Here is a 1,000,683-nt window from a genome sequence, read left to right as displayed (position 1 = left end):
CAAATGGCTGTACTATAATTACATATCATCAAGATTAAATTAAGATAGGAAAATCAACAGTATTGTCTTGTAAATATCTTTCACTAGTTTATCCTGAAGTCTCATGTCCTATATCCATCTTGGGTTTTTCTTCTTTCTCTCAAGGACCCAAGCTAATGGAGCAGCCCCAGTCTATGCATGTCAAGTTAATGGCAGGGCAAAGGAGCCATGGAAGAACCATCAAATGACTCTTAATTGTTCTGCCTGAAAATAGGAGGCTTCACTTCCACTCACATTTCATTGGACAAAGCAAACCTTATGGCCATGCCTGATGTCTATGGGATGGGCTCATTATGGAGGAGTTTGGTGGGGAAATCCTTGACTATTTTGCCAATAATGTAGATAATCTCAGCACTAAAATTGAAGTCCTCAAACAGTATTGGCTTTGCCTACTAATCTATTACTCACTTTAAAACTGTCTTTCCTTATCTTTATACTAAAACTGTTGCTGCTCAGATCATCTCAGTGTTGGCATATCTAATGAACACTTTTCTATTCTTATATTTTGCCCTATCAGAAGCATTCAGGCTTCCCACTCCCTCCTCACTTTTTCCTTTTGACATTGAAGACTCCATGATCTCTCCCCACCCAAAATGTGCTTCTTTACATCTTATTTGACAGTATTTGAACTCCTTCAGGTTCTTCTAGACAGTGATCTGGGCTTTATTCTTTAAAACTTCCTTTCCCTTGTCTTTTATACTAATCCATAATAGAATATTATTTATTTTTAAAACAATTTTATTGAGATGTAACTGATACATCTTAGAGTATTGCTCATACAATTAAATCTTCCTAGAATTCTCTTTAATCCACCTTTTTATGCCAAATGTCTATATCCCTTTGGTTTTAGAGTAAAATCACTTCCTTGGAGAGCCCTCTATAACACACTGGACAAAATTTACATTTAATATATGGTTTATACTTTCCTGTTATTCTCTCTCATGGTACCCTGAATTTTTCTTTTGTAATTTTAGAGTGACTACTTCTGGGATTTTTCTTGCTAAATCCTTTAAAATTCCCTTGTTTATTCATTCATTCAATTCATTCATTCATAATTTGCTCACTCAATGAAGGAAAGGAAAAGAAAGAAAAGGAATAGTCTCGAGCACATGCTGAAAGGAGATGAAGGTAAGTAAAGATTTAGTTAAATGTAAAAGTATATATAATCTCATTTCATCCTACAACAACCTAGATATGTAGACAAAAGCTTTTCAATTTTGCAGCTTAATAAATGAAGGTGCAGAGTTGAAGTAATGTCACTGGGATTTAAAACAATATGTGAGTGGCTTAAAAAGCGCTTTCATTAAACTATGCTGCCAAATATGGTGAAATTGCTGCAAATCTGTTCAATGTTATCCTTTGAGACTTTTATCCCACATGATCCAGTTTCATTGACCTGCCATGTTTTATGAATAGTGAGAGAATTAACTTAAAAGATATATTATGAAGTAAGGGACCTTATATTTTAAAGTATACATCCCCATACACACATATTTTATGACTTTTAACACATATTAGGTGACTACATACCCACAAAAAGTTGAGTATGCAAATATAATGTTTATACAAATGAATGAAAATCAAAGATTAAATTAAATTCATGTAATATATTACAAAAATTATTGATTATAATTACTTTATCAACACAATATAAAACATTCTGCAAGTAAATTTAGCAAGATTTTTGCCATAAAATATAAACAATTCTAAGGAACGAAGTTTTGTATTATGTATCTATTTAAAAATATGTATTAGTAAATGTGCTTACTAATACAGTAAAGAAATTACAGTGGGATGCCACTTTTCTTCTTAGTTAATGATGAATCCGAACAATTAAATATACTCATGAATATTGTAACAGGGGTCCTGTCACACATCCAGAGTGTATCTGAGTATGACTGGGAAATTTACTTTTTCTTTACATTTTACTTTTTTTTTTTTTTTTAATCTTTTGGCCACACCACGTGGCATGTGGGATCTTAGTTCCCCGACCAGGGATGGAACCCATGCCCCCTGCATTAGAAGGTGGATTCTTAACCACTGGACCACCAGGGAAATCTCCTGACTGGGAAATTGATGAGGATACTATAACTCTTTTTGTAGGAGGGCCTGGAAGCCACTTATCTTGTTTGGTTCCCCCCATAATTTCCCTGTGGAATTAAGCTCAAGTAGCCTCAACTTGAAATGGATCTTAACTACTTTTCCTCCTTTGAACTGCATCTTCAATCCCTGCCAGTGGTTTCTGAACTTCCCAAATAAACTATTATACTCAAATCCTCATCTTAGAATCAGCTTCAAGGGAAACCCATTCTAAGATACCTGGTTTTACTGTCTTGCTAACATATTACAGTCCAAAAGAGGCTCAATTATCTGGATATTACACAGAACATAACTGTAGCCCTCTGTATTAATGACCTCATATTAATCAGAAATGAGAAGTAAAAAGTAATAAGTATTCTTCATGCCTTAGAAAGAAACATACCAGGATGTGAGAAACGAAATATAAAAATTCAGGAACCTGCTGTTGGTGAAGATTTTAGTCAGTCAGTGGTCTGGGTAATGCCAGTATATACCCTCTAAAGTGTAAAGCAAATCATTATGTTGTGTCCCTCCTGTCGCTAAGAAAGAACTTCAGTGCTTGATTGCTCTCTTCAGGGTTTTGGAGGCAATGTCTACCACACTTGCACATGTTGATTCAGCCCATTTATTAAGTAACTTGTTGGGTGACCTAGGAAATTCCAGCTAGCACTGTAGCCTTGACATTAAACTGGCAGATCCCATTAAAATCTCTAAACATTCAGGAAAGAGGATTAATTCAGGAGAAAAAATAATTTCAAATTCCTGAATGTATAGACTCAAAATATTAATCACACTGTTGGCTTTATCTTGATAAAACAAAACAAGGTGATTTTTGTACATAAGAAGTTCATTGAAGCCATAAAGAGGGGAAATTTTAGGAGGGACTACTAGGAATCATGATAGGAAACCAACTATAGATGAATATAAATAATTATAAAAAGTGAGTAAGGGGTCAGTTCAGGTCAAAAACACCAACATATATTGAACTTAACAAGAATGGTTACATTATCCCCTCAATAACACTCACCAGTGTCATATGAGGAGAACAGAAAACAAATAAGACTATCTGAGCTAGATATTGCTAAGGTGAGAATGGAGGAGGAACACTAATGTGGGAAGTAGGGAGAGTGGACTTGGAGTAACTTGAGTGAAACCTACTGTATATCAAATTGGTACCATAACTACAGGAAAAAAACATGTAGCTTTTGAGCACAATTCAGACTGTACATCATTAGTAAAATATTCTTTTAGGATAAAAAAAATTGCAAAGAAATCTTAAACTTCTCTTACTAGATGTATTGTCAGTAAAAATATTGGTTGGTAAAAAACATATATATTGGTATTGTAATTTTGAAATAATTATATTCAAATTGAAAGCTCGAGCAAATAAATATGCTATTTATATCAGTGACTGAGATTTTTCATGTAAGAGAAAAGAGGCAAAATTATAAAATCAGCAAAGTTAAAAATTCTGCCATGTTAAATTTAAGTTAGACACGTCAACATGAACTTATGCTTTTTAGGTCACAGAAAGATCACGACACTCCAGTAGCAATTGTACCCCTAAAACCCAGAAACCTGGATTCCACTGGATTCTTGGTTTCCACATACCCTGATAAAATAAACTAGGGCTCTTAGACACATTCCAAAATCAGAAGAGAGAAAACAAAATATGAGTCTGGGACTTTTGTTGTGCAAGCCAAATGCGGAAGTTGTCCAAAGGACATAAAATCAGCTTGGAAGGGCTCCCACTGGCCAATTAACACATCACAAGTGACTGCACTTGAAGGTAAAACAACGAATAAATAAAAGTCTGAATTCTTTGTGACACTAAAAAAAAGAGGAAAGATAAGAAAAATTTACATTTATATAACAATATAAGGCAAAATAGTTATAATACTATATAAATGTTAAATAAACGTGAAATTATTGTATTGACTATATTCAGGAAATAAATGATCTCTAAAATACATAAATCAGTTTTATGATAAATATGAGGGGTTTTACTTGTAATTTTTACTTTGCCAAAAATAAAAAATTATAAACTTTGCTACCTAAATTATACAATGTTTAACAGGTACTTATAGGAGAAATTCAAATTTATTTATATATTTCCTACTGGTACAAATACTAACTAATAAAAACCCATTGCTGTAAAGGAAGATGAATTAAATACATATTTAACTGGTGACATATTTTCAATGGAAATTATAAACTCTTTAATAATGTCACATTTATAATAATTATAATCACTTTAGCAAATAATTTAAAGTAAAAATAAGAAAAAATCATTGATACAGTTTTAAAAAATGAAAGTAACATCTGTTCAAAGGAGATTCCAGAAGGAAACTCTTAAAGATTCTTCATTCTTGCTGACTTTATTTCTAATAAACAGTACAGCCAAAGATGCTTAAATTCATGGGCAAATTAAAAAGCTCTCTTACTCTGGGATGGAGATCATAAATCCATGGCACTGACATGAAAGAGAGCACGAGTGCTTACAGAGTTTATTTGGCTGTAAAAGTCAAATGGTGGTCTTTAAATAACTTATGTGATTGGGTGGTCGCTTAGGAAGCTGCAAATGTCATTTACAATCTTTGCTAAGAAACTGCACAGTTTCTCCATGAGAACGTTTTGATTTTCTGTGAGAATTGTCTTTTTCAAAAAATAACTTAGTGCTTTCTGATTATGATAGCTTCATAAAATTCCTGCTTTACAAACTCTTATAAAAATAAAATGCACATATTTCCATCTGTAATTTCATGAAATCCCATTATTCAAAAGTTGTTACTGTTCCTTTCCTATGTACTTACAGAGACTGATAAGCATAAACAGAAGAGATCACAGAAAGAGATTCCTTATTATAGCTATATGTTAAATGAAAGCAAATTCTAGTTCTGAATATATGTGGCAAAAGGGGCCAGGAGATAGGGATAATTCAAAGAACTTAGGAATTTAGACATGGTGGTGCATGTAATACATTTCAATACTAAAGGCATGTGGAAATCCAACATAAGTAGAAAAATAATCTAAACCTATCCATCTGTGGCATGTTTCAGAATGCAAAAGAAGACTATGGTTTGTGTGCATGTGTGTGTGTGCGTGCGCATATACATGTGTCTGTGTTTTGAGAGAGGGAGAATTCCTCCAGTAATCTCTCTGGAATTGTTGTTCTCCTTTGTGGATAGTAGGCAAGTTTTTGCCCAATGTTTTACAATGCCTGGACCTATGGGTACAAATAGATGTGGCTAGAAAGGATGTGGTTTACACAAATAATTCACAAGAAACGCACTTCTAAAAATATAAAATTGCTTTCTTTCAGAAAATTGAGGAACACATTTAAGCAACATACTAAATATTTAATTCTAAGAATCTAAATTAATTTGCATAGCCAGTGGAGTGTCCTTTAGGAAGCAAGTTTTCAGTTCAGTGTTTCTCATTCCTGGAAATATGTTCATTTATTTCATGGTTATTTATTAATTCTGTTCTGTGTGCTAGGCATCATGCCAGGAGTTGAATACAAAGTAATGAATTAGTCAAAAAACTTACCCACATGCAGTGTAAGTTGGTGTGTTGGTGGTGAGAGGGAAGGAGACATACTTGCAATTGTGTTGGTGTTGGTGGTGAGAGGGAAGGAGACATACTTGCAATTAATATAAATAAGTAAATGCATAAGCTAATTTTATACTGGGATTAAGCAAATGAAATAAACAAGACATGGTAATAGGGAATAACTGGGCTGAATTATGGGTAAAAATGGGAGACCTCTTTGGGACAGTGACATTTAAATTGGACCTAAACCATAGTTGGACCTGTCTAGTTATGTGAAGAACCAGTAATGAATTCCTTAGAGTGACTACTTAAGTAACTTGCCCAAGGCCAACTACCCTGTTAGAATGAAGCCCAAATTCAAACTCAAGATTTTCTGACTAGAATATTACTCTTCTCAGCACAGAACATTCCTATCCATATAATTATGCCTATTCAAAAGTTTCAGATTCCTTTCCCTCCATCTGTTCTCGTCATCTCTTGGTGTTGGAGTCCTCCAAGACATGATCTTTAAAATTTCTCTCTTCTCAATCTTTGCTACATTTATGCCCTTTGCAATCATGTCTCATCTCATACTTTAAACACCACCTATAGGCTGATGGCTCCTAAGTGTATATCTGTAGTCAGGACCTCTTTCTGACCTTCAGACTGATTGCCTACTCACAAAAACGATGGCTAATAGACATATCAAATTTAACATATCTTAAAATGAAATACTGGTAGTCAATCCTCCTTCAAACTGACTATCTCAGTTAAATGCAATTCCATTTCTCCATTTGCTAGAGCAAAACAATTTGGAGTTATTCTTGAACCCTTTCTTCCTTTTATAAACTGTCTCCAACTCATGAGCAAATTCTGTTAGCTATACTTTCAAAAAATGTCTAGAACTTCAGAACTAGGTAATTTCTTCAAGATATTTTTTCTTGTGTTAGCTATGTGTATTCTGCTGCTTAACATATTGTTGATTTTCTAGTCCTAAAATTATTTTTTTCCATTTCTGTCACTTCCATTTTTCTTTCAAATTTGCCTATACATTTCTATGAATCACTTATTTTTTGTTCATCTTTGTGATTGTCCTTTTTTTTCCTTTTTGATATTTTGCACACAGTCTCCTAAGTCCTCTAAATTACTTTTTGTTCAGTCCTTAGTAATCTAACTATGATACTTTATTTCTATGACTGTTACACGTTGTCTTGACAATGTCTATATTTTTTTTTATTTTTGATTGTGAGCTCATTGCTTTATTTTAATCTGTGGGAGTCCTGTGGCCCTAAATTGTGAAAGCCTTCCTCAAGATAAGATTTGCTTCTGCTTCTTTTTAGTAGCTGGGAAGCACCACCCACATGGGTGGCATTCTAACCATTTTCAGGTAAGAGGTTTCACTAAGTCCTAGCCTCAGTTCCTCCACCTTGATTCTAGTCCAAAGCTAAGGGTTCAACAGCTTTTATGCGGGTGATATCCATTGTGCCTCTACTTGTTGCCTGAACCTCTAGCACCAATTCTTGTCTTGTTTGCTCACTTGTTTGGGAGGGGTTTTCCTTGGAGATCACTACTACCTCATATGAAACCAGCAGTGCTTTACAGAGTGTGTTATATCTATGATCCAGTTGTTTTGAAGTTAGGGCGTCTTTCATATCACCAATCTACTATAATATGGCCAAGGAAGGAAAAAATTGGTATTTTTGACCTTTTATTTTGTTTCTAGAAATGGATATAGAAAACCTGACATGGTTGTTAATTTTTTTTTCTCCTTTAATTATCTCAGATTGTACTTTGTACTTTTCAGGTCTATGCTTTAAGTACATACAACATTATGATTGATGATCTTCCTCTTAACATTAAGTAACCTTCTTTAGTTATATCCCATTTAATTAATTTGCCTTAAGTTCTATTTTTCACATAATGCTACTTTTCTATTATTAGTGGTCTAGTAAATCCTTTTCCACCCTTTTATTTTCTCCTCTTTATATTTTTAAAATATGGATGTGTCTCTTTTAATGAGCAGTTATATTTGTATAATTCCAATCTTTGTGTCCCATAAATAAGTTTATTCCTTCTATCTTTATTGTTGATATTAATACTAGTGTGTATTCGGTTTCACTTTTGCAATCTTGTATATATACCATGCTGCCTTTGCTTTGTTCTCCTTTTACCCTTTTTGAATTAAGTTCCTCCTTTCCCCCATTACTCATTATTAAGTGATACATTTTATTTCTAATTTCATTGATTAGCCATAAATGTTGAACAAACTTATTAACTTTATATGTTTTCTGACAAAGTTCAAAGTCAGCACATAAATAAATTTCACCTCCTCCCCATACTCCTCTTTTTCCCATCTTCTTCTTATAAATTTACCTTATTTGTACTTAACAACTTGGTTTATCAATTAGGTTTTTCACCATTTCTTCTCACTTTCCATTCCTTTCTTCTGGGTTCCTTTTATTTCTTGTTGAAGGGTATCTTTTAATCGTCTTTCTCCTAAACTTCCCACAACTACTAAACTCCTAATCATGTTTTGCTTATACAGGTATTTATTTTATTTTCACTTTTGAGTAAAAAATTAGCTAGGCAGAGAATTCTAGGTTTATAACAAAATTACATTTCCATTAAAAAATATAATTCTATTGTCTTCAGACAAAAATATAATTCTATTGTCTTTTTTTATTATAGATGAGGTCTGCTACATTCAATTTTTTTTCTTTAGTTGTTTGTAAACATGATTTTTTCTTCGGTAGTTCTGAGCTTTCTCTATTTGTCCTTGGTATTAGGTAGTTTTATTAGAATGTAGGAAGTGTATCTTTTAGTTTTTATTCTGCTTTTTTTATTATTTGTTAATTTAATATGCTCCACTTTCTTCAGTTCTCAAAAGTTTTAGCCATTATAACTTTGAATTGTATCTCTCCCCACTTGCCTCTCTGTGCTGCCCCTATAAATTAAGTTACACCCTTGTTTTCTTCTATCTCTCTGTTCTAGAATTCTGAGTGATTTTCTCAGTTTTACATTTCTAATTATATGTTTTGATGTGCCTAGTTTACTGTAGAGCTTTTCTATTAGATTTACTATATCAACTATTATATTTTAATTCCAATATTTTAATTTTTATATTAGTCTGTTATTGATAATAACCACAGGCTTTTACTCCATAATTCATTACAGTGTGAGACTCCTAGATGTCCACTAGCAGATTTTGAATAAAAGCATCATATGCCACTTCCACACGTGGCTCATAAACCTCCTGTCCACGATGCCCCATGCTCTTTCCACTTTCCTGTGGCCTTCAAGATGGTGATAAGAACAATTTTTGAAGCCAGCTACTAAAGATGGAACAACATGTACAAGTCCAGGTCACTGAACAATTACATGTGTAAAGTCAGCGTCAAACTAAAATTCCCACTCTGTACTGTTATGTGAGAAAGAACTAAACTTCTCGTCCTTTAAGTTAGCAAATCTTAATTTGAAAACTCACCTTGCATTGGAATATTTCTCTTTTGGTCACCAGATCAGTCCTCTTTGTGCAGTATTTTCTGAGGTCATCTCAGCCGAGCCCCAAGGGATCCAAAGCTCAGAAACAGATCATCCAAATGTGTTGAGAACTCTAGACAACAGCATCTCTGTCTTAAAAACCAGCATATGGTTTGGCCAGGATCCAAGTTGTACTGTGACCTCTTTTTACTCCCTCCACCACGTACAAACAGTTTGTTTCTCCTACAAGTGGGCAAAACTTTACTAACTACTTTCTTGTATCTAGACTGGCTTTATGACTCAAGCATGAGCTGTGAGGCCTCTGTTTATATGCAAGGGTTGAAGTTCTAGGCTCAACTCCTGCTTCTGAGCCCAGAATCTCTTAGACTATAGAGCTTCACTTCCTACTTTGACTTCCGAAATATTTCTTGTTCATGTATTTTTTTTTTTTAGCACTGTGATAGTTTTAACCTTAAAAACTATTTCTATGTATTTGTAGAAGTGAGAGCAGTTATACTTGTGTACTTAATCTAACATCATGACTTCTATAATTTATCCTAAACAGTGAAATCCATGCAGCAATGTATATACAAAGACATTTATTTTAGGGTTCTTTATAAAAAATCAGAAATGAAATAAATGATTGACAATAGGGTTTGATTAAATAAATTACACTATTCCACAAAATAGAATATGTGCAGTCTGTAAAAATAATTATGTTAAAAATTATTGGCTAAGCTGAACATAGATTAATTTTTTTTAAATTTAAAAATAACTGCTTATACTATAGTTCATATATGTATATTTACACATTTGCATGTTTGAGTGCATGTCTGTGCATATACAGTATGTTACAGGGATAGGACATCAGGTTATTTTAGATTTGTAGGCTCTGAAATTGCATTTTCCAAAATTTTTATGATGAATATTTTAATGTCAGAAGACAGGATAAAAAGCTAAACTTCTGAAGGTAATATTAGACCTTCATAGTGAAAATAGAGTTGGTGTTAACTGGCAATGTATTTAAAAACATATAATTAAGATATCATTTAGATTCTGATCTGTTCATTCTATGGTTTCTGGCACAAAAACAATACCTATGCTTATTTACTTCAGTCTATGACTGGAATCTGGGATCTTGAGCCTGCTTCTTCATCTGGCATATGTTTCACAAACAGATGGCTCTTCCATTATGCCCCAAGGCTGGAAAACTTGGGCTCTTTCAAGCAAACCAGTAAATTATTTAACTTCCTCATGGTTCTGTTAATGACCTGATAGATCAGCAAAGCAATGAAATGTGTAAAGTGCACTAAGTTAATGATGGTATGAAAAATTCAATGAATATAAAGGGAAGAAACAAACTGAGCAAAGAAGCAGTAGAGAAAAATTTTGCCAACATACATTCCTCACAAAACTCTATGGGAGGGAGTCAGCGGAGGCTTTTAGGGAGCAGTGTTGGTGGGAAAACTTGGAGCTTCCCAGGTGAAATCTGAAACTGGACCACTGTACAAGGAGGGCAAGGAGAGAGAGAAGAAAGAGGCAGCCACTCCAGATTCTAGATTTTATGGGAGGACCAGCAAGATGGTGGAGGAGTAAGATGTGGAGATCATCATCACCCCCATAAATACATGAAAAATATATCTACATGTGGAACAACTCCTACAGAATACCTACTGAATGCTGGCAGAGGACCTCAGACTTCTGAAACGGCAAGAAAATCCCCAAGTACCTGGCCATGTGCCTGACAGGGTCTTGGAGTTCCAGCTTGTGGTCAGGCCTGAGCCTCTGAGGTGGGAGCGCTGAGTTCAGGATATTGGACCACCAGAGATCTCCCAGTTGCACGTAATATCAATTGGTGAGAGCTCTCCCAGAGATCTCTGTCTGAACGCTAAGACTCAGCTCCACTCAACGACCAGCAAGCTCCAGTGCTGAACACCCCATGCGAAAGTAGCAAGACAGGAACACAACCCCACCCATTAGCAGAGAGGCTGGCTAAAATCATAATAAGGTCACAGACAACCCAAAATACACCACTGGACATGGTCCTGCCCACCAGAAAGATAAGATCCAGCCTCATCCACCAGAACACAGGCAACAGATCCCTCCACCAGGAAGGCTACACAACCCACTGAACCAACCATACCCACTGGGGGCAGACACCAAAAACAACAGGAAATATGAACATGCAGCCTGCAAAAAGGAAACCCCAAACACCATAGGTTAAGCAAAATGAGAAGACAGAGAAATACACAGCAGATGAAGGAGCAAGATAAAAACCCACCAGACCTAACAAATGAAGAGGAAATAGGAAGTCTACCTGAAAGAGAATTCAGAGTAATGATAGTAAAGGTGATCCAAAATCTTGGAAATAAAATGGAGAAAATAAAGAAACATTTAACAAAGACCTAGAAGAACTAAAAAGCAAACAAACAGTGATGAACAGCACAATAAACGAAATTAAAAATTCTCTGGAAAGAATCAATAACAGACTAACTGAGGCAGAATAATGGATAAGTGACCTGGAAAATAAAATAGTGGAAATAACTACTGCAGAGAAAGAAAAAAGAAAAGAAAAAAGAAAAGAAAAAAGAATGAAAAGAATTGAGGACAGTCTCAGAGACCTCTGGGACAAAATTAAACGCACCAACATTTGAACTATAGGCGTCCCAGAAGAAGAGGAGAAAAAACGGGGACTGAAAAAATATTTGAAGAGATTATAGTTGAAAACTTCCTTAATATAGGAAGTGAAATAGTTAATCAATTCCAGGAAGCACAGAATGTCCCATACAGGATAAATCCAAGGAGAAACATGCCAAGACACATATTAATCAAACTATCAAAAATTAAATACAAAGAAGAAATATTAAAAGCAGCAAGGGAAAAGCAACAAATAACATACAAGGGAATCCCCATAAGGTTAACAGCTAATCTTTCAGCAGAAAATCTGCAAGCCAGAAGGGAGTGGCAGGACATATTTAAAGTGATAAAAGGGAAAAACCTACAACCAAGATTACTCTAACCAGCAAGGATCTCAATCAGATTCAATGGAGAAATTAAAACCATTACAGACAAGCAAAAGCTAAGAGAATTCAGCACAACAAAACCAGCTTTACAACAAATGGTAAAGGAACTTCTCTAGGCAGGCAACACAAGAGAAGGAAAAGACCTACAATAATAGACCCCAAACAATTAACAAAATGGTAATAGGAACATACATATCGACAATTACCTTAAATGTAAATGGATTAAATGCTCCAACCAAAGACATAGACTGGCTGAATGGATACCAAAACAAGACCCATATATATGCTGTCAACAAGAGACCCACTTCAGACCTAGAGAAACATATAGACTAAAAGTGACGGGATGGAAAAAGATTCCATGCAAATGGAAATCAAAAGAAAGCTGGAGTAGCAATTCTCATATCAGACAAAATAGACTTTAAAATAAAGACTATTACAGGAGACAAAGAAGCATACTACATAATGATCAAGGGATCAATCCACGAAGAAGATATAACAATTGTAAATATTTATGCACCCAACAGAGGAGCACTTCAATACATAAGGCAAATGCTAACAACCATAAAAGGGGAAATTGACAGTACACAATCATAGTAGGGGACTTTAATACCCCACTTACACCAATGGACAGATCAACCAAAATGAAAATAAAAAGGAAACACAAGCTTTAAATGCCACATTAAACAAGATGGACTTAATTGATATTTATAGGACATTCTATCCTAAAACAACAGAATACACTTTCTTCTCAAGTGCTAATGGAACATTCTACAGGATAGATCATATCTTGAATCACAAATGAAGCCTTGGTAAATTTAAGAAAATTGAAATCGTATCAAGTATCTGTTCTGACCACAACACTATGAGACTAGATATCAATTACAGGAAAAAAACTGTAAAAAATACAAACACATGGAGGCTAAACAATATGCTACTAAATAATCAAGAGATCACTGAAGAAATCAAAGAGGAAATCAATAAATACCTAGAAACAAATGACAATGAAAACACGATGACCCAAAACCTATGGGATGCAGCAAAAGCAGTTCTAAGAGGGAAGTTTACAGCAATACAGTCCTACCTCAAGAAACAACAAACATCTAAATAAAAAACCTAACCTTACACCTAAAGCTATTAGAGAAAGAAGAAAAAAAACACCCCAAAGTTAGCAGAAGGAAAGAAATCATAAAGATCAGATCAGAAATAAATGAAAAAGAAATGAAGGAAATGATAGCAAAGATCAATAAGACTAAAACCTTGTTCTTTGAGAAGATAAACAAAATTGATAAACCATTAGCCAGACTCATCACGAAATAAAGGGAGAAGACTCAGATCAACAGGATTAGAAATGAAGAAGTAACAACTGACACTGGAGAAATACAAAGGATTATGAGAGATTGCTACAGCAACTATATGCCAACAAAATGGACAATCTGGAAGAAATGGACAAATTCTTAGAAAAACACAACCTTCCAAGACTGAACCAGGAAGAACTAGAAAATATAAACAGACCAAACACAAGTACTGAAATTTAAACTGTGATTAAAAATCTTCCAATAAACAAAAACCCTGGGCAAAATGGCTTCACAGCCAAATTCTCTCAAACATTTAGAGAAGAGCTAACACCTGTCCTTCTCAAATGCTTCCAAAATATAGCAGATGGAGGAACACTCCCAAACTCAATCTACGAGGTCACCATCGCCCTGTTACCAAAACCCGACAAAGATGTCACAAAAAAAGAAAACTACATGCAAATATCACTGATGAACAAAGATGCAAAAATCCTCAACAAAACACTAGGAAAGCGAATACAACAACACATTAAAAGGATCCTACACCATGATCAAGTGGGGTTTATCCCAAGAATGCAAGGATTCTTCAATACACGCAAATCAATCAATGTGATACACCATATTAACAAATTGAAGGAGAAAAACCATATGATCATCTCAATAGATGCAGAAAAAGCTTTCGACAAAATTCAACACCCATTTATGATAAAAACCCTCCAGAAAGTAAGCATAGAGGGAACTTACCTCAATAGAATAAAGGCCATGTATGACAAACCCACAGCCAACATCATTCTCAGTGGTGAAAAACTGAAACCATTTCCACTAAGAGCAGGAACAAGACAAGGTTGCCCACTCTCACCACTATTATTCAATATATTTTTGGAAGTTTTAGCCACAGCAATCAGAGAAGAAAAAATAAAAGAATCCAAATCAGAAAGGAAGAAGTAAAACTGTCACTGCAGAAGACATGATGCTATACATACAGAATCCTAAAGGTGCTACCAGAAAACTACTAGAGCTAATCAATGAATTTGGTAAAGTAGCAGAATAGAAAATTAATGCACAGAAATCTCTTGCATTCGTATACGCTAATGATGAAAAATCTCAAAGAGAAATTAAGAAAACACTCCTATTTACCACTGCAACAAAAAGAATAAAATTCCTAGGAATAAACCTACCTAAGGAGGCAAAAGACCTGTATGCAGAAAACTATAAGACACTGATGAAAGAAATTAAAGAGGAAACAAAAAGATGGAGTGATATACCATGTTCTTGGATTGGAAGAGTCAACATTGTAAAAATGACAATACTACCCAAAGCAATCTACATGTTCAATGTAATCCCTATGAAACTACTAATGGCATTTTTCACAGAACTAGAACAAAAAATTTCATAATGTGTATGGAAACACAAAAGACCCCGAATAGCCAAAGCAATCTTGAGAAAGAAAAACGAAGCTGGATGAATCAGGCTCCCTGACTTTAGACTATACTACAAAGCTACTGTAATCAAGACAGTATGGTACTGTCACAAAAACAGAAATATAGATTAATGGTACAGGATAGAAAGCCCAGAGATAAACCTATGCACATATGGTCAACTTAACTTTGATGAAGGAGGCAAGAGTATACAATGGAGAAAAGACAGCCTCTTCAATAAGTGGTGCTGGCAAAACTGGACAGCTACATGTAAAACAATGAAATTAGAACACTTCCCAACATGATACACACAAATAAACTCAAAATGGATTAAAGACCTAAATGTAAGTCCAGACACTCTAAAACTCTTAGAGGAAACATAGGCAGAACACTCTGCCTATGTTTTCACTCATATTTATGCTATGACGTAAATCACAGCAAGATCCTTTTTGACCCTCCTCCTAGAGAAATGGAAATAAAAACAAAAATAAACAAATGGGACCTAGTGACACTTAAAAGCTTTTGCACATCAAGGAAACCATAAACAAGATGAAAAGACAACCCTCAGAATGGGAGAAAACATTTGCAAATGAAGCAACTGACAAAGCATTAATCTCCAAAATATACAGGCAGCTCATGTAGCTCAATATCACAAAAACAAACAACCCAATCCAAAAATGGGTAGAAGACCTAAATAGAAATTTCTCTAAAGAAGATATTCAGATTGCCAACAAACACATTAAATGATGCTCAACATCACTAATCATTAGAGAAATGCAAATCAAAACTACAATGAGGTATCACTTCACACTGGTCAGAATGGCCATCATCAAAATATCTACAAATAGTAAATGCTGGAGAGGTTTTGGAGAAAAGGGAACCCTCTTGCACTGTTGGTGGGAATGTAAATTGATACAGCCACTATGTAGAACAGTATGGATGTTCCTTAAAAAACTAAAAATAGAACTACCATATGACCCAGAAATCCCACTACTAGGCATATACCCTGAGAACACCATAATTCAAAAAGAGTCTTGTACCACAATGTTCATTGCAGCTCTGTTTACAATATCCAGGATGTGGAAGCAACCTAAGTGTCCATTAACAGATGAATGGATAAAGAAGATATGGCACATATATACAATGGAATATTACTCAGCCATAAAAAGAAACAAAATTGAGTTATTTGTAGTGAGGTGGATGGACCTAGAGTCTGTCATACAGAGTGAAGTAAGTCAGAAAGAGAAAAACAAATACCATATGCTAACACATATATATGGAATCAGAAAAAAAAAGTTTCTGAAGAACCTAGGGGTTGGGCAGGAATAAAGACACTGACATGGAGAATGGACTTGAGGACATGGGGTGGGGGAAGGGTAAGCTGGGACGAAGTGTGAGATTGGCATTGATATATATACACTACCAAATGTAAAACAGATAGCTATTGGGAAGGAGCTGCATAGCACAGGGAGATCAGCTCTGTGATTTGTGTCCACCTAGAAGGGTGGGATAGGGAGGGTGGGAGGGAGATGCAAGAGGGAGGGGATATGGGAATATATGTATATGTATAGCTGATTCACTTTGTTATATAGCAGCAAGTAACACAACAATGTCAAGCAATTATTCTCCAATAAAGATGTTAAAAAAAAGAAAAAACTCTGGGAAATAATGAGGTAAATGAGAGTAATGGAAAGAAGTATCAAGAAAGGATGAGTTTGAATCTCTGAAGATGCCTGTGTGTGTACATTTAGAAAAAATTTAGTATAGAAATTTCTGTTGTGAACTATGTCTTAATATATTTAAAGCAAAATCTAGAGGGCTTATGCAACTAAAAGTTACTGGATTTGATTTCTTTTAAAGCACTATATATAATCTAAGCTACTTGAGTGCTGGGCAAATAACTATCATTTTTATTTCCCAATGTATCAGCCCAGTGTGCTCCATGTAGTAAGTGATCATTAAATCGTTGATGAGTTGAATAGAATGTACTGAAGTTTCCAAAAGTAAAAGGGATTAAAAGCAATTATATAAATGTTAATAATGACAAGGTGAATTCAGGAAATCTGTGCTTTAGTTGAGATAAATCTGTTTTCTATTTGGTTTTTCTATATGGAAAGTACCCTTTAAAAATTCTTGGGTTTTAGAAGATTTATCCTTGCTTTAATTTTTCCTGTGTCATTTACTTACTTTGAAGATCTAAGAATAGTAGGAGTAGAAATGGGTATCTTTTTTTCAAAGTGAAGCATTTTAAAACCCAGCGTTTATAAATAATTAATGCATCTTGGCATAGAATTTAACTGATGCACACAAGAGCTGGCCTACCCAACGAGGCTGACTTTTTCCTAAGCTTTGAAGGCAATAATAGCTTTAAGCTTTTTGGGTAAAGAGAAAAAAGAAAGAAAAACAAGCCTCCAAGTAGGGGACAGCTGTGTTTATGAACCCTGAAGCTCAGCCGATAGATATTTTTGCCTAAAACAAGGCCTGCTAACCGTGGACACATAAACCTAAATCATGTTAGTCCGCCAGCTTCGATGGTGAGACACAGCTGCAACACAGAGCCTGATTCAAACAGCAGCCTTGGCGGGTTTTCATGTTGCTTCAGCTCATATCCATGGGTAAGCACTCTGCAAGGGAGCATGCTGAGGACAAAAAGCATGCTGCCTGGGTACAAAGACAAAAGAAAGAAATGAAAAGAAAATAAAATCTAGGTCTCCACTAAGGAACACAGCTTGTTAAAGGTCCCTTCCTGATATCCGTCATATCAAATATCATCCCTCATTGTGTCTAATTTTCTTTAGCCCAAAATTTTGGACAACGGTATTTGTTATTTAATGGCAATGCATCGGTGACAAACTACAGTTAACTCCAAGGTTGTTTCTTTTTATACCATCTCGTTTTTATGTCTACAAAAGATAAATATTTTGCATACATCCTATATATGATAAACTATATATCCTTTTATTTTTAGTATTCTCCCATGAAGTATCTAGTTATTCCCCACCATTATTAACTGAGATACCACGAAAATCTTAAGGAACTGCATTTCAGTAGTGATCTCTATTTTTTAATAGTTGAAACCTGTCTTTAAGCCCAACTTTTGTAACCTATAGAAGAAATAGTCTTGGGCCCTATGACCCACTGTTTTTTTTGCGGTACGCAGGCCTCTCACTGTTGTGGCCTCTCCCGTTGCGGAGCACAGGCTCCGGACGCGCAGGCTCAGCGGCCATGGCTCACGGGCCTAGCCGCTCCGCGGCATGTGGGATCTTCCCAGACTGGGGAACAAACCCGTGTCCCCTGAATCGGCAGGCGGACTCTCAACCACTGTGCCACCAGGGAAGCCCCTGACCCATTTTTAAAAACCACATCCCATCACAAGATAAATATCAAAAGATTAACCAGAATTAATACCAGAAAGTCTACCAACCTCACAATCATAATTTCAAATATCTCACAACCTCAAAACATTTTCCATCTGGAAAGTTGTTTTTAATATTCCCACCACTTCCACAATATTTTAATTTCTTTGAGATCACCAACCCATTGATATCTTCACTTTCTCACAGTCCATCAAGACTGTCATGTTTTCTTTTCTCTCACTGTCCAGCTTAGATCCCATTGTTAATCATTTTAATCTTCACTTGCAAATACTCCCAAATGCCTTGTCTTCCATTTTTTCTTTTGCATTCACATGGCAGAACCTAAACTTAGTTATACCCAATTATAACATAAACAGCTTAGTGCCTACACAACAGTCATTCCCCATTCCCTTTCAAAAAGAAGTCTATTTATTATTACTACTATTATTATTATCACCATACTATTCTTCATGAGCAGGTAATTTAGGAAAGGCTGACTCAATCCCAGATGTAGGTTCTGACTAGACCAAGCTACCATGTTTACCCATTCCTCTTGCTGGGGAGTGGCTGACGCTTGAAAATATGACAGAACTTTGGCCAATAAAAGAAAGTTTTCTAAGTGGTTTCCAGAAACAGTGGAAACTCTTACAAAGAGATAGTGGTGTTATGGTACATCTTTTTTTGCCTAGATGTCTGCATATGGCTCCTAAAACTGGGGCAGCCATTTTGTATCCATGAGGGAGCTAGTCATAGAAAATGCCAACATTTGGAGACTAGCCAGGGAAGTTGAATGAGCTTTGGTTACTATAAACCACTGATTTAATGGACCCTGGACCAATGTAATGTTGAGACTTTTTTATTGAGAAAATAAATCTTCCTTACTGGTTTATTTGGGATTTTGTCATTTGTGGTCAAAAATATTCTGAGAAACCTGAAATAATAACTATTAAGTAATCACATACCTGGTTTTCCTTTCAAATTATGATCAATAACTTTGAATAGACATTATGTACCACTGAGCACTGAGCAATCCCATATCCTTCTTAGTAATTTTGCTTTTCTACTGGCTCAAATTGCTATTTTATACCATCTCGCCCCTGCCTTTTTTAAAAAGATTTCCTTATCATTTTCTTAGCTCTGTTCTTACTGATTATGTTATCAAAATCAAATGTGCAATCTCTCATTTTTTCATGACTAATTTCTCAATCCTATCAGTGTCTGTGTTCAACTTCCCCTTCCCTCTTGTTGCATCTAAAGAAAATTTTGTGCTCCTATAAAATATCAAGCCTTCCCCATTGAATTCAAGATCCCCATAATCCTTGCTTTCTAAAGGACTTTGGTTCCTTCTCTAGGTTCCATTTCTTCACTCTTGTTTTCTATATTGTAACTACTTGATCTCAAACTCAGGATTAAACTTACTTTTTCTGGCTTAAGTCTCCATCATTTAATTGATAGGAATCTAGTAAAGCCACCAGTAAATTTCATGTTCCTAAACTCATTATATACTTCTATGTCATGTTATTAAAACTTTCAGAAGTATCTGATTCAGTTAACCACTCCATCTCTCCTAAAGTATTTTCCATTTTCCTTTCTCAGCCATTGTGTCACTAACTCATGGTTTTTCTCTTTTAAAAAAATTCTTTTGTGTATCCTTCTCCACTAAACCTTTGAAAGTTGAAGTTTCTCTGAGCTCAGTCTGGGGCCCTCTACTCTTCTAAATCTATACACTCTCCCTAGGTGACTGGTGACCCCATCCATCTCTAAGACTTTTTCAAAATCAAATATTACTTGCACAGAAACATACCGACTCTTTTTCTGCAGTCTGTAATCTAAGAACATGCATAACAGAACTCTTTACAAACTTTGTACATTGAGGTTCCTTGGACTGTGATCTTATGACTTTTATTCTCTAAATTTATATAATCTCTCTAGGTAATTTCATTTTCCACCCCAAAATAAGTATTTTCTTTATGTCGATAATGCACAACATTTTTATCTCCAACCAAGAGTCATGGATTAGGTATCATTGCATTTTGGCAATACTCAAATTCATATTTTACTACCTCTGTGTTCCTGACCCAGACCCAACTGTCTACTTGAGATCCTTACTTGCCCATCTCACTGAAATCTTAAGGTCAACATGAGCAAAATGAAAATATTGATTTGGTCAATATTGGTCACCTCCCCCTCCCTCACAAAATACTTACTTCAAACCTAATCTTCTGTTAATTTTCCGTATCTCAGTTACAATACTACAACTGACGCAATTACTAAGGCAAAAAACCTGGGATTCATTTTGACTTCTCCTTTTTTTATCTCCCCCTCCAATCTATCAATAGGTCCAGTTGGTTTATATGTCTAAATCGTATCAAGTATCCTTTTCTTAATCCATTTCATTTCTCACCACCTTAGTCCCATACACCACCTACTTATTTCAGAAGCCTCCTAACTAGTTTCTCCAATTTTCTCTTACTTCACTCCAGTCTAGTTTCTATCTAACAGCCAGAGGGATCTTTTTAAACACAAATTAGATGAGACAACTTCTCTACTTTAAAAACCTTTCCATAGCTTCCCATTTGCATTGCAGTTATAATAAAATCCAAACTTCTTGCCAGGCCTTTATAACTCTGCATAATCCGGCCCATGTTGGCTTTCTAACTTTGCACTAGTCTCTTCTAACTCGTTAAACCCCAGGCAGCCTGGTGTTCTCTCAGTTTCTATAATGGTTCGAATTAGTTTCCATTTAGGGAACTTGACATTGTAATTCCCTGGAATGCTTTCCCACCATTTTTTCACACATCTGTCTCTTTTCATTCCTTTAGGTCTCATTTTAAATGTACCCTCTTTGGGATGCATTTCTTAAATTCCATGCTAAGTAGCTTACCCTGCCCCTACCAACACTTGTCTAACATAGCAACTAGGTATTTCTTTCACAGGACTTATCAAAATCAGTAATCATTTTACCCATGTTTGTTTACTGGCATATTGTCTGTCTCCCTTATTGGAATATAAACTCTATGTGAGTGGAGATCTTGTCAGTCTTTTCACCTTTAGGCAAAGTGACTAGCACATAAGTAAGTGCTTAACAAAATTTTGTGGAATTAGTGACTAAATATTGACTCAATAGACTCAATAAAGTTATCCATGGCCCAAAGAGAAATGTGAGCTGATAAACTTGTTTACATAAGACCTTTATAGCTCTCCCAGAAAAATCCTGAGATACTTTCTAACTGCTAAGTCTTAAATTTTCATGCAACTTTAAAAATATTTTAATACTCAGAATTATTTATATTTAAGCCATGTCTCATTTCAAAAAGAAACTTCAAATCCCTGAAGTACCTTTTCAAAATAAATACAGAAAAACTTCAAATTGAATAAAAACTTGGGAGATTGCTTCAAAGTGAAAATAATCTATAACAGCAATAAGTATTACTATTCTTGAGAATTACAACTATTAGTGAGAATTGGTTTCATGTAGACACTATGCAAATAACTAGTACTTGTACTATTCCTATATGGTTGTCACAGTAAGCTTATGATGTGGTATTATTATCCCAGTTTTTCAAAATAGGGATACTAAAGTTTATAAAAATTAAGTAATACCCAGGGGCACACAGCCTGTGGCATATGAACTCTGACTATTGAACCTACTGTGTTGCATTTGCCACTCTGCTATGTTGCTTAACCAGGAAGGAAAATACAATAAAAAACAGGTGTGGCAGGGCTTCCCTGGTGGCGCAGTGGTTAAGAATCTGCCTGCCAATGCAGGGGACACGGGTTCCAGGAAGATCCCACATGCCGCGAAGCAACTAAGCCCGTGTGCCACAACCACTGAGCCTGCGCTCTGGAGCCTGCGAGCCACAACTACTGAAGCCAGCGAGCCACAACTACTGCAGCCCACGTGCCTAGAGCCAGTGCTCCGCAACAAGAGACGCCACCGCAATGAGAAGCCCGCGCGCAGCAACGAAGACCCAATGCAGCCAAAAATAAAAAAAACAAAACAAACAGGTGTGGCAGATTCTACACATCCACTTGCATCCTTTTTAGCTTGCTTTTCTGTAAAATAGAGGCTGTAAAGCTAAAAACTACAATCCCCAGACTGCTTTGCGATACCAAGCAGAAGTTTGGCAATAGAATGAAGCAAAATGAGTCAGCCTTCGGGCAGGGAGATCCGATCTTCTGGCATGTATAATCAGAGGTATGTTTTTCTGGGGCAGCTGGAGAAGTTTCTGTTATCAAGTTCCTAGTGTTATAAGTGTTAGGTGACAAGCCATGGTAGCAGTAATGTTTCTCTGTGAACAGGTTTTTCTCTGGCTCTTCTGGGGATTTTATGAACTAACTATTGCTAATTAAATTATTTAAAATGCATTGTTCTGCACACAAGCACTGCAACTGATTCAGTAATTGTTACTACAAATAAGTAACAGGGACTAAAATATGGACTTGACTTAATGGAGAAAGTGGAAAGATGAAAAGTCAACTCTTAGATACTTGACACTGGAAAATTGGTCACACTTCAGATACAATGGAAAATATTTGGTCAAATTGTTATCTGATGAACTTTGTTGAATCAAACTATACATTGACTGAGGCTGTACTGTTGGGAAGAGTGAGGACTGATTGGAATGTTGGCTAGTGCTAGCTCTATTGCCACCTTTAAGAAAATTTTACAAGAGCTAGATGAACCCAGGTGAGAGGTAGATAGCTTGGAAGCACAGATGGGAGGAAAGGCCACTTTTGTAAGAGAAACACTCTCTTCCTACAGTGTAACATCTATATTGGCAGAGAATCCCCTAATTTGGGGCCTAGAAACAAACAAACATATTTCACACCCTAAATAGAAGCCATCGCAATGGCAGCAAAGCAGCAACCTTAGCAAGAGATAAAACTGGTAGGCAGCCAGGCAAATGCAACTAGTATGAAGGCAAAAATGCGATTAAGGATTTGGCCTTACCCCATATACATTATTTTAAATTACTCCAAGGCAATAACCATTAAGTTAAGGGAGGGGGAATGGGCAGAATGTAAAGGCTATTCAGTAAAGAGAATATTCAAGATTAAAAACCTTCACTAGGTAAGATCTTTAGCTACAGTTACATCTACAGGATACTGACTGGACACAGGTAATCTCCTAACTTTCGGACAAAACAGTAGGTGACCAAACACCCAGTCTAGATTGCAAAATCTTGTGACTGTCATTGCTCCACTAAAAAAGGTATGAAACAATTCCCAGTCTCCCCCAACACACAATAATAGGCAATTGCTTTTGAAAAGTACAACAGCCTGAAGTATCAGATCTGTGCAGCATCTCAGCAGAGCCAGGGACCATAAAAATGGAATGAGTACAAGATTGGCTGACCCAGAGCTTACTCTGCCACTAGTTCAGGGAGTCCTTGCTATTCTTATCAGCAGAATTTGAAAATGTCTATGGATGTTACTTCTCTGTATTTTCTTAATCTTATCTTTTTCCAAATGGAAGGTTTCATAATTGTTAATCTATACTTTCTCCAACATTGTGCCTATTTTGGGGACAATTTACCTTTTAGTTAATAAATTGCCAGACAGCCAGGAACTACACATGGCCCTGCTGGTGAAATTACCTATCATCAAGATTACATATCTTAAACTTTGATTTGCATGCAGCAACTAGAAGAGAGTTTGAGATGTCTTCATTGGAAAAGAGGTGGCTCTATTCAAGATAGCAAATGTTGTTAGTTCCCTACCAAATACCCATTCCCTTCTTCCTCATTATAACTCCTATTTTTTGTGTGACTGATTTGACTGATAGGATATAGCAGGAGTGATGGTCAGGAATTTTCGAAACCGGGTCATATGAAACCTTTTAGTTAGACAAAGTTTAGTAACGACATGCTCCAAGTAATGTAGAAAATAGAAAATGGTCCTAATGAACTGATATATCAGGCAAAGGAGATTTCCAGGAAGAATGTTGAAAGTGCCAATTGTTTTCTGTTAGATGAATAGGATAAGATACAGATAGAGAAAGAATGAGCTAAAAAAGACAATATTCAGTGTTTCATAGAAGAATTTAGAGGGAAAATAAAAGAGATAGGATTTATTGGGTTCAGAAATAGAACTGTTTATCATCTCCAGTCTTTGTAGGCAGCAAGAGGTTTCTCAAAACAAGAAATGTCTTCAGGGCAAAACTCAAACCCAGAATATTTCTAATAACACGTAACAGGAGAATAAATTTCAGTTCAATGGTGCCTTTAGAGCACACTTTACTGACACCTCAGAAACATTTCTGATAGGGCCTTAACCAAAACAAAAAAGCTTCTATGACTATCACAGAGTGTCTTACAGAAAATAGGGCTCCTAAGAATATTAAGGATATAATTCCACACTATTGAGTCTTTCAGCCTAAAATAAAAGAAAAAGAATTGTGGGGATGGCTTTTGTCTAATAGAGTGAACCCTAATAAAACTGGACTGAAAGGAATAGAAGCAATTCACAATAAAAAAGAGCCCTTGGGGACTCCAACCTTCTAAAAGCAGCAAGTAGGCTGAGAAAGCTACTCAGCAGCAAACATAGGCCAGTTCTAAATGAAAAGAAGGGAAGTGATAGAGAGCATAGCCAGAAAACTAGAAGGCAGACCCAAGTGTCAGACTCATTCTCAGGAAGCAGGACTCAGCCTCAATCAAGGAACTGGTGACATGTGCTCAGCTAGATTTCAGACTTTTGTGGATGAGTGACTGCTATGTGCCTCCTGTCAGACCCTGCTCCCTTTTAAAATCGGAGTTGTTGTTTGCTTTGCAAATTTCATACCCTTGTATCACCATTGTAATATTGTGTTGAGTAGATAACTTACTGAATTTACTGAGCAGATAACTTGTCTCTTTAGTTCCAAGATCTTCCATTAGAGAAAAATCATGCTTGAGAAACTGCATTTGAGAAACTGGACCCTCATCATCCCCTGAACATCATTTAAATGACAGATCCTACACTTTAAACCAATGTCATAATGGAATACAACTTGGGAGATATTGTAGAGGAATAAGTCTATTTTGCATGTGGAATGAACGAACATGAATACTGGTAGCAAGAGAACAGACTGTGGTAGGTAGTCTTCAGAAATGGTCTCCACTGATCCCTTGTCTCCATGCCCACACATGCTGCTCCTCACATGACAAGGTAGGCTGTAATTTCCTCCCCTTGAATCTGAGGACACTTTAGTTATTTTCTTGACCAGAATATGTGTCAGAAGCAATATTCAAAAACACCTGAGACCAGGTCATTAAAAGTCTTGCAGCTTTCATTTTTAACACTTACTCTTGGGATGTTCGCTCTCAGAACCCAGCTGCCAGGCTATGAGAAGCCAAAGCCATATGTAGGCATTTCAGCTGAGTTCCTGGCCAACAGTCAGCATCAACTGAGCCACGTGAGCGAGTCACCTTGGACTCTGAGCCCAGTTAAGCCTTCAGATGCCTCCAGCACCAGCCACAGTCTGACTGCAATCACATGAGATATCCCAAGTAAGGACAGTCAGTTGAGCCTAGTCAATACACAGAAGCGTATGTGATGATGATAAATTGTTTTAAGCTACTAAGTTTTGAGGAGGTTTGATGTGAAATAATAGACGGTAGGAACACCTCTTATCAGGACCAGCCATGTTTCTTCTGGTCTTTTCCTCCTTCCTTTTGCAAACAAAGGAATGATGCCTACAGCTGGAACAATCATCTTAAGCCCATGAAGGAAATACCAAAACATTTTTAGAGACCTTGACCCTGAATTCCTTGAGCTATAAATGAAGCACTATCAACCACAAACTTCCTGACTTCAACACATTAGGAAAAAGAATCTCCTATTTGGGCTTTTGGTTACACACAGCCATGTACACAAACATACTCCAGGGATGAGGTGAATACACAAAATGATACCATAACGTGTTGTACTTCGCTAAACAGAGGCTGCTGGTTCAGCTTTGAGTTTTGTGCAAAGAAAAAGAATCAGTCACACAGCTACAAAATTGCCAGAGTATATAAAATAAAAAATCAAACTAGCTGTTCAATGGGAACCCAAACATTTCTGATACTGAATTGAAGTAAATATCTCTCATAGATCCTTGTAAAAAAAAAGATATGGTGTGATGCAGTATACAATTTACTCATTGTTAACAAGTTAAATATGACATATCTTTCACAGCTATATATTTTTATAACATCTCTCTCATAATGCCAGACAGTCCAAAGCAATTCTACAAAATGAAAAACAATGAAGTTTTACAGTTGTTGGCAGTCCAAATTAATCTAAGAATAAAATTCAGAATATAGAGAAAGTGGTGGCCAGTGATTTCTACTATCAATCTTTATAAAAACCTTCTTGCTACTAAGCTGTTGATAAATCAGTCTGATAAAATCCAGCAGTATAAGTATTGCATATAATTAAAGATAGACACAAATGCTGATGTGGAGATAGAGTTAGCATTTTCTTAAGAAAACTGAAGAGCCTAGTTAGGATATGTACGTAGATAGGAGACTCTAATTCAATCTGGAGATTGGCTGAGATAGTAACCAGTAACAAAATAAGGGTTTTCTCTTAGAACATTTCTGTTCATTTCACAACAAAAATGGCAAACTAATATACTAATGATCAAGCCCATAGAGTATATGTCCAATAATTTTAACTTGGAAAAAAATTAGATTGGGTACTGCCAAGTGTCCTCTTGGACTGTATGTATATATGAACATGGTGTTGATTTGGATACAGGAGGTGAGGGAAATGCTAAGGCTGACTTTCCCTCTGGTCTCTGTACTAGCAACAGAGTGACACTGAGTGACATTTATGACACCTTTATAACAAATGTATGGAATTTCAGAGCATAGATGTGAGGCAATAAAATCATAGTATGACCTTATTTTCCTACTGTTTGTCTCCCTGTGCCTCAATTTCCTCAACTCCTCAAATTTATTTTATCTTTTTATTGTATATACATTTATAAACAACCTTATCCTTTCTTTGGAAACTGAGATTTACATTAGTAAAAATAAATTTCTTAAACTCATATTCAGTAGGCCATTCTGCTACTTTATAGCTGTTTGATTTGGAGCAAATTCTTCAAATTTTCTGAGCCTCAGTATATTTGTCTGCAAAATGAAAATAATAATCTGAAAGAGCTATTGTGAGGACTGAATGAATTAACAAGTCTAAAGCATTTAGCACACTTGTGTTGTTAGTCTGAACTGTTAGTTATATGTGGAGAATAAGAGACTGTGGAAAACGAAATACGGAAGACAACTAAGTTGAGGAAAATGATGGAGCCAGAATACAGTACAAATCTGTTAGTCTCTGAAGCTCTGCTCTTAATCATGATGTGGTTAATCTTCAGACTGGTAGAGGATCTCAATCTGAGATTACAACAGAATCTTTTATGGAGCTTTCTAATTGTACAGATACTTAGGCCACTCCCTATGCTGATATAACATGAATTCTTCAGTGTGGGATCAGCACATGTATATAGTTTTTAAAATTTCCATAGGCTAGGAACCATCATACTTTCTGCAGAAAAGAAATCTCATTTTTTAACACTTCTATAAAGAGTCCCTTTGGTCCTGCTAATAGTTTTGACTTTCAGGTCCCCAGATATATTTGTTTTTTATACTGTGTACATCATAAAGGAGTTAAAAGTAAATAAAACTACGAACAGATATCCAGAGTGGGTTTTTTTCTAGGAATAATGTTAAGTACCTTGATAGGCAACTAATTCAGGAACAGTAACAGTGGACCTTTATGGATGCTAAAAATAAGTTTGATTGATCTACCCCTCAAAGTCTATTTTACCAGAAAGTTGAAAAAAGAAAAAAACTCAAAACTATGGGATATTGTGAAATTAAATTCACTTATCCATATCTTGAAAACAGAATATTGAAATCCATTAGAAAAGATGAGCCAGAGAATTGGAATGATTACTTTTTGAAGCCCAGCTTGCCATATTCCAAGAAAGAAATAATTACCAACAGAAATGATATAGAGTTTATCTTCTCTGAAAGCCTACACCTATTGATTTTACCTTAGATCTTAGGATTTTGTTAAATCCATAGCTCTGGGCATGGTGTAATGCAAATTTGACAAGCCAAGGGCATCTAATTAAAGGTCACATGTTTGTTGCTTAGAAACAAGTATATCTGCAGGCTTCTTGGACCTCCTTGACTACACTGGTGCTTGTCTACCTAAAATTTAGGTCATTTATCCACAAGAAGCTATTAGCCCACATGAAGCCTACTGGGTAAAATACAGTTGGAATTTTAGGAAGGGAGATTAGACCATGCACAGATGAAGAGTAACAACAGAGTCAGTGGGAAATATACGTAAAACAAAGAGATAAGAGCTAAAGTCTGAAGCTTAAAGATTGCCATCCTTCCTGTTTTGGAGATAAAGGATTAAAAAACAAAACAAAAAAAACAGCCTAATCACCCTATGTAAAGAACTTTCTTCAGGCTAGTGGGTGAACAGAGTCAAAGGATAAAATATATTCCTAATCCTTTTTAAGTAATGAAAATAGGTATGGGGCCAGGTTGCCCTAAAAAGGACCCTGGCAGATTAAGAGGAATAACTATCAGAGATGTTTGCTTACTTTGCTTCAAATGCCTATTTGAGAAAAACGCCCTAATTTTGCCTCATCCCTGATGACATGAGTATTGAAGGAACCTGTATAATTAGAATGGAGAGAAATCCAAGTAAAAACACATATATTTAGAGTCAGATGAAAAATAGAGCCAGAAACCTGGCTAGAGATCCTATACTATGCTCTATAATAGGATCTTTTAATGAAATACGCAGCATCCATTGTTTCTTAACCAGCCAGACATGAAAGTTTTGGGGAAGGTCCCTCTTCTATCTTCTTCCCTTCTGCCTTTACCTCTTGCCTTGTAACATGCTATTGATACAGGCAGGCAAAATATATTATAGACTGTGGATTTAAAAATGTTCAACTTCTGATGTAGGGACTGATGTGAAATTACAGGGACTATCAAACATCTATCTTAGTAAGTCAAGCATAGCATCTGTACTGAGAATAATTTTTGCTGGATTTTTATAAGTCACTGAGGATAAAGCTGTTTATGAAAGCCATCCTTGAAAGTGCTGGGATAGGCTGAGGAGTATTGGGGAAATAAGTATTCCAATCACACATGTTTATGAAATGGATTATTTTAACTACACTCATCCCTTCAATAATTTTTCTTACAAGTTCTTTTACCTTACAACATGAAACAATTTTTCCTTTATTGCTTCACTTTAGAAAGTAAATTAGGTAAAACTATATTGAATAAGCAAATACGAATAAAACTAAAATTAAAAGAGAAAAGAAAGAAAGAAAAAAGAAGAGGATAGTTGATTAAAGGTAATAGATTATATCCTTGGTAAACAACTAAACTCCAGAACCAGCAAGAAGCTGATAAGGTGTAGGTTGAGTACCCAACCCAAGGATTTGATTTCACAGTAGTAGTTACTTGCCTAATAATTATAATTATGAGAAATTAGGCAGAAAGAAGTGACTTGATTTTCTAGCCACATGCAGTGGTTGGTCAGGCTTCCAGATCAAGTGTAGAACAGCTATATACTCCAAACCTATTCTTTCCCTCCATTTACTCCCCTCCTGAGCTGTGAATGCAATTACACTAGTTTCCATTGATCTCTAATTTTGGTTAGACTCTTACTAATAAAACAGCCAAAAGGAGGTACAAAAGGGAAAGGAGAATAGTTAACATGTTTTCAAACATCAAGATATCACCAGCTATTTTATAATGTGTATTTAGCTTTGTAGGTGAAAATCCTAACCATTTTATCAGCATGCCTGTTACACATCTAATGAAAATTTATTTACATAGCTAAATAAAATTTTGTGTACTATCTGGCACTTTAATCAAAGTGTGACTTATGATGATGATTAAAATAGATTTGCAGTTCAGGAATGACTATATGAAAGTAATGAAATAAGAGCGTTTTTAACCAACATATCAGAATTTCACATTCAGTTAAAAGATATTCTTTTTAAAGTAGTAACCTAGAGAAACTATATATTTCTTATAAAGTTGCCAGTTAGCATGTAGGTAAAATGCCAACTAAGTTGGCATTTTAAGTGGCCAAATACTCCAACTTACCTCATTGCTAGAGGATTACCTAACCTTGCCTTGCTGAACTCTAGAGTGGCTCCAGGGTTTGTTTTGGCCAATAAAATGTAGATGGAAATGAAATATATCACTTTAGGGCAGAAGCTTGTGAACTAGCATGCAGTTCACCACATCTGGACATTTAGCTACGAGGCAGTATTCCAGGCAGAGGTTTCTCCATCAGCCTTGGCCCTGGAGAAAAGACAATGAAGAGCAGAATCACAGTCCATAACAAATGGGCAGGGTAATGAGAAATAAATCTTTGCTGTTAGTCCACTGTGATTTGGGGACCATCTGTTACTACTATATGACTAGCCTATCCTGACACACACATTTAAATTACCTCCATGGCCCCTCTTGGCAAAGGAGTTTGTGACCCATACTTTTAAGTTCTCCTCTAATTTTTAGAATGTGAAAAACTGAAGCTCAGTAGTGTTAAATACATGTTCAGAAGATAATGAAGTCAGTCTCTGTATCTAGGTCTGTCTGACTCCAAGGTCTATACACATACTTTAATTCCTTACTCTCCTATGTCATAATGTGATGGGAATGTTTTCACCGTTACTTTTCTCTCTCTCACAATACTGTAAATATATTAAATGGCTTTGAAATTCACTGGTTTCTGAAATATCTAATCAAAGTAGTATCATAATTTAACAAGGAAGTTGCTAAAATACAATAACTCTTTTTGACAGATTTTTCTAGAAATCAAATAAAATACATATGTTAATATGTAATTCTATAGTGTTGTGTTTATCTTGTAAACACATTCTGTACCACTTTAAAAGTATTTTAAATCATATTTATTGTTTTGCATACAACTCAGACATTTTTAATATTCAAAAAACCCAAATGCAAAGTAATAAATTTGGCTTCTTTTCCCCACAAAAATGGGAAATACATCTTGGTAAAGAAATTTTTAAATTGTTTTTACACACCAGTTGTTTGTTGGGAATTATAGTTCCAGGAAAAAAAACAAAACAAAACAAAACCTTAACTGGCCAAAAAAAAAAAAAAAATTAACTGATTAGTATGTAAACAGTTTACAATAATAAGGTAAGCAAGAAAGAAAAACTGATCAGAAAATACCCTGCTTTAAAGTAATTTTCAAATTTCTATTATGGTACAATTTATTCCCAACAACTCTGAGCCCATTAAGAGCACTTCTACACAGAGAAATACATAACAAAATGATACAGTATTTATTGCAACAAGAAATTAATTAAAGGTTATCATAATATATGTAACTTAAATACCCCCCCATTGATAAAGTGGCTTTTTATTCCTTAAACATAGAAATTCTGCTCTTCATTGTAGAAAGATGAAGTCCTCTCATCAAAAGGCACATTTTTATCTGCAAGGAAAATAAAAATACTATAAATGCCCATACTGGAACAAATTTAAACACATTTAAAAATATTCCCAAAGATTTGAAATGACAGAAGATAATGAAAGTATTTAAGGAAATGATAATGAATGGCACCAATAAAACACATGATTACTTTGTCTATATTAATTATATCAGATAATATTCTTCAAATTATAATTCTAACTTTTTCAAAGGAATTTTATATATAATTATTGTGGGTAATTAAAGGCTATTTCATAGTCATACTAAAGTTATATCCTTATATAATATTCATAAACAACTTTAGTTGACTTAAGTATACAATGTAGTTATTTATGTATAGTTTCTATAAACACAATTCTTAACTGATCCTATGTCTAAACCTTCAGAAATGAGGATTAATTGAAGTTGCAGGCCTGGAAGTATATTCAATGAAACAAATAAAAAATGCTTTTAATATTTATAATACAGTTACAAAATTTATCCATACAGAAGATAAGGTTTTCTCTAAACTATATAATGGGCAAATTTGCCCATTTTCTTACCTTATTGACTAGTTTATGGTAATATGAGGCTATATTTTCATCACATATTTTTATAGACTTTAATTCTAATTATACATCAGGCTTTACTGCTACTTAATCCAAACCATAGATTCCAAGAAACTTCTGCTAATAAGAGCCATTACAACCAAAAGCACGTAGTCCAACCAAAGCCAAAGGTGTGCAGATTTTACTAACTTAATAAACCGTCCTTTATAATCATCATTAACACATAGAACTTCACTGGAGATACCTATGAGAATGAGTAATACTCTCTTCCAACTTATTGTTCTGTCTGAATCTTTAGTAAGCAATCTATAATAGACCTCTAAATGATTAGATTATTACAAGCTAATGAGATTCTAATAAATTTTAATTTGAGGGTAAATTTAAGCTTTTTAAAAATATATATTGAAGGTCATTAAAAAACCTGCTACTCATGAACAATAAATAATTCCTCGGAATTCATGCCTATATTTAGTGACCCCCAACTCCAAACCCAACATTTCTCTTTTGCCAGTTGCCAAATTTAACCTTCAGAAAATACTCTGAATAGCCAGAGTGACATATTATAAGCTGTCTGCTCAATATTTATTATCTCCTTTTTGTTTGCTAATAAAAATACTGATTTTTTTTGTGAGCAAAGTAGGGTGGCAGTCTGTTGGGGGGAAGGGGAGAGTTCTGAGAAATTTTGATTTCCTGATAAAGAGACAGATGTGGCTTGGGTTCTTGCCTCTCACTATTTTGTTTTCTGGAATACAGATGTGATGGCTAAAATGGAAGCAGCCATATAACCACGATAAAACACATCAGAAAAGATTTGGGAAAACTGCATAGATGTAGAGATCCTGTAATCAAACTGCCATTGAATAGATGCCAGGAGTCAACTCCTGCATACTTCTTATGATAGGAAAAGACTTTCGAGTCTCTGTAATTCTAGGTTCTCTACTACTTGTAGCAAGAAATAGTCAATCTAACAGAAGCAGAAAGTAGAATGGTGGTTACCAGGGACTGAGGGGAAAGGGAAATGGGGAATTGCTACTTTAAAGGGTATGAGTTTCAGTTATGCAAGATGAATAAGTTCTAGAGACCTGTTAAATAACATTGCACCTAAGGTTAACAATAGTGTATTATGTAACTAAAAATTTGAGAGGGTAAATCTCATGTTAAATATTTTTACCACATGTTTTTCTATGAGGTAAAGCAAGTCTGTAGTATCAATACATTTTATGGAAACCTCAGTGTGAGTATTTTTCAAGCTTCAAGAATGTTCTGTCTCTACACATTATGCAATGATACAATAAAAAAAGACATTTTCAAGGACAAACTAAGAGCTCACTGGGAAAATCTTAAACTATCAAAATGGCTATTAAACCAAATCAAGTTTGAAAGGAAAAACTGTCCTAGTGTAGTCAAGAGTATTGTTATTCTTTGTTCATTTAAATACATTTGCAAATTTAAGATTACTGGAGTTTTTTTTCCTCCCTGGTCCTTTTAAAGAAGAGATAATATCTTTGGATTTTAAAGAATGAACACTATCTGAGAATGATGGGAAAGGTTAATGCCTTAATAATTGTGTTTAGGACTTTTTCTGTCCATAAACTTGAGGTCCTTGTCCCTGTACTGTCCTGCAGCTCCATTCACATAAATCAACCTTACAGGTGGCTATGCTCTGCGTCCCACGCCCAACTATCCCACTATATACCTCAGAGAGTCTGCAATCCAGACTATCACGGCAGAATATAAATCCTGAACCAAAGCAGTAAGTAAACATTTTATTAAATAGATCAACTGCTATATGAACAGAAACTTGTGATTTAACTGTTCTGTAAGTTTCCATTTGACAGAATTAGTTTAGACCAGATCAGTCAAACACTTTTGTTCTAGGTCTGTACTGTCCAACACAATAGCAATCTGGCAATTTAAATTAAAATTTCAATTAGTTAAAACCCAATAAAATTAAACATTCAGTTCCTCAGTCACACTAGTCAAATTTCAAATGTTGAAGAGCCACATATGGCTAGCGGCTATCATATTAGACAGGGCAACTCTAGACCATGTGCTGAGATGAGAAAACAGCATTACCAAACAGAATTTAATGTTACATATCATTTGTTGAAATAATATACAAATTATTCATGTTCTTAACCAATAAGGACACTGTGATGATGAATGGAGCAAGACAAATTTTCTTCTAAGGCTCAATGTCCACAAAAAAGTAAAACATACAAAAAACCCCAAAACCCTACATGAAGGTTCTCTTTTATTACCTGTTTAAATAATGACAAAGACAGCATAGTTCCCTTTAAATGGGTAAACTACAGACTATCCTACTAGTAACACACACTGGACATCCTTAAATACCAATTTCTATCTAAAATAAGCATTAGTACTTTGACATATTCCTATACATATTCTATTTACTTTGAATAACCTTAGTGTTTATTCTGATAAAATGTTATGCTCCACATTGAAAGTAGTGATTTAGAAATTAGAACTATTTTCAAATTGATAACTGTTTGAATAAGATCTTCTTAATGAGAGTTTCTGGTTAACACACTTATATCAAATCTGCTTCCTGACTATGATATGCTGATGTTAATAACCAGAAAATACTTTGTAGCCAAGTAACTGAGCACAAATGTAATGAACACATACAATACAATACTAAATTTAATGAAGCAGAATGGAAGTAGCTAAAAAGCAAATATAGAGTTTTTAAAATTACATACTTGGCAGAAATCACTAGAATAGCCTTGAAGTGATAGCAGTACTAGCTTTTAGAAGCTGCTACCAAGATTGCCAAAATGTCCTTTAGTGTACATCAATATAAAACAATAATAATAACTTTACTGTTCAGCAGAAATCAAACAGAATAACAAGGTATTTTTCCACTTGTTTTGTGTTGTAAAGCACTGTTTTAAACTGCGTTTTTGAGACTGCTTATGAGTATTTATTTCCAACATTTTTTTAAAGAAAAATGAAGGTAATTTTTAGTTAATATACAGCTGTCTCTGATTACTCATCGGTTTTTCTATCTGAGAGAGCTAAAACGTCCTACACAATTGTTAAAGAATTGATATTTGGTTTTCAGTTTTATAATTCCTTTGCACAAAATGTTTCAGTAACCAAACAAAAGAAATTACCTCTAATATACAAAATTAGGATATCAATAGCAAATTCAAGAGAAGTCATATTAACTAAACTGCTTGAGCTATTTTTTTTTCCACATACCTACAAATTTTCCCAATTTGACTGTATTAACCTCAATGCTTAAATCTAGTGGTAAGGATGGTTAACTCCTCAATATCCATTCAACCCCAGATAATAATTCTGAACTAATCATGGTACTTCCATTTTTCTTGCAAGGGTTTAGTTTAGGAACGATCACATAACCAATGATATGAAAAACAAAAACAAAACTCTGTTAAACAGAGTTTCTGGGGAAACTATTCTCATTCCTAAGAAGGAGACACAAGATAGCTGGTCCCTAACTTCCACTGAAAATTACTATTCTGGGCATGATTATAGGAACTGCTGGCACCATCCTATTATTGGCCTCAGAATGAAGCCCGCACTTGAAGATGGTCAGAGTCAAAGGGATCACAAAGAACAGAAGCCAAGAGTCCTGATGTACTGTGCCTGGAGTTGGCCCTACCTGTTATATCTTATTACATGAAATAATAAACTTCCTTCAGGAAATTTAGGTTAAACCATATACTAGCAGTTTCATATGGTTCAATCTAATGCAAAGAAAGTTAAAAATAAGTACTCCAAATTCTAGCCATCAACAATTACTATTAAAATTTTTATGTACTAAAAGCCACATTAAAAATACCCCTCTCAGAAAGAGCTGACTACAAAAGGATAGTTTTACACTGTGATGAAATTTTAAGCAAGGAAATTAATTTACCTCTCTGGAAATGACTTGCTTCCCGTTATTTTGTGGATAGAATTTGGAAAATGAAGATGAACTAATTTTAGAAAGCACTTAAACAATGAAAGAACCATCAGTAAGACATGATCCAACAAGAATCACCAGCAGTTATACTGTAGACTAATATGATTCTGCACTGCAGTTGGCAAGGCAGGCAAATAATAATATTTATATTCCTAATTTTGGGGGTCCCATTTGAAAAATGAACAATAGCGAGTGCTTGTACAGAAGACAGAATGAACAGACTTTAGAATTATTCTTTTTATGGGTATAAATCAAATAAATATTTGAAAAATGAAATGAGATTTCATCAGGAAGAGAAGCCTAGATTACTTAAACTCTCTGAGCCTCAGTTTTCCTATCTTTTCCTCTGCAGAGCACAGGCTCCGGATGCGCAGGCTCAGTGGCCTGGCCCATGGGCCCAGCCACTCCGCGGCATGTGGGATCTTCCCGGACCGGGGCACGAACCCGTGTCCACTGCATCGGCAGGCGGACTCTCAACCACTGCGCCACCAGGGAAGCCCTAAAGCTTTTTTTTTTTTTTTTTTTGCGGTACGCGGGTCTCTCACTGTTGTGGCCTCTCCCATTGCGGAGCACAGGCTCCGGACACGCAGGCTCAGCGGCCATGGCTCACGGGCCCAGCCGCTCCGTGGCGTGTGGGATCTTCCCAGACCGGGGCATGAACCCGTGTCCCCTTCATCGGCAGGCGGACTCTCAACCACTGCGCCACCTGGGAAGCCCCAGTTTTCCTATCTTTAAAGTGAGAGCAATAGAAACTACCCTGCAAGATGGTCTTGATGATTTCATTGTTAAGGAGCCTAGCACAGTGTCTGGTACATCCTGCACTAAGGCAGGTATTTACTATCAAGTGATTATTATAATTACACCTATTATAGTTCTGCTACCCCACTCTGTCCAGGTTTCCCCCTGGCTCAGTGATAGGACCCCTGCCTGATTTTATCCCTCTAAAGACATTGTCTCTACCACTGTCATACGTTCCTTTGCTTTTTTCTACCATTTATGTGACTGCTCTGGGAAGCCCTTCCTGAAAATCCTTTCAGGGCCTACGAAGACCTTGTGATACACTCTCCATATAAGTATTGATTTTTCCCTTTTATTGAGAGCAACAAATGGCATTAACCATGATTATCAGCTGTTATTAAAGTGAGTTACAATAGGATCTATACAGATAGTCCCCAACTTATGATGGTTTGACTTAACAATTTTTTTTGACTTTATCATGGTGTGAAAATAATATGCATTCAGTTGAAACCATACTTCAAATTTTGAATTAGATCTTTTCTCAGGCTAGTATTATCTTTCCTCTTTTGTGATGCGGGGCAGTGGCAGGGAACCATGGTTCCCAATCAGCCATGTGATCACGAGGGTAAACAAATGATACACTTAAAACCATTTTGTCCTCATACAACCAATCTGTTTTTCACTTTCAGGGTGGTACTCAATAAATTACATGAGATATTCAACACTTTATTATAAAACAGGCTTTGTGTTAGATGATTTTGCCCAACTATAGGCTGATATAAGTGCTCTGAGCACATTTAAGGTAGGCCAGGCTAAGCTATGATGTTCAGTTAAGTTTGGTTTATTAAATGCATTTCCGACTTACGATATCATCAATTTACACTGGCTTTATCAGGACATATCCCCATTGTAAGTTGAGGAAGATCTGTGCATCTTTCCCACAAGATAAATTTGAAATGTTGAATAAATTGATGGCATAATGCATGTTTAATATCTAATACCAACATTGGAAGATCAGAGAAAGTCCTGCCATTGAATCTACTTCAAATGAAGTAATAGAATTTGGACTGTATATCTCAACAGAAAATAATCTCTAAGTTACAGAAGGTAATAGGAATACAAACACACCTCTATCCACACTTCTCTGAAACTTCTGTCCATTACTAGAAAAGAAATGAGTCTACCTTCCTCAAAGTGAGAGACAGAAAAAGAGGTCGATGTGTGCATAGACCTTGAAAAAAAAATCACAGTAGAGATCTAAAATCAGTGTAGGTGTTATTTAATGCTGTTTGAAGAAGAAAATAAAAGGGGAATAGAAAAACTGGTCTTTGCTTCTTGGCACCCTGAAATATCCATCTTATTGCTCATTTTAAAAGGTGCAAAAGTAGGTCGGGCTTAGAGAAGAGCATTACCTCTGGTTTTAGCAAGGTCAAAAAACAATAATTGGGAATCCTAAGTCTAGCTCAGACTTCTTTGTTCTGTATTTCTGGCCTATGTATGTATATCTATTGTTAACAACATGAGGCTGGGCATTTTGTCCATTTTTGTTCACCACTGTATCCCCAGAGCTTAGTAGAGTGCCTGGGGATACATGGCAGATAGTCTATCATTGCTCTTAGTGAAAAAATGAATCCATCCAATTTGCTATGTCCTCTGGGATATCATAGGCACCTCCAATATTCATGGTTAAAACTGACCTCACACCCTTTGATAATAATCCCACTCCTATAAATTTACCCTGAGCATACACCTCTAATAATATAAAAATATGTATGTGCAGGTTTATTCATTGCAGTATAATTTGTAATTGCAAAATCATTGAAAACTACCTAAACATCAGAGCATAGGCAACTGATTCAATAAATCATGATACATACACAACATGGAGTACTATGTAGCTGTGAAAAATAAAATCTCTATGAACTTATGTGGCATGACTTACAAGAGATACTATTAAGTGCAACCAAAAAATATAAAAGAATATACACTATATGCTACCTCTTGTGTAAGAAAGAAGAGAAACATAAGAAATAACATATTCCAACCAACTTTCATCAAAAGAACCACAGGAGGACAAACCAGAAAATAATGAAGTTGATTATCTACAATGGGTGAGATGGGAAGAATGGAGTGGAAGGGATATGAGGGAGTGCTACTTCTCTGAGTGTGCCAGAGAGTGAGTGGGTGTATATTCTTAAAATTTTTTGGTATAGTTTTTACTTTTGGAAGCATGTTAGTGTTTTTCATATTTAAAAAAAACAATAAAAATGGGAAGGACAGAATAAATCTAAAACAAAAGCAAGGAAATGACTTAAATTATATTTCAAATGACTATTACAACCACATAGAAGAGGGGAGAAAAAAAAGAACTAAGCCAAATTACTTACTGTATCTGACTACCCTCAGTCCTGGGCAGGATGAGGCTCTGAGGAGAAAACTGCAAACAAATCCTAAACTCTTCTTGGTAGATTTGTTTATTGTAGTGCTCTAGGCAAAGCAATTCTGAAACTATATTAGTTTTATTATAAGATTGAGCAAAGAAGTAAACATATTGATGTTGCTGGGAGCCAGGATGTTGCTGGGAGACATTCTTAACACAATGAACAAGAAAAATGCCACTATGGAAAAGGAAGAAGGCAAGACAGAACCCAGTGGGGATGGACTGGAATGGTAGAATGGGAGGTGTGAAGTAATAATATCTAAAGTATGCACATATATGCAAATATGCATGTATAAGTGTGCACGAGTGTGTGTGTGTGTGTGTGCGTGCGCATGTGTGCTTATGTATACATTTCATAAGCTTGTCTGCTGACAGGGCCAAGAAGCAAGGACGCCCAGTAACAAAGAGCTCACCTAGTACCCAAAGGAACTAAGCCTCCTTGGAGAAATGGTTGATTCCATGGCTGTAGCAGGGTAGGTACAAAATGAGCCTGGAACACCTTGTTAGGCCAAAATGTAAGGAAGTGCTTAAAAAAAAAAGGGAGCAAATCACAAGTGCACAGAAGCCAGCTTGAAGAGGCTCCCACTGGCAAGTACATCAGTGAATTATAAACCTTTGAAAAAAGAGAAAATCATGATTCCATAATGTCAATAAGTAGATAGATAGGTAAGTAGATAGATAAGATAGATAGATAGATAGTTAGATAGGCACACGGATAGGTAGAAAAAGAAGAAATGAGGGTAAGCTCTTGCTTACAGTACAGTGTCCATGCTGAATGGTAAATATGGAGGAAATGTTGTGGTTGGAAAATCATTATTTTGCAACTAACATAGTGAAGATTAGATTAGGCAAGAATCATGACAAATGGGTACTAAACCTAGGGGGAAATGTTGATGATAAGCAAAATATTTTCATGATTTTAAAATGTCTATTTATTAGTTGCAAAGGGGAAAAAAACAGTGCATACTAGAGAAATTAGACAAAACCTTGAAGAGGTACATCACAATTACCACTGCTACTGAAGGACAGATGGACACTATGTGTCTCCAGATACAATATCCTGAGAAGGATGTAGAAAGATCTATGTAGTATTTCCACCAAGAATGCATACTCTGAATCTAATTATAAGGAAATACCGGAACATCACTTAAATATAAAATGAGAGGGATGCAATCTTCCATATCTATATTATGTGAGGAAAGAGAGAACACAAGAGAACAAATAAAGTAAAATGTTAAGGAAAGGTGATTCTAGATAAAAAGTTTAGGATACTCTTTGTACTATTTTTATTCCTATAACTTTTCTGTAGATTTGAAATTATTCCCAGACAGAAAGTTTTTTCTTTTTAAGTAATGTATGAACATATGCTCTTTGAAGAAAAAAAAATCAAATAACATAGAAGTATATAGAAGGAAAAGTAAAAATGAAAATGAACTGTCAACCCCCCAATCTCACCTCTTCCCCACTAGAAGCTAAGCTTCACAAAGTCAGGATTTAAAAAATTTGTCTTTTCTATTCTGTTGCTTTAATGTGTTCCAAGCACCTAGACTAGTGCCAGGCATTAAATAGTTGCTGTATAAACTAGTTGCTACATCATTCATTTATTGGATGAATGAATGAATGAATAGGTAAGTACACTTAACAGTGTGCTGTTCTCCTTACTTAATCTAGACATATGTACGTTAAAGTTTATTCTAAGTTTTTTAAGTAAATGGTATCATAATACTAAAAAATTCAAGCTGATTTCACTATCAATTATCACTGATAATTATCATTATCATTACTCCCAAAACTGCTTCTCCATTATTACCATTTCTCTCTCTTTCACCCCCCAAACACAATACCTAAATCTTGTTGATAATACCTTTCAAAGCCTCTTGAATAATTCACTCCTCTCTACTTCTCTTGCTATCACCTAGCACAGGCCACCCCATGTACGTGTACCATCTAACGGGTCTTCTTCCTGGTCACCTTACTCCTTATCTTACTCTTCTCCAATTTATGCACAGTAATCTTCGAACTATAGCTTTGATTGTTTTCCCTGTCTTAAAATTTTCCAAGTGTCTCTTTGTAACCTGTAGAATAATTTCTAACTGATTAACATGGATCACAGCCTGCCTTCTGATTCTTTGTTCTGCCTTACCCTCTTCCTTTTGCATTCAAAGCTCAAAAATCATTCATCCACCCATTCATTTATTTCACACATATTAATATAGCATATATTTAACTTCTTTGAGTTTCTTGAATACACTATACTATACTCTTTTGCTTCTGGTACTTTGTGACTGCAGTTCTGTCTCCAACTCCTGCCCCTGTATCCACCTTTCATTTAGCTAATTTTTACTCATGTCTCAAGTCTCAGTTTACATGTCACTTCCAAGAGGCTTTTCTGGACCATGTGTTTTTGGTTAAGTGTTCTGTGCCCCCACTATTGGTTCTCACACCACCCTATTTTTATTCTTTCTCTGTTTATGTAACTCTGATTAATGTCTAGCTGCCTAATGGAATGCAAGATTCATGAGAAGCAGGGCATAAGAGAGGGATAAATATGGGAGAAAGGTCTGTGATGAAGCAAAATACAGAATAAAAGATGGATACAGGTAACTATATCTCATGGAAACTGTCCCCTTCTTTATGCCCCTCCTACCTTCCCTAGTTCTGTCCCTCTTCATCACTCCTAGGCCACTTTCCCCCCTACTACAACACAGATCTCGTTATCTGATTACATATATTTCAGTCAAGCGGCATCAATAGTTCTCCAATGATAGCAGGGCACTACCAAACTCCTTAAAAGACTACAAAATTCTTCCCGGCTTCCCTGGTGGCGCAGTGGTTGAGAGTCTGCCTGCCGATGCAGGGGACACAGGTTCGTGCCCTGGTCCGGGAAGATCCCACATGCCGTGGAGCGGCTGGGCCCGTGAGCCACGGCCACTGAGCCTGTGCGTCTGGAGCCTGTGCTCTGCAACAGGAGAGGCCACAACAGTGAGAGGCCCGCATACCGCAAAAAAAAAAAAAAAAAAAAAAAAAAAAAAAATTCTTCCTATTTTGCTAAAAAAAAAAGACCTTGCCCATCCCCATGACTTGTCACAGCTGATCCCCAGGTATAACACCTTTCATGTATAAATACATGTGCACACACAACAGGCTGCATTCCAGACATTTTCTGCTGCTTACATTCTGAACAACTATCATTTTTCACAACTACTAAGCTCTGGGTGGTTGCTTCTGACTGTCAAGCACACTTAAAATAGACAAACTGGGCTTCAAATTCAGTTCCTCTTTGGAAACAACCCCGACTTCCTAAGTCAACAGCTTCCTTTTTTGTGTTCCCTTTCTGTGTGTGTACAGAAGAGGTACCTCGTATGCATTTAGCTTTTTAAAATACTACAAATACCACACTCTTTAAATACTATAAAAACTTTGCTGAAAATTAAAGGAAAATAATTATATAAAAAGTGAGACTTCACCCCCCATCCTCCTCAATGAGCACCTTCTGTAGGGTGAGCCCAAGATGAGAGAAATGGTGAGGTGTTCCCTCAGTCAGTCTCAGTTCCCAACTGTATTTCACAATTACTGTCATTCTAGTGTGTAAAGATTAGTATCTATTACACACAGTGGCTCCTAAATGCATGCAAGCAACTTCATCAGGTTCACACCTAAAGAAGCAGTCAACAACTGGCAATATTAGACTTAATGGGCATTGTACAATACTTTATAGGCAATTTAAGGTCTTTCAGGGGGTATATTTGAATGTTCTAAATAAACTTTAGAATATTCTAAATAAAAACATTTTTATGTATTCTACTCATGTTTATTTTCACTAAGAGACTGAATCCCTAATGAACAAATACAGTTGTTTTGTTCATGTTTATATATCAGGTCTCTAATACTATTTTATGGCATTTCATGAATGTATTTTTATTAAATGAATGAATTACCAGCAACTAAAAGCTCATATGTATTTGATTTAATAGCCCAATTTTTGTTGAGTCTTTTTTTTAACCCCCAGATTTCTGTACTCTTTCTATATGCACCTGATTCTGGACTCCAGTTTTCCTTCATCCAACTAATTTCCTCCTCTATTTCAACATGTCTTTCCCTATTGAGTGAGTGGAACCTTTATTGCCTCCTTTCCTCATTCTATTTGCATTGAAACTAGTCTATATCCATATAACTGTTTATCCAAACCTTTTAGGAAAGGTCTTAACACTCAGTGAGAATAGATCTGAGAATAGACGTTATAGCCACACTGTCAGACCACTGACAATCAGTCCCACAATTCTGTAAAAAACACTGTTTACAAATAGAATAACCCAGACTAAAACCAAAATATTTTCAGAATGCAAAAAGAAAATCAAGTTTACTAATCTCCCTCCCTCCCTCCCTCCCTCCCTCCCTCCCTCTCTCCCTCTCTCCCTCTCTCCCTCTCTCCCTCTCTCCCTCTCTCCCTCTCTCTCTCTCTCTCACACACACACACACACACACACACACACAGAATTATTATTATGCAGCAGTTAAAAGGACCAAGCTCTTCAAGGAGATTTACAATAATGATTTCTTTGGGGGATGATATTCTATTGTTCACATCTCTTTTAGCAAAGCAATGCGAATGTGAGCTATTTGTTGGGTATCACAAAGAACTTCATTAAATAGAACTGAAAATAATCATTTAGGATACAAACTGTTAAATGAAATTCTACTTTATTTTTTCAGTTTACTTGTCAAAGTACCTCCTGACTCATGGAATTAAACTGCTCAACACTTACCTTCGAGGATGATTGACATCAAACAATGTGTTATCATCATCCTCATCATCTTGTTCTAAAGGTGTCAATTCCATGTTTTCTATGTTAGTGTCCAAAACTCCGTATCTCCTAGTCTTTCGGTTTCTTCTTCTCATCCTATTAAATAGAACATTAATGAATAAAAATTATTTGAATATGGTATACATGATCTTTATACTTACTTGTAAACTAAAAATAAATTATCCCAGTTTCTGACATTGGAGGCATTCAATATCAGAATGGTTACATTTCAGAAACGAAACCAATTTACCACCTAGGATTATCAATTAAACAAAAGCTACTCCTGTATGTTTGTGTGCCATCACCATTTCTTCTGTCTGACATACCTTCTTCTCTTTCTGTCAACGTATAATGTTGACCCATAATCCCTCAAGTCTTAGTTCTGGTACAATATTTTTACTGAAGGCTTATGTTCCAGCCTTTTTCCCATCTCCTCCATGCCTTACCACTGTGCAGCGTTAGGTACTTTCTGCCCCACTATGAAACTGTATGTATATATGCACTCAAATTCTAGACCGTGTAGCGTACACTCCTGGCTGCATATCAGAATCACCTAGGGTATTTTAAAAAGCTCCTTACTCGGGCCATATCGCCATACAATTAAATTATAATTTCCAGGGATAGGAACTAGACATCAATAGCTTATTAACGTTCTACAAGTGTCTCCAATGTACTGAAAGCCACTATCCTAGATCAATGGTTCTTGAAGTGTGGTTCTCTGGATCAGCAGAATCACAGTCATCTAGGGGCTTATTAGAAATGCAAATCCTCATGCCCACCCGGACCTAGTGAGTAAGAAACTTTGAATTTGGGGCCCAGAAACCAGTGTTTGAACAACCACTCCTTGTGAGTTTGATGCAAACTAAAGTTTGAGAACTACTGCTCTAGAGGAGAGAAAATATTTTAATATTTAACTATTATCTGTATATATATGAAGGCGTCTCATGATTTAGAACCCCGCTGTCTCCTTCTCTCTCAAATAACTTGTCTTTTCCTTCTAATTATTTAGAAGTTTGCATTTATGTGTGCTGCGTATGTATTTATTTGAGTGTTTATTTGCCTGTCTCTCCCACTGAGTTGCATGAGGGGAGAAGCCATGCCTATCATGTTCAGCACTGTATTACTACTTTGTAGCACAGTGTCTGATTAAGATTCTCCTTAAATATTTGTTGAGGGTCTGAGTGACATCATATTCTAGTTCAGTGATCCAAATCTGACCCTGAAATCAATGCCTATATCACCTCCAACGTAACAACCTCAACTCTATACACAGAAAAATGTTTCTATACAGAAAAATACAGAAAAATGTTTCACACAAGTATCTATGGGAGTTTAAAAACAAAACAGAAGATAGCAAGTAATAACAAATAAGTTTACTTAAATTCTGATTCACTTTGTGTGAGGTAATAAGTGTGATAAGAAATACTACAACTATAGCACCAAGTATAGAGCAATACGAGCCTCTGTAAAAATCATAGTGGGGACCCCTAGGAGACCAACTGTCCCGTGTGTGTATATATATTTGAGCCTTACTAAGAAATATTTGAGTCTTACTAAGCATCAGGCATTGTGCTAGCTTCTGGGTATAAAGTACCTGGCTGAGTGATCAAAATTTACAAAATATTACTAACTTTAGGTAAAAACCAAGATAATTTCCACTAATTACTGCCTAAAAATCTATTCTATGTGCCCACCCAAAGATGGTAGAAAAGGAAACCGAGGTTTAAGTATAGTATTTAGAGCTACAAATATAACTAGTGAAAGAGTTAATACTAATAACTGGCAAAAATGAGGTAGAACTGGTGATGGTATGAAGTATAAGCCTGTCTTTATATAGTGAAAAATTACATGTGTTTAGTTGTTAAATTTACAAGTATATATATGTGTGCATGTTTCTATGCATTGAATATGTGTGTATGCTGATAAACATACACATCCACACATACCTTATGTAGACCAGAAATCTAAACTTTTTTCTGTAAAGGATCAGGCAGTAAATATTTTAGGCACTGTACATCACATATGGTCTCTGTCACACATTCATCTTAACTTCTTCAGTTATTATTTTGATTTTTTACAACGCTTTAAAAATGTAAGACACATTCTTGGCTCATAGGCCTTAGAAAAACAGGTCAGCAGACTGGATATGGCCTATGGGTCAGTTTGCCAATCTCTGATTTAGACTTATGAAAGTAATTCACAGAAGAACTAAGAACAGAAATGATAGAAGTACTGACACTGGAAGTAGGAATAGAAAGGTACAGGGGAATTATAATTCACTATTGGTCTTTTTGAACCACGTGATTTAATAACATTTGCACGCATTGCTTTGATTTTAAAAAGTGAATACATAAGAATGAGTGAAGCCACTTGGCAGCTTAAGTTAAGAATATTCAGAGTCATAATTTCTTCTCTTCCCTTTTGCCAGTCTGTTGCTCAACTTTCTAAACCATATGGCTTCCAAACATTCTGGCATTTTCAGTCATGTGATATTATTTTTGGAAATAAACTAGATTCTTTCAAGTCACATATTACATATCAAATAGTCAATATGTTAATAACCAGGTCATTGTCAGTCACAGGATACCTTGCCAAGTCTTTAAAAAGGAAATGATATGAACATAGAGTTTAAGGACTTTTGACATCTCAGCTGACACTCTTCTCCACTTCCAAGGTCATCATCATACCTTGAATGATTTTCCAATCTTTCAATGAGTGGCTAATCTAATCTGCCCAATAACACTGTTTTCTCTTTCTGTTTAAACATTTGACTGCATTGGTGTGAGCACTTTATCATTTATTTCAGCTTCTACTGTCTTTTAACGTGTATATAAATACCACTTTCTGAATCCAAACTCTTTAATAAGAACCTACTTGCTATGCAAAGACTGTGTACTCTCAGGCACCAAATAAATAGGGGAATGCAGTTCAGTTAAAATGAATGTGGTATTTTAGTAAACGTCACTAATTCATACAAGAATAAGTCAAATAAAAAACTATATATTGTTAAATAGAATTTAAGCTTGAAATGCAACTTCCCTAAGAATGTCTTTCCTAAGTCCAAGGATATAGGCGGTGATGGCTGCATGGTCATGACAGCTTTATGGCCATAAAAACATCAAATATAATAAAACACATCCATATGCAGTGATTTTTCTCAGGGAAAGCCAGAAACACTTATAAAGCTTTAAAATTATTGGGCTGATTCAATGAACCGCCTACTTAAAATACTAATAAATATGAAGTGAAAAATACAATACACATAAAAATATACTGAAACTTTAAGTAAAAAGGCTACTTCCATTTTTTAATATGCAGTGTACATTATTTTTAAACAAAAGAGAGGAGGATTTAAAATTCATGCAATTTTAACAGCTATGGCTCTTATCCTACAAATTAATGTTTTCATTAAGCTCATGATGCCCAATTTGTCCAAGTATGTTAATAACTACATACATATAATCATAGATATGCACAGTTTTCTACCAGACATAGTAAACGCATAACTGCAACATGAAAAAATATTTTGTTGGCTCTTCAGTTAACAAAAAAATTGGGACTTTATCTATAAATGTGTAGAGAGGAAAATATGGACGCCTAAGAAGGCAAAAGAAAATAGCAATATGGTTTATTATTATATTGAATTATATTCATTTATCACATGGCAATCACAGGTAAATGATCTTGATTAGATACCTTCCAGGTATTCAAGTTATTATTCAAATAGCTATCTAAAATAGATGCAGATTCCTCTATGTTCCATTATACTCAGGTCGGTAAGAATTATTTCTGTTTAAATAACATGTAAAAGCTACAGTAGAAAAATAAAACTAAACTACTAAGTAAGGTTGATAAAATTTTATGTAAAAATGTATGGTGCCACATAAAATAAACACAACAGAATAAAACTCCATTTCATTTTACTACTCTGTGAAACGGAGAAAACCAATCAATGTAACCTGCTGTAACTTGCTGTACCGATCTGATTTTCTTGTTTTAACTGAATGCCTGTAGGGTATTATTAAGTAAGGAATTATATAAGTAATATTATTTCTTAATTTCTTCTATTACGCATTCAAAACTGACTGAGGAATATAGTATTTAGTGTATATTTTATAGACATACACTCTCCTATATGATTAGGCACAATGATAAAGCAGAGTAAATCTTAATAAAGGTACGACTAATGATACAGAATTTGTTTGCCTTGACTTTTTTTGGCAAGAAAAGTGAATTACTGATCAAGAATGGTTTTGGAACTCATTTTTTTTGCACTGAGACATAACTAAATAAAAATTGGTGAGCCACAATTTTAGTTGTCTATGATATTCATGAAGAAATTCAACCCAATATATAACACACAGTAAAAATTATTTTATCTGAAATCTCTTTCATCTTCATCTCCCATTCACCAAACCTAATCACGTTTTTCAAGAAGCAGACACCAGTAAGAGATGAGTATGTTATGAGTTGAATTGTGTCCCCTGAAAATTCATATGTTTAAATCCTAATCCTTAGTTGCTCAGAATGTGATGTTGTTTGAAAACAGGGTCTTCACAGAGTCAGTCAAGTTAAAATGAAGTCATCAGAATGAGCCCTACTCCAACATGACCAGTGTCCTTATAAAAAGATGAAATCTGGAGACAGATAAGGATACAGAGAGAACACCAAGTGATCATGAAGCTGGCCCATCTAAAAGCCAAGGAGAGAGACCTGGAACAGAACCTTCTCTATATTAGTCTGCTCAGTTTGTCATAACAAAATACCATAGTCTTGATGGCTCAAACAACAGAAATTTATTTATCACCATTCTTGTGTCTGGGAAGTCTAAGATAAAGGTACCGCAAGATAGGTTTCATTCTGAGGCGTCTTCCCTTGGCTTGTAGGCAGCTGTCATTTCACTGTGTGCTCACATGATCTCTTCTTCGAGTATAAAGGAAGAGAAAGAGAGCAATCTGGAGTCTTTTCCTTTCCTTATAAGGGATCAGCTCTATTAGAGAGGGCCCCTCCCCTATGACCTCACTGAACCTTTTTTGCCTCCTCACAGGCTTTATCTTCAAGTACAGTCACATATGAATTTGGTGGGGGGTGGGACGTAAACATTCAGTCACTCCCTCATAACTCTCAGAAGAAACCAACACTGCCAATACCTTGATTTCGAATGTCTAGCCTCCAAAACTGCGACATGATAAAATTTTGTTAAGTTCACCTAGTTTGTGGTACTTTGTTATAGCAGCCCTGGCAAACTAATACAGTAGGCAGAAGATTTATCAGGGGAAAGGCTTCTGAAGGATAAAGAGGGAGGAAGCTGGAGACGAGGAGGAAATCCTACAGAGGGTGATACAGGTCTGACACCTGTGAGAGTAGAAAGGAAGGATGACAGGATAGGAACAGCAGTACCAGTGCAATGCAATTCTGAGAAAGTTTTGACCAGACCAATGGTATGTCCTTAAGCAAAGGTTGCCTATTAGAGAAGGGAGTCCTCTTTCAGTCACGATGACCAGATTTGGCTACATTCAATCATTGGCTGGAAGCAGGTTTAGGAATCATGGCACTGGCATGGATGTTGTGACAGATCCAAAGCTGTGGAAACTAGAGGCTATCCCCACAGCAGCGTCTCTTAAAGGGAGGTTTGATCAGTGTACTTCCACGGCTGCCACAATCACAAAGTCCAATTGACTGAACTTCCTAAGAATCACTGAAGTTCACTTATAGTGCTTACCACTGCTACTATCTATTGCCTTAATTATTAAAATAGCTTTATAACTGTCTACCTGTGTCTACTCTGGTCACTCAGCAGTCTCCCCTCTAAAATTACCAGTGGTTTCCTACTGCTTGGCAGTAAATGATTCTGTAATAAGGCCTATAAAGTTCAACACAGGATGGCTCATACTTTTCTCTCTAGCCTCACCTTGCTCTTGACTCTACATTCTACTTCACTTTCTATACTCCATTGACAAAGCCTTCCCTCATTCCCTCATAACAGCTATGCTTTCTCTGACATTGGCACCACAATATTGCTGTGGTACTGCCCATTCATTTTACAAGGAAGGCTTCCCTAATCTACCCAGCTAGGTCACAAGCACCTATTATTGGCTTCCATACCACCCATACACATATCCTTTGAAGAACTTATCAAAGATGTACTTGCACACTTATTTTTGTAACTTTTTACCTTCTCTATTAGACCATTAATTTCATGGGAACAGGAAATAGATCTGTTCTTATCCCTCTGCCTACAGCACACAAGGACTGGCATAAAGCATATGCCTAGGGCTTCCCTGGTGGCGCAGTGGTTGGGGGTCTGCCTGGCGATGCAGGGGACGCGGGTTTGTGCCCTGTTCTGGGAGGATCCTGCATGCCGTGGAGCGGCTGGGCCTGTGGGCCATGGCCGCTGAGCCTGCACATCCGGCAGAGGCCACAGCGGTGAGAGGCCCGCGTACCGCAAAAAAAAAAAAAAAGCATATGCCTAATAAATATCTGTTAAATTATTTAACTGAAATATTCAGATTCACAATAGGTCTTGCATTTTCTCTGTATAACAAAGACACCTACAATTTTATATGCAAATCATCACCTCTGGTATAAGAGAAGCCAGAAAGAACACCATCTCCAGAACCATACCACAGCAAAACCTAAGGGATCTAGCCAATTTTTATATTGTAATTTGGATAATAGCCCCCTGGCTCAGGACACACACACACAGTGCTAGAATAATTAAGCATATTAAACATGCATTCACTCCAGGACCTCTAAGATACTCATTTAGGATGTGTTAGGTAGATTAGCCTACCTGCTTTAGCCCAGGTGATTCTCATATGCTACCTCAATTAGAACCACCAATATTCAACTTGTATCCTGTGCTGTGGAGTTTCATTTTTATCTTTTGGGTATGTAAATTTACCATATTATAACATGTAGTTATTCTTCATTTACACACTAAATAATTGAAGTTTATCCTTTCAAAAGCCAAACTATTGTTTTTCTTTTAAAATCTCAGCATTCTACATGGAGCCATATCCAACACTAGAGCTATCCATGCCTTAATATATAGGATAAAATGAGTTAATTCTACTCTTTTTGATCTCTCAAGGATCATTGTAATTATACCACTTTAGTGTAAAGCAATGGTGCTGTCATAAGTTATTGACTCCAAGTTGATAGACTACAGAACTTTTGAATCTTTTTGGCTTCTTTTCATAATTATTCTTGGGTCCTCTCTTTTGGCTTATAAGTTACCAGGCTCTGTCACTATCACAAGCTTGACCAAGTGCAGCACTAAATAGAAGATTCCCCAGCAAGGTATCTTGCCACTCTTCATCTCCCGTAACATGTTCACTGCTAATACCTAAAAGTTAAAAAAGAAAAGATCAAATGCATGTTTATCTATGTTTAGGTTATTGGAATGTTGCTTTCTCTGATAGACCCCTTTTCTAAACAAGCTCCCTTTAATTCAGCATGTACAATCAGTTCTTGTGTTTAGGTCTGTCTCCCATTTGATGGTATTCTGGTGGATACCCCCAGGTGAAGTAAACCTTAAGTAAATGTCATATAGCTTAGCTATGAAGTATCCTACATGAAGGTGCATAGCACATAGCTCCCTTGTCATCTTTCCTCTTTGTCTTTATATAGATTTCCTAGTGTTCTCTTTTAGGCCCTAGAATTTGGGATGTGAAGACTGATAATTCTCCTGACCTCCACCTCTAACAGTTCAGCATGGGTTTATTCCCCAACCGACTTTAAAGTCTTATTTACAAACCAGCGCCTCTAAGATTCATCCCGCCTCACCTTTGACTGGCTCTATGACCAACATTCTAGCAGATTTCTCTTACAACCTCCTTTTTTCTCCTTGCTCCCACCCCATCTCTAGCCTTGTCAGACCTAACCTCTTGCTGATTATAGTTTAAGAGGTCAAACACCACAGAGTATGGTAATGGGGGAAATACATTTTTTTACAGAAAATACTGTAAAAAACCCCCAAATATATTACAATAGCAATTCTAGATACAGAAAAATTTCACTAAGAATATTACTATTTACCGAGTGTACACATATGTCAGGCATTGAGCTAAGCAGCTTGCAAGCATTACGTGATGTAATCCTCACAACAATCCTATAAGTATCCTCATTCTAAACATAGAAAGTCAAAGCTCAGGAAAAATTAAATTTGGGACAGTAAATGGTAGAGCTAGGATCCAAATACAAGCAGGTTGATTCTCAAGTCTAGGTTCTTAAACATTAAGCTATATTGTCTTCCTAATGATTCAAAGTAATTCTAACCAACGTCCAAAATTAGCTACCAAACAGTCTTCTGATCCCTTATACAATGATCTTACATTATACCAGTCTGGATATATTGTTTTAAGTGAATTGCATTTTCGGGTTCATCCTTTCATGGTAAAAAGTAATGACTTGGTAGCTACTTACAATAATAAGTACATTTATGATGTTCTGGTTAGGCCATCTCTTAGTTTTGATCACTGTAACAGTATCTGCTTTTTGTTTATCCTAAAGGAAACTCTCTTCTGCCTTAACAGTACCATGATTTTGGTTAGACAGCAACTGAGCCCAGCCCTAAGAGATACATAATGATCATAATAATTGGTGCAACCAATCATGAAAATATAATTTCCCTTTTGCCATTGTCTAGGGCTAAGTAGATGAAGCAGTTCAGACAAATGAGACAGAAGGGGTTAACTCAAGTAGTGGGGTTTCTGGGAAAGATTTTTCTCCTTGATAAAAAAAGAACATAGGAAGAGAAGACCTCTTTTCAGTCCCCCTTCCCTCTTTCCTATTTGAGATACTATTGTGTGGGAACATAATGCTTAAAGCTGAGGTAGCCAACCCATGGTGAGACAAGGAAAGAAAAAGCCAGAATCCTTGATAATCTCACAAAGTCACTGAACTAAGCCTAAGCCTGCTCATATTCATGATAAGAATCAACTACAAAACATGTCCTTATGTTAAAGTCACGTTTAATTGGATATTCTATTACTCACAGGTGAAAACCTCCTAACTGATAAGGGCGTTGAGCATCCTAGCTTCTCTGAGTTAGGTTACCAGTGTTCCATCACCCACTTGTATGTTTCCATATGATTCTCTTCATTTTAAGAATCTGGATTTAAAGGTGGCCCATATGATAACTTGTCCAACTACTTCTTTACATAGTCCATATTCAGCACCATTCTATAAACACTTCACAACGACTGTGTCATACACGCAAATGGTTTACTGATGTGCCAAAACAAAGATCTCCTTAGCCCTTTGGAGTAGCTAACAGGGTCCAACGTAGACAGAGATCAGGGCAAATAGTCTCAAGCATTTACCCTACATGAATATCAATTTCTAAGTGTGGCATGGCACGAAAAAGGTGGGGGAGCACTACCCTGGCCCAAATTCCCCAACAAATTCACCTCATTACTTTTATCTCCCAGAACTGCACATGATAAATATTGTTTAAATACAGAAAACCCCATTATCATATGTAGAAGAACAGACTAAAGAGATAGCTTTAGAAGCACGAAATCATCTGTGTGAAACTTCTGAAAATTGTAAATCACTATAGAATTTAAGGACTCTTTCATTCAATTACAAATAAATAATTAAAAGAAGCACTCTCAGAAGCCTAGATTTTTGTCCTTATTATAAGAGAAAATGGAAAAGATCCATGGAAAAGACCAGAAAAGAGTGATAAGAAAAATAATAATCATTATCACTAGTAAAATTCATTGAGCAGTTATTATGTGCCAGGAACTGTGCTAAGTACTTGGTATAGGTCCTTGAAACAATCCGTTCTGGTAAATACTATCATTTTCTCTATTTTACAAAACCTGAGCTGAACTTTAGAGCTGCTGTGTAACTTACTCAAGAGTACACAGCTCTTGGGATTAGAACTCAGAAAGTCTGACTTCCCATAAGACTATACTGAAAAGGGGTTAAAATAGTAAAAAGGATCAGAAGCCAATAGAGGAAAATTACTCAAGAATTAAATGATTGGTAACAAATGCAGTAGAGCTATTCAGAATAAAGACCCTTCTGGTAGAATAAAGAACATTTGGTAGCTTGGAGGTGATTAGTGACCTTACAGACTGCTGGTCAAATTGCATGACACTTTTTGAGCCACTCATAGGGACTGGCATTTTAAACCGCTAGGCTAAAAAATATCTAGCAAGGTGGGTATGAATAGTTCATATTCCTCCTTGATTCCTAGAGCAAAGATGGATCAGGGAGGTGTAAATATGTTGTTTCGGTGATAGTATTCTTTTCTTTTTGCACCCGTATTCCTTTATTGGTAGTATCTCTACCACAATAAACTGTCTGGTGAGATGATAATTAAGATTCCCACCACCTCTGCCAATAGAGAGACTTAATTTATTTCTCCTTCCATGGAATTTGATTCCTAAGCTGAGGGACAAAGAAACTGAAAATTACTGCGTATCTATACAATGGTATGTTCCTGCAAAGAAACCTGTGTGGTATTTTGATGTCTTGTCTCCTAAGCTGACTTAGTTTCTGCCTGTTCCCAGAACCGATTCTCCAGTTTCTCTTTAACTTTCTGAGATCTCAACATTCTTCCAGTAAATCCCCATTAGTTTAAGTTAGCCAGGCTTGTTCTATCTGTTTAACTAAAATAGTAACTGATAGAAGCAGTAATCTAATATTCCTTTAATATTAGAATGAAGCATGAAAGGAAAAGTGTACAGGAGGAGAAAGATGGGGAATGTTATTTCTTTTGAAAAACGTAATAAAATAATTGTTTTCCCTACCCAAACATTTATTTTCTCAGTCTAATCAAACTTAGTTCATTTACTAAATGTCTGAGTGCAAACACTGTACTTAGCCTTGGATAAAAAATGATAAGTAGGGCTTCCCTGGTGGCGCAGTGGTTGGAAGTCCGCCTGCCGATGCAGGGGACACGAGTTTGTGCCCCCGTCTGGGAAGATCCCACATGCTGCAGAGCGGCTGGGCCTGTGAGCCATGGCCGCTGGGCCTGCACGTCCGGAGCCCGTGCTTCGCAACGAGAGAGGCCACAACAGTGAAAGGCCCGCATACCGCAAAAAAAAAAGAAAAGATAAGTAAATAGCCTTTGTTCTCATGTTTTTGAGTCTTCCCCAGACTCACACTGATCCCCGACAAGAACTAAGAACGCTCATTCATTAGGCAACTACTGACTCAGTGCCTACCCTATTTTGTACATAACGTTCAGCACTGGGGATATAATAGAGAATGAGACAGCCTCTTCTCATAAAGACTATGTATTAATCTTAGGAAGCCTACTCTGTTCCTTCTCTCTATATATATTTCAATTTCTACAGAGAGAATCTAATTGTTATTTGGAATATTTCCAGACTCAAAGTGAAAGTTATCTCTAGTTACACATTCATTATAACTGAATTAGATTAAAGTAAAACAATATGGACATTTCATGGACTTCAACTACTTTACAAGTAAAATATTCTGTGTTTTCACATATCAGTTAATGAAATGATGATTTTGGCCCATTCTTCCCCCTTGGCACAAATAAATAATGCTGCTTTGTTGTCACAACTATTTTGGAAGTTGGGGGGTCAAAATGGGCATTCACCAAAATGAATAGTTTTCATCCCATAATCTGGAAGCAAAAAGCATAAGTTCTGAACATTGCCCAGACATTGTAAGCATCAGTCAAGCTTTGGACATCAGGTGGCCAACTAAATTTAGGACTTGGACTAAATGAATGTACTAGATGCTGGTTAAAGAGTCCAGTTTTTCTTAGCCATAGGTTCAGAATTTGGCTGTTAACACACAATATTAGTGAGTCATCCAACAGAATCAGACTGAAAAGACTGTACCCTTCTGAGCTTTACAGAAATGAAGATAGAAAATCAATGGCGATAAACAATTATATATAAGATTATACATAAGGCGGAAGCAAAATGAAAAAAGATCATCCCCAAAAAGTTATCATCAGACCCATTATTTATATGTATATGAAACATAACACTTAGGATACTCTGGATATTTATAGAAAATATACAGACACCATTAACTAACAATTATATAGTGGGAAAAGTAATTACTGCTTCAATTTTCTTCTAATATTTCTTTATATCAAGACAGAAGTCTCAGTTTAGTGGTAATACGTCTGTAACACCTCATTTTCTAACTTCCTCTTTAATAGAAAGTGGGCCTGGATTTGCTGGGTTTTGTGAACCAACAGTATATAACTCAAATAATATTGTTTCCACCAGTGGTTCTCAAATGTTTTGACCTTAAAATTCCTTTCCGTTCTTAAAAATTATTCAGGACCCCAAAGAGCTTATAAATATGTGGATTATATATATATCAATTATGTGGATTATTAATATGTTAATTAAACCTAAGAAAACTTTAAAATATCATTTGCTTTTTAAAATTAGAATAAATCTACTACATATTAACATATTTTTTTGTGAAAAATACATTATCAAAAAGAAAAATGAAAATTGGCATAGATTTAGATTTTTTCAAATCCCTTTAATGTCTGGCTTAAATGGATAGAACTAGATAGAAAATGAAAAGAGAGAAAATAGAAAACAGCTAGATTTTCATATCTGCTTCTGCCTTCAATCATTTGCAATGTGTTGTTTGGTTGAAGGATATAAAGAAAATCCAGGTTCATGTAGATATGAGCTTGGAAAAGGGAGGTGCATTTTAATAGTGTTTTCAGATACTGGTGTTTATGCTATTTTGATAGTACACCAAAACTCAACAAGAAGTAGTTTCTTAAAAGCTAGTTGCAATGTGCAGTTTGAAACTGTATCAATGAACTTCTTGTGCCCTATAAACTTAGCATGTATTATTTTGAAAGTAGTTTTGATCTTGCAGATCCCCTGAAGAGGTCTCAGAGAACCCTCCCACCCTCCAGGGTTCCCTGGACCACATGTCTACCACTGGCTTACACTGTACTTCTTCAATCAGTTATTTAAGCCAAGGGATGTTGGTTTTCTGTTCACAAAATAATAAATAGATATGTTTAAAAGGAAACTTTCAGTTTAAAATAAATCCACTTAAAGAAATATATGAAATAGTAGAGGGTAGGCAGTTACAGGAAAAAATGTGAAATAGTTTAGAAAACAAACCAGTGCATTCCTATAAACCTACCCTCTACTGTATTTATACAGGAGGAAACTACACAGTGCTTCCTCAGCTCTTCTCTTGGCTGGCTCCTTTTAACAGTGACGTCTTGGCTCTGCATGTCAGCTCTTCAGAGAGGTGGTACACAACTAACCCAGTTAAAGAGGCTTTATTATATATTTCCAAATCAGTCTTACTACATAGTTGAAATATTTTAATATCATGATTGATGCCATAAAATAACTTTACTTCAGTAACAGTGGAATGTATCAAGTGGAAGTTACTTACAACAGTAACAAGTGTCACTAATTGAATTATATAATTCCTTTTCTACTTGATAAGGCATTAAGAGGAGTAGAAAAATAAGTGACAGTCTTCTACTTTTACTCATAACCTGGTACAACATAAAGACCTGGTCTACTTCATCTAAAGGTTGATCATAGTCTTAGGACACAGACATCACGTTAATGGGAAAAAAAGTCAAACAAAGCAAACAATGGATTTTACAATCATAGATGGTCATTAGACTCCATGGGACACAAATTAAACCACTTTAGTCTTCTAGGTCAGTTTCATCATATATAAAGTGAAAGATGTCATTTACATGTCCGTATCTGTACCAAATCTGAAATTTAAGTAATTCTATAATCTAACATTCTGTAGTAAGAATAGGCTAAAAAAACTATTCATTTGTAAGTTTCAACTTTTGAATGACTTAGATTTATAGATGAATTCACTTTGCAAAGGTTTTTTGTGTGTAAGATATCAAATTTATCCATTTTCTAATTCAGATTTTTGTAAATTTAAAATCAGGATAGGATAGTTAGGATATTAAACATATGTACCAATATTAAAACAGGATCATATTTATGACATCCCCCCCGCATAGGTATCAGTTTTCCATCTAATCATGCAACCGGTAACACTTTGCATTGAAATATTTAGTGCCATGCGAAAGAATGCTAGATGTTTCTAATAGGGGCTATGACAAAGAGTGAATCATACAAAATTGTCAGTATTCCCGGTTAAAAAGGTGGAATGTAAGAAATTTCATATGGTACAACTGAATTACTAAGGTGGTGGAGGGGGAAGATGGCAGAAGAGTAAGATATGGAGATCACCTTCCTCCCCACAGATATATCAGAAATACATTTACACGTGGAACAACTCCTACAGAACACCTACTGAACGCTGGCAGAAGACTTCAGACCTCCCAAAAGGCAAGAAACTCCCCCACGTAGCTGGATAGGGCAAAAGAAAAAAGAATAAACAGAGACAAAAGGATAGGGACGGGACCTGCACCAGTGGGAGGGAGCTGTGAAGGAGGAAAGGTTTCCACACACTAGGAAGCCCCTTCACGGGCGGAGACTGCGGGTGGCAGAGTGGGGAAGCTTCGGAGCCGCGGAGGAGAGCACAGCAACAGGGGTGCGGAGGGCAAAGCGGAGAGATTCCCGCACACAGGATCAGTGCCGACTGGCACTCACTAGCCCCAGAAGCCCAGAGGCTTGTCTGCTCACCCGCCGGGGTGGGCGGGGCTGGGAGCTGAGGCTTGGGCTTCAGGGAGAGGTCGGAGCTCAGGGAGACTACTGGGGTTGGCGGCGTGAACACAGCCTGCAGGGGGTTAGTGCGCCACGGCTAGCCGGGAGGGAGTTCGGGGAAAAGTCTGGACCTGCCAAAGAGGCAAGAGACTTTTTCTTCCCTCTTTGTTTCCTGGTGCGCGAGGAGAGGGGATTAAGAGCCTTGCTTAAAGGAGCTCCAGAGACTGGCGCGAGCCGCGGCTAACAGTGCGGACCCCAGAGACGGGCATGAGACGCTAAGGCTGCTGCTGCCGCCAACAAGAAGCCTGTGTGCAACCACAGGTCACTATCCACACCCCCCTCCTGGGAGCCTGTGCAGCCCGCCACTGCCAGGTTCCCGGGATCCAGGGACAACTTCCCCGGGAGAACGCATGGCGCGCCTCAGACTGATGCAACATCACGCCGGCCTCTGCCAGCGCAGGCTCGCCCTGCATCGTGCCCCTCCCTCCCACCCGGCCTGAGTGAGCCAGAGACACCGAATCAGCGGCTCCCTTAACCCCGTCCTGTCTGAGCGAAGAACAGATGCCCTCCAGTGACCTACACGCAGAGGCGGGGCCAAATCCAAAGCTGAGCCCCGGGAGCTGTGCGAACAAAGAAGAGAAAGGGAAATCTCTCCCAGCAGCCTCAGGAGCAGCGGATTAAAGCTCCACAATCAACCTGACATACCCTGCATCTGTGGAATACCTGAATAGACAACGAATCATCCCAAATTGAGGAGGTGGACTTTGAGAGCAATATTTATTATTTTTTCCCTTTTTCCTCTTTTTGTGAGTGTGTATGTGAATGCTTCTGTGTGAGATTTCGTCTGTATAGCTTTGCTTTCACCACTTGTCCTAGGGTTCTTTCCGTCCGTATTTTTATTTACTTTTTGAAAAAAATTTTTTCTTAATAATTATTTTACTAAAATATTTATTTTAAATAAAATATTTATTTTATTTGATCTTACTTTATTTTCTTTTATCTCCATCTTTCCTCCCTTTCTTTCTTTCTTTCTTTGTTTCTTTCTACTTTTTCTCCCTTTTATTCTGAGCCGTGTGGATGAAAGGCTCTTGGTGCTGCAGCCTCCCAGCTCCACGTAATATCAAATGGCGAAAATCTCCCAGAGATCTCCATCTCAACACCAACACCCAGCTTCATTCAATGACCAGCAAGCTACAGTGCTGGACACCCTATGCCAAACAACTAGCAAGACAGGAACACAACCCCACCCATTAGCAGAGAGGCTGCCTAAAATCATAATAAGTCCACAGACACCCCAAAACATACCACCAGACGTGGACCTGCTCACCATAAAGACAGGATCCAGCCTCATCCACCAGAACACAGGCACTAGTCCCCTCCACCAGGAAGCCTACACAACCCACTGAACCAACTTTACCCACTGGGGACAGACACCAAAAACAATGGGAACGACGAACCTGCAGCCCGCAAAAAGGAGACCCCAAACACAGTAAGATAAGCAAAATGAGAAGAAAGAAAAACACACAGCAGAAGAAGGAGCAAGATAAAAACCCACCAGACCTAACAAATGAAGAGGAAATAGGCAGTCTACCTGAAAAAGAATTCAGAATGATAGTAAAGATGATCCAAGATCTTGGAAATAGAATAGAGAAAATGCAAGAAACATTTAACAAGGACCTAGAAAAACTAAAGAGGAAACAAGCAACGATGAACAACAAAATAAATGAAATTAAAAATACTCTAGAAGGGATCAATAGCAGAATAACTGAGGCAGAAGAACGGATAAGTGACCTGGAAGATAAAATAGTGGAAATAACTACTGCAGAGCAGAATAAAGAAAAAACAATGAAAAGAAGTTGGGACAGTCTCAGAGAACTCTGGGACAACATTAAACGCACAAACATTCGAATTATAGGGGTTCCAGAGAAAGAAGAGGAAAAGAAAGGGACTGAGAAAATATTTGAAGAGATTATAGTTGAAAACTTCCTTAACATGGGAAAGGAAATAGTAAATCAAGTCCAGGAAGCACAGAGAGTCCCGTACGGGATAAATCCAAGGAGAAACACGCCAAGACTGTCAAAAATTAAATACAAAGAAAACATATTAAAAGCAGCAAGGGAAAAACAACAAATAACACACAAGGGAACCCCCATAAGGTTAACAGCTGATGTTTCAGCAGAAACTCTGCAAGCCAGAAGGGACTGGCAGGACACATTTAAAGTGATGAAGGAGAAAAACCTACAACCAAGATTACTCTACCCAGCAAGGATCTCATTCAGATTTGGCGGAGAAATTAAAACCTTTACAGACAAGCAAAAGCTGAGAGAGTTCAGCACCACCAAACCAGCTTTACAAGAAATGCTAAAGGAACTTCTCTAGGCAGGAAACACAAGAGAACGAAAAGACCTACAATAACAAACCCAAAACAATTAAGTAAATGGGAATAGGAACATACATATCGATAATTACCTTCAATGTAAATGGATAAATGCTCCAACAAAAATACATAGACTGGCTGAATGGATACAAAAACAAGACCCATATATATGCTGTCTACAAGAGACCCACTTCAGACCTAGAGACACATACAGACTTAAAGTGACGGGATGGAAAAATATATTCCATGCAAATGGAAAACAAAAGAAAACTGGAGTAGCAATTCTCATATCAGACAAAATAGACTTTAAAATAAAGACTATTAGAAGAGACAAAGAAGGACACTACATAATGATCAAGGGATCAATCCAAGAAAAAGATATAATAATTGTAAATATTTATGCACCTAACATAGGAGGACCTCAATACATAAGGCAAATACTAACAGCCATAAAAGGGGAAATCGACAGTAACACATTCATTGTAGGGGACTTTAACACCCCTCTTTCACCAATGGACAGATCATCCAAAATGAAAATAAATAAGGAACCACAAGCTTTAAATGATACATTAAACAAGATGGACTTAATTGATATTTATAGGACACTCCATCCAAAAACAACAGAATACACATTTTTCTCAAGTGCTCATGGAACATTCTCCAGGATAGATCATCTCTTGGGTCACAAATCAAGCCTTGGTAAATTTAAGAAAACTGAAATTGTATCAAGTATGTTTTCCTTCCACAGCACTATGAGACTAGATATCAATTACAGGAAAAGATCTGTAAAAAATACAAACACGTGGAGGCTAAACAATACACTACTTAATAACGAAGTGATCACTGAAGAAATCAAAGAGGAAATAAAAAAATACCTAGAAACAAATGATAATGGAGACACGACGACCCAAAACCTATGGGATGCAGCAAAAACAGTTCTAAGAGGGAAGTAGCAATACAATCCTACCTTATTAAACAGGAAACATCTCAAATAAACAACCAAACCTTGCACTTAAAGCAATTAGAGAAAGAAGAACAAAAAATCCCCAAAGTTAGCAGAAGGAAAGAAATCATAAAGATCAGATCACAAATAAATGAAAAAGAAATGAAGGAAACGATAGCAAAGATCAAAAAATCTAAAAGCTGGTTCTTTGAGAAGATAAACAAAATAGACAAACCATTAGCCAGACTAATCAAGAAAAAAAGGGAGAAGACTCAAATCAATAGAATTAGAAATGAAAAAGGAGAAGTAACAACTGACACTGCAGAAATAAAAAAGATCATGAGAGATTACTACAAGCAACTCTATGCCAATAAAATGGACAATCTGGAAGAAATGGACAAATTCTTAGAAATGCACAATCTGCCAAGACTCAATCAAGAAGAAATAGAAAATATGAACAGACAAATCACAAGCACTGAAACTGAAACTGTGATTAAAAATCTTCCAAAAAACAAAAGCCCAGGACCAGATGGCTTCACAGGTGAATTCTATCAAACATTTAGAGAAGAGCTAACACCTATCTTTCTCAAAGTCTTCCAAAATATAGCAGAGGGAGGAACATCCCAAACTCATTCTATGAGGCCACCATCACCCTGATACCAAAACCAGACAAGGATGTCACAAAGAAAGAAAACTACAGGCCAATATCACTGATGAATATAGATGCAAAAATCCTCAACAAAATACTAGCAAACAGAATCCAGCAGCACCTTAAGAGGATCATACACCATGATCAAGTGGGGTTTATTCCAGGAATTCAAGGATTCTTCAATATAAGCAAATCAATCAATGTGATATACCATATTAACAAACTGAAGGAGAAAAACCATATGGTCATCTCAATAGATGCAGAGAAAGCTTTCGACAAAATTCAACACCAATTTATGATAAAAACCCTGCAGAAAGTAGGCATAGAGGGAACTTTCCTCAACATAATAAAGGCCATATATGACAAACCCACAGCCAACATCGTCCTCAATGGTGAAAAACTGAAAGCATTTCCAGTAAGATCAGGAACAAGACAAGGTTGCCCCCTCTCACCACTCTTATTCAACATAGTTTTGGAAGTTTTAGCCACAGCAATCAGAGAAGAAAAGGAAATAAAAGGAATCCGAATTGGAAAAGAAGAAGTAAAGTTGTCACTGTTGGCAGATGACATGATACTATACATAGAGAATCCTAAAGATGCTAGCAGAGAACTACTAGAGCTAATCAATGAATTTGGTAAAGTAGCAGGATACAAAATTAATGCACAGAAATCTCTGGCATTCCGATACACTAATAATGAAAAATCTGAATGTGAAATCAAGAAAAGACTCCCATTCACCATTGCAACAAAAAGAATAAAATATCTAGGAATAAACGTACCTAAGGAGACAAAAGACCTGTATGCAGAAAATTATAAGACACTGATGAAAGAAATTAAAGATGACACAAATAGATGGAGAGATATACCATGTTCTTGGATTGGAAGAATCAACATTGTGAAAATGACTCTACTACCCAAAGCAATCTACAGATTCAATGCAATCCCTATCAAACTACTACTGGCATTTTTCACAGAACTAGAACAAAAAATTTCACAATTTGTATGGAAACACAAAAGACCCCGAATAGCCAAAGCAGTCTTGAGAACGAAAAACGGAGGTGGAGGAATCAGGCTCCCTGACTTCAGACTGTACTACAAAGCTACAGTAATCAAGACAGTATGGTACTGTCACAAAAGTAGAAATACAGATCAATGGAACAGGATAGAAAGCCCAGAGATAAACCCACACACATATGGTCACCTTATCTTTGATAAAGGAGGCAGGAATGTACAGTGGAGAAAAGACAGCCTCTTCAATAAGTGGTCTGGGAAAACTGGACAGGTACATGTAAAAGTATGAGATTAGATCACTCCCTAACACCATACACAAAAATAAGGTCAAAATGGATTAAAGACCTAAATGTAAGGCCAGAAACTATCAAACACTTAGAGGAAAACATAGGCAGAACACTCTATGACATAAACCACAGCAAGATCCTTTTTGACCCACCTCCTAGAGAAATGGAAATAAAAACAAAAATAAAAATATGGGACATAATGAAACTTCAAAGCTTGTGCACAGCAAAGGAAACCATAAACAAGACGAAAAGACAACCCTCAGAATGGGATACAATACTTGCTAATGAATCAACTGACAAAGGATTAATCTCCAAAATTTACAAGCAGTTCATGCAGCTCAACAACAGAAAAACAAACAACCCAATCCAAAAATGGGCACAAGACCTAAATAGACATTTCTCCAAAGAAGATATACAGAGTGCCAACAAACACATGAAAGAATGCTCAACATCATTAATCATTAGAGAAATGCAAATCAAAACTACAATGAGATATCATCTCACACCGGTCAGAATGGCCATCATCAAAAAATCTAGAAACAATAAATGCTGGAGAGGGTGTGGAGAAAATGGAACACTCTTGCACTGCAGGTGGGAATGTGAATTGGTACAGCCACTATGGAGAACAGTATGGAGGTTCCTTAAAAAACTACAAATAGAACTGCCATATGACCCAGCAATTCCACTACTGGGCATATACCCTGAGAAAACCATAATTCTAAAAGAGTCATGTACCAAAATGTTCATTGCAGCTCTATTTACAATAGCCAGGAGATGGAAACAACCTAAGTGTCCATCGACAGATGAATGGATAAAGAAGATGTGGCACATATATACAATGGAATATTAGTCAGCCATAAAAAGAAACGAAATTCAGTTATTTGTAGTGAGGTGGATGGACCTAGAGTCTGTCATACAGAGTGAAGTAAGTCAGAAAGAGACAAATACCATATGCTAACACAGATATATGGAATCTAAAAAAAAAATGTCATGAAGAACCTAGGGGTAAGACAGGAATAGACAGAGACCTACTAGAGAATGGTTTTAAGGATATGGGGAGGGGGAAAGGTAAGCTGTGACAAAGTGAGAGAGTTGCATGGACATATATACACTACCAAACGTAAAATAGCTAGTGGGAAGCAGCCACATAGCACAGTGAGATCAGCTTGGTGCTTTGTGACCACCTAGAGGGGTGGGCTAGGGAGGGTGGGAGGGAGGGAGACGCAAGAGGGAAGAGATATGGGAACATATGTATATGTATAACTGATTCACTTTGTTATAAAGCAGAAACTAACACACCATTGTAAAGCAATTATACTCCAATAAAGATGTAAAAAAAAAAAAAGAAACTACTGCTAAAAGAACTTTTCTTCTTTTACATTTTATAAAATAAAGTACCCATATAATAAGGTCATTCTGCATTAGTATTAATTTACTCAAATAAAGATTGATTTAGAGGTTTGGTACTAATTTATAACTTATAAATGAAAGGGAGCAAGTACTTGGTGGTTTAAATACTCCCAAAGGTACCACAGGCTTTTAAGACATTCATCCTCACAGTCTTTCACTCAGGCAGGCACCCATGATACTGGGGGTGGGAAGAGGGCAACGCCAGGTCAAAAGATAGCCCATTTCAGGCCTGCGAGGGAGGCTCATCGAGGCTTCGCCTCACCTGACCGTTCTGACGACGAAGTACACCAGCACCGCGCCACTCACCACCATCAACACGGTCAGGGCTCGTTGGGTCATGGGCTTGTCGCCGGGGTTTGGGCTCACAGCGAGGACGCCACCCACCGGGCCTTCTTCCCCCGCTTTCCCGCCTGGGTCTTCGGCTGCAAGCCCCGCACTGGGAGTGCTGCTATTGACGCCCTCGGCGCCCCGTGGTCCCTCGGCTTCGGCCGGAGCGCGGCCCGGGGACTGGGCAGCTGTGGGGCCGGACGGCAGAGGTGGCAGGGTTCGCGGCCCACGGTCCGGAGGCATGGGATCCGGCACGGCCTCGGCCGCCTGCAGCAGTACCTCCAAGGGCCCTCTCAACTCAGGCAGCAGTAGCAACAGCAGGAGGGCGGAGGCGAGCAGGTGGCTGAGGCAGCAGCTACAGTGCGTCGCCTTCATTTTCCCCGGACCGCCCTCTCACCACGTGGGAGCTGCCGGGCCCGCCGCCCTGGCTCCAGGTGGGACCATGGGCGCAGTGAAGAACGAAGGGTGACCAAATCCCGGGCTAAGACCCGGCCACAGCAGGTGGCAGAAGCGTCAGCGGCTGCAGCTGCCGGGATAACCGGAAGTTCGTACATCTCAGCAGCCACTGCTACCAGGGACGCTTTCGGTTGCTAACATGCCGGGGCTGGCGCGTTCCGTGACGTCAGGCGCGCAAGACCATCTGCGCACGCGCCCTGCCAGAGGCGCGGGGAAGAGATCCGTGGTTGGCTCACAAGTAAGAAAGTAAGCAAAAAAAAAGGTGTTTAAAGTGTGCAGCAGCTCTTTGCATGAAGAAAACATGAGAGATTGGAAGCTCGTAATTTGAGTTCGTTGGTGCAGAACTGCAGAAACACAGCTAATCATTTATTAAGACCGCCTTGACTTTTCCCTCAGCTCAGGTACAAATTTTAGACAGGTTTCTTCCTGCCTCTAGGTCCTTGACCTCTCTTTCCTTAGGGTATTTACGTTAGAAAACTTGTAAATGTACATTGATTCTCTGCATTTTTGAAATATAAATCTTTAAAAAAATTCTTGCCGGTGTTACAACCCAGGGCTGTCTTTCTTAAGGAACAAGGAGCCATCCTTTTGAAAAATGTCAACAAAGAAGATATCCCTATTCCCCAGTCTCTTTGGAAGGGTAGGAGCCTAACTTAGGCAGGCATCTTGTTTCAATTTGTAAAACTACCTCCTGCCACGAAGCTACGAGAAAATTTTACTTTTTCTTTGGGTAAGGCTAATTAGTAAACAGAATTGGCCTAAGAGCCTCCCTACTCTTAAAATCTCATAAGCTTTTTGTTATTTTCTGGTGAGTTGAGCTCAGAGTCCTGGCCCCTCTTCTCTATTGCAGTAATCTTGGATAAGTCTTCCTTGCCTGTTTAACTTTTTTTTTTTTTTTTGCGGTACGCGGACCTCTCCCTGTTGTGGCCTCTCCCGTTGCGGAGCACAGGCTCCGGACGCGCAGGCTCAGCGGCCATGGCTCCCGGGCCCAGCCGCTCCGCGGCATGTGGGATCTTCCTGGACCGGGGCACGAACCCGTGTCCCCTGAATCGGCAGGCGGACTCTCAACCAGTGCGCCACCAGGGAAGCCCTGCCTGTTTAACTTTGACATCAGTAACACGGAACTTTGGTTTGAGCAGATACAAACACACACCAGACCAGAAGTCAAAGTTAGTATTTGTTCTTTTAAAAACTTATTCATTCAACAAATTGTTTAGACTTTCTACTCCTTTCTTAGCACTGGGTCTGAGTATTGAATAGTAGGCAAGTGAGATATGATCCTTGCTCTCTTAGCACTTAGGTTCAAATGGAGATAACAGAATAAACACTTGCATTCATTCTGATTCTGAAGTGTGTGTTATAAATGACAAGTACAGAGTCCACAGTAAAAATTGTGTAAAGGACTATTGTAGGTAAGGTGGAGAGGATAGTGTCTTCTAGCTGCTTGGGGGTAGCAGAGCAATGCAATTGCTCTTGCCACGTAGAATTGCAGGGACTAGGCCTCTTAATGCTGGGTTCCAGTGTGAGGAAGACCATCGGTGACACACCCTAATTTTAGCTTCCAACCTGGGCATTTATCAGTAATGAAGTGGCTCCTTGGGTTTCTTCTCTCCCTTATTCACAACCTTATTCAGAGTCATATGTGGAAGAGAGTTAGTATGTAATGCCACTCCCTTCCACTCCTCAAAAAAGTCCAATATTCAACAATCAAAAAACAAAAAAAGTTCATCATCATCTTTCTTTACAGTATCTCATTTTTACCATTTTGTTCCTTGTCTTGATTAATGGCATTATTCTTCACTCAGGTGTTCAGGCATAAAATCTTGGAGTCATCCTTTATCCTTGGCTTTCCACTGGCATCATTGCTTGCCAGTAACTGCAAAGTGCTAAATAATTCTGAAATAGCAGAGTTAAACTAGTGATTCCAAATAGTTAGAGCATATCATGTTCTAGTGTTTCTCCAAATGTGATTCTTAGCTACCTGAATCAGAATCAGAAATGGGATTTGTTAAAAATGCAGGTTCTAGGTCACTATTCCAGAAATTCTAAGCCAGAATTTTTGGGATTGGGGACATGGACTCTGTATGCATTTTTATTAAGCTCTCAGGGTAATTTTTATTTGCACTAAAGTTTAAGAATCTCTTCTCTCTCTCACCACCTATGTCCAAATGTTGTCAAATTTTCTCCATTTTCCTAATGTCTCTGTCACTAATCAACTCTTTTCTGTTCCCTGCCTCTGACAAGGGATTATTTTTATATTGCTAGAGATCTTAAACCTGCAGATTATTGTGTTTTTTGCATAATACTGTATTATTTGTAAAGTGGCATGAAACAGTATTTTCAATTCAATCACAGGAACTAGGAGCAAGTTTCCTGGGAGAAAATATTGTATTTTGCTTGTATAATATAAAGTGACAATTTGGGGGCACACATGTCTATTTAAAAGACAGATTGTCAAACTAAGTATAATTGGTGTTTCTGAATTTTTTCTATTAATAATAATGATATTTGTTCATTTACATGTTTTAATTTGTCTCACAAACAAGTTGTGCCAATCACTAGAGATTTAAAAACATATAGGGGAGAAAAATTATTAGAACAAGTAATTTATATCAATTTACTTAAATTAATCTGCATACTAGGAAAAGACCACCATTATTCTAATTTATCAGGGAACACTCCAGCTGACAGAACAACAGTCTTCCGTGGAAATCTGTAAAATACCACTGGCCTGATAAGTAAAATCTAACCCTCCCTCCCTGCTCTAGTATTGAATAATAATTTTGAATATTAATTAAGCATCTATTGTGTACCAGATATCATTTTATCAAATGTTAAATGACTATCTTTGTTTAGTCCTTACCAGAAAAAAACAAACTAAAACTAAACCATTATTCTGTTTTACAATTAAGGAAACTGAGATCAAGGATAATCAAAATGGTAAAAATCAACATGAGTAAAAACAATAGAGCTGGGCAGTGAACCCAGGCAGTCTAGCAACAGAGGTGGGCTATTGCGTGCTGCATTTTATCTTCTCCTAGTTCTAGGTTTCCATGATTTGAGTCTAGCTTATTGTCTCAATCAGCTATTGCTAGATTAATGCTGCATAGCCAGTAACTATAAAGATATCAGTGGCATACAGCAAATAAACATTTATTTTTTCTCCTGTGTTTTTGGTAAAGGTGGGATTGACTAATTTAAGTTGACCTTGTGGGTAAGTGGAAAGGGGATAGGGAATGGGCATAAGGAGAAATGAGGAGCCATGTATGTCTTTTTTTTTTTTTTAAACAGTGAAAACAACTGGTTACCCAAAGTCCCACCTGATGCCCTGACACACACCTCACTGGAGAGAGAAGGTATGTCACATGGCCACTTCTAGCTTCTGGGAATCTTGGAACTTTAATGTTAAAATGGGCATATTCTAGTCCCTGACAAAATTTGTTTATGTTAGCAACAAAAAAGAAGACAATTTATATTGATAGGCATTTCATTTTCAGTTCTATCTAATAGAGAACAAGGCTCAAATGAGTGTTCTCTGGTGCCAGAATTCCCTACCTTCCCTCTTCCCCTCCCATTAAGGAAGAGGGAAGGTAGGAGGTTGGCTCAACTGGAATGGTCATTCATAGCGACATCTGATAGATTGAGTCTCTTATACTTTAAGTGGCAGTTTATTTCCACATCAGGTGGGACTGTCTATACCCTGAAGTCCAAAAAGAAAAAGAGTTCAATATGAAAAGAGAATACAAACTGATCACAAAACCAGGAAGTCAAGAGAATGTACTAAAGAGCTCAAACGTGAAGGCAGAATTGGAATGTCAGAGGACAACTAAAGAGCAACAGTTCAAGAATAAGAAGGAACAGTGTTGTTGCGGTAGGTACCACATAACCAAGTAGGAATATGAATAAATATTAGGGTTAAATATCTAAAAGAAAATGACCATGTAAATGGACTATGGTTCCTGACAGGAAAGAAACAAGGTGAGCCCCACAGTTTCCCTGGATCTCTGCCTGGGGAAGATTTCCCAGCTATAGTGCATCAACCTGGAGTTCAATCAGAATGTGCAAGTCTCTCTTATCTGAAGAGGCAGAGGTCAGAATTCTGGGCTTTTGAAGTGGTTGGGATCTGTGGACCAGGGCATTAAGAGAAGGAGTCTGTGGAGGTCATGAAGTTCATGTGGTGGTTTCCCACACACCCTTGACTGAGAGCTGGGCAGTACCACCAAACACAGCCACACAAAGTTAATAAGAGACTGGCTGTTACAGAGGTAAGAGCAGAACAGAGAGATTAGACATTAAGCAGTGCTGGGGACTTCGAACTTAGGGCCCAGACTTCCTGAATAGACCCTTTAACACCTCCTAACAAAGTGGGAATCAAGCTGAATCACTGCTTTATGATAAAAGCCACACCCAGAGAAAGGCCCTGTTTATACCCACTTTAACAAAGCTTAAAACCAAGCCCTAACGAGATTCTTAGAGGAGGCAGAGTTTTGAGATTGGATCTCACCAATTTACAGGGACTTGGAAAACAGATAAACAGAAATTATACAGTCTCAAGAACAGAGATCTAAAAAGATTCAAGAAAAAATGAACAAACCCCCTTGAACTTATGGACCAATATTACACAGTTTAATATATATGCATTGGAGCTCCAAAAGAAAAAACATTATAATGAGGCAATAAATATTTTTGAAAAATGATTGAAAAACTTTCACTTACAGTTCCAAGAAGGTCAGAGAGCAGTTAGCAAGATAAATACCAAGAAAACTGCATATAGGCATATCAGAGTCACACAGAGAGTCACAGATATCAGAGTCCAAATTAGAACGTCTTGAAAGGAGCCATAGAAAAAAGATGCATTCATTACAGAAGAACAATAATATATATGAAGGCAGAGTTCTCATCGGAAACAATGAAGACCAGGAGCGGTAGCATCTTTAAGGTGCTAAAAAGAAATTAAAAAGTTATCCAACTTGAATTATATATCCAGTAAAATTGTCTTCCAAAAAATATGGCAAAATAAAGATATTTTCAGGCAAGTGAAAGCTGAGGAAACTCATTTCAAACAGACGGCACTACAGGATGTTTTTCAGGCTGGATGGAAGTGATACAAGATGGAAATTTCGATATACAGGAAGGAGAGAATGGCAAGTGGAAATGGAAAATCACTGTGTAAATGCAAAGATCAATTTTTTAATTCTCTTCTAATTTTCTTAAAAAGAATTTAATGCTTTGCATAAGGCCACGTTTATGATGCATGTACCTGTAAAAACATGGCAATAGAGCATAAAGGTAAAGGACAAGGGAGGTGAACTAAATGGAAATATACTTTCCCATTTGTGAAGTGTGACATGTGAAGTTTGAAATGTCAGATGTGAAGTGGGATTATGAAGTAGGAAACTCCTAAGGTTAGAAGTGGAATGTTTATAAGTAGAATCATGCTGTTGTAAGGCTATAACATTTGTGAAATATGAGGTGGGAAATGTCAGGTGTGAAGTGGGGTTTATGAAGTAGGAAGCTCCTATGATTAGAAGTGAAAATTGAAGTAACACAATATTGATGCTAAATAGGCATTGTTAAAATAATAATAAGGAGAAATATCGTTAGACTTACAGCAACCAGCCAAAAATAATGAATAGAGTTATATCTATGGAAAGATAATATAAATATATAGCTACAAATAAAAATATATCTTTGGCAAGTATTTCTTACAGTAGATCATGAAGATGGCATTTTTTCTAATAAAAAAAGTGATACGTTGATACTATTGAAGTTTAGAAACTTACAGTTTAAAGAAGCAATAATTCTACCACCCTGAGAATTTCCTTTATTCCAATATTATATATGTGCCTGTATGTATGTATATATACATATATAATTTTTTGCTTGTATATTTAGTCCAATAAGTATATATAATTTTTATTCTATTTTTATATTTATGTCATAAATAATATTTTGTCTCAAATATCTTTGTAAACATGAATTTTAATGATTTATTATACGTAATCACTACGTTGGACAGTTTCCCTTTAGCTGGAGCACTGTTATGAAAAATATCACTGAAGTATTATTTTATTTAAATATTTTCTGCATCTCTGCCAGTGAATTATTTCTTAAGGGAATATATGCCAGTGACCTCATTTTAGGGTTTTAGGTAGACAGAGTCTCTCTGTCTTAAAGATTTAAAAAATAAATTTGTTGTGTCAGTTGTTTGAAAAGCAGAAGTGGATAGAGCTGAGGCAATACTAAATGGTGAATGGTCTCATAAGCTGTAACTGAGCACCCAATCCAGTGAATAATAACTGTGGGAAGTAAACCCAAGACTGTGGTCTAAGTACAGGCAAGAATACAGGAGGGTGATGTCTGAGAGTGGAGCCAGTATGGAGTAGGGTGATAACACCTTTGCCTCCCATTCATTGCCATCATCACTTGGGAGAAGGTAAGGCCTCATTGAGGAGGGTTATATTAATTAACATTTCAGCCTGTGCAGCAGTTTAGTGTTCCTAAGGTGAGGGATAGTCTATTGGCAATGAACCTAAAAGGAGAAGTCAGTGTCAGGCTTGAGGGGAAAATAGAGATTATTTTGTGAGACAAGGCAGTTATGACTGGCTTTATATGTGCACAGTATAATCTTCCTTAGCACGAGTGTCACCAAGTGGGTTAAAAACTGCATTTATGGGGCAGTGGGAATTTACTGAGGCATGAAGAGACATTGGGATCATAGGGTCATGAAATTTATAATCTGTAACAGATATGTCTGTAACTGTCTGCTCTAGGGCCTCTTCAGTGCAATATAGGGTGGTGGTTGATATTAGTAGGGCAGGGGAGGAGGTGCAGTTTATGTCTTAAAGCTGAGAAACAGGGCAGGCACCTCAGAAAATAACCAAATTCACCAAGGCAATTAAATATGCAAGCCTTTGTGAACAGATCTTGCCATTCTTTGATAGAGCTGAAGCCAGATTTAGAATTTGTTGGAGACAATATACTTGTGTTTTTAATTCCAGAAAGAGCATATGATATTGGGATAGTAAGCATTATATCTTAAAATGGCTCATTAATTTGGAAGGATATACTTGATGCCATGTAAGAGAGAGAAGTGCTTCCTAATGATCAGTTGCTTCTGTATGATGAAAACCGACTAGTTTTTAAATATTTTTATTTAAATACTTTAAAAATATTTTTAAATTTTTGAGAAATATTTAAAAATTTTAAAATATTTTTATTTGAACAGATACTAAATTTATATGGTTCAAAATTCAAAATGTACAAAAGGATATTTACTGAAAAACTGTCTTCCATCCCTATTTACCAGATAAACAGTTCCTCTCTCAGAGCCTAAATATTTTCAGTTTCTCATGCATTTTCCAGTGATAAACATATGTATACAAGTTATATAAAAGTGTCCTTTTTAACACAAATGAAATGGTAGTATTCTTTACATACAGTTTGGTACTTTGCTTTTCCGTTGGTGTTATTTTTTAAAATACCTTGGAGATCTTTCCATATCAGTACATCATGAGATTTATCATACTGTTTTATTCAGGGCTGAATTGTGATTTTTGTGAGCCCTAGGTTCTTTTGCCTTCTTTGACCCCTTTCTCCATAAATAATAGTAATAGTAACAGTAATGGTAATAGTAATAATAATAATGTTCTATTTTATGACTGTGTTGGTATAAAGATGAATATAATCAAGGTTGGATTCATTATTATTTATTATTATTATATTTATTTTTTCTGATTTTAAAAGAAATTTAAATTAGCACATTTTCATGGGTCCCTAAAAGTACTGGTGAGCCTTAGGCACTATGTCTATTGTGACTAATTGAAAGATAAATCAGCTCTGGCTGATTTTATTATTACAAAGTTTTCCATAATAAGGACATTATTTTAATCAAGTCCTTGTTGATGAACAGTTAGGTTGTTTCCAAACTTTTTGATTTTTTTTTAATAGTAAGGAGTTTAAAAACTGTAAGCTAAACAAAAAGATGCAGCCAAACATAATAAGTATTTACATACTAATTTAGAATTGTACTACCTTGTAAACTAAAATTATTATTTTATTTTATTTTCCTGCATTTTTTAGCTGGCAGTAAACCAAATAGTCACCAAGTGCTAGTGGGGCATGTGAAATAGCACTTTTTGTTTCTCTGTCATGATTTTTATTTTCTTTTTCTTTCTACATACACCATCCCCTTCTCTTTGCCTCCTCCTCCTTTGATTCAGATTAATATTACTATTCTCTTTACAGTTCTTCCTTCTTTCCTATTGGTTCTTTAAGTTTGTCCTAAAGGCTTATTTATATTTAAACACTTTGGTAGAATTCAAAGATGAGGAAATGGCCAGTATTGTTAATATTTGAAATGTGCCTGCATAGAATTTCCCTGGGCTGAATTCATAGATAAATAGCCTAACACAAAAATTAATTCATATGCTGTGAAATGTCTTATAAACGAAATGATCAAATTGTCTTATATCCTTGATTCTCACAAGTTTATTAACTGTATTATGTCTTTCTCTTTATCCCATCCTTTATGCCTATCTCTTGACAAAATCATTTCTTAGGTCTATATATTGGCTATCTTAGCATTAACATGAAACTCTTACAGCATACTTAGCTGGCTCAGTATGGCTTCTCTCAGTGAGATATTTTCCCAATTAATTTTATGTTTGTAGATCAGCGGTTAAAACTAAATGAGGCTGGGGGTGGGTAGGTAAATGCATATATAATCAACTAGGGATTGATGGTCCTGTCTAAAAGTAGATGTCATTTACTTTTAGTCAGTTTTCATCATACAAGACAAGAAAGCATAAGTTGATTTTTTTCTCAAAATAAACCATAAATTCATATATTTATGTGACATCACTTTTTAATTAGCAAGTAAAATAAATAAAAATATCAAAAAAACACTGTGCAGTCAACACTGCACACCAAATCAAATATATCTGTAAGCTGTAGAACTCATTGGTCGGCAGTATGAAACTTTTGTGTAAACTCTTCAAGGACAGGAATTTTTCACTGCCTTTGTATTTAACAAGTATGCCTGCATGTGGTTGGTGTTCAGTAAATATAGGTTAATATACAGAATGAATAAAAAGTAAGATTTCTAATTTTGAATAGTAGTAATAATGTTTCTTTTATTCATATACCACAGCTCTCTAGATAGAAAGATATAGTGCAAATTCTTTAGGTTAATCAAATTCCATTACTTGAAGGAAAAAAATTAACACTAAATAGATTTTCATATGTAGAGTCTTAGAATTCTTACATACTATATAGAAGTAAATGTAATCCTCTAAATTTTGTTGAAGAGCAGAGGAATGTCTAGAGAGGTTCTATAAATTTTTTAGTGGACAAAAATACTGAAGGCATGACTAAGCTTAAACCTCCTGATTTTTAAAATTGGACCCTTTTGTACCACACAATGTTTTATACTCTGTCACTAGTGCTATCTGTCAACAAACAGTTGGATAATAAAAGGACTTACTTCCTACATCTATAAGGGGTTTAGATTTTTAAAAATTGAACCTTTTGTTAGTAAGGAAAAAAGTTTAAAATTAGAAGTAACTGTTTTTTCTTATTCTAAATGGAGTTAATATAACTACCAGATTTATGCAGCAAAGTTCGATTTTATGAGTACAATACATTAAAAATTATTTAAGCCATAATGAAATTTGTAACTGGTCTGAAAACTAGTTTTGCCATGGTTAATCATTCACAGCAGTGAATGATTCTTCCTGTTTTATCAAGTAAACCCATCTAATTTAAAGTTGAAAATGATATAGCATATCCATAATGCTCATCTCAAAGGATGACAAGAATCATTGAGCAAATATGTAAATCTGCAGCTTAAAAAAATTAGGAATTTTCCTTTAAAAATCATCATCAGATATATTTGCTATATAAATATTTTGTTGCAGTCCTAACAAGGATTCCTTATTATGCTAATAAAGATACCCAAGTAATTAATTAATTATTTATTAATCTTATAATTAGATACCCTAGTAAGGATATGCTAATCAGGCTTCCATGCTCATGATCACTACCAGCAATCAGCACAGGCATACTAAGAAGTGGAATATGGGAGATAGTCAAAGAAGTATTTCCTTCCCATGAACGCTATTGCAATTTCCAATTTTGATTTTGTAGGAAGGGTACAGTAAAATAAAACTATGATGGCAACCTACCTGTAACCTCAGGAATGCCCCAGAGTGTGTATAAATCTGCTGAGTGGGTCCTAAAGGTGGGGGAGGAGGAGATTAGCCTGTGCCTAAAACTTCTAAACGGAACCAGGTGGTACATCCACCCACCTTGGCATATCAAATAAATGATCACAAGCCACAAGCTCATGATGTAGCTCAGATATTTATCCAGCATCACTCTCCTGCTTATGCACTCTACTTACTCATTTACTTCTTGGCATACTTCTTGGTTTGGTTTTATTTATGTTTCTTTTGAAGGCATTTACCCTACACTTGGCCTGCATCCTGGCTTAGTGCACTGCAGCTTCAAGAAAAACCTCTGAAAAATTATAGAATATGTATAGAACTATTAATTAAAATTTTCATACATCTTATTGTGTCTGTGCGAGAAAACTTCACTAAATTAGGTAAAGGCAGTTAAGGGAAGTAGAAACTAGGAATTCCATTATTTAATATCTGCACTGTTCCTATGTTTTTTAAACAAACAACTCTGTTCGGTGTGCATCACTGGAGGATGCTAATAAATATAGCAGTTCTAAAAACATACACTGAACATCCTGTCATGTGAAAACTACATATTCTCTCACAACAGAAGAAACAATGATGAAAAGCCAATTCTGTACTTTAAAGTCAAGACAAATACAGCAGAGGGAAAAGGAAGGAAAACAAGTATCCAAGAATGATGTCAATCTTTGATGATGCTTTAATTATTATCTTGCTTATCACCAGGGGAAAAATACTTTCCATTCCTGGATATATCAGACCTTATTGATGAGAACTTTTAAAATAGATTTTATGCTTTAGTGTGATTCATTCATTCATTCATCCTTTGAATTTATCAAACCTGTATGAGCACTGCATGAACATCTTCAGTACCTCCTCTTTGGAAGATGCTTCACACTCACACTTCCATGGTCACTGGGCAGTCTGACCCCACTTTTGATCCACATCTGGCAAGTTCTAGGTGGGCACCTGACCCAAGGTAGGCCATTCATAATTCATTACAATGAATTTGGAACTGGCACTAAGATTGGTCTCATACCTGGGAATGTTTATTGAATGGTTAAAATGTAAAATCTCAGCCAAGCTTTCTGCGATGTGAGCTAGGGTGTAGCCAAAGCTGATACGAATATTGAAAAAAAAGTGACATGATAGGAACAAACAAGATGAGGAGTGGATAGTGACTGTAAGTTTGTTTGCTTTTGTAGGTTTGTTTGCTTTTGTTCATTTTGTTGTTTTATTGTTTTTATTTTGAAACCTTAGCTTAACTTGAAGCTGCATTTACTCTCACATTCTTGTATGCATCTCATTTAAACAATTTATCTTTCAATGTAAAACTCTTAAGAGCAGAGAATTTTAGAAACACAAAAATCTCACTCATACAATACTGTCCCGTTTTGTTAAACGTATTTTGTGAGGGCAATATTTTTGTGTAAAATTATCTAAAACTCTGATTTGTCAATACATAATACAACTCAAACCCTCAAATTAGATAGTTCTGTAACACATCCTATCTAATATATTTCTAAATAATTTTAAACTGTGCAAAAAAATCGATTCATATATTTAAGAGCAACTTTCTTTGAACTTTAAACAGATGTATTTCAGAAAAATATTTAATTAGATCTAAAGGACAGATTTTTCAGTAAAAAAACAATAATTAATTGCATTAAGAATTTCATGTATGAGGTTAATATGATTGCTTTTTGAAAACCAATATTACAGGGTGGTGAATAGGTCTTACCTGTAACTGGGAATTGGTAACTAGGAACGAGAACTGAGGACAGGGAGACTTAAATACTCTGTATTCTAGGGAGAGCTGAGGACAAATGAAGACTAGACACTTCTTTGGGTTTATTTAGAGGACATTATCACTCCTGTCCTACTGTGGACTCAAAGATGTCCTTAAGGAGAAAGGTAGAAAAAGAGGATAGTTGAAGGCAAGGAGCAGAAAAAAAAAAAAAAAAAACATTTCAAGTTTCTAACCCACTAAGTTTAAATTCAGTAAAATGGTTTGCTTTAACTGGAGAGTTTTCATTATCATTTTTGGACTGCCTTCTATGAAAGCAAGATTCTCAGCAGTGTAATGCTACATACCTACATGTTAGGCTTCCATGTAAGAATGACTTACGTGCAGAATTCCTCTTTGAAAAATGGAAGTTGTATAGACTGTAGCTTTGAAGCTTCTGCCTCACATAGCTTAGAAACATAAAAAGTACATCATTAGGCAATGGGGCAGTAGTCACATCTAAAATATTTAATTATTATTAGCATTTTTAAAACTTTTAGCTATAAACTATAATATGCAGTGTTAAAGTGCAACACACAAATCTATATCATATGATCTGAAACTATCAATTACATAAATCAATTTATGGCTTAGCATTATTAGAATTATGTGATCTAATAGAACAAAAAACTATTATCCTATATCTCCAAGGTGGTTTAATAAACTCTCAGTATAAGTTGTTCCAGGAGTAATCCTCATAAAAAATTCTCCGAAGCAATTATTTTATTGGGTTTATGTAATGCAGACAAATCAAAAGATAATAGTTCAAACTCTCCTTTGATTATTACAACGTTTAACATTATATTTCACTGGAACCTGTTAAGAAATGATGTGTTCAGGGTTTTATTTTTCAAGTGCTAAGAAAATTAAGAATATTTATAGAAAAACTTTAAGGTCACTACAGAGGTTACTGATTTTATTTATAATTTCCAAGCTTTCAGGTCAGAACAGTAACTTCCAATGTGAATTTTTCAGCATTCTAGGATTTTTCTGCTTAATTGGAGTGCCCCAAAGTTTCAAGCAGTTTTCTTTTAAAAAATCAATTTTAATTCATTTAAATTAAATTAAAATTATTTTTACTGAACTGTTCATGCTGTTTTTACTGCTTAAATAACTTTATTTAAAAAGTGAAAAACAGTTACCAGAAACATATTAATGTACATTTTATAAATTAAGCATGTGTATAAATATCAACAGTAGAACAGTTGTTCTCTTAGAGAATGAGGCCCATGGCATAAGCATCACTTGGGGATGTGTTAGAAGTGAAAATTCTCAGGTACCAGTCTAAGCTATTGAGTCAGAAACTTTGGGCTGGACCCAGGAATCTGAGATTTTCCAAGCCCACTATGTGATCTGGAAGCACACTGTGTTTTAAGAACCACTACAGGAGGGTATTGCTACTAGGAAAAGATTAAAACAGATTAACAATTGGTTGTTTTCTGTAAGTTGAATCTTCCGATTGTAAAACTAGTTTCAGTCTTGGCTACACATTAGAACTGGGGAACTTTAAGAAATTCTCATGCCAGGGCCACAACTAAAACCAAGTAAGTGAGATTCTCTGGGGTTTGGGACTCAGGCATATTTTGTAAAGCACCCCAGGTTATTATAATGTGCAGTCAAATTTGAGAACCACTACATTTTGGAGTAAGCTCTTGTAAGAGTAGTGCCCTGCGAGAGCTATAAAGATATTTCCTAAATATTAATGCCACCTTTTGAGGGTGCTTAAATGCTGAGATATCACAGGTACCACCTCTGCCTTGGGCATTCTGCATCCTTCAAACCATCTGGAATGGCCAAAGTTAATGCATCCCTAGATTTTTCTCCACCTCCCAGAATTTACTGGAAGAAAAAAAAAAACAACAGAAATTGAAGATCACAGCTATAAAAGAAAGATAACACACTATGACCTAGACAAACCAGAATTAATAGAGAAGGTAGTTCAATAATTTAAAATAAACATAATAAATATCCTCAGAAAACAGAGAATGTTGGTAGCATGAAGGAGGAACAAGAAATTATAAAGAAGAATCAAGCAGAAATACTAAGTATTAAAAAAAAGAACTCTTGCCTCATTCTCTCTTTCCCATCACTGCCTATATTCCTCTGGAAAGTTATAATGAATCAGTTTTAGTTCTACCTTATTTAGAAATTGCCTTCCTCCCTCCCTCCCCCCCCCTCCTTCCCTCCCTTCCTTCCCTCTTTCTATTTCCAATTTTGATGTTTGCTTTGTAGACACTAATAGATTTAATTAAATTAATTATTCACCATTACTTCTTATATATCTGTCCAATGCACAAAAAAGAAAAGACAATATCTAATAGGCAGTATCTCTGCCCTTTAATCCTAGATGGCAATAGCAACCCCTCCCTCTGTATTCACAATAAAGAATGTCTTTGGAGATTGTCAAATGTCCCATGGGGGACAAAATCACCCCCAGTTGAGAACCACTGGTAAACAATATTCTGGCTTCTCTCACCATAGAATGATTTTGCCTGTTGCTAAATATCACATGATTGGAATTAGATGGTATGCAGTTTGGTCTATCTTATCTAATCAACCCATCACTGTCCTTGAGTGTAGATCTATTTGTGCTGTTAGAGTGGATGTTTTAACCACAGTCCCGAGATTGATCTCTATTGTTGTGTTTGGCTGAATTTTGTTTTTTTTATAAATGCAGCTTTCCATTGTATGAATATACTACAACTTATTTAACCCATTCTCTCATTGATGGGCATTTGGTTTCTAAATTTGACTATTATGAATAAAGCTGTGACCATTTTTGTACATGTCATTCTGTGGATATGCATTTGTTTCTGTTGATGTTCTGTTGATGTTGCTGTTCATTAAATCTAAGAACTTCTATTATGAAAAGACACCACTGAGAGAGTGAAAAGGCACTCTGAGAGGAGATATTTCAATACATATTTTCATCAAGGAACTCATATCTAAATATATAGAGAGAGCTCCTATAGATCTATAAGGAAAAGACAATCAAACTGGAAAAATGAGTAAAAAACTTGAACAAGTTCTTCACAAAAGAGAATATGCAATAAATGTATGAAAGGGAGCTCAATCCAATAGCCATAAAAGATATGTAAGTTAAAACAGTAATTGGATAACCCTACACAGCTACCAAAATGGCTAAACTTAGAGACTGACATTACAAAGTATTGGGAAGAATATAAAAAAAAACCTGGATCTTTCACATTGCTTACTCTATGAGACATTCTCACTATGAAATATACAAAATGCTCTGACATATGTTTGGGTTGTTCTTAATATTTTGTCATTAGAAACAATACAGTAATATTCTTGTGCTTTCGTCTTTGCACTTCATGTGAGAATTGGTTCTAGATTTCTAGAAGAATCTGTTTCACTGTGACTTGTAGGACTTTTTAATATATCATGGATATTAACTCTTTGCGGTACGCAGGCCTCTCACTGTTGTGGCCTCTCCCGTTGTGGAGCACAGGCTCCGGACACGCAGGCTCAGTGGCCATGGCTCACGGGCCCAGCCTCAACGCGGCGTGTGGGATCCTCCTGGACCGGGGCACGAACCCATGTCCCCTCCATTGGCAGGTGGACTCTCAACCACTGCGCCACCAGGGAAGCCCCTATGGATATTAACTCGTTAATGTTATATATGTTGAAAATATTTTTCTTCTTATATCACTTCTTTTAACTTTGTTTTTAAGCTCTGGTAATATATAGAACTTTAAAATTTTATTGTCATATCTATCACATTTCTTTTATGACATGTTCATATCTTGGTTAGAAAAATGTTTTATCTCAGGAATATTCAAAAATATTTTTCTAATACTATATTTTACATAAAATTCTTATTTGTTAAATCATTTATAGTTTATTTTTCATTATGATATATGGCTGGAATCATCCTCATATTATTATTATTATTTTTTTTTTTTTCGGTATGCGGGCCTCTCACTGTTGTGGCCTGTACCATTGCAGAGCACAGGCTCCGGAAGCGCAGGCTCAGCGGCCATGGCTCACGGGTCCAGCTGCTCCGCGGCATGTGGGATCTTCCCGGACCAGGGCACGAACCCGTGTCCCCTGCATCGGCAGGCGGACTCTCAACCACTGCACCACCAGGGAAGCCCCATCCTCATATTATTTATTCCCTGTTGAAACAAAATTTTCTCTTTTCCACATACTAATTCCCCATATATGTATGTGTCCTTTTCTTAACTCCTCAGTTACTTTTTTCATCCGTTTGTCCATTATTGCATAATATCACATTTATTTTTATTTTCTTCCTTTTCAAAAATTTCCTGGCTATTCTTGAGCATTTGCTCATCCAGATAAGCTGTTGAATAAATTTGTTTTTCTCCCCCTAACCCCATAAAAACCCTCTGAGAATTTGATTGAGTTTGGCATTTACTCTGAGTCATTTTATATTTTTATGATATGGAATCTTCTCATCTAAAAGTACAGTATGTATTTCTCTTAACTTTTATATTTGTAACAAAGATTTACAGTTATTTTCAGAGATCTTACACATTTCTTGTTTGGTTTATTCCTATGTCTTTTATAGTTTTTGCTGCTATTATGGATTTCAATTATTTTCTTTCAAAACAATTTTTTGATAGTTTATGAAAAAGACATTAATTTCAGTATATTGATATTGGGCCTGCCACTAGTTACTAAGCTCCCCTAGAATATCTAATAGCATTTTTTTCTTAGTGTAATTTTATTTTTCCAATTTAGTATTATATTTTTGGAAATAATGAAATTTGTCTCATTTTAAAAAAGTTTTAATTCTTATTTATTTCAGTTGAAATATTGCTTCAATCATGAATGCCAGTGCAATGCCAAACTCTGGAATCCTCCTGATGTTAATGGATGTCATTGCTTCTGTCTTTTCCTTTTCTTTTCTTTTTTTCACTTAAATGGTATTGGTTCTAGTGTACTACATATAAGTACACAGAGTTTTGCATTTGTTTTCTGGGTATGGGTTTATCATGATACGTAAGTTTCCTTCAAGTGTAAAATTACTAAATGCTAAATCTTAACTAGTATGGTCAATTCTTTCTGCCATTCCATTCAGTGCATACATTCTCTGAAATTAGCTTTATGAGGGAAGATAGGAATCTCTCTATTCAGATGAATTCAGTTCCTGTTTGCCTCTCATTGTGGAAGACTTTTCTAAGATAAATTTTTGTTCTGGTGTTTAACCGTATGTATTTTTCAATGACCAGGGCCCCTAAATGCAAAGCAAATATTTACTAAGCTATAATCTGCTGTACGTACTGAGATATAGTATTGACAAGGTTTACAAACACAAAGAAACATATTATGTTGTTATGAGCATTTTAAGGGGGTCTTCAGGGGTATTTTCAAATATTAAAAAACAGATTTTACCTTAGAGACTGAGTTCAGAACCTAATCCTCTTGTAAAATGCAAAGCCACTGCACCTTTGTAAATCAAATGAGTCTATGATTTTCTTTTTTTTTTGCTATGTTTGTTAGCATTAGGTGTCAGAGTTCAAATAGATTTCTAAAATAGATTGGAGAGCAATTATTTTTTATTTATGTTCTTAAATATTTTAAATAACTTGGAATAAGTAAAGGTAGATCATTTGTTAACTTTTCCGTTTATTTTATATAATTTGGTTTATTTACCTTTTCTACGGTTTTCAATCAGCTCTGGTAGTTTATGTTACTATATATTTCTTATATAACTATTTCTAAATTTAACATCCTAATACAATTTTATTCCCATATATTTTTTAATCTTATTCGTATCTGTCATTATGTCCCTGTTATAATTGATAGTGTTTACTTTTCATTTCTCTTTGATTTTTTTCTTTGCTTACTAAGAGTTTGTCTATTTTGTTGGTCATTTCAGAATTCCAGCTCTTAGTCTTATTAACCGTGCTTTTAAAAAAATGTGGTAAAAATACTTAACTTGAGATTTTTCATTTTAACATTTTAAGCATACAATACACTGTTGTTGACTATAGGTACAGTGTTGTGCACAGCTCTCTAACATTTATTCATCTCGCTTAACTGAAACTTTGTACCTATTGATTAATTACTCCCTATTTCCTACTCCTCTCAGCTCCTGGTAACCATCATTCCAATCTTTGATTTTATGCATTTGACCATTTTAGGTACCTCATGTAAGTAGAATCATGAAATATTTATCTATGTCTGGCTTATTTCACTTAGCATAATTTCCTCAAAGTTCATCAATGTCATCACAAATTGCAGAATTTCCTTCTTCTTTTATATTTTAAAGTTGAGTAGTATCCCATTGTGTGTATAATACCACATTTTCTTTACCCATTCATCTGTCCATGGACATTTAGTTTGTTTCCATACCTTACCTGTTGTGAATAGTGCTGTAATGAATATGGGGGTGCTATTATCTCTTTGATATCAATTCTTTTGGACATATATACAGATATGGGGGTGCTAGATCATATGGTAGCTCTATTTTTTAATTTTTAGGAACTTCATACTGTTTTCCATAGTGACTGCACCACTTTGCATTCCCACCAACAGTGTACAAGGGTTCCCATTGTTCCATATGCTCACCAGCACTTGTCTTTTTTTTTTTTTTTGATAATAGCTATCCTGACAGATGTAAGGTGATATCTCACTGTGATTTTGACTTGCATTTCCCTGATGATTTCTCATATATCTGTTGGCCATTTGTATGCTATCTTCTTTGGAGAAATGTCTATTCAAGTCTTTAGCCCATTTTTAAATCGAATTATTAGTTTTGTGGTTATTGAGTTATAGGGGTTCCTTATATATTTGGGAGGTTAACCCCTCTCAGATAAATGATTTGAAAATATTTTCTCCCAATCAGTAGGTACCTTTTCACTCCCTTGATTGTTTGCTTTGCAATGCAGAGATTTTTATGTTTGATGTAGTCAAAGTCCCAAAGTCATTTTTTTGCAGAATTAGAAAAAAACAATTCTACAATTCATATGGAACCACAAAAGACTATGAATAACCAAATTGATCCTGAGAAATAGCAAGGCTGTAGGTATCCTAGTTCCTGATTTCAAAATATATTATCAAGCTACAGTAATCAAAACAGTATGGTACTGGCATTAAAAACAGATTTATAGACCAATAGAACAGAATAGAGAATCAAGAAGTAAATCCATGGTCACTTGATCTTTGACAGGAGCACCAAGAATACACAAGGAGGGAAGGGTAGTCTCGTCAACAAATGGTTTGGGGAAAAATGGGTATTCGCATGTAAAAGAATGAAATTGGACCCTTATTTTACATGATATGCAAAAATCAACTCAAAATGGATTAAATATTTAAAACCTGAAAATGTAACACTTCTTGAAGAAAATGTAGGGGAAAAGCTTCATGACATTGATCTTGGCAATGATTTTATGGTATGACATCAAAAGGACAGGCAACAAAAATGACAAGTGGACTACACATTAACTTTTTTGAGGCGTTTTACTTTTAAAATCCACCTTAATATCATCCACCTAAATTCATCCAATGTATTTTATTGCTTTTTATCTACCTTCTTAAGGGCATAATTCATTTATTTTCAACATCTCTTTCTAATTAAATGAGTTACTGTGCACATTTTTTACTACATTGAGCTTTGGCTGAATCCTATAGGTATTCCATATAAAGTTTTCATCAATATTAATTTCAAGCAGATTTTTTAAAATTTAGTTTTTTCTTTTAGGAAAATTTATTTAGAGGATTGATTTTTTAAAATTCTCTGTTTTATATTAATTTTAAAAATATGTTTTATTATATACATTGAAATAAGGGAATGTTGACTTTATAGTTATTACTTGGAAATTTTATTGAGATTTTTTTGTGGCAAAAGACATAACTGATTTTATAAATAGTATTTTTCAATTTTAAAAGAATATATATTCAGGGTATGATATAGAATTCTAGGGATATTAAGGATGATACTTAAATTTCTTGTATCATTTGTCTCCTCAGCCTGTTGAATTCTGAGGTAAATAAGTTATTGTCTCCTAACATGAATTCTTTTTGGATGGAGGGAGGAAGGGTGACAAACAGTCATTGTTTCTAATACTTTTGCTTTGTATATTTTGCTGCTATATTAAAAGAATTTATGTTTGTAAATGTTTATAATATTGTAGCTTTTCCCATTTTGAAAGCTTCACATTTGTTCCATTACTGCAAAATAAAATTTTTTTCTTGAGTACTGTGTCATCTAATATAAAACTGCCATCTTACAATATTTTTTGTTTACATTTATCTGTTATATTTTTGCCTATGTATTTATTTATTTGCTCATTTTTTGTTTTTCTAGTATAAATTACATTTACGTAGGTTTATTGATACTTTCCTCTTTTTCTTTAATAATATATAAAAGTTTAAAAATCTTATTTACACTTATTTTAATAACCTTTTATTTGTATTATTTATCCTAGTTGATTTTACATTTCATGTTTATTAAGCTTTCTTATGGGTTCTTGTCTTTTATTAATTTTGCTAAAATAAAACATCTTTTCATTTTTCCCTTTCATGATTTGAATGTTTTTGTGTCAAATTTGTATTTTCCTTGTGGTGTCCTTAATTTTTAGAAAACATAAATAGCTATAGATTTTGAGAAGTGTGATGCATTTCTGATCTCCCATCCTTTGTGTATAATCTGTTTTTCTATATTTAAAAATTTTTAAGATCAATTTCACGTTATATGTGTTCTGAAATGTTACTGTATGGTACAATGGTGGGATTTTTGTGTATGTCATTGTCACATTGTAATTTATTAAAAAGGTAGTTATTACGATTATTCTCACTTTTATAGTCTTCCCAGGATCTCAAAACTTCATATATGAATGTTGAAAATTTCTCTTATTATCCCACTGTAGCCGTGAAATAATGATTTCAGTCTGAGCTTTCATGTGCAAGAAGTTCTAGATGACAGGGTCTACAGGGGAAGAAGAGGAGAGTTGTGAAAATGAATACCTTACTCATGCCCTCGAAAACCCGTCAGTTTATTTTGGGAGATAGGCACGTAACTGACCTATTCAAATCCAAACGTATCAGTGATGAATAGTGATGAGCTGGATTTCTAGTCAGGAAAGAAAATAAGGACAGAAGGAAGAACATGAGCAAAAGAATAAGGGAAGGTGTGAAAGTGACTGGCATATTCACATACCAAACAATGATGGAGTGAATGCAAAGCCAAAAAGGCATAGAACTGAGTGGCAAGGGGTACAACTAGAAATAATAATAGATACGTGAATGAGAGGATTGGGAGTATGGGCTTTATCCGGTCTGCAGTTAAAATAATTTAAAGATTTTGTTCAAGGAACTAATATGAAAAGGTTTATGTTAACGAATGATAATTCAAGAAGTGAGTAAAAGATGATTTAGAGAGAGCTGAGATTAGAAAGTGTTGAGCAAGTGGTACTAGAAGAGAAAATGGAAGCAGGGAGTTTATTTAAACACAGTTTTGGTACCCATTTATCAAAAACCGTAAACAAGTTGAACGTGGGTATTGTTAGAGATGGAGTGGTCAGAGCAGTCTCTTAGATTTCAAGTATGAATGATTGGTGGATGCTGAAGTCATTACCTGAGTTTTAAACAAAGTGGAAAGACAGGTTTCATTGTATATAAAATTTGTTTGCGGAAGCAGTGGAATTTAGCAGTTAGATAGACTTGAATTATAAACACTGTACTTACCTTTACTGTTTTTTTTTTTTTGACATTGTGCATGTTACTTAACCTGATTGTTAGTTTTGTTCATGGTAAAACATGTAGAGTAATTCCTCTCAAGGGGTTTTTATGGAGATTAAAACAGCTAACATATGTGAAATGGATTACTATTTCTATCATAATATTATTATTACTATTATTACTGTTACTATTTTTGTTAATAATATACTTGAATTTTCTATTGGAGAACTATATAGATGTTCAGAATTTGGTAGGTGAATTAAAATGAACTTTGCACTCAGGAGAAAGTTTAATATTGGAGAAATAACTTTTGTAGTTGCTATCATGGAAGGGACTGTAGAAAGACCATAACAGGAACAAAGATATTGTTCATCTCTGGGGAAGGGAGCAGATGAAAAACTAATGCTAAACCAGCCAGGTAAATAATAGTGATAAGAAGGAAAATCAAAATAGTACTGGCAGTTAAGCTAAAAGAAGAGAGAATGTCCAATAAGACAGATATGACAAAGAAAACAAGGTAGGTGAAAAATAAAGTCTATTTGATCATCCAGAGGTCAATTTCATAGACTTTCTCTGGAGTGCTAGAGGAAAAGAAATAGCAGTGCAGTGGATTCAAGACACTGGAAGGCATAAGCATGAAAAAAGTGGGTAGAGATTGCTCTTGAGAGTCTATATCAGAAGAGGAGGAAGAATGGAAACTGAAAAACACGAATTATTTCCTCCATTTTCTGAGTGGAAAGGACTGACCATGTTTGAAGGCCAAGGTGAGGGTGACAGTCAAGAGGCAGGTTAGGGATTCAAGGAGAGTAGTAAAGGTATAGTAAAAACCTGAGGAGAATGAGAAAGGAAGTCAATAAGAAAGTGTTGATTTACCTCATTCATATAAATGATTATGTAGTTATACGCTCAAGCCAAGAAAGAAAAAGGTTTGTAACCGATAATTTGAATAAAATCTTAACACATGGTTTTGCATCTTATATTTCCTGTAGTTCCTACTAGTGTGTCCTGTTATAAGATGTATACATCTTTCTGAGGCTCTCATAATTGTGAACAAAAACCATAGAATACTCTTGGATTTTTAGATTTTGTTTTAGCTGCTTCTTTCTTATCATTTCTTATGCCTCACCCATCCTATATCTGACTGTCCATGTTTCAAAAGCATGCACATTTCACAAAGGTTATATTTTTATTTTCTGCTACAGGCACATATTCTGTAGAATATGTTATAATTCAAATGCAACCTTTGGGAAAAAAGGAATCAGTAACTCCTGTAGGTCACAGAAACATGTTAGAGAACAGTCAATGTAATTATCTGTTTTCTGCTGCTCAATACTGACAGAGTGGGCTAAATAACAATTGCTGTCCTTGAGAACATTGGTTTTGTCAAATGCAGCATCTAAAAAAGAAAAAACATAGACAAAAATCAGTGTTTTCCTTGGTTTGTTTATTCAGTGGCCAATAGTTACGATACAGGATTAATTTTATTTTTGTGGTTCTTTTACCAAGTACAATAAAAATCCCAGTGAATAAACATAGATAATAGATATTCATTAAGTACAGTGATGTTTGTGGAAGCTTCACTTAATTCTAGATAAGCAAAATTATTGTACCATATAGTATTAGGAGAGATCTAAACTGTGATTGTATTGTTGGACATTTTTATTATGATTTTGTCCTCGCTGGTCCCTACTGCAAACAGCAGAGCTAATTTGGATGGTATAAAACTGCATTTACCAATATTGAGCTATAATGATGTAACAATTTTCAATTCAGTGGTCATGTCATATTTGGTCAATAGCCAGCAATTGCCATTAGTGAGAATTGAAGCACCTACACAAAGTGCCAGGTCAGTAAGAGAAACAAATCAAAGGAAGATGAAGTGATCCATAATGAGCAGGGAAAAATCAGTAAGATAAAAAAAGAGCCTATCTCTTAAAATGAATAAAGAAACTGGCTGATGTTTGAACTACATTTATGCCATGTAAGTAGTCACTCTGAGCAGTAAAGCTTAGCACAAAAATACTTCTTACTTGCTGTAATTCTCCCTGATTGTGATCCTGTTCTAAAACTGTATATAGTGACTGTACCTGGTAATACATTGAGAAAATGTATGTCTTATTAAAAAATCATGTTTAAAGAAGCAAAGTTAAAATAAGGTCTACACTATGCAAAACCCTCTCTCTATATAATAGTAAGCCACACACCTGATTGTCATCCTAGACATATCACTCCTAGTAGCTTAATTCAGATTGACTAAAGAGCAGCATGTGAATAGTGTGTAGGTTGGCCTTGAGGCTAACTTAATTCAATGTTCTGTCTTGAAGCATGTAGAAAACTTCTCAGGAAAACATCAAAGAGGAATTCATGAGTCCTTGAAAAGCTAAACTATTTCATGGATCCTAGGAGGATAAATGGGAACTTTGACAAGAATGGAGAATGTGGTACTTCAAAGGTGTAAGTACAATTGCTTTGCTACTCTGTTCAGCTTCTCCTGTTAAGAAAACTGCCTCAGCTTCTGATTAACAGTAAGCTTTTCTAGTAAATCCATTGCTTTAACTGGAGAATACACCAAAGCAAGGGAATTCAGGATTTTACGGGGGCATTCAGTACATCACTTCACTGCTCGAATACACTATTGCTTTATGTCTCCCATGGATGAGACAAAATCAGGAGGATATTCAGTGCCTCTAAAATCAAAAGGCAAGGGGCATCTTTTCTAATCATGGAGCTTCTGGGAAGAATAACAAAAGAGTGGGTTTTCATCTTCCTCTATTACCCAGATGACTTTATTAACTCAAGTCTGTGGATTCCAAGTCAAGAGCTCTGTGGTAACCAGCCTTAAAAATTGCCCCTGATGCCTCCTGATATCCAACCCCTTTCTGTTAAATGACTAGGGTTAGGTTATTTGATGAATCAGATATGGCAGAAGCAATGGGATATCACTTCTGAGCTTAAGTTATAAGACAGCTTCCGATTTGGATTCTCTCTCTCTCTCTCTCTCTCTCTCTCTCTCTCTCTCCCTCTCTCCCACTCTCCCTCTCCCCCCCTGCCCCCGCTTCCCTCCCTCCCTCTCTCTCTCTCTCTTTCTCTCCCCTTTTCTGTCTCTATCTTATCGCCTGATTTGGGGGAAGACTTATGGAGAGTCCCTCATGGTGAGGAACTGAAACCTCTTACTAATATACTAATAGACATGTGAGTGAGCTTGGAAAGAGATTCTCCAGGCCCCATGAATCCATAGAGATGCAGACCAGCCAGCCAACAGCTTGACTGCAACCTCGAGAGAGACTCTGAGCCAAAAACACATGGCTAAGGATTCCTGACCCTCAGAAACTATGACATAATAAGTTTTTTGTCTTAAGCCACTAAATTTTGTAGCAATAGATAGTGTAGGCTCTTTCCGTCTACACTGGGACACACCTTTTCATTTGTGAAATGATTTTTTTAAAAAATAAGTGATGTCAAAAATTCTTTCACTTTATGAATGTCACTGATTGAGTGGAACCACACCCTTTCAGTAACCATGATCCAGGAGATTTAAAAGAAAAGGTTCTCTTCTTGTTTTCAGAGTTTTAGTTGTCTTATTTATTTAGTTCATGGTGTCTGGCACACATGGCAGGCACTAAAGTTAGGGAATATCTCTATAAAAATTGTAAAGGTCTACATTCTGCAATTATGCATATTTATTATCATTCTTCGAGTAATTCTTCTTGCACTAGTCTATATGTATAAGTTGAAGATAATAATAGTACTGGATTGTTGGAGAAATAAAATGAGTAAATATATGTAAATTACTTCAGTGTCTGAAATTTTTGTAATTACTATACATGTTCCCCTTCCTGTGTTATCTCCTTCTCTTCATCCTGACAAATAGGGATATTATTAAAGAGACCTCAACCTGTAACTGTGATCCTCACTTCTAATCCAGAGTATATTGGCCAAGAATGTGTTCCCCTGAATGCCTATCATGATCTTGCTTCTTAAGATATTCAGCTGAACACGCAAGATTTTGGGCCTGTCCTTTGGCCAAGATCAATTTATTAGAAAATATTCAAATTTAAATATAGCCTACCTATTAACTAAGATCATTTAAAAAGCATTTTAACCACAAAAAGGAAATGTCAATAATTGTCAGTCCTTTTATGAGAAAAGGAAGCACTGGTTGATTTAAGGTGTACAGTGTCGATTAACCCAAAAGAGTGATAGAAAAGAAACATTAGCAAACTAGATTTGAATGCAGACTCTGCCATGTAAGAAGGAAGTCCAGAATATACCTTCAGTACACATTTTGGCTTAATATATATCCTTTTTTAAAAAAATAGATTTTTCTTATTGTAAAAATTACTTTAACAGTACTTTAACATTACAATAATTTAATCAGAAAGAATTAAGGAAGTAAAGTTATAAAGGAACTAAAAAGTCATACAAATCCCTATATTGAACTTGGAAATAATCTTCCTAGTGCTTGGTCTGTACATATGTTATATTTCATCCAATCTAAGGTACCATCAATTGTAGGATGCTCCATTATGTTATGATCCATTAAGAAAGAAAAAGATATACACTGCCAATTAAAACTATGATAAAATGCTTGCCTATGACATATTGTTTTTATTTTTATGTATTGAAAGGGCTTATTTAGACATTTTAGCAAGTACTTTAATCATATATCACACTTGTACATGCAGAAAAAAGAAAATATGAGCAAAACAAATTGGTTAAGATACTCCTAAACTGTCTTACATGAAATTGTATCTTTTATTTTTTTTGTCTCAGAGTAGTCAATATACATGTTTTTCCACATTATGTCTGTTGCAACTTCAAAAGTATAGATTATGCAGTGTTTCTTAAAACTTTTCTATTATCTTCTCTGAGATTTTCCTTTAAGCTACTGACACTCATTCTGCAAAATTTGATGCACATACACAGGCAATTGTAAATAAGTCAGTTTTGCTATCGCATCAAAAAAAAACAAGATCCATTCTAATATCAGATATTTTAGGACAAAAAAATAATGAATCAGTTAGTGTCCAGTCAGGAAACAGAACTAATGCCAAGAAATTCAGTAGAAAGAATTTAATACAGAACTGACCAAGATGGCAGAGTAGAAGGACGTGCTGTCACTCCCCCTTGTGAGAACACCAGAATCACAGCTAGCTGCTGGACAATCATCGACAGGAAGACACTAGAACTTGCCAAAAAAGATACCCCACATCCAAAGACAAAGGAGAAGCCACAGTGAGACGGTAGGAGGGGCACAATCACAGTAAAATCAAATCCCATAACTGCTGGGTGTGTGACACACAGACTGGAGAACACTTACACCACAGAAGTCCACCCACTGGAGTGAAGGTTCTGAGCCCCACGTCAGGCTTCCAAACATGGGGGTCCAGCAATGGGAGGAGGAATTCCTAGAGAATCAGACTTTGAAGGCTAGTGGGATTTGATTGCAGGACTTTGACAGGACTGGGGGAAACAGAGACTCCACTCTTGGAAGGCACACACAAAGTAGTGTGTGCATCGGGACCCAGGGGAAGGAGCAGTGACCCCAGGGGAGACTGAACCAGACCTACCTGCTAGTGTTGGAGGGTCTCCTAGAGAGGCAGGGGGTGGCTGTGACTCACAGTGGGGACAAGGACACTGACAGCAGAAATTCTGGAAAGTACTCCTTGGCATGAGCCCTCCCAGAGTCTGCCATCAGCCCCACCAAAGAGCCCAGGTAGGCTCCAGTATTGGGTTGCCTCAGGCCAAACAACCAACAGGAAGGGAACCCAGGCCCACCCTCTTACATAGCCTCATCCACCAGAGGGCAGACAGCAGAAACAAGAACTACGGTCCTGCAGCCTGTGGAACAAAAACCACATTCAGAGAAAGACAAGATGAAAAGGCAGAGGGCTACGTACCAGATGAAGGAACCAGATAAAAACCCCAGAAAAACAACTAAATGAAGTGAAGATAGGCAACCTTCCAGAAAAAGAATTCAGAATAATGATAGTGAAGATGATCCAGGACCTCAGAAAAAGAATGGAGGCAAAATTCGAGAAGATGCAAGAAATGTTTAACAAAGACCTAGAAGAATTAAAGAACAAACAAACAGATGAAAAATACAATGACTGAAATGAAAACTAGACTAGAAGGAATCAATAGCAGAATAACTGAGGCAGAAGAACGGATAAGTGACCTGGAAGAGAGAATGGTGGAATTCACTGCTGTGGAACAGAATAAAGAGAAAAGAAAGAAAAGAAATGAAGACAGCCTAAGAGACCTATGGGACAACATTAAAAGCAACAACATTCACATTATAGGGGTCCCAGACAAGAAGGAACATAGAGAAAGGACCAGAGAAAATCTTTGAAGAGATTATAATCGAAAACTTCCCTAACATGTGAAAGGAAATAGCCACCCAAGTCCAGGAAGTGCAGGGAGTCCCATACAGGATAAACCCAAGGAGAAACAGGCCGAGACACATAGTAATCAAATTGGCAAAAATTAAGGACAAAGAAAAATTATTGAAAGCAGCAAGGAAAAACGACAAATAACATACAAGGGAACTCCCATAAGGTTAACAGCTGATTTCTCAGCAGAAACTCTACAAGCCAGAAGGGAGTGGCATGATATACTTAAAGTGATAAAAGGGAAGAACCTACAACCAAGATTACTCTACCCGGCAAGGATCTCATTCACATTCGATGGGGAAATCAAAAGCTCTACAGACAAGCAAAAGCTAAGAGAATTCAGCACCACCAAACCAGCTCTACAACAAATGCTAAAAGAACTTCTCTAAGTGGGAAATAGAAGAGAAAAGGCCCTAAAAAAACAAACCCAAAACAATTAAGAAAATGGTCATAGGAGCATACATGTCAATAATTACCTTAAACGTGAATGGATTAAATGCTCCAACCAAAAGACACAGTCTTGCTGAATGGATACAAAAACAAGACCCATATATATGCTGTCTACAAGAGACCCACTTCAGACCTAGGGACACATACAGACTGAAAGTGAGGGGATGGAAAAAGATACTCCATGCAAATGGAAATCAAAAGAAAGCTGGAGTAGCAATGCTCATACTAGATAAAATAGACTTTAAAATAAAGAATGTTACAAGAGACAAGGACACTGCATAATGATCAAGGGATCGATCCAAGAAGAAGATATAACAATTATAAGTATATATGCACCAGATATAGGAGCACCCCAATAGATAAGGCAAGTGCTAACAGCTATAAAAGAGGGAATCGAGAGTAACACAATAATATTGGGGGACTTTAACACCTCACTTACACCAATGGACAGATCATCCAAAATGAAAATAGGAAAACAGAAGCTTTAAGTGACACAGTAGACAAGATAGATTTAATTGATATTTATAGGACATTCCATCCAGAAACAGCAGACGACACTTTCTTAAGTGGGCACGGAACATTCTCCAGGATAGATCACATCTTGGGTCAAAAATCAAGCCTCAGTAAATTTAAGAAAATTGAAATCATATCAAGCTTCTTTTCTGACCACAATGCTATGAGATTGGAAATGAATTATGGAGGAAAAAACGTAAAAAACACAAACACATGGAGGCTAAACAATATGTTACTCAATAACCAAGAGATCACTGAAGAAATCAAAGAGGAAATCAAAAAATAACTAGAAAAAAATGACAATGAAAACACGACGATCCAAAACCTATGGGATGTAGCAAAAGCAGTTCTAAGAAGGAAGTTTATAGCTATACAGGCCTACCTCAGGAAACAAGAAACATCTCAAAAAAACAATCCAACCTTACACCTAAAGGAACTAGAGAAATAAGAACAAACAAAACCCAAAGTTAGCAGAAGGAAAGAGATCATAAAGATCAGAGCAGAAATAAATGAAATAGAAACAAAGAAAACAATAGCAAAGATCAATAAAACTAAAAGCTGGTTCTTTGAGAAGATAAACAAAATTGATAAACCATTAGCCAGTCACACCAAGAAAAAGAGGGAGAGGACTCAAATCAATAAAATTAGAAATGAAAAAGGAGAAGTTACAAAAGAGACCGCAGAAATACAAACCATCCAAAGAGACTACTACAAGCAACTCTATGCCAATAAAATGGACAACCTGGAAGAAATGGACAAATTCTTAGAAAGGTATAACCTTCCAAGACTGAACCAGGAAGAAATAGAAAATATGAACAGACCAATCACAAGTAATGAAATTGAAACTGTGATTAAAAATCTTCCAACAAACAAAAGTCCAGGACAGATGGCTTCACAGGTGAATTCTATCAAATATTTAAAGAAGAGCTAACACCCATCCTTCTCAAACTCTTCCAAAAAATTGCAGAGGAAGAACACTCCCAAACTCATTCTATGAGGCCACCGTCACCCTGATACCAAAAACAGACAAAGATACTACAAAAAAGAAAATTACAGACCAATATCACTGATGAAATTAGATGCAAAAATCCTCAACAAAATACTATCAAACAGAAGCCAACAACACATTAAAAGGATCATACACCGTGATCAAGTAGGATTTATGCCAGGTATGCAACGATTCTTCAATATGTGCAAATCAATCAATGTGATACACCATATTAACTAATTGAAGAAGAAAAACCATATGATCATCTCAATAGATGCAGAAAAAGCTTTTGAAAAAATTCAACACCAATTTATGATAAAAGCTCTCCAGAAAGTGGGCATAGAGGGAAGCTACCTCAACATAATAGGGGCCATATGTGACAAACCCACAGCAAACTTCATTCTCAATGATGAAAAACTGAAAGCATTTCCTCTAAAATCAGGAAGAAGACAAGGATGTCCCCGCTCCCCACTGTTATTCAAAATAGTTTTGGAAGTCCTAGCCACAGCAATCAGAGAAGAGAAAGAAATAAAAGGCATACAAATCGGAAGCGAAGAAGTAAAACTGTCACTATTCACAGGTGACATGCTACTATACATAGAGAATCCTAAAGATGCCACCAGAAAATTACTAGAGATAAACATGAATTCAGTAAAGTTGCAGGACACAAAATTAATGCACAGAAATCTCTTCTATTCCTATAGACTAATGATGAAGAATCTGAAAAAGAAATTAAGGAAACACTCCCATTTACCACTGCAACAAAAAGAATAAAACACCTAGGAATAAACCTATCTAAGGAGACAAAAGACCTGTATGCAGAAAACTATCAGACACTGACGAAAGAAATTGAAGATGATACCAACAGATGGAGAGATATACCATGTTCTTGGATTGGAAGAATCAAGTTTGTGAAAATGACTATACTACCCAAAGCAATCTACAGATTCAATGCAATCCCTATCAAACTACCAATGGCATTTTTTACAGAACTAGAACAAAAAAATCTTAAAATTTGTATGGAGACACAAAAGACCCCAAATATCCAAAGCAGTCTTGAGGGAAAAAAACGGAGCTGGAAGAATCAGACTCCCTGACTTCAGACTATAGTACAAAGCTACAGTGATCAAGACAATATGGTACTGGCACAAAAACAGAAAAATAGATCAATGGAACAGAAAGCCCAGAGATAAAACCATGCACCTATGGTCAACTAATCTATGACAAAGTAGGCAAGGATATACAATGGAGAAAAGGCAGTCTCTTCCATAAGTGGTGCTGGGAAAACTGGACAGCTACATGTAAAAGAATGAAAGTAGAACACTCCCTAACACCACACACAAAAATAAACTCAAAATGGATTAGAGACCTAGATGTAAGACCAGACACTATAAAACTCTTAGGGAAAAACATAGGAAGAATACTCTTTGACATAAATCACAGCAAGATCTTTTTTGATCCACGTCCTAGAGTAATGGAAATAAAACCAAAATAAATGGGACCTAATGAAACTTCTAAGCTTTTGCACAGCAAAGAAAACCATAAACAAGACAAAAAGACAACCCTCAGAATGGGAGAAAATATTTGCAAACGAATCAGTGGACAAAGGATTAATCTCCAAAATATATAAACAGCTCATGCAACTCAATATTACAGAAACAAACAACTGAATCCAAAAATGGGTGGAACACCTAAATAGACATTTCTCCAAAGTAGACATACAGATGGCCTAGAAGCACATGAAAAGTGGCTCAATATCACTAATTATTAGAGAAATGCAAATCAAAACTACAGTGAGGTATCACCTCACACCAGTTAGAATGGGCATCATCAGAAAATCTGCAAGCAACCAATGCCAGAGAGGATGTGGAGAAAAGGGAACCCTCTTGCTGTTGGTGGGAGTGTAACTTGATACAGCCACTATGGAGAACAGTATGGAGGTTCTTTAGGAAACTAAAAATAGAATTACCATATGATGCAGCAATCCCACTACTGGGCATATACCCAGAGAAAACCATAATTCAAAAAGACACATGCACCCCAACGTTCATGGCAGCACTATTTACAGTAGCCAGGTCATGGAAGCAACCTGAATGCCCATTGAGAGACGAATGGATAAAGAAGATGTGGTACATATATATAATGGAATATTACTCAGCCATAAAATGGAACGAAATTGGGTTGTTTGTTGGGATGTGTATGGATCTAAAGACTGTCATACAGAGTGAAGTAAGTCAGAAGGAGAAAACAAATATTGTATGCTAATGCATATATGTGGAACCTAGAAAAATGGTACAGATGAACCGGTTTGCAGGGCAGAAATTGAGACATAGAACAAACATATGGACAGCAAGGGGGGAATTCCGTGGGGCAGTGGTGGTGTGTGTGATGAATTGGGTGATTGGGATTGACATGTATACACTGATGTATATAAAATTGATGACTACTAAGAACCTGCTGTATAAAAAAATAAATAAAATTGAAAAATTAAAAGAAAAATGGAAAGGAAATAGGAAAGATTTCCAGAGAAGCAAAGAGTTAACTTGGAAGCCTAGGGGGGAAAAAAATGCAGAGTTTAATAGAGAACGACTTATAAAAATGTTAGCGAGCTAAAAAGCAAATAGACGTAGGTAAGACATATAAAATATTTCATAAACTCTATTCTTGACAGTTAGTAATCTGGGCTCTTATATCTACTTTTCTATTTGAAGAGTAGGCTAGCTTAAAGTATGATGGTTTTATTATCAAACTCTGTATTATTCATTACTTTGTTGAAATATTTGTTAATGATAATATTAGTTAATGTGGAACTTTTGTTGACCTTGTCTTTTATCACTGTGACTTGGACTCAATCACGGTTACATACGCCTGTACTCTTTGGTTAAAAGTGACCAAAACTCAAAATAGATTAATTAAAAACGAACTTATTGGCCCAAGTAAGTCAAAACTCTATTTTTATTTATTTATTTATTTTTAATGAATATTTATTGAAGTATAGTTGATTTACAATGTTGTGTTAGTTTCTGCTGTACAACAAAGCAAATAAGTTATACATACACATATATCTGCTCTTTCTTAAATTCTTTTCCCATATAGGTCATTACAGAGTATTGAGTAGAGTTACCTGTGCTATGCAGTGGGTCCTTGATGGTTAACTATTTTTTTTGTTTGTTTGTTTGCGGTAACGGGCCTCTCACTGTTGTGACCTCTCCTGTCGTGGAGCACAGGCTCTGGATGCGCAGGCTCAGCGGCCATGGTTCACGGGCTCAGCCGCTCTGCGGCATGTGGGATCTTCCCGGACCGGGGCACGAACCTGTGTCTCCTGCATCGGCAGGCGGACTCTCAACCACTGTGCCACCAGGGAAGCCCAACTATTTTTTTTCTTAAACATCTTTATGCTTTACAATTGCTTTACAATGGTATGTTAGTTTCTGCTTTATAACAAAGTGAATCAGCTATACATATACATATATCCCCATATCTCCTCCCTCATGTGTCTCCCTCCCACCCTCCATATCCCACCACTCTAGGTGGTCATAAGCACCGAGCTGATCTCCCTGTGCTATGTGGCTGCCTGCTACTAGCTATCGGTTTCACATTTGGTAGTGTATATATGTCCATGCCAGTCTCTCACTTTGTCTCACCTTACCCTTCCCCCTCCCCATGTCCTCAGGTCCTTTCTCTACGTCTTCATCTTCATTCCTGTCCTGCCTGTAGGTTTTTCAGAACGAATTTTCTTTCTTAGATTCCATACGTATGTGTTTACATACGGTATTTGTTTTTCTCTTTCTGACTTACTTCACTCTGTATGACAGACTCTAGGTCCATCCACCTCACTACAAATAAGTCAGTTTCGTTTCTTTTTATGGCTGAGTGATATTCCATTGTATATATATGCCACATCTTCTTTTTCCATTCATCTGTTGATGGACACTTAGGTTGCTTCCATGTCCTGGCTATTGTAAATAGAGCTGCAAGGAACATTGTGGTACATGACTCTTTTTGAATTATGGTTTTCTCAGGGTATATGCCCAATAGTGGGATTGCTGGGTAGTATGGTAGTTCTATTTTTACTTTTACTTACTTTTTACTAAGGAATCTCTGTACTGTTATCCATAGTGGCTGTAGCAAGTTACATTCCCACCAACAGTGCAAGAGTGTTCCCTATTCTCCACACCCTCTCCAGCATTTATGGCTTTTAGATTTTTAGATGATGGCCATTCTGAATGGTGTGAGGTGATACCTCACTGTAGTTTGATTTGCATTCCTCTAATGATTAGTGATGTTGAACATCCTTTCATGTGTTTGTGACCATCTGTATATCTTCTTTGAAGAAATGTCTATTTTGGTCTTCTGACCATTTTTGTATTCGGTTGTTTGTTTTTTTGATATTGAGCTGCATATGCTCCTTGTAAATTTTGCAGATTAATTCTTTGTCAGTTGCTTCATTTGCTAATATTTACTCCCATTCTGAGGGTTGCATTTTCATCTTGTTTATGGTTTCCTTTGCTGTGCAAAAGCTTTTAAGTGTCATTAGGTCACATTTCTTTATGTTTTTCTTTCCATTTCTCTAGGAGGTGGGTCTAAAAGGATCGTGCTGTGATTTATGTCATACATTGTTTTCCCTATGTTTTTTCACTATGAGTTTTATCGTGTCTGGCCTTATATTTTGGTCTTTAATCCATTCTGAGCTTATTTTTGTGTATGGTGTTAGGGAGTGTTCTAATTTCATTCTTTTACATGTAGCTGTCCAGTTTTCCTAGCACCACTTACTGAAGAAGCTATCTTTTCTGCATTGTATATTCTTGCCTCCTTTATCAAAAGTAAGGTGACCATATGTGCATGGGTTTATTGTGGGGCTTTCTATCCTGTTACATTGATCTATATTTCTGTTTTTGTGCCAGTACCATACTGACTTGATTACTGTAGCTTTGTAGTATAGTCTAAAGTCAGGGAGTCTGATTCCTTGAAGCTCCGTTTTTCTTTCTCAAGATTGCTTTGGCTATTCAGGGTCTTTTGTGTTTCCATACACATTGTGAAATTCTTTGTTCTAGTTCTGTGAAAAATGCCATTGGTAGTTTGATAGGGATTGCATTAAATCTGTAGATTGCTTTGGGTAGTATAGTCATTTGCTCAATATTCATTCTTGCAGTCGAAGAACATGGTATATCTCTCCATCTGTTTGTATCATGTTTAATTTCTTTCATCAGTATCTTACAGTTTTCTGCATACACGTCTTTTGTGTCTTTAGGTAAATTTATTTCTAGGTATTTTATTCTTTTTGTTGTAGTGGTAAATGGGAGTGTTTCCTTAATTTCTCTTTCATATTTTTCATCATTAGTCTATAGGAATGGAAGAGATTCCTGTGCATTAATTTTGTATCCTGCTACTTTAACCAAATTCATTGATTAGCTCTAGTATTTTTCTGATAGCATCTTTTGGATTCTCTATGTATAGTATCATGTCATCTGCAGTGACAGCTTTACTTCTATTCCAATTTGGATTCCTTTAATTTCTTTTTCTTCTCTGATTTCTTTGGCTGAAAGTTCCAAAACTATGTTGAATAATAATTGTGAGAGTGGACAACCTTGTCTTCTTCCTGATCTCAGAGGAAATGGTTTCAGTTTATCACCACTGAGAACGATGTTGGCTGTCCGATTGTCATAGATGACCTTTTTTATGTTGAGGTAAGTTCCCTCTGTGACTACTTTCTGGAGGGTTTTTATCATAAATGGATGTTGAATTTTCTCAAAAGCTTTTTCTGCATTTATTTAGATAATTTTATGTTTTTTCTCCTTCAACTTGTTAATATGGTTTAATCATATCGATTGATTTGCATAAATTGAAGAATTCTTGCATTCCTAAGATAAACCCCACTTGATCATGGTGTGTGATCCTCTTAATGTGCTGTTGAATTCTGTTGGCTCGTATTTTGTTGAGGATTTTTGCATCTATGTTCATCAGTGATATTGCCCTGTAGTTTTCTTTCTTTGTGACATCATTGTCTGGTTTTGGTATCAGGGCGATGGTGGCCTCATAGAATGAGTTTGGGAGTGTTCCTCCCTCTGCTATATTTTGGAAGAGTCTGAGAAGGATAGGTGTTAGTTCTTCTCTAAATGTTTGATAGAATTCGCCTGTGAAGCCACCTGGTCCTGGAATTTTTTTTGTTGGAAGATTTTTAATCACATCTTCAGTTTCAGTGCTTGTGAGTGGTCTGTTCATATTCTCTATTTCATCCTGGTTGTGTCTCAAAAGGTTGTGCATTTCTAAGAATTTGTCCATTTCTTCCAGGTTGTTCATTTTATTGGCACAGAGTTGCTTGTAGCAATCTCTTATGATCCTTTGTATTTCTGCAGTGTCAGTTGTTTCTTCTTTTTCATTTCTAATCTGTTGATTTGAGTTTTCTCCCTTTTTTGCTTGATGCATCTGGCTAATGGTTTATCAGTTTTGTTTATCTTCTCAAGAACCAGCTTTTAGTTTTATTGATCTTTGCTATTGTTTTCTTCATTTCTTTTTCATTTTTTTCTGATCTGATCTTTATGATGTCTTTCCTTCTGCTTACTTTGGGGTTTTTTTGTTTTCCTTTCTTTAATTAATTTAGGCGTAAGGGTAGGTTGTTTATTTGAGATGTTTCTTGTTTCCTGAGGTAGGATTGTATTGCTGTAAACTTCCCTCTTAGAACAGCTTTTTCTGCATCCCATAGGTTTTGGGTCATTGTGTTTTCATTGTCATTTTTTTCTAGGTATTTTTTAATTTCCTCTTTGATTTCTTCAGTGATCTCTTGGTTTTTTAGTAGTGTATTGTTTAGCCTCCATGTGTTTGTATTTTTTACAAATTTTTTCCTGTAATTGATATCTAGTCTCGTGAGTTGTCGTCAGAAAAGATACTTGATAATCATATCAGTTTTTTAAAATTTACTAAGGCTTGGTTTGTGACCCAAGATATGACCTATCCTGGAGAATGTTCCATGAACACTTGAGGAGAACATGTATTCTGTTGTTCTTGAATGGAATGTCCAATAAATATCAGTTAAGTCCATCTTGTTTAATGTATCATTTAAAGCTTGTGTTTCTGTCTTTGGATGAGCTGTCCATTGGTGAAAGTGTGGTGTTAATGTCCCCTAGTATGATTGTGTTACTGTCGCTTTCCCCTTTTTTGGCTGTTAGCATTTGCCTTTTGAATTGAGGTGCTCCTATGTTGGGTCCATAAATATTTACATTTGTTATATCTTTTGCTTGGATTGATCCCATGATCATTATGTAGTGTCCTTCTTTGTCTCTTGTAATAGACTGTATTTTAAAGTCTATTTTGTCTGTTATGAGATTTGCTACTCCAGCTTTCTTTTGATTTCCATGTGCATGGAATATCTTTTTCCATCCCCTTACTTTCAGTCTGTATGTTTCCCTAGGTCTGAAGTGGGTCTCTTGTATACAGTATATATACGGGTCTTGTTTTTGTATCTATTCAGCCAGTCTTGTCTTTTCGTTGTAGTATTTAATCCATTTACATTTAAGATACTTATCAATATGTTTGTTCCTATGACAATTTTCTTAATTGTTTGAGGTTTGTTTTTGTAGGTCTTTTCCTTCTCTTGTGTTTCCTGCCTAGAGAAGTTCCTTTAGCATTTGTTGTAAAGCTGGTTTGGTGGTGCTGAATTCTCTTAGTTTTTGCTTGTGTGTAAAGGTTTTAATTTCTCCCTCGAAGCTGAATGAGATCCTTGCTGGGCAGAGTATTCTTGGCTGTAGGTTTTTCCCATTCATCACTTTAAATATGTCCTGCCCCTCCCTTCTGGCTTGCAGAATTTCTGCTGAAAGGTCAGCTGTTACCCTTATGGGGATTCCCCTGTATGTTATTTGTTGTTCTTCCCTTGCTGCTTTTAGTATTTTTTTCTTTGTATTTAATTTTTTTATAGTTTGATTAATATATGTCTTGATGTGTTTCTCCTTGGGTTTATCCTGTATGGGACTCTGCGCTTCCTGGACTTGATTGACTATTTCTTTTCCCATATTAAGGAAGTTTTCAACTATAATCTGTTCAAATATTTTCTCAGATTCATTCTTTTTCTCTTATTCTTCTGGGACCTCTATAATTCAAATGTTGGTACATTTAATGTTGTCCCAGTCATCTCTGAGACTGTCCTCAATTCTTTTCTTTCTTTCTTCTTTATCCTGCTGTGTGGTAGTTATTTCCACTATTTTATCTTGCAGGTCACTTTTCCATTCTTCTGCCTCAGTTATTGTGCTATTGATTCCCCTAGAGAATTTTTAATTTCATTTTTGGTGTTGTTCATCACTGTTTGTTTGCTCTTTAGTTCTTCTGGGTCCTTGTTAAATGTTTCTTGTATTTTCTCAATTCTTTTACCAAGATTTTGGATTATCTTTACTATCATTACTCTGAATTCTTTTTCAGGTAGACTGCCTATTTCCTCTTCATTTTTTGGTCTGGTGAGTTTTTACCTTGCTTCTTCATCTGCTGTGTTTTTCTGTCTTCTCATTATGCTTAACTTACTGTGTTTGGGGTTTCCTTTTTGCTGGCTGCAGGTTCATAGTTCCCATTGTTTTTTGTGTCTGCCCCCAGTGGCTAAGGTTTGTTCAGTGAGTTGTGTAGGTTTCCTTGTGCAGGGGACTGGTGCCTGTGTTCTGTTGGATGAGGCTGGATCTTGTCTTTCTGGTGGGCAGGGCTGTGTCCAGTGGTGTGTTTTGGGGTGTCTGTGACCTTGTTATGATTTTAGGCAGCCTTTCTGCTAATGGATGGGGTTGTGTTCCTGTCTTGCTAGTTGTTTGGAATAGGGTGTCCAGCACTGTAGCTTGCTGGTCGTTGAGTGTAGCTGGGCCTTAGCATTAAGATGGAGGTCTCTGGGAGAGCTCCCGCCGATTGATATTACATGGGTCAGGAGGTTTCTGGTGCACCAGTGTCCTGAACTCGGCTCTCTCACCTCAGAGGCACAGACCTGACACCCAGCCAGAGCACCACAACCCAGTCAGCCACATGACTCAGAAGAAAAGGGAGAAAAAAAGAAAGAAAGAAGGAAAACAAATAAATAAATTAAATAAATAAAATATAGTTATTGAACTAAAAAATAAAAAAAATTAAAGATAAAAACAATTTTAAAGTGTTAAGAAAGGAAAAAATATCACACAAAGAAGTATACACACACACAGTCACAAAAAGAGAAAAAGGAAAAAAATATATATATATCTATATATATAAACATAAAGGAAGAGACTAACCAAATCAATAAACAAATATATCAATGATAATAAACTAAATAGTAAAGTAAGTTAAACATAAAACCAAACAAATTAGATGCAGAAAGCAAACCCCAAGTCTATAGTTGCTCCCAAAGTCCACCTCCTCAATTTGGGATGATTCATTGTCTCTTCAGGTATTGCAGAGATGCAGGGTACATCAAGTTGATTGTGGAGATTTAATCTGGTGCTCCTGAGGCTGCTGGGAGAGATTTCCCTTTCTCTTCTTTGTTCGCACAGCTCCTGGGGTTCAGCTTTGGGTTTGGCCCCGCCTCTGCATGTAGGTCACCTGAGAGCGTTTCTGCTTTGCTCAGACAGGACGGTGTTAAAGGAGCACCTGATTAGTGGGCTTTGGCTCACTGAGCCTTGGGGGAGGGAGGGATACGGATGCAGGGCGAGCCTGGGGTGGCAGAGGCTGGCGTGACGTTGCACCAGCCTGAGGCACGCTATGTGTTCTCCTGGGGAAGTTGTCCCTGGATCACGGGACCCTCGCAGTGGTGGACTGCACAGGCTCCCGGGAATGGAGGTGTGGATAGTGACCTGTGCTCGCACACAGGCTTCTTGGTGGCTGTAGCAGCAGCCTTAATGTCTCATGCCTGTCTCTGGTGTCCATGCTGATAGCCGTGGATTGCGCCCGTTTCTGGAGTTCGTTTAGGTGGTGCTCTGAATCCCTTTTCCTCACGCACCCTGAAACAATGGTCTCTTGCCTCTTAGGCAGCTCCAGACTTTTTCTTGGACTACCTCCCGGCTAGCTGTGGCGCACTAACCCCCTTCAGGCTGTGTTCACCCAGTCCTCTCCCTGGGGTCTGATCTCCGAAGCCTGAGCCTTAGCTCCCAACCCCCATGTGCCCCGGCGGGTGAGCAGAGGAGCCTCTCGGGCTGGTGAGCGCTGGTCAGCACCGATCCTCTGTGCGGGAATCTCTCCGCTTTGCCCTCCGCACTCCTGTTGCTGTGCTCTTCTCCGCGGCTTCGTAGCTTCCCCACCCCACCCCCTATCTCCGCCTGTTTAGGGGCTTCCTAGTGTGTGGAAAGTTTTCCTCCTTCACAGCTCCCTCCCACTGGTGCAGGTCCCGTCCCTATTCTTTTGTCTCTGTTTTTTCTTTTTTCTTTTGCCCTACCCAGGTACATGGGGAGTTTCTTGCCTTTTGGGAAGTCTGAGGTCTTCTGCCAGCATTCAGTAGGTGTTCTGTAGGAGTTGTTCCACATGCAGATGTATTTCTGATGTATTTGTTGGAAGGAAGGTGATCTCCATGTGTTACTCCTCCGCCATGTTGTAGGTCTCTCTCCAAAAGTCTATTTTTAGATATAATTCATCACTGGTTGCATCTAGGTACTTAAAATGTTAGTGGAATACTCTCTAAATTTATCTCACACTTATACAATACCTGAGATGAGAGCTATTTGGAATCAATTTAGACACCTCATTATTGATTTTTATACAGTACTCATTTTTATACAGTACTTATACAGTACTTTTTTAATGCCTAAGTTTGCAAGGAAAAACCTTGACTTGCTGCTACTTTCACTTGAACTGGAAACGTGTTCTTCATAGAAAGGATAGAAAGGTACACACTCTTTCTATGCAATTGACAGAAATGTATTTTCTTAAGTTTGGAGACAACTGAATTGATTATGTAATCAATAGTAAGAAAAATGACTTCAGAGCGGCTATTCCATAACCGAGGCATATTTTGGTTTTTGGTACCTGTCTTCCAATAATTTACTGCTTTGTATCCAGCAATTGACATGTAGTTTGGAACATGCACTTTGATCTTTCACTATTATATATTTGTGTGTGCTTTACTGGAGAATACATACATACACAGATATACCCTTTTTTACAAATCAGGAAGTATTACTAAAATGAGCTGCACATATTTTCTAGACTAATTTTCTTGTTGCCATCGTTTTTTGCTACACTATCTATGCACTCCTTTGATGGTATGATTTCCTCTGGAAATCCCTGTGGAGACCCTTTCAGGAATTCTTTTATATCCTATCTCTGTGCAGAGGAAGAAAGACCTTCTATTAAATTAGGCATTTGTGTGTGTATCATTTTAATTTTCTTTCTCTCTTTTGTAAAGTGGTGTCCGTTCTACCCCCTGCCTAACCTGTTAACTCCTGCTTGGTTTTGGTTTAAGCCACAGCACAGAATACGTGCACTAGAAACTTATTAGGGAGAATGACCTCAAACTTAGTACTGCTCAGTGTCTCAAAATCTTTGTGGAAATAAATAATATTTACAAAGGATTTTCTGAAAATCAAGTAGTCCATCCATTTTTCTTGCTCAGAGATTCTTAACTTTGGATAAGGGAAGATCTAAGAGCACCTTAAAATTGCACATAAATTCTATGCATATGAATTTTAATGGGCTGTCTGTTATTTTCACCAGGTATTCAAAATGGTCTATAACTAAGAATTGGTTAAGAATCATCTCAGTTTATATTTTCAAAGCTATATTTGGATTAATACAAAAGACCGGAAGGCTACAGCCTACATACCTAGACTTCAGTTTTCCAGAACTACTGCATATGATTAATTATCCCTAAGTCAACTGTTAAAATTATATATATGTATTTTAAAAACAATAACAGAAACATACCACTTTGTCTAGTGAAGGTATTTATCTTTAGTGTCCGTGTAAGCAATGAATGTTCTTCTTTGAGAAACTGGCCTATCTTCATATTTTGGAATCTATGCCTCAAAGAACCAGTTGTGTTTCCTCTGACTTTACTATTATAGTGTACTGCCAAATTAGAGGCTCAGTGTTAGCTACTGTACTCCAGGGCATGCATTTTTGTAACTCTTGAATTTATTCTGTTGTCTCTACCCTTATTTACCTTTGCCACAAATTCTTTACTTTTTTGATAAGCATTTTGTTGTAGTACGTATTTTTATAAGTTGCCCTAAATCATTTCCAAAAGCACTGAGTGTACAAGTACAGATGAATAAATAAATAATAATAGTGACTGAGGCAGCACATAAATCTTTTTGTTTATTTCATGTATTTTTTTCACATGGTCCACAGTTTTAAATTGCTTTCAGAAATGGCTTCTTTAATAACATACTTTTGGGGGGAAACGGGGGAGTGCGATGAATTTTGGGAGATTGGGATTGACATATATATGCTACTATATATAAAATAGATAACTAATGAGAACCTACTGTATAGCACAGGGAACTCTACTCAGTGCTCTGTGGTGACCTAAATGGGAAGGAAATCCAAAAAAGAGGGCATATATGTATATGTATAGCTGATTCACTTTGATGTACTGCAGAAACTAACACAACATTGTAAAACAACTGTACTCCAAAAAAATTAATTAAAAAAACACATACTTTTGTAGTTTTTGTTGTAAATATTTATTATTAAAGTTTAAAACCTACTAATGTATCCTTAATAAAGTAAGAAGAGCTAAGGGGCCAACAATGAAAAATGAATCCAAAGTATTTTAACCTGAATGGTAAAGGAGGGAAGCTCTTTTTTCTGGTTTAAAGTATAAAAACATATTTTAGGCATCATTGCTTTAGGTAGATGTACTATTTTGCAGTCACTTGTTCAAAAGATCTAACAAAATTGAGTATATTTTCAGAAAATGTCTACTCTGTCTTCTTCTTATAAACATAAGACATACATACATACACAGATATACCCTTTTTTACAAATCAGGAAGTATTACTAAAATGAACTGCACATATTTTCTGCTTTGGGATGTATTTTAGTGCACACTAGTGTACTTTTGTGTGTGTGTATGTGTGTGTGTGTATGTGTGTGTGTGCTTTGGGATGTATTTTAGTGCACACTAGTGTACTTTTGTGTGTGTGTGTGTGTGTGTGTATAACTAAGCTTTGTCTTTTAGTGAAATTGAAGTTATTTATATAGTCCCTGTTTTGCTTTCTTTTAGTTTTAAACTTGCATTTGTAAAAAGTTAGCAATACGTATTGCTTCTTTGTTGCTGTTTGTCAAAAATGGGTTGCTGACTACTGTATTATTGTATTGTGGTAAGGTGTACTGATGAATGGAAAACGAGTAAAAAAGGGAATTGATTTTTATTCTTATGTCCTGAGTAGGACTTCCCAGTCTACAATGCCATCTATAGAATTATCATTTGAACGTACATTTAGTGGATAAGGTAAAAGACCAGGCCTAAGACACAGCATATCTAATAAGCAAACCCTAAAGATCAGCTGTAAACCATTTCTTCCCAGCTACATATTAATTGTGCTATAATGGAAACACTGAGGGTTAGCTTAGAGAAAAGAATGGGAAATCCTATTCCCATTATATAAAACTTTACCAGTGACAGGTTAGGTAAAATTTTTAAAGCAGCATAAAATGCATGTGTTTTAACCTCAACAAAAGGTACTATAACTCTCCTCTTTGAGTAGTCTGTATGCCCAAGCATATGCCATGTCCTCAGATAAGCTGAAGAGGTTTCCCTCATCATATATCTTATCCCAGTGTAGGCCTAGGCTAAGTTCTGTGCCTGGTACATGGTAAATGCTCAGTAAATACTTATAATATTGAATATTTGACACTGTTAGGAAAAAGAAAGGCCATGCACAGTGAGCGTGTGACTCAGAAACAGCTGTCTGGGAGGAAAAATGAAGTGCCCAGGTTGCCAAAAACCAAGTCTGCTGGAATAAAAGGAAATGTCTGTGTGGTAGCTCCTAGTCAAAGAGCTGATATGCATTGCTCCCTTTCACAGCATGGCTGATTTAGCACTGTGCTACAAGATGTGGTCATTGCTCTACTCAGCTTTTCCTATTGGCTGACCCTTATAGAAGGAAAAGGAAATGTGAACATCACTTCCTTCACAAGTTTGCAGTGAACTGCTAAAGTATAAAGACTTCACTCTTAATACACAAAGAGAAAAATTTGCGATAGTTTTTTTAAGGACTGCTAACATAGCCCGAGGGACAGACTTTACAAGTAGTCATCAAGTAGGCAGGAAAAAGTGGAACAAGGACACTTAAGACTGAAGACTTCAGTTAGTTTGAGAGTGAATATTTGAAGGAGGAGCTACTAGGAGCTACATTCTTTCTACCTTAGGAGAAACTAGGTGTTATTGTGTAAAGTAGTCTCTAAAATAAAATAAGAACTATAGAAGTATACATTTAGGGATACGGAATCAAATCAAAGAAGGTAAAGTATGCTTCTAGGTTCTTCTACTAACCCTCTTTGAGAGTGTTTGGCAATTAATCCCTTTGATTAATTTCTTCATGTCTCTGAATTACTACTTTACCTGTCAGGATTTAGCCTGAGAAGTAGAATCACTATGAGTGATGTAGAATAGAGATTTATTATAGAGGCTTTCACTTCACACAGTTGTTCCTGGTGCAGAAGTCTGTACAAGGCTGTTGCCTCTGCATCTTGTACCAGGTCTCAAGTCTCAAAAGGTCAGGTTAGTCCAGCAGTCTGAGAGAAAAGCTGAATGTGTAGTAGGGAAGAACTGAGAAATTTGGAACCTAAGAGGACAAACTGCAGCCCATGAGCCCAAACGGAGACCCAGATCTGTCTTTTATTGCTTACAAATCTATAGTGCACGTAACCTGTAAGATAAGCTGGTGCCATTTGCCATAGAACTGAATACAAATCTTAAAGTTCATGGTTAGCCTGAAGTTCTTCAATAATAGCATTTTATCAGCTTACTTTCACCCTCCCCCCCCCACACTCTTCAACTCTCTACAGAGCATTAAAAAATGCCCTAAAAGGTTTTTTAAAAGGCTACTAAATCTTCATCTGAAATTGATCCACAATTATCTACAAGAAGCCAAATCCTTTCTGAGGGTACTTTCAGACTAAATTGGTTTCCCAAGAGGATGATTCTCAATACAATGAAATGGAATCTTTCTCTTGCATTTTTAGGATCTATGTGCAGCAGTGGTAACATTAAAAAAAAAGGGTCACTGGTCATATGAAAAAGATGACTCTCCCCATCCCTGCTCCTTCAGAATTCGTGCTATATTTTCTAGCTGTTTCTACAAAGGCCATGTCTACCAGATTAATCTCTGACAAATGAAGACCATCCATTCATAGTCATCTGGAAGACCTGTGTTGCACTACTATGCTGTTCAGGAATTTAGTGCCAGCTAACACAATGACTGGTTGACCAATGTAGTTTTGATGTGTACAGTAGTAATACGGTTTTTATTCTCCCTCTAAGGAGGAATGTTGGAGTCTGGCTCTTTAAAAATAACCAGGTTAGAATGAAGCAGCCGTATGGTTGATTACAATGATGCTTTTCATTTTGGTTCAGTTTTGATTAAGTTAGAATCTGATACTGTAAGTGCTCCCATATAACAACAGAACAAAGTTTAGGCATTTCAGTCTTAGCATTTCATGTTTGTATATAAATGTTGAAATTCTAAAGATAATATGAAGGATCAAGCATTATATACATTTAAAATTCTTGATATTTAAAAAGTTTTTCATATTTACATAATTCCGTACTGTAGTACTTAAGTTTCTCATATTTATATAATGCCTTACTATACTATTTACTCCAAAATGATTTGAAGTTTAGTGAGAAATTGAGGAAAATAAATTAACATGTAAATATTCCTTAAGAAAGGAAGTTATAAGACAGTTTACCTAATGCAGGTGAAACTGGAATTAAGCAATATATATCTAGATGTTCACATTTTTAGGTTCAGTTCACATTAATAAGGATATTAAATAAAGAGATTCTTTGGTCACATAAAAGCTGATTTTCACTCTCCTTTCTCACTAAGAACCAATGTTGTCTTTCGTAGTAATTTATTGTCTTTTCTTTGGTAATGTCTTCTCATAATATAAGAGATGTAGAAATCAAAAAGAAGGGGGAATCAAAGGAATATGAGATCTATGTACATTGCTGCAATGATTTTTAATTTGTTCAAATGTTTTTGTATGAAGCTTGCAAAAAACATTTTTCTAAATCGTGAATTGCAGAATAAAGTGCATCAACTTGCTACAGTTGTTTTAGATAGAAAAAGTTGTTATCATTAATGTTAAAGTTTGTATTGAAAAGTTGACTTTTGAAAGCCATTGAATTATGTGCAAATCTTGAAATATAAATGTTATACTATTTTTGTGAGTGTCATAATATCACAATATTATGCCCATAGGTCTATCACATAGTATCAGGTGTTGATGTTGAATTACTCACTATATAATTTCATTTTTAGATATTGAACATAATTTAATTTTCTAATTAGTATTTTTTTAAAGGAGTATAATCTTTTATTTTTATTATTTTTATTTTTTACATCTTTATTGGAGTATAATTGCTTTACAATGGTGTGTTAGTTTCTGCTTTATAACAAAGTGAATCAGTTATATATATACATATGTTCCCATATCTCTTCCTTCTTGTGTCTCCCTCCCTCCCACCCTCCCTATCCCACCCCTCCAGGTGGTCACAAAGCACCGAGCTGATCTCCCTGTGCCATGCGGCTGCTTCCCACTAGCTATCTACCTTACGTTTGGTAGTGTATATATGTCCATGCCTCTCTCTCACTTTGTCACAGCTTACCCTTCTCCCTCCCCATATCCTCAAGTCCATTCTCTAGTAGGTCTGTGTCTTTATTCCTGTCTTACCCCTAGGTTCTTCATGACATTTTTTTTTCTTAAATTCCATATATATGTGTTAGCATATGGTAGATCTGTAAAAAATACAAACACATGGAGGCTAAATAATACACTTCTTAATAATGAAGTGATCACTGAAGAAATCAAAGAGGAAATAAAAACATACCTAGAAACAAATGACAATGGAGACACGACGACCCAAAACCTATGGGATGCAGCAAAAGCAGTTCTAAGAGGGAAGTTTATAGCAATACAAGCCTACCTTAAGAAACAGGAAACATCTCAAATAAACAACCTAACCTTGCACCTAAAGCAGTTAGAGAAAGAATAACAAAAAAACCCCCAAAGGTAGCAGAAGGAAAGAAATCATAAAGATCAGATCAGAAATAAATGAAAAAGAAATGAAGGAAATGATAGCAAAGATTAATAAAACTAAAAGCTGGTTTTTTGAGAAGATAAACAAAATTGATAAACCATTAGCCAGACTCATCAAGAAAAAAAGGGAGAAGACTCTAATTAGTATTTTTATATGAAGCAGAAAAAAATATGAGGGGATTAAGAAAAATTTGAAGAGTTTTCAGTTACATTTAGAAAAATTTTCCCTGAAAGCTTTTCAGTAACTTTGGTACTCCAGGTATCAGGTTTGTCAGTTATGTTTGACTCTGGAGGTTTATTTGAGGAGCCTGTAGAGAATGGTAACCTTGACCCTCCCTGGGAAGCCCTAGTCTATCAGGCAACCAGTTAGCCTTAGCCTGTAAGTCAGTCAATCAGCTAGTCAGTCAACCAGTTAATTTACATTTACTTGTTACAAGGTAGAACATTTTGGAACCTAAAAGAGAGCAGAAACCATTCTGGGATACTGCACAATCTTAGGCAAAACAGTAGGCTATACTGTACACAGCACTAGGTCCAAAACTTAGTTCAGCAGGCAATCCATTTTATGATTTTTATCAAGTCTAGTTTTTGATCCATGGACTGTTTAATTAGCGTGTTGGCCTAAATAGCTCCTGTACCTTATAATTCTAGAATTCTGTGATTTTTTCTTTATTTGTATCAATCCATAGAATAGTAATTCCCAACAATTTCCCACAGCTTTCCAGTGTACTATGAGCTCTTTTCATTGCAACAACTCAAACTGATATTGAATATAATTTCATTTTGTTAAGTCAACTTTACAAACTGTTTTTAGTGATGTCCATCAAGTAGATCATTAAGTTGAATGGTTGGTGGTATAGAATTGGGAACAACTTGCTACAAATAAAAAGTAACATAGGATAATATTAATCCAGTGCTAAAGAAAGGTAATTTCCTTAAGAGGGTGGGTATTAGCCCTGTCATATTAAGATAGTAAACAATTATTAGAACAGCAGCACGATGCTATGTGTGAAAATGTACATGGTAGAATAACTGTGAATGGTTTTCTAAATAGATACTGTGACAACTTGTTATACTTTAGTAGTGATTACTTTATAATTATAATTGCCTTTCAAAAAATGTTGTATTGGGTCTTTTAAACTTTACCAACTAATTCAGGCATTCGTAGGGGTTTTTACAAATATAAGAATTTTAAGATTTACTATAGAAAGTTGGATAATGGAGCTGATACATAGTAAATACACCTCAAATTAGATGGAACTCTCTGAATCCAGTCTTAAAATTAAAAAAAACGTATCTAGAGACAGACCACTTTAAGTCCTCTCTGGCTTAGTGCAGGATGCTTTTCTGAATTTACTGTAAATAGGAATTGTATAAAAAGGAAGGCATGTGTCTACATTTTGTTATGGTACTTAACTTTGAGGAATGTATACTCCAAGTTGCTATGGTGAATAAATATTCAACTTGCAGTCATATTCAAATTTTGAGATTATTTTCTTGATAATTAAATATTTTCCTAACTTAAAAAATTCTTAAAACCAGAACTATTGTTTTTAAAAACATGTGAAGTTAATAATAAGTATGAAAAAATACCTTGGCTCAGAAATGGAAAAATGAAAAGCATGGATCAAATTGCATAGCACCTCTTTGTTAGTTTGACATGAGGCCAGAAGCAAGAGTTTATACTAAACATTGTTTTTAAAATGCACCCTTTACTGTAATTTGATATTTTCCCCAAGCAAACTAAGATGTGAAATTTAATAATCCTTTATGACAATTTTATAAAAATGGACTGCCATGCTTAATTGATGACGAGCCGCTTCATCTGCCACCTCCAGACATTTGCTGTAAGTTATTGATACAGGGTTCACAGCCTCTATCCATCAGATCTTTGACTGCATCTGTGTCATTAACCTTTGGGTTGATCTGAGAGTGGCATCACCCGACTAACTGGCTGTCATGTCAGCTTGGCAGCTGGGCTTCACATGTTCTCTTTCACTTTGTCTCCCAAGAGCATCTGAACAGATAGGGACAAAGCGATGTAGCCAATTAATTACCTTGTGATTTCTAGATTGTCCAGCTTTTCTTCTGAGATAATGTCAGGAGGAAATAAAATCTAAAATATGTGAGTACTTGATGCACTAGAAATATGAGTCAAAAGTCTTTTGTGCCGTAGAGACCCAGGTTCTGATTTCAGCTCCAAATCTATGTGACTTTTTGTAAGTTACTTAACTTCTCTGGGCCTCATTGGAAATTATTTAGAGGCAGAGACAGTGAATTTTCCTCCAGGATTTATTCTCCTTGTATTAGTTTATAGATAAGTCCTACCTGTTGGGGACTAGATCTATCTTTTGGAAGTGTTAAGGACAAAAGGGTATAAAATAAATAAATGAATATGTTGCTAGTTTCCCCTCCCTCAGAGTCTTGGAAGAAGCACATGGGCTCTGAAAGTTATACCACCCTAACTTCACAGTAAATCTGCCTTGACCAATTCTGCCACATACACATAGGTTTTAGTAGGACTTCTGCTCTCCTAGCTAGAGACATTTCTTAACCTGCCTTATTCTTGAGTGAGATCATCTGACTCAGCTCTGGCTCACAGGAGAACACAAATGTTACATGCAACTTTCAGATTCTGTTCTTAAAATAACCCACTTATACCACCCCTTCCCCCCGCTTTTTTTCTTTTTCCACTGGCTGGAGAAAGCAGTACCAGAGCAATAGTTGGGCTTGGGAAATGGCACCATCTTGGACTCAAGAGATGGAAGCTCTACCTTGAATCTGGCAGAACCCTCTTGGGATAACACATTCTGGATCACCCTATATATCTAAGTATTCTTTAAAAAAGAAATAAACCTGTATCTTTTTTTTTTAAGTCAACGTATATTCGGGTCTCTTTGCTAAAGTAGCTTAGTTTAAATCCTAATAAATATAAACACCTACATTCTGGTATTTTTATGAGGCTTAAATTATATAAGCCATGTAAAATGCTTGCATGTGGTACTGTGCAAACACTCTCTTTGCAGATGGAATTTTTAAATTATCTAGTTTTGTTTGGACAAGTAATCCTAAAATCTATAGAGAAGTTAAACCTCAGTGTTAATGGTTTTAAAAATCTCTATTTCTTTATCTTAGTAATAAATGTTTCACTGGTTTAGCATTTACAGGGCAAAGGTACTGCCCAGTATCATCCCATACCATCTTCATATTTATTATCCTTTATGGATATTTTGATGAGTTTATAATGTATATAATAAAGTTTATAGGACATGTAGTAGGTGCTCAACACATGTTAAAATAGTCTACTTCTTCCCTTTCATCACATTCTACATTAGATATAAAATATAATGGCTTTCAAGCTCACAAATATTCACCCATTAGCCTTCGTATTCATTTGAGGAACTGCACCTTCTCCCCACATTCTAACAATATGATAAAAGGGAACTGTTGGGATCTTGCCTCTTTCTTCATAGCCCTTAATGGACTTATGAATATTTCCCTAGGATTTCTAAAATATTGGTAAGAGAGAGGTACTCTTTCCTGTGGTTCTGCTATTTTAGAAATGTGAAAATTAAAGCTTTCTGTAGTTTTGTCTGCTGTCACACAGCAATAGTTGTGGTAATAATTGATTTACTTGTTCTAAATGGGCAAGACAAGTTTCACTCTAGCTTTTCTTGTAATTCGAGTCCATGAAACAAAATATTTCTCCTTGATTAAGGTGAATTAAGGTGGGTTTCTTTCATTTGCTGTGAAAATAATCCCTGAATAATGAGGAGCCTCTTTGCTTCAGTGCAGTGTCTCCCATGGGCTGTTGCTGGAACAAAGATCACTATGCCTGAATTCTCTGCCAGATTAAGTCGGCAAGTGCCCTGCCTTATACAAAGAGAGTTGTTCTCTAGGACACAATCCTACCCTCAAGGGGTTTACCATAGAGAAGAAATGATATGAACAAAATAAGTAGCTAAATAACAATACAAGCTTTAAGTAACTGTGAAAAGCAATAATAAAAAGAGATATGACAATGTAGTGCAGTGTTATCACGAATATAATTTCCTGTGGAACTTGAGGTTCAGGGCAATAAGCAAAGCAAAGCATATCATAAATCATTAAGAGAATATTTGTTTAAAATTTCTGTGGGATAGTACCTGCAGGCTATGCCTTCCCTTTTTCTGCAGCCTGAATAAGGTAAATAGAATTAGGTCAGCAGCCATGTAACAGAGCAGGACCCTATGGGGTCTTCCCGGGACAGGCCCTTCCCCCATATCCTCTGCTTTAGCTCCTCTCTGTTACCTAGATAACAGTATTTCCTGAGTTGTTTTACAGATGTGAAAATCCCCCACCAAATGGAAGATGTTAACTACTTGATGACCAGGTGGACATAGCCCCAGGCCTCCTGGAGCCTAAGGACTGATACCGTTAACCCCCGTGACACAGATGGCCCTGCAATAAACCTTTCTTTGCTCCAAACAAGGACGTTTTGGTTTGTTTGGCCTCACTGTGTGTCAGGCACATGAACTTGTGCTAACAGCAAAACCATAAAATCTGAAAAGATATGAAGCCTCTAAAGGTTTTTCTCCCCCACTCCCCACCACCCTTATCACTCCTTCCCTCCCTGAGTATACTGCCTTCTTTAGCTCTCCCTTAAGAGCTAAGCTCTCTCCTTTTCCTTGCAGAAAAGGCTGCGCAAGTCTACGCACTGGCCCAGCAGGATGTAGCACTATGTGCATCCCCAGAAGCATAAAGGTTCTAGAGTTTATTGAATTAACTGTGCTGCATAATATTCAGTGAAATATAATTAAGCCTCACATTTTCTGTAACTCCTTGGTTGTAGTTTTTGTTTATCATTCCAGACCTTACTGGGAGTGCTGGGGAAATTCTCCTGAACCACAATACATTTGTCTGGGTATTTGTTTGCATACCTGCTCAAAGCCTTTCCACAAGTTCTGAATATTTTTCCTATATGTCAGCTACTCACTGAGTTTCCCTCATGGGTCACATCTGTAACACCCACTTCTTTTATTCTCTTATAAATGAACTGGTCATCCAAACCACGTTATCGACTGACTTAGAATGTTTATCACCATGATCACGTTGATTAATTTGCTAACCTCAGGGATTAAGCTGTCTTGACTATTAACAGTGGTTTGAAAAAGCAAGAATTTGCCACTTCCTTTGGTTGATACTATGTAGACTGCTTGCCATATGGCCTGGGCACACATGACCTAGTTAAGAGAGGCAGAGCTACATGTTGGCAAAAGAATCGGAGGCCTTGGAGCAGGAACTGTATACTTAGACTGACATGGGTTTAAGCTAGGCCCTACCACTTAGTAGCTGTATCACCCTAATCAAGTTACTTACTATCTTTAATTTCTTTAAGTTTCACCAGTTGTAAGACTAGCAAACACAACTTACAGACTTGTGGAACTTTAGAATGACAACATTCATAAAATATTTACCAGGTCTATAGTGAGCACTCAGTAGTAACCATTAGTTGTGATTGAGATGACAGTGAATATGAATAAGCAACAAGTAAATGTATAAATATGATTCTGTGATACTTTTTATATTGTAAAATTAATTTAGCAAATTAAAGGAACCATTTGGGGGCTTAGTTTGAAAGCTTAGTATTCCTCTAAAGAAAAAAAAATGAGGACAAGATTCATCCTTAGATAATTTTAAACTAAAGTTATTCTAAAATTTAATCCAATAAACAATTACTGGGTTTGGAATAAAGTCATTCTAAAATTTAATCCAGTAAACAGTTATTGGGTGTTGTCTGTGCCAGGAAATATGCAAGCATCAGTAATACAAAATTAAGTGTAGTTTAGTGATATAAGCATACTGATTGAGCATGTACATGAGATAACCTGAATGTAAAAGTGAAACAGATAATTGTTCAGACATGAAATAAGTGTGTGATATTTTCTAGTCTGCATAACTGTTTATTTCATTTATACCTTCATATTTTACTAGTTGTGGTTTTTCAACATATAATTGAACTTCTACAGTAGGAGAGGAGAAGCATTTTAATTTCCATCAAGATTTAGTATATGTATTTTTCACTGCAACATCCATGCTCTTACTATTAAACTAGGATAAATAATGTGTAGAATTTATTGTTTGATCATGATTGCTTACCTATGCAAAATAAAAATTGGAAGAAATTTACTTGTGTATAGATAATTAATCTTGCTCAATTGTCTAAAAATAACATCTATATGGATAACTGATTATGGTACTTTCGTTCCTCACTTATTTTCTCATCCTATAAATTTTTATCTTCAACTATTCAGTTATTGGGAGATAACATTTTGTGATTTTAAAAAGGCAGCTAATTTTATGTAAATGTTTTGGTTCTTGATATGTAAAGATGTACAAATACAAAATAAAAGGTTTGATTCTCCCTGTGAAAAATAAGGGAAGAGATGTTCTACCCTCCCTTTTCTTAGATATTTGCTTTAGAAAATTTATAATTGTAAATACTTTCTCAGTCTCTTTGAAATGTATGTAAACCTTTTTAAAGTTAAATAAGTCTTTTGTCAGTTTTACAATTCTGGAATATCTTTCTGTAGGACCTAGGAACCATACCTTTGAAATATAATCATCAAGGAAGGTAGCACCCATATTTCCCAGTTTCTGTGAGAGCCCAACCATGACCAAGTTGCAAAACTACCACCTGTCATAGAGGTAAGAATTTAATTTGCCTTTGGGTAAATCCAGTTAACGAATATAATGGATCATCTCAGGTGAATTTAGAATGAACTGTGTGTGACAATGGTGCTGTCAAGTCCTCTTACTTGAACAATAGTTATTGTTTACCTTGGGAGCATGTATGGAATGGGTTGTGTCTGCTTGGCTGTATAAAAGGGTGAGATTTCTTTCTGCCTTTGAAATCTCTTAGTGAGTTACCTGTAAGGCTCATCATGTTCTGGCTTAATACTCATTCAAAAATAAAATTATTTTCTCTCACTTCTGCCTTCGTGAAGCCATTTTTCTGGCTCAGCAGATTTTTTAAAAATTATATTTTCCCAACAAAGGTGAACACAAATATTCACTCATTAAACCATTCATAGTTTCTAAAATGTTATTTAAGCACTGCTCAACAACTATTTGAAAATAAATAAAAATCTGTATACATGCATATATGTATTAAGTTGAATCATTTGATAATGTTTTGCAAGTGAAAAACAGTAGAATATCAGCAGTTTCATGTGTTATAACCTAAATTATATGCATTTAGAGAAATGTGTGGAAGAACCTACAGCTAACTGTTAATATCAGCTAATTAGTTGGGGAGAGATTATTACATTTTCTTTTATGTATCTGTCCTCATATTTTTTGACTTATTGCAATAAGTTTGTATTATTGTTTTTCTTGGTTTACAAAGTAAATTGATTTTTAAAAAGATGCTAATTGCACTTCCAACATAAGCGTCATTAATCAAGGCAGGGACAATTCCCCTTTTACATTTTCTTTTAATGTCCAGCTCCTAATGTAGTGCTACATAAATATTTGTGAAAGGAAAAAAAATGAAAAAAAATGTGTAAATGAATGAATGACCATAGCCAGAGAGATTTTTGAGGGAATAGTGAAGACTTAAATAAGCTATACTGAAATCGTTGACAGGTGTTTGGGGGTAAAAAAACAAAAAAAAACAGAGGCCATATATAAATAAATAAATACCTTTTTGGAAAAGTTTGGCCAATAATAGACTCGGTAAAGTGACTTACATTGTTCAAAAGAGAACCTTTTGTAGTTATGAGTTCTCAGAGCATATTTGCATGCTTATTAACATCATTGTTGGTGGCAAAGAGGTTGAAGATAGAGAAGGAGACAGGATAACTAAAAGCTAGAGATCACTGAGAAAGCAGGAGGAGGTACTGGTCTTAATTTGGTTCATACAGAGTTCTTCCATTATTCCAAAAAAGAAGATAAGGTTGCAGAGGCAGGTCTATTTGTGCATCTGTTGGAAGATTGGGAGGATCTTGGCTGATGATGACTTTTCTGTCTCTGCGAGGCCTGGAAATGAGATATGATGCATCTGTTTTTCATGTTGCAATTGCTCTTTCTGAGTCCAATATCTGTACAAACAGAAGTAGTACCTTACATGCTTTCAAAGCTACAAGTTTTAGTGGTCATTTGCATGCCCAGCTACTAATTCTGAAGAATGGTCATTGTGCCTGAGTGCCTAGGACAGATGGTTTTTCATCTTTAGTTACATATTGCCAAATAAACTCTCCCCCTATGGACAACCCTGGAGTTGATCACAGATCATCAGCCCATTTTCTCCTTTCCTCTTGGTGAGTTCCCATTTGGGGTCCTTGGTTCCTTTCTTCAGTCAGGACCACCAAAGGACTTGAAAAGAAGGGAATGAATCCTGGATCCCTTTTCTTCCAGAGACTCTGTATTAATTGGGGTTCAGTCAGGAAACCAGAAGTAACTCCAGGTATTTCAAACAACAAATGGCTTAATAGAGGGGATTAAAAAATATTAGAAGGTCTGGGGTAGAAAAGATTAGGGAAGCCACTCTACCATTGAGGAAATCAGGAAATTATCAAGTTATAGGAAACCACTGCCATTGATTTCACTGCCCACTGTACTGAAGCAGGTGAATCTTTGGAGGACACTGGGAAGTTGCTGGAAAACTCTTGATGCTGAAGCCTTAGTAATTGCCAGCCACAGCCATGAGAATAATAATTGCTTTTACTTTTTGCTTTTCTTCCAGATTTACCCTAGCTCCTCTCATTGGCAGAATCTAATCTAGGTCCATAATGACAGTAATTCTTGAAAATGCAGTTCCCAGGCTTCCAGCTCCTATGATAAAATGAGAACATAGAAGGGGAAAAATAAGCTGAGTGGCCCACACAATTCCACACAATCCAGCACATTCCTCAGCCAAATTACCTATATCCTTTCCCAGGGAACAGTTCCCACTTGACCTACAGTAAGAGGTGCTGAATATGTGTTCTTGCTAATTTGGGTGAGACCCTAGTAGAAACTTATGCCAAAAATTGATAACCTTAGAAAGTTGAAGCTAGTCAAGCGTTAAAGGGCTGGGTTGATTTGCCTCTAACTGCCATTATCACAACTCTCTTAGCAGTAGCCCCAAGGGCATAGCAAATTAGTGTAGGAGTCATTCGTAGGGCTGCCAAGCAGAAACTCAGTAATATTTCTATGCTTCCTCTAACTCCCACTAAGTTGTTTGAAAACCGAAATGGGGAAAAGGAAGTACCACTTTCAAAGGATCACTAAACAGTTGCATTCAGAATAAGTTATACTTCTCAATCTATGAAGGTAACTCTGTTGCATGTAATAATTTAATAAAGACAATTTATAAGAAAGTTTAAGATAAAAAAATTTATAGATGAGATTGCTTTGAAGATTAACTTAAAGCAACCTTGTGAACTAACATTGGTAAAGAAAGTAGAAATTTAAGAAAATATGAGCAGGATGCAAAGACTAAAATTACAGTATATTCACTTAAGTTATTATACTGAGTAGTCCACAAGGAACCATTACAGTTAAAATTAGTAATAAAATTTGGAAATGAGAATATCATAATAAAATCAGAGTTTTATGAAACCATGATCAACCCCTTCAGTTTTATGAAATGTCAAGAATTTTTTATTTCTGGATTTAAATCTGAATGTCTTAGATAGCCTGCTACTTATTTCTTCCGCAAGAATATTGGCAAGTGTATCAAACAACTATCTTGCTTTGTAGAAACCTCATTTTATTTCTGTTTAGGAAAAAGTCCAGATTCTGGGAGGAAGATAGTGGTCATAACAGGACCATTAGATGCTTAAATTGAGGCTGATGGAAAAAGAAATGGAAGACTTAAAACACATTCTTCAGTTTTAGGAGAAACTGAAATTTGAGGCCATGCTTGGCAATGCTTGAATTTCAGTCTTAGTTAAATACACAGTTTAAGACCTCTGAAATACAACACATACAGCTTTTAAAACATGGGAATGGCAAAATAAAAGTCCCTTATTTCTCACTTCTTTTATTCTCACAGTTGAATAAATTTTCCTTTTTTTTTTGTCCTCTGCAGTCTAAGAAATGTGAAAATCTGGTTTTTAATAAAGCATCATTTATTAAACACTGAGGATTTAAAAAGTACCTTCTCAAAACACTGAGAGTGTCTTTATTGTTAATTGTTCTAAAATCTTCTCCCAGAGATTTTGTAATTTAAAATTAAGAGCAATTTAACCTGATGTATATGTGATGTGATGTATATGATGTATATGATAATATATATCACACGTATCTATGCACTGCCCATTCTATTTAAAAACATTTAGCAGTAGTAGTTATTATTTTAATTTAGTTGCTTTAGTAAAATATTTTAATTTTGTGCAAAATGCATAAATCAAAAGGAAATTCGTACTATTTTTTTCTCTCACGTGACCATAAAAAGACACGCTGCTCAACCCAGAAGAGTATTTCTAGTTTCACCTAGTGATGGTATATATTTCTTCCAATAAAACTATGTAGAATTAAATAAGTTTTGACTGATAGATTAGAAAATCTAAGTTAAAAAATTGAAATTAAATATTAAAATTTGGTAAGATAGTGAAGCTTAAGAGTTCTTTGCCAAGTGAAATGAACACAGCATTGAACAGTGTTTGAACATCTCATGATTCAACAAAAGTTGAGGAGGCTAATCTGGCTAGAGGAATGGGCTGTCTCATTGGAGAGAATAGTGATTAAAATATTCAGATGTGTGAAGGCTTCCATATTGATCTTTATTTCTTTCAAGGCTTTATATCATTTGCTGTTTGTACCCTACACTTAGTACTTGTCTTAACTTATCCTCTGATTTATATATTATTTTACGTGAAATCTCTGCCTTAAATAAACTCTTATAGGCCATGAGCCATATTTCATACTTCTTTGTATTTCTCAATTGTGCATGGCACAGTGCATATTATAGGCATGCAATAAACATTGCAACTGGCATGGTTGATGATGGTGATGTGATTATGCTGGATAGGTAGATTAAAACATGATTGGGGAATTGCTTGAATGCCAATCTGATAACATTAGATACAGTTTTTTACCTAAGGGTAGAAAAGAATTATGGAAGATTTAGGTGATGAAGTCAAAATTTTAAGGAAGAATCTATAGTCGCATATATAATGAAATCAAGCTCAGTGGGGAAAAGAAAATCTATTGACAGGAAATCCAGTTTAAAAATGTAGATTAGTTGCCTGAGGAAGAAGAAAATTAGCAATTCAGGCTTTTTAGAAAATCATAAATGAATTAAGAAGAACTTGAACCTCAATGACATTTGTGACAATGAAAATAATGCAGTGAATAATGTGAATTGTGACTCCTGATGTGAAATCAAAGTGTTTATATGATCAGAATCCCCCAATTTCTAATATATCAGTGCTACTGTCACCTTTGCTATATTGCAAAGAATGTAGAATATGTGTGTAGGACTGCCTCCTTGTCACTAATGGCTGTCTCACCCTCAAATGTAGCGTAATGGGTTGGAATATTTGTGCTTTGCAAATACATATTCTTTTGTCCTTTAAGCTAGAGAGTGAAATGTACTGAACAAACTGTTCTATAACACTTTTATGTTAGGCTTGCAACCTTGGGATCTTAGCACACTTTGTGTTACCACTCTGGCTATGATAGATATAAGAAGAGACTAGAGGGAGGAAGAAGAATGGCTCCATTTCCCTATGGCCAATTGCTAGAGCCAGCCTAAGATTCTGCTTGCTCCCTCTTTTGCCCCCTGATTGTTTCTAATCCTTTTTGCATTTCAAGTGAAACATCAACTCCTAGTATGGAGGCATTACCAAGGTCTATGTGATCATTTCAGTCACTGAAGAGGAGAAAGAATCTCAAAAAGAGGCAAACAGATAAAAGATTCAAAGAGAGAACAAAGGAGTAAGAATTTTTACCATATTCAAACTCCATTTGCAACCTCTTTACTCTTCATACCCGAATTTTGCCATTTATTATTGCATCTTAACTGTGTTTCTCTGGTGCCTCCATTTTGCCCTTGATAGGGTGTAGGCTGTGAGAATGGAAAAGGGATCTAAATCCCATGTATTATGTAGTTTCTTAGTTCTTATTCTCTCATATACAAAAACACAATTTTTTGCACACTACTTATAATACTTGATACAATTTTAAAAATTAAGTAACTTTTAAAACTTTGGCAATTTTATTTCAAAAGTTGATTTCATATCATAAATGATGGGTTCAGGACATGCTACCTCAAAATATGACACCTTAGTATATTGAATATTTTAAGTTGAAGGAGTTTGAAAAAAACAGCAGAAGCAGAAAGGTCTCTTTAGCTTTCCCCTGCCCTTCTCACCTGAAACAGGTGGCAAAATCCTCATGTGAGAGGTGTCCTGCCTATATCCCAGAAGAAAGGAGCACCCTTATCTCCGAAGACAAAGGGATGCCAAAAAGAATTCAAATAGGCCTTGCTAAGTTTTCCCCAGTTTACTGCACTTACTTCATACCCTCTGACCTATCATATTTCTACATGACTGCCCACTCTTCATCAACTTAGCATAAAAATACTGAGGTCTGTTTCTTTGAGTCTCCATTTCCTAATGTAGACTTCCATGTCATATAAAACTTATATTAAATAAATCTGTATTCTTTTCTTCTATTAATATGTCTTTGTCAATTTAATTTTCAAGCCCAGTTAGAGACCCTAATGGGAGTTGAGGAGAACTTTTTCCTCCCCTACACTACCGTAAAAAATATACTTAGCATAAAAGAGAGCAACAATAAAAATGTATAAATTAAATAGTATCTCTGTAATAACCTGAAATAATTTTGTGGATCTCTAGAGGTACATGCACCACACTTTGGGGAGCATGGCATTACAGGCTAGAATTCATCATGAAAGAGTTTCAAAGGCAGAATTATCAAGGTATTTGGTGATTGATTCTGGGTAAGGAGGGCACAGTTGGCACAAATAATAATTAACTGTAATATTTGAGTAAACTAATAAAAATGAAAAAAGTGAAAATACCAAGCATATCATTAAAGATTATAAACTGGTATTTGTGCAAACAGCAAGGAAGGAGATATAGGTTTAGAATTCATTGATTGATATTTGATGATCCAAGAAAGGATGTTCTAGTTCTCTTTCACAGGAAGAATGAAGAAAGAAACAACATATAAGCATTTCAAAATGGCATATATGCATTCCTGAAAAACTTTACATTCTGCAGAACTGTACCCTGCAAATAAGGCTTACATGAAAGATAAGACTGGGTCAAACCTGTCAAACTCTTTGCAACATTGTAACCAGAGCACTAGCATAAACAGAAACAATCCTAATTTTAAAAGACATTGACAGGTTTTTAAAAAGGCAAATTTCTAATAAATAAATTATACTGTAAAGATAAGATTTTTAAAAGAAACCAAAAAAGGGAAAGTAGCTTGATGGAAGGAATATAGAGAAGAGTGTAGAGTTACATGATGGGGAGAAGTTGGTAATAAAGACAAAGCAAGTGGCCAAACTGAGCCAAGACAAAGAATGTGTGATGATAAACACTCCTCAGTGGCTTGCTGTCATTTAGCCCCTTGTGGTAGGCAGAATAATGGACCCTCAAGGATGTCCATGTCTTAATCCATAGAACCTGTAGATGTATTACTTCACATGGCAAAGGGAAGTTCTTACGTGTAAAGACTTTGAGATTGGGAGGTCATCCTGGATTATTTGGGTGGCCCCAATCTAATGACACAGGTTCTTAAAAGCAGAGAAACTTTCCTGGCTGTGGACAGAGGCACATGTGAATATGAAGAATGGTCAGAGAGATACAACATTGCTGGTTGTGTAGATGGAGTAAGGGGACTCAGAGCAAGAAGTGTGGACAGCCTCTAGAAACTGGAAAAGGCAAGAAAACAGATTCTCCTCTAGAGCCACCAGAAAGGAATGCAGCTCTGCAGGCAGCTTAATCTTAGCCTAGTGAGATACAAGATTCCTGTCAGATTACTGTTGCTGCTAGCACTACTAATACCACTACTACTACCACTACTATAGATCTGTTAAGACAATAAATCAGATAAGATACAGATTGTGCAGTTAAGTTTGAATTTCAAATAAGTGATAAATAATTTTTGTTTTTGTTTTAATATAAGTGTATCTCATACAGTATTTGGAACATATTTATACTAAAAAGTTATCCATCATTTATCTAAAATTCAGATCTACATAGGCATCCCGTATTTTTATTTGCTCAATCTGGCAACCCTACTTGTTCTAAAAACTCTTAACTTTAAGACACTTTTAATATTAATATATTTGAAATCAGAAGGAATCTTTCAACTTAGGTATTTGATGTGTTTCACTGTACTTTTCAAAAAACCTCATTAAATTTATGGTGTATCTTACAATGTATGGCATCTTAAAATCATGGAAATACGTATGAACTTTTCTTGAAAAACGTCACCTTTTTTTTTTTAATATTCCATATGTTTAACATTTGTATCTAATTGGTTAATTGATTTTTACATTTAATTATCTGAGAGTACATTTGTATCTATTTTTTATGAACTACTTCTGGGATATTTAAATTTAATCCATGATAGCAGAAAATATTAAGCAAAAAATTTCATCCTGTGATATGCTAAGATATGAGGGTAAGACAAATGTATTTGTGTGAGGCGGCTGCTATTTAACATTTGAAATCATGATTAGGTTCCAAGAAGAGTCTGAAAAAGAACTGAAAATATCAAATAATAAGATGAACTATATTTTCAGTGGTAAAGTATGTTGGAATTATAATTTAGGATTCCAGAATCCATTTATCTATTCCTTTCCCCCCTCCCTTGCTACATGTTACAAAAAGTAGTAACAAAAAGTTACATCCATGAAAGAATAACAAAAAGTTTCATCCATGAAAGAATAACAGTTTTGGAATAAAAAACATCTAGGTTTGAACTGGGGTTTACTTTTGGCAAGTTCCTTGCCATCACTGAGCTCTATTTACCTTTTCTGTAAAGCAGGGATAATGACAGTGTGCCATTTTGAGGAGACAATTCTCCTTTTTTTTTTTTTTTTTTTTGTGCAAGGTCTGGGCTTTCTGAACAAAACTCACTGGAAAACTTTGTTAAAACATGATTAATAGCAAACATGCCTTGAAACCTTAAGATGGTGAACTGCTCCAAAGATATTTAGACTTACCTCCCTTGGGGCCATTTGCTGTTGTTCCAGCTTGGAGGGCTGGGGACTTTCCACTCCCTTCCCAGGCAAAGATTTGTTTACATCCCAGCTTGAAGGCCTCTCTCTCTCTCTTCAAGGGAAGGAGGGACAGATGTATTAACTGCCCTACACAACTTCTGAGTATCACAAATTAGGGCTCCTCCTCTGTGGTGCAACCCCACTGCAAGCACAGGGTAACATCAGGCTCTCACCACATTGCCCAGTGAAGGCTGCAGTTTGGGGGACCAGCACTAAAATGCTCTGTGCATAATGAAGATCTGTTCTCTGATCCAGGGGCCTTATGTATCCCATTAAGCACAAAATATAAATATATAACTTAAACAGTCATTTGTCTCGTTTCCTACGAACCTAAAATTTATTCAGCAGCAATATGCCCAACCCAGAGCATAAAGCATGTTTTGGTGACTAGCATGAGCTTACATAAACTCCTTTTCCTCTGGTTAATTTAGGGATAGGTTAAATAAGCCCAAAGAGATTAAAGGAGAAATCTGCCAAGTTGATGATAGTTCTGTGAAAGATTTTCCTCCTAAGTGAGAAAGAGTGCCTTACAAAGAGAATCCCTTTCATTCCAAATTACGGTATTTTGAGCTTGTCATATGAGGATGTGATGTTTGGAGAGGCAGCAGACATGTTATGACTATTAGAAACAAGTTTGAAGAAGGAAACTAATAGATTGAGGGTGAAAGAACAGAAGAATGTCAAATGAATGAGCAAAAGAGCAAAAGAATGTTCTGGATGGCATCTTTAAGCTGTTGAATCAACCCTGAACTCATTTCTTTGTATATTTAAAAAATATACAGTAACTGCTCCTTACAATTCAAACAAATTCTTGTCGAGTTTTCATTTATTTAGTACTAAAAGCATTCTAAGTAACACAAGAATCTAACTCAGGGAATTGTGAAGACTAAATGAAAAGAGAGAAAAAGTAATTAGAATATATATATATATATATATTAGATTATGTATATGTGTGTGTATGTATATGCTGCCGCTGCTGCTAAGGAGACTCTCTCAGGTCCAAGCACCCGTTTGTCTATAGTATAAGTGTCTATATCATATCATACCATATCATCATATATCATATCATATCATATCACAAGTCAAGGGCTCCAGTTTGGGAGGGTTTGTGAAAGAGGGGTCATTGAAGCACAAGGACAGAAAAGATGGGGCATAGTGGTCAATAACGGGAACATTAGAATAAAATATAAAAGTAAAAATTTAATTAGAGCAGTTGTTCTCGAGTAGAACCCTTTATATTCTTAACAATTGTGTAGAACTCCAAAATGCTTTTTATATGAGTTTTCTATATCAGTATTTACTAAATTAGAATTTAAAACTGAGATATTGAAAAATATTTTTGAGTACCTTATTTTAACTTTACTATACTTTATTTAAAAACACATTTTATATACAACTTTTTTCCCAAAATTAAAAAAAAGAGAAAAAGGTCAGTGTTTACTTTTTGTTTGTTTTTGCAAATCTCTCTGCTATCTGGCTTCTCATATCTGCTTCTGCTTTCAAACTGTTGTGTTATATAAATTTGACTGAAGTGTAATGAAGTTTTGGCTTTACATAGATATGGACTTAGAAAAGGAAGGTGTATTATAATACTCTTTTAAGATAATTGTGGGTTTTGTTTTTTTTTTTTGGGAACTACACCAAAGCTTGGCAATAGATGGTTTCTTAAAAGTTGATTGTAATGTAGAATCTTGACCTGGCAAATATTTCATAGCAACAAGTGTGAAATACATTGATCTGTCTTACACCTTAGTTATTCTTTACCCATGAATAATTTTGTAACCATGCACTGACTAGTAAATATTGATTAACTGAGTTATATACATCTTCTAAAAGTTGACAAATTCGTTGTCACATTTGTTAACATCATGGGTGTTCTTATCAGAATATTATTTAAGTATTGGGAAACTAGTTCATAGTGACAGACCTACATTTTCCAAAATTCTAATTTTTTCTTGAAAGCTTGACATTTATCATCACAACAAATATTATCAGTTGTTTTCCTTGAAATGGAGTCCACTTCATTAATTTTTGAAAAAAAATGACTGTCAAAACATGTCTGAATAATTATAGTACGTCTGTCAGTTGTGTTTTCAAGTAAAAACGGTGTTCCACTAAAAAGACAGCTACTTGAGCTTGTATTTGAGACAAATTGCACAAGTGCTTTTACTTGAGAAAGCCATCATACTTCAGAATGTAGAAGTGTTTTATCTACATCTATTTTGTCATATAGATGATAAAAGAGGTATGTTATGCAAAGGTCTGGTTTAATTAAATTAAAATTTTACTGCTTCATTAAGAACACTGTTATGTGAAAGTCAATGTTTTTCCTTTTTTTTTTTTTTTGCGGTATGCGGGCCTCTCACTGTTGTGGCCTCTTCCGCTGTGGAGCACAGGCTCTGGACGTGCAGGCTCAGCAGCCATGGCTCATGGGCCCAGCCACTCCGTGGCATGTGGGATCTTCCCGGACTGGGGCACGAACCTGTGTCCCCTGCATCGGCAGGTGGACTCTCAACCACTGCGCCACCAGGGAAGCCCAATGTTTTCCTTTTTTTAAAAAAATTATGAGTGCCTGGCAATAAAGAATAGAATGACTAGTACACTACTGATATAATTTGGTGCTGGTATTGAATATTTTATGTTAAAGTGATAGCATTTTTACCCTCATTATTTTTGTATCATCAATGTGTGTGTCAACCCAGTAAAAAAGGCAAATTATGTCTTAGTATTATTATGGAATAATTTTGACCTCATTGATCCCTGAAAAGTTCTTATGGACTGTTTTCGGCTCCATATACTGTACTTTGAGAACAACTGAATTCTCAAAGGGTGGGATAAAAATGTATCAGTGTATCTCAATTCTCCCTAAAATCCTGATATGTGCTACTAGAATGAAGACCTGACATCTAGCTCATTAAAAAAGAAACCTGTTTATTTGGGTTCATCAGCCATCCATCCCAATAGATAGGTTTATTTGTGTCATATTTTAGATTCCACATATAAGTGATATCATATGGTAGTTATCTTTCTCTTTCTGACTTACTTCACTTAGTATGACAATCTCTGCTTTTATCCATGTTGCTGCAAATGGCATTATTTTGTTCATTTTTATGGTTGGGTAGTATCCCATTGTATTTATGTACCACATCTTCTTTATCCATTCACCTGTTGATGGACATTAAGGTTGCTTCCATGTCTTGGCTACTGTGAATAGTTCTGCTGTGAACATAGGGGGTGCATGTATCTTTTTGAATTAGAGTTTGTCTGGATATATGCCCAGGAGTGGGATTTCTGAATCATATGGTAATTCTATTTTTAGTTTTCTGAGGAACCTCCATGCTGTTTTCCATAGTGACTGTACCAACTTACATTCCCACCAACCGTGTAGAAGGGTTCCCTTTTCTCCACATTCTGACTTGTGTGAGGTGGTACCTCATTTGATTTGCATTTCTCTAATAATTAAAGGTGTTGAGCATCTTTTCATGTGCCTATTGGCCATTTGATTGCTTCTTTGGAGAAATGTCTATTTAGATCTTCTGCCCATTTTTCGATTGGGTTTTTGATTTTTCTTGTTGAGTTGTATGAGCTGTTTGTGTATTTTGGAAATTAAACCCTTGTTGGTCTCATTATTTGCAAGTATATTCTCCCATTTTGGTCAGGTTTATTTGTACGTATTTTATTTTTTTGGTGTGATTTTAAATGTTTGGGTTTTTTTTTATATATTCCCTTTCTACTGTTTCATTGTTAGTATAAAGAAATGCAACCAATTTCTTTATGTTAATCCTTTATGTTAATTCTTGTATCCTGCTACCTTGCTGAATTCACTTATCAGTTCTAGTAGTTTTCATGTGGAGTCTTTAGGGTTTTCTGTATGTAGTATCTTGTCATCTGCATATAGTGACAATTTTACCTCTTCTCGTTGGATACCTTTTATTTATTTATTTTCTTTTTCTTGTCTGATTGCTATGTTTAGGACTTCCAATACTATGTTGAAGAGAAGTGGTGAGAGTGGGCATCCTTGTCTTGTTCCAGATTTTAGCAGGAAGGCTTTCAGTTTTTCACCATTGACTATTATATTGGCTGTGGGTTTGTCATAAATAGCTTTTATTATGTTGAGATATGTTCCCTCTATACCCACTTTCGTAAGAGTTTTGATCATGAATGGGTGTTGAATTTTGTCAGATGCTTTCTCTGCATCTATTGAGATGTTTGTGTGGTTTTTGTCTTTTCTTTTGTTGATTTGGTTTATCACCTTGATTGATTTGTGTATGTTGAGCTGTCATCGTGAACTTGGGATGAATCCCACTGGGTTGTGTTATGTGATGTTTTTTATGTGTTGTTGGATTCAGTTTGCTAGTATATTGTTGAGAATTTTTGCATCTATATTCATCAAAGATATTGGCCTGTAAATTTCATTTTTGGTGGTATCTTTGTCTGGTTTTGGTATCAGGCTTAATAGAATGTCTTTGAGAGTGTTCCCGCCTCTTCAGTCTTTTGGAAGAGTTTGATAAGGATTTGTGAAAGTCCTTTGTATGTTTGGTAGAATTTGCCTGTGACGCCATATGGCCCTGGACTTTTGTTTGTAGGGAGGTTTTTGTTTGTTTGTTCGTTTTTTTTATTACAGATTCTGCTTCTCTTCTAGTGATTGGTCTGTTTCTTCTTGATTCAATTTTGGTGGGCTGTATGTTTCTAGAAACTCGTCCGTTTCTTCTCGGTTGTCGAATTTGTTGGTATATGATTGTTCATAGTATGGGCACGAACCCACGTCCCCCGCATCGGCAGGCGGACTCCCAACCACTGCGCCACCAGGGAAGCCCTTGGAGTCCAATTTTGGCAATAACCTGTTAGCTCAAGAAAACCTTGCAGTTGGTGCTTAGTTTTAGATATTGGGAAACTTAAGACATCATGAACTCTATCTGGATCTATCTGGATATCAGTTCTTGTTCTGATATCAGATGCCCTAAATATCAAACCTGGGTTTGGGCAAACTGCGATTCTTCTTTAGCGAGCTTTTGTCCCTTTAAGTCTAAAAGCTTTAGCAATGGGATGCTGGCTTCCTGTGAGGAGGCTTGAGAAAGAGAGCAAAGTAGCAAATCATCCGCACTTTGCAACAAAATAAGACCCCTAGGGAACTCTATATCATTCAGATCAGCCTTCAGGATTTGTGAGAAATGAAAAGGACTCTCAGTAAAACCCTGAAGTATTACTGTCCAGGTGAATTGTTTTTCTTCCCAAGTGAAGGCAAAAAGGTATTGGCTAGCTTCATCAACTAGAATACTAAAGAATGCACTGCATAAATCATTTACAGTAAATAATTTGCAACCAGTGGGAATGGATGTTAGTAGCATATAAAAGTTAGAAACAACAGTTTCAAGGCATAACAGTGTTGTTTATTGACCAGAGGTCTTGGACAAACTTCCACCCTTGGCCCTTAGGTTTTCTCACCAGTAAACTGGGAGTGTTACAAGGGCTAGTACTAGGGATAATGAGTCCTTGGGCCTTGTAATATTCTGGGCTTTATGCCTTGAAGGGCTTCTTTACTTGTAAGGTATTGATTAATTCTGGGAAGAAGTTTTGAAGGATCTATTTGAATCTTGATGGGAGGTATGCTATGAATTTCACCAATATCAGGTGGAGATTTTGTTCAGAAGGGAGATGATAGCTGATTTGATAGGGATAAATGGTGATTGTTTCCAGAATCAGCTCTAATACTCTCAGAAATAGAACAACAACAAAAAAGTCAAAGGGTCATTTAATTCACCTGGTTCATTACTTTGATGATTAATGTCAAATTCTAGACTTATTTCCCCTTTTGGGAGAAATTCCAGCATGATACTTCTCTAAGGCATCTCAGCCTAATAAATGGATAGGGGTAGAGAAACCAAAGAGAAAAGGGTATGTATTTCTCAAAGGGCCTAAACAAAAGGGAATAGGTCCATAGACAGAAACCACTTGAGGTTCAGTAGAGATTCCCACTATTTGAGCTGTTTTAACACTCATAGGCAGGGGAGTTTTATGGTAGTGGGGTTGAGCACTAGAGTGTGGCTCTGGTGCCGATTAGGACTGGAAGAGATCCATCCCAATCTGGAGAAATGTTTTTCCAAGTCAATTAAGAGGGACGATTGGGAAGAGCTCCTGTACTTCCTAGGAGCCCCATCATTGAGAATTGGGAGGACATTGGAAAAGCTGGTTAGAAGGCTGAAGGCACCTAAAATACTTAAATTTGTAACTATCTCTTTTCCAATGTCCTGGCTCTTTGCAATAATAGCAGGAAGTAGGAGGGTTTTGTTTTCACTTAGGAGCATTCATTTGCTTGAGTTGAAGATGAAGAATTTTGGCATTCTTCTTTTTAGGTGACTCATCTAAAGTGGGAAAGAACTGGTTTACCAGATGAACTACATCTGGAGTGGACATAGTTTTCCATTCCATCCTGGTCCTTTTTACTAGAAGGGAAAGGTCCTCGTTCAGCCCATTAATAAATATAGAATTAAAAGCTACCTGGGTGGAATCAATATCAGAAAAAAGTCCAGAATTTTAAAATAATCTGAAGTCAGTTGTAGTAGTCATGAACAGATTCATCAGATTTTTGTGTTCAAGCCTAAATTTTATTCCAATCAGCGGGCTTTGGAAAAGCCCTAGGAATTGCCCAAAGATGTCACTTAGGATTGCCTGAGCCTGGATCATATAATAAATTAGTGGGCTTGTCTCCCATTTGTAATTCTAGAAACTTTTCAGGACTCTTCCAATTAACAGTTTCCATCCAGTGCTGGGCCTGGGCTTCACAGACGAGCATATGAACTAGCTGATATGAGTCAGAGAAACTGGGTTGATAAGTTTGGATGACTGTATTAAATTCCTCAGCAAATCTGTGAGGATCATCAGTTACTTTGGGAAAATCTTTGACTATGGCTTACAGTTCAGCATTAGTCCAGGGTACATAAGAATTTAAGGGTTTAGCTTCTGGATCCCCAGAAGGCTTAATTTAAAGGGACAGGTTCTGACAAATTTAGAGGAAAAAGTATTGGGCAGAGTTTCAGAAAAAAAGGGGAAGTTCAGCAAGATAATTTGTATGCGTGACCAGTGGGTATAGAGGAGGCATAGGTAGTGTAAAAGAGGAAGAAGAAGATGGCACCAAAGTCAGAGTCGAACCGCAGGGAGCCACGGGAGAGAGACAAGATGGCACCAGAGGTGGAGCTTGAGAAAAAGAAACCAAGGAAGAAGAGCCTGAGTCTTTAAGACCCATTTTATCTTTCTTTAATAGTTTGTTTGACTCTGTGGATCTTAAAAATCTTATTTTGCAAAGGCAGAATTTTAGACTCCTGATAACTTTTGCAAGCCTCAAAATACCAATCAAAATAGGCATACGAGTCAATTCTAGAAAGTTTTGAGTTATTTAATACAATTCAGTTTTAATGAAATTAAGTTTGGGGATTTCAAAAGTTCCCCATAAAGACCACTGATATTCTAAATTTGTTTTGGTCATATTGGTCCATTTTGTTATAAATGCACATGAAGAAGGACAGTGGTTTTTAAACATAAAATAGGCTGTATTGTGGGTGCCCTTAAAAAATTTAAATAACTGGGATCCCATTTCTCAGACGTTTTTCTCTAGAGTTAAGAACAATTTTCAAACAGTTCAAATAGCTCAACTCAAGCAGCTTGCAAGCTAATACTAGCCAATTCTAAGGAAATATCGAAGCCAAAGGCTTTTCAGCCAGTTTACAGAAAACAACCCCTATTCCAAAGGAATGGGTGCATAGCTGAATTGGCACAGTTTCTGTGAAGCAGTCCCTGTTCTGGAAGGAATAGGCCACTGGCTTCTCAGTCAGCTTTGGCTGAAACAGTGATCTCAAAATCAGACCAAAGTGCCAAAGGAGCATTTGCATACAGAATAACACCTTAACCAGAAAGATGAAACCTTAAAATTGATCCCAAATAAAGCCTGAAGAGTTTCAAAAACAAAGAGGATGTGAGCTTGGATCCAGGAAAAAGATGTAGGTTCAAACTCCAGGCTCAGCGAGAAAAGCATTGAGTGACAATGGGCTCAATTGTGGGAACTGCACCTGGTTGCTCACCAGGCCCAGTGCCTTTGGGAGTCTTCTCTGTTTCCTCTACAGGCCATCAAAATGTTTACCTGACAGACAGCCAAGTATTTCTCCAGAAAAGATAAATTTATTCAGGATCAACAGAGAATTGCAATTCAAGGTCTGTAACCATGTTGAGCCACACGCAAGTTTCCACACAGCAAGGAATGGAGAACACTTTTATAGAGAGGAGAAGGAAGTTGGGAGGGCTAGAGTAAACAAAGAGCTCATGGCTTTTCATTGGTTAAGTCCTACCAGGAAAGAAGAGGAGTGTTTCTTTTTCCTGTTGGGCTCTGCTATCATTGCAGGGTGTGAGAGCTCCCCCTCTGGTCTCCCGATTCTATTTAATTGAGGTTTCTGTTTATTTTATTTTGTTTTTTACATAGGGACTCAGGAAGTATCTTGATTTATCCAATTTTTAATGTGTGATAGGTCTGAAAAAGGTTATACTGGACAGGTGTTTTGCCGAAAGCCTTACTTTCGGTTTCAAGGTTCATAGGATTCGCTGGCAAAATAACACTTAAACAAGAATTTAGAGAGAGTTTATTGAATTAACAAAGATTACAGTATACTAATTAAGAAAAGAATAGTATAACTAAAAAAGAATAGTAAAGACAGAGGTTTATACATCACTAAATTGGAGAAGCAGCTACATCCAGATCCAAGCAGTGCTGCGAAGTCCCTTGAACAGCAATCTGGAGTCCCAGTTGGGAAGGTTCCGGGCTGTGAGTCCACCCCATGGATGAGACTTCAAACTGTAGTTCTGGGGGCTTCTGTTTATAATCCCAGGCTGCAAACTGATATCATCAGTGTGCGTGCAAAAATGAAGCTCTGGTTCAATATGCTGTTGGTTCAATGCAGCTCTGGTTCAATATGCTGTTGATTTCACCATGTAAGTCACAAGATTTTCCAGACCCGGGGGGACTGGCCTGGTTCCCAGGGCTCAAGAAATTCCAAGACCCACTCCCCTTCTAATTGTACATGCTGCTTGAGTTGTTAGTAACAGTTGTTAGGTATGCAAGCAGGCACCCAGTCCAGGCAGGGTCACAAGGTGGTCAGAGGCCTTCTTCTGCCTCTGAAGCCTGAACAGGACTACTTTACCAGTTTTCCCAACAACAATGAGAACTTTTTGCCATTACTACAGGGTAGGAAAAGGTATTTGCTGTGTGTGCATAGAGACCCATGTGTGCCCACATGTTTAAATTGAAAGAGCTATACAGTTAAAGAAATTTGTCATCTGATGCACTCTGACTGAATACAATACAGAGAAGAAAGGACTATTTGCTCAGTTACTTCTTCAGATTATTGCTTCTAGGCAAATTAGTGGAATGATTTCCAGTCAAGACTCAGGATCATCTATGTCAGGGAATAATCATTGTCAACAATAAATGAATACAAGCCATGCCACAGAAAACAGTTGTCCCTTGCTATCCACCAGGGATTGTTTCTAGGAGCCCCCTGATGCTATAATCCAAGAATGCTCAAGTCTCTTATATAAACTGGTGTAATACATTGAATACAGTTGATCCCCTATATCTGCAGGTTTTACACCACAAACTCAACCAATCAAGGATTGAAATTGTCTTATTGATATTTCTGTGTTATTATAACTTTGACTTTCAAATTTATTATAAGGAGGGCCAGCAATTTTATTATTGATAGTGATTCAACTTTGAAGTGCACATTTTTCTGTTATACTTTTTGTAAGCATTATGTCAAGTTAAAGAATATCTTGAAATTTTAAGTTAGCAGTTGTAGCTGCTTATCTGTTTGAATCAGGATTTTATCTATATTGTGCAATGCAAACAAAGACATTAGGTGTTAGGCTAATGTACAGTAGCAACCATCATTTAATAATCTTAAAAGATTATTAAACTTTTAACTCTAAACAGCTTCAATTTTCTCATTAATTGAAATGATAATAAATATATGTTATCTTAAGAATAAACTTATACTAGTTACCATGTTTATATTTTTATATATTGAGATTCTATATAGATTTTGTTTTAAAAAATTACTCATTTGCTAACAACATTTAAAACCACTATTCTGAGTTATTAATCAAAAGCGAACCTGAAAAAGAGAGGTAGCACTGACAGAGGGTTAGGAATTCTAGGATAAATCTAATTTTAGACATTTAAGGTTTGATGCAGTGACATTAACCTACATAATAGAATATATTTGTAGGTTACCATTATAGTTTTCCAAGAAAAGTAAATGTGGAAAAGGTCCCCAAAGAAGTTAAAAAGGAAGGAGAATACAAAGAACTAAGTTTAAGTCTTGAAGGCATCTCACAATTGAGAGAAATACATAGAGGAGAAATTGCATAGTATATATTGAAAAAATTTACCTCACAGAAATCCAGTTTGAAATACATAGAGTACATTTGCATTCATGCTGTAAAGCAAATATTGTTATTACAATTATGCCCTAGTTTGAAATCCCTGGTTCAATGTACCAGTGATGCTCTTTCCATTGGGAGGTGGATTCTATTTCTCTACCCCTTTGAATATAGCCTTGGGTCTTGCTTTGATTAATGGAATGTGTCAGAAATGACACATTTCTGTGCTGTGCAATTTCTGAGCCAGTCACTAGACCTTGTATTCTCTTGTAATGTAGGTATCGCATGTGAGGAAGTTCAACCTGATCTAGTCTCCTTGAGGATAAAAGACACCTAGAGAGAGGCCCAGGTACTCTAAATGTTGCAGATGAACCCAACCCCAGCCAACTTCTCAGCTAGATGCAGCAGCATTAAGGAGCACAGTTGAAACAGCACAGGAATTACCCACTTAGATCAAAGATTTGTGAAAAATAATACACTGCTGTTTTAAGCTACTGCATTTGAAGTGGCTTCTTATGTAGCAAAGTGTAACTGTCACACTGGGCAAAACAGGTTCTTTATGTTATTAATTTCACTGAATTTCAAATTCACATGTGTCATATTCATAACTGTGGTTTAATGAACAGTGCGATATTGTATAAGGTTTTCTGTGGTAGTTGAAATTAGTAGAAATGTTAACAATTATTTACTCCTGATGTGTATGAAGGCATATTACAGCTAAAGCTTAGGGATCAACTAAATTTTCTAGAGGAAAGAATGCAAGGTTTAGAGATAAAGAATCAATTTAAGGTGACAATTTGAGAAGAATTTACTAGCTGGGTGATTTTGGTCAAGTTATTTCATCTCTCTAGTTCCCTATTTCTTATTTGGTTAAAAAGCATTTTAAGGCACATAATTCCCAAGTTTGTAAAATAAATAAACAAGCAAGGAAATAAATAAATATATATAAAAATATATGTTGTTGTTGTTTCTGTGTCTGTTTCTAAACTGTAGTTCGGCAAGTCCCTTAGAATTTGTTGCCAGGATTTCATTTCCTTTGTTTAGTATTATGTATAGTTGAATGTAATCAATGAGCAGATTACTGAAAATACAGCCCCAAATGTTTTACTGAAAAATATTTTAAGATGATTGAAACAAGTTTTATGACAGGTTATCCATTTCAATACTAAGTTATAATATCATTTTATTCACGTTAGTGTTAAAAAGAATAGAATCTGAGAATTAAATAAGTGAAACTAATGTATCTCAATGACACTGACAGCCACAAACTAAAACTATGAATACTGAGTGAATAGATGAAAGCTGTATAAGTAAGTAAATAAATACGATATATCATCTATTTGCATTTGTTAAATAATATCATATTCATGTGGTAAGAATTCTTTGCCACAGACTTCTGGGTGTGGTATTTTATTCATTCATTGCCAGCATGATAATCAATCATCTTTGACATATGTGACAAGTCAAATAAGGAAGAAAAAAGTACTTGCCAAAATATTGCTCACAAAGAGATGACACCAGAAACCCTTAATGTTGTCAATTTGAAAAATTATGTCAATCATAAGCTTTGATTTTGCTGCCTGTGTTTATTACAATGTTTGGTAGGTAATTTCATTTGTATGGCAAAAATCATTCTTTCATTTTTAGATATACCGTATAATGTAGCACATTTAAAATTTTCACTTTTATTAGAATTTTCACTTGAAAGTTCAGGGGTTAAAGGAATTTAGAATAATGACTAGAGGAATTGTGTGGAGTTGAGATACACAAATATTATTAGTCTCTTTGAACTACTTATGAATGGCTTATATGCTGTTGAAAAGTTAACTATATTAGGGTCTATTTTGTTTTATGATATTACTTGTTACGTTTAAAGACACTAGCTATTTCAAAATTGTAGTTGTCAATGGCAAAGAATGAAAATAACTTTTTGAAAAATATATGCAAAGAATTTTATTTAAAATAATTTTAGATTGATAGTGGAAATAGTTAAATAAAAGTATTTAGTCTCATAAAAACTCAGTTTTGTTTATAAAAGTTGCTTAGCCCTAATTTTTAAAAAAATTTCACTTCTTCATAAATGTTTTACAGCCATATTTACCTATAGATTAAAATAACATCATGAATTTTCATGCAGTCATTTGGGTTTCTTTCTTAAGTTTATTTCTACAAGAAAAAAAAGAGGAAAAAATGGAAGAGATTTATTATATTCCATTAATTTTCTTTAAGGCATATCTAATATTCTTGCCTGCTATGAGAATGGTACTGTGTTTATTTTTGTACTAATTTAATTCATATAGTCAAATCAAAATTTCTTGATTGGAAAACCACTATTTCTGTAGACAAATAGCTATATTTTTCTCTCACTTTAGAAAATTATGTTAGACAATAATTCACTGTGCAAGAGATTTCAGATGCTTTTCTCAAATTGACATACCAAAGTACCTTAATCAATAGTTTACATTCTTAATATCAATGAGATTGTAGTTATTCAATGATATGAACTGTACTCTACATCACACATATATTTAATATGTTTAATCAATCATTAAAACCTCATGTTGTAGAATGAGGATGAGATGAGAAAAATCCCTCCAAAGCACTGTCAGCCTTCATGGAGTGTAATGCCAAAGCTCTGAAGGCTGAGACAGGGCAATGGAGAGGAGAATTTACTGGATCTCCCGAGGTACAGAAAGTAGAGCAGAGAGATATCACCAGTCATCCAGATAGCTCACATACAGGCTTTAATGCAGAGAAGAATCCTCAAGGTTTGAACACTGATAGCTGGGTTTTAGTATTTAATTCACTGGAAGCAAGGTTACTCTTTGAAGAACACTATTCAAGGTAACTAAGAAATGTCGTATGATACATGTGATGTTAATCAAAATGCAAATATACATATGTTTGAATCAGGAAAGTTGAATAGCAAACTGAATCTGAAGTTAGAAATTCCCAGTCTTGGTTTTCCAAGGACTATTTGGCCACTGGAAAATCAGTTATTCTTTTTAGACCTAAGTTTCCGTGTCTGTAAAATGAGAGATTTGGACTTAGTGATCTCTTTCAACCTTAAAATTCTGTGATTCTTTGTTGACCTATGTCTCTTACCTTAAGTTCAGATTGGTAAGTCATATTTAATAGAGAAATTAAATGATAAATCCTTATTATTCCATGAAGTTAAATTAAGATAAAGATATAATAGTAATAGAATTATTATTATTATTTCTTGAGCATCCACATCATGCTCTTAACTAGTTATGTGCTTCTTTCTTATTTATACCATGTATTATTTGGGCATCAAAATACAAATTTTAATTGAAAAAGAAGAAAAGTAAAATACAAAAGCAATTAGTTCATCTTTGATATTATGAGTTATCAGCAATGAAGAGAAGATGGGAGCTATTGGAACTGGTAGCAATGAATTAAAGTGAGGACCAGAAAGTAACTGTATATCACCTGGAAAATTACAGAGATTTAAAAATTCTTATTTATGGGTCCTTGAACTTGATAATGAACTCTTTGTGTAAGATAGATCTCAAAGTAAAAAAGGTATGTCATCCTTTATTTGCTCACATATGAGATTAAAAAGCATCTTCCTAAAGTACAGAAAGTTGAGGAGCTTATCTTACTGTGCATTTTTGGTGTGCCACAGATATTTATTGAATCAGTAACTGTAAAGAACTACATTGTTACTTGGTTAAACAGCAGAGATCTCGTATTCCTGGTCATGATCAAAGAAGAGCCATGAAAAGAGAAATTTAGAGTTTGTTTTTTGCTTTTAATAGAGGAGTTTCTAAAGGAGCATACATTAAAATTTAACCGAAGTGGAGAGCAAGAGAAATGAGACTCCACAGAGTAAGACAAAGAAGATACCAAGGAGTATTGTGGGTCTCTTGCATCTGCTGAGAATGTGATTTTATTAGCAATTTATTTTATTGAAAGAATGTAAGAAATGTGAACTTAAGGTCGAAAAGATACATTTATTAATTTATTTTGTCCATTTCCTGAAATCTCTTGAGGCTCGGGCTTACCTGTGGTTTTTGAAAAGATTTCTATTATCATCAATAAAGTAGTCTCCTACATGACAATAAAAATTTGTGTAAGATACACACAAAAATGAAGAGGATATAAATGCAGAAGAGAGCAGAATTTATTAAACCATTTGGACCATTTAATATAATTGGAGGAAATATCTAGGCCAAGTTTTTGAGAATGAATAAGTACTCATAAAATGAATAATAGTAAACGGTATTTTAGCACATAAATATGCATAAAGATATGAAATAAAATAGTATATTCAACTAACTACTAGTAATTTTACCTTCCTGTAATGTGATGTCCAAAGATCAGGAAACAACAAGAGAGGAGGAAGAGACAACTTAAGAAGCCAATGCAGTAATCCAGGCAAAAAGTGAAGAGGACCAGATCTAAATTAATTGTGGAGAATTGGAGAGAAAAAGTAGATTCAAGGGGTACTTAGGGAACAAGATCTTTGGGATTTGGTGATTATTGAGAAGTAGGGGATCTTTTAACCACTTTATATTTTAAGACCCTTATTGATCTTTAAATAAATATGATGGCAGGAATTATTAGGTTAAAAAAATTCCCTGAAGTGTTTACATGTGGTTATTACGTTTATATGCTCACCATTTAAACACCTAGATAATTAATCTTTCACTTTCATCCAGATATTTTGTCGATGAGTAGACAGAGAAGCAGTTAAGATTACAGTGTATGTTTTACAAATTATAACGAAAAAAGAGAAAACTTATTAAATTTAATCAGTGTGGATTTATTTAAATTCTAATGTCAGTTAAATGACATAGAGCAACTTTTTTTTTGGCTGCGCCACATGGCATGTAGGATCTTAGTTCCCCAGCCAGGGACTGAACCCGCACCCCTTGCAGTGGAAGCGCACGGTCTTAACCACTGGACTGCCAGGGAAGTCCCAACATTTTTATGATATTCAAAACTTTTAAAATCCTCCTCACTATTTTAAGAACATACTTCAGAAATACCCAGAAACATCTTTGCTTTTAGTTCAACAATATAAAAGGATGAAGTAGTAATTCCTTTCTGTCAGTGTAGAGGTATGTTTTAGCTCCTTTTCTCATAAAAACAAAACTACAGCAACTTTCCTTTCTTTGATATATTCTGCACCTTTTTAAATATCTCTATCTGTGTCCCCTTCCACAATATAGCTAATTAAATTGTTGTTTTCTTACACACCGTAAAGGCAGCTGTAATGTCCTGGTTACTAAAAATGACTGAAGTAATATAATTCTTGTTAGAACTTGTTTGATTACAGACTTGCTCACTAGAATCAGGCATCAGCAATTCCTTCTTGAGAAAAAGAGGAAATAAAACCTACTTCAAAATATTTCATTGTTTAGTAATGATCTTTGCTGGGCACAGTCCTGACAGTTGTTTTGTTGCTAAAAAAAAATAGAAAACGGGAAATTATAGTTTAGTAATATAAGAAATACTTATAAAAAGATATTCACTTTATTTAGCTTCCTCCTAAAATACAACCAGTATCAAGAAATATTTATGGACCTGGGGTTTTATACACACATGCACACATTTCTGTGTGTGTATACATATATATGTGTGTATATAATTATTAGATATAATCAATAGATGTATTTATTGGCTATATTTTGTGCTTAATTAACAACCATAAAACCTAGTAGATTTAAACAACACTTCTTTTAGCTTCTAATTCTGTTCATCATCAGTTTGGGTTGGACTCAGCAAGAAAGTTCTCATGATGGTTTAACTTGAATCTTCTCATATATCTGCAGTCAGCTGCAGGTCTGGTGGACAGCTCTGCTTTTAAGGTTTGAATGACTGTTGGCTGGGGTAACAGCAGCAAGTGGGTTTATGGATCTCTCATCATCCAGTGGCTAGTCCAGGTTTGTTTCCATGATGGTGACAAGTTTCAAGAATGGAGAGAAGGCAAGCCCCAGTGCTTAATTACTATTGAAGCCTCTGCTTGTGACATATTTGCTACTGTCTCCCATTGGCCAGCGCAAGTCACATGGCCAAGTACAAGGTCAGTACAGGATGGAATCTTGCAAGGGTGAGGGATACAGACGAGCATGGAGACAAGAATAAATTAGAGGCAATTGTTGTGCACCAGTTTACCACAACATGGTACTCTGAGGGTAAGCATGTGTCTATCTACTTATCTATTTATCTATCTATAAATCAGTAGAATAAATGACTAAACTCAGCTCCTACATTTAATGGTGCAACCACTGACCCATAATTGACCATTTCACTGAAGCTAAGGGTGTGATTTGAAAGAAATGATGTGGCCAGAACAGCATTGTAGTGTATGACCTCTTCAGGTGGCATTTTATATGTTCTGAACTCTTCCTTCCTAATTACTAATGTATCTACTTGTTTTTAATCTGGAAAATTATGTGCTTTTGCAAATTGCAGTGGCAAACAGACCCTGAGGTGGCCTCCAATTATTCCCACTTTTGAGTATTCATGCATTGTGTAATCCCCTTACCTGTGACTTGCCTTTAACATGTGGACTATGGGAAAAAGGATGTCATTCCTCCGATTACATTACATTTGATAAGACTGTCTTGCTAGCAGTCTTGCTCCCACTGTACTGCTGGCCTTAAATATGTAAACTGCCCAAGAAAAAGGGCCACGTGGCAGGGAACTATGGCTGACCTCTTTCTAGGAGCTGAGGGTAGCCTTTAGCTGACAGCCAGCAAGAATCCAGGGCCACCAGTTTGGAAGTTGATTCATCCCCACTTATGTCTCTAGGTGAAAATAAAGCCCAGGTGGACACCCTGAGTGTAGCCTGTGAGAGACCCTGTCAGAGGATCCAGTCAAGCTGTGCCTGGACAAAGAAACTATAAGATTATAAAAATGCATTGTTTTGAACCACTAAATTTTTGGTAGTTTGTAATACAGCAATAGAAAACTAATACACAGGCAAATATCTACTTGAGTTAACATCCACATATCCACATTAAAAATGTTCAAATTTGGCCTTGTTTTTCTTTAAGGCTAATTTTTACACAAAGCTTATCAAAAAAAGCAATAGCTACATGGAAATGTATAAATTTCTTGCATTACACATTTTCCGACTCTGTCAACATATTTTAATACATTATACTTCAGATCAAGACAAAAGTCCTGTTTAATTAGCTTTGGGAAGAGAAGACTTAATCGAAACAATTTAAAAATTATTGTTTTCTCACTGTGTTCAGCTCTTAGCCCTGACATGACATATGTGGTTACAATCTTATTTTTTCCAAAATAGTAGGAAATAATTACTTTCATTTTTATTGTATAAAGTACTATAAATTTACAATGACTAACCTTCAAGTTAATTATGTATTTAACTTGAAACCATTTTAAATATATGCAAAGTTCTTCATGTTTCATGTCAAAAATAAGTGTTTTCTTCAACTATATAAGGATGACTTTAGTGAAACAAAGAACTAGAGCCTGTTTTTGCTATTTGTAGCCCACAGGAAAAGAAAAAATTTAATACTAAGAGCTTGTATTTTGAGGTTTCTTACAGAAGAATATTTGATCATTATAGCTTATAAAAATATATCAATTATAAGTAAAAAGTTTTATCTTTTTCTGTTACACAATTATTTTAACAAAAAGCTGTTCTTAACATTTATTTTCATCTTCTGTAAATATAGGCACTTTGCTCATTTTTATGTTGTGTGAAATGAATATCAGATGGTAAAAGATCACTTTGATATGATTTTGACATTAAAGCATTCTGTACCTGTAAAATTAATGCTATGGTGGTACTGTTAATGAGTTAGAAGCCCAATGGAATTGCAAGGGTAATACTTGGAAGGAAAAGGCAACAGTATTATTAGGATTAATATTGCAAGTACTTCCAGTTATTTTCCCTTTAAGACTTCTTTCCTTTTTCTTTCTTTTTTTTTTTTTTAACTTTCCACAGTTAACATGTCTATTTGAAAGGGAAGTTTCAAAATCAAGTCCTATTATGTCATACAGTAAAGTAGCAGAGGCAAAAAGACTTCTGCTGTCTTTAAGAGTTATTCTGAGGAGAAAGAAAGCATGAGTGAATAGAGGAAGAGAAAAGTGCAGGTGATGACAGCCTTAGAACTATGTGAATAACATGCAAGATTTTATTTTTATTTTTTCTCAGCAGCTATTCATTTTATTTTTTTAGGTTGTACAACATGATTTTCTTTTAAAGGTGTACAATGTGATGTCTTAATATATGTATACATTATGAAATGATTGCTACAATTAAGTTAATTAATACACCCATCACTTCACATAGTATCACATTTTTGTGCATGGTGAGAACACAAGATATATTATTTTTGCAAATTTCAAGTATACATAGTATTATTATTTCAAGTATTATTAGCTATAATCACCATGCTGTACATTAGATGCCCAGAACTTAGTTCATTTTATAACTGAAAGTGTGTACACTTTGACCAACATTTTCCCATTTCCCCCGCCTACCAGGCCGGGGAACCCAGCATTTTACTCTCTGATTCTAATAGTTCAACTTTTAAATTTATGTTAATTAATTAATTTTATTTTTAAAATATTTATTTATTTTTTATTTCTTTATTTATTTTGGCTGCGCCGGGTCTTAGTTGCGGCTGGTGGACTTCTTAGTTGCAGCATGCATGTGGGATCTAGTTCCCTGACCAGGGATCAAACCCGGGCCCCCTGCATTGTGAGTGTGGAGTCTTACCCACTGGACCACCAGGGAAGTCCTTATTTATTTATTTTTAATGGAAGGATTCTTTAAATTCTACAGTGCTTTATGGAGTTCAACTTTTTACATAATGCAAATAAGTGAGATCATACAATATTTGTCTTTCTGTGTCTGGCTTATTTCACTTCACATTATGTACTCCAGGTTCAACCATGTTGTCACAAATGGAAGGATTTCCTTCTTATTTATGGCTGAATATTATTTAATTATATATTATACATAAAATATAATATATACAATATACAATGAATATATGACATATACATATATTGCAAATATATAATGTTTTCTTTATCCATTTATCTGTCAATGAGCACTTAGTTTGTTTCCACATTTTGGCTCTTGTGAATAATTCTGCAATGAACATGGGATTGCATGTATTTCCTTGAGATATTGATTTCATTTACTTTGGATAATCCAGAAGTAGAATTTCTGGATAATATTATAGTTCTATTTTTTTATTTTTTGAGGATCCTCCACATTGTTTTTCATAGTGGCTATACCAGTTTACATTCCCACAAACAGTACAAGGGTTCCCTTTTTTCTGTACACTTGCCAACACTTGCTATCTCTTGTCTTTTTAATACTACTTATCCCAATAGATGTGAGGTGATTTTCATTGTGGGTTTGATTTGCATTTCCTAGATGATTAATGATGTTGAACACCTTTTCATGTATCTGTTGTCCATCTGTATGTCTTCTTTGGTCTGTTCAGGTCTGTTGACCATTTTCAATCAGGTTATTTGTTTTCTTGCTATTGAGTTATATGAGTTCCTTACACATTTTGGATATTAACTTCTTATAAGATATATGATTTGCAAATATTTCCTCTCATTCCATAGGTTTCCTTTTCATTTTGTTGATTGTTTCTTTTGCTATACAGAAACTATTTAGTTTGAAGTAGTCCCACTTATTTACTTTTGTTTTTGTTACCTGTGCTTTTGGTGGCATATCCAACAATCATTTCCAAGACCGATAGAAAGGAGATTTTTTTTCCCTATGATTTTTTTCTAGGAGTCTTAGGATTTTGGGTCTTACATTTAAGTTTTTAATCCATTTCAAACTAAATTTTATATATGGCATAAAATAGAGTCCAAATTCATTCTTTTGCATGTAGTTATCCAAATTACCAACAGCATTTATTGAAGAGACTATCCTTTTTGTATTTTTCTTGGTGACCTTGTCAAAGATTAGTTGAATATAAATGTGTGGGTTTATTTCTGGGCTCTCTGTTCCATCAGTCTATGTGTTTGTTTTTATGCCAGTGCCATAGTGTTTTGATTAATAGAGCTTTGTAATATAATTTGAAACCAGAAAGTGTAATTCCTCCAGCTTTGTTTTTCTTTCTCAAGATTGCTTTGGCTGTGTGTGGTCCATTTGGCTATTTGTGGTTTCATGAAAGTTTTATGATATTATTTCTATTTCTGTGAAAAATGTTATGGGAAATTTGATAGGGATTGCATTGAATCTGTAGATCACTTTGCATAATTTGGCAAGTTTAAAAATATTAATTCTTGCAAACCACAAGCATAGGATATTTTCCATTTATGTCTTCCTCATTTTATTTGTGTCTGCCTCAGTTTATTTCATCAGTGTCTGATAGTTTTCAGTGTGCAGATCTTTTACCTCCTTGGTTTAATGTACTCCTAAGTATTTCATTCTTTTTCATACTATTGTAAATGGGATTGTTTTCTTAATTTCATTTCAGATAGTTTGTTGTTTGTATATAGAAATGCACCTGACATTTGTATATTAATTTTGTATCCTGTAACATTACTGAATTTTTTTATTAGTTCTCAGAGTTGTTTGGTCTTTAGGGTTTTCTCTATATAGATCTCTATGTAGATCATGGCATCTACAAAGAGAGACAGTTTAACTTCTTTTGTGATATGGATGCCAATTATTTCTCTTTCTTTCTTAATTTCTCAGGCTAGGAACCACAGTACTATTTTGAAAAGAATAGAGACAAAGTTGAAAATTATAGAAGTGTTAAAAATGGTCACTCTTGCCCCTGATCTTAGAGAAAAAGCTTTCAGCTTTTCACCATTGAATGTGATGTTAGCTGTCATATGATGTTCTTGTCATATATGGACTTTATTATGTTGACATTCACTCCTTCTATATCAAGTTTGTTGACAGTTTTTGTCAGAAAATGATGCTGAATTTTGTTGAATACTTTTTCTGTCTATTGAGATGATCATATGGTTTTTATCCTTCATTATTTTAGTATGTTGAATCACGTTTATTGATTTGCATATGTTGAACTATCTTACTATTTTTGCATTCCAGTGATAAATCCTACTTTATCGTGGTGGATGATTCTTTTAATGTCTGTTGAATAATGTTGGCTTGTATTTTATTGGGAATATTGGACTGTAATTTTCTTTTCTAATGTTGTCTTTTACTTCCATTGTTATGAAGATGATGTTGGTCTCATAAAATAAGTTTGAAAGTGTTCCCTCTCTTCAGTTTCTTGGAAGAATCTGAGAAGAATTGACATTAATTCAGTTTTAAATGTTTGGTAGAATTCACCTGTGAAGCCATCTGGTTCTGGGCTTTTCTTTGAAGAAGTTTTTGTTTACTGCTTCAGTCTCCTAACTTTTTATTAGTGTGCTTTAATTTTCTGTCTTTTCATGATTCAGTCTTGGTAGGTTGTATGTTTCTAGGAATTTATCCATTTCTTATTGTTTGTCCAATTTGTTGGTGTATAATTATTCATAGTAATCTCTTATGATCCTTTCTATTTTTTTTGTAACAGTTACAATGTCTCTTCTTTCATTTATAATTTTATTTGAGTTCCTTCTTATTTTTTGTTAGTCTAGATAAAAGCTTGTCAGTTTTGTTTATCTTTTCAAATAAGCATCTTTTATTTTTATTGATCTTTTCTATTGTCTTTCTAATCTCTATTTCATTTTTTTTTTGCTTTTATCTTTATTATTTGTTTTCTTATACTAATTTTGGGCTGCATTTGTTTTTCTTTTTATATTTCCTTGAGGTATAATGTTAGGTTGTTTGAGTCTTTCTTTTTTCTTAATGTAGGTGATTATTGCTGTAAACTTCCCTCTTAGAACTGCTTTTGCTGCATCCCATGAGTTTTAGTATGTTTTTTTCCATTTTCGTTTGTCTCAAGATACCTTTTGATTTCCCTTTTGATTTTTTCTTTGGTTGTTCAGAAGTGTGCTAATTTTCACATACATGTAAATTTTCCATTTTCCCTCTAGTTATTGATTTCTAATTTCATACCATTGTGGAAGGAAAGGATAATTGGTATGATTTCCATCTTTTAAAAATTGTTAAGACTTGTTTAGTGGCCCAACATATGATCTATGCTGGAGAATGTTCCATGTGTATTTGAGAAGAATGAGTTTTCTAATTCTATTGGGTGGATTGTTCTGTACATGTCTATTAGGGTCATTTATTCTATAGTGTTATTCATGTCTGCTGTTTATTGATTTTCTGTCTGGATGGTCTAGACATTGATGAAAGAGGGGTAATAAAGTCCTGTTGTATTATTGTATTGCTATCTGTTTCTTTAGTTCTATTAATGTTTGCTTTGTATATTTAAGTGCTCCAATGTTGAGTGTATATATATTTACACTTATTGTATCCTATTGATGAATTGACCCATCTGTCGTTGAATATAGACCTTTTTTGTTTCCTGTGACTGATTTTGACTGAAAACCTATTGTGTCTGATAAAAGTATTGCCTCCTGCTCTATTTTGGTTACAATTAGCAAAATATCTTTTCCCTTCCCTTCTTTTTCAGCCTATGTGTTTTCTTAAAGTTAAAGTGAGTCTCTTGTAGGTAGCATATTGTTAGATCCTGTTTGTTTTAACTGTTCCACCACTTTGTGTCCTTAGATAGGAGAATTTAATCTATTTACATTTAGAGTAATTATTGGTAGATAAAGACTCCTATCGCCACTTTGTTAATTGTTTTCTAGCTGTTTTGGCATTCCTTTATTTCTCCCTTCCTCTCTTAGTATATTTCTTTGTGATTTGCTGATTTTTTAATAGTGGCATGATTTGATTTCTTTCTTCTTCTCTTTTGTGTGTCTACTAGAGGTTTCTTCTTTGTGGTTACCATGAAGTTTACATAAGACATCTTATAGTTATAACAGTCTGTTTTAAGCTGATAACACCTTAACTTCAGTTGCAGAAACAAAACAAGCAAAAAACTGCACATTTACTCTCCCCAGCACACCTTTTATTCTACTGATGTCACATTTTAGATCTTTTTATATTTTGTGTCCATTAGCAAATTAGTGTAGCCATATTTGCTTTTAATACTTTTGTCTATTAACTTTCATGATAAAGTTAAAATGATTAATATACCACCATCACAGTACTAGAGTATTCAGGATTTGATTATATGTTTACTTTGAGTTTTTTAATTTCATATGTTTTCATGTTGTTACTTTAGTGTCCTTTTGTTTAAACTTGAAGATCTTCCTTTGGGATTTCTTGTAAGGCAGGTCTAGTGGTGATGAACTCCCTCAGCTTTTGTTTTGGGGAATATTTCTGAAGGACATCTTTGCCTTTACCAGATATAGTATTCTTGGTCAGCATTTTATTTTTCTGTGAGCACTTTGAATATATCATCTTACTCCCTCCTGTTCTGCAAGGTTTCTGCTGAGAAATCTGATTTCCTTGGGGTCAGTGGGGCTCAGTCCTTGTATGTGATGAGTCTCTTATCTCTTACTGCTTTCAAAATTGCTTTTCCTTTTTTTGATCTTTGACAATTTGGTTATTATGTGCCTTGGCATAATCTTCTTTGGGTTACTCTTTCTTGGTCTTTGAGCTTCATGTAGCTGCATGTCCACATCCCTCCTAAGATTTGGGAAGTTTTCAGCCATTATTTCTTTAAATATGCTTTCTATCATTTTCTCTCTTTTCTAGTTCTCAGATTCTCATAATGTGTATAAATTTGCCCTTTTGATAGTATGTCATAAGTATGCTTTCTTCACTCTTTTTCATTCTTTTTGTTGTTGTTCCTATAACTAGCTAATTTCAAATGGCTTGTCTTTGAGTTCATCTATTATTTCTTCTATAGGACTGAGTGAGCTTTTGAAGCTCTCTATTAAAATTTTCAGTGTGTGTTTTTTTTTTTTTTTCTTGTCATACGCGGGCCTCTCACTGCTGTGGCCTGTCCCATTGCGGAGCACATGCTCCGGATGCACAGGCCCAGAGGCCATGGCTCACGGGCCCAGCCGCTCCACGGCACGTGGGATCTTCCCGGACCGGGGCACGAACCCGTGTCCCCTGCATCGGCAGGCGGACTCTCAACCACTGTGCCACCAGGGAAGCCCAAAATTTTCAGTTTTGTTATTGTATTCTTAAGCTACCGAATTTCTGTTTGATTCTTTTTTTTTATTGTTCTATTTCTTCATTAAAGTTCTCATTTTTAAAAAAATAAATTTATTTGTTTATTTATTTTTGGCTGTGTTGGGTCTTCATTTCTGTGCGAGGGCTTTCTCTAGTTGCAGCAAGCGGGGGCCACTCTTCATCGCGGTGCGCGGGCCTCTCACTATCTTGGCCTCTCTTGTTGTGGAGCACAGGCTCCAGACGTGCAGGCTCAGTAGTTGTGGCTCACGGGCCCAGTTGCTCCGCAGCGTGTGGGATCTTCCCAGACCAGGGTTCGAACCCGTGTTCCCTGCATTGGCAGGCAGATTCTCAACCACTGCGTCACCAGGGAAGCCCAAATTCTCATTTTTTTTCATTCATTGTTTTCTTGACTTTGTTTACTTATACATCTGGATTATAGCATCTCTTTGAGCTTCTTTAAGATGATTATTCTTAATTCTTCGTCAGACAACTTGTAGATCTCCATTTCTTTGGGGTCATTTACTGGAGTTTTATAATTTCCTTTATTGGTGTCATGTTTGTCTCATTCTTTGTGATCTGTGTCGCCTTGTGTTGGTGTCTGTGTATTTGAAGGAGCAAACACTTCTTCTGGTCTTTACAGACTGGTTTTAGCAGGTGAAGATCTCCTGTTAGGTTCCTGGGCTGTCTCTGTATTGTCTCTATGATTACAGTTGAGCAGGATTGGAGCCAAATCTCGCGGTTGCTGCTAGGTCCACTTTAGAGTCTTCTAGTAGGGCAGGCACTAGTGCAAGCCATTTCAGGGTCTGCAGATAGTGGGCTTGTTACCAGGTGTGTGGATGGCTGTGGCTCCTTACACGTCTCTGGGATGGCTCCTGACAAGTCACTGGGCAGGTCCCTGGGTGGATAGAATTGGCCCTGGACCATGGCTGAGAGGGACTAGAAACATCACAGGGTTGCTTCAGCATCCACTGTAGAGACTGAGGTCAGCGGGTCTACCTCTGGGGGAACAGATCAGCATGACTCCCAGTGAATCCCTGGGTAGGCAGGGTTGCTGTGTGACTGCAGCAGTGAGGGTCTGGAGTTGGGTTACAGGGCTGCTTAAAGTTCCATAGTTTGGTGGGCTTACCTCTTGGGTTCAGATGGCTGTGTCTCCAGGAAGGTCCCTGGGTGTGCAGGAGTATTCTCAGTCTGCGGTCGAGAGGAGCCAAGTTACAGGGCTGCTTCAGGATTGGCAGTTGGACTGAGGTCAGAGAGCCTGCCTCAGCATGGACAGGTGTGTCTGCTGACTGGTCCCTGGGTGAATATGAGAGTATGACTGATGGCCAAAATGGCTGGAGCCAGGCTTCAGGCCACTTCAAGGTCTACCAATGGGGCCAAGGTTGGAGGGCATGGGCTTGTTACCTGTGGCATGGGTGAATGTGACTCTTGGAGGGTTCCTGGTAGATGGTGGTGGTGGCAGGACCAAGACCAAACAGGGCTATAACTGATTCTACAGGGGGACAGAGCTGTTTCCGGGTCGTATCTGGAACCACTGTCGGTGATCCTGTCACCTGGGCATGGGCCTGGCTTCTCAAAAGGTCCTCCTCAGTCTTAGGCTCCACTGGGTTTCACAATCTCCTCCCTGGATCCAAAAGCTCCCACAAAGTCACTTTGTCTGTGGATAAGCTGTCAAATTATTGTTGCTGAGAGAGGATATCAATGGGGGACTTTCTATTCTGGCATCTTTCTGATGTCACTCAACATACAGTTTTTAGTTGGGCATGATGGTCACTCAGAATGTAACAAATAGCTGGAGTAGTATCCACTTTCTCAGTATTGTTTAAGGACATGGTTTAAAGGTTATGTTGATAAGGTAGAGAAGAATAGGGAGAATGTAAGCAAGCAGTTTAGGTTGAAACTTTATATATTTTTTTCAAAGGTCATTATGGTATTTCTTTTATTTTCTTCTATTTTTTTTTGCGGTATGCGGGCCTCTCACTGTTGTGGCCTCTCCTATTGTGGAGCACAGGCTCTGGACGTGCAGGCTCAGCGGCCATGGCTCACGGGCCCAGCTGCTCCGCGGCATGTGGGATCTTCCTGGACCGGAGCACGAACCCGTGTCCCCTGCATCAGCAGGCGGACTCTCAACCACTGTGCCACCAGGGAAGCCCTATGGTATTTCTTAAAAACTAAGCTGCCTACCAAATAAGCACAATGATGAATAACATCAAAATGTTGTGGCAGGAAAGAGTCTTCATGGGGGTGAGTAAGAATCAGCCAGTGTCAGTTGGCATTTCTCTAAAGCCTGTAGAGCTGATTAGACAGGGGAAGATTCATGATTATGTTGCATATACCATTCCACATTTTCATGCATTTTTCTAGGTCATTTACTTGGAGACAGATTTCAGCAAAAGCAAATATATCTCATTTCATTTAGGATGCCAAGATGGTGTGAAATTTTTGCAGTTGAGATGGTATTGGTGGAATAACACAATTCAATACTTGATAAATATCATTTTCTCAAGCCAAAGGAATTTAAAGTTTGAGTATTACAAAGTCCATTGCAGAAAAAAAAAAGACAAAAAAAAAAAAACCATGGTGGATATAAAAATAAATTATTCAAGTTTCAAGGAATGATAATAAATGAAGCCACTTAAAATTTCACCATATTCAATTAAACAAATACTACAAGACAAATGGTAATGCATTTGAGCAAAACAAACAATAACATTTCAAAATGGCAGTATTTATATTGAAAACATTGAGTATCAATGATGCTATAATATTTTTCAAAACAGTCTTTTTCAGAAGAATGTAAATAACTACTTTAAATAAGTTAGCTCTCATAGAATATATGGAAAGGACGAGAATTTAGAAATGACCTAATGAAGTTTTCTCATTGTTTCGATGAATAAACTGAGACCAAGGATAATCAATGACTCATTCTAAAGTACTAATTGTGACAGTCAGAACAAGGATTCTTAGCACCTGATCTGAACTCTATGCTCTTAATCTATATTATGCAACAGTAATTGCTTAATGCATATTATTATGAGAAAATTGAATATTTTATAGCTCTAAATTTAATACTTATATATCAGGTTAAATGTTTAAATTTTTGTGAGCATGTAGAATATAACATTTATAACTATGGATCTGTATGTTTACTATAACTACAGACCTGTGTATATATAAATATATTGTATAAACTATGGATCTGTTTATAACAAATATGCTGATTAAAATCTCTTTGATTTATTGTATAAGGTTACTAGTGTTAATAGTTAAAATATTTATCCAAATAATGAATAACACTGTGTGACTATTTCTTCTATTCATTTCATGAGTTATCTCGTGAGATCTTATATGGTTAGGTAGATAATCCTGATGTGTGATAGATGTTAGGAAAACTAGATGGATTAATAATTGATTAATGACCATCAGCTATTGGTAATGATATCCAAAATTTCTTGGTAGATCTTATACTTGGGAAAAAGTGTCTCCAGTTGTGTAACGATTCATCATGACTCTCTTACTCTTTATTTTTTCTAAATAATTTGAGGATTTAAAAAATTTTGTGTAACAAAATTTTGTGTAACAAATTTTGTGTAACAAAATTTTATTAGAATATATCTCAAGATGATAACGTTTTGTTAGTATTAGAGACAGAATCCAGAAATACTGTAGAGAGAGAAGGAGTAAACTGAATTTGATTAAATAAAATTTAACAGAAGTAAGTATAAGACCTTCTATTTGCACTGAAAAAAAGGAATAAATATCAGTGCCATAATTTATGCAAAAATATAGATATTTTAGGCAGCCATTAATTACCTCACTGTGGGGCATTTAAGTTAATTATTTTTTGCTAAGTCCTCAATTAATTAAAGAGTAGTAAATGAAAGATGCAGAACACTAAGAAATATGTACCAATAAAAACGTTTTTCAATATGATTGTTGAAATTTAATGTAAATTACACAATAAGGTATTATTCACAATTTCATCAGCTTTAAGCTGTCAGTTTGTTTAAACTGTTTCATGTATACATTCACAAGCAGAGGAGAGTGCCACCTCCTGCCCACCATTTTAGGTAATGTAGAAAAAAAGGATTAGATCACAGAAAATTTCTTCAGTCTTCCCCAAATCCATTTATCAGTTGCCTGCCTTCCTAAGGTAATAAACAGAGATGATCCCCAATTGCAGCTTCAGCGTTTCCATTTGAAAGGAGGGCATCCTCTGTCATTTATAGAAATTTTTTAAAGTAGAAAAATGCAAAATCCTCATGTCATATAACTATATTTAAAGTCAAAGAGCATCTCACATTTTTGTTTCATCTCTTTGTAATTTATACTATTCATCTCATTGGAAGTGGACAGCCTAAGCCTTATGTTGCCATATTCTCCTAGTAAAGTAAATAGAAATAATTTATATGAATTGATAGTGATGCTCATCTTTATTTTTGCCTATAAGTTCATAGTATTTGGTTAGCTCTAGGTATTAAACTTCTAGGAGATACTTCAACAAGTAGAAGAACACAGGTGATAACGATGAGACAGAAGGATGTGTTGAAATAATGTGACATGAAAAATAATTGAAGGATATAGGTTTTATCTTAGTGTCTATGTGTGTTATGGTAGCTGCCTTCAAATGCATTTCTGTACAACTTTAACAGTGGAATTAGTGGAGTTAGGATCTATAATTATAAAGTATAGTAAGACAGAAACAGCTCACAAAATGAAGGACCTGTGTAACAGAGAAATCTGTATATGACCTAGGCAGTCTCAGGGTTTGAAAATTTCTGATTGTGGAAAAGGTTCATGCAGAGGCTTGACAGTCATTTTTCAGGATGCTGATTCTTTAGCAATAGATGTTCCTTCCCTTTAAGCTCAGAAATTCTATGATTTTGTGTGTTTCTTAGTATTATTCTTCATCCAGCATCATAGTCTAACACAGAATTTATTTGGCACAGATTTGTAATTCTTACACATTATGAGGTAAATATAACCATCTGTGAAACTGGAGATAAAAGAAACATCAAAATTTTAAATGAAAAAAATCCTGTGCTGCTTTTATTCAAATTATGAATAAGCCTCTCTTGTGTTTCTTCTTAGCATATGAATGTGTTGATATTAGTGTGCATATGTAGAGCAGGGGCGAGATGAGCAGATAAACACCTCATAAGTAGTAAACTCACCATTCTCTCTGGAGTCTAGGAAGTATTACACATTTGAAGAGTTACTTCTTTATGATATTTGGCCCAAATTTTCTCATTTTAACTCAGTACATTTGTTCATCTCATACCTTAATAGTCTCCTCAATGAAATGCTCAATAATTCTTTATCCTCTCTCTTCTTATACCTTTCAGATATTTGTAGGCTTTTATCATCTTACCTGTTAGTCATCCTTTTGCACAGTTATAGAGACTTCGATTCTTTAATCATCTTTCATAAGTCAAAACCTATATTCCCTTAATCATTTCTTTTACGCTTCTCTGAACTTCCTTTACAAGTCTTTTATCTATAGTGTTCTGGTACTGAGATGTCTAAAGCCAAGTCTTTCATACTAAGTAAGGATGAGTAAGTGTAGCAAACCTGGTCTTGAGGTTTTCTACATTGGGAAATAAAGAGAGTTACTGTTTTTCTGTGCTATATTTTTCTATAGAACACAGAAAGACTTAAGTTTCTTCAAAATATCTTGGTTAGAGGGAGAATCTGCATTGGTAAGAGGCAGTTGTTTTTTTTTTTTCCTTTTCTGAATCTGGTTGCCTGTGTTATATTTCTTGTCAAAGTATTATTCATGCTTTCTGGTTCTAATTCGAAGATCAGTGTTTACATTTACTCAATTTCTAGTTCCCCCTTTTCCTTTTTTTTAGCTCTATTTATTTTAAATTATAACTTGGATTCAAACATTTTGTAAGATGATACCGAAATATATCTAATACATTGTGAAATATGGGAATTTTCAGAATAATAAAGGTAACTGCCTTAAAGGAGTAAAATTTAATTACATCCTGGACATTAATCACATTTGAAAGTAGCTGCTTCAATTTTTAAATTCCTGTTTTTGGAGTTTATAGCTGGAAGAAGAAAGGATGCAGTTTTACTCTTTCTTTTTTTTCCCCCTTATATTTCTTTTAAACTAGCTTCTGAATATGAGCTCTGATTTCTACAATTGTCACCAACTCACACATCCTAGAACCATTATTTAATTTGATTAGGGGCTTTATTCTCCTCTGCCCTATAGTCAAGTTCTTTCTACACTCTGACTCTAGGTCTCCAAGAGACATTAATGTCTTTGAAATCTATCTTCTCCTTTCACTGACCATTTTCCCTTCTTCAGCATTGTCATTTTCTGATCTCTAAGCTGAAGGGAAAAGTCACCAAACCATGGAATCAATGGAGAATTGAAAAGCTAGGAATTCTTTAAGTACTACCTCAGAAATATAATAGATTTCTTATAGCTGTCCATTAGATTTTGACTTGGCAATCAGTTCTTACCATGCAACTAAAACACAGAAATAAGTAGTTTTGTAGTAATGGAATTAATTTGCAATATGCTGACAATGAATTGTAGTTAATAAGTACATGAATCACCTTGTTAGTATTTCAAATGAATTAATTTACTTCAGGCAATGATGGCAATCATGAACTGAAGAGGAGTTTTATGTATGCTTTTTAACATGAGAGAATAAGACAACAATTTAAGTAATTCCTTCAAGACCAGTGATTCTGGCTGTTACGTTTTTTAATTCAAGTTACTTGGATAGCAATAAAAGCTTGTTTTGAAAACTCGGAACCAGCTTCATTGTTGAAACCATGGTCTATAGCTGAAGTTATAGATATACTTTGTAATTTGCTACACACACACACACACACACACACACACACACACACACACACACAAAGGGTTAAAAATTCAAAGCAGGCAGTGCACGCATCAGGTAATTAGGATTAATATGTTGTTTGGAATTAAAGTCGAATCCTTTTAATTGGCACATCTCAGTGGGAATAGAAATACAAACTTGTAATTAGGTGATTGGCCTGATTATCAAAGCTTCATTGGCATAGATTGTGCAGAGAGAGTCTTTTTTCTTTTGGCTTGAGTTTTTCAAACAACTATAGCATGTTAAGGGAGAAGCTCTGAACAGCCATAATAGGGCTTCGATGTTGCCTAAAATGAACAAATGTATACAGAGTGAATCATCTAACCCTGCTAAAGTATTTCATAACTGTATGTGAGAATCAGCATTTTAGAAATAAAAATGCCTGTGCTAGTTTAGTAAAATAATCTAATTTTTAATATTGATAATAAGTTAGATATATTGAACTAAAGCCTCTACCAATTAAATGGATTTGAAGTAGGTTTGTCATTGTTAGGCACCAATCAGTTTCAACTCTGATCTATATTCAGGAGTCCAACCACGTAACTATGGGACATGCAGACAGAGGTCAATAAGCAAGAATGAGAATTCTTTTCTTTAATCTAATAAAAAGGCTTATGGGGGGAAAACCCCTCTAAAGTTAAAGAGCTGTAAACAGTTAATTGGCCACTATAAATTGTTTTTATGAGTATTATGTAGTATTATGTTATGTAGTTATTTAACAACATGTTATTGTCATTTTCTTCCCCTCATGCTGTTCTCTGTGTTCCTGATAGTGGGAATCAGGATTTCAACAGATAAAGTCATCTAATTCATATTGTGATACAACAGACCAAAATAATTCATTGAGGATCACTTAGGCACTCTTAGTTAGGAATTTGTAGTGAAACAGAAAGGGTCTGGGCACAAGTTCCTATACTTAAGAAAATGGGTTTTACATAATAGTAGTAATTCACATAAAATCTTAAACATGTTGCATATTTAAGAGAATAAACTATATCAAGCACTTTAGAAAACTCATTTACACTGAATTCCAATGTTATTTAGGAATTAATTTTTATGTTCCCTAAATGCTGTTTAGATATCCTATTTCCTGTTACTGTATATAGCTGAGTTTGAATGGCATGTAAGTGCGTGTGTGTGTGTGTGTGTGTGTGTGTGTGTCTGTGTGTCTGTGTGTATGTGCATGTGTATTGACTCAAACTACATTTCCTGCAAATAAGAGAAGCTCTATGACCTATAACAAATTGGATTATATGAAAGCATGGAGGACGAGATTAAAATATATGAGTATAAGTTATTTTCCTTGTCACATATACTGAGGGGTAGTGTCATCATTTTCAAGGGACCACAAAGGACTCACCTTTAAAAAATAGAAAACAAGAGGAAGTATAAAGTCTTATTTATTGTAGTTATATAGCATAGACAGGTGTTCTGGGTGAGATAGATACTACCTCACCCCTAGTCGTTCACATTAGCTCTCTATGCAGTCAAAAACTACTTATACTGTAAAGATTGTTTCTTGTTATTTTATAGTGGAAATCTGGCTCAATAATGCCTGTGTATTACTCTACTCCTTGAAAACAACATTAAGAGACATATCAGTAAAAGATACAGATGAACTTGGACTTTTGTCTAAGTTAAAAGGTCACCTCAGGAAAAGATAATCATTTTCTATTAATGCTCAAACTACTATGCACTTCACTGAACTATGTGGAAGGACACAGTGTCTTATTAGAAGATTAGTTTACATTATAGTCTGACAAGAATGGCTTGTAAAGTGTGATTCATGCCCTGAAACAGCACACTAAAGATAATTTCTCCCCTGTCTAGTCTGTAATAATGAAAATAACCAAGAAACTACATACTAGACTTTATAGGTCCATAAACATATACAAAATCAGGTCACCTTATGCCACCATTGTCATTCCGCATTCATATTTACTATGGTTATTCCATTTATTCAGAACTATACTCGTATTAAAGAGGGAATATAATCAACTGTTTAGTTTGGGGGAATACTTCCACATTTCCAGAATGAGCAAGGTATCAGCACCAAATGATAGGAGGAGAGACTACCAATTAAATATGCTGTATGAATTTAATGTATTATTTATTTATTTACTTTATTTTTATTCATTTTTGGCTGTGTTGGGTCTTCATTGCTGCTTGCAGGCTTTCTCTAGTTGCGGCTAGCAGGGGCTACTCTTTGTTGCGGTGTGAGGCTTCTCATTGCAGTGGCTTCTCTTATTGAGGAGCGCAGGCTCTAGGTGTGTGGGCTTCAGCAGTTGTGACACGTGGACTTAGTTGCTCCATGGCATGTGGGATCTTGCTGGACCAGGGCTCGAACCCATGTTCCCTGCATTGGCAGGTGGATTCTTAACCACTGTGCCACCAGGGAAGCCCCTGTATTATTTGTATATTGATCTATTCAGTGTAAGAATAATTTTGCCCAGTTAATGTACTCAAGACCAAACAATTAAAATATATTGAAATATATTTAGAGAACTATCAAAACACCCTAAAAATAATAGAGACAACCCATAATCCTTATTATTGGTCAGGGTTTAAGTATGAAAGGATTCTTAGTGGTACATTTATTATTATAATTTATTTCATTATCATTGTATGGATTGTATAGAAATATGGAGGAGGAAATTTGCAATATCTCAGCCTGTTATAAAAATTTCCATATACCTAGAGAGAAATACAATAATTATGAATTAATTCAGCTGTATAGTGACTGATTACTTACTGTAGAATTATTTACTGTATTAGTCAATGAATCAAAATGCAGTAACTTTTTAAAGTATATTATTAAACAGAATATAGCTTAACTAAGACAGATATTATTTCGCACATCATTTGTTACAAAGTTGATAACTACATTTGATGGTTTCCTGTCACCCAAAATATAATATCATTTAATATTATCATTAATAGTAATTAATGATAATATAGATATCATTTAAATGTATTTTCAGAAATCCTAGTTATTCTTCAAAACCCAGTTCAAATTCCATCTTATTAATAGAGATTTCTCTGGCCCATCCTCAGAAAGATTAGCTACTCCTATGTTTCTTATGCAGGTTTCTATTATATATTTCTCAATTTAATTTAATCATTTATTTACATGTAGACTCCCTTTTGAGGTCTTGAACTTATAGAAAGAATCTGTCCATCATCTCTATGTGGGGGAGAAATTACTGGCTACTTGGGACAAGAATTCTTGAAATAAGACACTATAATATGGCAAAGCTCTGGAGAGGAAGTAACATTGGAAAAAGTTAAACTGACGACTGGCATCAGAGATAAAAGTTGAGGTGAAATGAGTGTATTTTAAGCTCTTTTCAAGGGGCTATGGATGTTTGCATGCACCCAGCTGCACATGGTCATAAGAAAGGCCTACCTGTCCCTCCAGGCCTTAGGAGACGTGCAGTGGGAATACACTCTAGAGTGAAATGCTCCATGTGACTGGAAGAGGGCTGACTGTGTGCTGACTGCAAACGGAAGGCTTGAGAGGTAGGAGAGATCTTCTTTCTGTTGCCTCAGAAGAGAGCTCACAGCTTGCCTGACCAACTAGAACAAAAGCATGTGACTCCCTCCATTTCTGGTTTGCCAGTGCCTGAGGGAATCCAACAGTCCAACCTGAATGAGTACTGTGGGAACACCAAATTGCAAACAATCTTTTGATTGCAAACAATCAGAAGAAAAGTATCAATCATTATCAAAGTAACTAGAGGGATAAACATCTAGCCAAAAATGTAGACAAGTGGAATATGCTGAGGCAGAACTGATGATGAGAGAGAGGAGAATTTCCAGAAAAATATTAATAATGTTCCAAGAGAGGCACTTATAATTAACTCTTCATCCAAAATCCTTCAGGAATCAGAAAGTATGATTTCCAAATGAAAGAAGTCACTATATAAACAAACAAAAAAGACTATGATCACTGTTGAGGAAGAAATGTCACCAATGTGAAAGAAACATGAAATATGAAAATCATGAGTAAAGAACCCTAGAGCAGAATTTTCCAACTGTTGGGTTTTTTTCATATTGTTGAGCAGCTGATGGGGTACATGTGTGCTGAAATATTGATTCCGCACAACCTGTGAAGGCCTCTGGTAGCCAGGGTGCCCAGGCTGCTACCATGTACAGCCTACTTCATTGGCCACTGATGCTGTGAAAAAGAAATGAAAGACATTGGGAGCTCTGGTTCAGAAGCTAGACCCAAAGAACTCATGTGTGAATATCCGAAGTTCTAAAAAGAGAATAAGAACAAAGAGAAACAATAAAAAAACAAACAATTCCATCAAAATCAAGTGGACTCTTCATTTGAAAAATCTCACTGAGGTGCAGACAGTATAAAGGAAACAGCACAAACACAGAGTATACTGTCATATACCCAATTTGAGGAAAGTACTTGAGAAAGTGCTGCAAAGAAATGAAATTTGAAGCAGAACAATATAGAAAATGTAGAAGTAGGAAGAAAATTTTAAAATTCATATTAGGACATTAATTAAAATTATAAATTAGTATTGCTATTAGGATTATATATATTAATATTAGGATTATGTAGTTACATAAAAATATATGATAATTATGTGGCTTGGAATTTGTAATACAAGGATTAGGTAAACCAAAGAGACATTGGGAAAAAATTTTGCCCCTCTAAAAATTCTTGAGTTGGAGGAGGAGTGTGGTGAGGAGAAGGGAAAAAGAAAACATTCTAAAGATTTTGTTAACATGGGAGAGGGAATTGAGGAAGTTAGTCATTGTTGTGTTGGGTTCACAGTTATTATTAATTTAAATGCGAAACTGGTGAGGTACTATGGTTTAGTTTAGGATGGGAGATGTAACAATTTGTTTCAGTACCACTGCAGGTTTGTGCACCTGCCTTGTTTTCCTGCCAAAGCAGTCTTGACAATGGCTTAAGTTGGTAAAGCCAGTTTGCTGCTGCTGCTGTTACATACTGATGGGATGAGAGTACTGGAGAATGGGGACTGAGGAGGAGGGACCACTGCACTAGGAGCTCTGTGCACCTCCTATATCTGGTCACAGTGTCTTGCCTTGCATCCAGGCTGCCTGCCTTCAGCCCCCATCTTGAGGCCTGTACAGCTTTCAAATATGTACATCTTAGGACTGCTGGTGAGTTGACACCTCATAGAACAAATTTTGATGATAAATTTTGGGATAAGATACATCCTTCCTTCTATCACTCTTCAAGGAACTGTGGCCAGCTCGGCCGTGTATTCCTTCCTTCCCTGCCTCATTCCTTTTTTTTAAAATTTTGTGTCCCTGGGATTGCACTCACCAATGGTGTTAGCATATAAACTCTTGCTTTAAATGCTGACTTGTAAGGCATTCAGGTTAAATCTGAAGATAAACACTGGTGGCACCAAAAAGAATTGTGGTACTTTCAAGTTAATGGATTAGAAAGGAAAGGGAATGAAGAGAATTAGGTATAATTTAAAAAAAAACCATAAAGATACAGGCAATTAAGAAGTGACAACAAAAAAAGTAATGTAAGTAGTAAAAACACAATAATAGAGAAGAATGCAAAACAACATTATCAATTAATGATGTTTTTAAAGGTATTGATTTTCCTATTAAAAGGTTCAGGCTTTATGATTGTGATAATTAAACAAAATTCAGCTGCATAGGTTCTATTAGAAACATCTAAATCCTAGTAACAACGTGTAAGTAAGGGGATGGATGAAGATGTTTTAGGCAATTGCAAACTGACAAGTTTGCAATCATAATTAAAATAGGTAAAGTTGAATTCAAATTAAAAATATTAATTGGGGCTGTTAAATTAATTAAGGAGGCCATTAGACTGAGGTGGTTCTCAGAGGTGGTTCTCATAAGCCTTTAATGCCTCAAGGTTAAGAAATGGAAACTTAACAAAACCAATTTCAAACATCCAAGGAGGCTTTCCCAAATACTGTACCCACTTAAGCCATAGCCTATCAAATAATTTCCTTGCTTTGCTTCTGCCTCTTTTTATGAAAGTCTCTACCCTAAGCTCGTGTCAGTGGAGTGCTCCTGACCACTTCAGGTTTGGCACTGCCTGATTTGAGTCTATTTTTGCTCAAATAAACTCTTAAAGTGTTTAATATCCCTCAGTTTATCTTTTAACAGGACAAAAGAAAGTATAATGCAATAACAATAGGTACAGAAAACATGCCATATTTATAACAGTTTGTGATGTCATTATGTAATTCTACTACTTAGAGCCTAACACATGGAGGCTAAACAATATGCTACTAAACAACCAGTGGATCACTGAAGAAATCAAAGAAGAAATTAATAAAGTACCCAGAAACAAATAAAAATGAAAACACAATGATCCAAAATCTATGGGATAGAGCAAAAGCAGTTCTAAGAGAAAAGTTTATAGTGATACGAGCCTACTTCAGGAAACAAGAAAAATATCACATAAACAATCTAACCTTCCACCTAAATGAAGCAGAAAAAGAAGAACAAACAAAACCCAAAATTAGAAGGAAAGAAATCATAAAAATCAGAACAGAAATAAACAAAATAGAAACAAACAAAAATTACAAAAGCTCAATGAAAGTAAGAGCTGTTTCTTTGAAAAGATAAAGAAAAGTGATAACCTTTAGCCTGACTCATCAAGAAAAAAAAAAAAAGGCCCAAATCAATAAAATCAGAAATGAAAAAGAAGAGGTTACAACCAATACCACAGGAATACAAGGGATCATTAAGAGATTACTATGAATAATTACTTGCCAATAAAGTAGACAACCTAGAAGAAAAGGACAAATTCCCAGAAATGTATAATCTCCAAAGACAGAATCAGAAAGAAATAGAAAATATGAACAGACCAATTGCCAGTAATGAAATTGAATTAGTAATTTAAAAAATCCCCACAAACAAAATTCCAGGACCAGATGGTTTCTGCCAAACATTTAGAGAAGAGTTAACACCCATCCTTCTCAAACAATTCCAAAAAAATGCAGAAGAAGGAACACTTCTGAACTCATTCTATGAGGCGAGCATCATCCTGATGCTAAAACCAGACAACGATATCACGCACACACACGCACACACACGCACACGCACACACACGCACACGCACACACACACACACACACACATACACAAATTATAGGCCAATATCCCAGATGAACTTAATGCAAAAATCCTCAACAAAATATTAGCAAACCAAATTAAGCAATACATTAAAAGGACCATACACCATGATCAAGTGGGATTTATCCCAGGGATTCAAGGAGGCTTCAATATATGCAAATCAATTCATGTGATATATCACATTAACAAGTTGAAGAATTAAAATCATATGATCATCTCAATAGATGCAGAAAAAGCTTTTGACAACCAACATCCATTTATGGTAAAAACGCTTAACAAAGTGGATATAAAAGGAACATACCTTAACAAAATAAAGGCCATATGTGACAAACTCACAGCTAACATACTCAACAGTGAAAAGCTGAAAGCATTTCCTCTAAAATTAGGAACAAGACAAGGGTGCCCACTCTTGCCACTTTTAATCAGCATAGTATTGGAAGTCCTAGCCACAGCAGTAAGACAAGAGAAAGAAAGAAAAAGCATCCAAATTGGAAAGGAAGAAGTAAACTGTCACTGTTTGCAGTTGACATACTATACATAGAAAATTCTAAATATGCCACCTCAAAACTACCAGAACTCATCAATGAATACAGTAATGTTGCAGGATATAAAATTAACATACAGAAATCTTGCATTTCTATACACTAACAATGAACTATCAGAAAGAGAAATTGAGGGGAAAAATCCCAATTATAATCACATCAAAAAGAATAAAATACTAGGAATAAATCTAACTAAGGAGGTAAAAGACATGTACTTGGAAAACCATAAGACACTGATGAAAGAAATTGAAGACTCAAACAGATGGAGGGATATACAGTGCTCATGGATTGGAAGAATTAATATTAAAATGACTATACTACCCAAGACAATCTACACATTCAGTGAAATCCTTATCAAAATACTAAAGGTGTTTTTCACAGAACTAGAACAAATAATTCTAAACTTTGTATGGAAATACAGAAGATCCTGAATAGCCAAAAAATCCTCAGAAAGAAGAACAAAGCTGGAGACATCACACTCCCTGATTTCAAACTATACTACAAAGCTTACAGCAATCAAAACAGTATGGTACTAGCACAAAAAACAGCACACAGATCATTGGAACTGAACAGAGAGCACAGAAATGAACTCACTCTTACATGGGCAATTAATTTATGCCTGAAGAGGCAAGAAAATACAATGGGGAAAAGACAGCCTTTTCAATAAATGGTGTGGAGAAAACTGGACAGCTACATGCAAAAGAATCAAACTGGACTACTTTCTCACACCACAAACAAAAATAAATTCAAAATGGATTAAAGACTTAAATGTAACACCTAAATCCATAAAACTTCTAGAAGAAAACAGGTGGTATGCTCTTTGACATCAGTCTTAGTAATAATTTTTTGGATATGTCTCCTCAGCAAGGGAAACGAAAGCAAAAATAAACAGATGGAGCTACATCAAACTAAAAAGCTTTTGCACGGTGAAGGAAACTATCAACAAAACAAAAAGGTCACCTACCAAATGAGAGAAGATATTTGCAAATGATAGATAAGGAGTTAATATCCAAAACATATAGAGAACTCATACAACTCAACATCACAAAAGCAAACAACCTAATTAAAAATTGGTCAGAGGATCTGAATACACATTTTTTCAAAGAAGAGATACAGATGGTCAGCATCACTAATCATTAGGGAAATTCAATCCAAAACTAGAATGAAATATCACCTCATATCTGTCAGAATGGCTGTTATGAAAAAGACAACAAATAATAAATGTTGGTGAGGATGTAGAGAAAAGGGAACCCTGTGCACTGTTGCTGGGAATGTAAATTGGTGTAGCCACTATGGAAAGTAGTTTGGGAGTTCCTAAAAGTTAAAAGTAGAACTACCATATGATCCGACAATTCCACTCCTGGGTATTTAACCAAAGAGAAGGAAAACACTAATTAGAAAAGATATGTGCAACCCTATGTTCATTGCAGCATTGTTTATAATAGCCAAGAAATGGAAGCAACCTAAGTCCCTCTCAATAGATGAATGATGGATAAGATGTGGTGTATATATGCTATGTAATATTACTCAGCCATAACAACAGAATGAATCTTGCCATTTGTGACAACATGGATGGACCTAAAGGGTATTATGCTAAGTGAAATGTCAGAAGAAAAAAAGGGAAATACTGTGTTTTCCTTTATATGTGGAATCTAAAAATCAAAACAAATGAACAAACACAACAAAACAGAAACAGAGTCATAGATACAGAAAACAAAACAAAAACAAAACACAACTAAACCAAAAGAACTTGAAGCCATATCATAAATACTGTCATAGGAAAGCGCACTAAGACGAGACATGGCAATGTGCCTGCTCAAGTCAACAATCCAGGCATTTTGCAATTTCTCTTGTCATGCCTCTGGCTACTGTAATTGAATAGTAGACTACTAATTAATAATATAACTTGCCCACAAATTGTTATCATGCCATAACTTTCCATTTAAAGTTCACACCTTAAGTGGATGCTAAAAGGGCAGTATTTATGATCTATTTAAATTTGACATTTCCCTTGAAAAGAAATGAGAAGGATAAAATGCAACTAGAACATATAAAGTAGCTAATCTGTAGTCGTTTATTGATTGACCATGCATTGATTGATATCAAAAGTAACCTTGGCGTGGGCATGTCATATATGAAATTTTAATTGAAAGAGGTATTTACAAGATGTATAATCTTTAGTCATCAAGAAAACGTGCAACCTAATTGTCAGTATGTTGGACTCAGTTAAACACATATTAAAACTCTGGCCAAATTATAGCATATTGGTTTCTTACCAAAGAAGCCAAAAAACAGCTTTTTATATCCCTATAGTAAAGTAGAAATGGTGAGGAGTCCTGCTCCTGGTTAGAAACCTGTGTATGATTTTCAAGCTTCATCGTAGGCATTGCAAAGCCTCCACCTGGCAGGACTTACTGGGAAGCTGCCTTCCCCACGCCAGACTTGTCTGAGATTCTCTCTTTGCCTGATGCCTTGGGCAGAAATCTTCTTCAGATGCCTCAGCCAAAGCCTGCTTATGGGGAAACCTTGAGCTTGTTCTCCATGGGTGGTCTTAGTTTCTTCTGTTAATGAAACTACCACCTATGTTCTTCATAATTTCAAATCTATCTCTAGTTTCTTCTATTAATGAAACTACCACCTATATTCTTCATAATTTCAAATCTATCTCTCTAGCACATACCTCCAGCCTAAAGTCTTGGCTTTACATTTACATTTGTGTATTAGTCACATGCATCTGGATATCTTGGTAACATTTCAGTTACCCACTAACAAAGTAAATGGATAATAATAATCATCATCATTGTCATCATCAAATTAACTTCTCCTTTATTATATGCCTTTTATAGAATTCTTCTTCTAAGTTATTTCTCACATTTGTTGTTTCTTGCCTAATTACACTGTTGACTCCTTGATTCACATCCTTATCATCACACTTCTGTATTATTTCAAAAATTTATCCAGTCTCTTTGTCATGTGTACTCCTTTATAATAAATACTCTTAATGTTGCCGTTTATATTTCTAAAAGAGCAAGTCTTGATAGCAATTCCCTATTTTGAAAGACCCATTGCATCTCTGTTACCTTCCTAAAGAATGAAGTGAAATGTCTTAGCATGGAATTTAAAGACTTCAAGCAGGCCCAAACTTCTTTTCCTCTCTCTCCTGCAAATACTCCTCTGTACATCAGTTTTGGCTAAAAGAAATTAGTGAAGAGGTTGTAAAAAGAGGTTAAGAACCTTCTTGTTATTGTCTTCTTTTCATATTTCAGTCACTCTTGTGACAATCAATATCTGCTAATGATTTGTCTAGAGGGCTAAATACTATATTCTGAATTACTAGAATGTTATTTTGATCTGTGCAGTCATTCATTCAATTATGCACTCAACAAGCATTTCCTGAAAGTTATTTGCTAGGCATTCTGCTAAACATTGGAGATATGTGGTCCCTTCCTTCACGGACATGAACATGTATATTTGACCTATTTCCCCTACTCTTACTTCCTATAATGCCCTGCTCAAATATTATTTCCCCTATAAAACCATCTATAACACTTTTGCCAACCCCAGCATAGTTTACTTTCTTCTCTGTGCCTCATAGGCATGGTTGTATTCTATATTAAAAACAAACAAACGAAACCGTATTCTTAATTTATATGGAGTAGACATATGTAATTGATATCTGGTTTTAAATGTTACTAATAATAAAAACACTATAGTGAGTATGAGTACCAAATTAGTCCCACAAGTTAAAACAATATAGCTTGGTGCAAAAAACACAATACAAAATAGCTTGGTGCAAAAAATACAATACAGTATTCTTTTTGCCACTTACATTTGATCATTAAGAGCCTCTCATTCCGAAAAGCTGTCTTTTTCATGTTTACATATTTTGGCAGCATGTCTAGAAAAATAAAACATTTATTTAGCCTTCCAGTTTTCCCTTTCCTTTCCCTTTTCTGTCACTGCAGTCTAAACACTAGGCCAGTGAATTCCATCAAGCTATCTGCATACCTTTAATATTCAATGATGTATGAATTTACAGGATATTGTGAAGGGAACCAGGTAGGACTGAGATTTTGTCCCTGTCCTTGAGGATTTTGGAAGACAAATGTCAGTGGCCATTGCTTAGACCTACTTGGGGCAGTTAGGGCCAAATATGCTACTCACCCTATGGTACATACTTAGGTGTTGGTATGTATACATTGATATACAGCTAACAAAGGGTCAGAAATCTTTGGTGTGTTTATTTTTAAAAGTTTTCTGACACATATAAAAATGCACAAAAAAGTATTTATGAGCAAGGGATCAATGTGATTATATTATGCATACTCTTTGGAAACAATCTTATTTCTTTTTTTTCTTTATTGCTTGACTTTTCTTCTTCCAACCTCTATCCTTACCTATCTGCTTTAGTTAACCTGTTAATTCAAGTTGCCAACCTAGAAAATATTATTTTCTATTTTTCTTCATTCCTATTTAATACATATTGTCACACCCTCCCTCACACATACATACATACTATACATGCTTATCTAATAACATAATATCTAATAGGTATCTATCTATCTATCTGCATTATATTTCTGGTCATTTGCTTTACAAATATGAGATAATCCACGTTTCTCTGAATCTTGTTCTTTTTCACTCAGCAGTACCTTGTGAAATTCTTCCAAGTCAGTTTGAGTAGTTCTTGTGAATTTTTGTTAATGATAGCTGATATATCATGGCACAGATATAATGAAATTAATCAAAAATTCTTCTATTAATGGGCATTCTACTTTTTAAAGTTTTATTTGTTTGAGTTTGGTCACTGAACACAATGTTTCAACAATCGACTTTTGACTTGCAAGCTTACCTACTGGTGGCTTTATTTTAGTATATAGGTTCACTGCATTGAGGAATATATGAACCTATATGATATATATGTGTGTTTGTGTGTACATGTATATATTTATATTGTTCCAATTGCTTTCATTAAAGCCTATACAAGTCACATTTCTATCAACAGTGTACGTGAACACTTTTCCAAAACATCCTTTCAGGAATAGATGTTACCAAGATACCACACAGATAAGAGGTGTATTTGAAAATTTCTTTATATTAGCATTATTCAAAATTTAATGATCATCTTTAATATTCCAGGGTCTTAGGAATAACAGTTAATAAGGACATCATGACTCTTGCCTTTATAGAGCTTTACAGTTATACTGGGGGCAAAGACAATGAACAGTATTATGTACTAATGATAGGGGAAGTGCATTCATATAGAAAAACATAGGAGGGGGTGCTTCTGGTACAAAGGTTACTGGAAAAGATGGTGCCGCTGGCACAGGTCTGTCTGCTCATCGAGCTCTGCTGCTAAGGGCTGCAGTTACCTGAAACCTCAGGCAGAAGAGGAGAAGAAGAGGATAGCAGCTGAGGAGAAAAAGAAGCAGGATGAAGTGAAACGGATTGAGAGAGAACTGGCAGAAGCCTGAGAGGATCGCATATTAAAGTGCATTTGCCTTTGAACCATCATGGATGAATAGAGTTTTCTGTGCTGTGTGAAAAGAAGGAGAGGGAGAGAGAGAGACAGAGACAGAGACAGAGACAGAGACAGAGAGACAGAGAGAGAGAGAGAGAGAGAGAGAGGGAGGGAGGGAGAGGGAGTGGGGGGAGAGAGGGAGAGAGAGTAAAACAGGTGAATTATAACTCCCGTGTTTCTGGGTTATAAAACTAGGTGGATAGTGGTTGTCATTCACTGAGATTGGAAATGAACTCGTATATGCAGGTGTGAATAGAAGGTAAAGAATTCCATTCTAGACATGCCAAAAGTGAAGTGGTTGTAGCTTATTTACATAGGAATTGGTTTTGAAATAAAATGTAGGATTTTCAACCATTCACATATATCTCTGAAGTCTTTGAACCTATGGATGGATTTAGAAGATCCCTGAGCAACCTAAAATGGTAAGCAATACATAATGTATGCACATTTCCAGGAGAGAGCTGGTTAATTTTCATCAGATTCTCAAAGGATTCTCTCATCTATTAGTGCTTTTTGAAGTCTTGCAAAGGAATGAAATCACTATAATCTAGCAAAAGTTGATGTAGAGGAGTGCCTGTATTATATTTTTGGACTAAAATTTTTCTCCATGTTGAATGGCATTTTATGAAGCTACTAAATTTATGAGCAATATCAAGTTTAATCAAGAGTAGCATGTTTGATACGCGTTTGAGTCTATCCTGATCCAAATATTTAAAAAATCTTTGGCCTCCAAATCCTAGAGACACTGTTAGAAAATGTCCCCTACTTTATATAGTTCATAAGCATTTTCAACCAAGATACTCTAAGCTAGCAAAAATAACTCCCTTATTATGACATAAAAGATCTTTTTAAAGAGTATTTTAAAAAATATTATAATTGAACGTTTCCAAAAGTAACATAGCAGTATGTCAATGTGCCAGTTGTATGAGTGTGGGTACCACAGGGAGATGCCTGTGGGACAACAGCCCTAAATTATTTTTGCAGGAATCACATATTTCTTTTATTTAGATCTCTTTGCTGCTCCAATGAGAGTAAACTTGCTTTCCCTGATGACAAAGTTCAGGAAAAACCCGAACGAACTTCTTGGCCAACCCTATAAAATCCTCTTTCTTCTCGAGTGTCTTGCTTAAAAATGCAGAGTGAACCATCCAGAAATCTGAGGCTCTGACCCAGTGCAATGGAACACTCCTTCTAGCACTGCCATGACTCATTTCTTTGAGTGTACATATAGTAGAAAGTAAGTACACATTTATTGAGATTATCCCTGTGTATTAGACAATGTGTTTATCACTAGCAATGCTTAACACAACATAGTCTCTGATTTCATAGAATTTATAATCAAATAGAAGACACATACAAGCAAAAAGTAATTCTATTGTTATTTTGCACGCTATAATATCAGTAAGGTAGTAAGGATTTTAGGAGTATTCATTCAAAAAGCACTTCACCCTCTCTTTGGGGTTTCTCAGAGAAACCAATATTTAAGTCTGGACTTTGGTATAACTGGACAACCGTCGAATGGTTTTAAGCAGAGGAGAGATATAATCAGATGTGCACTTTAGAAAAATCAGTAGTGTGTCAACAGTTCTTGCAACATTAGTACCTCTGTTTATAGCCATGTTAAGAGTTTCATTGCCCCTGGAACTTCAGTTAGGATTACATTTAGTGACATATATAAGATGACCATATGTCTGGTTTGTCTGGGACAGCTGATTGCACTCAAAAGTGTTCTTTAGATTCAAAATACATGGTCACCTTTATAAAATCCCTAAATAAGTGTGGATTAAACTAAATATGTGTTCCATTCTGAGTCAAGTCAGAAAACAAAACTAAGACATTATAACATGAGATAATTGAATATAAAATTGTTTTAATTAAGATATCACAGAGATAGCAATCGCAGGTAGAAACTACCATCCTTAGAGCTGGGTATTCAAAGGGAAGTGATTGAAATTATAATTTTGTAGCTTGGGGAAGGGACCCCATGAAGTTGAAAACCAGGTATCTCAGGAGGGAGCATTGACCAGTAGGTGCTATTGTCTCTAAGGTCCAGTGATGGGCCTGTGATGGTGAGAAAAATGCAAAGTAGATTCAATTGCTGGAACCACTAGAACAAACTGTCTGACAGATATAAAAATGCTGGGCTGGGGTGAAGCAGGCAGAAACAGCAAGCTCAAAGGAAGCAAACAGTCTCCAGCCCTGCAGCAAACAGCCTCCAGCCCTGCAGTCTCCCTATAACTCCTCCTACTGGCAAAGCCTAACTGGCAATGCAGGCTTGCAAAGCAGAAATGGGGTTTGCAGTACTAACCCCAGAACTACACACTCATTTACTGCTAATTTACATTGGAAAATGCTTATGCTGAAAAATAGGGGTTATGTTTGATGTGATTTTAAAATTTGGCCCTATGTAGTTGGATATCAGAGTATCAGAACCATTAACTGTGTTTTTGCTTCAAAATGTATCTTAAAAGTAATGCAAATATTAAATATTGACATAGATGTTATGGTGCAAGTAAATACTTTGTATATGAGCCTTTGAAAGCACTTCTTTCACTAATTTACTTAATCTATTTTTCCATATGTGAAATAATTCTGTTTAAATAAAGTAAGCATATCCATGTTAAGTGTTTTGTTTTTGAAAAATTAAACTTTGCTTTGCTCTGTTTTTATTGCAGATACACATATATACACAAATAGATATGCCTTGAAGCATAAGAAACACATTTGTAAAGCTGATTGAATTTTCACCTCTTTTGCAAGCATGGCCATGTTTTTACTTTGCATGTCCTTCAGGTCTCATCAGAGCACAAGTGACTTCAAAGGGTTTTCCGCACTCAGATCAGCTCTATGGGGCATGTAGGAAGATGAGAAATGAACCAACACCAGAGGTGCAATGAAAAGTAAAAATCCTAGCATTACCATAGCTCTTGAGCTGAGCAGCAGGCTAAATTACTGCACCTGAATATAGAAATCTCAAGGGTTCATGAAGGAAAAGATGGTAAACATTTAACGCAGAAAATAAATCTAACTTTATTCATTGGATTTAGAGAAAGTTTTCCTTTAAGTAACATAGGTAACATTTAACTATTATTGTCATGGAAATCTGTCAGCTTTCTTGTTTAGAGAAGGAAATAACAGATAAATGTAAATGATCAAAATTAAAAGCAAAATATAATACCTAGCTATAGTGCCTACATATAGTACAACAGCCAATCCATATATGCTATTTGGATGAAAACAGGTCCTTCCAGATCTGACATTTTAAAAACATCTTTATATTTACAGTGCTAAGAGTTCTAGGGATATTGAAGAATTAAAGAAAGAGCCAGAGACATGTAGAAGAAATCCTATGTATCCATTTATATCAACCTTTCTCTTCTCTGAAAGATTGGCCTTGATAAAGGGAAGAGAGAATAGGTAGAAAATGAAGGTTGGATTCAGATACTATATCCTCTAACACAAATTCTTAAAATAACTCCTTATAAATAGACAAGTATAAAATTTAACAGTGTCTATATACATATCAGTGTTAAGATAATATCTCAAAGTAAAGTGGCTTATATTTTTAGGTAGATTACATATATTTGATAGAACAATTATGAAGACTTGAATTTTTGAGAACTTAATTCTTCAATTTGATTTTTACTTGAAAAACATTAAGTATAGTAATATTTTTTCTTTTTTTAACATCTTATTGAACTATAATTGCTTTACAATGGTTTGTTAGTCTCTGTTATATAACAAAGTGAATCAGCTATACATAAACATATATCCCCATAACTCCTTCCTCTTGCGTCTCCCTCCCACCCTCCCTATCCCTCCCCTTTAGGTGGTCACAAAGCACCAGGCTGATCTCCCTGTGCTGTGTGGCTGCTTCCCACTAGCTATCTATTTTACATTTGGTAGTGTATATATGTCCATGCCACTCTCTCACTTCGTTCCAGCTTACCCTTCCCCCTCCCTGTGTCCTCAAGTCCATTCTCTACGTCTGCGTCTTTATTCCTGTCTTGCCCCTAGATTCTTCAGAACCATTTTTTTTTAGATTCCATATATATGTGTTAGCATATGGTATTTGTTTTTATCTTCACTGACTCACTTGCCTCTGTATGACACACTCTAGGTCCATCCACCTCACTACAAATAACTCAATTTCGTTTCTTTTTATGGCTGAGTAACATTCTATTGAATATATGTGCCACATCTTCTTTATCCATTCATCTGTCAATGGACACTTAGGTTGCTTCCATGTCCTGGCTATTGTAAATAGTGCTGCAGTGAACATTGTGGTACATGACTCTTTTTTTAAAATTTATTTTTATTATTGATTCATTATTTTTATTTTTGCCTGTGTTGGGTCTTCGTTTCTGTGTGAGGGCTTTCTCTAGTTGCGGCAAGGGGGGGCCACTCTTCATTGTGATGCGCGGACCTCTCACTATCGCGGCCTCTCTTGTTGCGGAGCACAGGCTCCAGGTGCGCAGGCTCAGTAGTTGTGGCTCATGGGCCTAGTTGCTCCGTGGCATGTGGGATCTTCCCAGACCAGGGCTCGAACCCGTGTCCCCTGCATTGGCAGGCAGATTCTCAACAACTGTGCCACCAGGGAAGCCCCCATGACTCTTTTTGAATTATGGTTTTCTCAGGGTATATGCCCAGTAGTAGGATTGCTGGGTCATATGGTAGTTCTATTTTTAGTTTTTTAAACAACCTCCATACTCTTTCCTATAGTGACTATATCAGTTTACATTCCCACCAACAGTGCAAGAGGGATCCCTTTTCTCCACACCCTCTCCAGCATTTATTGTTTGTAATTTTTTGATTATGGCCATTCTGGCTGATGTGAGGTGACATCTCATTGTAGTTTTGATTTGCATTTCTCTAATGATTAGTGATGTTGAGCACCTCTTTATGTGTTTGTTGGTAATCTGTATATCTTCTTTGGAGAAATGTCTATTTAGGTCTTCTGCCCATTTTGGGATTGGGTTGTTTGTTTTTTTGATATTAAGCTTCATGAGCTGCTTGTATATTTTAGAGATTAATCCTTTGTCAGTTGCTTCGTTTGCAAATATTTTCTCCCATTCTGAGGGTTGCCTTTTCATCTTGTTTATGGTTTCCTTTGCTGTGCAAAAGCTTTTAAATTTCATTAGGTCGCATTTGTTTATTTTTGTTTTTATTTCCATTTCTCTAGGAGATGGGTCAAAAAGGATCTTGCTGTGATTTATGTCATACAGTGTTCTGCCTATGTTTTCCACTAAGAGTTTTATAGTGTCTGGCCTTACATTAAAGTCTTTAATCCATTTTGAGTTTATTTTTGTGTATGGTATTGGGGAGTGTTCTAATTTCATTCTTTTACATGTAGCTGTCCAGTTTCCCCAGCACCACTTACTGAGCTGTCTTTTTTCCATTTTATATTCTGTCCTCCTTTATCAAAGATCAGGTGACCTTATGTGCATGGGTTTATCTCTGCGCTTTCTGTCCTGTTTCATTGATCTATATTTCTGTTTTTGTGCCAGTACCATACTGTCTTGATTACTGTAGCTTTGTAGTATAGTCTGAAGTCCAGGAGCCTGATTCCTCCAGCTTTGTTTTTATTTCTCAGGATTGTTTTCGCTACTCAGGGTCGTTTGTGTTTCCATACAAATTGTGGAATTATTTTGTTCTAGTTCTGTGAAAAATGCCATTGGTAGTTTGATAAGGATTGCATTGAATCTGTAGATTGCTTTGAGTAGTATAGTCATTTTCACAATGTTGATTTTTCCAATCCAAGGACATGGTATATCTCTCCATCTTTAATTTCTTTCATCAGTGTTAAATAGTTTTCTGCATGCAGGTCTTTTGTCTCCTTAGGTAGGTCTATTCCTAAATATTTTATTCTTTTTGTTGCAGTGGTAAATGGGAGCGTTTCCTTAATTTCTCTTTCAGATTTTTCATCATTAGTGTATAGGAATGCAACAGATTTCTGTGCTTTAACTTTGTATCCTGCTACTTTACCAAATTCATTGATTAGCTCTTGTAGTTTTCCGGTTGCATCTTTAGGATTCTCTATGTATAGTGTCATGTCATCTGCAAACAGTGACAGTTTTACTTCTCATTTTCCGATTTGGATTCCTTTTATTTCTTTTCGTCTCTGATTGCTGTGGCTAAAACTTCCAAAACTACGTTGAATAATAATAGTTAGATTGGGCAACCTTGTCTTTTTCCTGATCTTAGCGGAAATGCTTTCAGTTTTTCACCAATGAGGACGATGTTGGCTGTGGGTTTGTCATATATGGCCTTTATTATTCTGAGGTAAGTTCTCTCTATGCCTACTTTCTGAAGGTTTTTTATCACAAATCGGTGTTGAATTTTGTTGAAAGCTTTTTCTGCATCTATTGAGATGATCATATGGTTTTTATCCTTCTATTTGTTAATATAGTATATCACATTGGTTCATGTGTGTATATTGAAGAATCCTTGCATTCTTGAGATAAACCCCACTTGACCATGGTGTATGATCCTTTTAAGTGCTGTTGTATTCTGTTGGCTAGTATTTTGTTGAGGATTTTTGCATCTATGTTCATCAGTGTTATTGGCCAGTAGTTTTCTTTTTTTGTGACATCTTTGTCGGGTTTTGGTATTAGGATGATGGTGGCTTCGTAGAATGAGTTTGGGAATGTTCCTCCCTCTGCTATATTTTGGAAGAGTTTGAGAAGGATAGGTGTTAGCTCTTCTCTAAATGTTTGATAGAATTCTCCTGAGAATCCATCTGATCCTGGGCTTTTGTTTGTCAGAAGATTTTTATTCACAGTTTCAGTTTCAGTGCTTGTGATTGATCTGTTTATATTTTCTATTTCTCCTGGTTCAGTCTTGGAAGGTTGTTCTTTTCTAAGAATTTGTCCATTTCTTCCAGGTTGTCCATTTTATGGGCATGTCGCTGCTTGTAGTAATCTCTTATGATCCTTTGTATTTCGGCAGTGTCAGTTGTTACTTCCCCTTTTTCATTTCTAATTCTTTTGATTTGAGTCTTCTCCCTATTTTTTTTGATGAGTCTTGCTAATGGTTTATCAATCTTGTTTATCTTCTCAGAGAACCAGCTTTTAGTTTTATTGACCTTTGCTATTGTTTCCATCATTTCTTTTTCATTTATTTCTGATCGGACCTTTATGATTTCTTTCCTTCTGCTAACTTTGTTTTTTTGTTCTTCTTTCTGTAATTGCTTTAGTTGTAAGGTTAGGTTGTTAGTTTGAGAATTTTCTGGTTTCTTGAGTTAGGGTTGTGTTGCTATAAACGTCCCTCTTAGAACTGTTTTTGCTGCATCCCATAGGTTTTGCATCATGATGTTTTCCTTGTCATTTGTTCCTTGGGATTTTTTGATTTCCTCTTTGATTTTTACAGTGATCTCTTGGTTATTTAGTAGTGTATTGTTTAGCCTCCATGTGTTTGTATTTTTTACAGTTTTTTTTTTACCGTAATTGATATCTAGTCTTATAGCATTGTGGTCGGAAAAGATACTTGGCATGATTTCAACTTTCTAGAATTTACCAAGGCTTGATTTGTGACCCAAAATATGATCTATCCTGGAGAATGTTCCATAAGCACTTGAGAAGAAAGTGCATTCTGTTCTTTTTGGATGGAATGTCCTATAAATATCAATTAAGTCCATTTGTTTAATGTGTCATTTAAAGCTTGTGTTTCCTTATTTATTTTCATTTTGGAAGATCTGTCCATTGGTGAAAGTGGGGTGTTACAGTCCCCTACTATGATTGTGTTACCTTCGATTGCCCCTTTTATGGCTGTTAGCATTTTCCTTTTGTACTGTGGTGCTCTTATGTTGGGTGCATAAATATTTACAATTGTTATATCTTTTTCTTGTATTGATCCCTTGCTCATTAGGTAGTGTCCTTCTTTATTCTTGTAATGGTCTTTAAGTCTATTTTGTCTGATATGAGAATTGCTACTCCAGCTTTCTTTTGATTTCCATTTGCATGGAATATCTTTTTCCATCGCCTCACCTCAGTCTGTATGTTTTCCTAGGTCTGAAATGGGTACCTTGTAGACAGCATATCTACAGGTCTTGTTTTTGTATCCTTTCAGCCAGTCTGTGTCCTTTGGTTCGCACATTTAATCCATTTATATTTAAAGTAATTATCAATATGTATGTTCCTATTACCATTTTCTCAATTGTTTTGGGTTTGTTATTGTAGGTCTTTTCCTTCTCTTTTGTTTCCTGCCTGGAGAAGTTGCTTTAGCATTTGTTGTAAAGCTGGTTTGGTGGTGCTGAACTCTCTCAGCTTTTGCTTGTCTGTAAAGGTTTTAATTTCTCCATTGAATCTGAATGAGATCCTTGCTGGGTAGAATAATCTTGGTTGTAGGTTTTTCCCTTTCATCACTTTAAATATGTCCTCCCACTCCCTTCTGGCTTGCAGAGTTTCTGCTGAAAGATCAGCTGTTAACCTTATGGGGATTCCCTTGTATGTTATTTGTTGCCTTTCCCTTGCTGCTTTCAATATTTTTTCTTTCTGTTTAAGTTTTGATAGTTTGATTAATATGTGTCTTGGTATGTTTCTCCTTGGGTTTTTTCTGTATGTGACTGTCTGCACTTCCTGGACTTGATTGACTATTTCCTTTCCCATATTAGGGAAGTTTTTAACTATAATTTCTTCAAATATTTTCTCAGTCCCTTTCTTTTTCTCTTCTTCTGAGACCCCTATTATTCGAATGTTGGTGCATTTAATCTTGTCCCAGATGTCTCAGAGACTGTCCTCAAATCTTTTCATTCTTTTTCTTTATGATGCTCTGTGGTAGTTATTTCCACTATTTCATCTTCCAGGTCACTTATCTGTTCTTCTGCCTCAGTTATTCTGCTATTGATTCCATCTAAAGAATTTTAAATTTCATTTATTGTGTTGTTCTTCATTGTTTGTTTGCTCTTTAGTTCTTCTAGGTCCTTGTTAAATGTTTCTTATATTTTCTCCATTCTGTTTCCAAGATTTTGGATCATGTTTACTATCATTACTCTGAATTCTTTTTCAGGTAGACTGCCTCTTTCCTCTTCATTTTTTTTTGGTCTGGTGGATTTTTACCTTGCTCCTTCATCTGCTGTGTATTTCTGTGTCTTCTCATTTTGCTTAACTTACTTTGTTTGGGGTCTCCTTTTTGCAGACTGCAGGTTTGTGGCTCCCGTTGTTTTTGGTGTCTGCCCCCAGTGGCTAAAGTTGGTTCAGTGGGTTGTGTGGGCTCCTGTTGGAGGGTGCCTGTATCCTGGTGGATGGGGCTGGATCTTGTCTTTCTGGTGGGCAGTACCCCATCTGGTGGTGTGTTTTTGTGTGTCTGTATACTTATTATGATTTTAGGCAGCCTCTCTGCCTGAAAGGTGGGGCTGTGTTCCTGTCTTGCTAGTTGTTTGACATGGGGTGTCCACCACTGGAACTTGCTGGTCATTGAGTGGAGCTGGGTCTTAGCATTGAAACGGAGATTTCTGGGTGTGCTCTTGCCTATTGATTTCACGTGGGGCCGGGGGGTCTCTGGTGGACCAGTGTCCTGAACTCAGCTCTCCTACCTCAGAGGCTCAGGCTTGCCACCCGGCCGGACCACCAAGACCCTGTTAGCCACACGCCATGAAAGTGATATGAAATCATGCTACTGCTAAACTGGCAGATGTTCTTTCCTGCTCTTGACTGAAAGACTTTCCACTGAGGATCTTGGGTGTCTTTTCTTTTATATTTCTCTGGATTCATCCACAGTAAATAATAACCATGATGATGGTGATGATGATGATGATGTAATGTGTGGTATGTCTTGAAAATCCAAAGATTTTCTCATATGAAATCTCTGTACTTCTTCCCAATTCTCAGTTTTGTGTCCAGTGGTGCTATCTGGCAGAAGCACCTCTGTGCCACTTTCCCCGAGGGCTGCTGCCCGCCTTGGCCCCAGCCCAGCAGCCTCTTGGCACCCAGGAAGTGGATTACACAGCCCCAGCGGCAGCCCATATCTGTTCCAACCACTCGTGGGCACCGTTCAAACGATTTTGATTTGACATTAATCAATCTGAAATTTCCGAATTAGGATTTTTATCCCCTATCAATTCAAATATTTGAACTTGTGGATTTAAACTTTTCCTTTATTTTCTGAGCTTTTTCCCTTTTGCAGTTATGACATTAGGGGTTCCTAGAGCTCATAATGTTATTACCTTAATTGATAACGGCATGGGATTAGGAATCATCCGAGACTTTTGGAAAGCTACTATAAGCAGGAACAAATTTTTCTTCTGCTTTTACCTGAATGACATAGGATAGCTTTTGAATGTGAACACTTAAGAGCAGCCATACCTCATTCTTTATGCTTATCGTTGACCATGATTCTGACTGGAATATCATTTTTTCTGGAATTGTGTCATAGAGTATTGGTAATAAAGATTGAGTGAGATATATATTAGGCTCAACAAAGCACATTAAAATTATTAATTCTTCAGTCATGTCTAAAATCATTGCTTATAAAACAAAATTACATAGACTTGTTGTTTTAAAACCAGCCCTGTTCCATCAATCTCTCTCACCGTCAAAATGTTTTCTCTCTCATGCTCTAGCAATCACTCTGTCCAGTTTGTATTTTCTATATCTTACTTCCCTCTCTATTATCAGGATACACTTTTACTAGAGATTTAGAATATTACTAGTAGCTGGGGATGAAATTGTATGGTTGGAAGAAGAGATTTTTTGTAATTGGGAAAAGATTTCCTCCTCCAGAATGTTTAGTTTTTTTCTTTATTTCTAGGATTTGGCTTACTGGTACTATTTGATGTTTACCGTGTTGTATACCTCTGGCAATTTCCCAAATACCTGACAGCTCAACTGGGCCCTCATTCCAGCTATTGCTGCCGCCGTTTTCTCCAGACTTCATTTCTTGAAACATCCTCCACCTCAGTTTCATGTGCAATTCTTTGGAAAGAGCAGCAGTTTTTCACTCTAGAATCTACATCTCCAGTTCTGATCTCTCTTATTTATGCTCCATTATTTCTGCTTGAATAATCCACTTTTACCATAAATTTAGCCTATGAAACTTTGAAGGAACAGTGCTAAAGCCCACCTATGTGGTCTAAGGTTTTGTTTCCAACCTACGAGAAATTTATTTTAAGGCAAAACAATGATATTCCTCCCCAGTCTTTTATCTGTGGGTTTATAATTCACACACTAGTAAAAATAAGAAAGCAAAAATAAAAAAGGAAGTTATTCTAACTGGAGGGTGCACAGAGAGGACAAGGCATGAGTGGTGTTGGTGCCAACAACCTCAGAAACAACAGGAGCCAGGTCCATCTCCTTTGGTGCCAGTTTTCAGACCTTACTTGTTAGCAGTCTTCACACAATCATTGACAGAAGTAGCAGTGCTTTCAATACCTGCAGACCTATTAGCAAAAATAGCCCCTTCAACAGAGACTGGCAAGAATTTCAGTGATTCACTTCATAGGACTTGATAATTTTGAAAACTAGAAGTAAATAGGGAAAATGATAGATGTCATATGAATCACACTTAAGAGGACTAGATTTTGGAGCACAAGTAAAAGACCCTCTAGCGACTTTCAGAACTGGGAGGAGATTGATAGACATTTCTGGAGTTCTTATAAAATGTTCGGTAATGGAGTGAAAATGATACTATATGTGATGTTTATTGTGGCTCCGCGTTTACTTTTTTTTTTTTTTTTTTTGTGATACGCGGGCCTCTCACTGTTGTGGCCTCTCCCGTTGTGGAGCACAGGCTCCGGACACGCAGGCTCAGAGGCCATGGCTCACGGGCCCAGCCGCTCCGCGGCATGTGGGATCCTCCCGGACCGGGGCACGAACCCGTGTCCCTTGCATCGGCAGACGGACTCTCAACAACTGCACCACCAGGGAAGACCCTCCATGTTTACTTTTTATCTGGTGTACCTTGTGAGATGCAAGCCACATAAAATTCTTATACTTAATAGTCTGTCATTCTTCATGTTCTTGATTTTCTTGCTGTGATGGTAAATGGATGCTCAGCAGGATTTCCTTCTCCAGGAAGAGGCAAACAAGTGTCTCAAGTTGCTAATTTATTCATCCAAATGCCTCACAGTAGGTGATCTTTGCTTCATGCTGTAATGGTTAGTATTAGCCATTTCCTCATAGTCTTAACCTAAAATTGCTTTCATTAACATAAATATTCCTTCTTAACTTCCAAGTCCATTTGGCACTATCCTTTCAGTATTTCAGGCAAAAAAAAAAATTATTGAAGAGTATTTGATGACAATATTATATTAACTTCAGGTGTGCAACATAGTGATTCAATATTTTTGTAGATTATACTCCAGGCAAAAAATTTTAGTCACCTTTGACTACTGATTCTCTGTCTCACATGTATGAAATTATATTATAATTCATATAACAGTAAATTGTATCATCACAAATCACTAACATACAAATCTTAACCCTTACAACCAGAACATTCATTAGGAACTAATTTTTTTTTTGTTACTAGATCATAATAACAGCTTCTTAACAGTCTCCTTACCTCTATTTTTTCCCTTTTTAAATTCTTTCTGCATGTTACTGCTAGCTTACTCTTCCCCAAACTAATTTTATCTTGACAATAACAGGAGGAAAATATTTCAATTCTCTACTAAAAATCCTCTAATATCTTTATGTTGTCTATCATATTAAATTTAAATTCCTGTCTGATTTGTGTGATTTTTAAATAATCTGGTCCTAGATTATTTTTTTCAATTTTGTCCATTACTTAGGAACTGTTTCAGTGACCTAATGAATATAGTAAATATATACTACTGATTTGGTAATTCCTGTCTTCCCAATAAGAATGTAAACTTCACAAGGGGAAGGATAGTATCTAATACTTCTCTTTATTTTTCACAGAATCTATAATAGTAATAAAAAAAGCTTTTAAATAATCACTTGATTTGTACATTAAATTAAAAAAATAAATCAATTTCTAAATGTCACTGAAATCTATTTGTTTTAAATCAATTAAAATCATGTTAGGTCAAAGGAAATAAAATTTCAAGCTAAAGAATTTATATGGCCTAAGAATTAAGTTATTATGTCATCCCTATTTTAATATTCTTTGCTCATAAATGAGAAAATTAACTCACCATGTTTTCTGAAAGACAAATGCTTTTAAGTCATAAATTGTTTACAGACTTCTTTCCAGAGCTCTATCTACTGTCATTTAATAGGAAAATTGCTTTCTGTGTTTCATAATAGTTGTGGAAATTCCAGTTTATGGCTTATAATCTTTTTTATAATTGTCCACTGCTTTGTCACTGCATATGTTAAGCTCCCTTACAAAGTTGAATCCCATTTAGAATTTAATAAAACTCAAATTGTATTAGTGTGTTGATTGTTTATAACAAATTTTCTTTAATCTACTTTAAAAAATACATTTTTCTTGGGCTTCCCTGGTGGCGCAGTGGTTGAGAGTCTGCCTGCCGATGCAGGGGACACGGGTTCGCGCCCTCGTCCGGGGAGACCCCACATGCCGCGGAGCGGCTTGGCCCGTGAGCCATGGCCACTGAGCCTGTGCGTCCAAAATACATTTTTCTTAATGAATAGCAACTTATGCTCACCTAAGAACCACCTTACATTTCATCCATCAATGTCATAATACTGTCACTACTTTTGCAGTTTATTCACAAATTTCCAGCTTTCATTTTGTGTTGTGTAGAGGAATGAGTTAATTCTTTCAAAAGACCTTGTGGCATGTTAAATCCATTCCTTTTAACACCTTGAGGTGTATTTGTTTTTCTTCCTACAGTGCACTCAACTAAATGCTCTTTTGTTGACACCTAATACCTAACATGTTAGAGACCAAATTCATTATTTTCACCCAGCAAATTCCTTCTTTCTCAAATACCCCAAAAGTTCACACTGGTGCTTTTCCCTCTTTCTCTTTCAGGTGATTTGTTGGATAATTGTCTTCTCTGAATATCTTAAAAGTGAGTGAGTTTATATATAGATATAGAGGTAGAGATAGAGATATTTCAGACATGAGAAAATTCCAACTGTTTCTACCTTTCATTTCTATTGAATTAGTTGGTATCTGATTACTAAATGGGCATAAAAATCTGTGTCAGTAGAAATCTGGAAACCTGGAATCTTCTCCAACTCTACTAAATGGTGACTAGATGTTGTTTAATCTCTTTGGTCCTCCATTCCTTCATCTGTATTATTAGGTTATTGAAGTATCTCTCAGAGGTCCTTTTAATATTGAAACTGGTCATAATTCAGTGGGTGGTGGGAAGTGTGTGAGGTGCATCCTCATGGCTGAGTAATCATGGATAAGGTATATTGGGACTCTCACTAACAGTACTGCCCATAAATGTGGGTTTGTCTCAGACAATCACCTGCCACATTGCGTATAAATTTTGTATTGATAAACTAAAGGAATAACAGCTTTTAATCATAGTACTCTGAGGTCTCCTTATGATATTTATTATGTAAATATGGATGCTTATATTTAGCATGTCTCCTCACAAGCATTTGAATTTCTTAAATTCAGTCTCCTTTTTACTAGTGTGGAATAAGAAGTCCATTTCATTCTCTGAAAATGGAATGAGTTTAGGAATGGAGAAAGAAACTACTTTCCTTTGGCAAGATCCCCTGAGCTAAGATGCCAGCTTCATTTTTCTTCGTTTTTTAGTGTTAATTTGGTTCAGCTTTTGTTTGCTGCTGGTGCACTGTCATTTGAAATCCAGAAAACAAGAAAAGAAATTGCATCCTATTAATTCAATATATTTAGAACTTGGAAAATTCTTAACTTCTGAGGGTTTAATAATTCATTTTTTCTATTTATGATATAATCATTGGGGGAAAAAGAGCATTTTAAATTTAGAGAATATTGAACATATCTCTGTAAAATCTTCCATGCAATGTTAAATGTTATACCTATCTGACTCAGTTGGCTCAGAAATTCATAGCCATCATGTTTTATCTTCTCATGGGGAATTTTTTTTAAATGAGAAAAATCTACCAACAAATATATGCTTAAACAGAAGAAATGATTCTATTTTTATAACTTTCTATTGAAATTAAAATGTATAAACACATAATTATTTTGGAGTGGATTCTACAGTAGATTTTATGGAGTATACATAAAAGGAGATACTGTTAGTAAAATTATGTTCTGCACAAAACTATTTGGTGTATGAAAAGAAAAGTTATTACAGTGATGTTTCCACTAATGATCTGTTTGGTTTACTGCCATGTAAGAATAAAAGCATATTTTGGACTTTTATTTCAGTTGCATGAAATTTCCTTCAGAGAGAGAGTTGTTTAAAAGAATTTTCTGTAATAATAAGTCTTTTTGAAGATATAGTATTATTTAAATACATTTTGAAAGAGGCAAGATTAGGAAAATAGGAAGAGATGGCAGCTTGACCACTTCTGCCCTGCTGTCATTATCCTAATTTCCATCCAACAGCTATATCTCTTCCATGCTATACACAAGTTAAACTGAGGGTTAGAGGCTGGTAGCAAGGCCTCAGGCTTAACGGGAGTCCTAGAAGAGAGAGTATGGCTATTTTCCCCTGGGGCTTGATATCACTTTGGGAAAAGTGGAGGGGAGTTTAGGGTGAAGATCTAAAGGACCAGATGGGTTCCAGATAGAACCTGACCTGAAGATAACCATGAATCCTATTCCCCACAAGGGGAGAAGCTGTGTATTTCCTTCAGGTGTGCTTCAAAGAAGACTGGTTGGTCCCTCTGCACTGGAGGTGCTGTGAGACAGCAACCCTAGCATGCTGAGTTCTCTGTACTACTGAAAATTAGAGTGGCAGGGAACTGACAATTTGATTGTTACCTCTTCTTAGACTAGGAATAAAGTGCTTTGCACCACTCCCCAGGTCGCTGTCACCTCACTCCAGTATTTGGACTAAGTCTTTATGAGCAGGCAAGAGAAAATTTTGTAGTTGCTAAGGAGGTCCAGCAGATAGAACAGACCAAAAGAAACAACTTAATCAAAGAAGACTGCTCTTAGGAGGAAGATATTTTAAGTAAAAGCAACAGTTTTAGTTTAACTAAAACACAATTTCAATTTAAAAAGGAATTTTAAATTTGTGATTTTGATCAGATTTGAAAAGTTCCACAGCCAATATTTTTTCAGTTATTGTTCTGTCCTGTTATTCCTCTCCTCCTCTAATATAAATCCAATTATATGAATGACAGGCCATTAGGTCTTTTGTTCTTTTCTGTATTTTTCTGGATATTTATTTTTATACCAACTTCAGCTTCACTGGTCTTCTCTTCTGTTTGTTATTCTGCTTTTAACCCCATATTTTTGTGGCCACACCTCGCAGTTTGCAGGATCTTAGTTCCTTTACCAGGGATAGAACCCAGGGCAACAGCAGTGAAGATGCAGAGTCCTAACCACTGGACTGCCAGGGAAGTCCCTTAACCCCATTTTAAATGTTTAATTTCAGTTATTGCAGTTCTCAAATTTAGAATTTCTCCGATTTTCCTTTTTTTATAGATTCTAGTTTTTTGGTACAAATTTCTGTATTTTCCCTCTTCTTTTAATTTATTTTTATTTTTAAAATTAATTTTTATTGGAGTATAGTTGATTTACAATGTTGTGTTAGTTTCTCCTGTACAGCAATATGAATCAGTTATACATATACATATATCCACTCTTTTTTAGAGTCTATTCCCATATTGGTCATTACAGAGTATTGAGTAGTTTCCTGTGCTATACAGTAGGTCCTTATTAGTTATCTATTTTATATGTAGTAGTTTGTATATGTCAATCCCAATCTCCCAATTTATCCCTACCCCCCTTTCCCCCTTGGTAACCATAAGTTTGTTTTCTACATCTGTGACTCTATTTCTGTTTTGTAAATAGGTTCACTTGTACCATTTTTTTAGATTCCACATATAATCAATATCATATGATATTTGTCTTTCTCTGTCTGACTTACTTCACTCAGTATGACAATCTCTAAGTCCATCCACGTCACTGCAAATGGCATTATTTTGTTATTTTTATGACTGAGTAATATTCCATTATATATATGTACCACATCTTCTTTATCCATTCTTCCATCGATGGACATTTAGGTTGCTTCCATGTCCCAGCTATTGTAAATAGTGCTGCAATGAACATTGGGGTACATATATTTTTTTCAAATTATGGTTTTCTCCAGATATATGCCCATGAGTGGGATTGCTGAATCATATAGTAGCTCTCTTTTTTATTTTTAAAGGAACCTCCATACTGTTCTCCATAGTGGCTGTACCAATTTACATTTCCACCAACAGTGCAAAAGGGTTCCCTTTTCTCCACACCCTCTCCAGCATTTATTGTTTGTAGATTTTTTGATGATGGACATTTTGACCGGTGTGAGGTGATACGTCATTGTAGTTTTGATTTGCATTGCTCTGATAATTAGTGATATTGAGCACTTTTCATGTGCCTTTGGCCATCTGTATGTCTTCTTTGGAGAAATGTCTATTTAGATATTCTGCCCATTTTTTGATTGGGTTGTTTGCTTGTTTTTGAGCTGCATGAGCTGTTTGTATATTTTGGAGATTAATCCCTGTTGATCATTTGTTTGCAAATATTTTCTTCCATTCTGTGGGTTGTCTTTTCATTTTGCTTATGGTTTTATTTGCTATGCAAAAGCTTTTACGTTTAATTAGGCCCCATTTGTTTATTTTTTTGTTTGTTTGTTTTCATTACTCTAGGAAGTGGATCAAAAAAGTTCTTACTGTGATACTGTGATATATGTCAGTGTTCTGCCTATGTTTTCCTCTAAGAGTTTTATAGTATTCAGTTTTACTTCTAGGTCTTTAGTGCCTTTTGAGTTTATTTTTGTGTATGGTGTTAGAGAGTGTTCTAATTTCATTCTTTCACATGTAGCTGTCCAGTTTTTCCAGCACCACTTACTGAAGAGACTGTCATTTCTCCATTGTATATTCTTGCCTCCTTTGTCATAGATTAGGTGACCATAGATGTGTGGGTTTATGTCTGGACTTTCTATCCTGTTTCTATCCTGTTTTTGTGTCAGTACCATATTGTTTTGATTACTGTAGCTTTGTAGTATAGTCTGAAGTCAGGGAACCTGATTCCTCCAGTTCTGTTTTTCTTTCTCAAGATTGCTTTGGCTTTTCGGGGTCTTTGTGTTTCCATACAAATTGTAAAATGTTTTGTTCTAATTCTGTGAAAAATGCTATTGATAATTTGATAGGGATTGCACTGAATCTATAGATTACTTTGGGTAGTATAGGCATTTTGACAATATTGATTCTTCCAGTCCAAAATCATGGTATATCTCTCCATCTGTTTGTGTCATCTATGATTTCTTTCATCAGTGTTTTATAGTTTTGTGAGTACAGGCCTTTTGCCTCCTTAGGTAAGTTTATTCCTAGGGATTTTATTCTTTTGGATGCAATGGTAAATGGGATTGTTTCCTTAATTTTTCTTTCTGATATTTTGTTGTTAGTGTATAGGAATGCAGGAGATTTCTATGTATTAATTTTGTATCCTGCAACTTTATTAAAGTCATTGATGAGCTCTAGTAGTCTTCTTATAGCAGCTTTAGGATTTTCTATGTATAGTATCATGTCACCTGCAAACAGTGACAGTTATACTTCTTTTCCAATTTGGTTTCCTTTTATTTCTTTTTCTTCTCTGATTGCCATGGCTAAGACTTCCAAAACTATTGATGTTGGGTAAAAGGGGAGAGAGTCTTGTCTTGTTTCTGATCTTAGAGGAAATGCTTTCAGTTTTTCACCATTGAAAATGATGTTTGCTCTGGATTTGTCTTATATGGTCTTATATGGACTTTTTTTTTCCTCTTGAATTTCTGTCATTTTTACCCCATCTCCTGACAGTCCTGGAAATTATTTATTTAATGCCAGTGGTGTGTTTGAAAAATTGTGGAGGGCTCTGCAAGATCCTATTTTCCTCTTTGATCTATTTACTTTACTTCTAGAATGTGCTAGAAGTAAGGGCAACTTTTCCTGGTCCAAGTAAGGATAACTATTTTAGTCTTTATTTTAGTCTTTATGATGTTTAGCCAGTTTCCTATTAGCTTTTGTTTAGGGCAATCCTTGTTTATTCTTACCCTTGTTTTCCTAGCATTAGTATCAAGAAAATCCCCCTTGTAATTAAAATTGTTTGGATGAGACCAGGTATCGGCAGACATTTTAAGTGAACAGCAAAATAGTAAATATTTTAGGCTTTTCAGAACATACAGTCTCTGTCATAACTACTCAGTTCTGCTACTGAGCCACAAAAGCATCCATTAGAGAAACCATAAACAAATGAATATGTCTTTGCTCCAATAAAACTTTATTTATAAAAACAGATATTGGGCTGAATTGAACCTGTGGGTCATAGATTCTGATCTCTAGTTTAGACTGTAAATATGTATTCCTTTAATTTCTTAGCCTTTGTCCCATGACTTGAAGAAATGAATAAGGCTTCAAGGAGAAAAGCATAACAGAATGTTAAGCTCATTTTTCTACAGCTCTCTTTTCTACAGGGTCTTTCTCCTCCAGATATTAGATCACTTTGTAGGCTTGAATTACAATTATTTGCTCCCCTGGTTCCTAGAGGCCACCATAAGTTCTGACCTTATTTATGCTTGTTTACTACATTTCCTACTGTTATTAATCAACATATACTTTGAAAGAAAAGTGATAGAAAATATTGGACTCTTGTCAATGCTTTTGTCTTCTCTCTAGGATCTTTGCCCTGTAAAACTGTGGTTTTCTTAATTTTACTCTATTACCTTTCCAAGAGCTGATTTTGTTTTTTCTTACAAATTTTATACTTATTCTTGAAGGGGCAAGTTGGTCTAATACAAGCTAATCTATCATAGTGGGAAGCAGAAGTCCCCAAAGGAAAAATTTTAAAAAGCAATTTGTAGCATTTGAATAAATTAGCAAAATATGGAGGTAGAAAACCATGGTAACAATGAAATGACGAAAAAAGCAAACATTGACTAAGGAACCAAGTATTACACTATATACCGGAAACTACTCAATCTTAATAATGTAAGATATGATCTGAATAGTTGAATGAGATGTCATGCTTTTGACAGAAAGATTAATGTGATGAAATTTTCAATTCTCTCTGAATTATATTATAAATTTAATGTAATTTCCAATGGGATCACAGCAATCAGTTTTTAGTTGTGTAAAATGATCTCGAATTCTATTTGAAAATTAAAATCTTGTGAATAGCCAAAATAATTACAACAAAGAAAAACAAAAGACTGGCCTTGTAAGAAAGTGAAACAATTTAAAGTCATCAGAATTTTTAAAAAATTGTTTTCAGTATAAGAATAGAAAATCCAAGAGTGAAACCAAGTGGAGAACAATAGATTCCAGTGTATACATAATTGAAATTTTATATTTGACACTGGTATATTTTAATTTTGTGGGAACATAATGGCTGATTTATCAAATGTGTTGACCCAACTGTCATTCTAAATAGGAGAAAATAAAGATTATTATCTCATACTATTCAAAAATAAATTTTAGATGAAACACAACATAAATGTAAAAATTAAACATTTTTTAATAAAATGTAAGAGATTAAAGGAATATCCTATTGGTTAGGAAGAATTTTAGCCATGTCAGAACACCTAGAAGCTATGGAAAAAAAGATATATTTGACTATATGTTTTTTTAAAATATGCTACATCACAAAATACACCATAAGCAAAGTTAATATACCTAGTATTGATTATGATTAATATTTGCAACTGAGAATCTCTCAGGGGCCTGAGGGTGTCTCTCCACATTTTATAGTCTCCGGGCAGGTGGTCACATGGTGACAAAGGTGACCCTCACCCAGAGCCACATGGTTCATTATAGAATTCTCAATATGATATATACACTCCAACCCTTATATCAACCAATTCTTCAAGTATTTACTCCTCTTCCTTATCACTATACTAATCCTTGTTACAGCCAACAACCTCTTCCAACTTTTTATTGGATGAGAAGGAGTAGGAATCATATCTTTCCTGCTTATCGGAAGATAGTATGGGCAAGCAGACGCAAACACAGCTGCTCTTCAAGCAATTTTATATAACCGCATCGGAGATGTCGGATTCATCATATCAGTGGCATGATTTTTATCTAACACAAACGCATGAGACCTACAACAAATTTTCATACTCAACCAGAACTCTTTAAACCTACCCCTCATAGGACTCGTACTAACCGCAGCCGGAAAATCAGCTCAATTCGCACTTCACCCCTGACTCCCTTCAGCAGTAGAAAGCCCTACCCCAGTCTTGGCCCTACTCCACTCAAGCACAGTGGTTGTAGCAGGAGTTTTCCTGCTTATCCGATTTTACCCTTTAATAGAAAGCAACAAACTCATTCAAACAATAATGCTCTGCCTAGGAGCCCTTACTGCCGTCTTTACAGCTGTCTGTGCCCTCACTCAAAACGATATTGAAAAAGTTATTGCCTTCTCTACCTCCAGCCAACTAGGTTTAATAATAGTAATGATTGACCTGAACCAACCTCTTCTAGCATTTTTACACATTTGCATGCACACTTTCTTTAAAGCCATATTATTTCTATGCTCTGGGTCTATCATTCACAACCTAGTCAATGAGCAGGACATTCGAAAACTAAGAGGGTTATTCAGGACCTTGCCATTCACTGCAACAGCCCTTATCATTTGGTGCCTAGCACTAACAGGAATACCATTTCTCACTGGATTTTACTCTAAAGACCTGATTATTGAAACCGCCACTATGTTTTATACCAACGCCTGAGCCCTATTAATGACTCTAACCGCTACCTCCCTCACAGCTATCTATAGCACTCACATTATCTTCTTTGCACTACTAGGACAGCCCCGCTTCTCTCCTTCTGTGCCTGTTAATGAAAACAACTCCCTCTTAATCAACTCCATCAAGCGCCTATTAATCGGAAGTATTTTTGCTGGCTTCATCATCTCCAACAGCATTCCTCCAACAACCATCCCCCTAATAACCATACCCCTACATTTAAAATTGACTGCCCTTGTAGTAACAACCTTGGATTTTGTACTAGCATTCAAAATCAACCTTAACACACAAAACTTAAAATATATATACCCCTCAGACTCCTCTAAGTTCTCCACTCTTTTAGGATACTTCCCCACCATCATACACTGCCTACCTCCCCACCTAAATCTATTAATAAGCCAAAAATTAGCAACCTCCTTACTAGACTTAATCTGACTAGAAACCATCCTACCAAAGACTACAGCCTTCATTCAACTAAAATATTCCACATTAGTCTCAAATCAAAAAGGCCTTATCTCGGTGCTTTGTGACCACCTAGAGGGGTGGGATAGGAAGGGTGGGAGGGAGGGAGATGCAAGAGGGAAGAGATATGGGGACATATGTATATGTATAACTGATTCACTTTGTTGTAAAGCAGAAACTAACACACCATTGTAAAGCAATTATACTCCATAAAGATGTAAAAAACATTTTTTTAAAAAAGGCATTATCAAGCTCTACTTCTAATAATTCCTTATTTCTATCACCCTCAGCATGCTGCTATTTAATTACCCTGAGTAATTTCCATAATAACCACAACACCAATAAATAATGACCAACCCGTAACAATCACCAACCAAGTACCATAACTATATAACACCACAGTTCCCATAGCCTCTTCACTGAAAAACCCAGAGTCACCCGTATCACAAATAACTCAATCTCCCAGCCCATTAAACTCAAACACAATCTCCACATCCTCAAGCTTCAAAATGTAAAGTACTATTAAAAACTCTACTACTAACCCTAAAAGAAATGCTCCTAGCACAACCTTGTTAGAAACCCAAACCTCAGGGTATTGTTTGGTGGCCATAGCCATTGTATAACCAAACACGACCAGTATTCCCCCTAAATAAATCAGAAATACCATTAAACCTAAAAATGAACCACCAAAATTTAAGACAATCCCTCACCCAACACCACCACCCACAATCAACCCTAGACCCCCATAAATAGGAGAAGATTTTGAAGAAACCCCCACAAAACTAATCACAAAAATAATGCTCAAAATAAATACAATGTATGTCATCATTATTCCCACATGGACTTCAGCCATAACCAGTGACATAAAAAATCATCGTTGTCATTCAACTACAAGAACACCAATGACCAACACCCGAAAAATACACCTGCTAATAAGAATTCTCAACAACACATTGACCTCCCCACCCCATCAAATATCTCATCATGATGAAACTTTGGCTCCCTGCTAGGCGTCTGCCTACTCCTACAAATCCTAACAGGTCTATTCTTGGCAATACACTACACACCAGACACAACAACTGCCTTGTCATCAGTAACACACATCTACTGAGACGTCAACTATGGCTGAATCATCCGGTACATACATGCAAACAGAGCTTCCATGTTTTTTATTTGCCTTTATGCCCCCATAGGATGTGGCTTGTACTAAGGATCCTACGCCTCTCAGGAAACATGAAACATTGGAATTATCCTGCTACTTACAGTCATAGCCACCGCATTTATGGGCTACATCCTACCCTGAGGACAGATATCATTCTGAGGTGCAACTGTTATCACAAACCTACTCTCAGCAATCCCATGTATCGGCACCACCCTTGTCGAATGAATCTGAGGTGGTTTTTCTGTAAATAAAGCAACACTAACACGATTCTTTGCCTTCCACTTCATTCTCCCTTTCATCATCACAGCACTAGCGGCCGTCCACCTATTCCTCCACGAAACAGGATCTAACAACCCCACAGGAATTCCATCCAATACAGACAAAATCCAATTCCACCCCTATTATACAGTTAAAGACATTTTGGACGCTTTACTATTAATCTTAGCCTTGTTGGTACTAGCCCTATTCTCACCCGACCTGTTAGGAGATCCTGACAACTACACCCCAGCAAACCCACTCAGCATGCCACCACACATCAAACCAGAATGATACTTTCTATTCACATATGCAATCCTATGATCAATCCCCAACAAACTAGAGGAGTCTTAGCTCTGCCACTCTCGATCCTAATCTTGGCATTCATTCCAATACTCCATACATCTAAACAACGAAGCATAATATTTCGACCCTTCAGTCAATTCTTGTTCTGAGTACTAGTGGCAGACTTACTGACACTAACATGAATCGGAGGACAGCCTGTGGAGTACCCGTATATGACTGTCGGACAGCTTGCATCTATCCTATACTTTCTTTTAATTCTAGTATTAATACCAATAGCTAGTCTCATGAAAAACAAGCTCCTGGGCTTCCCTGGTGGCGCAGTGGTTGAGAGTCCGCCTGCCGATGCGGGGGACACAGGTTTGTGCCCCGGTCTGGGAGGATCCCACATGCCGCGGAGCGGCTGGGCCTGCGCGTCCGGAGACTATGCTCCGCAACGGGAGAGGCCACAACAGTGAGAAGCCCGTGTACCACAAAAAAAAAAGAAAAGAAAACAAACTCCTGAAATGAAGAGTCTTTGTAGTATAACGCAATACCCCAGTCTTGTAAACTGGAAAAGGAGAACAGCACATCTCCCCAAGGCTCAAGGCTGAAATTCTATATAAACTATTCCCTGAAAAAAGATATAAGACATTCACAAAACTACAGTGCTATGTCAGTACTAAAAATAATTTATTTTACTGCATACATGCTATGTAAGTCGTGCATGCTTGTACTGCCACATAATCAAAACAGTGTCTCTCTCGTGTATATGTACATGTACATTGTATGTATAATTGTGCATTAAGTTGTTTGCACCATGAATAATAAGCATGTATAGTCTATTATTAATATTACGTAGTACATAGTTATTATTGATCGTACATAGTACATTAAGTTAAATCAATTCAAGCCAACATGTCCTATAATCCTGTCCATTATATCGCGAACTTAATCACCATACTGCGTGAAACCAGCAACCCGCTCGGCAGGGTTCCCTCTTCTCACTCTGGGCCCATGAACCGTGGGGGTTTCTATTAGTGAACTTTATCAGGCATCTGGTTCTTCAGGGCCATCCCACTTAAAATCACCCACTCTTTCACCTTAAATAAGACATCTCTATAGACTAATGACTAATCAGCCCATGCTCACACATAACTGTGATTTCATACATTTGGTATTTTTTATTTTGGGGGGAAGATTGCTTGGATTCAGCTATGACCTTAAACACAGTCAAGCAAATTGTAGCTGGACTTGTATGTATTTGCTCTCTGGCTAGCACAACCAACGTGTGCAGTTGAAATAATGGTTACAGAACATAATACTTTACTATCCCCCCCCCCGCAGATTTGAATAATTGTATATTATAACGAATTAAGCCTCAACCCCCCATATCATACCAATGAACTACTTAGATATTCGCCACCCATATAGACAGACTCCCCCCTGGATTCACCAATCATCCTATCGAAAATGTAATACTAAATCTGACATAAGCCACATAATATAAACATACAAACATCACCTACGTACAGCAAGTTAATGTAGCTTAAACACCTCGTAAAGCAAGACACTGAAAATGTCTAGATGGGCCTACTAGCCCCATAAATATAAAGGTTTGGTCCCAGACTTTCTATAAGTTTTTAATAGAATTACACATGCAAATATCCACATCTCAGTGAGAGTGCCCTCTAGGTCACTAAGATTAAAAGGAACAGGTATCAAGCACGCCACACCAGCAACTTACAACACCTTGCTTAGCCACACCCCCACGGGAGACAGCAATGATAAAAATTAAGCCATGAACGAAAGTTTGACTAAGCCATATTAATTAGGGTTGGTAAACTTCGTGCCAGCCACTGCGGGTCAATAATCATACGATTATTGACCCAAGCTAACAGAACTATGGCGTAAAGTGTGTTAAAGAGCCACACAAGATAAAGTTAAACCTTAATTAAGCTGTAGAAAGCCATAATTAAAACTAAAATAAACTACAAAAGTGACTTCAATATAATCTGATCACACGATAGCTAAGACCCAGACCGGGATTAGATACCCCACTATGCTTAGTCCTAAACCCAAATAACCATAAAAACTAGATTATTCGCCAGAGTACTACCAGCAACAGCCTAAAACTCAGAGGACTTGCCGATGCTTCACACCCCTCTAGAGGAGCCTGTTCTATAACCGATAAACCCCGATTAACCTCACCAACCCTTGCTACTCCAGTCTATGTACTGCCATCTTCAGCAAACCCTAAAAAGGAGCAAAAGTAAGCATAACTATAATACATAAAAACATTAGATCAAGGTGTAACTTATGGGATGGAAAAAACGGGCTACATTTTCTATACCAAGAACACCCTTTATATTCACACGAAAGTTTTTATGAAACCTTAAAATCAAAGGGGGATTTAGTAGTAAATTAAGAATAGAGCCCTTAATTGAATAAGGTCATGAAGCACGCACACACTGCCCATCACCCTCCTCAAATGCCATGACAAAGCCCTAGTCCATCAACACATGCTAGACAATTATATGAGAGGAGACAAGTAGTAACAAGGTAAGCATACTGGAAAGTGTGCTTGGATAAAACAAGATATAGCTTAAATAAAGCACCTAGTTTACACCTAGAAGATTTCATAAGCTATGTATGTCTTTAACCAAATCTAGCCCACACCTTTCCCACCATTACTAGCACAAACCAATCAAATAAAACATTCACCAGACATCTAAAGTATAGGAGATAGAAATTTAAACACTGATGGCACTATAGAGAAAGTACTGTAAGGGAATGATGAAAGAAGAATTAAAAGTAATAAAAAACAAAGTTTACCCCTTGTACCTTTTGCATAATGAATTAACTAGTAACAATTTAACAAAGAGAACTTAAGCTAAACTACCCGAAACCAGCCGAGCTACTTATGAACAGTTAATAGAATGAACTCATCTATATGGCAAAATAGTGAGAAGATTTATAAGTAGAGGTGAAAAGCCTAACGAGCCTGGTGATAGCTGGTTGTCCAGGAAAAGAATTTTAGTTCAACATTAAATAATACTAGAAACCGTAATAAGCCTCAACGTATATTTAGATGTTAGTCTAAAAAGGTACAGCTTTTTACAAATGGATACAACCCTGACTAGAGAGTAAAAACAAACAATACCATAGTTGGCCTAAAAGCAGCCACCAGTTAAGAAAGCATTCAAGCTCGACAACAAAACAACATTTTAATTCCAATATTAAGTAAATCAACTCCTAGCCTAATTACTGGATTAATCTATAAGACTATAGAAACAATACTGTTAACATGAGTAACAAGAAATATTTCTCCTTGCACAAGCTTACATCAGCAACTAATAATATACTGATAATTAACAGCAAATAAATATAATCCAACACTAAATTATTTATTAAAAACACTGTTAAAGCAATTATACCCCAATAAAGATGTTAAAAAAAAAAAAACACTGTTAACCCAACACAGGCGTGCACCCAAGAAAAGATTAAAAAAAGTAAAAGGAACTCAGCAAACACAAACCCCGCCTGTTTACCAAAAACATCACCTCTAGTATCACCAGTATTAGAGACACTGCCTGCCTGGTGACAATCGTTAAACGGCCGCGGTATCCTGACTGTGCAAAGGTAGCATAATCATTTGTTCTCTAAATAAGGACTTGTATGAATGGCCACACGAGGGTTTTACTGTCTTACTTTTAATCAGTGAAATTGACCTCCCCGTGAAAAGGCGAGGATAACAAAATAAGACGAGAAGACCCTATGGAGCTTCAATTAATCAATCCCAAAATCACAATCTTGAACCACCAAGGAATAACAAAATTTTACATGGGTTGACAATTTCGGTTGGGGTGACCTTGGAGCACAGAAAACCCTCCAAATGATTAAAGCCTAGACCTGCTAGCCAAAGCATAGTATCACTTATTGATCCAAAAAATTGATCAACAGAACAAGTTACCCTAGTGATAACAGCACAATACTATTCTAGAGTCCATATCGACAATAGGGTTTACGACCTCAATGTTGGATTAGGACATACTAATGGTGTAACTGCTATTAAATGTTCGTTTATTCAATGATTAAAGTCCTACGTGATCTGAGTTCAGACTGGAGGAATCCAGATTGGTTTCTATCTATTACGCATTTCTCCCAGTACGAAAGGACAAGAGAAATAAGGCCCACTTTAAATAAGCGCCTTTAATGCAATTAATGATCTAATCTCAGCTTAATAAGTGAGCACAAACTAATCTACCTGAGACCAGGGTTTTGTTGGGGTGGCAGAGCCTGGCAATTGCATAAAACTTAAACCTTTATACTCAGAGTTTCAAACCCTCTCCCCAACAAAATGTTTATAATTAACATTTAAATGCTCATCCTCCCTATCCTCTCAGCCGTAGCATTCCTGACACTAGTAGAACATAAAATCTTAGGCTACATACAACTCCAAAAAGGACCAAACATTGTAGGCCCTCATGGTCTGCTCCAACCCTTTGCTGATGCAATCAAGCTGTTCACTAAGGAACCCCTGCTACCAGCCACATCCTCCACCACTGTATTCATCATTGCACCTATCCTAGCCTTGACCCTAGCCCATGGTCACAGACGGGAGTTGTCCTGCCGCTACTTCAGGAAAAGGGCTTGTGTGTGGTAACAAGACTTCTTCAAGGTTTGGTGTGGAGATTACTGATGAAGATGTTGAGTTGCTACTTGACAGAATCCACCCTGATGAAAATGGAAATGTCAGATACCTCCAATTCACGGCCATGTTTGATTCGTGGTGAGGTTAAGGGATGATCTCAGAAAAAAGTTTCAAGAATTTGATCCCTCTCACACTAGATTTATCAGCAAGGCAGATTTTAAGGTGATTTGAACTGGGCTGTGCAACAACCTGAATGAATGTGAGTGTGGAATGCTTGGAAGGAGATGTGATACTAAAGGAGATGGAAGAGCTGTTGGAACTTTGATGTGTACTGACTTATCTAATGTTCACCACAGTCCTTTGAGGTGTCCCCCTGGCTAGCAAGCTCTATCTAGAATGCTACTTCCCTGCACTTCCTTTTCAGAATAAAGAACAGCAGGGGAAGCCGGATCCCACAATGGCGGCATCAGGGTTCGTGGCAAGAATCATGGCTTGCAGTCTGCCCCGGGTGGTCTTGTCTTCCTGCAGCTTGTAGACCCTTAGACTTAGGAGCTGTTTCAAGCACACAACCTTGAGAGAGTAAGGTGTTCTTGAGACCATCGGTACCGAATCCATAACTGAACCCAGTGAAGACCTCTATGAAAACGTTGAAGATTCTGGGAGAACATCCAGAGACCTACTCTTTTAGCCACCGGCTGCTGGAGACAGCCTCCTAGACAAATTACTACCAAGTCAGCCAGAACAGCTATTATAGACCCTCATAATCTGACTTCATAATGGAGAATGCCACATTCACTGCTGTGCAGCTGACAGGGTCTTGGTGCTCTGGCCGGGTGTCAAGCCTGAGCCTCTGAGGTGGGAGAGCCGGGTTCAGAGCATAGATCCATCAGAAAATCCCAGATCCCCATAATACCAATCAGGGAGAGCTCTCCCAGAGATCTCCTTCTCGATGCTAAGACCCAGCTCCACTCAACGAGCAGCAAGCTACAGTGCTGGACACCCCATGCCAAACAACTAGCAAGACAGGAACACAACCCCACCCATTAGCAGAAAGGCTGCCTAAAATCATAAGTTCAAGACACCCCAAAACACACCACTGGACAGAGTCCTGCCCACCAGAAAGACAAGATCCAGCCTCTTCCACCAGAAAACAGGCACCAGTCCCCTCTACCAGGAAGCCTACACAACCCACTGAACCAACCATACCTGCTGGTGGCAGACACGAAAAACAAGGGGAACTATGAACCTACAGCCTGTGAAAAGGAGACCCCAAACACAGTAAGTTAAGAAAAATGAGAAGACAGAGAAATACACAGCAGATGAAGGAGCAAGGTAAAAGCCCACCAGACCAAACAAATGAAGAGGAAATAGTCAGTCTACCTGAAAAAGAACTCAGAGTAATGATAGTAAAGTTGATCCAAAATCTTGGAAATAGAATAGAGAAAATACAAAAAACATTTAACAAGAACCTAGCAGAACTAAACAGCAAACAAACAATGATGAACAACACAATAAATGAAATTTAAAATTCTCTAGAAGGAATCAGTAGCACAATAACTGAGGCAGAGGAACGGATAAATGACCTGGAAGATAAAATAATGGAAATAACTACCACAGAGCAGAATAAAGAAAAAAGAATGAAGAGAATCGAGGATGGTCTCAGAGACCTCTGGAACAACATTAAATGCACCAACATTCGAATTATAGAGGTCCCAGAAAAAGAAGAGAAAAAGAAAGGGACTGAGAAAATATTTGAAGAGATTATAGTTGAAAACTTCCCTAGTATGGGAAAGGAAATAATCAAATCCAGGAAACGCAGAGGGTCCCATATGGGATAAATACAAGGAGAAACATGACAAGACGCATATTAATTAAACTATCAAAAATTAAACACAAAGAAAATATACTGAAAGCAGCAAGGGAAAAGCAACAAATAACATACAAGGGAATCCCCATAAGGTTAACAGCTGATATTTCAGCAGAAATTCTGCAAGCCAGAAGGGAGTGACAGGACATATTTAAGGTGATGAAAGAGAAAAACCTACAACCAAGATTACTCTACCCAGCAAGGATCTCATTCAGATTCGACAGAGAAATTAAAACCTTTACAGGTAAGCAAAAGGTAAGAGAATTCAGCACCATCAAACCAGCTTTACAACCAATGCTAAAGGAACTTCTCTAGGCAGGAAACACAAGAGAAGGAAAAGACCTACAATAACAAACCCAAAACAATTAAGAAAATGGTAATAGAACATACATATTGATAGTTACCTTAAATGTAAATGGATTAAATGCTCCAACCAAAATACATAGACTGGCTGAATGAATACGAAAACAAGCCCTGTATATATGTTGTCTACAAGAGACCCACTTCAGACCTAGGGATACATACAGACTGAAAGTGAGGTGATGGAAAAAGATATTCCATGCAAATGGAAATCAAAAGAAAGTTGGAGTAGCAATTCTCATAGCAGACAAAATAGACTTTAAAATAAAGACTATTACAAGAGGCAAAGAAGGAGACTACATAATGATCAAGGGATCAACCCAAAACGAAGATATAACAATTGTAAATATTTATGCAACCAACATAAGAGCACCTCAATACAGAAGGAAAATGCTAACAGCAATAAAAGAGGATATTGACAGTAACACAGGCATAGTAGGGGACTTTAACACCCCACTTTCACCAATGGACAGATCATCCAAAATAAAAATAAATAAGGAAACACAAGCTTTAAATGATACATTAAACAAGATGGACTTAACTGATATTTATAGGACATTCCATCCAAAAACAGCAGAATACACTTTCTTCTCAAGTGCTTATGGAACATTCTCCAGGATAGATCTTATCTTGGGTCACAAATGGAGCCTTAGTAAATTTAAGAAAATTGAAATTGTGTCAAGTACTTTCTCTGACCCCAATGCTATGAGACTAGATATTAATTACAGGAAAAAAATCTGTAAAAAATACAGACACATGGAGGCTAAACCATATGCTACTAAATAACCAAGAGAGCATTGAAGAAATCAAAGAGGAAATCAAAAAATACCTAGAAACAAATGAAAACACTGTGGCCCAAAACCTATGGGATGCAGCAAAAGTAGTTCTAAGAGGGAAGTTTATGGCAATAGAATCCTACCTCAAGAAACAAGAAACATCTCAAATAGACAATCTAACCTTACACCTAAAGCAATTAGAGAAAGAAGAACAAAAAAACCCCAAACTTAGCAGAAGGAAATAAATCATAAAGGTCAGATCAGAAAACAATGAAAAAGAAATGAAGGAAACAATAGCAAAGATCAATAAAACTAAAACCTGATTCTTTGAGTAGATAAACAAGATTGATAAACCATTAGCTAGACTCATCAAGAAAAAAAGGGAAGAGACTCAAATCAACAGAATTAGACGTGAAAAAGGAGAAGTAACAGCTGACACTGCAGAAATACAAAGGATCATGAGAGATTACTAGGCGCAACTCTATGCCAATAAAATGGACAACCTGGAAGAAATGGACAAATTCTTAGAAAAGCACAACTTACGAGGCTGAACCAGGAAGAAATAGAAAATATAAACAGACCAAGCACTGAAATTGAAACTGTGATTTAAAATCTTCCAACAAACAAAAGCCCAAGACCAGATGGATTCACAGGAGAATTCTATCAAACATGTAGAGAAGTGTTAACATCTATCCTTCTCAAACTCTTCTAAAATATAGCAGCGAGAGGAACACTCCCAAACTCATTCTAAGAGGCCACCATCACCCTGATACCAAAACCAAAGATGTTACAAAACAAGAAAACTACAGGCCAGTATCACTGATGATCATAGATGCAGAAATCCTCAACAAAATACTAGCCAACAGAATACAGCAACACATTAAAAGGATCATACACCATGATCAAGTGGGATTTATCCCAGGAATGCAAAGATTCTTCAATATACGGAAATCAATCAATATGATACACCATATTAATAAACTGTAGGATAAAAACCATATGATCATCTCAATAGGTGCAGAAAAAGTTTTCAAGAAAATTCAACACCCATTTATGATAAAAACTCTCCAGAAAATAGGCGTAGAGAGAACTTAACCTCAACATAATAAAGGCCGTATATTACAAATCCACAGCCAACACCATTCTCAATGTTGAAAAACTGAAACCATTTCCACTAAGATCAGGAACAAGACAAGATTTCCCCTCTCAGCACTGTTATTCAACATTGTTTTGGAAGTTTTAGCCACAGCAATCAGAGACACAAAAGAAAGAAAAGGAATCCAAATTGGAAAAGAAGCAGTAAAACTGTCACTGTTTGCAGATGACATGATACTACATATAGAGAATCCTAAAGATGCTACCAGAAAACTACTGGAGCTAATCAATGATTTTGGTAAAGTAGCAGAATACAAAGTTAATGCACAGAAGTCTCTTGCATTCCTATACACTAATGATGAAAAATCTGAAAGAGAAATTAAGGAAACACTCCCATTTACCACTGGAGCAAAAAGAATACAATACTTAGGAATACACCTACCTAAGGAGACAAAAGACCTGTATGCAGAAAACTCTAAGATATGGATGAAAATAGTTAAAGATGATACAGACAGATGGAGACATATACCATGTTCTTGGATGAAGAATCAACATTGTGGAAATTACTACAGTACCCAAAGGAATCTACAGATTCAGTGCAATCCCTATCAAACTGCCAATGCTATTTTTCACCAGAACTGGAACAAAAAATTTCACAATTTGTATGGAAACTCACAAGACCATGAATAGCCAAAGCAATCTTGAGAAAGAATAACGGAGCTGGAGGAATCAGGCTCACTGACTTCAGACTGTACTACAAAGCTACAGTAATCAAGACAGTATAGTACTGGTATAAAAACAGAAATGGAGATCAATAGAACAGGATAGAAAGCCCAGAGATAAACCCACGCACATATGGTCACCTTATCTTTGACAAAGGAGGCAAGAATATGCAATGGAGAAAAGACAGCCTCTTCAATAACTGGTGCTGGGAAAACTGGACAGCTACATGTAAAAGAATGAAATTAGAACACACCCTAACACCATAAACAAAAATAAACTCAAAATGGAAAAGACCTGAATGTAAAGCCAGACACGATAAAACTCTTAGAGGAAAACATAGGCAGAACACTCTATGACATAAATCACAGCAAGATCATTTTTGACCCACCTCCTAGAGAAATGGAAATAAAAACAAAAATAAACAAATAGGACCTAATGACACTTAAAAGCTTTTGCACAGCAAAGGAGACCATAGAGAAGAAGAAAAAACAACCATCAGAATGGGAGATAATATTTGCAAACAAAGCAACTGAGAAAGGATTAAGCTCCATAATTTACAAGCAGCTCATGAAGCTCAATATCAAAAAAACAAACAAACAAACAACCCAGTCCAAAAATGGGCAGAAGAGCTAAATAGAGATTTCTTTATAGAAGATATACAGATGGTCACAAACACATGAAACAATGTTGAACATCACTAATCATCAGAGAAATGCAAATCAAACTACAATGAGGTATCACCTTACACCGGTCAGAATGGCCATCATCAAAAATTCTACAAACCATAAATGCTGGAGAGGGTGTGGAGAAAAGGAAACCCTCTTGCACTGTTGCTGGGAATGTAAATTGATACAGCCACTATGAAGAACAGTATGGAGGTTCCTTAAAAAACTAAAAATACACCTACCATACGACCCAGCAATCTCACTACTGCGCATATATCCTGAGAAAACCATAATTCAAAAAGTGTCATGTACCACAATGTTCATTGCAGCACTATTAACAATAGCTAGGACATGGAAGCAACCTAAGTGTCCATCGACAGATGAATGGATAAAGAATATGTGGCACATATATACAATGGACTATTACTCACCCAGAAAAAGAAACAAAATTGAGTTATTTGTAGTGGGTGGATGGACCTGGATTCTGTCATACAGAGTAAAGTAAGTGAGAAAGAGGAAAACAAATACCGTATGCTAACACATATATATGGCATCTAAAAAAAAAAGAAAAAAAATTGTCATGAAGAACCAGGAGCAAGACGGGAATAAAGATGCAGACCTACTAGAGAATGGACTTGAGGACATGGGGAGGGGGAAGGGTAAGCTTGTACAAAGTAAGGGAGTGGTAGTTTATATATGGACATATAAACACTACCAAATGTAAAATAGGTAGTTAGTGGGAAGCAGTCGCATAGCACAGGGAGATCAGCTCGGTGCTTTGTGACCAGCTAGAAGGGTGGGATAGGGATGGTGGGAGGGAGGGAGATGCAGGAGGGAAGAGATATGGGGATATATGTATATGTATAACTGATTCCCTTTGTTATAAAGCAGGAAGTAACACACCATTGTAAAGCAATTTTACTCCAATAAAAACATGAAAAAAAAAGACAGCTTAACAGGAAAAACAAAAATACAACAACAACAAAAAGAAGATGTGGCACATATATACAATGGAGTATTACTCAGCCATAAAACGAAACAAAATTGAGTTATTTGTAGTGAGGTGGATGGACCTAGAGTCTGTCATACCAAGTGAAGTAAGTCAGGAAGAGAAAAACAAATACTGTATGCTAACACATATATGGAATCTAAAAAAAAAAAAAGGAAAGGTTATGAAGAACCTACTGTCAGGACAGGAATAAAGACGCAGATGTAGAGAATGGACTTGAGGACATGGGGAGGGGGAAGGGTACGCTGGGACGAAGTGAGAGAGTGGCATGGACTTATATATACGACCAAATGTAAAATAGATAGCTAGTGGGAAGCAGCTGCATAGCACAGGGAGATCAGCTCGGTGCTTTGTGACCACCTAGAGGGATGGGATAGGAAGGGTGGGAGGGAGATGTAAGAGGGAGGGGATATGGGAATATATGTATACGTATAGGTGATTCACTTTGTTATAAGGCAGCAGCTAACACAACAATGTAAAGCAATTATACTCCAGTAAAGATATTAAAAAAAAAATATTTGCAACTGAGTTAACCCCTGTAATATAGTGTGGCCAGTATTCTGAAAATTGGCAAATATATGTAATAAGTGGTTTATTGATTTTACATTACAAGATATGATACATTCAATGTATATTTTTCTGATTAGCAATACCATTGTTAACAGGAAAAAGAAAGTCCTATAATATATTGCTAGTAGAAATATAAATTGTACAGTACTTAGAAATCTCTATGACAAAATCCATTAAAATAGAAATATATATAGTCAAATTTCTTCTATGAATATACCCTATAGAAATATGTCTCACTCATACAGTTACAGGATGTTTATTGTAACTGTGCTGTGGCAAAAAATGAAATAAGATGGATGCCTCTGTGTAAAAGAATTGCTGTACAAATATGGCATATCCAAACTATGGAGAATATGAAGATATTAAAAAGAGTAGTCACATAGAAGTTTTTCATCTTGATCTACTACGTGAAAACTGTAAAATGCAGAGAGGTAGTTTTATTATGATCTCATTTTTCCAAAACAAATTTAAAATTACACCTCTAAATATAATGCTTTATATAATTTTATTAGCATGGAAAAACAATAGAGGTGAATATAAATTTCTTTGAGTGAAGATGAGGTAAGGGAATGTGGTCTGGAAAGGGGGAATATTCAATTTACTCAGACCGTACAAACAAAATTCAATAATAAAATCTATGTAGCTAAGAGATTTTGGATATTAATGGTAAAATTAAAAGAGCTGGAAAGAATATGGGTGAGAGCTCTCTCAGCACACGCTGGGAGGCATAAGTCCATCTGGGACACATGAAAGAGGTTCTTGAATGGTAACCAGAAATAGTCTCCTAACCACACTCATTATAACCAGTTCTTTAAAGCCTTGCTTCCTAAAATGTAGTTTATGGTTCTCAGCATTACCTGGGAATCTGTTAGAGACTCTGACACATACTTCACACAGTCCAAAATTATTGAATCAGAATTGGATTTTTACCAACCTCCCCAAAAGATTGATATGCACATTAATATTTGAGGAGCAATGCCTTTGTGGGTGATGACAGACTAAGTCAGAACCCACTGTATATTTTTCCAATTTAAGTATATACTAGTATACATAGAAAAGTGTGCCAAGTTCTGATTTTTAAAATCTTTATACGTTTGTTCTCTATGTCTCTATCTCAATTTCTGCTTTGTAAATAAGATCGTGTATACCATTTTTTTTCAGATTCCACATATATGTGTTAATATACGATATTTGTTTTTCTCAAGGGAGAAGGTGGGGTGGGAGCAATTGGGAGATTGGAATTGACATATATACACTATTGATGCTATGTACAAAATAGGTAACTAATGAGAACCTACTGTATAGCACAGGGAACTGACCTAAATGAGAAGAAAATCCAAAAAAGAGGAGCTATATGTATACGTAAAGCTGATTCACTTTTGCTGTACAGTATAAACTATCACAATGTTGTAAAGCAACTATACTCCAATAAAAAAAATAAAGTAAAATATACACATGTATCACAAAAAAATTTAAAAAATAAAATCTTTAAAATAGACAAAGTACATTTTAGTGAAAGCAATAGCAGTAAATAATGCCAACAGTAACTCTGTGACATATTTTAATTACTAATTAATTACTGTGTAGCCAACATAATACTCAGCATTGAAGCTATTAGAGTCTCGGTTCTCTCAATTACAAGATGGACTCTTTTTTAAAAATTTATTTTATTGAAGTATAGTTGATTTACAATGTTGTATTAATTTCTACTTTACAGCAAAGGGATTCAGTTATACATGTATATGCATTCTTTTTCATATATTTTCCCATTATGGTTTATCACAGGATGTTGAATATAGCTCCCTGTGCTATACAGTAGGACCTTGTTGTTTATTCATCCTATATATAATAGTTTGCATCTGCTAATCCCAAACTCTTACTCCATCCCTCCCTACCCTTGGCAAACACAAGTGTGTTCTCTACGTCTGTGAGTGTGTTTCTGTTTAATAGATAAGCTCATTTGTGTCATATTTTAGATTCCACATATAAGTGATATCATATGGTATTTGTCTTTGTCTGACTTACTTCACTTAGTATGATAATCTCTAGGTCCATCCATGTTGCTGCAAATGGCATTATTGCACTCTTTTTATGACTGAGTAGTATTTCATTGTACATATGTACCACATCTTCTTTATCCATTTATCTGTCAGTGGATATTTAGGTTGTTTCCACATCTTGACTATTGTAAATAGTGCTGCTATGAACATAGGGGTGCATATATATTTTCGAATTATAGTTTTCTCTGGATATATGCCCAGGAGTGGGATTGAAGGATTTTGTTGCAACTCTGTTTTTAGTTTTTTGAGGAACCTCTGTACTGTTTTCCATACTGATTACACCAATTTACATTCCCAGCAACAGTGTAAGAGGGTTCCCTTTTCCCCACACCCTCTCCAACATTTGTTATTTGTAGATTTCTTAAAATGATGGCCATTCTAATCGGTGTGAGGTGGTACCTCATTCTAGTTTTGATTTACGTTTCTCTGATAATTATTGATTTTGAGCAGCTTTTCATGTGCCTCTTGGCCATCTGTATGTCTTCTTGGAAGAAATGTCTGTTTAGGTCTTCTGCCAAATTTTTGATTGGGTTGTTTGTTTTTTTGTTACTGAGTTGTATGAGCTGTTTGTATATTTTTGAAATTAAGCCCTTGTCAGTTGCATCATTTGCAACTATTTTCTCCCAGTGTGTAGGTTGTGTTTTCATTTTGTTTATTGTTCCCTTTGCTGTACAAAAGCTTGTAAATTTGATTAGGTCCCATTTGTTTTTATTTTTGCTTTTATTTCTATTGCCTGGGAAACTGATCTAAAAAAACATTGGTACAGTTTATTTCAGAGAATGTTTTGCCTGTGTTCTCTTCTAAGAGTTTTATGTCATGTCAATATTTAAGTCTTTAAGCCATTTTGAGTTTGTTTTTGTGTATGGTGTGAGGGTGTGTTCTAACTTCATTGATTTACATGCGGCTCTCCAACTTTCCCAACATCACTTGCTGAAAAGACTGTTAAAAGATGGAATCTTAATAAATAGAACTTGTTTCATCGGACTTCCATTATAACCAAAAATGTATCCAAAAATAATTTGAATATTGAAAATTTTTATATAAACATAAAGGCATTGTTATTGGGGTCTTAATTAAATGCACATATATCTTTTACTTTTTTTTGTTTGTTTCAGTGTTTTTCATGTTGGAATTTCCCAGAGCATCATGAAATAATTTTACTCAATCAAGAATACTGAAGGCCTAAAATATTATGTACCTATGCCTTAGCACATGTCTATAGATTCTTAAAAACTGGGAGACTCTGTCTCCTACATCTTATGATTTCTACTAATCTAATACTGCTTTTTAAAAACATTTTGTAATCTTCAGCTTTTATAAATGAATACTAAGTAAATTATATACCTCTATAAACTGCATTACTTCAACAGAAATAATATATCTGAAAGACAAAATAATGTGATATGTGATTTTGTATGTGCATCAATAAAAATTAAAACAAATCATATTACAAAATGCAAAATGTCTTCAGTAGTAAATGAAATAATTTATAATTTTTAAACTTACCAGCAGCTAATAACAATGCGTCTCATTGTAAAGATGTCTTTGTTGTATAAACAATTTTTCTTTGTCTTTCCTACATGAGTATTCTCATTTCATGTCTAGCTGACACCAAATATTTCAAATCTTAGGTTAAAGAGTCATCAAAAGCTGCAGTCATTTAATGGGCCCAAAAGAGATGTAAGCATGCTCTTTGCAGTTTAAAAAGAGAGGACTTATCACATAAATAGCTACAGTAGAAGCACCTATCAGGCTGACCAAGAAAGAAGCAAAAAAAAAAACCCAAAACAAAAAAACAATAATAACAACAGCAAACAGCCTTGAAATAGCTGTTAATAAAAAGGCAAGTGGAAAATTAAGGAAGACAACCGGATTAGCAATAGAGAGTTAACTTTAAAAGGCATATGTAAGAAAAGAGCAGGAACAGAAACTATTCAGTATTTCTGGACCAGTAAAATAGATGGTGAAATGAAAGTACAGGGTGATATAATTCAAACAGTTTTAAGAATACTAGAAGATAGGGTACAAGTACTGAATAAGCAAGTACAGAATAAAAATGAGGATGCAAAAAACCTGCATCCACAATAAGAAGGGTGCTAAGGAAGTATAAATCACAAACGTAAAAACCTTTTATTCAGTCCTTGTTATAAATTAAGTATATCACAAAGGTATGTAATAAGCAATGCAAAAATAGATTCCTACTTACATGAAGTGCTAGAGCTACTTTTTGCAACACAAAGGCTTTATTCCCTTGTTGCCTTTATAATTTACAAAAATTAATCTAGGGTCACCCATCAGTTTTACCTTCAATCCAGTAGGATAGAGGATGCTAGAGGAAAGGGAGAAGCTTGTTTCCATTCAAGGATACTGTCCAGAAGTTATACAATTCTTTCAAATACATTTCATTGGCTAGAACCTAATCATATGGCAACACCATACTGTAAGAGAGATAGCTACCTATAGTCTTTATTTTGGATAGCCATATGCCTAGCTAATGTTAGGGGTCTTTATTACCACAGAAAATAGGAGAACAGATTTGGGACGAAATCTGGCAAAGGGTTATTAGGGGAGAGAACCCAAATCTCAATTAGCATATGAGGAAAGTAATGTCTAAATAAGCTTATCTTCTTATAACTCTGTTAGAGAGTGGTAGAATCAGCACTAGACCCTCAATTAGTTGCTTGTTTTCCTAAAACTGATTTTCTCATAAATTAAACTCAGTGCTGAGTAGATTTAAGGAGCAGATCTGGAATTGGAATATTAAAACTTTTTTTCCATTGTAACTGATTACCAGTGTGAATATGAGAAATTGGCACTCATATTAGCCAGTTTGTATGTTTTTCTTTAATTCTAGAAAAATTTTTGAATAGTCTGAGGCTAAGCTCTTCTAGCATCATGGTGTAATACACTTTATTAGTCTTTAAAAAGTAGATCTTTTGATTATATATAAATAACTAAAGCATGAAAATTGATGCCTTCTGGATGAAAATATGTTACAAAAAAAGAAGAAAGCTCCCAAGTTACTAGATACCTCATTTTTAATAGTCAAATACACCACATTGAAAAAGAATAGTTTTATAACACTTCATGTGCCCACACACACACATCTTTTAATTTATCCCTCTAAGTTATACCATGATATCAAAAACATGTCCCAACTTTACTCGTTTTTACTTAACTCTACTTAAGCTAGAAAAGAATCTACAAATGGCCCTTATTCCTCACTGTTTTTCTGCAGAGTTTTGCAAGAACAATGGCAGTGGGAAAGAATTATCTTGGTTTGTTATTGTGCTCCTTGGAGCATGGCAAAACCTAATCAGAGATGGAACTGGAAGCTGTCCATCTGGAGTGGTTTAAACAGTCAAAGAATTTTGCTCAATTAAACATGTATAGATTTTTTTAATGTCAATAATACCTCAAGATAGTAGTTTTTAGAAAAAGAAAAATTAAAAGGAGCAACAACCTTATTCTGAAAGGATCCTAATGCCCCTTGAACAAAGTATACCGCTTTCTGTACTTTTTTCCCCTTTACTGTACCTACTCTTTCAGCTCAACTAGTAAAGTCTACTTTTCTTCATGGCTTTAAAAAAAAATACAGAACCCAAAGATCTACCATGAGGTTTATAATATCTACTGTTGGTTAGTGATTTATATGTTTGTTTTTAAGACTCATTTCTTAGATTAAAGCTCCTATTTCGGTATAGCACTGCTAAAATGAAACTATATTCCATGTAATGCAAAAGATAATTGAGTCATTAATAGAAAATATCTGAACACAAATATCAATTCTCGTAAAAGAGGACCAGATATTTACAGAGAAAAATGGAATTCAGAAGGATTCATGTATGGTGTATAATCTAGGGAAGGAGATACTATGTGAGATAGCCCAATGATATCTTAGGCAATTATTGGATGCTAGAGTTGTCAGCACAGAATGACATTCAAGGAGATGTACAGAATTTTATGGAAAAATTTGCTTTACATACAATTCTGTATAGAATATTTCCAAACAGTGGAAATAAAATGAATGTCACTTTCTTCTTTCTTCTTTTTACCTACACTAAAACAGCAGATGAATTTTTCTATAGATCCATGTTGGCCCAGGTTCTGATGGATCATAGATTCATGGATCATAGATTCTAGCTAATGCAAAGAGCACAGGTTTTTAGATTATATAAGTCCTGATAGGTAAGATGACACAGGATTTTTTGAGATTTGTAAAAGAAAATGGAAAGTATAGATTTACCTGAGCATGTTTAATTAAGCATGTCAAGTGAAAAAAAAAATTTTAATTTTCTACCTACTGAAAGAAAAGACTGAGTTTGATAATACTGATGATCCTGTGAATTTTTTTATCATAAACTTAGCTCTATGTCTTGGACAAATTATTTTTATTTGAAAGTTCATCGAACCCGTTTCCTTATTTTGTAAAATGAAATATCAGCACGTAATCTTAGATCCCTTTAACTTTAAAAGAATTTTTTTATAATTTTTGGAAATAGTATTAAAATTTTAATTTTATCTTTATTTTTTAGACTTCCTGTAAAATTCTTTTCATAAAGCAAAAATGATTGAAAGATACATTTTTACAGAATGTTGCAAATAAGTCACATTTGAGTCAATTTCAGGAAAATATATGAAACGTGATGAAGAGGAGAAATCTGTTTTGTGGGGACCACGTGGCCCAATAAAAGGAATATAATTAGAGCTGTGGAGGCCAAAATTCAAATCTTAAAGTTTCCATATTTCTGACTGAAGTAGGATTTAATAGAGCAAAGTGGTCAGCATGGACTCTGGAGCCCAACCTACCTATATTTAAATCCAGGTCTTCCTTTTAATAATTATTTGACCATCAGCAAGTTTATTAACTTCTTTGCACCTCAGTTCCCTCATGTGTAAATGGGGGTTAGGAGGATGAATGATTAAATGACTACATGTACAGTGCTTAGAAGAATGCCTGGCACTTAGAGTTTACCACTATCTTTGTTTTATTTTTATCGCTGAACTACTGCCATCATATTTTAAAGTAGTAAAGACATATAATATTCAAAAGAAATTTTGAACTGTGGTGGAGGTGTTGTGAGACAATTTAGTCAGGATCTTTCTCTTTATATGGGATTTTTAAACTATTTAAAAAGTATAAAACCTGTCTTCTTTTAGAACCCCCATTGTCCTGGTATTGGAAGACAGGAGAAAGATCAGGTTTTTATCATATATTCCTTAAAATGCAGTGATTAGTTTTCAAGAGTCTGAAGAGACAAGGAGTTGAGGCCCTGCCCTGGGGAACTCAGCATATGTCCAGGAGATCATTTGGAGGAGAGAGAGCATCAGCAAACTTAGTACATTAGACCTAAGGGAAAGAGCTGGCCTGTAAGAGGCCCTGTATGGAAAGTGATCGCCAAGGGGCTTGTCAGTAGTGCCCGATGTTCACTTGTATTGTGATCTGTATTCTACTTATTATCGAACATCTTTCACTTTTGGGAAAACACTACTAGATAGAATAGTCTGGTGGTCAATGAAATTTGAGGAAAAAAGGAGGACACCCTGCTCTTAAGATGATATGGTGAGGTAAGGTAAGAATGAACATGACCTTTACCCAGGTGGTTGAGATCTGAGCCAGACACAACAAGTCAGAATGAAAATAGGTAGATAGCCATTAAAAATTTGTCATCCCACCACCCTCTCCAACCACCAGATTCTACCTGGAAATCAAGAGAAATATTTAGGAGGTTGCTGAATGCTCAGGTGTTTTGTAATGTTAATGAAGAAAAGTTGATTATGAACATGAAAGTCACGCAGGGTCTTATAGGAAGTATATTAAAATCCTTCAAAAAATGCAAAGTATTCTATAAATCCATTTCCAATACCAAATTTTAAATACATTTATTCTATTAAATACAAGCATCATAAAAGCAGGTCTTCTCAGTTTTGTTTACTGCTACAATCCCTAATCCTAGATCACTGGCTGACACAAAGCAGGTACTCAACAATATCTGTAAATAAATGAAGACTTTATAATATACAAGTAATAAATTTCTCTTGCAATTTGTTAAAAGTTGTTTTTGATAATTTAATTGGAATTTATGCCGAGCCACAAATATTTTTCAAATATAATATTTTAAAATAGTTTTCAGCATGATACTTTTTCAGTTTATTTATCAGAAAGTACAACTTACCTCTCTTTGCATAAGTTCTTACTTTTTTTAAGCTGCATGTGGTTAAATTCACATTAAAAGTTGAAAGAGGATAGTTTTTAAAAAATATGTACAAATAATTTTTAAGTAAATATTTTGTGAAGCAAATAACTGATTTTTCTTTTTACATTTTTTTGCCTAATATTTGGATTGTATTATAGTCTTTAAAATGAGTCTTTGCACTTTTCTTTTTTTCTCTGAAGACTGATGTTTCTGCCATAGTTAACTAGGCAGAACTTTAAGAACTTTATCAGAAAACAAACAAACAAACTGCAGAAACGAATGCTTTTCAGGGAAATGGGGCTGTGTTTTTTCTTTGGAGCCTAGTCAGAATTAGTTAACACTAAGGAAATAAGAAAATATTTCTGTTCTTAACACATACCACATTTGCCACAAGCAGTAAAGTAAAGCTTTACATTTGCAACAACAGAATTTGGCCTGACATTTCCAGCCCTGATGCTCTCAGCAGCATGGTACAGCCCCCAAAGAAATGAGCAGCTATTGTTGTCTATTGCCAAGACCAGAATTTTGAACTGTAACCAGGAAGAGGTATTTTCCCCATTTATATGCACACTGATAATTAGGTTCAAGGAAATGAAGTGCCTAGAATGGAAATTGAGGTTTTGTTTTTTAATGTGAACTTGTTTGATACCAGCTTCCTCTCTTCTGACAGATGGATTCTTTTTGGCAGATGATTATGCAAACTGTTCCTTTCGTGCTTGTCTACATGAAATGTATTCTATAAACACATTGAAGCATCATGCTCCTCTGAGTCTTCAGTGCTTGGGAACGTATTAGCACCATGATGATTTGGATGACAGGATTCAAAAGTGTCTGAAAGTAGAAGCTGGGGTAATACTCATGCGATTGCTTTGGTTCTGTCAAGGGCCCTGGTAGATAATAATGTGGTTCCCTTGAAATTTTAAAAGGAAAAGAAACGAACTCACAGATAATAGAGGAAAATCCAAACATGCAAATTGTAAATTGTTTTTAATAAGTGTTTTAACAGATACTAGAAAACTAATGCATTTGGAAAGCAGTGCTCAGGCACATTTAAAATGAATGTCAGGCACTCACAGGAGTATTCTGCCTCTCATGATCTAATTATAAGGGTCATATTTTCTCATGATTTAGCAGTTTTAATGATTGTGCCAATATTTCGACTACCAAGAGACCTCCCTGTTTGTATTTCTGCAATCAAGGATATAAGACCTGACACAATAGTACTTTTGCAACCCAAATTTTAGTGAGAGTTTTCTTGAGGAACTACTACTACTGCTGCTGCTACTAACACACAGACACACACACACAACTCCTTATTTTAGGAGAGAAAGTCACACTGCTTTAACTGAGGCATGGGTAACTTGTGTTAATTAAACAGTTCTGGGCATTCACTTGGGCAGTCTGAGAGCGCTGTATCACACATTCACTGGGTCGTTGGGAGGCTAACCCACACTCCGGTCTGCCACCTTAGCTAAAATCCTGAAAACTAGTCTCCCTGAGGGCATTATTAGAACCCTAATATTTCTTTCTTATTAACTGACATTATAGGGGATTTTGTAGGAGACAAAGGGGAAGGAAATAAAGATGAAAGACTTCTGATATCCTTTCAGTAAGGGTTTGCTGAAGACATATAGGACACTAAGGGGAAGAAAAGAGAGTAAAGGACTATGTCCTTTGGATTCCACAAGCATGATATACTATCTGAAAATTAGATTTTTTTCTTGAAATAGACTACAACCTTTTATCTTCCACTAATTAAAGCTGTTCGTCACAAAAGGATGACACATGGTTATAGATGTTCCTGAACAAGTGTGGTGGTGACAGCAAGTGCCTTGAATTATGCAGAAAAGAGTAGAAGAAAGCGTGTGTGTTTGTGAGAATGTGTGTGTTTATAAAATTATGATCTAACTCAAAATGTTGTGTGAGACCAGCTCCCATGCAAAGCAAACAGAGAGGCAGCCAATCCATGAGAGATACTCAAAACACAGCTGTAGCCATATACTGGGCACTTTCTTGTGATTGAATTAGGGATTTTGATGTTTCCAATTAATCACTACACATTTAAGCAGGCCAATTCAGATTGCTTTGGTTTGTGATAATTAAACCAACGCTATCTGGATGTTTGGCTTGTAGGTGTAAAACATCATTGTTATAGACCAGTTATTGAAATCTAATTCAGTTAGAATCTAGTTTCTTAATTTGGTGGACCCATATTTGAGAGACAATGAGAAAAGCATTTGAGGTTATAAAGGATGAAACTATAAGCTTCTAGTATTCTTTACCCCATTACTACATAATCAGATTCTCTTTGATAGTCAAATTAGTAGAACAGAAATAGTAATTTATTAAATTAATATGTATTGAGGCATTGCTTTGGGTGAAAGAGATATAACAAAGAACAAGGCAAACAAATTTCCTTATTTTATGTACCTTGTTTTCTACTTTGGGTGGGAGTGGACATATATATATGTATATATATATTACAGAAATAAACAATGAAAGGATAATGTGATAGGTTTGAGAGAATAAAGATACCTAAGACTGGGAATGCATTTCTTATACTATTTCATTTAAGTGAGTACCAAATGCTGAACATAAAGTAACCCTGCAAAGATTTGTGTGAAGAGAATTCCACAGAGAGAGAACAGAAACATTCTACTGTGAGGATACTCTGGGGTTCCAATTGTTTATTCCTACGTAATAATGCCAAAACTCAGTGGCTTGAAATATGAATTTTAATTTGCTCATGACTTTGTGGATGAAGAATACAGGATGGGCTCTGTATTGTGCACACCTCTGTTTTATGTGCTGTCACCTGTGGTGAATCAGTAGGGCTGGAAAATCTACTCACAAATCTGATAAATTTGTACTGGCTGATAGCTAGAAGCTTAGCTGGGGCTGCTGGCTTGGGGCCTCAATTCTTCCTCATGTGGATCTCTCCAAGGGCTTGCTTCAGCTTCCTTGCAGCATGATGGCTGGCATCTATGAGTGAGTGTTCCAAGAGACCGGAAGTGGAAGTGTCCAGTCTCTTAATGTATCACTTCTGCCATACTCAAAGTAGTCATAGAGCACATAGACTCAAGAAAAGTGGGTACAGACTACAATTGTTAATTATAGTAAGAGAAGTTGAAAGAATGTATGACCATTTTTAATTTGTCACAGTTAGCCTTTTGTCCAAAAATTATTTCCATTGCTCCCATATGCAATATACACTCACCCCTCTGCCAAACCCAACAGTTGTATCCCAATACAGCATCAGGTTCAAGATAGGATCCAGGATTTCATATTCTAAATCAGGTTTAGGTGTGGAGGAGGCTTCTCACATGGAAGAGCAAGTTGGTGCTGGCTGCTGGCTAGGAGCTCAGCCAGACTAGTCCTCTCCATGAGGCTGCTTTGGCTTTCTTACAGCATGGTGACTGACTTCCAAGACTGAGTCTTCCAAGAAACATGAAGTGGAAGCTGCCAGTCTCTAGAGGCCTAGAGCAGAAACTGGCATAGCAAAACTTCCAATATACCCCATTAGTCAAAGCAGTCACAGAGCCTACCCTCTTTGATGGAAGGAGCATCAAGGAATTTGTGGCTTTCTTTAATTTGCATATCTGGTGTTCTCAAAAGGCAGAAAGATGAATCCTTAGGCAATATCCAGTACTGTCCTTTGTGTGCTTATAATTTAAAATTAAATCCCTTCAAGAACTCAGAAAATGTAGATAGTGCTCTAAATGGTATCTGAGTATGTACTAAAAGATACCTCTGAAAGCTATAAAATCACTTTGACCATGATAAATCCATCTGAGTGTCAGCCAACCTAATGGGCACAGAGGTCTTGCTTCTAGAGTACAAAAAGAAAAGGGCAAATGCATTAACCCCAAGTAGTCAGGAGCAGAAGGAGCAATAGAGCAAATAAAACCTCAGTACTGAACTGAGAGCTGAAATTAGAGGGAATCCGCTTAAAGGTCCGCTGGATGGACGGTGAGGCTAAAGATTACAGATTGGATGTCAGGTTTCACTGGGACACAACAGGAAGTGAGAACAAAGGGAGGACAATAAGGAACTCTTGTTCATTGTCATAAGCAAGAATGTGGTAACACCTTCCTAATATTGCCTCCTAGATCCTCTATGAATGTTTAGTTAGACTTGTTTTTAAAGTACGTGGTCAGAGCCAGAAGAAACAATGAATGATTTTCTTCCTCTGGACGTTAAGTGTAGATAATTATATATTGCTTACAGTAAAACATTTCTTCAAATATTATGTGGAAAAGGTAGATAACCAAAATGCAAAATATTTACCTGTATTTTTTAGAATACAAGAGGAACTGATTTGATATGTTAGAGGATACTCTTTAAGGTTGCTTGTGAGATTTCCCTGATTGTTTTCTTGCACACAGAAGTGTAAGACTGGAAAGAAGAAACACAAGCACCAAACACAGTGAATAGAGCAATCTATTTTTGAAAATGAGTATGACCAAGATTATTATCATTTAGCTTCTTTGCAAGTGCAGAAAAGGATCTAGCTGGCTCTAACCCCTATTTATCCTTCAAGACAACTGCTTTTATTTCCTTTAGAAAACGTTCCTAGATGTCTTCCCATTCCTTCTAATCTGAGTTACAGATTTTCTATGTTCCTTTAATCACCCTACGTCTAATATTATACTTTTCATGTTGTATTTAAGAAATATACTTAATTGTTTTTTCCCAGTATTATGAAAATGTGAGTATAGTAGCTGTTTCTTACTGTCATAGATCTGCTCTGTCCAATATGGTAGCCATTAAACACATCTGGCTATTACTTAGATTTAATTATAAAGTGTTTAAGTTTACATTTAATTAAAATTCAGTTCCTCCGCTGCACCGGCCACATTTCTGGTGCACAATAGCCCTGTGTGGCTAATGGCAACCACGTTGGAAGGTTTAGATAAAGAACATGCCCATGTTCATAACCATTCTATTGGAAAGTGCTGCTCAAGATTTTTAATAATTTTTATAGAATAAAAGAAAAAGTCTATGACTTAACATTATCACAGTGATTTGGCCCTCATGTGGGAAACTGTGCATGTCTACACAAACATTTTATACATATATTAAACTTCAGTTTTCTTGGCATGATATTAATAGCTATTCATGAAATATAAATTAAAACTTGGACATACTAAATAGAAGCACTTTAATTCACAGAAATGGTTAATGGTCACATATAAATGTAAATTCTATTTGTTCCTAAAATTATTTGGGCAGTCTGGCTTGATTAGTCCCTGAGATAAACTCTTAGACTCTTTCATAGGCCATATTGAGGACCCATACTGTGGAAAATGGAGTGGGTAAGAGGGTGGATCTGTATAAATCATCATTCCAAACCTGAATTTAAGTCATACTGAAAGATGCCTTGTATTTTTTATAATAATTAGCTTTAAGGTATAGAATGCTTTCAAGAAGCAATCAGAGAGACAGTGATATAATGAAAACTGCTTGGAGTTCCAAAAGTGCTTTTCAGACACAAAGAGATCTGAGTCATATTAAATAGACATAATAATCAGCAACTAAGTGAAAAAATTTTCTAAGGTCTTATTTTTAGCTGTTTGGAAAATTACAGAAATGATCTTATAAGTTGTTGTTCTCTTCATTGACCCAATAAATAGGATAATAATTTTAAAACGGTTGAAGAAGTGTATTCATTAGTCCTTAGTGGAACCTGTGCTCTTGCTCAGTGACTGTCCAGATTTATGCATTTTGCTTATTCAGCTGGAAAAGTATCCCAGACCCTCAATTCTAAATGAAGAGGAGAGAGAAAACCCCTATGCTCTGGAAAATATGAGAGAAAGAAAATTAAATATTGACTGAAGAGGAAAATTTCTAATTGGATAGGAAAAGTTATTTCACTGTGGGATAGAAAATGAGACCATATCTCAAAATGGTTTCAGATAAATGAGCATTTACTAGTCATATTTTTCAGTTATGGATTGCCATGTATGGCAGGGTAAACTTTTCATTTTCCCTATATAGGTGTTCCTATATTACATGCTTTCTCGTTTCCACTATTACTATACAAGTAGACTAAACAGCATACTCCTGGTTAAATGCATACAAAGTAACTGTCTCTAATTGTAATAATTATGCAAGCAGAATTTATTGCTTTTGCTTACACTTGACTGAAACTCTTATATCCAGGTCTTTATTTTACCTTATGTAGTCTTAAGCCTTATTGTTTCTTAATTTCACATTTTATAGCCTGACTCCTTATGCAATGCTCTTTCATATCTACCCCTATAAATTTTAGGCCCTCCCTTCTGAGCTACAAAGTAGTCTTTAGCTGTACTGAAGTATTTTATTCCTTGCTTAGATGATCTGATGTGAGTATTTGGGTGTTGGAATAATAATCTGAAGAGCTTCCAGAGTAAAAACAAAAAAAAAAATCCATGCATTGTAGTTTATCTTGACATAAAATCCAAGTCTTATCTTTTGGGAACAACGATATACATAATGGGAATAAAAACAGGAGCTTTTGTTCTATTCTTTGTACCAAGATCATTATATATTAAATTTTTATTTTATGTGTTAAAATTTTTAATCTGCCTGAGCACTATGAGATCTCTAATTTGGTCATTATTTTTAGTCAATTTTCATGATTACTATGGACTATACTCTATTATTAGGTCCAGAATTTTGGAATTTGACCTGCTTCCTTCCTACTTACTACTAGAGACTTAATCATATTCTGCATTTATCACAGATGTCATAAAATTTTAACTGATTTTTGCTATCATTTCATATTTTAAACATAGATGGATGGAATCTACCATGAAATCTTTTTGCTGTAACAGTAGCCTTTCTCTGCTTGCAGCTCTCATTAAAAACTTTTCAAGGTCATTTTCTATTACAGGAAATTTGGAAGCACAGGTAATTGGACATTTGGATAGTGAACAGTTACTTTTTGGAAATAGAGGAGGCCTTTTTACTGGAGAGGGATCCTATGAAGTTGTCAGTGTTTGAGAACAGCAGAGTTTCTCTTGAATCTGTTTTCAAACTGCAGTTTCAATGACCTTTCTGAAGCACAAATAAAATGTGAGCATATCACTACTCTACTTAAAAACTTTCATGTATTCCTAGAACCCCTAGAATAAAGTCCAAATTCCACAGCATGTTTTTCAAGTTTAAAATGCATTTCCTAATTATTTCACCAGCTAAGTATCCTACTACTCCCTGCCTCTTTGCTGTTCATTCCGCAATAAGCAACTTGCAGTTTTCAAATCACCATACTGGTTTGTTCTTAGGTCTTTGCATGTATGCTTTTCCCACTGCCTTAACAACTCACCCACCATGTTCTCTCCCCATCCCCAAGCATGCACCTAATTTCTGCTCTTTTGTTTAATTTTCAAATATCTGCTCAACCTTTTTTTTATTTCCCCGTTTGTGATGAACTCTCTGACCACTGTTTCCTCTATACTCAACTAAATAACTAGAGTTGCCCCTTTATGAACCTGGAATGGGTAAAGAGGAAGGAAAAAGGAACATTTTTAATCAAAATATAAAATACATGTCTATCATTATTTCATCTAGATAATCTGATTGCTGCCAAATAATTTGATCATGGGCTATCTATGAGGCACTCTTCCTTTTATCTCCTTCCTCAACTACTCCATGTTTTCTGCTAAGGAAGCTGTTGTCGTATTATATTTGTGGTAGATAGAGAGACATACTGCCCACATCCTCTTCAAAGAAGGACTTGCTGTCAGGCTTCAGGGTGTGTGGTCAACGCACAGCCTCTATTTGTGAGCTTCTTCAAGATATACCTTAGCTGCAAAAAGTCACCTTGCCTGAAGTCATACCTTTTCCGGGGTCAGCCTATCTGGTGACTGATTGAGATCTGGCTATAAAGGCCCAGCCATTTTATTCAGATAACTGTGCACCAAGGAAAGGGAGCTAACCAAATTAGGAAACTGAGGACAAGACTGCCTGGAGTAGAGGCATAGGAATGGACATACAAGAGTGGGCACAATGTTCATCGTCACCAGAAAGCATTCACCACAGACGAGGCTGTAAACTTCCAAGTGGACAAAATGGACTGTCAGATGAAATCAGTTTGTGCCTGTAATCTGATCTCCCAATGCCCGCAGAATGGACACAAGTGTTAAATGGCTACAGTGGTGGTTTTAGAGGCTGTGTGTAAAGCAAATAGCACTTATCCACTAAATTTGATCTACTAAGAGTCAGCATCAGATATTAATACTGAGTCTTTGATAGGTACTAATGCTTGAGGAGACAGACTGGTCACTTGGTGTCAAGTTAATGACTGTTCTCCTTACATCCTGGAAGGAGAATCATCAGAAGAATAGACACATATTCTCTCAGTAGGTTTGCGTTTCTTGCCCACAAGCTCTCAGCCAGCAGTATTATTTGAGTGCTTACAGAGTATTTTAATGACTGGCACTGTATCCCACATAACGTCATGTCAGATAAGATGACCCACTTTATACAAAGGAGGGCAGAAATGAGCCCATCACATACGATACCACCCAAGCTGCCAGCATGATAGAGCACTGGAAAGGTTTACTGAAGACCCAACTGGAGAGACAGCCTGGTGACAATATTATGGGGTGTTATAATTCAGTATGCAGTATATGCATTGAATTAAAGACTTTTATTTGGCTCTGCACTTGCATAGAAAGAATACATGGCTTCAGGAACCAGGAAGAAAATAGGAGTGGTCCCCCTACCTTCACTCCCAAGTGTTTTGTAATTCACCAAGTGTTTTTATGATGGATATGGTAGATATGGGAATGAGCAGCCCACACCTCCCTTTAACTAAAGACTTGGCTGTCCAGACACTGAGAGTACCTTCAGAGGCAGTTTCCATCTGTCAGATCCTCAGGGACTGCCCAGCTACAGAGATCACCTTTGCCCAACATTATAGGATTTCTTGTGCTGCCTGCATTTGATGACTGACTAAAGCTGGAGTACAAAGGCCTGGCCATATCACCTCCAGGTAGGACACTTTGATGGTCAATACTTGTTCCAAAGCTCTCTACTGAGGCCAAGGCTTTGATGGTCCTGTATTATAGTTTGACTTCCTCCACTGCCCAGTTCCGTTACCCCTCCCCTTCATTTCACAGATGTTAATCCCTATTAAACATCTTGCACCCCCAAATTCTGTCTTAGCATCTGCATCTGGAGAACCCAGCTTGTGACAGTATTATAAATGTAGCTTTTTACCTTTTGTAGAAACAGTGCAGTTGTGAAGCTGGAATCATGTCCTCTTTACCATTTTATCTACAGAAACTGTCGCAGTGTTTGGTAGAACATATATTCTCAGTGAATATGGAAAGAATTAAAAAATTTTGAATGTGTATGAAAGATAGGAAACATGTAACTGCTACAGAGTAATACTTAAATTAGAATCCTAAAAAATTACGTTATATTGGTTCAAATAAAAAATAACTTTCAAAATGATGGCATATTACATAACCTACTTTATATATAGATGTGGGTTACTCCATAATTTTTTAATCTGTAATCTAATTGGATTGATAATAGATCTCTCTAAAATTTCATGATGCTTCAATGATAACTCTGCAGTTTTCTCTCAGGTTATTTATATCTCTAAGTAGTTAGGGGAAAAGAATATCTAAAATGAATCCACAAATGGAAAAGGATATAAGATCACTTTAAGTTTCTGCTTTAAATTTTTGTTACATTTTCTTCTTTTGAAATACTTAAGTTTTGGGTACATTTTATTTTGTTTAGCAAAGAAAACAGTATCTTCTATCTCTGTCAGCAAACACAAATTTTTGCATTGGATTTGAATTTGTTTTAAATGTAATTCTGTATGATATAGCTCACTATAGCAAAATTGCTTCATAGTAGGGAAAGGCAGGTACTGTGATACTTTGTTAATTTATGATAAATTTCTCATAAGACTAGTGCTTCATACATTTTCCCAATATAACCTCATAAAAAATAACCATTTTATGACAAGTACAAGAAATATCTTTTTTTTTTTTACTTTTGTGTTTAAAAAAAATAGAAGAGGGCCTCATTTGATTTCATGAATGAATAGTTAAATTTTTCATCTACTAGAATTTTGTATAATTTTGTAATAAAAGTTCTTGTTTTGAAGAATGAAAGTCACTGTTAAAGTATATATTTAATCGTTTAATTAAAAGTGTTTGCATACGACATAAACTTTTAAACTGCACTATCAGTGTCAAAATGCTAATATTAAAAAAAAGTTATCACAAGCAGCATAACTAAAGGATACATCTGGTTAAAATTACAGGAAAGGACAATTAATTCATTATGGTTTTTGTGGAATAAAATCAAGTGTTTCTTTAAAGCATGTATTATATACTTACATTATGGGGATATTTTGGAAGTTGAAGACATAATCCTGACCCTTAAGAACATTATAGTTTGGCATGATGGCTTCACAATACAGAGAAAGGGCACACTTTGGGAGTCAAAAATACTAGGGATAAAATCTTGATTCAGACAATTCCTCGCTATAATATTTTAGGCAAGTTACATTTTTCTAAGGCTCAGAGTCTTCACCTGAAAAAATCAGGATGAAATACCTACCTATCAGAATTATTGTTGTGGTTCTTCTCATCCTCTTTTGTAGGCTTCCCTGTGATGACCTGTAATCCAAATGAGAGGGTTTGTTCCATAAACGTCTATTCTTGGTCCATTATTTGTCCTCTCTCTTCACATTTCTGCATGCTGATTCCACCACTCACAACATTTTTACTACTACATATTTACTGATGAATACCAAGGGTAAGTCATCAGGAGGTCTCCCCTAAGTCTAAGCTTTCCCACTGGATATATTCACTTGGTTGATCTCACAGGCGCTTCACACTGAATCTGCATAATTCACTTCCTCATTTTCTGCTATGCTTCACTCTCAAAATTTTTCTACGTACTACCAATACCTTCATCGTCACTTTACCAGGAAAATCTATCCAGATGGAACTTTATCCCTGACAGTTCTCTTAACTCTCCTCATGAAACATGCTTTTATGGAATATGAAGATGCCATTCATTGTTATAGTCACCTTCGTAAACTAGAAATCAGACCATCACAACTTCAGGTTAAAACTTCTAAAATGTCCTGCTTCCCAGAGTACATTTGTTGTCTTAGTTGGGCATATAAGGCCTTAAATGAGCTGGTTCCTACTTACATCAACAATTCTACACATTTTTCCTCTCTCTTTTGCAATCCAGTAGCATGAATTTTTTAGAATTAGCTTGTTTCTTATTACTGGTCATCTTGTTTCATACCTCTACGTATGCCTATGCTTTTTCTTCTGCTTGGAATATTTTTCCAGTATTCTTTGGTTTTCAATTAAAGCGTCTTTTCACTCAGAAGGCCTTCTCTGAATCTCCAAGTTGAGTTTAGCTCTCCTCTTTTTAGCACCTATCACATTTTAATAGAATTATTTGCTTATATACCTACCCTCACCCAACCCTCAACAAACTTGGTTGTGATGTTTGAAGGGCAGTTTTTTGTCTCTTTTATTTTATGTCCACTCAGCATCTAGCAAACTGCCCAGCAGTAATTGGTGGCACTAGGCTGTTCAGTAGTTGGTAGCATTCGGACTCTAAAAAATAATAAGAGTTAGAAGCAGCTGGGGTGAGTGGCTTTATCCAACTCCATCACCATTAATTTCTCTCAAAAATCACCCCAATAAATATTCAATATATCAACTTACTAAAAAATGTTTTTCACTAGAGAATAGTAGATTTTAGATAAATTCCTTAGCCTTCAACTTCCAACCAGAATGTCACCTAAGCCCTTTGGATCTACGAATTGTGACGATATCATTGAATATTGATTAAGATACTTACTTAAAATAAAACCAAAATGCTTTAGTTGCTTTTTAATAAAATGGTTAGCTGCCTTTATTATAATTTTTATCATACTGAGATTTACCATTGTTTCAAATCACAAATTACAAAATTTTAAAGACAAGGAATAGACACTGTAAAAATGATAAGAAATTATTCCACAATTATCTATTTGAGGCAACTTAATTTCTGAAGATATTTCCTCTTTATTATTTAAATAATGCTCCACCACCATCAAAATGCTCTATCATTTACAGATATGACAGTAAGAACAAAATGGAAGAAAAATGAGTACTTTAACAACCTTACAACTCTAAACTTAAATTACTTTCTTCTAACCTTACCATTTATTTATACATATTTTTGTTCAATTAAACTTTATTCTAGAAAAAAATTAATAAACATCCATTACTATAATCTTAAATAAAATGTTTAAATTCATATTTGAATCAAAATCTGTTTTGGTTCAATATGGCTGGGTGTAAACAAGGGAATAAAAATAGCCTTTATTCTTTTTTTTTTTTTAGTTGCTTTTTAATGTTTCATCAAAGAAAAGTTTTCAGTGCCTCAGTACTTTCCAATGGGTTATTTACTCTGCTAAATAAGAGTATCTTTACAAAGCCTGCTGCAATTTTTTTAATAGTCCTAAATGGACTAACAACTTGCATTGAGCCCATCTTCTTCAGCTTTTGTTAGGAAGATATCTTTTTGCAGAAGGACAGGGATCACCAAAGATGTGATTCATGCACCTCAAGACTCCAATTATAAGAAGGTATCACATAGAATCACCAAATCAATTACTTGGAAAAAAAGAACAAAATAATTTTAACGGCAGAAAGGAACAAAGAAAGGAAGTAATTATTATGGTCCTATTGCACTTATCTTGATTCTAAAGAACAATTCATTAGCGTTGTGACACAGCGTGCCTTGTTTACCTTACTATTAATGAGAACATCTTAATGTGTTTTGAATTTCTGCCAAAGAATACAATCTTAGTGATACTGAAACAAATGACCATTTAGTGACATAAATGATACTATTGAAGGCCAGTTATTTGGTTTCAACAAACAAATAATTATAGTTGATCACAAAAATCGTAATCAGAGTGTTTATTCATAATTTTGATTATTTCTTACTGAAAATATTAGTTCCTAGTTAAACTTTTAGATATAAGATTCATCAACAACTATGCTTTTCTTTTAACAACTATGCTTTTTAAAACCTAGGCTTATATATATTAAAAATGAAGATGAGACCACTTGTTTAAAAAATAAAAGAAATTATACTGTATAACATGGCATGATTTCAAACTTACTTCATTATTAAAAAGCAAAAACATGATTTCAAATGTCAAGCGTTGGATGTATGAACGAGCTTCCCATAATCCATCATCCCAAATAAACTACATTATTTAGAAACTTTGTGAATGTAGACAAGCTAAAATTATGCTTCATAAATGAAAGGGTTTATACTAAAGTTAAAGTTTTAATCTGTCATGAACTCAAAATGACATTTTAAAGATGTGTATGTGGGCTATTGCTTCTTATTTAGTGCTGTCAAAGTGGCTTCATATTTTCAAGCTCTGCTCTCAAGGCTTACTCCAGTTTTTATTAAAATCACCTGGCCAGTTAAATAAAATTGATGGGAATTTATATAAACAGTATTGATGAAGGAAGGAGAAAGTCATTGAGCAATATGTACAGGGTGATCTTATGTGGAGGGAGATGGTAAACATATATGCATATATAACATGAATTAAAGGAAGCTTTCATATTATATGTCACATATGTCCATGGTGTTTGAATTTTTTTTAAATGTTCATCCTAAATTACTTCTGAAATTAGGAAAAACCTATATTTTTTAAAAAGAAGAAAGTTCTGTAATATGTAAGTACTAATACTCTTCTTAGTGAGCTTTCCTTGATACCTTCTCTAAAATTCACCTGCTTTACATATTCCTCCCTCCCTGATTCATTTTTTTCTCCTTAGAACCAGGCACCACTGAAAATAGTACACATTTTGCTTTTTTATAATGTTCACTTTCTGGCTTCTATTAAGAATATAACTCCAGGAAGGTAGAGGTTTTTATCTGCTTGTTCACTACTGAATCTCTAGCGCCAAAACATTAACCTATAAAAAGTGGGTGCTTAATGAATGAATATGTATAGTTTTATTCATGAATTTATTCCAAATACATACATGTGCATACTAATATATACATATTTATATTAAATAGAAAAAGTCACGTTCTCCTACTTTTTTCTAGTCCACTACCTGCTTTTTAAAGAAAGGAAAAAAAAAGAGATACAGAAAACAAAAATTTCCAGACCTCATGAAGAATGCTGTTTATGTAAATAACTTCTATTTTTATGACACATGACAAAATTGCAAGACTACCCTATGAGAACATTTGAAAAGTAATCTTTGAAACAACACAAGAACAAATGAGGCATTTGATATATTTATGATTGTGGGCATAATTGTTGCTGCCGAGTAAGAATATATCTGAGTTTTCAAAATACATTTCATTTCTATTACAGTATTTGAAAATAAAGCAATTTTCCATGATGCTGTTTGTGTCCTGCTGAGGACAAATGTGTACCCAGAATAAAAAATACGTCAGACATCAGGAAAGTTGTCCTTTGTCAGAATCGTGAGGCTTTTGAATTTAAACTATGAAGGTAGTTGATTCACAAATACTCTTTATCTGCCTACAGAATGAAAAGGTTGTGATGAAGGTTGTGATTCTTGAAGTCAGAATCACAGGCTGGCCATTATATATGCATATGAAGAAGATGCTACCTGGTTATCTGTCCTTGCTAGAGTGTATAATTTGAACAGTTTAGTGAAGAGTTATTAAGAACCAACTATGTACAAGACACTGTGGTAAGTCCTAGGGAGGAATACAAAGATGAGCATCATATGGTCTCTTCCCAGTAATACCATCACCACCGTCCACAACTGCTGCCATTTTTTGAGCACCTTTCGTATACCAGACACTATATGAGACATGTTATTTTTTGCACATGATGACTATTTCTTGAAATATCCCTTTGGACAATGTATTGTAATCATCATTTTACAGAAGAAGAATTTGAGATTCAGAGAGGTTAGGTAATTCATTTCAAAATTAACTGATGTTAATCACCTCTTGGAGTATGTGCCTATTTATATGAGAACTGTTTCCTCACCTATAACAGATATTATTTATGCTTGCCATGTTTATAATATGTGGTCCTTTCTCAGCTACAATTCGTTGGAGTAGGAATAGACACTAGAATTCATCTAGACTATTAATATTCTCTTAGGAATTTGAAATTGGAATTGAGAGAGTCCAGTTCATTTGACCAGACTACTTAAACTCACCTTAAATAAAGTCAGGATCTGTTGGATGAGTCTTCATCCACAAGAAGAAGCAGAAAGTGCCTATCTGTAAGGAGAAGAAAAGGAGAGGTGAGCTACCTTTTGAGGGTATTTTAATTTCCTTTGGTCAAGGTAAGGTACATTTGATTATTGGCAACTTACTTATTTTGAGAAAGATCTAAGATCTAAGTTCAAAAAACACCTGCAACCATGTGGTAATAATTTGCTAGTATACAAATCAAGCTTCCAGTCTAGTGTGGTATTGCTTTTATGTCTCATTATTAATAATTTTAATAAGAAGTTATTCAATGTGCCCACTCATTTTTCTCTATGCTGATACATGTTCATCATGATTATCAGTTTCCCTTTTACATTTTGCTACATAAAGGCATTCATGGACACTGAAGAGATCAGTATATATCAAATTTGGTTCCTTCTTTGGGTGTATAATTTTAATATTATGTCATTTTTGATTCAACACTATAGTATATGTAACTTACCCATTCTCTTATGAAACAAAGAAAGTTTTACAATGCTGAACCTAAGGATCTATAGAAATTATTGGTTAAAAGATATATTAAGAAAGATGCATTTAGAAGGTGTAAATAGCCCTGTGTTTCTGTTGACTGGGAAATTTAATGCACAAAAAAACTTCTAAACTGCAGTTCTGTTGCAGATATATTCTCACAATACATATGGGAGAAAATGGTGCAGTTGAAACACTACCACTACTACCTGTTGCTTACTGCTGTTGCTGCTGTTGCTGCTGCTACTGCTACTACTAAAATTACTGCTAGCACCACCACCACCAAACCCACCACTACTGCTATGGCTAACACGTAATAATATTCATCTCTGTCAGCACTGTTACAAAAATTAACTCAGAGCTCTGGACACCAAATCAGACATTAGTTCATGCAGTTCATATTTAAAGTTGGTAATCTATTGTCTTTGATTTGGGCAAGTCATTGAAATTATTTGAGAGAAATCTTCCTTATTTGTATAATCTCAAAAGTTTTATAACAATTAAATGAAATAAAGCATATGAAAGTGCTTTCTGAAATGTACACATTTAATTATTATATACAATTTAATTATTTATACGATGCTCTAAGTAAATGCTTACCATTGGGGTTATTAACTTTAATAAATAGTAAGGAAAGTTACACTCATGATAATTGGAAAGTCATATACTAATCATATAATTTGTCCTGCAATAATCAGTTATGAACAGAAATGTCTACCATTTCTGTCTTCAAGTGTATTTATTTTTCACTCACTAAAATGGTTAAACAATCACTCTGAAAATATATAGAATAACTACTATTATTTCAGTAACTTCTACACATGTGTGGCATATTTGAATTTCCATCTCTACCAAAAGTCGACATTTGGTGTAACGGATCCCTGAGTTTCTTCAATATGTTTCACATCTAGCCACATGAAATGAATAGCTCTGTTCCGTAATTAATGATGTAATATACTCCTTTTAAATAAGGATTTTATCAGCCTATATAACTAATGACAGCATCACCTAAATGACCAGTTGGCATCATTAAATTTACCAACTACTGTGCTATCATCAATTCCAATTAAATCCTAAGCATGTTTCTCATCAACATGTAAACACATTTTCTAATTGGGAAGTACCATCGTGAGTAAATTTAATGGTGCCAAGTTGACCATTTAAGAGATTTAGTATAGTGAGAAATCATTTGGCTTTGAAGGTAGTATTCCTTTTTCTATCCCTCACATTTGTTGCACTTGGGAATATCCATTTGATAAAGATGGTTAGAGAAACTAATACTGGCCTCATATAAAGCAAGTTTACTACATTTAGCAGTGATCATAGGTATCTTTTGGGATGGTGTGTTAGCATAGCAGCTGAATTGAAGTTATGAAACCCCCAAAGGAGATACTAGATAGTCAGCACATGTAGGTGGGACAAATAAAATTATCAGGAGTTTGACTGAGCTGATCCTGGAGAAATTTTTTCCCCATGAAGTATCAAAAAAAATTTGGATAGCCATCCAGCCTTTTCTTATTTGCTTGTTTACCTTCAGCACCTAGAATACTGTCAAACACGTAGGAGAGGTTTGTTGAATGAATGAACCACAGAAGTAGCTCAGTGACAGTATCATTTTCTTGTTTGGACATCTAAGCAGAGGATTTTCAATGAAAATAACAGCATCTAATACTTACTGAGCTAATTATGTTCTGAGGACTGGAAGAAGAACTTTTCACATGTCTTATACTTTGATGCTCACAATAATCAAAAATGGAATCAGCCAGGATTTTGGACAGAAACTATTTCATATATATATATATTGTGTTCATCACAAACTTTATTATTCCCATATCCAGTTACAGGAATTATGAACCAAGTAGTTTAGGTAAATTTCTCACGATCATAGAGCTAGCATGCAGTGAAGCAGGGATTCAAATCTAGGTGTATTCATAGATTAATATACTAGGATAAGCAGTAGAAAGAAAAACATGAACATTTCAAAATTTCAGGGGCTTATATTAACAAATGGTAAGTTGTCTTCCTCATTCTGGAATAGCCACAGCCTGGAGTATTTGGGTCACAGTGGAGAGGAAAAAAGAATAGCTCATGGATCACAGTCATACAGATCATGATGTGAGTCACAGAAGTCCACAAAAATAGTATTTTCGGAGAGGGATACTTCAGTTGTGAGGGAAAAGGGGGCTCCTGGTTAGAAAAATCAATGATTTTCCATTGACCAGGATAATTATTTTTCATCCTTCATATATTTGCCAAGACATATTATCTCCTTCTTGACTGTCAGAACTAGACTACATACCTCTTCTATTGTTCTTGTACTTATGCCCATCATGATAAACAAAAATATATTCTACTTGCTTGTTGCTATCTGTATGCCTTACAAACTAAGTTCCTTGAGGGCAGAGACTTTACTTTGATAATATAATAGCACAAAGACTGGCACAAAATATAATGATAATAGAAATTGATCTTCATTTAAATTGGATATATATTGTAGGCACTGTGCTAATAAATTTTTATGCGGATTATCACAGCTTTCCTGATAATAACTTTGAATAAGTTACTATTATTATCACCATTTTACATAGAGGAAAATTTGAGACTTTGAGAGGGCATGAAGCTCAAGGTTATGACTAAAGTGTGTTAGAGCTGGCATTTGAATGCAAACAGCCTGACATTAGAGTGTTTTTTGGGGGGTTGTTTTTTTTTTTTTTTGCGGTACGCGGGCCTCTCACTGTTGTGGCCTCTCCCGTTGAGGAGCACAGGCTCCGGACGCGCAGGCTCAGCGGCCATGGCTCACGGGCCCAGCCGCTCCGCGGCAGGAACCCGTGTCCCCCGCATCGGCAGGCGGACTCCCAACCACTGCGCCAACAGGGAAGCCCTAGAGTGTTTATTTTTAATACGATGCTAAAACGGCATTCTTTCAGCTTTAAGAAACATAAACAGACATAAATCTGAAATATTTCATTTTGTTTTATGAAAGCTTTAATCATGAAAATTTATTGTTTATTCAAAGAAGAGAACTTGATTAGCTCTAAAAAATGTTGGCTAATGGCATCTGTGTAGACAAAATGAAGAAAGAAAACAATTATTTGCAAAATGTAGGAGAGGAAAACAAAGTAACATGGAAAGCAGTTACTTTTTTTTAAAGTTTAACTATGTCAGTCACTGTGCTGGAAATTTAAACATATATTATTTCCCCTAATCTTCCCAACAGAACTGTTTAACTAAATGATGGCTAAATTGATGCTGAGGTAGACATAATAATGAGTCTAAAACAAGAGTTTTTAAAAGATGCCATTGTTATTATAATCATAATGTATTCACTGTACCATACTAGTTATGGAAGTATAAGATACATTTGTATGCAGAGCTCAAATGGACTAGATAATTTCACTTTATAACCAGAATGTTAGGTAACAAATGCAGATAGTAAGTCTTACTGTGTTTTGGCCAAAATATTTTATAGATAATGTGTATATATCCATAATCATGTATTTAGAAGCTCTATTTATTAAAGAGTTAAAGTATTAATAGATATGTTTGCAGTGACAATGATCATTCATCTCCAGGTATAGGCATAGCAAAAATCTTAACATTTTATCTCACTTAAATTGTAAACATATGAGATAGTTATCATAAGATAACTGTGACTACAGACAAAATAATTGGGATGAATAACCCATACATCATGAAATATACTAACACTAGTTTTGATGCATAAATAAATTCCTCTCTTGGAATGTTCTATGGCATTGCTATAAATTTACAACTCCTTTTCAATTCACCATTATCAGATAATGAAATCAAACTAACTGGATCTTTGGATTATTTTGGTAACATTTTACCACAATGATGTTGAAAATTTTGTAGAAGCTTTTAAAATTGATTTAATTTAATTGGAGGTATTAAAATTAGAATTCAATTTTTTCAATTGATAAGATATATTGAAACAGAAAGATTTATGTTGTTTTATTATGCTAGATAGATTTATGATGCTAGATACATCTAGCACACAATTTTAAAATGAAAAAGGAAGGTGAATCATATTTTTACTGAATACTGTATATTATGAAAAAATATATAGATAATATTTAGATCCAGGGGCATAAGTTGATCATTCAAACATAATATGTGGCCCATACCTATCCAGATATCTTGTGGCTGGTTTGAAAATTCCACAAATATTGATTTTCCTAGTCTTTAAAAAAAATTCAGAATCTATTAAAACTCTCTGTGGTGGAATTGCCAAAAGCTTTCTATAGCTTTTGATATTAAAATATCCTAAACTTTAGACTTTAATACATGTCCTATTTACATCTACAAGTTGTCCGATTATTGCGTAACACAAATGCCATAATATCAGACACGTCTTGACAAATGCTAAGCCTCAGAAGTTTTTTTTCTACCCATTGTTGGTTTCACAAGGCAATGTACACTCAAAGTTTTGTTCAGATTAAATATTGTCACTGTTCTATTTTATAAAAATAAAACAGTGCCAACTACTAACAGCTATTGATACTTTTAGGGTTAGACCCCTCTCATAAGAACATAACACTACAGTTTTTTTTTTTTAATTGTTAATCCAGATGAATCTTTATTTTTCTTGTTCCAAACAAATCTGATGCAATATAGAGAACTTCTCCCCAGAAAAAAATACAAAACCTGTGCAGACACACAAAATTCATATACAAGCTTGGGGGTTTTCAAGGCTCTGTGAAGTCCACTCATATTCCTCATCCACTTGGTGGAATCTAGAGGGATCCACCTGGGGCAGCACAAGCCTGGACTTTGGAGTCAGGCTGACTTGGTTTGTTTTTTTTTTACATCTTTATTGGAGTATAATTGCTTTACAATGGTGTGTTAGTTTCTGCTTTATAACAAAGTGAATCAGTTATACATATACATATGTTCCCATATCTCTTCCCTCTTGCGTCTCCTCCCTCCCACCCTCCCTATCCCACCCCTCCAGGCGGTCACAAAGCACCGAGCTGATCTCCCTGTGCTATGTGGCTGCTTCCCACTAGCTATCTACCTTACGTTTGGTAGTATATATATGTCCATGCCTCTCTCTCGCCCTGTCACAGCTTACCCTTCCCCCTCCCCATATCCTCAAGTCCATTCTCTAGTAGGTCTGTGTCTTTATTCCTGTCTTACCCCTAGGTTCTTCATGACATTTTTTTTTCTGAAATTCCATCTATATGTGTTAGCATACGGCATTTGTCTTTCTCTTTCTGACTTACTACACTCTGTATGACAGACTCTAGGTCTATCCACCTCATTACAAATAGCTCAATTTCATTTCTTTTTATGGCTGAGTAATATTCCATTGTATATATGTGCCACATCTTTTTTATCCATTCATCCAATGATGGACACTTAGGTTGTTTCCATCTCCGGGCTATTGTAAATAGAGCTGCAATGAACATTTTGGTACATGACTCTTTTTGAATTATGGTTTTCTCAGGGTATATGCCCAGTAGTGGGATTGCTGGGTCATATGGTAGTTCTATTTGTAGCTTTTTAAGGAACCTCCATACTGTTCTCCACAGTGGCTGTATCAATTTACATTCCCAGCAACAGTGCAAGAGGGTTCCCTTTTCTCCACACCCTCTCCAGCATTTATTGTTTGTAGAATTTTTGATGATGGCGATTCTGACTGGTGTGAGATGATATCTCATTGTAGTTTTGATTTGCATTTCTCTAATGATTAATGAAATTGAGCATTCTTTCATGTGTTTGTTGGCAGTCTGTATATCTCTTTGGAGAAATGTCTATTTAGGTCTTCTGCCCATTTCTGGATTGGGTTGCTTGTTTTTTTGTTATTGAGCTGCATGAGCTGCTTATAAATTTTGGAGATTAATCCTTTGTCAGTTGCTTCATTTGCAAAGATTTTCTCCCATTCTGAGGGTTATCTTTTGGTCTTGTTTATGGTTTCCTTTGCTGTGCAAAAGCTTTGAAGTTTCATTAGGTCCCATTTGTTTATTTTTGTTTTTATTTCCATTTCTCTGGGAGGTGGGTCAGAAAGGATCTTGCTGTGATTTATGTCATAGAGTGTTCTGCCTATGTTTTCCTCTAAGAGTTTGATAGTTTATGGCCTTACATTTAGGTCTTTAATCCATTTTGAGCTTATTTTTGTGTGTGGTGTTAGGGAGTGATCTAATCTCTTACTTTTACACGTACCTGTCCAGTTTTCCCAGCACCACTTATTGAAGAGGAACACTACAGTTCTTATTTTTAAAAATAGCTGTCATGGATATAGAAAACTCTCTGCCTTCCTTTGTAAATAGACTCTGAGTTCCTAATGGCCTAACCTTGGTTTATGTAAGGACTCTCAGTTTCAGATGCTTCCATAAGACTGGCAGGTAATGGTAATAAACAAGTGAAATGGCCAGGTATTAGAGAACATGGGGAAAGGGGAGTAAGTGTGGGTGACCATAGCAAATTGAAAAGCTACTTATTTGTTAAAAAGGGCATGGTGTCATTCTACTGCAGTCAATTCTGTTATTGAAAGAATTTGGAAATGCACATTATCTGTGAACTTCCTTGATTTTTCTAATACCGAGTATAACTCACAAGGCATTACCTATGGGCCACTAGTTGACAAACCTTGGCTTATATCCCATCAGTTAATGAGAAAGGTAGAAACATACCTCATTGTCACCCCAAATTGTATCCACAGTTTGGAAACTAGAGGCAAAAAGGAACATGGAAGGGGCAAAAGGAGACACAATCACTTTCTTATTTCATCATGTTAGCATGATTTGATATTTTATTGAACTGTCTGCAATTAAATTAAAATCTCAGAGAATGTGCTGTTTTAAAAAAATAAGTGATTAATGCCTGGGCATCTTGCAAGGACTAGTCTTTTTAACTCTTTTAAAGGGATTTTTGTTCATGTGGTTGAATTTCATGGTCAGTTTCCTCCTCCACTGAGTCATCATTTTTGGGACAATTTAGAAAAGAAACAGCCCCTGAGAGGACTTCTAACCTGTGGTTGGGCTTAGGATGGTCAACTTAGGGACAGAACCTATATAGAATATAACCTTCCTATAGGCTTTTGTCTAATTAGCGTTTACCATTTTGCTGCCTTGGGAGCAAACAGTGCTATCCCAATATAGGATGAGCATATTTATTGAGTGTGTGATAAAGGGATGCAGCTTCTGGGGTATATATTTTCTCTGTTCATAAAGTTGATTATAGCACATTCAACTGGTTATCCTGGAGAACCATGGAAGACTGAAGTATTCAATAGCTTCAGTGTACTAAGAAACTTAGACAATTAAAAGATCTAAAGTCACATTCCAGAGACAGCTATGCTTTTTCAACTGTAAAGGCAATTTTAACAATACTAACACTAAGATTATTTCATTTAGTTAGGCTTTGGAGATTTGCTTTTTCTTAATGCATGGTATATTGAGTCAAAAAAACAACTGGAAAGAGAAAGAAAGAAAAAAGAAAAGAAAGAGAAAGAGAAAGGAAGGGAGGGAGGAAGGAAGGGAAGAAGAGAGAGAGAATAGGAGAGAAAAAAGAATGCAGGAAATAGAAGAAAGAAAGGGTAAGTAGAAAGATGGAATGAAGACTGAGTAATTCGTCACATAATTTTATTGAGCTAGTATTTATTGAGAAAGTGTTCCTTATAAAGTGCTCTGTTAGGCATGATTAAGTGTTATCCTGTATGATTCCCTGTTATGGAATGACTACACCTAAGTTATAGGATGAACTTTTAAGCAATAATGATTATCTCAGTGTGGGTCAAGCTATGTAGATTATCTGGGGACTCCTATTGTGAAAATAATGTATAAACCCAGAACCTGTCACTGGTATGTATTTCTATGGAATGGAAAAACATATATAATCTTATCTTAGTAGGAGTGAAAATTTATTATACTACCACTAAGAAAATCTTATTGGTAGTGAAGACTATAAAATACAAATAATTAGCCAAATAATGGGCCCAAAATATTCTTTTCATAAATGCATTATCATAGAAATTGATTATATTTCAATTTCTCATTCTTCCAGACCCATAAAAAGAACACAAATAATTCTAACATATATAGACATTGACATTTTTTCTTCATGCATTTAGGTATGATGAGTATAAATGGTGTCAAAAATAATACCCAATATCAATGTTTAATACTAGAGTCTTCTTTATTGATAATGCTTTGAAGACATAATGAGAACAGTACATGCCTTGTGATTACTGTAAGGTCACATGGACCTGGTTTTTGTCTGTCATGTAGCTGTCATGATGATGTGTTAAAACAGCTTAGGGCTGCACCGGACAGACTTAAAATTTTAAAAACGTCATTGAAGTTTTATATTTTTGAAGCTCTCGCTTTATAATTTCAACAGTAATTGGATATTGTTAGGACTGGAATGTTAAAGTAGCATTTATTAGAATTAGTTTTGAGTGCACTACCATTTCATGTTATTAAAAGATGAAACATAATTCAGAAATTGTTGGTCAAATAATTCTTTTTTCTTTTCAGTTTCTTTCCTAGTCTTGACATATTATCAAATGCTTTATGTGGCTATTTAAAACATGATGTAGCATTATTGACTTCTAAACACATTTTTTCTCTGGGATCATAAAGCAAACACATGTACCTATTTCAAGGTGCATTGGCTATTAAGTTGAACATGTTTTTTTACAAATTGGTTATAAACTGAGACCAAGTACCTCTGCTAGAGCATGTATTTTTATCAGGCTGTATATTACTGTTTAAATACATGATCTGTGGAGCTTGGTAAAACAGAAGTCATGCAGCCTACAATAGAGTGGTCTCCAAAGTTTTTACTCACGTATTACTAGCAATAAATTGCTTTAGCACACTCACACACACAAACACACATATCAAATTTTCATATATGTATATATATCCACTATTATACCAGTGTATAAAATATAGACATCATAAACCATATATAAAATTAGGAATTAAAAACGATTATGCCATATGTGAAATATCATTTTCTTGAATTAATTTAACTTAATTAAGGTAAAGACCTTTCTTTCCCTGATTAGATATGATGATATATGTGTCATTTTGTAAAACTTGTTTTTTATTTTATGGTACAGTTTTTCAAAGATTTAGTCCAAATTTAGTTAGTTCTATATCTGGTTTTAATGGCTGTCATAACTAAAAAAATCACTTCACAAAAATAACAGATGCAAATGGAGGAAATTCATCCTGCATTGTGAGTGCTAAATCAATTTAATTCCATCCTCCAGTTATGCAAAAGTTTTTGTCAAAATTTGGTTAATACTTTTCTTGAAATTGAATTGTAGGGCTTATAATTTGAAGGCAATGAATTTAATTTTTTTAATAAATGAATTAAAAACTTAATGACACTCATTCTTTGAAGATTTGTTATACAAGATAGGATATATTGTTTCTATTTTTCTGTGCTTGAAGATTGAAGAGATCTTGCAATTAATACAAAATATTTTCGAGAATAAAACTGTGTAACAATCAAAATATGTCCAAATATTTTTTTCAAAGTTTCCCCTATATCTCATGTTAAGCACAACTAAAACCCCTAGATATTACCTATAAAATAAGCATAAGACTCTTGAAGGTGGAGAGAAGATGGACTGGCTAGAAACTTGAAGAACAGCACAATAAAATTTCCTGGGTTTTTTTGGTTGTTTTTTTTTTTTTTTTTTTGCTCATACATTCAAGACTTAACCTGGAAGAAGCTGGCAATCTGGAAATACCAGTGACTGCAAATAACCTCTTGGCCGAAGTCCTGTTCTTTTTAGCAAGGGGATCAAGAAAGGGGCTGGCTAGCAAGACAGAAAACCTTTAGACAGAAACAGCCCTACTCCAGTCAAACACCACAGAAAACATTGTGTTAGCACCCCCATTAATGCCAAGCAAAGTGGGAAGCCTAGACTTCTACCTTGTGAGGCTATAACAGGGTGCCCAACACCCCCATCATGCAGGTAGAAAGAAGGCTAAGTACGGAGCTAGAGTTTCAGTCATGCAGTTATGAGGTCATTCCCTCATATTGTCTCTGGAGAACTTGTGGGGATCCTGGTCCCCAGGGGTACCCCACCCGGCAGTACCAAGGAGTGATATCAAAGATAGTGGAAGGTGATGACATGCATTGTGGACCAGTGATAATGAGACCACCCCCACAACAGTGTCAGAGGAGACCATGTAGGAAACTAGAATATCTTTTTCCACTCAGCAATAACAATGAGACCTTACACTGGGTATCAGCAGAGGTTGAGTGGGGAACAAAGACTTGTGTTTGTGCCCAGTGGTAACAAGGCAGCGTCAGAAAAAGCCAACTACAACAGAAGGCTTAAGAAAGATCCAGAATCTCAAAACATAACATTAAAATGTTCAGGTTTCAATTTAAAAAATCACTCATCATACCAAGAATCAGAAAGATCTCAAACTGAATGAAAAAGATAATAAATGGATGCCCAAACTGAGATGACAGAGATGTTAGAATTACCTGACAAAGATTTTAAAGCAGCCATTCTTCAACAAGCAATTACCAACACCCTTGAAAAAAATGAAAAGATAGAAAGTTTTTGGGAAAAAGTTTCAGCAAAGAAATAGAAGATATAAGGAAAAGTCAAATGAGAATATTAGAACAGAAAAATACAATAATTGAAAATAAAAGCTCAGTGGATGGGCTCAACAACATAATAGAGAGATTGGGGAAAGAATCAGTGAGCTGGAAGATAAACAATTGAAACTACCCAAGATGAAGAACAGAGAGAAAATACACTGAAAAGAAAAACACGGAACCTCATGGACCTGTGTCTTTGGAGTCCCAGAAGGAGAGGAGAAACAAGGAGAGTCTGAAAAAGTACTAGAAGAAATAATGGCAGAAAACATCCCAAATTTGGAAAGAGAGATAAATCTGTAGATTCAAGAAGGTAAGAAATTCCCAACATGATAAAACCAAACAAATCTGCATCAAGACACATCATAATGAAACTTCTGAAAGCTAAAGGCAAAGACATTCTGAAAGCAACCAGGGAAAAATCACACATTATAGAGGAAAACACAATTAGAAAGACAGTGGATTTCTCATCAGAAATCAGGGAAACCAGAAGGAAATGGCACAATATAGTTCAGGGCTGAAAGGAAAGGACAATCAGTCTAGAATGCTATTATGCCCAAGGCAAATATCCCTTTAGGAATGAAGTGGCAATCATGACCCTCTCAGTGAAAATAGTTTTTCTCCAGGAGACCTACTCTAAAGGAATAATTTTTAAATTTTTCTAAATAAAAAGGAAAAAACAAAAGAAGAAACCTTGGAATATCAGGAAAGGAAGAAGCAAAAATCAAGGTAAATGCAGTAAGTTTTTGATCTCTTCTTGAGCTTTCTCAAGAAGATCTCTTCTTGAGCTTTCTAAGTTTGAGCAATAATTTAAACACTGTTTAATATGGTTCAAAATACATGGAGAGAATATTTAAGATATTTGCACTAAAAATGGAGAAGGGCAAAGTGATGTAAAGAAAGATAAAATTTCTGTACTTCACTAGGACTGGTAAAATGATGACACCAGTAGATTGTAATTTTATATATATATATATATTTATATATATATATATACATACATACATGTAATAATACGTAGAGTAATCTTTAAAAAGCTATACAAATAGATACACTCAAAACACTACAGATAAATCAAAATGAAATTCTAAAAAAACTTCTGACACAATAATGCAGGAAAATAAAACAGAGACAGAAAGAACCAACAGGAAACAAAAGTAAATTGGCACAACCCCAATGTATCATTAATTACATTAAAATATATGGTCAAAATGCACTGATTAAAAGACAGATTGGCAAAGTGAATGACAAATTATGACCTATATACTGTCTATTAAAAAAAAACCCTCATTTTAAATATAACAACATAGGCAGGCTGAAAGCAAAAGGATAACAAACATGTATCATGAAAATATTAATTTTAAAATGTATTAGTGGCTATATAATTATCAAAGTGACTTCAGAGCAAAAAGGGTAATCAGAGCCACAGTGGGACATTATATAATGGTAATGCACCAAGAAGACAGCAATCCTAAATGTGTATGTACCAAACAATAGAGGTGCAAAATATGTGAAGTAAAAACTGATGGAACTGAAGAAAAAAAATAGACAAATCCACAGTTATCAATGGAGGCTTTACCACCTCTTTAACAACAATGCATAGAATAATTAGAAAACCAACAGCGATATAAAACTCCACAGCACCATGAAACCAACAGGATCTAAAGGGCGTTTATAGAACACTCCAACCAACAACACAAGGATACATTTCTTCAAGTGATCAAAGAATGTATACCAAGGTATATCATATCCTGGGCCATAAGACAAACCTCAGTAAAATTCAAAGAACTGAAATCAAGCACAATGTGTTCTTTAACCAGTGGAATCATACTGGAAATCAGTAAGAAAAATAACAGGAAATTTTCCAAACACATAGAAACTGAACAACACACTTTAAATAATTGGTGGGTCAGAAAAGAAGTCTCAAGGGGAATCAGAAGATACCTGGAACTCAATTAATATGAAACTTTAACGTATCAAAATTTGTGGGACATAGCTAAAGGAGTGTGAGAGGAAAATTTATAGCATTCTATGCTCACATTAGGAAAGAGGAAAATTCTTAGATCAATAACCTAAGTTCTCACCTTAAGAAAAAGAAGAGCAAAATAAACCCAAGGCAAGCAAAAAGAAAGAAATAACAAAGATAAGACTAGAAATCAGTGAAATTGAAAACTGCAAAACAATAGAGAGAACCTTTGGAACAAAGAGTGGGTTCTTTGAAAAGATCAATGAAATTACCCACCCCTCAAGCAGGATGGAGGAGAGAGAGGAGAGAGAAACACAGATTTCCAGTATCAGGAATGAAATAGGGGTTATCATCATAGATACTTCAGAAATCAAAAGGATATTTAGGAATATTATTGTCTTAGTCCAATGGAACTGTTCTAACAAAATACCACCGAATACATGGTTTATAAACAATGGAAAATTATTTCTCACACTTCTGGAGTCTGACAAGTCCAAGATCAAGGCACTGGCAGATTCAGTGTCTGGTGAGAACCTGCTTTTTGGTTCATAGACAGCTGTCTTTTTGCTGTGGCTATACATGGTGGAAGGGATGAGGGATCTTTCTAGGGTCTCATTTATAGGGTCACTAATCTCATTCCCTAAGGCTCTGCCCTCATGATCTAATCACCCCCAAAGGCCCCATCTCCATCACCTTGGAGGTTAGACTTTCAACATATGAATTTTGGGGGGACACGAATATTTAAACCATAGCAAATATAAATAACACATAAATTTGACAATGTAGATGAAATGGACCAACTTCTTGAAAATTACAAACTACCAATATTCATCCAATATGAAATACATATTTTGAATAGGCCTATAACTATAAAGACCAAGTAGTCCAAGTGGTTTCTGGAAACTGAAATGTGAAAGTTCTATTGAGAAGGCCAGGTGAAAGGGTGATGCAAACTTTAGTTGAAGGATTCAGTCACCCTAAGCCAGTATCAGTGTGAGAGAGCCAGGGGAACACATATGATGGTGCTAATTTCTTCCTTCTGCCTCCTGATATTCCCCATTGTCCAAGCCCAAAAGAAAGCCAGAGAACAAAGGTAACCATTGATTAGTACATATGAGTCTGCCTGCCTCCTTTGGCAGAAAACATAAGGGCAAATTGAGATATTTAGTACATTTATTTAGATAAAATATAATTATTATTTACTTCTAATTTTGCTTCTTGTTGCCATATGTATTGTTATCATACTCTAGCATATGAACTCACTTTGTATACAACTCTAAAATATAATGTTAACTCTTCAACTACACTGAGCTACCATGTAGTATCTGATGGAACTCTTAGAGGACAACATAGGAAAAACACTCTTTGACATAAACCACAGCAAGATCTTTTTTTGACCCACCTCCTAGAGTAATGAAAATAAAAACAAAATTAAACAAATGGGACCTAATTAAACTTAAAAACTTTTGCACAACAAAGGAAACCATAAACAAGATGAAAAGACAACCCTCAGAATGGGAGAAAATATTTGCAAATGAAACAATGGACAAAGGATTAATCTCCAAAATATATAAACAGCTCATGCAGCTCAATATTAAAAAAAAAGAAACAACCCAATCCAAAAATGGGCAGAATACCTAAATAGACATTTCTCCAAAGAAGGCATACAGATGGCCAAGAGGCACAGGAAAAGAAGCTCAGCATCACTAATTATTAGAGAAATGTGAATCAAAACTACAATGAGGTATCACCTCACACCGGTCAGAATGGCCATCATCAAAAAATCTACAGACAATAAATGCTGGAGAGGGTGTTGAGAAAAGGGAACCCTCTTGCACTATTGGTGGGAATGTAAATTGATCCAACCACTGTGGAGAACAGTATGGAAGTTCCTTAAAAAACGAAAAATAGAACTACCATATGACCCAGCAATTCCACTACTGGGCACATACCCTGAGAAAACTGTAATTCAAAAAGAGACATGGACCACAATGTTCATTGCAGCACTATTTACAATAGCTAGGACATGGAAGCAACCTAAGTGTCCATCGATAGATGAATGGATAAAGAAGATGTGGCACATATATACAATGGAATATTACTCAGCCATAAAAAGAAATGAAATTTAGTTATTTGTAGTGAGGTGGATGAACCTAGAGTCTGTCATACAGAGTGAAGTACGTCAGAAAGAGAAAGACAAATACCGTATGCTAACACATATATATGGAATCTTAAAAAAAGAAAAAAAAGGTACTGATGAACATAGTGGCAGGACAGGAATAAAGAAGTAGACATAGAGAATGGGCTTGAGGACACGGTGGGGGAGGGGGAAGCTGGAACAAAGTGAGACTATCATTGGCATATATACACTACCAAATGTAAAATAGATAGCTGTGGGAAGCAGCAGCATACATAGCACAGGGAGATCAGCTCCGTGCTTTACGACGACCTAGAGGGGTGGGATAGGGAGGGTAGGAGGGAGGCTTAAGAGGGAGGGAGTATGCGGATATATGTATGCATATGGCTGATTCACATTGTTGTGCAACAGAAACTAACAGCCCTGTGAAGCAATTATACTCCAATAAAGGTGTATTAAAAACATAAATAAGTGAATAAGCACATACACAAAAATATAATGTTCCCTCTTCAAGTACATTGAGAGCTACCATGTAGTATCTGATGGAACAACATTTCTACAGTATATTTTTCACTATCAAACCTGCAAAAATATTTATTGCATAAATATATACCCTCTTTGTCTATCTCTATGCCTCCCTCTCCACACATATACACAAGTATATATATATATACATAACATATATATATATTTGTTATGTATACATATGTATATATATAACATTCAACATATATGTGTACATTGTAGTTAAGTTTATTACCCAGAAACATGTACAATATGCAGACATGGCAAGATCATGGGAAAATACACTTTGTGGTATAATGCTTGGCAATGTAAACTTTCACTGCAGGTAAATTTGATAGAGTGTGTGTGTGTGTGTGTGTGTGTGTGTGTGTGTGTGTGTGTTAAAAATTCAAATGAGTGCATATCTTCTATAAAGTATATCCACTTCTATAAAATTATTTTAATGATATAATTAAGGTGTGTACAAAGATTTAAGTTCAAGAATGACAGTACCATTTATAAGGAAAGATATAAAACAACTTGAAAGTTATTCTGTAATACTGGGCTGCTGAAATGAATGTTTGTGTATCTATGGAATTAAGTATTATGTATTTGTAAAAATTATATTTTGGTGTGTTATTTGTTGACAATGAAATAATTTCACTTTGTGTAATTGAGTCTTTTGAGGTAATATGAGTTATATAGTGTTTAAAGCCATGTTTATGTGAAATTTACATTCCAACCCTAACACTTATTAGCTCTTTAACCTAGTCTAGGTTTCATAGTCTCTGTAACTCTCATCTATATATTGGGTATAAAATAAGAGCAATTATGTCATAGGGTTATTTTGTAGGTTTAATGAAAAAGTGAATACAAAATACTGAATGAGCATTTTGCATATAACATGTGCCCAAGAAAAATGATCAGGGATCCAGGAGATTTTATTGGATTCTCAAGTAATTTCAACATGCAGAAAAAAGCACATAGTTGAAGGTTTAATTTATTTGAGGTGTATGTTAAGTACATACTTTAGAAAAGTTGTGAATATTAATGGTTAGGAAAAATCAATAGAGGGGAATGTTATTAACTCTGAGGTCTCTCAATTTTTTGAGAGTACCTGCTTGCCTAGAAAATGGGACCTAGAAAGGGATAATCTAGCATATACTTCATTATTTTGTCTTAATTTTCTTAGACAAGAAATAAAATTATTTTCTACTTCACAAATTGAGTTAAATTTTGTGAATCAAGAGAAAATATTTTTAATCCGCAAAGTGTAAATATTGTACCCAAGTTCTGAAAAAACCAGGAGCATATTGATTCAGAGGAGAATTGCCTAGTCACACAATACTGGAAAAAGATCTTCTGGCAGTAAGAACTTCATATTTCTGTCAAGTATCCTGATTAAAACTTTGAATTGTTATTTAAAAACAACTCATATGTAAGGTAGATAGAACAGACATATATTTATATATGAGGAAACTGAGTCAACAGAAAATCAGAGTCTTGTCCAAGGTCAAACATTGATTTTCTTCTGGAGTTACTGAAATGAACTTTCTGGACTCACAGCCTACCATTCTTTCTTTCATATTGTGTCTAATATCAATAGATGTGATGATAGTTATATAATAAACCTATGTTCTTTCTCAAATGATTACATTTATATAAAATTATGTATAATATACATAATTTTCATTGCTAAAATGAAAGATACTGGCCTAAAAAATGATGACTCTGACTTTTGTAATAATGACTCCTTTACTCTAGATATGATTTAGCTTATAGCTCAGCATAATTAACAGACCATTAAATATTGTATATAATTGAATTTAAATAAATTTCTCTTTATCTGGGTTTCATTGGGCTGGTTTAATTGGCCTTATTAAAAAAAAATTTGTAATAATAGTTAAGGATGGTGTGTGTAACCTAATTTTTCACCATGAATATTTAACCAGTGCTTTAATTGAATACTTAGATTTAATAATAAAAATTAACAATTTTAGGGTAAATGTATAATTATCTTATAAATATGCGGGTAATAAAAATTAAAATAACAGATGATTTTAAGTGCTTTATTTTAAAAAATATGTACTTGAGTGGCCCTTTGAGGAACTTTTGCCTTAAAAAAATGCACTTAATTAGGGATCAAGATGGCAGAGTAGGAAGATCCTGAGCTCACCTCCTCCAATGGATACAGCAAAACTACAACTACATATACAACAACTATCTTTGAAAATGACCTGAAGACTAGCAGAAAAGATTTTCTACAACTAAGAATATAAAGAAAAGGCCACATCAAGACTGGCAGGAGAGAGAGAGACATGATCTAGTCAGAGCCCACATACCTGGTGTGATGACCCACAGCACAGGAAGGATATCGCAACTGCAGAGGCCCCCCTGAGGAGCAAGGGGTCTCAGCCCCACCTCAGGCTTCCCAACCTGAGGGGCCTTCACTGAGAAGATGAGCCTCCATAACAGCTGACTTTGAAAACCAGCAAGACTTATGTCAGGAGAACCAGAGGGCCATAGAAAACAGATTCTTCTTGAAGGACTCATGCACAAACTTACTCACTCCAAGTCCCAGCACAGAGGCAACAGCTTGAAAAGTGCCTGGGTCATGTGAGAAGGAGATTCATTGACTTAATTTTAGGTTGTGTGCTAGAGGGACAGGGAGCTGGTGGTACTTTCTCTGGGGACAGAAGTTCTGGTAGCCACTATTTTGTTTTTACTGTCTTTCTACCAATTATTCTCCAGCAACCTAATGCCACGCACCCCACCTTGATGTTCCCCTAAGGAACAGCAGCTCACAACCATCCTGCCCCAGCCAATCCCTCCAAAGTGGCTCACACACCACGCAGCAGCCATTCTGCCCAGCAGTGGTACCCCTCCAAAGTGGCTCCTGCCACGTCCCAACCAGCAAGTAGCCAGGGAGCACCAGCGCCCTTCCAAAGCACATCCCACTTCAGGGGGGCAAGAAATGTACCCCTAGCAGTTGCAGCCAGACCTCTCAGTCAGCCAGGCTGGGAGGCAGCCCAACCCACCAGCACACACACAGCAGTCATGGCCAGCCACTGCAGCCAGCTCACCTGAGGGCCAGTCCGACACAGCAGCACATCTGCAGCAATCAAGGTCAAACCACAATAGCAGGGTGTACACAGCCCACAGAGGAGATACCCCTGGAGCACCTGGTGCTGGTGACCAGGAGGTATTGTGCCACTGAGGCCCACAAAAAACCTTCTACTTAAGGCCCTTTTTTCAAGACTGGAAGACATAGTTGATTTACCTAATGCAGAGAAACAAAAAAGAGAGTTACACAAAATTAGGAGACAAAGGAATACTTTACAAATGAAAGAACAAGACAAAAGCTCAGAAAAAGAACTGAACAAAATGGAGATAAGCGATTTACAACATAAAGAGTTCAAGGTAATAGTCATAAAAATGCTTACTGAACTTGGGAAAAGAATAGATGAACTTAGAACATCAACAAGAGATAGAAAATATTTTTAAAAAATCAAAACTGAAGAATACAATAACTAAAATGAAAAATACACTAGAGGGAATCAACAGCAGATCAAAGCATGTGGAACAGAGCAGTGATCTGGAAAACAGTGTCGTGGAAATCACCCAATTGGAATAGCATAAAGAATAAGAAAAAAATTAGGATATTTAAGAGACCTCTGGGACAATGTCAAGTGTAGTAACACTTGCATTATAGAGGTCCTGGAAGAAGAGAGAGAGAGAAAGGGCCAGAAAACCTATCTGAAGAAATAACGGCTGAAAACTTTCCTAATCTGATGAAGGAAACTGACAGGTAACACAGAGTCCCAAACAAGATGAACCGAAAGACACCCACACTAAAGTACATTATGATTAAAATGTCAAAAGTTAATGACAAGAAGTGAATCTTAAAAGCAGTAAGAGAAACAGTTATGTACAAAGGAACCCCCATAAGAATATCAGCTTATTTTTCACAGAAACATTGTCCCAAAAGGACCGGCAGAATATAATCAAACTACTGAAAGAGAAGAACTTACAACCAAGAATATTCTACCTAGCAAGGTTATCATTCAGAATTGAAGGAGAGAGAAAGAGTTTCCCAGACAGGCAAAAGCTAGAGGAGTTCATCACTGCTAAACTAGGCTTACAAGAAATGTTAAAGGGATTTAATGATGGAGGGATCAGTCCAACAAGAGATGTAACACACTTGTAAATATCTGTGCAGCCAACATAGGAGCATCTAAATACATAACAGAAATAAAGGGAGATCTTGACAGTAAATACAATAATACTAAGAGAATTTAACACTCTTTACATCAATGGATGGGTCATCCAGACAGAAAATCAATAAGAAAACACTGGCCTTAAATGACACATTATATTAGATGACCTTAAGAGATATATACAGAGCACTCAAACAGCCAAAGAGCAGAATACACATTCTTCTCAATTGCACATGGAACATTCTCCAGGATAGATCACATGTTGAGACACAAAACAAGTCTCAACAAATTTAAAATGATAGAAATTATATCAAGCATTTAAAAATACTTCCTTAGATTTTTTATTGAAATACAGTTGATTACATATTATGTAAGTTTCAGGTGTACAACACAGCAATTTATATGTATATATATATATATATATATATATAAAGAATAATATAATAAGAATCTTGTTCAGATTCTTTTCCCTTATACATTATTACAAAATATTCACTATGTTTCCTTATTCTATAGAGTAGATCCTTGTGGGTTATTTATTTTATACATAGTAGTGTGTATATGTTAATCCCAGCCTCCTAATTTATCCCTCCCACTACCCACTTTCCCCTTTGATAACCATAAATTTGTTTTCTGTATCTGTGATTCTATTTCTGTTTTGGAGATATAGTCATTTGTGTCTTTTCTTTTTAGATTCTACATATAAGTGATGTCATATGATATTGCTGCAAATGGCATTATTTCATTCTTTTTTATGGTCGAGTAATATTCCATTGTACATATATACCACATCTTCTTTATCCACTCATCTGTTGATGGACATTTAGGTTGCTTCCATGTCTTGGCTGTTGTAAATACTGCTGCAGTGAACATCAGGGTGCATGTATCTTTTCAAATTGTGGTTTTCCCAGGATATATGCCCAAGAGTGGGATTGGTGAATCATATGGTAGCTCTATTTTTAGTTTTTTAAGGAACCTCCATACTGTTCTCCATAGTGGCTGTATCAATTTACATTCACACCAACAGTGTAGGATGATTCCCTTTCCTCTCTTTCCCTCTCCAGTGTTTATTATTTGCAGACATTTTGTTGATGGCCATTCTGACCAGTGTGAGGTTTTGGTGTCAGGGTGATGGTCGCCCAATAGAATAAGTTCAGAAGTATTCCTTCCTCTGCAATTTTTTGGAATAGTTTCAGAAGGATAGGTACTAACTCTTTTCTAAGAGTTAATAGAATTTAATAGAATTTACCTGTGAAGCCATCTGGTCTTGGACTTCTGTTTATTGAGAGTTTTTTAAATCACAGATTCAATTTTAGTACTTGTAATTGGTCTGTTCATATTTTCTATTTCTTCCTGATTCAGTCTTGGGAGATTTTCTAAGAATTTATCCATTTCTTCTATGTTGTTCATTTTACTGGCATATAGGTGCTTTTAGTAGTCTCTTATGATCCTTTGTATTTCTGTGCTGGTGTTTGTAATTTCTCCTTTTTCATTTCTGATTTTATTGATTTGGGCCCTCTCCCTTTTTTTTTCTTGATGAATCTGGTGAAAGGTTTATCAATTTTGTTTATCTTTTCAAAGAATCAGCTATTAGTTTCATTGACCTTTTCTACTTATTTCTTTGTTTTCATTTATTTCTACTCTGATCGTTACGATTTCTCTTCTACTAACTTTGGGTTTTGTTTGTCCTTCTGTCTCTAGTTGCTTTATGTGTAAGGTTAAGTTGTTTATTTGAGATTTTTCTAGTTTCTTGAGGGAAGCTTGTATTTCTACAAACTTCCCTCTTAGAATTGCTTTTGCCAGATTCCATAGGTTATAGATTGTTTTGTTCTCATTTTCATTTGTCTCTAGATATTTTTAGATTTCCTCTCTGATTTCTTCAGTGATCCATTGGTTGTTTAGTTGAACAGTGTTTAGCCTCCATGTGTTTGTGTTTTTTGCAGTTTTTTTTCTTGTTGTTGATTTCATTGCATGGTGGTCAGAAAAGATGCTTGATATGATTTCAATTTTCCTAAATTTACAAAGATTTCCTTTTTGGCCCAGCATGTGATCTATTCTGGAGAATATTACCTGTAGACTTGAAAAGAATGTGTATTCTGCTGCTTTCAGATGGAATGCTCTATAAATATCAATTAAGTCCATCTGGTCTAATGTTTCATTTAAGGCCTTTGTTTCCTTATTGATTTTCTGTCTGGATAATCTGTCCATTGGTATAAGTTGAGTGTTAAACTCCTAAACTATTATTGTTTTACAGTCAATTTTTCCTTTTATGTCTGTTAACATTTACCTTATATATTGAGGTGCTCCTGTGTTGGGTGCTTATATATTTTAAATTGTTATATCTTCTTCTTGGATTGATTCCTTGATGATTATGTAGTGTCCTTCTTTGTCTCTTGTAACAGTCTTTATTTTAAAGTCTATTTTGTCTGATATGACTATTGCTACTCCAGCTTTCCTTTGATTTCCATTTGCATGGAATACCTTTTTCCATCCCCTCACTTTCAGTCTGTGTGTGTGTTTCTAGAATTGAAGTGACTGCCTTGTAGACAACATATATAAGGATCTTTTTTTTTTTCAAATCTGTATAGCCAGTCTATGTCTTTCAGTTGGAGCATTTAATCCGTTTACATTTAAGGCTTTATTTGATAGGTATGTTCCTATTGCCATTTTTTTAATCTTTTTTGTGGTACGCGGTCCTCTCACTGCTGTTGCCCCACTCGCTGCGGAGCACAGGCTCCGGACGCGCAGGCTCAGCGGCCATGGCTCACAGGCTCAGCGGCTATAGCTCACGGGCCCAGCCGCTCCACGGCATGCAGGATCCTCCCGGACCAGGGCACGAACCCGTGTCCCCTGCATCGGCAGGCACCACCAGGGAAGCCCCCTATTGCCATTTTGTTAATTGTTTTGGATTTGTTTTTGTACGTCTTTTATCTTCCTTTCTTCTTTTGTTCTATTCTTTTGTGTTTTGATGACTGTCTTTACTGTTATGTCTGGTTTGCTTTTTCTTTTTTGTGTGTTTATTTATTATAGACTTCGTTTACGGTTACCATGAAGTTTTAGTATAGCAGTCTATATATATACATGATTATTTAAAATTGCTGGTCTCTTAATTTCAAATGCATTTCAAATATCCTGCACCTGTATTCTCCTCTCACAGTTGCTGGTTTTGATGTCATATTTGTATGTGGATGATTTCCTATCTTTACTGTATGTATATTTGCCTTGGCTGGTGAGCTTTCCCATTCATAATTTTCTTGTTTCTAATGTGGCCTTTTCTTTCCCACCAGAGAAGTTCCTTTAGAATTTGTTGTAAAGCTGGTTTGGTGGTGCTGAAATCTCAGTTTTTGCTTGTCTGTAAAACTTTTGATTTCTCTGTCAAATCTGAACATGGGCCTTGCTGGGAGAGTGTTCTTGGTTGTAGGTTTTTCCCTTTCATCACTTTAAATATATTGTGCCACTCCCTTCTGGCCTGCAGAGTTTCTGCTGAAAAATCAGCTGATAACCCTACGGGGATAAACTTGTATATTATTTGTTGCTTTTTCCTTGTTGCTTTTAATATTTTCTCTTTGTTTTTCCATTTTTGTCAATTTGATTTATGTGTCTTGCCATGTTCCTCCTTTGGTTTATACTGTGTGAGACTCTCTGTGCTTCCTTGACTTGAGTGATTGTTTCCTTTCCCATGTTAGGGAAGTTTTCAGCTATTATCTTTTCAAATATTTTTCCAGACCCTTTCTCTCTCTCTTCTCCTTCTGGGACATTTATAATTCAAATGTTGGTGCATTTAATGTTGTCCCAGATGTCTCTTAAACTGTCCTCATTTCTTTTTTTTTTTATCAAACCCATGCCCCCTGCAGTGGAAGCATGGACCACTAGGGAAGTCCCTTGTCCTCATTTCTTTTCGTTCTTTTTTCTTTATTCTGTTCCATGATGGTGATTTCCACCATTCTGTCTTCCAGCTCACTTATCCATTCTTCTGCCTTATTTATTCTGTTATTGATTCCTTCAAGTGTGTTTTTCACTTCAGTTATTTTATTGTTCAATTCTGTTTGATTCTTCTTTATATTTTCTATCTCTTTGCTAAGAACTTCTTTTAACTTCTTGATCTGTGCATCCATTCTTTTCCCAAGTTCTTGGATCATCACTACAGTCATTACTTGGAGCTTTTTCTCTGGTAGATTGTCTATCTCTACTACACTTAGTTGCTCTTCTGGGGTTTTACCTTGTTCCTTTGTCTGGAACATATTCCTTTGCTGTCTCATTTTGTTTAAATATCTTTTTGTATTTTTATGTATGTAGTAGCTTAGTTACATTTCTCAACCTTGGAGAAGTGGCCTTCTGTAGGGGATGTCCCATGTGTCCCACTCTCTTCTTATCACTCAAGGGCCAGGAACAGCTGCTCCCAGGCTAGGTTCTGACCTGTGTTTGCAGACTCAGTTCTGCAGACTGCAAGACTAGTTTCCTTCCTTCTGGTGTTTGCCCCCTGGTAGGTGAGTCTCATCTAGGGGCTTGTGCAGACGTCCTGTTGGGAGAGGTTGGTGTCTGCCCACTGGTGGGCAGGGTAGTGTCAAGGGGCATGTCTAGAGGTCGCTGTGGGTTCAGGCAGCCTGTCTTCTGTTGGGTGGGTCTGTGTTCCTGCCCTATTCATTGTTTGGCCTAAGGCATTCCAGCACCGGAACTTACAGGCTGTTGGGTGGGGTTAGGTTTTGGTTCCAAGGACCCAAAATGTCTGTCTCCAGCCAGAGTTCATGTAGATTTCCCTATGTCTATCAGCTTTTATGACCCCAGAGAGAGCCACAGCTGCCCCTGTCTCCCCAAGAGACCCTCCAAGGCCAGCAGGTACATCCAACCCAGGCTCCTATGGAGTCACTACTTTTGTCCTGGGTCTTGGTGCACACAAGACCTTATGTGTGCCCTCCACTGGCCTTCAAAGCCAGATGCTCTGGGGGCTTCTCTCTGATGCCAGATCTGTAGGCTTGGGATCCCAGTGTAGGGCTCAGAGCTTTCACTCCTATTGGAAAATTTCTCCAATGTAATTAATCTACAGTTTGTGGGTCACTTACCTGGCGGGGGGGGGCATGGGATTTGATTATATCGCTAGTGCGCCCCTCCTTCCATCTCATGGTTCCTTCTTTATGTCTTTGGACGTAGAATATCTTTGTGTGTGTGTGTGTAGATTTCAGTTCTTTTATCAATGGTTGTTCAGCGGTTAGTTGTGATTTTGGTGTGCTCATGGGAGGAGGTGAGCTTAAGGTCCTTTTACTCCACCATCTTGTCTAGGTTCTCAGGCATTTTTTCTGTTAAGAACAGTATGAAACTGGAAGTCAATTACAGGAAGAAAGGTGGGAGTAGCACAAACAGCTGGGGGCTAAGCAACATGCAACTGAAAAACTGATGGTTTAATGAAGAAATCAAAGAGGAAATCAGAAAATCAGAAAATAACTCAAGACAAATGAAAGCAGAAACACAGTGTTCAAAAATTATGGAACACAGCAAACTGAATTCAGTAATACATTCAAAAGATCATACACCATTATCAGGTGGGATTTATACCAGGTATGCAAGAATGGTTAATATTCACAAATCAGTCAACATGATAAAAATCATGTGATCATTTCATTAGATGCAGAAAAAGCATTTTACAATATTTAACACCCATTTATGATATAGATATTCAATAAAATGGGTAAAGAGGGAATGTACTTCAACATAATAAAGGCCATGTATGACAAGTCCACTGCTTACACCCTACTCAATGATAAAAACCTGAAAGCTTCCCCCCTAAGATCAGAAACAAGACAAGGATGCCTACTATCACCACTTTTATTCAACATATTATTGGAAGCCCTAGGCAGACCAATTAGGCAAGAAAAAGAAAGAAAATCATCCAATTTGAACAGGAAGAAAAATTGTCACTATTTGCAGGTGACATGATATTATATAGAGAAAACCCTAAAGACATCACCAAGAAACTGTTAGAATTAATCAACAAATTCAGTAGAATTGCAGGATGCAAAATCAACATGCAGAAATCTATTTCATTTCTATAAACTAATAATGATATATCAGAAACTGAAATTAAGAAAACAATTACATTGACAATTGCATCAAAAAGAGTAAAATACCTAGGAATAAATTTAACCAAGGAAGTTGAAAGACCTGTTCTCTAAAAAGTGTAAGACATTGATGAAATAAATTGAAGATGACGCAAATAAATGGAAAGATGCACTATGCTCATGGATTAGAAGAATTCATATTGTTAAAATGCCCATACTACCCAAAGGAATCTGGAGATGCAATGCAATTCCTACCAAAATGCCAATGGCATTTTTCACAAAAATGGAAAAAATAATCCTAAAATTTGTATGGAATCACAAAGACCCTGAATAGCCAAAACAATCTTAAGAAAGAAGAACAAAGCTGGAGATATCACACTCACTGATTTCAAACTATACTACAAAGCTATACTAACCAAAATTGTATATAGTACTGGCACAAGCACAGACACATAGATCAATGGAACAGAATAGAGAGCCCAGAAGTGAACCCACACATATATGAGCAATTAATCTAGGAGAAAGGAGGCAAGAAAATAGAATAGGGAAAAGACAACCTATTCAATAAATAGTTGGGGAAACTGGACATCTACAGTCAGTAGAATGAAACTGAACCACTTTTTTTTTTTACATCTTTATTGGAGTATAATTGCTTTACAATGGTGTGTTAGTTTCTGCTTTATAACAAAATGAATCAGTTATACATATTCATATGTTCCCATATCTCTTCCCTCTTGCGTCTCCCACCCTCCCTATCCCCCCGCTTCAGGCGGTCACAAAGCACCGAGCTGATCTCCCTGTGCTATGCGGCTGCTTCCCACTAGCTATCTACCTTACGTTTGGTACGGTATATCTGTCCATGCCTCTCTCTCACTTTGTCACAGCTTACCCTTCCCCCTCCCCATATCCTCAAGTCCATTCTCTAGTAGGTCTGTGTCTTTATTCTTGTCTTACCCCTAGGTTCTTCATGACATTTTTTCTGAAATTCCATATATATGTGTTAGCATACAGCATTTGTCTTTCTCTTTCTGACTTACTTCACTCTGTGTGACAGACTCTAGGTCTATCCACCTCATTACAAATAGCTCAATTTCATTTCTTTTTATGGCTGAGTAATATTCCATTGTATATATGTGCCACATCTTCTTTATCCATTCATGCGATGATGGACACTTAGGTCGTTTCCATCTCCGGGCTATTGTAAATACAGCTGCAATGAACATTGTGGTACAAGACTCTTTTTGAATTATGGTTTTCTCAGGGTAATGCCCAGTAGTGGGATTGCTGGATCATATGCTAGTTCTATTTGTAGTTTTTTAAGGAACCTCCATACTGTTCTCCACAGTGGCTCTACCAATTCACATTCCCACCAGCAGTGCAAGAGGGTTCCCTTTTCTCAACACCCTCTCCAGCATTTATTGTTTCTAGATTTTTGATGATGGCGATTCTGACTGGTGTGAGATGATATCTCATTGTAGTTTTGATTTGCATTTCTCTAATGATTAATGAAGTTGAGCATTCTTTCATGTGTTTGTTGGCAGTCTGTATATCTTCTTTGGAGAAATGTCTATTTAGGTCTTCTGCCCATTTTTGGATTGGGTTGTTTGTTTTTTTGTTATTGAGCTGCATGAGCTGCTTGTAAATTTCGGAGATTAATCCTTTGTCAGTTGCTTCATTTGCAAATTTTTTCTCCCATTCTGAGGGTTGTCTTTTGGTCTTGTTTATGGTTTCCCTTGCTGTGCAAAAGCTTTGAAGTTTCATTAGGTCCCATTTGTTAATTTTTGTTTTTATTTCCATTTATACAGGAACAGGGTCAAAAAGGATCTTGCTGTGATTTATGTCACAGAATGTTCTGCCCATATTTTCCTCTAAGAGTTTGATAGTTTCTGGCCTTACATTTAGGTCTTTAATCCATTTTGAGCTTATATTTGTATATGGTGTTAGGGAGTGATCTAATCTCATACTTTTATATGTACCTGTCCAGTTTTCCCAGCACCAATTATTGAAGAGGATGTCTTTCTCCACTGTACATTTCTGCCTCCATTATCAAAGATACGGTGACCATATGTGCATGGGTTCATCTCTGGGTTTTCTATCCTGTTCCATTGATCTATCTTTCTGTTTTTGTGCCAGTACCATACTGTCTTGATTACTGTAGCTTTGTAGTATAGTCTAAAGTCAGTGAGCCTGATTCATCCAGCTCCGTTTTTCGTTCTCAAGATTGCTTTGGCTATTCGGGGTCTTTTGTGTTTCCATACAAATTGTGAAAATTTTTGTTCTAGTTCTGTGAAAAATGCCAGTGGTAGTTTGATAGTGATTGCATTGAATCTGTAGATTGCTTTGCGTAGTAGAGTCATTTTCACAATGTTGATTCTTCCAATCCAAGAACATGGTATATCTCTTCATCTATTTGTATCATCTTTAATTTCTTTCATCAGTATCTTTTAATTTTCTGCATACAGGTCTTTTGTCTCCTTAGGTAGGTTTATTCCTAGATATTTTATTCTTTTTGTTGCAATGCTAAATGGGAGTGTTTTCTTGATTTCACTTGCAGATTTTTCATCATTAGTGTATAGGAATGCCAGAGATTTCTGTGCATTAATTTTGTATCCTGCAACTTTACCTGATTCATTGATTAGCTCTAGTAGTGTTCTGGTAGCATCTTTAGGATTCTCTATGTATAGGATCATGTCATCTGCAAAGAGTAACAGCTTTACTTTTTCTTTTCCGATTTGGATTCCTTTTATTTCCTTTTCTTCTCTGATTGCTGTGGCTAAAACTTCCAAAACTATGTTGAATAAGAGTGGTGAGAGTGGGCAACCTTGTCTTGTTCCTGATCTTAGTGGAAATGCTTTCAGTTTTTCACCATTGAGGATGATGTAGGCTGAGGGTTTGTCATATATGGCCTTTATTATGTTGAGGAAAGTTCCCCCTATGCCTAATTTCTGCAGGGTTTTTATCATAAATCGGTGTTGAATTTGGTCAAAAGCTTTCTCTGCATCTATTGAGATGATCATATGGTTTTTCTCCTTCAGTTTGTTAATATGGTTTTTCACATTGATTGATTTGCATACATTGAAGAATCCTTGCATTCCTGGAATAAACCCCACTTGATCATGGTGTATGATCCTTTTAATGTGCTGTTGGATTCTGTTTGCTAGTATTTTGCTGAGGATTTTTGCATCTATGTTCATCAGTGCTATTGGCCTGTAGTTTTCTTTCTCTGTGACATCCTTGTCTCGTTTTGGTATCAAGGTGATGGTGGCCTCATAGAATGAATTTGGGAGTGTTCCTCCCTCTGCTGGAAGAGTTTGAGAAGGATAGGTGTTAGCTCTTCTCTAAATGTTTGATAGAATTCGCCTGTGAAGCCATCTGGTCCTGGGCTTTTGTTTGTTGGAAGATTTTTAATCACAGTTTCAATTTCAGTGCTTGTGATTTTCTATTTCTTCCTGATTCAGTCTTGGAAGGTTATGCATTTCTAAGAATTTGTCCATTTCTTCCAGGTGGTCCATTTTATTGGCATAGACTTTCTTGTAGTAATCTCTCATGATCTTTTGTATTTCTGCAGTGTCAGTTGTTACTTCTCCTTTTTCATTTTTAATTCTATTGATTTGAGTCTTCTCCCTTTATTTCTTGATGAGTCTGGCTAATGGTTTATGAATTTTGTTTACCTTCTCAAAGAACCAGCTTTTAGTTTTATTGATCTTTGCTATCGTTTCCTTCATTTCTTTTTCAATTATTTCTGATCTGATCTTTATGATTTCTTTCCTTCTGCTAACTTTGGGAGTTTTCTTGTTCTTCTTTCTCTAATTGCTTTAGGTGCAAGGTTAGGTTGTTTATTCGATATGTTTCCTATTTCTTAAGGTAGGATTGTATTGCTATAATCTTCCCTCTTAGAACTGCTTTTGCTGCATCCCATAGGTTTTGGGTCGTCGTGTCTCCATTGTCATTTGTTTCTAGGTATTTTTTGATTTTCTCTTTGATTTCTTCAGTGATCACTTCGTTATTAAGTAGTGTATTGTTTAGCCTCCATGTGTTTGTATTCTTTACAGATCTTTTCCTGTAATTGATATCTACTCTCATAGCATTGTGGTCAGAAAACATACTTGATACAATTTCAATTTTCTTAAATATACCAAGGCTTGATTTGTGACCCAAGACATGATCTATCCTGGGGAATGTTCCATGAGCACTTGAGAAAAATGTGTATTCTGTTGTTTTCGAATGGAATGTCCTATAAATATCAGTTAAGTCCATCTTGTTTAATGTATCATTTAAAGCTTGTATTTCCTTATTTATTTTCATTTTGGATGATCTGTCCATTTTTGAAAGTGGGGTGTTAAAGTCCCCTAGTATGAATGTGTTACTGTCGATTTCCCCTTTTATGGCTGTTAGTATTTGCCTTATGTATTGAGGTGCTCCTATGTTGGGTGCATAAATATTTACAATTGTTATATCTTCTTCTTGGATCAATCCCTTGATCATTATGTAGTGTCCTTCTTTGTCTCTTGTAATAGTCTTTATTTTAAAGTCTATTTTGTCTGATATGAGAATTGCTACTCCAGCTTTCTTTTGGTTTCCATTTGCATGAAATATCTTCTTCCATCCCCTTACTTTCAGTCTGTATGTGTCTCTAGGTCTGAAGTGGGTCTCTTGTACACAGCAAATATATGGGTCTTGTTTTTGTATCCATTCAGCCAATCTGTGTCTTTTGGTGGGAGCATTTAGTCCATTTACATTTAAGGTAATTATCGATATGTATGTTCCTATTCCCATTTTCTTAATTGTTTTGGGTTCGTTATTGTAGGTCTTTTCCTTCTCCTGTGTTTCTTGCCTATAGAAGTTCCTTTAGCAGTTGTTGTAGAGCTGGTTTCGTGGTGCTGAACTCTCTCTGCTTTTGCTTCTCTGTAAAGGTTTTAATTTCTCCATCAAATCTGAATGAGATCCTTGCTGGGTAGAGTAATGTTGGTTGCAGGTTTTTCTCCTTCATCACTTTAAATATGTCCTGCCTGTCCCTTCTGGCTTGCAGAGTTTCTGCTGAAAGATCAGCTGTTAACCTTATGGGGATTCCCTTGTGTGTTATTTGTTGTTTTTCCCTTGCTGCTTTTAATATGTTTTCTTTGTATTTAATTTTTGACAGTTTGATTAATATGTGTCTTGGCGTATTTCTCCTTGTATTTATCCTGTATGGGACTCTCTGTGCTTCCTGGACTTGATTAACTATTTCCTTTCCCATATTAGGGAAGTTTTCAACTATAATCTCTTCAAATATTTTCTCAGTCCCTTTCTTTTTCTCTTCTTCTTCTGGAACCCCTATAATTCGAATGTTGGTGCATTTAATGTTGTCCCAGAGGTCTCTGAGACTGTCCTCAGTTCTTTTCATTGTTTTTTCTTTATTCTGCTCTGCAGTAGTTATTTCCACTATTTTATCTTCCAGGTCACTTATCGGTTCTTCTGCCTCAGTTATTCTGCTATTGATCCCATCTAGATTATTTTTAATTTCATTTATTGTGTTGTTCATTGTTGTTTGTTTCATCTTAAGTTCTTCTAGGTCCTTGTTAAATGTTTCTTACATTTTGTCTATTCTATTTCCAAGATTTTAGATCATCTTTATTATCATTATTCTGAATTCTTTTTCAGGTAGACTGCCTATTTCCTCTTTATTTATTAGGTCTGGTGCGTTTTTGCCTTGCTCCTTCATCTGCTGTGTTTTTCTGTCTTCTAATTTTTCTTATATTACTGTGTTTAGGGTCTCCTTTTTGCAGGCTGCACGTTCGTAGTTCCCTTTGTTTTTGGTGTCTGTCCCCAGTGGCTAAGGTTGGTTCAGTGGCTTGTGTAGGCTTCCTGGTGGAGGGGACTAGTGCCTGTGTTCTGGTGGATGAGGCTGGATCTTGTCTTTCTGGTGTGCAGGTCCACGTCTGGTGGTGTGTTTTGAGGTGTCTGTGGAATTATTATGATTTTAGACAGCCTCTCTGCTAATGGGTGGGGTTGTGTTCCTGTCTTGCTAGTTGTTTGGCATAGGATGTCCAGCACTGTAGCTTGCTCGTCATTGAGTAAAGCTGGGTGCTGGCGTTGAGATGGAGATCTCTGGGAGATTTTCACCATTTGATATTATGTGGTGCTGGGAGGTCTCTTGTTGACCAGTGTCCTGAAGTTGGCTCTCCCACCTCAGAGGCACAGCACTGACTCCTGACTGCAGCACCAAGAGCCTTTCATCCACACGGCTCAGAATAAAAGGGAGAAAAAGTAGAAAGAAAGAATTAGTAGAAGTAGAAAGAAAGAAAGAAAGGAGGGAGGGAGGGAGGAAGGAAGAAAGGAAGGAGGGAAGGAAGGGAAAATGGAAAGAAAGAAGATAAAGTAAAATCAAATAAAGTAAGATAAAATATAATAGAGCTATTGAAATAAAAAATAATTATTAAGAACAAAAAAAAGGAAAAAAATTAAACAAAACAAAAAAACGGACGGATAGAACCCTAGGACAAATGGTGGAAGCAAAGCTATATAGACAAAATCTCACACAGAAGCATACACATACACTTCACAAAAAGAGGAAAAGGGGAAAAAATCATAAATCTTGCTCTCAAAATCCACCTCCTCAATTTGGGATGATTCGTTGTCTATTCATGTATTCCACAGATGCAGGGTACATCAAGTTGATTGTGGAGCTTTAATCCGCTGCTTCTGAGGCTGCTGGGAGAGATTTCCCTTTCTCTTCTTTGTTCTCACAGCTCCCAGGGGCTCAGCTTTGGTTTTGGCCCCGCCTCTGCATGTAGGTCCCACGAGGGCATCTGTTCTTCACTCAGACAGGACAGGATTAAAGGAGCCACTGATTCGGGAGCTCTAGCTCACTCAAGCCCAGGGCAGGGAGGGGCACGGAGTGTGGGGCGAGCCTGCGGCGGCAGAGGCCGCTGTGACGTTGCACCAACCTGAGGCACGCTGTTTGTTCTCCTGTGGAAGTTGTCCCTGGATCCCAGGACCCTGGCAGTGGTGGGCTGCACAGGCTCCACAGAAGGGAGGTGTGGATAGTGACCTGACTTAGCACACAGACTTCTTGGTGGCGGCCGCAGCTGCCTTAGCGTCTCATGCCCGTCTCTGGGGTCCGCGTTGTTAGCCTCGGCTTGCACCATCTCTGGAGCTCCTTTAAGCAGCGCTCTTAATCCCCTCTCCTCGTGCACCAGGAAACAAAGAGGGAAGAAAAAGTCTCTTGGCTCTTTGGCAGGTCCAGGCTTTTCCCCGTACTCCCTCCCGGCTAGGGAGTGCACTAATCCCCTGCAGGCTGTGTTCAGGCAGCCAACCCCAGTCCTCTCCCTGTGCTCCGCCCGAAGCCCGAGCCTCAGCTCACAGCCCCGCCCACCCCAGCGGGTGAGCAGACAAGCCTCTCGTGGTCGGCACCGATTCTCTGTGCGGGAATCTCTCCCCACTTTGCCCTCCGCACCCCTGTTGCTGTGCTCTCCTCCTTGGCTCCGAAGCTTCCCCCTCCGCCACCCGCAGTTCCCCCCCCCCACCCCGCAAAGGGGCTTCTAGTGTGTGGAAACCTTTCCTCCTTCAGAGCTCCCTCCCACTGGTGGAGGTCCCGTCCCTATCCTTTTGTCTCTTTATTCTTTTTTGTTTTGCCCTACCCAGGTACGTGAGGGGTTTATTGCCTTTTGGGAGGCCTGAGGTCTTCTGCCAGCGTTCAGTAGGTGTTCTGTAGAAGTTGTTCCACGTGTAGATGTATTTCTGGTGCTTCTGTGGGGAGGAAGGTGATCTCCGTGTCTTGCTCCTCCGCCATCTTCCCAGAAGCCTGAACCACTTTCTTATACCATATACAAAAATAAACCCAAAATAGATTAAAGACTTAATTGTAAGACCTGAAACCGTGAAAGTCCTAGAAGAAAACATAGGCACTATGCTCTTTAACATAGGTCTCAGAAATATATTTTTGGTCTGTCTCCTTGGACAAGGGTGACTAAAGCAAAATGAACAAATGGGACTACATCAAACTAAACTTAGACAACACCAGTAATGAAAAATTGTTGAATTCTCATCATACTATCCACCCATCCCATTCTTTCCATTGATTTTCATGTGTCTGCAGGTTCTTCTCTTATCATTTACTATTCATTTGCTTTCTGTAACTTTTCTGAATCTATAAATAAGTGTGCTTAAATTTTTATTTATTGTAGTTGACATACAATATTATATTAGTTTCAGGTGTACAGCAGAATAATTTGAATTGATGTGCGTTATCAATAAGTATAGTAACCATCTGTCACCATTCAAAGTTATGGCAATATTATTGACTATATTTCCTATGTTATATAGTACATCCCCATGAATTAATTTATTTTATAACAGGAAGTTTGTGTCTCTTAATTCCCTTCATATATATATATATATATATATATACACACACACACACACACATATATATATACACATATATATATATATATATATATGTGTGTGTGTGTGTGTATATGTGTGTGTGGCATGCGGGCCTCTCACTGCTGTGGCCTCTCCCGTTGCGGAGCACAGGCTCTGGACGCGCAGGCTCAGCGGCCATGGCTCACAGGCCCAGCCACGGAGCGGCATGTGGGATCTTCCCAGACCGGGGCATGAACCCGTGTCCCCTGCATCGGCAGGCGGACTCTCAACCACTGTGCCACCAGGGAAGCCCCCTTCACCTATATTTTTATCTTTAGTCAACACATCTTTTTGATATCTACTATTTATCGATGCTGTGTAAATTTGGCCGAAATTTTTAAATGTATTTTAAGCCCATTTTGTGTCAGTAATTTATAAGTAAAGAGAAAGTAGAAAATAATGTAGTATTTATTGTATTTTTTGCATAAGTTACACATATTACTGGAAAATTTCAGATACTTTATTAGAAACCAGTTTTATAACCTGGCTTTTATAGATAGAATTAACAGATTACTGAACCTGGATGAGGAAAATACTACATCTTTATTTTCCCTAATCTTTAATTGAACTTTAGTCTTTCATTTAATTATAACTGTAGACAACAAACCATGGTGATGTTAGTAATACATATGTCTTTTATATCACATGATTGTGGCAGATACTTTGAAATATTATTTATGACACCATATATTCACAATTATTCACCTAACTGCCATCTTCCTTTCTTCAGATGTCCAATGAATCTGGCCAACTATTGGGCAACTCTGCATCTAGATCATCTTCCAGAGTTTCAGGTTCTCACATTAAAGATCCAGACTTCTAAATTTCTTTCCTCTATTCTGTATCTTCCTGTTTGTTAATTGATGTGTAGAAGGCGATAAGTCCTTGTCTTTGCATATTAATTTTTTTAAGCCTGCATAATTCAAATGAGAACAACTCTTACCCTTTTTTTTGGTTAATCAACATTTAATTCATTTATGTGTATTTATTTTTAGCTTTATTGAGATATGATTAACAAATAATCATTGTATATATTTAATGTGTACAAGGTGATATTTTGAATACATATACATTGTGAAATGATGCCCCCAATCAAGCTAATTTACCTATCACCACACATGCTTACTTTTTTGCATGTGTGTGGTGAGAACTATAGTGAATAAAATGTATTATATACTTGAAATTTTCTAAATGAGATCTTGACACAATTCTTTATGTTTTCTTTAATGTAACTTAAAATATTTAGTAATATACTGTGCCATGATATGAATTATTTACCATGCTGAAAGTTCTAAGTCTTCTTTCTTTCTTTTATTTTTTTTGTCCTTAGCTCCCTTTTTAGTTCACCATCTATGTTATGAAATAACAGAGTAATATGCAAGCAGTGTCTTTGTATTATAATTTTGTGAAAAATGCTACACATTTAAAAAGTAGCTTTGCAATAGAATCTCCAAAAGATATCAGAAATTAAAATTATAATAAGGCCTAAAATACATATTTCTCCACCAAACTCCTCCATTCTAACAATATAATTCCATTTATATTGAGGCTTGTGTGACTTTTGTCAGTGTTACATAATTTTGGAAAGAACAATGTATTTAAAGGATGGTCATCTGATCTGTCACCTAATTGTATGCTTAAGAACCTCAGTTTTAGGGAAGCAAGAATAGTGAAAAATGCATTGGAATGATAGAACTATTTTGGAAAGTAATACTATTTAAAATGGATTAAAAAATAATAAAATGGATTGATGATTTGAATCAGTTAATAATTTCAAAGTCCTGGTGCAATGTGGCTGATACAATAAATTGCAAAAGATGAAGGAATATGATACTGTGATAAATAATATTGGGAATTTTAAAAGACATAGGGGAATAATAATATTTCCCCAAGTTTGAACTTTAGGCATATATAGATTTTATTGGGAATGTTTAAAATATATTGAACTATTATTCTGATATAAGGGCCTGCTGTTTACTTTAAGACAGCTGTTTAAGAGTAAGAAGCATAAAGTTGACATCTAATAACCATTCATCAAGTTCTAATGTGACTATCATTAAAACACTTAATTTTGGTATATGTAGGTTAATAATTCAACTAGTTTCAAATACCAAAGCCTGTCAGACAACCAATCAAACACGTGCGAAGGACATTCTTATTTTAGACCCAACAATTTTACCTAGGAGTCAGAGAAAAGAAGAATTTTAGTTTGTTCTGATCCTAAGTAAGCAAAATGGTACAATGCATATATAAATACTGAAGAGGGTATATCTTCCTATCATTATTTGTCATATTTGATAATGCACTAGTAGATTACATACCATAATGTAAGACTCATGCTTTCAAAATATTGACAAGAGACAAAAGACCGTTAGTATAATGGAAATAAGAGTTGGACAGGTAAACCAGAAGAACGCAGTTCTGGTCCCAACTCCGTTTTACTGTGTGACAAGGACAAGTGCCGTTAGGGCCAGTCTACTTGCCTCTCTGGACTTTGGTTTACTCAAAGAGAAAAAGAGAAAGAGAGGCAGAGGGAAAAAGGGGGGGGGGGGGGAGAGAGAATGTGTGTGTGTGTGTGTGTGTGTGTGTGTGTGTGTGTTATAATAAATGTGTTCTTGTTCTTTTTGGATCAAAGTCCTCTTAAATAATCTGATAAAAATCTGTAGGCCATCTACCTAGATAAACTCACTTATGTAGACACACAGTTTTGATTATGATTTTAGCAGTTCAAGGATGCCCAGAAGATAATTGCCATGGATACTAATTAAAAGAAAAAAATCGCTGAGCTAAATTGTAACATTCTTTTCAACTAGAGGTTTATAGTTCTTCTTTGTCAAGTTCTGATATAAATTTATTAATGATAACTCACAGGCTACTCCAGTCAGGTATCCAGGAGTGGCTAGAGTCTATTCCAGGAACAGCAATCTTTAATTTCTGAATTTATCTATAATCATAATCCCATCATAGAGCTAATAATGCTTAGATTCTTCTCTTAGGTCCCAAGAATAATGAAAGCACTTGAAAGAATAAGTCAACTAGTAAACAACTGAAAGTTTGTAGATTGGCTTCTGTTAATGAAAATATCAACCTTAAAATTACTTGGTAGAGTCTATCTATACCTGTTGAGAATTACTAAAAGCTCAATGCATTTCTTCTTATATTTGGTTTTTAAAAGAGATCAGTTTATCATGACTATATTAAGTGTACACAAGAAGTTAAACAATTAGAATTCAATAAAATCATCTTTAAACCCCTGTGACATATTAGATGTTTTGAACATGATAGTGGTTAGAATGATGCAGAATATTTCCCTAATATTTCCCTAGCCAAGAATAGTACATAAATTGTATTAGTATTGAGTGTTGCAGTATAAAGGTGAATAATAAATTCAAAGAAAGGTGTTTTCCTGTTTAAAAAAAGGAGAATATATGTTTATACAATCAAAGCCTATTAATATTAGACAGTGATGAACTGTTCTTCTACACTGTCTCATCCCTTGGTCATAATCTTATAAAAAATTAATAAGCAGAAACCTCAATTAGATAAAGTCGAGAGACCAGAAGGGGGATCTTGCATGCCCTGTGAGGATAGCAGAGCCCACCAGGAAGAAGACTCCTCTTCTTTCCTGGCAATCTCTCAGCCAGTGAAAAGCCAGGGACTCTTTGTTTACTATAGCCCTCCCAACTTCCTTTTTCCCTCTATAAAAGAGTTCTCCTTCCCTTGCTGTGCCTTGACTTGCACATGGCTCACCATGGGTGCTGGCCCTGAATTGCAATTCTTTACTAATCTCAAAAAAATTCATTTTTGTTGCAGAAATATCTGGTAGTCTGTTTTAGGTCAACAGTCTTCATCAGCTTACACTTCTCCCACCCATTCTTTGATGAAGAATGTTAATTTTCTCAATCTCATCTAAAGAGTCATAAAATATCTTCAAATCTTCCCTTTACCAGCGAATTGTTGGACTCCTCTCTACAATTTCTAGAACCCTATTTATGTTTTTTTCGGTGGACTTAACTGAGGACTTAAACGGGGGAGACAGCCTCTCAGATAGCTCTGAGGGACTGTTCTGAAAAGGTAAGGGAGGAGCCAGGATATGTAGGAGTTTTTGCAAAAAAACCCCCAGGTAGTCAGAACATCAAAAGATTACTGTTAAAGAAAACCAGACATCTTGAGTTAATGAATTTAGTGCTTTTCTATGTATGGGAAGATGCAAGAGTCTGGGCTTATTGAAATTATTCCTTTGATATGAACCTTAACTATCTAGGGCCAATATTCTGTTCTTCTCTATCCTGAATTTCCTCAATGTGTGCTGTTGTTGGTGGATGCAGTGGCTAATGGCTTGATGGCCGCACATTCTTTGTTTTCTTATATGGTAGGCAACATTCTTGATCTGCAAAGGCAAGATAAGAAGTATCTAATTATTGTCTCCACTCAAATATTCAGATGGTCAGTTTTATGGTTACTGGGCATAAAACATCTAAGTAACGTTGTTTTCCTTTAATTTTCTTTATATGGAGTTTATATTGTTATTTTTCAAAGCAGAAACTGTTTCTTAGTATCCTAAAATGAACGTGGATTATATCTTTTTATTTCAAAAAATGATATCCATTTTGTTGATAGCAATAAAAAAAGATTAATGACCCATTTTTCTTTGGCAGTAGCTGCAGTTTACATTAATATAGAGAACCTCAATCAGTCTAGAATTGACAGTCTTTGGTCAAAGAAATATGAGACCTTTATAAGAGTATGGATCAAGCACTTAAAATATATTTGTTGACAAGGTAGGAAAATTCAATTCTTTTAAGAATTACCTGGTGGATAACTTATTTTTACATCAAGTATTAGGTGGAGACACGGTATTCTTGGATTTCTTAAAAAATAGTGAAAGAGCAAAATGCCTTCTTTCCCAATCTTTCACTAATCCTTGACTTGTAAGGTCTTGTTTGAATATAAATTGAGTATAAATTTTTATAGCAGGGTATTTTTATTCCCTTTTACATTAGCATGTACTGGGACTTAGAAAGGTAAAATCAGATTTGTCAGATCAAAGTTGGCATTCAAACCTAAATGTGTCTGGTTCCAAATACTGTCCTTAACCATTACCCTGCCTTGCAGTTCTTCTTTCAGAGGACTGAGATGTGTGGATCTGGGCTGGGTGTAAGCATGGTTCAAGAGAGTGATTTGAGGAAAAGATATCCATTTCATCACCGTATCCCCTTCCAGATTCAGATTACTGACTTTTTATAGCTCCAACAAAGATTCTTTGCTCAGACAGTCTAAGAGGTGACTTTTTATTTTTTAACTTTTAAGACACCACCTTTCCTTGTCATAAATTCTCTGCTAGAACACAGAAAAAGTATGAACACTGTCGGTTCTTTCCATGACACTTATTACATAACTGTGAACCAAAACCTGATAAAGAAAGCATGCAAAAGAAAAATATTGATCTATCTTATTTATTACTCCATATTCTTCAAAAATAATCACATTCAATTCAGCAGAAATTTTGAACACTAAGCTACTTTAGTGGAATAGAAAGTGGCTTAGTCTTTCTAAGACTAAGAATGGGCCAATATAAAGAAATCTCTTATAAATTTCATCTCATCTGTATAGATGTTTCAAAAACTATTTCCAAAATTTAAAAAAATCAAAATAGAATAAAAACTTAGAGTAAACTAAAAATTAAAAAATAACTATTATATGAAAAGTAATATTATATAAAACAACAATAAAGATATTACTTATTTTGAAAATTAAAAGGCATCCCCATTAAACTCCACAATAAAAAAGGAGTCCCTTATACCATTATTAAACAATAAAATAATAAATGATCCAGAAATACTGACAGAAGTTTAGCCAAAATGTTAGTAGTACACAAGAGAAATTTCAGTCAGATTCATATTAATAACATTTTTAAAAAGGGTCAATTCAAAAAAAAAAAAAAGGGTCAATTCTATAAAGGGAGCAGCAGTGATTTTCTACAATGATAAGATTCTCCTCAATTTATACAAAATATATTTTAGATGGATTTAATATTAAAACAGAAAGAATCATAAAATAATTAGAGTACCCCTGAATGATTCTTATATTTGACTGGGGAAATGATCTCTAAGCATAAAAGTAAGGAAGCAAGCAGTAGAGACTGAATAAAAAAATTCAAGTTTTCTGTACATCAAAAGATATCATAAGCAAAATTACAATGCAAGTGGCAGCCTTGCCTCCAGCTGCCCAAGAGCTCCCATTGATTTGGGTATTCTGGCTAATAAGCCAGGCCTGAGAGGCATCCACAAAGCAACAAAGGCAGGGTGAAGGGGCCAAACTGTTTCTGAGACAGTTGCTTAATAACACAGTTGCTCTCAAAATTTAACAGTCATCATACCCATAGCAAGTGAATACCTTCTGTTACCCAACAGCCAAAATTCTTGGAAGAAAAAAGTCATCGGCCAGATGTCTATCCTGCTAATTAGAGAATCAGATCAATTAACAGCTACAATTCCCTAATCCATTTTTCAAATCCCCATTGAAATGGCTGTGCCTGGAATTGCAAGGTAGAAAACAAAATTTATTTCTTTACTAAATATGCTGAATTCTACTCTCTAATTTCAGTAATAAAAATTGAATCCAAAATATTTAAGAATTCCCAAAATGGCAAGTTTGAAAAGCATTGGAAGTTGTTGACTAGAAGGTGGGAATAAATGTCAAATCTGCTGAAAGTCAAGTGCAAAAACAAAGTGAGATAGACATCCAAACTCACTTAGTCAAAATTTAAATATCTTAAATGTGGCTTAGGATAGATGAAGACCTAAAATGTTATCTTGGAAGTAAAAACTATAAAACTTGCCTTTTTTTGGCAGGGGGCGGGTGTGCAGTGGGGAAGGAAAGGGATATGGAATGAGGACTAAGATTCCACTTTTAGTCATTCAATCTAAATGACCATAAATGATTAGATGATATAAAATTTATTTCTTTACTAAGTATATTTATTAAAAGGAAGCTCCAGATTTTAATGAATTGTTTCAGCATTACTAATTTAATGCTGTTATACTCTAGACAAGTTTTAATATCTCAAGGATTCTCTGTTCTGGGGATTTAATTTCTCTGCGGTTTTGAATTTGACTTTGCATTTGATTTGTATAATAATTAGTGTGTGCTAGAGCAGTGATTGATTAGGACTGTAGGGGAGCAAAATTTGCCCCCCCCCACACAGTATCTCTTTCCCATAAGGATTAATTTAGGCTGATTATTTTTAAGAAACAGAAGAGTCAGGAAATCTTTCTTTTTACTTCCCCCTTGAGTGCCTAAAGAGTTTAAATAAAGGGCCAGTTTCCAGAATAGAGATATTACCAGAGATATTTGCAAAGAGTATGGATTAAGGGTGGTGTGGCCTAAAGAACAGAGTTCATGCTGAGTCCCACTGTCTCAGCCTGGGAGCAAATATTTGCTTTTGCATCAACTACATGTGAATTGCCTTCCTTTCCTCTGAAGTTCCAAACCACTACCCCCAACATCCTCTTATTGTCTTTAGCTGAAAGTGGTATTTAATGTGAAGGTTTTCATTTTGGTTAATTACTCCGTTGTCCTGTGTCTCTCCAACATATACATGTTATTAAACTTCTGTTTGCTTTTTTCCTGTTAATCTATGTCAGTTTAATTCTTAGACCAGCCAGAAGAACCTAGAAAGGTAGAGGAAAATTTCTTCCTCCCTGACAGAATCTCCCACAAATTCAAATATAATCAATAAATCTTCCCTAAGCACTATAATGTCAAAAGGTAGAGGTTTTCCATCTAACAAAAACATGTAATAATCATTGAGCTACCATGTTTATTCTAACTCCAAGAATTAATCTAACTCAGATTACCTCCAAATGCTGCTTTTTATTTCAGCATATGTAGAATAATTGTAGCAATTTAACAATAGTCCAATTTGAAGATATATTTGAATTTTAAAAAGGAGGCAACATCTGAAAGAGTCAAAAATAAGGCAAAACTTTACAAATTAGAATGTCTGCAACTGGAGGACTTACTCCATTAGTCAATATTTTTAGCTGTTTAAAACTGAGATTGTAGGCTAATATCAGACGGATTCTGGAAAGTAAAATATTACATATGCTTTTATGTACAGGAAATTTGGTCAATATGTCCAGAGTAGTTTTAAATTTCCAAAGAAAGGAGATATTTTTCATCCATAAATCCAACCTGGAAACAAATCAATCATAAGAATTTCAAGTTAATATCTATAATGAACATAATTTTTTTTTTTTTTTTTTTTTTTTGCGGTATGGGGGCTTCTCACTGTTGTGGCCTCTCCCATTGCGGAGCACAGGCTCTGGACGCGCAGGCTCAGCGGCCGTGGCTCACGGGCCCAGCCGCTCCTCGGCATGTGGGATCTTCCCGGTCTGGGGCACAAACCCGTGTCCCCTGCATCAGCAGGCGGACTCTCAACCACTGCACCACCAGGGAAGCCTGAACATAATTTTATGCTTCATATTTTTTGCACTTTGTTTTGGATTACACATTGTGTTTGTATACTTATATAATGGTTCTTTGAAAGTTTTACATTACAGAATTTATTTGCATTACTCACAAAATATAATTTTAAAAAGCAGCTGAAAGATGGAAATGACATACTGGGATAAATTTGCAACATGCTTAACAGATAAATATTTGCACTATTAAAAATATTTATAGGATCTGAAATAAGCACAATTTGAATACCTGAATTGGGAGACAGGCCAAGATCACAGATGGAAATTAAAAAATAAGTATCAATATTAATTGCAAAAGAGACTTTTGAAAAATTATTTTATTTTACTAGACAACAAAGAAATTTAAATGAGAACTATAAGATACCAGTTTTTTATCCATCATGTTTGAAAATATTCAAACTCACTAATTAAACCAGTATCTATAAAAGTGCTATAAAATTGGCATTTCCATACATTGCTGATAAGAGTGTGAAAAGGCATAACTTTTATTGAGGAAAATTCAGGTACATGAATCAAAAACTGTAAAGTTTTTATCTGTTCATCCAATTGTATACCCCTAATAATTTTCCTAAGAAATAAAAATAGATATATGATACATTTTTGAAAAGTAAATTTATTAAAGATGTCCTTTTAATAAAAGGAAACTTTGGAAATACATCTGGGGATTGAATAAGAGTACTTCTGTCACTTTACAATAAATAGAGTTAAGTTTATAAATGTATTTTTTTAAAGAGTTGATGTTGATATTCCAATTTTAATTTAAAATTACAACTGCAGAGTACTTCATTGTAGGTGTAACATATTTTATTCATCAGTTCTCTATTGAGGGTCAATTTTGTTGCTTTTGTAGGGAAGCAAAATTTACCACCCCAAAATATATCTTTGACATGTCAATGAAAAATTAATCATTTATCAATCCAAGAAAGAAATGGAAAACTTTATTTAAGCAAACTTGAGGATTATAACCCAAGAGACAGTCTTCCACAAAGCTTTGAGGACCGTTCTGCCAGTTAGAAGTCAAAGAACAGTTATATAAATTTTTGAGACAAAGGATTATATGTCAAATCACAGGTTATTGACAATTTACACAATCTAGTTCTATACCTACAAAGCTGTAGTGGATCATGGGTAATTGTGGCCACTTACAAGATTAAGAAGGAAGGTTATCTCCTAAGGAGTTATGATCTTTGATGAGATTAAGAAAGAATGTTATCTCCTAAGGAGGTCTGGTTAATGCAGATGCACAATACACACTAAAGGGAAGGGAGGAGGCCCAAAAGGGCAAAGAAAAATTTTACGTTAAAATTTTTCTCCTCTTGCCATAAAATATGAATTTTATTTCATCAAACATGAAGATTATTTCAAGCTGAAAACAATCAAGGTCTGAAAGTCTCAGGAATAGCCTTTGGCATTCTCTCTAATTGCCTAAAAGTATTTAGATAAAGGGCCTGTTTGGAGCATAGAGATATCACCAGAGATATCAGCAAAGAATATGGGTCAGGTGTGGTGGGAGTGGAAGCTCAGCAGGGCCTAGAGATCAGAAATGTAAGTGACTTCCTATCGATGATAAATTACCCAAGATCAAAAGAACTGCTGGTGGATGTTTCCCAGTGTTGAACGTAGGTGAACTGGTCTTCAAAATTACTTGAAAGCCCAAAACTTGATAGAGCATCAGCTGTAAACATTTGGTAAATGTTGACAAATACATAGTCATGTAACCACCGCTATTTAAGATACAGAAACTTTCAGTCATCCCCGAAAGTTCCTTCACTGGCCTTTACAATCAATCCTTCCTACGCTATGGCCTGCTAAAGATCTGGTTTCTGTAACCACAGATTATTTCTGCCTATTCTAAAACTTTATATAATAGAAGCCTGCTAGATTCCTAATCAAAAGAAATCATAAAATGTGCAGCAAGCCATTGTCTCAAAGACTTGAGAGTTGCATGGTGGAAAATGAAATGTACAGGACAAAGATTCTATTAGTTTAGGCATTGTTAAACAATGAACAGTAAATGTGTGTGCAGCCTTTATAGGCAGTGACTTGCCAGGCATATTGAGCTACAACATGCCCAAACTGTTGGGCATAAAATATTTTTTAACATTTTAGTTACATAAATGATTTTTTTTGCCTATTTGCTAAAAGACAAAAAATATCCATTTCTGGACTGTGCTTTTTCATGAAGTTCACCTCCCATTGCACTCGTAAAAATAGTACATTTGCATCAGGCATGATCTAATTAGCTGATTAATGTCAACAAAGATTTAGAAAATAGTATACTGTAAAAAGATATAAACTAGGGTCTAAATTTATTTATATGTTTGAGATGAGTCCTTTGTTACATGTAAGGTTTGCAAGTATTTTCTCCAGGTTTGTAGCTTTTTTCATCTCTTAATTGGGTCTTTTGCAGAAAAAAAATGCTTTGTTGAAGTCCAATTTATTGATTTTTTTTTCTTCTACTGATCACTCCTTTGATGACTGTCTAGGAACTCTTCACCAAGCCCTAGATGCAGGAGATTTTCTCCTGTGTTATCTTCCAGAATTTTTATAGTTTTATGATACACATTTGAATCTATAATGCATTTTGAGGTACTTTTTGTTTTTTGGCTAATTACTCCAGCACCATTTGCTGTAAAATGCTTTTGTTTTTTTCATTAAATTGCAAATGTATCTTTGTCAAAAATCAGCTGACCACACTTACGTGGGACTATTTCTGGATTCTCTATTCTGTTCCCCCAATCTACCTGTCTATACCTCTGCCATTACCATGGTCTTGATTATTGTGGCTTTATAAGTCATCAGATCAGGTAGAATAATCTTGCTAATTATTCGTGTTTTTCAAAATTTTGTTGCTATTCTACTTCCCTTATATTTCCATATGAATTTTAGAATGATCTTAGCTATATCTACAAAAAATTTCGATGGAATTTTGATAGAAATCGCATTAAAACTCTATAAATTTGAGAACTGACTTTTACTATGTTGAATCTTTCAATCCATTTAAATGGTGTTTCTCTCAATTTATGTAGATCTTATTAGTGTTTCATCATTATCAATATAAAGTCCTATACATGTTTCATTAAATTTACACAAAAGTATTTCATATTTTTTGAATTTTTGTAAAATGGTATATATATATTTTTTACTAAATCGTGGTTGCCATGTTTTCCGTGAGTTGCCTCAGCCTGGGCGGGGAGAAGCAGTAACAACATGGCGAGGAGTGCCCAACACCTCCTCAGCTCACACTGCAGCACCACAACAGGCTCCACCTGGCTGCCCCGAGAGGTCGCCAGCTAGTGAGAGCAGGTGCAGAGAGACCCTTGCTACGCATGCGCACTGGAGCACCTCCTGGGCAGGTGCGGGAGCTGTGGGAGGGCTCTCCAGTTCTGACGCTGGCGCTCACGATGAAGTTTCTGGGGAGCCCCTTCCTGGGACCTTCGGCGTGCTGGCACTGCCTTCTACGCTCACGTTGCTTCCGTCCGCTTCTCACTCGTACCCTTGCGCCCAACAATGACGGTATTGTGTTTTTTATTTCATTTATTAAGTATTCATTTATAGGATCTAGAAATTCAACAGATTTTGTATGTTGATCTCGTATACTACAGCTTTGCTGAATAACTTGTTAGTTCTAGCAGTTTGCTTATAGATTCTTCGGAATTTTCTACATAGATCATATCATCTGCAAATAGAAGACAGGGTTTATTTCATCTCCTCTCATGTTTGCATGTTATTTCCTTTTCTTGGCTTATTTGCTGGTTAGAACTTCCACAGCTAACTCAAAGACCAGTGGTAATTGTGGGCACCCTTGCCTTGTTCCTAATCATTGGTGGAAAATTTTAAGTCTTTTATAAGTGTGATATGTGCTATAAGTTTGTTTGTTTTGGTAGATATTTGTTATCAATGTGTGGAAGTCCCTCTATATCCTTATTTCTCTGAGTTTTATCATGAATGGGTGTTGATTTTTTCCAAATGCTTTGTCTGCATCACTTGATATTGTCATGTTATTCTTCTCCTTTTGCTTGTTGATAAAATGGATTACATTAATTAATTTTACAGTTTCGGACTAGCTTGTATACCTGAAATAAAAACCACTTGGTCATGATTTATACTTTAAAAATGTATTTCTGAATTATATTTACTAATATTTTGAGAATTTTTACATCTTGATTAATGAGAGATATGGTCTGTAGTTCTCTTTTTATGTTGCCTTTTTCTGGTTTTGATAAATAAAATTGGATTCATAGAATAAATAGGAAAGTGTTTCCTCTTGTTTTTGAAAAGATTGTGTAGAATTGATGTTAATTCTTTAAATGTTTGGTGGAACTTGTGAGTGAAATCATATGGTCCTGGAGGTTTCTTTCTTGAGAGTTTTTAAAGAAAAATTTCAATTTCCTGAATAGTTATAGTGTTCATCAAATTATCTATTTTAAATTGGGTGCATTGTGGGAGTTTGTACTTTTCCAGAAATTGGTCCATTACATCTAAGTTGTCAAATGTGAGTATTTGTTTGTAAATTACCTTATACTTTTGTTGTGTGTAGGGTCTGTAGTGGTATCCTCTGTTTCACTGATTTTCTTTATTGCCTTTGCCTTTTCATTTTCATTGCTTTCTGCTCTTACTGTTATTGTTACCTTCTTTCTGCTTGCTTTGTATTTTTAATTTGCTCTTCTTTTTCTAGTATATTGAGTGGCTTAGATTTTTGATATTTTCTTGTTTTCTAAAAAAACATTTCATGCTATACATTTCTCTCTCAGAATTATTTTAGCTTTCTCCATGAAATATTGTTATATTTTCATTTTCATTGAGTGCCATGTATTTAAAATTTTTTTTTCTTTAGGCTTTATCTTTATCTTTATCTAGACCCTTTCATTATGTAGGTGTGCTGTTTACTTTCCAAGCAATTTGAGATTTTCCTGTTATCCATTATTTCCTCAAATATTTTTCAGGCCCAATATCTTTTTTCCTACTCTTCTGAAACTTCCGTAACATGAATGATAGACCTTTTGTTATATTCCTACATGTCCCCGAGTCTCTGTTCACCTTTTTTTTTTTTCCCAGTCGATTTTCTCTGTTGTTCAGGTTGGAAAATTTTTATTGTTTCATCTCAAGTTCACTGATTTTTTTCATCTTTCTTCGCCATTCTGCTGCTTAGCCCATTCAACTAGTTTTAAAATTTTGGTCATTGTAATTTTCACTATAAAGTTTCTACTTGAATCTTGTTTCTACTATTTTTTGCTGAGACTTTCTATTTTTTATTTCTTTCAAGGATATTTGTAATTGCTGTTGAAGCATTTTCATGAAGGCTGTTTTTAAATCCTTGTCAGACAATTCTCATATTGGTGTCATCTTCTTGTTGACAAGCTGTTGATTGTCTTTCCTCACTGAAGTTGGGATCTCCCTTATTCTTGGCGGTTTTCTGTCAAAACTTCTACATTTGGGGCATTGTGCATGAAACCGTAGCCATTATTTAAATCTTGTGTTTTACCAGGCTTCTTGTGATACAATTCCAAGTTATGGGAGATGAGGACAATTCCTCACGGCTGGAAGTGGTTAGAATCTAGGTTTTCTGTTTTCCTTTCTTGACATCCAGGATTGGGCAGAGAAGGATTCCTTCTCACGGCCGGGCAGGTGGCTGGATAGGTTGCTGTGCTGGTTTGCTAATTCAGGCTCCCTACTAGACCGCTGTTAATAGTATCCTGTGTGAGAAGAGGAGGTTACCTCATTACTGCTGAGCAGCGGTGGAAATCCTGATTTTTCCCTAGGCCTCCTCTGAAACTGCCCCTTTGGAGTGAGGAAGGACACCTCCTCGCTGATGCATCGGGATAGAAGTATGGGCTCCCTAGGTGATCTCCACTGACGTCACACTGGGGGCTCATTGTCACTCATTTGGGATGAAAGTCCCAGCTCCATACTCTGGTACCACCCTGGCAGAAATTTGGAGTGAGTCATTACTGTTTGATTAATGTTCACGTCTAGGCTCTGCACTTGGAATTTCTGGAGGGTTGGTGGTAGGATCACAGTTTTTTCTTTGGTGCATCCCTGAAGTAGAATGGTTATTGTTAAAAGTTTTTCTGTGTTGCTAGCCTGCCCTTTTTCTGGCCCTTGTACTAGAGAGAAAAGCTTTTGTTCTTTTGTTGTTATTGTTTTGCTTTTGTTTTGATTTTTGGTCTGCACGTGTTGATATTTCTGGTTTGGCACCTTGACCAGAACCCAACCACTCTGTCTGATATATATGAGGCAGAAGGAAATCCAGAGAGATCGCCACTGTCCTCAGGTCCTGAGGACCTGGTCTACCCTTTTCTCTCCACTTTCGTTATTACTCTTAAGGGACAAACAAACAAACATACAAACAAAAATAGGAAAAAAACAAAAAACATAAAAAACAGAGTCAGTTCAATTAGATAATAGGCAAAGGACATGAGATTTTACTGAAGAGGATATACAGATGGAAAATAAGCACATGGAAATTAAGCGCATGGAAGGATGTTCGACATCAGTATCTGTTAGGGAAATACAAACTAAGGACCATGAAGAGATATCATTACACATCTATTGCATCAACTAAAATAAAACATAATGACAGAATGACAGTACCAAATGCTGGCAAGGATGCAGAGAAACTGGCTGGTTTGAATGTAAAATGGTATAGTCACTTTGAAAAATAATTTTCAGTTTCTTTAAAAAATAAACATATACTTATCATATGACCCAGCAATCACACCCCTGGACACTTATTCCTGACAAATTTAAGAACATAAAAGCCTGTCCATAAATGTTCATAGAAGCTCTGTTTGTAATCAAAATGTCCCTGGGTAGGTGAATGAATGATTAAACCTCTGCTACAGCTACATTGGGGACTACTATTCCATGATAAAAGGGAATGAACTATTGATACATGCAGCAACTTGGATGGATCTCAAGAGTATTATTCTGAGTGAGGTAGCTCATTTCAAAAGGTCACATACTGTTTGACTTCATTTATATAGCATTCTCTAAATGACAAAATTGTAAGAGGTAGAGAACATATTAGTAGTAGTCAGGATTTAAGAATAGTTTATTTAGTTTCCAAGGGCTGATGTAACAAAGTCCCACAAACCAGGTGCTTAAAACAAATTTATCCTCACAGTTCTGGAGGCTAGAGGTCTGAAATCAGAGTGTCAGCAGGGTTTCCTCTGGAGCCCCTGAGAAACATTGTTCCATGCCTCTCCTAGCTTCTGGTGGCTGCTGACCACTCTTGGCATTCCTTGGCTTGTTGCATAACTCCAGTCTATGCCTCTGTCCTCATGTGACTTCTCTGTGTTTTTGTGTGTCCTCTCCTCTTCTCCTAAGGATACAAGTCATTGGCTTTAGATTTCATCCTAAATGTAGGATGAATTCATCTCATGATCCTTAACTAATTGTTTCTGAAAAAATCCTATATCCAGATAAGGTCACATTCTCAGGTTCTGGGAGGAAACAAATTTTTAAGGAGTGCTATTCAACTCACCACAGATGGTGAGGCGGAAGGGGGTGAATGTGACTGGAGGGGGGTAGAACTAGGAAGATCTTAATGGAGGTGGAATAGAGCTGTATCTAGACTGTATTTAGGTTCCATGAGTCTACATTTGATAAATGGCATAAACTTTAAGCACTGATTCTACCAATATCAATTTTCTGGTTTTGATAATCTATTATAACTATGGAAGATGTAACCATTGGGGGAAAAGGGTTTAAAGGGTACCTAGGACCTATTTGTACTGTTTTGTAACTTCTTATGAATCTATTCTTCTTTCAAAAAAAGAGGATCTAGTAATTTTCTTACAGATGACAACTTTTCCTTTCATTATGTGTAAATATTCCTTGCTTTCCTTTGTGTTTAATATAAGAAAGAGATTTTTTCTGCTTCTTCAAAAAAGGGAAATAATATATAATTGCTAAAGTGTATCATGAGTCATGTGTTTAATATTATAATAGATTGCTTATGGTGTCACAGAGTTTATATATCTGCTCAGAATGCTGTAAGAATGAGATCCAATAATTGTCTTATTGCTTCTGAATTGAATATCAAGCCTAGGGTGTCATTTTCTTTTCTCTCTCTTTCTTTTTTAAGAGTGTCATTTTCTACATAATGAAGGTAAATTAAAACCCAAATTAACTGTAAAATGTCATATTGCATCTTATGTATTCAAAATTCCTTTCTACCCTCAAACTGATTTATGTATATTTAATGGGTTTTGTTGAAAAGAAGATGATAGAATGATTAAAGATTTTTAAAAGCACAGAAGCTTTTCCCTAAAGGTAAAAGGGGAACCTAAGCAATCTCTGTATTTACATAAGCCTTTTACAAAATAGATGAAATGGAATAATGTTTGGGGAAAATCATTAGCATTGGAAATTTATTTTAAAAAAAAGAAAGAAAAGAAAATAAAACCTTCAGTGGTAAATGTGTCATTTACAGTGATTTCAGTGTTATTACTAAAAACTTATTTGAAAATCACTTTTCTTACTAAAATTTTTTGAATTTCTAAAATATACAGAAGAATTTCTCTAGGGCTTAAAACCATGTGAAAGTTATATTTAGATAACTGACTGGCAGGTGTCAGTTCAGTTAAAAATGAGATTGCTGCTCCTCTGTCCACCTCAAATTTAACACAAAATATGTTACCAAGGAGAATTTAGACCTGATTAGGATTGACACTTTTCAGAGAAAACTTCCATAAGTGAAATCAAAATGTCATAAGGGAAATAAAACTGTAACAGAACAGAATTGCAAAGAAAGGAAAAAAGAATCACAACTCAGTTTATGGATCGTTTGTAAGAATGATGATGCTATTTTCTAATTAGACTTGACTTTCAAATTTTCTATTTGCAGATAGAAGTGAGCCATGAATTATTACTTTGAACTATCATTCTTAATCTCAATGATAGCAGGCTTACAATGAATTTTTTAAATGATACTTTTTCCTACTTAGTATAATAGTATAAATATTAATAACAAGAAGAGTACCCTATACTTATCTAGTAACTTCAGTGTTAGAACATCAAAGGATATTTTACAGATTAAGTGCTTCACCTTTGTGGTAGAATTCACTAGAAATTTAAAAGCAGTTACAGTGCATCGCAAACTGGTCTCATGTAAGGTGAAGTATATAATTTATTTTTCAAAATTGAATCAAGGGAAAATGGCCAAGATAAAATAATTAAATAAGGAAAAGTGTTAAATGTATTTTATGAATAAATATGGAACCAAGTATGAAAACCATTGCATTAAATAAACCATATAACGTTTTCAGGAGGTTATTCAGGATTCACATATTGTTTCAGTACCCTTACTATGCAACCTTATTGACTGTCTTGGTCAGCTCAGGCTGCTGTAACAAAATACCATAGACTGGTCTGTAGTTTAAACAACAGACATTTGTTTCTCCTAGTTCTAGAGGCTGGAAAGTCCAAGAACAAGGTGCCAATATATTCCGTTCTTGGTGAGGGCCCTTTTCCTGGTTTATAGAGGGCTACCTTCTTGCTGTGTGCTCATGTGGCTTTCCTCAGTACTTGCATTTGGGGAGAGAGAGAGATCTCTGCCTTCCTTTTCTTATAAGGGTATTAATCCCATCACGAATTCCCACTCTTGAAACCTAATCTAAGCCTAATTCCATCTCCAAATACTATCACACTGGGGATTAGAGCCTCAACATATAGATTTTCAGGGAACACAAACATTTAGTTTATAACATTGACCATTCAGTGTGACGCTGAACGCAGTTGGTGATGAGTTAATCAAGAATGAGATCTTGCAGTGCCTGAGCTTTTGTACGGCACTTTTCCTTTGTGAATTACATTGTTAATACAGTAAACTAACAAGGGGTTCATAGTGTTCTGTTTAACACTTACTTTACTGCAGTAAAACTACTTAAGTATTGATTCTCCGTCACTAGTTGGTTAGCTCCCTGAGAATAAAGAATGTGAATTATTCGTGTTCATTTTCCCACCTGCTTAGTGCAATTCCTGGTGCATCTGACACCCTTTTGTTCTAGACTGCCTTCTTAAAGATACTTTTGTAGCAAACAGCCTTGGAAAATAGAGGTAGTATCTACTTCCAGAGCAAGGACATGTATTTTTCTCTTCTTTTCTTACTGTTCAAGATAATAAAGATATTGTCTCCCTCCCAGGCAAAGGACAGATTTGCTTGCAGTCCTTTATAGTTCCTCAGCTATGATTCAAACCCACTGCATGCACAGTACCTATTTGGACCACTTACTGTCCTCCCCACGGGATTTGGTGGTTAAAGGAAAATAATGATACAAATGTGAGGTTCATACAGTTCTTTGTACCCATGAGTAATAACGTCTCTTGGCTCTGTCCTGAGACTCTTTTGTCACTTCTGACAACATCCATGAAACTATGTCAGGCTAACTTCTTAGCATTCAAGAAGAGTAGAATCTCAGACCCTGCACATTTATGGACATTTAGGTACTCAATGGATGTATGTTAAATGTTTTTCACTGAATTATGGATGACAAAAGGAAAAAAATAAAACTCAGTCATCTAGTCTACATTTCTCTTCACTCATTTAACACATGAGGAATCTGAGGTTCAAATAAGTTAAATGACTTATTCTCCAAGGTGATGGTTAAAACATATTTTTGTGAACATTTAGTCCATGGGTAATTATAAACTTTATCGTTTTGCTTTATTTAGAATATCTAAGGAATTTTATGATCATGTAGAATATAACTATAAAAACATTTTGCCACGTGATGTAGTGCTGATGTTTGTTTTTTGCATTTACAAGCAGATTGGCAGTAATGAGAAATGAAAAAGGAAGACAACATGTACATAATGAATTCTTGATGAGTCCAATTTTTTCATAGTTTAATTAGGAAAAAAGTGAAAGAATTAATTTTTCACATGGTCCATGGTAAGATAATCGTACACATTTTGGCAAATCTATATTATCCAACACATTAAATCAATGCTATTGATTTAAATTTTATTGATGTTAAAATTACGATCATATTCAATTGGTAATTTTGTTTTTTAAACTTGTATGAACTATGAACATGATATATCTATAATTATATTTTTATATAATATAAATATAAGAAATATTATAAGTAATATTATATTCTAATAATCTAAATTAACAGGGAAAATACATAATTAAGTTTTCTAAAGAAATCTGTACAGGTGCCTCAACTTACATTTCAGAAACTGCTCCAAGCCATAGACAAAACATAGATTACTTTAAAGCCAAGATCTTTCCATTGTGTCATTTTTATCTCCTTATTATTTACTATTTCTCAAAAGAAGAACAACAGAAAAATTTCCCTCTTGTCATTTAAACATTGATGAAGTGAAACAATTTCAGAACCTAAGTTATTTAGTTTCAAAGCTAGTAAATGATCTGGTAGTTGTGATTGAAATGTTTGAAGTTCCATTGACAAAAGGATATGGTAAAATATAAATCACTGCCATATTATTATTGATTCTCTATTGCAATGCACTTGAATGCAAATTTGTGAAAATCAACATTTAGCTAAATGTTATACAATCCCTTCATTTTCTTACAAGATCATAATTTAAACACATAATATTCTCCCCTCTTCTCGAGCATTCAAAATATTTCAAGTTAACAGTGATCATTTTGGATATAATCCCACCTTCTAGTAAAATTGGTACATTTTCTTCTTTGGCTTACTTATTTAAATTGTTATTTATCATGTATAGTGTTAGTTATGCTATGCTCATTCTTTGTGATACAAGCTATTTATCTTCAGACTGCTTCTCATGTTATCTGTTCTTACCTTTTATCGTTTCTCATGTTATCTGTTCTTACCTTTTATCATTATTATAATTATGAGATGACAGAATAAAGTAAATGAGTCTTAAGTTATGTAAAAATGAATATATTTTAAAGTTATACGTATTTTAAATTGACTTTACATATTGAAATTTAATCCATGACTTATGTTAATGTAACTTACACCACAGCAGTGATGACTTCTTAGTGGCAGAGCCAGAGATACTTGATCTTTGTCTGGCAAATGTTAACTTTAAAATTTATTTTTCTTTGGCTTCCCTGGTGGTGCAGTGGTTGAGAGTCCGCCTGCCAGTGCAGGGGACACAGGTTCGTGCCCCGGTCCGGGAAGATCCCACATGCCGCGGAGCGGCTGGGCCCGTGAGCCATGGCCGCTGAGCCTGCGCATCCGGAGCCTGTGCTCGGCAACGGGAGAGGCCACAACAGTGAGAGGCCCACGTACCGCAAAAAAAAAAAAAAAAAAAGATTTATTTTTCTTAAAAAGTGGTAATATTTCATCACCAATATTTAAATTGACCTTCCCTTTAAAGCAATATAAATCTCAACAGCAGAACCCTGCCAAAGGAACCTGTATGTTGCGTGGAGAATTATTCTGACATTTGTTATATTGGACTAAATTTGGGTTTCTTAAGCCACATTCTTATGTATTGGTTAGAATCAGAAGGCATTTAAGAGGAAACAAAAAACCTAACTATACCTTTGTTTGAATAGTAATAATATAATAATAATCACAAATTCTAATTTTTTGACTCAAAATCTATTGATTGCTACTTATTGATTATGGAAATCCTGTAACCCAGGGTCAGTAAAACTGATGGGAATAATATTTACCAATCCCCAAGTCCTGGGAGGTGGGTAGAGGAAAGATTTGAATGGCCCTAGGGGCTCATTTCCTTTCTCACTTTGAGAGTTTAGTAGAGGAGAACATGCTCAATAGATCTGAGTTAGCTCCAGAAAAGAATAGGCTGATACCAGCAGCTGTGGTCTAGAGACTAACCCATTCTAACCTGACCAATTTCTTAACAAGCAAACTTGCATTATCACAATTCACATAGATCTCCCTCCTCCATCTTGTTCCTATAAAACGTAAAACAGTACGGACCCTGTTCCTATAAATGTGTAAAACAGTATGGAACAGATGTTCATATAAATATGTAAAACACTATGGATTTTTCTCCACTGGGGTATTGGTTTTAATGTATGTGGATTACTTTTGCCCAGCATGAGGTTTAAGATAATTAGATTTCCTGAATATATACTATACACTTCTCTACTGTCTGTTTTAATATTTAAAAACTCTCATATCTATACCATATACACACACATTACCACCATTAACACCACCACCATTACCACCATCACCCCCACTAACAAATAGTAATTGGTGTCAGAATAGGAATATGCTATAAATATCACCTTAATTTCCATGAATAAAATTATATGTTGGCTTTAACTTTAAGAAAGGCATAGCTGATAGGTAGACAGATGTAAGTATAGATATATACATATCTATATCAATATATGTATCCTTTTGGTTCTGTTTCTCTAGAGATTATGGTAATGAGAGTGGTTCTAGAGGAAGAGAATTTTAAGGATGAGTTTTATGAATTGGTTTTAAGGTTTCTGGAACTGGTTCTTTAATCTGACTAGATGTAAAGATCTTAATGACACCGATGATCCATAGCATGAACTAGTAATAGAAATACACAAAATATTGACATTGGATGCTTCCAGTCAATCACTTATAAGACTCAGGGAGCTGGGGGACTGAACATTGGGATGCATGTGTCTTTTTGAATTATGGTTTTCTCTGGGTAAATGCCTAGTGGTGGGATTGCTGGGTCATATGGTAGTTCTATTTTTAGTTTTTTGAGGAACCTTCATACTGTTCTCCATAGTGGCTGTATCAATTTACATTCCCACATACAGTGCAAGAAGGTTCCCTTTTCTTCACACCCTCTCCAGGATTTATTGTTTGTAGATTTTTATTATGGCCATTCTGACCAGTGTGACGTGATACCTCATTGTAGTTTTGATTTGCATTTCTCTAATAATTAGTGATGTTGAGCATCTTTTCATGTGTTTGTCGGCCATCTGTATGTCTTCTTTGGAGAAACATCTATTTAGGTCTTCTGCCCATTGTGGATTGGGTTGTTTGGTTTTTTGATATTGAGCTGCACAAGCTGTTTATATATTTTAGAGATTAATCCTTTGTCAGCTGCTTCATTTACAAATATTTTCTCCTATTCTGAGGGTTGTTTTTTTGTCTTGTTTATGGTTTCCTCTGCTGTGCAAAAGCTTTTAAGTTTCATTAGGTCCCATTTGTTTATTTTTGTTTTTATTTTCATTACTCTAGGAGGTGGGTCAAAAAAGATCTTGCTGAGATTTATGTCAAAGACTGTTTTGCCTATGTTTTCCTCTAAGAGTTTTATAGTGTCCGGCCTTATATTCAGGTCTTTAAGCCATTTTGGTGTTTATTTTTGTGTATGGTGTTTGGGAGTGTTCTAATTTCATTCTTTTATGTGTAGCTGTCCAGTTTTCCTAGCACCACTTATTGAAGAGGCTGTCTTTTCTCCATTGTATATTCTTGTCTCCTTTGTCATAGATTAGGTGACCATAGGTGCATGGGTTTATCTCTGGGCTTTCTATCCTGTTAAGGAAGAGATTTTAGTACCTTATGTGCTAATAATTTGCTCATGCATGAGGACAAGCTGCTAATATTTGGCTTCTAGTTTTTGAGTAGATAAAGCAAAGGGGTCAATGGAATATGTTAATTCAATGCCCATAAGATGAAAACATATGATTTGATTAGGAAAAGCAAATAAATGCTTGGAAGAATTTTATCCTCTAAGGCCTCATAAATGGACGTTAGCTAATGTTAAGGAAAATGTTCTTAATGTTAAAGTACAGTATTCTGAGTGAAAAATCATGAGTATCATGCAAACATAACATTAAAATGACAAATGCCTTATTCCAGAAATTCATTTATGGAGAACTAGTAAGATTTATGATGGCTTCAAAGATCATTTGAAAAACTAGGCATTTATATGTAGTGTTAGGGTAAGATTTCTCAGTTAGATACAAAACTGGCTAATATCCTACAAGGCCCTACCATGTAATCTATTTCTTCCCCTGGAAAGAAAGTGTTTGCCTCTCTGCCAGACAAATTCTACAAGTTAATCATAGGTTGGAGAGGTGAGGTGATAGAAAAGTCAAGCCTGGCACTGCACTGAAAGTACAGCTAGTAATCTCTTAATAAGTCATTAAGGCTCAAGAGACTACCACTGAAAAAATAAAGAATAAAAAGAAAAGATGTGATGAAGTCTAAATAAGCAACAGCAAAATAAAGAGAAAGTAATATAAAGTGATGAAAGGGATAAACACGAAAGAATATTTTCAGAAAAAATTTGAAGTCTCTTTCTCTTAGTTGAAAATTGCTTTATGTGTAAACTTTTCTGTATTTAATATAGCCTATTCAAATAAAATATGCTGTGAGTTTTATAGAGGAATTTGTTTAATTAAAGGCAGCTTCTCATGCATAAAATCATTTTCCTTAAGAATGAAGAAATGCATATTTAAAGATTCAGAGGATTCTTTTTTCAGCTAACAAGTTAAAATCCCTTAAGTCATTTTGAAAATTCTAATCCCTAATTATGTTTAGTTTATTATTCTCAGAATTCTGTAATTGACCTCTGGTGCATAAATATAGGAGAGAGTTTCACATGGATATATTTGGGGTGCAGAATGCTGGGCTTATAGATAGACACTCAGTAGGTATTCTTTATCTTATTTGAGTAATCATAACTATAAAACTCTCTCATATGAGCCCTGTTCCATCCCGATTTTTAATAAAACTGCCTTTTGAAAGAATAAATTATTTCATCTTATTTCTGCAAATTGTAAATATGTCACTGACTGATGACTTAGATTATATCTGAACTGATGACCTTGAGCTAAAAGTTTTAACATCCCATTATAAATCAATCCCCTGAGTCTTCTTTCTTCCCATTTGTGTTTTGTTATTATGTGCATGCCTGAATGCTGTTATTTAAAGATACATTAGTGCTCTTAGGCACATACTGCTAAGTAACTCTAGTCACTCTCTTGTTTCCAGGAGAATATATATTAAATATTTATCATCAGAATAAACAAAAACTACTTACATTATAATTGTGATTCTCCCAAAATAAATCTTATCATACAAGAGTACTTAACCATCTGTCAGCACTCAGAGATTTGTTTTTATCTCCAGATTAAAACCAAAATTGTTAATATAGTAACATTTTTTAATATTATTTCATTCAAGGAACAAGATTTTGTGCTGGAGAGAGTGTGGAGAAAAGGGACCCTTTCTGCACTGTAGGTGGGAATGTAAATTGGTGCAGCCACTGTGGAGAACAGTATGGAGGTTCCTCAAAAGACTAAAAATAGAGTTGTCATATGCTCCTGCAATCCCACTCCTCGGCATATATCTGAAGAGAACTATAATTCAAAAAGATACATGCAACCCTATGTTCATAGCAGCATTAGCCACAATAGCCAAGACATGGAAACAACTTAAATGTCCATCAACAGATGAATGGATAATGAAGATGTGGTACATATATACAATGGAATATTACTCAGCCATAAAAAAGAATGAAATAATGCCATTTGCAGCAACATGGATGGACCTAGAGATTATTATGCTAAATGAAGTAAGTCAGAAAGAACAAATACCATATGATATCCCTTATATGTGGAATCTAAAATATGATACAAATGAACCTATCTACAAAACAGGAACAGACTTGTCCTTGCCAAGGGGGAGGGGGAGGGGGAGGGATGGATTGAGAGTTTGGGATTAGCAGATGCAAACTATTATATATAGAATGGATAAACAACAAGGTCCTACTGTATAGCACAGGGAACTATATTCCATACCCTTTGATAAACCATAATGGAAAATAATATAAAAAAGAATATATATATATATGTGTGTGTATATCTATATCTATCTATATCTATCTATCTATCTATATATATATCTGAATCACTTTGTTGTACAGCAGAAGTTAACACAACATTAAAAAAAAAGGAACAAGAGTTTGTCATTCTTTAGCTAAGTTAGCAAGGAAAATTATGGAAATGTGTGTTTTCCAAAGAGTAATATTAGAGCATGTATAATTTTCTTTTTAAAAGCATCTATCTGTTTGTTCATCCATTATCCATCTGTCCATCATTCATCCATACATCTATCCAAGAAATAGTTGCTGAAATCTACCATGTCCCAGATACAGTTCTAGGTACAGAAATAAAATGAACCTCTGTTCGTATAGGAACAGTACATTTACTATAAATTTAAATTTTGATTGATTAGAGTAGACTTCTGTTCCTTTTAATGTATAGAATGTTATCTGACACACAGGGATATGGGACATTCTGGGTTTGATTTATCTTTTTATCTTTGCTTTCTCTTCTCTCTCTCTTCCTAAGTTATGCTTTTTATCTTTTTCATCTGCTTTCTGTTTGTATACCTATAACTTACCTCCTGTTACACTGAGTTATTTTACTATTCACATCCTCTATCAATATTTTTTTTACTTTAAGCAATTATGTTTCTCTTGCCACACAAAATTTTCCTTATTTCAAAATTTTTCATGATAATTTGAATTCATTTTATTGAAAGTGTAAATGCTCCCATTAAAGTGCTTTTATTTTAAAACTTGTATGCAAGTACAATGAACACATTTTAAAAAAATTCTCCTTTTATATTTTTTTCACTATTTTTGCCTTCACTGCAGTGCATTTGCTCTATTTCCCTAGGTCTCTATTTTTCAGTTATTCATTCTATTTATTTGTCAGTTGACTTTAATTTGTTTAAATTGCCTACTTATATTTATATATCATAATATATACTATTTGGTATTAGTAGCTAGTATGGACTCTTGACATCAAATATTTTTTTCACAATTTGATTTTCCCTGGTAAGTCATGCTCACTTTTGAACTCCAAGCAGGGTCCAGTGATGGACTGTTGGGCACCTTCTGTAGGTCAGTATAAAGTTGCCTCACTTTAAGTGGGATGAAAAAGAATGACCTTAAAGGCAGCCTACTCTTCAGTTCAGCTGGAGGCTTCAGGATTTTATAGGCAGGTAGAACCCTCAGTAATCCTCTTCTGACAGCAAGAAGGTGGTTAATTAATAACTTTAAAATTTGTGGTGAGTATTTTTCTGAGAACATTAACTAGAGTAAAAGTCAATAAGCCCCCTTAGAATGAGGAAGTGGATGTAGAGATTTTAGGCCTGGCAACAGAGCATAGTCCTTCATAACTCTTTCATCAGCACCTCTTGAATTTCTAGGTGGGGTTGATACTTCCCCCCTTTCCAATTGGTTACTCTTAGGAAAGTTGGGGGAAAAGAGACACACTTATATGCTTAGGTCACCTTCTCTGTCCTCTCTTACTGTAGTTGCTAATTTTCCGAGTTCATTCTAACATAAAGAAGGAAAAAACTACATTAAAAATACTATACATTTTTAGCTCTAAAAAATAAGGGTATAGGATGCAGAATTTGTGTCTCTGCACAACTAGGGCACCTACCAGGCACTGGTGGGGGACCACAGACACCTAGGGGAATGGGAGAAACCCCCAGCAACCAGGTAGGACGTGGGGAGTGGGGGGAGTGAAGCGGGAGGAGAAGTGGTGGCCAGACAGAACTGGTGCCCCTGAGGGGTAGTTGGGGGAGGGGAAGGGATCCCACGCCCGAAGGGGGAAATTGGGGAACCATTGGGAGGACAGATGATTGAAAGGGAGCATGGCCAGGTTTCCCTTACCCACGTGGGCCCTGGAAGCCTGCTGAGATCCCAGTCCTAATCCTCTGCCCACCAAGGCCCCCCTCCAGCCACGTGGGTCCAGAGGGAATGGAAGGGAGGGAAGGGGGAGCAAAAGTAAAGCCCAGACCTCTGAGGCTAGCACCTCTGAGGTGAGGCTAGGGGAGGGAAGGAGTTCCTACACCCAGCAGGACCCACCCACATTTAGGGGTCCAGCAGGGATGGGGGAGATGTTGGGGGGGGTGCGGAGGAACAGAAGGGAACACAGCCAGCTCTTTCCCTGTCCACTTAGGCACCAGGGAGCCTGTTGGACTCCCAGACCTAATCCTCTGCCCTCGGAGCCTCCCTGCTGCCACGCAGAGCCCAAGCCCCGCCCCTACACTCCCACCCAGGGCCTTACCTCCAAACTCCAGAACTCCACACTCCAGAGGCCCTCCTTTGGAGGTGCTGCCTTTCCCCTTCTGCACAGGTCCTAAGCAGAGGCCCTGCCCCATGCTTCAGTGTCACCCTGCCTAGGCCCCGCCCCCAAGGCCTTCTCCTGCTGGCTGCGTGCATCCTGAGCCTAGGCCCTGCTACACGCTCAAACGTCATGCCCCCACTGGCCTAGGTCCTGCCCCACCCTAAACCCTGCCCCTGCTTAAGTTCCACCCCAGCCTAAACTCCACCCCCATAGCCAAGGCTTTTTTTTGGTTTTCCTTTTTTCCTCTTTGAGATTAGGGCTCTGTTTTACCTTGTTGATTCATTGTTGTTCATTCATTTATATTTTTATTTTTCCTAATAAATCTTTTATTTTTTTAATTTTATTTTATTCTATATACTTTGTTATTGTTCTCTCCTTTGGCTTGTTCCCCTCGCACCCCCTTTGTTCTTTTTTTCTTTTTTCTGTTGTGGTTTCATTTTACTTTGTTGCAGTTGTTTCAAATACAGTTTTATTTTTCCTAATATATTTTTTATCTTTCTAATTTTATTTTGTTTTTTATTCTTTGATATTGTATTACTCCTTTTTTTCCTTCTTTTTTTTTTTTTTTTGCCATGCCACACAGCTTGCGGGATCTTGGTTCACAGGCTGGAGGTCGGGCCCGAGCTCCTGAGTGGGAGCTCTGAGTTCAAACCCCTGGACTAACAGAGAACCTCAGACCCCAGGGAATATTAATTGGAGTGAGACCTCCCAGAGGTCCTAATCTCAGGACCAAGACTCATGTCTATCCAACTGCTTGCAAAATCCAGTGCTGGATACCTCAGGTCAAACAACCAGTAAGACAGGAATGCGGCTGCACCCATCAAAAAAAAAAAAAAAAAGAAATGGCAAAAAAATATGTTACAGACGAAGGAGCAAGGTAAAAACCTGAAGACCAAATAAATTAAGAGGAAATACGCAGTCTACCTGAAAAAGAATTCAGAGTAATGTCAGAAACAGAATGGAGAAAATACAAGAGACATTTAACAAGGATCTAGAAGAATTAAACAGCAAACAAAAAGTGATGAACAACACAATAACTGAAATTAAAAATACTCTACAAGGAATCAATAGCAGAATAGCTGAGGCAGAAGAACGGATAAATGAGCTGGAAGATAAAATAGTGGAAATAACCGCCAGGGAGCAAAATAAAGAGAAAAGAATGAAAATAATTGAGGACAGACTCAGAAACCTCTGCAACAACATTAAACGCACCAACATTCAAATTATAGGGGTCTCAGAAGACGAAGAGAAAAAGAAAGGGACTGAGAAAATATTTGAAGAGATTATAGTCAAAAAATTCCCTAACATGGGAAAGGAAATAGTCAATCAAGTCCAGGAAGCACAGAGAGTACCATACAGGATAAATCCAAAGAAAGACACACTGAGACATATATTAATCAAATGATCAAAAATTAAATACAAAGAAAAAATATTAAAAGCAGCAAGGGAAAAGCAACAAATAACATACAAGGGAATACCCATAAGGTTAACAGCTGATCTTTCATCAGAAACTCTGCAAGCCAGAAGGAAGTGGCAGGACGTATTTAAGGTGATGAAAGGGAAAAACCTACAATCAGGATTACTCTACCCAGCAAGGATCTCATTCACATTGAATGGAGAACTTAAAATCTTTAGAGACAAGCAAAAGCTAACAGAATTCAGCACCACCAAACCAGCTTTACAACAAATGCTAAAGGAACTTCTCTAGGCAGGAAACACAAGAGAAGGAAAAGACCTACAAAAACAAACCCAAAACAATTAAGAAAATGGTAATAGGAACATACGTATTGATCTTAAATGTAAATGGATTAAATGTTCCAACCAAAACACATAGACTGGCTGAATGGATACAAAACAAGACCCATATATATTCTGTCTACAAGAGACCCACTTCAGACCTAGGGACACATACAGGTTAAAAGTGAGGGGAATGAAAAATATATTCCATGCAAATGGAAATCAGAAGAAAGCTAGAGTAGCAATTCTCATATCAGACAAAATAGACTTTAAAATAAAGTCTATTACAAGAGACAAAGAAGGACACGACATATTGATCAAGGGATCAATCCAAGAAGAAGATAGAACAATTGTAAATATTTATGCACCCAACATAGGTGCACCTCAATACATAAGGCAAATGCTAACAACCATAAAAGGGGAAATTGACAGTAACATAATAATTGTAGGGAACTTTAACATCCCACTTTTACAAATGGACAGATCATCTCAAATGAAAATAAATAAGAAAACACAAGCTTTAAAGGACACATAAAACAAATGGGCTTAATAGATATTTATAGGACATTCCATCCAAAAACAACAGATGGACAACAACAATACACTTTCTTCTCAAGTGCTCATGGAACATTCTCCAGGATAGACCATATCTTGGGTCACAAATCAAGCCTTGGTAAATTTTTAAAAATTGAAATGGTATCAAGTATCTTTTCTGACCAAAACGCTATGAGACTAGATATCAGTTACAGCAAAAAAACTGTAAAAAATGCAAACACATGGAGACTAAACAATACACTACTAAATAACCAAGAGATCACTGTAGAAACCGAAGAGGAAATAAAAAAATATGTAGAGACAAATGACAATGAAAACACTATGGCCCAAAACCTATGGGATGCAGCAAAGCAGGTCTAAGAGTGAAGTTTATAGCAATACTATCCTACCTCAAGAAACAAGAAACATCTCAAATAAACAACCTAAACTTACACCTAAAGCAATTAGAGAAAGAAGAACAAAAAAAACCCAAAGTTAGCAGAAGGAAAGAAATAATAAAGATCAGATCAGAAATAAATTAAAAAGAAATGAAGGAAACGATAGCAAAGGTCAATAAAACTAAAATGTGGTTCTTTGAGAAGATAAACAAAATTGATAAACCATTAGCCAGACTCATCAAGAAAAAAAAGGGAGAAGACTCAAATCAACAGAATTAGAAATGAAAAAGAAGGAAAAATTGACACTGCAGAAATACAAAGGATCATAAGAGATTACTACAAGCAACTGTATGCCAAGAAAATGGACAATCTGGAAGAAATGGACAAATTCTTAGAAGAGCCCAAACTTCCAAGACTGAACCAGGAAGAAATCGGAAATATAAACAGACCAATCAGAAGCACTGAAATTGAAACTGATTAAAAATCTTACAACAAACAAATCATACAACAAACAAAAACAAATCTTACAACAAACAAAAACCTAGGTGGCTTCACAGGCAAGTTCTATCAAACATTTAGAGAAGAGCTAACACCTATCCTTCTCAAACTCTTCCAAAATATATGAGAGGGAGGAACGCTTCCAAACTCATTCTATAAGGCCACCATCACCCTGAAACCAAAACCAGACTAAGATGTCACAAAAAAAGAAAACTACTGGCCAATATCAGTGATGAATGTAGATGCAAATATCCTCAACAAAATATTAGCAAACAGAATCCAACAGCACATTAAAAGGATCATACACCATAATCAAGTGGGGGTTATCCCAGGAATGCAAGGATTATTAGGTATATGCAAATCAATCAATGTGATACACCATATTAACAAACTGAAGGATAAAAACCATCTGACATAGTCAACAGATGCAGAAGAAGCTTTCAATAAAATCCAACACCCATTTATGATAAAAACTCTCCAGAAAGTAGACATAGAGGGAACCTACCTCAACATAATAAAGGCCATATATGACAAACCCACAGCCAACATCATTCTCAATGGTGAAAAACTGAAATCATTTCCTCTAAGATCAGGAACAAGACAAGGTTGCCCACTCTCACCACTATTATTCAACATAGTTTTGGAAGTTTTAGCCACAGCAATCAGAGAAGAAAAAGAGATGAATCCAAATCAGAAAAGAAGAAGTGAAGCTGTCACTGTTTGCAGATGACATGATACTATACATAGAGAATCCAAATGATGCTACCAGAAAACTAGTAGGACTAATCAATGAATTTGGTAGAGTGGCAGGATATAAAATTAATGCACAGAAATCTCTTGCATTCCTATACACTAATGATGAAAAATATGAAATAGAAATTAAGGAAACACTCCCATTAACAATTGCAACAAAAAGAATAAAATACCTAGGAATAAACCTACCTAAGGGGACCATAAACTGTATGTAGAAAACTATAAGACACTGATGAAAGAAATTAAAGATGATACCAACAGATGGAGAGATATACCATGTTTTTGGATTGGAAGAATCAACATTGTGAAAATGACTATACTACCCAAAGCAATCTACAGATTCAGCACAATCCCTATCAAACTACCAATGGTATTTTTCACAGAAATAGAACAAAAGATTCCACAATTTGTATGGAAACACAATAGACCCTGAATAGCCAAAGCAATCTTGAGAAAGAATAACAGAGCTGGAGGAATCAGGCTCCCTGACTTCAGATTATACTACAAAGTACAGAAATCTATGGTATTGGCACAAAAACAGAAATATAGATCAATGGAACAGGATAGAAAGCTCAGAGATAAACCCACGCACATATGGTCACCTTATCTTTGATAAAGGAGGCAAGAGCATACAATGGAGAAAAGATAGCCTCTTGAATAAGTGGTGCTGGGAAAACTGGACAGCTACATGTAAAAGAATGATATTAGAACACTCCCTAACACCATACACAAGAACAAACTCAAAATCGATTAAAGACCTAAATGTAAGGCCAGACACCATCAAACTCTTAGAGGAAAACATAGGCAGAACACTCTATGACATAAATCACAGCAAGATCCTTTTTGACCCACCTCCTAAATAAATGGAAATAAAAACAAAAATAAACAAATGGGACCTAATGAAACTTAAAAGCTTTTGTGTAGCCAAGGGAACCATAAACAAGACGAAAAGACAACCCTCAGAATGGGTGAAAATATTTGCAAATGAAGCAACTGACAAAGGATTAATCTACAAAATGTAGAAGCAGCTCATGCAGTTCAGTATCAAAAAAACAAACAACCCAATCCAATAATGGTCATAAGACCTAAGTAGACATTTCTCCAAAGGAGTTATACAGATTGTCAACAAACACAGGAAAGGATGCTCAACATTAGAGAAATGCAAATCAAAACTACAATGAGGTATCACCTCACACCAGTCAGAATGACCATCATCAAAAATCTACAAATAATAAATGCTGGAAAGGGTGTGGAGAAAAGGGAACCCTCTTGCACTTTTGCTGGGAATGTAAATTGATACAGCCACTATGGAGAACAGTATGGAGGTTCCTTAAAAAACTACAAATAGAATTACCATATGACCCAGCAATCCCACTACTGGGCATATACTCTGAGAAAACCATAATTCAAAAAGAGTCATGTACCACAGTGTTCATTGCAGCACTAACTATTTACAATAGTCAGGACATGGAAGCAACCTAAATGTCCATCGACAGATGAATGGATAAAGAAGATGTGATGTGTCACATATATACAGTGGAATATTCATCCATAAAAGGAAACAAAATTGAGTTATTTGTAGTGAGGTGGATGAACCTAGAGTCTGTCATACAGAGTGAAGTAAGTCAGAAAAAGAAAAACAAATACCATATGCTAACACATATATATGAAATCTAAAAAAAGAAAAAAAATGGTTCTGATGAACCTAGGGGGCAGGGCAGGAATAATGACGCAGATGTAGAGAATGGACTTGAGGACACGGGGATGCGGAAGGGTAAACTGGGACGAAGTGAGAGAGTCTCATGGACATATATACACTATCAAGTGTAAAATAGATAGCTAGTGGGAAGCAGCTGCATAGCACAGGGAGATCAGCTGGGGGCTTTGTGACCACCTAGAGGGGTGGGATAGGGAGGGTCAGAGAGAGATGCAAGAGGGAGGGGATATTGGGATATATGTATACATATAGCTGATTCACTTTGTTATAGGGCAGAAACTAAAACAACATTGTAAAGCTATTATACTCCAATAAGTATGATAAAAGAAAAAGTATGGACATTTTGAGAACTCATGGTAATGACATAACCTCACTCTGAGTAACTGTTTTATTAGTGGGTTTAATAGTTAGAAAGTTATATTAATTATTTGGAATTCCAGGATAGTAAATAATAAGAATGTGATATAATAATTCTGCCTACCTTCTAAGTTTTTCATAATATGTGTAATCTGATCCAGTATTTATTTATAAACCAAGTATTTATGGCTACAGGAGAAAAAACAACCTTTTATTTTCTCTATTCTATTCAGAAAAGACATGCTATTTTAGGTGAGTTTAAACCATTTTTGTATGTGTACTTCACTGTTTCGTTATCCAAACTTAAAAAAAGCAAAACCAGTATAATTTAAAAGAGATTTTCAAAATTATTTGACAATTTGTTACCACAATTTCCAGTTTTCAAGATATAACCTGTTTATGTTAGTAATAATTTTTACTGATATTCAAAATGTTCTTTTTGAATCTGACCCTCCTCTTGACAGGGACAAAAACTACACTGTTAACTCAGAAAGGCGACATTATTTTACATAGTTTTATATAGCCTCATGGCTCTTTAATGATATGACAAAGCATCTCTCTGCCAACCTGAACTTGCAGCAGGGAAACGTGATTAGAACTGCCACCAGAGAAGTCTTCTGGTCCTAAAGTCTCAGCATGGACAATTCTCCTTTCATGCCTTGCAGATCTTTCTGAAGGGCACAGGTATCACACTACAGCATACATGGAAGCCATGTATGAGGGGAGTAAATATTGGTTAGAACCAGGAGCAAAAATATAGTTCTGAATGAGAACAATGATACAGAAACCTGACAAAGGATTCCCTCATGTGGCTGTATAAGGTCCTTTATATAGGGTCAGTGTGCAATGTGATGATCTAGATTAATCTTATATAAGGCTGTGGGAGTATGGGTTAAAAGTAAAATATATAGAAGCTTTGAGAGTCCTTTAATATTTTCTACAATTTATAGTGAATTCTTTAAAATTTTGCTATCTATCACAAACTGCATAACATAAAATAAGTACAAAGTGGTATGAGTTTCTCGTGGGTTCAGGAGCAAGTCTAGAATAGTGCTCAATGATTATTTGTGAATTTGCATGAATTTTCACATAGTCAATGCTAAATGATATCACGCTTTTTACATACTGTAATAGTATTATAAATCTGTAATAACTTTATTATTTTTCATGACATTTTCATTCTAACAAGATTAACTATCCCTAGTGATCCTCACAAATATCAAGTTATCAAACTTTAAATACAGACTTAGAATGTGGCAGTGATTCACTATTTATATGCCAGTGCAGTTTTTATTTGTGGATGTGTTTCAGGGAGAATACCAGGAGGAGTAACTCTGATGACTATCTTTGTAATTGTGTTTCTAATCTTGTTGTATATATCTGTGTGATATATGAAGCAAGATTAAAAGGTAAGTTATGAAATTGAAAACAAAAAGAATAAATAGAAGGAAATAAGTTGTGATAATCACATTGCTATTTCCCTTTGAGAGGTGTTTTTGGAGTCTTTCCCTCTCTGAGAATAGGTTTTAAAATTTGTTTATGATGCTTTGTAATTAGCATAAGTCCCCAGAGAGGAGAAACTGTCTCAAGAAGAGTTCTCTTCATCTTTTATGAGAAATGCTTTGATACCAATGACTCTCTCACCCCTTGCTTTATATTACTTTAGTGAAGAGTCTCCTGGCTACTGTCATCTTGTGAAATGGAAGCATAATCCATTTGCTTTGCCACATAAGCCATCCTTGAAATTTGGTCAGAGCTCGTTATGCTGCCTGTGCCTCATTTGGGCCGAGGCGTGGAGGAACATAAAACTAAAAAATTAGCTTGAGGCACAGACAGAATGGATTTCAGTTTTGTAAAGAATTAGAAATTGCTTTAGGATAGATGGATTTTACACAGATAGGAAATAAATGTCCTCTGAGAAGAACTTGCAGGTAGAGAGAATGAGTGTAAAGTATAAGGAGAATGCTGGGAGAAGGGACAAGTACACAGAGAATGAAAATGACAAAGAAGTGTATATGAAATGCCATTAAGAAGGAATATTATGAAAGTGTGCATACTAAAACAAGAAACAAGTGCAGCACTAGCTGTCTAAAGGAAAATATTGCTCATATATCTGGCCAGAACTGCAATAGGAAATAAATTTGAGAAAGTTAGTTATTGAGTATGTATACAAAACAAAATAAGGCAGTAAAATATGTAAAGTTTGGAATCACATGCACTTTGTTACAAGTGTGAGATTGTGAGAGTAATTTAAATTTGACAGAAAAATAAATAACTGGAGTATCAGTATAACAAAATATAAGCTGATTTGGAAATACTCAGAGGGTAGTGAGAAAATAGAACTAAGAGAAACACATACTCTTCCTGTGGCTATAACTTTCATATAAGAAAGTATATTATACTTACATTTTATACGCAATTGATTGCTTTACAGAATACAAACTGAAGTTAAATTATATTAGTATTCTTGGTCCAGGTTAGGCAGTAAAAAGAACCAATGCCCTAAGCATGCTTTTAATAATGCTGCACTTTTAGTTCTTCCTAAATGCACACTGTAATTTTTCTTTTCCTGTGACTGTGAATATTTCTTTTCTTCCCTGCTTCCCTCCCTCTTTCTTTCTCTCTCTCTCCTTCTCTCCCTCCCTTCCTTCCTTCCTTCCTCCCTTCCTTCCTTCCTCCCTTCCTTCCTTCCTTCCTCCCTTCCTTCCTTCCTTCCTTCCTTCCTCCCTCCCTCCCTTCCTTCCTTCCTTCCTTCCTTGCCATTTACCTGTGACCAATTTCCCCACTCTGTGTAACATCACAATGAGTGCTGCTTTTCCATGATACTCAGCTTTCTATCTCTCTGTCTGTCATCTATCCATGTATTTATTTATCTATCAATTTTCTAATTCTGTTACCGAACTCAGGTTCAGCTGCTTGCCACTCAAAAGCCAATAATCGAGAGGCAACTGTCAGTAGAAAGGAAAGATGCTTTAATCAGAAAAGCCAGCAATCTGGGGAGAAGTTGGACTCATGTCCAGAGACCAACTCCAAAGGTTCTGCTCAGCCATGACAGTTTTTAAAGGAGAAAAAGCTGAGGTGTGGGGGAGAATCTCAGTGAATCATCTAGGCAGGAGGTGGGTTCTGCATCATTCTCTATTACTTGCAGACACTCCAACTCTCTGTTTGGATGTTATCTTGCCCACATGATTTGCCTGCAGGATTGCTAAGGGAGCTGTTGGGGGTGAAGAGCTGGTCATTATTTAACTACTTAATTCTTCTTCTTCTTTTTTTAATTCTTCATTCTTAACTACTTCTTTTTATCTAGGAGAAGAATCAGCAGGTTAGGCAAGGCACAGTGTGTATTCAGGAGAGCATGTCAGAAGTTAGTTTAAATTGCCTAGTGATCTTGTTCCTATAATTAGGTTCTTTCAAGATTGGAAAGGGACAAAAATGGGCAAGCAGGAAAGGGGAAAAAGAGCTGCTTTCAATTCTACCTATCACTTTTCTAATTCTATGAACACAAAATACATATACATACATAGATATTTATTTATTATTTTGAAATTTTATCTGCTCTAGGACAGGCTGAGAGGCTTCTAAGCTCTTTCTGTAAAAAATTTAAGGACAAGATTTGGGAAGTTTCTGGGTTGCCTTAAGTTACCTTGTGAATGAAACCTTACTCAAATTTACCACTTTCTTTGTAGTGTTTGTCCACAAAATGGATAAACTTGTTTAGAGGACTATCAAGTAGATAGGCTGATTTCCTGGTCACACTACACTTTCCAATTTCATGATAATAGATCTTTATCATCCATAGAAACCTGTATTGAGTGCCTTCTTTGAGTAAGAAAGTGAAAACCTCTGTGTGTGTGTGTGTGTGTGTGTGTGTGTGTGTGTAATTATTATTTTTAGTCTAATGTGGTAAAGTCTAATGTGGTTACTGCCTCTAATCCACCATTTTTAGTTGCCTGAATGAGGCAAGTAACTTTACTCCTCTGAGCTTCTGGTTTCCTCATATGTAAAATAGAACATATAATAAAAACTGCCTTGAATTGTTGTTTTTAATAAAATAATAAATATGTGTTTAGCACAGTACCTGGCATGCAAATAATACTCAGTGAAAGTTAGCTATTATTATAAGGTGATGATATGCATATATATAAATATAGAGATATATAGTAAAATTATAAAGTGGGTCATGCTAAAATTTCAGAATATTCCACCTAACACAGGAGTGGGGGAGATAATGAGATGGTTTGCATATATTGGAGGAAGGCTGTCTAGACAGGGTAGATGGAAGTGATAACAGAAGAAACAGAATGTGGAAGCAGAAGTACAAGCTGGACAGTGCCACAGAGACCAATTTTAACATACTGTGATTGTAGAAGAATGAGTATGTAGAGCGCTTTAGTTTTGTAGCTTACTTGATTGTTTGAGATACATTAAGTTTTGAATATAATAATTGTATGTACCCTGACAATCTTGAAATTTTATTTGGGACCAGCTGGAATATCTTGTAGCATATTTAATAATGTTCTTTGTCCTGAAAGATAGATGAAAAAGTTCTCCAGTTGTTGAAACAATCAGATTTTTCTTTTCTTTAATAACGTGAAATCTGATGCTGTCTCCCCAAACAGGCTATTTTTCTTTACACTATTGACCATGCCCCAAATTAAGGAAAAGGTCACATTTAAGACTTTTCTTACCATTATTTTTTTTTCTGTCTTCTTGAAACTCTTCCAAGACATGTCCTGGGGTTTTATTGAAGTTCATTATGTTGTGAAAGGTGATCTTTGTCAGCAATGAGAATCAAGAACAAAATGCTGAGTGTTGGCAAATTCTTGGATATTTATAATTTCATCAGAGATGATAGACACTGTTGAGGAAAAAAATGTAAGCAACATTTTAATAATTACCATGAGACTTTCTGCTTCTTTAGTTATATGAAAAAAGCTTTTTTGTTTTTTCGGAGCAATAGTTATAGTATGTATCATGTACCCCTTCTCTAAACTCCAGATTTAAAAACTTGAGAAGTTTGTTTCTCTTTGGTTTGCACTTTTGTGTTACATTAGTTGCAAAAGCCTGAAAGTTGAAAGCAAATTGAGAAGTATTGATTCAACCTAGGTTTAGAGACAGTTGTTTAGAAAAATAAAATCATATGGTTGTATTGTAAATCTCTCTTATAAAGTGGTAATTTCTTTCTTTGAACCAATGCACTTTCTAAAACAGGTTTGAAATAATTCTTAATACAGACTTCATAGACTCTTTCTCAAAATGAAGACACACTGTATTACACTGAATAGATTACTAATGTTTAAGTAGATTATTTAAAATATTTTTTAGCAATTTGTATTTTATCTTTAAAATAAAGTGGTTTCTAGAATGTGTGGTGACCAACTGCACCAATTTGCCTAGAACTGAGAGGTTTCCTGGACTGGCCTTTTAGTGCTCAAACCAGACAGTCCTAGGCAAACTTGGATGGTTGCTGTTACCCTAAATGTATCACACAGAAAAACAGGTAGTGTATAAAAAAACAGATGAACATCTCCTATATGGCCTGCATTTGTCATATATTCACATTTCAAATTCAACCAACAGAAATTAGTTCAGATTCTTAGAAAGGATTCAATACATTCTATTTATCTTAACAAATATATTTGTATAAAGAACAACTACTTTTGGAGTATCTATGGTCATATTCAAATGAAATATATATGCACCAAGGAACTCACCATTTAGTATTAATGATAATATTCACAAAGTTCTTGCTATTTTAATTAAGGTGAGATCATAATTGAATTTTAAGTCAGATTAAATGGGAAAACAAATAACTGTGATATGAAACTGAGCAGATGGTGGTCACAGATAATAAAGGAAGAAAGAAGTAATAAAAAAAACACACAGTTGAAATCTACCCTTTTTCTGTTTATCTCTAAACTCCTATTTAATTTCTAGAGTTCATTAAATTTTAAGGTAGCAATTTAGGAAAACCCAAGACAATTAGCTGCTAATCTAGGATAATTTGTTTCAGCTGGAATATTGATTGAACCATACAATATTTGTAGTCAAATACTTTGCATTATTGATGAGCGTTAGCTAGCAAGCATTTTATATATTGCTTCCACTATGTTAACAAGGGAAAACAACACTAACAACAGTAAGCAGATGCATAGGAAGTTCTCTGAAAGTCATTTGGGACAAACTTTTTTTTAGTATATAAAACTTTAAATCTCCCATTGACATCAATTAAATATCCAGGTATTGCTCCGTTTCTTTGCTTTTCATTACAGCAAGACTTCGTGTATGTATAGTCCATGTTTTCAGTCTCTACCTTCTCACATATCATATTATTCCTATGTATATACTTATTTATATCTTTAGCAGTGATTTTTTCCATTTTGCTTAAAATACATAACAAAATGTCCATTAGCCTCTTAACTTTTTTACTTTGTTGTCAAGGTATCTCAAGCATAATGAGGCAATATATAATTTTGATTCTAATCTGTGCCTTTCTTCCTCAGTTCAGTAGCATGCATCATCAAACCAATCTATTAACTGAACTTAAAATCCAAGAGGCATAATTGATTCCTTTCCTGCTTCCTAGAATATTGTATAGTACTTAGTTGAGTTTAACAAAAAATTGTTAAATCTCTTACTAAAAATTTAATAATATTTAGAAAAACATAAAAGAGAAGTTGAAAACCATACTGTATCAAGCACCTCCTCTGGGTAAGAAACTTTACACTTTTATTTTTTATTGAAGTTTAGTTGATTTACAATATTACATTGGTTTCAGGTGTACAACATAATGATTCAATATTTTTATAGATTATACAACATATAAAATTATTTTAACATATTGGCTGTATTCACTGTTTTGTACATTAATTCCTTGTAACTTATTTATTTAAAACCTAATTATTTGTATCTCTTAATCCCCTTCACCTATTTCGCCCCTACCCCAACCACCTCTGGTAACTGCTAGTTTGTTCTCTGTATCTGTGAGTCTGGTTTTGTTTTGTTATATTCGTTCATTTTATTTTTTAGATTCCACAAATAAGTGAAAACATACAGTATTTGTATTTTTCTGTCTGACTTATTTAAATAAGCATAATATCCTCCAGGTCCATCCATGTTGTTGCAAATGACAAAATATTATTCTTTTTTATGACTGAGCAATATTCCATGATATATATATATATTATATATATATATAATATATATATATATATACATGGCACATCTTTATCCATTTATCCATTGATGGACACTTATGTTGCATCCATATCTTGGCTATTGTGAATAACGCTGCAGTGGACATTGGGATGCATATATCTTTTGGAATTAGTGTTTACATTTACTTTGGATAAATATCCAGGAGTGGAATTTCCGGATTGTATGGTAGTTCTATTTTTAATTTTTTGAGGAGCCTCCACATACTGTTTTTTCATAGTGGCTGCACCAGTTTACATTGCCGCAAACAGTATACCAGGGCCCCTTTTCTCTACATCCTCTTCAACGCTTTCTATTTGTTGTCTTTTTGATAATAGCCATTCTGACCGTTATGAGGTGGTATCTCATTGTGGTTTTTGATTTGCATTTCTCTGATGATTAGTGATGTTGAGCATCTTCTCATGTACTTGTTGGCCATCTGTTTGTCTTCTTTGAAAAAATGCCTGTTGAGTTCCTCTGACCATTTTTCTAATTAGACTGTTTATTTTTTGATATTGAATTCTATGAGTTCTTCATATATTTTGGATATTAACCAGTTATCATACATGTCATTTGCAAATGTCTTCTTCCATTCAGTAGGCAGCCTTTTGTTTTGTTGATAGTTTCCTTTGCTGTGCTAAAGCTTTTAAGTTTGGTTAGGTCCCATTTATTTTTGCTTTTGTTTCCTTTGCCTGAGGAGACATATCCAAAAAAGTATTGCTAAGACCAGTGTCAAAAAGCATACTGCCTATGTTTTCTTCTAGAAGTTTTATGGTTTTAGGTCTACCATTTAGGTCTTTAATCCTTTTTAAGTTTATTTTTGTATATGGTGTGAGAAAATATTCTAATTTCCTTCTTTTGCATGTACTGTCCAGTTTTCCCAGCACCACTTATTGAAGAGACTGTCTTTTCCCCATTGTATATTCTTGCCTCCTTTGTTGTAAATTAATTGACCATAAATGCATAGGGTTTATTTCTGGGCTTTGTCTTCTGTTCCATTGATCTATGTCTGTTTTTGTGCCAGTACCATACTGTTTTAATAACTGTAGCTCTGTAGTATAGTTTGAAATCAGGGAGTGTGATACCTCCAGCTTTGTGTTTTGTTTTGTTTTTCTCAAGATTACTTTGACTATTCAGGGTGTTCTGTGGTTCTATAGAAATTTTAGGATTATTCTAGTTCTGGGGAAAAAATGTCATGGGTGTTTTGATAGGGATTATGGTAAATCTGTAGATGGCTTTGGATAGTATGGACATTTTAACAATGTTAGTTCTTCCAATCCATAAACACAGGATATCTTTCCATTTATTTGAATTCATGCCCTTATAAAAGAGGCCCAAGATATCACCCTTTACCCTCTTTTGCCATCTGAGGATACAAGAAGTCTGAAATCCAGAAGACCCTCACCAGACCATGCTGGCACCCTAATCTCAGACTTTCAGCCTCCAAAACTGTGAGAAATACATTTCTGTTGTTTTTAAGCTACTCAGTCTGTGGTATTTTGTTATAGTAGTCAGAACAGATGAATACAAACGATTTCTAAACTAGTAATAGAATCATATGTAATCAGTGAATAGAGTGATAAGGGTGGTGCCGGCCAGTAACTTGAAGGAGGATATCATGCTTCCAAAGGTCCTATGTTATTCCAAAGCAACCAGTGCATATCACTGCCATAATGCCTTCCATAATTATTTATTGCAATTCTCTGTTTACTTGTCTGTACTCTAGTTAGACTGTGATATGCCTGAGAGCAGACAAGGGTTTTTTTTCTAGCATCAGCCTCATGTAAGTGTGTTTTCAGAAAGAATGTCTTTTAAAAAAAAAAGTGAGGTAGGAAGGAAGCAAACTGGAAGGGATAGAGGGAGGAAAAGCAATAAAGAGTATGTCCATGACAACCAAAGACTGCTCTTGAAAATTTTATGTCCATTTGTTCTGAGGTATTCTATTACGGTGATGGCTCTTTTAAGGTAACATGGCCCTTAACCTGTAATGCGTCTTTCCCAGTGTGTGTGTGTGTGTGTGTGTGTGTGTCTGTCTGTCTGTCCAGTTGTCCCTATCTCTAGCCCATTTGTCTCTATACAGACATATCTCGGAGATATTACCAGTTTGGTTCCAGACCACTACAAGAAAGTGAATATCACAGTAAAGCAAGTCACACAGACTTTTTGATTTCCCAGTGCATATAAAAGTTAAGTTTACACTATACTATAGTCTATTAAGTGGACAGTAGCATTATATCTAAAAATATAATGTACACGTTTTAATTAAAAAAACTCTTTATTGCTAAAAAATGCTAACCATCATCTGAGCCTTCAGGGAGTTGTAATATTTTTGCTGGTGGAGAGTCTTACCTAGATATTGATGGCTGCTGACTGAGAGTTGGAGTGGCTGTGGCAGTTTCTTAAAATAAGACAACAATGAAGTTTGCTGCATTGATTGACTCTTCCTTTCATGAGCACTTTCTCTGTAGCATGAAGTGCTGTTTGATGGCATTTTACCCACAGTAGAACTTCTTTCAAAATTGGAGCTAATCCTCTTAAATGCTGCCACTGCTTTAGCAACTAAGTGTATGTAATATTCTAAATCCTTTTATTTCAACAATCTTCACAGCATCTTCACCAGGAGTAATTTCCATCTCAAAAACCATTTTTTTTGCTTATCCATAAGAAGCAACTCCTCATCCATTTAAGTTTTATCATGAGATTGCAGCAATTCAGTCGAATCTTCAGCCTCCATTTCTAATTCTAGTTCACTTGCTGTTTCTTCCACATCTGCAGTTATTTCTTCTGCTGAAATTTTGAACCCCTTCAAGTCATCCATGTGCATTAGAATCACTTTCTTCCAAACTCCCGTTCTATGAACAGGAGTTGATTTTTTGACCCCTTCCCATGAATCACAAATGTTCTTCATGGCGTCTAGAAGGGTGAATCCTTTTCAGGTTTTCAACTGACTTTGCCCAGATCCATCAGAGGAATCACTATCTATGGCAGCTATAGCCTTACGAAATGTATTTCTTAAAGAATAAGAACTGAAATTCTAAATTACTCCTGATCCATGGGCTGCAGAATGGATGTTATGTTTGCAGGCATGAAAACAACATGAATCTCCTTGTCCATCTCCATCAGAGCTTTTGGGTGACTACCAGGTGTATTGTCAATGAGCAGTAATATTTTTGAAAGGGAATCCTTTTTTTTTTCTAAGAATAGGTCTCAACAGTGGGCTTAAAATATTCAGTAAGCCATGTTGTAAACAGATGTTGTCATCCAGGCATTGTTGTTGCATTCAGAGCACAGGCAGAGTAGATTTAGCATAATACTTAAGGGCCCTAGGATTTTCAGAATGGTAAATGAGCACTGGCTTCGATTTTAAGTCTTGGGCTGCACTAGCTTCTAACAAGAAAATCAGACTGTCCTTTGAAGCTTTGAAGCCAGGCATTGACTCCTCTCTAGCAATGAAAGTCCCAGATGTCATCTTCCGATATAAACCTGTTTCGTTAACATTGAAAGTCTGTTTGTTTAGCGTAGCCACTTTCATTCATTATCTTAGATCTTCTAGATAACCCACTGCAGCTTCTACATCAGCACTTGCTGCTTCACCTTGTACTTTTATGTTATGGAAGCGGCTTCTTTCCTTCAACCTTATGAAGCAAAATGAGCTTCAAACTACTTCTGCAGCTTCCTCACCTCTCCCAGCCTTCATAGAATTGAAGAGAGTTAGGGCCTTGCTCTGGACTAGGTTTTGGCTTAAGGGAATGTTGTGGCTGGTTTGATCTTCTATCCAGACCACTAAAACTTTCTACATATCAGCAATAAGGCTGTTTCACTTTCTTCTCATTTGTATTTTCACTGGAGTAGCAGTTTTAATTTCCTTCAAGGACTTTTCCTTTGCATCAACAACTTGGCTAACTGGTACAAGTGGCCTAACTTTCAGCCTATCTCAGCCTTTTTTGTGTGTGTGACAATTCCACAACTGAGATATTTTAATGTAAATATTATAAAATACATACAATAAAAAATACAGAATGATAATACATGATATAAGATGGAAAGTAAAAATCCTCCTCCCCACCCTCCAGTCTTCCAGTGGTGCAACTGTAAACACAACAGTTTCTTTAAAATACTGAAATTTAAAGAGTGGATATATGTATATGTATAACTGATTCTTTGCTGCACACCTGAAACCAACACAACGTTGTAAATCAACTAGACTTCCACAAAAATTTTTTTAAAAAAGAAAAATATACTGAAATTTATAAATATTCTAACAAGTCACAAGGCTATGTTTCTTTGGTATTGGTTTGTTTTACATAGTGTTGAGATACATTTAAAATATTAAGCATCACTACTGTTAGAGTAGGAGTGAAACTTAATTTTATAATGAAATACAGTTAACCCTGGGTTGCCAAAACCCATTTTCTTCATATTTTATATTTATTCTTCCTCATTAAAATAATATTTCTCAGTTAGGTTTTTATTAGTAAGAACCTGCTGTATAAAAAAATAAAATAAAATTCAAAAATTCAAAAAAAATAATAAAAATATACGTTTAGACAGAAAAAAATATAATATTGCTCAAAGCATATACTACCCGTATTGATCACCAAAATTTTATTGTCTTATCTTACAAGTGTAGCACATATATAATTAAGCAGTTGGTAAACCTGTACAGATTGAGCACAAATAAGGCCCACAAGGTACTGCTGTGTAATGTATCTACCAACAGGTTGACTAGGGCAGTTGTTACATTTGACTGCAAGAAGAAAATTAACTGGTTTCTGTTCATTGCTGTGATTAAACAAAGAATGCGTTCCTTTCTTTCAGCTTCAGAGACTAGAGATTCTGAATGCTTTTTATTTGCAGTAGGTGACTGGATAAGTTTCTAAGAACATGGTACTGCTGCCCCTTAAATTAGAAATTTGGCAAAACTCAAAATTATATCACCCAGTAATAAACTACTAAGAAGGATCAGGCAAGAAGCAACTATCCGAATACAAAAGCCTAAATAGGCCTTTCTTCCAGATGCTACTTCTACATTTACCTAAACTATGTAAAGAGATATGAAGAGGCCAGTGGCTGTCAGTAGAATCCAATATGCTACTTTTATCCAGTCTTTGATGTGTGATCTTTTTCTAAGCATGTATGACTCTGTTTGAACACCAGCCATGTGTATTGCCATGTACCCCAAGGTAGAAATTATTCCTTCTCGGTTGGCATTTAATAAACCAACCCTGTGCCACGGCCATCAGTGCTATATAAAATTAACTGTTTCAGTGGGGTAAAATCAAAGGCTAGCTGGTATAATACAGTAATGCTGATAGCCACAATCCAGGATTTATTTAGGGAAAAAATAATCAATAGCATTAATATTATCAATTTCACAACTATTAAGGTAAAGAAAAAGTTCCACTGAACTCCATACTCAGTTAAATGTTCCTGATAGCCTATGGATTTTATAATGACTAATCGTCCCATTCCTAGGAAAAGTAATGGCCAAACAGAGTACAATGACTTTGTAAGATAACAAAGTCTGGACCCTTTTGTATATTTTCTCCTAACCTTTGGACAAACCATTGCAGTCCCTAAAATAAAACCTCCTACTCCAAAATCCATTGCTCCTATCCCATAGAGCTCAGTTTTGGCAAATCTTCTGGAAAAAAGTGGGAAGTCCACAGCCAAAATGGCAACAGCAATAAATGCACTGTTAATTACACGGAAACAGAGATGGCTGGGACTGACTTCCAAGAATTTTTCAAGGATTTTCTGAACAGGCATTCTGTTATAGAAAGTTCTCCCGCAGTATATTTCATAGAGCAGCCCTGCCCCCAGGATAATTACAACGAGGTCCTCGAGGAGGACAAATGAAGAGAAAATGGTCAAAGTGATCACTAGAGGAACTCTTAGGAAAGCAAAGTGAACGAAGAATAGAGTTCTCCAGGTATGTGAAGAAGAACATAAATGCTGTGAGAGAATGATCAGGAGCCTTCTACACAGGATACAGAGTAGAGGACAGAAGACATTTTTTCTTCTTCCTCACGTGCTCCTGGTGGTCTCAGTGCCCCGCTGTAGAGAGCCATGTAAGCTTCTGCCTTCCAAGCAGTGCTTCCAGCTGATGCAGCTATCTCAGCTTTTGACATGCCTTCCTCACCAAGCTTAATCAGTACTAGCTTTGGATTTAAAGTGAGAGATGTGTGACTCTTGCTTTCACTTGAATATTTAGAAACATTTGTAGGGTTATTAATTGGCCTAATTTCAATATTGTGTCCCAGGGAATAGGGAGGCCTGAGGAGAGGGAGAGAGATGGGGGAACTGCCTGTTGGTGGAGCAATCGGAACACACACAACATTTGTTGATTGTTTGCCATTTTATATAGGTGTGATTGGTGGTGCCCCCAAACAATTGTAATAGTATCATCAAAGCTCACTGATCACTGCTCACCATAACAAAAGTAATAATAACGAAAATGTTTGAAATATTATGATAATTACCAAAATGTGAGAGACTTGCAGTCAGCACATGCTGTTGGAGAAATGGTGCCAATTGACTTGCCCGACACAGCGTTGCCACAAAGCTTCAATTTGTAAAAAAAGCAGTATCTGCAAAACACAATGAAGCAAAGCACAAGAAAATGATGTATGCCTGTGTCTACATTTATTTATCTCTCTATTGTTTTTTCATCCCAATTTTTTTCAGCTAAATTCTTAAAGATGAGTAGGATGTGTAAGTAATCACAGGCTCAAAGTCCTTTGCTTCACATATTTATTTAAATTAAAAATACTATTAGGAATCATTAATTTGAAGACATAATTGACATATTTTGTAACTGAGTACTAATTCGTTCTGTCAGTGGTTTGACAAATTATTGGTCTTACTCCATATTAATCTTTTTTTCAAAAAATTTTTATTGAAATATAGTTATTATTATTATTATTATTATTTTTGTGATATGTGGGCCTCTCACTGATGTGGCCTCTCCCGTTGCGGAGCACAGGCTCTGGACGCGCAGGCTCAATGGCCATGGCTCATGGGCCCAGCCGCTCCGCGGCGGCATGTGGGATCTTCCCAGACCGGGGCACGAACCCATGTCCCCTGCATCGGCAGGCGGACTCTCAACCACTGCGCCACCAGGGAAGCCCTATAGTTGATTATTAACTCTAGTTAATAAATTTGTTTCTTACAGGAGAATTTGTGATTCTGAAACATCTTCATTTTTACTTACGTGTGTCACTACAGTAAGTAAAAATATTGTGCATGACAGTCAGGTTTCACACTATTAGAGAAAACAATTACAAATAAGGAAAGGAGGAAGCCTAGAGTGATCCCTGTAGTGATAGATTGGAATGAGAGTTATCAATGTGATTACACACACACACACACACACACACACACACTCACACAAATGGGTAGACATAGAAATATATAGATGTACATGTTCGTATGTAGGAACAGTATCTAATGGCAGTGAGCACAACTACCATCCAAACCTTGCTTTCTAAATACTATTTTCCAATAAAAAAAAATCAGGGCTCCTTGGAAAAATCTTGTGAGGTTAGGTGAATTACAAGGTAAGTCTAGAACATCAGGATGCTAATTAATGAAGTGCTCAAAAATATGGTAAAGTCATAAAAAAAGACACTAGCACCAACATGAAGATCTCAATGGCCAAATCTGGGACAATTTGAACAACAAAATGAATAACGATATTCATTTTTGAACAGTTTATGATAAATTATGGATATACAAATTATGGATAAACTGTGGACTAATATAAATATTCATGATCCTCCTTATAAAAATGAATAATTGAAAAAAATAATGGAGAAGAGCAGGTCTTTCTTAAAGTAGAATGTAGAAGGAACAATGGAAATAGGAAATTTCCATTAGGCAAATACCAGAGAAAGAAATATTGTATACAAGATCCATTGATGATGCTAAAGTTAGTGGGTGAAAGTGTCATAAGAAACAGACTATTTGCGTCTTATTGTATTCAAGGACACTGAAAAATTTGTTGAGGAAAGAATGAATAAGGCTTAAATTGAAGTATTTAGATGTTATTATTAAAATGATTATGGGAAAAAAAATTTGATCAATGATATGGTACTGTACTAGTATAATTAGGCATGAATATTTGGAAATCTTTAAGTAGAAAAATGAAAACTCACTGCTATGGAAATACTGTGAACAAAACTGCAATCTGTTAGATGCCTGATCCTAGGTTTTTTTAGATCAACAACTTCGTGATGGATTGTGAAGTGGTAAATATTAGAAAATTGTGAAATCAAACTTTCAACCTCTGATTTACAGCTTTTGTTTGACAGTCTTTGGGCATTTGGTTCTAGTTTTCTGTGCGATATATTTTTGTAAGACAATATCTTTCTATCACCTCCATTTTTTAAACATTGCAAGTGAAAAAAATAATGTATGCAGGCAGTTGCTCTCCCTTTCATCAAAACTATCTGAAAGAAAAATGCATTGGAATAAAATTAATTAATTATATCTGAGAGTTAAAACACATAGTAAACCTTTCTTTAGAATATATGCAGATTTATATTTAATAAAGAAAAATAATTAAAAATGGAGGTAATATTAATAAACATATTTCATTCTCTCCAGACAAGTAAAATGAAAATTATCGTAGGGAATTTGTTTAAAAGGATGTATTTTATTTGTTTCCATAAGAAAATACTAATCAATGAGTTATACCCAAAGTAAGCTCTGTTTTAATCTAGGGCAGCTCATGTAGTATGAGAATGTTCTATCAGAAGACTTAAAGAAATAAGCCATATATAAAAGACTGTAGATATTAAAATATTTAACCCAATTTCCAGAGGGGAAGTCCAGTACCTTGAAATCTTACTGAGTATATAAACAGTAAAAACAATTTCTTATGGAATTAAAATAAACTATAAGTTCTACTACAAAGGAGTAAAAAGGAGAAGGAAGAAATAATAAAAACTGAACAAATAAATAGGTTAGGAAATTGACAAAATGACAATGGATAAATTAATCAACAGTTACAAAACAAGGCTCCACATGGCATTTTTCCTTAATATAGAATATTTTATTTATATTTCATATAAATTATTAGATTTACTTCATAAATTATCTCACTGCATGCAGTATCTCTTGTCAACCTTACACAAAATGTAAGCTAAACCACACATTTGATGCTGTTACTCCCTCGTGAAAAACTTGTACAGCCTCTCTTTGTCCTGAACAGGCTCAGCAAAAAAGGTTTCTATTTTTGGCTTAAATCCATTGTTCAGAGACCATATTGGCTCAGCATGAAAGTGTGCTTTGATCAGTGACAAAATAATTAAGCCTGTTTGGTTTATTTGAGAAGGTAGTGATAGTATTAGTGCAAGTTTATGCCATCTTTGTCCTTCAGGCATGGATTTTAGCTCCTTACCAAGGGAAACATAGCCTATCATGTTTTGGATAAACCCTAGTTAACTTTCAGGCTTCCATCTCCAGGAATGCCCTGTTTGGAACTATATCACATGTGGCACCCCACACCTATCAGGCTCCATACCTTGGCTTGTGATCTCCACTCAGTGGATCCACAAATATCCTACCCCATCTTTCTTTCACTTCAACTTCGCCCTTCCCAGCAAACATTTTTGCCCAGCTAATTCAACTTATCTTTTTTTTTTTTAACTTTTTATTTTGTATTGGAGTAGAGTTGATTAACAATGTTGTCCTAGTTTCAGGTGTACAGCAAAGTGATTCAGTTATACATATACGTGTATCTATTCTTTTTCAAATTCTTTTCCCATTTAGGTTGTTACATAATATTGAGCAGAGTTCCCTGTGCTATACAGTAGGTCCTTGTTGGTTATCCATTTTAAATAATATTGTATGATATCGCTTATATGCAGAATCTAAAAAAAATGGACACAAATGAACTTATTTACAAAACAGAAACAGACTCACTGACTTAGAGAAAGAACTTATGGTTATCTGGGGGAAATCGTGGCGGGGAGGGATAGTTAGGGAGTTTTAGATTGACGTGTTAACTTATCTTTTGATCACAACTTACACAGAACTCATATTACTTGCTATTTTAGTTAACAAACAAGAGTACCTACTGTGTGCTAAATACTATGCTGGACTCTGGAGGTAAAGCTGTCAAAAATAGACTTTTTCACCATCCTCATGGACCTTGCAGTCTAGAAGTAATGAACTTATACAAGTAATTATACATTTATACTTGAGATAGGTTTTATTAATGGCAAAGGTCATATAAAAAACATCCTAAAACCTTCCAGGGTATGCTAAGAGTCCCTCCTCTATGCTTACATATTTTTTCTGTTTTCTCACTGTAATGATAGTCTTTCCTGGGGCAGGTCTAAAGTACTGAATATAGTGCTTCAGCCCTAGCAGGTGTTTAATAAATGTCTCTTTAACTTAAATATGTGAAATGATCATCCGTAAATCATCAGTAAATTGACTTCCTTGATGCCTTGTTAATAAAAATATTTATGAGGGCTTCCCTGGTGGCGCAGTGGTTGAGAGTCCGCCTGCCGATGCAGGGGACACGGGTTCGTGCTCCGGGAAGGATCCCACATGCCGCCGAGTGGCTGGTCCCGTGACACATGGCCGCTGAGCCTGTGCGTCCGGAGCCTGTGCTCTGCAACGGGAGAGGCCACAACAGTGAGAGGCCTGCGTACCGCAAAAAAAAAAAAAAAAAAAAAAAAAATATTTATGTCTCAAAAAAGTCTTTGCAGATGATACATTCATTTTCACTTAAGTGAGTTTTCACTCTTCACTGAGACCTGGGTGGAAAAAAAAAATTGCCACTTCTACCCTATGCTGTTTTCCCCCTAAATGAAACTTTCTATTAAAGACTGGCTTATACAGTTCTCAAGATATGGACACCTGGAGCATTTTAGGTAAAAAAAAAAAAAAAAAAAAGGCATGTCAGGACATAGCAATATCTGGAATGGCTTTTAAAAAAATTATTTAAATTTGATTGGTTTATTGCCTGAGGCTTTAGAGACAAATATCTGAAAGAATATGGATGAACTCTGAACATTTATTGAAGTTTCTTCACTAATTTATTAGACGATATCAGAAAATGGGCTCCACTGTAATTACAAAGTCTGTTCAGGGTTGCCATTGGCTATCATTGGTTTACTAACACAGAAAGTAAAGAACATTATATACATTTCTCTAAAAAATGAACCCTAACCTCCACCATGCCCAAGTGGACTAAGGCATGCAGGCAACTCAGCAAGAGAGTGGAATGAAATCAGTTCAGCTTATTAATAACATGGTTCAGAATATGATCAAATATTTGCCTGATATTTAATTGGTTCTTGCTTCTATCTCCATATTTGGAAGAGGTCTCAGACCAGGAGATAAATCTTGTCCCTTAGAGTATTAGGCAGAAACTACACATACAGTAGTTGGCACATTTCCCACAGTAATAGGACTGTTTTTCTATGGTGTTTTCATTTCGTTGTAAAATTGAGCGCTTAGGGCGCACCAAAATTTAGTAGTGAAGCAATACAGAACCTAACGTGCTGCAAGATGTAAGCTATTCAAGTTAGCTATAATTAAAAAAAAATTTTTTAAGTGTATTGAATATTAGGTGAAAATGTTATATGATAAAGTTTAGCATATTCTGATTAACATGGCAGGTAATATATTTAGGTACTATATTGACAGTTATTGCAGTCATTTGATTAAAAAGGACACACAAACCAAGCATATAATGAACAAATATACTAAGAGAACATCTCTGACATATATGTTGGCCTTCTAAAATAATTAATGCAACTTTCATAATAGTTTGAGAGAAATGTTGAGTTTCTAATATACAATGAAGATTTTATCCCGATCTGAATAGCAGAAGTCACTTTTTAGATTAATTTTTAACAATGTTTCCAGAAAGACCTCTTAAAATAATATACATACATCCATGGAAAACATTTATGTATCTTTTCTGGCCCTACCTTGAGTCTCCATGCTCTAGATTTCACCTACACTCAGTACATCTCATGCAATAAACCTGAGCCTTAGATTTTTGCTCTCTCATTTGCTTAATGAATTATTTTTCTTTAATTCACTGTGAATTATGATATTTGGTCAGTTTTCTCTGATATTCTATTTGACGGACTCAATAAAATCTAACTTCTCTTTCATTGCTTCATAAATAAAAAGTTAATCAAAATAAATAAATAAAAAGTTAATCAAATATTAATTTAGTGCTTGTTATGTGCTAGTCACATACATAGTTTTGACAGGCCAGTCAGGGAAGCCATGGAGGCATACAATGACATGCTACCTCTTCTGGAGATGATTTTTGCAGATATACTGTGTTGTACGTTGTAAACATGTACAGCTCACGTCATAGTCTTCATACCAGTGTCATTCAATAAGGAGTCTTTATCAAAATTTCCTCTAGACATTTTTTAACGTACGAATTCTTGAGGATCTAGGTCAGAGTTACATAATCACAATTTCTGGGGATGATTTCTGACCATACTTCAGTTAAGGACCACTAATTTTTATTTTGACCCCATTTATAATCACATATATTCTTATATAATTCTTGTGTGTATTATATATTTTTTATAGATAAAGTTTTAAAAAAATTTATTAGAGTATAGTTGATTTACAATGTTGTGTTAGGTTCAGGTGTACAACAAAGTGATTCCGGTATTCATATACATATAGTCATTCTTTTTTAGATTCTTTTCTCATATAGGTTATCAGAGAATATTGGTAGAGTTCCCTGTGCTATACAGTAGGTCCCTGTTGGTCATCTGTCCTATATGCAGTAGTGTGTGTGTGTTCATCGCAAACTCCTGATTTATCTCTCCCCACAGTGTTTCCCCTTTGGTAACCATAAGTTTGTATCGTTTTTTTTTTAATTAGATTCCACATGTGAGTGATATCATATGATATTTGTCTTTGTCTGACTTACTTCACTTAGTATGATAATCTCTAGGTCTGTCCATGTTGCTGCAGATGGCATTATTTCATTCTTTTTATGGCTGAGTAGTATTCCATTGTATATATGTACCACATCTTCTTTATCCATTCATCCATCGATGGACATTTAGGTTGCTTCCATGTCTTGGCTATTGTAAATAGTGCTGCAGTGAACACTGGGGTGCATGTATCCTTTTGGATTATGGTTTTCTCAAGATATATGCCCTGGAGTGGGATTGCTGGATCATATGGTGGTTCTATTTTAGTTTTTTAAGGAACTTCCATACTGTTCTCCATAGTGTTTGTACCAATTTACATTCCCACCAACAGTGTAGGAGGGTTCCCTTTTCTCCACACCCTCTCCAGCATTTATTGTTTGTAGACTTTTTAATGATGACCATTTTGACCAGTGTGCGGTGGCACCTCATTGTAGTTATGATTTGCATTTCTCTGATAATTAGTGATGTTGAGCATCTTTTCATGTGCTTTTCGGTCATCTGTATGTCTTCTTTGGAGAACTCTCCATAAGTTAAGTTTTAATTATGTACTTTAATACCACATTTATATTTTGGAACTAAAGTAGTTAGTGTAACATAGTTGTCAAATTATTTCATGTGTGTTAGAGTCCATTACACAACTAGACTGCTAGTATCTTGCAGGGGAGAGCATAGTTTATGCTACTGAAATATCTAACCAAAATTTCAATTCTGTTTTCTCTTAATAATTTTTCTAGATTGATTGACGTACTTTTCGTAGTAATGAACTATATTCACCCTCCCGCTTCTTGGTCCAATTTCTCTCCCAAGGTGACACTCTTATATGTAGAGATTAGAGCTCTAGAGCAAGAGCATACTGCCTCACTAATTAGTGGGATTCTAGGCAAATTTTCAAGGGGAAGAGAGCAATAGCTATTGATCATCACTCTTAGAATATTTACATAGTTGATATCCAGAGTATTTGAAGGTCCTGCACTGAGAAAAAAAACTAAAGTTCTACCACTGTGGTTGAAGTATCAATATAGTGGGTAATAGGCTATTTTTGGTACCATTGGCACAGAAGAAATAAATCTAAGCTCTAAAGTGTTTTTAAGGTTTTGAAGAGTTCTTTTTCTATGAATGATGAGGTGGGCAAGTCTGCCCCAGAAAAGTTTGCAGATCCTCATTCCTTTGTGCTTACTATTACAAAATCACTTTTAATAACAAACAACAACATGATTATTAAGGTCAAATATTTAATAGTACGTCACGGGTCCGGACTTGTTAAGTGCTGTATAGGCACTGTCAAACTTAATTCTGACAATATGTGGTAGACACTGTTATAGCTTTTATATTATGAGTGTTTTTTCTTATGTAATATTGACATGAATTTTATGAGAGTAATTGGTCATAAATTATAGATTCTCTGAACTCATTCTACAAGCATTCATTGAGCCCCTTTATAAGTAATATACAGAAATAATGATGACAATCACTTGAGGCAGCCTGAAATATGTTCAATACCTTTATCTCATGAATCAGCCACAACAGTGTGTTCATAAAAGAAAAGCTGTGTGGTGATATATGTTGTTAAATGTGGCTCACTTCCTTTGCTTCAGTAATTTGGGAAAAAAATGAGAACTCAGAATTGGTATCAAAACTGAACATAAGGATAAATCAATATAAAAATTTACAGAGTAAATGATTGGATGTATAAATCTTAATCAGAATAATCTGAGTGGGGTAATTAGAGAAATTGGGTGGGGATTTAGGTGAAACAGTATTTGCTGTGACTTATTGTTGAATCTGGATGCTTGGTGTATTTATATAATTTTACATAATAAAATGTTAAAAACTAGAAAAAAGATAGATCGATGTGTAATTTAAAACTCTGATGAGTTCACAAGCAACCAAATAGTTGTTTTGTCTTAATGTGTTAGTTCAATTCAGCAAATGCATGAATTTCTCTTCCTCAACCAAGATGCAATTAGCAACCATGAAAATATACAATTTTCCATTTGCCTTTGCCCACCTATAATAATTGTGCCTAATGGCCATCTAAATTATTCATTTTATATGGTGAACAAGTGATTATTCTTAAAAAAGATCCTGTGCACTTTTAAATTGCTTTTCTTCATTCTCCAGTTGGCCCAGACCATTACTGAGTTAACTGTTTCTTAATGAAAATACTGCCTCACTGAACTTTGCTTTGTCTGCGAATCAGAGGAATGATTTAAAATTCCTAAAGTCCAGAACTGCATCTCAAAATGAGATGGCAAAATGCTAAAGTTTTGTATCTTTTCACTAATGGCCTTTTTCTGAAATGCATTTTCCTTTTCTTTAGAAACAGAACACTGTCAGAGGATATACTTAATATCTATAAACCTGGATACAAATAGTCTGTGTGCTGATGATTCTAGGAAGTTAATTTTATCTATTAAGACATAAACAGAACTTATAAAATGAATAGAAACAGGCAGTATGAGGGTAGAGGGGCAAAAAGAAGGCTTAGAATAATGCTTTTACTTCCTTCTTTCTGCCCCCGCCCCCCAGCACTTCCTGTAGAGGAGAAGCTACAGATCAAATTGCTTGAGTCCAAGGCATTGATAGGGTGATACATTTTAGAAGGTGAGATCATTGTGCTAAAGCTGTGGTGCTTCCTCCATTCTTTCATATTTTCCATTTCCTTTGTGTACCATCCACTTTGGTATGGTTAAGGTTTGCCTAAGTGGGCTGTTGGCTGTACATATCTGATGATCTCACTTGCCCTGCTACTTTGATTCCTGTTAGGGAGGCAGATGAAGCAAATAAAGCCCAAGTTTAAGAAACAAGGAAAGTAAGGGCTTCCATTAAACTATGTTCTGCATCACAGCCTTTACCAGACCTGTTTCATGGTGTGACTTCAGCTTATATGCTAATACCCTGGAATTTTAATTTGTATATTGTTTCTTTTGTATATCCATCTCTTCGTGTGTGTGTGTGTGTGTGTTCAAGTGAGGACCATCAGAGGTGATTGGTGAGATGTTCCTGGTATCCTGGGTCAAAATAACAAAACTACCAGCAGAAAGCCTTAATTCTACAGACTGTACATGAACACTTAGCAATGGCATAATTTTAACACTATATTATTTTTTGATTTAAAGGCTGAAGACTTGGTTTATTTTATGAAATTATTTCAGAGAGCAAATAATTATTTTTAAGCTTGTGGGCCTGACTCAATGGCTATGTAAACAGTTGGTGCAAACCTACCAAATTAGAACTTGAAAGTTACAAAATCCAGAAAGATTTACTTTTATACCACCTGTGTTTTCTTGAGCTTCTGGTTGACACAGCATGTATCTAAGATATGGAAATCCCTTCTCCTCCTTTGTTCCCTTCAAGTGCCAGGAATTGATTTTCCAGCCAGCAGGAGCATCATGCCCATCTGTGTCCTTTTTCATTTTTGCCTTTCCCTTGACTTTACCTTATAGTTAGTCAGAAATCAATCACATAACCCCAATAGTGTCAAAACTGTAGTATTCTAAATGTCTCAGCTATGCACCTCCAAACTTCCAAAAACCCCCTATTTTTATGATCAAGGACACATATATGCCTAATCAAGTGCGTTCATACAGAGACACTCATTTAGCTAAATTATTATGTATTATAATCAAAAAGTAATCATTTTAATGCAAAATTTTTTACTATAGTGATAAAATAAATATTCATATAATATTTAAATATGAAGTGAAATTAAATAAACATGTAGACACAATTTATTATAACTCATCAATGTAATAAATTAGCATTCTTTGAGTATACAATTTTTAAATGAGAGTCTTTCCCTCTCCTTTGATAATACAAGAAATGAATTTAAACTTTCTTTAAAATAATAAATATGAAGGCATAATCAAATATAAAGTTTGACTTCTAAACTTAAATTTTTTAATCCATAAACATTCTCGCTTATTGTTAACCAGAACAATTGCCTGAGAAAATAGACTTGAAATAAATATTTTATCAACTTATGTGGATAATAGAACAGGCATACCTCAGATGTATTGCAGGCAGGTTTGGTTCCAGACCATCACAATAAAGCAAACATCGAGTTAAAGAAAGTCACACAAATGTTTTGGTTTCCCAGTGCATATGAAAGTTAGGTTTACACTGTACCATAGTCTATTAAGTGTGCAAGAACATTAAGTCTAAAAAAAAAACAGTGTACACACCTTAATTAAAAAATACTTTATTGGGCTTCCCTGGTGGCGCAGTGGTTGAGAGTCCGCCTGCCAATGCAGGGGACACGGGTTTGTGCCCCGGTCCGGGAAGATCCCACATGCCATGGAGCGGCTGGCCCCGTAAGCCATGGCCGCTGAGCCTGCACGTCCGGAGCCTGTGCTCTGCAACGGGAGAGGCCACAACAGTGAGAGGCCCATGTACCGCCAAAAAAAAAAAACTTTATTGCTGAAGAATGCTAACCATCATCTAGCCTTCAATGAGTCGAAGTGTAGTAAAACAAAGAACGCCTGTACTGAAAATCCTGTGATGCACAAACGTATTGGACTGTTGAAAGTACTTTGTGGACTTATATGGGGTAGGATATATTCTAGGAATGGTGATACAGCTATTAGATTTCAGCTGTCTCAGATATACCAAAGCCATGGATAAATGAAATGTACTGGTGGGAGGCATAAATGCAGAGCAGAGGGAGCCACAGCTGCTAATTCCAGTGTCTCAAAATATGATACTAAGTCTTTATCTGTAAACCTACTACAATTGCTGAGTAGGAATTTATGCTTTCTGTTTATGTATCTTCTGAATTCAAATAAACCCTAAAAAAGTCATAAGTCTGCACTTTGTAATTGTGATATGTCCAATTTTGTAAATGTTGGCAAAAAATTTTTTTGGAAAACCTCTGTATAGACTAACTCTATGGAGGCAAAGTTAGACATATCTTTCAGAGGAATTCCATCAGTAAATGTGTTGATACCAACATTTTATTATAAATTATTGATTTGATCAATTCTCCACTTAAAATCTTTAAAAGTTTTTCTGTAGTCCACCAATTAAATACTGATTTCTCAGCAAGCCATTTTCTCTCCTCCACAATATAGGTACAACCTCCATTAAATCCTTATATCCTTCTTTTCCCATGTTTGCAAGTACCTTTCATCATACCATTTTCATCTACTCTACCAGTGCTGGGCCGAAAATGGTCTCTGCTGTATTTCTGCCTTTCAGTCATGCTTTTCATCATCACTTTGGGGAACACCAGTTTCTCCTTTGGGGAGGGAACACAAAGTCTCTGGGAGACAGTGGTTGTCCTTCAGAAAGTTTCTTTTTCTGATGTATCAGCATTTGATTGAGGTCCTCAAATGTTTATCATATAATTTTATTTAGAAGCAGAGAAAATGTCCTTTGGTAAAGGATTTAAAAGACAGATAAAGATAATTTGAGATTGAGAGTTTAGATATCTGAAAATCTAAATTTATCTCAATGGATTTAATTTCTGTTCCTAATAACAGAGCAATTTGGGAAAGATCATTTGTGATTTGGCCACTTTATACAGGTTATCTTATAATCTTTACAAGCACTTTCCATCTACTACCCTTGTAGGTATTCGTATTTCAACTTAATAATCTCTGAAAAGTAAAAAGATTTTCTCAAGTTTAAAGAGAAAAGGGTAGCATTCAAAGTTAATTATGACTGCTATCAATGCTCTTTCTTCTATAAAATAACACTCATTTTTTATGTTTAAATTTATGCCAGTAGAAAACGTTAAAAACTTATTGTGATTTTTGCATTGTTTAAAACTGTGGAAGGAAGGTAAATGGAAATAAACATGTTCCAGTTAAACTCTATAAAAAGGTAATTCTAAGTATATATTATTGTGAAAGAACAATTTACATTATTTAAATGGTGGAGAGAGGATTATTTGGCAAGTATTCAAGTTACTCATAGGGGAAAAGCAATAGTATTTCACATTGCGGACAATTATTGTTACAATGTGTACTTTTTTTCCCGTTAATAATTGCATGTTCCCTCATGTCACATCTGCACAAGACAGAATAATTAATGTACATTAGCTGCATTGTGGAAGGGATGTTTGGTTTTAATTAACATTGGACCATAAGAAAGGCAATTTACTTTATATTACCATTCGTTATTTGATGCACACATACACATACAGAGTCTGCAAAGAAAGGCAACTATGTGAAATGTTAGAAAGCTTCTCAATCTGGAGTTACACTAAGCCTAACTAAAAATATACAAAATGTTTTTGCAGAATAATTCCTTTCTTCTCTTTGATGTTTTAGACAGTTGTGTGGCATTCTAATGTAAAATGATTTAAAGCCAGAAGTTGGTTGTATAGTGATTATTCCAGAAGTGAACTGGACAATTAACAAAGCTCCTGGTGTTCATATGGCAAGAGCAGTAATGCAGAACTCACCGGAGACTAAAATCACAATGCAGGGACTTCCTGGTGGCGCAATGGCAGGCAATAAGAATCTGCCTGCTAATGCAGGGGACGCTGATTCGATCTGTGGTCTGGGAAGATCCCACTTTCCACGGAGCAACTGAGCCCGTGCGCCACAACTACTGAGCCTGCTCTCTAGAGCCCACGCGCCACGACTACTGAAGCCCGCATGCCTAGAGCCCGTGCTCTGCAACAAAAGAAGCCACCACAATGAGAAGCCCGTGCACCTCAAGGAAGAGTAACCCCTGCTTGCCGCAAGTAGAGAAAGTCCGCGCGCAGCAACGAAGACCCAATGCAGCCAAAAATAAATAAAATTAAAAAGAAATCACAATGCATATTCATTTCAAATTATAACTTAAAGAAGCAGGACTGATACCTCTGACTTGTCTAATACTTCTTTTTTTTTTTTTTTTTTTTTTTTTTGCGGTGCACAGGCCTCTCACTGTTGTGGCCTCTCCCGTTGCGGAGCACAGGCTCCGGACGCACAGGCTCAGCGGCCATGTCTCACGGGCCCAGCCGCTCCGCGGCATGTGGGATCTTCCCGGACCGGGGCACGAACCCGTGTCCCCTGCATCGGCAGGCAGACTCTCAACCACTGCGCCACCAGGGAAGCCCTGTCTAATACATTTTGATGAAAAAGAAGTTTATCTTATAATTGAGTGAAGTGTCAATTAAACTTTTTACTATACATAGGAATGCATTTAGATTGCCTGTGTGATAAACTACAGTAACCTTATTCCTTCATCAGGAGGATATTGACCATGTGTATCAGTTAGCTTTTGCTGTATAGCAAATGACTCTAAATCTTAGTGGTTTAACTGCTGAGTCTATGACTTAGCAGTTGGGCTGGTCTTATCTGGGCAGTTGTTCTTGTCTTGGCGAGGCTCACACATGTGTCTGAGCTCAACAGGATGGTCAACTGGGAAGTGGTTAAGTAGAATTACTGTAGCCAGGAGGTTGTCTCTGTTCCCTGTTCTTTCTCATTCTTCAGCAGGCAAGCTGGAACTTATTTACATGATAACTGAGAAGGATTTCAAAGAAAAGAGGGGAAGTGACTCTGGACTTGATCCCTACACTCAGAATTGGCATGCTGTCACTTATACTACATTCTAATGGCCAACCATGTCACACAGACAGCCCATATTCAAGAGATGGAAAAAGAAACTTCACTCCTTGATAGAAATAAATGTAAAGCAACATTTAAAAGGTGTGAACATAAGGAAAACTGAGGGATTGTAGCCAGTTTTTCAATCTACTATTCCACATTGGGAAACAAATTTTGTTGGTGAGGTTGTTCCTTGATAATGAAGTGTCCTACGAACAAAAGTAGGCTTCAGAGGATGGATGTATGTATAGTGCTTTTCCAGTCTTCCCAAAACTTCTTCATTGTCACCTCTGGCTCAACATAAGTATCTCTTGTGTCTCCTTAGCGAGATTCATTCTGAGCACCATAGACTGATGTTCAGCAGTTCTACTTCTATCAGTTTAAGTTATTTTAACATCCAAGTCTTCTACATAAATATTTCTAAGTATGGCCTTTCTGCTTTCCAAAAGTAGATTCCCTGAGAATCTCTTATAAAACCCAGGTTTTTCTGTGTTTTTCATATAGTGTTTTCATGTAGTACAGTCGTTCCTTGGTACCCACAGGGGATTGGTTCAAGGACCCCCCTCATCCCACCCACCCCTTGGATACCAAAATCTGCGGATGCGCCATCCCTTACAGAACATGGCATAATATTTGCGTATAACCTACACAAATCCTCCCATATACTTAAAATCATCTCTGGATTACTTATAATATCTAAAACAATGTAAGTGCTGTGTAAAGAGTGGTAAATACAACATAAATGCTACGTAAGTAGTTGCTGTTGTGTGGCAAATTCAAATTTTGCTTTTTGGAAGTTTATAGATTTTTTTTTTGGTCATTGATAACTGTCATTTTTTGAATCCCAACTGTATATATATTTTTAATTTTTTTAATTAAAAAATATTTTTGGAGTATAGTTGCTTTACTGAAGTTTATGGATTTTTTTAAATATATATATATATTTTTTTGCGGTATGCGGGCCTCTCACTGTTGTGGCCTCTCCCATTGCAGAGCACAGGCTCCAGATGCACAGGCCCAGCGGCAATGGCTCACGGGCCTAGCCACTCCGCGGCATGTGGAATCTTCCCAGGCCAGGGCACGAACCTGTTCCCCCTGCATCGGCAGGTGGACTCAACCACTGCGCCACCAGGGAAGCCCTAAAAAAATATTTTTAATCCATGGTTGCTTGAAACCATGTATGCAGTACCTGCAGATATTGAGGGCCAACTGTGTTCTGTGCTTATCACTCTGTAGTATTATTCTCAAATTTACTTCATGTTTTTAGATATATTCTCTACATCTGAGGTCTTCCATGCATAAGACTCATTGCCTTGAAAATGTATTCTCTAATTAACTACACTTAATCTTTACATTCATTTGAATTTAGAAATTGCCTATATCACATGTGTTTTATGTGTTGATAGTAAGGATTTTGTTATCTTCCTAATCTTCCTATTGCCATTATAATACTCTGTAGGGTAAGGATAGGATAACATTGTTTCGTTTGCAGCATTTATACAGTTTACTACTCTAGGTATCTAATTATTATTGGGGCTAAATTAATGTATGTCACCTCTCTTCCTCTGTCTATATGTATGTGTGTGCGTGTGTGTGTGTGTGTGCGTGCATGCACCTATGTAAATACACATAAACAATATGCATACACATATATATGTGTGCTTGTGTGTATAAATGTGTTTATAGACAGATGGTTATATAGATTAGATCAATAGGAAAAGATAGATATTGACACTTAAATTACCCATTTGAATGTTAGATATAATAATCAACATATTCTTAAAATTTCAATATATTCATAGATCAAGGCATTCTGTTTTCCTCTTTTCATACCATGATATATTCCTGATGAACAATAATCAGTTATATGTGTGTGCATAATTGTTTCCATGGTAAAATTTTAAAAATTATTTTTGACAAGAGTGACAATAAAATTTATGCTCTGAAATAAGGAGTCAATAAAGGGCAATGAAATGTGGAAAGAAAGTAGTAAGACTCTTGAACAAAAATGTACTAGTTTAAGTTTTTAAAAATTTAATATTCAGTACCTAAAATAAATGAGAATTAGAATTATATTCCTCTAGATTATGCCAGGAAAAAATATCTTTGGCTAATTTTGAATCTATGTAAATAACAGAATATAGTTATTGTAATAGTCATGACTTTATTATGCTTCAATGCAATAGGAGTCAAAATCCCGAATTCCTTTGAATATCGGGGAGATTAAATCATTTGTTTTAAGACTAGAAAGGAGTCCTTTGTTTATCCTGATGATTTGTAGTTACATATTTCTGATCACACTTAATCTGTGAACCTTGCCACCTTGAGCTATACTAATAAAAGTAGTTGTTAGGAGTGGAAGCTCTTGTGTCACATGATCTTGGGGATAAATCCTTATTTTATCAATTAAATATTGTTTTTGATAATAAGATACTTAAGCTCTTTAGTGCCCTGTTTTCTCATCTGTGAAATATGAGTAAGAAACACACCTATTTTTCTGGTATGGTTAAATTAAAAAATGCATGCATTATAGAAATGGTGAAGAGTCAATATTCAACTCAAGATGATGATACAAAAATCAGATGAACTCCCCTAACTTTCCTATATACCAATGTGCATTTGTTGTAAGAAAAGTAAATTTTTCTTAGTTTTCTTTTATTTGTGAAAATGGGAATTAAAAATAACTACTTCATGGTATTATACATATTCATTAATAAGATAATATGTATGCATGCACCTAGAATTGTTTCTACTAAATCAACATTCAGGAAAGGTAGCTCCTTGCAAAAGAACATAGAAGAACACTGATATTTATCTACAAACCACAGAGCAAAGAAGTTTCTGAGGGAGACTCAGTGAAGCTAGAATGCCAGCTCTCACCTGTGCCTCCACTAAAGGTGCTCTGGAAAAGAAATCATGAAATGGTTCAGTTCAGCACTGACTGAATAGGCTGATAGCATGATAACTAGATTAGTTACTTTACTGATAAAAGATAAATAAGGAAGATACAGGGTGACATAGTGTCTACAGTTGCTGAAGCTAAGTTAATGAATGACTGCATATAATACCTAAAACTCTTCCAACTCCAAAGCAGTTATAGATTCAACCAATTTTCAGCAAATATTTAGCACTTGAAAGGTTTGGATATGAAACAAACTTTTAACTTAGAAGGAGAGTTTCAGCATCTGGAGCTCAATTTGGACTTTATGAAAGTGGAAAATTTGAATAACTTTACCAACATTGAAAACACAATGACTACACTGCTAGTAATATAGTTGATTGAGTAACTATTTATAGGTTATGGTTTTAATTAGGTAATATAACTGATATACACATATATACACATGCACATATAACATTATGCCTATAATTACGTGTATAATATTTACACATAAATATAATGCATATATATTTATAGTTACGTATATTTATAATATTATTTATCCCTTGGCTCTTGCACATTTGAGCTACTTCTCTGGTTTATGAAGCCTACAGAAAATCTGGGTTTATAATTGTAGATTATAAAGGTGCGATTTTAACATTAAGTTATACACATTTAACAATTGCAGATTATGAATTAATATCAACTTTAATAACACATCTAATGCTTCTAATAAAGTTTACTGGTACTGCTTTCTAAATACTGTTTAATACATTTTCTCTTGTACTTACTAACAAGGTATAGATGATCCATAGCTTTAGACAAAAACTATGAGTGTTCCATAGTTTTATATCAAAAGAGAATAAAATTTGAAATATTTAAAACAAGCAACAACAAAAAAATACATTTCCTCTTACACCAAAACAAATAGCTATTTATCTAAGTGAGTTTTATCTTCTTTCAGCTCTATTCATAATTCTCCTACTATTTTATTTTCCATCAGATTCATGTTTTTGAAGAAAATATTTTTTAGAAAACTATATAAATTGTGCTAACTTTTAGAGTTAAGAAAACTAACAGTGAACCCCGGAAGGTGACTAAGTATAATCACACAGTCAATAAGGCATCATCTGATTCTTAGATTTGCTTACTTATTAGAGTTATAACGTCAAGATGCTACCTTTAACTTTCTGCAAAAAATGATATATATAGTTGATTTCTTGAAATCACTAAAATATACTTTTGTTAATTTCTAATTCAAAATGATGCCTAACAAATAGAACAACTTACATATTAGCTACCAGGAGAGAAAGTGAATAATGTTTTAATATTTAGTGGGTCAGTCATTATGATGCTTTACATTTATTATCTTATTTGGCTCTTTAAAAAATCTTGCGAAATAAATGTCATCTGCACTTTACAGATAACAAATGAAGACTTAGAAGACTTAAGTCACTTGTTCAAAAGGATGTATCTATAACTGGGAGTGATAGGATTGTTTCTTGAACAATGGGTTACTTGAAGCCATACTTTCCAAATATGGTTATGATAGTTAACAACTAAAATTCAAAGGGCATTAAAACAACAAATAGATTTATACAAACTCAGTTTAAAAAATCATATTTGTAGGTAACTTATGAAGCTACCCAAAGCTTTATGAAAGGCAGGATAATCTGTTCCATTTCTTTTGGGTACAGTGGAAAAATAATAAAAGAAAAGGTGCTTTTTAAAGTGTCTCACCCTTATTGTCTCTTGTATATGAAATAGAATATCCTGTTTCTTAAACTGAAGAAGATGGAGTTGAGGTTAGGAGCACAAGGCCAGCGGCAGAGACCAGGAGGTCTATTCAGTTTTCCAGAGCCTTTGTAAGAATGGTTAAATACACGAAGTTTTCAAATAAAGATAAAATGGATGAAGGTTAGTATGAAAAGAAACCTTCACAAAGATAAATGTTAGTTGCTCATTTTCAACTAAAACTTCAAACTAAACATGAATAGACATTTCTCCAAAGAAGACATACAGATGGCCAAGAGGCACATGAAAAGCTGCCCAACATCACTAATTATCAGAGAAATGCAAATCAAAACTACAATGAGGTGCTACCTCACACTGGTCAAAATGGCCATCATTAAAAAGTCTACAGATAACAAATGCTGGAGAGGGTGTGGAGAAAAGGGAACCCTCTTACACTGTTGGTGGGAATGTAAATTGGTACAACCACCATGGAACACAGTATGAAGGTTCCTCAAAAAACTAAAAATAGAGTTGCCATCTGATCCAGCTGTCCCACTCCTGGACATACCCCAGACAAAAGTATAATTCGAAAGGATACATGCATCCATATGTTCACTGCAGCACTATTCACAATAGCCAAGACATGAAAACAACCTAAATGTCCACCAACAGAGGAATGGATAAAGAAGATGTGGTACATATATACACTGGAATATTACTCAGCCATAAAAAAGAATGAAATAATGTGATTTGCAGCAACATGGTTGAACCTAGAAATCATCATACTAAGTGAAGTAAGTCAGAAAGAGAAAGACAAATATCATATGATATCACTTATATGTGGAATCTAAAATATGACACAAATGAGCTTATCTACAAAACAGAAACACACAGACGTAGAGAACGCACTTGTGGTTGCCAAGAGGGAGTAGGGGAGGGGGAGGGATGGATTGGGAGTTTGGGATTAGCAGATGCAAACTATTATATATAGAATGAATAAACAACAGGATCCTGTTTTATAGCACAGGGAACTATATTCAATATCCTATGACAAACCATAATGGAAAAGAATATGAAAAAATTATGTATATATGTATAACTGAGTCACTTTGCTGTATAGCAGAAATTAACACATTGTAAATCAACTATACTTAAATATAAATTAAAAAAAAAAGTTCAAGCTAATTCAAAACTGAATTTCAAAATTAGCTTAATAGTTGAGCTGTTATATAATAGATAATATATATTATTTATTATAAATAAATAATACTTGGAAAACATATTTTTTGATGAGATCCTTCTTCATTTTATGACAAATGGCTTAAAAACAAATAGCTCTTATTAAATCTTGTACTACTCTCATAAATATCTAAGAAAATGAGAGTGTGTAATGCAGATAGCAATAGATTTCCTCAGTGGAAAACATTTGCATCATTTTTATTTTCACATGCATTGTAATTATAAACATTGACACATTAAAGCTCTAAGTAAATCAATAACTTATTAACAAGTTATTATTAATGTGAAAACACATTTACTTTTCTCAGAGATTTTAGTTCCTGATTTTCATTGAATATTTTATTTATACACAGTTTGTTCTTGTCTGGTTAACTTCATTTTTCTCAAGTCTTTGAAGGGATGTAGGCAAAGAAATGTTAACCAATGTAACCTCATGTTTTGTTCACTGTAACTCTTACTTCCTTATGTTGTTGGCCTCCAGGAATATTATTTGAAAAACAAATCCATTATATTTGATTAAAAATCATGTCATATCTGCACATATTTGACTTTTATGTCACCTAGTTTGTACATTGAGCAAAATATTCTTCCCTTCTTTTCTTTTTGAAATGGATATTCAACTCTAAGGATATTTTTAGAATGGTAATTGTAGTTCACTAATTTCTTTTTTAACTTACTATGCAGATAGCAATACCTGAAAAAACCTTTTTAATAAAAATGACAGTCTCTTCTTTAATCACTGAGGTTGAATCCAGTCACAAGGTGCTGTGAAGAATTTTGTTCTGATGCTTCCTATGTGTTAATAGGTAAATGAATTAATAATGGGATTTGATTTCAGGGATGTCAGTTTGGGATGTAGAGTGTATAATGGTAAAATATTACAGGGTGGAAAATTAGCTAAAGAGTTCATATGTCCCTTTGATAGCACTTAGTGTTTTATGTCTTTCGATGTGAAAGTTGACTTACTTTATTAGCAAAGTTCACAACCCCTGAATCATCTGCCAGTCTTCTGCTATAATCTTCTACTTGAGGGTTATCATTTCCAGGACTATAATATTATTCTATGGGTTTTAAGAAATTTTTCAAATTATGACAAACTAAGTCATGGGACATGGAAGGCTAAGCAATTTTTTGGGTCAGTGAACACTGATCCATAAAATCTACTTTTTTAAATTACCCTCTTGAAGCTTCTTTTAAAGAGTTTATAAAACCACGTCTAAATACATCTGTTAGAAAAATGAATGGTTTCTGCCAACCATATTCTGTAAAACCTTGACCCATTTGAAAAATTCTTATACTCTTTGTTCCTGCATTACCTTCAATTTGTTTGATCTTCCCCCATGCCAGTGAGAATAAATTATTTTTTATTCCAATGGAATGTTATTGATACTTCTATTTGTGTTTATATCACTGTGCTATAGTCATTTGTGTGTCTTCTTTTGTCACTTGTTTCAGGGTGAACTTGTTGATGGCAAGGGCATTATATTATTATTCTTTTCTCATATATTCATTTCATTTACATGGTGAACTGTACCTGAAACAATGAACATTTTTCAAGGAATTTTCCTGAAGTATTGTTGACCCATAATAGCGAGATTAATTAATATTTGTTGAATGGACTGAATGCCTTTGTTTCTTTATTATTTTTTAAATTTTTATCTTATATTGGAATATAGTTGATTAACAATGTTGTGTTAGTTTCAGGTGTAAGCAAAGTGATTCAGTTATACATATACATGTATCTACTCTTTTTCAAATTCTTTTCCCATTTAGGTTATTACAGAATATTGAGCAATGTTCCCTATGCTAAACAGTAGGTCTTTGTTGGTTATCTATTTTAAATATAGCAGTGTGTACATGTCAATCCCAAACTCCCAATCTATCCCTTCCCTCCACCCTTCCCCCCCGGTAACCATAAGTTCGTTCTCTGTGAATGCCTTTGTTTCTTATTGAACAAAATATTGTGAATTAGAGAGCAGTGGACTACAGTGGCTATACGTATATAAGAGACAGTTTTCCTATAAGGGAACACTCTTCTAGCCTATTTTGCAAGATACTATCTTTACATACTCTTTGTTTCCTTGAAATTTGTGTCCTTTCAGTCCTGTGGCAGAAATTATTTGCATAAATGATGTTCATTTTCTTCTTTCTTAATAATATGGACCCATTCTGAGGGGGGCAGCTGTGTGTCTGGATAAGTTTCCTGATCTCCCAACTTTTCATACAACACGGGTGGCCTGTGTTACATTTTTGACATTGGCATGTAAGCAGGAATTTTTAGTTAGAGCTCAAGAAATCACTTTAAAGGAAGATAAAATCAGCTGGTTTGGGTTTTTCCTTCTTGTAGTTAAAGATATTTGAGTAGGAAGATGAAAGCCTGCATTGTAAAGCTGCCATATCATCCCTGAACTGTTTTATACACTTATTTGGTAAGCCAAATAAATCCAGTCGGATTAAACATGTTTCTATTTCATGAAAATAAACCAGGAAAAAAAGTTTTAGTAAATAGTGCATTTAATAGAATTAGAAATTGCAAAATTTATTTTACAATTTTCAAAAGAAAATCATATGTCTAAATGATTTCAGCTTGATTCAGTAGAGTGTTAAAAAGAGAGAGAAATGTTTTCAGTTGTGTTTTTAATGATACTTGATAATAAGGAAAGACCTCATTTTTGAGAACATTGTTCATAAAAGCATAGGATGTGTATTACTTAAAATGAATATATAGATATCTAATTTATTGAAATAATCCAGCATAACTAATATAAAAAGGATAAAAGTTAGTGACTTTAACAGAGAAGAACTGATAGAACACTAATTACCATCATAAAATTAAATTGTGCAAAATATTACTTACCAATGGAGAAGCTATTCCAAAAGCAGTAGGAAACAGAAACTATTAGAACACACGAGGAAATTTTCAGACCATAGGAATGGAAGAGGAAACCATGGAGATACCATATTAGATACTGTCTGAGACATGTATGGCAAGATGAATCTCTAAAACATCCAAAGGAGATGCTATACTATCATAAAAGATTCCCTGTTATGAAAGTTTCACAACCTCTCTCCTTAGCCTGTCCAGCACTTAAAAATTAATAGAAGTCTATTAGTCTGTCCTAGCAGAATACTCTTCATATTGTTTGAACCCATTGTCATATAGGAAATATCAATGACCAGTCTTTGTTCTCAGAAGAAACCATTTTGAAAATCATAGACAATTATTGATCTCTTGATTATGTTTTTTCAAGATTATATAAATCTGAATTATTTTCTATAAAGAACTTTGTTATTCTACTAATTGTCAGTGTTCTCTCCAAAAAACCCTTTAAACACAAGATTAATAAGGGACTATAAAACTTTAACAGAATATTATAATTCTAGGTTTAAGAATAACATTCTGTCACCAACCAATCAATAAGTAATCTCTAGCTTCTGCATGGATTGTTTAATGAAGGATTATGTATTTTCCTCAATTCTAAATGAATGAAATAAACTTTTTGCCTGTTGGTTCCTAGATTCTGCTTTTACTCTCTTTTTTACTTGGTAACCGTCTACCTATTTGAAGAGTTGTTATGTTCCCTCTGAAGACTTCTTTCTATTCTTTAGGCTACATCTCCAGCAACCACTTCAAGTATCTTTAATATAAAGAGTCTTTTTCAGTGTAACAGCATGTATCAGTGGCCTTTTGGTACAATATACATCGTCTAAATTTTTTTTCCACTTCCACTAGTAAAAAACTGCATGCTTATAGTTGATTGCTTAAACCCAAATATGGTACTTCACATGAATCAAGTTTTCTTTTTTGAGAACTCCAAATGTTTACTCTTGCCAGCACATGGAGAGCCTTCAATAGACATTGCAGAAGTGAATGGGTGAAGTAATGAAAAAATAAATTAAATTAGTTTTCCATGACCACATCCAGATAAAACCATGTTGGCTTCCCTCCATAACTGAACCCTTTCTAAAGAGAAGAATATTTTAATTTATCCATTACAGAATTATCCTTGAGAATAATGGAAATCTCTACATTTGTATTTTGGAGGCTATACTTTGTTTTCATCGGGATTGTTTTTTTCATCTCCAATCTTCCTTCAGCTCTTCCATTCCCTATTGTCCTCTTAGTTCACTGCCATCAGTTTAGGCATCTTATCTCTACATTATAATAATCCTGTGGGAGTGTAATGTGCCCAAGTCCAAGTATTTAAATCCATATGTCTTTTTCTTAAGGCCCTCTATTTTTCTTGGGTCTTAAGCTCTACCAAATACCACTTGTTATCTCCTTTATAGCTTTATGATTATTCTTCTGGACAGAATAGTCAGCAATGAAATGGGAGCTGAGGAATTAATTATGTTTTCTCTGTTGTTCCTTTCTATTACAACATTTATCCCAAGCTGCAGGCAGATGAATTCCTTATGTTTCTGCTTTCTAAGAGGGTAACTCATCATGTGCTTCAAATTTCCAGTTAATCTTTTATATGTTAATTACGATGGTCTATCTTGCCTCTGAGACTCACCTTCACTTTCTGTATTCAAAATTTTCATCATTGATATTACGCTATTGCAGATTCCTCATCAATAGTAGGAATGCAGTATATAGTCCCTACAACTTAGTCCTATATTGTGATTTTACTTCTCTTTCCCTCTCCTTTTATTTCAACTCAAATGTCTTTGGTGCTCCTTCAGACCCCTATTACTGGCATATATCAACATCACTTCTAGTAAGTCAGTTTTATTTAGCATACTATACTTCTTCATTACTTTATTTTTTTTCTGTCTTCAATCTCTTCTGACTTTATTTGATAATTTACTTGCATTCAGTGTGTGTCTTTTTAAGTATATATCTTCAGTTTTTGCATGTGTATTCAGTGACTAATCAGATGAATTTATTTTTTTAACATTTAATTCATTTAATAATCTTAATTTAACATCAACTGCATGCAAGAATTTTATAAAATCATAGACATAAAAATTAAAATGACAAAATTTCTGACCTCAGTTGTCTATTAGAAGATATACAATTTGAACAGGTATAATATGTATCCTGCTCTCTATTAAAAGAATGTTTCCCTTCCACTCTAGATCTTATTCTTATTTTTCTGACCTGGCTCAGTTTTAGTAAAAACTCTTAGAACATTCCTCTTTCAGACTGAGTATGGTGATCAGCCTTTGTGGTATGACAGCACCCCATGCATAGTATAACTAAGCTACTTATCATGAAATATCATAAAGAGTGTCTTGCATGTCTATCACCCTTATGGCCTGTGGGCTCCTGGAATACGTATATACATCTCTATTCCCAGTGCTTAGAGTTCAGAGACGATACTCAATAAATTAATTTTGACTGCCCAAATGAATGAATGATTACATATTATGATAAAGATTTGAGGTAGAGATCATTGATAAGGACGATTGATGGATTATCATCCTTTGCACAATATTTTTTGTTTGCTTTTCCATAGCATGAGTTCTTCATTTAGTTCATTATCATGTTTTAATTCATCCATATCAAATTTAAGAAATAACCTCTGCATTTTGTAGAACAGAAATTTGTGGATTATTTATATTCACCTTCTTAGAGTTATAACAAGTTCTAACTGAATTAATCCTGAGAGATTTTGAATATAATTTTTTATTTTATCAAATCATGATTCAAATTAGATGCCTACATTTACAATTATATGAGACCCACCCAGTTAAAACTCTCTCTGTTGATACTGTGGGTATCATGACTGTCATTAAAGATGAATGGTGGTCTCATATTAATATCATGATATTAATTTTTATTTTAAGAAGGACCTTCTAGCAGCTCTTATAATAAACCCTTCAGATAAGCACCAGGCACATCTTACTCTGTCCTGAGTTGAGGAATGTTTCCCCCGTATTTTGTATCTCAATAGCATCATTAAGTTGCTGGCTCAAACTTTACTTGTCACTATGAGTTTCTATAAATGGCCCCTGTAGGATGTACTTTTGTAATTTTCTGTCAATGGGATGTGCTTTTGTAATTTTCTGAGGTACCTGAGTAGAGGCTTCCAAGAAACATGAAGGACTGCATGGTCTGCTATTTGTAGAGATCAGGAATGAAAAGTTGCTAGGATGAACAAATTAGTTTCAGCTTTTTGTGAATATAAATCTAAGAAATATATTTTAATTCTCAAGATTTAATTTTTTCCACTTGAGTGTAAGTAATGAGCAAAGTACAGTTAGTCCCCTACATATGAACGAGTTCTATTCTGAGAGTGCATTCATAAGTCCAACAAAGTTAGCCTAGGTACCCAACTAACACAATTGGCTATATAGTACTGTACTGTAATAGGTTTATAATACTTTTCACAGAAATAATACATAAAAAACAAACAAATACAAAAAATAAAGACAATATTTTTAATCTTACAATACAGTACCTTGATAAGTACAGTGGTACAGTACAACAGCTGGCATACATGGGGCTGGCATTGAGTGAAAAGGCAAGAAGAGTTACTGACGGGAGGAGGGAGTGGGGGTGGGAGATGGTAGAGCTGAAGGATTGTCAGCAATAGGAGACAGAAGGCAAGCTGCAATTTCACTCATGCCTGATGTTGATGGAACCCATGTTAGCTTCTTTGAAAGTTAGCAACTTTAAGGTTCATAGGTAGGGGACTTACTGTAAAATGATGCAGATTGATTCTGAAACTCAGTTGTGCCCCAAATTAAAAACAAAAAAAGGTAAAAAGAAGGTCTGTGGGGTTTTTTTGTTTGTTTCTAGCCTCTTTAGATATTTATAGTTATGTATCTAAATATTGTCATTTGCAAAATTAAATATCTGGATATCCTGAAGGTATGACTGAATTCACCTAGTTTCTGCCTTGCTACGTTTGAAAATCGGTATCAAAGTTAAAGAATCAATAGAGAAAGGTAACTCAGGCCCTTGATAGAATGTTTTTTCACGAGCTCAAAGGGTTTGGAGAACTACTGGAATACCAGCAACACTTAACACTGGTTTACTTGTTGGGCACAGGGACTTTTCTCCTGCCGTTACCAGCCCCTTGAGAAAGTCAACAGTACTTTAAGAGAGAGACTGTAAGAGAATTAAATTACACATCAGATTAAGAAGAGCTGATGCAAATAGATTGTTTACATGTCTAATTCCTTATCCAGCTCTGAGCACAGTGTTCTATCTAGCAGAAACGAGTGATCAACTTTGAGGATAATTAAACATTTTCTGCTTCCAGAAGACATGATCAATTCATGGGATAAAGTACCACAGAGCCTGTTATTGTTTTGAGATTTTCACAAATATGAGATACATTAAATTTAGGCAGATTTACTCTACACTTTTTAATTGAAAATAAACACGAATAAAATTAGGGGGTTTCAGTATCTGTAAAACAGCTCAAATTGTTGTGTGTATCCATTGATGGGGAACCAGGACCCTGCCCCAAGGCTGCACTATTGTTTCTCTTGACTGTTTTTCCCTTGTCTCACATCCCCTCCCTTCCCTAATTAACAACTGCTTGAATCTGCCCATTGGAACTCAGGGAAGGTCATGGAGGCTGAATGAAGGCTATTTCCTGTAATCAAAGAAATGGGGGACACAGAAAGGCTTTGTGCCCAGGAGCCCCACAGGGCCCTGCTGGGTGTCATAACTACTAACAAGTCCTTGTTGAACATTCCTGATTCTTTTCCCTAAATATCATTTTACTTGTGTTTAATTTCCCTTAAATTCTTAGCCAGCATGTGCAGAGACATGTATGTATAAAAAAGACAACATCCTTTAGGAAAACAGGTAAATTTTTAAATTAAACTTTAACTATGAGAAGTCTTATTCTATTTTTTAATTGCTAAAGGAATACAATCACATTTTCAAGTATATCACATGGCAAGTATTGATAAGTGATGAATCTAGTAAGTAATTTATTTTGAAAAATTTTTTAAATGTCTGTCAAATTAACAGGGATAAAAGTGATTCTCAATCTATTTTTGATTGAGTTGTCTACAACTGCCAATATTTGATAACTTTTGAAATAAACTTAATATTTCCCATTTTAATAAGAGACCCTAGTAATCATGACTTAAACGTTGTTTCTTTTCCCATTTTTCAGAAAGTGTAATGAATGTTAACATTGCAATGGGAAATATACCATATATCTTCTTTTGCTGTGAAAGTTTTCCAAGTTTTAGATGCAAAGTTCTTCCATATAAAGAAAATACCCCTTTACCATTTTCAGACAATTTACTGGCAGTTTCATGTAGAGGAAAGGGCTTGGTCTCTGGAGTCAGGGAAAGACATGTTAGGATGCTTGCCCTGCCATTGTATGACCTTTGTCCTCCATAGTCTTGACCTCTCTGAGTCTTGTTATCTCTGTTATTTGTTAAAAGGACACCAGAACCTTTCTCTGTGATTAAAGTGAGTGACAGATATGAAAAGCCTAGTCCCATGCCCAGGACAGTGTAGACACTCCCTCCTGCTGACCTAATTTGTAAGCACTGAATGTGTCTTTGGTGTAACCCATGCCTTCTGTCATGCTTTGTTTTGGTAAGCTAGAAATGCCCTGGATATTGCTCTGGAATGCTTTCTTTACAATAAAATGTAGCTAGCATTCTCTAAATTGGCATTTTGTTTTGTTTTTATTTATTTTTTTCTTTATTAAGAACAGTGGTTATTGAACAATGAAAGAGCCAAGTACAACCTTACATTGAAAATGCAGACCTGGGGATGAGTGTGGGGTGAGCTACACAAGTTTCAGGCTTCTAAGAGGATGAATCTGGAATCCTTTTGTGCTGAGCTTTTTGGGGAAATCATAATCTTTTGCTACCTAGAGCCATAACCTGTGAGGACTATTTTATAATGAAAATATTTTAGCTGTCTTATTACCCGTGCTACAACTAATAGCAGATAATGTTGAGTGATCACTCTATGCTAATTGCTCAACTAAGGCATTATCCTATTTATTCATCACAACAAGTTTATGAGTTAATTATATCATTGTCATTTTAAAGATGCACTAGTGAGCTTAAAAAAGTGATAGTGTCAGAATTTTAGCCCAGGATTGCCTGACATCTTAGTAACCAAGCTCTGAGTCATGTCATATTCACTTTCTTATTACAATTGAATATCTGGATCATATATGGAGAAAGGATATTTCTCTTTCAGAAAAGCTGTCAAATTTATCAGAAGAGATCAGTTTTTGCTTAGTTTTATTTATTCTTTTAGAAATGGTTTTAAAAATAAATACATGTGGGGTCCATATTTTCATATTCCAAGGAAAAAAATGAATTTGTTGTTAAGAAAGGAAGGCATAACACAGGTAATCTGTTTAACCTTATTCCATTTCATTAAAAAATAATTTTACTAAAGATGTGGAGATATAACTAGGTTTGGCGTCAAAGAAAATTGTCTCATGTTTCTAATCAGTTCTCCCAGGTAGATTTCTAAATAACAGCTGTTACTGAAGCAACTCTCCATAAGTGTAACATCATAGCTATAGCACTCTGTAACTCTCCATATTGCTAAATGTCAATAGCTTAAGGTTTAAAAAAGCAATGTATGTTATTTTCTTTTTTTATTGTTGTTAAAGATCACATCAGGATAACTGTTGGAATTTAGCTGATAGATGTGTGACCCTGTGCTCCCGGGTTTTCTGAAAAACCAGGATCAAAGGGACATTGGATTATTGCTAAGTCCTGATATGGGTGGTGAGATAGAGCTTCTTTCCATGTGCTAACTCTAGATTCCCTTTAGAGGGGCACTTTTTAGAGAAGTTCTAGGCCAGTGGCCCCTGTCCCTCTCTGTGCCTGTGGGTCAACCTTGAGAGATAAGTTAATCTGCCACTGTGCCAACTGAAAAGAAATAAACTACAGTGTGAGGAGGCAGATATATGAAACCTAGCCTGGTCCTGCCATTTGTTAGCTGTGTTCCTAAATTTCCTCATCTATAAAGTGACGATAATAGCATTGTTGATTTGCAGTTTCCTCCAGAGCTTCCTGCCTGTTACCTGAAACTGGCCCCATTCATGGAGGGCAGGGAGAGATCTAAGAAACAGGCAAACTCTCCAGATTGGTAGGTGGTTTAATAAGCAAGAGAAATTATTGAAAGACAAGTTTATTTCTGAACCTGCCTGTTCAGGATCTCGAAAGATTATATAGAGGCCTTAACTGGGTTTAGTCACGTACACAGTCCAGACCATTTCATCCCTACACTGTTATCTCAAGACTGTGTCCTTGGGGTACCTTCTGACTGTCGGGTCCAGCTTGTGGGCCAGACTAGAGATCACGTCTTTTTAATGACTTTCCACAATAAGTATCTGCATTACAGGAATGTTTTGGGGTGAGATAGATAAGAAAGGTAGCACTATTTATTAAATAGATAGTACATGCCAAGTATTGTGCTTACGTGAACTATCTCATTCTCTTAACCTCCACATTTGGCAATACCATATGATTAACATATGTGCAATTAGAGCTCCATAAGAGGAAGGAGACCCAGGAGGGAGGAATATTTGAAGAGATAGTGGAGAAATTGTTCCAAATAGGAAAAAAATTAAAAAATAAATGTACAGCCCAACACAAAGGAAGCAGAGATGAAAGAAGTTCAGGAACCTTAGGCAGGATAAACAGTACAAAAACGCATACCTTGGCCCATCATAGTCATACAGCTAAAAACTAAAGAAATAAATTCTGTAAAGCTGGCAGAGTAAAAGACAATTCACATTCAGGGGAACAATGATATCTGCTTCTTATCATAAACACTGCACAGGAAAACAAACAAAAAGAAAATTCCTGAAACCTTAAAGTTCACACATGAAAGAAACTCAAAAGAGGTTTTAACAAATTTGGAAACAACCCTGGAATTTATATAACATTTCCAATAGTAAGTTTGAAGTTGAAAGAAACTTTTCTAGGTAATAACTAATAATAAAAGTTTCCATCAACTATACTAAAGAAAGACTGAATAATATTTTTTATTACTACATTGACAATGGTATTACAAAATGCTTTTCATTTGACATGGTGATCAGAACAATCAAAATGTAAGAAAAAAATATTATAGAGGTGGTGAGATAGTTATTGGATAAAAATATTATATTTTTCTGGATTTTGTGATCCACTATTTGTAATTTTCTGAAATTTGCTATTCATTGTGATTTATATAGTCACTTTTGGACTTAATTTAAAAGTTGTAATTATGCTTTCTTTTACAAAGGACACATCAAATTTTCTAAGCTTCACAACCTGGATACACCTCTGATTTTCCTCTAAAGCAGTCTGTCTTAGTATGTCATGGAGTATTTTATAAACATGCTTCCTTAGACAAATGGGCAGCTTATAAAAAAGAAATGGAGAAGGTTTCTGAGATTTCAGTAGAACATGTTGTTTGCATTTTAATGTTTATGGAGCTGGTTAGAGAGCAGACATAGTTTTAGGATCAATGAAAGTGAGCCTGAGGAATAACAGATGGAGGTGGGGGTGGCAGGAGGGTGTTAAGTACCTAGGAGTGTACAGCATAGTCCCACCTTAGGCTGATGTATAACATGAGGCCTTGAAGCTGCATTGCAAATCTAGGATGAAAGAGTAAGAGTACATAATAGGGAGAGCATAGGAAGATGAGGGGGAAGAAAACAGCACAATTATTTATTGAGTCTATTTGGCAGTTTAATACTGGCAATGGATATTGTTGATGTAATGATCTCTCTATGGCTTTTTCAAAAATGAACCCAATTGCAGTACAAATAAATGAGGACTTCCCACAAGTTTAGTCTGGTAAGGAAAGCAGTTTGTATTAGGAAAAACTTGTAAACAAAGGATCACTTTCATACACTGTGTCTGTCTTAAAATTCAATCATTTCCCAGCTTAGATATTTCCCTGTGGTCCATTTTATTTCCATTCTGGGACAGTGCAAGGTGTAATGCAACAATGGGCTCAATGTTGATATCATTCTGGACATTATTTGACCATCAGCCTGTTTGGTCATGAGGAAAACCAACACAACATTATAATATAATAATGATCACAGCAAGAGAGAGAAGACTGGGGAGAGAATGAAATGATTCTGAGAAAACTCACTATAATTATATTTAAAGAAGATTAAATTTCCACAAGTTAAATTGTTTATAGAACAGAATTTATTGTTTCACTGTCCCTGGTATCATGGTAGCAAATAGTCATTCTCAATTTTTAATATATATAAAATTTTAAATTTAAAAGCAAGTACAATTCATCCCATGCTTTGTTTCATGTACAAAACATCTTCACATATTATTTGTGCTTTAATAATTTAGTTTTTTATATTAATTGGAAAAAACTGAAGCTTTTAATAAATAGCACTAAGAATCTCAAAGGACATGTGTGGACATACTGATTATTTTCCTTATTAGCACATATTCTTAAAATTGATTTTTCTTAGTCAAGAAAAGTCTTACTTGATCTGAAGATCATATATTATCCTCAAACTCATATCTGGTTTTGGGCTAAGAATTACATTCTTTTGAGCATCTTAGCAAGTCTTGTATTGCATATTGAATATAACACTTGCAGTATTATCTAGCTGTGTAAAATAACTACAAGTGGAATATAAATGAATATGTTTATGAATAAGCCTAGAGCATTGTTGGTGAGTTTATATAATCTATACCTATAGAACTCAAAACACTGTAGATGTTACACATATTTCTAACACTAGACATCAAAAATGAAAAAATAATGTGAAAAATAAATTCATATTTATTTACAGGTATAATGACTCATGCATTGATAACAAAGAAGCAGCAATGTGATTGATTCACTGTAGCCTAGCCTATATACTAATGAATGATTGTTATAACATTTTTATGGTACATAGTATTACAGTCATACTGATAATACAGTATTGGAAACATTGTTACATTTTTAAAAAACAATTTACCTGTGACAATAGGTCACCATGCATTTTCTTCAGTTACCAGAAAGAGAGAGGCATATACTATATGGTAATACAGTCTTTTGAAAGCAAAGTTATAAAATAGTAAGAAAACTGACACATTATTAGTTTCTTATTAACTATCACCTAATGCCTATATAAGGATAGGCTATTCACTTCAATACAAGTCTTACACATGATGTTCCACCTGATGGATACTTAGGCAATGATGATGATGACACAAAAATGGCTCAAACAGTTCTTGCTGGACAGTTATTAGATTTTCATTTCTCTCTTCTCTTCCATACTGTTGACAATCCTTTTGTACTGTGTGTAATAAGCCTTAAAGGTCCTTGTGACTCCCTGATCTAGAGGCTGAATTAGAGACATTGTGTTTGTGTCAAGTAGACCACGTCAACACCTTTGATGTTGAACTCATGGGGTTCTGGGAGGCCACAGGCATTGTCCAATATCAAAAGAACTTTAAAAGTCCATCCCTTACCGGCAGGGCACTTCCTTACTTCAGGGACAAATCAACGATGGAATCAATCCAGGAATGGGTTCTCATTGTCCAGGCCTTCTTGTTATACAACCAAAAGACTGGTGTTTATCTTTTTCCTTCAAGACTTGGGGTCTAGAAGCTTTACAGATAAGGGCAGTCCTGATTATAATCCTGACTGCATTTGTACAAAACTGTAGTGTTAGTCTGTCCCTTCCTACCTTAAATCTTGGTGCTCACTTCTCTTCCTTACTAATAAATGTCCTTTGTGGCTTTATTTTTTCAGAATAGGGCATTTCCATCTACATTAAAAACGTGTTCAGGCAAATATTCTTTCTCTTCAATGATTTTCTTAATGGCATGGGAACTTGTCTGCTGACTCGTGGTCAGCAGAAGTTGCTTCTTCTGTTATCTTGACATTTTTAAAGCCAAACCTCTTTCTAAGATTATCAAACCATCCTTTGCTGACCTTAAATTCTCCAGCTTTAGATCCTTCACCTTCTTTTTGCTTTAAGTTGTCATATAATGCCTTTGCTTTTTCTCAAATCATATTGGAATCTATAGGTATGCCTTATAGCAATCCTGCACCCACATAAAAGCTGCATTTTCAATATGAGATAAAAAGTTATTTTGCAAAAAGTGCTAAGTTTTCCTGCCTGCTGGCATAGCTGCAGTGACAGATTCATGAATTTCCTTTTCTTTTTTTACAGTGGTCTTTATGCTAGATTCATTTATCTTAAAATGCGGGCAACTGAAGCTGCAAACCTGAATCCATGGTACACATCAAGCAATTCACATTTTCTTGTAATGTTGTTACTTTTCCCTGCTTCTTGGGAGCACTTCCAGCATCACTAGTGGCATTTCATATGGGTCCCATGGTGTTATTCAAGCTATTGCACTAAACACAATGAAAAATATGTAAGGACCATGAAATATTATTTTTTTTTTACTTTTTATATTTTATTTTCTTAGCTTTTTCAGGACAAATTGTTGGGTCCCTTGGAAAAATCATTTCCATGATCTCATAGGTAGTGGAGCCTCAATCAACTTGGAATTTTGTTACTGCCCCCTCTCTCCAAGGGGAAGAGGGAGAAGATTCCCCTGTTAAAGATCATTATTGATTTTTGTGGTTTGAACTCATTCTGACTATGATCACTAAGAATAGGCAAGAGATTAAATACTTTGCTTGTACTGAATTGCTGGTACAAGCAAAGTTTACTGACAATGCTTAACAGGCTTCAGGCTCTGAGCTATACAAAGAAATGTGCCCAAGGTCACAGTTAATAATTGGCTGAGCCCAAACTCGAACCCCAGGCTGTCTGATTCCAAAGCTCATGCTCATTCACTGTGATCCAAAATTGGATCACCAGTACTTAAAACTGATGTCCTGTATGTTTAATAAATAAAGTAGGGAAGAAGTCATCAAATAAAAATCTAGCTTAGACCTTTATACTTGTGTATGTGAACGTACTCTGCTTTAATAATTTAAATGATTAGTTTATAGTTTGAGGAGACATTAGGATGAGGATGCCAATGACATCCAGTTCCCCAGGCTGCTTTTAAATTTTGGTGCCCTGCTGCCAGTGAGGCCATGGAATCAATTCTTCCAGTGACCCAGAAGTTTGCCAGTAAACATTAGGAAAATCAAATGTAAAATGTATATTTATAGCAAGGGTAAAATTCTATAATGTGTTTTGAACATGGGAGAAAGCAAAAAGGACATTTTTTTCCTATCTCAGTAACAAATTTGGAGGAGGTGGGGGAAGATGGCCCTTTGCATTTTTTTTTTAACATCTTTATTGGGGTATAATTGCTTTACAATGGTGTGTTAGTTTCTGCTTTATAACAAAGTGAACCAGTTACACATATACATATGTTCCCATATCTCTTCCCTCTTGCATCTCCCTCCCTCCCACCCTCCCTATCCCACCCCTCCAGGCAGACACAAAGCACCGAGCCGAGCCGATATCCCTATGCCATGCGGCTGCTTCCCACTAGCTATCTACCTTACGTTTGTTAGTGTGTATATGTCCATGACTCTCTCTCACCCTGTCACAGCTCACCCTTCCCCCTCCCCATATCCTCAAGTCCGTTCTCCAGTAGGTCTGTGTCTTTATTCCTGTCTTACCCCTAGGTTCTTCATGACTTTTTTTTTTTCTTAAATTCCATATATATGTGTTAGCATACAGTATTTATCTTTTTCTTTCTGACTTACTTCACTCTGTATGACAGACTCTAGGTCTATCCACCTCATTACAAATAGCTCAGTTTCGTTTCTTTTTATGGCTGAGTAATATTCCATTGTATATATGTACCACATATTCTTTATCCATCATGAAATATTTTTTATGCAATTACTGGAGAGACGAACTGCTCACTCGGAGATGGTTATTGTCACCTGGCATTTTAAGCTGATACTCTCAACACGTGAGCTCAGCACAAGAGCAACAGGAGGTGGCTACGAAATTATTACAGTAGTAGAGTATGTACTGCAGTTAATTATGAGGTTATGATTTAGTACTGTATCTTTACATTTGTTTACATTTCTCTCACCTGCAAATGGTATCATCTGTAAGTGCTAACATAGGTAAGTTTTGATAAATTTTGACTTTTATAATAGATTTGTGTATTTTTTATGTTAGTAAATGATAAAATAGACTAGTATCTACATGTATTTTATGCATTCATGACTTACCTAACTTTTTATTCATTTTTTGATATGTCTAAGCTGTGCCCTTTGTGAGGTTTTTCAAATTATCACAAATCTCCAAAACTTTTCCAATATACTTATTGAAAAAAATCCACGTATACGTGGGCCCACACAGTTCAAACCTATGTTGTTCAAGGGGCAAGTGTACAAGAAAGACGGTGTATGCCAATCAAAAGCCAGTCTTACTGGTACGAACTGATAGGAACAGATGTAAACTGTGACAATCAAGAGAGAAAATGCCCTATCTAAAGGGTGTAACCTTTATTAATCTCCTTGCACATGGAGGTTTGGGTGTAGACCTTCCAATTTTTCAAGAAAAACTGAAAATTTGGAATTTTTAAATGAGATTTTCTTAATTATAAAAACAGCTTAAAAAATTACCACCCCTCAGATCAAACAAAAGAGGACTCAGTGAATGTCTAGGTCATAGATCATTGATTGGTAACCTCCAAAACTGGTCTTAAAGGAACAGATAATCAAAACTGTCCTAAATCATGACTATGGCCGTTAAAATTTGCTTGTACTGTAGAGCTATGATAATTTTTGCCAAAGCTTTAAGTATAGCAAATAAAACCTCCCTCTACCATTTTAATCTTCCATCAGTACAAGCAAAACTAATAAAAAAGGAAGAGCCTTGCCTCACCTTGCCTGAAGTTTTGCTACCTATCTTTATTATTCCAGGCTAATGTGATTCCTATGGCTTTTGGTTATTAAAATACTTTTATCATCACAATTTTACCATCCTGCTCAGCTGATTGATAGAAGCAATATATAGGAAAGAGTAACAATTTGTTAATTATCAAAGAAAATTCTGGAGAGTAAATTCAGTACTTAATTTGTTCTTGTTTAAAGTAAGGCTTAACAGTTTTTTTCTGAGCAGTGATGCCTAAATCAGGGCTTAAACAAATAGATGCATTCTTTAGATTTCAGTAATTTTGGCATCATTTCTCTCTTTTCCTAACTCTCCTCCAATAGTTCATTTAAATGTCAAAATTTTGTGTCACAACTCAGAAGTAAAGACTGAAAGTCCCATCTATACAGAAGATGGCAATTAATATTTGAACTGGCTATAGTAATGAGAGGTTAAATATTAATTCAATTTTCTTATTTTGAATTGTTAAGGGGAAAGAAAAACCTTTTATAGTGGCAGCATTTCATTTGTTTTGGTTTCTAATCCATTATTCTATTAAACCAGCTTTTATTCATGTGAATATTGATTCGGACTTTGTTTTGTAAAAAGAGAGAAAGATTTCTTTTAAAAAGAAAATAAATGAACATAATATAAAACCAAATGCCAGTGCAAAAGCCATTTATACTATGGTTGAAAAATACTTTGTAAATGAAAACATGCTCTTTATAACACCTGTAAAAGAGAACTACATTTGTAGAAACTATTTATTTGCCATGCCTTAACACTTTTTGGGGAGGAAAGTTTATGGATTTTTCTCAGAAGGTGCCAGCAGTACAGGTTGTCCATAAACTGTTAGTAATTAACAGGCTGCCAGCGTTGCCTCTGAAACCACCCAGGTCCATCCTCTAAAAAGAGACATGTTTACCTGCCTACATGCTGATATCTGCACTTCTAAAATTATTTTTGGAATATAATTTACGAATCCTTTTTTTGCTTTTGATTGTAAAAAACTTATCTATAGAAATAACATCCTTTTAAAAATTAGTGTTTATGAGGCTTCCCTGGTGGCGCAGTGGTTGAGAGTCTGCCTGCCGATGCAGGGGACACGGGTTCGTACCCCGATCCGGGAAGATCCCACATGCCGCGAAGCGGCTGGGCCCGTGAGCCATGGCCGCTGAGCCTGCGCGTCCGGAGCCTGTGCTCCGCAACGGGAGAGGCCACAGCAGTGAGAGGCCTGCATACCGCCAAAAAAAAAAAAAAAAAAATTAGTGTTTATGTATACTGTGGGCTTATGCTTATGACAAAGCATGAATCTATTTAAACCACAAGAATAAAAGAGGCATCTTTCTCAGAATTCTATACTATTTGCTTTCTTTCCTTGATGATTCTTCCCAACCCATCTCAGAGTACAAGATATTCTCTAGAGAATAGCTGCAACCCTAAAGTACCTCCAGGGACTGACTGCTATCATCTGCCAGTGACTATCACAGGAGAATTCTGAGAGGTTATTTTGCCCTGCCTAGCTTCTCAATCATGCAGAGCTTACAGTGCAGACTTTTGACAGTATTTCTGAATGAGGCCCAGCTCTGCACGTTTGCATGCATGCTTGGTTTTGCATGTTGTTATATAAATGTTAAAATAGATCACAATATGTATAATACTGTTTGATAGATAGATAGATGGCCTTCAAGAAGGGAAGGGAGGGAAGGAGGGAGGGAGGAAGGAAGGAAGGGAGGGAGGGAGGGAGGGAGGGAGGGAGGGAAGGAGAGAGTGAAGGAAAAAGCCCAGGTCATTTTGACCTCTTTGAAGTCTCGTCCATTATATTAATCCTTTGAAGAGTATTTTGTTTGGTATCGACTTTTGGTTTTTATTTCTTTGGTTTCATACCCCAGGTCCCTGCTTTCCTATCCACTTTCGATGGATACATATGTCCCTAGATGATGTATCTGAATACTTGGAGGAGTTACTTCCCAAGATATTACCTCTCAGAAATACCATCCCTCTATTAACTCAAAGCAAGAAATCATGAGAGTTTGCAGGTTCTTCCCTTGTATTCTAAATAGGCTTTCAAGAAATTGCACATGGCTGTGAGCCTTTTCATCCCCATCTGGGGGTGGAGATCTGATACTTTCCTAAGAAATAATAACAAAAATCAATGTATAAATAAAATTTCAGTTTAAAAAATTATCACTTTTTCTGAAAAGATAAAGCAGAAAAATAATTGAAGTTTTATCAATTCTTAAATGGAGAAGGAAATTGAAAGCACTTTATGCTGTGGAAGCACAGAATAATTTTGCTCCATCAAGTTAGAGCTTATTCTTTAGGAGTTCAAGATATAAATGTAGGGAAACAAGAAACAATGGAGCCAGGCTATAAATGTGACCCTCATCTTGTTGCATTACTGACCTTACTTGAAATATCAATTATTCCAGGAGCTATAGAAACATCTGATTGGGTAGATTCACAAGGCAAGTATGTTTAGGTAAAATAAATAGAGATCAATTAACATTTTGTTCTAAGTTAACCAGCAACTCTGTTCCATTTTCCTTATATTTTGTGAGTATGGACTGCAATGCGAAGTGAGCAGCCTGTGATTTGATGAGGCTGTCTTTTTCAAAACAAATATTAAGCAATGGGATATAACTCAAAATGTGAACATAATGACACCATTACACCCCCAGGATATTTTCAAGGCTTGACATGCACTAAAATACTTCTAAGACCTAGGAGGGTGATTAATATATTTTGCATGATAAACTTATCCCCCCACAGTTACCTCATTTCAAAGGTAAGGAATGCAATTATTAGAAATAAATATTATACCCAGAGATAAAAGAGCATAGTGAGGCAGTATGGAGGGCTGCAAGTGCTGCACAAGAATTTGAGAACTTTAGTGTACGATTTTTAAATATGTATTTAATTGATTTAATGGCAGAGGATACACCTTCTCATTAAATTGCACTTTGACTCACATCCATAAAAAAGTGACAATCCTGAAGAAATTGTTTAATTAATAGCCTAGAATTCCATTCTTAAGAAACATTAACTCTTCCTTACCTCCCACTGTAATGTCATATTACTGTATACAGTTGCCTTAGATTTTAGGGTCTGCTTGCCAAGAAAATTGTCAATCTCCTCTAGTTCCCTTATTACAAATCTTTCCATCTCATCTAGAACATTTCTTATGCCTCTAGGCTGTAAAACACTCTTGGGAGAGGGATAGAACACCATATAAACAAACATGTTTTCGGAAAGAAAAGTCCCTGAAGTTATGTAAGCAATTTTGCTACTTGTTGGTACAGATTTATCTTTTACTAAAGAATATAATTCACAAAGAAATGAAATATAATGGTTTAGGTCTTTTAGTATATTTAGTATATCTACAAGCATGTCTCCATTTCTACTGCTCTAGATAACTTTAAACATTAAATAATAATTGTGATTAAAGAATTAAAGTATCCTCAAGTGGATTGTACCCCTGGATTTGGGGAATGTAGGATTAAAGAAGTCATATAGTTTTCTTTTTAGAGAAAGGATAGGTTACTAACAAACTGTAATTTCTAAGGCTGCTTCAATATATGCATTTAGAATGCCTTTATCTTTCATAACTGAAAAGTTATACCCTTCAAACAACTCCTCGTTTCCTCTTCCCACCCAGTCTCTGGCAATTATCATTCTACTCTCTGCTTCTGTGAGTTTGCCTATTTTAGTGACCTCATACAAAGGGGATCCTGAAGTATTTTTCCTGTGACTGGCTTATTTCAGATAGCATAATGCCCCCAGTTTCATCCATATGTGGCATTTGGCAGGATTTCCTTCTTTAAGGCTGAATAATATTCCACTGTATGCATATACCACATTTTTTTTCTTCCAGTTTCATTGAGATATAATTGACCTATAGCACCATGTAAGTTTAAGGTATACAGCCTAATGATTTGACTTAATACATCATGAAGTGATTAGCACAAAAGTTTAGTGAATATCCATCTTCTTATATAGTTACAAAATTAAAGAAATAGAAAAAATATTTTTCCTTGTGATAAGAACTCTTATGATACAGCAGTGTTAATTATATTTATCATGTTGTACATCATATCCCTACTACTTATTTATCTTATACCTGGTAGTTTGTACCTTTTGATTGCCTTCATCCAATTTCCCCTCCACCTACCCCTCATCTTATGAACACAAATCTGATCTCTTTTTCAATGAGTTTGTTTGTTTTTGAAGTATAATTGACCTAAAACACTATGTTAGTTCCTGTTATACAATGTAGTGATTCTATATTTCTATACATTTCAAAATGATCACTATGATGTCTAGTTAAATATGTCACCATACAAAGATATTACATAGTTATTGGCTGTATTCCCCACACTGTACAATTCATATCTGTGACTCATTTATTTTGCTACTAGAAGTTTGTATTGATACCTTTTGATCTTCCTCACCTACTTCTTTCCTTTGCCCACTTCCCTCACCTCTGGCAGCCACCTGTTTGTTTTCTGTATCTTTAACTCTGTGTCTATTTTGTTACATTTGTTCATTTCTTTTTAAGATTCCATGTATACATGAAGTCATATGGTATTTGTCTTTCTCTGACTGACTTATTTCTCTTAGCATAATGCCCTCTAGATTCACCCATGTTGTTGCAAATGGCAAGGTTACATTTTTTCATGGCTGAGTAATATTCCATTTTATACACAGACACACACACACACACACACACACACACACACACCATATCTTCTTTATTTATTCATCTATTGATGGGCACTTAGGTTGCTTCCATACCTTGGCTGTTGTAAATAATGCTGCATTGAACATGGGAGTGCAGATATCTCTTAGTGCCTGTAGTTAACAAAACCATATTGTACACTTAAAATTTTGTTAGGAGGGTAGATCTCAAGTCAGGTGTTCTTACCACAAAGCAAACAAACAAAGAAAAACAAAGGGACAAGAGGAAATATTTGGAGGGGATGGATATATTAATTTGATTGTGATGGTGGTTTTATGGGTGTTTGCATATGTTCAAACCCATCAAATTGTATATATGTGCAGTTTTTTGTTAATTTACATCTCAATAAGACTAATAAAAATAAATATATTTAACACCCATACAACTATTATTTGCCTAATGGATATCACTACAATTATTTTGAAAATTTTCAATAACTCATTCCTTACTCAGTTCTTGTGATATTAAGATTAAAAGGCTTTAGAAGTGACAGATAAGAAAAAAGAAATCCACTTAGAAGAGATGTGAATTATGATCAGATTTAGTCATAAACATATGATCTATGAATGGAAAAATCGATAAATTGGACTTCATGGAAATTGAAAACTTCTGTTGTGAAAAATATACTTTCAAGAGAATGAGAAGATAAGCCAGAAACTGGAAGAAAATATTTGCTAAAGACGCATCTGATAAAGAACTGTTATCCAAAACATATAAAGAACTCTTAAAAGTGAACAATAAGAAAAGGAACCATTCAGAAAATGAGCCAAAGATCTGAATAGACACCACACCAAAGAAGATATATAGATGCTGAATAAGCATATGAGAACACACTCAATATTATATGTAATTAGACAATTGTAAATTAAAACAGTGAAATACTTCTACACACCCATTAGAATGGCAAACTCCCAAACACTGACAAACACCAAATGCTGCTGAGGCTGTACAGCAACAGAAACTCTTATTCATTGTTGGTGGGAATACAAAATGGTACAGCCACTTTGGAAGACATTTTGGCAATTTCATACAAAACAAAACATACTCTTATTATAGACCAGCAATCATGCTACTGGGTATTTATCTAAATAAAATATTTTTTTTAGCCAGTTGAAAATATATGTCCACTCAAAAGTGTGCACTCAGATATTTCTTACAGCTTCATTCATAATTGCCAAATTTTAGAAGCAACCAAGATGTCCTTCAATAGGATAAAGAAAATGATATGTCTAAATTGTGCACTATTATTCAGCACTAAAAGGGAATGAGCTATCATGACATGAAAAAAAATGGAGGAACCTTTAATACATATTACTATTATTCAGAAAAAAAATTAGGCAAGAAATTTTGCCTGATTTTGCCTAATTTTGAAGGCAAGAAAAGACATGGGGAAACTTTAATGCATATTTCTAAATGAACTAAGCCAGTCTGAAAAGACTATATATTGTATGATTCCAGCTATATGACATTCTGGAAAAGACAAAACAACAGAGTTTGTTAAAAGATCAGGCATTGTGGTAAGGGAAGATAAATAGCCAGATCACAGAGGATTTTTAGAGCAGTGAAAATACTCTGTATGTTACCATAATGATGGATATATGTCATTATACATTCATCCAAACCCACAGAATGTGAAACACTAAGAGGGAACCATAATGTAAACTGTGGACTTTAGGTGATTCTTTTTTGTCAATGTAGGTTCATCAGTTGTAACAAATGTGCCACTCTGGTGGGGGGATGATGATAATGGAGGAGGCTATTCATGTGTGGGAGCAGGGAAGTACATGAGAAATTTCTGTAAAAATAGCCAGTTATTCTATCAGTGAAATCAGAGTTTATTTGGGAATAGTAGAGGAATTACAATTCGGGACAAGCAAACGATGGCAAAGCATAGGCAAGTTCAGATTACAAAGGAGAGGAGTGTTCTTTTGTAGGGGAAAGGGGATCTTGGGGGAGCTTTTCTGAGTGAAAGTTTGTTGGATGTGATCAAGAATTCAGGATGCTGGTGGCTTCTAATTGGCTGAATTATGGCAGCTTCTCTTTGGTTGAGCTCTTGCTGGGTGAAGAGAAAATCCTTCTTCTTCCTGTTGGGATTTGTAAAGTAAACTTCTTCCTGGTGGTGGATGCAAGGTACACTTTCTCAGGCTGGAGTAAGCAAGCTGTGTGATGAGTGGTCGTGCATGAGAGCTCCCCCTTAGGGCTTCCTGACCCCATTGGAAATGAGATTTCCTTTATTTTCAGACTTCCCTCAACTTTGCTGTGAACCTGAGACTGCTCTAAAAAAATTGTCTTAATTAAAAAAAAAAAAAAGATTTGTGCTTCTATGGAGCTTACACGAGATAGTTTAAAAAGGAAAAGGTGAATAAATACAACAGAGAGATAATTTTAGACACTAAGTGTTATGAAGATTATGCTAGTTTAGGTCAAAGAAAACATTTTTAGGTGATGATGTTTGATGTTTGTAAGACATGAAGTCCAAGGAAAATCCAGCCATGCAACTATTTAGAGAATACCACTGCAGGCAGGGACATCAGGAATTGCAAAGGTTCTAGTGAGAATAAGCAGAAATAATGATTCATGTGCAAAAAGCTAAAGAAATCTAGTTTTTTAAGTACGGTCCTTTATCTGAAATATGAAATTTCTTCAGCTTATGCTATTTCTGATAACAGTTTCCAAATAGTAATATAATAGATATTGCTTTAAGAGTAAACTATTGTGGAGGCAATTCAATTTATTGGTTCACTTCATTTGATGATATTGGCAAGCTCAGTTATTGTAATTGTTAAGGGAATATTAAGAGAGGAATATTATCTGACTCACTGGAGATCAAATTAAGTTATATGACAAATTGGTGCAAAGAGAAAAACATGACTGGTTGTACTTATATTTTAACTTTTGTTGCTTTTGTTTGTTTTGTCTATTTTAGCTCATTTAATTCTCTCAAAATATGTCATAGATGCAATGTGAAAGTTAATCAAGTTTTACAGACTCAGATATTGTATTACTGAGTGGAGTTATATTCAAAATTTTCTGGGGTGGATTTTTGGGTTCACTGCTTTCTTAAATGAACTTCAGGGCTGTCTTGAATATCAGGAAGGATAACATTGCATATCTCTTGAATCTCAAGCAGGGTAACTTGAGAAATAGATAGATGACAGCAGGTATTTACTACCTGAGTAGTTAATAAATATCGTAGACCAATTTTCTCTTAACCGTGCTTCATCAACAGTAATTTATAAGGTGTAGCCATCAATTAATTCAAATTGCACATGTCAGTTTGAGCAAAATATTATTTCATCAGGTTCTAACACTGACATCTAAAATGTGGAACTGTCTCTTAAAGAAGCTAAAGTGGATCTTGAGGATATTTTAAGGTACTTTAAATAGGAAAGAACTTCTTTTAAATCAGAATCGTCTTTTAAATAAATTTTAACTGATTTTTAAAAATTTTAAATGGGTTTTTCTTAATTAAAGGCAATAACAAATTATATTAAATATGTAGTCTGATTATGCTCTTTTGTAATGTATTAAATTGGCAGCATATTATAAACATTATGTCATATGCATTTTGACATACATATTTGCATTGTACACATTCTATGAATATGTTTTAAATGTTAGTTTATATTTTTATTAATATTTATATATTTTTAAATCCATTATGTTGGAAAGGCTGCCACTGAACATGTAGTAATTATTCTGCTAGACATTACTTGGTAATATAATGAGTAGCTCAGTTAAGTATTGAATTCTGAATGGGTTCAAAAATCATAGATTCCTAGAATAAAAAGTAGGTTGTTCTTTATTTTTAATTAGTATTCATATCTGGAACACAAATTCTAGGATGTATATAGAAACTATGACTTTTTATCTATATTCATTATAGGCCATGATATTTTGATAATCTTTGTTATTTGAATTTTATTATAATTACTAAAAATTTCCTAATATTTATAATAGTAAACTAATATATAATAGAGATGAACATATAAGAACTTAAACATATTTAAATATATGAGAATGATAATCGTAGTATTTCATAGTTGTATAGTGACTTTGGTTTCATAAAGTCTACTATTTTAATTAATATGTTTTTATTTCTAGTACTCAATGGTTGAGAAATTATATTTTGCTTCAATAATTCATGTATAAGAATAGTATGTAAAACAGGAAAACACATGGATACAAATGTTCAGAAAATACTGAAATCCATAAGTGATTTATTAAAATAAATTGAACTATAGTATTATAAATCATTTCATTAAAAGAACATGAATGAAAAATAGTTTGATAAATAAATTGCAGGGAACTAATTAACTGGTCATAATTTCTGGATTTTATTCAGATTAAATCTCAATACTATTTATTCAAGTTGTGAAAGTTTTTGATCTTTTGTATAAAAAGACATATTCCTTGTCTCTGCTTGGAATGTCCTTGTCTCTGGACATTCCTTATCTCTGCTCATTGATTTTCAGTAGCCCCAGCTTAAATTTGCATCCCACCATTTATCACCCCAGCACTCATCTGCCCAGAGTGTGCTAGACTTAGAGCCACGAGCTATGGCTACAGTGTCCATGGCAGCTAACTAGATCGTTTGAAGATTAGCTCATCAACAGTAATTTACTCTATTCATCCCTTCTAAATATAAAGCTCGAGAGGCAGGTTAATAAGCATTTACCTCTAAATTTAACAAGGCCTTGACTTGTAGTAATAATCTTGACCGATTTGGCCTTGATAATCCAGCAATATCATAGGGTACTAGATAATTATATTTAGTAAAATAACTATTTTTATAAGAAATAGGTGAATATATATATCTTGTTATTTAGCTCTTCTCTTGATGGCCTTTAAGTCAATTAAATTAATAATTTCAATAACCACATTCTGAGAAGCTAATCAAATTCTGTGCAATTCATCCAAAATAATGCAGAGCAAACTTTATCTTACAAGGCATGGCTTTTGAACTTTAACATGAAAATTACTACTCTGAGAAGAGTAGATGTGACAGAAATGAGCATATAAGATTTTGTTGTGCAAAAGCATTTATCCAAATGTTATATTTTTGAATCACAGATAAAATAGAAAATTTTATCAACTAGTGGACATTTGGTCCTGCCCAAAATGTCCACTGAGACACTTAGCCCACACCAAAAGGTCCTTGAAATTTGTTCCTATCCAAAATATCCAGGAGCATATTTGGTCTGATGGCTACAAAAGAAAAAAAAAAAAAAAAAAACCCTTCTTCTGTTGCTTGGCAATACATCTTTATTTAAAAATTCTCAGTGGAATATGTCAGAAATAGTATGTTCACACACAAAAAAGCCAATGCTACATTATTAATATTTTTGTTACCATTTTTATTACTTTAACAGAGATAGCAGTAAAAGGTACAGGTACCACAGAGAGAGGAGAATCTGCAATGCTTGATGTACAACTAATCAGGATTTGGATGAGATTACAGTCATTCAGGATAGGACAGGAAAACATCAGCACAACATTGGTGTTGATGGGGAAGTAAGGAAAACCCTGAATGGGTTAAAATAGCAGAAGAAGAACCAAATGGAACATCACCACAGGTACTTGGAAGAACATTCCATGATATTCATGATAAAGAGATCCTGTTAATGCTAGCAGAAACAAACTCATTAAAGAGGCAAGTAAAAAGAATTAAAAGCCCACCTTGATCTCCAAACCCAACTTCATTACATGGAGTTGAAATTCTAGAGGCATATAAAGTAACCAGATATGGAGAATCATTTCTTATAAACAATTCCAGTGCTCAAGATGAGAGAAGAATTCTTATTTATACAACTTATGAAAATATTTGATTTTATAAGTTCCTGTTCCACATTATTCAGTGATGGCACCTTCAAGATGGCACCGACACAGTTCACTCAGTTACTTACTCTGCATGGTGTAGTATGAGGTTATACTATGCCATAGACTTATGCACTAACAATGAAGAAGCAAGAAGACACTTACAGATATATATATGAAAGTACTTGCATTTGCATGGGAAAGAAATCTCAACATTAACCTTTCATTGTGCATGATGGATTTTAAAATTGCAAATATGAATGTGATTCGACTACTCCTACCAAATGCATGAGTAAAAGGATGTTTGTTTCACTTTTCACAATCACTGGGCCTAAAAATATCTTCTTTGGTTCTAACATATGAGTATTTGACAATGGAAAGTAACACACATAAGTGTGCATACTTATTGTTTGGATTTCCATTTGCATCTTTGGAAAATGTAAATGAAATTTTTGAGTACCTTGTGGAGAATACAGAAGAAAATTCGGATGACCTGATGGATTATGTTTTCAGAATGTATGTACATGGAAGATGTGGCAGAGGCAGAAGAACAGAAGCTCCACGATTTTCACCAGAAATTTGAAATGTTTTTACATCAGTACTGAATGACAATCACAGGATGAACAATGCAGTGGAAGGCTGGCATAGCAAATTTCAAAAGCTGGTGGTAGTACATTATCCTTCAATTTGAAGATTTATCGAAGTGTTAAAAGATTAATAGCAAAACAATGAACAAATTATCAGGTTCTTGGTAGTCACACTCAAATATAGCCACCAACTTCACAATGTTACTGACAAAAGTAAATTCATAGAACCAAAATTGTTAACAGATATAATGAATATAAAGCTAATAACAGGTCATACATACTTGATAGCAATTGCTCACCGACTTGAGTGTAACTCTGTAAAACTTCATGATGAGGAAGAATAAGAATAAATGTGAAATTCAAATTCCATAAATTACAATAAAAATAATGTAAATGAAATTTTAACAAAGTTAAATGTTTGTGTTATTTAATGAACCATGGCGCAAATGTCTCAATGGACACTTTGGACAGGATCTAATTTCAAGGACTTTTTGATGAAGTTAATTTCAAGGACTTTTCAGCATGGACTTAGTGGATTTTTTGGACAGGACCAAATTTCAAGAAGCTTTTGGCATGGACCAAATGTCTCAATGGATGTTTTGGACAGGACCAAATGTCCTGTAATGATTTTATTGCATTGTTAGGCATAATTAATTTCTTCTTCATATTTTAAAATAAAAGTACATTCAAATTTTATTTTAGTGATACCAATATATTTTTAGAAACTATTTCACAAAGTTGCTAAAGATCAGGCAAACTTAAGAAAAAAGCCAAATTCAAGAAGTGAAATTATTTATACAAATGTATATGTCTTACTTCCTTAGGCAATAATAATTAAAAAAAAAACATATTGTATTACTTTGCTAGGACTGCCATAACAAATTACCACAAATTGGGTGGTTTAAAGCAAAGACATTTATTCTCTCAGAGTTCTGGAGGCTAAGTCTGAAATCAGGGTGTCATCAGGGCCAGTGCTACCTCTGATGGTTCTAGAGAAGAATATTTCCTGCCTCTTCCTAGCTTCTGGTTCTTGCAGGCAGTCCTTGGCACTCCTTGCATTGTGGTAGCATCACTCCATGCCTTCTGTCTTCACATAGCTGACTACTCTGTGCGCCTATCTGTCTTTCTGACATCAGTCATTGGATTTGGGGCCTATCTTAATCCAGTATGACCTCATCTTACCTTGATTACATCTGCAAAAACCTTATTTCCAATTAACATCACAGTCATAGGTACTGAGGGTTATGACTTCAATGTACCTTTTTGGGAGGACACACTCAACCAACAGGACATACCATGAGCTTAACTTTTACATTAATGGATAACATAAATAATGTTTAACTCACACTAATGTGTAACATATATAAGACAAAATAATTGAATTTTTGGAAATATTGGCATGCATTATTAAGGTAGTACCATATCTGATTCCACTGGTAGACTAGCATTACACTTTTTGAAAAGTAATTTAAGGTTAGTCAACATTTGTGTTTCAGCAAAGGAAAACAAAATGTGACCTGAGAAAACTACCATATTTATCATCTTATTTATTTATTTGCTGATTATAGCTGCTACTTCAGTAGTGTTGAGTCATTACTTGTCTTATTTGAAGAACTAGTAGAGTAGATATTGAATACCTGATTTTTTGAGAGTTCTACATTCACAGGATTTGTGCATGTAAATGAATCTTTGCTCTCCAAATCCTAGTTAAATCTCCCAAGTTAACAGTGCTCCAACTACTTATGGTTCTTTAAAAAAAAATTTGAATGCCTCAGTCCCTATCATAAAAGTTTCCCTGAATATCACAACCTTTAGCATCAAAGTGCCAGAGACTATATACTACCAGTTCTTTCTCTGAGTTTATCTTTGTTTCCAGGATTGGGATGTGCTAGAACTGTACTACTGAGAGAATCCTAGTGATACAGATGCTATCAAACTGAAAGAATAGTTTTTAACACTTTTGGAAGAAAACCTCTTAATGTACACATTTTCCTCCTTTCATAGTATTTTTATAATTTTCTAAAGTGGGAAATTATCTTAAAAATACATATCATTGGGCTTCCCTGGTGGCGCAGTGGTTGAGAGTCCGCCTGCCGATGCAGGGGACACGGGTTCGTGCCCCGGTCCGGGAAGATCCCACATGCCGCGGAGCGGCTGGGCCCGTGAGCCATGGCCGCTGAGGCTGCGGGTCCGGAGCCTGTGCTCCGCAACAGGAGAGGCCGCAACAGTGAGAGGCCCACGTACCGCAAAAAAACAAACAACAAAAAAAAACATATCATTACTTCTGTTGCAGACAGACATGATTATAACAGAATACCTTATATATAAGCAAACATTCTGTGATACTTATAATAATAATAATACTCCTCTGTATGTATCCCACTTTATCCACAAAGCTAAAACTTTATACAATAAACATTAAACATGTAGTTTAAAAATATAGTATTTAAACAATAGTATTTAAATGAATTATTCATTCTTAAGAAATACTTCATGTAGTTATAAGCCCTAAGAACATGTTAATAATGTAGATGTATTTTATTAGTTTTATTATATATATTGGTTATATATTTTATTGAGGCAGTATTAATGTGCAAAAAAATTCACAGATCTCAGTGTTCAGCTGAAAGAATAACATAAATATAAATTAAGTGACAATTTATATTCCCTGGTAAACACCTCTTGAATCAACTGAGAGTGTTTTTATTGCACCACAATGTTTCTCTGTGCCACTTTCCAGACAGTTCTACTTCAACTTTATTTCCCAAGAAGTAACTTCTTTGTGATTTTTATCATTATAGATTAGTTTTGTCTCTTTTTGAATTTCATATAAATGGACTTATGAAGTATGCACTCTTTGTATTTGACTTTTTTTGCTTAATATAATGTTTTCGAGAGTCTTAATATAATGTTCTTTGAGCTTACTTTGTGTCAGTAATTCATCTTTTATTATTGATTAGTATTCTATGATTATATTATAATTAATTCTTAATCTATTCTCTTATTAATAACTTTTGTTTCCAGTTTTTTAATTATGAATAATAATGCTATGAGCATTCCCATATAAGTATTTTTACTAAGTAAATACATCCAGCTGTGGAATTGGTGGATCCCAGGGAAGATCTGTTTAACTTCCTAAGAAACTACTGAACAGTTCTCTAAAGTAGTTGTACCATTTCACCCTTCCATCAATAATGTAAGCAAGTTCTAGTTGCTGCATGTCTTCCAAATTTTAATGTTATTGTTGACCTTTAAGAGTTTTTATATATTTTGAGTAATTATCTTTTATCAAATGGGTTTTTTGCAAATATTATCTCCCACCTTAACTTGTCTTCTCATTGTCTTGACAGTATCTTTCACAGAGCAGTGGTTTTTAATTTTAATGAAATCTAACATCTATTATTTCTTTTATGGATCATGCCTTTGGTGTTGTTTCTAAAAAGTCATTGCCAAATTCAAGATTATCCACGTATTCTCCCATGTTATCTTCTAGGAATTTTATAGTTTTGCGATTTACATTTATACCTATGATCCATTCATGTACAATCCATTCATAAGTAGATTCATTTTTTTCATTTTCCAAATATTCCAGGAACATTCGTTAAAAAGGCTGTCTTTCCTCTACTTTGTTGTCTTTGCAACTTTGTAAAAGAACAGTTGACTATATTTGTGTGGTTCTATTTCTAGGCCCTCTATTCTGTTCCATTAATCTATTTGTATATTCTTTCCTCAATACCACACTATCTTAATTACTATAGCTTTACAATAATTCTTGAAGTTGGATAGTGTCAGTCCTCTGATGTTCTCCTTCAATATTGTGTTGGTTATTTTGATTCTTTTGTCTCTCCATATAAATTTTAGGGTCAGTTTTTCAAAATGCACAAAGTTTGGATTATGATAGTATTGAACCTGTATTATGATAAGATTGGGAAGAACTGACATCTTGATAATATTGAGTCTTTCTGACCATGAACATGGAATGTCACCCCATTTATATAGTTCATCTTTGATTTCTTTCATCAGAGTTTTGTAATTTTCCTCATATAGATCTTGTACTTATCCTGTTAGATTTACACCTAAGTATTTTATTTTGGGGAGTGCTAATGTAAACGTTATTTTTTAAATTTCAAGTTCTAGTTGCTCTTTGCTGGTGTATAGGAAAGCAATTGACTTCTGGATGTTAACCTGCAACCTTGTTACAATCACTTATTAGTTCTAAGAGTTTTTTTCAATTCTTATGCAGTTTCTATATAGAAAATGTTTTCTATGTTATCCGCGAACAAGGACAGATTTGTTTCTTTCTTCCCGGTCTGTATGTTTTTTTCCTTTTCTTTCTTATTCCATTATCGAGGACTTTCAGTATGATATTGAAAAGGGAGGGTGAGTAGGGGCATCCTTGCCTTGCTCTTGACCTTAGCGAGAAAGCTTCTAGTTTCTCACCACGGAGTATGATGTTACCTGTAGAGTTTTTATAGATTTTAAAAAATAAATTTGAGGAAGTTCCCCTCTATTTTTAGTTTGCTGGGACCTACTGGTTTTTTAAAATTGTAACTGCACTGAATCTGTAAATCATTTGGTAAAAAATTGACATCATGTAATTATTCAATTTTTAATCCATGAATGAGGCATATATTTTCTATCAATTTTTTATCACTTTGTATTTCCCAAGTATTTTCAATAGACATTGATATACTCAATCTGAAAACAATAAGCAGGGAAATAATGAAATAATGAGATAGCAAACCTTATTAGACATAACGTTTTATTCTCATGACTATCACTATCCTCATTTTATACATATTGGATCGTTTTGTATCAAGGAGTCAATTCTGGTCAAAACTGTGAAAATTTTCTACCACCTTTAACCAGCTACTTCAGTATATCAAATACTGGGATCAGTAAACCCCAGCATGAGATTTACTTTCTTCAGAGTAGAAGGCCTGTTATCTGGACTTCAGAGTTTAACATTCTGTGTTTTGATACTAAATTGTATGTATCCTGTCATTTGGTATTGTGTAATATATAATAGAATTCATCGTGATTCACTTGCAGTCATTACATTCGTGATTTTACACTGAGAGTTACTTGTACAATCTGCACCCCAGAATTCGTATGGAAGACTTTTGGGATGTGACTGCAGATTTGAGCAAGCATCTCTGTGTATTAAAAATTTGTGGGTGGCCCTAAACTTCGAAATACATTTTTAAGCAGGTCAAGTTCAAGAATTTACTAGATTTTAGAGTATAAATGTGTTGACAAAGTATGAAGCACTGTTTGCCAACCTAGTGCAAATATTTTACTAAATATTCATTGATAATTTTATTGGTTTATTCACTGAGACAGGTTTTGGAGGGGGGAAATACAGAGTGACCTGGAGTTGAGTAAAAATAAGTAAGTTTAAAATTGTACCCTATACGTGTTATGCAGCCTCTTTGCCTTTGTAGTTTTGGGCGCACACGCGCACACACACACACACACACACACACACACACACACACACACATCACATTCCTTAGTTAAGCCTTACATCTGTACTACAGATCAAGTGTCAGGTAGATCTTTAAACTCTATAGAAGGAATCATAGTTGTCACTGCTCTTCTAGACACAATTGTAGTTTTACTGTTAGCAGTATCAAATACAAGAGCAAAGATACTATAAAGTTAATAAGAGCATTGTTCAGAAAAGCTGATAAAGAGTATAGGAGAAACAAGTCTATAACCTTGGAGCAGAAGAGAGAAAGCAGGAAAAGCTTTATAAAACTGCATAACTAGCAGAGAAGATATTTTTAAAGTGTCATAAAATGAGTAATTTGTTAATAATTTTCTCCAAATAGGTTTTCATGAGGCAGAATATATGTGGATGGGTGGCCATATGTGTGTGTGTGTGCATGTGTGTGCATGTATGAATGTGTGAATGCGTGTGTATACATATGTGTGTGTGCTTATGTGTGTTTGTGATGGTAATACTGTATGGCTAGAATTCAGTCTGTGATTACTTAATTAGATTTTGCTTGACAATTAAAGATTGAGAACAGAATACAATAAAAGCTACAAGTCAAATTGATTAGAATATTTGGGGATTACTCTAATGATCATGTACCTTCACAGAGCGAAAAAAATTCTCTTAAGAACCTACAGTCCCAAGGTAAGAAAGAGAAAAAGAAAGAGAGAATGCTTGGATATACCCACTCTTCCCCAAACACACAGTCCCTGGATGGGGACATTCCAATCTTCTATATGTACCATTAATGTAATTCTCAATCTGAAAAACATTAATCATAACCAGAGGATTTTTCAAATTCATCATGAAATTCCCATTGTCAAAGAGATGCCAGTGAGAGAATTCAATACTACATAATACTGTTTGGCCAAAAAGGTATTAATTGGGGAGGGAGGGACAAGGAGTGAGGGGTTTCATTCAGGGTAAAAGCTAGAAGAATCCAAATAAAAGTCAAGTAAAAATAACTGATGACAGAAACATTCAATTTAAATGACAGATTAAGGGAGCATACCACATTATAACTGTATCGACTATAATTTGGCAAATTTTTCCTTTTTTTGAAACAATCAGAGTTGAAACTGTTGATCAGTAATGCTGTTTGGGAGAGTAATAGCAACTCCAAATGCGGGTCAGTGAGTAAATGGCATTTCTTATTGACAAAGATTGCATAGAAAGGACTCCTAATGTAAAGTGGGTCAGTGATATTAAAGGAAAGTTTGCTTTGGATTATTGGAAAAGAAGGGAGATTGAAATTACATATGTTCTTAATGATATGATTGAGCTATTAGGAAAAGAAGCCATCATCACTAGTTATTAGAGAAATGCAAATCAAAACTACAGTGAGGTACCACCTCACACTGGTCAGAATGGCCATCATTTAAAAGTCTGCAATAACAAATGCTGCAGAGGGTGTGAAGAAAACAGAACCCTCCTATGCTATTCGTGGGAATACAGCAACTATGGAAAACAGTATGGAGTTTCCTCAAAAAACTAAAAATAGTTACCATATGATCCAGCAATCCCACTCCGGGGCATCTATTCAGACAAAACTATAATTCAAAAAGGTACATGCAACCCAGTGTTCATTGCAGCACTATTGACAGTAACCAGGACATCAAAGTAATCTAAACCTTTATCCATTCCTGCCACTGACAGAGGAATGGATGAATAAGATGTGGTACATATGTACAATGGAATATTACTCAGCCATAAAAAAATGAAATAATGCCATGGATGCAACTAGACATTATCATACTAAGCTAAGTAAGTAAGAAAGAGAAAGACAAATAACATATGATATCACTTATATGTGGAATCTAAAATATGACACAAATGAAACTATCTATGAAACAGAAACAGCCTCACAGACATAGAGAACAGACTTGTGGTTGCCAAGGGGGAGGAGGGTTTCAGTTATTTGTTATCTAAGTAATTATCACTGACACAACAGTTGAATTGTTGTTTAAGGTAATAAGCAAAAAATTAGGGTGAAAAAAAGTAGCATCTGTAATCTTTTTCCCCTTGAGTTCTGCAACTAATCACATTTCTTTAAATGTTTAATTCTTCATGTAGTGAGCTAATGCTAGCATAGGGTCAATCTGGTAATGTAAAACCACTGCTGTATTCATTCACATGTTCAGTATTTGACTAAATATTATGAAAGTCTTGATTTTCTTCTTTCTTTATAGTCTAATTATTGTCTTTCTCTAGGAGAGAATGGGAAGAGGAAACTATCCAGCAAATCTCCTTGGTACTGACATAACCTGGCCTTATTTTACATGACCCTACAGTATAAAAATCTATATGAAAATCTCATATTTCTGGTTAGCATGAGAAATTCAAAGATAACAATGACCAGAACCTCAGAAGGAGAATGCACAGTAACAGCTTCTGGGAAAAATGGTCAAGGGCAGTAAGAAAACAGCTAAGATGTTGGCAGTTTCTGACTTAATGGTAACACCAGAATACCAACAAGCTCAAAGATGCTCTCCCAAGTCTATTTTGGCCATGAGACTGGTTGTGGTTTTGGCTTTAAACACATTGTAGCATCTCCTTCCCCTAAAGGCTTCATTATGCAGAGCCTAATTTCTCTGTTAGAGCAGGTTTCCCTACTCTGGCAGAAGGTACATATAGCTTAGCTCTCTCTCTCTCTCTTTTTTACTTTTCCACTATCTGTGAATCATAACGGTGCCGATTCATGACACAAATTAAAGGCTCATCTATTGAAAAACAAATTGTAAGCAATTCTCATATGAATAGTATTATATGTGACTGATTCTAAAGTTTGGAATGCTATAGTAATAATTTCATTTTGACTGTTACCCTGGTCTCCCACTATGTGCTGAGATCTCTTCTAAACCCGAAATATTTTAGCTTTCATCTCATAGAGAGTAATTAATAAGGGACAATAAAAACATTAGTACTTCCATATAGGAGTTTTAAATTATTAGTCATAGTGCAAAGAACAAAGGAACTAAATTATTTTTAGAAGGAAGCAAAATATTGATTTAATATAGACTTTTTTAAAAGAGTAAATTACCTTTATATTCAGTATTTTTCTCTCAACCTAAAGGGTTGCAGTGCACATAGGTTTAGCTATTTAAAATATTAATAGGGACTGAGTAAAATAATCTTTTGTGATTATGTCAAACATTCAGATAAATTTGAAACATTTTAGTCACTTAGATATTTTAAAGTAGGTACAATCATGGTATCACATCAACTAAATTTTAATTGACTGATGAAATGTTTTACTTTTCAGATATTGAAAAGATTGTTAGTCTATACTAATGGATCAACAAAGTACTTTCTTTTAAAGATCATTCCACTAAAAATGGAAAGTCAGTATGTACACATGAATATTTCTTATTACAGCTCACAGAGTTTTGATTATTGATTTATAGAAAAATATATGTTTACAATCTAACTTTAAGCCATTTAGAGGCATTTAGAGGATTAACTTGTTAAAAGTATTAAAACTTTACCTGTTAGGAAAATTAATATTTAAAGAAGAATCTGTTTTAGGATGCTTCTTATTAGAACAAAGAACATGCTATAAAATAATATTTTTGTTAATGTAGGTTATTGAAGTGACCTATAGGGAACCAAATGAAGTTTGATAAAAATCCAAGATTAAACGTAAAATCAACAGGTATGTGATTTTACCCATGTATTATAGTAATTTTCTTTCATTTCATACTTATTAATAGAGTCATATTAAAATCGTCTGTATATTTTATGGGCATATTTGAAGGGGTAAATATCTTTTTTAACGAAGAGAGTTGTAAAATGATGGAATAATTGCTGTTCCACAAGAGTGCAAAAATAACCTGGCTTTATTTTAACCTAATTATGTTGAATACATCCTCAAATATTTTGGAAAATATTAAATTGTAAGTGATTTTATACCAAGTATAGCAAAATATGAACTCCCCATCAGCTCTAGGGAATGTACCTTACTCAAAAAATTGGCTCCTGAATCCTACTATGGAGATAAAGGAATTTCTAACATAGAGATTGCAATTTCTCTCTGTTCTGCTGCAGCGTGTTTCTAACAACCAGCCATATGTGATTGTTAAATGGGAAATGATGTTAGTGTGACAAGAAAGTTGTGTTGGTTCATCAACATTTTGACTTAGGCGTAGTGGGGAATTATTATTTCCATTGACAATAAAGGAAAAAATCTTTCAATTGTACTTTAAACACAGACATGAACTCTCTAAGGTAAAACTGAAATAGAAACTCTTGAGCTTGATTTTTATGAAATTAAAAATTAGGGCCTGATATACTCATTTCCAGCTATGATGTGAGATTGTGCTCATCATATAAGAAAACACTGGATAAGCAAACAAAATAACACTTAACTTTAAAGCCTTCCGAGTGTATTGGATGCAACAATATCTAAAGGACACAATTCCAAAGAGAAGTGAGCTTTTCCTAAATGAGAAATGACTGCGTGCTACAAGATAAGAGAGAGTAAAGGAGGAGGCATGCCATAGAAAGAGAGACTTTTTCTGGAATAAGGAGAAACAAGACTAAATTTTAAGGAAAGCTTGGGCTTTCATTAAAAAAAGCCCAGGTATGACTGTTTGGAATCTGGAAGAGCCCCAGTGTAAAACTAAATCTCTTGGCCAGGCAGTTATAACCCATAAGAATTTGCTAAGTAAGCATCTGTGGGTATAGAGTAGAAAACACAGATATTGCAATGCTATCAGAAATTTAGGTTCAAGGATGCAGCTGGAATTCAATTCAGAGTTGAATTGAAATTAAATAAGGCTTCAACCCAGTCCCAGCTCAGCTCGACTTATGATTAGCTTCATCTTAACTCCCTGCACGAGGAAAGGACAAGCCCTTACTGGGAAAACCAAAACAGAATAAAGGCAAACATACTAAATGATTCAATATTTATCGCACCTGTATAAAAAAAATTGAACATATTAAAAATAAAAATGCATGTAAAGATACAAGAAAGTGTGACCCTGTAATAAAGTTAAAATAATAATAGATTCTCAGCTTCAGCTTAGGATATATAAAACTGGCAAGAATGCTGCTCTTATTGTAATGTAAAATCCACATGCTCTATAAAATACGATGTTTCCTGAACACTTCAGAGAGCTGAGATCACAGGACAACCAACTCATCTGAAATCCAAGGAAAGGCAGGTGCTTCCATGGAGAGATGGACCGTGAATGCTTTCTTCCCTGGGACAGGCATTGGGAAAATTACTAATTGATAAGAATTCAGTAATGCTGTAACATATTGCTGAAGGCAATTGCAGGGTAGCATATGGGTATGCAACATGCACGAGCAAGTGGTGTTTGCATTAGCAGGCTCTTCTCCACAGACTGTCTGGGTCCTCAGGAGATAGGGTCATGTGAGAGCTTGGAAAAGCCTTCCCCCAGGAGAGGACGGTGTGACTCAGCCACTATTGGAAAGGCATACTGCCCCACCCAGTTCTGTCTCCCCTGCAGCACTGCATCCATTGCTCTTAGTTGGCTTTTTATTTTCTGGGATAGGGCACAAATGAAGACTACTTGCAGCTAGAGGAACAGAATAGAACAACAGCAACAAAAAAATCTTGTATGCCTGGGGGAGAGATAGGAAAACGTCATGTTTCCAGACCATTAAAGATCGCCTACTACTTGGAGGAGAGCAGGATAACTGAACCACCCTCTTTGAGAGCCAGGAACACAGTGCCTCCCTACCGCTGAGGTGAGCCAGACCAGTTTGCTCTCTCAGTCACAAGTCAGGCTAGCACTCTGAGTAACAGTTGACATCAGAATACTACGGGGGTAGGGATAAGAGCGTGGAGAGACCTCTTTGAGGCACAAGTGTAAAGGGAAGTCTTTAGTTAAGAGGGAGCCGACTGAGAAAATCCCCCCAGCCCACATTCCAGGCTCAAGGTGGCATGAGAAGAATTCAAAGCTTATCATGCACTGAGAGTAAGTGTAAGCAGAGCAGAACTAAAGCACAGCTCAGTATCTGGCTATGTAGACTCAACTCAGCAAACCAAAGGGAAATTGTAGAATTGAAAAAGACAGTATCTGAATTGAAGAATTCATCAGACAAACTTAATAGCAGATTGGATACAGCAGTTTTCTGCGTCTAGGCCATTGAATGCAAAGACAGGTCAATAGAAAATATCCAAACTGAAGTACAGCAAGGAGAAAGATACCAATAGCTAAACAGAGATTTAGCAACTTGAAGGAAAATACCATATGATTAACATATGTGCAGTTAGAGTTCCAGAAGCAGAAAGAGACCAAGGAAGGAGGAATATTTGCAGAGATAGTGGAGAAATTGTTCCAAATAGGAATAAATAAATAAACAGCCCAGCACAAAGGAAGCAGAGGCGAAAAAAGTTCAGGAACCTCAGTCAGTATAAACAGTACAAAAATGCATACCTTGGCCCATCATAGTCATACAGCTAAAAACTAAAGAAAAAAGAATTCTGTAAAGTTGGCAGAGTAAAAGACAATTCACATTCAGGGGAACAATGATGTCTGCTTCTTATCATAAACAGAGGATGACAAAATAAACATAATGACAACTTCATGATGCAATATCAACCTAGAATCCCATGTTTAATGAATTCCATGTTTATCTTTCAATTTTTAAAAATTATCCTAGGTACATATGCATCATGGCTCAGTTTACAGATGGAATAAAGTAAGAGGATATTAAAGTACATTTGTTTCAGACATTAAGAATATTATCCCCATTATAGGAGCCCCCACGTTAGTCTTTAATATATGCCATTTGAGTAGGTGCTAACAGAAGTTAAATGAAAAGTCAAATATGAGAAAATTTATGAAGATATGCAACGGAGGGTAGTGTTGTTGATGGCCATTATTGCTATACATAATTTTGCAAATACCTCTTAATACACTTGTTTAGCGTTTCCCTGGGCATATACAGAAGTAGAATTCCTAGGGCTATAGGGAATGAGATTTTTAAACTGTAATAGATGAGGGATGCCGAGTTTTTGTGAAAGTGTTTAATACCCTCATCAATCTAAGTGTCCAGTTTGCTTTAAACCCTTACCACCAATTGATATGGTCAAGTTTTTTGTTTTTTTAACATTTCTAACAATGTCATGGGTATAAATTATATCTTAAGATTGTATAAACTTATGATTTTTCTGGTTGGCAAGCTGTGCATATTCTTTCACTTAGTTACTTGCATTTTCTCTTCTTTGTGGTACTTTTTCAAAACATTTACTTTTTTCTATTAGGTTGTTTATATATTTTAATGCTACCACTAGTGTTTGTAGCCATCATTTATTTTTATGGACTTAAATCCATTAGGAGTATTATGTGTTACAGATGTGTTCCTCCAGTTTTATCTTGCTGTTCCGCTTGCTTTATTATATGTTCTGAGGAATAGAAGTTTTTAAAAGTTTTATGTCTTTATCTTTCTCATATAGGTTGGTAATGGTGGAAAGGATTTTGGTGTATGTGTGTTTGGCTTCCAGTTTCTCTTGGATGTCTCAGCATTATTTATTAAATATTAAAAACCTCCTCCATTAAACTGCAATGCTATTTGTATGGTAAAATTTCCATTAAGTTCTATTGATCCTTAATCTATTCTTATTCTAATATTGCGCTTTCTAAATTATTATAAGTTTACACAAATTCAGGCTTGTTCTCACATATTGTTTTCATTGGTGCCTTGATTATTCCTTAATCTTTACCATTCCATAAAATTTTAGAACATGTTTTTGAAGTTTTAGTCATGCACACACACACACAAACCCACACCATTACTTGCTAGGATTTTATCTGTTTTCATTGAATCTGTAGATCAATTTGGGCAAAGATGAGGACTTTAGGTATTGGAACTTCTAATTATGAATATATCTTTATTTGCTTGGCATTCTTTATTATATGAAGTTTTAATAAGGTTTTATACTTTTCCAGAAAGTTGTTCCATATCCTTTGTTAGATTTGTTTCTTTTTTAGTTTTCAATTTTGAAGCTTTTTTAAGTGGTAACATTTCAACATTTATATTAGCATCAAAATGTGAAAGAGAGATAAACCTTTTTTTTTAAACGAAGCAATTTACTGATTCAGTGTTCAAGTAACCATGAGTGGATTGCTTATTTAATGCGTTTACAAGGTTTATGTTAAATAAGGACCCTGGTTTGAACATATTTGATCAGGGTGAAAAGGCATCAAAAAATTTAGCAACATACCTCTTCCAACATTAGGATCATCAGATCTTTAGAAGTTACATTTTTGAAGAGAGAGACTTCTCCTTTCTTGATGTGTAAACTATTCCTTGTGTTGGTCTTTTTTTTTTTTACATCTTTATTGGAGTATAATTGTTTTACAATGGTGTGTTAGTTTCGGCTTTATAACAAAGTGAATCAGCTATACATATACAGATATCCCCATATCCCCTCCCTCTTGCATCTCCATCCCACCCTCCCTATCCCACCCCTCTAGGTGGTCACAAAGCACCGAGCTGATCTCCCTGTGCTATGCGGCTGCTTCCCACTAGCTATCTATTTTACATTTGGTAGTGCATGTATGTCCATGCCACTCTCTCACTTTGTCTCAGTTTACCCTTCCCCCTTCCCGTGTCCTCAAGTCCATTCTCTACATCGACATCTTTATACCTGTCCTGCCCCTAGGTTCTTCAGAACCTTTTTTTTTTTTTTTTAGATTCCATATATATGTGTTAGAATACGGTATTTGTTTTTCTCTTTCTGACTTACTTCACAAGAGAGATAAATCTGATATCATATTTCTAAGACCCAAACACTAAAAACTATAAACACTGCTGGGAGAAATTAATGAATAAAATAATGTCTAGATAAATGGTGATATATACTGTGTTTATGTGTCAGAAAAGTCAATATTGTTAAGATGTTAATTCTCCACCAAATTGCCTACAGATGCAGTGCGAGCTCAATGAAAAAGTACAGCAGGCTTTTTTTTAGTAGAAGTTTGCAAAGTGATTATAATATTTATTTGGAAGTCCAAAAGATTACGTACAATAGCGAATACAACATTGAAAAGAAGAACAAAAGTGAAGGAGTAACACTATCTGATATCAACATTATTATGTAACTAAAACTATAATAATAAAGAGAGAGTGGTATTGGGGTAAAAATACAAAAGCAGACAAATGAGGGACTTCCCAGGTGGAGAATCCACCTGCCAATGCCAGGGACATGGGTTCGATCCCTGGTCCGGGAAGATCCCACATGCTGTGGAGCAACTAAGCCCACGAGCCACAACTACTGAGCCTGCATGCCACAACTACTGAAACCTGCATGCCTAGAGCCCGTGCTTTGCAACAAGAGAAGCCACAGTAATGAGAAGCATGCGCACCATGAGGAAGAGTAGCCCCTGCTTGCTGCAACTAGAGAGAGCCAGTGCACAGCAATGAAGACCCAATGCAGCCAAAAATAAATAAATAAAATAAATAAATTTAAAAAATATTTTTAAAAATGTATTAAAAATTATTTTTTTAAAAAGTAGATGAATGAAACAAAGTCCATAAATCCACACATAAGGGACCACTGATTTTTGACAAAGGTGCAAAGACAATTCAGTGAAAAACAGGGTTAGTCTTTTCAAAAAAGGTTGCCATGACCTTTGTATATCTTTATATAAAACAAATAAACAAACAAAAAATACCTTAGTTCCATATCTTGCACTAGACACAAAAGTTAACTCAAAATCTATTGTAGAACAAAAAGGACAACCTAAATTATAAAACTTCTAAAAGAAAATATAGGAGACAGTTTTTGTAAACTTAAGTTAGGGACAGACTTTTTTAATATAGGATGCCAAAAGCACTAACCATAAATGAAAGAAAAGGACAAATTGGACTTCATCAAAATTCTGAATGTCTTCTCTTTGGTCAAAACTGTTAAGACAATCAAAAGAGCAGTCACAGACTTGTGAAAAATAATCTTTTTGCAAGTCATCTTTCTATTAAAGGAATTGTATCCAGAATATATAAGTAATTCTCAAAACTCAATAATAAATAATTCAATCAAAAAATAAGCAAAGGATTTGAACAGTCACTTCATCAAAGAAGATATATGGATAACAAATAAACATATGTAGACATGCTCAGCATTATCAGTCATTACAGAAATGTAAATTAGTTTCACAATAAGAAACTACTACATATATATTAGAGCAGGTAAAGTTAAAAAGACTGACTGTACCAAGCATTGGCAAGGATGTGGAGGACCTCACGTCTTGTAACAATTATATGATGGTAAAAATATTTTCAGCTATTCCTTTTCAAATGTTCTTATTGTAGTACAATTTTCATTTAAAATATTTTCACTCATTTTTAAAACAGTGATTTTAACTTGACAGTGCTGTAAACTGATTATATGTATATTATTTTTTCTACTAAAAAGGTGCTTGGCACCATTTACCTACAGTCACTTTTCATCACCAACTATATCAGCAAATTTGGAACAACTGTTTTGAATGGAATACTGAACAGGTGCTGTGCAGTGCAACTGTTTTATGGTTCATCCCCATTTCAGGGAAAGTATTTTCACGATTATATTCCATTCTAAATGTTTTGAGTATGTAAAATCAGTAACACCGATGACAATGTATAATACTTTGAGAATGCTGGCTCAGTTTCTCAGAAGCATCATTTCATTTGTGAATCATTTAGTGAATGAAGCACGTAGTATAAATTCAGTAAATTTATCGCTGAGTCATTATAGTGCCAGTCAAATCAACCAACACATCAATGGTTACAGTCTCCCAGTTTTTTCATAAAGCATCCTATTAGTTTTTTAAAAATAATTTATTGTTGAGTACATATCTTTTATGAATTACCTTCTTTTGACTTATAAAAATTATAGCTTTGGAGCATTTCATTTTTTAAACAGATTTGAGAGATTTCCATCATTTTCCTGATGTTTGTCTTCTTTATCTCTCTTAACATCATTTGGTAAGAGAGGAATGCATTTTAGTTTATTCCCATATTGTTTTGTATATATCATTTTATTCATTTGTGTAGTTGGAATGGGAAATGTTTTCTCAATGGTTTGTGGGTATTAGGTTATAAATGACAATGGAGTTTTTCAAGTATGAATTTTTCAAATATTGTTAAATTTAGTGAAATTTGTAAAATATTGGAATGAAGATTATATTTCTTTAAATATCAGTGAACTAAATGGTAGACATGTGGCTTCACATTCTAGTTACTAACCATTAGCACTTATCTCAAAGCATAATATACTACTATTGGGATAAAGTTTATTATTAATGATAGTGGATCAAAATAATTACTTCAAATAGTTACTGTCCTGATTTTAAATAAATTTTCTGACTTTTTGTCATATCTGATTTTATTATCATTTTTTTGACTCCTTAATGTGACTTATGGTATACTCTTGATAGGATTAAATATCTGGTTTGCCAGTTTTTCATTCTCCTGGAGGTTTATTATTAGTAATATTTCAATATATGCTTTTTGAAGAAATATTAAAAAAACTATTTTCTATTTTTTAGTATTAGTTTAATTGAAGCTAGACATATATTAATAATTATATATTATACATTAAGTATAGAATTATTATTTATATAAAATATAATGATATGAATAATTATATATTGAATATATATTACATATAAAGTTAAAATGTATAAGATATAGTAAATATATACATAAAATAATTATATTTATTTATATACTAAATATGTTTTAGATATATAATATATAATAAGTATAAATTTTAACTTCAATTAAACTAATACATATCTAATACCTATTGAAACTAATGAATACTTCTAACTTCAAATACATATAATAATCCACATATTTTATATATATATGTATATATATACACACACACACACATACACATAACACACATTTTTAACTTCAGTTATTTGGGAACAGGTACACTGCAGTGCACTACAGTTGGATCACCCTGAAGATGAATATTTGCACCAATTTCACATTATGGAATTAACACTCTTCCATCATGGTAACATATGTAGCAATCATTCCTTTGCTTAATACATTGTTTAGTACTTACGCTCTGCTAGATTCTGTATTGCAGTGAGTAAAATACAATGTCCCTTCCCTAATGAAGCTTACATTTTAGTGGTACATAGACAACAAACATATATAATATAATATAAGCTAGTGATAAATGCTGTGAAGTAAAATACAGATAATGAGCACAGGATGAGATATGTGTTAAGTATCTTTAATAAGATAGGTCAGGGAAGGACTTATGAAGTGACATCTGAATTAACTGTGACTTGGTGCCATGCCAATATTTGGGAAAAGAGTGGAAGAAAGAGCAAGCTCAAAACTCTGAAGTAGGTATTTGTTTGGTGGATTCAAAGAATCATAGGGAAAGCAGTCTTGACTGAAATGACAAGAGCAAGGGAAAGAGATAAGCCAGGGAGTTTGGGGGGTGCAAGTTCATATGTTGTAGCCATTGTAAGGTTGTCATATATTATCTTATGTGTTACAGAAAACTAATGGAAGAGTTTGATGGAGAAATGTTATGGTAAGAATGATATATTCAAAAGGTCATTCAGAATCTGTGGAGAAGGAGACTATGTATGGGAAAAAGTGGAAACAGGAGAGAAGTTGACTGTAACAGTGTCCAGGCAGCAAAGGATATTGACTGGAACCTGTGACTGAAAAGCAAGAGGAACTGCTGATGCATTTGCTATGAGACAAAGAGATGATTCAAGCTTGCCGTAAAGTTTTTTGGGTGAGCATCTGGATAAGAGGAGGCATCATGTAGAGAAGAGCAGATGTGTAGGTACAAATGTGTATTTTAGGTCTGGCCTAGTTATTCTTGGATACTTGTTAGTCATCTACATGGTGATGTCAAGCAGGTACTAGGATATATGATTCAGGATTTCAGGAGAGTGATCAGAACTGTAAATAAAATTGAAAGTTACCAAAGTGTGGATGGTATTTAAACTTAAAGGAATGAATGAGATAACCTAGGGACAGATGTAAAGAGAGAAGTTATCTAGAACAGAGAAAAAAAGGCACAGCAACATTTAGAAATGGAAAAGAAGAAGACCTGGTAAATGAGACTGAACAGGAGCAGAATTGGGTGGGGAACCAGGACACTGAGGTGGCCCAGAGATCAAGTGCAGAAAGTGTTTAAAGAATTAGTCAGTAGCCAGCTATAATAATTACCACTGAGAACTTGAATATAATGCAGATTACGAGTTGATCTGTGCAGTTTGGCACTGTGGGATCATCAATGATCTTGTCAAGGACAGTTCAGAAGAATTTGGGGCAAAAAAATTTAGAGTATTTTTTAGTTGAGAATAGAATTTAAAGTTGTAGTTTCTTCCTGCACCGCAAGGGATCTTCTTTTCTTTTTTGGCTGCACTGCGCAGCATGTGGGACATTGGTTCCCTGACCAGGGATTGAACCCATGTCCCCCGCAGTGGAAGCACAAAGTCCTAACCACTGGACCACTAGAGAATTCCCCACAAGGAAATCATTTTGTGCCATCCTAAAAAATATACTGGCTTGTATTCACTAGGATGTTTTCTTTATGGAAATGGCATCTGTATCTAATGTTGTTCACGACTATATTTCTATTTCCTAGAATTTTACCAGTTACATAAATGTTGCATGAAAGTGAGAAGACTATTGGTGTAAGTTCCTTAACTGCCTTTTATTGATTGAGAAATTAGAATATCAGGAAAGTTGATAAGTTTGAATTAAGTAGAAATTTGAACAACTTCATTTTAAATCCAATTTTCCACTATATAGGAAACTATATAATCTCCTTGTCCATTTCTTGATTATCTTCTAAGAACTAAGAGTGATTTATCTTCCTTCTCAATTGGAATCTCAAGTTAGTAATAAGAATGTAAGTAATATTTATAGCTTCTCTTGCCACTGTGCCAATAGAGATATCAATAAACTTGAATTTATAGCTCTGGTTTAATGACAAATTTGTTATTTTTGAAATGAGATGTCAAAAGAGTGGGTTAGTTTTTATAACCTCTAATATAGGAAAGAACTGATTAACAGGACTGCAGTCAGTGCTCTTATAAAGTTTCAGTTTCACAATTACATGTGAAATCCATTATATTACACTGCTTAGACTCTTGTGATAGTTGTGAAACTGAACAGAAAATACATGCATGCCTAAAAACAAAAATCCCTCTGACTTCTACAGATAAAAGAGCATCTGCTTTGATTCTGTTCCCCTCTAAATTACATTCCTTCTGCATTGAACACCTCACCTGCTTAGAGATTTCCTGACATCATGGATATATTTGGCAGATTTGAATTTTTTGTTTTGTTTTGTTTTGAAGAATTCAGGATTTCTGCCATCAATGTTGTCAGCCAGATTTAAAAATTCAAGTTGGGAGAGAAAACCTATCTATTGTGTTGTTAAAAATACATTTACCTTCAAGGATATTTGTGTGTATTTTAATACCCAGATGGAGTTTTCTTTTCTACTGTAACCAGCATATTGGACAAGCATGAATCATGGGATATCAATAAAAAACAACTTATCATTATTTCCCAGTGACATAAAATTCATGTAGTACAGAAAGTTTTTGTTGTGACACTGCATGAAAATTGTAAGAAGAATCATGATTTTCAAATTTTTTTTAATTGAAATATAATTGACATACAACATTATATTAGTTTCAGGAGTCCAACATAATGATTTGATATTTGTATGTATTATGAAATGATCACCACAATAAGCCTACTGAACATCCTATACATAGTTACAAATTTTTCTCTTGTCATTAGAACTTTTTATTTTTTAATATCTTTATTGGAGTATAATTGCTTTACAGTGGTGTGTTAGTTTCTGCTTTATAACAAAGTGAATCAGTTATACATATACATATGTCCTCATATCTCTTCCCTCTTGGGTCTCCCTCCCTCCCACCCCTCTAGGTGGTCACAAAGCACCGAGCTGATCTCTCTGTGCTATGCGGCTGCTTCCCACTGCTATCTATTTACATTTGGTAGTGTATATATGTCCATGCCTCTCTCACTTTGTCCCAGCTTACCCATCCCACTCCCCGTGTCCTCAAGACAATACTCTAGTAGGTCTGGGTCTTTATTCCCGTCTTGCCCCCAGGTTCTTCATGACCATTTTTTTTTATATTCCATATACATGTGTTAGCATACGGTATTTGTTTTTCTCTTTTTGAATTACTTCACTCTGTGTGACAGACTCTAGGTCTATCCACCTCACTACAAATAACTCAATTTTGTTTCTTTTTATGGCTGAATAATATTCCATTGTATATATGTGCCACATCTCTTTATCCATTCATCTGTTGATGGACACTAAGATTGCTTCCATGTCCTGGCTATTGTATATAGAGCTGAAATGAACATTGCGGTACATGACTCTTTTTGCATTATGGTTTTCTCGGGGTATATGCCCAGTAGTGGGATTGCTGGGTCCTATGGTAGTTCTATTTATAGTTTTTTAAGGAACCTCCATACTGTTCTTCATAGTGACTATATCAATTTACATTCCCACCAACAGTGCAAGAGGGTTCCCTTTTCTCCACGCCCTCTCCAGCATTTATTGTTTGTAGATTTTTTGATAATGACCATTCTGACCGGTGTGAGATGATATTTCATTGCAGTTTTGATTTACATTTCTCTAATGATTAATGATGTTGAGCGTTCTTTCATGTGTTTGTTAGGAATCTGTATATCTTCTTTGGAGAAATGTCTATTTAGGTCTTCTGCCCATTTTTGGATTGTTTGTTTTTTTGATGTTGAGCTGCATGAGCTGCTTGTAAATTTTGAAGCTTAATCCTTTGTCAGTTGCTTCATTTTCTCCCATTCTGAGGGTTTTGGATTGTTTGGTTTTTTTCATGTTGAACTGCATGAGCTGCTTGTAAATTTTGAAGATTAATCCTTTGGCAGTTGCTTCATTTTCTCTCATTCTGAGGGTTTTCTTTTTGTCTTGTTTATGGTTTCCTTTGCTGTGCAAAAGCTTTGAAGTTTCATTAGGTCCCATTTGTTTATTTTTGTTTTTATTTCCATTTCTCTAGGAGGTGGGTCAAAAGGATCTTGCTGTGTTTTATGTCATGGAGTGTTCTGCCTATGTTTTCCTCTAAGAATTTGATAGTGTCTGACCTTACATTTAGGTCTTTAATCCATTTTGAGTTTATTTTTGTGTATGGTGTTAGGAAGTGTTCTAATTTCATTCTTTTACATGTAGCTGTCCAGTTTTTCCAGCACCACTTATTGAACAGGCTGTCTTTTCTCCATTGTATATTCTTGCCTCCTTTACCAAAGATAAGGTGACCATATGTACATGGGTTTATCTCTGGGCTTTCTATCCTGTTCCATTTATCGATCTTTCTGTTTTTGTGCCAGTACCATACTGTCTTGATAACTGTAGCTTTGTAGTATAGTCTGAAGTCAGGGAGCCTGATTCCTCCAGCTCCGTTTTTCATTCTCAAGATTGCTTTGGCTATTTGGGGTCTTTTGTGTTTCCATACAAATTGTGAAACTTTTTGTTCTAGTTCTGTGACAAATGCCAGTGGTAGTTTGATAGGGATTGCATTGAATCTGTAGATTGCTTTGGGTAGTATAGTCATTTTCACAATGTTGATTCTTCTAATCCAAGAACATGGTATATCTCTCCATATGTTTTTATCATCTTTAATTTCTTTCATCACTGTCTTACAGTTTTCTACATACAGGTCTGTTGTCCCCTTAGGTAGGTTTAGTCCTAGGTATTTTATTCTTTTTCTTGCAATGGTAAATGGGAGTGTTTTCTTAATTTCACTTTCAGATTTTTTATCATTAGTGTATAGGAATGCAAGAGATTTCTGTGCATTAATTTTGAATCCTGCTACTTCACCAGATTCATTGATTAGCTCTAGTATTTTGCTGGTAACATCTTTAGGATTCTGTATGTATAGTATCATGTCATCTGCAAACAGTGACAGCTTTACTTCTTCTTTTCTGATTTGGATTCCTTTTATTTCTTTTTCTTTTCTGATTGCTGTGGCTAAAACTTCCAAAACTATGTTGAATAATAGTGGTGAGAGTGGGCAACCTTGTCTTGTTTCTGATCTTAGTGGAAATGGTTTCAGTTTTTCAAATTTGAGGACAATGTTGGCTGTGGGTTTGTCATATATGGCCTTTATTTTGTTGAGGTAGGTTCCCTCTATGCCTACTTTCTGGAGGGTTTTTGTCATAAATCTGTGTTGAATTTTGTCAAAAGCTTTCTCTGCATCTATTGAGATGATCATATGGTTTTTATCCTTCAATTTCTTATTATGGTGTATCACATTGATTGATTTGCATATGCTGAAAAATCATTGCATTCCTGGGATAAATCCCACTTGATCATGGTGTATGATCTTTTTAATGTGCTGTTGGATTCTGTTTGCTATTATTTTGTTGAGGATTTTTGCATCTATGTTCATCAGTGATATTGGCCTGTAGTTATCTTTCTTTGTGACATTTTTGTCTAGTTTTGGTCTCAATGTGATGCTGGTCTCGTAGAATGACTTTGGGAGTGTTCCTCCGTTCTGCTATATTTGGAAGAGTTTGAGAAGGATAGGTGTTAGCTGTTCTCTCACTATTTGATAGAGTTCGTCTGTGAACCCATCTAGTCCTGGGCTTTTGTTTGTAGGAAGATTTTTAATCACAGTCTCAGTTTCAGTGCTTGTGATTAGACTGTTTATATTTTCTATTTCTTCCTGGTTCCGTGTCGGAAGGTTGTGCTTTTCTAAGAATTTGTTCATTTCTTCCAGGTTGTCCATTTTATTGGCATATAGTTGCTTCTAGTAATCTCTCATGATCCTTTGTATTTCTGCACAGTCAGTTGTTACTTCTCCTTTTTCATTTCTAATTCTACTCATTTGAGTCTTCTCCCTTTTTTTTCTTGATGAGTCTGGCTAATGGTTTATCAATTTTGTTTATCTTCTCAAAGAACCAGCTTTTAGTTTTATTGATCTTTGCTATTGTTTCCTTCATTTCTTTTTAATTTGTTTCTGATCTGCTCTTTATGATTTCTTTCCTTCTGCTAACTTTGGGGTTTTTTTGTTCTTCTTTCTCTAATTGCTTTAGGTGTAAGTTTAGGTTGTTTATTTGAGATGTTTCTTAAAGTAGGATTTTATTGCTATAAACTTCCCTCTTAGAACTGCTTTTGCTGCATCCCATATGTTTTGGGTCGTCCTGTTTTCATTGTCATTTGTTTCTAGGTATTTTTTGATTTCCTCTTTGATTTCTTCAGTGATCTCTTGGTTATTAAGTATTGTATTCTTTAGCCTCCATGTATTTGTATTTCTTACAGATTTTTTCCTGTAATTGATATCTATTCTCATAGCGTTGTGGTCGGAAAAGATAGTTGTTACAATTTCAATTTTCTTAAATTTTTCAAGGCTTGATTTGTGACCCAAGGTATGATCTATACTGGAGAATGTTCTATGAGCACTTGAGAAAAAAATGTATTCTGTTGTTTTTGGATGGAATGTACTATAAATATCAATTAATCCATCTTGTTTAATGTATCATTTAAAGCTTGCATTTCCTTATTTATTTTCAGTTTGGATGATCTGTCCATTAGTCAAAGTGCGGTGTTAAAGTCCCCTACTATGATTTTGTTACTGTCGATTTCCCCTTTTATGGCTCTTAGTATTTGCCTTATGTATTGAGGTGCTCCTATGTTGCATGTATAAATATTTACAATTGTTAGATCTTCGTCTTGGATTGATCCCTTGATCACGATGTTGTGTCCTTCTTTGTCTGCTGTAATAGTCTTTGTTTTAAAGTCTATTTTGTCTGATATGAGAATTGCTACTCCAGCTTTCTTTTGATTTCCATTTCATGGAATATCTTTTTCCATCTCCTCACTTTCAGTCTGTATGTGTCCCTAGGTCTGAATTTGGTCTCTTGTAGACAGCATATATATGGATCTTTTTTTGTATCCATTCTGCCAGTCTATGTCTTTTGGTTGGAGTATTTAATCCATTTACATCTAAGGTAATTATCAATATGTATGTTCCTATTCCCATTTTCTTAATTGTTTTGGGTTTGTTATTGTAGGTCTTTTCCTTCTCTTGTGTTTCCTGCCTAGGGAAGTTTCTTTAGCGTTTGTTATAAATCTGGTGTGTTGGTGCTTAATTCTCTTAGCTTTTGCTTTCTGTAAAGATTTTAATTTCTCTGTCGAATCTGAATGAGTTCCTTACTGGGTAGAGTAATCTTGGTTGTAGGTTTTTCCCTTTCATCACTTTAAATATGTCCTGCCACTCCCTTCTGGCTTGCAGTTTCTGCTGAAAGATCAGCTGTTAACCTTATGGGGATTCCCTTTTATGTTATTTGTTGTTTTTCCCTTGCTGCTTTTAATATTTTTTCTTTGTATTTAATTTTTTTATAGTTTGATTATTATGTGTCTTGGCATGTTTCTCCTTGGATTTATGCTGTATGGGACTCTCTGTGCTTCCTGGACTTGATTAACTGTTTCCATTCCTATATTAGGGAAGTTTTCACCTGTAATCTCTTCAAATATTTTTTCAGTCCCTTTCTTTTTCTCTTCTTCTTCTGGGACCCCTATATTTCGAATGTTGTTGTGTTTAATGTTGTCCCAGAGGTCTCTGAGACTGTTCTCAATTCTTTTCATTCTTTTTTCTTTATTCTGCTCTACCATAGTTATTTCCACCATTTTATATTCCAGGTCACTTATCCATTCTTCTGCCTTAATTATTCTGCTATTGATCTCTTCTAGAGAATTTTTAATTTCATTTATTGTGTTGTTCATTATTGTTGTTTGCTCTTTAGTTCTTCTAGGTCCTTGTTAAACGTTTCTTTTATTTTCTCCATTCTATTTCCAAGATTTTTGATCATCTTTACTATCATTATTCTGAATTCTCTTTCAGGTAGACTGCCTATTTCCTCTTCATTTGTTAGGCCTGGTGGGTTTTTACCTTGCTCCTTCATGTGCTTTGTGTTTCTCTGTCTTCTCATTTTGCTTAACTTACTGTGTTTGGGGTCTCCTTTTCGCAAGCTGCAGGTTTGTACTTCCTGTTGTTTTCCATGTCTCTCCCAAGTGGCTAAGGTTGGTTCTGTGGATTGTGTAGGCTTCCTGGTGGACAGGACTAATGCCTGTGTTCTGCTGGATGAGGCTGGATCTTGTCTTTCTGGTGGGCAGGTCCACTTCTGGTGGTGTGTTTTGGGGTGTCTGTGGCCTTATTATGATTTTAGGCAGCCTCTCTGCTAATGGTTGGTTTTGTGTTCCTGTCTTGCTAGTTGCTTGGCATAGGGTGTCCAGAACTGTAACTTGCTAGTCATTGGGTGGAGCTGGGTCTTGGCATTGAGATGGAGATATCTGGGAGATTTTCACCATTTGATATTACATGGTGCTGTGGGGTCTGTGGTGGACCAATGTCCTGAAATTGGCTCTCCCACCTCAGAGGCACAGCCCTGAATCTTGGCTGGAGCACAAAGAGCCTGTTTTCCACACCGCTCAGAATAAATGGGTGAAAAAAGGAAAGAAAGAAAGGAAAAGATAAGGTAAAGTAAAATGTTATTAAAATAAAAGATCAAAAATAATTAAGTAATAAACAGAAAAAGAAAGACAAGAGGAAACAAACCAAAAAACAAATCCACCAATGATAACAAGTGCTAAAAACTATACTAAAAGAAAAACAAACAAACAAACGTACAGAGAGGACCCTAGGACTAATGGTAAAAGCAAAGGTATACAGACAAAATCACACAGAAGCATACACATACACACTCACAAAAAGAGAAAAGGGAAAAATATATATATATCGTTGCTCCTATAGTCCACATCCTCAATTTGAGATGATTCGTTGTCTCTTCAGGTATTCCACAGATGCAGAGTACATCAAGTTGATTGTGGAGATTTAATCCACTGCTCCTGAGGCTGCTGGGAGAGATTTCCCTTTCTCTTCTTTGTTCGCACATCTCCTGGGGCTCAGCTTTGGATTTGGACCCGCTTCTGCATGTAGGTTGCCTGAGGGCGTCCATTCTTCACTCAGACAGGATGGGGTTAGAAGAGCACCTGATTAGGGGGCTCTGGCTCACTCAGGCCAGGGGAAGGGAGGGGTACGGATGAGGGGCGAGCCTGCAGTGGCAGGGGCCAGCGTGATGTTGCACCAGCCTGAGGCTCGCCGTGTATTCTCCCGGGGAAGTTGTCCCTGGATCCCGGGACCCTGGCAGTGGCGGGCTGCACAGGCTTCCAGGAGGGGAGGTGTGGATAGTGACCTGTGCTTGCACACAGGCTTCTTGGTGGTGACAGCAGCAGCCTTAGTGTCTCATGCCCGTCTCTGGGGTCCATGCTGATAGCCGCTGCTTGCGCCCGTCTCTGGGGCTCCTTTAAGCGGCGCTCTGAATTCCCTCTCCTCGTGCACCAGAAAACAAAGAGGCAAGAAAAAGTCTCTTGCCTCTTTGGCAGCTCCAGACCTTTTCCCAGACTCGAGAAAACAAGTTGCAATTAAGTAATTAAATTCCTAATTTCATCAACTAATCATAACTACAATCTTGGTTGAGAGTTAAATCTTCTCCACGTTCACTAATGGGTCATATTTATGGAGGACATATTTTCTGCTAAAGTGTGTTGTGATGAAGGGTGTGGGCAGTTTCCTCTTCCTCTGGCTTACTTATCATGAATTTTGACCCCTGTAGGGTTAAGAATATGGGTAGAAAATAAGGGGAAATAAAGACTTCTTTGACTTTATAATAACTTAAGATGGCCTCAAACACTCTGGTCTAGGCAAGGGTTTAAACCTGATTCTCATGTAGGGCATTTTATGGGTTTGTAAACTCCTTACAACTTCCATTTCACAGGCAATAAAGATTTTGTTACTCTAGCTGCTGCTCCTTCCTCAGTTCCTTAGGAGTTTCCACATTCTTCCTTGTCATCTGAAGATCTTGGGGGACTAAATATAATATCTTTCTTAAATGACCCATCTCAGTCCTTGGGAAATACAGTTTGTCATGCTGTTGACAATACTACTTCCTAAAACATTCTCTGTCTGTCTTTCTCTTCCTCTCTCTTTCTGTCTCCCTCTCTGTCTCTCTCTCCCTCTCTCTCCTTCTCCTCACCTGCTTCCATATTACCACATGCCAATAAGGATAGAATCTAGTCTTAAATTCTTCAGGCATGTATATCAAACACAAGCCCAAAGGGACCCATTAAATAGAGACAAGTACCACTCTTTCTGAGTTGTCTCACTGTTGCTGTTCTCAGGTTTGAGGCGAGGGCCACACACCCCTCTCTCTCCTTCTTGTGAATGTTGAAACTCAAAACAAAGTAGCAACTCTTCCTTAAAATACATTTTCCGTTCATTTTCTCCCACCAAATCTCTTTTTAATGCTTTGTATATGCTTAAAGTTAGTGAGAGATTTCAAGAGTCATCTAAAGAGTTCTAATTTATTTCCTTTATAAATGTGCATATTGGTTTACCTCCCGTCTCACTGATACCTCATATATAATGCATCTCAGGCATCAATCAAAACTTTCAATTTGAGATCTTATAACACTATGATGATAATTCATATGTTTATGGTGTGCTTAACCAATCTTTTGAAGTCATAGAAAATCACTCTGTTGTGCTTGATTGCAATTCATGCCACCACCTTATAAGTCTTCTATTTATTACATTTTAAAGTAAGTTGTCTTATCTTTAACTTAATTTTATTTTATAAATTTTAATCATTTAAACATTTTGGTGTAAATATGGACATTTTAGGTCATTAAACAACTAGGAATTACTGATATTAGATTTATAAGCAAGAGCATAAACTCATGATAGTCCAAGAAATGATTATAATTTTACTTCATTAATTCCAATATTATTCATTAATACATATGACACATTATGCGTTTAAATTCTGGTGTTTCTGCTACTAAGCAGGAGGGCCTGACTCTTTCCCAGGAAGCTTTTTCCATGATGCAATAGATGCTAGACCACTTTGAAAATATATGATTTAATGTGTTGCAGTGGGAAAAGATAGTTCTGGTGATGCTTCCATCATTTTGTGAACATTACTTAATGGTATAAAAATCTGAATAGAATCTCTATAGTGAAGGGAAAAAAGAACCAAGGAGAATATTAAATATTTTTCCATCTTTATGTGGATATTACTCATTCTGAAAAAATTGTCACTTCTATGGGACTGCGGATTTGATAATAAACACTTCTTACTTGAGATAAGAACAAGTTTGGGCATTACCCTTGGATAAAGTTAATCAGCCTGTTTGTCATTGTTACTGGTTTGATTTCTTCCTACTTTTAGACAAAATAGTTTCTATTTTTCTAAAATATATTTTATGAGTGAAGGTAACTCTAACAAAATAAATCTGTACTTTGCCGGAGAAGAATTTCCCTAGTTTACACAAAACATTATTTCCTCTATGGCATGAAAATAAACTGAGATCCACCCCCACATAGGAGGTGTAGATATTCCAAATAGAAGGATTTTTTTTTTCTGCAGAAGAACGGATTTATTAGTGTACTTTGCTAATGTAAAAATTTGACTAAAATATGAAATTATGATATTCTGCCATTCTTTACATATAAAAAATAAACAATGTGAGGAGTTTATTTTTGTGGGTGGGATTCTTTAAAGCAATTTCAAGTTTATTAAACAATGACATGTAGCAGGTATGAATATTTAGTTTTGTGAAAATAAATTGGGGTAGTTTAAAATTTATGAACAAGAAAGTTGCATTCACTTTAGATTATAAAGAAGAAAAATGAAGTAGTACCTGAATGAAGTGGTGTCTAAAATGATGCTTTTAACAAGATTAGAAAATTATTGAATTATGAAACATGTGTGGCCAGTCATTAATCTTAAAGTGCTATCAATCTGTGACCAAATGAATCATTTTAAAAATGGAAATTCTATACTTTTGAAAGGATCATTTAACTTATATATGCCTTAGCAAGCTGATGCACTTAAAACTTTTAAGGAATTAAATATAAAAGTGTAATTATTTATAAGTGGTTGGATTTGGCAACTTTTGAATTCTTACAGAATATGAATCATATTAATTAATGGTTTTGTTTTTGAAATGTAAAACCTATTTTTGTTAATTTTGACTTCATTCTGAAAGAAAAATTATGAATGGTGAGATTTTCTTTCAGGTATCCGCTTCAATTTGTTTTTTTTTTGTTGTTTGTTTTTTTGCGGTACGCAGGCCTCTCACTGTTGTGGCCTCTCCCGTTGTGGAACACAGGCTCTGGACGCGCAGGCTCAGTGGCCATGGCTCACGGTCCTAGCCGCTCACCACTGCGCCACCAGGGAAGCCCCGCTTCAATTTGTTGATCACTGATTTCTTTCCCTAGTATTAGGTGCTAAATACATTTTAGGCAATAGTTAATGAGATCCTCCTATCCGACCAGCTATCTGAAATATTGAAGATATAAAAGTGGGTGGGTAGATTTCATCAGTGAGGGGAAACTGCTTAATCACTTGCTGTCAGTCAAAGTTACAATTAGGTCAATGGAGATTTGTGTTTGGTGTTATGAATGCAAAGACAAGGGAATGCAAACATACCTTTGGGTACCCTCTCATTCCTGAATACTTATCACTTTGCCTAATTTTATGTAGCTGTATAGTTCTTTCCTCTTATATCAAATGTATCAATTGATGTTCATAAGTGCTTACTGAAGAAAAATGCACAACCTGGAAGTTGCTAGTTAAGTTTTATTTGGGGATCTTCTTGACGGCTGTAGCCCAGGAAAAAAAAAAAAAACGTAGTTGAACATCAAAAGGTTACTGCTACTCACCATGAACAGACATCTTAAGTTAATGATTTTAGTGTTTTTCTGTGTATGGGAAGAGGCAAGGATCTGGGTTCATTGAAATTATTCCTTAGATATGCATTACAACTATCTAGGGCCAGTATCCAGCACACAGAATGCTTCCTGTTTTTCTCCACACTCAGGGTCCACTGTAAGTAGGCAGCTGCAGTGGCTAATGACTTGATCCTTGTAGAACTGGGATGGTAGGCAACATTTTTTGTTTTCTGGAATGGCAGGCAATATTCCCTGTCCATGTAAGAAATTTTTAATAAATAACAAATATTGCTACTTCATTATTTTAAAGGAAACACGTAATTCATGCAATGAAATTTATAAAAAATATACTTTTTATTTCAAAGAAATTAAACAGAATAGTCTGATATTCAAAGTTACCAATTTCAGCAATTTTACTTGGCACCTGTCGTCAAGGAGTTGAATCACTTTGTTACTGCAGGAAGTAACTTATTCCTCTTTCAAATTCGTGAGGAATTTTAGAGGAGAGCTCTAAAATCCAACCTTGCATATAATGATCCAGTGTTAACAGATTGTTAACACTTAGTCTCAAGATTCTTTCAAGTTCTAGTAAATTGTCCTTCAAGTAAAAGATGAAGCTTGATTTTTCATGCATGTAGGCTTCATAATTATCTTCCTCACATGCTTCAGTTTTTATAAATACTTTCAGTTGTTCCCAATGGCCACATACCTCTAGATGCCCAATTAAACTGCTAAAGGAATTTACATACAGGAGCTCTTGGTAGACCTCTGCTGTAAAACTTTCTTAGATTTATATTTCAGTGTAGAATAAATTATTTCCTTTTCAATACACAGGCAGCTTTAGGGTGTAAGAGTGTTGGGAAAAGAAAAAGAAGACATTTTCTCTGTATTTTCCTTACTTGTGACAGTCAAGACTTACTCATTTTTGGTTTATTTGTTTGTTCTAAAATGTTATGTAACAGCTGAATTGGATTTAATTCCTTATTTATCTTCCAATTGAATTTAAACTTAATATCCCTAGAATAGAAAACAATCAGTATGAAAAAGTGATAAATTAATTATCGAGACTCTTCACAGATAGCCTGATTTAAATTCATATCATAGTGCAATTTACAGTAGTCTAAATTATAGGATGTTCTGGGGAGAAGTTTTGAAGGGTTGCAAGTTCCCTTCCTCAAGATCGACCTTGATGAAACTAAGTAAATGAGAGAGAAAGTATGCAAGAGGTAATTAACAAAAAGGACAAAACATTAGAAACTGTTGGGGAACTAAATGTTCTTGTGAACTTCTGTGTGTGTGTGTGCAGGGGAGAGAGGGGAGTGTTCATGGTTGCAGCCTGGGGTGAAAGACACCTAGGGGCAGCACTGAGAGTACCAAGTGAAGGTAATTCTTAAAGATTGGTTCTGGCCATGTCCCCATACCATCATTGTCATCTAATAATAATTTTTTGCCTCTTCACCACAGAAATTGGTAACAGCAGTCCAGTTCTCCCATATAGAACTTACCAAGCAGGGTAAAACCACATTGGAATGCACAATTTTTAAAACCTTTTGAAGACTGATCAAACTGACTTGAGTTCTTATTCCACAAATGCATTATCTCTCCTTCACCTTCAGGGACACTGGTTTAGAACCTAAGGTAACTGTTTCCTTCCAATTCTTCATATTTCTAAGAATTTAATAATGAACAGAGAAATTGTCTATTGGAGTAAAAGCAAAGGAATATGATCCTCACTGAATCTGTGATGGTTGGGATCCTCATCCTAAGACTGATTGCCTCTCCTCTCCAACTCAACTGGAAGGGTAAGATGTGTTCCTAGCTTTATCCCTTCCTCAATATATTCTATATGTAAGAGTAGCTGATCTGGTGGTGTGTTGGAATCAGTTTGTGCCTATTACAGATAGCCAACTGTGAACCTCTCTTCCCAACTCTGAATTCAGTGACAACACTTTGGTAGTTTGTTACTGGACATGGTAGAAATATTTAAGAACAGAAATCAGGAAACACTTCAAATCATACTTTTTTTAAAAAAGATTTCTGGCTTACCAGGTTACTGCCTCTGACAATGAACTCACAGGTAAAAAATTATAATCAACTGAAGAATGCAAATATAATAAAGCAAAAACAACACACTGGACATAAAGAACAGATAGCCTAAAAACGAAAAAGATATGAGCCTCCTGGAGGAAGGAAGACAATGGATTAATATTTTTAAATATTTAAAGAAAATATAAAAACAGACAATTAGAAATATTTTAGAACTACAGTTTTGCATCCAGCCAAGATATTATTAAAATTCTAGAGTAATATAAGAATATTCTCAGACAAGTAATGCCTTAGATTGTCATACAATCATATTTTGAAAATACTCCTGGAGGAGCTATTCAAAGAAGAAGAGAAATAAATTCAAGAAGAGGGTAGCAGAAATTAAGAAAGTAAAGATAATTATATACGTTATGTATACTTAGTAGCAGTTTACTTTTAATGTGTTTTATGGATGACAAAACTAGATCTAGTAAAGAATGATGAAAGAAAATGTCTCTAAGAACTCACTGTCAACATTTCCATGAGAAAAGAGAGAAAAAGGAGCTGTAATGATTGAAAGGTAGAGATCAGTTTCTCATTATTTACAAGTGATATAATCAACTACCTGAAAAAAAGAAACCCAGTAAAATTAATAGTAAAAGCTACTTGAAATAATTATGTCATTCAGGAATATTGACAAATACATGATCAAATAAAAATAGTATTTTTATATGTCAGCAATAACCAACTAAAAAAATCAAATGATACACAATTTGCAATGCAAACAAGAGAACAATTTAAAATGAATAAATAATATGTACAATGATCTGGATAGTTGGCAAGAGGCATTGCAAGTAGACTGAAAATCAACAGGGATATGGAAGACTTGTATAATACTATCAATTAACTTTTTGACTCATAGACCACTTCACCAAAAATAGCAGAACACCCAATCTTTTCAAATGCACATGAAAATTTTACTAAGAAAAGCTATATTCTGGGAATCAAAAGAAGCTTCAAAAAAAAAAAAAGAAGCTTCAATAAATTAAAAATAGAGTCACACACGAAGTATGTTTACTGATCACAATAGAATTGCATTAGGAATTAATAACAGTAAGATCTTTAGAAAATTTGTTAAGTATTTGCAAACTAGAGTACACATTTCTAAATAAGTCATGTGTCAAAGAAGAAACCAAAAGGGAAATTAGAAATACATATTAATCTGAATGAAAATGGAAACCAAAAGGGAAATTAGAATACATATTAATCTGAATGAAAATGGAAACACAACTTATCAAAATGTATGGGATGCTGCTAAGACAGTACTTAAGAGAAAATTTATAGCTCTAAATGCCTGTATTTCGAGACAGAAAGGTGTGGAATTATTGGCCTCAATTTCTATCTTAAGAACCTAGAAAAAGAAGAGCAAAATGAAATGCAAAGTGCGGAAGACAAGAAAGATCAAAGTTTGGAAATCAGTGAAATAGAAATCAGAAAACAATAGAGAAACCCAATGAAATAAACAGTAAATTATTTGCAGACCACACTAAAATTGATAAACCTCAAGCCCCTAAAAATTACTGCAATACATTTCATAACCTAGATGAAATGGACCTATTCGTTGAAAGAAACAAACTATCAAAACTTACTCAAGAAGACACAGATAACTGTGTCTACTGATATAGTAGCCCTATATCTTACAAAGGAGTTGATGTTTTAGTTAAAAGCCTTCCCCCAAGGAAACTCAAGACCATATGTCTTCACTTAAGTATTCATCAATATTTAAGGAAGAAATAATGGTGAAACACCTATACACAAAGATACTAAAGAGAACACTAAATCTTAGTATCTCTATAAGCATAGATGAAAATATTATCTTAAAAATTTAATAAAATCCTGCAATATATACAAAGGGCAACACATAATGATTTATCGGCATCTATCCCAGGAATGTAAGGTTGGTTAACATTTAAAAAATCAAATAATATAATTCATCATATTTACAGACTAAAAAAGAGAATAGTCATATGATCATATAAATGACAAATGCAGAAAAAGCACGGATAAAACCCAACATCTATTCTTGGTAAAGCCTCAGTAAACTAAAAAGTGAAGGGAATTTCTTCAGACTGGTAAAGGCATCTGCAGGCTTTCTCCTGAGATCAGGAACAACGAAAGAATGCCAGTACTCACTGCTTCTGTTTGCCATTGTGGTGGAGTTTCTAGCCATTCTAATAAGTGAAAAAATAACTAAATGAACCAGCTAAGAAAGGGAAAATTTCGAAAGGGACATGAAAAAAACTTTTAGGTGTGATGGCTATTTTCACTATCTTAATTGTGATGATAGTTTCATGTGTCAAAACCTATCACATAAGCCATTAAAAAACAATAAACTATAAAATAAATGAACCCATGGAGGAGCCACAGCGCCCTGCCCACCCTGAGCATGGCACGTAGGCACCCAGCCCTGCACCTCCCAGAAGGAAGTGGAGGGGGCATTGCTGTTCCCCAGAAGCCCACTCTGTCCCCACCTTATTTTTTTAAAAAAAGGTGGTGGGTGGGGAGAATGCCCCGGCAGTCCAGCGGTCAGGATTCTGCACTTTCACTGTTGAGGGCCTGGGTTTGATGCTTGGTTGGGGTATGCAATTTAAATATATTCTGTTTCTTGTATGTCAGTTAGATATCAATAAAACTGCTGAAAAACATTTAAGTATCACCTTATGCCTACTAGCCTGACAAAAAGTTAGAAAGCTGGATAATGCAAACTTTTGTTTTGGAACCAGGGACATAGTAAGTCTCATGCACTGCTCTTTTCTGGAGCAAAAACTGGTAGTTCTTCATTAAATAAAGTGCACATACTCCTCATAACAGAGCAACTCTTCTGCTAGGTATACATCCCAAATAAGTCCTCATAGGTAACATAGGAGGATATGAACAAGAATACTGATTACAGTGATGTATGTTGTGACAGAAAGTTGGATGTAACGCAGGGGACCCTCAGTGTGGCGTTACTTAGGAAACTGTGGCTGATGCACTGAATTGAATACCACATGACAGCTGGACATATGTTAATATAGAATGAAGTGAAACAAAGTAAAACCAAAGCCACAGACAAGGTGAACTTAGCAATGCAGTGTAGACTGAAACAAGTAAACAAAAAATTTTGCAAATTATTATACAGGAACATTTGTGTTAGTAAAAAATTTATTAAACTAAACAAGGACCTGTTTTAGCATGACACATACCAACAGAAGGATACACAATGAACACATTAGATGGTTGCCTTTGGGGGTGGTTAGAGATCAGGGAAGTCGTAAATGGAGAGAAAAGTTCTCCCTGGTGGCGCAGTGGTTGAGAGTCTGCTTGCCGATGCAGGGGACGTGGGTTTGTGCCCCGGTCCAGGAAGATCCCACATGCCGCGGAGCAGCTGGGACCGTGAGCCATGGCCGCTGGGCCTGTGCGTCCGGGGCCTGTGCGTCCGGAGCCTGTGCTCCGCAACGGGAGAGGCCACAACAGTGAGAGGCCCGCGTACCGCAAAAAAAAAAAAAAAAAAAAAGGATGAATACATAAATGAAATTGAAAAAACAAAAATGATGTAGGTCTTGAACAGATTAATAATTATAATATTCCATGAACTATATAACTAAGTCAATCCTTTATAGGTACATTTAAAAATAATAATTAAAACATAGACATGTATCCATTCTTTTTCAAATTCTTTTCCCATTTAGGTTGTTACATAATACTGAGCAGAGTTCCCTGTGCTATACAGTAGGTCCTTGCTGGTTATCCATTTTAAATATAGCCGTGTGTACATGTCAGTCCCAAACTAGATACCTGTATATGTGTAACTGAATTACTTTGCTGTACACCCGGAACTATCACAACATTGTTAATCAACTCTACTCCAATATGGAATTTAAAAAAAAACAAAATAAAATAGGAAGTTTGTCAGACAATTGCAAATTAAAATACTGACTAGGTATTTGATGATATTAAAGAATTATTTTTAATTTTTTAAGATATGACAATAGTACTGTGTACTTTTATTTAGAGGCTTTATTTTTCTGAGATACATGCTTAATTATTTATGGATGAAATAGTATGAGGCCTGAGATTTGCTTCAAAATAATATGGGAGGGGGGAATGGAGGATTTAGATGAAATAAGAGTGTTCATGGGTTGGAGTGAGTGGTGATGGGTACCTGGGAGTTCATTATACTATTCTATTTGTATTTGTTTGAAAATCTTCCTTAATAAATAGGGCTTTTTAAAATAAAAAATAATAATTAAAACACAATAAATTATTGCTGCTGCATGTTCAGGAACTACTGAGATATTACAGATTTGGTCATAGCCATTATAAATAAGTTGATTGTGGACTGGCCGTGTTTCACTGGTATCCCATGTCATTTTCTGGTTGCTTGAAAACCCCAGGATTGGCAGGGCAGGTGAGTTCACAGCTTGGAGCAGTAAGTAGAGTGTAGTCCCTAAGGGGACTTCCTCGAATAGCTCAGTCGACCCTCTGTTAGGGAAGCATGCTAGGATCAGACAGGGTCTTCTACAGTTACATTAATGAGATTAATGATCCATGCTGGAATTTTTCAAAATGTTCCTACACCCAGTCCAATACACATTCCTTTTACTGAAGATCCAGATGCAAGAGAGGAAATCTTGATACTAAAACAAGAATCTTTTTTTGTTTCAAACAAGAATTGTCCCTAGAGAAGGGGATACAGATCAAGAAAGGTGGGGAATCCAGAAAAAAAAGGTCTTTCTGCAGTTTTCCTCCTACTGACTGCCAGGAGAGTAGGGAAATTAACACGAGCCAGGTAACACTTCTGACTCACTTGAGTTGTGTCAAGCTTGCAAAAAGGCCCGAGGAAACAGGAGAAAGGGCTCTTTGTCTTTTTCCATTGGCTGGTTGAACTTGAGTTATATGAGAACTCTAACAATTGGATGTAGATTTTTCTATTTACTGTGTCACAGCTACCATTGAATAGTCTTAATGAAATCCCAAGGGGCATAACTGAGCTGTACAGGAACAGTGATGGTTGGCAGCATGGGGATTTCACAACTTCTGGCAGTGTTCCTCTTTTCACCTCCTTCCCTACAACCTCCTTGAAAACGAAGATAAAGGACCGGCTTCTTTACAAAAGACTCTCTCCTTTGGGAATTTTGCCAAATGTAAAATCTTGTGTATTGTCAGTGATATCTACAAAAACAAAGAATGTGGAATAGATGCCAAAGGCTTTAGAAGTAGAAGGAGGATGGTAGTGGGGGAGGGTGATAGTGGAGTTAAGAAACAAGGTCTGTCTTTGCTGAGTTTCCCTGAAAATTTAGCTAAAATATAATGTGGAGTATGGGAAAATTATAAAAAGGAATATAAGCCAGAGTGTTGGGCTTGTCTCACTCAAGTTGTTAAATGGTTAGTAAATGTGCTGTGAAATGCATGCACTAAATCTGTTTCCTTGCAAGCAACAGTATCCTAAAGACTTCAAAATGTATGAAAGTCTTGAGAGCTGATTTGTGTAAAATTATCATTGAGACAGATCAGAGAGCACAGAGTAATTAGGTGTGAACAAGACTTAGTAACACAAAATTCCTGTTGTAAAAATTAAGCAAATTCCTTTATAAATATTCACTTAAAACCTATAACTCAAATAAAGTGGGATATTTGATAAGGATATTTGAGAAATCTAAATACCTTAAACTGTGCCATTTCCAAGTTGCTTATTATACTATAGTAAACTGGTTTTAGAACAATTCAGTTATATTATTATATAAGGTTGTTATAGGTCACTTATTTTTGTGTTCAGGCAAATATTTGTTTTAGATGCACCCAATCTTGCTTGATTAAAACTAACAGATGTAAGTGATTGGATTTGAGACTAACAGGAATACCTAAATGACAATCTGAAATCTGCAGAGAATAGTGAATTTCTATGAATTTTTATCCAAAATTCAAGTTATGGGGAATGATATTTTGATTCACCTTGATTTGAGGCTACAGATTCTGAGCTGAGGTGGCAAACTGGACAAATTTCTCCTCCCTTCTTGAGCAGTTTTACTTGGATGTATGTATTTTAATGTAATTTCCTTTCTGGGCATAAATACAAAACATTGAATTTATAACACACATTTTAACCCATTTTCAGATTTAAGAGGGAAGCATAAGAAGGTTAAGAATTCTCTTTTCCCTTAAGTGTCTTTGATATCCTATTTGTACTCCTACTACTTTTTTCATTCCCTTTCTTTTTGGACATTAGGATTACGTTGCCTCCTCTAAATCTTGACATAGAGGTTATTTCTGTTTTCTGAATAACATGTTACAGTCCAAACTCTACAAACATTACTTTTCCCTCTTTCACATGAACTGGCAAAGATGGACTTTACATATCTATATATGTACAAAACTATTATTTCAGCAACAATAATTTAAAACATTTGATTGTTCAAATGTGAATAAAAAGTTATTTGAAAAAACAATTCTCCTTTATGCCAAAAAGACAGTGATGCTTAATTTGTAGTTTTGGTCATATATTTTTAGGAATTTTTATTATGGGTCTTAAGAAAATAAATTGAATTGCTAATCATCAAGTTTTAGCCTAGATCTTCAGTTAATAGATGAATATTTTAACTTTTTAATAGGACTGGGATACAAGTACTTGAGGATCTTAAACACACTTATGGGAAGAAAAATGTTTTCTTATATTTCTTTGGAATCATTTAAGGCACGTTGCCCCAGGAATAGAAGAGTAAACTCATCCATTTGACAGATCTTTACATAAACACATTAATTATTTTGGCTAGGTGACTTTCTGTGCCACCATCTAAGGATATAAACATAATTTAGGTTAGATCTGCAACTAGTTCACTACGTTGTCTTCCTCTGTTTCTATTTGATGGGTTTTTCATACTTTAAATATCCATGAAATTTCTCTGTGGATTATGAGTATGATTACATCTAACCACCTCTGTTTAATGATTCTGATAAGATTATTTCTTGTGTCTGCATATAATAGTAGAGCCAGTGTATCATGAGCAATGTTTTGAAGTTTCAGTTTAAAGTATACTCTAATTACCTTGTAATTATTTTACATGACATTAAGGCAATTAATATTTTTTTAAAAGCATATAAAACTATCAATTGCTATGTAAGAGTTTTTTTTTAAATAATGCCTCTAGCTGGTATTACACTGTGTACATATGTATACATATGTACATACATATATATGTAAATATAGGTAGATAGATATAGATGCACAGTCTTTATTCCTTTTCTTCTAAGGAAATTGAGCTTTTTATTGTTATTGTTTTATTCCCTGCTATATTCCCACATGATAAACAATTCCTAGCATTCAATAATATGTTGTATTAATGGATACTGAATCAATTATTGAACTAACCATGGCTATCTGCTAACATCCTTCAGCTATAGTTAGGGGAATAGGAAAATCAAGTTTGATGGTAGCAAAACAGGAGGTACTAGCTTAGTTTCCCCAAACTAACGTGGCTGAAATATCCATGCTGAACTGAAGAGGAGTAGGAGGAGGAATAGGAGGAACAGAACAAATAAGCAGTGGGGGAGAGCTTTTCTATAACAGGAATAACAGACCCTTAAGGTGTCTGTCTCTGTTTCAGACTTACCCACTTCCCTCTTCCAAGGAAAACTTGATATCATAGTCACCAAATATGTTCATATGTGAGCTCTGCCTGACCCATGCTATATAACTTTGGGCACATATCTTAACTTCTATAAGCTTTACTTTTCTCGGTTGCAAAATAAGGATAATGATAGGTCCTACCCCCTAAACGCTACCATGGGGATTAAATAAGGGAGAAAAGCACTTAGCACAGTGGTTGTCATGGGGAGAGTGCTCAAAAAAAGACTGTAGATAGATCGATAGGTTTACTTGGCAGCATAAAATACTTGATAGATCAGTAAATCATGCAAATCAGAAAACATGTGGGAGATTAAAATAGGGGTAATAGAATTCCTAAAAGACAGGAAGAACTTGATGACAGTGTAATAGAGATTCAGGAAGCATTTAGTGAGCAATCGTGCATATCATTAGCACCATAGTGGAGCCTGGCCTACCCATTTAGAGTTAAAGGAAAATATTACATCTCTCAAGAAAGCAGGCCATCACCTGGGCAGTGATTTTGGCCCAGAGTGAATTGAAACGAACCAAGTGGAGACTAGAGTTATATATTTATGTTTTAAATTTATGAATATGAATGTGCCAGACTTGATTCTAAGCAGTTTACAACTAAGAATCCATTTCATTTTTATATAACCCTGTAAGGTTAGCATTATTATTAGTATCCCTAGATTACAAATGAGAAAGCCTGGGTAGAGGGGGATTAAGTGACTTGTTCAGGGCCACACAGCTAGTGACCGGAGGAACTGGGGTCTGAAATCTGGCTATTTAGCTGTAGAGTCCAGAATCTCTGTCACCCTGCTGTTCTGCTTCTTTTGTTGAGTTCCAAATACCACAACTGGATTTCTAGACCAGCAACAATTGCACTAGGTAACAAATTACATTGTGTTGGCTCAAAATTTATTTTGCCTCTCTTCATGACTGAGTTTAGAGGTAGTGGACAGAGGCGACTGCAAGTTAAAGGCCAGGTGTCTCAGATGTGTAGAGAGTATGTTTCAAGAATCTGTAAACACTGCAGGACCAGAGATATATATGTCAGGCCATTGAGAAATATTATTTCATTGCATAAGTAATTCTATATTGTAGTTTTTAAAATAACTGTGCATAATATGTATACTTTCCACATTAGCAAGTATTGAGGTTTTTTTTTTAAACTGAGAATATTTTCTATAACAAATAATTTTATTAACGGCACAGTTTATGAACTTATTGCCTTTCATGAGCTGTGGACATTTGCATGAAAGCCATATATTTAATTCCAAAACAGAATTAAATGTATTAAAATTTATAAATAAGGTCAGCTATATAGCATCAGCATGAAATTGCTGCCTACTGTCATTCATTTAAAACTAATCTGTTTTCTCTGCATTCATGCTTGTATAATAAGGCATAATAGAAGTCAGTTTTCAAAACCCCCAAATGCTCACATTCCCATGAGTTCCATGGTTAACTAGAAGTAGAAAATGCCATCTTTGGTGGCCCATTATATTTCCCTCTACCTGATAGGGACAGAGTAAAGGGACAAAGTAGGTGATTAAATAGTTAATTCCACTAGGGGATTGTAAGTAAAGAAAAAAATATGGGAGACCCCTGTAAGTTAATGATCACTCAAGAAAGCAGGTTGGCTTAACCACAAAACCAAGCAGGCCTGCTTAGCAGCAAAACCATGCCATAGAAGCAGGAGATGTGCCCCCAAAACAATAAAACAATGGTGGCATAAGACCCACATCCTGCCCAGTAAGCTCAGTAAGTTAATGACCCCTAGGACATGTTCTCTGCACACAAAAAAACCAATAATTTATGGAAAGGTGACATTTCAAAGTGAAAGATCCTCACTGTACTGAGACCTAAAATAATTTTCCACAGTGCCATGACAGTCCTAGCTTGACCATGTGGGGGAAAGAAAACTCCCCTGCCCAACCCGGAGGAGGAGCTGATGATGGAAGCGTGACGTCTACTCAAGAATGAGGAGGAAGGTGGTCTTCTCCCCCTCCCCACTTTTCCTTTGATTATAAATCTGTAGCCCGCTAAGTTCTCGGCCTGGCATCTCCTCTCCTGCCCACTTGTAAGCCTCACAAGCACCCTATTCTAATAAATCACTTCTTATCTATCACCTTGCCTCGCACTGAATTCTTTCTGCATTGAGACATAAAGGACCCGAGCTCCTCAGAGCCCCCCGAAACGACATCTGTCTGTTTTATGCCCAGACTCTTGGAAATGTCTAAGATGAAGATTTCTGAAAACTCCCTGACCCTTAAGATTGTAGCAATAAAAGTTTGATAGTGTTTGCTATAAGTAAACTGAAAGCTACTAAATGATACAGGGAAGCTGAAAATCTGTACCTAAGTCTGAGTTTAGGAATGCCTTTTGTTCCACTTAAGTTACCGTAACCCCTGTGTAGCTTCAGTTTGTCTCCTCCACTCCTTGCATTTTAAACTCTTGTCCTTTCACATTCTCCAGGGACTTGATTATCTGAGTCAACTTCAGATCAAGTGAAATAAGAGAAAACTTTGCTTCTCTGGTCCACTCTAAAAGTTATATCCTGTCCCTGTAAATTAATGGGAAAAAGAAAAAACAAAAACCCCACCAAAACACAAAAACAAGTAATAGTGGATGTTTTATTGCATGAAATGATTTCCTTTGTAATGCAATATCATTTCTTTTTCACTTCCCCATTTTGTGGACAAAGAATCACTTCCACTTTTGTGCTAGGCTTAATTAGCTAGTTATTTATTCCCCATTCATTTGCCTTTGAATTTTAGACTCATGTGAATGAAAATATAATCTGGATTAAAGTAGTTTCCTAAATCAGACATTTTATTTAGGACAAAACCAGAGGGCATTAATTTATCAGATCCATGGCTTTGTCATGAATAAAAACTCTAATTTTATTATATCTGTTAAAAAGTAGCATTGTAATTAAAAAGACATTGCATTTTTCTCTCTCCTGATGTTTTTGGTCCATGAACCAGGAAAGACTGAGTAAATGTGTTCCCAATCCAAGAGGAGGTCACTCCAACTTCAATATATAGTTCTCAGTTATTCTGAATCGAATGCATTCAATTTCCACTTATGTTTAGAAATGAGGTATTTATTGTTAAGCATGCATTTAAAATACAGTCACAAAGATCTTGAATTCAACCTTTTAAGTCATGTGAATTTTTACCTCATCCCCCCTCTTTTCTCTATAGCAAATGTGATGCTTTTCGAGGAATCATTGTCTAAGAGCTGATTCTACTGCTTTCAAACTCTACATCCTAAACAAAGATTTCAATGTGGCTCCTTTTCCAATCTGTAGAATATGAATATAGTTTTTTATTCCATCTAACATAATTCTTTTTTTTAAAGTAAAATTCTATGGAACACATACAGAAAAATACACAAATCACAAATGGTCAGCTCAATGGATTTTCTCAAAATGAATGTACCCTGGAACCACAAGCTTGATAAGAAATAGATAGTTACTGTACCCAGATGCTCCTTTCTTGGATCCTTCCAGTCAACCCTCTTCCCTAAGAACCCAATATCCTGAATTCTATCACCATTGTTTAGATTTACCAGTTTTACATCATTTATCTGTCTGGCTGTTTTTAGTTAAACTTATTTTTATGAGATTCACCTATGTTACTCATTGATTGTGAAAAAGTCCACTCATTTATTCTTATTAATGTACATAATTCCATTCCCTTAGTATAACAATGTTACTTAAATCACTCTGCTTGGCATTGTTAATTTTTAAAAATTTTCGTCATTCTGGTGGGTGTGTTATACTGTCTCATGTGACCACTGAGTTGCTTTGAAAACTTTATATAACTTCACTAAAGCAAAGCCTAGTTGCTTTAACTTGGATATGATTCCAGCAGGCTTCCTATGTCAAATATTTATTGTGCTCTTAAAATTAGATAAATATCACTCCTAATACACCCATTAATTGGACCAGGAAGAAAATGAGAATATTCTTTCTGCTGAAACTGAAATCTTTGAATTTTCCTTTTGTCTTGTTAGCGTTTTCAGACTGAGAAAAACTCAGATGTATCTGCTCTGTAATATTTAATTGAATTTCAGACTTTAATGTAAAATATGGCTAAGATGTCTACATCATATTTTCTTTTTTTTTTATTGAAGTAAGATTGCTTAACAATGTTGTGTTACTTTCTGCTGTACAATGAAGTTAATCAGCTATATGTATACCTATATCCCCTCCTTCTTGGGCCTCCCTCTCACCCGCTTATCCCACCCATCTAGGTCGTCACAGAGTACTGAGCTGAGTTCCCTGTGCTATACAGCAGGTTCCCACTAGCCATCTAGTTTACACATGGTAGTGTATTTATGTCAAACCTAATTTCCCAATTAGTCCCACCCTTCCCTTCCTGCCCTGTGTCCTCATGTCCATTCTCTACGTCTATGTCTCTATTCCTGCCCTACAAATATGTTCATCTGTAACATTTTTCTAGATTCCGCATATATGCTTTAATATATGGTATTTGTTTTTCACTTTCTGGCTTACTTCACTCTGTATGACAGTCTCTAGGGCCATCCACGTCTCTACAAATGACCAAATTTTGTTCCTTTTTTATGGCTGAGTAATATTCCATTGTATATATATACCACATCTTCTTTATCTATTCATCTATCATTGGACATTTAGGTTATTTCCATGTCCTGGCTATTACAATGAATGCTGGGGTACATGTGTCCTTTTGACTTATGGTTTTCTCAGAATATATGCCGAGTAGTGGGATTGCTGGGTCATATGGTAGTTCTATTTTTAGCTTGCTAAGGAACCTCCATACTGTTTTCCATAGTGGTTGTATCAATTTACATTCCCACCAGTAGTACAAGAGGGTTCCCTTTTCTCCACACCCTCTCCATCATTTATTATTTGTAGATTTTTTTGATGATGGCCATTCTGACCAGTGTGAGGTGATACCTCGGAGTTTTGATTTGCATTTCTCTAATATTTAGTGATGTTGAACATCTTTTCATGTGCTTCTTGGCCATCTTTATGTCTTCTTTGGTAAAATGTCTATTTAGGGCTTCTGCCTATTTTTTAATTGGGTTGTTTGGGTTTTTTTGATATTGAGCTCCATGAGCTGTTTGTATATTTTGGAGATTAATCCTTTGTCAGTTGCTTCACTTGCAAATATTTTCTCCCATTCTGAGGGTTGTCTTTTCATCTTATTTATGGTTTCCTTTGCTGTGCAAAAGCTGTTAAGTTTAATTAGATCCCATTTGTTTATTTTTGTTTTTTTTTCATTGCTCTAGGAGGTGGGTCAAAAAAGATCTTGCTGTGGTTTATGTCAAAGAGTGTTTTTCCTACATTTTCCTCTAAGAGTTTTATAGTGTCTGGTCTTACATTTAGGTCTTTAATCCATTTTGAGTTTATTTTTGTATATGGTGTTAGGACATGTTCTAATTTCATTCTTTTACATGTAGCTGTCCAGTTTTCCCAGCACCACTTATTGAAGAGGCTGTCTTTTCTCCATTGTATGTTCTTGACTCCTTTGTCATAAATTAGGTGACCATATGTGTGTGGGTTGACCTTTGGGCTTTCTATCCTGTACCATTGATCTCTATTTCTGTTTTTGTGCCAGTACCATACTGCCTTGATTACTGTAGCTTTGTAGTATAGTTTGAAGTCAGGGAGCCTGATTCCTCCAGCTCCATTTTTCTTTCTCAAGATTGCTTTGGCTATTCAAGGTCTTTTGTGTTTCCATACAAATTGTAAAATTTTTTGGTCTAATTCTGTGAAGAATGCCATTGGTAGTTGGATAGGGATTGCATTGAATCTGTGGATTGCTTTGGGTGGTATAGTTATTTTCACAATATTGATTCTTCCAATCCAAGAACATGGTTTAATTCTCCATCTATTTATGTCATCTTTGATTTCTTTCATTAGCGTTTTATAGTTTTCTGAGTACAAGTCTTTTGCCTCCTTAGGTAGGTTTATTCCTAGGTATTTTATTCTTTTTGTTGCTATGGTAAACGGGATCGTTTCCTTAATTTCTCTTTCTGACTTTTTGTTGTTAGTATATAGGAATGCCAGAGATTTCTGTGCATTAATTTTGTATCCTGCAGCCTTACTAAATTAATTGATTAGTTCTAGTAGTTTTCTGGTGGCGTCTTTAGGATTTTCTATGTATAGTATCATGTCATCTGCAAACAATGACTGTTTTACTTCTTTTCCAATTTGTATTCCTTTTATTTCTTTTTCTTCTCTGATTGCCATAGCTAGGACTTCCAAAACTATGTTGAATAAGAGTGGCGAGAGTGGACATCCTTGTCTTGTTCCTGATCATAGTGGAAATGCTTTCAGTTTTTCACCATTGAGTATGATGTTTGCTGTGGGTTTGTCATATATGGCCTTTATTCTGTTGAGGTAGGTTCCCTCTATGCCCACTTTCTGGAGAGTTTTTATCATAAATGGGTGTTGAATTTTGTCTAAAGCTTTTTCTGCATCTATTGAGATGATCATAAGGTTTTGTTTTTTTGTTTTGCGGTACGTGGGCCTCTCACTGTTGTGGCCTCTCCCATTGCGGAGCACAGGCTCTGGACGCACAGGCTCAGCAGCCGTGGCTCACGGGCCCAGCCGCTCTGCGGCATGTGGGATCTTCCCGGACCGGGGCACAAACCCACGTCCCCTGTATCAGCAGGCAGACTCTCAACCACTCTGCCACCAGGGAAGCCCCGATCATATGGTTTTTATTCCTTAATTTGTTAATATGGTGTATCACATTGATTGATTTGTGTATATTGAAGAATCCTTGTATTCCTGGAATAAATCCCACTTGATCATGGTGTATGATCCTTTTAAGGTGTTGTTGGAGTCTGTTTGCTAGTATTTTGTTCAGGATTTTTGCATCTATGTTCATCAGCGATATTGGTCTATAATTTTCTTTTTTTGTGATATCTTTTTCTGGTTTTGGTATCAGGGTGATGGTGTCTTCATAGAACGAATTTGGCAGTGTTCCTCCCTCTGCAATTTTTTGGAAGAGTTTGAGAATGATCAATTTTAGCTCTTTTCTAAATGTTGGATAGAATCCGCCTGTGAAGCCCTCGGTCCTGGACTTTTGTTTGTTGGAAGATTTTTAATTACAGTTTCAATTTCATTACTTGTGATAGGTCTTTTATATTTTCTAAATCTTCTTGGTTCAGTCTTGGAAAATTCTACCTTTCCAACAATTTGTCCATTTCTTCATGGTTGTCCATTTTATTGGCATATAGTTGTTTGTAGTAGTCTCATAATCCTATGTATTTCTGCGATGTCAGTTGTGATTTCTCCTTTTCATTTCTGATTTTATTGATTTGCATCTTCTCCCTTTTTTTCTTGATGAATCTGACAAAAGGTTTATCAATTTTATTTCCCAAAGAATCAACTTTTAGTTTTATTGATTTTGCTATTGTTTTCTTCATTTCTGTTTCACTTATTTCTGCTCTGATCTTTATGATTCCTTTCCTTCTACTGACTTTGGGTTTTCTTTGTTCTTCTTTCTCTGGTTGCTTTAGGTGTAAGGTTAGATTGTGATTTTTCCTGTTTCTTGAGGTGAGTTTGGATTGCTATTAACTTCCCTCCTAGAACTGCTTTTTCTGTGTCCCATAGCTTTTGGGATGTGTTTTCATTATCATTTGTTTCCATGTATTTTTTAATTTCTTCAGTTATCTCTTGGTTATTTAGTAGTGCACTGTTTAGTCTCCGTGTATTTGTGTTTTATACAGTTTTTTTCCTGTAATTGATTTCCAGTCTCATAGAGTTGTGGTCAGAAAAGATGCTTGATAAATTTCAGTTTTCTTAAATTTTCTGAGACTTGATTTGTGACCCAAGATGTGATCTATCCTGGAGAATGTTCTGTGTGCACTTGAGAAGAAAGTGTATTCTGCCACTTCCAGGTGGAATGTCCTATAAGTATCAATTAAATCTATCTGGTCTATTGTGTCCTTTAAAGCTTGTGTTTCCTTATTTATTTTCATTTTGGATGATCTGTCCATTGGTGTAAGTAGGGTGTTAAAGTTCCCTACCATTATTGTGTTACTCTTGAGTTCCCCTTTTATGGCTGTTAGCATTTGCCTTATGTATTGAGGTGCTCCTATATTGGGTGCATAAATATTTATAATTGTTATATATTCTTCTTAGACTGATCCCTTGATCATTACATACTGTCCTGCCTTATCTCTTGTAATAGTCTTTATTTTAAAGTCTATTTTGTCTGATATGAGTATTGCTACTCCAGCTTTCTTTTGATTTCCATTTGCATGGAATACCTTTTTCCATCTGTTCACTTTCAGTCTGCATGTGTTCCTAGGTCTGAAGTGGGTCTCTTGCAGACAGCAGATATATGGGTCTTGTTTTTGTATCCATTTGGCCAGTCTGTGTCTTTTAGTTGGAGCATTTAATCCATTTACATTCAAGGTTATTATCAATATGTATGTTCCTATTACCATTTTCTTAATTGTTTTGGGTTTGTTTTTGTGGATCGTTTTCTTCTCTTGTGTTTCCTGTCTAAAGAAGTTCCTTTAGTGTTTGTTGTAAAGCTGGTTTGGTGGTGCTGAATTCTCTTAGCTTTTGCTGTCTGAAAAGCTTTTGATTTCTTTGTCAAATCTGAATGAGATCCTTGCGGGGTAGAGTAATCTTGGTTGTAGCTTTTTCTCTTTCATCACTTTAAGTATATCTTGCCACTCCCTTCTGGCCTGCAGAGTTTCTGCTGAAAAATCAGCCAGTAACCTTGTGGGGATTCCTTTGTATATTATTTTTTGCTTTTCCCTTGCTGCTTTTAATATTTTTTCTTTGAATTTAATTTTTGTTAGTTTGATTAATATGTGTCTTGGTGTGTTTCCCCTAGGGTTTATCCTGTATGGGACTCTCTGTGCTTCCTGGACTAGGGTGATTATTTCCTTTCCCATGTTAGGTAAGTTTTCCTCTATAATCTCTTCAAATATTTTCTCAGACGCTTTCTTTTTCTCTTCTTCTTCTGGGACCCCTATAATTTGAATGTTGGTGCATTTAGTGTTGTCCCAGAGGTCTCTGAGGTTGTCTTTAATTCTTTTCATTCTTTTTCCTTTATTCTGCTCCTTGGCAGTTATTTCTACCATTCTGTCTTCCAGCTCACTTATTTCTTCTTCTGCCTCAGTTATTCTGTTATTGATTCCTTCTAGTGTACTTTTTATTTCAGTTATTGTGTTGTTCATCTCTGTTTGTTTGTTCTTTAGTTCTTCTAGATCTTTGTTAAACATTTCTCATATTTTCTCAATCCATGCCTCCATTCTATTTCTGAGATTCTGGATCATCTTTACTATCATTACTGTGAATTCTTTTTCAGGTAGACCACCTATTTCCTCTTTATTTATTTCGTCTTGTAGGTTTTTACCTTGCTCCTTCACCTGTGACATTTTTTCGTCATCATTTTTTTTTTTTTGATGGGTGGGATTGTGTTCCTGTCTTACTGATTTTTTGGCCTGAAGCTTCCAGCACAGGAGTTTGTAGGCTGTTGAGTAGGCTGTTGGGTCTTGGTGCCAAGATGAGGACCTCCAGGAGGCCTCACTCTGATGAATATTCCCTGGGGTCTGAGGTCCTCTGTTAGTCCAATGGTTCAGACTTGGAGCTCCCACCCCAGGAGTTCTGGCCTGACCCCTGGCTCGTGAACCAAGATCCCATAAGCCATGTGGGTGGTGAGAAAAAAAAAGGAAAAAGAGAAGAAATAAAAAAGGGGCAGAACAATAACAAAGAGTATAAAATAAAATTAGAAAACTAAGAGATATGTTAGAAAGAATTTTAAAAAAATAAAAATATAGATGAAAAAACAACCAGAAGGTAGAACAGAACCACAATAGTAAAACAGAGGAGGAAAAAAAAAAAATGCTGGAAAAGGCCTTGACTGTGGGGGTCAGGGCTTAGGCTGGGCCGGGGTTTAGATGGTGGGCAGGGCCTATGCTTAGGACCCCACAGGTCTGGAAAAGGCCCTGGGGGGTTGGGTTGGGTGGTGGAGCTTAGGCTCAACAGGAGCAAAAAGGGGCCCAGGCGTGCCTTTGGCCTTGGAGGGTGGGAGACCTGGCCTGGGAGCCCAGCAGGCTTCCCAGGGCTGAGTGTTAAGGGGAAACTCCCACCATGCCTCCCCTGATACTCTGATCCTGGAGAGCCCCTCCCTGTCTGCCTCTCCTATTCTCCCCCCACCTCCCTCCTATGCCCCTAGGACCATCATGGCCCAGAGGGGACTTCGGAGGGTGGAGGACCAGGCCCGGGAGCCCCACAGCCTTCCCGGGCCTGATTTGGCAGGGAAAACTCTCAGCGTGCTCCCCCCTGTACTTCTGAGCCCCTGAGGGTCCCTCCAGTTGTGGGAAACCATCCCCCCTCCAAGACACCCCTCAGGGGCGCCAGTCCTGTCCAGCCTCCACTTCTCCTCTCCCTCATGCCCCCCACATCCTACTCGGTCGCTTGGGTGTTCCTCCCATCTCCTTGGGCATCGAGGTCCCACACCAGCATCCAGCAGGCGCCCTAGCTGTGGGGATACGTGAACTCTGCGTCCTCCTCCGCCACCATCTTGACTCTGCCCCTCCATATTTTCTTATCTTTATAATTTTTCACTTATATTAGTTTGTTTCTCAGATCCAGAGATTCTTTTTCCTCCATTTTGAGCCAGTTTTCCTCAAGTGTCTTTACCTACAACCTAAATATTTTAAATAAATAATCCCAATGATCAAGTGCTAATGGCTCACCATAATATTTATATATGTTTTTGTGTGTTTGTGTATATATGTGCCCTATTGGATCAATTGTATAATAGTTTCCAAATCTTTATATTAATATTTCATTCATAAGCATTATTTTCAGTTTTTGAGCATCTCAAGTAATTTTGCTAATTCATCTGATGTTTTCACCAACTTAATTTTACATTCTAATACACAATGAACAAATGCAAAATAATATAAAAGATACTTTAAAAGGCAGATTGAGGCTCTATGTTATATATTTGCACTTTAAAGTATTGGGTGGGCCAAAAGGTTCGTTCTTTTTTTCCATAAGATGGCTCTAGTAGCACTTAGTTGTCTTTAACTTCATTCGAGACAGTTTTGTTAGATTGTATGTGATAGCTGTCATATCAGCGTGCATTTAAAAAAAAGACATCAAAATTGGTGAATTTGGGGGTAGCCATTTTAATATTGAAGACGTAAGAAAAATAACATTTTTGGCATATTATGCTTTATTATCTCAAGAAAGGTAACAACGCACCTGAAATGCAGAAAAAGATTTGTGCAGTGTATGGAGAAAATGCTGTGACTGATCGAATGTGTCAAAAGTGGTTTGTGAAGTTTTGTGCTGGAGTTTTCTCGCTGGACAATACTCCATGGTTGGGTAGACCAGTTGAAGTTGATAATGATCAAATCAAGACATTAATTGAGAACAATCAACATTGTACCACACAGGAGATAGCTGACATACTCAAAATATCCAAATCAAGTGCTGAAAATCATTTGCACCAGCTTGGTTATGTTCATTGCTTCTATGTTTGGGTTCCACATAAGTTAAGCAACAAAAGCCTTGACCATACTTCCACATGAAATTCTCTACTGAAACGTAATGAAAATGTTCCATTTTTAAAACAAATTGTGATGACCTATGAAAAGTGGATACTGTCCAGCAATGTGGAACAGAACAGATCATGGGGCAAGCAAAAAAAACACCACCAACCACACCAAAGGCTGGTCTTCATCCAAAGAAGGTGATGTTGTGTATATGGTGGGATTGGAAAGAAGTCCTCTATTATGAGCTCCTTCCAGAAAACAAATGATTAATTCCAACAAATACTGCTCCCAATTGGACCAACTGAAAGCGTCACTCGATAAAAAGCGTCCAGAATTAGTCAACAGAAAATGCAAAACCTTCCATCAGGATAACACAAAACAGCATGTTTATTTGATGACCAGGCAAAAACTGTTACAGCTTGTCTGGGAAGTTCTGATTCATCTACTGTGTTCACCAGACATTGCACCTTCAGATTTCCATTCATCTCAGTCTTTACAAAATTCTCTTAATGGAAAAAATTTCAATTCCTTGGAAGACTATAAAAGGCACATGGAACAGTTCTTTGCTCAAAAAGATAAAAAGTTTTGGGAAGATGGAATTATGAAGTTGCCTGAAAAATGGCAGAAGGTAGCGGAACAAAAGGGTAAATATATTGTTCAATAAAGTTCTTGGTGAAAATGAAAAATGTGTCTTTTATTTTCACTTAAAAAATTGAAGGCACTTTTAGGCCCACCCAGTATCTTTCTCTGTTTGGCCCAATTTTGGTCATGTTAAGAATACACAGATAATTAACTTAAAGATATATACTTTTACCTTCATATTCCCAATAATATCTACTATATTTGTTGTACCTATGAATTTAATTACATTAATATTTTCTATTTTCACTGTTTATGTACTCATGTTTTTCATTTAGTATACATTTTGATTATATATGGATTTTGATAAAACTTGCATATATAATAAGTTATAATATTTAAAATATGCACTTTATGTTTCATTAATGCCATTTACTATACTACTGTATCTAAAATTGATACATAACTATCATTGGACTAATTTTAAAAGGTTTTATGATTTATATTTAAAGTATTATCTTTCATGTGCTTGCAAATAAATTGCTGCTGAGCTTAAAAAAGCATAATCTCCTTATCAAATAAAATTTAGCAAATGTAGACATACAGCAAAACAAAAATATCCATCAGTTCCTCAACTAGTTACAATTACTTTTAAATATTGGTGTATTTACTTCACTTATTCAGTGCTCCTTAAAATTTTGACTAATAAAACATTTGTTTAAAATAAGATTTTCGGGGCTTCCCTGGTGGCGCAGTGGTTGAGAGTCTGCCTGCTAATGCAGGGGACATGGGTTCGAGCCCTGGTCTGGGAGGATCCCACATGCCGTGGAGCAACTAGGCCCGTGAGCCACAACTACTGAGCCGGCGCGTCTGGAGCCTGTGCTCCGCAACAAGAGAGGCCGCGATAGTCAGAGGCCCGCGCACCGTGATGAAGAGTGGCCCCCGCTTGCCACAACTAGAGAAAGCCCTCGCACAGAAACGAAGATGCAACACAGCAAAAATAAATAAATTAATTTAAAAAAAAAAATAAGATTTTGGGCTTCCCTGGTGGCTCAGTGGTTGAGAGTCCACCTGCCGATGCAGGGGACACGGGTTCGTGCCCCGGTCCACGAAGATCCCACATGCTGCGGAGCGGCTGGACCCATGAGCCATGGCCGCTGAGCCTGTGGGTCCGGAGCCTGTGCTCTGCAACGGGAGAGGCCACAACAGGGAGAGGCCCGCGTACCGCAAAATATATATATATATATATATATATATTAAAATAAAATTTCTTTTTCCTAAAGCACTCAAATGTCTAAGAACCTCCTGAGGCTGTCAACTGTTTCTCTTTTGGAGCTTTAGCTTTGAAAATAACTTCAAATAACCCCAAGGGTATGAGTTAATGAGATTTGAAAGCATTCATCCAAATTGCTTTATATGTAGCTCTAATCTGCCTTAAGACACAGTTTTATCTTACTTTTATATGTAATATATGATTTGAATTTTTCCTTATGTAGCTTAATAATAATATCATCTAAAAAACCGATATTTAAAGTGGTTTATATATTTTTGTTTAATTAGGTTGGGTATTTATGATATTTTTAACTTTCAGTCCTGAAAATTTTGGATGATTATGTTTTATCTGATTTTTAATTTTTTAAATTGGGTTGCAATTGATAAAATCATGCTGCAATCTATTTTCTTTTATTGCAGACAATTATAGGAAAAATGAATCGAGCATCTATTATGTGACTGACATTCATCTAAATACTACCAAAAATTAATGAAACAGTAAAAAACAACACTCAATTCAATTGTATCAAGTGTGGGTATTTGGGATAAGAGAATGGACCTAATGAGATCTTTCACAAAAGTTCTTTTATTAAAAACAAAAAAAGAACAACAAAAAACGTAAAAGCATGCTATGGGTATCATAAAAACAATTTCAAATATTTACAAAGAAAATGGAGAACAAAATATTGTAAGAGAAGCATGAAGGAGACTTAGGAGGCAGAAAAAGGGGAAAAATACTGAAAGAAAATCACCAGTGTTTGAAAAAGAATTTCATTTCTGCAGTTTCTGATGGGCAGATGAATCATATGTTCCAGCATGATTTGTTCAAAAGCTAAAGTGATTTAGCCTACCTAAATAATGGTAGTTTCATTGCAACTCTGCACTATCAGCCTACTGGAACATTAGTGTTAAGTTCTGCATACCATCTTTTAGTATTCACCTAGGTAAAAATGCACGTGAATGGTTAGTGTGACCCAGAGAAGGTAGGATCTAGATTAAATAATGTATGAAAAACTGTTAAAAAGAGATGAATATTTAGTCTAAAAAATAGTTAAATGGAACACAAGTTCTCTGAAATTTAAAATGTCTATTCTTTCAGTGAAGAAAATCTTTTTATAATAATAATAATTATTATTATAAGTATTTTTCTGAAGGCAGAATTATATTCTTTAAAGAAAATTATATATTCTTTTTTAAAGGATGTGTGACTTTGAATGAATAAAAGGAATCCCACAGACATACTCTCAGTGAGTCTGATGCAAGTAATCACAGAAAATCATGCTGAATGACATTTGTAGATCCCTCAATAATTTTTGGAAAATTATTTTTGAACGTTTAAATTTCCTTCAGGGAGAATCTACAAAGAAGAGTAATAACACTGGAAAGAATTTTAAAAGAAATTTAAAAGTTTCTAAAGAAGAAGGAGAAGGAGAAGAAAAAGAACAACAATATTGCTGTTTTATTAAAACAGAAAATAATTATTTTTAATCTAAAAGGTTGTGATAGTTCAAAGAAGTACGTTCGCCCTTCAGTAGATTCAAATTGAAGAGCTAAACCTAAACATAAGCTGCATTTTTATCATTAGTTCAGAAACACCACATCAAGATAAGGTAACAAAAGCCCTGGAAGGATATTGATTTAGACCCTACACATTAATTTAAAGGTAAGATTGATAAAAAAGAGAACTTGAAAAAATAAGATAAACCAGAGAAATTGTAGTTTGGCCTTTATTTGTCCTTCTGAATTTAAAACTGTAGAGCATTAAAATCTATATCTGTACACATATATATAAAATATGAAAATAAATGTGATTTATCTCTTTAAATTGTATACCTGTAAGATAAATGTAAATATGCAAACAACCCACACATGTCGAGCACACAGTATATGTCATTTTATAGCCTCTTTGTTAAATTTGTTCATATTTTAAGAGAGGAAACCTTTGGTTACAAAATTTATTTTCTTTATTATTAATGCCAAATGTTTATAAAAGGACTTAAGCAGTAATTTTAAATCATATCCGACTAAATGTTATCTTCATCAAAGCTCTTTTAATCAATACTTGAAAGATAAAAATCCTATATAGAAAATTATCCACTTATAGGGCTCCTCAGAAGTGAAGTTTGTCAGATGAATGTAAAATTTATCAGACAAATCAAAGCCCATCTATATCAATATTGTTTGTTTCTCTACTAACCATAATTATTTTCAACTGAGAAAAGAATTTTAAAGTACTTATTTAATGTGTTCATTAGTTATTCAGAGCCTACGTAAGTTATAGAACACCTATGTGCCAGTGCCTTTGATAGAGATGTAAAGGCCTTCACAACCATCAGGAAACTAAATTCTAATAAAAGCAATGGATTGATAAAGTAAAATTATACAACATGACATTTTTTTAAATTATATAAATTTATTTATTTTATTTTTGGCTGCTGTTGGCTCTTTGTTGCTGTGCACAGGCTTTCTCTAGCTGCGGCGAGCGGGAGCTACTCTTCGTTGCGGTGCCCGGGCTTCTCATTGCGGTGGCTTCTCTTGTTGCGGAGTACGGGCTCTAGGCATGCAGGCTTCAGTAGCTGTGGCTCATGGGCTCTAGAGCACAGTCTCAGTAGTTGTGGCACACGGGCTTAGTTGCTCCACGGCGTGTGGGATCTTCACGGACCAGGGCTCGAACCCGTGTCCCCTGCATTGGCAGGCGGATTCTTAACCACTGCGCCACCAGGGAATTCCAACAATGTCTTTTGACATATGCACAGAGAGTTGTGGCAGCAGAGAGTGGGAGCACTCAACTCAGTTTTGGAAATCGGAGAGGATTTAATTCAAAAAGGCATCAGAGAGAAAGTGTGGTTTTAGCTGAATCTGGGAAGAAAAATTTACAAGACAAAGAATAATATTTCAGGAAGAGAAATCAATGCAAACATACAAGGTTGAGGGGAAGCAGACATTTAGGGAAGAAGAAACAGTGAGCAAGGCTGAAATCCAGGGTATACAAGATTGAATAAAATGTGTTGTGATTGAAAAAGTACACCATGACTTAAAAATAGAAGACTTGGCATGCAGTGTAAAGGATATAAACCTTATTCTGTAACTGTTGGGTGATCACTAAGGGAATAAAGAAAGAGACAATCTATTTTGCACTAAAGCTCTTTCCGGTTGTGTGGGGTATGTACTTGAAGGTACAGGACTAGAAAAGATGACCTCATTTAGGAGGTCTCTCTTTGACCTCATGTAGAAATGATAGACTATAATGAGGCAGAATCAATGAAGATGATAAAACTAGATGCATTTTTTATATAATTAGAGGTACAACTGAAAATATTTAAGGGGTGATGTATGGAAGGATAGCATATAGGTTTTTCTGAGCAGACTTTGAGACAGTTTAGTGTTCAGGGTGTTTATAAGGGTTGATGATGTTATCAGTACCTTTAGAAAGGGGAAAGAAGAAGTAAGGGATGGGCAGAGAGAGAAATCCAGCTGTGATATAGTCCAAACAGTCTCAGCAGACCTAACGGGGATCCTGAAGCTGAAATTCCTCGTCAGAGATGTCCTGCTTTGGGCTAAAATTAGTGGGTTTCTATACTCCCTGTAAAATTAATCATTGGATGTAGGTCACACTCCCAACAGCATGACTTTGGCTGAGGCAGTTCATTGAAGCCAAGGCAACCCCTGAAGGGGCCAACTGCCAAAGACTGTCTGGTGACAGCCTTTGTTAGTATCTGGGAAACAAGAGCATCTTTGCAGGGAGATTTGGGAGGTGGAACATCTCTGAGTCCATCATAGTAGGTATAAAGGAGGAAGAGAACCCAAGGTCGATTCCAATGTTTACAGTTTGAGGAAAGGATTCTGGAGTGATTCAACGAAAGAGGTTTACAGAAAGAATGACAGTGTGTTGGTGGGGAATTGTGTCTGGCTTAGAGAACTCAGTTTCTGATCCACTGAGTTTGACCCAATATTTGTAGGTAACTACTGTAGTGTTTATAACACCATCATCATGGTTCACATCTCTGCATATGCCTGTTAGTTTAATTTTGTTAAATAAATCTCAGTTCTATAAATAAATGTATTTAGTAATATGTGGGTCAGGGAAAGTGACTAAAACTGAAATGCATCTTGTTTACTGGAAAAACAAAGCTAAATACATGCCCTATCTGGGAAGGAGTCAATGACTTCTTCCTTATTAAAAAATAACAGGTTAGTTTCCATGAACAGTGACATTACTGGAAGTCTTCCAAATAAATGTTAAATGTAAAAACACAAAATAATAAAAAATGCCCTGTATTAAGAAATTAAATAAAATGAACAAAGTTTTTTTTTCCCCCCCTAAAAATAGCTGTAGTTCACTGGGGAGTTTTAATACTACAGAATCATCTTCAGGAGCTTCATGCAGAAAGTGACCATTTTTTAGTGCTCTGTCATGACATTTCATGAGATTTGGCATGATACCTTGTAATAACTTCATTTTCCTTACAAGAAAAAAAAATGAGGCTACTGCACAGGAAGAATTTGCAGTAAATCTTGCAAGAATTCAGTAGCTTGGCATTTATTGCCCATCGCTTCCCGTTGATTTAGCAGATCTGCCGTTCAGTATTTCTTTTCTCCAAATACTTGCCCAACTCCGTTTTTAAAACAATTTATACTGGTGGCACATTTTACAGCCTTTGGCAGTTTGTGGCATACGTTATTGTGTCAGAATGGTCCCACTCTAGTATATTTAGAAAAACTTTTGGACATCTTTGGTAAAACTCAATTATTTTAAGGGTCTGTATCTGCAAGAAAGAAGGGCATGGTACCATTTAGTGTTACTCCATGAGGGGAGTTTTACTTTAAATGTTGCTCTATATGTCACTTTTGATTTGAAGAAAAACACTAACTGGAAGTGGACCTGTTGGAATTTTTGGTTTTTATTTTTCAACTTACTGAAAGTATGAATTCTAAACTAGAAAGACATGCATTATAAAAGTAAAACATCCAATAGTTTTGTATTAAGGCTTGAATTTAAACATTTATGATAGAGTGTAAGTCCACTATGTATTGAACTAAAACTTAGACTTGTTTTTGAGAGTTGCTATTCTACTTGAATATACATATTTCTTTCATACTTCTAATTATCTACTGAAGTTTTGATGTGTTCATTAATAGGAGATGACTCATAACTATTCAAGATTTTCCATTAAATTCTATTGAAATTATTCTGGTAATAGAAGTTGATTTTACTTAAATGAAATAGTATTAATATTTCAGAATTTCAAATAGAACTTGATTAAAACATGGCAGTGGTCCCAAGATCTTATCACTAAAAACCACTCTTTGAATTATTGAGAACCACTTGTAGATACATATCAAGAAATTTCCTCTCTCATAGTTAAATTTATGCGTTCCAAAATAATGTGTCTCTTTATAAATATAAGACCTACATATAAAATTAGAGTGGAAAAAGTACCCTTTACAACTGTACAGTAACTGTTCCTCACTACAAAGTATGTCAGGTTTGTTTGGCTTTTAATGATAAATGTGAATTCTGGAATTATATAGACCAGGATTAATTTATATCTTGTTTGTCTTTTTTTAAAACTTTGGTGATAGATAACTAGTTATACTTAAAATGTCCCTAAAAGAGTTTAAAATACGAATGGACCTTATTTAAGACAACTAAAAAAGATGGGGAGTATTGCTTTATTCTATGATTATAATTATATACTATGATTATTTCTACATAATCTTGTTTCCGTATGTGATTCTTGTACCATTTGGTTTGATTGATATGTAACCTGAAGAAAACAACACAGATAATAGTATGAAATGAAATTTACTTAATTTTGTGATTCCATTTCTTAGGACCCATGATATATACCTAGCCAATGATGTGGAAATCCCTTAGCCCTAAACAGAAAAGGCTGGGTACAGTAAGGGCTTCCTTCAGACAAGAGACAGACAACCATGGTTTGCACACTGTATTTCCTCCTCTTCAACAGTGAGGCCACTGCCTATCATTAACTGTAAGGTATAAATGACCAAATGTAACCTCACAGTATTCATATCAAGTGAGCTAAGCATTAGAGATACATTATCTCGTTTTATCTGCATGATTTAAAAAATATAAAGTAGTTATTACTATGTCTTCTGTTGTGCAATGAAGAAATTGAAACTCAAGTGAAAGCCAGTGTTGTTTTTTGAGATTTTTTCCTTCCTGAATCCAAATAGAAGAGCATAAGATGCAAAATATTGCATTCAGGTATGCTGAGATAAGAATATAGGCCCCATTCTCATAAACTAGATAATTTGATAAAATCTCTTACTGTTGTTTCCTTATCTGTAATATGTACAGTATAAAATCTCCTCACCAGAGTTCCTATCATTTCAGAAGTACTCAAACATTTGAGTTATATTTTCCCACCATGTTCCACTGTTTCTCAAATACTTGCACTAATATTTGGTTAAGATTATTATCCAAGATAGGGGTAAGGGATTAAGCGGTACAAACCATTGTGTATGAAGTAAATAAGCTATGAGGATATATTGTACAACATAGGGAATATAGCCAATATTTGATAATAACTATGAACGGAGTAGAACTTTTAAACATTGTGAATCACTATGTTGTCCACCTGTAACTTACGTAATATTGTACATAAACTATACTTCAATTTAAAAAAAAATTAAAAGATTGTGACCCATTTAACAAACATAATTTAACAGTTAACATATTCCAAACTATGTGATGAGATAGGACACAAAAATAAGTTATATGTCTTATCTTCAAAAAATCCTATTAAGGTAAGAGAAAAGTTTTAAAAACTGTGATAAAAAATTCATAGCCAATACTTACTGAGTACCTTCCATGAGAAAAACACTTAAATTCCAGCATAAAAACCAGAACAGGAAAAAAAAAAAAACTATGCAAAAGACACATCTGACACAGGACTATTATCCAAAATATACAAAGAACTCTTAAAACTCAACAATAAAAAAAACAAACAACACACTTAGAAATGGACTGAACAGACACCTCACCAATTAAGGTATACACATATAAATAAGCATATGAAAAGATGCTGCACATCATATGTCATCAGGGGGATGTAAATTAAAACAATGAGATACCACTACATACTTACTAGAATGGCAAAACTTCAAAACATTGATAACGTGAAATGCTGATGAAGACATGAAGCAAAAGGAACTCTCATTCATCACTGATGGGAATACAAAATGATACAACTCCTTTGGAAGACAGTTTGGCGGTATCTTACAAAATGAAACATACTTTTAGTATACAGTCCAATAACTGTGCTCCTTGGTATTTTCCCAAAAAAGTCGAAAACTTATATCCATATGTAAAACCTTCATATGTATGTTTATAGTAGCTTTATTCATAATTGCCAAAATTTGGAAGCAACCAAGATGTTCTTTAGTAGATGATTAGAGAAATAAACGTGATACATCCAAACAATGAAATACTGTGCAGTGCTAAAAAGAAATGAGCTGTCAAACCATGAAAACACATGAAAGAAACTTAAATTCATATTACTAAGTGAAAGAAGCCAATCTGAAAAGCCTACGTACTGTATGATTCCAACTGCATGACATTCTGGAAAAGGCAAAACTATAGTCAGTTAAAAGAACCATGGTTACCACGGTTTGTGGGAAGAAAAGGATAAATAGCCAGAGCACAGAGGATTTATAGGGCATTGAAAATACTGTATATGTTACCATCATGATGGATATGTGTCACTATGCATTTGTCCAAACCCATAGAATGTAAAATATCAAGAGTGACTGTAATGTAAACTATGGACTTTGAGTGACTATGATTTGTCAGCGTAGGTTCATCAGATGTAACAAATGTACAACTCTGGTGGAAGATGTTGATGGAGAAGACTATGCATGTGTGAGACCAGGAGATATATGTACCTTCCCCTCATTTTTGCTGTGAACCTAAAACTGCTCTGAAATAATTGTCTTCATAAAAGATTCCTGTCTCCATAAGAGTTTACATCGAGTACATGAGATAGTTAAAAAAAAAAGTGAATAAATACAACAAAGAGATAAATTTAGACACTGAAAAGTATTATGAAGTTTATACTGAGTTAAAGTCAAGGAAAACATCTGTGAGGAGACAAAATCTGAGTTAAGACATGTAGACCAAGGAGAATCCTCCAGGCATACAACTATTTAGAGAATATCACTGGAAGCAGGGAAATTAGGAACTGTAACGATCCTAGTGGAGATGAGCAGAAATAATGATTGATGTGCATCTTGGGTGTTCAGGGAGAATGAAGAAAGGCATCATAGGGGAGGTAATACTTAAATAAGATCTTTAAGAAGTTCACCTACAGAAGAAGGGATATGCCCTTCACTTTTAGAACTGATGCAAACTCATGTGGGTACCTGAAATATTCTGGGGCGGGAATCAGACAACAACAGATGAATATTATTATGCATAAGGGAAAGTAAATTAGGCCATACAGTGAAGTACTACAAATTCTATAAATAAGCTAGTGAATGATTTGACAAAGGGGCTGGTATGAAAAGAACTGTGATTTTGAAGTGTTAGTCTGGCAGCGGCAGTGGTAAATATTGGGTATGTGGAAGGCAGGACGGAAAACAAGTATAACAGAAAGGTATTGAATTAGTCTGTGGGAAGATGATGAGTATCCTTTTCTGGAGCAGTGGCAATAGAAGTAAAAAGGAAAGAACACATTAGCTAATCTTTTAAAGGAAGAATTAATTACAACTGGTTTTGAGAGTTGCATCTGGTTTTAGAAGACCACTTGGACAAGGCTGTTAGATCACGACAAAAGAAACAAACTGAAAAAAAAGAATGAAGGATCATCAAAGTTAAATATTCTATCAAATAATCTAAGAGCAGAAAAAAAATGCCACTTTTGTCAATTAGGAGGTTATAGATAATCTTTAATGCAGAAAATTCAATTGTATGTTACAAAAGGATTGGGATGATATGGAAAGTATGAAAAGAGATTATTGATTGGTAGTTGTTCCCGTTAGTCAATGATTATGTCACACAACATTTTAATTGGCAGAGTAAAGCAGATTGTACTTCAGAATATGAGCAGGCCTCATCCAGTCAGCTGAAAGCCTGAATAGATCAAATAGAATGACCCTTCCCCGAGTTAAGTGAATTCTTCAGCTGAGACCTTCAGACTTCATCTACACCATTGGCTCTCCTAGGTCTCAAGTCTGCTGGACCACACTTCAGACTTAAATTTACCAGTCTTCATAATCCTGTGAGCCTATTCCTTATAATAAATAAAACCAATCTTTCTCTCTTTCTCTGTCTTGATAGATAAATGTACATGCCTATGCATATATATGTATATGCCTATGTATATGCATGTGTATATGCATGTGTATACGTATGTGTATATGTATATGTATAAAACACACATCTTATTGGTTCTGTTTCTCTGGAGAACCCTGACTGATAGAGATTTAAGCTTATTTTCATATATTGACTCTAAACATTTCTACAGTAAAGTTATAAATATGACCTTGCTAAACCCACTTGTTTTGAAATTTGATTACTAAAAGGTTTATTCACTGAATTCCTATAAAATCACATCCAAGTGGTTTGCCCTTGGGAAATACATACACACACACACACACACACACACACACATACACATTCAAAATATGTAAAAGTATAGCTACGGGAACCTTGTCAAGCAGTATCATGTAACCAGTAACCCCTAGTACTGTCTGTGACACGTACAGTTGCTCAGTTGCTACTCAAAAGTCACAACTGCCTGGAAGTATGTAACATCATGGCTCTTCAAGAGACAGGATTCCTGTGTGTCCTGACCAATCCATGCTACATTGATCTATCCTTTCTGACCAATATATGAACCCAAAGTGTAATTTCAATTGATTATATGAGAGATTAGGAATCATGTCCTCCAAAGAACACTCAGAATAATCCAAGAGGTCTAATTTAATGGAGGTGATGACTATGCATGAATTTTGGTTATTTTAACACAGTTAGCAGTTGGAAATCTTTGATCAAAATAAGTAATTATATACAAAATTATATGAATGCAAATGACATGAAAAGCCATGTTACTACTCATAAAAATGGTCATTCTAAGTAGTAGTATGCACAAATGATTGAATTTCAATGGTTCCAGAAAAACACATTCAGTTGATGGAAATGGGACTTTTATAGCAGTGATCAAATTGAATAGGTTCTGTATGCTGTCTTTTGAAGCATGAAACCCATTCATAATTATTCTGTTGCTAACTGCCTTTTTCTTTATTGATTCACCACTTCTGTCAGAGTATTTCTGTATTTACTCAAGATTGACTTGTACTATATTTTTATGAACAGACTTAGTAATGCACCATACAAATATATATTTACACAGTTTTATAGCATTAACTATTGTGCTTCCTGTTTTTTGTAATTTGCTTTGATTATTCACTGTAAGTGAATATCCTTTTCTTTGGGGAGATTTCTGTTTTGATTTATTTCTTCTTTGGGATATGTCTCTTTCTACTATCACATTAGTACTTTTGATTCAAGAGCTTAATGGGAAGTGTGGATATTCTGACCTAGGAAGAGCAACTATGAAGTAGTTTGGCATTGATTACAAAATCAATCGAGAAACCAACAAATCACTTTAATAATTTTCATCTTCCAAAAGGCTAAGTGTGTAAATCATGAGAAGGTAGTAAGCTTTTGCCCTGATGGAGATTAAAGAGCACATCAGAGGAAAGTGAGTTGCCATCTAGCTGAGACAAGTCCTAAAGAAAAATTAAAGGGAGAGACTTGAAAATGTGAATAAATTATATCATTAAATTTTGGTCTTGTGTACTGTTCTCTTCAATTCTGATATTAAGTTTTGAATTGGACATTAGTTTTAATTTTGTTGATTCTCACCAGTGTATTTCCAAAATGTTCAGATGGATAGAATTATTTTCTAAATTACTTACTTTCAATGACTAAAATTGATTAATTTAATATTGGGTACTTCTTTGTGATCTTCATTGTTGCAGATGTTAAGTAATGATTTTGAACCTGTACTTTCTAATGTCCAAGTCTATTGGATAATGAAGTGACTAGACAGAGTATCTTTAATTATTAAATGCAAGAAAGAAAATATTCAGTGAGCTATAAATTACCTGCCATTGTTATTACTTCAAGGTACTATTCAGTATACAAGCACTCAAGTTTTAATGTATTGTGATACACAATTTTTTGTTTACTAAGAAATTGCAATGGAACAATATTCTTTTTTTATAAAATGTGCAAATATATTTAGGTAATTATTCAAAAATTTTGGTGGTTGTTTAGTACCATCAGAAAGTACTTTCAAAGGTTATTATCACCATTGAGAATACATCAGGAAGATTTTTTCTCCATTGAATGTTAGGTAGCTAAAGGAAAAACCTTTTTAATTGTAGCAGTTAGAGATATATGGGCATGTTGTACTTTTCACAGTTTGAAATATGAAAGCTTAAGTAATGAAGGAACGAAAGTATAAGAATTTTTGTGAGATAATGCTAATTTGTTTAAAGGTATTCATGTATTGGATTTGAATTATAAGACAACATGATACATAAGAATTGACACAGGAGTGAAGTCAACAGAATGGCAGATGATAAGCTCCCTTTGGCTCTCCCCTTCAATCTACAATGAATAAAACATCCACAACTCAACAAAGGTGCCTCTGCCCAATGCACCAGGACACGAGAGAATTCCATACACTTGTACACCTAAAGGCGGGTGACTGGAAAACGCAGAGGAGGTGGAACCGTGGAGAGCAGAAGAGGTGGTGCCTGCCATCCCAGCCCTCTGCGCAGAGCAGCAGAGCCTGCAGCCCCAGAGAACATGACTCCAGCCTCCTGGCCACAGTGGTGCCCACGGCTTCAGGTAACTGGGCAACAATGGTGGTGGGGCATGGGACTCCGTCCCTCCAGCCACTGAGGTGCCAATGACTCTGGCCCCCTGCCCCCTCCACCCACACTAGCAGAGCCTGTGAACCTTACAAACGCCAGACAAGGCAGAAGGACCCAGGTAATTCCACCTCCCACACTCCCCTGTGGAGGTGGAGCCTGTGAGTCAAGGGATCCCAGACACAGTGGGAGAGCCCACCATTCCAGTGTCCTAGGCAGCGATGCCAGTGACACTGGCAGCAGAAAGGCACCAACAGCTCTGAAGGCACAAAAAGCAATAATGCGGCCATGGCACAACCCCTCCGACAGAGGTGGTGGAGAGTGCTGACTCTCATATATCACCAGAGGCAGCTCAGAAAAGAGAAACCAAACCTTCTGCTATAGCGCCACCTACTGGAAAACAAGAAAAGCCTCTAATTTCTAACCTATTGAATCATTAGAATCAGATAGAAAGGCACTGTTGCATCAGATATGTCAGCAGAGGAAGAACTCGTGAACTCATGAAGAATCACAGTAACATTGTACCACAAAAAGAAAACAACAATTCTCCAGAAACCAAACTTAACGTCACGGAATATCGCATCATGGAATATTGAGAACTCAAAATAGCTGTCACGAAGGAACTTAGTGAGCTACAAGAACACTTGGGCAGTTCAATGAGCTCAGGAATAAAATTAATGAACAGAATAAATACTTTACCAAAGAGACTGAAACTCTATAAAAAGAACCAAATAAATTCTGGAGCTGAAGAGCACAATAAATGAGATGAAGAATGCATTAAAAAGCATTGGAGGGACTTCCCTGGTGGCACAGTGGTTAAGCATCTGCCTGCCAATGCAGGGAACACAGGTTCGAGCCCTGGTCCTGGAAGATCCCACAAGATGCAGAGCAGCTAAGCCCATGCGCCACAACCACTGAGCCTGTGATCTGGAGCCCGCAAGCCACAACTACTGAAGCCTGTGGGCCATGACTACTGAGCCTGCCCACCTACAGTCCATGCTCCACAACAAGAGAAGCCACCGCAATGAGAAGCACACACACTGCAATGAAGAGTACCCCTGCTCGCCGCAAGGAGAGAGCCCCTGTGCAGCAATGAAGACCCAATGCAGCCAAAAATAAATAAATAAATTAGAAAAAAAAAGCATTGGATACAGAACAGAGTATATGGAAGAGAGAATTTGTAAGATCAATGATGGAAATCTAGAAATGATACAAGTAGAAGAGGAAAGAGAAATTAAAAAAATATTTAGGAAATTGTATCAGAAGTATCTAACTCTTTTAGGAAGGGCAACATTAAGGTAAAGGGTATCCCAGAAGGAGAAGAGAAGAAGAAGATAAGCAGAGAGTTTATTTAAAGAAATAATAGTTGAAAACTTCCCAAAATTGGGGAAGGAACTGGATGTACAAATCCATGAAACTAAGAGAACACATAATTACCTCAATGCAAAAAGACCTTCTTGAAGGCATATTATATTAAAATTGTCCAAAGTCAATGGCAAAGAAAGAAATTTAAAGGCAGCCAGGGGAAAAAGAATGGTAACCTACAAAGAAACCCCCATTAGGCAATCCACAGATTTCTCGGCGGAAACTCTGCAGGACGGGAGAGAGTGGAATGACATTCTCAAAATACTGAATGATAAAACTGTCACCCAAGATTACTCTGTCCAGAGGAGTTATCATTTAGATATGAACGAGCAATACTTTCCCAGACAAACAAAAGCTGAGGGAGTTCATCAACACTAGACCTTTATAAGAAATGTTGAAATGTGTTCTTATACCAGAAAAAGGAAAAAGTACACAAAACTTTGAGTAAGATGATAAATGACAGAACCAGAAAATTACAACCTTTAATCAGAATAGGTTTTTAAACACATTATTATAGCATAAAGTTTAAAGGGAGAAAAAGGGAAAAAATCACTATAGCTACTTCAATTTGGTAACAAATTCCAAATATAAAAGGGATAATTTGAGACAACAAAAACACAAAAGGGTAAGAGGAAAAGGATGGAACCTGTATAGGTAAATGAAGATAAGATGCTTTCAGCAGAAAAAGGACTATTTTATCTATGAGTTGTTTTATACAAACATCGTGGTAATCACAGGTCATAAATCTAGAGCAGAGACACAAAACGTAAAAAAAAGAGGAAACAGAAAAACGTGATAGAAAAGCACCAAAGTAAAATGGCAGACAGAAACACAAGGAAAAAGAAACAATGGAGATATAGAACAACCAGAAAACAAAAGATGAAATGGCCATACTAAGTCCTCATCTATTAATAAGCACCCTAAATATAAATGGATTGAGTTCACCAATCAAAAGACAGAGTAGCTGGATTGATTAAAAAACAAAACCAAATTATATGCTGCCTTCGGGAGACTCAACTCAGCTATAAAGGTAAAAATAGGCTCAAAGTGAAGGGATGGAAGATGATCCTCCTAGAAGATGGCAGCCAAAAGAAAGTGGGTATAGCCATACTCATATCAGCCATACTCATATCAGACAAAATAGACTTCCAGCTAAAAGAAGTAACAAGAGACGAAAATGGACAATATATAATGATATATCAATAAGACAAAGCATAAAAAGACATAACAGTTATTAATATATATGCACCTACCATAGGAGCACCAAAATATATAAAACAATTATTACCAGACCTAAATGGAGAAATTGACAGCAACAAAATAATAGTAGGGGACTTTAATACACCACCTTCATTAATGGATAGATCATCCAGACTGAAATTCAACAAGAGTAGCCTTAAATGAAACATTAGACCAGATGGATTTGATAGATTTGTGTAGAATATTTCATCCAAATAAAGCAAAATACACATTTTTCTTAAGTGCGCATGGAACTTTATCAAGGATAAGCCATATGTTAAGACACAAAACAACCCTCAACAAATTTAAGATTGGAATCATATCAAGCATCTTCTTCAATCACAATGATATGAAAGTAGAAATTGAATACACGAAGAAACCTTGTAAAATCACAAATACGTGGAGACTGAACAACATGCTACTGAGCAGTTGTTCAGTAGGTCAATGAAGAAATCAAAGATACATGGAACAGCACAGTCAGCTAGCAAGATCTACATGTTACATATTGAATAGCAACCAATAACAGCAAAATAAACATTTTTCCAAAATGAAATATTCACCAAAATAGCCCATAGCTTATATCATAAATTTAAAGAATTGAAAGTATAGAGAGTGTCTTTTCTGTTCATAAAAGAATCAAATTAAAATAGAAAGACAACAGGAAAATCTCTATAAACACATGGAATATTTGTAAAAATCCAATTAGAAAATGGGCAAGTGGCATGACTGGACATTTCACTGATGAGGATATGCAGATAACATATAAACACATATAATGTCATTAGACATTAAGGAAATACAAATTAAAATCATAATGAGATATCACTACTTAGCTATCAGAGTGACTAAAATAAAGAAGAGTGAAAATGTCGAATAGTGGAAAGGAGTAAAGAAACTGCATAACTCTTACACTGCTGGTGAGAATGTAAAATGGCACAGGCACTCTAGAAAATACTTTGGCAGTTTTCTATAAAACTAGAGCTGTAATTACAATTCAACCCAGCAATTGCACTACTGGTTGTTTATTCCATAGAGATGAAAACTTGTATTCACACAAAACCTCTACATGAATATTCATAAGAGTCAATCTTATTTTTAATAGCCCAAACTGGAAACAGCCCAGGTATCCTTCAAGAGTTAAAGAGCAAAACAACTGTAGTAAATACATACCATGGAATATTACTCTGCAATAATTGAGAATGAACTATTAATATACACGACGACTTGGATGAATCTCCAGAGAATTATGTTGTGTGAAAGCCAATCTCAAAAGTTATATAATGTATGGTTCTATGTATGTAACTTTTGAAATAAACTTTAGAAATGGAGAATGTATTATTGGTTGCCTAGATTTAGGGAGGATAAAGGAAGGGCAAGAGCGTATGGTTACAGAAAGGCAAAACTGGGATCCTTGTGACCAAGGAACTGTTTAGTATCTTGGCTGTGGTGGTTGATTCAGAAATGTACACAGGTGACAAAATTGTATGGAACTAAACATGTGCATGCGTGCACACAAAAGCACAGGCAAATAAGAAGTGAAACTAGGGAAGTGTAAATAAGATTAGTGGATCGTATCAATGTCAGTATCCTATCACGATATTGTACTAATTTTTCAAAGTATTACCAATATGGGAAGCTGGGTAAAGGGTACACAACATTTCTTTGTATTTTTCTTAAGATGGCATATGAATTTCAAATTAACTTAAGAAAAATGTCAACTAAAAATGTATGATGAGATACTTAATATTTTAATATTGTTTTAAGTGGTATCAAAATTAAAATCACAGGACTTCCTTGGTGGCGCAGTGGTTAAGAATCCACCTGCCAATGTAGGGGACACGGGTTCGATCCCTGGCTGGGGAAGATCCCACATGTCGTGGAGCAACTAAGCCCGCGCACCACAACTACTGAGCCTGCATGCTACAACTACTGAAGCCTGCTCGCCTAGAGCCCGTGCTCTGCAACAAGAGAAGCCACCGCGATGAGAAGCCCGCGCACGGCAATGAAGAGTAGCCCCCACTCTCCGCAACTAGAGAAAGTCCGTGAGCAGCAATAAAGACCCAACACAGCCATAAATAAATAAATTAATTAATTAAAAAAATTAAAATCACAGAGGCCCACTTAAAATATGAATCTAAATATGCCATTCATCTTTTTACAATTTAATTAGACTCTAGAAAAAAATGCCATACATTTTTATTTAATAAGTCTCCATATCTGTCTGATGCTCTAGCTTCATTGTTGTCACTCAGGTTTTATATTTATGATGTTCTATGCATTTACATCATCCCATGCTTGGCTTTTTTGGATGCATGATCTCTGTTTGAAATGCTTTTCCATCACCTTTTCACCTGCTGAACTCCTTTTTACCTATTTAAATTGATTTTAGACTGTGAAAGCTATCAGTGACTCTTTCACTCTTTCCCCTTATCCCCTTACCCTCTATGTTTTTATAATACCCTTTCCACATCTCTCATTGCACATATTTCGTTGTATTGTAAGTGATCTATTTAAAGAATCTATTTCAGTCCTCCTACTCCACCTCATGGGAACAGAGATTAGACATCCCCAGAACTAAGCAAGTTGACATATCACATATATTCAATAAATATTTATTAAGGAAACAGGAGTTTTAGATTTAATTTTAAAACATTCCTTCTAAAATTTTAGTACTGTGAGATGCAAAACTTCTCTTTGCATACAATTGTTTCTGCATAGTTTCATCTCTTAAAGCAATTTAAATGACTTAAAGATTCATGTTTTACAGTCTTTCCCTTATGGTCTTGATGGTATGTATTGATAATTACTTACATTCGCACCAGGAGATTACAGTAACTAATAATTGCTAGAGTTGTGTTCTTCCTATGAAATTATACCCAGGCATCCCTAAGGAAGAAGAGCCTTTGAAACTCATATGTTCTAAAGTTAATTTTTAAGTTTACTTTTACAAACCTGTCAACTCTTCATTTCAGTCTATCTCCTAGTACACACGGCAGTTATATTCAATGTATTGATATTAATTTAGATCTATAGCTGCCAGAGTATTTTTAAGTGAGCATAAGGAAGTGTGATATAAAATTTTAAATGTCCCAAATTGGAATCAATAAACTTTGGTCAAATCCAGAAGCAGATTAATAACTGTGTGACCTTGAGAAAATCAATACTTTTGAACCCATTACTTCATTAATAAATTTATGGTGCACCTCAAAGTATGTTTTGAGGATTTAGTAACCTGAAGATATGAAAACCTGTGCTATTTAATAGAAAAATAAATATCATTAGATCCTATAAATTTCACATTTTTTAGAACTTATGATGTTATATGTATATGATTTTGTATAAATTAACTGATATGTTGTACATATGTGTATACTGAAGCACTATAGCTCTATAGTACTCTCAAAATAAATGCTTAACCCTTGTAAAGCACACAAATACTTAGAATGTATGCATGATGTAGCTTTACTTTGCCAAGTATTATACATTCATTTGGGGAGATATATTCAAAATATTTTAAATAAGATGTAATGATTAAAATGCAACTTTTTAGTTTTATAAAGTATTCATAACATTTTAATTCTATGTTATGTGCATACTGTATGTTTTTGACAATCCCTTTTTGTAAATTTGTCAATGTGCTGATGCTCTGTTGTTAGGTGCATATATACTAAGGATCATTCTGTCTTCTTGGAGGATTTTCCCCGTTATCATTATGTATGCCCCTTTTTACATACTGCCCCTGATACCTTTCTTTACTTTGAGTTCTGCTTTGTTTGAAATCAATATATCTACTCCCATTTCTTTGGATTACTGTTAGTATGTTATATTTTCCTTTATCCACTTTTAATCTATATTTGTCTTTTTACTTTAAGTAGGACCCTTGTAGACAACATATAGTTGTGTCTGTTGTTTGATTCACTCTGACATCTATCTTCTAATTGGTGCATTTAGACCATTGACATTCAACATGATTATATAGTTGGATTAATATCTACTGTTGCAGTTTTCTATTTTTTCCCCTTGTTGTTTGCTCCTATTTTATCTTCCACTCTTTCTCTGCCTTTTGTGGCTTTAATTGAGCATTTTCTATTAATCTATTTTTCTCTTTTCTTAGCCTATCAGTTGTAGTTATATTTCTTTTTCATACTTTAAAAATTTTCTTTCTTTACTTCTTTTTTTTAGTATTGCCCTAGAGTTTGCCATACACATTTACAACTAATCCAATTCTACTTTTAAATAACACTATACTGCTTCATAGGTAGTGTATCATAATAAAATAATCCTAATCCCTCCCTCTTGTTCCTTGTCTCATTGCTGTCATACGTTTCTCCTATACATAAACATATAAAAGCATACATATCAAATACAATGTTGCTATTATTATATTAACAAACTCTTATCTGTTGTGTCAGTCCCAGCCTGTTGATGGTGATGCTCTCAGCTAGGAATGCCTGAGGCACTTGCCTGGGCCCATATTACTCAGAGGGAACCCCACACACATTTCCCCCACTGGGGCCAATACTATGGCTGGGACACCCCTTCTGTTTTCTATTATGATGCATATTATGTCACAGGACACATTTCAGCAAAAAACATCGGAGAACTTTGTGGAAAAAGATTGATTACTCAAAGGTCTTAGAGAACACATGGCATGCCCAAGGGTCACAGAGTGAGGTTGTGAGGAAAGGAGTGGTGGGGGGAAGGGGGGAGAGAGATAACATGGATTTAGGCTCCACTTTTATTAGGATCTGAGGGTGGGTTGTCTGGGTTTCACTGTATCACTCATTACTGGCCAATCTGTAGCATAAGAGGTGGGAATTTGGGCATGGGAGGGTGGAGCTGGGGTCACTGGAGTGGTGGCCCAGGGTTTTCTGAAAAGGAAACTTCCTGGGTGTGGAGGCCTAATTTCTTATCTGGTTGTTTTGCTAGGAGCTGTGTCATACAGCTAGCCATGTATTTATTCAAGACGGATGTCTTTTGAAATGAATGCCTTGGCAATCAAAACCTTAGTGTCAGGCACTTATACTACATCTTTAGATTAATTAAGAATAAGAAAAGTAATTTTTTTACCTTCACTTATTCCTTCACCTGTGTTTTTTCTTTCTTTATGTAGATCAAAGTTTCTGACTTATATTATTTTCCTTCTCTCTAATGAACTTTTTAATTATTTCTTACAAGGCAACTCTATAGATAACAACTTTCCTCAATTTTTGTTTTGCTGAGAGAGTCTTTATTTCTCCTTCACTTTTCAAAGATAATTTTGCAGAGACCAGAATGCTACATTGTGTTTTTATTTTCTCTTAACACTTTAAATAATTCACTCCACTCTTTTCTTGGTTGCATGGTTTCTGAGAGGCAGTTGGATGTCATTCTTATATTTGCTCTTCTTTAGGTAAGGTTTTTGTCTCTGGCTTGTTTCAGAATCTTTTAATTTATATTTGATTATCTGTAGCTTGAATATGATATGCCTAGGTTTAGGTTTTATGATATCCTGACAGGTGTTCTCTGAGCTTCCTGGATCTGCAGTTTGGTGTCTGACATTAATTTAGGGAAATTCTCAGTCATTATTGTTTCAACTATTTCTTCTCTTCTTTTCTCTCCTCCTTCTGGTATTCCCCCTAAATGTATGTTTACACCTTTTGTAGGCATCCCATAGTTCTTAGATACTCTGTTATGTTTCTTTTTCAGTCTTTTTTTTGTTTGCTTTTCAGTTTTGGAGGTTTCTACTGAGAATTCTCAAGCTCAGAGATTCTGTTCTCAGTCATGGTCCAGTCTGCTAAGTTCATCTTCATAGGCATTCTTAAAGTCATTTTCCATTTTTGTTGCAAGGTTTTTGATCTCTAGAATTTCTTCTTGGTTCTTTCTTAGATTTCCATCTGTCTGCTTACATTACCTTTCTGTTCTTGCATGCTGTCTAGTTTATCCATTAGATCCCTTAATATGTTAATCATTGTTCTTTTTAAATTCCTGGGTTGATGTTTTCAACATCCCTGCCACGTCTGAGACTGGTTTTGATGCTTGCTGTGTCTCTTCAAAATGTCTTTTTGCCTTTCAGTATGTCTCTGTCTCTTCAAAATGTGTTTTTTGCCTTTCAATATGTCTTGTAATTGTGTGTGTGGTGTGTGTGTGTGAGAGAGAGAGATAGCCAGGAATGATGTAATGGATAAAAAGGAACTATTGTAATTAAGTCTTTAGTAATGTGGTAGTAAGTTGTGGGGAGAGAAGTGTTCTACAGTCCTACGATTAGGTCTCCGTCTTTTAGTGTGTCTTTGCCTCTAGAACGTGAACTTCACATGTGCTTCTCAGTCCCTCCCCACCACTTTTAGGATTGGCAGGATGGCTAGATTTCGCTAGAACTGAGTACTTCCCTTTCTCCACATGGAAGAATAGAATCAGCTGGGTTGGATGTTTCCCTTCCCCCATGTCAATTAGATGCTGATGAAACTTCAGCAGTTTTGGCTTTGGTTAAATAGTTTCTCCTGAGTGCAGGCCTTGTTAAGAAAAACAGAATGCTCTGGGATGTATCAAAATGGTTCTCTCTCTCCAGGGACAGAAGCCCGAGGGAATTTTTCTCCAATAATCCCTTTGAGAACCTGTTAGAACTTGAACAGGTGGAACTCATGAAAGTGTGGGTGGGGTCAGTGATGATTGGGTCTCCCTGGAGTTTTTAAGTCTCCCACTGAGCCTCCAGTAAGTCTTCAATCACAGTTCGGGTTTCCCTACCTAGGAGCTGGTTCCCATGGTGTTTTCTGCTCAGTAAGTTGTGATTGTTTTTTTTTTCTTTTTATTTTGTATTTGCCTGTTCTCTCCAGTTTGGGGGGCAGCAGTTTGGTTAATGACTTTACTTCTCTTATGGATCTAAGAAGAGTTGTTTGTTTTTTAGTTTGTTTAGCATTTACTTGTTGCTAAGCGAGAGTGGCCACTTCTAGGCTTCCTACATGCTGGACTGAAAGGCTTGTTTCTTTTTCAATAGTTTAAACACAATGCTGATATCTAATAATATTTAACAATACTAAAACGTTAGATGTGCAAGCATTGATAGAAATGAAATATAGCATTGATAGATTATGAATTTGAAAAGTATATTCAGGTTTGATTCAGACTGGTATCCCTGAAGATATCTCCAGTGAAGCACTTTCCCCAGATCCGTGTGACTTTAAGGTTGAAACTTTGGTGAATTAAATTCTCGTTATTGCCTTGTGTTCTGAAGTTATGGTAGTGATTGACAGATGCTTAAATTAGGTTCCCAAACCTGCAGTATACACACAATAATGAAGTAAAAAAAAGCGTACACTTTATGAGCAAAATGATCTCCTATTTATTTAGTATGAGAAAGATATTTAATCACTCTAAAATTTGTTTTCTCCACTTTCAAAATGGAGTTACCTAACTTACAGTATTTTTACGAGGGTTAAATTATTTATGATTTAGAAAGTACCTAGCACTTAATACATTATTTTATTTTCTTTCTTGTCTTATGTTAATGTAGTGCTTCCCCAAATTTCCTGATTATCTGTAGTACTGATATGGTTGTTAAAATTAAGATTCCTGGGTCTTACCTAAGAGTTACTAAATTAGAATCTTTAGTATATCTGTAGTGAGATTCAGCAGACGTGTTTCTTACAAAAGTCATTGAAGAGATACATCCTATTAGGTCTCAGCTGAGCACAATCTGACCTATCTAATACAAAGAGCTAGAATATCTTACCAATAAAGAAACTCATCCAAACCTAGATTTGGTGAATGATTTCGGATTCATTTGCTTTTTCCATATGTTGGTTATCATAAGAGTGTACCTTTAGTTTGTTTACTTAGTGGAATTTTGGCTAAAGAAAACGTTTATGTAAAAGTTGAGGACCATCTGATTATTTTCTGGAATACAATATGAGAAGTGATTATACTGAAATGTCTTCTGGGGAAAGTGTTGCTCATCACAACCTTCTTATTCCATAATATGAACCAATGATTGATAGTTTTCAAGTAATAGGTCATGTACTTTTGTGATATAGAATCTAGATTGTTTTAGAAATATTTATGTAATTCTATTCTTATATTCCACTCAAAGGAAGTCCTATTACAGAGACACTCAGATACATACTCACATACAATAATACATATTAAAACCCCAGCTCTGATATTTGCAAATTATGTGACCATGGACCAATTATTTAACCACTTAGAGCATAAAATTTAATATGTCAGAAATGGAAATCAAAATAACTATATTAAAAAGCTATTTTGAGTATTAGATCAGATCTCATTCTTATATACCTGGTATAACATAGATGCAGTTCCTTGCTCCTAGATTTCAAATTAGTTCAAATGCTTGAGGGTAGTTTTTGCATGGAATTCTACTGAAATGCACCAAAGGGCTTTAAACCTGTACAGCTCTGTAAAACACATTCCAACTTCTGCTCTATTTATATCCAAGCTATTGAACAGCTTTTTCCACAAATTTGTTTATCTCATATCTATGAGAGATAATTCAGAATGGGATTTAAAATAACAAAATAGAATTTAAAACTAAGTTATATAAAATAAAGGAAAACGTAAAATAGGCAAAACTGAAAACTCTTCTGTTTAAGCAAAAATTGCTGAGTACCAAGGAAATTGATTCAAAATAAGCAAATTCAAAGATGGAAAGTAGATTCAAAGGTGGGAAGAGATGCTTTAAGCAATTGAAGTAGCAAAAATTCTTTTTATGTGTGTTTAAAGACAAAAATTGGAGGAGGACCTTCAAGATAGTGGAGGAGTAAGACATGGAGATCACCTTCCTCCCGTCAAATACATCAAAAATACATCTACATGTGGAACAACTCCTACAGAACACCTACTGAACACTGGCAGAAGACCTCAGACCTCCCCAAAAGCAAGAAACTCCCCACGTACCTGGGTAGGGCAAAAGAAAAAAGAATAAACAAAGACAAAAGAATAGGGACAGGACCCGCACTAGTGGGAGGGAGCTGTGAAGGAGGAAAGATTTCCACACACTAGAAGCCCCTTCGCGGGCGGAGACTGCGGGGGGCGGAGGGGGGAAGCTTCGGAGCCGCGGAGCAGAGCACAGCAACAGGGGTGCGGAGGGCAAAGCGGAGAGATTCCCGCACAGAGGAGCGGTGCCGACCAGCACTCACCAGCCCGAGAGGCTTGTCCGCTCACCCACCGGGGCGGGCGGGGCTGGGAGTTGAGGCTCGGGCTTCGGTCGGAGCGCCGGGAGAGGACTGGGGTTGGCGGCGTGAACACAACCTGAAGGGGTTAGTGCACCACGGCTAGCCGGGAGGGAGTCCGGGAAAAAGTCTGGAACTGCCTAAGAGGCAAGAGACCATTGTTTCCTGGTGTGCGAGGAGAGGGGATTCAGAGCACCACCTAAATGAGCTCCAGAGACGGGCGCGAGCTGAGGCTATCAGCGCGGACCCCAGAGACGGGCATGAAACGCTAAGGCTGCTGCTGCAGCCACCAAGAAGCCTGTGTGCAAGCACAGGCCACTATCCACACCTCCCCTCCCGGGAGCCTGTGCAGCCTGCCACTGCCAGGGTCCCGGGATCCAGGGACAACTTCCTTGGGAGAACACACGTTGGGCCTCAGGCTGCTGCAATGTCACGCCGGCCTCTGCCGCCACAGGCCCGCCCCGCACTCCGTGCCCCTCCCCCCCACCCCACCCCCACCCCGGCCTGAGTGAGCCAGAGCCCCCGAATCAGCTGCTCCTTTAACCCCGTCCTGTCTGAGCGAAGAACAGACGCCCTCAGGCGACCTACACGCAGAGGTGGGGCCAAATCCAAAGCTGAACCCCAGGAGCTGTGCGAACAAAGAAGAGAAAGGGAAATTTCTCCGTGAAGCCTCAAGAATAGCAGATTAAATCTTCACAATCAACTTGACGTACCCTGCATCTGTGGAATACCTCTGTAGACTAGGGGTTTGCTGTATACGACTGACTAGTTTCTGATTTATATGTTTATTTTAGTTTAGTTTTTAGCACTTGTCACTGGTGGAGTTTATTGGTTTGGTTGCTCTCTTTTTTTCTATTTTAATAATTTTCTTAAATTTTTTTATTTTCATAATTATTTTATGTATGTATGTATTCTTTTTCTTTTTTGTTCCTCCCTTTTCTACTGAGCCGTGTGGTTGACAGGGTCTTGGTGCTCCGGCCGGGTGTCATGCCTGAGGCTCTGAGGGAGGAAAGCTAGGTTCAGGACACTGGACCACCCCAGACCTCCTGGCCCCACGTAATATCAGTCAGCGAGAGCTCTCCCAGAGATCTCTATCTCAACACTAGGACCCAGCTCCACTCAATGACCAGCATGCTTCAGTGCTGGACATCCCATGCCAAACAATTACCAAGACAGGAACACAACTCCACCCATTAGCAGAGAGGCTGCCTAAAATCATAATAAGTTCACAGACACCCCAAAACACACCAGATGCAGTCCATCCCACCAAGACAAGATCCAGCCTCATCCACCAGACCACAGGTAGCAGTCCCCTCCACCAGGAAGCCTGTACAACCCACTGCATCAAACTTACCCACTGGGGGCAGATACCAAAAACAACAGTAATTATGAACCAGCAGCCTGCAAAAAGGAGACCCCCAAACACAGATAAGTTAAGTAACGTGAGAAGACAGAAGTACACAGCAGAAGAAGGATGATCAAGTGGGTTTTATCCCAGGAATGCAAAGATTCTTCAGTGTATGCAAATCAATCAATGTGATACACCATATTAACAAATTGAAGGAGAAAAACCGTATGATCATCTCAATAGATGCAGAAAAAGCTTTTGACAAAATTCAACACCCATTTATGATAACAACTCTCCAGAAAGTAGGCATAGAGAGAACTTTCCTCAACATAATAAAGGCCATATATGACAAACCCACAGCCAACATTGTTCTCAGTGATGAAAAACTGAAACCATTTCCACTAAGATCAGGAACAAGACAAAGTTGCCCACTCTCACCACTATTATTCAACATAGTTTTGGAATTTTTAGCCACAGCAATCAGAGATGAAAAAGAAATAAAAGCAATCCAAATCGGAAAAGAAGAAGTAAAGTTGTCACTGTTTGCAGGTGACTTGATACTGTACATGGGGAATCCTAAAGATGCTACCTGAAAACTACTACAGCTAGTCAGTGATTTTGGTAAAGTAGCAGGATATAAAGTTAATGCACAGAAATCTCTTGCATTCCTATATACTAATGATGAAAAATCTGAAAGAGAAATTAAGGAAACATTCCCATTTTACTATTGCAACAAAAAGAATAAAATACCTAGGAATAAACCTACTCAAGGAGACAAAAGAGCTGTTTGCCAAAAACTATAAGACACTGCTGAAAGAAATTAAAGATGATACAAACAGAGAAATATACCATGGTCTTGGATTGGAAGAATCAACATTGTGAAAATGACTATACTACCTAAAGCAATCTACAGATTCAATGCAATCCCTATCCAACTACCAATGGCATTTTTCACCAGAACTAGAACAAAAAATTTCACAATTTGTATGGAAACACAAAAGACCTCGAGTAGCTAAAGCAATCTGGCAAAAGAAAAATGGAGCTGGAGGAATCAGGCTTCCTGACTTCAGACTGTACTAGAAAGCTACAGTAATCAAGATAGTATGGTACTGGCACAGAAACAGAAATATAGATCAATGGAACAGGATGGCAAGCCCAAAGATAAACCACGCACATATGGTCACCTTATCTTTCATAAAGGAGGCAAGATCATACAATGGAGAAAAGATAGCCTCTTCAGTAAGTGATGCTGGGAAAACTGGGCAGGTACATGTAAAAGTACGAAATTAGAACACTCCCTAACACCATACACAAAAATAAACTCAAAATGGATCAAAGATCTAAATGTAAGGCCAGACACTATAAAACTCTTAGAGGAAAACATAGGCAGAACACTCTATGACATAAACCACAGCAAGATCCTTTTTGACTCACCTCCTAGGGAAATGGAAGTAAAAACAAAAATAAACTAATGGGACCTGATGAAACTTAAAATCTTTTGCACAGCAAAGGATACCATAAACAAGATGAAAAGACAACCCTCAGAATAAGAGAAAATATTTGCAAATGAAGCAACTGACAAAGGATTAATCTCCAAAATATATCAGCAGCTCATGCAGCTCAATATCAAAGAAACAAACAACCCAATCCAAAAATGGACAGAAGACCTAAATAGACATTTCTCCAAAGAAGATATACAGATTGCCAACAAACACATGAAAGGATGCTCAACATCACTAATCATTAGAGAAATGCAAATCAAAACTACAATGAGGTATCACCCCACACCAGTCACAATGGCCATCGTCAAAAAATCTACAAAAAATAAATGCTGGAGTGGGTGTGGAGAAAAGGGAACCCTCTTGCACTGTTGGTGGGAATGTGAATTGATACACCCTCTATGGAGAGCAGTATGGAGGTTTCTTAAAAAACTAAAAATAGAACTACCATATGACCCAGCAATCCCACTACTGGGCATATACCTGAGAAAACCATAATTCAAAAAGAGTCATGTACCACAATGTTCATTGCAGCTCTATTTACAATAGCCAGGACATGGAAGCAACCTAAATGTCCATCGACAGATGAATGGATAAAAAAGATTTGGCACATATATACAATGGAATAATACTCACCTGTACATATATATGGAATCTAGGGGCAGGACAGGAATAAAGACTCAGATGTAGAGAATGGACTTTAGGACATGGGGAGGGGAAAGGGTAAGCTGGGACAAAGTAAGAGAGTGGTATTGACATATATACAATACCAAATGTAAAATAGATAGCTAGTGGGAAGCAGCTGCATAGCACAGGGAGATCAGCTGGGTGCTTTGTGACCACCTAGAGGGGTGGGATAGGGAGGGTGGGAGGGAGACGCAAGAGGGAGGTGATATGGGGATATATGTATACATATAGCTAGTTCACTTTGTTATACAGCAGCAACTAACACAACAATGTAAAGCAATTATACTCCAATAAAGGTGTTTAAAAGAAAGGGAAAATTGGATCAGTATTCTGATTATGAATTTATAAACGACTGTAGAAGTTCAAATAATATAGGAGAATATATAAAGAATTTATTAAAAACCACATAAAAGTTACATAGAGCTAATGTCTACTAACTATTTTATATTATGAAGAGTTTAATAGAGGAAAAGCAGGGGTATATTATGTTCTCGAGACTCAGGGCACCAAATGATCAGATGTTAGCTATGGGTGATTTTCAGATTGTGGCTTTGGTTTATTATTACGAACTTGTATTATCAAATATATTAAATAATTAACTAAATAAATAGAAGTGTGCCATTAATAGACAAGGTATAAGCAAGTGGAAAGAACCAAGGATTGTGATTAATAGGATATCCAAGAGAGAATAATCATACTTTATTATTTTAGTTTATATTTCAATGATTACTTTTTTTAGTATAAAGAAAATTGAATATATTCAATAATGTGTTCACCTCTGTTTTTACATCCATTTTTTAAAAATTGATTTTATTTATTTTTGGCTGCCTTGGGTCTTTGTTGCTGCGCGTGGGCTTTCTCTAAATGCGGCGAGCAGGGGCTACTTTTCATTTCAGGGCACGGGCTTCTCATTGCGGTGGCTTCTCTTGTTGTGGAGCACGGGCTCTAGGCACGCGGGCTTCAGTAGTGTGACACTCAGGCTCAGTAGTTGTGGCTTGCAGGCTCTAGAGTGCAGGCTCAGTAGCTGTGGCCCACGGGCTTAGTTGCTCGGTGGTATGTGGGATCTTCCCGGACTAGGGCTCAAACCCACGTCCCTTGTGTTGGCAGGAGGATTCCCAACCACTGCGCCACCAGGGAAGCCCTATCATCCATTTTTATATACTTGCCTATTATTTGATTCTGTAAATTAACCTCACCCAAGTCCTTAAAATCAGGGATGACATAAACATAAATGAAATGATAGTACATTTGAGAGAGCTGGTAGATTCAGATTCAGAGATCTTTCTGTAGAAACAATTTCTCACCAACTGTGCTTTTGAATCATAGCTTTGTGTTGAATAGATTCACCTTGTGAAATTGATTATTCTTTATGCTATTCACTTCTATCACACTAAGAAAGCAAAGCATTTTATTGCCTCCTCTCTTCATGGACAGACCCCAGGCCCAGGAAATTGTGCCCTTAAGAAGCGTGATAATTTGTGGAGAGCCCATGCCTTTCATAACCATTTTACTAGAACTTGAGGAAATTCACATGGGTGGAGTATAGAGCAAAAGACAGTACATGTTAAACCAATAATTTTGGATTCAAAAACTTTCTAGAAAAGTTACAATCTGAATAAAATAAACCTTAGGAGAGAATTGGCCTCTAAACATCCTTATCCTGGTTTAATGATTACTATTGAGTTTGACATTTTTTCAAATATTACATGGCCCTTTTCATTCTCTCTTGTCTTTTACCTCTCCATTGTTTGGTTGGGTTTTTTGTTAAATGTTTAATAATAACAGATTCTATTTTTTTTCCATGAAGGAGCATTTTCTAATTATATTCAAGTACAGTCTTTTTATTTTTTTTGTCATTTTGGCACACTTTGTGATTAGTGAGATGGATACTATGTTTTCATTTTAAAATCACTGTTGTGGACCTGTTTGTTTCTGTACTAAGGACACATCTATTGTACACCTTTAGAGATGAGACAATTTTAAAGGTACTTCAAGTTAGATATTTTTCTTGGTTACATCAAAAAATATTTAGATACTTGCTCGAATTTGTCTTTTGACTCTGTTATTAATATAGGTTAAGCATTTTTGCCTCATTAAAAAAAATTATCCCTGCATCCTCAAAATTTTTGGAAAGTGTTAGAACATTTTATTTATAGCTAGCCTTAAGATATCAGTGGAATTTAAACTCATTTAACTGCATTAGCAAATACTAAAAAAGAATGTTGCATTTAGACTAACTAAAAACTATATCACAGTGTTGTTAATTTGTAACATAAGCAGTAATATATGTTCCCATAGATAGAAATCTACAGAGAAAATAAGATAGGACATTTACTGAAATTAGAATATTTATCAAAAACAAATTGCATTTCCTTACGTGTTTACTGAGATTAAATGTTAATGAAATTCTCCCTTTCAAATTATATCCACAAGGCAAATATTAGATAAGACCATGTTATCAAGGATAAAAAATGATTGAATTTCTGGTTTTACACTTAATCTGGAACAGAGATGTAGGTCAATGGGGAAAAAGGGTATTTAAGATGTTACTGTTGCTTAGGTAAAGTGATAGTTCATTCAAAGAAATAACCTTGTGCACACTTGGAAAAAAAGTGATTTCTTTTCATCCCAAATGCCAACTGAACTGTAAAGGGTGACATTTTGAGAGAGAGCTGGTAGATTCTCATGATAAAGGAAAGTAAGAATGAAAATGGATTTTAAAAAAAACAACTGTCAAATTGTACTCTTCCATTGCTTAGTCCAAGCTCTCTGGAGGCTGATTTTTCTTATTATATTTTCAAATGTTCTGGTTTACTTTCATTCAAATTGTGTAAATGATTTTCAGTTGAATTAAACATATTTTTAGACAAGGTTCTTGTTAAGAAACCTTAGTAAAATGGAAACATGGAAACCTTTCCTACCACCAACCACCATCTGCTGTGATCCAAAAATCAGTCTGCAAATTTCTGACAGCAGTAATGGCAAAATTCTAGTCTAGATGAATTTATGTTTCCCTGAGAGAGAGAAGTTTAAACAGTGATGTTGGATATTTTTGCATGTGGATATTTTGCAATATGTTCATTTTTTTTTGATTCGTACAAATGAAGATGAAGGGAATTCACTAAAATCTGAATTGTCAAAGAAATGATATAGATGACAATAGAGAATTATCAAATTAGAAAGTGAAGTTTATCCTACATTTGACTCCTGGGATTTACACCAGTTTCATTCTTAGCCAGATAGACAGCCTACTGGTTTTATTACAATTAAAATAAAATTTGCCTTGAGTCCTAATTTATTTTGAGGACAAATATTATTTAAAGCTATATCTACTCTTTTAAAATGTATGCATTGAAATGTAGTTGTTAATATTTGAATCCAGCATAACTGAAACAGGACACAGTTCTAGGGGTAATAAATTATAATGATAGATAAAAAGAAAGACATTTGGCTTGATACAGAAAGAAATATAGATACATACATAGATAATTTTCAGACTAAAGTACTAAAATAAAAGCATTTATGTTGACACTCACTTTTGGCTTCCCAAGTGGCGTTCTAATCTATGTTTGTTTCTCTTAAACAGATGGAATCTCAAAAGTTCCTCTTACCCATTCAGCCATGTGACATTGTGATCACCCATTTTATTGGCAACATAATTGTTAACTCATTATGAATATTCATATAACTTAGTTAAGTAGAATCTTATATAATTTGCAATTAAATTTTATCTATCTTATGTTCAGGGTCCAACCAAGAAAACAGAAATCACTACAAATATTTAAATGAAAGGAATTTAGTATAAGGCATTGATTGCACAGGTAATAGAACTACTGAGAAGCCAAGAAATGGACTGTGAGTCACACCAGAAAATAGTAGATGGAAACAACAGGAAGCTACTGCAGGAACAAAGGGTCACAGAAGTGTTATTGAAGCTCAGATCTAGAATCACCTGGTGAAAACTAGAAATCCAACCACCTGTCTGGCTGGAGGAAGAGCCATAAATGAGATGGGATAGGAAGCAGAGAGAAAGGGGAGCCACTTTGACTTCTGTCAACTTCCACCTTCCAGTTCCCTGGCAGTGTCTCCCACTACCATAGGAGTGAGAAGCCAGCTGACCTGGGAGCCTGTGTCTGCCTTGTGCTGGAATCTCAGGCTCATGCAACTTCCTTATGCCTTCTAAACAGGCTTGAGTCTGAAGTTTTATCAAATATTTCCATTTTATAAAATTCTTTTTTCCTGAACACATACAATATTATGTCTTGGTATGCCAGATGACATCACATAATTGTGACAAGCAGTTCAATTCACATTGTTTAGGTATCCCTTAGTTACCTTACCCTTAGGTATCCCTTAGCTACCTTACCTTAGCTGTAAGGTACTGGCTAGTGGCTGATGGCGTGACTGTACCACAAAACCCTATGGATCCCTGAAACAATTTTTATTCAGAATTTTCAAATGCATTTATTTACCACAGCCATTTTAAGCACCATTAGAAGTCTGAGTGTCCTGATATTTTGTAGAATAACCTGGAATTACTTCAAAGCTTTCCCTTATTCTATGCCCCTTTCATACCTAGCAACATCGTGGGTTCTCTGATAAATGGGTCAGAGCAAACTGTATGAATGTAGAATATATTGACTCTGAAATCCAAAGAATCCAACAGTCAATGCAAAAACCTGTCTTTTATTTTAAAGGGGGACATTCTGACAATACTCAGAACTCTGCTTCCTTAGGAAGTTCACTGATTAGACAGGTACCTGAATTTTTACAGGATGTATCTGACATATATGTGTCTTACTCTCATTCTTGCTACTTCTTATTCACTGTCTATTCAAATTCTATATCATTTATACTATTGGATTTACTTCAAGGTTGAAGATCAAGGAACAATGGGATTACTGACTAATCCTATACTGAAATTCCTTACTATAGAGTTGGATTATCTTAACTTTCTTTTTTCTCATCAAGAGGAATTGTAAAAAGTCCTCCAGGAGAAGATGGAAGTTGAAAAACAGATTGTAACACTTTTAACAGTTATGGAGCTAGTTTGTTAAAACAGGTTATTGAACTATAAGATATCCGAAGGGAGGAAAATGTAACTACCCCGATAGGAGAAAGGATTGGTTTAAAATGAGAGATATTTTAGGCAATGAGTGAGAGAGGTCAATAGACTGCTACACGTGAGACTGCAAATCCCAACATAGATTTTGTAGTTTACAGACTGTTGTAGAGTTTAGATTTTCTTTGTCTCTCACCTCTGGACTCAGATTTAAAGGGCTCATGAAATTAGGTCAGTCTTATTTAGGTCATTTCTCTTTTGATTGGCCGAAAGTCGAGGGATCAAATCAGTGCCCTTAATTACTGCTGTAAAATCCCTTTTACCATGTTATGAGTGATATAGCTATAAATTTCACCCACACTTAAGGGGCAGAGATTATATGTATAAGAGTAAGGGTCACTGGGGTCATTTTAGTAGTCTGGCTACCACAGCTTCATTCCCTCTTTGCCATTCCCCCTTGAGATAAAGTTATAGATGTTTCCCTTTCAAATCTGTTTGAAAAGAATCACCACATAATAATTTGTGTTCTCTTATTACCTTACTGTGCTTTTGACCATTCCTCCGTGATTGAATGTAGCGGCTACATGCTAGTATATTCATCTGGACATCAGCATGGCACAAGTTCTGTGACATTTTAAGAAGGTCAGTTCTGCCAGGGATTATGGATGACATGTATTTAAATGTCAAACATTCACAAGGAGATTAGGAAGGGATGTCCCAAAATAAGATTCATTTATTTTCAAACTGATTTATCCAGTTTCTCCTGATTGGCTACTTCTGGTATTGCTCATTTCATTGCCTGAAATGAAATGAGGTTTTTAAGAGCTGTATACAAGTAAAGTTCTTTTTGAAAGAGATATAAGCCAGGGACAACAATATATACTTAAAAAAAATCATTCCATTTTTATTTTTATGTTTTTGTAATTAATTTTTATTGGAGTATAGTTGCTTTACAATGTTATATTAGTTTCTACTGTACAACAAAGTGAGTCAGCTATACGTATACATATATCCCCTCTTTTTTTGGATTTAGGTCACCATTTAGGTCACCACAGAGCATTGAGTAGAGTTCCCTGAACTACACAGTAAGTTCTCATTACTTATCTATTTTTAGACATAGTGTCAATAGTATATATATATATGTCGGCCCCAATCTCCCAATTCATCCCACCCCTTCCTTCCCCATTGGTATCCATACATTTGTTCTCTATGTCTGTGTCTCTATTTCTGCTCTGCAAATATCCACAAATATCTGCTTTCCACATATATGTGTTAATATACGATATTTGTTTTTCTCTTTCTGACTTACTTCACTCTGTATGACAGTCTCTAGGTCCATCCACATCTCTACAAATGACCCAATTTCGTTCCTTTTTATGGTTGAATAATATTCCATTTATATATGTGCCACATCTTCTTTATCCATTCGTCTGTCTATGAGCATTTACGTTGCTTCCGTGACCTGGCTATTGTAAATAGTGCTGCAATGAACATTGGGGTGCATGTGTCTTTTGAATTATGGTTTTCCCTGGGTATATGCCCAGTAGTGGGATTGCTGGGTAGTATGGTAGTTCTATTTGTAGTTTATTAAGGAACCTCCATACTGTTCTCCATAGTGGCTGTATCAATTTACATTGCCACCAACAGTGCAAGAGGGTTCCCTTTTCTCCACATCCTCTCCAGCATTGATTGTTTGTTGATTTTTTATGATGGCCATTCTGATCGGTGTGAAGTTATACGTCATTGTAGTTTGATTTGCATTTCTCTAATAATTAGTGATGCTGAGCATATTTTCATGTGTTTGTTAGCCATCTGTACGTCTTCTTTGGAGAAATGTCTATTTAGGTCTTTCACTCATTTTTTGTTTGGGTTGTTTGTTTTTTGATATTGAGCTGCATGAGCAGTTTGTATATTTTGGAAACTAATCCTTTGTCCATTGCTTCATTTGCAAATATTTTCTCCCATCTGAGGGATGTCTTTTCATCTTGTTTATGGTTTCCTTTGCTGTGCAAAAGTTGTTAAGTTTCATTAGGTCCCATTTGTTTATTTTTGTTTTTATTTTCATTGCTCTAGGAGGTGGGTCAAAAAAGATCTTGCTGTGATTTATGGCAAAGAGTGTTCTTCCCATGTTTTCCTCTAAGAGTTTTATAGTGTCTGGCCTTACCTTCAGGTCTTTAATCCATTTTGAGTTTATTTTGGTGTATGGTGTTAAGGAGTGTTCTAATTTCTACTTTTGAACTTTGGGACATTTTTCAGTCTTCTCTATATGACCATTTGCTGCCCCAAATTTGTAAAACCTCTCAAGTTGCTACAGACCAGATTAGTAGTTGTTTTTCTTTAAGATTCCTTAGGATGTCAGAAATCTGCTCAACATAAAAAGGGGAATCCTGACACTGATGTAAAAATATGTTCATAAACTTTCAGGTCATAGTTTCTTGATACTAAAATAACTTTAGTGCCTTTAAAGGCTTAAGCTAGTCAGAATATCCTTTTCTTATTTTTGAGATGTGGGGACCTTGGAAAAGACCTAAAAGCACCCAGTACCTTGGTTTATTAAGTGTGGAGTTAGAATGGAGATAGGGTAGAGATATTTAGAAAATATATGAAAGGACCTGAAAGAGTAGCTGAAGGGAACAAAAAATTTTTTGGAAAAATTTTTGTTTGTCTTACGTAGGTTAGATTAATTGGTTGGCCAGCTCACACATGAGGAGCTCAAGAATAGAACAGCTACATTTTTTAGTCTTAAGTGTCATGAAAGGAAGGAGATGGGCCAGTAGTACTGGTGAGTTTAAAAAGAAATCTCTCCCTCCACAGTCATGTGACCAGTTGCCATCACATTATTTTAAAGTTGTAAGAAGCTGCAGTAGACCACCCTTTTAGTTGGGTAAAATAATCAAGACAGTAGTTAATGGGTTTATACTATTGCAATTCATATTCTCTCTCAAGGGTAATAACTTGAGTAGAACAATGTGCACATTTTCCACACATTTAAATATAGACAAACTCATAAACCATATTGTCTGACAAAATACGCATTAAATTTTCCCACTTAGATACTTAGCAGTATTTTTTCAAAGTAGGCATGAATCATTTAAAATAAAACCTTGCTGTTTATTCACTAAAGCTATCAAATTTGCTCCCAGACTTTGCTTTGAATATGTCCTTTAACTCTGCTGGGTGCCAAAACCAAAAGTGATGAGGATTTTTCAATAAAGCAAAGACAGAGAGAATCAGATGCTTATTCATAAAACAACCAAGCAAAACAATCTGTATGAGCAGAAATACATTGCTGGGCCGGTTCACAGTCCAGCAGAGCTGAGACAAAGCAACCAGGTATGGCAGAACTCCCACTGAGGTGGTCCTATTTTAAGCAAAGCCCAGAGCTTGTGAAGAGAGCCCATTTTTCTTCCTATTTTGATTCAATAGAAACAGAACAAAGCAGATTCCAGTTCCATCAGCGAATTAGGTAGAGCTGAACTGAAGGGATTTTACTCAGGCGAGATATGACAGAGCAGGCAAATGGAATATTTGAGAGAGGCTGATAGAAAGAGGGCCAAATCATTTAAAGTTTTATTTTATTTTAATTTCCCATTTGATTAAAATAGATTTCAAAGTATCCAAGAGAAACAAATGAAACATTCTAAGATCAATTTGAAATTTGGTGGAAGCATGCAAGGCAGAAGTTCAAACTGCAAAGCCAGACAAGAACAACTTAGGTTTTATAAGATCATTTAGATTGTCTAAATTCTAGTTGCTAATATATTGTATAGCTGACTAAACTATGTGTTGTAACTATTTTCATTTTCCAAGTGTTTTTTACTTCACACACAATTGTTATAGAAATGTTTTGTTAAGAAAATTTTCTTCCAAATCAGTAGTGGCGTGTGTGGGGTTTTTGTTTGTTTGCTTGTAACTTTTTGAGGATTCTCTCTCTAGGCATAGTTTAAAAAAATTTTTTTCCAAAGTTAACATTAGCATGTATGCGTATCTTTTAAAAGTTGGTAACTTCAATTTAATGCAGTTACAACCTTAATTTTTTCTTTTATATATTTTAGATATGAAAAAGGCTGAATATATTCTTAAAACTGGAAGTTTTGACATGACTCCCTTGGGAGAAATAGACAGACCCAGATCTCAGGCATCGCCTGAAATAAGCAGCAAAGAGTCTCTTCAACCCAGCCCTGTTTGTGGCCCAGAGCCTTGAGCACTGGTCCTAGTCAGTGGCCCACACATTCATTTCTCTCTTGCCAAAAGTTTGAGGGTTTGCCATAGTCTCATGGCTCAGAAGGACATCTTCATATAAAAAGCCAGACATAGGCATAAAATCAGGAAAAAGTATATTAGCTTCATTGTATTTTATTATTGGCTTCCTGGGAAATAATAAAACAAAACCAATGCCAGAATACCTGTTGGCCCAACATTCAAGAAATTATTTTTAAAATGTATCTTGGTGAAATCAGTAGCAAAGCTATTGGATTTGGAATTAATTTTGAACATTTGATTAATTTGCTTCTAACTCTCCTGCACACTAGGTGTCCTTGAAGAGATAACAGGTAAACATATAATGTGCTTCACTTGCTACAAAGGGAAATAAGTCTGATTTATGGAGAGTGATTGTAAAAAGACAATATTTTAGAGAGTGGTCAGAGAAAACCTCAGTAAGAACATGGCATTTGGGCAGAGAGCTGATGAAATCCGAAGCCTGGAGAATGCATTGTAAAATGTCTGGAAGGGAAGATTCCTAGAAAAGACAAAAGCAAGTTCAAGGACCCTGACTTTTAACACTGTTAGTAAAATCAAAGAATGCTTAGTAGGTTGTTAATGCTGAAGATGAATACATGAGGAGAACAGCACAAGATTTGGTTAAAGGATGACAGTACATGATAAATATTTTTATGTTAATAGATATTTCTTCCTAGCACTGTTATCTCAATTTAAGTTAAAAACATTGGGAAAAAAGGGAAAAGTGAAGTGCCGGAAAATCTAACTTTGAATGTCAGGATATGCTTTCTTATACAAATTATACCTATGTCTCCTGAACTCAGTATACACAGCTGAAAACTATTCAGAAGTTTAGATGAGGTTTTCTATCTCTATTTCCTGATTTAAAAAAAGTATCAATCCAGCAACATCCCTTCAATTCTTCTTGTAACCCTGTCTTACTTGTGATGTAACTGACTTAGATCAAGATTCTCTGGTCATTCTTTAATAAATTGTCTTTCATGTGATTTAGAACAGAGTATGCATTTCTATAACTTCTTTAGACCACAAACATTTCTGTAAGATTTTATGTGATAATGATAAAGTTTGTTCCAGTGATAGCATTATTAAAGCAAAGAAGTACTTGAAAATTTCTTTAATTAAGGCTGTGTTTCTTATTTTCACTTTTAATTACACTAATATATGTTTGGATTTTTAATTTTTTGAAATAATTTCAAAATCAGAGAACATTTACAGGAATAGTACCAAGAAACTCCTATTTACCCTTTACCCATCTTCCCTAAATGTTATCATTTTACTGCATTTTCTTTATCATTTTCTCCCCGTGTGTGTGTGTGTGTGTATGTGTGTGTGTGTGTGTGTGTATAAACATGACCCATTTCTGTGTAAGTGGCAGACATAATTAAATATTTCAGGGCATTTTTCCTATAAAAGGAACATTTCATGCATAAATACAATAGAGCTGTCAGTTGCACACAACAATCATTTGGTCAGAGAACAAGGTAGTTATTCTGAAGAATATCTCAACTAGGGTTTCTCTGGTGTTTCCTCATTATTTGACTCGTGATACATTTTTTTTTACAAGGATATCACAAAAGCAATGCTATGTTTCTCAGCAAATAATATCAGGAGACACACAATTTTGGATTGTCCTATTATGGTAGTGTTAATTTTGATTGCTTTGCTTAAGCTTATGTAGGTAGGTTTTTCCAACTGTAGTTTACTATTGTTTCCCTTTATATTAGAGGGGAGATATTTTAATACAATGTAGATATACTATTTCTCATCAAACTTGCACCCATTCGTTTTAGCATCTATTGATAATACAGTCCCCATGGCTTTTGAGTTTTTTGAGTCTGGCTCGTGGGACAGACACTGTCCGTGGCCCTCGTCCCTCTGTGAACCTTGTGTACTGTTACCTCTCATCCTTTTGGAAGGGTTTTCTCCAGACCCTAGTGGTTTCATCACAGGCATGCCCTGATCAGTGCTTAAACAAATACTCAAGTGAGTCTCTCTGAAGACTTCTGGGTTCATTCTCTGCATAACTCTGTCCTCTCTGATACTCTGTCCCAGGAACTGTGGCCCCCTTAACTTTCCCCGGATTCCCAGCTCAACTCAGGGCATCCACTAGGCTGCAGCCGGGCTCTCACTCCCTGTACCTGGAAACTTCATACACTGGATCAAAATTGTAGCATTTACCTTATTTCCTCATCTTTCAGGGATTCCTTTTGTTGCCTGGTGTACAATATCTTGCTTACTGTTGTCTCATGTATTTTTTTCCACATTTTGATTGTTTCAGAAGGGAGAGTATATCCACTCTCTATATGCCATCAGTTTATATGCCCTCTGGCGTCACTTGCCTCCAGGAATCCAACGCTTGCCTCCAGGAATCCAACGCTCCAATCCAATCCTCTCTCTCTCCAGATTTCAGGTTAGTTTGTTACCCTGTGATTTCAGATTTCTGATGTTTTCATGAATTTGAAATTTTCCCAGGGGGAAAGACACCCTTTCCAGCTTCCCGCATTTCCTGAGACCAGAAGCCTCTAGGTTTTTTTAAAAAAAATAGAAACATTAATACAGCTTTTAAATGGAAGAGAAAGCATAATGGAGACTCAAAGAAGATGAGCGAGTCCTTCTATTTTCTTGGAGATAAACAGGATATCTAACATTGGCTAAGTCCATTCTTTTGCTCTCACATCTTAGAAAATTTCTGTAGAGCTGACAGAAGGATAAGTTACAGCAATAAATCAGGCAAAGCACTTAATTAGCACCCTTTGTAAACAACTCAGAGTGACACAGCCTTTCTACAGCATATCGTATTAGCCTTTCAATTTAATGAGCTGCTAGAGTATATTAAAATTTGCAGTATGCCAGTTTATTCCTTTTAATTGAATAATTATTTTAAAGAATGTCAATTTTATTCTCTTGAATAAAAAACAATAGAAACACTGTTAAGTACTGCTTAAAAAATATAATAGTAGTACAAGTACTTCATAGCCAATAAAAAAGGCAAGCGTAAATCTGTTCATAGGTAGGAAAACAGCAATGCCGATTATGCAATTGTCTCTCACTCCTTTTAATTAAATTCCTAGGAAGGTAAAGGCAAACATAAAAGCAAATTTGTAGCATCTTTGGAAAATTAATGGAAGACCATATGAAATTGGGAGGAAATTTATTTAACTTCAGTGTTAATGTGCTTGAGTTAAATGATTTAAATGCTGTTATTCTATAAAGTTAGATTTATGTTTGAATCTCTTTTAATAGTCATTGAGAAAAAATAAAACTTACATCATATCCAAGGGAAATTTTTACTTGACCCGTTTAGTATGCTTTTATACACTCAAGGTCAAAATAAAAAGTGAGAAGCATTCAGTTGTGCAAAATTAATGAAAAGTTATTAATAGTTTTCTTCCTATATAATAAATTTGTGAATCATGAAAGTATATATGATACATAATTATATGGGTTATGTGTGTCTGCTTTATTTTAACTAAATATACACTTATATAGGGTCATTAGTAGTAAATGTGGTTCTTTTTTGTTTTAATTCCTTTTTATGATCCTCTGGTTATCATGTTTTTGCTGCAAATATATTGTTTTAATCATAGTCAACTGTTTTGCAATGATAATTCATCTCATTTTTTTAAAGAAAGTGTTGCTATTTGCTAATTTCTCAAAGATATTTAAGTAGATAGTTCACTGCCACCATCCTTTTTCCTTTACTAATTCATGGTGTTTCTGCACTACAGTTAGGGAGCTGAATTAATGTTACTGAGATAGACAGTAATTAAACAGAGTAAGATGAAGCTACAACAAAGGCCTCCAGATCTTTCAAATAGTATTTCTGACACCCGTTACAGTAATTTATTGAGCAATATGACGAGGCTTTAAATGGCAAATACCACATTTCACCAGTTTTCCATCTTAATATTTTTATGTGTGATTGGATTTTCTTTCATAATGTGTTCTTATTATAGCCTTTTTTTGAGTTTTCTATTTTTAAAAAACTGATTCATGCTTATTTCAAAATTCAACTAATAAAAGTGAAAAAAAAGAGTGCTTCAGAGTCACATAGACTGTAAGGCAAGGAGAGGTAATATTTTGCCTGATAATTCCTCTGTAAGAAAAGAAAATATTGTGAATAAAGTAACTTAGTTAATTTTGAAGATTCTGAAAAAGGCTAGAGTGTATATCAAATTATTATTAAGTGTAAGATTTTTCACGAAATGGAAACTATGTCTTTCCTATTTCCTTGTATCTCTCCATATAAATTTTCACTGACTAGTTATTGGAATGAATTTCTTTGTCCATAATATCATGACACTTCTCCATTGAATGGCATTTGTAATTAATGATAGTACTTGGTTTGTGTTATTGTATGATTCTAATTTGGAATGCTGATTCAGCTGTGGTCTAGGAGAGTTACCTAGAACAAATGAGTTTACTTACAGAAACGTTAGCTTCAGTAGATTCAAAATTCAGATTATGAAATCTATTTCAAAAGATTATGTAAATGAAATGAATTAATGTATTTTAGGGTCCAGCATGATACTTTGAATGGCATGATTCTCAATAAAAGTTAATTATTTCTCCTGCTTCCCAAACTTTACTCCATAGCATACGCATAGTGTGAAAATCCAGGCTTATTCTTTTAGTAAAGAGAAAAAAAGCCAGGTTCATTCCTCCTCTTCTCAAGCTCCAGGTGATTCAATCTATTCAAGATTCTCCATTGCAATATCTTTGTTTCTCCTACACACTTTTGCTGATATGTCTTTACCTCCAATCAAATCTGTCTCTGCTTCCAAGTTCATATTTCCTCTATGAATCATTCTGAGTACCTTGAAATGCCTTTCAGCAGATTTGAGCTCATTGCAGCATGGCTTTTAGACATGTAATTCATTTTTCTTTGTATAATAATTATCATTTTTAAAATATTTATATTTTGATATTGAAGATTGCATATCAATACTAGCCTTTGTTCAAAGTGTAGGTTAGTGACTGCATTATTTTAATACTTAGCAGTGAATATCCCCATAAGATACTAGGCAGATAAAGCCTTTATTGCTCATCACAAAACCATTTCTTTATCTCCTGCATTATAGGATGCTCTCATTCCTTAAGATCAATAGTTTGAGTTATAGCCATATTTTGTCATCAAATGCAAACTAAATCTTTTGGAAGGGATTCAAGGGGATATGCAGTCAATCCTCCCAGTGTTCCAGACAGAGTGGGACAATAAAGATGTGCTTCCCATCCTCCCTGCCCTCAGAAAATTACAAAGCACGTGGGCTTACACTGTGGTTCTTGGCAAGAGGTGTGGTGTGGCGTGCCACAGTTACTGGGGATCAACTACAGGTTGTTTTCTGCCCATGTTCAATAATGTGCAAGTGAATGGCCAAGTTACCTTATACTGGATTTAGAATTATATATGATTTTGATCAGTAGACATGGATTTGATTATAGCAATGTCTTTTATCATAATAAGATAATCTGGCTCTATTTTTAATCTATCCCAGTGCTATGGATATATAATATCTATCACTGAAGGTTTTCATTGTTCATTCTTTTGTGTTACTTTTTACAGTCTCTAGACATTTTGTCCTATCCCAATGGGGCTCCCAAAGACTACTCTGCAATCAGGTTTTCCAGTGTCTCTATAGTACAACACCTTATATCAGTTTTGTTTCTTGTTTATTGCTCTTTAATTTTTCAATAAATAATGTCTTAGTTTAGGCTACCCAGAAGCAGACCTTGAGATAGAGTTTGAGTAAAATTTATTTTTTGAGAAATGATTCCAGGAAACATCAATAAGGTAGTGGGAAAGAATGATAAGAGAAAGAAGGCAACATAGGGGGACAATTGGAGTTCATCCAGCTGGGGAATTGTGGGAGACAGAGAATGCATCTTAGAGTTATATCAATTAAGTTAGAAGAAACTACTGTATTCAGCCATTCACTCCCATCACTCCTTAGTTGAGCCCTACTTCTAAGGGCAATATCTCTCTGACGCTTTCGGCTTGCTGTGATTGAAAGTAATTGTACTCCTATAGCAAGAAAAAAAAATCAAAAAGTCCCTCAGACAGACAGTTTAGATGTTCTACAGGGGCAGCCTCTATTGAAAAGTTGTAAGTGTGGACAGGATATAGTCAGGGCAACAGTATCTGCTGCAGTGTCTATTTGATACTTAGTGATTATGTGGGATATAGAAAAAGTTCAGATTATTTAAGTTTTAAATGTTGAACAAGACATGAGCATTAAAGGGTTAACTGATGATATTAAATACTATAAAGAGTTTCTTAAAGAATACATGAATCAGTATAATATAAAAAGTACAGATAAATCATTTAAGTTCAAAGATATGACAATTGTAGGTGGGAAATGAAAGGAATAAAAATAAGAAAATGCAGTATATTTTTTGATTGGCCAATGTGATGGAAAACGGATGGAAATCTAAACTTTGCAACTTTCACAGCCTAAATCATTGAGTTTTTAATAGCAATATACTTACAAACAAGTTATTTTAACTCATACAAACCCTTTCCTCTTGGGATAGTGAGTACTAAATACACCTTGAATTGTGTGTTGTGATAAGTTTATCTAATTTTATTTCGGTGGGGGAGGAGTGTTGTTCCCGTATGTGTCATATATTCTTACCTTTAAGGGCTGACAGAAAAACTGTTTTTACATACTTAAGAGAATTAGAATTCCATAGCAGAAATGGCCAGAATTATGCTAAAAATACTTGAAATATTCTTCCCTCCCGCTGTTTTTCTTTCCACATGTATGTCTTAAAAGTCTTTGTTTTTCATTAGATGAATCTATTTGAAAATTTAGAAAAATGCAAAAGCCACATACCCATGTAACTTTAAAAAATATTGAGATTTGTTTTCATAGTGTAGGCAGGTTAATTAAAACAGCAATACAGAAATATTATACTTGTTATTCCAAAAGTCCTCCTGACTTTGTGTGAGTAGAGGTTTGTTCAAATGACCTGATTATTGACTACACATAAACACATCAAAGCCTTATTAAAATTTAGCTCTGTGCTTCTGGACATACATTTCAGAATCTGTGGCCTTGGAGATCATGGAAGTACCTTGAAAGAAATCGAAACCAGTCTGACTAGGAGGATTTTAGAAGATTCTCTTGGTAGTTAGAAAACTTAGAAGAGTCTCCAGGCATTTATAAAATTTCCTTTGGGGGCTTCCCTGGTGGCCCAGTGGTTGAGAGTCCGCCTGCCGATTCAGGGGACACGGGTTCGTGCTCTGGTCCGGGAGGATCCCACATGCCGCGGAGCAGCTGGGCCCGTGAGCCATGGTCGCTGAGCCTGCGCGTCCGGAGCCTGTGCTCCGCAACGGGAGAGGCCGCAGCAGTGAGAGGCCCGCGTACTGCAAAAAAAAAAAAAAAGAAATTTCCTTTGATATTATGATGTCTAATAAGACATCATGGAATTTAAGACTATACATATCCCCAATCCTAGCCCTTTGGTGGAGATAATGAATAAGGTTTTCAGGGGGAAAAAGGCAAGATTTCACTCCTATTGCAATTGTATTTTAAGTACCATTTTAAATCCTCTATTTAATACTATAAAACCTCATACCACTTAAAATAAAAGAGGAGGAGGGTAAATATTTTGAAAAAATCAGCCTGCCTCTGTATCATACATCTTACCTTGGTAAGACCTATTTAGCTCTACATTTTTGACCAAGACTCCCTGCCAAATGTCAAGCATCAATAAATCACACAGTTGCCCAGAATTACAATTGAGGTTACAGAAAAAATGAGAGGCAAATTAAATACATAAAGGTAAAATGGTAACAGATACATAGGTAACCACTGGGGAGTCTATTAGTGGATTTTTAAAAATCAGTTGTCATATATAATTTGAACTACATTAAATTGCTTATATCGGCCATTTTTGGCTGAAAAGCAATAATTTTATGCATGTATTAGTTTTTTGTTATAGGTGTAGACAAAGTATCACAAATTTTGGTTTAAAACAATACAAATTTATTATCTTACAGTTTTGGAGGTCAGAAATCTGCAATGGGTCTCACTGGCTAAAAGCAAGATGTCAGAAGGACTGCATTCCTTCTAGAAGGTCTAGAGAAGAATCAATTTCCTTGCCTTTTTCAGCTTTTAGAGACCATCTGTATTCCTTGACTCAAGACTCCTTCCTTCATCTTCAAAGCTAACAGCATAGCGTGTTAATCTTTGACTCTACCTCTTCAGTCTCATTCTTCCACTTACAAGAACGCTTGTGATTACATTGAGCCCACCTGGATAATCTAGTATAATCTCCCCATCTTAGAGTCAGCTGATTAATAACTGTAATTCTATCTGAAGGCTTAATCCATTAAACAAGATCATTTGGGGTCTCAGCTCTCTGTATTTTTCCTCTAATGGGTTTCTGTAGATTTCCATTACCTTTACCACTGGGGATAGCAAAATGGTAGTGTTGATTTTCAGTATAACCGTTGTTACATTTCCTGGAGGAAGCATTTCTCTGAATCAGTAGAGCCCTAAGTAAAGGGAAAAATAAATCAAAATATTACACATAGGACATTAGGTTTAATAATGAGAAACATAATTCCTGTTTATATCCCTTAGGTGTTATCTGGACCTACATTCTGGCTGTAGATGAAAGAGCACTATATATTGGTCACTGGTTCAAAGCATATAAAACATTACGTAGGAGAGCACCCAGCTTTGTAGAATGTTGTCTCCTAGCTGGCACAGTTATTGAATCTTCAATAGGTCATTCCATTAGTCCATCAGACCAGCTGCTTTGCATGATGTTAATACCATAAATCCAATGTGAGTGAGTCTTTTGCCTTACTTATTTGGTATAAAAGAAGTTTTGCTATGAAATAAGTTTATTAACATGAGGTGCATATTACTGAGGCCCAGTGATTACTCAGGTATATACATGAATATGTGTATTAACCAACTTATATTTTCTCTCTCCTTTCTACTATTATGTAAGGTTTGTGAGGAATGGTTAATTTCATAATTTTACTATGGTCCCTTTTTAATATGTCAGAAATCTCAGGTTCAGAGACAATGAGTCACATATCTCAAGTCAAAGAGCTAGTAAATGGAAGAATATATTCTAGCCCTCGTTTTCTAGCTCCAAGTCTAGTTCTCTTTGTGTGACACCAGAGTTGATATCAGGAGAATGGATTAAATTATAACATTAACAATAACTACTGTTTATTAACATATTATGGGTTAATGTAATAAAATTTTATATTTTCATATGCAAGATAGTCCCCACCCTTGTAAATTAATTTGATATTCTTTACCAAAGTATAAATGTAATCTTCACTTTATATAATGTACCTCAACTGAGTACATTTGTTTTTTGCAATTTTTCTTTTTTTTGGAGAAATTTTCACCCAATTTTATTTCCCAAGTTTGTATGGTATTTCCCTCTATCTTTCCCTTTCTGACACTTGTAGGAACCACATCTTCTAATGGTCCAAGTGTGATTAGGCCTTGGTTTTATAAACAGTGCAAGAATATGTTTAACATTGTGGCAAAATTCCAATGGCTGTTTTGGTGAACAATACACAGTACAGTGACTTCAAGCAACACCAGCTGAATATATTTGACCTGACAAAATGTGTGATGCAAATTTAAAAAGGGATACTTTAGATATATTCAATTTAATAACATGGTCTAGTGCATATACGTCACTTTCAGACACAAGTAAGTTATAAATTTTAAGGAAATAAAGCTATTTTTATGAATACAATTTTAAAAACTTCAATGAGGTTGTATTGATAAATATCTGAGAAAGGATTAAACCTATGTCAGAAATATAGTCTGAACTCACATGGAAAAAAATTATTTTATTTTTTATCTGTAGGTAAATGATGCTGGTAGCTCATTATAGGAAGGATAAAAATTCTTAAAGCTACAGGGCAAAATTGTACATAGGGTTAAAAAACATTTCAAAATTTCATAGGGTTAAAAAAAAAATCAATACTCTAGCTATGGGATTTAAATCCTTGCCTGCCTTATTAGAATCACTTAGAATAAGTTGTAAATGAAAACTATCTAAAATATTTCACTATACTCAGAGCAAGCCGATATGGGAGCTCTGATATTTAAATGGAAATCAATGAAAAGGTAATTGGTGGAGAAATATATATACCTTTTTTAAGATCAGAGCAAAAATCTTCAAAGCTTAGTTATTGAAAGTTTTGCAAGAGGAAAAAATAAAACCCTCTTTAGAAGATGACAACTTAAATGTTGTAATCACATGTAGCTTGACAAGATAGGCACATTTAAACATGTATACATATATGCATTGAAACAAACCAATTTGAAAGAAAACTGTATGTGAACTGTTTGATATGCAAAGCACATGCCATAAAAAAGCACTTTACCAGACACGAGAGTAAAAAACACCTCACTGAGGAGAGAGGCACTGCTTCAGGGACTGTCCCTTAAAACAAATACTACTCCATCAAAATTTTATATGTGGGATATAACCCCTGGTTTATCAGGATGAGTCTTGAGACATTGCAAATTTACTGTTCTATTAATTATAGTATTCTATAATATTGAAACTATTTAGTATTTTAACTTATGTGGGGGTCTAAATCTTGTGATTCAACTCCAAAAAAATATTTCCAGAAAAAATGCCACATTAGTATTCTCATCTGAAAAACAGTTAATTGCCCCAAAGTAACTCATATACATATATGGATACATATATTGTTTTTGTTATTCACTTTTGGCTTTCTTACGCATTTCATTAGTAAATGTATCTTAAATTTGTTAAAAGCAAACCACATTCAAAGATCTTTCAAACATTTTCTCATTTATTTTCACAGCAACTTATGGAGGTAGATAAGTATTATTTTCACCACATTAAAATGAGTAAAGACAGACTAGGAAAATTTAGGTATGAAGCTTAAGGACTTAAAATTGAAGTGACTGAACAGGCAAATACTTAGAACATCTGATGACATACCAGTGTTCTCGCCATTTCAGCGCCCTGCTCTGCTTTCTGTCTGCTATGAGCATGAACTTCGCTTGGACCTTTTGTGTAACTTTGTTTTTGACAAAAAAATTTGGTAGCCCCAGGATGTCACCTGGTGCTATAGACCAAAAGCAAGATTCCATCACAAACCCTGCGTAATTTCAAGAGAAGAAAGCAGGCTACCAATAATATGATTACTGAAGACAGTTTAAGTTTCTCTGTCTCTATCTCCCCATTATTGATGCTATTGTGTGTTGTTGTATCTAGGGTATATACCAGTGGGGATTTATGAACAAATGTCTGTGTTGAAAGCCATTTGGAATAGTTATTTTCTGCATTGTAAACCCACCACTGAGACACAGCTAGGTTCATGTGCTTTATTTAACTATTTTTAGAAATTGCTTTTAAATACAATCTTGTTTTAAATTGTATAAAATATTTACCTGAAACTGGAGTCATACCTTCAAAACATGGTAAATTTAAAAATTCTGCTTCTTTGTTATTTATATCCTACTAAGCCTTATGATAATTTTTTGAATTGTGCTTTAGTTTTCCACTGTTAACCTAATGAAAGTAAATATGTATATAAATTTATATAGTATCCCTTTCCTAATTCGTATTAGCATAAAAATAATAATATAAAAATAGTAGCATAATATACACTTTTTTTTATCTTGCTTTCTCATTTCATATCCTTGTGATCTACTCCATATCAATACGAAGAAAGTATTTCCCATTCCTTTTATGGCTGAATAATATCTATTATGTAGGTAAACCATACCTCATTGAACCAGTTCCCTACTGACAGACATTTAGATGTCTATGTTTCTAGTATGCTGCCATTATAAAAATGTTTAGTGAATAGCTTTATGCATACAACTTTGTAAAAAAAAATTACTAGAAGTATTATTGCTGGCCTAAAGTGTAAAATGTATATGTGATTTTGCTAAATATCAGCAAATTTCTTTCTATAAGATTGTACTGTTTGACATTCCATAGTCTTGGCAATGGAGTATGTTATCAAAAGTTTGGATTGTGCCATTTTGATAGCAAAGACTTGACATTTCAATGTAGTTAATTTTTTGTATTTTATAAGAAAACTGATCATGTTTTCATATGATTAAGAGCTATTTGCTTTCTTTTCTCTGTAGTCATTATGTTTAAATCTCTAACCAATTCTTCAATAGAGTTGTTGGCGTATTTAGTTTCTATTTTAGAAGATATTTAAGTATTAGATGGAGATATAAATTATGAATATTTTTCCAATTAGTCATTTAAAAACAATTTTTATTTATACTGGTTTGATTTGCCATGTTTTGTTTTATTCTTCATATTTTTAAGTAATTAAATGTGTCAATTTTTCCTTTCTTGTTTCTGAATTTGTAATCATAGTTAAAGTTTTTGTCTGTTTTGAGTCATAGAGTTATTTACTCACATAATTTAACTAGTACTTGTATATTTTCCTCTTCTTTTTTTTAACGTTTAAGTTTCTCCTACATTTGACTCTATCTTAGTGTTTACCAAGTGATGTTTCTATATAGCTATTTTCATTCTTCTACGAATAGTTCTCCCAAAACTTTCTATTAAAAAGTCAACATATTTCCCAACTTATTTAAGATGACACCATTTTCATGTATTAAATTTTCATTTTTTTTCAATTTCAGGTTTTCTATCCTTTCCAATAACTTATCTGATAATTTATATAATAACAGAGTCTTTGAATGAAGGGCAAAGTTGTCCCCTCACTTTCCTCTACCTTTTTCCTCTTCTTTCTTTACTGTTTTCCTGGCTATTCTTGCTTGCTTTTTTTTTTTTTTTTTTGCGGTACGCGGGCCTCTCACTGCTGCGGCCTCTCCCGTTGCGGAGGCTCAGCGGCCATGGCTCACGGGCCCAGCTGCTCCGCGGCATGTAGGATCCTCCCAGACCGGGGCATGAACCCGTGTCCCCTGCATCGGCAGGCGGACTCTCAACCACTGCACCACAAGGGAAGCCCCTTGATATTATTTTAAAAGATATTTTTTTTTATTTTACTTTCTCATTCTGATAGTTCATTATTAGGGCATATAAACACAATAGATTTCTGTATATTAATCTTGTATACTGCCACTTTACTGAATGCATTTATTTTTTCTAATAGTTTTTGGATGGAGACTTTAGGGTTTTCTATATAAATTATCATATCATCTGCAAATAGAGACAGTTTTACCTCTTCCCTTCCAATTTGGGTGCCTTTATTTATTTATGTCTGATTGTTGTGGCTAGGACTTCCAATACTATGTTAATTAGAAGTGGTGAGAATGAGCATCCTTGTCTTGTTCCTGAATTTGGTGAGAAGCCTTTCAGCTTTTCATCATTAAGTATGATTAGTTTTGGCTATGGATTTTTCATAAATGGCCTTTATTCAGATATTTTCCATCCATACACACTTTTATTTTTATGGATGGATATTGAATTTTGTCAAATGCTTTTTCTTTGTCTATTGAAGATTTTGTGATTTCTATCCTTCCTTTTGTTCATGCAGTATAGTACATTAATTGACTTGCAAATGTTGATTCTTCCTTGTGACCTTGGAATAAATTGAACTTGACCATGGTTTATGACCCTTTTTATATATTGTTGAATTTGGTTTACTAATATTTTGTTGTGAATTTTTGCATCTGTGTTCATCAAAGATATTGACCTGTAGTTTTCTTTTTTTGTAGTGTCTTTGGTTTTGATATCAGGGTAATGGTGACCTTGTAGAATAAATTAGGGAGTGGTCCCTCCTCTTCAGTTTTTTTGCAATAGTTTGAGAAGTGTAGGTATTAGCTCATCTTTATATGTTTGGTAGAATTCCTCTGTGAAGCTATCTGGTTCTGGACTTATGTTTTTTGGGAGTTATTTTTTTAATTACAGATTGAATTTCAATATACATCATCAATCTGGTCAAATTGTTTATTTCTTCTTGATTCAGTCTTGGCAGATTGTATGTTTCTAGAAATATGTCCATTTCTTCTAGGTTGTACAATTTGTTGACATATAACTATTTTAATATTCTCTTATGATATTTTGTATCTGTGGTATTGTTTATTTCTCCTCTTTCATTTCTTATTTTATTTGGGTCCTCTCTCTTTTCTCCTTGGTGAACCTGACTAGTGGTTTGTCAATTTTATCTTTTCAAAAAAACCCAGTTCTTGGTTTCATTGATCTTTTCTGGGTTATTTTGGCCTCTATTATATTTATTTCCTCTCTGATCTTTAATATTTCCTTTCTTCTGCTGACTCTGGGCTTTGTTCTTTTTCTAATTCTTTTAAATGGTAGGTTAAGTTGTTTATTTGAGATTTTTCTTGTTTCTTGAGGAAAGCCTGTATTACATAAACTTCCCTCTTAGAAATGCTTTTGCTGCATCCCACAGATTTTTGGAGTGTTGGGTTTCTATCCTCATTTGTCTCAAGGTATTTCCTGATTTCCCATTCAATCGCCCCCTAAACTCATTGGTTTTTTAGTAGCACGTTGTTTAGTCTCAACATATTTGTTCTTTTCCTGTTTTTCTCTGTAGAGTCAATTTCTAGTTTCATACCATTGTGGTCAGAAAAAAAAATACTCACTGTAATTCTATCCTCTTAAATTTATTGAGACTTGTTTTGTGGCCTAGCATGTGGTCTATCCTGGAGAATGTCCCTTGTGCACTTGAAAAGAATGTGTGTTCTGCTGTTTGGGGATGGAATATCCTGTAGATATTGATTAAGTCCTACTGGTTTATCATGTCATTTAAGATCAAAATTGTGTTATTGATTTTCTGTCTGGATGATGTGTCCATTAATGTAAGTGGGGTGTTAAAGTCCCCTATATTATTGTATTATTTTCAATTTCTCCCTTTATGTCTGTTATCATTTACTTTATATATTTAGGTGCTCCTGTGTTGGCCTGCATATATGTTAACAAGGGTAATAATCTCTTCTTGTATTGATCCCTTTATTATTATATAATGCCCATCTTTGTCTTTTGTTGTAGTCTTTGTTTTAAAACCTATTTCATCTGAAACAAGTATTGCTACACTTACCCCTTGCTTTCTTGTCATTTCTGGTTGCATGAAATATCTTTTTCATCCCCTCACTTTCAGTCTATGTGTCTTTAGCCCTGAAGTGAGTCTCTTGTAGGCAGTGTACAGATTGGTCTTGTCTTTTTTACCTATCTTTTGATTGGAGCACTTAGTCCATTGACATTTAAAGTAATTATTGATAGGTATGTACTTACTGCCATTTTAGTACTTGTTTTCCAATTTTTTGGGTAGCTCTTCTCTGTTCATTTCTTTTTCTTTTTGTTTCTTCCTTTATATTTTACTTTAGTAGTATGGTTGTGTTCCTTTCTGTTTTTTGTGTATCTATTGTAGGTTTTTGATTTTTGGTTACTGTGGGGTTGATATATGTTGACCCATAATTATATCTACTTATTTTAAACTGGTAGTCATTTAAGTTCAAACACATTCTGAAAGACAAACATTTTTTATTCCCCTCCCCAACATTTTGTGTTTTTAATGTTGTATTTTACATCTTCGTGCTTATCCCTTAACTGTGTATTGTAACTACAGTTGCTTTTATACTTTTTTTATCTTTTAAACTATATACTGGCTTTTAAAAGTGGTCTCTAATCCTTACTATATGGCTGCCTTTCCTAGTGGGATTTTCTCATTCCTGTAGATTCTCCTTTTCCATTTAGAGAATACCCATCAACATTTCCTTTAGGGTAGGTTTAGTACTGATGAATTCTTTTAGGTTTTGCTTGTCTAAGAAGTTCCTTATCTCTCCTTCTATTCTAAATGATAATCTTGCTGAGTAGAGTTTCCTGGATTACACATTTTTTCCTTTCAGTACTTTGAATATATCATGTCACTCCCTTCTGGCCTGTGATGTTTCTGCAGAGAAATCAGCTGATAGCCTTATTGGGATTCCCTTGTATATGACTCTTTGTTTTTCTCTTGCTGCCTTTAGAATTCTCTCTTTATCTTTAACTTTTGCTATTTTAATTCTGATACGTCTTGTTGTGGATCTGTTTGGGTTCATCTTGTTTGAGATCCTCTGTGCTTCCTGTACTTGGATATGTTTCCTTTTCAGGTTTAGGAAGTTTTTAGCCATAATTTCTTCAAATATATTTTTGATTCCCTTCTCTCTCTCTTTCCTTCTAGAATCCCTATAATATGGATGTTGAGATGCTTAATGTTATGCCAGAGATATCTTAGATTACTTTCATTTTTAAAAATTTGTCTTTCTTCTTTTCTAATTGGTGATTTCCATTATTCTATCTTCCAGTTCATTTATGCATTTTCTGTATTATTTATTCTGTTATTCATCCTTTCTAGTGTGTTTTTTATTTCAGCTATTGAATTATTCATTTTTGATTGGGTCTTTTTAATATTTTCTAGTCCCTTGCTAAAATGCTCAGAGTTTACATCAATTCTTTTTCCTAATTCAGTTAACATTTTTATTACCAATGTTTTGAATTCTTTATCTGGTAAATTGTTTATTTCTGTTTCATTATTTTTTCAGGGGTTTTCTCTTGCTCTTTCAGTTGAGAGTCATTCTTCTGCCTTTTCACTTTACTTAACTTTCTGTGCTTCTGTAAATCTAGATGAAACAGTTACCTATTGTGGTCTTGAAGGGGTGTTCTTAAGTGAGAGCATCCATATACAGACTGCATGTGTCCAATGCTTTTGATGGGAGGGGTGGATTTGATGTGGATACTAGTCAAATCTTTCCTTAGAATGTGCTGGTAGCTATCACCTTGGTAAGGGGTGGGGCTGGAGATGGAGGGGTAAAGCCAGCGCTGGGTGTAAAGTGGGACTTCCTTTTTGCTCAGTGGCCATTAACACCACTGAGTGTGGGTCAAGGGTGGGTTCAGATCCCACATTTGGAGCAGAAACCATGAGGGTCAGGCTTGGGCTGGCTCTGTCTGTTTCAAGTGTGTTTTTTCGCCTCTTCCTGCACTGGTACTTTTGCCCCAGAAAAGGAGAGTGCTGAAGCAAGTGGGGCCCTTGCACATATAGAGATCTGATGTGTTGCCTGGGTAGACATATGTGACTCTGTTGAAATGCAGCACACGGGTGCATCTATTCTGCAGTTGTGGCTACCTCAGATCCAATGTCATGCGGTGGCATGGTCTGAGGAGAGCTGGAACATTACTCAGTTTGGGCTGGGGTGCCTGGCAAGGTGGTCACAGAAAACCAGGCAGCTGCTACTGCAGATCTCTCACTTCCTTGCCTGGGGGGCTAAACCCCTTTGTCTCTCACAGATGATCACTGTCCCCAGCCTCCAACACTCCTGCCCAGTTTGTGGCAATGCTCTGCAGGGGAGGTGGGGCCGGTGTGGTGTTTCTCTGCATATGGGTGCAGGGGTGACCTGTGTATGAGCATCTGCTGTCAGAAATCTAGGCTGCTTCTGGACCACTGCTTGAGTAAGTGCCAACAATAGCCACCATAGCCCCACCTGGGCTCCTCCTCAGGACCGGTTACCTCTGTGTCCCAAGGTTGAGACTTTTCCCAGGTCTTGGCTGCCCCAGATCTAGTGTCACACTGTGGCATAGAGTGAGTGGAGCTGAAACATTTGCTTGGTTCAGGCTAAGGTGTGTAGTAAGATCGTCATGGGAAACCCAGTAGCTACTAGTGCAAACCTCTCTCTGCCCTGCTATGGGGGTAAGCCAGCGTATGTGCATGTGCTTTTTGTGAATGGAGTCCAGGCTTCTCCAGCCTTTCTGTCTGTCCCAGAGGTCCTTCAGCTAGCTAGGGGGGCTTGTCTCCTCCACCTAGGACCCTGAGAATGGGACACCCAGTCTGGTTCGACCTACTCACTCACAGGGTGGTGACCTACTCACTCCCTTTTCTTTTGAATCCCCTCCCAGGGACACAATTCCTGACCTGATCACTTTTCATCCCTTCCTACCCAATTACATATCTTTCTTACAGTCTTAGTTACACAGAAGAACCTTCTTCCAGTTTCCAGTTAGTTTTCAGTGAGAATTGTTCCACATATAGATGTATTTTTGATGTGCTGGTGGAGGGAGGGGAGCTTTATGTCCTTTTGCTCTGCCATCTTGATCTCCTTTTCCTCAGGGTTTTAAAACCTGGACCCTAAGAGTATTTGTAGGTGACTCAGAGGCTCTCAGAACTTCTCTTCCCTCTGATTGAAAGTGGCAAATGTTGACTGAAGTAATCAAAAAGCAAAAAAATTAATTTGAAAATACATTACCCAAAATTCAAATATATGTAAAGAGAGAAAAATAAGCTTTAAATTGATTTTTGTAAGTTTGTAGCATTTGTATGAAATTAATAAACCTTAAAATTTAAAAACATACTAAGACATAGGAAGATTTGTATTAAAAACAAAACAAAGTAAGCATGCAGCTAAACTGGACAGATATCATAAATTAACAACAATAATAAAAAGGCTAAACATGCTAACTTATATATCATGTTTCCTTCATTTTTACTGTAATTTATTAATACAAGTTGGAAATACTGGTTATTGGTGTTTTCTTTTTATTAATAATATTTGAAAATTTGTTAATGCTAAGTTTTAGTAAAGTTTTTTCAAAGCTTGAGATTCATGAGATGTTAATTCAAGATACCCTGATAGTTCAAATGTTGAAATTACTAAAGTAGGCAACAAAGAACATTTGCATACTGATGGAGCATAAATTTCTTAAAAGCCTACTTAAAATTATCAGCTTTTTAGCTCACTTTCCCTTTACTTTTAAAGTGCATATTTACCTTGTTAAACACTGTGTCAGCAAATGGTATTTACTAATATGAGTCACGCTATGGACCTAAAGACTGAATCTGATCGATGGTTCATCTGTAAACAAGACAAGGCTATCAGTAATCTTAAGACATGGACATCTTCTATATTGGCTTCTTTTATTACAGTCAGATGTACAGCCTACTAATGGGAGAAAGAGGGCATAAATTATTGGTTAATGTTAGTGTTTGTGAACTACCCAATTTAGAACTGTATATTAAAATTGTATGACACTGAGATTAAATGCTCCCTCTGCAGGTTCTGATTAGAGGAACCATCATAGGATTTAACTTATTTTGCCTTATGCAGTTACCAGTTTGTTTGGTCTGCAGTTTGTCTTTTGATCTGCTTTTAAAATCCATCTACTTTCTGAAAGCTTTCAAGCTAAGGTGTTTTTTAAAGGATGAATCGTCTTTTGATCTACAGCCCCATGTGCCAGGAACATTTGTTTACATGCCACACAAACTTCTTTGAGATATTAACAATGAGAACTCAGCATCTATCGTAGCTGTCAAAATAAAGGGGTGAGGTGGGGCAAGAGGGATTGTTGAAAACACAATTTGGAAGAAAAGGAACAGGAATAAACTAACACATCTTTATCTTTTTCTTCCTTGACTCCATCAATGTATCTTCACCTACAAAAGCCGATTCATATTGTTTCCTTTGTTCTCAGTTACTTAGTGTACTTTCCTCTCTCCTGCACTCTTCCTCTCATAAAATACTTCATCTTAACCTTAGCATAAACATCCCTCTCTAGCAATTCAAAATAACAAACTTGATATCTAGCTCCATTCATACCTCCTTTTATCCTATTGAGAGAAAGTCGTATCTGTTTATTTTTGAGAATGACCCTAAAGGTCTAGGATTTCAAAGGTCTAGGATTTCATACAGCTAATTCAGTAGTACCAAAAACTTTCTGTGAAATTTTAACACAAATACGATTATTCTAATAAATAAGCTATTGTCCTGGGTAGATACCATGAAGCAAATCACAGAATAGAGTGTTGATTTTTGTTGCATTACTTTTGATTAAAATAAATCATCAGCAATTTTTTTTCTGTTAAAAACATAACTATTTTTTCAAAGAATAATATTTTCCCTTGAGACCAGATTCTGGAAAGGATTCCTTCTTTCCTATCCCATAGAATAAACTTAGAAAATGATTTTTTATTCTATTCTGAACTACCTCTTTATTGAATTTGGCATATTACTGTGTTTTGATCTATCCATTGTGAATACCAGGATCTCAATACATACTTTAGCTAAATGCAAATATTTAAATTTATCCTACCATTTTCTCACACACACAGATACACACTCATGTACACACATGTGTGTGTTATGTGTGAGTAGCTTTTAAATCTTTTGCAGTCTATACATCATATTGTCTCTTCTGGGATATATACCTCATCATACCTGATAAATGAACAACATATTTGTTGAATGGATATATACATTTATATATCAATTACAGTCATTTCAGTAGAAACCTGATTTATTTGTGATGGTCTCAGTCATTACTGGATAGAACAAAAATAACTTATCCTTTATTTTTTGCCTTACACTTTTTTATAAGATATCAAGAGAAATACATGTTAAACAAAATATAGAGCATACATAGTAATTAGATATTTTCTTAATTTTTCTCATATTCCTTAACTAGTACAGTTTTCTTCAAAATGACTTAAAAAGCAAAAAAAAAATCAACTGCATTTTAATAAATATTTTACATAACTCTGTGTGAGTGAATAAGACATTAAGAGGGTTTTCTTAAAAAATAACACTGCTCATATTAGCCTTTTCTTCTAATGCTGTCAAAGATGACTTAACGTCAATTAACATTGCACTTTTGACTCAGAACTTGTCAAATATTTCATTTTATCATCTCTGAACTTGCCCCTAGACATAGACAGAAAAATAGGCAGCAATAATCATTAAACATAAAAGGCGACACATTTTCTTGTAAAGAGCAGAATGGCATAGGGTAATGGGTCGGGGCAAGCACATAAGTGATTTAAATATATGGACAGTTTGCTTTTAAGGAATCAACATTCTTCAGCATTTGCCAGCAAGAACCAGGCACTGTGACAGGAGAACAAACTGGCAGATGGACCCTTCTTTCTTTATACAAACCAGAATAGAATGAAGGAAATAAAGAGAAAAATATGTAGAGTTAAAAAGACAGATACTCGACTTTAGAGATTAAATAGATCATGTTTAGCAATTAGGAAAAAGGATATTTGCACAAGGCAAACACTTACTTAGGGAACCTTCAAGTGGGAATCAGAACCCTAAGGATTCCCTTGCACAAGGCCTTGACAATCAAAATCAGTGTTAGTGCTTCTTGTCTGAGGGTAGGTATAGCTAGGGTGAAATTCCCTATCATGGGGAAGACTTCTCCACTATCTGGCCTGTTGGCACTCAGGTTTGTTTGTTTTATGTTATATATTTGGGCTTAAGAAATTTTAAAGAAAATATAATTCAGGCTTTGAAGACAAACAGAATGTATCCCATCACATTCTGATATTTGCCAGCTGAGATATCTGAGGAACCTCAACCATATAATGGGGATCATGACAGCATTGTAACTGCCCCTCATAGGAAAATATATGAGATGGCATCTGGAATATTTAATAAGTAATTTCTTTAAGTATTTGAATCATTTCTTCTTGCTATCCCTAGTATTCAATTTTGTAATGTATATTTCATGATATTAAGTTAAAAAAATTCTGTAACATAAACAATTCATACAGCTTGTCACCAGAGCTTCTGATTCTTCCCAGTATGGATATTTTTCTCCAATAGTCTCTTTAGTTGAAGGCAAGGGTAAGGATAATGATCAATATGCCTAAAAAAGAGTAGGTCAAAAATTGTGCTATGGTTGTAAGCAAGGAAACTGAGTCACTTAGACTTACACTCTTATATATAAAATATGAGTAACCACTGCTTTACAAACAAAAATAGCCATTTCAGTCACAATGAATAAGCCTTTGTGAGTTCCAATAGAACCTTAGCCCAGTGAATTACAGGTCATTGAATTAATGACATCCATAGTCTACTGTTTAATAAAATGGATGGTAAATAAATGGAAACAGGTAGTTTAGGCCCAAATCTTCAATGTGTCTCATATGTCTAAATTTTCATGTAAAATCTGTCATCTTTCCTTATTAACTTGTTTCCCTTACTGGTACTGAATCCGTTCCAATCCTTACACACCAGTTATAAGCACCTTTCCTTCAGATGAGCTAACTACATCATTCGTTTTGATTTTAAATGACAACAAAAATAAGTTGGCTTATTTTTGTAATATATTGAATATGCTTTTTTAAAAAAACTTAAGTAAAATATTATAGTAGATTTGAACAGACTCTAAGACTCAACCTAGTTAAGTAACCACAATGTACTCAAAGGATCTTACATGTAAGGAGCACTGTAGTAGGTAAGGGCCTCAGTGTTGTAGCCATCTGAGAAAAATTAAGGATTGTTTAATACTCTTTCATATTTCTGATAAATTATAAATGAACTAATGAGCAAAACCAGTCAGAGATTCACCCAGTATTCACATCAGCTGTTAAGATCTTATGTGAACTTAAACGCCATTTCTGAACAACAGTTCTCACACACAAAAATAATGTATTTGAAAGGCCTTTGCCAAATGGAATGCATTAATATATGTTTCTATTGAGTTTTAGAGCTCAGAAGTAGATTAGTCATAATCTTCAGTAAATAACTTACTAGTGTATTCAGTGCATGTATAATGTTCTTTACTGTCTTATTTTAAAATATTTAAGAATATAATGTTGATATCTGCAGGTATTTTACCTGTCATCCAATCTAGAATTAAAAATCATACCAAAAACTGATATCTGACTGTTGGATTCTCCTCTGCTTTTATAGTTGGCTCCTCTGAAACCACTATCCTGAATTTTCTGTTTATCACTCTTTTGTTTCAATATGTGTGCATATATATATATATATATATATAGACACGCATATATATACACACACATATAGTAAAAAAATATGATATATAAATACATAGTTTGTCATGCGATATATGTTATGGTATATAATATATGATGCATATGTCAAATGTATATAAAATATATAATTTCTTTTATCATAGATATGAAAAAATTGATATGATATTGTATAAGTGATATGAATATATAAAAATTTATATAAATATGTTTTATTGTATATGCACATGTTTTATTATATGTTTATCATAGATCATATATCATAAAATTATATATATATGTTTTCTTATATATCTACAAACATGTAAACAGTCATTTCATTTGTTTTGTACTTATAAAGAGGCTGTCATATTGAAACAATCTTCTGGAACTTGATATTTAGACACTAGTCACCTATATTCGACAAGTATTTAGTCTTTTATTTCTTCATTTTCTTTTGATTTATTCTGCTGCTACTTTCTCAACTTCTTAGGTTGGAGACCCAGTGTGCTGATTTTCATCCATATTTCTTTCATAGTATAAATATTCAGGACTATAGATTTCATTCAAATCATTATTTTCTTTGTTACAGAAATTCTGATATAATGCTTTTATTATAATTCATTTCTAGATGGTTTGGAATTCTAATTTCTTATTTAATTCATAAGTTACAGTATTTTTAAATTTCCAGATATACATTTTTACATTAAATTTGATAGTCCATTGCTGGATTTATTTTTAAAATGTAATCTGTTAATCTTTGTGTTTTAAAACTCTTGTTTAATCCATTTTTTTCTTGTAGTCCATGAGTAGCTTCTCAGCAGTCTTCCCAGTTATCTTACTTCCTTCTATTTATGAGAGAATTAAGAAATGAATGCTATATTTTACTGTTTTTATATGTTAAGCATTATCTAAAACAGATTTTTTTCTTAATAGCTAAAATAGTCACTGTTTCAGAGACTATTTTAAAACTAGTTGAAACTCATACTTACAAAACTACATTGACTCCTACATTTTATGAGTAATAGGGCTCAACATTTAGTGGATTTAAGAATTCTTAAGATGTGGTTCTTATCCTCAAGGAGGTTACTATCCAGTTAATGTTCTCAATCCATGCAAATCTCTTCGAAGTCAATCTTTTTTAAAAGAGACCTCAGCAAACTATTATATTGAACATCTGTCAAATCGGTTCTCATACGCATCATCGTCAACATTATCGTCCTCCACAGTATTCTCTGACTTTCTCTGAGCTCCCTGGAGTGTGAATGTGCAGTGCTATTTATGCTATTAGAATATTAATCACAAATATAATATTCAACTTATGGATCCTGGATATCTTACTCATACACTCTTTCTGATTCTTTGCTCTTCTTTAATTATATTTCTATCACCCTAATCAGACTTGGGGAATTGAAATTAATACTAACTGTGCTCTCTGCTCAGTGAGTTAAGTGGCTAGCACACTGTAAGGACAGTAAAGTTAGCTAATTATGTCATGCTTAAAGCACCAGGGAAATTTGTACTGTTTTGAAATCCAAATCTTACCTAGAAGAAGGGACGACTAGAGTGAGGCTGACTCTGAAATTGGCAGGGCAGCAGCAGTGACTGATCTTATCTAGGATGGGGGGTTGTTTGGTCAGTTTTGTGCAAGGAAAGTATTTGTTTTTGTCAGTTTTCAGACCTGGTTAGACAGTGGTTTTGTTTTTGTCTTGATCCGTCATGGTCACAGAAGAGCCTTGTCTGATGATGATGTTTTATAAAATTGGTTATGTCCAACAGAAGAACGCCAAGACCTGGTCATGAGTGCCAGACCAGCTCCTTGCAACACCAAGGCCTAGCTGATAGGATGAGGCCAAGTTGTGACTGTCAGTGATGCTTTTGCGTTTATCACCTATCAACTAAAACTTTATACATTCATTCCAAAAGTACTGATTGCTAATCAAGAAGTCTAATACACATTGATCAAAACTGGAAATAAGTTCTTAACAAATGCAACTGTTTTATTTCATTGTGTTCATAGTCAAATAATGGATATAAATAATAATGTTCCAAAGCAAATATGATAATGCAACTGTGTTATTTGCAACAAAAGAGAAGTAAATGATCGTATGGTAACTTATAAAAAGGGACCTAATAAAGTCTGGAAAATTACCAAAGGTTTCCCAGAAGTTACACTTGATTTGAAATCTAAAGCATGAAAAAGAGTTAAGTAAACAGAGAAGGGGGTAGAGCATATCTAAAAAGGGAGAGGGAGCATATCTTAAAACATTCTGTTTCATGATAGAGTATGCTGCATACAAGGACTGAAATAAAGCTTTTGTAGCATGATTGGAAAGAGTAGAATCTTGATGTGAGATGAAAAAGGAGTCTTAGGTGGGGTCAGGTCATTTAGGGACTTGTAAACCACACAGGAATTTCATATTCATTGTAAGAGCAATGAGAAGATGCTGACTTATTCTAGGTGAGATTCTAGGTTAGCTAATGAGATTAACATTTTTGGAGATATCATTCCTAATTCATAATTGACTGCAGTTAGAATAAAAATTTTAAATATGATATCCTCAAACCATTGGAGAATGATTCCCTAAATCAAATAAAAAATTATTAGCTTTGGCTCAAGGTGTTAATAAGGGTTCTGTGATTAGGGAAGTGCTGGAAAAAGACTGAAGTTCTCCAAGCACATCATAGTTTATGTATATAAAATAATAGATCTGTGCATTTCAGGTGAAAAGTTTTTCCTAGAGACTAAGACATACCAACGACAGTCTAAGAAAAAAATGGATGTACATTATTAGCATCACACCTTTCCTAGGTCCTCCTGGCCTTTTTTTTTTTTTTTCTTTTTTTCAAGTAAGACTTACCCCATATTCTTTGTGATTGACTTTATGTGGTTTGTCTTGGTCCCTGCAAACAGGAACCATATTTTGAGTTCAGAATTCTCAGTAAGTATTGAATGTGCCTTCACTTTGGTGTGCCCTCACTGACTCTTCTAAATATGGAAACGTTTATCCCATTTACTGAGGTTGGTTTTAAAGTTATCTCTTATATGAGAATGTATAGAATATTTCTTGATTGAAATACAGGAGGTTCTGTATATGTATCTTGATTACTGGATGCTTCCCTGTTTTCATTTTGATGACACGTCTTGACTTTCTGTGTGATTTCTAACTTACTTTACTTTAAAGCGGGAACCTGGCTACCCTGAATCCAGGCTGTTCACTTTACTTCTGAATGTGAGTACAGCGTTGAATGTTGATTTGCGCTGCCACAGATGTTATTTTCAACCCTACACTGGCACTCTTGAGCTTGCTTTACTCATTTCTCTATGATCCACCAACTCAGATTTCTGGCGTTACAGCAACTATTTTTTCTATCAAATGTTGTTCTCTTATTTTTAGATATTAGTCAGCACTTAATTCAGATCACTTATTATGGACATGGAAACTCCAGACAGTATTATAACGTCGGAGTTTTTAAAAGCACTGGTCTTGGAGTAACTCTGAGATTAGGATTCTGGTTTTTCTACTTTTTCTTGTATTACTTAGATAAGATGATTAGCCTTACCTGACCTTGGTTTTTAAAGTTGGGATAATAAACATAGCAGTAACAATAGTACTGAGGAACATAGTTATAAAAAGAATAAATTATAAAGATTAAAAAATGTGAAACAGGGCTTCCCTGGTGGCGCAGTGGTTGAGAGTCCCCCTGCCGATGCAAGGGACACGGGTTCGTGTCCGGGTCCGGGAGGATCCCACATGCGGAGCGGCTGGGCCTGTGAGCCATGGTCGCTGAGCCTGCGCATCCGGAGCCTGTGCTCCGCAACGGGAGAGACCACAGCAGTGAGAGGCCCGCGTACCGCAAAAAAAAAAAAAAAAAAAATGTAAAACAACATGCCATTTTTAACCACCTGTACTGAAAGTACACCATATTCTAGGCAAAAATCAAATTGAAATTCGATTGAACATAGTTTGTCAAATATTATCTTTACTCTGATTCTGTCACTAACAATTCATTGGATTTCAAAACAAATATCTCCCTTGACCAAAAGAAATACTCTATTAGTAGATGTTTTTCTATTCTACCTCGTTGAGATAGAAAATATTTTTCACAGTTAATAACTGCTCACTTTAAAAAAATACATAGTTTGCAATCCAAATAACATGTCAAGCTACAATTCTTCAGTAATAAAAAATAACATTCTCACATTTATTTTTTTGGAAAATGTAAAAAGCTGAATATTTCATGTGATTTTTTTTAAACCAAACAAACAAATGATGCGTGCATAAGGGTGTCATTTGGACACTCAGTCCAATAAGGCTTCTTGTTTAACTACAACTACAAGGCCTACAGAATGTGTGATAGGCTCTAATCCTGCAGATTTCAGTTAAATCCATCAGGCTATACTTGGGCCCATTCTCCTGTAGGGTGTGTACTGGACTCCCATTTTTGTCTGCTTAGCACTGTAAGATTGCCAAAAACTCTGCTCTGCTTTTTAGTGGCTTTCTGCTTTTTTTTTTTTTTATGCGGGCCTCTCACTGCTGTGGCCTCTCCCGTTGTGGAGCACAGGCTCCGGACGCACAGGCCCACTGGCCATGGCTCACGGGCCCAGCCGCTCTGCGGCACGTGGGATCCTCCCGGACCGGGGCATGAACCCATGTCCCCTGCAACGGCAGGTGGACTCTCAACCACTGTGCCACCAGGGAAGCTGGCTTTCTGCTTATTTGATTATGCCCTTTACATCCACATATTTAAGTCTGGTTCATCGTTCAGTAGGAAAACCAGAGAGTCTGTCTCATTTCTCTGTGCCTCGTCCCTCTGTCTCTAGACTGTTAGACCCTCTATTCAAGGTTTTGGCAGCCCTGAACTCCATTTTGTGACTCCAGTAAGCTAAGGCTGGCCAAAAGATCCATGACCTCTCTGCTTCACAGTTTTGGCTCCTTATTTGGATTCTCGGCCTCTGGCACTACACCTGTAACAGGCAAATATAGACTTGAGGAAAACAATGGCTCTCTAGTCTTAGGTTTCCCTTTCTGTGGGATCTTAACCCTTCAAGCCCTGGTTTCCATAGAGGCACACGAATGCTTTCATTTATAAGTTATCTGTGCAGTTGAGCCTTTAAATAATGCTGGGGTTAGGGACACCCACCTACCACCACGTCAAAATTCACCTATAACTTGTCATCTGCCCTTTGAACTAGAGGTTCCTCCACATCCGCGGATACAACCAAGCTTAGACCGTGTAGTACCATAGTATTTGCTATTGAAAACAATCCGCTATTTACTGTTGCAAAAAATATGCTTTAAGTGGACCCAAGCAATGCAAACCAGCGTTGTTCAAGGGTCAACTGTATATTATCCCGCTTTCCTTACATGTTTTCAGTGGAGGGGTCAATCATCACAAGTAACTCCATCTTACCCAGGAGCAGCAGTATGGTTTTCTCCTCTTACATTTATCCTGCACCTTCTCTTTTCCCCATTTTCTAAGCATACAATATGGAGCAAGAGCTAAAAATTATATAAGATTACAAGAGATGTAAATTAACAATTAAAAAAATCTAGTAACTCATGATTCTTTCTGGGATGTTCTGGCCTTAAAATTTTATGAGATTTCCACATTTACAATTCTGTTTTCCAAATGTTTTGAAATTGACAATAATGATCTTAGTGCTTTGGTAAGCTACCCGGTCCCAACTTTTCCTCCAGCTTTCACTCTTTTCTCTACGTTGGTTTTTCATATAAATCTGCATAGACAATGTAATACAAACAGGAGTATGAGAACATTTTTAAAAACTTTTTCTACTCTGGCATTCATGCAAATTTAGTGAAAATCTATTATCAGCTCTTTTTTCTTTTCTGGTAAGAAAACTCTTTTAGTATACATTTCTGAATTAAAATTGTATAGAAAGGTTAAGATTCAAACAAATTAAAATATTTGGTAACGGTCCCAGATTCCTAAAGTAGGTATATAAAGGGAATACTGCCATGGAAATTTTTAACTTTGCACGCATAAGTAAAAAATACTTGTGGTTATTTTAGCATCAATCCTGTCATGTTTTACATACGGCAATAGAATTTGCAAAAGAATATCCACTTTTACCTAAAAAAAACCCCACTATTACTTTGAGAGATAATAATACTAGATTCTGGAAATTGCTCACATAACAATTAGCTAAATTTGCCTTCTGATTTGTGAATAATATTTTATGAAATAAAAGAAAAAAACTGAATTGCTATTTGATCTAAACAAACTGTACACTAAAGTTAATGTTTACCATCTGAAAAAATACCCTTGATTAACGATTAAGTCATATATAAAAATGTTATTTCTGTTATTCCATGGGATTATATGTGAGATTTTCCATAGAATACTTATTACCAGAACAAAATATTAAAAGTGCTTTGACATTCCAGAGTGTGGGTGGAGGAATGAATTTATAAAGTTAAATGATTTATAAATAATAATCAGAATATTTCACTTAGTCAGGCCGTATATTTGACCAAACTTAGTAATATAAAACAGGTATGGGGGGCTTCCCTGGTGGCGCAGTGGTTGACAGTCCGCCTGCCGATGCAGGGGACACGGGTTCGTGCCCCGGTCCGGGAAGATCCCACATGCCACGGAGCGGCTGGGCCCGTGAGCCACGGCCGCTGAGCCTGTGCGTCCGGAGCCTGTGCTCCGCAACGGGAGAGGCCACAACAGTGAGAGGCCCGCGTACCGCAAACAAAACAAAACAAAACAAAACAAAAACAGGTATGGGAATGTGAATCCTGCTACAATAATTAAAATATCACTAGAAATCACAGGATCAAGAATTTGTTACTTATGAATATAAAGTAAGTTTTGTGTTTTTTTTTAATTTTTTTTTTTTTTTTTTTTGCGGTACGCGGGCCTCTCACTGTTGTGGCCTCTCCCGTTGCGGAGCACAGGCTCCGGACGCGCAGGCCCAGCGGCCATGGCTCACGGACCCAGCCGCTCCGCGGCATGTGGGATCTTCCCAGACCGCGGCACAAACCCACGTCCCCTGCATCGGCAGGCAGACTCTCAACCACTGTGCCACCAGGGAAGCCCAAAATAAGTTATTTTTTTAAAAGACTGTCAAACTTTTAAGAAAGCTATTAACTGACACCTTTGTTCATAAAGTGGCATTTGTATGGCTTAAGAGAGGGAATGCACCTGATTTTAAATCATTTATCAGAACAATATTTTAAATATTCCAGCCTCATTTCTCTTGGTTAAAAAAAATGTATCTAATCCTAAAATGAACATTCTTTTGCATTTCCCATTTATTTGTCCCCTTTAGATGACATTTATAGGCAGCAACTGTGTGCAGTATCTGATTATCCATTTTTAAATGGCAAATTTTATGGCATGCAAATTACATTTTAATAAAAATAGCCTATTAGGACTAAGAGACTGTATTTATCTGTGATAGAGAATAATCCTTATCTTCTTTTGAATCAGATGAATTTTATATCATTTTTACTTGAAATATTCCTCAATGTGTGTATTTGATTTCTTTTTATACTCTAAAGAAGGCTTTTTGAAAATTTAGAATACTGTAAATGCCTCTTATTCTGGTACTTAAAAAATTTAGAAGTTTCTTCTTTCTTTACATTGTACTCAACAAACAAGTAGACTAACCAGAAAAACACTTGTCATTTCTTGACTTCATTATTTTTAATTCCCCCTTACTTCAGGAGAAATATAGGTTGATCCACATAGCCTACATATTTTGCTTCATACAAATACATCAGGTCTTTAAAATGTTCTTTGTGTTTTATTTTTACTGGAAAATATTTCAGTGGTTAATTAGGATATTGATATCACACACCCATTTTAATTAGCTGTATCCTTTCAGGTGTTGAGTAATTTTACAAAAGACAGATACAGTCTGTCTACAAAGATTTTAGAAGATTCTCTTGTCATTCAGAAGAGTTGAATGATTCTTGAGAGCTTCATGGAAAAGATTATAATACAATGATCCCTTTTGTGATACCATGCAGCAAAGGCTATGAGTAACTCTAAACTAACTATGCATATGACATTTTGATTAAAAGATAAATGTGGAGAATGAAAAACTGTCTCCATTTGCAGTATGTGACAAATTCCTGCCCAATTTAATCCTGACCTAATACCATAAATTCACTTTTCCTTTAATGATCATATGGGAATGAGTTCAGGAAAATCATATTTCAACTGTGGCAATCCCATTACTTCAAAAAAATTGTTTTAATTGCTTTTTATTTTAATTTTAAACTGTCACCACTTTTTAAAAACAAGTATTCTGAATTACAAATGATTCTATACATCTAATTAAAAAGGCAAAATACACCAAGTGGGAGGCAACATGTGTGCTAATGTTTAATTGAGCATACTGTACATATGAATTAAATATATAATTCAAAGGAATTTTACTGTGTATACACAATTGTAGCTATCACCAAGATCAATATATAGAAAATTCCCCTGAGGTAAACATTATGAACACCATATATTAGTGCCAGCAGTTAATGAACTCATACAAGTAAAATCATATCATACATAGGCTTTGATTTTTGACATTGTTCACTCAATGTTTTATCTAGTGATATTCACTCATGTTGCACCAGTAGTTTTTTTTTTTTAATTGCTGTGTAGTTTTCCCTTATGTGAATATACAATTTGCTTATACCTTTTATCATTGATGGTTATTTCCAGTTTGGTGTTAAGATAAATAATTCTGCTCTGAACATTCTTGCATAAGTCCTTGGTTAGAATGGTTTGTCATAGGGTATACCTTAGCTTTAGTTGCTACTGCCAAACATGTTTGAAAAGTGATTGTATCAAGTTATACTTTCATCACCAGTGTAACAATGTAATAGTTGATTCACATCCTCTCTACTACTTGTTACTTTCATTTCTATTAATTGTATTCCATTCATTTGGGTGCAGTGGTATCTCAGGAATTTAATTTTCATTTACCTAATGGCTAAAGCACTTTTTCATTTACCTAATGGCTAGTTGGATATCCTCTTTTGCTAGGCATTTGTTCAATTATTTTTTGCTGCTTTTATTGTTTTTCTATTGGTGTGTTTTTCTTGTTTAAAAAACACAAACAGGGCTTCCCTGGTGGCGCAGTGGTTGAGGGTCCGCCTGCCAATGCAGGGGACACGGGTTCGTGCCCTGGTCTGGGAAGATCCCACATGCCGCGGGGCGGCTGGGCCCGTGAGCCATGGCCGCTGAGCCTGCGCGTCCAGAGCCTATGCTCCGCAGCCGGAGAGGCCACAACAGTGAGAGGCCCGCGTACCGCAAAAAAAAAACACAACAAAAAACCCACAAACATTTCTGTCACAGTCCTTTGATGTATATATGTATATCAAAAATTCTATCTCAGCCTGTGATTTGATTTTTACTTTCTCAAAGATATCTTAGAATGATTTGGTATTCTTAATTTTAGTGACACCTGATTGACCATATTTTTATGATTACTACTTACTGTGTTTTGCTTAAAATAAATATTCCTCAGTATAAAATCATAAAGCTAATTTCTTATATTCTTTTTCTAGAAGGTTTATTATTTTACTTGTATGTCTAGGTCTATGTTCCATCTGAAATTAGAGTTTTATTTGTTTCTTGAACGTGAGGTAATGGTTATACAGCTGACCCTTGAACAAAGCTGGGGGTTAGGGGCAAGGTCCCCCACAAAGTGGAAAATCTGCATACTGCTATCTCTGCCTCAAAAACAAATGAATTGATTAATGATTCACCCAAAAGCAGGAAGCTGGAACTGTTTGGTTAGAATCAGGACTCAAACCCTAGTCCTTTTGATTCTATGTATTGTGACCTCTATTCAAATACAAAAATTTCTCCACACCAGTCAATTTAAAGATCTGTAAAATGAAAGAACAGGTACTAAATTTACTGAAAAATCTCCATGTAAGTGGACCCTTGCTGTTCAAATTCATGTTTAAGGGTCAACTGTATTCATTTTTTCTACATATTGTAGTAGGCAACCTCTAAGGTGGCCCTCAATTATTCCTTCCTACTGATATTCATGTCCGTATGTAATTCATTCCCCATGGAATTAGATGGAGCACTGCAGAAGTAATAGGATGTTGCTTCCAAGATTTAGCTATAAAAAGACTGGCCTCTGTCTTTAATGAGTTCACTCACTCTATTTGGTGCTATTGGTGTGTTTGTAGAGCATTTCACCACTGTCATGCTGTCTTTATAACCACAGCTTTATAAAAAGTCTTGGTATCTGTTATTATAAGTCCTCCAACATTGCTTTCTGTTTTAAGATTATTTTGATTATTTTAATTCTAATTTCCATGTTAATTTTAAAATTCATCTTGTCAGTTTTCACAAAATTCGGGTGGGATTTTGATTGAGATCACACTGATTCTTTCAACCAATTTAGGAGAAGTAATATTTTTTACAATGTTGAATATTCACAAAAATGAATCATAGAGAGTTACCTTCATTTTTAAAGTATTTTTTCAACTTTCTATTAGCCATTATTTAAAAATTGCAGAGGTCTTACACAAATTTCATTAGGTTTGTTCCTTATATTAGCTCTCTTATACTATTATAATGATATTTAACATTTAAAAACATTCACTAGTATATAGCTATACAAATTATTATTTTATATTGAGCTTTCATCCAGTATTTATGGTAAAAATACTTACTGATTCTAAGAATTTCTGTATTTTGCCATTTTGCGCATACGCAATAATCTCTACACCTATAATAAAATTTGTGATTATTAGCCATTTAATTTTTTTACTTACCATCTTTAAACTTCTATTTCTTACAGTGTACATCACAGTGTTACTAATATATGTGCATAAAGATTTATATAAAAATATATTGATGGATGTTGCACGTTGAATCATTCCAAATCCATTCCATACACCTTGCTTGAGAGGCTGGGAAATCAAAAAATGTTATTTCAAAGACTCCAGTGCTGCAGGGGCTTTGGAGGCACTCACAGATTTGCCATTTATGGTGGTAACAGCACGAATAGTTGGCAATATCATGACTCAATTTCTTTATCTCTGAAACAAAGCTTTGGGTGTCGCTATTCTAACCGCAGATTTACCTGTAGGATAAGCAACAAGAATAAGTGTTGAGAGCAATGGGTTACTGAATTTGGCATCATTTTAGTCCTGGTCTCACTAGTAGTTGCTATCAGGGTCAGTTCTCCATTTTTTTTTTGGAACCAGGTCAATAATTTCAGTTGAGAGTTATTTTCAACAATTTCAGTATTTGCTGGTACCTATTTTTTGCATCATCATCATTATTATTACTTCAAATTCCTGTAGTAGTTGTTTCTTCTACTCAACCCTGATTAATAAAGTGTTTTATATAAGAGTCACTCAAATAAATTAATCTAGGATTAGTTATCTGGTATGATTATATTTGAAGTTAATGATGACCCCCAAATCATCATAATTGAAATTATCCTAGCAATTCTTAATCCTAGTGGGACAAAATTTTCCTAAAATTTAACTAGTGGGCATTTGCCTGCTTAGTGGATTATTATTGGAATGAGGAATGTAGGAATTCTATGAAGTGGGTGCTACAGATTGAATATTTTTTTGCTCCCCTAAAATTTACATGTTGAATTCCTAATGCACAAGGTGATGGTTTTAGAAGATGGGTCTTTTGGGAGGTAATTAGGTCATGATGGTAGAGTCCTCATGAATGGCATTAGTGCCCTTAAAAGAGGCCACTTATCCATTCCACCATGTTAAAGATCCCTTGTTCCCTCATGTGAGATTGCAGGGAAAAGAGAGCCATCTAGGAAGCTGGCCCTCACCAGACACTGAAACTGCTGGTACCTTGGACTTGCCAGCCTCCAGAACTGTAAGAAATAAATTTGTTGTTTATAAGGCACCCAGTCTCTAGGATTTTATTATAGCATCCCAAATGTACTAAAACAGTGAGATAGCTGCTTCTGACTACAGTGAAGAATTTAGATAAAGAAAATAAAAACATTCTGGACTTTATCAATGAAAGTCACAGAGAATTAATGAATTTATATGACTACTATAAAAAAATCTAATAAATTTTGTACCACGGGATCAGTAAAATAATAACAAAGAGTGTCTAAGACAGAGGGTTGCTAAAATGTATTGTAAGCAGACTGTGTTTTCCAAAGGTGACTACAAAGTTATCTTCTATTCCATATGCTCTTTTGAAATGTGACCTTGATCATCCCATCAAAGGAGAAGTTGATTTTTCCATCCCTTTGAAGATCGGTAGGCCTTGAGACTGCTTTGTCCAATAAAGTAATGACAGAAATGATCTTTTGTCAGGTCTAAGTCTCTATAAACAAGAATTCTTTTACATTGCTGTCAGTTACTACAACTTAAAGAGTTGTACGATAGTTCAAAGGCAATAAAAACTAAAATCAGATCACACAGAATTGTGTCACCTTGGTATTGTAAAGTTTTCCACTGAAGTACAAGTAAGAAGCCCAGGCCATTCTGGTGACCTTGTGACATTCTGGGATGGGGGAGAGAGAGAGAGAGAAACTACCACATGGAAGAGCAGAAACACCACACATTTTAGTGAAGGTACCAACTTGCATAATCCAGCCCAGTCAAGCCTCAGATGATTGATTCTAGCACCAACTGCTATATGACTAACATTGTATGAGACCCAGTGAGAACAGTGCAGCTGAGCCCAGTGAAGATGCAGAACCACAAAACTACTACCTTTTTTCCTAAGCTGTTAAGTTTTTTGGTGGTTTGTCACCCAGTGATAGAAGAATGAAAATTGTTATGAGGACTGGAGTGTTGGTGAACAAAAACCTAAAATATGTGGCATTGGTTTTGGGACTGGATCACAGGAAGTGGCCAGGAAGACCTTGAGGAAACTGGTGTTAGAAGCTGGATAAATAATGAGGAAATTGTTATTGGAGTCTGGATAGAGAGCTGCCTGCGTTATGGAGTAGTAGAAAGTATAGCAAAATGGTTGCCTTTTGTAGCTTGGAAAATAGAAAATGTACTCAATGAACTGGTGATTCTGGCTAAGGGTAATTCCAGGAAGAGTGTTAAAAATGCCAATTGATGTTTTATCTGTATTTGCTGAGAAACATACAGATGAATTCAAGAAGGAACTACCCAGTTGTTAAGCAGACTTTCTAGGACATATAAGGTAGCCTGGATGCTTTCAAGCCAAAATGTTCTCAAAGTAAGAAATGGCCTCAGAGTAAAAATCAAATTCAGGGAACTTCCAGTAAAATGTAGCCTCAGAGAAGGATTAAATTAAGGATGTTGCTCTAAAATTCTTAGTCAAAACACTGGAAAGGGTTAAGGTGACATCTCTTATGTCATCTCAGCTGGAGAAAAATGACTTTTGAGGAACTTATAGACATGCTTTCTAGACTTTTTCTGCTAGGAAAATTGGCTTCTAAGATCATGAAGCTGTCATGCAATAGTAGTTTAACACTCAGTCCACAGATCTTATTGAGAGGAGTCAATCTTGAAGGAATTTGTGAGTGTGACTTTGGTTTTATAGTAGGAACACCAATAAGATTCATAGGATGATCACAAAGATTTTAAGAGAATTGGGTCAGGGACAGCATCACCAGCTGGGACTGAAAGAGGCAGAGACAATTGAAAATAAAACAGTCCCCTGGGCTCACAAACTTCAAATGTCAGGAAGCAGATTTAGAAAGGTACTCAGCTGCAAACATGAATTGTTGATCAAAACGAAGGTTAACTCAGAGTGCAGAGTTAAAATCAATTTCTGAGAGCAGAAATGATCTTAATCAAGGAACTTGTGACATATACCTAAGCAGAGTCTATAATGTCTATGGGCCAGTGACTACCATGTGCTTCTATGCTCCCTATACCTGCCTTACCAACATATGTTGGCTGAATGTGGGAGTTAGATAACTTAGTTACAGGCCTTCAAATATAAACAGCCAAACCCCCATATTCTGGTCTTGTCATCTAATTTAATTGAAAATGTTATCCATAGGCTTTCTCTTTTATTCTTTTTTAAAAATAAGGGAATTTGTGGAAGTTTACCCTCCCAAACAAACAAAACAAGAAGAAGAAACCTATGCATTTCCATACTTACTAACAGCAATATTCTATGTTGTTTAATATATGAGTTCCAAAGAATTCCTGGATATCCAATTTGATTTTTTTTAAATTGGAGTATAGTTGCCTTACAATATTGTGTTAGTTTATACTGTACAGCAAAGTGAATCAGCTATACTTATACATATATCCCCTCTTTTTTGGATTTCCTTCTCATTCCACTTGGATTTTTTAGGCAATTTTCTTTTAAAAAATATATGTTCATTAGTGTGTAATCAGAACTTAACGTTTTAGACTTTTTTATACCACATAAGAACCTCATGAGAAAGTATTAGAGATGTCACCTTAAATATTTATGATCCTTCCAACATCTTATCAAAGAATTTTATCACACATTTTTGATCTAAACTTTGCCGTAAGTCTGCATTCTACTAGAAACGCTCTGGATTTGATCTTTACCCTGAGGCTATTTCTTACTGGAGATTATTTTGTTGGCTGAAAATACCATTCAGGGGATCATAACTAAATTTCTGAAGCTTTATCTTGGTTTTATGAAGTTAATTTTTGTTAATATGTTTCTCTCAAATGTAGAAAACATACATGGCTAAACATGACCTTCATTCTTTGGCAATTACAGACTCCAAATTTTAGAATCCATTTTCCTCCCTGAGATCTTCATATCCACTTTTCAACTTGTTATTCGTAAGTGGTCAGGTTAAGCTGAGAACAGTATTTCCTATTATGAATGACTTCTTAAATTATATAAGAGGTATACTCTTACCAAATTATATCAGAACTTCTTTTTCAGGTCTACCCTTTTGAAAGCCTGTCACAGAATATATGATAACATGGAATTCATAAGCTTTTAAATAAGATCTAATTGTTAGCTACATGACTTTGGGGAATACATTAATAACTCAGTATCTCTATATCAGAATAATTTAAATATAAATGGTTTCCTTTTGGAATTTTCATAAGATTAATGATATAATGTGTATAGAGTGGCCAACAGAACTTATGACATAGGAGAGGTTTCAGTAAATGAATTCCCTTCTGTATTCTCCTGGTTCCCTTTTAAAGTTTTGATTAGGAAAGCATCATCTGTGCATGCTACGTGGCTGAAAGATCTGTAGTATATTCCCACAATACCCCAGCCATCATTCAGAGATTTTCACTATATTTTAACCCTTAAATTCTCCCTACAAATTATGGCCCCTTCTAATACAATACTATGCATCACCCCTTGCTATGGATGGTAATTCATTTGTCAATTGCTGTACTGGCTTTTGAGCCAAATGAAGAGGTTTAAAAATTAGATCACAAAAAAAAAATTAGATCACTTTGCCTCACCATAAAGATTCTGATTCGGTATGGATGGAATGAGGCCAAGATTCTGTATTTTTAAAATATTCCCTAAGTGACTCTGATACATAATCAAGCTTTATACATAATAAAGCTCTTTCCTGGAGTCTGAATAATAACATCACTCTAGAAAAAGCATTAATAGGAGATGAACAGAAAGCAATTGTGATTCATAAATTAATAATAAGATACTACTGGCAAAAATATACATTTGAGATCCTGAGATATAGCTCATTTTTCTTAGGCTAATAGTTTAGTATTATTTTAAGAAAAATAAAAACAGGTACCACTGGACTTGAAGACCTGAACATTTATTAAAAGTTATGAAGTATATACTTTATATTCCAGGTCTTTATTTTCCCTGATTTGATTTTCTCTAATTTATTGGTACAATATTCAGCTTTTCCCTTTTTTTCCTTAGATAACAGAGTAACCAGGAAATCTAAGAAAAGACTTAGCAATTCCCAATGAAGTATATTGTGCTAAAGGAGCTATATTGCTAATGGAGAGATTATATTAAATAGATTTGTATGTATAACATCTGTTGAAAGATTAAACTTTTAAAAATGACTTCCCCTTTCTTAGTATTTTTATAGTTTAATTGAATCGTATTCCGAGAATAAAGTTTTAATTTGGGTAGTTTCTGCTAACACAAACATTAGTCATTTACTAACAAGACTTTTTTTTTTTTGAACTATGAACATAAAGGGTACCTTAAGCTTTTGAGCTCTGAAAATTTTGGTTTTCATGTGTTGTGGGAAAAAAAATGTATGATTGTATTGCTGTTGCTATTCCTTTGGGTAAAATAAACCGGGAATGGTGGCAAATGCTGTTATGTTGTTCCCAGAACTGCAGGGTTTTGATTTGGAAATCGGATCATGGAGATTGCCTTAAATGAAACTAAGTGGTTATTTGGCAACACAGGCTGGCCAAGCAGCTTGTTCTGTCTCTTCTGTCAATAAGTTATTTTGAGAAATGCTTCTAATTTTCTAATCAAAAATTATAAAAATAAATTAGGAAAGCATAGGGAAACCATTGGAGTTATTGGAAAAATTGTATAAACTCAGGATAATTAAGAGAATGATCCCAGTTTTTTTTTTCCACTTCAGTTCATTGCATTGTAATCAAAAAGAAGATGGATGGATAGACCACTAACTGTCAATAGATTTTGATCTATAGATATATTAGGAAGATCTTATAACTTGTGATGGAGATAGAATATGTAAACATAAGTAAGGATTCAATAGTTTATCTAAGAGATGCCCAAAGTGTCAGTGGTCATAGAAAATAATACTTTAACTGGGTGTCAAGGAAACTTTCAAGGAGAATAAGTTATCTGTGGAAGTAAGGAATTGGTAAGATTAAGTCAATTGTAATATCATATTCAAGGTAGGTCAGTGGGCTTAAAAAGATGAAGTATGATGATAACCACAATCTTAATTTAGTTCCTTTTATTTTTTTCATTCATGTATCCATGATTGTTATATAATTAATCATCTATAACCTGTACTATGTGTAGATGATGATCTTTATTCTTTCATCTATAAATAATAATAAAGATACACCAAAAATTTGATCTAATAATGCAATTGCATTTTAGGAAAATATATAAAAAGATAACCCTCTAGTATTTAGGTAACTATATTTAGGGATGAGATTAAAATCTAAGCGAATTTATTGTACGCAATTGCCAGTATAAAGAAGAATGATCTCCTAACGCCAAGGAGAGGCATTTAATGGCATCACTCAGAGAATCATTGCTGCTCTCATACCAGTTGAAAATCTGTCACATTTCATTTCTCAGCACTAATTAATTTTATTTCAAAAAGATTTACAAATAACATAATTTAACTCAGATGATGTACTGTGAGCATATCAGTTATTGGTGAAGGCAAGGAGTAAATTTGTGGATAATGGATAAGTTCCATCGGTAGGTATTGAAAACTTTTCAAGATTTTAACAGTCTCATTTTGCATGCAGGGGGGCAATTCTGGTGCATACTTAACACCCTTTTCCTAATTTAGTTGAAGTTTTAGACTTTCTTCAGAAGCATTGTTTTTCCAGGAATATTTAGCTTCATAATCATTTCGTGAATTATGAAGCAACATTCTGTACATTTCACAGCTATCAGGTGAAGCAACATGTGACCACAGACAGCAGTCATCAGTCACAGGTAGGGAAAGGAGGCTGTCACAGAGACTCTGGAGTCAAGGCGTCCTCAATGGTCCTGTGGACTTCAGCCACATTCATGAGCAATTAATTTTCATATCTAGACATGGCAGATGGCGAATTGTTCATCAAACAGTAAATACAAAAACAATTTTAAAAGTCAGTGAACAATAACAGCAGTAGAAATAGTCTTTAGAAAAGTTTTCCAAGCAAACTGGACTCGTGATTTTGAAGGTCCCATTTTATCCAAACCAGGCTAACCATAATTTTACACAAAAAATACTGTTGTATTGAACACTACTATGTTGCAGGGACTCTGCCTTTTTTATACATCATTTCAATTACTTTGCACAAACAGCAAAGTTGATATGATTTTTAATTTACAAACTTGGTTTGCTGCTATGAAGAGAAATTGATTAGTGCCACATGACTTGGATGTTAATTCAGAATGGTGTTTGTTTCATTCTTCAGGCAATATATTGTTTCTTAATATCAGTATATTAGAAAAACAGTACATCTAGATAAAAGAAATTATTTGGAAAGGAATAAATTACAATTTCTTGGCCCATTACTCATTTTATCTGGTTATTTTTCATGAAAGAACACAGTTTAAGGTTTTTATGCTTTATTAAAATCAGTTTTCTACAAATGATAACTTTGAAATGGAATAAGAGTGAATGATTTAAAAATATTGAATCTGCTTTATTCTGGTGCAACATTATTCTAAACATTAAAGGAAATAATCCCCATGTTGTAAACATTTCTGTGGGATTTTTATGTATCACAGAGCACTTCCAAAAATAAATGAGCTTTTCTAAAAGTATATAACATCTTGAAAGGCTAATGCATTTCTTGTTGCTGTTATTTTTTCCCCCACAAAGGAGCTTAGCAGGGGGAATAACTACTTTGGAAGTTAAGTAAGGATCTGGAAAAATAAGTTAGAATAGGTTTTCAAGTCAGAAATTCATCACTGAAAATAATAATTTGGAGATGAGGTCAGAAGCCTGAGTTTTTTGGAACTATATCTTAAGAATATAACTCCTACTACAGGAGTTCCTCCTTTTAAAAGACTGGTAAATCAATAGGTAAAAGGAAAGCAGTGTAGGGAAGATGGATGACATGTCTTTGTACTGGTCCCATAAAAATGTGGCTGGAAGAGGATTTTGTGGGCTGTGTGAAGACAGCCACTTAGCACTGTACCTCCCAATTGTAGAGACTTTGTGAAGGCCTTTATGTATATCACATGTACCAGGGGGATGTAGACTGATATCCTGGCTCCTGTCCTGAATGCACACTTCTGTGGGATGCCCACTCCCATATCACTATGTCTCTTTGTTTGGCTGCACTGTCTTTATCCCTAATCCTAGAAACAAAAGACAGAAATCATGAAACAACATTATAGAATAGAATTTACTCCTGCTGGTTACTAAATTAATGCTAGCAGCAAACTGCATCAGTTAAATCCTAGACCCACCAGTTAAAAACTTGGATCTATGGATAACCCATTTTTTTTCTCTAAACCTAAGTTCTTTTATCTGTAAAATGAATGTTACAATAAGCCTTGAGTAAAATGAATGTTACAATGAGCTGTGATAAAGTTTATTTGTAAGAATTAAATAAAATTAATGATACAAAGTATTTAACAGAATATAGGATACCCAACAAATGCAACATAAATGTCAGTTTCAATATAATTATTTCTGACTTAAGTTTTCTTTTTACTACATGGCTACCTCGTATAGAATACAAATTTGTAGAACCATTTTGGACCCTGGAATTCTGACAAGGTACAATCTAGATGTGTCCACTAAGTTTAGATATAATTTTCTTAAGTGATGTAGACAAGTTCTTTAAATCATAACTTTAGTAATAGCAAAGGATTAGCTGAGATTGACTAAATCAGTTCTCTAAAATAAGAACTACATGCGTTTTACCACACTCTTCACTTCATTTGATCATATTCGTATGCTACAAATTCTAAAGTCTATGGAACTTGATTTTTTCCTTGATAACTCACTAAAGCAATTTTAACTGTGAGAACGGCTTCTCTTATAGAAACCAAACCTACTTTCTTAAACCCTCTATTGACCCTCTTTCCAATGCTATAGTTTGTTCTTCCCTTAAACTTCTCTGAATCAGTCCCCTTTTACAGACCTTTATTTCTGGCTTGGATTGTTATTTTTCACTTAACAGTTCACACTGAATAGTTTTTGTCAATTATGTTATTAAAGTATGTCCCCCTCCTCATATTCAGTAAAATGCCGGCTACTTTCTTTATAGTTCTCACTGTATCTAAAATGTCTCTTTTCTTAATCTGGGAAATCTACTTCCTGTGTGTGTGTATATGTGTGGAAGGATTTTCCCCTGTGACCTTACCATGAAACTAATAATCTTTCATTATGATTGCACTAATTTTATTTTCCCATTAGGCAGACAAACCTGGACACTTTGCAACATTTTATCAGATACTAAAATGGAGACAATGTGATGGTGGTTTAATTTTTAAACTTTCGATGTTTAGTATAATTTAGAGGACCAAAATTGCAGTTTAAAGGGGGAATTTTTATTATAGCACTTGAGAAATTAGTGATTATCAATATTGTTTTGTTCTTGGGTGATTCTAAATTCACATTCATGATCACATTATCAGTTTCCACCAGTTAATGTTGAGAAAAACTCAACATTAATCATAAATATTAAGGGGTCTGTATAACATGAATGTAGATATAGAACAAGAAGAAACGTTGAGGCACATTAACATAAGCTGTCTTTGAAAGTTAAATAGAATAGGGTACTGTTATTAAAAATACTTATTTTTCATCCCCTTACTCATTTATTTTCCTCCTTTTTGCCAAACTTAATGCTACATTTCCTGCGCATTATAATTGAAAAATAAAGTAGCAACTTAATTTGGAGGAGAAAAGTAATGTCACTTAGTCATAATACATTCATCATCAAAATTCCTGTGTAGCAGAATAAACTCTCGAAGTCTACTGTGGGTAGCACATGAAAAGACATGGCTTCTCTGCTATATTAGGTCTATTACCAAAGGAAATTACTCAGTTGTTCACTCGAGTGTTAACAAAATTCTAAATAGTTCATATAGGTAAAACGCAGCTTTTTCATCTGCACTATAGGTACAGAGCTGCTATAGATTCATCTCAACACATTGTAATCTATAAAAAGGATTATCCAGGAAACATTTTAAACAAAAGGAAGATTTGGCAAATATAAAGATATATTGCATGGATGATTTATATACTGAATTACAACTCTTACAGTAATTTAAATTATGTATATCTATACATTCATTCAAATACATATAGCTAATACTGCAATTTCAAATTTATCTGTATACATGCATACAGATATACACATAAAGATATTGATAAATATTTCAAATTACAATACATTGAAATCTGGGGAATTTATTATGAATGTTAGCTGCATCACTGAGGAATGACAGCACAGTCTAAGTGATTTTGCTCATGATATCATAGCAGCCAGAGGTAAAGTTTGAACACAAATCCAATCTCGTACTCTAAATCCTATGTTCTTTCACCACGGAGTGGCACCTGTATAATAGAATTAAAGACCTTGAAAGGGTCCTTAGAGATCATCTGAGTTAGACTCGTGCCTTCATGCAAATCTAGCTACTCATAACTGATAGGTCACAGGTATCTTCTTGAATCTTCCTTATGCTTCATCTCCCAGTAGAAATCTTTCCTTCAGTTCCAATTCATTTACTTATTTATGGCTCCCAATGGTTATGAAGTATTGATACAATGAGACAGAAACAGAGACACAGAAAACAAACACTCCTAAGTTTATATTTTCTAATCAGCTTAATTCCTTTCATTAATGTTCCTGGGTCTAACCCTTTTATAGAACAGTCAAAATGTTAAAAATTATTAGTGTGTTTTTTTCTGATCATTAACTATTATACTTTGTTTTTTTTAACGTTATTCAAATTCTTACAGCAATTTTTAATCAAATATAATCTCTAGCTTATAGGTTGTCTTGTTACACCTTTTTCATCATGAGTAAGCATTATAATTTTTTTTTTAAATAAGGTTATCATGTTTTCTCTAATAAATTGAATTCTGTTTTATGGGATAGTAATTTTTTGGCTTGCCTTCCCAAATATTTTGCATATTTATTTTGGCAGTGCAATGACAAAATTAAAACAAGAAATTCTCAGGAAAAATTGTTTTATGAAACTAATCAATACCTGTCTAGTTAAATTATGAAAACTATGGGTAAGATCCAAGTGATTTTTCACCTATATAATATTTTAAGCATTTTATTTCATCGGCATTTTTAGTGAAAATACTAAATGGAAAAATTTGTAAGATTTTGCTGAACTGAATTTTATTTTCCTTCTCATTTATTCAAGAGATGATAATGACAGTATTTGAGAGATTTATTCTTTATATATTCACATAAACTTTTCAGATGCTCAGTTACATTTTGTGTTGCTGACTAAATTTTTTCCTCCTATTATTTGCTAATTGCAAAGAAAAAAAACAATACAGTGAAGATATCTGGCTGTCATCAACTTAATCATTATGTGAGTGAAATTGGTTTTCTTAATGAGACAACCTTAAATTCTTCATCTGCTGTTATGATAAAAAATGAAGCACACAGACTCATGTATGTTTTCTATGTTTTAAACACAGATCTAAATTCCAAATTACAGAAAATAGAAAGGATAGAGGAACAAAGTAAACTATGCAAGGAGAAATACCCTCAGACAACACTAAAATGTGGAACACTTTAAACAATAACTGCCTGGACACTTCGAAAAGTTCCCATAGAAAAATGGTGACCACATCATTCATGAACTATAAATATCAATGAAGGGAACGTGTATACCATCACCTATATTCCATGCCTACAACATAACTATCCAGACTTCAAAGTACATGTAGTGAATGGGGAAATAAAGCACAGAGTAAGTTTCTAAACTTATTTAAACACTTTCAAAGAATGAGTTTAGGATTGAGCATAATAGAGGAGGCTATCAAGGTCCTCCTGGGGAAGACCCACAAATCATATTAACGAGGGTTCACACCAGGAGAAAGTCCAGTCTGAATTAGAATTTAAGTAACAGGTCTGAACTCTGGAGGATCACAGCACTGGCTATTGGACGGACAAAATAAAAGGACTTGGAAAATGTGCAGGAACAAATGCAGCAGTTTGGGGAGGTATCATTTCTGGGGGGCAGAAAACCACATTGTATGGGTAGCTGTACTTTTGAGGTGTGGTGGTAACAGAAAGGAAGTAAGCCCTACAGACACTCGGCAAGTGTCACAGAAAAAGAAAGCTTGCTGACTAACCTCCCCACAAGTTTCATTTATGTAAAAACACAATTTAATTAAAAAAAATGAAAGTTTAAACTACAAAGCAGAGTAGACAACGGGATGTTAAAAGACTTACTGGGGGTAACAACAATCATTCAGTGTTAAGTTGGGTGAAGACATTTTTTACTTCTGTCTCTTTATCCACGGTTCTGTGTTATGAGTTTTATATTGTGCTGTCACAAAAAAATGAAGCCAGAAGTTTGAACTATTCTTAGGGTCTCTTTCACTAATAAAAATTCTCTACAGCATCTCTTCAAATCAAGGGGTCTTTATTTTCCCCATTTATTTTCCCAGGTTTTTTATACAACTTCTTTAAAATTTAAACCTCCTCTCTTTTGGACGGGAAACTCTCCTAACATAGTCAGAATAGTAGATAACGAGGTAAAAGTCAAGTGTCTATACCCAATTCGAATCAAACGATTGCTGTTATACCTTCCGTGAGTCTTTTAATATCCTATTGTCTACTTTATAGTTTAAACTTGCCTTCTTTTTTTTCCCATTAAATTTTGTTTTTGGAGATGTTTTGTTTAGTACCTTAGTGGTGATGATATCATGAGTTCATGCATATGTCCAAACTCATCAAGATGTATACATTAAATGTGTGCGGTTTTTTGTTTGTCAGTTATAGCCCAATAAAGGCTTACCTAACAACCACCCTGTACGGTAATTGAGGATTGATTCTGTTGGCCACACTAGATGGTAAACTTCTTGATAAGTAGAAGAAGCTTTAATTCTTTCAAAACCTTTGAAGCAATTTGTAAGTATACTATACTGTGGAAGACACAATACCCAATATCCTTACATACGGCTTCATAAGAAGTTTTATTTAGAGAAAAGGGAAGGGCTATAACAGATCTTTTAATTCTTTAAAATAACATTTGGGGGTGGTGAATACAATTTATTCTGGATTTTTGTGCAGCTGAACATTCATTAATTATGCTTTGTGCTTCATCAGAATGGAATGATTATGGGTTCTTAAAATTATTCTAGAGGAATAGTTAAAAATGGGCTAAAATTTTATGCCAAAATCTTCTTCAAAGAGATTTACAATCAGTATTTAAATTAGTGCTTATCAAGTTTTTAAGTGTCAGAATTTTATAACATTTAAATTTTAGTAATTATTTTAAAATGTACTGAATGTTACCTTATGGTAACTTTGTTAGAAAATATGGTTGGTAATATATAATCATAGATAACCTTCAGATTTGTAAAGCTACATTTTATTACTTCATCCATATTTTTAATTAGTTGACAAAACCTTATTTGGGCCTAAACATTCTCATTCCTATATTATGCTAAACAAGGTTTTCTTGGTAACCATTTAAATTGTGAATTTCTGAATTTGAGTATTTGAAATGCAAAGATCTCTTCATTTTATTTAATTCTCTACCCAAACTTTTAAACAGTTTGGGAACTAACTGGAAAAATACAGTTTATTTCTTATAAAAGGGAATTATGAGATTTTGGGGTCATTTCTAAGATAACGTATAATAAAGTCCTTGAAAACTTTATTTGAATTGATTAGGTTATGGAGGCAGCAAACCTGCTTAGAAATCTCCTTGTCTCTGACTTAGTGATTTATGCTGAATATACATATTTCAAATTAAGGCAATTTAAAACAATAGATTGAAGCTCACAGTATTTTTTCTTGAAAGCATTTAAGAATCAAAGTTTCCTTTTTATCTCTAAAACAGCATTTTCCTGTTTTGTGTGTGTGTGTCTGTGTTATCTCTTGTATCTTAGACCCTTGACCATTTTTTCTTTTTCCTTAACATCCTTTAGATATTGCTCTAATAGGAACCTTTTAATGGTCAACTCTCAGTATTTGCTTATGCAAAAATGTCTTTTTCTTCTTTCTTGAAAGATATTTGTGAAGCTGTCATTTCTGCCAAGCTACCATTAAGAGCTTCTCTTAATCTTTAATATTACAAAATGTCACTACAATGTGTTGAGGTATGGATTTATTATGTTTTAAACCATGGTTGGGATATGTTGAGTTTCCTAAATTGAAGGTTCATTTCTTTCAACAATTGTTAACATTTATCCCTTCAAACATTGTCTCTTCTCTGTTTTAAATATTACCTTTTTTCAGAAGTCAAATACGCCTTAAGACCTCTCACTGTATTTTTGATGTTTCATAACCTCTCATATTTGACACCTTTTTATCATTCTGACATCCAAAAAAACAATCTTTTGTTGCTGATCTTTTCTTCTGTGTCTGCTTCATTGTTTAACATTCATTGAGCTTCTAGTTTATAGTCCCTTTTTTGTTTCTTTGAAGATATTAAGTGTTCTTAACTTTATGTCCCATAATTGCTAATTTTAGTACCTGTTGACTTGCTGGTTCTGATTGTGAAATTCATTTTTTTCCCTCTGATTTTTACTTACAGTGCTTTGTTTCCACGTGAATTTACGTCTGTGTCTGTATGAGAAAAAGGGTGGGAGGGAAGGGGAGAGGATAGGAATTCATAGTTTTTACATTTTATAGGAATTTAATAAGGCCTGGATTGAAAGTCATACTTACTTAGGTGATTTGCATTTGTTTCCATAAATATACACCTTAAGAAAGGAAGATCAATTTAGACCAAGTCCTTGGCTTGCAGTGGGGAAGGAAGGGGTTTTTCAGATCTGACAGGTCATATGAATCATAGCTAGGTACCCATTTGAAGGCTGATTTATAGATTCTGAGAGAGAGTCTCTGGTATTCCCATCTCAAGTATGATGGTCAAAATGGGCACATTTCTTCACCTTCCACCCCCTTTTGGTGGATCTTCTCCTAGTTTATATTTGCTGGAATTGGCTTTCTGGGAGGACCCAGCTTTATGCAAATTCTCTTGGTTCTGTCTTCCTGTTTTGATTGGGGCTTAGGCTTGCCTCCTCTTCCCTGTGTCCTATTAAAGAGGAAAATCTAGGCAAGTGGAATTTAATATGGGTTCCCTGGGCAGCCACCCACTACACTTGTTCAATTTCTTCTCTACTTGAGTGTAATTTTTGGCCTCTGGATATTTCTCTAACTTTTTGTTGTTGTTGTACAGGATAACTAGATGACAGATTGCCAAACACTGAAGGCTCCGTTGTGTTTTTACATTTATATGATTCTAGAAGACCAGTTCAGCTGAAATTGGTGAACAAAACGAATAGCAATTAAAGCAGCTGATTCAGTATTTATGTTCACTAACTTAACAGCTGAAATTATATTTGTCATCCATTCCTGCTTTTTAAACTATTTTTGAAAGAATATATTTTTATAGCATTTTATTGTTTTCATACCCAAGGATAAAGCACATATGATAATCATTATTCTGAGAGGGGCTAACATTTAAATGTGGTTGCAGATTTTTCCATTTATATTTTTATCATTAAGAAGCATACTTTACCCTCAAGTAAAGTCCGCTTCCCTTGATATGGGAACTTTGCCATTTATAATCAGACTCTGGAAACTTCAGTTGCCTCAGAAGTAATTGTTTAATGAGACTAATCCATGATCCTTTGACAATGTGTAATTCAAATTACTTTAAACACTTTTTAATTTAATGGTACAATTGTGCAAACATAAGGAATGCTACTATGCAATTTTCATGAAAAAGAATTTGCCTTTTTTTTCTTCATTTGTTTTCTTTGCTTTTGAGTAAAACTGAGGAAGAATTCTGTAGAATTTTTCAGGGTTTGTCACATATGTTTCCCATATTTTTAAGGTATTTCTCACCACTCTTGCCCTCAAATACCTGACAAACCTAATGCTAATTACTTTTGTCATTTTTTTTGCTGCAAACAAGAGTCATTATTGAAATTCCAAATGATAGGAATTTGGGTATGTTAAAATAAATACTATAATTACCGTCAGGAATGTGAATTGATCTTTTTGTAATAGATACATTATTTAGACGCCCAAAGAGAATACAATAAAGTAGCTAAAGAATAGAAAAAAAGTCAGATCTTTGTCTCCAATATCAGGTCTTTTTCTACTTAAGAAAGGCTGCTTCTCTAAATTCAGTGATGTCAGTTATACATAAATTAATGTTAAAATAATCAATGCTGCTAAACTGGAAAAGTAGGTTTTTTTTCCTGTCTAGTATATTATATTTTTAGCTGTGTCTCATTTAAGGGGGATAGGCATAAAAGTGAAAAAAGGAAAACTTCAGCATTTTCTTCTAAGACATTTTTCCCCAAGTCAGATCTATATTGAAGAAATACTTTGCCTTATATTATAAAATAGCCATTTTTATCTTTAAAATCTTTACAAACTTCATAGATGTATTCTTTCAGATATTTCTATATATTACATGCAATTTAATTTCCAAAATAGTTTTGAATTTTAAGCATGAGGTGATCTTAATTATTTAATGTAAGTAAACTCTTAAATCTTAAATAAACAATTTAGTATAACATTGTTCAAAGGAGTTACTCTCTTTGAGTCTCAATCTTCTCATTTGTAAAATGGTAAAATATCTAATTGAAAAGTACCTATTAACATTCCTGAAAATAATTGTAGTCTTTATTTTTAACCTGCCTGAATTCCTATCATTTAAAATTTTGACAGTTAGTCTTGCAGTCAGTAAAATAACACGCAAAAATAATAAGTTAATCAGTAGTTTTGGGCAAAGGGTGGTGGGAGAGGCCTTAGGGAAATGTGTATAAAATATGTCCTAAAAATCATACAGCACAGGAAGATTCTAACTACATACAGCTTACTCTAATCATTGAAGTTTAATCAAAAAGAAATCATGAAGTTCAATTTCCACTTTATTTACTTAATTTTTTTTCTTGGATTATTTGATAAGAAACATTTTAGAGAGAAGTTGAACAGAGATATGACTACAGTTGTTTACTTTTTGTTGATCACATAATGTACAGCTTTTTGAACTGTTTTCTGAAATTGCAAAAATAAAAGCAGTTTTCTATTACTTACTGGTTCAGATGAGATTTTTAGCCTGTACAATCTTGCATAATTTTCTTATAACCAGATGAGGAAAATTTAAAAGTTTGATCAGTTACAAAATTCTCATTGCAGAAACTATGCTTTCACTTAGGGAATGAAATGGCTAATTTAATTGTGTGAAACCTGTCTTTCTTTTTCTATATTCAATTTGCACATTAACATAAATTGTCTCCTATACTTTCACAATTCTCATAAAATCCTTGACGATTTGAGCATATCCACCTTGTTTTGAAAATGAAGTGGCCAGGCACTTTAATATCGATGGGTTTGCTTCATATTCCACAGTGTCCCATTTTCGCAGCATTAGATTACATTTCAACATATGAATCTAACCACACAGTGATTACAGTTAACATTTAAACTGAATCTTCTAGGGACTTCCCTGGCGGTCCAGTGGTTAAGACTTCTTCCACTGCAGGGGGCCTGTGTTCGATTCCTGGTGGTGGAACTAAGATCCCACATGCCACGGGGCCAAAAAATGGAAAAAAAAAAAAAAAAAAAAAACCCCAAAACCCCAAAAACCTTAAACTGAATTTTCTCATGTTAGTAGGGGGAAAAAAAGAAGTCAGGTAATCTCCAAACTAAAAACTGGCAGCAGTGTTATCTGTCATTAAAGTCTCAAATCCATCTCACTGGTAGTCACAATGTTTACCATGACAAAGGAGTGTACTCAGCAGTTGTCTGTATTTTCATAGTACTGATGCTTAATTTATTGCATCCAAATCTTTTTATGTAACATAAAAATGTGAACTATGGAAATACAGGCCAAGAATCCTAGAATTCAGCAAAGAAGCAGAAGGTGTTTCTACGATATAGAGATAGATGGTACATGAGAGTTACTGAAAGGAGGATGAGAATAATTAAGTTTCACTGCTCCTGAGGGACTTGGAAAGGCACAAAAGGAAAATCTTTTTCTCTTTTAATTCCTCTGAATATTTAAAAGCAGGTATATCCAATTTTAGAAATTTACCCTTGTCAGCTAATTTGAAACCACCCAGACTCTTTGGTATGATGTACTTGTTATTTGTGAAGAAGTTTGATGGATTGCAATTTTTCATTGTTTGTATAATTGTTGTTTTGAAGTCATTGTGTTTTTTTGTGGGATTTTATCCTTTGCTGAGGAAAGTACTCCTGGATTAAATCATTAGTCTTTATCTTGCTTTATCATTAGAGAAAAACAGACAAAAATTAAATTTAGGAATATCTGAAATCCAAGCTCCTTATTGTTGGATATCTATATAATACATATATTTGTATCTATATCTGTATCCATATATATATATCCATATTCCTATCTAATATATCTATATAGTGCATGGGTGCCCAGTATGACATTGAAAATTGTTACCTTGACTGGCATCTACCCTGACCTTCTCACTCAGAATTAGCTATTTTGTGATATTTTCCTTACATCATGAGGTAGTAAGAAGCAGTCACTCATGTGATTAAATTTTGGACTCCAGGGCTTCCCTGGTGGCACAGTGGTTGAGCGTCCGCCTGCCAATGCAGGGGACACAGGTTCGTGCCCCGGTCCAGGAAGATCCCACATGCCGCGGAGCGGCTGGGCCCGTGAGCCATGGCCGCTGAGCCTGCGCATCCAGAGCCTGTGCTCTGCAGCGGGAGAGGCCACAACAGTGAGAGGCCCGCGTACCGCAAAAAAAAAATAAAAAATAAATAAATTTTGGACTCCAGGTCCAGACTACCTGAATATGAAAACGGAATCTTCCACTGACAAGCTTAAACCCTCTGTACCTTTTTATTCTCATCAGTGGCAATAACAGTATATATATATATATATATATATATATATATATATATATATATATACACATACACATACACTGTCAGGTATATATATATATATACGGTTTTATATATGGTTAGAAATAATTCTTAAATATAGATAATAACACATATATCACTGCAAAATCAGGAAGAAATATTCAAGAATATTGTGATATTAGAAGTCAAGGCCAACACCTATCCTGCTCAATGATTATTGAAACTTAGTTCATTTGAAAAAAGTGTGTTATTAATGGGAGTATAAGACCCTTCATGGGGCTGAATACCAGCTTATGCCAGCCAGTCACACCAGTAGGCGTGTGTAGTTCAAGGAATGCTTTTGGTTCAATATGTGGCATTTTTAGTGAGTTCTTTTTAGATGTTTTGTTGAACACAGGGTTACTTAAAAATTGAAAAGCATTTCATTTAGAGAATTTATTATGTACCAATTTTTTGAAACAGATTTAAGCATATTTTGTTAAAGGGTAGAAAAGGAAAAAGAAAATTAACACATTAAAGATTGCAATTTCATTACATTCAATTTATTAGACCATCTTTCCATTTTGTTCTAAAAAGTAATTAATATGCCCTTAATGAAGGGATTTAGACAAGATGCATTTGGTAATGTGTACCATCATAAGCCTAATTTTCATGAGGTAATATATTCATGTTTATTCTGAAGTTTCATGCTATCTCCTATATCTGACTTTTAATAAACTACATATATCAAGCTCTAAAGAAGTTATTTATGACCTATAAACTAAAACTAATTTGTTAATCTTTCTAGCCTCAAGATCTCCTTTATGACAAGTATCTCATTTATATGGTGAGTACACATTACCAATAGCATCATATTCTAACAATAATATATTATTAAAGTCACATAGGATTTTAGTCAGAATTAAATATTTTGCATACAATAAAATATAATACATTAACCATAAGTAAAATATTTTGTATGTGTATGAATTCAAAGAAATAAAATAACATATATTAAGAAATGAAGTCCAGACAGCCGTTCTTAGGGTTGCTATCAAAATAATACAATCCTAGGAGTTAGTATAGCTGGGGGTAGGGAGGGAAGGATGAAAGAGACTATATGATGAGTATCTGAGGCTCATAATATTTGATGTTAAGAAAAGTACTCAAAAATCAAAAGGGGAATTAGGAAATATATTGAATTTGTGGTTAAAACCAAGAGTTTCCCCTAATAAAATCTTATAAGTTACAATTTCTCTAAGCTCACTATTTCAGTCAGTTTTTAAAATCTGGTTTTAAACTGTATGAGAAATTATTTACTATTAAATTCACTTACACTTAATTTGGGCATTATATGCTAATGATCACTTAAGTGTCGAGAGATTCTTTCTCTCTCTCTCTTTCATTTTCTTTTCCTACACTGAAAAATCGAAATACAGTACCGAAGTCTTGACTATGGCAATCATTTTGGATAAAGATACATCTAACCTGAAAATTAATAACTAAAACTTAATTACCTGGGAATAACTGAATTCATCCTATGTAGTGGGAAAATATTCTTTGTTTACTAAACACATACGTCCAGAGAAAAAATATATGTGAAATCTAATAGTTCTGTTTAGGGTTTTCATATCTTTGAGTCTTTCTTACTAAGCAGCAGATTAAATTCTTCAGCCAAATGATACCTGAGAGAACTGCCTAGGCTACTAATATCTGATCAGGTTTGGTCTTGCTTTCCCACTTTTATGTAAGTGATGCTGCTTTTTTTCACAAACTACTCTAATTATTATTATTATTTTTTTAACATCTTTATTGGAGTATAATTTCTTTACAATGGTGTGTTAGTTTCTGCTTTATAACAAAGTGAATCAGCTATACATATACATATATCCCCGTATCTCCTCCCTCTTGCATCTTCCTCCCACCCTCCCTATCTCACCCCTCTAGGTGGTCACAAAGCACCAAGCTGATCTCCCTGTGCTATGTGGCTGCTTCCCACTAGCTATCTATTTTACTCTAATTATTATATTTGTCTCAGTGTGCTAAACTGGTCTGAGCAAGAATGCTCCTCTAGTCCCCCATACCATCTACTGACTCATGGTTATGTTCCTAGAATTCTTTTATTAGTGGCTTATTTAGGCTTGGGGTATTTGGCAAGAAATTTCTCTAATCTTATGCAAAATTAATGCCATTAAGGTTTCAGAATGCTCCTAATTCATTAAAGACACAATTACCAGTCACCTTCTATACAACACTGTTAATCTGTAGTATAACAACCATAGAGTTCCTACTTTCAAGGAGTTCACTACCTAGTGATCTTTCAGAATGTGCTGTCTGCTGGCTGTTTTGCAAGCAGAGGATGAAGATAGATAAGATAGAAGCTGAGCCTAATTGATGAAGGATTAGAAGGGCTGTAGTGGGGACTTTCCAGGCAAAATGTATGAATGCATAAACACATGAGATTTCATGATGTTTCAGAGAAGGTGAAGTTTGACAGCATTGTCAAAGAGAATCATATGTAAGGATATATATATCAAGCAGGAACGTAGAGGTGATTCAGAAAAGTTCTATTTGTGTTGACCTCATCTGGACAGATGAAGAGAAATAAATCAGGCAGCTGCCTGTGCAAGTGGCATTATCCAAAAAGTACTGTGTTAAACAGAGGCTAGTTACATAAATAGACAGTAAGCAAACAATAATAAATGTGTACATATAATGAAAACTGTGGTAAATGAAATAAAAATAATAGAGGATAATAGTCTGGAAAGAGATTGAAATGATCAAAAGGAATAGAATTCAAAGAATCGGGTCTGGGGTTGTGGGAATGAGGACATAGTCATGGAGAACAAGAAGTAAAACTGCTCTCAGGTAAGAGTGGTTGATACACTCTAGGAACCGTTAGAATGTTGCTAGAGGCTTGTAGGATGGTGAGTAATAAGGAAAGTGGCATGAGTTGGAATTGGTTACCAAGATTGGGACTGGAAAAAACAGGGTAAGGAGCTGGATATGATTGTTAAGTGCAATATATGAAAACATTTTCAAACTTATTAGTTACCAGGGGCTACCAGAGTATAACTAAATAAGATCCAATGTTTTGTCCTAAGAAAGTAACAAATAGGGCTTCCCTTGTGGCGCAGTGGTTGAGAGTCCGCCTGCTGATGCAGGGGACATGGGTTCGTGCCCCGGTCTGGGAAGATCCCACATGCCGCGGAGCGGCTGGGCCCATGAGCCATGGCCGCTGAGCCTGCGCCAGAGCCTGTGCTCCGCAACGGGAGAGGCCACAGCGGGGAGAGGCCCGCGTACCGCAAAAAAAAATTTTTAAAAGTAACAAATAGTATTATTCAGTGTCATTAATACTGTGAGATAAAACGTGCATTCTCAGCCAGTTAGTGTACATGTAACTGGTAAAGTATTTTGAAGGGAAAATTGGTTGTAGTTATCAAGTGTACATTCTTTTCAGTCAGTTTAAAAAGTTTATGGAAACTAATTAAGAATAATTGTCACAGCTTATCTATTTCACCTATTAGTATAATTGAAAAGTATTTGTTAATGTATTCACCTGTGTGGAAATATGTCTAACTCATTTCTCTTTACTATTTAGATTATTTCCATATGTATAGACTAAATATATTCATTATTTAACTTTGTTTAAAAAAGTATGTATTTCTGCATCTCCAAGTTATATAAACAGTATCCTCAGAAAGCAGTCACAGTAAGCTTAAAATGTGTCCTGCTTCTATCAATACACCTACTGAATTAGTGTCTTTACAGTAGTGACCTGACAAGAGCAATGTTAGGATACTTCTCATTTGTTAATTACTTTATATTTCTTATAATTTATTTCTCCTTGTGTTTTTCTAACTTTTCTTCAGACATTAGAGTTTATGATATAATAAACTATTTTTTTAATATAACTAAATTAATCAGATTAGGGAAATGAGATTTGACTGATGTATTATAAAATCTAAGGATTTTTTTGGCTGGCAGTGTCAGTAAAACATACTGACACTCACACAGATGAAAGGCAGAACTATTTGTTACTTACAGCTCTAAACCAGAGAAGGCTGCCAGACACAATACATAGTGGGTAGATCCAGGGACAGGGTAAAAGGTAAACTTGAGCTTTAGAAATCAGCTTATATATGGTAGGGGGTGGGTTGATAAGGTTTCCTGGGCTCCGTGTTAAATGGCTAATTTGAAAATTTGGCAGGCTCCTGGGCATAGGGGTTGTCCCTGGCGCAATTAGGGCTGGTGAGTAATGGCTCCCTGAGTATAAAAGCCTGTTAAGGTAAGTATTTGGGGTGTGGATTTTGCTGTTCAAGAAAGGAAACTGACTAGCTTTCAGCCATGGCCCCAAAATTGCATAAGATGATGAAAAAACATACACAGAAACAGAGAAAACAAAAGATAATGTTATCTGTGGAGTTTAACCCAAGTGCAGACTATTCATTCTCGAGGAAATGAGATTCTAGTTTCTGTCTTTCCTTTTGGAATCAGTGATGAATGACCCGTCTAAACTACAAGCCTCCCTAAGTAAAGGTTCTGTGGTGAAATATAGTCATCATTCATTACAAAACACTATAACTATTAAGCCTAAAGGAATTATGTCCAGCTGTTCTACGGCTTATCCTGAGGTTGTATGGAAGCATAGACTGGTTCAACGAGGGGAGGAAAATGGTGAATGAAGTTTAATAAAACACCAACTGGAGACTATATGAACAAAAGGTGGGCTTTACTGATACTCATAGTATTCTCATAGTATTCTCTCTTACTAATGCTTTATTTCAGAAGGAAAGGATTTAGATGGTTACTGAACATTCTTCATAAAAAAGAGTATTCCTATTATTTTTAGAAGAGAACAGCCATTTTTGGCTATTCCACTAAAGCCATGTCTATTTGTTTTGCAATGGTATAGTTTAATAAGTCTCTTAGAGGTAACAAGTTTTTACCTGCCTATTTTGGAAGAACTCAGCATAAACAATGAATTAGACTTGATTCTGACATACAGAAGACAGGGTAATATGCTAAACTACACCTTAAAGAGACATTAAGCAAAAATCTACACAGAGGGACTTTCTACAGAACAAATGACCTGATTTCTGTATCGAGTTAAGTGTAAGGAAAAAAAAAAAGATGGTAGAAAAGTATAGACTAAAGTAAATATAAGATATATGTCAATCAGTCATGTGTGAAGTTATTTAGATCCTGATTAAAATGAACTGTAAAAAAAAATCAAAAGGACTTCCTTTGGAATTGGACACTTGAGCACACTAAATAGATATTTGATGATGTTAAGTTGCGCATGCATGTGTGTGTGTGTGTTGAAACCATTGCTTTGTGGTCATGTTGAAAAACAGTCCTTATCTTTTGGTGATATAAACTGAAATATTTGAAGATGTGGTACAAGTAGATCAGGATTGGCTTTTGAGTTGATAGTTACTGTATCAGTGATGGGGTTTCATTATGCCATTAGGTTTACATGATATATGCTTTTGAAATTCTCCATAATAAAAGTCTTTATTGTATTTCTAGTGTAAAAGATCAGCATAGATGGGTAAAACTTTGTCAATTTCATGAGAGGAACAAGTGACTAGTAAAGCATTGATAAAGTGAACCAAACGTAGCTGTCTAGGTAGAAGCTGGCCCCAAACCTCAAATGTAGCCTTAATGTAGAGTCAGGGAGACTCTATATGGCAAGAGAAATGTGTTTCCTTTCCATGGAATATTTTATTTTATAAATAAAATATTTTATAATTTGCTTCGCTTTAGAAGGGCAAAGCATCTTGTGAAGTTTTTTTAAGGACTTGAACAGAATCACTAGTTACCCAAGAAAACAAAAAGTATGTAGGAGACTTCCTAGAACCTGTGAAATTACTCTATCTTTTTGTACAGCTCTGAAGATTGGCATAATGTTTACTTAGGCTCTTCAGATGCTAGCTAGATATTCTGACTTTGTATTTCTCTTGTCATGTGATAATTTAAAAATTTTAAATAAACAATTCTATTAAAATAATGCAAAGCTAAGAAATAGTAGTCAGGTTATACAAAACAATTGAAAAGATAAATATATTAAATTGTTTCAGTTAAAGTTAAAATTCTGGTCTAGCCTGTCAACAACTAAAAGTTACTGCATTTTACTACTACTCATTGTATTTGGAAGACTTCTGACAGCCTTCAGTGTTACCTGCACATGCTGACAGCACACTGCTTTGCTTGGTGTCATTAAATTAACAGAATCAAAAATAGTATCTATCTTTAGTACAAATCAATACTTTAACTATCCTCCTCTAGTTGTAATTTTTGAATCCATAACTCCAGTTTGACTTTGATGGCAGGTCCTTGGTAACTTAAAAAAAAACTTTAAAACTTTTATAGTGTTGGTATATACACTTTATTGAATTTTCACCTTATTACAATACCATATTCACATCCATTTTTATATTAACAAAAATATAAGCCTGTAATTAATTTTCAGAAGTTAAGATGTCTGTTTCAAAGAAAACTAAAATGAACAATTGTCATTATGAGGAACAATAAGGATAAATTATTCTTATTTGGGATAGGGTTAAAATTCTGCCTTCTACTTTTGTTGATAGGGTAAAATGCCTCCAAAATAATAACAGAGGAGAGTAAACCCCACCTGATTTCTAGAAAAAAAATAAGAGGATAAAAATATAAGATGTATGGTAGAAAATTGCCAGGGAAAGCTGTCACAAATCCTTACAGACCAATATGGATAAAATTGCATGAACTCTTCCGGCTTCAAAGTACCTTGAAATCTCCAACAGCCAATTTAAAAACTACCTTCGGTCTTCCCTGGTGGCGCAGTGGTGGAGAGTCCGCCTGCCGATGCAGGGGACACGGGTTCGTGCCCTGATCCGGGAAGATCCCGCATGCCGCGGAGTGGCTGGGCCCGTGAGCCATGGCCGCTGAGCCTGCGCATCCGGAGCCTGTGCTCCACAACGGGAGAGGCCACAACAGTGAGAGGCCCGCGTACCACAAAAAAAAAAAAAAAACAAACAAAAAATTACCTTCATACAATCACCTTCTTTATTTATAGTAATGACTGATGTATTGTATAACTCTTATGGACTTGACATCAAATCATTCAAAATCCTGTTAACTGTTATAAGGGCACATACAAACTAAAAGGCTAATTCTCCCTGTTGAAAATAAGGAAAGAGATTTCAGCCCCCTTCCTTTTCTAAGAGCTTTACATTAGAAAACATAATTTCTTTCTCTGTATCATTGAAATGTATGTAAATCTTTTTAGAGCTAAATAAGCCTCTTGCCATTTTTTTGTTTTGTTTTTGTATTTTTGCATTCTCAGACCATGCTGTTTTATTGCCCAAAATACATATATACACAGGTACAGAGTTTGCAACTCTTTCCTTTTTACTTCAAAGAATAAAATTTCTTCTAAAATCCAAAAGATGCATAGATTAAAATACTTCTGTAATACTTTAAACATTCAATGAAACTCTTTCAAAATTATCTTATGTACCAGTGGTATGATGGCCAAGATGCAGAACAGCAAGTGAAAACAATGTGCAACTCTTGTAAATAAAACTCTGTGTGAAGGGCACTCTAATATTATAACCTTTTAAAATTACAAGTGAGGGGTGCTTTTAAGGTAAGCACCAAGACTATTTCTGTTTAAGGACTGAGGATAATACATTACCAGAATCCTTGACAGAATACCGTACACCACCAACTATCTTTTTTGCCACAGTTATTTGTAAAGAGTCTAAAATATTCCTCCTTACCATACTGTCGCCAGCCTAAAGAAATCTGTCATGTAACAGAATTTATTCTGCATGTATTTAGAATCTAAATAGTTTGGGTTTGGGCTAACCATATGTAAAGTGTGTGAGATTTTAAATGTAGACTTTTGACTTATTTTGGCTGCCTACGTGTGAGTGCTGTTTCCTGGTTCTAGATAAATACAAACCATCTGGTATTAAGAGATGAATGATATCAAGATTAAAGTTGTGTTTTCAGTAGTATTTGCATCAAATTTGCATAATTCATATTCTGAACATAACTGTGAATATGACATGGCATGGTCAGACTGAGAAAGTCTTTGAATGGGGCATTTTATAAGTACTTTTTTTGAAACATAAATGTTTCCCTTTTAAAAGTATATGACAGGAACTTAGTAGTGAGGAGGTTAAACTAATTTTGTATTTTAAGTAACAGGATCTAAAACCAGATTGACTTATAACATACTTTGTTAGTGAAAGCAGAGTCAATGTGATAAGAATATTAGGTAACTTCTTCCCTGATGTTTTGTAATTTCTGTAATTTTTTAGGTCAGCATTTTCTTTTTTCTACTACAAACTTCCAACTTTTGGGGGAAGCATGGTGAATGGCTTAAAATTGGAATAGTAAATAAATTACTCATACTCAATAAATATTATTGCTCTATACATTTTTCAGTTTCAAAAATTTTGATGACAGTGACTGTCAACTTCATGGAACATTCTGGAGGCTGCTTTCTTGTTTTTTTCCTTTTGAGTTGTTCCTTGGTGATTTCCTGGATTTTAGTGTTCTTTATTTTCCTGGTTTTATTGAGATATAAATGACATATAGTACCATAGAAGTTTGAGGTGTTCAGCATAATGATTTGATGCACATCTATTATGAAATGATTACCACAAGAAGTTTAGTTAACAACCACCATCTCATACAGATACAAAAAGATAAAGAATAAAAAGGTTTTTCCCTGTGATGAGAATGCTTAGGATATATTCTTAACAGCTTAGATATATGCTATAAAGCAGCATTAACTATAGTCAACTAGTCAACTTGTTGTATATTACATCCCCAGTACTTATTCATTTTGTAACTGGAAGTTTGTACCTTTTGACAGTTTTCCTCCTATTACCCGCCCACCTCTGGTAACCACAGATCTGATCTCTTTTTCTATAAGATTATTTTTCTTTTTTAAAAAATATTCCACATATCACTTAGGTCATACAGTATTTGTCGTTATCTCACTTATTTCACTTAACATTATGCCCTCAATCTGCACCTCATGTTTATGCAAATAGCAAGATTTCCTCCTTTTTAATGACCGAATAGTATTCCAGTATGTGTGTGTATATATATATATATATATATATATATATACACACACAAAACTTCTTTATCCATTCATCTTTTAGTGGACACTTAGTTTCTATCCATGTTTTAATTTTTGTAAATAATGCTGCTATGAATATGGGGGTGCAGGTATCTCTTTGACTTGGTGTTTTGTTTCCTTTGGATATATACCCAGAAGTGGAATTGCTGGATCATACGGTAGTTCTATTTTCAGTTTGTGGTGGTGAGGGGAACCTCCATACTCTTGTCCTAACTGGCTGTACCAATTTACAATCCCACCAACAGTGCACATGAATTCCCTTTTCTCCACATCCTTGCTAGCATTTATTCTCTTGTCTTTTTTTTTTTTTTTAATGATAGCCTTTCTGACAGACGTGAGGTGATACCTCATTGTGGTTTTGATTTGCATTTCCCTAATGACTAGTGATGTTGAGCACCTTTTCAAGTACCTGTTGGCCATTCATTTTTGTTCTTTAGGAAAATGTGTATTCAGTCCCTATACCTATTTTTAACTGAATTGTTTGGTTTTTTGCTATTGAGTTATATGAGTTCTTTATGTATGTCAGATATTATCCCTTATCAGATACATGTGGTTTGCAATTTTTTTTCCATTCCATAGTTTGTCTTTCCATTTTGTTGATTCTTTGCTGTGAAGAAACTATTTACTTTGATGTAGTCCCACTTGTTTATTTTTTATTTTGTTGCTTGTGCTTTAGGTGTCATATTCTGAAGGTGGCTTTCTTGATTGTTTGTAATAGCTTCTGTTGTTTCATTTAGAACCTTATACTACATGCTACAACAATACTGAACAGAGTTACATAGATACTGACAAGAGTATTCTATAAATTCTTTTTTTGCATGTTCCTTTTAAATTAAATATTTATAAAAAGATGTTATCTACTTTGTTAGTAAGTCTTTACATATTGCCACAATACTCAAGAGAGATAAAGAGATGCTGTTTTGCATGTTCTTTTAAAAACATTTTTAATACTCCTAAAAAGATTCTCTTTTATGTTGGGGGGAGTAGTTTATATTTCATTAGTTGTATAAAGATTCCTATGGGGATAACAATTATACAGCACATCTTTCTAATTTATTGCAGGGACTTGGCTGGCCAGCTCTATCACCTACCTCTATTGCTTTGTAACAATTATAGATTTTAATGTTTCATGTTTGTTGCTCAAACTCCAGTCCCATACCTTTCCTTCTTGTTAAATGAAAAAAAATCTGGAATAGTTCTGATCCATAGTCAGGTAAATACTTTATTACTTTGTACAGAAAAGTAATCATCTTCAACTTGTTTAATTCTTGAGATGTTTTTGTTAATAGTGGAAATGGGGTTATCATTCAAATATTTTAAGAGCAATTTTTTCAGATAAAATGATAAATTTTTGAAAACATGGCTTTTCAAAGACAAAGATTTATTTAACAAAACTACACTATCACTTGCATTGTAAGAACTTCTATTACAAGTCACGTTTTGTAATGACAACAATTTCAAAGAGTACGAGAACATAAATAAAAGCTATATAGGGCTTCCCTGGTGGTGCAGTAGTTGAGAGTCCACCTGCCGATGCAGGGAACACAGGTTCATGCCCCGGTCCAGGAGCATCCCACATGCCGCGGAGCAGCTGGGCCCGTGAGCCATGGCTGCTGAGCCTGCGTATCTGGAGCCTGTGCTCTGCAGCTGGAGAGGCCACAACAGTGAGAGGCCTGCTTACCGGAAAAAAAAAAAAAAAGCTATATATTGTAATTCTAATATAAATGTCATTGAAATGTTACTACAGATAAGTTTGTAATCAGAGGTGTATGTAGGCATTTCACCTTCTTTTATGGACACTGTATCAATTCAATGAATTCTTTTTTAATGAAATAATTATGCAAAATAAATTGTATAGGATAATGAATATATAAAACAGATGGTCCTGCCTGTCATCTTATATTTTATATCTTTAAATGGCTTCATGCACTATCAATCCATTTAAAGCACAGAGAGGGGTAACCATTAAACAGTTTTCCATTCTTCTTCACTAATGATACTTAAAGGCATTTAATAACATTTGCTAATTATGTAATGCCAATCCTTCAAAAATAATGTATCAGTTGGGAGTATTTCTACTTCATTCCTTTTGTTTCCAGACAGCATTTATTGAACTGGAATGATCATAATTGGCAAGTACAATGCATTGGCAAACGCGTTGCTAGGGAATTTCTTTAAATGTCAAAAAATTTACCTTCTGCCTGGGGAAATCAAGGAAGTCAGTGGAACTTGTGTTAAAATTGAAGTAGTTAAAACTTTCTGTAATCTTGCTTTTGCCACATTGTGCAAAGCGTGATAGCCTTGTCAGAATGATAAAACTTTGTGTTATTCTATTACGTAACTACTTGTGTTATTCCTTTAATCACAGTGATGTTTTAAATATAGCAGTGTGTACATGTCAAGGACAGAGCACAGGGAACTCTGCCCAATGTTATGCAGCTGCCGGGATGGGAGGGGAGTTTGTGGGAGAATGGATACATGTAATATGTATGGCTGAGTTGCTTTGTTGTGCACCTGAAACTATCACAACATTGTTAATCAGCTATACTCCAATATAAATTTAAAAGTTTTAAAAAAGTGATGTTTTACTAGACAAACAAAATTTCTAAATGAAAACCTTAAATGTTATGAATAAAGAGGCCAATAATAAAAACATAAAATAATTGAGGATATCAAGTTGCCTTTAAATAATCAAAATAATAAATATAATATTATGTATTTTACTTTGTACCTATTCTGTATTTTTCTACTTAAAAATCAGAAAACAAATTTTAAAATATCCACAATAGAGTAGAGTAACAATCAAATCTTTGCAATAAACCCTTTAAATATATTTTGTCAAAATGTGCCCAAGAATTTCTCATTTTCACAGAATAGAATTTGATTTAATGATAGTTCACCCTAGTAAAACATTTTTTTTGACTTTGAGAAAATATTCTTTTTTTATTAATGTATTAACTAACAAATAAAAGGATTCCTACCATTGAGTTAATTAACACATTTCTCACCTCATATATTTACCTTTTTTGTTATTGTTGAGAACACTTAAGTCTACTCTCTTAGCAAATTTCAATTATACAATACAGTATTATCAACTATAGTCATGTTATACATTAGATCCTCAGAACTTATATCGCTTATAACTTAAAGTTTGTATCCTTTTACCAACCTCTCCTTATTTCCCCCTCCCCCAGCCCCTGGCAACCACTAATATGCTCTCTGATTCTATAAGTTCAGTTTTTCAGATTCCATATATATGTGAGAACATACAGTATTTGTCTCTCTCTGTCTGGCTTATTTCACTTAGCATAATGCCCTCCAGTTTTACCCATATTGCAAACAGTAGGATTTCCTTCTTTTGTAAGGAATAATATTCCATTATATATGTGTTTTGTGTGTGTGTGTGTATATATATGTGTGTGTGTGTATCACATAAAACAATTATTTTTGGTGAGAGCAACTCTCTGGACAAAATTACAGTCTTCTCTTTTTAAATATTAGTATTTTGTCAAATGTTAAAGCACATTAGTACCTGTTACCATGGCAAGTTAAAGCAGCACTGAGTAAGGTCCTAGGTGCCTCTTGAATATTCTCATCTGCTTCATATATTAAGATATCCCTCATTTGCAGATTCATTCTTCAGCATTATTTTTGTAGAAATAGTAGTAATCAGTTACCTACTACTCCTTCCATAGTAATACAATTTTAAAGGAATGGCTATCTAAAATTAAAATGTAAATATATAAATACACAAACATAAAAAGTATACACCATAGAGGACCACATAATTGTTTTACTTTCCTAGGCTTACGAGTTCATTTAATTCAGGTTAGCACAACATTTTTCATTACCAGTGAAACATACAATAACTGATTAAAATGATATAAATTGTTTGAGGTATTTTAATTAGAACTTAGTTTTAGAGGCATATGTCACACTTGATGTGGAATTCTGTATAGACACATGTACAGGTAGGCCCACTCATGCACAATTGCCTCACCATTTAAAATCTCCTTCCATTAATGTGAATTAAAAAAAATAATAAAATCACCTTAAATGGTATGATTTCAGAGAAATTTTAAAAAGTGGATTAGTTTTCTATTGCTCTGTAGCGCATTGTACTAAACAAAGCAACTTAAAACAACATATTTGTCTCCGTTTTCTGGCACAGCTTTTTTTTTTTTTTAAACATCCTTATTGGATTATAATTGCTTTACAAAGGTGTGTTAGTTTCTGCTGTGTAACAAAGTGAAACAGCTATACATATACATAGATCCCCATATCTCCTCCCTCTTGCATCTACCTCCAACCCTCCCTATCTCACCCCTCTACCTGGTCACAAAGCACCTAGCTGATCTCCCTGTGCTATGCAGCTGCTTCCCACTAGCTATCTTTTTTACATTTGGTAGTGTATATATGTCCATGTGACTCTCACTTCGTCCCAGTTTACCCTTCCCTGTTCCCGTGTCCTGAAGTCCATTCTCTACATCTGCGTCATTATTCCTGTCCTGCCCCTAGGTTCATCAGAACCATTTTTTTCCTTTTTTTTAGATTTCATATATATGTGTTAGCATACGGTATTTGTTTTTCTTTTTCTGACTTACTTCACTCTGTATGACAGACTCTAGGTCCATCCACCTCACTACAAATAACTCAATTTTGCTTCCCTTTATGGATGAATAATATTCCACTGTATATATGTGACGCATCTTCTTTATCCAGTCATCAGTCGATGGACACTTAGGTTGCTTCCATGTCCTAACTATTGTAAATAGTGCTGCAATGAACATTGTGGTACATGACTCTTTTTGAATTATGGTTTTCTCAGCGTATATGCCCAGCAGTGGGATTGCTGTGTCATATGGTAGTTCTATTTGTAGTTTTTTAAGGAACCTCCATACTGTTCTCCATAGTGGCTGTATCAATTTACATTCCTAGCAAAAGTGCAAGAGGGTTCCCTTTTCTCCACACCCTCTCCAGCATTTATTGTTTGTACAGTTTTTGATGATGGCCATTCTGACTGGTGTGAGGTGATACCTCATTGTAGTTTTGATTTGCATTTCTCTAATGATTAGTGATGTTGAACATTCTTTCACGTGTTTGTTCACAATCTGTATATCTTTTTTGGAGAAATGGCTATTTAGGGCTTCTCCCCATTTTTGGATTGCGTTGTTTGTTTTTTTGATATTATGCTGCATGAGCTGCTTGTAAATTTTGGAGATAAATCCTTTGTCAGTTGCTTCACTTGCAAATATTTTCTCCCGTTCTGAGAGTTGTCTTTTCGTCTTAAGTTTTCCTTTGTTGTGCAAAAGCTTTTAAGTTTCATTAGGTCCCATTTGTTTATTTATTTTTTATTTCCATTTCTCTAGGAGGTGAGTCAAAAAGGATCTTTCTGTGATTTATGTCATCGCGTGTTCTGCCTATGTTTTCCACTAAGAGTTTTATAGTGTCTGGCTTTACATTTAGCTCTTTAATCCATTTTGAGTTTATTTTTGTGTATGCTGTTAGGGAGTGTTCTAATTTCATTCTTTTACATGTAGCTGTCATTTTCCCAGCACCAGTTATTGAAAAGGCTGTCTTTTCTCCATTGTATATTCTTCCCTACTTTATCAAAAATAAGGTGACCAAATGTGCATAGGTTTATCTCTGGGCTTTCTATCCTATTCCATTGATCTATATTTCTATTTCTTCTTTTGTGCCAGTACCATACTGTCTTGATTACTGTAGCTTTGTAGAACAGTCTGAAGTCTAGGAGCCTGATTCCTCCACCTCTGTTCTCCTTTCTCAAGATTGTTTTGACTCTTCGGGGTCTTTTGTGTTTACATACAAGTTGTGAAATTTTTTGTTCTAGTTCTGGTGAAAAATGGCATTGGTAGTTTGATAGGGAGTGCATTGAATCTGTAGATTGCTTTGGGTAGTAGAGTCATTTTCACAATGTTGATTCTTCCAGTCCAAGAACACGGTATATCTCTCCATCTGTTTGTATCATCTTTAGTTTCTTTCATCAGTGTCTTATAGTTTTCTTCATACAGGTCTTCTGTCACCTTAGGTAGGTTTATTCCTAGTTACTTTATTCTTTTTGTTGAAATGGTAAATGGGAGTGTTTCCATAATTTCATTTTCAGATTTTTCATCATTAGTGTATAGGAATGCAAGAGATTTCTGTGCATGAATTTTGTATCCTGCTACTTTACCAAATTCATTAATTAGCTCTAGTAGTTTTCTGGTACAGTCTTTAGGAATCTCTACGTATATTATCATGTCATGTGCAAACAGTGACAGTTTTACTTCTTCTTTTCTGAATTGGATTCCTTTTATTTCGTTTCTTCTCTCATTGCTGTAGCTAAAACTTCCAAATCAATGTTGAATAATAGTGGTGAGAGTGAGCAACCTTGTCTTGTTCCTGATCTTAGTGGAAATGGTTTCAGTTTTTCACCATTGAGAATGATGTTAGCTGTGGGTTTGTCATATATGGCCTTCATTATGTTGAGGTAAGTTCCCTCTATGCCAACTTTCTGGAGAGTTTTTATCATAAATTGTTGTTGAATTTAGTCTAAAGCTTTTTCTGCATTTATTGAGATGATCATATGGTTTTTATCCTTCAATTTGTTACAGACAATTGTGTATCACGTTGATTGATTTGCATATATTGAAGAATCCTTGCATTCCTGAGATAAACCCCACTTGATCATGGTGTATGATCCTTTTAATGTGCTGTTTGATTCTGTTTGCTACTGTTTTGTTGAGGATTTTTACATCTATGTTCATCAGTGATATTGGCCTGTAGTTTTCTTTCTTTATGATATCTTTGTCTGGTTTTGGTCTCAGGGTGATGGTGGTCTCATAGAATGAGTTTGGGAGTGTTCCTCCCTCTGCTATATTTGGAAGAGTTTGAGAAGGATAGGTGTTAGCTGTTCTCTCAATATTTGATAGAATTCGCCTGTGAAGCCATCTGGTCCTGGGCTTTTGTTTGTTGGAAGATTTTTAATCACAGCCTCAATTTCGGTGATTGTGATTGGTCTGTTTATATTTTTTATTTCTTCCTGGTTCCGTCTCAGAAGGTTGTGCTTTTCTAATTTGTCCATTTCTTCCAGGTTGTCCATTGTATTGGCACAGGGTTGCTTGTAGTAATCTGTCATGATCCTTTGTATTTCTACAGTGTCAGTTGTTACTTCTCCTTTTTCATTTCTAATTCTATTGATTTGAGTTTTCTCCCTTTTTTTCTTGAGGAGTCTGGATAATGGTATATCAATTTTGTTTATCTTCTCAAAGAACCAGCTTTTAGTTTTATTGATCTTTACTCTTGTTTCTTTCATTTCTTTTTCACTTTTTTCTGATCTTATCTTTATGATTTCTTTCCTTCTGCTAACTTTGGGGGTTTTTTGTTCTTCTTTCTCTAATTGCTTTAGATGTAAGGTTAGGTTGTTTATTTGAGATGTTTTTTGTTTCCTGAGGTAGGATTGTATTGCTATAAACTTCCTTCTTACAACTGCTTTTGCTGCATCCCATAGGTTTTGGGTCGTCGTGTTTTCATTGTCATTTGTTTCTAGGTATTTTTTGCTTTCCTCTTTGAGTTCCTCAGTGATCCCTTGGTTATTAAGTATTGTATTGTTTAGCCTCCATGTGTTTGTATATTTTACAGATTTTTTCCTGTAATTGATACGTAGTCTCATAGCGTTGTGGTCAGAAAAGATAGTTGTTACAATTTCAATTTTCTTAAATTTTCCAGGGCTTGATTTGTGACCCAAGGTATGATCTATCCTGGAGAATGTTCCATGAGCACTTGAGAATAAAGTGTATTCTGTTGTTTTTGGATGGAAATCCTATAAATATCAAATCCATCTTGTTTAATGTATCATTTAAAGCTTATCCTTATTTATTTTCATTTTGGATGATCTGTCCATTGGTGAAAGTGGGGTGTTAAAGTCCCCTACTATGATTGTGTTACTGTTGATTTCCCCTTTTATGACTGTTAGCATTTACCTTATGTATTGAGGTGCTCCTATGTTGGGTGCATAAATATGTACAATTATTATATTTTCTTCTTGGATTGATCCCTTGATCATTATGTAGTGTCCTTCTTTGTCCTTTGTAATAGTCTTTATTTTAAAGTATATTTTGTCTGATATGAGAATTGCTACTCTAAATTTCTGTTGATTTCCATTTGGATGGAATATCTTTTTCCATTGCCTCACCTCAGTATGTGTCCCTAGGTCTGGCATGGGTCTCTTGTACACAGCATGTCTACAGGTCTTGTTTCTGTATTTTTTCAGCCAGTCTATGTCTTTTGGTTGGAGCATTTAATCCATTTACATTTAAGGTAATTATCAGTATGTTGTTCCTATTACCATTTTCTTAATTGTTTTGGGTTTGTTATTGTAGGTCTTTTCCTTCTGTTGTGTTTCCTGTCTAGAGAAGTTCCTTTACATTTGCTGTAAAGCTGGTTTGGTGGTGCTGAAATCTCTTAGCTTTAGATTGTCTGTAAAAGTTTTAATTTCTCCATTGAATCTGAATGAGATCTTTGCTGGGTAGAGTAATCTTGGGTGTAGGTTTTTCCCTTTCATCACTTTAAATATATCCTGCCACTCTCTTGTGGCTTTCAGACTTCTGCTGAAAGATCAGCTGTCAACCTTCTCTTGTATGTTTTTTGTTATTTTTCCCTTGCAGTTTTAATATATTTTCTTTGTATTTAATTTTTGATAGTTTGATTAATATGTGTCCTGGCCTGTTTCTCCTTGGATTTTTATTGTGTAGGACTCTCTGTGCTTCCTGGACATGATAGACTATTTCCTTTCCCATATTAGGGAAATTTTCAACTATAATCTGTTCAAATACTTTTTTCAGTCCCTTTCTTTTTCTCTTCTTCGGGGACCCCTATAATTCAAATATTGGTGTGTTTAATGTTGTACCAGATGTCCCTGAAACTGTCCTCAATTCTTTTCATTGTGTTTTGTTTATTCTGCTCTGCAGTGGTTATTTCCACTATTTCATCTTCCAGGTCACTTCTCCATTCTTCTGCCTCAGTTTTTCTGCTATTGATTCCTTCTAGCAAATTTTTAATTTCACTTATTGTGTTGCTCAAGATTGTTTGTTTGCTCTTTAGTTCTTCTAGGTCCTTGTTAAAAGTTTTTTGTATTTTCTCCATTCTATTTCCAAGATATTGGATCATCTTTACTATCATTACTCTGAATTCTTTTTCAGGTAGACTGCCTATTTCCTCTTCATTTGTTTGGTCTGATGGGTTTTTACCTTGCTCTTTCATCTACTGTGTGTTTCTCTGTCTTCTCATTTTGCTTAACTTACTGTGTTTGGGGTGTCTCCTTTTCGTAGGCTGCAGGTTCATAGTTCCTGTTGTTTTTGGTGTCTGCCCCCAGTGGCTAAGTTTGGTTCAGTGGGTTGTGTTGCCTTCCTGGTGGAGGGGAGTAGTGCCTGTGTTCTGGTGGATGAGGCTGTATCTTGTCTTTCTGGTGGGAAGGACTGCATGCGGTGTTGTGTTTTGCAGTGACTTTTTTATGATGTTAGGCAACCTCTCTGCTAATGGGTCAGGTTGTGTTCCTGTCTTGCTAGTTGTTTGGCATAGGGTGTCAAGCACGGTAGCTTGCTGGTCGTTGAGTTGAGCTGGGTCTTAGCATTGAGATGGAGATCTCTGGTTGTGCTTTTGCCGTTTGATATTACATGGAGCTGGGAGGTCTCTGGTGGACCAGTGTCCTGAACTTGGCTGTTCCACCTCAGAGGCACAGGCCTGACACCTGGCCTGAGCACCATGACCCTGTCAGCCCCACGGCTCAGAAGAAAATGGAGAAAGAAAGAAAGAAAGAAAAAATAAAATAAAGTAAAAAAGTTATTAAAATAAAAATAATTATTAAAAGTAAAAAAAATTAAAAAGTAAAATTAAAAAAGAAAGAAGAGAGCAACCAAACCAAAAACAAATCCACCAATGATAACAAGCGCTATAAATTATACTAAAAAGAAAAACAAACAAAGCAAAAGAACAGACAGACATAACCTGAGGACAAATGGTAAAAGCAAGCTCTACAAACAAAGTCACACAAAGAAGCATACACATACATACTGACAAAAGAGAAAAAGGAAAAAAATGTATATGTCGTTGCTCCCGAAGTCCACTGCCTCAATTTTGTGATGACTCATTGTCTATTCATGTATTCCAGAGATGCAGAGTACATCAAGTGATTCTGGAGATTTAATCTTCTCTGAGGCTGCTGGGATAAATATCCCTTGTCTTCTTTGTTCACACAGCCTCTGGGGTTCAGCTTTCAGCTTTGGATTTGGCCCCGCCTCTGTGTGTAGGTTGCCTAAGAGCGTCTGTTCTTTGCTCAGACAGGACGGGGTTAAAGGAGCAGCTGATTAAGGGGCTCTGGCTCATCAGGCCGTGTTGAGGGAGGGTTACAGAATGCAGGGCAAGCCTGTGGCAACAGAGGCCGACGTGACATTGAAACAGCCTGAGGCACACCGTGTATTCTTCTGGGGAAGTTGTCCCTGGATCACAGCACCCTGGCAGTGGCGGGCTGCACAGGCTCCCGGGAGGGGAGGTGTAGATAGTGACCTGTGCTTACACAGGCTTCTTGGTGGCTGCAGCAGCAGCCTTAGCGTTTCATGCCCGTGTCTGGGGTCCGCACTGATAGCTGCGACTCATGCCCGTCTCTGGAGCTCGTTTAGGTGGTGCTCTGAATCCCCTCTCCTCGCGCAACCCGAAACAATGGTCTCTTACCTCTTAGGTCCAGACTTTTTCCTGCACTCCCTCCCGGCTAGACATGGTGCACTAGCCCCCCTTCAGGCTGTGTTCACGCCACCAACCCCAGTGCTCTCCCTGCGATCCTACCTCTGAAGCCTGAGCCTCAGCTCCCAGCCCCCACCCGCCCCGGCGGGTGAGCAGACAAGCCTCTCGGGCTGGTGAGTGCTGGTCGGCACTGATCCTCTGTGCAGGAATCTCTCCGATTTGTCCTCTGAACCCCTGTTGCTGCGCTCTCCTCCGTGGCTCCGAAGTTGCCCCCTGCCCACCCCCTCTCTCCATCAGTGAAGGGGCTTCCTAGTGTGTGGAAACCTTTCCTCCTTCACAGCTCCCTCCCAGAGGTGCAGGTCCCTTCCCTATTCTTTTGCCTCTGTTTTTTCTTTTGCCCTATCCAGGTACGTGGGGAAGTTTCTTGCCTTTTGAGAAGTCTGAGGTCTTCTGCCAGCATTCAGTAGGTGTTCTGTAGGAGTTGTTCCACATGTAGATGTATTTCTGATGTATTTTTTGGGAGGAAGTTGATCTCCATGTCTTACTCTTCCGCCATCTTGAAGGTCTCTCTCAGGCACAACTTTATTGGATCCTCTGGTCAGGGCCTCTGGAAGCAACCCTGAAGTTGTCTGCAGGGCTGTATTCCATTTTGGAGGCCAAGATTCTTTTTCAGGTTCACATGGTTGTTGGTAGAATGGAGTTCCTTTCAGTTGTTAAAAAAAAAAAAAGAGAAAAAAAAAACAGTGTTTCCCGTTTGTTGGTGGCTGTCAACTGGAAGTCCTTCTCTCTTCTCAGGGATACTCACAGATCCTTGTCACATGATCCTCTCCCTTGGGGGACATTCTCACAACAGAGAAGCTCCCTTCCTCAAGCCCAGGAGGATATGTCAGTTGGCTAAGATAGAGTTTTATGTAATGTAACATAATCAGTGGAGTGACTGGCTGTCCTATCACTTTTACCTTATTCTGTTGGCTAGAAGTGATTGACTGGTAATCCTTAAGCCAAGGGACAGGTATTATAGAAAGGTGTGACACACTGGAGTTGACATTTTATTGTGTCCTCCAGATGAATGAAGGGATATGTTTATTAAGTACTTAGTATGCATTAATTATTTGAAATGAATTATTTCATAGATATACACCTGATGAATAATGGCTTCTGTTCTGCATCATTAGTATGGTCACAGTTTTTGTAAATTTTCCTTTTTTCTCATCCAGATAATTGTCAGTTTCCTTATAAGTTAAATGCTCCTCAAAGAGCATTTATGGTAGAGGAAAAACAAACTTCGATTTTGCTCTACAGTATTTAAAAATGATGGGAAAGTTAGTGAATATAAAAATGCATTTAAAAGATTCGTCATGACCTTGTTAAAAATATTTGTTTTCTTTTATACTCCATTTATAATTATTATCAAATATTGGTTATTTTCCCTGTGTTGTACAATATATCCCTGTAGCTTCTTTTATACATAATAGTTTGTACCTCTTTTTTTATTTTTAATTTTTATTTTATATTGGAATATATTTGATTTACAGTGTTGTGTTAGTTTCAGGTGTATGGCAAAGTGATTCAGTTATATGTATACATATATCCTTTCTTTTTCAGATTCTCTTCCCATATAGGTTATTACAGAATATTGAGTAGAGTTCTTGTGCTATACAATAGGTCATTGTTTATTATCTATTTTATATGTAGTAGTATTGTATTTGTTAATCCCCAACTCCTAATTTATCCCTCCACACCATGTTTCCACTTTGGTAACCGTAAGTTTGTTTTTGAAGTCTGTGAGTCTACTTCTGTTTTGTAAATAAGTTGATTTGTATCATCTTTTTAGATTCCACATATAAGTGATTTTATATGGCATCTGTTTTTCTCTGACTTCATTTAGTATGATAATCTCTACATCCACCCATTTTGCTGCAAATGACATTATTTCATTCTTTTTAATGGCTGAGTAATATTCCATTGCATATATACTATATCTTCTTTATCCATTCATCTGTCGATGGACATTTAGGTTGCTTCTGTGTCTTGGCTATTGTAGACAGTGCTACAATGAACATTGGGGTGCATATATCTTTTCAAAGTATGGTTTACTCCAGATATATGCCCAGGAGTGGGATTGCTGTGTCATATGATAGTTCTATTTTTACTTTTTTAAGGAACCTCCATACTGTCCTCCATAGTGGTTGTACCAATATACATTCCAACCAACAGAGCAAGAGGGGTCCCTTTTCTCCACACCGTCTCCAGCATTTATTGTTTGTAGACATTTGATGGTGGCCATTCTGACCGATGTGAGGTAATACCTCATTGTATGTTTGATTTGCATTTCTCTGATAATTAGTGATGTTGAGCATCTTTTCATGTACTTTTTGGCCATCTGTGTGTCTTCTTTGAAGAAATGTCTACTTAGACCTTCTGCCCATTTTTTTGATTGGGTTGTTTGTTTTTTTGATATTGAGCTGCATGAGCTGTTTGTATATTTTGGAGATTAATCCCTTGTCAGATGCTTCATTTGCAAATATTTTCTCCCATTCTGTGGGTTGTCTTTTCATTTTATTTATGGTTTCCTTTGCTGTACAAAAGCTTTTAAGTTTTATTAGGTCCCATTTGTTTACTTTTTCTTTTATTTTCATAATTCTAGGATGTGGATCTGAAAAGATATTACTGCAATTTATGTCAAAGAGTGTTCTGCCTATGTTTCCTCTAAGAATTTTATAGTATTCATTCTTACATTTAGATCTTTAATCCATTTTGAGTTTATTTTTGTGTATGGTGTTATAGAATGTTCTAACTTCATTCTTTTACATGTAGCTGTCTAGTTTTCTCAGCACCACTTATTGAAGAGAATATCTTTTCTCCATTGTATAGTCTTGCCTCCTTTGTTGTAGATTAATTGACCTTATATATGTAGGTTTATTTCTGGGCTTTTTATCCTATTCCATTGTTCTATATGTCTGTTTTTGTGCCAGTACCACACTTGTTTAGCTTTGTAGTATAGTCTGAAGTGAGGGCTCCTTGTTCCTCCAGCTCTGTTTTTCTTTCTCAGGATGGCTTGGGCTATTCAGGGTCTTTTGTGTCTCCATACAAATTTAAAAATTTTTTGTTCTAATTCTGTGAAAAATGCCATTGGTAATTTGATAGGGCTGCATTGAATCTGTAAATTGACTTGGGTAGTATAGTCATTTTGACAATATTGATTCTTCCAATCCAAGAACATAGTATATCTTTCCCTCTGTTTGTGTCTTTTACAATTTCTTTCATCAGTATCTTATTGTTTTCTGAGTACAGGTCTTTTGCCTACTTAGGTAGGTTTATTCCTAGGTATTTTATTCTTTTTGATGCCATGGTGAATGGGATTGTTTTCTTAATTTCTCTTTTTGCTCTTTCATTGTTAGTGTGTAGAAGTGCAACAGATTTCTATGTATTAATTTTGTGTCCTTCAACTTTACTGAATTCATTGATGAGCCTTAGTAGTTTCCTGGTAACATCTTTAGGATTTTCTATGTATAGTATCATGTCATTTGCAAACAGTGACAGTTTTACTTCTTCTTTTCCAATTTGGATTCCTCTTACTTCTTTTTCTTCTCTGATTGCCATGGCTAGGACTTCTAAACTATATTGAATAAAAGTGGTGAGAGTGCACATCCTTGTCTTCTTCCTGATCTTAGAGGAAATGATTTTAGCTTTTCACCATTGAGTATGATATTATCTGTGGGTTTGTTATATATGGCCTTTATTGTGTTGAGTTAGTTTTCCTCTGTGCCCACTTTCTGGAGAGTTTTTATCATAAATAGGTGCTGAATTTTATCAAAAGCTTTTTCTGCATCACTTTAAATGATCATATGGTTTTTATTCTTCAGTTTGTTAATGTGGTGTATCATACTTTTGATTTGTGGATATTGAGGAATCCTTGTATTGGATAATACAAGGATTGGATAAATCCCACTTGATAATGGTGTATGATACTTTTAATGTATTGTGTGATAAAAATATTAATATTGTTCCACGGAGGAGAAGTGTCAAGAAAAATTTATGCCTTTAAAAATACTATATTTTGTCAAAGTTATGTGTTTATTAAATAAATTTGAATTTATTTTAAATATACTTGAATATTCCTTTTTAAAGTAAAATTTGAAAATAACTTTAATCCTCTCTAAGCAAGACAAGGAAAGAATTTACTTCTATCTTTATCTTTTAAAAGATGTAAGTTGATGAAATTTGTTTTATTGCAAGATCTCTGATGGCTTTTCAATATATGAGCAGTTTTACATGCAATCCTCTATGGATCCCGAATTAGTAATGATTGCTTACTGTGGTCTGAAAGTCTGTGTTCCCCCAGATTTTATCAGTTGAAACCTAATTCTCCACATGTTGGTGTTTGGAGGTAGGGTCTTTGGGAAATGACTAGTTTATAGGACAGAGTCCTCCTGAATGGGATTCATGCCCTTATAAAAAATGCCTGGGAGAGATCCCGCCCCTCTTCCACCAACTGATGTTCCAATGAAAAGACAGCAGCCAGTGAGGAAGCAGGGTCTCACCAGATATGGAATCTGCCTGCGTAATGATCTTGGACTTCCCAGTCTTTATTTATGTGAGAAATAAATGTTAGTTGTTTGTAAGCCACACAGTCTCTGGTATTTTTGTGACAGCAGCCCAAAGGATGAAGATATTTCTTGAAACTATTTGATGTATATTAATTCATGAATATATAGATGGTAGTTCCCTAAGATATCAGAGTAATTACACATAAATCCTGCTTGGAAAGGAGGATACCATGAATTTGTCATATAGTTGCATTTATTGATTCATTTTATGTGGGATAAGGAAGAGACTCTTATGAGGAAACTTGTAGAAAACAATACAGAGATATCTCTTTGATTAAAGCAGACTTAAAATCACTTCAGTATAAGGAGCAGGAAAATTATTGTCCTTAATTGATTTTGTTCTTTGATTACTTTTCTAAAATATTATGCACTCTTCAAACTATATAGCTTTATCTTAATTATGTATGTTTCTAAATTCCTGTTTTAAACCAAACAAGAATATAGTTGCAAAGCATCCTTAACTCACTCACAATAAATTTTATTGTATATACCATCAGAAGAGAGGTATATTCTGACATGAGAAACCTAGTTGAAATCCTCCAACCACCCATTAGTAACACATAGTAACTGTAGTTAACACATATAGAAAAGAATAACCTATTAAATGTTTAAAGTGACAAAGGACACTGAAGAGGAAAAGAAGTTGAATTATTTCTAATTTATGTTACTTGTAGCAGTTCTTGATACGATGGTGAGAGATATACAAGATTATAATGAGATTTTTATATTACTATAATTTTTGTTTAAGCTTTAGAATCTTTTGTGAATCAATAATGGAATTTTGGTTGTAGTATTAAGCATTAGCATGCTTTCCATGAAAGCAAGTTATTATAAATTCAACTGAAGTTTAATTGTCCAAAATTGAGCAGCTTTCTTGTCACCAGATACAAAGATATAACCTTAGATTCAAAGAGTTTAAGAGTAAGAAGAAAATTCTGATTGTTTCAGATTTTATAAATATATTTATATGATTTCTTTTAAATTCTGTATTCTAATATCCAGATATGTATGTCATTTTGTGTAAAAATTGAAATGAAAAGTAATAACATTTTATTCAAATCATTTTGCGTATTTTAAGAAAGGAAAGTTATAAAATAATAAGAAAAAACATAGTTTGATTAAAATATTGGGAAGAAAGCACTTTAAAATGTTGACTTAAACATTATTTGACAATATAAATAGCTTTCATTTTAAAATTTGACTACTTAAATTTGACTACTAAAAGGAGTTCTTTGTCAGAGAACTTAAAAAATTAAAAGGCTTTGCCAAAGGAATATTCTAAGAATTGTGTTATTCACCTTTTCTTCTATAATACAAGGTCTGTTTTTACTCCTTTTATGTTTGCTTGAACTCTAGGTAAAGGAAAATAGCTTTATTCTGACAAAAATATCAGTGTTGAGTTTTTCAGTAGATAGCTACACTGGTGTAATTAACTGTAATGTGTAAAAAATTACTCCATTCATCACAGATTCATTAGTATAGTTTTACACATATTTAATGGGTTTCTTTACAGTATTATCTTAGAAGATGATAAAAGAATGCCAAAACCATTTAAAAACATCTATGTAGTTATACTATTTAGAAGCTTTGAAATACAGAAATGTAAATAAAGAAAAGATTGGTATCTTTAACAGTCAGTAACTGCCAATTCAAGTTTTTGGGGCTATATTTAAAAGATAATAAATTTTAGAAATAGAAAATTTTATCTAGAAAAATAAAAAGGGACCACCACTCAGAAATTGTAATAAATATTTTAGTGAACATATTTCTAGATCTTTTTCAATAAATAATATAAATTTATATAAATTAGATATAAAATGTTCTTAGGCAACCATATATAATGGAAATCCTTTCCAGATAGGGTGTGTTTATTTTGCATCAATTAATATAGATTCATGTCATTCTTTCTCTTTTCTAGATAGTCTTCTTTGGTATGGAGATACATAATTTATTTTATCAATATATTATTGATTTATTTTTAGGTCCCTTCCAAGATTCTACTCTAAAACACTACTGCAGAGTGCATCTTTACATACAAAATACTACTTAGGCTTCAGATTTTTACCTGTAGCCAAAGAAAATATGCAGACTAGTATAAGCAACAGAAAACTGTAAGGCAAATAGATTGAAACATTATAAATTACCGCACTTCCCCTTAAGGAGTGTTTCTGTGTTGTTCTGGCACGTGATAAAGGTAATAAAAAAAAGTAAACATATAAGTTTTTCTGCAGGTTCTGTGAATACTGAAGGGTGAAATTATAGAGAAGGACTGGAATTTCTTTTAAAATGACATTGTGGGAAGCAAGCCCTTGTAACTTGTTAATTAAAGGATCATCTTAGCTTTGGGGGAGGAGTAAGTGTTTTTTGTTTGTTTTGTTTACATTACTGGCTAGTGGAGCTGAAGCATAGAGATGCTCACAGGTGCTGAAATAAGTGTGTAGAGTTGGTATTGAATGGCCATAAGACAAAGCGGAAGCGATGCTCCTGGTGGAGCTGTCAGTGGAAGTGTTTGGGGAAAGTAATTGAATATCGTTGTCTCCTGGACTTGTTCTCTATTTACTTCTATTTTTAATGTTATACTCTAGTTCTCCATGTTTCTACTGTAGTTTTTAGGAAATTTCCTCAACTTTAGTTTCCTCTTTTTTTTTTTTTTTTGCTGATTTTTTAAAAAGTCTGTTCTATTAATTTATTTTTCAAAAGCTCTTTTTTAGGTTGAACATATTCCACCTCTTTGCTCTTTGTAAAAATTGACTGGCTCTTTGTAAAAAAAAGCAAAAGCTTTGAATATTCAGGTTTGTTTTTAATAAGTATATGCTGCAGCTTTAACACACAACATGTTTTTAGAAAGTTAACAGTCAGTCAGAGATAAAAATGTAGTTCATATCACAGAAGATTCAAACATTGTGAGTTTAATTTCCTCCCCTCATTCAAGAGTTAAATTCTCTAGTTGAAAAGCAAAGTGATTGAAAACCAATACAATATTCTGGTTCTGAATATTTTTGAGGAACCTTGGTTCAAGAGTGGTGGAGAAAAGTGAAGACAGAGAAAACTGACATTTTTTCTCATTCCCCAAAGGTATTTTGTAAACCCAGCAGCTACAGATAATTTAAAGTTTAATATTTTTGACTATAGATTTAAAAATGTAATTACTTGTTTTTCTCTCTTCTCCCTCGGAATTGTTTTGGCAATCGACATTTTCTTCAGTACTACAAGTTTTGTATTACCCTTTAGGGCAGCTATGTGGAATTGTTACAGGTTTTGTAATTAGCTGTGGTTGTAAAAGTCAGATATTCAGAAGTCAGAACTCACTGTCAGAGTGCACAACTGATGAAAGTACAAATGCACGGAGAGAACAAATCTGTTGCTGTAGCAACCAGTCCTCATTCTCTACCAAAAGAAGAAGAACAAACAGGAAACAAGTAAAATCTCTCAAGTTTCGAGTTAAAAAGATAGCTATTCCATATGGAATTATGGATACAATCTTTAAATTCAACATTTTAACCAATAATAAGTGACAACAATGGTTGTATTTTTAAACCAACCCATCAGAAAAAGGACATAGAAAATAACTTCTAAGCTTCTGAAATTATATGTTTTAGGACAATAGAGATTTGCTTACTTTCAACAACAGGTTTATTTTGTTTTAATTCCATTAAAATGTATTGAGAAAGTGCATGAAATCATTTTTCTCTGAGGGTATCTGATGCCTCCTTGGAGGTTCAAAAGCAGTCTCCACTGATGTAGTATATTGATACATTTTCTTCAACCTCAAAAGACATTTCATGAACATCTTTGTGAGAACTAGAGAGAAATAGAGCTTTCTTGAGTTACAGATAAGACTCCTGGCTTCCAGTAATCCAATAAATCTAAGGAAGAAACCATACATACAAACAAATAAAAATGTTCAAAAAGCAGAATCAAATATGATAAAAATACAGAGACAGTAAAATAAGTAAGCTTTATGTCAAACTGCATTTCAGAGGGTAGCACCTAAAAAGTACATACAGTCATGGTTGGGTGTCCATAGAGGATTGGTGCCAGGACACCCGTGGATACCATATCTCGAAGATGCTCAAGTGCCTTATATAAGATGGCATAGTACAATCAGTCCTCTGTATCCATGGGTTCTGCATCCTTTGATTCATCCAACCCTCTTCCATCTACAGTTGGTTGAATCTGTGGATGCAGAACTGTGGGTACAGAGGGCTGACTGTATTTGGAATGAAGTCCCGGGGAACCACTGTATGAAATCTTCCTTCAGACAAGATTGATTTAGAGGTAGCTGATTTCTCTCTTCTGATTAAACTAGGAAATGTCCAGAACAATATGAAAGTTTAGTGTACGTCAGATGAAGAAGTAATGGCCTGATGGAAGGAGAAAATAAGTATTTCCAAGCATATTATCTGGTTTGGCAAAGGACTTGGAAGTGAGAAAGGAAAAATTATCTGGGTGGTTATTTGAACAAGTATATTTGTTAAAAGTTGAGAGGCTGGAAAAGACAGGTGGGATCACAGGAGTCCTTCAGTTGAAAGCTCTTCAATAAGCAGTTGTGAAACTATCAAAATTCCTTGTTTTCTTTAGAAAAATAGCTTTTCTAATTTTCCAAGTATCTTAGCAGGATCTGTATCATTGCTACCTATATAGAGAACACTATTAATCCGAAATTGTTTTGAAAATTCACAACTCATTAGAAAATGACTTCTAAATTGCTGTGGTAGAGTTTTAATACAGAGAAAAAGTTAAAATATAAAAATTTCTACAGTGTGTGTTTGTTACCTGTTAGCACTGCCTCAGTATCTTTTATCTAGGAATACCTGACAGAACAGCATTTAATGTTTAAATCCTATTTTGTTTGTGTACCTTAATAAATTATGAAAATAGGAGGGTGTTATACTGGATACTTAGTCATATGGAAAAAAATTTAAGTGATAATTTCAAACATGCGTATTTATGTGGATTTCTTTAACGCACATACATGGTACCTATTATGGTGATCACAGTTAACACCTCTTGCTGTCAGCCTATTTTTCTTTATATTAATCTGTTGTGTAATAATCTTTCCACATGTTTCTTCTGTCAGAGCTTGTTGACTTCCTATGAACGGGAACTCAATTCCTTCTGGAACATCCCATCGCATATTTCCAAATTTTACTGTAACACACATTTAGTCCTCAACTATTCTGTATCTTTTATAAAACATTGACTTCTACCATAAGCATGATTTGAATGGACATTTTTTGTAAGTCAGCCTATAATCAGCTTTGTTATTTAAGGCTGGATAGATCATTTTTATATCGATTCATTTCCCATAAAATTTTACTTTGCACACTATCCTGTAATATTATGATCTAATTCCTTCCTGTCTTCTGCAAGTCTTCACTCACCAAGTGATTTCTAAGTTATTTTCATCCATTATTTCTTCTTGATTTTTGAATCATGTCTGGGAACAGTTCTATGTATACATAGACTAATGACAATGATAGAAGAAAACAATTTATGTGACATTTATTATGGTCTAGGCACATTGTTATAATTATATAAACTGATATATACAGGACCCTGTAAGAGAGGTAATCTTATTGTTCCCATTTTACAGATAAGAAAACAGATGTATAACTGGGGGGTTTACACAATTTGCATAGTGTCACACAACTAGTAAGTGGCAGAACCACGATTCAAAATCAGGCATTTTTGTCTACAAAGTCCTTTCTTTCACCACAATTGTATGTTACCTCTCATGTGTGAAGTCTCTTTCAAATAATAAAAAAAAAGCCAAGTCATAGTTACCACAGATAGAAATTAATGTTTTTCAAATAGTAGTTTATGGCAAATAGTAATAGTAGCAAATAGTTCAAAAAGTGCAGTTAAAGGTACTAAAATATAAAACATTTTCCTTTCAACTGTGAGCTCTCTTTAACTGCCATGTTGTATTTTATTTGGTATTTGATGTCATTTTAAGTAAAGAAAAATTAAAATTTTAAGACATTAGCATTAATTTTTAGTGTTCATTTTTATATTGTGCAATGACAGTTTCAGTGCAAATATAAGAGTAATTTGTATGTGAAATAACTAAAATTATATGATTTTTTTTAGCTCATCATACATGTACCTATTTCACTGTTACTATAAAAAATGAAAGTGCACAAGAATAACAAAGCTTTTTATTTCACTTTTGCTACAAGTTAGCATATTTTATTAAGACTCTACTTTTGTCTTACTGATGAGTAAGGAAGGACTGAAAGAAAGAGTAACTCTGGGATGCCCAATCTTTATTTTTCATTCTGTTATCATTCTTCAGTCTAAGTGGTTATTTAGCTAATACAAGGGAATTGCAAGTAAGAAAGAATGTAAGTTCCATTGGCTGTTTGTGTCTGTTAGAATGCCTTTGCCTTCTTTCTGTGTTTAAAGCAAGTGCTGGTTGGAACAGGAAGCATGGCCTCTTCAGGCTGTCATTGTCTGTGCTTGCTCAGTTGTGGAGGTAAAACGCTTCCTTTATTCTTGTTTTGATCTTCCTGTACCCCACACATCACTGTTGTACCGCAGTTGTGTTCATTCTTGTAGGGCATTGGGATTGCTATATGTGAATGGGGTAGCAAGGATGAGCAGACAAATGCACTGTACGTTATCTCCTCTGCTTATAAACTTGTTCCATTTTCTTACCTGATTTCATTTTCGAAACACACATTCAAAGATAACATTGTCAATAATTGCAAAAGGTGACAGCAGAGAATTAAACTGAATGTGAATCCCAAAGAATGTGAGCCCTATAAGATTGTACCAGTCATGCCTAGATCCTCTGTTTACTCAGTTTAATTTAACTTTCTTAGTTCTTGCATATTGTACCTCTTACAATTTTTATATATAGCTTTTGAATCATGGTATACACATAGACTTGTACATTAAATTATTAATAGTGCTTATATTTTGAGGTGATAGAGATGCCAGGATCTTTATGTTTATATGTATGATCATATTCATTTATGTGTCCATATATATATATACACCCCTACACATATACATATATATATTCACATACTATAGCATTATATCATACATATATGGGCTTGATCATTTGCTTATTGTGATTGAGGAGCATGGTAAACCCACTTCTAAAACACTTCGTTATATGGTCTCAAAAGCAGATTTTAAACAACAAAAGAAATACTGTGTCAATGTTTCAAAACAGTCTTGCAATTTAAGTAATGTAATATCTATTTGACAATTGCCTGCACATCATTAAGATCCAGCTTACATATAGCCTCAAAAACATTTATGCTGCTGATCCTATTATTCAGGTACTTTTGTTTTTTCCTGGAACAAATAGTTACTTGACCATGTTCAAATGCACTATTTATGGCAAAAATTTAATTATTCATTTATCTTTCTAAATTTAGACTGTATACTCAATGAGGCAGGTTCTGCTTCTTATTTGTGGTTCAATTTTTAGAAGCTAATGTGCTTGCTATTCCAAAAAGGTGATCAGTGCAATTTAATATTGAATTAATGAGTTTTCTAAACATGAACCCTAATTTTTAGATTTTTTTCTTAAATACTATGATAGATATCTGCACATTCAACTGTATGTGGTTGGGTTTCAAAAAGCGTTAACGAAGAATTTTGCAGAAAAACAGCAGCCAAAGAGTATTCAGAAGATTTCTGCTCTGTTGGAAATAGGTAGAGTTAGACATCTGTACCTCCTCAGGCCAATGTAAGGAAACATCTGTGAAGCACATATTAAATTGTTTTCTAGGGGAACCAACCAACAAACAAAATCTACCATATTTTCAGCCAAAGAGAAATGGTGTAGAGCCAGAAGAGAAAAAATAAATAAATTTACAGAGTCAGAGAATTCTAGAAATGAAGTTGTGATGTATTAGTCTATCAACACCACTGATGTCATGGTGATCTTTTTAGATACCAGAATTAACCAAAGTGTATTGCTTACCAAGATCCAAGTGCAGATTGGACTATTCAATAGAATTGCAAAGTTTGCCAATTTTTCATCTTAAACTTTAATCAGTTAAACACAATTTTGAATAGAAAAATCCAAAAGTATATAAAGTCTCCTGTGTAAAATAGGAATGATTCAGAAAGGACTATGAAAAATTAATTTTTTTTAACCTGTCGTCAAAAACCTGGCCATCTCTGTTCTGACAAGGAGGATGAGATCAGCAAAGGCAACACTGACTGAAGAAAGAAATGAGGTGGATGGTACTTGAAATTAGATCTCTTATTGTTTTTTAATCTTTATTTTCTATATGACTTATTTCCAACAAACCCCACCCCAGCTATAAGCACCATAACCCTCTCTGTTCTACTTTTGTTTAAAAAAAAAAAAGTTTAACCTCTCCAATTTCTCTCTCTTAGACTTCATTCCAACATGGGCTAGAACACTCATCATAAACCTTTTAATTCATTTAGTTATTTTATTTCCACTATTCTTACTAGTCAGGTGGTAATTATCTTTTATAATTTTAGTTGATTATATAATAATTTTAGGTTTAGAGAAATATTGTAAAGGTAGAACAGAGAACTAATTCCCATATACCATTCACTCAAGTTTCCCCTAATGTTAACAGAGCCATGGTATTGAGAGATTTGTCAAAACTAGGAAATTAACACTGGTACATTACTATTATCTAAAATTACAGAATTCATATTTCACTAGTTTCCACCAATGTCATTTTTCTGTTCTAGAATCCAATCCAGGATATTACATTTCAGGTAGTCATCATTTCCTTAGTCTTCTCTGTGACAGTTTTTAATGCTTATTTTTCATGATCTCGAGAGTTTTGAAGAGTGTACTGGTCAGATACTCAGTTTGGGTTTGTTTGATGTTTTTATCATGATAAGGCTGGAGGTAAGACGTTTTGGAAAAAATCCCACAGAGATGACTTGTATGTCTTATTTTCTCATATGACTTATTATTGTGACATTAAACTTGATCACTTGGTTTAGCTCTTCCAACTTTCTCTACTGTAAGGTTCCTATTTTTGCTTTTACTCACTGTATACTGTGGAAGCAAGTCACTAAATCCAGACAGTTATTAAAGGGGAAAAGAATTAAGTTCCATCTCCTAGAGAGTAATTTTCTTCAAAAATTATAATTTTTCTGTAAGAAAGATTTGTCATTTCTGCCCCATTTATTTATTTATTCAATAATTTATATAAGCATGAAATTACATACAGGTATCTTATACTTTGGGTTACAATCTATTATTCCATGACTTTTTGCTCAACTTTTCCAGCTTTGGCCGTTGAGAACTATTTCAGGTTGGCTCCTGCTTCCCTTTGACCTGCCTCCCAAACTTTCTTTGGCACTACAAAATGTGGGTTCATAATGGTCTTGTCTTGCTCAAGTCTAGGAATCAGCCAGGTTCTGAAGGGCTTTCATGCCTTTTATTGAAGAATGGCTTTAGAAACCCAAATCTGGGCTCTCAGTGTGGTTGATGCTACTGGGCTATCACTGCTTCTAGGCCCTCTCAGCAGGCAGTGCTCAAATTATATGCATAGCTCCTAACCCATGTATACACACATATCTATATTATCTGTATCTCTCTATGTATATTAAGCTAAATATGACTTTATACTGCTATCTCAGATTCTAATCCAGCACCAGTGGGTTCACTGTGACTTATTTATAACTTCCTTATCTGATAGTGAGATACCTGTCCCTCATTAGCTACAATTTATTGATTTTGTTCAGCCCTAATATACTCATAACATAGTTTTAGAATTGAAAATCCATACCCCTAGGAGAAGTAAGGTTATGAAATAGAGTAATGTTTATGTACAGTTACTTTTTTCTTTGGTCTCACAGTTTCCACTCCAAATACCATCCTGCAAAATTACTTAGGTCAGCTCTTTTTTTCCCCCACCACCTTCAGTGAAGTTGCCATACATTTGCAATAAAATTATATTCATTTGCCCTAATGTGCATTCTATTCTTGGACTCTCAAATTTAGTTGATCTTGTTTTTTTTTTATTTGCATATATTAAATTTAACTCTTTGTGATGTACAGTTTCTAAGGGTTTTGATAAATGCATACCATCAAGTATCTACTACTCCAGTAACATACAGAACAGTTACATCTCCCTAAAATCTTCTCTGCACAGCCCTTTTGTAGTCGCCACTGTGTCCTCTACCCCCAAACACAGGCAACCGTTGATCTATTTTCTGTCAACATACCTGCCTTTTCCTCTTGGATCTGGCTTCTTTCACTTAGTAAAATCTACTTAAGATTTATTCATGTCACTGAACCAATTAGCAGTTTTTCCCTCCTACTGTTTAGTAGTATTCCACTATTGTTGGTGTATAGTAATGCCAGAGATTTCTGTGCATTAATTTTGTATCCTGTAGCATTACAAACTTCATTGATTAGTTCTAGTAGTTTTCTGGTAGCATCTTTAGGATTTTCTATGTACAGTATCATGTCATCGGCAAATAGTGACAGTTTTACTTCTTTTCTGATTTGGATTCCTTTTATTTCTTTTTCTTCTCTGATTACTGTGGCTAGGACTTCCAAAACTATGTTGAATAAGAGAGGTGAGAGTGGACATCCTTGTCTTGTTCCTGATCCTAGTGGAAATGCTTTCATTTTTTCACCATTAAGTATGATGCTTGCTGTGTGTTTGTCATATATGGCCTTTATTATCTTGCAGTAGGTTATCCCTATGCCCATTTTCTGGAGAGTTTTTATCATAAATGGGTATTGAAATTTGTCAAAAGCTTTTTCTGCATCTTTTGAGATGATCATATGGTTTTTATTCCTTAATTAGTTAATGTGGTGTATTACATTGATTGGTTTGTATGTATTGAAGAATCCTTTCATCCCTGGGATAAATCCCACTTGAGCATGGTGTATGATCCTTTTAATGTGCTGTTGGACTCTGGTTGCTAGTATTTTGTTCAGAATTTTTGCATCTATGTTCATCAGTGATATTGGTCTATAATTTTTGAGATATCATTTTCTGATTTTGGTATCATGGTGATGGTGACTTTGTAGAATGAATTTGGGAGTACTTCTCCCCATGCAATTTTTTGGAAGAGTTTGAGAAAGATTGGTGTTATCTCTTCTCTAAATATTTCATAGAATTCCCCTCTGAAGCCATCTGGTCCTGGACTTTTGTTTGTTGGAAGATTTTTTTTTTTTTTTTTTTTTTTTTTGCGGTACGCGAGCCTCTCACTGTTGTGGCCTCTCCCGTTGCAGAGCACAGGCTCCGGATGTGCAGGCTCAGCGGCCATGGCTCATGGGCCCAGCTGCTCTGCAGCATGTGGGATCTTCCCAGACCGGGGCACGAACCCGTGTCCCCTGCATCGGCAGGTGGACTGTCAACCACTGCGCCACCAGGGAAGTCCTGTTGGAAGATTTTTAATTACAGTTTCAATTTCATTACTTGTGATAGGTCTGTTTATATTTTCTAATTCTTCCTTGTTCAGTCTTGGAAAATTGTACCTTTCCAAGAATTTGTCCATTTCTTCATGGTTCTCCATTTTATTGGCATATAATTGCTTGTAGTAGTCTCTTATAATCCTTTGTATTTCTGCAGTGTCAGTTGTGATTTCTCATTTTTCATTTCTAATTTTATTGATTTGCATCCTCTTCCTTTTTTTCTTGATGAGTCTGGCTAAGGGTTTATCAATTTTGTTTGTCTTCTTAAAGAACCAGCTTTTAGATTTTTTGATCTTCACTATTGTTTTCTTCATTTCTATTTCATTTATTTCTGCTGATTTTTATGGTTTCTCTCCTTCTACTGACTTTGGGATTTCTTTGTTCTTCTTTCTCTAGTTGTTTTAAGTGTAGGGTTAGATTGTTTATTTGAGATTTTCTTGTTTTTTGAGGTGAGATTGAATTGCTATAAACTTCCCTCTTAGAACTGCTTTTGCTGTGTCCCATATGTTTTGGTTGTCATGTTTTCATTGTCATTTGTTTCTATGTATTTTTTAATTTCTTCTTTGATTTCTTCAGTGATGTGTTGGTTATTTAGTAGTACACTGTTTAGCCTCCATGTATTTGTGTTTTTTACAATTTTTTTCCTGTGATTGATTTCCAATCTCATAGTGTTGTGGTCAGAAAAGATGCTTGATATGATTTCAGTTTTCTTAAATTTTCTGAGACTTGATTTGTGACCCAAGATGTGATCTATTCTGGAGAATGTTCCATGTGCACTTGAGAAGAAAGTGCATTCTACCAGTTTTGGATGGAATGTTCTCTAAATATCAGTTAGATCTATCTGGTCTATTGTGTCATTTAATGCTTATGTTTCCTTATTTATTTTCATTTTGGATGATCTGTCCATTGGTATAATTCGGGTGTTAACGTTCCCTGCTATTACTGTGTTACTGTCGGTTTCTCCTTTCATGGTTGTTAGCATTTGCCTTATGTATTGAAGTGCCCCTATGTTGGGTGCATAAACATTTATAATTGTTATATCTTCTTCTTGGATTTGTTCCTTGATCATTATGTACTGTCTCTCCTTATCTCTTGTAACACTCTTTATTTTAACGTCTATTTTATCTGATATGAGTATTGCTACTCCAGCTTTCTTTTGATTTCCATTTGCATGGAGTATCTTTTTCCATCCTTTTTCAGTCTGTATGTGTCCTTAAGTGAAGTTTGTCTCTTGTAAACAGCATATATATGGGTCTTGTTTTTGTAACCATTCAGCCAGTCTGTGTCTTTTGGTTGTGGCATTTAATCCATTTACGTTCAAGGTTATTATCGATATGTATGTTACTATTACCATTTTCTTAATTGTTTTAAGTTTGCTTTTCTGTGTCTTTTTCTTCTCTTGTGTTTCCCACTTAGAGAAGTTTCTTTAGCCTTTGTCATAAAGGTGGTTTGGTGGTGCTGAATTCTCTTAGCTTTTGTTTGTCTGAAAAGCTTTTGACTCTCCATTGAATCTGAATGAGATCCTTGCTGGGTAGAGTAATCTTGGTTGTAGGTTTTTCTCTTTCATCACTTTAAGTATATCCTGCCACTCTCTTCTGGCCTGTAGAGTTTCCACTGAAAATTCAGCTGATAACCTTATGGGGATTCCTTTGTATATTATTGTTTTTCCCTTGCTGCTTTTAATATTTTTTGTTTGAATAATTTTTGTTAGTTTGGTTAATATGTGTCTTAGAGTGTTTCTCCTTGGAATTATCCTGTATGGACTCTCTGTGCTTCCTGGACTTGAGTGACCGTTTCCTTTCCTACGTTAGGGAAGTTTTCCACTATAATCTCTTCATTTTCTCAGACCCTTCCTTTTTCTCTACTTCTTCTAGGACCCCTATAATTCAAATGTTGGTGTGTTTCATGTTGTCCCAGAGTTCTCTGATATTGTCTTCAATTATTTTCATTCTTTTTTCTTTATTTGTCTCCTCAGCAGTTATTTACACCATTTTGTCTTCCAGCTCACTTATTTGTTCTTCTACCTCCATTATTCTGCTTTTGATTCCTTCTAGTGTATTTTTCATTTCAGTTATTGTGTTGTTCATCTCTGTTTGTTTGTTCTTTAGTTCTTCTAGATCTTTGTTAAACATTTCTCATATTTTCTCAATCCATGCTCCATTCTATTTCTGAGATTCTGGATCATCTTTACTACCATTACTCTGAATTCTTTTTCAGGTACATTGCCTATTTCCTTTTCATTTATTTGGTTTTGTAGGTTTTTACCTTGCTCCTTCATCTGTGACATTTTTTTTTTTTGCCCTCTTTTTTTTTTTTTTTTTTTTTGAGTGGGATTGTGTTCCTGTTTTACTTGTTGTTTGGCCTGAGGCTTCCAACACTGGAGTTTGTAGGCTATTGTGTTGAGCTATGTCTTGGTGTTGAGATGAGGAACTCTGTGCAACCTCACTCTGCTGAATATTCCCTGGGGTCTGAGGTTCTGTTAGTCCGGTGGTTCGGACTCAGAGCTCCAGTTCCTTTTATACCTGTCTGTAGCTGTCTTGGCTTGCTTAACATTGAAGTACTATAGGGGGCCATGTGCAGAGGCCTCACTCCTAACAAGTTGCATTAGGGTTCCCAGCACAGGACTGCCCCATCTGACACTTCAGCTGCAGGCCATGTGCAAAAGCATCCCACAAGACACCATGATTCAAGATGGTGGAATCAGGCTGAGTGCAGAGAGGCTTCACCCAGCACTGGATCTCTACACTTAAAATTTTTTAAAGAGGGTAAATCTCAAGTGTTCTTACCAAAGGAAAAAAAAAAAAAGAAATGCAAGATTCTTGATATAGAAATAAAGTTAAAAAGTGGATAGAATTGTTTGATAGTTTGTCTTGGCACATTTTATTCAGCAGTTGTCATAGACACAACTATTTAGGAATATACTTAGTGATTTACAAACCCATAATTTATAAATTTTTAATATGTTTATGATTACTTTCTCAAGGGTCTTAATTTAAACTCTTCTCTCATTTATTTATTCAAAAATATGTATTAACACAGTATTACATGCTACTTGCTAAGCCCTTTTCAGGTATATAGCAGAGAAGTCTCAGAGAATATAGAACTAGAAAAGAATAATATTGTCATTTGGCCTAATTTGTCATTTGTTTGTAGAAGTGAATAGAATTAGACAAAGGCAAGCTATTTCTATAATCTTGTCCTCTGGCTCATTCTAAAGTAAAGTCTCAGTAAAGTCTAGTCTAATTCTGCCTTGCCTGCAGACATTTATTAAAAGCTAGACATAGATTTAAAACTTTTTTATGAATTTGGTGTATCCTCACCCCTCTGTCATATTTTAAGACACCTTACACGAAGCCTTGTGAGAATTTCCAGTGGCTGGATTCAAATATCTATCAGAATAGGATGAAAAAGAATCCTGCAAACAGGGTTATGACACAAACCATCTGTGGATCAAGAGTAATGTATGAAGTCCTCTTTTGAGTTTTATGCCATGTTCATAAAGGGGTAAATTCCCACTCTAAATATTTTAGCCTATCCTTATTGCCATAATAAAATAACTTTAAAAAATTAAAATTCATTTTAACATTAATTATTTGAATGAACAAACCTTGTGGTGATGACATGAGGTATGAAAGCTGAATCTTTTGTAGCATGCAGTTTTAGAGTGTAGACTTTCTGAGTAAATGTTAGGGGATCATCTTTAGAGTAGAAATTCCTTTAAAAGGCCACCAATGGTCCCTAGTGAATAGGGACCTAGTGGTTTGAACATGGAAGAATTAATTGATACAGATATGTTTTGTAAAGAAGATATAACTACATTTCACAATCTAGAGACCATATAACCTATGTGAAAAAACCTGATTATTTTGGGGCAACTTGTCCTTCCTGAACCTCTAATATTGACTTTTTAATCCCCAAATCAGACATGTATTTAGTAATCATAGCTGATAAATTTTTATAGCTAAGTGACATTTTTTTACCTATTTATTGACTCTTTCAGAATAACATGTAAACTTCTCAAACATAATAATCGTGTCTTGTATATCATTTTGTATCCACTGCCTTGCACAGTATCTGAATTTTAATTGTCATTCAATAAGTATGCCATAGGTCAGTACTTTTCAGAATCCAATTTGTTCTCTTTAAAAATTGTCATTTGGCTCCTTTCCTATTTTACCTTACTCAGAATATGTAATTGCTAAATATTTGCATTTGAAATGTGTCCAACATCCCAAATGCCATTTGTATGAACCTGGAAATGGGAAGTCACTTAACATGGCCAGATGCTCTCCTGGTGTCTCCTCACCTACAGCTAATAAAGTAATTGACCAATTGCAACAGAAACTGAAATTTAACAACAGATATGGACACAGCAGGATGGACCAGCTGAACATCTGCACTGGTTTAAGTTACTTTTAATGATTAACAGATATTTACATCTTCACTATGAATGCATTTGTCTATCAGAGAAAGTAGAAATAATGAGTCAACTAGCTCCTTCTATTTTCACAAAGTTAAAAAAATATATACTGTTGTAGTCATTGGAATTTTCTGCTAACATCAGCTCATTTTGTCATTTGCTTTCCTAACACTGTTGCCATGAATTTCTTTGAAATACTTGTGTGCCAAGCATTGCTCTGCATAATTCATATACAGGCATACCTTGGAGGTACTGTGGGTTCACTTCTAGACCACCACAATAAAGGGAATATCACAATAAAACAAGTCGCATAATTTTTTTAGCTTCCCAGTGCATATTAAAGTCAGATAAACACTATACTGTAGTCTGTCATGTGTGCAATAATAGCATATGTCTGAAAAAACAATGTACATACCTTAGTTAAAAATGCTTTATTGCTTAAAAAAAAAGAAAGGCTAACCATCATCTAAGCCTTCAGAATCTTTTTGCTGACAGAGAGTCTTGCCTCAATGTTGATAATTGCTGATTGTTCAGGGTGATAGTTCCTGAAGGTTGAGTGACTGTGGCAGTTTCTTAAAAGAAGATGACAATGAAGTTCGCCACATCAATTGACTCTTACTTTCATGAACAGTTTTTCTGTAGCATGCAATGTTGTTTGATAGTGTTTTCACTCAAAGTAGAACTTCTTTCAAAATTGGAGTCAGTCCTCATAAATCCTGCCACTGTCTTATCAACTAAGTTTATGTAATGTTCTAAATCCTTTGTTGTCATTTCAACAATCTTCACAGCATGTTCACCAGCAGTATTTTCCATCTCAAGAAACCACTTTCTTTGCTCATCTATCAGAAGCAACTCCTCATATGTTCAAATTTCATCATGAGATTGCAACAATTCAGTTACATCTTCAGGGTCCACTTCTAATTTTAGTGCTCTTGCTGTTTCTGACACATATGCAGTTATTTCCTCCACTGAAGTCTCTTACCCCTCAAAGTCATCCATGAGCATTGGAATCAACTTCTTTCAAACTCTTGTTAATGTTGATATTCTGATCTCTTCCCATGAAACTTGAATGTTCTTAATGGCATGTAGAATGGTGAATCCTTTCTGAAGGTTTTCAATTGATTTTTCCCAGATCCATCAAAGGAATCACTATCTATGGCAGCTATAGCATTATGAATTGTATTTCTTAAAGAATAAGACTTGAAATTCAAAATTACTCCTTGATCCATGGCTGCAGAATGAGTATTATATTAGCAGGCATGAAAAAAAATGAATTTTGTGGTACATCTCCATCAGAACTCTTGGGTGACCAGGTGCACTGTCAATGAACAGTAATATTTTGAAAGGGATCTTTTTTCCAAGCAGCAGGTATCAACCGTGGGCTTAAAATATTCAGTTATCAACAGATAAGTTGTCATCCAGGCTTTGTTTTTCTATTATAGAGCATGACAGGGTAGATTTAGCATGATTCTTAAGGTCCCTAAGATTTTCAGAATGGCAAATGAGCATTGGCTTCAACTCAAGTCACCAGCTGCATTAGCCCCTAACAAAAGAATCAACCTGTCCTTTGAGGGTTTGGAGCCAGATGTTGTCTTCTCCCTAGCTATGAAAGGCCTAGGTGGCATCTTCTTCCAAAAATAGAATATTTTGTCCACAATGCAAATCTGTTGTTTAGCATAGCCACCTTCATTATCTTAAGTGGATCTTCTGGATAATCTTCCACAGCTTCTACATCAGAACTTGCTACTTCACCTTGCACTCTTAAGTTATAAAGATGGCTTCTTTCCTTAAACCTATGTACCAACCTCTGCTAGCTTTAAACTTTTCTTTTGCAGCTTCCTCAACTCTCTCAGCTTTTAAAGAATAGAAGAGAGTTAGGGCCTTTCTCTGGAGTAGGCTTTGACTTAAGGGATTGTTGTGGCTGGTTTGATCTTCTATTCAGACCATAGAAACTTTCTCCATAAAAGCTGTTTCACTTTCTTATTCTTCTTATGGTCACTGGAGTAGCACTTTTTTTTTTTTACATCTTTATTAGAGTATAATTGCTTTACAATGGTGTGTTAGTTTCTGCTTTATAACAAAGTGAATCAGTTATACATATACATATGTTCCCTTATCTCTTCCCTCTTGTGTCTCCCTTCCTCCCACCCTCCCTATCCCACCCATCCAGGCGATCACAAAGCACCAAGCTGATTGGAGTAGCACTTTTAATTTCCTGCAAGAACTTTCCCTTTGCATTCACAACTTGGCTAACTCTTTAGTGCAAGAGGCATAGCTTTTGGCCTGTCTTGGCTTTCAACATTCCTTCCTCACAAAGTTTAATCATTTCTAGCTTTTGATTTAAAGTGAGAGGCACTTCCTTTCACTTGAACATTTAGAGGCCATTGTAGGGTTGATAATTAGCCAAATTTCAGTATTGCTGTGTCTCAGAGAATAGAGATACTCCAAGAGAGACAGTAGAACAGCTGACTGGTGGAGCAGGCAGAACACACTCAACATTTATTAAGTTTGCTGTTTTATGTGGGCATGGTTTGTAGAGCTCAGAAACAATTAAAATAGTAATATCAAGTATCACTGATGACAGATCAGAATAACAATATAATAATGAAAAAGTTTGAAATAGTTCAAGAATTTCCAAAATGTGACAGAGGCATGAAGTGAACAAATGTTGGAAAAATGGCGCCAGTAGACTTGCTTGATGCAGGGTTGCCACAGACTTTTAATTTGTAAAAAATAACGCAATGTCTGCAAAATGCAATAAAATGAAGCACAATAAAACAAGGTATGTCTGTATATCAACTCATTTTCCTTCAAAATTATTGTATGGATTAAGTACTGTTTTAATCCTAGTTTTACAGATGGAGAAAGTGAGACAGAAAAGGTTGAGAGAACTTGCCCAGGGTCACACAGATGGAGAATAGAGGAAAGCAATCTGGCTCCAGAGTACATACTCTGAATCACTGTGCCCCTGGGTTCTCTATCATATTTTCTTAAGTGCTCTTTCATGCCCATCATAGTACATATACAAGAAAATTCATAGCAGCTTTTCTAAAGCCCACAACAACTTTAATTTCCATCAGCACTACAATGGATAAATAAATTGTGGTATACTAATATATCATTCATATATATTAATGAAAAAGAATGAATTAATGAAACACTTAAAATAGATAAATTCATTAGTATTGTGAGCAAAAGAAGGCAGAAAACAGAGTACATACTGTGAGATTCTGTTTATACAGAGTTAAAACGAGCCTCTCTAACTGATGATGATTGAAGCCATACTGTTTTCCTATTTGGGTATGAGGCATTGACTTGAATGCATCACATGCATACTGAAAAAAAAAAAAATCTGATGTAATGAGAAGTTCTGTGTTTTGATCTAGGTGGTAGGGAAACATTCACCAAAATACATACTTAAAATGTTTCACTTCATATGTCTTCCTGTATTTATTGTATAATTCTATTAGCACAACATTGTAAGTCACCTATACTTTAATAAAATTTTTAAAAAAGATAATTAGCCACCTCTTGTAATTCATGTACTGAGCAACTCTTCTGTCATCATCTTTACACTGGTTGAGTAATTATTGAAATATCTCCTAAAAGTTTAGGGTATATATCTAAATATAGTAATCATTCCCTTATAAAATTACAAGTGCATTTTAATCTTTTCTGACATTTTCTCATTACCAACCAATCAATTCTTGTATGTTAGAAGAGTACAGGGTTCCACTTACCACCTCCTCAGCTTCTAAGAGATAAAATTGTTAACATTCAAATGAACAATGCAATTTCTGTTCTCTTTGGAGCAAAATGTAAATTAGAATTACTCTGCATTATTGCATTTTTTTTCCTTCAAAGTACTCATTTGTTTTTTCCTCTCTTATCAAAATTTCATTTTAAAGTTTTTTTTTTTTGGTTTGTTTTGTTTTATCACTTAACCTGCTATCTTTGAATGAATTCTTTCCAGTTTTTCCAATACTCAGTTCTGCATCAAGAAAATGTCAACCTTTTGTTAGAAACTGTTGTTGAGAAGAATTAATATTTATCATCTGTATAGTCTTCTAATCACTTTCAGTATAATTCTTTCTCTTCCAATGTCACATTCTTCCAATGAGACAATCATCGAAAACACTGCCTATCTGCCTATTCTATTCAACATTTTAGTTTGAAGTTGGAAATTTCTTTGGCCATATCAATCTTTCATGGTTAAATTAGCAACAGTGAACATGAGTTGTTAGATTTTCCCAGCATTTCTAATCAGAACATACTCAGGGAGAATTGTTCAGTTGGCTCTGCCTTAGACTACTTCCATAGTTCTCTCAGCTTAAAGTCTTCAGCTCAAAATTCATATTTTTTTCTTTCTGAGTTTTGTAACTTATTTTTTTCACCATCTAGCATAAGCAAACAATCTTTATTTGTCCATAATAGAATGCCACTGCTTTAGCAGAAAGTCTAAATTTATCCTCTTACTTGTTAAACAATTACTGGTAATGGATAAAGTTTTTATGGGTTTTGTTTTTCATTATTTACCTCTGTAGTGTTTTGCAACTCTCTCAACCTTCTAAAAAAAACCCCTGCCAGCTCAACTATCCTTTTGAATTATTTTTCATCTCTAATAATTCAGAGATATAAAGACTTCTGAAGTTCTTTCTCTTTAGACGTTGTTACATAAAGGCCAAGCCATTGGGAAAATACCTTGAATTGATAACACAAACATAGAATGTCTTTTGGAGCTCCCTGAAAAGTTTTCCCTAGTGTGTGCCTATTGTGGATCTCATAATCATTAGAATCCACTGTAGTAATTCATGAACCTGTCTTTGCCATACCTGCTCACCACTAGATTCTTTGTCCTTAAATCATTTTCTTCCTATTTCTTAAATTGTTTTAGCAAAACTAGAAAATCTGCTGCAAAACCATAGCCTATTTCAAATACTTCTCTAACATACTTATAGTTAAACTTGGTGTGCTGATAGATTACTTCTGTTGAAAAAATAGGTAATACAGGTTTACATACACACAAAAAATGTTAGTGTGTATATAGGCAATCTACAAGTACATAATGACTTATGAAATAATGTTTATGAATTCTAAGTCTTTAGGATGAATGCTATGTTTGTTTAGAAGGATGTCTTGATTAGTGCTTAAGGTAGAAGGTGGGACACCCAACACTACTAGGGAGAAATTCATCTGCATTATGGAGGTGAAAGAAATTGGAGATCCGGAGAGCAAACAGGAGGCTGAAGGGAGGAGTAGAGATTAAGGAAATATAGAGCAAGGGAACCAATTAAGATATTTTCATGTCACAGATACTTATTAAGAACCAGCTGTGATTCAGGCATTATTCTAGTTACTGCGAACACAAGATTGAACTAGAAACCCATTTCTAATTCTCAGTGGCCTGACATCTTTGTAGGCAATAAAAGACATCAAATAAGTAATTGAACAGAACAAATTCAGAAAGTAACAGGTATAGTGAAGAAAATAGAGCAATGCTGTGGGGAGTGAAAGTAGGAAGCTCTTTAGAATAGGGTGTCCTGAGGTATCTCTCCATGGAGCTACCCTGTGAAGCACTAGGAAGAGTGTTAGAGGACAGGGAATAGCTCTGTGATGCATGCAAGGCTCTAGACCAAGACCCTCCAGCCCAGTGTTTCAGTGACTCCAATGAACTCATAAATGTTTCCTTTAAGTAATTTTTAATTATGGAAATAAAAGCATGTATCTAGATTTCATGGTGAGATCCAGACGGTGAGGGGAGCACAGAATACGTGGAACTCGCAGCTTCAGAGGCACAGAAAGCTCTGGAGTTGCTGCCTAATGGGGCATTTGGCTCCAGAGGTGCTCTATCCATATGTAGTACTTCTTTCTCAGTTAATTACGTATGTTAACACACTTATAATGGTAGCTAAATAATGAAGGAGAAAGTAAAGAAAGTCCAAAAAAATGTGTGTATAAGAATGTATATCTTGAGACTTCCCTGGCAGTCCAGTGGTTAAGACTCTGCACTCCCAATGCAGGGGGCATAGGTTCGATCCCTGGTCTGGGAACTAAGATCCTGCATGCGATGAGGCCAAAAAAAAAAAAAAAGCGTGTATCTTAATCTAGCAACACAAAATATGTATGTTCTCCAAAGCACTAAAAACCTTACTATACTAATGATAACATATAAAATATTCCAAACAGTAATAAATGTGTGAGTATGCATGTGTATATTTATATTTATATATGCCCCTATCTTTTATCTTCAGCTAAATAAAAGGAAATTGAAGCAGTGGCAGATAGAAAAATTAATCGCCCCAAACAGAATGGAATACAGGAGGGATACTGGCCTTGATATCTGAGTCACTGCACCATTTGCTACCTCTAGAAGAGCTGTGAAATTAGTTAAGCTCCCTATGATAGCTTCATCATATCTAAAATGAATCTAAGTCACATAGAGTTTGGGTGAAGAGTATATGAAACTGTATAGCAGCAAATGTAACAGCGATAAAGAGAGCCACTAAAGTAATGTCATTACTGAGAACATATAGTTTGGACTTAAACTATTTGTGTCTAAGTTCCAGCTTTGCCACTTAGTAGTATTACTGCTAATGCTTTGAGGAAGCCATGTCACTTCTCCAAAATTCACAGTTTTCAGAATTAACAAGGAGTGATCATAATAGTTCATATACTTATATATATAGCATATATTCATTATTTCTGTAAAATCATAAATTGGAGCCACTCTTATTTTCAAGGTGATTATTAGTTTATTGGTTATTGTTACTACTTTCCCTTATGCCACTTCTTTTTTGAACATTTGATTTTAAATCATCAGTGAGAGAGTAAGGAATTTAAATTTATTTACTTGGTGGTTTTGGATAGCTGTTATAAGTTTGTTATCAAAGTTTGTTACTTGTGGACAAATGAGTTTCAAGGACTTTGTGAAGATTTTAACTTAAAAAAAAATGCTTCTTCATATGAAGTGAGTTGGCTCTATTATACCCTCCTCTATTCTCACAATTTTAGGAAATAATAAGGTCCCAGAAGCAGCCACAAATAGTACTATTTCTGTAGTTCAAATGTTGACATTCTCAACCTAACCATGTCTTTCATCTGTTTTAAATGGAGAGGTTAGATGTCTGGTTTATTTTACCAGCTGTATTTAGAGTAATTAGAAGGGAAGCTGTTTAGGACCAGGACTTCTGGAAAGACCATGCATTTCTGTTAGATACCTTCCTCTTATCTGCCCTTATAAGGCCTGTTCATTCCCACTCTAGTCCAGTGGGCTCCACAATCTGAATTTATAGGAAAAAGATCCTTCTTTTAGCAACATCATATCCTCTTGAGAAATCATCTGGTAACATGCCTTGCACTTTTGGGTTTGCACAGAGAATACAGGAGCACATCTGAGGTTCTCTTGTAGTGTAGTATTTTGTTCTTACAACTCTCACATTGACCCTGAAACTAATCCAAAGGTTGCTTAAATGTAGGACATCTGTAGCATAGGAAATTCAGTATTCTATCATATTTTATCACTATTATCAAGGAGAGCTCACATCCCAGTATATATTCCAGCTAGTAGGTTACAGGGTGACACTTGCTCACTAGTACCATAGTGAATCTCCCAATGTGTAATGGCTAGTATCAAAATGGGAAGGTAATAGTTTTGTCTTTGTTTAGTTTTCTCATTTGAGCCTATGGTAGCATGTGACTGAATTCACAGAGAAGATGCAGCTCAAGACATCCGTGAAATCTGTTAATGAATATTAAATTTAAATATAGCTATTAGTGTGGAATTCTGATATACATTACACATGTAAACACTTCTACCTTAGTTGTTGTAATATAAGCAAAATGGTAAGATGGTCTAAATCCATGAAATCATCTGTGTAAATTTAATGTCCATAGTACAAATCTGAAGTAATAGCCCTGAATATAAACATGGAAGACACATGTATTATTTGCTCCCTCCAAGAAGAGACTGTATAACGAGCAGTGTCAGTAGCTCTGCATTATGAAAAGGTGAAAAGATACTGCTCTTACAGACATTTAGAACTGCTAGTTACTAGCCTAGGCAAAAATAGGTGGCTCAAGCTATGAGTTTTGAATCTGAATTAAGATATCCTTGAGTATCCTACATAAACAAGGCAGGAAATAACTAAACTATAAAATCCCATTTTCTTGCATTAACAAAGCCTGTTTAAGAGCACACAAAGAAAATGCAGGAGTCCACATATCAGTGTGTGAGGAAAAACTTTTGAGCTGACAATAATCCTTGAAGAAAGGAGCCAGCCAGCCAGTCTATGATATCACAGTTCTCACAATAAAGAGTCAATCATGAGGCGGTGGTTGGGGGACCTTCAAGATAGCAGAGGAGTAAGACGTGTAGATCACCTTCCTCCCAACAAATACATCAGAAATACATCTACCTGTGGAAAAACTCCTACAGAACACCTACTGAACACTGGCAGAAGACCTCAGACCTCCCAAAAGGCAAGAAACTCCCCACGTACCTGGGTAGGGCAGAAGAAAAAAAGAAAAAAATGGGACAAAATAATAGGGACAGGACCTGCACCTCTGTGAGGGAGCTGTGAAGGAGGAAAAGTTTCCACACACTAGGAAGCCCCTTCACTGATGGAGACGGGATGTGGGTGGGGGGGAAGCTTCGGAGCCATGGAGGAGAGTGCAGCAACAGGGGTGCAGAGGGCAAAGCAAAGAGATTCCTGCACAGAGGATCGGTGCCGACCGGCACTCACCAACCCGAGAGGCTTGTCTGCTCACCCGCTGGGGTGGGGTGGGGGCTGGGAGCTGAGGCTCAGGCCTCGGAGGTCAGACCCCAGGGAGAGGACTGGGGTTGGCTGCGTGAACACAGCCTGAAGGGGGCTAGTGCACCACAGCTAGCCGGAAGGGAGTCCAGGAAAAAGTCTGGACCTGCCGAAGAGGCGAGAGACCGTTGTTTCAGGGTGCACGAGAAGGCAGAGCACCACCCACCACCCACAGAAGGCAGAGCACTGTGTAAACGAGCTGCAGAGACGGGCTTGTGGGCATGACCCGCGGCTATCAGCTAAACCTCAGAGATGGGCCTGAAATGCTAATGCTACTGCTGCAGCCACCAAGAATCCTATGTGCAAGCACAGGTCACTATCCAGGGTCCAGTGATCCAAGGACAACTTCCCTGGGAGAACACATGGTGCACCTCAGGCTGTTGCAACGTCACAGTGGCTTCTGCCACTGCAGGCTCCCCCGCATTCCAATTAGGACTACTGTACCCCTCCCTCCCCCTGGCCTGAGTGAGTGAGAGCACCCTAATCAGCTGCTGCTTTAACCCCCTCCTCTCTGGGCGGGGAACAGATGCCTGAGGGCGACCTACATGCAGAGGTGGGGCAAAAAACAAAGGTGAACACCAGGAGCTATGGGAACAAAGAATAGAATGGGAAATTTCTCTGTGCAGCCTCAGGAGCAGCGGATTAAATCACCACAATCAACTTGATGTACCCTGCATCTGAGGGATACCTGAATAGAAAACAAATCATCCCAAAATTGAGGAGGTGGACTTTGGGAACAACTGTAGACTTGGGGATTGCCTTCTGCGACTGCTTTGTTTCTGATTTTTATTTTTAACTTAGTTTAGATTTTAGTGCTTGTTATCATTGGTGGATTTGTTTATTGGTTTGGTTGCTCTCTTCTTTTTTTTAATATTATTTTTTAAAATTAAAAAATATTCTTTTTTCTCCCTTTTCTTCTGAGCCGTGTGGCTGACAGAGTCTTGGTGCTCTGGCCTGGTGTCAGGCCTGAGCCTCTCAGGTGGGAGAGCTGAGTTCAGGATGTTGGGACACCTGAGAACTCCCAGCCCCACATAATATCAACTGGAAAGAACTCTCCTCAAGATCTACATCTCAATGCTAAGACCCAGCTCCACGCAAGGGCCAGCAAATTCCAGCACTGGATGCCCCATGCCTGAACAACTAGCAAGACAGGAAAACAATGACACCCATTAGCAGAGAGGCTGCCTAAAATCATACTAAGTTCACAGACACCCCAAAACACATGACCAGACACGGCCCTGCCCACCAGAAAGACAAGATCCGGCCCCAGCAACCAGAACACAGGCACCTGTTCCCTCCAACAGGGAGCCTACACAAGCCACTGAACCAATCTCACCCACTGGGGGCAGACACCAAAAACAATGGAACTGTGAACCTAAAAACCTGTGAACAGGAGACCCCAAACACAGTAAGTTAAACAAAATGAGAAGACAGAGAAATATGCAGCAGATGTAGGAACAAGGTAAAAACCCACCAGACCAAACAAATGAAGAGGAAATAGGCAGTCTACCTGCAAAAGAATTCAGAGTAATGATAGTAAAGATGATCCAAAATCTTGGAAATAGAATGGAGAAAATACAAGAAACATTTAACAAGGACCTAGAAGAACTAAAGAGCAAACAGTGATGAACAGCACATTGAATGAAATTAAACATTCTCTAGAAGGAATCACTAGCTGAATAACTGAGGCAGAAGAACAGCTAAATGACCTGGAAGATAAAATAGTGGAAATAGCTACCACAGAGCAGAATAAAGAAAAAAAAAACAGAAGAAAAGAATTAAAGACAGTCTCAGAGACCTCTGGAACAACATTAGATGCACCAACATTCGAATTATAGGGGTCCCAGAAGAAGAAGAGAAAAAGAAAGGGACTGAAAAAATATTTGAAGAGATTATAGTTGAAAACTTCCCTAACATGGGAAAGGAAATCGTCAATTGAGTCCAGGAAGCACAGAGAGTCCCATACAGGATAAATCGAAGGAGAGACATGCCAAGATATATTAATCAAACTATCAAAAATTAAATACAAAGAAAAAATATTAAAAGCAGCAAGGGAAAAGCAACAAATAATATACAAGGGGATCCCCATAAGGTTGACAGCTGATCTTTCAGCAGAAACTCTGAAAACCAGAAGGGAGTGGGAGGACATATTTAAAGTGATGAAATGGAAAAACCTACAACCAAGATCACTCTACCCAGCAGGGATCTCATTCAGATTCGAGGGAGAAATCAAAACATTTACAAACAAGCAAAAGCTAAGAGAATTCAACACCACCAAATCAGATTTACAACAAATGCTCTAGGAATTTTTCTACACAGGAAACAGAAGAGAAGGAAAAACCTACAAAAACAAACCCAAAACAATTAAGAAAATGGACATAGGAACATAAATATCAATAATTACCTTAAATGTAAATGGATAAAGTGCTCCAACCAAAAGACATGGACTGGCTGAATGGATACAAAAGCAACACCCATATATATGTTGTCTACAAGAGATGCACTTCAGACCTAGGGACACATACAGAATGAAAATGATGGGATGCAAAAAGATATTCCATGCAAATGGAAACCAAAAGAAACCTGGAGTAACAATTCTCATATCAGACAAAATAGACTTTAAAATAAGACTATTACAAGAGACAAAGAAGGACACTACATAATGATCAAGGGATCGATCCAAGAAGAAGATATAACAATTGTAAATATTTATACACCCAACCTAGGAGCACCTCAATACATAAGGCAAATGCTAACACCCATAAAAGGGGAAAGCGACAGGAACAAAATAATAGTAGAGGAGTTTAACACCCCTCTTTCACCAATGGACAGATCAACCAAAATGAAAATAAATAAGGAAACACAAGCTTTAAATGACACATTAGACAAGATAGACTTAGTTGATATTTATAGGACATTCCATCCAAAAACAACAGAATACACTTTCTTCTCAAGTGCTCATGGAACATTCTCCAGGATAGATCATATCTTGGGTCACATATCAAGCCTTGGTAAATTAAAGAAAATTGAAATCGTTTCAAGTATTGTTTCCAAGCACAATGCTATGAGACTAGATATCAATTACAGGGGAAAAAAACCCTGTAAAAATACAAACACATGGAGGCTAAACAGTACACTACAAAATAAATGAGATCACAGAAGAAATCAAAGAGGAAATTAAAAAATACCTAGAAACAAATGACAAGGTAAACACAATGACCCAAAACCTATGGGATGCAGGAAAAGCAGTTCTAAGATGGAAGTTAATAGCAATACAATCCTACCTCAAGAAACAAGAAAAATCTCAAATAAACAACCTAACCTTACACCTAAAGAATTAGAGAAAGAACTAAAAACCGCCAAAGTTAGCAGAGGGAAAGAAATCATAAAGATCAGGTAAGAAGTAAATGAAAAAGAAGGAAAAAATAGCAAAGATCAATAAAACTAAAAGCTGTTTCTTTAAGAAGATAAACAACATTGATAAACCATTAGCCAGACTCATCAAGAAAAAAAGGGAGAAGACTCAAATCAACAGAATTAGAAACGAAAAAGGAGAAGTAACAACTGATACTGCAGAAATACAAAGGATCTTGAGAGATTACTACAAGCAACTATATGCCAATAAAATGGACAACCTGGAAGAAATGGACAAATTCTTAGAAAAGCACAACCTTCTGAGACTGAATCAGGATGAAATAGAAAATATAAACAGATGAATCACAAGCACTGAAATTAAAACTGTGATTAAAAATCTTTCAACAAACAAAGATATCTTCACAGGTGAATTCTAGCAAACATTTAGAGAAGAGCTAACACCTATCCTTCTCAAACACTTCAAAAATATAGCAGAGGGAGGAACACTCCCAAACTCATTCTATGAGTTCACCATCACCCTGATACCAAAATCAGACAAAGATGTCACAAAAAACCCACTACAGGCCAATATCGCTAAAGAACAAGGATGGAAAAATCCTCAAGAAAATACTAGCAAACAGAATCCAATAGCACACTAAAAGGATCATACACGATGAAGAAGTATGGTTATCCCAGGAATGCAAGAATTCTTCAATATATACAAATCAATCAATGTGATATACCATATGAAGGATAAAAACCTTATGATCATCTCAGTAGATGCTGAAAAAACTTTAGGCAAAATTCAACACCCATTTATGATAACCCTCCAGAAAATAGACACGGGGCAACCTACCTCAACATAATAAGGGCCATATATGGCAAACCCACAGTAAACATCGTTCTCAATGATGAAAAATTGAAACCATTTCCTCTCACCACTATTATTCAACATTGTTTTGGAAGTCCTAGCCACAGCAATCAGAGAAGAAAAAGAAAATTAACCCAAATTGGAAAAGAAGTAAAACTGTCGCTGTTTGCACATGACATGATACTATATTTAGAGAATCCTAAAGATGCAACCAGAAAACTACTTGAGCTAATCAATGAATTTGGTAAAGTACCAGGATACAAAATTAATGCGCAGAAATCTCTTGCATTCCTATACACTAACAACAAAAAATATGAAAGAGAAATTAAGGAAACACTCCTATTTACCATTCCAACAAAAAGAATAAAATATCAGGAATAAACCTACCTAAAGAGACAAAAGTCCTGTAGGCAGAAAACTATAAGACACTGATGAAAGAAATTGAAGATGATACAAACAGATGGAGAGATATACCATGTTCTTGGACTGGAAGAATCAACATTGTGAAAATGACTATAGTACTGAAAGCAATCTACAGATTCAATGCTCCCTATGAAACTACCAATGGCATTTTTCACAGAACTAGAACAAAAAATTTCACAATTTGTGTGGAAACACAAAAGACCCTGAATAGCCAAAGCAATCTTGAGAAAGAAAAATGGAGCTGGAGGAATCAGGCTCCCAGACTTCAGAAAATACTACAAAGCTACAGTCATCAAGACAGTATGGTACCAGCACAAAAACAGACATATTGATCAATGGAACAGGATAGAAAGCCCAGAGATAAACCCACGCATATATGGTCACCTTATTTTTGATAAAGGAGGCAAGAATATACAATGGAAAAAAGATAGCCTCTTCCATAAGTGCTTCTGGGGAAACTGGCCAGCTACCTGTAAATGAATGAAATTAGAACACTCCCTAACACCATACACAAAAATAAACTCAAAATGGATTAAAGACCTAAATGTAAGGTCCGACACTATAAAACCCTTAGAGGAAAACATAGGCAGAACACTCTATGATATAAATCAAAGAAAGATCCTTTTTGAACCACCTCCTAGAGAAATGGAAATAAAAACAGAAATAAACAAATGGGACCTAATGAAACTTAAAAGCTTTTGCACAGCAAAGGAACCCATAAGCAAGACTAAAAGACGACCTTCTGAATGGGAGAAAATATTTGCAAATGGAAGAACAGACAACAGATTAATCTCCAAAATATACAAACAGCTCATGGAGCTCAATATCAAAAAAACAAACAATCCAGTTAAAAAATGGGTGGAAGACCTAAATAGACATTTCACCAAGGAAGACATACAGATGGCCAAGAGGCACATGAAAAGATGCTCGACATCACTAATTATTAGATAAATTCAAATCAAAACTACAATGAGTTATCACCTTATGCCAGTCAGAATGGCCATTATCAAGAAATCTAGAAATATTAAGTGCTGGAAAGGGTGTGGAGAAAAGGAAACCCCCTCCTGTACTGTTGGTGGGAATGTAAATTGATACAGCCACTATGGAAAACAGTATGGGGGTTCCCTAAAAAAACTAAAAATTGAACAACCATATGACCCAGCAATCCCACTACTGGGCATATACCTTGAGTAAGCCATAATTCAGAAAGAGACATGTACCACAGTGTTCATTGCAGCACTATTTTTGCAATAACCAAGACTTGGAAGCAACCTAAGTGTTCATTGACAGATGAATGGATAAAGAAGATGTGGCATATATATACAATGGAATATTACTCAGCTGTAAAAAGAAATGAAATTGAGTTATTTGTAGTGAGGTGGATGGACATAGGTTCTGCCATACAGAGTGAAGTAAGTCAGAAAGAGAAAAACAAATGCCATATGCTAAAACATATATATGGAATCTAAAAAAAAAAAAAAAAAGCTTCTGATGTACCTAGGGGCAGGAATAAAGACGCAGTTGTAGAGAATGGACTTGAGGACACGGGGAGGGGGAAGGGTAAGCTGGGATGAAGGGAGAGACTGGCATGGACATACATACACTACAAAATATTAAATAGATAGCTAGTGGGAAACAGCTGCATGGCACAGGGAGATTAGCTCGGTGCTTTCTGACCACCTAGAGTGGTGAGATTGGGAGGGTGGGAGGGAGATGCAAGAGGGAGGGGATATGGGAATATGTGTATACATATAGCTAATTCACTTTGTTATGCAGCAGAAACTAACACAATATTGTAAAGCAATTATACTCCAATAAAGATGTTTTTAAAAAAAAGAGTCAATCATGAAACAGGATTTAATGCTTTACAAATACTGATAATAACAATTCCTAAGTCTGAATTTGCATTTAAATTATAAATTATATGATAACATAAATTAAATGGCAAGGATTCTGTTGTTTATTATCACACTTTGAAAAACGTAGAGAAGCAAATGCTGTACAGTTTTTAATAAATTGTGCAAATACACTCAAATGACCGTTTTATTGTGCAATGATGTGGTGTACCAGAAAAAGATTATCAGAACCTCATAATAAAAGTACAAAAATCAGAAAAAATTACATGTTTTCGAGTAAAACAGCAGTCAACTTAAAGACTTCACTAATTTCTATAGAAGAATAGTGGATGTAAACATCTTCGTTATTTATAGTGTTTATGAACATTCTGGAAACTTACAAACATTTTAGATTTAAAGTTATTTAACATTATTCTAAATGGCCTTTATTGTGTATAAAATTTCGAGCATCATTATCTCTCAAACTATTGCAATATTGGTATTAAAATAGGGGAAATCTTCTATACTCATGTATAAAGTAATGTTCGACTAAGTAGCCAAGGAAATTAGCCTTCCAGAGAGGAAAGGAATTTTATAAAAGTATTTCATCCTGTTCATTTTTATTCTAAATTGTCATGTTTGCAGCTTACAGCACACGTATGTTCAAAGTGGTCAAATGTGTTCACTCAAACAAATGACACAGATGGCTGACTGTCTTTGTAAACATTATTTGCTTCATGCATTTAAGAAATAAATCTTAGAATTCTGTTTATAATAGCAGCTGAAGTAATGTCTTAATATTTATCTTAGTATTTTTATAAAATGAAGAATGAGTTAATATTGTCCTCTGATTATTTTTAGAAAACATAATTTGCACAATTTGTATAAAGTGAAACATTGTAGCTACATTTACCAAACTATATTCCTGGAAAAAATGGTCTTATTATTGGCATACCAGTATGAAAATTAAATGAAGGGGAAATTTTGATACAGTGGTTAATTTTCAGTAGTGTTTTTTATATTTTTAGAAGTATAGAGAGTTACCTTAAATATGTTCTTTCAACTTGTTTTTAGACTCAGTGGGTAATAAAACAAAATAGTAATTTTGTTGGGTTAAAGAGAAATCAGTTGGATGCATTAACTAGCTTGTATGCTGTGAATTGAAAGACTTGCTTGAAATAATGCCTTTTTCACAATGCTGATTTTCAGGTTCACTGTTCCTATACTTAGTCATTTAAAATAAAACTTCAAGTTATATACATGTATTGAAAGGGTAAATTGTATTTATTTAGGTGCAGTATACTAATCTCAGGATGGATCTAAATCCAATTTAAAGATGATTTGATTTTTATAAACATCTAGGTAATAGAAATGGATAAATCAATATGTGTACCAGTTGTCCTGGAAATCAGCGATGAAAAAAAGCATTTTGCTCCTGAACTGATTTTTGGTTCTCTTATCAGTTCTCATGATCTACTTTCAGTGTTTACAGAAAATGGACTTTAGGTAGCACTTCCATACATTTTTATGGTTTGAAGTGGCCATAGTGGCAAGTGTAATTACCATTCTTATATTCAATCAGAGACTGTCTTCTCATATGGCTGTATTATGTATTAAATGTTATTAAATGTTTTAACTCAGAGGAAAACAATCTATTCTAAAGTATAGGAAGGCAGACAAGATTGGCTTGGGCTATTACACGTGATACTTTAGTATTTACTCCATACACATTGAAAAATCTATTTACGCTCAGAAAAAACAAAAGCCAAGCATAGTCTGAAAGCAAATTTGCTTTTTTTTTTTCTGGTACGTTGAGGAATAGTGTCTATTTACCAAGAGCTGATCACTCCCTTTAATATGTCATTCAAATTTTTGGTCCCTAGGTAGATCATATAGGACTCTAAACAATGCATTTATTAATACTCATGACCATAAACTGTTAGAAAAGTTATATAAAGTATCCAAAAGTTTGTCTCAAAATTGTTGGTCTAGGGTATCCAAAAAAAAGTAAGGTCCTAGTTAAGCCATAGAATATACATTTGTTTGAAAGAAAGGAAGGACTTATATAATTCATACAGCAATTTTGATACAGAAAAATGCTGTTTAAGTAAGGATGTAATGCAGGGAGAAAAATGAGAGGAGTGGAGGCATGGAAAATACATGAGAACTGGAGAGAATATCTGTGGACCATGAAGCAGGAGATGTTAGTTATATTTCAGAAATAAATGATTTAAGAGCAGTTGTTTCAAATGAAATAACAAACAGTAATTCTGTGACAGGAAGAGTAATTCGTGAGATGTAATAAACTGATAGCATAGCTGGCATCTCCTGAGCTGTAAAACGTACTGAGTACTAGGTTGGAGCCTTAAACTGATTATCTCAATCCTCACAGCAACTCTGAGAATTAGGTGTTTATTCCCATTTTCTCGATAAGGATATTGAATCTATACGCATTGTCATTGCATCATAAATCATGTGACTATATGTACATGTGTGTCTGTTACTGGACTTTCTATTTTCCATTAATCAGTTTGTCTACTTTTATGTCAATACCACACTACTTCAGCTATTCTAGCTTCACAATCAGTCTTATATTTGACATGTAAATCTTACAAAGCAGCTTTCTTCTCCTCCTCCTCCTTTTTCTTCAAGACTTTTACCATTATCCTCAATCCTGTAGAGGTACATATTCCATACACATTTAGAATCAGCTTGTCAATTTGAATGAAAAATCTTGCTGGCATTTTCATCTATTTTTCCATAAATTTAAAAATTATCATCGAGGAAAATTGGTATCTTCAAACATTTTCTTCCAATTTGTAGATTTAACACATTTCCCCATTTATGTTGGTGTTTACTAATTTCTCTCCCTTTCTCTCTCTCTCTCTCTTTTACTGTGGTTACCTTAATATACTTTGTTAGATTTATTGTTAAATATTTAAATTTTGAAACTATTGTACCTGATACCATTTTAAACTTCATTTCTCATTTATTTGTTGCTGGTATATATAAATTCAATAGATTTTTGTATCTTTCCCTTATAATCAATTAATATACTAAATCCACTTAACAAGTCTAATAATTTATTTGTATATAATTTTGGATTTTCTTGGTGCATAATGGTTTCAATGACAAACAATAACAGCATTCTTTCCAGTCATCATGTATTTATTTTTTCTTATCGCACAGGCTAAGACTTCTAATATGTTGTGGAAAAGTATTGTTAATGAGCACCTTTGTCTCCTTCTAGGTCTCAGAGATCAATATTTCACCATTTTGTAAGATATTTGCTACATGATGTCAGACATATTCTTTATCAGATTAAGGAAGTTCCATTTTATTCTTAGATTGCAAAACTGAGGTAAAATGTTTCTGTGGTCCACTCTAACTTGGAATTATTCAGGGAACTAAATCCTGAAAAAGCTAGTCCAGCTGGGCTAAACTAATACAATATATACCCAACATGGTATCTGTCTCTCTATTAAATTATGGGTCCTATGAGACAGAAATAGTATTTTCTGCCCATTGTTTAATCCTCACTGACTATTATAGAGCTTACTACACAGCAAACACTAAAAAATGTTGCATTAATAAATAAATTTGAAAAATTTTGTAGTAAAAATTGGTGTGCAGTGATATCAAACACATTCATAAAAAGCAAGTCATGACATACTTTGTTGCAGTTTATTGCATTGTAAAGACCATGTACATATATGGACATAATACATAAATAACTAAAATGACTATCTCTATGTGATGCTTGTGTGTGTTTTATTTTACTTGGTATATATGTGTATGTATGTATATATATACACATACACACACATATATATACATACATATTATATATATAATGTAGATTTACTTCCTAAAGGAGACAAAGGTTATGTTTAACTCAAAATATCGCATAGACACCTTTACCACTTCACATTTCCCAAAGTTAATTCACCAGATCCTTAACTCATTAGTGTCATGAGTCATTCAATTTGGAAAGAGCTTTTTATTCCCATCATTTTATGATTCACCAAAAGTGTGTATTCTACCTCTTGATTATTACATTATTCCTCAACTGCTATTCCAGTTCCTCATAGCTTCACCAGTTTCTCACTGAGTTGAAAACATATCAAACTATCTTTGAAAACATCATACATACCAAAACATGTGTTGAAGGTAGCATATGATGGTGGGAAAAGTGAAGAAAGATAGAGGAGAAGAAGCATTAATCACTCAGGTGAACAGGTAAAGTGTGTACATTTTGGTAAGCTCAGTGAGAAATAGGCACTCTTACTTCTGCCAAATTTGGTGCTTATTACAGCTTTGTTAGGGAGGATTTCAAGGAGCTTTCTTTTAGGGGGCTTCATTGAAACAACATTGGTAATTTTTCAAAATAAAATAGCTTTTTTACTCTGATGGAAATTATAATTAAACTTTATCTTTCTGGGTCCACACAGAAAAATAGAGAAAACTCACACCAGTTATTATAATGAGCAAAATTTAATATAGAGAATCATACAGAATAGGACTGAGGAACCAAAAAGGCAAAAAGAAACACAATGATAATAATGTATGAAGGAGCAACCAAACCTTGGACTAGGAGAACAATGGAAGGGATTACATAGTTACTAGACTCTAGAAGCTTAGGAAATCCTTAAGGGGTAGGTATCCAGATTTCTGAGGAAGGGATGCCTGTCAGTCATCTCTGAGGGGGACAACATGAACTCAATTCCATGATTATGTGAAAACACCGGAAACTGGCACCAAGGAGAAACGTGGTTTTCAAAGTCTCAGTTCTAGCATCACCAAGCAGAATACAGAGTATAGGTTTTTATTTGAGAAACAATAGCTTAATAATCAGTGCACTACTCAAATTGTTCTGAAGAGTAAATTAAAAAAATAAAAATAATATTCATTGAAATCCTACTACTCAAAGAAAATAATTGCTAATATTTTGGTAAATATTTCTAATATTAAGCTATACACATATAATCTTGCAAATGTAGCATAATTTTTTTTTTTTTCCCGTACATGGGCCTCTCACTGTGGTGGTCTCTCCTGTTGTGGAGCACAGGCTCCGGACATGCAGGCTCAGTGGCCATGGCTCACGGGCCCATAGCATTTGCAGGCGGACTCTCAACCACTGTGCCACCAGGGAAGCCCATAGGATAAATTTTTAATTTAACAAGATCTTACCGTTATGGACCCTGCTTTACTTAGGGACCATGTGTTTCTTCCCACATCAATAACTTAAATGTACATTATCATTTTAATGGCTACGTAGGATTCTGTTACATAAATGTACCCTCATTATTAATCTACTCTCCTGATTATGATCTTTTAGGGAAATTTCATTTTCTTACCATAATATGAGCAATAACGTAATAAATATCCGTGAGGACAAAAGCTGGCTGACGTGTACAGTTATCTTCCTAGTATGAATTTCTATTGGAAGGATAGCTAGAAAACCAATATGCAAGTTTTATATGATATATATTGTTAAATTACCCTTCAGAAACTTGGAAACAATTTACATTTCCACAAATATGGCTTCAAAGCATCTATTTTTTCCATCTTAACCAAATATGAGTTTCTCAGTGTTAGTAATTTTTAAGAATGCAATAATTCAAAGGGTCAAATATTTTCAAATTGCAAGTTACTAGTAAAGCTAAGTATACTTTTTACATTTAATTTTTAATACGAGGTATGCTTTTTCATCAACTTTGCCCATTCTCCTGATGAAGGACTAATTTTACCTTGGATTTGTGAGAACTTTTGAAGAATTAGCAATATATGTTGCTGTAAATCTTTTACCCAGTTTATCATTTGTCTTTAGAATTTGTTTATATTTTGTTTATAGTTTATCTTTAGAATTTCTTTGCCATGCCTATGATTTTTATTTTTACAGGACCACATCTGTCAATCATTTTCTCTATTATCTTTTTTTTTTTTTTTTTTTTGCGGTGCACGGGCTTCTCACTGTTGTGGCCTCTCCCGTTGCGGAGCACAGGCTCCGGATGCTCAGGCTCAGCGGCCATGGCTCACAGGCCTAGCCGCTCCACGGCATGTGGGATCCTCCCAGACCGGGGCACGAACCCGTGTCCCCTGCATTGGCAGGCGGACTCTCAACCACTGCGCCACCAGGGAAACCCTCTATTATCTATTTGATTTTGTTTTTTTTGTTCTGTTTAGACATATCTTTTTTTTAACCACAAGACAAATATAAATATAATTACAAATGATAAATAAATCTTTCCAAAAGATTTACATTTTTGCCAACTTTCTCTGATTATATTATTTGATAAAGCATCATAAATTGCTTCCAAATGAGATTTAGTTAAAACAAACTGAACCAGCTATTATTTTGATAATTATTTTATACATTTGAACCCAAAGGCAAAATAATCTGTACCAGGAAGATGTGAAGAAATGATTGAAGACGGAAATATTAAAGTATTAAATGATAAATATATAAAAATTATTTAAAAAGTTTTTATTGGGGTATAGTTGATTTACAATTTTTTAAATAAATTTATTTATTTTATTTTTGGCTACATTGGGTCTTCGCTGCTGCACGCAGGCTTTCTCTAGTTGCGGCAAGCAGGGCTTACTCTTCATTGCGGTGCGCAGGCTTCTCATTGCGATGTCTTCTCTTGTTGTGGAGCACGGGCTTTAGCCGCGCAGGCTTCAGTAGTTGTGGCACGTGGGCTCAGTAGTTGTGGCTTGCAGGCTCTACAGTGCAGGCTCAGTAGTTGTGGTGCATGCATGGGCTTAGTTGCTCCACAGCATGTGGGATCTTCCTGGACCAGGGCTTGAACCCATGTCCCCTGCATTGGCAGATGGGTTCTTAACCACTGCATCACCAGGGAAGTCCCCTGATTTACAGTGTTGTGTTTCAGGTGTACAGCAAAGTGAATCTGTTATACATATACACATATCCACTCTTTTTTAGATTCTTTTCCCATATAGATCATTACAGAGTATTGAGTAGAGCTCCCTGTGCTATACGTAGATCCTTATTAATCATCTGTTTTATATAGTAGTGTGTATATGTCAATCCCAATCTTCCAATTTATCCCTCTCCCCCTTACCCCATGGTAACCATAAGTTTATTTTCTACATCTGTAACTCTATTTCTGTTTTGTAGATAAGTTCATTTGTACCCTTTTTTTAGATTCCACATATAAGTGATATCATATGATATTTGCCTTTCTGTCTGACTTTCTTCACTCAATATGGCAATTTCTAGGTCCATCCATGTTGCTGCAAATGGCATTATTTCATAAAAATTATATTTTTAAATACCATTTTTATTTTAAATGTAATTAACTTGTATTCTGTATAGAATAAAATATATTTTATAATAACAAATCATGTATTATATCACTAGTATTATATTATTTGATTTCTAATAGGATGTTATATGAAAAATTCTCATCAATCCATGCAAATAAAAGATAAATCTTAAAGATGACATAAATGTATTAACATATAATACTTCTGTGCATTTAATTAAGAAACGATTTGTTTTACTATTGAATATAAGAGGCAATTGAGGAGCTCAAATATTGGACCAAGCAAGTGAGCATGCTTCATTTCTACAGAAAACAAAAATTTAAATAATTATATTTTACATAAATATAAAGCATATGTATTATTTCCCAGTTAAAGGAAAGAAAAAATGATAGTGTAAGCTTAATAAAAATACAATCTCATGCAGAAATATTTTTGTTAGTAGTCAAAATTATATGTTAAAAATAATGTAGTATTTGAAATATTTCTGCAAGATTCTTTAATATATACATATGTAACCTATTTTTTAGAAGATCAAAAAAATATCCAATGGAAATTCAGGGGAAATAGTACATTTACATTTATGTTTGAAGATACCTATGTATCAATGTTTAGGAATCAAAAAAATCAGACTTGGTGACCCATAGTGAGAATTAAAGTTTCCTTACTATACTTCATACAAGTGTTAGAAAATAAATGGCCTATAAGCATCTTAAAAATGCTTGATTTACAATAATCTGTTCTAGAAAGAGTAAAATGTTAGTGTTAGAGAATAAATAAGGTATTTTAAGAAAAATATACGTAGTTCTATGAACTTTACTTCTCTGGCTTTCTCCTCCCTGCACCTAAGCCTTTATAACCTAAATATAGCTTGATTTTACATTTTTTAAAAAGCACTTTTATCTTCCTGTATGTCAATTTGATACAAGGCACTTTTACACCTGGGGCTAAATGTTCCAGAAGAAAATTAATGTAGTTTGACATGCTGTTAAAAGCAACCTTTTTTTTTCCCCCTAATGAGAGCAGCAACTTTGGAAATGAATCTAAGTAAAATGAAAAATTTTATGTTATTTTAAAAGATAAGTTAAATGCCTAGACAGAAAAATATATTTTTATATTTTATAGTTGACTAGTCTGGAAAAGCAATTTTCTCAAGAAATTTATTTTGAAAATTAATATACAATGACCCAAATGATGACTACCCCATTGCCGCAAGGGATTTGTGTAGCATAAACTAAGTGAAGTCCCTTGTTATTGTCACTGAGTGTGGAAAGAATAAACTGCCATTATTTGTCCATGTCAACCTCATCTTTTGTTTTCATTTGTATTATGAAATAATTAACTATAAAATGTATATAAGCAATGTAAAATAAAAACTAATGAACAAAGCAGTTTATATGAAATGTCTGTGTATATAAGCATGTATATATATATACAAATATATGTAATAATACAGTATGCAAAATATATGTAAATCAGAATACAGTGAACAATCTCCTACTCACCACAGAATATATATATATAATTGAACATTTAATGCATTGGTTACCTTTAATTTGGTACTTTTTCCTGACACTGCTATTTGTCTTTGGACTATGTTGTTAGAGAAGTTATTTTTTCTTCTTTTTAAATTGAGATATAAGTGACATATAACATTATATCAGTTTCAAGTGTAAAACATAATGATTCAATATTTGTATATACTGCAAAAAAATGATAACCACAATAACCCTAGTTAATATCCGTCTCGAAACATAGTTGTAAATTTTTTGTGATGAGAACTTTTAAGATATACTCTCTTAGCAACTTTCAAAAATGCAATACTGTATTATTAACTATAGTCAGCGTGCTGTACCATAAATCATCCCCATGACTGATGTATTTTATAACTGGAAGTTTGTACCTTTTGATCTCTTTAACTCATTTTGTCAATGCCACCACCGCCCACCTCTGGCAACCACCAATTTGTGTTCTGTATCTATGAGTTCATTTTTGGGTCTTTTTTGTCTTTTTAGATTCTACATGTAAGTGAAATCATACAGTATTTGTCTTTCTCTCCCTGACTTATTTCACTTAGCATAATGCCCTCGAGTTTCATCCATATTGTCCCAAATGACAAGAAAACCTTCTCTTTTATGGCTTAATAATATTCCATTGTACATACATATCACATCTTCTTATTGATTCATGCCTTGATGAACACTTAGCTTATTTGCATATCTTGGCTATTATAAATAAAACTGCAAAGAACATGAGGGTGCTTGTCTCTTTTCAAGTTAGTCTTTTCATTTTCTTTGGATAAATACCCAGAAGTGGAATTGGTGGATCATATTGTACTTCTATTTTTAATTTTTTGGAGAACCTCCATACTGTTTTCTTCAGTGCCTGCACCAATTTACATTCTCAACAGTGTACAAGGACTCCCTTTTCACCACATCCTGGGAAACACTTGTTATTTCTTGTCTTTTTAATAATAGCCATTGAGGTGATACCTTATTGTGGTTTTGATTTGCATTTTCCTGCTGATGAATGATGTTGATTACACTTTCTTGTACCTGTTAGTGCTCTGTATGTCTTCTTTGGAAAATGTCCATTCAGATGTTTTTGCTCTTTTGTTTTTGCTATTGAGGTGTATGAGTTCTTTATTTATTTTGGATATTAACCCCATATCAGATATATGATTTATAAATATTTCTCCCATTTAATAGGTTGCCTTTCATTTTGTTGTTGGTTTCCTTTGCTGTATAGAAGCATTTTTGTTTAATGTAGTCCCACTTGTTAAATTTGTATTACGCCTAGTGAAATAAGTCAGAGAATGATAAACTGTATGTTATCACTTACATGTGAAATCTGAAAAATAAACGAATACATAATAAAACAGAAGCAGACTCACAGATATAGAAAACAAACTAGTGGATATGAGTGGGGAGAGGGAAGGAGGGGGAGAGGTAAGATAGGGGTATGGGATTAAGAGGTACAAACTGTTAGTATAAAATAGATAAGCAGCAAGGACATATTGCACAGCACAGGGAAATATAGCCATTATTTTGTAATAACTTTAAATAGAGTATAATCCATAAAAATATTGAATCATTATGCTATAAACTTGAAACTAATATAATAATATAAATCAACTATACATCAATAAAAAATACTATATTCATGAAGTTAGTTATCTTCAGATACTTTAAAGATCCGGGCAGGTAGCGTGAATGTGCACAGTGACTTGGTTTATAAAAAATGCACAGGGTGAAAAATGTGGTCCCGTGGACAAGCATGTTTCTTTCAGAAGCACTTAAAGTATTTAAATAATGTCATGGCTAAACAAAACTGCCAATTACAGAAGTCTACAAAAGGGATTCAACCTTGATTTATACCAAAATAGGTATTAATATCTCTAGATTCTTGCCTTTGGTGATTTTTTGCAAGTTGTACATAGCTTTGTAGAGAAGATTCCATACACTTTGTAAATTCCAGTTAATTGTAATTTAGAATATGTTGTCTAACCTTCCTGAATCTTTTGTTCTTCTATATCTGCATCTCTAAAAATAATTCTAAATTTAGTTACTGTACAAATTGTTTTACTTATTTTAATTTTCTCTTTTTTAGATGTTACTAAATCAAATGCAACTTAGGTATAAAAATATTAGACCATCTGTTTGGTAATCTTAAGTATACCCCCATTTTTGTCCTGTAAGAAGCTGAAAGTTTCTTTTTCATTAAAGCATATAGAATATTTTTCCAAGGTTTAATAATTGAGCAACTTAATGGGCATAAACTTATTATTTCTATTACTTCTTGTAATATGTTCAGATAATACATGATGCTGTGATAAGTGTGCTTATTAAAGAAACATAGAGCATGATTTCTATCTTAATTCCTTATAATATCTTGAGGGAGAAAAGTGAAAAAAAAACGATGCATGAGCTAAAATAAAAGGAATATAGATTATGTAGAAGTTATTAAATATCTCATGCAGATCCAGAGGATCAAAAATCTATTAGAAAAACAAGGAAATAATACAAGGTGAAGTGAAACTTTTAACAAATGAATAGAAGTAGAGTCCTCGTAGACAAGGAAAAAGGTTAACCCTAGTATGGAAAACAAAGTAAGGGAAAAGGCAGTGATACAGAAAAAAACAAACAAACATATTTCTAGGTCAATGAGGAAACCGCACTTACAGATCATGCATGCTGCAAAATAATGGTGATTTCTAATGTGAGTCAAAGAAATAACTTTCACATGCCATTAATTGAACAATTACTGTGCAGTAGGACCCCAGTGTATGTAAGATTATGCACAGTATCTCATTTAATCTACAGAAAAATATTTTGAAATGCCTACTTTTTATCTCAGTTTTTACAAATACAGAACCCCAGGTTCAGATAACTAGGTGACATTGCAAAAGTGGAACAGCTATAGACAGAGGGTAGGGTTTGAACCAAGTTTGATATGATTCCAAAGATTATCCTTTTAGTTATTGACCATTATAAACAGAAACAACATCTTAAAATGCTTTCCTTAACCTCCAATCACACTGTGGGTTGACAAACTGAATTTCATCTGGAGAGTTAGCAAGGAGAATGAGCGGGTTTATTTATTTTTAGTTAAGTAAAATTTACACTACATTCTTTTATTTACCTCTTATTTTTATGTTGATTTGTGGTTGTGCCTAATTGTCATCAGTGCCAGGTTTTGTAAAACAAACGGTAGGATCACATGGACATTTTTAATGATCCTTTTGAAAAGCTCAAATCAGCATAGAGTAAAAATTCAGTATTATTACCTACAGAGTTACACCTGCTTCCTCCAATTATTTCAGTATCATCGAATTACATAAATGATAGTATAATGAAAACAGAAAGATGTGTTATATATTTTCATCATTATAATCATTTAGACTAAAATATTTTTTATTGCAGGAAATAAATGAAACTATTATCCATAGAAGTGCTACTGAACAGAATTTATGCAAAATTAGACCAAGCAATAATTATCACATTGACAGTAAAAAGCTTAAAAAATTCTTTTTTGTGCTTCTACACAGCTGTCCAAAAGGCACTGTATTTTTGTTTTTTAACCAATTTATTGCCTGTTGGAGAAACAGCTGTCTAAACCCATAGGCAGGACAGAGAAAACAATAGCATCTTTCAATTATGCAGTACAGGTGAATAATTCTACAGAACAACCTTTACCATCCTGAGAACCTGGCAGAGAAAGGCTGTTAAAGGCAGTAGCGTGGAAGTCAGGCAGTGTTTTGTGAATTTAGCCCTAAAAAGGGTCTCTGTGAGGCTAAACTGTTTAGGATATAAGAAGAAAAATTTATCTTTAAAGAATGAGGTAAAATTTTCCCAAATTGAGAACTTTCTCTTCTAGCTAGAGTTACTTCATTATTAACGTGTGAGGAATAAACCCTTCTGATTATGAATGACAGTTAGGCAAACATTGTAACAGTGAGAAAACACCAGAGACCAAAGACCTTCAACTATCCTGCTACTTTACCAAATTCATTGATTAGCTCTAGTAAGTTTTCTGGTAGCATCTCAGAAATCTCTGGCATTCCTATACAATAATGATGAAAAACCTGAAAGTGATGTCAAGAAAACACTCCCATTTACAATTGCAACAAAAAGAATAAAATATCTAGGAATAAACCTACCTAAGGAGACAAAAGACCTGTATGCAGAAAATTATAAGACACTGATGAAAGGATTAAAGATGATACAAATAGATGGAGAGATATACCATGTTTTTGGATTGGAAGAATCAACATTGTGAAAATGACTCTACCACCCAAAGCAATCTACAGATTCAATGCAATCCCTATCAAACTACCACTGGCATTTGTCACAGAACTAGAACAAAAAAGTTCACAATTTGTATGGAAACACAAAAGACCCCAAATAGCCAAAGCAATCTTGAGAATGAAAAACGGAGCTGGAGGAATCAGGCTCCCTGACTTCAGACTATACTACAAAGCTACAGTAATCAAGGCAGTATGGTACTGGCACAAAAACAGAAAGATCGATAAATGGAACAGGATAGAAAGCCCAGAGAAAAACCCACATACATATGGTCACCTTATCTTTGATAAAGGAGGCAGGAATGTACAGTGGAGAAAGGACAGCCTCTTCAATAAGTGATGCTGGGAAAACTGGACAGGTACATGTAAAAGTATGAGATTAGATCACTCCCTAACATCATACACAAAAATAAGCTCAAAATGGATTAAAGACCAGATTAAGGCCAGAAACTATCAAACTCTTAGAGGAAAACATAGGCAGAACACTCTATGACATAAATCACAGCAAGATCCTTTTTGACCCACCTCTTAGAGAAATGGAAATAAAACCAAAAATAAACAAATGGGACCTAATGAAATTTAAAAGCTTTTGCACAGCAAAGGAAACCATAAACAAGACCAAAAGACAACCCTCAGAAAGGGAGAAAATATTTGCAAATGAAGCAACTGACAAAGGATTAATCTCCAAAATTTACAAGCAGCTCATGCAGCTCAATAACAAAAAAACAAACAACCCAATCCAAAAATAGGCAGAAGACCTAAATAGACATTTCTCCAAAGAAGATATACGGACTGCCAACAAACACCTGAAAGAATGCTCAACATCATTAATCATTAGAGAAATACAAATCAAAACTACAATGAGATATCATCTCACACCAGTCAGAATGTCCATCATCAAAAAATCTACAAACAATAAATGCTGGAGAGGGTGTGGAGAAAAGGGAACCCTCTTGCACTGCTGGTAGGAATGTGAATTGTTACAGCCACTATGGAGAACAGTATGGAGGTTCCTTAAAAATCTACAAATAGAACTACCATATGACCCAGCAATCCCACTACTGGACATATACACTGAGAAAACCATAATTAAAAAAGAGTCATGTACCAAAATGTTCATTGCAGCTCTATTTACAATAACCAGGAGATGGAAACAACCTAAGTGTCCAGCATCAGATGAATGGATAAAGAAGATGTGGCACATATATACAATGGAATATTAGTCAGCCATAAAAAGAAACGAAATTGAGCTATTTGTAATGAGGTGGATAGACCTAGAGTCTGTCATACAGAGTGAAGTAAATCAGAAAGAGAAAGACAAATACCGTATGCTAACACATATATATGGAATTTAAGAAAAAAAAATGTCATGAAGAACCTAGGGGTAAGACAGGAATAAAGACCCAGACCTACTAGAGAATGGACTTTAAGATATGGGGAGGGGGAAGGGTAAGCTGTGACAAAGTGAGAGAGTTACGTGGACATATATATACTACCAAACGTAAGGTAGATAGCTAGTGGGAAGCAGCCACATAGCACAGGGAGATCAGCTCGGTGTTTTGTGACCATCTGGAGGGGTAGGATAGGGAGGGTGGGAGAGAGGGAGACGCAAGCAGGAAGAGATATGGGAACATATGTATATGTATAACTGATTCACTTTGTTATAAAGCAGAAACTAACACACCATTGTAAAGCAATTATACTCCAATAAAGATGTAAATAAATAAATAAATAAGACCTTCAACTAGGGTAGGCTGTTACAGTCATCATTTAGCACACCTCAGAACAGTTTCCTTCTATTTGTACAGTAAGAATTTTTAATGTACATTATTCTCCAGAAGTGTTTTACATAAGGGGATTCTGTTGATTTTGATTTCATCATCAAGTATGTGATTTATTTAATAGCACATCACAATGTATTTGTCCTATTATTGGAAAAAAAAAAGAAAACCTTACCAAAGATTAAGAGCAGTAAAAGTAGCAAACAGAGAAAGGAACTAACTAAGCAGTTTAGGGTATGCAGTTCCGTATAAAATAAATAGAGTCAATTTACATTGTTCATATAGACTGAAAAACCACCTAGGGATTTCCCATTTCATTTATTGTATCAAACCAGGATGAAAATATTAATTCTAGCTAGAGTTAAAAACAAAAGGTATTTCTGATTTCCTGTGATAAACAAAATGATGGTTTCAGTAATTTGAAATATCTCTAAACTTCCTTAAATTTGTTACAGTATCAAATGTTATAAAAATCCTTCTCAATATTGGTGAAAGATAATGAAAATCAGATACTCTAATTTGCATGGGAGAGCTCATTAGAGTGATATTAACAAAATTAGTATTCTCAAAGACCTAATGATATGTGGTAAGCACAGTAATAATAACAGAAAGATACTGTTTAATTTTTTTTGAAATTTGTAGAACAAAATTCTATCTGTAATTAATAATCTCATTTTATTCAATTGTACCAATCAAGCTACACTTTAATATGGCATAAATTTAATTATCTCGCAAGCACCCCCTGAAGCCTCTGTAAATTGCCTGAGAATGTAAAAGGGTGCTAAGGAGAAAAAAAAACATTTTAAAAATATTTCAATTCTATTTTAATGGGGAAAACATTGCTTTTTCCTGATGACATTATGATATAGTTATTTTTCAATAAAATTGGGATTGTTTTAAACAGCTATAAAAATATTTGTCACTGGACACATCTCCAAAATCAAAGATATGCTAAAATTATGGAAATGCATTATACTCACAGTATTTAGGTTAGAAGAAAACTTACTTTATAATTAAAGCTAATCCATCGACAGTTGCAATCAAATTAACCCTAATCATTTAAAAATTAAGCATTCCACAACTAAATGAATACCACAAATATAAGGGAATATTTATGTAATAGTATTTTCATCATCGTGAGTTGATGACCCAACTTTTCATATCTGAAAGCCATCATATATAGATGACATTTAAACAATGGGACGGATGAGATTTTTTAGGAGAAAAACTAGAGGAGAAAAGAAAGCACAGGACAGATGCTAGGGACAGTCATTCATAGGTGGCATAGAGGATGAAGACTTAGGGGACTGAATGGTAGCAGAAAAGTAGGCTACAGAAAGAAGATACCTCCCATTCCCACCCAGTGATGGAATGATAGATATGTTGCTTAGTGCTGAGTGGTAGAGTAATATGGGGATGGTCAAGTGACCACTGCATATTTAGCAATAAAAAGATTGGCAATGATAGGGCTTCCTTCGTGGTGCAGTGGTTAAGATCTGCCTGCCAATGCAGGGGACATGGGTTCGAGCCCTGGTCCGGGAAGATCCCACATGCTGCAGGCAAAGTGTACCACAACTACTGAGCCTGTGCTCTACAGCCAGCGAGGCACAGCTACTGAGCCCGCGTGCCACAACTACTGAAGCCCGCGTGCCTAGAGCCCATGCTACATAACAAGAGAAGCCACCGCAATGAGAAGCCCGTGCACCACAACAAAGAGTGGCCCCCGCTCACTGCAACTAGAGAAAGCTGAGCACAGCAACAAAGAACCAAAGCAGCCAAAAATAAATAAATAAAATAAATAAATTTATTAAAAAAAAAAAAAAAGATTGGCAGTGGTAGACCAGAACACTACCAGAGAGTAGAAGGGAATAAATCAGATTGGACTGGTTTGAGGTGAAATAGGGGATGAAGAGGAATGAATTTTTGAAAATAAACCATGTGAGTTGTGGTAATCATCTAGGTTCTCTCCTGAAAAAGTAAAAAATAATAGAAATTAATCACTGGGCCATGAAATCTCTGAGATACAAAAGATAAACTTTTTTTTTTTCTTTATTTTTGGCTGTGTTGGGTCTTCCTTACTGCAAACGGGCTTTCTCTAGTTGCAGCGAGCGGGGGTTACTCTTCATTGCGGTGCGTGGTCTTCTCATTGTGGTGGCTTCTTTTGTTGTGGAGCACAAGCTCTAGGTGCGTGGGTTTCAGCAGTTGTGGCTCGCAGGCTCAGTAGTTGTGGCTCATGGGCTCTAGAGCACAGACTCAGTAGTTGTGGCGCATGAGCTTAATTGCTCCACGGCATGTGGGATCTTCCTGGACTAGGGCTTGAACCCGCGTCCCCTGCATTGGCAAGTGGATTCTTAACCACTGCACCACCAGGGAAGCTTAGAAAGGACAAACTTTATAATAAACACTAGCACTACCACTAGCCCTAGGTTGCTATGTATCTCTAGTAAGCAGGGATAGAAAAATGGCACACTTATATAACTCATGAGTTAAAACTGTGAATGCAGTTCACTTACCTTCCTTAGTCATTCAAATCAATATAGTAAGTAGAAAGTAGAATGGGTCTGAATTAATGCAAAATAAAATAAAAGAATACTCTCCCAAGCACTTCAAATTTTTAACTCCTGCTAGCTCTATATCCTAAGAAGTTTTCATTGCCTCTCCTTTCCATGTGCTTACTTAGACTATTGCTGTCCTAATGTGGTTGTAAGTAGGATTTTTTGTTTGGATAGCTTCAAATAAGTACTGGAAGAAAACATGAAAAGAGAAAGATATGGAACCAAAACAGGGTTTTGTTGTTACTCCTGTTTTATAGCAATTTAGCTAGAGTGCACGCATGTTTGAGATGCGCTGAAACTGTAAATTTCTTCCTTCTCTGAAAGTATGGGCAAGTAATTGAGATAACGAAGATTTTATTTACTGGAATAATCATGATAGCTAGTGGTTGCTTTTATTGTTAAGCATTTAGCAAATATTGTCCCGCATAATCCTTACGCTAATAAAGAGTTTGACTCCATGTTTTGATATTCTACTGCAAACACCTTTAAATTTCATTCCTCCCTCTTCCCCTTCTGCCCCACGTTTGTGCAAGTTGATAAGAAAGCCAGGGTGCTCCTGCCTTGGTCACTGGTGGGAAGTTCAATCCAAATGTGGTAAACTTCACCTCAGCTCCATCCTGAATAAAAACCCCAAGCCAGTTTCTTTTCTCTGCTCTCTCATGCCCTTTTTGGACCTGCTTGGGAGCTGCCCTGTTTTCCACAGGAAGAATCATTATATGAGTAATAAAAGTCTTCATATTCTTTTGCTATGTGTGTGCCATGATCAGTCTCAACATTGAAACTAAATTTTCGGTGTGTGGGAGGAGATTTCCTGGATCTGCAAAGTGATTACAATAATAACTGGGTAAAAAAATTTACTATTTCCACTTTACAGAACAGTAAACTGAAATATGGAACAGTTAAATTACTTGCCTTTAAAGAGTCTTAGCCTTAGGGCTTGAATTTGGCTATAATTGCAGGTCTGCCAATTAATTGTAGATCTGATATTGACATTTAAAAATTTTATTTATATAATAATACATTTTTCCTCATAAAATAAACCTCAGCTTAACTCATTCTGAATTAACCAAGCTAAAATCAAGGAAGAGGCAACATTTTTCAAAGAAAGCAGTATGAAAATCAACCTGTGTCAAACATAAAAACAACTCAGTTAACTACAATTCTGAACTTATGCAGGCCACTGTATTTGATAGCAATATAAATAAAACAAAACAAAAAAAGATTAATCCTCTTTCCCCCAGAAATCTCAAATCTTACATATTAAAAAAATGCCATCTTTTTCCACCAATAAAAACTATATGTAAAAAGTTACAACTCTACAAAAGGATGAAATAGCTGTGGCAAAATATCTCAAAAAATGATAAAGAGAAAGATAAGCTTTCTAATCAATAGGAATCAAATAAAATATAAAAGAATGTCATATAGGTATTAAAAAAGAGAAGTAGAAATACATGGATAGAGAGCAGAAAACAACCTTTGGTAAATAAGCAGAATTGAAAGTGCAGGGTCAAGGATAAATTATAAGCAGGCATCGGTGAGATGGGCACATCTATGTCCAGTACTACAGACAAAATGAGAAAAGACTTTATAGATAAGAATCTAGTGTGGTCCTAGATAGAAGGCTCTGTGGCATCACTTAGAAAGGTACTACATAAAAACAAGAGTGGATCAAAGTGAGGTTACAAAGAAAGAAGGATTTTTTTTTTTTACTGAAACTTATTTGACATGTAACACGTAAATTTAAGGTATACAACATGTTAATTTGATACATTTATATATTATAATATGATTGCCATTGTAGCAATAATTAGCACCTCATTACATAATTATCATTTCTTTTTAGTGGTTGGTATAATTAATTTCTAGTTTCTTAGCAAGTTTGATGATTATAACACAAGATTGTTGTCTATATTTAACTATACTGTGCATTAGATCTTTATGGTTTGTTTACTACTCTTTGCAAGTTTATACTCTTAAACAACATCTGTCCTATCCCCCATCCCCTGGTAACCACAATTTTATTCTCTGTTTTTATGAGTTTGGCTTTTTTAGATTCCACATATAAGTGATACCATACAGTAGTTGTCTCTCTCTATCTGATTTATTTCACTCAGCATAGTGTGCTCAAGTTCCATCCATGTTGTTGCCAATGGCAGGGTGTCTTTCTTTCTCATGGTTGAATAATATTCCATATATACTACATCTTCTTTATCCATTCATTCTTTGATATGCACTTAGACTGTTTCCCTATTAGTGCTGAAATAAACATGGGAGTGCATATATCTCTCTGATATCCTGTTTTCATGTCCTTTGAATATATACCCAGATGTGGAATTACTATATTGTACAGTAGTTCTATTTTTAATTGTTTGATGAATCTCCCTATTGTTTTCCATAGTGGCTGAACCAATTGACATGCTCACCAACAGTGTATAAGGTTCACTTTTATCCACATTCTCACCAACACTTGTTATCTCTTGTCTTACTGGGATAGCCATTCTAATAATATCTCATTGTGGTTTTGATTTGCATTCCCTCAATCATTGGTGATGTTGATTATCTTTTCCTGAACCTGTTGGTCAGTTGGCTCTATTCTTTGGAAAAAATGTCTATTGAGTTCCTCTGTTTGTTTCTTTGTTAATGGGTTGTAAGAGCTCTTTTTATGTTTTGGATATTAACCCTTATTTGGTATACGGTTTGCTAAAATTTCTCTCATTCTGTAGGTTGCCTTTTTATTTATTTATTTATTTGCTATGCAGAAGCTTTCATGTTTCATTAATCACAGTTGTTGATTTTTGCTTTTGTTGTTTGTTGCCATATCCAAAAAATCATTGATCATTGCCAAGAGCAAAGTCAAGTGATTTCTTCCCTATATTTTTGAACTAGGAGTTTCATGGTAGCAGGTCTTATGTATAATTTTTTAATCTTTTTCAAGATAATTCTTAATTGGTGCAAGAGAAGAGTCCAATTTCATTGTTCTGCATGTATTTATGCAATTTTCTCAACAGCATTTGTTGTAGAGACTATTCTTTCCCCTTTGGGTGTCTTGGTTTCCTTGTCAAATATTAGTTGGTTGTATATGTGGGGGTTTAATCCATGCTTTCTGTTCTATTCCTTTGGTCTATGTGTCTATTTTTATGCCTGCACCATGCTGTTTTCATCACTATCATTTTGTAGTACACTTTGAATTCAGGAAGTGTAATACACCTGGCTTTGTACTTCTTCCTCAGGATTGCTTTGGCTATTTGGATCTTTTGTGCTTCCACACAAATTTTAAGATTTTTTTGCATTTATGTGACAAATGCCGTTGGAATTTTGGTGAGGATTGTGTTGTATCTATAGATGGCTTTGGGAATTGTTAATATAACTATTAAATATTTAAATATGTTTAAATCCAAAATTTTGTATTTGAGAATGATATTAAAACTGCAGTCTCTGTATAGTGTAGCACCTGTCCTATTAGTCATTTTCAACATGGAAAAGAAACTGTAGACTGGGAGAAGTGAAAGCAGTGTTCTCCTGGGGCAAAGAGTGAAGTGGCTGACAGTAGAAGCAGACTAGGCAGATCTTGCAATTTACCAGAAGGATCATATGCAGCCAGAAAGGAAAGTAGAAGAGTGAATTCTTACCAGGGTTGAAAGGAAAATAAATTATCAATTCACAATTATGTAATACTAAGACTAGAAAGAAAATTCTCCTTTCTAGTAGTAATAAAAAATATAGACAGATGAATATAGCAATATAAATACAGGAGATACTTTTGGTCTGGATATAGAGTCCTGAGTCATTAGGGTACAGATGTTATTACCTTGTGAAGGGAAGAGGTTGACTAGGGAATGATATTAGAATAGAAGATTAATAAAGACTGAACCTTAATCCCTCAAATATGTATAGGAAGAGGTTCCAGCTAGAGACCAAGAATCATCAACCCATGAGGTAGGAAGAGAACAAAGAAGATGGTTGTTTGGAAGGAGTGTATGATCCACAGTGCCAAAAATCCTAAGGAGCAGAATAAAGAGATAACTGAGAGTTGACCATTGAGAGATATAGGGACTAATACATTAGTCTGGCTAGAGCTTATTGCCTAGTACAAAAAATTCCTCTTAGACATTGGCTGAAAATCCCATACATTTCAATTTTTAAGTTTATAATATCAAATTGTTAATCCATTAATAATTTAAACTTTTCTCAATCCTAAAATATTTTTCAAGAAAATTTTTTAAGATAGACTGCCAGTCTCCTTTTTGAGTTTCTCAAGATAAGAATTTAAAAAGACTACTATGTGTGATATTTGCTCACAATGTCAATATTTACCTGAATGCACACAGTTATAAATAATTTTAGAGTCTCTAAAATGAAAGGGCCCCTACATGTATACAATACAGTATATAATATGTAAAGCTAGAAAAATGAAAACATCAAAATTGACACTTACATAGAATTAAAATATGCTGCAACTACCTAAATCATCCAGTGCTGTGACCAGTCTGATTTTCTTCCTCTTTTGAATTAATTATTGCTTTGAAATATAGTAAAAATTATAGCCCTTTCTTTGAAGGAAATGAGAAAGCCACCAGCAAAATAATTTTATCAGATAAACAGTTCTAATGGAGTTTTTTTTCATTCTTCATGAATAAACTCAGATATTAAAATACAAATTTTTAATTATAATTAGTGGGTTTTTACACTGAATATCTTCACAGACTTCATAAGTACCAAATTCTATTTTTTCTTTTTCTTTTTTTCCAACTTTATTGAGATATAATTGACATATAGCATTGTGTAAGTTTAAGGTGTACATGGTGTTGATTTGATATATTTATATATCAATTACCAACATAGCATTAGCTAACACCTCCATCCTGTCACATAATTAGCATTTCTTTTTGTGATGAGAATATTTAAGGTCTACTCTCTCATCAGCCTTCAAGTATATAATACAGGGTTATTAGCTGTAATCACCACATTGTATTATCCCCAGAACTTAATCTTATAACAAGAAGTTTGTATACTTTGACCAGTATCATTGACCCTGCAGCCCCTGGTAACTACCTCTCTACTCTTCTATTTCTCTGCTTTTTTAGATTCCACATATAAGTGATATTATATAGTCTGTCTGACTTATTTCACTTAGCATAATGCCCTCAAGTGCCATCCAAGTTGGCACAAATGGTAGGATTTCCTTCCTTATTCTCATGTTTGAATAATATTTCTCTGTGTGTGTGTGTGTATGTATGTGTGTGTTATATCTATTTATGCACACTTACGTTGTTCCCATATCTAGGCTATTGTGAACGATACTGCAATGAACACAGGAACACACAGATACCTCTTTGATATCCTGCCTTTATTTCCTTTAGGTACCCAGAAATGGGATGTTGGATCATATGGTAGCTCTACTGTTAATTTCTTGAGAAGCCTCCATACTGTTTTCCATAGTAGCTATGCCAATTTACATTCCCACCAACAGTGCACAAGGATTCCCTTTTTTCCACACCTTTGCCAATACTTGTTATCTCTTGTCTTTTGGATGACAGCCATTCTGACAGGTGTGAAATGATATCACATTGTGGTTTTGATTTGCATTCCCTGATGGTTAGTGATGTCAAACACCTTTTCATATACCTGTTTGCCATTTCTATGTCTTCTTTGGAAAATTGTCTGTTCAGTTTCTCTGCCCATTTTTATTTGTTTTTTTGTTTGTTTTGCTACTTAGTTGTGTGAGTTCTTTATATATTTTGGATATTAACCCCTTATCAGATATATAACTTGAAATTTTTTTTTTCTTTTCATTTTGTAGACTGTTTATTTTGGTGTCCAGAAGCTTTTTGGTTTTAGTCTCACTTACTAATTTTTGCTTTTGTTGCTTGTGATAAATATCAAATTCTTAATTTTTAGACTGAAAAATTATTTGATAGTTAATAGACTTGAAACATGTAGTGATCAATTTTTGTGGTCTTTGAAGTAAAAATAACAAAGGAAAGCACAATTATAATGGAAATTCTTCTTTTTAATAATTCACTAAGTGAATATACTTTTAAATTTATAGGAAAATTTTTCCTTTCTTTTCTTTCTCTTTTTCTAGATTAAGAGTTCTTTGAGGGCAAGAGAGTATGTTAGGCAATGCCAAATCTTGAACTATTACAGAGCAAGATAGTTAAAATTAAAAAAATAAAAAGATGGTAGATCAGCTACTCTGGAAAGCAAGTCTGAGATGTATATACAGGAAGATAACTAGGGAGTGCTCATATAATCAACACCTGCCACAAAGATTAAAGCTGAAATATAAGGCCTTCTCAAAAAAGGCCTCAGTCTATCCTACAAGGAGCTCTATAGTTAATATGGACACTTCAAATTTATTCATCATTTGGGTATGGGACCTGGGTCTTTATACCCAATATTGACTTGATATGGGTTACAGGCTGCCCTTAGAAAGGAGGAATGATTTTGGGTGAAGCAACTTTTCACAGTTAAGGGAAAGTTGTGGAAAGGGATTCAGGTAAGAGCTGTAAACCACCAAAATCCCAGCAGCCAGGGTAATGAGTGCTTCTGTGCTGAAGGAGCTACCTGGGTCACTCGCCGAGACATCTACTACAATCCATTTCTTAAGGCACATAGATACACTTGAGTCATATAATATGGAGATTGCTTTTTCGGATTCTGTCGTGCCTTGTTTCCTGGGATGAAGTTGTAAGAGGAAGGTTAGTTTGATAAATTACAACCCCTGATTCTCCAGCTTATCCTGATGGCATAACTGTATATCATCACCATCTCCTCTCCCATCCATTCTAGATTCTCTATATAATCAACTAGCACCTGATTAAGGTAGCAGAAAACTGCATCCTTCTTGGACGGTGAGGGTGGGGGATTACTACGTTTTTCCATTCACAGTTAAAATTGGTCAGGGGGGTACCAAATCAACAAGGTGAATCGACTGTCTTTCCAACCTATTCTTCTCTACTGTCTTCATTATGCAACAAAAGTCTTACCCGCTCCTGATAATCAGGGTCAATTTACCCCTGCCAGGATTGACTCCTTTCCTTGCCTGTTAGACTGTAATCATAAGTACAATGTGATTGGGAGGTTACCATAACTGGAGGCTTAATTGGAATATTGCTGTATTACCTAATGAAAGTATACCTTCTCTGGGGCACAGGATCATTAAACCCAAGGAGACCAGAGTAACAGAGATGGAAAGCACACATTTTCTAAGTAGATTACTAAGAGTCAAGGTAAACAGAGCCACTGCTAATTTCACTTCTTGATTTTCAAACTAGTGTAATTTACCAATTGGAGACACCTCACAATATAATGGCAATTGGTTTATGGTGTCTAGAAGAATTACTCCTTATCATCACCGGGAATTATCTTCAAGATGACACTTCAACTGTATCTTCAACAGGCCCTTCCATTACTCTATCAAACTTGCAGCTTCAGGGTGGCATGATATGCAATAGGACTGGTGGATCCTATAGTTAAGTGCTCACTCCTGCCATGTATCCTTTGATCTTATGTTTGTCCCTCAGTCTGATGGAATATCAGCAGATCAAATACACTGTATTACTTAAATAACACTGCTACTCTAACAAGCAGAAAAGGAAACTCCATACAAGAATATGGGTCTATCCTAGTGATGATAAAATGCTTCCCTTTTCAGGATGAAAGGAGTCCAGTGTAATAAGCTTGTCACCAGATGGCTTCCTAGTTTCTTCAGTAAATGGTGCTATATCAGGGGCGGAGGGTTTGTCTCTGTTGCTGTGAGATTAAGCAATAGAAGGAAGGCAGCAAAATCTACATAGTCTCCACCTTTGCCAGGGTAGCAACTGTTGTGCCAATACTGGGATGGCCATGAAAGTGACTTGTTGACATCAACTGTCTAAGTTATTCTGGATACTTCGTTGTTTAGTACTCTTTCTCTAATGCATGCTTTTTAGTAGGTGTTAACCTCCAGTAAAAAAGTTTTCAGACTTAGAACCACTCCTATCCATCCTTGAACACACCTATTCTCAGATCTCCATGTCTCTAATCTTCCATTCCTTCTCCTCCTAGACTTCTTTTTAAATAGCCAAATAAGTTGCCATTTGTATTAGTTTTTTGGGGCTGCTGTAATACTACAGACTGAGTGGCTTAAACAACAGAAATTTATTTTCTCACTGTTCTCATAGTCCAAGATCAAAGTGTTGGTAGGTTGAGTTTCTCCTGAGGCATCTTTCCTTGGCTTGCAGATGGCCGCCTTCTTGCTGTGTCCTCACATGACCTTTTCTCTGTGTGCCCATCTCTGTTGTCTCTTCCTCTTCTTATAAGAATGTAAGTCATATCAGATTAGGACCCTACTGTAAAGGCCTCATTTTAACTAAATGACATTTTTACAGACTTCACCTCCAAATATGGTTACATTCTGAGGTACTGGGGATTGAAATTTCAACAAGTGCATTTTGGGAGGACAGAATTCAGCCCATAACACCAGTGCCCATGATATTATGTACAGTCTATTGACAGGCTACTTTTCTATCCACACAAAGTGGATAACCACGTGTAAAATATAAATTTTTTCCCCTCAGGACATTTATTCACCAGTCTCTTTTAGGCCACCCTTAAAGGGTGCTTTAGCACAGCCATTAACCAATTTCAGTTTGCACTCACAGGTCAACTTGAACCAAACCTTGAACCTACCTTGAACCAAACTTGGACTTTTACCTCCTTTATCAGCTGTCCATGTGGCATTCTTGTGGCCATAGATGTGAGATGAGGAAGGGGCTGAGTTAAAACACTTGTGGATGACTTGGGAATCTGGGCCATCTGTACATGCAGCTTACATTTACCTTCTGGCTTTGCTTGTTCCTGATCCCAGATGTGTGAGCCATCTTATGATGGATTGCTCTTAGGTCCACCCAAACTTATGATTTGGTGGGTCTGACATCACCGGGTTCATGATGAGCAGTTACGGCCACATAGTCACTTGACGTTCCATGGTCAGAGAATTATTCCTAACAAGTTCATCCAAAGTCATTTATCTGTCATATTGCTCTTAGCCAATGCAATTTTCTGTTTTCTTGTGCTTCATTATGTCTGTGACTATTCCTCTAAACACAGACATCATTTGAACAAGTGTGCTTCCTTGGGGTTAATTCACCTTTTAAAACACACTGGAAGAGGCCATGACTTATTTCCTTTTGCTTTTCCAGAAATGATTTATAATGTGATTCATACTGCTTTAAAAACAAAAGTAATGATATGTTTTCCTAAGGTTTCTTTCTAATTTGTTGAGTCATGTCTGTCATGATTTTGTTTTATGATTGATTTACTAGTTATATTATGAGAAAATGGCAAGGATCCTCTTAAATTATTAAGTCACAAATAAACTCATAACTCTTGGCATGATTGCAAGCCTAAATCAACCTCAGGTTGATTTATTAGACTATGAAGCTAAGAATCCTTGTATGAAGAAATAAACTGAACAGCTGCTTGGTGTTGACTTACAACATTGTTGTAAATAGCTGAATAGATGTTGGCCACTTGGGAGATTAGGATTTAATCTTTAACAGGAAATTCCAGTGCATGTGTTCCTTCGGGACAAGTCAACAGCTGTAAAATATAAAAGGTAGAGTACCTCCCATGGATAAATAGTTCTGATAAGAAGCATTTATCCTACTTAAGACTTTGAGAATTTGAATGTATTTACTTGGTTATGCTGCATCGGGGTCTGTCTCAAGCAGGGGACTGAAAGTTCAGATCAGCTGAGTTATGGAGGAGGGCTAGATAAAAACTGCCAGCAACAACAACAAGAAGATCTGATTAAATTCTATTATCAAAGAAAGATGCTTAAAATAAAGCAAAGTGCATTTCATACTGGAATAAAAGTCATTTTCACTCTTTCAGTAAAGAGTACTTTGTCATGGAGGATAAACACGCTCTCGACCTGACCAGAGGTAACTGTTCCCTGGATGTTCATAACCAGGCGGCAGCATCTGCATACCGTCTAACCACATTTCCCGGTACCTTTAAAAGTTTGTGTCTAATTAAAAAAGAAAAAAAAAGTAGGATAAATCAGTTAAATTGTAATTTGGAATAGTAAAATTAGAAGCAAGAAAGAGAAAGAGGTACCTTAGATTTGGGAAACCATGTTCCCAATTATGGTGAATTCATTTCAAAAGTGTTAAATTTAGAAAGTTATAATCAAGTTAAGACCATTTCAGAATACACATTTCCATCACTGTAAAGATATAATTACTTATTCTCACATTACAATTTCCTTTTGCAAAGCAATAGCTGCAAAGGAACATGATTTTCACTATCTACCTTTTCTTACCTAAGTTTAGAGTTCTTCTCAAAGTTGGCAAGGAAAAATGTTAAAGGAAAGGGACCAGCTGCAGCCCTGTGAATACATGGAGTATAGGCCAGTTATATGGGAAAAAAATTGTGGAAAACTATCGGTAGGCACTGCCACTGATGTTCAACAAAGGAAAAAAAAAAGACAGTAAATATCTTTAGCAGAATCTATTGATGGTTCTAGCTTTCATCATTTTGTGTATAATGTAAACCTGGATATAAGTGATATTTAGTATTCAAAAATCAACTGACTGGTTTATGCATAGAAGGAGAGATTGTTACAAAAAAATCTTAAAAATATAAAATGTTTAGTTTCAGTTTCCCTGATGGACACAAGAGTTGACGATATATTTCTAGGATTTTTTTTTCTTTTTTTTTTTTTTTTGGTACGCGGGCCTCTCACTGTTGTGGCCTCTCCCGTTGCGGAGCACAGGCTCCAGACGCGCAGGCTCAGTGACCATGGCTCACCGGCCTAGCCGCTCCGCGGCATGTGGGATCTTCCCGGATCGGGGCACGAACCCGCGTCCCCTGCATCAGCAGGCGGACCCTCAACCACTGTGCCACCAGGGAAGCCCTCTAGGATTTTTAATACAGATTATTTAATTTTGTTCTTTTTACTTATAATTGTATGCTTTTCTAAGAGACATCTAATGTATATTCAGTGATTTGATTCCATTAGCAGGTCTTATTACTTCCAATATCCACTTAATTATATTAAGTGTATAAGACATATGCATTTAACTATTTTCATCACTGTAACTTTTATAACATTTTATAAAATAAGAGGAATTTAAACATTTTAAATAATTATGGAAATTATTATGTAGACAAGAGGCTATGATTATGAAAATAAAGTGATCTGTCCTACAGTACCACATATAACAGCTAAACTCATTTGCTGATCAGTTGAGATAGAGATGTCTGAATTCACCTGGTGGATTGATGTCCTTAGTGTATAATGAAGGGAAGTGGGAGTTTTCAAAAGATAGTAACTTGAAACCTAAATAACAATGGGAATCTCTAACTCATTTTCTTAGGGGAGAATTCACCAGGTTTAAGAAAGTAAAAATAAATCAACTAAATAGCACCTAGTATAACTATTATAAGCAAAATTCTCCAACATAAAAAAGGAGATTGACTTCTGTGCACATATTTGATGAATATTGCAGGAAACAGAAGAAATTTGAACCATAATATACTTCAACATATTTATACTTCAAGATTTTTTTAATGGATTCAGACTAAAAAATAAAAGCAATTTAGAAGAGTTAATTCAGGAATTATTAACAGTTATTGACAATGCCATTGGAGATGTTTAAACATGATTTTAAACAGTAAAAGACTAAACTATCTTTTGCCAAAAAAAAAATTTTAATTTCTAGTGATGTTCTTTGCCTTAAAGTCAATCTGGTCTATATCAATGTAGCTGTGACATTTTAGTATTTTTTTGTTGAATCATAAGACTCTTACAGAAAAGTATAATCAATGTAGATGAAGATCTCAATAAATTACTTCAAAATATACATACTTACCAGATCAAGATATCCAACATTGCCAGCACCTCAGAAGTCCACATAAAGCTCCTCCTGATTATTACTTTCCTTTTCTTCCAAGGGCAATCACTGTCCTGACTTCTAATACCAAACTTTAGTTTTGCCTGTTTTTAAACTCTATATAAATTTAATCATACCAAATGCATAATTCTGTGTTATGCTCTTATTCATTTTAACTGTAGTTTGTCCATTTCAAGTATTTTATAGTATTTCATCCTATACTAAAATTTCTTTTTTCTACCTATTATGGACACTTAGTTGTATCAGTTTTGGAACTCTGACAAATAATATTGTTATGAACATTATTGTAGTTCTTTTGGTGCCCATATGCAGTTTTTTCTATTATATATTTACCTAGAAATAGAGTTGTCAGATAAAAAACACTATACCCAGTTAAACGTAAATTTCATATAAGCAACAAAAATACTTTGTATGCACCAAATATTGCATGCATGCACTTACACTAAAAAAGGTTTCTCAGTGTTTATCTGAAATTCACATTTAGCCAGGTGTGACATATCTTTCTTTGCTAAGTTTGGCAATCCTACATAGAAATAAAAATAAAGCAAAAATAAAAAATAACCTTCTTTCTAGTCAAGAAAGTATTCTACTATGTTATCTTTTAGCTTTTTTTGTTAAGTCTTTCACTTTTGCATATATGTATATCCTCTTGGATTAGAATTCTGTTTGTATTGTGAAGTTTAACTTGTGGATTTCCATTTTTTTTTTCCAAATGGCAATCCAATTATATTAAAACAATTTATAGGAAAAACATTTTTTTCTCCACTATGATCCCACCTTGGGTTTCATCAAAATTGATTAAAATATGTGGGGATATTAAATGAGCTGACATTAAATCTACAGATCAATTTGGGAAGAAATGATTGCTTCAATGTATTCAGTATTCAAACTTTGAACTTGGTATACCTGTCCATTCATTTAGGTCTTTACTTTTTCTAAATATATGTTAGTCTAGATCTAGAACATATTTTCTTAGGTTTATTCCTAACCATTTGATACTTCATTGCTATTTAGGTAGTTAACAGCTTTTTGAACATTTCCATGATTAGTATGGAGCTATCTACCATTATATACTACTCTTTCCCTGTACTTTTTAAAAAAAATTATTTATTTATTTATTTATTTTATTTTTGGCTGCACTGGGTCTTCGTTGCTGCGTGTAGGCTTCCTCTAGTTGCGGTGAGTGGGGCCACTCTTCGTTGCGGTGTGCAGGCTTCTCATTGTGGTGGTTTCTCTTGCTGTGGAACACAGGCTCTAGGCACGTGGGCTTCAGTAGTTGTGGCATGTGGGCTCAGTAGTTGTGGCTCGTGGGATCTAGAGCACAGGTTCAGTAGTTGTGGCGCACAGGCTTAGTTGCTCCGTGGCATGTGGGATCTTCCCAGGCCAAGGATCGAACCCATGTCCCCTGCATTGGCAGGCAGATTCTTAACCACTGTGCCACCAGGGAAGTCCCCCATGTACTTTTAACAGTTGTGATTTTTGTGATTAATTTATAAAGTTATTCCCTGTCACTTGACTGTAAGATCTATTAAGGCAAGAATCATGAATAGCTTATTAATCATGATATCCATGTGCCTAACTCAATGTATGGCACATAGTAGGCAGTCAATAAATATTTGTTGCAATCACTGGAGGAAGTGTCTAACCCCTATGATTTGACAATTAGTCCTTGGTTCCCTTTACATAGACTATTTGGCTGGTACGCATGCTTCAGAAGCACAAATACCAACCTTGACCACGTGCTTAGTAATCTTCTAACAATTTCCTTATGCTGGAAAAATTTGGGACTAGTTAATTTGAATTTAGGAGATGAGGAAGAGAAAGGAAATAATTATCTCCATGACTAGATAAGGGAAAATTGGTAAAATAGTCTTTCAATTTTGTTACCAAATATTTAAAATACAGGGTTGTATGGATCCAGAAAAATTACTTAGGTTTGTTCTGCATTATCAGAATCCAGAATAAAGGATGGATTCATTTCATAGACTTGGTCAGACCCTTGTAGCATTTAGTTAAGAAATCCAGATTTCATGAGGGACAGTAGTCGGAATACTTTCAAACAAAACAAACAGGATAGGAAACCTCTAAAGAAACCACATTTGAAAGTTTTTTGAATCAAATAAGGGATTGTTATACCTATTCTCAAATGTCTTATGAGCTGGTAGGAACATTTGCCTTACTCTGTGGTGCTCCATAGAGCAACAAGGACAAAGGATTAAACATGACAGAGGATCAGCAATTGGTTAGATATATGACAAACATTCTTATATTTAGATTTGCCCAAAGATGAAAATGTCTTATCACTCTATCAAAGATGAATTGTTTCTCCCTGGCCAGAGCACACCCTCCATTTGTGAGCATCTCTATCATCCTTCCAATTATTGGTCTTCCTCCACTGAAAGCAGTTAGAAAGGCATAATACTACTGTTAAGTCTCCTTAGTAACTGTCATCCTTTAAGGAACAATCAGCCAAAGATCAATTATTTTTATAATATGAAAAAGTTATGCAATTTTCTATTCTAATATATAAAGAATACTTAATATATATTCTACCATATAGCCTAGGCATGCATCTTCTTTTAAGGAGGTTATGGTTCATGAAAAAAAATAATAACCAGCAGTGTGGTAGATACATGAACCAAAGGAAAATAGACATATGGACTAAAAAGATATTTTCTTGTTTCTAAAGAGATTAATTAGTCTCTTCCTTTTTATTTTTCTTTGAATAAAATGATGATGTGGCCTAAGTTACATTGTAAAGTAATTTTTAATTTTTAAATATAGGGCAACAATAATAACTGCTTCTAGTGTTGCCTACCCTGCCACTTTCTTTTTATTTGCAGGCATAAAATCATACATCAGTAGCCTTGTGAGTAAATGCAGATACAAGTAATGTAATGCACTATTTTAATTTAAATGCAAAATATTTATTGTTCTTACATAAAGTCAATAACACCCATACTGGTGAAAAAGGGCCTCTGATCCAAATCAATTTTTTAAATTACATAGAAATTTATTATTGCTCATAACTTTATATTTCTCTACATACTATGTAAATCTTTAAAAAACAATAGAAAATCCAACTGGACTTTGTAGATCTTTGAATTTTTAATGCACCTTTATATGCCATCTTTCTTCCAAGTTGGAAAAATAATTCCTTTAAATGTTCCCTACTGGAGGGTTTCTACAGGCGTGTGCTCTGTTTGTGATTTTTCTGTTTGGCTGAAGACTTCCCTAAGCCATTGAAAGGGTTTTGGTGCTCTGGCCTGGCATTGGGCCCAAGCCTCGGAAGTGACAGGGCCGAGTTCAGGAAATTGGACCACCAGACATCTCCCTGCCCCATGTAATATCAATCAGCAAGAGCTCTCCAAGAGATCTCCGTCTCAACCCTAAGACCTAGCTCCAAGCAACGGCCAACAAACTCCAGTGCTGGATGCCCCATGCCAAACAACTAGCAAGACAGGAACACTACCATACCCATTAGCAGAGAGGCTGCCTAAAATCATACTAACTTCGCATACACCCCAAAACACACCACCAGATGCAGCCCTGCCCACCCAAAAGACAAGACCCAGACACACACACCAGAACACAGGCACCGGTACCTTCCACAAGAAAGCCTACACAACCCAATGAACCAACCTCACCCACTGGGGGCAGGCACCAAAAACAGTGGGTCATACGAACCTACAGCCTGTGAACAGGAGACCCCAAACACAGTAAGTTAAGCAAAATGAGAAGACAGAGAAATATGCAGCAGAAGAAGGAGCAAGGTAAAACCCCACTGCCAAACAAACGAAGAGGAAATAAGCAGTCTACCTGAAAAAGAATTCAGAGAAATGATAATAAAGGTGATCCAAAACCTTGGAAATAGAATGGAAAAAAACAAGAAAAGATTAACAAGGACCAAGAAGAACTAAACAGCAAACAAACTGATGAACAGCACAATAAATGAAATTTAAAATTCTCTAGAAGGAATTGATAGAAGAATAACTGAGGCAGAAGAATGGCTAAGTGACCTGGAAGATAAAATAGTGGAAATAACTACTGCAGAGCAGAATAAAGAAAAAAGAAAGAAAAGAATTGAGGGCAGTCTCAGAGACTTCTGGGACAACGTTAAATGCATCAACATTCGAATTATAGGGGTCCCAGAAGAAGAAGGGAAAAAGAATGGGATTGAGAAGATATTTGAAGATATTATAGTTGAAAACTACCCTAATATGAGGAAGGAAATAGTCAACCAAGTCAAGGAAGTGCAGAGTCCCATGCAGGATAAATCCAAGGAGAAACACACCAGTACACATATTAATCAAACTATCAGAAGTTAAATAGAAAGAAAAAATATAAAAGCAGCAAGGGAAAAACAACAAATAACATAAAAGGGAATCCCCATAAGGTTAACAGCTGATTTTTCAGCAGAAACCCTGCAAGCCAGAAGGGAGTAGCAAGACATATTCAAAGTGATGAAAGGGGAAAACCTACAACCAAGATTACTCTACCCAGTAAGGATCTCATTCAGATACGACAGAGAAATTAAAACCTTTACAGACAAGCAAAAGCTAAGACAATTCAGCACCACCAAACCAGCTTTACAACAAATGCTAAAGGAACTTCTCTAGGCAGGAAACAAAAGAGAAGGAAAACACCTACAATAACAAAACAAAAACAATTTAGAAAGTGGTAATAGGAATATACATATCAATAACTACCTTAAATGTAAATGGATTAAATGCTCCAACCAAAAGACATAGACTGGCTGAATGGTTACAAAAACAAGACCTATATATATGCTGTCTACAAGAGACCCACTTCAGACCTAGGGACACAAACAGACTGAAAGTGAGGGAATGGAAAAAGGTATTCCATGCAAATGGAAATAAAAAGAAAGCTGGAGTAGCAATTCTCATATCAGACAAAATAGACTTTAAAATAAAAACTATTACAACAGGCAAAGAAGGACACTACATAATGATCAACGGATAAATCCAAGAAGAAGAAATAACAATTGTAACTATTTATACACCCAATATAGGAGCACCTCAATACATAACGCAAATGCTAACAGCCATAAAAAGGGAAGTCAACAGTAACACAAACATAGTAAGGGACTTTAACATCCCACTTTCACCAATGGACAGATCATCCAAAATGAAATTAAATAAGGAAACACAAGCTTTAAATGATACATTAAATAAGATGGACTTAATTGATATTTACAGGACATTCCATCCAAAAACAACAGAATAAACTTTCTTCTCAAGTGCTCATGGAACAGTCTCCAGGAGAGATCAGATCTTGGGTCACAAATCAAGCCTTGGTAAATTTAAGAAAATTGAAATCATATCATGTATCTTTTCTGACCACAATGCTATGATAGTAGATATCAATTACAGGGAAAAATCTGGAAAATATACAAACACATGGAGTCTAAAAAATACAATACTTAATAACCAAGAGAGCACTGATGAAATCAAAGAGGAAATCAAAAAATACTTAGAAAAAATGACAATGAAAACACGACGAGCCAAAACCTATGGGATGCAGCAAGAGCAGTTCTAAGAGGGAAGTTTATAACAATAAAATCCTACCTCAAGAAACAAGAAAAATCTCAAATAAACAACCTAACCTTACACAAAAGCAATGAGAGAAAGAAGAACAAAAAAACCCCAAAGTTAGCAGAAGGAAAGAAATAATACAGATCAGATCATAAATAAATGGAAAAAAATGAAGGAAAAAATAGCAATGAACAATAAAACTAAAAGCTGGTTCTTTGAAAAGATAAACAAAATAAATAAACCATTAGCCAGACTCATCAAGAAAAAAAGCGAGAAGACTCAAATCAATAGAATTAGAAATGGAAAAGGAGAAGTAACAACTGACACAGCAGAAATACAAAGGATCATGAGAGGTTACTACAAGGAACTGTATGCCTATAAAATGAACAAACTGGAAGAAATGGACAAAATCTTAGAAAAGCACAACCTTCTGAGACTGAAAAAGGAAGATATAGAAAATATAAACAGACCAATCACAAGCAGTGAAATTGAGACTGTGATTAAAATTCTTCCAACAAACAAAAGCCCAGGACCTGATGGCTTCATAGGTGAATACTATCAAACATTGAGAGGGGCTTCCCTGGTGGTGCAGTGGTTGAGAGTCCGCCTGCTGATGCAGGGGACACAGGTTCATGCTCCAGTCTGGGAAGACCCCACATGCTGCGGAGCGGCTAGGCCTGTGAGCCATGGCCACTGAGCCTGCACATCTGGAGCCTGTGCTCCACAATGGGAGAGGCCACAACAGTGAGAGTCCCGTGTACCGCACAAAAGACAAAACAAAACAAACAAAAAAATAAAACATTGAGAGAAGAACTAACACCTATCCTTCTCAAACTCTTCCAATATATACAGAGGGAAGAACACTCCCAAACTCATTCTACGAGGCCACCATCACCCTGATACCCAAACCAGACACAGATGTCACAAAGAAAGAAAACTATAGGTCAATATAACTGAGGAACAAGGATGCAAAAATCTTCAACAAAATACTAGCCAACAGAATCCAACAACACATTAAAAGGATCATACACCATGATCAAGTGGGGTTTATCCCAGAAACCCAAGGATTCTTCAATATATGCAAATCAATCAATGTGTTAAACCATATTAACAAATTGAAGGATAAAAACCATATGATCACCTCAATAGATGCAGAAAAAGCTTTCAACAAATTTCAATACCCATTTATGATAAAGACCCTCCAGAAAGTAGGCCTAGAGGGAACTTACCTCAACATAATAAAGGCCATATATGACAAACCCACAGCCAACATCATTATCAATGGTGAAAAACTGAAACCATTTCCTCTAAGATCAGGAAAAAGACAAGGTTGCCCACTCTCACCACTATTATTCAACATAGTTTTGGAAGTTTTAGCCACAGCAATCAGAGAAGAAAAAGAAATAAAAGGAATCCAAATTGGAAAAGAAGAAGTAAAGCTGTCACTGTTTGCAGATGACATGATACTATACATAAAGCATTCTTAAGATGCTAAGAGAAAAGTATTAGAGCTAATCAATGAATTTGGTAAAGTAGCAGGATACAAAATTAATGCACAGAAATCTGTTTCATTCCTATACACTAATGATGAAAAATCTGGAAGGGAAATTAAGGAAACACTCCCATTTACCATTGTAACAAAAAGAATAAAATACCTAGGAATAAACCTACCTAAGGAGACAAAAGACCTGTATGCAGAAAACTGTAAGACACTGATGAAAGAAATCAAAGATGATACAAACAGATGGAGAGATATACCACGTTCTTAGATTGGAAGAATCAACATTGTGAAAATGACTATACTACCCAAAGCAATCTACAGATTCAGTGCAATCCTTATAAAACTACCAATGGTATTTTTCCAGAACTAGAACAAAAAATTTCACAATTTGTATGGAAACACAAAAGACCCTGAATAGCCAAAGCAATCTTGAGAAAGAAAAATGGAGCTGGAGGAATCAGGCTCCCAGACTTCAGACCATACTACAAAGCTACAGTAATCAAGAGAGTATGGTACTGGCACAAAAATAGAAATATAGATCAATGGAACAGGATAGAAAGCCCAGAGATAAACCCACACACATATGATCACCTTATTTTTGATAAAGGAGGCAAGAATATACAATGGAGAAAAGACAGCCTCTTCAATATGTGGTGTTGGGAAAACTGGACAGCTACATGTAAAAGAATGAAATTAGAACACTCCCTAACACCAAACACATAAATAAAGTCAAAATGGATTAAAGACCTAAATATAAGGCCAGAAACTATCAAACTCTTAGAGGAAAACAAGGCAGAATACTCCAAGACATAAATTACAGCAAGATCCTTTTTGACCCACCTCCTAGAGAAATGGAAATAAAAACAAAAATAAACAAATGAGACCTAATGATACTTAAAAGCTTTTTCACAGCAAAGGAAACCATAAACAAGATGAAAAGACAACCCTCAGAATGGGATAAAATCTTTGCAAATGAAGCAACTGACAAAGGATTAATCTCCAAAATTTACAAGCAGCTCATGCAGCTCAATATCAAAAAACACAACCCAATCCAAAAATGGGCAGAAGACCTAAATAGACATTTTTTTCCAAAGAAGTTATACAGATTGCCAGCAAACACATGAATGGTTGCTGAACATCACTAATCATTAGAGAAATGCATATCAAAAGTGCAATGAGGTATCACCTCACACCAGTCAAAATGGCCATTATCAAAAACTCTACCAACAATAAATGCTGTAAAGGGTGTGGAGAAAAGGGAACCCTCTTGCCCTGTTGGTTGGAATGTAAATTGATACATCCACAGTGGAAAACAGTATGGAGGTTCCTTAATAAACTAAAAATAGGACTACCATATGACCCAGCAATCCCACTACTGGGCATATACCCTGAGAATACCGTAATTCAAAAGGAGTCATGTACCACAGTGTTTTTTGCAGCACTATTTACAACAGCCAGGACAGGGAAGGTACCTATGTGTCCATTGACAGATGAATGGATAAAGAAGATGTGGCACATATACACAATGGACTATTACTCAGCCATAAAAAGAAACGAAATTGAGTTATGTGTAGTGAGGTGGATGGACCTAGAGTCTGTCATACAGAGTGAAGTAAGTCAGAAAGAGAAAAACAAATACCATATGGTAACACATATATATGGAATCTAAAAAAAAACAAAAGTTTCTGATGAACCTAGGGCAGGACAGGAATAAAGACGCAGACATAAAGAATGGAGTTGAGGACATGGGGATTGGGAAGGGTAAGCTGGGATGAAGTGAGGGAGTAGCGTGGACATATGTACACTACCAAATGTAAAATAGATAGCTAGTTGGAAGCAGCTGAATAACACAGGGAGATCAGCTTGGTGCTTTGTGACCACCTAGAGGCATGGGTTAGGGAGGATGGGAGGAGACGCAAAAGGGAAGGGATATGGGGATATATGTATACATATAGTTGATTTACTTTGTTATACAACAGAAACTAACAGAATATTGTAAAGTAATTACACTGCAATAAAGATGTTTAAAAAAAAATATTCCCTTCCTCTTCAAACACTTTAACTTCTAATAATAAGGCAGCTAAATAGACATAAATAACATTTTAACTTTTTGGCCTATGAATCAGAGAACTCTGTGAATGGATTTTTAACTGTTTTAAAGGGCTCTCGATCACATATGACTCCCATACTGCATTGGCTGAATATGTGGGAAACACACATTTTAGATGGCTTGAAGTCGTAGAAGGAAATATTCTATCATCCTGAGCCTGAGGGGTTAATCATTAAAGAATATGAGAGGTGATTAATATTGGATGGAAGCAGAAAATGGTGGTAATGAAACTATTGTTCCACATGGTGAAAAATTTTATATATTCTTCAGATTCACATGTATTTATAGGGAAGTGTCTTTATTAGAGCCCAAGTATTTATTAGCAAGACTTTATAGCATGAGTTACATTTGTTTCAGAGATGGGTTGTAAATGCACATTTCTCATTAGTTAAGGAAAGTAATGAATACAACTCCATCAGATAACCTATTCTTTTTATTTATTTATTTTTTATAAATTTATTTATTTTTGGCTGTGTTGGGTCTTTGTTTCTGTGCGAGGGTTTTCTCTAGTTGTGGCAAGCGGGGGCCACTCTTCATCACGGTGCGCTGGTCTCTCACTGTCACAGCCTCTCCCGTTGCATAGCACAGGCTCCAGACGCGCAGGCTCAGTAGTTGTGGCTCACGGGCCCAGTCTCTCTGCGGCATGCGGGATCCTCCCAGACCAGGGCTCGAACCCATATCCCCTGCATTGGCAGGCAGATTCTCAACCACTGCGCCACCAGGGAAGCCCAGATAACCTATTGTTAATCTTCTATCTTCATCATTCTTAAATAGTTGTTTTTATTTTTAATAGGTGTCTTTCTTGAATCAAAGGACTGTGCTCACCATTGCTTTGTAATGATAATGAGAAGAATTCTGTGTCTACCTATGGGGAATTAGACTTGCTGGTGATATTTGACTAACTGGTGAGCTTAAGAGACAGGCAAATATTAGCTTTCATATGTTGATTTTCATTTACTTTTGGCAGAAGGAATTACATGTGTAAATTAGTGGAGTCGTTATAAGTTAGGAATGGAAATAAATGATAGGATGGTTTGAGTCCCAAATGATGCCATAAAACGGAGTTTGAATCATATGGAAAGAGAGGCTACAACACTTTTTTCCCTAAAGAATTTTATGTGTCACAGCTTCTGAGAGTGGGTGACAGAAAACTACCCAAATGGGGAAGATGGGCAAAAAGGCTGACTCTCAACCAAAATGATAATCAGAGAAGATAGATGCATATCATTCCTTTGATCTCCAGGTTGGGGAGCACCAAGTGATGTCACTGAATCCAAATCAGAATCAGCCCAACGAATGGAGCCAGGACCTTCAGGCAGTCTCTCAGAAGAAGGTACCTTGTCCAAGACCTGGCTTGGAGAAGAAGAACATAGCAGGTACCTTTATATGTTGGTGTCTTTTGGTTTTAAATTTGTATTTTGTGGTAATTCTAGATTTACAGAAAAGTTGCAAAGATAACAGAGAATCTCCACATGCCCTCATCCAGATTTCGCCAATGTTAAAATTTTACATAATAATGGTCTATTTGTCAAAACAAAGAACCACATATGTGTATTACTATCAACTAAACTCCAGACTTGATTCAGATTTCCTCAGATTTTTTCTGGTAGTGCTCTTTGTCTGCTACATGCTGGATTCCACATTGCGTTTAATCATCATGTCTCCTTTGTCTCTTCCAATATGTGACTGTGTCTAAGTTTTGCTTTGTTTTATTATGACCTTGATAATTTTGAAAAATACTTAAGAATTTAAGGATTATTTTCTCTATTACACATACTACAAAAAAAGACAACTGTGAATATGATCTGTCCCCCCATTTTATCAGGTAAAACTGTGGCTAAGAGAAAATAGTTAGAGAAGTCTGGCAATACTAAAAACGGAGCTGGTGCCTTGCTGGGTGCTGTGGATGTCACTAGGACAAGGAAATCTTTTAAAATGAAAGATAAACTATGGGCAGTATATGTGGGTCCAATTATCTGAAGGAAAGCTCAGAAGTTGCAAAAATAAAAAAAGACAAAGTGAACAATGAGGCAAACAGAATATATATATGTATATATATATATATATATATATATGTATTTCAGATTGTAAATGATTTAATACTAGAATTTTTTCAGTCCAATTATGTCTCTCTAAATTTAGTATTGCCCTTTCTGTACTTTCTTGGATTCCACATCATACTGAGAGTTTGGCAAATTCTATATCTCTTCTATTTACTAGATATACTTAAAAATAGTAGTAATAAAATAGAGCAGATTGTGCAGAATAGACTTGTTTAGAGAAGAAAATTGAAGATTATATAGCAGTCAAGAAAAGGTAAGTGTTTTACTTTATTTCTGTATGCAAAAAAAATTCTCTCTAGAAATGAATCCTCTATGCACCATTTGTTGACACTGATCTTCTGAAATAGTTCAAACTCTTATGCTTATAAGGTTTTAATGTAGAATTTTATATTATCTATCTGTCAAGTTATGATAGACAATGAAAAATGTGTTTTGGATTCATCTGTTTCCTGCATATTGTTTTCATTTTTTAAGTCACTTGCCTCAATTTAAATGCTGTTACCAATTCTTTTATCTATCTGTTTAGAATTATTGATGTAGATGTATGGTACTGTCAAAGGCAAAACTCACCAGACAATTAAGAAGATGATTTTATTTAGGCTATTGCAATAGGGAGAACAGACCATATCTGAAGATCAGCATCTCAGCAGAGATTTTGCCTTGACCATTTTTACAGGGAGGGGTAAACAAGTTATCAACAGGGTGTTTTACACTCAGGGTTATTTATTCATTTTTAAAATTTTTATTGAAATATAGTTGATTTACAGTATTGTGTTAGTTTCAGGTGTACAGCAAAGTGATCCATATATATATGTATATATACATACATATATGTATTCTTTTTTAGATTCTTTTCCATTATAGGTTATTACAAGAGATTGAGTATAGTTCTCTGTATAAGGAGGGGAAGTCTCAGTCAGTTATCTGAACAGGAAATGTTTATCTCTGTGTCTAGCTACTTTCAGGAGGATAAACAGTTCTAATTTTAGTTAATTACATGTGTTTTCATAAGTATAACAGGAAAAAATATTAGATGATGTATACTCATTCAGATCATCCCACTTTTCTCCTTTCTACATGGTTCTGTTCTGTTGTCATTTGATATAGAGATGTTAACATGAAATAATCAGGTAAAAGCAAATTTGTTTTACATCAGAAGAAGACTTTATCAAAGAAAAGAGGATATCTGCACAGTGAAAGGGCAGAATTAATTAAAGACAGAATGAAGTTTGGGGTGGACAGCATGTTATAGGAAGTAGCCCTTGGGATGGTAGGAACTTTGAGGGAAAAGCTGTTCAAAGATGGATTGTAGAACATTGGTGCTGTGCATCAGGATGAAATTCCACTGTTTCCAGACTTCCGTTTCAAGTAAGCTGCATAAAGATCACACCGCTTTCAACCCTTTTAGACTTGAATTTATGTTGCTTTGAATATGATGCACTGTTAAAATTGGTCTTACAGAGAAAACGAGAAGACTAGAATAAGTTATAAAAATAAAGCCATTTTGAGGAATTATACCTCCCACCACCACAAGGGTGTAAGCCAGTTTCTTGAGTTAAGAGTCTCTCCTGCAGCAGTACACACGCCCTGGTGGAATTCATGCTTGTGTAGAATGTAAAGGTGGCTATAATTACTTCAGCTTGGGGCCTTCCAAAAATGATGACAATTCATTTATTTCTTCATCTCCATCACTTTATCCAAAAATCTAAGCTGAGACTGAAGAAATTAAAATTGAAAAGTGGAAGAAGTTGAAGAAAGATTTTCCACTTCCTAATAGAGGCAAGCTCTAATTTGGTGGATGTGATTGGAGAGACTGTATTAACATCACTGTTGCAGGAATCTTAAAGGTCACTAAGGATGACCAGGACTCAAAAAAAAAGTTATGTAAAATGCAGTGTTGAATTTGACACAACGGAGTTCTGAACTCACTTTTACATATCAAATAATCTTTTAATTTTGATAAAAAATATTTGGGGTAGTGATGGGTAAACTAAGCACCTCTGCTGCAGCACATCTGAGAGGTTTACCAAAAGTTATGGGAAGATGGTGAATAGAAAGGGATAAATGACTATAATTCAGCATTCTTTACCACTGAAGAACCTAAGGGTAAATCTGATTCCTATAAATGGAAAAAATAGATAGTTAAAAAACACAAAGAAATGAAGCCAAAATTCTCATTGAAAGTGAAAAAAAAGTTAATATTTTTAAACTACAATGGTATCTACTCTGACAGTATTAAAATGGAAATGACAGCCAACATGAAAAAGGTTTTCTCTCTTCAGAGTACATTAGAAAGCAATTATCAATATAGTCCTTTAAATAAAAACAAGAAACATAAATTGGGTTATACTAGATTCACTAGAAAATAACAAAATCTAGAGAAGAAAGAGGCAAGAAATTCAATAAAACAGAAGAAAAAATTCAGATATAGACTCAGAGTAGGATTTTGTTCACAGTAAATATTAGTGATTTAAGAAAAAAAAAAGATTCAATCATTTTCCTCAAGAGTCACAAAGGGGGCAGGGGAATAAAAACTTTTTTTCCCCAAAATAATGACAGCAAGCAAAAAAAAAAAAAAAAAAAAAAAAGAAAGAAAAAGAAAAAATAGAAAAAAACCCACACTATTTTACAATTAACTTTATTAATGTATAAAAGGCTCATTGAAGATTTAAAAATAGACAAATTATGAAAGGATATAAATCAGCAATTTAGATCAAAATAACAGAGCAATTAGAGATACTAATAAATACACAGACATAAAACCTCATTTGTAATTAAAAAAATAAAAATACAAACAAGATAGCAGTTTTTCCACTGTTGACACCTGGTAATTGAGAGAGAAATGAGAGAGAGAAAACAAAGACTCAGGGAATAAATTCATGGCAACTGCTAATGTCTTTGGAACAAAATTGATGATATCTGTATGAATTAAAATTGCACTTACTTAATGAACAATAGATTCCACGTGTAGGGTTATACTTTAAACATATGCTTACATACACCAAAATATGGTTTGCAAGATTGCATATAATATCAAAATAAGTATAACAATGTGACATTTAATTAGCAGAACTTATACATATATAGAATACAGTGCATGTACATAGAATACAGATATATACAATGAACAAGGTAGATCTTTTGTGCTGATATGGAAATACATCCAAAATATGAAAAAAAGCAATAGACGGAATGTTTATAGTACTATATATTGATAGGATAAATTGTATTAAAAAACTATGTGTTCATATCAAAAGATAAGACTGACATGCATTTATTTATCTAGCTATATGTTTACTTTTATGAAATGCAAAAAAATGTTAGCGGGAGGTACATTTGACAGGAAAGATAGAGAAATGTGGAAGGGAGTATGGAATTTTCCTTTTCATTTTATACATTTGAATTTTATACATATATTTTTATTTATATTTTCAAAATTATCACTGCTGACTATCTGGAGAGTGGGGCCGTTTTTTTCTCTTTATAATCTTATATCTAAAAAACTTTAGTAGTATAAATATTTATAAAACTTCCTGTGAATTTTTTTGGTGAAAATTAATAATGTTGCCAGTTTATTAACAACCTTATGATTTGTCTTTTAATCTCTTTTAAAACATATACCATTATTTCCTTGTATCATACAAAATAGGATCATTTTGTGTGTGCTTGTGTTCTAATTATATTGTCTTACCTTTAGCAAAATCCAATGTTACCTGCTTTATGCCAGCCTACTTGTGTAGAATTTAAAAGACAAAATAAATATTCACCATTCTAATGCTCTTCAAATCCAGTGATATTTTAAAAATATATTTTTGTGATGAAGCAGAATATTTAGGATATATTACAAAGACTGTTTTACTATACTTAGCAGAATAGGTTTGTAATACCAATTAAAACATATTCCATACATCTCAAATTGTTGTGTGATTGCCTCCATTTAAAGATAACTAAATAGAAATTGTAGAGAAAATGGAATTTCATAATATTTATGAGGTCTCAAAACCAGTTTTTCAAAAAGATTAATAAAGAGCTAAGAAAACATTAAACATTTGCAAAAATATGACATGCTCAGGTTTTTCAGTGGAGTGTAAATATCAGCAATTACTTCCTGAGTTATTAATTTAAGTAATATGTACTAAGGTATTATTACAACCTGATGGACACAAAAGGAGTTCTTTTAATAATAGTCTGTAAATTAAAAATGTTTTAAATATTGAAATGGATATTAGAATCTTAATAGAATGAGGTCTAAACAATGAACCAAATATAAAGAGAAGAGAGTTTGAATGGAAATCTGTTTATGATTAAAGTTATAACTCAGTGATTAAATCATTGAAAGTACATAGACTAAAAGGTGCAAAAGCAGGGGGTAAAATATACATTTAATCAGTACTAATGAAAAAGAAATAATAGAATCTATCAAAAGAGCAGGATCATAGATTCTGTAAAATATCTTAAAATAGCTTTGCAGCAATATAAAATGGGAAATTGAATTTATTTTCTAACAATAATATCAGTGTGGCATAAAAGTAGAAGTGGGCAATCCAAGTTTAATAACATGAATAGCATTATTATTGAGACAGTAATACTAAATCATGCTAGTTTCTCCTTTTATTATCACTGTTCAGGCACAGATATTTTTAATGTGTTGTGAATTCAGGGAACTTTTATTCTTGTCTAGGTTTTAAAGAAAATAGTTAGAATTAAAAAAAGGTTTGTTTCCCGAGTTGAATCATGCTTAATTTGATACTTCTGTTTTTGCATTACACTTACTAACAGCTGAATCCAACCAGATGATACCTGTTTATAAATTCATTCACTAATATGTGCCTTTCCCTGCAGTCACTGCAATAAAAACAATGTAATCCATTGCACAGCTAAATTGGTGTATGAAAAACAGAACTGCTACTTTTATATACCTTTTCTTTCCCTTTACCTCAGAAGCCAGATCAAAGCCTTTTATGTTATGTGATGCTGCTGCACCTCAGGGCAGAGCAATAAACTTAAACTTTCATCCCTGCTAAGTTAGTAATATAAATGTCAATTTACTTTAGCTGAAGCCGACTTTTGAAATCAATAGGAAGGATTACTGTCAGTAGAAAGCATATCTTGCTAGTTCTTGGAAGTAAGTGGTCAGTAGTAGAAAGAATTAAGTGAATTGAATGCATTGTTCTCAAAATGTTGTCAGTGAAATTTTATAATTTCCTATGGACTGCTTTCTAGTTGGTGTTGCTGATATTAAATTATAAAACTCAGAGTCTGTTCACAGCTCCTATTGTGTTTGATTATCTATCCTGAACACAGAACCTCAATTTTCCTGGCTTGAATCTTTCCACTTACTCACAGCCATCTTTGGAGGAGAAAAAATAAAATAAAAACCAGTAAGCATACAAGATTTAGGAGCCATGCCCTCAAAGGATTTCCATGCATGCATGTGACTATCAATCTCTGAAATTTGTAGTAGAGGTTGAACAAATATTTCCATGAAGACATAATTTAAAATCTGTTCAATAATGTGCATTTCAGGAAAGAGAATAGCAAAGATTGACTTATAAAGGTATTTAAAAGTTATTAATGACATTTAAATAATGGATTTTTAATATATGACATATTTTTATGAAATTATATTTCAAGTTAAATTTCAGAACTGGAGTACTACAAAAGTAGTAATTAGGGTTACCTACAACCTTATCCTACTCTATTTAATTGAACAGGTGAAATGGTTTTCGTTGTAGTCTTTCTTAGTAGTGTTTTGTTTTTTGTTTTGTTTGTTTGTTGTCTACTTCCGTCTGTCATTGAGGCAGCTGACATACAGAAGCCCTAGTAGACTAAGCTATCAACAGAGAATCTGTTAGGTAAAATAGAGAAATATTCAGTGTCACAAAGGATTAGGTAAATAATTCAAGACCTTTGAATACTCGAGAGGATTACTGTTAATTATTGTTCAATATAGAAAGGTAAGGACATAGGAAGCAAAAGTCTTATCTTCTCCTAAAATTCCCTACCACTTTTTTTGTTGTTGTTAGCTTTTTCATTATATGAAGTGAAGAAAATATCTGACCTGGATAAACAATTTATTGAACAATTATTCAGCACCCAACACTAAATGGATACAGAAAACACACATTCCATTTGCAGTCCTCCAGGAACTACAATCCAATATCAGTCTGGATTCAGGAACGAAAACAGAAGCTACTCTGCACTGAATACTTTTTTTAAAGATTTTTTTGATGTGGACCATTTTTAAAGTCTTTATTGAATTTATTACAATATTGTTTCTGTTTTATGTTTCGGTTTTTTGGCCATGAGGCATGTGGGATCTTAGCTCCCCGACCAGGGATTGAACCTGCACCCCCTGCATTGGAAGGCAAAGTCTTAACCACTGGACCACCAGGGAAGTCCTTGAATGGAATATTGAATTAGATCTTCACATGACTTTGAAATTGCTTGGGGGGCGAAATTCAGGGAAAGTTTATACCAGTTGTTTGGGGAGCAGCCACTGAAGGTCATAGACACTGACACTGAAGTTTTTTTTTCTCCTGAAGAACTGAACCAGATATCCTCAAGTGTCTGCCTGTAAACTGCTACATTCTTTGAGGACTTTTGAGGAGCACCCAACAAATTGTCCAGTCTGTTACAGTGAAGAGGGTAGTCCTGAAGAGTTTGCCAGGGTGCTACTGTGAACTTCATTTCTACACAGGAAATAATGGCTTCCCCTTCACTCCAGCCTTTGAAAAGTCCTGAATTCCTGTCATAGGAAAATCTTATCCAATGACCATACAGTGAAGGTGATTCTGGAAAATGTAGTTCCCACTTCACAGTTGGAAGTGATGCCTAATTGACCTCAGACAGTCCTGTATAGTGCATATATAATGTTTGTGGACTTAGCATCTATGCATACTCCTTTTATACATATTAAAGTTCTGACCAAAGGTAATAGCATCATGCTTTGCTTATCTTGTCAGAAATATCCTTGTAAGGTCAAGGGAATGAATTGTCTTCTCCCCAAAAGGGGAGATACAAAATCCCATATGCCATTCTATTCATCTTGATAGTGTTCATATCTTTTCTAGCTCAGTCACTTTCCCTCTTAGGTATCTTGAAACTTAAAGATATAAAATATAAATTCAATATCTAGTGACCCCATTTACATTAACTAATAAGAACCAAGAGAGAAAGATGAAAAACTGATTTTTAATATCTACATATATATATATTTATATTTATATATATATATATATAAGCAAAAAAGAAAATATGAATACTCACTAGAATCCTTGCTTTTTGTATAAGGTCACATTGTCATAGTTGGTATTTGTAACTTCCCTTATCACTACCCCTTCCACATTCCCTTCATACTCAGCCAGCATGACAGCTAATCATAGTTTTTTGTCTGGTGAGTTCTCAGATTTATTGCCAGAAGAACCTGTGTCCTAAGTAATGACCATGTGTGAAGTAGTTCTATTTTTCTATTACTTTTTACCAGAAAACACAGATGTAGTAAGAGAATCTCCTGAATTCCAGGCCTACTTCTCTATGCTACCATTGAGTAGTAGAAAGCTGATCAAGACAAATCAGCCCCACTAATGCAACAAACCTCTTCTTTCTACCTAGTGCTTCAGTAGCAGAAGGAGCACAAAATGCTCAGCTTCTGGTTTAACGGAATCAATCTTGAGTCCCTTGGTGAAAACATATTTCCCTTAGGAAACATGACCTCCAGATCATCAGAGCCAAATACTGTGAAAATACAAAATGAAAGTTTTTCTAATAGGAAATTAAGAACCATATTATGAACAACTACTCTCATGTCCACACCTTGGTCCTTGGACCTATGTATCTGGCTATAAGAGAAGGAGTGCTATTAAGCTGATCACTAGTGCAGAGCATATAACACATCCTACAGGACGTTGCCCACACACTGTTTACTCTGCAGATACTGTTTTCCAAATATTTCGCAGCTCTTTAACAGCTTTAAGGTTGTTGCATGTATAACAAAGCTTTATGGTAAATGACAGCACATGATTATGAATAGAGCATTATGTAAGGCAGGAAAATCAGGTCTATCTTCAGAGTATCTATTCTTAGGAAACACAGATGCTGCCATTTCCAATATGAAGATATGCAAGATAATCAACCTGTTACCAGGTAACATGTTTGTCCCAGGGGTGTGTTGTCATATTGGGAGCTCACTGCTTATCATTGCCACTAGCAAGTAGCGCTAGTCAAAGCAAAACTTGGATAGAGGAAGTACTATGTATTAAAGTCTACAACTAACCTCTATTCCTATCACCATGGTCAGTTAATTCAAGAGGCCATTGAGAAAGATATTGGGTTTCTGGGCAGAGAGGCTGTAAGACATACACAGAACTGCTCATCTTTCCTACGAGGATATTAAGAGCTTTCTCTGTTGTCGTTATACTTTTTGCCCCTCCTAAATGTCCTTTGACCTATCTCCTCCCTTCACATCTTGTCATCAATTTATGGATCATGTTTTTTCCTGCTTCATGCCATCCAGCCAACATGTGAGTCATGGATCATGAATCACTGTAGATGACTCTGGTCATCTATACAACCAGAAGAAGTGAGCAATCGCACATTTTACTTGAACTTCCCTTTACTGAGAATTTCCTTTACCACTATCATTTAAGAACCCCCTGATTGGGACTGCAAGGTTGATATTTTCTACCAGCAGGTGGTGCAAAGTTCAACTTTTTCTGCAGTCAGCTAATTATAGGAAATTCCTCATGAGGTCATGTATATGGGTTGAAAAGGGAGCTGTATATCAGGAGGAGATGCCATAAGAATTTGGCCTACTTAGTAGGGCTTGGAACATAATGGAACTTACTTGTTCCTTATAGAGTTCCTTGAGCTTGATCTCATATATCAAATTTGTTTGATATGGAAAGCTGCTGTGAATGCCAAAATTTATGACTTGGTAGGTCAGAAAATACCCATTTCAGAATGGGAATCTTAGGTCACAAATAACTTGATGGCTCACAGTCAAGCATTCAATCATCTTCTAGGACATAGTATTAAGTCAAAAGTGTTTCTCAAAAGGAGAGGCATTGTATGTAGAAAATGCACAGGGCTTAGCTATAAAGTCTTAAGGATTAATGCCATGGTTACCAATATACCTTACATTGTATCTATCTGTTACAGACACATCCCGACAACATCCATGTTGATCTAACCATTACGTCTTGTACCTATTCTTCATCTGTTTTCAATGTAATAATACTGTGTAACTGTGCCTTTGTGTCACCAACAAATATTTTTTTATGTTTATGGGTGTGCAGGCCAACTATGGTTTGAGTACATCTGAGCTCAGTTTGTTGGCTTTGCTTGAATCTGTAAGAAGAGTGGGCTTGTCTCCAGGTAGCTAATAGGGTTCACTTCTATTCTTCAAGGCTTCAGGATAGATTTTGTTGGAAGGTTCTTCTCCAGACTTGGGCTGAGCTCCAGGGTGCTGACTGGCTTTAGGTTACAGTAGAATAATGCTTCCCCAAAGATGTCCACATTTTCATCACCAGACCTGGAACTGTGTTACGTTACATGGCAAAAGGAACTTTGCAGATACATTACAGTTATGAACATTAAGATGGGGATATTATCTTGGATTAAATGGGTGGGTGCTGTATAATGTCATAAATCATTAATAACAGAGAAACCAATGAAAGAAGTGATTAGGGTGTGGCCTTAATCAGGTGCTCAGAGGGGAACTTGGCCAGCCTTTAGCCAGGGCTTCAAAATTGTCAAGACAGCACTGAAAAAAACCCCCCAAAACAACGAACCTCTAAAAGGTATATTACATCATGAAGCAAATATTAAGTGAATTTTTCTAAGAATGAGTCTAGAAAAATAAATTTCACAAGACTGTATGGTAAATGACAAATGGTGGATGAGAGCAACTGATAATAAGTATTTTAATACTGAACAGAAGAGACTATGAATTAGTTGGTAGAAAAGCTTTTCCAAAGCAAGAAAAGGTTAAATTATGAAATAGCTATAATTGAGTTAACTTGAGAGGAGGTGAAGTCCAAGCAAAGATAACATATATATATGTGGTGTGTGTGTGTGTAAGATATATATTATATATATTATATATGTATTATATATTATATAACAATAATATATTATGTGATATTATATAGTATATATCATATTATATATGATATATAATATATATCATATAATATAACTATATGCGTATCATATATGTAACGTATTGTATATTATCTATTTATGAATTTGTTATATATCATATATTTTATATACTATATAATATATACTATATAACATTTGTATTATATATGATACATGAAATATATATTATATTAAATAAATTATAACTAATATATGTAATAGATACTACATATTATATATATCATATAATACATATGTATCTTTATATTATACATTATATATTATATAATGAATTATATATAGTTTATAATGTGTATATAATGTAATATATATTTTACATTACACATGATATATACTATAAATTTTATTATACAATATGTATATTTGTATATTATATACTATATATACTATATTATATATGTACTTTATTTTGTTATATTACATATATATGATATATACATACAATATATTTTGTTATACAAGATATCATATATAATATGTATATTATGTATTATATACTACACTATATATGCTATATAACATATGTATTAATTTATATTACATATATGATATACATACTATATATTTTATTATACAATATCTTATTGTATAATATATAATATGTATATAATATATAATATGTGCTATACTATATATACTATATATGTATTATGTAATTTATACTATGTTATATTACATATATGATACACTATATATTTTATTATACTATATTATATGTAATATGTATATTATATATGTATGTAATATAGACTATTATATACTATACTATATAATATATGTAATTTATATATTACATGTTATATTACATATACTATACATGATAATACATACTATATATTTTAATTATCCAATATATCATATATAATATATAAAATGTATAGTATATATGATATATACTATAATATATGCTATATATGTATCAATTTAGTTATATTACACATATATGATATAATACAAATAAATTTTATCACACAATATATCTTATATATAATATATATGTATATTATCTATGTATATATGTACTTTATATACTATACTATATATACTATAAAATATATGTATTATATGTAATTTATATTAAAATGTTTTATTACATAAGTGTATTATTTATTGTATATAAACTATCATATATTATATATAACATATAATATAAATCATTTATTATATAGCATATCATATAGTATTAAATGTATTATATATTATATATACTATATATTATATATACTAAACATATATGATATATTGTATAACATATAGTATGTATTATATGTATATTATATACGTATATAATATGTCATTTATTATATACTATACTATATATACTATACAATATAGTATCTATGTAATTTATATTACGTTATATTACATATATATGAGATAAAATACAAATAAATTTTACTATACAATATATCCTATATAATATGTATATTATATATACATATATGTAATATATAATGTATACTATACCATGCTATGTAATATGTATTATATTACATGTTATATTACATATACTATATATGATCTAATACGATATATTTTATTATATAATATATCTTATATATAATAAGTATAGTCTATAATATATAATGTATTATATGCTATATTATATATGCTATATGTATTAATTTATATGTTTTATTACATATATGATATAATACAAGTAAATTTTATTATACAATATAGCTTATATACTACAATACAGCTTATACAATATACAATAATATGTATATTATATATGTATATAATATGTAATTTATTATATACCATACTATAATATATTTATTATATATGTAATTTATTACATGTCATATTACATATGTATGATATAATACATTATATATTTTATTATAGACTACATCTTATTATATAATATATGTATAGTATACATAATATATAGATATGTATTAATTTATAGTTTTATTACATATAATACAAATTACATATATAAGTAAATTTTATTATACAATATATCTTATATACTATATAATAATATATATTATATATGTATATAATATGTAATTTATTATATACACCATACTATATATTGTATATGTATTATATATGTAATTTATATTAAATTATGTTATATTGTATATATGATATAATATATATGTAGTTTATTATACACTATATCTTATATATAACTAATATGTATATTATATATGTATATAATATGCCATTTATTATATACTATACTATATACACTATATAATATATGTATTATGTAATTTATATTATAGTATATATTACATATATTATATATGATATAATGCAAATAATTTTTTACTATAAATATAGCTTATATATACTATATAATATGTACTTTATTATATACTATATATACTATATAATGTATGTATTAAATGTAATTTATATTAAAATATATTGCATATATTATTTGTTATTATATAATGATATATTGTATAATAAACTATCGTATGTATTATATGATATATATGTAATATAACATATAAATTAATACATTTATTATGTAGCATGTATAGTATATAATCTCTTATATATTATATAATACATGTTATATATTTATATAAGATATATTGTATAATAAAATATATAGTATGTATTATATGTATATTATGTATGTATATAATAGGTCATTTATTATATACTGTATATACCATATATGTATTATGTATGTAATTTATATTACATGTTATATTACATATATTATATATGATAAAATACAAATAAATTTTACTATACAATATGTCCTATATAATATAATATGTATATTATATAGGTATGTAATATATAATATATACTAATGCTATATAATATATGTAATTTATATTATATTACATGTTATATTACATATACTATATATGTTACATACTATATAATTATACAATATATCTTATATATAGTATATATTATATATTATATACTATATTATATATGCTATATTATATATGCTATATAATATATGTATTTTTTGTTTATTACATATATGATATACTACAAATAAATTTTATTATACAACATAGCTTATATAATATATATAATAATATGTATCTTATATATAATATGTATTTTATTATATACATACTATATATACTATATAATATATGTATTGTATATGTAATTTATATTAAATATGTTATATTACATATATGTAATATAATACATACTATTTTAATCATACAATAATCTTATTATATATCATATATAATATGTATAGTGTATATAATAGATAAATTATATACTATATATGCTATATATGTATTATGTGTGTAATTTACATTAAATTGTTATATTACATATATATGATATAATACATATGATATGGTTTATTATACAATATATCTTATATAATATGTATATTATATATGTATATAATATGTAATTTATTATATATTATATACTATCTATGTGCTATGTAATTTTATATTATAGTATATATTACATATATTATATATGATATAATACATAACTATATATTTTATTGTACAGATATTATTTTATATAATATATATGTATTATAGGCATATAATATATATTATACACTATATTATATATACCATAAAGTATATGTATTATAGTTGTGATTTATATATTGTATGTTATATTACATATATATGATATAATACAATATATTTTATTATACAATAGTCTTATTATTTATAATATATAATAAGTTTATTATATATGAATATATATTATATAATATATGTTGAATATATGTTAAATATATATTATGTTATATTACATATATTATATATGATATAATATGTATAATATATACTATATAATGTGTATTATATAATGTATGTAATATGTAATATATTATATCACATGTATTATATATGATATATAATAGATACTATATATTTTAATTATGTATCTTATATAATAGGACATATTATGTACTCATATTTATTATATATTATATAATATATTATATAGTATATAAATTTTATATTATAGAATATATTATATTGTTTTATTATATATTAGAAAATCATAATATATATTATATAATTATAATATATAACATATATACTGTATAGTATATTCAGTATTATATAAATTATGTATACTATATAATATAAATATATATTATGTAATATATAATTATATATTATATGTTATATTTATTATATATATAATATGTATATTTTTATATATTATTATAACAATATATTTTACCATAGTATATTGTATTATATATTTTATATTTTATTATAACATACCATAGTATATTATTATATATTGTATATATTATATATACTATATAATATATTTAATAATTATGCTATATATAGTATATAATATATATGTAATATATATTATATAATATAAAAAATGTATATTATATATTGTATACTGTATATTTTATATTATAATATACATATATGTGTGTTTGTGTGTTTGTGTATATATATTGTAGCTGGTTATTTGAGATGCTTACTATATATATAACTATATATATATAGTAAGCATCTCAAATATATATATATATATATATATATATATATATATATATATATATATATAGTATGCCTCTCAAATACCCCGCTAGAAAATAAAAAAATTAAAATAAAAAGGGGAAAGGGTAAACACAAATTAATGAACTAAGAAACACAGAAAATCATACCACCAATGATGAACAATAAAATAAATATGTTCTGTCAAGAAGGTTTTTAACAGAAAACAAATAGCACCATCAGATTTGGGTAATTAAGGGAGGAACAGGAGACTAACAGAGATAAGGATACCTTCAGAGGAGCTATGACAGATGCAGTTAGCTTGATGTGATCCACGTAGAGCACTTTGTGGGATAATCAACATCATTCTCATTCTCCCTCAGATCCAGGGCCAGGGATCCTGTTGCTTGAACACAACAATAACAGAAGAAAGTGTTCTCATTGATTAGTCCATCCTGGTCTGCTTCTTGGAGAGAATTGTTGTAGAGAATGGATATAATGACACAAATGGAAAATACCTTTGGAAGGACACAGCAGTGAATGTCAGATGATTTCTGTTTTTATCTCTCTGCCTGGGGGAAATACACACCATGGAATTTATATTAAATTCATGCCCTGAATTACTAGTACCACCAATTTTCTTTGCCTAATGGTTTCTATGAAAGACCACAACAATTATTCTTCATATTTTCAATTGAATTATGGCCTGTTGTCTATTTGGAAATCAGAGAGCATATTAATGAGACTAGAGTACATAAAACTGTCTTTTATAAATATTTATCAGCTATTCCTTAGGTTTTTCTGTAAAGTTTTATAAAAATTAAAACAATTTCTGTCCAAGCTAGCCACCTGTAATCTGAAAAGAAATAAAATACAGGTTTTTAGACAGAACTTTTTCTGTGGTCAACAATCATATTAAGAGATTAGGTAATCACATTATCTTTGTATCTAGAAAAACTTAATCCTATGCTACTGAAGAACTTTTCCCCCTCCACTTCAATATCAGCCAGAGAACAAGCTTTCTGTTTCCCTCAACTGGTGAGTGGTGTTTATTTGGTAGTGTTAATTTCTGGCACCTGAGTATTTTCTTTAGAACTTATGTCTGTATTTTAAAAATTTTAATTTCATTATCTTTTTATTTTTAGAAGCAAAAAGTAGTCAATACAGCCACAACTACCACATTACCTAAGAGGGTTATTTTTTCTTGTTGAATCTTCCATTTTGCTTCATTTCTACCTGTTAACTACATCAAATGCTTTTGGAGGTAGGGGTGAGGGAAAGAAATATAAATAAATATATGACAGCCTTTTCTGTATACTAGTCATAGGCACTTATAGCAGTGTCCTGCTTATAAAGTTATTTCAACATCATTAATGTAGAAAACAATCAGAAAAACTCCTAAATAAGTAGGCTTGTTATTTCTCCCCAAGAACTTAGACATGAAGCTGTGTGTGTGGAAATGCTTTCACTGTTACCTGGAAAAATATAAAATATTACCTTTTTAAAGAAAAAGAATGCTTCAATCTGAATATCAGATAGAGTTGTCAGATGAGATGAGTCACTGTAGCAACCTTAGCCAATAGATTATTCCCAGACTTAAGCTCATCCCTATTATGGAGCCAACACTGGTTCTCTCAGCTGATGATAATAATTATAGCTTCAATGTTTAGATAAATCCTATTTTAGCGATAAACAAACAGACTCAAGTCAGGCTCTCTTAGAACTGATGTCATTGTACATTCATTTGATTCATATCAATAACCTTCTGATTATGATTTGGCATTCCAGGTAAGTCTGCCTATTTGAATAGTCTGGTTCATGTCCTATGGCAAAGGACGGGTAGTATTCTGTTTTTATATACTAATCTTTAGATTTCTTTATATAACCATTCCTCTCATAGAAGGTCCATTCTTGTTTTGATGAAATTGTGTTTCTGACATGAGGACCATAACTTGAATTATAGTACCATGATAAAATCACCAGGGCAAATGTGTCTTGAATGAGAGCCTTTCATCACCTCCTGCTTCTCAATACAAAACTAATATGCACTGCCCTCTTGCCTTCCTCTAATTAACCTCTCACCACATTCAGGGAAGACATGTCTTGGTAAATCTAAGTATATATAGGAGCTCTTATAAGGCAAAAATTACTTTCCCTGAAGGTGATTCATGTAAACTATGTTTGCAGGCTTTTCTACTTAAATGTTATTTGGAAACAGATTTACTACAGCTGCTTCAATAATTTCTCCCAATTCAGTTATATTTATAGTTGGATATACAACATATAAGCTGTATGTATAGGCTCTATAAGCAATATATGCCAGCCTTACTCCTAGAGTGATCATTAGAGTCTTTAAGAAAATAACCAAGATTTTGGCTAGTAAGCTACAACTTATTTGTACAATTTCAATTTATTTGCAATCAGAATTTGACAGGGTGTCTGAAAATACTAGGCAAGTTTTCAAAAATCACAGCCAAATTCTGTGATAGTAAATTGTATTGCCAGAAGAACTGATATACCTAATATATGATAGATCTATGTCCTAATATACCTTTGCCATTTATGAAATAGTCTATAAAATCATTTTTCCATGAAGTAAAAATATCTATTATTGAGGAGCATAAGCGTCTGCTAAATGATTAATAACCAGCTTGGGGAAAGGGAAAGGTAAGAAAAAAAGAGATCCAATTTGCAACATTTGACAATTTTTATTGGGCAAATACTCCTATTCCAGCTGAATCCAAGCAACTAACATGTCATCAGTGAATGTGGAGTTAGGAAGAGATGTGCACAAAATGCTCTCATGAACCAGAGGCATTTGCCTCCAACACACAAGTGAATAAGATAATTTTAAAATGGAATTGAATTATTTTTTATCAGGAAAAAAATAAATGATCCAAGCTTAACGTGCCATAGAGAGGTTATAAAGATGAAAATATGAGGATTTTAGATTTATTTAAATTGAATTTTAAATAAAATGATTTTGGTTGGAAGTAATATAGTAGAATATTTTGCCCTGGTTCATTCATTTTACTGCTGAAGAAAGCAATTTCCAAGGTATATAGAGATTTGCCTCAGTTGTAGGACTGGTTAGTTGACAAAGCTTGAACTATGACTAATTTTCCACATTCCAACTGTGGAAAAAATGGACCAGAAAAAATGAATAAAGGTTCAGTAGATCAAGTTTTAAAAGGTTTTTAAAAATATGTTATTCTGAGTTCTAAATTCAATGACCTCTTTCTTTTAGGACTAATGCCTGTACTTTTTGGTAGAATAAAAAAAAAAGGTTCAATAAATTATAAGTAAAGTGAAAAGTTCTGGTTCCATGTAATGTGAAGTAAACACGTTTCATTGTGTCTTCCACTGAATTCAGCTATAAAATCTGAACAGAATGCATGGAAGAGTTATTTGAGAAGTAAGTAGTAACAAGTACATTGGGGAATAAAACCAGAACTCAAAATATTACTAAAACAGTAGTAAGTTTGCCATTTTCCCCTGCTGGTATACACTGACTTGGACTTAGTGAAGCTTGAAACCTGGAAATGGGCATGGACCCTGACCAAGTGCACTCAAGGATAAGCCTTCTAGTTCTGGCTTGAAAAAAAAGAGTCTCTTAACATTCAGAGAGAATAGGAGGAAACCTCAAGGGTTTACTTCTCTCTCTCCTCCTATATCTCAACACCCAAACAAGAATATGGTGTAGCAGTAGCAGCAGCAGTGAAAATAGGCAGCTGCAGTATCTAGAAGTCTAAGATAGGGAAACTTCCTCTGATCGAAGGACCATGGTTCCAAGAGGATAAAGCAAATCTCTATTGTTCCTAGTTTTTGTTTTCCTTTCTCTGTCCTCTTGTCTCTTGAATCACAGGTACAGATGTGGGAATTTCATGGCAACTGCAGGTAAATAAAGGCCCAGACTTGTGCCAAAGCATGTAAAAAAGAAGCCCGAGAGTACCACAAAGTATGGAGGGGATTACAGAGAAAAACAGACTTTGGAAAGCAACCCCATAGTTGTTTATGAACTCCCGAGCTCACCTCTAAGATGTGTTTGTATGAACCTGATCTGAACAGGATGAGCGGACACTGGAAACTGAACCATGAGATAGACCACTGCCAAGATCCCAGACTAGACAGTAGGTAGGGCACAGATGAGACAGCTCTGAATAGTCCTTCAAAGATTTGAAAACAACGCTTACATTGAAGCCATGACCCACAGAACTTAACAGCCTTAACCAACTTAGATTTTCTGTCAGAACAACAAAAATGCCAACAATGTGCTCTATAGGATTTAAGTTAAGATAGTCTCATAATATTCAAAATGAGCAGACAATTTAAATTTTCTTAGCATAAAGAGAATCAGAAAAATATCAACTCATGTGAGAAAAAAACCACCAATGGATATCAAATTTGAGACAACAGATATTACATTTATTTCAGAAAAACTTTAAAGCAGCACTTTGCAAAAATATTCCAACAAATAAGGACATACACCCTTGAAATGAATGGAAAAATAAAAATTCTCAGCAAAGCAATCAATGAAATAAATAATGGAAAAAGTATTGATAAATCAAATGGAAATTATCTACTTTTAAATCCTAAATAGAAAATAGCCAATCTGACCAAAAATAAACAGTATATCAAGTTCCTTTGAGAGATTACCCCTCATAGAAGTTGAGAAAGATTTCAATAGAAAAATACAAAAATGTTGAGCAAAAGAAAGGCTAGAAAATCCTCAATTTGGCAAAATACATAAATGTATAGATTCAAGAAGTTCAGTGAACCTCAAACAGTATATACATGTTAGTTTGCCACCTCAGGATCTTCCTGGGTGGTCTGAAAGTGACACCTGTACATGGAGGGAAATGAGAGACCAAAGAAAGAGGCAGACCCCTCCAGAGTGGAAGGTGGCAGGTAATAAGCAAGGGAGCTTACAAAGGAGGCTTGTCTTGGGTGCCACAAGATGGAGTAGATCTCCACACCTGCTGGCCAAAATCTTAAAAGTTTATATGGAGGCCTTAAAGGGATACAGGTCACATACACAGTCCAGATGGTCTCAACAACATACTACTTTCTCTAGGTTGTATTCTTGAAACTGGCTCCTACTGTGGAAATGGTGGGAAAAAGGTACATTTCAAAGACAGGGGTGGGGTGAAGAGCCTCTGACCAGGTGGTCATGGCGCCTCCATGACCTCCTCCGACAATATGCAAAGAAACTGATAATGAGATACATCATAATCAACTGCTGAAAATTAAAGACAAAGAAAAAATACTGAAAACAGCTGGAGAAACATGACAAACTACTTACAAGCCAACAATTCAAATGACAGTATATTTCTCTTCCAAGACTACAGAGGTGAGAAGGAAGTAGCACAACCTGATTAAACACCTGAAATAAATTATTAACCCAGAAGTCTATATGCAAGGAAAATATCCTTTAAGAAATAAGCTGAAATAAATATATTCTCAGATGAAAGAAAATTAAGAGAATCCTTTGCAAGAAAACCTTATTTTTGCTTTTTTAAATTGCTATACAAAGTTCTTCAGTCAGGAATATGATTGTTTCAAATGAGAAAATAGACTATAGATCAAAGAAAACTATCAAAATAGGAGGGATATTACATCATAAAAAAGAGGTCAGTTCACTAAAAATATGCGCACCTGACAAAAGTACCTCAAAATACTGAAGAAAATATGGACTTTTTAAAATTGAAGTATAATTTACAAAATTATATTAATTTCAGGTGTAGAGCATAGTGACTCAATATTTTTATACTCCATTATAAAAATACTACAAGATAATGGCTATAATTCCCTATGCTATACAATATATATTTGTTGCTTATGTATTCTATACATAGCAGTTCGTATCTCCTAGTCCCCTACCTCTAATTTACCACTCCCCACTTCCCTCTTCCCTTTGGTAACCACTAGTTTGCTTTCAATATCTGTGAGTTTGATTCTGTTTTGCATATACAATCATTCATATTACTTTTTAGATTCCGTATATAAGTGATATCATACAGTACTTTTTTTTCTCTGACTTAATTCACTAAGCATAATATTCACTAAGTCCATCCACATTGCTACAAGTGGCAGTATTTCATTTTTATGGCTGAGTAATATTCTGTTGTATATACATGCCACATCTTCTTTACCTACTCGTCTGTTGATGGGCATTTGGGTTGCCTCTATATCTTGACTATTATAAATAGTTCTCCTATGAACATTGGGGTGCATGTATCTTCTTGAATTAGTGTTTTCATTTTTTCTGGATATATACCCAGGAGTGAAATTGCTGGATCATATGGTAGTTCTATTTTTACTTTTCTGAGGAACCTCCATACTGTTTAACATAGACGTTGCACCAATTAGGCAAATATGGACTTAATAGAAAGGAGGGATAAATCCACCATGTTAATTGAGACTTCAACACTCTTCTTGCAGTAATTGACAGAATTACTAGAGAAAAAATGAACAGTATAGAAGAACTGACAACACGGTAAGCCACCCGGATCTAATCGACATTTGTAGAGAATCTCACCCAACAGCAGAAAATATATTTTTTTTCTAGTGCACATAGAACATTCAGTAAAATAGACCATATCTTGAGTCAATATAAAGGTAAAAGTAAACATAAAGAGATTGGGGGAAGCATGCTGATTTTAAGTACGCATTTTCCTTACAGCTATCAATTTCTCTTCTCCCTTTCCACCTCCTGTCATGCAATTATATTCATTTTATTTTTCAAGAGTTATGTGTATTTAACATTTTTTTTTAATAATAGCTGTTTGGCTCTAACTTATGTGATCATTATAAGTTGTCTATTTGTTTTGTTTACCACAGCTTCTCCATTTCTGGTTATTTTATTTGGGTTTATTTTATTGTTGACTGAAATCCAGTCAAGGCCTTTCTTCAAGGTCAAGGCCTTTCTTCAAGAATTTATCACTTTTTTTTGGAATTGTTTCATCTTTGTCTCATCACTACTATTTTAATAGTTGATAACAGTTTGGCTGATTATAATATTTGGGTCAAAATCTTTCTGAAAAATTTGCAATTTTTAGCTCCATTGTTATATATTTATGCTATTTATGTGGAAGACACCATCCTGTTTGCTTTCATACAAGGCATTTGCTTTTTATACCTATTTTCTCATGAATCACTTTTTTAGCCTTTAATTTAATAGCAAAAAGACAATATCTAGTATTAGCTCTTGCCATGGTAATAGCTTATAACCACCCACATGAGGCAGTGACATACAATGATAAGCATTGTTCAGATGTCTGAGTTTTGGCTGTGGCAACTGCTTCAGATTGCTGATTGCTGGTCAGCTGGGAGGATCTGCTTTATGCATCCCATTTTGGGATGCAGCTAACGGGGCAGTGTGTATTGGTCATGAATTTCTAAAGGCAGTGATTAAAGGCTTACAAAGGGCATGCAGAATCTCTCAAATCACTCAGAGCCTAGGTTCTGAACAGGCCCATTGCACATCTACCCATATTGCTTCAGCCAAAGCAGTTACTTGGCCAAGACAAATATCAGTGGAGCAGGAAGTGGTTCTCTAGGTAACAGGGAAGGGAATGATTTGCTGAATAATAATCTGATCTACCATATGTATCTCAATGTTGATTTTTCAACATCGATTTTTATTATACAGTGTGCATTTTTAAATCTACAGATTTTTTTTCACAGAAATATCATTTCTGTAACTATCATCTGGTATCTAATTTCTTAAATCTCAACCAGGATTTGAAAAGCTGAAAAGTTTGTTTAGGATTGAAAGCTGAAAAGTTTGTTCATGGCAGTATTTTGATCGTTATCTGAGTTAATTCAGTCACTTGGAGGTCATAACGTATTTTTTGAATGTGTACTGATGATTTTTCTTTATCAATTTGTTGATATTACCTGAGTCATCCTTTTTACCTTATATACTTCTTTATTCATTTAACACATATGTTTTAAGTACTTACTATGTGCCAGGTATCCTTATGGATACAATGGTAAAAATGATAAAATCATGAATATCATGTACAGTTTAGTTTGGGTATTAAGTAAATGAACAAAATAATGTCATTGATGACTGAAGGCTTCAAATAAAAAGTGACTTTAGGGATTAAACTCCAAATCATCACCTGTTCGTTAAGCTCACTCTCTCTCTCTTCTGCATATATATACATATACAGACATATATACATATATATATTCTCTACATATATACATGTTCTCTACATACATACATATACATATCTATTCTCTACAGACTTTTTTGGTGATAACATTTAAGTTCTACTCTTGTAGCAAATTTCAATTATACAATACAGTGTTATCAACTATAGTCACCATGTTATACAGTTTGTACCCTTCCACCAACCTCTCCCTATCCACTCCCTGCAGCCCCTGGCAACCACTTTTCTACCTCATGGCTGAATAACATTCAAATATATATATATATATATATATATAAATTTATATATATAAATTTATATTTATATATATAATGGAATATATATATTTATATATATAATGGAATATACATATATATTCCACTTAATATATATATATAATCTCACATCTTCTTTATCCATTCATCTATTAATGAACACAGATAATTAGGTTGTTTCCACCTCTTGGCTATTATGAATAATGCTACAATGAACACAGGAGCACACAGATACCTCTTTGATATCCTGTTTTCATTTCCTTTAGATACCTAGAAATGGGATGCTGGATCATATGGTAGTTCTATTGTTAATTTCCTAAGGAGACTCCATACTGTTTTCCACAGTGGTTGCACCAATTCACATTCCCACCAAGAGTGCACAAGGGTTCCCTTTCTTCGCACCCTCCCCAACATTGTTATCTCTTGTCTTTTGGATGACAGCCATTCAAAGCGGTGTGAGGTGATACCTCCTTGTGGTTTTGATTTGCATTTCCCTGATAATTAGTAATGTTGAGCACCTTTTGATTGCCCTGTTGGACATGTGCATGTCTTCTTTGGAAAAATGTCTATTCACTTCCTCTGCCTATTTTTTAATAATATATTCTTACTATAGCTCTCTTCACTAGCAAAAGGAAAGGGCCTGTTCCTTGTTTTAGCTTACGATTTTTAACATTCTATTTCTTCATCATTTGTATGTTATACATTCCGTTTTTCTTCTTTCCCTTTTTATCTTTTTTGGGGGGCCATTTTGCCGTATGCTTTATTTTTTAACAGGTCTATGGAGGTATAGTTGACATACAACAAACTGCGTATATTTAAACTACACAATTTGTAGGTTTTTATATATGAAAATACCTGTGAAACAAACAATTACTGCAATCAAGATGTGAATATATTCATAATTTTTAAAGTTTTACCCCTTTGGAATTTTTTATCCTGCTGTTATCCCTACTCTTTACCAAGTCTGCAGACAAAAACCAATCTTCTTTCAGTCACCATGACTGGCATTTTATAGAATTTATATTAATGGAATCATACTGTATGTACTCTTTTTTTTTTTGGTCCTTTTGCCTATAGATATTTGACTTTCTAGGAATTAAACATTCTCTATTCTCAGCGAATATAACATTTTTATTTTTAGATTCAGACAAAATCATGTTATATCATTTCTCTGTCAGTAGCATCCCACAGTCCACAAAAGAAGAGATCAATTCCTTGCCCCAAGAATTTTTTTTTTCCTTTATAATCTGGCATTGACCTGTTGTTTGGTTTCATTTATATGCCTCTGTCCTCCATCTCTACTTACTTTACATAAACCTACTAACTCTATATTAATTAATCTGTTCTTTTCTTCTTTTTCTTACTATCCTTGAGCTGCCTTTCCTTTCTTTTTCTGCCTGTTAAACTCAGTGTTCACATTTGCTATAATATCTATCTCTAAACTCACTTTGTAGGTACTTTAGTCAATATACTTTAAAAACAAGACACACATAATTTTATTCTACTTATAATTTTTTTTTTTTTTTTTTTTTGCGGTACGCAGGCCTCTCACTGTTGTGGCCTCTCCCGTTGCAGAGCACAGGCTCCGGATGCGCAGGCCCAGTGGCCATGGCTCACGGGCCCAGCCGCTCCGCAGCATGTGGGATCTTCCCGGACCGCGGCACGAACCCGCGTCCCCTGCATCGGCAGGCGGACTCTCAACCACTGCGCCACCAGGGAAGCCCTACCTATAAATTTTGATTTATCAATTCCATTACTAAATGATTAACTTATTAAGAGCAGATGTTGTTTATTTATGATGTATTTCCAGGTGACCAGTATAGGGCCTAGAACAGGTGATTCTCTGTAAGTGTATACTGAATGAATAAGTGAAGGAAGAAACATAAATGTAAAGATAAATCTTTTTGCTCTTTCTACATCAGATATGTGGGCATTGGCAACAGCACAGCAATGAAATTTCTGCATCAGGCCATTTCTGTGATGGATGAGGTTCACAGTGTCATATGTGAAACTCAGCTGCCATCCTCTTAATGCCACTTTCACAATGCTTTTTTAAAAACAACTTTATGTGATATAATTTACATACCATATAATTCACCCATTTAGGACATACAATTCAATGGCTTTTAGCATTGATATATTCAGAGTTGTGCAACCATCACCAAAGTCAATTTTAGAACTTTTTTATCACCACAAAGAAAAGCCTTGTACAATTTAGATGCCATTTCCATACTCTTCTATCCCCTCTCAACCCTAAGCAACCACTAATCTACTTTTTATCTCTATAAATTTACCTATTCTGTACATTTCATGTAAATGGTAACTTAAATATGTGCTCTTTTGTGATTGGCTTCTTTCACTTAGCATAATGTTTTCAAGGCTCATCCATTTTGTAGTATGTATCAGTACTTCATTCTTTTTATGACCAATATTCCATGGAAAATGGATATAGTACTTTATCCATTCATCAGTTGATGGATATTTCTGCCTTTTGGCTATTGTGAATGATGCTGTGATAAACATTCCTATATAAGATTTCATTTCTCTTGAGTATATACCTAAGAGTATAACTGTTTGGGTCATATGGTAATGCTATATTTAACTATTCGTGAAACTGCCAGACCATCTTTCAAAGTGACTGAAACCATTTTATTTCCTATCTGTAATATACAAAATCTCCATTTCTCCACATCCTTGCCAATACTTATTATCTGATTTTTTATTCCAGCCATGCTAGTTGGTATGAAGCGAATGGTTTAAACTTTGAGGGAATCTTTAGGGAAGTTAGAGTTACTATAGGAAATTGGTGCATTAGGACTTAAGAAGAAAAATTTATAATTAGTCTTTTGCAACAACCTAGCTCTAATCCTGATATGAGAATAATTCCAGATGTTACATTTGGCCAAAAATCTGAACTCAGTTTTAGAAACCTATGTCCTTGAAGGCAAGTCATCCCTTTTAAGAAGCAGCTTTTTCATTTGAACTTTAGCACAATCTGAGAGCATATATTTGTTATTTGTGGCTTCATAACACTTTGAGAATTAAGGTAATTCCCCAGATTCTGTATCCTATTTTCCATTGCAAAGGCCAGAAAACCTACAATCCCAGACTACTATATCTAAGGTGCAGGTTCATGACCTTGGTTTCATAAGTCACATGCAGCTGAAGATTTGAATTGGAATCAGTCAGTGTGATAATGAAGATTTGATTCTTTAGGGACTTTAGTAGCAGAAATGCTAGCGCCCAGATGCAGGTGTCATTGGTGTTAAATGGTGTGTTTGGGCATTGTTCCTACCCTCTAGCCCTCCCCAAGAATCTGTGAGCAACCTAACATATTTTAATAATCTACCCAGAATGGATTTTGTTATTTGTATTCCCGATTGATATTGTTCTAAAGTACTTTTCCAATTTACTTAAAGTTATATATAAACCAATAAAAGATACAAATATACACATATATAAAGTCCTTTCTTATTACCATTACATTCCCTTTCTATAATTTTAAAATGATAACATTAGAGAAATATTAAAATGAATTTAAGTACAGCAAAAAGTCAAGTTTATTTTAAATTTAATTCCAAGGGCATAATATTAAAAATTCTTTTTTTATTTCTACCAGCACATGAAATTCATATTACAGTGTTTTCAACAGTTATTCTACTGTATATGCTTTTATGTATCTTTTATTATGGCTTTCTAGCAAGTAAAAATTATATTTATTACAAATCTGTTTACACATTTTTGTTTCTGCATTCACTTCTCTTTAGACTTTTAGGGAGACTTTTTGCTATAATTTTGTACAAAATGATTTGCTTTTTTTTTTTTATGTTCTTTTCCTTGATGCCTGCATTAAAAAGAGGATCTGTGGCCATATAACCAGTTAATACAGATATCAAAAGGCCATGCCACTATGCTAATAAGACTTTATCTTGGCTGTGCGCAAATACATTTTCAGGAAACTTTTCCTGTATAAACTAGTTCCATAAATTATAGCTTACCTTGGAAATCACACAGTGAGGTAAAGAGATATCAAATTTTGATTCTGCTGGTTAACAGAGTGAACTAAAATGAATAAAATAATACTTTATGTTTTTAAAACTGAATATTTAAAATAATGTTAACATTTTCTAAGTAAAAATATGAAGTTTTAATTTATATTTCATTTTTTTTGTACCTCCCTCCAATTCTACTTTTTACTTTTTTAAGTCTTTACTATATATACATGATATACAATTCTAGGTGTGTTTCAACCAATAGTGTCAAGTAAAATAAATGATAACTCTGTCTCAATTTTTTCTATAGAAAAATCTAATATCTGTCTATCTACCTACCTACCTCCTACCTACCTACCTCTTTATTTATTTTGTGAAATTTGAGGTTTCCTTGTCCAGTAAACTGTCATCATGTTGAGAGCTGTGGGAACTTCAAAAGGAAACAGATCTCTCTAGATTTCAGAAAATTAAAGAATGCTACTTTTTTTTTTTCAGGTTGCTTGGAACATAGAATCTAGGTTGTTTTGGGCTAGAGCATCACCACAGTGATTTGTGAAGTATTCCTCCTCCATACTAGCTAGCAGAGTTTTGGGGCTTTGAGAGAACCCAACAGTCTTGAAAACCAAATGGCCAATAAAACCTCTGCACAATGAATATATGTAAGTCTTGTTTCAGGAAATTTTAAAAATATATGACATTTTTTGGGGCTTCCCTGGTGGCGCAGTGGTTGAGAATCTGCCTGCTAATCCTGGGGACATGGGTTCGAGCCCTGGTCTGGGAAGATCCCACATGCCACGGAGCAACTAGGCCCGTGAGCCACAACTACTGAGCCTGCGCGTCTGGAGCCTGTGCTCCTCAACAAGAGAGGCCATGATAGTGAGAGGCCCGCGCATGCGATGAAGACTGGCCCCCACTTGCCACAACAAGAGAAAGCCCTCACACAGAAACAAAGACCCAACACAGCCAAAAATAAATAAATAAATAAATATATATATATATATATATATATGACATTTTCATATATTATATTTTGGGGAGCATTTGTTAGGACCACTTTTTATACTTGTGTAGTGCCAAGGAGTTTGCCATACTTTATCTGGCTGAGGGGATTTTGTTCTAAACAAATAAACTATTTATGTATTCAAAATAATCTAACAGGCACCTGCCCTGTCCTAGCCAATGTGTGGTGCTAGTGACTGAGTGTGATGAAGCCGACATAGCCCAGACCTTGATGGTGCTCATATTCCAATATGACAACAAACAGAAAAATAAAGCAATTTTAGACAGTGATGCATAATATGGAGAAAATAAAACACAGTAATTGAATAGAGAGTGACCTTAGATGGTTGGCCAGGGCAAGTCTCATGCTTTAGGATGTATATTTAAGGTGGGTTGTGAATTATTAGATGGGACCAATTATGAAAATATCAAGAAACCAAGTGTTCTCAGCAAAGAAAAAGACAAAACCAAAGATCCAGGGAAGGGACATGTTTGCTGATTTCAGATAGAAAGACATATGATTGAAATGCAGTGATTAAAATGTTCAGGGGTATATTAGAGGTATAGCAGGACAAAGTGACATATTTTATACATAAATTTTATATTATATACATTACATATATATGTATTTTAAAGATGTGTGTGTGTGTGTGTGTATATATATATATATATATATATTTTTTTTTTTTTTAATTGGAAGAGTATTTCTTCCTTGAAAGGCTGAATACAAGGCTCTGTCCTTGCAAACTGCTGATTGGGCATGGAATGGATATCTGGCCCAAAGTCATCAAACAGCAATCTAATACTTATGCTGGTGAATATCCTCTGCTAAGCAAACTAATCAGTCCTTCTGTTTTGAAGAGTTTTGTATAAAACATGCAGGGATAGAGTGCAGTTAATGGCAAGATGAGAAGCTGAACAACACAAATAGAGAATGCAGGAGAAGCCATTATGGTGCAATGAAGTACGTACTAGACTAGCAAATAATGTGTAGCTACTGTATCCTAAATGATCATACAGTTTCTTAATAGAATGACAGTCTCTATGAGATCTGACTGAGCTGAAGCTGAGAATGCACTATTTAATGAATTGCTCATGTATTCTTTTAATACCATATCATTAGTGTATCTGCACATAGTGTTCAGTTCCTTATGTTCTGACAGAATTTTCATAACACATATGCTATTTCATTCTCCTGGAAAATCATATGATGAGATAAATGTTAAAAGGTCTTAATAGTAAAAATCCAAAGGTCACACATTTAGTAAGTAGAAAATGTGGGATTAGAATTAAACCATATCTGACACTAGAGTTAATATTCTAGAATGAACAGACATTTAGACAAGTGCTTTGTATAACACTGATTCACATGTGGCCCCAGTTTGCTGTTTTAACGAAGGTCAAAATTGGATACAAGTCAAGAGAATGAGAAGTCAAGCCACAGGTTCAGAGGAGATATTTGCAAAGGCTATATTTAACGAAGGACTGTTATCCAAAATATGCAAAGAACACTTAAAGCTAAATAATAAAAAATGAACAAACCAATTAAAAGATGAGCAAAAGATCTGAATAGATGTCTCGGCAAAGAAGATATACAGATGAAGATTAAGCATGTGAAGAGAGACTCAACATCATATGCATGACTGTATATCAAAACAGTCATGAGATAACACTACATACCTGGCAAAAACACTTACAACACTAAATATTGGCTAAGATGGGCAGCAACAGGAACTCTCATTCATTGCTGGTGGGAAATCAAAATGGTACAGCCACTTCGGAAGATAGTTTAGCAGTTTCTTAAAGACTAAGCATACTCTTAACCATATCCAACAGTCGTGCTTCTTGGCATTTACCCAAATGGGTTGAAAACTTACTTATTTCTCCCCAAGAACCTGCCCACAGATGTTTATAGCAGCTTTATTCATGATTGCTAAAACTAGGAAGCAAGAAAAATGTCCAATAGGTGAACGGATAAATAAACTGTGGTACACCCAGACAGTGGAACATCATTTGGCACTAAAAAGGAATGAGATATCAAGCCATGAAAAGACATGAGATACCAAGGAATGAGATACCGAGCCATGAAAAGACAATACGTAAATCATATTATTAAATGAAAAGTCAATCAGAAAAGGCAATATAATGTATGATTTCACCTATTTGACATTCTAGATAAGGCAGAACTATGAAGATAGTAAAAGGATCAGTGGTTGCCACAGGTTGTGGGGAGAGATAGATAAATAGGTGGAGCACAGAGGACTTTTAGGTCAGTGAAACTATTCTGTATGACATTATAGTAATCAATACATGTCATTATACATTTGTCAAATCCAAAGACATACAACACCAAGAGTGAAATCTAATGTAAACTATAGACTTTGGGTGATAATGCTGTGTCAGTGTAGGTTTATTGATTGTAGCCAACGTGCCCCTCTGGTAGGGGATGTTCATGATGCAGGAGGCCATGTGTGCATAGGAGCAGGAGGTATGAGGGAACTCTCTATACTTTCTGCTCAGTTTTTCTGTGAAACTAAAACTGCTCTAAAAATTTGTCTATTAAAAAATGAATACAAGATCTCTGAGAGAAACAGAGATTTATCTATAGCTAAATAATTCTACCTCACGAGAAAAGTTTTTGTTTGTTTAATTGGGGGTTTGAAGTGAAAGCCAATTTGAAACAGCACAGTTTATTTGTGTACTTTGGTGTTACCTCTTCCAGTACACCTATTTAAATCTCTTCATTTTAATGGTTTGAAGGTGGTCCTGTAAAAAGCACAATTATACTTCTATTAATTTCATATACTGTCACAAGTAGCAATTTAGGATATTTTATTGATAATAACACAATGCATTCATTAAAAATTGATAGTTCTTCAATTCTTAATTAGATTGACATATATACACTACTGTGCATGAAATAGATAACTGATGAGAACTTGCTGTATAGCACAGGGAACTCTATTCAGTGCTCTGTGGTGACCTAAATGGGAAGGAAAGCCAAAAAAGCGGGGATATATGTATATGTATAGCTGATTCACTCTGCTGTACAGCAGAAACTAACCCAACATTGTAAAGCAACTATACACCAATTTAAAAAAAACAGGTGATGGTAAAAGACATAAGGCCACATATTTGTCTCAAAACTGTATTCTTGATAAAAACATTGTCGTTTCTAATTGGTGCCTAAATACAGTGAATACATTTCTCCAACAGAGATTTTGTGTTCTCATGGGAACATATCTATATGGAAAAAATTTGAGATATTTTAGTTTTAGACCTATTAGGATGGCTATTATAAAAAGAAAAGAAATAACAAGCTTTGGAAAGTATGTGGAGAAAAGGAAATGCTTGTGCACTGTTGGTGGGAATGTAAATGGTGCAGCCACTGTGAAAAATGGTATTAATCAAAAAATTTAAACTAGAACTAATATATGATCCAGCAACCTCAGTTCTGTGAATATATCCAAAAGAATGAAATCAGGATCTCAAAGTGATACGCACACATTCATGTTCATTGCAGCATTATCCACAATACCCAAGATGTGGAGACAACCTAAAGGTCTTTCAACAGATTTATGAATAACGATTATTTGGTATATACATACAGTCAAATATTATTCTTAATTTTCTTATTATTCTTAATTGGTCTTAAAAAAGAAGGAAATCCTGGGCTTTTCTGGTGGCACAGTGGTTGAGAGTCCGCCTGCTGATGCAGGGGACACGGGTTCGTGCCCCGGTCTGGGATGATCCTACATGCCGCGGAGCAGCTGGGCCCGTGAGCCATGGTTGCTGGGCCTGCGCGTTCGGAGCCTGTGCTCCGCAACGGGAGAGGCCACAACAGTGAGAGGCCCGCGTACCACAAAAAAAAAAAAAAGAAGGAAATCCTGCCGCATGCAACAACATGTATTAAATGGAGGATATTACGCTGCATGAAATTAGCCAGTCATAGAAGGCTGCAGGGTTCGGGTTACAGGACGAAACTAAAGTAGTCACTCATGGAAACAGAGACTAGAATGGTGGTTACCAGGGCTTGGGGGGAGGGGGAACTGGGGACTTGCTGTTCAATGGATATAAAGTTTCACTTTTGCAAGATGAATAAGCTGTAGACATCTGCTGTACAACATTGTGCCTCTAGTTAACAATACTGTATTACACACGTAAAAAATTGTTAAGAAGGTAGATCTCATGTTACATGTTCCTACTATAATAAAAAAATAAATAAAAATAAATTTTAACAAAGAAAAAAATAGTTAAAACATAGGAAAGAACATAATAAACTATTGCATAAAACCCCTAAACATTTGTTCTCTCTACTTTAGGAATTTTTTTTTTAAGTTTTCTTTTTAATTAAAAATATTCAGTAAGATCTTCCAAGTTTTCAAAGCCAAATAGAAATCTCAGAAATTAGGTGTAAGTCATCCTTAAAGAACAATTCATTTATTGTTGATATAAAAACCATCCTACAAAATATGTCATTTGGTATAAGTAATTTCATTAGAGAATCTCTGTAGTTTAGTATAAGTTGTACAATGTCTGAAGCTACCAGAATAATCCATTTTATGAAGACATGGATATTGTAATGCAATTTATTTGGGTGCATAATTTACATTCTTCATTGTTAATGTAATCTTATGTTAATCTTTAACATCTATGAAAGTAAAGTAGCCTAAGGCCAGTAAACTTATTATAGAGAGTTAGGAAGTTTTGATTAATTATGTTTTCTACAAGACAGTAAAGCAAGTATTGTACTAACTAGATTAGTACAATACATTTTAGTACATAGTATAAAAATGTAATACCTACATTTTTATACTATGACAAAACCAGGGCAAAATCTTATTATCAAAATAGTCTAATTTAAATGATTCACTTTACTTGAAATATCATATACAAATTTTCCCATTTTTATATTTGTAAAACAATATCAACACTTTATTTAAAAACATGAAAAAGCTTCATTCCTTTTAATTTTGTAAGCAAATAATGATAAACTTCTTTTTTTAGAATTGCTGTCTAAATAGCTTTCCCTCAGAAAAGCGAAACATTATTCTAAAAATATCTAAGTATTCAGAAGTGTCTATAAACCAATTAACCTTGGAGTTTCTGAAGAATTTGAGAAACTTTATAATCTGATGTATTAATTCACTCCCATTTTGTGTTGAATCTTTCCTATTGACTAGATATTCCCACAATATATATATAATGATAAATTTTATAAGCAACTGAAAAGGCTAACCATTGTGAAATTAAAATGGTTTCCATTGAGGGAGGAGGGCAGTACCAGGGTTCACATAGAATAGACACAAAGTTTTATTTTACAGCTGAAAAACAGAATTAAATAAATCCTGAAAAAGACAGCAATAGCTTGTCTTCTCTCCCCAAATCTAAAATAGACAACTAATCAAAACAAAGTTTAGAGAAAGTAAAAAATTTCTTAGAGAGTTAAAACAAAATCTCACAGGAGGCTGCAGTTTCCTCTGTGAGACTCACACATAGTATGGGACAACCAGAAGACCAACCTGAGCACAAAAAGGCCAGATGAAAGCTAGCTTTGTTCATTTCTGTGGGCAGGTGGCACACCACTTGTAAGGGAGGCTCATGAAGGAAATCTAGGTGGAAACTTCAGATTGTTAAAGTGTAAAAGACTACTGAAGCTCAAAACAAAACAACAAAACATATACACAGAGCTAAGTCTATTAATTATCAAGGGAAGGAAACCCATGACAAGGAGAAAAGTGACTGGTTTGATGAGAGGTATAATTAGGAATTTTTAAGTGCAAGAAAGGGGAGTTCATCTTTGGTATGCTAATTAGTATCAAAAATGAATCTTCCTAATAGGCCTGTACTCAATTTATTAAAATAAGTTCCATTGCTCATTGTTTAGGAAAGAGTCTTTATTTAAGTTCAGTTCAGTAAGGGTCTGGTGATGGTCCCTTATCTCCTTCCTCTGTTAGAGTCAATTGTAAAAAAAAAAAAAAAATACTACATTCAGTTTTGATACCTTCTAGGTAAGTGCCACATCACACTGGGTATAAAATGTTCCTTCTAACAACAGATCAGAGAAACCTGAAAATAGTGAACTATATCACTTTGATAAATGATGATCTTTCAACTTGAAAATGTTTATGGACTATTTCAATTAGTCTTGACCAGAGAAATGGAAAAGTTACCAGGTTTTTTATTTTTTAGCACTGTAGAAAGTAGAAAGGAAACCATGTAGTCAAGTTTAAAGTTTACAGTATCTTAGATATCACCTAGTCCAAGAGCTTCATTTTATATATAAACCCTCTTTGCTGCAAGAATAAGTCCCTTGCACATTAAAAAGCATGTTAAAAGGAGAAGCATGACTGGTGTCCCTGTTGGAAAACACCAGGTGATTTCTTTTCCATCACACTCACTGACTAGCTTGTAATTTTCTAAGCTATTCAAATGTTTAAATGTAACAGAAAGAAAACTGAATTTTCAAAACAAAAGTCTAGTCTAAATGTTTATTAGTTTAACCAACAATGTCATGGGTATATTTATAAAATAAAAGGAGAAAATTCAATTTTCTATCAAAAAATAGTATTATCTGTGTATCTGCATTTCTTCCTTTTATTTCCTAAGTAAAATTAGGACTGCAAAACTTTTTAGGGCTTATTATCTAACAGCAGTCACTCTTTCCGTCATAATTAACATTTCTGTTTGTTCTTCTTGGCTGGTGGTAAAATCATTTCAAAGACTATATTTTCTCCCTCTAGTGATATATCTACAGCAGCCCAACCACTGTTATAAATTCAATCTGACCTTTTCTGAAACTGAGTAGATAAATAGGAAAATGTTACTGTATATTGGCAACCATCGACATTGTTAGGCTTTCCACTGAGATAATGAAAGAAACTAAAACTTTTACAAACAAGCGAAAGCTAAGAGAGTTCAGCACAACAAAACCAGCCTTACAACAAATGCTAAAGCAACTTCCCTAGGCAGGAAACACAAGAGAAGTAAAAGACCTATAGTAACAAACCCAAAACAATTAAGAAAATGGTAATAGGAACATACATATCAATAATTACCTTAAATGTAAATGGATTACATGCACCAACCAAAAGACTTGAACTGGCTGAATGGATACAAAAACAAGACCCATATATATGCTGTCTACAAGAGACTCACTTCAGACCTAGGGACACAAACAGACTGAAAGTGAGGGGCTGGAAAAAGATATTCCATGCAAATGGAAATCAAAAGAAAGCTGGAGTAGCAATTCTCATATCAGACAAAACAGACTTTAAAATATAGACTATTACAAGAGACAAAGAAGGACACTACATAATGATCAAGGGATCAATCCAAGAAGAAGATATAACAATTGTAAATATTTATGCACCCAAAATAGCATCTGTCTTATGTACTCATGTGCTCCTAACAACCATAAAAGGGGAAATTGATGGTAACAAAGTCATAGTAGGGGACTTTAACACCCTACTTTCACCAATGGGCAGATCATCCAAAATGAAAAGAAATAAGGAAACACAAGCTTTAAATGATACATTAAACAAGATGGACTTAATTGATATTTATAGGACATTCCATCCAAAAACAACAGAATACACTTTCTTCTCAAGTGCTCATGGGACATTTTCCAGTATAGATCATATCTTGGGTCACAAATCAAACCTTGGTAAATTTAATAAAATTGAAATTGTATCAGGTATCTTTTCAGACCACAACACTGAGAGACTAGATATCAATTACAGCAAAAAATCTGTAAAAAATACAAACACATGGAGGCTAAAAAATACACTACATAATAACCAAGAGATCACTGAAGAAATCAAAAAGGAAATCAAGAAACACCTAGAAACAAATGACAATGAAAACACAACAACCCAAAACCTATGGAATGTAGCAAAAGCAGTTCTAAGACAGAAGTTTGTAACAATACAATCCTATCTCAAGAAACAAGAAACATCTCAAATAAAAAACCTAACCTTGCATCTAAAGCAATTAGAGAAAGAAGAAAAAAATAACCCCAAAGATAGCTGAAGGAAAGAAATCATAAAAATCAGAAATAAATGAAAAAGAAATGAAGGAAACAATAGCAAAGATCAACAAAAATAAAAGCTGGTTCTTTGAGAAGATAAACAACATTTATAAACCATCAGCCAGACTCATCAAGAAAAAAGGGAGGAAGAGCTTCAAGATGGCGGAAGAGTAAGATGCGGAGATCACCTTCCTCCCCACAAATACATCAGAAAGACATCTACACGTGGAAGAACTCAAACAGAACACCTACTGAATGCTGGTAGAAGACCTCAGACCTCCCAAAAGGCAAGAAACTCCCTACGTACCTGGGTAGGGCAAAAGAAAAAAGAAAAAACAGAGACAAAACAATAGGGACAGGACCTGCACCAGTGGGAGGGAGCTGTGAAGGAGGAAAGGTTTCCACACACTAGGAAGTCCCTTCCCAGGTAGAGACTGTGGGTGGCAGAGGGGGGAAGCTCCGTGAGCCACGGAGGAGAGCACAGCAACAGGGGTGCAGAGAGCAAAGCGGAGAGATTCCCACACAGAGGATCAGTGCTGACCAGCACTCACCAGCCTGAGAGGCTTGTCTGCTCACCCGCCGAGACGAGAAGGGGCTGGGAGCTGAGGCTCAGGCTTCGGAGGTTGGATCCCAGGGAGAGGACTGGGGTTGGCGGCGAGAACACAGCCTGAAGGGGGCTAGTGTGCCACAGCTAGCCAGGAGGGAGTTCAGAAAAAAGGCTGGAGCTGCCAAAGTGGCAAGAGACTTTTTCTTGCCTCTTTGTTTCCTGGTGCGCGAGGAGAGGGGATTAAGAGCACCACTTAAAGGAGATCCGGAGATGGGCACGAGCCATGGCTATCAGCGCGGACCCCAGAGACGGGCATGAGACGCTAAGGCTGCTGCTACAGCCACCAAGAAGCCTGTGTGCAAGCACAGGTCACTATCCACACCTCCCCTCCCAGGAGCCTGTGCAGCCTGCCGTGATCCAGGGACAACTTCCGCAGGAGAACGCAGGGTGCGCGTAAGGCTGGTGCAACGTCATGCTGGCCTCTGCTGCCTCAGGCTCACATGACACTCAGTACACCTCCTTCCCCCAGGCTTGAGCGAGCCAGACCCCCCAATCAGCTGCTCCTTTAACTCAGTCCTGTCTAAGCAAAGAACAGATGCCCTCAGACGACCTAAACTTAGCTGCGGGTCCAAATCCAAAGCTGAACCACGGGAGCTGTGTGAACAAAGAAGAGAAAGGGAAATCTCTCCCAGCAGCCTCAGGAGCAGTGGATTAAATCTCCACAATCAACTTCATGTACCCTGCATCTGTGGAATGCCTGAATAGATAATGGATCATCCCAAATTGAGGAGGTGGACTTTGGGAGCAATGATATATATATATATATATATATATATATATATATATATATATATATATATATATATATATTTTCCCCCTTTTTCTCCTTTAGCGAGTGTTTATGTGTATGCTTCTGTGTGTGATTTTGTCTGTATAGCTTTGGTTTTATCATTTGTCCTAGGGTTCTGTCTGTCCGTTTTTTCTTTTTTTTTACTTAAATTTTTTTCTTAATAATTATTTTAAGGACTTTATTTATTTTATCTCTTCATTATTTCCTTCTTTTTTTCCTCCCTTTTATTCTGAGCCGTATGGAGGACAGGCTCTTGGTGCTCCAGCCAGGAGTCAGGGCTGTGCCACTGAGGTGGGAGAGCCAGGTTCAGGACATTGGTCCACAAGAGACCTCCCAGCTCCTCATAATAGCAAACGGCGAAAATCTCCCAGAGATTTCCATCTCAACGCCAAGACCCAGCTTCACTCAACGACCAGCAAGCTACAGGGCTGGACCCCCTATGCCAGTCAAATAGCAAGGCAGGAACACAATCCCATCCATTAGCACAGAGGCTGCCTAAAATCATAATAAGGCCACAGACACTGCAAAACACACCACCAGACCTGGACCTCATCCACCAGAACACAGGCACCAGTCCCCTCCACCAGGAAGCCTACACAACACACTGAACCAACCTTAGCCACTGGGGACAGACACCAAAAACAACGGGAATTACGAACCTGCAGTCTGCGAAAAAGGAGACCCCAAACACAGTAAGTTAGCAAAATGAGAAGACAGAGAAACACACAACAGATGAAGGAGCAAGGCAAAAACCCACCAGACCTAACAAATGAAGAGGAAATAGGCAGTCTACCTGAAAAAGAATTCAGAATAATGATAGGAAAGATGATCCAAAATCTTGGAAATAGAATGGAGAAAATACAAGAAACATTTAACAAGGACCTAGAAGAACTAAAGAGCAAAGAAACAGTGATGAACAACAACAAAAAAATGAAATTAAAAATTCTCTAGAAGGGATCAATAGGAGAAAAACTGAGGCAGAAGAACGGATAAGTGACCTGGAAGATAAAATAGTGGAAAAAACTACTGCAGAGCAGAACAAAGAAAAAAAGAATGAAAAGAATTGAGGACAGTCTCAGAGAACTCTGGGACAAAATTAAATGCACCAACATTCAAATTATAGGGGTCCCAGAAGAAGAAGAAAAAAGAAAGTGACTGTGAAATTATATGAAGAGATTATAGTTGAAAACTTCCCTAATATGGGAAAGGAAATAGTTAATCAAGTCTAGGAAGCACAGAAAGTCCCATACAGGATAAAACCAAGGAGAAACATGCCAAGACACATATTAATCAAACAATCAAAAATTAAATACAAAGAAAAAATATGAAAAGCAGCAATGGAAAAACAAGAAATAACCCATAAGGAAATCCCCATAAGGTTATCAGCTGATATTTCAGTGGAAATTCTGCAAGCCAGAAGGGAGTGGCAGGACATATTTAAAGTGATGAAGGAGAAAAACCTACAACCAAGATTACTCTACCCATCAATAATCACATTCAGATCTGATGGAGAAATTAAAAAATTTACAGAAGAGCAAAAGCTAAGAGAATTCAGCACCACCAACCCATCTCCACAACAAATGCTAAAGGAACTTATTTAGGCAGGAAACACAAGAGAAGGAAAAGACCTACAATAATAAACCCAGAACAATGAAGAAAATGGTAATAGGAACATACATATCGATAATTACCTTAAATGTAAATGGATTAAATGCTCCAACCAAAAGACATAGATTGGCTGAATGGATACAAAAACAAGACCCATATATATGCTGTCTACAAGAGACCCACTTCAGACCTAGGGACACATACAGACTGAATGTGAGAGGATGGAAAAAGATATTTCATGCAAATGGAAATCAAAAGAAAGCTGGAGTACCAATTCTCATATCAGACAAAATAGACTTTAAAACAAAGACTATTACAAGAGACAAAGAAGGACATTACATAATGATCAAGGGATCAATCCAAGAAGAAGATATAACAATTGTAAATATTTATGCACCCAACATAGGAGCACATCAATTCGTAAGGCAATTACTAACAGCCATAAAAGGGGAAACTGACAGTAACAGAATCATGTAGGGGACTTTAACACCCCACTTTCACAATGGACAGATCATCCAAGATGAAAATAAATAAGATAACACAAGCTTTAAATGATACATTAAACAAGAGGGACTTAATTGATATTTATAGGACATTCCATTCAAAAACAACAGAATACACATTCTTCTCAAGTGCTCATGGGACATTCTCCAGGATAGATCATATCTTGGGTCACAGATCATATCCTGGGACACAAATCAAGCCTTGGTAAATTAAAGAAAATTGAAATCATATCAAGTATCTTTTCTGACCACAATGCTATGAGACTAGATATCAATTACAGGAAAATATCTGTAAGAAATAAAAACACATAGAGGCTAAACAACACACTACTTAATAACGAAGAGTTCATTGAAGAAACCAAAGAGGATATCAAAAAATACTTAGAAACAAATGACAATGAAAACACGACAACCCAAAACCTATGGGATGCAACAAAAGCAGTTCTAAGAGGGAAGTTTATAGTAATACAATCCTACTTTAAGAAACAGGAAACACCTCAAATAAACAACCTAACCTTACATTTAAAGCAATTAGAGAAAGAAGAACAAAAAAACCCCAAATTTAGCAGAAGGAAAGAAATCATAAAGATCATATCAGAAATTAATGAAAAAGAAATGAAGGAAATGATAGATAAGATCAATAAAACTAAAACCTGGTTCTTTGAGAAAATAAAAAAAATTGATAAACCATTAGCCAGACTTATCAAGAAAAAAAGGAGAAGACTCAAATCAATAGAATTAGAAATGAAAAAGGAGAAGTAACAACTGACACTGCAGAAATACAAAGGATCATGAGAGATTACTACAAGCAACTCTATGCCAATAAAATGGAAAACCTGTAAGAAATGGACAAATTCTTAGAAATGCACAATGTTCCAAGACTGAATCATAAAGAAATAGTAGATATGCACAGACAAATCACAAGCACTGAAATTGAAACTGGGATTAAAAATTTTCCAACAAACAAAAGCCCAGGACCAGTTGGCTTCAAAGACGAATTCTACCAAACATTAAGAGAACAGCTAACACCTATCCTTCTCAAACTCTTCCAAAATATATCACAGGGAGCAACACTCCCAAACTCATTCTATGAGGCCACCATCACTCTGAAACCAAAACCAGAGAAAGATGTTACAAAGAAAGAAAACTACAGGCCAATATCACTGATGAACCTTGATGCAAAAATCCTCAACAAAATACTAGCAAACAGAATCCAACAGCACATGAAAATGATCACAAACCATGATCAAGTGGGGTTTATCCCAGGAATCCAAGGATTCTTCAGTATACGCAAATCAATCAATGTGATACACCATATTAACAAACTGAAGGAGAAAAAACATATGATTATCTCAATAGATGCAGAGAAAGTTTTCTCTGCATTTATGATAAACACCCTCCAGAAAGTAGGCATAGAGGGAACTTTCCTCAACATAATAAAGGCCATATATGACAAACCCACAGCCAACATCTTCCACAATGGTGAAAAACTGAAACCATTTCCACTAGGAGCAGGAATAAGACAAGGTTGCCCACTCTCACTATTATTCAACATAGTTTTGGAAGTTTTAGCCACAGCAATCAGAGAAGAAAAAGAAATAAAAGGAATCCAAATCAGAAAAGAAGAAGTAAAGCTGTCACTGTTTGCAGATGACATGATACTATACATAGAGAAGCCTAAAGATGCCACCAGAAAACTACTAGAGCTAACCAATGAATCTGGTGAAGTAGCAGGATACAAAATAAATGCACAGAAATCTCTTGCATTCCTACAAACTAATGATGAAAAATCTGAAAGTGAAATTAAGAAAATACTCCCATTTACCATTGTAACAAAAAAGAATAAAGTATCTAGGAATTAACCTACCTAAGGAGACAAAAGACCTGTATGCAGAAAATTGTAAGACAGTGATGAAAGAAATTAAAGACGATACAAACAGATGGAGAGATATACCATGTTCTTGGATTGAAGGATCAACATTGTGAAAATGACTCTACTACCCAAAGCAATCTACAGATTCAATGCAATCCCTATCAAACTTCCAATGGCATCTTTCACAGAACTAGAACAAAAAAATTCACAATTTGTATGGAAACACAAAAGACCCTGAATACCACAAGCAATCTTGAGCAAGAAAGTCAGAGCTGGAGCAATCAGGCTCCCTGACTTCAGACTATACTACAAACTTACAGTAATCAAGAGAGTATAGTACTGGCACAGAAACAGATATATAGATCAATGGAACAGGATAGAAATCCCAGAGATAAACCCACACACATATGGTCACCTTTATCTTTGATAAATGAGGCAAAAATATACAGTGGAGAAAAGACAGCCTGTTCAATAAGTGGTGCTGGGAAAACTGGACAGCTACATGTAGAAGAATGATATTAGAACACTCCCTAACACCATACACAAGAACAAACTCAAAATGGATTAAAGACCTAAATGTAAGGCCAGACACCATCAAACTCTTAGAGGAAAACATAGGCAGAACACTCTATGACATAAATCACAGCAAGATCCTTTTTGACCCACCTCCTAGAGAAATGGAAATAAAAACAAAAATAAAAAAAAATGACCTAATGAAACTTAAAAGCTTTTGCACAGCAGAGGAAACAAGAAGAGCAAAAGCTAAACGAAAAGACAACCCTCAGAATGGGAGAAAATCTTTGCAAATGAAGCAACTGACAAAGGATTAATCTCCAAAATTTACAAGCAGCTCATGCAGCTCAATATGAAAAATACAAACAACCCAATCCAAAAATGAGCAGAAGACCCAAATAGACATTTCTCCAAAGAAGAATACAGATTGCCAACAGACATATGAAAGAATGCTCAACATCATTAATCATTAGAGAAATGCAAATCAAAACTACAATGAGATATCATGTCACATCCGTCAGAATGGCCATCATCCCAAAATCTACAAACAATGAATGCTGGAGAGGGTGTGGAGAAAAGGGAACCCTGTCTCACTGTTTGTGGGAATGTAGATTGGTACAGACACTATGGAAAACAGTATGGAGATTCCTTAACAAACTAAACGTAGAACTACCATATGACCCAGGAATCCCACTACTGGGCATATACCCTGAGAAAACCATAATTCAAAAAGAGTCATGTACCACAATGTTCACTGCAGCTCTATTTACAGTAGCCAGGACATGGAAGCAACTTGAGTGTCCATCGACAGATGAATGGATAAAGAAGATGTGGCACATATATACAATGGAATATTACTCAGCTGTAAAAGGACATGAAATTGAGTTATTTGTAGTGAGGTGGATGGACCTAGAGTCTGTCATACAGAGTGAAGTAAGTCAAAAAGAGGAAAACAAATACTGTATGCTAACACATATATATGGAATCTAAAAAAAAAATGTTCTGAAGAACCTAGGGCAGGACAGGATTAAAGATGTAGATGTAGAGAATGGACTTGAAGGTATGGGGAGGGGGAAGGGTACGTTGGGATGAAGTGAGAGAGTGGCATGGACATATATTCACTACCAAATGTAAAATAGATAGCTAGTGGGAAGCAGCCACATAGCACAGGGAGATCAGCTCGGTGCTATGTGACCACCTAGAAGGGTGGGATAGGGAGGGTGGGAGGGAGACTCAAGAGGGAGGAGACATGGTGATATATGTATATATATAGCTGATTCACTTTGTTATACAGCAGAAACTAACACAACATTGTAAAGCAATTATACTCCCATAAAGATGTTAAAAAACAAAAAAAAGAAATGTCCCTTCATCTCCACTATTTTTTGTAACTATTAACTCTTTAAATCTTTGGTTCAGTTCACTAGTGAAGTCATCTGGTCCTAATCAATTCTAAGTGCAAAATTTTTTTATTACTAATTCAGTCTGTTTACTTCTTATTTATTCAGATTCTTTTTTTCAACTTGAGTTTGGTAGTGTGTGTCTTTCTAGAAATGCACTCACTGTTATCTAATTACTGGCCCTATATCTGTTCAAAGTATTTCCTTATAATCCACTTTTATTTCTGTAAAGTCTGTAGTAATTGTCCATCTTTCATTCGTAATTTTAGCAATTTGAAACGTTTTTCTTGGTCAGTGTAGTTAAAAAGTTATTAATTTTGTGGATCTTTTCAAAGAATCAGCTTTTGTTTTTGTTGATTTTCTCTATATTCTTTCTATTTTATTTTTTTGTTCTCTAATTTTTACTCCTTACATCTTCTGCTTGCTTTGGATTTAAAGTTCTTTTTCTAATTTCTTAAGGTTGAAGATTAGGTTATTGATTTGAGATCTTTCTTCTGTTTTATTGTAGGCAATTAACAGCTATAAATTTTCATGTGAGCACTTCTTTCATTGTATGCAATTATTATTGACATTACAAAGTAGTTTGTAATTGCTTTGTGATTTAATCCCGGACTCTGGTTAATCAGGAGTGTGTTATTTAATTACCACATATTTGTGAATGTCTTAAATTTCCTTCTGTTATTGATTTGTAATTTCATTTTACATGGCTGGAGAACATACTTTATATGATTTCAATCCTTTAAAGTTTATTGAGGCTTGTTTTTTGAACAAACATATACAGTTGACTTGTGAACAATGTGGGGGGCTAGGGGCACCAATCCTAACCAATTCCTGTGTCAAAAATCCAAGTATAACTTATCGTCCTTTGTGTCTACTGTTCTCTGTATCTATGTTTCCTCCATAGTTGCAGTTCCACATCTGTGGATTCAACCAATCACACATTGTGTAGTACTGTGTAATATTTACTATTGAAAAAATCTGCATAAACGTGGACCTGCACAGTTCAAACCCATACATTCAAGGAGCAACTGTAGTCTGTCCTAGAAAATATTCCATAAGCACATGAGAGGAACGTATACTCTCTTTTTGGGTGGAGTGTCTGTTATTTCTAGTTGGCTTATAAAGTTGTTCAAGTCTTCTATTGACATTTTCTTGATATCTTCTGTCTAGTTGTTCTATTTATTATTGAAACTATGGTATTGAAGTCTCCAAATATTATTGTTAAAATGTCTCTGCCTTCAGCTCTGTTACTTGGTACACTTGATATTGGTAAATTTGTTGGTGTCCCACAGGTCTATGAGGCACCATTCACTGTTTTTCATTTTTTTCCTGTTCGTCAGATGGGATAATCTAAATTGATCTTTTCTCAAGTTTACCAATTCATTCTCTGCCTGCACAAATATGCTGTTGATCCTTTTACTGAATTTGTCATTTTAATTTTCAACCACAGGATTTTTATTCAATCTCTTTTTATTATTTCTATCTCTGTTGATATTCTATATTTGTTGAGACAGCATTCTTATATGTTCCTTTAGTTATTTAGACATAGTCTACTTTAGCTCTTTGCACATATTTAAAATAGCTAATTTAAAGTCTAAGTCTAGAATCTCCTACATCTGGGCTTTCTCAAATTTGTCAAAAAACCAACAAATTCTATCAGTTTTTTTTTCCTTTGTGGGGGTCATACTTCCATTTTTTGTGTGTGAGTTTATCATAATGTTTTGATGAAAAATGAACAATATAATCAGATACTCCTTCTCCCAGAGTTTTTTGTTGTTGCTACTTGCTTGTGTTGTTCTTATTGGGTTACTGACATTTCTGAACTAATTTTTAAAGTCTGTTTCTTTGTGATGTAGGGCCACAAAACTCTATACTGGTTTTGCTTAGTGGTCAGAAAATGACTAAATAACGATTTCCTTAAATTTCTGGAATTAGTCTCCCAACTGTGGTGAGAGGCTCTATGTGAGTGTTGGGACACACGTTCAACACTCAACCAGGAATTGTAAACTGTGACTTAGCCTCTATATTCTGCTTGTGCAGAGCCTCAAGATTCATCAGAGATGGGAATTTAAGACCTTCTCATGTTTTTCTCAAAACATGTGTGACTATGAATGCATGTTGCTTCCCAGGAATATGTCAGAGTTTTCAAAGCACCTATGGACATCTTTTTCTTCAGCTTTCCCTTTTAGGATTTTTGGTTAACCTAGTGTCTGCCCCAACTCTTATAAATCTCCTTAGCCAGTCATGATGTCAGACAAATACCTCTTGGGTATTGCTCTTAGCACTGAGCAAGTTCAAGTGAGGTCAAATAAAAATAAGCCATCTGGGTAGAGCCTTCCAGAGAACCACTAGGCAGGTCAAGTAATCACTGTTCTTTGGAAATACAGTTTTTTTCCTTCCTCTGATACCAAGAATATGGCTTACTATCTTTTCAAGGCCACTGAAGGATATTAACTACCAGGGTTTCATCTTCCTCTCTCTAGCAGTCATTTTCACTTCCTATAAGCTAGGACGTATCATAGAAAGATCACATGGGTGATAGGAACTACGAGAATGAATAAAATGTAAATGCTAGAAATTTTTTAAAAAGTGATGACAGAAATGGAAAATATCTCTGACTGCCTCAATAGAGCCAATAAGCAGAGGAAAGAATAAGTCAAAATGGAAATATATCAGTAGGAATTATTAAAACTGAAATGCAAAGATCAAAAAAGAAAACAATGAAACAAACACAACTAGAGACCATCCCAGAGCAAGTGAGAATATTAGAGTCAATATATGTGTATTAGAACCTCAGAAGCAGAATAAAAAGAAAACAGTACAGAAAAAAGGAAGGCTGAGAATGTTGTAAAGTTAGTCAAAGACACTAAACTACAAATCCAAGAAACTCAGAGAACACTGAGCAGGATAAATACCAAGAAAAAACAAACCTATGCATATTGTATTCAAACTGTTGAAAACCAATGACAAAGAAAAAATCTTGAAAGCAGCAAGAGCAAAAAAATATTACTTACAGGAGAAGGATAAGAATAGAACAGTCCTTTCCATCAGAAATTGTGCAAAGAAGAAGACAAGAGAGGGCTTCCCTGGTGGTGCAGTGGTTGAGAGTCCGCCTGCCGATGCAGGGGACACAGGTTCATGCTCCAGTCCAGGAGGATCCCACATGCCATGGAGCAGCTGGGCCCATGAGCCATGGCCGCTGGGCCTGCGCGTCTGGAGCCTGTGCTCCGCAACGGGAGAGGCCACAACAGTGGGAGGCCCGCGTACCGCAAAAAAAAAAAGAGAGTGACATCTTTAATGTGCTGAAAGAAAAAACATGTCAATGTAGGAGTCTATATTCAGTGAAAATATCCTTCAGAGTGAAAGGAGAAATAAACACTTTCTCAGTGAAAAAAAAACTGAATTAATTTGTTACCATTAGACCTACTCTTCTTTCTAGATTCCTGTTAAGATACAGTGATATGTTTTGGATTTCTGCTAGTGTCTTTCCCCCTTATTCTTATTTGTTTTGGTAGGATTTTATTAAAGGAGGTTCAGTCATCTCTCTACCCTTTTACTCAGAAATTTTTTCCCCAGTATTTCTAGTTTTTTTTTTTAAGTCATGCCATATTTTGTTTACAGTGAGAGGTTTTTCATTCAACAATAAGTTTACAGCATTTTGTAACAAGATTTCAACTTAACTTGATTCATGACCATGGGGCGAATCTGAGGATGAATTATCAATTTCAAAAGTAACTTGGTTGAGAAAAGAATTTTGTGTGAAGTGAAAAGTCATGGTCAGAGTTGTGAGTAATTTCTAAGCCCACTATGAGATACTGTTAGTCTAATCACAGGAAAAAAAAAATTCTAAGACATTCACTCAGCCTCTTACTTGAAGAGAGAAGATGGATTTTTAAAAGCATTATGCTAGGAGTGACATCTGATATTAACAGCAATTTCTTAATTTGGTCCATTAGATTTTCCTTTTATTACATTTCATCTTATCTTGCAACAAACCTTTGAAGATATAGCTTTTGACATACCTTTCAGATAATATTCTTCATGTAGGATACAGATGCCCAGTTAAATCCCTAAATATTACTCATAGTACCTTTCATCATTATTTTCTCCCCAAATCCCTAATAGATTTTATGGTCTCATCTAATTTAAAGAACAAACATTAACTTCAGTTAGTGTAGAGATCCAAAAACTTGTTTCTCATTTTATTATTCCTTTTCTACCTTATAAATCTCTGCTAGCATTTTTCCCCTTCTATTTTCCTTTCTCCTCAGGCATTAAGGAAGCATCAAGCGTGGTAAGAAACTTTTAATTTACTTATCACTTGAAATATAAGTATGTTGCTTTAGCTTGAAACTTTGAAGTCTGGGTTTGCTTAAAGGCTCTTCTATGTTATGATAGTTTTAATTATATATATATAACATGTATATTATATATTATATATTTTATATTTATAAAGAGAAAGAGAGAGAATATTAACATTCATTGTGGTAACTTATGGATCAAAAAGTAACATAATCCCATTAGGTATACCAATGGGGGAAAAATTATATTTATATATACAGAGAAAGGCATTTCCTATGTGTTCAAAATACTCCTGATTTAGTAGAAGAATCTTTCTTTCATCGGGTGTAATGACTTAGATCAAACAAGGAAATATTCTTTGTGGGAGCCCCCTAATGCTGCTAATGATTAGTTATTATCCCTACATTTGTTTGTCTTTAATTTGTTTTTATGAGGTAATTTTAAGATTGAAAGTTGGTTTGCAAAGATTTTACAGAACATTACAGCCAAGCTGCCAGTTGAACAGTTTATCACTGTGTGGCTGAACCACACTGACTCCATCTTGTCAGCTCCATCTTAGGCTCACATTCCCACCCCTTCTCCTTTCTGCTTTGACTGAGCTTTAGCCTACTCACAAGGAATGTGCCCAAGCCAGCTAAGTCCCCTATAAATGTTCACCCTTGCTTTCATCTGGTATGAAAACTGGAAGAATGCCTTTTTCTAAAGCAGATGGTTAATCGTCTGTGAGAAATAATGGTCATGAGACCCCAGGGGGAGGAAAAAACCCCAGTTCCCATTGGCGCTTCTCCCCTAGTAGTCAGATTCTATCTTTAGCTTTGGCCCCTTTAAATTCCCCTGTACCCCTTTAGGCAGTGTGTAGTGCAGCTGCCAAAGCCTCTGGATCATCATCCACCAATCCTGCCTGTATGTAAATTACCCAAAATAAACTTCATAATTGCACTTTAGGGAGTTGCCTGCTTTGTTTTTTAGTCTCAGAGTTCCTTCTCAGTTCGGAGGATATTATTCAATATCCCTGCAGCCCAACCATCATTTTCTCAGAAAGTTCCCATGTACTGCCTCACAACTGTCCTTTCAAGCAAATGTCATTGCATTTAATAGATTGGAAAAAAAAAAAAAGTGAGGATCTCTCATCCAGCAAGTGTGAAGATTATATGTTCATCTACCCAACTCCAAAGTGTTTACTCCTTTACTGCATCAGTAAAACATGATACCCCATTATTCCTCTTTCTATTGCTCCTTCTTAAGGTGTAGAGTAGTATATTTTAAAAAATAATAATAGTAACAGACTGTGACTTCAGGCATGTAACTGAACTTCTCTGGACCTTAATTCCTTCATCCTTAGTAGAAAGGAATTGAAGTAGCTGAACCATAAAGTTCCACTAAACTCAAGTTTTATGGTTATTTTGGATCCATTCTTCCTGTGCTCATGAGCACAAGACATTTGCTAGAGGCATATAAAACTTTTGTGGGGCTTAATGCCTATTTAATCTGAGAGACTATCTTAAAGAATGAGAACAGAAAAATATTATTGCAAATTGTCAAAAACATTTGTCAGTGTGAACACATTTGTAGGGCCCCATCCAGAGCCTTAGAAGGGGTGCTTGCAAAGGAGAGGCCCTAAAGTTTAAGCTTCACTATAAATTTGCCTTTAGTGACACCCATCAAAATGGCTTTTGTGGCCTATTTTATTGGTGGGTGGTAAAGAAAAAAGAAATGATGGAACGTTTAATGGTGTTACCCAGGAATTCTCCTGATCCTCTTCTTTTCTGTCCAAAGTACTGGGGGGTGGGGTGAGTAGAGCGGTGGTCTATTTTTAGTGGAGACTGTAAGAAGAAAGGAATTTCTTATTCCCAGGAAAGTTCAAAAAGCCTCTTCCAGAACCACACCAGAGAGGTAAGGCCAAGTTGCTTTGGTTATGAAGACAAAAATATGAAGTATCAAGCACCTACTTACTTTCATTTCAAAATTTGGTACTCAACAATGCATCTAGTACACTGGAAAAAGCAAGGACTCCCCAAAACTGTTGCAAAAAAATACATTAGCTTATGATTGTGTTATGAACAATTTGGTAATCAAAGACTAATGTAATTAGTGCATATCATATGATAAATATATTTAACAGCATGAAAGTTCGGGGATAACATCTACATGTAATTGTAAAAATAAATGTGGATAAATAAACATTAAGTCTTTTGCTATCCTGCCTTAGCTTCATAGACCATTAGGCATTCGATCTCACAAGAATTCCATCTCTCAAAATCCCACTGGATGGAAAAAGAATCTAGCCTATCTTGCTGCAGTCTAAAATATTATGCAGACTAAAAAACTCATGGTTTTCATTTTTTCACATCTAGCTAATGCAACATTTGTTTTTGTTTTTAAGGAGGATACAGCTCTCAAGTAACAATGAGGACATTTCTTGCACTGACATCTCGCCAAGACAGGAAAATGGGGTTCATTATTTTCCACATTTTGGGCAAGGTCACTGAGGAAAAAAATAATATGAAAACTTGATATTGCAGGAAAGACAATATCAACAATGAAATAATATTTGAGATAGAAAAGATGTATTATCCCCATAGCTTTTCCAAATTCAGTGTCTACACAAAATATTGTCTTTTAAGTGCCAGTAAATTATTTAAGTTACAGTTCTCCAAGAGCAGCTTTAACTGCTTTCTGTTAGTTAGAAAGTCCCACTTTGTTATGTCTCTCAGTCAAAACAACTCCATTTATTACAATTTCATTTCCTTTTCTTTCAGAATTGTGTGCCACGTTGTAAATTTTCTAAGTGAATATACCTGTTCTCTTTCTCTCTACAAAATATATAGATATTAAATGAATATCTAGTACATAACTGGCTAAAAAAAGAGGATGTTACACTTCATTTGCTCATGGATACCAATATTTCTTGTATTAAAATATTAACACATACCTTCCTTTGAGAATTATCTAAGTTTGTTAAATGCAAGAAAAGTTTACTCTGATGTTGATAATGTTAACTACTAATAACTCAAGTATTAACACTAAGCAAGCTTTTATTCCTAAAATAAAAGAGAAATATATTATGACTCCTCTATCAACTCTGTGGAAGTTGCCTAAAAAATGTTTTGTATATGAAGTCAGCCCATTAATTATGGTGGTATTGTTGCAATTATACTGTCAACTTTCCTGAACCTAGTTTCTTTGCTTACAGCTGTGCTTAGAAGTAATTTTCTAGAATACACATATCCACTATGTTCCCTAAACTTACTAAAGAACTGATAAAGTTATATACCTCATTATATGTTTATAATATGTCTATTATCTAGGTAATATATCCGATAAAAAAGTAGACCTTAATCTGTAAAAGTTTAATGGCAGGAATATGATGGCGAGCAGCTAGTTTGAGAAACCAGTGAACATGCCTTCCCTAGCTCCAAGATAAAAGCAGGTGGCAACCATGGAACCAGAAGTAGGCATGGAGAGCCTTCAGACCATGATACAACTCTAACCACTCTCAAAGGAAGGACTGAGTAGGAAGAGTATTGGTTCACAGCCCAGTTCTGAGAAAGATTCAAACTGGTCAATGGACTGCCCTTTGATGGAGTCCTGAAATAGACATAAATCAGATGGATCTCCTTCTCCATACCAGACTCAGTCTTTGGGAACAGCTCTGGGGAAGCAGACCTTTGTCTGAATGCTGTGATAGAACAAATGGGGCAGCAGCAGATGGAAGCTGATAGTCAGTTATGCTCCCCATAACAGGGTCCAAAAGAGATCTGAGCAGAGCACCTCTATGGCTGCCATCGTCCACCCATTACAACTCATACATCCACTTTTCTAAACTGTTGCATTGTTCTCTTGGACCTCTTTTTTTCATGAAGCTTGCTGACATTAACCACAGCTCCTTTTTCCTCACATTGGTCTTGGGGCCACAATGAACTAGGAATTTCAAGAAAACTTTTAGAAAAGATACAACATGTATGTGAGGCTGGATATTAAGCATCTGTCTTATGACCATGAGGTGAAAAGTGATAAAAGAATGAAGAAAATACATAAGGGACAAAGAGAACATTATAAAAATTAAAATAGGTATATCTGATGAAGCTAAACACAGAAACTCCAGTATCTATAATTCCAAAAATCATAGTCTTTGAAATAAGAAATATAATTAATGAAGTATTAAAAGTTCAAACTAGACAAATGAAATGAAAACTGAACTCAAACATTTACCCAAGTATATATGTTATAATTCTGCAAAGAAAGGATAGAAAATGTGGAATGGAATTTGAAATATAGAAGATAAAAAAAGGTCTATTAAACTTCTAATAAAGACTTCAGAAAGTTAGAGATAATTTAAGGGAAACATTCATTAATAAGACAATATCAGTAATTTTCCTGAACTGACCTAAGATACATGTCATTCAACCAAACAATCAAACTATAATGTGTCTCAAACATGATAAATAAAAGCTAATCCATACTAATATACATAGTATCAAAATTACTGACTTAGCGAGTAAAAAAGATGATGCTGTTGGAGATAAACAACAGATTACCTATCAAGGAATAACAAATAACTGATCACAGAGAGCAACAATAGGTCTTAGAAGATACTGAAATAAGCTCTTCCAAGTGCTGAAGGAAATTACTATGAATATAATTTTATACCAACCATACTATTAAAGAATGTACATGAAATAAAAACATTTTAGACAATAAAAGGCAGAGAATTTGCCATTCATCTGCCTTCACTGAAAGAGCTACTAATGGATGTACCTCAGCAAGAAGGAATGAAGACCCAGAAAAAGGTAAGGGATATAAGAAGTAAAGAAAATGGTAAAACATATGGCTAAATATATATAACTACTTTGTGTAAATGCTGACAAAAACTCAGTATGGGCTGATTAAAAATCTGATAGAACTAAAATTTTAAAACAATGTAAAAAATGATAGAAGTAGCTGGATCAATTTAAATCTTTCTAAATGCCTTTACTGGCACCACAGAAGAAAGATACCTATTAATTTAACCTTTTCTGAAAATTGTTTTAAGGTAACAACTAATATAATATAAATAAAAAGTTGACTCTAACTTTACAAAATAAAAATGAATAGAATAAAGAACATGTAGTTTGGAACAGACATTCTTAATATGGACATTTTGGTCCAACTATTGCTGTGCTGTGTGGAGTTGTCCTAACGCAATTGTAGGATGTTTAGTAGCATTCTTAGACTTACCCACTTGATGCCAGCTGACCACTGTGACAACCAAAAATAGCCTTGCTTGGGTATCATTGATCTAATGTGAGGCAGAAAAGGAGAAAAGTAAAAGAAAAACATAGTTGATAGAAGACACAACATACATGAAAAATACTTCAATAAAAATATTGAATAAACATATCAATAAAAATACTGATAAAAATTAGTGTAAAGTTTTAAAAATCACTTATTTAAACAGACTCTTAAACTGAATTTTAAAAATCACAGCTACATACTCTTTCAAAAATTCTCACCTAAATAATAATGATTCAGAAAGGCAGAAAATTAAGAAATGGCCAAAACAAATTACGAGACAATTCTGTAAAATAAAGGTGATAAAGTAATATTATGAGATTTTAAACAGAATTGTATAAACAGAAAAAAAGGACAGTATCTAAAATATAAAGAATAATTCACCAAGGTATAAAAAGCATGCACTTCTATAAACCTTTTACAGTATGCCAAAAATATATAAAGCATGAATTGTTAGAATTCAACTAATAAAAGTATATTTAATATATTTTACTTTTTTCAGAATGAATCAGCCAGTAGAAAATTATGAACACTGATTAATGAGTAGCTTATATACAGAATATATATATATTAATATTTCATAATTACAATATTGCATATTATGTCATATAATATGGATATATGAAATATGTATAATATATGAAATAAATGTATATATGTATATCAATATTTATATTGATAGATAAATCAACCTCTATGTGTTAGTAATAACCCATGACCACCACCAAACACATGAACGCTTTCTAAAATTTGATCATGTTTCAGGACACAAAATAGCAAATTTATTAAAAGTAGTAATCACCACCATAAAAATCATCTTATTTATAAACAATAATAAAAGAAAGCCCTTCACCATCCCTTTACATTTCTGGAACTTTAAAATAAACACTTCTAAAAAGCTCTTCCACTCAAAATGAAATCACAATAGAGTTTACAAAATAATTGGAAATACACAAAAATGGAAATAAGACCATGTTTCTTCCTCAGAGCCCTCCAACCCTATCTTCAAGGTTGAGAAAGAGGCCCACACGTTGGTGGAACACCCACCAGCTCCCCCACAGGTCACTTGGTCACTGACAGGTATCAAAGGAGAGCATACACACTCAGAGCTGGAGCAACCTCTCTCCAAGGGGAGCAACAACAACCCTCCTATTAAAACCACTGGGATTAAGCCCACCTGTTCCACAAACTTCTAACCCTGTTTTCTAGGAGAGGCCTGAGCACTGTGACTAAGACTTCCCTCTCCCTTGGACTTCTACCTACATAGGCAAGTAGAGAAAATTCCAGAAACTCACCTTGTTATAGCCCACACTACTCAAACCTTGCTACCACTTATGTACAATGAATCCATTGAGACTAATCTCCTTATGTCTGTTTATGTCAGTCACCAAAAAACTCCCTGAACTGCCAGATTACCTTCCTATTATTTCCATACCTTAATCCAGTAAAGCTCTTTATATCCCTATTATTTCTCCTTTTGCAGTCTTACCTTAACTCCTTAAATTCTTTTACTCTATCCTCTAAAATTCACTATTATGCATAGAAGTTATACATATTATTCCCTTTACTATTGACATATTATCTGCATAGTACTTTCATTTGTTTTGCTCAAATTGCAATCCAGCTGTCACCTGGATACATGAATTAGTGCATGAATTCCCTTGTAGGGTCTCTCAATAGTGGCTTTATTTTTCTCACTGGTGGTTTTATTTTTCTTTTTCCCAGAGTCTTTATATGACTATTGTTGTACGTTAACTAGGAATTCTTTTATTTCTAAAGGCACGTTTAGAACATAGCTCCACTGTTTTGGTAGCCATCTTCAAGGACATCCCCCATAATCCTTACCTCCTCCTATTGACACTTCCCTGTAGTCCTCTCCCATGCAGAGTAGGGCTGCTCTGAATAAACAATAGGTTGTTGTGGGAAATGAGAGTGCGACTTCAAGGCTAGGTCATAAAAGACATAGAAGCTTCTGTCTTTCTTCTTCGTGAATCACTTGCTCTGAATCTGGCTGCCATGTCTTGAGGACCTTTTGTCAGTCCTGTGGAGAAATCCATATTTTCAGTAACTGCAACCTCCTTCCAACCACTAGCAGTGAATTGCCAACAATATGAATGAGCAATTTTTGAAGTAAATCTTCCAGGCTCAGTAAAGAAACTCTGATGATCCCAATCACAGCTGACATATCAAAATAGCCACATCATAAGAGAGATCCCAAGGCTGAAGCATGCAGCAAAGCTGCTTCTAAATTCCTCAACAACAAAAACTCTGAAATAGTATTTGTTATATTATTACACCTCTAAATTTTGAATTAGTTTTGCAGAAAGTGTAAGTAATACAACCATTTTTTTCTAAAATCCCTAGCTTTGAATCTGAGGTCAACAGACTGTATCAACCACATTTCATTATTGACATCATCGGCCTAACACCAGGACAGCATCCTTAATTTTCTAATGATTTAAGCTACTGTCTTGCTGTCACTCTTTCCAGTATTATTCCATTCATAATTCTTGGAAGTTTCAATATATGTAAAAATTACCCTTCCAACACTCTAGCCATTCAGTTCCTTGAATTATGCTCCTCCAATTGTCTTGTCTATGTTCCTACTTCAGCCATTTACAATTATCAATTATTGTAATTTTTCAATAATTTCAATTGTATGTATCCTACTTTGTTATCACCAGCTTCTCTCTGCTAGCTCACTCACTCTACCGCCCTAGTGCCCACAATAGTTTAATCATTTTTAGCTCTTTAATCTATGATTTCCCCTGCCCTTCAATCTGATGGGCCTAGGTTCTAGCTTGTACCAGGGTACTACTCCAAAAAATAAGTCCTTGTAAAGTCAACAATGATCTCTCATTGCTTAATCCAATGGTCATTTTTCACATTTCCACATCTCACCTTTCAAACTTGTTATGACTATTGACAAAATTGATCACTCCTTCCCTTATGCACTTTCTTCATTTTATTTCCAGAACACCAGACTCTCTTGGTTTTCCTTTTATCTTTCCAAGTCTTTTTTTGGTAGTTTCTTCTCTTTTGCCTAAACCTCCACTGTTGAAATTCTTTAGGGCTCTTTCATTGGTATTCTTTTTCATCTGTACTTTTTCTTTGATGATTCTACCCATTCTAGTGGTTTTAATACCATTTCTGTGTTGATAAATTCCAAATTTGTTTCTCCAGCTCATATGTATCCTGAACTCTAAACAAATATGGTCTACCTACTCCATGTTTCAAGTTAGAGGTGTAAAACTTTTCTCATTCATAAAAAAAAAGAATTCAAAATATTTTCTTGGTCAGCTTACAGCTCACTTCTTTGCCACTGATAGAAAATCACTGCTCCATTTATCTGGCCAAATATTTTGAAGTCATAATTGTGTATCATATCCAATATGTTAGCATATCATATCTTCTCTACTTTAAACATTTATACAAGGTATGCCCAATACTGTTATTCCTACCAGCTGTTCATAGCCACCATTATCTCTCAGAGCATCTCTGATTCTTCTCTGTATCCCTTTAATCTGTACTTCACATCAGCCAGTTATTATCAATACATGTAAGTCACATATCCCTTGGCTAACTCTTTTGCCTTCTTAAGTCTTTGCTCATATTTCTCCTTTTCATTGAGGCATATGCTAACTTTCCTATTTGACATTGCATTGTGCCACCACTTCCCTACCAATCTCTCTTAACCTGATCTGGATTTTATATTTTCCGTGGTACTTATCATTTTCCAACATAATCATGCAATTTTCTTATTTATGTCCTCCTTTTCTCCCCCCCACCCCCACCACCTGCCAATAGGTAAGCTCCAAAGGGACAGGGACTGTTTTTGTTGTTTAATATTGAAATATCCCAAGTATCAAGAATGGTTGCTGCCCAAAAGTAGATAATATATAACTATTTTGAAATAATAAAAGTATTGCAAGTCAAATTGAAGAATATTGCTAACACTGTAGAATGTAATCTTGCTATGTAAATACATATAACAGAAATAGTTGAAAGGCTGAAAATATATGTTAATCATTAAAAACAATCTAGAAAATAGGACAGTTAAGTAAGTAAAAAAGAAAAAGTTAACAGAATCTAAACTCCTTCTCTGAAAATGTTAATAAAATAGGTAAACTTACAAGTGAAATGAATAAAATTGAGGAGGTGTCCAGATATGTTAGGAATGAAATGGAAATTAGAGATACAATATAAATTACCAAAAAAGAGGAATACTTGCACAATTTTTTGCCAATAGCTTTTTGAAAACTGAGATGAGACAGACATAACAAAAGTTATTAATTTATTAAAGATAAGAAAACCTGACTGTACCTGACTGACAGAAAAGAGAATGAACAAATAGTCCAAAAGCTTTGACAAACACCAACAAAAAGTTGACTCAGACATTGAAAAGCTGAATTTACTAAATACTTATAAAAATAAGTATCCCTGATAATGTTACTAAGAAAGGACTTGTATGCCCACAGTGCAGTAAGCCAAACTCGGACAAGTGGGTGTTTGCAGCAAAGTAAGTGTTTATTTGCAGGGGCAAAGCAAGGAGAACAGGCAGCTCATGTTTGTAAGACTCTAGCTCCCCAATGGCTCTCAGGTAAGGGTTTTTAAAGACTCCATTAGTACTGTATAGCTCAGGGAACTCTACTCAATAAACTCTAATGGCCTATAGGGGAAAAGAATCTAAAAAAGAGTGGATATATGTATATGTATAACTGATTCACTTTGCTGTACACCTGAAACTAACACAACATTGTAAATCAACTACACTCCAATAAAATTTTTTTAAAAATAAAATAAAGACTGTGTGAGAAGAGAGGGTTGTAGGATGCATGATCAGCTCATGGACCTTCTTCTGACTGGATGGTGGTTAGGTAACAGGGTGATGTTTCAGGAATCTCAATGTTCTGGTTCCAACCAGTCTGGGGTCTAGTGCTTGTAGTCAGCCTGTAGTCACCATTCAAAACCTGGTGTGGGGGGTCTTAATTTCTACAGAGCAATTCAAAGATATACTTCAGATTGTTATCTATATCCCTTCCGGAGGAAATAGGAGTCTTATGACTCTATTGTCCTAATCATTAACTGCTTGAGTCTGCTCTTTGGAACTTGGGAAAGGCCTAGGAGGTTAAGCCTTTTTTTCCACAAACAAGAAACGGGGGCCATAGAGGGGCCTTTGTACCTGGGAAGGCCCCACAGGGTCCTGCTTGACTTCAAGCCCCCCCTTTTCTTTGATACTTCTTACTCCTAAGGAGAACTGAGATGGGACAAGAAAGGGAATAAAGTTTTAGACAGAGAGATTAATTGTAAACTGAGTAAGGCAACTCGATTTTAGGGGGACTCAGTTTCAGTAAGACAAAATAGAAATAGATATAAAGGCACCCAAGTCATTTTCTGAGGCTGATATGACTGTCATAAACTACTAGCTTCCAATATAAGAAAAAATATAGGGCTCATTTAATACTATTGATTTTAAAATAAAAACAAAATAATAGCCCCCCCAAATCCTAGCCACTTGGAACACAAATAATCCACTCCAAGTGGAGGTTTGTTCAGAAATGCAAGAATGCTTCAATCTTTGGAAAAAAAATGTTTACAAAAAAAATTTTTATTCAATCAGAAAAGAAACCTAGAAAAAGTTCATCATTCACTCATGAGAGAAATTTTTAGGAAACTAGAAATGGAAGGGAATATCTTAATCTTCCTATAAAAAAAACTGTCAAAAACTTCAGCAAATATGATACCTAATTTAGAAATTTTAAAAGCAAATTAATTAATGTCCAAGTCAGGACAAGAATAGCAGCTCCTGAGAAACTTTTGCACGTTAGTGCAAAGATAAATAGACTAAATATTCTTCCATAAGGAAACAAACGACTAATATACAGCATAGGAAGAATAATGTATGTATTTGATAAAATTCAATTAATTGGTATACTGTAATAAGAATAGATGCTAAAAGTATAATAATCACAAAAATGCTTAAAATATATCTATATTATGAATCACTATAACAAATCAATAAAATTATGTAGATTATGTTCATTCTTTTTTGAATTAACTTTTACCCATAGTTTGTTGCTTAATTGAAAAAAAGAGCATCATTAAAAAATTATATGTATTTTTACATTTTTCTTTCAAAATATATAAATGTTTATTCATTTATAAATAGTTTGCTTTCAGACTTAGCATTATAGACAATGTTTGTTTTCTTTCTTTAGAGCAAGAATTTGAAAATATTGCCACATCAATTCAGATATAAAATTCTTCTAGAATTACATATGTTCCCCTAAATTTATGCAGTTGTCTTTCTCATGCTAATGTTTGAGGGTTGTTTTTTTTGGGGGGGAGGATTTTTCAATTCCAAACTTAGCTGTAGAAAAATTATTTATTTGTATTTCCTGCATTGCATAATACCTAATTAAATTACATACATTAAATGAAGTACATATGGCATAAATAGATTCAGGATAAAATCTTCAGAGTCTTAATAATCCTACAACCCATTATCAGAGAGTACATTATGATCTATGAAAATTCAATATCCTATGGAAATCAAATATTTTACAGAGGTGAGGAAAACCATCTGCTAAACTGGTGACCAGTTAATAGAGCTCCTGCTATATGCTGCTGATGGATAGATATAAAAGTAGTAAAACTATGACTACATAAACTGGAGATACAGGTAAAATTCAGCAGAGTGATTTCTTCTTTAGAAGACAAATTGATGTGTTTAAGGAGGGGAACAATGAGAAAGTTCCTCTGCATTACTAATATTTGGTTTCCAAAAGGAAAATTATAAAGCAAATATGGTAAAATGTCAATATTTTAAAGTTACAGTTGGTGAGGACATGAATTTCTTTTTAATTCTATATATGTTTCATCAAAAAGAAAAAAAAATCTTAATCACTCATACCTCCTATTTTGGGATTGTACATGATTAAAATGTTAGAATATATTCTTTTTATATTAGATAGTTTTAAAAATATGTATATTTTATTATTTATACCTTGTATTATATTTTCTACCTTGTATTATATTTTCTCTTGCCATCTCAGATTACAGAAAACTTACCTGAGGAGGAATCAAGATGGCAGAGTAGAAGGACGTAAAACTTACCTCCTCCCACAAAAATACATCAAAAATCCATCTGCAAATGGAACAATTCTCATAGAATACCTACTGAACACTAGCATAAGACCTCAAACACCTGAAAGGACAAGAAAGATCTCCATGTAACTGAGTAGAAAAAAAAAAAAAAGAGGAAGTGGAACTGGACCTGCACCCCTGGGAGGCAGCTGTAAAAAAGCAAAGGTTCCTGCACCCTCAGAAGCCCCTTCACTGGCAGGGAGATCAGCCGGGACAGAAAGGAGCTTCAGAGGCTCAGAGGAGAGTCGAACAACTGGTTTGTGGCAGGCAGAACAGAGAGAGACCTGCACAGATGGTCCATGCCATTGCCCTGTGGGCTCTGGGAACGCACACCCCAGCCACTGCCTCAGTGGGCTCCTGCTCTCCAGCCACCACCTCGGTGGGCTTCTGCTTTGGCAGGCTTGCATGCCTTAGCTGCCACCTCAGCAGGCTCCCACCTCAGTGGGCTCCCATGCCCCAGGCATCACCTTAGCAGGCTCCTGTGCCCCAGATGCCACCTCAGTAGGCATGGCCTCAGTGGGCTCTGAGAGCAGGTGCCAGTGAGTTGCCCACTCACAGATGTGGGGCTGAAATCATAGCTGAGCCCCGGGGTCCACATGACTTAGGAATCAGGGCTGAAATCTCTCCCCATGGTTGCACGAGCCACAGACTTATACCTCCACCACCAGCTTTGTAAATTCAGCACCTGCAGGACATCCAAGCAGACAACGGGTGTTCTTGTGGCTGGGACAGGCTTGGCCTTGGCAGCTGTGGGTTTTGTGGGTGTGTGCACATGTGGGCTGGGATGGGCCAGGGCCTGAGCTTCCTCCATAGGTCCCACAGTGGGTCCAGGTATGTGACTACTACAGTCTTTGGACATGACTGAGTGGATCTTCACTAGGGGCCTTGTGAAAACAATGCCTGAGAGATTCCAGGGCCAATTACCAGCACTCCACAGTTGAAGCAGGCCTGAGGGGAGGGGCCAACAACAGTGTACTTTGTGAGCCTGCACAATGGCTGAAAGGTGACACAACAGAGCACACTCACCAGTGAACAGCTCTGGTGGATGAATATTCAGTGGCTGCTCTCCCAGTGGGAGCATTCTAATTCCAACTACCTTGCACTGCAGCTCAGAAACACAGCTCAGAAAAGGATCTGGGGGCTTCTACTCCAACAACTATGGAGCAGACCCTGTCTTGAACAGGGCAGTGACAACCACAGCAAAGGGGACGCCCCGCTCAATATCCAGTGCAGGCTCTGGTCACCACAAAACCAGTCACACCTCCTATCAAGGGGATAATGGCCAACATATGCTGAGAAAAGAAGCAGCAGGCATCCATACTATAAAAAAGCCCTCACACCAAAAATATTAAACCTACGCAGGCTACACAGGGATACTCCCACATAAAAATAGTCCTCCAAGACCAGAGTAGATAACAGTTTGTCCTAAACTCATAAAGCAAGAGAAATATAAGTAAAATGAAGAAGCAGAGGAACCACTCCTAATTAAAAATTAAGAGAATTCCCCTGAAGGAACAAACAATGAAACAGACCTCTTCAGTCTAATAGACAGAGAGTTCAAAAAGGAGATAATAAAAATACTGAAGGAATTAAGAAAGATAGAGATAGAAATACAGATCACTGTAAAAAGGAACCAAGAAAAATTAGAGAACTCATTCACTGAGACAAAAGCTGAGCTAAAGGCAAAGGATAGCAGAATGAATAATGCAGAAGAATGAATAAGCGATCTGGAAGAAGATAAAATAATGGAAATCATCCAATCAGAAGAGCAGACAGAAAGCCAAACTGAAAAAAAAAATAGTGTAAGAGACCTATAGGATAGTAGAAAGCATGCCAATCTATGCATAATAGGGATCCCAAAAGGAGAAGAAAGAGGAAAGGGGATTGAAAATGTATTTGAATAAATTAAGGCTGGAAATTTCCCAAACCTAAAGAAAGAAACAAATATCCAGGTACAGGAAGCACAGAAAGTCCCAAACAAGATGAACCCAAACAGACCTACACCAAGACATATTATCTTAAAATGGCAAAAGTTAAAGAGAGGATTCTAAAGGCAGCAAGAGAAAAACAAAGAGTTAATCACAAGGGAACCCCCATAAGTCTATCAACTGATTTCTCTACACAAATGTTGCAGGCCAGAAGGGAGTGCCAAAATACATTCAAAGTCCTGAAAGGGAAAAATCTGCAACCTAGGATACTCTACCCAGCAAGATTATCATTTAGAATAAAAGGAGAGATACAGAATTTCTCAGACAAGCAAAAACTAAAAGAATACAGCAATACTAAACCTATCCTAAAGGAAATACTGAAAAGTCTTCTCTAAATAGAAAAGAAGTAAGAATCTATAAGCAAGAGAAAATCACAGCTGGAAAGTAAATCACTTAAATAAGCCAGTACACAGATTAAAAAAAAAAATCTGTGAAAGTGGTAATAACCACAATGAACAGCAAAAGGCTGAACATGAAGATGTAAAAGAGGACATCAAAATCATAAAATGTGTGGGGGGGGGGAAGTAAGAAAATGTAGATTTTTTTTTTCCAGAATGTATTTGAGCCTATATGACTACCAGTCTAAAGCAAGTAGATATAGGAAGGAGTTAACATACTTGAGAAACAGGGTAACCACAAATCAAAAAAACAGAATAGATGCACAAAAACTGAAAAGAACACAAGCATAATACAAAAGAAAATAATCAAACCACAAAAGGAAAAGCAAAAAGAAAAAGGGACAAAGAAAAATATAAAATCAATGGTTTAAAATGGCAATAAGCACGTATCTATCAGTAATTATCTTAAATGTCAATGGACTAAATGCCCCAATCAAAAGACACAGAGTGGTATATTGGATAAAAAACAAGAGCCTACAATATGCTGCCTACAAGAGACCTACTTTAGGGCAAAGCACATATGTAGACTGAAAGTCAGGGGATGGAAAAAGATATTTCATGCAAATGGAAATGACAAAGTGGGGTTTGCAATACTCATGTCAGCCAAATAGACTTTCAAACAAAGGCTATAAAGAAAAATAAAGAAGGACACTATATAATGATAAAAGGATCAATACAAGAAGAGGATATTATACTTATCAACATATATGCACCCAGTATAGGAACACCCAAATAAATAAAACAATACTAACAGACATAAAGGGAGAAATTGACAGGAATACAATAAGAGTAGGAGACTTTAACACCCTACTCACATCAACGGACAGATCTTCTAGACAGAAAATAAGGCAATAGAGATCCTAAATGATACAATAGAATAGTTAGACTTAATTGATATTTTCAGGACATTATATCCAAAAAAAAGCAAAATACACATTCTTTTCAAATGCATATGGAATATTCTCTAGGATTGACCATATACTAGGGCACAAAACAAACCTCAACAAATTTAAGAGTATAGAAATTATTTCAAGTATCTCTTCTGATCACAATGGCATAAAACTAAAAATCAAACACATAAAAAGAAATAAGAAAAAAAATTTCATGGAGACTAAACAACATGGTACTAAAAATCCAGTGGGTCAACGATGAATTCAAAGAAGCAATTAAAAAATACCTTGAGGCAAATGACAACGAAAAGAAAACCATACAAAATCTATGGGATACAGCAAAAACAGTTCTTAGAGGGAAATTCACAGTGATAAAGGCCTTCTTTAAGAAACAAGAAAAATCTCAAATAAACAACCTAACCCAACACCTAAAAGACTCAGAAAAAGAATAACAAACAAAACCTAAAGTCAGTAGAAAAAAGGAGATAATAAATATCAAAGAGGAAATAAAGAGTTTAAAAAACAATATTAATCAATAAAACCAAGAGTTTGTTCTTTGAAAGGGTAAACAAAATAGACAAAGCTCTGGCCAGGCTCACCAAGAAGAAAAGAGAGAGAACCCAAACAAACAAAATAAGAAATTAAAGAGGAGAAATCACAACTGATACTGCAGAAATACAAATAAAATCTATAAGAGAATACTATGAACAATTATATGCCAACATATTTGACAACCTAGAAGAAATGGACAACTCTGTAGAAGCATACAGCCCACCAAAAGGGAATCAAGAAGAAACAGATAACTTGAACAGACCAATCACTAGACATGAAACAGAATCTCTAATTTAAAATGAAACAAAAACTCCCTACAAACAAAAGTCCAGGACCAGATGGCTTCACAGGTGAATTCCACCAAACATACAAAGAAGAACTAATACCAATCCTTCTCAAACTCTTCCAAAAGATTGAAGAGGAGGGAACACTCCCAAAGCCACCATCACACTGATACCAAAACCAAAGACACTACCCAAAAGAAAAATTACAGGCCAATATCTTTGATGAATATAGATGCAAAAATTCTCAACAAAATCTTAGCAAACCAAATCCAAAAACACATAAAAAAGATCATACACCATAACCAAGCTGGATTCATCCCAGGATCACAGGATGGTTCAACATACGCAAATCAATCAATGTGATATACCACATCAACAAAAGAAAAGACAAAAACCACATGATTATCTCAATAGATGCAGAAAAAGCATTTGACAAAATTCAACATCCATTCATGATTAAAAATCTTACCAAAACGGGTATAGAGGGAACACATCTCAACATAATAAAAGCTATTTAGGATAAACCCACAGCCAATATACTACTCACTGGTGAAAAGCTAAAAGCCTTCCCACTAAAATCTGGAACAAGACAAGGATGCCCACTCTCACCACTTCTATTCAATATAGTATTGGAAGTCCTAGCCACAGCGATCAGACAAGAAAAAGAAATAAAAGTTATTAAAATTAGTAGGGAAGAAATAAAATTATCATTATATAAAGATAACATCATACTCTATATAGAAAACCCTAAAGATTCCACACAAAAACTACCAGAACTGATAAATGAATTCAGCAAGGTAGCAGGATACAAGATTAACATAGAGAAATTGGTTGCATTTCTTTACACCAACAATGAAATATCAGAAAGGGAATGTAAACAAACAATCCCCCTTAAAATTTCATCAAAAAAAGAATATACTTAGGAATAAACCTCACCAAGGAGGTGAAAGACTTATATGCTGAGAACTACAAAACATTAATAAAGGAAATTGAAGATGATTCAAAGAAATGGAAGGATACCCCATGCTCTTGGATTGGAAGAATTAATATTGTTAAAATGGCCATACTACCCACAGAAATCTACAGATTTAATGTGATCTCTATCAAATTACCCATGACATTTTTCACAGAACTAGAACAAATAATCCTAAAATTTATATGGAACCATAAAAGACCCAGAATTGCCAAAGCAATCCTGAGGAAAAAGAACAAAGTAGGAGGCATAACCCTCCCAGATTTCAGACAATATTACAAAGCTACAGTAATCAAAACAGCATGGTATTTGCACAAAAACAGACATATGGATCAATGGAACAGAATAAAAAGAAAAAAACCTACACACCTATGGTCAATTAATCTTCAATGAAAGAAGCAAGAATATACAATAGAGAAAAGACAATCTCTTCAGTGGTATTGGGAAAGCTGGAGAGCCACATGTAAATCAATGAAGTTAGAACACTTCCTCACACCATACACAAAAATAAACTCAAAATGGCTTAAAGACAAATATAAGACATGATACCATAAAACTCCTAGAAGAGATCATAGGCAAAACATTATATGACCTAAATCATACCATATGTTTTCTTAGGTCAGTCTCCCAAGGCAATAGGGATAAAAAAAATAAATAAACAAATGGGACCTAATTAAACTTACAAGCTTTTGTACAGCAAAGGAAACCATAAATAAAATGAAAAGACAACTGATGGACTGGGAGAAAATATTTGCAAATGATGTGACTGACATGGGCTTAATTTCCAAAATATACAAAGAGCTCATGCGGTTCAATAACAACAACAACAAAAACAACCCAAGCAAAAAGTGGGCAGAAGACCTAAATTGACACATCTCCAAAGAAGACATACAAATGGCCAATAGGCAAATGAAAAGATCTCATCATCGTCAATTATTAGAGAAATGCAAATCAAAACTAAAATGACATATCACCTCACACCAGTCAGAATGTTTATCATTAAAATGTCTACAAATAGTAAATGCTGGAGAGGGTATGGAGAAAGGGGAACCCTCTTACACTGTTGGTGGGAATGTAAATTAGTACAGCCACTATGGAAAACAGTATGGGTGTTCCTCAAAAAACTAAAAATAGAACTACCATATGATCCAGCAATCCCACTCCTGGGCATATACCTGGACAAAACTATAATTCAAAAAGATACATGCACCCCTATGTTCATAGAAACACTATTTACAATAGCCAAGACATGGAAACAATCTAAATGTCCATTGACAGATGGATAAAGATGTGGTGTGTGTGTGTGTGTGTGTGTGTGTGTGTGTGTGTGTGTGTATGAATATTACTCAGCCATAAAAAAGAATGAAATAATGCTATTTGCAGCAAATGGATGGACCTAGAGATTATCATACTAAGTAAGTCAGAAAGAGAAAGGCATTTACCATATGATATCACTTATGTGTGGAATCTAACATACGACACAAATGAACATGTCTACGAAACAGAAACAGACTTCCAGACATAGCGAACAGACTTGTGGTTGCCAAGGGGGAGTATGAGTGGGGGAGAGATGGATTGGATATTTGGATTACCAGATGCAAACTATTGCATATAGAATGGATAAACAACAAGGTCATATTGTATAACACAGCATACCATATTCAATATTCTGTGATAAACCATAATGGAAAAGAATATATATATAACTGAATCGCTTAGCTGTACAGCAGAAATTAACACATTTTAAATCAACTATACTTCAATAAAATTAAAAAGAAAAATCTTACTTGCTTTCTAGCTCAGGGAAGTTTCACTTAAAGCAGAAATGACACAGTAACAGAGACCAGATTCTACTTCCTTATAACTGACATTAGAAAAGGAATGTCCTAGGAAACCCATGGCTAAACAGTCATTTAGGAATCAAAATTCAGGTGCCATCTCTAGGCAGCAGGACTGCAAATCTCACAGGATTCATATTACCCATCCAGGTGTTTGTAAGGACTATTTTCAAAATATAAAAGGTGATATTTTTATTTTTAAATTTTTTTATAAATTTATTTTATATTTTTGGCTGCATTGGGTCTTCGTTGCTGCATGCAGGCTTTCTCTAGTTGTGGCAAGTGGGGGCTACTCTATGCGGTGTGAGGGCTTCTCATTGCAGTGGCTTCTCTTGTTGTGGAGCATGGGCTCTAGGTGTGTGGGTTTCAGTAGTTGTGGCTCACAGGCTCTAGAGCACAGGGTCAGTAGTCGTGGCACATGGGCTTAGCTGCTCCGCAGCATGTGGGATCTTCCCAGACCAGGACTTGAACCCATGTCCCCAGCACTGGCAGGCAGATTCTTAACCACTGCGCCACCAGGAAAGTCCCTAAAAGGTGGTATTTTTAAAAGACGTCACTAAATCTTTACATCCTTTTCATGCAAAAGTCCAGACTGTTTCCAAAAAGCCCACTCTCACCCCCATCACTATAGCAACAAGTCACAGTTTTCACTAAATGTAACACACTTATATCACTTATGATTTTAATTATAAGGCTTATGATGTTGATTGAGATGTAAATAAAACTATTGCCAAGAGCCATTCCTCAAGTGAGGACATTTCACATAGTATGAATTATTAGTTTGGGCATGTGACAGTCCCTAGATTGAAAGCTTTAACTACCATAAACTACCGTAGTTTATTTGGCTTCTTTTCTATTTAGGCATTATGTTATTTCCAATGTTGGCAATTATAAATAATGCTACAGAGATAACCTTGTTCAAATGTATTCTTATCATGTAAGAGATTCATCTTCAGGGTAGATTCCTAAATGTAGGATTTCTGGGTCAAAGTTAAGTTCACGTACAGTTTTGTTAGGTATTGTCAAATTCCTTCCAGAAGGAGTATACCCGTTTGTATTTCCACCAGCAATGATGAGAATGCCTGATAGCACAGCCTCACCAACAGACTCTTTTTTTCATATTTATGGTTTTTTCCAGTTTCACTAGTAAGAAATAGTATCTCATTGTTCTTTGATTGTATTTCTTCAAATATGAGTTTGAAAATGTTGTCACATTTTCAAAATCCATTATGTATCTTTTTGTTGTATTGCCTGTTCATATATTTTTCTCTCATTTTCAGTCAGAGTTTTGCTCCTTAATGCATCAATTTTAAGTTTTTCTGTACTAGAAATATTAGTTCTTTGTTTTATATATTGCAAACGTTTCTTCCCATTTTGACGGTTTTGTTGATTATTTTATGTTGATTGTCCCAATACAAAAGCTTTAAATAATTTTTACATGTTTAAATTCATTAATCTTTTCATTTATTGCCTCTGTATTTGAGTTATAGTTAGAAAGCCTTTTCCTACACCAGGATTTAAGAGAATTTCACCCATGTTTCTTAGTAATACTTGTATGTTTTAATTTTTTTTACATTTGTATCCCTAATCTAACTGGATTTTTTTTTCTTTGCGCAAGATGTAAGATATGGATTATTCTTTTTCTAGTTACAAATGACAACCAAGTTGTCCAAGCATTTTAATTAAAAGTCTATTGTTGGGCTTCCCTGGTGGCACAGTGGTTGAGAATCTGCCTGCCAGTGCAGGGGACACGGGTTCGAGCCCTGGCCTGGTAAGATCCCACATGCCGCGGAGCAACTAGGCCCGTGGGCCACAACTACTGAGCCTGCGCGTCTGGAACCTGTGCTCCGCAACGAGAGGCCGCGATAGTGAGAGGCCCGTGCACCACGATGAAGAGTGGCCCCCGCTTGCTGCAACTAGAGAAAGCCCTCGCACAGAAAAGAAGACCCAACACAGCCAAAAATAAATAAATAAACAAATTAAAAATTTTAAAAAAAGTCCATTGTTGACATCTGGCTTCTATTCAGGGACGAGCCACCTAAAATGAGTGTTGCTTCCAAGCTTATAAAGGAAAAAAAGCCAGAGAAGCTACAAGTTCAGAACTTTCTTGAATTTACCTAAGCACTGAGGTTGCAGGGTAACAAACTAATCCCAAATCTAAGGAGATGCCTCCAGGGAGAGACTGAACACAGGCAATAGCTTATGAGGCACTTGGATACCAGGAAAAATTTATTTAGCCTGGTGTGTGATGTGGTGGTCATCAAGAGCATGCTGGGGAGGATGCGTGAAGCCCATGGGGACCACAGAAACTGGGGGAGTCCATATCCTTTTCACAACTTTCTCCTTGAACCCCAGTGGGTGTCACAGATATTACTGGATGAAGTTAAAAGAAAATATCCTTTTAATGTCTCAGACCTAGAAAAGAAGACCAGTGGCTGTGGTATGAAGGGCATGCAATTCCACTTGGTCCCTTCTCCACTCTCTCCCCTAAGGAATCAAAGTCTTGATATGTGGAGGTAAGAACAACACTGTCGCCGTTGGACACTGAGGTGAACACACTGCACCTGAAGGAAAAGAACAGAAAATAAAAAAGAAACTGTCCCTGGAGAAGGGAAAGAAATGTAAGGTAGGCCCAGAAATATATCCAGGGAGGGGCAGGGACCCTAAAAAGAATAAACAGCTGAGACTCAGGGATTTGGTGCTTGTCTAAGACTAAGACTAAATCAGAAAAATAAATTACATCCTTCCGTCAACACCAGGCTAACAAGAGATGACTGTCAGTCAGGGTTCTTCAGAGAAACAGAACAAGTGGAGTATGTTTAAAGTACCTCAATATTGCAGAATTGTCCGATTAACTTTTCAGCCATAGAACAGCTGCTTTTTGCTTTGTTTGTCTATTTCTTGCGTCCTGTACTTGCCCATTAGGGGTTGTTCAATGCCTTATGAGCATATTGCATATAAAATATTAGATGCATGTATGTTTTTATGTTTCTTCTCTTTTTTTTTATCAGGATTTTAATGTCTCAATTCCTGGCAGCTTCGTTGTGCTTAACTGTATGTAATTATTTTCTCCCTTGCCTGTGGAGAACTTAGGAGGCTCTTGGTTACTGCTTTCTTTTTAAATATTTTCCAGAAGTCAGCAAGTGATCAAATTCTCTGAGGAGTATTAACAGTGGTGAATCTGGGGCTTCTTCAGCCTCCTTACCTCTTCTCTGAGATCTCAGCCCCTTGAGTTCTGGCTGTCTTTGATGTTTTCTGATGCCTTCAAAGAGTCAATTATTTATGTTTAATTTTTTAACCTAAGTTTTATAATTATTAGTGGTAGAGGTTTAGTCTCACATTTTGCTGAGGTCATTAATAATGTTTATTCTAACTTTTTTTTTTTCTTTTGGCAGTACGCGGGCCTCTCACTGTTGTGGCCTCTCCCATCGCGGAGCACAGGCTCTGGACGTGCAGGCTCAGCAGCCATGGCTCACGGGCCCAGCCGTTCCACGGCATGTGGGATCTTCCTGGACCGGGGCACAAACCCGTGTCCCCTGCATCGGCAGGCAGACTCTCAACCACTGCGCCACCAGGGAAGCCCTATTCTAACTTTTTAAAATTCTGTTTTCTCTATTAAATCTTTATTCTTGGATATGAGATGATTTATTGGTTAAGATTGTTATATTATTGTTCTCTCATGCTGTTCACTATTCTTAACTTTTGGTGATTCTCAAATGAGTGTGTATTTCATATCTTTTAACCTGTTTGTAGATATTTATTGATTTACTGTATAGTTTTCCTTTAATGATTGCTACTGTTGGTAGTGTATGTCAATGTGGACACACAGCTGAAGATGATACATTTGATCTTACCTCCAATGAATGTGAATTTATTGCTGAAGAGTAGACTTTAGTATTTGATAATTTAGAATCTTGATTTCCTCATGCCTGCTGTACTGGATATAACCAAACCTAGGCACATTTTCTTGGTCTTCTAACCACAATTCTAAAATAATTACTTATAACTAAAAGAATAAATGTCCTTTTATTAAATCCTTGTTCTGGGAGGAGTTGAACAGTGAGAAAGTGTTTATGATTATTTTTTGTTAGTAATTCTAAAGCAAGATTACAAAACGTAGCTGTTAGTTACAGTACTGAACTGAATACTGGTCGTCCCCCACCCCCCTCAAATATATCCAAGTCCTAATCCCTGGAATCTATGAATATTATATTATCCGGAAAAAAAGGTGTTTAAAGATCTGATTAATTTGAAGATTTTGAGATGAGGGTATCATTCTGAATTATCCAAGTAGACACTAAATCCAATGACAAGTACTCTAATAGAAGAAAGACACAGACAGAAGAAAAAAAGACACAAACGCTGAGAAGAAGGCAACATAAAGACAAAGGCAGAGATTAGAATAATGTGACTACAGCTAAGGAATGCTGACAGCCACCAGAAGCTTGAAGAGGCAAAATGTGGATTCTCCCCTTTATAGGGAGTACAGCCCTGACAATCCTTGATTTTGGACTTTCAGCATCCAGAACTATGAAAGAATAAATTTCTGTAGTTTAAGCCCTAAAGCTTAGGTTAATTTGTTATGGCATCTCTAGGAAACAGTTACCTTCCTCTTTCTGGGAAATACCTATTCTAGTTTTGGAATTTCTGTGAAACCAGTCATAGTTTTTTCAGTATACTGCCCTATACATTTTATAATTTGGTTAACTTCTTTAATATTATCCAATCCACTTGCCATTTTTCAGAGATGCCTCATGAAATTTGGCTTGCTAAGTGTTTTCATCACCTAGAAGCAGAGGAGAAGGTTGTCTACCACAATGTTTAATTTACTAACTTGAATCAATCATCATATTCTGAATGTACTAATTCTAATCTATTTAATTAACATAGTTAATATATGAAAACAAAATTATTTAGGAGGAATTTTAATTTAGATTTCTAATACTTGTTCAAGTTAATTTTATTGTTTATTTTCATTTTACTTATATCGCTTGAATCAAAAAATGATTATAAAACACATAAAATGGACATTCTAACTACTTTTCTATTCTAGAGTATCTTCCTTTTTATTTGATATTCATGTTCAAGTTACTCCAGATATATATGAAAGGATGAAGGATGTAGAAATTAAATAATATTGTGGATATAGGATGTGGATATCAGGCTATTCAACTTCAAGAAATTTGGGAAGAGATTTCTAACAGATTTGATATGAAAGTGATAGCAAATTTCACTAAGTTTCACTTAAGTTGCTTTAATTGCTGATGAAAAAATAAGGGGTAAAATTTAAAGTTGTAAATTATTTTCACAAGTTCCAAGGGGATTTGCATAATTTAGACCTTTTGTAAAGTTTCATTTCACACACGAGTTTTGAGAGCTTTGATTTTTAAATACATGACAGATAGGATTCAGCCTTAGAAGACTGTGCTTTGATACTATAAATTGCACACACTGAGATTTACCATCATTTACAGGCATTTTACACTCCTGTTAGAGGTTTAAAGCATGGTTATTAACACTTGTGTTATAGACTTTGAAGAAGTCCCTAGGGTTCGTCAGTCAGTTATGCAAGCTGAAACAGTAAATAACTAACACATTTGCTGAGATAGAACAGACAGGTTATTTTTGCAGAGTTTAACAATCAAGACAAAATTATTGGTCTCATGATAGAAGTTTAAGTCTTATAATTAAGCTTATCACCCTGTGACCTTGGATGTGGGCTGTTGAATTGATGTTGAAAGTAGCTGCTGATTCCTAAATTCCAAGTGGCACAGAGTAGACTGATACAGTGGAAACTGCTAAAGGACTCTGCCTGTTTCAGGGTTTTAAAAACCACACACTAACATGAATGATTTATGGCTATTCTAAATGGTTAAATGTGTGAAAAGAAAGAATTTTAGTAAGAAAAATGATTATGATTAGACTATTATCTGGACCCATTTCTTAACCCTTGGGGATTGCCAGAAAATGCTGAAGTGATATGAAGTGAAAGTTTACAATCACTTCAGCAGAGATGGAGAATTAAACTCCATTACCCTTATTTCAAAAAAAGCTTTATATCATATTAAGGAGTAAGTGAACATACTTTAAAATTATACTTTAAATAAGTGTTTTATTTTAAAGAAGCATAAGATCATTAAACAAACACTTGGCAGTCTGATCTGTAAACACTTTCTTGATGAACTTTAGTCTCTTTGGAAGGAGATGTTTACAGACCATTTTTCTAAGAGCCTAGAGCCTGTGATGTATGGTTGAAAAATATCAGGAAAATGAACCTCTTTTGGAAGCTGGTATAAATGATGGATATCAATTGCTAAACACTGAACATGAAAATCTATACACATAGATCATCAAATTTTACATATATCATTTGATTACAAAAATAAATAACTTAATTAAATCCTTGCTGAACTAAATCCTTGCTGGAGGGATATTATTTGTAACTGAAAAACTACTTCGACAGAACAACTCCTGAACTTTATCCATCATCAAGTCTTAATGTGACAGGTCACATACATGATTTTGCCTCTGACACTCCATTTTCCTTGCCAGTTAGAGGTAATATAGGTTAGCAGCTTAACTCTGGCTAAGTCCATAATGAGGCAGGTAATAAAGTCCCAGCAGGCAAGGCGGACTCTGTGGGCTGTCACGTGCTTGAACCAGCCACACAGATCAACACTAGTATTTTGCTACTCCCAGTGCCTCTCGCCACCTGCTGTTTCAGCAGCTCATAATGTGAGGGGATTGCCACAGCAAAAGTTCTTCATACTTTATATCGCCCTATTCCCCCGACTGACTGTTACTCATATGAGTACTTTAACCTGAAACATATTTTGCAGCTTCCTATGGGTTATAGACATATAAGGTGAAGCTCAGAGTGGGAACATTGCCAATATACCCTAATATAAAGTTTTCATGTTTTGTTTTTCATATATAAAAGGGCCATTTATAGACTTGCATATAAACTATAAACCATATGTCAAAAAATATGTACTAGGGCTTCCCTGGTGACGCAGTGGTTGAGAGTCCACCTGACGATGCAGGGGACACGGGTTCATGCCCCGGTCCAGGAAGATCCCACATGCCGCGGAGCAGCTGGGCCCGTGAGCCATGGCCACTGATCCTGCGCGTCCGGAGCCCGTGCTCTTCAATGGGAAAGGCCACAACAGTGAGAGGCTCGCGTATCCCCCAAAACAACAACAACAACAACAACAAAATATATATATACTAGTTATATATAGTAAATGATGGTGTTGTTAACTGTTTTTGTCACAGTTATTATTTTTTTATTATTCCATGGTGGTTTAGCAATATTTAGAGATCTAATATTTAGAAGTCTTTGCATATTACTTAATGCTATTTTAATAAGTGATTATTACTAGAAATTTCTGATAAAATAAGTACTTATCATAGACTTTAAAGTTTATAAATCACTTTGCATTAACATTTTTATATTTAATAGAATTGGGGAGATTATTTTATCACAAATTGGTTAAAATAATTGCATTTTTAAAAATTTATTTATTTTTTTGCGGTACGAGGGCCTCTCACTGTTGTGGCCTCTCCTGTTGTGCAGCACAGGCTCCGGACGCGCAGGCTCAGCGGCCATGGCACACGGGCCTAGCCGCTCCGTGGCATGCGGGATCTTCCCGGACCGGGGCACGAGCCCGTGTCCCCTGCATCGGCAGGCGGACTCTCAACCACTGCACCACCAGGTAAGCCCAATAATTGCATTTTTAAATGATAAAAGTTTTTTTTTTAAAGTGGTAAAAATAATGTATGTCCCATCTAAACTTTTCTTCATTCTTCATTACATGAGATCAGTGTAGATTTTATTCTTGATTTTCATTTCTTCCCCTCTAACCACCCCCAAAACATACCTGTTTCAACCTTATTTAAAAATTTCTTTAACAATTTATTTAATTTCTTTAATTTAATAATTAATTGTTCAATTACTTTAGTGCTTTAATTGTGAAATTGCTTTTATGTTCTAGGTTTTCTACTACATTAAGTACCTTGTATAATCAATTAATTTGAAAACCTATGTCATCAAAGCATAAAGTGCAGAAAATTCAAACAAATAATTTTAAAAAATAGAATTATGTCATTAAATCTGAAGTTGATTACAGGATGAGAAATTACACAAAAGAAACTGACCTGGATGTTAGAGAAAAACTTTGAATGGCATAAACCACAAAAATAAATTTTATTTCACATACAAAGTCATATTTGGAATTACACAGCAGAGCTTATTTTCATTTGCTATATCACATTGCAGAGAAAATTTTTTCACACCTATTTCCATTGCTTCTTTCATTCTTTTTTACATCCTTTTCAGACTCATCAGTGCACAGACTCAAAGAATCTGTTTCTAGTCTCATCTAAAATTCTAATGTTGCTTGGAATAAAGTGGAAAAAATAGTGTAGCAGAACAACTCTGTGTTCACTCTTTAAATTGTGTTTTAAAGTCCATCCAAGAGCTAGTTGTTACACATTGTAATTGACAGGTTTTGCTTCAGAGGCTGATTACTTTTACTGATTAACACTACAGCTGATTTACTAGCTTTTGCCTGTGTAGAGAACACTTGATTCCTTGAGAAATAAGGTGAAGCTTGTTGAAAAACACTTGCCAAAGTGTGCCCATTAGAGCAGAACAGAGAGGAAGTTGCTTCTCTTCTAGTTGAATAAGACTGAATGAGCAGGCACATGAACAAATAAAATTTTCTGCTCTGGAAATACTGAATATAAGCAAAAGCTTAAATACTGTGTAATTATAAAAGAAGAGCTGTGGTAGTGATGCTTATAGAATCCAAAAAAATTCAGTATACAAAAAAGGCTGGGAAAATCATCATGTAGATAAATTACAGTTATTTTGTCTTTTTTAGGTTGGCAAATTTGCAGTTTTTTCTGACATTCTTTACATTCTTACATATTTTTCAGAATATATATTTAGAAAGATAATTACGTATAAAGATAATGGCATAAAAAACTGTTTTGTTCTAATGCACAATTCAAATTTTCAACTCTGTAATTACTATTTAAAAAATCCTATGTCTGTCTCTAAAATAAATTCAAAAATGGATATAAATTGAGTTTCAGAAATATTAGAGCAATGTGGGCAAGGTTATAAAGTCAATAAGAATCATGAATAGAGCTCCTGACACACACGTGGTGCTGATTCTAGCTCAATGGGTCATCTTTATAAGTAAAGATGTATAAGTATCAATACCCAACAGTATCACTAGTTAGTGGATTAAAATGTACACTATTATAATTTTTTCCTATTCTATTAGTGATTGTCTATCTCATTGCATTTAGGACAATTATAATCCCTAAAAAAATATTAACAGTATAAAAACAACACAACAACAATTAAATATCCAAGTACAAGTAAAACAACAACAAAAAACTTTTCAATGTGCCTTAACAGGTAGAAGAAAATGACTAACTGGGTTTATAATGAAAAGGAATCGAGGAAGACACTGATCCAAAATTATGTGAAAGGTAAAATTTTGGTAATGAATTATTGGTAAACAGTACAGAAAAAAAGACAGATGTCAAGATCTCTCTCACTAGTCTTTAAATATAACTATAAAAAGTTAGGAAAAACCCACAAAACAAGCTAATATACATATTCACGGTATCAAGAAGAAAATTATAAGTAGAATTTAATACTATGACCCTTAAAAACAAGACAGCAAGAAAATTTCCACTTCTAGCTACATATGACTGCCTTATAGGACAGGACCAACCCTTATGCTATGTAAGGGAACATCTTGATAAAATTTAAATGGAATTAGGTATTGATATCCCAGTGATAAGGAGGAAAGGAAATGAAATGAACTTCAAATTTTTGCTACTTTTTCCAAGAGATATTTGTCATATCATAGGTGGCGCAGCTAAAGAGGCTGAAGAGCTGAGTAGAAAGCTATAACTAAGAGGGTGAGAAATATAACAGGGTTTATGCAGTCATAGCTGAAGAGATAAATATAGGCATTTAGGAATTAATTAGATCTCAGGAAAAAAAATGCAAATCACTACATTTTTCCTTTCAACGTATTTTTGTTATTTGAATGCAGCAGCGAAAAAGGCCGACAATGAAACAAAAAATAGTGGCTAAGAGTCTCAGAAACTAAACATGGCTTTTGGCAGCTTGTTGTCAAGATTGTTATGCACAAAAGGAGGATGATCCCTAGACAAAACAGTAGGGTTTTAGTACAGATCCTAAAGGGAGACAGTCTGGAAATCAACCAATCAAAATAAAATACAAAACAGCTTAGAATCACCTCAATCCAAGACTGATTCAGATCATCTACCCTTTCTCTAATCATGTCCAGAACCAAAACATACACTTTTGCCAGGAAGATGACATTATTCAGAGCTTCATACACAATGTCTGCATTCAATGCAACATTAGAGTTATATCAAAAGAACAAGACCAAGAGAAACACCAAAAAAATAGAAAGAGACTCCTAGGTGATCCAGATATCAGTGTTATCAAAAATTGTTTTAACTATTTATAGCAAATTCAGAAACATAAATGAGAAGAAGCAAAATTTCAGAAATGAAATTTATAAAAAGAATAAGTGGCACTTCTAAAACTGAGAAGTATAATAGCTGAAATTATGTATTCAACAGATGGAAATAAGAGCAAATTAGACACAAATGAAGAGGTAATATTTGAACAGAATGACAGGTCAGTAGAAAAAATGCAGACTGAATCAGAGAGACAAAAAATAGTTTGAAAATACATAAAACAGAATAAGAGGTATAGTGGTCATAGATGAAAATATCTAATGTTTGATCCAGAAGAAAATGAAAGAGAGAATGTGGCAAAGCCTCTATTAGAAGAGATAATGGATAAAAAAAAGTTTATAAAACTGAAAAAAGTGGGGCTTCACTGGTGGTGCAGTGGGTGAGAGTCCACCTGTCGATGCAGGGGACACGGGTTCGTGCCCCGGTCTGGGAAGATCCCACATGCCGCAGAGCGGCTAGGCCCGTGAGCCATAGGCGCTGAGCTTGTGCGTCCAGAGCCCGTGCTCCACAAGGGGAGAGGCCACAACAGTGAGAGGCCCGCGTACCGCAAAAAACCAAAACAAAACAAAAAACTGAAAAAGGTGGACAAAATACATCCATTTACACGATTTTAGAAGTTCTACAAAACCCAACAGGATAGAGCTGAGAAAACCACACTTAGCATCACGATGAAACTGTTAAGAAAAAAGTCAAAAGTCTTAAAAGTAACAAAAAACTATAATTCACATTGAAAGGAGCAACAAAATATGAGTTGTATTCACAAGAGAAATAATGGACTCGCATCTTCTAAGTGCTGAAATAACTACCAACACAGTATTTTATTTCCAGTGGGAAATAGCCTTCAGGATATTGATCAATGAAAGACATTTTCAGACAAACAGAAACTGGGGAAACCCTCTACACAGAACCAACACTAAGAGAAAGTGGCTGGGCATTTCTGACTTGAATCTTTCATGAGGTTACATTCAGATATCAGCCAGGGCTGCAGTTATCTGAAGGCTGAATGATTTCATTCTGGGTGACTCACTCCCATGGGCTTGGAATTTAGTATTAATTATTGATGAGAGACCTCAGTTGGTCTTGATATAGGGTTCTCCACAAGACAATTTGAGTGTTCTCCTAGCAAGGTAGTTGGATTCTCCCAGAGTGAACAGAGCAGGGATTCAAGATAGAAGCTAGCACGCCTTTTATGGCTTATTTTCAGAACTACAACACAGCCCAATATCTAGTATTCTTTTGGTCACAAGGGTAAGCCCTGTTTCAATGTGGAAGGGCACTATATAAGGACAAAATAACAAAAGGCGAAATCATTGGAGTTCATCTTTCAGGCTGACTCCAAAAGGTATTTGTAAAAGAAAAACAAAACAAGGAGAGGGGGAAGATGGCGGAAGAGTAAGATGTGGAGATCACCTTCCTCCCCACAGGTACACCAGAAATACATCTACACGTGGAACAACTCCTACAGAACACCTACTGAACGCTGGCAGAAGACCTCAGACCTCCCAAAAGGCAAGAAACTCCCCACGTACCTGGGTAGGCAAAAGATAAAAGAATAAACAGAGACAAAAGAATAGGGATGGGACCCGCACCAGTGCGGGGGAGCTGTGAAGGAGGAAAGGTTTCCACACAATAGGAAGCCCCTTCACGGGTGGAGACTGCGGGTGGCGGAAGGGTGAAGCTTCGCAGCTGTGGAGGAGAGCACAATAACCGGGGTGCCGAGGGCAAAGCAAAGAGATTTACGCCCAGAGGATTGGTGCCGACCAGCACTCACCAGCCGGAGAGGCTTGTCTGCACACCCTCCGGGTTGGGCGGAGCCGGGAGCTGAGGCTCGGGCTATGGCTGGAGCGCAGGGAGAGGACTGGGGTTGGCGGCGTGAATACAGCCTGAAGGGGTTAGTGCACCACGGTTAGCCGGGAGGGAGTCCAGGAAAAAGTCTGGACCTGCCGAAGAGGCAAGAGACTTTTTCTTCCCTCTTTGTTTCCTGGTGCGTGAGGAGAGGGGATTAAGAGTGCTGCTTAAAGGAGCTCCAGAGATGGGCGCGAGCTGCGGCTAACAGCGCGGACCCCACAGACAGGCATGAGATGCTAAGGCTGCTGCTGCCGCCACCAAGAAGCCTGTGTGCGAGCACAGGTCACTATCCACACCTCCCTTATGGGGAGCCTGTGCAGCCCGCCACTGCCAGGTTCCTGGGATCCAGGGACAACTTCCCCGGGAGAACGCACAGCGCGCCTCAGGCTGGTGCAATGTCATGCTGGCCTCTGCCGCCGCAGGCTCGCCCCACACTCCGTAACCCTCCCTTCCCCCGGCCTGAGTGAGCCGGAGCCCCCGAATCAGCGGCTCCTTTAACCCAGTCCTGTCTGAGCAAAGAAAAGACGCCCTCCGGCGACCTACATGCAGAGGCGGGGCCAAATCCAAAGCTGAACCCCGGGAGCTGTGTGAACAAAGAAGAGAAAGGGAAATCTCTCCCAGCAGCCCCAGACGCAGCGGATTAAATCTCCACAATCAACTTGATGTACCCTGCATCTGTGGAATACATGAATAGACAACGAATCATCCCAAATTGAGGAGGTGGACTTTGAGAGCAAGATTTATTATTATTTCCCCTTTTCCTCTTTTTGTGAGTGTGTATGTGTATGCTTCTGTCTGAGCTTTTGTCTGTATAGCTTTACTTTCACCATTTGTCCTAGGGTTCTATCTGTCCGTTGTTTTTTTTTTTTACTTTTCAAAAATAATTTATTTCTTAATTATTATTATTATTTTATTTTGCGGTACGCGGGCCTCTCACTGCTGTGGCCTCTCCCACTGCAGAGCACAGGCACCAGACGTGCAGGCCCAGTGGCCATGGCTCTCGGTCCCAGCCACTCCGTAGCACACGGGATCCTCCCGGACCAGGGCACGAACCTGCGTCCCCTGCATCGGCAGGCGGACCTTCAACCACTGTGCCACCAGGGAAGCCCTATTTTTTTATTTTAATAACTTTATTTTATTTTACCTTACTTTATTTTCTTTTCTTTTATCCCCTTCCTCCCTTCCTCCCTTCCTCCCTTTCTCTCTTTCTCTCTTTCTCTCTTTCTTTCTTTCTTTCTTTCCTTCTACTTTTTCTCCCTTTTATTCTGAGCCATGTGGATGAAAGGCTCTTGGTGCTGCAGCCAGCAGTCAGTGCTGTGCCTCTGAGGTGGGAGAGCCAACTTCAGGACACTGGTCCACAAGAGAGCTCCACATAATATCAAATGGAGAAAATCTCCCAGAGATCTCCATCTCAACACAAACACCCAGCTTCACTCAATGACCAGCAAGCTACAATGCTGGACATCCTATGCCAAACAACTAGCAAGACAGGAACACAACCCCACCCATTAGCAGAGAGGCTGCCTAAAATCATAATAAATCCACAGACACCCCAAAAGACACCACCAGACGTGGACCTGCCCACCAGAAAGACAAGATCCAGCCTCATCCACCAGAACACAGGCACTAGTCCCCTCCACCAGGAAGCCTACACAACACACTGAACCAACATTAGCCACTGGGGACAGACACCAAAAACAACGGGAACTATGAACCTGCAGCCTGCAAATAGGAGACCCCAAACACAGTAAGATAAGCAAAATGAGAAAACAGAAAAACACACAGCAGATGAAGGAGCAAGATGAAAACTCACCAGACCTAACAAATGAAGAGGAAATAGGCAGTCTACCTGAAAAAGAATTCAGAATAATGATAGGAAAGATGATACAAAATCTTGGAAACAGAATAGAGAAAATGCAAGAAACATTTAACAAGGACCTAGAAGAACTAAAGATGAAACAAACAATGATGAACAACACAATAAATGAAATTAAAAATACTCTAGAAGGGATCAATAGCAGAATAACTGAGGCAGAAGAACGGATAAGTGACCTTGAAGATAATAGTGGAAATAACTACTGCAGAGCAGAATAAAGAAAAAAGAATGAAAAGAACTGAGGACAGTCTCAGAGACCTCTGGGACAACATTAAATGCACCAACATTCAAATTATAGGGGTTCCAGAAGAAGAAGAGAAAAAGAAAGGGACTGAGAAAATATTTGAAGAGATTATAGTTGAAAACTTCCCTAATATGGGAAAGGAAATAGTTAATCAAGTCCAGGAAGCACAGAGAGTCCCATACAGGATAAATCCAAGGAGAAACACACAAAGACACATATTAATCAAACTGTCAAAAAGTAAATACAAAGAAAACATATTAAAAGCAGCAAGGGAAAAACAACAAATAACACACAAGGGAATCCCCATAAGGTTAACAGCTGATCTTTCAGCAGAAACTCTGCAAGACAGAAGGGACTGGCAGGACATATTTAAAGTGATGAAGGAGAAAAACCTACAACCAAGATTACTCTACCCAGCAAGGATCTCCTTCAGATTTGATGGAGAAATTAAAACCTTTACAGACAAGCAAAAGCTGAGAGAGTTCAGCACCACCAAACCAGCTTTACAGCAAATACTAAAGGATCTTCTCTAGGCAAGAAACACAAGAGAAGGAAAAGACCTGCAATAACAAACCCAAAAATATTAAGAAAATGGGAATAGGAACATACATATCAATAATTACCTGCTCCCACCAAAATACACAGACTGGCTGAATGGAAACAAAAACAAGGCCCATATATATGCTGTCTACAAGAGACCCACTTCAGACCTAGAGACACATAAAGACTGAAAGTAAGGGGATGGAAAAAGATATTCCATGCAAATGGAAACCAAAAGAAAGCTGGAGTAGCAATTCTCATATCAGATAAAATGGACTTTAAAATAAAGACTATTAGAAGAGACAAAGAAGGACACCACATAATGATCAAGGGATTGATCCAAGAAGAAGATATAACAATTGTAAATATTTATGCACCCAACATAGGAGCACCTCAATACATAAGGCAAATACTAACAGCCATAAAAGGGGAAATCGACAGGACCACATTCATAGTAGGGGACTTTAACACCCCACTTTCACCAATGGACAGATCATGCAAAATGAAAATAAATAAGGAAACACAAGCTTTAAATGATACATTAAACAAGATGGACTTAATTGATATTTATAGGACATTCCATCCAAAAACAACAGAATACATATTTTTCTCAAGTGCTCATGGAACATTCTCCAGGATAGATATCTTGGGTCACAAAACAAGCCTTGGTAAATTTAAGAAAATTGAAATTGTATCAAGTATCTTTTCTGACCACAACTATATGAGACTAGATATCAATTACAGGGAAAGATCTGTAAAAAATACAAATACATGGAGGCTAAACAATACACTACTTAATAACGAAGTGATCACTGAAGAAATCAAAGAGGAAATCAAAAAATACCTAATAACAAATGACAGTGGAGACACGACGAGCCAAAACCTATGGGATGCAGCAAAAGCAGTTCTAAGAGGGAAGTTTATCGCAATACAATCCTACCTTAAGAAACAGGAAACATCTCGATTAAACAACCTAACCTTACACCTAAAGCAATTAGAGAAAGAAGAACAAAAAACCCTCAAAGTTAGCAGAAGGAAAGAAATCATAAAAATCAGATCAGAAATAAATGAAAAAGATATGAAGGAAATGATAGCAAAGATCAATAAAACTAAAAGCTGGATCTTTGAGAAGATAAATAAAATTGATAAACCATTAGCCAGACTCATCAAGAAAAAAAGGGAGAAGACTCAAATCAACAGAATTAGAAAGGAAAAGGAGAAGTAACAACTGACACTGCAGAAATACAAAAGATCATGAGAGATTACTACAGGCAACTCTATGCTGATAAAATGGACAACCTGGAAGAAATGAACAAGTTCTTAGAAATGCACAACCTTCCAAGACTGAATCAGGAAGAAATAGAAAATATGAACAGACCAATCACAAGCACTGAAATAGAAACTCTGATTTAAAATCTTCCAACAAACAAAAGCCCAGGACCAGATGGTTTCACAGGCGAATTCTATCAAACATTTAGAGAAGAGCTAACACCTATCCTTCTCAAACTCTTCCAAAATATAGCAGAGGGAGGAACACTCCCAAACTCATTCTATGAGGCCACCATCACCCTGATACCAAAACCAGACAAGGATGTCACAAAGACAGAAAACTACAGGCCAATATCACTGATGAATATAGATGCAAAAATCCTCAACAAAATACTAGCAAACAGAATCCAACAGCACATTAAAAGGATCATACACCATGATCAAGTGGGGTTTATTCCAGGAATGCAAGGATTCTTCAATATCCTTAAAAAACTACAAATAGAACTGCTATATGACTCAGCAATACCACTACTGGGCATATTCCCTGAGAAAACCATAATTCCAAAAGAGTCATGTACCCAAATGTTCATTGCAGCTCTATTTACAATAGCCTGGAGATGGAAGCAACCTAAGTGTCCATCATCAGATGAATGGATAAAGAAGATGTGGCACATATATACAATGGAATATTACTCAGCCATAAAAAGAAACGAAATTGAGCTATTTGTAATGAGGTGGATGGACCTAGAGTCTGTCATATAGAGTGAAGTAAGTCAGAAAGAGAAAGACAAATACCATATGCTAACACATATATATGGAATTTAAGAAAAAAAATGTCATGAAGAACCTAGTGGTAAGACAGGAATAAAGACACAGACTTACTAGAGAATGGACTTGAGGATATGGGGAGAGGGAAGGGTAAGCTGTGACAATGTGAGAAAGTGGCATGGACATATATATACTACCAAACTTAAAATAGATAGCTAGTGGGAAGCAGCCGCATAGCACAGGGAGATCAGCTTGGTGCTTTGTGACCACCTAGAGGGGTTCAATAGGGAGTGTGGGAGGGAGGTAGATGCAAGAGGGAAGAGGTATGGGAACATATGTATATGTATAACTGATTCACTTTGTTATAAAGCAGAAACTAACACACCATTGTAAAGCAATTATACTCCAATAAAGATTAAGAAAAGAAAAAAGAAAAAAAAACAACAAAAGCTAGTACTATAATTCAGCAGTAGAGTTATAATTCATAGTTAGAGAAATGCAATTTAAACTACACTTGTGATTCAATTTTTCACCTTCTACCTCCCAGATTGCTAAAAATTAGACTGTATGAAAGTACATTCTGAGTGTGAATTTGTGGATAATGGATGCTCATACACATTTCAAACTAGAGAGGAGTTTGGCAATTTCTAACAATAGGACATTAGCATTTAACTTTTGACACAGCAGATTCACCTCTATGAATTTAGGCTGAAGAAACATCAACAACTTGAAAATACATATGTGCATTATTATCCATGCAATATTATATGTAATTAAAAACATAAAAAGGAAAAAATGAAACACAATGCCCACATATCGGAAAGCGATTGAATAAAGATAGCACAACGAACCTGTGTAATGAAGTATTATATAGCTGTAAAAAATGGTGATGAATTTTATGACATATGGAGCGATTTCAAGGATATATTTTTAAGTAAAAGAAGCAAAGTACAAAAGAATATAATGAGTCCCTTTTTTCACTTAATAAAAAGTTTGGCAAAAAATAAATGTATTTGCTCTTTGTTTTCAAAAGCAAAAAGAGAGAAGACAAACCAAATACTAATGATATTGATTACCTATGGAGAGTATGTAGAAGAGGGTTGAAAAGATAGAAGTGTGGAGATGACATTCTGATTTCCTTTCGGCACAATTTTCACCTTTGGACCCATATTACTATTTTATACAGTAAAACAGACAAATTAAAACATGCTGATTCCACAGCTGGAGTTTGGAGAATAAAAGATGTGTCTGAAATAGCTTTTTTTGTGTGCTAGAAAGTTACTAAAATATTGATACACAAATTGATACACAGCATATATTTACGGGCATAAGTGTACCTATACATACACACGTGTTTACATGCATGTGTAATGTTTATGTATATTTCATAGCTAAGAGAGTATTATAAGAAGATAGTTCTAGAAGAATGAGCACACTGACCTAAGAGATTTGAGGTTTTGGTAATAATTTCTGAAAATAAAAATTTTGTCTTCTCTCTCAATAGATTACTTAAAACATAATTTTATTCTATTTATCAAATTGGCTTGGATGTCTTGTACATTTTTAAACAGTAACAGAAATGGCTATAGGTGTTACATTTTATTAAGGGTTTGGGGGGAATATCTCTTAAATTGGTCATGAGATTTTTCTTCTATTATCCATTAATGCAGTTAATTAAATTAATATATTTTAGATTATCAAATCAAATTTCTATTCCTTTGGCTAAAAAGTTATGGCCCTAATTCATTTTTCTATAGCACAGTTTACATTTTTAATGTTTTATTTAGGACATTTACATTTATATGTGGAAGTGACATTGACTTGTGGTAGTTTTATTATCCAGTTTGGTAATAAGACTTTTAGTCTTTTAAAATAGCTTACAGAGCTTTTTATTATTGCCTATGCTTCAAAACAACTCTGTCTCTTATAGGTTGAAAAGAATGAATATTATAACTATCTGGGGATTTTTAGATTTGTATTTCTCTTCTCACCCAAGTCATTTTTTAATAAAAGGTTTTTTTTTTTAATTTTCTTGTGGAAGGAACTTTTATTTTACTTATGCTTTCCGTTTTACTGCTTTGTGATCAAGAATATCTATTTCATGAAAATTACTAATGTTTCCTCTCTCATAATCAGTTTTAAATGTTGATACTGATTTGAAAAGGTGACGTATCCTCTATTATCACTCTGTAAATCTAATATGTATCTATAAATCTATCTCATTGATCATATTGTTTAACTCTTCTGTCTCCTCTTTTAAAAATTCCCTAATTCTATTCTTCTTCCACCCCAGAAGTAGCCACAATTTTTTCAATTGGTGAATTTCTTTCTCATCCATATTTTATAATTTCACAACACATTTATTAGTCTATAATAAATAAATAGGCTTATCCAAATCCTCATATATTGGTGAATATGTCTCTAGGTTTTTCAAGTATATACCTGAATGTAGAATGGCTGAAATATACAAATCTAAAATTTTACTAGGTGTAATAAACTTTTTTTGTGTATCTGTTTATTCCTATATTGTTTGCTGGTGTAAAAGAACATTGATAATTTTTGTAGAGTGACCTTTCAGCATGTGTACACTTTTAGAATTTCATTATAATAAGTTTCTATGGAGACAATAGTTTTATTGATATACAATTCTTTCTTCTGTAAATTATTTTCTGGCTTTCTAATCTTTATATCCTATTGTTTTCTTCTTTTATTGTGTTGACTAGAACCACTAATAAAATACTGAATAGAAGCTCTGATAGCATTCTCAATCCCAGTTTTTTAATCAGAATGAAAATGGTTTTAATGTTTCAACAAATAACAAAATTACTAGAGTTTTAGGTGAACATTTTGGTTAGTTACCAAAAAAATCCCTTCTATTTGCATGTATTAAATGTTTATAACATAGACAAAATATTACTCTATTAATATTCAAATGTATATGAACAGTTTTCTTAATATTTGATCATCCATGATCTTTTGGTTTAAAACTTACTTGGTCACAATATACTATTTTATTTATACATTGATGAATTAAATATACTTATGTTTTAATAAAGACATGAACATTTTGGGCAGATAGTTTTGGATATTGCTATAACATGACAAAAAATGTGAGAGGTTTTCCCTATCTATTATTGTCAGAAAAAAAATGGTATTAGATATGGCATCTCATTTCCTTGAAAGTCTGGTAAAATTCAGTGTAAAACTTTGTGGCTGGTGCTTTCTTTGTGCACAGATTTTTGAGTGCTGGATAGATTTCTTGGTAAGATGGTTAAAATTATATTTATATTTGTTTACAATTTTGTATTAATTTTGATAATTTTATTTTCTTTGCAAAATGTGTAATTTTGTTAAATTTTCTAATGGAGCTACTGTACCTACTCTTTTTTTTCTTCCAGTTTTTTTGTTTGTTTGTTTTTGTGCCTGCACTGCACAGCTTGCACGACCAGGGATTGAACCCAGCCATGGCAAGTGAAAGCCCGGAATCCTAACCACGAGGCCCCCAGGGAACTCCCTCTTCCAGTTTTCTTGAGATGTAATTGACATACAGCACTGTCTAAGTTTAAGGTGAGCAGCATAAAGATTTGACTTATATAATCATGAAATGATTTCCACAATAAATTTAGTGAACACCCATCATCCCATGTAGACACAAAATAAAAGACAGAGAAAAAAAATTGCTTTCCTTCTGATGAGAATTTTTAGGATTGACTCTCTTGACAACTTTCATGTACAACATAGAGCAGTGCTCATTATGTTTATCATGTTGTACATTATATCCCTAGTACTTTTTAATCTTATAATGAAAAGTGTGTACTTTTGCCTACCTTTATCCAATTCCCCCTCCCCCAGTCCCCACCTTTGGTAACCTCAAATCTGATCTCTTTTTCTATGAATTTCTTTGTTTGTTTTTGAAGTATAATCGACCTACAACAGTATGTTAGTTCTTAGTATACAACATTGTGACTGAATGTTTCTATACAGTTCAAAATGATCACCATAAGAAGTCTAGTTACAACCTCTCACCATACAAAGATATTACATAGTTATTGACTATATTCCCCAAACTGTACATTTCATACGCATGACTCCACTCATTTTAATATTACAGTCAAGATGTATCAGCGAGTCACTGTGCCCCTCCTTTGCCACACACACAAAAGTGTCAACATGACCTTGAAAAAGTTATCACCTATTTGGGAAATATAATTATGTCTTAACAAAAAGACATCAGAGAACCGGCTCTTTGGTGGGGCAAATGGCAGACTCCTGGAGAGCTCATGCCAAGGAGTGTTTCCCAGCACTTCTTCTTTTGCCAGTGTCCTTGTCACCACGGTAAGCCATAGCCACCACCGGCCTCTGCAGGAGACCCTCCAACACTAGCAGATACACCAGAAATACATCTACGCGTGGAACAACTCCTACGGAGCACCTACTGAACGCTGGCAGAAGACCTCAGACCTCCCAAAAGGCAAGGAACCCCCCACGTACCTGGTTAGGGCAAAAGAAAAAACTAAACAGAGACAAAAGGATAGGGACGGGTCCTGCACCAGCGGAAGAGAGCTGTGAAGGAGGAAAAGTGTCCACACACTAGGAAGCCCCTTCGCGGGTGGAGACTTCGGGAGGCGGAGTGGGGGAGCTTGGGAGCCGCGGAGGAGAGCACAGCAACAGGGGTGCGGAGGGCAAAGCGGACAGATTCCAGCGCAGAGGATCGGGCCGACCGGCACTCACCAGCCGAGAGGCTTGTCTGCTCGCCCGCCGGGGCGGGCGGGACTGGGAGCTGAGGCTCCGGCTTTTGTCGGAGCGCCTGGAGAGGACTGGGGTTAGCGGCGTGAACACAGCCTGCAGGGCGTTGGTGCGCCGCGGCTGGCCGGGAGAGAGTCCGGGGAGGGGTCTGGACCTGCCGAAGAGGCAAGAGACTTTTACGTCCCTCTTTGTTTCCTGGTGCACGAGGAGAGGGGATTAAGAACGCTGCTTGAGAGAGCTCCAGGGACGGGCGCGAGCCGCGGCTAAGAGTGCGGAGCCCAGAGACGGACATGGGACGCTAAGGCTGCTGCTGCCGCCGCCAGGAGGCCTGTGTGCCAACACAGGTCACTAGCCACACGCCCTTCCGGGGAGCCTGTGCAGCCCGCCACTGCCAGGGTCCCGGGATCCAGGGACGGCTCCCCCGGGAGAGCGCACGGCGCACCTCAGGCTGCAGCGTCACGCCGGCCTCTGCCGCTGCAGGCCCGCCCCGCAGTCCGTGACCCTCCCTACCCCCCGGCCTGGGTGAGCCAGAGCCTCCGAATCAGCGGCTCCTTTAACCCCGTCCTGTCTGAGCAAAGAACAGACGCCCTCCGGCGACCTACACGCACAGGCGGGGCCAAATCCAAAGCTGAGCCCCTGGGACCTGTGAGAACAAAGAAGAGAAAGGGAAATCTCTCCCAGCAGCCTCAGAAGCAGCGGATTAAAGCTCTACAATCAACTTGATATACCCTGCATCTGTGGAATACCTGAATAGACAACGAATCATCCCAAATTAAGGAGCCCTGTGGATGAAAGGCTCTTGGTGCTGCAGCCAGGACTCAGTGCTGTGCCTCTGAGGTGGGAGAGCCAACTTCAGGACACTGGTCCACAAGAGGCCTCCCAGCTCCACATAATATCAAACAGCAAAAATCTCCGAGAGATCTCCATCTCAACGCCAGCACCCAGCTTCACTCAACGACCAGCAAGCTACAGTGCTGGACATCCTATGCCAAACAACTAGCAAGACAGGAACACAACCCCACCCATTAGCAGAGAGGCTGCCCAAAATCATAATAAGTCTACAGACGCCCCAAAACACACCACCAGACGTGGACCTGCCCACCAGAAAGACAAGATCCAGCCTCATCCACCAGAACACAGGCACTAGTACCCTCCACCAGGAAGCCTACACAACCCACTGAACCAACCTTAGCCACTGGGGACAGACACAAAAAACAACAGGAACTACGAACCTTCAGCCTGCAAAAAAAAAAAAGGAGACCCCAAACACAGTAAGATAAGCAAAATGAAAAGACAGAAAAACACACAGCAGATGAAGGAGCAAGATAAAAACCCACCAGACCTAACAAATGAAGAGGAAATAGGCAGTCTACCTGAAAAAGAATTCAGAATAATGATAGTAAGGTTGATCCGAAATCTTGGAGATAGAATGGACAATAGAATGGACAAATTGCAAGAATCAGTTAACAAGGACCTAGAAGAACTAAAGATGAAACAAGCAATGATGAACAGCACAATAAATGAAATTAAAAGTACTCTAGATGGGATCAATAGCAGAATAACTGAGGCAGAAGAACGGATAAGTGACCTGGAAGATAAAATAGTGGAAATAACTACTGCAGAGCAGAATAAAGAAAAAAGAATGAAGAGAACTGAGGACAGTCTCAGAGACCTCTGGGACAACATTAAACGCACCAACATTCGAATTATAGGGGTTCCAGAAGAAGAAGAGAAAAAGAAAGGGACTGAGAAAATATTTGAAGAGATTATAGTTGAAAACTTCCCTAATATGGGAAAGGAAATAGTTAATCAAGTCCAGGAAGCACAGAGAGTCCCATACAGGATAAATCCAAGGAGAAATATGCCAAGACACATATTAATCAAACTGTCAAAAATTAAATACAAAGAAAACATATTAAAAGCAGCAAGGGAAAAACAACAAATAACACACAAGGGAATCCCCATAAGGTTAACAGCTGATCTTTCAGCAGAAACTCTGCAAGCCAGAAGGGAGTGGCAGGACATATTGAAAGTGTTGAAGGAGAAAAACCTGCAACCAAGATTACTCTACCCAGCAAGGATCTCATTCAGATTTGATGGAGAAATTAAAACCTTTACAGACAAGCAAAAGTTGAGAGAGTTCAGCACCACCAAACCAGCTCTACAACAACTGCTAAAGGAACTTCTCTAGGCAAGAAACACAAAAGAAGGAAAGGACCTACAATAACGAACCCAAAACAATTAAGAAAATGGGAATAGGAACACACATATCGATAATTACCTTAAATGTAAATGGACTAAATGCTCCCACCAAAAGACACAGATTGGCTGAATGGATACAAAAACAAGACCCATATATTTGCTGTCTACAAGAGACCCACTTCAGACCTAGAGACACATACAGACTGAAAGTAAGGGGATGGAAAAAGGTATTTCATGCAAATGGAAACCAAAAGAAAGCTGGAGCAGCAATTCTCATATCAGACAAAATAGACTTTAAAACAAAGACTATTAGAAGAGACAAAGAAGGACACTACATAATGATCAAGGGATCGATCCAAGAGGAAGATATAACAATTGTAAATATTTATGCACCCAACATAGGTGCACCTCAATACATAAGGCAAATACTGACAACCATAAAAGGGGAAATCGACAGTAACACATTCATAGTAGGGGACTTTAACACCCCACTTTCACCAATGGACAGATCATCCAAAATGAAAATAAATAAGGAAACACAAGCTTTAAATGATACATTAAATGAGATGGAGTTAATTGATATTTATAGGACATTCCATCCAAAAACAACAGAATACACATTTTTCTCAAGTGCTCATGGAACATTCTCCAGGATAGATCATATCTTGGGTCACAAATCAAGCCTTGGTAAATTTAAGAAAATTGAAATTGTATCAAGTATCTTTTCTGACCACAACGCCATGAGACTAGATATCAATTACAGTAAAAGATCTGTAAAAAATACAAACACATGGAGGCTAAACAATACACTACTTAATAATGAAGTGATCACTGAAGAAATCAAAGAGGAAATCAAAAAATACCTAGAGACAAATGACAATGGAGACACAACGACCCAAAACCTGTGGGATGCAGCAAAAGCAGTTCTAAGGGGGAAGTTTGTAGCAATACAAGCCCACCTTAAGAAGCAGGAAACATCTCGAATAAACAACCTAACCTTGCACCTCAAGCAATTAGAGAAAGAAGAACAAAAAAACCCCAAAGCTAGCAGAAGGAAAGAAATCATAAAAATCAGATCAGAAATAAATGAAAAAGAAATGAAGGAAACAATAGCAAAGATCAATAAAACTAAAAGCTGGTACTTTGAGAAGATAAACAAAATAGATAAACCACTAGCCAGACTCATCAAGAAAAAAAGGGAGAAGACTCAAATCAATAGAATTAGAAATGAAAAAGGAGAGGTAACAACTGACACTGCAGAAATAAAAGAGATCATGAGAGATTACTACAAGCAACTCTATGCCAAAAAAATGGACAATCTGGAAGAAATGGACAAATTCTTAGAAATGCACAACCTGCCAAGACTGAATCAGGAAGAAATAGAAAATATGAACAGACCAATCACAAGCACTGAAATTGAAACTGTGATTAAAAATCTTCCAACAAACAAAAGCCCAGGACCAGATGGCTTCACAGGCGAATTCTATCAAACATTTAGAGAAGAGCTAACACCTATCCTTCTCAAACTCTTCCAAAATATAGCAGAGGGAGGAACACTCCCAAACTCCTTCTACGAGGCCACCATCACCTTGATACCAAAACCAGACAAGGATGTCACAAAGAAAGAAAACTACAGGCCAATATCACTGATGAACATAGATGCAAAAATCCTCAACAAAATACTAGCAAACAGAATCCAACAGCACATTAAAAGGATCATACACCATGATCAAGTGGGGTTTATTCCAGGAATGCAAGGATTCTTCAATATACGCAAATCTATCAATGTGATAAACCATATTAACAAACTGAAGGAGAAAAACCATATGATCATCTCAATAGATGCAGAGAAAGCTTCTGACAAAATTCAACACCCATTTATGATAAAAACCCTGCAGAAAGTAGACATAGAGGGAACTTTCCTCAACATAATAAAGGCCATATATGACAAGCCCACAGCAAACATCATCCTCAATGGTGAAAAACTGAAAGCATTTCCACTAAGATCAGGAACAAGACAAGGTTGCCCACTCTCACCACTCTTATTCAACATAGTTTTGGAAGTTTTAGCCACAGCAATCAGAGGAGAAAAGGAAATAAAAGGAATCCAAATCGGAAAAGAAGAAGTAAAGCTGTCACTGTTTGCAGATGACATGATCCTATACATAGAGAACCCTAAAGATGCTACCAGAAAACTACTAGAGCTAATCAATGAATTTGGTAAAGTGGCAGGATACAAAATTAATGCACAGAAATCTCTGGCATTCCTATATACTAATGATGAAAAATCTGAAAGTGAAATCAAGAAAACACTCCCATTTACCACTGCAACAAAAAGAATAAAATATCTAGGAATAAACCTACCTAAGGAGACAAAAGATCTGTATGCAGAAAATTATAAGACACTGATGAAAGAAATTAAAGATGATACAAATAGATGGAGAGATATACCATGTTCTTGGATTGGAAGAATCAACATTGTGAAAATGACTCTACTACCGAAAGCAATCTATAGATTCAATGCAATCCCTATCAAACTACCACTGGCATTTTTCACAGAACTAGAACAAAAAATTTCACAATTTGTATGGAAACACAAAAGACCCCGAATAGCCAAAGCAATCTTGAGAACGAAAGAAGGAACTGGAGGAATCAGGCTCCCAGACTTCAGACTATACTACAAAACTACAGTTATCAAGACGGTATGGTACTGGCACAAAAACAGAAAGATAGATCAATGGAACAGGATAGAAAGCCCAGAGATAAACCCACACACATATGGTCACCTTATCTTTGACAAAGGAGGCAGAAATGTACAGTGGAGAAAAGACAGCCTATTCAATAAGTGGTGCTGGGAAAACTGGACAGTTACATGTAAAAGTATGAAATTAGATCACTCCCTAACACCATACACAAAAATAAGCTCAAAATGGATTAAAGACCTAAATGTAAGGCCAGAAACTATCAAACTCTTAGAGGAAAACATAGGCAGAACACTCTATGACATAAATCACAGCAAGGTCCTTTTTGACCCACCTCCTAGAGAAATGGAAATAAAAACAAGAGTAAACAAATGGGACCTAATGAAACTTAAAAGCTTTTGCGCAGCAAAGGAAACCATAAAGAAGACCAAAAGACAACCCTCAGAATGGGAGAAAATATTTGCAAATGAAGCAACTGACAAAGGATTGATCTCCAAAATTTATAAGCAGCTCATGCAGCTTAATAACAAAAAAACAAACAACCCAATCCAAAAATGGGCAGAAGACCTACATAGACATTTCTCCAAAGAAGATATACAGAGTGCCAACAAACACATGAAAGAATGCTCAACATCACTAATCATGAGAGAAATGCAAATCAAAACTACAATGAGATATCATCTCACACCAGTCAGAATGGCCATCATCAAAAAATCTAGAAACAATAAATGCTGGAGAGGGTGTGGAGAAAAGGGAACCCTCTTACACTGTTGGTGGGAATGTAAATTGATACAGCCACTGTGGAGAACAGTATGGAGGTTCCTTAAAAAGCTACAAATAGAACTACCATATGACCCAGCAATCCCACTACTGGGCATATACCCTGAGGAAACCATAATTCAAAAAGAGTCATGTACCAAAATGTTCATTGCAGCTCTATTTACAATAGCCCAGAGATGGAAACAACCTAAGTGTCCATCATCGGATGAATGGATAAAGAAGATGTGGCACATATATACAATGGAATATTACTCAGCCATAAAAAGAGACGAAATTGAGCTATTTGTAATGAGGTGGATAGACCTAGAGTCTGTCATACAGAGTGAAGTAAGTCAGAACGAGAGAGACAAATACCGTATGCTAACACATATATATGGAATCTAAGAAAAAAAAATGTCATGAAAAACCTAGGGGTGAAACAGGAATAAAGACACAGACTTACTAGAGAATGGACTTGAGGCTATGGGGAGGGGGAAGGGTAAACGGTAAAAAAAAAAAAAAAAAAAAAAAAAAAAAACAATAGAGTTGCAATATGATCCTGCAATCCCACCCCTGGACATATATCTGGAGTAAAACATGTTCCCAAAGGATACATGCACCCCAGTGTTCATTGCAGCACTGTTTACAATATCCAAGACATGGAAGCAAGTGAAATGTCCATCTACAGGTGAATGGGTAAGAGAATGTGGTACATATATACAATGGAATATTACTTAGCCATTAAAAATAATGAAACAATGCCATTTGCAACAACATGAATGCACCTGGGGATTATCATCCTAAGTGAAATAAGTCAGACAAAGACAAATATCATATGATATTACTTATATGTGGAATATTAAAAAAATGATACCAGTGAATTTATTTACAAAACAAACCGACTCACAGACTTAGAGCACGAACTTAACGGTTACCTAGGGGAAGGGTTGTGGGGAGGGATATATTGGGAGTTTGGGATTGACATGTACACATTGCTATATTTAAGAGATAGCCAACAAGGATGTACTGCATAGCACAGGGAACTCGGCTCAATATTCTATAATAACCTAAATGGGAAAAGAATTTGCAAAAGAATAGATACATGTATATGTATAACTGAATCATTTTGCTGTAAACCTGAAACTAACACAACATTGTTAATAAAAAAAAAGTACCCATTAAAAAAAAAAAAAAAAGACATCAGAAAGAGACTCTTGGAAATGATATTTTAGCCAATTTCTCGCTGGGATATCATAGCAATACAATGAAAAAAATGCTATAAATACAATGAAGATACAGCAAATAAGAGAATATTTTCCCCCATAGCTCTTACTCATTAACTTTAGAGATTGCATGTTTCAGTGTTCAAGTCTCTAAAACTTTTCTTTCTGAATCTAATATATAGTAAAAATATTTATTTGTTCTTTTTTACATTTCCAGGTTTAAAAGATGATATGTTTTATTTTCCACTAAAAGTTGTTTTTCTCAAAATGTCTTTGGATTCCACTAAGAGTTAAAGCATGTCTGGCTGTGTTTCCATTTTATATTTTACAACACAATTAACAGAAAATAAATAAGCCTCACATCTTTTTAAAATTTGTAAACATTTTTAAAAAGGTAATATTAATCAAATAATTAAATGTTCCTTTTCTGCAAATATTTATTCATTCTAAAATAATTTTAAGTCTTTATATTTTTGGATTAAAAGAATGGGAAGAATAAAGAGAATATAATATGCTATAGTGTAAAGGAAATATATTTGACCATATTATAAAAAGTTTTTGATAAACTTCAACAAATCATATCAAATAAATTTTATGAGCATTTGGAATGTACCAGATCTCAGATTAGATGCTGCAAGGACTGGAGCATATGTTTCTAACCTGAAGATGCTTACAAGAGCCAACCCATAGTTCCATCAAAATAATTTAAAAAGAAAATAAAATATTAAAAAATATAGTTGTAAGAGTTTAAGTGTTTATTTCTTTTTTGATTGTGGCAGTACCTCAAAAAATTGCTAAGCAAAACATTCTTAGAAGCAAAATATAATTTGTACATGAACATTTAAATTTGCTAGAGACATAATTAGAGAGCATTCAAAGAGTTATTATTTTTCCTTATCCCATCACTCTAGCCTCGTTAAGGGTAAGTTGTTATACATCACATTTCAATTTTTGTCACCACTAATTGATACAAAGATATGGAGTATTTATCTCGAAAACAGAGAAATAAAGTTTTACTTCTCATTCATAAAACTATATATATATATAAACTGATAAATAACTGCTGCAAATAATCTTTATAAGGGCTATTTGAGTGAAAATTAGACAATATTACTTCCTTTAAACTGACAGCTAAGCATCTCATTAATTGCAGAGTATTTTTGACTGCAAAGATTCCTCATCATAATCACTAAAATTGTATAATAAAGACTGGAAATAAATTTAATAACATTAAACTTGTATTATGAAATTTATATTTACTGTTTATAAAACCAAAATGAAATGAGATATACTTCTATACCATAATGTTTAATGTAATGGAAAAACAGGAGGGTAATTATTCTAGGAAAAAAATAGCTATCTAAATCTGCAATCCAAGTGACAGCTGCTATCTTTTTAAATTTAATTAAAATTACTTTCTGTTTAGGAAAGCAAAAAGGTAAACAGTCTTCTATTGACTCTCGCAATCAAATGTCCCTCAGATACTGATGATGGAGATTAATATACCTTCTTCTCTCACTGGACTGAGATGCCTACCTTCATATTCTAAAGCTTGATTATCTCTCTGAGGTTTCAAAGACTCTCCTTGATAATAGAAAGCAGTTACTGACGTTCTAGTATATACGGAATGTGCTCAGAGATTGTGTACATTATCTCCTCTGAGTTTTTCAACAACCCCTTGAGATAGATATTATTTGAATTAATTAATACCTATGTATAACTACTGTGTTCTAGTCACTTTTAAATTCTGACAATATAGCACTTTTTTAAAAAAGCATAAAGTTCCCACCCTCGTGGATCTTATATTCTGGTGTTGATAGGGAGAGGGGAGCAGCAGAAAATAAACATAACAAATTATTCAAATGCAAAATGTTATGTGGAGATAGATGTTATTTTTTAAAAGCAAGGAAAGGGAATGGAAAGTGTGTGGTTGGGAGAAGGCACTAATTTAGATTGGATAGTCAGAGCAGGTCTCCCTTAGAAGATGGTATTTTAATAAAAATGTAAAGTATACGAGAGATTGAGCAATGCAAACATCTGGAGAAGAGCATCCCAGATAGAAGGAAGGACAAGGGCAAATCTCTTGGTGGAGGCTTGCCTGGCATGTTTGGAAGCAGCAAGAAAGACAGTATGGCCTAAAGGAGGAAGTACTGGGAAGTTTTAGCTCATAAAGAGAGGATGGAGATGAGGTTTCAGATACCAAAAGATTTTGGCTATTTGTAAGGACTTTGGTTTTTACTATGAGTGAGATAAAAATTATTTGAATTAATTTCAGCAGAAGAGTGACATATATCTACTGAGAAACACTTCAGCTCCATGATGAGAATTATTGAAAAGAGAGGGAAGCAGGGAGATAAGATAGGAAGCTATTGTGATAACTCATCTGAGGGCTGATGATGGCTTGGACCAGTGGCTTTATAACTGTAGGGATTATGGGGGTGTTGAGACTTGGTCACTTACTGGATGGAAAGCAAAGACAGTAAGATTTTGATGAGCTTTTGAATATCAGATGTGAGGGAAGGAAAGGAGCTGAAGAATTTAGCTTGAGCATCTGGAAAGAGGGAATGAAAATTTATTGAAATGCAAAGACTACAGTGAGACTATCGGAAGTTTATTTTTTGATCTGTTGAGTTTGAGATTAAACAGCCAAGTGTAATATCAAGTAAGCAGCTGCAGACATAAGCCTGGATTTCAGGGGTAGATCAAGGCTGAAGATGTAAATTTGGAAGGTGTTAGTAAATAGATGATGCTTAATGAACCATGAAACTGGATGAGTGCAAAAGGGATTGTATATATATAGAAAAGGGGAAATGTCCAAGGATTGTACCTCAGCCAATGTTTGGTGTATAGACAGATAGAGACGAATGAACAGAATACTCATCAAAGGAAGCCAATGGAGTAGGGAGAAAACCAGAGAATTAAGAATGCTAGTGAATATTTTAAGAAGAAGAAATTTACTAATGGTTTTCTTAATGCAAAGGTTATTGCTGACTTTGAGAGAATAATTTTGATAGAGTGGCTCAGTAAACAGGAGATGATTTATGGAGAGAGCAAATATAGAAAACTCTTTTAAGAAGGAAAGAGAAGGAAAGAAACAGGGTAGTAGCTGGAGAGAGACAATGGTTCAGGAGAGGATTTTATTACGGTAGAAGAAATAGAGCCTGTGTATTTATTGATGTGAAAGTTCCAGTGGATTGGGGAGAAATAAATACCTAATTATGCCAAACAGAAGGGAAAAATCTGAAATGATGTCCTTAAGTAGGAAGGGAGGGGATGGATCTGGTGCACAAAAGCAGCTGGCCTCTGTAAAGAGCAGAGAAGTCATACTTACTCTGAGGCAAGAAGGCAAAGTACAAGAGCACAGACACAAGTTAGTGAGGCTATATGTGATAGTGGGAGGGTGTTGATATTTTTTCATTGTTTTTTCTTTCTTAGCAAAGTAGGAAGCAAGGTTGATGGTTGATAATGTAGATGAGGGGAAAGGTGCTGTATTTTTGACAAAAGAAATAAAAGAATGAAACAGTCATCTAGAAGAGTGGAAAATTGAATGAGCCAGAGAAATGTAGTGTGATTGGTAGACAGAATTAAGGAACTAGTGGAGATTAATGATCTTTTCTATAAAATGAGATCAGTCATAATTATGCTCATTTTGGAGATGTGGAAATTGAGGCAGAGAAAAAAGTAACATGTCAATTGTCACACAGCTAGTAAGTGCCAGAATTAAAATATATATTAAGTCTGAACATAAAGGTTAACATAAACATTGATCATGTTACCTGCCTAATTAATCTTTATGGCTTTACCAACATTTCCTGTGGATACCAATAGAGTGTTGTCAAAATTTGAAGTAAATCATTCTCCATCTGCTTGTGAAACATTACATTCACAAATGGGGTTTAGGAGGCAGAAACTCCATTAGCTAAAATAGACCCAAAGAAAACCTATATTTACAACTTTAGAGGAACTCAGAACCGTAAGCAAATATGGAAAGGAAGAAATACATGGGGACTGTGGAATAGTCACACCTACCTATACAGGCCGTAAGATTTGGGTGATAGTAAGAAAAAAATGTACAGAAAGAAAAAAGAGTGCTGAAAAACCGACCCACTTAATTGCAAAGATTCTTCTTTTGGAAACTGCTGACTATGAGATACAGGGAATTATAAGATGATTCACCCTCCCCTAAGTTCCTGTCACAAGTATCCCTTAAAAATATTGTTTGCTATGCTGAAAAATGATTGAAATGGTAAATTTTATATTATGTATACTTTACTACAATACAATTAAAACACACAGATTGGAAAAACATATCATGGGATTCGTTCTCGCTGAAAAAAAAAGATTATATGTGTTTAAATCTGGAGGTAATTGAGTTGCAAAGTATAGTTTGTTGGGTGTAATACAAAAACAAAAAGGAGAATAATTTATTGGGTATGAGCAAGGGAAGTTTCCCTATCTTCCTAAATTAGGAGAAAATGAACATTAATCAAATAAGCTCATTTTTATCTCAGAACTTCCAGAGCAGGTGGTATTAGGAGAATGAATAGTGGGGATTAGAAAGCTTAATCAGAGATAGAGATACAGCAGGAGGAAAGCCTGAGGTGGGGTGACTCTGTCCGCATGTCTACTGTGAAAGATGTTTCACGTGGGACCACTGATTTACACTAGAATTGTTGACACCCTCATCTGTACTCTTTCCATATTGACACATGACCAATGGTAAATAAAGTTCTCCTGCAAGATAGACAAAGATTCAGTATTTTCCAGACAGAAATATCAGCCATAACATATGAAGTATGGAGACTTGGCATGATGGCTTCAAAATATAAAGACAGATGGACAAGGGGTTATGAAGGGAGGTCCAGTCATTTGAAACTAATGAAAGGCAAGAAGCTGGTATTGTTAGTCAAAATCTTAGTTATTTTCCTCAATTAATTATGGTTGTAACATGAAATGTTAAGCAAAAATAATCTAGACAGTCTTATATGTCAAAGCTTCAAAAATTCTTGTCCCTTGTCATAGACTCCAGACCTCATGTGGTAATTCTCTTACCTTACTGTATAGTATACATCCTTGCTTTTGGACAGCTACTAGTTAAAAAAAAAATTTAGGAGGTCTACAAGTTTTACTTTTTATTTAAAATATAAAATTATAGAAATGCAGTGTTTGCTTTTCATTCTCTTTCCAGTAATATTTTGTCATAAAATGAGAAATGCAAACTGCAAGTTGAATAGAAACTGGCCATTAGCTGATTCTGCTCAATTTCTATTTCCCAAACAATCATTATTTGTAATTACAATTTGCTTCCGTAATGATGGTTATTAAACTGACTCACTAAGAATGAGAACCTAACAAAATAATTCTAGACAACCTTACCTTGACAACAGTACCTGCAGAAACATAATTATTTCATGACAGCTGGAAGTACTTCCCATTGTTTGTCTTTTAGGGATGAGACAGTGCACGGATTCTGGTCATCAAGGATATGAAACTTTTTGTGTTTTTGCCAGTTATACTATGAAACAATGCTAATTTTCAAAGCAGTATTAAATCAATTAAAGTTATAAAATTACACTGTAGAAAATAGAATTTGTTAATGTCAAGTAAAATCTAAAGTAGGGAAGTAATAGTTTCCAATAGTTTTGCTACAGTAAAAGCATGGATTTAATCAGTGAAGTGTGCGTTTCTTAGAACATGTGTGCTAGCCTACCCATTGCATGTTTTCTGTGCACTTACTTTATCATTCCCCCAAGTCAAACTTTAGACATGTAGAAGATGGGCATCATGTGAATTGGTTCAGACACAAGAAAGTTTTGTAAAGCTCAGGTCACTTCAATAGTTTAGAGGCCATCAGAAGTCTTTGCTAGGGCATTCATGTTTCATTCTTTATCTTTCCAGGTTTATTTTCACCGTACCCCAGAAAAATCTAAATTCTTGCCAAACAAGTTTCTAGCTTCTATGTTTTGATCACCTGTTTTCCTTTATTAAAAAAAAAAATCTTCCACAGCCCGTTTGTCTATTTCCCAAATATAAATTTATTCTATCCTCAACTTCCAGTTCAATCCTACCCCCTCCATAAAGCCATTTTTGATCCATGAACTCTTTACTTCAAGCAAAAACACATGCTATCTACTATGAAAACTTGTATGACTTTATGGTACCTCTATGATATTACATACTTTTAATACTTTATGCGAGTTATGTGTGCACATGTCTACTTTTCTGTAATAAGCACATGCACAAGTACAGGAATCAGGTCTTACGTGTCATGATAGTAGGGCTTCCACAGAGAAGTACTTAACTCCTGTAGAATATTCAGTATTGAATCATCAGAGGAATACTTAATACTATATAGATTTAAGAAACACTTGACAGTAAACTTGTGTTCTACTATTATGGCCTACCTGTACTGAAACCTGAGTGACAGTAAAGATAGAGGGCAATCTAAGTAGTTGGCTATTTAAATTTTCCAGACACAGGCCAAGTTACATATTGAACAAAGAGAATGAGCCTCCTCTATTTCTCAGTTCAAGGATTTTATTTTAGGAAGACTTGCCAATAAATAAAACAGGAAAGACAATGAATATGTGCAATCATATCTATAGTAACTGGACCAGAATTTGTGGGAGAAAGAATAGATTCTCACAGTGCAGAAATGCTCATAGGCATAAAGACTTAAAGTAAGTCTTACATTCTTTACTCAAATTAATTTCATTTAATTCAAATAAATTATTTATTAAGGCCAATTTGTCTTTATCCTAACAATTTCTCAAAATTTTCTATAGACCTTTCACAGAGTTAGAGAGATGAAAAGTGATTCTGACTATATATTCTGGTTACTTTATTTACCTGTCATGATCATGAAGTGAGGAGGAAGGCAAGGGTACATAGCATGTTAAACTTTTACTTATTTCTTAGCTCCAATATTGTAGTAATTAAATTTCTATTCTCTTATTGCCTTGCCTCACTTCTTTGGTCAAAAGAATGCAAACCATTTCATGATTCTATCAATTTCTCTACATGTTTATTCTCTCTTTTCATGTAAGTCCTAGTGACCTGAATATATTCAATCTCAACTATATTGAACTAAATGTGATTTTAATATTAATTTTATTTCCCTCCCCATAAACCAGATGTCCATCTCTGAAAAATCCAGCCATCTAAACAACAAATAACTAGTCTTATCTATAATGTTAAAGTTATTTTGGATATTTATAACTACCATAGATATAGATAATATAGATATAGATATGCCTTGCCTAAGTAATGAGAGACTGAATATACAAAGGGATAACACCTGGACCATATAAAAAATAGAACTGACCCACAATTTGGAGAAACCAATCCAGGAAGCCAAACCACAAACAGTGAAGCGATTGGTGCAAAACAGTTAGTACTTAATCACTAACCAACAGCTTACCTAATTTTTGCTCCTACTTCCAACGTAGGACCAGCTGAAGAAAGCCAAAAACAAGCACACAGCTTTCAGACTCCCAAGTGCTTCTTCTCAATTAGCACGTGAGCCTGTGCTTTGGACCAGAACTTTTGGTTAAGTAAGGTACATGAGCACGTAATTGCTAGTCTTTTCTAATCTTGTGTACTGCATACATTTACTATTTTAATATTTTATAGTGTTTCATACATGCTTTTTATATCTTTGATTACTTTCCAGGATCTATCGCTTGATTTTTAAGTATTAGGTACTTAGTAAATATAATGAACTAATGTATTGTTTGTATTATTCATCATTTATTTTGTGATTCACATGATAGCTATGGTAATGTCCTAATAAAAACTAAATTGCAAGCTACCATTTGTTTATAAAAGAGATTTTTTTAATGATTTAATATTTTTAATTGGAAGTTATCTGTTTCACTGACTTCACTGAGGTAGGTAATTTGTAAATTACCTTATCAAATATATAAATTGAGTCATTTTCTAAAATTAATTAACCACCTGCCAGTATATTTGATAAGATGATCAGTACAACTGGGGTTACCCTCAATTTTAACTTTAATGCTTTAACTTTCCAAATGTTTCCAAGTACCTACTCTTGGTTTCTTTGGGGTATTTTTGCATGCTTGTATTTAAAAAAATTTTTTTTTCATTGCCTTGAAGTACTTGTAAATAAAACTAACTGAATCAACATATCTTCACAATATTCATGTGTTTGATACTTTGTACAAACAGAAATTGTTATGCTTATTGGGTCTTTTCTTAAGATGGCTTTCAATTTTATGGTGGTTTTATTTTCTTTTTAATAATAAATATATCTCCTGCTTTATTTCTCTGCTAATATCCTCTTTAATTTTGTACATCTCCTTCAAGTATATATATCAATAAAAGGTAAGGGAATATGAGAAGGAATGAAATTTAAAAATTAAAATATAGTTTTCATTTGGTGTATAGTAAGAATATCATAAACTTTGAATTTTCACCTTATAGTATATTTAAATCTTTCACTTTTATTTTGTTAGTTTACATGTTTTCTGTTTTAATGCTAGTATATCCTTGTTAGAAGTTTAAAATGAGTCTCTTTTAAAAAGTCTTAATTTTTGAAATAAGTCCAAGAATCTAGTATATATTTAGTTTATAAGCTTTGCTTTTGTTGAAGTCACAAATGCTGCTGCTGCTGATGATGACAATGATGCAAGAACAATGGAAGTTTACCTAATAATTCTACTTTTTGTCTTGGAATACACAACAACAACAACAAAAAACACCTTACATTACAGCATTTCTAATGCTTAGGTAGATTTTTTTCCCTCTCAGAGTTCTCCAGTACAGTATATTCACTTATTTTGAGAAAGAGAATTGTCCTTGTAAGCAAAACTAAACTATCATTTGCTATATATCAGCATTTTCTTTAATTCTCCTTCAGGAGACCTTTCTTTCTTATTTCATAATAAGGCAGGAAATAGAATGAGCCCAAGGGTATTATTTAATTACTTGCTTTCTCAGCTAGAAATCAAATAGGTCACTCCTCTCTGAGTGAAACCTTAATGATAAAGGAAGAAGCCTTGGAAGTATTATTAGAATAATGATAGTCAAAAGCTGATCCTGATACAGGACAAATCAAGATAATTTCTAGGTCGCTACCAATAGTGACCAGTAGGAGACACCTTTAGGTTTACTGCCCAGCCCAAGCCGATAATGCCATTTTTTTCTATCAAATCCATGCTTCTCCCCTCCAATTCACAGGGTTGGACCTACAGTGGTGTTGTCAATACAATGGTCCCACGCCCACAGACGTAAATACCTACACAAGAAATGGTGACCTAACCCAAGACAAGCAGAATCTATTTCCCAGGATTTGAAATTCGTATTAGGCGACTGGTTTCTAAGAGATTATAACTTAATATGTGCAGAAAAATGGGGGGGATTTTGAAATTTGGGCACTGAAGTACAATTTGCCTCCAGTACTTGGACAAATTTGCTGATTGAAAACAAACCAACAAAACAAAAAAGATTACAAAAAGATTACAAAAGAAGAATAAAGGAGATAAACACTGAGAACCAGAAATGAGAACTTCTTAAATTCTTAGTGTATTTCTATTTCCTATTCTAGTTGTTAAGTCCTGGCTACATTTTTGGCTTTTGCTTCCTTGAATTCTCAAAATAAAGCCTTTCTTTTTCTCAAACTCAATTTGTATTCTATCATTTACAAATACAGTTGACTCTTGAACATGTCAGTCAGGGGCGCTGACCCTCTGCAAAGTCAAAAATCTACAGTTAGGGGCCATATATACAATCGTGGTTCCTCCATATTCACAGTTTCACATCCTCAAATTCAACCAACATGGGATCGTGTAGTACTGTAGTATTTACTATTGAAAAAACCCACCTATAATCGGACGCGTGCAGTTCAAACTTGCGTTGTTTAATGATCAGCCGTAATGTTAATATAGAATTGATGGCACATATGCCAGCATAGTCTTGGCCAGAGATTAACTCACTTTGCAAATTTGGCCGTGCAAATTTCTGTCATTGTAGACTACATAGCATAGCATTCTAAAATACATTATACCCGTGTGTTCTCAAGGTCACAAACTGGCCAAAGAAAATAACTCTGGGGTATATATGAAAACTTAAAAATGTGAATTTTAAGTCAGAAACTTCTAGGATCCTGTCCAAAAGGCAAACATTTTCCAGTGTCTATTTTTCCCCTAAATTTTAATTCTTATCTGGATAATTTTTTAATTCAGGTAATACCATCCCTCCCTAATTGTGTAAATTGTCTGGAAGATCAGCAGAGAGAGGAACAAAACCATCACTGGTGATCCCAATCCAGTAGGCATCATTCCAATCAGCCTTGGTGGTCAAGTTCTTAGCATGTGATCTGTGTCAAAACTGCCACTGCAATGCCTCAAAGTGCCCTATTTGTCCCGACCTGTTTTTTCATGGAGAGAATGTTTCAAATTTTGTAATGGTAAACGTTGGGAAAGGAATGACATTCCTTTTTATACAACTGAGTGAATGGAGCCAGAACAACTACCCAATCCCAAAGCATCCTGTATCCTCCTAGGCTGCCTTCCCATGACCACACCCCAGCTCCACTGAGAGGACAGATGAGGCTGCACAGAGCACTAACATGTGAGTCAGGATTGTGCTGCCCTCAAAAGCATCCTAACCACTATTTCTGAGGTGTCGAAGACCCCTTGGTAGACTCACTGCTGTAAAAATTTGTCATTAGAACTTAGTAATGAGGTAATAAACGGCAGGTAGTGGCTGATCATTTTCATTTATGCTTCAATTATAACACTAGACTGTTTCCAATTTTTAAAATTTAAACATTACTCTTTAAGCTGGTAACCTAAAAAATGGAGTAATAAGATTCCTGAGAAAGAGTGTTACACATGTATCAATATAAACCTGAAGTGACATGTATGCTGACAGAATGGCCTAGAATACAGTTGTACTGACCCAGGTATTTGAAATATGGAAGGAAGCAAAAAGAAAATATAAGAAGGAAGATAAAGTTTCCAGAGAGAATCTTAAAGACTATTGGTTTGATTTAGAATTTTATCAAGGTCTTTAATGTAAAGGATTTGTACAGATTTTTACACAACAGATGAGGTATACACATACACATGCAACACACAACATATAGTCATCATTTTGGGGCAATACACTTAACTTCCCCCCCCCATAGTATTTTTTATTGTTATTCATTCTCTTAGTTTCTATTCCCAATATGAAAATGTTTGATAAAAGTAAATGAAGTACCATTTTCTGTATACTAAAAGAACCATACTATGTTTGCAGAGTTTTATTTTTACATATATACTCATAAAAATATATGCTCAGAAATATGTACTAATATATATATATATGCATGTTCACTAGTTAGTTAATCTTCAGAATATCAAGTAGGTAGAGGACATATTCTCCTCACTTCTGAGTTAGCATGCTAAGTGACTTGTGCAGGATCATGCAGATGAATGGCCTCTTCACAGCATGGTGGTGTCAAAGTAGTCAGACATGTTCCATGTGGCTGTCATCTAAGAGAGAACATGTCAGGTGGCAAAGGCAGAGCAGCTAATCTTTTAAGCGGCAACCTCAGCAGTTGTACAAGGTCACCTCACCACACTTTATTGGCCAAATCAGGTTACAAGGCAAGACCAGTTTCAAAAGGAGAGAAAAATAGACTCTACTTCTCTCTGTTGGAAAGAAAAAAAGTTTTGCATTCATATTTCATCCATCACTCTAACAGTCTGGCTGAGTCCAGCCACCCTAGGATCCTCAAGGCCTCAAGAAGTGAGGCTCTCTCCAGGACATGGAAGCAACATAGTGTCCATTGACAGATGAATGGATAAAGAAGATGTGACACATATATACAATGGAATATTACTCAGCCATATAAAGAAATAAAACTGAGTTATTTGTAGTGAGGTGGATGGACATAGAGACTGTCATACAGAGTGAAGTAAGTCAGAAAGAGAAAAATAAATATCGTATGCTAACACATATCTATGGAATCTAAAACAAAAAAAATAGTTCTGATGAACCTAGGGGCAGTACAGGAGTAAAGATGCAGACGTAGAGAATGGACTTGAGGACATGGGGTGGGGGAAGGGTAAGCTGGGACAAAGTGAGAGAGTGGCATGGACATATATACACTACCAAATGTAAAACAGATAGCTAGTGGGAAGCAGCCTCATAGCACAGGGAGATCAGCTCGGTGCTCTGTGATCGCCTGGAGGGGTGGGATAGAGAGGGTGGGAGGGAGGGAGACGCAAGAGGGAAGAGATATGGGAACATATGTATATATATAACTGAGTCATTTTGTTGCAAAGCAGAAACTAACACACCATTGTAAAGCAATTATACTCTAATAAAGATGTAAAAAAAAAAAAAAGAAATGAGGCTCTCAACTTTAAAGATGATGATAGACAAAAAGGGCCTCCCTGGTCCACAATAGGCTATAAAATAGTTTCAATCTGATTCAGCTCCTTGAGCAAGATAAAGCTTTTGTACAGTTCTGGATATATCCAGTTATCACTGATATTTAATATTAATAATCTTAATACATATTACAATTTATAAGACAAAAGAATATAAAATAACCATAGTTCCCTTCAGCATTTTAGAGTTTATAAATCTTAAATCTAAATGAGATATATCCGATTATAGGTTGACTTGTTCTTTACTATTTTAAAAGCGCTCTAAGTAATAGTATGTACACCTACTTCTGTTCTAAGGACTGAGTAAGTATGTAATAATGGGATATTTAGCAGGAAATGAGAGACTGAAAGATTTGTCTTGATCACGTGTCATGTGTGAGTAATGAGGTACTTATGGAAAATACTTTTTAATAATCAATGGAAAAACATAAAGTACATGAATCATATGTGATATTGAGATAAGTGCTCCAAAAAAGAAAACACATCCCTGTCACATAGGAATGTATCATTTCAAATGGGAACTCATAAAATCCTACTGCTATTCCCATGTCAGCAGATTTTGCACTGATGATTATGAATTTGTGAACTATGCCATGTATTTCCCCCAGCAGCTGGAATCCAGGAAAGCCTTTGGAATCTAGCTTTTGGCCAGGGAAAATCAATTTTCCTCAATACGAACATTCATGAAAGATTTAGCACTGCAGGAACTTCACTGGTAATTACTAAGTGAGCTTTGCTCTCAATATTGCATACACACCACAAAGGTCAACTCTAAAACCTTTGTCCCTGGCTTTTAATCTTCTTGGATTCCAATCCTATATCTAAAATAATTAGATACAAGAGATATTCTGAGACACTCCATTTTCATCTCAAATTTGGCATTTTGAAAACTGAATTCATAATTTCCCTGACAAAACCCATTTCAGGCTTACCTTAATTACCTGATCTTTAGTTTCTATGTAACTTCTTTCTCAGCCATTCCTTTCTTTCTATTCTTACAGCTAACACTGTGGTGGGCTCCTGTGTATCCCCTGGAACACTAAAATGATGTAATCTCTTCTCTTCCTGCTTCTAACTTGCATCCTACCTACTAGCTTTTAGAATTCACTTGCATCCTACCTACTAGTTTTTCTGAAATAATATTTTATCATAGTCCTCTTTACCTGGTATAAAATACTCTCAGTTTCAGAACACAAACTTTTCATCTGGTTTTACCTCCTATTGTATACACAAACTGTCACTACTGAGCAAAATGGTATAATGACATTTTTTTCCACAAATTTCATTTGCTTTCCTGCTTCTATGCTTTTTTGCATAGCCTTCCAAGCTTCCACCCCTAAGGATCAAACTATTCATGTTCTAGCTCCTCAAACTGCCAATATAAACGAACCCATTCTTTAAGGTTCAGTTGCATCTATCTTCAATCTTGGCATTCCACCTCTATTTTCACTTCTGACTTCTCTCCACAGAGATCTGTTCTCTGTGACTTCTGGTATTTGTTTCCATCTCCCTTTAATCAATCTATAATTTGTCCTCTGTTGATTCTTTTGTTGACTCCTTTTATTCATGCCTTGTCACCTTCAATAGACTGTAAGAATACTGAAGGCAAGGAAACCTACTTATACTTATCTGTGGGTCACATGGTGCTCAGATTTGTTGGTTGACTAAGTTGATTCACATAGTTCACTAAAATATTGATAATACCACTTGGGTTCATAAGAGCAGTGGGGTATTTAGGGATTATGAAATAAATTTCCTGCTAGATATAGACCTAATTCCAAGTGTCACAATAAAGTAAAAGTTTGGTAGTTTATAAAAAGATTAGATGCCAAACAGAGAATTAAGATATATATTAATTTATAGAAGTAAATAGTAATGAGTGACTAACTAAAAGACTTCAACAACCTGATAGGAAAATACTTACTAGCTGTAAATCATACACTGAGAAAACCATGGCAATCTATATACAATAGCAAACAAGCAAGAAAGCTTAGAATATGTCCTGATGAACAGTATAAAAAGGGAAAAATAGTCTCAGAAACATTCTTTATAAAAGAAAAATATATTAAGGGAACTAAATCCCTGTTTTGTGCTATTTTATAGACAGCACTGTGCAATAAAGTGTTACACAATGTTGGGGAAAGAGAAATCAAAATTATTAAGATTTTTGTGGTTCTACACATCCTGCTTTTACATTGCAAACCTTAAATTATACTCATGCCCATTGCAATATGAAACAGGATGCAAAGGATCTTCCATGAACCAACAGTATAGACGAAATTAAAATAAAATGTAAACATACCCAGGCAAAAATCGACAATGGAATTTTATGTCTAAGCGGTTATGGGTCATTATCTATCGTGTAGTGATGAGATAAATACTCTTTGTCTAAAAGAGATATGCCTTAGAAAAAGTTGCTCATAAAGTCACAGGGGTTGATTACCACAGCAGACTGGTAAAGGAAAGCAACTCAATTTGAGAAATAGTGAATGAAATATCACTTACCCATATTGTTTATCAAGCATTGGATGGTAACTACCTTTTGAATATCAGCCAGCACATCTGGGACTTACTAAATAGGCATCTAACAGAAATTATGGTATTCAAAGAACACAGCACGATATGAAAGTTCAGCTATAAAAATTTATTTTTATTTTCTCAATCTGCTTGTGGTTTCTGTCAGATGCCATGAGTGATGTGGTGTCTGAGTCCCAAAGACAGAACGAAAGGAACGCAAGTCAGAGATGAGACAAGATGGCTGACAGATGATGGACACTTGTACCCTTGTAAGTCCTGTACATGATCCCTTTGGGATGCCTTTCTAGTGTCAGTTGGAGCAAGTCCACACTGCCCAAACTGTCAAGAAAAATTCTCTGATGTGTATTTCCATGGAGTCCGTACAACTATGGATGGAGATAGATGCCCTGTGCTCTGAGGATTCTGATCTTTAAATTATTTCAGCTCAGTTTTTTAAAATTTCTAAAGGCACTCATGCAAAATAAAAAGAGCACAATTCCCCCAATTATATGCCCATAATGCCAACATGCTTTATAAATATTTAATCTTTCATGATATCACTGATTTTTCACAGTGTATCTTCTGTAAGCCAAACACCTTTTGTGTTAAATTTGTGAGATTTGCAAGCAGACACTATTCAACATTCAGTGAGATATGAGATATTTCGATTATGTAATAAAATGGGCTAGAATTAGGAATGGAAAATATATGAAGGCTATAGATGGGACTAAATTGAAAAACATAAAAACACAAGTTAGCTCCAAAAATCAATCCAAATAAACCACACAAAATAAAAAAAGAAATATACCTTTCAAAGAAGTTTTGAAATTGAAAAAAATTAAAATAAAGCCTTATTTTGTAGACTAATGAAAGAGGATGACACTGAAGAGGATGTCAAATATTACTAATTACTACCTAATTATCTAAACTAGAAATAAAACATACAAAGAAATGAAACAAAACCTGCCCCAATCCATCCAAATATAAAATAAAATGATTCTTTGATGGATTCTCAAAAATTAAAAAATCATCAAAACCCTTTAATATGACTTTCTATGCAAGAAATATGTTGAAAGGCAGATGAGACAAGTTACTGACAGTAATAGAGCAAGCAAGTGGTGGGGCCAATTCTGTAATCTTGGTTTTTAGTTTCAGTTGTTGTGGTTCCTTTATGTTCAGTGAACTTCCAAAAGCACAAATACAATTGTGATAAGAATTTTCCAGCCTTTATCAGAAATTACAGGGGATAATGATACTTATGAAAATGAATGAATGATAAGAAAATTTCACACACACTGTTGAACTAGCCTCCAAAAAAAAAGTTGTAGTTATATTCACTCAAAACACATACATTGAAAATGCTGAAGATTTGCAAATTAGAAATACTTCCACATTGCCAAAGTGGAGCCAAATGTTTAACAAGCAATATGTTAGCATGGACTATTTCTGTCTTAGTCATCATTGTATCTCAGCATCTGTAAGAGTACCTGGTATATAGTAAAGGCTTAATAGATATTTGTTAAATTAATGAACTGGTGAATATGTGCCATTTTCCTTTTCTGAGTTGCAAGATCATATGTATCTCTTGTAGCCAGTATTCACTTGATAGAGGTTTTGTAGATTACTTATAGACTTTTATGGGCTATCTAAAATGGTGAACTCAAAAAACAGTTCACATTCTCTAATGTGGGGTCTTGAGGAGGGAAAAGGGTAAACCATCTTATAAATATAACTGCTTTGCATTACAATTTATACTAGAAAGAATATCAATCAGAAAAATACATTTGGTTAAAAAAATCTATGTACATTTATAACAGAAGAACTTGACATACTTTCTAACCAAGTCTTTGACATTTTTCATATTTGTACTCCTTATAGTCTATCAGGACTTATATTGTCTGTATGATGCAACTGAAGCTAAAATGTTTGTCCAAATGTGAACAGCATCTTTATGTAGTGTGTTTGTCTCTGCTACTGGTGTCCTACAGTCTTTACAGTTTAAGGAGCCCAGGAAGCAGTCAGCAATGGGATGTGAAAGAAGGGATTCTAATATTGGAGTTGTTCACACAGGTGGATGAGTACCCAGGATTAGAGAGGAGGTGATACTGAAGGCAAGTAAGTAACAATTAAAAAATCTGCCATCTGCTAGAAAGGACTAGGGATCATGGTTAGGACTCTAATCTGCAAGTAACTGAGAGAGAATTTCTATCAATAAGAATGAGCTTTACCTCTTTTTCACCTTATCTACTACACTCCATAATCAATTTCCTTAGGAAGAAAGAGAAAGAGAAAAAGAGAAAGAGTGAGAGGAAGGGATATGAGAGATTGATAAATGTATTCTTAGGACATGTGACTACCCCTTGTCAGAGGAGGGCAGAGAAACTGATTGACAGTCATTCAGACAATCAACAAATATTTAATGATTGCCTACTCTGTATGGAGCAGTGTTTAAATATTTGTATAAATACTTGAAGAAAGAAAGGGAGCAATTCATGAATATATCTAGGTGAAGTGTTTTAGGCAGAAGAAACAAAGTGCAAACTCTCAGTGTGACTGGTGTGGAGTGATGGTGGGGTGGTATATTAAGAGATGAGCTTGAAGAAATAACAGGGGACCTGACCATGTAAGTCCCAGCAGGGACTTTGATTTTCACTGTGAGTAGGATGGGAAAAGAATGGAGAATTTTGAAGAGGAGTAATATGGTTTTGTTTACTTTTTAATAAAGTCATGTTGACTGTTATGTTGAGAAAAGATTGTAGAGAGCTAAACTAGGGAAGCCTAAAGACCAGTTGAGAGGTTCTTGAAATAATGTATGTAAGAGGCAATGGTAACTGTGGAGATAATAAGAGGGGATCAGTTCTGGACATAACTTGAACATTAGGCCAAAAGAATTTGCTGATGGATTGGATATAAGTGGTCAGTGTAGTATACTAAGACTGCAAACAACAGGGAAAGGTATTCTTTCGAAAGTAAGAAGGATGTTTCTACCTGAAGGAAAAATGATACTTAGTAGACTAAAGCAAGAAATATCCATAACAGTAACCACCAAGACATGTCAGACATAATAGAAAAAGAGAGGTGGACAATTATCATCACTACAGCACAGGTTAGACACAGATCATCAGTGACAACAATTTCAAGCTGATATCCAGAGTTTTATACTACAGTTCCTTAAATTTCTCATATCCAAGATCTGGGTTGAATGTACCATCTGAGACAGGACTAACTACAAGTTTTTGCCAAGTGGTCCTTTTTGTTGGTAAAAGAAGAATTAAAAGGCTAAGAACTAGTACAGAAAAATTTAGAATATACATATTTTAGCATTTAAAAGAAAATGAGAAAAAGTAATGACTAGGCTAGTATCAGTTTTATCACAGTGTCTACATACTTGATGTTAGTAACTGACTCCTAGGCAACAAGAATCCCCAGTATCCACAGTATGGTTTTGCCCACTGGTACCAAGAAACAAGAATCCCATTAGGTATTTTTCTAGTTGTACAATAGAAAAAGACATAAGCACAGGCATTGTTTCCATTCCAAGTGTTCTAGCCTGGAGCAACTCTAAAGTATTTCAATTGAGATCTAATCAAAGAGACTAAAATGAATGCAATAAATGTGAACTGGGAGACCTTCAAGATGGCAGAGGCATAAGACTTGGAGATCACCTTCCTCCCCACAAATACATAAGAAATACATCAACATGTGGAAAAACTCCTATAGAACACCTACTGAATGCTGGCATAAGACCTCAGACTTCCCAAAAGGCAAGAAACTCCCCATGTACCTGGGTAGGGCAAAAGAAGAAAGAAAAAAGAATAGGGACAGGATCTGCACCTCTGGGAGGGAGCTGTGAAGGAGGAAAAGTTTCCACACACTAGGAAGCCCCTTCACTGGTGGAGACTGGGGGTGGCGCAGGGGAAGCTTTGGAGCCATGGAAGACAGCGCAGCAATAGGGATGCAAAGGGGAAAGCAAAAAGATTCCCACACAGAGGATCGGTGCCTACCAGCACTTACCAGCCCGAGAGACTTCTCTGCTCACCCGCCAGGACGGGTGGGGTATGGGAGCTGAGGCTCGGGCTTCGGAAGTCAGATCCCAGGGAATGCACTGGGGTTGGCTGCGTGAACACAGCATGAAGAGGGCTAGTGCACCACAGCTAGCCAGGAGGGACTCCGGGGGGAAGTCTGGTCCTGCATAAGAGGCAAGAGACCATTGTTTCGAGGTGTGCGAGGAGAGGGGATTCAGAGCACCACCTAAACGAGCCCCAGGGACGGGTGCAAGCAGCAGCTATCAGTGCAGATACCACAGACGGGCATGAAACGTGAAGGCTGCTGCTGCAGCCACCAAAAAGCATGTGTGCAAGCAGAGATCACTATCCACACCTCCCCTCCTGGGAGACTGTGCAGCCCGCCACTGCCAGGGTCCCGTAATCCAGGGACAACTTCCCTGGGAGAACACACGGCGTGCCTCTGGCTGGTGCAATTTCATGCTGGCCTCTGCCTCTGCAGGCTTGCCCCCATTGAGGACCCCTCCCTCCCACTGGCCTGAGTGAGCCAGAGCCCCCTAATTAGCTGCTACTTTAACCCCATTCTGTCTGAGCAAAGAACAGATGCCCTCAGGTGACCTACACCCAGAGACAGGGCCAAATCCAAAGCTGAACCCCAGGAGCTGTGCGAACAAAGAATAGAAAGGGAAATATCTCCCAGCAGCCTCAGGAGCAGCAGATTAAATCTCCACAATCAACTTGATGTACCCTGCATCTCTGGAATACCTGAATAGACAATGAATCAACCCAAAATTATTGAGGCAGTGGTATTTGGGAACAACTATAGACTTGGGGTTTGCTTTCTACATCTAATTTGTTTCTGGTTTTATGTATATCTTAGTTTAATATTTAGAGTTTATTATCATTGGTAGATTTGTTGATTGATTTAATTGCTCTCTTCCTTTATATATATATATATTTTTTTTTTTCCTTTTTCTCTTTTTGTGAGTGTGTACGTGTACGCTTCTTTGGGTGATTTTGTCTGTATACCTTTGCTTTCACCATTTGTCCCAGGGTTCTGTCTGTATTTTATTTATATATTTTTTTAATAATTTAATTTTTTTTTATTTTTAATATTTTTTTTTATTTTTTATTTTAATAATTTTCTTTTCTTTCTTCCTTTCCTTCTTTCTTTTTTTCTCCCTTTTCTTCTGAGTCATGTGGCTGACAGGGTCTTGGTGTTCCAGCCGGGTGTCAGGGCTGTGCTTCTGAGGTGGGAGAGCTGAGATCAGAACACTGGTCCACCAGAGACCTCCCAGACCCAAGAAATATCAGATGGTGAAAGCTCTCCAAGAGATCTCCACCTCAATGCCAAGATCCAGCTCCACTCAAAGATCAACAAGCTACAGGGCTGGACACCCTATGCCAAGCAACTAGCAAGACAGGAACACAACCCCACCTATTAGCAGAGAGGCTGCCTAAAATCTTAATAAGGTCACAGACACCTCAAAACACATCACCGAATGTGGGCCTGCTCACCAGAAACACAAGATCCAGCCTCATACACCAGAACACAGGCATCAATCTCCTCCACTAGGAAGCCTTCACAACCCACTGAACCATTTAGTCACTGGGGGCAGACACCAAAAACAACACCAGGAACTACAAACCTACAGCCTGTGAAAAGGAGACCCCAAACACAATAAGTTTAGCAAAATGAGAAGACAGAGAAACACATAGCAGATGAAGTAGCAAGGCAAAACCCACCAGATCAAATGAAGAGGAAATAGGCAGTCTACCTGAAAAAGAATTCAAAGTAATGATAGTAAAGATGACTCAAAACCTTGGAAATACAAAGGAGAAAATACAAGAAATGTTTAACAAGGAACTTGAAGAAATAAAGAGCAAACAAACAATGATGAACAAGACAATACATGAAATTAAAAATTCTCTAGAAGGAATCAATAGCAGAATAACTGAGGCAGAAGAACGGATAAATGACCTGGAAGATAAAAACCTGGAAATAACTACCCCAGAGCAGAATAACAAAAAAAGAATGAAAAGAATTGAGGACAGTCTCAGAGACCTCTGGGACATTAAACACACCAACATTTGAATTAGAGGGGTCCCAGAAGAAGAAGAGAAAAAGAAAGGGACTGTGAAATTATTTGAAGAGATTATAGTTGAAAACGTCCCTAATATGGGAAAGGAAAGAGTCAATCAAGTCCAGGAAGCACAGAGAGGCCCATACAGGATAAATCCAAGGAGAAACATGCCAAGACACATATTAATCAAACTAACAAAAATTAAATACAAAGAAAAAATATTAAAAGTAGCAAGGAAAAAACAAAAAATAATATACAAGGGAATCCCCATAAGGTTAACAGCTGAACATTCAGCAGGAAATCTGCAAGCCAGAAGGGAGTGACAGGACATATTTAAAGTGATGAAAGTGAGAAACCTACAACCCAGATTACTCTACCCAGCAAAGATCTCATTCAGATTTGACAGAGAAATTAAAACCTTTGCAAACAAGAAAAGCTAAGAGAATTCAGCGCCACCAAAACAGCTTTACAACAAATGCTAAAGGAACATCTCTAGGCAGGAAACACAAGAGAAGGAAAAGACCTACAATAACAATGCAAAACAATTAAGAAAATGGTAATAGGAGCATACATATTGATAACTAACTTAAATGTAAATGAATTAAATGCTCCCACCAAAAGACATAGGCTGGCTGAATGGATACAAAAACAAGACCCATATATATGCTGTCTACAAGAGACCCACTTCAGACCTAGGGGCACATACAGACTGAAAGTGAGGGGATGGAAAAAGATATTCCATGCAAATGGAAATCAAAAGAAAGCTGGAGTAGCAATTCTCATATCAGACAAAATAGACTTTAAAACAAAGGCTGTTACAAGAGACAAAGAATGACACTACATAATGATCAAGGGATCAATCCAAGAAGAAGATATAACAATTGTAAATATTTATGCACCCAACAGAGGAGCACCTCAGTAGATAAGGCAAATGTTAATAGTGGTAAGAGGGGAAATTGACAGTAACACAATCATAATAAGGGACTTTAACACCCTCCTTCACTGATGGACAGATCATCCAAAATGAAAATAAATAAGGAAACACAAGTTTTAAATGATACATTAAACAAGATAGACATAATTGATATTTATAGGACATTCCATCCAAAAGCAACAGAATACACTTTCTCCTCAAGTGCTCCTGGAACATTTTCCAGGATAGAATATCTTGGGTCACAAGTTAAGCCTTGGTAAATTTAAGAATATTGAAATTGTATCAAGTGTCTTTTCTGACCACAACGCTATGAGACTAGATATCAATTACAGGAAAAAATGTGGAAAAAATACAAACACATGGAAGCTAAACAATACATTACTAAATGAACAAGAGATCACAGGAGAAATCAAAGAGGAAATTAAAAAATACCTAGAAACCTATGACAATGAAAACACAGCGACCCATAACCTATAGGATGCAGCAAAAGCAGTTCTAAGAGGGAAGGTTATAGAAATAGAATCCTACCTCAAGAAACAAGAAACATCTCAAATAAACAACCAAACCTTACACCTAAAGCAATTAGAGAATGAAGAACAAAAAACCCCAGAGTTAGAGAAGGAAAGAAATGATAAAGATCAGATCAGAAATAAATGAAAAAGAAATGAAGGAAACAATAGCAAGATCAATAAAACTAAAAGCTGTTTCTTTGAAAAGATAAACAACATGGATAACCCATTAGCCAGACTCATCAAGAAAAAAAGGGAGAAGACTCACATCAATAGAATTAGAAATGAAAAAGGAGAAGTAACAACTGACAATGCAGAAATACAAAGGATCATGACAGATTACTACAAGCAACTCTAGGCCAATAAAATGGGCAACCTGGAAGAAATGGAAAAATTATTAGAAAAAGCACAACCTTCTGAGACTGAACCAGGAAGAAATAGAAAATATAAACAGACCAATCACAAGCACTGAAATTGAGACTGTTACTAAAAATCTTCCAAGAAACAAAAGCCCAGGACCAGACGGCTTCACAGGCGAATTTTATCCAACATTTAGAGAAGAGATAACACCTATCCTTCTCAAACTCTTCCAAAATATAGCAGAGGGAGGAACACTCCCAAACTCATTCTATGAGGCCACCATCACTCTGACACCAAAACCAGACAAAGATGTCACAAAGAAAGAAAACTATAGGGCAATATAACTGATGAACATAGATGCAAAAATCCTCAACAAAATACTAGCAAACAGAATCCAACAGCACATTAAAAGGAGCATACAGCATGATCAAGTGGAGTTTATCCCCAGAACGCAAGGATTCTTCAATATATGCAAATCAATCAATGTGTTAAACCATATTAACAAATTGAAGTATAAAAACCATATGATCATCTCAATAGATGCAGAAAAAGCTTACGACAAAAGTTGACACCCATTTATGATAAAAACCCTCCAGAAAGTAGACATAGAGGGAACTTACTTCAACATAATAAAGACTATATATGACAAACCCACAGCCAACACGTTCTCAATGGTGAAAAACTGAAACCATTTCCTGTAAGATCAGGAAAAAGACAAGGCTGCCCACTCTCACCACTATTATTCAACATAGTTTTGGAAGTTTTAGCCACAGCAATCAGAGAAGAAAAAGAAATAAACGGAATCCAAATCAGAAAAGAAGAAGTAAAGCTGTCACTGTTTGCAGATGACATGATACTACACATAGAGAATCCTAAAGAAGCTACCAGAAAACTACTAGAGCTAATCAATGAATTTATTGAAGTAGCAGGATACAAAATTAATGCACAGAAATTTCTTGCATTCCTATACACTAATGATGAAAAATCTGAAAGAGAAATTAAGGAAGCACTCCCATTTACCATCACAACAAAAAGAATAAAATATCTAGGAATAAACCTACCTAAGGAGATAAAAGACCTATATGCAGAAAATTATAAGACACTGATGAAAGTAATTAAAGATGTTACAAACAGATGGAGAGATATACAATGTTCTTGGATTGGAAGGATCAACATTGTGAAAATGACTTTACTACCCAAAGCAATCTACAGATTCAATGCAATCCCTATCAAACTACCAATGGCATTTTTCACAGAAGTAGAACAAAAAATTTCACAATTTGTTTGGAAACACCAAAGACCCTGAATAGCCAAAGCAATCTTGAGAAAGAAAAACAGAGCTGGAGGAATCAGGCTCCCAGACTTCAGATTATAGTACAAAGGTACAGTAATCAAGAAGTACGGTATGGCACAAAAGAGAAATATAGATCAATGGAACAGGATAGAAAGTCCAGAGATAAACCCATGCATGTATGAGCACCTTATTATTTGTTAAAGGAGGCAAGAATATACAATGGAGAAAAGACAGCCTCTTCAATACGTGGTGCTGGGAAAACTGGACAGCTACCAGTAAAAGAAAGAAATTAGAACACTATACACAAAAATAAACTCAAAATCGATTAAAGACCTAAATGTACGGCCAGCCACTATAAAACTCTTAGAGGAAAGCATAGGCAGAACACTCTATGACATAAATTACAGCAAGATCCTTTTTGACCCACGTCCTAGAGAAATGGAAAGAAAAAAAAATAAACAAATACAACCTAATGAAACGCAAAAGCTTTTGCACAGCAAAGGAAACCATAAACGAGATGAAAAGACAACTCTCAGAATGGGAGAAAATATTTGCAAATGACACAACTGAGAAAGGATTAATCTCCAAAATTTACAAGCAGCTCATGCAGCTCTATATAAAAAAAAACAAAAACCCAGTCCAAAAATGGGCAGAAGACCTAAATAGACATCTCTCCAAAGAAGATATACAGGTTGCCAACAAATACATGAAAGGATGCTGAATATCACTAATCATTAGAGAATTGCAAATCAAAACTACAACAAGGTATCAGCTCACACCAGTTAGAATGTCCATCATCCAAAAATCTACAAACAATAAATGCTGGAGAGGGTGTGGAGAAAAGGGACCCCTCTTGCACTGTTACTGGGAATGTAAATTGATACAGCCACTATGAATAAAAGTATGGAGGTTCCTTAAAAAACTAAAATAGAACTACCATAGGACCCAGCCATCCCACCACTGGGCATGTACCCTGAGAAAACCATAATTGAAAAAGAGTCATGTACCACAGTGTTCACTGCAGCTCTATTTACAATAGCCAGGACATGGAACCAACCTAAGTGTCCATCGACAGATGAATGGATAAAGAACTGCAGCATATATATACAATGGAATATTAGCCATAAAAAAAACCGAAATTGAGTTATTTGTAGTGAGGTGGATGGACGTAGAGACTGTCATACAGACTGAAGTAAGTCAGAAAGAGAAAAATAAATATCGTATGCTAACACATATTTATGGAATCTAAAAAAAAAAAAAAGAGTTCTGATGAATCTAGGGGCAGGACAGGATAAAGATGCAGATGTAGAGAATGGACTTGAAGACACGGGGAGGGGGAAGGGTAAGATGAGACAAAGTGAGAGAGTGGCATGGACTTATATACACTGCCAAATATAAAATAGATAGCTAGTGAGAAGTAGCCGGATAACACAGGGAGATCAGATGGGCGCTTTGTGACCACCTAGAGGGGTGGGATAGGGAGGGTGGGAGGGAGATGCAAGAGGGAGGGGGTATGGGGATATATGTATACATATAGCTGATTCTCATTTTTATACAGCAGAAACTAATACAACATTATATAGCAATTATAGTCCAATAAAGACGTGGAAAAAAAAAGGAAGAGATAAGAGAAAGGAGGATGTATGTCAAAGCTCAATGAAAAAAATAAATAAAATATATGTGAATTGACTTTTCTAACTAAAGGACATTATTACTATGTGAGTAATTTTAACACACTATACTTTAACACACATATATTTGAACTTTTAAAATACTTTATTATGGTATAGAATGAAATAAAATTATTGTCTGAACATATGGATAAAAATAATTTTAGATGAACTATACTTGGGTGAAAGAGTTTTCTCGTTGGTCAATCAGGAATGTTAACAAATTAAGATAACATTAAGTATTTAAGTTAAATATGACTTCAAATCCTGATTAATATGAAGAAGTTTGCCTCCAGCTTAAACCCAGTAACATGTGAAGACAATAATTGGATAAGTATGTGTTTGCTACACAAACCCTGGTAAGCAAAGCAGTGCTGGATACACAGTGCAAACCACTATTTATTGACTAATTGACACTAAGCCTAGTTTGATTATGCTCATATTTTTCCTAAAATTACTTTCCATTTTGATTCTTTGTTACTAATCACACAATGCAAAAGGGTACTTTTCATGATGGTCTTGCCTTTGATATATTAATAATTCATTCAAATAATTTCCTATAACCGACCCCATCCTTCATTCCCTTTAGACACCTCTGACATATGCTACTTAGTTTTAAAAGTGGATATATGTGATATAGTAAATGGGAAGCCAATCCCAACTTAGTAAAACTGTAAAGCGACAACTAGTAAGTAAACAATGCACTTGTCAGTCAATCAGACAGTCTTCAAATAGACAACTCCCTCCTCCTTTTTGACATGCATGATTAACACTGAGGTAATTCTATATAAAACCAATCCACACATACTCTAAAGCTTCAGATAAGTTCCAGAAGCATAGAAAGTAATACTTATTCTGAGCAACAAACTAAGATGTGACCAAATGGATCCAGACTCCTGGTACTTAACTAACAAAATTCCAGAGCCAACAATATCTGTAAAATGAGTTTTGAAGCCTCTTCCCATAGAAGGTGTGTAATCAATAGTTTTAGAATCTATGTTTTCCAGAAGGTAAACTATTTAAGTGGCTAATCCATTTACCTTTGTTTTGAAAGTGTGTATGTGTGTAAAATGGTGGCTGTATAAAACAATCATATAAAGCAAAGAAGTATGAGGAAGAATAAGCAAAGAAAGACAAAGTGAAATACTGCTGTTAAGATTTGAATAATATAGGTATGTATTATTATTTTTTCTTCCTGAAGTCTTGTGTGTGATGTGTATGTGTCCCCTGATATAGACCTTCATCATATCTTTTGGTGTATTGTCAGCTGCTGACTTGTTAAGACTCATTCCAACTACCAGTGAAGCTTCAGGCATGAACAAAGGAAGAGAAAAAGGAACGTTGGAGGAATAAAAAGATTCCAAAACTCTGGGTAAATAAATGACTGTAATTAGCTAATGGACATCCACAGTTCTCCTATGTAAATGTAATACTTCATTGTATATCTGGAGTTTTTCCTCCATTCTCTTATGGAGCACAGTGCTCTAAAATCTTACCATGGAATTCTCAGATGTATTAATATTTTGTAGTATTTATCCAGTATTTAATTTGAATCATTAATCTCCCTCTGGACTCACCTGATCCTGCTTTCTTGGCTTTTAGTTGTTCCCATTTACCTGACCTTGTATCCCTTCCCTTAACTTTCTTCAAGGTACAGCTCAAATTGAAACCATCCATTTTTTCCCCCTAGCCCATTAGGTCACCTTCCTTATTACACTGTTGCTAAATGTTTCTTCAATAAGCCTGTAAACACCTAACAATACATGTCCAATGTTTTGCCCTCTTTTACGTTGCACGCAGCCTGGGAACTATTTGCTTAAAATTAATATTTGATGATTCCGTGATCAATTTTCTAGCATTATCCAAAGTTTATGATTCAGAGATATTTTTATAATCTAGGGTGGATTATATAGACTTCTAAATTTTGGTGATCTAGTAATAAATAGTGATAGCTAATTTTGTTTCAATTTGCATTGGTCTGAATGTAGAATGAGATTTTTCTCCCTATGTTTGTTAGCCCTCTGATTTTCTTCTCTAAATTGCTCATCTCTCTTGCCAACTTCTTTTGTGATATTTCTACTTTCCACATGAAATCACAAGTGTTTTTGGATTTTCCCTATATTATTCTGCTGTCAGTTTTAGACATTGCAAATTTTTTTCTCAGTCTATATTTACACAGCTTGTACATACTCATTAGAACAAATCCAAACAATAGAGCAATGTGAGAAGAAGCAATTGCCTCTTCCCGACTATTTATTCAAAAATAGGGTTATTTATTTTTGGCTGTTGAATACTCAGCATATTATACAAAGTCAGGCACAATATGTAATCTATACTACTTGTTTTGAATATATTAATATGAATTACAAACAGAATCACCTTAGAGGCAGGCAAGAGTTTTCAGGCCCTGGGCTCTGTGCTCTGTTTTAGCTGAATCCTTCCTAGAGTGAGGGGTCCATGTGATGAAGTTAACTATTGACGTGAGCCTGAGATCCCCTTGTAGACCCTACTCTGAGCATCTGTGATCTCTGTGTTCTCTGTCCAAATTGTCCCAAGCCCACTTTCTAGGCCTAAGTCACTCTCTCCTCTGGACAATACTAAAGACAGGCTATGCCACAGATAAGGGCACATCTATTTTTGAGAGGTGGCCACATAGAGAAATATGGATAAAGCTTGGATGTGAGAACTTCACAACGTAAATGGAGCTGGGAACATAAAGAAAAGGGTATGAGCCTGGGCTCTGCTGCCACCGTGGAGACTCTAGAGTACTCTTTCTGGAACTGCAGGCTTTCAGGAAGTTTTTCAGGAAAAAAAAAAAATTTATGCATAGCCCGTCTCACCTTGCAGTCTCCCTCTTGTGCACCCTATTGGCAGAGCTAAACAGGGACATAGCTGGCAAAGGAGAAAGGTAGTTCACAGAACCAAATCTTCAGCTTCACAAAAAGGATAGAGGAGGATTAGTATTTAATTAAAAGGCAAGAACTCAATAACTGACACAGCATGCTGAGGAACTAGAAGGGCCACAACAATGTTGAAGGAAGAAGAACAAAATTGGAAGATTTAAGCTAACTGAGTAAAAGATTTATTATAAAACTATATGATCAAGAAAGTGTGATATTGGCATAAGGCTAGATATTTTGATAAACTGAACAGAATGCAGAGTCTAGATAAAAACAAAAAAGCAAAACAAAACATTAGCTACATTGTTTGGATAAATGTGTGGAAAAAGTTAAATCTCAACCCCTATCTCCCACCTTACATCAAAACTAATTTAAGATGGATTATACAACTGAACTTAAAATTTTTAAAAATAAAGCCTCCAGAAGAAAACACAGAAGAATATTTTCAGGAGCTTGAATAGGCAAATATTTCTTGAGAGGATTTAAAAAAAAGCATTAACTATAAAATTTAAAAGATAATTATACATTAGACTTCTTCAAATTTAAAATTTCTACTCATCAGAAGGCTCTGTTACAAATCCCAGACTGGGAACACTTTTGCAGTACATATATCTAAAAATGATTATTATTCAGAATATATAATGAAATCTTACAAACAATAAAGAAAACAACTAATTTTAAAAATAAAAAAAGACTAGACGGGACAATTTATAACAGAAAATGTAGGAATAGTCAATAACCACATGAAAAAGTGCTCAATAATATTAGTCATAAGGAAAATATTAATGAAAATCTCCATGGGATACCATTTCATACCCATTCAATTGGTTAAAATTGAAAAGACTGACAATTAGAAGCACTGAACACAACTACCTCTTCTCTGTTCGTATCCAGGCTAATAAAAATATTTCTGATTCACATAAAGAACATTTTCTTATTGCTAATGATCCAAAGAAAAGACAGTTGCACATAAGATATTTTAATAGTATATTATCTAAATATTTTTGATGAATGAGATTAAAAATGTGAGAGTAATGTGAATATTTGAGCTACTTATTGTACCAGTTTTATTCCAATTTCATCTAGCTTCATCCTGAGATGAATATCTCAGATTGAGGTCTGAGGATCAAGAATGTGCAGACCCCTGTTACCAGGTTAAAAAATCATCAAATCAGCAGGAAGCAACTCTAAAGGAGACAAGAATGTAGTGAATCTATGATTTCCAGAAAATCTCCCAGAAATCATTTCCTTTGGAAGAATTTTCATTTACCAAGATGAATTTATCTCATGGAAAGTAAAATATGCTCCCTTGACCCCACTCCCAGCTAAAGGCACAGCATTAAACCCATCTCATTCATGCTCAGGAACAAACTGTGTAGACACATATATTCTCCTCAGAGTGGAATGGACTTGAGAAGTAAAAATGGCTACTTAATCTTCTCATTCTCACTTCTTCTTTCAAATAACCCTGACCAGGCCCTTATCTCTGTAAGGAAAGTGTGGAAAACATATTCCACTGAATGAGAGCCCCAGTTAAGTTCAATAAGTTATATCACTCTTTCTCTTTTACGACCCCTGCAATACTTAAAAGCATCTGCTATACAGAAACATCTCTACTGGAATGTCCATGTGGAAAGACATCTAAGAACTCGAGGAACATGTGTGCATTATTAAAGCTGCAATTGCAGTGCATAAAGATCTGTAGATGTACTAACAACTTGTAGTTTATCTAAAAGCAGACAATAACAAGGTGCACCTACTGAAGGTTGGAGGCCAACTACAGTCTCTGGGAATTTCCTCTGATTTAATCCATGACAACTTCAGTATTTCCTGAAATAATGCAATTATTTTTAAGGAACTTAGAATTTTTAAAATATTTTAAAAATTGTAAAAAGCATAGAATCAAAGAAAGTTTATGTATATCTGTGTTTAGGAGGGGATACATGATAAAGGGTTTGAAAGGGACAGTGATCATAATTGACTGCAGTTAAAATTTATTACTTTTGCAAATTAAAAAAAAAACATACAACAGCATCTTTGAAGAGTCCCATGTAAATGAGGAATCTTAATGAAACATCATCAGGCTAAATCTCCTTCTACAGATTATGTTATCTTCTTCTGACTTCCTTTTGTTGAATACTTAATATGTCACTTCTTGCTTCAAGCAAAAAAAATATCTTGAAAGAAATAGAGGAATATACAGCAGAGGTAGCTGTTTAAGGCCTTTATTCATCTTCTAAAAATAAGCTAAATCCACAAATATAGTCATGTTAAGATAAGTGGAAAATATATTTAAAACTTTGCAAATAAATTAAGGATACTTTAGATCAGGCCTTTATTTTTGCTATGAATTAACCAAAACAACGTATGTTTGATGATGAGTAAACAACAGATTGCTTACATTTCCAAGAAATGATTTTTTTCTACAAAACTGAAACCTTGTGTCTCCTAATTACCAGCAATAATTATGCTTTAGGTAAACCTCATAAACTGTGATGTTAATACTGAATTAAAAGGTATCTCTTATTTATTTATTTGGAAGTCATTAAAAAGAAAACATTTATCCTTTTTAGAATCATGTACATATTTATTGGCTCTAAATATCTCTTTCCCAAATAAAGGTTAGATGAATACTCTCTATTTGAGTGGTACTAGATGCACATTGAAATTCTGTTAACATACATTGCACACTTATAAAACGGCAAGCATGAGCAAAATGATTTTATATATCTTGTTTACTATTTTAGCAATTGTCACATCTGAAGACTATGGCAATTGGGAGGTTTACTAATGGAGAACATGTTGCATACACTTTTGGTTGATGAGAAAATCTAACCAATGTGGTACACAGATTTAGGCTGTTGGTAAATGTATTCAGGCCCATTTTTAGGTCTCTGTTTCTCCACAATAAGGAGTTCGACATGGCTTAACTGCTCACCAAAAAGGGATGCTTCTCTTTCCATAGTTCACAGTTGTCACTAAACAGTGCTCAAGCTGAGGACCGTATTTTGCATCACCTCTTACATCTGGATGGGGCTTTATGAATTGTTCTCTAAGGAAATATGATCACAAATGAGATGTGTAACTTATAGAATAAAAATGGTTAAGAAGTAGAAATACCATACTCCACCTCCTCTTTTCCCCCAATGCCACTGGATTGAGGAATCCAAAGCCCTAACAGAGAGCTAAAGTTGAAGATACTGTGTCCTTGTATCTTTAAGTGGAATAAAGCCTCTAATGAAACACAAACATGTGTGTTGATCTATCACCCGAGGACATTTTTTAAAAATTATAAGTCAATGAAAAATGATGTTTTATTTGTGACAGCAGCTAGAATTATTCAAACTAAGACATGCTTCGTTAACCAGATTAGATTTATTCTAAAGTTTCTTTCTCACTCAAAAAGATGTTGGTTCTCAATAAAACTAATTTAATGGCTTATCTTAATGATTTTCAGTGGTTCATTTATGTAACCATTTTGCAGAGAAGTTTACTTTTTAAAAAGCTTTCTATTGAAGTACACTCAAGATTCAATAAGTGGACCCTTTTTTTTTTTCAGAAACTATTTGCCTTTTAACTACATATCAAAGAAAATTCTGCTCTTATACATAATAACAGGTATGTACTTATTCTAGGGCCAATGACAAGCAGTTTATAAACATATGCTTACTAAATTCCTAAAGCAAGGTTATTTATAGGCACTTATTCTATATGCATTTTGTTGACAAATGAACTAAACTCAGAGTTCAAAAAAGTTGCTCTAGGATGTACCTAGTAAGAGGTAGAGCTGAGATTCGATCTAGATCTATATTATTTCCTGTATTAAAATTTCCATTGCTGCTATACAAATTGCCACAATTTTAGTGGCTTAAAACAACAAAAATTTACGTTATATTTCTCTACGTTAGAAGCTCTGCATGGGTCTCACTGTGCTAACGTCATTGTGTTGTCAGGACTGTACTACTTTCTGAAGGCTCTAGGGGAGAATCTGCTTCCTTGCCTTCTTTGGCTTATAGAAGCTGCCCACATTCCTTGGCTCAGGGCCCCCTTTCTCTAGCTTCAAAGCCAACAACACTGCATTTCCGATTTTTCCTCCATAGTCACATATTCCTCTCACTCCATTATTCTACCTCTCTCTTCTACTTTTAAGAACACTTGTAATTGCATTGGGCTCACCTGGACAATCCAGCATAATCTCCTTATTTTAGTGCCAGCTGATTAGCAACCTTAATTCCATCTGCCATCTAAAGTCCCCTTTGCCAGATAGCTTAACATATTCCTAGTTCCTGGGATTAGGATGTAGACATTTTTGGAGAAGGGGGAGCACTGTTTTGCCTACCGCATTTCTCAAACTCTTACCCATAATGCAGAGCGCTTTATGACCTTGACCACACGTGGTAATGTTGACATTTATGGAATGATCTCAAGGAATTTTCAAGATAAGATGCTAGAAAATATGTCATTTCTTGATTGTAAATTATTTTCAGGTAAGTTTTAGCCATTGTTAGCATACCTCTTCTATTGGAAACCTTATTTCACAAACCAAATATTTCTTTTTTCTCCTCATGTGTATAAAAAATAGGAGGAAAAGATGCTCATATAGTCACCCACAGCAATGTAAATTGTAGTGCAATTTTCAGCATCAATAAAGTGCTATTTCTACTGAAAGAATAGTTAGGGCTTCATTTTTCTCATGTTTATTTGTAGAGTATTCATGTAGGCCCTCTCCTACCAAGTAGTTCAAGTAAATATAAACATAACCAGTAGGCAGAACTGTATAAATAAAAACAAAAATTCCATATTGTAGAAAGATGTTCGCAAAGGGAGTATAAGTTTTCATGGAGCTGCCACGTGAGAGTAGAGGGATGGGATTTGTGAAAATATAGTGTGCTACCAAAACAAAAATCAAGATGTCTTAATAAAAGAAAATATAAATTGAGCAGCTCTGCTTTAATTTTACATTAACTATAAATGTAAGAAGATTTTAGGTTTTAAAAAACAAATTGTCAAATGAAGCATAATAGAAGACTGAGAGCTGAATATTCAGAAATCATTCAGCCAATTCAAATTTCCAAGTATTATGTATATGTTTATTGTACATGCTCAATGATTGCTGTACATAAATTTAAGTATTCTATGGATATGTTGAATTCAGGGAGGACCAATAATTAGCATGCAAAATCACAAGTAAACTTGGAACTAGCTCTCTGGTCCTGTGGTAAAGGAGAGCCTGAAATGTAAACAAGCACACTTAAATGAGCTAACTATATGACCTTGAACCACCACACAACTTCTCTGACCTCTGTTTTTTACGTGCAAAGGGAGGGGTTTGGACTTCAGTGGTTTTCAAACATGAGCATGCTCCAGAATAACCAAGAGAGCTTGGCAGAAACCAGATTGCTGGTCCTCAGCCCCCGAATTTCTAACTCAGCAGGTTTGGAGGAGAACTCAGAAACTGACATTTCAAACAAGTTCTCAGGTGATTCCAATGCTGCACATCTAGGGCCACACTTTGAGAATCATCCAATAAAATAATAGTTCTTTTAGCCATTAGTAAAGGGTATCAGTTACTCCATATGTGTTATCTTCCCTTGCCTTTCTTTCCCTTCTTTCCTCTTTTAAGTGATTCTTGCAGTCTCTCATACTTTAAGAATTAGTGCGTTGCATGATCATTTCAGCCCAGTAATTCTTTACATCTATGTCCATACTGAAATCATATGTAGAAAATATTTTTGAAAGAAATAAAGAAAGATGAAAGATAAATTTTATTTGCACTGAGTTGTTACCCTGTAACTTGAACTGTGATAGATGCTATGGAAGGTACAAGAAAAATGTAAGAATTACAAGGATATTGCTGTGAAAATTTAATAATATATGACTGAAGGCCATAAGAAGAACAAATGTAAGGTTGATGGAAAGAAATAGAAAAAAACAGACATTAGAGTAATTGAGAAATCTTGTTCATTTTCTTTAAAAAATAAAGTGTGTGACAAGCAAGGGTTATTTCTTGAACTCTGGAATTTCCAAATTGAAACTGTAAGCCAGTCAAATAGAACATATGAAGCATCTTAGCAACAACTTAAATTGCACTGTACAGTGAACATCAGGATAAGAACATTGCAAATGACACAAACAGAATCCCCACAAAGTCTCCTCCTGGTTTCTAAAGGTGTGGTCTCTGGCAGCTCCCTGACAATGGTGCATCTGCAGTGCATTAGCCCTGTGAGGTGAGTTTCCATGGAGCACATAATGGTCGGCAGAGTCCCTAGAATTTGTGACTGACTTGTAGTCTGCAAAGCATCTAGTGGTATGAAGAGAGTCAATGATCCTGAGCTTTTATATCTTGGAAGGGTCAAAAATATCAAAATGAATTAACTATGAGAGAAACTATTTCTTTGGATGGCAGAATTCTTGAGTTTTCATCCTATGAAGGCAAGAGGAAATAATCACAGTGTTTTAAACAAGATGAACTCAATATGATAACGCAGCCCTAATGAATTTTACAAGGAAGGCTTTTGTAGAATTCTTAAGATTGCCATGGCAGCTTCTCCTTAGGGCCTTTGTGGGGTTACCAAGGAATTCCAGTAACAAAAGCAGGACAAAGCAAATGAAAGCATGTGAACTTCTTCATTTTTAAATTTCAAGTTTGGACATTTTATTTGGGTGGACCCTGGAAAGAAAGGACTATGTTGCATAGAGCAGGCAGTTTGCCAGGTACTTAAAGACTACTGCAGATTCGCCACAATTTTGCCGACTACATCCACATCCCTACCTACAAAAATTATGAGAAAAACACAGTGCTTCTTAAATTTACAATTCTCTGAATAAAAAAGGTTTAAATATCCATAGAAGAAAAAAAGTAGATTTGCAGAAAACATGATAAAAGTTTACAAAAACTGCCTACCTTTCCTAATTGTATACAATTGTCTACTAATTATATAATGTGTAAATAATTAATGTGACACAAAATAACATGACAAAAAAACACTTGAAGAAGTTGAATGATTGGAAATAAGCATCCAAGGGCTTGACTTAGGTCAGAAGAGAGACACACTGTCTCATTTCTTTTCTTCCACTAACCTCATAATAAAAGATTTGTGAATGGAGCACATCATGAAAGTTGACTTAAATTCTCCTGTGAAAGAGAAAGATTTAATGTAACTTGTAAAATTTAAAATCAGAGATAATACTTAATTTCAGTGGTTAGCTTCTCTTGGGATGCCCTTTAAAATCTCCCTCGCTTATTTCTGAAAACTAACAAGGAGCCAGACCCATGCACAGAAAAAGTATACTTATGTTTTCCACTCTGGTCATCTTATTGATGTTTTCTATAAGCTACCTATGAGTGGCATCTTTCTATGCTCCTGACCTTGTTGATACTGTCCGCTGAGAAAATGTCCCTTCCTTACCAGTGACACCACCTACAGCTGTATGAGTGCGCTGCGTACACCTGGGGCATCTTTGACCTAACAGGTTTACATAGTTCCATATGTACTATGGAAGTTTTCTAAGAGACAGCAATAAATTGTCTTATTCTTATAAAATCAATATAATATTACAGTTTTCTGATAGAATTAACGTGCCCCTGGGAAGTGGGGCTTTATTCAATTAACAAAGGTACCATAAATGTTATAAGTAGCTCTTCTTTCCTCCCTAGGTCATTCTCTAAATGCAAAAACCTGTGATTGCTAATCAAAGCTTGTGTGTCATTGCTGAGACCACACTGTCCTCTTGAAGAAGGGGTCAAAATTTGCAATAGGCAGAATAATGTTCCCCCTCCTCCAAAGATGTCTACATCCTAATCCCAGGAACCCAGGAATATGTTAAGTTAGCTGGCAAAGGGGAATGAAGATGGCAGATGGAATTAAGGCTGGAAATCAGCTGGCACTAAAATAGGGAGCTTACCCTGGATTGTCCAGGCAAACCCAATGCAATCACAAGGACTCTTACAAGTGGAAGAGAGAGGCAGAATACTGGAGCGAGAGGGACATGTGACTATGGAGGAAAAATCACCAGCCTAATTTCTGTGTCCTGAATCTTACAGACTCTTTCATACAAACAGCTGCTTTAGCTGTGTTAGTCCCACTCTGAAGGAATTAAGCACTGTCTTTGGAGCCTGTGTAAGAGCAGACATCAGCAGATTTCCATCTCCTTATCCCTCCCAAAGAACCCACATGCAAAAAATTCCTTCTTAAGTCTCTCTCAAGATTGCTTTGGCTATTTGGGGTCTTTTGTGTCTCCATACATATTTTAAGATTTTTTTGTTCTAGTTCTGTGAAAAATGCCACTGGCAATTTGATAGGGATTGCACTGAATCTGTAGATTGCTTTGGGTAATATAGTCACTTTCACAATACTGATTCTTCCAATCCAAGACCATGGCATATCTGTTTGTGTCATCTTTGATTTCTTTTATCGGGGTCTTATAGTTTTCTGAGTACAGGTCTTTTACCGCCTTAGGTAGGTTTATTCCTAGGTATTTTATTCTTTTTGTTGCAATGGTAAATGGGAGTGTTTCCTTAATTTCTCTTTCTGATCTTTTGTTGTTAGTGTATAGGAATGCAAGATTTCTGTGCATTAATTTTCCGTCTTTCAACTTTACCAAATGCATTGATTAGCTCTAGTAGCTTTCTGGTGGTATCTTTAGGATTCTCTATGTATAGTATCATGTCATCTACAAACAGTGACAGTTTTACTTCTTCTTTTCCAGTTTGTATTCCTTTTATTTCTTTTTCTTCTCTGATTGCCTTGGCTAGGACTTCCAAAACTATAATTGAATAAGAGTGGCAAGAGTGGACAACCTTGTCTTGTTCCTGATCTTAGAGGAAATGCTTTCAGTTTTTCACCATTGAGAGTGATGTTTGCTGTGGGTTTGTCATATATGGTCTTTATTATGTTGAGGTAGGTTCCCTCTATTACCACTTTCTGGAGAGTTTTTATCATTATGAGTGTTGAATTTTGTCAAAAGCTTTTTCTGCATTTACTGAGATGATCATATGGTTTTTATCCTTCAATTTGTTAATATGGTTTAACACATTGATTGATTTGCATATATTAAAGAATCCTTGGATTCCTGGGATAAATCCCACTTGATCATGGTGTATGATCCTTTTAATGTGTTGTTGGATTCTGTTTGCTAGTATTTTGTTGAGGATTTTTGTGTCTATGTTCATCAGTGATATTGGTCTGTAATTTTCTTTTTTTGTGACATCTTTGTCTGGTTTTGGTATCAGGGTGATGGTGGCCTCGTCTCTCATCCACCATCACTACGCATATCAATGCATTCATTGAACTCTTTAGGAGTCTGAATCCCAATTTAGGCTCAGTTTGGTAAACAACTCACTATACTCTTTTTTAACCTACTATGCTAACTCTTTTGGTTTCTTTCCTTTCCATCCTGGATTACATTTTGTCTTTGCCTGTATGAGGATCTCAATTGGCAATCATACTAACTTCATTATTCTTCAATATATCCTCTTTTCTTGCTCAGGACCCTCCTAATAACACTAATATTTTACAAATCTAGACGTTCATTTTTAACCTAGCACTCCTTAAAATAAAAGACCAAAGATCATTGGAAATAGTATTTTTCTCTTTTTTGAGGGGTAAAGAGAGAAGGAGCAATGTCTCTAGAAGATGAAACAAGCAGAACACACTTGATTGTCTTATGGAAAAGGAAATTAACTGGCCTGAACAGAAAAAAAGAAATAAAACTCTATATCCACTATTCAGCGGTTTAACAAAGGTAAGGTGAGTTCTGAACGTGAAGATAAAAGAGAATGGGTTCTTTTAAGTTGTAACTAGAGAATTAAGGAGATTTTACTCCATATTGAGAATGTGACAAACAGAATACAGATTACCAAGAAAGATAATAGCAAATGTTAAAAATGTGGCTTTCTTACTTCGATATAAATAAAAGAACACAAATTATATATTGAAGTTTTAAATCATTATGCTTAGTTTATATAAATTTCTCTATTAAAATTACGACTGCATAGAAGTTATACATACATAAAATTAGGATTAGTGGCTTAGTTCTGACAGTTATAGAAATGGAAGGTTTTAAAATATACTGTATTGGAACAGTATTATGTAGAATATTTGGTGCAATAAATTATTACAAAGCATTTATCATTTTAGGATTTTCCTTTAATAATCAAAATCCAAGCAGTTTGCCAACTATTAAAGATATGCCAATATGCTTTGAGATAATGTTGTTTTTACCATATTATTTAAATAAAAGTAGGTGACTTGTAAAAGTTGGCATACCTTGCCAAATCACAAATAGAAATAAATATGCTAATTTCCTAAATCATAACACATCCAATTCAGACTAGTTAATGATTATTAGGTTAAATTCACAAATATGTCTCCTGATGGATACATGTAGTAGCTTGTATGTGAAATACTTAGCTCAGAGAAAAAAATGTATCCACAGGGAAAGCAGTGACAAAAAGGGGTTCTAGTTTTTAAAATATGGTTTAAAGGGCCTTCAATCTCTCCAAACCTTGATATGAATTTGGATGGGAAGGTAGTTCATACTACAATAATTAAAAAATCAGAAACCAGTTAGATTGATAAATGAAAATGAAAGAAAGCATTCAATAGAAATATTTTTCAATTGAATTCAGAATAGGCAGCCTAGCAAAATAAATGAGGCCATTAACTATAAGAAGCTACAAGATCAAGTAGATAAATGTGAAAGGAAAGCTCGATGAGCTTCTGAACCAGAGAAAATTGTATACTGTCCAATGGAAATCCTAATTGTGACCCATGTGACACCAAAACACACACACAAAAGGCTACAGTTTAAGGCCACAGTTTAAGCCCATCCTATTATGCTGTGTCTTCTTATACACTTACCATCCCAAATCATCTAATTTTCCCCTCTTTGTAATTAAAATGGAGAACTAACCTGGAAACTTAAAAATCTTCTTTGATGTTACTGTTGATTGTCCATAATCTAGTTTTTTAAAATAGACAAAAAATTTTAAAATGCTCCTGTGATAATATTTAAGTGGTTGAATTTAGAGTTCCTAATCACTTGATATATGTAAAAAAAAAATATATTTTATATATATATCTGTGTGTGTGTGTATATATATATATATATATATATATATATATATGTATATATGTGAGGCTTTGGGAAGTTATTTTACTTCTCTGGCTATCAATCCCCCATCAATAAAATGAGACATTATATGTGTCCTTATCTGAAAGGTAGTTATGGACTAACATACTAAAACTGATCAAATGTGCCAAGAGCTCTGGAGGAGAGCATGTCTAACTATGAAATATTCAGTATGATGTCAGGCATCTGAAGTTTCATTTTTAACAAAGTTGTTGATAAGAAACACCAATCAGGAAGATTATCATTCTATTGCCTTTTTATTTGTTTATCTTCTATGGAAAGTTGAGAAAATGCATTAGAAATAAATCAAACATAATTTAATTTCTAAATGTCATTTTTAGTCATCTAAAGGTGAATAGTTGCAATGATTTTTTTTTCATATTAGTATATATATCTTACAGGGATCAGGGACTCTCTATTACGTATTGGTAAATATTTTTATGAGTTCTGATGGAATAAAATACAGATACTATAAGGAAGGGACAAAACATGACAATACATGAGCACAAATGTATAGGCACAGCATGGCATAACCAGTGCTCTGTGAAAGGCACCTGTCCAGTATGGACATGCTAGTTACTCAAAAGTAGTATTCCACTTCTTCCTGCTATCTCTTAAAGCACATGTCAGAAACTACTCACACACAAGCTGTAGCCAGACAACACATCTGATTTATTTGGCCCACCAAATTGTCATAAAAATATTTCTATTCGTTGAAAACATTGAATAATTTGGATATTTCAAATACATGTCTGATTTTCTGGGTTTTGTTTTTCCATTCTTTCATAAGAAGAATGAGAAGGAGGAGGAGAAAGAGAAGGCATTCCAGCGCATTTGAAAAAATTCTATCTCTAAATGAGCAAGAGTGGTCTAAGGCTGTTTATCAGTTGCTCTTTATCATGATGCTGTTGTTGTCTTTCTCTCACCCAATCAGAATCACTTACATTTATCTGCCTGCTCCAGTTGGCACTGGTGATTGTAACTCCCATATTAATATCATCATGTGGAGATTAATGGGAAGATTAATAAAACAGAGAGAATAAATAAAGTCTATTTTCATTAATTTACCTATACTTTATAATCTTCAGTTTCCTTATCTATAAAATGATGGTAATATCCATCTCAAAGGGTATTGTGAGGATTAATTGGAAAAATGTATCTAGAAATAATATAATAAAACCTCAAGAAACACTTACTACTAATATTTCTTACTAAGTTATAAGGACATCAAAGAAGCAAATTGTCTCGCTGATTCTAGGGTTAGATATCATTTCATAAGCCACACAGATAAATCAAGATATCTTCAAACATATTATAAAAGAGCAAGCTAAATAGGAATCCAAATTAGCTATGTGAAATAAACATTCTTAAGTGATATTATTTGGTAATCTCAAAAACAAAAATATTTTTTAACTGTATTTACAGTTATATTTCATTTTAGTAAGTCAAACCAAGATAAGATTAGGAAAAAGGTCTACAATATCCAATATTCTTAAGAACCACAATAATGTCTTCCCAAATCCCAAATCTACCTATTCATTTTTTCCCTCTATACCAACTTCTTTCATATCAGAAACATGGACAGCAGCATAGCAGGTATTGAAATCTTACCCTCTGGAAAAGGTATAGAACACCTTGGAATGGGACAGTCACTTAGAGATAACCTAGTAAAATTGAATCTGAGGAAAATGAGATAAAAATATAAGCTTCAAACTAGAAAACATATTTTAAACATATCTACAAAACATTTGATAAAGAAGGTATATCCAAAATAAACAGAATACTTAAAAACAGTAAGAAGACAAACAACCCAATTATAAAATGTGCACAAGATCTATACAGACATTTCACTCAAGAAGATGTACAGATGTAAAATAAACACAGGAAAAAATTTTCAACATCATATTTCATTAGAGAAATGCAAATTAAAATCACAGTGTGATAATACTACACATCTATAATAATAGATAAAAATAAAAAACTGACAATACAACTTGCTGGAGAATATATAGAGCAATTAGAACTCTTGTTTGTATGTTTATTTGGCAGACTGTTCAAAAACTACACAGTTTGCCATACAATCCAGCAATCTTACTTCTAAGTATTTGCATACCTTAGGTGAAAATTTATTTGCATACAGAAACCTGCATACCAATGTTTATACAAACTTTACCCATAATCTCCAAAAACTGGAAGCAATCATGATGTTCTTCAACAGGTGAATGAATAGACAAACTGTGGCACACACCCATACAATGGAACACTATTCACCTTTAATAAGATATCAGCTATCAAACCATGCAAAGACATGGATGAATAATAAATGCTTATTTCTAAGCAAAAGAAATTAGTCTGGAAAGACTACTGTATTTTTCCACTTTTATAACTTTATGGAAAAGGCAAAACTACAGAGACAATAAACAGAGCATTGCTTGCTAGGGGTGTTGGGAGGAGGGAGAGTTGAATAGATGAAGAGAAGGAGATATGTAAGGTAATGAAATTATTTTCTGTGATACAGTAATGGTGCATACTTGCAATTATACATTTGTCAAAACCCATAGACCTTTTTGGGACAGAAATAAACCTTAACGTATGAGAATTAAAAGAAAAAAAACTTTTAGGAGGTTGGGAGGACCCAGCATAGAATGCAAACTGTAACGAAAAAACACCTAACTGTATCACAAACGTATGAAACAATCTCACTCAACGGATGGGGGGGAAGTCTTTGATATAAGTCTTTTAGGAAATAAGTAGAGACTGAGAATAAAGGCAGAGAGAACCACACATAAACATTGTATTCTAGTTGATAAAGTTATTTCTAGTGGGATTATAGGCTAAAAATTTGGAAAATGCTATGCATGGATAACAAAACTGAAAAATTAAGCAAGTGAAATGCAGAGGGTGGAAGCCAGGTATACTAGAGACAACCAATGGGAGAAAGCTAGAAAGATACATGTGGTAATTGATTATACATCAATGTGAACTCATGCCTAGTTTAATATAGATGTAGATGGATACACAGACACAGAATGATTTATAGATATGTGTATATGCCTGAGTTAGTGTATACACACACACACACACACACACACACACACACACACACACACACACACACACATATATATTTCCTTGTTCTGTCACCTGAGAGAAACTGGAAGCAACAGAACCCCACCAGCAACAATCACACCAGTCATCCAGATATTGGTTTCTAATACTGTTCTCCAAAAAAGGGAACTGGGGCACTTTGGAGGAGTAACTGATTCTAGGACTGAGGATCATGAAATATACAAGCTATGCCTTGAGCATCTTGTAATGTCAGAAAGTAAAGAAGTGCTTAGGGAAAAAAAAAAAAAAGATGGAGTATGTCAAAAAGACACAAAAGCCAACTGCAAGAGCTCCCAATGGCCAATGGTGGACAAAAATGAAGCAACAAATTAGAAAAAGGGGTATTTCATTATAACCCAAATTATATTAAAATAAATATCTATATAGTGCAATAAATAAATAAATAAATTTTTTTAAGTCAAGGAAAATATTTCCCAATATTCAAAAGTCCAGGACCACATGTGAATTCATTTAGAGAAGAGTTAACACCTACAATTCTCAAACTATTTCAAAAACTCACAGAAGAAGGAAATCTTCTGAACTCATTCAATGAGGCCAGCATCACTCTGATACCAAAACCAGACAAAGATATCACAAAAAAAGAAAATTACAGGCCCAGGTCACTGATCAACACGCATGCAAAAATCCTCAACAAAAGATAAGCAATCCGAATTCAGCAATATATTAAAAGGATTATACAACATGATCAAGTGAGATTTATCCCAGGGATGCAAGGATGGATCAATATCTGCAAATCAAATAACGTGATACACCACATTAACAAACTGAAGAATAGAAAGCATATGATTATCTCAACAGATGCAGAAAAAAGCTTTTGACAAAATGCAACATCCATTTATGATAAAAACCTCTCAACAAAGTGGGTATAGAGGGAACATAACTCAACATAATAAATGCCATATATGACAAGTCTACAGCTAACATCATACTCAATGGTGAGAAAGTACTTCCCCAGAGGAACAAGACAAGGAAGCCAATTTTCACCATTTCTGTTCAACACAGTATTGGAAGTCCAAGGCACAGCAATCAGAAAAGAAAAATAAATAAAAGGAATCCAAATTGGAAAGAAAGAAGTAAAATTAGCACTGTTTGCAGATGACATGATACTATACATAGAAAATCCTAAAGACACCAAGAAAAAACTACTAAAATTCATCAGTGAATTCGGTAAAGTTGCAAGATGCAAAATCAATATACAGAAATCTGTTGCATTTCTATACACTAACAATGAACACCAGAAAGAGAAATTAAGAAAACAATTTTATTAAATCACACAAAAGAGAATAAAATACCTAGGAATAAATTTAACTAAGCACGTAAAAGAACTGTACTCGGAAAACTATAGGACACTGCTGAAAGAAATTGAAGGTGACACAAACAGACGGAAATACATACTGCATCCACAGATTAGAAGAGTTAATATTGTTAGAATGAACATACTGCCCAAGACAATCTACAGATTCAATGCAATCCCTATCAAAATAACAACGGCATTTTTCACAGGACTAGAACAAATAATTCTAAAATTTGTATGGAAACACAAAAGATTCTGAATAGCCAAAACAATCTTGAGAAAGAAGAACAAAGCTGGAGGTATCATACGCCCTGATTTCAAACTATACTACAAAGCTACAGTCATCAAAACAGTATGGTACTGGCACAAAAACAGACTCATGGATCAAAGAATCTCAGACAAAGTACATAAATATCAATTAAAAGTAGTCTGAAATCACCATATTGCAACACATACACTATGTCCCAGACTGGCATAAAGCTTCTTATTCATTGTAGCTCAGTTAGCATTACATACTAGAAAGCAGATGACAAATATACATAGAAAATCTAGGTTTCAATACCATCTTTACTAGATAACATGGCACTAAACCACCCCATATTTTAGTTACTTTATTTTTAAAATGGAAATGATCATAACTATTCTGCAGCATCAAATTAAATAATGTGTATAAAGTACTTTTAAATGGTAAAATCTTAACATTTATTTAATTTTCTCTAACTTCCATGTACAGACCATCCTTCATCCTGCATTTGTAGGCAAATGATAGAGGTGATTTTAGGAAACATAATGTATCAATCAAAGTACTTGAAATTGGGTTGACTTGGGTATTTGTGAACTGGTTTAAAGCTTCATGAGTAAAAAGGTTCAGGGGTTACCACTACAGTTCTACACATGAAAAATGCACATTGAAAGAGATGTCTGAAATATCTGCTTTCAGGGTGAGTTGCTGCTAGCATAAAAACATGAGCTCAATAGAGACTGTATTCTCAGCTCTGTAACTTTATCCTTAACATTTATGTAATAAGATGTCCTTCCACTTTCTTTCTACCAATTTATATCAATTGATATAAAAATAATAAAATCTTTGTAAATTGTGAAATACTAAATTACAGGCAATCCTCACTCTGCATGTAGTACAGTGCCATAACAAATACCGTGCAATTTGTGATCTTAATAATTGTTCTGTGACTTTTAAAAACTTGTGTTACAACATTAAATATTTTCTTTCTGTTATAAGTATATAAGAAAAATTTTTAAATACAATTAATATCTATGTAATATTGTATTTTAAAATATTAGAAACATTAAGAATCAAAGTGTTTTATTTCTTTGTAAATAACTTATCAACAGTAGTTTAGATAGTGCTTATCTTCTCATTGTAGAATTTATGATACAGAGAGAGAAAGAGCGTCTTTATTATGTCTTGGCAAACTGTCATATTCCTTTCTTTTTTAAAAAAAACCCAAACTGACTTTAATGAGAATGCAACTTTAAAAAATTATATCTCTCTGGCAAAGAACAATTCAGGGGGAAGGATCCAGACACAGCCCAGTGTCTCCCTATAGCCTCCATACATGCCCCTCAAACTGCACCCACTCTGACCAAACACCACTTTCTATAGTCCTGGTCCAGCAGCTATCCCTTCCTTTGGTGGGGACGACTTAGCGATGCTGGCCTCCCCAGATCCCATCCATGAGCCCCTGCCAATTGTTCCACTTCCATGACTTCTTGGGACAGATCATCCTTCCCTTGACTCCTCTTGTACCCTGGTCTCTGCACACAGACCCCTCTGGTTCCTGTTGGTTCTAACAGGTTTCTTTAATCCCCAGTGCCACCTCCTGACGGTCCTCCTATCAGCAACTCCAGCCTTGTCCTACTTCTCACGTGGAGCCCTCTGACTTGGCCCCGGTCCTGTCAGTCTCTGCTCCAGAGATCCCACAGTCCCAGCTCCCTGATGCTCTGCTCTTCTGGACCTGGCTGTACAGGGCAGTGTCTGAGCTATGGCCTCTGCTGCCACTGCCAGCTGCAGCACCAGATTCAGAGAAGGCCGAGCCCTGGGGCTTGGGAGCCAGGAAGGGCTTTGTGCTCCAAGGGGGTTCATGTTCCTTTCTAAATTCGATTAGTGCCAACATGGAATCTTTTGCTCTTTCAATGACATAAAATATCTGCAAATGTTCATTTAGTGTGAATTTTTTTTTTTTGGCCAGTGTCACTGTTGCCATTCTTTTCCTTACAACAACTTTCCTCCTTTATTTCTCTGTTTGCCTTTACTCTGTTCCATTGGCGGTAATCTAGAGGCTCTCAAACAGCTGTAGTGTAAACATTCCCACAGTCAGCTATTTCTTCTTTAATTCCTTTATGTTGATTCAAATTTCCCTTCCAGTATTGTCATTTTTCCTTTTTTTTCCCTATATTTTCTTTTTCTGGAGGCAATTTTCTCTTTCAATGACCCATTTTTGTAAAATATCACATGCATTTATCACCAGGGACAGAGTCAGTACAACTACATGCTTAGTATCTGTGCATGAACTGAATGATGTAAATGTAGTGACTAATCTCCAACAGACTTTGAGAGAAGTGTTGTGATTGGGACAAATGAAGATACAGATATGTTATTTACATAGTGATTTGTGGACGGAGGTAATAGTGGCCAACTTTGTACTTTATGTAATTACTTACAGTTAATATATCCCAGTAACTGAGATTTGAACCCTGCTATTGGGGACCAATATTATTTAACTAATCTGTGGGAACTGAAATCTGTGCATATCACAGCCATGCCAAATGGGGACTGTCTATATAAGAACAAGGGGTTATAAATAAAACCCAATTTCAATTAACACTTTCATACATACAAATTCTTTATAGTAAAACTGTTTCAGTTTCTCAGGAAGAGGCTATATATGAGAATATTCACATATATTTTCAATCATTAAAGCAAGATTTATTAAGTGATTGTAATATACCTTCCAGGAGAATAGAAAGAAAACTTATCTCTGCCCTCACAATACTTACATTGCAGTGGAGAAAACAGGCAATAAATAAGATAAATAACTTATAAAAACTTAGATAAGGATAACAGCAAAGGAGAAAATAAAGCAGGTAAATGTAACACTGTTAGAGAGGTGGTCAAAATTTTATGTATGGAGATCAGGGAAGATTTCACTGAGAATCTAATTATTTAGTAAAGACCTAAAGGAAATGAGGGAGTGAGGCTTACATACATCTTATAGAGGAGCATCGCTGTGAAGAGGGAATGGCAAATGTAAAGGCTCTGAGTTGAGACTAGTTCTGTTACATTTAGAGGAAGAGACAGGAAGCCAATGCAGCTCAGTCAATGAGAAAGTGGAAGAGATGAGGGAAGAAAGCTTGGATGAGCCAGATTATACAGACCCTCAAATATACTTAGGGCTTGGTTTTACTCTGACTGAGATTACAAGTCATAGCAAGGCTTGAGCAGAAGAGTGACATGAACTAATTTATACTTTAATAGTACCACTCTGGCTTCTTTCTTAAAAACAGACTGAAGATGTATCATGGCAGAGCAAAGAGGTAGTTAAGATTCTATTGTAGTAATTCTGGAAAGAAATCATGGTGCCTCAGACTAGCATGGGGGTTTTAGAGTGATAGTAACTAGCTGAATTCTGTATATATTTCAAAATCATATAGCAATTTTTCATTGTTACAAAGATGCTTGAACAATCCTCTAGAATTGGTTGAAAGGGAATTTGAGATATTAATTGCCTGGAAGGAGGAGGTGCAGCTCAAACACTAAGCTTCTGTAAAGAAATGTATCCTCAGCCATGATAGATCTTTCTTGACATAATGTGCCATTTTCCCTGACAAAAAAAGAGTTTGAGAATAAAGTTGGAACAAGAAGAAAGAATATATTTGACCAAGACTTTTCAAGGTTAACTGTAGGGGTCTCTTCACTTTTGTATGAGTGGTAAGTTTCAGTTAAAAAAAATAACCAAAGGCAGGGAAAGGAGCCTATCTAAGACATAGGATAAGAGGCAGCATGATACTGTCCAGGGAGAGCTAACCTACCCTCCAGAATAAAAGGCAAAGTCATGGGGCCTCAGGGATTTTCCTTTGAAACAACTTTATACTCAACAACTTGAGTACATAACAGCCTAGTGGAAAGCAAAAGTTTGTGCTTTCAAGAGTCCTTTGTAGAGACACACTTATTCATATGAATTTGTACCTTCATCTCTCACCTAATTCTAGTATCCAGAGGAAAACCTTCTCAACTTTTGAGTATTTGCATTTTCAACATAGAATAGAGAATACAACTGTATTCTGGTTGCTCCTATATGACATGTTACACACAGACTTGCACACAAACTTGTGAAGAATGTATATGTAACAAATAGCAAATGCTCTAAGTTTCATGTGATATCTTTGTTTAGCCAAATCCTTTCACAGCTATTGTACTGTGAGTACCCTTTATGTTCCCTTCCTGATACTCCCTCCCTTGATATACTTTACAGCTAATGCTACAGGATGTTCATTTTAACACATTCTGTCTTCTAAAGTAAACAAGTGAATACTGATTTTTGTCAACCCCAGGTGACCCATCTTTTGTAATTTGTCATGCTGGATTTCATCAGTCACTTCATACTGGCTCAGTGGAAAAGCACAACAAAATCCAATTGATTCAACACCAAATGATTTATCATAACATGACACATTTTAAATGATGAAGCTCCAGGATAGATACAGTAAAAGGCACTGCACTGTTCAAAAAAAGAATAAAATCTTTCTCTTGGTTAATCAATGTTCACAAGCATATTGCTAAACATTCTGATCATTTTTATAAAAAACTCAATATTAAGAGTAATCTCCTTGATTTTATATATCTATATATACATATATATGTGCATATATATATATATATAACTCATTTGCAGATTCAAAAGTTGGCTAGCTTAGTATAAGACTAGTGCATCAAGTATAGCACATTCCAGTGTTTACCCACCAAGTTTACCTTGATTTTCCAAAGATTCAATTCTAGCCATTTAGCACCTGCTAATTATGAGAAATACAACTTCTGAGTTCTTCTGAGTAAAATTTCCGAGTGCTTCCAAGACCAGCAAATCATCAAGAAAAGTAGCTAGGCTCATTATCTAAGAATCTGTGATTGCAACGTCAAATGAAGTATTATTTTGACTGGTTTTCATTGTATCATGTTTCTTCCTTGGCAGTCTGCCAATTGAAAGATTTTTTTTTTTCTTTGACAGCCCCTGAAGGGATTTATATAAAGTCCACATGTCAATTTCCCTACATATTATGTACAGGAATAAAATGAACAATCCTAATATACATTTTAAAAGACACCATCACTGGATATACAACATCTTTGGATAGCTGTCTTCCTAATTCACAGATATTTAACCATAACCAAAATAGTTATGCATGTCTACCATTATGACTGAAGTGATATTAAGTATGAAATTTACAACTTACAGTAATTTTGGGTAGAGTTAAATTTCATTCATTCGACACATCATAGGTACCAATAATAGTACTGTGCTAAGTTCGTGATTTCATTTTATTTTCACATCTCTCCTAGGAATACAATTAAATACTTATTTTAATGATGAGAAAATTAAAGCACTGATGCTGGTGATTTGAGCAGATAAAACTAACCGAGGATATATGTGGACAAACAATTTTAAAATTAATTATAATTAAGTATAATGAATATTAATAATGAGGGGTTAGTCGGAATGGATATTAAGGGTAACTGGCTGACTTTAGAGTAGCAAGAAAAATTCCAAGGATAAGAAATTTTATAACAAGAATGAGGTCAAGGCTAGATGTTACTAGTTAAAAGTACATGAGGAGGATGAGAAGGAAAAGGTGGAAAAGATTTCAGCATGTGCCAAACACTAGATATGGAAAATCATATGGAAACGCAAGGAGTTTAGTCTGTTTGAAAATGAACCTGATGGTGTGAAGGAAAAATGAATCTAAAGAAAAAGACACTGAAAAACTGTGGAAGAATTTGTACACTGTGATAAGAAGTTTAGATGCTAGGCTAAGGGCAATTGTTAGTCACTGAAGCATTTTAATCATTATAGTTCTACATTTTAGAACATCACTCTGGCTCCAGGTGGGAAAGGATTGGAAGACGGACAGCTCTGAAATCAGAGAAACGTAATAGAAAATCACTGCCATAGTTTATTTAGTTAAATTAAATTTAAATGTTTTACCTGAACTGAGAGAGTAGGGGTAGAGAAAACATATGAAGGAATAAGAATCAAGGGCAGTGGATTTCTAACATTAGCATTTGTCAGAATCACCTGAAGGGCTTGGCATAACACATATTGCTGGGTCCATTGCCATGGTATCTAATCCAGGAGATCTGGAATGAGGCCAAACAATTTGCATTTCTAGCAGGTGATGCTGATGCTTCCATTAAGTGCTCCCTTTGAGAACCACAGATCAAAAGAAGGAAACTGGGAAGGGAGCCAAAAAAGCCAAGGTCATGCAGTAACATCCTTCTTCCTCACACTATTGTTGAATATAGGAGAGGACCTGTCCAGGGAACGAACTTGAAATGAACCCAAATCACTCTACTCCCATCAGGGCTCAGGATTCTGTCTTTCCAGAGACCACATTCCCCTACAAACTCCATGTATACAGTACCTAATCACACTTTCACAAGATAACGCCAAGAGAGCTTTAGGAAGAAAGTGAATTCGGTTTTGAAGTCACTTTTGGTTTATCTACAGATTACGTATGTACAGAACTGAATTAATCACTATGCTTGTTTCATAAGAGAAGCTTTGCTCAATGTATGGCCCACTTCTTTTTGATTGTTAGTTATTTTAATTAATAAAATAGGCACCTACAAGCCAATCACCCAAAACCAAAGTTAGAATACTGACAAAAACCAACACTGATCATACAAAACCAACTTTTGTAATTAGCATTGTATTGGTGATATTCATCTGTAATTCCATGCGTCACTGTAGATTAGCTATTGTGGCTACTGTATAGTATTTCATTACATGGATATGCTACAGTTTTTCACTTTGTTTCATTTTTCTTTCTGCAAAAAGTGTTCCTGTGAATATTTTTGCACATACATGTCTGGTAATAAACATATGCAAGTTTATCTTCAACAATAACCTGGGAGTGGTATTGCTAAGTCACCCTCAGTATAAATGTTTACCTTTAGGAGATAATGCCAACTTTTTTTCCAATTAATTACAACAACATTCCCATCAGCAATTAAAGATCCTGTGGATCTCTATGCTCTTCAACACTTGATATTGACAAGTGGATTTTTTTTTAAATTTTGATTTCAAATGAGCATAAAATTGTATTTCATGGTGATCTCAATTTGCTCTTCTCTTTCTTATCACTAATGATTTTGAACATCTCTTTGTGTGTTTGCTGACCATACGTGTTTACTTATATGTTTATTCTTTTGTTTCTCACTATTTTATTGAGCTGTTCGTGCTTTTCTTGTCAATTTATAAATTCTTTGCATAATCTTCTAATTATTTTTAAGTTTTATATGTTAATATAATCCTCAAATGTGTAGCTTGTCTTTTCAATTGCTTTAAATATTTTGAGAATGAAAGTTTCTTGTTTTTATTTAAAATATATGCATCTTTTCTTTTATCATTGTTTGCTATATCTTGTTTAAGAAATAGTTCTTTGATTTAAGAATTAAAAGATGTTCATTCACCTCCATTTTCTATAATATTTTAGAAGTCTGTTGTTGACTTTTATATAATCTATTGTTGGTTATTGTATATAGTGTGAGTAAAGATCAAATTTAATCATTTCTATATGGAGAATTTAGTAAATACTAAGAGAAGAGTATATAAAAATGATAGTATACAACCAATTAGAATTTACCCAAGATATTCAAGTTGGTTAGAAAAATTCATAAATATAATTCACCACATTAAAAAAATTAAAATGGAAACCATATATAATAATATCAAAGTATTTGGTAAAGCTCACCACCAAGTCATTATTTAAAAAAAAAAAAAAAAAACTCTGAAGAAGGGAAATTTCTTAGTGTTGTAAATAAATACCTATAAAACCAAACAAGAAAAACCTAAGCTATCAATATCCTGAATGTAGAAAATTTATAAACTTCCTCCTTAAAATCAGGAATAAGAAGAAGTGCCAACTACACTGTTGAGAATTTAGCTAAACTACTTCATAATACTGCTGTCTTGGAATACACTTTGTGTGGCCAAGTGGTTTGCAGGGCCTCTCACTAACAGGAACCCCTCCTTAGCCCTTGTCCTAGACCACATCCCTTGGAGTCACAAGTAAATGTAAATTCCTGATATGCCTCCCCCAAAGTTCCTTGTGATAAGCAGTCTTCCCCAACCCTTTCCTGGGTCTTCCCCTTGTGTCCCCCTTAAATAAGATGCCCAGGATGCTTACCAAAACCCCACTCTTTTCAGTTTGAATTGACCAACCCGACCCTAACTCCCAAACACTCCAACCAGGGACACTAATAAAGGCACGTGATCCAGATACTACCAGTGCTCTCTTTGCCTGCACTGTTCCTTAACCTCCCCTTATGGGACCTTGAGGCTGCTGTGTACTTTCTCCAGGACCTGTGAATAATGAACTCCTCTATTTCACTTTCCTTGTGGCCTTTTGTTGAATCATGGCTCACCAGCAGATATCCCAGAGCTCTACTTAAGAAATGTTAATTTAACAAAGTCACAACAGGCAACAATTTTATTCAACATTATAGCCTTTAGTCAATAGCAGAAGACAAGAAAAGAATTTAGAAGTATAAGCAATGCAAAGGAAGAAATACAACATTCTTTTTTTGTTTGGCAGATGATATGACCATTCACAGGGAAAATTCAAAACAGTCTACAATTTTTTAAAATCAAGAGTTAAGTTGGCTGAATGTGAAATTAATATATAGTAGTCAATTTGTTCTGATACCCTCTTTCCTTAGAATTAGTGTTTTTAAATAACTTTGTTTGGCTCCCCAATGCCCAATGAAATAGACTCTCACTTAAGTTCACCACTCTTTTAAGTATAGACACAGGTGGACATCATTTCTGAATCACAAAGTTTAACACAGTTTACTCTCAAGCTAGGACCTCTTTCTCTCTCTCTCGCATATACGTGCATGCAAATATGCACACACAATTAAAATTTAATAGGGATGTTTTAAGGAATATAAGTTTTATATTCCAGAAAAGAGAATAGCACAATTAATGAGAAATGTTGTGGAGAAATACAAATAAGCTAGGCAATGAGGATTCATAGGTGATTAACATTAATTATTTGATGAGTAATAGTTTATACGCACTTTGATGACTGTAATTTCTCTAGACTATAAAATATCCATGTAATTAAAAAGAATTTTTTGGAATTAAAGGAACAGGCACAATTGAGATAACAGTTATCCTATGGAGACATAACTTTTCCTTTTATTAGTGCCACAGAATATGCAGGGAAGGTTAACGATATTTCCAAAACTGTAAACAAACATAATACAGGGAGCACACGTAATGAATTTTATTGGGCATCTTTAATGCTTGAATAAAGACAAAGTAACACGAGTTAAAATTTTGAGTAACAAGGATAAGTAGAAAATCTGTTTTAAAGAGCCACAAGCTGCTACATTTTCAACATATGCTATACATTTATAGGGCACAGAAGTGATTAGATAACTCAATGTTTTAATCAAGAAAGTCCCCTGGATGTGTAGGGCAGAATGAGTGTCTGGTTCAGGGTAAGAGGCAGTATTACATTATTTTAAAATAACAGTGGTAATTTTAATCAGGATTTGCCTAAATTTGTGAGCTGAGTGAATAACTGATTACATAATAATCAAAAAAGTAATCTTGTTAGATGGTGATGCCCAAATTTTCATATGTCTAAAAATAATCAGTTAACTTTTCTCTCAAATTAATCCACATATATTAATGAGAAAGGGGGACAGATGTTTTCTTTAAAACTAATTCTTATCAATAGAATTTAGTAATGCGAATATGGCTGCTGTTGCATAATTGACCTGAAAAGGATAGTTTAAATTTTTTTAAAGAATTGTTCAATTCTTAAAGGCATGCAAATAGTTCAACATTATTTGAACATTTAGTTAGTCAAGTATTTGTTTAAAATTGATTATTTTCCTTCAATAATCAAATGTTTATTGAGAATCCACTGTGTTCCAAGCACTGTTCTGGTTCTTAGAGAAATAATAGTGAAAAATCATATACGATTTTGTCACAGAGTTTAAATTCTAGTGGATGAAAACAAATAATATACAACATAAAATCAAAATATATAATATATAAATATGAAAGGACTAAGGAGAAAAATGGAGCATGAAAGTAGTATGTGAACTCAGTATGGGAAGGGTATGGAATTTAGCCAGGAGTCCAGGGATGTACACAGGAACTGGTGTATATACATCCAGATCCTATAGTCCTATAGGATCCACCTAACCCTGGGCTTTGTATTTTTGTCCCATTTCCTAGTTGCAATGGCCTCAGGATGGTTTGCCCAAATTATGGCAGTCCTGCAGTCATAAATACCCAGGTATTCCATCTGTTGTCTCATTTTTAATACCACTGGTTGTTCTTAGACTTTCCCAGAAATGAGGGCAGGACTTATGCATGGCTCTTGTGTTCAGCACAGACAGAACCTCGACAGCCCTAATGCCCTGGTCCAGCTGAATTGACAAATGGAGATTCTGTCTTCATCACTGACTGCGTAGAAAAACTGTGTATCACAGGCCAGAGCATATGGGAATTTACATCCCATGAGGTAAACCTTGATGAGTGAGAAATACAAGATTGCAAAGAGACCATATAGATCACTTTCTCTTCCTTTCCCTGATGGTTGCTTCCAAGAAGTGGTAGTTCTATAACCACTTCTGGAAATGGCTTGAGTGACCCAAGAAAAAGTAAAATTTCTTGTGAGGCCATCGACAGTTCAGTAGGATCATCTTGTATAATTTTATTTGTTGTCTCCTGACTTACTTTCCTTTTTCTTACATACTCTTACCTAAGCTTTGCCTTGAGTCCTGTTTGCTGGGAAACTCAAAGATATTAGTTACCTCCTGTTGTATAACAAATTTCCCCCAAATTTAATGGACTAAAACAAAAGCTATCTGTTATTTTATGAGTCTATGGGGGTGCCAGGACAGTTCTAGTGATCTCGGCCAGGCTTGGCCAAACTCAGCCGGGTTCACTCATATCTGTGGTTATTGGCTGGAGGTTGCTGGTCTAGGTTAACCTGAGCTGGAATGTTTTGGCTATAATGCGCATGGTCTTTCATCCTCCTGGCCCTAGACTTGTTTTTTTGGGTGGTGACCAGGCTCCAAAAGTGTAAGCATAAGTGTGCAAGGTCTCTTAAGGCCTAGGCTTAGGATTGGAACCTAACATTTCCACAGCAAGCTACTTCCCAAAGCAAAGGTTATCCTAGAGTCAAAGAATGGAAAACATCTAATTTCTATCAGTATCATCACAGAGGCAGCTGCAAGGTCATATTGCAAGGAACACTGTCAGTGGGAGGGAAAGAATCATAGCCGTTTTCGCAGTCAGTCTATTATTCAAGGATCAATAGAAGGCCTCAATGAAAAGCTGACATTTGAGTAAAAACATAAACAGATATGGGAAAGGGCTATGAAATTATACCTTGAGAGAAATCATTGTTGTCATGGAGAACATCCAGAGCAAAGTCATTAAGGTAGGAGCATGCTTGGATTACTAAAGGAAAAACAGGAGGTGACTGCGGTTCTAGTGGAGTGAACACAGTAGAGCGTCCTAGGACATACGTCATTGAAGTCCTGAGGCCTGTGGCAAATGTGAGTGAACAATCTCAAAGTTCAAAGCACTTACTTCATGACATAAAAATACCTTTGGCCCTCTGGCTCTCTGGTGAGAAGAAATTCCTCATCTCAAAATTGAAAGAGCAGTGTAAAGCAGTATATTTCAAACTGTTCGAAGCAGCTGAGCAATTTCTACCAATGAAGTCTTTTCAGGAATTGCTATACATATAAAAAGCAAACTCAGGGGCTTCCCTGGTGGCGCACTGGTTGAGAGTCCGCCTGCCAATGCAGGGGACACGGGTTCGTGCCCCGGTCCGGGGAGATCCCACATGCCACGGAGCGGCTAGGCCCATGAGCCATGGCCGCTGAGCCTGCGCGTCCGGAGCCTGTTTTCCGCAACGGGAGAGGCCACAACAGTGAGAGGCCCGCATACCGCAAAAAAAAAAAAAAAAAAAAAAAAAAGCAAACTCAGAACCGATCTGTTCGAGTGATAGTATGAGGGGCCGTGTTCAGCCTCTCACCTCCCTGCTTTGTGGCAGGCTAGAGGCGTTCTTAGAAACATTTTACAATAAGTAGACTAAATTATCTTTAAAATCCTGTCCATATTTTTGTCTATATAGGTAATAAATGTCTCCATAAAGTGCCTGCATGTCAGAAACTTGAGCAGTTAACTGGCCATTCATTCCTAGCCCTCCTTTACCCTGTCACAAAAAAATCAGTCTTCTAAGCTATTTATTTTTATCACTAAATTAAAAAAAATTCTTAACACATACGTAAATAATACGTATTATTCTATTTCAGAATTTCTCTTAATTACTGTTTTGCAAATTCGTTCAAGGTAATATTTCCTAGAACCAGTTTCTGAGAATCTCAAGAAACATTATCAGTTTCTGCTTATTTATAATTTCTATGATGCCTAAAGAAAAAATATTACTAGTAGGAAAAACTACTCATTTATAGTATAATTTTATATTTTAATAAATTTTTAATCGATTTACAATTCTGATATAGATGTGAGATAAGCTAAGAATTTATTTTTGATCTGGTGGCAAAATTATACAAATCCATGAACAACATGTTTCTTAACTATTGATACATTCATTCAGGTCATTGGGGGAGCACATAAGGATGGTGGAATTTTCTTAGTTTTATATCTAACCATTGGATTTCATTTATTCCAAAAGCCAACAAAAATATAAACAAATATTAATAAAGCATACACAACATTTTAAAATCTTTAATCCAGGAATTTCTCACTCTGAGAACACCTTAGACTACTTTTGTTAATCTTATACAGTTGTTATAGTTGCCCTTTATCTGCATGTGTGATATGTCACTTGTTTAAAATCATATTGTAAAAACATGGTAAGATCATACGTCCTACAATCAAACATTTGATTAAAAAATATGATTTTTGCTGTGAAATTATGAGCCATATACAGTATAAACTAGTGTTAGACCCAGCATTTTATAAGGGAAATCAATCTTTTCTTCAAATGAGTGATTCTCATTGATATTACCATTAATCTTAATAAAATTAAAGAATTTTCATTTGGTTATAATATTTTAAATATCATTTTAATAGAGATGCAGCAATTTAAAAACTTGTCATTACAATCTTCTCAATGATACCATTTTATTTTCTGCTCTCCTCAATCCATGTTACCTAATTTTAATTTGTTATTGCTTAAAATGTTCATGTCTTTATAGGTATTTTTTTCTTTTCTTTTGATCCAGCAGTGTTAATTTTAATTTTGAGAGCCATTTGCACAATACAGCTAATGTAGATAATGCCAGAAATATAGAGTTGGTAAACGTCAAGACTATTTCTTTTAGTCCCTAGTAACAGTTCATGACACTTAAAAAAATTCTTGTGAGCAGAATGTTGAAAATAAATAATTTCCTTCATATTCCTGCAGAAATGCATGAAATAAACCTTTGATCTAAAGTGACATTTATTAACCTGAATGTGAGACTAACTATAACATTTGTCCTTAATAATATTTCACACTTATCTAGAACCTTTCATCTTAGACTCTCTAAAAACATAAATACATTAATTCTGTAATCCTTACAAGACTCCTATAGTTAGGTAATTATTTTTATTCCTCCTTTACTGATGAAAAATCCAAGGTACTGAAATTACCCCATAGTCATCCCAAAAGTCAAATCTGACTATAAATATGAGAGTTGTATTTGAATTTCTAGCTTTCTACTACAAAGTTGAAATTTTCATTCAAAACAGTTTGCTACTTTTATTTTCAAGATATATTTTTTACAAAAATAGAACATATAAAAACATTTCCTCTCTAGAAAATCAAACAGAAATAATACTTCTAAATATTAAGATTTTCCAACATGTGGACTATGCATAGTTATACTGAAGAAACTCATTGAATATTTACTTGCTCAACAGCAAGAAAAAGAGGTATGAAAGCTTTTAGAAAAGCAGGGTTAGAGGAAAACATAGGCAGAACACTCTGACAAAAATCGCAGCAAGATCTTTTTCGATCCACCTCCTGGAGTAATGAAAATAAAAACAAAAATAAACAAATGGGACCTAATGAAACTTCAAAGCTTTTGCATAGCAAAGGAAACCATAAACAAAACAAAAGACAACCCTCGGAATGGGAGAAAATATTTGCAAACGAAGCAACCGACAAGGGATTAATCTCCAAAATATACAAGCAGCTCATGCAGCTCAATATCAAAAAATACAAACAACCCAATCAGAAGACGGGCAGAAGATCTAAACAGACATTTCTCCAAAGAAGAAATACAGATGATTAAAAAGCACGTGAAAAGATGCTCAACATCACTAATTACTAGAGAAATGAAAATCAAAACTACAATGAGGTATCACCTCACACCAGTCAGAATGGCCATCATCAAAAAATCTACAAACAATTAATGCTGGAGAGGGTGTGAAGAAAAGGGAATCCTCCTATACTCTTGGTGGGATTGTAAATTGATGCAGCCACTATGGAGAACAGTATGGAGTTTCCTTAAAAAACTAAATATAGAACTATCATATGATCCAGCAATCCCACTCCTGGGCATATATCCAGAGAAAACCATACTTCAAAAACATACATGCACCCCAATGTTCATTACAGCACTATTTACAATAGCCAGGACATGGAAGCAACTTAAATGTCCATCAACAGAGGAATGGATAAAGAAGATGTGGTACATACACACAATAGAATATTCCTCAGTCATAAAAAAGAATGAAATAATGCTATTTGCAGCAACATGGATGGAACTAGAAATTGTCATACTGAGTGAAGTCAGACAGAGAAAGACAAATATCGTATATCACTTATATGTGGAATCTAAAAAAAGGGTACAAATGAACTTATCTACAAAACAGAAATAGAGTTACAAATGTAGAAAATAAGCTTATGGTTACTGGGGGCAAGGGGGTGGGGGGAGGGATAAACTCGAAGATTGGGATTGACATATACACAGTACTATATATAAAATAGATAACTAATAAGGGAACTCTACTCAATACTCTATAGTGGGCTATATGGGAAAAGAATCTAAAAAAGAATAGATATATGTATATATATAACAGATCCATTATGCTGTATACCTGAAACTAACACATTGTAAATCAACTATACCCCAATTAAAAAAAAAAAAAAGGCAGGGTTGTAGGGTGTGTGTATTAAAAACATAACATCAATTTTCAGTTTGGACACAATGTTTTACTACATTATCAAGTGTAAAGAGTGATGGAGACAAAAATGCCTAAAAGTTAAAGTTTTTGCTGATCATATTGCTGTGAAGGATGGTCATACAAGGGTATGTAATTGGAAGTTACAGTTACAGCAAGAACAATTCTGCCATTACAATTTATACACAGATTTATCTAAACATTTTCATGATTACACTTTATCAACAGTTCATCTGAGGAGTCATCTCTCATCTCACAGCCTTTGTCAAATCCAATATGCTTTTGAAGCACCATGTCATTCTCATTGTAGTTAGCAAGTTGTACATTTATATTTATTTTCAGAATTGTATCTTATTTACTGGATTATAAATTTCAGGAGGGTAGGGATGGTATCTGTTTTCCACACCATTCCCAGTACTTGGTACAACATCTTTCACATGTTAAGTAGGAAAAGATTAATATATTACAGCATTTTAATTTAAGTTAGATATCTGTCTAAACTGTGCTTCACTGATATTTTCCATTATGCATAATATATATATTTTTACATCTTTATTGGAATATAATTGCTTTACAACGTTGTACTAGTTTCTGCTGTAGAAAAAAGTGAAGTTATATGTATACATATATCCCCATATCCCCTCCCTCCCACCCTCCCTATCCCATCCCTCTAGGTGGTCACAAAGCACCTAGCTGATCTCCCTGTGCTATGCAGTTGTTTCCCACTAGCTATCTATTTTACATTTGGTAGTGTATATATGTCAGTGCTACTCTCTCACTTCGTCCCAGCTTCCCCTCCCCCCACCCCGTGTCCTCAACTCCATTCTCTATGTCTGCATCTTTATTCCTGTCCTGCCACTAGGTTCATCAGAACTATTTTTCTTTTCAGATTCCATATATATACGCGTTGGCATACAGTATTTGTTCTTCTCTTTCTGACTTACTTCACAGTTATGGTAAAACATCCCACCCCATTTTCTCATATAACATAATGGTATCACAGTGTAACAACGCTTCAAATATTTTGTGGCCTTAAGAAAACTTTTAGAAAATGAACTAAATATTCTATCTAGAATAATATTAGTTCATTCATGTAAGTTACTCTGAATTTATCATGCCACTATTGAAATAAAGTATCATAAGTTAAATTAATTTAGTGGATCCCTTGAATAAAGCCCAAATCTGTCGGGTAAAATGCTTTTTATCTTCAAATCCCTTCCAACCCCTTTGTTACTTCTCTTTGTTAAGTGCCTTTTGAATATTTAGTGCTTATTATTAGATGGGGTATAGTAAATGGTTTCCCAGAATGAAATTTAACAGATCAATTTAGTACATCCTTTTGAATTGCCCAGAATTTCTCAGACTTCAGAAGCTTTACATATTATTGCAATAAACACCATTTTGGGGAGCAACTGAATTTTAAAACAGACAAGAGTAATCTGTTCTATTACCTAACTTAAAATACTTTATGCTGCATTCGCTTGCTTAAACAAGTTTTAAAAATCTCGGTCAACACCAACAACCAAGAAAGAAGAACCCTAAAAACCAAGATACAAAACTATACCAAGTAGTACCACACTGTAGAGCTAAATGTTTAAACACAGCAAACAAACATAGCTCGAATTATAACTTTAACTTGGAAATGAGCAATTTGCTGTTTGTTAAGAAGAGTATTTGTAAGTATCTGCATCTCTATGTGCATGTGAGGGCCAGAGTGTATATCATCAAGAGTACCGTACACATCATCAAGGGCAAATGTAGAATTAGTGAATCAATTGATAAATACCGCCCTTGTGAATCACCAGTGGTCCTAGCCTGAGTGGGGACTCAACAGGAACTCAAGTCTTCTAAGTATGATACTCTTCTTACTGCAGTGTCAGAAGGTCTGTGCTGGACTGCCCTTAGGCTCCAACAGTGTACAATCCTTCTCAGCACCTGATGGTCTTTTTAATTTAATTTTATTTTTTATTTTTTTGTGGTATGTGGGCCTCTCACTGTTGTGGCCTCTCCCGTTGCAGAGCACAGGCTCCGGACACGCAGGCTCAGTGGCCATGTCTCACGGGCCCAGTCACTCCGCGGCATGTGGGATCTTCCCGGACCAGGGCACAAACCCATGTCCCCTGCATTGGCAGGCGGACTCTCAACCACTGCACCACCAGGGAAGCCCACCTGATGGTTTTTAATCTCTATATTAGAGGTACGAAAGTCTTTTTTTATTTGGGGTATAATTTACTGAAATAATTTAAATTTATATGCAAATATTAAACATCTCAACGCTCATTCACAATGGCATTTACAGTGTTTTATCTAATGCTATAAATTTTGTGTGTGGTTTAGCAGCTCACACTAATTTCAGATACATTGTTTCACAGGCACATGCACAGAATATCTTTCTTTAGTATACAGTCATTTGATATAGAAATATTCTCAATTTATTTGAGACATCATAATGAATACTGGTGATAAAGCCATGTGAAATCATAGATGTACATGACTAGAATTTCCCCTTTTTTTTTTTTGTCATTTTCAAATGTTGCTACTGGGTGTATTTTTAAATTTGATCTGAATAAGTACATAAGGAAAAAAACAAAAGTTTCACATAATATCCTGTCAGTAAAATTAGTAAAACGTGGAAAGCAATTTCCAGTGTAGTATGTGGATCAGGAGATAAGATGCAATATTGGTTTATTTCCACTACAGCAAAAGAAAATGTAATTTTCAGTACTCTTCTAACTTCTATTATCCACACGGGAACTGTTATTACCTGCATTATGTACTGAGGCATTTGCAATTAGGCTTACTGTTCAGATTAGTCTCCCTCGGTTTCAAGTCACTTTTACTTGAAACAATAAAATTAAATTAGCAGTCTTACCCAGGTCAGTGTGAAGTTTATCCCAGTGGATTTTGCATGAGACTCTTGCTTGGTTACAGCTTTCATACCATTAACACTGGATACATTTGGAACACATATATTTTTGTTCTATTTGTAGGCATTTTTAATAAAAGAAGGCAAAATATAATTTCATTTATTTCAATTTCCTCCATTTAGCTGTTGTACAGGAATTTAAAATAACAATAGAATGCTTGCTTCAGAGTTAATTGTATACTTTTGGTGTTTCAAGCTATGTGATGAGCTTTATATTAAAAATTAGAATATACTGGCAAGGTAAAATAATACTGAATTCCAATTGTAATACAAATTTCATTTTTTCTTTGAAACAAGGTATAATTACCCTATGAAATTATGTCTCGGAAAGAACTAGTCTCTTTCTTGCTTGCTTTCATTTTCTTTTTCTTTATATTTATTTCTTTATATATAAATTTTCTTTCTCTTACAGTGAAAATGATAAATGATGTACATTTATCAAATATAATCAGTGGAATTTTTGTTTCTATTGTGTTTTGTTTGTTTTTAGGTTTTTTTGTTTCTTTTTTTGGTCTTTTGAGAGTACAAGTAAGGGGGAGAATTTTTTTGAAAAAAAGTATAGAGCAAACACCTAAACAGTCTTACATTCAAATTATACTGATTTATAACTGATAAAAGGGAAAAATGTGGAATTAACAAAAATTCAAACAATCTCAACAGTGGAGGTAGCTCTATTTTTGCCCTGCTTATTTAAAACAGAAAATACATTTTTATCCTAGGCTCTTGCCATAATGGATTCTCCTTAGTTTCTCAATTACAAGTGTCCTTTTAGTCTTCCCTCTCCTTGGAAACCCTTGTACCATTCATTGCTTGAATAGCTTTTACTGTTCCTTCACAAAGTTTTGTCACTTCTGAGGATGCTTCCCTAACACGCACAGACGGAGAAGGGTGCATATCTTTTGGAATCCTGAAGCACCATGCTCCTACCCATGCATGATAAGTGTAAACAGTTTAGCTCATATTTAAGGCATGAACTGCCTTATTCATTTCTATTTCCCCAGTGTTTTACACTCATTTTATAATAGAGTAGATATTTAATAAGTATTTGTCAAAAGACTGACTGCATAAAATGAATGTATAATTAAATAAGTTAGGTACTGTTTTAGTGAAGTAGAAAACAGTGGCAACAACAAACAAGCTAAATTTGAAAGACTAGTTGGGTTGTCATAAATCCTTCCATAATTAATTATTTTCAATCTTCCATTATAATATATATTTTTTTTCTGACTCAAAAATCACATTGGGCTCTGTGTGTGTGTGTGTGTGTGTGTGAGAGAGAGAGAGAGACAGAGACACAGACAGAGACAGAGAGAGGCAGACAGACAGATAGATGGACAGACTATGGCTGCCTACAGGCCAGTTATCCCATCTTCAGTTCATATTCTCTACAACTCCCTATCACATCATAACTGACCATCTGACCACCTCACCCATTTATGGTACCTGAGTAGCCCTAGAAAGTAAGCATTTGAATTTGGAATCCTGGTTCTAACTATACCTTGGGAATAACAATGTTTTAATAACAATGGAAAATTAATAACAATGGAAATATTTATTTTAACCTGGTGATTTTTCTTTACAAAAGTGTTGACCATTATATTACTTTGAAAATTCTAATCTTCTGACACATTTACCGTTGTTTGTTTTTTAATTTAGAGACTCCATTTAAATATAAATTTCTCAGAGAGACAACCACAGGCACATAATCCCTATCCAGAATTCTTAAAACCAAAAATGTCTGAAGATTCAATGTTAGTCCACAATTGATCTGACTGTAACACCTCACTAGAACTTATGCAAAGCTCATCTTGGTCTTTATTTACTGAGCGTAATTATTTGTACATTTTGCTACAGAAATATTAATATAATTGATAATGAGGTTAGTATTTGGAATATGTTCCAAATTCCTTTCTAAAAAATAAAAATGAATGTAATCTAAATTCTGAAACTTGTCTGATCCCATGGATTTCAATTAAAGAAGTAAAAAACAAAAAATAAAATGACTTCAAATGTAAATATAGCTAGACTAGAAAAATTTTAAAATAACAGAAGAAGAAGAAAGAAAGAAAAAGAAACACTTCCTGCAGCTGGCAGAGAAGGGATACTTTATGTAGTAATGTTACACAGCCATTCACATGTTTCCCCCAGGGGAAATTTATTTTTAATTTGAATCCAGGAATGAACATGATTAACGTATCTGGTTACTATATGTTTTCTTCCAGGATAGAAATTCTCATTATCTGTTATTTTAAACAACCCCTTTGTCAGTTTGTGTTTGACAAACATTAGCAACTACACTGTTTATTTTGATTGTCTTAAAAACATATTACAATAATATTTAGTTTAAAGATAACTATAATGATGCTACTTTGTATTCTCTCTCTTTTTTCTTTTACTTTTTATTCTCCTTCCCATACATACTAACTACGTCACATATCTTCTTTGATAGTAACTGGATATTAGCTAGGATTATCAAAGAGGAGATTTAATACTGTAAATAAAGCATAGTCTCTAAGTAAGTGGTTCCACCAGATACACTTAACAAATAATGATATCGTACCCCACATATCTTACTGGTAACAGCTGCTAATCAGGGAAGGTGGTGAACTTGCATATGACATCTAAGAACCTCTCTACCCCTTCTCACTATGGCTGAATTTGTTGCTCTAGGTTTCCAAACATATATGACTGGAAATTGAGATTTTCAAAAGAAAACAAAACGAATTAAAAAAAAAAAAAAAGACTTGCCTTCAGCTGTTTTTTGGCTATGATCATGTATATTGCATATGAAGTAATCCCCTTACTATATCCAAATATTGCTGCCTCTCTTTAAAATTAATCTGAATCCTATCAGCTTGAATCTCAGAGAAGTGTGATTTTTTAAAAAGGGCTTTTTGCAAAGCTTGATGGTAATTTGGAAGACTTACCACAGTATTCAGGTTCTACAGAGAAAAACCTGATGTCACTCAAATTCAGAATTAAGATATATGCATGTGCACAAACTTCTCCAGTTGAACTGAATAGCAGTTAATTTCACAGGCCATAAAAATGGCCTAATTACTAAGAAATTATTAATTTTCTAGAAAAACTGCATAGTCTATGTTATTACATTACTGCCTAAGATTATTTTCTGCAACTGACTGATATAAAGTATGCTTTACAGTCCACAAACCAGTGTGGTATAACACTGCCATAACACTTGGTGGGGCCTGAAAATTTAATAGGAACTCATTAAAAAAAATTTTTTTCTAAGAATTATTTTTCTTTCTTGCTTTAAAGATACATTTTAATAAAGAAAATATAGTGTATTTATATACATTTCCCAACCAAACAAAAAATAGGACCATCAAAATTTAGACCAGGAGAAGACGAGTGCAGCTACTTATACAATAAATGAATAGATATATTCATTCAGTTGAACTTTTTTCTCAACAAGCATATCAGAAGATGACTTAGTTCAGACTTCTCTGTTAATGTGTTAATTTAAAAGGTTCTTATCTTGCTTTACCAAACTCCCTTCTAAGCCAATATCTTTCTGAATGGCATTGAATTTTAAGGGAAAAGGTGCTTTCTATGTGGAAGATGAAAACTGTCTACAGTAGCAGAAAATAAGCAAAAAGCAACTTGTAAAATTGCTTTTACAAATTTTACAAGTTGCTTTTACAAGCAACTTGTAAAAGCAACTTGTGTCAATAGGACAAGGACCAAAAAAAAAAAAAAAAAAAAAGGAAAGGGACTCAGCTATTTGTGAATCAGAAATATTAAATCCTGTCTTAGAGCAATACACTTGTTTTAGATACACGGGTATAATAGTAAATATCTTGAAAGTTGAATGATGAAGTCCATGCAAATTAAAGGAACACTATAATGAAGAGATCTAGTAACTTTATCCTAATTCTGTGACATTCATTTCAAAAAATATTTAGTAATCAAAACATTTTGAAATTTAAAATTTTGTTCACAATGCAAACCCCAAAACATGGATGAAATGGTAGTTTTTATTCTGATTAAGATTAACAGCTGATCTTTCAGCAGAACTCTGCAAGCCAGAAGGCAGTGGCAGGACATATTTAAAGTGATGAAAGTGAAAGACCTACAACCAAGATTACTCTACTCAGTAAAGATCTCATTCAGATTCGACGGAGAAATCAAAAGATTTACACACAAGCAAAAGCTAAGAGTATTCAGCACCACCAAACCAGCTCTACAACAAATGCTAAAGGAACTTCTCTAAGTGGGAAACACAAGAGAAGAAAAAGACCTACAAAAACAAACCCAAAACAATTAAGAATATGGTCATAGGAACATACATATCAATAATTACCTTAAACCTGAATGGAATAAATGCTCCAACCAAAAGACACAGGCTTGCTGAATGGATACAAAAACAAGACCAATATATATGCTGTCTACAAGAGACCCACTTAAGACCTAGGGACACATACAGACTGAAAGTGAGGGGATGGAAAAAGATATTCTATGCAAATGGAAATCAAAAGAAAGCTGGAGTAGCAATACTCACATCAGAAAAATAGACTTGAAAATAAAGAATGTTACAAGAGACAAGGAAGGACACTACATAATGATCAAGGGATCGATCCAAGAAGATATAACAATTATAAATATATATGCACCCAACACAGGAGCAACTCAATACATAAGGCAACTGCTAACAGCTATAAAAGAGGAAATCAACAGTAACACAATAATAGTGGGGGACTCTAACACCTCACTAACACCAATGGACAGATCATCCAAACAGAAAATTAATAAGGAAACACAAGCTTTAAATGACACAATAGACCAGATAGATTTAATTGATATTTATAGGACATTCCATCCAAAAAGAGCAGATTACACTTTCTTCTCAAGTGCTCACAGAACATACTCCAGGATAGATCATATCCTGGGTCAAAAATCAAGCCTCAGTAAATTTAAGAAAATTGAAATCATATCAAGCATCTTTTCTGACCACAACACTATGACATTACAAATCAAATACAGGGAAGTAAATGTAAAAAATACAAACACATGGAGGCTAAACAATACATTACTAAATAGCCAAGAGATCACTGAAGAAATCAAAGAGGAAATAAAAAAATATCTAGAGACAAATAACAATGAAAACACAGTGACCCAAAACCTATGGGATGCAGCAAAAGCAGTTCAAAGAGGGAAGTATATAGCAATACTAGCCTACATCAAGAAACAAGAAAAATCTCAAATAAACAATCTAACCTTACACCTAAAGGAACTAGAGAAAGAAGAACAAACAAAACCCAAAGTTAGCAGAAGGAAAGAAATCATAAAGATCAGAGCAGAAATAAATGAAATAGAAACAAAGAAAACAATAGCAAAGATCAATAAAACTAAAAGCAGGTTCTTTGAGAAGATAAACAAAATTGATAAACCATTAATTAGCCAGACTCATCAAGAATAAGAGGGAGAGGACTCAAATCAATAAAATTAGAAATGAAAAAGGAGAACTTACAACAGACACTGCAGAAGTACAAAGCATTCTAAGAGAATACAAAAAGCAATTCTATGCCAATAAAACGGACAAACTGGAAGAAATGGGCAAATTCTTAGAAAGGTATAAACTTCTAAGACTAAACCAGGAAGAAATAGAAAATATGAACAGACCAATCACAAGTAATGAAATTGAAACTGTGATTAAAACTCTTCCAACAAACAAAAGTCCAGGACCAGATGGCTTCACAGGTGAATTCTATCAAACATTTAGAGAAGAGGGAACACCCATTCTTCTCAAACTCTTTCAAAAAATTCCAGGGGGAGGAACACTCCCAAACTCATTCTATGAGGCCACCATCACCCTGATACCAAAACCAGACAAAGATACTACAAAAAAAGAAAATTACAGACCAATATCACTGATGAATATAGATGCAAAAATCCTCAAAAAAATACTAGCAAACAGAATCCAATAGCACATTAAAAGGATGATACACCATGATCAAGTGAGATTTATCCCAGGGATGCAAGGATTCTTCAATATAAGCAAATCAATCAATGTGATACACCATATTAACAAACTGAAGACTAAAAACAAAATGATCATCTCAATAGATGCAGAAAAAGCTTTTGACAAAATTCAACACCCATTTATGACAAAAACTCTGCAGAAAGTGGGCATAGAGGGAACCCACCTCAACATAATAAAGGCCATATATGCCAAACCCACAGCAAACATCATTCTCAATGGTGAAAAACTGAAAGCATTTCCTCTAAGATCAGGAGCAAGACAAGGATGTCCACTCTCACCACTTTTACTCAACATAGTTTTGGTAGTTCTAGCCACAGCAATCAGAGAAGAAAAAGAAATAAAAGGAATACAAATTGGAAAAGAAGAAGTAAAACTGTCACTCTTTGCAGATGACATGATAGTATACATAGAGAATCCTAAAGATGCAACTAGAAAACTAGTAGAGCTAATCAATGAATCTGGTAAAGTTGCAGGATACAAAATTAATGCACAGAAATCTCTGGCATTCCTATACACTAATGATGAAAAATCTGAAAGAGAAATTAAGGAAACACTCCCATTTACCAGTGCAATGAAAAGAATAAAATACCTAGGAATAAATCTACCTAGGGAGACAAAAGACCTGTATGCAGGAAACTATAAGACACTGATGAAAGAAATTAAAGATGTTACAAACAGATGGAGAGATATACCATGTTTTTGGATTGGAAGAATCAATATTGTGAAAATGACTATACTGCCCAGAGCAATCTACAGATTCAATGCAATACCCATCAAATTACCAATGGCATTTTTTACAGAACTAGAACAAAAAAATTCACAATTTGTATGGAAACACAAAAGACCCCAAATAGCCACAGCAGTCTTCAGGGAAAAACACAGAGCTGGAGGAATCATACTCCCTGACTTCAGACGATAGTACAAAGCTACAGTAATCAAGACAATATGGTACTGGTACAATAAGAGAAGTATACCTCAATGGAACAGGAGAGAAAGCCCAGAGATTCACCCATGTACCTATGGTGAATTAACCTATGACAAAGGAGGCAAGGATACACAATGAAGAAAATACAGTCTCTTCAATATGTGGTGCTGGGAAAACTGGACAGCTACATGTAAAAGAACAAAATTAGAATACTCCCTAACATCAAACACAAAAATAAACTCAAAATGGATTAGAGACCTAAATGTAAAACCAGACACTATAAAACTCTTAGAGGAAAACATAGGAAGAACACTCTTTAACATAATTCACAGCAAGAACTTTTTTGACCCACCTCCTAGAGAAATGGAAATAAAAACAAAAATAAACAAATGGGACCTAATGAAACTTAAAAGCTTTTGCAAAGCAAAGGAAACTACAAACAAGACAAAAAGACAACCCTCAGAATGAGTGAAAATATTTGCAAATGAATCAACAAACAAAGGATTAATCTCCAAAATATATAAACAGCTCATGCAGCTCAATATTAAAAAAAAAACAACCCAGTCCAAAAATGGGCAGAAGACCTAAGTAGACATTTCTCCAAAGAAGACATATAGATGGCCAAGAAACACATCAAAAGCTGCTCAACATCACTAATTATTAGAGAAATGCAAATCAAAACAACAATGAGGTATCAACTCACACCAATTAGAATTGGCATCATCAGAAAATCTACAAACAACGAATGCTGGAGATGGTGTGGAGAAAAGGGAACCCTCTTGCACTGTTGGTGGAAATGTAAATTGATACAGTCACTATGGAGAACAGTATGGAGGTTCCTTAAAAAACAAAAAATAGAATTACCATATGACCCAGCAATGCCACTACTGGGCATATACCCAGAGAAAACCATAATTCAAAAAGACACATGCACCTCAATGTTCATTACAGCACTATTTACAATAGCCAGGACATGGAAGCAACCTAAATGCCCATCGACAGATGAATGGATAAAGAAGATGTGGTACATATATACAATGGAATATTAGTCATAAAAAGGAACGAAATTGGGTCATTTGTAGAGACATGGATGGATCTAGAGACTGTCATACAGAGTGAAGTAAGTTAGAAAAAGAAAAACAAATATTGCATATTAACACATATATGTGGAACGTAGAAAAATGGTTCAGAAGAACCGGTTTGCAGGGCAGAAATTGAGACACAGATGTAGAAAACAAGTGTATGGAAACCAAGGGGGGGAAGTGGCGGGGGTGGTGGTGGTGGTGTGATGAACTGGGGGATTGGGATTGACATAAATACAAAAATAATCTGGAAAATAAATGTTAACTGTAATCCTATCACCTCAAGTTAATTTCTGTTAGTATTCCTTCACTGTATCCATTTTTATTTCTACTTTGTATAATTAATTTTAACTTAGGTAATTACACAACATATATAATTATATTTATTATAACTACTTACAATATCTATATATTTTAATTTAAAGTTGCAGACTGTTTCTACTGATAAAAATGGTAATTCTGTATGATGTGAGTTAAAATCTGTATTATATTAAATACATAGTATGCTAGCCTGCTTTCTTATTTAATATTATATTGTCATCATTTAAGTATATCTTGATTTTTCTTTGTCTAAATATTCTTTTATGAAAGATATAATAAATTATTTAATAATTTCTTAAGCAGTTAGCATTTTAGTTATTTCAAACTTCTCATTATTTGAATAAGGCTGTTCATAACAGTTTAAGAGCTCCTTAAATGGGTCTCTAGATATTTCCATACAATAGATTGTTACAGACATTAAATCCTCAATTATCTTGATCCACACAGCCAAATTGCTTTCCAGAAACATCATACCAAATGACTGCCCAAAGCAGTTATGGACATCCATTTCACCTCCTTCTCAAAAACAGCAGTACAATTTATACATTCTAATTACTGCCATGTAATAGATGAAAAGTGATTTTGAATGCGATCAAATAGAGGGATACACACACTACTGTTAAAACATGAGACTAAGGATTGTCAAGCTGAGCTTCTGAGTTTATTTCTTGTCTTATTAAAAACCCAAGAGAATGATGTTAAACAAATTTGAAAAGACAGATAATACCAGGGCACAAGTAAAATGGGAAGGAAATTCTTGCCATGCTTTCAGCAGGCAAGTCATTTAAACAAATTTCTCAAAGATGGATAACTGAGGGAATAGTGTTGGTTGGTATGCCTCACAAATATGGGTCAGATCAACCGGCTCAGTCACTTGATTTACTTTATACTATGAGAGACATAGATTCAATGAATGTACTTTCAAAAGAGGGCAGGATCAAGAAGGGTAGATGATGATTAAAAGGTTATATGCGTACAGTATTTATTTTTCTCTTTCTGACTTACTTCACTCTGTATGACAGTCTCTAGGTCCATCCACCTCACTACAAATAACTCAATTTCGTTTCCTTTTATGGCTGAGTAATATTCTATTATATATGTGCCACATTGTTTTTATCCATTTTTCTGTCGATGGACACTTAGGCTGCTTCCATGTCCTGGTTATTGTAAATAGAGCTGCAATGAACATTGTGGTACATAACTCTTTTTGAATTATGGTTTTCTCTGGGTATATGCCCAGTAGTGGGTTGGCTGGGTCATATGGTATTTTTAGTTTTTTAAGGAACCTCCATACTGTTCTCCATAGTGGCTGTATCAATTTACATTCCCACCAACAGTGAAAGAGGGTTTCCTTTTCTCCACACCCTCTCCAGCATTTATTGTTTGTAGATTTTTTGATGATGACCATTCTGACTGGTGTGAGGTGATACCTCATTGTTGTTTTGATTTGCATTTCTCTAATAATTAGTGATGTTGAGCATCCTTTCATGTGTTTGTTGGCAATCTGTATATCTTCTTTGGAGAAATGTCTACTTAGGTCTTCTGCCCATTTTTGGATTGGATTGTTTGCTTTTTTGATATGGAGCTGCATGAGCTGCTTGTAAATTTTGCAGATTAATATTTTGTCAGTTGCTTCATTTACAAATATTTTCTCCCATTCTGAGGGTTGCCTTTTGGTCTCGTTTATGGTTTCCTTTGCTGTGCAAAAGCTTTGAAGTTTCATTAGGTCTCATTTGTTTATTTTTGTTTTTATTTCCATATCTCTAGGAGGTGGGTCCAAAAGGATCTTGTTGTGATTTATGTCATAGAGTGTTCTGCCTATGATTTCCTCTAAGAATTTTATAGTGTCTGGCCTTACATTTGGGTCTTTAATTCATTTTGGGTTTATTTTTGTGTATGGTGTTAGGAAGTATTCTAATTTCATTCTTTTACATGTAGCTGTCCAGTTTTCCTAGCATCACTTATTGGAGAGGCTGTCTTAAAAAAAAAAAAGTTTCTGAATAACCTAGGCACAGAACAGGAATAAAGACACAGATGTAGAGAATGGACTTGAGGACACGGGGAGGGGGAAGGATAAGCTGGGATGAAGTGAGAGAGTGGCATGGACATATATACACTATCAAATGCAAAACAGATAGCTAGTGGGAAGCAGCCACATAGCACAGGGAGATCAGCTTGGTGCTTTTTGTCCACCTGGAGGGGTGGGATAGGGAGGGTGGGAAGGAGACACAAGAGGGAGGAGATATGGGGATATATGTACACGTATAGCTGATTCACTCTGTTATACAGCAGAAACTAACACACCATTGTAAAGCAATTATACTCCAATAAAGATGTTAAAAAAAAAAAAAAGGTTATCTTGAAAAAGTCAAACTTTCCCACATACCTTCCCCATTCTTTCTGCAAAATGATCACCACACAGGAATAAGCCCATCACAGGTAAATAATTTTTTTAATTAAAAAAAGAGATTGAATATGCAACCTGGAGTAGAGTATGGAGAGAAAGATGTATGATGTAATCTAACAGGGGTTCTGATTTCCTAAATTAAAGCTCTAAATATTTAAACATCTCACAGTAGAGAACAGGATACTAACTGATCCTTTACTATTCCTTAGAGCAGAGTTTATCACTGGACATGCCTAACCCAAGAGCACAGAGATTCCAAGTATTTCTACTGTCTTATTCTTAAATATGAAAGGAAAACCAAGGGTCACCCAACATTTGAGGGAAATTGCAGCAGGAAAGAGAAAAATCTAAGATAATATAATACACCATCTGATGTTAGGAAAAATAAAGGTAATCCAGAGGAAAAAATGAAAACATTTAAAACTAAACTTTATTGAATAGTCTCAGGTAAATTACAGAAGCTATTTAGTGACAGTAAGAACAAGAGATACTATGAAATAGGAGTTATCAGAGAGTGAGAAGGATCTCTTGGAAATTAAAACTATAACTGCAAAAATAAAAGTGCCACAGAAAGAGTAGGAACCAAATTGGAGAAAATGTCCCAAAATGTAGAATAAAGGACAAGTAGAAAATTCAAAATACCTAGAAAATCAATTCAGAATGTCCAACAGTTTCAAATGCAGAAGGTTAATTATAGAAAACATTTACACCCATTTCCTAGATTTGAAGAGAGACAGCCTTTTTTAAGATGGCCCTTCACACTGAAGGAAAAATACCTTTAAATACACTGTAGGAAAATTTCAGAACACTATGAATAAGGCAAGGATTCTAAAATTTCTAGAGAGAAGAAAAAAGAATTCACACAAAGCAATGTGAATCAGATTTTCATCAAACTGCTAGAAGAAAACATTCTGAGTGAAAAGAGTTTCAAGTACAAATTTTACACAATAAAACTCTGAAGTGAAGAGTAGAATGAAAGCAACTCTAGATATGAAAACATGCAGAAAATTTACTTCCTACATATTATATGTTAGGAAGTAATCTGAGAATCACTTCAGTGAAATGAGGGATTAGTCAAAGATGACTAAAACAAACAAAAGTTGGACTCAGGAAAGTAAGGAAGGGAAGTTAGAGGATGAGAACTGTTCAGAAGTCCTGAGAAATCATTAGACCCGAATAGCGTGCACAGGAAAAAGGGGGTAGGAGGAGAGGGTGTAAATGCGTGGGTGTTTTTTGTAGGCATGGATTCAACAGATCAACAGAGAAGCTTGAGACACTGGCACAGCTGAAGTGTATGTAACAAAGGAAGAAAAGAAAAGTATAGGCAACAGGTAACCCTGGAGATGGAGCAATAGTGGCAACTGTGGCAAAAAATTACATGTCAGAGCACATCCTTTGGTTCTGAATTGAACAATATTTTTTATGTCATTACAATGCAAATTCTATTAATTATTTGACCCAAATTGGCTCTCTGTACATTTGAATACCATGAACAAGAGTAATAAGGGAGAAAAAAATAAACAGAGGTGCAAAAATGTCACACATTTAAGTCAAATTATTAGGACTGAAAAATAGACAAATATTTAGAACAATATAAAAATAAAGAACCACATTTCAAAGGAATCTGAGGAGAGATATGACCTTAGATTTTTATCTGAGTAACATCCAAAGAAATATGTAACTTCAGCAGAAAAGGTTAGAAGTTTAAGCCTTGCTTTAGCAAACTTAATTAAAATATATTTGTTAAACACAGAAGGTTTGAAAAGCAAATATAATCAAGTTTTAAATGTTCCAAATGTACTTGATTTGTTTGGGGTTTTTTCCTGATATTATTTCTTCCACATTCCTTCTCTAAAATAGGATATAGATGGTGAGAAATGATGCCAATATAATTACCTCTCTCTGTAAAAAATGAAGCTGGGCATCTTTTCAAGTTCCTAGTTAAACAACTCAGACCAAACAAAGATAACCTAGTAGCTGACTCTAGGAAATATTTTCTCTCAGAAAATAGGTCTGTAACCCAACCAAATCAGCCTACATGAAAACTAACAGCTGTATCATCAAGACTCATTTTAAGACCGCTGCCTTGCTGTGTCCACCAAACAAACACTATTATATTATAAACTCTACTTAATTCCAGTGGGTTCTTTATCATGTAAAATCCACCTTAAGTCACCAAATCCAGGTCCTGAAACTCCTTAAATAACCTTTCATACCTTCACACAAATAAGGCTATGCCAAGTTCATGTTCTCCCTTGCTGCAATAAGTAAAATAAATTTAATTTTGCTTGATCAACATATTTACTGATGATTTTCTGGTGGTGTAGCGGTCTTCAACAATTATGGAGACTCCCACCAAGATCTGGCAGAAAACACATTGCCACCATGGCTCAATATCATTACCTCAGAACCAGACATCTCCCCTGGGGTCTCTTGATCCCTCCTTCTGCAACGGTGAGCTACATTCTATGTTGAGTACAGACTTCTACTTTTTTAAATTAAAATCCCAAACAATGAGTTTATTGTGTATCCTAGGAATGTATATACATGTTTTAAGAATCCTTTGATAAACTGATCGATTTTGAAAATTCATATTCTTTGTAAAAACCTATATTCTTACTAATGACACTGTGGGTCTATCTGCCTTCAACTCTTTCTGTTGTTAGTCTGTAAGAGGAAGTTACAGGACAAAGGACAAATACATATCTGCTAGGTTCGTCTTTCAAGCCAGCTACAAGGAATAACAAGTGTTAGGTTGCAATAGTCTGATGTCCTTATAGATCAATCTTTCATTTGAGGCATCTCTCAAATAGTTGGAATACTTTGCTCAGTAGCATCTCTTTTTTTGTCCATGAGAGTCTGGGTTTAGCAAAGATTTACTCAGCATTCTTTCTTTTACCAGAGACTGCATATTTCTAAGTTCTCCAATTGTAAAGGACTAACTATTAGGTTGGGATCCTAAGATACACGGTACTCAAGCAACATATCTGATTAAACATAATTTTTTTTTTTTTTTTTTTTGCGGTACTTGGACCTCTCACTGTTGTGGCCCCTCCCGTTGCGGAGCACAGGCTTCAGACGCGCAGGCTCAGCGGCCAGGGCTCACAGGCCCAGCCGCTCCGCGGCATGTGGGATCTTCCCGGACCAGGGCACGAACCCGTGTCCCCTGCATTGGCAGGCGGACTCTCAACCACTGCACCACTAGGGAAGCTCGATTAAACATATTTTCATGGATTAGTATCAATCTATGTACACATCTCCTCTGGACCAAACTTTATCCTCTTATATCACTCTTATTAGAGGCCCAATTTTTGCACTTTTATTTCTAAATATAAAAATGCAGCAGAATACTACAAAGCTACAGTAAGCAAGACAGTATGGTACTGGCACAAAAACAGAAATATAGATCAATGGAACAGGATAGAAAGCCCAGAGATAAACCCATGCACATATGGTCACCTTATTATTGATAAAGAAGGCGAGAATATACGTGCAGAAAAGACAGCCTCTTCAATAAGTGGTGCTGGGAAAACTGGACAGCTACATGTAAAAGAATGAAATTAGAACACTCCCTAACACCATACACAAAAATAAACTCAAAATGGATTAAAGACCTAAATGATGTAAGGCCAGACACTATCAAACTCTTAGAGGAAAACATAGGCAGAATACTCTATGACATAAATCACAGCAAGATCCTTTTTGACCCACCTCCTAGAGAAATGGAAATAAAAACAAAAATAAACAAATGGGACCTAATGAAACTTAAAAGCTTTTGCACAGCAAAGGAAACCATAAACAAGACCAAAAGACAAACCTCAGAATGGGAGAAAATATTTGCAAATAAAGCAACTGACAAAGGATTAATCTCCCAAGCAGCTCATGCAACTCAATATCAAAAAAACAAACAACCCAATCCAAAAATGGGGAGAAGACCTAAATAGACATTTCTCCAAAGAAGATATACAGATTGCCAGCAAACACATGAAACGATGCTTAGCATTACTAATCATTAGAGGAATGCAAATCAAAACTACAATGAGGTATCACCTCACACCAGTCAGAATGGCCATCATCAAAAAATCTAGAAACAATAAATGCTGGAGAGGGTGTGGAGAAAAGGGAACCCTCTTGCACTGTTGGTGAGAATGTAAATTGATACAGCCACTATGGAGAACAGTATGGAGGTTCCTTAAAAAACTAAAAATAGAACTACCATATGACCCAGCAATCCCTCTACTGGGCATATACCCTGAGAAAACCATAATTCAAAAGGAGTCATGTACCAAATGTTCATTGCAGCTCTATTTACAATAGCCAGGACATGGAAGCAACCTAAGTGTCCATCAACAGATGAATGGATAAAGAAGATGTGGCACATATATACAATGGAATATTATTCAGCCATAAAGAGAAACAAAATTGAGTTATTTGTAGTGAGGTGGATGGACCTAGAGTCTGTCATACAGAATGAAGTAATCAGAAAGAGAAAAACAAATACCGTATGCTAACCCATATATATGGAATCTAAGAAAAAAAAAAGGGTCATGAAGAACCTAGGGGCAAGACGGGAATAAAGACACAGACATACTAGAGAATGGACTTGAGGATATGGGGAGGGGCAAGGGTAAGCTGTGACAAAGTGAGAGAGTGGCATGGACATATATACACTACCAAATGTAAAATAGATAGCTAGTGGGAAGCAGCCCCATAGCACAGGGAGATCAGCTCGGTGCTTTGTGACCACCTAGAGGGGTGGGATAGGGAGGGTGGGAGGGAGGGAGACGCAAGAGGGAAGAGATACGGGAACATATGTATATGTATAGCTGATTCACTTTGTTATAAAGCAGAAACTAACACACCATTGTAAAGCAATTATACTCCAATAAAGATGTTAAAAAAATACAGCAGAGTATAAATTACAATAAAGTAGTCACTTCAGGGAACTTTCAATACATAAAAATGTTCATTTAAAAAGCTTCTTATGGAAATGGGACTTAGGAATAGCAATTCAAGAAGCTCAGAGGAACTCCTCCTTAGCTAAACAACCATTTCACTGGTAAAAAATAAAAATAAATAAAAATGGATTAAGGTTCTGAAAATTGTCCTGAGGTCATGCTGTAAATGGAGAAACATTATTCAAGAAAATCTAATAAATCTCAGTAAAAACAGTGAGACACTGTGTCCTGTTCCTACCCCAGCCAGTGTGACAGAGCTACACTCTGGGTGGACAGACACAAGAGACTGCATATTCTATGATTCCATTTTTATGAAATGTCCAGAATAGACAAATCTGCAGAGACAAAAAATAAATTTGCAGTTGCCTGTGGCTGGGCAGGGAGGAAGGAATGGGAGATTTCTATTCTGCCAGGACAACTGAATTACACCTATAAAATATGTCTGTTGTGTAAGTTAATTTTTTTAGAAAAGTGATGATTGTAGATACAGTATTCTAAAACATATGGTATATGGCACTTTAACGAATGTTTATCTTTTCAAGAATCAGCAGTAATATTTTACATCAATCCTGAGGGGGTACATTGTTGGATTTACAAATTAATCATGCACATTCTTAAACATCTTGGATATAAATATTCAATGATTAAAAAAAAGTTTTTTCTTTATCATTTTATCCTTAGCTTTGAGCTCCTTTGAACTATATCAGCTTTTCCAGAAACAGCTTAACATGGAAAACCAAGTTTCCATTGTAAGCAGTAAAGGAGTTCGTTGTTACCATGCATGCTTTCAATTTGATAATATAGCAATTTTCTCTTATTTCATCCATTTTAAATGGTTTATTAAGGGTGTATTATTCTGAAAGTAGATGAAGGACTAATAAATAGCAACACCTGCTTTCCCCAAGTTTAGAAACAATTTAGAAATAAGACAAAACTATTAACAAGCAGACAACCAAAATGTTATCATTCCTACTAATTAGTATGTATGGCAATGAACCCATGATCCCTAGTTTCACCCTATTTTAAGTAATAGAAGCAAATCCTCCTGCTCAGCATGAAGTATCTCTATCATCCCTTTTTAAGCATTAACATATTTATCTCTAAAACATAACTAATTAGTCAGATCCAGATCATCCTTTCTCAAAGTCATTCGTGCTCTGAAAAGGAAAAAGTAATTTTGAACAACAGCATTTGTTAAGACTTGATATGTAGCCCTTAAAACCCAACCTAATACAACAATGTGAATGCACTTAATATCACTAAACTGTACACTTAAAACTGGTCAAATGGTATATTTTACTACACAAGAAAAAAAAAACCCAAAACAACAACAACAACAACAAAAAACGAAGCTAGCTCTGCTCCCTGCCTCCATTCTTACAGTATTAGAACTTTCTCAACTACTAAAACTCTTGGTCAGCAAATATCTGATGTGAGCACTTGGGCCTGAGGAATGAGGGAATTCCTAGTTATTATTTACAATTACAATATCAGGTCTGGAACTCCAATGTGTATAAGACATTCTAACTACATGAAAAAATAAGTAACATCCACTCAAAAACTATAGACATAATCAAATCCAATCTGTCATTTGTCCTTATACATGGACATTTGGGGGGAGGGGGTGGTGGCTACATCTTAAATTGTAAAGTGACTATTTAATTGTAAAAAGTTCAATGACACACTAATTTCTTTTAAATGTGTATTTTCCTCAATGTTAGGGATCACAAAGTATTTTAAAATCATTTACAGGATCAACATGCAATCCTAATATTTCACTGGAGTAAAAGATTTTATTTTGTTTGTTATTGCTGTTGTTGAATTTGTCACAAGTAATTGTTTTTTGGGTTTTTTTTTTTGCCGTACGCAGGCCTCTCACTGTTGTGGCCTCTCCCGTTGCGGAGCACAGGCTCCGGACGCGCAGGCTCAGCGGCCATGGCTCACAGGCACAGCCGCTCCGCGGCATGTGGGATCTTCCCGGACCGGGGCATGAACCCGCGTCCCCTGCATCGGCAGGTGGACTCTCAACCACTGCTCCACCAGGGAAGCCCAAGTAATTGTTTTAAAATTGTGTAATAATATTTTACAGTACAAAGCTGTTGTATCATAGCTTAAAATACATGCAAACACAGTAAAATACTATTTTAAATCCATCCAAGAGTTTATTATTAAACCAAAACCATGTGGCTAAGGCATCTGGTAAGAACTAACATGTTTATTTACATAGGAAGTCATTAGATATTATTTATGAGAGAATAAATATGACTATTCACCTAATTAAAGATCAAACCCAAGTATAAATTAGAGTGTGTGCTTATCTGGAATGTTCATTGGTGAGGATCAGAGATTTGTTTCCACTCCTGGGTGTTATACACATACTGTGCATTTATAAATATATCCCTGCTAGGAAGGCATTAACCAAGGACAGCAGAAGAAAAAAAAAGAAGGCTCTGAAACTTTAGAATTAAAAGCAGTTTACTAATCTTCAAGCATCTCCTGTGATTCACTCAGGAGATCTGTCTACCTCTGTGAGCTCATACAGGCAACTATTCTCACATGTTTTGTCTTAATTACAACTGAGAAACTTGCAGTGAGATTTTCCCTGGAGGCTTGCTTACAGATGACTAACAAATAAAACAATGCAAATCCAGGTGTTTAAATACATTTCTAGAAATCAACCAACATCTGAAATTCTAACTACTGAAATGTGGGACATTACTACCAACAAGGCATATCTGCAGATTATAGGAAAAGATTACCCCCATCGCCCCAAATGTAAGAAAAACTTATCCTCTCGCTTTAAGAGCTATAGATATTGCTGCTAGGGATTTTCTTCTGGGAATCCTAGTTGAGAAATGATGGATTTGTTGTTCTCAAGAGCTTTATAGTATTACTAAGAATAAGATTTCTATTGAAAAAAGGATAAAGGTACAAATTTACTTATTTGTAAGTGTATTTTATTTCTAGTTAATGAATGTTTGAAATACACAAAAGGTGGGTATTGACTTTTAGATTTCTTACCTTATCCTTAACCAGAGCCCTTTTAGAAACTGAAGATGTATAACTAACAAAATACCTAATATTTATTTAGTGCTTATTCATATGGCAAATATTGTGCCAGGATTTTTTTAGATTATTTTATTTAATTTTCCCAAAGTCCTCCAGAAAGTAGGTGTTATTATTATCTCTCACACAGATGAAGACACACAGACAGGTAAGATGCCCAAGATGTTAAGGTTGGTGGTCCCCATAGCTAAGTCTCTTTACTCACATTCTTAACCACTAGTGTATGTGCGTGTATACATAATCATATATAAATATATACGTATTTAAAGTGAAGTTTTTCCATCAGAATCCCCCCCTTCTTTTCATCTCCTTCCTGTCTTTCTCTCTTTATATTTAACACATTTATCTCTACATTTATCCTACATCTTCTATTTCTCTCCTGTCTTCCACTGCCAAATTTTAAACTGTGTTTTTAAATTTTACTAAATGCATGCATTTTCTCATTTCTACACACCCCAAATTCATTGCAAGATGGTATTTACTCTCAGTAGGTTTTCATAGTATAGACTATATTTACTGAATTTATAAATGCAATTTTCCAAAGTCCCGGAGATTGTGATTCTGTGAGTCTGTGGTAGAATCCTATAATCTGGATTTTTTTATAAGTAACTGCTGTGGTTCTAATTCTTTTCCTGAAGCATGATCATTTTCAGTCGCGTTGGTCACAATTCCTTACTCTACATGGATTTGTCTTCATGTGCTCGCCTCTTAGATATTGGTTATAAGCTAAAGGTACTCTGCCAGCCCTCTCCTTTCCCACCTCATCTTTGGGATCCTTTATCTATAAGCCATGCTCCAACCACCACCTATGAAGAAACTCATCTCTAATCTGTCTCTCCAGTCCAGATTTGTCTTCTCATTTCTAAATCTTTATACGAGATGATCTTATACATTATCTATGCCTGGATATCCCACAGCCTGCTTAAACTCAGTATATCTCAACCTGATCTCATTGTGTCTTTTCATGCCAAATTTACTCCTTCTCTGTTTAGTATCTTAGTTAATGGTGTCATTAACCCAAGTGAGAAACGTGAAACCCCTAACCAAATTCTTCTATTCATATCCCACATCCAATCAGTCACTATCAATTACATCTTCATAATACCTGTAGAATTTGTGCCTACTTTTCCAGCTTCGCTTCTTCCATCTTCCTTCACTGGTTCTATCATCATCTACTATCTATCATTAGACTTCTGTGTCTGACACTATAGTGGTTTTCCTTATTCCAACTTTTGTCTCACATTTCTATTCTTAACATCGATGCAAAAGTGATGATTGTAGTATACAAATATAACCATATCCCTCCAAGTGATCAAAAATTTTCAGTGGTGACTGCTCCCATCCCTTCCATAGTTTGAATATGACAAACTTGAGCTTTTATGATTTGGACCCTGCCTTTGTGTCTTATTTCGTGGCTATGTAGTAATCGCTTACATTTTAAATCTGTCCACACAAATCACTTATGGATACAAGTTAACCTTGCAATTGTGTAGATCTTACTGGTTAAAAAGCAAAATAGTACAACCACTTTGAAAGAAATTTTAGCAATTTCTTATAAAGTTAAACCCAATCTCACTATAGGATCTAGAAATACCACTCTTAGGTACTTACCCAACTGATTTGAAAATATATGTCCACACAAAAATAAACAGAAGTGTTTATAGCAGCTTTATTCATAAGTTCCCCAAACAGGAATCAACCAAGATGTCCTCCAACCAGTGAATAAACTATGGTACATCCATACAATGAAATATTCAGAAAAAGTAAAGAAATGGGTTATCATGCCACTAAAAGACACAGATAAACCTGAAATGCATATTACTAAGTAAAAGAAGCCAATCTGAAAAGACTACATGTTATATGACTCCAAACATATGACATTCTGGAAAAGGAAAAATCACAGAGGTAGAAAAATATTTAGTGTTAGCTAGGGATTTGGGGATAGAAGGGAAGTTTTGAACAGATGAAGCACAGAGGATTTTTAGGACTGTGAAACTACTTTGTATGATATTGTAATGGTGGAGGGTGATTTATGCATTCTTCAAACCCATACAAATTTACAGCACAAAGAGTAAACCTTAATGTTTAAAAATTAAGGAAAAGCTCATTTAAGCAGTTGCAGATCCCAGGAAGGAACGCAGTCTATGACAAGGGAATTGAATTGTAATACAAATGTGTAGAATAACATCAGGGAAGGGCATGGGGGAAAAGATCCTTACCTAAGTGATTGTGAAAATGAGTGGAGTCTGTGAAAATGAAGACACAAGGGACTGCACATAAGGACAATACTTCAGTTGATAAAGTTGTCCCCAAGTAGTATGGATAAAAATCCTAATACTACTATACAGGTATACTGCAACTGAACAGCTAAATAAATGCATGGTGAATGGCAGGAATCAGTTTTCTCACAGTTGGAGAGGGAATGGGTAGATAAGAGGAATAGGCTAGAATGATTCATGTGATAATGGATTAGAGTTAGAGACAGTATAAACTCATGGTTAGTTTACTATAGATACAAATATTAACATATAGAAATATTTATATATATATATATATATATATATATATATATATATATATATACACTAGGAAAAGGGGGGGGGAATAATAACTTTGCAGTGGAGAAACCTGAAAAACACCACCTCAGCCAGATGACCAAAGTCAATATCAACAGTGATACATCATGTTGATATTATGTACCCTTATATGATATGATGAAAATGGCCCTCTATCTTGTGCATATCCAACAAAAACCCCTAACTACAATCTAGCCATGAGAAAAACATCAGAAAATTTCTAATAGAAGGGCATTCTAAAAATTATTTGACCGATACTCCTCAAAACTGTCAAGGTCATTAAAAACAAAACAAAAAAGTCTGAGAAACCATTAACATCCAATAGCAACCTATGGAGACATGACAAATAAATGTAATGTGGTATCCTGAATGAGCTGCTGGAACAGACAAAGGGCATTAGATAAAAGCTGTATAGGCTAAAGCAACTAAATGATGGTTCATTACATTTATATACTATATATTGATATAATTCCTTCATATTAACTTGAGATTTTAAAAGTGGATATATTTTTATAATAATCATACCAAACTATAAAAATTAAACAAATCTCTACAATAAAGCATACTATACACTAATAACATTTCAACACTGCAGAAATGCCTACTTTCTGAGGCAAAAAAATTGCATATGAGGGACAGCTATTTTGCAAGATGTGGGCTAATTTCCTGTTACTGTAGTTTATAAAGAAGTAATCTAAATATAGTTCACAAATTTTCAAATAATATTCTATTTTCCCAACTTCTATCAATGTTTTAGTTACATTTATGAAATTTGTAACATTACTCAAGAAACAAAGATTTTCCAGAATATAAAATAACACATTTTAGGCTGCTATATAAAAAGGCTCCATTCATTTAACACTCCTGAATAAGGCTGATTTTCATATAAATTATGTGATATATTATAATTTGCACCAAACATATATCACTTTTCCCCCTTCACATTGAGAGAGTCATCTTATGTGAGAGGGTTAAGGCTGATGAGGGGAGAAAATAAAAAATAAAAATAAATAACTCAGGGCTTTCTCAGTTTAACAAATAAAATGCTTTGTTATTTCCCAAAGTGAAAATTAGAAACCTTTCAAATTGGCTGTGTTCTTAGCACTGAAGCTTGCCCAATCTGTAGAAGAAGCTTTTGTATTATGAGCTCTGATTCACAAGGACCTACTAGCCAGCCCCTAGCTCTGCAGGATTATAAAAGTATTATTTTCAATAGTGTGATTTTTCATCAACTGTTTTAATAGTTTCTTTTTTTTTCTAGTTTTATTTATGCCTTATTTTAATGCCCATCCTTTCCCCATTACGATTCATGGGATATAGGTGACTTTTTCATCACTCCTTTAGAAAATGTAATGTAAATAATTACAAAACGAATAATACTGTCTACCAACTGTCCCTTCTAATGCTCTAAATTTTGAAGCCATGCCTGTTTCTATGGGAAAGCAGTATTATCTTGGGTTTGGTTCCCCATTTGTCATTGGCTTAGCATTTGACAAAATGGTTTCTATTCCAACGTAGTTTAAAGAAGAGCACAACCAAACACTCGACAAAATCAAAGGGCATCATGAGCTATGTCTCAAGGGGGTCATTCCATCTGAACTAATTGATGGGAAGTTAAAGCCCATTTCCTGGAGAAAAAGGTGATGACCTAGAAATCCTCACAGAGCCTCTCCTTTTCTTGACCTTGTGTCTAAGAACTATAGCATCAAAAGTCTACAGAATCGAAAGCAAGTCACTGCTCCAGGGCAGCATACCCTGTTTTTGTTTGGGCGATAAAACCAGTCAAAGGGTAAATTGAAAGTGTTACTAACTCACTATCTAAGTCATTTACTATTGCTGGAAGCACCAAATCATCATTACCAAGGACGTTATGGTAATTTTGCTAGTGAGAGCTTACTAAGTTACTTTCTAGGCATTAATTCTTGAGTGGAGATTTTTCCCACTAAGTTTTGGAAAGATGTTTTGCAATAGGTGCTTTTCTCTATACTGCAATCTATATGTCAGTTATTATATGCTGAAATTATATATTCCTATTAATAGGAGTATACAGCTATGGACTGAATTGTGTCTCCCCGAAATTCGTATGTTGAAACCCTAATCCCCAATGTCACTATGTTTGTAGATAGGGCCTGTAAAAAGGTAATTAAAGTTAAATGAAGTCATAAGGGTGGGACCCTGATCCAATAGGATTAGTGTACTTATGAGAGACATCAGAAAGCCCATTCTCTCTCTCCCTGCAAGAGCACTGAGGAAAGGCCTTGTGAGGGCTCAAGGAGAAGGCAGCAGTTTGCAAGGCATGAAGAGTCCTTATCAGAAACCAAATTGGTTGGCACCTTGATCTTGGACTTCAAGCCTCCAGAACTGTGATAAATTAAATTTCTGTTGTTTAAGTACACAGTTTATGGTATTTTGTTATAGCAGCCTGAGCTAATACATACACCTACTGAATGATTATTGAAGACATATCCACTCACTACACTTTTACTTCTTCCCCAAAACCACTTTCCCAAGCTCTTTTATTTAAACATTTACTCAGTGGTTTTTTTCCCATTATTAATCAAATATTTGTTGTTGTTGTTTTGTTTTTTCTGAGTAATTGAGTGATCACAGCCAGTATAGGAAACACTGTTGGTTATCATTCTATACTTCCTTTTTACTAGAAGATACCTGAATTTATTCTAGTGTTTGCTCTTCTACAACATAATTATGTAATAAAAGTGTACTTGTTTTAAACCACTGAAAGTACCCTTACTGCTAGTGGTTTACTGGTGGGCATGTGCAATATTCTGATCAATAAAATCTGATGTGCTAAGAAGGAACATCCTTCATTAAAAGACTTCTCATTGCTAAAGGGGGAACCACAAGAATGAGTAGGCTTGGCCTTGCCTAGATGTTATTATCTGTGGATATGGCATCTAGAACTACTTTAGCTTTGTGCAAACATGAGAAGCACTCGCTTAGGTGCACTCTGATATACTGGGATAATATAGCAGAAAGATGGAAATAATCTAGAAATTTGAGGGGATTCTTGAATCTTGAATTAAACGTCATTGGAGTGTTCCTATATCCAGACTTTTTAGGCAAGATAATAAATAAATCTCCTCTTGTTTAAGAAGCATTAATTTGAATAATGATAGTTATACATGATAATTAAATTTTCATTTATAGATACAATCAGAAACTATTAAAATGTCTTGACATACTTCCTTGGGTTGTCTTCAACAAAAAACTTCTAAAAATACTTTTAATTTTTCAATCTATTCAATAAATGCCTTTCACATTAGAGAGAAAAACATACTTTGCATTAAATTATACTTCTTATTTTTTGGTAAAATCAATACATAAAGTTGTTTGCCATAAAAATCTCTGGAAATGATATGCAAGAATTAAATAATAGTACATTTAAAAGATACTGAGAGGGCTTCCCTGGTGGCGCAGTGGTTGAGAGTCCGCCTGCCGATGCAGGGGACATGGGTTCGTGCCCCGGTCCGGGAGGATCCCACATGCCGCGGAGCGGCTGGGCCCGTGAGCCATGGCCGCTGAGCCTGCGCGTCCGGAGCCTGTGCTCCGCAACGGGAGAGGCCACGGCCGGTGAGAGGCCTGCATACCACAAAAAAAAAAAAAAAAAAAAAAAAAAAAAAAAAAGATACTGAGAACTAGCACTGGAAGTCAAGGGTAGAAGGGAGAATTTCCAATTTATACAGTTTTATATTTTGAGTTTTTAGAAAGTTGTAAATGTATTACCTATTAAATTTAAATGTTCAAATTTTTTAAAAGTAAAAACCAAGGAGTCTATTAAAATTAGATACTTAAGGGAAATAAAAATAAAAATGGTACTCAAACTATTAATACTTCAATTTTTTTTTCTTTGGCTGCACTGCTTGGCTTGTGGGATCTTAGTTCCCTCACCAGCGATTGAATCTGTGCCCTCAGCAGTGAAAGCACAGAGACCTAAGCACTGGACCACCAGGGAATTCCCAATACTTTGATCTTATATATAGAGGTCTCTATGTAATGAATGCTGTTACAGGAGTATAATCACAACTATTTTAGCAGTTTTCCTCATCAATCCATTCCTGCTTTAAAATTTCTAATCTGAAAACTAACAGATTTCTCTTACATTTTCTTAGCTTGTTTATTCCTTATTGCCCTTTCTAAATATCTTTATGCAGAAACTTGTATTCAATGTCATCAACAAGAATCAGAGTATATAAAACTAGGAATATATTTGTTCACTACTGACTTAACACTGTACACTCAGGGTGGAAGAATACTAACACAATCATCAGCAAGTCAGCAGATTCTATCTATATTGACCATTCTAATCCCAAGTAGTCATATTGAGGATTCTACTGGTATCTGATTTGGTAGCTGATCTAAGGATATTACCAAAGGTCTGATACTTATGTAGCTTTCTAATATATGTTTTAAAAACTAGTAATTATCTAAGAAATTCTATTAAAGCATAACACGAATTATATTGCATTAAATTAATAAAATTAACCATAATGCCTAGTGCTACCTGACCATAGTAGAATTAACACACCTAAATTTTACTTATGGCAGCAATTTAGACATTATATCTAAATATCAAAATAAAGATAGACATGCCCTTAGACCATTAAAGAATATTTCTTGTGGAAACGTATCCAATGGAAATCATCAAAAGAATAAAAATTATGGGAATTAATGTTCTTTTAAATATCATTTTAACAGCATAATACAAAAAAAAATTTAGTGTAGAAACATGGCAAAATGACTTAGGAAATGATATAATGACAATATTATATGAAATACTTATAACAGCCAGCTTACCACATGAAGTCTAGGTAGAAACATGGGAAAATATTCATTATCTAAGATGAAGTAATAATACAATATTGTATGTCTTCTATGACTGACATGTATAATATATGTAATATATATGTATACATATACATATTCTACATTACATGTATATATATAGCATTTATGTATATACACACATACATCTAGTAAAGGACAGAAAAGAAGCATGGAATGAAGAAAATAACTTGCTAAAAATTTGGTTACTTTTAAATTTATACCTTGATTATAGTGTTATCTGTATAAGAAAAAAATTATATGTTGCTATAATTGTCATTGATAAAAATACTTACTTTTATACTTACTAAATAAGTTTTAAGCTAAATTTTTCTAGTGACCCATATTGTTTTGTGTTGTTGGTATTAAGAGGATTTAAATAAGAATTCTTGGTAAGTATGGAATGAGATAGACCCATGTAGCTAATGGATTTTAATTTACTCATAGGCCTTCCATTCATATTTATCATACTAAATAGCAGACATCATGATGAATAACTTCTCTACACCCTGCACTTTACTTTCATAAAAAGAAGCATTTTTACCTCTCCCTTTTGCCTTGGGGTTTGTTGAAATTTCTTATCTGTTCAAGGTAAGGATTCCAATTGTTTCCAAATCAAAATATTTTTTAGTGGCATCATGGATTCTAAAACCTAGTTCCACATTTTCTGTCCCACTAATATTAAATTATCTTGTTGCAAACTCTTTTATCTTCTAAACAAAATATAACCAATTCTGAGAAGGTTCAATGGCCAAGAAATAGGAGAGAGGTACAGAAAAGTAAGCCTGACATTCAAGCAAGATTCATCTTGAGGTACATACTGATTCTAAAATTATAGGTGGGAGAAGGGACTGATAAGCTGACTTGCCTGTGAGACAGAAAAGCTTTCAGTAATCTTATATTTCTAGGAGGGAGAAACATTTAGTTGTGCTACACAGAGACCTATAGACTAGGATTAAGGGTGAACCAAATAGAATGGCTTAAACTTAAGACTTGAACCAGTTATAAATTAGCTCAATCCCTGATTTCTATGAATTGTAGCTACCCTATTGCTTGACAAAAGAAAAATAAATTCTCTCTGTGAGAAAAAAACATTATCCAGAGCCTATATTACCTCAAATTTTCATTTTCATAAAAAATACTCACCATTCAATCATAATTTACTAGACCAGACATACCAGAAAATGAAACCACATAACACAAACAAAAACAATGAAAAAAATACTATAAAAACAGATCTAGAGAAAATCCATATGTTGGCATTTATCAGATAGATATTTTAAATTATTGAAATTATAATACTTAATACATTAGATGATAATATGGAGAATTTTAACAGTTAATTTTAAACTTTCAAAAGTCAAGTAAATTCTAGAACTGGAAACTATAAAAATTAAAGTTAAGAATACAACAGATGAGTAAAATAGTGCTAAATCAGCAGAAGAGAATACAATATCTAGAACTAAAAACTGATTAAGAATAAAATAACCAAACATAAGCACAAAGGGAAAATATAGAAAATATCCCAGAGGTCATATAGCACACAGTGAAAATATTGAACATTGGCTTGCTTGAAGTCACAGAAAAGGAGATAAATGGGATAAAGAAATGTTTAATAAGATAATGGCCAAGAGATTATCAAACCTGAGTCTGCATTGGAACACCACTGGGGTGGGGGAAGGGGGTACTTATGAAAATGCAGGTCTCTGGGTCCCACTCACCCTCAGCCTGTCCGATCAGGAGGATGAGGCCTGGGCATTTGCATTTCTGAAAAGTCCCAGAAGATGCTGACATGTTCTCCTGGCCCCACACTTTGAGAACCACAGTCTTAGCCCATTCATTCAGGGTGTTATCTTATGGGGCACTTGGCAAGCATATTCTGTAATCTCCTACCCTAGGCTCTTGGATGCTATTTTGGATAGTAAATATTGTTTTATGGCAAAAAAAAAAAAAGATAATGGCCAAAATTGTCCAGAAATTGAAAGACATCAAACCACAGATTAAGTGCTAGAAACACCAAGCATTGTTAATACAGAGACTGCACTACAGCACCTGATTATAAACTCATTGAAAACCAAATACAAACAGAAAATCATAAATTCAAGAGGAATGAAAACGACAATTATTTTTAAGGAGGCTCGTTAAGATTTATAGCTAACTTCTCAACAGAAACAAGGTCAAATAAGAGACAATGGGATAATATATGCAAAATATGGAAAGAAAATAACTATCATTATTCATAGGCAAATGATTGCATATGATGAAAATATTTTTTTTAATCTCAAACTATTAAAATTAATAAGTGAATTAAAACAGATTCTTGTACAAAAATTAACATTATATGTAAATACCAACAACAAAAATGAGAGAATGAAATGTTAAAAAATAATGCCATTGAATAATTCATTTCTGGTTCCATATGTAGCCATCTCAGAAGTCGTCACTCCATCCTAACAACAAGTAAAAAGCTGAATATATTGAAAAAGCCACAGCTATTCTAAGATCCATAAGAGAGGTAAGGACACAGGGCAAATCAGTATCCCCGAGATTGGAGAGACAGGTGGTAAATAGAGGGAATCATGGTCTACTAGAGTAGAGACTCATGAATGGAAACCACTGCAGGAACAGGTGCCAGAGTAGGAAACCTAACATGTAACTGATAAATCACTGGAGGCTTAGTGTGTGCAAATCTGAGATTTAAAAGCTTCAGGGGGGCCTGGTCATAAGGGGTCCCCTGCAACTCTGAGATTTACTTTCCAGAGGGTTGACCAGGTTCTTTCATATCTAAAAAAAAAAAAACTCCCCTCATGTTTCCAGAGAAGGGGAAAAGGAACATTCTTGAAATTTGCCAGAGCACTCTGTTCTTCTTAACATGGCCTGCCCTCAGGAGAAAGTAGTTAACCACAGTCTAACTTGCTAGGGTAACATCAGAGCCTTACTGAACTGGGAGAAAGGAAATGTCCAACCCCAGTCAGCTCTAGCCTTCCATGTGGAAGAAGGGAAGTACCCAACTCCAACCCATTCTAGCCTAAGGGGCAAGAGGAAAAAAACTGAGAAACACTCACACAGTTCATGGTCCAGAGGCATAGGCTCACTAAAAGACTGAGACCTAATCACAGGACTACAGAATGCTTCTCCTCCCCCATACCAAATCATGACATTACTAAAGACCTATTTATATTGGTTTCTTTTACCCAGTACATCATGTCTGGCCATCAGAAAAAATTTGTGAGACATACTACAAGGCAAAAAACAGAGTTTTAAGAGAGTAATTTCAGAACCAGACACTGCAGGAATATTGGAATTATCAGATCATGAATTTGAAACAACTATGATTATTATACTAAGGGCTCTAATGGATAAAGTAGACAGCATGCAGAACAGATGGACAAGGTAAGCAGAGAGATGAAAATCCTAAAAAAGAACCAAAAAGAAATACTAGAAATCAAAAACACTAACAGAAGTGAAGAATGCTTTTGGTGGCCTTATTAATAGACTGGACATGGCTGAGGAAACAATCTCTGAGCTTGAGGACATTTCAACAGAAAGCTCCAAAATTGAAAAGCAAAGAGAAAAAAAATTGAAAAAAAAGCAAAACAAAACCCCAAAGAAAACAAAATGAACCCCCCAGAAAAACAGAATAGAATACCCAAGGACTGTGGGACAACTATAAAAGATATATTTCTGTGTAATGAAAATCACAGAAGGAGAAGAAAGAAAGAAAGGAACAGAGGAAATATATGAAACTATAATGACTGAGAATTTCTCCCAAATTAGTGTCAGACACCAAACCACAGATGAGGGAAGCTCAGACAACAATAAGCAGGATAAATGTCAAACAGAAAACAACTAAGTGTATCTTTTTCAAATTATAAAAAATCAAAGATAATGAAAAATAAATCTTCTGAAAGAAACCAATGGGAAAAACACATTACTTGTAGAGTAACAAAGAATGACATTTGACTTTAACTCACAAACCATAAAAGCAAGATTAGAAATAAATATTTAAAGTGTTGAGGAAAAAACCCACCAACCTAGAATTCTGTACCCTGTGAAATTAGACCTTCCTTGCAAGAACTATTAAAAGTTCTCTAGAGATAAGGAAAATAATGTAGGTCAGAAATTCAGATCTATGTAAAGAAGGAAAGGGCATCAAATAAGAAATAAGTGAAGCTTTTCCCCTATAACATGTGGTTCTGTGCTCAAGAACAAAGCATTGGTGTGATTCATCTCTCTCATGTGGATGTCCTAGCTCTGTTGCTACTGCTACTAAGACTGTCACTCCTGCCCTTATGCTGCAGCACAAATATGTTGAAATGAGAATGAAGATATTGGTTGTAGTATCTAAAGATAATTTCTCACAGGACAGTAACCAAAGAGATCCTTGTACAACTGGGAGATTCTAATTTTAGACTGCATACTACAGCTTACATAGGTAATAATAGTGAATATTCCCTTTTAAGTAAAACCTGAATGGTGTTTCCAAAAAATGAATAGATAAATAATGCCATTTCAAACATTGAGAACATCAGAACCTTATTAGTAATTTATGGAAAGATATGCAAGCCATCTATATGGATAATATAAAATATTATTGAAAGAAATTAAAGAACTAAGTAGAAGAATTAAATATATTCCAGGATTGATATATTTGATATTGTGAAGTCAATTCTTTCCAGACTGATCTATAGGTACAATGCAATCCCTCACAGAAATCCAAGAATAATGAAGAAATAAAGAGAAGTGTTTCTTAATAATATCAAGCATAAAAAGATGTTACATCTACAGATCTTATAATCATTTTAATTTTATGCAATGAGGTTGCAAAACTAGATAAAATCTAGTTCAAAACAAATTCCCAGGAAAACACTTTTACTAAAACTGATATTTGAAGAAATAAAAACTCTAGAAAATCCTTTATTTATTCAAGTTAAATTCAATTAGCATTGGTAGTTAGAGCTTCAGGTAAGGTCAACATAAGCACAATTGTATTTTTGCCATAATGAATCAGGGTATATACTGAGATGTTTTCTTTCCCATATGCATGTGCATGTACCCTTAGCTTAAAACTTCCCCAATTTTGCTGTTCTAAGAGACACTGCTTTGGGAAAGATCCCTGGTGTTCTTCTTACTTGCTGCAAGTAATAAATCCTTCCTTCTCCGGCTCTTTGGCTTGGTTTTGTCTATTGGTTCTACACTCACCAAGAGGTAAAACCAGTTTTGGGGTAATAAGGTTTTTACAGTTTGTTTCTTTGTTTGATTTTAGGTGAATGAAGAGTGTGTAGTGTGTTTGTGTGTTTGTGTGTGTGTATGTGATTGCAAAAGCCTAGAAAAGGTATGACTTCTGCTATGGTCTGAATGTTTGAATCCTCCTAAAATTCCTACTTTGGAATCCTAATGTCTAATATGGATGGTAAAGGCCACCCTGATGCGATCTTAGACAGAAATGAAAACCATGTTATTGGAAATTGGAGGAAAGGCAATCCTTATAAAGTGGATATGTTAGGTAGTTAGTCAGACATTAGCAGCAACGAGGTGACAGTGGCGAAAAGACAAGGGGAGGAGTAGTCAAGTTACACCCCAACCATCTGGGGACCCTCCCCTGACCCCATCCAGAAAGGGCAAAACTGTGGTCAGGTGGTGGGCAACTTTTCCTGATAAATAGGGAGCACAGTAACAGGAGAGAATGTCCCTGGGCTGCGCATGCCCAGGCAGGACAGGCGTATAACCTATAATAAACCCAACCTCATTATACAATCATTATAATAAAATTTGCATGTGGTTTTGCCCCCGCCCCAGCAGGCAAGGGTAAGGGCATGCGCGATAATGAACTTGTTATGTAACTCAGGACTGTCAATCAAATAATGATCCTGTCATTCACCCCCGCCTCCTCACAGAACGTGCCTTATAAACACCTTTAAGCCTGTACAGGAGCGCTGGTTTCACTTCACAGAAACAGCCTGCTCTCCCTCTGAGAGTGTAGCTGTGCCTTAATAAACTTTGCTTTGCGCTTAAGCCTGAAGTGATAGTCGGCAATTCTTTGCCTGCTATCGCAAGGACGGAGATTGCTGGTCCGGGTTTTCCGTTGACCTCCTCAGTTGAAGCCATTTGATACAACGCATGCCAACCTGGTAAGAGCAAGAACTTGAACGAATTGTGTTCATGTCCTAAAGTTTTGTGAAAGGTAGAACTTGTTAATGATTAAATTGGATATTTGGCTGAAACTATTTCTAAACAGAGTTGAAGGTGTGGCTTGGCTTCTCTTGAATGCTCATAGTAAAATGCAAGAAGAGAGAAATGACTTGGAATTGCTAATCAGGAGGGAAGCAGAACTTATACATGGAAAATTCTCAGCCTATCCAAGTTGAAAACATGAGAAAGCACATTGAAAAGAGAACAAAGCACATTGAAAAGGGTGTGATCAAGGGATTCTGATAAGGAGATTAGCATGGGTGTGAACCACAGATTTCATCAGCCCCTCCACAGGAAAACAGCCAATTTGAACTGAAGGGGAAGGAGACAGGAAGGAATGAAAGACAGTTGAAGGACTTCTTAGGCTTTACAGGATGGGACTATAGAGTGATTTGGCTGTGAATGTGCAATATTCTTCAAGATGAGGGAAGAAGGACCCCCAAAGGTGATTCAGAGATCATAAGGGTTGCCTCCTCAGTTCCAATAGTGGGGCCATTGCATGGGTTTCAACAGGCCAGATGACCCCGCTCAAAGCCATGGGGTAGTTGATGCCCCCCAAAGCTGTGAGGGCCAGTGGCCTGCCCAGCAGAACCAAAGGGGCATGGCTTCCCCCACGTAGATTTTGAACAAAAGAGCCACTTGGGGCTGCTAACATGCAACACACTGGGCAGGCTACGGTGAGGGTGTGACTGTTGTAGAGTCCGTGCTACAGGGCAACTCCCAGGGGCACCGTGAGGGCAGAGGCACCATTGCAGTGTGAGTCCAGCCTGGAAGAGCCACAGGCATGTCACTCCAACCCACATGAGCTGCCTTGGGGACTCATGTCGGCTGTGCCCAACAAAGCCATGGGGGTGGGGAATACCTCAGTGTTTCCAGAAGGCAGGACACCCCCACACCCACCCCACGGTGGGCCTGGCAGGCAGAGCATCAAGTTAAAGATTATTCATGAAACTTAAGATTAAATGTTGTTTGCCTGGTTGGGTTTTGGACTTGCTTAGGACCTGTCATCCCTTTCTTTTCTATTTCTCTCCTTTGGAATGGGAGTGTTTACCTTATGCCTGCCTCCCCACACAGAATTTATTTGATTTCACAGGTTCATGCCTGGAGTCTCACAGTTATATGATTTAGATGATATTTAAATGAGACTTTGGACTCAGACTTTTGAGTTGAGACTGGAATGAGTTAAGACTTTTGGGGTTATTCAGATGTAATGAATGTATTCTGGATGTGAGAAGGCACGTGATCTTTTGCATGGCCAGGGGTAAAATGCTGTTTGTGGCTCACCAAATTCGTATGTTGAAATCCTAATGCCCACTGTAATGATATAAGGAAGTAGGGCCTTTGAGGGTGCTTAACTCATGAAAGGAGTCCTCATAAATGGAATTAATGCCCTTATAAGAGACCCCCTAGGGCTCCCCAGTACTTCTGCCAGCCCCTTCTACTGTGTGAGGACACGCTGAGACGTTGGTAGTCTGCAGCCTGAAAGAGGGCCTTCACAGAATGCAACCATGCTGGTGTCTTAATCTTGAACTTCCCAGTCTCCAGAATTGTAAGAAATAAATTTGTGTTGTTTAAAAGCCTCGCAGTCTATGGTATTCTGTTAGAGCAGCCATAATGGACTAAGACAACTACTAAAGAAAGAAGAGGATACAATTTATCAGAATCAAATTCGTTCTCCTTGGTAGAAACCAAACAAATCCAAAATCTGGATTTGATCAAGGCTATTTTATAACATGTATTTTTAGTTCAATTTTTGTTGTTTTCAATTAGCCTACAAAATGCTGACACATTGCTTATCTCCGGAAAGTTTCCACTTCTGTTTTCCATTCCTAATAATGCAATCTCAAAATAATGCAATTTCAAAATACCAGTATATAAGGGCTTTTCTGTCATAGATGTGGAAGGCATCATTTTCAATTATGTGGAATATCATCAATGGAAATATTATGATTGGAAATATTCAATGTAGGGTTTATTCTTTAATTTATACATCCATTTGATTTGCCTTTTCTCTTAACCTTTATACATTATCTTGCCCCTGCTTACTGAGGTGGTCCTTATTTTTGCCATAGTGATAAGGATATGATAGTGCATCTTAAGATATTATTATTGAGTTAATTTATATTTTCATTTTCATGAAAGCTGAGTTCTAATGCCCCTGTGTTCCCAGAATCACCATATTTATTGGTTCAAATAATTGTATTTAATTCTAAGTTGTTTGTGTAACTCAGAGAACTTAAAAATTTTTATGCTATCTCTGAAATCCAGCATTTATTTTTATATTTAATTTTATATTTATCATATTAAATTATTATATTAAGAATTTCAGATATAGAAGAGTATGCTAGAAATGGAGGCCATGGGTACAGAGGAACTTACTAGTGGAAGATTACTATTTCAACAGATTTCCCTGTGACCTGAGTTCAAACACAGTCAGCATGTTTTATTTAACTTCTGGGCAAGATTCTGTCACAATTAGTGCTCACCTTCAAGAAGACAAGTGAATAAACTTGAGCATCAGCACATCATTACCCATTGGGGAAGTGGTATTCCCTATTGCTCCTCTGGCCATCTAATGTAACTTCAGTCAAGTTTTACAGTGTCCCTCGAAACATCTATTCTGCCACCAGCATTTTGAATAGAGGGCTCAGTAGGTTATCTCATGTGATCATTAGAAATGCTAGCTGGGAGATTAACAGAAAACAAACAAACCTGTTTTATATTGAAAAGACAAAGTATTTCAAGTTTGGACATGCTAGTGAAATAACCTAACTAAGTGATTGTTGATGAAAATTAATCAGTCAGCCTAAGAAAGAAATGGAAAATTTTACTCAAGCCAAATTTGAGAATTATAACCCAGGAAGAGCATCTCAGAAAGCTCTGAGAACTGTTCTGCCCATTAGAAGCCAAGGCACAGTTACATAAGTTTTTTGAGACAGAGGGCTGTATGTCAAATGACGTATTATTGACAATTTACATAATCCAGATCTAAGCATCATAATGGTGGGTTATGTGACCCCTTACAAGATCAAAAAGGAATGTTATCTTTTAAGCAGCTGTCTTGTTGATACTAGGAGAATGGTGCTCTTTACAGCTGACCAGGTATTTCTGCCAGTGGGAGACGTCTGGCCGATGCATGATGCAGATACACAAAGCACAGTGAGGGGAGAGAGGAGACCAAAGGGCAGACAATAATTTTTATGTTTAAATTTTTCTTGTCTTGCCATAAAATATGAATTTTATTTCACAAGATGTTAGTAGACAGCCAGGTAGAAGCATAGGAGATGAAAAGAAATGGATGGATTTGAAATGTGACTGGTAGGCAGAGCCATTAGAATTTGTACATGAGAACTGAGAGAATGGGAAGAGTCAAGATATTGCCAGAGATGTGGATTAAGCAAATGATGATGATAATTTGGAAAATAGTTAAGAAGTTCAGTTACAAACATGTTGAATTCTTGACTGTAGTTATAGATTGGGGAGGGGGGTGAATCATCAACTTATAACCAGTCATTGAATCATGAGAGATGAAAAGATCAAATGATGCCCAGAAGTAAATAATCAGGGATGCTGCTGAGAGCCTCCAATAATGTTCACCTCTGAGAAACACCAACAATTACAGTTTGTGAAATGGGAAGAAAATTATCTTCTGAGAAGTCTTATTCTCTTTAATTTCATTTAAGAACAATTAATGAGGAACTATGCTGAGAAGTATCTATAGTGACAAAAGGAACAGAATCTAATCTTTCCCCTACAAGAAATTGATCATCCAATGAAGGAAATGCATTAAAAAGTTAGAAATGATTTTTTATTTTATTTATTTTTTCTTCCCAAAGAGAAAAAAGAATATTAATTTTTATCAGAAAATCTAATTGGGTTGGTCACCCAAGTATTTTATATATATATATATATATATATATATATATATATATATATATATATATATATCCACACACACATATATATATTTCTGCATTATAAGTTTTGTGAATAACAAATAGCTATGGAAAATATAAATACAGGTAACTTAGAACATATATAGTGCAATAAATAATATTTTAAATAAGTAGAAAATCAAAGTTTTAAATGTCATAAATTTCTAATACATAACACTAAAATAAATATGATGCTTTATCTTTACAAGTCTTGTAAGTTGCTCAGTGGAATTGAGTGTGGGAAAACAATGTGGCTCTTTGAAGTGGAAAGAGATAAGTTGGAAAGAAGGACATCATATTGACTCTGAAGATGAATGATTGTAGCTCATTGTTCTATTTTTCTATTCTTTCTTTCTTTTTTATTTTTAATGCATTGGCTTAAAATAGAAATCTAGCATTTGTTGTTTGGACAATTACCTCCTTATGTAAAGAAATTGCTCCTATAGTGCCAAGTGAGAACAGATGCTACAAAATAGTATCCTCTTATACTCAGTTTTATAGTTGCTAATTTCAGTTCACTGCAAATGTTTTTCAATTCCACTTAAAGGAGATAACTGTGATGTGTGAAGCTTTCATTGTTACTAATTTATTTATTTTATAGCCTTGTCTCATATAACAATGTGATTTCTTTAGTCTTGATTCTCTATTTCTTTCTTTCAAAGTGTTTTATTATTTAAATATTCTCATTACTTAAGCCTTTCTCTTCTGTTCATTATTTGGATTCTCAAAACCATCACTCTTATTCATGTTTGAAATGCTATATTAAAAACTTTTGTCAAGAAAAGTCAACAATTTAGGGACAACAGCATTGTGCACACCAGTTAAGCAACACATACAGACAACTGGTGTAAGGGAAAGAAGGTAAATCAATCAAGTGTGTGTATGTGTCTGGGGAGTGTATATGTATGGGCCACTTCATTTAGCTTGAAGCAGTTTTTTGCTTTAAGCTGCTATATACGGTAGGGCCAAGCCAAATCACCTCATGAAATATCAGAAATGAGCTGATACATTTTCATGCTTTGACTGTTATATTCCCCTGTGAATCTACTGCATTTGAAAAATGTGTGCACTGCTCTATAGATATGTATTACAATGAAAGAGACAAAATTATCCAACAGAATTGATGTCAGCAAGATCCTTGGATCTTAGATTTCCATTTTGAGGAGAGTGAGTTATATTTATGCTACTTGATTTGGAAAGAAATCTTACAATTCTTCCTATTTATAAAAGAATACATTCAGGCTGTGTCCAATATCAGATAGTAAAGTAAAGCAAGACAGAGAGAGAGTGAGAGAGACAAAATTACATAGCAGTTTAATGTTAATAACTACCACAGACTATCTTGGAATAAAAAAACCCAAAAACTTAAACATAATCTTTTCATCACCTCTTGTTTTCTACTTATAAAACTAGAAAATGTTTCTTCTGGGCATGGCTTTCAACACAGGTGTTCTGATAAAGCCTAGCCTGTCTTACAGAAGATACACATCTAAATATTGTCATCTTTAGATTTGATAAGGGTCTCAATTTTATTTACAGGAGACAGCTATTGTGGTAAAAGTAAAAAAAAAAGATGAAGGAAGGAAGGAAAGGAAGGAAATTAATAATTTTATTTTCAGTTCTCTTTTCTTTGTCTCAATATTATTTTCTCGATATGCATTTATTTACAAATATGTCTATTCCTCCACCAGTTTCCTAATGTATTGTCTTTTCTTCTAGTAGATCTGATGTGGATTTACACAAAGTAGTCATTTCGAATAAAAGGCAGCTCTAACTGCCATACTTACTTTGCAAAAGATAAGATTTAGAGAGAAGTAGCAAATTGGGGACAAAAATACGGATGTTACTCTAAAAATTGAGCCTATCCATGCTTTAAAGGATTTGGTCACAGGAAACTAATCCTAGACTGAGATGAAGTTGCAAGAACTAAAGGACAGAGGTTCTGATAAAAAGTTTAAAAAATCACTGGTAAAGAAAATGTGTTCAAATTCTTCATTCCTATATACCAGTCATAGTATTTTTTAAATCCAGTTTCTGTGTTCTTAAAAGACCCAAAAGCTAATTTACTATTATAGATTCATAGATGTTGTCTTATTCATGCTATAGGAAAGTCTTACTGGTCATTCCATATATTTTATTCCTGAATTGCTAAAAGAAAATGTTGAACTCTTTCATATTAAAAGAAATACAAAAATAATTTCATTAAAATGCTTTGTTCTAAAGCAACCTAAAATATCAATGAATACGTTTTTCCTCATTTCATTAAATTCATGAACAACTGCAATGCTGCTAAGTTAATAAGACAGCTACTCAGGATAAAAATGTGGATAAGATCACTTAATCCAAAAGCAAACAGTTTATCATTGAGTTTAAAAACACAACTGAGGAGAGTACTTTTCAGACCCTAGATGTCCAATTGAGAATGCCCACCCTTAAGTTTCAAAATGATATCTTAAGTACATATTAATTTTAAAAACAATTATTTAAGAAACATAATACCAGACATAAAAGCTGACCTAAGATATTTGCAAGACAATCTAATTCCTTACTTCAGATCCTGTTCCCTCTGTTTCTCCTGTATCTGTGAAGGCAAAATAAAGATCTTCTCCTAAACCTCTTCTGGACCAGTGATCAGTTTGAGAATACAGGAAAAAAAAAAAAACAAAGAAAAAAAACCATACACATACATCTACAAAATTTGCATGCAATTTAAAGGTTTCATATATACTACACCAAAGGCCATCTGTATTCTACATGGTTTCATGGACCCAAGTTAAGAATCCTTGGCCTAAAACAATGTTTAATCAGCATATAGGCTTTTCTAAACCTCCTAACACCATCATTAAGGCTTCTTAAAATGACAAACACCAGTAAGTGCTCATCAAATATTAGTGGTTAATGATGATAAACATATGTTCCTTCCCCTCATACATGTGATAATTTGAAATCATCTGTCATGTGAATTTTCTGCCAGAAACGTTCAGTCCACATCTCCTATTTCCCACGATATTGAAAGCAAAGCAGTTTTAGAGGCTGAACCAATCTTTCAATAACTAGGGATTAACAAAATCGAAGTAACCTAAAGAAGTTCATGAGAAAACCAAGATGTCCCAATTCTACACAACTTTGTTCTATAGGCTCAAAGGCTCAGAAGATCAATAAGCTTAGGTAACAACAAGTAAAAATTACAGGCAATTATGTTGGAATCTACTCATAATGAGAAATGATGCCCTTCTGGGGGTGGAAGCAATTACCAACTCTCATCATTATTCATTTCTCCTCTCCTTGCTGGATACCCAGAAGACAAAAATTTCTACCCTGCTTACAATTAGTCAGGGTAATGTGACTAGTTCCAGTCGATGGAGTATAAACAAAAGTCACAAGTGTCACTTCTTGGCTAAGACACTGAAAAGCCCCTGATCTACCCTCTATCTTGTTCAAACCATGACTGTGACCCTTAAGATCAAACCACAAGGTAAGATCTTAAAAAAAACACTTGTAAGGGAGCTCCCCTGGAGAAATAAACTTAGGCTACTACTATTCCAGGGCTTATTTGCTGGCTAAGAATGGCTTAGCCTAATCTGACTAACACCCCAGGCCAGATGACATTTTGATTTTTTTAATTAAAATACAATGGGTAATAGAAATGCTGGGAAATCATGTGATAGAAATTGGTCAAAGGATTTTGAACATCTTTTTGTCACCCCCACCATTCACACATTATACTTAAATACACTGACATTGCTTTCAGCTCTCTGTAAAACAATGGAAAATATCAAATTCCAAGTGGATGTGGAACGCAAAGTGGCACTTCAGCGCTCCTGTTTGGGGTAATTTGTATGGAAACTGTGCAGTTTGTGTGCCAACTGGCTACAGCTGAACATTTGCTACAAATTCTTAGACCATCTAACTCCACAAAATGTAACAATTAACTGTTTCCCTCCTATCATCTTCCTCTGATATGATTGAGAATATATTGTATGTGGTTGGTGACAAAATCCATCTGAACAAGGCAAAGTTTAATACCTTTTAAGTAAAGTGAAAATATACTCTCTTCTCTAAGTAGACTGTAAAGATGTATACTCTATAGGGAGAGGCAGCAGGTTTCCTAAACAAAAGAATACAAACTATTCATCCTTATCCAGTGCTAATAGATAAACATCTTATAGAACAAAACTGCAGCTATTTCTGGCAAAAGTTCCTTCGAATAAACACGTTATAAATATCCACTATTTTCATCAGTAAAAAACATTGCTAATGGCAAATGCCAGGAGATTCATGCCGCAAATTGCAGGATGTGTGGATTTTTCCAGAATCCTTCTCAAAATCAATCACTTAATTGTCACAGGTCACTTGAACCCAAAGTTACTTTTAAACCAATGCTCAGCATACCTTCTGTGATATTAAGTAATATGCACATCCAGCAAGAAATCTTAACACCCTTCATAAGCAGGATAATAAAGGCAATAATTGTTAATAGAACACCTGCAATGACCTGATGTTGAGCCCATAAACACCTACACATTGACTGTCTCAATTGCACTTAGATGAATCTCAGAAGGTGGCAGACCATTGTTTAGAGCAAACTGGCATTCAATTATGGTGTTCACTTAATTAACTATAGTATTCACAAGGTCAGTTTGTTCTCTATACACAAGATATTACATCTTACTTATCCAAAGGAGACAAAGTAGTGTCCCTGTCTTTCTGTCATTAGAGACTGAAATCAGGTTAGCATCTTGTGTAACAATACTTGCAGAAAAAGATGCACTGTTCAGCCGAACAGGAATATGCAACAATATTCTAATTGCAGAACAATATACTTTGAATTGAGAGGAATTAATTCATCTCCTCAGTATACTGGGGGAAGAAATAGATGGCAATTCTCCTACCACCCAATAGGAAAGCAAAGGCACTGAGGGCAGTAAACTCAGATGACAGAACAAATGAAAACAAGAACTTACACATTTTCTGTTGCTGTCATATGCATTCTATTTTTAACCCAGATAAAACAAGTCTTTCTAAGTTTAGGTGTAAGGAAAGTTCAAAAATTGTCAAATGTTATCAAAGCACATAAACTCATACAAAACACTGTAACCTTAGATTGGGATTGATATATATACACTAATATGTATAAACTAGATAACTAATAAGAACATGCTGTATAAAAAAATTTAATTTAATTTAAAAAAATCCTTGCATACACATACATAAACACACACACACACAACTCCCTAAGCAACTATGAACTATTTCCCTCCCTCCCTTCCTTTCTTTCTTTTTCTTTTCTTCCTTCCTTGCTTCCTTTCTTTTCTTTCCTTCCTTCCTTCCCTCCCTCCCTCCCTTCCTTCCTTCCATTACTTCTCAAAGCAGCTGTTCATATCTCTTCCTTTCTTGCCTCCCTCTCCTGCATCTAAAAACCTCTCCTTTATCTACTAGACTGTTCTCTCCTCACATCCCTAACTCAATGGCTATCTCCCATCTCAAGTCCTTTCTTTCCAAGTGTTTCTATTTTTTCCAGGCATATACTTTTTACCTCTCATTGCACCAAAAGTAAATAATTTTTCTTAGGCAGCAGGTATGTGTGTGTGGAATTGGCTAGAAAAGGAGAAAAATAAATATGTGAAAGCTCATAGCTTAATAGAGATTTTGTTCTTATCATATCTGTATTTATGCATACATACATAGCTCTTTTATTTTACCAAATTTAGCCTTGAAGACTAGATTCTCATGAGATGGTGAGACTTGAGTTAATATTTTTCACTTAAGCCATTATTTTTACCTCTTCTTTTACTTTGGAATTCGGTGTCTCAAAATATTGTTAAATCTATTCTGCCAGAAGTTTTCTACTTCAAACATCCCCAAATCCAAAAGTGCAAACTCCAGAGATCTCAAAAAGTATAAACTGACTAAAGTAAGATTCGTGTAACTTACTTGGTGGACAGACAACTTGAGTGGGAATAAAACCTGTCAACACAGAAAGTCTACCACCTGTTAAAGTGAACTTTGTCTCTTTTAGATTTAGTTTACTTGTTTGTAAAATGGACACAACCATAACTATTTTAACACCTTCAATAATTGACAATTAAGTGTTATATATGAAATCACTCGAGAATTGCAAAATTCCAATCCAATGAGAGTATTTATGTTGCCCTAAATCACCTAGCCAGATGGTGTTGAATGGGATTTTCTGGAAACCAGATCTTTCCATTGCTTTCCAGGTATCCTCTTATGCATATTTTTGGTATTTGCTCAATCATTCTATATGATTACTTAAAGCCATGAGTAAATAATTAATAGACTCTAGAATTAGACTAAGCTCAAATTCTGGGTTCTGCCACTTACTACTTACAGACTTAGGGGATGTCATTTAATCTTTTATGCCTCTGAATCCACATGTGTAAAATGAAGATAAACTAGTCCCTAACTTAAGGAGTTTAAAAGGGTAAAGTAATCCCTGGTGGCACATGGGAAAATGTTAGATAAATTACGAGAAAGAAAAGAGAGAATATTTTCATTATCAGGTATTCCATGTCTTGGAGTCTATGAGAAAAGTTAAAAGCCTCAAATTACTGAAAATATTACTTACATTGCCAATTCAAACTTCATGTGTTTGCAAATAAGAAAATATTTTCCAATATATTAATGTTGATTTTATAATATTGGTTACACTTCGTTATATATAAGCATCATCATTTAGTGAAAGGAACACAATATGTGGGAACAGATACACTGGGGTTGAAATCTGCTTGTCTTTAAGTCAGTTAACTAACATCTCTTTGGCTTATTTTTTTGGTATGTGTAAAATAATAACAACATGATTCTTAAGATTTTTGTGACATTTAATATGAAGTTCTTCACCCTGTGCCTGGTAAATGGGTTGTAAGAAACACATATTAGTTACCTTCTCCTGTTGATGGGATATGTGTGTGTGTGTGTTCTTTCTAATAATATTTATTACATATCAGGGGCTTAGGGACTTCAGATTCAACTTCGAAATTTCAACTGTGGAACCCAATCTACAGTCTTAAGAAATTCATATTCTTAAGAAATGACACTTTAAAGAAGTGGTCCATAATCTATGGCCCTGGACCTCTGTGGTAGCACAAGATTATTTCTACAAAACCACATGTACACTCAGCCTGGTCTGCTGATTACATAAACAATGCAACATACACAGGAGTTAACACAGCATAAAAAATCATTTAGAAACATGGCTTTTTTTTTTTTTTTTTTTTTGCTATCATACATTGTTTCAGGAGATAATTGTGTATCTTAGGAGATAATAAAATTGTCTATTATCCTAACAGACAGTCCCTATCCTAAAAACCTGGAAACCACTAGTCAAAGGACACTCAAACTAAAACATTTTAAAGTTATTTTAAATCTCTGATTCAAACCAGGGCTCTTATTTTAACTGTCCATCTTCCCCCACAATCTGGTTATTTTTATAGTTTCTTCTTTATGCTCCAATTTTATAGTGTGACTGCTCATGCATATTTGTTCCAGGGCTAGATTTCTAATATGCATCATGAATTATTCCTACTTACGTCTACATCCACTCTCGTGGTGTTTAAATACACCCTAGACATTAGCCCTATAGCCAAATATTTAGCTTGACTCTAAATGGAATTCTTAATTCATCACCACTTTTAAACCTTCCCACTTGTAACAAAAATCTCAGTGAAAGTGTATTTAACTACTACTTTCACAAGATGACTGATTCTCTATAATATATATTGAGCTAGCTCATCATCAGTACCCAAGTCACTCTCATGTATTAAATTAGATGCTTAGCGAGCTCCATTAACTGTTTCAGACCACTAGGGCATTAGTGTACTAAGTGCAGTACCTGTAGTAGAGTTATGTACCAGAGTGAGGCATGAATAATAGCTTGACAAGATGTCAAATATACAGAGCCAGAAATAAATGACCTTTATAAGAATGGTGCTTTTTAGCACATGTTAAATACAAAAAGAAACACATTATTAAATACTGTGAGCCACCAAATTTAAATCTATACAGGCACTCTTTGAAGCATCATATTTAGAGAGAGTTGTATTGCCTGTTACAGACCTCATATTGACAGAGAGATATTGTGATAATGATGGGCATTAAAATAACTGCCTAGTCAGACTTAAAATGATAGCATTAAATTTGTGTTGATTAACTGTTAACTTCCTTTTTAAGATTTTAGTGATACAAAATGAAAAGTACTGAACTTAAAATTTTTCCTTCTTTCTTTCCTTTTCTTGTTTTTCTTTTCCTTAAGAGTCAAATGTTATTTAGGCAGCTTTACAGCTGACATTAAAATAATACATGATTAAAGTATTCATTGTACTTACATGGAAAAGACACTTTTCTATTAATTTTGGATATAAAAATAAAGAACATTGTTTTTCATAATACCTTTTTCCTCACCTTTTACATTCATTGCTGAATGAATGAAAATTGAGGGTACTCTAGTCTAGCATCAATTTAGACACTAAGAATGAGTTGAAAAGTTACTCTTTCTGCATAAATTTTAATTTCCTGGTTCCTGTGAAATGAATTGATTTCTACCTTCTTTAAATACACAACACAGCAGTCACTTACTCAAATAGATTATCAGTATCAGAACACTCTAGAAGATACCCGAATTGTAATAACTGTAAGGGATGCACAAAGTCCTGATAGAATTTATCATCTGAAATACCTCATATTAGTTTTCTACTGCTGCCTTTGCAAATTAGCACAAATTTAGCAGCTTGAAGAAAAAATGTATGATCTTTCAGCTCTGCAGGTCAGAAGTCTTACGGGTCTCACTGGGCTACAATTGAGGTGTCTGTAAGCTGCATTCATTCATCTCCTGGATGCTCAAGGGTAGTATTTATTTCCTGATTGATTACATTGTTAACAGAATTCAGTTCCTTAAGATTTTAGGACCAAGGTCCCCATTTTCTTGCTGGCTCTTGTCTTGGGACCTTTCCCAGAGCCTAGAAGTTGCTGCATCCCTTGGCTCAAGGCCTTCTTCCTCCATTTTCAAAGCCAGCAATACCACGTTCCTCTCATGCTTTGAATCTCCATTCCTTCTTTTCTGTCTCATCTCTTTTACCCAGATAGCAATGTTTCTTGATTTTAAGGATTCATGTGATTATACTGGGGCCACTGGATAATTCAGGATAATTACCACATTGCAAGATCTATACTCTTAATCGCATCTGCAAAGTCCCTTTTGCCTATAAGGTAACATGGGATTCACAGGTTTCAATGATTTGGCTGTGGACATACAAATTGGACATTATTCTGGCTACCATGTATCCTAAGAGGGTAGTTTGAAGTTGTTGAACATTCTAGAACCACTAACACTGGGGAAGAAAAATCTAGAATCAAAGACTTTACTCCAAATTGCTTTGTATGAGAATAAAAGAACTTGAGTTAATAGTAGTTGTGTGATTTAGAATACCTATGTACATAAAATGAAATGGATAATTGAGGTATTATTAGAGTAAAACAAACCAAAACAGTCAACTATATTTTGTCTAATTTTGAAAAATTGAAAGCAGTCTTGAGTATTTTCGGCAGACAGCTATTGATTTCGCCCTCAAGCATCTTTTCACCCTACTAGTAACTATGCTCTACTTTCCTCTGGGGACCTAAGCTCTTTCTTCACTCTCAATTCCAGTGTTAGCAAGTAAAGTAGAGCCCAGGGATAGAGCATTTGACTAGGCCTGAACAATTTAGCACAGTGCATTTCCTTAGCCTCTTAGCTTAGTTTATCTATTAGGAGTTCTAAACAAACTTTAAAGAGCAGATATTTTGAATATATAGATTTTTTCCCCGATCCCTTAGAAAAATGAAATATACCCCAACTTCTTTTAAGAAGTCACATAACCTTAACACCAAAACCTGATGAAGATATCACCAAAAATGATTATAAACATGGATGCAAAAATCCAAGTGAAATATTAGCAAATTAAATCAAGCGGTATATTAATATAACACAACTTAATAGAGTTAATTGAGAAATGGGAAGATAACATTAAGAAATGTCTCGGCATAATTGTTCTAACAAAAATCTGTTTCCACCTAACTGTAAAGTCCTGGGATACATTTGCTTTGGCATAGGGATCATTGGAACTAAAATTGTTTTATCTGTATGTGAATTTTAAGTAAGTTTTTAAGTGAAGTAAAATATATTTAAGTGAAAGCACAATAATGTTTAGTGAAAATGTTGATGAAATGTCACAAAGTGAATGCTCAGACATAACAAGCTCAGATATCCAAAAGCAGTACATTATCGGCACCCCAGAAACCCCCTTCCTGACACCAGGCAGACCCCTCGCCATGTAAACTGTATCTTAACATCATAGATTAGCAGCAAGTAAAACGCTTGTAGAAATGCCCTCTGATTTATCTTTCTCCAGAGAGGATTCACCCTTCTTCTCATTATGTAATCAATGCTGACTTCAGGATTTTGGTTGAGCTCCTTCTACTTGCCAGAAAATTACTGTTCTTAAGGCTTTATCCCCCAGGGTTCTTCACTTCCTTGGTATGTTTATCCGTGCTCTTCTCCCAGGTACACCCTGAACTCTCCTCCTTGTCTCCACAGCACAGAGAGCTGCCAAATCACCATTCTACTTGTAGGGTCTGTGTTTTCATAGCCCTCCCAAGAAAGCTTCAAACACAGGCAAATCCCTTCAAAAAAAATCCTTCATGTGTTTGATGACTCTCAAGTCCAATTTGATCACTCCAGCCATGCAAGACTATAAAAATACCACCACCATCAACAAAACTCTACTTGTTTCTATGACTTCAAACTGTGATCTTGTCTCCTAGGAAAAAGCCAAGATTCTCAGCCTCTTGATGGCTCTCAGAATCAGGTATGCCTCTAGCAAAAAAGTGGCTGCAAATTATCAGCTCAAAACCCTGTGGTTCTCTACACCCTAGAATCTTAAATTAACAATTCTTATTCCCCTTACTTCAGGAGCATTCTGATCTTTTCAACAATTTTTTTTTTTGATGGGGGAGGCAGGAACATTTTCTATCATGAATATCTCTACCCTTTACCAAAGTGGAAATCTGTAAAGATGTATTTTAATTTATGTAAATGATATTGTGCCATTTAACTAAGTTTATTTCTTACTACTTTGCCCATAGGATGTTTTTTAAGATTTATTAATGATGCCTAAGGTGCATCTAGCTTTTTATTTCTGACTGCTCTATACCAGTTCATGTATGCATCCCTTTCCTTAATGAAGGATAACTTAAGTGTTAGTCCTCCTTGATACACCTCTTTATGGATCAATTTTTGATATACTTTGTGTTTATAGTCAAGGGTAGAATTGCTGGTTCATTAACAAATGCTGGTTTATTTATAAACATTCATCTTATTCTGTTATTTTCTATGACTATTATTGACTTTTATGCTGCTCTTTTATCTGGCAAACTTGCTGCAACTTTTTACTCGTTCTAATTTTTTCTGGTACTGTGACTACTCTATGATAAATGCTCATTTCACCCACAGACATGGAAAAGTATTGTCTCTCTCCTTTCATATCTCATATTCTTATTTGTTCTTATTTTATTTATTTATTAAGTCAGAGCTTTCAGTTTTTCATTTATAAACTAGAAGTAATACCATGTATTCTTTTCCTTTTGCCAAATATATTAACATTTTCCCCAAAGTATAATATTTAGTTATTAGTTTAGATAGGCTTTATCAAAGTAAGGAAATTTCCTTCCATTTCTAATACGAGACTTCTTCATCATAACTACTTTTTGACTTTATCATATGTCTTCTCCATTATTTTAGATAATCAGATAATTTATTTCTCTTTCAGCCTATCACTGAGGTAGATTATACCAACAGATTTTCTGATATTGTCATCCTCACTTCTACGTGATCATGATGTATTATTATTTTCATTACACTGTTGTTTCTAGTTTGAATTTATTTAAGATTTCTAAAGGAAAGAAAATATTTTTGTAAGTGAATGGTCCTATAACTCTTTTATTTATACCACCTTTATCTGGCTTTAGAAAGCAGTTGTTTTATTCAGAAATTGGCTTTGAAACATTTTCTTCCATTTTTATTTTCTAAAATTACATGTATTGTATAGGGGTTATCTTGAATGTTGAAAGTTTGGTAGAAGGCACCTGTCAAACCATCTGAATTTGAAGGAGTTTGGTTGGGGGTATTTTTATTTTTCATTCAATTTCTTCAAGGTTCTTTCTTTATTCAAGGTTACTACTTTTCCTTACAACATAGTAGAATCTATCTGGCTAGATTTTCCTTGGCCATCTTCCTTTTCAGTCTATGTATTGAATTTTTCCTTCAAAAATTCTTAACTTAGAGTTTAAAAATATTTTGTACTCTATTGCTTCTCCCTAAGAGACTTAATACATTTCACAGAGGATTTCTTTAACAAAAATCAATAAGAGCCAACTCTTCAATCTCTTTGTTTTGTCTTCTTCCCTCTGATTCCTTAATACTCATAAGTGACTTTTTCTTTTTCTTGTTAGGACTTTTCATTTCTTCAGCACTGGGTCAGTCTGTTTCTCAAATGGGAGCCAGAGAATGAAAGAAAGTGCAGCAGTCTCTGCTCTAGAAGGCTGATGGTGACAAAAGCAACACAAAACAAAAACAGTAAAGTCAAATTTCTCGGCTGAGGGATGAGGAGGGAGCATCTGTGCTTCCAGATTCCCAGGCTGCAGGTGGCAACTCTCACCCCGCCTCATGGTAATTCTCTCCATTTCTAACAGAACTGGCACTGAACAGAATGAGGCACTTCAAGGTGATTTGGCTTCATTCTTTTGTTTTGTTTATCTAGGCATTTTGTTTCATTAGTTGGTTGACTTTCAAGGCAAGCAGAGAGGCAAGGCAAGTCCTACCACTGGCCACTTTTACCTTGACTCTCACCCAGCCATCCAGGAGCAGGAACTCCTGGATTTGGATAGTGAACTAAATCTGATAGTCGCTGACCTAGAATCTGCAACTTACCTGTTCTGGCTTTTATTCTCACTACAGGGAAGTTGAGAAGAGGGAGGGAGAAGCAGACATGCTCAAGGTGCCACTGTTCTTAAATATTGCTAATTTCTGTTTTCTTTTTTCCTAAAAATAGTCACTATAGTCTTAAGTATATGCAAATAACACAAAATAAAGCCATAACAAGATCATGAGATGATAAACCGTGAAACATACATTTTGTTTCCACATGTGTCCCTCATCTTCCAGTTCACACTCATCATATACTAATGCTGTAATAGTCACTTGTGTACACTTCCAGAGACATTCCATGCATAGGGGCACCTACATATATATTTTGAATCATACATTTTAGCATATTATTGTCAGTTATCTGGCCTTGCCTTTTTTCTATTTACTGTGTCAAGTTCCCACTCATATCTGTAAAATACCTATTTTTTTTAAACAGCCACATGGTATGTATCCAGTTGCATGAACACCCCATAATTTTTTTCAGTCTTTTACTAACAGACATTTGTTCTAAACTTACAAATATACTGCAGTGAGTATTACTGTAATAAATATTTGTGTATATGTAAAACTGTATTTCTAGTATAAGTTCCTAGAAGGAGATTTGAGGGGTCAAGTGGTATATAAATTATAATAGTTATAGCCAAATTTTTCTACATAAATATTATGTCAATTTACACTTTACCAACTAAATATGAGAGCACTGCTTTCTTTAATCACCAGCAACAAACAAAGGTGACATCTATGCTTGGATATTTGCCAATTTGATAAATAAAAATGATTTTATATTCCATTTTTTAAATATGAGTGAGAATGTTTTAAATCAGATTTTTTAAGGTATAATTTACATAGAGTAAAACCCACACTATGGATTTTAGGATATACTGTTCTATGAGTTTTCACAAATGTATAAATTTGTGTAATAACCACTACAATCAAGATGTAAAACATTTCTATCACCTCAAAACTTTTCTTTGTGCTACTATGTCCCCCATCTCCAATCCCTGGAAACCACTGATCTGATTTTGCTCCCTATAATTTTGTCTTTTCCATAATGTCACATAAATTGAACCATAGAATATATAGCCTGTTCTGTCTGAGGTCTTTCTTTTAGCATGATTCTTTTATGATATCTATGCTACTTACATGTATCAGTTTGTAGTTCCTTTTTTTTTTTTTTTTGTATGATGTACCACAATGTTTATCCATTTGATAAAAAGTTGATGGACATTTAGATTTTTTTGAGTTTTGGGTGATTAAGAAAAAATCTACTAAATGCTTACATTTGAGGTATTAAGAGAGATATATCTATTTTCCTTTGGCTAAATAATAGGGCAATTGCTTGGTTTAATGATAATGTATGTTTAATTTTAAAAGAAAACACCAAAATGTTTTTCTAAGTGGCTCTAGCATTTTTCATGCTCACTAGCAATGTATGAGAGTTTCAGTTGCTTCCAATCATTATTAGCACTTGGTATTGTCAATTTTATTTTTTCAAGTCATTCTAATAGGCATGTAGTGCCATCTCAAGTGGTTTCAATTTGCATTATGCTAATGACAAATGATATTGTGCATCTTTTCATATGTTTATTTACCATGTATAACTCCATTTTCTTAAAGAGTTTATTCAAATCTTTTACCGCCTTTCTTTTTATTGGGTTATTTGTTTATTATTATTGAATTGAGAGGGCTGTTTAAAATATTTTCTGGATACTAATCTTTTATCAGTTATGCATTTTTCAAATATTTTCTCCTAGAAGTGGCATGTTTTTTAAATATCTTTAATGTCTTTCAAAGAGTAGACATTTTTAGTATTAATGCAGTCCATTTACTAATGTTTATTTTAACATTCATGCTCTTTTGGCATCTGAGAAATCTGTGCCTAACACAAATTCAGTGAGATTTTCTCTTCTAGATTCTTCTATACGATTTATAATTTTAGTTTTTACATTTATGTGTATATTTGATTTATATATGGATGTGTAATTTTTCTAGTACTGTATGTTGAAAAGACCATCATTACTCAGTTGAATTTCCTCAGAGCATTTGTGTAACTCAGTTGACCATATATGTACGGATCTATTTCTGAACTCTGTTTTATTCCATTCATCTGCCTGTTTATCCTTACACAAATATAACTGTATCTGTATCATGATTACTACAACTTCAGAGTAAGTCTGGAAATGAGGTAGTGTGAATGCTCACTAGTAGTTCTCTTTCAAAACTGTGCTGGCTGTTCTAGATCCTTTAATTTCCCATTTACATTTTAGAATTGAACTGTCAAATTTTAAAATAAATCCTGGAATTGTCACTGAGATTGTATTCATAGATCAATCAGGGAGAATTAACATTTTAACAGTAATGAGTCTTCCAAGTTCATGAACATGTCTACTCTGAGGGCAGAAGGTTTTTGCTTCTGCCTCTCCTCTGGCAGCAATGGATCTTTGACTTTAGCATGGGTCTAAGACAGTTTCCTATCCCTCCACCAAAGGCAGAAAGATTTTGCCTCTACCTCCAGAAGCAATGGAGTTTTGCTTGGGCCCTGATTTGTAAGAGGAAAAAGTTTAGGGAAATGGACAGGGATTATTTTCTGTCTCCCACCAGCCACCAATCATGCTCCAGCTAGGTATGTAATTTGTGACTCCCAGTGCAAACTAAACACCTAGGGCCCCTTGTTCAAAAACTATTAATAATTTCAAGAGGGTGACAGTAGAGCATTAAACTAGATGCAGAGCTCTTCTAAATGTGAGGCCTATGTGACTGTATAGGCTGCATACCCATGACCTGCTTACTTGTCTCTTCCACACACAAAAACGGCTCTTGGAAAAGTGCTTGCAAGTGAATGCCAACTTCCCTTGTGACTGGGAACTCTAGAAATCCCACACTAATATGCCAGCCTGTACTTGGCCTCTAAGAATTTGTTAAAATTTTAACTGATTTCTTCTTAGCTGCTTTCATGGTAACCACCTATTTCTCCTTGTGTACTGTGAAAGACAGAGAATAATTTCCAATCTTCCTCACACGGGCTTGTTAGTCTTAGGGATTCAGTATACGTTGTTGCCTTCTGACTTCATTTGTCCTTATTTAGCAAAAGATAGGGAAAATTTAAACCAAGAATTTATGGCACTATTTTATCTCAGATTTATCAATGAGTAAATACTGTCCTCAAGCAAATTTTTGAATTACTAGTTGTTTAGGTAATGCCTTTTAGATTTCCAGGTGTGCTAACATATTATCTCCAAATAATGATGGCATTAATTTCTTCATTGCAATTTTATCATTTTGATCTATTTTCCTTCTTTAATTCGATTGCTTAGTGCCTGCAAAACAATTCTAAATGGTGGTAAAAATGTAAATTGTGTTAGTTGCTTGTATTTGTGATTGTTTTCATATTCTCACTTACTATGTTCTAATATTTATGATTTATACATTTTTTCCCTTGTTTTCTGAGCTCACATTTCAGTTAATTAAAAGAACCAATTTTATATTGATTTACTGATCCTGCCATTTTAATTCTAGCCTATTAAGTTCCATTTGATCTTTGCCATATCTTTTTGTCCTCAGACTCTCCCTAAACTGATTGTTTCTTTTTTATAACACTTATGTTGAATTCTAAATTCATTTATTTTCATTCTTACTACTGCTTAAATGGAATCTTCTAGGCCTTTAAAATAGTGGTATTTCCATTTCCATTAATATCTTTATCTTTAGAAATTTTATTTCATCTTGATATTCTAAAACAAAATTTTTGTGTATACTGAAATTTTGATTCTTTGTTTCAAGGAATATTTTTTTACCTAACTTAGAGTTAATTTCAATCATTTTCACTTCAGAAACAGAAAATACTTTTTATACTATTTCCATGTTTAAAATTGATATTTTCCTAAATTATGATCAAGTTTTGTGTCTGTTCCTTGAATGTTTGGGGGTAAAAGTGTTTTATTCTCTGCCTTCAGAATATAGAATTCAATACGTTAAAAATGAGTTCTACCTTGTTGTTATTCATCTTTTATATTATTACTTACTTTTTGTTTATTTAAATTGTCATTTATTGAAAGAAGTGAATTAAGGTCTTCTCATATTATTGTTTTGCTGCCTTCTTCAGCTTTAGATTTTCTTCATAACACTATTAATTACCCATGATTATTTTCTATTTCACCAGTAAGGATATCAGCTACATGAAGAAAAAGAAAGGGTTTTTTTTTGTTTATTTTGTTTATTTTTTATTTGTTTATTTGTAATCTGGAAGCCTAGAAGATTGGCTGATATATAAAAGATGCTCAGTAAGTGAACGAATAATATGATATTATTTGGAGCACAAATATACATGATAGATACATCATCATTTGGGTTTATATAATGTACTGTTATCATTGTTCCTTTTAAACTTTTGCTCTTAATTCAGTTTAATCCATTATTAAGAATATGACCCCTAATTTCCTTGAATTTGCATTTTTCTTGTCTACTTTTTATTTAGTTTTGCTCTTTGATTTTCTTATTTTACTATAGACATGTTGCTTGCAAATAATATGTAGTTGAGTTTTGCTTTATCTCTATCAATGTGGCTGCTTTTACTCCTTTTATACATACTGATTTGAATGAGATTGTTCTTTGTTTTGTCAACTGATGCTATATTATCCTTAATGTTTTTGTGATTCTTTTCTATTTTATCATTTATTATACGATCTATTTTTTCTTTTTAATATTAATTGTTTCTTCTAATAGTTTACATGTTTGTAATCTTATATTCTTCTGGGTACAATCTATTGCTTTTATGTTTACAATAGCAAATATTGAAGAAATATTTCATAAATATCAGATTATCCTTAAGAGATAGTATTTTCATTTTGACCCTCACAAAATTAGAGATCATTAGATTTGGAAGGAACATCAATCCAACCACCTCTCTAGTGAAAGAATTATTTCCACATCACCCTTGACAAATGCACATACAGCCCTAGATTAAATGCCCCCACCAGCACAAATATCTCAGCATTCTGAGAGAGCCCATTCTTAATGTTGAGGAGTTCCAATGTTTATTGTGTGATTTCATCTATTAAGACAAATTCTGCTCAAGTAATTTCAGCTTCTCATCCTAGTTCTTATTCCTATCACATGCTCAAATAACTAGCTCAATTCTTCCTACTTTCTTAACCAATTCTTCACAAGTAATGACAGCCTGATCTTTAACTGTTCCAAACAACAACTTCTATATAGCCTACTTTGACAATGTTCTTTTTTACATATGACATTCAGCAAGATTCAGTGCTGCAAATATATCATTCCTGGTTAAGAAGAGCATGATATCATTACCTCATCTAATCTATACTTCATGTGTGTTAGTACCATCTAGAGAAACTTTGTTGGTTTTTTAGCAGCCAAATTTTAAAAAGTAGTTCCAATCTTTTCAAAGATATCAGAAGAAAGGAAACCTATAGATAAAAGCAAAAGCAACATTAATCCCATTTCTCTTTATCTAACAATTTATGAGGAAGACAATGATTGCATTAAGTACAGATTATTTATCTTTCTAGAAGATAAAGTTCCGATAAGACCAGGTTGAGAGAACGAGCATGCGCCCGGTTCAGTAGGATCAGGGAATGGGCCAAACTATAATTTAAGTGCATTTTCCAACAGAACTCAAAATTTTCAAGCAGAGAGAAGCAAGGTCTAAGGGAGAACATAAATAGGGGAAACTCAAGAACTTGGATGAATTTGAGCACTTTTTAACTTTCCCGCTATCCCATATATGAGGCTTCAGAATGTGTTCCCAGCTGCCATTCATCAGAGGTGATGAAATTCTCACAATGGAGGCACTGTCACAGTGTTCCTAAGACTGTCACTGAGAAAGGCCACCAGTCAGCATTCCTCTATCAAGGAACAGTACCCAAAGGAAGAAGAAGAATCTCAGGGAGAAAGGATCCCATTTGTGTTCTCAAATATGTGCACACATTGAATCTATGCAATGGGAGCCACCTGGCATCAGCAAAGAACACATTCAGATAAAAATCACAATTGTCAAAATAAAAACAAGAAACTGGCAACAAAGTGATTGTTGAAGACTGCAAAATTCTAATCAGTTATTTAGAGGGTTGACTAATATAGCATGCCAGAACTTGGAGAAAACTTTGATGAAGAGATACAGATGATAAGTAAAAGGACACAAAAAAGTATCATCAAAAAACAAAATTTAAGCACTTTGCACTTGCATCTGTGATGTCTGGATGATTCAGCAGTTTCCCATTGTTTAATCATTCAAGGATCACCCTAGGTTTTAGATGGACCCTAAGATTTACATATTTTCAATTATTTATTTAAGGTTATACCTTAGACCCTTTTTCTCTTCTCTCTCCCTCTCTCCTTCTATATATACAATGTATCTCTCTCTATTTTATATATATATATATATATATATATATGTATGTATATATATATGCTTTTCTACCTTGAACTCACAGATATTCTGTGAGGGAAGGCAGGAGGTGATTGCAGAAGGGAGAAGTAGAAGCAGGGCTATTTAAAATGCATTGATTTTTTTTCAGGCAGTTAATAATTTTGGAGGCACACAGTTTAAATATCCCAAGTAGCTCATGGGAGTTGTCTTAGTCTGTGTGGGCTGCTCTAACAAAATACTAAAGACTGGGTAGCTTATATAGCGGGAGGCTGGAAGTTTGAAGTGGGGGTACCAGCATGTTTGGGTGAGGGAGGGCCCTCCTTTTGAGATATAGACTTCTCATAGTACCCTTACATGGTAAAAGAGGGCAAGAGAACTTTCTGGAGCTTCTTTCATAAGGGCATTAATCTCATTGATGAGGGCTCTGCTATCATGCAGTAATCACCTCCCAAAAGCCCCACCTCCTAATACCATCACACTGATTATTACGATTTCAACATGACCACAGACATTCACACCACAGCAATAGCACAGACAACTGTACTTCGATTGCTAAAAGTTTTGTATCCACCAAACTACTATGGTCCAACCATGAAACAGTTGGAACAGCTGAATGAATTTAGCCATCCAAGTTCTCCATGCCTACACCTGTGTGCCCCATCTACCAACCACTTTGGTGAATATACCTAGGTCAAGATTGCTAGCAAGCCATGCAGCCAAATACCATGAGAGAATATCATGAAATTGGGCATTATACAATGACTGTCATGATAAGTTCAAATTTATTTCATGAGCTCTCTCCTAGCTCTCCTAGAGAGTTCTCTCCTACATTCTCTGAATGTACCTACATACTTTCTGTCACTCTGTCACTGACTTCGCTTTCACCTTTTTTTTTTTTTTTTCTTTCCGGTACGCGGGCCTCTCACTGCTGTGGCCTCTCCCGCTGCGGAGCACAGGCTCTGGACGCACAGGCTCAGCGGCCATGGCTCACGGGCCTAGCCGCTCTGCGGCATGTGGGATCCTCCCGGACCGGACCGGGGCACGAACCCGCGTCCCCCGCATCGGCAGGCGGACTCTCAACCACTGCGCCACCAGGGAAGCCCTGCTTTCACATTTTTGAGAAAAAAACTTTTTTTGCTTTGCTCATTCATCTTCCCATGACAAAATCTGCAAACCTTTCAGTGTCTAATTTTAGTTTCCACTTCTTCCCTTCTAATGAACCAAATTTTTTTTTCTATCATAGGTAAATCTTTTCCTCCATCGCACTCAGTAAAGGATTTTATTTTCTCAGTCTTTCCTTTTTTCTCTTGACTTATCAATATCTCCCTATTAGATTATTCTCATCTACATATGAAGCTGCTCTTTTGTTTCCCAGATTAAATAATTTTAGCCTCTCTTGACTTCAAATTCCTCACCAGCAAAAGTTCTCCATAAACTTATACAGAAAATTGCACCTCTACTTCCTGACATCATATCACTCCTCCCACCACTCAACCTGATTCTCACCCACCCCCATCCACCAACCACTTCAATGGATCCAATTCAGCAGAGATTATTAACAACGTTCATTTCTTCAAAGCCAGTATATATACATTTATTTAACAATGTAGCATTGAAACAGGGGACTTACTGCTTGGTAAATTGCTTTCCTCTTGGGTTCTATGGCAGCACATAATTTTAATTTCCCACCTAATTCTCTGCCTTCTCCTTCACACTCTTTTTTTGCTAATTTCTGCATGTTAGCCAGACCTTAAAATGTTGTCATTTCTTGGGATTTGGTCCTGGCCCCACTTTCTCTCTCTTTACTATCTCTGTAGATAATCTCATTCTCATGACATTAAAAACTGTTGGCTTACTCATGAATGTCAGATTTTTCCAATTTCTTCTCTCAGGTATATACACTTGTATACTTGAGCTCAACATTTTGAAATCTAAACTCTTGGTTTTCCCTAACCCCAAATTGCACCCTTCTAATCTTTCAGTTGCTCAAGTTTAAAAATATTCAAGTTACTGTAGAGCAGATTACCATACACTGGTTATCAAAGAGGAGAGTACTGTGCACTGGTTACAATCCCAGGGGAGGACTCTAAATACTTCTCCCCACTGTAACTTGGTAAAGAAGTTGCCAAGGAAAACACAACACAGTCAAATACTGTGTAATAAACACCTTACTCACATAGAGGAGAGATGGAGCAAGATCAGCTTCTGTAGTGGGCATTTGTCTCCCATGGCCAGTGGGTCTCTCCAGGCAGTGGTCACAGGACAATCTGCCCATATGTACGCTTCTTGTGCCACAGTAGAAAGCACCCTGGCCCCTTGTCCTTGGAGGACAGATATAACAGTGGGGTTGGCTGTGGGCCATATGATGTACACACTTTAAGCAGAGACAATCTAAGAGCAATCACTGAGCCTGAAACAAGGAAGGATATTCCCACACAAGGTGATAAGCCTGGCACAAGCTCAGTGGGCTCTTTATCTCTTGGTAAGGAAGTGTTCTAATCCCAAGACCAAGACCCATTGTTATGTGGCTGAGTGGGAACAGAAAGGCTACACACCACTGCCTTTCCCAACAGTTATCCTTTTTTTCTATCCCCAACTTCCATCAAGTCATGTTTACCACAGGGGTGTAGACTCAGTTCACTTTTCTCTACATCCACTGCCACACCCTAGACCACATCACTCTGATATCTTGTGTAGAAGACCATGGTGTCGTTCTAAATGATCTCATCTCCTCCTTTCCTTTCACTCAAATTCATTCTCCACAGAACACTCAGACTATAATTACAAAAAGAAAATTAGATTATGTGGATCCTATGTTTTAAATAATTTAACTGCCCTTCATATAAAATACAATATATTACAATTGCCAACAGGTCTCTGTAGGCTCTTCTAACTTACACAACTTCACCCATCATGCTCTCCTTTTCACTCACGATGGCCCTGCCACCCTAGTTTTTAGTTCCTTGAATCTGCACAATGGTGTCGTGTCTTAGGGTCTTTGAAAGGTTGGTTCTTCTGCCTGCAATGCTTTTTGCTTAGATGTAGACATGGTTGACTTTTTTTTTTGAAGTATAGTTAATTTAGAATGTTGTATTAATTTCTGCTGCACAGCAAAGTGATTCAGTTATATATATATATATATATATATATATATATATATATATACACATTCTTTTTTATATTCTTTTCCATTATGGTTTATCACAGGACATTGAATATAGTTCCCTGTACTATACAGTAGGCTGACTTCTTCTTGTAATGCAGACTTCACCTTTAATTTCAACTTCTCAGAAAGACCCTCCTGGGCATCTTAAGAGGTCTCCATTACTAGTACCCACCATTATCTATTTTTATGACATTCTGTAATTTTTGAGAATTTGTATTACCATTTTGTTTATTTATTATTTTTTAATTTTTTAATAAATTTATTTATTTTTGGCTGCGTGGGGTCTTTGTTGCTGCATGAGGGCTTTCTCTAGTTGTGGCGAGTGAGGGCTACTCTTCCTTGTGGTGTGTGGGCTTCTCATTGCATTGGCTTCTCTTGTTGTGGTGCACGGAATCTAGGCACACAGGCTTCAGTAGTGTGGCACATGGGCTCAGTAGTTGTGGCTCGCAGGCCCTAGAGCATGGGCTCAGTAGTTGTGGCTCATGGGCTTAGGTGCTCCGTGGCATGTGGGATCGTCCCAGACAAGGGCTCAAACCCGTGTCCCCTCATTGGCAGGCAGATTCTTAACCACTGCACCACCAGGGAAGTCCTGTATTACCATTTTAAAATTTTCACTTGTGATTCTCCCCTCTCACTACATGTTTACATATAACCTCTGTTTTATCATGAGAGAAAAGTGTGTCATAATAACTTTTTTCTAACACAGTTTCTTGTGATTAGCAGGCACCCAAAACAGCTTTGCCATTAACTGATCTTGGCCAGAAATATAAACTGAAAACCTAAAATATTAAACAATTTAAGACCAGAATAATTAATCAAATAATAAAACCAATTAAAAAACACTTTCAAAGTCCTCTCTTATGAAATACTTAGACAAGTATTTGGATACTATATAATGCCTTGATACATACATTTCTCTCTACTATAGCCATTCATGAAATTGTTTTCAACCTTAAAATTATGATGAAGTCTTCAAAAACTTACAAACTTTTCATGGTCATGGTGTTTATGTCACCTGCTAAATACTATGCCCATTTGGATTCAATCAATACATTTTTATCCAAAACAATAAAAATATTACTTCTAAAAATAATATTTAATTAATTCATGCATGAATTTGATCATTTTAGAAAGCTTCAATATAACTATGAAATTGTACCCTCTGATAAAGAATACTCTGTCAGTGTTTGGGGAAAGCAGATAAAAGAGCAGAAAATTGATTATGTAATGTTTTGTGTGTGGGAGAGGGCCTTGTCCTAACAATTTAGTAACTATAATACAAAATACAAAAGAATCATTGTTTGAAAGCTGGGATAATTTTCCTTTGAAGAGTACTATTTTGGTTTAGTGCAAATATGCAATTAAAAGTGATTTCTGATTATCTAATTGTATGACTCTTTATTTCATGAATCCCTTGAGTCAAACTGTCTCCTAAGTATGCACAATGACTCACAGAATATCTCTGACAAACAAAAAATATGCAACTGAAGAATTATTAAGAGAAAAAAATACTGCCAGAGTCATAAGGGAGAGAATTTTCAAACATTTTCTTTTTTTTAAATTTGTTTTTCCTTTTCGACCTAGTCAGCTGATAGAGCTGACCTTTCTCTATCATCATGCCTCTTATAAATGTAAGTTCCAAAAGCTCATTTGCCTGTACCATGTGTTGATGACAAAAATAAAAGAGGAAGGTAGAGTAACTTTTTTGATATTATTTATCAATGTTTATATCAATACTTCATCACCTCTCTGTAATCAACAATTTTGAAAATTTATTAAAGGTCACGTGGGATGATAAAACAATTATTTTCAATACCATTTCTAAAGCTTACCACTTCACTATTCCTATATAGATTTACTTCATAGGGCAGATGTATAAAACTCAAGGGCTGGGAGATAGTGTACACCTATGTGTCTAATATGTTCTAAGCACTGATACAGATAATGAGAATGCAGTAGTAAATACAGCATAAAAAATCCTAGCTTTATGGACCTTAATTGTGGCAACAATCGACAAGTAATTCTCTAACATGATTTCCATTTAAGATACATATCTTAAAGAAAAAGCAAGATACTATGCAAATGACTTCACATAGAATGATCAGCGAGGCCTCTCTGAGGAGGTACCATATGAATTATAAGAAGACACCTGTCCCCCAAAAGTCTTGGGGAATATCAATACAAAGTTCATAGGATGGGAAAGAACTTGGCATTTTCAAGAAACAAAATGAAAGCCGGTGTGGCTGGAGCACGATGAAGAAGGGGAAATGGGCACTAGATGAAATAAGAGAAGAAAATGGCCGCTTCTTAACATAGGACCCTGTGAGCAGTCCCTTGCAGATTCTGGATTTTACTCTTAGGACGATGGGGATCCAGGGATAGTTTTTTGTTTTTGTTTGGTTGGTTGCTTTTTCACAAAGAACTGTACATATTTCTTCTGTATAATTTGGTGAGTCTGGACATATGCAAACACCCATGATCCCATCACCCAAATCAATGTAATGAGCATGTCCAGCACCTCCCCTTTCCTTGTGTCTCTTGGGTTTCCAGTTTTTTGTTTTGGGGGTTTTGTTTGTTTTCTGTTTAAAGACAGATAAAAATGAGTCTGCATGCCAAGAGAAGAGGGAATTAAGATGCCTGAGTGGGGGGATAATCTTGGAGAAAGGACGGTCACTTAAAAGTTATTGTATCAGGAAAGGTATGAGGTAATGTTGGCAATGAAGATGGAAAAAAGGAGACAAATTTAGGTATATTTTAGAGGTTGGACATTTAGAATTCAACATTATATTAGGTTTCTATCCTGGTCAAAAATTTGCATTTTGTACACAGTTACAAAAGAAAAAAAATGGACTGGTCACATACCTTTTGTTTTTCATTGATTTTTCTAATGTTTTGTATTTTAGTAATTTTAAGATATTTGTAATTTATTTTTTCACTAAGTATGTCAACACTTGTAGATGAGACATTTCATTGCAATGTGGGGATGTATTTTAATGCAGGAAAGTACATGCTGTGATGAGGAAAATGCCCTTTTTTCTTCACTACTTACACTCTGCTATCTTCTTAAATTGAAGTTCCTCAGACTAAGACATATCTGACTAGTGTTAAATACACACTGACACATAGTTTTAAAATCATTATAGAGCTTCACAAACACTTACTGAATTCTAAGAAATATCTTAACATGTGTCAAATGAACAAAACCATGAGGATGACTGCTACAAATTAGTAACTGTGTGAAAAAAAAAATGAGTGGCGATGAACTCCTTAAAATAATTATGAATTAAGCTAATGAGTACTCATCTAAACTTGAGCCACTTCAGATGTGTAGCATGTTAAGAAAGAATAATCTTCCATTTCATTCTGAGAAATTGATGTTAAACTCAGCATTCATTGTACTCATGTCTAATACCTTTGAAGGTCTGAACAGAACCCATAATTCCAGATGCATTCAATTTGTTCTAAAATAAGTTTAATACAGGCTTTCAGTTTACATGTGTGTGTCATAATCTGTAAGTGCAATTTTCTAATACAAGAATTATACAGTCACTATATACAGACGATGTTTTCTTAATGCTATTAGGTACCACCAGGGTTGTCATACTGGTGATACACTGGTGAACTTGCCTCTGCCACTCAGCAGCTGTGTACCTTTGGACAAGTCACTGAACTTCTCTAAACCTCTGTTTCCCCAAATAAAAACTAAAGAGGTTGGACTAGGTAATGTATGGGGTCCATTTCAATTCCAGTTTTATAATTTCCTCCATTACAATACACTGGATATGGAAATACTTCCCACAAGTCATAAAGGGGCTGTGATAATTGCATAGTGTTTAAAATAGTATACAATTCCTTTTTCGCAGTTAATATTGTTTGATCAGACCACAGTACAATGATCTCACCTGGGATAGACTCTATTGATAATGAAAACTTCATAAGACACAATATTTAGTTGTCATGTAGTCAAGATCATCAACTAACTTTCAGCCAGAAAAGAAGTGGAAAATGGGTTTCAAGTCAAACACCCACTCTGGTAGAAGTGTAACAATTGTGGGGAACAGCTCTAATGTTATACCTGTGTTCACTGGGAAAGTGATGTGATGTTATTTTTAGCAATGATGTAGAATAGGAAAGGGTAACACAAGTGCCAGTATTCACCATCCTCAAAAAAACTAACCATTTTTTAGTTCTTCAGTACCCAGTGAACTGTGATGGCAGCCCTGGGACCTTTTCAAAATCACAAACCTAAATAGAGGAGGCCCAAAGTACCATTATCCTTATAGCTTGTGTTGAAAAAATTCAAATGCAGGAATATAAATAAATAGTAACATATTGATGTTAATAAGCTGCCCCAAGACTTGGAAATCTGTTCCCCACTTATTTCTAATATTCTCACTCCCTGCTTGCAGTTTTTTCAAACTATGTGGATTACTGCTATATCTCTGGAAACAGGTTAAGACTGGGTAATTATAATCTTTTGGACAATTCTAACAAACAACAAATTGAAAACTTAAAAGTACTTAATGAAGAGGCATGGATTATAAATTCTATAAGTAAAGAGAATTCACAGACATACAAGAAAAAAAAGTTAATTATTTTCAGATATTAACCAGTCGGTGGGCAAATGAACTAAAATAAACCAAAATGTTTATTATTTGTAAGGCTCTGCATAGCAGTGGATAATTTTGTCAGAAATTTGAATTGTGTGTTAGTAACATTTGTGTGCAGGATCCAGGCATAAGGAAAGCCAACTGTGAGTAATCAAGAATAGACTGAGGTTGGTGATCATTACTAAGAAAGTAAAAGAGGGGAAAAAATGACTAAATTAGAATATTACTAAGTCTCCACTCCAAACACAATGTATATCAGAGTCTCATTAGGTCTAATAGGATCTGAGTATTTGAACCAATGACATTATACATATGAACTTCAGAATTTATCCTGAGGAAATAAACCCCATAAAGACATAATATTAACTTCAAGTTCATTCATCACAATATTATTTATAAATGCCCAGTGTAAAATCATAATGATGTATAAATGTAGATATTTGATAAATTGCATTTCATTCATTTAATAGAATACTTAGTAACTATTTTAGTGCTATTTTAGAAAATTATATAATAGTAAAAATAGAGTTAGGTCTCTAAGTAGGTAGAAATCTAGTCTTTGATTTTATCATTATATTATGAGCACAAAGTACAACCTGGCTTACTATAAAAATTTTAAATACATGATAGACAAGCAAATAAAGCAGTTAAGTGTAGAATGATTCCATTTTTTAACTCATACAGAAATATTTATCAAACTCCTACAATGTCAGTCACTTTATTAGAATTGGTAATACAAGAATGAATAAAAGACCTCATCCTCCTGGATTTTTCATAATGATACACAAGAAAACAACCAATTTAAAAATGCAGAAATACTATGTCAGTGGATAATAAGTGAAATGAACAAAGACGTGGTGAGAGATTGGGTTATGCAGTACAAGATTACTGCATTGTAATTCATGCACTATTGCATTCTATGTAGAGTGGCCAGGATAGTGCTCTTTGATGACACAAAATTCAAATAGAGCCCTGAAGAAGATGAGAAAAAAAGAGACCACAGATATCTACACAGGGGCAACTTTCCTCTTCTGGTTTGTTTGCATTTTCTAAGTATTTTATAATGAATATGTATCTTTTTCTACATTTTAACTGAAAAATTTTTGAGACAATTGTAGATTCACCAAAAGTTGTAAGTTATACAAAGTGCTCATGTGTATACTTTACCCAGTTTCCACCACTGAAATTTGCAAAACTGCAGTATAATATCACAAACAATATATTGACATTTATACATTCCACCAACCTTATCCAACTTGCACCAGTGTGACGTGTACTGATCTGGGTGTGTGTGTCAAGTAGCTAAACTACTCCATGATACCACTGCATCAGCATCTATTTTGTGTAGCCAAGAAGACTGCAGGTCCTTGATGTGACACTAGCCCCTCCCGTGATTGCATATCCTGGATAACAGCCCACAGAGTCACAAGCAAATGTAAGTTCCTGATATGACTTCCCCAATAGCCCTTGTGAGCAACAATCTCTCATGCCTCCCAGGGCCATCCCCTTGTGTGCCCCTTAGGTAAGACTCCCTGCCACCCAACCACCCCGGAGTTTACCAAAGCCCTGCTCTTTTTGGTCTGAATTGACCAACCTGGCCTTTACTCGGGAACCCCAGAGCATTCCACCCCAGACCCTGATAAAGGCAGGTCCTCCCACACTCTGCTGCCTGCACTCTACCTTGACCTCCCCATGTGACCCCTTGAAGCATGCCATGTACCTCCCCAGGGCCTATGAGTAAAAAACTTCTCTATTTCATTTCCCTTGTGGTCTTTTGTCAAACCATTAAAAATGACTTATAAAATTATATTTCCCAGTAAATTTGTATTCCATTAAATACATTAGAAATATACATTTTTAAAATTTTATTAACTTTCAGGGAGTTTACAAGAGGAAAAAGGACCTTGAAATATGTGACTTTTGAAATCTTTACTGTTGTTTATTAATTTTCCATTTTGAAATGTTGTATAATTTAAATTATATTTTTAGCAGGGTTATATACAGATCACTTGAAGTGTAAGCATAGTCAATTAAATTAAACAAATAATGAAAGAATTTTGGGATATGATAAACCCACCTGAAATTGTAAAAGCATGGCATAGTCTCTAAGGATTCCCAAAATATATTTGACATTGAAGAAGATTATGTTATACTCTAGTCAAACTAGCAAATCAGCTACATGCAGTAGGAACTCATCCAAAATTCTAAGAAATATATGGAATTTTAAATAAGAAGGGTCTTGATATTGTAAAGGAGTTCTAATTTGAGTGACAATTTTGCAAAAAGCTCCTAAGTAATGATTATATAGAATCATGTAAAGAGGCCTTTAAAGACTCATCATTGGCCAACAAGCGCATGAAAAGATGCTCAACATCACTTATCATCAGGGAAATGCAAATCAAAACCACAATGAGATACCATCTCACATCTGTTGGAATGATTACCATCCATAAGACAATAAATAAGTGTTGGCGAGGATGTGGAGAAAAGAGGACACTTCTGTACTATTGGTGGGAATGTAAACTGGTGCAGCCACTATGGAAAACAGTATGGAGGGTCCTCAAAAAATTAAAAATAGAATGACCATATGATTCAGCAATGCCACTCCTGGGTATTTGTCCAAAGAAAATAAAAACACTAATTTGAAAAGATATATGCACCTCAATGTTCACTACAGCATATTTTCAATAGCCAAGATATGGAAGCAACCTATGTGTCCATCAACAGATGAATGAATAAGGAAGATGTGGTATATATATTCAGTGGACTATTACTCAGCTATAAAAAAAAATTGAAATATTGCTATTTGCAATAACATAGACCTGGAGGGTATTATGCTAAGTGAGGTAAGTCAGACAGAGATAAATACTGTATAACGTTTTCACTTATCTGTGGAATCTAAAAAATGAGTAAATATAACAAAACAGAAACAGACTCTCAGATACAGAAAACACACTAGTGGTTGCCAGAGGGGAGAGAGATGGAGAGAGAGGCAAAATAGGTGAAGGTAATTAAGAAGTATTAATTACCAGTTATAAAATAAATAAGTCATAGGGATGTAATGTATAGCAAAGGGAACACAGTCAACAATATTACAACTTTTTATGGTGCATAATATGAAAGTATCGAATCACTATGTGGAATACCTGAAACTAATATAACACTGTAAGTCCATTGTACTTCAATTAAAAAAAAACTCATCATTGCTATTTAGAGGTAAGAAACTAGCAGTTTTTGCAATTAAAAAGCAATATGTTTTAAAATATTAGGATCAATATAATGAAAAACAACAAAACTCACATTTTTTAAATTGGCTCCTGATTTCCTCTCAGTCACAGTCCTGGCTCAAGCTTCATGCTGACACCTGGTTAGTTGCTGACTATAGGCTCTTTCCTTCTCTGGCCAAGAACCACCCCACTAGTGAGCTGTGACACCATGCAAACTAGAATTTCTCCTTTGTTCCTTAAATAATGTCTGTGATGTCAACAGAGATGTGTAGCAATAAAGTACCTTCTCTGCTTGATTTGTAAGCCACGTATAATAGTCACTACTAAAAAGGTTCAAACATTACTTCTCTCACTGCTGGAGTATGAAGAGTTCCCAAGAGTCTTTACTGATGAAAAATGTAAATCACATGGGTGATGGAATCTCTTAATAGCAAAATCAAATTGAAAACATTTTTAAACCCAGCAGTCAGGTGGTTTCTACAGCAGAAGTGGAGTGGGGATGCACTACATATGAAAATATCATTCATAAGCAGTGAAGTACACAGCAGATCACACAATGCCCCACTGAACTTGTTTCCTCATTTCAGGGCTAGTTCAGAAGAACATAGGCAGGACAGGCAAACACCTGAAATGCACTGAATTAGAGTCCCATGGAAATCCAAAAGCCAAACAGAAGATAACTGACATTTAGTAATGTATGGCTGGCTGGTTGAAGGGTAATGCTTCTCCTCTGTTAGCATATATAAATGCGTATTACATTAAAAGTTCAGCTTCCTTTATTTTACATGCTTTCATTATTTCTATATTTCCCATCAAACCAAGTCTAAAATGTTCTGCATGACATTTAAGAACCTCTATTTTTAAAAATTTCATCCTCTTCCTCAATCCTTTTTGTCTCTATCCTTGTCACTATCTGGCACTTTGATCTCATTAGGAGTAGAGCCTAACCCTGGGATTTCAGCAAAACCACAAATCATTACATGCTGTGCATTTTCATTACCACCCGTAAATAGTCCACACAGAGAATATTAAAAGCTACAAAAGATAAAAGGTTGGGATAGAGCATGGAAACAAGTTATCTGCAAAGAAAAGAGTACTCATACCTGCAAGGGAGAAAAAGTAAAATATTTAGGTGACCATTGTGAATGGGAGAAGAAGGTGGTGAAGGAGGTCCTCGAATAATTGTAATAGAAAAGAAAATGCCACCAAAAATAGGAAGTCCTAGAGAGAGTTTATTTTAAAAAATCAATAGAATGAATTTTAATGTATTTTATAATCTCCCCAAACTATTTGCATATATTAGTATGTAGAGCATAATTAGTATGTTGTATACAATAGAGATTAATATTTAGAGAATAATTGTAGAGTTTGGATTTTGGGGGTGATCTATTCAAAGATATGGACCGATTACATCAACGCTTATGTTTTGGAAGTTAAGAAAAAAGTTCAGGGTTTTCTATATCTTCCTGAGAAAACTATGGGGCAATATGTCCTTCATTATGATTAATTACTCCTAAAAGAAGGATAATTCTCACTAAAAGAAGGATAATACGTTTGCTATAAATATGCATTTTGACAAAGATGAGAGCTCATATTTATTTCTAAAGATCTTTGTGAAAAAACATTTAGTATTTTAAAATGTAACATTTCTTATTCTAAATTAACAAAAAAATACATGTCCACAGAGCAATTGAGAAAAATAACTTTTTATTTCCATTTCACACTTTGGCTCACTAATAGTTCTCTCCAGCCTGACAGCTCTTCTTATTCACTGGACTTGGTTTATAAAGACTTTTTATTTGTCCAGCAAGTTCATCAAATTATGATGAATTGCTTGATGAATTGCTATTAATTATGATGACTCAAATATATATATTTTTGTCATTATGGTTTTCAAGCTTTTTAAAGATGGGATCCCACATATTTTGAGCAAAAGCACTTAATAGTGTTTTATAGAATTTAGAATTGTAAGGACCTTGAAAAAAATGTATAGTAAAAGAAAAGAATTTTGATTCTTCTTACAAAGGATTCACTTTTTTGACACTTGACAAAAAAGGTCACTTTTCTGACAAGGAAAATATTCTCTTACACCAAGTAGTTCTAATTTTGGCCTAATCACAAGAAGACTCAGAGCTGTGGGATGAAAAAGGCAGTCATTCTAGAACATCAGTTAAATTTAATTATTACTTTAAAGTCTTACAAACATTTCTGATTATACTTTTAAGTTCAGATGACTACAAAAGAGCCCTCTTTCAGATGCTGGCAAACCTGTGTCCTAAGCTATATGACTATGTTAGCATTGCAGAAGATAATATGCAATGTATAATTTTAGTCACACTGTGAAAAATAGAAGAAAATGAAATAAGAACAGTAATGGAATTATTAATAATACTGCTGTTAAAGATAAGCCTTTTGTCACTTTAAAGGTAGAATTTAACCTTTTGGGGGCATCTCAGTCACAGAACAAGCAGTACCTGTTCAACATATGATCTCGAACAGTTTTTTGTGTGAATGAAAATTGTCTTGGAAAGAAAACATTAATATTGCTCTGTATTGCTCCTGAACTGACATCTTCAAATTTCTTTTAAAGAAATTATGATACAGATTGGCTATTACTCAGAATCTCAACGTCTAATTAAATACATTTGCCAACACAGCAGAAGGATGGGAAAGCAATCTAACTTTGGAAGTAAAAAGAAACTGACTCAGTCAGTTTGGGCTGCTGTAACAAAAATACCAGAGACTGGGTGTCTTAAACAACAAACATTTCTTTCTCACAGTTATGGAGGCTGGGAAATCCAAGATTAAGGCACCAGCAGATCTAATGTCTGGTAAGAGCCCACTTCCTGGCTTTTAGTTATCTACCTTCCAGCTGTTTCCTCACATGGCAAAGAGAGTCATCTCTAATCTCCTTCTCTCCTTTTACAGGAACTAATGACATCATGGGGGTTCATCCTCATGACCTCACTAAACCTAACCACCTCCCATAGCCTCCATCTTCAAACACAATCACATTGGGGGCTAAAGCTTCAATATATGAATTGGTGGGTTCTTAGGGGCAGGGTGCGGGGTGGGGGACACAAACATGCAGTCCATAACACTGACCAGTTTTCAGAAGATTGAAATCCTTTATTCCTTAGGACCAAGCACGCAATAATTCAACAAAAATAAATTAACCCCTTTTAGACTAAAGAGTCCAAAATTCTCTAAATTCTAGGCAGTTGGGCATGAGAAAGAACTTTAAATATTTAATAATAACAACACTAAAAACTGTTTTTAATGAATTGCATTTATTTAAAAAATGCATTTATTTAGTCCTCTATTGGGTGAGATTGTAACATTGCCCCTAAGCTAGATCTTATATATGTCATCAATGGCTACCTAGCACTCCAGTGAAAGTATATTTCATTCAATAACTTAATCTTCACTGAGTATAAATTGTACAAAAAAGAAGTGCCTTGGAAAGCTCTTCAATGCAAAAAAGATATTACAAAAGAGAAGTATTGTTGAATAGACTTGAAAGAGCTAATGAATCATTCACTGGAAAACTTCACTTGAACAAGAATTACAATTGAATAATACCTTTTTCACTTATATGTAGGAATTAATTGTAAAGTGAATCTCACCTACTTTCTTTAAGTTGTAAAGAAGTATGGTGTGATGCAGTTTACTGATACTTAAAACAACCAAAGAACAGTTTTCACACCTCACTGCTACACATAAATAAGAGGTAAAATGAAATTTAAGACATATAATAGGAACCCTTTAGGCTCTTTGATCACTCATTATGTGGATTTTTTTCCCTACAATATCACATTAGCTTCCCTGCTTTATACACCAGAACTGAAAATGATTCAGATCAGATGCAAATGTTTCAGATATTATTAGAACTCTGGTAAACTCTTTCAGCTCAAATGATTGAAACAGTACCGGATTTTTTATTTGCACAATCTTCACCAAATCATATTTCCCATAGGTCCCTGGACAACTGTTATACTTCATTAATTTTTACATTGATTTTAAAATTGTTCATTGAAACATAAAAATATATATTTTTAATTTTCTTGAAATATTTTTATCTCATAGACTAGTTAAGTATATATATTTTTGGCCACACCATGTGGCTTGTGGGGTCTTAGTTCCCTGATCAGGGATCGAACTTGGATCACCTGCAGTGAGAGCTCAGAGTCCTAACCACTGGACTGCCAGGGAATTCCCTAGACTAGTTAAGTATTAATCGTGAAAAGTGAAAACTGGGCAACTCTATAAATATAAATTCTGTACTCTTCCACGTCAGCTTAAGGATTCCTCGATTTCTGACAGGTGGTTCATAACTCCTTGTACACACCCCCCCCCACTTCAAACCTTGCTCCCTATGAGCTCTCTCAAATTTTCTACTGCAGTTTTTGTCTTAAATTTAAAGAAATTAGCAAATTCTGAAAATCATTAGCACTAACAGAAAATCCTTTAGTTTATTGCCTCAAACAGAAAAGTTGAAAGAACATTCATAAAAGGAAGAATTGAGAAATAAATTTAGAAACTTCCTTTATTCATTGATTTTTTTCATTTATTACAATCAACTGCTAAAATGGAGATATCAGAGGAACCACATTCCAAAGTAAATTCTACTGTTTGATATAAAATAACTCTAGAAACTCCTCACTCCCAAAGGGTATTAAAGGGGAAGGAGAATCTCCGGAGTCTAAGAGATCATTTTCAAAAAATATATCTTTAGAGAGAACTGTGAGCCCAGGCCACTGAGGGAAAAGGGAAGAGAGCACTGCCTCCTAGGCAGAATCCAAGAGAATATGGTTGTCATCCAATTACTTGATTACTTGGAGGATTGAATATGTTTATCTTTCAGGGTGGATAGAGGTGGGCTGGTGTCCGAGTCCTGCCAGAGGAATCTAAGGAGCAAAAGTCTGGATGAAGCAACCTGTGGCATCAGACTAAAGGCTGTGGCCTTGGAGTTACTCCATTTTCAGATTTGGCTGAAGCAAAGCTGCTTGAGCATTTCCTGTGAATTAGATGCAGGCTACACAGGAGAGAAACAGCATAGGATTGTCTTATATCCTGTGCATGAAGTCTTCCTGGACAGGGAAGGAGTCTGAGAAGGTAAAAGGTAGAAGATCACTGGTTGCCCAGGTTTGTGGATCAAGTCCAGAGTGACCAGCCAAAAGAGAGAGACATTTGCCATGAGTAACCATGGCAACACCAGCAGGGGCTATCTCCAAAGAAACTTAGGAAATGGTAAGAAATATGGCATCTTCAAAATCCTGCCACATTCCAGGCAGTGTGAGACAAGGTCTTTCTTTTCTCAGTCCTAACCTGGAAGGATCAGAAAGCAAGGCTAGAAAGACAATGGAAGGAAAATTAGAAGTCAGCACAAAACCATTTTCTTACAGAATTAGAGGAGAAAATTACCCAAGGCTTTGTGCAGAAAAACTACAGTGTGTGAAGGTGGAGCTGAGAAAGATGATTAAAGACTTTAGTAGCAAAGGAAACCCAGAGTTGCAATATGGAGGACAAGAGGAGTGTCTCAAGGAGGAAGGCTGTTCTGTGCAAGAAAAGGTGACATACAGTGAAGACTGAGAGATGCCTCTTTGACTTTCATGAGAGCGGCTTTCATGGCACAGTATAAGTGGGAGTAATTTTAAACTGGAAAATTCATTTATTTTTTGCCATTGGGGACATTTCTATAATAGATGTTCTGGTTGTTTTGAAAACTCTGCTAGAAGTTAGAACAACTATTTCTGCCTCTACCACTTCTTTCCTGCATGGCCCTGAGACAAATCACTTGATTTGTCTACTCCTGTTTTCTTAAAAGAAAATAATACTTAACCTCAGAAATTTTTTAAATTGATAAAAGAAGATAATGTGGCAAGTGGCTGACTATTTAGTTCAATTTAAAGGTCTTCAAATGAATAAATTTCAATTTGGATTATTTAGATAGGTATTCATACATGTATACTAAAATTCTATACTTATCTAAATAAACCTTTTTTGGTGCCATCCAGTAATATTCAAAGTGACTGATTTTGTTACTGTAAATATCTCAATTTTCTTAAAGAAATATTTTGTAGAAAATGAAAATTAATGCTAAAAATGACAAAGGGTTATATTTAATGCAGTTTTACAATTAATTTTTATTCCTTAAATGGATGTGTATGCAAATAAGCAAGCACTAACTCACAATACATTTATATACAAATAGCAAACTTACAATAAGCTATATTTTCACAAAGGAGGACCATGACTCAGTAGCACTAATGTCGTCCTTATCTGGTCCTCCATGTGAGAGGAGGAAAAAGCAGCTCATGGAAACTGATCCAAAAGAGCCGATTTTAGCAATTTTCCTCTTGGTACAGAGAACACCTAATCCCAGTTAAAACTTAAGCCAGTTACCAAATCTAAGGAAGGATATGATGACAATATGTGTGACGAAAGCTAAATAATATCTAACAGCTAAGATTTGTCATAACTTCCTATAAGAATTTAAGATTTAAATTATTGCTTATTATTATTTAATATTTAAATTATTGCTTAAATTATTTAAGATTTAAATTGATACTGTACAACAAAGTGTCCCAAAACTGGTTTCATGAAAAAGATAAACACTCTTTAATATAGTTTTTTAATGTCACCTGTGTAAATTATTTCAAAGTTAAGGAAATCTATGAGTTATTGGCATTTTATGGCTAATTAAAATGTTTAAAATGTAATGTATAAGCTAATCAACTCAGACATATGTTAGCTTAAAATTAATTTGCCATGCCCTACAATTCAACAAAATTGCACAGAATTATCCCTCAGAGAAAATACTGTATTTATCTCCATGAAATTTTTAAATTAAGAGGAACTATTAAATAATAATTGTAGAATAGAACCTGAAAATTATATGCATCTGATTGTCCAAGATGAATGTCCTGTCAATAATCACTGGTTTAATATGAGAAGATTATCACTTAAAATATGAATGCACATAAAAATATATATTTTCAATGATATTGTATTAGGATATTTTATGTATGCCAGAGGAAAACTCAAGCTACCATTCATCACTTTAATCTACTCAGAAAATAATATCAATATATAATATCATTCTTAAAGAATTTGCCTGATTTTAAGGAATGATTTTCAGTAGGCATTGACCAAGTAATAATTTTCCTATTAGAATGTAAAAATTTACAAGGCAAGAATTTTCCTTTTCTATTTCTAAACAAAAGAGAAACAGGAAAGTACATAATGAAAATAAATTGAATAGCAGACACACACACATATGTGCATTATATATACCTATAAAATGTTCATAGATTCCATTTATATGTATCAGCACAATACATCTTTAAATTATTTATCATATTTATAAAAAGAAAAATTGCATAAAATAGGGATTTTAGAAAGACTGAAATAAATGTACTAAATTTTAAATATCCCATTTGGTACTGTGGTAGCTAACCTCAAGATGGCTCCCAATGACCCACTCTCCTTCTCTCATGCATAATCTTCTCCCACATCATATCACAGTTGGTCTGTGGTGTTACGAACACAAAATGGCAAAAGTGATGGTATGTCACTTCTCAATTAAGTTATAAAAGACACTGCAGCTTCCCTTTTGTGTGTTCTTTGTTTCCCCACCACCACCACCACCTCTCTCTCTACCTCTTTCCCTCCCTCAAGCAGGTGCCATGTTGCACCATGAAGGGGCCCATGTGCTGAGGAACCAAGACCTCTGCCAACAACTACGGGAGTGAGCTTGAGGGTGGATCCTTCCGCCCCAGTCAAGTCTTTGGATGACTGCAGCCCTGACCAACACCTTGACTGCAAATCCATGAGAGATCCTAAGCTAAAACCACCCAAATTTTTGACATGCAGAAAGTGTGAAATAATGGATGTTTGTTGTTTAAGATACTAAGTTTGGGGCAATTTGTCATACAACAATGTAACGATAAGATGATTTGAAGATCATGGATGTAAATGAAGATACAACTCTTGCTTGTGTTTTCTTTTAAATTTAATAAGGTAGTATTTTCTGACCAAAACTTTTATAAACCATACATTTGCTTTCTCACATGTAGCTTTTGTTTGTTTGTTTATTCAGAGGTCAATTTTATCAGTATTAGATGCACAAAGTTTTTAGTGGCTTAAAAAAATCTACGTATTAAGGCCCATTTTATCTATTTATCTCCTGAGATGACACCCGTGCCTTCATAAATGTTAGTCACTGCTTTCCTCCCTTTCATGAAAACTGAGATTTGTTAAATATGTCTATCTACACTTTTGAGGAGATTCTACACTTGTGAAGCAAGAGTTACTACTTGCACGCAGTAGGAATTAGCCACAAGTGGATTCTCTCCTCAGCTTGCTATCCCTATCAAAGGTTTTTAAACACTGCAATTCACTTACCACTGACTCTTCCCCACCCCCGCCCTGGCTCACACACAGGCACACAAACCCCACAAAATTATGGATACAAATAAGGATCTCCCAGCACGAAACATTCAGTAAGTTTTGCTTTTATACTTTCTGCTATTCAAGAATCATTTGGAAAGTATAACAGTACATACATAGTCATCTATTTTTCTTTCTCCTGTATTTTTTTACATTGCATTTGTATTGCTAAACTTCCCTAAATACACCAGCTTCTGCAATATGTTATTTTATTTTTAAAGGTATTTAGTGAAACAGTAGCAGCAAAAGGCCAAAAGTTACCTCTAAGCTAAAGGTCAGATATGACAACACTTGAAAATAAGAAAATGTCCAAATAACAGAAAATCACCCTATGAGACAAGTGACCTTTTCTCAAATGATGACATAATGTGTTTTTTTGGTGCTAAAACTACAATGCCCAAAGCTAGTTGATTAAATGTGTTATACTCAAACAATACTTCATTGCACTATTTATAACAGCAACAAAAATGATCCACTTAAAGTTTGTGTGAAATGGAATCTTTCAAATTGATTGTATGTATCTTGTAAGATTTTGTAAATTAAGGAAGCTAACTAATATGTTTCCCCTGGAGGCTGTTCTAAAAATATATACTCATATATTTGTTCCTTAGGTGTTACAGAGAACCTACAGCATTGAACTGGGATAAATGACATTTGGATTACTTTAGTCTTTGATTAATCCCTATCACACCAGAGATATGAAGAAACTGGGTAGGGTAGAGATTATACAAAGGAATCCAAAGATGATCAGCTGCAAAGTGTAAAGGAAGCTGAGAATTTAGTTGTGGAAATTTGTATGTCTGTGTGTATATACATCCCTAAGAAAATAACATGGAGTTTTAAATATAAGTAAGTTTCTGTGAAAAATTCTGTGGTTGCTAGTCTCCACAAATCTGCTTGCCTCCCCCAAGTAAAGCATATTCCCCAGTATTGACAGTCTTTTTGATTCTTAACACTTAAATCTGGGGTCCTCCTGTGATTTTCTCATAAAGAATATAAGGTGTTAGAAGTGATACAATGTGACCTATGAATCCAATTATCTGATTAAACATTCAGGTTCTTCCATCCCATACAACTTCTGTCTGAAAACACGAGAGATCCCCAGCAAAAAGACAGCTCCACTGAACCCAGTCAAAGCACAAAACCATGATATAATATATTTTTGCTTTACGACATTACATTTTGGAATGATTTGTTAAACAGAAATAGCTGGAATATATTTTTGTTTTGCCTACAAAACTTGGAAAGAGAAATATGTTGACCAGTGACAGGTGAAATACATAGCAGAAAATATTGGATTATCCTTCACTGCAGAATGATAATTAAAGGGCAAATTTAATCCAGACAGAATTTTTGTGACTTTTTAAAAATGTTGAACTACAGAAGCCCAGCCTGGCACTTATTTCTAAGACTGCCATAATGCGAGGAAGATCAGGTGAGCTATGTGGAGAAGCTGCATGGAGAAATGCATGGCCAGCCACCAGTAGAAATACATAGATACCCTAAAGTGTTGTAAAATCTAGGACTAGATTGCTTGTGTTGTGGATATACGACAATCTTGAAACATGAACTTGACTAATTTAATGATAGAAGAAGGATTTTTAGTGTGGAAACACTGTTGTGCAGTGGATACAATGTGGATTTTATAATTAGTTGATTTAAGTCCAAATCATTGGTCTGCCACTCACCAGCTGTCTAACATCTAGGTGTCCCTTCATACACTCTTCCAGCTATACCCCTTGAGTTCATCCAGTGTTAAACCCTATCCTGAATTATAGCAACAAAAATTTACTTTGTCTCTTTCTGAGTTTGATTTACAAGGAGAGCATACGATATGTGTTATTTTGTTCCAGGCTTCCTCAACTCAGTATTATATTTGTGAGACTTATCCATTTTGCCCCACAGAGTTGCAGTTAAGTCATTTTTCATTGTTTTATATATTTATTTATTGAATTCAACTATATATACACATAATTTATCCATTTTACTGTCAGTGGAAATCTTCATTGTTTCCATTTTTGAACTATTATGAACAATGCTATGATGAACCTTCACGAATATGTCAGATTGTTCATACACACATGCACTTCTATTGGAACAAAACAGCTGCTAAGAGAATATGTCTATACTAAAAAGAGTTAAAAATCAGAAGTAGATTTTTAAAGTGGTGTGCAAATCCAAAACTCCTCAATGATATTTGAAAGATTAAATTGCTCCCTAGCCTTAGCAGCATCAAAATTTCTGTCTGACACTTATGTATCAGGTATTTTAATTACTGATTCTAATTTCCAATAAGAATACAGCTCTGAGGGTTAGATGGTACATGATATGTATATGTAACATTACATTTCCTATCATGTTTAAACATCAGTGGCAATGAAGACATGTGGACCACAATGATCAATTACTTCTTCATTCTAAGCTTTCTTTGTGTTCTCTGCAATTGCTTCTTTTTCAGAATAAGCCAGTCCTAGAATAATACAGTATCACTTCCAGTCAATACCCATTTGTAACTTTCCTATGGGAGTCCAATACCAACTCAGTGATTTTGTATAAGTCCACCTTCGAGTAAAATTTTTTGCCAGTTGGTAGTGAGTAGAGATCCTTCCCACATTATTGGCTCAGATAAGAAGGAAATATATTCTTCTTGGTCCAACTGTGCATGGCCCTGCTCCCTCATGCCAACTTATTTCATGAACCCAAGGAGCTAGTTTTATAGTTGAAGGCATCTGTCCTAGTATTCCTATCCCTGTCTTTTTGGTGAGCATCTGCTCAACCTACCTTAACTCTGACTCTTCTAAAGCCTCACAGAAGCTATTTATTCCATTTGGAGAAAAGGGCTGTGATTCTTGTTCAGTTATCTAGAACCACCTGGAAATGCCATCGACTCTGGCACGAGAATATGTAAACATTCAAATACTGTACTCAGGTTCAAATCTACTTCTTCCTCCTGTTTATTCCTAAATAAACAATTTTTAGTTCTACCTGTTTTACAGATTTACCCTTTCTTTTTTCACCAGAACTTTACCATCTGTGGGATGTATTGTGGTCACTTTCCAATTGTGATCCAACTCTAGATTTAAGAACTGCCATCAGTGAATCAAGCAAACTATTTTTTGGCATCTGCACGTAGAGCAGCAGCTAATAGGGAGGTGGAGAGCTAGGGAGATCCACAGAGAGCTCTGTCATTGACCTTGGAGCCAGTGAAGTAAGCTGCTCATATATTTGGCTGCATCTCCTGAATTTCTTCTTATCACATGCTATTGAACATAATATTTCCATTTATTAGTCACTTCTGTGACCTGTACCTTCTCTTTCCTCCTTTGACATAACCCAAGACATGAAAGGCATTTCTGGTCCCAGGGTTATCTGTTATCACTAATTTTTAGGGTAGCTTTCCACCAATGCCCTCAGTAACAAGCTGGCACATTATCTTTCCAAAGGTCTGAAGAGATCCTCTGCATCTTTGGAGATGATCTACAGTTTTTGAGTTCAAATCCCCAGTGATCTTGCTGAGTACAACATCCAGTTTCTGCCAAGGCTTCAGTGAGCACATCTACTTACAGACACTACTAAACCAGCTGGCAACTGGGTCAGAAGGTTCAAGTGGCACTTTTAGTGCTTGGTTTCGCTCAGGGCTCCATTCAAATACAGTTTCTTTCTGGTGTCTTTGTGAATTGGGACTAACAGAATCCTTAAGTAGGAAATGTGTTTTCACAAAACCCCAAAAGATCCACCTGTCTTTTGGCCTCCTGTTTGGTAGCAGAGTCAGTAAAGACATTTATTTCTCACTGTTTGAAGGGTATCTCTGGTTTCTCCAAGCAGTACAATTCCTCAGAACTTAACACAGTGGACCAGCTGTATAGTTCAGCTGTGTTTATCAGCCAGCCACTACTTGTCAATATGGAAGACTTAAATTCTCCCACATTCCTTCCTCCAAGGGGGCAATTACCATGATATCACTGCAAGGATGATATCACTGCAAGCTGCAAGGAACCAGCTTACTCCTATTGGTTATCAAATTCAGTGCCACTACATGAAATTATGCTGTGTGCCAGTGAACTGAAAGATCCCTGTGGAAAAACCATGAACATATACTGCAAATCATTTCACAAAAATGCAAACGGTGTTATACTGAATTTCAGATTAGGTATGAAAAGGAAGGCGTTAACCAAGTCTACTGTGGCACACCAATCGCCTTTGGCCAGTTACCCTTCTTGTACAGTCTTTATTACATTGGCTATGGTTTAAGTAAAACCTTATTTTAACCCCAAATGCCTATTGGCATACTCCAAGAGTGAGTGAAATTTAATGCTCCCACTTTAATCATTTCCTTAATGAGAAGAGTGGCCTCATACTTTTGGAATTCTATATTGCTTAAATTTCCTACAGAAAGTGCTCGGGAAATACAAAGGTTCCCATTCAGCATGTCCAGTTAAAACTACATAGAATCCCTTCCACATGTAATATCAATTCCAATTTCACATTCAAACAAGGCCAACAGAAACTTGGAGCATATTCTCCAGTCACAGTTTCCAATTTGTAGCTTAGTTATAATCTCTATACCCTCCACTGTCTATGTGTCCTCTAGATTTCATATCTGGACCTGTAAGAGTGCTCCCCAACTCTGCTGTGGGATCACTGCACACTAGTTATCCCCCCAAATTTCTCACACTACCCCCAGACCATCTTGCCTTGGACCCCCTGCTGGGGGTTGGGTGAACAGATTATAACCCTTCTGGCAATCATTTTTACATTCCATTTCTTTATCTGAGAGAGTATATTTAGCACCATGTTCAAGTATTTTCTGTTCCTTATCACAACACTTAAAATAGGATTTAAATTCATATAAGTTTGGCTATATAGAGTGAATTTGATAGGTCACTTTAAGAAGTCTGAGTGTCATTTGGGGGGCCATATTATAGACTGAATATGTGTGTCCTCCCAAAATTTATAATCCTCAATATTATTGTATTTGGAGATAGGGGCTTTGGAGGTCATGAGGGTGGAGCTCCACAATGGGATTGGTGCCCTTACAAGGAAAGACAGAAGACATTGCTTCCTCTCTCTCTCTCCACCATGTGAGGATACAAGAAGACAGCCATCTGCAAACCAGGAAGAAAGCCCTTACCAGGAACCTCAATCTTAGACTTTCTAGCCTCCAGAACTGTAAGAAATAAATGTTTGTTGTCTAAGCCACCCAGTGTTTGGTAATTTGTTATAGACACCAGAACTAAGACAGCTAGAGTTGGAAGAAATCTCTCTTAAATCCTAAAATTTGGTAATGTGTTTTCTATTAGTAATTGGTTTTCCCTTTTTATTTTTCAATAGCTAGCTAAAATCTCCACCAGGTAAATAGTAATCACTCCCATCACCTCCCCCCTGCTTTTTTTCAGGCAGAGTAACTAAACTAGCAAATGAGTCACTGCCTCTTGAGTATTTTCTTGGCACTTATTAGCAAGGTTATACAAAAAAAAAATCCCAAGATTGGTGGGGAAGAGGGAGCTGGCTGTATCACAGCATCTATTATGGTCTGTGTCAACAACACTTACTTAAATGTGTCTCCCTACCATCATATGCCAGTTTAGGGTTGACAGCATCTGTGATACTTCTACTTCAGAAGGTGGATTCTACCTGATACATAGAGATGGAACAGCGCAGTTTCTCCTCAGGGTAAGTGTGGAAAACTCCTTTATCTTTACCCACTGGGACAGATTAGTTTTCATACTACCCACATTGGCCTGCTCACAGAAGCTTGCAGCCTCTTGGAATTAGTTGAGAACCCAGATAATCCCTTTAAATCAGCATTATCTAGTATAAGTGATAAGACACCCCTCCACCCCCCTCCCAGTGTTTATTCTGCTGGCAAAAATTAGTCAGTCTTCCACTGTGATTTCTTCACAAAATGGCCTACCCTCTGGATTCCATGGTCTGCAGGAAATCAACAGTTATCAGTGATTTACTTTTCCAGTAAGTATGGAGGCTAAAGTGGCCACTGAAGCATGGGAAGGCTTTCAGCAACCAGAAAATCTGATCTCAATTCATTCTCTACCAATATTCTCATTTTCTCCTTTAAAGGTCTTGTTTTCACCAAAGCTGATATTAACAGCCAGAGAACTGTATTTTTGTTAATTATTCTTCTGCTTCACGTTCTCTCTCTCTCCTACTTAGGTAATTCCTTCTGGCCTAAATCTATTTTCTTTAAATTGCATTGGTAAGATTCATACCCTTATTCTGCTGCAAGACTTTTGCCAATTAATACCAAGGATATAGAGAGAGCCACCCCTACATCAAATAATCCTGGTACTTTTCCTCCGCTTCCATTCTTAAAAAATATGCCATAGCCTTAAAGATTTATGGGAGTGAAAGGCAAGGTAGAATTGTCAAAGTTGGGTTACACAAATCATAGAGCTCACCTCCACTGGTCTATTTGACTATCCTTACAAAAATACAGCACTGTCTTTATTGCTGTAATTTTACAGTAAGTTTTGATATATAGTGGAGCATGTCCTCTCAGACTCTTCAAGATTATGCTGGTTAATTTTGGTCCTATGCATTCTAATGTATCCTAATATAAATTATAGATTTAGTTTGTAAATTTCTATAAATTACTTTAGCATTTGGAATAACATTGCATTGAATCTATAGATCATTTGGGGGTGAATGGATATTTTTACAATATTGAGTTTTCCCATTGATTAACAAGATATTTTCTTTCTTTAAAAGTTTTACACTTTCTTTCAATTTGCAAAATGAAACATGAATAAGATTAGTTTATATTTTTCCTTTCATGTAATGTCCTTGTCTAGATTATACCTGCTGGCCTTACTGAAACGCACACATACACACCACACACACACACACACATACACACACACACACACACACACACACTACGTGTTTACTTTTTTCATGATTCTCTGAAAATTTACAAAGACTGAATTTTCTTGCCCCCAAAATGCATGTCAGCTAAATTTGCAAATTTATTGGATTAAAGTTGTGTTTATAATACCCCTTTTTGTTTGGTTGTTTAAGGATCCATACTGTTGTTTTACCTTTCCATTCCCCTTTTCGTTCACATTCCAGGGTGTATCAATTTTATCAGTCTTTCCAAAGAAAAATCTTTTGGCTTTGCTGATATTTTTCTATGGTTTGTTGGTTTTCTATGAAAATTTTCTTTTTATCTTTAATACTTCTTTCACTCTTTCAAGCTGATTTGTGCTCTTTTACTGAATTCTTAAGAAGTAAGTTTAAAACACTGGTTTTCAGCTTGTATTCTTTCCTAATGTATGCATTTAAATTTATAAATTCTTCTAGATTCATAAATTTAGCTGTATCCATTCTGTTCTTTGTTGTAGTCAGCTTAATTTATATATTTTAGTGTACAGTGAAATTCTTTAATTTATGCTTTTATTTTTAAAAAGTATATTCCTTAACTTCTGAACATTTAGTGATTTTGCAGTTATGCTTTACTGATTACTAGTTAATTGCTGTATGGAGAGGGAATATGGTTTATATGATTTCAAGCCTCTGAAATTTGTTGAAACTTCTTTATGCCTAACACATGGTCAATTCTGTAAACTAATTCAAAATGAAAGTGTGTTCTGCAATTACAATGTGTTGTGTACCACATATATCAATTAGATCAAGGGTATTTATCAGGTTGTATTCTTACTAATTTTTGTCATTTTATTCTAACAGCTGAAATGAGAGGTATAATAAATATTTAACAATGATTGCTATCTTGTTTATATCTATTTTTAGTTATGTTAATATTTATTTTATATATTTTGAAACTGTAGTAAGTACATACAAATTTATACTAGGAGCTGAAGATATAATATTCTTTAGAAATTGAATCTTGAAGTATCATCTCTTGGTCCTTTTTTCTCCACATCTACTTTGATATTAATATTTATAACAACATTATTTGGGGTAGGGTTTGCATGGCATATCTTTCATTGTTTTTTCCTCCAAACTTTCTGTGTTATATTATAGATGTGTATACCAGAGATATCTATGGTTGTATTATGCTGTGTTTTTGTTTTTACCCAGTGTGATATTTTTGCTTTTATTTGGAAAAGATATTTTTACATTCAAAAATTTTTTAATATTCACATTTAAACTTTCATCTTATTTCTCTCATTTATGCTATATTTTTTATTCTATATTTCTTAATTAATCCTTTATTTCATTCTTTTATTTTTTATTGAAGTAGAGTTGACTTACAATATTATATTAGTTTAAGGAGTACAGCATAGTGACTTGATATTTTAATAGATCATGCTCCACATAAAGTTATAAAATATTGGCTATACTCCTTGTGTTTTATGTTACATTCTTATAAATTAGTAGTATGTACCTCTTAATCCCCTTCCTCTATCTTGACCATCCCCCCACACCTCTCCTCTGGTAACCACTAGTTTGTTCTCTGTATATCTGAGTCTTTCTGCTTTATTGCATTCATTTGTTTGTCTTATTTTTTCTTTTTTTAGATCCCACATATAACTGAAAACACCATATTTGTCTTTCTTTTACTTATTTCACTAAGCATAGTACAATCCAGGTCCGTCCATGTTGTCCCAAAATGCAAATTTTCATTCTTTTTTAAGGCTGAGTAATATTCCATTGTATATATATCCCACATCTTCTTTATTCATCTGTTGATGGAACTGCCATACCTTAGCTATTATAAACAATGCTGCTATTAACACTGGGGTGTATATATCTTTCTAAATTAGTGATTTCGTTTTCTTTGGATATATACCCAGGAGAATTGCTGGACTATATGGTAGTTCTATTTTTAAGTTTTTGAGGACCATCCATACTGCTTTCCATAGTGGCTGTAGCAATTTACACTCCCACCAACAGTGTATGAGGGTTCCCTTCTCTCCACATCTCCCTCAACGCTTGTTATTTGTTGTCTTTTTTATTTTCATAAATTTATTTATTTATTTTTGGCTGCATTGGGTCTTTGTTGCCGTGCACGGGCTTTCTCTAGTTGCAGTGAGTGGGGTGTACTCTTCATTGCAGTGTGAGGGCTTCTCATTGAGGTGGCTTCTCTTGTTGCGGAGCACGGGCTCTAGGCACGTGGGCTTCAGTAGTTGTGGCACACAGGCTTAGTTGCTCCACAGCATAAGGGATCTTCCTGGACCAGGGCTTGAACCCATGTCCCCTACATTGGAAGGTGGATTCTTAATAACTGCACCACTAGGGAAGTCCTTATTTGTTGTCTTAATAGTGGTAACCATTCTGACAATTATAAGGTGCTATCTCATTGTGGTTTTGATTTGCATTTCCCTGATGATTAGTGATGTTGAGCATCTTTTCATGTGCCATTTGTATGTCTTCTTTGGAAAAGTGCCTATTCAGCTCCTCTACCCATTTTTTAATCAGGTTATTTGTTTTTCTGATAGAGTTTTATGAGTTCCTTTTATTTTTTGGTTATTAACCCCTTATCAGACATATCATTTGTGTATCTTCTCCCATTCAGTAGATTCCTTTTTTGATTTTGCTTATGGTTTCCTTTGCTGTGCAAAAGCTTTTAAACTTAAGTTTGATAAGGTCTCATTTGTTTATTTTTGTCTCTGTTTCCCCTTGCCTCAGGAGATATATTCAGAAAAATGTTGTTAAAAACTTTATTAAAGACCATCCTGACTATGTTTTCTTCTAGTAATTTTATGGTTTCAGGCCTTACCTTAAGGTGTTTAATCCATTTTGAGTTTATTTGTATATGGTATGAAAAAATGTTCTAATATTATTCTTTTACATGTAGCTGTCCAGTTCCCCAGCATCACTTATTGGAAAAATTGTCTTTTCCCCATTGTATATTTTTGCCTTCTTTATCATGGATTAACATGTACATTAGCATATGTACATGTGCTTATTTCTAGGATCTCTATTCTGTTCCAGTTATCTATGTGTCTGTTTTTATGCCAGTAGCATAGTGTTTTGATTAACGTAGCTTTGTAGTATAGTCTGAAGTCAGGGACTGTGATATCTCTAACTTTGTTCTTTTTTCTCAAAATTGCTTTGGCTATTCTGGGTCTTTTGTGGTTCCATACAAATTTTAAGATTATTTGTTCTAGCTCTGTGAAAAATGCTATGGGTATTTTGATAAGAATTGCATTAAATCTGTAGATTGCTTTGGGTACTATGGACATTTTAACAATAGAATTCTTCCAATCCATGCAAACAGGATAACTTTCAATTTCTTTATATCATCTTGAACATCCTTCATCAATGTTTTATAGTTTGCTGAGTATAGGTCTTTCAACTCCTTGATTAAATTTATTCCTATGTGTTTTTTTTGATGAGATTTTAAACAGGATTGTTTTCTGTATGTTTGTTTTGTTTTCTCTTTCTGATAGTTCTTATTAGAGTAAAGAAATGCAACAGATGGCTATAAATTAATATTGTATCCTGCAATTTTATTGAATTCATTTATTAGTTCTAATAGTTTTCTTGGTGGAGTCTTTGGGTTTTCTATATACAGTATCATGTGCACATACAGGCAGTTTTACTTCTTCCCTTCTTATTTCAATGCCTTTTATTTCTTTTTCTTGTCTGACTGCATGGGTAGGACTTCCAATATTATGTTAAATAGAAGTGTCTTCCTCCTGATCTCAGAGGAAGAGCTTTCAACTATTTACCATTAAGTGTGATGTTAGCTGTGGGCTTGTCATAGATGATCTTTATTATGTTGAGGTGTGGTCCCTCTATGCCAAATTTCTCACAAGTTTTTGTCATGAATGAATGGTGAATTTTGTCAAATGCTTTTTCTGCATCTATTGAGGTGATAATGTGATTTGTATCTTTTGTTGTGTTAATGTGGTGTATCATATTGATTGATTTGTGGATACTGAACCATCCTTGCATGCCTGGAATAAATTCCACTTGATTACAATATACATTCCTTTTTATATATTGTTGCATTCAGCTTGCTAATATTTTATTGAGGATTTTAAAAATCTATACTCATCAGAGATATGGACCTGTAATTTTCTTTTTTATTGTAGAGTCTTGGTCTAGTTTCGGTATCAGGGTAATTTTGGTCTCATAGAATGAGTTTGGAAGTGTTCCCTTTTCTTCAATTTTTTAGGAATAGTTTAAGAAGAATAAGTATTAACTCTTCTTTCTTTGGTAGAATTCCCCTGTGAAGCCCTTCAATCCTGGAATTTTGTTTCTTGGGAGTTTTTTGATTGCTGATTCAATTTAAATACTAGTAACTGGTCTGTTCAGATTTTATATTTCTTCCTAATTCAGTCTCAGAAAATTGTATGGTTCTAGGTATTTATACATTTCTAGGTTGTCCAATATGTTGGCATATAATTTTTTATATTATTTTCTTATGATTGTTCATATTTCTATAATATTGATTGTAACTTATTCTGTTACATTTCTAATTTTGTTTACGTGGAATCTCTTTTTTTCCTAATAAGTCTGGCTAAAGAATCTTCAATTTTGTTTATCTTTTAAAAAAAAACAGTTTTTGATTTCATTGATCTTTTCTGTTTTTGGGGGGGTCTCTGTTATTTATTTACATTCAGATCTTTATTTCTTCCTTCTGCTGAGTTTAAACTTTGTTTGTTCTTCTTTTTCTAATTCCTTTAGATGGAAAATTAGGTTGTTTATTTGAGATTTTTCTTCTTTCTTGAGGTAGGTCTATATTGCTATAAACTTCCATCTTAGAACAGCTTTTACTGTGTCCCATAGATTTTGGAGAGTTGTGTTTTTATTTGTCTCAAGGAATTTTCTGATTTCCTCTTTTATTTCTTTATTGGCTCATTGTTTTTATAGCAGCAAATTGTTTAGTCTCCACATGTTTGTGTTTTTCCATTTTTCTTCCTGTAAATGATTTCTAGTTTCATACCATTGCGGTTGGAAAAGACACATGATGAAATATCTATTCCCTTAAAAATTGCTGAGACTTGTTTTGTGGCCTAGCATGTGATCTATCCTAGGGAACATTCCAAATGCAATTGAAAAGAATGTATATTCTGCTGGTTTGGGATGGAATGTCCTGTAGATATCTATTAAGTCCATCTGGTCTAATGTGTCATTTAAGGCTTTTTTTTGTTTGGTCGGTTGTTTTTTCTGTTTGTTTTTTTAAATTGATTTCCTGTCCGGATGATCTACCCATTGATGTAAGTGAGGTTTTTAAGTCCCCTACTATTACTGTATATTTATATTACTGTCAATTTCTCCTTTTATACCTGTAAATATTTGCTTTTTATATTTATGTGCTCCTATATTAGGTATTTTTGCATTCTTTTAGATTATTTATTATTCTACTCATTCCTTCAAGTGTTGTTAAGGTTAAACAGGATTTTTCCTATTATTTTAGAAGTTTTTCTACTAAAACTATAATATTTGACTTATCAGTTTCAAATACAAATTAACATTTTTATCTCACTCAGTACAATGTAGGGACATTAGATCTATTTCATTTAATTTACAGTGTATACAAATATTTTAAAATATTTTAATTTTCTTTATATACTAAACCTAACCAGATATTATTATTAATATTAAAATATATATATTTATCTTTATATACCCATGTAGTTACCTTTTTTTTCCTTTTCATTCCTTTGTGCGTATATTTTCTTTCTTTTTTTTTTTTTTTTTGCGGTACGTGCACCTCTTACTGTTGTGGCCTCTTCTGTTGTGGAGCACAGGCTCCGGACACGCAGGCTCAGCGGCCATGGCTCACGGGCCCAGCCACTCCGTGGCATATGGGATCTTCCCGGACCGGGGCACAAACCTGTGTCCCCTGCATCAGCTGGCGGACTCTCAACCACTGCGCCACCAGGTAAGCCCCTCCTTTGTGCATTTTAAATCTTCTATCTGGAATCATTTTCCTTTGGCCTGATTAACTGTTTTATTTTTCCTGAAGAATAGATTTATTTAAGGTTTACTTTTGAACTGGATATACAATTTTAGCTTGTCAGTTTTTTTCTTTTGATAAATGAAGATATCCTTCCACTATCTTCTGGCTTTAATTTTTATCTGACTATTGAAAAGTCACCTTCCAATAACAGCTACTCTTTTGAAGGTACACTGTGTTTTTTTTTCTTCTTACTTTAAAGATGACCTCCTTGTATTTGGCTTTCAATAATTTTAATGTCATGTACTAGGTGTGATTTTCTTTGAATTTATCCAACTTGAATAGCCCTCTTTAAACTATTCCTCTTTAAACTGTACTTTATTATTTTTATTTGATTTTGATCATATCTCAGCCACTATATCTTCAAATATTTCTTCTGCCCATCCCTTGTTTCTCTTCCTCTGGGAGTCTAATTGCATACGTCTTAGACATTTTTTACTCTATATTTATGTCTGTTATTATATCCTATGTACTTCACAATATTGATCTCTCAGTGCTTCATTTGTGACTCATCTTCTGAACTGTCTCTCAGTTCAATACTTTTCTCTTCAGCTGGGTCAGATCTGCTATTAAATTCATTACTTGTGTTCTTAGTTTTCACTATTTGTAGTTTTCAGTCATGAAATTTCCATTTAGTTATGCATAGTACTCATATCTCTGTTGAAATTTGCAATATTGCCTTTATGTGCATATGAACATATGAAGCATAGCTATTTTAGAATCTATGTCTTATACCTTTCTTATATAATTTTTCTGTACATCTCTTTGTATTTTCTATAGTTTAACTTGTTTTTCTGTTACATTATCTTGAGTCCTCAGGAGTTTGTCTAAAATTGTATACTGGATATTTTTATGTAAAAATTTATAAAATAATTTGAGAATTATTCAATCATCATCCTTCACAGAATATATAAGAGTTCCAAATTCTCTTCATACTTGTCAACATTGGTATGGTCAGTCCTTTTCAATATAGCCATTCTATTAGATATGTGGTGGTATTTCATTAATTATAATTTTAACTTTCATTTCCCTAATGATTTAAGCATATTTTCAAAGGCTAATTTACAATCTGTTTATCCTCTTTGGTGACTATCTGTTTTCACCTGTTGTCCATTTTTTGAGGGGTTGTTTTCTAATAAGTTGTCAGAAATCTTTGTATATTTTGGATACAAATACCTTCTCCAAGTTCGTACATGGTAACACTATGTTTAGTTTTGTGAGAAACCTAAAATGATTTCGAAAGTGGCTGCTTGATTTTGCATTCCCACCAGCTATGAATGAGAGTTTCTGATGTTCCACATCTTGGTATTGTCAGCATTTTGAATTTTTGCCAATCTAATAGGTGTGTAGTAGTATCTAATTATTGTGGGGTTTTTTTTTTAATCTTCTGAGCCATGAAAAAAGTTCTATCTCTCCATTTATTTAGATCTTGAAATTCTCTCAACAATGTTTGTACTTGCAGTGTGCAGGCCACTCACAACTATTTGAGTTTCCTATTGCTGCTGTAACAAATTACTAAAAAACTTAGTCACTTTAAATGACACACTTTTATTAACTTGCTGTTCCTAAGGTCAGAAGTCCAAAAAGGTTCTACTGGGCTAAAACCAAGGTGGAGGTATTGCTTTTCTTCTGGAGACTCAAGGGAAGAATCCATTTCCTCACCTATTCTAGCTTCTGTAGGCTGCCTGCATTTTTGGCTTGTGGTACCTTGTTCCATCTTCAAAGCCAACAGGAGAGTGCCTTTAACTCTGATTTTTTTGCCTCCCTGTTTCACATTTAAAGGAGTTTTTGGAATATATTGGGCTCACCAGGATAATTCAGGACTATGTCCAGATCTTAAAGTCAATTAATTAGCAGCCTTAACTTCATCTACAACTTTAATCTCTGCTTATCATGTAACATAACATATGCACACATTTTAGGCACTGGGATGTGGATGTTTTTGGAGGACCAGTATTCTGTCTACTATAACATCTTTTGTCAGATTATCTGTAAGTATTTCATATGTTTTGATGCTATTGTAAGTGGTATTACTTTTTAAATTTAAATTTCCAGTTGTTAATTACAAGTATATATAAATATATTTGATGTTTCTACATTGATCTTGTATCCTTCAATGCTGCAAAACTCACATATTAGTTTGAGTAGTAGTTTTTGTAGACTCCACTGGATTTTGCACATAAATCATCATATCTTTTGTGAATTAAAACAGTTGTTTTACTTCTAATTTTCCAAATACCTTTTTTTTTTTCTCAAACAAGTCTCTGGTAGCTGGACTCTCCAGTACAATATTGAATAGAAACAGTGGGAATGATTTTCCTCATATTTTTAATACACTTGGGGGAAATTGAGCCTTTCATCATTAAGCAAGATGTTAGCTATAGATTTTTTTCCCTAGATGTCCTTTATCAAATTGAGGAAGTGTCCATCTATACCTAGTTGGCTGAGATTTGTTATTAGGCATTGATATTAGATTGACAAATACTTTTACTGAATTTATTGAAGTGATCATATGATTTCTCATTTTCACTTTGTTAATGAATTACTTTGAATTACAGTGAATTACTTTGATTTCCACATGTTAAACTCTGCATTACAGAGACAAGCTTCACTGAGTCATTACACCTTATCCTTCTTATAATGGTTAGATTTAGTTTGTTAATATTTTTGTTTCAAATTTTTAAACCTATGTTTATAAGGAATATTGGCCTATAGTTTTCTCTTAATATTATTGTTGAGTTTGGTGTTAGGGTAATGTTGTCCTCATAGTAGAATGGAGAAGTGTTTCTTTGCCTTCAAGTTTTCTGTAACACTTTGAATGAAAAACCATATTTCTATTTCCTTAAATGTTAGGTAGACTTTTCCAGTGAAACAATCTGACTCTGGAATTTTTTATTGTGGGAAAGTTTTTAACTACAAACTAAATTGTGTTATCCATTATGAGGCCATTAAGGCTATCTATTTCTTCATGAATGGGTTTTGAAATTTTGTGTCATTCAAAGAACCTGTCCTTTTCATTTAAGTTGTCAAAATTGTTGGCATAATGTTGCTTAGTGTATTCCTTTATTATCCCTTCAATATCTCTAGAATTAGCAATGATGTCACTTGTCTCATTCCAGATATTGCTATCCTGATCAGATGATGCAGATTGATTGATTTTATTGATATTCTCAAAGAGTTAGCTTTTGGGTTCATTTGAGTATCTCATTTTTTCATTTTCCTATTTTACAGATTTCCACTTTGATTTTCATTATTTACTTACTTTAGGTTTAATTTGATTTCTTTTTCTAGTTTTTTAATTTGCAAGTTGAGGTAATTGATTTTAGACATTCCTTCTTTTCTAATGTAGGCATTTTAATGCTATAAATTTTCTAAGTATTGCTTTAATTGTATTTCACAATTTGTGTTTGAATTTTCTTTTAGTTTGCATTTTCGTTACTTCTAATCACACACCCAATATTCTTCATTGACTTCTTAGCTATCCCCTGATTTCAAGAAGATTTTTACAGATATTCTGTCCATTGTTTAAAATCTCAACAGAAGTTATGGTTTAAATTACTCAGTTTATCATTGTTAGAAATGAACCTCTTTACTTCTCTTCTCTCTTCTCTTTTGTAGGTGATCTTATCCAGCCCCATTACTTTACATATATGCTGACACCTCCAAAATTTGTAACCCTAATGTTTAATTTTTACCTGTATCCAATTGCCTATTTCACATATTCTCTTGGATCTCCAAAATCCATCTTAAATGGAACATACCTCATGGTAATAAATACCACATATGACAAACCCATAGTGAACATTATACTCAATCACGAAAAGTTGAAAACTTTCCCTCTAAGGTCAGGAACAAGGTAAGGATGCCCAATTGCACCATTTCTATTCAACACAGTACTAGAAATCTTAGCCGGAGCAATTAGGCAAGGAAAACAAATAAAGGCAACCAAATCGGAAAGAAAGAAGTAAAATTGTTCCTGTTTGTAGATGACATAGTCTTATATACAGAAACCCTAAAGACTCCATCAAAAAACTTTTAGAACTAGAAAACAAATTCAGTACAGTTGTAGGATACAAAATCAACATACAAAAAATGTTTGTGTTTCTATACACTAACAATGAGCTATCTGAAAAGGAAATTAGGAAGACAGTTCCATTTACATAGCACCAAAAACAATATAATGCTTAGGAATAAACTTAAAGGGAAACAAAAGACTTGTATACTGAAAACTACAAAACATTCATAAAAGAAACTAAACAAGACACAAACAATGGAAAGACATCCTGTGTTTATGGATTGGAAGAGTTAATATTGTTAAAGTGTTAATACTATTCAAAGCAGTCTACAGATTCAATGCAATCCCTACCAAAATCTCAATAGCATTTTTTACAAAAATAGAAAAGATAATTCTACAATTCATATGTAACTACAAAGCTGCATATATCATACTTCCTGATTTCAAAATATACTACTAAGCTACAGTAATCAAAACAGTACAGTATTGGCATAAAATCATGCACAGAGAGCTACAGAACAAAATGGAGATCACGTATGGTCAACGACTCTTCTACTGGGTGGGCCAAAAAGTGCCTTCCATTTTTTAAGTAAAAATAAAACATAAATTTTTCATTTTCACCGAGAACTTTATTGAACAACATATTCACCCTTTTCTTCCACTACCTTCTGCCATTTTTCAGGCAACTTCTTAATTCTATCTTCCCAAAACTTTTTATCTTTTTGAGCAAAGAACTGTTCCAGGTGCCTTTTACAGTCTTCCAGGGAATTCAAATTATTTCCATTAAGAGAATTTTGAAAAGATGGAAATAAATGGAAATCTAAAGGCGCAATGTCTGGTGAATATGGTGGATGAATCAGAACTTCACAGCCAAGATGTAACAGTTTTTACCTGGTCATCAAAGAAACATGCAGTCTAGTGTTATCCTGGTGGAAGATTATGCATTTTCTGTTGACTAATTCTGGACCCTTCATCGAGTGCTGCTTTCAGTTGGTCTAATTGGGGCAGTACTTGTTAGAATTACCAGTTGGTTTCCTGGAAGGAGGTCATAATAGAGGACTCCCTTCCAATCCCACCATATACACAACATCACCTTCTTTGGATGAAGACCAGCCTTTGGTGTGGTTGGTACTGGTGATCTCTTCCATTCCACATTGTTGTACAGTAGCCATTTTTCATTGCTCATCACAATTTGTTTTAAAAACAGAATGTTTTCATTACATTTCAGTAGAGAATTGCACGTGGAAATACAGTCAAGAAGGTTTTTATTACTTAACTTATGTGGAACCCAAATATCAAAGTGATTCACATAATCATTCTGGTACAAATGATTTTCAATGCTTGATTTGGATATTTTGATACGTTGGCTATTTCCCATGTGATAATGGTGATTCTTCTCAATTATTGTTTTGATTTGATCACGATCAACTTCAACTGGTCTACCCGACCTTATAGCATCATCCAGTGACGCATCTCCAGCACAAACCACTTTTGACACATTCAGTCAGTCACAGCACCTTCTCAATACACTGCACAAATCTTTTTGTGGGTTTCAGTTTGCTTGTTTACTTTTCTTGAAATAATAAAACATAATATGCCAAAAATGTTGCTTTTTTCTACCATCTTCAATGTTAAAATAGCTACACAAAAATTCACCAATTTTGATGTCTTTTCTTAAATGCATGCTGATATGACAGCTATCACGTACAATCTAACAAAATTGTTTCAAATGAAGTTAAAGACAACTAAATGCTACTAGAACCATCTTACAGAAAAAAACGAACGACATTTTGGCCCACCCAATACAAGGGTAACAACACACAATGAGGAAATGATGGCCTCTTCAACAAATGGTGCTGGGAAAATTGGTTTTCCACATGCAGAAATATGAAACTGGTCCCCTATTTTACACCATTCACAAAAATCAACACAAAATGGATTGAAGACTTAAACATATGACCTGAAACTCTAAAATTTCTAAAAGAAACTATACAGGAAAAGCTTTCTGATGTTGGCCTTGCCAATGATTTAATGGCTACAACACCAAAAGGCAACAAAACCAAAATTAGACAAGTGGGACTACATTAAATTTAAATACTTATGCACAACAAAAGAAACAATTAACAAAATGAAAAGATGACCTACAGAAAGGGAGAAAATTTTGCAAACCATATGTTGGATAAGAGGTAAAAATCTAAAATAAATAAAGAACTCATACAACTCAACAACAACAAAGAATCCCCAAACAATCCAATGAAAAAATGGGCAGAGGAAGTAAATATACATTTTTCAAAGAAGATATTCAAAGGGCCAATAGGTACATGAAAAGATGCTCAATATCACTAATGATCAGGGAAATGCAAATAAAAACCTCACCCCTGTTAGAATGGCTATCATCAAAAAGACAAAAGATTGTTGGTGAGAGTGTGGAGAAAAGGGAAGCCTTGTGCACTGTTGGTGGAAATGTAAATTGGTTCAGCTGCTATGGAAAATGATATGGAGGTTCCCTGAAAATTTAAAAATAAATCTACCATATGATCCAGCAACTCCATCCAGCAACTCCACCCAGCAACTGGGTATATGCCCAAAGGAAATGAAAACAGAGTATCAAAGAGATACATTCTTCCATGTTTTCTGCATTATTCATAATAGCCAAAATGTGGAAACAATATAAGTGTCCATCAATAGATGAATGGTTAAAAAAGATGTGATATATATATATATACATGTATGTATACATGTGTGTGTGATGTATATTACTCAAGTATGAGAAAGAAGACCTCCTGCCACTTTTGCCAACATGGATAGCACATTATGGTAAGTGAGATAAGTCAGACAGAGGAAGACAAGTTATGTATGATATAACCTATATGTGGAATCTAAAAAAAGCCAAACTCATAAAAACAGAGAATAAAATGGAGTTGTCAACTAACTACAAGAAAAAGATAATCAATTAACAGTCCTATTGATACTACATGTTCTAACATCTAAATTGTTGTTTGTTCTTTCTAATTTTAAAGACTATAGTTCATCTGAAATCTTATTGCTCTGTTGGGTGTGAGAAATAAATTTATTTTTTCTTCATAATAATATTTGATATTTTTGCTATTTTATTGCTAATATACATTTTATTAGTCACCAAATATTTATAGAGGCTTTATTTTTCTAGAATTTGTCAATTAACATTTATTTTAAAACCTAGTTTTCATACAATTTCAACAATTTTTTATGTGTTCTAAGTTTGACAGAAGATATTTCCTATTGTGCTTTTCTCCAGTGTTTTCTTGCCGTCTTATTTTTCTACAAGTATATTAACATTTTCAGAGATTCTTATTAGATCATTAAATTTTTAAAGTCTGTATTTCAAGTAGTATAATAGTACACATCTCAACAGCACATAATAAATATTAACAAAAATTCTGTGCTAAACTTGGAGTGTATCTGTCTCTTGAGTATATTAATCCCCCCACCCATGAGAATGTATCACATTTTTTTTACAATACCCTTCTATTTTGACATTAGAGTTTTATATTGTTTAAATTTATCTTTTCTATTTCTCTTGTTAGGTTAGGTGGCATAATTTAATTTTAATTCATATTTTGAGCAAACATTATTTTTACATGTACATGTGTTTGTATGAAATTCTTTTGCTGTTTACATTTAGTTTTTCACTATATAAAAAATGGTCACCAAATTGTCATTATTGGTCATAATATGAAACTTTCTAATAAGAAAAATTATACAATTTGATTAAAAAATGGGCAGAGGACCTGAACAGACATTTGTCCAAAGACATACAGGGGGCCAACAAGCAAATGAAAGATGCTCAACATCACTAATTTTCAGAGAAAGACAAATCAAAAGCACAATGAGATATCACCTCCACTCGTTAGAATGGCTATCATCAAAAAGACAAGAAGTAACAAGTGTTGGGAAGAATGTGGAGAAAAGGAAAACCTCGTGCATGATTGATGGGAATGTAAACAGGTACAGCCACTATAAAAAAAAAACAGTGTGGAAGTTCCTCAAAACATATAACACATATCTATCATACAACCAAGGTATTTACCTGAAGAAAACAAAAATACTAATTCCAAAAGAAACATGCACCCCAATGAATGTTCTTTGCAGCATTATCTACAATAGCCAAGATATGAAAGCAATAGTCTAATATTTCTAAAACTACCTTTAATTCACTCAGATCTTCATGGATTTAGTACTGTTTCCATTACTCTTTCTTGAAAGCACCCTCTCCCTTTGTTTTTTTGATGCCCATCTTCACAGGATTCTCCTCACTTGGATTTTTTCTTCTCAATTCGCTTTGTGTACATTTATTCCTATCTCTCTATCCTTCATGTTCTTGTTCACTTCTCATATCATTCTACATAATCTAACTGGTAAGCTGTTGCTTTAAACAGTTATCTTTCTTGATTATGATCTCCAAAATATTTTTTTGTTTAAAAATCTTTCTTAATCCCTAGACATTATTCTTATTTTCTATCTCTATCTAAATTGCCTATTAGTACTACAATGACAGTATGTTTAAGACTTAGATAATGAAGAAGAACTACAATCCTGCAGCCTGTGGAACAAAAACCACATTCACAGAAAGATAGACAATATGAAAAGGCAGAGGGCTATATACCAGATGAAGGAACAAGATAAAACCGTAGAAAAACAACTAAATGAAGTGGAGATAGGCAACCTTCCAAAAAAAAATTCAGAATAATGAAGATGATCCAGGACCTCTGAAAAAGAATGGAGGCAAAGATCGAGAAGATGCCAGAAATGTTTAACAAAGAACTAGAAGAATTAAAGAACAAACAAACAGACATGAACAATACAATAACTGAAATGAAAACTACACTAGAAGAAATCAATAGCAGAATAACTGAGGCAGAAGAATGGAAAAGTGACGTGGAAGACAGAATGGTGGAATTCACTGCTGTGGAATAGACTAAAGAAAAAAGAATGAAAAGAAATGAAGACAGCCTAAGAGACCTCTGGGACAATATTAAATGCAACAACGTTCACATTATAGGGGTCCCAGAAAGAGAAGAGAGAGAGAAAGGACCCGAGAAAATATTTGAAGAGATTATAGTTGAAAACTTCCCTAACATGGGAAAGGAAATAGCCACCCAGGTCCAGTAAGTGCAGTGAGTCCCATACAGGATAAACCCAAGGAGAAACACGCCAAGACACATAGTAATCAAATTGGCAAAAATTAAAGACAAAGAAAAATTATTGAAAGCAGCAAGGGAAAAATGACAAATAACATACAAGGGAACTCCCATAAGGTTAACAGCTGATTTCTCAGGAGAAACTCTACAAGCCAGAAGGCAGTGGCATGGTATACTTAAAGTGATGAAAGGGAAGAACCTACAACCAAGATTACTCTACCCAGCAAAGATCTCATTCAGAATCAATGGAGAAATCAAAAGCTTTACAGACAAGCAAAATCTAAGAGAACTCAGCACCACCAAACCAGCTCTACAACAAATGCTAAAGGAACTTCTCTAAGTGGGAAATACAAGAGTAGTAAAGCACCTACAAAAACAAACCGAAAACAATTAAGAAAATGGTCATAGGAATATACATATCGATAATTACCTTAAATGTGAATGGATTAATGCTCCAACCAAAAGAAACAGGCTTGCTGAATGGATACAAAAACAAGACTTGTATATGCTGTCTACAAGATACACATTTTAGACCTAGGGACACATACAGACTGAAAGTAAGGGGATGGAACAAGATATTCCATGCAAATGCAAATCAAAAGAAAGCTGGAGTAGCTATACTCATATCAGATAAAATAGACTTTAAAATAAAGAATGTTACAAGAGACAAGGAAGGACACTGCATAATGATCAAGGGATCAATCCAAGAAGAAGATATAACAATTGTACATATATATGCACCCAACATAGGAGCATCTCAATACATAAGGCAACTGCTAACAGCTATAAAAGAGGAAATCGACAATAACAGTAATAGTGGGGAACTTTAACACCTCACTTACACCAATGGACAGATCATCCAAAATGAAAATAAATAAGGAAACAAAAGATTTAAATGACACAATAGACCAGATAGATTTAACTGATATTTATAGGACATGCCATCCAAAAACACCAGATTACACTTTCTTCTCAAGTGTGTATGGGACATTCTCCAGGATAGATCACACCCTGGGTCACAAATCAAGCCTCAGTAAATTTAAGAAAATTGAAATCATATCAAGCATCTTTTCTGAGCACAACGCTATGAGATTAGAAATAAATTACAGGGGGAAAAAAATGTAAAAATCACAAACACATGGAGACTAAACAATACATTACTAAATAACCAAGAGATCCCTGAAGAAATCAAAGAGGAAATTAAAAAATACCTAGAGACAAATGACAATAAAAACACTACAATCCAAAACCTATGGGATGCAGCAAAAGCAGTTCTAAGAGGGAAGTTTATAGCTATACAAGCCTATCTCAAGAAACAAGAAAAATTGCAAATAAACAATCGAACCTTACACCTAAAGGAATTAGAGAAAGAAGAAAAAACAAAATCCACAGTTAGCAGAAGGAAAGAAATCATAAAGATCAGAGCAGAAATAAATGAAATAGAAACAAAACAATAGCAAAGATCAATAAAACTAAAAGCTGGTTCTTTGAGAAGATAAACAAAATTGATAAACCATTAGACAGACTCATCAAGAAAAAGAGGGGGAGGACTCAAATCAATAAAATTAGAAATGAAAAAGGAGAAGTTACAACAGACATCACAGAAATACAATGCATCCTAAGAGACTACTACAAGCAACTCTATGCCAATAAAATGGACAACATGGAAGAAATGGACAAATTCTTAGAAAGGTATAACCTTCCAAGACTGAAACGGGAAGAAACAGAAAATATGAACAGACCAATCACAAGTAATGAAATTGAAACTGTGATTAAAAATCTTCCAACAAACAAAAGTCCAGGACCAGATGGCTCCACAGGTGAATTCTATCAGACATTTAGAGAAGAGTGAACACCCATCCTTCTCAAACTCTTCCAAAGAACTGCAGAGGAAGGAACACTCCCAAACTCATTCTATGAGGCCACCATCACCCTGATACCAAAACCTGACAAAGATACTACAAAAAAAGAAAATTACAGACCAATATCACTGATGAATATAGATGCAAAAATCCTCAAAAAAAAAAATACTGGTAAACAGAATCCAACAACACATTAAAAGGATCATACACCATGATCAAGTGGGATTTATCCCAGGGATGCAAGGATTCTTTAATATATGCAAATCAATCAATGTGATACACCATATTAACAAGTTGAAGAATAAAAACCATATGATCATCTCAATAGATGCAGAAAAAGCTTTTGACAAAATTGAACCCCAATTTATGATAAAAAGTCTCCAGAAAGTGGGCATAGAGGGAACCCACCTCAACATAATAAAGGCCATATATGCCAAACCCACAGCAAACATCATTCTCAATGGTGAAAAACTGAAAGCATTTCTTCCAAGATCAGAAAAAGACAAGGATGTCCACTCTCACCAGTTTTATTCGACATAGTTTTGGAAGTCCAAGCCATGGCAATCAGAGAAGAAAAAGAAATAAAAGGAATAAAAATTGGAAAAGAAGTAAAACTGTCACTGTTTGCAGATGACATGATAGTATACATAGAGAATCCTAAAGATGCAACTAGAAAACTAGTAGCACTAATCAATGAATTTGGTAAAGTTGCAGGATCCAAAATTAATGCACAGAAATCTCTTGCATTCCTATACACTAATGATGAATATTCTTAAAGAGAAATTACCACTTACCATTGCAACAAAAAGAATAAAATACCTAGGAATAAACCTACCTAGGGAGACAAAATACCTGTATGTAGAAAACTATAAGACACCGATGAAAGAAATTAAATATTATACCAACAGATGGAGAGATATACCATGTTCTTAGATTATAAGAATCAATATTGTGAAAATGACTATACTACCCAAAGCAATCTACAGATTCAATGCAATCCCTATCAAATTATGAATGGTGTTTTTTTTGGGACTAGAACAATCATCTTAAAATTTGTATGGAGACACAAAAGATCCCAAGTAGCCAAAGCAGTCTTGAAGGAAAAAAACGGCTGGAGGAATTGGACTCCCTGACTTCAGACTATATTACAAAGCTACAGTAATCAAGACAATATGGTACTGGCACTAAAACAGAAACATAGATCAATGGAACAAGATAGAAAGCCCGGAGATAAACCCATGCACCTATGGTCAACTAATCTATGACAAAGGAGGCAAAGATATACAGTGGAGAAAAGACATTGTCTTCAATAAGTTGTGCTGGGAAAACTGGACAGCTACATGTAAAAGAATGAAATTCGAACACTCCCTAACACCATATACAAAAATAAACTCAAAATGGATTAGAGACCTAAATGTAAGACCGGACACTATAAAACTCTTAGAGGAAAACATAGGAAGAACACTCTTTGACATAAATCACAGCAAGAACTTTTTTGATCCACCTCCTAGAGTAATGGAAATAAAAACAAAAATAAACAAATGGGACCTAATGAAACTTCAAAGCTTTTGCACAGCAAAGGAAACCATAAACAAGATGAAAAGACAACCTGTCGAATGGGAGAAAATATTTGCAAACGAATCAACGGACAAAGGATTAATCTCCATAATACATAAACAGCTCATGCAGCTCAATATTAAAAAAATAAACAACCCAATCCAAAAATGGGCAGAACACCTAAATAGACATTTCTCTAAAGAAGACATACAGATGGCCAAGAAGCACATGAAAAGCTGCTCAACATCACTAATTATTAGAGAAATGCAAATCAAAACTACAATGAGATATCAACTCACACCAGTTAGAATGGGCATCATCAGAAAATCTACAAACAATAAATGCTGGAGAGGGTGTGGAGAAAAGGGAACCCTCTTGCACTGTTGGTGGGTATGTAAATTGATACAGCCACTATGCAGAACAGTATGGAGGTTCCTTAAAAAACTAAAAATAGAATTACCGTATGATCCCCCAATCCCACTACCGGGCATATACCCAGAGAAAACCATAATTCAAAAAGACACATGGACCCCAATGCTCATTGCGGCACTATTTACAATAGCCAGGTCATGGAAGCAACCTAAATGCCCATCAATAGACGAACGGATAAAGAAGATGTGGTACATATATACAATGGAATATTACTCAGCCATAAAAAGGAATGAAATTGAGTCATATTTTGAGACATGGATGGATCTAGAGACTGTCATACAGAGTGAAGTAAGTCAGAAAGAGAAAAGCAAATATCGTATATTAATGCATGTATGTGGAACCTAGAAACATGGTACAGATGAACCCATTTGCAGGGCAGAAGTTGAGACACAGATGTAGGGACAAACATATGGACACCAAGGGCGGAAAACCGCGGTGGGCTGGGTATGGTGGTGTGCTGAATTGGGCTATTGGGATTGACATGTATACACTGATGTGTATAAAATTGATGACTAATAAGAGCCTGCAGTATTAAAAAACAGAGAAACAAACAAACAAAAATACTAAACTTTCTTTGGATTATTTGTATGGAAATATGTTAACATAAATGTTTCAGACATTACATGAAATTTGTAAAAATCTTATATGTTCTGGTGTAATGTTATAAGCCATAATTCTAGTTATTACTTTAAAATGTATATATCAGAAATAACTAAATTTCTTTGTCTAATGCATTATAAAAAAAAAGTCAATGAGTTGAGAGTTTTTATGTGAACGTTTTAGCAATGATTGTTTTATGATATGTCTACTTAAATAGTTTCCCAAATCTCTTTGGCAAAGTACACCCTTCAAATTTTGCTAAATTAAGTTGAACAATAAGTTGTTACATTCATTGAATATCTAGATCATTCCCAAATAAGATGAGAAACTGAAATATTAATTACTGAACCTAGGCTTCCGTTTACAGAGAAGTTAAACATATTTGAGAGTATTAGTAAACACGTTTGAGCTGTGCTGTGAAATTTTCTATGAGAAAGCACATATTTCTAGAAATTATAAAAAGTATTTATGTTTGCCAATATACAGAATGCTAATATAAAAGACAGTGCATAATTGCTTACTTTCCAGTCTTCTCTAGAAATTAAAGGTTTCTAAGGGTAAAAAAAGAAGCATCTTCATATGCAATGAAACTAGGATGTGTGTTCTGAGTAAATGAAGATCTATGAAAAGGAATCTTTGGAAAGAAATTTTATATGTGGTCAGGACTGGATAAAATTGTAAGGAATATAATTAAGTAAATGAGTTTTAATATCAAAAGTAAACTGGTGCAAAATTGGTAAAAAAGAAGACTTAGAAAATCATATTCTTTACTCCTATCTCACAAACTATAAACAGAATAAATAAAATCTTTTTATCCTCTTTCATTTTGTATTTTTATAAATGCCACTCAAATAATAATCCTTGTCCATTGGAGACTCCTCTCTCTATAGCACCATTTTGAATATAGCCAGTTATCACCAAATCTTGTTTTCTAAAACATTTTGCATTTTTCTTTTTTTTTTTTTTAAAGCCAACGTTGGGGGAAGATGTGGAATCTTTTTTTTTAAAATTTATTTATTTTTATTTTTGTCTGTGCTGGGTCTTTGTTTCTGTGCAAGGGCTTTCTCTAGTTGTGGCAAGTGGGGGCCACTCTTCATCGTGGTACACGGGCCTCTCAATATCGCGGCCTCTCTTGTTGCGGAGCACAGGCTCCAGACGCGCAGGCTCAGTAGTTTTGGCTCACAGGCTTGGTTGCTCTGCGGCATGTGGGATCTTCCTAGACCAGGGCTCAAACCTGTGTCCCCTGCATTGGCAGGCAGATTCTCAACTACTGCGCCACCAGGGAAGCCCTGCATTTTTCTTAACTTTGTCTTTGCCCAAGTTCAGCTGTTCAGCATCTTTTGGTAATTGTATTACTGTTTTGACTTCCTCTATTATTTCTTATGTCAATCTGTCAGTTGCTTCTAGTTTATTTTCCATGGTACTGTGAGATAAATTTGTCTTAAAAAAAAATTTAATGGACCCAGTAATTTCCCAAGCTCTCTAATACAGTATCATAATAGTATCCAAATATTCAGTGACAAAGGAAAAATTCAACCAATACATTCTGTTTTCAGTGAATAAAACCTTGACTATTTTCTGTAGTATCAGTGTGACTTATTTGATCATCTTTTCAGTACATTTGATGAATGCATATTATAAGATAGGAATTATGCCAGACACAGATGATACAAGAATAGGATGTTATCTGCACCGTAGTTTGGACAAGTGAGAGACCCATAAATGTAAACAGAAAAATCACAACACTAAATAATTGTAATTGCTGGATATGAACATATTTTATGGCAACAAAAGATGTTGAAAATAAAAAGAATCTCTGCATTCACAAGTAGGATAAGGCTCACAAAGGTTTGAACTAATTCTTGAGGAATGACTATGAGTATGATATGTGAAGAAATGGGAGACAGGCTTTTGGGGGTAGAGAAAATGAATATTTATCAAAGTACAAGTCAAAAAATTCAATGTAGCAGAGGAGAAATAAATTTCAATATACTAGGCATGTGATGCATATAAAAACAGAGTATGGTGAGACAGAATTTCAGAAAAAGCAAAAGAGTCAGGAAGGTCAGCTCCATTTCATTGATATTTTCTTACATGTATTTTACAAGTAGATAACAGTACTATTTTGGTTACAAATAATAGATATAGAATAATCATATTAAGTTTGCCTTTAACCTGAATACAATAAGTACCCTACATATGAAGGAATTCCATTCCAAGAGCATGTTCATAAGTCCAATTTGTGAGTCCAACGAAGTTAGCCTAGGTACCCAATTAACACAGTCAGCTATATAGTACCGTACTGTAATAGGTTTATAATACTTTTCACACAAATAATACATAAAAAACAAACAAAAAATAAAGAAAACATTTTTAATATTACAGTACCTTGAAAAATACAATAGTACAACAGCTGGCATACAGGGGCTGGCATCGAGTGAACAGGTAAGAAGAGTTACCGATTGGAGGAGCGAAAGGAGGTGGGAGATGGTAGAGCTGAAGGACTGTCAGCAATAGGAGATGGAGGGCAAGCTGCAACTTCACTCACACTTTATGTGATTGGACATGTGAATGCACATTCGTGTCTTTGAAAGTTCTCAACTTGAAGGTCTGTATGTAGGGGACTTACTGTATATTACTTTTCTAAAAAGTCTAAATAAATGTATCTTGTAGATAAAATTATAGGATATTTAAAATAATTAAGGTACCAGTGGTCTTAAATGACACAATAAATCATTTGAACTTAATAGATATCTACAGAACTTAATAGATATCTACAGGACATTACACACCAAAACTGCAGTATACACATTCATTTCAAGTGCACATGGAACGTTCTCAAGCACAGATCACAGGGTAAGCCACAAAACAAATCTCAACAAATTTAAGAGGATAGAAATTATATTAAGCATTTTTTTTCTGACCACAACAATATGAAACTAGAAATCAGTTACAGGAATAATAAATGGGGAAAGGAACAAACATGTGGAGACTAAACAACATGCTACTAAAAAACCAATGGGTCAATAAAGAAATCAAAGAGGAAACCAAAAGAAGTAAAACTGTCATTATTTGAAGACGACATGATACTACAGATAGAAAACCCTACAGGTTTTCACCGCAAAATTATTATAACAAATGAATTCAGCAAAGTTGCAGGATTAATATACAGAAATCTGTTGCTTTTCTATACACTAATAATGGACTATTAAAAAGAGAGAGTAAAAGAAAAAATCCCATTTAAAATTGCATGAAAAAGAATAAAATTCCTAGGAATAAACTGAGGTGAAAGACATATACTCTGAAAACTGTAAAACATGAATAAAGGAAATTGAAGGTGATACAAAGAAATGGAAAGATATTCCATGCTCTTGGATTGGAAAAATTAACACTGTTAAAGTGGCCATACTACCCAAAGCAATCTATGGATTTAATGTAATCCCTATCAAAATACCCATGACATTTTTCACGGACATAGAACAAATAATCCTAAAATTCATACTGACCTACAAAAGGCCCCAAATTACCAAAACAATCTTGAAAAAAAAAGAACAAAGGTGGAGGTATCACCTTCCCAGACTTCAAAATTACTACAAAGCTAGAGTAATAAAAAGAGCATGGTACTGGCACAAAAACAACACACAGATTAATGGAAGAGAATAGAGAACCAAGAATTAAACCCATGTACCTATGGCCAATTAGTCTATGACAAAGGAGGCTAGAATATACAATGGAAAAAAGACAGTCTCTTCAATAAGTGTTGCTAGGAAAACTGGACAGCTACATGTAAAACAATCCGATTAGAATATTTCTTCACACCATACACAGAAATAAACTCAAAATGGACTAAAGACCTAAATGTAAGACTGGTAACAATAAAATTCCTAGAAGATAACATAGGCAGAACACTCTTTGACATAAATCATAGTAGTATTTTTTGGATCTGTCTTCTAATACAAAAGAAATAATAGCAAAAATAAACAAATGGGACTTAATTAAACTTAAAAGCTTTTGCACAGCACAGGAAACCATTGACAAAATGAAAAGAAGACCTATGGAATGGGAGAAATATTTGCAAATGATATGACTGACAAGGGCTTAATATCCAAAATACACAAACAGCTTATACAACTCAATATCAAGAAAACAAACAACTTGATTAAAAATGGGCAGAAGACCTGAATAGACCTTTTTCCAAAGAAGATATACAGATGGCCAATAGGCACATGAAAAAATGCTCAACATCTCTATCAGAGAGATGCAAATCAAAACAACAATGAGATATCACCTCACACCTGTCAGAATGGCTATCATCAAAAAGTCTACAAATAACAAATGCTGGTGAGATGTGGAGATAAAGGACCCCTAGTTCAAGGGACCAATGTAAATTGGTGTAGCCACTATGGAAAACAGCATGGAATTCCTCAAAAAACTAAAAATATAACTGCCATATAATGATCCAGCAAATTCCACTCTGGGGTATATATCCAAAGAAAATGAAAACACTAATTCAAAAAGATATATGTACCCCAACATTCACAGCAGCATTATTTACATAGCCAAGATGTGGAAGCAACCTAAGTATTCATCAAGATATGAATGGATAAAGAAGATGTAACATACACACACACACACACACACACACACACACACACACACACACACACACACATATAATGGAATACTACTCAACCATAAAAAGAATGAAATTCTGCCATTGGCAGCAACATGGATGAACACAGAGAATACTGTGTTTAGTGAAACAGGTTAGATAAAGACAAACACTGTATAATATTACTTATATGTGGAATCTAAAAAATAATACTAATGAATATATAAAATGAAACAGCAACACATTCACAGACATAGAAAACAAACTAGTGGTTACCAGAGGAGGGAGGGAAGGGAGGGGGGCAATTAGGGGTATGGGATTAAGAGATACAAACTACTATGTATAAAATAGATAAGTAACAAGGATGTATTATATAGCCCTGGGAATTACAGCCACTACCTTGTAATAACATTTAATGGAGTTCAATCTGTAAAAATACTGAATCACTATGCTGTACACCTGAAACAAATATAATATTGTAAATCAACTGTACTTCAATAAAAATAAAATAAAAATTCCATGAGGACTTCCTGTATTGTTTCAATTGTTACAAACATCTAAATAAGACCACTGATTCTGGAATTAGAAATTCAACATGAATCTGAAATATCAGAATAAAAATCTAGATATTTAAAGGTATTGCTTTGAATTGAAAGCTATATTATTGAATTCTAAATTTAAAAAAAAGACATGAAATGTAGAATAGTAGTTAGAATTATCAGCCTATCTCAAGAAACTTTTCTTTGGTGTTGGTTATATTATTTTTGCACAATATCATAACTCAATCTCTTCCTTGGGAAGTATCCTTTCCACTGTGAAAGGGTTTAGGTTTTGTGGGTGATAGCTGTCTGATAATTAAACTCCATTTTCTTTGCCCATAAAATATTTCTTGTTCTCTATATGTAGCTCTTTAGTATACTCCAGGTGAGATAACTGAAATTTTTTTCATTTCCTTTAAATGGTATTTCCTCTTTTCTACTCACTTCAATTGAAATATTTCAGAACTTAATATTTTCTCTCTTACCTTTTAATGTTTATTTAAAATGGGGGGAAAAATCCAACTAAATTTCACAGACATAGAAGTGAGGAAAGTTGTTTTTCAATATGGTTAAAAAATAAAATATGGAATCTATGAAAGCTGAAAGGACATAAAATTCTCATTCTTTGTGACAGATATCACTTTTATTGCCAAAAAGATTTTTTTTAATTATCAAGAAGCTTTTTCTTCAAGTACCCATTATAGAGTGTACCACAATGTGGTACGTGTAAATCTGGGGTCATCTCAGAAGACTTTATAATTCAAAGATGGACATTTTTAAATTTCAATAATACCGAATTTAACACATTAACTCTCATATAAATGTTTTTTCAAATACTATCATTTAAGAAGAGGCAATACTTACTTAAGTTTTAAAATAAGTGATATATTATTTTACAAAAAAAAATAAAATAAGAGGTAGTTAAAAGGCACAAACTATAAATGAGTTGATATATAGGTAAGAAAAAAGTTGTAATATTGTATAAAGATGACTCTAACACTTTATGTAAAAAGCAGAAATCAGTTTCTTCAGAGATTTTTATTATGAAGATAAACGTATACTTCCTACAACATAGAACTCAGTGGTTATTGATTATCATTACTGTTTATTAACCATATGAAGAAACAACTTGGTTGTTAACAGAAAGGTATATTAGCTCAAGAAACATCTAACTTACAGATTAAATTTGCTCTGTTGGATGGTTACATCATTTTAAATTTTGTTTTCTTAAATTCCTAAGCTCTGTAACACTCTAATCCTGAATTAGAGGAAAGGTTTTTTTGTGTGTTTTGGGGGGTTTTTTGATGTCACAGAAGACAAGTGGACTTAGAGACTTCTAACCAAATTCAAATGCTCTTCTTCTTGAAGGAAAGTAAATTACAGAAAACAAAAAGGAGAGAAGAAAAATAAGATATCCTCTCTACTTTGCTTTGATATTAGTAAATAGGATAAAATATAAGCATTAAAACCTCAAGCATTTCCTTTACAGGTGAGTGAAAACATGAGATAACAGTGGGTGTTTCTTTGTTTTGACAGGTAGGAAAACTGAACAACAGAGAGATTAAGAGTCTCAGGCCATTGTGACAAACTAGCCTTGAACACAGAGTTCCTAACAATTAATCCAACACCTTTTTTACTGTGATATTTTGGGTTATGGGGAGAAAGATTAAAATCATCTTCCTAAAGCAAACATAATTATTAGGAATAAAGAAGAAAATAGTAAAATTATCAAAATTACAAATATTAATTTGGACATGAATTTTTATAATAGTGAAGCTAATGCAAGGCAGATATAGACAAGGGCTTTTAAATTTAAATGAAACATAAATGCAAGTATAAAACTATCATAAAATTCATGCCCAAGGACCTAGTCCCAAGTCACTGATCTTTAAATCCAGTTGCCCCACGTACATAATCTTTTTGCCTTTTAGATCCAGTTGTAGGTTTTATAAGCAGTCATAGCTCAGTAAATCAGACCACACAGCATGCTTGGATGCATTTCTTTTGGTAAATTGGCATAATATATAGCAAATAAGCAACAAATATTCTTATTTCCCATGGACTGACATTTTTTTAATTAAGTTATTATGAATCATCAATCTTGAAATGGAAGTTTTCTGAAGAGGAAAAGGGGTATTAAAGAACTATCTGAAAGAATTCCAGCTGTATAATAGGCTTTTTTTTCTCCCTCTTTTCATTAGCCTGTGCTGTTCAACTCCTTCAAACACAGTTCAGTCACTGGAAAATACTTGATGGACAAATTATCTGATATCCTTTTATATTCTGTTTTAAAGCTGAAAGCATGTATGTATTTTGTTTCAAACAGCTCTTTGATTTCTGGTAAGCAGAAGACAAAAATATTCTTTTTAATGACAGCTTGTTTTGGGGTTTGCTCACCAGAGCTCTTTATGTTTTAAATATACTTGAATGTATATAATTATGGTTTCACAGGATATTTAATATTTATAGGCAGATTGAACTTTCCCTATAATAATGCCACTCCATTTTAATGATTAGTATAAAAAAATTTGATAGGAATACATATTTACTTTCTTCAATTTTTTGCCTACTGTTTTTATAAACAAGGGTTTCAATAAAGTCCTGTTCATGTCTCTTCAAAATAAGGAATGATTTAACATGTTTTTTTCCGTCTTTCTACAAGGAGGTGATCATTATGTTAAATACTATGTTACTTGAAAGTAGTGACATGTAAGAAGAATTATATTTGCTTTTCTCAAAGAAAATTATAATGCTTCAGAAGGAAAGTAGCAGGGCAACCTAAAGTTTTTTTTTTTCTAAATAAATTTTGAGCTATAGCTTGTAGCAAACTAGCATTTTGCTGTCTTTCAGTAACAAGAAATCAGAAAGGGAGACAGGATGTGGGTAGACATAGGCATTTGACAAGCTCAATACAGAGAAAGTTGCACCTGACTGTGAGTCAGGGAAAAGAAAATATTTCTCAATGCTTATCATTTCCTGAGGCGGTCTCTTGTAAGAGCAGCCTTCCAGCACCTGTTTCTTTCCCTGTGTGACTTCTTTGACTCACAAAGAGAAATGAAAGCTATAAAGGCAAATTGAGATCTATTTTCAGTGGTTCTTTTGACTTCTAAGAGTGTTAAATCTATTTTTCTTTTCATTGAGCATGAAATGATTTCCATCATCTGATAGCCACAATTATTAAAAATTCAGGAAAAAGAACACTGTGATATTAGAAGACTGTAATGAAAGCAATGCATTTGTTCTGTTAGAGTGACCACAAAATTATTTACATTAGTCACTATCATCAAAACCTTTGGATATATACAAATATAATACTTAAGAGAACAGGTGCAAAAATAAAAAGTAATGTGGTAAGGATTTAAAGTCTAAAAAATTATTTTCTCCTTAACTGGAAGAACATTTTAAGGTCTACATTTCTGAAACACTGTTTTAAAATTCAGCTAACACTTGTTTGAAAGTCACACATTTCCAGGTTACTTTTTGCATATATATATATATATATATATATATATATATATACACACACACACACACACACACACACACACAAAGACATGCATATGCATGTACACGCACATGCACATTGTTTGTCTTCCGTTTGGATTCATATTTAATAGTGCTCCACAAGCCTGAATAGAAGATCACAGAATTTCTGACAAAATGTTTCATCTTGTCAGAAGAAATTTAACCCATAGGCCATTTTCATTTTCTTCCTTTGTCAGTAAATTAAATGAGGCAGGTGAACATCTACAAAGAGACTAGAATTACCTGAGGGTTAAGGATGACACTTGTAGAAAGATAAGATTTAAACAATTTAGAAAGATTTGTAAATAAGAGGGAATTATTTACACAGGCTTGATGCACATTTTCTTCTATAAAGCTAGATGTTTCTAAAATCTAATGTCATCTCCATGACCTAATGAATACTTTTGTGAAATTTCACAGTGTTCCTATAAAAATCAACACTAGAAATTGAGAGAATCTAGGTGGCCAAGGACATAACTCTTTGAAAAAATAGCACTGTCTCTGAGAACTTGGGAATGTCTTAGATATATTATTATTTCACTAACCTCCACAGGAAATATTTCTCAAGAGGTAAAGTATAATAGATTTTCTCAAGAGGAAGAAGACAGTGATTCTGTGGTTTTAGATGATGGGTAATCATTCTCAGGCACCAAAAGCTGCCTTTGAGTGATAATGATTACTGTATCATCTTACAGTAAGATGAAACTAATAATGTTTACTTTCTAAGATTATATGAAAAATTACTGTAAAAGTACATGCAAAGCATATAGGACAGTGGCCAGCACAGAGTAGATGGTGAATGAGCAGTAGTTATTAATAAATAATAGCAACTGTTTTTAAATAATGGCATTCATTAATAAGTGCTAAGATAGAGCTTGGGTTTTGCTATGAAAGTATAGAGGAAGTTCACCCAACCCAAACAAATATATCAGGTTAAGTCTTTGGAGACCTTCTCAAAGTAGGACCACCCACTTCCTTTGAGTCGTGAAGGAAGAGCAGGATTTAGTTACATGAAGGAAGAGTGACTCAGGCATAAGGAAATGTCTGAGCAAAAGCAAAGTCTGTACTTAGGTGCTGTGTTCAGAGATAATTAAATAGTTCAAAATTTACCAGACTCAATGCTTACATATAAAGACATGAAAGTGTAGGAATATTATTATGATCCATTGCAATTTATTTGTTATGGTTTGGTTTCCCTTAATAGATTATGATTTCACTGAGAACAGTGGTTTGCCTTAAGTATCTGAGGATCTCCTGGTGCCTTTCCAGTATAATAATCATTTGGTGAATGAACAGGAAAAAAAATGAGTAAGATTCAGTCATCCTTCTGCAGCATGCATGTGGTGAGCAAGAGGAAGACAAGTGGTATCAGACAGGAAAACTAATAATTTTGATGCAGGGGGATAAAAGAAGTATGCGCAAAGTACTGTGGAAGCAAAGAGGAAGATGTGATTATCTGTGTGGGAAGAAACAGAATGCTATCAGGCAGCCAGAGTAGAACTTAGAACACCCAGTGATGGGTTAGGTGAGGTGTGATATTTGCAGATGCTCCCTCACAGAGCTGGTGAGGGAAGAAGGCAGTGAGAAGAACTTGCCACTGTGAGGGCAGAAAGCCATGAAAGAAAACACAGGTAACGAGTCCAGGTTGTGCAGAAGCAAAACCTGTCATACCCAAAAGGCTGCTGTTACCCAGCTGATGCCAAGTTCTTCCTGTCTCACAATCAGAAAAGACTATCCATCAGAACAAGTAAATGAAGACCTCAAGACACTAGTAGAAGCCTTGTCACCAGTACTTCTAAGAGAGGGCAGAAATGGTGGGAATTCCTAATTTATGGGTATATTCAGGGAAAACATTTAAGACCCAGTGAATATCAGCTTGCCTTTACTTGCTGGAATCTCCCACAATCTGTTCTACATGTATAGTTTGATAGGATTTACAACAAATACCTCACAACATTATTAAACACATAAATGTCCTTTTCACTGTGTCAAAAATGTCAGCTTCCTCTTGCCCATAGATTATAATCTCTTGAATGCAGTAAACTGTACCATATACTGTTTTCAGGTTATAGCGAATACCATGATATTCTACCTAGATCCCCCTCTCTAGGGTCAATGCACCTACCATCAGCTGCAAAGAATATTGGCAGCTGATGGCTTGTACTGTGTGCTCTTCACTGGGAATTAACAATGGCCACAGGGAACACCCTTGTAAAAAGTTGTTGCCTTGCACAGGGTTCAGTCTGAAGCCAGTGACTGACTGACTCAGGGATACAAGTTCTAGCTCCCTTGTCTCAACTCAGGACAATTCTGAAAGAGCAGCTAGCTCCAGAGCTCTCCATAAAACAGTTGAGGCCTCACTTCCAACCACATTGTGGGATAAGTTCTTTCTCTGTCCAATTTTGTCTTTCTCTGTTCCTTACAGGTGTATACCCCTAGACAAATTCAGTAAATCTTCTGGTACAACACTGTCTCAGAGTTTATTTCCAGGGAATACAATTTAAGACAGCTACTATCAAAGATGGTTCTAGAAAGCACACTCTAAAGTGAGATTTTGGAAATGGATCACTTGCCAACTACCTTGCACTGAGAGGCCACAATTGGTAGTAAGTGGAGTATGAATAGCCACTGATATGTTATAACAATGAAGCTGTTAGAAATTCCATCAGTGGTTAACTGAAATGAGATATCAGTGGAAGGGGATGTCCTGTCTGGTACAGCATCTTTGTGATTGGAGAAGCATGACAGGATACATAATCATAAATACCATGGAACTGAGTAAGTGCTGCTGACTTCCATTGATTTGTTGAAATAGGTAATGACAGGGTTAGGGTGATTTATCACCAATTCAAGGCACAGTGTGAAAGCCAGTGTCTCCTTGGCAACATTATGGAAACCCTGACCATTTATATCTGTAAGGCAGGTAGAGCAGAGGACCAGGTTTAGGACTTAACTGTAATGGAGGAGCTTCAGAAAATGTTGACTTTTCAGTCCCAGGAGTTTTCCTAAGCCAAGGTTAAAGCCATAATAGGAAAGAAGCAGGACCCTCATGTTGAGATGAGGAAATCTGGTCAAGTGCAGCTCTGAAACTTGAAATCCTAGGTTCCCCTGAGCCCACTGAGTTTACTGATGTGGCCCTTCGCTCTTTGGTACTAGAAGATTATAACTTGCCATGCTGGAAGACAATGCTGCGGTCTCAAATGAGACAGGAACCTTATAAAACAACCTCCTCCTGACAATCCAACAAATAACAAGGGTTAAATCCCAATACAGCTCAGCTTCACAATAAAAAAGAGAGAGTATACATTGCAGACACTACAACACCTAGAAAACATATGCTGGCAAGAACTGATAGAATGTAAATAAGACTGGAATCTGAGGTGCAAAACATCAGTTTGATAAGTAAGAGATTATTAATATGGAAGTTGTCTCTTGTAATAAAGCTTTAACAACCTGGTAAGAACCCAAGGGTTCAGAGCAGAAGCACTGTGAGGATGGCTATTAAAACCTTGAGGGAAAAAAAAAAAAAAAAAAGATAGCTCAGAACAGGAAAACAGAAATGTTAGGTCTGTGTTTCATTTGTTCTGCCTCACCCATGTTAAAAAAAAAATAATCAGAGCATTTGACTAAAACCTAGATCATGCAGTGTGGTATCTTAAATATCTTTATACTACCAATATTTTAGAACAAAATAGGTTCAGTAAGTGTAAGGAGACAGGGTGCGGGGTCCCTGGAGAAAGAGAACCAGGCATGGCTTTCTTGACATAAGAGAAGCCATTTTTGGCCTAAGCCATTTTGTGATCTAGGCTTGGCCACAATGCTTGCTCTTCAACAGTTCTCAGTAATCAATGATCTTATGGGAAGTAAGGGAACGCAGGAACAAAAGAAAAGCAGTCAAAAAACAATAGTTCAGCAACAAAACAGAGTCCTAGTTCCTCCTCAAGGGATATGCATAACAATCTGATACAGAGTTTGAGCTCTGCAGGCACTAAGGCACCCAGGTGAAGGATGGAATGATTATATTGACCCTCCTGACTCAATCAACTAAAGCTTGGACTCTGTAGACCTTGCTCCCAATTCTATGCTGAATTCTCCTCTGCTCAAGCCCCTTCATGAATATGCCTGTACCCTTAGCTTAAAACTTCCCCAGTTTTGCTGTTCCAAGAGACACTGCTTTGGGAAAGATCCCCGGTGTTCTCCTTACTTGCTCTAAATAACAAATCCTTCCTTCTCCTGCTCTTTGGCTTTGCTGTGCCTTTTGGCTCTATACACACCAAGAGGCAAAACCAGTTTCTGGGTAACATAAAGATTTCTTAAAGGAACAGCCTAAAAAAAAAAAAAGTTAAAAATAACAATTTTGGTAAAAAAAAAAAAAGACTTTGTTCATACTTATTTTCAACTTTACCTCTGCTTTTGTATTTTCAAAACATTTATTTTCCCATAAGGTCATTGTGTCAGTAAATGATAAGAAGCCCTATGATAATGCAATAAATCATATTTGATTAAGTTTCTGGACATAATGTAACTCAATAATTTTTTAAAAATGTACTTACTGAGTTCATTGTTTATAGTCTATTTTTTAAAATGATTAATATTGGATGTCACTAGAAAACCAGAATGGCATTTAATATATTTTGATCTGTTGGTGTGTAGAGTCTACCATTAATCTTCAAATACAGAAATGTGTTTAAGATTTTTATTACATTTTAAATTGTATTACAATTTTAAATTTTATTATATTATGTTTATTACATTTAATATACTACAGAGTTTGGCAGCTCTTTCTGTAAATTTTTCTCACAATTTATGTTTGGAAAATCTTTTTTTATTCTGATAGTGTGGAATTTAACTTTCCTTAGATGATAAAATGTAGGTAATAGAAAAAATGTTTTCTCTATTACCTTGGTTTCTAAGAGGATTAAAGTCAAAGTTCGTACTCAGTTGGTGCTTCTAGCCTCAATCTATATGTTTTGGCACAAGTACTATCTTTGATTTAATGTGACTCATCGTATTTTAGCTTTATTTTAATGATTTATTATATAAAGTACCTCAGATCCTTTATGGATTTAGGTGGGTTACAAATAATAAGAAAGGAAAAGGAATCAATTACTTCTTTTTGTTTCCTCTGAGTAATCATCTCTATTACAAATAGTAAAATTGAAAATTTAGATCAGTGTAGCTACATTGTGCAGCAAGGATGGAGTTCAGAGTTCTAAATTTATTTATTATGAGCTAATCCTGAATTGGTTAATGACAAATAGGGGAAAGAAATTAGCAAATACATGAATGAAGTTGACAATTAATAACAAATTATTGTACATGATTATATAATGAACATATTTGCTTCAATGGTACTATTTCCTTAATACCAGTGCTATTGTGTCATTATCTTGATATCCCTCAATATATGTTTCAGTTATTCAACCTTGCCTCTGAGGGTCAAAATTCTGTTTTGGAGTCAATTGCTGCAACTGAAATTTGCTGCTGAATTTTTTGCCCTCCTTCCCTTCAGTGCTTCAACCTTCAGTAAAATTTTGTAGTCCCTCCTTTATGCAATAGAGTAAAATTTAAAATTGCAGGAAATAAGCTGCTCTAGTTATTTAGTCACCAAGGAGTTTATTACAGGAAATCAGATGCTTATACAATTGTTAGAAATATTGAAATGGTGGGTTGTAAGCTAGATCTCCAGCCAAACCTCCCAGAATGAGCAACAAGTAAGGTTGTTTGGAGAAACGATTAACTTCTGTCACAAATACAAAAATGGAACACAGGATTTCAGTCTCTAAGGATACTTGATGGAGCTCTGGTTTAGGAATCAGGAAACAGATATAACTGCTACTCAGTACCTCAAATTAAAACAGGATGCTGAGCACTGCTGTGGAAATTGTGAACTTCTCCACATTGGAACTTAAGAACAAAAAAAAAAAAAAGGTACAGGAAGATATCCTCTGCTATTGTCAGTCTTTCAAATCTTGTGTGAACTCGACTAATCAACAACATATAAACACTAACTCTACAGGGAACTAGAAAAAAAGTGGCGGTGGTAGTGGTTGTTTTATGTAGTTTTTACACTTCCTGGCTCCACAGGACAGGAAGTCATGCAAGGAGGATGATGGAACACATGCTGATTACCTACTCACCATCTCCCCTCCACCTATTACAGACCTGCCCATTCCGGGAGTTGCTGAGCCAATTGTCTAATAATCATGGTAATTATAACAGGGTTCTGCCCTCTCTGACAAGGATGGTCCATTTAAAAGAATTCCAGTGGTTATGCAAGATTTACGTGTATATATCTTTTCCTTAAAACAAGATATATTGGTTTTAAGGCACACATATTGGTAATGAGAGAAATAAAGGAAGGTGCTGAGAAAAGAATATGCATATAAAATGGAAAGTGTATCTGCCAGGAAAAAAAAAGATAAGAGAAAGTTAAAGCAGATTGTCAGTAGGGAAAGGATAGTATTTTCAATAAATGGTGCTGCATCAGTTGGATAGCTATAAAGAAAACAAAATTGTATTTGACTCCTGCCTATACCAGGTATAAAAATCAATTCCAGATGAACTGAAGATCTAAATGTGTGACAGGCAAAACAATAAAGCTTTTGGAAGAAAATGAAGGAGAATGACCTTGAGCTAGGCTAAGTTTTCTTAAACAAGACACAAATGAAATACTAACCATAAAAGTAAAATAAATTGGAATACTCTAAAACTATGGACTTTTGCTTATCAAAAGATGACATTAAAATAATGAAAAAGCAATCAAGAGAATGAGAAAAGATATCAGCAAGGATATATATACAAGAAAGGATTCATAACTAGAATATATTTTTTAAAATATAAGAATTGGAAAGTGTGGAACACTTAACAAAAAATGAATATGCAAATTGTGAATAATCATGTAAAAAATGAGCAACTTAGCCATCTGAGAAATACATATTACAGAGAAATATATCACAATTTGATATCACTGAATAATCTTCAGAATTACTAAAATAAAAAAGACAGAAAATACAAAGTGCTGGTGAGGATGTGGAACAACAGAAATTTTCATAAACTACTCTTGGAGTTGACAATTACTGCAGTCACTTTAGAAAAGTGTGTGGCACTATGTGTTCACACTGAATATATACATGCTTATGAAGCACCAGTGTTACTCACAAGTATGTACTTAACAAAAATATATACCTGTGTTGATCGAAAGACATGTGCTCACGAATAAGAATGAACATTCCTCAGCTCCTCACTACATTATGTGTGGATCTCACAAGAATAATATTGAGAGAAGGAAGTCAGGAAAAAAGTTGTATATTATATAGTTCCCTTTATATAAAGTACCAAGACAAATAAGACTAATATATAGTGTAAGAAATCTGGATACTCTTTACTCTTGTAAAGGGTAGGGGTGGGAATGACTGGAAGGTAGCAAGGGGAGGGGGAGTTCTTGAGTGCTCCTATTATCTGTTTCTTGATCTGGGTACCTTTTAAATGACGGTATTTAGTTTTTGTGGAACATATATATGTGTGTGTGTGTGTGTGTGTGTGTGTGTGTGTGTGTGTGTGTGTGTGTGTGTGTGTGTATATATATAAAGTAAGTTATTCAAAAGTCAAGTCAGAGTGTTTCAGTCCTCATGCCCACATGAGCTGGAATTAAGTTATGGATAGAACTAAGGTGCTGTAACTGCACCTAGAGGAAGAGAGTTTCAACATAATTTCTTGGCTATGTTGATTTGAGCAAATATTAATGTTTCTGAATATTACTGTTTAGCTATGATGATATTCTGAACTGCAAGATCCTCAGCTGGGTTTTCTGAGATCAGAGTCAAAAATTCCTAGCCATAAAATCGGAACTGAATTGACGAAAATTAGGCATAGGGGATAAAAGTCTCTTGCTATGCACGTTACCTTTAACAAAGCAAAACAGATTTCAAGCATCTTACTAATATTGTGGAGGACAAATATTTTAAGAGATTATAAGCGAAAATTAATTGGATTGATTTCTATTTTATTTTAATAAACATAAAATATTTATACATGGTTTTACAATTCACTTGTGACCTTTAGCATTTTAACTTATGCTTCTCATAAGACTTTATGTTCTTCAAGTGCAAATTATCTTATTGTGAAGGTTTTTAGGAGCATAACTCTAAAAGTTCAGAGAGAGGAAATATATATTTTCTTAGAGTTATGTCATATCATTCAGTAAAAAGTGGCCAATGAGTTTATATGAGAATTATAAGTAATAATCAATAGGATATATTAAGGAATTGAATTTTGGGGAAAAAACACACATGTAATGGTATCTATTTGAAGAAGAGAAAAGGGAAGCATTAATTTTGCAAACATTCATTGAACATCTGCAATGAGTCAAGCATGATTTTAGCATTTGGAATAAAATCAGGCAATAAAACAAGGATTTCCTGACCTAAAATGCTTCCATTCTTTCAAGATGGTATGGTGATTAGGTATGTAAACTCCTTTGCTGGACTCCCTGGATTCAAATCCTAGTTCTGCTACCTAATAGCTGTGTGACTTTGGGAAAATTACTTAATCTTTCTTTATCTAAGCTTACTAATCTGGAAAGTGGGGATAATAATGGTAGTTACTTCATCTGGTAGCCGTGAGGTTCAGAAAATTTATTTCCTGTGAAGTATTTAGCATATATTTTGCAGCTGGTAGACACTCTATGTGTTTGCAATAATTACCTTATTGGGTAATTTTCATAACTGCTAATATTTTAAAATGTTCATAATGTTTTGGGATCTCAATCTCCTTTGTGAATCTGATGAACTTACTGATACGAACACCAGAAAATAGTACCTTGAGACAATTGAACACATAAGTTCAAGGGTGCAGAGACCTTTCTTGATGACTATTTTATATTCACAGATTCCATATCAGGAATCCCCACGCAAAAAATATCACTGAATATGTATCATAAGCTATAGATTCCACAATCAATAGAACCCTCAGCAGTGCTACTGTCACTTGGATTATTCCACCAGCTTATCAACGGAATCATAAGCTAAAACTAATACAACATTTCTTACTCTTAGTTATCTAATCATTTTATTAGTTCTAGAGTCCCTGTTAGTCCTAGGGAGAATTTAGTCTTGTTTCCTCTTTTATGTTTATCATAAGAAAAAAAATTGTGCTAGCAAAAAGAACTTGTATTTTTTCACTTGTTATCAAATTAAACTATGTATATAATCCACTGTGTGTTCCTTTGCTTTGTCTTTTAAAGAGCTTACATCTTATTGTATCACTTGGTAGAAACAAATACCTTATTTCAAGTTTTAAAATATATATATAATTATTTCCTTTATTATGGGAAGTTTCTGAAATTAAAAAAAATCTGTTTTGCTATATAACTGTTAATATTTAAGTTGCTTCAACTCTTTTTTGAAAGTAAGTTTTTATAATTTATATTTAAACTGGAAACAAATGAAAATAGACAGAGTACAGAGCATAGATTTTAGAGTTAGACCTCAGATTTTGAATGCTGGACTGTCTTTTAAAATGTCATTACCTAATATGAAATAGCTAGTGGGGAGCAGCCACATGGCACAGGGAGATCAGCTCGGTGCTTTGTGACCACATAGAGGGGTGGGATAGTGAGGGTGGAAGGGAGACACAAGAGGGAGGAGATATGGGGATATATGTATATGTATAGCTGATTCACTTTGTTATACAGCAGAAACTAATGCACCATTGTAAAGCAATTATACTCTAATAAAGATGTTAAAAAAATGTCATTGGGCAAATTGTCTAATTTCTCTGAATGCCAATTTTATTATCTATAATATGGTTGCACTATTTCCCTTGTAAGTTGTATGAGAAAAGATAATATGATAATTTATTATATTTATTCACAATGTGCCAGACACTCTGCTAGACTCTGTTTTTAAAAAGGACGTGTTTCCAGCTCCTAAAGAACTTAGTGCCCTAGGGGTAATATATACACACGGTTGCCTAGCATAAACCTAGTTATGTATAACCTAGCATAACCTCAGTTACGTATAGGCTGGTACTGGAAAATGAAATTCACCGATGCTGAGTTTCATCAAAATTTCTTAGTGAATTGCCTGTATGCTCATTCTTATAACTGGCAAGAAACAGGCTCAAAGCCCTGAAAACTCAAGTCATTTCTCAAGAATTATAGCATTTCTTGGGTGTGAGAGGATGAATAACCGTTGTTATCAAGTGACTTGCCAGATCCTTTGGCAGCCCAGCCTAGGAGAAGCACATTACTCAGGAGTTACAGAAAACTAGGTCTGCTCTTCAAGGACAGGTTATCCTGGGCATTTGCCCTGATTTCAGGACCCTTAATAGCATAGGTCTGGCTCATAGCACAGCAGCTAGGGAGTCTGAAAGCCAAAGGACCTGTAGGTTTATGCCCAAGAGATGTGGGGAGGGAGGTCAGCTTGTACTGAAACTAAAAGTAGGGTATCTCAACTTATTCAGATGCTTTGGCTATAATATTCAGAGGAAAAAAGAATACATATATATATGCATATACACACACACACACATTTAACAATGACATCATCTTGTGGGAAGATATAATTACCAAGCGCTTTCAAATTTGTAGATTCTGGTATCCCTTTGGTAAAGAGGAGAAAGAGGTGACATTCTTTCTGTCTGAAAAAGCCATGCTCCTATTAAGGATTGGGCTGCCTGAAATCATGCAATTTATAAGTCTTTGATTTAGAAGGACTGAGACTTTGAAAAAAGAGAGAGATGATGGAGAATGATGCTTCTAGCTGATGAGGGTGGTGGCTTTGATGGCTGGGTTCATTCATATGAGGAGTAGGAAAGTTTATAGTATTCCAGGAGTGGGATAAAGCTGGGATTCTTGGGACTTCCCTGGTGGCACAGTGGTTAAGAATCCGCCTGCTAATGCAGGGGACACGGGTTCGATCCCTGATCCAGGAAGATCTCACATGCTGCGGAGCAACTAAGCCCATGCGCCACAACTACCGAGCCTGCACTCTACAGCCTGCAAGCTACAACTACTGAACCCACATGCAGCAACTACTGAGCCCATGCCCCTCAACTACTGAAGCACGTGTACCTAGAGCCCATGCTCCGCAACAAGAGAAACCACCACAATGAGAAGCCCGTGCACTGCAATGAAGAGTAGCCCCCGCTCACCGCAACTAGAGAAAGTCCACGCACAGCAATGAAGACCCAATGCAGCCAAACAATAAACAAACAAAAAACAAACAAAAATACAGTGCTGGGACTCCTTCCCACATAGGATTCCTGAGATGCCAGGACTCTGGATGGGGTTTCTGTGGAAAACTGGGCACTTAGTTCCTAAGGCATCTAAGCAATGAAACTATTGATAGAGTGATGTCCTTTGAATAGAGCATGGGGTACAAGACAAGTCCCTTTTAATGGATGTTTAGTCATGTAACTTCTGCCCTCTGCCAGGGATGCACCCATTGATTTTCCTTTCTCAATTGGCCAAAGACTTATTGTGCTGCCCATCTTATCATGTTTCTTGGTTCCACTATCCTGTTTCTTTCAGCCTCTTATTACAGCCATCAGAGGTAATGAATGCTTTGACAAAAATAACGTTTTGATTTTTTTCTTATAAGTTGTGGAGTTTAGTACTTCTGCAGAGACGACATTTTCGAGGTTGAGGGGATTTGTACAAACGGGATATAAGTTTAGGAGTCTCCTAATTTTTCGGTTTTACATACAGTTTCCATATAAAATCTCTCTTGAAAGGGAGATTTTACAGATTAAAACCATTGGAAACATTTTCTCTATGAAACTGAAGTCAGTAAAACAATGTTGCTTTATAACACTGAATATTTGGTTCTCTATTCATACTGTACATATATCTAATTTGAATAGATTAATGAATTAAACATTGTAAGATTTGGTTTTATATAAAAAACAGAAAATTAAATACTATCAATAGAAATATTATAAAACCTCCTTCCTACATAAAAATATGTAGATCAGTAAAGATCAGTAAAACTCTAATTCTGCCCCACTTCATTAACATGGATGTATGTTTACTGCAGCATTTTTCTCTTTGTTAGTTGCAAAAACAAAACAACCACAATAACAGCTGGTGTGAAAGTCAAGAAATGACCTTTTCTCCTTCTATCCTCTCCCTCTGTGTTATACTTTTTCAGATACAAATCATTCTGTAAAGGCTTGAGAAAAGCCAAATGAAAGAATTTTCTTACTATTGCAGTCAAAAGAGCGCAGCACTTTAACAGTATAAAGATTATTCACACATTCAATCTCCTTAAAAATTTTCAAATGTGTTTTAAATAAAACATGGTTTCTTTTGGGATTACTACCAGACTTGCAGTAAAAGGAATTCAGAAGATAATACTTTTATAATAAAATAACAAGAGCTATATTAGAGTTACATTAGGTTGAGTTTTAACTGAAGTAATAAATCTCGAACATTAATGTTTTCCTGTGAATTAAATAAAATTCAGCCTTTTATGGGCTGCTTTCATAGCCCTATGACCTGCACTTTGCATGGATATTTCTTTCCAGTTAAATAATAACCTCCTGGATGGCTGGAGCCATGTCTTTTTTATGGCTGCATTTCCAATTCCAGACCCCTAACCTTAAACAGAAATCAACAGTAAATAAACATTAGTTAAATGATAAATGAAAAAATAAGTAAATGAATGAATATATGCAGTAAGTGGGCACACACCTTTATATTTATCTTAATTGCTCATTTTAGAATCAGAATACTTTAGAAAAACCGTTAAATGATCGTCATACCACATTACTAAAGTAGATGTCATGATAAATAAAATATCCCCACTAATACATTTAGACGCAAAACATGACTTTGTTAGGAAGGTTCATTTGTGAAACCTCAGAATTATATCTAAAGTTACTGTAACTTGCTAATGGTCAATAGGCACATGAAAAGATGTTCAACATCGCTAGAGAAATGCAAATCAAAACTACAATGAGGTACCACCTCACACTGGTCAGAATGGATATCATTAAAAAGTTTACAAATAACAAATGCTGTGTGGGTGTGGAGAAAAGGGAACCCTCCCACACTGTTAGTGGGAATGTAAATTGGTGCACCCACTATGGAAAACAGTATGGCTGTTCCTTAAAAAACTAAAAATAGAGTTGCCATTTAATCTAGCAATCCCATTCCAGGGTATGTATCTGGAGAAAACTCTAATTCGAAAAGATACATGCACCCCAATGTTCATAGCAGCACTATTTACAATATCCAAGACATGGAAACAACCTAAATGTCCATGAACAGATGAGTGGATAAAGAAGAGGTGGTGTATCTATACAATGGACTATTATTCAGCCATAAAAAAGAATGAAATAATGCCACTTGCAGCAGCATGGATGGACCTAGAGATTATCATACTAAGTGAAGTAAGTCAGAAAGAGAAAGACAAATACATATGATATCACTTATATGTGGAATCTAAAATATGACACAAATGAACTTATTTACAGAAGAGAAATAGACTCACAGACATAGAAAACTTATGGTTTCCAAAGGGAAAAGGGGGTGGGGTAGGAATAAGTTGGGAGTTTGGAATTGGTAGATACAAACTACTATATATAAAATAGACAACAAGGTCCTACTGTATAGCTCAGGGAACTATATTCAATATCCTGTAATAAACCATAATGGAAAAGAATATGAAAAAGCATATGTATATATTTGTATAACTGAATCACTTTGCTCTACACCAGAAACTAACATAACATTGTAAATCAACTATACTTTAATTATAAAATAAAGTTATATAGTTTGCTTATGTCCTGTAGTCATATCACGTGTAGTGTGGCAGTTGGCTAAGAAGAACACTCTATCATTCTAGGTTCAGGTTGTGACTGAGAAGCCTGGTCCATTTACCAGAAAATGAGTCAAGCCTTTAATGATTGAGAAGATCTGTTCAAAATATGTCAGTCTTACAAATTAATCAACAAATGGTAATAGGCACTTAAGCTCTTCAAGATAAAAACTCAGCCATTGGAACACAAGGTATTCTCTCTCACAACAAACAAGGAATTAAACATGTTAATTCAAGTTCTGTGTCTCCTTATGTAGTATATGAAGTATATACAGCAATAACTGGGTTTAAGTAATCAGTCAATAAGAAGGGCTGAGGTATGAAAAATGAACACACTCCCTCTCAGATAATTAGCTTTTCTTTTTTTTTTAATTAATGGAATCATAAAGAAAGAAAGATGGCAATGCATTTGTATACCTCTGGCTATCATACTAAGCTGCTGAAGAGTGTAGTGAAGGGGAGAGAATGCTTTATGTATTTCCCAAGAGTCACAATGTTTTCCAGACTAACAAACCTCTACTGAAAATGTTTTTAAGCCACTTCATAGCCAACTTGGAGAGGGATTTTGTTTCATATTTAATTTTAAATAAAATTTTAAATTATTATTATTGATTAGAACACAAAGTGTATTTATCAAGTAACTGCCGTTGTACAAGATGAAAAAGTTTTATGTAACCTGTGTATTCTTAAATCAAATTTTAGTTCATCTCTTGGAATTCCTTGACCAAGCCACCTAAATATTGTTTTATTCATTTTGAAGGAAATGAGTCCTTTGTTACATTGCACCCTTGTATTTTAACAAAGCCTGCTGTGTGTGGGTTGAACATAAGCAAGAGAGCATAAACTAGCATCTGGAATGTACATATAACTTCAGATGGTATCAGAAAGCACATTTTTCATTCTCACTAATATATGATATTTAACAAAGTAATAAAAATACCTTATTTTTAAGTTAGCTATTTTGAACATTTATTATATACCATAGTTGTACTTAGGAAGACCCAGTAATGTAAAATTATGCCTTCTGATTTTACTGTTTCCAGTGAATTAAATGGCATCCATTCCCCAAATGCTAACAAAAGATGATTTAACTGAAAACGTAACTGAACTATAAAGTGCTAGATATCCCAATCAAAATTATATCTCTGCTTTTTTGGGGAAAAGCTTTCCAAGGGATAGTTTTTCAGCTTAGGTTGATAGGAAGCAGGACTCTTTGTCCACTGTTGCCCTGGGACACAGAAGCAGTAGAATTTTCACTCTTTAGAGGCAAAAGAGAGAGTCCAGGGAAAGTGGGAAGTTGCTGGGTGCTTTACAATCATCACAGAGAAGGTGGGTACATGGCTACCCAAACAGTTTCAGAAAGCTGCATACTGGTCTGATCCAGTGGCCATTTGTTTTGGTTTTGTTCCATTTTTTTTAATCACCACCTCTCAGCGTTTATTAAAATCATGTTAAATTTTAATTGTATACTTTTCTATTATGCCGCTTTGGGATGGATTAATTTTTCTTGAAATACAATGTACATACAGAAAAATTTACAAGTCCTGGGCTTCCCTGGTGGCGCAGTGGTTGAGAGTCCGCCTGCCGATGCAGGGGACACGGGTTGGTGCCCCGGTCCGGGAGGATCCCACATGCCGCGAAGCCTTTAGGCCCGTGAGCCATGGCCACTGAGACTGCGCGTCCGGAGCCTGTGCTCCGCAACGGGAGAGGCCACAACAGTGAGAGGCCCACGTACCGCAAAAAAAAAGAAAAGTTTACAAGTCCTAAATCATAGTTTGATAAATTTTTAGCAAGTCAACATATCTCAGCTCCCATCTCATGGAATAGTCATTCATTCATTCAACAGATATTTGAGTGCCTACTAGGTACCTGGAACTGTGCTAAGTACCTGAGATAACACCAGTGTGGCAAATAACACATCACATCAAATGCCTGACTTCATGGCATCTGTATTCTAGTTAAAGAGACAGACCAAAAAACAAGTGGTGATAATAAATAAGCAACAATCAGGGTACTGTGATAAAGATTAAAAGGCAAGACTTAACTTTAACTATTTGCAGTCTGAGAAGTCAAAACCTGCCTGTGAAGGAGGATGGAAAGAAAAGAACAAGCACAGGTGTCCCTCTCAATTTCTAATACGTCCCTCCTTAACCAATCTGTGCTGCCACACTGGTCCTCACTGCTTCTTAATCACAACCCAAGCGAGCTCATGCTTCAAGGACTTCACATTTGCTCTTCCCTCTGCTGGGAATGCTACATTCCCAGAGAGCTGTATGGTTCAGCTCATTCACTTCCTCACAGATTTTAATAATTATTGCCTACATCATAGTGGGATACTTTGTCTCAGTTTATTTTCTAAAATTCCTATGAGTGAATTCCAGATTTTTGACTTTTAACTTCTATACAATACTCTAACAATAGGGCTCCATGATTCCACAGCTATAAATATGGTCACAACTCAGTAAAATTCATAATTTCATGGCCAAAAGGCTATAAATCACCTACTCTGGACTCACAATTAGTGACTTGTAAATGTTCAACAATGTCATTAATATGACTTTATTTTTAATATGGAAGAATGAACTAAACCCTATCAGTTCATGATTGTTTTTTATTCCCTAGGAGTTTATGAAAGACTTTTGGAAGATACATCAATTTCTGCACCTCACTAAAGTATTGTTTAGGAAATACAACAAATATGATCAATAACTGATGAAAACCACTCTAATCACCTGAAAGAGTTAATTGTGTTTCCAAAGAATCTTTTACTTGAAGCAGTTTTTTAAAAAATGCCCTTTAGCACTACAAAGGATCAAGAAAAAAAGAGTTACCATTTTCTTGGAAAAAATAGAGTATTTAAACTTCTGAAAAAGTTTGGATTTGTTAAATTTCTTGAGAGATTCAAGTTCAAAATGTTTCTATAATAATTTAAGTTTAGAGGACATTTTTGTAAAAGTCCTTACTCTCATAAGGAAAAGTCCCAAATGTGTTCTCTAACTAATTATATACTAAATTGTATATTCTTAACTGAAATAAAAAATACAGTTGGGAGAAATTTTAATAAAATTGACTGCTAATTGATGGTACATTCAACCACTTTGGTGAATTACAGCCTTGATATTAAATTATTTCCCTCTTTTCTGAAATATTGGCCTTCATAATGTAACATATTGTTATGACTATGGGTTTCATTCTGGCTAATTTAATCAGTTATATTTTGAAGAAAAGATGCTGGAATTGGCTATTAATAGGAAAAGGGAACAAAAGGGTGCCTCTCTTTTTATTGAATTCCTACCGTGGACCAAAAATTATACTAGGCCATTTAAATGCTACCTAATTTAATCATGAAAAAGAAAAACTACTGTGTCTCCTCTCCACTCTGCTCTCAACATTTTACTTCTGATCACCAAATGTATGAAGTTTGTCTATACTAACCAAATCTCCAACACCACTGGGTGTCCTACGATTCAATTTAATTCTGACACAGTCTACCTGGAGTTAGCACAGATCCACAGATTAAGGGCTCAGTTCTGAAAGAGCACCCCCCTCCTCCACTTCAGTTGCCAACTACAAACCCAACTTGTCACCTGTACTGCTGATTTACTGACCACAAACTAGACTCCCATGACCCCCTCCATGGGTTTGATAATTTTCTAGAGCAGCTTACAGAGCTCAGGAAAACAGTTTACTTACTAGACTACCAGTTTATCATAAAATGATACAACACACGAACAGCTATATAGAAGAAACATATAGGGCAAGCTATGTGGGAAGGCGCATGGACTTTCCATGTCCTCTCCAGATGTGCCACCTTCCCAGCACCTCTAGGTGTTCATCAACCCAGAAGCATCAACCCAGGGATTTTTAGGGAGGTTTCATTACACAGCACGATTGATTAAATCAGTGCCCACTGGTGATTAATTTAGCCTCCAGCCCTTCTCTCCTTCCTGGAGGTAAAGGGGTAGGACTGAAAGTTCCAATCCTCTAATCACAGGACGGTTCTCCTGGCAACCAGCCCTCATCCTGTGGTTAACTAGGGGCTTTCCAAAAAATCACCTCATTAACATAGGCTTGGTTGTGGTTGAAAGAGCTTGTTATGAATACAAAGACATTCCTTTCACCTTATCACTCTGGAGCTATTTTAGGAACTGAGGACAAAAGACGAAATAGTTTAATAAAAGATGCTCCCAGTACTCTTATCACCTAGGAAATTACAAGGGTTTTAGGAGCAGTGTGCCAGGAATGGGACAAATACCAAATAAATGTTTATTATAAATCACAATATTATAGTCTTAATCATATCAAGATGTGGTCTATGATATTATCTCCACGTTTCAGGTAAGAAAACTGTTCACACTGAAGTTAAGTTACATGGAAGGAGAATTCCAAAAAAGTCTTATCTTTTTAAAAAATCTTTCTACCAGGATACACAGATGCATGGCCACTGATTTATTCTTGTGTAAAAGAATTTTGATTTACTTAATCTCCTATTATGTGTTATGTCAATTTCAATTCACCATTTTGTTGAATTAGTGTTACTCAGAAATTGGGAAATCAGTTTTGACACCAGAATAAACTTCTTTCCAAAAGCTAAAATTTTACATTAAAATAACTTTTAAATAGTATGATTTCTAAGACAAGTTCTGATAAAAAAACAATATTTGATAAAACAAAAACTATTATGAGTATCTGTTAATAAAATAAGGCTCTTTCCTGAGGCTAATGCAGGCTCCTCAGAATATTGTCATACATACAAAGTTTGTTTCTAGGACCTGTAAGCATGTATAGTCTCTCGCTTCTGGTCCCTATCATACTGACCAACAATTATCTCATGTCTCAAAACTTCTAGACAAATGCCCAAAACAGCTTACTATGGCCTGTGTTCTATGTGTAGCAACATTTTTCCTGGGTTGTGTCAAGAAAAATTGCACCAGATAGAGTTAAACAGACCAAGAAGACTTCATTCAAGATTTTGCAATAGCGGAGAGAGATCAAACACAGCTCTGAATACAGCAGGGACAACTGGTGATTTACAGCCAGGAGGCAGAGTAAGCCAGTCAATGGATGGAAAATTACTCAGAGGAGTTTGATTAGGTATCAAAAGTGGGGAGGTTCTTGTTAAAGTGGCTTAGCAGGATTCTTGCTAAACTGGACTTACCAGGCCAAGGACAAAGCGTGGTTGAGAAGAGAGCTCCGAGGAGCCTGACTGAAGTTTGGGCAAGGAGGGAATCCTTGTGAATTATTTCCCCCCCCACCATACCTTGTGAAACGAAGAACTGCACTTAGAGTCAGAATATCTGAAATATAGGTTGGACTTCCCTGTTTTCCAGCTAATATGATTAAGCTCACATCACTAATTTCTACAAGCTTTACTTTCTTGATGTGCAAAATAGGTGTAACAATACCCCAAAGGACTAAAATATGTTAATTATGTGAAAATGCTTTAAAGTGCTATAAAATGCTTTAAAATGTTAAGTGTTGCTATCTGATCAATTCAAGCTATTATATTAATGATTATTTAATGTCTTACCATTTCCAGAAAACATCTGTAGGTAAAAGGAACTTCGTTGCCTTAACACAAAATACAGACAGACAGATAGGCCCTCTGAGACAGGGAGTGGGATAGGAACATGTAATGCTTCAGAATAAAAAGGATTTTGGGGGGGACAGTTCTGACAGAGAAACGTATTTGTGATTTTCAAAACAACAAGGAAGAAATGGTGAAATGAAATTCTAAAAAATTTTTAAATCAAATGATTAAACCAGTAGCTTTTGAAAAATAATTAAAATACTAGTTTATGGTATAGATGATCTTATTTGCAAAGCAGAAATAGACAGACATAGAGAACAAATGTATGGATACCAAGGAGGAAAGTGGGGGGGAATTGGGAGATTGGGATTGACACATATCAACTACTGATACTATCTATAAAATAAATAACTAGTGAGAACATACTGTGTAGGACAGGGAACTCTACTTAATGCACTGTGGTGACCTAAATAGGAAGGAAATCTAAAAAAGAAGGGATATATGTATATGTATAGCTGATTCATTTTGCTGTACAGTAGAAACTAACACAACATTGTAAAGCAACTATACTCCAATAAAAATTAAAAAAATACTAGTTTAAAGGAAAACCAATATAATAAATATAGGTCTTTTGAATTCACTGAGTCATTCACTCCAAATTATTCTCTTTTCAATTTTTTTTAAATTAAAATTTACTTCTTATTCTGATTTTATTTATTGAGATATAATTGACGTACAACACGGTGTAAGTTTAAGGTATACAGCATAATGATCTGACTCACATACATCATGAAACGATTACCATAAGTTTAGTGAACATCCATTATCTTGTATAGATACAAAATAAAAGAAAAAGAAAAAAAAGTTTTCCTTGTGGTGAGAATTCTTAGGATTTACCCTCAACAATTTTTATATGTATATAATATACAATAGTGTTAATTATATTAAGCATGTTGTACATTACGTCTCTAGTACTTATTTATTTTATAACTGGGAGTTTGTACCTCACCCCACTCCCTGTCTCTGGTAACCACAAAACTGATCTTCGAAACGCAACACTGTGTTAAATTCCTGGTGCACAACATGGTGATTTTGATATAGACTACAAAGTGACACCATGATAGATCCAGTTACCGAGTGTAACCATACAAAGATATTACATTTTTACTGACTATATCCACCACTCTATACATTTCATCCACGTGACATTTATTTTGTAACTGGAAGTTTGTACCTGTCAATCTCTCTTACCTGTTTCACTCATCCCCACACCCTTCTCCCCTCTGGCAACCACCTGTTTGTTCTCTGTATCTGTAAAGGGTTAATATCCAAAATATACAGAACTCATATAACTCAACATCAAAAAGAAAAACAACCCAATTAAAAAATGGGCAGGGCACCTGAATAGACACTTTTCCAAAGAAGACATACAGATGGCCAACAGACACATGAAAAGATGCTTAATATCACTAATCATCAGGGAAATGCAAATCAAAACCAAAATGAGATATCACTTCACACCTGTAAGAATGGCCATCAACAAAAAGACTACAAATAACAAATGTTGGTGAGGATGTGGAGAAAAGGGAACCCTCTTGCACTGTTGGTGGGAATGTAAATTGGTGTAGCCATTATGAAAACAGTATGGAGGTTCCTCAAAAAATTAAAAATAGAACTACCATATAATCCAGCAGTTTCACTCCTGGGTATTTCTTCAAAGAGAACAAAAATATTAATTTGAAAAGATATATGGACTCCTATGTTTACTGCAGTGTTATACACAGTAACCAAGACAGGGAAGCAAGGTAAGTGTCAATTGATAGATGAATAGATAAAGAAAATGTGGTATTACACAATGGAATATTACTCAGCTATGAACAAGAATGAAATCTTGCCATTTGCAACAACATGGATGGGCCTAGAGGGTAATATGCTAAGTGAAATATCAGAGGACAGATACTATACGACTTCACTTATACATAGAATCTAAAAAACAAAACAAATGAACAAACATAACAAAACAGAAACAGAGTCATAGGTATGCTTTTTTAAACAAAGACAGAACAAATAAGGTCTGCTTTTATGTCATTTTATATGATAGTTAGGATTTTTTTTAACTGTAAGTTAGTTAAAAGCCAGCAAGGTGTGCGTTACGTGTGTCTACGTATTTATGTGTGAACCTGTTTATAAGTAAGATAGCACAAATATAAGTAACAGAGAAGTACAAGGTCCAGATCACGTCTCTGTCTACAGGACCCCCTAGTTAACTCTGCTCTACTTAGAGTGACCTCCTAAGTTCATTAGCCATGACTAGTGTACTCCCACTTCCTGGTCTTCACATTGGCTATTCTTTCTGTTTAGAATGGTCTTCTCTCACTTACTCATGTGACATACTTCCTCACCTCCACCAAGTCTTTATTGAAGCCTTGCCTTTTTAGGGAGACTCCCAAGGGCCAGGCCATTTAAACTGCTGACCCCCACCTCCACATTCTCAGTCTCCTTAACACTCTTCAATTTTCTTTCTATAACACTTACCGCTTTCTAATATTTTTTATAACTTACTTTTTAAATTTTCTGTGAATTCTACTAAAGCAGGAATGTTTTGTCTCTTTTGTTAACTGATTTTTCTCCAAAACCTGTGCCTTGCCTGTGATATAGTAAGTGCTAAATAAATACTTCTGAGTGAATGGATAAATGAATGAATTACAGAGCCTCCTGTATGCTATGATTTAAGATGATACCTCACACCACTATTTTCTTATTCTCTTATAGTTAACATTCAGTCTACTGAAGAGACAGCTCCTATGTTGATACTGTTCCCTGATTAATTTCTTAGTCTACTACCATTTACTCTGGCATTGTTTAAAAAAAGAAAAAAATTGAAGTTTTTCTGACTGAGGTATTTTTCACTACTGTCCATCATACATAATAATGATACACTAATGGAAGAATGAAGTGCAGGAATCATCTCTTTGAAGTAAGGAGGGTAAAAATCTACAAGCTAAGATAGGACATAACTGAATTAAATAATTTTTTAAAAATAGTTGGATTATCATGGGGACTTCCCTGGCAGTCCAGTGGTTAAGACTGCCTTCCAATGCAGGGGGTGCAGGTTTGATCTCTGGTCGGGGAGCTAAGATCCCACATGCCTCGTGCCCAAGAAACCAAAACATAAAACAGAAGCAGTAGTGTAACAAATTCAATAAAGACTTTTAAAATGGTCCACATAAAAAAAAATTTTTTTAATTTAAAAGAATAAAATAAAATAAAATAGATTATCTTAAAGATCAAGCAAAGGCAAGCCCAGTAAAGAAAGTTTCCTCCAGCCAGAAATACCTCTCCAACTGTTGTAGAGCTTTATAAAAACTATTCATTAAGATGTAATTTAGTTTACCAGAGCAACTCTTTTCTCACCCTCATTTTTTAAACTTGATATATAATTATTCTTTATTATGGAACTGTGAATCAGATTGTGGAAATTTTTAGAAATATATTTACTTTTACTTTTGTTAGGGAATAGTCTTATCTTTTGAATCAACAGAGCCATCACTCCTGAGTAGACCTGAAACATTTATTGATGGCTGGTGTAAGACATACATCTTTGCTAATGAAGGCAATTAATCTATTACCACAGATGGGTTCACACTAAGTATCTTTCCTGAGCAGACAGCACTTTCTTTCTTGCCACATTTAAATCTTCATGACCTCATTTTTCATCCAGGGCTGGTAATTTGCTAGCCACTGGCCGCTTTAGGAACCAATCTACCATCCACCCTCTCTATTAGGATTTATGCGTAAGTCTCCTCACTTTGCAGAGGACTGACACACACAGTGAAGAGCTGTAAGAGCGACCCATCAAATGGGTGACAGCCTTGACTCCAGAGCAACATTTTAAGAGGAGCTGAATTAACCGCCTGGTTCTTTACCCTTCGAAACGTCATCAAGCTGAGAGAAAATTATTTTCCTTGCTTTGTGCACGTGAACTTTCTAATTAAAGAAACTTCTCTAATCTTTTTCCTTGTACTGATGGAGCTTGACTTTGCCAAGGAAAATTGCCACTGATTTCTCAGGAGATGGCAACTCTATACATTTTTTTCTCTGCTTAGTTTTATCTATCTCCAATAATTGCAATTCTGATTTATCAGTTACAATGCCCAAGCTATTAACTGACCAAACTCAATTCTCAGTGAAGTATATGGAGCTAAAACAGAGCTATTTTTTGAATGAAAAATAAAACATGTTAGGGCACACTAAATGTGCATGCCCCCGTGTGCAACATGCCAAAATCGTTCTTTGTTATTATTTAAATATATGCGAGGTTTGCCATTTCATTATCAAACCTAAAAATTCTTAGCATTTCATTAAATGTTAACAACAGGTGTTGAAAATAAATAAAATGAAAGCGTTCTTGAGACAAATACTGAGTTTAATAAAAAACTAATGGAAAATTATTTATTCAATTACAATAGAACACGTTATCTTGGTTAAATATCACAGAATTAAAATATAGATTCATGTTTAAGAGCTTGGGCTCTCAATAGAGTATTTGGAAGCAAATTCTGGCTTTGTGACTTACTAGTTTGTGGTAATAAACAAGGTAATCAATCACCTTGTGTTGTTTTTCTCAAATATCAGATGGGTATGGTAGAGGAGAGCTGAAAACCCTCCATGTTCCAGAGGCAGAAAACTACTTTGGAAACCACATGACTGTTTACTCTGAGCCCACAACATAAAGGTCCAGCACTTGCATAGGCCATGTGTTGAGATGGGTAAGGAATACTTAGTACATATACTATGTGAAGATAGATAAGAAGGCTGAGATTTTAATAAGAGGCTTTGTGTTTATGCTTAATTGCAGAATCTTGGCATAGGAGACCACAAATTACTTGCATCCAGAAATGGGAGAAAAGCGTTTGGCTGATTATTTTGTGAAATTTTAAAACTACATCGTCATACCATGAACCCTATAGCCCATCTTACTAAGACAATAAAGATGCCTGCCTCTCATCAGCTAAAAGGCAAAGATAGATGGAACAGGTTTTTGAAAATTGATTTTAGGTTTTTGTTCTTAAAAAGCAAGATGAATCACTGAGACTGATTACCATACCAGTTAACCGAAAAATCAGCCAGGACCCCGGGAGCTCACTGAGGCAGTGAACACACTAAAACTGAGGTTTCCCAGCATATAGATCATATTCCCTTCTTTTACTTTCTGATAATCTGAGGCCACGTTGCGTTTTTCTAAAGCTTATTTTTCCTGTAGTTTTTTTTTTCCTTCCAGTAATCTTTAGATAACACATTAGAGCTAAAGTGGGCATACCTTAATGGATTTTATTTTTTTTTTATTTTTTATTTTTTTGCAGTACGCGGGCCTCTGACTGTTGCGGCCTCTCCCGTTGCGGAGCACAGGCTCCAGATGCGCAGGCCCAGCGGCCATGGCTCACGGGCCCAGCCGCTCCGCGGCATGTGGGATCTTCCCGGACTGGGGCACGAACCCGTGTCCCCTGCATCGGCAGGCAGACTCTCAACCACTGCACCACCAGGGAAGCCCTGGATTTTATTCTTAAAGCCATAGGGTTAATACTTATATTTCACTCTAGGAGTTATTGTGCAAGTTAAATGGAATGATACATACAACATACTTAGCACAGTGCTTAGCTTTTTGTGAGTAGTAAACATAATTACCCAACGTCAGTACCATTATTACCACCATCATCATAATTACTATGTGTCAGACACCATTCTAATACCAGGGGATACAGAATGAACAAGATTGATATAGACGTTGCCCTCAGGGAGTCTACATTTTATTGGAGAAGAAAACAAACAAACCTGTTAAAAATAAGTACATGTTAAAACTAAATATGCCAAAAAACTCAGAGTGTGAAAAATGCTATGAGGAAAATGAACATGACACTGAGCTCCAGCAAAGCTGGAGATGACTAGTTTAACAGAGGAGAGCTAGGACAGACCTCTCTTAGGCAGTGCTACTAAGCTAAAACCTGGAGCGTGAATATTAAAGAACAAGCTAAACATTCAAAGAACTAGGAGAAGAGCAACTCAGCAAATATGATACAGAAAATGAAAAAGAATGGAGTCTGGAAAGAGCATGGCTTATATGAAGAAGAGAAATAATTTCAGCATACATAAAGCAGAGCAAATGAAGAAGTAGAAGGTATAAGAAGAGTCCAGGGCTTCCCTGGTGGCGTAGTGGTTGAGAGTCTGCCTGCCGATGCAGGGGACACGGGTTTGTGCCCCGGTCCGGGAAAATCCCACATGCCGCGGAGCGGCTGGGCCCATGAGCCATGGCTGCTGAGCCTGCGCGTCCGGAGCCTGTGCTCCGCAACGGGAGAGGCCACAACAGTGAGAGGCCCACGTACTGCAAAAAAAAAAAAAAAGAAGAGGCCGCAGATGGAGGCAGAGTCAGATAATATAAAATATCATAAGTAAAAAAAATGAGTTAGCATGTCATTTAATACAAATGGAAAGCCATTGAACAGTTTTAAATGAAGGTACATCACGCTTTGATTTATGTGTAAAATGATCAAGACCACTCTGCTGAGCAGCAAGGGGTCAAAGGTGGAAGCAGTGATGACCAGACCACTAAGACAGTTATAGCTTAGATCATTTACAATTTGGAAAATAAGTTGTTATTTGGATAATGAAATAGACTGTAACAGAGGGGTGGGAAGATCACAGGAGGCAGGAATCCCTGTCAAGACTGTGCTGCACTGATCCAGGTGAGAGGTAATAGTAACCTAAGCAAAGAGTGTAAAGGTAAAGAGAAATGGTGAGTTTGGGGTCACGTAAAATGGAGGAACAAGGGATATTTTACCACTGATTAGAAATCAGAAGTGAAGATGAAAGGGACAAGAATTCCCTGCAAGTTCTAGCTTAGACAAACAAGTAAAAATCAGGGCCATCCACTGATACCTTGTACCATGTATACAAATGAGAAGTTGATTTTGTTGAAAGATAATGTGTCTGTGCATATTACACATTGGATAATCAAACAGATATATCTGGCAGGCAGTTGGATAATAAATGAAGCTGAAGTTGCAGAGGCAAATTTGAGATATATATACATATATATATATATATATATATATATATATATATATATATATATATAGCACTACCCAATCAGAACAGATCTTCACCATAGCACTTGAGCAGATTCCCAGAAGCTCCCCTATGTTCCAGAAAATAATCCCTTAGAAAATAAATTGCCAGAGGTCCATGAGGGTCCTTATGATAGGGCAAGGCAGTAAACACAGTTGTGGGGCTGAATAGCAGGGTCAGGAGGAACACTCAGGGACTATCTAGCAATACCAGATCATTTCAGTAATTTGTCCCATTGTTCATCCTTACAGGTGCACATCAGCTGAATGTTATTCCTGCTAATCGTGATAAGAAGATCAGCATTAAAATGGTAATCTAAGCCACAGATGTGGTTGAGACCAACTGGCACGAATTTTCCTTATGCTTATCACCAGTCTTCAATGGCAGGCTAAAGAATCTCTGTCTCTTTCCTTCATCAGTAGCTGATGAACAAAAGGACACAGAAAGGCCCAGGCCAACCCAGAAGCATCAGAGTGGACTGTTGCTCCACAGCAGAGCTTCAAAGGACACCATACAAGTGACAGGGATAAACTGAGGTCATATGAGTTCAGTTTATCTTCACTATGGCAGCCATAATGTCAGAAGCACCTTGGAAATATCAATGGGCACAGATGAAAAAAGTCCCAAGAAAAATTTGGTTTATCTCACTAAAGAAACAGGGAATAGGCAGCCTGGACTGAAAACTTTTAGATAAAAACTGTTCTACTCCAGCCAAATACCAACGAGAAAAACCGAAGCCCCACCTCCATCCCCACCAGCAAAGACTGAGTAGACAGCCTAAACTTCTACCTCTGCTAAGCTAGAACAAGGAACTGCTATGTCCCTGCTGGTTTGAAGGCCAGGTGTGGAGTTTCCTTCCCTTGCAACACCCCTATTTCCTCCACTCCTCCCTGCCTTTGTCAATGGAAACCACAGGTTCAACCTACAATTTCAAGCCCACCCAGAACCCAGTGCCACTCCCCTCCCCCACTGAAGAGGTTTCAGAGCAGGCCCAGTAGGTCTTTCCTCACTGCTTAGCAGTAATGAGGCCACCCTCTCCCATAGCCACCCTCATCGCCAGGCATTCTTCCTCCCCCTCCCAGCCAGGTGGTATCAGCAGAGGCCTAGTAGGTATCCTACAGACAGAAAACAAACTTATGGTTACCAAAAGGGATATCAGGTGGGGCAGGGGGGAGAGAGAAATTAGGAGTTTGAGATTAACCTATGCACCCTACTATATGTAAAATAGATAAACAATAAGGACCTACTGCATGGCACAGGGAACTATATTCAGTATTTTGTAATAACCAATAATGGAAAAGAATCTGAAAAAGAAGATATATATGTATGTATAACTGAATCACTTTGCTGTACACCTGAAACTAACACATTTTAAGCTATGCTTCAATTTTTTTTTTTTTTTTTTTTTTTTTTTCGGTACGCGGGCCTCTCACTGTTGTGGCCTCTCCCGTTGCGGAGCACAGGCTCCGGACGCGCAGGCTCAGCGGCCATGGCTCACGGGTCCAGCCACTCCACGGCATGTGGGATCTTCCCAGACCGGGGCACGAACCCGTGTCCCCTGCATCGGCAGGTGGACTCTCAACCTCTGTGCCACCAGGGAAGTCCATAAGCTATGCTTCAATTTTAAAAAATGGTTAAAAATAAAGGAAAAAAGAAAGTACTAAATTTATCAATAGTCACATAATTTCCAAAAATATTAAAGGGCCTTTAAATAATCTCTTCCTGATACACAGGCTATTTTGTACAGTAGTTTAATTCTAGCATTTTATTTCACAAGTAGATAGTCATTTTTCCCAGCATTGGTTCATACTCATATTTATCAATATCTCTTTTCACCCTTTCTTCCATCATAGGCCTTCCATGCGATATAATTTTGTATCATTTTTATATAGGTATATTCTTCCAAATTTCTTTCAGTCTGAGTCTGTTGGTAGTAAAACTCCGGGTTTCTGTTCTCCTGAGATATTTTTATTTCTCCTTCACAGCTGGAAATATTCATTCTAAGTATTGAATTCTAGGTTGACAGTTACATTATCTCAGCACATTGAAGAAATTCTTCCTTGGTCTCTGTATCCTAATACTGTTGTTAAATATAAATTGATTATCAATCACTGTTCTTTTATAATTGATCTGTTTTTCTTCTCTGGAAGCTTTTAAAAGGTTTCTCTCTCTTTTTTTTTTTTTTTTTTTTTGATGTTCCACAGTTTAACTATGATATATTTTGGTAAAGATTTATTCTTATGTATCCTATTTAAGTGTCACTGGATTTCCAGAATGTCAAGGTTACTGTTGATCAAAACTTTTGGAAAATCCTAAGCCATTTTATTTTCTATTATTTTTTCCATCCTGCCCCCTTCTACTGAACACCAAGCTCAAAGCAGGAAGATTCCTGTTCTTTCTTCATTCATGCCTAAGGGCTAAAATCCCAGCTTTGGTCCTCTCTTACTTCCCATAGTTTACTTCATTAGGAATTCTGGAAATTCCTTACTGTCATATGAATTGTAACATGCTTAACTATTTTTTCTATATTGTAACTAATATTTTTTTAAATTCAACTAAGTGTATTTAATTTTAATACTGCCAGAAGTGAAGTCTATTTTAAGTCACTTTTCCATCTGTTTTATACAATAAATTAAGTACTATAATTGGGATATTCAGTGATAAGGATTTAGTATAGGATTCATAGAGAGCATGACAGCCTTCCATACATGGAAGAAGATATTCATGTTTTGAAAGTAAAATAAACATGCTAAGTTGGGCAATACTCAGAGGAAAAACTACTTTCATAAATCCAAAATAATTTTGTCAAATAATTTAACAGTTAATTCAGTTCTTAAAGCTTTTTTTTTTTTTTTTTTTTCCGGTACGCGGGCCTCTCACTGTTGTGGCCTCTCCCGTTGCGGAGCACAGGTTCCGGACGTGCAGGCTCAGCGGCCATGGCTCACGGGCCCAGCCGCTCCGCGGCATGTGGGATCTTCCCAGACCGGGGCACGAACCCATGTCCCATGCATCGGCAGGCGGACTCTCAACCACTGCGCCACCAGGGAAGCCCTTTAAAGCATTTTTTAACTTACTTTTTACTTATTTTATATGAAGGGAAATATTCTAAATATATTATTTGTTCTTCTTCATTCCCAGTTATAATTGTTCTTTTAGCTTATGATGAACTGATTACTAGGTCTTCTAATGATTCTAATAAAAGATTATATATGAGTGTTAGAGACAAGTAAGGATTTATATAGAGGAGATTTTAAAATAATCATACATATTTCTGAAAGCTTAGAATTTCATTAGTATGGCAGACTAAAAATGACCACAAATTCTTTGACACACTCTCATCAAAGTTGAGTCTAATTCCCTTTTCTTTGAACCTGGACTGTCATTTGTGAATTGTTTTACTAATAGGATGTGTCAGAAGATACCTCCGAGGCTGTGCCATAAGAAACCTCACAGCTTCAACCTGGGTCTTTGGGAAGATTTGTTTTTAGGATGATCCCTATCAGAAACTAGCCACCATGATGTGAAAAACCCAAGTCACATAGAGAGACCAAGTATAGCTACTCTGTTTGACAGTTTCAGCTGAAGTCCAGAACAATAACCAGAATCAACCAATAGGCATGCAACAGGTCATCTGGGACATCTAGTTCAGTCAAACCTTCAAACGACTCCAGCTTCAGCCAACATCTGGCTTCAACTGCATGGGAAATCCCAAACGAAAATTATTCAGTGGAACCCAATCAACCCATGGAACCATAAGACTTTGGAGTGGTTTGTTTCACAGCAGTAGGTATGCATGACACAATGTATGACCTGGAAGCAGAATGCCGTCATAACAAAAATTTAAAATGTATGACATTGGCTGTGGGATCACACAATGTGTGGAAGTTAGAAAGGCACTGAGGATTGTAGAGACATGGATGGACCTAGAGACTGTCATACAGAGTGAAGTAAGTCAGAAAGAGAAAAACAAATAGCATAGTATATTAATGCATATATATGGCATCTGAAAAAATTGGTATAGACAATCTTATTTACAAAGCAGAAATAGAGACACAGATGTAGAGAACAAATGTATGGATACCAAGGGGGAAAGGGGTGAGGGGGTGGGATGAATTGGCAGATTGGGGTTGACATATATACACTATTGAGACTGTGTGTAAAATAGATAACTAATGAGAACCTACTGTATAGCACAGGGAACTCTACTCAGTGCTCTGTGGTGACCTAAATGAGAAGGAAATCCAAAAAGAGGGGATATATGTATATGTATAGCTGATTCACTTCGCTGTACAGTAGAAACACAATATTGTAAAGCAACTATACTCCAATAAAAATTTTTAAAATATTATGTAACAACCTAAATGGTAAAAGAATTTGAAAAACAGATACATGTATATGTTTAACTGAATCACTTTGCTGTACACATGAAAGTAACACAACATTGTTAATCAACTAGACTCCAAAATAAAATAAAAAGAAAAAAGAAACATTGATAGAAAGTACACAACGAAAAGGTTACCTACAGCTAGAGAAAAGGACACTCAAGTTCTGTGCTGATAGAAGAGGTGCTGAAATTATTGTTTAGATAGCTAGAAAAATAGAATGAGCACCTAACGATTTCCACAAACTGGATGTGAAGATTTCCAGGCAGATGTTGAAAGTGTCAGTTGTAGTCTTCTGCCTGCCCATGAAAAATACAAGAAGACAGAGATAAACTGGAGGAAGAACTGTTCATTTTTTTGAGCAATATTTGGAGGAAATAGAAAAGAGTCAGGACTTTCAGTTTCAAACATAAAGCAGCTTCTCCACCACAGTGTCTCCTAGCAAAATATGTAAGAAATAAGTGGTAAGAAAGAAGTGGACTCAGAACAAACATGAACCCCAGGATGATAACAGAAAAGTACAGCTCCAGGGGGTAGATCACAGAATTATGATTATAAGATCCTTTGCAAGTGTATCTAACAGTGTATCTAATAGGCTTCAATGAATGTTATAAAGGTCTGGCACCTGCTCAGTTGGACAAGAGGATTTCTAAGAATCTTAACGTCACACCTCACAGACAATTTTCCTTCACAAAATGTTTCTGAGTGACACTGCTCCTTAGTACCCTGCTAAAGAAAGATCTATTTAAAAAGGAAATATGAGTATGACCTTTGTCAAATATAGTCAATTTTACTTTGATAAGCTGAAGCTCACAACGGTTTTAATGGAATTATAACAAAGGACAGTTACTAGTTTATAGACAGAACAGAAGAACTGACATACGCCTTTGCAAATTTGGATTTGAAATTAACAGCCTTTTTCCAATATGAGAATCATGCTTGAGAATACGTTCAAAGTCTATTCTTTTAAATGTTAAAGGCTTGGGAAGAAAGATTATAAAATCTGATGACGAGGATATATTAGTAGCTGACTCCTCATTTTAAAAGAATGTTAAATTCCCATGGAATGTAAAAATACCCCTAAGAAGGACAAACTTCCTATACTCTGCAACGTAGTGAGCTAGTTTCTACTCACTAATCAGCATCAATACAGTAAAGTATATGTCAGCACTTCTGTAATGAGGCAGCTGTTTATAAATAGTTACAACATGATTAGCTAGCATTAGAAAACTGCTCAAAACATCTATACTGTGAGAATCAGTGAGTATCAACTTACAACACAGCATTAAATTAAGCACATGTGTGCACATTAAACACCTTCACACAGTTTGGATGTCTATACCGACACTAATTGTTGCCTTTCTCGATGTAGGGTGTGATTAGGTTGAAGCAGTCAAGTTGCAAATAATGGCTATCTCTTACATCCTCTCAGCCCATAGGCTTGTGCAGTTAAAGAGCCATAGCATAAAATTACTACAAAAGGAGGATAAATGGCTCCCAGCCTCACCCCCGGCACACACCCAGACGAAGACTTACAGGACAGTCTGCATTTGGAATGATTGCTATATTCATAGCCTGACCCTCAGGTTTTCTGGTCCAGCATTTCAATTTGATATCTATACCAATTTCTACTAAGCTCTCAGGGGTTGAATCAGCCTGTTGAATCAGGCTGATCAAAATGACCAAAGAAGAGTGTATGAACAAGAATGTAAATTTATTGCTGACTCTATCTTTCCAGTGGTTTGAGTTCTCATTTCTTCTTCTCAGGACATGACCTTCCTGAGCCATGTACTTGGAACATTCATTTAGAAATCCCAAATTTCATTCATAGTCATCTTCTTCACCCACATAGAAAACAGAGGATACCCAAACAAAACTCTAAAGCCATATTTTCCTACCTTAAAAATTAAGTTGTGCATTCTGTCTCCTACTTTCTCCTTCAAACTTCCTCTCTTGTTTTCCCCAATCCATCTATTCGTCTCTGCCCTGGGCTCCCCGCTTTCTGCCTGGCTCTCCTATCACAATGCTTCTCCAACAGTCTTTCAGTGACCCTCAGGCAGCCTGGGTAGTTCCACACACAGCACTCTGCCTAAAATTAATCCTGTCACCCCGTTCACCACACCTGTACCTGACATTAATTACATTTCTTCTGCCAGCATCTGTGACTTTGTATAATAACCACTAATTAACAAGTTTAAAAAACATACGTATTAGTTTGCTAGGGCTTCTATAACACAGTACCACAAACTGGGGGGCTTAAGCAACAAAAACTTGTTTTTTCACAATTCTGGAGGCTAGAAATCCAAGATCATGGCTTTGAGAGGGTTGATTTCTTCTGAGGCCTCTATCCTATCCGTGGCTTGTAGATGGCCATTTTCTCCTGGTGTCTTCACCTGGTCTTTCCCCATGTGAGTTGGTTCCCAAGTTTTGCATATAAAGACACAAGTCATACTAGGTTAGGACCTACTCTGATGACCTCATTTAACCTTAATTACCTCTTTAAAGAGCCTATCTCCAAATACAAGCACATTCTGAGGTACTGTGAGTTAGGACTTAAACATGAATATGGGGGAAACACAAGTTAGCCCATAACAATACAGAAAAGTACAAGAAAGGAAATAAAAAAGATGAGTGGAAATGTTTAGAACACTTTAGAAAACAAATTATTTTGGAATGATTAAAACCAAAAGCTGGTTCTTTTAGAAAACTTGAAAAAGACAAATCTCTAGCAAAACCAATTAAAGAAAAGAAAGTACTTAAGATAAGGAAAAGGGGGTGCATAAGTACAGATAGAGCAGAGATTTTTTTAAATACTATTAGCAATATTTTTCCAATGTCTTTGTTAATTTAGATGAGAGGATGATTTGGAAAAAGTGTAGGAATAGATATTTCAACTAGCACACATGGTGAAACGTTAAGAGGAAATAAAGATTTGTGTCATATGGGTATGTACTACGTTATTTTTTGTACGTTTCTGTATGTTTACAACTTCTTTTAACATATAGAAAAACTTTGATATGTCAAAATACACCAGTATTTGTTAGGGAATCAAAGAAAGATTCCTAAGAATTAGTTATAATACCAGTGGTTAGTCTCCCTGCTTGTAGTACCACGATAGAAAATAAAGAACAAGAATCTTACACATTTTGTTTTCTATTGTAGTAGACGAAAAATGACTCCACCAAAATGGTGTGAGCTTCAGATCTCAAACTAAGTGAGAAAATAAAGGACAATTTATGCCTTTTTACATCTTGGCTTTCTTCCAGTTAACAAATTTCTGCTTCCTCAGCAGTGTGGTATTTACAGGGACTTAAGACTTGCCTCAAGAGTTTCCCTAGGGGCCTTTAATTCTTAACTGCAAATATATTTTCTTTTGGTATTTGGTTTATTTAAGCATATATTTATGTATTACCATACTTTAAATCTGTTTAACTAGGCTTTACTTTTTCTTTTTAGTGATCCCTAATTTTATGGTTTATTTGACTCTTCATTTATTTAACAGCCATTTATTGAACCTTTGCTATACATTAGGCTCAATGCTGGATGCCGTGCAACTGGTAAGCAAGATATGCATGCTGCTTATCCTTAGATAATTCAGTGATTCTCACGCTTTAGCTGTCATCAGAATGGCATCCTACAGGCTTGTTCAAGTTCAGATGGTTACATCTTCAGAGTTTCTGATTTAGTAGGTCTGTAGTTCCCAAACTTGTATTTCTAACAAGTTGCCAGTTGATGTATGCTATTCTTTAATTTAAATTTTGTATTACAAATGTTAGTTTCAATGTCTCTTTTTTCTTACCTTCCATCCTTTAAATAATATTTTTAAAATATCTTTTGTTCTTCCTTAAACTCAGTATTTATTTTTGCTTTTAAATTTCAGCTATCATAAGTCTTTCATGGTACAACACAATGTTTTTGTATTAGTGGCTTTTGTATGCTTGAAATGGTTTCTTCTATATCACCTTAATATCTTTCATTTTATATTAATTTCTGCTTTCGAACTTGCCAAACATCTAAAGACTTTCTCCTCAAACATTTTTAATGACCTACTTTTATAAAAATCTGCAAGTGTGAGAGGCTTTAGGCAGAGCTGCTCACCCGTCCCTCCCCACAATTACCCTGAGATTTGCCTTTTGGACACCTTTATGGTCTCCACATTCCCATTATTCCAAAGAGCCAGAGACTCAAGGAACAGTCACTTCACCTCAATAACATAAAACCTACCATACGAAAGAACCATTTGATTCGCTGGACCGGTATTGCTTTGTATGTCACGCTGTTTTGACATCCTATGAAGTACATGCCCTAATATCTATTACCTTCAAAACAGGCAATCACAGAACTAGAAACAAAATATACCAACTGCATGACAAGGATCATATGTGCTGCTCATGGATGCTCAGATCCAGAGAAGTTAGTATAATGCCCTGATTTATCTCTAGTGAGAAATACTTTGTTGTTGAAATTCACTGAGGAAGGTAACATTAACTTGTTCTAGGTGTTACAAGATGCTTCCCACCAACAAAAAAAATATTTAAAATAGCAAAATAAACTATAAATGTATATTTAATATTTTATTAGATCATCACTGATTTCTGACCCCTAAACTGAGTTGGGCTTACTTTTAGATAAGTGCATGATGCTACCAGTGAATTTGCCCTCACCATTGTAATTCTTCCCTGGCCTAAGCCAACCACATAGTAGCCATTTCCTACTGGATGTCAAGGAAAAACTCACAGTGTATTTACAAAGTACTTTATGTAAATTGGTGTGCAATCATTTTAGTAACTGAATGTTTTAAGGTCAGTACTGCAAATAGCCCAACTCAAAGCAACTGAATTATTTTTATGTTGGCTATTTCTTTTTATAGCTGGTTAGTTAAAACCTTCTGCTGAGGAAGGCTTTGAACTACTCCTGGAAATTCTTTTCTGGGCTCAAAACAGGAACATCTGAGCAAAAACCCTAAATTTCTTATTCTTCAAGGGCAATATATACTTGTTTGGTACCAACCATTTTCCCATGTGTTTTTTTTTTTTTTTCTTTTCTTATTAAATCTGATCAGTTGACGTTTTTGTTTTTCATTTTTATAAACTGGTTTGACTAGACTTTATGATAGAATCCAATTTAACAAAATGAATAATTTCTAAAATTTTAATCCAAATCTTTCTCTTGACTCATGACCTAGACTGGGAAAAAAAAAAAAAGAGAAACTTAAATTTTCCCCTCCCACCATTCCTCTTCCAGTCTTCTCTACCTCCCTTCCTTTCTTCCAAAGTAAGTTTACAAGATTCTAAAAAAAAAAAAAAAAAAACTTGAAATTATGAAATTTAAATATCAAGTTAGAAAATTTATATCTGCTCTTGCCCATACACTTAGTCAAGATATTTTGTTCAATTGTGATAACAAAAACACGTAATTTACCATCTTAACTATTTTTAAGTGCACAGTTCAGTAATGTCAACTATATTCACGTTGTTGTGCAACAGACCTGTAGAACTTTCTCATCTTCCCAAATCGAAATTCTATTCCCATTGAGCAACAATTCCCCACTCCCCACTTCTCTCCAGCCCCTGGCAACAACATTCTACTTCCTGGTTTTATGAGTTTGACTACTGTAGACAACTCAGTATAATTGGGATCATAAAATATTTGTCCTTAGTTCACTTAGGACGATCATCCATGTTGTAGTAAGTGATGGGATTTTCTTCTTTTTAAAGGCTAATATTCCATTAAATATATATGTGTGTGTGTGTGTGTGTGTGTGTGTGTGTGTGTGTCTGTACACACCACATTTTTAAATCCATTCATCTGTCAATAGACAATAGGCTGCTTCCACTTTTTGGCTATATTTGTGTGTGTGTGTGTGTGCTACGCGGGCCTCTCACTGTTGTGGCCTCTCCCGTTGCGGAGCACAGGCTCTGGACGCGCAGGCTCAGTGGCCATGGCTCACAGGCCCGGCCACTCCGCGGCATGTGGGGTCTTCCCGGACCGGGGCACGAACCCGTGTCCCCTGCATCGGCAGGCAGACTCTCAACCACTGTGCCACCAGGGAAGCCCCCTTTTTGGCTATTGAGAATAATGCTGTGGTGTGCACATATCTCTTTGAGATCCTGCTTTCAATTCTTTTGGATATATATCTACAAGTAGAATTGCCAAATCATATGGTAATTTTTTTAAAGTTTTTTGAGGAGTTGCCTTACTGTTCTCCATAGAGGCTGCAATGTTTTACATTCCCTTCCACCCCACCCGACAGTGCACAAGGGTTCCAATTCCTCCATGTCCTCACCAACACTTGTTATTTTTTGTTTCTTTGATAAATGCCATCTTAATGGGTATGTGGTGATTTCTCATTGTGATTTTGATTTATATTTCTCTAGTCATTAGTAATGTTGAGCTCCCTTTCATATGCTTATTGGCCATTTGTAAATCTTCTTTGGAGAAACATCTATCCAAGTCCTTTTCCCAGTTTTTAATCAGGTTGCTTTTTGTTCTTGAATTATAGGAATTCTTTATATATTCTGCACGTTAACCTCTTATCAGATATGTGCCTTGCAAATATTTCCTCCCATTCAATACATTGCCCTTTCCACTCTGTTGATTGTTTGATGTACAGAAGTTTTAAAGTTTTTATGTAATGCAATTTTGTCTACTTTTGTTTTCCGTTTTCAAAGTCATATCTAAGAAATCATTGCCAAATCCAGTATCATAAAACTTTTCCCATGTTTCTTCTAAGAGTTTTAAAGTTTTAGATCATATATTTAGGTCTTTAATCCATTTTGAGTTAGTTTTTATGTACCATGTATAAGGGTCCAAACTCATTCTTTTTGAATGTGGATATCCAATTTTCCCAACACCATTTGTTAAGGAGACAGTTCTTTTCCCATTGTGTTGTCTTGGCACTCTTGACAGATCATTTGACAATATGCATGAAGGTTTATTTCTGGACTCTATTCCACTGGTCTATATGTCTGTCTTTATGTCAGTACCACACTGTTTTAATTGCTATAGGTTTATAATATGTTTTGAGATCAGGAAGTGTGAAGTTTCCAGTTTTGTTCTTTTTCAAGATTGTTTTGGTTATTTAAGGACTCAAGGTTTAACCCCTGCTTAAGTTTAAAGATTCCCCTGGGCTCACTTGGGTCAGGGAGAAAAGGCATCCAATCTTGTTTGGTTCAGTCTCATGAACGTTTATTGCTAAATCTACAACTGTAGAGAGCTTCTCACTATATCTAATGTCTGAAGCACAGTGATTAGTATAAACTACATACTTCAGTAACTTATACTAAATCCTTAGTTGAACCTTTGCCTCTTCAGTAGCAATTTTTAGGGTAAGATGTTTCACTTCCTAGGGTTTGTTTAGGAAAGTTCTCCGGCAAACCATTACACAGAACTTCAGGTCAAAACTCTTAGATTTCTCCTTCAACTATTTGTACATTGTGGTCAACTCCCCCAAAAGTGGCAATCTAAGAGTAAGATCCAGTGCCACCTAAGATGGCTGATGAAGAGATGTGGACGGAAGTAGATAAGGCCCATGTTCTTAAATGAAATTCTTGTCGAGATAAGCTCTGCTTGAGTGGCAGCAGCAGGCAGTGTCTCTAGTAGAAAACAAGGATGCTAGGAGTAGATGGGCTGGATCAAGACCAGTTTCACTACTGGCTGACACATAGGCCTCAAAACACTATCCCCTCTCATTCCTTCCCTCCTAACTCAGGACTAGGACTAGAATATTAGTTCTGTGTTTCCTTTCTTATTTTTAATGGTAACTTCATTTCAAAACCGTATTATCTTTCCCTGACACTGGCCTTGATTAGAGCCTCCATAACCACTGTGAAAGAATTCTTAACTCTGAATCTCACCAAGAAGTTGTCAGGGATGGGGAAGGTGAGTGGGTCACCAATCCTGAACTCACAGAAGAGCTCTGACTCTGGATCTTTAAGTCTCTCTTCCCAGAACTCAGCACAATCATAGATGCTGCCTCAGCTAAAACAAAAGGCCCTCTGACTCTTTCTTTGCCTATATAAGAAGTGGGAAGTTGTTGTCAAATTTGTGTTTTAACTTTTATTTACTTTGTTACTAATGAGATTTTATCTTTTGCATGTTTAGAGAATTAATTTGTGGTTCATCCTCTGTAATTACTCATGTCCTTTGGCACTGTTTTTCCTACTGGATTCTATAGTCATCTTTATGAGCTTCTCAAATATTAAAAATAATCTTTGGCTGCCACATCTGTGGCAGACTAGTAGTTCTTAAACAATGAAGCAGTACAAGTTTCTAATAGCATATTGATGATCACATTAACTGAGGGACAAATGAATGAGCTCTTTTACTTCACTACTGCTATGCTTTTAATAGCCAGTGCAATAAAAAAGAGACTGTATTTATGGATGTCCTAAGTCCAAGCAATACTTCAGACATAAAGTATTTATGGATGTCCTAAGTCCAAGCAATACTTCAAACATAAAGTATTAAGATGAATGACTCTTACTATTTTTCGGGTTTCTTTTTCATTTAAAAATGTTGTGGTGTGAGTAAAGGACAGAAAAATTGTACTTGAGAAGGCCTTCCATGGGAATGTAGAAAAATGAGCAGAGAGACAAAAATAGTGGAAAACAATTATGGGTCAATTTACTAGCCAAATCTCTGAAAAGAATTTGCCTGTGGATTGAATAATTTTAAAGGTTCATATCATAGAAGTACAAATAACCTATTATGGTTTATCTATTACACTGTTATGCTAGTTCCTGTCTCCAAAGTGTCCTTGGACTTTCAATTTTATAAGACCTCCAGGTATAAGAATTACAATCTTTTAATATTGACTGTCTTTTCAAGTCTATTTTCACATTTTAGCTCAGAATGCCTCCCAATTGCTTGCCCAAACCTTGTTGAATGTAACTTGAACTCCTTTTCCTTATTTAAATCCTTAAATGAAGAGAAAGATAACTACTGGTCTCCTTCAACTGATAACAAACAAAACAGGCTTCACATGCCCTACTGTTCCCTTAGACTTTATTTTTTTAGACTAAAATCTTTAGCAGCTCTATTACTATTACTCAATTCTTTCACTCAATTCAACTGTTTGGAAATTTTTTAAACTTTTATTTTGAAATAAATATAAATAAAAATTGTGTCAAGAAGTCGCATGTACGCTTCACTTTCCCCGAATGACTACATCTTATATAATTATGTAGTACAATTTCAAAAGTAGGAGAGTGACATTAGTACAATATGTGTATATAGTTCTCTTCCATTTTATCATATGAATAGATTAATCAACATCACAATCAAAATAAAGAACTATTCCATCACCATAGAGATATCTTTGTGCGAACCCTTTACTGTCACACCAACCTCCTCCCTGCACAATCCCTAACCCTTGGCAACCACTAAACTATTCTTCATCTCTATAATTGTGTCACTTTTAGTATGTTATATAAATGGAATCATATGGTATATAACCTTTTGAAATGTTTTTTTAATGTCACGTAATGCCCTTGAGATTCACCAGATTGTTGAATGGGGTGAAAGCTGAGGCTCCACACATGGTCTCCACTGACAGGGGTCAGTGCAGGGGGAGAGGAGATTTAAGTCTCAGCTCTCCCCTCAGACTTCTGTGACTCCACCTGGTGGTGGTGCAGGAGGCGGGTGGGGGGTATCTACAGGACGGAAAGGGCATCTCCCACAGCCAGGCTAGGGTAGACGTTTAGGCCCCCACTCGGTCTCTGATGCCAGCGGTGTGAGTTAGGGCTGAAGATTTTTCTGTGGAGTTTGGCTACGGCACACCAGATACTGTCTAAAACTTTTTTGACTAGCTAGGCTGTTCCTTCTGGTCCTTTGGCTAGAGAGCGCAAACTACTTTAGACTTTTTTTGTCTGCATCTTTTGGTGTTTCTGGGTTGTTGGCCATTCCAGAACTCAGTCTAGAATATATGGGGCAAAACAAACAAACAAACAAAAAAAGGAACTCACTGCCATGTCATTCCTTGTGTACCAAAGTTCCTAATGGGTTCACCTCCTCTTCCATTTTACAGAATAATCTTACAGTTTACAAAAATATCCAGGAATTTTAGCTGTATGTAGCATGGAGAATAATCTTCATGTTGTCTAAAACCACTTAATTCAATTGTTTTTTAGGTTGTCTACAGATATTTTACGTGTACTTGAAAATAATGGACACAGGATTCCTCCAATGTTATGTCAATGCCAACATAATGAAAAAAATGATTTCCAGTTCCTAAAGTTGCCTGCTACTTTAAACCTGGTAACATAGGTAAATAGACCATGCAGGTCAGAAATAATAGTGCCAGAGTAAAGTGGACTCATTATACTATCTAAATCACTTATATGGGGAGTGGAAGTGGGAATGAATCAGAAGGTAGTCATGAAGCAAGGTCGTCTTTTCAAAATGTATTTGTTCTTTGTTTCTTATTGCCAATTCCAAATAATTTACATAATAAAAAATAAATTCAAGATACATACTTCAAGAAAAAAAAATAAACATTTTGTTAAGTCCTTGTAAGTATACCATCATTCTTTACCTAGGGCCAGGACAGGAATAAAGACACAGACGTAGAGAGTGGACTTGAGGACAAGGGGAGGCAGAAGGATAAGCTGGGATGAAGTTAGAGAGTGGCATGGACATATATACACTACCAAATGTAAAACAGGTAGCTAGTGGGAAGCAGCCGCATAGCACAGGGAGGTCAGCTCAGTGATTTGTGACCACCTAGAGGGGTGGGATAGGGAGGGTGGGAGGGAGATGCAAGAGAGAGGAGATATGGGGATATGTGTGTGTGTGTGTGTGTGTGTGTGTGTGTGTGTGTGTGTGTGTGTGTATATATATATATATAGCTGATTCACTTTGTTATATAGCAGAAACTAACACAACATTGTAAAGCAATTACACTCCAATAAAGATGTTTAAAAAAAGTACACCATCATTCTTTTATGATGAAATACCAAAATAGCCAGGTTACTGTTTAATTCTTAGGTACCAAGGAACAATATATTTGACTTCACCTGCCAGTGGTTTTTGTTTTGCTAGATGAGTGAATACAGTGGTGTCTCAGCAAGGTTTCCCCAGAAAGAGATTCTGACATGGAGATTTGTATTCCAAGAGTTTACTGGAAATGCTATTAGAATAACACTTATGATGGGGTGAGGAATGCAAAACTGAGTAGAGAGAGAATGTGAACTGAAATGTATTCCATTCGAGGCTTTTGCCCATTGCACAGAGAGCTTGAGACTGGGATGGCATGATCCTCTGGATGAGGCAAAACCTTGGGGGAGAGAGCTCTCTCTAGAAAGGGGCAATTACTAGAGAGGGACTCAGCTGTGAGCCTTTAGCTGTTAATGTTTGTGGAAGATGGAGGAATAGGCATCTCAGTTCTGGAAGTGGGAGGGGCTCTGGATAGCACACTACAGTACCTACTGCAAGCTAATGTTCAATTTCTAAGAAACCTTGAAAATAAAAAATTGTCTTCTGGCCCCCCAGTAATAGCAAAACCTTATAAATGGCTGCTATAATTATTTGAAACTTATATTTCCATTTTGAAAAGTTGAATTCTAAAATAGGAAGGGTTAAACATCAAGAACTATTTGCCTCTTCAGGAAAAGTTTCATTTACCCATAAAGTAGCAACACACTTTACTATATTAACAACTGCATAACAAAACTTGTAAGTGAACTCATTTATTTTACGCACCCAGTGTGTTCTATATTATGAATGATACTAAATATTTGCCAGCATTATAGAGCTGTGTTAAAACTAGATTTTTCAGAGTATTCACCAGTTCAGAAAGGTCCACAGTCCTCCTTTAATCTAAGTTTTCACTCATCAGTATTTTCAAAAATAAAAACACATTTCTTTATGCAAATTCATTCTACTTTTAACATAAAAGCAACAATTGCACAGAGACTACATGAACCAAATGAAATGCATTACTAATAACATACGTGCACACGATTTTTGTCTGCTTTAAATAAACTGCCTCCGATTTATTGTCTCATAACAAACTGACTTAATTTTACTACAACAAGAAACTCTATAACCACGACCTCAGCAACTATGTTAACTGAGTACCTTTCGCACAGAAATTCAAATTTAGACTAAGTATGATAGTAGAGTTTTATTGAATTATTTTTTGAAAGCAAGAAGATTGGCCTCTACCTACAAATGATCTGTTTTAGCATAAGCAATACGTTTGTCTTGAGTTTTGGAGTAGCCAAGTCAGCTCGTAGAAAATCTGCAGCGATCTAGCAGTAAAGCCCATATAGTCTCTTATTTATAAATATGTGCATGTCAGGTTTCACTCGAGAATTAAAGCACGTTAAAGACACTCTCAGCCAAATGTTATTGACCTTTCATCAAACTGAAGGTCTATGCTCAAACAGCAGCTTTTCAGCTGCTCAGGTATAGCATGAATTCAGAGCCTCCACCAAAACCAAAATGGCTCTGAAAGGAGATGGAAAAGTAAACGTCAAAAGTCCTTGGAGGGCTTACCTGGTGTCGCAGTGGTTGAGAGTCCGCCTGCCGATGCAGGGGACACGGGGTCGTGACCCGGTCCGGGAAGACCCCACATGCCGCGGAGTGGCTGGGCCTGTGAGCCATGGCCGCTGAGCCTGCGCGTCCGGAGCCTGTGCTCCGCAACGGGAGAGGCCACAACAGTGAGAGGCCCGCGTACCGCTGGAAAAAAAAAAAAAAAAAGTCCTTGGATTCCCAATAAGCTTGTTTCCCCTTCTTGAGCTCTGAAGATTGGAAGTACTTCTAAGGGGGAAAATCTTTTTCAGATTATTTTTTTCAACCTGGCCTTGCTTGAGAAAAGGAGTTACTTCCATAAACACAAAAACTTTTGCAACTGCCAATACTGGCTTTTTATAACCCTTCAGTAGCAAGACAATGAATCTGCTGTAGAACTCAGGAGAAGGGATGCTATTTCTTGCTTAGCTTGCGAGTACAGAGGTATTGGGCTACAGCAAGTAGCAATAGACTTAATAAGAGAGAATGACTGCTTTTCATATATTTACACAGATAATTTAAAATGTTTCAGAAATGGGGAAAGTAGGCAATTCTGTTTCTGTTAACCCCTACAGTGTTCAGTCAATTAGAAAATTCAGAGAACCCATGGCATCTTAGGGGTGAGGGAAATGCAACACCATGTCCAAATAATTTTTATATAGTCATAGTATTTAAATATCTCATTACCCATTAAAAAGAGGTATCTTATTATGTTCATTTTGAATATATGGAAACTAAGGAATCCTTAAGGAGTGGGGTGGGGGTATTTACTATGTTATATTGTAAATAAATGGCTGGACCAACATTTGGACCCAGCTCTATGTAGTGTTAAAAGCATGCTTTTTTGACTCTAGTAGAGATCATAATTTGACAGCCTAAGGGCCAGATATGATCCACAGACTGTATTGTTTGACCTGCATAATGATTTGGAACAATTTATAATTATTTGCCAAATTTTAAAAGAGCAGATTTTACATTAAAAACTGAAGGAGCTGGCATTTCTCCTGTCAACAGTGCCTATGCTCCTTAGTTTGGACATGGCTTCACCAAAGACTCCACAATTTCTTTCACTGATGTTGAAAGATATGTGCTTGCAGGGTATTTTTCCTTATTGTTAATAGACTGAACTGTGTCCCCACCCCCCAAATCATACGTTGAATCCCTAACCCCCCAATGTCACTATACTTGGAAAGAAGCCCTTTAAGGAGATAATTAAAGTTAAATGAGGTCATAAGGGTGGGGTCCTAATCTGCTGGGACTAGTGTCCACATAAGAGGAAGAGACACTGACACAGGTGTGTTCTCTCTCTCCACACACAGGGGAGAGGCCATATAAGAACACAGCAAGAAAGGAAGTCATCTGCAAGCTAAAAAGAGAAGCCTTACTGGAAACTCTGCCAGCATCTTGATCTTGCACTTCTAGCCTCCAGACTTGTGAGAAAATAAATGTTTGTTGTTCAAGCCATCCAGCCTGTGGTCTTTTACTATGGCAGCCCAAGGAAACTAATTCACTCCTATTCAGCTCTCTTCTCCTCATTTCATTGCTGCCACCTGCCTGATCCGTTTACCTGAGTCTGCTATATGATGCTTCTCCACCCTGTCACAGAGAAGATACCCTGAGTTATTCTAGTACTAATATTCCCAATTTCCCCTGGAGTTTATCAGATTATAATGAACTTTGGAGGGTCATGATATAGATTTATTAGAAAATGATAGTGTAGCAAGATTTTGATGTGAAAGATCCAGGGTAAGTATATTTTAAGCAATGTCTTTAAAATTTAATCCCTAAGGAGAAAAATATTAACAAAAGAGTATAATTGTATTTATGGAAAGTGTGCTCACAGATACATGACATATCTGGTGGATGCTCATCACAATAATTAACCCAGAGATAATGGCTTAAACTTTTCTGAAATGTTTGAATTATTTATGAAGAGCATGTACCATTTTAATATAATCGATATTAAAAAATAAATATGTAAAATACAAAGAAAGAATAAAGAAAATGGAAAATAGATCTAGTATCATATTTCCAACTAGAATTTAATGTCTGTGAAGCACAAACTATTTTATGACCTGTTTACCACTGTATTCCCAGGGCCTTCACATTGTAGATGTTCAACAAATACTTGTAAAAAATTGAATGAATATTCCAAACCCAGCATAATGCAAAAGAAGTTAAGCATACTAAATCCAAGAGACCAGGCTCCATTCCTGATTCTTTCAATAACCCTGCAGTGCTATATAACTCCCTAAATTAAGCCCAGAATTATTTTTACCTTAAATTAGTCAAATTAAAAGATTAAGTTCACATTTTGCTCATGGACATGAACACCCTTAAAACCCAAGGAGACAGATTAATTAACTTGTGCATGGGATTGATTGTTCTAATGAATAGCAGGCTTGCTCCCCAATGGTTGGGAAGCAGTCCTCAGAACTAGGACACTGACATACTCTATCACCTATCATGACAAAAGGATGAAAGAAAATTGTTGCAATATGAGTTTGCATTGTAGGAAAAATTTGTCCAGAAAAATTAGTAAAAATAAAAAATTTAGGGCTTCCCTGGTGGCGCAGTGGATGAGAGTCTGCCTGCCAATGCAGGGGACACAGGTTCGTGCCCCGGTCTGGGAGGATCCCACGTGCCACGGAGTGGCTGGGCCCGTGAGCCATGGCCGCTGGGCCTGTGCGTCCAGAGCCTGTGCTCTGCAACGGGAGAGACCACAGCAGTGACAGGCCCGCGTACCGAAAAAAGTAAAAAAAATTAAAAAATAAAAAATTTAGTATGCTATCATTTAAAAAATCTTTAAGATGTTTTGCCCATTACTAAATGTCTAAGGAAAACTTACAAACAAACAAACATGTTGTTACTGGGCTCTGATTTTGAAACATACTGCAAGGAAATGCTTAAAAGTCATTTTTTAAAACTAGAGGAACATTGATAAATAACTGCTCCAGTGCATTCTATGTAATCTTAAAGAGTGAGTGTAGTTGTAGAAGCATCTAATTTACTCTCTGGGAGCAGTTTATATATTAGAGCAATTAAGCTGTTTAAATAGTTTCCCAACATATTTTGATAATGTTTATCAAATTAATCACAGTGATATCTTTTTATACAATAAGTTAATATATTTGTCATGATTTCAAATCCCATAATTGCATAAAAGTCACTTATATTCCTTTATACCAGCCCTTTCTTTTACATGCTGTCCTTCGACAGTATGACAAAAATAGATTTTTTAAACAATAATTATATTGAATAATTAATGACAGCAGTAATTAGAAAAAAAAAGAAAGTCCCAGTCACTTGATTAACCTCTTAAACATTCAAAGAATTCTATAATGTCTGAAAGAAATGTCTGATAGAAAAATGGGAACTTCAAAATTTACAGGTCATTAGAAAATGCTGAAACTATTTTTTAAGAATGCAAAACACAGGCATCTTCAAATGTGTAAATCTCTACAAAACACTCAAATTACATTTTATATTAAAATGATTTGAATTTAAACTACATCTGACAGATGGGCTCTATCGAATCTGGAAAATAACTTACACCATGTATTTTAATCATAATTGTATGAAAATAGATTATTTTTAGCTTCCTCTCTACCAAGAAACACCACACTCACTCAGCTCACTTCCACATTTTACTGGATAGCCAGAAGAGTGGTCAAATAAAACTCACAACTAGACCTTGAAAGAAGATGTGTATGTATGGGTCCGTTTGTCTATATGTGTGTGCATGCTTGTATTACACTGCACTGCAGATAGGGGAGAGTTTTTTTTCTCATTGTTTGCAGTGTCCATCAGTCTTCTCCTCCTAGGATAAAACTCCTCCTACTGTCAGTTAAAGTCATACAATAAATATTCAATGAATTTTATTCAGCACCTACTATGTGCCAGAGAATTTTTGTTAGATACTCACGAGTCATTAGTAAATAAGAAAGACATGATCCCTGCCCTATGAAACTTACCATGTAGTGGGAAAAGACAAAAAAACAAATACAGTATTACCAGCATGATGAGTATTGAAAACCAAGAAACAAAGGAGAGTATGGGGTGCTGGGGAGTGTGTAGCAAGTCAATTTAATTTACTTTAGAGAATCAGGGAGGACCTCAAAGAAGAGTGTGTTCAAGACGAGACTTACAGAATTTGTAAATTTAACCAGACAATGATGTGGAAAGAGCATTTGGGACAGAGTGAGAATCCCAGCAGGAAAAAAAAGAGGGGACAAAGTGTATTCGGAGCTCTGCAAGAAGTCCTAGCAGTAGAGTAAGTAAGGGAAAGGGCCTGTCTGGAGAGGATGCTGAGACAAGAATATGAAGGGCTTCAGGCAAATGCAAGACACAGAAAGATAAGGACAGAGCTAAGAGTAGCTTTGCAGTATGTAAAAGAAATGCATTATGTAAAAGATAAGAAATGCAGTATGTAAAAGAATTCCTTCCAAAAGGTAGTTTGCAATCTATTTATAAGAATATATCACACATGGGAAAGCATAAAAAACATATTATAGGTCAAGATGTTAAGATGTAAAATTAATAGAATCGTATTATGTACTACATATATGTATATATGTGTGTATGTATGTATATATGTATGTGTATGTATATATGTATTATATATATTATATATTATATAATATATATATTATATATTATATAATATATTATATATAATATAAAATATTATATATTTTTATTTACAAGATAAATAATATTTACAAGATTTTGGTTGTATTTCCTATTTCAAAACCTTCACTATGATAAAGTTGTCTTTAATGACCAGTCTTATCTCTCTTACTTTAACCTCTTACAGAAATAAAAAGTATAGAAGGTAAAAAATCTTATGAAGAATTTGAAAACTAAAGAGAAAATACAAACTCATAACAGAATAATCACAAGAAAAAAATACATCATGAACAAGTGTAAAATAGGGGTTAGCATAAAAAAAGAATTATTTGAAATCTCAATTCAAAAAGAAGAATTCAAAGAATTATTTATGTTCACTGAGGACAGTGGAGAAAACAGCCAGTTTAGGTCCTATGTAGTTTCCTAAGAAAGGGTCATGTTTTATTTATCCACAAATTTTTCCTTTTTAATGGCTAGAGATCAATTACTATAAAATATTCTTAATGCAACTGACTGAGTGCAGAGTGTAATGTATGTTCATGTTTTCTTCTCCTGAGATGCTCAACCCTAAGTTACCTGTATGCAAAAATACAAACAAACAAAAAACACCTTATCATCATGTCAAATTCTACTGTAGTAAGATTCTGTGCTTCATTGTGAGTTGCGAGCCGCCACTGTGATTTCTGGAGGAGGAGTAATTGTATCACCTGAAGTGGCTGAACAGTTCAGGCTGCTTCTTCATCAGAGAGAAAACAAGGAAGCCAAGTGGCCCAGCGGGGGTTTATCGGGATGCACGTCTCTGGTGAACAGCTCATTCTAGCTCAATTAATAATCAGACCCCTTTTTTTTCTTTTACATATTGCTAAGGAACCACAGATGGTAGAAGTTTGGATTTTTTCCCAGAAATGACTCTGAGAGCAAAGGCAGAAGAAGCAACTGGGGTTTTTTTCTACTTACACATGACCCCATCTCAATTTCTGTAAATACTGAAGTGATGAGCCAAACCAGAAAAACCTGTGCTATTTAAAATTTTACCAACGACTCACAAATGGCTGAGGTGGGATTTTTCTTACCAAACCTGGCTACTGTCAGAGGAACTGCTGGGAAGGCTATGCTTCCTTTCTGCCCATAACAACAGATGTTGAAAAGGAAAGGAGAGTGTCACATATGTTGTGATATGACAAGAATCAAGCAGCCTAGCTGGGGTACTGCATCTACAAAGATGATTTTTCCCTAGTTAGGTCCAAATCTTTCCATCTTTTGGCTATAGCAATGGGACTATACAAATTTGGAAAAATAGAATATCAGTTTGTTTACAAGTACTCCCAAAGAGTATATAAATATTGATTCTCGGGTTAGAAATGATAATGGTGGACTGCATAGTCCATGCCCTTTTCCTTGACAATATGTTAAACAGCCTTTTATGTCTAGTCAGCAAGTGCAGATCATTGCTTGTATATTGTGAAAGGTGTATCTCAAAGTACTTTCCATTATGGGCATCACACTGTAAGAGTGAACTTTCTAGTGATTTTTCCCCTGGAAAAAGGATACTGGAACTTGGCTGTGCAAAGCAGTAGTATTACAGACAGAAAGTGCCTTGATAAGCCACCTAGATTGATTTTAGGATGGGAATTATTGAAAAAATTGTTTAATTTTGTCTACTAATTTTTTAAAATTCCAAGTTTCTGTTTTCCATGGGAGAGAAGGGAAGGTTTAAATGCATAATAAAAATGTTTTTGCATATATGCTGTGAAACAAATGTTACTGGTACCCTGCTCCTACCTCCTCACTTACCCCCAAATGTCACACAGAGACAACCTCTTGTTCTCTGGATTCAGTAATATTCCTGCCCATGAAAAAGGCCAGACATAACAAAATGTTATGCCTCCAAGATAGCTCGCACGCTGTGAGGGAGGTAAGTCCTGAGTGTAAGTTAGTCATCCCCCACTGGGACAATTTTGAGGTGTTTTCCATACATTCTGTCACAGACTTCAGAGAAGATGATCAGTTTCCCGCTCAGTAAGACACTCTTCATTAGGTTTGCTGTCACCCTCCTGAGAGCTCCTCCCAATAAATGACTTACAACCAAATTGCTGTTTCAGGGTCTCACTCTGGGGAAACCCAAACCAATTACACTGCCCAGATCGTTAAGCATAGCCAATCATCTCATTGTATTTCCAAGATAACATCTGGGGCAGTATTACTAACATTCAGAAAATCTGTGAAAATTTCTCTTTTTAAATCTCAATTGCTCAGACAAAAACTCGACATACGCTCTGTGGTCTTCTTTGGCCCTGGCTAAACTAAGGATAAAATTCACCTAGAAAGTAAACCTTTGTGTTCAGAGACAACAACATATACCACAGTCCATTATCTCCTCTTGTGAGTTCCAAATCTTGCTTTTGTTGTTTTCCTTTGTGTCCTAGTTGTTTCTCTAATTTGACCTTTGCATGTTGACAGAAAAGGACAGATGAGAAATAAAAAGAATGAGAGTCTGAACAGAAAGGCAAAGTCCAATGAGCACTGAGAATACGAATAACATAAAATCACTAGCGGTGAAGATGCGCAGCATTAAAGATACAATTTGTAAACACCCCTAATCCACGTGAGAAGACAGAAGTCCAATATGAGGGGCATCGGTTCAAGTACAACAGAAACAGTAGGTAATAAGGAAGAAAGCAACCCGAGAATCAGCAGCACAAATTCCCTTGGATTCTGAGTCCACATAGAATTTGTTTGATCCCCATTATTCAATTCCATAATTACATTATGTAGCTTTGAAATCTGACATTAAGGAGATTTTGCTCAAATTTAAAATGTGAGTGTAGATCAGCAATTAAAGAATGCAGAAATTAGACCCTAAAAGGATAGTTTATCTCTTTGTAGCAGTTGAACAAATTCTTTCACATGATGTCTGGCACAACAGAATAATAGTATTAGCAACCGAAACTTGCCTCATCATCTACCTCCCTTGCCAAGTATCTCTATTTTTCTTTCATTTCTAGGAAAGTGGTTGGCAGAGAAGCAACAGAAAATGTAATCATAAAATGCAAAACCTGAAACATTTTAAAACCAAAAAGAAAAATTTTTGATAATCCCCCCAAATAAATATCCAGCTCTGCAAAATTCTACATTAGTAAAAACCTTTTTGTTCTTGTTAGCTGTAGCAAAATTTTCATAGCACAGATTGAAACAGAGACAGGGAGTAATCTTGAGAGTAAAGCCACAACCCTCTATTCCCGAGGTTTTCTGTATTTCAGTTGAAGTTTTAACAGAGAGTTAGGAATACAAAATTTCATCCATGTCTATACATATTTCTAAATAGCAAGATGGGCCAAGCCCTTATGATAGAAGAAAGCTAAGAGAGGAAGGAGGAGCCTGTTTTTGGTAACATGGAATTCTAAACAGGAAAGTCCAAGACAAAAATGGAGGTCTTTCATATCACTTCCTCTGCCATGCCACCTCGCAGGCAGATCCAAGGACAGGGAACTACTTTCCTCATCTACTACACTGAACACGTCTCATCACTGCGATTCAGTTGCAAGGCACCTGCTAATACTGTACTTGCCATAACATGCTCAGAAAGAGAAAACTGAAAAGAGTATCAGTGGTTATGGTAGTTACTGGACCATCTGTGCTGTCAAATAGTGTAAAAATTCAGATCTGTTCACTACACAGATGGCTGTTTCATTTCAGGAAAAGCAGTTTCTTAATGGACAGCCTAGATCTCCACTTTCACCTACAGGAAATTCTTACAAAATCTTAACAATAAAAGTACCGAAAATTAGGAATTATAAGGAACGCTTTGTAAAAAAATAAACAGTGCAGCAGTTTTAATATTTCATGTTTCCTCACATATCAAACATCCAATTAGAGAGCTGAGGATTTTAGTACTTCCTAAAATGAGTTGCAGTGGTTCATAGCGCATGGATATAGCCTGTGTACAGATGATTGGAAGAGTCATATCTCATTTTGCTTCCTCAAAGGTACTTATACTTATTGTAGCTTCTCTAATAGCTTCTGCTATGTACCTTGCAAAATTTTCAAGGTGGTTAAGGTTGGAGAATGATAGACTTTCAATTTTTGTTCATGTCAGATTTCTGAGATTTTAGCAGTCTTCTCATCCATGCAGAAAATCCTTCCTCAGTAACCTATACACTATCAGAATTTCAAGAAATTGAAAACCCATTTTACTTCATCCAAATTTGGAATAAACTAAATTCCATCTGTCCGAGAATAGGTCTGAATTTACATTGCTAGGAGCCAGATGATTCTGATGGTCCATCATTCTGATCTGAAAAATATGATTATCTCATCTTCTGGTCAAAAAGGTCATTTGTTCGCCATTATCCCTAGAATAATGATAAAACTTCTTTTTTTTTTTTTCAGTACGCAGGCCTCTCACCGTTGTGGCCTCTCCCGTGGCAGAGCACAGGCTCCGGACGCACAGGCCCAGCGGCCATGGCTCACGGGCCCAGCTGCTCTGCAGCATGTGGGATCTTTCCGGACCGGGGCACGAACCAGTGTCCCCTGCATCGGCAGGCGGACTCTCAACCACTGCGCCACCAGGAAAGCCCGATAAAACTTTTTTTGACATGCCTCTTCAAAGGCTTCTTCTCTCTACCACAATGGGAGTAACTCTTCACTATTCTGTAGCACTCAGCTTAAATAGCTCTTCCTATAATAATCAAACATTCCACATCCTTGTTATGGTGATCTCATCTTTGAATCCTCTATTTCTTCACTGCCCTTATATCCAAATTATCTGTAGTCCTTCTGACCTCTAACTTTAAAATATATCCAAACATATTCATCCATTTTTCTATGTCCATCCTCCAAGCCATCATAATGTCTCACCAGGAATACCCCGATATTCTCTGTTTCCTCTTTTTGCTGTTCTACAGTCCATTTTTTTACACATCAGACAGTGAGCTTTGAAATATGTAAATTAAATCAGACCATTCTGCTGAGTATCACAGCAAATGGCTTTCTACTGAACTTAGCAACAATGGCTTTCTATTGAACTTAAAAAAAAAAAGAAAAACTCACTACTGTGATCTACCACACGTACATGACCTAGCTCTTGCCTGCCTCTCAGGCATAATTTCACATTTCCTATTTGCTCATTTTATCTTGGTCACATATTCCTATATTAATCAACTTAGTCCTATTCTCTAAGCATCCTAAGGTCATTTTTCCCATAATGACTTCCCCTAAATATTCCTCTGACTGAATTGTTATTTCCCCTAATCTTTGATTGGTTGGCTCTCCTTTATGTTATTCAAACTTCACTATCTAATTCAGCCACTCAGTACTACTCAGTCACCTGACATACATTATTTCCATTACTTTATTTTATTTTTTTCATTTTTCCATGTTTTAATGTTTAATCATAGTATTCTTTTTTTATATACATCTTTATTGGAGTATAATTGCTTCACAATGCTGTGTTAGTTTCTGTTGTACAGCAAAGTGAATCAGCCATATGCATACATATATCCCAATATCCCCTCCTCTTGCGTCTCCCTCCCACCCTCCCTATTCCACCACTCTAGGTGGTCACAAAGCACTGAGCTGATCTCCCTGTGCTATGTGGCTGCTTCCCACTACATCTATTTTACATTTGGTGGTGTATATATGTCGATGTTATTCTCATTTCGCTTCAGCTTCACCTCCCTCCGCCCGTGTCCTCAAGTCCATTCTCTATGTCTATGCCTTTATTCCTGCCCTGCCACTAGGTTCATCAGTACCATTTTTTTTTTAGGTTCCATATATATGCCTTAGCACATGTTGTTTGTTTTTCTATTTCTGACTTACTTCACTCTGCATGACAGACTCTAGGTCCATAGTATAAAAAAAAAAAATCATTCATTGAATATTACTCATAGTGGCCTTGTTTATGTTGTACTCAACCTCAAGGTCTAATCTTAGCACGTAGATTTGCTTTGGTACATAGTAGCTTTCAGTATATATTTGTTGAATAAATAATGATTTTATGAAGGAAAGTCATTTAATACTATACTATTATATACATGCCTAATACAATGACTAACCATAATAGGTACCTGAAAAAAATATTTTGAATGAAAATATCTACTTTTACTAAGTCTATTTACATTTTTGCAAAAATAGAGCCTATTTCCCCTTTTCCTATAGCAGATAATTAAATATGCCTCTTTTGTATGCCAATATACAGTATGAAAAAAAACATGTCAAAAGAAGATGAACTGCTGAGTGGACCACGTCCACCACAGAAGTTATACTGACCAAGAATATATCATTGGTAAAGACAGGCTTGTACATATATAAAAGTCTTTACACAAATACTGAGCAAAAGCGTATTGGTCTATGAAAAAGAGAGAATTTAGAAATACTATTTATAATAGAAAATTTAGAAATATTATTGAAATGAACAACTCTAAAAGAAGGATTAAATTATATAGCAGAATGGCTGCCGTTGTAGAGTAAGTTGGTGAGCCGGGAGAGAGAGCCAAAGAAAAATTTTAGTAAAGATACAATTTTGAGAACAAAAAATTCAGTATAATATCATTTCTATTAAAGAAACTTACGAAGAAATTATAGTAAATGTCAACTTAAAGCATAACTCAAGAAAATTATAGTAAATATAAAGGGAGGGAATAAACAGCAGGCTTTTAATTCTGAGGCTTGCATTTTAAATTCAAAACAGTGCCCCCTCCTAGGGAGAAGAGAGATGGGATAATAGTCAAGAAACAGAGGTTGGGGGTATCTGTCTTTTTTTAATGTTCCACGTGAGAAAATTTATTTATATATTGCTTGTTCAATTTTTTTAAATAAAAATATTGATAGGAATGTATGCACTCAGACCAGTAAATTTGGTAAGGGAATATTTGAAAAAATTGCAAATGGGACCTGACAGTGCAATAACATTTTTTCCTTTTTGTCAGAATATGTGAGACAAAGAATATGACCCTTGCTTTTAATCAAAAGAAGCCAAAGTCAGTGCACCATTTTCTTTTAAGACTGGCCATACATTACAACTGGGAAAAAATGCACAATATTATGTAAAGCTCATGAATCAAGTTCTACTTTTTAAAAACCCTTCTGGAACTCTTTCAGTAGACCAACCTCCCTAATCAACTTAAAGGGAGACTTCTAATTTGTTTACTGTGTAGTGGGACTCGGTCACTGTGAGGATTTAACGGAGTTAGACCATGAGGAGGTTGTGAGCAGAGATTCTTTTTTGGCCACTATCTTTGCTCGGAGAAAGTTTACAATACAGGGTCAGGACACTTCCATCATTAGCCGCAAGAGTCATTAGGTTGTTCTCACTGGTGTATAGTCCATAGCAAAAATCTCTCTTGTTTCTACTCTATTACCAAGCAAGTCAGTCCAGGAAACAAAGATACTCAATTAAAGACTTTTTACAAAGCCAAGTTATAGAAAAAGGCAAAACTGCTGCTAATTGAGTAGGTTCATTGTCATGTAGGCAGCAGCAAATGCAAATTTTTCCTAAAGGAAGGCATCCTCAGTTTATGTTTTCAGAATTCCCACAAATTAAGGAGAAAAAGCAGAGTAAATCAAAATTAGTATTATACTTTTATATTATAAAATAAACCAAAAGTTAATATAAAATTTAAAGACACCTCCTTTAGGGTTTATCCCTTCACTGTTTTTCTGTGACTATGTTCATATATATTTTTTATTTACAAACAAGGAAATATACTTATTAAACCTTAATCTGTATTTTATATAATAATAAATCAGAAAGAGACATTTTTCACAAAATTTTTCATCTTAGAATTTTTTAAAAATTGAGATAAAATTTACATACATTATAATACTTAGGTGTTTAGTTTGATGAATTTTGACAATTATATGTATCCATGTAATAACCATTCAAAGTAACATATAGAACATTTCCATCTCCTTAGAATGTTCCCTCATGACTTTCCCCACTCAACCCCAACCTTACTATAAGCAACCACTTTCTGATTTTCAATACTAGGTTAATTATGCTTATATTTGGACTTGAAAAAATGAAATCATAGAGTATATATCCTTTTGTTCAACATAATACTTTTTGAGTCATGCATGCTTCTTGAGTGTGTTAGCAGCTCATTTCTCTTTATTTTTGAATACTTCATTGTATGAATATAACAGAATTTGCTTATCCATTTTCCTTCTAGTGAATATTTCTGTTATCTTCAGAAATATTGAAATTTTATGGATAAAGCTTGTATAAGTAGTCTTGTAAAAGTCATTTTTGGACTTATGTTTTTATATCTCTTAGATAATTACCTAGGAATGGAACTTCAGTGTCACAGAATAGTTACACAGTTAAACTTCATAAGAAACAGTTTTTCAAACGGATTGCTCCATTGTATATTCCTATCAACCATGTTTGAGCATTCTCAGTTGTGCCAAAATATTGCCAACATTTGGTATCATCAATGAATAAAGTCTGTGGTATGGTCAATATTTTTTAATTTATTTACTCTACTGGGTATAAACTTGTATCTCACTAAAATTTTAATTTGCATTATCTTGATGAGTAAGAATATTGAGCACACTGTAAGTCACTTATTGACAATTTTTGTAAAGTAAACAAAACTTTCTCCCATTTTTAATGGTCCATTTGTCTTTTTATTTTGATTTATAGAGCATTGCAATGTAACTCCTTTGTGAAATATATGTACTGAAAAAATATGTCCCAGTTTGGGGCTTCTTACCTATTTGTTTTTTTAATGATTTCCTTTAGTGAGAAGAATATTTAGCTCAGATGAAATCCAATTTATCTATTCTTTTATGATTAGTGCATGTTTTTCCTGTCTACAAAATCTTTACTACAAGTTGCAAAAAGATTCTCTCATATTTTCTTCTGGAAGTGCTATTGTCCTAACTTTTATGTTTGGGTCTAAGAATGATCTTCAATTTTTGTTGACACTTTTTGTTTGTTGTTTTTTTGTTGTTTTATATTTTTATGAATACGTAGTTGTTCCAGTGTGATTTGTTAAAAGGACTTTTTACATTGATTTAACTTGGCACCTTTGTCAAAAATCATGTTACAATATTGTGCTTGTCAAAATTCTTTACCATAATTTATTGATATATTCTCCTAGACTTATACCAATTACACATTGTTCTGTTTACTATAGGTTTATTATATGTCTCAAATTCAGATAATATAGATTCTCCAACTTTGTCCTTATTTATCTTAGTTTGGGCTCCTATACAATTTACAATTTACTGGGTGACTAAAACAACAAACATTTATTTCTCCCAAGTCTGGAGGCTTAGAGTCTGAGATCAGGGTGCCAGTATGGTCAAGTTCTTGGTGAGGGATCTCTTCCTGGTTTATGATGGCTGCCTTCTAACTGTGTCCCCACATGGCAGAGGGAAAGAGATGTTGAGTCTCTTCCTCTTTTTATAAAAACATTAAACCCATCATGAGGGCCCAGCCCTAATTACCTCCCAAAGGCCCCACCTCCAAATACCATCACATTGGGGACTAGGGTTTCAAAATGTGAATTTGGAGCCAAGGGATACAAACATTCAGTCTACAGCAGCATTAGAGATTGCTTGGTCTCCTCTAAGTCTTTTGAATTTCCACACAAATTTCAGAAGCAGCTTATCAATTTCTTTAAAAACCTATTCATTATTACTTATAAGTTTTTTTCAAATCTACAGATTAATTTAGAAAGAATTCATATCAAGTAAACACTGTCTTTTAGTCAATGAAAATTATATATTTTTCCATTTATTTAGATCTTTAATTTCTTTCTGCATGGTTTTGTCATTTTCAGTGTAGATGTCTTGCATAATTTTTATTAGATATATTACTGTTTGATATATTAACGTCCTGATGCTATGATAAAGGTGTTTTTCTATTTCAATGTCCAATATTCCATTGCTACTATAGAAAAATGTAATTTATTTCTGCATACTGACATTCTATTCTGCAATCTTGCTCAATTTACTTACTAATTCTAGTAGCAGTTTCTAGATACATAACAATTTCATTTACAGATAGAGTTTTACTTCTTCCTTCACAATCATTTTGGATTTTATTCTTTATGTATATGTAATATATATCTGGTAGGTCTTCTAATTCTTATTCTGTTGATAATAATAACCCCTTAGCAAAAGTGATAAAAACAGGAAAAAAAGCTTTTAGGGAAGGGGCAACAAATACTCTTGTTCAAGGACTGAAGCAAGGATGACTTCTTCTGGAGGAGAAGTCGGGAAAATAAAGTATGCCTCTGGGGAAAGTGTAGAGAAACTACTCATATCCTAGACACAAGCAATAACACATTGATGCTGGGGGTAGAGTAGATGCCAAAACTCTCTGCCCATGGTAGAGAATCAGGACAACATCCTGGCCATAGGGTCCTATACTGATGGCAAGCAGAGATTTGTAACCTCAGACAAGAGTTAGTAAAATCCCTACCACCCAAGACATAAGGATGAAGGGCAGGTTTCTGAGAAAGCCTCAGCCTGATGCCCAGGAGCACAAGGTTTGTCTAAGATTTAGGTGGACAAGGACAACAGAAATCTGCCCCTGCCTTTATCATAAGCCTAGGAACAAGCAACAAGCAGAAACAGTCCACTGTTGAGGGAGCACAAAGAGCATGGATAGAGACACCCCTGTGCGGACAAGTGAGGAAGGACAGCAGAAAGTTTAGGGAGGAGTAAAAACATTGAGAACAATCCTCTAGCTTCCTGGGCCCTACATTAAAGCACAAGGTAGCTAGAGCCCTCTCCTAGAGAAATATGAAGAATACATTGCCAAGATAAAAATACGAATAAAATCCAAACACAGTTCAACTCCTAAATAGATTGAATCAACCACCTACACTCAGCCTAATAGAAAAAGCAGCATGACCACTCCTTGAGGAAAGTAGAATTTTTCTCAGTCTCTATTGTTATTCTACACATGCCAGCTGTCATTCAATCAAAACTTAAAAGGCATGTAAAAAAACAAGGAGGAATAGCCCACTTTTAAGACATAAAGCAATAAACTGAACCAGACTTAGAAGTGACTGAGATATTATAGCTATTAGACAGGAGATGGAAACCAACTATATTTAATTTATGAAAAATTTGAGTGGAAAATGTTGATTAACGTACATGAACAGATAGGGAATTTTAGTGGAGAGATGTAGTCTATAAGAAAGAATAAAATGGGATTGTTAGAAATAAAAAAAAATTAGTGATAAAGAATTCTTTTGATAGAATCAACAGGCAGCAGAAATCATCCAAACGCATGCATAAAGAGGAAAATGATTTAAAAAGAAAAAAAATAGATGAAAGCATCCAGAAGCTGTGGAATTAAACAAATGGCCTATATTACATATAATTGAAGTTCTAGAATGAGAAGAGAGAGAAAAGGGGGCAGAAGAGATATTGGAGAGATAACAGTTGAGAACTTTCCTAAAGAAATAAAAAATTTAAAAAACAGACAACAAAATATAGATGCCAGTAGCATGGAGAAACCTAGCAGAATAATAACAACAAAAACACATGTCATAATTAAAAAGTTTTTGACTAAAAGTAAAGAGAAAAGCTTGAAGGCAGCCAGAAAAAAATACATAAAGAGGAACAAAAATAATTATAGCTCACTTCTTCTGAGAAACAACACAAAATACTGGGGGAAAATATAAAACCTGAATTCTATACACAGTGAAATACATTTCAAAAATAAAGCAAAAATAAATACTCTTTCAGAAAACAAAAGCTGAGAATGTATTGCCAGGAGACTTGATGTACACTAAATACTATACAAAGTTCTATGACAGTAAAAGTTTGTCATCTTATGGAAACTTGAATGGACAAAAGGAAATGAAGAGGACAGGAGGTGTCCTGTCCTCAAATGGAGGTAAATATAAGAGACATTTTTGTCTTATTTAACATCACTTTGTATGATAACTGATTATGTGAGCAAAAACACTAACAACATATTTTGAGATTTACAAGGTCTATTAAGATAAAATGTGTTTTAAAAATAGCACAAAAGGTAGGAGGCAAGCTTTGGGAACACACTGTTTTAAGTTTTATAAACTTTGTGCAGAGTGGTATAATAAATAAAAACCGAAACAATAAACAAATATAACAAAACAGAAACAGACTCGCAGATATAGAGAACAAACTAGTGATTACCAGAGGGGCGAGTGGTGGGGGGAGGAGCAAAATAGACAAAGGGGACTGAGAGGTACAGACTATCAGTTATAAAATAAGTAACAGGGATGTAGTGTACAGCATAGTCAATATTTTATAATAATTTTGTATGGTGCATAAAATATAAAAATATTGAATCAGTTCAATCACTATTGAAGTCAACTAGACTTCAATAAATTTTTAAAAAGTAGACTATGATAAGTTAAAGACATATTTCATTAAGTCTAGGCCAATTAATAAAAAAAATAAGAAAGATGTAACTGACTGACCAATACAAAGAAGTTGGAATAAAAAATACTCAATCCAAATGAAGGTAGGAAAAAAGGTAAAAAGAAGGAACAAAGGCTCCATGGGACACAGAGAACATATCTAACAAGAGGGAATACTCATATCAAACCACATAATTACGTTAAATAGGAATGATCGAAAGACTCCAATTTGAAGTAGACTGTCAAATTAAAATTTAAAAAGACCAAATTATGTCATGTGTATAGGAAAACAACTTTAAATATAAACATATAGATAGGTTAAATGTAAAAGACTGGGAAAAAATACATCATGCAACATTAGTCAAAGCTGGCATGACTGGATTACCAGAAAAAATTATATTTCAGAATAAGAAAGTTGCCAAGGGTAGAGAAACATCAAATTATTTTAAGCTACTCAGTTCATCAAGAAAACATAACAATCCTAAACATGTGTTATCTACCAAGAGTACTTCAAATTACATGAAGCAAATACTGCTAAAGCAAAAGAAGAAATAGAAAAACATACAGATATACTTGGAGATTTCTCACTTCTCCCTCAGTAATCAATTTAAGAAGACAGAAAATCAGTAAGGGTTTAGAAGACCTGAGCTGTCAACCAGGTTGACCAAATTGAAATTTATAGTACAACCTGCCCAACAACAGCAGGACACACTTTTTTTTTCAAGTGGACATGGCAGATTGACCAAGACAGACCGTAGTCTGGGTTGTAAAACAAACATCAACAAAACTAAAAAACAGAATTCATACAAAGTATGTTATTTTCACTGCTAAAATGGAAAATAGATATAAACTCTGAACTATATCTGGAATAATTAGGTTTTAGCACATTTCATGACGTGAGGATGGGTAGACATAAAAATTAATTATATTGATTCTTAAAGTTACATTTAAAAATTTGCACTTATTTACTGTATAAAGCATATAATAAATATGACTAGTCGAATTCTAAATTTCCAGATGAGATATTCATATGTGGTAGGGTCAAATATTAATAATTTTTAATATTCAGTACTGTATTTTTGTAACTTTTTATACTTCATTACCAATTTTCTTGTACTTCACTATCAAATTTCAATAACAGCAAAAAAAAAGTATAATTTCACCTACTTAGTGGAGTATAATTATTTTCATAAGAATAACAAGAGGTAAAAATAGCTTTTCTGCCACAAAATGAATATAAAACAGAGGATTTCCAGCAGACTAATAATTATCATGAAAGTGAGTAAACAAACGATCTGTGTACTCATTAAAAATGACAAAAAAGTAAATTTAAAAACTTGTTTTGATTCTTTTTTATCTAATATATAATTTGAAAACATTTAAACATATTTTTAAACTCTAACATTAGAAAATAATGCGGAGATCTCAGAATTGTTACAAGTAATCAATCATATATCTGAGCTTAAGTTGGCTACCATAAATATCAAACTGTGATATTCCTATTTTCTAAGACAACAAAAAAATACAGCTCCCTTTTCTTAACATGAATTCTTCTTTCTCAATTCTTTAAAAAATATGGGGGAGGCGGAGAATTCCAATTATATATTTTTCTCCTAACTGAAATTGTTCTTTCATTGGCAGCTGGCTTTTTGGTTCTGAAGTTTTATAAATCCTCTTTGGACGTATATATTCTTAAAATGGATTTTGCCTTGAGCTCTATGATTCATCAAGAGGTAGGAAAACTTCTAAATGAATTTTTTTTTCTCTCTCCTCACTCTTACTCTTGAATTTTAGTTCTTTTTCTTATCATTGATAATGAAAAGTGATATCACATTCTACAGCTGGACCATTTGATTGTTTTACATCAAAAGTTGTATATAAAATGAAGCCTTACCAAACTACATTTTATGTGTTTATAAATTTTTAAAAATTTTTAAATATAAAAGACCCAAATGCACTTTATTTCTTAAGTCTATTGATAATAGGTAGTAATTAACTTTAATAATCATCACACAATTCAGCCTTAAAAATACACCACACATGCCTTGAATAAAGATTAAGCAAATAAAAATAACTTTAGTATTTTTTCTTCAATACTGATGAGAATCTAGGCATAAAATATGGGGTTTATATATTTAAAACAACAAGAATATACAGATTACTTGTTCTTAAAAGATGTACCAAAAATTCAGCTATCTACAGTCTAATTTGGGAAACCTCTTTTCAAATATGTTAATCAAGAAAAGCCTTTCTTGGGCTTCCCTGGTGGCAAGGTGGTTAAGAATCCGCCTGCCAATGTGGGGAACACGGGCTCGATCCCTGGTCCAGGAAGATCCCACATGCCGCAGAATAACTAAGCCCATGCAGCACAACTACTAAGCCTGCGCTTTAGAGCTCGCTGGCCACAACTACTGGGCCCACTAGCCACAACTACCGAAGCCTGCTTGCCTTGAGCCTATGCTCTGCAACAAAGAGAAGCCACTGCCATGAGAAGCCCACACACCGCAATGAAGAGTAGCCCCACTCGCTGCAACTAGAGAAAGCGTGCAGCAATGAAGACCCAACACAGCCAAAAATAAATAAATAAATTTATTTTTAAAAAAGAAAAGAAAAGCCTTTCTTTCCACCATTACTTCACATTCCTAGATTTACAACGTGGTGTTACCTCCAGAGCAGGGCTGGAGGGTCGAGAGAGAAGGAAGGTAGTCTTTGCTGCTTTGAAGAAATCTATTCCCAGCTGCCCCATGAAGTCTCAAGGGCCTTCAGATAAGAAAGCTATTTAGTATCACTTAAAAGGGCTCTCTCATCCCATCCTTATTTCTGGCTCAGACAATCATTTTCCATTAAATATACCCCCCAAAATACAGAGACATAGATTTGGTAGTTAAAGAGGAATTAGGATCTAGTTCAATCCCCACACATGATACAGGAATTGAGGGTCTTAAATATTGTTTAACTTGCAAGTTAGTGTTTGAGATAGGACAGGAACCAGTATCTTCTGATTCCTAGTTTAATGTCTATTCTATCACATTAAACTAGAGATCTGGCACTTACAAACCTGCCCAAATCAGGGATTTTATTTATTTGCACTCAGTTTCTTTGGAACTTTAAATGGGTGGCTCTGAGACAAACGTTGGGATATTGCTATGTTCTCAATGTTTCATCCCCCCAAATTCATATATTGAAATCCTAATCCCCAAGATGATGGTATTAGAAGGTGTGGCCTGTGAGAGTTGATCAGATCATGAGGAAGAAAACCTCATCATTGGAATTAGTGACCTTATAAAAGAAGCCCCACAAAGCCCCCTAGCCCTTTCCACCATGTGAAGACGCACCAAAAAGTCTGCAATCTGCAAACTAGAAGAGGGTCTTTGCCAGAACCCAAACATTCTGACACCCTGATCTTGGTCTGTGAGAAATAAATTTCTGTTGTTTACATACAGCCCAAACAGATTAAGGCAGATGCGTATACAAATAAAGTGGCACAGAAACGTAATGAGAAAGAAGTATGATCAGGAAGGCATAAGTGAAACTGTTGATATTATGATGGTTAGGAAAAAAAAATCACATTAACAAAGAAGTAGGTAACAAGATAGAGTAAGCAAGATGCTGCCAACAATTATGGTTTTAACTGATACCTAGACATGGCAGAACCTGCTGGCTGTACTCCTTTCCCTCATTTCCTGAGGGCTTCGGTTTTTAGAACTTATAACTGTGAAAAGAATAAACAGGCTGTGAATTAAAACTCATGTAAGAAGTTGCCATTGTGACAGTGTAATACACCTGAGATCGAGGGAATTGACACAGTCTGCTAATTTAATGTAGTTTCTGAAATTAATATAACGCTTTTAACCAAAACTTTGGAAAATCATCTGTTTCCTTGATATTAAGAAACATAATCGTATCCTTAGGTTGAAAGGATTTTTGTGAAATTTAGTAATGTGTCAAATATTCTTATTTAAAATGTTGATTCCTGGAAAGTAATCATTACTTAATCTAACCTAAGTAAGAAGGCCCATGAGATTTCTTCTCATTTTAATAATATATAGACATGTTACATGTACCAGGTACCCAAGTAAAGACCTTATATAAGCATCTTATTTAATCCTCACAACAACCCTGTGGTATGGCAAAGTTATATAGGAAAAGAAACCCATGCTTACAGAAGTTAATAACTAATACAGGGCAAAGCTAGAATGTGAACCCAGGGATTCTGATTACAGGTTTTCTGTGCTTAATTGTAGTGTTACATTGTTCTATGCATGCAGAAACTGAGCAAAGAAGAATTAAATGACTTGATTGTGCTCATATAGTAAATTAGAGATGATGTAACATTAAGGAAAATTACAAACATCATCATTCTACCAGTCACACCACACTGAAATCCAGGTGTTGGCTAGAACTAAGCTCTGGTCATAAGCTAAAATGAGGAATGGTGCCCTTCCAGCCTCCCTCAGATTGTTTGCAGACCTCATCTCTTTGTGACTATAGGACTCAAGTCTCCATTTTCTTGTGGGCTGTCATGGGGGGCTCTCAGCCCCTACAGGCTGCCCAAAGTCCTCTGCTACCTAATCTCTCCATAGCCAGTGAAAAGTCAGGGCTTTCATTCATAAACATGCAAGAAAATGAATTCTGCCAACAACATGAGTGAGCTTTGAAGTGGATCATTGCCTAGTGGTGTCTCCAGATAAGAACACAGCCCAACTGAAAAACTGACTGTAGCCTTGTGAGTCTGAGTAGAGGACCCAGGTAAGCCATCCTCACCATCCATCCCTACAGTACTGACCCCTCAACCTGAGAAGAATAGATTCTCATGAGTGGGTACCTGGGGTCATCAGCAGAGGGCAAGACCCTAGCCCTCATTTCAAGTAGACAAGAAGAAAAGCCAGTGGGTAAGATCTAGGAGTGGAAGTTGGATGGAGGATTAGTGTCTAGAATTCTGACCCACAGAAACTATGAGATAATAAATGTGTGTTGTTTTATACTTCTAAGTTTGTGTTAAACTGTTACACAATAATGGAAATTTGATACAGATTTTGGTACAACAAATGGGTGATAATGTAATAAATGACTTAAATATGGGAGTGCTTTTGGAACTAGAAAGTGGGAAAAAGCTGGGAGAATTCTAATGAGCACAAAAGTGCCTAAATCAACTTGAACAGCCTGTTAGTAGGAATATGGATGTCAAGGTTGTTGTCATTTATTTAACGTTGCTCAGAAGGAAGGGAGAAGCATGGCATCAGAAAACAAAGGAAGGGGGATCCCATTTATAAAGAAGCAGAAAACTTAGTGAAATCGTCTCCATCAGGTATACGTAAAGTATCTCAGAGAATTTGGAAGCAGATCTTTCCCTAGTCAAGCATCTGTTGAGACTGCCGTCCCAGCTAACACCTGGATTGTAGCTTGCACCCTAAAGCAGAGAAACTAGCTAAACTGTGCTCAGACTTCCATCATATAGTAACTGTGAAAAAAAATAAGTATATGTTGTTTAAAGCCACTAAGTTTGTATAATTTGTTATACAGCACAGAAAATTAGTAGTCATATAATAAAATTCAGGCACAGCTTGCGAGTGTGAAAATTGAATGTTCTATGATGTCTTTGTGTTATAATCACAATAATTATTCATGAGAACAATGTTATGACTTGATTAATTAAGTAAAAGTAAATTTGAGACATAGGAAGAAAGGTACTTTTTAAATTTTTAGAGGATTTTGTCCAAGAAAATAGTTGGCTATTTTGTTTCAAAGTTTATATGCATTGAAAGAGTCATTAAAAAGCTTACCCAATATTTATATAATTGGTAAAAAGGAGAGGTTCAATGAACTCAACACCATACTTGAGTTAACAGCAGAGCAGGGTCTTGACCTAAGTCTCCTGACTCCTGTTTCAGCCAGTATTTGCTTACATTACACTGTTTTTTGTGTAGTCGTCTTTTTATTCACTTGTTTTCTCAACAAACTGATTACTGATTATATGACATTCTAAATAATTTTCTAGGTATTCTGGGAAATACAATAATAGTCAAATATGTATACTATCAACAACAATGCACATATTAGTACAAAAGAAGATGTGAAGTGTTTCATAGGAGAGTACAGATAAAGATGAATTGGGATTTAAAGAAAAAGAATACTTTACTTTGGAAGGAATGGGCATTGAGAAAAGACTTTAAGAATGATGTATCAATAGCATCCTGCCAAACTTGAAAGGACCAATAAATTTAGAATCGATGGCATCAGAGTAAATGTTAGGATAAAGTACTCCTTTTCCTTATATAAAGCCATTTTAAATAAGATGGCTTGTTCTGCATCAGGTAGATGTAACTCAGTTTTCTCAAACTTTGGTCGTATCAGAATCAACTATATACATTTTAAAATGTATTTATCTTGGGAAGACTGTTTACATATGCGCTTGTGTGTGTGTGTGTGTGTGTGTGTGTGTGTGTGTTGGGGGTGGCGTGATTGATTTTCCTCAAAGTACTTGTGCCACATGCCAATAGCTCAAACCATTTAACAGCAATGGGCCCAGTAGCTGTAATTTTAAAGCCTCACAGATGATTTTGATAAACAACATACATTGAGGACCAAAGCATTACTTCACGAGAATGAGTTTTAAATTCCCTTGGACCTACTGTTTCAGGACAGTGCTTCTCAACCTCTAATAAGCGTACAAATTACTGGGGATCTTTCTCAAATGCAGATGATATTTCAGCGAGTCTAGAAGGGGACAGATATTCTGCATTTCTAAAGCTGGACTCAACTCCTCTGAGCTGCTTTGGTTTTAATTTGCATTCCTTAGCATCACAAGGACAGGATTCCACTGACAAGATTCACCCATGCGCATTACTTTTCTCTGCAAAGCAACTTTGTCAGCTCTCAACAAACCCTCCTGCTGGCTAGGGTTCACCTAAATGGCAAAGTGTGGCACTAGAAGAGTTCCCCAGGTTTTCACTGGTATGAGCCAATACCTGAAATCTATTGGTTGTTAGTTTTCTCATAAAAAAAAAAGGAGAAAAAAAACCTTTAAAATTAATCCAGGTACTTCAAAGTGGTGGGATTCTCTGTTAGATGTTTTTCAAAATATGTACTGATGATGTGCCCCTCATATTTAATTTTGCCACTATTACAGTTACATTTATATGTAACTTTTAACATATATCTAACTCTGACAGAAGAGTCAATTTCTTCGAAACAAACAAAAAACATGGGCTAACCTATGATGCTGACCAAAAAAAAAAAAAATCATCTCACTGAAGGTGTTTGCATGAAAGAGCACTCTGGATTTTAAAGATGGACAGTAGAGTGCAGGAATTATAACTACATGGGATTTGGAGCCAGACAGGTCTGCATTTACTTCTGACTTGAAATCAATTGCATGATCTTGGGCAGTTTGCTTATCTCTTAGTGCCTAGGTTTCCACAACTGTAAACAGGATGTGGCTATTGATATCCCTAATGAAGAAGGTTGTGCTGAGCACTACACCTGGTAAAACCCTCAGTACATAAAGACCTACACAACAGGTATTACTGTTTTTAAAGTGGAAGCAACAAAAAGCAATTCTTGTTCCAATTCCCCTTCCCTGGCCCTTCCCTAATTCACAAACAAGGAAAAACATCTGGAATTTCTTGCTAGAGAGGTACAGAGATGAACATTCCAGAAGCCTCTACACACAAACCACAGAACCTTTCATAACAGTTCCAAGTAGCAGAATCCTATCTTCTATTTCCTATTTCACTTAGAATGATGTCCTTGAAAAGAACTGTCATTTTCTTTCAATCGAAAAACTGAAAGCTAAGTTTCCTTTCTAAAATAGTAGCTTAAGCAAAACCAAAGTTAAATTCATTTTTTTCTGAACTTTTCATCTGAATAGTTGTATCTTGCAGTTTCTATGTAAATAACATTCTTTCCATTATAACATTTTGTAAAACAATCCAAATCATAGGATAACTGTTACTTTAAGGAATGCATTACTCTGGAAATGTAATAGTTGTAAAGGGTAAAGAACACATTAAAAAGCAACATAGTTTAATTTCAACCTTGGGACTGTTTGTTGTGTCTGCAGCTGGGTTTTGCTTAAAAAAAGTCAAGGTCTGAGATGTATTTTTCAGTTGCCACTAAAATTGTAGAGTGATTCTAGGGCTAGCCTTTAACAACTGAATAATAAAGATGAAAAGGTTTAAAATGTATTTTTTTTTAAATGCTGAGTTTTTACCCTGCAACAATGGTACAAAATTTGTTTTATGTTGTTTCTGTTTTTCTCCCATCCCTCCCACTGCCACACTCCACGTCACTTAGGGAGGGTATCAAACGGTGTTTCCGAACAGGAGTCATGGAAATGTTGGCCTTCCCAAATTATTTTAAAATTAGAACTATAAAGGGACTATAAACAAATTGTATTGAATTTTAGTAGTATATAAGAAGTGTTTGTGTTGAAGGGGAGAGGAATGTGTCACCCCCAGATATGCCTCTTTAGCATAAGGATGATTTTAGGCTAATTATTTTTAAGAAAAAGCAGGCAATGGAGAAGCTCTGCGGTTACCCTTTTGTAAGAGACATTTACATTTATAAGGGAAAATCTCCATTTGTAAGGGTGTCTCCCTCTCTGTACCTGGAACAGAAAGATGACTCTAAATCTCTAGAAACTCATCCCTGGAGTAGGCCATGGCTTAAATCTGTATAACAACCATACCTTTGTTGACTGTGCTTTTCCTGTTAACCTCCCATAACTGGCCTTTGCACCCTGTCCCCAACATTCTTTTCTGTCTTTAGCTGGAGATGGTATTTAAGGGGGCAGCTTGGGCCATTTTGGAGAGTTACCCAGTTTTCCTGGGTAAGGTATCCACGTTATTAAACTTTTGTTTGCTTTTCTCCTGTTAATCTGTCTTTTCTTACAGAGAGGTCTCAGCCAAGATCCTAAAAGGGTAAAGGGAAAATTATTTTTCCTCCCCAACAGTGTATAGATAGATCAATACAGCCTAAAAACAAAGGATTCTACAGACTTCCTTTGGTAATATGGCATTAATGTGGCATCTTTCTCCAAAAGCCTGAGGCGTTCTCTAATGATCTACTAATACTCAATAAGCTACTTTCAGGAATAGAGAAGAAACGGGTACTGCTCTGACAAGAGCTATGGAAATGAGATTCGCAGCCCTGAAGCATACTGTCCCAGGTGACGGTAAACGGAAGGAAAAAACTGAAGTGAAAGCAGATCCTAACTGAACACTCATCCACTGGAGTCTTAATCTTTGACCTGCACACACTGGGCTTCACATTATATTGACAGGGAAAATAAGTCTAATGGGTACCAGCTTTAAATCTTTCAGAAAAATAGTAATATCCCAAGTCATATTGTCTGATGAAGAGTAACAATTTTCAAAACCTTGACCCAGAATTTATGGTTCTTGGGGAAATGAGGAAGTTTCTTCTAATCGATCTGTTCATGAGGCAGAAAAAGCAATAATGAACAATTCTATTTGATGCATATATATATTCAAATTTTCCTTTTGTAAGATACTACGCAAGGCACTACCAGGGATACATTATTGTCACCATACTCGTGGAATTTTACAACGGGAGACTGGCACAGCTGTGATCAAATGGCCTTAATGGTCTTACTCTTCCCCTCAGCTTCACTAAACTTTACAGTTTTCATTCTGACTATAGGCCTCTGACCTCCCTTTTCTGAGAGCATTTACTTTAGGAAGCTTGTAATTGCAGATTCTTTCTCGCCCCTTTGAAATGAAGATAATCTTCTCTCAGCCTCTGGCTAGTTTTCCAACCCAGGAATATCTTTTTCAAAGACCAAGGAGCCCATAACTTTGAAATGTAATCATCTAAAAGATAGATCCCACATCTCCCAGTCTCCTGAGAGGACAGGAGCCTAACTTAGGTAAACATCAATTAGCAAATACAAATGGCTTCATCTCACTGACCAGTGGCCCCCCTAACACCCTCTAGTACTTTTCTACTAGCTCACTGCAGCTAATGGAAACTCTCCCACCTCTTGTTCTAGTGGAGTTGAGTTCAATCTCCCCTATTGCAATAGTTTTGAATAAATTCTTCCTTGACTCTTTAACTCTGTCCAGGGCAATTTTTCTTTGATGGCCATGGGTTCAGTAGAAATTAGACAATAGGCAATATGTCATATTTTTCAAAGACTGAAAAGTTATCAGTTGTGATAATGTATATGAAGATGACCAGTCAGGGATGAGAGTCACAAATTCAAATTGTATCTTTGTCTCTACCTAAATGTAAGGTATCTTTAACAGTCTTAGATTTCTATCCCACGCATGCATCTCTTTGTGTCTGTGTGATTTGTAAATAGAGCCAGATGTTACTCAGTTACCCTGAGTTACTAAGGAATGGATCTTGAAGAAGAAGAGTCTAGAACAAAACTGATGTTCAGAGAACATTAGTAGAGTAAGGACCAAGGGATTGGAGGGAGAAAGAAATGATATGTCAGGGAACAGCAACCGCCTTTATTTTAACTAGAGTATAAAGTTCAATTTGGAGAAAATAAAAAATAAACGTGCTTAGTTATAGAAATCTGTTACTGGGAAAACTTAAACACATAGTCTCTGTTGTTTAAAGGGCTCCTTGAATAAAGTAATTTTTAATAATAATTTTGAAGACTGAAATTTGTACTCAGACAACCCAAACAATATGTGTTTTAAACTTGAGTATTAGAAGTCTTTCCCCTTTCTCATCTTAACATTAAAAAATAATTGATCATCAAATGACTGAATTATTTAAAGAGTATTTTCATGACCTAAATGAGAAGGAAATCCAAAAAAGACGGAGTATGTGTATACGTGTAGCTGATTCACTTTGCTGTACAGTATAAACTAACACAATTTTGGAAAGCAACTATACTCCGATAAAAATTTTTTTTTAAAGTATTTTCACAGTAATTTCCTCACGTTAAAACATTCTATATGGTTATATCATGCAATACTTTAAGTACTTAAATCTATATTGTTACTCTGTATCTCTTCATAAAGACCTTTGAAACGTTCTTGTCATCTATATAAAGCAGCATATGTTTTCATTTATACCATAAGTACTACAGATATAATATTCAGCACTCTGTTCAATAATTAACTCACATTAATAAATGTAAGGGCATTTTTTCAGTTGACATGGCATTCCTGCACTATTGGACACTACCAACCACTCTTCTTTTCCTTCATGATATTCTCTCATTTCTTTGCATTTAGACACTAAATAATCATGATTTTCATTCTAACACTTTCTCGCTTTGCCTCTAAAGGTACATACATAATTTACGTTAATTTTTCTTCTATACTTTTTTCCCTTAGAAACCTCCTCACTTAAGCATTCATCTCTGCAAGCATATTAAAACACATGAGTTACATCTCTAGCATTCCTAAGTATCTAGACAGGCCTATGATTGTTTAGTGGAGACCAAACAGCAGTTAATAGGAACTTGTCAGAGTAAATCCCTGGGACTGGGGGTATTACAACGTTGGCTAGCACACCATTTATTTATTCAACAAACATTTAATAAGGAGCTGCAATGTCCCAAACATTGAGATAGATCATGAATATATACAAACAAATAAGATGAATAACTCACATTCTAGTAAGAACAAAGTAAGCAAGGAAAAGGTGTGGGGGGCCGGGGACCAAATATTGTAGCAAATCAATTATTTGCCAAAAATTCTGCATGGTGTGAGAATGATTACCTCCTGCTCTCATATGAAACAAATGAAGTCTAAAGAGATCAAATAGCCTTTAAATGTTCAATCTCTCATGGTTAATACATTGCACAATCAGGATGAGAATCTACAACTGTCATGACGGCAAAATTCTTTCTATATTTCCTTGCTCAAAAGTAATTAACAAGAATGTTAAAACATTAAGCCAGAGACTGACGTCAGCAAGACGATGAAGAGCAGGTATCCAGACCTCATCCCTCACAAAAATACTGATTTGGCAGCCATCTGCTGACAAAATGCCTTTGTGAGAGCTTTGGGATCTAGGTAGGAGGATGTAGCACCCCAGCGGTGTCCAAGACCAAGGATAGTGGCTTTCCAAAGGCAGGCCAGATGCAAACAGACCTGACTGCGGATCTGGAAGCAGCCCTATGGCTCAGCTACAGGTCTACTCAACCACCGCCCAAAGGAAGTCCCTTTCACCTCGGGGCCCAACAGGAGCCAAATATGCCAACGAAATGAACAAAATGAAAAGGCATACAACTGAATGAGAGAAAAATATTTGCAGAGTATATACCTGATAAAGAGTTAATATCCATAGTATATAAAGAACTCCTACAACGCAACAACCAAATAACCCAATTTTAAAAATGGGCAAAGGATCTGGATAAATATTACTGCAAAGACGATACCCAAATGGTCAACGTGAAAAGGGGCTCAACATCACTAATCATCATGGAAATTCAAATCAAAACCACAATAGGGTATCACCTCATACCTGTTAGGATGGCTACTATAAAAAAAACCCAAAAGATAAAAAATGTTGGTAAGGGGCTTCCCTGGTGGCGCAGTGGTTGAGAGTCCGTCTGCCGATGCAGGGGATGCGGGTTCATGCCCCGGTCCAGGAAGATCCCACGTGCCGCGGAGCGGCTAGGCCCGTGAGCCATGGCCGATGAGCCTGCGCGTCCGGAGCCTGTGCTTCACAACGGGAGAGGCCACAACAGTGAGAAGCCCGCATACCGCCAAAAAAAAAAAAAAAAATGTTGGTAAGGATACGGAAAAAGGGGAAACCTGTCCACTGTTAATGGGAATGTAAATTAGTACAGTCATTATGGAAAAGTGTATGGAACTTCCACAAAAAAATCTGATATACTACCACCATATATTCCAGCAATCTTACTTCTGGGTATGTATTTAAAGGAACTGAAATCTCAAAAAGATACTGGTACTCCCATGTTGACTGCAGCATTATTCACAATAGCCAACATATGGTAACAAACTAAATATCTAGCAATGCATGAATGGAAAAGGAAAATATAGTTTGTGTGTGTGTCTGTATGTATATATATACATACACACACACACACACACACATATATATAAATACATATACACACAATGGAATATTATTCAGCACTAGGAAAGAAGGAAATCCAGCCATTTGCAACAACATGGATGAACCTGGAGGACATTATGTTAATTGCAAAGAGCCAAATACAGAAAGACAAATACTACATGATCTCATATGTGGAAACTAAAATAGTTAAAACTCATAGAAGTAGAGAGTAAAATAATGGTTACCAGAGTCTGGGGGAAGAGGAAAATGAGAATGTGATGGTCAAAGAGGACAAAGCTCAGTTATACAAGATAAATAAGTTCTGGAGATCTACTGTACAACATTGTACCTGTAGTTAATAATACTGCATTGTAGAGTTAAAAGTTTGCTAAATGGGTAGATCTTATGTTAAGTGCTCTCATCACAAGAGAAAAAAGGGAGGAGTGGGAAGACATTTTTGGAGGTATGGATAAGTATATGGCACTGATAGTGATGAGGGTTTCACAGGTGTATACTTACCTCCAAACACCTCAAGTTGTATATATTAAATACTCACAGCTTTTGGTATATCTATCATACTTGAAAAGAGTGTTTCTTTTTAAAACACACACACACACACACACACACACACACACAAGAATCCAGTCACTAGAGAATGTGTGCCAAGAAGCAAAGAACAAAAATACATACAACAGCATAGAAGTCATTCTCCTGTCAAACTGGATCTCTTCATACGTTTCTCTGTGCTTCAAATTAAATAGTAGAGCATCTAAGAAGGTGTTTGAAAATGTAGGTGAACATTAATTGACCCATAGGTTGAAGATAAATGGTGCTGGGGAAAGAGACAGGTTAGGTGTTTTAATTGGACTCTTTAATTTGAAGATGGATACATTTAAAAAATTAGTAAGTTGGGACAAATGGATATACTACATTTTATTTTCTTTATCTTAAACGTCATTATTGGAGTAAAATTGCTTTAAAATGTTGTGTTGGTTTCTGCTGTATAACAAAGTGAATCAGCTATACATATACATATATCCCCATATCTTCTTCACCTTACATCTCCCTCCCTCCTTCCCTCCCTATCCCACCCTTCTAGGTGGTCAGAAAGCACCCAGCTGATCTCCCTGTGCTATGCGGCTACTTCCCACTAGCTATGGATTTTACATTCGGTAGTGTATATATGACAATGCTACTCTCTCAATTCATGCCAGCTTAGCCTACACCTTCCCAGTGTCCTCAAGTCCTCTGCATATTTATTCCTGTCCTGCCTCTAGGTTCTTCAGAACCATTTTCTTTTTTTTAGATTCCAAATATATGGGTTAGCTTACAGTATCTGTTTTCTCCTTCTGACTTACTTCACTTCACTCTGTATGACAGAAACTAGGTCCATCCACCTCACTACAAATAACTCAATTTCATTTCTTTTTATGGCTGAGTAATATTCCATTGTATATACGTGCCACACCTTCTTTATCCAGTTATCTGTTGGTGGACACTTAGGTTGCTTCCATGTCCTGGCTATTGTAAATACTGCTGCAATGAACATTATGGTACAAGACTCTTTTTGAATTATGGTTTTCTCAGGGTATATGCCCAGGAGTGGGATTGCTGGGTCGTATGGTAGTTCTGTCTTTAGTTTTTTAAGGAAACTCCATACTGTTCTCCATAGTGGCTGTATCAATTTACATTCCCACCAATGGTGCAAGACAGTTCCATTTTCTCCACACCCTCTCTAGCATTTATTATTTGTAGATTTTTTTGATGATGGCCATTCTGACTGGTGTGAGGTGATACCTCACTGTAGTTTTGATTTCCATTTCTATAATGATTAGTGATGTCAAACATCCTTTCATGTGTTTGTTGGCAATCTGTATATCCTCTTTGGAGAAATGGCTATTTAGGTCTTCTGCCCATTTATGGATTGGGTTATTTTTTGGATGTGGAGCTGCATAATCTGCTTGTATATTTTGGAGATAAATCCTTTGTCAGTTGTTTCATTTGCAAATATTTTCTCCCATTCTGAGGGTTGTCTTTTTGTCTTGTTTATAGTTTCCTTTTCTGTGCAAAAGCTTTTCAGTTTCATTAGATCCCATTTGTTTATTTTTGTTTCTATATCCATTTCTCTAGGGGGAGGGTCAAAAAGTATCTTGCTGTGATTTTATGTCATAGAGGGTTCTGCCTATGCTTTCCTCGAAAAGTTTTATAGTGTCTGGCCTTACATTTAAGCCTTTAATCCATTTTGAGTTTATTTTGTGTATGGTGTTACGAACTGTTCTAAATACATTCATTTACATGTAGCTGTCCAGTTTTCTCAGCACCATTACTGAAGAGGCTGTCTTTCCTCCATTGTATATTTTTGCCTCCTTTAACAAAGATAAGGTGACCATATGTGTGTGGGTTTATCTCTGGGCTTTCCATCCTGTTCCACTGATCTATATTTCTGTTTTTGTGCCAGTACCATATGGTCTTGATTACTGTAGCTTTGTAGTATAGTCTTAAGTCTGGGAGCCTGATTCCTCCAGCTCTGTTTTTCTTTCTCAAGACTGCTTTGGCTATTTGGGGTCTTTTGTGTTTCCATAAAAATTGTGAAAATTTTTGTTCTACTTCTGTAAAAAATGCCATTGTTAGTTTGATAGGGATTGCATTGAATCTTTAGATTGCTTTGGGTAGTATAGTCATTTGCATAATGTTGATTCTTCCAATCCAAGAACATGGTATATCTCTATCTGTTAGCATCATCTTTAATTTCTTTCATCAGTGCTTATAGTTTTCTGCATACAGGTCTTCTGTCTCCTTCGGTAGGTTTATTACTAGGTATTTTATTATTTTTGTTGCAATGGTAAATGGGAGTGTTTCCTTAATTTCTCTTTCAGATTTTTCATCATTAGTGCATAGGAATACAAGAGATTTCTGTGCATTAATTTTGAATCCTGCTACTTTACCAAATTCACTGATTAGCTCTAGCAGTTTTCTGGTAGCATCTTTCAGATTCTCTATGTATAGTATCATGTCATCTGCAAACAGTGACAGTTTTATTTCTTCTTTTCTGATTTGGATTCCTTTTATTTCTTTTTCTTCTCTGATTGCTGTGGCTAAAACTTCCAAAACTATGTTGAATAATCGTGGTGAGAGTGGACATCCATGTCTGGTTCTGATCTTAGAAGAAATGCTTTCAGTTTTTCACCATTGAGGACGATGTTGGCTGTGGGTTTGTCGTATATGACCTTTATTATGTTGAGGTAGGTTCCCTCTATGCCTACTTTCTGAAGAGTTTTTATCATAAATAGGTGTTGAATTTTGTCAAAAGTTTTTTCTGCATCTTGTGAGATTATCATATGGTTTTTATCCTTCACTCTGTTAATATGGTGTATCACATTGATTGATTTGCATATACTGAAGAATCCTTGCATTCCTGGGATAAACCCCACTTGACCATGGTGTATGATCCTTTTAATGTGCTGTTGGATTCTGGTGGCTAGTAGTTTGTTGAGGATTTTCGCACCTATGTTCATCAGTGATATTGGCCTGTAGTGTTTTTTGTGATGTTTTTGTCTGGTTTTGATATCAGGGTGATGGTGGCCTCATAGAATGATTTTGGGAGTATTCCTCACTCTGCTATATTTTGGGAGAGTTTGAGAAGGATAGGTGTTAGCTCTTCCCTAAATGTTTGATAGAATTTGCCTGTGAATCCACCTGGTACTGGGCTTTTGCTTGTTCGAAGATTTTTAATCATAGTTTCAATTTCAGTGCTTGTGATTGGTCTGATTATATTTTCTTTTTCTTCCTGGTTCAGTCTCGGAAGTTTGTGCTTTTCTAAGAATGTGTCCATTTCTTCCAGATTTTCCATTTTACTGACGTAGAGTTGCTTATAGTAGTCTCTTATGATGCCTTCTATTTCTGCAGTGTCAGTTGTTACTTCTTTTTCATTTCTAATCCTGTTGATTTGAGTCTTCTCCCTTTTTTCTTGATGAGTCTGGCTAATGGTTTATCAATGTTTATCTTCTCAAAGAACCAGCTTTTAGTTTTATTGAACTTTGCTATTGTTTCCTTCATTTCTTTTTCATTTATTTCTGATCTGATATTTATGATTTCTTTCCTTCTTCTAACTTTGGGTTTTATTTGTTCTTCTTTCTCTAATTGCTTTAGGTGTAAGGTTAAGTTGTTTATTTGAGATGTTTCTTGTTTCTTGAGGTAGGATTGTATTGCTATAATCTTCCCTCTTAAAATTGCTTTTGCTGCATCCCATAGGTTTCGGGTCATGTTTTCACTGTCATTTGTTTCTAGATATTTTTTTTTTATTTCCTCTTTGATTCCTTCAGTGATCTCTTGGTTATTTAGTAGTGTATTGTTTAACCTCCACATGTTTGTATTTTTTACAGTCTTTTTTTTCTATAATTGATATCTAGTCTCATAGCATTATGGTTGGAAAAGATACTTGATAAAAGTTCAATTTTCAGGGTCTTCCCTGGTGGTGCAGTGGTTGAGAGTCTGCCTGCCAATGCAGGGGATGCAGATTCGTGCCCTGGTCCAGGAAGATCCCACATGCCGTGGAGCGGCTGGGCCCGTAAGCCATGGCCGCTGAGCCTGCACGTCTGGAGCCTGTGCTTCGCTATGGGAGAGGCCGCAGCAGTGAGAGGCCTGTGTACCACAAAAAAAAAAAAAAATTCAATTTTCTTAAATTTACCAAGACTTGATTTGTGACCCAAGACATGATCTATCCTGGAGAATGTTCCATGAGCACTTGATAAAAAAGTGTATTCTGTTGTTTTTGGATGGTATATCCTATAAATATCAATTAAGTCTATTTTGTTTAATGTGTCATTTAAAGTTTGTGTTTCCTTATTTATTTTCATTTTGGATGATCTGTCCATTTTTGAAAGTGGGGTGTTAAAGTCCCCTACTATGATTGTGTTACTGTCGATTTCCTTTTTTATGGTTGTTAGCATTTGCCTTACATATTGAGGTGCTCCTATGTTGGGCATCGAAATATTTACAATCATTATATCTTCTTCTTCGATTGATCCCTTGATCATTATGTAGTGTCCTTCTTTGCCTCTTGTAATAGTCTTTATTTTAAAGCCTATTTTTTCTGATACGAGCACTGCTACTCCAGTTTTCTTTTGTTTCTATTTGCATGGAATATCTTTTTCCATCCCCTCACTTTCAGTCTGTATGTGTCCCTAGGTCTGTAGTGGGTCTCTTGTAGACAGCATATGTACGGGTCTTGTTTTTGTATCCATTCAGCCAGTCTGTGTCTTTTGGTTGGAGCATTTAATCCATTTACATTTAAGGTAATTATCAATATGTATGTTCCTATTACCATTTTCTTAATTGTTTTGTGTTTGTTTTTATAGGTCTTTTCCTCTTCTTGTGTTTCCTGCCTCGAGAAGTTCATTTAGGATTTATTGTAAAGCTGGTTTGGTGGTGCTGAATTCTCTTAACTTTTGCTTATCTGTAAAGCTTTTGATTTCCCCATCGAATCTGAATGAAATACTTTTTGGGCAGAGTAATCTTGGTTGTAGCTTTTTCCCTTTCATCACTTTAAATATGTCATGCCACTCCCTTCTGGATTACAGAGATTCCACTGAACGATCAGCTGTTAATCTTATGGAGATTCCCTTGTATGTTTTTTGTTGCTTTTCCCTTGCTGTTTTAAATATTTTTTCTTTGTATTTAATTTTTGATAGTTTGATTAATATTTGTCTTGGCGTGTTTCTCCTTGCATTTATCCTGTATGGAACTCTTTGCACTTCCTGTACTTGATTATTACCTTTCCCATATTAGGGAAGTTTTCAACTATAACCTTTCAAATATTTTCTCAGACCCTTTCTTTTTCTCTTCTCCTTCTGTGACCCCTATAAATCGAATGTTCCTGTGTTTAATGTCCCAGAGGTCTGAGACTGTCCTCATGAGCTGGGAGAACCTATTGCAGTTGTGAGATGTGTGAGATGTGTGTGATGTGTGCATGTGTGTGTGGGGGGGGTGGGGGGGTGGGGGAGACGGCTGCCATTGGCAAAACCATGTCTCACTTCCCCCAACCTCTATACTACATTTTCTTTTTAAAGTATTCTAATTGAACAGTTAATAGAAATCAGTATTATTCTGCCGTGATACTTGATGAATAAAACATTTTCAATAACAACACCATAGTCCTTTATTTTTTTTATAAATGTCACAAATATTAGGGGAAAGAAAATAGAATGGCAGCATTAAAATTGCTGGATAAAACTATGCTGTCATTTTTGTTCTTCCTCATTTTACAAAAGCAATGAGAAAAATTGTGAGAGTACTTCCTTTTCTAAGCAGTTTGGAATAATATTTAGCTTGGATAACACTATCATTTATTTAGCATCAATATTAATGATTTGGAATGGGACTAAAATTACAGTAATGAAATTCATAGCTGATACTATGTCTTCAGCTGTTAGAACTGCCAACGAGAAATAAATATATAAAATGACTTGCATCACTTAGAACCCTGGTTTATAAATTGCAATGGGAGTTTTAACAGGCACTTGGACTTTTGGGAACAAGCATTAGATATTTCCAGTGAGGAATGAAACTCTGAATTGAAGAATATTATTTAAAAACCAATATCCCAACGAAAAGAAGATTAGTTCATTTCCTTTGAATAATATTTTGTTGCTTTTACAATCTTCATAAAAGTAGTGTACTACTCTTTAAATGTAAGTTACTCACAGGCTAAAGTCCTGTCCTTGAAATATTCCCACTGACATCAGCCCAGTCCCTTCGATGTCTGATTTTTTTTTTAATCATTTACTGAGAAGTTGAGGTTTAATGACATCTACAGAGCAAGCTGAGCTTGCCTCTACTGTACCTACTACTATGGTCTGGCATTAATAGTTTCAGTGGCACTGGTGCTAGTGTCCATCCCCACGAGGGTGTTAAATCAAGCTACACAGGGAACGTAATGGGAGCCATGGTTGCATATATATAAGATGATTTTTATCTTAGCTTCTGCCAGCGGAAGACTGTCCTTTCATTAAAACCGGAGCAGTGCAATTTCCCTCCCCCAGCTATTGAGCCAAAAGGTTGATCACAGAGGTATCAGGGGCAAATAAATAACACCTGGGATAATATGTGGTAGGCCTTTAGCAGAGAACAATAAAAAAAATTCTTTAAACCAATTGAAAATGATTTTCTGAGGTCAGGACTTACTTTAGAGAAACAAACATATGAAAAAGTTATAGACCATCACCATCAACTCCACCATAATAGCAGCTACCATTCACTACCAGCCAGCTACATGATAGACATTCCAATCAGTACTTTATACATGTGACACAATTTTGTGTAGACAGCACCCCTCTACAAAGTAGTATTAGTACCACTAAACATACAAAGAAACCACATCTCAAAAGGGGTGAATAATCTAAAGTAGAAGAGTTAGCAAGTATCAGAGTCCACACACAGCCAAGGGAAGGGAGCCTTGTCTCTAAACTTGATGATCTTTTCATCCAGTGTGGTAACTACATATAAAAGAACATCAGCAGAATTTAGACAAACGTGGAGAAAATGATACTGATATCAAACCAGACTAACATAAATTCCCGAGGATTAGTAGGAAATGAATTTTCACCAGTGTGTATTAAGGAGGAATTAAGAATTTATATCAGAATGCCAAAAAAAATAATGTGCGTATAGAATTAACATATGTTAACTTTATGAAATTCTCTATGTAAAGTTCTGTCCATTCATTTTTTTTTCTGCATTCATATGTTTTCTTTAGTAAGCCAGGAGTAGAACACTTGGTGTACTTTTAAATTCTTACAAGCACTATACGGTAAATGTCTCTACATGACGTTTAGTGAAAAAATTCCTAAACCCCAGATCTACACAAACCAGCTCTCCTTTCTAGATCTGTGACTTATCGAGACTTATGCCTTTTTTAGTGGGCTACATACTACCAAAGCAGATATGATGGTATTTAAGCAAAGGTAACACAATAGATAACAATAGTAGAGTCATCCCTGTCCTCCCTAAAGATTTTTTAGGAAGAAATGCTATTATTTAGGACTAAATAGAAATTAAATTTTCCTCTTAAAAATAAAATTGTGAATGCTCACATATGCAGTAAAAAGAAAAAATCCCCAATAGAAAACATGGCTTTAAGTCTTTTAAATACTGACAACCACATGTTTAGGCTATGATTCTCTGGCCACAGGAGATGGAGGGAGAAAGTGATAGAAGTTTAGATAGAAAGTTCTGGGAGTCAATGGTACAGGTTTGTTGCTAAGGAAGGGACAGTGCCTTATGGGGAAGAGGATGAGACAATTAGCTCCTTTGTTGGGTACGAAAGAAGGAGACATATAAGTAGGTGAAAAAAAATTTCTATAAACTATGTTCAAAATATAAAAAGAATGTCCCTCCCCTAGCATTATCCTCCTGCTGAAACAACATTGAATTTCTAATAGATTGTCACCCCATCCAATACTAAGAACTAGTTATTTATGAAGTTCCTATTTGTTGCACATTACATTCCTGTTGTAAGTGGCTCTGAAAACTCTTTTGCAAAGATTGTTTTGAATCTATGAAATGGTACAACAGAACAGGCAATTTCACTTCAAAATTATAAAAAGATCAAAATAAAGCACAGTATTATCAGAGACTGAGGTTTCCCACAGAATGGATAAAGCAGGAAATTTGAAAGACTCATATTTTTAACAAAAATTCCAGTGAAAAAGGTAAAATAATATATAATATGAATTTACTTTCCAAATGAAAATAGCAATGTAAAGTAATAAAAAATAGGGATAACAATTCTAGGTTCATTGAGCCTTTTTTTTTAATAGACATATAATGGGATAAATCAACGTGCTGACATGGGCTAATATAATTAAAAAACAAACTTTCAGACAGCATAGTAAGAAGCTGTCTTAGTCTACTAGAGTTACTGGAACAAAATACCACAGACTGAGTGGCTTAAACAGATGTTTACTTTCTCACAGTTCTGGAGGGTGGAAAGTCCAAGATCAAGGTCCTGAAGTATTCAACTTCCGGTGAGAGCTCTATTCCTAGCATGCAGAGCACTGACTGTGTCCTCACTGTCTTCACACGGCTTTTCCTGGGTGCAGGAACATGGAGACAGAGAGTTCTGGTCTCTCTTCCTCTTCTTTTAAGGACATTTATCCCATCACAGAGGTCCCACCCATATGACTTCATCTAAACCTAATTACCTCTAAAATACCTCACCTCCAAATACCAGCTCATTAAGTGTGAAGGCCTCAACATATGAACTGGGGGAAGGGAAGGATAAGCAGCCAGTCCATAATAGAAGCTAATTTTTTAATCTAAAATTGTGGATTCTTAAGATCCATTCCTGGATAAGTAAATTAAAATTGCTACTGTTGCAGGAAGGGGGACCCCTTGCAGGGCTAGAGAGTGGGCTCTTGTCTAACACTCAGAAATGAATTGTCAGGGGAAACACACGTGCTGACAGAGCAAGAGACCTTATTGGGAAGGGGTGCCCAAGCAGAGAGCAGCAGAGTAAGGGAACCCAGGAGAACTGCTCTGCCACATGGCTTACAGTCTCAGGTTTTATGGTGATGGGATTAGTTTCCAGGTTGTCTCTGGACAATCATTCTAACTCAGGGTCCTTCCTCGTGGCACATGCATCACTCAGCCAAGATGAATTCCAGCAAGGAGGATTCTGGGAGGTTGGTAGGACATATGGAGTGGCATCTCCTCTCTCCTTTTGACCTTTCCCAAATTGTTCCAGTTGGTGGTAGCTTGTTAGTTCTGTATTCCTTACCAGGACCTCCTATTGTAAGATAACTCATGCAAATGGCTACCAACTTGCCTGGCCAAGGCAGGCAGTTTTGGTCAGTGGTTGCCCTAACACTACTGCTAGGGTCTAGAACTATGTAATTTTATTAAGTTCTATATTTTTCTTATGCATATTGAAGTATGAGAACCACAGTTTTAGAGAGAAAAATAAAAACTCACAGTTACAACAGAAAGAGCTTTATTGTTTATGTATAAACTATAAGCTCCCTCCTACGCCTTCAAAAAAAAATTTAAACTTAACCTTTTTTTTTTAAATAAAGTATCATCACACCAATTGCTGAGCTCTTTTCAATATACAGTGTTAGTATCTGGTTGTCATACTCTTTATTCTAAGTATAACTAGTAAGTAACTAACAGAGGAAGTCAAAATTAAGCACTAAATTGGATACGCAGTATGTTTTATTATATTTTCAGAGCAGTTTATGTAAACAGTCTCTTATTTCAAAGAGACAGCACAGACATGGAAAACTGTAAGATACAAAGAAAATGGAATAAATTCCAATACCAAGAACTGAATGAAATATAAGATATTCTAGGTAACATAATTTGGGATGAGTAATCTCCATTACTACAGTAGAGATCATGTCATGATAAAAGGAAATCTCATTATCTTGACTGCTCAGGATGATTGTAAACTATTACTAATTTGAAAGTCTATGAAGGTTTAGTGAAAACAGTGGAATTTCAGAAGCTGTTTAAATTACCTAAATAATGTTTTGTGTGCTAGAATATGAGGGTATGCCAAGATAAACTGTGTTTTGCAAAAAGATGAAAAATGTTGACAATTTAAATGAGACACGCCCAAGAAGGGGAACTCAAATCAGACAAAAGGGACTGGGAGAGGAGAAGACAGAAAAAGGGAAAGTATTTTGATCTTTCCAGTGAAAGACTTTAAGAATAATAAGAATACTGCAGACTTGGTGTTCCACACAATGGAAAATTGATGAAGGGGCTTAGGTAGGGAAAGATGGGTCAGTGTGACAGAGGAAGAAGCCAGCTTTGACAATAATAGCCAGACAGATGAAAAGTACTTGATCCTGAAAATGGGAAATCAAGTGAAAAGGAGGTACAAGCAGGCAAGCTGAAGATAATCAAGTCTATTTTACAGTGAGAAAACAATATAAAGAAGAACAGGGACTAGAAAGTGGAAAGCAGTTGTAATGATTCCTTGGAGAACTGGCAAAATAAAACTTATCAAAAGATATTTCTTGAATGAAATAACTAGTAATTCATTGAGTGACAGTATGTTTAGTTCAACAAACATATTTAGTACACACTATGTATCAGGTGAGTTTGTCTGCCATCAACCAGATGGCAGACACCAAGTGGTGGACAGCAAAAATGGTGTCTGAGCTTCCTTATTTGTCACATTAAAGATGATGAGACTCCCTCTTCCAAGAGCACTGTAATCACAAGTAACTGCTGAACAATCATAGACAGGAAGACACTGGAACTCACCAGAAAATATACCCCACATCCAAAGACAAAGGAGAAGCTGCAATGAGATGGTAGGAGGAATGCAATCACAATAAAATCAAATCGCATAATCGCTGGGTGGGTGACTCACGAACTAGAGAACAATTATACCACAGAAGTCCACCCACTGGAGTGAGGTTTTGATCCCCACATCAGGCTTCCCAACCTGGGGGTCTGGCAAAGGGAGAAGGAATTCCCAGAGAATCAGACTTTTAAGGCTAGTGCAATTTGATTGCAGGATTTCAACAGGTCTGGGAGAAACAGAGACTCCACTCTTGCAGGGCACACACAAAGTAGTGTGTGCATCAGGACCCAGGGGGAAAGAGCAGTGACCCCATAGGAGACTGAACAAAACCTACCTGCTAGTGTTGGACAGTCTCCTGCAGAAGTAGGGGCGTGGCTTTGGCTTGCCGCAGGGACAAGGACACTAAGCCACAGCCAGTGGAAAGTATCACAGAGTTGACCATTAGCCCCACCTAAGAGCCTCTAGGCTCCAGTGCTGGGTTGCCTCAACCAACATGGAGGGAACTCAGCCCCACCCATCAGCAGAGAAGTGGATTAAAGTTTTACTGAGCTCTGCCCACCAGAGCAACACCCAGCTCTACCCACAACCAGCCTCTCCCATCAGGAAGCATGCACAAACTTGATTGTCTTAGGTAGCCTCATCCACCAGAGGGCAGACAGCAGAAGCAAGAAGAACTACAATCCTGCTGCCTGTGGAACGAAAACCACATTCACAGAGACAGACAAAATGAAAAGGCAGAGGACTATGTACCAGATGAAGTAACAAGATAAAACCCCAGAAAAACAACTAAATGAAGTGGAGATAGGCAACCTTCCAAAAAAAGATTTCAGAATAATGATAGTGAAGATGATCCAGGAGTTCAGAAGACAAATGGAGGCAAAGATCGAAAAGATGCAAGAAATGTTTAACAGCGACCTAGAAGAATTAAAGAATAAACAAACAGGGATGAGCAATACAATAACTAAAATGAAAAATACACTAGAAGGAATTAATAGCAGAATAACTGAGGCAGAAGAACGGGTAAGTGACCTGGAAGACAGAAGGGTGGAATTCACTACTGCGGAACAGAATAAAGGAAAAAGAATGAAAAGAAATGAAGACAGCCTAAGACACCTCTGGGACAACATTAAATGTACCAACATTTGCATTATAGGGGTCCCAGAAGGAGGAGAGAGAGAGAAAGGACCCGAGAAAATATTTGAAGAGATTATAGTCGAAAATTTCCCTAATATGGGAAGGGAAATAGCCACCAAAGTCCAGGAACCACAGACAGTCCCAGTCAGGATAAACACAAAGAGGAGCCCGCCAAGACACAAAGTTATCAAACTGGCAAAAATTAAAGACAAAGAAAAATTATTAAAGTAACAAGGGAAAAACAACAAACAACATACAAGGGAACTCCCATAAGGTTAACAGCTGGTTTCTCAGCAGAAACTCTACAAGCCAGAAGGGAATGGCACAATATGTTTAAACTGATGAAAGGGAAGAATCTACAACCAAGATTATTCTACCCAAAAAGGATCTCATTCAGATTCAACTGAAAAATCAAAAGTTTTACAGACAAGCCAAAGATAAGAGAATTCAGCACCACCAAACCAGCTCAAAAACAAACACTAAAGGAACTTCTCTAAGGGGGAAACACAAGAGAACAATAGGACCTACATAAACAAACCCAAAACAATTAAGAAAATGGTCATAGGAACATACATATCAATAATTACCTTAAATGTGAATGGATTAAATGCTTCAACCAAAAGACACAGACTCACTGAATAGATACAAAAAAAAAAGACCCACATATATGTTGTCTACAAGAGACTCACTTCAGACCTAGGGACACATACAGATTGAAAGTGAGGGGATGGAAAAAGATATTCCATGCAAATGGAAATCAAAAGAAAGCTGGAGTAGCATTTCTCATATCAGATAAAATAGATTTTAAAATAAATACTATTACAAGACACAAGGAAGGACACTACATAATGATCAAGGGATCAATCCAAGAAGAAGATATAACAATTATAAATATATATGCACCCAGCATAGGAGCAGCACAATACATACGGCAAATGCTAACAGCCATAAAAGAGGAAATTCACAGTAGCACAATAATAGTGGGGAACTTTAACATCTCACACAAATGAACAGTTCATCCAAAATGAAAATAAATAAGGAAATACAAGCTTTAAATGACACAACAGACCAGATAGATCTAAATGATATTTATAGGACATTCCATCCGAAAACAGCAGATTACATTCTCTTCTCAAGTGCACACTGAACATGCTCAGGATAGATCACATCTTGGGTCACAAAACAAGCCTCAGTAAATTTAAGAAAACTGAAATCATATCAAGCAGTTTTTCCAACCACAACACTATGAGATTAGAAATCAATTACAGGGGGAAAAAAACGGGAAAAACACAAACACATGGAGGCTAAACAATACGTTAGTAAAATAACCAAGAGATCAGTGAAGAAATCAAAGAGGAAATAAAAAAATACCTAGAGACAAATGACAATGAAAACACGATGATCCAAAACCAATGGGATGCAACAAAAGCAGTTCTAAGAGGGAAGCTTAGAGCAATACAATCTTACCTCAAGAAACAAGGAAAATCTCAAATAAACAACCTAACCTTACACCTAAAGAAACTAGAGAAAGAAGAAGAAACAAAAGCCAAAGATAGTAGGAAGGAAAGAAATCATAAAGATCAGAGCAGAAATAAATGAATTAGAAGCAAAGAAAACATCAGCAAAGATCAATAAAACTAAAAGCCAGTTCTTTCAGAAGATAAATAAAACTGATAAAACTTTAGCCGGACTCATCAAGAAAAAGAGGGAGAGGACTCAAATCAATAAAATTAGAAATGAAAAAGGAGAAGTTACATTGGACATCACAGAAATACAAAGCACCATAAGAAGCTACTACAAGTACTCTATGTCAATAAAATGGAAAACCTGGAAGAAATGGACAAATTCTTAGAAAAGTATAACCTTCCAAGACTGAACCACGAAGAAATAAAAAATATGAACAGACCAATCACAAGAAGTGAAATTGAAACTGTGATTAAAAATCTTCCAACAGGGCTTCCCTGGTGGCGCAGTGGTTGAGCGTCCGCCTGCCGATGCAGAGGACGCGGGTTCGTGCCCCGGTCTGGGAAGATCCCACATGCTGCAGAGTGGCTGGGCCCATGAGCCATGGCCACTGAGCCTGCGAGTCCGGAGCTGTGCTCTGCAACAGGAGAGGCCACAACAGTGAGAGGCCTGCGTACTGCAAAAAAAAAAAAAAAAACTTCCAACAGATCCCCTGTCCACTGTCAGTAATTTACAACTATCTTAAGGCAGTGATTCTAAAACTTCTGGTCCCAGGACCAAATTTTTACACTCTTAAAAATTAATGAGGCGGATTTGAGAAGATGGTGGAAGAGTAAGAGGTGGAGATCACCTTCCTCCCCACAGATACATCAGAAATACATCTATACGAGGAAATGCTCCTATAGAACACCCACTGAATGCTGGCAGAAGACCTCAGGCTTCCCAAAAGGCAAGAAACTCCCCACATACCTGGGTAGGGCAAAAGAAAAAACAGAGACAAAAGAACAGGGATGGGACCTGCACCAGTGGGAGGGAGCTGTGAAGGAGGAAAGGTTTCCACACACTAGTAAGCCCTTTTGTGGGTGGCGACTGCGGGTAGTGGAGAGGGGAAGCTTCGGAGCCATGGAGGAGAGCGCAGCAACAGGGGTGTGGAGGGCAAAGCGGGGAGATTCCCGCACAGAGGATCAGTGCCGACCAGCACTCACCAGCCTGAGGGGCTTGTCTGCTCACCCGCTGGGGCAGACGGGGGCTGGGAGCCGAGGCTCGAGCTTCGCAAGTCAGATCCCAGGAAGAGGACTGGGATTGGTGGTGTGAACACATCCTGAAGGCGGCTAGTGCACCACAGCTAGCCGGCATGGAGTCCGGGAAAAGGTCTGGAGCTGCCGAAGAGGCAAGAGACTTTTTCTTCCCTCTTTGTTTCCTGGTGCACGAGGAGAGGGGATTACGAGCACTACTTAAAGGAGCTCCAGAGACAGGCGCGAGCCACGGCTATCAGCGCGAACCCCAGAGACGAGCATGAGGTGCTAAGGCTGCTGCTGCCACCACCACCAAGAAGCCTGTGTGCGAGCACAGGTCACTCTCCACACCTCTCCTCCTGGGAGTTTGTGCAGCCCGCCACTGCCAGGGTCCCGGGATCCAGGGACAACTTCCCCGGGAGAACGCACGGCACACCTCAGGCTGCTGCAACGTCATGCCGGCCTCTGCCGCCGCAGGCTCGCCCCACACTCTGTGCCCCTCCATCACCCCAGCCTGAGTGAGCCACAGCCCTCGAATCAGCTGCTCCTTTAACCCTGTCCTGTCTGAGCGAAGAACAGACACCTGCAGGCGACCTACACACAGAGGTGGGGCCAAATCCAAAGCTGAACCCCAGGAGCTGTGCGAACAAAGAAGAGAAAGGGAAATTTCTCCCAGCAGCCTCAGAAGCAGTGGAACAATTCTCCACAAACAACTTGATGTACCCTGCATCTGTGGAATACTTGAATAGACAACGAATCATCCCAAATTAAGGAGGTGGATTTTGGGAGCAAGATATATTATTTTTCCCCCTTTTCCTCTTTTTGTGAGTGTGTATGTGTATGCTTCTGTGTGAGATTTTGTCTGTAAAGCTATGCTTTCACCATTTGTCCTAGGGTTCTGTCCGTCCATTTTTTTTTATTAAAAAAATTTTTTTCTTAATAATTATTTTTCATTTTTTATTTTAGTAACTTTATTTTATTTTATCTTCCTCTTTCTTTCTTTCTTTTTAAATCCCTTTTATTCTGAGCCATGTGGATGACAGGCTCTTGGTGCTCCAGCCAGGCATCAGGGCTGTGCCACTGAGTTGGGAGAGGCAACTTCAGGACACTGGTCCACAAGAGACCTCCCAGCTCCACGTAACATCAAATGGCAAAAATCACCCAGAGATCTCCATCTCAACACTAAAATCCAGATTCACTCAATGACCAGCAAGCTACACTGCTGGACACCCTATGCCAAACAACTAGCAAGACAGGAACACAGCCCCATCCATTAGCAGAGAGGCTCCCTAAAATCATAATAAGTCCAGAGACACCCCAAAACACACTACCAGACGTGGACCTGCCCAGCAGAAAGACAGATGCAGCCTCATACACCAGAACATAGGCACTAGTCCCCTCCATCAGGAAACCTACACAACCCACTGAACCAACCTAGGCCACTGGGAACAGACACCAAAAACAACAGGAACTATGAACCTGCAGCCTGTGAAAAGGAGACACCAAACACAGTAAGATAAGCAAAAGGATATGACAGAAAAACACACAGCAGATGAAGGAGCAAGGTAAAAACCCAGCAGACCTAACAAATGAAGAGGAAATAGGCAGTCTACCTGAAAAAAGTATTCAGAATAATGACAGTAAAGATGATCCAAAATCTTGGAAATAGAGAAAATGCAAGAAACATTTAACAAGGACCTAGAAGAACTAAAGAGGAAACAAGCAATGATGAACAACACAATAAATGAAATTAAAAATAATCTAGAAGGGATCAGTAGCAGAAAAACTGAGGCAGAAGAATGGATAAGTGACCTGGAAGATAAAAGAGTGGAAATAACTACTGCAGAGGAGAATAAAGAAAAATGAATGAAAAGAACTGAGGACAGTCTCAGAGACCTCTGGGACATTAAATGCACCAACATTTGAATTATAGGGGTCGCAGAAGAAGCAGAGAAAAATAAAGGAACTGAGAAAATAGTTGAAGACATTATAGTTGAAAACTTCCCTAATATGGGAAGGGAAATAGTTAATCAAGTCCAGGAAGCACAGAGAGTCCCATACAGGATAAATCCAAGGAGAAACACACAAAGACACATATTAATAAACTATCAAAAATTAAATACAAAGAAAACATATTAAAAGCAGCAAGGGAAAAACAACAAATAACACACAAGGGAATCCCCAAAAGGTTAACAGCTGATCTTTCAGCAGAAATTCTGCAAGCCAAAAAGGAGTGGCAGGACATATTTAGTGATGAAGGAGAAAAATCTACAACCAAGATTACTCTACCCAGCAAAGATCTCAGTCAGATTTGATGGAGAAATTAAAACCTTTACAGACAAGCAAAAGCTAAGAGGACTCAGCAGAACCAAACCAGCTTCACAAAAAATGCTAAAGGAACTACTCTAGGCAAGAAAGACAAGAGAAGGAAAAGACTTACAATAACAAACCCAAAACAATTAAGAAAATGGTAACAGGAATATACATATCGATAATTACCTTAAATGTAAATGGATTAAATGCTCCCACCAAAAGACACAGACTGGATGAATGGATACAAAAACAAGACCCATATGTATGCTGTCTACAAGAGACCCACTTCAGACCTAGGGACACATACAGACTGAAAGTGAGGGGATGGAAAAAGATATTTCATGCAAATGGAAATCAAAAGAAAGCTCGAGTAGCAATTCTCATATCAGACAAAATAGACTTTAAAACAGACTATTACAAGAGACAAAGAAGGACACTACATAATGATCAAGGGAGCAATCGAAGAAGAAGATATAACAATTGTAAATATTTATGCACCCAACATAGGAGCACATCAATACATATCACAAATACTAACAGCCATAAAAGGCAAAATTGACAGTAACACAATCATAGTAGGGGACTTTAACACCCCACTTTCACCAATGGACAGATCATCCAAAATGAAAATAAATAAGGAAACACAAGCTTTAAATGATACATTAAAAAAGGTGGACTTCATTGATATTTATAGGATATTCCATTCAAAAACAACAGAATACACATTTTTCTCAAGTGCTTATGGAACATTCTCCAGGATAGATCATATCTTGGGTCACAAATCTAGCCTTGATAAATTTAAGAAAACTGAAATCATATCAAGTATCTTTTCCAGTCACAATGCTACGAGACTAGATATCAATTACAGGTAAAGATCTGTTAAAAATACAAACACATGGAGGCTAAACAATACACTACTTAATAACGAAGTGATCACTGAAGAAATCAAAGAGGTAATCAAAAAATACCTAGAAACAAATGACAATGGAGACACAATGACCCAAAACCTATGGGATGCAGCAAAAGCAGTTCTAAGAGGGAAGTTTATAGCAATACAGTCCAACCTTAAGAAACAGGAAATATCTCGAATAAACAACCAAACTTTGCACCTAAAGCAATTAGAGAAAGAAGAACAAAAAAACCCCAAAGTTAGCAGAAGGAAAGAAATCATAAAGATCAGATCAGAAATAAATGAAAAAGAAATGAAGCAAACGACAGCAAAGATCAATAAAACTAAAAGCTTGTTCCTTGAGAAGATAAACAAAATTGATAAACCATTAGACAGACTCCTCAAGAAAAAAAGGGAGAAGACTCTAATCAGTAGAATTAGAAATGAAAAAGGAGAAGTAACAACTGCCTCTGCAGAAATACAAAAGATCATGAGAGATTACTACAAGTAACTCTATGCCAATAAAATGGACAACCTGGAAGAAATGGACAAATTCTTAGAAATGCACAGCCTGCCAAGACTGAATCAGGAAGAAATAGAAAATATGAACAGACCAATCACAAGCACTGAAATTGAAACTGTGATTAAAAATCTTCCAATAAATAAAAACCCAGGACCAGATGGCTTCACAGGCGAATTCTATCAAACATTTAGAGAAGAGGTAACACTTTTCAAACTCTTCCAACATATAGCAGAGGGAGGAACACTCCCAAACTCATTCTATGAGGCCATCATCACCCTGATACCAAAACCAGACAAAGACGTCACAAAGAAAGAAAACTACAGGCCAATATCACTGATGAACATGGATGCAAAAATCCTCAACAAAATACTAGCATACAGAATCCAACAGCACATTAAAAGGATCATACCCCATGATCAAGTGGGGTTTATTCCAACAATGCAAGGATTCTTCAATATATGCAAATCAATCAACATGATACACCATATTAACAAACAGAAGGAGAAAAAACATATGACCATCTCAATAGATGCAGAGAAAGCTTTCGACAAAATTCAACACCCATTTATGATAAAAAACCTGCAGAAAGTAGGCATAAAGGGAACTTTCCTCAACATAGTAAAGGCCATATATGACAAACCCACAGTCATCTTCATCCTCAATGGGGAAAAACTGAAAGCATTTCCACTAAGATCAGGACCAAGACAAGGTTGCCCACTCTCACCACTCTTATTCAACATAGTTTTGGAATTTTTAGACACAGCAATCAGAGAAGAAGAAAAAATAAAAGGACTCCAAATCGGAAAAGAAGAAGTAAAGCTGTCACTGTTTGCAGGTGATATGATACTATATGTAGAGAATCCTAAAGATGCTACCAGAAACCTATTAGTGCTAATCAATGAATTTGGTAAAGTAGCAGGATACAAAATTACTGCTCAGAAATCTCTGGCATTATTATACACTAATGATGAAAAATGTGAAAGTGAAATTAAGAAAACTCTCCCATTTAACATTACAACAAAAAGAATAAAATATCTAGGAATAAACCTACCTGGGAGACAAAAGACCTGTATGCAGAAAATTATAAGACACTGATGAAAGAAATAAAGGTGATACAATCAGATTGAGAGATATACCATGCTCTTGGATTGGAAGAATCAACATTGTGAAAATGACTCTACTACCCAAAGCAATCTACAGATTCAGTGCAACCCCTATGAAACTACCACTGACATTTTTCACAGAAGTAGAACAGAAAATTTCACAATTTTTATGGAAACACAAAAGACCCCGAAGAGCCAAAACAATCTTGAGAACGAAAAATGGACCTGGAGGAATCAGGCTCCCTGACTTCAGATTATACTACAAAGCTACAGTAATCAAGACAATATGGTACTGGCACAAAAACAGAAATATAGATCAATGGAACAGGATAGAAAGCCCAGAGATAAACCCACACACATATGGTCACCTTATCTTTGATAAAGGAGGCAAGAATATACAGTGGAGAAGAGACAGCATCTTCAATAAGTGGTGCTGGGAAATTGAACAGCTACATGTAAAAGAATGAAGTTAGAACACTCCATAGCACCATACACAAAAATAAATTCAAAGACTTAAATGTAAGACCTGACACTGTAAAACTCTTAGAGGAAAACACAGGAAGAACACTCTTTGACATAAATCACAGCAAGATGTTTTGTGACCCACCTCCTAGAGTAATGGAAAAAAAACAAAAATAAACACATGGGTCTTAATGAAACTTAAATGCTCTTGTACAGCTAAGGAAACTCTTAACAGGACAAAAAGACAACCCTCAGAGTATGAGAAAACATTTGCAAACAAATCAACAAAGGATTAATCTCCAAAATATATAAACAGCTCATGCAGCTCAATATTAAAAAACAAACAACCCAATCTAAATATGGGCAGAATACCTAAAGAGACATTTCTCCAAAGAAGACATACAGATGGCCAAGAAGCACATGAAAGGATGCTCAACATCACTAAAAAATAGACAAATGCAAATCAAAACTACGATGAGGTATCACCTCACACCAGTTAGAATGGGCATCATTAGAAAATCTAGAAACAATAAATGCTGGAGAGGTTGTGGAGAAAAGGGAACACTTTTGCACTGTTGGTGGGAATATAAATTGATACAGCCACTATGGAGAACAGTATGGAGGTTCCATTAAAAACTAAAAATAGAACTACCATATGACCCAGCAATCCCACTACTGGGCATATACCATGAGAAAACCATAATTCAAAAAGAGTCATGTACCAAAATGTTCATTGCAGCTCTATTTACAATAGCCAGGACATGGAAGCAACCTAAGTGTCCATCAACAGATGAATGGATAAAGAAGATGTGACACATATATACAATGGAATATTACTCAGCCATAAAAAGAAACGAAATTGAGTTATTTGTAGTGAGGTGGATGGACCTAGAGTCTGTCATACAGAGTGAAGTAAGTCAGAAAGAGAAAGACAAATACCATATGCTAACACAAATATATGGAATTTAAGAAAAAAAAAAGTCATGAAGAGCCTAGGGTTAAGACAGGAATAAAGACACAGACCCACTAGAGAACAGACTTGAGTATATGGGGAGGGGGAAGGGTGAGCTGTGACAAAGTGAGAGAGAGGCATGGACATATATACACTACCAAACGTATGGTAGATAGCTAGTGGAAAGCAGCCACATAGCACAGGGAGATCAGCTCGGTGCTTTGTGACCACCTGGAGGGGTAGGATAGGGAGGGTGGGAGGGATGGAGATGCAAGAGGGAAGAGATATGGGAACATATGTATATGTATAACTGATTCACTTTGTTATAAAGGAGAAACTAACACACCATTGTAAAGCAATTATACCCCAATAAAGATGACAAAAAAAAAAAATGATGTGGCACATATATACAATGGAATATTATTCAGCCATAAAAAGAAACGAAATTGTGTTATTTGTAGTGAGGTGGATGGACCTAGAGTCTGTCATACAGAGTGAAGTAAGTCAGAAATAGAAAAACAAATACCATATGCTAACACATATATATAGAACCTAAGAAAAAAAATAAAAATAAATTTTAAAAAGGTCATGAAGAAATTAGTGGTAAGATGGGAATAAAGACACAGACCTACTAGAGCATGGACTTGAGGATATGGGGAGGGGGAAGGGTAAGCTGCGACAAAGTGAGAGAGTGGCATGAACATATATACACTACCAAACGTAAAATAGATAGCTTGTGGGAAGTAGCCACATAGCACAGGGAGATCAACTAGGTGGTTTGTGACCAACTAGAGGTGTGGGATAGGGAGGGTGGGAGGGAGGGAGGTGCAAGAGGGAAGAGATATGGGAACATATGTATATGTATAACTGACTCCCTTTGTTATAAAGCAGAAACTAACACACCATTGTAAAGCAAGTATACTCCAATAAAGATGTTAAAAAAAAAAAAATCTTCCAACAAACAAAATCCCAGGACCAGATGGATTCACTGGCGAATTCTATCAAACATTCAGAGAAGAGCTAATGCCTATACTTCTCAAATTCTTCCAAAAAATTGCAAAAGGAACACTCCCAAACTCATTCTTCGAGGCCACCATCACCCTGATACTAAAACTAGGCAGAGATACCATAAAAGAAGAAAATTACAGACCAATAACACTGATGAATATAGATGCAAAAATCGTCAACAAAATTCTAGCAGAAAGAATCCAGCAATGCATTAAAAGGATCATACACCATGATCAAGTGGGGTTTATCCCATAGATGCAAGGAGTCTTCAATATATGCAAAGCAATCAATATGAAACACCATATTAACAAACTGAACAATAAAAACCATATGATCATGTCAATTGATGCAGAAAAAGCTTTTGACAAAATTCAACACCCATTTATTATAAAAACTCTCCAGAAAGTAGGCATAGAGGGAACCTACCTCAACATAATAAAGCCCATATATGACACACCCACAGTAAACATCTTTCTCAATGGTGAAAAACTGAAAACATTCCCTCTACGATTAGGAGCACGAGAAGGATGTTCAGTCTTGCCACTATTATCCATCATAGTTTTGGAAGTCCTAGCCATGGCAATCAGAGAAGAAAAATAAATAAAAATGGCTTCCCTGGTGGCACAGTGGTTGAGAGTCCACCTGCTGATGCAGGGGACACGGGTTCATGCCCCTGTCTGGGAATATCCCACATACCACGGAGCGTCTGGGCCCATGAGCCATGGCCACTGGGCCTGTGTGTCCGGAGCCTGTGCTCCACAATGGGAGAGGCTGCAACAGTGAGAGGTCCATGTACCACAAATAAAAAAATAATAATAATAAGATAAAAATAAATAAATAAATAAAAAGAATACAAATTGGAAAAGAAGAAGTAAAACTGTCACTGTTTGCAGATGACATGATACTATAAATAGAGAATCCTAAAGATGCCACCAGAAAACTACTAGAGCTAATCAATGAATTTGGCAAAGTACCAGGATAAAAAATTAATGTACAGGAATCTCTTGGATTCCTATACACTAACAACAAAAGATCAGAAAGAGAAATTAAGGAAGCATGCCCATTCACCACTGCAACAAAAACATAAAATATCTAGGAATAAACCTACCTATAAGGAGGTAAAAGACCTGTAGTGAGAAAACTATGACACTCATGAAAGAAATCAAAAATTACACCAACAGATGGAGAGATATATCATGTTCTTGGATTGGAAGAATCAACATTGTGAAAATGACTATACTACCCGAAGCAATCTACAGATTCAATGCAATCCATATCAAATTACCAATGGCATTTTTTACAGGCCTAGAACAAAAATTCTTAAAATTTATATGGAGACACAAAAACCCCAAATAACCAAAGCAATCTTGTGGGAAGAAAACGGAGCTGGAGGACTCAGGCTCCCTGACTTCAGACTATACTTCAAAGCTACAGTAATCAAGACAATATGGTACTGGCACAAAAACAGAAATATAGATCAATGGAAGAGGATAGAAAGCCCAGAGATAAACCCACACACATATGGTCACCTTATTTTTGACAAATGGGGCAAGAATATACAATGGAGAAAAAAAGACAGCCTCTTAAATAAGTGGTGCTGGGTAAACTGAGCAGCTACATGTAAAAGAATGAAATTAGAACACTCCATAGCACCATAGACAAAAATAAATTCAAAGACCTAAATGTAAGACTGGACACTCTAAAACTCTTAGAGGAAAACATAGGAAGAACACTCTTTGACATAAATCACAGCAAGATGTTTTGTGACCCACCTCCTAGAGTAATGGAAATAAAAACAAAAATAAACACATGAAACTTAAATGCTTTTGTACAGCAAAGGAAACTCTAAACAAGAAGACAACCCTCAGAATATGAGAAAATATTTGCAAACGAATCAATGGACAAAGGATTAATCTCCAAAATATATAAACAGCTCATGCAGCTCAGTATTAAAAAAACAAACAACCCAATCCGAAAATGGGCAGAAGAACTAAATAGACATTTCTCCAAAGAAGACATACAGATGGCCAAGAAGCACATGAAAGGATGCTCAACATCACTAAAAAATAGAGAAATGCACATCAAAACTACAATGAGGTATCACCTCACACCAATTAGAATGGGCATCACCAGAAAATCTACAAACAACATATGCTGGAGAGGTTGTGGAGAAAAGGGAACCCTCTTATGCTGTTGGTGGGAATATAAACGGATACAGCCACTTTGGAGAACAGTATGGAGGTTCCTTAAAATTGAACAATAGAATTACCATATGACATCAACCTAAATGCACATTGACAGACGAATGGATAAAAAAAAGATGTGGTAAATGTGTAGAATGGAATATTACTCAGCCATTAAAAGGAACGAAATTGGGTTATTTGTAGAGATATGCATGGACCTAGAGTCTGTCATACAGAGTGAAGTAAGTCAGAAAGAGAAAAGCAAATATCGTATATTAACACATATATGTGGAATCTAGAAAAATGGTACAGATGAAACTGTTTGCAAGGCAGAAATAGAGATACAGATGTAGAGAACAAATGTATGGACACTAAGGGGGGAAAGGGGGGGTGATGGTTGTGGTGGGATGAATTGGGAGATTGGGATTGACATATATACACTAATATGTATAAAATAGGTAACTAATAAGAACCTGCTGTATAAAAAATATAAATAAAATTCAAAAAAAAGATGACATTTCCAACTACAAACAGAAATCTACGTATCATCTTCATACATTGAATTGTGGTTTTACTGTGACTTAATCCAAATGTCACTGACTGCTTGGAAAATATTTATTGTTGACTGCCAAAAAGAAGGCATCTTCAAGTGCAATTTCAAACCTTTCAAGCTTACTAGCAAACTGAATGCCAAAGTCAATAGAATTTGCATTTATGAAGATTCACAGGCATAGAAGTGAATTTTTCAGGATGTTTCTATCTATTTCAACCACTGGAAAATGAGAAAAATGAGACATTAAACTGAGACTTGCAGCTCACCTCCTCTGCCATTTATGACATCTAATTCTGTATCTTGCAAAATTAGAGTATAATGTCAAATAGCATTTGGTTGATGGTTGAAGAAAATATTAAATGATGTTGTTATTCACCTACAAATGTCAGCACCAAATAATACAGCAGTGCTTTGTTCCTGGATTTGTATATTCCCTACCCACAGCTTTACGAACCAAAGGAAAATAACATACAGTAACTGTAATGAAAGATTTTCTGCACTGAGTTTCAGGCATTGTTTAAGGCGTGTTTGCGATAATATCTTCTTCCTCTGAATATTATAAAGTATTTTTAGATATAAAATACCTTTGAAATATTATAAAGTATTTTCAGATCTAAAATGAGTTATTCAAGAGAAAGTAAATCTACTGGAAGCTATTTGAATTATCTATGGAGAAAATAGCCATTTCTAGTCCATAATATTAGAAAAACAATCATTTTCTCTGACACTGTTTCTCCTACTTTCCTTGCTGAAATAAGTCCCTTAAAATGGTACTTCATATTGGACCTTGTCAAAACTAAAAGATAACAGCTTTATTTATAAGTCCACACAATCTTGGCATAGGTATGGGATGATAGATGACAAACTTTTTAAAACAGCCACATTGCATTGCTTCTAGGATGCTTTGAAATCTCTCAGATCTTGATTGGAAGGATTTTGACTTTCTTGGACATTCACAGAATTCAGTCTGTCTTAGATATGATGAAATATAGTAAGAAAAGTTCTTATGTCCAGCAATAAATCCCCAACATATCTTAGAATTTGTGACCCAAAGAAAAATTGTAAATAGGGTATGAAAAAGGTGAGGACTTTCTTACAAGGCCTGTGAAGTTATTATTTGGGATGCATTAGCCATATGATCAGTGGCACAATCTTTACTCAGTGAACTTTCTGCTTGAAAAGAAACTTGTTTAAAATGGCTACTTTCACCTTCACTTGGATGCAAACTTTAATGCCCAAGAGACAAGTATAGCTGCTCAGGTAATTAAATAGTTTGTTTTATTTAATGTTTGCAGGGGGAAAATAAATGCCTGACAATGTGAAGGTAGCAAATTTAATTACCACTTGTGGAGCCACTGCAAATCACTTGTGTGACCATTCTATCTTAATTATATAGCAGGATGAAAATGGTACCACTGCCCAAGACAGAATGCTTGCTGTAAAACCTGTGTGGCAGGTTTTACAGGGGAAGATGAAATAGTTAAGTGAGAATCACCTTAATGGGTAAAACACCAGCTTGGGAATCCAGAAACTATTTCTGTTTAATCTCTCTCCATCATTTCCTCACAAGGCCAACACTCCCTCGGTTATAAATTGGAAATGATTATGTTTTCAGTTTCTATCAGATAATATGCAAATAACACAATCAAAATATGTAGCAATATTTGCTTCTTGGAAGGAAAAGATCATTTTAATACAAATAAAAGGAGGAAAAAACAATGATAAATAGATCAGAATTACTATTTATTAGAGTGAGTAGAAATTTGATTTTGAATTTCTAAAGTTAAAAGTTATGCTAAGTGAATTTTTGTTAAGCAACTAACATTTGTAGTTTTAAAGGTTCAATTTCCTACAAACTTTGGAGGACTGTGGTTTTTATTATGTTCCTACTAAAAAAAAAAAAATCCTGACTTCACCACCTAATGCACTTGGTGAGCTTCTTACAGACCCATTAAGCAGGTGGCCACCAGATGCATCACACCTTTAGTAAATAGAATCAGTGCTTGGTAAATTTGTTTATGCAGGTGGTCTGTGAATCCAGGTGGTCTCCTAAGTAAGTTTCATTGTATTTTCAATCTCAGAAGACGGGGGCAGAAAAACACAGGCAAGATATTCAATACAGCTATATTTCAGGGGAGATGAAGTAGGATTCTTAAATAAATAACTTAAAATTTCACAAGGGGTGATAGCTTAACCTGTGTGAGACTCATTGGAACAGGGATGCAGAGGCTTGCATGTGGGTCCTGGCTCTATTACCCCAGCTTAATTACAGACTCCCTAAGCATCTACTCTCCATTATCTCAGAAATGGAGAGAACACCAACAATTTCCTAGTTTAACATTCTCATTTTCAAGATGTAGAAACTGCGTCTCAGAGAGAGTGAGGGACTTGCTAACAGTCCCACAGCCTGACAGGGGCATAAACAGACAGAAACTCAGTTCAGAATTTTTGCCACTGCACCATGCTACCCCTCCTAATCTGAAAAAGAAATCAACATGTTGAATTACTATGGACTACTAAGTTCTCTCTAGCATCCCCTCCAGCTCTAAAGTTGCATATTTCCGCATCAACGTAGAAGCTTGAAAAGTATTAAACATTTACATAGAAGACAATTTTAAGCTGACTAAACTAAAAAAGTAGAGAAGCTGAATGCAAAACAGAAATGGAAGAGAAAGCACCGTGTGCTCTTCTATCTCAAACCTCATTGTCAATCTTTAGCATTTATTCTCAAGCATTTATATTCAAGGTGATATTTTTCTTTATTTACTATTTCCATTTTCAAAAGCCACTCCATTTCAAACTTCCAGGAACGTGCTAAAAAATCACATCAAGCTAAGTAATAAAATGCCATTATTGGAGTGACAAGAAGCTTCACTACCTGAAGTTATAATGCTTCCTCCCCTACCAACAGGGATGTTGTGAAGATTAATGAGATATTTAAAAAGTATTTTATGCATATGGAGAAAAGAGCCTCATAAATGCAAAGGAGAAATAACAGTAGTTTATCTCCCCCATCGATGGAAGAAATCCTGTCTAAACAGATGGACCTGAAATGATGGCTTGAAATTGATAAAACACTATCTGTGTTAGAGGCGGCTTAGGAGAAAGGGCTCCTTCAGAATAAAAATACCTCTGAACCTAGAGAGCTTTTACTCCCTAAACATTTATCTAGGGTGACCCACCATCTTGGTTTGCCCATGACTACGGTGTTTACTGGCATGCTTGATTTGCAGTGCAAAAACCCAGACAGTTCTAGGGAAACCATGATTGTTGGTCACTCTATTTGTAGGAGTTTTCTGTTAAATCGTTTTCATTTTTCTTAGAACACGGACAACCTGACTTTCTAATATTCTAATTCAAACTTTGAATTACTTAATCAACTAGGATGATGACATGTTTGGGGAAAATGTTCAAACAAAGAATTTAATGCATAAAAATGAGCTGAATTCCTGTTCACCAAGGCTACCCTAGTTTCGGGAACATTCAGGTGAAACAAGGGAAATTGCTGTAACATTTCAATCCAAACTTCATCATCTAGTTTAACTGCTGATGTTTACCCTCCCAGCCACTTCTGGTCTATCTCATACTAAGAAGCTCACACTATTCTTAGCACAATTTCACACAGTAGTGCTGTGTGCTTCATGGCTGAACCTCTGTTCCTCAGTGTTTGACAGTAGAGAGGAATGTGCAAAGGATTATACCTCTTGAAGTTCACTATGGATGCCTGATCACTGAAGGACTCCACTGTTCAACGATGTGTCTGGATAGAGCATTTTCCAGAATGCATCATATCTGTTGAGCACCATTCTCAACATATTTTGGAAATGCCAAGATGCTTTTACTTCTATCATGGACCTCTCTTTGAACACTTCTTTATTTATCTTCCCTTCACTTCTCATAATTCTTTTTATTTCTTTCTGTCCACTCTTTAATGTTAGAGTGGACCTTCAAGATTGCAGAGGAGTAAGACATGGGGATCAACTTCCTCCCCAGAAACACACCAGAAATACATCTACATGAGGCACAACTACTACAGGACACCGACAATGCTGGCAGAAGACCTCAGACTTCCCAAAAGGCAAGAAAATACCCACATACCTGGCTGTGTGGCTGACAGGGTCTTGGTGCTCTGACCTAGTGTCAGGCCTGAGTCTCTGAGGTGAGAGAGCTGAACTCAGGACACTGGACCACCCGAGACCTCCCAGCCCCATGTAATATCAATCAGCAAGAGCTCTCCCAAAGATCTCTGTCTCAATGCTAAGACCCAGCTCCGCCCAACGGCCAGCAAACTCCAGTGCTTGATGCCCCATGCCAATCAATTAGCAAGACAGGTACACAACCCCACCCATTAGCAGAGAGGTTTCCTAAAATCATACTAAGTTCACACACAACCCAAAACACACCACTGGACATGGCCTTGCCAACAAGAAAGAAAAGATCCAGCCTCATCCACCAGAACACAGGCACCAGTCCCCTCCACCAGGAAGCCTACACAAGCCACTGGACCAACCTTACCCACTGGGGACACATACCAAAAACAATGGGAACTATGAACCTGCAGCCTGTGAAAAGGAGACCCCAGATACAGTAAGTTAAAGAAAATGAGAACACAGAAATACGCAGCAGACAAAGAAGCAAGGCAAAAACCCAACAGAACAAACAAATGATGAGGAAATATGTAGTCTACCTGAAAAATAATTCAGAGTAATGATAGTAAAGATTACCTAAAATCATGGAACCACAATGCAGAAAATACAAGAAATGTTTAACAAGGACCTAGAAAAACTAAAGAGCAAACAAACAATGACAAACAACACAAAAAATGAAATTTAAAATTCTCTAGAAAGAACCAATAGCAGAATAACTGAGGCAGAAGAACAGATAAGTGACCTGGAAGATAAAATAGTGGAAATAACTACCATAGAGCAGAATAAAGAGAAAAAAAGAATAAAAAGAATGTAGGACAGTCCCAGAAACCTCTGGGACAATATTAAATGGAACAACATTCAAATTATAGGGGTACCAGAAGAATAAGAGTAAAAGAAAGGATCTAAGAAAATATTTGAGATATAGTTGATTATATAAGAGATTATAGTTGAAATATAAGAGATTATAGTTGAAAACTTCCTAAACACGGGAAAGGAAATGGTCAATCAATTCCAGGAAGCACAGAGAGGCCCATACAAGATAAATGCAAGGAGAAACATGCCAAGATACATTTTAATCAAACTATCAAAAATTAAATACAAAGAAAACATATTAAAAGCAGCAAGGGAAAAACAACAAATAACATACAAGGGAATCCCAATAAGGTTAACAGCTGATATTTTGCAGAAATTGCAAGCCAGAAGGGAGTGGCAGGACATATTTAAACTTATGAAAGGGAAAAAGCTACAACCAAGACTACTCTACACAGGAAGAATGTAATTCAGATTCGATGGAGAAATCTAAAGCTTTACAGACAAGCAAAAGTTAAGAGAATTCCGCACCACCAAACCAGCTTTACAACAAATGCTAAAGGAAATTCTTGAGGGAGGAAACAAAAGAGAAGGAAAAGACCTACAAAAACAAACCCAAAACAATTAAGAAAATGGTAATAGGAAAATACATATCAATAATTACCTTAAATGTAAATGGATTAAATGCTCCAACCAAAAGACATAGTCTGACTGAATGGATGCAAAAACAAGACCTGTATATATGCTGTCTACAAGAGACCAACTTCAGACCTAGGGACACATACAGATTGAAAGTGAGGGGGTGGAAAACGATATTCCATGCAAATGGAAATCAAAAGAAAGCTGGAGTAACAATGCTCATATCAGACAAAATAGACTTTAAAATAAAGATTATTACAAGAGACAAAGAAGGACACTACATAATGATCCAGAGATCAATCCAAGAAGATATAACAATTGTAAATATTTATGCACCCAACATAGGAGCACCTCAATACATAAGGCAAATGCTAACAGCCATAAAAGGGGAAATTGACAGCAACATAATCATAGTAGGGGACATTAGCACCCCACTTTCACCAACGGACAGATCATCCAAAATGAAAATAAATAAGGAAACACAAGCTTTAAATGATACATTAAACAAGATGGACTTGACTGATATTTATAGACATTCCAGCCAAAAACAACAGAATACACTTTCTTCTCAAGTGCTCATGGAACATCATCCAGGATAGATCATGTCTTGGGTCACAAATCAAGCCTTGGTAAATTTAAGAAAACTGAAGTTGTATCAAGTATCCTTTCCAACCACAGCGCTATGAGACTAGATATCAATCACAGGAAAAAAACCTGTAAAAAAATACAAACATGTGGAAGCTAAACAATATGCTACTAAATAAACAAGAGATAACTGAAGAAATCAAAGAGGAAATCAAAAAATACCTAGAAACAAATGACAATGAAGACACAACAACCCAAAACCTATGGGATGCAGCAAAAGCAGTTCTAAGAGGGAAGTTTACAGAAATACAATACTACGTAAAGAAACAAGAAACATCTCAAATAAATAACCTAACATTACACCTAAAGCAATTAGAGAAAGAAGAACAAAATAACCCCAAAGTTAGCTGAAGGAAAGAAATCATAAAGATCAGATCAGAAATAAATGAAAAAGAAATGAAGGAAACAATAGCAAAGATCAATAAAACTAAAAGCTGGTTCTTCAAGAAGATAAACAAAACTGATAAACCATTAGCCAGACTCATCAAGAAAATAAGGGAGAAGACTCACATCAATAGAATTAGAAATGAAAAAGGAGAAGTAACAACTGACACAGCAGAAATGCAAAGGATCATGAGAGATTACTAAAAGCAACTATATGCCAATAAAATGGACAACCTCAAAGAAATGGACAAATTCTTAGAAAAGCACAGCCTTCTGAGACTGAACCAGGAAGAAACAGAAAATATAAACAAACTAATCACAAGCACTGAAATTGAGACTGTGATTAAATATCTTCCAACAAACAAAATCCCAGGACCAGATGGATTCACAGGCAAATTCTATCAAACATTTAGAGAAGAGCTAACACCTATCCTTCTCAAACTCTCCCAAAATATAGCAGAGGGAGGAACACTCTCAAACTCATTCCATGAGGCCACCATGACCCTGATTCCAAAAGCAGACAAAGATGTCACAAGAAAGAAAACTACAGCCAATATCATTGATGAACATAGATGCAAAAATCCTTAACAAAACACTAGCACATTAAAAGGATCATGCACCATGGTCAAGTGGGGTTTATCCCAGGAATGTAAGCATTCTTCAGTATATGCAAATTGATCAGTGTGATACATCATATTAACAAATTGAAGGAGAAAAATCATATGATAATCTCAATAGATGCAGAAAAAGCTTTTGACAAAATTCAACACCGATTTATGATAAAAACTCTCCAGAAAGTAGGCATAGAGGGAACTAACCTCAACATATTAAAGGCCATATATGACAAACCCAAAGCCAACATTGTTCTCAGTGATGAAAAACTGAAACCATTTCTCTAAGACAGAAACAATACAAGGTTGCTCACTTTTGCCATGATTATTAAACATAGTTTTGGAAGTTTTAGCCTCAGAAATCAGAGAAGAAAAAGAAATAAAAGGTATCTAAATCAGAAAAGAAGTACAATGGTCACTGTTTGCAGGTGACAAGATACTATACATAGAGAATCCGAAAGATGCTACCAGGAAAGTACTAGAGCTAATCAATGAATTTGGTAGAGTAGCAGGATTCAAAATTAATGCACAGAAATCACTTTCATTCCTATACACTAATGATGAAAAATATGAAAGAGAAATTATGGAAACACTCCCATTTACCAGAGCAACAAAAATAATAAACCTGCATAAGGAGATAAAAGACCTGTATGCAGAAAATTATAAGATACTGATGAAAGAAATTAAAGACCATACAAACAATGGAGAGATATACCATGCTCTTGGATTGGAAGAATCAACATTGTGAAAATGACTATACTACCCAGAGCAACCTACAGATTCAAGGCAATCCTTATCAAATGACCAATGGCACCAGGGAGGGGATATAGGGATATATGTATACATGTAGTTGATTCACTTTGTTATACAGCAGAAACTAACACAACATTGTAAAGCAATTATACTCCAATAAAGACGTTAAAAATAAATAGCGGAAAACAAAAAAAAATTAATGTTAAAAGTAACTTTAAAATCTATGAAATGTAAGAAGAAAACTAAATATTTTGTTTAAAATCTTATCTTAAAATAGAGTATTAAAGTATTAAATTAGAGTATTAAAATGCTCTAATTATTGCCAAAATGAATTAAATTACTTATTTTGGTGAAAGTGTTTTCCATTTAAGTTTCTAAACCATTTTGAGACATGGAACTATTTTTTAAAAGTGATAATTTGTGGGAGACTTTTACTTTCTCAGCATAAATTAAATAGAGATTTATATACACCATTATCATTAGAGGCCTGTCGAATCTAAACATGTACTACAAACTTAGATCTCTGTCCTTCCAGGTGAAGTTCTTGTTCTGACTATGGTCCTGATAATTGAGGTGTTTATTGTGACTTTAATTCTCAAATGTTAGCATTGGGACTTATAGTTGGGGATGAATCTCCAAAATTATTACATGAATATTTTTTTTATGAAAAGTGTTTTGTTAATAAAACTGTGATATCTGAAGCCATTTTGAATATGTAGAAGGAATGTCTGAATAGAAGCCAGTACATCTTCACATACCTAAAGAACTCGAGTTTTGCAAGTTGAGCACAGTTGACTGGGAAAGGAGAAACAGTTCTTGTTCTATTTCTTGGCACATACACCAACAGGGTTTTGAGAAAAGTTTGCTCCTACAATAATTCTCAGAGCTGTTTTCTCAAAGGAAGAAGCACGGTTTCAAAACTCACTGGGCTTTGGCTGATTAGGTGTGACTTCACTTGTCAGATTTCCTGGCACATCAAATTACTGAATATCTTGCATCTCTAATTAAAAACCTGAAACAGGACAAATAAAGAATTTGGTAGGGGGTCTCAGGGAAGATGGCAGAAGAGTATGACGCGGAGATCACCTTCTTCCCCACAGATATATCAGAAATACATCTACACGTGGAACTGCTCCTATAGAACACCCACTGAATGCTGGCAGAAGACCTAAGACCTCCCAAAAGGCAAGAAACTCCCCACGTACCCAGGTAGGGCAAAAGAAAAAAGAATAAAGAGAGACAAAAGAATAGGGACGGGACCTGCACCAGTGGGACGGAGCTGTGAAGGAGGAAAGGTTTCCACACACTAGAAAGCCCCTTCACGGGTGGAGACTGCAGGTGGAGACTGCGAGTGGCAGTGGGGGAAGCTTCAGAGCCGCGGAGGACAGCGCAGCAACAGGTGTGTGGAGGGCAAAGCGGAGAGATTCCCGCACAGAGGACCGTCAGATCGCAGGGAGAGGACTGGCTGCTTGAACACAGCCTGAAAGGGTTAGTGCACCATGGCTAGCCGGGAGGGAGTCCGGGGAAAAGTCTGGACCTGCTGAAGAGGCAAGAGACTTTTTCTTCCCCTCTTTGTTTTCTGGTGCGTGAGGAGAGGGGATAAAGAGAGCTGCTTAAAGGAGCTCCAGAGACGGGTGTGAGCCGTGGCTATCAACACGGACCACAGAGATGTGTCTGAGATGCTAAGGCTGCTGCTGCCGCCACCAAGAAGCCTGTGTGTGAGCACAGGTCACTATCCACAATTACCTTCCGGGGAGCCTGTGCAGCCCGCCACTGCCAGGGTCCCGGGATCCAGGGACAACTTCCCTGGGAGAACGCACGGTGCGCCTCAGGCTGGTGCAACGTCACGCTGACCTCTCCCGGCCGCAGGCTCACCGTGCACTCCATGCGCCTCCCTCCCCCTGGCCTGACTGAGCCAGAACTCCTGAATCAGCTGCTCCTTTAATCTCGTCCTGTCTGAGCAAAGAAAAGATGCCCTCCGGCGACCTACACGCAGAGGCAGGGCCAAATCCAAAGCTGAGCCCCGGGAACTGTGGGGACAAAAAAGAGAAAGGGAAATCCCTCCCAGCAGCCTCAGAAGCAGTGGATTAAAGCTCCACAATCAACTTGATGTACCCTGCATCTGTGGAATACATGAATAGACAACGAATCATCCTAAATTGAGGAGGTGGACTTTGAGAGCAAGATTTATTATTTTTTCCCCTTTTCCTCTTTTTGTGAGTGTGTATGTGTATGCTTCTGTGTGAGATTTTGTCTGTAGAGCTTTGCTTTCACCACTTGTCCTAAGGTTCTGTCCATCTGTTTTTTTTCTTTTCTTACTTTATTTTATTTTATCCCCTCTCTTTCTTTCTTTCTTTCCTTCTTTCTTTCTTTCTTTCTTTTCCTTCCTGCCTTCCTTCCTTCCTTCCTTCCTCCCTCCCTCCCTCCCTCCCTTCCTTCCTTCCTTCCTTTCTCTCCCTTTTATTCGGAGCTGTGTGAATGAAAGGCTCTTGGTGCTGCAGCCAGGAGTCAGTGCTGTGCCTCTGAGGTGGGAGAGCCAACTTCAGGACACTGGTCCACAAGAGGCCTCCCAGCTCCACGTAATATTAAATGGCAAAAATCTCCCAGAGATCTCCATCTCAACACCAACACCCAGCTTCACTCAACGACCAGCAAGCTACAGTGTTGGACACCCTATGCCAAACAACTAGCAAGACAGGAACACAAGCCATCCATTAGCAGAGAGGCTGCCTAAAATCATAATAAGGTCACAGACACCCCAAAACACACCACAAGACATGGACCTGCCCACCAGAAAAACAAGATCCAGCCTCATCCACCAGAACACAGGCACTAGTGCCCTCCACCAGGAAGCCTACAAAACCCACCAAACTAACCTTAGCCACTGGGGACAGAAACCAAAAAGAACAGGAACTACGAACCTGCAGCTTGCAAAAAGGAGACCCCAAACACAGTAAGACAAGCAAAATAAGAAGACAGAAAAACACACAGCAGATGAAGGAGCAAGATAAAAACCCACCAGACCTAACAAATGAAGAGGAAATAGGCAGTCTACCTGAAAAAGAACTCAGAATAAAGATAGTAAAGATGATCCAAAATTGTGGAAACAGAATAGACAAAATGCAAGAAACATTTCACAAGGACCTAGAAGAACTAACGATGAAACAAGCAATGATGAACAACAAAATAAATGAAATTAAAAATACTCTAGAAGGGATCAATAGCAGAACAACTGAGGCAGAAGAAAGGATACGTGACCTGGAAGATAAAATAGTGAAAATAACTACTGCAGAGCAGAATAAAGAAAAATGAATGAAAAGAACTGAAGACAGTCTCAGAGACCTCTGGGACACCAATAAATGCACCAACATTCGAATTATAGGGGTCCCAGAAGAAGAAGAGTAACAGAAAGGGACTGAGGGCTTCCCTGGTGGCGCAGTGGTTGAGAGTCCACCTGCCAATGCAGGGGACACGGGTTTGTGCCCCGGTCTGGGAGGATCCCATGTGCCGCGGAGCAGCTGGGCCCGTGAGCCATGGCCGCTGAGCCTGCGCGTCCGGAGCCTGTGCTCCGCAACGGGAGAGGCCACAGCAGTGAGAGGCCCACGTACCGCAAAAAAAAAAAAAAAAAAAAAGAAAGGGACTTAGAAAATATTTGAAGAGATTATAGTTGAAAACTTTCCTAATATGGGAAAGGAAATATTTAATCAACTCCAGGAAGCACAGAGAGTACCATACAGGATAAATTCAAGGAGGAACATGCCAAGACACATATTAATCAAACTATCAAATATTAAATACAAAGAAAACATATTAAAAGCAGCAAGGGAAACACAACAAATAAGACACAAGGGAATCCCCATAAGGTTAACAGCTGATCTTTCAGCAGAAACTCTGCAAGCCAGAAGGGAGTGGTAGGACATGTTTAAAGTGATGAAGGAGAAAAACCTACAACCAAGATTACTCTACCCAGAAAGGATCTCATTCAGATTTGATGGAGAAATTAAAACCTTTACAGACAAGCAAAAGCTGAGAGTTCAGCACCACCAAACCAGCTTTACAACAAAGGCTAAAGGAACTACTCTAGGCAAGAAAGACAAGAGAAGGAAAAGACTTACAATAACAAACCCAAAACAATTAAGAAAATTGGAATAGGAACATACATATTGATAATTACCTTAAATGTAAATGGACTAAATGCTCCCACCAAAAGACACAGACTGGCTGAATGAATACAAAACAAGACCCATATATATGCTGTCTACAAGAGACTGACTTCAGACCTAGGGACACATACAGACTGAAAGTGAGGGGACTGAAAAAGATATTCCATGCAAATGGAAACCAAAAGAAAGCTGCAGTACCAATTCTCATATCAGACAAAATAGACTTTAAAATAAAGACTATTAGAAGAGACAAAGAAGGACACTACATAATAATCGAGAGATTGATCCAAAAATAAGATATAATAATTGTAAATATTTATGCACCCAACATAGGAGCACCTCATTACATAAGTCAAATACTAACATCCATAAAAGGGGAAATCGACAGTAACACATTCATAGTAGGGGACTTTAACACCCCCTTTCACCAATGGACAGATCATCCAAAATGAAAATAAATAAGGAAACACAAGCTTTAAATGATACATTAAACTACATGGACTTATTTGATATTTATAGGACACTCCATCCACAGAATACACATTTGTCTCAAGTGCTCATGGAACATTCTCCAGGATAGATCATATCTTGGGTCACAAATCTAGCCTTGGTAAATTTAAGAAAACTGAAATCATATTAAATATCTTTTCCGACCACAATGCTATGAGACTAGATATCAATTACAGGAAGAGATCTGTTAAAAATACAAACACATGAAGGCTAAACAATACACTACTTAATAACGAAGTGATCACTGAAGAAATCAAAGAGGAAATCAAAAAATACCTAGAAACAAATGACAATGGAGACACAATGACCCAAAACCTATGGGATGCAGCAAAAGCAGTTCCAAGAGGGAAGTTTATAGCAATACAGTCCTACCTTAAGCAACAGGAAACATCTCGAATAAACAACCTAACTTTGCACCTAAAGCAATTAGAGAAAGAAGAACAAAAATCCCCAAAGTTAGCAGAAGGAAAGAAATCATAAAGATCAGATCAGAAATAAATGAAAAAGAAATGAAGGAAACAATAGCAAAGATCAATAAAACTAAAAGCTCATTCCTTGAGAAGATAAACAAAATTGATAAACCAAAGCCAGACTCCTCAAGAAAAAAAGGGAGAAGACTCAAATCAGTAGAATTAGAAATGAAAAAGGAGAAGTAACAACTGACACTGCAGAAATACAAAAGATCATGAGAGATTACTACAAGCAACTCTATACCAATAAAATGGACAACCTAGAAGAAACGGACAAATTCTTAGAAATGCACAACCAGCCAAGATTGAATCAGGAAGAAATAGAAAATATGAACAGAAAAATCACATGCACTGAAATTGAAACTGTGATTAAAAATCTTCTGAATAAAAAAAGCCCAGGACCAGATGGCTTCACAGGCGAATTCTATCAGTTAGAGAAGAGCTAACACCTATCCTTCTCAAACTCTTCCAAAATATGGCAGAGGTAGGAACACTCCCAAACTCATTCTACGAGGCCACCATCACCCTGATAGCAAAACCAGACAAGGATATCACAAAGAAAACTACAAGCCAATATCACTGATGAACATAGATGCAAAAATCCTCAACAAAATACTAGCAAACAGAATCCAACAGCACATTAAAAGGATTATACACCATGATCAAGTGGGGTTTATTCCAGGAATGCAAGGATTCTTCAATATATGTAAATCAATCAACGTGATACACCATATTAACAAATTGAAGGAGAAAAACCATATGATCATCTCAATAGATGCAGAGAAAGCTTCTGACAAAATTCAACACCCATTTGTGATAAAAACCCTGCTGAACGTAAGCAGAGGGAACTTTCCTCAACATAATCAAGGCCATATATCACAAACTCACAGCCAACATCGTCCTCAATGGTGAAAAACTGAAAGCATTTCCACTAAGATCAGGACCAAGACAAGGTTGCCCACTCTCACCACTCTTACTCAACAGAGTTTTGGAAGTCTTAGCCACAGCATTCAGAGAAGAAAAGGAAATAAAAGGAATCCAAATCAGGAAAGAAGAAGTAAAGCTGTCACTGTTTGCAGATGATATGATACTATATGTAGAGAATCCTAAAGATGCTACCAGAAAACGATTACAGCTAATTAATGAATTTGGTAAAGTAGCAGGATACAAAGCTAATGCACAGAAATCTCTGGCATTCCTATACACTAATGATGAAAAATCTGAAAGTGAAATTAAGAAAACACTCCCATTTACCATTGCAACAAAAAAGAATAAAATATCTAGAATAAACCTACCTAAGGGACAAAAGACCTGTATGCAGAAAATTATGAGACACTGATGAAAGAAATTAAAGATGATACAAATAGATGAAGAGATATACCATGTTCTTGGATTGGAAGAATCAACATTGTGAAAATAACTCTACTACCCAAAGCAATCTCCAGATTCAGTGCAATCCCTATGAAACTATCACTGGCATTTTTCACAGAAGTAGAACAAAAAATTTCACAATTTGTATGGAAACACAAAAGACCCCTAATAGCCAAGGCAATCTTGAGAACAAAAAATGGAGCTGGAGGAATCAGGCTCCCTGACTACAGACTATACTACAAAGCTACAGTAATCAAGACAGTATGGTACTGGCACAATAACAGAAAGATAGATCAATGGAAGAGGACAGAGAGCCCAGAGATAAACCCATGCACATATGGTTACCTTATCTTTGATAAAGGAGGCAGGAATGTACAGTGGAGAAAGGACAGGCTCTTCAATAAGTGGTGCTGGCAAAACTGGACAGGTACATTTAAATGTATGAGATTAGAACACTCCCTAACACCATACACAAAAATAGCTCAAAATGGATTAAAGACCTAAATGTAAGGCCAGAAACTATGAAACTCTTAGAGGAAAACATAGGCAGAACACTGTATGACATAAATCACAGCAAGAATGTTTTTGACCCACCTCCTAGAGAAATGGAAATAAAAACAAAAATAAACAAATGAGACCTAATGAAACTTCAAAGCTTTTGCACAGCAAAGGAAACCATAAACAAGGCCAAAAAACAACCCTCAGAATGGGAGAAAATATTTGCAAATGAAGCAACTGATAAAGGATTAATCTCCAAAATTTATAAGCAGCTCAATAACAAAAAAACAAACAACCCAATCCAAAAATGGGCAGAAGACCTAAATAGACATTTCTCCAAAGAAGATATACAAATTGCCAACAAGCACATGAAAGAATGCTCAACATCATTAATCATTAGAGAAATGCAAATCAAAACTACAGTGAGATATCATCTCACACCGGTCAGAATGGCCATCATCAAAAAATCTAGAAACAATAAATGCTGGAGAGGTTGTGGAGAAAAGGGAACACTCTTGCACTGCTGGTGGGAATGTGAATTGGTACAGCCACTATGGAGAACAGTATGGAGGTTCCCTAAAAATCTACAAATAGAACTACCATATGACCCAGCAATCCCAGTACTCATCATATACCCTGAGAAAACCATAATTCAAAAAGAGTCATGTACCAAAATGTTCATTGCAGCTCTATTTACAATAGCCAGGACATGGAAGCAACCTAAGTGTCCATCAACAGATGAATGGATAAAGAAGATGTGACACATATATACAATGGAATATTACTCAGCCATAAAAAGAAACGAAATTGAGTTATTTGTAGTGAGGTGGATGGACCTAGAGTCTGTCATACAGAGTGAAGTAAGTCAGAAATAGAAAGACAAATACCATATGCTAACACATATGTATGGAATCTAAGGAAAAAAGAAAAAGAAATGTCATGAAGAACCTAGGGGTAAGATGGGAATAGAGACACAGACCTTCTAGAGAATGGACTTGAGGATATAGGGAGGGGGAAGGGTAAGCTGTGACAACATGAGAGTGGCATGGACATATACACACTACCAAATGTAAAATAGATATCTAGTGGGAAGCAGCCACATAGCACAGCGAGATAGCTCGTTGCTTTGTAACCACCTAGAGGGGTGGGATAGGGAGGGTGGGAGGGAGGGAGACGCAGGAGGGAAGAGATATGGGAACATATGTATATGTATAACTGATTCCCTTTGTTATAAAGCAGAAGCTAACACACCATTGTAAAGCAATTATACTCCAATAAAGATGTAAAAAAAAAAAAAAAAAAGAATTTGTTAGATTTTGTGAGATACCCTGGAAAGGCAAGTCTCTTCATAGTTAATCACAGATTGTTTACATAATGCAAACTGATTGTCAAGCTCAAGGAACATAGTTATTTGAACAGATTATTAGGTCAATTATCTAGTAGCCAAGAATTAGGTGCGTGTTCAAGTCATAATGGATGTGTTATTTTTAGTTGTTACCATTTATCTCAATATTCAAAAATATAGATTGTGCATTTTATTAATAGGAATGGAAGCTCATGCTTGAAGATTTGCATAGGGCGGATGTATGTATTTTACAAAATCAAGTTGTAAAATATGTAAAGCTACTGGTTTTTAAATAGAATATAAATGTTGACAGATAAATCTATATATATTTAAATACATGAATCAAACTTTTGTTAGTTGAATATAAACTACATTGTGTGCTTTATGGAATTCAGTGACTTTTAATAATAAAGCAGGGGCTTCCCTGGTGGCGCAGTGGTTGAGAATCCGCCTGCCAATGCAGGGGACACGGGTTCGAGCCCTCGTCTGGGAAGATCCCACATGCCACGGAGCAACTAAGCCCGTGAGCCACAACTACTGAGCCTGCGCGTCTGGAACCTGTGCTCCGCAATGGGAGAGGCCGTGAAAGTGAGAGGCCCGCGCACTGCGATGAAGAGCGGCCCCCGCTCTCCGCAACTGGAGAAAGCCCTCGCACAGAAACGAAGACCAAACACAGCCAAAAATAAATAAATAAATTTATTAAAAATAATAATAATAATAATAAAGCAGTTTTCCTGTAGACTTCAATGTTAAATTGGATAGATATTAAACGTTTTTGTAGTTAAAAAAAAATACTGCATTTTCTTGCCATTATAGTTTATAATCCTGGAGGTACTATGGACAACTTTAGGGAGGATAAAATATGGGCTTTGAGAAAGAAAATGTTATACAACTTTAAAATTATTGTTGTAGCCTGTGTTAGCAATTTCTTTTTCTTTCTTTCTTTCAATATACCAGAACGTCAAAAAATGAAACGGTCCAGGGCATTCTTACCCTCTGGCAGATGCTGGGACCATGATGAGACCAAACAACAGAAACAATATATATCAATCTTATACTCTGCTGTCAACAGTTTTCTTACTATAACACTGTAAATAAAATACACTTTTGTCTCTTTTATGCATCTTTACTTGTCAGGTCCATTTGATAAACCACACATTATCAGAAAAAGGGGAAATTAACTTCAAAGCTATACTCCATGGTGACCTCCTTCTGTACCAAATGATCATACATAGAGAAAAAAATAAAAGGCATTCACCCAGCTACCTGATTCTCATTCTAGCATACTAACTGTCCAGATAGAGTTATAGCTGCTATGGCTGCTTTCCTGCCTGTAGCTCCTTGTGGATTAATGTCTATTTGCCTGCATTGCTATTTTTTATTCTGTAGTACCGGTTGAAATACAAGCACCATCTGAAACCATCAAATCAGGGCCACATTTGGAAGATTTTTCCATGTACATCCTGTACCCCCTCCCAAATTTATATGGGTTTTCTCAGCCTCCTGCACAGGGATAATTATGTATTCTCCCTGATTATATGATCATATGGAAACTGGTTTTAACATCTTCCTGCAGCTCATAACTGAAGCAAGAGATTACAGTTGTAGCTGGATACCTAAAACAGAAGCCCTCCTTGAAAACTGATATAGAAACCCCATATGTTAATCATAAAGTCAAAGAAAAATATGCAGAATATTTATTTTCAAAATGTGAAAAACACTAAAATATACTTTCACTGTGTAAAATTGTCCTAAATAAAAAATAATAATGTTTCAATTTTAGACATCAGAGGTATCAAAAGCAAGTTAAGCTTAGCTATGATTGTAATTCTGTTTCCATAAAAGCTTGAAACTAACAACAAATATTTTTGAGCTCCTATTTTTCTTTTTCAGGGAACAGAGAGGATGAGGAAGATATGAGCTTCAGAAGCTGACAGACCGGTGGAAATATAATGCAAGAATATGAGGCACTAGAAGAATCCTAATCCACGCCAGGGTAAAGTAGAATGGACAGGGAAATATGAAAAAGGAATTATAGGAGTTTGAAAAGTGGGTGGATTTCATCTAGGAAGATGGAAGACAAGAAAGTCTTCCTGGAAGGAGTATCATTTGACCTGGAACTTGAAGGATGAGTAGAATTTTAAAGTACAGAAGAGGGGAAGTTTCTTCTTTCTTTTCTTTATTATCATCAATAAGATGACATTTTACTACCCATCTTGAATGGTAACCATGACAGAGTAAAGAACTTTTTCTCTTCAATATGTTTATCTACTTAACATATATTCATTCATTAGGTGATGTTGCTGGTTAAGACCCTCTGGGTTCCAATTCTGGCTCTTTCAGTGGTTAGCTGTGTAGCCCTGGTCATGTTACTTACATGTTTTGTGTCTCAGTTCCTGAAACTGTAAAATGAGCAAGATTTCAGTTTCTACTTCACAGGGTTGTTATGAGGATTATGTGAGATAAAACATGTAAAAATCTTAAGAAGAACCTGGAACACAGTAAGTAACTCATACATGTTAGGCATTCTGGACTCTGGCAAAGGTAGCAGCATGAACAAAAATTACAGAAGTTGGGGGAAAAACTGGGGTTTAAACATGTGGACTAGTCTGAATATAGGGCAGGAAAGTCAAAAGGGAACTACTTAGGATCATCGGCCTAGAAACATAATGTGAGCCACATTGTGAAAAACCACGCACGGCAGAACAGGAAGGTCTTCTCAGGGACTGGAAGTGCCGAAGCAGAAATGTTGCATGGAATGAAGTGGGAAAGCCACGGGATAATTATAGGAGCAGAGTTTAAAAGTCATGACGGCCCAGTTAGAGCAAGAGAAGACCAGTCAAGCTCCAGTGGAGACGTGCATCTGTATCAACTTTGCAGCTGACTACAGAGACGGACCAAGGAGATGGAGAAATCAAAGAGGAATTAAGTTTTGTTAAGTACTGTAGCTCAGAATGAAGACACTCTAAGCAGTAACAAGAAAGCCAGAGAGAGCATACCAGAGTTGGTGAGGAAATGGGAGTGGAAGCAGAATGGGTTCCAAAATCACAATTTCCCTCCTATACTACATCTTAGGCCTATTTACTCATGCAAAATATTCAAGGAAAGCAAATTTGGTATAACCTAATGGAGTTGTACACACACAGTGGTTGCACAGAATATTGCTAAGCCTAGAGAAAATAAAACATAAAATTAAAATGTCCTTTTTATAAACTATAACATAGGGCTTCCCTGGTGGCACAGTGGTTGGGAATCCACCTGCCAATGCAGGGGACACGGGTTCGAGCCCTGGTCTGGGAAGATCCCACATGCCGCAGAGCAACTAAGCCCGTGTGCCACCAATACTGAGCCTGCGCTCTAGAGCCCATGACCCGTAACTACTGAGCCCGTGCCACAACTACTGAACCCCGTGCGTCTAGAGCCCGTGCTCTGCAACAAGAGAAGCCACCGCAATGAGAAGCCCACACACTGCAACGAGGAGTGAACCCCACTCGCCAAAACTAGAGAAAGCCACGCACGGTAACAAAGACCCAATGCAGCCAAAAATAAATTAATTAAATAAATAAATTTATTTAAAAAAACAAAAAAAAACTATAACATACAGTAAATGCAAGGCATGTATAATAGTTTAACTTAATTTCATTGTAGACAGCTGTGAAAATGAAACTAACCTTAACCAAGTATTATAAACATGAAATTTCATCATTATCCTCGTTCTTTGCAATGTCAGAGAATTCCAAGGGAATCAGTGTGAAGAGCGTGCATATTATTTATGCATACATGGCTTTCAATCCCTCAGAGCAATAAGTCTATAGAAACTAAATATTTTAGTTCATTTCAAATACTGTACTTGAGATTTGTTTCTCCCTTGATAGTTGGGGATATGCTACTAAAGTTTTAATTCTCACAGCTAGTGAGAAGTTCCCTCCTGTATACATTAATTTTCCTCTTTTTTCCCTTTACCCAAGACTTTTCACAATAGATCTATCAATCAAGCTACACAGACAATTCTAATTTAAGAAGCAAACATACCACGTTAAGGATAGCAGGCAAGTGACAGAACTGAATAAATAGCCAGTGAACAGGCCCAGGAAATAGGTGGGAACAAGAAGGAAGAGGTGACAAGGTAGCAGAAAACACACCCCAATTCTTTCCAAAGGAAGAGTCAGGTTAAGATCCTGCCCCTGGCGTGACCACCGTGGGAACTCTCCCCTCTGGTGAACTCTTCCATGGCTCTGCATCATTGCACCATGATCCCGAGTCTTTAATAAGGTCGTGTGCCAAGCCACTTGAGGGACACCTGTCTCATGCAAGCTGCTGGCATAAAAAATAAAGGTCCGGATCCTTTTTCCTATCCATTTCCATGACTGGGTTTCTCCTCAGCTAATTTCTATGTTAAAATGTTGGTCCTAGACTCTAAACATCATGAAGATAAATCTGCTTTGCCTATCTTGCCTGGCACTTGGTAGATTATTGTATGTGTGTGTATATATATATAGACATAATGTGTAACATATATAGTTGTATAATTTGGTCAACCACTCAGTCAATTCAGTCATTTCAAATAGAAAAGCTTAGCATGACATAATTAAACAGCGAAACCCTAGTTCTAATTTTCATAATGTAGGATTAATTAAGTATGGACTAAAGTAACCAAAATAATTCTTCTGATTAAGCAAAGAAAAGTCACTGAAGTATTACTTAGCTTGAAATTAATTCTATTCTACAGTAAAGGTGGTTAATATAACTTCCCACCATTGTTGAAAAGAAAGGAATGACACTCATCCTTAGCTAGCTACAGCAGTCATGTTTTGTAAAATGGGCAGCGGCCTCAACCCATTAGGTTATAGCCTTGCAAGGACCTTGGGGGTACTAATAAGAATGGCATTCACAGAGCTATAGAAATTACATTTTCCAGTAAAAAGATATCATGGTCTGAAAAATGGGAAAACACTGGTGTAAACAAAATTAGCCTGGTTTCTTTAGAGTAAAACATTATATAGCCTTTAACATGTAAGTCTATATAAATTATAGACATCCTAAAATAAGATAAAATATCTTATAGCTCCCAAAATTAGCTGAGGGATCCTGATGGTCCATTGAACAAACTTTGTAAAATGTTGCTCTATACTTTGACGTTGGAAATTTGGCAAATTGCAGTTTCAGAACTCTACGCAATTAGCATGTGAACACTCATAAAAGAAATTTCATATTTCAAAATGAGACATAGCAGGATTAAATGAAGATATGAAGAAGAAATGCTGCAGAACCAGATATTAAAGGAGAGTCTCCATATGATCCACAAAGAAGGAGGACAGGCACTTCTTTTATGATGTCCTCTAGTAAAGAGGAATCAAAAGAAAGACCAGAAATATACCATACAAAGACCCATGTATAAAGTATAGATTGACCTTAGTGTGTCTGTATGTATAAGTATTTTTTCTATTTGGTAAACAGAAAGTGGATGGTTCTATAGTATGCATTCAGACTTTTTTTTAATTGAGTTTGACCCACTGCCTTTGACTGACTAGACCACAACTAGCTGTATCAACTAAAATTAAAATGTCCACGAAGCTCTGTGTCTGAGAGGGGACAAACCAGATAAGGGCACCAACTACAGAAGGATCTGTAGACCAATCCTCTTCTGTTTACATAAACCACATGTTATGGATTTTTTTTTTTCATTTAAATATTACCAAGTGAATTCTGGGTAATCATAATGAAAAAACAAAAGGCTTTGGACAAAAAGTTTCACATTATAACAATAGGGAGGATATTTTTAAAGAGAATATTATTGCTAACTGAACCAAAAAGTAGTGAAATATGAAAATGCCTTTTTCTCTGCTACTTTAATACAAAACAGAAATGTTATGATAGATATGTGTTTGAGCATATTTTGTCTTTTTTTGACAGACTATTTCCTGAAACACAGGAATATGTTGGTCTAAATTGCTGTGCAGCCCACAGGATACATTTGGATCAAGGAAGTTCAGTTAATAGGCATTTAAAGATTACAAAAATTGCTCCACCATTAAAAAGTAAAATCACCTTATTGCATATTTATTTTCTATACAGTTCTTTGGCCATGATAAGGAAAGGAAAATCAGTACATCAATGAAGTTGGGAAAACAAATTTCAAAGAGCAGCAGTGTAAAAGGATTTGCTCAGGAAAGTTGTTTAAAATAGTATAAAGAAGTTCACCATAACAAGAATAAGTAAATGGGGAAAATACAGCATAAAAAATTCTTTTATCAATATTTATTTTAAAAGTTCAACCAATGACTGAACCAAAGGGACTTTTATCTGTGGGAAAGCATGACTTCAAATACAGTCATTTATATAAGCACAGAGGATGAAAGATATGAAAGGGAAATTAAATTTTCAATGAAGCAATTGCCAATCACTTTGCCATTTAAAACAGAATGAATTAGCAGATGCACAAAATATTTTTATTTCATTTTTGACCTTCAGGAGTCATAATATTTGTTGATAAGACACTACATAGGAAAGTGAACAACACTGGTAATAATTGCTGTAAATCAACTTTATGAATATACAATGTGGTCAGACCTATTGATTTTGCTGACCATATCAATAACATTTTTATTTTTCCTTTGAACAAGTCACAATATACATTTTTTTTAAATTAATTATTTTGGGTTGCATTGGGTCGGTTGCTGTGTGTGGGTTTTCTCTAGCTGCAGTGAGCAGGGTCTACTCTTCTTTGCGGTGCATGGGCTTTTCATTGTGGTGGCTTTTCTTGTTGCTGAGCATGGGCTCTAGGCATGCAGGCTCAGTAGTTGGGGCACACGGGCTTAGTTGCTCCATGGCATGTGGGATCTTCCCGGACCAGGGATCGAACCCGTGTCCTCTGCATTGGCAGGCGGGTTCTTAACCACTGCGCCACCAGGGAAGCCCCACAATATACATTTTTAAAGAGATAATAAAAAGTATTGGAAATACTTGTACTAATCTAAGACATAAAATTGATATATCGAGAAGAAAATAACATTGAAATTCTAATTCCATTATGAATGCCTTGTTTTCTTGCCTCCCAGACTTAGAAATCTGAGTATTACTCCAAGTTGAAGGAAATTACCATTGTTCTTTAATAGACCATCTCTAATCATTAACTGTGTACAACACTTTTCCGGCAGAGCATTTTCTAGTTATTTAACAAATACATCTAGATATCATTTTCTCTGTGCCAGTGGTTTGATATTTGCAAATCGTTTTTTACAGTAATGCAATAAAAATGATACTTTAATTATTCCTAATTTATAGATGAAGAAAATCATACACAGAGAGTTTAGATAACTTGCCCACAGTTACACAGCTAATAGATGGCAATCCCCAAAACTGACCTAGGTAATCAAGTTCTAGGCTCTTTTTAATAAAGGCCTTTGCCTTGCAATGCTCAGAGTGAATTTGTAATTCATTCATAATTTTAGGGTTTTGAACTAAATTTAATCTTACTTCTAATGATACCTCACTTGCACAAAATGTACCAGTTTTAAAAGAAAATGTTTTAATACATCTTAAAATACATTTGACAGTAAATATTATATGTCTGATCATATATGCAGTCTGAAGTATTATGATGAAATATGGTATGTGGATCGGAAATCCGAACTCACATCAAGAGATTTCTACCTTAGGGGTGAGCAGGAGACTGAACTACACAAATATTGAATAACCTTAATCAAATTGTGTGTTACCTTATGACTCATTTTCTTATCTACAAATGGGGATTTTAAAAATACAAGCTACTCAGGTAAGATTATATCAATCAGGCAATAAACATATGTTTGAATTTTTTTTTCAAATTAATCTATGGATCAGTTAACAACAATACCAGGTAGATTATTCAATTTTGGCTCATTCAAGTCAAATATGATTGATCTTATGACTATAAAAACAGGTGTTTTTATTTCATCAGCTTTTATTTTCCTTCAGACAATGCTTGGCATCTGGATGGATTTCTTTGAAAAGACCATCCTTGTAAGTAAAAGACCTTCCCCCTTCATCACTCCCATGATGCTCTTGCCCTAAGTTGTCCTTGGGGTAAGTGCAGAAATGCAGACTGGCCTGAGAGAGTTAGAGCTAATCCACAGAGGAATAAGATGAAGCCAGAGATATTAGAAGAAGGACTGACTGTTCAGATCCTAACTGAGGATGGAGAAGACCAGTTTTAAACCAGAAAGCAAAACCTTGGAAGAAGCCAAATCAATAAGGTACAAACGTAACAGTAGAACAGTTACAAAGCAAGAAAACATTTTGTAGAAATGGGAAGTACGTGAAGATTAGGGTAAATCTAAGAATTTATTTTCATAGGGTTCCTTTTGAATATGTTTGCTGAACTCACAGAGGCATAATAAAAGATTTCCTGACAACCCACATTGGATCCTCCCGCCATCCAAGGTAGGACTAGAGTTCCTTCAGGTTTTCCCTGAGTGAATTTGCCTTTCTCTACAGAAGAGCAGGGTAGTACATAATGGGCGTGTGTGTTCCCAGGCTCTGTGGCTCTTATCTTCAGATATTGTAAACTACTTTAACTGGATTAGTGGTTTGGCAAATCAGAATGGACTTGAACACATGACTTGGTTCTTCTTCCCCAGTAGTCCAAAGAGATTATAGGTTGTAGGCACAGATTAAAGTCCTGCCAGTTATATTCAGAATAGACCAGTAAAAACCATGGTGAATGTACATGGGTTTAAGGGAAAGTGAAAAAGAGGCAGAGAGGGACTAGGGAGAAAGCATAGTACTGTATAATAAGCTGTAATACTTATATGGAAATCCATAAACCAGAAGATGTAAGCATTTTAGTAGAGGTAACAGAAAACATAAAATTTATATTTTGTGGCAGAATATTATGAATTGCCCAATCAGCTATCTGAAATGTAAGATTCATATCTTAAAAATTATTTCAGGAAGCATTGTATCTATAACAATAAGAATTAGTTTTTATTCACTTGAAACCTGCTGCTCTAAGTCTCCTGCTGTCTGGCCATCTGGCTTTACTACCTTAAGACGTGCTTGAGTCAAAGTTTTCTTCACTGTAACTCTTACTATTATAGTTAGCCATGCTATTGTCCAAGCTGGACACCCATCCAAATCTCTAGTCTAAATTTCTTCATTTTATTCATTGCTTTACTTTAAAATTTTTTTTATTAAGCACTGACTTTGATGGATACTATGATTGGCACTGGAGATTTATCTTCTCTCCACCCATATTTCCACTGCTTTAATTCATTACCTCATAAGTTTTCAACTAAATCTTAGCAGGAGCAGCTGTGCTCTGCCTGATTCTGATTAAACCCTTTTCAATCTTGTCTCTTTATTATTCCTAGAATGATCTTTATAATACACAAACCTGATTATGTCGAGTGCCTGATATAATTCAAACTCTTTAGCATAACACAGAAAGCCCATTATGATATGTTGTCTGCTTAACTTTGCAGTCTCATCTCTCACTACTCCTCAATTAAAACCAGTCTTCATTTCCTGAACTAATTGCATCCCAAGAACATGAATTTTTCCTTCTCAACACTGAACTTCAGCTTACGGTGCCTTCTCTTTCCTATATACCTGTCCACCACTCTTTGATTTTTAGGAATCATTTTAGATGACACCTCCTCTAAGAAGCCTTCTCTAACCAATCACTCCAGGAAGGCTGGTTTTGAAAGTCCTTCAATAGGTTTTCATAAACACCTGTGCACATCTTTATCCTCAAGTATGTCAGATCGTATAGTCACTACCTGTTTATTTTTTGTCTCACACATTAAGGGGGAAACTTTTGGTGGCAGGGAATGTATCTTATTTGTGCTTCCCATATATAAATCTTTCAAAAATTTTGATGAAAGAAAACGTGGAAGAATATCTCATTTGGATAAATATCAAACATCTGAAAAAAGTTGACAGGATGAAAATTGTATCTGACAGAAAATAGAGAAAATAACAAAGAAGATCTTAAATGTTCTCATCACAAAATGATATGATAATTATGTAACATGATAGAGGTGTTAGCTAACACCACACTGGTAATCATACTGAAATACATAAATGTATGAAATCAACACTTTGTATACCTTAAGCTTACACAATGCTATATGCCAGTTATCTCTCAATTAAAAAAAATATTTTAAAAAGCTGCTTCTCTGGGTATAATATGAATGTAAATCAAGTTCCAGTTGGGGAAGAAATAATAAGGCAAATTGAGAAAGAGACAACTTGTTTTCTTATAGTAAATGACAGCAAAATGGCTAGTGAAGGCAAAGTCAGCATTTAGACGTGGAAGAAGAAACAGTTAGGAAAGTCTCCCAAACAAGGTCCTTACTGGGAATCATGAGTAACTGCACTTAATAAAACAAGAGAAATGTGTCTAAAGAAATAGATGAGGCTGCACAGTAAGCTCTATGGAAAACTCATATGTAAAAGAGACAAGTTCAAAAGATAAGAGAAACAAAGTATTATGATACATATAATTCATTTAAAACTCTTCAGCATGGACAATGGACATGAGAGAGAGAGGGAGTGAGTGTGTGTGTATGTGTGTCTGTCTGGAAGCTCTTTCAGTTGGCTCCTGTGTTTCTTTGACATACCCCCATTTCTGAGCCTCAATCCATATCCACTGGCCAGTTAGTAAACAATTAGAAATGCATATTCCAAAAAGGAAACCCTTTTGCACTGTTGGTGGGAATGTAAATTGATACAGCTACTATGGAGAACAGTATGGAGGGTCCTCAAAAATCTAAAAATAGAACTACCATATGACCCAGCAATCCCACTACTGGGCATATACCCAGAGAAAACCATAATTCAAAGAGTCATGTACCACAATGTTCATTGCAGCTCTATTTACAGTAGCCAGGACATAGAAGCAATCTAAGTGTCCATCATCGGATGAATGGATAAAGAAGATGTGGCACATATATATAATGGAATATTACTCAGCCGTAAAAAGAAACGAAATTGAGTTATTTGTAGTGAGGTGGATGGACCTAGAGTCTGTCATACAGAGTGAAGTAAGTCAGAAAGAGAAAAACAAATACCGTATGCTAACACATATATATGGAATCTAAGGAAAAAAAATGGTTCTGAAGAACCTAGGGGCAAGACAGGAATAAAGACACAGACGTAGCGAATGGACTTGAGGACATGGGGAGGGGGAAGGGTAAGCTGGGACGAAGTGAGAGAGTGGCATGGACATATATACACTACCAAATGTAAAATAGATAGCTAGTGGGAAGCAGCCACATAGCACAGGGAGATCAGCTCAGTGATTTGTGACCACCTAGAGGGGTGGGATAGGGAGGGTGGGAAGGAGACGCAAGAGGGAGGAGATATGGGGATATATGTATAGGTATAGCTGATTCACTTTGTTATAAAGCAGAAACTAACACACCATGGTAAAGCAATTATACTCCAATAAAGATGTTAAAAAAAAGAAAAAAATATGGAAGAGCAGTGTCTTCAGAAGGGAAAGATGAGCTCTAATATTTTGACTTTTTAAATTTCAGGAAACAAAACAAAACTTGGGTCTATAAGAAGAAGTTACATTTGAGACTGAGAAATTTTGGTTTAAAATGAAAAGGATAAGGGAAGAATCATTTTAAAATCCAAAAAAAAAAAGAAATGCATACTCCAAAGGTTTAACAAGTGCTTTGACTAACCTTTTTTAAATTAATAAGCATGACAATTTTTATTAATTATAATGTATATTAGAAATGAGGTTTTATTGGTAAAATTCATTTTTTAAGATTTGTTGATTGACTAGAAGAGAGAACGGTTAGGACTTTCCTGTTTTTGAATAGATAATGTATTTAAAAATCTGGTAAGCATATATACATACATAATTATATTGACATTAAAAAATTCAACATATAGATGTAGATATATATATAAATAGACACACATACTTTCTTCAGATTTCATTAGTTTTTGCCTAGCGGCATTTTTCTGTTCCAGGGTCCTATCCAAGGTACCATGGTACATTCACTTATCATGTCTCCTTAAGCACATCTGTGCTATGACAGTTTCTCACTTTTTAAAAATTTGTTTTTGATGACTTTGACAGCTCTGAGGACTACTAGCCGAGTATTTTGTAGATGTCCTTCAACTGTGTTTTGCCTGGAGTTTTTCTCATGGTTAGACTGAGGTTATGGGTTTTAGGGTGGAAGACCGCAGAGATAAACTACCATTCTCCACGCATCATATCAAAGACATATGCTATCAACAGAATTTATCACTAATGATGTTAATTTTGATCACCTGGCAAAAGTATTTCCTAGATTTCTCCACTATACAGTTACTTTCCCCTTTTCATAGTGTACACTTTGGAAGCAAGTCACTAAGTGTACCCACACTTAAGGAGGTTAGGGTTATGCTCCACCATCTCTGGAAGGGGAGTAAATTCCAAATAAATGACTTGGAATTATTCTGTACAGGAAATTTGTCTCTTCTCTCTCATTTATGTATCTTATACAATTAGTTATTTATGTCACTATGGACTCATGAATATTTACTATATGATTCTAAATTATAATCCATTACTACCTTACTTATTTTGTTGCTCCAATGGTCAAAGTTGGAACAATTTGAAGTTCTTTCATTTGGCTCCTGCATCTCTGTAACATATCCCACTGTTTTGTTTTGGGGAATTTTCTAGCTCTAAAAGATGCTCCAGGCTCATTTTGTCTATCTCCTGCTCCAGTCCTAGAACTAGTCATTTCTCTAAGGAGCACTGGTTCCTTTTATTAGAAAATGTCACCAGAAACTAAGACACGATCACTGAGTGTGCTCATTGCTACTGGAGTGTCATTGCTTCGAGGGCCCCCTGAGCAGACAGGGCTAGGAAATATATGTGTATATACCAACCTGTGTAAATAGACATGTCTAGAATTATTTATATATCTATATACCATTATGAAGTTAAAGATTAGCTCATATTGATGTCTTCAGTCCTAATCCAGTACCACATGGGTCATTCTACCCTTTTGCCTTGCTTACTTAAACCTCCCACTCCAACTCTGGTAAACATAGTTCCCACCATCCATTTACTTCATCCTTGAATTTTAATTGTTATCTGTATATTTATATTGATTCAGAGGAGTGTTTGCTATCTGAGTCTGTACAGCTAAATCCTGCTGCTAAAACAATGTTACTTTTATCTTAGGTCTACAAGCCAGATGTTACTTGAGCACTAAAATAGAGCATAAGAAGTCATCCAGCTCACAAAGGTCATATCATTGTTTGTGTCTACTTCCCAATGAAGAGCAAAATGTGTGTCAGAATTTCATCTGGGCTGTAGGGGTGACAACAATAGCCTCTTTCACCTCTAATTATTAGAATTTAGATATATTTTCCCAAAAGAGAATTTGATAGTTATGCATGCTCAAACCATCTTCATCAGTTTTCAATAAAATGCATAATCAAGAAAAGATTTTAAAGTTGGCCTAGGTTTTTAAGTATATCACGAGTATCAAGGATGGTTTCTAAGGACAACATAAAGGGAAATTTTAGTTTAACAAGGCACCAGAGAAGGGTAACACAGACCTACTACTTCCTGAGAATGATGCTGCCTGCCACATTGGGCTTGTTCATGTACTCCTTCCTCCCAGAGCATAACCCATCAGTACAGTAGTAATAGATGACACTGAAATCTCCCTTATCTACTTCCATCTTATTTCTATCTTCTCAATCAAAGAGAATCATCTTTAGACATGAAGAACATGGCAAACCTAGACAAGAGCCAACTGAAGACCAAGATGGTCAAGAGAACATGAAGAGTAAACCTAAGCTTTACCAATGAGCTCAAGCTTCTTGGTCTAAATTAATTATATTCTAGAGCACTGAGCCCAACTTCAGAGGAGATCCCTGAGCTACCAACAGCAATCCTGGTGCAACAGTAAAGATATGTCCAAATGTTCAATAAAGACTAAACATGTCGTGTTTTTTTGTGTATACAAAATAAAAGGTAGTTACATGTGGAAGTTATAACATGAAATATTTTATATCAACATAAAGGAAAACTCTCTAATAATACTGGATGCCCCAAACTGTAAGGAGATACTTGAGGAAGTAGTAGTAGTAAAGTAGTAAAGTACTTATTTCAGAAATGTTATGAGAGATTATTGTGAAGAGAGTGGCCATCAGATTGGGATTAGATGGTCTCTAAACAGACTTCCGACCTGAATATACTGCAGTCCTTCTGTATCTAGTCTCATGACGTGGATATTATAGAACTATGTTTAATTCTAGTGCTGACTATGGTCTCTTTTGTGATTTTCATTTTAACTCTTCTGACTATAACACTGTTAACTAATGAATTTGAAAAATCTTTTATGTATAGTTAGAAAATAAAAATGGGCTCAGAATAGGTGTTAATTCATCTTCTTTGAGGTTAAAAAGCTTTTCAAAAATTTTTTTCTTGGGATTTTTAAATTTAGAGCTCAAGGTGTATGTCAGTGTTGGTAAATTTTAATAAATAAAGTTGTGATAAAACAAATACATGCAAAATTGGGAACATGACCATCTTTATTTGACTAAAGTACCACTAACTTTAATTATTAAAATTAAATATAAATACTTTAACTCAAGGAAAATTATAAGTAGACAATTGGAATAAATTTTGTATGACTGATATTAGCCCGATATTCAGAAAATGAAAATTTGAATTGAAAGAAGTGTACAATTTCTAATTTAAGCTTTTTAAGAAAGAGAATACCTAAATACATCTATAAATTAGGAATGAATTGTTAGGGCCCTGTAAGGGACTTCAATTTAAATAAAACTTATGCACTGAAACTTTAAGATACAGTTTTGTTTTGTTTTTCCCCTGAAATGAGAGTCACCTCATAAGTTCAAACACTTGGGCTCATAATTACTTTCCCAATATGGTAGGGAGTTAGAATTTCATTGCACTCATTCATTCAGAAAATATTTATCGAATGCCTATTATGTATAAGATGCTGCCACCATATTAGGTGCTGGGAATTGAGAGAGAAAACAAGACAGAGTCTCTGCCCTTTTAGAACTTACAGCCTAGCAGAGAAAATAGATATTAAACAATGGATTACTTAACTATTCACGTTTCATAGTTGAAACGAATGTATCCAGGATAATACTGAGATTGTGTAGAGGGAAACGTCTTTAGACTAAGGAGAGGATAGGGTGGAAGAGGGCAGGAATAGTTCCTTGTGGAAATGCTGACAGAGTCAAGTTCTAAAGGAGTCAGTATTATCCTGTATCCAGGATAATACTGAGATTGTGTAGAGGGAAACGTCTTTAGACTAAGGAGAGGATAGGGTGGAAGAGGGCAGGAATAGTTCCTTGTGGAAATGCTGACGGAGTCAAGTTCTAAAGCATAAGAAGGAATTGGTAGGGCAAACTGAATAGAAGATGATTACCCAAGAAGAAGGCAAAGCATGGGGAAAGACTCTGAAGTAGGAAGGACCATATGTATTGTAGAGACATGAAATGCTTCCTGCCTCTGGGCTGCACAAATAGCAGGGCAGCTGGAGAGGCCAGTGTAATGGCCCTGGGAAGAGGCAGGGACCACAGCACCCAGACCTGTGTTGACAACTCCTTCCATCCCAAGTTCATCCAATACAGTTACTCTTCCAAAACTACTGGTATGTTACATTTGGGTAAAACAGATACAGTTGTGATTTCTTTATTCCTCTTTTATTTGTCATGCTTATTATCCATCTACATTACTCATGGTGTGTCTTGTTAAATCTTACTTAAAAAGTTTGAATTACTTTGAAAGTAAGATACATTAAATCTGAATATAGTAAATAAATGTAAATAAACCTTTCTGCTATATTCTTATCTTTTCCCACTACAATAAGTGATTTGCAAATAAATGCAAAACAATCTACTTTTCTCCTAAAACAATGTCAAAAGGTTAAAAATAAAAACTAGCACATACCACCAAATGTAGTTTGAATGAATACCCTTCAAATGTCAAGCATGTGATCTAATTTGGAAAAGGGAGAAAATGCAATGCATAGCATGGAGACAAAATAAATATTCTTCTGTGTGATTTCTCTCTGTGACTATTTTTACAAAATCTTAGAGATGATCTTCTGACTACAAAAAATCATCTTCCTTTAAAATAGGTATCATACATGAATTTTACATTGTTTATTTTAGCAAGAAATCACCAGCTGAGGCCAGAAACAGAACAATTGCCTTATAATAAAATCATATTTTCCAATTTAATAATTACTCATTTTCATACTTCTCTGTTCCCCCTGCTATTCACGCATTGGGAACTAAATTGTTTGTTTATGCCACTATACAAGAGTAAGCAGGGAAAATAAAACATACACCTAAAACTAAATGCCATTTTTTTGTTTCTAATTTCAAAGAAAGTATTGGTTGAAGAGACTTGGAAATGAATAATAATAAAGCAACTAATTTCCACTTGGAAGAACCCAGAGGTCATCCAATATAAATTTCTTCCTCTGATAAATAAGAAACTAAAACCCAGGGAGATTAAATGGTTTACCCAAGTTTCACTAACTAGTAAGACTGATTTCTGGTTTCCCGGTTTCCAGCTCTTCCCAATACACACTGCCCATAATTTTACTTTGCCATGCTTTTGTTTTTCTATGTAACAAAGAAGCGGCCACATATTGCTATTCAAACTGCAATAATGTTAAAAATAAAATTCATCCAAGACCCTTGTTTATAAAGCATCAACTTCAAAAGAATCAATTAATGTTGCAAAGTAATGAGATTGCCTCAAAAAAAAAAAAAAAAGTCAGCAGAGCAATAGACCAAGATGCAGAAGAAAAGGGCCTTATGCCTGTTGTCATTTAATCTTTATGTACCCCTTCAAATGGATAACCTTGGTGTTAAAAGTAAAGGAATCAATTTTGTTACATTTTATACCCAACAGTGACAGTAAATTTGTGAAGTACTTACCAGAAAGAGAGAGGTTTGCAGGTTGTATAGCAACAAAGTAAATAAACATGTTGGTATAAACTAACTGTTCTTTAGAGGGAACTACTTTCATTATTCACTTATTAAATCTCTCTCTTAATAAAAAGAAAAAAAAATACAAGACTTGAAGTGGGAAGAGGTGGTAACAGGAAAAGTGAGTGCCAGAAATTTTAAAATTATTGGCTTTTAGTAATTTGTGAGGATGGACTCATTTTTTTTTTTCCCATAAGCCAAACAGACCTATGA

General features: G+C 35.4%; 1 protein-coding gene, 1 long non-coding RNA gene and 1 pseudogene across 5 annotated transcripts; 1 reads left to right on the top strand and 2 right to left on the bottom strand.

The window, feature by feature from the left end:
• Positions 1 to 31,131: 31,131 nt before the first annotated feature.
• Positions 31,132 to 66,370, bottom strand: FAM174A (family with sequence similarity 174 member A). 2 transcript variants are annotated; one of them, XM_067731322.1, is made up of 3 exons: positions 65,750 to 66,364; positions 44,139 to 44,273; positions 31,132 to 31,697 (listed from the first exon to the last, which is right to left on the bottom strand). In XM_067731322.1, exons 1-3 carry the CDS (start codon positions 66,187 to 66,189, stop codon positions 31,694 to 31,696), a joined length of 579 nt encoding a protein of 192 aa, XP_067587423.1. In that variant the 5' UTR covers positions 66,190 to 66,364; the 3' UTR covers positions 31,132 to 31,693. The 2 variants fall into 2 exon arrangements, with proteins under 2 accessions (XP_067587423.1, XP_067587424.1); XM_067731323.1 differs by lacking the exon at positions 31,132 to 31,697 and having other exon boundaries at positions 44,135 to 44,273; positions 65,750 to 66,370.
• Positions 66,371 to 66,466: 96 nt separating this feature from the next.
• Positions 66,467 to 599,265, top strand: LOC137220752 (uncharacterized). 3 transcript variants are annotated; one of them, XR_010941777.1, is made up of 6 exons: positions 66,467 to 66,671; positions 69,562 to 69,626; positions 90,252 to 90,381; positions 120,039 to 120,153; positions 232,264 to 232,408; positions 267,451 to 268,062. It is a non-coding gene; the product is annotated as an uncharacterized lncRNA (long non-coding RNA). The 3 variants fall into 3 exon arrangements; XR_010941779.1 differs by lacking the exons at positions 232,264 to 232,408; positions 267,451 to 268,062 and adding an exon at positions 599,139 to 599,265; XR_010941778.1 differs by lacking the exons at positions 232,264 to 232,408; positions 267,451 to 268,062 and adding an exon at positions 212,040 to 212,352.
• On the bottom strand, positions 312,055 to 317,072 carry LOC137220562 (phosphatidylinositol-glycan biosynthesis class W protein-like; annotated as a pseudogene).
• Positions 599,266 to 1,000,683: the final 401,418 nt, after the last annotated feature.

This window comes from Pseudorca crassidens, chromosome 3 (assembly GCF_039906515.1).
Source record: "Pseudorca crassidens isolate mPseCra1 chromosome 3, mPseCra1.hap1, whole genome shotgun sequence".
Classification (NCBI taxonomy): domain Eukaryota; kingdom Metazoa; phylum Chordata; class Mammalia; order Artiodactyla; family Delphinidae; genus Pseudorca; species Pseudorca crassidens.
The sequence above is the reverse complement of the archived record's forward strand: the minus strand, read 5'-3'. Positions and strand labels throughout refer to the sequence as shown.

Coding starts and splice junctions, on each gene's coding strand:
- FAM174A (XM_067731323.1), bottom strand. CDS start 66,189: ATGAAGGCGACGCACTGTAGCTGCTGCCTCAGCCACCTGCTCGCCTCC. Junction 44,274..65,749: donor TTCGTCGTCAGAACGGTCAG/GTGAGGCGAAGC, acceptor TCTATTTAATAG/GATGAGAAGAAGAAACCGAA.